Below are 1,124,917 nucleotides of genomic sequence, written 5' to 3'. Positions count from 1 at the left end.
GGCAGCCACCATGGGGTCATGGCAGCGTCCCCCTCGCCCAGCCCAGGATGCAGCTCCACCATCACCCCGGGACCCTTCTGCATTGGCTTTGTGTGGCAAGGGTTTTGGTGGCAGGTGGGGAGGTGTTAAGGGGGTGGCTTCCGTGAGAAGCTGCTGGAAGCTTCCCCTGTGTCCGACAGAGTCAATACCAGCCGGCTCTAAGATGGACCCGCTGCCGGCCAAGGCCAAGCGATAGTGGTAGTGCCTCTGTGATAACGTATTTAAGAAGGAAAAAAAGTTGCTGGGACAGACGGAAATGGCAGCCAGAGAGAGGAGTGAGGACATGTAAGAGAAACAGCCCTGCAGACCCCCAGGTCAGTGCAGAAGGAGGGGAGGAGATGCTCCAGGCACTGGAGCAGAGATTCCCCTGCAGCCCGTGGGGAAGACCACGGTGAGGCAGGCTGTCCCCCTGCAGCCCAGGGAGGTCCACGGTGGAGCAGATCTCCACCTGCAGCCCGGGGAGGACCCCACGCTGGAGCAGGTGGATGCCCAAAGGAGGCTGTGACCCCGTGGGAACCCCGCGCTGGAGTAGGCTCCTGGCAGGACCTGCGGATCTGTAGAGAGAGAACCCCACGCTGGAGCAGGTTTTCTGGCAGGACTTGTGACCCCGTGGGGGACCCACGCTGGAGCAGTGTGCTCCTGAAGGACTGCACGCCATGGAAGGGACCCACGCTGGAGCAGTTCGTGAAGAACTGCAGCCCGTGGAAAGGACCTGCGTTGGAGAAGTTCGTGGAGGACTGTCTCCCATGGGAGGGACCCCACGCTGGAGCAGGGGAAGAGTGTGAGGAGTCCTGCCCCTGAGGAGGCTGAAGCGGCAGAAATAACGTGTGATGAACTGACCGTGAACCCCATTCCCTGTCCCCCTGCGCTGCTGGGGGGGTTAGGTAGAGAATCTGGGAGCGAAGTTGTGCCTGGGAAGAAGGGATGGGTGGAGGGAAGGTGCTTTGAGATTTGGTTTTATTTCTCATTACCCTGCTCTGGTTGATTGGTAATAAATTGAGTTAATTTTCCCCAAGCTGAGTCTGTTTTGCCTGTGACGGTAAATGGTGAGTGATCTCTCCTGTCCTTATCTTGACCCACGAGCCCTTTGTTATATTTTCTCTCCCCTGTCCAGCTGAGGAGGGGGAGTGATAAAACAGCTTTGGTGGGCACCTGGCGTCCACCCAGGGTCAACCCACCACACACCTTCCCACAGGGCTGCCCCGCCGGTGGCTCCTGCCTGCCCTGACCCCTCGGTTGTCCCCAGTGCTGCCCTGCTTGCGTGGCACCACCGGTCCTTGAGGTGCTATCAAGCAAGGAGGAGGACAGGCCCCAACCACTAAGGGATGAGTGGGAAGCACCATCACTACAAGTGTGTCAGGCCAGCAGGAAGGAGGGGACGGTGTGGGATGTCCCACCACCTCCTCGGTCTGTCCTGGCTGAGGGAGAGGGGCCAGGCCACCGGCATTGCCCTGGGGGTAATGCTCTACTGGGACCCCTCCATCAGCTCCAGGATGCTGCTGTAGAGGCGCCCAGGGGCATCCAAGCCCCAGACGAAGTCCCAGTGATTCCAGTCAGGGATGTGGCCATAGGTGACGAGGTGGGCGATGCGGGGCAGCAGCAGGCGGACATCCCTCCAGTCAGCTGCCCAGTCCTCCCCTCCTGACCACACTGCGGTAGGCACGGGCATCTCCTCCACCCGGTAGGAGGGAGGTGTCTCCTGGAGGGACACAGGATGCTCTGAGGAACTGCCATCATGGTCAACCCCTGCAAGCCAGCCCGTCCCCACACCACCCAGGACAGTCCCCTGGCATCTCCAGCTGCCAGCACTGCCGCTGCAGCCTCCTACCTGGTGGTATACAGCTGGGTTTTCGCTGCCATAGTCGAAGGCTTTGAATTCTCCTGATTTCATTACCTGGGAGGAGAGGAGAGATCTGCAGCGGGAGGCCAGTGAGCACCGCTGCAGGGGTCCGGCATCTCCCAGCCTCCTCGAGGGACCACATCACGAGAGGGGGCTCGCACGGGACATTGCGGGAGGAGGTGGCATCCCTGCAAAGCCAGACTTTCCACCTTTTTTTACCAGGGTGATGCTTTGATCCCCAGCTCCACACCTATCCATAGCTATGGGACGACAAACCAAGGTGTTGCATGCGACTCCTTGGCTGCCCTGGTGCAACGCTCATGCCTCTGAAAACCGGCTGATGAGCCGTGTGTGCAGGATGCTGCTGGAGGACTTCACGTTGGCAAGTTTTCCTTCCACAATCCTTACCTGCTCATAACACTTCGGGCTCAGAGTACAGAGACATCAGTGAGCTCAGTTATCATAAGAGTTGCTTCTACGATAGGGGTGAAAGCTCAAATACCTGCACAATAGTTGCATTGATTAAAAAGACCTTTTTTGCCTTCCCTGTTACCTATAATTTGGCTCTGCAAGGAGGCACCAGGGTGGGGATCTCCAGCCTGACCCCATTCCTAGCAGGGCCAATGCTGCAGCTGCAGAAGGTTTCTCAGACTGGCAGAGTCTGGCCCCAGTGTCTCCGGGACCCCTTTGGGCAGGGGGAGATGCTGTTGGATCCCCCTTCACCTCCTTGTCTCCAGCTGAGCAAGGCCAGCCCCTGCAGCCTCGCCATGGATGCCCTGGCTTCCACCCACCATCACCACAGTGTCCTCAGGCTTGCTCTGCTTTGGGGATCCCTGGGGGCCCCAAACTGGTCCCAGCATCCAGGGGTGGCCTCCCCATCCCTTCCCTTGTCCTGCCTGGCACAGCCCAGGGCACACACCCCAGTGTCCCCTGGTCCCCAGAGGGAGCAGGGCAGCTCATCCTGCATCCAGTGCCTCTTCTGTATGCCTCATTTCTTGCCTTTACTTTCTCATGAGTTGCTAATGTCCAAGATTCCCAATCTCTTATGTCTGCCCTGGACACACCAGACTCTTAGTGAAGGCACCATCCCGGGGTGAAGCATTTGCTTTTCAGGGAACCTACCTGGGCCCAGTGTATCATGTTTTTGACAGATGTCCCATCCGGATAGTGGGATGTGTACACATCCAGCCGCGTCTGGAAGGAAGCATATTCAAGCTATCACTGCTTTCCAATGGATAGGAGCAAGGACAGCAGTTGCCAGATGATGCATTTCCCAAAATAGCCACTGCTGAGTCACACTGCCTAGAGAGTTGGGTCAGGTTCAGGAATATAATATTCATTAAAAAACAATTGCCCTGAGACAACTCCAGGAGGAGAATGGTGCTGAAGGATGAGGCACCCCTAGCTCCTGGAGATACCTCGTCTGGGCTGAGGGACTGTGCTCAAGACCTTAGTGACCTCCTGTGGTCACCCAGATGTACAGGGCGTTTGGCAGGGAAGGGGCAGGCAGCAGGCAGGGGGTTTGGCAGAACCAGCGGGCGCTGCTGGGTGCTCCCAAGTGGTGCACCCCGGGGCTCCGGCTCCCTCACCCCCGCATGGGGCAGTGCACCCACCATGTTGAGGTTCTTCTCATTGTAGCCGCCCAGCAGAAAGAGGAGGTTGGCACAGGGCTTGTGCAGCAGCGGGTGCTTGCACAGCTGGGGGAGAAACCTCCACAGCTTCCTCATCCGCAGCGAGGCGTCTGTCGTGCCGAGCAGAAGCTGCAGAAGCAAAGGGCAAGGTTGGTTTCTTGCCGGTTTCTGTTCCTGCACCCTAGCTCTTGGACTGCCTCCCCTGACCCGCCACCAGCTGGTGTCCCCGTGGCGGACGCCCACGGGAGTCAAACCCGCTTCTCCTTTGCCCTCCTGCCTCACTGAGATGTACAGAGCTCATTGCAGGAGGCGATGCTGATTGAATGCACACCAGGGAAACCGATATTCGGGACTCTCCTCTTTGCCCCCACCTCCCCCAAGTGTTGGATTTGTTTTTCGCTGTCGTTAAAATCAACACAGTAAAGCTGCTTTTTTCCAGGCAGTCTGTCCAGGAATCCAACAAGTGCCCCCATAGAAAGACCAGTTTCAACAGCTGAAGATCCTACAGATGGAAGGCAGGCATGCACTCAACAAAGTGACCGTGCAGGAGTGCACCGGCACCTGAATCATGTCTGTGCTTATAAATCAGTGGGAATTGTTTTCTGCTGCATCAGATAGCCCTGGGGACTGCATCTGGACACAATCCCTTTTCTAGCACCAGCGTGTTCAGGGGAGGAGAGCATGGAGTAATCTCCTACCTGAAACATCTTGAATTGCCTGTCCAGAAGGAAGGTCATTTTCATGACAGGACTTCTGGCGTGCTTAATTATCACTACTGGAGCCAAGGCAAAAAACATTTGGATTTTCTGAGCCAGTTCTGGCATGGATGAAAACGCAATGAACGCTGAGAAAACAGAAAAACAACCTGAGACTTGGTCAATCTTTCTTCAAGTGCTTAATCCGAGGGTTCACTTGGACCCGCTGTCCAGATCCGTTTAGCTGGCATTATATCTCTAATTAGAAATCTGGGATCTCTTGCCACCTTTCTGCTGAACGTTAGTGCTAGAGATGTCCGAAAGGAGACAATGCCCTTATTCCCGTGACTAGAAGTGGCTGATGAAGCACTTCAATGACTACCACTGATGGGAAGTCCTGCCCCGTTCACCAGGTGAAGGGAATAGTACTGTCATCTTCCTTCAACCACTGCTGAAGGGTATCAGCATCACAGAGGTTATCTCAAACCCCTGATGGCCCAGCTGGTGAAAAGAAGCACTATGCATTTCATTGGAGAGCAGGTGTGACCTCCATGCAAAACACCTTTAGTTTTGATGTGGAAGAGTCGGTTTTCTAGGTTGAATTATAGTTGCAGCAAGGAGCTTACTGAGGTCACCGGGAGCTTTCGTACCACCCTAGGAGCATGCTGGTCCTCCCAGATGTCTTGTATGAAAAGCATGGCTACTGTGGGACTTCTCACTGCAAGAGACCTCCTACCTAGCTTGCCTGCTAGACCCCAAAGATGTGCCTGGTGCCACAAAGATAAGACCTCTAGACTTTCTGCTTACAAACACCAAAATGAGCATTTTCAAGGTGGTCTGGGCAACGTGATGTGCAACCCTTTCTAACGCACCAACCGTGCAGCCCTGGGAGTAGCCAACGTAATATATCTGCTTCTGCCCAGTCTTCTGCAGAACAAAGTCGATCATGGCTGGGAGATCGTACATTGCCATTTCATGAAAGCTGCAACACAGGAGTAGTGCATAGGTTATAAGGGAACACCAGGAGACCAAACTTACCTGTGAATTTTGGCTGCCTTGCTTTGCTTGTATACTGAAGGGCTTAAGACCTGTGGCTGATTTTCCAGGGAAAAATTCCTATGAGCTAGGAGAGAGCCCTGTGCTGGGTGAAACTGCACAGGGTCCAAAGGCATCTCTTCCTGCCATGACTTCATCCTTTCCTGCAGGGCTTAGTCCTCCCATAACCACGGTTAGTGGTAAAGAAACTGTGCAGAGCCTGGCCAGCTGTGCATTTGGGTGCAATACACAGCAGCTCTGCAGACCCAGAGCTGGCTCTCGTTGGGATTACAGCACCAGCTCTGCTCCTAGAGCTGCTCTTTCCCAGAAGGGAATGGAGGACCAGTTCCAGCCCATGTGCCTTTTAGTATGATATGGTGAAAGGCAGGCCTACTTTATTAGAGTTTTTTTACTGGAGGCATGTTTACGACCTTGGGAAATCCAGGACCGCTCTGAAGATCAGCTCTGGAGAGGCAGTAGCAGCTTAAGGAACCATTCCTGGGGATGAGGTTTCTGTGGACAATGTCTAGGAGAAGGGGAGGTGGCAATGAGGCTTGTGGACACCTTGCTGGGGGGCTTGGCCGGGGAGGTCCTCGCAGAGGCCCCAAGACAGGGCTGCTGTCTCCGCAGGATGGGTGTCCCTAGGCAGGCAGCAGTGCCCTGCGCTCTCAGCGGGGCTGTCAGCTGGCGGGAGGTGTCAGCATCATGTCAGCAGGCAGGTCTGCACAGGTACCTGCATCCTTCCCAGGCATGTCACCAGGATGTCTGTGGGAGGACGTACCTGGGGATAAGGTGCTCTGACTTGCCTGCCTGGCGGCACCCACCTCTGCCTAGAGCTTAGTGACAGGCAGAGCAGTTTGCCATGCTTTTGTAATCTACTCCAGCCCACCTGAAATCCCAGAATTCAACCTGGTCAACTGAAAGGTGCTGGTGTCTCCGGGACCAGCTTGTCCCTCGGCTGTTTCCCAGCCAGACGTCATAGCCGGAGTCTGCTAGTATGAAGCCAAGGCTGTTGTTAGCCAGATTTTCCACCCAGTGGCTGCCTTCTCCAAGTAACCCGTGCTGGAGAAACACGACCGGCTTGGCCCCTGGATGTGAAAGAAACAGTGTACATCATCGAACTGGAATTTCTCTACTTAACCCAAATTTAGTCCAATAAAGCCTCATTCTTGCACTGCCAGAGGACAGACAATGTGCATTGTAATGGTGTCTCCTGGTGAAGAAATTCTTGCCATAGTTGTCTCACGGTCATCACTGGAGAGCAGTGGACGTCCCTCCTAAGCCTTTCAGACCCCAGGTCCTCATCCCCACAAGCTCAGTACTGTGGCCACTGACAACAACCATGTGAAAGCTCAGATGTACAGGCTCACCCCTGAGATCGTTCAAACCCCAAAGTCACAAATTTATGGGGAAAAAATTAAATGAGGAGCTCTCTTAAGATACGCCTTCATCCTCTGAGCCATAAAACCAAGTCTCTGCTTGATACGAATGGTGGTTGCTGTGCTGCACACACACACTTTCCTATGCTGGCTGCTAAAGCCTTGACTGTAAATTAGAGAAGTACCGTGGATTTGGTATTTTTGCTTTGACAATAAATACTCCCCTGGCCTGGTAAGCTTCATCCCTTTACCTGCTTGTTATGTTAAGGGTTTGGGATTTTTTTGCTGGCATCCTTGTGAAATAGAGCTGTACCTCTGTTCCTAGGATTTTCTCTCCCATGAGGAATTCTGTTCAGGCTGACATAGTAGCCATCACGAGTCAGGACTTCATACTCCTCGCTGGGGTACCCATTGTAGCGGATCATTTGGCTCTGGGGAAAGAAAAACCCAGGTGGAAAGCTTTCCATAGCTGAGGTGCTCATTTGACTTGAGACTGCATCCCTCATCCACTGGGATGCCTTTGCAAAGCCAAAACACTGTGGTAGCTGGGACATTGCTTTGCCCGGGCTGTCTCTGAATCAGCTGAGGACTTTTTTGAGACAGGATGCTCTGTCTGCATCCCATGCTCGCCCCAGTGAGATGCCCAAGGGAAGAGGCTCAGCCGTGGGCTCGTGCCTGTGAACAGGAGGGGAGCCAGTGGCAGCAGGGCCCCCTTGCAGCATGCAGCAGCACATGCATTTGAAATGTTCCCAAAAATGAAGATTGAATCCATAAGGATTTACTGACAGCTGACACCGGTGGCAGGACACATCATGTCACGCCCTGAGCTGATGTGCAGGGCAGATAAGATGGCAGGGCATGTTGAACGTGCCAAGAGGAGATGACTGGAAGGCAAATAGCATAAGCCCTGCAGGATTTGTCACAAGGCTCCTGAGGCTCTGCCTGAGCTTTATTTATGCTGAAAACTCCACAGATTGGGAAGTTTCAGGCTGGTGAAATCCAGCTGGGATCCTGCCTACACGTCGCTGTATGCTCACTTTGTCACACGGTTGGCAGAAGAGATTAATTTCAGGAATTTTATTGCCCACATCTTGCATCCATCTAAACCTATCTTCAGAGACTTTCAGGACTCACCTGGGCATGGCCCTGAGCAACTTGCTGCAGCTGAAAGAGAGGGGCCACGCACAACTTTCTACCCTCCAGGAGGATGTCTGATCAAATCCAGGCTGAGATTACCCTCCTCTCTAATTGACCTGCTGATAACTGCACTGAATACTGCTGGAGGAAGAGGACTCCTTCAGGAAGCAGGGCTTGTTAGTGATGGTATGGAGGCAATGTCATATCGCACCGCTCGACAAAACCAGCACACGTGGTGACCCGTGCTCTGTCCACGTACATACCCTCCATCCCTCTCTCCCCCAGCTAAACGTCCACAAACTTTCAGACAGAGTGGAAATTCAAAGTTGTCCTGACTTACAACATTCATGAAAGCCTCGGGATTTACAGCCTTTTCCTGTTTGATGGCATCTTCTGAGTTCGCAGGTGCTTGTATCAAAAACAGGATTGCAATAAACAGCCACATCTTGTGTCTGTGTAAACGATTATTATTATTATTATTATTATTATTATTAAACATTGTTATGAATGTCTGTTTCTACTTGGTTATAATGGGTTAAGTTTCTTATATGTCTGAAGACCATATATCACAGTCTGGGCTGGGGAAGTGGAGGGGATTCCCAATTCCAGCTTCTATTACAGTCCACACAAGGCTCTTCATAATCCTCTGTACAGACTGGTTCTGGTACTGGGCAAGACCCATTTTTATATTTTTAATGGTAAAAAGAAGAGAAACAGCTTTATAATGCAAGAACTACAGCGATAGAAAATACCATCGGGCCGATTGTCACACAAAGGGAATTAATTTGAAGTAAGAGTTTATGCTACAGAAGGAACACATTTAGGTTGGCTGGGCTATGACTATGTCTATACTTTTGCTTAGCTTTAACACCCAGAAGCCACTATTAACAGAAGGATCCTATGAACTGAAACTGGTAGAGCCTCATAGGAAGACTATTTATTAAATAAATGTAGCCTGAAAAAACCAGAAACCTTTTTGATCGCCTTAGAGACTTCTGTCCCAAGCAGAGACCTATTTTTAATATACACAGTTAATATTATATATGATTTCTAATGCTTTGCCAGGCTCTCAAAAGTTAAAGCTTAACTTCAACCCAGTAGCATGAGTTGCAAATATTTTCACCAGCTATCTGGTTACTCTCTACCTCCCTTCTTCCTCCTCCCAGTGGGTTTCCTGCACTGTGAGACATATCTGCCATCTGAAATATTCCCAGTAACCCTCTCTATGGTATTACAAAGAGGCAAGTTACCACAAAAAAAAAAACCAACAGTCAATGCTTTTTCACCCTCAGGATAGCTCCAATGCAAATCTGAATTACACAGGGGAAAATACATTACCAGGCAGAGCCCACTGTCGTATCTGATCAGGCTGGTGGTGTGAATGGTCGTGGCTCTATTATCACCACTGTTAAAAAGACTGTGTTGTGTCAGAGCCCTGTTACGTTGGCACCATGATGGACCACATCACATGTCCTCCAATTAAGCGATGTGCACGCCGGTCATCTCTTTGATAACTTCCTCTGCTTGGCCATGTGGTCATGACTTTCATGCTTGCAAAGGATTACATTTCCAAAAACAGCCGGAGTAGTGCAGCAAGGAATTTCAGCTATGGAGTTGCACCTTAAGCTCATGATAGCCACAGTAAAAAAGTGTCAAAAGGTTTTCTTTGTAAAGGGTCATTTCCTAACTCCCAGGGATCCTCGGGAATGCCTCTTAGAAGAGCTCCTGGGGCAATGAAAGGACTTGGCCTCCACCAGCTTCACGAGGCCTCAGGAGCATGCTGACCTCTCCATAGACACAAGAAGGACAGGTCAGGCTTCACCGGCTGCCTGGGTGGGAGACATTCAGTGATTACACCACTCTTCGAGGGTGACAGTGGCCCAGGCAACCTCCGCATAGCCCTTATGCCCAAGCAGTATTGTATTTGCAACAGGCAATTTGCAAAACCTCTGCAACCTTTTCTGGAAAAGCACCGACCTTAGTGTCTTGCCAATGGACAGCAGAGCAGAGGAGAGCTTGTGCAATGCCTCCGTATGGCTAAAGCAACAGGTATTGCACAGAGTAAAGGTGTTCGTTCTCCACCTCCAGCCCTTAACCTTACAAACTATGCCTTTCTGTAGCTGTTTGGTGGCCACCTAAAAGACCAAGCCTTCAGCTGGCTACCAGGTGCTCTGCTTGAGTATAGATTTCCTGGTCATGGATTAGGTTGACTTTTCATGTTCATACCAGCCATAGTCTACGACTGGTAGGCGAGTTGTGAAACACGGCCCAAAACATGCGTGTGTTATTCCATCCACTAGACTGTAATTTTCTATCGTTGCCGCAACCACTGACACAAAGGGACCATCTGTGTGGGCGCTATCTTCCTGACAGTGGGTGTGGACAGAGCCTTCACTGTTTCATTACCTTACTTCTGTCCCTGTGTCTACTTTGGGCTTTTGAAAATGTCTTCCCACTCCTGTGAGCACACAAATCCCACCACATAAGATGGACTTTACCAGTCGTGTAGAGGGCAATTCCAGTGTGTGTCCCAAAAGGAGTTAAAAACACCCTTTGGATGGAGAACCCCTCCCCAGCTTGTGTTTTTCTACTCTACCATCAGGTTTCCTTCAACAGCATCAAGACAGACCTCACCTTTTACTTATATGGTTGGCTACTTCACCCACTGTCTGCTGCCTTCTACCTCCACTGAGTACTAGTTATCTAGCGGAGGTACTAAGTACTAGTACTAGGTACTAACAGAGGTTGGAAAGGCAGCAGAGTCCTCCAGCATTCTCAGACCATGGGACAAGGCTCTCGGAGCAGTGTATCAGTGCTGAGGCTAGTGTGCGATTTAGCACCAGTACCTATCATAACTGTGGTAGGAAAGAGAGAAGTTGCCAACAAAGAGCAGCTAGCTTTTTACCTAGAAACTCTTGTGTAGCTTAGTCAAAGGAAGAAATGAAGACCTTTGAGTTATTTGAAGTTAGGAGACCAGAATTGGGCATTTTGAAACATAGGTGCAAGTGTAGGTGGAAAGAGCAATACCATCATGATACTGCTGTGATTGTACCCTTAACAGAATTGTAAATAGTCACTAGTCTTAACCTATGGTGTCAGGACGCCATAATACATGGTAGGGTGCACAACCAGATATTAGACTATCATGGGCATCTTAAAATGAAGCTGTATAACCACACTCATGGGATGTTTGTACAGTATTGTTGTGGGAACTAAGGTAAGAAAACTCAAGACCATTTAGAAACAGAAAGGTATTTTATTTAACTTTCTAACCAAGTAGACTGTACCAATCATCACTCTCATACGCACATTCTCAGAGGGGCCAAAATGTGTGTATCTAAGAGGTCTGGCCAAGGTATCCTAAGTGTGACATGGAAAGCAAGAGTTTCCAGCTCCTGAGTCCTCCATATGCCTTCTGGGTTGTGCCTGAGGCACAAAGGCCAACTCTTTCTTGGCCTCTACGGTCCTTTAGGAGTCAAAAGTTACTATGGCGTGATGTTTTGCTTCTGCATCTTGTTAACTTCATGCTTCACAAACATTGGGCAACATTGCTGCTGGGTGTCTTTCAGTTTCTTGTTTGAGGTATCATAAGACTCTAAACCATCCTGCTGTTGGGATAACAGGAAGAGAAACAGCCCGTGAAACATGCTGCATCCCACTGCTGTCCTTCTGTTAGCAGGTGCAGGTCTTCTGCTGATGAGTCACCTTCTCTGTGGCGCATCACGGTGCAAGCAACACATTCCTCAGCGCTCACCAGTTTGATTGGTGTTAATTATGTTCTTGGCTATCAATGCATACCATTCCTCTAACTCCTGCTCTAGCGTTTCTCCTGTTGCCTCTTGACAAGCCCAAGGGTAAGCCAGTCACAAGCTGGGAGGTGCTTAACTAGCTGTCATCTGGTCTTGGCATCCTGAACTGGAAAAGAGAGTATCATTGTGATTTTAGCAATAAGAGAACATCAAGTCTTTTGTAATTCCTGCCAGATAAGCATGATTCTCTTGCAGTAACCTTGGAGAACCTTGCTTAAGTAAAGAACCTGATATGGAAAGCAGTGCTTATCTGGTTGTACCTCTGCTAGTTTAAAGCCCCTCAGCTAGGCTGGGATATGTCCAGCATCTCTGATTACACATTTAGTAGGGATTTTACTCATGCTAGAATTGCATAGTAAAGCTTGATGAAACAACAAATCTTTTCACAACACCTTGATAGAATTGTTCATGCAATCATTTTATTCACAGTGGTGAAACTGAATTAACAAAAGCGTAAATGTTCCTAAATGTTGACTGTGAAATAACTGAGATGTGGTCACCAGTAGTTTCTCTCAGCTAATTCTTCCCATTTCTTTGTTTAGAAGACCCCAGAACAACCCTGAACTTCTTGTATGTCTCTGATCTCTCTTCATTGTACAAAAGGCTTTAAAGAGTATTTTAAAGCTAGAAGAGTTTGGTTTGTTCATGAGCAGACCTGGGCCAACTTCAGCAAACTTTCTCAATAAAGAAATACTAACAGTTTTGAAATTTGTTGTCATAGTGCTCTTGGGCTTTTTTCCAATGTATTAGAGAAAAGCTGATTGGGCTCAGCTTAGCCGATGCCCTGGTCAGGTCTATCAGAGACCTTCAGGGAGCAGTAACATGTCCCATGTGACATAGTCCAGGAATGGAGGCCAACACAGGCTTGTGAGGAGTGCTGGAGGTAGTTTTATCTGATCATGATTTTGGCTAACAGTAACTTTCCATGGCTTTATAGCATTCCCATCAGCCTAAAGTACCCATATACGAAAATATAAGTCTCAAAGACCTGTTACTGGGTCTCTCTTCCAAGCATTCATCTAGAATTGCAAAAGGAAATTTGGAAATAACACAGAAATTGCTCATAGTTCCTGAAACAAGAAAGCCACATGTCCTCAGCTGAATAAAACTCTGGATCTACTCAGCAATGCCAGTGACTGCTGGAAATTGTTGTCAGGCTTGCTGTTAAGGATCAAAAAAACATGAAAAGGCAGTATACCATCTGACATAACTTGATGAAACCTTATCCTAGATTAACCCTGGTACAAATCAGTTTCTAAGTAACAGCATAGGCCAGTACGTTGCTTAAAGGAGACACCAAAGCAATCCTAGGATTACGTACAAAAGCGCAACTTCACTTTAAGCATGTGACTGTGCATAATCCTCAAGGGGGAAGGACACTGTAGAAGACGTGCTCACCACCTCTCCAGTGTGGACACAGCCCGGAGCTGACCATCCGATCCAGTGTTCATGCGTGTGCCGCCTTTTTTTGCATTGATCCCGATGATGATTGAAAATTATAGGTCAGCAAACACGGTGCAACTACTGTATTTTGAACAGGATGTGACACAGTTTTAAGCCCTTCTGGCCGCCTGTGCCATATGCAAGCAGGTCAAGAATGGCTTTGCATAAGCATCTGGAAGAAAATGAAGTAGGTGGCTGAATGACCAACATCCTCCACACATGTAGGCATATGACTGAGGTTGGTTTGCTCATGCGTGGAGAATAAAAAGGGAGCACTTCTGTGCCATGAATACATTCACTGGGGTGGTGAAGGCCTCGTGAGGTGTTGTGAAGCCTAAGGGCAAGAGATTGAGTTGATCTGGACCCTGACATCATGGGCTGATGTCGCAGCCTAACCTGGGACCTGTGCCACCACGTGGACCTGCCTGATGACTTTTTACTTGCCTGACAGAGTTGAAACATGCAAGTACTCCAGTCCTGGCAAGATTGACACAGTTTGACATGTAACTCAAACTGTTTATTGATCAAGGCAATCCCAGATGATAGAACATCAAAATATTTATGCTACAAGCACCTTGATTATTTACCATTCTGTTTGCTTCCAAAATGCACTGCTTGAACCATTGTTGGTCCTTTAACAGGATGGGAAGCAAATACCAGTGCCACAGGTAGCAGAGCACTTCCAGAACCTGATTTAGAGAGAACTTCACCAAAACACTCCATCTTGGGAGACTGCCAGTGAATGAAGATAATGCAATACAAGCATTGCAGAAATGCCAGGGATGTTATATCCTGAACAGAAAGAGAAGAGACTAAACCCTGCAATTCTTATAAATTTTCAGAAGTAAAAAAAGTTCTTGCAAGCTTTTCAGAAGTCTGTTGGGGAAATGTCTTGCCAACCTTTGGGTGTTTATTTGCAAAGACAGATAAGTCTTCCTGCATTGATATCTATGGCATGAACACAGTGCAGTCTGTGAGAATGCTGCTTCAGGGCAGAGCCCTGCAGTACATAACTAAATGTATTGGGTTTGTGTGGCAACGGTTTGGTAGTGGGGGGGGGGCTACAGGGGTGGCTTCCGTGAGAAGCTGCTGGAATCTTCCCCTGTGTCCAACAGAGCCAATGCCAGCCGGCTCCAAGATGGACCCACTGCCAGCCAAGGCCGAACCAACCAGCGATAGTGGTAGTGCCTTTATGATAACATATTTAAGAAGGAAAAAAGCTGCGGGGCACACAGAAATGGCAGCCAGAGAGAGGAGTGAGAATATGTGAGAGCAACAACCCCGCAGACCCCCAGGTCAGTGCAGAAGGAGGGGAGGAGGTTCTCCAGGTGCCAGAGAAGAGATTCCCCTGCAGCCCATGATGAAGACCACGGTGAGGCAGGCTGTCCCCCTGCAGCCCAGGGAGGTCCACGGTGGAGCAGATCTCCACCTGCAGCCCGGGGAGGACCCCACGCCGGAGCAGGTGGGTTCCCGAAGGAGGCTGTGACCCCGTGGGAAGCCCGCGCTGGAGCAGGCTCCTGGCAGGACCTGCGGATCTGTGGAGAGAGGAGCCCACGCTGGAGCAGGTTTTCTGGCAGGACTTGTGACCCCGTGGGGGACACACGCTGGAGCAGCGTGCTCCTGAAGGACTGCACACCGTGGAAAGGACCCATGCTGGAGCAGTTTGTGAAGAACTGCAGCCTGTGGGAAGGACCCACGTTGGAGAAGTTCGTGGAGGACTGTCTCCCGTGGGAGGGACCCCACGCTGGAGCAGGGGAAGAGTGTGATGAGTCCTGCCCCTGAGGAGAAGCGGCAGAAAATAACGTGTGATGAACTGACCATAAACCCCATTCCCCATCCCCCTGCACTGCTGGCGGGGGGGGGTAGGTAGAGAATCTGGGAGCGAAGTTGTGCCTGGGAAGAAGGGATGGGTGGAGGGAAGGTGTTCTGAGATTTGGTTTTATTTCTCATTACCCTGCTCTGGTTGATTGGTAATAAATCGAGTTAATTTTCCCCAAGCTGAGTCTGTTTTGCCCGTGACGGTAAATGGTGAGTGATCTCTCCTGTCCTTATCTTGACCCATGAACCCTTTGTTATATTTTCTCTCCCCTGTCCAGCTGAGGAGGGGGGAGTGATAAAACAGCTTTGGTGGGCACCTAGAGTGCACCCAGGGTCAACCCACCACACGCACAGAAAAAGATGTCATTACAAATATACTAAGTGAGGTAGCTAATCACTGTTGCTCAAGATAGATTATATCTAACCTGTAGCCTAATTCTTACACCCTGAGATTACCTCACCCAATCCTGTTTTCTTCTGTGCTTAATTCTAGCTGTAAGGATGGAAAGTGAAACACCTTTACAGCCAGTCCCCTTTGATGGTAACTCAAACAGAGCCCACTGCAGTTGTCCTACAAGGATGTGCACCAAAAGACACCTGGATGAAAGTGTGCTGCTAAGACCCACACTTGGCCTCTGGAGAGCAGCCATGCTGGGCTCGGTACCCCTCCTCACCCCCCAACCTGCCCTCTTTGACCCACCTCTTCCCCGCAGGGCACAGGGTGGGGAATCCTAGTTGCATCGTGGGCAGTGGGCATCTGCCAGCTTTACAAGCTACTGAAAGTTATTGCTGAGCAGGGGGAGTGTTGGACAAGCAGCTCTCCCTCACCTGCAAGTGGCAAGAGGTCCGTGCTGAAAACCCCCATACTTCTCTGGAGGTTTAAATCAGTACAACCACACAGAGCCCAGTGGACCCTATCTTACTTTTATTATTATTATTACTATTATTATTATTATTATTTATTATTATTATTATTACATCTTTGTGGAAAGAAAGTCTTATCCTTTGCCCTGCTTGCTCCTAGGCATATTTTAAGAAATAGCTACACAAACAGGCAAATTCACCATGCCTCCCCTAATCAATATATTTTTAAGGAGTGTAATCCAGAAGCTGAAAACAGAGTTAGACTCCTTACTGGCTTCCACCAGACTCTTCTTCTCTCTCCCAGATTAGGAAAACAAAAAGCATTTCCTGAGAGTTGGCAAAAGGTGACCTCTCCAGCTGGGTTTGTGCCTTGGGAATATTACTTAAAATAGTGCAAAATGGTGTTTCCTGGTAGAACTTATTGAAAACCCTTTTGTGTACAAGCAAGGCTGGTGTTATCCAAATCAACATGAATTTGAGAAAAATGTTCCCTACATTAGGCTCCTTCTGTCTGTAAAGTAAAGCAATGAATGTCAGGATGTTGGGATTCTTGGCGTGGAAGAGTCACCAGAGGGTGGGTAAAGCTACACCGGCAGGATTCATTGCTCGACCCACCATGTGGTCCCATCCAAGCACATCTACTCTTGTGAAACACCAGCATCTAGGATGGAGCTGAGCTGCTATCCAGGTGTTTGCAGCTGGGAACCCAAGCATAGGGAGGCCAGAGCCCTCAACGGCGACGAGGAGCCAAATTCCACTGAAGTTGCTTGTTGGTGAAAACCCATGTGAGTGAGGCACCTGGGAGGCTCAGGGTCCAAGGGCCATGCCCAACGTCTGCAAGGACTTAACTTATTTAACTTAAATCCTACATGCTTTCCTGATCATTGGATTGGCTTGTTTTCCTCACTTGCCAGAGTAATATCAATCCCAACGAAGTGTAGCAGTTTAATGAGCCTTTCCCCCCCTCTTCTTTTCTTCACTTTTTTTTTTTTTTTTCCAAATAAAAGAAGGCCCAGAAGTCAAATGAGAAACCAACAATTACTGCCACTGGTCCAACTCTAGGCACTGTTCTCCATCAGTTCAAGAATTTCTCTGTATATTTGTTCGTACGCCTGCATACCCCAAATGAAATCAAAGTGGATGAATTCGGGAATGTACTTTTTGTACACCAGATTGGTTATACGAGACAGTGTCATGTTTACATCTTCGGGGACTGAAATCCAGTCCTTGCCACCATACCATGCAGCAAGCGGGGCTTTCATATTTTCCGGCTCATAGAAGGGAGGTGTGGTCTGGAAGACAAATAGTGTGGCTTGAAGAAGGAAAGCCTGGGACGTCACGGGCAAGTCAAATTTCAAAGTATTTCTGATTGCTGCTTGGAATTTCTCCCCTATCCCAAAAGACAGTACAGAAACTATCACCAGAGATCCTGACTATGTCTTGGGCTCCTGAGCTTTTCACTAGAGGGTCAAAAAGTCATCACTGAATGACACCACAGACCTCTTTTTTTGTAAGGAAGGTATAAACCTATAAGGTAAATTCCATAAATCCCATAAAATTCAGTCTCAGCCACTGCAATATTTTCATTGCCATTTTCTTTTTTCTTTTTTTTTTTCTCTTTTAAAACTGACAGATGAGAATGGATTTCTCTTACCTGGTTGTAATGAAGCATGTTGTCACTGCTGTAATCATAATATTTGAATTCCCCTGTTTGATAGAACTGGAAAAGGAGAGCTGTGTTTATTATCCATGCATTAGAGGGGACCATAAGAAAGATAAAAGAGGTGACCAGGGAACTGCACTGCTCCCTCCTACCACCAAGGCTCAGGGATGCTATTTGTAATGTGTGATATTGTCTTTTGGGAGGAGAGCTCAACCCCCAGGAAGATCTCAGCATGGCCTGCAAGATTGCCTGACATTGCTCACACCTTTCATCCCTCCTCTCTTGGGTGGCTGGTGAGCTGCAGAACGTAGATGGCTGGAAGCTGAGGCCCTAGTAACCCACTGTGCACCTAGTGTACGACCAAGAGCTAGCCTCAAAGAAGACACGAATCAGACCTTTGGGCAAGTTTCCTTTGTCTGTCATGGTCAATGTCTACAACAGAAGGATATGAGTCTGTGCATGTTTTCGGTGATTAGTTGTTGTGTGATTAGTTGTTGTATGATTAGTTGTCTCTACTAACCCTCAGCTCTTAACCTTTACTCTAGCAACTCCTGTGCTGGTTTATTACCAGTTTTTGCTTCCATCTCCATCTCCTACAAGCTCCAAAGACTCTTGGTCATCTTTTGTTGAAAGTCATGGCCAAAAGAACTGCATCTGCACCAGTGTTTCATGCCAGTTTCCCCCTTTCTCTCTACTATAGCTCTGCAGGGAGAGCAACGGAGGATTATACCCAAACACTGAGAAGAGGTCCGGGGCAGCTGAGAGAAGAGAACATGGGTCCTGGTTGCACACGATCTTATTCTGCATCTGGAAATATTACCTGGCGCCAATGTAACAAGGTTTTTAGGGATGTTGAATCAGGGTAGCGGGACAGATAGACTTCTATGCGGCTCTGCAAGAAACCATTGGAGACATTTATTCTCTGCATGGAGGGAAATCCCATTAGAAATAAAACTGATCCTGTTCAGCAGCCACACAAGTCTTTCACTCACACAGGCTAGCTGGAGCTTGTATTTGTACAAGCTGCTTCGTCTTAGCTCTGTGAAGGCACAGCTCAGCCATACACACTGCTGACTTCAACGGTGTGTGAACATGCACCGCAGGCAGCAGCATGAAGGGTGCTGTAGAGCTCCCTTCAGTAAGCCAAGCAATTCCCATGGGATGCTGGGTCATGTTATGAATCTATGTAGTTTTCAAACCAAAGTAAAACTCCATATCTTGTGCTCATGATCCTTTTGCAAAGACTATGTGCAACTCATCACAGTAGCTCTACATGTTGGTTCTAATGCATTTCCTCCTTGGAATATTAAGAAATAACACTGACACTTTCCTTGAGAAACAGTGGCCCAGCTCTAACTCCATCTATGATGAAGGACCTGTCTCCAATTTTACTCACGAGTGGTTTGTGGCAGGATCTGGACCTTGAAATCTTGGCCATCCCCAAGAAAAAAGCCCTTCCCTGTGTGAGCAGGGCATCCCTGGGACCACCCAGCTCACCTGGACATGTCCCCAAGCAACCTACTGCAGCTGTAGTGTTGGCCCTGGTGGCAGTTGGGTTGGGCTGGAGATCAGCATCCTGGTGCCTCCAGCCTGAATTTTTCTATGACTGTGTTCAGTGCAGTGGAGCACAGGGAAAGGCTCTGATTTGGGGATAAATACATTCTAAGGGATAGTAGGCTGAAGAGTCTGAGGGCCCACCTCTCCTAGCAGTGGATTGAAGGGGAGTTCATTCTGTAAGACCCCATCTTGTTATTAAAACACATGTGAAATTACAAATCACTTAGTGAAAGAGAAACCCTGGGAGCCCCTGGACCACAGAATTAATTTCTTCGCTCTCCCTTTGATGTCATCCCTGCTGGGGAGACAACATGCCCAGTGGGCGCGTGACCTTGTGTGCACTCTGGCCTTCCCTCTGGTGCCAGTGCAAGAGGATTGTGATGGCCAACACAACGGCCAGATTGCAAAATGCTGATGCAATGGCCAGATTTTTCGATGAATCAAAGATGCAAAAGGCCATCAAAAAGTGACAACTTGGGCTCAAACAATGAGGAACTGGATGACTTAAAAGGTAAGCTGGAATGTACATACCACATTTAAGCTGTTGGTAAACCCACCAGGCAAGCAAAGCGCCAAGGAACAAAAGCCTTTAAAGATGGAGTAGCTGCACAGACTGGAAATCGCTTGCCGCACGATACCCTTATCAAAGACCACCGTATTTCCTAAAATGAGCTGTGAAAGTTAAAGGCATTGATCAGTGTGGTTCACATTCCTCTTTTGCCTCCAGACACTGCCCACCTCTCTGCTCACCCCTGAAAGTTGCTGTCTTCCTTGCTACAGCTTTGCTGTGCTTTGTAATTTTGGCTTTTCAGAAATGGCCATGGCCCTGGAAGAGCCCCGATCTTCCTAGAAGAGGTTTCTCCTAGGAGGACGGTCCCCAAAACACTATCTAGAAATAGCTCTTCTCTGATTAGGGCTGGAGAGGAGGATGCTTTACACTGTTTAATGCCCCACAGGCTCAAGAGTGTAGGCACAAATGTACCTGCTCAATGCAAAGGGCACACAGAGGGCAGGGAAATGGAAGTCATGTACAAGGCCTGCATGTCTCAGGTGAAGATACCTTCCCATTCCCTCCTTCCCCTTCACAACAGATAAGCGTGTGGTGAAGACGTACCTTAACCAGCCCCTCGGGAAGGTCAAACAGCCTCACCAAGGGTGTCTTTGTATTTGAGTTTGTGGTGGTAGGAGCCAAGGCAAAAAACATCTTGATTTTACGATCCAGCTCAGGAATGGATGAAAATGCAATGAAACCTGCGGGAGGAAGAAGGAGGCTCCCAGGAGTGTGTGCCCATCCAAAGGACCCTTGGAGGTGGCTCTAGCAGGTTGGTGACTTGACCTGAAGCCTTTGCTGCTGATGCATTTCAGCTCCCAGATTGACCGCTCAGCCCAGCTGCAGCTCTCACAAGCCCTTATTGGGGCTCTGGCAGCAGTGGGATGTACCAAAAGCCATTGCAGCAACCGTTTTTGGGCTGTCACTGCTCAAAACTGTTCTCTTAAAGTAAATGGGGACGTTTACCTGCTCTTTTCCCTTCACTGTTTGGAAGTGCCCACATGTTACTCTCCCTGTCCAGGCTCTCAGGAGAATACTCCCAAACCGGAGGTGCGCAGCTAACATAACTCTGACAGTGGTCCGATCTCCTCCTAAGTACCTGCGGTGGTGCCTTGAGAGAAAGCCACATAGTATAACTGCTCCTGTCCAGTTTTCTGCAGAATATAGTTGATTGTTGCTGGAAGGTCATACATGGCCATCTCATGAAAGCTGCAATAGAGACAGGCACATGACAAAATTATTGTTGCTGACCTTGAGACTGATGGGCAGGACACAGCAAGGAGTGCCACGGCCATTTGGGGAGTGGGCAAGGGCTCTGGCAGGTATGGGCACCCCTATGGCGTCTTGGTGGTGGTGTTTATGCCCACTGGCAGATGGTGCGACTGTTAGCAGCGCTGCTCCTCCAGCCTATGGACACTGCTGAGGGTACCAGGTCCCTGCCCACCCTTCAGTTTCACAGAAAATACCTGTAAGCTGAGTATTCCTGGTGGTAAAACTCAAACTCTTTGTGCTTTCGCGACCAGCTGTTCCCCCGGTTGTTTCCGATCCAGACGTCATAGCCGGCATCGGCAAGGATGAAACCCAGGCTGCTGTTGGGCAAGTTGGTAACCCAGATGCTTCCCTCTAACGCCAGGCCATGCTGCAGTAGGACCACAGACTTTGGAGCTGAAGAAAGAAGAAGATGGAAGAAGAGTTATTTTCTTTGACTACTGACAAAATTGACTGTTCACATCTAGGTATCACTTTGACAGCAACCCCCTGGGGAAGTGACTCCAGTGCAGGGAGATAGTCACCTATGTCCTCAACCTCTTTGGAGGGGTTTTTTTGAAGTAAGCTCTTTGGTCATCCCAGGGCAGAGAATATTGATACAGTAAAGCTGAAAAATAAGATTAGACTCCGCACTGAATGGAGCTTGGTAAATTATGCTCCCAGGAAGAAAGAAACCAAGCCCCATGTCTGTCTGGACAGTGACTGTGCCCTTTGCGTGGAGACTGCCCTCCTCACAGTGCCTTTTGTTTGGCTCAGGTACTCTGTGTCTCAAAAGCCAGCAGTACCTCTAAGTACCTCCCATGGCACGGCAACACCATGCTGCCCCACTGCAAGAGACATGGGTACTGGAGGGGTCAAGAGCATCTCCTCCACCCACTTCTGCCCACTTTAAGCCTTATGGGCAAGTCTTAGCTCCCCAGAACAAACTTAAGATCTTTTTTACAAAGGACCAGGAAACCTGAGGCGCTGTAAGAAGAGAGTGGAAGAGAGGTTATGGAAAGGTTTAGTTTGGAAACAACCTCTGGAGGTCTCTGCTCCAATCCCCTGCTCAAAGCAGGTCCATCTTCACAGCCACAACAGGGTCAATGCAAGGATATCTGAATTCATATGGTAGGGTGACCACAGGTTGCAGCATGAAAAAGTTGAAATAAAAGTGACTTTCCTTTTTTTTTTCTTCCCCTTTGTCTTTTATTTTTTTCTGTTGGTTTTTAGACCCTCAATATAAGACTCATATTTCCACCCTTGACAGTTGAGGACAAAGTGTCCTGAATGGAAATCTGTCTTTTTACACTTATTTACTATGTTCATATGCCAGTCCTCCTGCTTCTCAGGAGAGGGACACCCCGCCAAGAACGGGGCATCGCCCTCTCTGCTTTGAAACAGTGGTTCAAGTGAAGAACAGAAAGCAGCTGAAATGGTGAGATGGCATTGGATTGGACACAGGGGTTTTTTTTGCTGACAAATGGCTTTTTGCTGCTCCACTGGCTGGCTTTGAGCTGGAGTAAAACCTGGGGCAAGATTTCTGTGTCCCATTCATTCTCCTTATCTTTTCCTTCCTCTTTGGAGCAGATCCTCTCAGAACAAGAAAGTCGGCATGGTTGGCACCTGCATTTCTTCTGGTCCCGAGGCTAATCCTCCAAGGAATGTTGTCTCCTTGAGGACCCAGCCCATGATGAGGCAGCCCTGACCATGGCCTACTCCAGCCCAACAAAGCTCTCTGGGTCCCTGGACCAGGTAGATCTTCTCATGGCACTTACAGGGGCAGAACATGCTGCAGCCCTGTGCCTCTGCTTCATGGGAGGTGCTCATGCTTCTTGGGTTGTCTTTGCCATGAGGAATCCTCTGCATGGTGAGGTAATAGCCATCGTCTGTCACCACTTCATGCTCCTCGTAGGGGTACCCATGGTAGTGGATGATTTCACCCTGTGGGAAGGGAAGGACAGCGTGGGACAGGTCCCCATGGAGGTGGGGGTCTCCATCCCGGTGGGTGTCAGGAAGACTAGCTAGGCAAAGCCAACAGTGGCTGCCCTGAGCAGGTGGTGGTGACTCTGCTGCCAGTGGGAGGGTGGAGTGGGGACCTCCCAATGTCCCTTTCACCAATGCCATGGTGATGTCATGACTTCAGCTAAAATTTTTGGCAGGTGTGAGTTTCCCTCACTCCCTGAGCAGGTCTGGTAAAGAAAGACCCATTGTCACTTTTCATGTTGCCATCAACGTTTGTGAAGAGCGGGGCAGCAATAACAGTGAAGCTCCAAGCCTGAGGCAGCTGCGTTGACCAAACCGGTCAACTTGGACTGAACTCCCCCATAAATGTCTGCCATAATTCTCTGTGTACCTAAGCACAGGGAGACGAAAGCTCTAATAAAACCCTGGTACCAAACCCTGGTGAAGATAAGATACACACACAGAGACCATGGGTCCTGCCCAGACTATGGCAGCATAGGTAGCCTCATGCCCAATCAGGAAAAGACAGGAGAGAAGTCAGGACTTACAACATCCATGGACGCCTCGGGGCTCGCATCTGACTTTTCACTGATGCACATTAAATAAGCAATGGTTATGAACAGCCACATCATGGTGCCCTGCAAAAAAACATTGTCAACATGACGAGTGTAAGAGACTTTGATGGAACTGACAGGGAAGCCAGGGATTGCACACACTTCTCTTGGCCTGCATGACACTTCTGTTAGTACATCAATCTGACCACTCAACAGGTGAAATAATTATAAATTTGAAATCCTCTAATTAGTTCTAGAAATTGCTCATTTTCCTGATCTTGAACAATGACAGAGTCCAAACTCCATTAGATTTTAATCACACATTCTCCATTAGTTCCTTGTATTCAGAAAAATGCATGTGTATGTATACAGCTATACCCTCCCAGGCAAATCTGGTCTTCAAGGGGATGATTATTGTATTGGGTTTGTGTGGCCAGGTTTTGGAAGTGGGAGGGCTACAGGGGTGGCTTCTGTGAGAAGCTGCTAGAAGCTTCCCCTGTGTCCAGCAGAGCCAGTGCCATACAGCTCCAAGACGGACCCACTGCTGGCCAAGACCGAGCCCATTGGCAATGGTGGCAGCACCTCTGGGATAACGCATTTAAGAAGGGAAAAAAAAGTTTCTGTGGCACAGAAGAGGAGTGAGAACATGTAAGAGAAACAACCCTGCGGACACCAAGCTCAGTGCAGAAGGAGGGGGAGGAGATGCTCCAGGCGCCGGAGCAGAGATTCCCCTGCAGCCCGTGGGGAAGACCATGGTGAGGCAGGCTGTCCCCCTGCAGCCCAGGGAGGTCCACGGTGGAGCAGATCTCCTCCTGCAGCCCAGGGAGGACCCCACGCTGGAGCAGGTGGGTGCCCAAAGGAGGCTGTGACCCCGTGGGAAGCCCACGCTGGAGTAGGCTCCTGGCAGGACCTGTGGATCTGGGGAGAGAGGAGCCCACGCTGGAGCAGGTTTTCTGGCAGGACTTGTGACCCTGCAGGGGATCCACGCTGGAGCAGTGTGTGCCTGAAGGACTGCAGCCCGTGGGAAGGGCTCACATTGGAGAAGTTTGTGGAGGAGGGGAGGGGTGTGAGGAGTCCTGCCCCTGAAGAGGAAGGAATGGCAGAGACAACGTGTAATGAACTGACCCCAATCCCCATTCCCTGTCCCTGCCCCTGTGCGCCACTGGTGGGGAGGAGGTGGAGAAATCAGGAGTGGAGTTGAGCCTGGGAAGGAGGGAGGGGTGGGGGGAAGGTGTTTGAAGATTTGTTTTTTATTTCTCAGCATCCTACTCTGATTTGATCAGTAACAAATTAAATTCATTTTCCCCCAGTTGAGCCTGTTTTGCCCATGATGGTAATTGGTAAATGATCTGATCTCTCCCTGTCCTTAATCTCGGCCCACAAGCTCTTTGTTACATTTTCTCTCCCCTGTCCAGCTGAGGCGGGGGAGTGATAGAGTGGCTTTGGTGGGCACCTGGTGTCCACCCAGGATCAACCCACCACAATTATAGCATATTCATTTAAGACAATGGCTTGGATGGTCAGAAGAATAGATTATTTGGTTGAACTGATAACTGAACTAATCTGGAGTAAACCACACAATTTTAAGTTGCAGGACCATGGAGAGTTTTGTTCTTAATATGAAATGAAATTATGTGATTTGGTTGGGCTCTCCTTATGGCTGAAAGAGACCCTGGGACACACCTGAGCTGTTTTTGCAAACCGGAGTGAAATACTGTCCCAGGAGACTCGCTGTTCTTCCTGGGAAGGATTTTGAAGTATCTGTTTTGGTGTGTTCCTACCACAAACCATTTTACTATCATTTTATTTGTTAGTGACAACAAGTCTGCAACAGAAATACTGCCTCAGCTCTTGTGTATCACGCTTAAATAGTTAAATTGTGTGGAGCCCACAGCAGGGACCCCTGCCAAATCCTACCGAAGGCATGTGCCTGTGCTGGGCTGTGTGGGAAGCAGCAGCCATGGCCGGATGCCAGCTCCAGGTATCTTGCATCCACCTCATTGCTTCCCTGCAAAATATCTTTCTGGGGAGAGAAAGGAGAACTGCAAGCAGGTTTCTGTCCTTTCCCAGCTAACCTTCACCATCCTTTCTCTCTTCTGCTGGAGGAACCGGCTTCCCATGCTGCAGGAGGTGGTTTTGCAGCTGGGGAGAAGGCCATCTGCTCCCTCTGCTGTCCCTGGAGCAGATCCGTGGAGTATCACACAGGCACAGCTGCTCTGCTGGAAGGGACCTTGGGACACCCTTTGTCCACCCTCCTGCTCACAGCATGAGGTCAGGGTGGCTGTGGCTCGGCTCGGCAGAACCCTGAGCCCTCCTCCCACCCAGAACAGTGACACCTCACCTCCTGTGGCTGCTTCCCACTCTGGACAAGGAAGGGTTTCCCACCTCCATCCTGACCCCCCCCGGGGCTACAATTCGGGGCTGAGACCCCTCCGTTGCATTGCCCGTCATTGCCGACATCCCTGCTGTGCAGCAGGGCTCTCCTTCCCTAGGGGAAGGCGGTTGAGGGATCATTCCCGGAATGGTCCTGAGGAGCATGTGGGTCTCTGGGATGCGTGGGCAGAGGTGGGAGACACAGCGAGGGTGGCAGCCACGTCCACTCACCACAGCCCTTCTGCAGCTGCCCGGCCCCAGGAGACTTTGATCTCATTACTTTTAAGACAGCCTTTCAGAAAAGCAAGGAGACAGAAAGCATTTTTGAGGTGTAACGTCATGAGAATAGCATGCAAATTCAAGGGAAGAGCCTTGCCCGGGATGGCCCTTTCCTCCTAACAGCCAACCTGCTAAAATATTCCTTCTGTGAAGGATCCCTGAGCTCATCAGACTGTGAGAGCTCATGGTCACCTCCGAGAGGTGCAGCAGCATGAAGCCTCTTCCACCAGCAGCACGGTCCTGACCCCCGCGTGTTCCCACCGCCCCTCCTGTGAGCAGAAACGACTTTCCTTCCAACCCAGGATCCCCAGGGAAGCTCCGCCATCCTATCCATGGGGCTCTTCAACTACCTACGGCTCTCCTCTGCTGTCCCCACGGATGGTCCCTCGCTGGCAGCCTGTGCAAAGGCAGAGGCACCCAAGGAGGAAGGATTACCTGTCGCGGTCCCGTGGCTGCAGCAGAAGAGGTGTGGGTGCCTTTCTTCCTGACGTCTGCCAAGCAGGAGGTCCTCCCTGCCTGAGCACGCTGCTCGCACTCACCACGCATTGGGCTATTATTCCTTCTGCTCTGTGCGTTTGGGAGCGTCACGGGTTGCCACTCCCTCTAATCCTTTCTCCTGTGAACAGGTAATTTACCTGAGGGCTCAAGTCTGCTCTGAAAGGAGACACCCATCCTGCCCAGGCTCACTAGGGAATATTTTTGTGGCACGACGGAAGAGTTGAGAGCTGTAACAAATCGGTTATTTCCACTCGATATGGCACAGCTTCATCTGACGTCACCCGTGGCCTCTGTGAACTGGAGGACATGCAGCCTCTGGACCAGTGTCCACCTGCCTGGGGCTGGCATTGGTGCCCGGGGCCGGTGTTGGTGCCTGGGGCTGGCGTGGGTACATGGAGCTCAGCAGGGTGCACGGGGCTGGTGTGGGTGCTCAGGGTGCTGCGGGGTGCCTGGGGCACAGCAGGGTGCATGGCGCCAGCCTAGCACATCCCAGCAAGCTCCTGTGGGGAACCCACCCAGCTCTGTTTGGCTCTTCTTGTTGCCTCCCAGGGTGTAACAAGCCACTGCCTGGAAATGCAAAACCTCCCAGTCCCCATAATGACTGCTGGGGGTGCTCTTTTAAAAAAAAGAAATCCATCCCCAGGGAGGGAAGAAGGTCTCACCAGCCATTGCGTGCAGCTTTGATGGGAGGACGTGTCTTTTCTTACTGAGCACAAAGGTTGCCCGTCTGGACCACAGTAAGAGGTGACTTTCTCTGCTGGGTGTCTGCACCCACTCAATTTTCAGTTACCTCCATCAGTTCAACAGCAATGTTTACAAAGCCTCCTGCTCCTGGAGGGGCTTCCTGTGGAGATGTCACCACTTCTGGGAAGACCCTGGGGTGGGTGCACAGCCTCGGGGGGCCATGGTCACCGCATCCCAGTGACTCTGCCCTCCCCTCTCTGCAGTCCCCCATCCCCTCGGTGCCATGGCTCTCCTCTGAGGACACTGCCTGTCCGAAGCCACTTTAATCTCGTGTACTCTTTCCTAAATTTCTTGGTGCTACCTGCTCTTCAGCTAGCTGCTCTCTGGTCATGTAAGCATGGATGTCTTGGACTGCTTGCTGTCTATGGGATGGTGCTCTCTGAAGGAAAAGGGAAAGCCTGGGCAGCAGAAGGTGCTGTGAAAGCGCTGGTGAGGGAGATGACCTCCTGCCCAAACCCTCGTGGAAAGTGTAGCGTTTGGGTATATTTAAAAAAACCTCCCATGGTCATCCACCTCTCCTCGAGTATGAGGTGCCACCTCATGAAGGAGTTCTGCAGCCTGGATGTGGCCACCCAGGGCAGGAGCTCTGTTGGGATGGAGCCCTCTCTGCTGGGAAAATGGGAAAGTGCAGTCTGGCTGGGTTATGAACATCCATGTTATGAACTGTAACGCTACCGGTTGTGTTTGTGCTGCTTCGGCTGGGCAAGAGGTGTGCTTTCCTTGCATTTATTATAATGCATTGATAAGTCATGTTGTTATTTTGGGCCCTCAACAACCTGCTGCAGCTGTGAAGTTGGCTCTGATGGGGGCTGAGGTCGGACCACAGACCCCAGAGGCGGCTGCTGCCCTGGTTGACTCTGCATTTCTTTGCTCTGCAGCTGTGGAGGAGCAGGAAGGGAAGAAATAAGCCCCCTCCATAAGTCCTCCATGGTTTTCAGCCGGTTATAAAGCTTATTGATGTTCCTTCTGATGCAGAGCAGGTGAGGTGTTTCTTCTTGTGTGGGCATCTGTGCTGTTGAGTTTAATTTAGCAAAAAACTTGAGCCCAGGTTTTTCTGGTTTGTCAGTAGGACAGTGCAAAGACGGAAAAAAAACCCCCAAACCCCAGGGCACCTCTGTCTCCAGTTTGCTTTCCTCCTTTGTGACCAGGGGGAGAAGCATGGTTTTGTGCAGTCTGCGCTGAGGTCCATTGCTACCTTATCATTTTACTGCTTACATGACTAACCCCCTCCCTCCACCTGAAGCTATTTTGCAAACCACCGCAGGTCAGCAGCGGGGTGGAAAGACAGCGTTGGCCTCAAGGAGAGGCAGTTGTCCCCTGGACTCTGGGCTGTGAGGGGTAGAGCAGCCCCTTCATGGTTTCCTCCCTCGGCAGCGGGTTGTGTGGCCGCGGTGTTGGCCAAGGGGCAGGTCCAGCCCTGGAGATGCACCTTCACAGGCTCCGTCCTTTCCAACCTGAGTGTCCCCAGGCCCCTCAGTATCTCTCAGCTCCTGCTTGGTGGGGGAAACCACATCCTGACTCTAGCTATGATTTTGCTGATTATTGGCCATGCGCATGCTCATTGTGCTGAAGGCACTGGGCACCATTTAAATTGTACCGACAGAAAAACGGTGATGGCTGAGCAGACGGTGCCAAAGCAATCTTCTCAGATGCTCTGTGAGCCTCTTGGTGAGGTGCATGTTTTTAGGAGCCCACCCTTAGATGGACAGATGGAGCCACAGGGAGGTGACAACCATCACACGTGTGCTGGGTGCTCTCAGGGAATATGCAGTAGCTTTTCACCCCTGTATTCAGGGGTATTTTGCTATGCAAAGCAAAGGTCTCTTTGTGCTCACAAGCCGAAGGACGTGCCAAGAGGGACTTGCGCTGACATGTGGCTGCCCAGGCCAAGAGGAAAAGCCGAGGGCTTGATCCAGTGAGCGGCTTTCTGAATCTGCCAGGCAACCCACTGAAATGCATCTGAACCTGTTTGGCAGGTGAATACCCACCTTTGAGCAGGGGGATCCCCCACTGCTCAGTGCCCCGTCCCTGGGACACCCCACTCGCACGGGGACGGGCTGTTGCCTTGGGGCCGGATGGGGTTTCCCATGCTGCAGCTGGGGCCCTTGCTGTGTCCCTCCAAGCAGAGTCTAGCCCCGGCACCTCCGGGACCCCTTTGGGCAGGGGGAGATGCCGTTGGGTCCGACCGAGCAAGCCCAGCTCCCCCAGCCTCTCCTTGCACAACCTGCCCTCCACCCACCATCTCCAGGGTGTCCCCAGGCTCACTCCAATTTGAGGGTGTCTCACTAGTCCCTGGGAACCCCAAATCAGATACAGCATCACGATTTGGCCTCCCCAATACCAAGCAGAGGGAATAATCCCCTCCCAGGGCTTGCATCCACACACACATCTCCTCCGGCTTGAGGGGAGCGGGAGGGCCAGGTGAGGCGTCATCCTTCCCGCAGAGCAGCTGAGCCTGTCCTGGAGGAGAGATTAAGGAGGTGGGGCAGGGGCTGGAGAATTAGAGGGGTAGGTGTAGGGCGAGCTGTGGGCTCGCAGCTTGTGCAGAGAGGTACAGAGGAGAGCAGGGATTTCTGGAGAGGGTGTGAAAGGAAGGCCCTCTGAAGGACTGAGGAAGACACGTCAGGCTTTGCTGCAAGCCACTGAGGTAGATGAAGGTGAGCCTGGAGGCCAGAAGCTGCCTTTAAAGACACAGGGAGCACGGGCAGAACTGTGCCTAACTCCTTTCTACCTGCTGCCCTTGGTGGGCAGTGTCCCTGCCCACATCCTGGTGGGACCTGGCTTTGCTGCACCTGGGGGCTTTCTGGGGAGCTTCTGCAAGGAGAAGGAGTGTGCAGGTCTGCCTGCAGACCTCTGCGCATCTCAGGAGCCCCCTCTGTCTGAGCCTGCTCTGCTGACAGCAGATTGCACTGGGGATGGTGTGTGACCACTGCAGAGAACCACAGCTTGAAGGTCATGAGCTGGGCTAGGGAGGAGCAGGCTTTGGGGAGCATCTCCACAGCCATTGCAGGCTCCCGGGTGGTGGGAAGGAGGGGGTAAGACTTTGAGGTGTCACTGGAGTGGTATTGGATGCCTAAGCCATGGTGGTGGGGAAGCTGAGGGAGAAGGGTCTCATGTCATATCTGCTGGTGGAGGTTGTCCCTGATGCTGGAAGTGGTGGGGGAAAGGCAGCTTTGGGTTGGGATCCAGGTTTTATGGGGTGTCTTGGTCTTTGAACAATAACCAAGAGCTCTTTCCAGCCCATCTTTATGCAGTGGGCAATGTAATTCCCAAGCCTGGTGTCTTCTCCTTGCATTGCTTCTGCTGTCTGCCTTGGAGGGAGCCATGCAACTGTTGGCTCCTGCTGATGGTCCTCAGATGCAGTCTCCCTTCATACCTCAGCCACATCCTCACATCTCTGAGTGATGCACAGTGGCCTGAGTTCAGCCCACGTGTGCTGGGGATGAGCTGGCGCCAGCCCAGCTCTGCAGCTTGCCTGCCCTGTGACATCTTTCCTCCTTTTTCAGCTGAAAACAGTGTGCAGTGCCATCCACAGCCACCTTCTCACATTCTGTTGGGTGGCATGCAGGTGGCTGCCAGTGTTAACAAACACATCCCTAAATAAAAGGATGCCAAACCCACTTTTGGCACAGGGCTCATGGGTTCCTGGAAGAGCAAGCCATGACCGGCTGGCTCGACAAGGAGCCAAGCTGCTGCAGTCGTGTGCTGGAAGCCTTGAGGTCCCCAGGGAAGCTGCGGAGGGCTGTGAAATGACTCTGGGTGCAGGGAGGAGAGCCATAGGTGTCATGAGAGGGCTTGTCTTAGCACATTCTCAGCTGTGTCATGACCATGGGCTTAGCTGCCTGGAGCTGCCCAGGAGCTGGGGACAGCTTTCCAATGCCTGGAGGCACACCAGGATTCAGGGTGCTGGGGAAGCTGGCACTGCCACCCCAGGCTGAGGTGGCCCCACTATGGTTCCTAGAGTCTGTCTTGCCCTTTGCCCTCTTCCCTCCAAGGTGAATTTTCTCACTTCTGCTCTGCTTGCCAGAAAAGTAAGGGCTGTCCACCATGTCTGCACACAGGGACCAGCGCAGTGGAAGAAACAGCTCCTTCAGAAAGGACAGACACATCACTTGCTATTTGATAACAACTTCTGCTTGACAGGAAACAGCTTCAGGGTTCCCCAAGGCTTTTTCTGATGGCCAAGCTGCCAAGGGGCACCTGGTCCCTGCAGATGGGAGTTACCAGTTATGCCTCACCAGCGTCTCACCCAGAGACTTAAGAGTTGATCTGTTGTAGGTGTCAAGCCAACATGATCTGCTCTTTCTTGTGTGACACTTTTTGTTCCTGGAACAAAAGAAGGAGCAGCCTTTGCACCTGGTGGTCAGCATCTTACTGGGACAGATGCATTGTAATGGTCCCTTGCTGGACCAGTGGGTTACTGAAAGGGACCTCCCTGCCCTGCACAGGCTCCTGTAGTCACCAGAAGGTTGGGCTTTGGACAAAAGCACGGCCAGTGTCACTGGGTTTAGCTGTAGGAAGGCTGTGGTATGGGTGATGTGCTGGAGGGGAGCGTGTCCCAGAGATCTTGGCATTGCTGCTGGGACTCTGTGCTGACACAAGCTCTTGCAAAGCTTCCTCGTGAGTCAGCAGGGGAGCTGGGCCGTGGGCAGAAGGCATGGCATTCAGGAGTGATGCCATCGGTGATGCCAAATGTGGGTCTCAGCAGGCACAGACACCTGATTGCAGCTACTGGGCAGATGTGGCTGCCATGTATGTTTTGGGGAGCTCTGAGTAACAGTCACCACTCTTGATGCCCCTGACCCACCATCAGATGCCTACCCCTCATCATTTGCAGAGCCCCACGCAGACACACTCAGTGTTAGTCATGTTGTATATTTGATGGGAATAACGCCTGCAACTTATGGAGCAAGGAAGAGACAAAATAATGTTTTCCCCACACAACCGACTGTTGATCTTGTTCTGCAGGGCACTGGACAAGACATAATTTATTATGTAGGCCTTTCTTGGGACAACCCTTTAGCAGTGTTGATACAGGAAATACCATTCCTGTAATGCTGTAGGACAGGGTAGAAGTCAGAGTACAAAACCATCTTGCCTCAAATGGGAAGCTGTTACAAAATCTTTCTCTTCTTGGCATCCAGTAATATCTTGTATGCCTTCTGCTCTAGCAATCACATGCTGGTGGCTTTCCATGCCACTTCTTCACTTTTTACTTGTGTTTACATTCTTCATGGGTACCTGTGGTTGAGGCTTTCAGTACAAGGTACAACACCCTACAAAATAAAGCCTTGGATCTTTTTCTTGATCAAGTTGATGATTAAACGCCTACTTTGTTCTATGGCACTTCTCAGCATGGTTTGCACTCTTTCCTAGTAGGAACACCTACCTTTGCCTTGTCAGGTCCATGCCTGATCCTGCCTGAAAGGTCAATTAGGACAGGGCATTCCTAGCCCAGTATTTTGCCACCTCTATGCAGCTGTTTTCAAGGCAGGAGCGGCTGCAAACATGTCCATTCAGACCAAGTAGGAGTGCAGTGAGCAGCAAGGTCATTGGCAGAAGTGTTTATAGGTGCTTGACTCAGGGGAAGTGTTGCTGCAAGTCCTCTATACTTCTTATGCTTCCTTTGGGTTTCATTGCATTTTCTTCAATACCCCAGGTGACTCAAAAAAAAAACCCCAAACCCCAAACTAGTTTTGCACTGTATCCTCTCCACATTCTTCAAAACACTAAATGTCCTCTACTGAACATGTTATATCCACCAGAAGCACCAGATATAGATGCTCTGGTTTGCACAAGCCACTGTAAAAGAGTTTGGAAAAAGGCTACAGGACAAGTTTGCAGGTAAATAAATGCTGCCTTCTGGATTGCTTGCACTGTGCTATCAGCACCATGAGCCCTGAATCTGAGTCCTGACATTTGTGCTCAGAGAAAGGCCACGTGAGCAGTCACAGCCTTGCACTGAGTTACTGAACCAGCCCATTTCCTCCAGGAGCTCAGCTGGGTGTGGGGAACGGCGTCCAAAGGCCCTGTAATTAAATGAAGCTCTTGCAAAGTGACACATCCTGCTCTTTCATGTGAGCATTTAAATTTAGGAAAACAAACAAACAATAATTCTGTTGGTGAAAACCACAATAAACATGGGTCCATCCAAGCCAGATGTATTTCACACTGACAGAGGAAATATTCTGCTCATCTGTGATACTACCCCAAAAGAGTCAGGAGCACTTTGTGATGCATTCTGTCTTCTGCTGGGCTAATTCCCCACCTGGATGCTCATTCCTTGAGTTCTTTCAACCGAGGTGACACTGTCCTTCCAGAGCTGTGGATAAACTTAGTCCATGGAAGACATGGCAGGACATCTCTGTGGCCTCCAGTCACCACCTCACAGCAATGTGGTGCAAAGAGCAAAACCTGCTTGTTTTGGTAGCACTGAACAAAATATATCAATCAGTGAGGTGAAGATCCTCCCACTGTACGGGAATGGGCTGCTCTGTTTCTCAGGGAGGATGGTGGTGTGTCTGTTGGCACCCGAATTCAAGAAGAAATAAGCACCCATGGAGTGGAAACTCCAGCTTTTGGCCAGGCTGCTGCTGTGTGCATGAAACCTACATTCTCTTCAGCCAGGGCAGCTCCTCACCTCTTGTGCACATGGCTGCCAGGAGGAGCAAGCTGCCCAGGCAAACCTGCCTTAGACCGATGTATTTGGCAATAGACCTATCACCTTGTGTCTTGCCACATGAGTCCAATTTGCTCTCCAAAGTGATGTCCTCGAATAACTTCCCAATACAAACTCTGCCATTAAAGCTTATGAGTCAGGACCCAAGGAAGAAAGCTGGGTCTGGTGTGAAAGGGTTCTTCTCCAGTCAGGCTGGTTTGGCCCTGGAAATGATGCAGCCTGACTTGCAAATCGAATGGTTGTGCTGTGAAATGAGTGGATTCCAATTCAGTCCTGGCCTGGGCTTTCTTCTAACCCAGGTGACCGATTGCATCACAGACTTTGGACTTGAAGCTCCCTGCAAAGAGCCTGACTTGCTGGTGGTCCTGCGGAGACATGATGCTGGCGAAACACATTTGTTGCTTGTTCAGATCAAGGCACCGACTCGGAGTCCACTGTCAGACTTGTGGTTCCTGGGACTTGCATAACCCACAGGCAGGAGGAACACTTCTTTCTTAATGTCTTTGCTGCCATTAAAGTCACATTCAAAAGCAGTTCAAAACCAAGGGCACATCAGCATGGCCAGGGCAGACACATGTCCAGAGGTGGCTGGCAGTAAATGCCCAGGGAGGGTATGAGCAGGGCTGTGGCATGGGGAGAGGACTTTCAAAATTATGTTTACGGCCAATACTTCAGATCTCATTATTTATTTTACATGCAGGGACCATAGTCAAAGGCGATACATTGGGGCATGTGAACCGTAAGCCTGCTGTCCCAGGGCTCCACCAGCACTCCACCTGTGCTTTGGTCCATGCATCAATACCCATGTCCCACCAGGAGAAGAGGGGGTCCTAGGTTCTCAGGAAGCTCTTGAGGGTCCATGGGGTAGTGCAAGGAAGGGTGGATCTGGGCTGTGACCTTGTGCAGCTCCCATGCTAACTGTCCTGTTTTCCCCAGCTGGCAGAAAGTGGCGAAGTCCAATATCTCAACCATGAGAGATATGGCAGAAGTACACCCAGGTGGGACCCCAGTCTCTCATTCTCAGTGAGCACTGCACAGGAGCTAGGAAACACAGCATAGACCAGAAACTGTTAATGCATTAATTGCTGTCCCATATGCCAGGCTGGTTATGCTTGTTTTCCCCCACCTAGCTTTTTCCTGGATGCTGCTCTGCAGTGACATGGGTCCACCTCGGCTAGTCAGAGCCACAATTGCTGGCGACAGACCCACTGTGAATGGGAGGCTGGGATGCAGACCCCAGAGGTTCCTTCCCACCACCATTGCTCTCCTGGCAGGAGGAGAGGTGATGGGGCTGGAAGACACGTGGTTGAAGGGACCTGCAGATGCAGAGCCATCGTGGAGGGCTGATTGTCACACTTGCCCATGTGAGATTTGCTTTGCACCCTTTGGATTTCCATTCTTGGGATCTCCACATTGATAAAAGTCAGACCATCAGCGTCATGTGAACCTGGTATCTCTTCTTCCTTTCCTCTGCCTCTTCCCTTTCAATCCAGGCATGATTGCGCCTCCTCCTCTAGGCAGTGTGGTCATCCTTGTGCCCGCTGCTGACATGCAGAGCTGACATGCAGAGCTGACATGCACTGCCAATGGGTACCTACACCAGGAAAGCCAAGTGTGAGCAGCCAGTGACCTGTCTGGCAACCCCAGAGCATGTTGCCCTTCATATTACAGATGAGGCACCTGGAATCCCTCTGCAGAGGTATGCCAAACATGCAACTCCCAACTGCAGGATGCCCCAAGGCCTGGGTATTACAGTGATGGGGACATTACCCAACAGCTCGTTATCTACCTTCAAGATGTGGCGCTTTGCTGCTGAGCTTCCTGGAGTTCAGGATGCCGCATCTGAATCATTGGGTTGGAGAGGAAGAGTGGGTGGTGATTGGAGGGGGATTGGGCTTTCAGATGTTGATGGACGAGTTCCAGCTTCTCTGTGTGTCTTTATAAGCCGAGAGGACAGGTTCGCTCAGCGCTGCCAACTCTCCCGACTGCACAGATGGGCCTGGAGCAGCAGGTCAGGTTGACATGCAATGCGTACTGTCCTTCTAGCCCAGGCTGTTGCTGAAAGAAAGGATTCCAACCAAGTCAAGAGGCTTTATTGTCCCTCCAGTTATTCATTTTATGCATGGAGAACTTGGGTTTTGGTCACCATCGCAGTTAAAGTGTCCTCTGAAGTGTCTGCTTTGCAGTTCTGCATCTGAGCTCCTCGTTTTTTGCAAGCATGAGCTACGGTGCTTCCCAGTGAGCTGAGGGAGCACTGTGAGTCCTCCTGGCTGTGGTTAGATGTTTTCCTGGGTCTCCACCCATTTTGGCTCTGTGGAGGAGATGGGGTGTCCCTGCACCCCTAGCTTTGGCTTGGTTGGATTATCCTGGGCTGATGCATGGGGAATGGCACGTCTGAGAAGGAGCGGAGACCATCTCTGCTTACCTCTGTCCTGCTTGCCTGTGGCCAGGGACTCACAGCTGAGCAGCAGTTTGCCACTAGAGATAGCGGTTCTGGGTTTGGATGGTGGGACATGTTGCAGTCTCTCTTCTGAGGAAGGCACTGTTGGGCTCTTCTCAAGTTTGTTGATGTGCTCTGGTACATACTTCGGCTTGGTGCCAGAGGCAACCTGCAGGAGGACCCACAGCTGAGCTGAGTGGTCCAAAACTCTGGGGGTCTGAGCCCAGGGGTGCCATCAGATGGTGCTGAAGCTCTGAAGCGTGGCAGCATGCAGCAGCACCAGCTAGAGATGGGCAGTCAGGGGCTGGAGGAGATAGCCCTGCTGTGGCCAAGCTCTGTGGAGGCAAGGCTGGCTGGGCAGGGCGGGCAGGTCCCCTGCGAGGCAGAGAGCTGAAATCTCCTCTGCTGAGTCCTCCTCTGCTGGGGCAGGAGCAGGGAATGCTCCACCGCAGGCTGGCTCCAGACCGTGTGCCAGGTACCTGGGGATGGACACGACTCTGATGACTTGCTTGATCCTACAACTTGGGTGCAGGAGGTGGGGACTGTCATTTTGGCTGGTCTTTATGTGTTCCTACCCTGTTTTTACATCAAAACCCAGGAGTCTAATAGTGCTTGCTGAATGCCACAGGTATGCACAGAGACTAATACTTCCTCTGCCACAAAGGCTTTAATCTCTTGGGATACAAGAAGGATTTGCTTCTGTAAGTGGCTGAATGCTTTGTCTGTGGTCATGCTGATGTCTGTGGACTTTGTAGAACAGCTTGTCACAGGTCATGGCTACTGTGGTGTGCCACCATAATATCTGGATGACACTGGTGTGGGCAGCAGAGCCTTCAGCTATGGTGGTGACCTCCAAGACATATGGGAAATCTTAGTGCCACTGCTCAGGAGCAGGGCGAGGGGCCATTGGGTGGAGGAAATCCTCATCACAAAATGTGCAGGGTTGTGAGCCAGGCACAAGCCCCAGACACCCCAGGCCTGTGGGCTCTTGCCGATCATGGGGCAGTGGAAGGTCCTCTTGCATATGATGATGAAGTTCAGGGCTGGCTGCAGATGTGGGGGACATGGACCATGGGGGAAGAGCTCAGCAGGGATGGAGACCTCTCCTCCCATGGGATGGGGAAAGGCTGCTCCGGCTGGGTCCAGCCCAGCCATGGCTTTTTGAGGGGACTTCCACAGACCTCTGGTCCAACTTCCTACTAAGAGCAGGATCATGCCCAGTGCTAGCTTAGGCCACTCTGGTTTTGTCCAGCCAAACCTTGAAAGCTAAGGTGTAGACCCAAGGGAAAGAAGCTGTTTCCTAAGTGACATGCTCATCAAGAAAATGCAATTTGGTATGAAAACTCAGGGTGGATTTTGCATCAGGAAAACAGTGCTGGGAAGCATATTGTTGTATCTGGTGTGGGGAGGGCCCTTCTGTCATCTCCTAATTCCTGTGCAGGCTTGGCTTCTTGGTCCCTTGTAAACCACACTGCTTGCTGAAATGGCTATTTCAGTAATTTGGTCTGTCTCTGATGTACCCAGGGATGGCCTGCAACATCTTGCCTGCATTTGTATGCGATTGAGCCTGGTGAGAAGGCGGCCACTGTCATTCCTTCCTTCCTGCTGTCCTTCCTACCTTCCTTCCACATGGAGTTTGGAGAGGCTACAGACTAAAAGCACCTTAAAACCCAGCTTGCAGTTGTGGCCACTGGTGTTTGGCAGCTGGACAGGACAAGTGGCAGTAAGGGAGACTGGGTTTAGTAATGCTGTTTGTCTACAGGATCACGGGGCAATTCGACTTCTCCTTCCTTCAACCACCACAGTACTTTAATCGCAGGATGTCCTCACCTGCACAGGGAGATGAAGGCATCAAGATGTTGGTGGTGGACTTGAACACAGAGCAAGACTTGAGTTAACACTTTGTTTTAATGTGTGTGAGTGAGTTTTTTCTGTTGCCCACATGGTGCTGTGCAGTGGGTAGGTGTTCTCGTTTTCCTGAGCAGCCCAGGAAGACGTTTCCATGCTGGCAGGATGCTGGGAAAATGCATCCAGACACCTCCTCCGGGAGGCAGAGAGTCTCTTCTAGCTCCTGCAACAGGGTCAACAGGGAAATGGACTTCGCTGGGCCTGTCCTGAAGTCTGGATCCCCTTCAGCTGGGGTGCGGGGGGCAGCAGGGCACACCAGGAGCACATTGCAATGAGCTATAAACCATCCAAGGCAGGGATGGAGAAGGGGAGCTCCTGCAGAACAGAGCTCTGACACGGCCCCTCCTGCTTGGGGGAGGATGCTTTCCCTGAAAGTATCCTGATGCTTTTCCCAGAGAGGGGATGGCTGGAGGCTGCTTGTCCCACACTACGGTTGCAGCTGGACCAGAGCCAGGTGGGAAGGGTCAGCAAGACACGCTTGGGGTGGGTTCCTAACTGCACAGGGGATTGGGAAGCATTAGGAGGTTGATTTTGGTGGGAGATAATACTGACATATTCAGACACCTCTAAAAATACAAAGCTTAAGCTGGCGGCCCTCCACCCACATGGTGTGAATGTGGCTCTCAGGTGGACAAAGGGCTCTCAGAGGCTGGTCGCATATCTGCTGGAGCAGCCACCCCCACCTGGAGAGGGGACTTGCTTGTGCCAGGTGATGAGCAGCAACACCAGAGGCCTTTAACACTCAAGGCGGGGACCATAAAAGCAGCTTTGTGTGGTCAAACCAGAGATCTGGGCAGCTGCAGACATGGCTTTCCCTGGGCCCCTGCCAGCCCTGGCTGTGCCTGGCTCAGACCCCCCAGGCCAGATGTGGCCTTTTTCCATTTCATCCCCTGGGGACACCCAGCTCTCGCCATCTGCGTGCTGCTGGGTGCTCTTGCTCAGCTGGCTTCAGCCAGAGCTGCAGGATGCTGCAGGGTGCCCAGTGCCAGTCAGAGGGTCCCATATAGTGCCTCAGCTGGCATGGTTTGGGCTCAAAATGCCCAAAGCATGTTGCAGCATCAGGCTTTGGTGATGCTGCCAGTGATGTCAGAGCTTCACAGCATTTGCTCACGCCTCTGGCACGCCCACCATCCTGCTCATGCCAATGCTGCTCTTCCCCAGGCGCTGCAGAGACCTGAGATGTGGCTGCTGCTGGTGGCCCTATGCCTGGCCCAGGGGCTTGGCGGTGCCGTCCCACATGCCGGAGTGAGCCACGGCAACCCTGAGCGGTTCATGAACATTGTAAGTGTCAGGGGGGGCAAACACATCCCCATGGGACCTGGGCTTCCCCAGGCGGTGTGCCCAAAGTCTTTCCCGAGGGACCAGATGGGGTGTCCCCATCCCTTACCCTGGCGTCTGCGCCTGGGGTCAGCCGGGAGTGGGGGGCTAGGGGCACCAAGAGCTTCCTCTATTTGCATGGGTGTCACTCACTTCATGACCTCAGCTTGGTCTTCCTCTAATGTAGATGGACCTTCAGGTCTTGTGTCTGCAGGCAGAGGTGACACCAGAGAGGGTGGGTGGCAGGAGTGGGTGTTATTGGGTCAGGTGTGGGGTGATGGACACCAGTGGGTCACTCTCTCTCTCTGGACTGCTGTCCCTGCAGAGCCAGAAGATCCGTTTCCACGGGTATCCCAGCGAGGAGTACGATGTGCTGACAGAGGACAGCTACTTCCTCAGCCTCAACCGATTCCCCGTGGCAAGGGGGATGCTGGGCACTCAGGTGGGCTCGGTTTCACTGAGGGTGAAGCAGCCGTGACCCTGCTCAGAGATGAGACAGTGCAAATGCCCGTGCCTTCAGACACAGTTTCAGCAGCTGGAAGAGGGATGAGAAGCTTTTGCCCAGCTGCCTTGAGCTGCCCCTGGGGATGCAGGGGATGCAGCACCATGTTTTGCTGTGTCCATGACAGGGCAGAGCAGCCCAGTGAGCCCCAGTGGCTCCTTCCCTGGAGCAAAACCATTGCCCTGGTCCAAGGTTTCTTAACAGCTCAGGGACAGGGGTGGCAAAAGTCCTTCAAACAAAAAAAGCACCAGCAGAGCCAGGGAAAGCATGGGAGAAGGGGATATTTAATGTGCAGCCTGCAGAAAGTAATACAGAGATGCACAGGGCCGTTTTATTTCCATATGGGAAGGGTTTTTCTCATGTGAAGTACCTGATTTCTCCTCTTTCAGGATCCAGGTCACCCGTGTTGATAGTGCATGGCTTCAGTTTAGATGGTGGTGACTGGGTGGACAACCTCCCCAACAACAGCCTGGGCTTCATCCTCGCAGACGCGGGGTACGATGTCTGGATTGGAAACAGCCGGGGCAACAGCTGGTCCCGCCAGCACCTGAGCCTTTCTGTCGACCAAGAGGAGTTTTGGGATTTCAGGTGAGGAAGCCACCAAGGATGGGTCTGGGATGCTGGGCTGCCAGTGCCAATCACCTGATGTCCATGGGAGGTTGGGAGATGGGCACCTCCTCCAGCTTCTCCCCTTGCTCCCCAGCTTCCACGAGATGGCCATGTACGACCTCCCTGCCATGGTGGCCTTCATCCTAAGGCAAACGGGGCAGGAAAAACTGTTCTACATAGGCCACGCTCAGGGCAACTCTCTGGGTAAGTGAGGAGGAGGAGCAGGGTGCTGGGATGCCATTGGAGAGGGACATCGATGTCTGTCCCAAACTGGAGAATGCTGGGGACAGGGCTATGTTGGCCCATGGGGCCACTTTTCCTGCCTCACCTCTTGGTCTTTCTGTACAGGAGATGATTGCCATGTCTTGCCCAGCCTTCCTGGACTGTGCTTACATCCAGGATCGTTTCATTTTGTTCAGACCCTGCGTCTCAAACAGTGGATGTGGGATGAGCGTTGCTCTTTTTAGGGTTATCATTGTGATCTCTTGCTGCTTTTCAGGCTTCATAGCATTTTCGAGCATGCCGCAGCTGGCTGAGAAAATCAAACTCTTTGTGCTGGCTCCTCTCTACACCTTTCATCACGTCAAAGGCCCCGTGTTAAAGATACCATTCTTACCAGATGTGGTGCTGAAGGTACATGAGGTGTTTGTGTGTTATTACTACCAAAACCCGGGAGCTTTTGGTGACTTACATCCCCTGTGTTGCCCCTGTGCACCAAGCCCATGCCTGCAGCAGGCACTGGAGACACGTGTGGGGCGATGGGCGATCGCCAGCGGCAGGGCTGTCCCTCTCCACCCAGCTGAGCACAACCAATTTTCACCATTTAAAATATCCGTACCTTTCTATCATTACTGATTATGTTTTTGCTTATTGACCTCACCATACTCCAGTCCCGTAGCCCAGGAGGTGCTCAGAGCAGCCCCACGCTGCCTACCTTCCACTCTTTGCTCCAGCGGCTGGAGAAGGGCTGGAAGGGGAGCTGGCACTCTCCCTGGATGTGCTTCACCTGAGCAGCATCTGTCAACAGAGATGGAAGGTGAATGGTATGAGTCTGGCCATCCTGGGCTGACCTTCGGAAGCTGGTCCTGTAGACATGATGCACCAGGACGATGGGGACGACGGCATGGCGTGGAAAGGACAGTGATGGTTTCGTGCTGCTCCAAGAGTCGGGTGCAACCATGGGTCAACCTCCTCGAGAGGCTGGCTAGCCCAAATGTGTCAACAACCATGTTGAGGAGTTGCCTGTCAGCTCTGGCTGGGGACAAGCAGTTCCTGCGGAGAGGGGACATGCGTTGCAGGACCTGTCGTGACCTGTTTCCTTGCGGTCTTGCAGGTGATATTTGGAACAAAACAGCTGACTCTGGTGGGGAGGAAGGAGAGAGCCACCCTTGCAGAGACATGCAGCAACGTGCTGACAGCTGAAGTCTGTGAAAATGAGATCTTCCTTATTGGCGGGTACAACAAGAAGAACTTGAATGTGGTGGGTGTACCAGCCTCTCTAGGTCACAGCCAACTCCAGTTTTCCTAGACACCTGGAGATAGCTAACGAGATAAAAAAATGAGTATAAAAAAACAAAATAAGGTGTGAAAAGCACTGGCCAAGGCAGTGGTTATTTCAAGATTTCTTTCAGTGGTGTTGGGGTTTTGAACCTAATGGAGGCTTTGGTAGGAAAGAATCACTTGTGGTTTTGTCTGCAAAGGAAAGGTAACTCCTGCCTCATTTTGTGCTGACCTGCAACATGTTTACAGAAAAAAACCCACCCAAAATTTACTGGACCCGTTGTATTTCCATTTTAAAGTGGTGGTTAACTGGTTTACCTTTAAAAGCTACTCCTAGTCCTGAACAGAATAAAACTGCTGGAGAATATAAAGTTTATATCACAGTTATAAGACAGAACGATTTTTTTGCCTAGACAGATTTTCATCATTCCCAACTCAGAAAATACTTTCTTTTTCCCGTAGAGCCGACTGGATGTATACCTAGCTCATTTTCCAGACTATACATCAGTAAAAACTCTTCTCCACTGGGGACAGGTAGAGATTCTGATTTTATAATGATTGTAACCGATGCTTTTTCTCTTAATCTGTGAATATGATATTTTACAATGCTGCTTCATTCACCCTGGAGACAGGTAAGGAGGTAGACTCAGACAAAGCCAATAAAAGTTATTTTGAAGTTGCTACACCAAGGTGTCTCAAAAGCCACAGCTGCTAGCTACTGCTTCTGGCTGGCCAAGGCAGAGCCACCCAGATGCCCACCTCCACCCCGGGTAAGGACCCCATGTAGGTGTAATTTGGATTCTCTCCTTGCTCTGGCCCATGGGACAGGCACCAGGGCTGTGCTGGGCAGAGAACGCTCACCTGGACCCTGCCGCTGCCCTTTGCTCATGGTGGGGTTGATCCAAGGCATTACCTGCACAGCGTTTAACCCTTTGCCTCTGCCTTTCAGACTGCCAAAACTGGGGAGTTCAAGCAATTTGACTATGGGGAGAAGAACCAGGAGAAGTACAACCAGGTAAACGGGCACTTGTGGAAGGAGGAGCAGAGGGTAAGGCTGGCTAGGACCAGGATGGGGATAGCCTCCTCCAGTGGCCAGTGTGACCTGAGTCCTCTGGGATGCCAGGGGCAGCACACCCCAACCATTACTGCTATTAGTGTCAGAGCCCGCGAATAACTGGAGCGTTTCCCCCCTCCCAGACCACCCCCCCTTGTACAGGATAGAAGAGATGAGGGTGCCGGCCGCCCTGTGGAGCGGTGGGGAGGACTGGGTGAATCCCCCTCCGGAGACCCAGCGCTTACTCCCACGCATCACCAACCTCATTCGTCACAAGCACTTCGCCGACTGGAACCACTTCAACCACCACTGGGGTCAGGATGCCCCTCAGTGCATGTACAAGCAAATGGTCGCTCTGATGGAGCAAAATCCATGAACGGTCCACGTGCTGCCCCGGGATGGAGGAGCCTACCTGTTCCCATGTGCCTGGGGGAACGGGTTTTGTGTGAGGGCTGCCACTTTGCTCTTCCTTAAAAATGGCTCCTATCACCCTGTTCCACACTGATTTAATGCCTTAAACGTAATGGTGTAATTTCTGCCTGCCCTCTGTGACTAGAGGTTGCAATAAACTCTTGTATCACAGCCAAACTCCAACCCGTTGCTTGGTGGGCATCACCGCAGTTGTGTTTGCACTCCATTGCTGGGGTGAGGTGTGCAGAAGACCCTGTTTTGGCTTTTTTTTTTTAGCTTTTGCTGGCTCAGGGCATTGCAAGCAAAAAATTTTACTCCAGAAATTGAACATATGGTTTCCATTGTGGGTTTAGGTGAAGGAAGGGTGGAAAGTGACTGTGTCTGTGGCCCTGGAAAGGCTGGAGGGAGTGAGCACTGACTACAGGAGAGAAAAGTTCCTCCCATGAATGAAACCAGAGAGGTCGATGCACACCACATGCCTAAGAGGTGGTGAAAGGGAAACATCTGGGCCTTGGTGTTAGACTAGGTCTTTCCTGGGAGATAATCCACCGAGAACACTGTCCCACGCCACCTCCTGGGGTATGCCTTATGGCAAAACCCCAGCTGTGTTTTCTAGGAAGTTAAATTTAACATGGCCCACAGTGTTACCTAAGAATAATGCTCTGTTCTTAGCATGTATGTTTGAAAAATATCTATCTACCTACCTACCTATGTTACGTATCTATCTATCTGTCTACCTACCTATTTATTCTATTGATCCATCCATTCATTTACCTATTTATCTATTCTATCTATCCCTTTATCTCTTTGTCTGTCTATCTATCTATCCATCCATCCATACCTCCAAGAGATGTGTGATGCTCACCTGTGAAGTGTATCTAAGTTCAAGATGCAAGGAAAGAGCATTGTGAACAAAAGGCAGGGGTTGAAAACAGAATTTCATGGGGCTTGGGGCAAGGGCCCCCCTGCCAAAGCACTGCACACCTGGTGTCCATGCAGAGACAGGACAAAAGGTGTGAAGGTGTGATCTGAGCTCACGCTGTAGATAAATAGCCCAGAAATATCCTGCGTGACCCTCATCCCATGTAAACATGGGGACAAAGTGGCTTTGCTGATGCAGCAAGCAGGACAGGGGCACTGGGTTTCATGGGAGATGGATGGGAGGGGTGTTGCCACCATCCCCCTGCCTTCTTGCTCCACTGTCCCATCTCCTTGGGACTCTTCAGCCCCAGGAGCAGGACGAGCTGTGGGAAGGACAGATGTGGGGACAGAGCAAGGGTCCATCAGTTTGGAACTTCTGCTTCAGCCTCCCGTGTTAAGGCCACAGAAGCCAAGCTGGTGGTGGTGGTGAAAAGATGGAGGTATACTCCTGATTCGAGGTATTTCCCAAGGAAGAAGTGTTTGTGCCAGGTATATTCCCATGTGGTCTGACCGGTCTCCGTCTGATTAACCAGGCTGAAAAGCAAAGGTACAGGAGCTTTCAAGCAGCCTTCAAGCAGGGGAGTATGTATCCCTCAGGTGCTACTGAAGCTACCTCCATCTCGAGGGGAAGTTCTCACCATCACTTGACATGTTATTGTGACGGACATCTCATTTGCCTGAACAAAGATTTCACTTATCTTTTAACCAGTGTCATTTTAAAGGGATTTACACTCAGGCTCTTGTCTGCAGACAGACCTGTCTTCAGACCACCACCTGTTTTACTCAGTTTTGCCCAGGCCTAGCTCTTCTTTTGTGGCAAAACGATTCTGTGGCACAAGACACATCTCATTATTTTAGAGTGCTGGGTGCTCATGAGAAGAGCAGTATCTTCCTCAATTTCTCCATCAATCTACTTTGACCAATTAAAAATACTGAAGCCTCTAAGGGCTCCTTGGGTGAACGTTCCAAAGCATGGTTCATTTCTTTTTCTTGCCCAAAATGTTTCCAGGGAAAGTTTATTGCATCTATATGCAATAAGGTACAGCAAGGAAATGCTGCCTCAGTCCATATACTTTAAATTATCTGGCAACCAAGACTTGCCCTGGCGGCTATATCTGAGAAGAGGTGATTTACCTGCGCACTTATATCTCTAAAGTACTTGCTATAAGGAAGGTAAGGAAAAAACATTGGCCATAAAGTCAGAGATTTCCAGGCCTTCCCAAAAAGGCTAGTTTTCCAGGCCATGAGAAATTTGGGGGGATATAGAAATCACAGCAGCAATGGGATGGATTACCAGTTTCCCTCCTTCTCATTTCTCTCCTTCCTTCAGCTGTTGTCTGGTTCTTCCCAATATATCTTGTCAATACTGGGACATCATTTTCCAGACACGTTTTTTTTTTCCCCAACTTCTTTGGCATTTCTGAATAAGAAAGTGGAAATACAAATGTATTTAACACCTGCAAATATCTGCTTTCTCAAGTGCATGTTCTGTCTATGGTAAAAATGAATAAATAAAAAAATAGCCAGGTACCACTTCTGTTCATAGCTATTAAAAAAAAATCAGAAATTAAATCCTAGAGACTGGAACAATCCCTGGTGAAGGAGCAGAAGGCTGGGAACTGGTCAGAAGACATAAGGGAAGACATGAGTAGAGGAGAAGTAAGAGGAAATATTAACTGTGAAATTCGTGTTGTGCCTGGCATGATCCCCTTGTCTGAATCGTGATACCCCTGACATCCTCCAGTGGCAGAAAGAAACCAAAAGGGCTGAGGTTTGACGTCTCATAATGCTGTGATGGGTTGACCCACCACAAAAACTCGTGATTTTCTCTCTCCCCTGGCAGTCTTCAGACCTCAATGCTGCCTTTTGCCTTCTGGCTGTTTCATTCCTGACATGGATATAATTTCAGTGCACAAAAGACGGAGCAGGCACAAGAGCGTCTTTGTTCCTCTTTAATTTCTGGTTTGGGTATGCCGTGACCTTTGGCTAAAATGCATGTTTAGCACTAGGAATTTTGTTTCTGAAAATAGGTGCCTCTATGTCGCCTTTTGCATGAAACCACTGAATTACCTGCTGCGTGCCCTCAGAGAGGGTGTGACGGCCCCACGCTGCCTGGCCCTGGGGCTCCTTCTCCATCCGTCACGGCGTCCTCATCCCAGCAGCGACAGCACCCTGTCCGGTGGCCTGTGGCTGCGCCCTGGGAGGCACCATGCCCGCTGGTCCAGGTGCCACTCACCACCAAAACAGTTTAACGAAGAGGGTGTTGGCTGGTAAACCCGCTGGCGCGTGAACAAGATCGACTGGTTTGTGTAAGATTTCACAGCTTGTCTTAATCCCTGCGTGTGTCTTGGGTCAGAGCTGGTGGCTTCTGGGAGGAGGAGGACAGCAAGAGGTAGTATTGCTTCTGCTCCCCAAGGAGATGCCAAGAGGACAACCTGGGCAGGCTCTGGGGACATGACACGGTGTTTAACATGGAAGCAGACTACTGGTTTCCCAAACCTTTGTTGGAGGCATTGCAGGGTGGAACAAGTGGCAGCACTTGTGGGTTAAGACCAAGATGGGTGTCCTTTGGTGACAGGGTTAGCATGACCTGTCCTCCAGGATGACTGATGGGGAAGCAAGTGGCAAAGAGCAATGCAAGGACCCAAGCTCACCGGGCGCCTCCAGGCACTGGAAAGCTGCCCCCGACATCCATCCAACTTCTCCTTGCTGGGCAGAGAGAAAGGGAGACCTGTGGGGCCAGGACAATTGGGCCAGGACCACCCTGACCACCCCACCAGCTGGCATTGACAAGAGACCTGTGCTGAGACTGTCCCTCTGATGACACTCGTGGCTCTCTGCCTTCGCAGCCCTTCACAACCCTCCACTGCTCCTTGGGGGACCTCAGGATTTCAGCTGGTGCTGCAGTAGCTCGGCTCCTCCTCGGGCTGGCCAGCTGCGACTTGCTCTTCCAGGAGCTTGCGAGCCCTGTGGCAAAAGCCTCTTTGACATCCTTTTCTTTAGGGACACGTGTTCATCTGTCAGCCAAGAGACAATCTGCTGACTCAGCAGGTGGTGGAGTCTGGCATGCAGCCTTGTCAGCTTCAATTACCTTTTCCCACCAAACCGGCACACAATAACAGAGGTCTTCTCTTCCCATAGAGTGGTGGCCTCACGGCAGTGCTGATTTACACCAAGGACCCGGTTGCCATCCCAGGGGTCCCAGCAAGGGACAGCAGACCAGACTGGGCAGCTGGTGAGGAACAGGTTTGCAGCCTTAGGGGTGTCCTCAAGCCCATCACAGCAGCGGTGGTGAGAAGAGGTCCTGGGGTCTGTGGTCCAGCCATGGCCCCATCTAGCTGAGACGGGACTACCCGGCAGCATCTGGGTAAAAGCACTGATGGAAAACAGCATCAGTGTGTAGAAAAATCACCTCAGGTTGGTAACTGGCACATTCATGATTTCTGGTCTGTGCTGTGTTTCCCAGCTCCCCGGGTGTCCACCACCACAGCCCACTGGGAGCAGAGGCAGGGGACACCACAGGCCCAGGCGAGTTGGGGCATCCCTGACTCCTGGCTGAGGGGCTGCGCCTGGGGGTTTCTGGTCCCCTCTGTAGAGCTGCTGCCCCCGGGGAAGGATTTGGGGTTTGTTCATTTATTTATTTATATACACCTGCTGGGTCCAGCCACATGCCATGTGACTCATCTGCAAACATCTCCTGCTGCTGGGAGCTGATTTATTTTCATTTCAGTGAGGATTTGGGTCACAGCTTTGTTTCAGGGTTTTAAAAGAGAAAGAAAATGTTTAGGCACAACAAAGGAGACAAAGCAATCAGGGAAAAAAAGCCCTTTAGTACCTATGGCAAAATACCAAGTGAAGCTGCATTTTTTTGCTTTGGGCAAATTGTTTCTGTAGAACTGGAGAGAGAATTAAAAACAAAAAAAGATGTGTTTAAACAGGATTAACTTAAGCAAGAATTTGTACTACAGAAAGATGCTTAGAGACTTTCTTAAAGATAGAAAAGCAAACAATTGCCTAATCCGATAATCTGATCATCTGATAAAATTTACAAGTCTTTTTTTTAGAAGAGACAAAAGTGTTTACTGGAAACAGACTGTCTTGAACAAACTGAAAAACCTGATTAGGTAAAGAGCATTACCTCAAAAGACAATTTTACAGAAAGCTTCTTGGAATGAGGCAGAAGCAGAAGCAACGTATTTAGGAAGAAAATGGGCGGGAGGTATGTGTGAAGAATTAAATCATTTATTAATGATGACAACGTGGCTTCGTGATATGCCAGGAAACTGTAATGAATGCAAGCTTCTCTTCATAAATAACTTTCATTAAATTTTCATTTCTGCTTGCTGACTTTGTTCTTCAAAGAAAAGCTTAGGACAGGACCTATGAAGAAAGCAGCAGAGGAACAAACACAGAGCATCACCACTGTGCCATGGTGTGCTCTTGTGTTTTCACTAGGAGTCACTCCGTGAAGCTTCTCACTGAAGGATGCTGCAGATGCCAAAAGTTTACATGGATTGATAAAGCAAGTTGGCAAAGACTTGCAATACCCATCACGGAGCATTCAATAGTATCATGGTTGGCTTGGGAGGATGGGAGATTTTTTGCAGGAAGAGTCCTGACTGTCTTGTTCTGCTCTACTGGAGGCACACTATGGGGTAAGATGAGTGTTTCAGCTGGCCCAAGAGTAGCATCCTACAGTGGTCAGCAAGGTCAGCACAAGGACGTCCAGCATCAGAGAGGAATCACTGCCATTCAATTCTACCAAGCAAATTCTAGTAACAAATTCTGTTATAAAAAATAACCCACAACAGCATTTGGAAGGACTCTTCTCCACTCAAAATTGTTTCCTGTGTTTCCCCCCATCTCTCATCAATCTGCTTTGCCTTTCATGGCTACTTCTAGGTGATGCAGATCTTCCAGGAAATTTTAAAGGAAGCATGACAGGCAAAATTTGGCAGTACCCCAGTGCACAACATTGAGTAATTTCGCCTTGAAACGTTGCTTCACCTCACAACTAGATTCTTCCTCCCTGAAACATGCTGATTCTTCTGATGGTCACATCATTAACATCAAGTTTTTCTGATGAGACTCAGAATTTTGACTGACAGAAACAAGGATGTTGTTATAAAAGAACTGTTCTTCCTTCAGGCTAAAGAAAAAGTTGTCAACACACCATGGCATCTCTGAGATCACCGCTTTTTCTGTAAATGCCATGATGCAAGAGATGCTGCATGGTGCAGCACATGGGGCTTTCCACCCATTCAGTTGGTCTACAGACACATGTTGAACTGAAGGAAGAAGTGAGACCTCCTAACCACTCAGGGTAAATGAAATGGCCAGATCTGCAAGTGCAACCAAAAATAATACAGCTCACATACATTCCAAAAGGAACTGGCTTGAACAAAAGTCAGAAAGAAATTTTCAAGTTCCCCTGAAAGGGAACTACAACCTTCCTCAAGGAGCTTTCCACAGCATGACAGACCCTCTTCTCTCTCTTGTTCAGGTGAAATGCATGCAAAGACCTGCAATCTATCATAAGAGGTGCTGTACTCGGGGTGATCAGCTAGGTTGAAGGGTGATGTCTTTCTGCTTTCAAGGTTTAAAAACATTTCCTATACTACAGCACAGGAAAAATAGCTATTTTTAAACAACAGCTAGTCAACGTGCTACCAGCAGCTAGAGAGCATTCTGGTGCTGCATGGGATGAGCAGGCTTCTTTCTCATGGCAGAAAGCAGATGGGCCTGTTTAAGACAAGGAATAACTCTGTGACCTGTTTTCCTTTGGTCCACATGCCGTGGTTAGTCTAAAATATTGCTAAAACCAGGAAAAATAGTTATCCCCATGTTTAACATTGAAATTCAAGCCAACTCTTCTTCTGTTTCTAACTAAAGGTCAGTGCACAGAGTTGGGTTTTAGAGAGGATCTGTATATTTTTTTTCATGTGAACTCAGGTATAATGGTTCAGCCTCTATTTTCCTTGTATGTAGGAAGCCTGGGATGAAGAAACATGTTCTCATATGTTTGCCCATGCAAAGAAATGCTGCTGTAGTTTTGTTCAGAGCAAGTGCTCAGAACCTGGCAAGATGTAACACAATTTGTCTCTAACCTGTAAAGACACAAATATGTAGAAGTCTTAAAGTAGCCAGGCTTCATCTTATTTCTTTGCAAAGTACTGGTATTGATAATAATATTCAGCCAAACGTAGACTGAACCCTCTGTGGTTGGCAGCTACCTGCATACCTGGTCTGCTGCATAAATGATGCACTACCAGGGATGATTGCAGCACTGCTTGGTCACGTGTATAAATACTGGATTTGAAGAAAGCACTTTATTCAGAAAATATGCAACACAAAATGAATGACTCAATCGTATTACCAAAACATCTCAGCTAAACCCTAAGACGTAGGCAGTTCGTACATCCCCTAAGCCCCTTTTTTATTTGGATTTTGCACATTGCGTATCAGACTCACATGCTAGACTGTCTTTCTTGTAATTGCTTTTCAGGATTTATTTCTTTCTCAATTCTTCCTTTTTGGGGTCTCAGTTGTTGAAAGAAAAAAGATGCATTAAAAATGTGATTAATTTCAACTTTTATTGAATTTCAAAACCACTAGTACTGTATTTCCCCTAAGGAGATGTATTTCTGCTGTGGTTTTTCACCACAGACCTGTTAGATCTCTTTCTGATCCACATTGGTAGTTTTAAATGGCCATGAGTAACAGTGCCAGCTCTGAGACAGCAACAGTGAATTTTGTGTCCCTGATGAAGCTAGGAATCAACAAGTTACAAGGGCATCCAGACCCCCAGGTCTCAGAGGAATTGCAGGCACTTTAAAGCTGACCACATGGGAAAGGTTACACAGGATCCATTGTGTCTCAGAGAACAGATCACTATGATATTAGTCTAAACAAAATGTCTGAAACCCCAGTTTCCTCATCTATGTTTCCTGTACTTCGCAAATAAACATAGCTGATATAAGAAAAAAGAGGGAAAAAAACCCACAACCCAAACCAGAAAAAAAAGATTAAAAGAAAGGAGGAAAAAAGGAAAAAGAAAGGAAATGAAGTGCCAGTCAGGAATAGCATAAAGACTCCTCTCCCCACCCCACCTATGCTCTAGTTAAAAGCAGAACATTTTAATCAACTACATTCAGATGACAAATTTCAAAATCCTTTAAAGATAGCATTAATCTTACATAACATTAAAAAAACCACCATATCAAAATAAAAAAAACGTATCAAATCAAAACAGCAGCTTTACAGATGCTTATTCATCATGTTGACAATTTCTTGGTACAAAACCTCGGTTGCATTGAGCCCTGGTAGGAAATCCAGGTTGGTTCCACTGGGGAATCATCTTGTAGTGGACCTGGGTGAGCAGGAGGGCAATGTCCCAGGGATCAGCCAGGCAGTCCACTCCACCACTCCAGATGGCCATCAGCACTTTCATGTCCTTCATGCTGTAGAGCGGCAGACTGATCTGAAGGGATGGAAAACCAGGGGTTTACAAAGAAGAGCCATTGCTGCAATGCAATAAAATACATGTCATGTGAGAGCAAGTGCTATTCTTTGGGAATTAAGAAAAAAACCCCAAACCTGGAAAGGTTTTCTTCTAGAAAGAAGTTTTATTAAAAAACGCTGTGTGGTTTGTGGTTACACTTCATGCAAGCACTAGCCTTTCCTTCAGCTTCGTAACAGCATGAAAGTGTTTGGAAGTAAGTTCTTGAAAATAAGACACATCTGGAGGGTTGCTTGAGCTCAACACCATGAGGACTTGCCATGAGGTGATTTGTCAGCATCATATCTCCTTACCTGCAGTCTAATTATTCCAGTAAAAAGCATGCCGCTTTCCGCACAATTTGATTTTTCTTGCTTAAGGAAGAAAGAAGCTTTTTTCTATGTCTCTGGTACTCTTTTTGCCATAGAACAAGAATTGCCCAAGCTCCCAAGGGATGTAAAGTTAACTGCTCACCATTCAGCTTGCGATGTTAGGTCTGGGTGGCAGAAGGGCTTAGCACCTTTCTTTCCATCATGGCTAGACAATTTACAACCAGCACGGAGACTTCAGTTTTATAAGTTTCAGATAGTAACTGGTCACGCAGCCATTATTTTTGCTTTTCTAGGTCAGATTATGGACTCTAACAAAAACACTGGATAAATGGAAAGCCTCTAATACTTTATCCCATTTAGAAAGTATTTGTAAAATAGAGTTTAGAATAGAAAATACTGTTGTTCTAAGTGGAGGTCCTGCTGACTTGCTACTTGCGTGCCCGATTTGTGAAGAGAGGACAATCAATTCAAAGGAATCACACCAGACTAATGCAAGCAAGCATGAATGGGAACAGAACATGTAAGTGAAAGGGGATACCACAACCATGGCCATTAGGAGCTTACCTGTCTATAGCGAAGACTCTTATACATCATAAGCTCTCAGTGCACCACTTTGAACTCCCTGCAGCAAATTCAGAAACAAAATGGTCTAAATCAAATCATAGTTCTGTGGGAGTGCAATCAGTTTAAAAGAGGAAACTCAAGAGTTGGCTTTCATCATTGAACTGGTAAGATTTTTCAACTGTATCTCACAGATCTGCCATAGTCCCAGTATAACTAATAATTGTCATTAATTTGGATAAACGAACAGAGATTATGTTTGTATGGTTTGTGGATAACACCAGGATGGGAGGAAATGAAAATGTTCTAGAAAATGGGATTAGAACTCAAAATATTCCTTGTAGACTGAAGAATTGGCCGGACATTATACAATAAAAGATGTGTTGGTTGGAAGGAGCCTCTGAATATCTCTAGTCTAACTGAAGCAGGACTATCAGCAATACAAGGTCAGGGTGGCCATGGCTTGGACCCACCAGGACCTGAACCCTCCCCCAGGATGGAGACCCCCCCCAAACTCCCTGGGGACCTGTCCCAGAGCTGCTCCACACTCTGGGGGAAGAAGGATTGCCCATCTCCAACCTGATCACCCTGGGCTGTAATTTGTGCTCATTGCCCCTAGTTTTGCCCTTTGTCACTCACCAGATAACCTGAAGTCCAGTAAAGAATCTTATAAAAAATTATAAATAGAAAAGAAAAACCGGTGGACATATACAGTAAGAGGACTAACACTGCTGAGCAACAGCACTTCAGAAAATGGAGTGAGTGTTCTTGCTACAAAACCAAGAAAGTTGTTCTGGGGTCTCTGAGCAGGAGTGCCACACTAGGAAGAAGATGTGCTCTGCATACAGCCTGTGACACACACTCCAGAGAAGATGCATGAACAGGTGAGGATCCAGGACAGATCAAGAAGAGGCTATTTCAGAGAATCATAGAATAGTTTGGGCTGAAAGAGGCCTTTAAAGCTCATGTAGTCCAACCCCCCTGCAATGATCAGGGACATCTTCAACTAGATCGGGTTGCTCAGAGCCCCATCCAACCTGACTTTGAATGTTTCCAGGGATGGGGCATCTACCACCTCTCTGGGCAGCCTGTGCCAGTGTTTCACTGCCCTCATTGTAAAAAATTTCTTCCTTATATCGAGCCTGAATCTACCCTCTTCTAGTTTAAAACTGTTACTCCTTGTCCTACCACTACATGGATTTGAATCCATGATCTACAAAGAAACGTACATTTAGCCTAGGGAAGAGAGAATGAGGACAGCACAGCACAATTTCAGTGTCAGAGGGGCTCTGGTAGTGATTGTTCCCCATGCCCACAATGGGAAGAAGGAGAAATAATCAGCTTAACTGGTAATGAGCTTCATTGGGTGCTGTCCAGGAGAATCTCTGCTGCAGCTTGACAGCTAACGGCACTCGGGCTGCAGGGCGAGACTGGCCCTAGTCTGCAATGAGACCCCTGAAATGTGCCTGCTGTGGATGGAGGGTCCTCAGCAACAAATGTTCCTCTTTGCAGACCCACTCCTTTGGGGCCACTCTACTTGATGATGTGCAGGCAGCTCAAGAAGCTGCCGAGCATATTATGAAGGAGTGAAGACAAAACCAATGAAGATACCACTGATGGGTTGCAGCAGCCAACACAAGAGACTGACCACAAAGGACCATTAAAATACTCCGTACTCTGTTTTGCAGAGGGAAGTAGCCGGGAAGGTTTACCCGCAACCAGTGGATTATGTTTTGTACTGAGGTCCCCGCTGGGCAGCGTGCTGCCTATGCATCTACTTGGTCCTGAAAGGAAACGAGCGCACTGCACAATGGGTTTTACCTGACACAACAGGGTAGCCAAGGCTTTGTCCTTCAGAAGGACACGCAGGGCCCTCTGCGGATTTATTCCTACACGCCATATTGACGTTCTTCCAGTTCAATCCGAAGAGCATAGACAAGACGCTCTTGCAGGTCTCCAAGCGGGCACAACATTTGGAAAGGACCAGCTCACCCAAGGCAGCGTGTGGAAGAACTCTTTGGCGCGAAACACCTCCTCTCAAATGGCAAACCGCAGGCCGACACTCCACGCCGGCCTTCCTGCCCGGTGGTTCCCGTGGTGCTGTGCCCACGTCCACCTCAGCTTCCCGCTCTCCAGCCCTCCGGCACTCGCATCCCTCGGGGCTGGGGCTGACAGAGGAGCCAGGGGACACTGGGAGCCTCCTGCAATTTGGGGGGGAGGGGGAGGGGGAGGAGGAGGAGGAGGGGGAGGAGGAGGAGGAGAGCCAAGGGGCAGCACCCCCCGGGGTGCCCGTGCAGGGGGAGCGCGTGCGCGCGCGTGTGTGCGCATGCGTGCGTGCGCACGGGTCGGTGCGCGCGCGGGGTGCGCGTGCAGGGGGTGCGCGTGAGCGCGCAGGGGCGTGCAGGGGCAGTGCGCGCGCCCGCCCGCCTGGGTGTAGGCGCGGCTGCACGCCCGCCCCGCGTCTCCGCACCGCCCGGGGGGCGTGGCTGGACACCGCCCCTCCGGAGGGGGAGTGCCCGCCCCCCGGGCGGGGCAGGGCGGGCGATGGCGCGGGTGCTGGTGGTGGGCGCGGGGCTGACGGGCAGCGCCTGCGCGGCGCTGCTGCGGGGGGCGCCGCTGGGACGCGTCGTCGTCTGGGACAAGGCGCGCGGCGCAGGTGGGCTCGGGCGCGCGGGGCGGGGCGGGGCGGGAGGCGGCGCGGCGCGGCGCGGGGGGGGGCGGCGGCGGCGGCGGCGGCGCGCGGGTGTCTGACCGGTCTGTCGCGCAGGGGGCCGTATGAGCACGAGCCGCAGCGCGCGGGACGCCGCCTGCACCGCCGACCTGGGCGCGCAGTACATCACCCTCGAGACGGAGGGCGCGGAGCCGCGCCGCAGGTAAGCCCCGCCCCGCCAGCCCCGCCCCGCCCCACGCGCGGCGGCCTGAGGGGAGGTGCCGCGGGGAGGGGGAGGACGCCGTCGCCGCGGCCTGGGTGAGGGGCGGCCGGGCCGGTGGCGGTCCGCGGGGTCGGGGCGGGTTCGGTGGCCGAGCGGCCTGCCCTGCCCTGCCCTGCCCTGCCCTGCTCACAGGCGTCGCGGCTCGACGCTTGTCACCCGTGGTGCGAATCAGCCCACGGTAGGAAACGCGGGCAGGTGCGTCCCTGCTGCTTAAATCCAGAGAGACCTCTTCTTTCAAGAGCTAACAGGCCTCAGAGTCGCCTAAACGCTATGCGGGTACCAGGAAAGCTAGGTATGAAAGAAAAAGCGTGAGGTGGCTTGTCTGTGGGGGGATGTGGCGCCTGTGCCCTGAAGAGTCGCGGTGGCTGACTGCGGGGACAGGGGTGGGTCGCGTTGGTGGGGCCTGCTGGGTACACAGGGTGGTTTGCTGTCGTCTGGGGAAGGGGATGGTGGTGTAACAGCGATGTAAAAATGCGGAATTTATGTGGAAATCAGGGAACAGGCAGGTGTGTTTCAGGCATCTGCATCCAGTTGCTGGAACTTTCCTGCACTGCGTGATGGTAATGCTGTTTGTACTGATATTCAGAGCTTTAAGTAACTGTCATGTATGTTCCTGCCACAGTTAGTCCTGAAACCTTCAGGTCAAACTGCTAACGGTTCCTGTTACGGGCATGGTAGGTAGCCTTGGTCTCATGTAAAAGGCCAGCCCCCAATAAAACAGCAAGGTAGTTTGTCATTTGGTAGCTGTGGTTCCTGGCTGGGCATAGCCTGGCTTGAAACACGGGTTGTATGAGGTTGTTAAAAACTGTTCTCTAAATTCGAGAGTTAGGCCGGTCTTAATTTTAATTGTGAAAAATAATAACAGCTGCTGTTGGTTTTCATGCAATGTATTTTCATCTCTGTGTCATTTGTTCCTTTTAAGCTTCTATGAGGAACTTCTGTCTCATGGTATCTTGAAACCGTTGACTGCACCCATTGAAGGAATGGTAGTGAAAGAAGGCTCATGCAATTATGTGGCACCCCAGGGCATGTCCTCCGTTGTCAAGTATTACTTGAAACAGTCAGGTAATTTTTTAGATGCCTTTGTATGAAATGAAAAGTTTTAATGATTGTGTTTTTGATAGCATTCTTCAACTGTCTTTCAAATTTAAATCTCCAATGAGAATGTTCAAGTTCCTTGTTTGTTTATGTATGTCTTGAAGCTGCTTAGATGGATAAACATGTCTGCGAGCTCTATAAATTTCCAAGTCCTGCAAGCGCTTCACTGACTTTAGCTGCACTGCTGGCATATAGGAATCTGTATAAAATATAACATCTGTAGGATCAGGGTCCAAGCTTATATTTATGCTGTTGGCTTTAGCATATGAAAGTTGGACCTAACACAATTAGGACAGAGATAATTTAGTGGGAGTGAGATCATGGTTGAGAAGAGGTTTGAGTTGCAACTTGAATGAAGTGAGTGTTTGGGTGTTTTTTCACAAGTGTGTATTTAAGTTAACTGTGCTGTTTAACCGAGCAACTGGGAACGCAGTGGTGAGCTACATCCTGTGTTTCGAAGAAATGAGTGCTTATGCAATATGTGAGCCTACTGTGTTGAAAGTGTTTTAGAAGAGACTGAAGGAGAAGATCATGTGCTAGCCTGAACTGTGTAACTACTGCATTAGGTGTAATGTGGCAGAACCACTTGTACAGTTTAGTGACTAATTTAACTCTGGTTTGAAAAATGTTAGCTTTATGAGCAGTCAAGCTTTGCTCCTTTCATGTGATTGGTTTTGTCTTTTTTTTTTTTTAATTAGCTTTTTTTTTAGACCCTAATCTTGCAAATAATTAACTACATTCCTGTCTTTTGATATATGAGAGATGTTAACAGGGGCAATGCTCTCTTTTTCAGTTCCTGGGGGTGTGATTTGATTGCTTACCCTATGCTGCCTCCTGTTCTCATCGGATTTCACTCTGAATTGGTTCAGCTCACTAAAGCCACAGTCAACTAACCTGACAAAGAGAGCAGCTGGTAGTTTTGCATCTGTTTACTGAGCTGAATCATGTCAGAGAGGAGTGAGATGAATACCAGCCCTAGCACATGGGAGTGGTGGGATCTTTTCAGCTGATGAGGATCCCTTCTTTTAATGTCATATGCTGGCTGTTAAATTGATTTGACCTAATTTGTGAAGCTTTGCCCTAAGACTGTCTGTGTGCTTTGCTGGTTGCAAGTCATCCAGTTACTAAGGGAAACTACTCTGCATTTTTTCTGTGGAATTCACTTGCATGTATTAACTTCTTTTTCCAAGCAGGTGCAGATGTCTTCTATGAACAGCATGTAACTTGCATCTCTCTCCGTGATGGGAAATGGGAAGTCTCCAGGAAAATGGGACCGCCGGAACAGTTTGATGTAGTTGTTCTCACAATGCCTGTTCCACAAATTCTTCAGCTGCAAGGTGACATTGTAAACAGTAAGTTCATACCTCAGAATTGCAGGTATCTAGCCTAAAATGGCAATTGAGCATCTTGTATAGCAAAGAAACACTCAACTATCTGAGCTGTCTGTTAATTTCCACCAGAATAGGGTGAATCTGAAAATGATAGGAGGTAGGTAGTTTCGAGGCTGTATGTGTGGTGCATGAGCAGTAATACCTTGATAGCAGAAATATCTAAATAGATGAGTCAATTTTTAATCTGATCTTTAATTTTTTGCTGACTTCTAAAACAGGACTTGTCTTTCTGTGACTCGAAAATAGTTATTGAATGGGACAAGAGCCTCAGCTGGTCCCCGCATGGTGGTTTCCTTGTTGCTATCTCTTTGTTGACACATCATACTGATTTTCAGTGCTGCCCTTGGTATGTCTGCAGTAGGGATGACCCAGAGAGTATGACTTGAATAACAACTGTGCTGTGGGGAGAATCCCTAGGACATTTCAGTGAGCCTCAAATCGTATGAAATGCAGGGGAGGAAAAAGTCCAGATAAGAACTCTTTGTCTCTAGCTTATAAGATGAAAGTCTCTCAGACTCTCCAGCTTGTTTGATGTTTCTGGCTGCCCCCTGGGGGTTGTATTCCCCAAACATGAGTAAATCTCAATTATCCTTTGGTGATTTATTGGGGTGAATGTGTTAACAGTACCATGGAGGCTTGGAAAGAGCAGCTCAGTGCTGTGAAAGTGTAAGATCAGCTCTGGACAAGTTTACTAGCTTAGGTGCATTGTCTCAGGTGTGAAGCTTCCAGGGCCAGCTTCTCTCTGAAGTCAGACTGATGAATCCTGCTCACCCATGCAAGCTCTGTGCACAGCCAGCGTTTGTCCACAGTGGGCTCCCAGCAGCATTGTTTCTGGGAGGGCTGGTTAGCTGAGGTGCTGCCAAGCCTGTGAGCAGATTTGGTGTATTTGCCATGAGACTTGATCCTTGCGGAACAGCCACTGTGAGGATTTACGGAGCAGAGATTTTCATGCAACTCTACAGGGGATGGCTCTGAGGGCTGATGCTGAGCAGAAGCCAGGAAATCCAGCCAGGCCTGTGCTGACCCTGGCAGAGCCACTTGAATTGCGCTGGGCTGTGGATTTATCACCTCAGCTGCAGTGTTGTACCAAAGACATGCTGCATCTGGCTAATAACCTCTCTTTGAATGCAGCATGCTGGCAGCAGTGCAAGGGCATCCGCGTGGCTCGAGTAATTTCTGGTCGGACAGGGCTTGTTGCCTCTCTGCTGCCAGCTCCTGAAGTAGACACTTTAAAATTTTGTGGGTTTTCTGCTCTCTGGTTTGTACAAAAACCACCAGTGCTTGAAGGATGAAGAGCTGACTTTAACACTTGGCTCCTTGTGCTCTGCTGTATCTTGGATTTTAATGTGTGTGTTCATGTGAGTGTGATTTGGAAGCTGTCTGTTAAAAGATATCAGAGCAATAGATGGAGGTGGTCAGAGTGGGCTGGGCTGCTAGGGTCTGTTTGAAGTTGCTTCATAGTAACCAGGACCTGTATGAGGGAAAAGAAGAGGATGAGGGGCAGGTGGAAGGATAGTTGGCAGCAGGATGTTGAACTATAGCACAGTGTCTTAGGGTAGCAAAGGGAAGATTGATGTCTGGTCATGGTAGAGGAGTATTTTCATTACAACCTCTTATTTTAAGCTTTGTGCCTAAAGAGATAAATATCCTGTTAGAACAGGACTTCTCTGCTATTCGTTGTTTTCAAGCTCTCTCATTTCCCCTGTCCCTTTATCATGGAAAGTAATGGTATCCCCACTGAATTTTCTTGGTTAGTGAGTGTGCTCTTTCACTTCATACTCTGAATCATGTGGGCAGGGTAAACGTATAGACATCCTTTTCAGAATTACGTATTTTCCTTTTAATAGCCACACGTGTACTGTTCTGCTATATAAAGATGTGATAAACTAATGTTAAAAACAGTGACTGGTCACTAACTGAAGCATGGCTTTGCAAGCATTAGAAAGTAAGAGAAATATGATGTATAACAACTACAGTGGGTTGGGCTGTTCCCCTGTCTGCAAGGAGAGACATCATCTCAGTTTTTTGTTAGGCTTATGACAACATAACATGGAATATTGCTGGGAGATGTTTGCAGTCATGGCTGACTGTCAAGCTACTTCAGTTCTGTTAGCTCAGCTCACAGCAGATACAAAGCCTTAACAGCCCAAACAGCACAAGCACGTGGGGACAGGCATAATGAGGTGTCTGTTTGATTGCTCAGTGGTGTCATTACTGGGGTAAATGACTGTGGGGGTAGGCCTGGCCCATCCTGTCCTTTCTAATGGTGGTCGATAGTGAGTGTCCTGGGGACAGAAGAAAGGTAGAGGTAGTGTGTAGTGCTGTTTTCTCAGAGTCTTCCCGAGGTTCCTGTAGTCTGTATCCTCAATCAGAGTTGATGTCTTTGCAAATTGTTTTTCTTGGGGTAATTAAATCCTTTCATGTCCAAAAAGTGGGCAGGTCCCCTTCAGAAGATGTACTTAAGGTGAACGGTTCATTTCACTTGCTCTTGGAGTGCCAGAACTGTCAGATGCTTTCCATAACATCCTTTTCTTAATCTTCTGTAGAACTGCAGGATTAACTTTTACCTGAGGGAACCCAGCAAGTTTCGGCTTCTCCTCCCCATTTTTCTTCCCCTCTCAGCTTGTATCCCATGTGAGACTGGCTTCTAGATTTCTAGCCAATTGTTAATTCTTTGTCTCTCTCAACAGGGCTGACTCCTCATACCCTGGAGTTCCTTACCATTGGAGCTGTTGGCTTCTTTACTACTGTTTCCTTAGGTTAAGAAGTGAGAGGAAAATTGGTGAGGAGAATGTAAGGAAGGTGTTTCAGAGCCTGAACAGGGTGTAGATTTCAGATCCTTTTTGACTTACAGAGAGAGTTAGGGTACGTCACTGTATCTCTAAATCTCAACCTTATATTGATTGCATGTAAAAGAGCTGAGTTTTGCAGACAGAGAATGGGGGTTTCCTGGATCCACCTCTTAGGATTTAAGATGTAATTTCATGTTAAGCTTAAGGTAATTAGCTGCGGACAGCTGCTGAAGGGAATAGTCATCCATTCCCTTCCACACTGACACTGTCCTGCTTTTGCCCCCTCTGTCAGCCCTTGTGAGTGGGTACCACACTGGGAGTCAGATCTGCTCCCTGTTTTGACCCAAAACTGACTCTGATGGTGCAAATGAACATGTTAGTTTTCACTTGGCTATGCAAGCTCATCTGACTTGTTGAGTGACTGCCTGGTCACCAGTGTTAGCCTGCACATATGCTGAAGCTGCTTCCTTAGCTGCAAAGCACTTCAGTCATCTGTATGCTCTGGTCTTCCAAATCCAGAGACAAAATTTGGTGATTCTAATGGAGAACATTCCTGGTGTACAAACTAGCAATTCCAGCTGCTCCTGGAAAGGGAGGTTCCTGGTCCTTGTTGCAAACTTCCCCCTTGTTGTGACTCAGGGCGGGAGGAATAATTTTGCTGCTGTGCTCATGCTGCAGCTGAAATGAGGGATGTGCAGAGCTGGAGGAAGGGGTGGGCTTTCTCCTTCTAGCAACAGCAGCCTCTGTGGCCAGCTCAAAGGTCATATGTAACTACTCTGAGACTGCAAGCAAGGGACTTGAAGTGAGGGGGGGCAGGATTTAGGGGTACAGCTACCTTAATTGCTGATCTTGAAGGCCTTTATTACATAGAAGATAGACATTGAACCTAAATGAAAGATGTGGCTTGGCGCCTTGTGGTAATATTAATCTCAGTCACTGTTGTGATTTGTGATGAGCAGCATCAATGGAACGAGCTTTGGCCATTTCCCCACCAGCCCTGTTTTTGACTGTAACTAGCCTTTACTGCATGCCCTCCTTTGCTTTAGTGTATCATCCCTACTTTGACAGCTCCTTAGTCAGAGACAGCTAATTTAAAGATCTTCCGTATCCTCCATAATTTTCCTCCACTTTTCCTATCTGAGGTTGCTCTCTGAGATGCCTTTTCACATCAGTTTTGCTGCACACTGGAGATTGAACTGCAAACTGTGGACCCATGCCGGGTTCTATTTTAGCCACTTAGGTATAATTGGATCTATCAGTTCAAAGCCAAATGAAGTTTTAAAAGGATTTTGATGAGGGATTGTCAGCGTTAGTGTATAGATAAAGGCTGTAAAATAAGTGAAGGTGCAAAGGAACAGCTGTGTGAAGTAGGTGATGCTTTGATCCATTAGCAAATATTGGAATTAGCGTTTGATGTTTGTGTGTAAAAGAACCTGAGTTGGAGAGTTCAAATGACTAGCCAGAAGTGGTAATTCACCCCTTGCAGGGATTCACCATTTTCTTCTTTGAGCCTTGTGATTGACTCTGTCACATCTGTACTTTCCCCTTGCTTGAGAATCTTTAACTGTCTGAATATTGTATTTTTAAGCAGTGGTCCCATAGATGATTGCTGTAAACATGCAGTATGTTTCTTTAATAACAAAACAGTTTGGACACCTATGCCCATGTTTTCAGAGATGTCTCCTGAAATCTAGGCTTCTAGATTTGTAGTTTGGTTCTTCAACAAAAGCATCCCGCACATGGCTGTGGTGCGAGTTCCTTTTTATTGCAGAACTGGTGTGTGTGTCTGCACCGGACTACGTGAATGGCCAGCACCTGGCAATCGAGTTAGCTTAATGTAGGTGCCTTTGGGTCCAGTGGCTGATCTGCTCTTTGATTTGCAAATGTTAACTTGTATCTTTATTTCGATGTCTTTAGGACATCTTTATTTGGACACCTTTAATATCCTGTTGCAGAAAGCAAATGAGATGAGGCTTATCAATTTGAAACAGACCAAAATTTTACCTTCATGAGTTGACTTACTAGTTCTTGGGTTTGTGTTTGGCTATAAGAATGAAGACTGCTGACAGGGGAAATCACAGCCTACTTGAGCGAGGGCTTCTTTGGCCTCTCAAGTCTTTTGAAATAATTTTCATTTATTTATATGATACTCAGAATTAAGGTTTTGAAATAATGACCCTCCCAAATTTTAAGTTCAGTGGCAAAGTTTCCATTTTAATACTTAAAGCTCTGCAGACTAAAGCTTTTGTTAGGCTGATTTATTAGTTTGTGTCTTTTTCCTGTTCTTCAACCTTTTAGATGAGCCAGAACATGATGTCATTGTGAAGCTGTATACATTTAGGAGGAGGCAGAATTAAGTGGCCTTTAGCAACCTAGAATTATCATTTTAAATGGACTGTGTGAGAAATGACTGTTCCAGAATTACTTCTGAGTGTAAAGCCAAAACTTAGATTAATGGAGAAGTTAATGTGTATATACACCTTTATTTATATGTATAAAAAAATATATATGTATATATACACACACATGTGTATGTCTCTATTTCCATATATAAAGTATTTTGTTCTGTTTACTTGTATTCTTTTGTTTGGTTTGTTTGTGTTTGTTGAATTTGCCAGCATTTATCAATTCAAAGGGAGCAGGGAAGGAAGTGGCTTGCCTGTGGCCAATCTTTTTAGATTTATTCATCTTAATTTTCAACCTTTATTCATTCCTTCTGCAGCTGTCATGCCCAAATAGACTTATCAGTTGCATATTTAGCAACAGCAGAGACAGAAGTAGTAATAATGCTGCTGGAAGTCATAAGCTTTGATATAAACTAGTAAAGTTGTTGAATTAGTAGTCTGTGAAACAGGCATTCTTAGGGCTTTTTGATCCTAGTATCTGATGCAATTATTCTTTGCTGATTTGATTTGGTTGATTTCCATCCAGAAATTGTATGTGTCCTGTGTTTACTTGAAGTTACAGTGGAATTACCAACCAGAATTAATCAAAAGAAAAAAAGTCTTTTTGCAGTGTCTTCATTTTCCCCCTGCTTTCCTTTCCTTACATAACACACGGTATGTGAAGAGTTAGTAACTTTCTAAGCTTTTAAGGTAGCTGAGTAGTAGTATTGGTTTGAGGCACAAGGGGAAAAGGGTTGGCTCCTTGCAACATGTTTGTAACAACAATAGGTGGCAGCAATCAAATGATGTTTAGGACATTCAGCTTGAATAACTAAATTAAATTTAGTGCACTTACTTGTATTTGGGCTTTACATATTTTGGTAGTAAATATTGTGGCTATGCAGAAGGTAATAGGAAAATGAATAGATGTTTCTGAATTTTGTAATGTAAATTCTGTGTCAGAAAAGGAATAAATTTGCGTAAAAGCAGGAACTTTGCAAATGAAAGGACTAGATTTTGCAAATGTTCATCATCTAATAGTATTTCAGACATGCTGGACTGTTACATTGGCTACTGATGTTAGAAAAATCCTAGATTTATATACCAGATTCCACATGATCTCTAAGCAACATAGTCCTTTTCTGTGCATTTTTAAATCAGATTGACAAACTCTTTTATCAGTTCTGTTTTTAGTAAGACATTTGGCAACATGGAAATTAAGGATTGCAACAATTTGCATTAGTTTTTATCTGTGTGTTCAGAATGTTTTCATTAGGTTGCTTTACTTGGAATTTAAAATTACAGTTCCGCATGTTTAATCCGCTAATAAAACGCAATGGCTTGGCTTTTGTTTCAAGCCTGACCTATTTTTTTTTTCCATCTGTGTGAATGTCCCACATGTTTTAAATAATACAAGCTCATGAGAAGATACAAGTAAAATATGACTGTATTTACGTAGGGAGGCTTTATAATGTGAATTAGGAAAGCACAACTCTGATAATTTTTCATGAGTCCCAAGTTCTTGCTGAGTGAATGTGTTTAGTTTTGGATAGCATGATGATAAATTCTGAATTTTGTAGTTGCAGTTCCAAGCAATCTTAGCAGGGCTTATCCAGGCTTTGAGTTTGCTCTCATTACCTAACATATCTAAAATGTCTTGTGTAAACATGTACACTGATTTGTTAGTTACTTATCAGACCTTAGAAGCTGAGGTCACACCGTGCAAATATTTGTGCTTTCTGGAAGTACAAGTAGTTACTAGTTTTGCATGAGACTAGCTGTTGATATTAATGTACTTTAAAAACCTGTCACTCCTTTGTCATGGAAGCATCCTAGTACTCAGTGAGGTTGTGATAGCAGAAGAACATGTGTTAGTAAAGTTGGGCCATACATTCTGATAGAAGTGCTAGAGGCCATTGTCTGGATTATCAGTGCCGCAGCAGAAACGCGGGGTGTCTTACTCTGTAGTGAAATGCTCTGTCCTTGCCCGTGGGAGAGCTGTTTGCATGATGCAGCAGGGCAAAATACAGCTCCCCTTAGCTGTAACCTAACAGTTAAGATGAGCTGTTCTCTCTTTCACTTCTGACTGTGAATTTCACCTGTGATTCAGTGAATGGCATCCTGTCCCTACCTCTTACTGCTAGTGTCAGCTCCACCTCTTACCTTCCACTGCAGCGTTTTGTACCCTCCTATGGGGTTGTTTTCGCTTGGTCAAGGAGTTGGATTAGCTTGTGGAATGGTCTGACAAGCATGAGAAAGTAGGCAGAAAGGAGACTACGCATCTGGGAGCAGAGGAGGGTCTAAGGAGGAGCAGCACACACACTTGTCTGTTCAGCTACCGCTGAAACCACTACGTCAGCCTTTAAAGCAGGCAAAGCTCTTCCGTGTTCTCTGCCTTCTGCAGCTCAGGTACAGCCTCCCTTCTTAGGGATTACTTTTTTAAAAAAGGCTACTGGGACTGGAATTGCACATCAAGAAAAAAAAATAAATCAAAGTAGGCCATGTGTATTCTTAAGGGTGTGTTTGACTTAGGTGTTTCTTTAATGGACTTGTTCTGCAGTTATTAGTTGAACACATTGAAAGCCTGTTAAAAGTCAAATAGGCTACCACACTGGTTCCAGTGACCCTGTTCATCTGAGAAGTGTGAGGATTAAAGCCGATGTGTGTGAGCATGAGAGGTTTGAAAAGGAGAATGAAATAGAATATATATTAGATAAAGGGCTGCTTTGCATTTTATTGTTGTCAGGCAACACTGCCTGCCTTTGGTAGAAAGCTGAAACTTTGATTTGATGGATCTCAGAGTAAAACAGAAGAAAAAAAGCAAGATACAGTGCTGGAAGAGGAAAGTATGTTGCCTTTTGTCTTCAGACTTGGAGGGAGTGGGGCAGCTGCTTCCCACTCCAGGGGAACTCGCATTAGATCCTTTGGCCAGACCAGGATGACAGCTCTTAAACAGAAACCCTCCAGAGGGGGTCTCACTCTCTCACAGCATCTCTTTTTAGTGCCTGGTAACGTTGCAGAAACATTTCTTCCAGCAGTCTCTATTACTTGTTCTACCCTACCTCCAGCAAGTCAGCACAACTGTCTGTGGGACCACAATAACGCAGTGTCGTCCCCCCCCTTGCCCCCCCAAAAGGCAGGGGAGTTATTTTTAGCAGGATCAGTGGTGTGATATTCAGTTCACCATGTGGCCCGCAGACTTGCTGGCACATTATGCACTTTCAGCAAGGGTAGGAGAGCAGCACAGGGCCTGTGCAGGTGATTGAACCGTATGAGCAAAGAAATGCTCATGAATCTGTGGTTTGAATTCTAAGCTTAGGTTTCCTGTGTAGTCCCAGGAGAGATTCAGAGCACCTGCACATTAAACTGGCAGCAGATTGTGCTGATTTAGCTAAACTGGTTTTAAAAAAAGTTACTTCTGACATGTAAGGCAGTGGTGGTTTTGTGTGTTGACACATTTAATTCAGCCTGATCTAGCTATCTGTAATTACTGTAGCCTGGACATGCTTCTCTTCCTGTCCCTACTGCCTATGCTGGTTGGCAGAGTGCTTCAATACCAGGGGGCTTGATCACAGAACTTTATTTAATGCTTGTTTAGCCTCTTTATGTCATGCCAGTAGTGCATCTCAAAATAGAGAATGGGACCGCAGGAATATCAGGTCAGCTAAACATAAGCTCATGTGTATATGCACGTTAGGTTTTTTTCTAAATAATAAAGGTGATGGTATTTGAATACAGGACATACTTGGAACAGAACAAATAAATGCTCTAAAATTTGTTTATCTCAACAATAAACACAGATACCTCTCAGTTTTTCCCAACAGCAGACCGTCTTTGGTACTGTCCAGGGATTGTGTTTAGATAGAGAAATCTTTCCAAAGCTGCTCTTTGCTATGAGCCTAAAGGGGGCGGAGAGGGGGGGGAGTTCCCTGCCAAAAAATGTGACCGAACTGAGCAATTCTGAAACTTCTTTATTTGTGTCTCGTGGGACATGTGTTTAACGAGCTGATGGTTTCTGTGTTGTAAGAAGCTTGGATGTGCTACTAAGAACTTATTCTTCAGTAAGTCTAGTTAAGGCATTTATATCAGACTTGAATTTTTAGATCCTGAATCTAAAATGACTTTGATGGTTGATTCTGGGAAACAATAATAATGTACATCTCACTTCTTCCTTTGAGTAAAATTTTTTTTTTTTTAAGCTTTGCTCTTTTTTTTTTTTTTGGGGGGCGGGTGGGGGAAACGCATTTATAAAGCTTTCCCTCCTTTCCTGTTGCCACACCTGCTCAGCATACTTGGGAGAGAAATGTGTGAAGGTGACTACAGGCTGACTTTGACTTTATAGCCTTCGTTTTGATGTGAAATCTACAACTCAAACTATGGCTTTTATGGAGCTGAAATCCTTTGAAAAGTCTGGTGCAGGTTTGCAAGCAGTCTTAACATTTAATTGCTTGCTTTGGGATTTTTTTTTTTTCTTTAATTAGTGCTGCAATCAAATAGGCAGGCAGAAGTCTTCACTGGAGCACATTTTTTTAATGCTGTGTGCATTTTAGTATGTTCTCATAGCTTAGGCAGTGCCTCTAGACTGGATGGGTTTTCATGGATTTCTAGGGTTTTTTTAATAGTCGCTGGCCACTCACACCACTGTAATTGAGACCATTCTTTATAAAGATTATCTTTACCTCCCATGGATACATCTGCAAACTTTTAAGTTATTTTTGCAGTCCACATCTGGATTAGAGCAGGAAAAAGATATTAATTTTAAACTTAATAAGATTTTGGCTCCATTGAGTCAAACATAAAATTTGCATTGAGGTTGCAGTCAGCTTTTCACACTTGACATCGTAACTTCTGAGAATGTATGGTATGCTCTTGTATTAAAAAGCCCTCAGGAATAACTTACCCTCAGACGCTTTTTGTGGAAACTAAGTTCTGTTCCTTTTCCTGTGCCATCAGGTGAGATTGATGTAGATGGTAGAGATTTTTATTTTGCAGAAGCGTTGCAATGCACATTGTCAGCCTTAGAGGTATCAAATGGGTCAGCTCACTGATGTGGCTGAAAACTAACACTGGGAGAAAAATCCCACAACTAAAGAGGTTTGTGTTTGTGTCAGCAGGTTGGTCTGGTTTAGTCTGTGGCTGTGTGGGCTCTAGAGCTGAGCAAACCTGAGAGATGTGAACCCCCTCTCTATGTAGAAATTTGCAGTTGGGTCAGTTGGAGCTGACTGTGAAACTTAGGATACAGGTAAGTTTCCTCTGTCTCCTCTCTTTCTGCCTGTTCTCTGTTCCTTACCAGATTAAAACCTGCCTCAGTTCTTTAATCCTCTTCCCTGCATGGCCAGCAGACAGCTGTGTCAACCCAACTGAAATTAGGTTGTGGGGGTGTAGCAATAGAAAGGACCAGGTAGGACTGGCAGTGGCTTATGTGTCAGAGAAGGTGAGAACAGTGGCCTTTTTCTTCTGTAATTTCCATCTAGAATATTATCATATCCTGTTAACATTTTAGTTGTGTGGTGTTTTGGATTTACCTGCATTGCCTTAGAAGCCTGCATTTACAGTTGGTTGCCTTGCTCTTCCTTAGGATTTGAATTCACTGCTAAATCCACCTTCCTAGAGTTACTCAAAGCACTGTGTGGGTCTCCTGTGACTCTATTCTTTAAAAAAAAAAAAAAAAAAAAAAAGCTGTGATAAGCTTTGTCCTGTGACTAGTGTAGTTCTCACCTCATTTCAAGACAGAATCTGGCTTTGTAACCCAGTATTTCAGAAGTTACTGCTAATAGTGCTTTCTTCAGGTTTACTGTTATTTCCAGTATTTTGTAATATGAGTTGTCTTTAAGAGTTGGTTAATGTTGGTGGTACCTTTGACAGAATGAGCTGTTCCAAGACTTGTAATCGTAAGACCCACTCTGCTGTTCTGACCCACACAAGTTTCCCGAGAGCGAGCAGATGACCGTGGGTGCTCACCTGACTTGTGCCTAGATCAGATGACCAGGAGTGGAGGTTGAAGTCTGTGCAAATGAGTGTGCTGTGTCAAATAGCGTGCCTGGAGGTCAGGTCCTGCGTTTGTCATGTACCATAATAGTTTGTTTGAAAACCATAAATATTGTCTGAGCTTTATAATAAAAGTCACATGTGAGACTTCCCAAAGATCTTTGGGTCTTGAGTTCATTTATCTGAATTTGTTTTCTTCGGCAGCTGTTTTAGTATCTGCCAGCAGTTCTTCATCTAGTGATGTTTTGAGGGGTTGAGAATGTTTTCACATGTGGTTTGCAGAACAACTTTAAATACTGCTTCACTTTTTTTTTTTAAATTTTTTTTAAATTCCTATCCTTTGTAATGGCTGGACTACCTAGTAAAAGTATAGCAGTTGAATGTAGTAAACTTCAAACATCTCCTCTTTGCCCCAAAGTTGCTTTGGGCTTTGCTCTTGCTCCTTATTTTATTCACCAAGTACTGAAATTTTATCTTTGAAACGATGTTTTCTCACTCCAGATGAGAAGTCCTCAAGTACGTAAAACTTGATGGACAGAAGATTTAAAACACTAGTTAGTAGCTTATTAGCAGTTGTCAGGTGGGTGATTGTTAGTGTTTGGATCTCACTGGTCAGGATTTGCTGTTAGGGTGATCAGGGTGGGCTTGAATGTTGGTTATGTTTCAGGAAGTGCTATGTGCATCATTGTTTTCCCATTCCAGCACTGTCCAACAGGGTAAGCAGGCAGTCTCACAGTCCCAAAGTGTATTTAATTTAGGAAATGGAATAGGCTAGGTCAAAAATGAAGGTGTGATTGGTTGACTTTATTGTCTTAGTTGATGAAGCACCCTATGTTAGAGCCATGGATTCAGTTGCTACAAATTAGTAAAAATGTAAAGAACGTCTTGCCTTATTTAAAGGGATTAAAGCTATCCTTTCACTTCATTTATTCAAAAGAACAAAGGACATGCAAATAAGGCTTTCCAGAGGCAGTCCTGTTGCACCAGTAGCCTCCAAGTCTGTTCCCAAAAGTAACGCTTTAAAAATACAACTGGACTGAAATGTGGCTGATTGGTGCTCCTCTGTAAGGACAGGCATGAGAAGATAAGTGTATACCTCTACATAAAGAAGGATTTATTGATCTCTTCTCATTGGATTTAGACTTTAGGGACAACAGGGTAGCTGCCTACAGAAATTTAGGAAAGTAAATTTTATTAAAAGAACTATGTGCAGACAGCAAGTGGTTTAAGTGTCTTGCAGACTGTTAAGTGACTGCAGAACAGGAAAGTGGTGTACAACTTTTGTAAAGCATAAAAGAAATAGATTTGCTGGCTTATCTCACCAGCACACGTTGGAACACTGATCAAAACCTCTTTCATCTATTCTGAATTAAGGCATGCTTGTTGCAAAAGTAAGCTTGAAACCAACATTTGCATTTTATAATGTATATTATGCTCAAAGACAACTTAGAAGCAGGCAAAAGAAATGAACTTTGAAATGATCACTTGTTTCCAAATAGCTGAACCACTTTTAGAATTTATGCCCAACTTGATTGAAAAGTTGGTCATTTCCATAAGATTGAAGCTCTTGATTAGACAATTCTATTTTCTACTCTGAAGAAAATGCCCTGTAATTCCTACTGGAACAAGGAAAGTTGCCTCAAATTTGGGTTTTGAATATTTTTAGTTTATCTGCAAAGGATCATTGGAAGAATTAAATACTGACTGAAGTGAAATTCCTAGGGCCTCAGTGTCCTTTCCCATACTTGGATTTCAGCTCATGTAATATACCAAGTAAATCCCCGCTTAAACTTTAGAAATACAAATTTCTGGTAACTCTTAATATTTTGTATGTCAGTATTCCTTTGCATTTACAGAAGGTTATCATCTCTTCGTGATATGGTGTGGAATCTTAAACTTTTAAAAGTTTATCTCATGATTGAGAGAGTGTGAGAATTTGTCTCCTGGGTATAAAAATTGACATGTCTTCATCTCTATATTGTTAGCAGTTTATAGGGTGCTAGCACTTCCCAACCATTTTCATAAGGCATCACATAAGAGATACCTTTAGATGTCAGTGTAAGTCTGTTTGCATCATGCTTGTGCTGCACGACCCTGGCAAGATTAACATCTGTAAGGTTGCAAGAAGGTAGACTGTGATGCTGTCAAAATGCTTCCAGGAGGGTGTTCTAGTCTTAATTTGTGTACTGCTTAAAATGCTGTGAAAGGTCATAATTTTGGCAAGTAAAAGAGGTAGCACTTTTTAAATGTCAACTCAAGGTTTTTGCCCCTTTGTTCTTTAGAAGTATGTGTGGTTTTTCTAGCTCTCTCCTGATGATAACAGTCACAATGCCATGTTTTCTGCTTCGGATACTGTGGAAGAAGTAGAAACACCATCAGATATTTGGAAAATAAATGTAATGCATCAGTTCTTTTTTTTTTTTTCTTTTTTTTTTTTTTTTAAACCCTTAGGAGGTGGTAAAATTATGTGGTACTCCCATGAGGAAGAAGTCTGACAGTTCCTTGTGAACAGCTTCACTTCGAGGTTAGTTAGGGAAAATGGTCAGCTTTCACGTCTTGTAGGTGCTCAAAAACGTTGTGGTAGCCTGGGGTTTTGGAACCAATTTAAGTGAGACTTTTTCAGATGGCTTGCTGGCCTGAATTGGGGTTTATATAGATACTAGTTTTAAGGGTTTGGGCTTTGTATTTTTTTAAGCCCTCATAAATCTTCTTGCAGTGAAACTGTGCTGCTGATTGTGTGTTTATAGGCAATGAGATACATACTTACTTGGTTTCTTTTAAACTAGTGTTTGTTCTTTTCGGTCATGTTACCTTTAGCCATAAATGTTATCTTCTTACTTTTTTTTTGTGTCACTCTGGCAGTACTTGTATTTTGCTGTGAAGTCAAATGTCAAGATACTAGGTATTCCAACAGTTTGTGGGGTTTAAGGTTCAATTTTCAGTGAGTACCTGCATTTTCTTTTTTAATGGAATTTGCAGGACAGATAAGTCTGGGCAGCATTTTATGAGATAAGTATTTCTGCCTTTTTTTTTTTTAATTGTCATATTTAGCTATTGGAGTTGATAGTCACCTTCGATAGTTGAAAAAGGCATAAACAATTTCCCAAGAAACGGTTTGTTGTGGCAGGAGGGGATAGTTTGGCTTTTGAATGCAGCATTTGGTATGATGTACTAATGGCAAGGAGTCTTTTTTTTTTTTTTTTTCTATTCCATCTGGTATTTTTTTTTTTCATCCTCTGGTAGGTTGCAGCTGATCTGTCAATAACGTTCAAGGAACCAATTTTTTTTTTCCACTGTGTTACATTTTGAGCATTAATATTTTATAGCAGTGGCTTACCTTCTTACAAGTAAAAAAAGAGACTGGGGAACCAGGTTTTTAAGTTGTATACTTGACTGTATGTCTAAAATTGTGTGCATAATATGCATGCTCTAATTTATGAAAGTTGGATGAATTATGGTAGAGAGAAGCCATTTGCAATCAGGTACAGTTTTCTTAATTTATCTGTGCTTTCAGAACACGTGCTGTGCATACTTGGTTGCATGTCTAAATCCTTTGGAAAGTCTGAGATGAGAGACAGGATGCAAAATGAAAGAATGTATGATAAAACAAAAGAAATAAAACAGATAAGACATCCAGAACATGTGATACAGTTGAAGCCACATGAAACAACGTACTGATTGTGGGTGAAGTGTTACAAATATATGTAGCTTTTTTTTTGTGTGTTTTTTTTTTTTTTTTTTGTTTGTTTTAGCCATTTCATGCTCTTCTGTGTTAGTGATTATATTTTAGGTATATCTGAATACCAGGCAAGGAAGTTGCTTAAAAAACAAGCAAAAAACTCTATTATTAATGGAACAGTAGTCTAACAACAAGTGTTGTCAGAACATGGACCTGCAAACTCCATAGTGTGAATGTGGTTTATATGCCAGTGCCGTTTTCAGCTTTGAGGAGAGCTTAACTTCTCTTTATCAGTATCTCAACCTGTGCAAATGGAGGTTAATGCTTACCACACAGATAAACACTGAGGATAAGAAGGTTTGATTAGGACTCGATTTTGAGACAAGAAAGCCTGTCTGGTGCTTTTCCGCTGTCTAGCTCTGCAAACAGGCTCAGATGGTAAAGAACATGGAGATGTAGCATAACATTTAGGAAAGTATACAGCATTTGCTAAATAATTTGTATTAATCTACAGAAGCACTTTCCCCTATATAATGCTGTGACTGTTGTCAGATTCTCTGAGGTATTTTTTGCTATCCTTCTCACGCATTTGAATAAGCTAACTTTTTAGGCTTGCTGATTTGCTTTCCCAATATTAATTTTTCCATCGTTACAGAACTGCAGCATTTAGAAAGTGTTGCTTTTGTTGTTGCCCCTTTTATTAAGGTCAACCTTAATAGCAAGAGAGATACAAAAAGATAGGAGAAAAATACCATGATGGTAACACATAGTCAGCTTTATATGTCTGCACATTACCTAATACTAGCCAAGGAAAGAAAACTGCTCATGGTAAAGATCACTGCATAAGTCAGAACTGGAAATAAAATAGATTCATATTACACTGAGAGGAGTTATGGCACTTCCCCTTTGGTATGTTTTAGATCACTAAAAAAAGTCATGAAACGAGAGAAATGAGGTATCTTTGTTCACCATGTTCTGTGTTAGTCTTCCTTTGTCACCAAAGCACATTATTTTAAAAGAAAATAAGGAAGGAAAAAGAAGAACATGGTTTCAGTAAAAGAAACTATTACCATGGCATGTCAGAGGCATATTTTACAAAATGTTACAGTGAGTTGACAAAATGGCTTGTTTGGTTTAGTAGCTTTTCTGAGGAGTGCTACACAGTGTATCATTAAAGTTTTTACTCGGTAGGTCAAACTACAGAACTTTCTAACCAACTCTAGATTAAATCTGTTATTAATTCAGTTATTTTTATTAGCACAGTGGATTGATGCTTTTTTCTCCCCATCGTCATGAGGTATGTGCTCTGAAAATCGTTGAAGTATTAGACAAACACTAAAACATCAGACATCTATCGCAGGTACCAGTTAACATCAATTCACAACTGTTTAAAGTGAGAAGAGAGGAAATGGAATCATATCATTCTTGTTAAAATGAAGTGTCTTTTGCATTCACCCTGCAGAACAACTAGAGAAATTATTCTGCTATTTATCAGCTTCTCTGCAAACCTTAATGTACATGTGTATGCAGGCTCTCACTCCTGCATTGAGGTCTACCCCAGCACTTCCTTCAGCATGCAGCAAAAGCGGAGAGATGAAAATTTCTTCTAAGAGCATATGGTTTTATTTATAATGTGTTTCACAACTGTGACATTCATAGACAGGGCTTACTTGTGTACTACACTCCCACTCATTCACTCTGCAAGCAAGCAAAAACTTCTGATATGTGCACTCACGTTTTTAAGAAAGATAAAAAAAGTGCATGGAAGTAGGTGGAGCTTTATTTTATCAAACTGAGGATAAACATTACTTCACTAAGATAAAGAAAATTAACTTTTATACAGTAGAACAAACATACTTCTTAACTGAAAGTATGCTTCTTTGCATGATAGCAGGTAATTTCTGCATGTAGAATAATGCTGTCTTTCCATCAGAAAATTCACTGATGATTTGACGGTACAGGAATGCTTGGAGAAGAAGGGACAGTGACAGAAACTAGTCCAAACACAGATATTGTGGTGTGTGCATGAACAGAAAAATCTGTCCTTAAATGAACATATTGCTTGCTTGTTTTTTCAACTACATGATGTTTAACTTAAAAATGCTAATAAACTACAGCCTCTTGGTCTGATCACATCCAAGTGATTAACAGCATCTCCTTGGTACTGTTAAAACAAGTTGGTTTGTTTTTTTTTTTTAATTAATGATTTAAACACTATTTGTTCATGTTCCCCTTTCAGCCTTCTTTAACATTTATGTCTGTGACAGATATGATATAAAAAGGGAAGTACGAACATTTCAAATATAGATGTTAGTCTTAAACCTGCTGGCATTTTCTTATGGTGACTGTTAAACAGTGTTGGATCATAGTGGTAGCACAGACTTTGTCACATACCCCTGTGCTTCTCAGAGTGTTCTTTCTATTTTAATTTATGAATACAGGTATTTGCAGATTCATTAAATGCAAATAAAAAATTGAATGCTATCAGGTATTACCATCTTGCTAATCTTTTTTTCTACAAATTTCTATTTTTCCATTGACTGCTTCTCCATGCTTACAGGAAAACTAGAGTCTTGTCCTGGTCTCATCAGCTCATGTGGAACAGGGTCATGATTTACTGTCTCTATAAAGCTGAGGACTTTCTGTGGTACGTCACCATGAAAACAAATGGAACTACGGTCACATTCCAGACAGCAGATTTTTGCCACTTCCTATGCAATATGGACTCTATTTCTAAATGAAGACAAAAGCCTTTGTTCTGCTGAGTCACACTCCAGAACAATAGACATCTACAGAAAAGTTGGTACACTTTGTTTCTAGTTCCAGTTTTGACTTTGAAGTTTTCCCCTGTTCTTGCTTCTCTCTTTTTTGTCTTTTTTTTAATGCTAGAGTTGCAATATGATTTAGCATGCATGTTCCTGCACGTATTTTCTCTGAGCTCTGTTATTATAGTTCTCCCTTTCAGTTGCAGCAATCCTATTGACTGTCACGAGTCTGCAGGTTTTGTCTACTTCACATAAAGCTGCTTTATGAAAGAGGGAAGTGGAAGACAATGATCAGCTTTCATGAGTCCAGAGCATATCATCTCCCAAGGTGATGAGTAATAACAAATTGTTATTTCTGAGGTGCCTAATTTACTGTTTGATTGCTTTGAAATGCAGCTGACAACTCGTTGAAACATATTTGAGGGATGCAGGTTCACAGCCAGTAGGGCGTTATGGTAATAACAGGATATGATCCATGAAAAGGCTGTATAACATAGATGTTATAATATGCCTGGAGCCATCATGAGCAAATACCATTTGAATATTTTGTAATACTGCTAAAAATTAATTGTGATATTGCCTAGCATTAAAGCTAGTGAAAATGGCAGTAGATCAGAAAAGTGTATAAATGTGGTATTGTGAAAAGGGACAGAAATGAAAGAAGGGGAAAAAAAAGGGCTCTGTGGGTGTCATCTTGCTTTTGCACCAAATAACAGTGGGATAGGAGGACCTGCCATCTGTTAAAAGCTGTGGATTCCAAACTTTGGTTTTAGAGAGCATAGTGCTGACTGATGCTAGCAACAGGATCACAGGCTTATGTGAAATTTGTGTGATGCTGTGATCAGTTAAATCCTTCTCCGTTACAGAGTAACAGGGCTTGTAGTGTGGAGAAAGTGTGCCTGCTGAATCTCTTGAAATGGGGGGAGGGAGGGGAAGGAAACCCATAGCGAAATAAAACCCTAGATTAAGTTTTACACTCAGATGCTTAATCGAATGTCTGCATGAAGTAGAGCAGATTGCAAATTATTCCCAGGGGAGATTTTAATGGGGTCTTGAAGGCTTTATCAATTTCTTTTTGAAACTTCTGGCACCTCACCTTTTGTTACAATCACTGCTTGCAGCTTTATAATATTGTATGTGTAGCTCTAGGAAGATCTATACTTTGATAGTTTTTTCCCCCATTAACATCATTAGTGGGTTTAATTAGAATTATTGCTAGCTTTCCACAATACTGATGGGCTAAGCTGATTTAAGCTCTTTGAATCAAAAGACAAGGGTTATTTTGGACTGCATTAAAGAATTGAGATGTATGTTCATGTGGGAAGGTATTGTGAGCCTCACCCTTATATTTCAAGGCCAGGTTGGAGGGGGCTTTGAACAACCTGATCTGGAGGATGGTGTCCCTGCCCATGTCAGGGGTGTTGGAACTAAATGATCTTTAAGGTCCCTTCCAACCCAAACCATTCTATGATCTTTTTGTCACTTCTTCACACTTTATAATATGTCCTTCACTGAAAAGGTGCACTGCAAGGTTTGGTACCTGTTTAGCTGCAATTTAGGTATATGTATTTGTTTTACTCAAAAATTAATTTTAAGTTGAATTGCCTTAATTGTACAGGGAATGTTTGAGATCAAGTACGTAGGAGACAACACTGACTGGGTAACTATGAATTCTTGGGTTTAGGTAATTATCTTGGGAGCTTTTGTAAATGAAAAAAAAAATAAAATACAAAATTCAGGAACTGTCCACACAAAAAAAAAAGTCCCAACAGAAAGAAAAAGAGGAAATAAAATGTGGAATCTCTGAACTTCAGGAATAGAAGGAAGAAATGAGAAGCAGTCAGCAGAAGAAATGCTGGTTATTAAAATTGATGGAAAATTTGAGCATCTGAAAAAACCCAGAAGGATTCACCAGAATGTGCTGGATATTTACATGAATATGCAGTAATGCATGCCTTCTCAGAACCATGATAAAGCAGGAGTAAGAGAATCCTGGAAAAGTATATAGAAAAATTAAATTTACTTTTAAAATAATACTGTCGCAGATTAATCATCAGCAAAGAAAGAGGATGCTGGATCTGACAGTTTGTTCAGCTCATCGTGGTCAAAGTTGATAGCAGAATTTCCACTGATGCTTCTATCATGACTAGGTTTTGCCTCAGTTGCGTTCTTCAACCATATTGAGTATGGAAGGATGGCTTTGCCTCTCTATCCAAGAAAGCCAAAAAATGAAGGAAATTAGTTTTGCAGAGCTACTGAGAATAGTAAGGGGATAATAAATACAGCTGAAGATGGGGGATGAAAAAAGATGTTGTTTTTTTCTTAGGAAACAAGTGGCTAAATTATAGTCCAGAGGCTGTGTCCTCCCATTCAGATTCAGATGTGATTGAGGCTCTCAGTGCCGTTTACAGGAGTCATACACCTCTCGCTATGGAGAGTATGTCTGAAATCCCCAGGCTGCCTTGAAGAACTTGATTTTGTTTGCTACAGGCAGAACACTAGCAAAATTAAAACCAAACCTGAATGTTGCCAGTGTAACATCCTGCCTATGGAGGCACAGCTGTATTTCAGTCAAACAATTTGAAAGAAAAGGTAGTGGATGCCCAGGTAGTAAAAGGCTGTTAGCAAAGAGGAAGATGATGCATCTTTTCTACGTTAGTCTTGCAGAAGACAAAAATAATTACTATCAACCATCATCTATTTTCCCCCCCCCCAACTGTTACTTGATTAACATAATAAAGTTACAGTCAGAGCAATTGCTCTCAATTAGTACTTAGTTTGCCAATTACAGCTTCTATTTCAGACTTGATAAAGGCAGGCAAGGTTAGTGAGCCTGAAAGCATGTCTGTTTTTTCTATGCTGTATCTGCCGAACTAATAGAGGGTATAACTTCTCTCAACAGCGCGTGCCAAACTTATACCCTTAAATGATCAAAGGGACAGCGACACAGTTATTTAAGATACCTTCATGTCTAAGAAGATTTAGCACTTTCTATTTCTTGGCACAGTTTTAAATCTTCCCTAAAAAGACACTTCAGAGTAAATAAAAAAGCTAATTTAGTAGCCCTGACAAAACTGGTACAAAAGATGACACAGCTGTGAACTGATTTTGAAAAATCCCTTAAAAAAGAAAATGTACACACCATAATTCTGCATATTTACTAGAATGAGCAGGTCCCTTCTGTCTTTTTCCATATGAAAACTCCTAATGTGACAGCTGCTGCTGATTGGCCTTTTTTTTTTTTTCACATCAGTGAGGGAAGAACTCCCCATCCACTTCATAATCTCAGCCTCTGTCCTCAATGCCTCCTAGATTTCCAGCACAGCCTTACCCCAGGGAAGACTGACTAAAACACCCCAGCAGGATGCCCATTTTCTTGCTTTTACGGAGTACTATGGTTGACTGAGACCTCTCAGGCTCATGAAGCTACCCTGGGGACTCATCCAGATGTCAGTCTGGCTTTCTTTGGGCACCGCTCTGGTCAGGTCTAAAGTAGAGCCCTGCAAAATTGAGCCACCTACATTTCCTCCAGGAGCAGTCTACTGCTGGGTGGTTGTGGTTGTTAAAGCACCCTCCTTTCCAGGGTTATTTTGATGCTGTCAGTGCTGAGCAACCATAACTTGATGTTTGCAAAATGGTCTGGGATTTTCACCTGCTCTTTTGTTCGCTCCTGGCAATGTTGGAAGCACAGTGTGGCACTTGATAGGTCTTGCCACCGTGTCATGACACTTGTTCTGCTGATCTTCCTTTCTGCCACCGTTGCCTTGGCACCAAGAGATGGGGTCCCCATGTACTCTGAGTTGTCTCTTGCAAAGCAGAGTAATGAGAAGATGCATCTTCTGCACTTAGTTTTCCATCAAGATACAGAGAGATGACACTGTTCCTCCTTCAGCCTGGCCTTGGCATTTTCAGTCACAGGACTTGTTTTTTCTCTCCATGCAGAACCCACTTCACCTTACTTTCAGTAAAGCGTTTTGTGTCTCTGGCAGCTTTTACACCACCACCACCACCAGAGGATGGCAAATAGTAATTCCATGACTAGAAAGTTTAATCAACTTTTGCTACTAACACTTTGTTGCTCAGTGTCAAAGTTAGGATTCTCTGTGCTGAATGTGCTTCTCCTAAATGCTAGCTTGTAGTAAAACCACTTTCTATTTTGAGTTATTAAGTAGTCTCCAGCACCAGTCTTTCAACTTGACCACGGTGCTTTTGCCTCTGTGCTAGGACTCCTTATGTGCCTCACTCAACCAGCTGTACTTCTGATTGTACACACTCTGTGACTTCCAGAAGTGGTATTCTTTGTCTCAGTTATTATTTGCCTTCACAGTACATGATTGGCAAAAACCTACAGGATTTAATCAGAATTTTAAAATACCTCATTTGACTGGGTTGACACTTTCTACAGAGGAAACGTTTGTTGTTGTTCTGTAAATAGTTGTTTTTCCAATGGGAACCTGGAACTAAGATCTTTCAGTCAAATAGGCCTGAAGTAAAATTCTGCAAAATCTGAGGGACTAAGATTTTTTGCTAGTACAATACCTACTGTTTAGTGAAATGCTTGTGCCAAGTTACTGCCAGTAGCACTTATCTGTCCCCAACAGCAAACAAAAAGTAGAGGCGGAAGAGTGAAATAAAAAAAATATATATTGTTCAGTCAAGATAGATTAATAGTGTTACATGCAAGCCACACTTCCTTGTTAGTTATATCAGTTCTTTGTATTTTTGTATGATCTAAAAATGTCTTTCCTTGCTTTTTTTCCGTTTGGGGAAATCAGAGTGAGTGTTCCCTTTCTGTGGGAACAGTTGGTACAAAAATGCTTCGTTTTGGTATGTAAAAATGTTCATTTCAGGGTGGTGCAAATACTGCTTTCTCTGGCTGTACTAAGTTTTAGCACTTTATGAGAATTTTTCAAATGTGGTGATATTTTCTGCTGTAGAAAACAGTGATCTCTAAGGAAGCATTAAATCAAATGGCTCACTGAGGTTTGGAGTGCCTGAAAAACTTTGCTGAATTTTGCACAGTGGCTGCTATAACAAGTACCTTTAGGAAATGAAAGGTTTTGCTCTTCACTTATTATGTCTACTGTCTGCGTATAAAATGAAGCTGTGCATACAGGTGTCTGCAGGATGAGTCCCAGATGGTTTACCAGATGTTTCTGCTTAAATAGGAGCTGCATTTCTGAAAGGGGCAGTGCTCTTGAAGGCTGTTGTGCTGACTAACAGCTTTTACTGCTCTCAGCTTCATAATTTTCATAGTTTGTTGGGAAAATGAACTGCATAGCCTCCAGACTGCTTCCTTAGACTCTCATTTGCTGTTGTACAAGGATATTCTGTTTTCATCAACATGTGAAACAAAATATTAAGCATCACAAGAGTCAGTGATGGATTTGTGTATGGACATTAGCATTACCAGAATTCAGGAAAGGAAAAAGCAGGTAGGTTGGTGAGCAGGATACAATGAATATACTTTGGCTTTGTTACATCAGTTTCATCAACACTGCAGTAAAATGAAGAGGTGTGGCTATGGTATTACTCTTCAGGAGAAATCTGAGATCCTTTCTCACCTTAAAATGTTGTCCAATGTGATTGCACTCTTCTACTACCTTTTGCATGTAAATGTACAGCAGGGGTTGGGGGGAGGGAGAACATCCAGTAAATGTAAACCTATATTGATCTATAGGGCCTGACAACTCCAGTACCCTTTGTAGGAGACATATAATGGTTGGAAAGAATCCCATGTTCCTGACAGCAGAAGCCCCACTCCTATAGCACAAGCAGTTTGGCTGTGCTGCTGGTGCTGAGAGACTCTTGGCAGGGGCTAAAACATGACCATTAGTAGCCAGAAGCTCTTGGAGAATGTCAGTAATGCAGTACAAAGCCTAGCTGGAAGTGTGCTCCCTACATTTTAACTGTTGCCCAAGCTGGCTGCTGTCTCACTTTTGCGAGTCTGTGGTACATCACAGAACAACTCCAGAAGAGTGGGTTGGATCCTGTTGCACAAAAGGACTGTATGTTTCAGCTCTCTGGGTTGCTACTCTGTAGGTAGTTTGTTTTCTGGTGTGTCTGAGCGGCAGAGAAAGAAGTCGTGCCCGTGTGGAGGAGTGAAGCATTGATTCTCCTGTATGAAGCCAGACTTTGTTCTGCATCCCAGGACTTGCCAAGCTTTCATGCCTCTCTTATTCCCAGTGCCATGCCTTGCTTCTGGGTGATGTTTGAAAGTCCTTTCACTGTATCCTACTTCTGCCATGAGAAATGTGATGGGAGAATTGTCAGGAAGCAGAGAGAAGTTCAGTGAAATAAGCATGATGGGAATATGGGATATGGAGCATGGTAGCATCAGCAGTGTGGGAACATGGATGTGGAACAAGGAGACCATGGGAGGAGACCACAAAGAGAGGGACAAAAGCTCTGAGTTAGAAGGCCTTTGCCCTGCTTAGACAGCACTATCTCATCTAGAGCACAAAGCTGAAGCTGGTCTCCTTGATGATGTATCCCAGGCTGTGGCTCATCCTGGAGCATCCTGAGATGTTACAAAAATCAGTGAAAATGACAGCTGATACCCAGTCATTGTGAGCCCATGTTAATTATTGGTCAAGTCAGAAAGGCAAATAGCAGAAGGCATGTGGACTTTTGGAAACAGGAGCCCTGGAGATGTAAGAAAATTAGGGAGATTAAATTCAGCATCTTTAATGCAGAAGGCTCCAAAGCATAGATGCAAGATGAGATCCTTGCTGATGGAGTTAGTGTGGACTTGTGTTGACCTCCATGATGCAGCTAGATATGGGCTCTGATTTCACATACAATTCTGCACTTTCTCAGGATGTTTTCTAATAATGTAGGAAGTAGACCAGTACTGCACAGATGTGGTAAACGTGTTTTCATAATAAATAGTTATGTGTAATCTGACCAGCCCCAAACTTTAAATGTTTTTACAAATGCACACTAATTAATTGTTCATTACCAGTTGGGGTTTACACTGGATTGTACTTCAAAAACTCTCAGTGCATTTTATAGCATGTATCTTCTCTTCACAGATGTCTGATGGTTGTGATCCTTTGTGAGATGTGCTTTAGTTGCAGTGCCCCTAAAACATCTTCTCATAAAAACTAAAGAATTAGTTGTAAAACTTGCACTCTGAACACAGGACGAAACTGCCAGGTAGGAAGTTTTTCATGGGGCCAGTCATTAAGTTGGAGTTTTAATACTCTGAACACTGTAGAGAGAATATTTTACTAGAATGCTTGTAGTGGATGAAACCTTCTGCTGAGTTCTCACCAATACCTTTTTTTTTTTTTTTTTAATATGGGAACCCTGGTAATTTTCAGACACTTCTAATTAGGCCTCATATCTCTGGTTCTATTTTCGGAAGGCAGTTGGCTAGCTGACAGTAAGTGGGCATAATTATCATGCCAGATGACCATTGGCAATGATTTTGATGTCAGCAGTTTCACTTACTGAGGCTACAAATCGTGAGTCATCAATTGTATTAGGATTAGAAATCTTTTGCAACATTTGGAGATGTTCGCTAGGTGATTTGTAACTTCCTCTAAGTGTGCTTAGAACAATGAAGAGAATATTGCGTGTTCTTCATATGCCCAAGCATAATGGGGGGATTAAGCATTCTGGAAGCGAGAGCAAAAACAAATTTCTGGTTCACTTTTTCTGGCTTATTCTTGTTTCAGGGATCATTTGCAGGTACTTGCGTCCAGGCAGTAGTACGTTTGGGTTTAATGTCCAGGTCAGGTAGCTGATGTGACAGTTCTTATGCAGCACAGGAAGGGAGAAATACCCCAGCAGTCTTTATTTATGAGCATGGGAGTGGATACCTCTGGTGTCTGTCAACCTTTTCAGACATTCCTTGGTAAGAGTTGTGCAGTTCTGCAGTCTAGATGGAAAGCTGCCCATAAAGGTTTGCTGTTTAGCTATTGTAAACTACAGTAACAGAGCATTAGGAATGACGGCTGCAAAATGGAGCATACTGTCCATTTCAGAGAGAACCTCAGTTTCATATCTATCTGCTTTTGCACAAAGTGATCTTATCCAGTTTAGCAGACTCCTGTAAGCCGTTTCTCTCACAGCACCTAAGCCCTGATGACTGTATGTGCAAAGACTTGGAGAAAGTGGTTAAGCCTTGTTGATTTGTACTAGCTTCAGAGATGCTTTAGGTTTGCGCAGTTTCAAAAGAGTATATATATTGAATGTGTGTCGCGTATGTACATGTATGTGTGTACAGACATTGTGTGTGTGTGTATACACACATACACAGATGCACATAATGCTTTGTGTATGATATTCTTTAAAAACGTAAGGTTCACTGTTTTTTGGTGAATTACCCAAGGCTGGCTAGGTGTTCATGTGATGTTTGAGAATTGCATGTTATCACAGGTTTACAATTTTGAATGGAAACATCTGGAATGTCAATAGTTTCTCAGAGGCTGTCCCTGAAGTGATTCCTCACTAATCATGGTAAATAGCATACTTTCTTCTTTTTCCTTTCCTATTAAGCTAGAAGGTAACAAGAAAGAGTTCAGGTTTGTGGCAGCCAAATTAAAGCAAGTCAGGACTCTGCCTGATAAACCAAAATCTATTCTGCAAAGTTTTGTTATTTTAATTTACATGATGTTATTTTTCATAATTAATGAGGAATAGCAAGGGGAAATCCTATATACTCTTTGATAAATTGAGTTCTGCCAATCCTAAAACATGGAGCATGCTAGAAGTGATTTTTTTTGTTTGGGTTTTTTTTTTGTTTTTTTTTTATTTCATGTTTTGATGTGGGAACTAATGCTACTTTTTTGCAATTGGGGCTTGGAATGTCTTTAGCCCTCAAATGAGATGAGCTGTTTTGGCTAGGGTGTTTTGAGTTTTTCTGTTCAGCAGATCAGATAGACACCAAGTGGCTATTGCTTATCGCTTGCAGACCATTTAAAATAAGTCCTGCCTTAAGATCCACCCTTATTACAATGAGCAACACTAGTGACTTTTGCTGGGTAGCACAAGAACAATGAGAGGGGAGAATCTGGCTCGGTATTTTGAAGGTGAGGTCTACCTGTGGCTTTAGTTTTCACTGGGGCTTTGTTTTCATTCTTTTAATCAATTTGGTAAGACACAGCTGTAGGCTAAACCATATGTGATTATAGCAAGCTTCAACTCAGGTAATTCTGAACAGACTGCCTGAAATTTTGGAGTGAATCCAGTGTGACTGGATAAACAATACCAGATCACATCAGATCAGATCACATCAGCATGGAGGTTTCATTTTAGAAGCAGCTAACCACAGTACATATATCAGCATCAGATTTATTCATGCAGCCTTTAAATATGGGCCTGTTTGGGCAAGTAATGAGAACTTTGAACTGCCTTACTGTTCCCTCCATCATGTGTACGCAACTTGATATTAACTTGAAAATTGTCAGTGATGTACGTGATCTTTCAGATGAAACATTGCCAGCTGGAGCACTCAGTCTGATGGTGCCAAAGCTGAGGTGCAGCAATATTATCTGTGAGTGCAGGCCTTAAACTTAATTTTCAGTTGATGATAGTACCATGGGTTGCATGCAAAGAACTGTTTAAGGGAAGCCTGTGGTATTTCACATAGCCTGAATCACCTTCCTAGTTGTCAGGTTTTGTGCTTTTGTAGTCTCGTTCACAGTCAATTTGAAAACTGTCTTAAATTCCTCCCCTTTAAATGAAAAGGAATTCTGTAAGTGTTCATATTTGTCTTATTGGTTAGTATGAATGCATGAAATATTTGAGACTTTTTTCCCTCCTGATATCCTCCATGTCAATGTACAATTTACAAATTGGGGGGCAGATTGACTCCTTTCTTACATTTAAGCCCAGTGCAAGTTTTTATAAAAACCTTAAAATCAGGTTTTTAATGTAATTTACAGCTCTTGAAATGCTTTTAGATACCTTTTGTATTTCATAACAACTAGGAGAAGGTAACCTGCTTTAGTTTGGAGAGTTGTTGAATTAAAACTCTAGGCAGGTATTCTCTATAGTGTGAAAATAGGGGGGCATGTGAAAATACTTGATTGCCAGGACCATTCAAACCAATTAACCAGAAAACGCAGGCATCCACCATGTTTTAAGTGAGTAGTAAAGTTGTGGCCTCCAGACAACAGTGAGGCTGGCAGTTTGACTTGACAGACAGCTTCTCTGTCTGGCAAACATCCTGGAGCTGCTGGAGGCTGGGGCTTGTTCAGACAGATCTTTGCAGGCTTGTCGGGCTGAAATGGCTGTTGGAGGGGACTGAGACATCCTTGAGCATCTGCACAGGAGGCTGGTGGTGGCAGGGACTTGCCAGAATAAGTAGACACACTAGTTTTATGGCTGGCTCTGTCCTGCTCTGAGGGCTGTCACCAGCTAAAAGTTAAACAATAAAGTGGCAGAGAAGGCACATTTCGGTTCAGGTACAGGTTAGGTGCCTTAGAAGTGATAATCCCTGTAACTTCAGCTGGTGAAATGAAGGATGCAACACAGAGTTTTAAAAGGTTCTCCTACTGCCACAGGTAACTGTGTATCTTACAGAGGCAACACTGGGTATTTCTCTGAATGGTTTTATAAAATTCAGCAGTTATTTTGTTTTCTTTGTGGATTTAGTAACTTTGATTTGGAAGTTGGTAACTGTATCAGTTTAAAGTTAGTGAGCTGTCTTTGTAACCTCATTCATTAGAGGTACTTAGTTCAACTAGGAGCATGTTCCACCTGTTGTGGAGTTGGATTTTTTTTTTCTTTTTGGCCTTTTCCATCTCAGTGACTCTGTTCATCCATAGAAGGTACTGCTGTAGCTGGATATGTGCCCAAGTCATAGAGCTGTGAGTGTGCTCCCAGAGATGGGACAAAAGTGTGCACCAGGGGAAACTAAAATTAGCTTCTACTTTTTCTCGTTTGCTTCTGTGATGGAGGCCCGCATGAAGTGATGTGTTGTGTTTTGGTGGTCCTTTTCCTTTGCAAATGTAGGGGAAAGAGTTTTGTTAGGCTTCCTCCTCCACTGAAAAATTCAGCCACCTACCTATAAGGGAGAGCTTTAGTGGGTCAGCTTCTAGGCGCTACGCAAGAGATGCAGCTGCACAAGGTGGGTGAGGTCACCAGCAGGTTTGTGCTGTGGAGGTTTTCTCAAATATCCCAGAAACGTGAAGTCTATGAAACAGAGGGACAAAATGAGCCCTGACCCGGTGACCAGCTGAGTTTCCCCTGGGAGGTTGTTCAACATTTTAGCATAGCCTGTTGGTTGAATCCCCCTCCAGAGCCTTTCCCTAGTCCTACAATCTGACAACAAAAAAATTCCCTTTCCAGTCAGGCTTCCAGGAAGCTGGGGACAGCAGGACCACCCCTGCATTGTGCACAGGGCCAGGCCCTCCCTGGCTGAGCCAAGTCCCGGGTTTCGGAGGTGCAAAATAACCACACTTCTCTCCGTGGGCTGACGACACTGCATGGTTTTCATGTTGACATGCTCCCCACATACAGCACTCTGGAGGAAATGTGGTAGGGGTGATGCTGACATTTTTACTTCCTTTCCTTACTTAACGAACTGGATTTATTTTAAACAGGGTTTTAGGGTGGTTAAACAGCTACATTTGCACTTCTCCGTTTTGAGGAGTTATTAATTTTTTCAAAACTGTGGAATTTCTAATTTTACATGAACAGAGCTGATGAGCCTTAAATCTACTGCAGGGACCATGGAAATTTGCTAAATGCATTGAGACTTAACCACAAAGCAGTCAGGCTGTTTCTGTTTCTCTCGTGCTAACTGGAGTGAGAGAAAATAATTATGTAGAACTTAAGCTACAGTAGAGTAATTATTTTCATTTTCCTTTTCTGAGACACAGATACGTGTTTTGGGGAGTGATTTGCATAATTTTTGTTTTTAGTTTCTTTTGGTTATGGTGGAGGAAGTTAGTAGTTTATGGGAATCCCAGGCTGAGTGAGTAAAGGGTGGGAATTGTCTGGTTACAGAGCTGCATGGAGCTTAAATCTGTTGTGCAGAAAAAGACATGGGACATCATAAACTTCAACTTGGGTTATTATTCCAGTCTGCTAAGCTATTGCTCTGAGGACTCAGCAGTAATAAACTCATAATATGTGTTTTTGGTTTGTTAAAAATGTATGTGACTTTTTGAACTTTTAAATAACATGCACACATGCTAGACAAGTCTTTGCTGTCATATCACAATCTGACCTCATTGAGCTATTTATTGTTTGTCTGGCTGTGAATATGCTCTTTATGTGTGTATAGTTCTTTCATGTTAATTTTAAAGGAGCTCCCACTCATAAGTTCATGAAGTACAGACATTAACGGATTAAAAGAATGACTGTCTGTCCAGAATACTGCCATGTTGCCTTCCAGAAAATCTTAAAGTAATTATACATATAACTCTTGTGGAATGAAAATTGGCCACTTGATATTTAATAAACAGAGATCTGCTTATCATATAAAAAGCGTGAGACTGCTGATTTCAGAGCAGTACTGAGTGTTTTTGTTTATACTCAAAAGATAAGTTGCCCAAGATTTGGGATTAGATTTTTTCATATAGTTTTTATCTAGGCTGTGAAACGTACTCTTAAAATGTTCCTTAATATTTTTTTTCTGGAGCCCCATTGGATAAACTTAAGCAAGTGTTTAGTTTTGTCTGTTTTTACAAATGACTTTGATCATTTCACTGTTCCTGCAGTTTTCCACTGAGCTAACCATATCAGTTAAGTTTCTTTCTAATTACAGACATTGTTTTCAAAGAAACATGCAAGATAAGAGCACCTTTTGTCTGTTGATCATGTGGAGAATTAGAGAGAGACTAGGGCGCTCCTGAAAAAATCCATTCTTGGGCCAGGTAGATTTATTATTTATTATAAAAAATCTACCCAAGCTTTTGGCAGACCTAGCCCCTGCTTTGCCCAGTGTGAAGTGTGTTGAAATCATGAGCAGCACAGCAGTGTCAGGCAGGTAGAAGAGCCGCTTGACCACCTCCACTCTGGCAAATCCGCAAGGAATTAAAAGTGATCAGAAGCAAGCTGGAGCCAGTTAAATGCTGAACATAGAGACCATGCTCAGACATGTTTATTTTTCAGTTCTGTCCCCATTTTACATGCCAGAACTTCTAAGTGGGACAGAGAGGCCTGGTATGATCTTAAATATGATGTCACTAAACCCAGGCATGAATAAATATGTATTTCACTCCCAGGCTTTGGGGGGGAAACCAATGAATGGAAAACGAAAATCTAGTGGCTGGCTGAGGAGCAGGCCATCTTTACTCATTCCAAACAAGCAGAATTACTGCATTTTCTCAGTAAATCTTAATTGTTTGATCCTTGTTATGTGCCTCTTGCTGTGTCATCTGATGAATGCCGTGAATTAAATATAGTACGTTCATTTAAACCACCCACAAACAGTCTTTCCTCCCTATCTTGTCCCAGCCAGCTTTAAAAATAAGTGCTATGTGCTTTTATTTACCACATCCTGCACCACATGACACTTCCAAGGATGGAACCAAGGAGAGTACATAGCAGTGCCGTTCCATGATTGAAAATTAGATTACAGATTAGAAAGCCCAGAGGGACCACTATGACCAGATAAAACAGTCATCTGCAGGCCATAAGACTTTTTTAATTGGGGCTGATCTGCTGATCTAGAAACATCCAATCTTAGTATAAACACTTTCAGTGATGGATGATCCAAATGGTGCTTGGTATGTTTTAGTGGGGTTTGCTCTGGCTTGTGATTTTTCAGCTTTTGGGAAGAGCAAGGGTCTTCATTCCTTTCCTTTGACTGATTTATTTCTCCCTTTATGTCATGCCTTGAATTGAGTTTAGATTTAGCTAGCCATTAGATCTTACTAGACTTGTGTCTGCCAAAGTGAAAAGTCCTCTATCAAATGTTTATTTCCCATACTTACGCAATCCCAGTGGGAATAAGTTATTCCTTGGCCTTCTCTTTGTGGGCTGGATAGAGCATAGTCTGCGAGCTTTTCATTAGCAGACATGGTTTTTAATCCTGTGCCTTCATATATTCCTAAACAGGGCTCCTTGCATGTGCTAGCAATGCATTTCTTTCACTGAATAAACCTGAATGTCAAGGCATACTTTATATGACTGGTTTTCTTGTCGCAAAATATCTGTTGTCATGCATACTCCTAACATTTTGGGGGGAAGACTAAATACAGAATGAAGTTGGCAATGAGGACATTTGCTGATGCCCAGGTGGCATTTGCAAAAATTGAGGCAAGACCATGCCTGCATTTTACCCTGGAAAAACCACAAAAACCACTTAAAAACTGATTGTGTCCAGGGACACTGTCTATTCAGACAACCTTCAGCATCCTCCTCAAAGCAGTCTGCTTGCACAGGTGATAGTGTTAGTTAAACCTGGAGACAAAAGCCCCTTTTTCTCAGTCTTCCCCTGCAGTTTTGTAGTGGCCTTGAGGATGTGGCCAGAGTCACTGGTGTGGTGATGCAGTGATCTTCCCACAGTTTCCCTAGGGACAGACAAGTTCTTTTGCAATTAACATAATTGACTGGGAAAGAATCCTGTTTGCCTTAGGATAAGGAACTGTGGGATTAAACCTAGACACATGGTGCACATGCCGAAATGAAGGCTGTAGTAAGATGGGAGGCACTGTGCTCTGGGAACATTCCTGCTTGGGATGGGCACACTGAATGTGTTTTACATGCGGACTCTGAATTTCTTTGATAGAAGGATACTAAGGTTATTTTTGCATTTATCAGACTCTATCCATCTTGATCCATTTCATCAGTGTATCACAAATTCCTGTCATAAAACATTGTTTTTCTAAAAGCCTTGATTTTTCTAATGAGCAGATGATTCTCTGATTCACTTTGGGTAAAACTTGGGCTCTGAAGCCGTTGGCAAAATCTCCCGTGACTTCAGTGAGGCCAGGACTTCACCCTTTATGAAAATTTAATAAGACAGAAATATTGTTGACATGGGAGCATAATTCTTTGTGATCTATGCAGCAGACTTGAGCCAAAGTTGAATTAAATCTCAGACCTGAAAGTCTGGTTTAAAGGTCCTTTTTCATTTCCCAGACAACAGCGATTCCTTCGTCTGTTGTATGAGATGTATGCACATTCGTGATTTCAAACTGCTGCTGGTGACATTAGCTGCTGTTTCATCTCTGTCGTTTCTGTCAAGTGCTCCATGGGCTGTGCAGTGGGATATACAAGTGATCTCATTCAGATGACTTTATCGACAGTGCCATTTGAAACGGTGGGCTGAAATAAAAGCACTTAATGCAGAGGTCAGTGAGTCCCTGATGTTCTTTGCAGAATCCATTTGTTGTGTAAGCAGCTCTACTGTTGTGGCGCCTACTTTAATTAAGGCTCTGACAGTATTTCCATAATAAACCATATTTTAAAAGGGTTTATTACTCAGCTGCAAAATCCACTGCAGGCTGAGACTTGGACTAGGAAAGCTTCAACCTTAGAGCGTTTTTTTAACTTAAAAAGTTTTGTTTTTTTTTTTTAAGTATAGCTGCAGAGAAATCTTTCTTCAATTGTATAGGTAAAATCTTTATTTATAGAAAGAAGAGTTTTCAGTCTTATAAACAACGTGTATTTAAGTGGCTGGTATTGACTGTTGCTTAGGATATTTTTAACCATGAAATATCCATTATGGTCATTCTGTAATTTGATGTAATTTGAATACTGAAGTATCTTTTATTGTTTGTACGGTGGCATAAGAAGCCTCATTTAGGACTGGGACCTTATGTGCTAGATTGATTTCAAACACCAGAAGAGAGAGTTCCTGCACTTCAATACCCTTCCCATAAATCACAACAGAACAAGGGTAGGAAGGGGCATGTGTTAATGCCAAGCAAATGAGCATGGAGGTAAATGGCAACTTTTACACATGTTTAGGATACACTTGCTCTGCTTTGTTTTTAGCCAAAGGTGTAAGTAGGAAAAGTAGAATAACATGTAATGAGGCAGGTGCATTATGTATGAACTAACAGAGCAGACCATCTGTTAAGGTCCAGGACGTGATTTTTGGAAAGAATTGCTTCCAGGTAACTGGACAGTTTTTCTTTGTTTTGTTGTGTTGGGTTTGTTTTTTTTTTTCTTTTTTCTTTTTTCTGACTTCTGGTTACTCAAGTGAGAAAATACTGGATCAGTTTCCTGCAGAAGAGACTGAGCTGTAATTGATTTTCCCTTCAGTAACTCCTTGTTCAGAGATTCTTGTAGGACAAGAACCTGTGCCAGTAGGTTTTCAGCAGAATGCTCTGAAATATAACAAGGTTTTCCTGGGGTTTTTATTCCTCCAAAAGAAGTTTCCTATTTTGGGTTGTCTGTTTAAATTGAAAAGCACTGCTGTTATTTACTGTTAATGTGATAACATTTAGCTGCTTATTCTGGATTATATTTAAACATACACGAGTTGATCTAGGGAAGAGACGTAATACTCTGCGAAGCCTGGACCACTCACTTAATGGGTTTCTGTTGCCTTTGTGACAAGTCCAAGTTCCACAGGAGGAAGGGATTTGTCGAAAATAAGTCATTTCCAATCCTAGTGATTGAAAGTGAACCTTCTGAACAGTAGCCTGAAGATCTAGTGGCAATTTATTCAGCTTTAAGTGTGTTAATTGAAGACCTTTTGAATCTTTGTTCCTTACTAAATATGAATTAATGATGATGCAACACATAACAAAAGGGCAGAGTTAAACATTGCCCAGGAAATGATCAGTATCATCTTTTCCAGTGAAGTGGTGCTTATTGCCACGGTTTCTTTGCAACCTAGATGTTTTTTCAGTAAACAGTTCGGCCCAGATGGACTTCCCATGGGAATCGATGGGATTTTTTTCTGTGAATCAACAGAAGATCTGGTTTTGGTCCCAAATTTGTAGTGCTTGTTCAAGACCTTGGTCTTTTTAAAAATGTAATTCTGCTTCACAGAAGATCTTTTTTTAATCTGCCAAGGTAATTCTACTATGATTCTTTACATTGGTTTTCTTTCCTGTCATGAGTTTGTTGGGGGCTGGGGGGGTCGTGCGGGCTGCAAGTTTTTTCTCTGGCAGTTTTTGGCAGAGAGCTTTGATTATATCATACAGCTATTCAGAAATAGAAATACTGTTTTTGCAACTACCATGATAGTATTTTTCATGTGGTTACAGCGGTATCAGCGTTATTCTGCCACATATGGTGGGTTTGGTTTGTTTTTTAAATCCAGAGTTAGAGAGTCGCCTTAAATTCTAAGCTGCTTTGACCATATCTAAAAAAACTAATTTTATACTTTGTATAACTAGTGAAAGAAGTTTAAAATATGACAAAAACCCAAATAACTCAGAAGGCAAACAGAGCCCTATGCTTACTTTCAAAGCCTGACCCGGGAGCTGGAGATGCTGAAGTCTGATGAAGCTTATATAGCAACATAATGCTTCACACAGCAGAGACAGTTGCCTGTACTACCTTTCTGCGTGAGCATTCGTGCCTAAGAATCGAAGGTGATGTGTACGGCTTTGTGTCTCACGGATGCCTTTGGCTGACATGCAGTTCTCCTGCAGCAGATGGCAGTGCTACCAGAGCTTTGTGCACACGGCTGTACGCTGGTGGAGGGACTGATCCTGCGTCCTGCTTTCCGAGCTCAGATGCCTGGCTGCTTGTGGGCTCCCGTCACCCCCTTAGCCACTCATCCAAGTCGCAAGCGGTAAGGCAGAAGGGTTGCGTGAATCAGTCCTGGGAGGAAGAGAGAAACGCGCTGTCTGGGGTACACGGCTGCAGTAATGCTGGAGGGCCATGCTGAAGTAAGCAGCTGTGCCGCAAGAGGTAGAGGCCAGTTGCTGTTCACCTCTTTTCTTCACAGCCTGAGGCTTGTTCCTGACACATTTTCCTACCAAGCAGGCAGCCTGGGATACACTTGAGTCGGAATTTTTTGTGTGGGTTTTTTTCAGATTAAAGGTATTTTCTCCCCTATTCCCCTTGTCCCCCCATGAAGTTTGTATAAAACTCAAGATTTCTTTTTAACTAAGGCTCCACTGCCAAAATGGGAAGTTTCCTTGGCCTGCCCATTCCTTAAGAATTATTCACTACTGCCAGACAGTTACTCTCTTGAAATGAGAGGCTGTTTGATAGCTGTTCTTGACAGCTGTTTTGTTAAATAATAGCAGCTATTTTATCTGTATGGCCTTGTGTCTAGTTAGTAATTGAGTACTGTGTTTCCTCTGTCAGACTGCATACAAATGAAGAACCAGAATCACTGAGAGACGTATAACAGAGTATCACTTTTCTATCTTAGATACGAGGTCACTTGTTATACGTGGGGAAGTCATGTTTTGATCTTGACTTACATGAGTAATGTGGGCTGATGCAGTAGGGCGAGGGGGAGAGGGACCATCACCCGTTCCTTCAGAGCTCCTGTCTAAGATGTGGTTGTAAAGGCCAGTGCAACAAGCTCGTCTGTGCTCCTCATCTGAGTTCCTTTTCCTTACAAAAGTATAGCTTATATGCTGCCAGTGCATAAATCAACCAAGCCTTTGGAAGGAAAACCAAACTTTGGATGCTTGCCCTCCCATAATTTATTCCCCGCTTTGCTGAGGAGTGGGTTATGCCTAGGTGAGTAAGCATGAAATTGTTTCAAACTCATTGAAATACGTGGATTGATATCAGAGGATAGAGTTTGCACAGGTCTCACGAATTGCTTAACTTTTGAAAAGATCAAGCAGATCATTCAATCAGTGTCTATTTGCTGGTATGTCACAGGCCATCACCTTTCATCCAGATACCTTCTGTAATAAGCCCAGTAACGTAGATGACAATTAAGCATATACTTAGGTTTCCTTCTGGCACTTTAGTAGAGAAATTGATTCTAGGTTTGCAGAAACCATCAAAGATGAAGCACCTGTTAGTTAACCAACTGTGCTTTTGAAAACTTTTCTTTCTAGTTGCTGGCTCTTGAAGTGTTTTTCTGGGGCTGGCTGCAGATCCTCCTAGTGACGTGAATTCTCTGTCTAGAGAAGCGCTGAGCTTCTTTAATTATCCCAGCTCTCAGACATCTTTTTCTTCCAGATCCTTTTTAAGATCAAAATTGGACACAGCATTTCAGTATGCATCTGATAAGTGTTATACACAAATTTAAGCTCCCCTCTTACTTGCTACTCTAGCGTCCTGCATGGTGATACAGATCATGCATGACTGCCCACTCAGACATACTTTGTGCCATTAGCAAATTTCATTGCCATTAATTTTTCAGCAATTAAATTGTTTGTATACTTTTAAGCTTCTTACCAGTCTCTGCAGAGACCCGCTAGAAATACCCACTGACAGCTGCTCCTTGAGACCTGTCAACCCACTAGTTCCTAACCCATTTAGCATGTGCTTTATCATGATAGTATGATGTTCTCTTTTAAGCGTTATGCCATACAGGGCTAAGTTGTATACCTTAAAAAGATTCATATATTGCCTGTATGTGCTTACTTTAATCAACCAAATGGGCAGTCCCTCTGAAGAGACATTAGATTTGTTCAGGAAGACCTATTTTGGAGTCATATTGCCATTATTTCTGTCATTTTTAAGTGAGCTCCCCATCAGATTTCACTCACTAGGCTTGGGGACTGATAGCAGCTTTTTTCCCCTACCTGAGTCACTTCTGTTTGTCCTTTTGGCACAATATTCAAACCCTTCCACATCTCTGATTTCCCTAGAATTCCAGGATATGTTAAAAATCTCTATCAAAGAGGCCACAGGGAGATCAGCCAGCTGTTTTAGTACTTTTGGGTGGAAACTATTATTTGTTGCTAGTCAAGTCTTTATGAACAGTAACAGCTTTCTCAGTACTGTATTTCTGTATTTGAAGATGCTTTGTCATCCATCCTTATGTGATACAAGTTCTCTTCCTTTTGTTCTATATTCGGACAATAATACAAATGAACATTTCTGCTTTTATTGCATTTTTAGTGTATTTTACCATTGCATCTACTGGTGGGCCTGAATCATTGTTCAGGTTTATTTGTTTATTATCCTAGCCTTTCAATTTGCTTTCTGAAAATGTAGAATGGACTCAAAACTTGTTTGGGACTGGTAGTGGTGCTGCACATTCAATTATAGAATATAATAATTTTTTAAGGTACTTGATGGTAGAGAGATCTGTTCTGGCATGGTTCTGCAGTTCAGAAGAGTAAATCACAAATCACATAGCATATTTGGGAGAAGAAAAGCAGCTCCCTAGATTATTATTTTCAGCAGTTACAGTGGAAATCTTTAAAGAGTTTTTAAGTTCTGACAATGTCTCCTAGAGCCTGAGGTATTCCCGGGTGGGGGGCATGGGGGGTGGGTAGAAATTTTAATTTATATTTGGCAACCGAATGCTAAGTTAGTAATCTTTAAAAAATTTAAAAATATTTAAAAAAAACTTAAACCGGAAACTGTCTTAGCTTCATTAAAGTGTTGTTAACTGGTTTCCTATAAAGTTTACATCAGTAAGCAGAGACATTTAATTTGTTAAGAGTCTTTAGTTTTAACCCTGAACTGTAAAGATGGTTGATAGGAGTCATCCAGCATAAAGCCCCATAAACTTATTTCCCATTTGAGCTCTAAAATGTGGAGCAACGCATGCAAAAGCTGTGTGTAGAACATAGCTGGGGAAGCAGAGCAATCCTCGACAGACACACTGGTGTTAGCAGTAGCAGCATGGGCTGCTGTGGTCCACTGAGAGCATGATGTCTAGTTTTCTGCAGTTGCAGGCAACCGTGCATTGAATGTTGAGTCCACTGTGGTCAGCTGAACTTGTCTCAGTTATGTGAGACATTTTAAAAGCAAAGATTGTGTTTTTTTAGACTAAGTTAACTGCAGAAGCAAAATAAATTCCAACCATCTTTTTTCTTAAGGAACCAGTGACATCTGTGAACCTCACTTAAATGTCTCCATTTGGATGGACTCCTGTTGGTAACAATCTCAGCAGTGTCCAACAAACTAGATTTATTCCACCAGCACATCTTTTGTGTTCCTTATTTCATCATTAAATATTTGCTTAAATTGTAGTGTGAAAACATCAGGAACTAAAGGGCCTGCCTATTTATGTGGCTAAGGTCTGGACCTGAAGAAAGTGCACAGACCCTCAAACTGGCATGTGCTGCAAAACACTGGACAGTTGAAGGAGAAAATAGAAAAATTGTTTTAGTATAAGCAATATCTCTAAAACCTACATTACCCATAGTGAAGGTACCAGAATATGGTCAAGGCTTTCAGACATTTAGCACCAGTCAAGGCAACTTTAATTCTTAAACCACATAATCGAAAATAAAGTACCCTGCCAATTCAGTAAAAGGATTCATGCCATTGTCTCTTCTAAATTTAGGGAGACAGAACATCTGCCATGGAAATGCACAAAAGTGGCTGTTAATCTTGGTTGTGAGCCTTCGTTCTGGTCTGCCTCTCTCTTAACTTCAGTTCTATGTTTTCCCCATTTAGTTCACATTTCTCTTGATTCATCCTTCACTTTCTTTTTGAAAAGTGGTTTTCCGTAAACTTCTTTGTAGATCTGTTACCTCTACTATTTTCCATTGTCTTTTCCTCTTGCCCTATTGCCTTGTATTTCATGTTGTCTTTCTTCTGTACATACCGCCCATACATTGATTCTCATCTGCCCTTCTGCTTATCTCCTTGCATTTCTTTATTCAGTCCTGGTTTCTTCCCTTTTCTCTCCTTCATATCCCTTTCTATCCACTGCATCAGATTCTTCCGTTTGCAGTGCTGGAATACATCGGAAATAATGTTTTCCCCTCTCCCCTGCCCTTTTAGTTACTGAAATATGCACATAAGAATTCAAATACACTTCTAAAAATAGTAAAAGGATAAAATTGTTTGTTTCAGCTTTTCAGTCTTTGCTTTTTTAGAGCTTCTGGGAGGAAAGCCCCATAAAGTCTGTAACTAATTCAGCTGCAGGGAAAAAAATAAAAGCAAAATAAAAACCAGAAAGAAATATAGCCACAACCTATTCGATTAAAAAAAAAAAAAAAAAAAAAGGCAAATCTCATGTGTGCTTTACCTATGGACAGTGTCAGTATGGCATGTGTAATTCTAAGTGGCATTTTATATCCTGGGTTTTTTTGCTTATGTGAGGGGGATTATTATGTATTTCACAGTTTTGGTGGTTGATATTAAAGCTAATGTAACTTGGTGTGAGATTAAAAGAAAATGGTTTATCTGGGGCATATTTAGAGAAGATGAGAGTCGTAAATTCTGAAAGATGTGGTGGATGAGAATTTCTTGCTGCAGGAAACGTCTGTCCAGGCAGGTAGTTGTGAAGTTCTGGCACTTCCCATTATCCAATAGACTGTTCTTCCCCAGCCAGTGGATTTGCTTTATCTTTCAAGACTGCTTAGATATTTCTCAAATGAAAATAAATTGATTTGAATTTTTTTTTACATTTTATACACAATATTGTGAATACTAAACTTCAAATTCTATCCAAATTTGGATCTGTAGGTGTTCATGACTTGATTATAAAGATCATCAGCCCTGTGATGCTCCAGTATTATGTTGCTTTATCTCAGGATATGAATTCCTGAAACTGCATGTCCCAAATTCTGTTGAACTAATTATTACAGTGCAGACAGCTTCTAAAAATAAACTTTCCCATTAGATGTTATGTTTTACAATAAATTTGCTCTGCAGAAAAGTTTTTATTTTCCTCTTGAAATAATGAAGTTTATGGTTTTCTTTCCTTCCCCACAACCCCCTAAAATAGTGATAAGGCAGGCAGGTGCATTTACTGACTGCTTTTAGAAAGTATTTGGGGTGAATTAAAGGCTTCATAAAAATCCTGTGAAACAGGGAGCAATTAGATGTGATTAGGCAAAAGACTGATAATCAGAAAGCTAGTAGTGCTAGGTAATGTAGGCCCTGGTATGAGCATTGTGTTTACACATGCCCATTTGTGGTGGATTGCATTTAGCAAGTATTTGTTTTCCCTGCTAATGAGGTGAGAAACAAGTGTCTTTGCCTTGTGTCATCTCTATGAATGTCTCTCACTTTCTACCTTATGTCTTGCTGTCTTCCCTTGAAACCTATTGCATCTTCCTACTGCTTGTCTTATAAGTAAGTGTATTGACAAACCAAGCACAGTTCTCTGTCTTGTCTTAGTGGAATACAAGCCCATGCTCTGAAATAATTTGTATGCCTTTGAAAACATCAACTTGAAAGCCTCATTGAGAGTTTAAATTACGTTTAAATGTATTCAGTGTTTAAGCTTGTGATGAGAAGCTTTCTCCCAACAGTAGAAAATCACAGACTTCTTCCAAATATAATTTAGTACTTTTTCTGCAAATATTTGTGTGTGATTTGTCATGAATTTTCTAGCACCTCGATACTGGCATGTGTCTTGTGCTAGTGCCATTCCTCCACTTCTCACTGGTAGCTTTCTGATCACGATCCTTTTGCCTTTTATTTAGTGGACACTTTCCTCAGCATAGGGTGACATGAACAGTAGGATTTGATATTTCTTGGGTTTTCAGCTCACCAATCCAAGGGAGAGGACGGAACTCTATCAAATAGGGAAAACCATCTCCTTGCAGCAACTCTGCCTCTCCTGAGTGGTTTCAGGACTCATCATACTGACTGACTCCAGACTCCCTTTTCACTTTGGGATTTGTTCTATGCTGCTTTTTGTTTGCTGCTTTGCTTTAATGCTGGTCCCAGCTTTGCTATGGTGGAAGCAGAATAGATTAGGCAGCTGATTCCTATCCCCTCCATAAGGGAATCATTCTTTGCAGGTTTAAAACAACAACAACAACAAAAAATACTAAATGATATTCATATCTATGTACGTGTTTGACTGTACCATCATGGCTTCCATCTCTTAGAGAAGCCAGGTGTCCAACTTATTTGAAGGTATTGCAAAATCAGTAAATACAGTGCAGTTCACATTTCTTCAGTGAAGTGACCACACAAGGTCAGTGTGATTGGAGATGTGCCTAGGCATGCATCAGGAGACTAATTCTGGGAGAACACCATTCTCGCTAGGTCCAGCACTCTCCTTTCCAAGAGATGTATCAGTATGCAGTGAGGTCCTCATCAACAGGTCTGGGTTTACTGCAGTAGAAGAGAGTGGAAATTAGCAGAGCTGTTAGATGACCCATCTGAGGATGATAAAATACCAAGGCAATGTCAGGTCAAACTAATGAACTGAAGAGAAGCAGCTTGGAAACATTTAAGCTAAATTATGTGGCAGATAGAAATTCATGGTCATTAATAATGTTAAAAAAGGGAGACTGTTTATGATGAGTTGAGAAAACAAAACTCAATATTGAGAATTAATGGTTGAATAGATGTCCAAAAATTCCCTACAGATGTGTAAGGTCATTTAGTTCCCCAGTAACCATTTTTCTTAAATAGTTAAAGCAGCAGACAGATCTTCCGATATTCAACACAATCTTTCCTTACCAGTAAAAAATGTATGGAAACTATAGCTGTGCTATCACAGGAGGAGGGGATTAATTACTGTTTTAGCACTAGAAAGCCTGTATATAAAAAGGTTATGTGACTTGCCCAAGGCCATGTTGCAGGTCAGTGTCAAAGCCAAGAAGGTAGACCAGAACTGGCCACTCGGGCTCCTGTTCAGATTTCATTAGGCCAAGCTCCTTCTATTTGTGTATTTCTTACCTGGAAAATGCATGGAAATGCAAGGCATTACTAAACTTGCAGTACCGAAGTAATGGCCGGCAAAAGTGCTAATGGTGGGCTGGGATGTGCTCAGAGCTGACATGGGGTCTTCCTTGTGACAGAAAGCCAGGTAAGTGTTAGCAGAAGGGATGGGGAGGGAGAGACTTCTCGTTCTCTAGTATTTTTCTCTTGATTGTGTGGTTGTGTAGTTGGCCTGCTTGAGTAAGATGCAAGTTGATTGGAACATCTTCTGTATGTATTCTTCCAGTCGTTTCCAAAATTCGTGTCAGCATGATGCTTCCAATGCTTGCCACCTCTACCATGATCCACCAGCTCCATTCAGATACTGTTTTAAGTGAATACAGACGCCATTCCCTATAACATGTTCTATTTCTCTTCACAGAGGGCAGTTGTTTCTTCTGTCCCCCTTTCATTTTGTGGTTGGAAGCGTAAATATGTGAAGTGTTTGAATAAAACAATCCTAACTTCATATATCTGATGCAGAGACCTGATCTGACCAACTTTGGTGAGAGCTTGAGATCTGATGAAAATACAAGCTCATCTCTCCCTAGGACTGTGAAAGAAAACTGAATGTTAAACATTAAATAGAGAATAGAAAAGGGGGCTATCATGATGCTGCTAGATACATCCTTGGTGTGCCTGCAACTTCAATATTGCATGCAGTTGTGTTTTCATCATTCAAAAAGCTTCAGATGCCCACAGGGCTGGATGGCCAAAGGCACGGAGTGGCTTCTCAGCAAGGGATGACTAAATAGCCTGGGATTCTTCAGCCTGGAAGAGACAGCTGCATTGTATTAGCAGTCTCTGGATGTATAAACTGCTCTTCCAGCACAAGACCTGGAAAGCCCAATAAAGCTGTTCAGACTGATTCAGAAAATGAAAAGAGGAGAGGTCTGAATAGAGGTAATATTGAAACTTACTAACAAGTCTGGCCTGAATGGGGGGAAAAAAATCCCCTAAAAATCACCCCAAGGGGGTTCTTGTAAAAGCTGAATACAATTCTTGCATCTTTTTCATGTTCACAGTTCTACCCTGTATGCTTGCCTTTTGTGTCCTCCTGGTAATGAGCTAGACAAGCTCGTCTACTTTAAAAGTACAGGAAAATATGTTAAATTTTTGTCTTAAGTGGAAATTTCCAGTGGCCAGCTGAATCCTTCCTCAATAATTAATGCCTGAAAGCATTTTCTCTAGTACTTACTTAAATTGAAATATCTTTGTTGTCCATTATTGTAAAGCTGCATTTTGATTCTGTGAGTGTGCATTACCGCTGTCTGGTATTGCATTACAGGTATTGACTTGAGTTTAGTAATAGGGAAGTGTTGCAGGGAGTCAGTCTGTACTGAGACCATGCAGATAAGCCTCCAGTTGCTGTGCTTTGGCTTTGCGTGCCATTAGGGTCTTCCACCATAGTCAGTGGGGAGCTGCAGCCCAGAAGCCAGAAACATCAGGCAGATCTAATTCAATTTATTTATGTGTTTATTCTGTCCAAGTCAAAACACAGAGCAGTAAGCCAACATCTTTCTTTGTTGCCTTGAAAAGCTTTTAATGCTATTTCAGCACCTAGTGTCATACTTAAAGAAAATAAATCCTCTCAACTTTATTATTCAGCTCAATGCTGTGTACAGTAGATGCATAAGTTATTTGCTAAATGTTTTATGATGGCGATTATGTAAGTAATGAGCTTTTACATTTTGGCACCAGAGAGTAACAGAACTGTGTGTAGCACTTTGTAACTTGGTGTAGGAAGGAAACCCTTCTAAGTCCTCTGTAATGATGTGGCACAGCAGGAAGATGAATCTGGATTAATTTGCAAATTAATCTAGAGGAAATGTGACAATAAGCTTTATTTATTTTTTAGCTAAACTTTTCCAAGTCTCTTAGCTCAAAGATGAGATCTTAAATCTATACAGAGGTTTCTGAATAAAATCAGATTTTCTCAAAAATGTCTTCAGCTTCTGTTGACTTCAATGCCAGTCACAGAAACTAGCCAGCTTTGCAAGAATAACACATAATAAATGTTGCTCTGCCTATAGTATGGAAACTGTATTTGCGGTTGTGCTAGTAAGAGTTATATGATGGCATGTCATATATATAGTCTATGTCATTACCTATAAATGACTACAAAGTAGAAACTGGAGTGTACATGTGTATTATATTTTTTTATTTGGACTTTATTGACTAATTTCTTGGGGTTTTTTGTAAGTGGCTCTGATTTCCAAGCATGTCCAAAATCTGGAAAATCCTGGGTATCTTTGTGCCCTGCTGGAACAAGTCAGTCTGTCCTGGTGGCTCCACAGAGGTATTTATTTCTGCTACCTCCCTGGCAAAACTGGAAGAAATTTCCCAGCTAAAATATGGGCATTTTGAACCATTACAAGACTGGCTTTCTTTCCCCAGGCGGGTGGTGATGTAACCGTAGGAAGAGTTTGGATTGTGAAAAATCAGTTATTGTCTTCTCCTTTAGTTTTACTTGCTTATAAATGTCATATCTTGTTCTTCCCAGGGTGGAAGCTTAGCAGAGGTTCATATTTTAAACTAAGATGTCATTAATTTTGAATCAAAACCATAGATACAATAAACCACAGTGAGAGGCATTTCCATGGTGTGTTGTGTGTCAGCATCACATATGCTGCAGGTTCATGAGACTAAAATGCTGTGTGCCGTCATTGTACACATCTTCAGGTGCTGCATTGCTTCGGATGGCATCACTGAGGAAATGACTGGATTTTTGGTTAAGAATCAGCTTCTGCACTCACAACCCAGTCATCCAAATAATGAATTTGAAAAGTTGTTTTCCTCATTAATACAAATAGAAAAATTGTGAAGCTAATATCAACATATGCATTAAATCCACCTGCAGATTGGACACTGAGCATAGAGGCTGAAGAGAACAGCATGGAGCGCCTCAGATGTGTGTAATACAGCATACAGGTTAAGAATAAGCTACGGAATTGGGGAAGGAGGATAGAGGTTTGTTAAATTTAAAAATTGAATTATATATGAAAAGTAACAAAAAATATTATTGCTTTGGATCAGGGATTATTTTGGTTAAAAGTATGACCTGAGCATATAAGTGGGTATAATGGGGATCAATTTAAAGGGAGAGAAAGGAAAGATAATTTTGCAGCATGCTCCTATACCAATCTCCTACAACAAAACCACACGATCTATGCTGGTTTGGGCTGGAGGAGGCAGGCACCGGGCTTGGCCTTTGGGATGGTGCCAGGGTGCACGCACCCGAATGCATCAGTTCTCAGAGCAGTACAGCCTTTTCCGTACTGCTAAATGAATGCTAGTGCAGCAGCTGCAGCACGGTCCAGTGTTTGGCAAAGATCCCATGGAGCGTCTCCCCTGGTTCCTCATCCCTCCTCTTTTCTCACCTGCCCTTCTTCCAGGAGACAGGAGCTGGTGGTATTCTGCCCTTGTGCCAGCTTTGTCCCCAGTTCTAGAAATGGTGCAGTTTCATTTCTCTGTTGATAGCAAAAGTTGACCCAAACGCAACGTACAGTGCTGTAGAAAATTAATGTAAAAGTTTCTTGTGAAAATTGATGGAGGTTTTAGTTTAATAGTGAGTGAATTGCTAATCATCTTATCGAGAGTAGCTAGTGGACAGGTATTCAAGCTTAGTTCTCAAAATCATGAACTTCATAAAAAAAAATCACTTGTACTGTCTTTTTTCCCAGCATCTTTTTTTCCACTTCATCATCTACATTTCTAAATGTGCTTTTCCTTCATGTGCCACAAACTGTAGATAAAGAAGCTTTATGTCAGTCAGGACTGCAATGATTTGAAGTAATTATTTAAGCTGTTAGAGACGTTGCATACACACAGCGTGAGCATTGCATTGGATCCAAAAAGGATTATTCAAACAAAAGCTGAGCATAATAAGAAAATGAAAAGTATATTGCAACACATAACTACGTTTAGTGGGTATTTCAATGCAGATATAGGCATGGCTGCATTTAACTGTTATGCTGCCTTTTTAAAAAAATCTCAAGCTGTTTGATGAGGAAGCTGAAGTTAAAAATGAAGCCTTTCTCATAACCTCTGCTCCCTCCTACGCAAAGGCAGAAGCAGGAACAGCCTGCATCTTGAAACGGTCAGCACGGTGGCAGAGGGCCAGTGTCATGGCGCAGTGTCAGCCTTGATGACTCTGTAGAGGGGGATTGCCTGAAAAGTCTGTCCTTTGTCACCACTCAGCTAGAGAGTTCAGGGCAGCGGCTTCTTGCTCTGGAGAGCAGGAGGAACAGTCTCCTCAAGCCTGTTGAGGAAGAAGAGGTCGCCATCCAAGGGGCTTTGCTGTGTGAAGGTTATGATAATGTGCCATCCTGAATAATTCATCTCCTGAACAGAGCTATGGCAGCACTCTGTCAGCTGTGACAATAAACTGTATCTCCAGGTGCTTAGCTGAGCTGCCTATTCTGCTGGGTGAGCGTCTTATTAAAATCTCTTAACTTGATACCTCTGCTAAAAATATCTTTGTTGCTGTTTAACCACTGAGTTTCCTTTTTTAACTTTTAAAATAGTGGTGATCACTAGCCACCGACAAATACTGTGTCACTGACAACATGTGACTGACACATTTAGATTTGCTGTCAGCTTATCACTAAGATGCTGCAAATAAAATCTTAAGCAAAGCAGTCTAAGGAAATAAAAGCTTTTGAGAGATAGCGTCAGTAGCAGGGTTATTGAGGGCATAGCTGTGAAAGAAATGTATGGTCACAGAAATAAAGTATGGAAAAAATGAAGAAGGTGGAGAGAAACCTACCTAGGCAAAGGCTGAGTTGAGTGCTAGGGGATTACAGGGGCGCTTGTGCACCAGCTTATCCATCTGCTGGAAAATAAGCAACACCTCCTAACATCCTTCATAAATTTGTCAGGTTTTCTTACATCCATATGCCTGACAAAATTTTCTAGAAGGTGGGAGAAAGAGTAAGAGGAAACAGGCAGAATGTTTTATTTCTCTTTGTGCCATCCCACGGCAGGTGGGGACAGGGAGTTGGGCAGGATGGGTTTTGTTTCCAGAAGAGGAAGCTATAGTCCTGAAAACTGGGGGGTGGCTGGGCAGTGACAAAAGATAGCTGGTTTCCTCCTGGGATGCATGGGCATCTTGCTGTCCAGCCTTGATGCTGAGCCTTTCAATAGATGAAAGGGATATTTTCTTTCCAAATATGTCAAAGCAGGATCTGGTACTGAGGCACTGGGTAAGCCACGGTCGCCAGCAAAGCTTCAGCTGAAGTTTTTACTTGTTAAAACTTAAGCGGGGAGGAATAGAGGGTAACTGTAGAAGCACCTTTTCCCTCCTGTAGTCCTTGTGGATGGATATGGGGGACTGTTTCATCCCTTGATACAAATCACAGTATCCTTCAGAGTATTTTCATTTTTCCTGATTTCTTACAGCCCCAGCAGGACTGTTGTGCTTAGCAAAAACTACTAGTCCCATCAGATGCACTTGTGTCAGACCTGCTTGCTAGGAATGACTTAAGAAAGTGCTGAAAGCAAGCCCACAAGGAGCAGGAGTTACACTGAATTTGGGAGGATACTCTGGAAAAGTCAAAAAGCTCAAGCTAGGCTCTAATGCTATTCCCACCAAAGCTAAAGCTGTCAGATTATTAGAAGAATAAGGAGTTTCCAGTAAAAGAAGTTAAGATTAAAAAGAGCACTCTTTTCCTAAAAGAAAAAACTGTAAGCATCCTCATACTTTGCTGCTTTAATAGCACTATCATTCCTTAAAAGTACTGCTGTAGGTTTTTTTCTTAGTGCTTTGGTGGCTGGTAATGTCTAGATGTCTCTAGATTTAGCTACCCTGGTCATACCTAGTAAGTGATTTTGAATATATCAGGCGATAGCTGTGTGCAATAAAACACAAGCTGTACCTGGCTGGCTGTTGTCTTCTTTGAAGCTGCTAGTTGTCAGGATGCAACATCCTCTGTGCTGCCCAGCAAGACTGGATGGTGAAACAAAATAAGAGTGTTTTCCTTCTCATCCCTGGAAGTCTTTCAAACCAGCATCTCAATTTGTTTACCCAAGTTTGCCCACACATCCTCATGTGCGTGCAAGAGCTGGATACAAGCATCCCAGCTGAGCTCTAAAATCATGTGGTGACTTGATAAGGGAGATAAGTATCCACAGGCTTTTAGAAGTACTGAATTAGGAATAGCAAAACTTTCCAAAACAAGTATTATTTAAAATGCATCTCACATTGCAGCATCTGCTTTTCCCTGCAGTTCTGAACATGCTTTCTCCCTGTCCCTAGCAGCTGTGACCTACGGTGACAGGTACATGGGACTTTGTGTGAAGTTACGGGTAACCTAACTACTGTTTCAGTTACCAGACTGACCTGAATCCTTTACCAACCCATCAGTTCTCTTGCCCATCTCTGCTTGCTCAAAACTGCAGTTGCAAGTCCAGTCCTTGCTGGAGCCTCTGACAACTGCCACAAGCTGGTGGTGAATGATCTGGGTGCTATCTAGCTCCTGCAGTGCCTTCCTGCAGATAAAGGTGCATATTGCAATCCTCTCCCTTACTTGCTGGCAAATGACTAAACATCCAGGACTAAACCTTGATCGTCCTACTTGGTTCTTGGCCATCGGAGCAGCTGGGTTTATTTTTGCTTCCCTGGCCTCTGTGATGGTAGGCTGGGCTCAGTCCTGGACTCCTGAATGGCGTAGTGCCTGTGCTCCCAGCCTGCCAGCTGAAGCCTTGGCTCTCCTCTCTCTTGCTGGCCCTAATGGGATCTCTGGGTTCTCTCCTTCCCACAACATGAGTGAGGCAGTGAGGTGACATTAAATACTGGAACAGCAGATAAAAGGCCGTTACTATATTTATTGAGTGTTACAGATAAGTAATCCACTCTGCTGTCAGTGTCTAGAGAAACAGCAAATAAAGTATACATGCCCCTTGCTTTGATGTGATGAAATCTCCAGAGGACATTTACTTCAGTGGCATTTGCAGTGCAGCTGTAGCTGAGTTTTTCAGTGGAAAATGTAAGATATTCATGTCTTTATGCACTGCTTTAAAAATATCGCTATGGCTGATTCTTGTATGCTGGATGATTCTGTGGTCTGAAAGCTGTTTTTTTTCCCAAAATGTTATTAAAATCATCTTAACCGTTTTTGTTGGAAGGGGAAAAATTAATAGTTATTTTGTGGTTTCATACACAACATTAAAACAACAGTCTGGTTTTCATTTAAACCAATAAAAGTATGGAAATTCAAAATGAAGCCTCTCTTCATGTCCTTAGATCAACTTGTTGGCCTTGCTAAAACGCATAATGGATGAAGCAGGGGAAAAACCTCAGTCTTACAACTCGCAGCATTGTTTTCGCATACAGTTCAGCTTTTTTGTTGCTGGATTTCAAACTTGACGTCACTTTATTGCCTGTCTTCTCAAGCTATAAAAACTTCCTCAGTTTTGTAAATTTGCAGCAGTTTAGAATCCAGCGAACCACAGACATTATTTTTAAAAAACGTAAGCAATAATTAAGCAAATTGGTTAGCAAACATACATCAGTGATTGAATTAATACACTTTTTAATTTTAAACTATAAACCTGACTGTTTGGGACAATGAGTATTAGTCATTTCTTGTTTATGGTATGGTCAGAAAGAGACCAGAGGCACTGGCACAGCTGCAGCACGGGAAACCCCGTCCAGCCCCAAGGCAACAGCCCGTCCCCGTGCGAGCGGGGCGTCCCAGGGATGGTGCCCTGAGCAGTGGGGGATCCCCATCCCTGGGGATGCCCCGACTCGCCAGGACTCGGCCCCCAGCGGCCCGCTGCAGCTGCCTCAAGCCTGAGCCTGTCCGTGAGTCCAATGCGCTTGTGTGCGGTGTGGCTAGCATCGCAGCGCTGCCCCTCTGTTTTCACCCTGCAGGTTCCTTTCCAGCTCTGCCCTCCCCCCAAGGACAGGGCAGGACTGAATCTGGAGAAACTCCTCAGTGTTGCTGGGGTTCACTTCTCACCAGTGAGCAGCCTGCCACTGTCCCCGAAACACCTGCAAGCGCTGGGCAGTATAACCGGGTGTCCTTAGCCTGTGTGTTATTCCATCTCCCCAAGGCTTTGAAAAGTGAAGCTGTTCCTTCTCTCGTTGCTGTGAACGAGCCATCCTAGGTGTTTACAGCTCTTTGATCTGTTAAGTCACAGCTCCGTCACTTCTGGCTGGTGCCCGCACCCTCGAAGCTGCCTGCCCTCCCTCCTCTCCCTTCTCCTGGGAGGGAGGTTGCTCAGCTGGGCTCGTTGCCTGCCTTCATCTGCTTTCCCCAGCATCCCCTGGCCAAGCTCCGTGTGTGTGTGTGTACTTAAAGCTGATAAAATTGTAACTTATCTTTGATTACCACACTGCTGTTCAGCATCTGTCCCCAGTGACCCCTAACACCTTCTGGAACTTTATAGCTTGTGAGGATAGGTCCATAAAGCAATGTTAAGTCTTAAACAAGGTACTTCAGAGCCAAGTGGCTGGCTCGGCTTTGGCAACACTCAACATTGTGAAGGTTGTACCTGCTGAAGCACTCCATGTAATAAACCGTTTGCCTGAGCAAATTTAAACCCCCTGGTCCCTTCCCCTGCAGCAGACCACATGTGCTGCGAAGCAGAGGCAGGGTATGGGCTTAGGCGGCTCGGCGCCTACAGCCCCCAGGCTGGGCAGTTCATCTCTATCTCAGAGACATTCCCACAGCACAGAGGTTTCTGCATGCTGAGCTTTGCCGGGGGAATTTGCTTCACAGGCTGGAGGAGGTCTTGTTTATTTTTTTTTTCCCAAGGGGAAATGAGTTGTCTAAGTAACCTGGACAAAGAGTAGTGTTTTAGATGAGACATTACAGCTTCACATTTATTTGCTTGTTTATAGGACTTTTATATTCTTTCGAAGCACAGCAAGAATGTGTAAGAATTGTGATTATTTATCATAGCTGTAAGAAGTGGGCCTGCTGGTGATGGACATCTCAAAACCCAACTGTGCAGAGCCCTTACCTGAAAGAGGATGGGGGATTTCTGGACAAGATCTGTCCCCTCTGCCATATGGCATGTGTTCAGCAGCAGCTCTGTTCCCTGTCTGGGCTCTTGTGGTCTGCCAGGAGGAACTGGGACAAGCACTGCTGAAATCGCTAACGTCGCCGTTCCGACTTGGCAGTAAAGAGCCCCCGAGAAAGTTCCCGGATGCTGGCACCATGTGCCTGCACTGTTAAATTCACGGCTTGAGCGGGAAGCTAGCACAGGCCAGGGAACATTTCCAGTGGGGTGGGATGTGCGAGGTCCTCTCGTGCTGGCATTCTTTCCTCCGGGGCAGTCGTCCAGCCTGCCCTGCGTCCCTGCTTAATCCGCTCCCTTCCCCTCCTCATCACAGGCTTTGCCAAGCAGCAGTGCCATGCCATGAAATCTCCTGCCATGAAATCTCCTGGTCCTGGGGGCTGCAGAAGCTGGAGAGAAGCTGTGGAAGAGGGGAAGAATGGAGGAGGATGGAGATGGCAGCCTACAGGAGACTCGCGGAGCTGGGGTAGTCCTGCCAGTGCCCTGGTCAACGCAAAATCTTTGAATGGCATGAAAAGCTGGGATGAAAGCCAGCACCTCGCCACAGGCCGGGGTGGCCGCCCTGCCAGGCTGCTCTGGAGGTTTGGCATGGAGCCCTGTGCACCCAGGAGCCCTGGGCCCCAGGGGAGCAGCCTGGCCCGGAGGAAGGCAGAGGGAGCCTGGGCAGGGTGCTTTGCACACTGTGGCTTTCAGAACTGGCTGGTCGGGTGGCACACACATAGTCAGGGGGTCTGTACCACATCTGGAGTCCTGGGGTGAGATGAGAACCACCAGTTCCTCAGCTGGGACATGCTCAGGGTAAAGCAAGAAGAAATGACATTGAAGAGCAGCTCTTGCAACCACCACTCTCTGGTTTTCTCTGGAGCATGTATGAGGTTGTTCTTCCATAGAGAGCATGTATGTGTGCTGCAGAAGCCCGTTCAAGGCAGTAGCATACCAACAGCATTCTCCATGCTAAACTGTTACTGGGTCTTGGTCACAGACCAGTGATATAACAAATGGGAACCCTACCGTGCCACAACTTACATGGAGGCAGCTTTGCCAAGGGAAGGTGACAGCAGAGATTGAGGGGTCTTTGACCCAAGGCGTAGAGGAGTTCCTGAGGTTCATGGATCCTCCTTGGAAAGATCTAGGTGCAGGGGTGAGGTGAGAGGCAGCTTGGCCCCCTCAGCACCTTCTCAGAGGGGACATGGGACTGGAGAAGGAAGGGGAGCTTCTTCAAACCCCATTGTGCTCAGCCAGTCCTACCCTCCTGGGCAGGCCTATCCTATGGCTTCCTCTGTCAGGCAGCTCCACCACCGCCACCCCTAGTGCCAGACACTGTATTTCTCTTCCTTTCCTCTCCCGAGCTTTCATGGTCAATCAGTGTTTCTTTCTGCCCCCTGCATTTCTCTGTTCCCCAGCATATTTATGTTAAAATTTGTAAGGGTGTTTCTTCAGGGCTTTTCAAGGTTTATTTCTGATGGCATTTGAGATGGAATCTGACTTGTGATCCTCTGGTGTGCTGGTGATTAGGTAAGGCTGGTGTGGGTGTGGAGGTCATGGTGGAGTGGGGGAGACCAGCCAGGAACCTCGGTTAAGAGAGCACTCTGTACGTGAGGTCACTGTTTCAGGGGAGGAGACAGAAAGCAGCCTCTGAAATCAGTCTTCTTCATGACATGCAGAGTGTTGTGGTTTAACCCCAGCCAGCAACTAAGCACCACGCAGCTGCTCACTCACTCCCTGCCCCGACCCAGTGGGATGGGGGAGAAAATTGGGAAAAGAAGTAGAACTCGTGGGTTAAGATAAAAACAGTTAAATAGAACAGAAAACAAGAAACTAATGATGATAATGATAACACTAATAAAATGACAACAGTAATAATAAAAGGATTGGAACGTGCAAATGATGTGCAGTGCAATTGCTCACCGCCTGCCGATCGACACCCAGCTAGTCCCCGAGCGGCGATTCCCCCCACCCCACTCCCCAGTTCCTATACTAGATGGGACGTCCCATGGTATGGAATACCCCTTTGGCCAGTTTGGGTCAGGTGTCCTGGCTGTGTCCTGGGCCAACTTCTTGTGCCCCTCCAGCCTTCTTGCTGGATGGGCTTGAGAAGCTGAAAAATCCTTGACTTTAGACTAAACACTACTTAGCAACAACTGAAAACACCAGTGTTATCAACATTCTTTGCATACTGAACTCAAAACATAGCACCGTACCAGCTACTAAGAAGACAATTAACTATCCCAGCTGAAACCAAGACAAGAGGAATAGAGTAGAGAGACATCATGGAAAAAATACGCAACTAGAGAAACAATGGGATGGGGCAGATACCTGTGAGTAGCATGGTGGGTTTTCGGGTGAGAGATTGTGACTGCAGACCATGCATCCTCCCGTAGAAGGCACCTGTCTGTGAAGAATGGAGTCGATATCTTTGGTGAACCTTCCCTGGTGGTTCACTAAGGGTTCTGAGATGTAGTAGGCTTCATGGCTTTACTTATTGAGTCTCTCACAGGACACTGAATAGGGACGTGAATTGTGCCCCTGTACATTTTGGGAGGCCACATGGAAATGTTGCCAGAATGGACCAGTCATGTCAAGGAGTTTGGACTTGGCACCTGGAGACTTGCACAGCTGAAATGGTCACCCACAGGTTGGTAAGAGGTATGGTGGCACCAGCCCTCCCCTCCACCAGGATTGGCTCAGGAATCACACTCTCCCCTGCTCAATGTCCTCTGCATGTAAATAGACTCCGAACACAGGCAGCCTTGATGCTGTTTGAGAAGGGAGTGTGCCAGTAGCTGTGGTGGGAATGGACACTGATGCAGACCAGTGGTATGTAGGCTTTACAGGTTTAGTGGCAGTTGTTGCAAGGACTTCTCAGCACAACCGAATGTGCTCTTAAGTGTGCATCCTGCTAGAAAACACTCTGCCAGTGCTACTGGACTCCTGCCCCTGGCCAGCACTGTGTGACTCAGGAGTGCGTGTATCATGGCACCATGCACGGAGGTTTGATTTATAACCCTGGTTCCTAGAGTTTCGCCTTGGCACAGCAGTGAATATCGGTTCTCAGAGAGAGAGTGTGTGTTGGTGGAGTGATTGTGTGATGAAGCCGTCCTGGTTGCAAGTTCTGAGGAGCAGCATTAGTCATGACAGCAAAGTCAGTCACGCCAGCGTTCAAGCACATTAATTGCAGTCACATGGAGGTGGCTTTGGCATGGTTAAGATATGCAGAATTACCCAGTCCCACCAACTCCAGCTGCAGGCACCAGGATGGGGGTCTCCACCCTAACACTGCTCCCAGCAGGTCCAACACCGCAGCTGCAGCAAGTTATTTGGGGCTGTGTCCAGTTGAGTCGGGACAGTCCCCGGGAATGGAGACCCCCTTTAGTGGACCACATTAGTGACCCTGCGCAGGACTTTATTCAGTTGGTTGTTGTCTCCCTTGTACTGGGGGACACAATAAACTGCACAGTGTGTCCAGATGTGGCCTCACTTGAGGGGGCAATACCTTCCCTTGACGTGCTGGATGCTCTCACACCAGGCTGGTTGGCCTTCATTGCTGTGACTCCTGGCCAGCTTGGTACACACAAGTCTGCAGACGCCTCTCGCCTACAAAGCCTTGTGTGGAGAGCTGCCCCCTCCAGCCCATCCCAGCCAGCCCCAGACATGGGGCTGGTCTGTTCTGGTGCAGGACTTCTGCTGAAGTCCTTCTGAAGATACCACTCAGCACCTGGCCTGCTGCCTGTGGGAAGTGCCATGGTGGATAGAGCCATCAGCTGCTCCTTTCTTCATACAAGATGTTCCTCATGGCAGCTGAATTTTGCATAAAATGAAGCACTTTGGTTGGTGTTCTTTTACCTCTCAATATCAAATCTCCAAACAAGCCCAACAGAGCATGCAGTTTCACATACAAGCGGGAGACTGCTGTGATTTTGTCTTTGCATGTCCTGCTCCAGCTTGCAGAAGCATTGGCTGTCCATTCAGTAGTAAGAAGAGAGACGTGACGGCTAACTCCACAATTAGTCAGACTGTTGTATTTCTCTTTAGCATGAAATAAAATAGTATTTGAATGCACAGTGGGGCTAATGCTACTTTGTGCAGCTTTTTATGAAGATTATAAAATTGAGGCAAAAAGCAGATCTTACTGTAATTAGAAGATAGAGGAGTTGATCGTAGGGAGGAATGGATTAATACTTGCTCTGAAATTTTCTAAACTGCTTTAAAATACCTTCAGCTGAAGGAGCTGAACTTTACTATGAACCCTTTGTGTGCTGAAGTGCAGAGGTTTCTTCATCCATTTGAATTGCAACATGGAAGTTGCAGGGCTATTTTCCCCAGACATTCAAGAGTCCCTGTGTTCGTTTTGTTGATATGTGAAGTCATTTGGGTTTTTGCAGAGTCATACAATCATTTACTTGATGTGCTAGAGGCAACCCAAACCTCTTATTCCCATTTATTCACCCTTTGAGAAAACATTTGGAAAAAAGTCACCTGTCATTGAAGTTCCAAGTCAGAGGCAACTAGCAGAAAACTGGGAGATAAACCACCAACAGATGGGGGAGGGTTGCGTGTGAAGGATGTACTCTACATAATGTGCCATTAAAACTTCATGAAGAGGTGTCCCAGAAAAAATATTACAAAGCACTAGGCTTAATATTAAATTCTTAGTTTTAGCGGTCTGGTCATTTTCAGGAAGGAATAATCAGCTTAACCACAGCATTCACATATTTAATGTTCTGAGAGAAGAGGGATTGTCTGATTTTTCTTTTTTTTTTTTTTTCCACAGTAATTAATGAAAGTCAAAAGCAGCAACTGGAATCTGCGAGTTACTCCTCCCGCTACGCTCTGGGACTTTTTTATGAAGCCGGTACACAGATTGATGTCCCTTGGGCCGCACAGTACATCACCGATAATCCCTGCATACGCTTCATCTCCATCGATAATAAGAAACGCAATATAGGTCAGTGCTCCCATTATTTCCCTTAAACACAGTGACAATAGAGGGTGTAGGTCATGAAAAATGCTGTTTAATTGAGTGTTGCTATTCTGAACAGAGCAAGTATTTAACTCCAAGCCGCAGCGGATAGCATTTAATGTCACATTTGGCCTGTAATAAAATACACAATGAAAGTGGGAAGGTCCTCAGAAAATCACCACCCAGCACACGGTTTACATTACTGCATTTATGAAACCAGTGTCAGGGGATTTGAGACATCAAAATGTTGCTATTCCAAGAAAGAGCTGGAGTTCCTTTGTTTAATCATTGATTCATACACATGCCAATTTATCTCCCATCATCCATTACTTTACAACTTCTGTTCTTTCCACTAAGCATGCTTGGAAGTAGTAATGAGTTATATAATTGAGGCTGTTCTAGTCTAATTCAGAGTTAGCCAGTGTGCTTTTATAATCATGGAAAATTCTTGAAATGGCTGCACATAGTATGGCTGCTTGGTAAAGCCTGGAGAATGTCCCATAAGGCAGACTTTTCTCATCTGTTTCTGGAAGATGGCAGTCGAGTAAGTGTATGTTTTATTTATTAAATTTATTTCATATACTAAGAGTGTGTTGGCATAGAATAGCTCAAGAAAAAACCGCTAGCATTTGAGTTTAATCAAGTTCATTAGGAGCTGAAAACAATTCCCAATTCTGTTACTTGTTCACATTGTGATGATGACCAGGTTTAACCACATCTGTGAAGTGGGGGTAAAAACCTACCCACCTTTGTGGTGACCTACAAAGCACTGTGACTCACTGTCAGAGAATAAGGAAGGATTTTCATAAGCAGCTGCTGCCTAATGCGTAATTATTGAGTATTACCAAATTTGCTGTGCTAAAACATGTTCGGATTTAGACCTGGGAGACTTCTGTTTCTAGTCTTCCTTGTTCAATCGGGATTCATTGCTTCCTGCCTGCAGTCTGCAGACATCAGTGACGTTAGTACCTGCTGGGCAGGGCATTGAAAACCTTGCCTGTCGCCCTTACCTCTACACACCATCACCATGCTAGAAAACAGCCGTAAGGTTGGGCATGTCTTCCCTCTCTTACACTGTAAACATGCAATTTAATGTAATAAGCTATCACAAGGGAGTGTCACAGTATAACAGTGGCGCTGGTGGCCATGACCTCTGAAGATCTCTGCTCCAGCTCCCACTCCCAGCAGGCTGTGCTAACACAAGGTTGGGGCAGCCATGCCTTCTCTAGCTGAGGTTTTTAAAAAAAACAGGATGGAGATCCCCCACATCACTGGTGACCTGTCCCAGGGCTGCACCTCCACTGGGGTAAGAAGTGTTTCTTTATCTGCAGTCTGAACTTCCCAAGGCTCAGCCTGTGGATGTTGCCTCCTATTCCGTTGTCTGCCTCTACCAATAAAAGTCACGGTCATTCAGGTTGGAAGGGACCACTGGAGGCTGGCTGGTCCTACCCCCACACAAGGTTTGAATTTAGATCCAGCTGCAAAGTTAGAGCATGTTGCTCAAGGCCCTGATGTGGTGTGATTTGCCACCTTTGCACTTCTGGCTTATATTCAATGGTGGATCCACCATAACCAGCGGGATCTTTTCAGAAAGGTCTGTTGCTCAGCCAAAGTGATGCATGGGGTTGTCCTGTGTCAGACACGGGACCTTGCACTCCTCCTTGTTGCGGTGATAGTACAGTTCAAGTCAGCTCTTCCAAATATGCCCTTCTTTGCACCAAAGCCAACTGGGTAGTAATGGCTCTTGAAGTGCCTCCAGAAACAGCAGTTTATGCTGGGAGCAAAGGAGTTGGAGAGATGAATCAACTCACCACTGTAGAAGCACAATTTTGTTATTTGTCCTAAGAATTTAGCCTGTTGGCCTGAAAATAGGGAAAATAAAACAAAAGAATGGCTGAACTGGCCAAAACAAAGATGCATCCACCCTGATATGCTTCCTCCAGCAGGGACCAATAATGAATATTTTAAAAAAAAGAGTGTAAGGAAAGCCAAATTCAGAGTGGTGGGTTTTTTTCTCTGGCATTGTCTCCTTGTTACCGACAATGTGCAGCTGGAGATTTTCTTGTATCTAAGATTATATGACCATCGTTGTGTTTAATGATAAGTACTTGATAGTTAATGGCACCTACTGGTATTGTCCATCCCATTTGCCTGATTCTAGCTGTGCAGAAGAGGACACAGCCCAAGGGAGAAGTTCACCCATCCTTTCCTCACCTGTTTGCATATGTGATCTCAAAGCACTGGCACTGAGAACAACGAATATGGAATTATAATGGAATTATCAAATAGCTAAGTATAGTGTCTTTGCTGTCTCCAAATGCAATTTAACCAGATAGTAAGCATATTATTTGGGGCATATTGTTAACAAATACATAGAAATTACCAGAACATCAGTGTTGACACATACTTTCTCACTGAAATTTCCCTCGTATTGTGGAAGAGATCTCTTTATATGAGCAAATTTTTCCAAGAAGAACAAATTGTATACCTTCATAGGGCTGGAACAAGCTGGGGGTCAGCAAGTCCGGTAGGGCCCTCCTTTTGACATATAAACAATCAACCAGCTGCCTTGACTGTGCTGTCTTTCCTGGTGAACTTGCATTTTGCAGATTTGCACTTTGTTCCAGGAAAAGTAGTACTAGGGAGAGAGCAGTACGTGTTAGCTGGAACAGTATTTCTGGCTGCAAGCGCTCAGGCTGAGCACAGGAGTGTTGGAAAGCATGCCTGCATCGTGTTCAGTAATGCTCACATACAGAAGTATAAAAATCAAAAGTGATCACCAAGTGAGTCACTTTTCTTCAAACATGTGCACAGCTCCGCTGATAATAGAGACGCACACACACATACGTAAAGACAACATGGGCAAGGGGGGCTGAAATTTATTTATGTATAGGGAGTACTGCAGCCAAACCACTTGAATATAAAGTTCCTTTGTTTGTTTTAGCACATATGCAAGTATTTTGCATTTGTATTTTTCCTTCCGTGCTTCTGACTGACCTCCAGAACATTTCAATGGGAGGCACGGCAGCACCTCGCTGTCCCTTGTTTGCTGGTTTTTTGTGGTGCCAATGCTGGTGTTTTAACACCATGCTCCACTCACTCATCATTATTCCTATTTGTTACGGGTTTGTGTGGTGTGGGGTTTTTTTGGTAGCGGGGAAGGAGGGGCCGCAGGGGTGGCTCCTGTGAGAAGCTGCTCGAAGCTTCCCCTGCAACAAGTCGGACCCGCTGCTGGCCCAGGCCGAGCCCGTCAGTGATGGTGGTAGCACCTCTGGGAGAAGAGATTTAAGAAGGGGAACCTGCAGTGAGTAGGGGGATTGGAATGTGAGAGGAACCCCTGTGCAGATACTGAGGTCAGTGAGGAAGGAGGAGGAGGAGGAGCGCCGTAGGAGGGGATGCCCTGCAGCCCGTGGTGAGGTGGCAGGCTGTGTCCCCCCTGCATCCCATGGAGGGGAGCGGGGGAGCGGAGGCCCCCCAAGATGGCCGGGACTCCATGGGAAAGCCCGTGGTGGAGCAGGCTGTGACTGAAGATCAGCCCACGGAAAGGACCCACGCCAAGGAAGTTTGTGAGGAACTGCAGCCCACAGAAAGGACTCACGTTGGAGAAGTTCATGGAGGACTGTCTCCTGTGGGAGGGACCCCATGGGGGAGCAGGGGACGAGTGAGGAGTCCTCCCCCTGAGGAGGAAGGAGCAGCAGAGACAAGGTGTGAGGAACCGACCCCAGCCCCTGTCCCCTGCGCCGCCGGGGGGAGGAGGGAGAGAGAACCAGGAGTGGGCCTGAGCTGGGAAGGAGGGAGGGGTGGGGAGAAGGTGTTGTAAGGTTTGGGTTTACTTCCTAATATCCTTCTTTTGATTTGATTTGTAGTAAATTAAATTGATTTTGTTTCTTCCCCAAGTTGAGGCTGTCTTTTGCCCGTGACCATAAGTGGTGAGTGATCCCTCACTGTCCTTGTCTCAGCCTGCCTTCATATCTTCTCCTTATCCCACCGTGGCCAGGGGCGGGGAGTGAGCGAGTGGCTGCATGATGCTTTGTTACCAGCTGGGCTGAAACCACACCACCATTCTTATATTCTTTAACCTTGATTGATCGTGATTCATCTGAAGAAGATGCTGGTGGCAATGAAAAAGTAAGCATTCAGAGAGAGAAAGCAGAGACGCTCAGGCTAAGATTTACATTGGGTCCCCTGGGTGAAGCAGCTGAGATCTTTCAGGACAGCCATCCTTCCCAAAAAGCCATCACCTTCTCCAGTTGATGCCTGAGTGGTCCCACTTTCACCGTTCCTCCTCTGTGCCATATACACTGTCTCCATATATTCAGTAGTGTGTTATTTCTCAAGCACCTGCATGCATCCCTCCTGTTGCATTAAACTTAAGAGGGAAAATTGCTTTGCTGCTCATCAGATGTGGCTGCAATGCTTATCAGAAGTACATCCTCAACAGACAGAGGAGTATGGCTGCAGTTCTCTAGACATAAGTAAAAGTGACTAATGGATCAGACACAAACAGAAATTGGATGTTTCTGGTGTTTCTACGCCTACTTTGATGTATCCACAATTAGTGTAGGTTTATCTAACCCTCGTTACCACCTCAAATGGTTTTAGTAAACAGCATTGAACTACAGAGATCCAAAGGAAATAACTCTAGCTTTCTGCTAAGGGACTCTTTGCTAAACACATTATTACACAAAAAATAGCTACATCTATATAACGTTTGCCTAAAAGCAACTAGTCTAGCACTCACTATGAAAGTCCAAACTGTCTTTTTTGTTTGTATAAGATGTGGTAATCCCTGCTTTGACTCATTTAGTAAAGCAGAGATGTAAAACTCTTTCTTATGCAGGTTTCACATTTTACCAGTGAAATACCTGAAACAGTCTTGTTGTTATAATTATACAATAGGATGGGTTTGTTAGCAGAGCTGGTGAGTTGCAGTCTGTAATTCTCCAGGAATCTCAGCCTTTGCTTGCTCTCAGAGCCACTCACTTCCCTAAGGATCGCTTGTGCCTTGTTGTGTTGTGATGACCTGCAGTGCTCTGAATTGCTGCTTGTTGCATGGCACTTGCAAACTCATGAAGCCTCTCCTTGCTAGGAGATATGGCAGCATCCCCTCTCTTTTTGTTTTCTCCTTAATTGCTTTATGCAGACTGCTCAAGTGTTGCTGGGTCTTCAAACATTTATGGTGTAATGATGTTCTTTAATTCATAAGTTTGCATTCAACATAACTTTCATCAGCATGTCCCCTGGACTTCTGTAATGGAGAAGCCAGGTGACCATGCCATCTTTCTGGCAGTCCAGGTGGGTGAGACAGAACAGCAGGACTTCTCAGAGTTTTGTCTTTGTTTACACTGCTAGAGAGGAATACAGTCTTCTGTGATGGGCTAACCCTCACTGCAATGGGGAGGAGGTAGCGAGCTTGACCCATGCATGGCTGAGCCTGCTGGGGAAGGCACCAGCACCCAGGGAGTCCCTGGCAGCTCTTCTCTGTGGCACAACATGTTACCATTAGTTGGCTTCAGCCTAGACACAGCCTAGTTCCTTATCAATAACTACAGGTGACATCTGTTTTCTTCCCGATTTATGCAGAAGAATCAATAATAAAGCTGTTTGTGATACTGCCATTACCAATGTAATCTGGAGCACAGTGAGCCTCCGAGAAAGACGGCTTTTTGCCGCAGCTGAGGATCTCAGCTGCTGTTCATAAAATCGCATGCGTGTCCGCAGAGGTGATGCACTTGAACATTACATAAGGAAGAGCCTACAAGAAGTGTATGTTGAATTCCCTGTGCGGTATGTGTGAATATTAAATATTTGTGTGATTGGCTGCCTTAAACACCCCATCAATATTTATAACTGGTCGGGGGGACAGTGGGAATTCTTCAGTATAAATTATTTCAAACCTCATTTCTGTAATACCGCAGTCTTTGCATCTCTTTGCATTCTGGAGGACTAAAGATAGATGACATAAAAATGGAAGCGGTTCCATTCTTTTACTTCAGGATTGCAAGGTTATATAATCTAAAGGGAAGAGTCATCTTACAGGTTTTCAGGATCAGCGTAATTCTTGAGTTTCCTTTTTAATTTTAAAATACAGATTTCTTTATCTTCTCAGTACCGAAATAAGAATTTTTAGGAAGATTGAAGAGTTAAAGAGTTATTTAGGTTTTTGCCTCATTACATGGCCAATTGCTTTGTAATCCCCTGCCTGGCCTGCCTGCCTTTTAGAAAACTAATCAGAAACTGTCTGTAAGGCTAATGAAATGCTGAATTTCTGAATATAAAAAAGTTAGCATTGTTCTTTACACGGACTTTTCCAAAATGTGCCTTGTGAGATAGAGAAGATTTTATTCCAGGGAGAATACGGGACCTTACAAACCACAGGAACTTCTGAGGATAAATCGGGAAGCTCGCCAACCCTTTTGCTAAATAGCAGCATGGTGCTTTGAAAGCGAACCTCCATCTCTCTTGCTCATTTGCTAGGTGTGGTGAAGTTAATCGCTGTTCTGTTTTTCATTTTAGATACAGTTTTATGAGGCCTGCATGTTGACTTTTCTTTTGGCAGCCTGCTGATCCCTCCCAGGGAGCAAAGATACTGTTCCAGCCCGTCTGGAGGTGTCCAGCTTCTCTGCTGCCCTCCGCACTGACCCAGCAGCATTTCCTTTACAGCCTAGCTTCAAGGGTTTGTTTGGTGTAGCAGTGATGAAGCCCTTTCCCTTCCCCTCATGCTACCCATGACCAGAATGGGTTTTGCATAGCAAAACCCATTTCCCCAGTAAGATTAAGAAATCCTGAGGGCAGGAAGCAACCACGTGTTGTTTTTTATTGGTATCTGTTCTGACTCCAGGTTTTGGGCAGGAACACAAGAAAAATACTTGACACTGTTCCTCTAGGAAGGAAGAAAATGTTCCTGTGGAAGATGTGTGCCTATTACATCTGTATATAGGTCTCTTCGAGAGACTGGGTTGTAACCCTAGGATTGATCCCCTAGGAAGGAGAGACATGGTGTCTGTGCCCACGCTGGAAGGGTTCCCAGCCATTCAGCTGAGCACTTAAACAGGAGTACGATCTGCCTTTGAAGCTGGCCCCTGTTTTGAGCAGGAGGTTGGACTAGAGACCTACAGAGGTCCCTCCCTACATAAGTCCTGTGACTGAGGCAGACAATGTTCTGTATTTACTGAGTATTTACTGAACACACTAATAAATTAACTGGAAAGTGAGTCCAACTAAGCCCCCTTGGAGAAAACAGGCAATTCTTCAAGCTTTGTGCACATTCACTGTCCAGCAAGTTTTAAAGTCAGCCCAGCTGAACCAGTAAAAATTTTCAATCCTCTTTGTGGACCTTTTGTGGATGTATCTACGGAGCCTGCAAACTGATCTGCAGGCCTTGGCTACTTACTTTTGTACCTTTTTTAAAGTAGACCTCATTCTCCCAAGGATCGGTGGCTTTGCAGAACCTGTGAGCCATAGGGCACTTCCAGGGCATGCAGATTGCAGCCCCTGCTGCCTTGTGCTTCTCCACAAATATGTTTCAGTCTTAGATCAGCGCAACCACTTCTAAGGTCAAGGCTGATCAGCCTCTCTGAAACCCTGACCTTGGCACCTCAGTGGACACTGTGTCCCTTGAGGTACAAGGTTTCATTTTTCAAAACCTTTCAGCTGAGCAAGTGCAAGACATGCTCCATGGTGGCCCTCAGACATGATTATGTCTCCTAGAATATTATTGTTTGGACAAATCCAGTTGGCTTCTGCTTTCTCAGAAATAGTAGGAGTAGCTATAGCTGCTTCTCTTCATTTTTGCCAAGTCTCCCCTGCTAGCCTCATGGGAAGTGTCAAAGGGCAGATGGGTCCTTCTTAGGGTACCTTCTCCTATTAGTATAGTCCTAAGAGCACTGTGCTCTGTCCCCCTCCTGGCACCTTGAAATCCATGTTACCAGCCAGTTCTTTCCCTTCCACAGTATTTTTCAACCTGTCAGATTCCCAGAACATGATAAGATACCATCCTGAATATTTGCCAAATAAATTGCATGACTTTCAGGCTCTGATGGTGTTCTTCCTGCTAAGGAAACTTCAGGCCCCCGTGCATCCCAGGGATCGCAGCTAATCTCTAAAATATCTTTTGAATTTAGGGACTCTGAACCCTGACCTTGGCATAGATTCACCAAAGAAAAGTAGCTTTTGCATTTTGCAAGGGAGAAGATTTTGGTGGACCGATAATCCACTGTGGGCTTTCTCTGAGAAGTTATGTTTTGTTTTATTGAGGTGTTTGTCCTTTAGTGATCTCTCTGTCCCCTTCCTTCCCCGAGACTGATGGTAAGGAGGATGTGGCCACCACAGGAGCTGACTTTACACCCTTAATATTTCTGAGAACTTCCCAGGGCAGAAGGAGGTCCCTGTGGGAGGACTTGGCACCACGGGCTGTTCGTATTGTCACTGTCCTGCAGTAGAGAGTGCATGGAGGTATTCACCCATAAATCTTTTTATCCCACCATAATAGTGACAGCTACACTTCTAACCCAAGCAGCTTTGCTGAGCAGCTTCACCCAGGACACCATGCTCTTCCGTCTTACCATTCCACACTAAATGTGTTATTCAAAGCTAGGAGCCACCTTTCTGATGCCAGATGCTCTTGAGCCGCAAGCCACTGTGCTGGGGAAGCGGCCCTGGGCTCTGTTCTCTGTGCTCTTCTCCAGGGCGTCTTTTATTAGGCCCATCCTTTTTCTGGAAGATAATACTCCTAACAGGCTTAATCCTGCATAAATTCTCACTGTCAGCAGTCTGTCCTTCTCTTTCTTTACACAGCCTGTGTGTGATTCCTCTAGCTGGGAATTAATGACGAGTGTTGAGACAGTCCTAAAATGTTAAGAAGCTGATGGCCGCCTTCTCCTGCTCACAATCCAAACACCTTTCCCCTCATTCCCAGGTTGTAGGTCAAGATCCAGTTTCCCCAGAGTGTTGTTCAACATGGGGAGACTTTGCTAGTCCTTAATTTGGTTATCGCTGGCTGAAGCGCAGTGTATGCTAAGCTCTAATTGCTTTCATGCTTTCTGCCCTTGACACCCCTTCTGGATAGCTGATGTGTCCTCTACCTGTGACAGCTTGTACTTCACGCTGCTCAGTGTTGGAGGTCTTCCTCGTCTGTTTTCATGGGCTTATACAAACCTACCAGGTTCCAGCTGGAGGCAGTGGGGTGGGGGTCTCTGGTCTGACCCTGCTCCCAGCAGAGCAAACGTCACAGCTACAGCAGGTATCCAGGCGAGTCAGGGCAGTCCCCAAGGATGGAGACTTCCCACCACTCAGGGCCCCATCCTGGGGATGCCCCACTCACACGGGAAGGGGCTGTAACCTCATGTCCAGTTGGGATTTTCTCTCATTGCAGTTGTGTCCATTGGCTCTTGTCCTGTTGCTTTGAACTTCTAAGAAAAGTCTGGCTCTGTCATCTCTGTCACCTTCCCTTTAGGACGTGGAAGATGCAGTTAGATCCTCACTTTTCAATTCTCCGCTTAATTCTGCATTTATTTAATCTCCTGTCTTTTCAATTAATCCATTTTCCTTTTCCATGTACATGGTTTCAGACTTGCTAAGAGGGGAAGACACTGCTGATCAGACTGCCAGTGCAGGCAGACTTTGGTCTGAAGTGCTTCAGCACCTCCCATAAGGTCTTTGTGGACTAGACTTGTCTGTGGAGGACTGGTGGAACTTCATATTTTAACTTTGAGACAAAAAAACTGGGATTTGTTCATCCCTACTACTCTGCTGCTCAGCCTTGCAGGCTGCTCAGAATGACTGCATGTAGATAGTGGTGATGGCCAAGACATTCCAAGGAGGGTGGCCGTGTTACATCTGGGACCCATATCAGAGTCTGGCTCTGTCCATCTTCCCATCCCCATGAGCCAGCCGCTCCACAGTCTGCAGGGTCCACACAGCCCCAGCCACTGCTGCTGGGCCAGGCAGGGATGTAGCGGCTCCTGCAACACCTTGCCTGTCACAGACTGGATGCTGGGCTGGAGGGGGCGATATGCCAAAGATCACGCAGATCTTTTCTGTTTACATGGAAGCAAAATGAGTCTTGAAAGGAATGTCTTTATCCTCACATTCATCACTTTGCTTCTACTGTCTGCCTGTGTTGGTCCTGTGCGATGCAGCAGAGCAAAGGAAATTAACAGTAAATGGAGGAAAACAATAGAGAAGCAAAGGAAACCTGTAGTTACAGTATTGCATCTTCCCTACGCCATGGGGAAGAGAAGAGTCTGAACCTCAGGCACAAACCGCATCCACCAAGCTTCCATCACTGTACGAGATGATGCTGGCGCTTCCCTCCCCAGACACAGCCTCAACAGGGTCTCTGCACAAAAAGCCACTTTCCTCCTGGTGCGAGTTAATGGAGTCACACTGGAGGGGACGGGGGGCAGGTACCCAGCCCCTGCAGCCAATGTTGCCACTGTGGCGATGCAGCACGGGCTGGATGGAGGAAGGGGAGGCAGGTGCAAGCTTGCTGCTCATAGGTGTTCAGTGGGGTCCCTCAGCAACTGTGGATGCTGAGGACACTGCCAATGCTGGCAGAGCAGCTTCTTGCTCATTAAGTAGGTATAAGCTGCAGCCAACTCTGCTGTCTCATTCTAGCTCTGATCTGACCAGTGTCTTATGCCTTCCACTGCATCAACTGATTGGATTAATTGCCATGCAGCTGGGGTGAGGGGGAGGGACAATTGGGAGCAGATGAAAGCTTTTATGCCGCTTCCATTCACCCTCAGATCATTACCCCTCGCATTGCCGAGCGTTCCCGGGCTTGCCACATCTCCCATGCTACTTTGTCATCTGCTAGCATGGCCACGGATGGCTTGCATCCTTACCACAAATAAAGGAAATTAAAATCTCATGAGAAGCCCTGCCAGAAGCCTTCATTTCTAAGCTAGCCGTTGCAGCCTGATCTAAACATGTTGGGAGGAAAATGATGGTTTTACTCCTGCGACGGCTGAACAGTCATTCATATCCAGTGCCTCAAGGCTGAGATACCCCCACTGCTTTCAGGGAAAAATCTATTTTAAACTCCTCTCTTAGCCAGTATTTTTGCAGAAGAAAGAAAAGGGCTTCAGGCTAAACTTGATCCTCGCAGGCTGCATATTTCAGTACTGGAAGGCTGTGACTCAGTGGCCTCTGGAAGCTCTCCAAGCTATCAGTAGCTCAAAGGAGGAATTAAAAACTCAACTAACTGCCTGTTTTCCTGAAACTTGTTTTGTACATGCTATGGAAGAGATGAGAGATTTGAAAGAAGGTGGCCCTGTCCAAGAATCATTGGCTATAACAAGTCACAGCAAGCAATGGATATTTATTTTATTAAAATGCTTAGACATCCTTTAATGAGCCTTTTTGCCAAGTTTATGTGGAAGAGTTTGCCAAAATGACATGTACACTATAATAAATCCCAAGGTACCTAATAGGCTTCCCCACTTGGTACTCTGTCCCTGACAGTCTCTCTGTAGAGACGTCAGAATACCTGTTTTCTCCCCCAAAATGGGAAGCAGAGACTGAATAGCATTTATGATGTTTTTCCAGACAGTTGGAAAAGCTGATGCGAGTAGAGTTATGTCCTGTGCTAGCCTGTAAAACCAGGCTTGGGGGTGGCAGGAGGAACCTCAGGAAGATGTGTCTGAGGCTGGATGTCAGACTTGGGCAATCAGTTCATCGCAGCTCAGGGAAGAAGGTGGCCCCTTTGGCTGAGCCTCTGCTTCTAGACAAGAGTGGTCCTTGCTTCACTCTACAGTCTTAGTCCCCAGATCTGCCTTGCCCTCATCCCAAATCCATGTTGGGTGGATATCTTTGACCTGTCCGTCCCTGATAGCTAAGGCTTACTTTCAAGCCCAAGACATAAAAAAGCAAAATGAGCACCTCAGATTAAAATAGGAAACAAACTCAAAGTTTCTGGACACTTCAGGAAATCACCCAGGAAAAGAGCTCTAGTATTTGCTGAAAACAGAGCTCGTGAACCCAGCACAGGGAGTGAAGTGAGTGATCTTCTGCTCTTAGGAGTGCCTTACTTGGAAAAGGAGAACTTTAAGAGAAGGCAGCACCATGGCTCAGTGCCTTCAGATATGGCGTTTCAGGGTGTATTCCTGATCACAACCAGGAAACATTTTCCTACCCTTTTTTCCAGTTCTTGAGAGCAAGGATTGACTGAGCTGGCCCATCCAAGAAAGAGACTCAGTGAAGGGATCCTTCCAACTGACGTTATAGCCATTGCTTTCGTGCTTGCTCTGGGTGCTAGGACTTGGTACTGCTGCACCTCAGTAGTGTATTCTGAAGTGATCAGCCCAGGACAGAAAGCTTATATCAGAGAAAGACATTTTGTTTGCCTTTGGAAAGCTGGAATTTGTCATCTTCTTAAAGAGGATCTCCAGCTGGAGGAGCTGGAGCTGGACATCTCTTCAGTGACACAGCAGAGATAAAGATTTCTATCAAGCTTGGTACCTAACAGAAGTGGTCAGAAAGTGTTCAGATGCCTCTTTGTGGTTTCTGTGGTCATAAAATGCTCATTTGCTGAAATGAAAATATTCTTCTAGGAATATGCTAATTCAAACAAAGGTTTAGCCAGAAGAGGCTTTCTGCTTCCAAAAGAGGGAATTTCTGGTTAATGCAGTGAGAGGGAATCACTTAATTTAATGACCAGCTTGGTGAGTTTGAGCTCCCAGCTGAAATATAGCAGAACCCAGGTTGTGTCCTTGCTCCAGCAAATGCACCCTACTCATTCAAAGCAGAATAGCCCCAGCAGGAATGACTCACACAAGGATCTGCTGGGTCCTCATCATGCCTTGGCACAGGGAAGTCACTGAGCCTGAAAAACCCCTATTCTAGGCAAAGTCTCTGGCTGCTGGTTATTGGCTGTCCAGACCAAGTCTGTAAGGTGACAGCTCAATATGCTGGCGGGGACGGAAGTCCCTTGCTGTAGAGAACCTACTACTAGCAGCCCCAGCCATAATGAAGCTTGGCCATTTCCAGGTCTGCTGGGATGAACATCAGCTCTTGAGCTGCCTTCAGTTCCTCCCCTGGCACTGCAGCCTAGTTGATTTTTAAGGGACAAACTCTTTTTTTGAGTTTTACTCACTTGCATATATTTGCTGGAGGACAGAAGTTATATTGAAGGTTCACACTCCCCAAAATGTGCATGTAGACAACTGCACATCAATTTCCTGGCAGTTGCTAGAGCAGCAAAATTTAAGTTGAGTTCACTTGTGCAGGCCAAACGGAAGTGCTGATTTCTTGAGGTAACCTGGCCTGGCTTCTGTTCCCCTTCTCCCCCTCTATAAATGTGAAGTATTGGTTTTATTCTAGCCTTTCAACTATGTAAATACTGTTGCATGGCCAATATGCAACAAATTATAGAGGGAGCAGATGTTTTCCACAGTAATGCAACAAACACTCTTCTTTTTTTGTCCTTGCCTTAAAAATAATTTTTATCTCATGATGATTTCATGTTCAAGTCTTTCGTATTTCTGTGTTGCAGAGATTGTCCCCTTAAGGGGACATGCATTTCAAACGCTTAGGGGAGGAATAATATAAATTAGCCTGATATAGGTGGGTAATCAAATTGGCTGTGGTAACCCGGCTGCCTGCACTTCTCCAGCTGTTCAGACAGAGGAGGTGGCTTGCTGGCAGAGCCGTGCCGTTGTCGGTGCAGTGGCTTGCGTGTGTCAGGCTTGTGGTGGCTGCGACTGCAGTTTGTTTGGTTTACATCTGGTATGCACTGTTGCTCTCAGAAGGACTTCATGTGCCTTCAGCCATAAGCGGAGTGCCGAGCCCCTGGAGATCAATCCCTGCGAGTGGCGACAGAGTCATTCCATTTCCAACAATAACCTTCCATCAAAAAAAAAAGGTGCATCATCCCATACCTTAATCTTACGAAGTGGTAAGGTGAGCTTCAGCCTGTGGTAAAGGGTTTCCCCTTTACCGTTGCCAGTGAGAACATGAGTCCCAGCTGCAAGTGTAGCCCTTTGGGAAGCCTCACCTCCACAACCACCACCCAAGCAAGATCTTGCAGGTGGGTGGCTGCGACCACACGCCTCCGAGTGCCCTCCAGTTGTAGGGGCACTAATTGTTACTATTTGTAGACCTGGCTAGAAAAATTCTGCAAAGCAGTTTTACATGTTTCTTCTTGTTGTTCTCTTTTGCCAGTTTGTGGCAATTGGCAGGTGGTTGCCCTCCTTGCAGAGCCTGTTGAAATGTCTGGAAGGAAAAAGGGGAAGAGTTTGCTTCCAGTGTATTGCCCGCTCCTTCCAGCTGCTACTTATGGGATGTGGGAATGCCTTGAGGTTCCTCTAGAAGACGTATGTGGAGCTAGGGTTATTGCAATGGGAAAACCATCACAAATTTTGCAAAAAGACTGGACTTCTTCACTGTGCTTCTTGTAAACAACTTGTGTTGTTATTCCTTGTGGTTTTTTCCAGCTGGAAGAACAGGGTGGTGCCACAGATATTTTCATTCTTATTGACTCCTAGGCTAGAGGCACAGTTGTCAGCATGCAGGGAAGGCAAGTATTAATGAGTAATGTTTCAAAAGTATCTCCTTCTATTTCAGAGACTCCTGAAATTGGGCCCTCTGTTGTAGTTCACACGACTGTGATGTTTGGAAGTGAGCACTTGGATTCAGACCCTGCAGAGGTGCAGCAGTTAATTCTCAATCACCTGGAGAGAATTGTGCCATCCCTACCTAAACCAGCCAGCATCAAGTGTCAGAAATGGAGATACTCTCAGGTACTCTGTGGTGGGATTAGTCAGCTGGGAGGATGCTGCTGGGGCAATGCCGTAGTACAGACTTGCAGTGTATCGCAAGAAACAGGACATAATACAACCCAGTGGTTTTCATGCTCGGGGAGCAAGAGGAAAGGAGATAGTTGCTCAATATCCGTAATATATTCCTCCACGTAGCCATGAGCAGCATCCAAGGCTGGCCAACAACTCAGATCATTTCTAGTCATCTTTTTACATAGTGGACCTGGCTCAGTGATAAGTTATGCAGCACTCCTGGTAAGTACGAACTGGAGCAGTGCACAGGAAGGAAGTAAATCCCACATACTTCAGTGGGTTTTTCACTGGTATTTAAAAATATGACTCAATCTATCTCTTCTATATCCAAAAGTATGTGATATTATTAGCAAAATTCCCACCTTACCACAGAGTAGCAGAAGTCCTTGCATTCAGACATACTAATTGTTGTTATTTGATTTGGCCCAGTTCAATTTAACAGTATGTTATGCAAAAAATATTTTAAAGTAAACTACCTAAGGGTAATAATAGCAAAATGTGTATATTTTACAGACTTTTTTTAAAAATCCAAGGAAATTGTTGGCAATTTCCTAAAGTATTGGAGTGTATCTACATGTTTACCCAAAGCCTCTTAAGTTAAATTACGTTGGTGAAATTGACTGTGGAAGTTGATGCAAAATATTTACTTAAAGCAGTCCCCTAAAAAATTTTTCCTTTTATGAAGTCTGGAAAAGTTACGGTAGATGACTGTTGTGAAGTCTGCTCATACCCCTTGATCTGCATCCAATTTAGGAACCTGGTCTCATTAGCACAAAGTTTATTTTTCTGCAAGTTAGGTATTGGTAGTTTGCAAATCACTTCCCAGTGCATGGTATTTGTTCTCAGTTGTCATATAAAAATGACCTTAACATAGGTTTTAATGTTTCAGATGACTCATGCAAAAATTATGGTATGTTTTATATGTTCCTCTTTATCAGGTTTTTTTTTTTGGTAGTAACAGTATCTCTATACAGTTGTCACTGTTAAGGCATCCTTTTCTGGTTGTGACTTCTGGTCTTTTCTTCTGCGTTATCTGTTACCTTTCTGCTTCAAATTGCTTGCGAGCACAAGAGCTGCAGGTGGTAGGGAGGAGAATTGGATCTATCTGCAACAGTCAGACACTTGGTAGACCAGCTCTGGAAAGGGCTCTGAAAACAAAGTAAGAAGTATTTTTAAACAAAATTAATACACCCTAGAATCATAGAATCATGTAGGTTGGAAAAGACGTTTAAGATCATCAAGTCCAACCGTTAACATAGCACTACCAAGTCCACCACTAAACCATGTCCCTAAGCACCACATCTACATGTCTTTTAAATACCTGCAGGAATGGTGACTCCACCACTTCCCTGGGCAGCCTGTTCCAATGCTTGACAACTCTTTAGGTGACAAAATTTTTCCTGATAGCCAATCTAAACCTCCCCTGGCACAACCTGAGGCCATTTCCTCTTGCCCTATTGTTTTTTACTTGGGAGAGCAGACCAACACTCACTTTTCAGGTAGTTGTAGAGAGCGATAAGGTCTCCCCTGAGCCTCCTTTTCTCCAGACTAAACAGCCCCAGTTCCCTCCGCTGCTCCTCACAAGACTTGTGCTCCAGGCCCCTCACCAACTTGGTTGCCCTTCTCTGGACACGCTCCAGCACCTCCATGTCTTTCCTGTAGTGAGGGGCCCAAAACTGAACACAGCACTCGAGGTGCGGCCTCACCAGTGCCCAGTAACAGGGGAACAAACCACCTCCCTGCTCCTGCTGGCCACGCCATTTCTGATGCAGGCCAGGATGCCGTTGGCCTTCTTGGCCACCTGGGCCCACTGCTGGCTCATATTCAGCCGCTGCCAACCAGCACCCCCAGGTCTTTCTCTGCCGGGCAGCTTTCCAGCCACTCTTCCCCAAGCCTGTAGCGCTGCATGGGGTTGCTGTGACCCAAGCGCAGGACCCAGCACTTGGCCTTGTTGAGCTTCATACAGTTGGCCCCAGCCCATCGATCCAGCCTGTGCATATCTCTCTGCAGAGCCTTCCTACCCTCAAGCAGATCGACCCTGCCTCCCAACTTGGTGTTGTCTGCAAACTTACTGAGGGCGCACTTGATCCCCTCGTCCAGATCATTGGTAAAGATATTAAAGAGAACTGGCCCCAAAACTGAGCCCTGGGGAACACCACTTGTGACTGGCCACCAACTGGATTTAACTCTGTTCACCACAACTCTTTGGGCCCAGCCAGCCAGCCAGTTTTTTACCCAGCGAAGAGTATGCCCATCCAAGCCAGGAGCAGCCAGTTTCTCCTGGAGAATGCTGTGGGAAATGGCGTCAAAGGCTTTACTAAAGTCCAGGTAGAAAACATCCACAGCCTTTCCCTCATCCACTAAGTGGGGGTCACCTTGTCATAGAAGGAGATCATCCATAGATAATACTGCTGTCACAGAGCTCTATCATAAAATTTGTCAAACTCAGCTACTTTGTTTATGTGTGCAAGGAAAGGGCTTAATATGCCTTTTCCTTGGACTACTCACACTTATAGCATAGTGTCAAAGGTGACATATAAGCATATGCATCATATATGGCCCATTCTGATTTATTTCACCATGAGAACATGGATAAAGGAAAAGACAAGAATGGCAGTTAATTTCTTACTGCTGAATAAAAAAAAAAGTCTCATTGCATTCTACCAAACAACTGTGCTTTTTCAATCCTGGCAAAATTATGGTCACACAGGATTTATTATAACCTTGTACCTATTGCTTCGTCTTTTAGAGGTAGCTGCAACAGTGACTGTAGGAATGAACTCTTACTTTCGACAAATACTTCAAAATTGTTGTCTTCCTAAATCACTAGGTGTGCGTCCTGTTTCCCCTATTAAAAATTACATGCAGACATCATACTGCTGGATGATGCTCTCCTGTTTTCTCAAACCGCTGTACAATTTACAGCTCTTCACGCTTTCTTCCCCTGCCTCTGTTGCCTGCTATTGACCATGCTGCTACTAACCAAAACCACTGACTTCAGCAGCTGCTTGTGCTTTATGGCTGTGTCACAGGAGGAATTATGACCAGTCTTTAATTCGGTGGATGAATGTCAGTATGTCATAGATTGCAAATAAGTCATTGTAGGTCAGATCTGTTATCTCAATAAAGAGATCTCTATTGCCACCCTATAAAATAATCACTACCTAAATTAAATATCTGGGACAGAGCTCCCTCTTTTTCTTAAAGCTATCTTTACTTTCAATTATGGTAAGCTGTTGCCACAGAAGCAATGGGAACTGATAAGATGGGTGCATCTTTCCCCTGACTCTTTTAGACAGGATTTATCCTGCTTGTTAATTAAATCCAGCTGTAACATCCTTCACATGGCCAAACACAATCCTGAGATTAAAATGCAGACATTACAATTATCCATGGCAGATGAGGGATTAGGACTTCCAAACTTCTACTGACACTACTTAGCAGCACAGCTGCAATTCTGGATCCCCTTCTTTAATTACGATAAGACACTGTTAGCATTCAGAGCCAACAGCTTCCCAACCCATCATGTCCCTTTGACAGAGTCACTTTATATGTATAAGGGATACTGGCAAAACACAGGATCATAGAAATTAGACCTCTTCAGAGGGAACCTCAGCAGGACCTCTTCAGGTCTCTAGTCCAACCTGTTGCTCAAAGCAGAACTATCACCAACACTAGGTGACCTTGACCATGGCATTGTCTAGCTGAGTCTTGAAGTCTTCGAGGATGGAGATCTAACAGTCTGTGCCATATAGCTGAGGGTAATTTGGAATTTATGTTGGACAACACCTTCAGAAGAACATGAAAAAGGGGCAGGATCATTCCTTTCCCCAGTCACTATGTCTAGAGTAAGGGCTGTTACTGCATTGAGTGTACAGTCTTGCCACACAGGTGAAAAGATGCAGGCTGAGATGTGAAAATATTGATCCTGTGATCAGTATGACAACCTAGAAGCTGTTTGGTACAGCCGGCATCAAATAAGCACTAGGTAGTCAAGAAGAAAGGACACTCAGAAAGCCTTTTTCTGCTAAACCTTTCTTCATTGTTTATGCTCAGTGACCTCAATCTGTAAGAAAAATCTAAGAATAAATTAAGTACTGACCTAAAACTAGTCTGAGAAAGATGATCTCTGGCTGGATTTACCATACATGCCTAGACTCTTCTGTTAAGTTGAATAATGGAGAATGGGTCACAACTGGCTACAAATTCATTTCAGGTAATTACCTCCTTTAAAGAGATGCTAATATGCCAGTATCACAAAATGCAGCCAGTAACATAAATGTGGGTGTTTTGCAGCTGATCTGTGCTTGGAAATGGCAGATAACGGCACGGCAGTGGCTAGCTAAGTGTACATTTGAATCAGTGGAAAAATCCCCTGGACTGAACTAGATGGTTTGGACTTTAGGTCTTGTTCACTGAAGCTGACAGTCGCATGATGGGATACAGTAATGGTTTACTGCACAGGAATTCAAAACACATCTTTGGACCAAAAGATATGTTTGAATCCAAGACATATCTTCGGACCGAAGGCAAAAAGTCAAGAAAGGATTGAAAGAAAGCTGTACTCTGTATCATGCTTTATCATCTCTATGGTTTGATCTCTGTTGCTGGTCTACTGCTGTGCTTCTGCTCTTTTTTTTTTCTCTCTCTCTCTGGGTAGATACTTTTTCCTCTTTTTCAACACTTCATCTTTATGGTTCTTGTTTTGTCATTCCTTTTCTTAGACTATTTCTTCCCACCTTCCTCCTCCAATCAATTCATCATCAAGCTGCCCTACATCTTCTTATCTTTTTTGTCCCTTCTGCCTGAGCCTGCCTTGCCCTCACATTTACCTTTTGGCCAGTGCTGCTGCTGCTGCTGCCTTGTCTCCATTCTGAGATTCACCGATGCTGCTCTGGGATGCACTAATTTAGTACAACATGGACACTCAGCCTTTGTACGTAGGTTTGAAACAGTCAACAACATGTGACATAGCCAAGCACGGTAAAAACACAAATGCCATGTGCTTTTACTCTGCTGTTTGACACACTTTGGTGTTTGTCATAAAGTACAATACTGAAAAGAGGTCTTGTTCTCCCCGTGAGTTCCAGGTGGCTTCAGGTTAATAGGTACTGGCCAAAGCAAAGTCCATTCACTTTTAGAAATGTTACACAGAACTGCTCAAGAGCTGCCACTCCACAGATACAAGTTTAATTGAGGGTATAGTGCCAGGAAAATTATATTTTAAATGAATACAGTGCATACATTGAGAATGACATTAAATATTTATCAAAGCAACCTTATTCAGAACTTGTCCCATGCTGCTTACAGAGAAAGCGTTGATTGTATCTCTAGCTGTGTCTAAAAATTGTTGTGCTACTCAAATGAAAAAGGAGACTAACGTAGCAGAGCTGGAGACAGGGTGGGTTGTGCCAAGGCTGTATGTACACTTGCACAGCAGCATGAAGCATGGGCAGGTCATCATGACAGTTGTTACCTCACTTCCCATCCAGGAAGGTCACCTGGTCAACCCAGTCGTGTTGCAGGCTCTCTTGAAAACGGCAGGCTCCCTTTCCTTTGTTGAACAGTTACATATCTGGGTCTTTTTTGCAAGCCCACTTTTGCTGATGTGAGATCATGTATCTTCATACCTTTTGGCTTAGAATTCTCCATGCCTCATCTATCCAGGGTCAGGCAATTCATTTCTGCTTTAGACGGATAGAGAATAAGACAGGATGGGGCTGTAAAGTTTCTAAACTTCCACATACAGGAAAGCTTTATTCTAATTGTATAACTCCATAAGATAAATATTTGCTATGGTACTTTGATCATTAGTGCTTGGACGTACGATCTGGGATGGGAGGGGTGCTTCGTATGAAGGCATGTTTCTCAGGAATATGGACCTTTCTGGTGTGAAATTCAGCTAAATAAAATACTTTCTTTTCCATCTCCCTATATGCTTTTCTTTTTCAGGTTACAAAAGCTGTGCCAAATTGTCTGGGGCAAATGATTCTTCATACTCAACCTCTCCTGATTTGTGGAGGCGATGGATTTACTTTTTCCAACTTCAGTGGCTGCATAGATTCTGCTATGAGTCTTGCAGAGGCTGTGAAGTCTCATTTATAGCAATTTCAAAGTCGGCTGCTAAACTTAATCTAGATTTATGATGAATTTTGCTATGATGGACTGAATTCTAGTTTAGTGTTAACATCACTGGCCTCTGTCTTGCAAAAATAAATAAAGGAGGACCTATTGGTGTGCTGTAATAATTATTGGGATGGAATTGAATTTTCAAGGATCTGTGCTGTGAGTGTTACTTTGCTTGAAGTAAAGCTTTTTCTGGCTCTTGTCAGAGGCACACTGAGCTCCAGCAGTCTTGCCAGGTCTCCTGATACTTTTACAGCCCATGAAAATTATGTCAAGGAGAGGAGCCTGACTTGAAGCAGCACAAAAACCTGTGGAGCTGCAGAGTTTACTCCTTCTCTGAGCATTTGGAGCCCTGCAAGTAACAGAAGAAACATGGACAATTGATCCCAGAGCTTTCATACATACATGTGGTCATTTCTTGTGGTGCAGATCAGCCCTGGTCATGGTTATTGTGTTGGCCATGGGGAATCAGTGATGGGGCATACCTTGCGATGCTTCTCAAGTTGGATGGCCTATGAAGGGTCTAACCATATTGACTCAAGGTCTAACTGTGTCTTCAGGCATGGACAACTTTTAAGCGAGGGATAGTAGTTGTCTGCCGACCATCGTTCTTAGCCCACGGTTTTCTGGAGCCCCAGTTGCAGATTGCTGGAAGAGCTCATTTAAGAGCTTGATGACATTACTGGCAACAATATGCCACTGCAACATGGTATCTGTCCTGGGTGTAGTCTAAGCAGCATCAGCCCAGCTGTGCTCATAAAAGAAAGAATTGAGAGAAGGTGAAAGAGAAGGTGTGCATGTTTCTAGCGCTCTCATAGCAATAGGGGTGCTATCCCAAAGTCACCTTGGGAATAAACATTGACATCTGGTCTGTAACGTGAGTTTAACACAGTAAAGCAGACTGGCCAGGAAAGTGGATGCACTTAAAATAGTTCACTATTTACCACATTAGTTCACATTTACAACATCACTGGTGCATCATGGCTCTCTGCTGGTCCAGGGTCCCCTGAACAAGAAGTAGTCCTTTTCTCCTTCCAGGTGGTGGAGGAATTGGGGTAGGAGCAGCCAATACGGAAGGTGGTTTAGCTGCTTTGCCTGGCAAATGCCAAGAGGAAGGAGGAAAGAGAATTTAACTAAGCGTGGTCTGTGGCGGTGTGTTAATAAGAAAACTGTGCTGACATTTCAGGTTTAGGGTTACATCACCACCACCATAAAAACTCATTTAAAGTAAACAGCCAGTCTGAAAGTTAGGTGAGTTCTAGACAGCTCTGTACTTTATTTTGGCAAAACAGGTGTAGAAATAGAGGGACAGGTCCAGGGAACGATATAAATACACGTGTGAGTGAATGAACAAGGAATTTGATTTGAAATACTAGAAAAACAAACAGCAAGTATAATTGTGTAGAAAATACTACCTGTCACAGTTTCAAGTATTTCTAAACTACTAAACTGTGTTTCTGTGAAGTCAATTTTGAAATTACTGAGAAATTAACTAAGAAATCATTTATTTATTCTAAATTTGATTTTAGCTTGCCCTTCCTCTTAAATCACGTATCACAAGTTTAGTACCTCTCTCTACTACAGCAATAAAAATAACAAAATGCTATTTTCAGCAGACAGAATTTTAACCATTAGAGAAGTACAATTCAGCCTTTTTTTCTTACAACCCTGTATTTCACAAAAATCTGACATCCTGTATTCACAGCAACTGAACACTGTAATTTATTGCTGCATTTGACTATTTCTAATGCAGTATTTTAAGCTATGCTAAGAACTTTCAAACTTAAGCTAATTTTAAAAACATCTTTGAAGGATATTTCATGATACCATGCGGTTTTATTGATTTTTTTTCTTCTTTCCATGAAGTCCTCGAGTTTAAAACTAGATGTTGTTATTGTGTATGAACCAACCAGCTCCAAACCATCAGGTTTCAATCACTGTGTGTTGTGCAGAAACGGGCAAGATTGGTGGTCATGTATGTGCGCAAATCTTTTACAAAGGCATGCGGTCTCCTATCTTCCACGGATCAAGGTAGCCATGAAGAGCCACATGGCCATGCAATAAATCTCATCTGGTGAGGCATTTAATATTGCCTTGATTTAGCATGAGCTCAAAAGCAACCAAAGTCCCAGCTGAAATAAGGTTTTATGTTGCAGTGTTGGAAAACCTTAATCAAAGAGCCATACCCTGTGGAGGATGGCATACGAAAGCAACCAAAGTCCCAGCTGAAATAAGGTTTTATGTTGCAGTGTTGGAAAACCTTAATCAAAGAGCCATACCCTGTGGAGGATGGCATATGAAAGCAACCAAAGTCCCAGCTGAAATAAGGTTTTATGTTGCAGTGTTGGAAAACCTTAATCAAAGAGCCGTACCCTGTGGAGGATGGCATACGAAAGCAACCAAGCCCCATTTTTCATACATGCTCCTCAGCTTCCATTCAGGCCTGGCCATCCTGCGGGAGCTGGCCCTCAAGGGAGTAACATGCTAAACTATACAAGAGGATTTTCTGCTGGGTTATCGGTTCCTCTGGAACATGTCACCGTGGCAGGCGGGTCAATCATTGCTGGACCCGTGGTGGTGGTTTCTGGGGACACATCCCACCAGTCTGCCTTCATCCAAGCTCTGCCTTAGTGCACAGGGAAGGGTGTGGGTCCTTTTAGTGCAGGGGTGAAGGAGTAGGCTGTAACTTCAAGGGATCTTGCCAGACTCTTCACTTGTGGTGTTTTCCTCATCTTCACTCTGTTTTCTGCTCCTTTCTTCAAAGATGGATTTTTGCATTAAAACATGCTAAAATTTGCACTTCTTTCCCCTTCTTTCAATTTTGAATGGGAGCAAGCCAAACCACTAAAAATCCAAATAGAGATCAATACTGAAAGCGTGTGACATGCAGAAAACTGAAAATGAGGCATCTTTGACTTAACGCTGTGTTGTTCCTTTCGCCGCCTCTCAAGCAGGCGTGCTCCAAAGAGGAGTGATGCTCTCACAGGGGCCTTGTATCAGCAGCAGCTTTCAATACCGCAAGTGACAGATAAGCAGAGATGTCTCTGACCCCATCCTTTCAGCAATCTTACAGCTTTGGTCATTATGAGACCTCAAAATACCCGGTAATAAGCAAATCATAGATTCAGAGATTTTCGAATCATGAGATTTTTGATTCAGAGGTTTTCAAGCATGCATCACAGTGACTCTCAAATTGCTGCCATCCTTCCCCATACCATGACATTCTATGAAAACCCCTCTTTCCTATAGCTTCCTTCCAAATTAAGACTTAAACAAAAAAAACCTTGTTTTTTTAAGGTGGAGTAGAAAAGTTCATGGACACGTTCCTCTGGACGTGCTCCAGGCAGCAGGCACTTAAGGATCTCTGTGGTGAGATATCATTTTCTAGATGTGAGCAGGGAGACGATGGTATTAACTTTCCCACACAAGGCGGGTAACGAGTGGTGATATTTCAAAGAGGCCACTGTATCCAAAAGGATGGCAACAGAAGAGACTTGTCTGGTTGATTTCCTGGGCTTTTCCCTGGATGGATGTAATTTTTGATTAACTGGCAGATCCATCAATTACAACCACTATCTCCTTGTTCCCAGACAAGGGTGAAAGCTGTGTCTAATCTCCTATATGTCACAAGCCACAGCTAATGCCCAAAGTTGAATTAAAGCATTTCAGCTCTCAGATGACAATGTTATTGTCTTCCTCATCACAAGGAAAGACGGGGCCATAAATGCTCAAAGCCTTTTAACTCACAGTTGTGTTAACTTCCACACAGTGAACGTCACTTTGCAGGGCTGGCCCACAGCATCTAGTGCAGTCACTGCTTTTACAATATATGCAGCTGCACGAGATGCATTTTGCTGATCTCTGAGCATTTGACTGTACCTTTAGGTCTCTAACAGCAATCCTTTCGTGTTAGTTACTGTCCCACCAGCAGCTGGCATCAGCTGCATGTTTCACCAGGAAAGATTTTATATTATTGGCCAAATAGCAGACTAAGTGTTGGCAGGAGGGCTTGGTAGACACAACTACACCTTGACATCTCCTGCTAGCAGAAGCATTGTGAGACCTGTGGCTCAGCCAGGTGTGATCCAGCCAACATTTTCCTCCTTAGCACCATGCAAGGCAATTTTCACATCACAACTGTCGCGTGGTCCTCAATAAAATGCATCTGAGAAAGCCAAGCATGCTGTACTAAGCCATGGGACTCCGTACTATGCCACCCTTTCCCCTCACAGACTGCCCTTGGTGATCTTCACAGCCCTTTCTTCCTTTTTTCTAGGAGGTGCCTGAACTGAGCACCATGTGCATCCACGTGCTGCTCTTGCAGAGGTGTTTTTGGAGGTAGTACCAACTGAAATCTTGGGATTGGGCAAGGAGATGTTTGGTGCTTTTCCACCCAGCAAGTGGGACATGTGGCACAGTGTCTGTGCCATTGCCACCATGTCATGGGTACTAAGGTGGATCTGTCCTATCCCAAGGCATGACAAATTTTGGAGGAGGCCCTGGCAGAGATGGGCTTGAAGTCATGGCACACCCTCTCCTCCTGAAGGACATTCCTCTGGCATGGCGTTAGGGCCCTGTAGGCTAGGATCTGAACCGGCTGGCTCTCTACCTGCTCCTGGCATCTGACCCTGCTTGCAGATCCCTGAGATGAAATAGAAGTGCTGTGAAGTGGAGAAAAGCTTTTTAGACACCAAGTGTCATAGGAAGGCACAGGACTCTGGGGGGAAGCCCATCAGAATCACGAAGCCTGACTCGCAAAAGTGCTTATTAATGACATGCTTAAAGAGCTCTCATTACCCCCAGTTTTACATCTGCAGCCCCCAACAAGGGCAGATCTGCTTGTCTTGTGTCCCAAGGGCTTCAGACACCTCTCCTTTCCCAAGATGAAGAAGATGTTGGGAGCAGATGCTCATCACCTGAGTTGCGGTGCTTTGGGGGAAAATGTTCAGCTCTAGGTGAGCTCCAGGGTGAGAAGCTGTGGCCATGTACGGTAGCCCAAGCCCATATGCACCTTCCCAGCTGAAAACCAGGACTCCGCCGTGTCCAGCGGACATGTCCCCATGTCATGCTTGCTGCGGGGGAGCAACCCCTCCCCAACCCCTCCATCCACACCAGGGCTGCATCTGCCCCTATGCCAGGCTGCAGAGAGGATGTCTTCTTATGTCCCTGCCTGCACGGAACGTATTGTGGCTGTTAGTTGGAATAACTCTCCCAGATCTGCACACCTCTTGGTGGGTTTAGTGCAGTAGGTAGGCATTTAGGCCATTTCTAAAAAGAGCTAGGAAGAGAAGACAGGCGCCCAGCTCCTTGGCTCACATTGATTCACAAACCACAGGTCTCCAAGGATCTGGGCCGTATTTTTGTGCAACCATATGAAAATAAATTAAGAGGTTATTTTAGTTTGTTTTGTTTTGTTTTGTTTTAATTTTTAAAAGGCAGCTGCAGATGGGAGGTGCTGCCCAGCTGAAAATACATGGTGGATTTCCATAGCACTGAGCTGTGAAACATCCCTGCAGCCAAAGCCACTGGAGCAAGACCTGGTGTCCCAGAGGCCAGGATCTGCAAGACATCTTGCTGCCCTTGGAGTGTGCCAGCATCGTCACATTTGGCTCTTCTAGAGGGCACGTGTGACTGAGAAGGAAGGTGTGGAGGTCTCTGGCCTGACCCTACTCCCAGCAGGACCAATGCCACAGCTACAGCAGGTTGCTCAGGGCTGTGTCTGGGCAAGTTGGGGCATCCCCATCCTCCACCGTGACTGCACTTCTTAATGGAGGGAAAACATTGTGTACAGCACCACCTTAAAAGCAGACATCGCTGAGCAGCAGCACCAATGTGGCATGCAATACTGACAGATGAGTTCCTCTTTGAAATAAAGCAAAGAAGAGGAACCTGACCCCGCGCCGCCCAAATTGTGCAGTGCAGTCGTGTCTGGGTCATCGCTCCCGACCTCAGCTGCAGACTGAGCCCTGGCACTGAAGGGCTTTGTGAATGCCTGGGCAAACGCAGCATTTGCTTGGCTGCTCCGTGCTGCAAAATTCAATGTAACGCACTCCAAATGGCTGGTGACATGCCATTAGGAGGCTGGCACTGGGATCAGGCGCCCGAGCGCTCTCGGGGGGGGACAAGGGCACTCTCTGAGCTGCCCAGCAAGCACCTTGAGCCGCTGCGCAGAGATTTCCCTGGGGCTGGAGCCGGTTTTGCCTCTAATCCAGGCTCTGGCTCGGATGTGCCGTCTGTAAGCCGCTTTGTGTGGCAGAGCTGAAGCCTTGAAACCCTGGAGCCTTCTGCTGCCATTCAGCCCATCTCACCGCACCACCTCGCTATTAGCCTCCTTCAGACTTTTGCTTAATTCTCACATTCAGGTGGCACCTTCGAGATCAGCCGGCGATGACACCACCGCGGTGCTGCAGAAGGTGGCTGGCACTTGCAGCCGCTGTAGCAGAAGCAGCCCCACACGCCAGTGAAACAGCCCTTGCCAAGGAGGAGTGAGAGTGACTGGCTTTCTTTTCAGGAAGAGCCGAGCAAAGTTTCTTGTCTAGAGGTGAATGAATGGAAACAGGTGAGAAATAACCCTGGGAGAGCTATTGCCGAATTACAAGTGGAGAGATTTAGCATTAAGCAAAGGGTGCAGGGCAGATTGCTGTTGTCTTGGAGGTTGTCATGCTGAAACCCACACCTTGAAAAACCTCATGATTCTTGTAATTCCCCAATTTTCATCGCATAACAGCTGAGCATCACTATAACCAGGTGCTTCAGGCATCATCCCAGCAGGGGAAAAAAAAAACCTAGGTCCTTGCGCACCATGCTGTGTGTGGCTGTCACCCTTCTCCCTGATTGCTCCAAAAATCTGGGGAGGGGGTTTTAATGCAAGGGGGTTTAATGCAAGCCAGGGCCACATGGATGAGCACAAAGCTGCCGCTTCGCCCCAGCTGAGCCCTGACACGCCTGCGCGGGCCCTGGCTGTGGGAAAATGAGCCCGTTCCCCACCGCCCCTGCCGCCTGACCGCTCAACCGGTCACGAGGATGCTGCGGTAAACCACAGCTCAGCTTGAAATTATCTTTTCGGCACAGGGTTCCTGTAGAGCCGAATGGCACCTCCTCCCTCACCTGTGCCAGTGCCGAAACGTCCTTCCTTTCTCAGCACTATCATCTGCTCAGATCTCTCCTCCAGGATGATCACACATGTCAAGATCTTTAAAGAGAAGCACGCCCTGCTGCAAGGAACGAGGTCTCATTTCCCCTGGCTTTTTGCAGGGCATGGAAGTGATGCTCACACCTTGCGCAGATTTAGCCATCCTCTGCCTTTTTCAGCCCAGACTAGGGGCGGGGGGGGAAGTGGTGGCCAGTAAGGCACCGCTCAATGCTGGAATATAGGTCAGCCTCTGTCCGGGCAGCTGCTTTCCTTGCCCAGAGCAGAGAGAAAGTGGATGAGCTGGCAGGGGAGGAGGGGCTCAGCCACTCTCCTTTGCCACCTTTTCAGCGCACAGAAAATCTCAGCTCAGCACCTCAAAGCTTAGTGAAACACAGCCGGCGTTCCGTTTGCAGCCCCTGAGCTGTGAGCATGCATGTGGCCATTCCCCATCAGGAGAGAAACGGAGTCTCGGAAATGCTCGGGTACAAAGAGATTTTTGTTCTCAAGCTGCTCACAAATGTGTTGTAGCAATAGCCGTTGGCTGTGCATGTTTATTGCTCTTTATAGGGCAATGCCGGAGCAATTCTGGTCTAAAACCCAGTCTCTCAGCACCCTGCACCCTGGTCACTTTGGATTTGCTGCCTCCCTTAGCCTACCTGCGCAGTGCAAATCCCACTGTCCTTTCATTTAAAAGGCAGTTTTGGAGACCAGCTTGGGAATGTGAACCACAAACACAGTAGGATTGCAGCAAGTATAAATAAAACCCTTAACATATCACAGTCCAGTGTTTAAGCCAGTCCCTGGCCCAAGGACTTGCCAAAGGATTTCTGAGCAGGACACAACAGCTCTGGGTTAGGGAGAAAACTGGGTTTCCGCCCCAAACGCGGCTGCAGATGGTTTCTGGCTGTTTTACCATATGAAAGAGCTTGTCATATTTGTACCCCCAGAACCGTGTGCTGGAAATGGGAAGCGAAACAGCAAATGAAAGGGACCCATCTGCTCCTTTGCTGCTCTGCAAGGGGGAGCTGACCCCCTTTGCGTGACAGATGCTCATGAGGAGGCTGCAAGGGATTGTTAGAGGTCAGCTCCCACCCCCGAGGACCATGTGCTCTGCTTCCCATGTGTCCCACTACGGCAAAGGACACAGGTGCCATTTGCTGAGTCCCTCCTTGGGTATCCACCGTCCCGATTTGAGGCAGACCAACCTGACATCATCCCGGCAGAGCCACGCCAATGCCGCCAGCACCCCAGGTCTTTTCTGGCATCAGTGACAGCACCTTGAGGAGGCTGTTCCCCCTCCTCCCTCTGCACCACCCAGAGCCACCGGGTCAGGACCGGGGATGCTCCCTCCCAGGGACAGGAGAGCAAGGCAGCTCCCCACAGAAAAGGAAAGGTGCCCATAAGAGGACACAGTTCTGCATTTGCAGAGCTGTGGGATCATTTTCCCACCGCTGGTGGCCATCGGCACATCCAGTGCGCCCTGGAGGACTCCGATGGGCTGGGCAGGCTCAGAGCCCACGGGCTGATCTCCCCCCATGGAGAAGCCACTCAGCTCTCACTGGAGCAAGGGCTTGAGGAAGAGATCCATGGACTGTTCATGCCATGCTGGAGAAAGAAAAAAGAGCAGGCAAGCTTCCCAGACACTGTGAAAGGCAGTACGTTTCAGTATGTGCAGGACATTTGGTGAACAGAGCTATCCCAAAGAAAGACGCGGTTTCAGGCCACAGTGGTGCGAGAGAAGGAAGCTGCAGAGAAGCCCCTGACACTTCATCTTCTCCTCTTGTGGCTGTCAGGAAAGGTCGCGCACAAGGTGTTCATGGACCCAGCAGCAGTGCTCACCTTACAGACCCGCTCAGCAAGAGCTGGTTGGCATCGCTGCATGCTGGGAGCACTGCAGAGCTCAGAAAGGGGCCATGGAAAAGGCATGCTGCTCTGTGCACGTTTCGGATGTGTCGGCTTCCTCCAACATCCCTCCAGTACTGTTGAAATACCACCTCCGAGACCGAGACCCCATGGCACAAGCCCTCAGACCTCTCTGATGAGGAGATTAGAGGTCAGTCTGCTCCAAGCTCAGTGCTGCTGGGTAGGCAAAGGCTGCTAACCATTAGCGAGCTCGAAGCAAAGCTGGGTTGCTTTCCATCTGCTCACCAGGGGTGGCCAGAGCCTTGCCAACCAGGCTCCGTCTTGCAAACAAGGATTTTGCATGCCAGCAACTTGCAGAAGCTGTTGGAAAGCGTGGCAGTGGACGGCGAGCATGAACATGCAGCTGGACCAATGTCTCCTGTGGTGTGTTGGCAAGGAGAGGGCCCAGAAGCTCGCTGTGTCTGAGAGCATTTCAGGATGGGAATGGGAAACAAGGATGAGATGAGTTTAAAGGTGGCGTATGGTAGAGACTTCCAGGGCCCCGGCGATGGTGGGTGGGGGCCAGGGTGTACAAAGAGAGGCTGGGGGAGCTCAGCTTGCTTAGTCGGAGACAAGGAGGTGAAGGGAGATCCAACAACATCTCCCCCTGCCCAAAGGGGTCCCAGAGATGCCAAGGCTGGACTCTGCTCAAAGGGGCACAGCGAGTGCCCCAGAGGCACTGGCACGGCTGCAGCACGGGAAACCCCGTCCGGCCCCAGGGAAACAGCCCGTCCCCGTGCGAGCGGGGCGTCCCGGGACTGCCCTGCTCACAGTTTCTTGGCCACCTGAGTTGACATCACCCAGAGAAGAAGATATTTGGTGGGGGCTGGGGTTAACTCTCTCTCCATGGAGGATCACTGCATGGAGCACATTTGTGAGAATAAAGGAAGCCTCTAGCAGGAGATGTAACCTCTTGTCCTGTTCATTGAGAGATTTGGACCAGGCAGCAGATTTCCGTCAAACGCTTCCATGCATGCGCATCCTTGCAGACCCATGGGATAAAAGCTAGAGCTGGTCTTTGATAAACCCCCATTATTAACCTTCTGATCTGGGATGAATGTTTCTGTGGGTGTGAAATGCTCCTGAGTTTTTCCATTAGTGCTAAGCTCGCAGGTGGGACTCATGCTGAGCAAGCAGCTTAGCTCCAGAGAGAGGAATTTGGTTGGGCAGGGAGAATTTCAGGAATAATCCAGGCACCAGCCACATGGCCAAGCAGTGCATGGTCGTGTACAGGAGGAGACACAATTTGCTCTTGTTGTTGCTGGCATTGCATTACCATGACTAGAGAGCAAGGTGAAACCAGATGGGCCTTGTCCTGCAAAGCCTGTGGAGGTGGATCCATGCTCCAGGGAAATACCAGGACCTGAACCTCCCTTTTCCCAGTCACTGGCATGTTGCTGGAGCATAGCTGCAGGAAAAGCAGAGACACAGGGTTTGTTACTGCAATTATTACAAATTACAAGGGCCAGGGTCAGCTTTTGGGCAGAATCTGGTCACGCTGAATTAGAGGGAACCACACCAGGCTAAAATCAACGTTGCAGTGAGGGACTGCATTCATCTTTTCCTCTGAACAAACAAATAGCATAGGCAAAGATCCACCAGTTAAAGTGGTTTTGCTGGCAATTGTAGGAATGTACTTTTCTTTGCTCAAATCTACCTCAAAATACCTAGGTGAAGTCTTCTCGTGGGACTTGTTCTTCTCCTTTTGCCCTTCTTGCCTGCAAGTATTATTTTTGAATTTGATCAGTAAGGGAATGATCTATTTCTGTATGGATAATTTTTTAAAAAATACATGATTTGTTGGTTTTGATTTTCCCTGGAGGTCATAACTAGATGAAAATCCTGAGCCGTATTCACTGATGCAATGTACACACAGAGGACTTCATGTGGGGGTGCTCTATCTGGCCTTGGTCCAACTAGTCTTTTTTGAAGGAATGTGCTATACAACTCCTAAACTTGTGAGAAAAATGGAGACAGGACACTGTATGGCAGATTTTCTGCATGCATTTGTGAGCACAGGCATTTAACTCAAGGGCGTTAAAGAAATTCCTGCTTCCAGGGAGTGACCAGAGGGTTAATTTTGGCTCTCGCTCGCTCACTTACTTTATTCTTTGAATAATGAAATTAGTTGTTCCATAGTCTTTTGAAGGGCTGAGCTTAGCCTTCTTGCAGAACAATACATGCTGTGCTCTCAATGTGAGTGCACTTATGGTGAACTTTGAGCTACACATCTGCTATAAAGAAGTAACTCTTATTCCCAGTTGGCCATTGCTAGCAAAAGATTCAGGCTCCATCTACGCCTCAGCATTGTTTTGTTTGCTGCATGTAAGCCTGACATGCAGAGTAGTTGGGTAGAAACTATTTGCAAACCTTGTTAAAACTGGGTGAATGAGAGCTGGAGATGAGCCCTGCAGAAGGTGAGCACAGGACTAATCTGCAGCCCATTACCACCAAAGCCCCTTAAATCTGTGCATTAACTTCCCAGCTGTGCTGGGAGGCTGCATGAGGAATTTCCTCAGGATACTTTTGGTTGGTGTTTCTGAACCAAAACGCGCACTCTGGGCTGATTATAGATGATTTATGGGAAAGCCAGTCCTGCAGGCTTCCCTTGGGATGCCAGACCTGCACACTTTCTTAACACTCTGCACTGCTGGGGATGAAGGATGCCCAGGATGGGGTGGGGAGGGAGGGTATTTTCACCTCCCTACAGTAACGTCTCCAAACACCAACAGAAGAGTGAGGACATGGAGGGCTGGGAAAGCCTGTAGGCATTTTGCTACATTGCAAAGAGCTGCAGAAGGGAAATTTGGGGTCTAATCCTGCTGCGTGTGAATTGTTCCTAATCTCACTCTTAGACCCAGGATCACAGGATGAAACCCTTTGCAGGGAGTGGTGCAATGAAAATAACCTCCCCAACGCTCCCTGTAAGGATGCGACTATTGTAAAAATTAACCCACCCCTACACAGTGCGAATGTGCTGGACCACTAGTTGCATCCATCGCTTTGACTCCCCTGTGCTCAGGCTGCGGTTTGGAGGGCTGCCCAGAGCACCCCGACCCACGGCACGGGTTCTGCCCCACTGGGTGCTGGCAGTGTGGGTGGTGGAGCCCCTGCAAAATCACACAACCTACAGCTGCACATGGGATGGCCAGCCCAGAGCCAGAGGTGATGGAGGAGAGGGAGCTCTCCCCTTTGATTTCTTTTATTACAGTAGTTTGTCTAATCCCTCCTCAGTGGCAGTCACATTGACAGATGGCTGCACGGGCTGCTGAAATAAAACCACAGGAGCAGTGTCACCTCTCAGGCACAGCTGAGGCTTCAGATGCTGCATTTCTTCCCTTCATTGGTAGTTAAAAAAGGAGGAAAAGACACTGACACCAGGGAAAGGCACAATATGGCATCTGGATGCATTGGCCAATGTGTAAGGTGGGCAGGGTGCCTACAGGGACAGTCCCACACTCAGCAAGGGCACCCTACCGGATGGGAGTCAGTCTCCGAAGCAGTAGAAAGGAGCTGTGTTGGCGGGGGGCAAAGCTGTATTTCCAGTAGTTTGTCTGTGCCCAAAGCCCCTTATCTTTATAAACCAGGAAAGGTAGGTCAAGGGTGTAGGAGGGAGATTGAAACGGCAAAAGCAGAAGGCGATTTGTGTGGTGGCATCTCACTGGAGACCCTAGTTCCCAAATGGACATGCTGTTTGTTAATTATCGTAGGCAGCATTGATGGCATCAATTAAAACCACCACCGATCTTGTACACCTGATGGCAGAGCCAGAGGAGTGGCACGTTGTGGGTGCATAGCGCCATAGAAGGGTGTGCATGGCAGAGCCAGTGCAGCTTGTCCTCACGCTGATTGGCATGGCATTTTTTTGGCTTGTACATATATTCGGTAGCTCCCTTCCCCTCCTTCTGGAGAAATGAAATACCACCCAGTCTGGCAGGGTAAGGCCATCTGAAAATACACCAGAAAAGTGATTGTCATCAAGCAAGCAGATCCCACTTACATGTTTCTGCAGGGCGATTCATGTAGACAGTGCACGTAGGCATGGAGAGAAGACTACACAGCAAAAATCCTTCAACCTACAGATACCATGCCTGTGAGTTTAAAAACCTTTTTCCAGACATCTTGGTCTTGACATTCTTGACATCTTGGTCATCTTGTGTGGAGCTGAGGCTTTCCTTTTGGAAGCCAGGTGCATTCTACTCTTCATGTTGTCCATCGGTGGATGAAATTGAACGCCCTACTCCAGCCCAGAGGTCTCTCAGGAGGCATATGTGCAATACTCACAAAGGTGCTATTACTAAATGCTGTGTGCTATTATTATTACTATTATTGCTACTACTACTAGTAGTAATAATAGTGGAATAATTGCTATTAATAATAGCATCACGGCCTGTGCGTCAGTGTGGTTGACTCAAGAGATGGATGATCAACGGCCATCAAAACAGCTAACATTGGTGTGTCCTCTGATGGGTTTTCAGTGAGGGCCTTATGTACACACCTTTAGCATCACCAGGGAGATGCGTTTGTTTGGGATGATTCGGCTCACCTGAAGCAGCCCAGCTCATAGCCCAGTAGGCTTCTACCATATGAAGCTTCACAAGATGTGCCTGGTGCTGCCCTGGGGCAGCCCAGCCCACAGACTGGCTTTGCTCATCTAAGCCCACCGTGGAGAAACAAGAAGGGTTGAAACCTTCCCTGCCCTGCTGAACAAGGCTCCTGCTGGCCCATGTGCCTGTCAGGTTACATGTGTTGCAGAGCTCCTTTGGAGCAGCGTGGTTGCACTTGGGTGGGATCTATCTACAGGCTTAACCACAAGCTTTTCCACGGTAGCTGCACTGTCAGGTGAAATGTTTACAACCAAAAGGGAGCATCTTCAATAGCTAGGATAATAGAAAGCCCTTCAGTAACCTCAGTAGGCTGGGGGTAGTTCTTCAGAAAGAGCCAGTGACTCCTTCAGTGCCAAGCGGCACTCAGAAGTAAGTGCCACCCACATCCTCCAGCCACTAGGAGATCTGTGGGTTTTGCTTTGGTTTTAGACAAGATCAGATGTTTACTTCAGTAAACTAATTCCTTAGAAGACAATGTCATTTGCTATCTTCTCCCTCTTGACTTGTGGTTCCCAGTCCTACGTGCTGCTCTGAGCTGATGACCAAACACTTCCCTACCTCTGAACCAAGTCATTTTGCTGCTCTCTGACCTCAAATCCACCAGCTGATGTGCATGCAGAGAGCACATAGCCACAGTGACTTGGACACCCAGAATGGTCCAGCTCTCAGAGTTTATACCTAAATGTGAATTTTGCCTTGAATGACACTTCTCTGACCCAAGCCAGTTACTGTCAGCATATCAAGTGCTTTATAAATTAGCTGTTTGGGGAGTGTGTTGAAATTACAGAGTTAGTTATGCTAAGCCATAGCCATGATAAATAGCTATGCTAAGGTAAGCTGAGATGTTTCAAGTCAAGCAGGACTACTAGATCATACGGTTTCTCACACCATCTCATTAAGTTTGACAAGAAAACAGACAAATTGTTTCTTTTCCTCCTTCTTTGCTTTTAGGGTTGCTGTTGGTGGTGGATCAGGCAGGCATTTTGTCCAGTATAGAGACTGTCTCATCAGAAATCTTTTTCTCCTCACAAGCCTCATTTTTTTACCCTCATCTCAATTGCTCTTCTTTGTGCGGGTGGCACCTCCATCCACATCAACATCCATCAACACCCGCGGTGGGAGGTATTGTGCACAAAACAAGGTCTTCTTTCCAAAACCGGTTCATCACCAAATACTTCTGATTCAAGGACCTAAATTTGACCTTGTTGAGTGGAAGTCACAGTGAAGAAAGCAGAAACATAGGGTTTGCTGCAGAGTGCCAGATGGAGCCAGCAGTTTAGTCCTCCGAAATCATGGGCCATTATATTTCCCCCAGTTATTGCAAGATGAGCAGCTTGCATTCATCCCAGAGAGGCTGCCAGGCTCGACCTGAGGATGTCAAGAAATGGTAAAACTAGGACTTCATTCAGTTACCTGCTTCAGTGCTTGATTCACTCCTTGGTCTTTTTTCTAATGTGACTGTGCAGCTTGAACCACCAGAACTTGACAGGCCTTTTTTCATTGCCCTAAAGAGCCCATTGGTATGCAACAATTCCCTCTTTAACGCATGGCAAGGAAACTGCTTCATTATCTGCTTTTGAGAAGCAAAATAGGCCAACCATCCCAACCCTTTCCTTTTCAGCCTGGATCATTACAGAGATGCTGGACATGGCAGCAGGGTCCTCTAATCCCCTGGGCGTGCGTGAAAGGGTGCGCCCTCTTCTCTGCGGGACTCGGCTCCATGCACAAAGTCAGGAGCTGCAGCACAGGCCCCCAAGGGGAGAGACCTGAGTTTGAAGGTCAGGACCTGAAGGGTTCAGGATCTGAGCTGCTCCAAGCTGAAGCAAAGCGACCAAGCGGGTCTTTTTCTCTAGTGGAAAAACCACTGGAGATTGCTGCCATGGAAAAGCGGAGTTATCGCCAAACACAGAAATATTTCCTGATCTGTTTACTAATATTTGGTGCTCCTTTCTGGACGGTGTTCAAACTGAAATCCAACCACAGGCGTCAGAAACTTCCTGCCCTCCTCCCCACCCTCCGCTCCTGCACCGGGGAGAAAATCAGGGGCGGGAAGAGCTGGTGAGAGGCGAAGAGGGAACAGGGTCGCTATTCTCATCTTGCAGAAGGGGTCCTAGAGATGCCAGGGCCGGACTCTGCTCAGAGGGGCACAGCGAGAGTCCCAGAGGCATTTCTTTGTGTGCAATAGTCCCTGGTGTTCTCATGGGGCCAAGGGCGAGCAGTGGCCGGGTTGCAGCAGGAGGGCATCAACAGGCTTTGCTTGCCCAGCCCCTTGGGCCACCTAAGCCTGCGCCGGGCTGGTTCTTAATGGAAAATAAATAGGATATTACAATTGTCTCATTATTATAGGGATGTTTACAGCTGTCTCGGCCTGTGGGGGAGGGACGGGAGAGCCAGCCAGTTTGCAACTACTGAAAGGTCAGCGCGGCGCATGCGGCTACCGTAACCCTTCGACTATATCGGGCATTGAATTGTCTACTTAATTAGTCATCCCCAGTTCAGATTTAAGAACATTAAACTGAGACGTGCATATTATTCTTTGCTAATAGCAGTCATTATACTGAAAACAGGGCTTTTTGCACAGTCTGCAAAGACATTCACTTTTGTTGCAGGTTCTTTGGTGTTTGAGGTTTCTTTGGACTAGTTGTGAATTATTAACATTATCCTATGTGGTTACAAAGCAATGGAATCCAGGGCTTTACTTCCCTGGTCTGTAAGAAATCACAGAAACAACCAGAAGCACCAACTGCTGCTCGGCATCCAGTGTGGCTGTATTTGATTGCAGCATCTGGAAGAAAACACATCTCCAACAAAACCATCAAGGTGAGATGAATTCTGCCCAGTCTCAGCTCAGGCATAATTAAATATCCATAAACAACACCTCGAAACACATAGCTGGGTTTGTTGAGTCTGGCCATGGGGAGTCTGGGGGGCATCTGAGAGCAGCCCCTGGCTGTGATTCGGGCAGGGCTGGAGGAGAGGCACCCCAAGGCAGAGCAGCTGTGCTGCGGCCGCCTGGACCTAGTGCTAGTGCCCGGGGTTTGGACTAGAGACCCACCCAGGTCCTCTCCACCAAGAGAGAAATAGATGGTTGTCAGATAATCTCTCTCGGTTTGCACATGGGCTTTCTCTAAAAATAAACCGATTTGAAAAAAAAATCCGTACTTTCCTTTCCCCATGAGCAAGGTGGGAAAGTTAATAGCAGAGCCAAATAGGACGCCAAGCTCCAGTTACATAAAACTTCTGACTTTCTGAACACACACTTGGCCCAAATTAGGCAGAAAAGACAAACCTGCTGCTTTGCTTTGCTTAATTTTTTATTTATTTTTTTTAAAGTAGAAATCCTGCAATATTTCCTTTCTGAAGCCCTGTGGCACAGTGTGAAATATACACCGCAAGACCCCTCGAGGATGTTGCCTGCAGTGGTGGGTACCTTGACTGTCCACCCTGCAGAAGTCAAGACCTCATTTCCCAACCATTGCCCTAGCTCGTTCTCCGGCCTCTCTGATCACTGATTCCCTTGGTTTCGCTCCAAACCTGAGGAGTGGTATCCCTCTCACCCACTGGGATCCCAGGGGGTGGAGGGGATTTGGGGGTGTCTGGTGGAAACACGCCTGCCTGGATTTCTGAGAAGCCACTCGTTGTGCCAGTACAAGATCCATTGAGATCTCCTCTCTGAATATTGTTTCAAGTTTTCAATCAGATTGCAATTTTAAAATTATTTTTTCATGGAAAAATCTTCCGTTGGAAAATTTCTGATCAGTCCTAAATAACACCCTGAAACCAAACTGCACTAATACCGTCTCTGCTGGATCCAAAGGGAGAAAAGCAGGCCAGGGCATCCCGCCCTGCCCTGTGACCTGCACCCCATGCTGTGACCTGCCTCTGGAGCAGCTGGGTCATTTTGGGGGATATCTTTAGATCACCTCCGCTTTGGGGTTTTTCCTTTCTCATTGCCGATGACTCTTCAGCAAATGCTTCCAGCTTAAACCAGAGCTTGTGTTGGACCAAAACAGTTTTGCATGTCAGAAATAGTCCCTTGCAGCCTGAAAAGGCAACTGTAAAAAATATGTGGAATAAACTCAAGGGGGCATCAACTCAGAAAGAGGTGCATGTGCAGCGGGGCAAAGAGTCAGCCTTCACAGTGACTCTTTAAAAGCCAGTATTGATTATTTCATCTCAAAAAGAAAAAGAGCAGAGGGGGCTTGCTCTTCCAGTGCCACGGGTGGAAATCAATGGCTTTGACTCAATCAAAACAAGGGCTTTTATCAGACAGCTCGCAGAGATTACAGGGCATCTCTGTATTTGGGGCACAGCCCTTGAGTGCTGCAGATACAGGTGGTGTATCAGATGCTAGGGCATCTCTCATTTCGGCCAAGGGAGGGGTGGATCACACAGGAGGTGACCATCAGGAGGAGCTTGCAGCATTGTGCATTGAAGATCTCCCTACTAGAAGATCTGTGTAATGCTACTTGGACCAGGTGCTTTTGGAGAGGCCACTCTGAGGCCGGAGCAAGGACCCAACTTGCTTCTTGTTCATCCCACTTCAATTTTTTACCACTATTCCCCCTTTTAGGACCAGTTAGTCTAGAGGATGAAGATTCATAGGGACTGGACTCTCCATGGGTGGTGCTGACAGATGAGCTCTCAGCTTCCAGACTTCACCTTCTGCAAACCTTTTTTCTCATTCCAGCATTAGAAGTGTCTGTTTATTGTAGGAAAACTGTGAAGTATTGCAAACATTGCTGTCTTGGGATGGCAGAAAATTAAACAAGTCCCACAGCACAGACTCAAACTGTAAACTGGGAAGTGCTGCCTGAGATCAAAAAGTGGACCACCACAACTGGCCAGCACAGGGATGGTGGCTTGCTCAGTGTTTTAACAAGCACTTTGCACTTACGTGCTGAAGGATCTGAACTTAAAGCCAGGGTTTCTTCAGTGCAACCTCCAGAGACAGCTCTCTGCCCCATAAGATTTCTCATACAAGCTGACAGCTGGCTTTGCAGAGGGCACTGTCTTTGTCTTGCAGATATAGTTGCCACTCCTGTGCGGACACCAGTAATTTGGGCTGTCATCTTGCAAACTTACGTACATGTGCAGTTTAGGTAAGTTTTTGAAGGGTAGCAGACATGTAGGTCTCTCAAGGATCCAGACCTTGGGGTTTTCTGTTTTGTTTCTAAGATTGAAATTTAAAATAATTTTTTATTAGGTCAAGAGTTAGCCTTCAGTCATGCCAAGAGCTTTCTAGTTTGGAGAAATACTTTACAGGTATGAGCACGTTCTGATTTGCCCCTCCTAACAAGCCATTCATAGACTCACTTTGATCTGGCAAGAAGGACATCCTTCTCTAAGACTTGGCTTGTTGCACAGATCTGCATTACAATCGTCGTTCATCTCCTGTGACCAAAACACTCTGAGCTGGGCTTGGTGGAAGGGTTTGGTGGGTTGCAGAAATGCACAGCAAACACAGCCAGTTAAGATGGGAGGCCAAGAACCCGCTCTTAGATTCAAGCTGAGCCCCTCTACGAACTTGAAATGGCATAAGAGGCACCAGAACCCAATGGAGATCCTCCAGAATGAAGCGATTTGGAAAGCTCTCCTTGCACCTTCTGTTTTGCAGTGTTAGAGAGGCCCTCTGGTCATTAGCTAGGATGTGTCCTCGGTGTAGCTACCAGTGTTACCTTGCCCTAAGAGCTGGTAGGTGACAGCATCAGAAACATGAAGAGCTGCTGGGGCCTGGCCAAGTTTTCAGATGAAGACACCTAACTATGTAAGTACCTACAAGGTACCTTCACAGGCTGCCCAGAAACTTCACTGCCCATTTACACTCCTAAAAGGAGCTGCTGGCTCCAGGGCTCATCTGAAAACCTGACCTGAATGATGGTCGGGAGGGAAGACACCTGCCTCAAGTTCACTTTAGCTCAAGTCTATACCACTGGGCAGATCCATGCTAATCAAACCCATCTCTGCCTGAAAGATCAGCAAAGAGCAACATTTTGCAAGGGAGAAGCATTGCTCCGCTGGCATCGATACTTCTAGCGCAGCTGCCATTTTCATCGGCTTTAGGTCTCTGGTTTAATAACTTACAGCTCACTGTGTGCATCTCATGTTCTTGTTTATTCCAGGCTGAAATCAGCATTAAGTCGCTACAGAATTTGTTTACTTTGCTGTTGTCAGTAGAAACTAAAGGTCAAATAATCAGAACTGAGCCTGTGGATATAACTCAGTATCTGTTTATATTTTTGCTGACAAGTATTAATAAAAAATATTTGTTTGGCCAAGGAGGCTCCATGGAGCAAACAAAGGTGGCCATGTAGTTGAAAAATGGAGAAAAATAAGTCAAGCATCCCCACAGCAGAAAACACAGGGACAAGGGAGCCTGTCACCAGTAGTCCTACATGGAGCAAAACCAGGGCTTTTAGAGAAAACCATGATTCCTTGCAAGAGCTGCTCTTCCTCCTCACTAACCTCCAAGAAATGGTTCCAATGCTGAGAGGAGCAACCTGTAGTGAAGATGAGCCTCGCACTGCCTTGGAGAGCTCTGGCTGCATCTGACCAGGAAGCCCCATCCATGAAGATGGCATGAAAAGCAGCTGTAATGTCCATGCTGTGACCTGGAAGCTGTGCCCCGTGGTAGCCCAGAGGTGGCAGATGCAGATGGGGCAGCAGACTTGTTCAACCCACCCTTAAGCCTCATGTTCACTGCTGGTAAAGCACAACTCAGTTGGAGGAAACCCGGATGTGCCTACTTTCCTGTCACCACTCCTCCCCACATCAGGAGAGAAGCACAAGGCTGGTGCTTCTGGGGCTCAGCCTGCACCCCTGGAAGCAGAATTTGGCTTGGCAGGGAAGCCTTGTGTGGCTTCATAGTCACAGTCACCTCGTAAATCTTTCTACAATGAACTAGAAGCCACTGTGTATTTTCTTCTACAGCTCCCAACACTGCAAGGCTGAGGCATCTATTGCAACAGGATAGAATCATACAATCATAGAATGGGTTGGGTTGGAAGGGACCTTAAAGATCACCTAGTTCCACCCTCCCCGCCATGGGCAGGGACACCTTCCACTAGACCAGGTTGCTCCAAGCCCCATCCAACCTGGCCTTGAACACTGCCAGGGATGGGGCAGCCACAATTTCTCTGGGCAACCTGTGCCAGTGCCTCACCACCCTCACCCAGTGAAGAATTTCTTCCCTACATCTAACCTAAATCTAGCCTCTTTCAGTTTAAAGCCATTACCCCTTGTCCTATCACTACATGCCCTTGTAAATAGTCCCTCTCTGGCTTTCTTGTAGGCCCCCTTTAGGTACTGGCAGGCTGCTGTAAGGTCTCCCTGGAGCCTTCTCTTCTCCAGGCTGAACAACCCCAACTCTCTCAGCCTGTCTTCATAGCAGAAGTTCATCAGCCCTCTGATCATCTTCATGGCCTTCCTCTGGACTCGCTCCAACAGGTCCATGTCCTTCTTATGTTGGGGGTCCCAGAGCTGGACGCAGTACTGCAGGTGGGGTCTCATGAGAGCGGAGTAGAATGGGGGGGAATCACCTCCCTCAACCTGCTGGCCACACTTCTTTTGATGCAGCCCAGGGTACAGTTGGCTTTCTGGACTGCAAACGCACATTGCCAGGTCATGTTGAGCTTCTCATCAACCAACACCCCCAAGTCCTTCTCCACAGGGCTGCTCTCAGTCCATTCTCCACCCAGCCTGTATTTGTGCTTGGGATTGCCCTGACCCATGTGCAGGACCTTGCACTTGGCCTTGCTGAACTTCATGATATTTGCTCGGGCCCATCTCTCAAGCCTGTCAAGGTCCCTCTGGATGACATCCTTTCCCTCCACCATGTCGACTGCACCACACAGCTTGGTGTTGTTGGGGAACTTGCTGAGGGTGCACTTGATCCCACTGTCTGTGTCGCTGACAAAGAAGTTAAATAGCACCGGTCCCAGTACTGACCCCTGAGGAACACCACTTGTCACTGGTCTCCACTGGGACATGGAGCCATTGGCTGCAACTCTTTGAGTGCGACCATCCAGCCAATTCATTATGCACCGAGTGGTCCATCCATCAAATCCACGGCTCTCCAACTTAGAGACAAGGATGTCATGCAGGACAGTGTCAAACGCTTTGCACAAGTCCAGGTAGATGACATCATTTGCTTTTCCCTTATCCACCAATGCTGTAACCTCATTGTAGAAGGCCACAGAATTTGTCAGGCACAATTTGCCCTTAGTGCAGCCATGTTGGCTGTCACCAATCACCTTATTTTCCATGAGCTTGTGTTGGAAATGTGGAAGATCACACAAAACTAGCACTACTTAGAATGGCTCTAAGTATTTCAAGATTATAAGATTCCCAACTAGATAGGTACACAGGGAAAAGACAAACTAAAAACACACTGAGGAAAAAATTTCTGTGCAATTAGAGCAATTTAAACTTAGTGGTTTTCCACTATTTTACCCCACTGGAACGGTACCTCATTGATGAGGTTGCAGTGCTGAGCTTTGGCTACTCAGGCACAGCGGAGAGCTGGATCTCACTTCTCTGGTTCAAGGTTTCCTAGCCTTACAGAGCTGAACAGACACCCCTGTGTATCCTCTGAGTGTAAGATCTCTTAGAGAGGTGTTTCTAATATTCTTGGGCTTGACCAGCAACCAATACTCTTGGGTTTGATCTTTGCAGTGAGGCAGTGAGAAGTTTCTAGCTGCAAGTGTTCACACCATTGGGGCAACAGCAGTCCAGTTCCTCCAGGACAGGACTATCACTTTTTCCCACCTCCCACCAACAAATACATGTCCTTCTCATTTATTACCCCTCTTCTTTGGGGAAGAAGTTGAGGTAGGAGAGGAAAAAGCATCTATAGAGTCAAAAGAGGATTTCACTTAGAAGTTTGAGCCCTCTCACTCTACCTTGTCCCATCTCTGCCAGACCATGCCCCATGCCTCAAACACTCCGCACCAAAGCCTCTTCCTTCCTTGGATGAGTTGGATTAGAAAAGAGAGGCTCTGTTATTATGGAAGAGTCTTTGTGATGCTTGGGTAATAACTAACACCACTGTATCATCAATAACTAAAGCCCACTTGTCTCTTTACAGTGAAGCACTGGGATTGTTTTGTTGAGTCTTCATTAGTATCTGCCATGAGGAAACCAGTATGTCTAAAACAAGGAATCATGCAAAACTGGAATGAAACTTCCATCAAGTTGGGGAAAAAAGAGCAGCAAGGTTTCATTTTTAAGTCATCTGCTCAGTAGCTCTTGTGGGTTCAAAGGGGGCAAAGCTTCAAGATACTTCAATAGCATTACATGACTTCCGATTCGTTAGCATGGGGCTGTGAGTAATTCCGAAACCCTCACCTCTGAAGCAGAGCCAAATGGCAGCAAGTGAATTACCCAGAAGACTGAGACCCTTTTCTGCTGGCAAAATAAGCCACGAACACATTGCAAATTGCACACGTTTCTTTGCTTATTCAGCATTTTGGTGCAAGCAGCTTTTATCTTGTCAATATTGCTTACCAATTCAGTTCATGAATGATTGGATTGTGAGATATCCTGTACTTCTTTTAGTCAGAAACCTAATAACAGAAGCTTTCTGAAACAGAATACGTTTTTACACTTTCACACAAGTTTGGGGTTTTTATTTTTCCATCCTTCAATTTCTGAACTCTGGGCTTCATCATTAAATGTTTAGCTTGAATCAGGATGTAAAGCAGAAATCACTCATGCACGATGCCTTGCTCATTACATCCGTCTTCACAAGGGAACGTCTCTCTGATTTCCTGTGTCAGAAGAACACGAAAATCCCTGTATTGGTGCAAATCCACTAAACCCAGGATCCTGTCTTGAACTCTGGCCAAAAACCTGGGGAAGAGAGTAAGAATAAGAAAAACATGCAGGGAAATTTCACCTGGGTGCTCTCACAGCTTCTGGTACTTTGCTGCTCAGGGATTTTATGAAATAGGTCATTTTGGAACCAATCAGTACCCTTGAATGAATTCCTCATTCATGAACTTGTTCATCGCCCTTTTAAACTCACAAAACCTCCTCACGCCCCCAAAACCATGCACCAGGGGACCACCCTGTGGGGGAAACGTGTCCTGAAAGCAACACTCCCCTCTTGTCCAACCTGAACCAACCTCCAGCTGAAGTTAGTGCCATCTGATACACTCTAATTTTTTATGGCAGGAGAGGCCATTCCTGATCTTTCATTCTCCCCAAAGCCTTTGCAGCTCTGTTGTATCCCTTCTGAGGTGGGAAGACTAAAACTGCACCCAGCATCCAAGACACAGGAGCATGGTGGATTTGTGCTGCAGCATCATGATGCTCTCTTTTCCTTTCCTGGTAATTCCCTATGGTTTTTTGGCTTTTTTGATGCTCCTGAGCAATGGACTGGTGCTTTTATGGGACCACCCATCAAAACATTGGGATCTTATTCTGGAGTGCTCATCATCAGCCAAAGCCCATCATCTCATATGTGGCACTTGGGTTATTTTCCCTTTGTGCATCACTTTGCACCCAGTTAGTGAATCTGCAGTTCTTCAGTGTTGTCCCTCAGCTTTATGATTCTGCAAAACGCAGCAGCAGCAGCAACATTCCTCTTTTCCAAGTTGCAAACAAATGTGTTGAAAAGCCCGGATTTCAGTAATGGGGAGTTTCCTATGCTGCAACTTGTGCTGATGCCTCTGGGCTCTCACTGTGTCCCTCTGAGCAAAGTCTGGCCCCAAATACCAAATCTCTCTAGAAATACCTACACCCTCACTGAACTGCATCCTCACTGACACCAGGGGCTCCTGGTGTCCCCAGGCACAGCATGGTCTTTCCACACCTAGGGGTAGAAATGGGGATGGGGCACCTCCAACTGTCTTTTGAACATTGCCTAAGTTCTGAGGAATGAGCCTGGAGCTCCAAAAATCTGCAATGACAAGGAAATCATTTAGTTTGCCTTTTCACAGAGGCAGCAAGCCAGGGTTTTACCCTGGTTAATGACCTAAAATGCAAATAAGGTAAATATCCTCATTTGTGTAGGATTCCTTCTATTTTACATCAGAGGCAGTTTGGTCTCCATCCCTCAGACAGCTATAAACCTGTTAAGACTAAAATAACTGAGGTAGCACCAATCCGGGAAGATTAAGCCAGTATTTTATAGCTAGCGTGCTGAAGCAGATATGTCCTTGTATGCAATATTGGACAGTGAGATATTTGTGGTAGCGTCTCTGGGTTTAACCACTCTATTATTGTGCTTTTCTGGAAGCATGCCTAGGAAGATGCTGAAGTTCAGCAAATGGAAACTGAAATCCTAGTACTTTTTAATTTATTAGCCACTGGTCCACGCTCAAGAAAAGGCATTTTTGCAAAGACCCTTTTTGAAAACCCAAGAAAAAGCAAACGCAACACAGGAAAAACCTGTTCAGCTTGAGCTCTGCTCAAATCTTTGAGGTCCCAGGAGGTCCTGACATCTCCAGCAGCTTCATCATGGATTCACCTGCCTCTTCTGGCAAGAAGGCTGCCAGTCATGTGTGCCAGCCCAGGCAACCCTCTTCCCTTCAGTGGGGCTCCCGTTCATTTTGCGACATCCTTTCCCCAGCCATGAAGTATTGCCTCCAGTCCCACCTGCCCTGCCATGGGAGGAGGAGTAAGGATTCAGCCCAGCTGCCCCTACTTCAAAGGGCTGTTACAGGGGATTCTTAATTAACCTTACACCCCACTTAAACGTAAACCAACGTGAAAGCGCCAAGGCTGTTCCCTGTTGAGGGACAGCTGGTTTGCATAAGATATTGTTTCTTTTTCGTGTATGGACATATGGGTTGCGTTAACATTTTGGCACATGGCAAGAAGTGGATGAACGTTTCTTTCTACTGCCTCCTTCAGCTGGTGCCAACATTGAGGATCATTTCTATGGGTCTGCTGGCTTCAATGGGGAATAGTCATAGGTTTCATAGGGCAAGTCGGAGACCTTGGGCCAATGCGCTTCACGGATGTGAATTTTGCACTGCCTCGCTGCCACGGGAGCACCCACCCGGGGACCGCTGGCTTGCCTGGGATTTAGCCATGGGGACGTGCTGGGACGCCAGCCCCGGGGGGTGGGGGGATGCATCTGGAAATGGGCACGAGGCTGCAGTAGGACCTGACTCTTCTTCAGCCTGTGGATTGGACGTCCTCATCAGGACATTTTAATTACTTTTTTCCAAATAATGTCACTTACCCTGATGCTTATGTTATTTATAAGTGAGCACTAATTCAATGATAACCATGGATTCCTACAGTGGGCACCACTCTGTAAAATGATTTAAAGAGAAGAGAGCATGCTCTGAAACACTGGCCTAAATAAATCTGCAAAGTTACATACATATATATTATTTCTTTAAAAGTTGCAGAAGCTGTTTTAGCTGTCCAGAAATTCTGATCTTATGGCAGATGTGGACTGAGTCTGAGACGAGAATTTACTGTCACACATGCTTTCTTACCAGGTCTTCACTGGAAGATGCACAAAACACTGCCTATCCTGCAGAGCGACTCCATCTTCTACATTGCGTACCAGAACAATTCAAGCATGACCATACTGCAGTTCAAGGTATAGACGCTTCGTGCAGGGACCAATACTAGGTAAAATAAATTTAGAAAATGCATACAAGAATACTTTTTAAAATTTTAAAATTTAATTAAATTCACATCTAAAAAAAGAAAAAACAAAGGTTGTCTTCTTATTTACCTCTGGACTTTTGAGGGTCTATGGTTTGACCTGGTCCAAGTCTTTTGCAGCCAGCAGGAAGAGATATTCTGTAAGCAGGAGCCAAGAGGCTTTTATGTTTTACCAATTTTGTCACTGTATCAAACGACAAAGTGTTTGTAAGTTGCGATTTACAAGGAAGATGTTTCCAAGATGTCCGAAGGTGAAATGCATCAAGGGGAGTTATTGTTCCTATATCTCCCAACACTTGTCAATTCTCTCGTCTTCTGCTGTTTGAAATACTGATATTTTGTTAAACAAACAAACCCCCACACATACACAAAAACCCCAAACCCTCCCCCAAACCTTTCCATCTCTCATATCTCTATGCTCCAACACCCCAGCTGGTCCCATGCCACTGTCCTTAAGCACTGCAGTGCTGCACAGCGTCGCTCTGCGGATGGGTGGGTGGGCGCTCCTGCCCAGGAGGTAGGACCTGACCCCTACCCACATGGAGCTCACCGTGCCTGCCTACCTAAAAAACCACCACCAACAAAGAAACCCAGCGCTGTGCCTAAGGGTGAGGGAAGAACAACGCTGGGGCTAGAAAACCCTTCCCCTGTGCTGGAGCAACTCTGTCCTATGCCATCTTTCACTTGGGCTGGTTTCCACCCAGGTCTCCATGGACAGAAGCTACAGCAAAAGTCCTCACCACAATATACCTTGTGTGAGCAGCAAGAAGTTAGTCTGTAGCCCCAATCTGCACATCCTTCTATTTGTCTCTTGAGGAAAGTTTCTAGGAGAATTGCAAAAGAGTGTAAAAAAAGTGAAAGTTATCTTTGAAGAAATGTGCAGAAGAACAAATAGTCTTATTTTTCAGACTGCTCACCAAAACATTTCATAGGGAGTACAAAGGATGTGAATTTCAAGATTAAAGAAGAGAATAGAATTTGCTGAACAAACTGATTGAGGAACAGAAAGGACCTAAACTGATATTAGCTTACCTAAGGCTAAACAGAAAATCTCCGCTTGTGTCAGGAATACATCTCCCAAAGCTTGTACAAAAGCCATACAAGAATTAAAAAACTATTAAGCCAGTAATGTAACAAGATTTCTGTGTCGATCTACGCCTAGGAAGATTATGACTATGCGTTTTACATTTCCACTCCATCTTTCTGTGTCATAGGAATGGATGTATTCATACCTGCATGATGTTTTCACACAAGCACTACAGGTTTTGGGGAACTAGCCCAGGAAATTTCTCACCATGTTGCCTTATGGCAAGTAAGCTTTAATGGGAGCACCAGGATTTGAGGACCTTTGAGAAACTGGTGTCTAGAGGATTTTCCTGAGGACAAGTGGACTTGGTCTCAATTTTAAGACATCAACACCATTATCTCTCGGACCAAGAGTCATCCTTTCATGGGAACTGGTGATTGCTCCTGTGACCTCTTATCAATCTCACAAGAATAAGATGAAGAAGATAGTGAGCATTGCCCAGTTGCCCCAAATGCCTCAGTCTTGCATGGTCCTGCCACTCACCAGCCATCCGGCTAAGGAAGTGGTAGGATCCTGTATCCAAGATAGTTACAGCCTGTTGCCATCATCTCCGTGAGCCTGCAGGCAAGCCAGGTGGGACCATGAACAGTCAGCTGGTCAAGAGCCAGCAATGACACTGATGGGCATAGCTGGTGGCCAGGCGTAAATCAGTCCTGCAAACTCAGGAGCACAAAACAGTCTCTCGTGCACAAGGTGCACCCCAAGGAACACAGGGACGACACAAACTTGCAAATATTGAGTATGACCTGCAGCACTGCCACCAGGAAAGGGAGGCAGGAGATCTTTGGCAAACAGCCGTAGAGGCAAACAAAGAGGGAAGGAAGTGTTAGAAACATTGCTTCCCTCTGTGGCATTACGGGAGATGCCAATTTTACACAGGCTGTCCTGAATGTCCCTTGAAGAACAGGAGATTTTGTTCGCCCTTGATCCAAACAGACATGGAGGATGCCCCTTTTGCAGTAAGCGGATATCTGCATCTCCTTGGGAAGTCCATCAGACCACATCCATGGGAACTGACAAAGGTGGGCAGCCCTCAGGAACGAGGGCAAAATCCTCTCCACCAAAGTCAGGCACCAAAACCAGGTGGAAAAAAAACCATGAAGGCAGTAACATACTTCACTCCCAGCCTTTGGTGCCTGTGGTGGGTTGACCCTGGCTGGATGCCAGGCGCCTACCAAAGCTGCTCTATCACTCCCCCACTCAGCTGGACAGGGGAGAGAAAATATAACAAAAGGGTCATGGGTCGAGATAAGGACAGGGAGAGATCATTCACCAATTATGAATTTTGCCACTTCATGGGCAAAAGAGACTCAACTTGGGGAAATTACTTTAATTTATTGCCAATCAAATCAGAGTAGGATAATGAGAAAATAAAAACTAAATCGTAAAACACCTTCCCCCCACCTTCCCTTCTTCCCAGGCTTAACTTTACTCCTGATTTTCTCCAACTCCTCTCCACCAGCAGTGCAGGGGGATGGGAAACGGGGATTGTGGTCAGTTCATCACACCTTGTCTCTGCTGCTCCTTCCTCCTCAGGGGCAGGACTCCTCACACTCTTCCCCTGCTCCACCATGGGGTCCCTCCCGCGGGAGACAGTCTTCCATGAACTTCTCCAATGTGAGTCCTTCCCACAGGCTGCAGTCCTTCAGGCACACACTGCTCCAGCGTGGGTCCCCCACGGGGTCACAAGTCCTGCCAGAAAACCTGCTCCGTGGGCTCCTCTCTCCATGGGTCCACAGGTCCTGCCAGGAGCCTGCTCCAGTGTGGGCTTCCCATGGGGTCACAGCCTCCTTCGGGCATCCCCCTGCTCTGGCGTGGGGTCGTCCCCAGGCTGCAGGTGGAGATCTGCTCCACCGTGGACCTCCCTGGGCTGCAGGGGGACAGCCTACCTCACCGTGGTCTTCCCCATGGGCTGCAGGGGAATCTCTGCTCTGGCACCTGAAGCATCTCCTCCCCTCCTTCTGCACTGACCTGGGGGTCTGCAGGGCTGACAAGCCACCCCTGTAGCCCCCCTGCTACCAAAACCTGGCCACGCAACCCGAGACAGTGCCCTACCAAGCAGCCTCACCAGTGCCAGAAGCAGAGACAGGGGAAGGTGAATGCCCCATTCCAACCCACCAGTGCAAATCAGGAGGGCAGTGCTGAGATAGTGCTGGAGGAGCTTGGCAGAGCTAACTCCATCATAACCCACACGCGCACAGAAACCCTAAGCCAACACGTGCAGAAGGTGCCATCATCTCCCAGGACTTGGCCGCAGGTTTGGACAGACAGATAGGTATGAAGGAGGACTTCTTTGTACTTAAAAAAAATAGGCTGTGGTGAGACTCTATGGCAGGTGCTGGAGATACTGGCTTTACAGGACCCTTCAGAGACAAATGCACCAATGCTGCAAGGTAGAGACACACCAGAAGTTTCCAGAAGGCCTCCAAGGCCACATGGTCATAACCTGCTCCAGGGTAGGAGGACACCTTCATCAGCTGCTTGAGCAAGAACACCCAAAGCTCAGGTCTTACGCTTCATCCAAAGTTTGCAGAAGAGGCAGCAGCAGGATCTCTCAAGTCCCCTGCAAGGCAGTAGCCAAGACAGGGTCAGAAGTTGATACACCATGCACAAGAACAGCACAAAGTCTTCGGGGAGGGCAGAAGAGTGAGCTCGGCAGAGAAAGGCACTACTCAGCATGGAGGACCATGCGGCAGAGCATCCTGACTCAACAAGGGCGGAGAGGACCTGCGACCATGGAGATGGCTTTGTTGTCTTCACTCCACCCAGTAAGCAGGCAGAGAGGGGCTGACTGCAGCCGTTGCCGATGGAGCAAGGGAAAAGAGTCCAGCTTTGCCTGGCTGTGCGCAAGGATGCTCTGGTGAGATCGCCCGTGAAGCACCTCTTTGGCAAGACTTCCTTGCTCTTTAAGTATGACAGACGGGGGCTGCTGTGAACTTCTATAATACAAAGTCTAAACAACATTTCAACCTTTCTGCTATTTAGCATGGCCCTTATTGCATAATAAACTAGAGACAGGGATAATGCATGACCAACATAGGTCAATGAGGCAGGGAAAAGTAGAAAAGTTTCTGGCACAGATGCTCAGCTGCTATGCATTGACATAAAACTATTGACTCCTGTTGAGCCCTGAAGATTCACACAGAGCAATGCTTCAGCCTCCTACACGCAACCGCTTGTTTTTTATTCTTTCAACAAGACTTTTTTTGCACAAAATGAAAACAGAGTTGGACCCACAACATTTGAATATCAATGGCAGGAGTTCAGACATTACCTCCATGCAAAGAAACATCCCTTAATGCTTGTTTTAATGTCAAGGAACCCCCGGCAGGTAGATGTTCCTTCCACTGCAGCCCAGAGGAAGGCACTCATTTAAAAATGAATAGTTTTGCTTCTATTATGCCATTATCCCACAAATTCTTGCATTTTATTGGCTGAGGGCTCTGCATCACACCTTGGGTTGCCTGCAGTGCTTTGCAGGTTGTGGTTTGTTCTGTTCCTGTGCTAACAGGGCTGAAAAGAGCAGAACCTCCCCATAGCTGCCTCTTTCTCTCTGTGAAAACTATTTCTTTAATCAGACTGATTATCAAAATCGAGGTCATGACGCAGGTATGTTTGAGAAACTATTTTGTGTGATTAGGGGTGGGGAAAAGAAAAATCAGGGCTTGCTAGATCAGCAAGCTGTGACCTTGCCTCCAAGGTGAGCAGGCCACAGAAAGAAATTAGGTCCATCGCACAATGTTAAGCAGAAGACTGCTCCATTTAGGCAAGAAAAAATGACTATGTAAAACTAAAACAATGAGTAATGGAAACTAAACTTAAAGTTTATGGGTACCCATGCTTCATAAAATGCGTATGTGGGGGGATAACAGTTTGCGAGAATGAAGAAAACTTTCTATCACCTGCTACTTACTGTGGAGGATTTTCAGTATCAATTATTAATACACACCTTGAAGTCAGCAGGCTCAGGTCCAGTTTCCCCAGCAGCCTGCAGAGACTGGTGGAGCTCTCCACCCAGCTGACAGCTGCCTCCCAGCTGCCCTGCTGGCATTGCAGAAGCTGATGCCATTTTGCAGCCTGACACCATCAGTGGTGGAGTTTTTTTATAGTTTCAAGATGGATCTTACAGACTGGACCTCTCGTCGGTTTACTCTGCAGTCCATACATCCAATGTCAGTACCTTTTTTCTTCCCCTGGGTTTTCTTCAGGCGATGCTAAACAGGTCTCTGACGCATTAAAACAAGAACCCCCTTGGCTTATGGCCATGTAGTCTTCCTGACAGGGATTTTTGGTTTCTTTATATTCCCTTTAGATGTGGCATTTGTGCTTTGAGACATGCAAAGGATCAGGACAGGCACTGTGGTGTTGGTGAGGACAGTGCCCACACTCAGTTTCTATTAGGCCATTTTTAATGACAAAAAAATTCCTTTTAAATGTTTCCAGAGTAGAAACCAGACCTATAACTACTGAAAACAGGATAATATTCAACACTTCACCAACTCAGATAAGCAATGTGAAAAAGAATTTAATGGATATTTTGAACTGGATCATTGAAATGAGCAAATGGACCACTTCCAACAGTGAAGGGAATAGGATAGTCTTGACAAAACCAGACTGTCCACCTTTACACCAAACAGCAGAAATGCAACATGGGTAAAAGAGCAGTGGCATCCCATTGTTGTATGCAGCAAGATGAGGGCAGAAATGACACAGAAGATGGGAATTTGTCATGGCTTTTGCTGGCTGGGCTGATGCACCTTGCTCTTCAATGATGGAGAAGGATAAAACAGGAGGTTGATCATCTCATGACATAATTTTTCTGTATCCATAGCGATCACACCAGTCAAAGTCACACAGATACCTTGGACCTGACCCATTAGTAGATTTGCTGAGAAATGGTGAAGGTTGGCAACTCCTAGGTCACAGGATTAAGACAACCTTGGTTTGTCCCATAAATCTCTCTCCCTAGGTGCAACTGGGCCTTTCCTTGGGAAAACAAAAGTGCCCTTCCTTTTAGCTGATGGCAATGGCATCTCCAGTTGTAGCTTAAATCCACTTTAGCAGGCAAAGTCTCAGTGCTCCCAGCAAGACAAATTACCTAGGCACGGACCTCCAGGATCTTCTTTCACCCTGAGCTGGAAGGGAGAATTAATACAGATACACCAACAAGATTCATCCTTTCATCCCTGTGCTTTTGCTTCTCTCCTGTCAGCAAAAATGACACATTTTCCTGTGATTTCTAGAGCAGATGAAACATGAGAAGACATATATGCACCTGGACACGTGTCCACACGCCTGATGCAGTGAGCTTCACTCCAGCCAGCAGAGTTGATGCTAACATTGATGACATGTTTCCAGCTGTTGGTCTGGTTTTATTCTTCTATCAAACAGTCACTTTTAATAAAAAGCTGAGCCTTTTTTCTCTCTTACAGAATCTGTGAATGCCTCATATGGTCAAGAAACTGAGATTATTCATAACCATAAACACTATGTATAATTTTTGCTTGTTATAACTCTGTCCAGATGCTGGTACTCTCTGTGCCCGTGGAAATTAGGCACTCTCCTCTTTCCAGCCTCTCCAAGAACCTCAGCGCTGTGACTCACAATGAAAAAAAAAAAAAAAAAAGAATGGAAAGAATGCAAAGCAAATGCATACAGCTCCTAGTATTTTATTTGTCCTGGATCTCATGAAAGGGAATCAGAGCTTTGATACTGAAAACAACAGAGGTCTTATAATGATGCTGAAGTGTTATTTTTTTTCCTTGAGCAACACTGAGATTTTTCTGTTCCTCCTCTTCCTTTCAGTAAGCAGTAGTCTCTGCATTTGGTCCAAGCAACAGTTGTCTCATGTGGGAGGAGCCCCAAAAGCCAAACAAGTGAAGGTAGAAATGAAGGCCAAAGATAAAGGCTTCTTTGGAAACAAAAGAAGTCTTTCTCTAGATTTCAGCTCTCAATATTTCGCAAGAGCTAAAACCACAAGAGGCAGGTTGGTTTCAGCAAGGGTGTGTTCACAAATAGCCCAAACACATACATCTCTGAGAGTAGAGCTATTCCCATTGGCACTCCTCCATTGCTCTCAGGAAGCAGTGAGCTTAGCCGACACACACAAAAAGGGTCTCAAAGTTTAGCCCTAGCAGACAGTTTGTGCTCTCTTGCCAAAACTCTGGCAGGCTGCCCTTTCCTGCAAGCTAGAGCTAACTTCAAAACTGACATCACACCTACCATGGGGAAGAGCTCCCTATGCAAACCCTCATAGCCGAGTTTGCACATGCAGCTGAACTCCAAGGGGATTATTGCCTGATTTATTGTGGTTATCCAACCCATATGGTAAGTATCCACTGGATGAGGGACAGAAGAGTCTATCTGGTCTTCCCCTGAATTCAGGGATGATTGGTCATGGTGATATAGAGTCAAACTTACAGCCATGCTCTGAGGAAGCATTAGGAAGGTAGAAAGGATCAGTTTTCATTCACTGAAGTCAAAGCACACAAAGAGAGGAGGAGGAGGAGGAATCCTTAGTGGGGAAAGATGGTTGGACGAAGGCGAGGAGATGTTCTCATTTTTTCCGAACTGAAAAAGTCTTCTTGTGTCTCTGTCAAGTTGAGTGCTTTCTTCCCACTACCCCTCCACCAAACCTTTCTACAAACTGGATGTTCAGCAGGATAAACAAGCAGCAAATGCAGTTAGTGGGGAAGAAGGCTCTGACTGATATTCAGAGAACCAAACTGCAGCTGGTTGTCTTCCGCCAGAGAAAGCACGCAGAGGTTGCTGTGTTTGGGATGTGAATTTTGCAGTAGTTGAGGTCTTTAGCTTTTGCCTTTTTCAAAGCACCATGTGAAATGCTTCCACCGTGATTTAAGATCCAGTACTCATGATGGCACTGGCAATTTTTTCTCCCAGCCCAGACTACTTAGTGTCAGGGTCCCACCTGTGCTCGCTTTGACTCAAGGCCACCTCCAATCCTTTCTCTTGTACCTCAGCATCTCCTACCCAGAAATCTGGAGACACTAGTGTGAAGGCCCCGGAAACATGAGAGAAAAAGCAAGTTGCAACAGCAGACCTCAAGCCCACAGTTTGTTCCTCTCTTTAATAGCATCTCAGACTTACTTACACAGAGTAAATACTGAGCAAGGCACTCTCTGGGGCTAAATCTGTAGTCAAATGAAAGGAACTAGCCTGCCTGATAACTGATAAGATAGCACACCATGCTTCCAAAGAAAGAGCAGTCAATGGCCACTTGGCTGAAGCACAGCTCAGCATCTTCTCTGTTCTTCAAAAGAGGGGGAAAAAGTTTTGAGAACCACACACTGGGCATAGCATAGGGACAAAACTGCTGGTCTGAAAAATCATATCAATCTCATTGCCTTGGATGTGTCCTTGGATGTCAAGTTGTGGCTCCCAAGTTTCACAAGGCCCTAGGAGAGCTCATACTCCAATGTTGCTTGTGAGTTTGGGGTGTTTTGGTTTTATTTTTAACCTCTTGGGCAAGAAAGAACCAGTACCTGGAGACCAGCTGAGATATATACATGATTCCTTCAAACCAGCTTGGAACTTGAGAAGCAAAACAGATGAACACCAGCTCCCCATTCAGGGAGGCCCAAAGAAAGGAGAGGGGCCGGGGGCTGGTCAGACGTAAGTGAAGCACCTGTAAGGATATGCTTAAGCTGGACATGCTTAAAACAAAAAGAGAGAAAAGCAAACAAGTCCAGCAGCAATTATCAACTGCAACTCATGAAGCATGGCAGCTAACATTATGTCTGTTAGGCAGAGCAAAGGGAGGAATCAAAAGGGGTTTCTGAGAACCACAAATCAGAAGACGAGCAAGGCTTAGCCAGTTTCAAAACACGGCGTCTTTCTCCACACCTTGATTGGCTGAAACATCAACTAGACAGGCAGAAACCACAATTATCTGGAAGTGTTTGAAATCTCACTTGTGATAAACGGTAAATTTGAGAGACAACACTAAGTTTCTGTGCAGCTAACCACATTTAGCGTGGCTGGCAAACACCAAAGCTCAGGCATGCACAAGTGAGATGCCAGTCTGAGAGCTCATCACAGCTGTTGCGTGGGGCATTGCTGAAACAGTACAGAGAGATTTGCATGACTATAACCAGAAGCCTAACCTGCCCACAGGGTGAAAAAGATTTCACCTCCTGAGCTGCAGGCAGCACTTGGGGAGCAAGGCTCCATTGCAGGAAGGGGAAATTCTCTTCTGCTTCCAAGAAAAATCAAGCAAACAAATGCACATGCATTTCATGGATGTCTTTTTGCTGGCAGGCCTGGAGCTAGGAAGTGGTGGCATAATGAAATGTGTATCTTTGCATTAGGTGAGTTGTGTATTGATTCCGTGGAGCAGAAATGGAGGTGGCAGAAAGATTGCTGAGGATAATCTTCTACCAAACTGCTGAGGGCTTGGAGCACCCAACCTTCAAGTTGATGAGAGGAAGGTGGGATTGTTGGGTATGGCCACAGGGAGTCTGGGGAGGTCTGAGAATAGCCCCCAACCATGGCACAGCCAGGAAAAGAGAAGAGGCACCCAGAGAAGGGAGCAGGTCCTCAGGGAGGTGGGGGGGAGGATCCTCATTCCCCTTGCATGAACTTTGCTGCATGCACTGACAAACTAAAAAGCTAAACCGAATTTTGATTTTTGTTTTACAGCACAATGCTTTGAAACAAAGCAGGAGTAATGCCCTTATGTTTCAGGAAAGCAGTACTGTTGACCTGGAAATCTCTTTGCTAAGCTTTTCTCAACAGCAGAGGGTATTTTGCCAGATTCAACTTTTCCACAGTTTCTGTGGTCTTTTATACCCACATCATTCATATCAAGATTCAAGATTCTGCCCTGTTTTTCTCAAGTCTTCCATATGTTCATTCTCAAGAGTGTTTACAATGAGAAACCTGACATTAAAAGTGAACTTGAAGACCTCCACCCATGCATCCTCTCACTGGTTGGATATTCAGCACCCACCGTAAAAGAGAGCCTCCTCTCTAAGTCTTATGTACATGGAAGGACTGTGCACACTGGTGTGGTAAGGGACCAACGTAGGGCTTAGCATAAGTACATACGTTTCTGTGTCTTGGCATAATGGTACCTAGACTAACTTCTTCCCAGCTAATCAAAAATTACATGCACAGGTATTCAGACAACATGACATGATTTGCAAACGCTGCTGTTGTCTCCTACCAGGTAGGGACCCAGATTCTCTCATTACGGTGCCCTTTTGCTTCATGCAAAGATCACGATGGACTGCAAGTCACATCTGTTGTATCACTAGATTGTCACCTGTGAGTGAGTCTAGACTAGAACCAGTCTTATGCCAGACACAACCTCCATGGAAAAACATGTACTAGAAAAGTGGGATGCCACGTTAGGAAGCTGGAAGAAGTTCACCACCAAAATCTGAAGCCCATATGATCCTCTCCAACAGAGGAGTGTGCTTTTCCTCTACTAGTACTGCCAGAGTTCAAGGCAAGGGTGGGCTTTGCTTTCCTGTCGAGAGTGACTCCCTCAGGAAAAAACAGATGTTGTGTGGTCTTTACTCCAGACGTGCCAAACCATGACCTGCTGATCCTTCATTACAGGTGTAACATATTGGCACAAATCCCTGGTGCAGGTATGCTACTAAATCATCAGCTCCAGCAAAATTCCCAAGCATCAGCAGTCTGTTGATAGGGAATCTTGGATCAAAGAGTCCAAATCTAGAAATTAAATGAAGGTTGAAAAAAAACCCCACCAACTGTAGATACAATACAGGCTAGTGCACAAGGGGAATTTGGCACTGACATGGAGTTACTCAGCTCTTAGCATGTGCGTTGATTTGTCAAGCTGTGTTTTTTCTAATGGAAACTTGTGGCTCCATCCCTTACTTTCAGGTCCCAAACTTCCAAATATTTGATAACACAGACATTTGAAAGGCAGTACGTGTGGTTTGCTTTTTCCTCCCGTTCCTTTTCTTTTTTAAAACAAGAATTCTCTAAATAAGTAACTGCATTAATCTTTGAGAACCACCACCCACTACCAAAAGGAAAAAAAAAAAAGGTTGATGGGCAGGAAAGCACCCAATGCTTTTTCTCTGTGACCTCCACCTGAGACCTGCAGACAAGCCCCTCCTGCTATTCAGTCCTCTCACCACTGGTCAGAGGATCAGGCCCCAGAGTCAGTGCCCACATCTCAGAAGCAAATTCGGATGGCTGGAAGATCTGTGCAGCAAGACTACAGTAACTGAGACTTCCCAGTAAAGTCAACATGCATTTCTCTTGCTGCTTTCAGTCTGTTTTGGAAAAGAAAAATATTATCCTGGCACATTTATGTTTTTGCCAGTGACAGTAGATGTCATTGCAGAAAAGAAACATGAGGTATGGGGCAGGGCCAGGGGTGTGGGGAGCAAGAAGGCACCTGGCTCTGGCATCCAAAGAGAAAGGGATTCCCCAGGGAGAGGGTGATGCTTCATGAAGGCTGCTTGTACTTTTTGCACTCTGGCATCTCTGAGGCAAAAGCACAAAAGGCTGTAGGTTTAACCAACACAGGACCACAAGAGAATAGGCAACGAAGCCAGCTCAAGGATGCCTACAGACATAAGGGCCATGCTGTTCCCTACTGAGCCAGGAGACCAGGAGGAAGAGATCACATTCACATACACCAAGTTAAAGTTTGACTTCCAAGGAGAGCCAAGAAGAGAGAGCTTGAGTTCTTCAAAGCAGCTCTTCTCCCAGCCCTGCCAAGTGTGAGATCTGGGCATGGGGCAAAAAGCCTCTATCCTGCTTTTCCTGCACACTATCCCCAGCTCCCCCTCCAACAGCTCCCCTGAGTTTTCTCCAAACCTGGGCACATTTCTGCCCATCTGCCACCCTTCTCACTGAAAAAGAGCTCCCCAGGAAGATGCAGAAGAATAAAACAATCGCTGCAGTTTGAACCTGTATGCTTATCATGCCTTCAGCAGCAGTCACTACCAGGTACTTATTACTGAAGAGCAGCGTAAGCACATAGCTATACATCCCCAGAAAGCTCTACCAGGCTCCAGCAGTGTGGAGCTCAGGTCCTTCACTGAATTAGAGGTGTTATCAATATAATTAGCCATTTTTCCATGCAGACTTCTCTTCCATGAATGTATTCCCAGCAGATCTGTCTTCTGTGGTTGCATCTCCTCTCTTTTTGAGTCCATGGGAACTGTCAGCACGTTCGGCATCTTCTGGCAGAGACCTCCACAGATTTACTCCAAGCACCATCTCTGTGGGTGATGCCCAAGACTGACTGGACATGGTATCCAGACATGACATCCCCGGCACTGAATAGAAGGGATAACAACATCCTTTGACCTCCTGCCCCTGCTGTGCCTAAGGTAGCCCAGGGTGTGATTTGCCTTCTTCGCAGTGAGAGCACACCTTGGGTCACATTCAAGGCAGCATCTGCTGTAACCCTGGGTCCTTTCCAGGAGAGCTGCTCAGCCAGTTGGTTTCCAGCCTGGATCTATGCAATGGGGTTTTCCCACCCGCAGTGCAGGACTTTGCATGTCTCGCTGCTGAGCTTCAGGAAGTTTCTGTTGGCTGAATCCCCAAGTTTCTCGAGGTCCCTCTGGACCAACGCTCTGCTCTTCAGCACATCAGCCACTCCCCTAGTTCTGCCTTGTCCGCAAAGTTGCTGAGGGTGCACTCTGTGCAAGGGCATGCGTGGGAGGTAGGGGGAAAAGGCACAGGGAACAAGGAAGGGCCAGGGAATATTCAACAGCAAAATTTTACAGTAAAAAAATGAGAAGTCTGGGTAATGTTCCCCAATGTGGCTGAAAGGGAAGGAAGCAGCATCAGGCATTGCAAACTGAACGGGTGAAAGCAGAGTGGTGCACAGACAGGTCCAGAGCACCATGAAGGCTTGTAACAGGGGCTTGGTGATCCTGCTGGGAACCCCCCCATCAGCTGTACATATGAGCAAAGCTACCAGCTCTGCATAAACGGCAGCAGACAAGACACATGTACCAACACACTCACCCCAGAGCAGGGGGCTGTGCATCTGAATCATCCCTCCTGCCATTTCTTAGGGGTTTCAACGGAAGAAATGCTTATGCTGGTCTTTGAATCTCAGTAGTTTACACCCATGATTCTGCCAGGTGGCATGCAACGGTGCTATACTGGAATGGTGTCTGCTGTGTGCCGTGTACAAGGCTGTCAGCAGCCATAATCAGACACAGTGTACTCAAGAAAAGCTTCTGAACATCAGCCAAGCAGGATTTATTCCAAGCTCCTCATGCACCGTTTGTAACCCTTCAATATACATCACTGCTAGAAAAAGTAGCTCGCTCGCTCTGAACCAAAAATGGGAAGGATTAACACATTTTTTATCCCCCAAAGGAAACACAAGACTGTTTTACCTTTGGAAAACGGGCTTCAGTCACTGGCTGCTTCCTAGGAGATTACAAGGCATGTCTTGCCCAGTTTCAAGAAGTCCTTACAAGATTTTTTCGGTAGAAATCCCCATGCTAGCAGCAGAAGTTTTAATGGGAATCCAAGCAATCTAGGAGTTTCCCAAACCCAGAGAGATGGCATAGCAATCCTACCCCCCAGAGCTTTCAAGAGGTAACGCTCTTTCAGAAAAGGTAATGTTGGGATGCTTCTTATTTGGCTTGGCCCCTTCACGGCTCCCAAAAGAAGGGCTGCTAGCAAAGCAGCAGTGCAACAACTGGAGATCACTGCGAAGACCCTGGAGATGCAGCTGGCATAGGGCATCGGACCAATGTGGCCCCTGCTCCCAAGGGGGTTTCCAGGGCTCATTTCCTTGCTTCTTCTTCACCTGTGCTTTTTATACTCCAGAACGGCAGGTCCCAAGGTTAGGGTGAGGTTGGGAGCCTGATCAAAGTTTGATAGCAGAAGTGACCTTTGCAACCAGAAGTGAGGTTGCAAGTCCAACAGCAAAACCAGGAATGGGGCAGGCAATTAATATTTTTTCGCTTTCCATAGCTCTCTGTCCCACAGCTTTTGCTGGTTTTTTTTTTGTTTGTTTGTTTTTTAAAAAAGATCAGCTGTTTCAAAACATAACAAAGAAGAACTCTTTCCCCTGTTTAAAAGCCATCTATGCACCACCTCGAGTGCAGAAAGTTGAAATTGGGCAGGAAAACTGAGAGAAGCTCCTTGGAGTAGCTTTCTGTGAAAGATTTGGGACCTCAAAGTTACATACCAAGGTTTCATCACACATTTTGTACCTATTTTATTTTAATACTCCCATAAACTGCTCAATAAGACTTGTCAGCATATATTGGGCCAATTTAACCATGTGTTGAGAGACCTAAGGCTTGTGAATGTGGCACCGTTCAGGCAGAGAAACTCAGGCTTGCCAAATCTCTCTGGAAAACATTGTGGCCATACACAAGTACCTGCTCCAAACAAGCTTGCACCAACATTTTACGTCTCACATCCACGGTCATACCAACAGGAGCAGACGCAACTTGTAATTCCCATAAGCAGAAAATACTCAGAAAAGAAGATCTCACCGATAGTCCTCAGAGATCCCAATGGCTCGGGTGTGCTTTCAACTATGAAGAAAAGAGGGTCTGGGGTCTTTTCTGCTTTGGGTTGTGTTTGGGGTTGGGGTTTTTTTTGCTGGTTTTATGGTTGTCTGTAGATCTTGCATAATCAAAAATAGAACTGTAAATTCATCATCTGCTTTGTTCTGTGCAAGTAATTCACTCGGCTCTATTCACAGCTCAACCTCATCCTGCAGTGAAACTCACATGCTTTGGTTTGTTACACCAGCATAGGCTAATTCCAGAGATCACAAAAATAATATTCCAAGTTTAATCCCAAAGAAAGGATTACTAGGGATCAAATCCATTATTTCACAATAAATCCCTTTTATGTCTTTTTTTTTTTTTTCCCCCCATCAGTGATCAAAGCAAGTGGATTTCAGCTCTAAAACACTGCTGCTATACAGCAGAAGAGATCCTTGCTGAAGGCAGAGGGCTCAACATTTACTTTCATTTTTTGCACAGTATCAAAGGAGATTTATTTTTTCCCCCTTGCCAAAAATAAAATCTGGTCTAGATTCTCAGCTGCAGCTGAGAGCACTGGGAGAGAAAGTAGCTGCAGCTCATTTTGCAGCTTCCTAATCCTGTAGGACAGTTTCTAATGTTCTCAGTTGTCCACAGCCCACCACCACTGTTTCTTCGTTTGAGAGTCTGAACCAAAGAGCCAAGCTCCAGCTGCAGCAAGGGGAGATTCAGACGCCACCAAAGGGTTTTTTTTCTTCTAAATACAAGGCCAGACTCAGCTCACCAATTCCAGCTTTTTTCTTCACCGATATTCCCGTAGTTTGCTGTATGAAGCTAAGCAGATGATACAAGAGTCTTTAGCATCCCACCATCCAGGGGTGGGACATGACAGCTCTAATCCCTTGCATGCACGTTTTCCATACAACATGGACAGAGTAACCAACCACAGAGTTCTAGACCTGCTGCCCTTACTGGAAGGAACAGCAATGTGAACATGGACAGAGGCAGACACCTGCTCCCTCTGTACCACATCTTATGGAAGACACAAACGGAAACACAACTGGTATCAGCCTTGACTGCGTGCTATGTATAAATAGTACAAACTGGACTGGGCAAAACAGATTGTGCATCAGCATTACTGTGAAGTCAGTATGGGTTTTTTATGGTTCCTCCGCTAACCGGACCATATTTTTAGTCCTAATCTCAGTCTGTTTGAATTAGCTCTGCTAAAGCAAACAGAATGATACAGGTCAGATCAATTATTATGAAAAATTCAATTATGATAGTGCCATATGCGGCACTATAAAAAGAATGCAGCTGTACATATGGCTGATGAAAGCAACAGCAGTTAACGGCACAAATGTCTATGAAATTGTGATGTCCTTTAGTCCTTCAACGCTTTCTACATGGGCTATGTTGAGAAGAGGAAAAGTGCCTACACTTGTCCTTTTCAAAAAACTGCACCACATTTCAAAATGTCCCTCTCCATCACCCTCCAAAAACCACGAATCAACTCCTCACGGAGATTGCATGGAGCACTGAGAGTTTCTTTTAGGAGGTGGAGTTGATCTTGCTTGTGTCAGAAAAATTTCCACCAAAGATGGAAAAAAGTCAGATTTGCCCAACATTTCTTAAAACAAAAGATCTTCTTGGTTTCCCTGCAGATGCTTGTGACTATGAGCTCTAAGTCCTTACGCCTGAGCAGTCCTTTAGTCATGAGTGACAGAGCACCTTGCATGGGCTAAGTCAAATGTGCAGATCAAGTCAAATATGCATCATCATGTGCAGGGCTGGGACTTGAACATATGAGCACACAACCTAAGAAGAGGAATGCTGCACGTGCTGGAGATTCATCCCTTTTCCCAGGAATAGGGGCAAATTTCTGCTCATCTCAGAAGCAACATTGAAGCAAAGCCTGCTGAGTAATGCATAAGTTCTGAAAAATCCAACAAAACTGAAAACTTCCCACTGCATTCTGTGGTGTCACAGGAAGCAGGCCTTTCAAAAAAAACTGGGAAGAGGAGGAAGATCTTACTGTGCCCTGGTAAAGAGGAGATCTGGCCAAGCTTGTGCCATCAGCCTCCTGGCTCCCCTTTGTACTTTCATCACCTACAGCAGAGATTTCCAAAGTGGAGATGTGCAAGAGGATCCATTGGGTTGCAGGAAGAAATATTAGAATTTCAGTAGCACACATATATCATTTATAAATAACTATATACACATACATGGGAGGTGCATGCTCAAAAATTTTTTGCAGATAAGAGTGCATGATCAAAAAAGTTTGGAGACCACAGACGCAGAGGAATCCCCACTCCTGCCAGCAGTTCCAGCCCAAAAGCTCAGGAAAAGCAGCTGCTACAGCAGTGGCCGCTGCCATCCCTGCAAAGCTGAGGGAAGGGAAGGCCAGGGTGAGACCGTCCATCACCTCCTGCCTGGGAGAGGAAGCGCAACTAGCACTCGTCACAACAGTGAAACCAGCTATGCAAAGCGCTGTGCTGGTTACAGAGGAAACCAGCCAGGGAAACAACACCAAAATAAAACCCCAAACCCAAGAGAAAATGCATTTTCTTCACCCTCCATTCTCCATGGAGATGGTTCTCATCATAGTCATAGCAGGAGGAGGTAAGCCGCTTCTAGGAAGAAATACCGTGTCCCAGCGTTCCCTTTCAGCCTGTAATGAAATAGGAAGGAAGCAACCAGGACTAGAACACGAAGCAAAAGCCTCTGAGAAGTTGCCATCAACTCAACACAGAGAAAAAAAAAAAGCCCTCAGTGGACTGACCAGTGGTCAGAAATACATCCGAAGGATGCTCTTCCATGTCAAACTGCACTGGCACGCTCCTTCTGCACGAGCTTCCAGATGGTCCGTCTTTTTAGCCCTTCCTTTATTTTAAGCAGACAGCCTGAGGCACAGCAGGACCGTATCATTGCTTTATTTTAGAGCAGAGAAAATAAAAGTTCTCCTAGCAAAAAGAAATTATTTTTCTAAAAATAAAACCCCCCAAATTTCTCAGATTTCCTTTTATTCTTCTTATTCTTCCCCAGACAAACATATACTTTTTAGAGAGCACAGCTCAGCAGAGATTTAAAGGAGCCTCTTGATGGTTGATAGTCCCTGTATTGCAGTCACTGATTCACAGATGAATTTTTTTTTCAAGTCTAAATCATGCACTCCATGCCGGACAACTTCAAGTGCAACAGAACAAAGCCTATACGTTATAAATCTATTTCTTAAACAGTTTTCAAGGTTTTTCAAAAAGGAACCTGTTAAAATGATTTCACACTCTCTTTCGGTAAAAAAAAATATTACTTTGTCAGGGTCTGCTATGGAACCAATTGACTTCAGGAGGCAAAGCTTAAATCTTGATAATTATGTACTGCTTAAGTGTGATACTAGAGCAAGTCTTAATAGTAAGGGAAAAACCCAGCCTTATATCTCCAGGAGTTTCAGAGCTGTGAATTGAACAAGTTGCTTCTTCTGACACCATGTTCTGAAAAAGGAGGGGAAAATAATCAAGAGCATGCATATGCAGTAGGAATCAAAATGCTTTTTACCCTTTCTCTTTTCCTCTTTTGAAAAGTTGCTTGACAGGACATCTGCAGAAGGGAGGGGAAGATCTCCCAAAGATTCCATGCTCCTGATCCTGGCCGTGACCTGGTGTGACTCTATCGTGTGCTAGGGCTCCGAGGCACATCTCCCACCAAAAATATATGGCTTAAGCAGATACCCAAGAAGTCCTTATGCTCGCATGATTAAAAAAGCTGTTGGTTTAGGAACCTGGCAGCAGGCCTGTTCACATCTGATCACCCTTTGTGCTCGGCCTGTCGTTGAGAGCTCACCCCTGGAAGATGCTAAGGGGAGCAACCTGAGCCAATCAGAAACAGAAAGCCACTCAGTCTCAAAAAAACGCTTGGATGCGAGTCAAACAATACAAGTTTTGAAAATTATTTTAGATTAAATTCTTCCTCAGGACATGAGGAAGGGTGAAAGCTTGGCCCTTCTGAGGCCAAGACCAAAACTCCTGCAGACCTCAGCAGGACCTGGCTCCCACCCAAAGCAAACTTTTCAAGTCTCAGTCAAGCTCTTCAGCTGCAGACGTTCATTTCTATTATTTTTGTAGCTTTTTCCTCTCACCAAAGGGATCCTTCCGCAGTGGCCATCCAAGAGCCGTTGACAAGATGGAAGAAATTTAATTTGCAATTGAAAAAGAAGTCTATAAATTTTTTTCCAATTAAAAACAATACGTCTGTAACACGGTCTCCAAGGGCATTGGTGTCAGTCTGGCCAGTGGAGGAGTCCCACATAGCTCAAACCCTTCAGGGACTGGGATTATGCTCTGTTCTATTTCTGTGTAGCACCTAACCCTACAGGACCCTGCATCTGCAATGAGAGCCTTCCAGGGACCATGGTAAAAGCAATTATAAATACAAGCATTTTGATTTTAGCCTTGTTGACTTTCCTTCTGCCAGCATTGTTTGTCATTCCCAGCAGACCGAAAAGCATTTTTTCCTCATGGGGAAGAGCACTGTGACAATGATGTTGAAGCACTCTCTGGTTTTACATTTGGAACAACAGTAACAAGTAAAACATGAAGTCTCAGTTTTACAACAACTTTTGTAACTTCTGATGATTTGTTTTAAAGCCTCTGCTCCTGAAAACCAGTAGTTACACCAGTCTCAATTCTTGCTGTCAGAAGGAAACATCTCATCCACATGGCCACAGGGTATGGCTCAAAAACACGACCCCAAGCATGTCAAAAAGCTGGAAAAGAACAGCCTGTGCTGGACTAGTTTTGTTCTTTGATATCACTGTGGGCCAGCCAGGTCATCACGTGGCTGGCAGCGATGAACACCCGTCACATACCAGCTCCATGGTACCCAACCACAAGAGCAGAAGTGACCACAGTATCTGCCAGAGGAAAGGTTGGGACAAATTCACCCAAGAAATCAGCAACACCAATAACCATAACCAATGCCTATTCCCTTTGCTCCTTATGTTAAAACATCAAGAAACTTTGCCACAAGAAGATTTTCCCCCCTCAGTGCCACAGGTTCAGACCTTTTCACCATATGCCTGCAATTATGAAATCATTCTCAGCAACAAGAAACACAATACACTTCGAAGGAAAGAAAATAAACTAGGTCTTGCTTCTACCTTCATCTACTCTCCACACGCTCTAACATTTTTATGCAACTGGAACAGGGACGCGCCCTTCTCATTTCTATATGCCAAGTTGGTTAGCTGCCACGTTATTAGAGCCCACAAATCTCTGACTTCGTCCAAGGAAGGAAGTCAGGCTCCAGCTCCAAGCTGCATTGAACTTGCTCAAACATGCATATTTCAAGCGCTGCCTTCTCCCACAGCCCAAAGGACATTGCAACACCATCCAGATAGAGCCTTAGTGTAACATGCCAAAGCGGTTGCTTACATTAAAGTTAGGTCCAAGCCACTAAAGGCAGATGTGAATTTTAGACCTCAAGAAACGGAGGGCTACTTGAACCTCTGGCACCTCCAAAGCTTTGGCCCCAGGACTCAGGGGAACCTCGAGCTTTCGTGTAATTTTCTTCGCTCATGTTTTTCAAGTGGACACGTAGATTGCCCAGTATTGCTGACATCAGGTTAAAGTAATTCCACCAATGTCATCTTAAGCCTTTGTCTCAGCTGTTGTAGCACCCATGCGATTACAACCATGCTTATGTGTCAGGGCTGGTGGCAAGGAGTAAGGGCTGAAAATTGTATCCGATACCAAATGTGCATCATTTTGGCATTTCTTGAATCCACCCACCTTTTCTGATTGCACCAGGGCAGGAGAATGGGCAAACTGCACTTCTGAAACAAGATGGAAATAATACTAACAACTACAGGAACCACAGCCAGCTCTTCTGAAGCTCTTCTGGTTCTCCCAAAGAGATATGGGCAACAGAGGACAGGGCAAGCTTGAAGGTAGGGCTCCCATAGACCTAAATAAGTTCCCGTAGAAGCAGCCGTAGGATGGCCTGGATGCATAAGCTTAATTCTAGTTTTGGAGGAGTTTTCACAGCAGTTTGGCACATTAAATAAAGTCTTTGGTTGCATTCAAACACATATCAGGAAAAGTCCAGCTTGCTGGATGTGTTGGTCATCCTGGCTTTCACAAGTTTAGAAGAACTCCTGAGAATATTTTGCTGTAAGGCTAAGCTTTGCCAGAGGGAGAACTTCATAGGCAAATGACTCCTCCATCACCCTTGAAGAACCAGTCCACAGAGTCATGTAAGATTTCTCCTTCCTTTCTCTCTCTCTTCACCTCAGATCAACCCCTTGTAAGAAGTCTTAAGTATCTATACGTCATTTGTGGCACCTCCGTCACACATGTAGCCACCTGAAGGGCGCACCACTGGAGCCAAGCTTTATGCTGCAGGAAGGACGCAGTGTTCCCTCAGCTGCACGTTTCGCTCCCTCAGCAGCTGCTGTAAAAGCTGTTCTTTCTGCGATGGACACCAAAGGAAGTTGAAAAAAAAAAAAATTATCAAACAAAAAGAAAAGGGGGGGGGGGGGGGATTAAAAAAATAATAAATGTACCAAATAAATATGGAGGTTTCGTAAAGCTGATTAGCTCAAAGCTGATTTCCCTGGGACCAAAGCCCAGCTTCTATCACCACCCAGCCATGTCCAGACCAAATCCTGAAAACCCCTATTCTTCACCCAGAAGGAAAATGGGCATCTCCCCCTGATGTCTAAGTAACACGCTTTCCTTTCTAGCTATTTAGGTCCTTTGCAATTTAAACACCTTCCTCAAGTTAGCAGCAGTTCAGAAGCAGGTGATATCTGTGATGTCCTAAAAGCCAGATGCCCCGACGCACGCTTGCGCAGGACCACAAAATGAGCTTGAGAAATGGCAGCAATATGAAAACACTAGATAGCATCAGCAAGAGGTGGGTTTTCTTTGCAGGGAGCAGTCTTTTTCTCCCGCCCCCCCCAAAAAGTTGAAAGTATGAGAGCTGGGAGAATACATGGCTTCTTTATGAAACCCTCGTGGTGAGAAGCAGTTCATAAATCTCCGTACTAGCCAGGAGACCAGCCTGTCTGCAGGAATAAGGGCCCAGAAGACCTGTGTGGTTAGAGCATGGCCACAGGCTAACAAACGCTCACACCAAAACAACTCACTGAATTCTTGTAAGAAGTCCCACCATGCTGGAAATAATACACACCTTTTCTTAGCAAGCCTACTATTTCAGGTTCTTTTGAGGATTTTTCACAACAAAATGTTGCTCCTGGAAAAGCTTAGGTTTATTAAAACTGAAGCTTTTCATGAAGCCTGTAGGAATAAGCAGCAGCCTGGTGCTTAGAAGCCTTCTGGGAGGTTACATAGACTTAAATTCCCGCTATAACTCAGCTCAGGAACTTGAACCTATATTTTCCATCTTTGGCTTACTACCTGATCTGGGATATAACTCTCTCCTCTTGTGTCCAGCATGAGATCCCCCTTCCTGAGGCTTGTGGTTACATCTGGCAAGGTAACATGACCTGGTGGTTGAGACATTCCTTTGAGACATTTGCACGTTGTGAGGGCTCTGACCACCACCGCCAACCGCAGAGCAGAAGTTCCCAAACCCTTTTCGCTGGTGATCCTACTTCCAGTTTCACTTCCAAGCTTGTGACCCCACTTCCACAATCCCTTAGGCTCTGCTATCATCTGCAAATTGCCATCAATCCCGCCGGGCTGTGAATCTTCTGCATGGAAAACCACTTAACACCAAATCGTTTTCTCACTGGTCATCTTGCTGTTTCAGGGCACATTTTTCCCTGGTGTTGGAGAAGCTTTACCCACCACCAGTTATTTGTGCTCACCCAACCCAGGTTATAAATTGTGTTTCTGATTCCACCACCGAACCTTTGCATTGTTTCTCATTGTGGCATTTACTCATCATGCAGCAAACACAGCATTGCACCCTGAACATCCTAAGTGAAGGTCTGACGAGCTCTTATTTCCACATTTTTTGGCCAGGGCACAAATTTTGTTTCAGAGCTGTTCTGTTTTGTGGTTTCAGATAAGGTTTTCAGCATGCTACATACGCAGGCAACACTCACAATGTTCTCTAAGCAAAGTACTGATACTGAACCACCTTTGATGTATTATTGCAAATTTAGGACGACAATTCATCACAATTCAGTGTTCAGGGGTCATTCCAGAACATCACATGGTTTTCTAAAGATGAGGCAATGACAGCGTGTGTGACCGTATGGTAGATACAAGCCTGCTTGTAGCATTACAGGACTCAGTTATAGCAGCTTTGCTTACTGAAAAGGAGGACTCTTGCAAGTCAGTGCTTCTCTTTGAGGAAAGCTGTATCTGTACAACTATTAAATACAGAAGCCACTAAAGTCCCTGTAACTCTCTCATCACTGCACACAGTTTCAACACCTCACTAGATCGCAATCTTAACCCATCTCACCTCATATCTTTATATACATCTATTCTTTTGAGATTGCAATCAGCCAAAAGGCAATGAATTGCATGCTCTAAATAACGCCTCAGATATGTGTGTTTAATCTGGAAATAATTTTGCTCTTACAGTGTGCAAGAACTGTAACTGTCTAAAAACGAGTTAGGTCCACAGCAGAGCATCTGCTCTGCTCCCTGGATTACGGAAGCTTCAGTAGGAACCTACACTGCCAGCCTTGCAGCAGATGGTGACAGCATCATTCAGACAGCCTCTCTCTCCATACGCTGCCCAAGACAATGCCACATCAGGTCTCCATACGAAGAACAATTGATGCTCCTCCCCACGCTAACTCTGGTGCAGAGGCTGCCCTGCCTGGTGGCTCTCTGTAGTTCCCACCGTGCGTTCGTACTGGCCTAGACAACAGGGCATTTCTTCTTCTCCTAAATCCACAGGCAAATGATACTTTCCCCTACCATTTGTTAATCTCACTTGGACAGGCAACGGCGACTTCCAGCCTGGGAGCCCCAAGATGGACTTGGGCGACCTCCCCATCAGCATGAGTCTGCTCCTGCCGAAGAACCAGGGCAGCCACGGCATTTTCTAGCCAAGCAGCGAAGGGGGACAAAGATCCCCCTTGGTCTCTGGATGACCTGTGCCAGGACTCTGAGGCCTGTGCCCACCTTTTCCCCTTCTCTGTGGACAACTCGAAGTCTCCAGGTGAGCTGAGCATCTGCTCGACTGGGTGCTGTGGCTCTGTAGCTGTTTGCCCTTTTCACCAAGAGGTGGAAGCAGAGCCCCCTTACCCTCCAACATACGGGGCTTACGCTAAAACCCCACATTTATTAGCTCAAAATTAGGGTCTCCCCACTTATATGCAATTACAAGTAATGTCTGTCTCAAGTCAAAATGCTCAGACAAGACTCTTCATATCCTGATGTCTGCATAGACAATGCTGAGACAATCCCTTAGTGCTGGGGTATGTGATACTCCAACACATCAAAAAATAAGCAGTTCAGCACCCTTGGTGCAGTCATCATCTCCCAAGACCCAATGGCTCAGCTGGTTGCATGGGGGACATCACTTGTGCAAATGCACAACTTGGCCCTGTTGCAGAGCGTAGCCTTGAAATCTTGCAGCATGAGGAGCTGGGAGAGGAGGGAGCAATGCTGGGAGCTGGAGGACTAGATCCCTGCTCCTGCACACAGGAGAAAGGACAGTCATGCCCTGGAAAACGCTAGCTGCAAATTAAAAATCAAAACCAGCAATGCTTTTACAGAATGCAACGCATGTTCCTTCTTTACTTGCACCCTCCAAACAATGAAACTCTTATACTGAAATCACAGGTACGCAGCAAGATTATTCCCTGAGTATTATTAAAAATATAAAGCTAATAATTATTTTTTTCTAATATGGCATGCAATAAGTGATCTTGAAATGAGCACTTGGCTACCACAGGTATTTTATCTTTGGTATTTAGACAATGCTGATCACCCAAATGAAACAAGTGAATTCAATAATCAAAAGCAGAGCAGACCTGGCTCTTATCTGTGCAGCCTGGCTTCTTGTCGTTGCTTCACATTTTCTCTCGAAGTGCTTTGTTTAACCCCCTCCAGCCCCGCCCCCCCCAGCCAATTCCCACACTATACAGTGCTGTTTTTCAGAGCTTTTATCATCTGTCAGAGGAAGAGTGTTGGTCTGTTTTACTCAGCCTAGGAATTAAAAGCACGCTATTACTATAGATCTGCACGCATGGTGGAGGCTGCAAAGCACAATTTAAAAAAATAAAAACCTAGAAGCCAAAGTTACCACTGAACATTCAAGTTGCAAAAGTTTCAGTTATGCAAGCACACATTTCCTGGGTGTGAACATCTGACACACAGTAAATGAGGTGGAGAAGGAAGTTAATAAATGAGCACAACCAGCACAGTTGGAAAGTAAGTGGATTTGAAACTTTCTAAATAAAATCAGTCATTCAAACCTCTCTGCTTTGAGTCAGTCCGCACGCAGTACCTCGACTTTGCAGCTGTGCACAAATGCTTGCCATCGCCTCTGGAAGACACCAAAAAAAAAAGAGGCGCATGCAGGTTTCCTGGGTTTTGTGGAAGAGAAATACGTATTGCAAGGAGGATTTCCTTACACCCATTTCAAAATACTGTGCCTGTTACCTTAAAAAGAAGAAAAAAAAAAAATACCATTTACTCTTCCCTTGAAAGAAAACCCTGGGCTACTTTCCGTGCCCCAGTCTCCATGGGGCCCTACACTGGACTCACTCCAGTTTGTAGATGCCTCTCTTGTACTGGGGACACCAAACCGTTCCCAGTATCCAGATTTGCATCTCCAGTGCTGAGCAGAGAGAATTATGCCTTCCTCAGACCTGCTGCCTGCGGTTTGGCCAGCGCAGCCCTGGACAGGACTGACCTTCACCGTTGCCTCTGCACCAGCTTACCACCCCTTAGGACCCCAGGGCCCCTTCAGCATCACTCTCCTTCCACCAGCTCCCCATCCTTTTTTTCCATTCAATACCTCCCATATAGATCCCATGCCTCAAATTTGTCAGATGAGCATATTCCATCTTTGCCATCTCTCCTCTAGGTTATCCAGATCATCACAGCGTGTCTTTGTGAAGTGGCATCAGCTTTTCGTCTAAAGACAAAATCTTTGTGGAAGCATCTCAGTTGGGTTTAGACCTGCTAGCCTCCTGGACAGCAAGTCCAGTCTGCACTTTCCGTGCCAAAACCAAACAAGAAGGCTGAGTCGCTCTAGATTTTAGCAAGCAAGGAAATAATTCTGCAGCCAGCCCATGATTTAGTAAAAATTTTCTGCATATTTGGGGTTTTTTTCCTGTATGCTTTCTGTTCTTCGCTGCTTTTCATCCTGTCATGAGTAAATGTGAAAGGCAAACCCTTACCTTCCCCCAAATTCCATCCGTGAGAAAATTTTTCAGAAGTCTGTTGAATCAAGTAGCAAACCACACTGATGTTTCAAGTGTCTCAATTTGGTCCCCGTTATCAAATCCAGAAAAAAACCCCACAGACCTCCATGGCCAAACTCACTCAAGAAAAACTGAAAACAAACCAAGCAATAGGAACTCCACATCCAAAAATAACCACATGACTATCATTAGTGGTTTGGTTGCTCTTAGGGAATCACAGTTCAACAAGGTCATACTCTTGTCACTCTCCAAGCAGGATTTGATTTTTCAAAGGGACACCAGGTTTAAGCAAGACTTTCAGACTCTTTATGGAATATAAACCACAAATTTAAGCAGTGACAGTTGTGCTTCTTGGTTTACTACCTGGGTGCCTTAAGCACTGCATAGGAAAGAGTGATCTTCTCTGTGCGAGTGTGGCATCCCTGGGACAGGTCCCCAAGCAGTGGGGGATCTCCATCCTCAGGGATGCCCCGACTCACCTGGACATGGCCACCAGCAACGTGCTGTAGCTACAGTGTTGGTCCAAGAGTGCCTCCCTACCCAAAGTTTTCCATCATTAAACTTTATCCAGGCAGATATCATGGCAGATCCTGGGGGGTTTTTTTCAGAACAGTCATCAAGGTCTTGATCTACCCAGAAGATACCTGTTCAGCATCCATTTAAAGTTGATGTGCGAGTGGGACTTTAGCCTAAACAACCACCATTTGGAAGTTCAACTGAGGCCATCCATCCCACCACATGGGCTTTTTTCTTTTAAATCCCCATCATCAGTGCTGATTTACAGTCCCAGAAAAAACGACCTAGCACGCTCCTGCCATCTACGACATTGCTCCCTCCATAGGTGGCAAGGAGGCGGCTGGACACCAGGGTTTGCCATGCAAGAGGTTTCTCAAGGGGTTTTCAGCAGCTGAGGTACTACCTGCAAGACAGCGGAGAGCTGCAGCCCCTGCTTTAGTCCCCGCCACGCTGCAACCTCAGCCCGCAATGCCGAGGCCACTACCAGATGTTTGATCCTGGCATCCCTGCCGGGTTTTTTCTTGGTTTTTTTTTTCTTTTTTTTTCTTCTTTTTTCTTCTTTTCAAGAATAGCATTTGCTTGGCTTGGTCCCAAGGCTGTTATTCAGCTCCACAGCCAGCCTCAGCAGTGGCAGCAGACAAACCAGGCAGCTTCAGCAGGATTTACCCAAATTCTGCATAACTTGGCTTTTCTGAGCACTATCTTAATTTTATTTATGTGCAACCTCTAATTTACATGACCACTTCCATTAAGTTGGGTTGTTGTTTTTTTTATTAGTCCTTCTAAAATAACCCTTTGTCAGAGCGAGGTAAAAAAGAAGCCATAACAACAACTACCAGTGCAAGGATGCGGGAACAAAAGTCATGTATTGGGACAGGGAGCCTGAGCAGCAGCTGAGGACCCGCAGCCATCGTGTGACACAGGGCTGGACGCAGCCTGGCCAACCCCGGCACTGTGACCAAATGGCACTTCTGCCACAGGACCAGGGCCAGTGCTGGAAAAAAGCTCATCGGCATGAAAATTCATAAACACATGACAACAACACTGGCAAAGGCTTTTCCCCCACAAAGCAGCACAGAAGTGTAACGCAAAAACCACTAAAATTTTTAACTTTTTTTTTTTTTTTAATAAAAAATAGCAAGTAACACATGGCAAAGAATCAACTCAGGCCAGAAACTTGCTATGGGAATCACAGCCTCTGGTTATTTTCAATTAGAGGGATGTCCAGCCTCACCAGCCAGTTTTAATCCCATTAATGCAATCCATGTACATGTTTAGATGTCTCCCGTTCAGTCTGTCTTGCAGGACAGATATAATACCTTCATGGGAGCCAAATGCCTCTCATCTGTGTGAGATTCAATGTTTAAAACTTGCCAGCTGTGAGCAGAAAAGGCTGGACTAGGTGTTTTCCCACGATTGTCCACCAAGCAGTATTAATTCCATTATCCCCCCTCACTGCTGCCAGGGTTTAGGGTCAACCTGCATCTTTGCAATGGCTTGAGTTGTCTTCCTGCAGCCTCTCTGGAAGCTGCCACTATCTCAATAGTGGGGTTTGGTAGTTCTCAGAGCTCCTCAGGCTTCTTCAAAGCTGTCAGAAGCTACTTATCCAAAAGCCAAAGGCATTATTGTGGCTGGTTTTCATTCAAATAGTGACATGGGAGGGCATTAGTGTTTGCCCACCATGCCTCTCCCCTACTAGCACAGGGTCCCAAGGGAATTTTTTTTTACTTTGAGAACCTCTAACACCTTCTAAGGTCTAACCCCAACCATTTAACCTCATCCACTGTGAAGCAACTCCACCTACCTGAGGGCTCAGGTCTCCTGATAGTGACATTGGCAGCAGGAAAGGGAGACAGTGGCCTTCATCTTCTCCTTTTAATCCCACTAGCCCAAAATTTCTTATTTACTTTTACTTCCTTGCCAGTTTTGAACAACTCCTAACATCTCGTTGACATCCATGGGTGTCTGTCTGCCATTTCCATCCCTTGCAGACTGTTTCACGGCTTGGTTTGGTTTCCACTTGGAATGGAAGTCAAGCTGCCTTGACTTCCCCTCTACGCCAATCTGGCTTTTTTGCCAATGCAGCGTCCCTTACCAGGTTACAGGCTTTGGAGCGTCTGGTAAAACATCCTCAAGCAATCCCCCATAAACTGGGACCAAACAGCAGCTAATTCCTACACCAATGCCCAGTTTCATTTTGTGTTGAGCTGACATTTAATAAATTTCATTTGCGCCGGGAGACTTTCCGAGGTGGAATTACCATCTATAATGTTTAGCAATTCAAAGAATATTTTATAATTCTGACAGCCTGCATCACCCTCAAGCCTGCCATGGTAAACACGCTCTTCCCTTTCCCTCTGTTGCACATGGCAGTTTAGGCAGTCGGGGAGGTTTTGTGTTTGTTCTCTAGTGTGAGCCAAACACTATTATCCCTTTTTTTTTCCTGGAAAGACATTGACCTGCAGGCATTCAAGAGGATTTTTCCCCTCCCTCTCCACATTTTCAGCAGCTTGGTGACAGACACCATTTGCAGGAGGAAGGAACCTGGAGGCCAAGTGCCTTTCTAAGTAGGTCTTCGAAATCAGCAGCCTGACATCCCAGGACAGCCATCCTACCTGATTTCAGTAGTGCCATTTGCAAGCAGAAGCTAGCAGCATTAGTACAAAGTAAGCTCACAGTTGGCATGGCATTAGGTAAGGGTTGGACTAGAGACCCCTACATGGCTCTTCTGACATAAATTGTTCTCTGCTCCCAAGTCCCATCCTCTCTCCTCCATCAGATACTTCACCACATTATTCCTTCATGTTCTCAGGTGCTTCGGGTTTGCTTCCATGTCGTGATGCTGTGCTACACGGAGACATGGCTTCCTCTTATTCTCCTCTTTTGGAAATAGTCTAACGCAGCTGCATCCTGCATTAAACCAACCAAACACATCCGTTCAATAGGAGAGCAGCTGAAGTCCCACAAACCCAGGCTCTCCTCGGTCCATCACTTCCCTTCTTTGATGGGCTGTCTTCCCCATGAGACAGTGTATCCTCACCTACACAGTCATCTTGTAGCAAGAGACCATGTGCTGACATCTTGGTAGTGTTGGCACTCAAGGACAGGGGACTATAAGATGCTGATATAGCTGCTGCATCTCTCCCACCCCATGAGTCTCGCACAGGGCTCAGCTGTGGATGACGAGAAAAGCAGCAATGACTGATGGCATCTCTGCTTTAGGGAGAGTCAGGAGTTGACAGCCCCAAGCAGGAGAAAGGGGTACACGGGGAGCATGCCAGGGCTCCTTGCTAATTTAAAAAACATTTGAATACAACTGGTTTTCTAGAGATTTAAAGGGTCACAGATCTGCAACACCAGGTAAAAAAAAAAAATTTTTAAAGGTGCAAGAGATCATTTATGTAAAAAACACCACAGTTACACTTTAACAACTTCCCTTTCTTTCGAGAAAGACAAGTAAGTGTTTCACGAACTGTAACAGACATTAGTTTTCCATGGCAGGAGAACCCAGTGAAGATTCCTGCAAAATACAAATAGCACAACAAATAGAATTAATAATTAATAGTAATAAATAGCAAGTTCAAAGATTGCAGAAGCAGCAGTGGTGACTTTTACCAGGTGATCAGCTACAAGGTATTTCATCTTCTTGCTCTTTTCCCGCCATACCCTGTAGTGCATTGGCTGGAGCCCATCCAGCTGCAGTCATTTGTAGCAGGCTCCGTTGACTCTTGCAAGAAAAGCACTGATTTTCACCCCCAAAAGCAGCATCTGTTCCAAGAATAGCCCTCTATCAGACAGCATAGAAAGATATCACATTCCTCCCCCAAATCTTACCTAATCATCCATTTGGTTACTGCATCTAACCAAATAGATGGCTCACAAACACTTTATTTCCAAAATGTAATTAACACCAGCCCCACACCCTGGCTTCAGCACACTTAGATTAGGTGCAAGTACTTATGGCTTCAGGAATAACTGCGGTCTGCATCCAGCAAACAGACAGGGAGATCTTCCAGGGGGCTTTGCACAGCAACGAGAGTGCTCTGGGGAAGCAAAAGTCACTGCTAAATGACTTTTAGTGCTACGGCTGCTGAAGCAAAATGGGGGGAAATTAAGGAGACAACTGGATTTACAGTCAGAGATGAAGGGGCATTAAGTTATATTCAAAGGGGCAGTGGCTGAAAGGCAATCCCAGCTTCAGAGTGAGCAAAAGAGTTCCCAAGATGCCTAACAGGGCAACGAGTCCGTGCTGCTTACATGCTTACGTACACCCCCACACAGCCCGATGCTTCGAGACGACGATCCCATTCAGCGCGCGCTTTCAGGTTGGGGAAGGAAATTGCTGTTAATCAATGGCAGCAAAGGCGCGGGCTGGAGGCCAGGAGAGGAGAGTCACTAATGGGCAAAGCAGATGTTGCTCGAGTCATTGCAGAAGGCAGGTGGGCCCGGGGCCAAGGGTTAGCAGAAGCGATGCCGATTCAAGCAGAGAAAGCAGAGGCGCTCGGGAGGTGCAACGGGCCTTTGGTGGGACTTGTCCTCCAGCTTTGCCTTGGGACACGCGTCCAGAAGAAACACGCCGAGGCTGCTTGTCCTCCCCAGAGATGAACACGCACTTGGGTCCTGTGCATCACTAGTTCTGCAAAGCCAGGTCCTCCCGCTGCTGTTAATTGGACTAACCAGCAGAGCCCCACGGATTTGCAGCCTCTGCTGACCTGCCCCTATGTTTACAGCTCAGCCCTGGCTGGACGTTTTCCTAAAAGTTCACACAAAGCCAAAAGAGGAGGAGCAAAGTGTAATGAAAAAGCCCGGATACCTCCCCCCGCTCCCATGATTAAGCTAGTCATTGCTTTCAGTCCTATTGTGTGACCAATATGCGTTTCCCCCTATTTTAGGTACGCTTGCATTAAGCTAAGAGAGGTAGGTTGCAGGTATGCAAGCTGGAACACACGCCCCACCACCACCTTTTTCTTAGTTGTATTTATTTTACTCTCCACAGCCACCAAAATCATACTTTTTTTTTTTTTTTTTTTAAACTCTGTACCTAGACATTGACCTCGCTTAAGATCAACCCAACATAGACAGAATATGACCAAGGGAACCATGAGTAAAAGCAGTGGCAGAGCTTCGCTTGGGCTGGAGCTGCTCTGAGTCTGAACTCCCACACCAGGGTAAAACTCTACCTCTGAGCAATCGCTGTTCTAGGAAAAGGTGCAGCCCTTTCCATTATGTTTACGACAAAGACTGTCACGCTGCCCAGAAGGATGCAGTCATAGCGGGAAGCCACCTTGTAGGGCAGAAGGGCTGCCCTGGCACTTTTTGCCTAAGGCTGCTTCTCCAGCCTTAACACTGCATTCCCAATCCACCTTAAAACCATGGGAGGGGAAGAAGCACAACAGAGAGGCGATATGAGGATTCGCACATGCACATCAAATAATACACATGGTTTCTCCACTTCTTCCTTATCGTGTGACATGGAGATGGGCTTCAATGAATAAGACTAAGAGTAGGACTTGATGTGTAGCATGCAACTGCAAGGCATCACTCATTCAATCGAAATTACAGCAAATGTAACAAAAATCAGGTCACAAGATTAAAGATCAGTCAAAACACAAGAAAGAAAGATAAAAGTTACAGCTACAGCAAGGAAAAACTTAAGAAGAGTAATTTTTTTTTTTCCGTGACAGAGCACTTTGCTCAAATCCAACCATTAATCATTGCAGTAAAAGATTTCAATTCATGTTTGCCAGCAAGCATGAGGGTTCTCCTCCAAGAGGCTGGACCAACAGGGTCAAATCCTTTGCTTTTGGGCTATACAGAGGTTCTCCACCAAGAAGAGACAGCTCAAACTTCTTCACTGCAATGATTTAATTTTAAAATATCCAGGGAAGTCATTTAAATGCAAAAAAGCCATGGAAAATGTTAGCCTGCTGGAGAACTTGGGAGAAAGACAACTGAAAACAGAAGTGAGAGGGAAATTTTAGACTGTGGCTGCAACGTCACAGCATCAAGGGTTTGGGTTTTTTTTATTATTATTACTTTTAAAAAAATTACAAAAAGCAGCAGTCCAATGACGTTTGACCATTTTATTTTCCCAAGTCCCCATGCAAGCGAGTTTGGGCTATTAGGAAAGAACCAGCTGCGGCTGTGACACACAGAGGCATTTTGGTAGGGCCAACACAGACTCTCAGGAGCATGCACTAAACCACACTAGCTCTTACTGTTTGAGCTGCCTCTGAAGCAGCTGTTAAAACACACTGTAAGATATCAAAGCAGCTCTAATTAACTTCCTGCTTTAGTACTACTTCAAAGTATTTCAGAGAGATCTCAAACCAGAGTTTTTTGCAGGGCAGTTTCTAAAGGAAAGCAGTTTGGGGCTCATTCATCACTGACTCCAAACACATTTGAGATTCTCCAGTTGCTGTTTTTGTTTAAAAAGCAGGTAAAAAAGACAACACCCATAAAACACTTCTAACACATGGCATCACCTATCACAGGAGAAGGAACCAGCAAAAAGTCAATCAAATCCTACTCTAAGCCTTCACCTAGAAGCGGACAAGCCAGTCTGGTCCTTCCTAGTAACGTTAACTTTGGTGTCTAACTCCATTTTACCTTCAAAGGTTAAAAGCTGTGTAAGCGCAGATGCAATTCAGGGTTTGCAATGTAAACAGGCTTCTTGGTTCTGGGTCTGGCCATGGGGATGCTGGCGGCATCTGCGAGCAGCTCCCAAGCACAGCATGGACAGGGCTGGAGGGGATGGATGGGGCCAAACCCTTCCTGGAAGCAAGAGGCGATATGAGGGGCTGCAGTCCCCGATCACCGTCTACAGGTTCAGGCTGGACACGAGGAAACACGTCCTCACCTAGAGACCACCACCCACAGAGCTGCACACAACCAACCTGCTGATCAATAACCCACAAGAAGAACAAACCTTTGACCACTTTGGAAGCATGCAACACCCCTCTGTCGCTTCCAAGTGGGTCACCTCTCCCGGTGAAACCCCACAGGCGGGTGGGAGGGCGCAAGGAGCCCCCCCACCAGCCAACACCACCACCAGGAACTGCAGCTGGGGCCACCTCCAGCCTTCAGCTGCCACCCCAAAATGGCTTTTCTTGGTATAAGCCCCATTGCTGGCCCTTCGCTCACCCAGGGCTTCCTCAAGGTCCTGAATGACACTGGGTTTTGATTTACCATGTATCTTATTTTTTTTTCAGCCTTAAGACATATGCTTCTGTGTTTATTTACCCATTTGTTTTGATCTTTTTTCTGGTCAAAGGGACATTTTCCCACATATCCAAGTCTGTCTCCACTCCAACACGCCAGGGTCTCCACGATCATCCACTTAATGACGCATTTTCTTAGCCTTAAACTGCAAGTAGAGCATTAATAGCTTCCTCATGTATCTGCCTGAAGCTTATTTGTGAAGCCTCGCTCCATCCCCATTACACACTATTAAGACCTACACACACATGAACCCTTGCCATGCTTTGTTTAAAACTTTTTTTTCCCAGAAAAAAAAAAGTTGTCATGGCCAAAAATAGAACATTTTTCCGCTCTGAAGAACAAGCAGCATTCCTGGGAATTCAGACAAATAGTGTTGGTCAGAAGATGTCTAACAGACACCAGCACAGCCTGCAACATCCCAAAGCTGCTCTGATGTCCTCTGATGCAGGAAAGCGCTCAGTATCCCTCTTCCACCCACGAAGCAGAATAAAACCAAAAGTGATGAGCCTGTTTCCACATCTTGCTCCATGAGAAAGTGTTGCTGCTCTCCAGAGGGACTTTTTTAAAAAAATTCTTTTAAAAGAGGAAATGTCTCCTGAATAAAATCTGATGCCATTTAGATCACAAGCCTTATCCTGCCATCACTATGCACAAAAATCAACACTGATATTTTTAGCGAGGTCTACATTTTTAATTTCCTATTAGAAAACATGCGGTATTTCACATGACTGTATGCATAAAAGTTACATATAGTAGTGATTATATATATAATATTGACTAAAATTATATATAATTGTGAAACCATGTTCAACTGAAGAAAAGTTTGTACAGAGGAGAAATTCAAGGAAATTTTCAGGGAGCTTAATACCTAATTTGATCATTGCAGATCCCTTCCAACTGAAAATACTCTAATTCTAATTAGTCACAAATCACCAAATTTTAATTTCACCAAGAGATGGTCTCAATTTAATTGAATCTGTTTAGCAACACGGGTTTTGGTTACACCAAGACAAACAGGGAGCTCCATTTTCAGAGACATCTGGAGTATTTGGGGACCCTTCAGGCTCTTTTCTGACAGCGAAAGGAATGGCAAATCCTGAGTTTCACTGACCTTCAGCTATGCTTAAATCCCCAGTTACCTTGAAACAGACTTGGACATTTGGAAGTTTTACTGGTGACTTCATTAATCAAATACAGGTCAGAAAACCTGAGCCAGCAGCACACAGCATGCTGACAACTAAATGATTTGCATGCGGAGCTAAAACACTGAGGTCCTTCGACAGAGCATCATGAACAAATGGCACAAATAACATGCCTTTGAGAAAGCAAAAGCTTTCTTGACAGCTGGGTGGGTAAATGAACACAACCGTCTAACCGAGGCCAGGCAGGGCATATTTGAGAGGTCCCTGCTGCCCGGTTTTAATCGCCGTCACATCCCCAGAGAGCAATCAGGTATGGCAAACCAGCACCCTTTAACGTGAGACCTTGATGTTGGTCAAGTAGACATGCATGGATAAGCCCCTGTGATTTCAAGCAGCATCAGCTCTCTTCTGGCCACTTTGTTCAGTTTAATTCCTGGATAATCTCCTACCGCATCAGCTTCCAGCTCTTTGGCTGTGGAGACGTTGCTCTGCCTGCCTGCACAGCCTGGTCCCTCCTCATATGAACAGAATTTGGAATAAAAACCGTATTAGTAGCCCTCTGTCCAGGGTTTTTTGGAGCTGAAAATACCCTCTTGATCCATTTACAGGGGGGCAAATAAAAATTTCCTATTCTACTAAATAGACTTATGGGCAGATTTTGCAGCACAACCTGGAAGCTCATTGCTATTAAATTGAATAGGTGAGAAATCTTTACAGCCCATGATGGTTTTTTTTTGTTGTAAAAAAATCACCAACTTGGCAACATTTTTCATGGGAAAACATCCATTCAAACGGGTGACTCGCTGTGCGAGCAGTGGGACCTCCGACAGCGTGTCATGGGGAGAGGAGGGCAGGAGTAGAGGATGAGGTCTGCAGCAGTCGGAGCACTGCACCAGGGTACAGAGGAAAAACGTCAGGTTTCAGTCTTGATCACACCCAACACAAGACCAAGAGTTGAACCCAAGGCACCAGCATCCCCATCCCACTGCACACAGGATACTCCACCTGTAGCATCCACAAGATCCCAAAACCCGAAAACACCTCATGTTTTCCTCTATTGTCCCAATATAGAAAAAGGCTGGGTATTTTTAGTCCTTTAATTTTTCATGGGAGTGGAAAAACATCGGATCTCAGCCTTGTGAGCAATTCTGACAGCCTAGAGGAAGAAGATGCCACCTAGATAAGGTGGCAACCATCTCCTGCTGTCGTGACCCATACCCAACCCCTGATGGAGCTGCGAGAAAGGTATTTCCATCTGTGGGGCATACAAGTGTTAGGTTATTCCACATTTAATTCAAAAAGCCAAAAAATCCCTGTGCAACTATGGGCAAAGCCCAAACACAAGTCTGATGCAAAGCTGATGGGTTTTAGACTTTGCCATTCCCTGCACTTCAGGTGAGCATCAGGGATGCGCTGGCAAAGACACTTGCCTGTCAGATTTAAAAAAAAAAAAAAAAAAAAATCAGTTCAGGCCCCTTATTTAGGATCTAACTCAATAAAATAATAATAATTATGTGTTACCAGGAATCCAGCTAAATCAGAAAGGAAGGAAAATCTGCAAGGAGGAAGACAAGAAAGTCAAGAGGAAACCACCCCTTGGGAGATCAGCACCTCGTAGCAGCAGGAGTTGGAAGTGGTTTTGCTATTCGGCCTCTGCTGCCGCACCAAGAAGGACAAACCCTGGGCTGAACAGCCACGTCCGCAGAGGAGAAAGCAGGCTGTTGGCATTTACTCTGGATTTACGATTCGCTATGGATCAGCACGTGGTTTACACTGGTTGAGATCCACAGGTGCTGGGTACTGCCTCAAGCTTTAGTAGAGGCTCCTGCGATAAAAGCCCTTAGATGAAAGCCAGATGTCTGCCACCTCCAGGCTGAAATGGTCCAATATGAGCATATTTTGCATTGGGGAAAAAAAAAAACCCAAACCTTTAGAAAGATGCTATAGCTCAACCCGAGTATACAGCTCCAACTGAGGGAGCCTGAGAAGGTCAGATCACAGGATTACACTTGTTTTTTCCAACACTAAAGAGCTAAATATCAACATAAGGAAAGCAAGAGCAGCAGCTACTGCATACATTGCACAAAGCAGCTCTACTTTTATTTATTTCCTGCAATGAAGGAGGGAGAAAGGCTAAAGGAAAACAGACTTTCTGAGATCACAGCTATTCCGCAGCAGCCCTGCAACCCGCACCGAGCACGGTGGGTCTGATGCACCACGCAGTGCAGCAGAAATCAGAGCAGGGACCACATCAGCTTGCGGTGAAAGACCACAGATAAGATAAAAAGTCAACTTTCAGCAGCAAATGGAACAAAAAAACCAAGCCTGCAGCCCTGGCGAGACCGAAGTGCCCGGAGGCTGTAGCTGGGTGATGCTCATGCACACCAGGTCTGCAGGGCTGCCAGGCACCTGTAGGGACACAGAGCAGCCAAGAGGCTGCGAAATCCCCACTGGGGCTTTGACTGAGCCCTGACAGCCAAGAGCGGAGGACAACCACCACCCTTATTTAAGTGTGCATTGGGGAGACAACCCTGCAGGGGTGATTAACCCTTTCCCGGCTGCTTGCACAGTGCCGAAGCGGCATACTGGTAGGAGGGCAGCAACACCCGATGGCCCCAAGCAAGCAAAGGCTTACTGGGAATAAAAGCCTGGGTCATCTCACAACTGCAGCAAAGAGGGGGAAAACAGGTGAGGACCAACTCTCATGTGAGATAAAAAAGCAGTATTAGCCATAAGCACTGCTAAACCAGCTCATTAATTCAAAACGCTTATTCAAGAGCAACTGTCTCCTGATTAAACTACTTAATGGGTGTCAATTAAAAAACAGGAAACACGTGCTTGAGATAAAAACTGCTGACTTTGATCTTGCAATTTTAAATTCAACACTCAGACCAGACAGAAAAAGCACTTTAGCAATAATACTGCATCGCCTGCGTTGGTAAGCAGCCGGGACACATGCAACAGCCCATAGACCTATGGCAACAGCACACGCAGGACTTCTGCCACATAAAACCCCCAGGGAAAGCCATCTACGCCCGTCTCTCCACCAAACTGTCACTACTCCACCACTAACTACACCCCCCCCAAGTCACAAAGAGGATGATGCAAAACTGCATGATCTCTTGCAAAATGCAAACACTGCACAGGTCCAGTGGTCACAGCTGCACGTTAAGTGACAAGGTGAAATACAGTCGCTGGGCAAATTGCTCCTAAAAGGATGCTTTTGCCATGGCATAAAACTTTGGAGATGTCTTTCTTCTGGAAGTATTGTGTGAAGTTCAGACTAGAAGTCTTCAGCCTGGAGAAGAGATGTCTTTGCCAGAGATGTACAAAATGGCAAGCAGCACAGAAAGGAGGAGGAAGGACTAGACTTCCACTGTCTCTTCCAACACAAGGACTAGGAGCGAGCAACTGAAGCTAAGCAGATGTTTCCTCGCTTCACCCAAAAGGTCACAGGACCTGTGAAACCCCTTGCCCGAAGATGCAGTGGATGCAAAGACTTTATAGATCAAGTTGAGGGGAAACCGGACCTGTGCTTTGAAGATGAATACATCAAAGGTTGCTAAATAGACAAAACCACTTCAGGCTCAGGAAGTCCCTGGCCACCGTTTTTGGTTATGGGCCAGTCTCATATGTGCATACCCTGTTCTTACTCATCCCTGAACAGTCATCTCCAGCCACAGAGGCAGGACACCCATTTTCAATAAGCCAGAAACCCAAATGGTTGTATGGTTACACAGATGTATGTTCAAAACTGTTATTCTTATATTTTAAGGCTTTACAGCAAGATGCTGAGCTAAACAAAAACAAAACCCCAAACCAACCATCCAAAGCAACTAGTGGGCAATGGGCCATTCAATTCTTGTATTTCAGGTTTTCCTTCAGATATTCAGTTATGTGGACATTCAGCATCCTTTATCTCCCTTCCACCTCCTTGTCCAGACACCTCACCTTGCCTCTGCCACTCCTCTTGCCTTCCCATTGTCCCTGCAGTTAAACCAGGGCTGCTTTGTCTGAAGGAATTCAACTTTTTGGAAAAGTCAGAAGGCATTAATCAAACATGCTATTGTGCAACTCTTTCCATCATCGAGTTACATCTGGTCCCTAAGGTCTCTTAATTCTTCATTAAGAAAGTGCTCCATGTGGAAAGAGGCGAGAGAGGAATTGGACACCACTTCACAAGTTTTGCTGTACATGAATATGCACAATTTGAAATAAATCACCCCAGCCCCACAAACAGATGTGCAAATGAGCCAAACACCAATGGTTTTGTCAAAAGGAAGCGACAAGTAGCAGCGGGCCCACTTCTGCCATGAGTCATCTTACTAGCAGCGTTATGGACAGAAATCACCCAAAGCTACAGGTATCAAGCAAGAACGGAGCATCAGACCAAAAGCATCAGAGAAATAGCTGACCCGTTGACTACCGTTCTGGGTCTGAAACTGTGCCAGACCAAACCAGCTCCTACGCAACTGCTGCAGGAAACAGGCTGATTTATAAAAAGTTCAGCTATCGACATGCACCAGATGAACTGGGCACAGCGTTTCATCTGAAAAAAGGTCATGAACTTTATTAGTAAAATACACTCCTCAAAAGGTAGACAAGTATCAAAGTGAGAACACCAGGCTGCAGCCACTAATACGTCAAAACCATACCCTGACCATCTTAACACCAACAGGTAATTTGATTTTTGGAAAATACTTCTTGGCCAGCTCATGCCATAGCATCTAGATGAAGGTGCAGTTACTGGTGCAGGGTCCCAAACTGCTCTCAGAAGAATGTCTTATGCTTAATAGATCCCAAACTAATTTCCTCTCCCAGCCATGTTGCTTTACACAGCCCCTCCTTGGCCAACGAAAGTGGGTCCGGTGCACACCGACCTCCTTGCACTGCACCTTCCCACCTCCTTGGCAGGACCCAGCTGTGAGCACCAAATGGAACAACCACTGCAGGGAGCACGTATGCACAAGACTGCATCCACCCATCCATCTCCTGGTGTTGTGAAATGTGTCAAATCCTTAACAAACGAGCCCTACCTCCCCAGAGGTGCCAGAAGTCGTGCTCTTGCACTGCTCTGAACCAAAGTAATCAAAATTTCCTGCTCCAAAGTTTTTTTGCTATGAGGACAGGGAATAAGAGGGACGAAGGTGAGCAGGGAGGGAAAATCTCTGCAAAGTACGCAACCAGCACAAGCAACCCCAGCTAAGCTCAAGACCACATGTTGGGACCTTCACCAAAGACACAAATGCACAGAACGCAACTTCTCATGGTGCTGCAATCTTGCCGTCATCCACAAGAACAGCAAAGGAGCCAGGCAAATTAACTGCGGAGAAGTTGATCTTGTTGACAGTGGCTGGCATCCCGAATTTCAGTCCTTCACAGCAAAGCAGTGAGATTCTGCTTCCCCCTGCTTGGTTAATGTAGCAAGTGAGCACCATGGGGCAACATTAATAACAGGCTGGCATAAAGTAATTCATACTTCCACCACCAGCATCAAATCCCCTTCCAGATATTGGTCAAGAGACACTCTGCCAAAGCTAAGATTTTTATCAAACAGGTATCCTATGTGAACATAAAAGTTTGGCAGATCTTATCTTATTCCCCTACAATAAGATCTCCAGATCTTACTCGCCTGGAATTTAAGTTTGCCAGACAGAGCTTCAGAGATGAAGGCAGCAAAGCTTGCTCCTTGCAGCATCCTCCTTCTTTGCTTCAACCTGCAGGGGAAGGCAAGGGCAAACCCCTGGAGTGCTGCAGCACAGACCCAACCAGAAAAGGATACCTTGGGTGCCATCCCTTCACCTGCTTCAAGATAGTATGAGTCAAGAAGCTGGCAACCAGCAAACAGCCTCTGATGGGCAGAGAGACCTCGGAGGGACTCCGAGTGGGAGACTATTCACAGAACTCAGGAAGAAAGCAGGAGTCAGAGGAACGGTTCACAGCACCTTATCTCCCAGTCCCAAAGCTTGCTGCCTCCAGCACAAGGAGCAGAAGGGAAGGAGAAGCAGCAACGTTGGAGGCAAAATCCCTGTGACAAAACCAGTACAGGGTGTGCCATTCTAAGGAGCAAGCCTTCATCAGGGAACTACAGAGCCACCTCAGGGACCCAAGATCTGCATCACCAACTGCTAAGCAAGAACAGCAGATACCTCCCAAGGAATGCGTTTGCACAAGGTGAATCGGCACAAGAGATGCTCAGGGTTGACCTGGCAGCACCAGTCACAGGGTATCTTTTCAGTGCACTCAAGCAACAAGATTCAGAGCTTAAGCTCTTGTTGAAGGCTTAGGAAACGGCCATCATTCTGGGCTGCGGAGGAGCCTCCAGAGCATGAAGAGATGTCGGAGTGCCACTGGTGAGAGTATGAAACTCTCGCAAGGAGCACACGGTTCAAAAGGAGGCCTTTGAAGAAGACATGAGAAGCCAAATGGTGAGAGAAAACTAGCAGCACGCCAAGAAGTAATCAAGCAGCAAAATACTTTCCACTCAAGGAAAGCAACCTGTATGACACCAAGTGTAACCCCTCTGTACTCAACGGGAAGAGGTGCGGACATCATCCTGGAGACACTTGCAAGAAGCAGCTTTCCAGGTTCATAAAGCAGGGCACAAATACACAAGCTGTGAACTTGGGTTCTCATACAGAGCTTTTCCTTCCTTTATACACAAAAGAGCTAAGTTGAGAGCCAAGAGGATGGACAACCCTCTGGGATTAAAATAATCCCAACCTGGTAGAAGCACCTCCTTCCTCTTCTGCTTTTTATTACTCTGTATTTCTCAGTTTAGTGGTTCCCACCTGCTTCCAGCCCCTTCCTCTTCCAATGGGGCTACAGTTTATCCAAGATGCCATCAGGCCCTCAGCCCCCTCCAACATCTCAGCTGCAAGTCGGTTTGCCCCAGCAGCCCATCAGTAAGTCAGATCTGAGCAATACTGAACCTTCAGATGGTCAAAAGTCATGGACCAGAGCTACTTTACTGTGTATCTGGATTTCAAGAAGCCTTGTGAAAAAGCCACATCCTTCCCAAGTGCTAATATTCACAGAAGGGAAATAACTCTCCTTTTCACTTGCAAGTGGATGTTATCAGTCTACTTTCACTGCTGCATGATCTCTACAGAGCTCTTTGCCATCCTCCCATGCAAATGCCAACATTTTTGTAAGCTGGTTGCAGTCCTACCTACACAGTCTATAGCTGTCAGCCATCCTGTTTCCATAGTTTCAAATACCTTTAAAGCAAATGATCCCCAGGCCAACCTCTCAAAGTCATTTCCCGCCTAAACTCAGCCCTCCAGATGCCTGTCAGAGACCTCTCATCAACTGTTTATACCATCTCTGCAAAACCTCAGCAAATTTGTCCAAACATGTGCCATCACCCCTTTTCTCACAAGTTCCATGCCTCCACCCACGAGGTTTCTCTCTCCCATTACCAAATCCTGCTTCACATCAATGACTTTGCCTTCTTATCCTTGAAGCTCATTAATTTCCATTTAAAACGTTCATTCATGCATGTATTTCCATTACAGAATCCTTCCCATTTTTTTCTGCCATTTTCCTTCTACCACAAAAACATTATGGAGGATGGGCAGCCCTGATATCTCCCCAGCCCACTTAAATTTCTTCATCCAGCATTTCCCATCTGCTTTCAGGCCCTTCATCTTCCAAACTCCACATAATCCCAATACTATCACTAGTTTGCCGAAGGCCAAAAAAAGTAGAGTCTTAAGCAGGCTGACTTATACAGCAGGTATTTGAAAGTACAAACTTCAGCCTCTAAATATATCATCTTTTATCAACTTAAAACTCTTACATGAACAGGCTCTGAAGCAGGAAAAGGATGCCGCATGAAGGCAAAGTGCCACCTATTTTCACCATGTGGAATTAGCTATGGGACACAAGGTAAGTTATCAAGCACAAGAGTCTTAAAAAAAAAAACACAAAAAAAACCCCCAAAACCAAAAAACCAACCCCCCCCCAAAAATCAAGAACACTAAAACCCTCTTCTACTTTGCCATAGCCAGTATAACCCATACAGAAACATTTGCAGCTGGAAAACATAGCCCAACAGTTAATTAACAAGTTTTTTTGTGCAGGTTGCTCATCACAAGTCAAGTACATGTGCTCATCGTTCCCATTAGGCTGAATAAACACGTGCAGGTTCGTACAGCACATCAGCAGCTCAATGAGGCAAACACATTTGCTGAACTTGCACAACCCTGACATTTTTCAGAGCTATTCTTTTAAGAAAAGCAACTTAAAAGCGTTTCTCCTTGCCATGCCTTCAGACTAAAGCTTTGTATAAAAAAAAAAAGACAAAATAAGAAACAGGCAAAAAGAATTACCTGTCCTATATTGCAACAAAGATATTGGTGGCTACAAAGTTTGAAGGCAGAGAAGAAAAGCAGAAAATGGGAAGAAACACACAGAAAAATAATGAAACACCATAAAAAAAAGCCCAACCAGAAAAAGCCTCAAAGAGCAGGGAGTGAGAGACACCACAAAGGCAAAAAAACCAAGTAGGGATTTTTATTCTAGTAGACACATCAGTTCAAAATAAATGGATTTTCTCATCTGCCTAGCACAAGACACTTTCAATTGTACGAAAAAAGGACTAGAACTACCAAGGATAGACATGGAAAGAGGGGGTTTGAGAAGAATAAGGCTGAGAAGAAACCAAAGCAGCAAGCAATTCATATTATGTTTTTGAGAAGACATCTTCCAAAAATGGAGCCAGCTCATTGACCTGCCCTCCCTTTGTATTAATAGTGTCGATCTGCAGGGCTGGTTTGTTGAGCTTTTTTTTTTGGTGCACCCCTCGCGGGGGTCCAACTGCACCTGGCTGTGCCTCCCGGCTCCTGCTGCACCCAGAACATGGACACCGTCACCTCCCCGCAGCACCGGGCCGGTGATCACAGCAGCGCATCACCTCAGGGAATCTGGTTAGACTAATATAGAAACATCGTCACTAGCGGATGTCATCACTCATTTCATAACCAAAATGCCAACCAACTGCAAAAAAAAAAGTGTTTTAAAAGAGTCTGCTACCAGCACAACTCCTTCTTATAAGAGAGTAATTTATAACTCTGGTTGCAATTTTTAAAAAGATGCAATTAATTATTAACAATCACTCCATGGCTGTCTAAAAAGAGACCCGCATAAATTCTGTTGCTGTTTGCTGCCGACACCAGAGGTAGCAAAAGCTCACCGGGGCACCTGCACCGAAGCTTTCGGCAGGAGCGGTGGTTGGAGAGGAGACGGAAACCGCAGGTGCAGGGATGGAGCACACGGGAGTGTCCCCATACAGGCACCCAGCACGATCCTGGGAAGTGCAATTATCACGGTAGTCACCAGAGCAATCACATGCTTAGCTGTAAATGGAAAAAAATGAGCATTTTTTTATGGAAGCAGCTTTTAGCTGCTAAGGACTGGAGCATGGGACTTTTAGTCAACAGGACAAGAATCTAAAGTCAAATACAATACTTTATCCACATTGCAGCACCTGTCTTCAGACTAGAATCCCTTTGTATATACAGATCTCTACATTTATAAAAGCTACTCAACATATTGAACACCATCCAGACTACTTTCCTTACAGCTTCCCAACCTTCCTTTCTACACCTTCCCACTCGACTTTCATTTTCTGGATGAAAAACAAGCTTACCCCAAAAAAAGAACATGTATCAACAGATTGGGTACTACAACCTGCTGTTTTATTAAAATGGTGTAAAACCCTTAACTGTGTCATTCACCCGAAAGGGCCAGACACAGCTGGCAAACACTCTGCCCCCATAAAGCACCAAAACTACTTTCTACTCCTCTTACCACCAAAGAGCAGAACAGGCAACAAGCACCCAACCTCGACTTGATACGCACACTCTTTGGAGATGCTCAGCCAGATGTGATATGGGGCCGACGTTAACACCAGCAGGAAGGAAGGAGGAATAACAAGAGCTACCTAAAGTAACCTGGTTCAGCATCCCTGGGACTCAGAACAGCGCCCGGGTTCCTTGCCATCACTAGAAACGCAGAGGCTATCGGTCTCTCTTTCCTAGAGGCTTGAAGGGTAACCCTGTCACAAACTGAGAACACCACGCATGCTTCAAATAAAGTGCTGGTTTAAAGTCCAGTTTGAAAACAGATGAGCAACAAGAATAGAAGAAACCCCAAACCACATACTCAATACGCTTTCCCACTTTCCACTGGGGAAAACCACATCTCATTGCCGATTTAAAGCTACTTTAGGAAAAGACTTCCCAGGTTTGACTCGTGTCTCATTTTGCTGGAGATGCACTGGTCAACATTAAAAATTTTGCACTTTGGAAAGAGTTCTCTTATTTGGAGACTAAAAATGGTTTAGTTCCCCAGGAAAGCGGTCCTGCATCTCACCATGACAGTATCACAGTAAAAGGTTTGATCTCCTTGCACACAATCGGCACTTCCAATGCCTACACTTGTTTAAAGCTTCTGAACATAAAAGGGTTTTAAGCTGCAGTTCCCTTAAAATCCCTTGACACACAAGGAGCATCCTTTGCTCTAACGATCATGCTCAAAATTTCATGGCTTACAAGCAAAATATTTTAACTGACCGTTTCCATACTCAAAATACTTCAATAAAACACCCACACAGTGACAAGAATGAGACTTTAATCAGTTTTAAGTGGAGTTTTAACACTAAGAGATAAAGGGTTGTTAAACACAATAACAAACGGACATCTGATTTGTATGAGGCATTACCTGTACATGTCATACTTGGTTTTTGTGTATTCTCAGTGCATAGCATTACACACAGAGCCACTGTTGCACAGCACAATAGTATTTGAAGAGGCTGAATCAGAGTAAGGCTGCTTAACAGACTGATTTTTTTTTTTTCTTTTAGTATCTATATATATATATGCTATATGAAAACAGACTGAAAATTTGAACTGGCAGAGAAAGGCAGCTCTGCCAAACACTGCAGTTGGAGCCCCTTTTAGTGCACAGTTCCACCCCATCCATCTGCATGCATGACACTTTCTAACAGTATTTAAAAGGTAAACGAGGCACTTCGTGGCAACCACAGGCATCGTTAACATATTGCACACATTTGCTATGACTAAACATGGAACTTGCACACTAGCATCCTATTTTTTTAAATTTTTTTTCTTTTTTTTGAAAGCTGAAACATTTGATGCTGCATGTAAACTCCACTTCAGTTTACAATGTGTGCCACAGGAACGAATCCAGACGCTATTTATACAACTGCCCTTTAATAGCTGTGGCAAATATTTTGAGTGGGGCTACCAATGACTAGGGGATGCTTCAGGGCCTAACAGTAAGCTCTTACCAAAGTGATGCCTTCAAGTAGTTTCAGACATGTAAGCTGTTGCACATCCAAAAAGGTTTAAGCATACAGTCCAGAAACTCAAGGAAAGATTACCTACAGAATGCAGTTCAAGCTAATTATGAATACTGTCATAAATAAAGTTTTAATAAGGACTCAAAAACCTTTCAGTCATAGTAATTCTTGTCAACTTCTATGGGGGTCGTAACTGAAATAAAGTATAGGAGAGTATGTATAATATATATTTATATATATAATATATATATATATATAATGCCATTTTTCCATTTCCAATGACTACACCATAAAATGTAAGCAAGGCTTCTCAAAGACATCGAAACATTCAAAAAAATCAAAACCCTCATTCCAACCTTCACATTCCAAAGGAAAAACAACAGTGCAAAAGCCCATCGCATCATGATTTCCAATCCGGCCCTCAGCGTTACATACTGGAACCGCACCAATCCAATTTTTATTATCCAAAGTGGGACACGCAGCAGTGTCAATATCCGAATACTTTTAAAGCATGAACATTTTTGTTTATTAGCCAACACAACTCTCAACTGTTAAAACACAGACAAGGTGAAACATGATTCGAAGGGTAAGAGTTAAACGTCACGTCCCAAGGTAACCAACTCCTGCTCGTCAATAACAGTGGGAATAATGAGCACTGGAACCAGCAATCTTGATCCATTAAGCTATTAAAGTCTAATTAAACCTATAAGTCAGAAAGTATTTATCAGCTTTGTTAGAAGTTAGAATCATGAATCTGATGAGCAAAATTGACCAACAGATACCGAGAAAAAAAAAAAAAAAAGCACTTTATACCTTCGTTTACCAATAGTAACTACTGGAAGTCCTGCCTTGTCTCATTCAAATTCTTACCATTAATGCTGCTGTACAGGGCCCTTACAGATTCCATACACAGTTGTTATCTAGGCGAGAACACAGCTAACGAACTTCAATGTCAGCACCAATAAGTTAATTAAAAGGGGGGAGGTGTATTACATCCTAAAAAAAGTATCAATTTGGGGACAGCTATTCATGGCATACTTTAGAGAGAACAATTTTGTCAGCTACTTCACATTTGTATGCAACAGTAGTTGTACTCTTAAGTCATCTGCAGTCTGGGCATGTCAATTATATACCAAAAGTGAATCTCAAGCCCAACTCCTGGCTATATCCCTACGAACAAATAATACAACACTGCCAGTTTAGAAATCTAATTTGTTGGGTGGTTTGGATTTTTGGTTGTTTTTTTTTTTTTTCAGTAGCAACAATATATTTGGGACATGCTCTGCTTTTTTAAAAGTACACATCTTCATATACACACAGCGTTGAGAATTTACTGCAACACTGGTTTCCTCTATATCATGTGTAATGTCTGTTTTTAAAACATCAAAGGTACTGAGTATTCAAGTAAAACTCCCTAACAGTTAATGACATTTTTTAAAAAAGTGTGCAAAACTGCAAAACTCATTGTAATAGAATGTGTAAGGTCAAAGGGGTGGAACAGCTGACAGAGGTTTGATTGAATAAATGCATCATAAATCTTCAAAACAAACACTAACCTGGAGAATCTCCAATTGAAATTTCCTGTGCACCATTACAAAATATTTTTATATTAATGAGAAAAAAGCTTGCAAGGCAGCATATGAAGTATTCACAGCAGGAATATGATTGAAAAACTAATAATATAAACGTAAGATGTTGACTGATGTATGCACTAATAGCATCTGACTTTTAGCACTGGCCTTGATTACACAGGAGATGGAGCAGCCATTACAATTCAGAAAAAAAATTAATATATCATTGTCAAATTTTGTAACAATTTGTTTCAAGCCCATATTTTAGTTGATAGCCTCCACATTTGTATGGTTAAGTCATTGTTGCTGTGTTTCCTTTCTGTGACCCCAGTAATTTTTCTCCCTTCATTTGCGGGTCTTTAGGATGTTGTGAAGGTTCATTCCTGTACCCCTATACAGAATCACTCCCTCTAGCTGCCTTTTCTAGCACCATTACACTTAAAAAAATAAAATGCACAAACAACAAGCAGTGACAGCGGCGACTCTTCAATTGTCCAGGATGAATTACAGTAGCATGCTAAAGAAAGGTGCATGTAAATAGCCGGATATGGTACACAGGCCAAGCTCCAGCAGACTATATATTCCTTTCTGAGCATTACTTTCCATCCCCCATCCAAAATACATGCATTAGAATGTAGTAAAACCTTCTAGAAACATCTCTTAGCCAACTGCAGACTTTTCTGTTGCCACACAAGTGCAAAAAAAGGGGCAGGATGTGAACCTGTATATTTCTGAAACTTCGTTTGGTGACAGAACACAAAAGGAAAAATTCCTACGTATACACATTAGGTCTGTCTCCACTTTTATAAAACTGGAATAAAATGGGAAAGTGCCATGTTTATAGTTCCTAATTGAAGTTTTAATGTCCTTTTGACACAAAAAGGTATTTACATATCAGACCTACGTAACCTTTTTTTTTTTCCCAACTGGACAAGTGTCAAACCCTGTAGATTTATAGGGCAAAACAAGATTGGTCAGGAAACAATTGTTCCTATAATTGGTAATCTGACACTATGTCTTTTTGCCATTTAAAAAGGTCCTTTTTTCAGTTTATTCAAGTTTGTCGCTCTTCGTGGTTGTTTTTTTGTGTGTGTTTTTTTTATCTCCGATAAAAAAAATATTCAGACTTTTGTAATCTGCGTATGCTGATCTTCATCAAAAGGTTCATTCTCTGGATCAGAGTCAGTGGTGTCAGAGTATCTATAATGATCAGGTTCATTGTCACTAACATCTGGTGTTACAGAAGTTGAACTGCTAGCCTCTGGATTTGATGGCTCTTCTACTGTTTTTGTGAAAAATAGCTTCACCTGGGAAAGGAAAAAACAACATTTAAAAAGGGAACCTGGACTTTAACCGAGCACAGGTAACAATGCAATTTTTAACAGCATGGCTCCTTTCGCTACACTGAATCACACGAGTGCTCCTCTCTCTACTCTGGAGAGAAGGAAATAAAGAAAGAGCTCTTCTGAGGTTAGCCAGTCTCTCCCTACCACCTCTGACAAAATAAAGAACTGGCAAAGCAGCAGGTTTTTCAAGCCCAGCTGAAGGAGTTCTGCATATCTGCACCAACCACTGGTACTCTTGAGTTACAGCAGCAGGATGCACCACTGCGGCAGGCCATGCCGCACTAAGCTTTTCAACCGTCTTACCTTCTAGACCTCTGCGAGCATAAGAAGAGATTGTAATAAGAGTGCACAGGAATGAACAAAAGACTATTACGGGTGACTTTTGTGTGTGTGTGAAAAGTCTGATCCAAGCAACATTCCAACAAGCAACTATGACCATTACCTTCAAACAAGCACTGCTGGGGTCTAACTGATACTTATGAGAAAATTAGAAAACAGTGAAATTCTCAAAAATGCTTTTTTCATTTTTAAAAACAGTGCTGGCAATGGCTCATATTACTCAAAGCTAAACTTACAGGTTAAGGTATTCCCGTCAAGCAGGCACCTCTGCACACCAGTTCTGGAATTACTGTGTAAAGCTCAGAGCTCATGGCAATGCAGCTGGTAGAGGAAAGATGCTACCTGTGTCTCCGAGTCTCCTACTACATATCTCTAATGGCTTTGATAAATACCTAAAACAACCCTAATCCTTTACTCAGTCTCTCAACATCTATCGACTTCCCAAAAAGCAGATAAACTTACAAGGTTAGAAGCTATTGCTAAGAGGCAATACTAATACATTAATTCAATTTCTACATAGATAGCAGTTTCAAATGGTTCCTCCATAAGGCAAGACAGACAAATCAGGTAACGTCATGCAGCTTTTCAGCTTTGTTTACGCATAATATATACTGACCTTGAAGTTTGGAGAGAAATATCTGTTGGCTTTGTCTTTATTTGCTTTGTCTAGATCGTTTTTTGTTAATGTAAGGATTAAATATTCCTTATCATTATCTGAGCGCTCTGTACTGAAAATACCATCAAGTTCCTGATCTGCAACTAGACTTCCATTTTCTACTTTGTCTGAATTTTCATCCAGTCCTATGAAGAATGTATTTACCCAAAAGTGAAACATTTTGTCCTGGGGAAGGAAGAACACAAAGAACAAGCTTGCTTTAGTATTGACTAGTGGCACATTAATTAGACTAATATCATCATCTGGTCAAGACCAAATTGGTAATATCAGACAAAACTTGTTTGGACAACAGTACATCATTGATTACATTGCATGCAAAGACATTTTCACCAACTGTCCTAGACAATACACACAAATCTGCATTAATCAAACTCAATTTTAACCAATTAAGCTTTCAGAAGTCACTCCTTATCAAAAGTTGGTTTTAAAACAATCTATCATACCTACAAATAAAGCAGATGACAATAAATTAAACAAGTGTTAAACTTGTAATCACAAGAGATTTTTTTGCTCATACCTTGCCAAGCAGTAGCCAAACCCAACAGACAACCTGTGCAAACCAGCTTAGGTGAGTGGTATTTATCAATAGAGAACATCCTCCCCCATAGCTTCCTGCATAACAGAATGCTTTGTTTTTATACAGAAATAGCTGTAATTGAATAAAACCACCCTACAAATACAGGACTCCTATTGCAGTGGATTCATTACTGCTTCATGGAGACGGTTTCTACCAGTCAGATGTTTGCTGGTACTAAGAGCAAGTCAGACTCTGAAAGTGTCTGCTGTCCTTCTACTCAGCAGGAAGTTTTTAATGAGAAGATGAGGCACTGACAGTTTAAGTATATTCAACTTAAGCAGAACTTGACAGATGACCATCAACAGCTGCAAAGGTGCAAGTTAGATTATCCACTATAACACTGCAACAGGTATACCTGCATAAAGAGGCAAAATACAAATGTATCAGTGATTTTAAAAAGTCACTGGAAAACTAGCTGGTATCAGCCAGTATATTACATGCTTCTTATGACTAGCAGGGTCATTATGAGTGTCTATCTCCGTATGTGCTACTGAACAAGCAGCAACATTTTGCTCTTGGCCAGACAACCCCTGAAAATGGCATGCCCAGGAACTTCACCTTTAAGCTCTCAGCTAAACAGCTCCATACGATGCACTGAATGCTCTTGTTTTAGTTTTCCATCACTTGCCACGCTTTTATCAGTCAAGAGTTGATGTTTCCAAGATCAACTACCATTAGCAGGCTGGTCCTGACTAGCACATTAAGCAGTTCTCCATCTGAAACTGAGCTACATGTACTTCCTCTTTACAAATGAAACCTTCTGTTTTACTCTGATTTGAGTTCTCAGGCAAAAGATCCAAAGTGCAAATGGCCAGCCTTCCCACGATAGTTAGTATTTCTGCATTTTTGTTAAAGCTGCAAGGGTGACAAAGCTAGCACGTACCAGAATCTAACATTCCTTGGTACTATACAGGACCAGTAAACAAACCAACTCCTTCTGAGCTAATTTACATACTTTGGTTTACCAGAGAGATCTAATTCCAATTTCTTATTGGAAAACCCAAGTCCTGCCCCATCTTCCTAGCTATTCACCTCTGCTGGTAAGTAAGGGAGGAATCAGAGGTGGAACAGAAGTGGTTCTAGTGCATATCATATGAGCATGCCTCCCTGCTGCAGGCAATTTGGCACCAGCAAAATATCACAACATTTTCTGGGGCCAACAAGAAGGGGGCAGGGAAGAGCTGGACTACTGCTTAACTTACATTCTTCTTCCTCACAAATTAATAAAAACACATAAACACACAAATACTGGGAATTCAGAAGCGTCTGATGAAAGAACTTCTACCTGCCTTCTCTACCAAAGGTCAGTAGATCCATTTTCAGTATTTTAGGTAAAGCATACAAAAATACTTCCAGCCTGCGTGCATTTCTACAAGAACTTAAGAGACCCCCAGCCTGTAAGGAAGTGCAATGGCAAAGACGAAAGTTAAATAATTCAGTCAGAAACACTTCTGGTAGTTAAAAAGTTATCCACTTCAATGCATGCCTCTCCAGTACCTTTGGGAATCAAGTTAATCTACCAAATTAACACGCTGTAATTACAGTTGTCTTGGGAGACTAACAGATGTTTGCCACTGCCACCAAGTCCCTTCAAGCCATCACATCTATGAAGAAGCCTTGTTGGAGCCCATCCATGCAAGGCAGCAGTCAGCAGGTTCTTGCCAGGCCCAAACTGCTCAATACACTTAGCACCCTCCTCTTCCTCACTAATACTACCTCAGAAACAGTCTTAGAAACACCCACCCCTGGATCTGGAAGTACAGGATGGACATCCTGGGCAAGAAGGTTTATTTTGCTGTAATGCTCTGAGTCATCAGTCTGCCTGCTGATGTCTCATGAAGAAAGTGGCAGTAGGCAAAATCCCCAAGAAGACATCTTCAGGGTCACCTGGTCCAGGCTCCTCCTATGCTCACATGATGAGTCCCTCAAAAGATACATAGTCCTCCAAGGAGATGAGACGGCTACTCCTGCTCAAACCAAAAGACCAGTTCAGGTCAAAACAGAAACAACCAGTGGCATCAGCTTTCCAGCTGCAGAACAAGAGCGCTTTGGAGTCCAGGTGCTGCCTCAATCAAGAGCAGGAAAAGGCAAGCCTGAGCTGATGTTTCCAGCACCCGACAGCTCTGTAAGCAGGTGGATATACCACCTGCAGTCTCACAACTGGTGAAGAGGCCATCCTTCCAGTGAGGATTTAGAGAAGAAAGCGCCTTTCCACACCATGATCACAGTGAAGGGACATCCCACCTCTTGTAGCTGGGGTAATGGTACCACTACGTTTCATCCTTCTTCAGGACCACAACTGCAGAAGCAGCAATGCACTTTGGTGCTGGTCCTCAGTGCCACACATGACACCAGCAGCGAGGTCAGCAGAAGAGAGGACAAAGCTGTTGAACACGCTGCAGCAGATGGATGAAAAATACCTATATCAATAGTGCTGAAGCAGCTCTGGAGGAAAGCAGTGCCAAAGCAAACAAGGCCACTGGATGTAAACCAATGCCAGCAGAAGCAGGAGGCGTGGTCTTGTCACACCTCACCTTAAACTTCATCAGGTGGAGCAGAACCAGGAAGGATTTACTTGGCACTTAAGGGCCTGCCTGAACAAGCAACTGCGAGGACTCAGCTTTACTGATAGAATCTGGAGAAGACAAGACAGGCAACAAACTTCTCACTAGACATCTTTTACTCTGTGTTCCTTGGGATAAATTTGCAGAGGTCTTCAGGGACTCAAACTAAACAATAAAACTTGGCTGAGCTGGTCATTTATCCTTTTATCTCCCTCCAGCTTTTCAAAGCATCAAGTTATTTTCCTTCCTTTCCCACTATACTAACTTAATTAGCTTAATAAACTAAGTTCACGGGTACTGGAACATGGCACGGCCGCTCAATTTGAGGGAAGACTTGGTCATGTTTTTTGGAATTGGCTCTTAAGGTTGGTAACTGTGTCAGTGCTTTCACTGAAAAACAAAACTCATTATTCAAAGTGAGGATTCAGCCAGCTTCAGCTAAAGCATCAGGCTCCAAGATATTTCATGGGAGACAATGAAGAAAGTTGATGTAATATGGGCCAAAGACAGCAATTTTAAAAATCAAGACATGAACTGAACTTGGGCGTTATATAGCAAATCAGAATAACAGATCAAGCGCTCACAAGAACACAATTTAATGAATAGGCTTCTGAAAACAAGTATTAGCTAGAGGCTTTTTTTGAATGTGTCTTGCTTCACTTCCAGTTACATCACAGGCATCTGCCTTAAAAAAAAAAATCACAGATATATTTCTTCCCATAACCAAATCTGTATCATAAAATCTACGGTAGAGTATCAGACACTTGAGACAGAAGCTGATTTAATCACGCTATTTTGACATACAATACTTATCCCTACCTTGTGCAGTTTTTCAGTTCTCAGACTGACAGAAAAATATACCTCACTCTAGAGCCAATATCTGCCTCTAACTGCAAACTGAGATCCAAATCCAAGATCATTAAGGCATCAGCTAGGAGTTCCCATGTCCTCCTGAGAGCTTAATTTTGTGGAGAAATCTACAGGCACTTATAATCACTTTGCAGCACCAGCTAAGGGTTTTGGAGATGCTATCCAGCAATCAGAAGATGGAGACCATGTTTCAACCTGTTCCATGCTGGCCTCACAGCCTTCCTGTAGTCACGGCTGACGGAACTTCTTGTACCATTTTCAGATCAATGATTAAAGTCTTTTGACATTTTCAGAGTTCATTCTTCAGTGTTTGCTAAACAGCAATCACCCAAAGTTCTCTTGAACTGTGTAGCAAAACTTATCTATACAGACTCAAAAGATGAAATGGCATACCCAACAGCTGAAACAGTGCTGTCAGCCCTGCCTACGCTACAGTCTGGGTATAGAACAGCAGTGATTTACAAAAAAACCCACACCACTGTTTCCCTCTCATCTGTACTGGGAGGACTCCAGAAAAAGGTTTCCTTTACCCCCAGGCTCTGCAGGCAGAAGATTACGAGAGCTTCTGTATTATTTTTAAACAGACTCTCAATGAACCAAGTGATATAAGGATACTCTCTTTAAGATTATCATGTCAACACCAGTAACTGGAAGAAAAAGGCTTCACACAGATACATGGAAGTGCAAACCTAGAGAGACTACAGCAGCAGTCTGAGATGGAAGAACAGCCAAGCTACAAGTCAGAGAAAAAAAACCAAACATGCTCAGCCCCGATCCCCCCTCCCAACCAAGTGACTAAATTCTATCCATCAAAAATTTATACATAACTGACTCAAGCCTCAAACCATTTTGTTCTCATATCAGCATGCATTTCATTCTTGAAAGGAAGCAGCCACATCATACTGAAGAAATGGTCCAAGAATAAAATAAACAACTTTATTAGACAAGAAAAGACCAAAAGCTGTGGACTTGCTAACTGATGCCAGGTGGAACAGATTATGGAAGAGCTGAAAAAGGGTAACTTTTTCAAAGCAGTCACCCTCTTACCAACATCTTCTCACCAGCACCAATAATCCTTTGGCTGAGGCCAGCTCTCCCTAGCCACCGAATTTGCTTAAATTAAGTTTTCCCATTAAAAACCCCATGACACTTGACTGCTTTAAATTTCACATTGACACTGCAGTGCTACGTGCTTAAAGTCATTTGGTCATTCAAGTTTGTTTTGTTTCATGCACAATAATTTTATCCAAGAAGAGCTTGATCAAAGTTGAGGAGGACCCTCCATACTAGAGAGCTCTGCTACTGTTCTTCAGAGAATTAAGAAATTTGAAAGCAAGTACAGGTGAGCAAATCTGGGGCACTTAGCTGAGATCAGTGGTATCAAACACCAAACCAGACCCAGGACGAGGACACAGAAGTTTCCTTTATCTCCAGAGATGAGACATGGCCATTCTCCAGCCTGAGGCCCAGAATGGATTGAGAATTACACTTTAATTAATGTTGTTAGTTTTCTGATTAGGTTTCTTACAGAAAGTTAAAATGCAGATTGGCAGATATGTGATGCCTTTTAACTGTGCGCAAGAAAACTTGTTTAGCAGCTACCTATAAATCTGCTAACAGAAAACCTTGGAAGAGCAAGAAGCAGTGACAGGCAACAGACCTGTAATTCCAGCTTTCATAAACACACGTGAATAAACCAGAATCTCTGAAAGATAAGATCCTGTTACTCCTAACTACGCTGTTCCTCATTAATTAGATGATCATTCCATAGAGGTGATCTTCTCCAAAATGCAACAAGTCTCCACAGTGGAAGGCCCTCTCTTTTGGGGTTTTGAGTAAAAACTGCACAGAGTCAGTTTATCTAGAAAAGGAACAGGCACAGATATGAAACACTTGTACAGAGAAATGTGTTCAACTTTGTGCCAAGGTAGGTTTTCTGCCACAAATATTCACCTTTGCCCTATTCCCATCTTAGTCACTTTACATAACAACTTGTCAAAAGAACCACGTGGAAGGATCTCCTCTACTGCCAAAGCACACGTCAGAGATGGAATATTTCACTAATTCTCAATATGAAGACCTCAGCAGTGGTTTTGTAAAAGAGACTAACATGCTTACCTCTGGGAGGATCCACGGACCTAGTCCCATATGCCCTCCGTTCACGTCTGCATTTACAGTAGAGCTAACAGAGGTGGTCTTACCACAACTGTGTAACACCATATACCTACTTTCTTTTGCCCTCCATTCTTACACAAGGCTGAGGGCAGTTAGACACCAGATTCAACAAATCTTTGAGGCAGATTATCAAGGTAGTTTCTTTACAAAAGACTTCCATCTGGTGAAGGGACAGCTTCTATCTCTCAGAAAAGCTTGCAGATGTGGAAAGAAGAGCTTTCACCATCTCAGCATTTCTTGGCCCTAGCAGTCCAAAAACACCAAGAAAAAGACCATCTCTGCACTATCTGTAATCCACAGAACCTGAATAGTTAAGGGTACTTCTTAAGAATAGACAAAAAGAAAAAAAATAATCAACCAGCTACTCAGAAACTAAAAAGAGATTCTTAAGAAATGAAACCATGGCTGATATGACACTCTGAAATGAAACTACAGCATAGTAACGTTTGCTGCGTTTCTGTAGACAATTTTACACACTCTTGAAGACTGAATTTATGCCACAGAAATTGTATGTGATAATGAGGAGCTCTAGTTTATGCTGTCACTGGATCTCAGTGCTCTCTATAGAGGTAAAACAAATACAGGAGTTCATTCCTGGTGCTACAGAGCCAAGATCCAGCATCTGAGCTGAGCACTAATGTTTCAGGGGCTTACTTGGGGAGGGACAGCGCAGCACAATGCTTCCTACAAAGTCCATTCACAATCCATGCGTTACTGAAGATGATAAGGAAACAACAAATTCACAGTTAAGCTAGGACAGAGACCAGATAAAACAGGACCTTGGCTCAGATGTTTGGGTTTTCTTTAATCTCCTCCCTGCATCCCTCATGTCTAGTCCACAGTACTTATCTGTGTGCTCCTTTAAAAGTCTATTCACAAAACTGGCTCCTGTGCATTGCAGTTTTAAACACCAGTAATTTAAATGTTGACTTAAAGCAGAATTTCTACTTTTAAAATGCTTTGTTTTGCAGTTCTCTGTATTGCATATAGCCACATTGACCAAGTAAAACATCTCATGACAAAAGGCAGAAGAAAATATTCCCATTAAGAAACTGTTCAAAAATTTTGCAGACATCAGTGCATAGCAAACAACAGAACACGACATTTCCAGCTAGCAAAATTACACCATTAAACTAGTTAACAATACCCTGTAACTGAACAAGCCCATAAAATAGCATGCATGTGTATTTAGACACATATCTAGCAGGTACAACCTGCATGCACAGTTATAAGAGACTGTATTATCTCATCATTTATGCTTGTCTCCCAGTCCACTCTTATTTTCATGCTTTGCCTGTACACAGGATTCACTCAGTGATGCTCTTAAGTTTTATAACATCCATTAAATAGTGAGCAACTATCCATAAATAATTTTAAGTAGTAAATTCTTTACTCCAGAACATGGTTTAGTGGGCATGGATGATGGTTGGACTCGATGATCTTGAAGGTCTTTTCCAACCTAAATGATTCTATACAAAGGTAGCCTTTAATCAACGTGGTCTCACCCTCACCTTTCACTTTGGTAGATGCAAACTAGCTCCACAAACACCAGAATTAACGAAACCCAGTGATGAGACATTCATCTTTAAGAACCTGTTGACTTTGGTGTCAAAACAAGTTCTAGATTAATTTTTTCCACAACTGAGACACTAATAAAATTCTCACTTCCGAGTGAATTCTCTAAACGTCTATTGTCAAGGCATTGCAGCTGGGAACTAAGAGATAGCTGAATAGATTGCAGAGATACTTTCAGAAAGTGCGTAGGAACTCAATTATCTCAGAATTTGAGAGATGGGTAGACATCGGCCAACAGCACACAGACAGGATCTTCTGCGCTTGCTCAAACCTTAGGAAAATTTAGTGCAGAAAACAGCTGGAGTTAACTTGCTCAGTATGCAAGGCTATTTTTAGCATAAGAATGTTTCTTCCTCAATTAGATTACTCACTACTACCCAAAAGACTGCAATACATATCCAGTATAATTGTTATCCAACCTTTGTACCAATCTCACCAACTCTCAAAATATCCAGCTTTCATTTTGTGGTAGATTCTCTCCTTGGGAAAACTAGACATCAAAAGAATTAAATACTGTGATTACACATCACTGAAGAATAACCAACATCCCAGCCCTGCATCAGCATTGGCTCAACAACATTTTCCAGAAAAGCAAGAAAACCAACCTTTTTCAACATCTTGTTCTGTTTGTGGAAAAATTCCACTTTGATATCACCGCATACCGGCAACGGTTGAGGGAATTCAAAGTACATATACTTGTCTTCACGTCTTGAGGGTCCTGAAGGGGAGGTGAATATCTTTACCTTTAGCTGGTACACCACAAACTGAGGATCTGCATGGCAAAACAGAGTGTCACTTCGTAAGAAATGTCTTGAAGTGTCAAAAAGCACAATATTAGTATCAGAATCACAATCATGAGCTATGATATTCTGAAACTTAAATAAGTATCTATTAAAAGTTAAGTACAGCAGGGCATCAAACTTTGCTAGAGATTACTGGAAACAGCCTAACATATTTCTGTCCTTTGTATCAATACTCGCAGGCAACCATAGGGTTCCTAGAAAGTCGCTGTTTCTCTTTAATATAATAAGAAACTACTGTATGAAGCGACAACTTCTTGACTTTTCCTTGCATATTGCCTCTCATCTCTATTATATGGATGTAACTGAGAAGTTTTATTCTCTCTCATCTCTTCCTTGAATTGCAGAGTGGGCAGTCATGTCAGCACAAACTGATTTCTACACTCACACAAACAGAACTGTTATACAAACAAAAACAAGGACAAAATTTAACATTAATACACAAACCAACCAGCACCAACAGACTATACAGACACAGACCGTAAGTCTGTCCTGTGAATCACCATCACCAAAAACCTGCCAGCTATGGCGTAACTTTCCAAATTAAATCTGCAGGGGTAACAACTGAAGTTATAAGGGTTTTTTGGTGCAGCCTAAGCAGATTTTCTTTGGAAATTGCCAGACACCAGCATGAAAGCCAGAAATATTAAATGAAACTTATCTGAAGAGGTCTTTCTGCAGTTGCTCCTGATTTCTGTTAGAATCAGATGCAGACTGCTCTCTAGACAATACACACTGAACCATACCCTGCCATAGAGTCCGTAGCCACCCTGAAACCACCCCTGCAGAGCTCTGGAAGTCCCTGCAGGGCTTACCCACACTATCTCGCTGAATGGCTAGCTATAAAACTGCTACTTATCTCCCTCAAATCCTCAGAGCCATGAAATCCTGTCATCCCTTCGTTTTGCCCGAGAGGCATGACTCTGCTTGGTCAGTGACTTTAAAACAGAAGGAAGATAGCAAGGAAGTCAGATTTACAGTTATCATGTTGGTAAAATTACTACCATTGCAGTAGATAACACAGCTAAGAAATAACACAGACCATTGGTTTCACATTCTGAATAATCACTGAAAACTCCACAGAAACATAAAATATTGTGGTACACAAAGAAGCTGAAGTTGATAGTTACTCTATCTTCTCAGGTGCTTCGCAAATCTTTTGTTTATGCCAACATCCTACTGTGAAAATAGCATGCTAACAGTCTGGTATGGACAAATGAGTTAATGCTCACACGAGCAATTCATACTTGCAGCTTGATTTCGCAAGTACAGCACAGTTTATCCAAAACATTAAATAAGTGGTAGTTGCAGAAATCTGTAACCTCCACACTTCTACCCTAGAGGCAGAGGTTTTTTGGCAGAGGCTCCTCCCTTCCTCCTCCTCCTGTAAATACAGCTAGCCTGACAAGTAGCTAGCCTGACAAGTTGCTTGATTGCTTCTTATGTGCATTACATGTTCAGGTACTGTCTTACAATATTAACAGTGCAGTTTTAATCAAAGCCACAGGAGGCACTGGAATTAATTACACACTGCAGTAATCCCCATAGCAAAGCCATTAGACTTTTTCCACTAACAAAAAACGAACACACAACACTAGGCAGTTACTGCCCTGTAATGCAGCCCACAGAAGGGCAGAAGTAAATTCGTATTTATACTTCAAAGTTTCAATGAATCTGCTGTTCCTTACTTACACACTGTGTATCAGCAAACCAGATTAATCATTGACAGGTGTATTAATACTTTACAAGCCTTCATATAAAGAAAAGTTTATTCCAGAGTGAATTAGATATTTACCCAGTTGAACCGATTTTTTTTTTTTTTAAACATCATGGGAAGAATGATGTTGCTGTATTTGAAGCCAACACGCCATTAAGCAAATGTTTTTCAGCAATTCATGTTTCCCAAGAGTTGCTATATTAAAAAAAAAAAAAAGGCTTTTTATAAAAGGAGCAAATATCCAAATATATATATATATATATATGGCATCACTTATCTTCAAACCATTAAATACTTCCCAATTTAAAACTGTAGTGAAACAACCATATGAGTCCTTCACAGACCTCAAGTTACTACATCTGGGAGGATGCTAGCAAATAGACCACACTAACCCAGCAGATTTTGGAACGTGAAGTGTTTAAGTATGATCTCCTCAATCAAGGTGTGCAGCTCTTCGTGTCACATAACAGAACAGTAACCATCACATAACCAAACCAAGTTCAAAGGCCACTGTGTTTCCTTATGAGAGCTAATGGAGGTGAACGGGGTGCTGGGTACTTACTGCAAGTTCCACTGCTGAACATGGGAATTGTTTCAAACATCATCTTGTGAAACAGCAGTGCCACTGGTCTGTAATCCAGGTGATTCTTTAACAGGTAGCTATAGTAGTACACGTAGCGTCTCTGACTGGGAATTGTCACTCCCTAAACAGAGGGAAAACAAATGTCAAAAGTCATCAAGACCATTTATTAGCATCACTAACAGAGCTCCTGCCCATTACCTCAGAATATAACTAAAGGCAAATAAACCACGAATGAAAAGGTAACTAGAGCACCTGGAATAAACGATCATGATTTATGCTGAGTATACCTCAGCAGCTACACTGGAGACCAGCACACAGAGTAAAGCATCTAAGCTGGGTGTATCTAGAAAGCAGGGGATTGCTGCACTGCTTCCTACACTGTACAGAAACCCAGCCATGCAGGTTTTTAGTACAGTAACTTGTGATAACCCTCAACAATTTCTTCATTGTGGACCATCCTGGGCACCTTAAGGACTAGCAAAGACATAATCCACCTCCAAACCATTCCCCAAAACAGCCTCTGTACGCATTCCCCTTTTCCCTAGACACGTGTCCCCATCTCTTGTACTTGTCCCGCCAAGCGTTTAAGAGGAAGCTGTTTGCATGCATTATCTTAACACCAGGCAATTAACTGACCAGTCCCCAGCACAGAACAAGCAGGACACTGGTTTTCCAATTACTTTAGTATGTATCCCCAAACATCCATCCCAAGCAATGAGGCAAAGAATGCAGATTTTTCCATATCTTAAAAGCAAACACCTCAGACACCCCGAGGGTCATGTAAAAGATGCTTTTATGCTGCCGCTTTTTTTTGGGCTGGGGAGTTAAGCAGGTGGTGCCTTGAATATACTCTAATTTTTAAGCACCAATACAGGAAGTACATTTTGACAACAGTTTTAAGTCAAGAGATTCTAATTTTGTTTGCTAATATCACTGTACTCAAGACTGACACTACCTTCTATTAAAAAATGCCCTTCTGAAATGTTTTCACAAAAACCAGAAGTGGAAAGCTTCATGAATACAGGCCAAAGAGCCCAAACTGTTACATGAAGGACTCCTCAGTTGAACTGCAACTCTGAAGTAAACACTTGCTTTGAGAACATATAACCAAAGAACATTATGATTACTGATTTTAAGTCAACTTAAACTTCAAGTAAGGGAATAGTTTTAAAGCTCTTAGAGCTAACATTTTTAAGCAAAAGTGATAAAGATGAAAAATAATTTAATTTCCTAGAAAATGCATTACACAGTTTATAACAATCCATACAGTATACTTACAACAGCATCAGTATGTAAACTTTCATACTAAAACTATATGTGAAATTGCGATAAACAGGTTTTCACAGAAGAGTCTATGAGCATTTTGGTTACAAAACCTGGAACACAGTATTTTCTATAAACTGTTCCAATACCTGCTTCACCTGACAACAGCCATAAGCTAAGAGTGGCCACAGCACTTTTAATTTAGCAAGCACATGAAAATAATCACTTCCTGCCATTATTTTTAAAAAGTGTTGATAATTATGTCACCTTACCACTTCAGCTGTTTCTAAATTACACAAAAGACTTTTCCCTACAGCACTTCTACAATGATCTTCTTAAGCAGCCTTGTACACCCACCATGGTTTTGGTTCAGATGTCATCTCAGTAGTTATCAGACCCGCTCCTTAAGGGAGCTTTAAAGTTTGCTTTCCTGGGATCTGAGCTTCATGACTAAGAAAACACCAACCTCAGAGCGAACCATCAGTAATTTGCCAATGCTGCCAATCAGAAGAAAACCATGCAGGTAAGGAAAACACATCCTTCTCCGCTCATAGCTTTTTCATGCTGTAAAAGATGTGCCCCATGGAGAAACCCCAGCACACCTTATCAGGACAACCAGGGCTGGGACCAGAATGAAGGGAACACAGTCACTTTTGTGGCTATGTAAAGTGATAATCTCAAAGCAAAACCAGTTCTCAGCCAAGGTGGCAGTTTTATCCCTCCAGCCAGAGATTTTTACTCCCTGGAGACACAGCCTTTACCCTGAGATCCTAAGAACCAGCCACACTGAAGCAGAACAGAAAGTCCTCCATTTTCCAAAGGTCTGATTTCAAAGCAGAACACTTTCATAACAAGCTAATATTCAGGGAGGTGCAATCAATCCCCACTTTTACTCAAGAAGAATAAAGAACAAGGAGGCAGTTTAAGTACTTTCTCCTCAAGAAGCTTACATTGCCCATCTATCACCATCATCATTTTTTTAAATGGACATTAGATAAGCTTCTCTAGTCTCTATGCCAGAGTATCACAGGGCACTGTGAAGCTACTGAGCTGTGTAGACATCACAAAAAACTGTCAGGTGCTGCTCCTGGTTCTCCTCTCAATATAGCACAGGCAGTATTATGAAGAACAAACATTTTTGGAAGCAATACTCCCACATTCACTTTAATAACATGCCCTACTGTGAGAGTGAAGCTAAAGCTGCAACCTCAGACTAGGCTTATGGCATCTGGTTTAGCAGAGGTTGTCAACTGAGTACATCGAAGAAACAGGCATCACGACTGATCAGCTCTGACACATAAGACATTAGATATCTACCCTGCTCAAAGAGTCATTCTGAGACTTCCTCACACAAAATAATTGGTTTCCATTTCCTGTTCAGTTACACCACTATTAGGAGCCATTCCTAAAAATACAGCAGTATGACGGTCAAAGAATGTTCCTGAATGGATAATCTCCAGCTCAAGCACTTCAATAGCTGTTCCCAGCTGATACCTATCCGTTGAGTAGACTGTGCTTCCTTCCAAGTCTAATCCTTACCATAAAACCCTTCAAGGCAGAAATAGGAATCAATAAAGACCTCCTCCAGCTGTATGAAAGTAAGTTGTCAGTCTTCATCATCACAGTAGTATTTCCGCGTGCATCTTAAGGGAAAAGCGGGTGATAAGCTAACCATTTCAAACACTGGAAGCAGCAGCTTTTTTAGAAGACTTTGGGGGGGGGGGGGTGTTACTTCTCCCCCAGCTCTGAAAATAGGCTGGACAATTACAGTTTATCCAATTTCAGAAAACAGTTTTTCTTCCTTGGTTCAAAGAGAAAATAGAAATCAGTCCTGTTCTACTACAGTAGTGGTGACTGATAGACACAACCATTTAGCCAATACTTTCTAATCTTCATTTCCTTCTTCTGAAAAAGTTCCCACCACTAGGATGAGTTACGGAAATCAAAAGAGACAGCATACAGAGGGGAAAAAAAACCCCAGACCAACAGGTTTTGGTCAGAGACAGACTTTTAGACTCAGTTCTGCAATGTCTTATTCCCCACTACCTTTTCCAGGATGACACTACATTAACAGACTATCTAGCAACTGTCAGCCTCATCTACAACTCTCACTTAATGTTGCAAAGGCCTCCCTGAAGTTTCTTCTCCCAGCAGGCACTTGTGAAAAGCTTGCTACAAAAGTACTCAAATTTGTTCTCTTGACCAATTAGTCATACTTCCTCTGGCAATTAGACTCACACTTCCTGCTAGCATGGACTAAACCCTCTGAAGAATCACTCTGCCATGCACATTAGTGGCAACAGCGATTTTAGCCATACTATTCTGAGCAGCTACATACAAAGTGCGCCCCTTGTGCTTGCTTTAAACGAAGAAACTTCGGTACCTAATTAAAACCAGTTTCCTTCATCACACACATGTTGGTCCAGCAACAAAGACAAAACAAAACAACAACAAAAAAAGGCATTTTCCTGTCTCTAGGTCCTAACAGCTCTTCAGATGCCTCAATTACTTTGAGTTCAGGAAGTCAATTATATAAAGGTGTGGTGAAGGGTCAGATCAGAAAGCAGCACTTGACATATAACACTGAAATATGGGCCACAAGGGAAGAAAACACTCCCAGAACCTGCACTGGAATACCTGTTTATAAACACTACTTTAAGGATCACGTGAATCACATGCTGCCCACTGTCCACATAAAGATAACCATGCTCAAGCGGTACTGGGGAAAAAAAAAAACAAAAAAACCAAAACCAACTCTTCCAGTAGAGACATCAAAAACCAAAACAAAGTTGCTGGTTACAGGCTATATTTACAGTGAAGCTAAACAAGGCTCTCACTATTCCTGTTTATGAAGTCCTCCGTTACCTCAAACATGCCTGGGGTACTGATGAACACCTAACTGACCTTACCCTCAACACACTAACGTGCAGAAATACTACCCTCTTCTAACAGAAGGGAAACTGAGGTACAACGTGCTTCACCCTCTATTTGTTAAGTTTTGTAGTTTTTATGATATTTTATCTGGCTCTTTAGATAATCTTTATCAGCAGGAGTAATCTACACTGTTTATTCATCACACAGCTCATTCCTATTCACTACCATGCACTCTTACCAAAAGCCACAAAGTTTTGATGGGAAACCTTGACACTGTCTCCGCATTAGTATTATAACACAAATACCTTCTCAGCAGTTACATGGAATAACAGCTCCATCTTGTAAAGAGAGCGAACTGAGAAGTTATTTTCCCCTTCCAATGAATTAACAGCCAAATTCTAGAATTCCTTATGTGACACTTCTGCTCTCAAGAGCCTTCAAACATGAAGCTCTGCTTTTTAGAGGTCTACATACTGTGAAATTAATACTTCATGCAAATATTACAGGAACACAGAGAGCTCTGTACTTGTGTAGGCTGAAACTGGCCTGCCAGGATGATCCCCCTGGGCTGCTCTACTAACATACACAAGGAAATGATGGAAGATGAGCAGGGAAGCCTGCTGAAGTGACCTTGCAAGTCACACCTTATTATAGTTGGAGAAGATTTCAAATAAGGAGGTTAAATTCCCATTAATGAGGCATAACCATACCAGAAAGGTCCAACATAAAGTTACTGCTAAGTCTGTCTGCACCACTGACAAGTTCTTAACAGAAAGCTCTTGTAGCCATGAACATCATTTCTCTGAAATGAGATCCTCCCATTTCTCCTCAGGAGAAGTGTAAGAAACTAAATGGCAGCACCTCATGAAGCAGGCTCCAAGGCAGCCAATGTCTGGGCTTAACTACCCTTTTATTGAAAAGGGACATCCAACAACAGACTCTTCCAGTAGGGATATTCAATTGTAACATGCACTGTAATGACTATGCATCTCCAAACACCACCACAGAAGTTAAGAGAACCGGAGGAGATGAATAACTCATCCATTCAGGCAAAACAAGCTAGAATAATCCTCTTATTTGGGCTGAAAATGCTGAACTCATCAACCGCCTATTTGATGCAACACACAGCAGAATGCTATTTAAAAGGCTATTTAAAATAAACTGTCCAGATCTTCTTGAACAAGAGATGGAAAAACCAGATTGTTTTAGTGTTGTGACTAATTGCTAGTGCTGCTTAGGCAAGCTTTTTCATTTAGAACAACTGCACTGATCCAATAATGTTAAAGCAAAATCAAACCAGATATCACAACTGATGGAAAGTATTTCTTAAAGAGCTTGACTATTCAAGTTGACCTCAAGCCAGAAAAGCATATACAGGTAGGAGAACAGACGAACAGAAAATAGCTCACCTTCTTGTCTCTGGTCCTTACTTCCCCATAGAAATCTAGGGCTTCTTGAGCCTTTAAAAACTTGCCTCGATGCAACAAATATGCACATATCATTACACCAGTTCGTCCCTTTCCAGCTTTACAGTGGATTGCTGCAACATGATTGTCATCTTCACTTAGCCATTGGTCAAGATCTTCACAAAAAGGTTTGATAAGCTCTAGCTGTGGTGGGTTATGGTCTTCAAAAGGGTACTGTGCAACTGCAATGAGAAGTAATTTATCAAAATCACAAAAGGAAATCACAGCAAGCTCAACTAGACAGGTCAACTTTGTGACAAGCATGCAAAAAATTAACTTTCTAAATAAACCCCCCTGTGTTTCATATAGATAGGTAAATTTTTTATTCCAATACTATTCAGCAATGTACTGCCTATTATATGCATTGCAGACATTTCTCTAGTAATACATAGCAAGCATCCTGCTACATGAAGAGGTTATTTCACACGGCTACTGAAATGAGTGGCACAGACTCTGTATCTTAAATCACGAATTTTCTAGAATTTAAGAGTGCATTGGCACAAAGAATAACCTTGTGAAAACCCATTACTCTAGCAATAATTAGACTACCTGCTGAGAGAAAACAGGGCCAGACCGCAGTCACTGATCAGACAATAGGAATTTTGCTGAAAAATTCTGAGCACAGTTGGGTCTACATTGGGAACAAACTCTCAGAATTTCTCAAAGGGGTTTTGAAATAAAACCCTGCAATTTCCATATTAAAAAATGGTAATCAAAAAAGAAATCTCATGTAAGGCACTTCCAACACTTCTAGGTTTTAAAGTCAAACCCCTGAACGAAGTTGTCCTTTTTCTTACATGAATATAAACACGCACACAAGCACTTTTTTCCATCTAGAGATGGAAAGAATTTCAAGCGAGCATGCAGGAAATGAAAGAAAACTCTAGAGAGCAAAAAATACGCAATAAGCAGAGACGAGCACCCAAACCTCTAACACCTCAGATAAGATGACAGACAATGCCATGCTAACTGGCAGAATTACACAGGGCTGTACTAGTTTCGTCAGGAGAACAGGACTTTATAAAGTGCACCCCAATTCTTGATCGACAGACTTGGGATCTTAGAAATACAACTCTGCTTCACTTAAAAATTCTCAGCTAGAAACAAACACCATCTCCTTTTCTGGTCTAAAAATGAATACATTTCATTTTTTGGCAAGTGTTTGTATTCATTTCGTAAGTACTACCCCCTTGTCAGACACAAAACTCCTTTTGATGAATCCCCAAGGACTTAAAGAGCAGAAGTAAGGGATGAAGTTATGGAACAGCTAAATTACTGCAGCATAAGTCCAAAGCCTTTCAGAGGGACCTGCAAGGACAGTTTATTCACTCGCAGTACAGACCGCCCACTTAATCTCCCAGAAGACCAAATAGGGAAGCCTGAAAAACTGAATAATCTTTGCTAAAGAAGCAGCAAAGGTTAACAAATATGAACACACACTAATAAATTCTTCCACATGGAAGATCCAAAGACTCCCCAAATGATCGTTTTATGTGAACTTGGAGATGCCACTGTTTGCAGCAGATGTAAATGAAAGGTTTTCTTTAGAAACCCCTAAGAAAAGAAGCTGTTAGGAGATGCTGCGAATTTGTCCGTACAACTTTGAGTCTATCTTAACTACATCCAGTAAGGTTCCCCTGAAAAGGAGAGACAAAGTAGTCCTGAAAAATCCCAAGTAGCAACAGCATGCTGAAGATGCTCTCCAAGATTTGGGATCAAAGTTAAACCTTGCAGTATTTTCTTCAAAGATGGAATGAGGAGCAGATTAAATGGGTGCCCTGTGATGGTGCAAAGGGATTAAGAGTCAGAAAGCAACCTTAGGAAACGTTAAGCTGTATAATCTTGAGCAGGTCCATGGGAGCATGCAGATCCTCCACAGATTTTGGTTCCTAACATTGGAGCACACAGCATGGAGAACTGTTCTGATTACTCTCTCCAAGCTCAGGGACACTGCAAGAAAAATCTCACAGCACACAAAGGAGAAAAAAAAAAACCAAGACAAAAACGGAAAGCCTGTGGCAAAGCAGAAGGCAATTTCCAGCATAGAAGTACTTCGGAAACTGCAAAAACCCTAGACAGAAAGCTAGCGTCCAAAGAAGATGAAGAGCTTTCAACATTTGGTTTTGAATTTGATGCAAGAGCATCCAAGTTGAATAATGAACTACTACGGTGTTTCATGCTAAGTGTACAAATAAGAAGTTCCCTTTGAAATTAATTCACTTCAAAAGATTTTAGAGTATAACTGTTGTACCTCTGCTAAGGAAAGTCCCGAGTCACCTTTGATTATCTAAGGTAACTAATTTGGGGATGAAAAGAAAAAAATGCAACATGTAACTCCCTACAACAGTGTTGATTTATGCAGAGGAGCTGTGAAAGGTGCTGTCACAAACAACATTTTGGATTAGGATTAACAGTGAAGGCACCTGAGCACCCCCATTATAAAAAGCATAAATTAAAGCAAGCATATGTTCCGGACATATTAGAAGCATGTCCTTTTCATTTACGCCTTTTCTCCTCTTACCCAAAGTATTGCTCAAGCAGATCTTAAAATACTTTTTTTCTGGCTTGTATGTATTGAGTGAGGTTTCAGGACACTGTCATTCAACATCGTAAGAGCAAATCAGAAGCGAAGATGACTTCAACATGACAATTTCAGTCCTTCTATATTCAGACATTAAAGCAGCCAATTACATTTTGGTCATGTTCTAAACACCCTCTTTATAACTAGAAGGATGGTTTAAGATAATAACAACAATAAAAAAAAAAGAAGTTGAGCCCTTGCTATGATGTAGTATTAGCCACTAAGGTCAAAATGTACTCATCTCCTACAATTACGTACACACAAGTACTCCTTATCTACCCAGCATTCTGAAGCATTGTATGAAGAGGAACTACAAGCTCTACTACTGTGCACAGAGAAGTTTCTCTGCACAAAGAATAAAAGTAAATCTGTATTTATTACCTGGCGAGTTAATACTGACAAAACAAGTCCATCGCTTTCCACTCACCAAGGATCTGATCAAAAGGAACCCCTAAAAGTTTCCCCATTAGTTCTGGTAGCTCTGCAAAGTGTCTAAGAACCAAATCATCTCAAAGAGGCATCACATGGGAATTAATTTTTTTTTTAAAGCAACTGTAGGTTTGTTCCAGATCTTCAAAAACTTGTTTTATATGAATACTGACAGTGGCTTAAGTGTTCTCCATTTTTATTCCAAGTGACACTTCTGCATAAAAATCAGACTTCTCTAAGTTTCACATCTAAATTCTACAATACGTTTGCACACTGAATTGAACAGAAACTTTTTTATAACCCATTCCGCAAAAATTTTTGCAACAGTAGACTTCTGATTGCCTTATTAAATCTTGATCTAGTTAACCATCAGGAACATACTTTACTGAAAGCAGCAAGAATATAGCAAGTCTCTCCAATGACTCAAAGCAATCTGACATTCATTCCCTGTGCCCAAATCGCCTACATTACTATTCATCAGCTCCTCCTTTATATCTTCATTCAGAAACACTGAAATTTAAAGAGAACACATACTAGGCAGTAAAGACGTACCTCTGCAGTTAAATTTGGCGGTGTCATAATGTCTTTCAGCACATCTAAAAAAGAAAAATAGACAAGGGTTCAAGAAACATGGGAAAATCTCGTATACCCATCACATTTATGATTGAAAACTATAGCTAGAGCTTACATACTGAAAAACTGTTTTGTTGCAGATGTATAAAGCTGCTCACTAAAATATCAGTTATTTTACTGAAAAACAATTACTTACCCTATGGTAATTGTAGTCCATCAGCATGTTTTAGTCAGTGTGACTCTCAATGGAGACATTCACACAAGTAATGCAATACACTATTACTTTTTAACACTGCAGTATTAACAGCTCCAGCCGCTTGAGCAGCTTTATGCTCCCACAGAAACACATAAAGAGCAGACAACTATGACCTTCATCCAACTGACTCTGAACTCAAAACACATGTCAAGGTGCCTCAACAACAACACGGGTGCTAGAGGTGATGGGGATCACAAGGACATTTCAAGGACCCTCGGCTAGCACAACCTAAGCAAGCATTCTTCCTCCAATTACAGAACCACAAGACGACCACCACAGGCAACTGAAAGCACCACTGAATGTTATAATGGAGATGACTTGTATCAAGCAGAGATTGTGATACTGCTCTCCAACTTGGCATTTGTTCTTGAAATTAGGTGAGCTCAAAAAACCCAAAAGGCCAGTCAGCCAATTTTCCCCTCACACTCTGGAAAATGACACATTTCTGAAGACTCTGGAGTTGCACCAATGTCCCTCTCGCCTCTCTGTAAGAGACCCACTCCAGCTAGCTAGTAGCACAGCAAACCACAGTGTATTAGTCTTGCAGGATGACTTGCCTAGGGACAAACATCAGTAACCAGATATAAACAATTCAATCAGTAGGGCTCTGATACAGCCAAAATGGCATGCTGTAAGGGAACAAGCTAGATCAGATGTTGGGAGTGAGGGGCAAGGCGGCAATAAGTGGATGCCCTCCATAATTTTCCTTGGAGTTGCTCCCTGCAGGCAAAATGATGTGCCCCTACACAATGCAAGTGAAAATGCGGTTCAGAAAGGAAAATGAGAACAATCCTGCCCGAAACAACAGGACTCCAGGTTGAAACACAACGACTTGGAGTCATTTCAGTTGACAAAACACATCTAGATCTTCCGTTCTGATTATAACCTGTACTCTTCATAGGGTTCAAATACCCACACCAGTTTCAGGACTGGTATGAATTTCCCTTTCCTTAATAGGTACGTTATGACTGCAGCCTTTGGAGCCAAATGGAGCTTACTTGACACTTTCAGACAAGCAAACTTTTAGGCTCCTATTTGTTATGACTGTTGCACGTAACTTGAGCCTCGCATGTGCTGCACTGACCTTTGTCCACGAGACTCGTACACCAGGGACAGAGGCAGGTCTGCTGGGGTTGCACATGCACTCAGCGCTTCCCTTTCTCTGAGTTCTAGAGCCTTCTCAGCTCTAGCCTCTGCTAGGGAAAAGTCTGGCAGTTTTTACAGCTCTGATCACATTGCTGACACTTTCTCTGGGTCAGAAGTGAGATGGCACAGGTTAAGCTGGCAGATGGGACTCAAAAAACCATTATCTGCACTTGAGCCTTTGAGAAGAAAGGTTAGACACAGTAAGTCCACTCAAGATGGAGGCACGACACCTGGAGCAGCTGTCAGCCATGCCAGACAAAGCCTGTTACAAGCTAGTCAGCATCTGAACTTTGGAAGCTGAGCCTGCTAGGAACCAAAACAGTTAACACAAAGCATCTTATCCAAAAAAGTCTCCTTGTTCCTTTAAAGAAACATCCAGTTCAAAGGGGTAGTAAGAGATGAAAGTCTTCAAAGCATTAAAAAAAAAAAAATTAAAAATCCACATATGGGCAAAAAAGCCTTCAAATTTTGAAGTTTAACAGAGTAAAAAGTAGAACACCGTAAGGGAGAAAAAATAGTTTTGTTGATACCAAGGATAGAAACTGAGCACAGAACATAGCCATGTCACTCTTTATGCCCTCTTATAGGAGCTGTACACAACAAATGCAGAGCTCCAGACACAGTCGTACAAAATACACTGCCATTTCATTACACAAAACACGTATGTATCTGCAGTAGAGATCCCACCAACACAAACTTTGGGGGATGCTTCCATTGCTTAGCATTTCAAATGCACTGGGTTTTTTTAAATACTATTAGACTTGTAATACAGTCAGATCTCCAGATGAAACCTGAACATTTTCTTGGATTTTGGGGGTGGGGATTGGGTTGGCATGGTTCTTGCAGTCTCCCTTACACTTAAAGCGAGTTTAAAGCAACCCAGATCCTACATGCTGCCAGCCTGGCACCTTTCTGATCATAACCATGATCCCACTGAGGACAGGACTATAGGCTACCAAAAATACAGCAGCCCATGCCAAAGCCATGTACACATGTACGTGTGAGGTACAGAGGTACCCCATGTACACAGAGGTACAGAAAGTATGCACATAAAATGCACATTTATCATTACAGCTCCTTCCTTTAACTATCTGTCTGTAGGACAAATAAAAGAAATATACTGGAGAAGATAGAGATTATTACAATAGGGGAGGTAACAACTTGGCAGTACGTGAAGTTAGGAGATGAAAGTAGAAGAATATGTTAAAATAAAGAATACTGAAGAAATAGCAAAAGGTTAAAGGAACACATGAGAAAACCAACACAAACAAGAAACAAAATGAAACTGCTCAAACATTCACTGGGAAGTTAAAAGCAAAGATGCAAGGATGAGGCATAGCTGACATCATTTAACCATCAGTTCAGAAAATTCTCTCAAAATCCTTTTAAATAAAACTGCTCAATACACACATTATCACCAACTTCATATAACAGCTACCTTAAGGAAACTCAAACCCCATGACAGTGTTCGAAGTAATTCTGAATATAATCACATAACTCCTCTGAACTCCCACCTCCTTCTTTGAAACACAGACAATAGGTTGATTATTTACAAAGGATCAGCTTAATCTAAAGAGACACTGTTCTCGGAAATACCTGAAGACTGCAATTTCTTTCCAGCTCATGACCAAACATTACAACAGTTCACCTAGTGGCATTTATGTACTTAACGTGTGTATAAAATTTGCCAGCATAAAGATAGAGATAACCTGGCCTCTCTAGCCAGAGATGTACAGTTTAAAAGCTACGCTTTCCAAGCTGTGCAGTAATCACTTGAATCTTCATTTGCAACTGATCCATGTTTTGGGGAAGAAGAAAACCTGCACAATTTAAAAGGATGTTTTACTCTGCAAAAGTTTTCATCGGAGGGTGAATATAGTAATTTTAGGAAGTTTCACTTGCGTTTTTTTTGAAGTTAGCAACAAGGAAAATCGATGGGGGGTTCTTGCACCAAAAACTGAAAAGTTAAAATTTTTATGTGAAGAACTTACAGACAAAAACCTTTGGCACACCTGGACAAGTTCTTTCTACAGTCAAACACACATGTATCAGCAACGTAAATGTCAAAAGCCTTTGTCCCATCACAGCTCTTCTCACTTAAAAACTTTAAAGTCGTTCCTGTGTAGGGTTGGGGGATTGGTTTTTGCTTTTTTCTAAAGTAAAATGAGGTTGCTAGCATACAGCAAAGTGGAAACTTTTCAAGCACCACCTTCCTGAGGAGCTACTTGCTAAGATGCACAGAAGTCTTACTAAACTCTTACTGTCTGACCAAGCCTAGAAGTTTACACACAGCATTACACTATTGGTTTTACCTGTCACCTCTCAAACCAATTTGAAACAAGTTCAGTATCAGGCGGCTCGGCAAACCCTGATCTTGTTAAGTGATACCAGAGCCACACTTCACAGAAGCTGACAGCTGAACTCAGCCCAAAGAAGCAGGAAGAAATTAAGTTTTATCTGTCCTGTTCTGCTTTGCTCCCCAAATCAAGCAGAAGTTGTCAGGAGGCTTCAGGGGGGGGTCTAATAAAACCACAGTAGTTAGATTTTACATGATACAAATCTCTGGCGCTGAGCTCCCGACTTCAAAGGAAAATATCCAGAAAGTTACCCCTTAGGGAGCTGCACCTACATGCAGAAGGAGCTATCAGCTATTCTAGGAAGCACTGTCCTTTCCACCCGTAATTATTAAAAGGCTAACATTCTGGAGAGCTTCTACACTGGAGAAAATTTTGTTACTGAACTGTATGAAAAGTGTCAATGAATTTATTTTAATGCATATTTTATTTGCATATCTTTTTCTGTCCTATCCTACCCCAGGCTTTACAGACAACTTCAATAGCCAGTATACAACTTCTCAGCTTCTAGTATCACTTTGCTCCAACATCAGGAGAGAGAGTTGCTTGATGCATAACCCTTCAGCTAATTTAGAGGCATATTTAAATACTTACTTTTAATGACCAACAGATTACCATGTAATGCATTGCCTGGATTTCTATACTACAGTAATTTTTCCATTAATTGCAGATATTTATAAACATATTCATTTAAAAAAAAAAAAAAGCCTTAACAGCTCAAAGAATCAATAAATATTCAACTTAGATTTCTGGGGAAAAAATGAGGGGTAGGAAAACCACGACCTACTCTTCAGCATCAGCTGACATCACCAAATCATTTATATAAATTAAATTAGCCTAAGTTAACATATAAAGATGATCAAGGAACAACAACAACAAAAATCCCTTCTGTAACAAGAACAGCTTTCTGCATAACTAAATTTTCAGAGGAAAACATTACACTTACAAAAGTGAGAAACCATCACATCATCAATTGCTGCAATAGATTTTTCAAAGTAATAAACAGGGACAGTCAAGAAGAGTGAGGAAGCAAACAGAACCTGGGTACCTATACAGTTCGATTAAAAAAAAAAAGAAAAAAAACAGGAAAATACTCATTTGGCAAATTCTTCACTGCAGACATTAATACATTAACAGAAAGCCTGCTGTGAATTAGTTTTCACTTTTTAATCACATGGTAGAAGCTCCAGATGGGCTAGATGCCAAGTCATTTAAAAGCATTCAAGTAATAGGAATACACACCAGCATTTCATTTAACCTCACTCAGCTCCACTAAATGAAGTAACAGTGCTCTCAATCAGGCTTAATTGTTGTAAGAAATGTGCAAAACATCTCTAGCTCTGCTTCAGTACAGCAACAAACCACTTTCACTCATAAGCTATTTTTAGAACTCATTATTTTGGAAAATACATCTATAAGAGCATACTTACAGATTGTATATCTTGTAATGGTTTTTATGCTTTGAATCCAAAAACCTTAAGTAGAAAAAAAAAAAGGCATGTATTAATACACATTGCAATAATGTTGACCTTAATTTGCAGCATCATTAAAGCACCATCCAGCATGTGCAGTTCTGCATTCCAAGTCCCAGCTGGCCCTGCAGTGCCTCAAAGTCAAAGAGGTAGCGTGTTGCAAACCTCACTCATACAAATAATCCAGTCGTATGAGTAAGACTACTTATGCAACTGAGGAGACCAAGATCTGATCTGCAACTGAAGTATTTATTGTATGGGCCAATCTGCACTGATGTCTAAGATACCTGTCCATCAATATATTAAGCTAAGGAAGGGTTGCTTCTTTTTTAAAAGAGAAAGCATTGATTACATAAGGTATCTGTAAACACTTACTTCCAATTTAATCATCTACACAAAATGTTTTGCCACAGTGGTAATTCCAATGAAAAAAAAAGCAGTTAAAATAACTTCCATATTCCAGCTATAACAGCCAGAATAATTTATTTTAACTCCAGGTTTTTAAAATGGCCATTATTTGCCACTGAAGTCTGAGGACAGTGCCCAATGACATTCTGGGTTCAGAAAAGAAGAGGAAGGCCACTATACGATTTCATTTTCATGCTAACTTTGTAACAAAAATTTCCCATACAAGCCTCAGAGAGCCAAACTGCAAATATGATTCATCAAAATTGCCATGATTATATATGATGTGTCACCTGGCAATGTTCAAGAAGAAATAACATACAAATGTTTACACTTAACATCATCAACAGTGTGTATCTGCACATCAGCCAGAAGGAATTTAATTAGCCATGACAGAACATGCTGTTCAAATTGAAAAGAAACACTAGCTGCTAAAATCCTGGAAAGCTCAAGCAAAAACAAGCTCTGGTTATCAGTCATAATATTCCAGAAGAACCCAGAAGAACTCTGTGGTTAAACCGATGAGTTAAAATAAGAACAGATGTGAACGCTCCTTGTGCAGCATTGAGTACAAGATTCCAATTTCATCGGCAAAAATATTTCATGACTCCCACTGGCGTCCCTGTTGGCAGACTTTGAGAGATTAAAGAAGATGGTGGACATGGCGATTTGTTTCAGGAGATGTCCCCGCTTATTTAAAACACACTGGAGAGCAAGGATAGCTGACTCCGCTTCTGCCAGTAATATCCACAAAGCTGAGTATAAGCTTTCATGCAAGTATTTTTCTAAGGACAAAATTCCATCCAAAACCTCTCAAAGCCTCAGTCAGAGGAGACAGCCAGCAGTCCAGGTCATACTTCTCATACAGTATTAGCATAAAATTTGTCAGGATACCAGCTATTCAGAAAAAGCTCACTGGCGTATCCTGGCTCAATACCAATTGCTCCAGAGCTCAAACGCATTGAATTTCTCCATAAAAGGCTCTTGGAAAAAAATTCCACAATAAAAAGACGACAGGAGCGGATGAGGACCTGCTGATTGCAACATGCAGAATGCTGCATGATCACATTTTGTGCATTATTCTTGTTTAAAAATAGGGGGCAACAAATATAACGCTACTTTAGCATCCAGTTCCCTACAGCCAGTTTATCTGCATCTCTCCATATCCTAATTTGGTTGATTACACTTTTAGATGATCACTACTCCTTTTGATCACAGTGTTTATGGACAACTTAATAATTATATAGTCATTCCCCTTCAAAAGTCTAATTTACACATATCTACATACTTAACCAATAAAATATATTTTCCTTCATACAGGAGCAACTAAAATCAATGCTGTGAATGGAAGAGGGCCTTCAAAGACTACTGCCTATTACTATTGATTTGGATTATTCCCATGTCATTTATTCCAAGTCCAGACTTTGCCCCTCCTACAATTTCCAAAGGTGGAGTCCATTAGGGACCACATATTTCACGTAGCAGACGCAATGCCCACATCAACTTAATGAAAAGGTGGCTCTGACTGCTGGTAAAGAAAGATTTGAATTTGTGGGGGAGCCCATAACTGTCCCAAAAGGACAGCAAAAGCTTTTTCTTGTGTGCAAGCTGTGTGCAATGATACGATTAGAAAACACAACTTCACGCCTCTGTTAATTCTAGCAGAGGCATACACGCTCTGCAAGAGTATTTACAGATTGGTATGCTGAACCTCACTGATAGGACCAGCTCTGGAAAAGCGATTTCTCACTACCACGTGACAGAACAAGGTCGCTTCAGCAAGCCTGGTCAAATCCAGCCTCTGACATTTTCAGTACTATTTGTGGATAGTGAGCTTCGTCACAATGGTTAAATATGCAAAAACAAAACCCCCTTGAACTCATCTGAAGCTAAGCACAGCTGCGCAGGGAAGTCGCTACCTCCAGACGACTGATTCTCAGTTGAGGGTTACAATTCCTCCCAGTGTGGGAACTGAGGAGCTGTCTCAACTCACTTCTGCACAAACCTGGATGCAAACAATTACCAGTGACATTCGAGCAGCGCTAATTCTGCCTGCCAGTGATTATGAGAAACTTCTGTGGCATCTCTAGCCTGGGAGCAGCACCTTCTTGTCCAGATACACCTACTTCTAACTCCACTGCATAACCATGCCCCTTACTGCATTATAGCCCCATCCCCAAACATCAAGTCTCTTGGAGAGCTACTGAACTTCTGACCTCAGATGCCCAAGATCTCAAAAGCACCATGCATGACTTAAAAAATCAGAACTTGGGATCCTAAAAACACTAACATTTGGCAGCTTCTGCCAAGTATTTAGTTTTTAATGTAACCTCTCGCACTACGTTCTCCAGGCAGGGTGTTGACTAAACAAATTACAACGATGCTCCTGAAACACTAAGTACACCTCCCCCAGCTGTATCCAGCAGTTCAGAGTAGATAACTTTATTTGATGTTAAAAACGACAACCTGTAGGTTTTTTTACAAAATGTGCTATAAAGCATCACCAGCAATAATAAATTTTAGCTGATTTTTCTCATCTGCAATTATTGAACACAGCCAGATGTAAGCCTTTTGATTTACTACTTTAAATCAAAATTAACTTATCAAGCACTTCATTTATTGATTGAAGAAAGGATATGGGCAAACATATTCTGAAATGCCATCAGCTGAGGAAACTCTCAGCACTGTGAATACAGGCATGGACTGACATCTTTCTAAAAGCAAAGAACCTCCTTTTACTCCAACGCAATTTACTGAAGTCAATTTTTCACACTATAAAGCAGAATACATGCATTTGAGATCAACCCAGAACAGCAGTCTGGTCTAAAATTCCCGAAAATATCATTTTCATTGTTTCCAACATTTTTCAGAAAAGCTAATACGGCAACATCCACAAGATGCAAAATCTTGCATCTTGAATTTATGAGTCAGAACACGCATCCTTTCCTTAGCAGAACATAAATGAGTGCAGAAAAGGATACTTAAGATTTACAAGAATAAGTTAAGGAAAAGAAAAATAAAGCCTTACCTTACTACATCATCAATGTTGTTCCGGTATACTCCTTCAAGCCTCTCCGCAGGAAAACCCATAGCAATTATGTTTGGATAAATATCTGAATATGCAAGTTATGGAAGCATTTGTAAAGGATGCGAAGTTTCTACAATAGCATTAAATGGACGTTAATCAAATGTTTAACTCTGTCAAAGTCAGAGCAACAACTCCAACCAACTCCCATATGCTAACAATTCAGCTTTATATATGCAGTAATAAGGGATCTTTTCCAAAAAGAGCTGAGAAAAAGATTGCGGAGGGGGAATCCGGAGAGAAACTTTTGAAAACACAGTACTTTGACCACAGCCACTATAACAGAAATTTTCTTACATGTCAAACAGGTAACTTATTAGAAGTCTATGCTATTGGACAGCTGATGGTTAACATCCATTAGGAAGGCAATCCACTAGAAAAGCAGAGTCAAGTAATCCACTTCTATTGTACATCATCTCCCTAGTAGCACATAGATGCTACGTACTGGTCTTTCTCTACAGTTTGAGTGACACATTAAATTCAATGGGAAACTATTAAAATAGTCTTGTGTGACTAAATTGCAAGATGTTCCAAATTAAAACCCATGTCCAAGTCCCCAGCGATGCCAAAATAGGTATACCATGCAAAACAGCAGAACAAACAAAAAAGTGCATTTCAGGCATGTAAGCCCTGGCAGGGCTACAGAAACACTAATGTTTTTATCACTTCCCATGATTTCTACATAACAGACCACTATAGCAGCTGCTAAGGTAGCTCTGAATGCCTAAATGTAAGATATTGTAATAGATGGGAACATACATTATCTTTTTCAGATCTGTATCTTGTTTATTAAAAAAACCAATTCCCTACTTCTGGAAAAATACTCTAGTTTCTTATTCTGAACTACCTGTAATTCACTTGCCAAAAGCAACCTGAGATAAAGAACTTAGGAAAAATACCTCTTAGCAAAAACAAATTAGCACTAAGGAAAAAGGCCAAATAGGAAAATTGTAAGTTTACATCTAGAGCTGATGCAAAAAATTCACAACAAATTGCTAGAAAATTACTGGTATTTATTTTCCTGGTGGTGTAATGATATACAGATTATTTTTCTTTTTAAACAGAACTCAAGAAAAGAAAGTACTTACTCCCAAGGTTTAAACATTATTAGAAATGATAAGGTAGTGAAGAAGCTTCATTGAAAAGCAAAACAGAAATGAAACTAGCAGCTCGAAAACAGACCATACCCTACCACATTACCATACTCCCCCTCAAACTAATTTTAGAAGGAATAAGAACAAAGCATGGTATGGTTGAAGTGGCTCCTGCTTTAAACAAGGGGGCTGAAACAGGTGGTTTCCAGAGGTCCCTTTCAACCTAAATTATTCCACAATTTTAAGAATCGCTTTTATATTTATGGTTAAAATATAACAAAGCTCCAAAGAGTAATCATCAGAATGGAAGACATTGTAGCAGCTTCCAAGATATTAACATTCCAGTTACTTGTACACAAAGAAAAACCTGAAGTAGGATACAAACTACTTTACTCCATCCTTGCAGGATTCCCACAAGCCTAGTACTCACAGGGAACCAGCATGGACAAAGTTCCACATTTACACAGTTAACTAGAAGACTTAAGAAAAACATGAAGAACTGAATACACAGAAATAATGTTTTCTACTTTCAAAAAAAGAATTAGCATTTACTATGTTTAAATCCAAGTATTAATAGACATTGGTTTGCTTGGACTATCCAAAAGATGATTTAGGCAGACAATGAGAAAAATATGAAAGCTTTTGAGAAATCCAAATAAATATCTATAGCTGCCTTAAATACAGACACTGAAAGGAGTTCGTGTCTGGTTTCCAATTTATTCTGCACTTGCACAAACCCTAAAAAAAGCTTATCTTGACAAAAAAAAAAGTTGCCTAACTTTCAGAGCTTGTCATAACTTCAGATACTATCAAATCACATAAATCTTAAACTTTGAACTTCACTCAATGTATTTTACTCCACAAGCAGTCCACACCTCTTTGTTAAACTAACAAAAGGCACTATATAATTAGCAATGTATTTACTATTTTATCAGTTACTACTTGCCATAAGCAAAAGAAACTGGTTATAAATCATGTGCACCTGCTGTATGCCTGTTAACAGTGAATTTCCTTTCACCTAGCACAATCCATCGCTCCATCCTTGTTCCTGATTTTAACCTGATTTCTACCTACTGCCAGTTCTAGCATTTATACTCAAAAGCACATCCTTTTGTGTCCTGCTCTGAGCAGCAGGGCTATATGAATTACCATAGCAAAATAATCCAGTATATTAGCCTGCTTTCCACAGCACTCCTCCGTAGAAGACAAGCATTCATGTTAGCAACAGGGGTAAAATAAATTCATTCTGACATACCACATCAAAATAAAACTCAGTTTCAACTACAGTATCACCCGTGAGACAGATGCCCAAACTTCACCAAATTACCATGTAACTTTGCAAATTTCTATTTGCAATCGTGAGCTTTACTACACATCTTTTTCACACGTTTCAGCCTGCAGTTTATGTTCAGATGCTTTTCTTCTGCTGTTGGCTTTTCCTCTCCGAGAGGCTAAGAAACAAGATACTTTCCAGGATTCCCAGCTGGTGCAAGATGGAAGCGAAGCAGACAGACACCCCAAGTGAAGGGAACAGAACATCTTAACAGCAGCGTTTCCAGTTTGCAGGCTCACAGACTTGTCCAAACACCAAAGCCTCAAAACATGCAGGCAGAGAGAGATAAAAATTTCCAAAATAATCGGGGCGGTCTCACACTTTTGGAAAGTGCGATCCCCTTTTGGCTCCCGCATCTCATGTGACTGCTCTCCCCTCCCTTGCTCCTCAAGGGCGATGCACGAGCAGTACATGCACAGCTCGCATGCATTTCTTCTTTTAAATAAGAGCAAGCCAGCAGAATTGAATGCTTAAGCTTAACCCGTGCATCACTACAGGTGCATTTTTACCCCCAGACCTGGTATTGCAAAAGGTGTTCCGCAATATGCCAGTAAGTAAAGAAAATGGAAAAAGACTTCAAAAGGCGGGGGGGGGGGGGGGGGGGGGGGCGGGGCAGAGAGTATGAATCAATTTACTGATGTTGATTTAATAGATTTAATGGAAGTGTTGTATGCTCTGGGGTTTTGCATCCTGATAGCACAAAAACTGAAGTGTTGCTGAAAAACAAATATTCAACAGTAAGCCTGGGAGGGGGGGAGGCTGTTTTCAGAAAAACATGATTGTTGTTTTAAACAGGCAAGCCAATTTCTCCCCCACCTAAATATAATCGTCCTGAAGTACCTTACTTATTATCTCAAAGTACTAGACTGGAATGCAATTCACACACCACTGCTGACTCACTCTCCTGTCTGCAACAGATCTGGTGTTAAAGGACACCAGCCCCAGCAAGCAAAGGACACCCTTCCTCAGCACCCGTGTGAGGCTGCAGGCTTCACCTGCTCTAAACAAAAGCAAGCAACAACTATGACAAATGCATTCATATTGCTGGTGAAGATTATTTATGTCTTTTTTCATATATGCTCCTGACAAGCATGCTGAAGAAGCACGTTGCTTTGAAACTCTTTTGTTGGTTCAAGCAACTGAAGAACGCCTTTTGCTTTAAGGAGCAACGCAAGATGGAAGAACAGAGTGGAAGTGCTGTTGCCATTTGTACAGATCTCTGAGCAGAAATAGCAGTTTCATCACTTAATTGAAAAAGCTGCCATGAAAACCAAGCTCTTTCACCCTTTCCTCTCCTGCAAAAAGATGTCCCAAGATCTGCAGCAAGTGAAGGGGATGGTTGTTACAGCATTGGTACTAGCTTGCTTTTTACCTGATACTGGGGAACGAAACAGTCCTCCTCAGGGACAGCCTGTGATCACTGCACGGAAGGGTACGGAGCCAAGCCAGTTAAGGGAGCAACTGCCCACTGAGCATCATCTTCAGCAAGTTCTTTTATCGCCAGCTGTGCTCAACAGTTCAGAGACACTGCTTTTCACACCTCAGTTAATTTAACATTGATTTCCAAAGCTGAAATTAAGATATTTGCTACCAAGACAAGATTTCTTACAAAGGAGCTTGGAAGCTGGGCTTACATTCAAAGCAAGAATTCTGAGTCATCATGAAATTGGTAATGATACTGATAATTTTAGAAATCTGGAAGAACTGATGACTTAAAACATGCAACAAGTTCATTATCAATTCCAAGCTTTTTTTTTTTTTTCAGACAGGCAAATGAAAATGGAAAAAGCCTTAGCCATTTATTGAGGCAGTTCTACAACACAGGTAAAACAAAGTTAACCAAACTGTCATAACTACCAAAATTTGAAATGGGCTTTCTAAAAAACATAAAATAAACCCTGCCACATTTTGCCGAGGTAGCTCTTCCCTAAGAAACCCATTCTCAGAAATGGTTTCAACAGTTTTTAAAGCACTCATTCCTTTCTCAATCTTGTAAACATGGAGGCTGGGATTTTAGTTAGCAATTACAATAAAAAAAATACAAGACACTCATGATACACAGCAGCAAAACACTAAAATGCCATCCTCTACTCAAATTCATACTTCTTACTAACTACCAAACTTTAGCTTTCAAATGAACAAAGACAACACTACTCTATACCCAAGGAACCTTAAAATGAAAGCAACCAATCATTTGCCAAGTTACCAAATGCCACAGTGAAAAAGCGATGCTTTGTCTGTACTGAAGACATACCAAAGCAAATAATCCATACGCCACTTCAGAAACACCTCTGCTCTAATGCTGTTCATAGATTTAACAAAACACTGTTCTTAAAGCCTGAAATCATTCCCACATGCTAAAGACGACAGTCTTTTCAGTTGCTATGAGAAAAATCCTGTATCATTATGCAAATCAGCAGTTATAATCATTTTCAAAAATAGCTGTCTATATATTTACATTATGCCAAGATCAAATTAAAGAATATGCAGTATACACTTTAAATTTTACATACATATAGATATAAACACAAATTACTCATGTTGGTCCTATAACTGATTCTGCTCACAAATTCAGCTTTTTTCCTAATAATGGAAGGTGGCCAAAAAAGCATACCGAAATATTTACCAATTCTTAAGTTCTTAAACAGCCACAAGAAAGCTGCAAAAATACACAGCTTAGTCTTTCTTGCAATGATCAACATTCTCAATTAATATCTAGAACATGAATCACTAGAATTTAAGTAATTTTATGAAGTCCTGTTTCAAACAAAGTATTTAATCCCTTATCCTGGCTCTGCTCATGAAGGCAGCTATAACTGAAAAACAGAAAGCAAATGACCTAATCTTCCTATTTTATAAGCATGCTAGAGCATGCAGTGCTTAAGAATTTACATATAGCTTTACTTTTTAAACCCAACACTGACAACAGATTTTAAATCAAAATGCAAATAAAAAACAACTTTAAAACTATTAGCCCTTTACAATCAAAGGCTTCAGGAAGATCTACCAGGCATTAGACTTCATCTTTCTTTAAAAAGGAAATTTAAAACAAGCTGAGTGTGCCTGAAGCTGTGAATGATGGCCACTGTTCAAGTCATGCTTTGGAGCTAAAAAACTTACTGCAAATCCTGAACCTGAAACCTTCAAACAAAAGGACAACAGTGTATTTTTCCCGACCCTCAGTTTCCAGCTTCCAAATATGAATCTTACTTAAAGAACAGATTTAAATTGGTGACTCTATTGCCTGAAAAAAAGCTTCACAACTGCCAGGAATGCAAATTTTCACTTCCAGTTCAGGCAAGCAAGGCATGTACTTGCTTTAATCCGCTCCTAAACAGCCCACTCCTCATTCGCGCGCAAGCTGCTGTCAGTTTTGCTCCACTACGCATCACCCATCACCCTCCCGGCTGTGGAGAACCACAGTGCAAAGGAAACCAGCCTCTAGTACTGGGTGGCCAAGCTGTCAACTGCTAAGTCCCATTTGATAGCGACACTGAAGAGCAGAGAAACAACGTGACTTTGAAGTCTCCGAAAGTTGCTTTGTTGTCTCAATTTGTCTGCAATTTTCAGGAACTCTTGACTTCAGTAACCATGTAACGTGGTCTAGCAGCGCATCTGGCCCTACTAGCTATGAAATGTTAGCATGCTAACCTCAAGCCCTTTAACTCCAGCTTAAACAAAACCATACAGCAACAGCAAGAAAAAAAGAACTCTTCTTGCTGTTCAACAGCTTGACAGCCTGAAGCTACAGGGGGAGTGTTACGAGAAGTGTCCACACTCCATCCTCAAACAGATTTAAGAGTCCTGACAAATGGCCAAGCTCTTATTAGTGCCATTTTCTTGACAGCATCCCTAAAAAAAAAGACATAGGAAAATATACCCAGCCAAATCTAGAAAAGTTTCCTAGAATGTATACTGTTTAGCCTATACACATGCATACCTCTTGTTGGGTTTTTTTAAATAGGTGGCATTTTCATTAGCCAGCATGAGACGCAAAATAAGTTTACTATTTTTCTATGAGTCTGGATAATCAGGAAGTATAGAGGAAATGAACAGGAAGAAAGTTCTTCAGAGCAAAGGAGGATTCCTTGTAGCCAGCCAGCTGCACTTGCCAACTCTACCATCTGTGCCTTAAAGAACAAGAAAAGAGACCAACTCAGATGTGGCTGAAACATTTTATGATTTAGAAGAAATGCATTTAACCCCTTAATGCTCAATATTTCAACTACAACCCCTTTTTTTTTCTTCCCTTTTTTTTTTTCTATTTTTTAATCTTTCAGCTTGTAATTTAAATGCAGCAACCTAGACAAGGGACAATAAAACTGCAGTTCCTTCATTTCCAGGAGGCAAACCTGTCCAGATGAGGTCATGAGGCTGACAACAGGCCTGGAGAGGAACTCAAATTCCCGCAGTGCCAAGAAATATATCAGAAGATGCTTGAAGATGATATTGCCAGGTTGTCTCAGGAACCAGCTATATCCTCAACTCACTTCCATCCCATAGCGGGGCTGCTGAACCTGCTTACTATATTGTACTTGGGAAGTATTCCCAGAGCAAGAGTCTCTCCCTTCAGCTGTGAGGTGTATGAAATGTGTCCTGCAGCTCTGAGCCATATGGAGGCTTTGCTGAACAGCTAATAGGGTCAAGAAGATTGGAAAAAACCCACACGTAATCTACATAATAAGCAGGCAGCATTTTTTTTTTTTGCAAAGCATGGTATCAACCTCATAAACCTCACAGCATAAATACAAAAAATGGTAACAGAGAAGCATGAAAGAAGATGACATCTTCTCTATAGAAGAGCTTGTTCTGACAAATACTGAGAAAAAGATGCCTTAAAGCTTTCATTTCAACATGGTTTGGAATCACAAATAAAGATAGGAAAGCATGCACACAGCAAAGGAAACATGAGCTTGGTCTGAAGAGCTGCAAATCCCTCTAAAATAGCTATGATACTACTAGCTAATGATACTATAGGACACAAAAAAAGCTACCCTTCCCATTAAGAAAAAGCCAAGACCAAACAGGAGCATAACAAATGATGCAACAGCACGCTATATTATTCATATAAAATTTGATAGAAAGAACTCTTCAGCTTAGGAGTCAAAGATTGGGCCTCAACTCCTTACTCAACTTCAACTCCAGGTGTACAACACTGAACAAAACCCTACAATCCCCACAAGTTTCTAGATGTGAAAACACGCAGAGGTCCCGTTAAGAAGGCTTTTTGTTTCTGCTCACGCTTTAGAAGCCACATCCCATCTTACCATGCCTACCCTGGCATCCCAACTAGCTGCAGCAACACACAGCAGCCCGAGGCCAAGAGTATGTGCAAGGCTGAGCAGCTGTCCTCAAGGTAATGCGTCTGCCGAGTGGATCTTCTCAGCAGGAGGCAACGTATATGAGAAGCTTGACTGTCACATCTCTGTCCGAGATCCCTGAAGTGACAAATTTACCTATTTTAACCCACGAACCAAATTCAACATGAATGCTTTCAAGGCAGAGTACAGGACCTCCCTGGTACGTGTTCTCAGCACACTACCACACTTTGCAGGATCTCCTTTAAAGAAGCACCAGTGTGTACTTAAGCATATCCTAACCTCAAACACCCACAGAAAAATACAAGAATTTTATTCATTAAAAAGAAGTCAGCACATAGAGTCACTACTTTGATATTTACTGACAGGAAGTGAAAAATGGCTCAGTCTCAACTTTCTGCAATTCTGAAAGGACATCCAAAACTTTCAGAGACAAGAGAATTTCAAACAGCTATCAGGCTGGAGGACAAATGTCACACTAAAAAGCTTTATAAAACTACTACTTTATAAGCTGCAAAAACTAGGATTTGTATGAATTTATCAAACCTTAATTTGGGGGTGGGGGCTTGGTGATCCAAGAGAAGATAAAGGCAGCAAAACAAGACATCAGGCCATCCTAATAAACTATTTCTCAACAACAAGCCTGGACTAGATAATGTCAAATTTCATTCTAATGGGATCCAGTGTTTTCCTCCTCTAAATGTTAGTACAAAAAAAGGACACTACTTCTCCAACTCACCCACACAAGAAATTAAAGAATAGAAAATACACAACTACCTCAATTCTAGCCGGATATATATCCAGACAATGCAATGAACTAAGCAGAGGCTTCTTAAGAAATTAATCATGCAATTATAAGCTATTATACTACAGCTCCACAAAGGCAAAATTAAGTTTATAAAGACATTTCTTAAGCTCTTCACTACAAAATACTGGATATTAAGCAGTTTTTATGCACTGGTGCATGTTGGGGCTGTGAAGCTGGGACTTCATCTTTAAAGGGAACAATGCCAGCTTTTGCAATAGTCATCATCCCAAACACAGACAAGTTGAGTTTAAATTTTTAGCTGCACAGTCAATTACCATTTGAATCACAGAGCCCACTACTTCAGCTACGTTGCCTAAAAATCGCTATCAAGATAACCTAGATTTATGCAGCATGATACATGGCCTAACTGCACAATTATTTACTTCCATTCTACAAAACTTCCTTTTTTTCAGGGCCTCATAGGCGAGATGGTAAATGAGACAGATGACAACAGGAGCAAAGATGATGCTAACTTGAATTAGAAACTGGAACAAGGGTTTGTTTACATCTGAAATATCAGTCTGGGACTAAGACACATTCAAAAACCAACAGCAATCTCTGAACCCAAAGTAGAGTCAACCACCCACAAAGCATTCGTGTTTCAGAAGAGATCCTGCTCTACAAGGCCACTTATGAATGTTCCCATATTTTCAAATAAATTCCCTTCTTACAGTCCGGAAATCACCATGCCAATAACTCACACAAATGCACAAACGCGCACAGCTTTAATCCCAAAAACCTTCACGGAAGTGCCAAATCAAAGGAGCCTACAACTACCCTAGTGTTTTAAGATGAGGCATCAGAAATAGCCAGCAATCACTACTCACAACTCCAGGCTACATCCCATTCAACCCCCTCTAAAAGCTATGCAATAATTAATCTTCAATATCTACCCTACACTAGGCACAGTAAATGAATACAAATCACATGTAGCTCCAAGCTCCAGATTACTTGCTGGGTACTCGCACTAGAAAGGAGGTGGGCTTTAAAAGGGAGTTAGCTATGACTAATGACAGCAACTTTGGTCTGTAACATAATTAAGGGATTTGACAGCTCAACTGCCTATTCCCTCCCTTTTCTCCCAGTTTGTCTGAACACAACTATTGTCCCTTAAATCATTATACAAGAACCATTTTCTTGTTTAAACACGTTGTAAGGGAAGACTCTAGGCTAAGGTACCAGGGGTATAATTTGTCAGCTTATGCAGTATTAATGTGGCAACAACATTAATCCATTAAAAATATAATTTCATTTAAGAAACTATTCAGAGATTCACAACTGGCAAAAGCAACTTGGTAGACAAAAACTTTATAACTATAAAGTTGAAATTTTATTTATTAGATTCTGAAGTTTAATTTTGGCATGGCTTTACCTTCTCTAACACAGGGGGTTTTAACATAATGTGTTAATAAAACACATTCTTTCAGTCACATTATTACTGAACAAATTATATCAATTGCTTCCACAACAAAGAAGATTTAGGTGTCCAAATCATTCTCCAAGAAAGAAAACAGAAAATACAGTCACCTCTCTTCTGAGAGAAACTTAGAAAATTCTGTACTCCTCTACACAGCGTTTTAGCACATCATTTAGCAAATACTAGCTTTCTCTCCAGCAGCCACTGTACTTCAAAACATTTTGGTAATAAAAAAAGAGTTCTTAAATGAGATGTTTTAAGTGTGGCGCTGGATAGCACAGGAAAACCTCAGTTTTGTCCCAAAGAAATCTGCTAATCACCAGTCTAGCAGCCATCAAGAGCCAACTAATCTTTCCGCATGTATTATACTGCGGCAATAATAGCAGTTTCAAGCGTTGCATAAGCTCCACACTCAAGGCCATATCCTTTCCCTAAATATGCCGTAACCGTGTCACGAAGTCAGTGGAAGTCACATGTAATTATCTTGAGGACAGAAAGGCCTTCCTGACTAGCACAAGTTCCTAGAAAGATGCACTTTCAGAATTCATCAACCTTCTTCAAGACACAAGTTGGACCCAGTATTGATGCACGGCCAACCAATTACACCAAGAGGTAAACGAAGAGCTTAACAGGTGGGATTTTCAGAAGTCCTCAATACTGACCTAACCAACCTCACCAAAGTCACTGACCAGCCTCAACAAAGATAATTTCTCAAGGGCCTCAAGTGCCAACACCTCATCAGTCTTATTGTAAGAGATAACAAAGATGAACTTGGATTTTTCCTTTAAAAAGAAACACTCAAAACCAGACCTACTAAAGCTTGCACTTTATTCAGCATTACCCTCTTAATGTTTAGTGGCAAAGGTCTGGATGTTCTGAAAATTACACACACTTAACCAAGCTTACAAAGAGATTTCAATGAAGATTAGCTTCAGTTTTGTTTTTTCCAAAAGGTCATCGCATAAGAAAATTTTATAAAGTGTCCACATTAGCTGTACTCCTTTCTTTCCCCACCTTGAAAAGAACACATAGCCATCACTTCAATAGCAGAGCGACATGAAACCAAGAATCGGTTTGCAGCTTTTGTCGATTTAAAAGTGTGCACAGGCAGTTATTTTTTAACTTCATGTTTAGCTTGTGCAAACAGTCTCCAGCAACACTGCACATTGATTAAAAATTTCTGATGATGCAAGATCAAGCAGTTCATTAGGAAGCCTGCACTACATTTAAGTAAGCACAAAGAGATGAGCTGTAATTTGTCAAGCATCTTTTAAGTCTCTTTCCAAGCAACTGCAGTCAAAACGCAGGGCCGAAAGGAGCTGGGGTTACTTTGAATGGATGCAGCGAGGGTTGCACAACAGAACACTTGCTTGAATGGTGGGGATTTTGTGCGTAGGCTTCAGCTGTCAAACAACGCTATCCACAAATATGCACGTACTATGGCAGTATGTCAAAGGGGTTTTTTTTAGGTTGTGTGGAAAAGTAAGTGATCCAGCATGTCTCTAACCTCAGAAGAGAAAACGCATGAACACACTTGCATCTATCACCACCTTGCTTTCTCCATCTGGACAATTCAAAAACCTTTATCCTTGGTAAGTGTAGAAAGACCAATTTTCCCAGGATCAAATACATCCTACAGCAAGCAGGTAACTGAATCAAACTCTGAGAAGTCCCCAGCCAGCACCATTTTACTGCTGTCTATTCAAACAGACTTCTTAGATGAATTCAGAGCAAAACTGGCACTAATCTTCTTGTCCAAAGCCCGAGATCGTCCCAGGCTCCAGAAGCAAAACGAGTCTGTCAGGCTCTTAACACTGCTAACATAGTTTACTCTGGAACAAAGAAATACTTTTCCACCAACAAAATGCATTGCCAGTCGGTTTCTCCTAGTTTCTTCTAAACACTTACTGCACTTGCGTGCAAGAAAAACTTGTTACAAAACATCTAACAAACTTCAATTTTAAAACGAAACCAAATATTTTAAACAAATGGCATTTCCAACTCGGGCTGTATTTCTAAGTGCGGTATGTACCTCATGCCACTAATTCATTTTTTTCCTGGAAGCCGAGCCATTTTGAGTGAAGTCACATAATTTAAAATTTCATTAAAAATGCAAAGAGTTTTAGGACTGCAAATAGCATAAAGCAGTATGATATTCTAAGAAGCTTCCACTCACAATTTTAGCATTCTCTGCCTTTCATTGCATGAGACAAACTACATGTGAAACGGGTAAATAAACTGCACCCAACATCTAATCTTTACTGAATATTGCTGCAGTTTATATGACTATGTAGGTCACAAACTACACACGCTTCACGTAAGCATCAGGGTAGGCATGCTCTACCCTATGCCCAGGCTAGATGGCCATTTTCATGCATAACAGAAGGCCTGGAAATACGAGACAAAGTTTAACCAAAGCTATAATGGGCACAAGAAGCAGTTACAAGATTTTTTTCCACTTTAGTCTCAAATAGTTAAGCCACTTGCTAAACTCAGTTACACGTGGATCTCTTAAGACACAGGCAATCAATGCAATGTACAAGACTTGAGTGCAAGCATTCTCTCTTCACTGTTCCCTGCAGTAAAATGGTCAACAACCAAGCCGCACCATTTCAGAAACACCAAAGACTACAGTGCCTCAGAAAATATACTGGTCATTGCATCATAAAGAAATGCAGCCATCTTAGAAGACAGCCATTAATCCAAACTTTCCTTCTCACCCATTTGCACCAAAAGGTATCCAGTATCACAGAAATGAAATAGAAACCCAAATAAAATCAGGAATAAATACAATATCTGAAATAAAGTATCAAAAAGCTGATTTAATGTCTCCACCTTCAAAACTTTTTCCTCTTCTAATTTCAATTTTTTTTTCCAAGAGGTGCATAAAAAGACTGCTCAGAGAGAAAAGAACATTTGATTAGATAAGTAATGTCGGTATGTTTTTTAAAGACACTTGTTTCGTAATTAACACATAGGACTATTCTGTGTATGTAAATCTACTGATTTTGAGAAGTCACTATTTCCCTTTCCTAAAACCCTACACTATCCACACAAGCAGAATTCTTAACCAACTCATCAGGAACTGGGAGTCCCAAGCGTGATGTACTGTACCATACATACCTCAGTGCCAGTTTTAAAAAGATTTGACACAGCCCAACAGGAGAAAAAAAAAAAAAAAAAAAAAAGACGTCCTCAAAGGGGACTTTGACACCCCAGCACCTAACCCAGCCTGCCTTTTGGCACTCAAGTGTTCCCTGCAGTGCCTTGGGAAAATCAGCCACAACCAAAATATAAAGACTGCAAGTCTTTGTCCACCTGGGACACTGAGACACAAACCCTCCCTCAAAGATGGGTAGAAGAAAAGACAGACCACAGAATATAGGCTGGAAATCAGGCACCTCACCTGGATTCACTGTAGATTCATTTTATTCCCACTGAGCTATCCAACTCACATCAGTCTTCCTATTCTAGCTCGACAGGAGCAGCTACCCTGAAATAACCAGTAATCTGTAACAGAGGACACTCCTACAGATATGGGTGCGCAGGGAAGCAAAGCTAACCAACAGCAGAAATGCAGATGGTAGCTTGTTTCGTTCTCGAAATTCTAAGCTCCAGCACACGGTGAGAAGTACCTTTGAGAACTTAAACCCTGGTCCCACTACCATGCACCACATGCCTTCCTGAACAGCTTGCTTAAGTTTCGAGTTTTCTCTTTCTTCATCTCACATCGCACGGCAGGAGAGCTAACTCCCAGCTCAGCCCTCTGTCTTCGCGTGTAAGAAATAAATAGGTCATTTTCCAGCTACCAGGTATGATGAGCAACAATTCCATGAAAGCCCTGCAAAAAGAACAACTCCAAGAAGCCTGCACAAAGTGATAAAAAATTAAACTTTCACTTCTACAGCAATGTCAACCTTCAAGCAAAGCTATTATACTGTACAGGCAGCAGTCTTCATTCATTAATTACCTGTTCAAAATGTGCAGCTATGAAAAAAAAAAAAGACTGAGTATAAGCTTCTTCCAAAGATACTTTTGCAATCATGAAAAAGCCCACCTTTTCCATAAATTTCATTACAGAACTGCAGCTAGCTACTCCTTTTAGAAAAACTAGCCTAAGCCCAGTGTTCAGTGGCCTACTTCTAATGCAAAATTCTAAGAATAAAATTAATGAGACAAAAAAGCAAAAAATAAGCAATAAACTCCATTTGGCATATCATTAGCAACCTTGAGCAGGAAAATCCAGGTTCAACATTCACCAATTTTCCTGCCTGGAGCAGGTGACTAGCTAAAAAAATTCTGTTTGGGTCAAAAAAACCCTCTCCCTACCACTGGCACATCTGGGCAAAGATATCCAAAATACCAACCTCTCCAACTGCAAAGCCAAAACCTCATTGTTTTGCCACCACTTAACACTTTTCACAGCCCCAAAGTTCCCAGCAAACCCATCACTCAGAGAATAAAAAATCTAACTCAGATTTCTGTCATTAAGTCAGCAGTAAGTGCTGTGCTGGCCTATGTCAGCATTACAGCTGCCCTAGTTGTAGGCCAACAAAATGACCAAGTACAATTGTTTAAAAATTCAAGTCTAAAATTATATTTTATCAGTACCACGAGCAGAATGCAGGAATTATGTACTAGAGCTGCTGGTTTTTAACTAAAAGCTCAGCAGCCACCTGCTAAAGTCAAGAACCTTTCAGGCCATTTGAAAGCCACCAAAATTTTAGGCCAAGGCTCAGTGCAACAGGGCAAGATCTGCGTAATTACAGCTGTAACCAGTTTTGATCCTGCCCAAGAACTGCATTTATTTGTAGCACTTGCTATGACACAAGCATAATTGCTCTAAAACCCAATAAATTTCACTCTGGTCTTGCTGCAGAACAGAAAGCGCTCTCTCTATAGGGGTAAGTCTAGCTCTGAATACTACTGTCAATATCCATTTTTCCTAAGGCAGTTCCAACTTTTAAGCGAGGTTCTTGCTCCAAAACCTCTCCAACACAGTAATGATCTTTCTCCACCACCAAGAAAGACCATGGCCACAGCACAGCCCCTATATACCATTAACTCTGCAAGGCTTTCGAAGCTAAACATCTGCCTGCTGCTGCTACAGCACATCTGTTCAAAAGGCCACCAAAACTATACGCTAGCAATGCTTCTCTATGGTTCGAGTCCTTATTCGTAATTGCACACTAATTCCATATTCCAGAATTACAATCCTCCTTGCCGAGATCCAACGCGCTCCCGCCTGTAACACATCCTCGTGTATACTGTATCCAAGATTACGCCTAAGCGCAGTTCCCGCATCGCATTTGGAAAAAAGAGGTGGTTTTTAATTGGGAAGAAGCGATTGCCACCTCTTGTCACCAAGACCCTTGCTGCATCGTACGGCAGCCGAGCGCAAGCTCTGCCTTACTGACTGTACGACAATCAAGGCAGAGGACACAGGCTTCGCCTCTCCTGCCGCGCAGACTGAAGCAACCCGGGTAAAGTGATGGGCCTGCTGTGATTATATTTGCTATTCAAGACGAGTTACTAAATCTGAAGAAAAAAAAAAAATTGCTGTGGACGTGAGTCACGGCAGGACAGGCGTATTTGCTATGTGAGCCGAAAAATCAACACAGCCAGAGATAAGCGGCTGACCCACGTTGCTCCGGAGCAGGCAGGGGCTTCCCGGGCCGGGTTGGGGGTTGGGGGACACGGACGGACGGACACAGCACCTCGGCGAGCCGGGGGTGGCAGCAGGCAGGCCCGCTGCAATCGCCGAGGAGCGCTAACGTTAATCCTTGCCATCGCGGAGCTCCCGTTAATCCGCCCGGCTGCCGGGCCCCGGCTCGGCGGCCGCCCGGACAAAAGGAGGCCGAGGCGGCGGCGGCGGCGGGGGAGGGCGCGGCGGCCCAGGCGAGTCCCGGCGGCAGCCGCCGGCCTCCCGGCGGAGCGGCACCGGGAAGCGCGTTAGGTAACCGCCGCGCAGGTCTGATGCAATAGCTGTACGTGCGGCGCCCGGTGCCGGGCCACGTCCCCGGCGGGAGGATACAGGTCAGGTCCAGGTCGAAGCCATCCTCTTGGTATCGCCTTTTGTTCCTGCTGACGATCTCTTTGATGATGGCGGTCATGTCTGGCAGCCGGGGGCCGCTCCGGGACAGCGCGCAGGGGCCGGGAGGCGGCGGCGGGGCTCGGGGCCGGGAGGCGGCGGCGGGCCGGCGGCCGGCGGGCGGCCCCGGGCGCGGGGCCTGCTGCGCCGGCGGCTCAGCCCCAGGCGGGCCCACCTCCCCCCGCGGCGACGGCGGCGGCGGCTCCCGGCGGCGGCGGCGGCTGCCCCCTCCTCCTCCTCCTCCTGCCGCCGCTGCGCCGAGCGGGGCGGGAGCAGCGGCGGCGGCGGCCGAGCAGAGAGGGTCCGGAGCCGGGCCGAGTCCCTGAGGGTGCCGCCGCCGCCGCCGTCTTTGAGGCGAGCGAGGCGGAGGCGGAGAGAACAGCTCTCCGGCGCTCCGGGCCCCAGCAATGGTGACAGCGGCGCGGGGCACCCCCCCGGCCCGGCCCCGCTCCGCCCCGCTCCGCTCCGCTCCCCGCCCGGGGCGGCGGCGGTAGCGGCGGCGGGCCCGGAGCCGCGCGGCGGGGCCGCGGCGCCGGGCGGGCGGGCGGGCGGGTGCGCGCTCCGCGGCGGGGCGACGGCGGCGGCGGCAGCGGCGGCTCCTCAGGGCGTGCGGGCCGGCGGCGCGGCCTGGCTCATCCCCCCCCGGCCTGCTCCGCGCCCAGCAGCGCCGCGCCAGCGCTAGACTCCCATCATGGCTGCAGCTTCCGAGAGGGGAGGCAGCGCTGCCCCGCCCCCTCCGCCGCCTCCGCCGCCCCGAGAAAGTAGTCCGTCCCCCCCCCGCCAACCGCCGAGCCGCCGGCCCTTCCCGCCCACCCGCCGCCTCTCTCACCCCCGCCCGCCACCCCGCCCTCCTCTCGCTGTGCCGCAACCCCCCCCCCCCGCTCCCGCCGCCCCGCGGGGGGGGGGAGGGAGAGGAGGCGGCGGGCGGAGGGATACGGGCGGAGCGGCGAGACGCTGCCGCCGCGCCGAGCGGCGGTGCTGCGACGGGTCACGTGGGCGGCCCGCTGCGCTCGCGGCGGCCCCTCCCCCCGCGGGCGGAAGTGGCCGGGCCGGGCCGGGCCGGGCCGGGCGGTGAGGAGCGGAGCGGGACCGGGCCGGGCCGGGCCCCGCCGCCACCACCGGGCCGCCTGGCCCGCCCGTCCGCATCGCCCGAGCTCTGAGGGGAACGGGGCCCGTTCCTGCCTTTTTTGCTCCCGCAGCCTGCCGGCGCTCGGGGCCCGCGGCGGGCGAGAGGACGGGGCTTTCTTCAACCCCCCCCCCTTCCCCAGCCAGGCCGCCCTGTAGCGCGGGTGGGTGCCACAGCGGCTGCCCCCCACCCCCGGTGAGGTTCCCGGGCCTGGTAGGGGCCCTGGGCTTATGTAACCGGTGCGTGTGGGGGGGGTTGGGTGCGTAAAGGACACGGTGCGGCCCCAAGCCCCGCGGGGAAGGGGCGGGGGGTGTCAGCCCATCGCCAGGGGCCTCATCCTGCCCCCCGCCCCGGCGCCACCGTTGTGCGGTTTAGCGTAAAGCTGAGTGAGCCGGGCTGGCTGGGAGCCGCTGCCCTCCCTTCGCCCGCCGCGGTACGTGAGCACCTACTGCCCCCTGCAGCCGCCCGGGCCCGGGGTGGGGGGGGGGGGCCGGTACCTGCTGCCCTCGGTGCCTGCCGGGGCCACCGGCAACCGAGCGCGGGGGTGGGGACGTGGAAGTGGGCCCCTGGGTCACGCCGGGCAGTCTCACCGGTCGTGGCCGTCCCATTTTCGTGGAGTTTTATGTCCTGCTCCTTCCCCTATTGATCACGATTATCCTGATAGGGGGGAAAGGGCTGTCTCTAGATCTCCAAATCGGCCTTTAAATTCCTTTAAAGCTTCAGCAAATAACTCTCATTGTACAAGGTTCTTCATGCTTTATGCTGAAAACTCCTGTAAGTCTTTGGGAATTGCCGGTGTTAATGATTTGCAGGAAAATGGCCATCAGGTAGCCCATCGCAGCCTGAGCTGCTGTATATGAACTCCGGCTGCAGTCTCAGTTACCGGTTTCCATCTTTCTCATAGTTTGGTAGGGAATGTTTGGGGGTGGGGGCGGGAGGGTTGTGTGATTTTTTTTCCTTTTGAGTGCAGATAGGTGAAATACTAGCCTATTGAGGTAACACAAAACAAAATTTTAAGGCAGCTTGGAATGTATGACTTCTTAAAGCGTCAGGAATGGAATCTGCTGGAGATCAGCATCTGCCCCAGCTGCTAAAGGATCAGGAGAGAGCTTGCCGGATAATACATTTGAAGATACGGGGTTACCAGACAAAATAAATTGGTAAATCTGCCTTCCTCAAAAATACTACCTTCATGTCGTTCTCTTGTTGGGCAGTATGTAATGTGAGGGATAGCCCACGGAGGTCAAAAATAACATACCTTCAAAGGAAGCCTATTTAAAGGGCACGAGAAGGCCGTTGTTTGTTTTACAAAGGGGTGATGGACATCTCCAAAAATCTGCAAGGGACAGAAGCAAAAGGAAAATGAAACCACTTCCTATACAAGTAGAAAGGAGACACCATGGAAAGGACTAGCCTGATGGGAAGAGGAGAACCCATGCACCCCTTTTTCCCTTCTCTCCATGAAAAGCAGATGACATAAACCAGGCAGGTGTCTCCCTAAAGAACAGATCCTGGGTTTAATTCCTAAGTCCACCTCAAATGTTTTTGAGGCTGGCAGGGAAAGACACCTTGCCAAAGAGACTTTGTATCTTGCTAGACCCATCAGACCACAGTAAAGATGGCCCTTGCAGGAACACAAGCAGGAAATCTCTTCATGGTTTGCTTAGTAATTGCGTTACCCAGGGAATGGCTGTCAGATACGTTTGAGCAGGGCAACTTGGAGAAAAGTAGCACTTGCTTATATATTGGTTGGATGCTATGGGAAGTTGGTTAAGTCTGGCAAGTAGGAAAAAATGGGTAAAACATAGTACTCTGTGTGTATGAGAAGATTTATTAAATACCTATTTTTGCATATATAAATTAGGCAATACTTCACAAAACTTTCCTTTTCCTTTCTGAGGAACAGCAAAAAGGAATTCAAAAGTGCTGGATAAAATCAGTGTCTTGTTCGATCTTTAAACAGCTTTTAAGAGAGATGCTGAGGTCCGGCTGCAGATGGCTGGAGCAGGAAGAGGAATGGGAGGGTGAAATGCTACGCTTTGCCTTTAAGGGCTCAAAATAAACTAGAACATAAGGTGGAGGGATTTCCTGGGTTGCTGCAGCCTTCAGCCTTTGCAAATGCTATATTACATAATTCCTTTTATAAATGTATCAAGTTTCATCTTAAGATCTTTTGCCACCATTATTCCCACCGGGAAGCTGTTCCCAGAACCTTCTTCTGATTTTCCTGCTAAATATATTTGTGACTGGTTTGCATCCATTTATTCTTGTGCCAGCGTTGGCCTTAAATAGCTTCTACTCCATAGCCTTTATCCTTTTTACCCTTTGTGGGCTTACAGGCAGAAATGTCCTTCTTAGCCGACGTCTGACTACGCTAAGCCAGCTGAGCTCCCCTAACTTTCCACTCTCCCTCGTCTCAGCAGTGATTTTCTGCTCCAGTTTCATTATTATTTATTTCTCTTTGATATAGGTGACCAGAATGGCATGCAGTGGTCCTAAGGGTATCTTGCCAGCACCAAGGACAATGGTATTAATCCCTTCCAAACTCTGCTAGGAACTTTGCTCCCAAGACTTCTCAGGGCCTTGTTTTCGTGATCACATTGGCAGCTCATAGTTGTTTTGGGACCAACTTGTGTGTGTGCAGTGAGATCGTACTGTTACTTTCCCAAACTTCAAATGTGTGAAATGAAGCCATGAAACCTACTTTTAGGTCCTGAACCGGGAGTTGTTCCATACATGGATGGGCAGATGGGTTATCCAATACAGATATGGCTAGCAAATCAAGACCATCTTTGAAAACATTTCTGAAAGTCCTCAAGTCCCAAGACTGGCCCTTTCTTTCTAACATCCAACTACATATATGACACTAGGAAGTTGATACAGCTTGATTGAAAGTCCTTTTGCTAGATTCCCAATTCCACATCAGACCAAGGCTAAAAAGCAGTCTGAGCAATAGATATCTATCCATGACCATTGTGCCAGCAAGGCCTGAGACAGATTTTCATCACACCATGCAGTGATGATCTTTGTAACAACAACCACTGCTGAAATCTCACAATCCAACCTGCAGGACTATGCCAGCAATTGGTAGGATAGGGAAAGAGAACGTAATTATGCCACCGTTAATATTCATGCTGTGCCTCCATCTTTAACTCTGCACACAGTTGAGGGCCCCCTTTGAAAAGTTAGCTAGAAGACTATAAAATCTTAAGTTACAGAAGAGGTTAGACAGGGACCGTTCACTTTGCCATTTCTTCAATATAAAATGTAGGGGTTTCAGATGAAACTAGCCAGCGACAGGTTCAAAACAATAAAGAGGGGTAGGTAGTGTTGTGGCATGAAGTTAAACTGTGGGACTCAGCTACAAAGTGCCACAGGTGCCCAAAGTTTTTAAGGAGAGAGTAGACAAATTCATTTAAAAAATGGCTGTAAAATACAACACATTCTCTGACTCGGGAAGTCTTTGATCTGCAAGTTGGTGAAGCTCGGAAGAGTCTTCTGGGAAAAAACCACTACATGTTTTTGCCCAGTTATGAAGCTGTTCCTAGGCATCCCCTTTCCTCCAGCTTGTTCTTTACTTTCCCATCTCTCGTTTTGTTCTTTCCATACACTTTGCCTTGCTTTCTATTTATCTCATTTCATCCCTATTCCCTTTCTTTGTGTCCTGTTGTTCCCTGTGTCTTGCAAACCCCTTTCCTACCTCCAACCACCACAGACCCTTCTGATTTTAATATACCACTTCTTTCCCGTCTTGCTCCTGTTCACGTCACTGGCAAAGCTTGGGTCAGCCTGCACTGACTGGAGAATGAAGTTCACCAAAAGTAACATGTTTCATAGCAAAGCACTCAGCAGTCAAAAGCAAAACAGTACATATGCCCTGCAGCTTTCATCTTACCTTCTCTGAAGAGTTTTCCAACTACACTAGGTCCTTTCAGTGACCTGCTAGTCCTGTATTTGAGAGCTACAGTCTCCTAGAGTCTAACCGAGTCATCCATACATTTGATTTGAAATTTTTCAATTGGGGGGGAGAAATTTGCAATCTAATTTTTCAATATCAATAAAAAAAAAAAATAATCCCCCAAATGTTCTCTTTTTCCACAGCTGCAAAACCAAAATTGATAAACGAATATGCCAAATGAGTTTTAACTCCCGTTACCACTTTCTAGATCTGTCCTTAAGTAGGAAGCATACTCCTTGATCCAAAGTAGCCAAGGCACGCCAAGCACTTGCGGACAGCAGCTGCCACAAAGACCTTTTTTCTTTCAAGTGTAAACTCATGATTTCTGGTACCTTCCTCTTTCAGATGGATACTTTTACTAGAAGATACGAATGGAAAACTAAGGCCCAATTGACATGAACACTGGAAAGGAACAGTCAGTCAGCAGTAGCCTGGTTGTGTCTCCTGGCTCCTGCGGCTCCTGATCAACCTGGTGCACGGACAGCACAAGCGACGGCAAAGCAACACCTCGCCACGGCCAGGTCTGTGCAAACGGGGAAAGCTCCAGTCGTACCAGCGGGATAGAGACTTCATGGAGACCTCTGTGGGGTCAGCTTCTAAAAGGAGTTAAGTCCTACATCAAGCCTTCAGCAACATAAAGGTTTTGAGACTCTGTATTTAGGAAAGCAGGATGAATTTGGTGTTTCTTACCACTTTTAAGAAATGTTTGTTCAAGAAATTAAAATCTTTTCATATTTTGAGAAATTAGGACCCAATCCAAGGTAGGCATTCTGCACAACATAAACCAGAAGCTTCAACCTGACCCTGGTCGGCTTCTGAAAAATTGCATTGGTCAAAATTTTTTTAAGTGTTTTTCAGCAGAGGGTTTCTTTCAAAGGTTACCACCACAGCTGTCAAATAGCAGTGACAAAATGTACGTTTCGAGCTTTTATTACTTGTGTGTGTGCATTTGCATTTCTCCTTAATTGCAGCAAACCAGATGTCACTTTTTTAAGAGTGGGAGAAAAAACAGAAGGGTCCTAAATATTTTCCTACAGTAATGGTAACTAGAACACAATAGTGTGTTCCTAGTGCACGAAACACAGACAGTGAACGGATTGATTATCCTTTTTCTGTTCAAAAGGAGTGATTGCAAGAACGAGTATAAGCCTCAAATTAATAGCAAAAGTTGTCAGTATCACTGATTAGTTTATTTTTAAAACATTAAAGGGAAACTTCTTGTATTCTACATAGACTGGGGAAAAAAAATTCTCTAGAAGATTAGAATTTATTTATCGTAAAAGACTGGGGGAGGAGCAGAAAAGGAAGGCCTTCTGTAGATCAGTAGGTGCATTTAGACATTGATACATTCATTTTCTGATTAAATACACTTTTTATTTGGAAGAGCTGTGGCACACAGAAAAGGGAAATACTGATTCGTCTATACTGATGAAGAAGCAAAAGTTATTTCAAAACTTCTGGGGTTTTTTTAATGTTTTGGATCGGGGCGAAGGGATGGTGTATATTAATCCAACAAATGGAACCGAACCAAAACTGCTGGAACAGTACTTTGGTAAAATCACAACCACTTTGAGAAGGTATTTTTTTTGCATGTGGATTTGATGATGGAAATGCCACGTGCCACCGATCCGGTGACGGATGGATGACATCCCAGCCAGGTCACTGGAGAGCGTGCCTGGGTTTTGGCACGAGCCAGCTTAGCTGCAGGAAAGAAATTTGGCGTCGCGTTCTCTACCTGAGGCGGCATTGGTGGAGCAATGGTGGAGCAGAAGCAGCGGATCTGCTCCGCAGGTCCTAGTCTGCAGTAGCCACCAGGATTTTCAGTAGACTCCTCAGCGGGTGAAGCACCTGCGTTCCTGTGTGAGGGATGACATTTAAAAATAACCCGTAGTAAGTGTTGTATAAAAAGCTAACTGCTCTTGACGAACGAGTTACGATCCCCAGCGAGCAGGCTGAATTTTGTTAGGGAGCCCCTGGACAACGTATGAACTGCAGGTAAGAACGAGACGACGTGACAAGGGACCCTCTCAGGAGCAAAGCTAGGGGTGAAGGGCTTTAGAACTTCGGTGGCATTGACCCAGGAGCAGAAAGGTTGAAGAGCAGTTGCACAAACTTTGGATTAGTTACACTTATGCTGGAGATCCCCTTATTTTAACCTTTTTCTGCCCATTTTTCTGTTACTGCGCATGGGGAGAGCGAGTTTACTGTTTTCATTACAATCTGCAACGGGAAAACTATTGTATCAGTATCTTTTGGCAAACTGCTGATAAATCCTCCAATCTCGATGATTTTTCATTCCGGCAGACGCCCGTACCGGCCCAAAGCTGCCAAATCCTGCGTGTTCCACCCTTCAGCTATCAGCCTCCGAAATGCCGCTGCTTCCGAGGGGGGACGGAGCGTGTTTATCAGGAGGCGGGTGCCGGGGCAGGGCCGGGTCCCGGGCCGGCGAGGAGCGGCGGCTCCTTCTCCGCCGGGCTGAGGGCCGGGGCCGGGGCCGGAACGTTGGTGCGGGGCGGCGGGATCCGGCCGGAGCGGGGAAGAGCGGGACGCGCCGCCGCCGAGCCCGGGCCCGCGGTGCCGCCGCTTTCGCTTTCCTCCGCCTTCCTCCGCTCGCCCGCCGGCCGCGCGTCCGAGAGACCTTGCCCGAGGGGGTGAGTAACCGTAACCCGGCGCGGAAGGCGAGGGGCCGCCCGCCGGGCCGCTTCCCGCCGCTGCGCCGCGGCACCCGGCCGGCCGGCGGGAAGGTCACGGGCGGCGGGTCCGGCCCGGCCCGGCCCGGCCCGGCCCTCTGCGGTGCCGCCTTCGCCTCGCGGTGCCGCCTTCGCCTCACCGCGCCGCCATGGCCGGCACCCGGGCAGGCCTCCTCGGCGGGGCCGGGGACCCCCGAGGCCTGCTCCTGCCTTGGCCGGGGCCCAGCGGGCGGCCCGGTGCCGGCACGGCGGGGGGCTCGGCGGGCCGGCCCTGCCCCTTCCCTTCTGTCAGCGCCGGCCTCCCCGCCCCGGGCCGCGGCTGAGGCGGGCGGGCGGTCTCGGGGGCCCGGTCGGGAACCGGCCCCGGCCTCTCGGCCGCTGCGCCGGGCGGGGCGGGGTGTCTGGGGGGGACACGTAGAGCCGAGTCCTTGACCGGGAATCGTTTGGTCTTGCCCGAGGGCCCGGGGAAGGACGAGGGTTCCCCACCCGAAACTGAACTTTCCCTCTGGCGCTGTGGGAGCAGAAGAGGAACCAGCACCGCTTCTCCTTTTGGTTTCTTTTTAATTGCTGGAAGCGCCGGGGTGCAGCCAGGCAGAGCCAAACCAAAACGCGCTGGTAGCCCCACGGACCCGGAATTTGCTATTCAATTACCTGTCCTTCTCCTTGTCTGGGCGATCTGCCCAGAAAAGAAACGATAAAACTCGTGCGGGGGAAGCAGAACTTCATGTAGAAAGGTTGCGCTTAAAATTCTTCTCTGTTAAAGCTTCTTCTTACGTTTGGTATTCAGGGCAAGGGTTGCATAAGGAGTGGGGTTTTTTTCACTGCCTTTTGGGGCTTTTTTGGAAGCTTTTTTTTTCCTTGTTCGCTGAATATTTAGTGGGTGTGGTTGATGGTTGGACTTGATGATCTTGAAGGTCTTTTCCAACCTAAATGATTCTGCGATATATAGCCCTTTTGTTTTAATAAATCAAGCTTTGGACAGCATGCAGAATTTTTTCCTGCTGTATTACTTGCTTAGATGCCTAAGCAGGCAAATTTTAGTTGATTTCCAAGCAGGTACGCACAGCAACAGCCTTGATTCTTAAATTTCTAAACAGAGAATGGAGAGTTAAAAAATCCAAAACTGTTTTAGTGATCCACACTGGAATACAGCCGCGAGCCGTTGATGTCTTTTGGTAAATGTATCGCGGTGCTTCTCCTAATTCCAGTCTGCCGAATCCTTGTAAACAGAATCTGTGGAATGCCATCGCCTTGAGTTGAATACGGGGTCGACAGAATGCGACCGCTAGCCAAGCGAGGGGGAATTCAAGGATATCTTGGCTGTAGGTAGTCCGGCTTTTCCCTGGCTGACAGCTCAGTTTGGAGACCAGCCAGGGAGCGTTGGAAGCTGCCAAAGGAATTGCCACTGATTTTGCCCTTGCAGCAGGAAAATCGGGCAGTGAACAAGGAGAGCTTGGGGGTTCTCAAGTGGAAACCCTGCCAGTTGAGGAGAAAGTAGATTGGGGAAAGAGGACCCCGATTTTATAAGTAAATTTTCAACATTTTAGGAAGGGTTTTTTTCCTCTCTGCAGCACACTTCCTTAACTTGAAGGTGCTGTACTTTCTGGGTTTGGCTCGTATAGCAGCCAGCCTTTTCCCTTGATAGCTGTGTGCCACATCCAGCATTTTCAGTTTTCCAGGGATATTAATAACTCGAAATATATTCTGCTAGGTGCAGGCTCCAGCTATTAACCTAATTTTTATTCAAATACAAGTTGTTGAACGCTCCCTAATGTGGCAATTGGGTGCCTTTCCTTTAAACTTCCTCTTGGGGAAAAGAAATCCCTGTTTAAATAATGTAGTTAACTTTGTCTTCATGGCTTAGCATTCTTGGGTCAATAACAGTCACAAAACACCAGCCTTAATGGAAATGTAAACTTGGCACTGAAATAAAATAATCTTTATTACTTTGGCTATTGTATAGCTGAAAGGAATGCAGATTTCTTGAGGGAACAGTGAAATCAGGACCTTCTTGCATGCAGTCAATCAAGAAGGAAGGCCTCAAGTTGTTGCTGCTGTTTTTTCTCTGTTTACTGAAACTGAAAATGAAACTGTCGTTATACTCGGTGCTGTGCTTTTTAATCTTATGTGCTTTTATGTGTTGGGGTTGTGCTATTGTTGAGATATTTCATTATAGCTTCATGGTAAGCTTTATGCCCACAGTGTGCATGGGAAATAGTTTTTATAAAATGGTGCTTAAATACAAGGCAGATATTTTTTCAGCTTTAATTTTCTTTCTTTCTGTTCCTCCCTGCACTTTCTTACACTTAGTGTTGAACGGCAAAATGGTCCATGCTGAAGCATTTTCACGTCCCCTGAGCCGGAATGAAGTGGTCGGATTAATTTTTCGTTTAACCATATTTGGTGCTGTAACGTATTTTACCATTAAATGGATGGTTGATGCCATTGATCCCACCAGAAAGCAAAAAGTAGAAGCTCAGAAACAGGTAGGATTTTATTCACAAATATTTCTGTGAAATGCTGTCTGGTTCATTGCTGTTCATACAGAGAAGTCTGCTAATTGAAAACTGGACTTGCAATAGCCAACAGAAGAATTGACAAAAGCATGTGGAATAATCAAAAAACCTAGAATTATTTTTTAGTAAATCTCAGGATCTAGGCTGTTAGTGTTTTCAGTGCTTACATTTTATAACAAGTTAAAATCTCTGCCTTGAAGCGGTGGAAAAACTGTTGAATTGGAGCGTGATGTTGTCTCTAATTACCTGCAATTATGTGGTCCCAGTGCCGTTTCTGCTTCTGACAACTTTGCTAGGCAGCAGTTGCATTAAATAATGCTCTCTTCAGTCTCTTGGTTGCTTTTTCATACCTTGAGCAGAAATAACGTAATTCTCTGCTGCTTTTTGGCAACTTAATGGCAGAGGCAGGGACTGTAGTTAATCATGACGAAGAGGAACACTGCTGTCCAGTTGCCTTTTTAAGAATAGCTTGCACTTTGTCCCTCTCCCTGTGTTCCCCTCCCCACCTCCAGTAGCAGTCAAAATGTCCTCGAAAGGGGAGAAGAAAAAGTGAAAAGCCTTATTGCTTAAGTTGAACTAGAATGATTCATGGGGGTTAATGCTCTGGGAAAAGATTTAGGTACCTTTCAGAACCAAGTGTTAAATGTTTCCTTTGGAAAGTATTGAAGGAAATGTTGCAACTTTTTTTGTTTTCTGGCTGACACAAATTTCACGGATTCAAACAGCAGTTTTGAGCAACCTAATTCTGTTTTGGGTGGGTTTTCTTTTTTAATGAAATCTTTAGTTAAAAAATTGGCTCCACTTTAAAAATCAGCTTTCACAATCTGTGCTAGTGCCAGCTATTATATAAGAGGTTGCAATATCCCAAAAGCATGTCAGACTTAACCGCAAGTTTGAGTATAAAGAGAAGCTGAATTGTGAAAGCGTGTTGACACAACAAATGACTTTTCCTTTTAAATTGGAAAAAAGAAAACATTGGATACATAGAAAAAATCGACTGACTTCTGTGAAATATCTTTTTTTTTTTTGTTCTTACAAATATATTAATCTCTCCTTGATACAGTGCTGTGGAGGTTGGGGGGGGCATGCTTTTTATAATAACACAATTATATCTCCCATTAAAGTCCACGTGTATTATTTGCAGGGTTGTAAGTGAAGATAATTAAGCATGTGAAAGAACTCTAGAGTTCTAGTTAATAACAAGTTTCGGGATTTTCATCTGAAAGTTTTTAAGTGTAACATACCTGTATTAGTTTAGAAAACTCCTGTAGACATTATTGAAGTGATTTTGTGCAGAGGTTACCTGTGTGTCTGGCAACCTGTACTGAACAGCAAACTCCATGTTTTAATGTTTATTTTGGTTGCTTTTCAGGTCATAATGTATGACTCGTGGATTTGGGGGTGGGAGGACTGGTGTGACGCTTATTTGTTGGGAACTGAGACATATGACTTAGTTTCGTTCAAGTGACAACAAGTCATTAGGAAACAGCAGAACCTTCTACTTCAGAAAGATTTAACTTCTTTTCACATGTGACTTATGGAGCAGCTTTTCAGACTCCAAATAGCAGTTCTTGAAAAACTAATTTTTGACTTAAGCATTCAATTTATTTCTCTGATTTTCTTGGCATTTTATTTCCCCCAGGCTGAAAAACTAATGAAGCAAATTGGAGTGAAAAATGTCAAGCTTACTGAATACGAAATGAGTATTGCTGCACATCTCGTAGACCCACTTAGCATGCATGTAAGAAACTGTTTTCTACATTACTCCGATGAAAGCACTTCAGACATGGAAGATCTTGATTTTGGCTTTGGATTACATTATTTGTCATATATATGTATCTGTGGAAATACATAGAAAATATTTCTGTAATTTAAAACTAAAATTGCATCATTGAGAGCAGAGGTTTTTTTTAATCACTCGTCTTTTTTATTTTTAAGGCCTTGCGCTACTTTTAAGCTTGTGGATATTTTTTGTTGGCAGGGACTATGGTGATCATTTCTAATAATGTTTCTCCATATTAGGTAACCTGGAGTGATATTGCAGGCTTAGATGATGTTATTACAGATTTGAAAGATACTGTCATTTTGCCCATCAAGAAGAAATACTTGTTTGAGAATTCCAGGCTCTTACAGCCACCAAAAGGTAGGAAGGAAATGTTACAGATTTATATGTTGGTATTAAAAAAAAAAATAAAAATTTACCATTACCCAGAAAGGAAAGAGGAAGTGGGTTGCCAGTCCGAAGTGCAACCATTAGGACTGATGCCAGGGAAAACCCTCAGGTTTTTTTATCTTCTCTTGCTGTGAAATCAAGTTCTAGTGAATAAGTTTCGTCTTAATAATGAAGCAATAATTGCTTTTCAGTTATTGATGTTGCATTTTAGTGCACTGATCTATGTAACCTGCATTTTTAACTGCCTACACTGTCAATTTTTTTTCTTTTTATACCCCATCTTGTCCTTTGGCAGAGGTGAGCTATAACTCTGCTGTACAGCTTTGTATGCAACCTTGGTTAATACGTCTACGGTGTCACAGAAACATAAGTCATAAACATGAGACGTCAATGTAAGCTAATCTTGCAGTCATCTCTCTGTTCTAGTCCTAGAAATTCTGGTGATTCAAAAAGGCAGAGATCCCATTTTTTTTCTGGAGATCTCTTGATTTTCTCTGGAGTCGAGTTGCACAGAGTTGAGGCAGTAAGGAAACCGGTGGGTGACAAATTAACTTTCCAACAGTAAAGCAGAAGTTGGACTCTTTCTGCTGGAGTGCTTACAGCCATATTTGCTGTATGTTACTGCAGACAAGCAGAATTTGAACCTAAAATGTTGGACAAAATGCCAAAGTTTATCTTTACTGCTCTGATCCCTGGAATATTGTCTTCTGAAAGTTCTCTGAAAATTATTAATTACTGCCTGTATCCGTGACCATCTCAGTTTTGTGTCCTAAGTGATGGAAAATGAAGCACTTTTGTAACTGGTCTAGTTTTTCCAGGCTACTTTCTGTTTAAGTCACAAATTGAAACTGTCTGGAAAATTACTTTAATGTCATGCTCTAATAAGCTGAAGGAAAAAATTATTTTTTAGTTATCTTTTGAAAGTGGACTTTCCATATAGGGCAAGCTCCCCAGTTTTATTAGTGGCTTGCACCATGTGTTAATAGGAAGTCATTGCTTCAGAGTAGTTATGTTTGTGGTTGTCAGTGACATAAACAGGAAAAAAAACCCTAGTAATTCTCTGTGTTTCAGGCTTGTTTGACTTAATTTTTTTTCTTTAAATTGTTTTCTTTACAACTATGTTAGAAAAACACTACTGTGAATTCTTTCACTATGACAAGTTTAAAAATAATATGAAATGTCATATTTAATTGGGAGTAATTAGTTTAAAATGTTTGTGGGCTCCTTTTTTTTTTTTTTTTTTTTCCTCTACCCCCTCTGTGCTAAGTTTTACTGACAAGGCTGAAACTGGCTATAAACAAGGCCTGTCAAATGCTTACAGGAAATAAAAAGGGTTTTAGTTTTATGTAACCTTTATAGTCACAGTAATAGAAGTAATCTTTCAGACAACTGTCTCCCTTCAATTTCACCATACCTGGTTTTAGATATTCTTAGCTTTAATTTTATAATAAGGATATCTTAAATAACTCTGTATTTGATTTGATGGAACACTGTGTAACTTGTTTTTTTATCTTTTAAAACTTGGATAAAATACATGCCTGGACACTATCAGGTCTGTCATAGCAAAGCATGTTTTCTGTACAGCGACCGGAGAGCATTAACACCATTACTTTTGCAGGAGTACTTCTCTATGGTCCTCCTGGTTGTGGCAAAACGCTGATCGCCAAAGCTACAGCAAAGGAAGCAGGTTGTCGATTTATCAATCTCCAGCCTTCAACACTGACGGACAAATGGTATGGAGAGTCTCAAAAACTGGCTGCTGCTGTCTTCTCCCTTGCTATAAAGCTCCAACCGTCCATCATTTTTATTGACGAAATAGGTAAAAATCTATCTTTTTTTCTAAGTAACTATAGCAGAGTGACATTAAACTGTAGGTTCAAGTTGATGGGTATATTGATCTACTGTGATCTTTTCTTTAAAAAGAGTGATAATGGAGCAAGGTTTCGCCATATAAATAGTATTGTAAAGTAATGGTGGCAAACTAGGAAAACCAGTGTATTTCTTCCTCTTGTTAGTGGAGGAAATTACAAGTAGAACAAGTTGCTGCTTATTTTTGGTTGGGCTAAGGTGGTCCATGAGGAAAGCTTTTCTTCTGTCAAGGGAGCTCCTTATTCAGGAAACCCATCACCAAATACACTTCAACGCTTCTGCCGTGAGGGTGCATAATGGAAAAGAAAATACGGGTTTAGGAGAGCTCAGGAATAATAGTTTAGTAAGGCTGAAGAAGTAGGAGGGGAGGTTCAGCTAGGAAGACAGCAAAGGTGCCAGTTGTTCTCTGCATTTGTACTTGTCACACTAGTGTTTAAGTCCCTGTGAACTTGAGCAGGTCAGTTTAAACTTGCTTGTTGTCTTGTAGCACTGGCGCTTCTTGGAGCGAGTTGTATGTTTTGCAGAAACAGAGCTGACAAAGCTTTTGCTCTTTCCACAGTTTAGGTTTATGAATGGGCTACATTCTCAAGATGCTTTTTATCCTTTTGTATGGGTGCAAAAAATGTGGTGTTTTTCTAGATGTTGGAAATTCTTTAGGCAACCACTAGCAGAGTTAGAGGTCTGCATAATGAAGTGTATAGCCTACTTTACGTTAGTCCTGCAGCTTGCTGTTCTCCTGTGCTTTGGTGTCTTCTAGCTTGCCAGACTCTGAATGCTTCCATCTCTGCATGAGAAATTAAGGTGAAAGTTACACTTTCAATGAATTCAGGAAAGTGAAAAATTGGAGCACAAGATTTGGGACAGTCTCATGTGATAGGTACATATTCATGTAATGTAATATAAAAGATGTGCTTAAAAGTATGGTGAGATTCTACTTTCCTATTCTTCATTGTAAGAAATACTTTTCATCTGTTGTAAATACTTTTTTTAATAAACATTTTCAAGATAGAGAATAGCACAAGTCTGCACGTGAGGAATCAAACAGCATAGTTTCTATGGCAGGCTTGAAAGTAAACTGCTATACTGAATCCCTTAATACAGATTCCTTCTTACGAAGTCGATCGAGTTCTGACCATGAAGCTACAGCTATGATGAAAGCTCAGTTCATGAGTCTGTGGGATGGACTGGACACTGATTATAACTGCCAAGTAAGTACAAAGGATGACAAGAGAAGTAATGAGATTCTTCCCTCAGTTATTGTGCATTGAGCCATTTGGGAAGAGTAGCAGATTGCATGTAGTAATAATTGCCAAAAGAATTTCTTTACCTGTCAGTGATTACCAGTATATTATGGGAATGGGATGACTTATAATAATAGATCATTTTTCTTCTTGAGAAGACTGTTTTTGTAAGTATTTTGGTTTTAGCTAAGAGGAGTTATTTTCAGAAACGTCTTAAGTCTCAGTAATATAGCTGTATAGTTTGAGCTGCCAAAATTGGGAATTTTTAAACTGTTTTGAAAAATGTTTTGTCAGCAATGTTTTCTTCAGATGAAGTGAATCTCTGATTTCAGGAAAGGTATTGAAAGATCTGAGTATCCATCCCAGTTGCAGGTTGGTTGGCTTGTTTGCAGAAAAGCATTGGACTAGCATCAGACAAACACTAGACTCTGGAGTTAATCTGAAAGGGTAGAGAAGTTGATGCTATCAAAAGACAAATTCTGTTAAATGGAGCCATGCTTTCATCCCATTATTCCTGTAAGCTTCTGTCCCCCTCCCATAATCTCAACAGAAATATTGTATTTTGGAGAGGAAAAAAAATACAAAAGCTGCTGGTGCTGTAAAAACAAGCACACACAAATATTTATGAAATAAATGACTTGAATGTAGCATAGACAAAAGCCTGCTTGGTGTGTTTCTGAACTTTCACCTGGAGGAATCTTTTTAAGGCCTTTGAAAAGGATGTTTTTTTCTTCAATTTTAAAATGTTCAGCCTTTTTAATCTGTATTATTTTTATGAATGAATTCCAATGCTCTGACCTCCATTAACTCTTTGTAAAATCTGCTTTTCCTCCTCTCTCAAGTTTGTGCTAAAGATTTTTTCAGTTGATATTTTTAAAAACTGATTAGAACACAGTGAATATATGTACTGAGGAGCTTTAAAGCAGAGTGTTTGCTTACCATTAATAAGAGGCCAATGGTATGAACACTTTAACTGGAAGCTAATGTGATCTTGCAAGCACACATTTCTTCTGGTGTTTGAATGTATTATCTTTTTTCCCAATATACTGACAAATTCTTGGGGCAAGTCAAATTGTTCATTCTCTGCAATAAGACAACGCTCTTACCCATCTCTTGCGTTCAGCATGCAGTGCCTGAACACGTCACTCCTGTCCTTTACTCGTACGCCTCTGCAGGGTAGGGGGCCACTGAAGTAAAATCCAATGCAAACAATTGGCTGGGGACACTGCAGGGGTTGATTCACGTTTCTGGGGAGTTTTTCAGCAGGAGTGTTTTGTTTCAATACCATACTTCAGGCTCCTCCCTGAGATGTCATTGCAATTCAGGAAGTCTTCTTTAAGCAATGGTTTTGACATTTGCATTGTCTCAGTTTTTGACAGCCAGCTCGCTGGGCTCATTCGTTAATTACAAATGTTTACTTGGGAGCTTTGCGTTTCTTGTCTGATTCTTGCCAAACAAATTTCCTTTGAATAAGGATTAAATTTGGCTTTTGTTACGGTAACAAAAATTCCAAATGCTAGGAGGAAATTGTAAGTAAGTGTTGTGATGAATGTTATTTGTTCCCGTGTTGACTGCACCTGAAAAGCATGTTCAGCTTTGGACTAAACCTGCCAAGGATACAGTCTTGAGTCTGGCAGGAACTTGGGGCACAGTGCCTGGAAAACAGAGCTATGCTGCTTGAAGAGACAGTTTAAGTCTGGAAGCCCCATACAGCCGCATTTGTGCCCTGTGGGGGTCCCACGTTCACAGAACCTGCAGACAGAGCCAGTTTTAGGAAGGCTTCTCCGCTCCAGGGACACAGAGGGGCAACGCTTTGGGTCCAACGTTGGGCCTTGATGCAGATCCTGGGGAAGTACAGCATGGGTACGGTGATGCCTCTTTGCAAGAGGCAGCTCAGCCAAACATTAGCTTGTGTTTGGCACGCAGGCAAGCGCAGAGCGCTTGCATTCGTAATGCTTTCTAGAAAGTGAAGACTGCCCGAGCCCTGGCGAAAAATGCACCTTTTGGCTTTTTCTGGGCGTAGCAATTTGCCACCGTGTAATTAAGCCTCTAGGTGGCAGGGTGACTCTGCTCCGGGACATGCAACCAAGCCTGGCCAGGGGCTGCTGCAGAACAGTGACCCCAGCCAAAACACCAGAAGCATGTCAGGAAACCTTATTGATATGAGATTAATTTCCCTGACATTTTTCCACTTTTGTGACTGGGTATTTACAATGTACATAACTTAAAATAACAAATGAGAAAACAAGGCTGATGTGAATGGGAAGTAAATTTGTTCTTAAACTAATAACTGGAATGCAGTCAAATGAGGTAAATACTCTCCTTGTATTGAACTTGGCTTGTACACGTCTAATGTGCTGCTGTTACAGTATACCAGTGTGTATAGGTTCTTACTGACTTTTAATGCTGTTTTTTAATGCTTAAAAAAAAGCAGCAACATTTTAGTGCATGCAAAAGCTGCCAGTTTGGTCGTCCTGGTGAACTGACTGCCTTTCTTTTTTCAACACTGCACAGAACTGCCACATTTCTTAATACCTTATCAAAACGTCTCCTTTCAAAGTTCCTTCCAGACCACTAGGAACTAAAGAGACATCGCTAGGACTTACAAGCAGAAGTTTTGGGTTGCTGCTTAGAGTTTGAACTTTCAAATTGGGCTCAGAAGGCTTCAGACTAATGTACAAATCTCCACCCAGCTGGTAATTTGTGGCACCAATGCTCTCTTAAGCTGTCTGTTTAAATCCAGTTGCTGAAATGAGTACCAAGAAACCTTATGTAACTTCTTTGAATGTCGATGTTCTTGATAAGTGTGGAAGAATCACATGTTTGGTTTTGAAACTCCAATACGGCAATGTTTTCAAAAGCTGGTTTCAGGCTGACTAGTTTTTTCTGTTGGTGTATACAGGTAATAGTGATGGGAGCCACCAACCGTCCTCAGGATCTTGACTCTGCAATCATGAGAAGAATGCCGACCCGGTTTCACATCAACCAACCTGTAAGTCGCGCCAGGTTTGCCTGAACAGTGTGCCTAGTGGCTGAGCTGCAGGCAGGTGCCTTATCAGCCAGGAAATGTACATTTCGGAGCTTGGTTTTGTTTTTTTTTTTCCAAAGAAATACTGTATTGTTTTGATTTGGGTTTAGTTTTTTAGAAGCACATATAGAACTTTGCTTTTTAAGGCGAAGTTGCTCACAGAAATCTTGATTCTTTGGGTCTTTTATCTGAAACAACTCCATGTGCTCTGAGAGCTTCCCGCCCATTTTCTTCATCTGTAAGAGTGGAGTGGCTTAGACGCTATGCTCTGGAAAGAGCTTAGTTTTAACTTGAAAACAATCACAAAAAGCACAAAAGCACAGAAGCAACTGCACACAGTTGCCTACAGGGAGAGTGGCACACAGGTCAGATGGTATCAAGAAGCAGGTCTCGATACATAGTATTTTGTTTTCAAGGAGAGAAGAGGGAATGAGATCTGCATACCAAAGCCTACATTCTTCTCAAGCCTTTCCACAGTCAGGCGCTGCAAGCAATCTGGAAAACTGTTTTTATTCCACTTAAGATTTATGCCAAACATGCAGAGTTTGGTCTTTATCAGTTATGCTAGCCATCACAAGGTTACCCTTCCTATACATTTTGCAATTGCCATCTTTTTCAAGGCATTTTAGTCACGTCTGAACACTTAGTGATATCACAAGACATTTTTGTATCAATATTATAAAGAGTTCAGCTGTGGTTGTCAGTATTCCCTTCTGGCTACAGAAATACCCTTCATTATTCATTTTTTTGCAGAAACTTAGAGACAGAACTGGAGGAGTAAAACTCCTATTATTGTGCAAGAGAGTAGTTATGTTCCCAGACCCATCGTGTTTGAACTGGCTTTCACTCCTTGTGGGCGGATACTTTTTGAAACAAAGCATTTATAACCTAGTAACTGCTTTTCTGCAATGCCTGCTCATAGGGTTTCATACACCTTACTCATCTTCAAGTTTTCCTTGAATTAGTAAGGGGCAAGGGTGTGTATTTTAGTACTTTATCATGTCTTTCTATCAAGAGTTGTTGTTAGAAGGGTGAATTATCCGCAGGTAACAGCGCCTCAGGATATTACAGGGGTTGGCTCCCTCTCCCAGGATCAGAATTACAACAGGAGGTGTTGTTTAGGGCACAGACACATAATTTTCCTTATCCTGCTACAGCCATATCATTAACTTACTGCTTGTCTCTTGTTCTTGTCTGCGGTACTTTGCGATACAACCAAGATTGGCTACAACTCTTTTATTGAGGGCCAAGATAATTTTTGTGTGCTGTGGGTTGGAAGTGTGCACAGGTAGTATCTCTGTAGAGTAGCTAAAGCCTTGCAGATTTTATAACTAAGTTTGAGATTAAGGTGCCCAAAATTACTCATAAGAAATTATCTGCAAGGCAGGGGGAAATGGAAGAAGTATTTTTTGAGACAGAGTATGAACTGTTCAGAGTATCTATGGGGTAGCTTTTTCCCTTTTTGACAATGAAAGTGCATTTAGGACAAATTTGGTTTTGGGAGACACAGAAAAGAGTCTCTGCTGCCTGTGTTTTACCATGCTATTAAGGATATGCTCACTACTTAACTGTTTCTTTCAGTAACCTTATCACAGTATGTTATATTGCTTAACATTTCCCAAGCATCATCTGTAGAATTAAATTTTTATTTATTTTTTCTTTAAGCAGAACAGTTTATCCTCTTCATCTGATTTAGCAAAGTGTTGAAAGCATCCCTTAGATCTAGAGAGTCTGCCCTCCGTTAAAGATGGTGGGAAATCTTTGGAGACAGCTGCTTTCACTTAGGGCAAAGTAAGACTAAATGTCAGTGCATTTTCTTTTTCCCTGTAGTTAGTGTAAATGTATATGCTCAAATGTTTAGTTTCATGTGCTCCTGTAGTCAGAGTACCCTAGATTTCATTTTGCTGAGTGATTTGCCGTCAGATAGGTTTCCTTAGCACGTATCACACCTCATGTCTGAGGGATCAGCTTGTGTCACTGAATTATGACTGAAAGCCCACACTGTGCAAAATTGAGATAGGTGTTACATATGTTTATTTTTGTACTCTAGTAACTTTAAACTCTTTTGTTTAAGGCTCTGAAACAACGAGAAGCAATCCTGAAGCTAATTTTGAAAAATGAAAATGTAAGTAGACTTCTTTTAATGGTTAATTTGCTCTATTACTGTTGTCATGAGTGCAAGCTCTGGAGTTGTAGAAAACATGTTTTATAATTGACTGTCTTGGAGTAAGGTAGAGATTATCTACCAGGGTGTTTCTGATTATAACTTAGGAATCTTTCGTGCTTTTAGGTGTGGCGTTAAATTAAAGCAGTAGAGTTGCCTACTGCTTTAAGCATGAGCCTCAGTCAGGGCAGCAGTCTTGGCTTTTGTGGTGAATCACCACCTCTGAGGAAAATTACTTAATTTCTTTGTCTTCATTTTCTTGTTATATAACAAGATAATATATTTATCTCTAAAGATGCTGAAGGTGAATCATATTTGGAAATCACTTTGATCAGTGAAAAAAATTTCAAGACATCATGAAGCAGGGAGAAGAGATACTGATTTTTTTTTTTTAACTCTGTACAGTCTGTTGGCTCAAGCCAAGAAACGAGGAATGACGTTTTTTGACAGTGCTGCTTTTTGCACTTTGATTCCTATTTCGTGTTTCCTTTAGAGGAGAGCTACTATAGATATTGTTCCTAATATTGTATCGTGTTTGTGCCACCATCTGCATTCCAAGATGAGGGGAAGGAATAGCTGTGAGCACATCTGGTACCACGTCTGTTAGCAGGATATGAGACCTGTGTTATCAGAGGTTCCTGCCGAATGTAGTCTGCAGCACTAATTTGTCTTGAAGTTAATATTGCAAAGTGTCTCTTGATTGAGGTCTATCCTAATAAATATCATTTGTTAGTAAAACCAGCTTACATTTTTTAAGAGGCCTAAAAATCACAGCTCATCACTGCAAATGGCTAAGATATTGGGGAGGATACTTTGCAAATGGTCATTTTGGATTGTTTATATAGGATTAGGATATAGGTTGGCTTTTTTGCAAAGTACTGGACGTAGGTGTGAAAACAGAATTGATATGAGATGCCAAAGGAGCTGTGGAGGAAGAGCTGACCTATTTGCAGAAAATCTCAAACAAACTAAAACGTCTCTTGCGAGTGGTGATTTCAGACTTCAGACTTTCAGATTTCTTTTCAAGAGCTGTTAGGGAGATGTGCCAAATAATAGACCTTTATCCAGGCTCCCTGAATATCTGCAGCCACCCAGCCCTCACATGCAAGTGGACTCTGTCTCCTTTGCCTTGGCACCTGGGCCTGGGAGTTGCAGCACCTTGGCCTTAAGGTCTTCAGCAGAAACATAAATTGGCTCCTGATTATGGACCTGAAAGAACACAAGGTATATCAAGCATCTGGCAGTGAATCACAGTCACATAAATAACATTTTTCGGGGGGTGCGGGGTGGTGGGAAATCAGCCTGTATTGGTTATCCTGTAGGAGGAGGAATTGGACCTCTCAAGCCCAGCTTATTTCTAGCCAGGGTGACAAACTTCCTTGCAGTCCTTCACATGACAGGTGTAGTCATGCCCTCTGTTTTCCCTGCCTGTCTTAAAATCTTATTTCTCACTTGAAGGGAAATCCTTGTTAATGCCTGCTGTACAACATGCTCATTTTCTATTTGTTCAGCTGCGCTGCTCCATTCAATTCTTGATGGCCTTCAGCCCCACACTGAGCAAACACATTGGAGATCCACAGCTGACTGCTACTGGCTTTGGTATTTCTGTGCAGGATGATGCTTTAAAGCAAAGCACTTCAAGACAGCCAGGCTGTAGTGTCTGTAGGAGGCACTTTGGTGTAAGTCAGCAGCTACTTTTGCCTTAATTTCTGTGCCTGGGGAGCCAGATGGCTCACTCCAGACCCAAACCAGAGCACTGCATGCTGAGTCATAGGTCAGGGTCCTGGGGCTCAAGTACAAGCTCAAGAGACAAGCCAACAGGACAGTATCACTGTAACCCTTGTCCTTCAAGAAAAGTGGGAGGAATGGCAGAAATTGGAAGGGTGCTCAGTGGATGTCAGTGCATTCTTGGGTTATCCTGGGGAGTGCACGGGTTGAAGGGGTAGCGGGAAGCAGCAAAGATTACACTTGGGGCTTTGCCTTCGTCACCACGGAACAGTTTCCCTCTTAGAAGAAGTCATCCCATAATTCCAGCCTTTTACTAGACTAGTTTGGCCTTAACTTTTTGAAAAGGAAATACTCATGCTTTGGAAAATACGCTGAAAGGGGCTATTATCAGAGATTCTGTAAACAGACTGAAAAAAGTGGGATCTCGGCTGGAAGGAGTTCAGTCTGATCCAGTGCACGGAGTTAGACATTCTATTTTGCTTCCAAGTTCCCCATTTTGTGGTTGTATAAAGTAGGAGCAGTTGTTCAGTAACTCCACAGACAACTGAGTTGCTGTGATAGTGAACGACTTCTTTTCAACTTCTTATTCTGCACTGAAAGGTGGCAACAAAAAAACATAAATGTGACAGGAACTTTTTCCAGCCTTGCTGTGTTACTGGTCAAAAGAGATGTTCATGAAAACAAAATGCACTCTTTCAAATAATGTCAAAAAAGGGCTGTGGCTGTGAAAGGAGACCCACTGGGTAGTGTTCATTGTCTATAGATAAGATAGCACGTAGGGTCTGATTGAGCCTTTTACCAAAAAATGCAGTGTTCTTACAGGAAACCTGTTTGGGCATTTGGGAAAACTGGTCATTATTTCTGTGATCCAGTTTTTGCCATCCAGTAGGCTTCCAAAATGGCACAGGAGCTTCGTCGGTAACAGAATATACTGATATGATGGTGCGCTTTTGGTTGCCTGTTCTTTTTTCTTAACAGCTACAGAGTTTTATGAGATGAAGCATCAGTTTTATTTAATTAAATGAACTACTTGGAGGGTTCAAAGTGTAAGTTAATAATTTTCTTTTAGTTCTCAAAAGAAGTCAAGGCTGAAAAAGATCTTCTTAGGGCAGGTAAAAATACTTGGAGGTGAGTGTTTCTTGTCCTTGGTGAACAAAGTAAATAACTTCAGAGTTTTCATGCTCGGACTTTTTTTTTTTTTCTTTTTTTTTTTGACAGGTGGACAGGCATGTAGATCTCCTAGAAGTTGCTAAAGAGACCGATGGCTTCTCGGGCAGTGATCTGAAAGAAATGTGCCGGGATGCAGCACTCCTCTGTGTCAGGGAATATGTTAATTCTGCCTGTGAAGAAGAGACGTATGTGTCTTTATTCTGTCTGTTACGATAGCTGAACAGCAACTGTGAATGCTCCTGGTGCTACACACTGTCCCAATTATTAGTTTGAATTTTCTGATTTGAATTGCGAATTTATAGAGGTTTAAAAACCCTTGCTGTGATTAATAGAAAGCAGGAGGTTCTCTTTTTCTTGACAAGTTGCCACTATACAACAAAAAACCCTGAACAAGTAAGTTACCTTTATTCATTTTGACTATGAAAATAAGACTGTTTGTTCCAAAGTGTCAAGCTTGAGGTGGCCTGTGCCAGCAAGTGGTATGACTGCACTGTATTTACCAGGCTTACATGCTGGTAATGCTCTTGCATGTACGTAACTCCACTTGCTGTTATGTTCCTCTGATGATGTCCCATACTTCTGGTAATATGCGCACAGACAGGTGCGTGTTTCCAGTGTAATGCTGGATCCATGTCAGAGCTGCTATTGTCAGTGATTGCTTCTCGTTCTTCGAATAGCTGTTACGCAGCACCTGAATCATTATCTTGCTTTTTTTCTTTCTCTCTTTCTTTTAAAGCCATGACGAAGATGAAATTCGGCCTGTGCAGCAACAGGATCTCCACAGGGCGATTGAGAAGATGAGAAAATCAAAGGATGCCACACTGCAGAATGTTTTGATGCATGTTAGTTTAGATTAAGACAAAAGAGTGTGTTTGCAGTTTCTGATGTGATTTAGTTTGACTTCTGTAATCAGTTAGGAAAAACAATGTCAGGGGGTGGGAGCGGGGATGTTCCTCGAATAAGGGAGTTCTGTTTCTGGAATTGTTTTTATACAACAAATTCTAAGTTATTGAAATTCCGTCATGCACAACTAGAAGTGTAACAATAGATCATGAAGTGGAACAATTATAGCCCAGACCAAGAGCAACTGCCTGTGTTTTGTCCCATACTCGATACACTGTGTAGCCTTAAAGCAGGTTCTGACATGGTGCGTGGGTTCAGCGGGTCACCGGCGTGGAGGGGAGACGATCCATTACCAGTTTGTGTATATATGTACGAGCGTGTGTGTATGTATTAAATGTATATATCCACACCTTTTTTTTTATATATAGACATAATCTGTAGATAACTTGAGTATGGAAAATCTTTTCTACTTACTGAATCAAACCAAATCAGAAGATGTATAGATTAAAGATTCGTCGATACTCAATTCACACTTATTTCTTCCTTTTAGCAGCAAATATGAAGATAGAAATTCTGCTTCTAGAATAACTTCCAGGCAAAATTTGAAACGTTACTGACTTTTATTTCACATGACCACTTGAAATCTGGTGCCATTTAGTAAAGATAGTAAACTGCTGTAAAAATGTTTGAATACTTTTCATTTTGTATGGATTCTGCTTTTTGAGGCTTTTTAAACAAATGCTGGTTTTATTTTTATTTTTCCCTTGATGTAAGTAATTAGAGTAGAATCTTAACTGGTCTTTCATAAAGCCCCACATATTATAAGCTCTCTGAAATTGTGGCTTTCTGATCTAATATGCATTGTAATGAGGGCTTGCTGCTATTTAACCTCCTCTGAAGACCCACTTCTGCACCGTGGCATTGTACCATGAAGTGTCTTGCGCATAGCTCTGAGGTGTGGGGTGAGGGGGGTCGTTTTGTGATGTTTTGCTCTGTCATGTGCTCTGATCTGCAAAATTGAAGAGAAGAGAATGGGGTTTAGGTTTATAAATGTGACTTGGTAATGTTCTGCTGTACTTGCTGGTAACAGTTTTAGTAAATTCATGTTATGTGGTGATAAAGGCAAAGGGTTAAAAAATGTAAGTGGCAACAGTGTTTTGGTAAAGTTATTGTCAGTAGGTTTTCAAGAATTTGATTTTTCTTCTTACAATATTACAAATTGTGCACTAATTAAACACAAATACATAATCGGAATTGTTCAAACCCCTGGGGTAGTATATGCTGTGTCACAGCTCCGCTAGCTATCGAGGGAAGGTAGGCACTGAAAACGAGATAACGATGTAAAATGAAATGCACTGCAAAGTAAACCAAAGACTGCTGGAGGTGGCCATCAGAGAGTATCAGGTGCTGGTGCCAATTTCTGTGAAGTGCAGCTTTCTCATGGCTGTCCCTGTGTCTGGCATGCTGGTTGTGTAATGCAGCAGCTGGGTTTGACCTGATTTAATCTCCTTGGGTACCAAACATGGGGAGGTTTTTTAATAATTTAATAATTGCTTTGCTTTTTGATATGGGGGTAAAAGGCCTATGGTAAATGCATGTTGCTCTAACACAAAGATGTAGGACATTAGGCATGCCAGAAGTACTGGGCTGTGGAAATCTAAAAAGTCTGGGGTGTGTGGAATGCTAATCCCACTAGTCAGATTAGGAAGTGATGTAAGCCAGCGCTAGCTCTGGAAGAGCCCGAGTTCAAGCACTAGCCTTAAAATTAAACATGCAAATCGTGCTACTTTTATTGGAAGCTGGTTTCTGGGGAGGTTTGAATTATGTGTGTGTCTGATGCAGGTCTCCAGCTTTTCAGTTTGTTTTCAGTGCCTGCTCTGACTCCGACGTTCTCCCAGCCCCTTGCGGTAGCTGTTACACCTGAGAAAGGCCAGGCTGGTGCGGGCAGCTGAAGAATGCCATCTTAGTAATTGGCTTTAATAGAGTGAGTGCAAGGTGTGTTCTCAAGCAAATTTAAATGTCAAACTGAGCGCACAGGAATAGGAACAAACCCTTCACTGTTTGCGGATGCCGGGGGCATCCTCTAGTCGCTCCAGTTTGGGTGTTTCTCCACTAACCTGGCTGTTTGCACGCTGGCTGGATCTTGCCTTTACCTCATGCCTGTAATGCATTGCTGCGGGTTTCAGGGACTGATTTGCAGAGGGGCAAGAGGTTATTTGTAATTGCCCCTGAGGGCAGTTCCCACAGCTGGAGTGCGATTTCCACTTTTCCAAGGAATTTTCCATACTTGCCCACTCCTGCTGCTGCTTTTGGAGTCTTTGTCAAAGCGCAGATCCTCCTGGCAGCTTGCTCAGAAGGTGGGGCAGGGTTTGTCACGCAGGAACGTGGCCGCTTTCGTTCCACGGTCTCCAGGGGCTTGGTCCAGGCTCCTCACCGTTTGATCCTGCCGCTCCTTAGCGCAGGGACAAGCCTAACCCCTCTCCTGCACGTCGAGGGCCAGTTGCCCAAACCGATGTAGTCTCCAGCTCTGAGCTCTGAGTTGTGATGCAAAGTGTCGTGTGAAACAGGTCTTTCTTGGGGGTTTAAAGGTGGAATCTGCTGGCAGGAAGAGGCGTAGACATTCCCAGCAGGCAAATAATGTGCTTAGGACCTGTTCAGCCGTAGCGGTCAGCAGCAAGACACTGTGTACAGTACAGACTGTACCTAAATTGTCCCTGGGCTGTATCTTGCCAGTCTGATACTGCAGCGCAAACAGAAATCTTTGGAGAAGTCTTAAGTAACAGGTAAATAAATGCGGTGTCTGTTTGCTCTGTGTCTTCATTGATTTGTTGTCTGTAACCTTTGCCAGTGTGGCCATGTTTGAATTCTGTAAATACAGCTTCTATTTTTTTTTTTTTTTTTTTTTTGGAGGCTGGCTTGGGCAAGGGCATCTTTTCCCTGCCTGGTGCTTGGGAAGCCTGGGATGTGGCAGCTAGGCAGCCAAGGGTGAAACCCAGGGTGCTGCGGGGATGGCTCTGGGCGAGCAGGGTGCCGGGAGCCCTGGCAAGATGAGCAGAGGGCACAGCTAGGGCAAGCACGGGCCAGTGGCCAAGGGCCTTTGTCAGTCCCAAAGCGAGGAAGCACAGGCTGTGGTGCTCTCCGAGACCCCCAGCCCCTTTCCAGCAGGTCTGCGGGGAAGAGACCGCGTGATGCAGCATCATCCCTTATTTCTGCAGGATTTTAGCAGCTAAAAGGTGCACAGAAGACAGCGCAGTCACAATGTTGAAGTGTGACTTGTTCAACGCTACACAGTCCGGACAGCAAAAAAAGGTAAAATAGATGAGGTTTCTGAAAGGACCCAGGCTCCGTGGTCAGCCTCACTGCTCGCTGAACGTGCGAGGCTGGAACCAGGCAGGGGCTCCCACCGCTACAGACCTGTCACAGCCCCAGATGAACCACGTGGTTGTAATTTCCCCCCCAAAAAATTACAAAGTGAGAGTTAGTTACATGTATAAATATTTATTTGTACTAAAAGTGAGTGTTTTGTAGCAGAGTATCAAGTTCAGAATATATTAAATCATGAGATGCATCAGCTGAGGTACAAATTCCAGTCTCATGTCTTTAATAAATACATTATAAAAAAACTAGTCCACATACTCTAGGTTTATCAGAGGTAATCAGTACACTACACTATTTTAAAAGGATAATACAACATTTGTGTTTTGCTGTAACCATTTGGATTTACTGTGGGTTTTTTTCTAACCTTTTGATTATTTTAAGAGGAGCTGCGACAGCACTATTTCACTACTTAAAAATGACAAATATTGCAATTTGCAAAATTTGAGTATTGCTTTTGTCTTCCACGTCCCTGCCAGAGGGCCTGAGTGTAAAAGGCACTGGTGCTAGTGTGCTTTCAGCTACTTCCATGGGCATTGCAGCATTTTTCTTGAGGTATAATACAGCTTTGGGCTATTTGCTCAGGATACTTAAAAAAAAAAAAATACAAAAAAAACCCTAAAACAGCTGACAAATGAAAAAACATTTTTGCAAAAATATTCCCAATCACATACATAGTGTCAGACCCTGTACCATGGCCACAGCAAAACAGGTTTTTAGCTTGCGAATGTAGCTCACTATCCTAAGTTACAAGCGGAAGCACGATTGTTTTTACTGAGCGTAGATCCATGTGTAATTAAAACTGAAGTACAAGAGGAGAACACTATTTCCATTTCATTTGAAACACATTCTGACCGGTCCTCGGGCGTCTACTAAAAAAAGACGAGTACAAAAAAAATCATCAATTCAGGTTGTTGCAGTAACTAACAAACAAGTGCATAGCTGTCTTCCCCCCCTAAAAACCTCACACCAGTGTGGTGGCCGGGGAGGCGGCACGCTCCTCGCCACCAGCACAGCGGGGCCGCGGGATCAGCCCTTTCCTTGGGAAAGCCTCCTCTGACCACAGGCAGGATGCCGAGGGCCAGGCAGGCGGCTGAGGGGCTCCCAGCCGCACAGGGCGTTGCGCTCAAACCTCGACCACCCCTGAGACACGCGCTGGTCCCAGTGGGACGTGCTCGGGGCGAGATGCGGATGGGACCAGGGAAAGCTTCGGTGGTCGGTAACGCCGCTTGGCCCCGTCGGAGGTCACCACAAGAGCTGCGAGTCAGCAGAAAAGCCTCACGTCACGCACAGCAGCAAAGTCCACTTCGGGGAGGAAAAAAAAGAAGGCAAGGTCTGCAGTAACTTTCCACCAGCCAGAGCCGAGAGCAGCACCAGCCACCGGCTCTTGGCTCGGCACCATCGCCCCTCACACGGCAGCACCCCACATGGCTGAGGGGGACCTAAGAACTTTTCTGTCACCCTCTGGCTGTCCCCAGCTGGAGCCAGCCTCACCATCCCGCAGGTACAAAGTAAAATCAGGTCACCTATACCCAGGGCTACAGGTATGGATGAGGGCAAGCGCTTGAGCCATCTCTCAGCTGGTTTACCAGGTACAGCCGCTCAGATCCACCTCACACCATGATTTTGCTGTTTTGCCTTGAATTCACCTTTCAGAGGAGTGTGGGCAGAGGAAAGGGGGATCCAGCCCCACCAGGTGGGAGGATACCCATGAAAGCATGTAAACAGCATGGCCAGTTTTCACTTGTTGCCCTGAGCTTTCTCAAAGATCTCCCAGACTTTACAGTGCCTCCCAGGACAGCTTCCCCTGCCCGTGGGCCCACCAGGCTGGGAGCTCAGGGATCGCCACAGCAGAGTCCCCACAGAAAGCTGAACTCAGAGCACCAGTAACGCTCAGCCCACGTTTTGTTTTGACCGGAGAGGTCAAGCAGGAGGAAGCAAGGAAGAACAGTGAGCAATTGTCTTGGCCACAAGGAACTGGCGATAGTCAAGGCTGATTAAAAAAAAAATCCTTTTAAAAAAAGGGCGTTAAAAAAAATCCTGCTGTTAGTTAGCAAAAATTGTCAAAGGCACAACCTGGAGGGCAGTGACTGGATCCAAGCACTGAGTGCCCGTTTCCCCCTCCCACCTTGGCAGCAGCAACTGCTCCTCTCTTCAGCAGCTGCTCCTGCCTCTTTGGGCAGTGCTGGGCGAGGGGTAGCGGAAAGGCACTTCTTCATTTTTGCTCCATGCAGGGGACAGACACGTTTTTATTCTGATGCTGAGGTCCCAGCTCTGCACTGGGGGCTGGTGCATGGCCCTGGTGGCACCAGAACGATGCAGCTGGCCCATCCAGGGGCTGTGCTGAGCTTCCTGCAGCCGCACTCAGCTGGGAATGAAGGGCCCGCTGCCCTTCCCTTCCAGCTCCACTGGGACGCTTCCAGCAGCTTCAAGGGGAGAAGGACCAGGCTCAAAGTATTTCTGATTAGTAAAATACTCTCTGACCCAGGTAGGAAAATCCTACAGTCAGAGCATTGGAAATGCCATGCAAATGATCTGTGTCATAGGGAATCAATCAATCATTGCTCACTCTTAATACAAGTATTTCTAGGGAGGAGGAGTAGTGTTAATTATTTTTTTCCAGCGACTGGTAGTACTCGGTTAGGACTTTCCAAGCTTTGGGGGCCATGAAGCCATCTGGTGGGTTTTCACCTTCACGAGCAAGCTTCCTCATGCGTGTTCCCGAGATGAAGTCAAAATCGTTGTGCCTGCGCAAAACAGAGACAGGGGTGAAATCAGCACAACCGGCCCGAGTTGTCCCCAGCACAGCTGCTCTGCCGTCCCAAGCGTGTCGTTGGAAACCTCCCGGCACTGGTGGCACCCACCAGCGGCACCCGCCTGCGGCTTCACGCCTGGGTTTACAGTCAGTAGCAATGGGGTTCCTCTTTTGAGAGGAGCTGGAGTTGTACATAACATGCTTCTCCAGCTGCGAGAGGCTGTATTTCTACTGCCACTTAGTCCCCAAACTGTTTCTCATCCTCCCTGGTGGCTACAAAGGCGCATCTTTAGCTTCATGTGACCCATCCTTGACACGGTGTCAGCTTTTGGAGGGGGCAGTGGGTGGCTTTCACAGGTTCTTCCCCCATTTCTCTCCTCAAGAGGAACACCAACTGCTTTTCCCTCTCCCCTGGCAATCCGCAAGCCAGACACGATTGCAAACCACATGCGCTGTGTAGGCTGAAGAAACGGTGATGCTGCTGCCTGTATTACCTTCTTGGGTCATAAAAATCCATTGCCTTTTTCAATTTATTGTAAGCAGCCACCCGGAAGGGGATGATTTCCACTGAGGTCAGGCCTGGCGCCATGCTGAGGACCTTCCCTCCCTGCGTGGGCTCGTAGAGGTCCTTCTTGGTCTCGGGGTGAGGCATGCCTGCAGGGTCGCGCCCCACGATGTAGAAATTGGCCCCGGCAATCATGCGAGCTCGGCAGTGCCACTGCACCTGCAAAGGAGAGACACAAGGAGCACTGGCTGAGGGCTGAGCAGCAACTAAGCCACCCCCGCCCTGGGCTGCAAAACAGATCCTGGTGATCCACACGCAGGAAGGAAGGAAGGAAGGAAGGAGACGCGTCAGCAGCCTTGCTGCAGTTTCTCACAGCGATCAGGCCTCTCAGACTCATCTTCCACTGATGGACCTGATGCAATATCACGGTTCTCCTAAGGACATGTATTTCAAGGGAAACACTGGGGATGGGAACTGATCTTGTTCCAATTTGGCAGCAGAGGTAGTGGTTTGCTTTTTGAACATGGAAAAACAGTGCCCACTAGCCATTGAGTCCCGCACAGGCAAAGGCTGTCCACGCATCCCTCTCCTTCCTCCTCCAGGGGAGGTTCAGTGTCTACTGCTTTCATCCCACCGATTTAGGGACAGAAGGGAAGCCACTGGGAGAAAATGAATGCGTGTTCCTGCCCAACAGAGAAAAAGGTCACAGCAGTGACGTTTGTTTCTAGCCCCCTTCTCCCCAGCTCTCCACACAGCCTGTGAAAGCATGGGAGCCCATGGAGCCGAGCTCTGCTGGGAGACAGCTGCTGTAGCAAGCTGCAGGCAAACCATGGTGGGAGCTAGTAGCGATGGAATGGCTACCAACTCCCCCGTGGCTCTCTGGAGCTGCATGGGCAAGCTGGCAGCAGGCATCCCCATGGACAGGCTTCATGCCTTGTTGTGGTGAGCAGCTGACGCCTACGTTACCTCTGTGGGGCCAGCATAGAGCATGGGAGAGGGGAAGATGGCAACGATGGTCGACTTGGGGTCCAGGACTTGCTCCTCCAGCACCGCTGCATGCTGCTTCATCCGCCACTCCAGTGGGACATCATCATCTTTGGTCCATCCTCCCAGGGGGTGCAGGAGAAGCACGGGGTTTTTGTAACCCCGCTCCAGAAGCTGGCGCCGCGTGTCCTGCATGAGCAGGGCGTGCCCATTGTGGACGGGGTTGCGCAGCTGAAATGCAAAGACAGCATCTAAAAGGGAAAGATTCAGAGGGTCACAGGCTTGCGCTGACCATCAGACCCTGCGGCTTCATTTACACACTATACATTTCAGCATGGTCATAAGATATGTACGTTAGATCTGTGTCCTATCTTCATGTGAGCAAGGCCTTAAATACCTTAGATGAGTGTTTCATACATGCACAGTGTCTCTTCATCACTCTCCCAAGTTTGTTTGCATTGCACATCCTTCCTTTGGGGCCAATTTCAGTCCTATCAGTTCTCCTACAATGTTTTTACACGCCACTGGACACCTCCACCGAGTTCCCTGACTTCTTAAGTGACCTGCCACCTCTCCAAGCTACATGCCACCGTTAGGAAGGCCAACGCTCTCTCCCCAAAGTGAAGGTAGGTGTCTGACGCCTGCCAGCCTGCGGGGATAGACACCTGGGAGAAGACATCTGAGCGTGAAGGTCAAGCACATCAGTGCAGGGCTTTAAATGCCTGGGGTGCAGAAAGAGAGGCTCTGACCTGCCAGGGAGGACACAAAAAGGACACAGACACACAACACCTTCCAGTCCCATGCTTGGAGAGGCCTATTGAGGACGAAGCCCATCACAAGCACCGTCCTTAACCAAGGAGACCCTGCGCCACTTTTTGTGCCATGCCCTGTGCCCCTCTTACTGCTCACCCCACCTGAATAGTCCCATTTTGGGAGCACAGAGAAGCAATTTGGCAAGTGCTGTGAGCTTGAAAGCAAGTAATCACAGATCACACAAATCTCCCGATGCCACGTAGGGCAAGAAGAGCCATGTCACTGGTGCTAACCCAGGGCACTCACCAGCATTCATTTCTCTGAACTTCTGCTTGAGAGCAAGCGGTGTCAGGCGGTACTGGTCCAGCCCGTCATTCCATTTGATCTTCTCCAGCACGAGGAGGTCTCCGCCAACCAGCCAGTCTTCGCTCTCCATCACCATCTGTGAATTATGCACACATGCATTACAGAGGGGACAGCAAAATATCTCCTTTTCCCTTTCCCATTCTCCTTTGAAAAGTGTTAGGCTTGACTCCCCTTGCAGGGTGATCTTCCCTTCTTGTTCAGCACGCTGTAGGTGGACAACATTCTTACAGGGACCACATGAACTGAACATTGTGAGCAGTGCAACCCCATAAGATGAGGCATCAGTAACCAAGTCCCTACCACTGCACCCATCTGGGTGCTGGACTCCTCTCTGGCAGCCAGGGGTCTGCAAGTTATGGCACAAGACCTTCCTCCACCTCACTCTTTGCTCTCTCCTCCTGGGAATATGCAGGAGGAATAAGCCTGTTGCAAGGTGAGCAACTGCTGCTGCACAATTAAAAAAGGTATTTTAAGGTAGGGGAAAAGAATTAACACAGCTTTAGCTTTTTTAAGCAGACAGCTCAAGTCACACAGTGTAACCTAGAACTCTCCCTTTCTTTGTACTGCCAGAGAGTAAATGGGAAGAGATAAGCTGTAAAAATATAACACCCTTGTTGGCTGCCTGTACAAAACAGCCAAACTGAGGAGTAAAACACAGCTAAAAGGAGCACAAGTCAGTGACCTGCAGCATTCATGTTTGGCAGCATCACTGAGATCGTTACACCCCAAGCGCCAGAAAACTTTGAGGGCTAAGTCGTGGTCGTGTAGGCACACCAGTGAAGATGAGTGAATGAAAGGAGCAGCTCCTCAGCAGCATGCTCGTTTTCCCTTTCACCTTGTGCTTGTTATCTGATGCTCTTGTTAAGCAGCAAGCACAGCATTAACTCACAAGCCTAAAAATTCAGTCCTGCCTGCTTGGGACACAATGGTTCCCAGCGAGAAGCTGGCATTGGAGAGCAGATGGGACACCCACAGCCCTCGAAACCTTGGAAAGGTTCAGTTCTCCTGCCCCTGCCCGCATTTCCCATCCTGGCCAGGCTTCCCAGAGCAGCAAGGGGACAAACCTACTTTGACATGCGGGTGCTTCGCGCAGGTGGTGCCCCAGACACGGGCGCATCGCTCCTCCTTCCTGTGCTCGAAGTACTCGGGGCTCTTCAGGATCGCCACCCTCCGTCCCGCGTAGCTGAGTGCCAGTGCCTCGCAGCCCTCCAGCTTCTCCTTGTCCTCCGTGGAGATCGGCAGCACAATGGGGATGCTCAGGTTGACAACACCATCTGGCAAGAGAGAGGGATGATTTTAATGTCCTCCAGCCTTGGGCACTGGTCTTGGGCACCGAGTAAACAGAGGTTTTCAGAGGCACACATTCTCCCTTTGGAGAACCAAATTTTGCAGGACTAGCTCAGGGATTCACCATCAGCCATGTAAATTTATTCACTGCCCCTTTTTTTTCTGCACTGTTAACAAATAGTGAAATTAGTGGAATGCAAAAGCTCCTCATCTTTGGGCCAGAGATGTCTCAAAGACACCTAGAGCATTTCATTACTTTCTGGACTCTTTATCTCCCTGGAAAGATTGATTCTTCTCCAGTTAGCTTGTAAAGTCTCTTTGAAAAATTTAAACATACTTGGAAAATGCAGCCCTGGATATAACCCCTACCTGGCTCCCTGCCAGAAGAACAACCTCTATTAAGATGGCTCCAGCTTGGTGTTCCCTGGGACACGTCATTCCCTGCACATCTCCTGAACTGCCTCTTCCAACAGGGAAAACACCGTCACACTTTGCTTTGTTTTTTTCTAGATCTCTCTATACTGTTACTCCTCCTCCTTTTTATCTCTGCAGAGTCTATTTTTAATCTATCTTCTCTGTGTATACAGCAAGCCTACATTTGCACATGTAGCTTCTAATTTCAGTGTTGTCCCTAAATACCTAGAAGTCATGTTGGTTTTATCCCCACTCCCTCAGTTTCCCAGTCCTCCACTAAGGTCCTCCCATTTCTCCTTGGATATCCCAGTATTAATATAGAAGAATCAGTCTCTCCCATAAGTTTCCATTCACAAACATGAACGAACAAATCACTGATTCAATTTGTTCTGATCTGACTGAAATAATTTTGGATCCTTGAGAGTCTTAATTTGAGGATTTTGACTATGATGTAGATTTTCTAAAAATCTTTATTAAAATGTTTGCATTTACTTTTAATTTACAACTAGGTATCATTCATCTGCCAGACAGCAATTTTCAAGCACCTCCATGAATAATCATATTCACAAGAGATCCAATCAATATCAACTTCATACATTTAAATATTAACCAGTGATCAGTCAATAAAGTCAGCATGGAAAAAGCTGAATTATGAAACCAACAAATGATGCTGAAGCTGAGGATCTCCATGCTCCATTTCCAAATGCTAGACACAGAGTTTAAAAAAAAAAATCACTCCAGCAAAGGTAATTACAAAATTACATGACTAGGATTTTTGTGAAGACTGGTCAGCAGGACATGGCCTGTGTCATGCCACTTTGGAACTGGCTGAATCATAAACAGGCCGTGGTTGTGTCTAGTCTTAATAATTTTCTTTTTTTTGGTAAATCTCTAAAAATTACTTTACAGCAAAAAAATCTTAATTGAAGTAATTTCTGTACTATTGAAGAACAGTTATATACATACCAGCTACAGAGCAATTCCTTCCTGGGAGAATACAAAACACAATTAAGGTAATTAACACTCACGGGCACCAGTTACAGTAGCCATTTCAAGAACCAAAGCCGCTCATTTAAAACGTCCAGCAAGCACTGTGTAACCACAAGCCTCCAATGGTGCTGCTCCAGCCCCTCTCCAGCATCCACCCATCCAACGTGGGTCTCACTGGCCGGGAGCAATGTCCAACACCTACGCTTTCACTGTCACCCAGTCCTGACAGAGGCACGCGTCGCTGGTGTGGAGGGAAGAGTGTTGAAGACTCTGCGGCACTCCTGCTGCCCTACAACGTGCAGATCCGCCTTTCTTCCTGGTGGGCATCATGCCCCCACACAAAGCACCCCATTCACCCAACTGTTGGTAGTATCAAGGTGGGATTTACTGCTCAAAAGTCCGAGCGAGAGGAGCACTAACTTGCACAAGTCCACCAAAACAGTTGCAGTTGCAGCCCTTTCAGGCACAGCTGGAGCTGCCAAAACCACCACCCCCATCCCAGGGCAAAAGGACTGGACCAATGACTCTGGAAAGACCAGCCCCAAACTTCTCTTTGGCAATGCGCACCCCAGCCTCGGCACCATGAGATGGAAACCCTGCACTGTTTCCTAAAGCTCAGCCAAGAAAACCAGGGATGTTCTCCTTCCTGCCCAGATGTCACCCTGCAGGCCTTACCATGGAGATGTTGAGTTTGGAGACCTCTGTGGAGACATGGTGGACCGGGGACTGATGTTGATGCCCTCTACTACAAAGACCTTGCTCTGGAGAGTTCATCCCCCACAAAAGCCAGTGTCCTGGGCTTTGTCCCTGACCCTGAGGAGCTCTATAAATCCTGAACATATGCCCACGGACCCCAGAGGAGCTGTGCTCAGTGATGCCAACAGGTTTTGGGGGGGCATCCCAAAAACAGATGCCAAGACGAGCCTCTGGTGCAAAGTGCAGAGCTCTGGAGCAATGCAGTCATTACAGGGTGCCTCTGTAACCTCATCAGGCTAAACAGGCAGCTCAAAGACCACAGATCGGGGTCTGATAACAAGGACATGTGCTTTTGAACCCTGTTTGCAGACTAGGTGGGAGGTAAAAGGCTATGACATGTCTGAAAGCAGAAGCCCCCACACAGACACTCCTTCGGTCCAAAGCGAGCAGTCCTGAGCTTCGCATCTGCTGCACGGTGCCCAAATCCTAGTAACAGCAGCAAGTCACTGCCCCGTGCAACCACTGGATCCTCTAGAAGGAGGGCAAGACTCAAAGGGACTCGCTCACCAAGATCCCAAATCGCTGAGGCCAGAGATCGCTATCAGGTCTACAAAATCCAAAGTGAGTGCCCTGTCTGCCTGTAAAGTCACAGGGACGGCATCTATAGGTGGGAAACAGGACAGAAATATCTACCACCCCAGTCTCAGCTGTAGACAATCACTGCCTGAACACTCTTTGCCTTTTCCAGGGTTGAAGCACCTCTAATATGCTGCTAATTAATAGGTAAATCTGATTTATTTCAAGTTACGGTAATGGATAAGCAGAAAAACAGAGCGGGGGGTGAGGGGGGGGAAGTGAAATCAGGCACTGTTCCCGTTTCCAAGGAACAGCTGCCTTCTCCTCCCACCTCAAATTCAGCCTGGCAGCCTCCCAGCTTACTTGGCTTTGGGTTGCATCTTTATTTACCCTGGTATCACTGAACATGAAAAGAGCTACACAATGGCTCCCAAAATGTTTGATCAGCACTGTGCGAGATGTCAAAGCTGTGTGCCAGGGTGCCAGACACAGCACAGTGAACTTTGTCACCTTTTGTACCCTTTGGTGTGTTTCGGAGCACAGCTTCCTGGCCTCCGCGGTCCTTTACGAGCCCTCGCATTTAACAGGCGAGAGTAAAGGAGGAGAACACCACAGCCAGGCATTAAGCTTTTCTGTACAGCTGCCTGCCAAGACACCGTGGGGTAATCATCACATCCCGCAGCGGCTTGCCGGCCAGCGTTAACGCAAAGCGTGGGGATTCGTACCATTCAGCAGGGTGCCAAAATGGATCACTTGCAAGTACTCTGCCTCGCGCATGAAGCCGGTCAGCGGAGTGGCCCAGCCTTCACTCAGCACCTGCACCCACTGCAGATCCAGCTGCAAAACAAACCCAAACGGCACTCCTGTCACCAGGTCATGCTCAGAGGTTGCTTTTCCTTCCCTTCTGCTGCAAGAGCACTCTCATTTTTTTTGCTTCAAATATAGGACGTTCATAAAGGGGGAGAAAGCCATGGGAGGGGTTGGTTTGGGGTTTTTTTTAAGTCAGACTCATGTACTTTCATAGCACAACTGCTTGTGGGGCTGTACTAACACAATGAAGGAGACTGACAGCCCTGGCTTGCTACAGCACAGGGTGGAGACACGGCAGAAAATGGCTGAGGATCAGGACCACACTTCAGCTCACCATAAACCACAGCCACAAAAGGACACAGCCATCTGAGGAACAAAGCCCCCTCTAGCAACACCCCTGTTGAAGCTTCTACCCTTCGAACAGCTAAATAATGACTGAATCACAGCACAGCATCCATGCATGATGATACCTTAGTGATCTCGATGGATGGCAGCATCTCTGCTTCAGCTTGGACACTATTGAGTTTATTTTCAGGTACAAACAGCTCAAGAACATCCTTGATTGAGCTGTGGGGCACGATGTTCTGAAAGACAGAGACAGAGAGCAATTGTAAATAACACGCCATTTTTTAAGGGAACACCAAAAAGTCAATATCCAAAAGCAGATTTACAAAGCTGCCAGTGGCGGTGGTGTAAAAATGACCTACTTGTGTCTGGAGGAGCTCCACAACCTGCTGAATACATTCAGACACTGATGCAACATTCGTTTTCAACACTAGTTCAGGAGATTCGGGCTTCTCATACTCTGAGTCAATCCCTGTGAATCCTACAGACAATTAAACCCAAACTAGATTTATTTAATGTAATACCCGGTGCTCTAGAACCAACAACGCTGTACAAACAACCAGCAAGCATTCAACCATACTGGGTACAAGTGACACTTGTGACAGCAAGATTAGGAAAGCAGGATACTCTTGTGCACTACAAAGAGCCTCTAGTAACTATGTTTATGTGCAGAGCTGCAACAACAGAGCTATCCAATGCTTTGGAAATCAAAACGCAAAATAAGAGCTCACTCTTCCATACCTTTGATCTCTCCAGCTCTTGCCTTTTTGTACAGGCCCTTCACATCTCTGCTTTCACAAATATTTAGAGGAGCATCTACAAAGATCTCAAAGAAAGGAAGTCCAGCTGCCTCGTGAATTTTCCGCGCATTTTGACGATCCTGTTAGAAGAAAGATGGGAAAAACATATGTGTCCGAATTGCAGCCAGCACCTTCCTCCTACATGATGTGCCCTGGAACTCGACACAGGTAAATTAGTCTCTGGTATAGATTTATTAAATTTATACTAATTCTAATAAGGTGTTTTCATCTCCCTTCCCCCTTTTTCTTTAAATATAATTTAAAAAATCTACAACTTTGACCTGTTTTCAGCTTTTTCTATCTATCTGAAACATCAAGAAGATCTCTTCGTTAAACAGGACAGCAGAACTTTAGAATGTGAATAATTATCTGCCCTGTGTCAAAAAAAGGAACTGCTTGCATCGGCTTGATAACAGCAGCTACTTGGTATTCTCCGGAAGGATAAAAACACAATCAATACTTCTTCCAACAGAGCAGTGATAGCACTATGACAGGCTATTGTTTCTATGCCTCTTTTCTGCCTCCTACCAAGTTAATAGTAGGGCCTCTGTAGGGAGATTTTAAACTTCTCTTCGCTTTTAATCAATTTGTAACATTGAATGTATTCGAAGAGGTCACGTCAAACTGCCCTCCAGAAATTTGTCCTGATTGCGTGTAGTTCTGTGTATTGGTGGTGTCTTAAAAAAGAACAGGGAAGTTAAAAGGAGTGTCTGGTGGCATATATAGGAAGTCCTCCACGTAAATCTCTCTTCCCTAAGAACAATCACGAGATCAAGGCTGCCCAGAAAAGAGCAGAACATGATGCAGCGAGTTTACCTTTGCGAAAGGAGAAATGAAACTAGTTATGCAGACGAGCCCAGCATCAGCAAACAGCCTGGCCACCTCTGCGATGCGGCGGATGTTCTCCTCGCGGTCCCCAGCCGAGAAACCCAGGTTTTTATTCAAGCCATGCCGAACATTATCACCGTCCAGGGAATAGCAAGGGATGCCATGAGAGACCAAGTACTCTTCTAGAGCAAAACCAATGGTCGTCTTGCCAGCTCCAGAAAGGCCTGTTGGAGACAGAAAAGTGAGGTTCAGGTTTGAGGTCAAAAGACTGAAAATGACAGTGTAATGCAATACCTCCTGGGACATGGGTAACGAAAATCCTTCTGTCTGAAGTTGCTTTAGGAAGGCATGAGGTAGGGAAGTTGGATTCATCTTTTTAGAGCCCTGGTGAACCCTTCTTATTGAAGGGGTGGCATTAATGCCATGAGAAAAGCTGCTATATCCCAACATCTGGAGGGGTTCAACCCAGCAGTGTTGCAAAAGTACCTCTTGCTAGGCCATGGTGGGACAAACAGGTACCAGTCAGTAGGGGAAGCTTGAAAGGACTCTGCTGCCTCTAAGTCTCTCAGCATCTTCCTCTTCCTCCTCCTGTTCCCCCTATGAACAGCTGACAGCTCTCCCAGGCTGAACCCAAGGAGACATTCTTGCTGCAACTGTGTGGGGTGGGGACAGGCTCCAGCAGCTGCAATTGCCCCTCTGCATCCACGGACACCTCCTTCTGCAGGAGCAGCACCCACAGATCCGTGCAAGCAGGAGCAGGATGGTTGTGTAGACAAGCAACGCATCTTCAGCTGTCCGTGTCTCCTGGAGTCATCAGCCAGAAAGACAACAATTCCAAAACGAGGTGGCTACTTCCCATCCCAGCTCCATCCACTTGCACAAAAAGCACTTGCTATTGGCTCTGTCAGAAAGTAGCAAGTGCACATGGAGAACCAAACTCCTCCTTTCCCTTGGGTGGGGATCCATGCGTTGAAATCTCCTTGAGATGGAAGAGGACCTTGACTTAGGAGAGATAACACCTCCAAACACCACACCTGTCTCAAGAAACACCTAGCCTTGGAAAATCTCCTATGGAGATAGCATCATCTGCTCACCTGTTTTTATACCCTTTGCATAACATCTACTATTGAGCACCCATGGAGACAAGACCCTGGGCGAGGTGGACCTTTGGTCTGCTGCAGAACAGCCATGTTTGTGCTGGAGAGGAAACCTGGCTGGGCAGAGATGAATCCTGCTGGCTGTGCCTTCGGTTTCTGTAGTACAACAGACTAACTGATAGCTCTCCTGAGCTGGCAATGTAGAGCATTCAAATGCCCTTCCATATAGTCTCTTAAAATTAAATTAAAAAAAAGTTAGGAGACCACTGTCTATTTCAAAGAATAATCATCAGCCAGAGAAACTCAAACCTTTCAGATGCAAGATTTTTGAGTGAAATTGGAGGAAATGAGGAAATTTTGAGGAAATTGGATTTTTGGCTTCAGAAATGATATTAAAGCAGACCAGGTGTTGGCCATCTTTTTGAAATTGAAGAAGAGAACAAAACAGAAATGTGTTTTAATCCAACATCTAGCACGTAAGCTGTTATGAAGGCAAATCAGAAGGGCTTTACAAACCCTTCCAAGTACATCTTTCAACATCTTCCGCCAGTCAAAGAAAATACCAATATTTAACAAGCAAAGAAACAACTGGACAAGTGGCAAAAGATAGAGTTGTGTAAATATTAGTGGAGCAAAATAAATGCAGTTGTCATTTCTAGCAGCCTCTAATCCCCAAACAATGAGTTTATCTTTCAAAGCTGAAGAGCAGGGCAACACATCAGAAGGCGTACGAAATGAGAAATAACACAAGAAACCCACAGTGGCTATGCAAGGAATTGCTTCCAGTGTGACTCGCTTTCTGGGAGTATTTATTCTTCAGACAAGACGACTGCCTTGTTGTGCTGCTCATGAGGTCACTTTAAACACAGTAAACCTAGATATCCCAATAAACTTCACACTGACCCAGAATGAACACATCCGCATGCCATTTTGGACAACCCTGGGCACGTTTCACTGGCAAGGACTGGCTGGATTTGAGCCATGGCTTCTTCAGCCATGCACATAAGAACAACAAGTGCGACCCTTAGGGCTTCTGACCTGTTCAGGAGGCCGATAACAGCTGTGGAATTCATAAAAACATTAGTTATGGGTAGCAGCTGCCAGGAAGAATATCTTGCTGCGCCAGCACCGCATGTTGGTGTTTCCCACGTGTAAATGTTTTGCAATTCTCAGTTCACAAGGAACGCTGACATTTCCTGCAGATCCCAAATCCCCACCTCTGAGCCATACTTATGTATGCAAGTGGGTTTCACATGTGAAGCCACGCTTTCACACCCGGATGAAAATACCTGTTAGCCAAACCGTGCAGCCTCGAAATCCACCCCTGGTACCGACAACTTGTCCTCTCTTACTCCTGCTGACGTGATGGGCTTGGTAAACCACATTGGTTGATCCCTGATGGAAACAAAGCAAAACAAAATGCAGCTGTTACCTCATTGCTCTCCGTACAAAAGAAAATCTCAGCTGGGACTAATATAAGGGAGAGAAACACAAATTCATTAAAAATCTGCATGAGCCATTGCAGCGGATTTGGTACAAAAGGGAAAACAGCGAAGAAAATAGTTGCCTTTGGCGTAAGCTGGATTTCTGTCCGAGTAGCAGACTCATTTTCTGAAGACGGTATTTGCCTCTGCTCAAAGCCCTTCTGGTGGCAATACCCTTGCATCCGCCGCTGCCGGCAGCGGCAGAAGGTGACTTGCTTTGGTGCAGGAGTGCTGCCAGGTGACTGATACACCCGCAGGCAGGCTGGGGAGGACACGGAGTCCACGTAGAGATACAGGCAGCACACTCCCTGCTTCTTTGGCATTTTAAAATACAGCCAGACACGCCTATTATTTTAATTATGCTTGCAAAACAAAAGCAACTTAAGGTGCTAATTTACTTGCCATGTTTAACATAACACGGCTGCTAAGAACTGCAGCTGGGGCAAGAAACGGCGATGTAGCAGGGCTGAGCTGAGCGAGACTGGGACCCAGCCAGGGAAGATGGTGGGATGGGAGGCAGAGAAAACACCTAATATGTATGCACACACTTCCCAGCGCAAAGAAGGGACCAGTACGATGCCAAGCTGGAGGCCTGAATTTTAGTGCTTCCTAACATCGACCTGCTGCAGCAGGGCAGCCCCAGCATCTGGGATGCAGCCTAAACAGCCTGTCTGTGCCATGCAGCTCCAGCAATGGTACTTTGACAAAGACTTTTTGCACATAGAATATCTACAAGACCTTACTAATTATGAGGATTGTTTCCAATCAAGGCAGCCAAAGGAAAAGTCTCGAGAGGGAGAGAAGATATAAATATTTTCTCCCTAGCCGGACTCTTCATGACTGTAGGTTTATCCATTTCGTATCATCAGTACAAGAGCAGGTCTGGGCTTTTCCATGATTTACATCTCGCTATATAAATATTTCTACATTTGAAGTCACGGCAGGGAAGTGATTATCTTTTATGTGTCCAAGAAAAAAATTTTGACAAGAAAAAAAAAAAGAGGAATAGGAGAGACAATAAGTAAAAGGTCACTCTTAAACGTGTCAGCAAAATAGCCTGATTTTTTTTTCCTCCCTCTGCTTGCTGGCCCATTAACACTTTAACATGATCCAGCAAAGGCATAAGCATTCATTGGAGACTTGGTATTTTGTATGCAACAGAGGGCTCTGCCTGCACAGAAATCTGAGTGAAAATTATTCCATAGCAGAAGAGAAAAAATACCCTCCTCTCCTCACTTGTTTTTATTATCTTTCAGAGAGGCCAGCATCCCAGCAGAGACCAATCTCCCACCACAGTGATTTATAACTATACTCGGAATTTCATGTCCATTCTCAATTCAATTTTAGTGAAAGGCTCCAAAATTAGCCTCTTTACACCTGCAAATTTGCCATCTGCAATTGCTTGTGGGCACGCTGAACAGCTACCCCACTACAGAACATTTTAATTTACTGCTAAGAATAGCTGTGTACAAAATAGTCATAATAATGGTCATAGATCTCACCTCCAAGGTTAACTCTCGGCAAGCCTCAACGTCAGCACCATGGCTGTCAGACTGCACTGGAAGAAGCTCTGGGAGGGAGAAGCAATTGCTCCAGAGCTGGCCCAAGGTGACTGATTCCCACCCCGTGCCACCACCGTACGACTTGATGGGAAGTCCCAGGCTAAAAAGGTTTTCAGGGCTGTTGTCTCAACCACCTCCAGCGACGCATCTTCTTGCTCCAGGACTCTTACTTCTAGTTTTCATTGCCACAGCCACCAGAGCAGGTCCCCAACATCGCTTCCCCCTTCCACATTTGTTTCAAAGGATAAAATCAACTATTTGGGGGTTGGAGTGTAGTGGACAGACAAGACGCTGCCTGAAACACAGCCTGGGTACCACAGCAAAACAAAAACAAAAAAACAAAACCTCTCTAGACCTGACCCTGAAAAAGTGAGTGAGCCCAACACATCCTGGTGACTCAGAAAACAAAAGATAAGTAGATCAAGATTTGGTTTTTGTGGGGTTTGGTTTATTTTTTTACAGGGGGTTGTCAAAAGTCTGTATGAACAGACAGCACCACCATGGTTTAATTTTCACCCGTCCCCAGAGTTTCAGGCTTCAGCAGTGAGACTAAATGAGCACATACACAAGATCCAGCTGACAAAAATAATCCCTTCTCCCAAGACACACTGGTGTGTTTCTGCTGTGTTTACTCCCGGTTGAGCTCTGGCACTGCTCTGAAATTGTGTCGCGTGGCCAAGGACCCTCAGCAAAGCACAAGTGCTCAAACTCACCTTCCGAGCAGCTTGCCACCACTCAGCCCTGCAGCAAAACCTCCCCTGCTGCAGCATAGCGCCTGACCAGTGATTAAACACTCCTCAAGTGTAGCATTCCAAAAAACATAAAGCAGGTATTTTGCAATTTGTTTGCAAACCACAACAGACAAGACCAATATTTCTGTGTGGAGAAATGAACCTGCATGCTTCAAATCTCTGTTTCATGCCCTCTGCAGCAGAAGGAACTCCAGCCGCACACTTGCTTTTGCAAACTGTTGATCTGCTGAATCTGTCCTGTAGGAGATGAACTATGATAAAGTCCGTGTCTCGGGAAGATGCAGGAACTAACACATTCCTATGTGGCTGATGTAACGAGATTGTTATGTTAAAAGTACATGTTGCTGTGCTGTAAATCTGCAGTGTGCATGCATCTCAGAGCTTTTATTTTGCACGCTGCCATCTTTTGGAGCTTGGGAAAGCACCGCTGAGGGCATTTTTGCAAATCAGCAACACTCTCAGACCTCTCCTACCAGCCGCGAGGTCCAGACAGTACCAAATCCCTCTGATTTTTCTGCTATGTTAATAATCTTGCTGGTAAACTCTTTCTAACCCTGGGCAACTGCCTGCCACACACCGACTCAAGTTCTTGTTGCCAGCTATGCTAAAAGTAAAAAAAGACAGAGAGAAACACGAGGACGCAGCGGATGGCTGGGCTGGCAGCTTGCTTGGCCAGAAACAGGCTGTTCAGCAGGAAACACCGACTTCCCACCTAATCATCTGCTAGCTGGGACATAGCTTGGGAAGCCAGAGCTGAAGCATGATCAAATGGAGCGAGGGCACCACCAAAAAGAAGCATCAGTGGCCCAAGAGCAAATCCTGGAGAGATTTCATCTTCAAACATTAGTGTCCTCTGCTCTGAGAGCTACCATTGCTCAATTCATGGTGTCTGAAAAAGTAACCTCAGCTCTTCCTTAAGTATTTGGCCCTGAAAGGGAACAGCTGTGGTTGCCCACATAAATTGAAGGTTGCATGTGACCACCCACAGGAGAGGTGTTATCAGGGAGCATCTTCTCTCATCTGATAGCTAAATGCACGATGTCTGGGGGACCTCTCCCAACCATTGCTGACATGGAGCAGAACCACTGCACGATTAATAGAAAATGCACTAGATGAACAACATTTAGGGTTGTCCCAATGACTTACATGGATGATTTGCCATCTTCCACTAGAAATTCAAGTATGTATAAACTCTGGTCCTTAGGATGCAAGGCAGCATCTCCTCCTGCCCCCACCTACCCATTTCTTTAGCCAGCATCTCCATGGCTGCATAACGAATGGGACCAGGGTGAGAACCAAGTGTGAGCGCCATGTGCCACAGCCAAGGAGTGGAAATGAAGGAGGAGAGACGGGAGCTGAGCTGGGAGCTGAGCGGGACATTCAAGAGATCCCCTAAGCGCATACAACATCCTCAGGCCAACCCTTGCTCAGCCATCCACAGAAGGGAGAGCTCTCCAATGTTGCAGGAGGAAAGATTTGAAAGATTTCATTAGAAAGCAGTGCTGGTCATTGCAAAGTCCGGTAAGGTCTAAACCAACGTCCTTATTGCACTCTTAAATCCCCTCTGCCGCTGCAGGAGTACCTCTGCCTGCTGTAGCTGGCACAGGCAGGGCACTGGAAGCTGTCCAAGAGTCACAGCTCATGGCAGGCTGCAGCAACACCCGGCTCCAGAGAGGGACTCCCTCCTGAAAACACAGCTCAGATCAGCCCAAGAAAAAAGCCAGCGGACAATCGCTCTCGTAGCACAGTGCTATTAAGGGCATGTTAGTCACAGGTCCGGCTCATTTAGCAGAAGGGCCAGCCTCACACGAACACAATTAGCATCCAGCTGGCAGCTGGCAGCACTCACAGCCCTGGGGAAACCCTGACCCAGCTGCGAGGGTAGGGTCAGGAGTCCCCCAGCTGCATTTTTATTTATAGGGCTATCTCACATAATTTGGAATATGATTCATTTTTTTTCCCACTCAAGCATTTAATACACACCCTATTTTGGTACTGCAGCTTGGACATCTCTCCAGGAGAAAAAAAAAGAAAAAAGAGGCTTTCAAAATGTTTTCAGCTGATCATATTTGCAAATGGTAAAACAGGCTTTTAAAATGATAAAATGATCAAGCAAGCTTTCAAGTTTGAAGTCAAACACTTGCTTAAGCCTTTAGAGACTGATGTAATTTATTTTTTAAAATCCCCTCCCAAATCCTGCCATCTTACTGGAAAAAAAACCCAAACAAACCAGATCTTTTGTCCTATCAGTTGAATTTGACACATAAAAATTAAGTTTATAGGACTTTTCCTTAAAAAATTATTTTCTTCTACCAGGGCAACTCCCACGGCTGCTGTTGCAAATGGGCAAGCTGGCATAATGGAGAAGATAAAGTGTCCGTCACCAACAAGGGGGAAAAACCTTCTGTAAGAGTCATTTGCTGCAGAAAAGCAAAACTATTACACTCAAAAGAAAAGCAGAAAGAGAAGAAAGAGGGGGGTTTTGCCTGTGGAAGCAAAGATTTGATTACGATCATATTGAAGAACAATGGAGAAACCTCGGAGTCTCTGAAGTCCTCATGTGGCTCTTGTAACCCTAAACCTATAAACTTTTCCCAAACTTGAGTTTGATTCATTTAAGGGACTAAGGTGGTAAACGCCTCAAAATCAGCTCCATTCTTTCCCAGGGAAAAACCCCACCAAGACGGAGTTACCCTGGAAATTTTGCCCATTTCGTCTCCCAGGATTCCACCATCACGACGCAGAGCCTGGCTCGCAGGCAGATGGGGAAGTGAGACTTCTCAAGCACCCGACGCATTACTGCACCGCCTGCCTTCCTGATTCCTGTACCATCATCCGCCCTCTTTCCTGCACGTGGGACTTGTCTCCTCTCCCACCACCCGTACACGAGAAGAAATAATGTTATGTTTTCTTTTTAGACTTAGCTGAGTAATACAGTGATGTGTCACCAAATACCCTGCAGAGGTTTCAGGGCTGGGGTTGCCAGCATTCCCTCGCACCAGGCACGATGCTGAACTGGACTCCCTTTCTTCATTCAGCGCTCTGAATAAACCACAGCAGACCTCAGTCGCTCCTTGGCACCCTCTGCCTTTGACGCTTGTTCCTTTTGGCACTGCTACCTTGGCCCCTGTCCCCTGCCAGGAACGTAACACAGAAGATCTTAAGAAGACCAGCAGAGACATCCCAGTTACCCAAAACAAGCAGTCTTTCAGCTTGGAGACAGACGGTTGGAGATGCCAAACATTGCTAACACACGAGGTTTTCAAACTGGTGTTAGCTAAAGTGTTTTTTTCTTAACCTGCAGGAATTTTCGAGGTCTTAGCAAGACCTTATTTTTGATCGCAGCTAAAATATTTTTCTCTTGGTATAAATTCGCATGTATTGGGTTGCCGCAATCAAATTTTATACAACCCTGGCAAAAAAAAAAAAAAAATCAACAACAAAACCAGGCTCACGTTCCAGTCACCTTGCAAATCAGATGCTCATTTCTAGACTGTGTGACTTCAAATCAGCAGGTTGGGCATTAAAATCTACCTCTCTGAAGGCACCCAGATCAGGCGTTTCTTCATCTCTGAATTATATGATGTCACTGCTCTAATTTCCTCAACACAGGAAAACCAGTGAGTCATCCTGCACTTCTACATTTGAGACAAATTTGCAATGCCAGGACAGATGTTATAAAAACAATCTTCCCATCTTCATTGCAGAAATCACAAGGGACAGCTGCATGGGCAACAAATATTTGACAAACACAGCATCTTGTCAGCCACTGACAAAAATAACAATTTAAACAAGAAATCCTTCCATGGGTGCCCTATTTTTTATATTCAGAGCAGTTCTGCTAAATTACCTCCCCTAAATGAAACCGTTTTAGCAGTTCAGCTCACGCTCATTTTGCAAACAATAGGTTTGACATTGCAAAAGGAGAACTGCTTTGCTCTGATGCCTGGGGTCTGTTACAAGGCTGCTCTGGATCACGCCAAGACCGCAGGACCACTGACAATGCAAAAACCAGTAATCTTGCAAAAAGAGGGAACAGATTATGTTCTTGCTGCAGTACGGATAAGTTTTGGGATTGAACACCCATAGAAAGGGATCAAGCACGTCTGTTTAACCTCTGAGAAAACCAAAAAGAAGGGAATTATGCAATGAGAAGGTAGGTGACTAGTTAAAAAACAAAGAGATGGTGTAGGCCTGTGACGTCCGCCAGGGCACAGAGCCGTGACTGACAGCCAGCTGAGCTGCTTTGCACCGGTGCAACGGCACCTGCCTGAGAAATGCTGCACCAAAACAGGCTCCCCTACCAGGAATGACTACCCAGTACACACAGCCATGCTGCTGTATCTTCTTTTGGAGAAAAATATCAGGTTACGGAAATGGTAAACTGAGTATCAGTCCTTCAGCTTTCAGTGACAAGAGGAAAGGAGGGCAAGGGTACATATTTTTACTACACATTAACTTCAGTATCAAAAAAGCTTCCAGGTGGGAATTGTATTTAAATGTAATCATTTTTTTTTCTTGAATACAAGATTTAGGAATTTAATTAATGGGTTGTGGCTCTCTATGGTAAATAAGCCACTGTACATGTCCCATCTCTTACTGTGACAAGCTAAGACACCCTTAAAACAAGCAAGGCAGACAGCCAGGACTCCTGCACCAAATACCATGCAAAGAAAAACTTGCAGTACAGTGTCAGGAGATCGTCAGCTGAGCTAATTTTGTTGGGTTGCAAGATACAATCAAAACCACAAGCTCTGCTGTTCAGAGATGCCACGTGGGACCAGCTTACCCAGAGGGTCCTCCAGCGAACGCCAGCAGCCAACATGCCAGAGTGATATCCCATTTCATCAAAACCATTCCTTTTGAGAGCTCCAGAAATTAGTTCAACAAACCAGGACAGTCATTAACTTACCTTTAAAAGTTGAACTGGCATTGCTCTAACACAAAACACAGTGAGCCACATTCAGCAGTTCTGTGTCCCTATTAACTCAGTTTGCAATAGGTTTTCAGACTTGGAGGCCAACATCTACCTATGGCCATGAGCATGCAGGTGGGACACCAGGTCCATCTTCTGCTAAGAAAGCTGAATCTCCTTCCACCCTCCAAGCTAGCACAGGTTGAACTGAGCCCATCTCGGCTCTAAACAATAAGGAGACAAGATACCTGTTTTTAACATGCTGTCGTGGTTTCAGCCCAGCCAGTAACAAAGGACCACGCAGCCGCTCACTCACTCCTCCCACCCCGCTCTGACGGGATGGGGAGGAGAATCAGAAAGGAGAAAAGAAAAAAAAACCCAGAACCTCGAGGGTTGAGATAAGGACAATTTACTGGGATAACACAAGAAGAGAAGTTACAACAACGGTACTAATAAAAGAGTATACAAAACGAGTGATGCACAGTGCAACTGCTCACCACCGGGAACCCGACGGTCCGCCACTTCCCCCACCGAAAGTCGAGAGCGCTCCCCCCAACCCGCTCCCCATTTATATACTGAGCATGATGTCACATGGTATGGAATAGGTCCTTGGCTAGTTCAGGTCAGCTGTCCCGGCTGTGTCCTCCCTCCCAGGTTCCTGTGAAAATTAATTCTATCCCAGCTGAACCCAAGACACGTGCCCATGATATCCCTCTCAGGAAAGAAATCCTTTACCTTTCAAGAAGATCTAGCGGTTTCACAAGCAGTGGGAGCTACAGAGGATCTGCATTTCAAGCAGCTTCATCAGGTTTTAAAATATATATATTTCTGTAAAAGAACTAATCCTCTTGCATCACTTCTCCTCTACAGGACATCGTGGCAGCCTGCTGAAAGAATAAAGCTGGACACAAGCCCAGGCTGGTGGGGGTTTAGCATCACAGCCTCTCCCTGCCTCACTTGGTATCCAGGATGGACACGCAGTCTTGAACCTGGCGTCTTGAACCCCATGCACTTGACTTTGCAATGGTCAGTGGTTGCCAGCAGGCGACAGGAGATCTCTCTCCACCTCAGTGATTTTTTTTAAGGTTTGCAAAGTGCAAAAGCAGCAGCGGGAAGGACTGCGGGGGAAACTCGGCCAGAACCACCACAGAGGACACGGTTAAACAGGGGAACTCCGCTGGGCAGGCCAAAAGTTCACTTGGCTGCAAAAAATCATTAAGATGAATTCATGGAAGGAAAGATCATCAGGGACTATCAGGAAGAAAGGCACATCCTCTGGTATCTCAAGTTGTAAATAAATGGAAGCTGGGACAATGCCCTGTGGCATCCCAGCCATAGACTCGTCCCTAGCCCCCACTCTCGGCTGCTGCTGGAAACCACAGAGGGGGGCAAACAGACCTTCCCCTCACTCAGTACCTCCTCAGTCCCCTCGCTAATTCTGTTGGCTGAAGGCAGGGTTGTATTCAGTCGTACCGTTGAACATGCCACCCTACACAACAAGCTGCATGAGAAAAGTCTAAGTTGAGGACTCAAGTTCAGAGACGCCAGGATGAAGGTTTCCTGCCCCATCTACCTGTGCATCTGACCCTACAAGCTGCAGGACAGGCTTTTAATTACGTGAGTGCACATGGGGTTACCTAGACCCTTGCCTAAGTCAGCACCAAGAATGTTGTATCTTCTTGAACAAGTGACTATTCAGCATTTCCCTCACCCTTCCCCAAACCAGGTGTAAACACAGGTCTTAATCATTACACGCTACTCAAAGGCTGGTTGAAGGACAGTTACACATTTTCCTTGGGGATTATTATTACTTGGTCCCTCAAAAGTTCATGCAAACTCCCAGTATTTCTCTGAGAGGGTGGCATCATCCCCAATTTTACAGCCACAGTAGAGTAGCAGAGAGTAAGGCAAACGGCAGATGAAGACCTGAGCTCCCACGATATTTAAGCCTTATAAAAATGACACGTTTGAAGAGCAGCTCCACTGGACTTCAGGCGGCACCTCCAAGAGCTTGATGCTCCTCACATCCATCCCCATGGCCTCAGACCAGTTTTGCAAAGATGGGGGCAGATGCAATGAGGTGCCCCAGCCATGGTTGAGGTGACTCGTCCAGCATCATGCCCAGAGTCCATGGCAGAGGCAAGCACGCAACTCAGCACCCTGCAGCAGTAGTCACCTCCTCTAAAATGAGGGGTTTTTTCCCTCTTCCCACAGCCACTGGCAACACAAACAAATGATCTTCCCATCAGAAAGGCTGAGCAGGCCTGAAAAATGACCTCCTGCCCGACACACATTTTTGCACCACAATGGAGAGCTGAAAAACGGTTTGATATCGAAGAAAACATTTTGTTCTGCCAGGGGCCACAAAGACCTCAAGGTCAGAAAGTCTTGGAAATGTAGGTACAAATGGTGGTTTTCCAAAGATGCACAAAAAAGCTCATCTCAACAAACTACAGTGCTGCATCTAAAGAGAAGCCACATTGAAAAAAAAAAAAAATTATGTAACCTGGCTCCTTTCTCAAGCTCTGCTCTCCAAACAGGCCAACACATTTTGGTACCCACTCACTAGATAAAACTTTCGACACATACACTTGTAACCAAGCCAAGCTGCAAGTAAACGAAAAAGGACAGCTCTGCAAGGGACAGGAGGCAGTGCTAGCAATGAGCTACCAGCCCTACAGGCAAAATCCTAAATTCCCAGCGTCCCATTTCGTGACGCACATCCACGCCAAATGCCTTGACCAAGCTTTTTTTTTGCATCCCTCCTTTTGTTAATGATACACTCCAAGCAAATTTTCACTTAGAAATTATTAAGCTGCAAGACCATTAGGGAACTATTTCTCACTTCCTACAGCTGTGATTCAGAGCCAGATCAGAGATAATCATTAGTCACCCTACTCACAATAATAGTAAATTAATAAACAGCAACCTGAATTACATGGCGTTTCTTAATGGACTTTTAAGATACCAAAGTGTACGAGCACTGTGACCAAAGTACAAGTTCAAGGCAGGAGCATACCATTAGGACCATTAGTACAGGCCCTGCACACTGCTTATCTTTTGTGGGTGCGTACAGTTGCAAGTTTATCTAAAACACCTGGTTTCAGATAGGCAAGGGCTTTTCATTTGTAAAGGCTGTTTAAAGACACCCTCCAGGAGCAACATCAGCCCAGAAAAAAAAAAAAAAATGCAAGTATGCCATTACTTCTCTTGAAAGTACTTTCTTGAACTCTTTAGAAAAACAAAATCCTCATGGCCTAAATCTAAGCTGCAGCTGCAGTGCACATGTCTTGCTAGCATGGCGTCTTCAAAACCATTCACTGTCTTGCCTAAAACCACTTGTAGGGGCTACCCAAGGAGAGCATGGATGGAAACCTATGCCTGAGTTCTGGGTTCTGGCATGGATTTGTAGCTGACCATGACTTAATCAGTGCAACCTGAAAACCTGACAAGGCTGGAGTCTGTATTTATCCAGGAGTCCAGCAGCAGGACAGGAAACAACATGCTGACTCATCAAAGCACTTCAAATCAAGAGCTGGAGAAATTACAGTCAGGTTTAGGTGCCCTGGCCACCACTCCAGATGGCACCACCATGCTGACCGCCACCAGCAGCAGCGGTGCTCAGCTGCGCTCCTCCAAACGAGGCCGCTGGGAGATGAAGAGATATCCTGAAGAGCCACTAGTCCTGTTGGGAAAGCAAAAGATTAACCTCCAAGCACATCCGCAGGGATCAGGCCTGACCTACCTGCCTCTCCCCTTGGAGGGAAGGGGTGTTCAGGCAGCAACCACCCACCCGAGGAGAAAAACCTTTCCAGTTTTCCACATGCATGCCCTTCTACAGCCCTGGAAGATGCTCTATCCGTGCAGCCTCCTGGAGAGCACACCCTGCTTCTCCTCCTGCCATGGCGCTACCAGGGGACACCAGACAAGCCCTCCTGCACTTGGAGAAAGTCCACCAAGGTCCCCAGCTTGCAGCTTCTGGGGCTGGACCACACCAAGCCGATCACTTCATTCTCCATCCCCTGGAGCGGTCAGCCTGCCTGAACCACGGAAAGGAAGAGGCATTCATGTTTAGGAGCCTGCAACTTTTTTCTGACTTTTCTTCCCTGAAAATCCCCAAATTGAATATCCCTGCTCTTACAGAGCAGAGTATGGTTAATAAACATGGGTCTGGCACACTGGCAGCCCTGTAAAACAGCACAAGTGAATGAAACAGCACGGTGCAGGCAACAGACTGGAAAGGTAACTTTTTAATACCAAAGGACTTCAAAAGAAATAGGGAGAAGGGGAGAGAGCTAAAGGAAACAACAGAAGTTGAAATAACAGTGTATTGAGATAGATAATCTGCTGACCTTTCCGTGATCTTCGAAGAAAAGAGAGAGAAAGCAAAAAAAGTGATAGAAAATAAGCCAAGAAATACTAAGCACACGATGAGCAACTAGAAAACAATCACTTTTTACTGTCAAGGTGCAATGAGTTAGGCACTGTGTTTCACAAAATAAATCCATCTGTAAACCCAAGACTTCTGAATCACTGGATGAAACATCAGAAACAGTCTTGAGTAATTCAACCCAGACCAAGCCACACTAATTCCCTGAAATCAGGGCTCTGCTGCCTGCTGCACTGTCATCTGTGCAAGTGTCACTGTGATAAGCTACCCAGAACTGCTTTGAACATCAACATCTTTAAAGATGTTTTGGTCTTTATGTTCAAGGCAATAATAAAGAATAAGCATGCAAGGAGATGAATGCATAGTTTAGGGGTTTTTTTAATAAACTTTTTATTCTACATTGCTTTGCAATTAAACTGATGAAGCCGTACATATGTTACTGCACAGCCTGTGATATCACTCAGTCCATCTGAACTCTGCCCTGTGGCTGCAGTTTTTTCAACATGATAATAGTTTTCAGGCAAGGAAACTAAGCTTCTTCATATTTTCCTCAGGGTTGTCATCTGATCTTGTGGGTTTTTTCCTTCTCTTTAAATAAATAAAAAAAACCCCCTAAATTATTTTTACATGTTAATTTATCTTTAAATAAGACCACATAATTTGCAGCTGTGCATCTAAGCCCTACACAAGCAAAACTGAACTATCAGAAGTTACAGCTTTGTGATCCACTGGGCTATGGAAACAGCATCCTGGTGAAAGCGAGTGATGCCGCACGCCATGCCATTCAGCTTCCTGGAGATGCCCTTAGAAGACCAGACAGATGACAAAGCTGTAACACGCTGAAAAAGGCAGTTTCAGTACTGGGCTTTCGTTCTCCCCTAAGCACCTGTAAGGACATCCAAAGAGAAACCCACTGAAAGCAGCCAGCGAGAGCGACATCCGCCCGCTGCCAGGCGCAGGACTCTGGCAGCCGGCTCGGAACGCCTCCCGTGTTGAGCTGCATTTTCCACACACCCACAGGGACACGCAAGCCACGCCGCCAGTCACCCCAGCGAGGTGCCAGCCCTTCCAGGGCAGGGCCATGCCCGTGGGTTTGGGCTCCATGGCAAGCTGTTTCCCTGGAGCACACTGTGCCATCTGTATCCTCCTCGTTACGAAAACACCGCTCGGCGGGGAGAGGTAACGAGCTGCGGAAATACCAGCAACGCCGCAGGTGTAGGGAGAACAAGCTGCTGTTTCGACGGCTAAAAGAACCGCTCAGCCCTGAATGCCGCGCTGTGCAAGAGCCCACACAATAAACAAGGGCAGTCCCACAGCTCCATGCTACTCGCTGCAATTACTTTACGGTGTACTTCCTCCCGAGAGCAGGATTTCGCCACTGGGGCACACAGGAGGCCTGTGTAAGGAACATTAAGTCTTTAAGGTCATCATTAAAGACCGTTCTTCTCCCCAAAAAGTCAGTCCTGAAACTGGTCAGAAATAAATGCTTTCTGTCAATGAGGTCTGTGAACAGAAGGACACTGCCGGGCATGTTAGAGGACTTAATGCCTCTTGCAATGTCATGAGCAGAAACGAAGAGAGCGTTTCCATACTAACCAGCCAAAGAGAGATTCCTGCGCACCAAGTCTTGGATCTTCAGCAGAATTAAGGTGCCTTGTTCATTTTTAAGGACAACATGTGCAGAAGTAAAAAAATTAAATTTTTCTTCTTTGTACCTTACTGTAAGCTTCTATTAATAAATGGGTGTGCAATTAAAACATCCTCAAACTAGCCTCAAACTCCAGAGGGCATTCAGGCTGAATTTAGGTTTTAAATCCTGGGCTTATAATTACTCAATTTCCAAAATGAGAAGCATAGTCAAATAACACAGCCAGTCCATCTCACAACAGCTAGCACTTACTGCCCCTTTCAAAAGCTGACAGCTAATCAACATCACCTGCGAAACCCATTTTTGACATACTCTCGGACAGTGAATAATGCTGGAAACATTCAGCCTCACAAAACCTTGTCAGTGGGAGAAAGATTAACACATCAGCCACACTGTGAAGAAGTGGTAAAACCTGAGATTTTATTAGTAATAAGGATTTTTATGAGTAATAAGTAGTCGTGTTACTGGGAGAATGAAAAACAGGGATTAAGTAAAGGGTAAAAGAAGGACAAGCTGCTGTACTAATAGGGATCTCAGTAGGGCAAACTAGTCTGTGCATCCCATCTTCATTTTCTAATGGAACCGTCTCAGCTGTTGCAGCTATAAGAGATGTCATTAAAAATTCACCACTATATTAAAACTCCTCTGAGCTACAACATTTAGGCTGCTAGTTGAGGGAGCACGTTGTGCTGTTGACTGCTCCTTCATTAGGCAAAATTTCTGATACACTGCCGATGCCTCAACCCTCCTGAACCTCACTGTGTAATTGCGCTGAGACTGAACGCAATTGTCCATGTGCGTATGCAAATGACTGTGCTGATCAAGGGACTCCTATCAAAGTGAAATGCTTCATCCTGTACCTTTGATATCAACCTGAGATGGCTGGAACCGAGGAGCTGCTGAGACCCCATTAGGAGCGAGACCTTCACCCACGCTCTGTGCAACGCATCTCCCTGGCAATAGACGGGAGGGTCATTAATAGGATATCATTGCTGTTTCATCATAATTACCAAAACCTGGTGTAATTAGTGAAATCATGCCTTTTCTCATTCTATCACATACCTGGCAGATAAGCACATGAAAATACGCCTACAACTGTCAAGCAGATAGGATCTGTTTTGACAGTCACGGTACAAAGGTCAGCCATAATCTTGCTTATAAAGGTTATTTTTCCAGCCCAGGGTGGAGGCAAAGGAAAGGGATTATTCTGGAAGTTCAGTAATGCCTCTCTCCTGTCACAGCAATAAACAAAGCTCCCATACACGGCTCACATCTTGCACCTCCCCTCCCTGAAATAATCCCTAAACCACACGTTTTCACGTTTCCAAGAGCACCCTGCTGCACAGGCGCCCTTCGTTACGCGTGGTTTTGGTTGCATTCCTATCCAGACAGATTACCAGTGTGTTCAAAATGCATTAAATCCATCTGAAAAGTTTACGACAAGGTAAAAAAAAAATAATCAACCAGCAAAAGCAGCCCAAAAGACTTACGTCAAGAGCTCTTATGGTTCTGATTTAAAACCTGGAAGACGTATGTGCAGCCAGAGGGACCCAGATCTCACATCCCAAATCCAAGAACTAAGGGAGGGCAGCTGGCAAGCGGAAAACAATTTCTGGCTGTGGCTGTGATTTGCAATTTTAATTTCTAACTGAATTATGTTCTGGCTATTTTTCCTTGCTGTGTGTTTTATATTTTTAAAAAACTGGCTCTGCAGCGATGCTGAAAGCCAATGGCTGGTGGTGACAGCTGTCTCACCAGCTTCTCCCCCCCTTGGGCTTGGACCTGGGCAGAGGAAACCCGAAAAGCCGAAAAGAGCGAGGCAGTCGCTCAGCCTTCTCGCCGACTCGACCTTCGGCCTCGCCCGGGCGGCCGCTCTCCACGAGGATCAGCGTGGCAAGCACCAAAGTCGGCAGCTTTCGGCACAGCCGTGCGGGGCACGTGCGGGACAGCGTACTTGCGGAACGCCAGCGGAGGGATGGATGCGGGACCAACCTGCGGGACCGCCGGGCCCTCGCCCGGGTGCCTCGCAGGGCGTGCGAGCTCGCCCACCGCGCCTTTGCGCCAAGGCGGACCGACCTGCAGCGAGAGCGTTCCTCCTCGGCGCCCAGCCCCGTGACGCGATGGTTTTAATGTCCTTCGGCGAGGTGATGGGCGCACCCAAAAGGAAAACTCCGGGTCCCGTCCCGGCGCTGAGCAGAAGAAGGCGCCCACCAGCCGCCGACGGGACCCGCGGGGCTCGATCCCCTGAGCCGAGGGAGCCCACGGAGCCCACGCCTCCCCAGCGCTGCCCGCCTCGCAGCCAGCCCCGACGCCCCCCGGGGATTTAGGGGGAGGGCTCCCTCAGGAAGCTGGACGTGCCCCACAGCCTCCCTCAGCCCCCAGCCGGCCTCGGCGGCCCTCCCCCCGCCCGCCGGCCCCGCGGCGCGGCCCTACCGTCTGCTGCCGGCTCGACATGGTGACGGGCGGCGGGGCCGGGCCGAGCCGGGCCGGGGCTATAAGGGCTCCCGCGACACGTAGCGCGTCCCTGAGCCGGCCCCTCTCGCCCTGCGCCCGCCCCCGCCGCCTCCTCCTCCTCCTCCGCCCCGGCCCGCAGCGAGGGGAGGCCGGCAACCCCCGGGCGGGGAAGCGGGACCGGGGAGGGAGGGAGGGAGGGAGGGAGGGAGGGAGCGACGCCCCGGCTCTGAGGTGAAGGGCCGCAGGGCCGAGGGAGCGTCATGGGCATGCGGGGCCCGGCTCCCCCGAAGGACGAGTCACCGCTCGCCACCGAGGGGTAACACGCAAATTTCAGCTCCCAGCGCGAGCTGAAATTCCCTTAAAATTAACGACTCGGGGCTGAGGAGTTTGGGCTCAGCTACGGCACCCTGCCTGCGGCCACAGAGCCGGGAGGCAGGCTGGCTTCCCGCCCTCAGGGCAGGGAAAGGCCGTCATCCAGGTAACGATGGGTCCTGCTCCCGGCCAGGAACCGCACCTGCCTTCAAGGAGAGAGGGAGGAGGAACAGGACCCCACACAAAACAAGTCAGAAAAAAAATCACCTCCCAAGGATAACAACGGTGCCTAAAAACAAGCAGTGCTGTCGGCCGGCCCCTGGCCGTTTGGCCAAAATGCCGAGAAGGCTGGAAAGAAACACAGAGGAGTCTACCGGCACATAAAGCTTAGCAGGTGAAGGGAACAGAAGCCCATGCCTGACAGCTTTGTCCAAAATCCTCAGTTTGCCACTGTTGGGAAAGCTCAAATCCCAGAACACTGCTGAACCAGAGGATGGGCAACATCCTGGTGGAGGGAAACCACGCTACATCCTTGGGATGGCCTGCGAGCCAGCGACAAAGGAAGAAACGTTCCCCATGGGTGTCTAATTCTGCACCTGGGGATGCATGGCCCAATCCAGCACGGCACTTGCCCTCCGACCACTTTCTCCTGATCCCTACCCATTCATGAGTCCAGCCCAGGACTGTGAGGAGAGCTAAGGACAACTATGCACAGTGCTGCCTCTCCTCTAGAAGGAGATGACTCACTTCTAATCATGCCCAGAAGAGCGAGCACTCTCTCTCGGTCCAACATGCAGAGCCTGCTTTGGGCATGGGAGTCGTGGGCATCTCCTGGTACCTGTTCACTACACAATCACCAGCAGCCGTGCATGTCCTTCACTGTAAAAATACTCCTGTTTCATCTCTATCCTTCGTTCTGGCAGAGTTTAAAATGCTGGTGCCCTGAATGAAGACCCTCAATGGAAAAAGATGGTGGGATATTGCAAAGGTCCCTAAGTGGGAGAAGGACCCTTAAAACAGAAAATGGGAAACCCCAAGGGAGAGATGAAAGGAAAGAGTGGAATAAGCGGGGTTCCCCAAATGAGGTCTTGCTGGAAGAAGAACAGGACCCAGCATGGGGAAGGAGGAGCAGGGACAACTTGGAGGTGAAGGAGTGGGGCTGGAAGGAAGCAAGCAGCACCTGTTCAACCAACTCCTGAAGCCAGGCAGCTATTACAGTGCTATTAGTTCAGTGCTATTAGTTCAGCTATCAGATGAACTAATCCCCAGTGTAATTCCAGTTAAACCCACGGTATTACATTTGGGATTAACTCAGCTGAATAATACCAGGGTAACTTTTTAGCATCTCTCATTTCGTGCCTTTCCTTAGATTGGTTTTTCGATTGTCCAGCTGCGGACATTAAGTTCCTGCCGTAAAAACAATATAGTATGGTTGGAAGAACAGGCAAACAAGCCTGAACACAGTATCCTTTGGAAAAGCACATCCTGGTACACAGAACCTTTACACAACCATTGCCTAGCCAGGACAGGCTACACCTCGTCCCCTGGAGGACATCACGAAAAGGACATGTTAAATGACTGAAAGTCTGTGGGTGCGCAGCAAAATGGCATAAGCTGCTCAGCTTTCCCACAAGGAAGGTGGCATCCAAGCACTATCCAAGGCTGCTTAGCCTGTTTAGCTGCTGCTCAGAAGTGACTCTGAGTGCTCTGATTTGTGCACAGCATAGAGTCAGCATCTCATCTTTTATTTGCACACAGATTTAAGTAAATTTCTTAACATGAGAGCTTCAGAACTGATCAAACCAATATTGACCTGGCAGGAAAAGTATGTAAAATCTTGGGGAAAATACAGATGATTACAGATTAATCATAGTTGTCATTGTACTTGTGGCTCTGCTCTACAGGAGCATAGAAGAGCCTGTTATTATCTCTGATGAGTTAATTATGCATCTTAATTTCTGTAAGTATTATTTTTAGGTGGGGTTTTTTTATTTAGTTGGATAAAAACATTTAATATTCTCCTTCTGCAGGGTGAATTTTAAATTCACATCTTTACACCTTTACCATGTGTACCTTTCCTTTGTGTACCTTCAGTAAAGAAAAAGGGTTGAAAACATGCCCACCAGACCAAAGCAAGCAGGGAAATACATTTACTGAAGAAAGAGGAGCAACAAGAAGTGGTCTGTGTAAAAGAAAAGGCAGAAAGAGGGGCTTCTGTAACTACAGACTACTATAAACCATTCTGGCCTGATACACAACTAGTTCCAGTGACGATATTTTTGAAGGAAAAATAGTTCTTTCTCATTAGAAGTGAACAGTAGAAAGGTCAGTGGAAAGAGAGAAAACTTGTGTTACTACATAACAGAAGAAAATAGCACTGAGAGCATGTAACACCTCTGTGTTTCCCCTAGATATCTATCAGTGAGATGGAAAATGAGTCAATGTTATCTCCATTTGTTGCATCATTCTTCACTTCTTACTTCATCAAACTGATCTCCCTTCTAGGAATTAAATTGCTCATAACGTGCATGAGAATTTGAGAAAATAAGAAACATTTTGTGTGTAAAAGACCAAGGTTTATATCTCCCCTATTTTCCCAAGAACAATGCAGAAAGTGGTATGAATTTCTGTAACATTAACTTCTAATAATTAAATATATATGGCTATTGCCTGAAGTTTTAATTTGTGGGTGCTTTTCAAGGAAGTAACAGATGAAACAGAATCAGAAATTAAACAAAAAATTAAAAAATCTAGTTGCTTACCTCAAGAGACACGCCAATCAGTGACACTCAATTAATTTTCATTAAAGAACTTCTCAGGCTATTTAACAAGCTGTAAGAGCTTCAGCCTACCGCAGCTGGAGAAAGAAGCAGCACTACAGCAAAGCAGGCAGGGGGTCAAAATCTCTCCAGATGGAAGAAAAGGGCACTTGAGCATCCTCCCTGCTTGGTAAAAAGCAGCTTCAGGAATGATTTGGCAACTTTCGGGCCCTATTACATATGCTAAGGCATTACAGGAAATATTTTTATTTGCAGGTATTCTCACTCTGCTTACAGGATCAGAGACTTCTGTTCCTCTCCTTACTGGGAGGGCTGGAAGAGTTATGCCCCATGTATCTGCCCTTGTGCACACAGAACGGGGATTATTCAGCACTCCCTTGGGAAGTCTGTATTGCCCTGACACCCCAATCTCAAAGAGGCAGTAAATCTCTAGACAAAAAGGTCTCTTAAGAGCCCATTGTGCAATGTACTCTTACAGTAACAGGACCCACAGAGATCAAAATCTATACATAACTCCACCAAACAGGTCCCGAGCAGCTGCTCGTGAGACATTTGCTACAGCCATCTTCCCAGTTCAAAATCCACCACAGCACCTTCTTAATCAAAATTCCTATCCAAGCATAACCCAAGAAATTTCCCCAAAGTGCCATGACTCACATGAATGCTTGCAAGCCAGGCACGACCACTGGTTTCCTCAATACCCACATCGACATGCCTAGTGTAACAAGTTCACCAACAACGAAATGTCACTTGCATCCCTCTGCCCACCTGCAAAGTGGCAGAGGTGGAAATTAAAACAGGCCACATCCTTTTTGCTCATCAGATGGTATCAACCCCAGAAGTACTACAGCCTTTGGGGAAGTGTCATGGAAGGAGAGGAGTGTCCCTTGCAGTGCTCTCCCACATGAAAGATATAAAGGGGTAAAGGCACCGTTCCTGATTTTGCACAACTGTGTACTCTTAAATCCTTGCACAAATTCCCATACCTTGCTGACATCTAGCTGGAAAAGCATTGCCCAAATTAACATCACAGCCTCAGGAGAAGGAGCCTGAAGATCAGCTGCAGTGTTACTAGTGACACCATTCCCTCTGCAGCTCCTGCCTGCTCTGCATCGTATGTTTGGCAAAGCAGGAGCAAAGGGTGGAGGAAGCAGGAAGGATGGCCAAGCTTGAATTTGTGTGCCATGGAAGCCAAGCTCTCCCACGTGCCAGGGCTATGCTAGCCAGATGAGCGATCCTCCCTACACTCAAACTACTCCACTACTAGACTGTCTCTGCTCTATTTGCTTTCCTAGCATCAGGGAACCTGCAGATAAAGGCTTCAGCTTCAGTGCCTTGCTTAGTTTTTAAGTGACAAAGTTCTCATCTTCAGCACCATTTCTTCTCAGCTTCTCCAGCTTTGCCGCCACAGCATTACTCTGCAAGTTCACTCGCCACCTGCAAGCAGTGAGGAAGCAATCCTACAGAGGATAAACAGCCTAAAGACAGCTCTCAGGAGGGAGCCCACAGGGGAAATCAGTGGAGAAACACCCAAGAAAGGCAGACCCAGGCTGAGCAGCTTTTGGTCGTATGCAGACAACAAAGTCCCAGGAGAGGTTGTCACCCCAGTTAACGGAGCATCCTTCAGTCACCAGGAGTCTAACAAATTCTGCTCATCAAATACTGAATACATTAAGATTGGTACCTTTGAAAATTAATTATTCCACAAATTACCATATCTAATACCTTTGGCATCAGCCCACAAAGATAACCAGCTCTGCTACTGAACTGCCCCAACAATCAGTTCCAGCTTATCTACCTCACCTTTCACCCATGGCTTTTCACAAAGTTTTCAATCCTATGTATAAGTCAGCTCTGGATCTGCAGCCCTAAAACTTCACTCAAGAGATATCAAATCAAAAATAAACTACAAAAGCAAAGCACAGCATATTGGAAGCACTAGAGATACAGGCTGGTAAGGCACTAGCTGCTGGCATAAGCAATTAGACTTTTTAATAAGAGCAGGAAACATTATTTTTTCCTCTCCTTGTTATATAATTCAAGCACGTGGGATCATCCTCACAACTCTCAGAAAGCTATTGGAGATAAACAAAAGTTCCAGAAGCGTCAAAAATCAGCCACAGACCTCCAGCGTTGGCAATACCCTCTGCTGTTGGGGACTGCTACAGCCAGCCAGAAACTGTAAGTTCAAAACCAGTTTGCCAAGATTTCACAATGGGAGAAAGGAGCCCAAGCCAGGAACAAGCTTTGCACCTACATGGGTTTTTGCATCTTTAAAGCATCATTCAGAAGTCTGGAAAACAAACCACTGCTCTCATTTTAGAACAAAGAGGGGAGGGAGAAGAGAAGAATATCATAGTAATCAGTGTCTTCTAATCATTGAAGCAGGAAATATATTAAACTTCAGCTTAAGCACTCAAACATCTTTGCATCCTTCCATAGCTCACCAGTAGATAGCAGAACAAGGGTGAAGAGAGAGCTTTTCGTAAGCTGCTATCTTCACAACTATCTCCTCCTCTAAGGATGTTTTAACAGCTGCCTTCTGTGCTCCACGCAATTCCCACTGAAGGGCACATGCACTGACCCCTATCCACCTACCCACTTCTCATATTGCTTCAGAGCTCACTTTAAACAACCCAGATCTGGGATTTCCAGGTTGGTTTTTTTTAAATCACTGTGCCTCAGTGACACAGTCACTAATGCTTACCGTCAGGCTCTTACTTTCCTACACACCCTCCAGTCTGTAACTGACAGTTCTGAAGGTTCCCAGTGCAACTGGTCCAGCCATTGGGATGGCATCCCCGCACAGCAAACCAATATGTAGCAAATCTCCATAATCATTAGGGAAATGGTAATAATGAAAAATGTACAACCACACAGCTGCTTCTTTCACTCTCCTTTTTAGAGCAAGTACAGACACTTGCCTTGTCCTCCAAGCACCGCTCAACACCCAGATCTCTCAACTAAGTTCTGACAGGGGTCCTTAATTTTTCTCACTCACCTCTTCATTCTTATTTCTCTTTTTCCTTACTCATACTTCTCTTCCCCCTGCCCCTTTCCCTGTCTTTAAAAACCTACAGTGCCTTAGACATTTCTCTGCCAGCCCTGCAGAGGCCAGAGCAATCTCAGCTCCCTTTTGCAGACAGACCACACGCTCTCCTTGCATTTGTATGCCACAGCTACGAGAGCAACAGCGGGTGATGCAACCAGGACAGCAAAGGATTTCACTCCAAGGAGCAGACAATTCAAAGTGCATTACAAACCCAAGCTATCACCCAGCCAGGGCAGATGTGAGGCTCCAAACCACAATCCAAATGGCTCGATGTCCCAGTGAGAACACTGGGCTCTGTATGTGCAGCTGCACCTAGGGAGCTAGCACTGAGATGTTCAAGCAATGGCTGCTTTCACAGCAGAGGAGCTGGTGTTCATCTCCGGATGCAGACATGCAGGTTGAGCCTTTGAAGACACAACGCAGAGGTGGTGCAGGTGATGGAGCAAAGAGCTATTGGGCAAAAGCCCTTTCAGTTCTCATTCGGCGTTTATCTGCCTGAAGGCTGCTGGCGCTGCCTCATCTTTAGGTTGGATCTCAGCAAGACAAGTATAAAATATATACCTACCAGGCCTTGGATGATACTCAACGGGGAAAGGAGTATTTGTCAGGAAAATGGCAGCAGAAACAGCCAGCAATTTCTGTCTGACTTACCACAGCTAGTCAGGGCAGCCTGTAGATCCAAACATGGAGGAGCTCAGCCAAGGCAAGCCTCTGATGCTGCAGTTTGCTCTACTCATGAAAGCGTGCTGTTTTCTTTGCACTCACCTTGAACTATGAATGAGGAACAATCAACTTTACAAATCTCTTTGGAAGCAAGGCAAGGATTCTTATCATTTTCATAGGATCATAGAATGGTTTGGGTTGGAAGGGACCTTAAAGATCATCTAGTTCCAACCTCCCTGCCATGGGCAGGGACACCTTCCACTAGGTTGCTCAAAGCCCCATCCAACCTGGCCTTGAACACTGCCAGGGATTGGGCAGCCACAACCTCTCTGGGCAACCTGTGCCAGTACCTCACCACCCTCACAGCGAAGAACTTCCTTACATCTAACCTAAAGCTACCCTCTTCCAGTTTAAACCCACTGCCCCTTGTCCTATCACTACATGCCCTTGTAAAAAGTTCCTCCACAGCTTTTCTGTAGGCCCCCTTTAGGTACTGGGAGGCTGCTATAAGGTCTCCTCAGAGCCTTCTCTTCTCCAGGCTGAACGACCCCAACTGTCTCAGCCTGTCTTCATAGGAGAGGTTCATCAGCCCTCTGATCATCTTCATGGCCTTCCTCTGGACTCCCTCCAACAGGTCCATGTCCTTCTTACGTTGGGGGCCCCAGAGCTGGACGCAGTACTGCAGGTGGGGTCTCATGAGAGCAGAGTAGAATGGGGGGGAATCACCTCCCTCAACCTGCTGGCCACACTTCTTTTGATGGAGCCCAGGGAACACTTGGCTTTCTAGACTGCAAATGCACACTGCCAGGTCATGTTGAGCTTTTCGTCAACCAACACCCCCAAGTCCTTCTGCACAGAGCTGCTCTCAGTCCATTCTCCACCCAGCCTGTATTTGTGCTTGGGATTGCCCTGACCCATGTGCAGGACCTTGCACTTGGCCTTGCTGAACTTCATGATATTTGCTCAGGCCCATCTCTCAAGCCTGTCAAGGTCCCTCTGGATGGCATCCCTTCCCTCCACCATGTCAAATGCACCACACAGCTTGGTGTTGTTGGGGAACTTGCTGAGGGTGCACTTGATCCCACTGTCCATGTCGCTGACAAAGATGTTAAACAGCACCGGTCCCAGCACTGTCCCCTGAGGAACACCACTTATCACTGGTCTCTACTGGGACACAGAGCTGTTGGCCGCAACTCTTTGAGTGCGACCATCCAGCCAGTTCATTATGCACCAAGTGGTCCATCCATCAAATCCATGTGTCTCCAACTTAGAGACAAGGATGTTATGCAGAACAGTGTCAAATGCTTTGCACAAGTCCAGGTAGATGACATCATTTGCTTTTCCCTTATCCACCAATGCTGTAACCTCATTGTAGAAGGCCACAAAATTTGTCAGACACAATTTGCCCTTAGTGCAGCCATGTTGGCTGTCACCAATCACCTCCTTATTTTTCATGTGCCTTAGCATAGTTTCCAGGATGATCTGCTCCATGATCTTGCCAGGCACAGAGGTGAGACTGACTGACCTGTAGTTCCCAGGTCTTCCTTTTTTTCCTTCTTAAAAATGGGGGTTATGTTTCCCCTTTTGCAGTCAGTGGGAACTTCCTCAAACTGCCACAACTTCTCAGATATGATGGATAGCAGCTTAGCCACTTCATCCACCAGTTCCCTCAGGAACCACGGATGCATCTCATCAGATCCCATGGACTTGTGCACCTTCAGGTTCCTTAGATGGTCTCAAACCTGATCTTCGCCTACAGTGGGCAGTTCTTCATTCTCCCAGTCCCTGCCTTTGCCTTCTGCAACTTGGGCCATGTGGCTGGAGCACTTGCTGGTGAAGACTGAGGCAAAAATGTCACTGAGTACCTCAGCCTCCTCTGTGTCCTGGGTAACTAGGTCTTCCACTTCCTTCCAGAGAGGGCCCACATTTTCCCTAGTCTTCCTTTTATCACTGACGTACCTATCAAAGCTTTTCTTGTTGCCCTTGACGTCCCTGGCCAGATTTAATTCTATCAGGGCTTTAGCTTTCCTAACCCAATCCCTACTTGGACAATTTCTCTGCATTCCTCCCAGGCTACCTGCCCTTGCTTCCACCCTCTGCAGGCTTCCTTTTTGTGTCTGAGTTTGTCCAGGAGCTCCTTGTTCATCCGTGCAGGCCTCCTGGTGTTTTTGCCCGACTTCCTCTTCGTTGGGATGCATCACTCCTGAAACTGGAGGAGGTGATCCTTGAATATTAACCAGCTTTCTTGGGCCCCTCTTCCCTCCGGGGCTTTATTCCATGGTATTCTATCAAGCAGATCCCTGAATAGGCCAAAGTCTGCTCTCCTGAAGTCCAGGGCAGCGAGCTTGCTGTGCGCCCTCCTTGCTGCCCTAAGGATCTTGAACTCCACCATTTCATGGTCACTGCAGCCACAGCTGCCCTTGAGCTTCACATTCCCCACCAGTCCCTCCTTGTTGGTGAGAACGAGGTCCAGCATAGCTCCTCTCCTCTTTGGCATCTCTATCAGTTGGAGAAGGAGGTTGTCATCAACACATTCCAGGAACCTCCTGGAATGCTTATGGCATGCCATGTTGTCCCTCCAACAGATATCAGGGTGGCTGAAGTCCCCCATGAGGACCAGGGCTTGTGAACAGGAGGCTGCTCCTATCTGTCTATAGTGGGTGCGTCATATTGCAGTAAAGATATGTATTTATTGTGTGTAATTTTCTGCTATAGATCCATTGCCTTTGCCCTGTGTGATTTCTTTTCCCTATCACAGACTTTGGCCTGTATCCCTACCTTGTCCCTTTTACAATACTGGAATAAAGATCTCTGTTCCCAAAATTACCCAAAGGCTCATTTTCACAGACTTGCTTTCCCTACAGACTGCTGTAATCTGGGAACTCAGGCAAGGAGATTAAGCGCCACATATGTCTTCTTCCAAAAGCAGGTTAGCACAGAGAAAGGCATAAGACAGCCAGCCTGGTATCTTTGTAGATAAAACTCTCTCCAAAGCAGTCACGATCGAAGGAGAGTCAACAGAGGTTAAGGAAGGGCCAAGGAAACCTAGCCTTTCTAGGGACAGGTAGTGTTACAGCTGGGCAAGCATAGGCAGGTAGCAAAGTCAGCTCCTATCACAACATTTTGAAGTCTAAGTTCATCCTAATCCTTTTACAAAGACACCAGCACTGCACAAGAGCAGCTCCTACCCATCGCTCCCTCTGTCTCCAGACTCCAGGCAGTTACAAACGTGAGCTCTCCAGCACCAAGCGCTTTTTCAGTCAGCACAGTGAACAACCCCATGGTATTCACTGGCTTTGTTGTTTGCCCATTTTCATCTGTCTTTACTCCTGTGCAAGGACAGATGATTTAAGATCTACAATACACTACTGAATTTTAGCACCTTTTTCCCGTGCCATTTCCTAGTGTAATTTGTTACACAGGTTACCAGGCAAGCTATCTAACCAAGACAGATGTATGCTGCCACCAACTAAGATAAATAGCCATTCCTACAGGGAACCACGTTAAGGAAAACTTCTGCAAGACTTCAGACTTTATCTCAAGTTTTTAATTTTTAGAATAATGCAGAGAAGTCTTTTTACCATTCTCCTAGAATAGCCATCCTTAATTATAGGTGATAAGCTTTAAAACATCAGGGTGTCATTATTTACTAGTTGTGAAATGTATTGGGTGCTTTATCCAAACACACTGATTTTCTACACGATAAGTAGTGTCCTTGAAAATGCATATTGCATATAAGGAAAAAACAGAAAATAATGTTTCTTTTCTCAGCCATTTCTTTCAAGTCACTAAGAAAACGCCCAAGCCCATGCTGCCAATTGTGTGCCAGGAGTCCCTTGGCAAAGGAACAGCAAGTGATACCTCCTCCCATGAACGTCAAACATCAACTGAACCACTGGCACAAAGGAGGAACACGCAAAAAGCAATGAGAACAAGCACATCTGGAGCACTTGTAACCCAGTGGAGTTGACCAAACAACCATGTTGCTCCTGGCAGCTGTCACGAGGGAGAAGAAACATACTGAACATCTTATTTTGCAGTGGCTGGGCCCAGAGGAACCAACATTCTCCCAGGACATTTCATAAAGGGCTGTGGGTACGTCTCGACACGCGATTGTCCGTTAGCTCACCCCATGTCCAGCTGGAAGGCAGATGAGACTAGCAGTTCGGAAGTTCACATCAGCTCAATTCCCTAAACAGAGCATACTTGGGTAGTGGAAGGCCCTGCATTTATAAGTCTTGGATGGCATCAGACTGAGCATGTACCTCCTCAAGGTGTGCTTCAGTGATCTGCTCTCCCTCCCTCACAGTCCACCTTTAAAAAGCCATTAAAAGTTAGAAGAATACAGTGCACTGAACCAAAGCAACAACTATAAGGCGTGTTCTGCTTGCTGAAAAGAAACCAAGAGACTTGACTGAACAGCAGCTTTCCTGCTTTGAGAGTCCAGTCCTATTCAGGCTTCAGCAGAGCACTTCACCTGGAGTTACTCTGCTGACTCAGACACTCAACCCCTGTTGTCAGTATAAAAAAGGGAGATGGAGAGAGACCAAAGTTTTGTTTATTTGTTCACCCTGCTTTGTTGCGATAATGTGACCTATACTGCCTCCCTCATTTTTCCACCCAGGTTTCCACAGGCATCTGTGGAGACATTGGCTCAGACCTCAGCCCATCTCCATCCGAGGCAATGGGAAGTAGTGCAGAACACAGTGGATATTTCCATTCTCCTCCTACACAAAAGCTATCCTCTGCTCAGCTTTTATGAAGCATCTACATCCATTTAGCCACCCTCACATTATGCTTCCCCAACTTGAAGGAAAACCTTCTCTCCCACCCCCCCGCCTCCAGTAACCTTCTCTCACCGCAAGTCCAACATCATGCACAGCCACTGGACTTCCACAGCAAGCCAGCTGAGGTCTTTTTGTGCTGGCCTTGAGCTCCTGTTTTACCTCATCGTCAGAGAAAACTGTGTTTGGGGAACTGGGGGCACCTGGCAGCAAACAGGTAACCTAGTCAGTCAGATTGAGCTGCTTGGGAAGAACCTCAGGATGTAAAGAAAAGCCTCTTTCTCAAAATGGGTTAACAGCCCTTTAACTTTCAGCAGGATCAAATGTCAGTTGACAATCATGCTACAGCAAACTAAGTGGCCCCAATAACCATGACACAGTTAAAAACAACCTGAAAGCTCTCCATTGTCATATGGGATGGAAACAATTTCTCATTTACCATGAAAGCTGTCTCCTCCTGTTTAGCTTTCTGATCCAAAGGCTGCACGTGAGACCTTAAGAAGTAGGTCACATGAGCCTCTGCAGTTAATTTTGTCTTGCCTCATTCAGCTGGAAGCCTGCGGTTCAAAGCACCACCTCCAGATTTGGCTTTTACACCCATCACGAGCCCCATGCCAAAAGCTGGTTTGAATCAGCAGATGCAGCACCTTCTGGGAAAAAAAAAAACCAAACAACAAAAAACCAAACAAACTAAAAAGGACTTATCAAGAACCCATTTGATTTACCACCTTTCCTGTCTGACCAGGGACATAGGGCACATGGGCACAGAACAGTCAGGCCATGTCACACTGGGAGCGACATTCACCACCAATCTTGCATAGTGAGGTTTTACAAGAAGAAAGCACGGAGACCGAGAAATGGGAGATCTGCTGCAGGGCAACACAGGAGCATCCATCTCACCTCACCTCAGCCCCAGAAGAAGAAAGGCAAAGGGAGAACCTTCTGATATTAGCTGTTGAGGCACTGGATAAGCAACCCCTGGAGAGCTTAGCTGTAAACCCAAACATCCAGAATCCTGGTGGATTCAGGGCAGAGCCTGCATTCCCTACAGAAGACAGACATGCCATTCTTTGCCACACAAAGGCCTAAGAGGGCTGAAGAACAGCCCAGTAATTCTGGGTTTTGTGAAATGAACCCCAAAGGCTTTCCTCCAAAGCCAAGCCACAGCAGGACTTTGCATATGCTTCATGCTTGAGAGGACTGGAAGCACGGGGCCCCAGGCATTGGCTTTTATACAGCAGTACTGGATCATAAGAGCAGTGGACATGCAGGCAAAGAGAGAAATCCAGAATATAATTAGTAACACTCTTTATAATATAAACAAATTTGTTATATGCAAATTCAGGCACAAGAAATTACCTGTGACGTCTAGGGAAAATGTTCTGTAGCAGAAGATGGGAGCCAGAGCACAAAACCTCCACAGTGCCACAGAAAACACCCCTCAACCAACCAAATAAATATAAAAACCTCACTTGCATAATGATTAACCTTCCCAAGAGGGAAGGGAGGGGAAATATCACTGCAAGCAAGCGAGCCATTTGTAAGACCTCATCTGGAAAACTAAGTACAATTGCAGTCATTTATGTTGAGAAGAACTGAAGTGAAACAAGAGCCAGTACACAGAAGAAATAAGTCAGGTGAGAAGGAGAATCATGAGGAGAGATTAAGAGGGATCGACTTAGCAGATCTGGCAAAGTACAGACTGAAATGAGATGTAAGTGGCATCTCCAAATGTACCAGGAAGGTCAACGAGCATATGTTGGAAGACAGAACCAGGACACAAAGGCCAAGTATAAAGTTATAGGCTGGAAATCAAAAGACAAAGTTTCGAATTTCTCTTTTGGCAGATACACCAGGAACTAGGTGGGTTAGGGTTTTGGTTTTTTTTAAAATCAATAGGTGGATATGGTTGTGAAAGACATTCTGTAAAACAGTGGCTGCAGAGGACACGTGACAGCCTACGGTATCTCCTCCCCTGCAACATCAGGACAATTGTGGGTTGTCCATTAGAACAGCACGTTGTCCATCTGACTAAGAGTCATCATTCATTTCTGTAAGTTGAGCAGTAATGCTTCACATGCATTAAATAAAATACACCTAATTACAAGCATTAAAATAAATAAGCACAATGGAGTGGTCAGAGAGGATTAAGAGCCATCTCCCTATGCTTTGGCCAGAACTATCTGACCAAACTATCTCCTCTGTAAGAGGAGACAGTGACTACAGATACGCTGCTTGACTTTAATTTCCAGAAAAATACCAGAATAACGATCAAACTCTTTGTAGGCACGGAGAAGCCAGCACTGAGATGAGTAATAGCTTGCAACAGCTGCCCAGTTTTGCTCTACAGCAGAAGTGAAATCCAGGGATGCCAGACTATGACAAGGGCTAGAAAAGCCTTGGGCTGCTGTTTCAGATGACATGGCTAGTGATGCCTACACCTGTAAAAGGCAAAGGAAGCACAGATAAAGAACTTGGAAAACCTGACATAGAGGATAGTTCACCATCCAGCTAGAAAAAGGTATCCAGCAGAGTCCTACCAAGGTCAGATCTGAGTCCAGCAGTGTTCAATACCTGTTCAATATATGGAGAATGAGGGAAAAAATTGGTGCACACTGAATTTGCAGCTGGCACCACATAGCAGATGCACTGAACAATAGATGAGAATAACAAATGCCCTTGACAAACCATCAGCTGGATAGAGGATGCCATAGAGGGCAGGAGAATGGAGTAGAGAACCTCTCAAAAACTCTTTTCTACCTTATTTTCCTATGCTGCCATGCTTTGAAGCTGTGCAACTGATTGTATAAAAATATTCCCTCTACCATTCACCTCATTAAATTTATTCTAGTGAACCAATTATTCATTAAAAATTACCATGATTACAAATGCAAGATATTGTAAATTCATAAACATTAAAAACCAAAATTGTTCCAATTTTTACAGGTATTTTTACACAACCAAAATAGTCCGAGAGCAGTAAATAGCCTCTAATAGCAAGAAGGAGGAATCCATTATGCATGGAGGACAGTGTTTTCTTTGAGAAACAACCATAGAACATTGGTTGCTGATAGTTTTAAATACTGCCAGGAGTAAGGTGGAGGTACCAGTGAAGAGCTCCACACACAATGGCCTGATGCTCACCATCTATCAAGGGAAGAAATGGGATGCTATTTGGGGGGGGGGGGGGGGGGCCATGAAATAAAAATCTAGAAAACTTAACAAGAATTATCATTTCACCCCTTTTCACATCAATGGTGCACCCTCACCTTGAATACTGTGGGCAAGTCTGGTCCAGTAAATGTATTTATAGGCAGGGTAAAACCAAGCCAGAGATAAAAGTAGCAATGATAACAATTAGAAGAACAGAATGATTTCAGCACAAGGAACAAATAAGCAAGATTGGTCTCTCCCATCTGGGGAAAAGAAAACACAAGCTGCAATAGTAGGATGAAAAGAGATTAAGTGTTTAACTCCCCTCCCAATAAAAATGCTCCAAGGAATCAAACCAACTGCTGGTGTTCAGGAAAACACAACACTGAAACAAGATCTCTATCACACAAAATGACTGAACTGCTCCAGAATACGTGCCAAGCTTTAGCATTTGCCTATGGTAACTACTTCTGCTAATCGACTATGTCAGAAAGCTATTACTGTTTTAATCACAGCTCCTAGAAACGTGGCTGAATTTCCAGTCTAGCAGGTGGGAACCTGAAACCCTAGAAGATTATACATGGTTTTGGTATCTTAATTTTAGATACATTTCACTCCTTTTCAAATGAAACAAAAGGAGCTGGACCTTCATAAAGCCTACAGCTGTGCTCCAGCATCCACCACATCCCATTGCAAGGCAACATCTAAGGCTTTGGGTTTGGAAAGCAACAGAAAAGCCATGTAGGAGAGAAACTGATTAAGAGCTATATATAAAGCTAAACGCAAATCCATTTTCCTTAACTCAAGAAAATCCTGTAGCCACAAATGGCCGGTAATAAGGAGCGTGTGGGGAAATATTTGCTTTATCCCTACACGTTTGCTTAGGTACCACGTCCTACCAAAAGCCAGAGGTCACCAGGCTAAAGGACCTTCAGCCTGATCCAACCTGGTGGGTCTTTCTGGGGTGCATACTTTGCTTCCCAGGATCAGCTGGGCACCTTCTGTTTCTGTAAGAGGTTCAGGATTTGTTATCACATCCAGTGAAGCGTTTGAGAGCTACAGGTCAGTAGCATGAAAAGTCTGCAGAGCTTTTCTGAACCCTAAATAATAATAATCATCATCATCATCAATTCAGCTAACTCCTTCCATCCTAGTCCTTTGACAATAACCTCTTCCCTGAACACCAATTTTTTGTTTTTGTTAATTAAACACAGTAAGGTGTGCTCAAACCTTTCAACAGAATGTCAGAAAAACAATGTTTGCTTTAAACCCTTTCTCAAAGGAATTGTTTAAAAAAAACCCCAAATCTACCAACATAAGACCACATGCTGTCAGCCTGAACATCCCTGCCTCCTCTGTCTTGATTTTAAGTAAAAATATCTCTTTAAAGTATTGAACTAAGTTGGAAAAAAAGCCATAAATGCAGGTTAATCTACTTATAATCTTCATTTTCTACTTCTGGAAGCAAATAAGGGAGGGGAAAAAAAGCCTTTACAAACATCTACCTGTATCAGGTCTGGAAGCAGAACCTAGCTCTGGCCTGGCATATACTTCACAGTCAATGAAAACCCTCTTCAAAGAAAACTTTGTCAACATCAGAAACAAAGTCATTTAGAAAGAGTTTTCTACTTACTGGACCACAAATCCTGAGAAATCAGGCAGAAAAACAGCACTCAAAAGCTGAACTGGATACACAGGAGTTGCTGCGTCTTCATGATGAAGATGAAGGTGGCAGCATACCAAAGACAAAACACACCCACACACCCATTGGTCGAAACAACACAAAACACAGACCAGGATTTTCAAAACCAAAGAAACCCACTACACCATGCACAAATCAAAGCACGGCCTCACCATCACACGACAACATGGGTGACACAAGCGCAGCTGGCCTCAAGACAACAAATTCATAGGAGGAGGAAGGGTGGGGAAAAAAACCATAATCTCCCCAGAAACCTTGAAGTTATGAACTCTCCATGGCTCACCCAGTCCTGGCACCATGCTTTGGTGGGCTTACCAATGTTTACTCTTTGCATTTGTATATAATTCTTCTTTTGATGGTCCCTAACTGTCTATCCTTCAAAGACTGTCGAGGACACTAGACACCTTCATGGCAGTCTAGTAAGGTCAGTTCTTAGGATGGACAGGTTTGAAATGACTGACAATCAGGAGAAATAATCTGTAACTTAAAAGCCCAAGAAAGCAAGAATTTAACAATTCAAAGATAAACCATTACTTCTCCCATACCAGCAGCTGCAAACTAACATCTGATAATACTAACTTAGACAACTGTCCTGGTTTCAGCTGGCATAGAGTTAACTGTCTTCCTAGTAGCTGGTACAGTGCTATGTTTTGAGTTCAGTATGAGAAGAATGTTGGTAACACTGATGTTTTCAGTTATTGCTAAGTAGTGTTTAGATTAAAGTCAAGGATTTTTCAGCTTCTCAAGCCCAGCCAGCGAGAAAGCTGGAGGGGCACAAGAAGTTGGCCCAAGACAGAGCCAGGGCAGCTGACCCAAACTGGCCAAAGGGGTATTCCATACCATGGGACATCACATCTAGTATAGGAACTGGGGAGTGGGGGGGGAAAATCGCCGCTCGGGGACTAGCTGGGTGTTGGTCGGCGGGTGGTGAGCAATTGTACTGCACATCATTTGTACATTCCAATCCTTTTATTACTACTGTTGCCATTTTATTAGTGTTATCATTATTAGTTTCTTCTTTTCTGTTCTATTAAACCGGTCTTATCTCAACCCAGGAGTTTTACTTCTTTTCCCAATTTTCTCCCCCATCCCACTGGGTGGGGGGGGAGTGAGTGAGCAGCTGCGTGGTGCTTAGTTGCTGGCTGGGGTTAAACCACGACAACAACTAAAAAAATGACCATTTAATATATTATACATACAAAAAAAGAGGGGGGGAAGGGGAATGGTGGTGATCATGTTCTTCCCCTAGAAGGTTATACATAGTTTTGGTACCTGAATTTGAGACATTTCACTCCTTTTCCTATGACTACACAGTTCTGGGTTTTTTTGTTTGTTTTTTTTAAACAAAACAGCATCAATTGTCTTCTATTTCACTCTGTCTTAAATTCTTCCAAAAACGAAGAAACAGCCCTTGATCAAAAATTATGCCATTCCAGCCACAGCACACTTACAAAAGCACTGCAACCTCAGTGCATGAGGATGCTGCAGGCAAGACTTAATTTTTACGTACAGGTAATCAGAGAATTAACAAACTAAGTAGCTAATGGATACTCAATAACTAGCATCTATTGCTAAATATCTACAAGAAATGACAGGTTAGAAAGTACTGCATGATGTATGCTTCTAATTCTTTATCAAATCAACAGTGTCAATCTCTTACTGAGAGAGTGATAATGTTTAGAAAAATAATACTGCAGCAGATTCTGGACTGCTCAAAAACATGTATGTAACCCTCAGTACACTTCAAAATGCAGGACATTTCCAGACATTTTGCATACTATAGTATTATCTGCAAAAACCTGGTCAGGAAGCTATCACTGTTTTTAACACCAGGGCTGCTGGAAACGAGAGTAAATTTTTCCACATCAAAATGCGTGTAAAAACCTAATTAAGGCATTTTGTATCAATCACCAAGCAATCTGACAACTTAAAATAATCAGAGACACCAGTGTAAGTAACAGTAACCTACCAAATGTATTTTGAAGCAGAACACAGCCATTATACTAAAGATCATGTCATTATTACTGCTTATAAAAACAGAGATGAGGAAAGTGTGCAGTTTTATTTCACACCACTAAAAATCCAGAACAAGTTCTCAAAATTCATCCAGTTAGTACCATATTATTACAAATTCACATTGCTTCCAGCAATTTGACAGCTCGGTGCTCACCAGAATTACAGCAGCAGTACTTAACTAGGAGGAAAAAATGAATTTGCCAGAATGATTAGTTAAGCTTTAGGCATTTAACAAAATAAAACACATTTCAAATGTATTTAAGGCTAGCATCCACAAACACTTTCAGTATTTTTCATCAGTGAAAGCTTCCAGTTTGAGAAAGGTTGCAACCAAAGTCCTCAACAGATGACTGAGATGAGGCATTTTGTCCAAAGCCACATGAAAGAAGAGAAAGCATTATTTTTCTTGCAGGATTTTTTCAGGAGATGGTAATCTGCAATGCCATGAGATATGGCAGCTTGTTCAAACACTGCTCATTGAGCTAGTGCCCAACTTTATGGAAATTCTTTGATCCATTTTAGTTTTCTTTTTTAGTATATAAACAAATCTATATATTTACTAGATAAAAGGATCATACTGAAGTCACCTCCCTAATGGTAAGAATAAGTCACATGAACAAGTAGCTAGAATATTTACATGTTCAAACACTTCTATTGCTACAATTGTGCAAAGTTTCCACATCCAGCCTCTAATTCTGCCAAAGGAGTGAGTCAGCGTATCCTTTAAATACAGATTAGAAACCAAGTAGCACATTTTCCTTTTCAGTTAATTGCTGACAGCCACTGAAGATATATCTGTTATTCTGGAGGTATGATGGACCTGTACTCCAAGGCAAAATAGGGAACAGCCTCTGAAGAGTCATCCTTGAAGCCCTTCACACAGAATTTAAGCATACAATCAACTTGGTAATGCAGAAGCAAATGATGCTTCACTGTAAAAGCAATTTTTTGGTTCCTCCACCTCATCTGACACAGGATCAAAAAAGCAGTCAAGTGCAACGTATTCCTCCTCCACATGGAAGAAGGATGTATCTTTTAACAAACACAGTGTCTTAAAATCAGTCTCACTGAACTGACAACAGAAATCCTCCATTCATCCCCAACAGTCAGGCTTTCATCCCTTCTGTTCAAATCATGAATCATCACAGGATTATTGACTCCCAGAAAAAAAATATTTGTTCAAAAGGTACATTTTCTCACTCTTCTATCTGCTATTTACCAAACTTAATTGCCTTTAAACAAAGGTTCACTTCTTTGTAGCTTGCCTAAAATGTTGCAATAAAGTTCCTAACAGGCACCTGTCACAGTAATTATGATCAGTTGACTTAGTCTCAAGGTAGGATCATGTAAAAAAAGGAGAAATGCAAAGCTCATACAGCAGAAGTCACATGCTGGGGCTGACAATTATCCTGACCTATATTCCTACATTTGTTTCAGCATCAATATTCCTCCCTAACAATTTCAGCAGTTTCAGAAAAAGAGCTGCAGAGCTAACACAGGCAAGTATTTCACCAGGATGTTAATGCTGAAATATCCACCAGTTTTAATTAGCATCTTTAGCGATCAGAACCTTTGTCAACACAGAAATCGGTGCACCAACAAAACAGGGCCTTATATCCCAACATAGGGAAAAGCCCTTAACTTGGAGTACAACAGTAAACCCCAGGTTTTCAGTTGCTCCATAACTTAGATATGTAAACCTTAAGTGCTTTTTTTTTTTTTAATATAGCTTGTATAAAAGTGACAGAAGCCTAAGTCCTCAAGAAAAATTTAAAAAATTATACACCAAGTTTAATTCCTCAACATTGAGCCAGTTTGGCTTTCTCTTTCCTGTTTTTGTTTTTGCAGCAGTTAAGTTCCCAGTTCTGAAGGTGAGCCTACAAAAAGAAGACACCCTGCAGCAAAGGAGGGTATAAATGTTTATAGCACACCTGATACCCTGTGGTAACCACTTAAACCAACTTTTCACCCTCTCCTCAGTAAACACAGCAAACTACGCCTCACTTTATGGGGTGAGCTCTGGAACACTCATTACAGGGTGTGAGTATACAGTTCAAGAGCTACCAGCACCATAAATCCACACCCTCATTTGCTTTGGGGCAACTTGTTCATACAGCCATTCCCTTCTTGGGGATGAAGGAATTTTCATCTGACTGCATTTCAGACATTTCTGGACAATTACCTTCATTTTTCCTTTTTCTGCCACACTGCAGAGTTCTAAAACATTTCCCAACTTTCAGTAGCGAGTGAACCTACTTCAAGTGCAGCTGCTTTAAAAGATCATCAGTACTTGTATGCAATTAGTTTCTTTAAAAGCAGCTTCATTTCAAGAACAAGGTGGCACATTGAATGTATAAGGCCTACATAAGTGATACCATGTTTGGTGCCTTAAAGCTGGCAGAAGTCAAGTCTCAACCAGATACTTTTTATAGTCCAAAACCTGCCGGGATTTAAGATTAGCAACAATCACATTTCAAGCAGCAGGCTGGACTGGAGACCTCCAGAGGTCCCTTCCAGCCAGAGCTGCTAGGAAAAGTATCAGCACCCAGACAGGGCCATGATGTTCATAGCCACAGTAGAGCCTAACCTGAATGTCCCAGCCCAAACATTTAACACAAGAAATTCATGGTGTCAAGTGAAAGGACACACCAGATTACCTAGAGAACAACTGCTGCATCTCCCAGAGCACCTTAAAAGGAGACTAACTACTTCCCACTCCCTCACTTTTTTTTTTAACTTCTTTTTAAAGGTAATTTACTTACTTACCCTGGAGGCTAACTTGCTATGCGGGATGGGTTGATGATGACTAAGACTTTTAAGTCCTGGACCCTTTTCAGGTAGATAATGCATGCAGGAACTCTACAACTCCTTCTGCTTTAAATGCCCAAGAAAAAGATGTTGCCATGGTGCTGTCCAGGAAGAAGTTGGGCAGCTGTGGAGAAGGACTATGTACCCTCTCCCTCCTAGAAGCTCAGGAAAAGGAACAAAAAAAGCTCACAGGTTTGAATTATTTCATGCCTGCCACAGGAAAAGAGTAGCTAGCAAAACAGGCAGTGCAAAACAATACTGAATCAGTCCAAACACCTTCAGCTCTGATAAAATAGAAGTTGCCCCAGCTCTTAAATCCATCTACAGCACATTTGTAAGACAAGTGACCAATGGAATTACTTATTCATACATATAAACAATACAGGTACGCTTCATCTTGCATCATGTGTTTGTTACAAATGCTCAGCAATGTCTCTGTTACAGCATTTGTAATTCTCCTTATGTAATAAACAAACAGTGCATTGAGCTAACTGAGACAATGCCATCAAATCTGCAAGTTTAGAAAGTCAACACAGCAGCAGCAATCATCAAAAGTGCTTGTTCACAATGTCTGTCGAATAGAACCGAGATCAATTTGCAGAACACCCACTCCACTTCATTCCCTCAAAGTTCATCAATAGCAGTAATATTAACTTTTGGTAATTCACACTCTTCTTGGAAGTGGCAGTTTTCCAGGATGTCCTTGTAATAGTCCTTGAGGTCTGCATAAGTAGAGATAGTTTCATTTGAGTGATGAAACGGCATCAGTTTTTCATTCAGCAGCATCTGCACTTGATACTCTTCTTTAGAGGTTTTCACTTGATCACAGTGGTAAAGCACAAACACCAGGTTGGCTGCATAAGGCACAATCCGTCCACTGCGAAATTTCCGATGCGTTTGTCTGACATAGTTGTTTGCCTTTAGAGGCTCATCATCTTTGAAGAAACCCATAAGGGCAAGCAGCGGCTGAAGGGTCTCTGCATGTCCAACTTGTACAATCAAAGGTGAAGAAATGGGTTTTGAACTAAAAAAGAAAAAAACACAAAGGATGAGCAAGAGCCTGTGCTTTAAAACAAACATACCAACATACTGCACAGCTGTCAGCAACAAAGGCTTAAGAAATAGACTTTGAACTTGTTTTACTCCAATACTTGATAAAAACCTGTTTGGAAGTTTCAGTATATTACAGACTTTTAAAGCACCCAAGCTTCCTAAATTTTGTCTCAACTGAAGGTATTGGCTCTTACATAAAATGTAAGAAGTTGTAATAAATGTAGTAAGGCTACAGCTAAAGTCTAATATAAATACAGTAAACAAAAGCAAGAGACAGATTAATAGTATGCATCCATATACCTAGTACAACTCTCCAACTCTGTGTGAGCCTAGTCACTTGTGCTCTTCCCAGGTATGGAAAGATCCAGTGACCATGCTACAGTTAATATACGGGTTTTGGATTAAATATAAGAACTTTCAACAGCACTGTGCCCTCCCATCAGGAATTTGAGAGAAGGGCAGCAAATCACCAAGCCAGCTGTAAGGCTTTGTTAACATACAAACCAAGTCAAGCCCTTCACCGGATGCAACAGAGTCCCCTTCCACTGTCAGCACATGGGAAGGCTCGAGGATGTCACAGTAACTCATTACTTCTGTTAACACAGATCCGTTGCAAATACATATAGCCATTCCCCCATCATGGGCTGTTTGGAAAAACTCCCTGAGACTTTTTTTTTTTTCCTTTTAACCAAATACATTTTTACTACAAGTTTCACAAATTTGCTTTAGTACAAACCTACGGCTATTCTATAACAGCTTTTCCCAGGATGCTGAGCTGCGTTTAAGTAGGATTGATTAGAGTCATTAATTTTTTTTTTTTTGGTTGTTCCCTGGCAGACACAAAAAGTACCTGAATGGACAAAGCATAATGAACTATTAAGTGAGATCATCCAGGACACAATCCACTTTACAAAGACCAATGATTTATTATTAAAACATACCCTTTTTCTTTAGCTAATCAAACAACAGATTTTTAAGTCTTCTTAATAAGCTTCTGCCTAAATTAATGCAAGGTGCAGCGAAGACAAGCCCCCACATTATCATCATTTTAGACCTGGAAAGTTTTAAAGTTTTCAGCATTAATTTTGCTAGATTTGAGGATCAAAAAACCTTTTCTGACTGCTGTAATAAAGGATAAGTGACAATTCAGTTTCAAGATGAAAATTAAGTCTAAGTACAAACTTACTGGCACATTAAGAAACTACAGTAAACCCCTACCACCCTCTGACCTAGCTACAACCACGACTGCCTACACAAGCAAATTGATTTAACACGCAAACTGCTTCCCTCCCTAGCACACCACCACCAGTGCAGGATTTTAAGGAGTGTTTCTTGCCTACCTCTACGACCACCAATGCTTTTAACTGCGTATCATGCCAGAATAAGAATCATTATTTGATAGCAAAATACTGCCTTCCCCCCACCCTCCCAATATGGTTCAACTGTTTGGAAGGTACATCAGCATTTACCAAAGTTTAGTCTGAAGACAGCAATTCAGTCAGAGGAAAACAGTTGTCCCTCCACAATTTATTAGTCCAAATTATAAGCAGGACTACTGCTATTACTAATTCTCGAGAATACCAACTAGTCAAAAAGAAGATTACACTCCCTCAGCACACAGGCCAGCAAATTAAGCCACTGTTTCATACCACAAACAAAGCCTAAAATGAAAACAGTTGGTGCAACAAAAGGTTACACATCAGTCAACCAAAGGAAAGATAAGAGCTGGCTTGGTGCACAAGAAACCATCAGCCAAGATGAAAACCTGCCCCTTGCTCCAGAGAAGGATGATGTCTTTTTGGGACCATCTCCAACTGGCACTCAGAAGCCCAGGTCAATTGTTCTAGCAGATGTAAATACACATTTAACTTTCACGAGACAAGAGGTGGTGTCTGGCCACACTCTAGCTGCCAGTAAAGTCCACCCACAGATAAGGCACATCTTGATTGGCCTGAAAAGGAGGCGTTTCCTCCGCTCCAACCTAAATTCTGAAGCAACTGAAAAATGGTTAACTGGGGGACTTGCCTGTAGATTCAAACTTTGATCAGATAAGCCTTGATCAGCTAAGCCAGAATTCAGTACAGACAGAGGACTGGCTCTGTACTACCAGCTCCATACAGCCATGGTGTTTGTGCAGCCTGAAACACACCTTGTACCGTCCTGCTCCCTGGTGAGCCTGCAGCTCTTCTGACTATACGCCTTAGACATGTATCCACATACATGTAAATACTCTCCCCTTAGCCAAAACATGGCTTTTTTTAAAAAAAAAAAAAAAAAAGTCAGAAACCTGCCTCCCTGTTTCCTGTTCCAAAGAAGCATTAAAACCCCAGGGGGGTTCTGTATGGAAGACAGTGCATTTTTGTCCACCCATGCCTTTGCTGCACCAAGAGGTATACATTCACTATAGACCCTCTTCCAGCTCCTCCAACATCAGTGGTTCTGCCTACATTTCTCCCCTTGTTATTTATGACCCCTTCCCTCATTTTAAAATTGTAAAACTTTTGGATCCTTTGACCCCTTTCTCTTCCCTTTCCATAAATCCATGCTGCACCTATGATGCTCTGTTTTCTTAATTCACGACATCTAATACCTTTTCTAGTTCGCTTACAGAAGTTGGAGATACTTCCAGACAACTATAACAACCTCAAAACTCAACTCCTGAGCAGTAAGTTATCTCAGACCCTATCTGACATATGATTACAAGATCATTTTTACCATGAGGATTATTTCACATATCTGCAATTTCTAAGCCCAGTTAGTCCCACATGGTCTTTTTACAATCCTCATAGTAGAAACAACTTATCTTATTTATCTTGAATAAAAGTGCTGCGTTTGCAATGCCACTTCACTTCTTACCTCTTCTTTCCTCGTCATTTACAACACACTGAGAAGCCCTGATCCTTGCAGATCTATCTCCACTAGAGACCTGCCTCTGCTAGGAAAAAATCAGTCATCTAACCCTACCCTCCATTTACTGTACTTTTACTTTTTTTTTGTTGTTTTGTTTGTTTGGTTTGGTTTTAACCTATGTAAGGACCTTCCCTCTTAACCCTGGCTGCTTGATTTCTTTTAATAAGGAAACCTGTTGAAAGCTGTTTGGAAATCATGACCGTGTCTCTCAGATCACCCTATTTGTATGCTTGCTAATCTCTCCCAAGAGCTCCAAAAAGTATGTTTTCCTTTCAAAGAGCCATACTGACACTATTCTGGTATATCATATTCATCAAGGTGCTTATCAATGCTAGTCTCAATCACTATTTCTACAAGACTGGCCTGTAATTCCCATTCTCTCCTGGAGCTGCTTTTTTCATTTTTCCTTTATTTGATGATTTGTTTTAAAATCATCATACCTGCCAGCCCCCACAAGCTTCTTGGCTGAAACCAACATGTACCAGCTGTTATTTCAGCTATTTCATTCAAGTTCTTCTAGCACTCTTGGGGGAGTATCACCTAGCTGTTGCACATTTTCATTTTGTCCCAGCTGCATGCGCTTATACACACGCCTGCTTCCAAACATGGTGGTCTGTATTTTATAGTTCACTAAGCAAGGAAGCTAGTAATGTAAATATGCTGCTGGAGTTTCCAAAACAAGTGTTACATAGTCATCATTCACTCCACAGGGAGGGATTTCACATATCTAGTCCACCCCCAAAAAAAGGTTTCAGAGCTGCTAAGAAAAAAAAAAAAATTAACATTCTGGCGATCAGTGCTGGCTTTAAGCAAGGTTTGGCTTTAGTTTCCTGCTGATGTTAGCAGGAATTTTAACATGGAGGTAAATCACAAAAAATATGGTTAACATCTTAGTTAAAAAAACCAGCAAGACATACATTTCCAAAACAGGAAACAAATTATAGCATATACACATATACACACAGAGAGAAGATTTAAAGAACAAGGAAAGAAAATCTAATGGAAAGAAAAGAAGGAATAAACAAGGCACTCGTTCACACTGTAACTTGAGTTATTTCACCTGCTTTAGTCTCACGAAATCCTCATGCTGACAGGCCAAACCACCTTGGGAGACAAAATAAACCTCTCCCACTCACAGCTATCCCACCGTATTATTTTAACGAGGATTAAAACTGTTTCCTTATACAATACGATCCTGAGTTTTCAATAGGCTCTTTAACACAGTATACTTGATTTCTCACGGGTGCTGGATATCTAAGACTACTCAAGCACTCCCTGTTCAGTCTCTGGGGTCATGACTCCAGTTCACATGTGGTTTCATATCATCTAATAACGACAATAAAAATCACCAGCAAGGTTAAAACAGCGACAGTAATATTTTTAATTATGGGGAAATCGCAAAAGATTGCCTCTTCAGAGCATGTATGCAGGCAAAGGTTACTACTGCCCCGATATTTCTGATAAAGACAGGAGCGCAAAGCACAATCAACAAAATACTGATAAATTCCAAACAGTAGCACAGGCTAATAAAATATTAAACAGAAGCCCTGACATTTCCACACTCGATCTTCTTTACAATCGATCAATGACTCAGAATTACATGGAAGCATCAAAGTTCTCAACATTGTACTCTGGCAACTGCTAATGATATTTCAATTCACTTTTTTCCTCCCTTTTATTTAGTAGTAAATGACTTAGGAAAGCACACTGAGCAGGGGTGGGGGAGAACCTCAATTCCAACATTAAAGGGAGATGAAGAGACTGTGCATAGAACTTTGCCATAAAATATTAAGAGCTTGCCTGAAAGTGATTGCTGGCGATTGGTTTTGTATTCACTTTATGGGGCACTTAGAAATGAGAAGAAGTGGCTGTCACTAGGCGGAACATGAACAGGGTTCATTGAAGAGATGGGTCAACTTCAGCTACTGAACTGCCCACGCTGTAACCTTCTAAGTAAATCTGACCACAGATGAAAATGAAGAAGTTACTGAACAATTCACTAGCACAACCCCAAAAGCCAAGTCTCACCATAGGGAAAAAAAGGCACTGTGGAGAAGCACAGACATGGGATTTATCATTCAGGCAAATTCTAGTTCTTCTTAATGTCAGTAGATTCGAGTTAACCCTGAAACTTGTGCATCAGCTCACACATCCTCAACAGCAGATCGTTCCTACTCTTCCTAGGACTACTGATATATCACTTTAGATATAGAAAAAATGAACTTTCTTTTAAGCACCAACGTGGCTTTCAGCTAGAGATAACCCGAACCCCATGAAATAGTGGGATAAGAAGAAACATTTCCTACAGCAAAGCCTAACTGGCCAACCTTCAAACCTCATGTAAAAATCCCTCTAACAACTTCAAAGAAGGTAAGTTATAATAACTGTTAAACAAGCAAGCGTAGCCTATATTATTTCCTTTTCTCCCCAATAAGAAAGCCAGGACAAAGGACTCAAAACCATCTGTTTTCAGCTATGGGATGAATTCTCCATCCCTTCCACCTCTCCCTGTGATTTATTTCTGGAAAAAACAGCTGGAGGAACCCTAAATCTACAGGGAAACAGCAGAGATCAGGGAATGCAGTGGCAGGACTCAGAGGGCAGCAGAAATACTTAACAGTCATCTTGCTCAGAGTGTTATCACCCATGGAAAGAAGGGAAAAAAAATTTAAAAAATCTGTCAAACAGTATTAAGTCCTCATGTGTCAAAACTTCCACCGTAAATAGTAGAACAGAAGACAGCTGTGCTCATTCATTTCCAGAATCAGTACTAACACAACAAAATGCCACCACAAATACTGACAAGATAAAAATTGTCTTCTTTTCCAACAAGGACATACAGAAGCTCACTCATGACAAAGGTAAATTTGAAAAGCTGACACGATTACACAAAACTGATTTAAAACTCTGATTAAAAGGCAACAGGTCTTACCTAGTCCCTCAAAAGTTAATCACCCAAAGCTAACTAGGCTTCACTGCATTTCACTTCCAAGCTTCTGCAGTTTCAAAGGCTCTTTTCTGAATGATCCCACCTCTAATGTTCTTACAGACCTCAGAGATTAAATGCATTACTGCAGCAGCATCGTGCTAATGCTAAATGTTGAACCATCATGACAAGCCAAAACCAAATCAAGAGGGTCATGCCACTTGTCAAATCCTTCCTGCTGAAGGTGAATACTGGTTAGATCAGTTCACTTGTGTGTTAGTTGCCTAGGTATTGTTTTGCTTGTTTTTTTAATTCCTTAAATAAAAGGATACGACTATAAACATTGCTGAGATACCTTTCAGAGCAATCAAGTATTAGGTAATTAATGTGAGATTAAGTACATTCTGGGAGGTTTGAAAGGCACAAGCAACACTTTAAATACCTAGTTCTAGGCAGATAGATGAAACGACACATTCCCAGGGGAGGTCCCCTGGACTGCCCAGGTATCTGAGAGAAGTCAGCAAACACACACACACTTCAGAAATTCAGACACAGGGATGCTGCTGAATGTGCTACAAGGATCTATGGAGAATTTCACGTCTCTACCTGGTTTCCCCAAAAGCACCCTTTAATCATTTCAGAAGCCCCACCTTTGAAAGATAGAGCTATCAAAACCAGCCATACAATATGATACAAAGCTGCTGTTTGAGACATTTACAGCTTATTACCGAAAGTCATCCCATTTTTCTGATTTTCTGGAAATGAAATCAAGACCTGCATATTTTTCAGGTGTAAACTGTGTGGTCTATTGAACTGTACAGCTGGCAGGTTGTTCTGTGAAAACATGAACAGCTTATTACAGGGATCAGTTTACCCATCACATGCACACCACCTGTTCTCCTCTTTGAACAGATATACTGAAGTCAGGCAATTTTTTTTTTTTTTTTTGGTAACCTACATATCACTATGTACTTAGCAGATGAGGTGACAAGCACCTAGTCCAGAAGCTTTCATCACAGGCTCTCCCAGTACCCCAAAGAGCCAAGGGACACAGTGGGGACACCAGTGAAGGAGCCCCATACAAAGCCACACAGAGTCACCCACACCTCCATACCCTCTGAGAAAGGGACCCGCTGGGGAGCACAGTACCAACACTACTGACCTGGCTTTGCAAGAGCCACTTCATACCTCGAACTAAGCCCATGTAGTATGCGTCTGGCTACAAACTGCCCTGCACTTCAAATAATGTAAATTACACGTCTATATGTCATAGCCCTCGTTCTCCTTTGGAGCTGCTCTGCTACTGTGTGGGTGATCAGACACACTGGTTTACAACTCCCACCAAGGGGCACAGGACATCCTGAACCTGCTGATGCACCCAGAGAGCCAAGAACCTGCACTGTGCAAATGTTGGATCCCAGCAGCGAACAAGAAGTTTTATTAAAAGAAATGACTTAATTCAGATCTGAGCAAAAGGGTTTTTTTAAATCCAATTATATAATTTCTACTGCGGACGTGGAAGCTTTTTGCTCTGTTCCCTTTGTACATACAATAAAAAGATAGTTTTGAACAGTTATTTGTTTTTAGATCATATATTGAACTCTTTTGTACTGAGTCATGGGTTTGAAAGGAGTGATTAGGGCACAGTAGTAAATGACTACAGAAAGGTTATCAATTGCATTGTGAACTGACCTGCAAAGAGGAAGGCAAATGACATGAAACAATAAAAGCTACCAATACATTGGCAAGTTAAGCTGTTTACCTTATGGCTTAGCCTGGTATAACTACAAAGATCACCTTCACTTGATCTTGAACTACATTCAAATTCAAGTAAGTCTTTTTTTTAAATACCTTGAACCTGCTTACTCTCAGAGGAAAGTACCAAATATTTTGCAATGTGCATGTGCGGCTAGGTTAGCATTTTCAATCATTAGCCACATACTTTAAATATTGAGATGGCTGCACAAAGCATACCTCCCAATTTCCAGAGCCTTATGGTAATCCAGTCGGACAGTACAAGTAATAACAGGTATTTCATATTCTCCTTCACAAGAAAGAAAGGCAGACTTGTTAAATATTTGAAGCTAGAAGCAAAAAAGTATAAAACAGCTTTAATGAACAGCTGATATTCTTAATGTGTGCCACAATCAATTTTCAAATCCACCCCTGCCCCAGTGTGTAGCTGTTAAGGTGGGTTTTTTTTAATAAGATTAGCAGCTTCCTATTGCACTAACTACTAAAATACATGAATTTCTCGCCAACATACAGAGCTCCTGTTAGCAGAGCAGCACTCCCAGATCACAGATATAAGGCTTACCTGGGCATCTCACAGCTGAAAGGCAATGCACATCTTTATCCCTTGTTCATACAGTTTTCCTACGGATCCATACCCTACACTGTAGCAACATGGGCTTCCCCCTGCAACCGTAGTGTTTCCCCTTTCTCCTCCCAAATTCAGTGTGCCAAGTCTCCCAACAAGGCAAGAAGCCAGCGAGCAATGGGGTTGAGCTGGCAGTCCCAACAGTTCCATGCAACACACAGACCAGATACGCCTCTTGAGGAGTGATGGGGGCCCATCAAGTCTCAGGTTATTCCTACCATCAGCACCATGCTGGAGGCAGGGGGGGAGGAAAAAAAAAAAAAAAATCATAATAGGTTTTGGTCACTAGCTGTAGCCCACATACGAGCCACAATGAACTCAATGCTTCCTCTGAGGTAAGGTGATACTCATTGATTGCTCCTCTACATCCTGATGTAGAAGTATCTCTAAATACCACAGCTTTGGGAAATTGGACACTTTCTAACTGTTTAAACAAATGCTGACTGGTAAGAGCAGCCTTTCAAGGATTTTTCCATTGCAGCACAACTGCAAGTGAACATGCATGCATGTATCACTACCTGGCAGTTTTACCAATATAATGAAGAGCAGGGGCACTTTCATTAAGGCCTAGGCTCCAGTGCGGGGAAAACCCAACAGTTTAGCGAAGAGTATTTCCCCATTAGCTTCTTTACCACACAGTTGCATAGCCTGACTCTGTATTTTCTATCCCTAACAGGAACACTTGGCAAAAATGCAATTCTTACATGTTCACAAATATAAAGTGCTTTATGGCCTAAGACAACTGCACAAGTATGCCATTTCAGTACAACAAACCACCTGGTTTAATTTTACATTCAGCTCTTGTGATACAATTTGTTCTTGGTAATTAGAAAATTTCTATGGAAGACAGAGTCCTAGCCTTCAACCTCTCCTTAGAAACGTGACCATGACATTTCCTTACAGACTGGTAAGAAGGTATGGAGGAATGTGGTCCTGAAAGAACCACCGTGACTGTCGTAAGGTCTCAAGGAACAGATGCTTTCCACTGAAGAAATAACCTTTATTAGACACTTATACTTTATTGCTACCAAGGGTGCAGAAGAATAAGGTCCATGCACAGGTGTGCTAACAGTAGGTGGTCACTAATACAACTATCAATAGATTCAACATCAGACCCAAGTTCCTGAATAGATATTCCAACACGTTTCCACCAGCTGTCTGGATTGGGACAGTTGACAAGAGCAATCATATAGCGAAAATCCCTTTCACAGCCTTCAAAACCATCTTGCTGTACAGCAAGATCTACACAGAAGAGACTATTACTAGTTTAAACAAAGAATTCTATTGGAATTCATATGATGAAAGATCCTAAAAATGCCTGAAACTTTTTCACTGCAAATTGAAGGTAGGACTAATTAGCAATAGGTATTTATTACCATCTTCATCATTTTCTTAAGGACAGACTAATCAGTGGAAGATATTTTCCCCAGAAGAAAGAAAAGTAAGATGTAACAAGGCAACTAATAAGGCAACTAAGTTCAGCGAGCAATCGCATTGCAAGGTCAAGAATCACTTCATGGAAGAAACAGGGTTACAATAAAAAGCAAGGTTTCTCTTTTTAATTCAGCTGTAACTGGGAATGAAAACAAGACAAAGCTATTGAATATAAATACTTGAAGTATGCTACAAAAATGCAGCGTTGCCAACACTGTTCTCCACTGCCAAGCCTGGAACAGAACAGATAATCAAGATCCCTCAGCTTCTTGCTGGAATAGAAATGCTCCCCTTTCTACTTTTGGATAGCCCAATCTAAGCTTTTCAGAAAGAAAGGAGAACTTGAAGCAAAGAGAATGCCCTGGAATTAAATTTGTTGTTCTTAAATTTTTAAAGCAACCAGCCAGTTACAAATCAACATTAAACATTGCTAAATTGAAACAACATTCCACTAAGAGACATTTCATCATCACAAAGGTTCATTTTCTGAGTAATGAACTGCTGCAAAACTATTTAACCTGTTGCCCTGAAGTTGCACAATACCATAAAAAAAGACACTCGTGCACACATATGCACAACCAAACATTTCTACTGTTATTAACACAGGCATTGGTTGGGGTTTTTTTTGGTACAGTTTCTTGTTTTCATTTGTACTCTCATATTGCCACAGAATCTGGGGTAAGTCTCTCTCCCTAGATGAAAAAGCATTAGTTGCACCTCTACTTTCTAGATCAGCAGAGACACAAGCTGTTCCAATACATCGGCAGTGGCAGATTTCCACATATTCTTAAACGCACCGGGTTACCTGATTCAGATTACACTCAAGTCTTCAGTGCTTTAAGACTGCCACCTTACGTTGTGGGATGGAGTGACATGCTCCTTTTGTGCAAGGCAATGCATGCACTTCGGAAGCTTCCAGTTCCCATTTAGAATGATGCAGACTAAACAGACTGCTCACCCAGCTTTGAATTTTGCAAGATTTTTAGGGTCCTGATCCTTTACACTCACTACCTGCTTCCCTCTATGGTGGCAATACAACACAAGAACCCCAGAGACCGCAGCTGAACTTCTGCAGCCGAAGCTGAAAGACAGGATGAAGTTATCTCGGTCCTTCAGTGCTCTGCCTCAGGCACCTGCTCTTCCCCAAGAAGCCTGCTCCACCTTGTAACTTAGTGACTGCTCATCTAGCTCTCAGCAAATCAGAAGCAGAGATAAAGATTTTTTTCAACTACGGCTTTTGGTTTTTTTTTAATTATTATTAAACTTACAGGGATATCATACACAGTTGAGACACACAGCTGCAACTAGTGCATATAATTTAAGGACTGGAAGGCTGTCACTGTTCAAAGACTAAAAGGAAACAAAATTGATCACTCTCCTTACATGAGACAAGCTACATTTAGAAGTTATTTTTCAGATTTCAGAAGGACAGAAGGGTCTTAAGGGCCTTGCTTGTCTGTTTTTCTGTTAACCTGCACTTCTTCCTGATCTTCTCATTCCCAGTTCTTACTTTGTTCGTAGAGACAGACACGGCACATGACACAGGCAATCACAGCAGCATGCTTGGCAATCTGTTTAGTCACATGTTAATGATCTGTGCCCTAATGTATTTTTCACTTGGCTCTCTAGTAAGCTGAAGAAAGCATGGAGTGAAGAAGTTTAAATAAACTGTGATCTACCATAACCACTGCTTTGACTCCACCACTACCAAAACCAGAGAGAGGTATCACCAACTCCCACACAAGCCTTAGATTTCCAGACACTAGAGCAATCATTTGACAGCACAATTTCTTAATTAAGCCAGCTTGGCTGTAGAGGAGTCACTGTCACCAGTTTCCTTCAGCCCACATTTACATTCACAGCAGCTCCTCCCCAAAGTCAAACTTATCTCATGTTTGCAACTGCCAAGTTTTAACCCGTTCATGGCAAAATGAACAGAGATGTCTCTTTTATGCTGGCTGGTGCACAGCACAGGTATGATTCAGAAAGGCCCCTGACCACTACTGCCTTGCAATGTGGCAGTCCTGCATGCTCCCGTCCTCGGCTTTCACTTCCAACCCTGTACAGCCCCCTTCCCTGAGCTCACACAATCATTAGAGCAGGACCAAGGCACCAATCTGGGTGCAAGTGTTAGGAAAGTCTACATACATGTACATATCAAAGGCAAATTTTCAATGCATTTACCTTCTTGCATACTAAGCTGACACTCTTAAAAACAGACACATCAATCTGACTTTCCAGGTGAATCCCAAAAGTAATTGAGATAAATAGTACTTGTACTGTTTACCTAGCGATAACTCCCCTTTAGATGAAAGAAACCCTGTCATGTATTAAACATGACCTCAACATTCCTGTGTCAGAGCTCCAGTGATGAACACGGGATCTCTACATCACACACTAAAGGACAGCAAAAAAGCCAACTGACTGTTTGAGAATTATGCTTCAACTGACTTAACACACAGTTCTTCTACCACTGTTAATGTCCAGCTTGAATCCCCAGTCAGCACGCTCTTAAAGGAACAAAATTTCTTTGCTGTCTTCTCTAAAACACTTACGGTCAACTTTACGGATCATTCCTCCAACCCAAAATGTGAATGCTACTTCTAATTTCAGTCTGCCAACTAGAAGGAAAAAAGGTCTTCCAACAGGTTATTATGTTAAAAAAATACATATAGCCAGCCTCACATATCCATGACTCAGGCTCTTCTTTCTGAAAGAGCAAAGCCATTATCATCATTCTGCTGGGTGTTAGGTAGATCTTTAATACATTGAATATAGAAATAAAAGTCCTGAGGATGCTAGGAATGCAAGAACATCCACCACATGTAACTAATGTTTACATATCGACACCAAAGCTGAATTTGCTGGTTGTAAGTTAAAGTTACTTATAAATTGGTTTCTATTAAGTATTTGACAGCACAATATTTATACAATCTTACGATCATATCCTTGATATTGTATACTTTTACAAACATCTCCACAGTCACCTGCTGAGGTATTAGTTCATGTGACTGATCACTAACTATGAATTTGTAATTCCTCAGTTTGTATGAGGAACATGGACACAGGTTGTAAATTCTAATATGAATACACTGCATTTAAGCCTAAATCAGCTCTCAAAAAAAGTATTACCAGCACAGGAAAGCAAATGCAGGTAATTCTGTGACACAAACATCCCAACCTGTAACTGAAGCCTTTGTTTTCTCCACACCACAACAAATCCCAGTTTTGTTCCTATTTTATTTCTGTCCATCATACTAATCCACATGAGAGAAGATCGACACCAAACAGATACTGAATCACAACTGCTGATTGATTCCAGCTCATAGGCATAACACACAAAAATAGCACAGGTGTCTCATCTCTAATTTTTAATGAAGTATAGGGATGGTTATACCCATGACACTACAAAAGCAGTTTTGAGGACTGCATGACTCAGCGGATGGAGTACCACTGCTGTTGTTCTTCCACTGACACAAAACGACTCTTATTAAATCACAGCAACAGAGAGAAGACAAACAACTTTCAGACCACCATCCTTTGAAGACACCTGGTTATTGTATCTTCAAGTCTACTAACAGTTACTTGTAAGGCCTAATATCTTCCTACAGCTAGTGTTGTTCCCAAACTACAGCTTTGCTGTAAAAGAATAAGGATGGCGAACCAAATATCCTAGACAGAGTTCTCGGACTGGCCGGCTGAACTATGGACTTTGGATTCATGCAACAAATCAAGGCATTTACAATGACTTCAGGACAGAAGTGTCTTTCTCCTGTTCTTGCACGGCACTGAGTATATTGCCTGAAGTGTGCCCTTCCCTAGTTACAACAAAGTGGGTTTGTTACAGTGCTGGTTTTCTGTTACAGCTCCAGCCTCTTGGATCCTGCAACAGCCTGTTCTGGTCTAGAATCAGCAAGTGGATTGATCTGTAATAATTATTTTTCCATAATTACATTTCAACACCTTTAATCTGAACAGAAAGCTTTAATAATGCAGGAGACTCAAATCAAACACATGCAGAAAGAAAGACTGCCACACTGAAGTGCTTAAGTAACCAGATAACAGAACATATAATGGGGATGCTTTCAACCCACAGTCTTCCATTTTCACCACAAATGATTTTAACAAGGACATTTTAAACAAAAATCTCATTGTTTTAACTCAATGGCCTCTTCTCAAACTGCAGGAAGAGAACATAATTCTCAGACACAGCACCCTGGCTGTCCCTTGAAGGTCTGTGTGGATCAGAAGATGGAAATACATTAGCTGGGCACAAGAGCATCAACAGAATAAAATTTAAAAAAAAAAATTCTTTACAGTAATACTACTCTATTAAAAATTTTATTCTCTCCATTAAAATTCTCTAGCTCAAACTCTCCTAACATTGTTTTGTTTGGAAGTAAACTGCTATTCACATTAAATCCAACTCGGGATTGACCACAGAAAGCTTGTAGCCAAAGCACAAAAGCCTTTACTTACCTTTTGCTCTCTTCCACCGCTTTGTCCAAATGCTGGAAGATATCTTGGAATAAAATGCAGCTGGAGCGACTATTTATGTCATAGCCATATCCTCTCTTCCAGTATTGCTTCAGGTCATTCAGGTATTCCAGTACCTAAAGTTACAGAGTTCACAAGTTTTTATTATTGCACTAAGGGAAAATAAAAACCCCATGACCTGGAGCAATGATGCTACCAGACACTGCATGAAATAAACAATGCTTTGACACACACACACAAAAAAAAAAACCAAAAACCCCCAACCCCAAAAGTCAAGGCTCCAGTTGAAACCACTTCAGCATAAAACCAGACACAACAGATCAGACTAAAGGGCCACCAAATTCAGCATCCTGTCTCTGATCACACTCACAGTCAGGCCTAGGAAAAACAGCAGGCATGCTTCTCCAGACTCTAGTAGTTTTCAGCCCCGGGGCTTTGAGCCCTAAGGTGGGTTTTCTACAAATTTAATAGACTTCAGTGGATTCTCTCCCACAATAACCCAATTTCCCCTTTGAACATACCAAGTTTTAGCCTTAATAGTAGCCCGGAGCTTGGCTACATACTGTGTTATAAACCCAGTCTGTTGTGAACCTGCCTGTTGCTAGATTCATTTGGTAGCCATTAGGTACTACACCTGACAAGACAATTACTATCCACCACTTTTTTTAGCATTTGTCATTTTGCTTTATCAAGGGCAAAGATCCTTAGCTTAGTTAATCATTCTTCAGATGGAAGCAATCCCATATTCTTTAACTGAGTTTGTCTATTTCTACATTCTAGAGACATGCACACAGCTCAAAAACACAGAACTGTGCCTTGGATTAATGTAAGGGCACATGATGCTCTCCTTGTTCTCTGTTCCTTTGCTTACAATTCCTAGCATTAAAGTTGATTTTTTAAATTTTTGTTCATTAATTTTACTGTAGCTGAGCCAACACTTTCATGGATCAATACCATCAAAATTTCATTTCACAGTGGCACAATGGATCTGAGAGAGGGCCACCTCATACGAAGTTTCAACTTCTTACCACATACACATCGCTTCACAGTGAACACCACTTGCTGTTGTACTGCTGTGTGATTCACCCTCACACGGTCCCCCTGCAAAGCCTCTCAAACAACCCATATTCTTACTATCCCAAGTAACTCCATATAATCAGGAAGCTTTCCCACCTCACTGCTAAGTTACTGATAAATATATTGAACAGCACAGGTCTCAGAAGTCCATGGTGATCCTGCTCTTCTTTGAGAGGAGAGCCTTTACTCCTAACTCCATTCCTTACCCTTTAGCGAACCAGCTATCTATGTAGAGGTCTCCCCTCTTTCCCAGGGGTGCTAAGTTTCCGTAAGAGCCTCGGGGGGGGGCTTACTGAACATCAAAGGCTACATAAGGCACTTTTTGAAAGAAGAGGAACCAACATAAATCACGTTTATCTGGGTGCTACTAGTTTTATTAACAGGCATTAGGTTTAGAGATCTGAGAGTCCCCAAAACCCCCAAAGACCCCCAGAAGACTCTTGGAGGACCTAGAAGACCTCATCTCATGTCCTCTGGAATCATGGCATTTTACCATATGATTACCATATACAAAACAAAGCTGTCCAGAGCATTTCTGATGTTACAGAAATAAAAGCATTACATGAATTAAGCACAATAGAAAAAGACAATTTTAATCAGGACAAATCAAGACTGCACCAGTACTTAAGCCTGAATAATGAAGGGTATTTCAGTCTTGCCGCTTGATTAATTCAGAGCTCTTTGGAGACCAAAGAGGTGCTTCATTACGTTGAAGAATAAGGGGTGCAGGGCTTACCACTTCTGACTGTGCAAAGAGTTATATCTGAACACTAAGGCATCTTTTGAAGGCTACTCAAATCTCTCCCATTTAGCACGTACCTTGGCATCTTCTTCACTGAAGAGTGAACACCATGGGGAGGTCACATTTTTTATAGCTAACTCGTATGAGCAGGTGAGAAAAGCCACTTGAACAAGATCTGCAATAAGTCCAACAAACAAGCAAAAGATAAACTACTGCTACACAAGTAGCAACTTTCTCTCAACTTGCCTCTAAAAAAAGTGAAGTGTAATTGCAATTTAGCAATGCAAGCAATGTAATCCCATAAATAATCACCAGTCCAAAGGCCAAGCACCAAAAAAAAGCAGTTTTCAACAGAACTATTTTGCAGAATCCAAATTTCTGACTGCACGCTTTTCACACTACATTGCTATGAGGGGGAAAACAAGAGCATTTCACATCAAACACTGCACGTCTGCTGATGTGAAATGCTATAGGTGTCAACTGCCAGTGCATCCTCATCACCACAAAGAACAGAAGAGTCAATGCAGGGAAGGTGTGTGTATGTTCAACACAGACCATTCTTTGACTGCCACTACTCACCCTCCACATTAGCAGCCGAGTTTTGAACAGCAGCATGCTGCAACTTTGGGAGTGTGGCTTTAGGGACACGCTGGAAACAACAGCAACACCTATTGCGGGTGGCTCTCCCACCACTTGACCACACAGGGAAACCTAGCACTTCTATTCTGGACAAGTGAAGTTACAAGACAGACATACAGGTCCACCTTTTCCTGAGGTTGTTTGTACCTATGAATTGTAACAGGTTGTACAAAAGCTACACCTGCTTGACAAAGCAGAATTAAAAGAATAACACTGACATCCCTCTAAGGAAAGGTGAAGTTGATTTAATCTACAAGAAAGATATTTTCAAACGTCTTTTTCTTCTGACCACTGACTAACAAGCACTCGTTACTGCAACACCAATGTAAGTTTACAGCCTCGTGCATTTAATTAGAGACTGTGTCTCCAGTTCACAGCACATTTTAAATTACCTACTCTGCATAACTACACGTCTTGGAAGTTGTTCTCAGCCAGGCTGGGAGCCGAAGCCACCCGTAACAGGCATTCCTTACCTGCATTTAGCTCCTCCACCGGCAAACACAAGGCACTCGCCACCTTCTCCAAGACCCTCCTCATCTCTGGCCCCTCTTTGAAGGCATTCACCTGGCACATCGCCGTGTCGTTCTCTTCCACCAAGGCTACAAACTTGGCGCAGTGATCAAAAAACCGCATCAAGGAGTCATTAACTTCAACCTCCACCTCTGAAAGCAAACGCAGGCTTCAAGGACGCAGCCAGGGGAAGCGCCGCCGTCCCTAGCGGTACCGGGACGCGGTCACCCAGCCACCCTCCCGGGGACAGTCCCCCCCCACCACCACAGCGGTGTCCCTACGGCGGGGGGGACGCGGAGTGCAGGGTCGCCCTCAGCCTGGGGATGGGGGACGCGGGACTGGCCTCACGGCCTCCCTCAGCCCCTCAGGGAGGGCGGGGGGTGCGGGCGGGTGAGCGGTCCGGGCTTACCGTCGCTGCCGAGGCTGAGGGAAGGCCCGAGCCCGCGGCGGAACGCGGCGCCGCTCTGCAGGCAGCGGTGCTTGGAGCTGCTGGCTAGCTCCAGGCGGCGGCGGGCGGCGAAGAGAGCGGGGAAGCGGGCGGCCAAGCGGCGGGCCAGGTGCTCCATGTCGCGCCGGCCCTGCGGCGCCAGCCGCCCGTCCAGGCTCTCCTCGTACCACATCTGCCAGGCGGCCAGGTCGGCGGCGGCGGGGCAGGCTGCCGCCTGGGCGGCGGGGCGGCGGAGGAGGCGGGCGTGCAGCTCGCCCAGGCGGCGGATCTGCCCGGCCGTGGGGTAGCGGGTGCCGTGGCGGAGCACGGCGCGGAGCTGCAGGGGCGCGCAGGCGGCGGGCGGCCGCGACCCGGCGGCGGCGGGACCCAGGGACAGCGGGTCCCCCACCAGGTGCGGGTTCACCTCCTCGTAGCGGGATTTGGTGCCGAAGTAGCCGTTCAACCCCGCGCTCGCCATTGCCAGCAGCGGCGGCAGAAGGAGGAAGGCGGCGGAGGGGACGGGCGACGCCATGGCGGCAACTGCGCGGATCCCGCAGGAAGAGGCGGAGCGAAGCCGCCTCGTCTCCACTTCCACTCGCCTCAGGGGCCGGGTGTCAACCCGGGCGACTTGTAGCCGGGCGAGGGGGCCGCCCCGGGGAGGCGGAGGCCCTGAGGGGGGCCGCCCCACAGGCTCTCCTCAGGGCCTCCGCCTCCCCCCCCCGGCTCCCCCGGGGCGGCAGCTCCCCTCAGGCCAGGCTACCCTCCCCTCAGGAAGGGCTATCTCCTCTGAGGGCTGCGCCCGTGTTTAAAAACCCCGCCTTTTTGACCCATTTACGCCTCCTCACGACAATAAAACCCCCCTGATTCTTGTCTCCTCCTTGGGCCTGCCTCGGGTGGGCACCTGCCAGACGATAGGGTAGCCCCGGGTGAGGCAGGGGGTGAGGCGGCAGCTCCCCTCAGCTTGGGCTATCTCCCATCAGGACTAAACCCACGTGGGAAAAAAAAAAATATGCCTTTTCGACCCATTTATGGCCCCTCACGATGCTGAGGACCCCGATCCTCATCCCCACCTTGTGCCCGCTCTGGCAGGGCTTGGCCTCCAACGTGGGCTGCATCGTCCATCACACCAGCCGATGCACTGGGCAAGCGACGCTAAGAAGGGGCTTTCAAGGACATTTTAGGCTCTTTTTGCCCAAAAGCTGTTGAATTCCACTCAAAAGTACAGGCAGTGTTGCTGTGAGGGGGATTGTGGGTAGCTGCTGCTGGGGTTGGCACCGCAGGTCGGGGCAGTGCGGGGCATCAGGGTTTTTTAACATGGCTTATGCATTCCTGGCAGGAGCAGGTTCAGGTGGAAATATGCAGCTGTGGAAAAGTCGAACAAGTGGGACTGTGAAGTTTGCAGCCTGGGGCACATCCAGCCAGGAGCCGTGAACAGAGAGCCACCAGTACCAGTTATAATCCTCACATCCTGCTGGCATCACTGGCAGCATGGTGTGACAGCATTGTAATGACCTATCCAGAAAAGCTTAGAAAAGCAAAGTATAAAAAGAGGCATCCTGTGGAAAAGCCAGTGACACATTGGGTTATAAAACAGCTTGGGCAAAAGCGTAAGCAAAACATCCGCCAAGTACATAAGCCCAACGTGCCCAGCACTGATGATACCCGTTTTCAAGAAAACTCTTGCTACTAAATAATTATCAGCTTGTAGCTAAGGAAACTGAGTTATTTGTAAGGAAGCAAGGCTTGAGGTTAACAAAAACATTTCACGTCTCAGGAAAAGGGCTTAGCTTTTGGCCCACAGCATGTCCTTGGGAGACCTATGTTTTACACACAGAAAGATCTGGTACTTTACTCCCTGCCTACACAGTCAGGCTATTGCCTATACAGTTGAGAATTTTCACTGAATAAATACTTTTTCATGTTATATTTAGTCAACTAGTGAAATTCTGTTGGAAAGTATGTATCTCACCTCTCTCCCACCTCATCAATAACCAAAACAAAGTGTTAAGGCAATGATATGCTAAGGCTCAAACAGTTAGGGTAGGTAAAGCCTTTAAAGCTGGAGAGAAAGGGGAAAGAAAAGTATAGCAATAAGTAAGTGTTTTAAAGCTTCTGGGCGAAGTCACGGGCTCTCTGTGTTAAACCAGAGTGGTGTGACTTAGCTATCTCCCAGTGATACTGTGCAGGGCTACTTACCATGTTTCCTGGTGGCTTTGGGAAAGGAAATAGTACAGTATGCAAATTAAATTATCTTGTTGAAGGCTTTGGCTCAACCCTCTGTAGTGTGAAAGGTTACATCTTACCAGGCATAATGGAGACTTTTAGGGTATATAACAAAAATTGTTGACAGTGAGGATTTTGTTCTGTATGTTTCATAGAGATGCGACTAATAAGGGGTTGGATTTGTGACCTCTTAATACCTAGCAGCAAATATGTCAGTAGTCAACAACTTCATCTCACTTGAGAGGTAACGCACTCAGTTTTGTTGGGGCTTTTGTTTCAGCCATGTCTCGGTCACAGCACAAACTACTTGACTGTTTCTGTTGCCATTTGTGGCCTATTCATTGGAGCCTTGCACAGCATGCTGCTTTTCTTGCGCTGGGATCTCCAGGCAGTTTTAAGTATGTAGCAAACAAAGACAGTGCTGAGAGGCAGGCAGGTTTGGCACTTGTAACCCAAGTTAAATTTCTGTCTCCTCTTTAGAGTTCAGAAGTATTTGAAATGGTAACTTCAGGAAAGAGGAGCAAAATCTGATTCTCTATTAGGACACAAAAGATCGTTTTGAATGAACACATAAAAATCTAACAGTATATTTCCAGTTCTGCATGGGATATGGCCAGTTTCTAGACTTTTATTTTGTATTTAAAATATTTGAAGGAGTGTGTTCATGCACGAGGTGATTTTACACCAGTATTCTTCATACCAGTTTCTATCATTGCATCTATCATCAAGACCCTACTGCTGTCTCTAAGCTACACTAAAGGACCTGAAAGAAAGGGGAATGATCTCATGGTGATTCAGAAGACATCTCCCCAGTGGAGACATGGAACACCCACTGTGCCTCATTTTAATTGCTAGCACATTAAGCAGATAAACAAACTCTTAATGATTGCATATGCATTTCAGAGGTCATGGAGCTGTACTGGAAAGGGCTCAGGTTTAACATGGAAAATACAAGTTTGTGCAAGAAGGTGAGGCTAATAACTAGTTATTGTTTAAACAGAAGGATGCTGTCTACTATGAAACAGTGGTAATTCAGAATCAGTGAGACAAACAAAATTGTTTTGATCATTTGTCTAGTACAGCTCTTTTAGATGTAAATGGTTCCTCAAAAATGATTCCTGGGAGCTTCCCAATTTTACATAGCTGGACTAAATTTGTAAGTAAGCATTTCACGACCAGTGCAGAGAAGTAACTTGGATTTCAGTTTGACAAGAGGTCCAGAGAGGAAAAATGCAAATGCTCCATCATATTTCATATGATCTTTAGTTTATATTAGGCATATCTAACCACAAATAATTTCTAGCATATCATCTTAGAAAATCAGCATGAAACTACCTACAGTGCAGTTTTCAGAAAATACTGTCTTAGGTTGTTTTGAAACCTATTGAGGGTATTTTATAAAATACCAAGAAAAATATAAATTCCATCTTCCACATAATTAATCACTGTAACAAATCTGTAATTGGTTTTAGTAGAAAAATGACTTTGCATATTACAGCAGCGTGCACATGAGCTTATGCTTGTGAGACAGAAAAAGAGAACTCATAGAATTTTTCAATAGAGATTATAAATCTTCAGATTTTCAAAATGTGAATTTAAAAGGTAATTAAATAAAACTGATTTGTGATAGCAGTTTCCATTCCAGAAAGGGAATTCTATGTTCTGAATTGTCATGTGAAGACAGTTGCCCCCCACCGTGATCCCTTACTTGCTCCTATCACATCACATTAAATTGTCACATCCTATCACATCGCATTAGATCATTCAGTTATGTATTTTGCGTGGCTTTCACAAGATTTTTTCTATGTATCTATAAAGATGGAGAAAAACGTTATCAGTAAAATTCTGTGAGGAGTCACCCCTAATTATTTCCTCTTCTTAGTATGTTTTTGAAAACATTAAAAGAAAGACCTGCTTTTATAACAAGTTTCATATTTGATGGAGTGTGAGTCCATAGAGGCCTTTGTGGCTTCTGGTCACATAGGGAATTTTGGAGTGCTGCTCTCTGCTGAAACTGTTGCATTATCCAAATGGTTGCACATGAAGCTGGGCTCTTTTCAGGACTTCTGTGCAGGGTGTTTGTCACCTTCAGCAATAAAGAAAGACCACATGACTCAGACGCCTAGCGCCTACGCAGCCCAAGTTAAGGTATGTGAACATCATTGCTCAGATAGCTCCATGATGTGTCAGAGACAAACAGGCCAAGTGAGTTAGAAATTGGGTAGGTACCAACCTGCCTGATGCCACTTCATCAAGTGCAGCCTCTGGGTCTGAAAATACCACTTTTCCTCCATCAAAGCTTGTCCTCACATAGAGCATTATCTTCTCTCTGGAGAACAGCTCCAGTTCATACCCCAAAACTCCGGACAAAGCATTACATAGCAGCCAAGTTGCCATTTTCACCCTCCACAGGTATTGCGATGTCCTTTTTTAGTCCTTGTATCTTTTTTACGGTTAAATCAGAAGCCAAAAAAAAATTACAAACATGCCTGCTTCAAATGCAACCATATCAAATTGTTCTCTCTTTTGTTCTCTTTTATCTTTTTCATTTCTTTCCATCTTCAACTACGATGATGCTGGGGATGGTTAATTCATAAGTCATTTACATTCTCTAGCATTTTTTTGTTCTCTTACAGTGCAGTCAAACCAGTTTCAAACAACTGTCCTGAATATTTTCCTTATTTCTGCTTCTTCTATGGATTTTACTTAGACATGCATCAATTTCCAAACCAAGCTATATTCAAAATGCAACTGAGAAAGTCAGTGCGCTAACCTCTTCTGAAAACACCTTTTTTTCTTATAATGCCTTCCTGTTCTTCAGTGCTTTGATGGCCTATAATTGCCATTAATGGCGATATATTTCTTTAGCAGTCAAAGGGCAGAGAAAACATATTTTAGTATGTCCCCAGCGAGTCTATGTTATTAGCTGGTCTTTCCAGGAGCAAAGAAACTGCTCCCATTGCCAATCTGAACATTCAGATAATTCTACTACAGAATTCACTGCCTGCGTCTGTAGAGGTAAGGAACAGTTCTAGGTTTCAGCTCTCCATATAGCACTTTGAAAACCAATGATATTAATTACATGGTCCAGAAAGGAAAAAGTGTTGGCCTCTAATTTTGTGTTCTGCTTTCTTTCTCATGCAACCTGTCCTTTCATTTTCTTTACTTTCAAGGAACAGATCTCCAAGCAAGGATCTCTTCCTACTGGCTGGCAGCCATTCCTTATTATCTGATGGCCAGCCGTGGTTTTAGGAGAGGAAGTATGAGAAGTTGTTGTCAGCCTTTGAGCTTCACAGTCCCCAAGTAACAGGGAAGTAAGAAACGGGGGAGTGGTGCTATTTGGACACCCTGGCCTCACCATTGGGTGTCATTTTCAGAATAAGGTTTGCATAGCTTCAGGAGAGGTAGCTCAGACCAGAAAGCTATCCTCTATTCATTTGGTGTTTAGTTATTTTCCATAAGTAAGTGAATTTCAACTTTCGAAGGCAGAAAGCAAACCCAACAAGATCCAAAGGCAGTGCATGCTCCAGACCACCCGATTCTATCTTATTCAACCAGACAAACCCTGCAGAGATGCTGCCACTGGCTTTTGGCAGCAGTGGAGGGGCTGCAGGCTGGTGCTGGGCTGCAGGCTGGCGCTAGGCTTAGCCTAGCCAAGGCGCAGATGGCAGCCCAGGTATGAAGATCTACATGAGATGTGATACTGTTCTGGCTCTTGGCCCAGGCAGGAGACATGGGGCAGGGTAGATGTGAGCTGATGGTGAGTTTGATCTGGCATAAGGAGGGTCAGGAAGGTGAGGTGGTGTGGTGGAGACTCAGAGAAGGTGGAGGGTGCAGGCTTGGAGCAACTCAGCTTGATTTTGGTCCATGCCTTCACACTTGGAGATGATGCACCAGTACATTAGCTTTGGGAGTTTCTTGTGCACTGTGTAACATCAATGATAACTGAGCTGGTTTTATTTTTCCCCTGAGGAGGGTGACCCTCTTCCCTGTGAACTTCACTGGCTGATATGCAGCTGCTTCTGTTTGTGCTCAGCAAGAAAAGCTGAGTTTCTGCTGCTGCTCAGTGAGATGGTGGCATCCAGAAACCCAGGCTGTTGATCCTCTGTCAGTTGGCATCACATCTTTGCTCTCCAGTGCAAAGCCATGTCAGCAGAGTGGTGCTCACTTTGGATGCATGTTTTTGTACCCTAGGTGCAAAATGGCTTTAAGCTGGGGGCCCTGCCAGATCCTCCCTGCTTCCCTTTGAATTGTAGACTCTTCAGAGGCACTTTCTGTTCTTTTGGGGGGTCCTTTGTCTTCTGTGCATGTGAGCAGGGAGCAGAAACACATTTGTCACTCATCTGGAAAGCGACGGTGTTTTCCTTAGCTGATGCCACATTTTGGTTAGCAATCGGAGAACTGGAAAAGGAATGACATATGTGCTGATAATTACTGCTTTCCGCAGAAAGGGTTGAGTTCAGATCTCATCCATTCTATCCTAATGGAGAGAGAGACACCATCTTCTAGTACTTTTGATTGCCATCTGACTTGCATGTCATTCCAGTTTGGGACTTGCAGCACTGTGACTTGTCAACAGTTGTCAGTGGGAGGTCTATGACTGGGCTGCTTGGTCTGGAGATCACCTTGTCAACAGTTGTCAGTGGGAGGTCTATGACTGGGCTGCTTGGTCTGGAGATCACCTTTCCGGTCCCTCCCTCCCATTGCGAAGGGTGGCTGCTTCAAAGCTGCTCAATGTGATCTCCTTGAGGTTGGGGTCAAAGTCTTCTCCCAGCCTCCCTGGGCCTGCTTTTCCATCTGGCTAGTTTGTTTAAATGGCTTGTAATTAGGGCAGAGCCACTGCCTGCTTGCAGATGGGAAAGGCCATCCTTGACCTCAGTTAACCTCAAGTACAACTACATCTCCATAACTGTGCTTGTATCTCTGTTCCTGTGGCCTTTTGCCACTCCGCTTCTTCAGTTAGCCACCCAGTGCTTGGGATATCAGTCCCGTTTGGTCGCATATGGGGAACACAGCGCTCTCAGAAACGCTGAGTGCTATAATGTGCTCTCCCTTCTGGCATGATACTGTTTAAATGGCTTGATCAGCGTGGCTATGTCATAATGAGGCTGTGTGTCACATGGCTTGTTCTCCCAGAAAATGTAGAAACCTTTGAGGATCGTAAGTGGTTTGGCCTCTTTGCAAGCAGAGTTTCTGGTCTTGCAGTGTGGCTTCACCCTGTGTGGGCAGCTCCATCAGCATGACAACCCCATAATTAAGTGGCTTGTCTTTCTGGAGCATGTCAAGCTCTTCCAGTTATTTGAGTATCGTGATCCCACACAGCAAATACACTTAGGCTGTGGAATGGCTTGGAGTTTGAAAAACTCAGAGATGAATTCAGAAACCCTCAAAATCCAGCCAAACTGGGTTTTCCAAAAGTAAAAATCAGTAATAACGGTTTCTATTTCCACATAAGTAAGAGGAGGAGAGAAACTACCCAATGTGGATCTGTGCTCTATATATGGAAAAGGTAAATTTCTGGGTTGTATTTTCACCAAATAGAAGGCAGAAAAAAAGCTCAAAGATTGTAACATGCTCAAGCCAGGGGACTAATTAGAATAGTGAATCATGAAAGAATTGGCAAGTGTAATAATTAATCCCATGGCAACCTTTTTTTTAACGGTTCTGTCAGACTGGGTTTGGGCTTGGATGGCCAAAAGAAGGCCATAATAATGAAGTTTGCTGACAGCACAAAGCTGGACAGTGACCAAGTACAGAGAACAACCAGTCAGAGATGGGCTGAAATTTAACTGTGAAAAATTGTGCTCTTGTAGCAAACGGCAGGGATTTCTACTGCAAACTCATCAGCTCAAAATAACAAAGGAAGAGAAAGGCTTGAACAGACCGGCTGATCTCCAGGCAACTGTGAGCTGTGCACGTAACGGCAGATATGAGTTTAAGTCAGGTCAGAAGAGACATTATCTGTAGAGATAGGGAAAGATTAACACTACCCACCGCGGGTATTGCTGCAAGCGCATCTGGGAAGCTGCATACCAGTGCTGGCCATCCGCAGTCACATTCGCCCAAGTGCAGCAGTTGCACAGAAGCACCGCTGGGGTGGTGCACGTGTTACCAGAGGACACGCAGATGTGTGCAAACTGGACACAAGTAAACGTGGGCTGGACGTTAGGAGGTTTCTAATCTGGAAAGGGCAGCTTTGGGAACAGCCTTCCAGCAGTAAAAGTAAATGACCTAGCTGACCTCAAGATAAATTTACTGAGCTCAGTGAGAGGAATGAGGTGGTTTACCTGCCTCCAATGGCAGATACTGAGCTCAGATGGATGGTGCCATCCATCCCTGCATGAAAAGACGGATGGAAAAGCTCTGAAAGAGCTTCAGAAAAATTCAGTGTCAGGAGTTGGTGTGAAACGAATCCAACTGTACCATGCTGCATTCAAAGCCACATTTTGTTAGATCGTTCAGGATGAAGAACTGGAAATGGGGGCAGTTTGCCAATTTATTCAGCAGATGTACAGTCACAGCTGGTCAGCAGCTTTCTAAAATTACAAGACAGACTTTCTTCATGATCAAGCCGCCTTTTTAATAGATTCAGTAAATAAAATGTTGTCCAGTAACATTTCTCCCAATCCTAAGGCAGTAAATTATCCTTATGATCCTGCTTTTGAATTCCTTCTACATTTTCTATTGCTGTTCATAAATTTTCTTTTCTTTAAAAAAGTGTTTATCGCCCACATTATCATTAGAAAAACCTAGGCCACATTGACTTTTATCTGCCAAAAGATCTAAGAGGCTGTTTTACAGATATTTTTAGGGCCTCCAAGAAGTTTGGAGGCAATTTAAGTTCCATTCAAAATTTCTTTCTTATCTGGACTAGTTAAGTTTGTCACTTTTTTTCCCATGGGAGGTAACAACTCCCTTCTGGCTCAGTTTTCTTCTCTGAGTGCTCTTCATTGCCCTATTTTGTGAAGCTTAGCTTTCTTCTCATCTAGATTTGAGAGATGGTGAGGCATTAGGAAGCCCGAGAGGGGATTGTACTTCCCACTACCCTCACACAAGAGGAGAAGCAAATATCAAGAATTAACTCCTAGATCCCTTCAGCACTAAAATGAAGACAGATGCTTGTTCTGTCCTCACCAAGGTCTGCAGCCATGTCAAAAGTACATCATGGTTAAAGTAGCAAGGGCAGTCCATACCAGTTGTCGATAAATCTCACACTCAGACTGACTGCAAATCTGTTTTCCACGTTCACAGTTTGTTTAGGTTTAGCTCTTGTGTATTTAGCCATTTTCATGTTTTCCAGGCAGCGTGGGTTGCAAACAAACCATATAATCTGTGTATGCTTTTGGAAACATTTTGCTCCACCCAAACCCAGGCTGAGACTGATGGCAAACAGAGCTTTGCAGAGGAAAGATGCTGATTTGCTTTGCAGCTTTGCCAAGAGCTCAGCTGATCCTGTCTGCATTTCAGAGCACAGATTTCAATAATGGGAATGAACCCGCACGTCAGTCATCAGGGTCTTTCTTTTAGCACCGTTAGCAGTTGCAACACAAAATGAGAATGAACAGAAAGAGGCATTCAGCTGGAGTTAGCTGAGTCTTAATCTTTTGTCTAGAAAATCCTTAACTTCCCCATTGAAGCCTGTGGTAACAAATTAAAAACTTTTGTCTGCTTGCCCCTCAAAATCAGTTTGTGTCAGTAATGCTTTTTGCTTGGATAAAGGAAAAGGGAGTTGTAGGTTGGATTTACCATTCATTAACGTAAATTCATTTACTCTTCTTTATACAGGGTTGAAAAGTGCTGCACAGTACAATAATGGTGCCCATGACATGGGCCTAGAGAGAGGGAGGACAGAGAAATGGTGCTAGCATGTCCTGCTTCAGGAATGCCTTTTAAGTCTTGTGCTGAAAGCGAAGGGCTATGAAAATCATCTTATTTTCTTTATATGTGTGTGAAGAAACCACTCAAACTCAAAAGAAAAAAAAAAAAATCCAGAATATGCTTGGGACATTTTACCCCTCTTCAGGTTCCTGGCTGTTTGCAGAGTCTGTTCAGTTACACAGAGGTCAGAGCCAAACCTTTCTCAGCAGCAACAGGCGATGCAAGGGGCCGTGGCCCCAGATTGCAGCCCGTGTGGTTCAGGCTGGGTGCGGGGAAGCACACCTTCCCCTGGAGCAGGGAGCAGCCCTGGGACAGGTCCCCAGGAAGGCAGGGAGTCTCCATCCTGGGGGGGGTGGTCAGAGAAACTCCTGAAACAGCCCATGAAAGAGGGACCAATGCAAGCCCACCTGCATGAGAAGGGAAAGCTTCTTTTGAAATGAAACAGAACAGGGTAAGTTTTTCTTTGTTGTTATTGACGTGGTTGAGGAAACGAATCTTTCTGCACGCTCTTGTACAGAAACCAGCTGTATGTGGGGGAGTGCTGCTTGATAATGTGGTCAAACCTGAGCATTTTTCTTCTTGCTTTCTTTGGGGCATTATAAGGTCTGCTGTGGTTTTGTTGAAGGCAGTGAGCTGGTCTGTTTGGGAGGCTTGAAGTCAGGCTTCAGAGTTTCGTAAGCAGCAGGGTCTCATTTTTAAGTCACTGCTTTTATGACTGGGGAAATAGTGCTGTGCAGAGCGGGAGTTCTTACTTCTTTTGGCTTCCTTGACATTTACCTTGATTGAATGTCTGTGTTTCCTCCACTCATGTCAGGATAAAATCTTTTCTTTTTGGCAGATTTCCCTTGTTGGAATTCACTTTTGCATTTGATATGTCAATGGCGCATGGCTGCGTATTGATTTTGTAAAACCTTTTACTTAAAATGTCAGGATAATAATTTACTTTGCTTCAGTGCTTGTCATTGGATCCCCTTTTGCTCAGGCACTGACCTTTAGGTGTGGATGTGAAATGAGCCGTATTGAAATCTGGCTAGATCTGATCTCTAGCACTAGTTGTATAAGGTGTTAGTACCAAACCCATCATTTGGGAAATTTCAGTACCTTTACTCCATAACATGATGTTACACATGTTCACTACATTAACACATATGCCTTTGAGGGGCGGAAAATGTCCTTCAATAGACTCACAACCTGTGACTGTCAAATAAATTCTCTTGTGAACTGATTTAGTATAAAAGGGAGTCTTATAACCATTTATCATATTGAAAGGAATTCCTTAATTTTTAGGAAAAACAGTCACCTACAATCATCATTCAGTAATTTAAAATGCCAGTTGCTTTCCTTTCTGACACAGAAAATACACATCTATGCGTGCGGTAAAGATACTTAATAATCACATGCTGCATTAACAGGATAGGAAAATTAATCCCATCCAATGTGAAAGTATAAATATCATTACCTGAATCAAGATGAACGTGACATTCCTGGTGAGTAAGTCTATTTTTGGGAAATCATGGGGTTGGAATAAGATTAAAATAAAAAAAAGGTGACACTTGGATCTTGTTGCTAACTGTAATATATTCCCTCTTCCATGAAAAGGTTGCAGCTTGTTCCTTTCATAAATACTCTGGTTTAGCTTCCCTATAATTTTGGCCTGAGAAATTCCAGCTAAACTTTGAGGTTGAAGCAGACTGTTTCACTGCAAACAGACATTGCCTGTTTTTGCAGAGCAAGTTTACAACACGCTCACTTGAAATGATGGCTTGTGCCATCCTTACATCACCCCTCAACTCCAAAACTACCTTTAAACTTTTCATAAGGTAAAAATCAGTTGGTTGTACTTAGCCAAACCTGTTGTTTACCTCGTGGAAAATTTGAAAAGTCAATCTGCTCCCTCTGTTGTCAGTGTATTTTTACTCTGATTTAAGTAGACACAGAACAAAATACTTGTGGTCTCTGTGTTTAAAGATCCCACCCAGGGTTTTCTGGTCATACCAAAGCTGCTAATGGCAGCCTGAATATCCTTTTGTAGCTTCTGTAGCCGTTATAAATAAGTCTTCCTGCTAATGAACAAGTATTTTCTTATGAGTTGTTTATTTAATAAGGAGAAATGATGGTTGCGTTTGAAACTATGACATTATTATGATTTTAAGCCCCTACGTATTTTGCACAAGAAAAACATGCTTTGCAAAAGCTTTCATTATGCCAGCCAGGGTTGCAGATCTCCTCTTGGATAATTTGGCAATGTTGATAGGTTTTCTCTTCCCAGATGAAAGCACTCTGTGTTTGACTCCTGAGCGTATATTGGCATTTGGCTCCTGAAGCAGCCGTGAGCAAGGCAGGCAGAGTCAAGTACCCCATTAAAGTACCTGTGGTCTGAACAAGGGCTAATTCATTACCAAGAATAACTTTGAACTGACACAGAAAGTCAGCGCTTCTTCTTGGTGTAGGAAAGCCAACTAATTCTTCCAAGACCTTAGAGCACATTATTTTTAGCTGAAAATAATCACGGGCTGTTAAACACAAAAAGAACCTGTGAGAAGCCCTGCGGCACTGAGCATGGCACTGGGAAAGTCTCGCTGCAGCAGTTTTGTGCTCCATATGCACTGGTGGAGATGTATGGGACTTCACATCTGACCCCATATGGCCATTCCTATATGAACTACTTGAGCTTGTGTCACTCAGGGAAGATGAATAGTCCTTTATAAATAGCCCAATTTAGAAACAAACAAACAAAAAGAGGTATTTCTTGAGACAGAAAGGAGACATTAGGAGTCAGCAAAATTGCTTCACTTTGTTCTCTGCTCTCCATGGAGATGGCTGTTGTGCCTGTATCCAGCTCTAGTCTCTAAAGGGAGGAGGAAGGGATCTATTCTAAGCTGTTTTCTAAAGGTTATATAGGAGGTTTGTGTGAGAGCCCAGAAATAGCTGAGGGCAGCTAGATCCATGATGACAGCCGGTACTGAAGTTCTTGTACTCAAACTGAAGGCAAAGCAGACCAACCCTGAAAAATATGTGGTCATCGCCAGAAGAAAGATCATAGTTATGGGCCATTTTTTTCAAGGAGATGAGCTAAGACTGAACTGGGTGAGTCAGCTAAGACGGAGCATCGTAACTAGGAGACCTTGCAGGAGTGCCCTGCCAGATGTGAACCCAATGATCTTCCTAAATCAACAATTTCAGGACAAATTACAGTTAAAGACATTTATCTCGAGGTATCTTCAATCTCTCCAATGGTAAAGAGCAGCTCCAGGGCACAGAGGGCAACCAGCATGATGGGAGCTGTACCCTTGGAGCGCAGCTGTGATTGGAGCATCAGGCGGAGAAGGATACAGGGACCATCTCAGACAACATCCAAGAAAGGCTTCAAGTGGCAGCAAAAGGAAAGAAATAGCATGTCGAGCTCCCAGCGAGGCTTCCTATCCAGGGCAAAGAAGACATGCAGTTTTATTTGTACCTAGTTTGGGAAGGAATTTTTTGCCATGGTGAACTTGGCTCTCTGAGTTACAGCCCTTTGCTGCTCTCAGCCACACTTCTTGCAGAACAGCTCCCAGGGCATGGGGATAATAAAGCTGTTGACATCTCAAGATCAGTGGGTTTTAAAATATGCCAGAGAAGTGCCTTTAAAAGGGAACAAACCCAGTGCATCATATATAAGCAGAAAGACGCAGTGTTCTTTCCCACAGAAAGGGATGTGTCCTTGGCTTCATTTGCTGATGCCAAGCAGGTCAGGGCCTGGAGCATCCAACCCCCAGTGAGATGTGAGGTGACTCCTGCTACAAGCAGGAGGTGGAGGAGGGACCTCAAGAGGTCCAGCACTGTGTTGACACTGTGATCCTATGAAAGAGACGGCTTCATGCATGATTCTGGTCCAAATCTTGATTAATCTAGAATGAACTGTTTGATCCTTGGATATTTTGCAGGGATATGAGGAATCCTGCCCTGACTGCAGCACATGGCCTGAAGTAATATATCTTTGCAGAGGATAAACACTAATGATACTGTTGCAAACATCAGATCAAGAATACTCTGTGGTAACAGCTGCTCAAGCAGGACTTGCTGCAAATTTAAGCTTGTGACATTGTGGATTGGGGATGGGGAAGGTTAGCAGGGACAGCAGTGGCCCTGGCCTCAGTTACAGCCCTGGGAATGTTCCCTCCCTTGCCCTTGTGGCTGGTTGCTGTTGCCCTACGAGATGTCACTATTTCTACAGCTTGGTAAAAGAAGATGTGCACATGTTAATCTAGGCTGGCCCTGGGATTGGGCACAACCCTGTAACAGCATGGCCGAGCCCTCCTATTTCCCCCAGCTGGAGCTTTGTCAAATTAGGCAGAAGAGCCGTGCATTTTCACCTGGGGCCTTAGCTTCTGGTCTCAGTGCAAAGATGCTTGCACTTCATCAAACTCCATCGACAGGAGCAGGAAGCCAAGCAAGCGCAAAGGGCAGCCTGCGTTCCTCCCGTTGCGAGATCGGGGCAAAGATATGCAGCTCGGGGCCAGCCTTACAGGATGCAAACCCACCTTTTCTGTCCTTGACTTGGGGAGAAGGAGAAGGGTTCAACAAATCAGAGGCAGGATTTGGCCCACTGATGTTTTTGCATATAGTAGGTAGCAGGTCTTAGGTGGAGAAAAAATGTTCTTTAATCAGCATCTTTTACTTTATTGCAATTAACTGTTATGCTAATACAGTCTTGCTGATTAAAGACCCTAAGCTTCCCTCTAATAGTCCTGAATTACTGCTAGGATAATGAGATTTCCATTTCTAAAAGCCCTGTGCATGCCATCCAAATCCCATCTGTATTCACGTACATACCCAATATGAATTATTCTCGCAACATTTACATCAAACATCCTTCCTGCATCAAAAATGCCATGGCACACTCAGTTAAAAACAGCTTTCCTGTGTTTTAGCACTCAACTTAATACTATTATTATTAGCCTTGTGTTATTACTGCTGTATATTTAAGTGGGTGTCAAAGGACGTTTGCAACACTTGGTGTACAAGGCTGAGCTCTGAGGGACGTGGGACAGTGGGTGATGCCAGATGAGCTATTCGCTGGTGCTTATTCATTGTGCCCAATACATCCTTATTGCACTAAGGGTGCACATACAGTACTGATATCACACCCAGTGATGGTGAAGAACGGAAATCAAATTACTGCTGCGGAGATAATTGCTTCTAGCCAGTGATGGAGGTGCGACTGGAGTGTGTCACGACAGCAATGTCACTGTAAAAGTGAGTGCAGCAAAGAAAATGATTGCCAGGAGGTCTGACAGTGAAGCCGCTGCACTGGTGTGGCATTTGGTACAGCTGTGTGACAGTCCCCAGCTCTGAATCTGTCCCTCAGCCAGTGGTGTAGCACTGATGTGCACGGCCCATCTCATGAGAGGTGTTTAAGCCACTCACAGCTTGTTTTAGGACAGGGCTGATGTGTTGACCTGAGCTGTAGATGACCTCTCGTGATGCCATCCCCACGATATGCATTTTTACCCAAAAACTCAGCGTGGCCTCTCACTTTGCTGCCTGCCAGGTTACCTGGGTGTTGCAGCATCTTTCAGGAGCAAGCCCATGCCTTGGCCAACTCGAGGGGCTTCAGACTTAATTTTGTTCCAGCTGTCTCATTCCAAATCAAGACCAAAAATTTTTTCTATAATTTATGATGTATTAAATGTTAAAAAGATGTTGGCTGTTATTAATGAAATTGAAGTCTTTCCTAGCTGTAAGTTACCATAAAATTGGATCTGAGCTAATGTAATTTCAAGGAAACATAATATGCTGTGATCTTAGATACCAGCAAGAGGCCAAACATGTTAATATCCTCTTTTACAGTCTTCACAATATTAGTCCAATTTGCAGAACAAACACATTCAACCCTCAGCCCTTGTGCTGTGACCCATGAATAATACTGCTAATAGGATTGACATGTCTGAGCGGCGTGCCAGGACAAAACTCCTGTTGAATCTGATGGGAGCGCCTCCACTTCCCGCGCTCCTCCCTCAAAACCTCTGCCATCGTCTCCTCTGGAAGGCACTCACAGCCCAAGTGACGGAGGTCCAAGCCTCAGTAATATCTGTAGGACAAATGTGCTTAGTGGTTGCCTTTTCTTTCATTAGCAGAGGCGTAAACAACATTTTTTTACACTGATAAATTTTGTAGCCGCCCTGAAGGGGTTAGTGTCTCTCCCACAGCAGTAGCAAGGCAGTTATATGATTCTGAGTTTTATATGGTTTATATGATTTTTCCAGTCCTCTTCAAGTAATGTATGCTAGCTCCACCTGGATTTCGATTGTAAATCAAGTTACCAAAATTTGCCATCAAAATGAGAATCTTAGCATCAGCTTCTCTCCTCACTTCCTCACTTCTCCCTTGCCTAAAGGCAGCATCAGATCATTGTATCTTGAGGCAGTTACAGTAAAAACTATTAGCACTGAGGCTGGAATAATGTTTGATACTCATCCTCACATGGAGAACCTGGTGCCCTATAGATTTCTCTGACTTTATATATTTATTAGTTGGTAAGAGGACCCCCGTCTGTCTTATGAGAGGATCCAGTGTTTCACTGAAAGGTATATAGGGAACCAGGCAGAGATTTATTCTATTTAAATCGTGTCATTAATTTCCCTGGCCTGTGGCATGACAGCAGCAGTTCTGGGAAGGGAGCTCTGGAGATCTCCAGTCCAGAGCAAGACTATTGCCCACACTCGATCAGGACAATCATAATATCTTTATTATTATTCTTATTATAGTAAAGGGAGGCTTGATTTATAGACCTTATTCTAATTTGAGGAATAGAGCTCGCATGGTGACACAGGACACAAATCACTAAGCAGCTTTAGGCAGCGAGTTGAACACTAAAATAAATGATAACTACTAAATCCACTTAGTACAGGCTCATGCTGACGTTAGTCCTGTTATCAAAGCTGCATTCACTAGGAACAGGAATGAGTTTTTAAAATACAGATCTTTTTCTTCCTTTAGACTAGCTTGAAAGGCAAGTGCTGCCCCTACAGGGAGAACTGAGAAAATCCAGTTTGAGAAAGAAACCTGTGCCCTCCCTGGGTGCCAGCACCACAAGAGGACAAAATCCCCAAACCATTTGGAAATTGCAATTCCCCAAATCATGTGAGGTGAAGGATGAATACAGGGTGCAACCAGAAAAAGCCTCCAGGATCTGATTCTGGGACTGAGCAGGAAGGAGAGCTGTCGCTGTGTGACCGCAGCATCTCTGGGCTCAGCAGAATACCACACAAGAGCTTGACTAGGAGCCTCCAGATATCATTTTGCTCCTGCTCCTTGGATGCCATGGAGGTGACATGGTCCGGAGCTCAGTGGCCCAGCACAGGTGGACAGCCCCGTACCTGTGCACAGTTTCACTCCAGACAGGTTTTTCTGGGTTTCCAAATGAGGTGTCTTGAAGACGATCTGGAGGCATCATCCTGTTTTTCAACTCGACACAGGGTGGGTGGCAGGTTAAAGGGGGGAGCACGCCCTTCTGCTCCACACTGGGGAGGCCCCATCTGGGTACTGGGATCAGTTTGGGGTTCCAAGGGATCTCCAACGCAGAGCAAGCCTGGGGACACCTTGGCAGTGGTGGGTGTGGGCCAGGGCATACAAGGAGATGCTGGAGAAGCTGGGCTTACTCAGCTGGAGACAAGGAGGCAAAGATCCAACAGTATCTTCTCCTGCCCAAAGGGGTCCCGGAGATGCTGGGGCCGGTTTCTGCTTGGAGGGGCACAGCGAGGGCCCCAGAACCACCAGCACAGCTGCAGCACGGGAAACCCCATGCAGCCCCAAGGAAACAGCCTGTCCCTGTGCAAGAGGTGGGGGATCCCCATCCCTGGGGATGCCCTGACTGACTTGGACATGGAGGCCAGTGACCTGCTGCAGCTGTGGCATTGGCCCTGCTGGGAGCGGGTTTGGGCCAGAGACTCCCACCCCAGGGTACCTCCAGCCTGTGATGGCACATCTGGCCCCATGGTGGGACATTAGTTTCAAGGTGACCATCTCCAGGACTTGCTGGAGAGCGCAGAGCTCCGTGCTGGCTGAGAGCTACTCCTAGCAGATGGATCCAGGGAATTACTGAATGACTATAGTAGCATCTCTGAAGCACCCAGTCCCCATTTGTCTTCCTTCAACATAACTGTTATACTGCTTTGCCCCCAGAAATCTGCCTCTTCCCAGCCTCTGCCATGCTGCAAATTCAGCCTTGAGCACTTGCAAAGCCATTTCCTCCTATGCTCTCACAATTTTAGTATGCTGCTCTGAGAATAAACCTGCTGGCAAAGTGAATAGAAGGACCATCCACAAGGTGGATATCCAATCTTCTCCTCTTTTGAAAGCTGGGAGATAATCAGGGCTCCCCGAGTCACTGCAAAGACACAGCTGTGCGACTGCCCCTGTGAAATCCCACCTTGGTGTTGCTGATTTCACAGAGCAAGGTTTTCTTCTTCTTCTAACTCCTGCCCACAGCCTGGTTGAGGTAACTGAGTTTTAACCATTCTGTAATTAATGCCTCTTAGGCTGCTATAGAGCCCTGTGCTGCCGGACCTGCCCGAGGACGCAGGCAGCATCTGCAGGGAGGAGGATGTGATGGTGCCAGCTCGGAATGGGTCGGCTCCAGTCCAGGCTCAGCTGAGCCCCACTAGTGTGTGTGTATGGAAAAGCACAATTCACCCTTTTGGGGATAAGCATAGGTTTTACAAGGAAATGAGCAAGCAGAGACATGCAGCACAGCAACGATTCAAATCCACTTTATGTTTATTTATTTACAGTTAAGAGTTTCAAAGCAAATCAGATCAAAACTACCACCACAGCCTGCAAGAGCACAGAGATAATGTCCTTGTCAAGCTGCTGTCATAACGCTGCTGTATCTGTCTCCTTGTATCGCTCGCTACCCTCCTACACAGAGAGGGTAGGACAGTTTCCTCCATCAGCCACGCTCCTCCTTTTCAACTCAGCGAGAAGGATGAAAAGCGCATGCCAGCACCAGCATTAAAATCTTCCCAGCGAAAAGCACGGCTAAAACAATTCGCTCCATAAACAGGCGCTGGGAACTGTTCTGGTGAGGAGCGACGCACAACGTGGGAAAGCATTGCGGGTTTCGACAAGCCTTGTTGGGAGCAGGCGCTTGCTCCTTGAAAGAGGAGTCAGCACAGAGCACTGGAGCCAAAGATGATGGAGAAAAGGGTGTGAGGGATATGAAACGCCTGGGAGCTGCCATTCTCAGGAAACACACCGCTGCCTGAAAAGAAAACACCTTCTTTTTTACCTAACGAGAGCAGCAAACCCTGTTAGCAGCAATGGAAATAGGGAGGAGAATAACCTCCTATGGTTGTCGTGCTGTGGCATGGGGGGTCCCCTTGGGATGCCGGTGAGAAACATGCCACTGGCTGAAGGGGCTGTGAGCGGCAATATCCACAGTGGGAGACATGGTACCATCAGCTTCATCCCACTCTCAGCCCCACGGCTACTCATGGTCTCCCACCTACGTCTGCGTGGCGGCAAGTCTGAGCTGCAGCTTTTATTCACCAGCCATTTTTACGGGATCCCCTGTCACCCCTTTCATTATCCAATGGGAAATGCCTAGCATGGCACTAAAAGAAATGTTGTACAGATCCACTAAAGGGATGAAATGGTGGTGCCATGGGCTCTCCTATTTCTGCTCCTGAAGCCCATGGACACGTCCAGTCCCCAGGACCTGGGGAAAACAGTGGCCCAGTCCAGCCGGGACACTTCACTTCCACATGGGATGCTCTAGGCAAGCCAAGGACAGCCTGTGCCGAGCACAGCTGGCCTCTGGAAAACTCCGCGGGTCCTCTCTTGGTAACTGTTGACTTGTCATCTCATTTGAATTGTCTTTTCTTCCTTTTCCCGTCTTTCACGCCTCTTTCGTTTTTCTTTCTTCCTCTATTTAAATGGGGAAATGGTTGCTATTGCACTGCCTCTGTTAAGCGTTTCTCCCTTTCTTTCAAATTTTGACGCATTTCCTCCCAAAGACACATGCTGTTTTAATCAGGAGCAATCAGCTATTAAAACCAGATTAATTAAAAAAATGAGTTTACGTATTTTTCTAATGATCTGAAACAAACAGGAGGAAAACTCTACAATCTTGCATTTATAATGCTGTTTGTCTGCAACAGATCACCGGATAATATCACTGATCTGAGAAGATGACGCCATCTCACCATTAATCACTTGCTTGAATAATAAAATAGCTGAATCGGAATCTACTGCACCCTTTGGAAATAGGTATTCTGGTCTCTTTTACCATTTATATAGCAGTTAAGAGCGCTGCTTTGCAGTTTCTTAAAACCATAGCATGTGAACGCAATGTGCCCTTTGCTTGACTCCATTCGTGATGTATTTAATTCTTATTTTTCGCTCTGCTGCCACTACTGTTGTCCTTAACACCACTTGCTACCATCAGGGGACAGGGACAATGCCCTGTGGGACTGCGATGCGCTGTACAAATTTGGAGCAACGACAGCTCCTGCCTTTTCTATTTCTAATGCTTTTAAAAACATCATGGTCAGTGCAACCCCATCGAACTTCAGGGTTAGCATAAAGTCACTGAATAAATGATGTCAAAATGATACTAAAATGAGATCACAAAAGCACTGAGTTGATGATGCCATTTAATGTTAAATGGTATCATGGATAAAGCCACTAAATAAATGATGCAACCTACGTAAATTCTGCAACTTACATAAGTGATGCCACCCGATGTGATGTCATAAATGCTGTCAGTGAGTAAATGACATCATATGGTATCAAGCGATGTTGTAAATGAAGTGGCTGGGTAAATGGTCATTGCTGTACTGAAAGACATACTTATGGTGAGTGCGGTAAGATGAAGAAGGTTATTGAAATTTCATTTAAGTTAGTTTAACATCAGTTCATTAATAAATTATTAGTGTGCTAATGGTAAATGTATTACATCTAAATAAAAATATATCTTCAAATTGAGTATCATTAACTTATTAATAATTGATCAATGCCTAATGATTATTAATGATTGTGATCTGTTAGCATTTTACTGTTGATTCATTCATGTGTACATCGATTTTGATTAATAGATTTAATCTAAGCACCAGCAGGAGAAAACCCCAGCTGAGCGGAGTTGTGGGTCGTCCCCTCCCACTCCTACAAGGGCATCTCTGTCCCACAGGGAGCCCCCTGAAATAATGTTATCTGGTGCCTGCACACGCTCTCAGTGTCTTCCCCGCCCTCAGCAGTTGGGGACTGGTTGTAGCCTGGCAGGAAAGGTTGTTTTCAGGAACACAAGTGGCTCAGCAGGATTAAGCCCAGGCAGCAGCCTGGGACAGCTATTTCTAAGCCTCTCGGATGGCCCTTTGTCATTCCCAACAGGGAGGTCAGGCTCCCTGGGAATCAATTTGCACAGCCTTCAGGTTCATATTATTTGCTGGAAAATGCCCATACTAGGGGAACAACCCCAGAAAGGGGGAATTTATTATACGATTACCCTGGGGGAAGTGTCAGTGACATTAATCCTATTATAGCATTAGTAGGACGGGGTTGCAAGAAATGATAGTCAGGGAGAAAACAGCGCCCTGCCAAAAAGCAGGAAGCCCCATTAGGAATGTCCCTGTCTTGATAGCATTGCACAAGGGGAGAAAACATATATAATGTGATGGGGATTGTCAAGTACCCCACAGGCTCCACTGCCCCAAGGAGGACGCACGGGCACTCCCAACAAGCCTTTTCGTCCCTGGCGTGGCTGAGTGGGTGCTCGGCACTTGCTGCCATGGTGAAGCTTGGCATTGCTTCCAGCAAGTCCCTTCTACCATCAGTTTGCCTGTTTTCCAAGGAGAAATGAGGCAGGGAGAGGTGAGCTGGCCCAATTCTCTATTACTAAACCCTTCCTGGTGTAACCACGCTCATGCAAGCCAGCCTTCCAAAGCTTTGGTAAGAATCAGATTTTAAGCCTGGTCAACTTGGGGGAAAAAAGAGAACTGAGCAGCTGGTATTAAATCTACTTGCAAATAAATCCCTCCTCAGGGATCGGAGGATTGAAGCCATCAACGCCTGGGTTGTCTTCAGCAACAAAGCCCCCAAAAGATGAAGCTACTGAATTAAAAACAAGGTCGTGGAAACAAAGAGTGAGAGGGAAGAAAGGAACTGCCTGGAAGGGGGCAGGGAGGGAGAGTCATTTGCAAGCTGTGCTGGTGATACCTGTGGGGTTTGGCCTCTCTGAAAACTCCTTGTTTAAGGCAGTATTTTGTTAGCTCAGAAGGTTTACAAGGTGCTTTCTTGCTCTATGGGAGAAGATCAAGGAGTTCTGGCTCAGCTCTGTCCTCAGACTCTGGTCTTGTCCATTCACCTGGAGAAAAACTCCTCTGCCTGCATGACTGGCCCAGCACTGCCAGAAAGTTGGGTGACTCAACACAGCACCTGCACTTCTCACTCATTTCCATGATGACTTCCAAGAGATGTCAAACAAAGAGTCGTAAAATAGTGGCCAATACAATGCTCAGACTCTGGTTTCCTATTCAGATGAAAAAGATGCATTTATATTTAGCCCATGAGTGCTGCACACAGACAACCAGGTAAAAAACAGATTGCAAATAATTTGCATGGGAGAAACGTCAAGTGAAATCTTGTGCTGGATTTCCCTAGCACCCTTCTCCTAAGCCACCCTCTTCCATCTGCATTTCCCCTCCTAACTACTATGTGGTTTGCACAGGGCAAAAGCTGTTGCCTGGATCCTGAGGTCAAACAAAACTCGTTCCTTCTTCATCAGCACTCATGAAAAAGTGTGAAGAGCTGCAGGTCATGGCAGATCTCGAAATGTAATTTTCACACTGGCCCTAAATTTGAAAGAATTTTCCCCCTGAATGGCTAAACTGCATTTTAAGAAACTGAAGTATTTTGTAATCCTTTACAGAGGACTAGGACACTATTGTGTTTCACCTGTACCAGTGCATAAATTACTATTTATCCAAGCTTAATTTTGATTTTGCTTGGGTAATGTCTGCAATCACTCATTGATTAGGATAAGTCATGAGGGTTTTTTTTAGATTTCTATATATTTACGTGCCAAGATCAGCAAAAACCTGTCTCTTGCTTGATGTTACTGTGACATACTGGCACATTCAGTCCCTCCCATGTGTGTTTTCATCCTCCTGCTGCCTGGGAGAGGCATAGCTGGATGTGGCGAGGCTCTGCTATCTCCACGATCTGCTGGCTAGCAACCACCTTGGAGAGATAACAAATGCCTGAAATACAGGAAAAGTTTTAATCAGACCTTGCAGATCTTCCCACGCTGGGAAACAGACCCGCAAGAAACCAGGCTCAGCACCCATGGGTATCCCCACTGCCTCTGTGGGCACTGCAAAATGCTTTTGACCTTTCAGGGTACAAAAAACCCCAACTTTTTTGTATTAGCAAGGCACGATTTGTGAAGTGCGAGGTTTGAAATAGGATGTGAGGTGTTAGTGTTCATGAAACTGAACGTTACCTTTTTTCTACCTGGAGAGGGTGACATCCAGATGTTGCTCCCAAGCTAAATTGACCTGAGATTTCATTGTAACTAAGATTTTATTAATAACAGCTGACATCTCGTGTCTCCAGAGCTCTTGATGTTACGGCGAAGGTTAACAGAAGCCCAACGGCCAGGAATGGCCCCTGGGAAGTGAAATAAAAGCAGATGTCGGAGTTTGCTCTCAGAGCAGGATGCACTCGCCCCAGCCCTGGATCCCATTTTCCCTGCGGAAAGGGGATGGTTTCCCGTGCCGCCACGGAGCGCGGCCTCACCTCCCGAAAGACGAGGCTGTGCCTGGCCCAGCTCTGTCAGGATGCCAGCCAGATTTAGTGTAAGAACTTCTCACACCCTGCTACACCTCATCGGCTGATGCCGGATTTTAATTTTTGGGGGTTTTTTTCCTACACGTACTCAGGAAGCTCCAAGGCGGCTTGTTTTAAGGAAAAACAGTGGTTTTCACACCGAGGAGTCCCAGACTTTAACGAGCAGCGGGGGGGGGGCGGGGGGATATAAATCCCCCTGGAAATAACGTTTTTTAGCAGCACCGCTCCCGGACAGACCCCCGGCCCCAGCCCCTGCCCGCCGCGCACAAGATGGCGGCGCGGGAATGACACGGCGCTCACGTGACGCACGGTGCCGCCCGCTCCGCCCGCCGCCGCCGCACGGGACACGGGGCCGCCGCCGCCGCCGCCGCCGCCACCGCCCAGGGGATCCGCCCGCCCGGCGGCCGCGCCGACCCGACCCGCCGCGGGGCTCCGCGCCGCACGGTGAGCAGCCAGCCGCACCGCCGCCGCCTCAGCGCGGGGCCGGGCGGTGGGGCCGGGCGCAGGCCCGGGGGTGGCGGCGGCGGCGGGACGGGGCGGTTGGTGACAGCGAAGACGGGGCCGCCGCCGCCGCCGCCGCCCGAGGCGGGGCCGTGTAGCGGCGGGGCCGGGCCGCGGCTCGGGGATCCCGGCCCCCGGACGCTCCGCGGGGGGGTGCCTGGGCCCCCTGCGGGAGCTCTGGTCCCCTCGGCTCGGGGGTATCTGGGCCCCTCAGCCCCGGGGGGACCGGGGAGGCTGCGGTGCCCTCAGCCCTGGGGAGCTCTGGTCCCCTCAGCTTGGGGGGCTGCAGTTCCCTCAGCCCCGGGACCCAGGAGGGGCTCCGGTCCCCTCATCCCCGGTGCCTGGTCGGGTCCGTTCCCTCCCGCCCCAGGGTGTCTGGGGGGGGCGTGTGGTCCCCTCTGCTCGGGTGGGAGCGTGGGAGTGAGCCCAGTCCCCTCAGCCCCGGGGGGCTCCGGTCCCCTCCGCCCTGGTGGGGCCTTCGGACCCCCCTCAGGCCAGGCCTAGGCCCCCCCTCAGCCCGGGGGTTGCCTGGTCCCCTCAGCTGGCTGGGGTGTGAAGGCAGGCGGCTTCCCACTCTCAAAGAAGCTGGAGGTGTCCACCGTGAGCGGGGAGGAGAGGAGACCCGTCCCGTCCTGGCGACTTGGAGGGCCGTAGCGCTGGCATTAGGGCTGTGCCGCCTCCCTGGGTCTGAGGTTTGCTGGGTGACAGCAGCTGGAGGGTCTCGGGGATGAAGAGACTGCAAGGCAGAACTGGGGGTAAGAACTAGAGGCCTCGCCATCATCAGCACCCTGGCAGGCAGGGGTGCTCCCTGTTTGCTTGTGAAATTGCTTGCTGATTGACAGGCTGGATTATTTGGATTTTTTTGGGTGTATAATGCATGTGGCTGTCTTTTTACTGTGTTCCTGCTGGAGGCCCTGTTTTGATCAAGGTTTCTAATTTATTCTGTCTTGTGTGAAAACCTCATTAAAGAAGGCCTTGGTGCCTTGAGGCACTGTAAATATGCAAGGCAAGGATGGAAAGAGAGAGAAAAGAGTCTTATTTGTAAAAAATGGGAGCTCTGCCATATTGACATGGTGCTGATGAAGCTTTCTGAGGGAGGCAGTGTCTCTTAGCAGAGCTGGAAATGGGATGTCGATGAACATCCTTGTGTCACTTTGGCTGATGGCAGCATTGGTGCATCGCGGTGTGACAACAGGTTTCGTAGTGATTCCTTCAGACTCCGTTCTGTCACGTTGGCTCTGTGTGGATGAAAATGATTTCTGTTGGTTTTCATGCCTGTTTGTGAACCAGTACAAAATACAGACGTGATGCCTGACAATTGAAGTCAGTGGAAGCTCTGCTGTTGATCTTGGTGGGTTTGGGCTTGGCTACATTTATTTGTTTGGGGAGTGGATGTTGCGTTGGAGTAATGTGGACTTCTGTTTTATTTCCTGTAGTGTTTTGGTGGGCATTGGAATTGATTCAGCTTTGTGAAGTTGTTTAGAGTTTGGAAAGGGAACGCCATCGGACTTGGTTGGTGGCAGACAAAAGATAAAGGGTACTTTTACAATAAAGGTAATAAAACCCCTTTAAATCCAGAGAGATTGCCTTGATTTTCTGGGTTTGTCCGTGTGGAGCAGAATTAAATTTAGCTCGGATACCTTTAAACTGTGTTTGTGATCTGTGCAACAGACTCTGATTCCCAAATCATTTATCGTGCTTATTCCGTCTTTCACATATCAACCTAGAGACAGCGTGTCTCCACATTTTTAATTAGCTTTTCATGAAAACTGGCGACACTTCATACTTCTTTTAATAAATCGAAGTATGTGGATCATTTTCAGGACTTGGAGGTATTAATGAATACTATTCGACTACTCAGGGGTAACGGTATCCTTAAAAGGCAGTGGCTTGTTAATAGCACCTTCTGTATACCTGTTCTCCATGTATATCATTGCTTCTCTCAACACTTGTCAAGCTTGAATAGGTGCTGCTTCTAATTAAATAATTATTGAGTTCTCTTGAACTGAACATGTGGAGGAAGAGCACATACGCTATGGGTGATGGCAACTTAAAAATTCTTCCTGTCTTCTGGTTGCTGCTGCTCTGCATTGTTCAGCGTTGGTTAATTGGTGTGCTAAATATGGGTGGCCTGGGACTTACTCAGATTTAATAGCAATTTCAGTTTGGCCGTAAGGAATGGTTGCCGAATTTAAAGCTTTTTAACTGGGGCAGCAGAACATCCTGTAAAAAATGCTCACACAAAAATAATCCAGACCCTTGTTTCTCCAGCATGTCAGGAAGGGCCTGTTCGGAGTAAAAAAAAATAGTAAAATATCCGTATAGCACCATCAAAAAACAAAGTAGGAGACTTGCATGTGACCATGAACACTGGTTTTGTTGAATGTGACATGAGATCCTTCTGTCATGGTGTGGTTCACAGAGAATTGTGTTGTGCAGGAAGGATTTTTAAGGCTTCACAGCGAGGTAAGTCCAAACTGTTCTTTGCTGAAATAGAGCAGAGCACCTGAATGCTATTTCAGTCATAATTCAAGTGCAACACATCAAAACCAACTGTACCTGGAAGAAATGCTCTGAAGTAGAGGTGAGCTTAAAATGAGCTCAAAAACCTGAGTTTTGAGAGGTTTTTTAGAATCTGAGGGTCATGAACTGAGCTCCTGTTTACTGTCAGTGTTTTCTGAAGGATTTTGGTGTCGTCAGAGGCTTTTTGCACCCAGGACAGCAGCACGCAGATAGGGGCAGACAGCCCTCTGAAGGCTGATGTTCTGCACTACTCTTGTGCTGTGGATTGGAAACTTTGGCTTTTAATACAGCTTGAATTCCCAAAGTGTGTAGCATCATTCAAGTTAATAATTAAGTCTTTCCCTTGCCCAAAAGGCTGAGGGAAATGCAGAAGACTGAAGAAAGCATGAAACCTACTGGCTTTTGGAGACACTTTCATCCCAAATATATTTTATGTATTTGAAAATGTACTTAGCAGAGGCAGTGTTTGGTGCAGGTTACTTGGGCTTGTTTTTTTTTTTTAATAAAAAGAACATTCGTCCCAATGGGCTACTAAGTGTAACCAGTTTCCCTGTGCTGCCTGTAGTTCATTAATGTAAGTGAGTATTTAAATATCTTTAAAATGTTTGTATTGTTTCTGGTCTTATCAAACATGTTAATGTAGTTGAGGGGGAAAAAAAAAAAATCCTTGAATGTACCGCCTGAGCTTTGTTCTGATAGCTCTTGGTCAAGAGCTGTTAAGAGAAAAGAAAGTCTAATTTAGGAGACTATAACATGTCTCTTAAAGAAATGCAGCTTTTAAAATGTAGTTATTGCTGTTGCTGGTCTTTACAGTTCACTCATCCAAATCAGAGGAGCAAGACTTGTGTGGAGTAGAACATGTCCTGTTGATGCTTCCTTCATCAGCTTGTGTGGTGCTGCTCTGGTATCCAATTACACATCTGTATTCAAAGAAAAACACTTTATTGTGAAAGCATCTTCACTAACGGTAGGTTTTGCTTGTGCTAATTTGCTTAGATTTAAACAAACAAAAGAAATCTCCCTCTGCTTAACCATGATTCTAAAGCTTTTTTTCTCTCTCAGACTTCCCAGCATGGTCTGCCTTACGTCTCCCTGATTTTGAAGCTCTTTGGAAGTAGCTTGCTTTATTTAAATGGAGTTAAGGTGAAGCATATTGCCACTTGGAAAAAAGACTTAAAGGAATCCCTGAAGTCCAGTAGCTTTGGGTTTTTCTAATGCAGGAAGCCTAGCTGTGTGAAAATTGGTAGCTTTCTTGCCAAGTTGGGTGAGGCGCAGGCATGCAACGGTGAGGTAGGGTAGCAGAATTCCTCAGGTGTGCTTGCTGGGCTGGCTTCTTGGGGTGCAGTGTTGCATCCTTATTAGCTGGCTGGGACAGGGCTTGGAAAATTTAGCGCTCCTGTGAGCGTCAGTTGGTGTGGGTCTGGGGAATGGTGGTGAGTGGGACTGCATTGCCTAAGCCTTCCTCAGGAAAAGAGGTAGGAGGAAACAGAAGTAAAAACAGCAGAAGAGGTTGTAATTCCTGTCTTAAGAACTGAAACAACCTTACATTACATATATTGCCCCCAAAACCCAGCAGTTCAGAAGGAGATCTTGCTGAATAGAGCAAAGATTTCTTCTTTGCTCTCATATTATGTGCAGCTGTTAGCTGTGTGGTGTATCTGGAGAGGAGAGCTTTTGCAGCCTTGGTTTAAGAAGGATTTTTAATAGCTGTCATCTCTTCCTGTCCGACACAGCCTACACCTTTAATTTCCTTGACTGAAAAAGAGCATCACATTTTGGAGTGTCTTACAATTTTCCTTGCTGGTCCATTAGTGTATTAGCTTAGCCTCGTGTGTGTTGAATGCCATTAAATGTCACTTGCAAATTTAATGTTGGGAGCACTGAGATTTGTGCTAATTGAATTTGAAGTCTTATACTTGAATTTGTTAAAATGACAAATTCAGACAACTGAAATGCTTTAATGGGAGAGAGTATAAGCATTTGCAAATTTGCTCTTGTAAGTGAATCTAACAGTGCATTTGTGTAGATGCAAGGGGAGACCATGAGCGGACAGATCAGGTTTCAATGGGGCTTTACTATCTTTTTTTATTACTATGTGGTGACAGCTGGCAAAATCCAGTATTTTCAAAGTCTTCATGCTTGACATCTGTTCAGGATCATTGTTGACGCTAACTTAACCTTAAATAATTGTATAAGAATGGTAGCGAATATGGAGTGTTTCAATTCAAATTTCTCCTTTTCCTGCAGCCATCATTTTAGGTACTAATGGAGAAGGGGTAATCATTTGGGCTGTTGGTTTCTAAACTGTATTGTGCTTTCTTCAGTTGTCTGTAGGTCTGACTTGTGGGTTTTTTATGCATAAAATAATACCTTTTGCACCTGAAAGGTTTGTTGGTTTGGGGTGGGTTTTTGGCTGTTTTGGTTTTTTTTTGTAGAGGACAGTCTGCACAAAACCTCTGGCATTTAACAATTAAGTTCAGCAAAATAACCAAGGATTAAATAGACACAGAAACAGCTCTCACCACCTACAGGAGACCCTACTGCTGTGTTTTTCGCAAGGTAGAGTGTTAAAGATATTACCCTTGATTGGAAAGGAGTCATAAAGATTGTTACTAGGCTTTCCTAGCAGTATAAATCTGTGCCTCCCTAGAGAGCACAATGCTTTTAAGAAGTTTGTCTTGAAACACTTCCATAAAATCTCTTGATACCACGCTTTGACCTTCTGCCACTGAGCTGGCATTTCATATGGGCTTCTGGCATGAGCTCTCCTGCCACTTTCAGGTAAAAATTTACCAGGCATTGAAAAGTTTGACTCCACAGTCCTCAGCACAGTGCCAAGCTATAAAAGCCCTATTTGTACACAGAATGGATTTTTGCTTGCTAGGAGGGCTTGGGTAGCGGTTCAATAACTGCATAGGAATGGCTTTGAATCTACATACTGATGAAACAGCTCCATCTAAATCGAGCTATAGTGTCTCTTCCGCTCTGAAGTCTGCACTTTGTCTTCCTTGTGCCCCTGCTCTTCTGCATAGAGTTTTATGTAGTCAGATTATATTGCTCTGGAAAACTTTGTCAGGGAGGTTAATTTAAAACTATTTGAAAGGCTTAAAAATTACTCCTGCTGTTACGATGATGAAAAAGACCTTGAAAGCGCCTTGAGGGCGATTGCTGCAAAAATACCTGCTTGGCTATGTGAATGGCATATGGTTCCCAGAGCGTGCTCACCATTCACTGATGAAGTAAGTCCAATGTGGCCACCTTCAGTGCAAGCACCTTTAGCCAGCTTGGCTAGTGATGGTGTGTCAGGGCTCAAGGCCCACTTGCTTTAAATGGGAGTGAAAATCTAGCGCCAGCAGGTGAGACAGGCAGTGGGGAAGTCAGGGTGAGCTTTGCTGCTTACAGAGGGTGGGTGAAGAATATAAAGTGGCAATGGGCTGTGGATTTCGAGTGTCTGGGGAATACATTTTTAGGCTAATAGTTAAGTGAACAAGACTTAGAGGAAGGAAGAGGACCATACGTGTTCTTCTCAAAATGCTGAAGTTGCCTGTTTGGGGGGCAGGGCGCTGAGCAGAGGCAGCATGAGGGTAGGTGATGTTCAAAGCAGCACTGTGAACAAAGCAAGAACGGACAGAAAAGGGTGAATGCAAGCATGTGAAGGTCCCTACTAAATGACTTAACAGAACATGTTGTTCTGTTTCCACCAGTACTTTTGGGATGCCAAGATAGGCGTTTAATGGAAACATGATTTTATGAAGACTTGCCGTGCTAGGAGAAGCTTGTGTTTGCCAAAAGCAATACTTAGTAATGGGCTATGGTTTCTTATCTACTCTTCATGCAACAGTGCAAAAGCCTTATTTCACAGTAATGAGCAATTTTCTGCAAATTAACAAAATGACTTGTCAGATACTGCCTTTGTTTTGTGTGTGTGCAATTTCCTATTTCAGTTTTTCTCCCTTTTGAAATGTAAAGAGATGGCCTATCAAAGGACATTTTAAAAACAAAAACAGGGCCCAAAGCACGTTTATCAGAAGTGGATTATTTGCATTCTGTTACTTTGTTCAGAATTTCTTTGGGAATGCTTGCAAGAAAATGGGTATCTATGCTGAGAAGACACAGACCCATATAGCCACGTGTCTTGTCTCCAAGCATCTGCAATGTTTTTGAGAGGGAATGCCAGAGTTCAACTGAGAGTTCAATATGTGTAAGTGGCTATGAGAATATTTGTAGAGATGACAATTACAGACAAATTTATATTACCTCCTGCTCGGAGCAAGACTAACCTCAAAGGTACGTCAGGTTTTTCAGGGTGCAGTCAGGTTTTGAAAATCTCTAAGGAAGGGGATCTGTTGAGATCTGTTGCTGTAACAACCTAATGTGGGCTTTGGGGAGAGGGGTCCCACCTGGTGCATAGAGACAGTTCATCCTGCAAACTTTATTCAGTGTTTTTCAGTGCCAAGGTGGGATGGGAGTGGAAGAGAGGGAAGAACTTGAGATACGGATGATATTTAAGATACAGGTGTACCAGATTTGTGCAACAGAAAAGGCTGTTAGCTGTTTTCTTCTCTGCGCCTATCCAGCTGAGCTGATGTTCTCAGTGAACTACCAGTTATGCCATAAAGATCTTAACGTCTGTATAGTGCTGCTTAACTCACAGTTCATTGTGGCACAAGTGAATTGACCGGCATCGTTTTATAACTGCCTACAGGGAGCTTTCCTTGGCCATTTTATTGAGTGACTGCCAATCTTTAAAATCCTTTTATGATTCTTCCCATTAGACTTCTTTGCTAATATTGCACAAAGTACTTACAAGGTTAAAAATAGAATGTTTGCATTAACTTTGTAATCCCTCTCACACTGGTAATAGTGCTTTAATACTGTCCATTTGTAGTTGGATATGAGCAAATACTTAAAATAATTGTACATTCTACAAAAATGTTTGTTGGCTTCATAGGTTGTTTTGTATTTTATTTGTTAATGATCTGGGAATCTTGTTTCCATGTTCGGGACTTCCTTTTTGGTCTTTTCATGGTTGTAACCTGAAAGCAGACTATATACTAGAAATCATGGGGAATTGCTCTGCTCCTTCAAGTGGTTCCATTGTAATAGCTATGTGTTGAAATTCAGCCTGCAAGATGTGATGCCATGCTATTAAATTAACTACTTGTGTTTATTTGTAGATTGGTTAATAACCCAGTCAGTGTTTGGCCCTTCTGCTATAAGCTTCACAAAAATTGTGAAGTGGATAATGCTTTGCCTGCCTCCATCTATCTGCGCTTTTCAGCACGTGTTACAGTGCGTGATCTTTGTATTCATGCAAAGATATCCTGACACCATTGAGAATGAGGCTATACATGTGTTCCTGTTACATGCTGCTGTGGGGACACCAAAGCGCCAACCTTTTCAAGGTGAAGGTTCCACAGCCTGGTCTTACTGCATGTGCAGAACTCATCATAGCAGATTAAAAAGCCAAACCAGCTTGGTAATTATGAAAATCCAAGTAATATTTGAGTTTGTTTACCTGATTTCAAGAAAAATGAATCTATAGTTTGTCTAGACTGCTTAATAAATATAATTAATAAATTATATCTGAACACTTTAAAGCACAAGTAACTTTGGAAAGGCAATTTTTACACTGTGTGAGAAAGTTTCATTTTTCTTGTGACCTGTGTTGAGGTGAAGCCTTTATATCCTTCATAGGTAAGGTGCTACTGCTTTTAATTGCCTTGTGTTTTCAGCTGTGTTGTACATAGTTGGACCTTACATGGTGAAGTGATTTCAAAGTAGCTGGATATACAAATGTACAATCCAATAAATACACCTTACCCCTTTTTGAACATCAGAAAAAGTAGCTGCACCTCATAGTCTTGGTTACTGGGACATAGTTGGGGCACACAGTTCAGTCCCATCTCTTGGGTAAGTTCCTGCATAATATTATCATTAAGACTTTGAATAATTGCATGGTGTTTAATGTGCCTGCAAATGATAACAAGGATGGCATGCTACTTTCTAAAGAATCCTAGCTGACTTATTACCAGTTTTCATTTAAGTAGCAATAGAAATCTTTTTGTTGTGTTCAGCATGTGGACCAACTCTAGATATTCACTGGAGATGAACTGCTTGAATTTCCTAGAGTGAGGGAGATTGGTTTTCACTGGTGCATTACTCTCTGAGCTGGTGGTTGCAGTGGCAGGGTGGCTTGTGGCAGGTGGAGGCTTCCCACCCTGGGATTCAGGTGAGGTGTGAATGCCTTGGAGCTGTAGGCTCGGATCCCTATCACTAAATCCCTGCTTTTAGGTTGAGAGGCTGCAGATTCAATTCCCAGAGAAAACAAAGGTTCAGGTACATCTGTTCAAAGTGAGCTTTCTGGGCTGATTTAATTAATGGCTGTCATAGAGCTGATTTCCTCCTCCACCCTCCCTTTGTCTGCCCAGTTTTGCAGTGTTAAAGGGAGTCCCAGGGGGTTTTGGAGAAACGCGTTGTGGTTTACCTAGTGGAGTAGGACCTTATCAAGAGGGGAATAGCAATGCAGTGAATGTCAGCACGTGGGATCGTGCCCGTGTTTTCTGCCCTTACTAGTGTGGTAGTAACCAACTTTTCTTCCAGGTCTGTGTCATGCAAAATACTAATGGCAATCTCTGCGCCACTGAAGTGGTATAACTTCTGCAGTGACTGTCAACCGTGTCAACAAACTTTCTTTGTGACTGATGTGTTGTTGGGTTTTGTTTGTTTGTTTGTTTTAAAAACACACCATGAGAGGCAATTGTGGGTCTGTAGTAAACTAAACTGAAGTGGGTATTGCTTTTGTAAGAGGTGGCAACTAAAGCACTTGCTGGTGGTGAATAGCCAATGCAATGACAGGACCTGTGAAGACAGCTGGAAATGCTCAAACTTGCTTGTTTCCCAGTACTTTCCTGAATTAGGATGTTGGGATAGAGCCCATTGCAGCCTTAAATGCTTGCAGGGTGTGTTTTAATGTAACTCTGGTATAATAGACTATGCTGTGTTCATTTAGTGCAACTCACTGCTATCGGAAACACGCACTCAAGTGCCATTGAGTCTCTTTGCCTGGGCTTGGTGGGTTTTGGGGTGCTGGAGCATGCTTTAGTGCAGCATGGTGTGGGACTGTGAGATCTTTTCCCTCTGGGGTGAGAGTCCCTCTGCCCAGTGCAGTCTTGTCCCTTGCTCCCCCAGCAGACACCCAGTGATTTCTGTGAGCTGGGGCACAGCCTTGGTGTTCTGGCACTGTTTCTCCCTCCAGCAGAAGGGGTTGAAGCGAGCAGAGGTGCCATGTATGGGAAATCCCTGGGAAAGGATCTGGTGGCAGGGGAGGAAGAAGAGGAGCAATGGCAGAGGGCACAGGCAAGATGCCACTGGGCTATTTGTGGTGCCTGATCTTACTAGATACAATTAAGATATTGGTGCTGTAGCAGCCTTGACTAGTCCATCCTCTAGGAAGGGATTTCAGCACTTACAAAGCCAGTTCTCAGTATTCTAGGTAGTGTGTGTGTGTGTGTGAATATATGCTTGCCTTTAGCGTGTATCCTAGACACAAAGAAGTATGAAGTTGGAGGTATGAGTTAGGGTGAGAGCTTGCAGGCACAAGGGGTTCGGATGTGCAGCTTTGTATAGCTCTTGCATCCTTTTGTCTTTGCTCTTAATGTTGCTAATAGTCACTAAAAGAGACAACACAAACTTCAGCTAGAAGGAAGGAAAAGTCCATTTTTTCCACAGACACTCTAATGTGAAATGTCTGAAGTATTTGAAGAGCTGAACATGCTGATCCTTCTGTATTTATAGCTTTAAAAATGGGGGAAGAATTAAATAAAAAGAGGATTGGTCTCTATATGGGCTTCTCTGAAGGCAGTATTATCCTCTTCTGAATTTTAAGGATTTGTTTCCTTTCAAGGACTGCTTTAAAAGCATTTCCTTTTTTATAGAGCAGAGGTGAATTACTGTGTGGTCATTTATATGAAGTGACTTGCTGTATGCTTAATAATAACCCACATATTTTATTTGAGCTGTAGGTTGTTTTTTTTAAAATGAAGATCTCAAGGCAGCCCCTTAGACTACAGATTGTCTTGTGGAGGGCATGTTAGATTGTCTTGAACAAAGTACCTTTCTTTTTTTAATTGGTATTTTTATTGCTATGGTTTACATTCACAGGGTGAGGGCAGCACTGTTCCTCTGGTGGCTTAGCCAAGTGTTAACTGCAGGGAGGAGGAGAGCTATTCCCTTGCCTGGAGACTTTCTTAGGTACTTACAAAGCTGCATACTTAACTTATTCCTCAAGTGTAAGTATTGATATGCAGTATATGTGCAGTAAAGCAGCACGTTTTTAAGCACAGCATTTAATAGAAGTATTCTCAGCATGACTTTGCAAATACTCCCGAATTAAACCTACCAGTTGTGGTGGTACTTGTCATCAAAGTGAGTGGAGGTTTGTACAAGGCTCAGAAATGCAGCTAAAATCATACACTTTCAAATCACCTCTTAGAGCAGTCCTTCTGGCCTTCCTGGACTAGTGTTCTTGCCTTTCCTCCATGTCTTCCACCTCCTTGTGTCCCTTCTGACCTTCTCAAGGCTCTGTCATGTCCTGTGAGACCTCTGCTGCCACCACCTTGCCCCGGGGCTCATTAGAGGCCCCTGAGAGGTGGCTGTTACCTGAAGGGTAGAGGGAAGGAAACAGAAACCAGATCTCTCCAGCTACTTGTCATTAGAAAGAGCGCAGGGATGCGAGGGAGCCCCAGCTGAGTGCTTGGGGGGAAGCTGGACCCCACTGCCAGTCACAGAGGAGCATCTGCTGCTGTGGAAGGAGAGCTCCTTGGCTCCTGCTCGGAAAGGGTGAGTCTGGGCCCCACCTGGAGCACATGGCGTGGGTACGTACCACTGAGTCCTGCCTTGCTGCTGGGGACCCTGTGCTTTGTTTGGGGCTTCTGATAAGGTGAGAAGGGAAGGGCAGCCTGGTATTTAAATAACAGCTGCCTTTGCTAGATCAGTCACCAGGTTTGTGTGTGTTGTTTATATACTCAAAATGTAGGAATATTGTTCTGGAAGGTGTTGTCAAACTCAGATTCTCTTTTCATGCTCACATGCAAATAATTTCCTAGAAATTTCAGAGAGGAGATGAAAATGTTATTGTAGATTTTTTTCTAACAACGGGTAATAGCATGCAGCTGATCAAGCATAAACTGAGGGCTGGTTTTTGAATGTGCTAAGGCAGGAACCAAAGCCTGGCTTGGTAAGGTCAGCACCAGAAATTTAGGGTCTGTGTTGATTTTTCCTTTGTATTACAGGTTATAGAGAATGTTTCCTTTTTTCCTTAATGAAACTGCTTTTGCAACATGTGTCAATCCATCCTTAATCCTACGTAGAAAGACCCATGGCTATATCTGATGAGAGCAGAATCTGCTCGTGCTTTTGGGACTTCAGATACCCGTTTTGCAGCTACCAGCTCAGCAGTTAAGCCTATTACAGTAAACCCTTTAGTTGTGCCATCCAGGTTATTTCTCACCCTTCCCCCAGTTAGGCTGTTGAGCAAACACCCCTCCAAGTGCAGGGTTGTGGGGGACGTGGGAGGATGCTTTGCCACAGTTACTGTCCCTTCAAAGAACAACGAAAAAACAGTGTGCAGAGCTGCAAGGGAGACAAGGGAGGATCCTCATCCTGCTTGTTGCAAGTGTGCACGTTTGGATTTTCACCAAGCTGTCTGTGATGAGTCAGAATAAAACTTAACAAGTGAAGGCATCCCAGTTATGCTCCCACCCAGGTCATACGTGTCACTGTGTCGTGCTTGCTTTGCGAGAGATCAGCCTGCATATGTATATCCAGAAGTGCAACCAGAATCACAATTAGCCAGAATCACAATTTAAGGGTTTCAAGGAGATCTGCATTTCCCAGCAAATGTATCTGTGAGGCTGGAGTCAGGGATAAGCATCCCTCGAGGGCAGGGCAGGGGAGGGAGAGCTGGCTGCAATTCCTGGCTGTGTTGGGCTGCCTTCCCTCCCTCCCTGCGGAGGGGATGGTCTCATTCCAGCAATTAAGGGGAATTAGCAATTGCTCAGCAAGCCCCTTTGTAGATGGCTTTTAGAGGGGTGGAACAGATTCCGGCTCCTGACGTCTGTCTAGTTTTGGGGCCTGTGGCTGGGGGGAGGTGGATCTAAAAACCATGCTTTTGCCAGATCCGAGGCCAACCAGCTTGTCAAATCTGCTGTATAAAGGTTTTTTTTGCTGAGAAGTGGAATATGTTGTACTACTGATATTTCTAAGGACCTGGGTGCTGCTGGTGCATAAATTTCTTGCTTACATTGGGAACTGAAAGAGGGCAACTCCAAAAACAAATCTTGTAAAGCAGGACTGGTGGGTTAATGTGTTGGGCTGCTCAACAGAAATGGGCAGAAACAGCTATTTTCAAATGGGTTTGTTTAATGTTGTGATTTCAATGTTTCATGGTACCAGCGCTCTTTTTGGTGTTCTGTTACTGTTACCCCTTTTGAACAAGGCATGGTGGGGTCTTCTGTGCATATGGGGAAAGGTCCTTTCTACTGACAGTGACTCCTTGCTCCCAAGCACAAGATTTCTCTGCAGCCCCAGCAGCACTTTTACCTTTTGAGGAAGATCTAGCTCAAGTTTCCTCCCTCTTTTCTGTTATTTTTAAGAGAAAATATGCAGTTTTGTTTAGGTCAAATTTGCAAATATGTTGCTGAAGCTCGGTTTTTCTCTTTCCTGCCAATTTAGTGTTTTTGCACCTTTCATAAATCATTTGATTAACTGTTAAAGCTGGAAGAGGCGGGTTGGCGTTTATAAAGTTAATGGAAAACTTGAGTAACAGCTGCATTATAGGAGGTGGCCTCCCAAAGAGGGAAGTAGTGCAAAAGCCAGTAACCTTTTCCTTCTTGACAAACTTGTTTGGAAGAGATTATTAATCCATCACATCTGTACAGATGCAGCTTTCAGACTTGCAGCTATTAGTATTTTTAACAGGGCTGTCCTGAAAGTGGGTTCAATACCTGGTGTGCAGCAGATCAATCTCACACACTCGGGAGAGATACTACTTTTTATTCAGGCCTGGGTGCTTGGTGGGCTTTCCACAAACCAAGCACACCAGATTGATCAGGTGTGTCTTTTATATGGTATCAATTGCATATAATTTATTAAACTACTCCTACCTGGTACATATTCAGACTATCTAATACATATGCATAGGATTATATAACCATGACACATCAGATGCCTTCTCTGCATTGCGGGGGTCTCGGGTGGTCTTCGGTGGTTGTTTGGGGAGGTATCCCCTCCTCGCTTTGGCTGCTAAGTTGCTCTGTATGGGGTCAATGGTTAGTTTTCCTGCCAAGAGGGATGCACCATCAATCAGGAAGAATAGAGCGGATCAGAATGATCTTGGCTACTTCTCTAGGTATTATTAAAATTGTTTGAAGTTGAAAATGATTAACTTAATTTAAAACAGGATTTTCTGTATCAGACATCAACAGGAGCAGACCACAGCAGGGAATTTTCCCCTCCCTCTCCAATCCAGTACTTTTGTTTCTTCAGGGAACTTGCTTGTCTTTCAAAAGGAACGGTTTAGTAACTGGATGCAATATCAAAGTTTACCACAGAAACTGTCAGAAGGAGAAGGCAACGCAGGTCTGGCTGAAATACTAAAAACCTAGTAAACCTATTCAAAACAAAGTGTAAAAGCTTTGAGGTTGCATAGTGAAAATGGGGAGGTGATGAGGACTAACAAATGAAACACCGGGGAGAATGAGTTGCTCATGCAAGTCAAAACTAGGCTGGTCATACTTCTGGCTTTGGGGCCTGAGGCTTTTAAAATACTGTTGGCGATGGTGGGACTGTGACATGGGTGTTCTCCATCCGGAAGAGCTGGCTGTGACTGTCAGCTCCACGGCTGTGCCTTCCCCAGTCCAGCGCGTTTGGTTTGTGCAGCGAAAGGACTGTTGGATCTGTTCCTGGGTGCCTCCTCTTGGGAAGTGGTCAAAGTTAAATCAGAACCTTTATATATTTGAACTCAAAGTGTGTATTCGTTAGTTGCATTGGTGGCAATTCTCAGTATCGAGCTGTGGCTTCTGGGAAAGACAGCCTGCTGCGGAATAGCCGAGGCTTTGTGAGGTGCCAAATAGCTACGCAGGAACCTTGAAGTGCATCTCTCGCAGTCCCTTTTGTAGTGCCCGCCCAGGTTTGTTTGTCCTAAAGGGCTTTGCGCTGCCCTGAAGGCAGAGGCTTAGCAAACAGAGCCCTCTCAAAAGCAAACTCCAAAAGTGTATCTTTTTTTTATAAGAAATTTCTAAATGAATACTGATCATCCTTTCCCCAAAGCCTGGGAGGTAATCATCTCTTACCATTTATTTAACTGCATAGGAGGGATGTTGCAGCAATACACAAATGCTTTTCAATGCCCAGAAGAAACAAGATTAAAAAGCAATTACTGTAGCCTGGCAGGGGTGTGGTCCAGAAAATTCCTTTTCCAAGTTGGTGGCTTTTAGGTCAATACAGAGGGTAGAAAACTTTAAGTATGTGAAACAAATTTCTGCTGCGAACTATGGGAACCTTTGAAAGTTGGACTAACTTCTGTGGCTGGAAGTTTAACTTTTTTTTTTTTTTACTTCCTTAGGAAGTACTTTATTTATGGACACATTGTGCTGCCCTCCAAAAGAGGTGGCCTGTCAACTCCCCCCCGCCCCAGCAACTCATCTGCCACTTGTTAATGTGTGTGTTAAGCCACCTAAAAAGCACACTTACTGAGATTTAGGTATCACTTGCATCGGACTAGGGATGTATTGGTTTTTAACACAGAGTGATTGTTGCCCATCAGCCACTCTTATACACTGCTTTGTAGACTAATGAAAGCACCGCTGTCATTCTCCCAGGTATCATCTTGTAACTTAGCCTTTGACTTACAGTGAATTAGTCAAGTGCAAATCCAGTTTGAATTCATTGCCCTCAGTGCTTATATATATGTGCAGGTCTCTCTTCTGGCCACTGCAACAAAAGAATAAATGAATCTCTCTTCCCAGGAGACTCAAGTCAGTGTCGCAGGAGAAAAAAGTTTCTGCTGAATTTGGTGTGGGGGGCATTTGACAGCAAAACCTCGCTGGGACTTTGAGGTCTGTGGCTCCTCTGAGCATGGCATATTGTCAGGAAGGTTGCTGCTGAACTGCTGTGTTTTACAGCCATATGGGAATAAACCACTTCAGCACACTGATAGCAGAGTCTCTGCTTGCTTTGCCTCTGGAGATCCAAGAAACAGGCATGGTTTGTGAAACCTGGGAGCAGGCTGCACCTCAGCTGGGTCACCGAGCTCCTCTGCAGACCCAGCTGTGGAATTTAATACTCCCAGAGGGCAAGTATGTATTGAATTACTGTGCCATTACCTGTATCATGCTGCTCTGGTGAACAGATCTGCCTTCCACCTTCCTCCTTCCCATTGATAACTATGGCACAAACAGAATTGGCAAAAAGGAACATGTAAGACCATTTTAGTGTCATTGTGGTGTTCTAAAAGCGGATTCAATACCTGGTGCGCAATAGACCAATCTCACGCACTAGGGAGATATTGCTTTTTATTCAGGCCTGGGTGCTTGGTGGGCTTTCCACAAATCAAGCACACCAGATTGATCAGGTGTGTCTTTTATATCGTACCAATTGCATATAATTTATTAAACTACTCCTACCTAGTAAATATTAAGACCATCTAACACTGTGATGGGTTGACCCTGGCTGGATGCCAGGTGTCCACCAAAGCCGTTATATCACTCCCCCTCCTCAGCTGGAGAGGGGAGAGAAAATTAACAAAGAGCTTGTGGGTTGAGATAAGGACAGGAGAGATCACTCACCAATTACTGTCATGGGCAAAACAGACTCAGCTTGGGGAAAATTAACTCAATTTATTACCAATCAACCAGAGCAGGGTAATGAGAAATAAAACCAAATCTCAGAACACCTTCCCTCCACCCCTCCCTTCTTCCCAGGCACAACTTCACTCCCGGATTCTCTACCAACCCCCCCCCCAGCGGTACAGGGGGATGGGGAATGGGGTTTACTATCAGTTCATCACACGTTATTTTCTGCTGCTTCATCCTCCTTAGGGGGAGGACTCATCACACTCTTCCCCTGCTCCAGCGTGGGGTCCCACCCACGGGAGACAGTCCTCCACGAACTTCTCCAATGTGGGTCCTTCCCACAGGCTGCAGTTCTTCACAAACTGCTCCAGCATGGGTCCTTTCCACGGTGTGCAGTCCTTCAGGAGCACGCTGCTCCAGCGTGGGTCCCCCACGGGGTCACAAGTCCTGCCAGAAAACCTGCTCTGTGGGCTCCTCTCTCCACGGGTCCACAGGTCCTGCCAGGAGCCTGCTCCAGTGTGGGCTTCCCACGGGGTCACAGCCTCCTTTGGGCATCCCCCTGCTCTGGCGTGGGGTCCTCCCCAGGCTGCAGGTGGAGATCTGCTCCACCGTGGACCTCTGTGGGCTGCAGGGGGACAACCTGCCTTACCATGGTCTTCACCATGGCAGAATCTCTGCTCTGGGGCCTGGAGCATCTCCTCCCCCTCCTTCTTGACTGACCTTGGTGTCTGCAGGGCTGTTTCTCTTACATGTTCTCACTCCTCTCTCCGGCTGCTGTTTCCGTCTGTCCCAACTTTTTTTTCCCTTCTTAAAAATGTTATCACAGAGGCGTTACCACTATCGCTGATTGGCTCGATCTTGGCCAGCAGCGGGTCCATCTTAGAGCCGGCTGGTATTGGCTCTGTCAGACACGGGGGAAGCTTCCAGCAGCTTCTTACAGAAGCCGCCCCTGTAACCTCCCCCGCTACCAAAACCTTGCCAAACAAAGCCAATACAAATGCATATTGATTCAAGAATCTAACTCAATGGCTTGATTAACTATTAAGTAGGTATTCTTTATTGGCAGTGCTGGGTGCACGGGAGATGGCTCCACCTATCTTGCACACCATCGGGTCTAATTGTGCAGGTTAAGTACAAGTTCTACATATATATTCACTAGATTTCTGAGAAATGTTATACATATTCATTAGTTTTCTGGGAAACTACTAGCATATGCAAATGTCCTTTGCACAGGTGCATTGAAGGTCTCTGGTGGTCTTCAGGAATCCTCTGGTGGTCTTCCATAGTCTTCCTCACTTGTCCACTACTTGACCCTTCTCAGGTGATTCTGCACAGTATGGTCCTTTACATGTTTTGATACATGTTATCCTAAAGAATGCACATTAGTCCCTAAAAAAATGCTTGTTAGTGCTCTTATTATCTAAGTTTTCATTAGTGATGTAAAACCATATGGCCAGTTTAAGCTAGTTACCTACAAGGATGAGAACAAAGGCAGGAGTTCTTATCTTTTCCAGCCTTATCTATTCAAGCAAGGCCTCTGCTTGTGCCTTCTCAACAAGATTGTAAATTCATCAAACAATTAAGTTTTGTGGTTGCTCATGGCTCCCTCTTGCTCATCACTCCCAAGTACCAGTCTCTGACGGCTTAATCCTTGACAAACACCAGTCCTTGGTATGTAAAGTTATAGAGAGATAATCAAGATGAGCTAGATCATTAAACAATAAGCAGTTCGTTGTCTATATCACTATGCATAGGATTATATAACTGTAACACATCAAATGCTTCCTCCGCATGCGCAGGGGTCTCGGGTGGTCTTCGGTGGTTGTTTGGGGAGGTATCCCCTCCTCACTTTGACCGCTAAGTTGCTCTGTATAGGGTCAATGGTTCGTTTTCCTGCTAAGAGGGATGCACCATCAATCAGGAAGAATAGAGCGGATCAGAATGATCTTGGCTACTTCTCTAGGTATTATTAAAATTGTTTGAAGTTGAAATGATTAACTAACTTAATTTAAAACAGCATTTTCTATGCCTGACATCAGTCCTTCCCCCTTTGAGACTTACGATGTTATTTAATATCCATCTGTTGTGGTGTAACCCCAGCCAGCAACTAAGTACCATGCAGCTGCTCGCTCACTTCCCCCCACCCACTGGGATGGGGGAGAGAATCAGAAGGAAAAAGGTAAAACTCGTGGGTTGAGGTAAGAGTAGTTTAATAGAACAGAAAGTAAGAAACTAATAATGATAATAATAACAATAATAAAATTACAATAATAAAAGGATTGGAATATACAAAAACAAGTGATGCACAATGCAATTGCTTACCACTTGCCAACTGATGCCCAGTTAGTTCTTGAGCAGTGATCCCCCAAGGCCAGCTCCCCCCAGTTTATATAGTGGGCATGACATCACATGGTATGGAATACCCCTTTGGCCAGTTTGGGTCAGCTGTCCTGGCTGTGTCCCCTCCCAACTTCTTGTGCCCCTCCAGCCTTCTTGCTGGCTGGGCATGAGAAGCTGCAAAATCCTTGACTTAGTCTAAACACTACTTAGCAACAGGTGAAAACATCAGTGTGTTACCAACATTCTTCTCATACTAAATCCAAACCACAGCACTATACCAGCTACTAGAAAGAAAATTAACTCTATCCCAGACAAAATGAGGATACCATCCTAAGTCTCACACCATTCCTTTATAAATTCTTGATCTACATAATGACATGCATTGTATCATACAACAAGTTATCAAAATCAGAACTACAAACAACAGCATAAAGACAAACAATTGTTTTAACCAACTTATATTTGGGAGCCATTAATTCAACCACAGAAAGTCCAGTTCTTGTTCTGAAAAGTTAGAGGCCAATTCTTTCAATTGCTGTATCTTTTTCTCTACAAATTGTGAATTATCAGAAAGATTAAAACAACACATTCCCTTAAATTCTTCACAACCATGACTGTGCCTTAATAACAGATAATCTATAGCTGCTCAGTTCTCTAGGGTCGCCTCTCTAATCCAGGTCATTTCTGTTCCAAGAGCTGTCAGAGCTTGTGATGTATAATTAATGTCTTTGACCAGAGCACAAGCAAACCTTTTTAAGGTATGGTAATTCATGGCAACTCCTACTCCGGGCGTTAATATTGCTGCAGCTGTTATTTCACTTGAGCTATAAAGAGTAACTTGGGAGTCACAATCTTCAGGTAATTGATGAGTTGTTCTTTTTTGCCTTTCCTCAATTTTCAAATCTTCCTTTCTTGGGAGCAGTGGAACTGATCTCCCAATTGAGCAAGGGCCTGCAGCGATGTTGGCTGGGACATAAGTATAGGCTAGTCACCTGCAAAGTAAAAACTATCCCAAAGGTAGCTGGGTGTGGGCCCAAGCATAATTTACATTTTCTGTTTCATTACATGCTGAAGGGGGTTGCAGTTGCATTAGATTGTCACACTTTGAGGAACAATTCACAAAAGTAGCGCAATGTTTTGCAGGTAGAGTTCCTTATACTTTTACTCTCAGCATTCCCCTTTCTTTCATTTTAGTAGTTATTCCCATATTGTACAAATTACTATATGTCATTTTAAATCCAAATACTCTTAACATAGTATAATTTTCCATTATTTCTAATGGGGTTGGGTTCCCAATTAGGCAAGAACTATACATTTCCCCAACCAAAGTTCCTGATCCTAAACAGAAGGTGGACATGTTTGTGACTTCTCTGGCCAAGAGTTCCTAAATATTATGATTTCTATTCCATTGTGCCAACAAAAAATGACGATTATTATTCCTTACCCAAATCATAAAAATATTTACAATTAGTCACTTCATTATTGTTTCTGAAAAATATGATGCTGTAACTTAATGTTGGGTCTTCTTTAGTTTTAATTTCAAAGGTCCTTTTGGCGTGGAATTCCACAGAGGGGATGGTATCTTCTTTATTGTAGTATAGTGGATCCAGGATTCAACTCCCTGGAGCTTCACTGCAGTGTTTGCAGTCAGTAGCACTTGATAGGGTCCTCTCCCCTCCTCCACAAGTGGTTCGTTGTTCCACGTCCACAGATATACTGAGTCTCCAGGCTTGAAGGGCTGTATGGGTGAATCCAAAGGCACAGGAGCTTTAACCTGGATGTATCTACAGACAGAGTTAATGACTTTGCCCAAAGATATTAAGTATTCCCCCAAGATCTGTTCTTTCAGGTGCATCTGACTATCTTTCCCTGTCAAGTTTTTAACACAAGGCCTTCCATGCAATATTTCAAATGGACTAATTTTCTCTTTTGTTCTAGGTGTTATTCTAATTCTAAGTAGTGCCAGATTTCAATCTGTGCAAGAAGTGCAAGACTTCAATCCATTTCACCTGAGTTTCCTGACATAATTTCCTAATTTGTTGCTTGATTGTTTGATTCATTCTTTCTACTTTTCCAGTAGACTTTGGTCTCCATGGGGTGTGTAAATCCCATTTTATCTGTAAGAATTTAGAAATTTTCTGTATGACTTCTGCTACAAAATGGGGTCCTCTATCTGAAGAAAATCCTTCAGGAACTCCAAATCTAGGTATTATTTCTTTCAAAAGCACTTTTACTACTTCCCTGGCTTTGTTGGTGTGACACAGGAAAGCTTCTGGCCAACCTGAAAAGGTATCAATGATCACTAATAAATATTTATATCCTTTACACTTTGGTAGTTCAGAGAAATCAATCTGCCAGTAATTCCCAGGTATAAAACCTCTTCTTACCTCTCCTGGTAAGGGTCTTTTTTTAATTGTGGGATTATTCCTCAAACAGATTTCACATCCTTGTGTAATATCTTTGGCAATTTTCAGCATGTTAATGCCTATTGCATATATTCTCACCATTTCTATCAGGGCGTCAGCTTCCATACCATGAGTTCTTTTCATAAGTTCCCTCATTACTTGAGGGGTGACTATACATTGTCCATCTGGAGTTTTCTACTATCCTTCAAGAGTCTTAGTACACTTTAGAAACTCAGCCAATTTATCTTCTTCCTCTGTATATTCAGGGACGTGAACATTAAAAGTTCTTTCAGGAGCTAAGGCTGCTACTTTTGTAAATAAAGCAGCCCTTTTTGCAGTCTTGTTGGCCTGTCAGTTTCATTTGATTGTATCAGTCTGTCCAGATTGGTGTGTTCTGCAATGTATCACTGCCATTGACTGCTTTGAGCAATCTCAAAATTTCTTTGCTATATTTTATAGGATTTCCTTGTGATGATAAGAATCCTCTCTCCTTCCAAATTGCACCATGTGCATGTATTATTCCAAAGGCATACTTCAAGTCAGTGTAGATAATTGGCCTGCTTTCCTTTGGAAATCTCCAAAGCTTGGGTTAATGCAATTAGTTCAGCCTTCTGAGCAGAAGTGTTCACTGGCAGTGACATTGCCTCTATCTCTTCTTCCAGAGTAATGACAGCATATCCAGCTTTCTGTTGCCCTTTGATGATGAAACTGCTTCTGTCAGTGAACAGTTCCCAGTCAGGATCTCGTAAAGGGAGATGTTTCAGGTCTGCATGGCTGGAGTATACCTGCTCAGTAGTTGGCAAGCAGTGATGTCACTTGTTCTCCTTCGTGTAGGGGTAACAGTGATGCTGGATTTAAGGCACTAGATACTTTCATTATTATGTCTTCTCGTTCAAGCAGTATTGCTTGGTACTGTACCAATTCTGCTCGGGGACAGCCAATGATGTCCTTTCTGTTCTAACACTGCTGTAACAGCATGCAGCACATAGACAGTAATTTTCTGTCCCAAGGTCAGCTTTCCTGTCTCCTATATCATCAGTACTGAAGTTGCCACTGCCCTTAGGCATCCTGGCCATCCAGAATTTATTTTATCTAGTTGTTTTGAAAAGCAAGCTACTGGCCTTTTCCAGCTTCCCAGAGTCTGCTCAAGTATTCCCAGCACCTGATGTTCCCTCTCATGCACATAGAGTTCAAAAGGCTTTGTCAGATTTGGAAGGCCTAAAGCTGGAGCACTCATGAGAGCAATTTTTATTGCATCAAATGCTTTTTGACAATCTGGAGTCCATTCTGATAGCTCTCCTGCCCCCTTAATGGCTTCATAGAGGGGTTTAGCCATTAATCCAAAATTGGGAATTCACAAGTGACACCATCCGGCCATTCCCAGAAATGCTCTAAATTCTCTCTTCGAGCTAGGAGGTGCAATTTGACATATTGCTTCTTTTCTTTCGATTCCCAACTTCCTCTCCCCCTGGGATATCTCAAATCTTAAATAAGTCACAGTTGTCTGAATGACCTGCACCTTTTTCTGTGACACTCTATATCCTGCTTGCCCCCAAAAGTTTAATAAACTTTTGGTTGATTTTTTGCCTTCTTCACCCGTGTCTGCTCTCTGCAGTATTTCATCTACGTACTCTAACAAGGTAATGTTAACTTCCTTACCTTGCCACTGCTCCAGTTCTTTTGCAAGTACGTTACCAAAAATTGTGGGGCTATTCTTGAATCCTTGGGGAAGCGCTGTCCAGCATAACTGCATTTTCTGTCCTGTCGTGGACTTTCCCATTCAAAAGCAAACAGCTTCTGACTTTGTTCTTCTACAGGAATGCGAAAGAAAGCATCCTTCAAGTCCAGGACTGTAAAATAAACATCAGAATCAATGATAGTAGTTAGCAAGTTATAGGGATTAGGTGGCACTGGGTGGAAATCCACTACTATTTGGTTGATAGCTCTTAGATCTTGTACTAATCTATATTCCTGTGAATGTGGCTTTTCTGACTGGCACTCCCTCAACAGTCTGTACTTGAAGTTGTGTATGATAGGTTCCTATCCAACACGGGCTTCCAATTTCATAGGATACTGTTTTCATCTTACCAGCTTAGCTCTTGTCTTCAATTCTATTTTTACCGGTTCAGCCGATTTAGCTCTTCCAGGTTTCTCAGTTGCCCATACAAAGGGAGTTACAGCATCTTGTATTTCCACAATGGTGTTGACTTTTCTTTGTCTTCTGCTGTCCCAAGTAGTGCCTGTAACACGTATATCTGCACTGCCCAGGCATTATTTTGCGGAAAATGGACTCTTATTTTGTTTGCATCAAAAGTTTTTTGTGCCCCTAATTTATTCAACAGATCCTTCCCAGTAGAGGTATCGGGCATTCTGGCATGTATAAAAAACTCCTGTACAAACATCTTGTTACCAATTTTACACTCAGTCTGTTGGGAAAAGGGTCTAACCTCTCGTTTTCCTGTTGCACCACCAGCAGCCGTGGAATATTTACTCGTAGGTCCTTTACAACTATTTAATACTGAATAAGTTGCTCCTGTGTCAACTAAGAACTTAACTATATCATTCCCCATTTTAATTTCAACCAGGGGTTCAGCTGGGAACTCTGTATCTTTTCAACCCCTGGTCCCAGTCAATCAGAGTCTTCATAAATGACTCCAATTAAGTCCCCCAGTATAGGTATCACTACAGGAGTTGAAGTCTGATTAGACTCTCTTTTTGGGCATTCATTCTTCCAATGTCCTTTTTCTTTACAAATAGCACACTGGTCTTTATCTAGGCGGGCCCTAATTTCTAGATTTCTTCCCATTCCTCGGCTCTTCCCTTGTCCTTGTCCCCTTCTAAAACCTCAACCTCTACATGAGGTCTGAGCCTTGACAAAAGCAGCAGCCAATATTGCTGCTTTTTGCTTTCTATCCTTCAATTTTTCCTTTTAATTTTCTTTTTTCTCAACCTCCTCTCTATTATTATATACCTTATATGCAATTTCAATCAACTGGGATATTGTCATCCCAGACATTCCATCCACCTTCTGTAGTTTCCTTTTTATATCAGGTCCTGATTGTCTTACAAACAGGGTGATAAAAGTAATTTTATTAGTTTCATCTTCAGGGTCTAAATCTGTCCGTTTCCTGGCCGCCTTGCATAATTGTTCATAAAAAGCAGATGGATCTTCTGTTTTACCTTGTACCACTTGGTATAATATAGCGAGTTTTTTGGTCTAGATATCCCATTCTTTATTCCATACAGAATTAACTGGTGGTATTGCTTAATCATTAACATCCCTGTACTTGAATTCACGTTCCAATTGGGCTCCTGAATTGGCATAAACCAGTCAGGGCCATCTCTGCCATTCTGCCATTCATTCTCCTCCCTTGCCTTTTCCATAACCGTTCTTTTTTCTGCTAGTGTAACAAATTATTTAACTTGAATATCATGCCAGTCTGGGTTATGGTTTTCAACAATCATCCTAAAGGATCTATGCATTTTATCAGGGTTATCTCGATATGATCCTGAAGACTCTTTCCAATTCATTAAATCTGATGTTGTAAATGGTACTTTTACATATACCAGCGTAGTGTTTGGACCCACTGCTTGGCGAAGGGGGACCTGAATTACGGGATGCTGTTGTGTTCAAGTTCTTCCTGCTGTTGGACTAAGAGCATTTTCCTTATCTGGAGCTACTAATATCTGGATATCCTCCTCCTGTTCTTCCACTTTTAGGCACCTTTTCCCAATACTACAAGCAGAACAACACCTTGGTGCCTTCTTAATATCTTCCATCATCATCATTACATTTGAATCAGAAGTTAAAAAATTACATTTTTTCCATATTTCATGATTGTTCCTTAACGAGAAAAACAAATCCAACATACAGCACCTCATCCTGTTTATCCAATCTTCTACAAAACAACATTAGTTGTAAAATTGTATTATAGTTCAACAATCCCTTTTCTGGCCACTTTTCCCCATCATCCAATTAATATTTTGGCCACCACTGAATACAGTACTCTGTCAGCTTCTTTTTTGTTAGGGGATCCCCTCCAAACTTGCCCCAACATTTTCAAATACAACCTAATGGGGAACAAGGAGTTTGCTGACTGCTGGGTGCCCATATTTCTCCCCAGAAAGAATATTCTCAACCAAGATTTCATATACTGCAGTCATTGCTGTCAAACGTATATGATTAGCTCTTCCTATGCATGCAAATACTGTAATATCATATATTCCACTCGTCACTGCCCAACGCATATGATATACCAATTGCACCAATTATACATCAAACTAGCAATATCTCTTTTAGCAGGTGTTGCACCGTTGTGTTGTTTAACCCCTCCAGCTGGGCAGAATGCTCTTGGAGTCCCCAGTCAAAAGGTTGGTTTGTGCTGGAGTCCGGAGAGCAGCGTCCAGTCAAAAGGTTGGTTTGTGCTGGAGTCCGGAGAGCAGCGTCTCCCTGCTGGTGGCTGGCAAGTCGATCTGGGCAAGGTGTCATGGCAGTCCCATCTGGGTCACCAGAAACTGTTGTCCTAAAAGCGGATTCATTACCCAGTGTGCAATAGATCAATCTCACACACTCGGGAGAGATATTGCTTTTTATTCAGGCCTAGGTGCTCGGTGGAGTCTCCACAAATCAAGCACGCCAGATTCATCAGTTGCACCTCTTTTATGTGGTACCAATTGCATATAATTTATTAAACTACTCCTACCTGGTACATATTCAGACTATCTAATGCATATGCATAGGATTATATAACCATAGCACATCAAATGCCTCCTCCGCATGCGCAGGGGTCTCGGGTGGTCTTCGGTGGTTGTTTGGGGAGGTATCCCCTCCTCACTTTGACCGCTAAGTTGCTCTATATGGGGTCAATGGTTCATTTTCCTGCCAAGAGGGATGCACCATCAATCAGGAAGAATAGAGCGGATCAGAATGATCTTGGCTACTTCTCTAGGTATTATTAAAATTGTTTGAAGTTGAAAATGATTAACTAACTTAATTTAAAACAGCATTTTCTATACCCAACATCAATAGCAGGTATGCTGTCTCACTTCAGCTCCACTTAACCCCTGACTTTAAGCGGGTTTAAGAGATTCGTGAGATGTGCTTCAGAAGTTTATAAAAGAAAAAGCCTCACTGTGAAAGAGGGGAGGAAGGAACTGCAGCAGAGCTTCAGGCTGTCAAAGGCTTTGCTTGTACTTTTGCGCGTGCATCCTTTTGTCACTAGCTGTCCAAGATGAAAATTAGCTCTCTGTCAAGAGAAGCTGCATCAGGAAAAGGTGTGCTTGATACTGGCCAATTTTCTTCTTTTTCCTTAGCTTTGCTTTCCTCCCTAATGCAGATTTTGCTGCCCAAGTCTCACTGTGTAGCTCTCTTGCTTTGATGCATACCTGTGGTGTACATTTGCAGTGACGTGAGAAGAAAGTTCCTTAACTGTAGGGAGGCATCGTGTAAGAAGGGAGCAGGCCACTGCTGAAAGATGACTTTGTCCATGTATCTAAACACTGTGTGAGCTTAAAACAGGAGGTATGTTCTGTGTTGCATGCTTCCGTACCTTTCTCTTTCTGACCTTTGGATTCTCCCCAGAGCTAAGTTTTGTTACTGCCTTTAGCTCATGTAACTTGGAGTTATAAAAGAGCTTTACTAACTTCTAAATTCTCATACCGGAGATTTCCTTGCTGAACTACCACTCAGGAGTCACCTGCTCAATAACCCCTGTGTCTTCCTCTTCCATACCTGACCCAGCTTGTTCAGTCATATTGTTTCCCTATTAAGCAAGAGGCAAAAAAGCAGCATTTGATCTAGTTTGCAAGGGTGGTGATAGGCTCTTTGTAAGCAGCTTGTGACTGCAGGGAAACCACGTGTGAAGGTGATATTGGTGTGACAGTATAAATCTTGCCCTGTGACTCCAGAAATGCTGCATGTGAGCTGAAGGTGTAGATAATGTAACTAAATGTGAAATGGAAATGTCCCATTCTTGGTGTTTCCAAGTTTGTTTTCAGCTGTTGTGCCTGTGTCCATCCTTTCTTTCTCTGCTGCATCCGATGTTATAACCTAAAAATAAAATGTGTTGTGCAGAGGAATGAGAAACGAGATAGCACCACAGATTCCAGGTTTCATTACCATTGCACCAGTGTTTGCGCTGTGCTGAGAGGCTTTCTTCTGGTCAGTGAAATCCGTCTAGGTCAGAGCAGTGCAGACAGTTCATCCTGAGACTGAGCTAATGCTTAGCTGTTCTCTGGCCTTTTAATTAATTCAGACCCCATATAAAAACAAACAAACAAACAAAACAAATGGGAGATTGAAGAAGGCAAAGGTCATTATAATTTCTCTGAGGTGAGCATAACCCTTGTAAATCTCAATAGATTTATTTTCTATACTGCTATCTTCTGCAATGACTTGAAAAGGTCTCTTGGTGAGGCGGTGATGTACTGTTATGCCACTAATTTAAATCACTGACGGGGCACTGGCAATGGTTGTTTGGTCAGTGTGTGGTAGACCGAAGACTTCATTGGACTAACCCGGATAGCTGTGTCATTTTAGAAGTGTTTGGAGAAGAATTTGAGTGGACAGGGAGGCTGAAGGTCACTTTTATATTCCAACCTCTTTGTCTACTTTAGTATTGACATGTAATACTGTCACGACAAAAGTCAATGGTACGAGGCAACTTTGCTTATTGCTCTTTGTACTGACGGGCAGCAAAGACTGAAATCTCCATGGCTGTTAATTTGACACACCTGAAACCTTGCTACAGCACAGGTGCCATTTGCATGTGTTTCAGAATTAGGTTTTCTCTCCCAGCAGGTTTGGAAAGCATGTGTCTTTGGAGAAAGAAGAGGAGAGATCTTATTTTTAAAGATTGCAGGGGTTTCCTGAAACCTGGAGGTGCTGTGTGATCCTTTTGGTATATGAGAAGCCTGCCTTTCTGCCCCTCCTGGGCTTTCAAAGGTGGAAGTACAGTTCTTCTTTTCCTTTTTTTTGTTGTTTTTTTCTTTCTTAAACTAAGACTTGAAAATCTTGTGTGACTTGCTGCTTTTGTTATTCGTACCTCAGGAAGTGCTGCAGATGGTTTTGTATGTTGCATTTGAGCAAACCAGCTAATTTTGGCACTTAATATGCCTGGTGTTAACTACTTTTCTCCCTGGTGTAAGAAAAAACTGCAAAGTGAAGTCTGGTTTTACTGTCATGTGGTGGTTGTGATGTGCTCTTCGTCTTGCAACTTTTTAAATACTAAGCAATAATGCACTCTTCCACTTTTTAGAGCAAGACTGAAATTGTCTGTATTCTCACAGAAAAGCTGTGATTATTTCTGCAGGCTAGTGCCAGGGGGCTCATGAGGGACTCATAATAAACTTGCTAGCTTTTGCTTAAACTCTTGAGCCTTGTCTAGTATTCTTAAACGTAAGTGTTGCACAAGACTAGTCTTGAAAAACAATCTTGTAGGGCTGAAGTTAACGTCACGGAGGGTAAGCACCAAGTTGACCAGAGTTTATTCCAACTTACTTTCTTTGGGTTCTTTTTGGTATATTGGATTGTCTGGGTTTCACTACTTGGCAGTTCTGTTTGTCTGAGGTCTCTGACCACACCAGGCAAATTCCAGCTTGTAAGGCAGTATGAGTAAGGCTGATGTGAAGGTCCATGTGGGTGGTTTTTTTAGTACTTTACAAGGAAATGACTTATCAAACTGTAGGGCTTATTTTTGTGCATATACATTTTTGGTAATGTCAAAACTTGCTGGTTTATATTAAAAAACACTTTATAGTGTTTTTTAATATAAAAATAGAAAAGTAGTAGTGTTACCTTGCTGTAAACCTGCATATAGTGAAGTTAACAGAGCAGGGAAACATTTCTTTAGGTGCCAGATCACTGTTTTAAAAGCTTAACTTTTTTTTTTTTCTGTTTATATTTGGTTAATTCTACATTTGTAATGTAGCTTGAGATAAATTCATTGATTAATTAGGCAGTTTATGGAAGTGAGGAACTGGTGCAAAACGAGCTTGTGGTTGGGAATTCCCTGGCAGGGACAAACAATGAAACCACAACCCAAGAAAAGCATGCACCTGGAGCTCTGGCATGGGGAGCCTGCAGAGCTAAATAAGGAAGCAGTACAGAAGAATGCACTAATCAAAAACTACTACACAACCCGTGTAGTGGGGCTGGAGATAACTGTCCCCTTGTCCCCTCTTCCTCCCCTAAGCTAGGTATCCTGGCCTTAGCAAGAGGGTACAGCACATCTGATGTAGCCTTTGCTGCTCTACTAAAACAAGGATCAGGAATCGAATATGTTGAGTGCATGTCTACAGCATGTCTTTAAATGAGAAGAGCTTTGCGCTCTGAGGAGATGCTTCTTTGCTGTTTTTGAACAATAACATTCTTAATATTCCTGTCTTCCAGTTCTGTACCCCTGGGATAATTGAGTTCTGCTGAAATGTGATTGTTCTTTGAAAATCTTCCCTGTCAACTATCATGCTTTTGTCTCTGGTGACCAATGTGGTTAATTCCTCTTATCTTAAATAACAGCCTAACTAACATGTTTGGGCAGAGTTTTAGTTATGAATTGGGTGTGACTACTGCAAGATTTAAGTGTAGTAGATGATTTGCTGGCTAGCTGTATTTCACTACCACAAGTTAAATTTGGGATCAGGCTGCAGGGAAACTCCCTTTACTTTTATAGTGGTTTTCCAGAGCCTGCTTACTGGGGAAGACCCCATAGGTTTTGGTTTGCCCTGCTGCACCATCAAGTTTTTCTACTGATTAATGCAATGATCTGCTCTGAACAAAGTGAGCAAGAGTAAAATGGCACCCTTGCTTTGTCCTCTGCTCGTTCTCAACCTTGCTATAACAACCCTTTTTAGCATATTATTAAGAACATAACACTTGGCTTTTTGTTTGTAGTTTTGCTTTAGCAAAACAGTCTTTTATAGCTGTAAAGCCTTAAGGAAGAAAGTTTCTGGCAATATCTGCAGGAGTTGCAGTTCTTTACTGTGCAAATGCTGAAATCTATGTCTTGCTTTAATGTTTCACAGAGCTAAAATATTTTTGGATAAACAAAGCATTTCACATACTGTATAAATCGCTTACAGGCAGCCTTTACCCTCGGAGTGGAATGCAGCCATCGTGAATGCTGCAGTGTGAACAAGGACCTCTAACAAAGTTGAGGGCCAGGCGTGGGATGTAGTGGGGCAGCATGTCATATCTAAATGTTAATTTTGATTGGCATATCACACTCCAAGCCATTTATTGTATGAAAGTCACTGGCATCTACAACCAGATTAATTTTTATTTATGGAATAGTTTACAGTAGTTTTTCTCCCCCAAATTGCCACTGAGTATTGCTGTGATTGCTGTGTAGTAAGTAGGAGCAGCTAGAAATGTATTTGAGGAGTGCTGGCTTAACACTAGCCCAGTCAGGTTCCACTGTAGAAAAATAGACCACAAGTGATGGCAGAAATGCATTGGTAAGTGGATCTGGTAGGTGTGGTTTAGCACTGACTCTAGCAGATGCGCATTCTCCTGCTGTTAGCCATCAGCGTTGTCGTTTGTCATTCAGGCAGTGCCATGCTCAGCTCTGTCATCTGTTGGGATGGTTGCTGCTCTGTCTTTTTATTCTGTAGGCTGTCTAAATCCTAAAGGAAATATGAAGTATGTCGTTGACTTTTGTTGAACGTTGCTAGCAGGCCAAAGTGATCAGCTTTTCGGTATATTGAGATACTTTGCCAGAGATGATGCCTCATGAAAGAATGTAAAAATCAGTTGTTCTGCTGCTTTTAGTGCTTGAAAATCTTAGTATGGCTTTTTAGGAATCATGGAGGAACCTACTGAGATACAGTCTCATTCTGTGTAATTTTTCTTGCAGAGGAAAGGCGCATTTCTGGTATTTGTTATTTTACGGTAAAGGTTTTCTAAAACATCTCCCACGTGTTATTACACGGGGAAGAGTGTTCTCAAGCTGTGGATTGTAACCTGGCTTCTGTTTACGAGAGAGAGCCGAGGGAGGAAACCTGACAGCTTGTGACAGCTTAGAAGTTGGGTAGTAGTGTAAACATACCTGCTTGAATCTGTAAGTAGCCTGGAAGCCAGAAACAAGGATTTCTTTCCACCCCATCTGTGTGGGAGATGGGATGCGGCAGTGACTGGAATCCCAAGGAGTGGGCAGCGGCACGTAGACTCCCCTCTCTGCACGGCGACGGACGTGTCAGACTCCTTGCCAGATAATGTAATGGACACAAAGAGTTTAAATAGGATCAAGTTGGGCCAGGCGCGGGAGGAAGCTGAGTAAGTATTTGGATGAGAGATTCCCAGAGGGTTACTAAATATAAGCTCAGGAAACTCCTGGAGCTGAAGAGTAGTCAGAACCTCAGACAGAGCCTTGTCTGACACCGGGCATGGTGTTTAGCTGCCCTTACACGTTGATTCAACTGATGTAGCAGAACAGCTTTGCGGGCTTGGGGGTTTTTATTGTTGCATGGGGATATCGTGAAAATAAAAGCCTTGAAACTTGGGGTGACTGAATTTGAGGGTTGTAATAGTGGAGGCAAATGCCAAACTTTTAGTTGTGTGACGGCAGCACAGAAGGGAATCTCTGTGAAAAGTAGTCACTGATCTTGGATATGCTGGCTTCAGCCCGGAGGTGCTGCGGGAACAATACCTTCCATTTTTCCATTTTACAGCCTTTCTTTGATCAAGTTTTCCTGGGCAGTAAGGTGAATTGAAAAGGAGGTTAAAATGGGATAGCTGCCCAAGCGTTGCATACGTGGCAGTGTTTGCTGTTCTGATATCAGTATAATTATCTTGCAAATCTTCTGTTTAGAAGAGACCCACATACAAAGTATTGAATGATATTTTAAGAGCTTAAAGAGGCTTAAAGAAGCCTCCTTTATAAATTTCAATGTTGCTAACAGCATGTTTTTGTATACTCAAAGGATCTTTAAGTGCTGCAATAACATAGGGAAAGCTGCTTGGGCACATTTTGAGTGTATTTACCAGATGAGCAGAGAATGTGTGTAGGTTTTTTTTTTGTTTTTTCCACTTCAGTGGAGGTCTTGGTGTGCTTCATGAAGCAGGTTGTTTTTAGCTTACTTGCAAAGCTTGAGCAATGAACACAAAACTTGACAGCAGGTCTTTCCAGCTGTCCTGCTAAGTATCCATTGACCTCCCTGCCCAGGAGAACTGTTGGCATCCACTGGTACTTCTGGAATTTGATGGACTCCACGCAACGCACTGTGTGTCCCCAGAGGAGCAGCGAGGCCAGGGTGAGCTGCTGTGTGCCTGGGATGCAGGGTGGCTGACAAGGAGACATTCAGTCACCAGCGGAGGATCGTATTCCAGGAGCAAATCTGAACTAACGTTCTTAACCCCGCTGAAGTGGAAAAAACACACAACAGATCAGGTTTTGTGCCCTGCTTATTTGCCTTAATCTCTTCAGACTGCACAGTCTGTAAATGATCCCTGTCTCTCTGTTCTGCCCATCCTCCGTTTGAGATCTGTATGTAAGCATGTCAGCAACCATCCTGGTCTCTTCTTCTTCCCATGCCATCATCACCACTACTCTGCAGGAACCATGTTCCAACTAGTGAAGTCTCATACACATAGTAATTGTTCTCGTGTTAAAAGCTGAAAAATATTAAGTATGAGAAATACAATTTCTCAACTCTCTGGTCAATGAAGGGTGCAACTCCTTTTGCCAAACCAGTTATTGTGATTTCTCTCTTTGTAATAGCTTTGTATCAGCTATTACTTTTTAAAGATGCTTGCAAAAGTGGAGTATGTCTAAGGGCCTGTTGTTTCAAAGCACTTGCAAAATGGGAAGAGCTGAGTTTAAACTGCTGTGGTTTTTTTCCAAGTCAGTAGGTAACTTGACAGACAAGCTTTTGGGTATGAACTCATGTATTTAAATACAGTGTGAATTCTGATGCTTGATGTTGCTTGCAGGTTGAGGTGAACCACTTCTGTCTCCCCTTGGCAGAAGCATGTAGACCATGCTTGTCATGGGGTCCTCTGCTTTCATCCCATTCTCCTCCAGCTCCTGTAAAGCCAGAATAGGTACAAGTCAATGGCAAATGATCCATGAGGTGCCAAACACCAGTTTGGTTGGTAAAAATAAGCAGTATAATAAGCAATTTGAAGTAGTTCCTATTGGTGGCAGAATATAGGGAACTTCATTTGTGTAATTGTCTGTTCCAAGAGCAGCAGTGAGGGCCTTAACTCCGACCTGCATTCCTTATCGCTAACATGTTTGCATAATGAACTCACAAGGTATGTTGTATGAAAGGTCATGGCTGAAGAGAAGGCTTGTCATTTCCTAGTCACTTTTTGGGAAGAGGCATGTGACCTTTTATGAGTAGGTTTACTGATCACAAGTTGAGGGAGCCCTTGGTGGTTTTGCCAGTAAGCAAAGAGCGTGTGTTTCAGAAGCAAATGCTGTAGCAGACAGCATTGCATTCAAAAAGAAGTTAGAACAGTATGCCTTGAGATGATTGTCAAAGCTGAGACTTTCAAGAAAGTCCTTCTAATAGATACATGTGTATATGTATGTATGCACTAAGTGGACTGCTAGTGGGAGCTGTGTGTAATGGAAACTTCATTCCAAATATCGATCCAGAAAATACGACCTCTCTAAATAACAAGACCTTGGTTTTTTATAACCTGGGGAAATTATCTAGATAGGTCCAACTGCAAATATCCTGAAAATGACCTAACTATGAGTTAGTTGCAGTGTGCATTTCATTTTATTAATGTTTTCTAACCTAGTAATAACTTGCTTTTTTAGAATTAACTTATCTTAGCTTTTTATCATCAAAGTATTTTCAGGTGAATCTGGGAAATTTTGAGCATCTCACCCTGTAGGAACAGTTGAAAATATCAGTATGTACCAAGTTGCTTCTCAATGTCCTGGCATCCATCTGATGTAAAGTCTTCCAAGTGTCTCTGGGGCAGTTGGCATCCTAAGTGGTAAGGAGACTCATAGCAATGTTGGGGCCAGATTTGCGGAGAGCAACGTGTCCGGTAAGGTGTTTTTTGGAAGGCTGAACAACAAGAAGGTGGGGAGGAGGTCTGAGAAGGGGAATGATTATTTTGGGAACAGGGAGAGAGGCTGTCTTCTGTTAATGGGATTGCTATTCGTTGTGTAGTCGTGTGTTAGACCTCCTATGACATGACCTAAAAATAAATCCAGACAACAGGCAAAGGGGGTTTTGGATCTCGTTGTTTCTTAATGGAAGTGAATTCCCCCTTTGTTATATCTCCCCCTCTCTCTGCTGTAGATGTTTAGTAAGAGACCTCAAAGGTTTGTCATTTTAAATGGTGCTCATGCAGTCTTTTTTTCCCCACACTTCTAAAAATTGTGCTTCACCTTATTTACAGCATAAAATGGAAATCAAGACTTGGTGGTGTATTGGCTGGCTTTGTACAGGCTAGTGCAAAAAGTACACAGATGTCTTAGATGTGAGGCTGAGCACAGTTGTGTACTTCTGTGCTAAAAGTGCAAATTTTAATAGTGAAGAAAGCATGCTTGCTGCAAACAGTATCTTTCATTTGTCACTGAAGTCTTTTGAGCTTTCTCCCCTCAGTTTTGTTCCCAGTCCCTGGTTCAGGTCGCTGGGATGCTGGAATAACTAAACAAAAGTAATCCCATGAATAAACCTTGCTAATTCACAAAATTATGTTGCTGTCAGTTGTGATAACAACAGTTTTCTCAGGGCTTTGAGACACTAGGAATGAGTTTGGAGCATGCTACCTGTTTTGCTACCGTCTTTCCGTACAAGAAAGATGAAGGGGATGTTTCTGGGCTGCCTTCCTTAGTGCTTCACCAAGCACTGATGAAAAATGTGGTGTGTCTGCAGGGGGGATTTATCTCTAAATCTTCCTAAAATGGAAATGGGAGCTAAAAATAGTCTACTCTCTTACAATTAAAGACAAAAATGTAAAATGGAAGTTACCCTAAAATATAATAGCAAAAGCTGGGGGGGGAGTTGTATTTAGATAATGGTTCCCTACTGCAGATCTGTCTACATAAAACAAATGATCATTCTTTTCTTAAATATGCTTTCACTGGGAGTGAGTGCTACGTTACATTAGCTATATGATTTTATTGTCTCTGAAGGAAGAGTGCAGAGGCAAACAACTGTAGATTAGGAGCAATTTGCAAAATAGTCCAGTGATTAGAATGTCTTTGGAGATGTTTTCTGTCTAAGAACTGCATCACAAATTTTACTAGCTTCCTATGTTCAAAGAATTAACTGTGAGGAGGATTAAAATGACATCTTAGACATCGGCTAAACATTCTCTTAAAATCCCTTACGTTGTCTTTAAATCAATTAATTTGACTTCTTTAATCCACAAGCATACTGGATTGGCAAACTCATGCAAGTGATCTATTTGGGCTGAATTTCTCCAGTGTATTTTAAGGACTGCTTTAGTGTGTCTGGCAAACGAGAAGCAAACATGTCAGTGAAATGTGGAAATACGCCTGCATTCCTGTGCTAGGGTGTAAAATGAAAATGCTGCTCTAATCACTGAGGTGCCTTTTCTAAGTAGTAGTCGGCAGCCGGTTAATCCAGCCTTTGCAGACAGTCCTGATCCTTGCTGTTTATGTTGGGTAAGAAAGTAAGACAACAGCTTTGCTCCTTTTGCAATAGTGCTGCTTGCATATATGTGTTAAGTGGGAAGGAAAAGAGGAAGAGGAGAATCCTCAACTCCAAAGCTTCATGTCTGTGCTTTGCAGGCACAGCTGATTTCCAGCACAAGGAAACATTTTTACTTCCATAAAGTCTCGAGAAGTGGCCCTCAGTACTTAGGAGACTTACTCTCCTAAATCATGTGGACGGTTGGTTCGCTTATAATTCTGCATGGATAATAAGGATGGTAGCATTCATCTACAAAACATTGGAATATTAATAAAATAAATTATTTGCTCTTTCTGGAAATCCTGCAGGTTTCTGCAAGCTGTAATCAATTTAAATACATTAGTCAGAAGTGCAGCTTCAACTCTAAGCCTGTCCTAAGCTCGAGGCTGTGCTGGTTACAGTTTATTAGATCAGGTGTTGTAAATAGTGCATATATTCTGAATAAGCTAGCAATGCTCTAGAAGGTGTTTGGGTGCTATTGACAATGACTGGTAGTTTTTAGCCATCTTGTATGGAGAACAAGACTGGCAAGTAACTTCAGACATTAACCTTCACAGCATCAAACCCATCAGAATTTCTTCTCAGCTGGTGCTTCTGCATTAAAGAAATGCTGCAGATGTTAGAGCAAGTGGTATCACAGACAGAGCTGAACGTTGTCACGTTATATGCTAAAATAAAAGTGGGTTTCTCTCGTGCTGTTATGGTTCGCTATTGCTTAGCAACGCCAGAAGCTGAACTACTTCCATAAAGATATTAACATGCAGTTTAAGGAAAGCGGGCCCTGAACTTGGCAGCCTGTACCCCAGCAGAGCAGAAGCCACTGCTGTGCAAACAGAAGGGGCTTCCTCTGGGGGAAGGAGCAGAGGATGGAGGAGTTTGGCATACAGGCTAATCGGCTGAGGTAAGAGAGACCTTTTATTTTCTGAAAAGTGTGTAACAAATGTTATAGTTTTTAAAAAAAATAGAATGAAGTGCTGTGTGTGCCACAAGAAGAAGACAAATGAGCTCTAATCAAACCTTGCCATACAGTTCTGCTATCAGTGAAACTTTGGTAATAAGCAAAGCTAACTGTTGGTGTGAATTGCTTCTACTTTATTCTAACTGGCTCAGAAATAATTCTGTATGTGGCAGAAAATACATCCTTAAAGGGTCTGTATGGCTTTATACGGGAGAGTAAGAGGCTACAGCTGGTATCAAGCATCTTGGGAGTGCTTGTGGTGTTCATCAGCACACGCTGATTCATTACTTGCTCATCGAAAATGTCTGTTTACATTTGAGTGCCCGTTTATGCTCCATCATCTCTTGGATTGAGGGGGAACTGTCCTTCTTGGAAGAGTGGGTACCCAGAGTTTGGAGCTTTCCCTCCAGATGCAGGGAGTGGTATGGCAGGCTGGCTTTCTCGTGGTTCATGCTGGTGCCACTCTCAGCAGATGGGCGGCTTTTTGGGCTTCAAAAAACTTGGCAGATGAGTGAGCGCCTGTGAGCAGAGAGTGTTTGGGATGTGTTTGGGAGGGTGGCTGTTCTTACGAGATAAGAGTGCAGTTACTCATAGAAACAGGGCCTTCCTCCTTACTGAAGACGTGCTGGTGGGTGTTCATGGGATAGATAACTTCTCTTACATTTTGTAAACATTAGCTCTTATTACTACAATCCTACAGCAAACAAGGCAGGATAGCAAGGCTTTTACTAAGCAGCTCTGCTGCTGGCAGTGTACCACGGTTCTATCTGGATGAACGAAAGCCCTTTGACTTCCACCTGTTACAGAGAGGAGTCTTCTGGCTGCTGGAGGCTGGGCTGGTGTGTGCTCAGGGTAGGTGTTTGGAGGGGAGGGGCTGATGGCACCCTCCCCAAAGCACTTTGATGGATTAATCTTGAAGATGATGCAAGAATGCAGTGTAAAACCCAGAAGTGAATTGCCAACTAATCCTAAACATAGCTAAAAAGGAGTCCAAGAAAGCAGAATTCCCATGCGGCAGACTGCTTGCTTCCTTGCAGTCCGTTATTTGGATTTGGATTTGGTTCTGCTTCAGCAAGCAGAATATCACACACACCCCCTACCCCAGTATTTGAATTGGGATGTATGGATCGTAGACTTCTAACTAATGTGAATGGAGCAGGAAGACCATCTCGTTTTCCCTTATCTGAAAGTTTAATTGAAATAGCCCTGCAGAACCCCATGCGAGAGGGGGCTGGTTCTCTTCCGAATCTCCCCCGGGGTGTTGTCTCCCTTGAAAGCTGGGGAAGGTTGGATGAGAAGAGTGTATTAGCTTCCCAGCTGTGGGGCTGAGTGGTTTGTCTACTGCTGCCGACTCTTTGGCTGTGCAAAAGTTAGGTAACAGGGATGGAGAGAAGCCTGTTAGCTGGGTGCTGCCACTTGAGGATTTTGGTCACATGCATTTTGATTTTTACATTTTGTTTTGCTTCAGTGCAAGTGCTTCCTCTCTCTTGTAAATGATCTTGGTTATCTTGAAGACTAGCAGAAAAGGCTTTCAGCTTTCCTCCTTTGCTCCCCCTGCATCAGCTTGTTTATCAGCAAAACCTGTTATCTTGTGTGATGCCTGGTTCAGAGCCTGGGTGACTTTACCAGCTCCCTTCAGAGAAAATTTTGAGATTTATTTATTTAGTTTATGCTCCAAGTGGCAATGTGTATCCCAAGAGTTGTTCTGCCTGATTGCTCTTTTGTTAAAGAAAAGGTGCTCTGGGTATCACTGGGACTGAGTATGGCTTTCAAGAGTGAAACACTGAGATTCCTGTGATGTTGGGAGCAGACAGCTTGTGGTGTGTGGTGCCCTTGGGCCAAATCAGGTGGTCAGTGACCCATTTCTGGCAGCTCCATTTCCCACATTGTTCTGGGGGTGGCAGTCTCATCCAAACCACTCTTGCCTGGTGCAGGCTGGGAGGAAAATGAGTGTATGCCCAAGATAAGCTCCTGCAGGAAGACTGGTCCATGTGGGGAGTAGCGGATCTGCTCTCCGTGGGATGCCACAAAATGCATGAGGAAGCACTCCAGGCCTTCTTCAGATCCAATGAAAGCTGCTTATAGGCCTCTTTGGACACAGTGATCTTCTCTCTTTCTGTGCCCTTTGGGAAATACTATTTTTAAAAAGCAGCTGTCCATGTTAGCACAGTCTTTACTGTATATCCCAGCTATTGGTAGACCTTGACGTCGTCTTCACATTGTAATAACTCCTGATATTTTAATAGAAGGCTTGCTGTTAGCTCTGCTTCTTAATATGTAATTATTTTTATTTGGTGGGTTTTTTTTTTAGTGACTCTTATGACTCCGTGAGAAGCAGCCAGCAGCAGGTCTTCTGAGCTTTGACTCTCATTCATAGTGAGCTTCTAACCCGATGAATCAAGTGCTCTGGCTAGAAAAGCAATTTCAGGTAAGTAAATGAATTTTTGCATTTTCAAGCATGTGTGTTTTTGGAGTGGTGTGTTTTTTCAATACTTTGTTTACTGTAAACTGATATTAAATGTGAGCTGAATTTGGGTAAGTTCTTGGTTTGGACTTGCATGGGCAGATACCCATTTTGCTTTGGATTAATCATTTTTTGCGCATGTGCCAATGGCAGTGTTCAGTACTGGCAGCAGTCAGTGTCCCCACTTGTATATTTGCATTGTCTGACTTGCTGTCCTACAGCTGCGTGGCACTGTTTCTTTTGGCACCTGTACTGGCTGCTTTCTTTAAGTGAGGCTTTCATTTAAAAGCATGGCTTAGTTGAGACTGTGATGATTCCCTCCATTTTCTGTTAGCTTAGACGTTGCTTGTGCCAGCCTGGCACTCTCTTCATTCAAGAAAAAAAAAATCATACAAACAGTCTAACTCCAGTACTAAATTGTATAATCTTAGGAAAAGGCAACTGAAAGATCACTTACATCGGTTCCTTTTTCCTGCTTCCAGGTAAGGATAACTAAGAGCAAAACTTGAGAAGATGCAGGTTGTGTATAAATGCTCCCAAAACCCTACTTACAAGGAAATCTTTGCCCTTCTGGCTGTTGAAACTGGAGTGATATATTGGGTAGACAACCAGACTGGTGGCTGGAATACCTGGCTTCTGTTTCCAATTCTGGCTTTGATGTAGATGAATGGCCTGCAAAGAGAAAATAAATGGGGTGTATACCCTTTCTTGCTGCCTGTAGTTATGTTTTTGTCTTTTAATAATCCTTTGAAGCTGTGCGAGGATTTGCTGAAAGGCATCTTTTAAGATTTTTGTGATTCTGTTGGGTTTGATCTGTGCTGGAAGGCTCCATGAGTGATTTAGGAGCTAAAGGGGGAGGTGTCCTAAGAATCAGAAAATAAAAGTGGAGCTATTGGGCATAGAGATTTTGAGAAAGAGTGTTTTTTAAAACTGTTACTTTTTTGTGTGTAACCTGAGTGACTAGCACATTGAATGAACCAAGTCTTTCGTGCCTTCTATTCTTTAGTTGGGAAAGTGCTGCCTTTTTCTCAAAATGTTCTTGAATATTAGTGAGACTGAACTGGCTGATTCTGAGAGGCTGTGGTGAGGGACAGAGCAGCAAAGCAGCTTTCAGTTGTGATTCTTCCTAATGCAGTTGTAATTCTTCCTGTGGATGCCTTGAGCAAATTTGTTTTTGGGAAAGTTGGTTTTAGCCCCTCTCCTACATATGTCATAGTACTGCATGCCTCTAAATCTCAAGTGTTGTACAATTAAGATGTTGAGTGGCGCTTCCAGAGATACTATAAGAAATACCATCAGTGATCAGAAATAATGAGAAAAATACTGTGATTAAACATCAGCGCTGCTGAAATTGAGGGAACTGATTTTTTTGTGTGTCGCACATAAGGTGAATCGTTATGAGCAGGTTTTAATTTTGCGGTTGCTGCTTTCTGAAAGCTGGCATCTATGGGATATTTGTTCTGGACAAACTGTAATATCTAGACTTGTTTTCATCAGTCGTGAGAAATTCCTACTTTCCCCACCCTCCTTCAAGTATATAAATATTAAGGATAGAAGACACTTTTACTAGATGAGCCAGAAGCTCATGTCACTGTATTGATTCAACTTTTGTTTCCCACAGACATTATGAATAATGTAGTAATCTATTACTTAAAGTTTAATGCAGATTTAATAGGGGTTGAACATCAACAGGTACAGTGCAAGAGGTGCAAGGCTGCTTTGTTCCATGCTAAGTGAAAAAGTTTCAAACCAAACACTGTTGGGCATGTTGCATACCTTGTTATTTATGTGAAGATATTATTTGCAGGTGCCTTGGTATCTGGGACCCCTGTATTTTTTGTGTATTTGTCTCAGTATATGGCAATGTGCATTACAAACTTGTGGGGTCACAAGGCACACGGATGACTCATTGCTGCAATCTAGGGATCTAATACAGTGGAATATCAAGATACTGCTGTCTTTTCAATGGCTTTTTTTTTTCTTTTTTCTTTTTCCTTCTTGGTATGAGTATTATTTTTTTAAACAAAGGGAAAACATCCCTTTCCTCACTTGTTAGCTTTGCAGAACTTGAGCCTTAAAATAATCCAGGAAGCCTTTTGTTATGTAAATATACGCATCCTCCAGCTTGGCACTGTATGTGCTTGATATAGCTGCTTGCTGAATTCTCTTTTAAATTTAAAACTTCAGTGGCTTCGAAGGAGAAACCTGACATTACTTTTATATAGCACTTAATGGTTCTGACCATGGCAGCTCTCTGGACTCAGAGAGCAAAGCAAACGCCCTGATTGCTGTATGATGACAATGTAACAGTGACTAAAGCAGGCAGTGCAGTGTAAAGCAGTGGTTTATGGCTGGAACTCAATTTCTGTGTATCATAATGATTTTTCTTTAAGCTTGTTACTGCTAGGGATGCTTATACCTATCAAATTTAACTCCATGGGAACAGAGCCTCAGCGTATGCAGTAGCTTTTAAAAATATTTTTGCCTAAGTTGCTTGTTCAGAAACAAATATGTGTATGACTGCAGCAAGGGCTTGGAATGGTTAAAATTAAATTCCAGTGCAGACTACTTGGTAGTTTAACAGGCACTGAGATTTGCAGCCATCAGATTTCCCAATCAAATGGGCAACAGTTGGCTAGAGCAGCTGTTTAAAAAAAAAAATCAACAAAAAAAGCACCAACAAAAACCCACCACCTTGTGAAATGTCAAATGTGTGGGAGATAATCTCCATTAAAAGCAGTGACTGGTTTCTGGGTGTTGTCTTGTATGCTTAAAAGCACCTTTGGGGAAATTTATTAATCATGTATGTAACTGAAAGTTAATTTAGAGTTTTTCTGTACCCTGTGTGTAGGACATGAGTTCATTGTGACATTGACTTTTTAAGTAATACCTTTGCTGCTAGGAATGCCCAAGCTTAAGTTGCTGATGGCTGAAGAGGTGATGTGGCAGCTAAAGCCCAGGATCTGCTGTGTAAGCACTGCCTTTATTCACCTTCTGCACAGAATAGCCAACAGCTTTTACAGCAACACCCAGCCGACCTGCTGCTGGTTTTACCCTCGTTCTCTGGGAAAGCGTGGACATCCTTCTTAGCTCCTGTTTGACTCCCCTACTACCCTTCCTCCTGACTTTTTCCCAATGCACATGAGCTGCATGCATCAAAACTATCTCATAGAAGTGGGAATGGCAAGTGGATGTTGCAGGATCTGCCTAGGTGGTTGTGGTTTTGGTTTTGGTACAAACACAAAGTCCACAGGTTGTGTTTTAAAAGTAAGGAGGGTGAAGAGTGAATCCATGCAACCCCCTGGGAGTGCCTGAATCCAATCTATGGTCTGATGTGCTGCTGCTGCCTGCTGCCATGTTAATGGAGCAATCATGTACCAAGAGAGGAGCGAGGAGTCCAAGGAGAGAAGCAATGGCGTAATATCTTGGGCACTTACCCAAACCTGAAGATTTAATGGAATTTTGGAGCAGATATTGTATGTTGCCTGTGCTCAGTTTGTTTGGATCGATCAGATTTGACTTTGGTAGATTTCCTAGCCATTGCTGCTTATTAAATAGCTTGGCTGGTTCTTGGTAAGCGAGTAGCATAAAGCAGGTTGCTGTCAATAGTTTCATTCTTGTCTCCTAATTCATTTGCCCTCAAACACATAGCTGCTCCCCTGTTTCTTGGAAAAGGCAAAGGATGTGCTGGCAGGAAATGGCTGCAGTTAATGAAAATAGGCCATACCTGCTGCTGATTAATCCTTAATCCAAAGAGGGAATTTTCCTTTTCTGGATTTGTTTGTCAACTGAATTAGCAAATGACTGTTCCTTTGTCCTGAGGCTGGCTCTGACTTACTTTGAGATTGATTCATAGGTTATGGACCCAAGTAATAGGATTTCCCATAAGGATGTGCTCACCAATTCTTGCATGTTTTCAAAGAGAAAATGGTTTTTCTGTCTTGCTTTGCATCCTATTTGCTTGTGCTCCTTTTTGCTTTGGCTTAATTTTTGCTAGTTGGCTCTCATGTACATGCGGTTTCAGTTGGGATTTGATGGCTAATGCCATCCCAGCTCCTTTCACATGTCACATCATCTGCCTGAGACATCTGGGGATGGGATAGGGCACCTAGCAAATACCGAAACAACTGGCGTGCTCTAGTGGGGTTCAAGTGCTTGAAGAGTGAATGTAAATACATTTAGCTTCTATCTGAAAGGCAGTTACTGCTTTGAAGTACAGCACAGCTCTTTTGCAACTCTTTTCGCTTCCTTTGAAGGCTGAGCAGCTGATGTTGAACTCAGGGCTGCTGTGTGGGGGTAACTCTTAGCATGCAGTTAAAACATCAACTATTATGTTGAAGTGCAAATGTTATTTTGTGCTGAAGTCATGCTGGAGATAGTTCAAAATGTCTTGTTTATTTGGATTCACGAGGGGAATGCCATCTTGCTGATCTGTAATCTTGCTTTGCTCTCTGGTTTATATCTGGTTTCTTTGCATTCAGCAAACCTGTATTCAAATGGTGCTGAAGCATTTAATGAATCTGGGCATCCTCTTTGTCTGCAGCCCAGGAGACATAGACCGTGATGGTGACACTTCTGGGTTTTGTGCCTTTTGGGAAGCTGCATTATTAATCAGTTGTTTTTCCCCAACTTCAGTCGCTAGATGGATCCAACAGGCTATGTTGCCATGTTGAATTAGACCCTATTAAATAGCTCTCTTTTATTGGATAAGTATTGACTAGTTTGTTCATTATTTTAATGACAGACGTAGTTGTTTAAAATTACTCCATGGTTTTGGAGTTTTATTATTCCACAGATGATATGGTTATTGGAATTCTTGCACAAGATGCTTTGTTTCAGTTCATTTGTTAAATGTTTTTCTCTGTTCCCATAGATTTGTTTTCAAGATCCATTAAAACAGAAAGGGTTTTTTTTCCTGGCCTGTGTTCCCCCTTCCTCTGCTGTCCCCATTTCCAGTGAATAGTTGAAAGGCTGTCAGCAACTGTTTTGACAGATTTCCATGTACTACTTAGGAAGACAAAATGTTACATCTAATACATTTTGCTCCATGGTGATAAATAGGTTGCAAAGGGTGGGTAGAATATTTGGTATTAAAATGCTGAGGGATCTTGTAGTCCCAGCGGAGGATGTCTGCTCTGTCACCAGAGTCCTCTGTGACTGTCCCAACTGTTCAAATCATGTGTGCTTCCAAGCTACATCTAGGCAGACTTAAATATCATCTTGTCTGGAGCATGCTCCTACCTTTATGTTCCTCCCTGCCCTTTTCTGCATTGTGGAGCTTCATTGCAGCCATCTCCAGACATGGACGCATCGCTAAATTCCCCAAGCTTTACTAATAGTTTCTTGGAAAGCTCATGTAAATATAGCCTTAGGAGCTCCCTGAGCTATACGGCACATCTTGAAAGGTGAGTGGCAGAAAAGGTAAGGAGCACGCTTTGCACAAATGCTGGTTTTATTATTAGGATACATTAACTGTGCTTACAAGGTTGCTTCAGATGTTTCATGAATGCTGCTGCCGATCCAAATTAACTGATGCCCTCCTCAGCGTGATGCAGCTACTTGTGTCAGCCCCCTGCCAAAGATTTGGATGGTCTATGTCTGACAGCATAACTCCCCTGCCATAGTACTGGTTTGTCAAACTCTGTCTACTCCAAAAATAATAATCTTGCATGAAAAGCATTTAAATGAAGCCAGCAGCAGATGCAAAATTGAGCACTGTAGATAAGACAGAGGTAGACTAACAGGTCTGGGCATAGCAGTCAACATGGACAACATGCAACGCTTCTGAAATCAGTTGTAGCACTCAACTTGCACTTGCTCTTGATGTTTTGTTTTGTTTTACATCCCTATGTTTTAGTCTTTTGTGAAGCTTCTTCAGGAAGGCAGCTGAACACCAAGAATGCAAAGGCACTGACTCCAGTTTTGCAGTGCTCTACAGTTCTTGCTGATCCTGTTTAAAGTCCCCAGACAGTTGATCTGGGAAACCTGCTGCTAAATGGATGATCTAATTCCCAGTGAATGCTGTGATCATAAATATTACTCTACATCACAGAAATTATTTGAAAACTGGTGTGTATTCCTCAAGCTGTCAGTTGTCTTTCAGCATCCTCATTGTGCTCTTTCATCTTTAAATGCTTGTGCTGAAGCTCAAATAAACTTACCTGTCAGCAGTTATAGGATGCTTCTTCTCATCTCTAGCTGCTCCTTAATCATAGCTGTACCTGGCAGTTTAAAAGCTGTTTACAAAGGAGATAAGGCAAGTAGCTATGTTGTAGCTGCCATTTCTCTAAATGATTTTTCTCATACTCCAATAATATTCAGCACGAGGTTGTGTTTGTGCTTTGTGAGGATGTCAGCTTGCTCAAAGCGAACACATGAGCTCTCTGCTCTTAACCCCTAAGGTCTATAGAAGCAGAAGGACACCTCTGTCCTTAAATCAGTGCTAAGTCTGAAGCATCACCTACCAGTTAGGTGTCAGATTTCTAGCAAGGTGGTAACATCATCGAGCCAAGGCCGGATTCTTTAAGTGCACTGACTTGGTGTGGTTTTAGAGCAATGGTTGCACAGGTAAATTGCACACAGTATCCTAAGATACTTAATCACAAACATTATAATCGCAAAATTGCAAGTGGTGCATGAAAATACACTGATTTCATGTCCATCCCTCTCAAGATTTTCCCAAAGCATTCTGTCAAGAAGGGTTTTATAATGAATAGATGGCTCATTCGTCAAATTTTAATAATTTTGTCTATGGTGAATGCTGTGTTAAAAGTATGAAATAAAGGAGTATACCACAAGGATAAAGAGCTTAAAAATGTTTTGACTCTTACTGGGCTACATTCTGTAGGATTTAGTTTTACAGAATATATATAAGGCAGTATTTTAGCTCTTATTTACACAGCTGAAGCAGCCAGTATGAAAGTGAGCTAATTTCTGTGTGTAGGGGGAAATATGTTGTGTACTCAGCTTCACAACTCAAATGCACCACTGTTTGCACACAGAATTGCCTAGCCAAAAGTGAAGGGGGCAACAGCAGATAGTCACTACTTGTATTTCTCCACTGTAAAGCAGTGCCTTCATTAGGAAACTTTATTCTGAGCCTCTTTCCCCTGTGCAATGAGTATTGTTAACTACTGGTCCAGGCTCAAATCAAAACTTTAGCTCTTAAGTTAATGGTATCTGGGGTTGTCACCTTAACCTTCCAGGGAAAACAAATCGGATCATTTGGGTTGCTGTCGCAACTTGTTAGTTCAAGAGCTCTGGTGTTGTCTGTCTTATGACAGCGTGATAACCTGCAGCCCTGTGAATTGAGCAGTCTTAAATCGGCATAGTTTGGGTGCTCTGTAGTTTGGCATGGTGTGTGCTTGTCCTAAAAACGGTGTTTCATGAGAAGTGCTTCCCTCTGAGCATGGAGAGGTACCACTGCTAGCTTGGGACCGGAGCCGTCAGCCTATTGCTCCCGTAACATTATGTACCGCATGTGTTGGGGTTAAGGTAAGGAAAGGGAGCTCCTCTCTGCAGTTTCTAGCACAGTGGTCAGTTTTCTGCAAATTTGTCCCCATTGGAGGGGAAAAACAAGCACAGTATGGTTTTACTGGATTTTCAGTCGTCGTCTTGAGTCTCTGCAATGGCAGCAGGGAGGCCCAGAGGCTGAGATGAAAATGTGAGTTGAGCTGAGGGCACAGGAGCAATTCAGGATAAGGGAGAGTTGCAAGGGGGAGTAGAGGGTGAGTGACAATGCCGTAACGCCCTGCCATCCACAGCAGGCTTTTCTGTCTGTCGCTTTGGAGAACCATTGCACATCATTTAATACCCACTTTGGCAAACTGTCTTAATACTCTTTTCCTGTCCCTCACCCTTGTTTGGCTTGATTTGACCTGGATGAGAAGCAGGCATTGGAGAAAGATGGTGCTGAGATCCAAAATCTTACTGTTCAGAAAGGCGCAGCACGAACGCTTGCACTGGAAGATATACATTAGGTATCAGTGGAACAGCCGAGACCTTTCAGGGTGGCGATCCAGTTGGTGAACAGTTGGACGAGGTTACGCAGGTGTTGCAAGATTTGATACCTTGGAGTAAGGAGATCTACCTGTCAAATTCTCATGCCAGTGGCCATGTGTCTCTGTTCAGGAGTGCGTACTGGGTGGGCAGGAGGGTTTCCCTGTACAGTGTGACAACTGGATGGAGAAGTGGTCTAGAGAGGAGTGGCTTGCTGGAAAAAGAAGGGAACAGAGCATCCAGCAACTTGAATGCCTGAGGAGTAGCCTCTGGCAAAGGAGTGCTGTTTCACAGACCATGTGCATATAATTTGAATTTTACAAGTGAGAACTCTTTTGAAACCTGAAATTCCAGGTGGAGTACCCAAGAAAGTCTGTTCCTGGTCCTGTTGATTCTCTTTCTTCTCAAGGTGGGGTGCTAGATGCTCACTTGAGTGAAAGCCCAGTTATCATCAAAAGCAAAATTAATCCATCCTTCCTGTCTATTCCAACCAGCATCCAAAACTGTGCAGTAGGATTACCTGGCAGGTTGTCCTAAGGAAGAGCTTTATTTTTACCCCACAGCCTTGCGAGGTGTAAGTCTAAAGCCTTAGAAGATCGTTTCTTTAAGTAAACTTACATAAACAGCAAATTTTCATCTGCACCCTGCTGCTTCTTGCTTTTGCAAGATGCATTGTCCCTGCAAAAGTCATGCTAGATCTGAAGTTCTTTCTTTGTGCATTTGTAATCCCATTGTTTGTCAGTAAAATGCCTGCCTAAGGATTTTTTAATGTTTCTGCACTGATTCTTTAGTTTTAGCTGGAAAATTCTTATATTCAGCCAGTACCTGGTTCTGTGTGGTAATTTGGGGTGGAGTAAAAATGGACACTTTAAAGCAAATCTGTATTGCCATCCTGTGTTGGGAGGAATTTGAGGTCCTGAAAACTGGGAAAAAACCTGCATACCGGGCAGGAGTTTCAGGATACAGCTCTGTCCCTTGGTGTACGGTGATTATTAATGACACAAAAGGTGTTCAATACTCTGTTTCCACATGAAAAGAGGAAATGAGCATGTGTCGAGCATAGGTGAGGTGAGGAATCTGGTATGCGGTTCAAGGTCAATGAAGCTGTAAAGCAGCAATTGGTTACTAATAAAAAAGCAGGTTTTTTTCTGTGTGCCTCAGTAGAGGTCATTTTGCTGGTACTGCATCAGGAAATAATAAATACAGGTGACCAAAGTAAGTGTGTGTGTATGTGTATATATATATATACATATATATATATATTTTTTTTACAAAGCACAAGCAGCTTTTGATGCACGTTCTGCTTGTTTTATATGGAGCCCGTGGGCTCTGAATTCAGGCTTGCCAGCTCTGAACATGAGATCCATGCTCCCTTCTCCCTGCTGCTGCCTTCCTCCCTGCTCTTTTGGCTTCAGCACCTGCTTTTGCCCTTTCTCCTCCAGGGCTTGCTTGAGCTGCCAGCAGACCTGTCGCATGTCTGCAAGCCTGAGCAGTGATGCAGAGTAGGGGTCAACGATACGTGTGAGGAGGGGGGGAAGCTGATCTGATTCTCTGAGCTGGAAAGAGGGGCTGGGGTGTCCATTGGGTTGGGGCACTTTGCAAAAACATGGAGAACCCTGGGTTGGGACATATAAAAGAAATACATGATTCCCAAGCTGTGCCTGGGTGGCAGAGGGTGAGTGCTTTAGCAGAGGGAAGCGAGAGGATGGAGGAAGGCTTCTTCATGCACAGACAGGGATATGATTAATGCCTTGCTCTGCTTGAAATTAAGTTTTGGAAACAGCCGTTGTGAGAGATTAAGAGATTACTGCACTTTACAGGTGCTTTCCTGTCTCTGAAACCTAATGCTTGTTTGTGCAGCACTGGCATGATGCAAAAACATTAGTTTCAGGTTTTGTTCTGCTCTTGGGAGGCTTTTTTTTCCTGAATTTACTGAAAATAGCTGTAAAGTCAAAGCAGTAAATGAATGAATGTTATTAGTGAAGGGGTAGAGAACAAAACAACAACAAAAAAGCCCCAAACAACCCCCCCCCTCTTTCTCCATGATTCCCTGTGTCTTGAATGCCAGCTGGTCCTCCATCTCCAAAAAGAAAAAGGTTCAGCAAAAGGTGATGAAAGTAATCAAAGGCATGGAGCAGCTGTTGTATAAAAGGAGGTAAATAGACTTTGACTCTTCAGCGTGGAGAAGAAATGATTGTGAGCAGAGGAAGCGAGAAGAGGAATGCTATGCAAAGCGTGAGCAGAGGATGACTGTACTGAGGCCCTCCTCATTCAAAAAAATAGTGTCAAATAAAACAAGGAAGCAACAAGCTTATAACAAGGGAAGGTTTTTCTTTCAGTGGTGCACAGTTATGCTGTGGTATTCCCTGCTGCAGGATATTGCTGAAAGGTTAGAGGTTCAAAGGAGGCTGGATAAAACCTTGTCATGGCTATTAAAGACAGTATCCCCTGGCTCAGGGAACAGTTATTAAAGTAATGTTTTGAAGAAGGTAACACCATCTGTGTTAAACTTGCTGCAGAAATATGAAACTTCTTTTTGTAAGTAGGTAATAAATAATGCTTAGCTGTTTTCAAATGCCGTCTCATATAGATGTGTGCTAATGCAGGGGCTACAAGTTGGAGTAGCAGATTAAATGTGGGATTTCTTGGCTTCTGTATTATTTCATATTTTTGGTAGCTAATGGGAAACAGGCGCACAGTAGCAAATGATTCAGTTGATAAAAATTGGTGTTTAAGAGCAGATTATAGCAGCAGTTGTCTTGGATAATTTGCTGTGTTACTTTACCAAAGTTTTGCAATCTGGAGCTAATAGGAGAGTACTAATAGCTAGGTAGGTTGGAGTGGCAGCTTGCCAGCTGGTGTCTAGGGTAATGATCAGGTTACTGTGATGCATTGGAGACAGACTGGCTTCAGTATTTCCCTGCAAGCTCGATTTTCAGCTTGACATAATGTTTGGGTAGAGCTGAAACTCTGGGATTACACCATGGAAGTCACTGGGGCGGCTTGGAGGGTGAAGGTTTCTTTTACAGTGTATATCGCTTTTTACTACAGAGAGGTGGTTTGCTTGGCTGGTGTATGAAAGGACCAAATTTCCCTGGAGATTTTGGTGCTTGGCAGCATGTGGGTGTTAGGAGGCTTTGAGAGCTGGAGGAGGATGGAGGTGGAATAATGTCCTTTGAATCAGAGCTGTTTTGACATGCTAGAAAGAAATTGCCAGCTGTAAAAGGGGGGGGGGGATCAGACACTGAACCACTCTACAATTTTGTGCAAAGAAAGACTCGGAGCAGGAGGTGTTTAAAAATTTATACTGGACTGAGTGGGGTGAAAATCAAAGTATAGTAAGCATGTGGTGGGGTCAGCTCTCACGCTGTGCATGCATATGGCAGCTTTGCAGCAGCACGCTGCTAAACAGTGATACCTTGAAAATTTAAAGAGAGTCTTGGTTCAGTGGGCTCCATCCCAAGGCGTGGATTTGGTGACCTGCGTGATAACTTTGAGAGTAAATTCAAAGTGATTTATGCCTCTTCTGATCTCTCTTGAACTCTGACTGCTTGTGTCTATTGCTGTGAGGTGGCTGCTTCGGTATTTATGAGCAAGGTGGAAACTACTGACCTGCTTTGCTTCCTCTGAAAGGCAAGTGATGGTTCTTACTGAAGATGGCAAGGGCAGTGTTTCTGAACGTGCTTGGACTAAATTTACTGTAAGGAACCGAAAAGTGTAGACAGTGACTGTTGGAAGGGAAAGCATGTATTTATTGCACAGTGGCAATAGGCTTACAGACAGTTTGGTTTATAGACAGATATTGTTTGCCTGTATTTCTGTAGCCATAAGCAGTTAGCAAATTGGATTTAAAAGCCTAAACTTTGCTATAATCTAGAGACCTTTTTACTTTTTTTTTCTATCCCATCTGCTGAGTTCTTCACTCATGGCTGAGATGTCACGTGGCACCAAGAGAGCCAAGAGAAGTGACGCATCTTGGTATCCCATGGTAACTCTCCCTTTCCTTCATTTTTAGCTCGTTTGCTTTGCTACCAGATAGAATAACCTGACTGTGGGATTAGACTTGCTTTGCTCCTAAGTAAGTGAAGGTTAGGTTGCAGAGTTTTCAGTTTCTAAAATTATTTGCACATGGTAACCCAAACTGTCCTTTAAAAAAAACCCAAACAACACAACAAAACACAAGCAAACACTCCAAAACAAAACCAACACTCCCACTACACACAGAAAACTAGAAGCTCCCCACTCTAACTTCTGAACATGCAGGAAGTATCGGTTGGGGCTTTTACTCTTTGTTTGCCATTCAGAATATTGAAGCTTGTCTGAGAAGTTTTTGCAAACCGCAGGTAGACACCCTGCAAGCACCTCTTGGGCTCGGGGGTAAAATTCTCACCAAAGCTAAATTTGCAATTCTGGTCTTACAATTCACACAGTTGCTGCTGGAAACTTGTTAGGTGATGTTTTCTTTTTTTCTTCCTCCCCACCCCCCACCGGTTGTTTTTTAACCTCTGATTGTTATATGCAGTTACAAGCTGCATCTTAATTAGAAATATCTGACATATCTCCCAAGAAAAGCGCGTGGTTTTGCTTTCAGATATGCTGATATTCCTAATATGCCTACATATCCACTGCTAACTTTATTGTATTAAAACAGCAGTGGTATGATTTGGTTAGCCTGAAACTCAAGGCTGCAAATACAGTAGCTCCTCACCTAATTTAAACAGTAGGTATAGTCTTTGCAGTTGTATGTGAGAGACCTTGAACCTCTTCTTGCACACTGTTTCTGAACCCTTCCAGGCCTGTTTTCCAAGTGCCATAAAGCACAGCTAGTACAAATCCTACTAAAGCAATTTAAGTCTGGCTAAACTTTGCCCTGCCAATTTGATTTTTGCTTTAGGGGAGGGAACAGCTTTCAGAAACCTAGTTTATTCTTGGGGGAAAAAAAAAGGGTGGTTGTGAGCGCATGTAGTTCATGTGTGCTAGAGGAGACTGTGCTGAAGTTTTGCAGTGTGGCAGGATTTGCATTTGCTGTTGCCACAGCACAAGTGAGTTCACGGCTTTTCAGTTCCCTTAGCAGAGGGACGGAGCAGGAGTTTTCAGAGTTAAAGTGCCAGCACATGGAGATGACTCATTTTGGTGTGTCCAACCGATTTTGAATTGGTTTTTGAATGAAAGAGAATGCTACGGTGGTGTTTCTGTGCTGGGAGGCATAGAGATGTAGTCTTGAGCTATTTTTGGCTTCCTGGATTTGGGGCAGTCGATCTGCATGATGTGTGCTCTTAACAGGCTGCTAAGCTGTCATCTGGTATACAACATAGGTACAGGCACCTGGATATTTGGAAGTATTGCAAGACTTCTCAGGTATGCACGGACACTGTCTTCTGTAGTTGTGCCAAAGCAGGGTATGTATGTCTGTTTGCTCTGAACAGGTATTTGGTACAAAGCACTGTTCTTATTGTAATGGGACTGAATTGCCTTCTGTTCGATTTTTAGTTACATGCAGTCCAGCGTGCTAACGTGAGCTGTGGGTTTGCATCAGGAGTGCTGCATGGCTAAATCCAAACAATAGGCTGCTTGTGACAACTGAAAGTGGTGGGGGAGAAAAATCCCTCTTCTGTAATTGCCGGAAAAAAGCAAGCCTGTTTGCAGCAGGAATCAGCAAGAGTTTATTAAGTCATACTTTACTTTCTCCCCCTACATTTTCTGCATAGGTTATGATGATTTAAGCATAAATTGCTTAGGCAGAAAAAGCAGTTGGCCTGTCTTTTAGTTACTGATTGCAGTAGCTTTGATGTAGCGGTATGAAGAAATGCTATAGCTTTCTGAGGATGGCAGTGTATGCGAGAACTGTTTTGTTTTGAGAGTGCATTTGTGCATGTCTGTGAGTGTATCTTCTGAGCAAACTCCTGTACAAAAGACTTCTAACAAAAAAGGTAAAATTAAGGATTCATTCAGTAGAACCTGCTGGTGGTAGATTTTTAGCCCAGTCAGTACCAAAAAATAGTCTATATGCTTTTTGGTGCTTTTTTTGTTCCCTCGTTTGGATAATACTGTTAACCTTGCAAATGCTAGTTGGAAGCAGAGAGAGTTCAGGACCCCTTCCCAAACAGGCCAGGCTTTCATGGTGGTAGGGGAGAAGTCGTGCTAAAGAAAAAGATCTGAGCTTGCAGTGTGCTGAAGAAATAAAGAGCAGTGTAATACAGGTATGATGTGTCAAGCTGCTGTAATGCAAATGTTATTAAGCATATGCAGCTGGTGACTGTGTTGGAAACAAAAGAAGTGTCAAAAGAAAGGTGAGGAGTTTAAAGTCCACAATTAAAGATTATTAAAACAAATAATAACAAATTTGCGTTTGGGGACAAAAAATGTACCTATGTTCAGAGGCAGGTGGGTTAACCTCCTTTGAAGATGGGAATATTTGTGTGGACATGGGTTCTGTGTCAGAGGGCGGCTACCCTGTAACCAGATTTTTGCCATTTTAATAATTTTAAGTAACTGTGCAATATTTAATAGGTAGATAATTGAATTATACATTCATGTAGCTGAGATTAAAAACTATCAGCTACCTTGCAAGGTAAGCTGCTTCTTTGTCCCAATGAAAGCCTGACGTGTCTGTGCCTTTCACCTACAGTATTTCCTGCTGCTCACACTTATCAGCCATGTTTCGTAAGCTGCCTGTGATTGCTTTTACATGCTAAACTGCTGACTTTTAGTCTATCTTGAAAATGAAATGGTTAACAATAAGCTATTTCCTGTGTATTATCTTATGCAAAATACTACTACACCACTGCTAAAAAGTCTTAGGCCTGTTGTACAGAAACAACGTACTGACCTGAGGAAACTGGAGATTGCAGTGTTAGAAAAGTTGGAGCTGGGGAGAGGGGGACTGTGATATGTGGCATATTCAATTAATACAGGATTCTTAAATTTAAATGAGGAACTGAATCTGAAATGTTGTAAGCAGGTGGCACTTTTTTCCCCCCAATAAATAGCTGTAACTTGTCATGTAGGTAGCTTTTAACTGGTGTTGCCTCTAAAGACCGAGGCTCATTTAAAGATTTTATTGCACTTCATTGCTACTGTTGAGTTTTTTAATTACTATGTGAGAAAGTGCATTTGTACTGATGATGTACTTAAGTTTTTGCTCTGTTGTGAAGGTCTTTGTCTGCTGTAGCTTTTTATTTTTGGAGCTATGGGTATGTAGGTTTCTGGTTTAAAAAAAAACAAGGGAGGGGGGGAACCCTCAAACCAAACTGTGTCCTCAGTAACCGAACTACAGCTCTGACACAGAGGGAGGACAAGGTTTTACACCAGCACAGATAAGGAATGAGGTCTCTAGGTGCTGTGCTCAGCCTCTGCTAACATCCTCTCTCTGGGGAGAATTGCCATGGTCTCTTCCCTTGTTTAGGAATTACTGTGTCAGAGGGAAACCCCCAGAGCAGAGGGGTCAGCTCTGTCAGCCCCAGCATCAGCATGTTGTGAGATGGTTTCCCATGGCAGTGCCACTGTGGGTGCTGGGAGCAGCTGTGAAATTGGGAATAGTGCATGTTGCCTTTGGGTTTCGAGATGACCAAGTTACAGGTACCACTGTGTCCTACCATCTTGTCCTGTAGATCTGCCTCTGATTATGTGTATGTTGTCACTGTAGTTGATTCTGGCTACAAAATGGCTGTGTAGAGATTCCATAAGGATCTGTAGGTTCCCATATTTCTTATACTGTCCCTGTGCCCTGTTCAAGGCCTCAAAGGTATCCAGGAAAGAGGTGGTGCAGGGCACCTGGATTAGAAAGGCAGAGGGATGCAGGTCACCTTTTGGAGTAGTGAGATGAGGAGAGGACTTCTTTGGACCCAGACAGGCAGGGTTAGTTTCCCCAGAGAACAGTCCCTTTTCTGAGCCGTAGGTCAAGGGGAAAGGCATCATCTGCCGTTGCTTTGCCTTCACGCGCACCCTGCAGACTTGCAATAGGGGAATTTAGCTTTCATTTTACAAGGAAATGCCTGTTCACATAGCAGGTAGAACAAAACAAGTAGCAACTAGTATAACAGGCAGCATATCTGGCTCAAATTGAAGAGTCCATTGGCTTCAGAAAGTATAGAAAGATGCATCATTCAGCTTCTGGGACTCCCATCAGTCTGTGGTGAGCTTGTAGGTTGGAGAGGGAAGCTAAATTAAGGACGTGTTTCTTACTTGGACTGGTGATAATTTGGAAGAAGAGAGAAGACTGTAGGCTATAGTACAGCCAAGAGTGCCAGAGCTGTGAGACCCAGGAGTACTGCTCCTCACTACTTTTTTTTGGACGTGGCTGGCCAAGGAATAAGGATAGGTGCTGACATGGTCAGAATTACTGGGGAAGCCTTTTGGCAACAGCATGGTACTATCTGCAAGTGAAGTTCATCCTTGCAAGCAGCTGCATGCCCCAGGGACTGGCAAATTTGTTTTGTTTTCTGTTGGCCTCGTAACTATCCAAAACACTCCCCTAGGGTGTATGGGTTGCACCTAAGGAATTACCTTTATGGGGAGTAAAATAAAGAAGAACACATCTGCTCTCCAGTAGATCTGCATCTGTGCTTCTACCTGGAGATCTTGGACTAGTTCTAGTCCACGGTATAACCTCATGTACCACCATGGTGAGCATCTGCAGGTAATATCAGCTGCACAAAGAATCTGTCCTGAAGCTGCTGCTATGAACGTTGGGTAGTCTGGTCTGCACAGGATAGGGCTTGAGCAATTGCCTCTGTTAAGGTCTTCATGGTCTGTTCTGCTGGTAGAAGTGGAAGGAGTAGGCCTGGGTAGGAAAATTATTGTTGAACCATGACAGTGTATCTGGTTTTGATGCATGAAGATGCAATTAAGGCTTGAGGAGAAGTTTTTTGAACACTTCTTGAGAGTTTGGATGGATGAAACAGCTCTGCAGGGACTGATGGAGCCCATATGAGCCTGGAGAAAAGCTTATACAGAGTGTATTGCCGTGGGGTAATCCTCTCTATTCCTAGAGTCCCACACCCTTCAACATGGAAAGGCAAACAAATAGGGGTTTCTGCTTTCCACTATGAATTATAATACTGCTGAAGTATTTGTATTGGAAACTGTTATTTCCCATGGGAATCCATGTCTCCGTCCTTTCCAAGAGGCTGGCCGCTCTTGCACAGTCCAGTCTGACATTGTGGTGTAATTTAATGCTTTCAGTGCAAGAAGTTGATTTAAGGAAGAAAAAAAAAAAATCCCTGGATCTCAGAATTACTTTTGAAATAGCACAGCCAGGAGAGAATTCCTATGTGGATTATTTGGTCTCTTGGGTTTTGGTCTTTTTTTTAATTGGCCCTAAAAATGTCCAGAGGTTAAAATTAGAATGGCAACCGCTAATAAACATTTACCAGTGAATTTTCTGCAGTCGGCTTTCATTTAGCACCGAAAGCCCTGGAAAGCCATGGTCCATTTTTGGATGCTGAAGACAAACTGAGTAAGCACAGCTTCTCAGCATGGCACTGGGGAGGGCAACAGATCTTGTTAGGTTTTTGCTCCTTTTTTTACTGTTTTGAGATGCATGGTGGCTGTGGAAACTTGAATTTTCCTTTACTTAGTGGTGTAGCAAATATGGTCTTCCGCTGTATTAATGAGTAGTCATGCTCTTAACAGCAAGAGCAACTAAGCATTGCAGTGACTTACAGAGGCTGATGGCGAACATCTTGATTTTGCAAGCAATTCATAAATAACGTAGGTCTTTTCTGCCAAAATCTTCTCAAGTTTATAACATTGTTAATCACAGGAAGTCCTGTGGCCTTTCTTACCCAGGAGAAAAAGCTACTGTGTCTGTCTTAGTCTTGCTGTCCTGTTGCACAGTCTATTTAAGGAAGTAACGCCATAATTTTTGTAACTAGATGAATGATCCAAAACTATAACGAGGTTCCTGTTGGGTGAGTCTATAGTGAAAAGGCTGGCTATGCTATGTTGGTTTTATGTTGTTCACCATTCATGTTGGTATAAATATGTTCCCTGGGCATGAGTTTATGCTTTTCTGATTCGGGACCACTCAGAAAATACATGTGAGGGGACAGGTTGTAGCTGCCTCAGCTGGAGCCTGGATATCACATATCTGCTTCTTTGGGGCAGGATGGAGTCCTGGCTTCCTCTTGGCTGCTGTACTGTTTCCATATATACCTCTCTCTGTATGTGTGTGTGTATGCACCTATGTTTTTGGTTTTTTCCTCTCATACCCATGATACTCCTGAAACTTCAGAAAAATGTTTGTGATTCTGCTAGCAACAACAGCCCAGGCTGCTTTGATGGGTGGATCTCACAAACCAGTAATGTGCTGGATATCCCAGTATCCCTGTTTGTTTTGCAGAGTGGCTGCTGTGTCTGAATGCCAGATGCAGTGTGCTGGGGTCTCACAGCTTGAATGTGACTCTTGTAGAGGAGCCACTCTATTACTGTGGAAGGCAACTGGCTTTGCAAGCAGGTTAGCATGTACAAAAGCTTTCTGACTGGACCAAAGTGTCTGCTTTTACCAGTAAATAGCCCTGACACCTGCTGCACGGTACTGCTTAGAAATAATCTGAGCTACTCTTTACCTAAATAGAGTGCCAAGAGTATCAAAAAGATGAAACACAAATGTAGAGGCTTGGTGTTACCAGCCTTCAGGCAAGAAAATACGGTTCTGTTCATTAAAGCAGCTCATGGCAGTATTACATAAAAATAGCAGTCCCTCTCTGAGGCTTCTCTCCATTGCCTACAGCCTAAATTGGATGGCTTCCTAGTGGTGGTGGCCGCTAATAGTGAGATTAAGTGGCAGATTAATTGACTGGGTGTGACCGAGAGCGGTTTGGTTATGGAGAACAACTTATCTTCAGTTTTTCCCAGGGGAGGTGGAGTTTGGGGGTGCTGCCATTCCAGCTCCTTTCATGAGAACCAAAATCCCTAATTTAACTAAGCACCAGTGCCAATGCACATTGTAAAGGCAGAGTTGCTAATGCTTTTATGGCAGTGAGGAGATGAGTTAGGCTGTAATTAGCAGCCTCTCTTTTCCCTTCCAAGTCCAGAGAGAATTCTGTAGTTACTTCTGTGTTCAGTTGGTTCTGCATTACTGGTTTTAATTCAGTATGAAACAGTAGCTTATACCACCCAAGAGAAAAGTACCATATAAATGGGGTTTCTTGTGTGCTAAGAGTGCTGCAGGTGTGAAGAAACTAACTCCTTAGCCTCACTAGGATGAGTTGCTTTGATGTTTTGAGGTGCTGGTCTAATTTTCATATTCACAGCTGCGGGATTTTTAAAGACAAAACTGTAGGTGGACTGAGAATCTGAGCCCCTGTTAAGACCAGGAGATCAGTGCTGTCTCTTTGTGCATCTATTGCGTTTACTAAAATCTAGCTTGGCAGCTACAAATGGAACAGTCTCTAAAAACCTTCCCTAGCTCCAGTATGAAATACGGTATTGCTTAGAGTGATAGACCCTACCAGAAAATGTACTTTTGACCAAGCTTCAGAGCTAGCCCAGCTTGGAGCAGGGACTAGACTGGCTGACCCCCAGAAGTCACTTGCAACCTGGGGCGCTCTGTGGGTCTCAGCATGGGACTTGATGACACAAGGCTAACGTTGCAAAATACCCATGGCAAGAAGCCAGAATTGTGGATGGCCTTCAAATCCCTGTGAACAAATGCAGTGAGTCAGTTTAAAATAGTAGTGTTGTCTTTTTTTTTGCTGGGTGAAGAGACCGCAAGTGCTCTGGCCACAAATGTGACAGCTGTCATGGTAGATCTCAGCTGTGCTCTCCTTCTCCCTTCTCAGCCCCCAGCGTGCTCGCTCTATTTGCAAAGAGAGGAAAAGGAGGAGGAGGTGTGCTAAACTGAGAATCAGTCAAGACAAATGCGCTAATGGTTGGATGGAAACATGTTTTATCTTGAGCTTTTGTACAAAAACCTGAATTCCACACGGAGACTTCCCTGTTCCTGAACTTCTTTTTAGGGTGAAATCTTAGTAGATAGGATCAGCCTTGTACACCCCTCTGTTAATGATGACCTCCACTGGCCTCTTTTTGCCAGACTACCTCCAGCTGTGGGAACAGGGAATGTTGGAGATCTAAAGAAATTACAACTTTAATTTATCTCTTGGCCTTAAAATCAAAATTGTTCGGACTTCTGTTCTCTTACACCAGCAAGAAGTAAATATCTGCCAAGTCAATGAAGATTTTAGCTAGTAAACCTAGAGGGTATCCATGTCTGACTCTTCTTGCTTTGTTATAAAAGAGGAGAGTCATCCTCTGGTTTTTAGAGGTGACACAGAGCATTTGTAGAGCTAAGGGGTTTTTAAAAGCATTCATCAAAAAGCTGATGTTAAAGGGGGGGGGGGTAAAACTTGAGGGATATGGAGACTGTAAGAGAGCTTAAAGGAATCTGATGGTACCAGGCAGTCTGATGAAACACCTCCTGACTGGTCTGTTAAAGTTCCCGATCTCTGACCCCTGTGTTGCATTGAGAAAGCAGAATTTGAGCCAAACCATAGCAAAGGCGAGCTAGCAAGTACTGGAAACTGAATCTCAACCTCAAGAGTAAGATATGGCACGTGTTAGTTGTCTCTTGCTGAGGTGGCATGTGATCTGTCAACACTGACATTGCGGGTTTCTGCCATGGGTGGTTCCTTAGACAGGACTGAGATGCTTCTTCTGAATACTTGTGTTTATCATAAATGATATCTTGGGTGCGCAAATGAACTGGCAAAATGATCACAGAATCACAGGCTGGTTGAGGTTGGCAGGGACCTCTGGAGGTCTTCTTGTCCAGCATGCCCTCCTCAAGCAGGGTCACATAGAGCTGATTGCCCAGGACCATGTCCAGTTAGGTTTTGAATATCTCCAAGGATGGAGGCTCCAAAACCTCTCTGGGCAACTTGGTGCAGTGTTCAACCACCCTCACAGTAAACCAGTTTTTTCTTATGGTCTGATGTGTTTCAGTTTGTGCCATCTTGTCCTGTCACTGGGCACTACTGAGAAGAGCCTGGCTCCTTCCTCTTTGCACCCTCCCTTCAGGCATTTGTATACATTGACTAAAATTCCCCCTGAGCCTTCTCTTCTCCCAGTTGAATAGTCCCAGCTCTCTCAGCCTTCCCTCACAGGAGAGATGCTCCAGTCCCTTAGTCATCTTAGTGGCCCTTTGCCAGACTCTCTCCGGTATGTCCATGTCTCTTGCATTGAGGAGTGCAGAACCGGACCCAGTGCTTCAGGTGTGTTCTCAGCAGTGCTGAGCAGATGGGAGGGATCACCTCCCTTCACCTGCTGGCAACACTCCTCCTAATTCCAGCCCAGGATGCTGGTGGCCTCCTTTGCTGTGAGGGTACATTGCTGGCTCATGGTAGCTTGTTGATATCCACAAACACAGGTCCTTCTTTGAAAGCTGCTTTCCAGTCTGTCAACCCCCAGCCTGTACCGGTGCTTGGGGTCATTCTTCCCCAGGTGAAGGACTTTGCCTTTCCTTTGTTTGAACACCATGAGGTTCCTGTCTGCCCTTTGCTCCAGCCTGTCAAAGTTCATCCAAGTGGCAATGTGACTGTCTGATGTATTGGCCACTCCTCCCAGTTTTGCATCATCAGCAAACTTGCTGAGGGTACACTCTGCACATCATCCAGGTCATTAATGAAGAAGTTAAACAATATCGGCTCTCATACCAACCCACGGGTAGACCACTAGTGTCTGACCTCCAGCTGGACTTTGTGCCACTGATCACAACCCTCTGAGCTTCACCACTCAGCCAGTTTTCAGTCTGCCTCCCTGCCCACTTGTCTAGTCCATACTTTGCCAGCTTGTCTGATGATGTTGTAAGGGACAGTGCTTAAAGTCTTACTAAAGTCAAGACAGACAATATCCTCTGCACTCCTCTCATCCACCAAGCCAGTTGTTTCATCACAGAAGGAGGTCAGGCTGGTGAAGTGTGATTTTCCTCCTTCATAAATTCATGCTGACTACTCCTGATCACCCTCTTGACCTTCATATAACGGGAAATGGTTTCCAGAATTAACTGCTCTTTCCCACGGATAAGTGAGGCTGACTGACCTGTAGTTCCCCAGATCCATTTCCTTGCCCTTCTTGAAGGCAGGCGTAACATTTGCTTTCCTCCAGTCATCAGGAACCTCTCCCAATTGCCCTGACTGTTCAAAGAAATAAAGTGTGGCCTCGCAATGACATCAGCCAGCTCCCTCAGCACTCGTGGGTCCATCCCATCTGGTCCCATGGACTGGTGTATATCCAGTCTACTGTTCCCTAACCCGATCCTCTTCTACTAAGGGTAAGTCTTCTTTGCTTTGGACTTCCCCTGTGGTCTCAGGGGCCTGCAGTTCCTGAAGGTCACTCTTACAGTTGCCCTTCATATCCCTCACCAGATTCAACTCCAGATGGGCTTTGGCTCTCTTAACCCCATCCCTGTGTGATCAGTGTTCCCAGATTCATCCTAGGTCACCTGCCCCAGCTGCTGCACTTTGTTTGCACTTGGGTTTGGTCAGAAGCTCCTTGCTCCTTTGTGTAGGTCTCCTGCCACCTCAGCTTGATTACCTGATTGTTGGGATGGACCATTCTTCAGCTTGGAGGAGTGTTCCTTTAATATCAATGAGCTCTTCTGGACCCCTCTTATCTCCAAGGCTGTATCCCATGGGATTCTTCAAGCACATCCCTGAGATGTCAAAGTCTGTTCTCCTGAAGTCCAGGGCTGTGATGCAGCTTTTTCCCTAGCTCCTTCCTCTCAGGGTCCTGAACTCTACCATCTCATGGTCACTGCAGCCAGGGCTGCTCCGACCTTCACATCCCTGACCAGTTCTTTCTTGTCTGTAAGTATGAGGTCCAGCAGAGCACGTCTCCTTGTTGGCTCCTTGATCACCTGTGTTAGGAAATTGTCGTCAGTGCACTCCAGAAATCTCCTCAATTGCTTCTGCCATGCTGTGTTGTCCCTCAGCAGATACCAGGGTGGTGAAAGTCCGCTTATCCAGTTGTGTTTAAAGTCTTACTAAAGTCAAGACAGACAATATCCTCTGCACTCCTCTCATCCACCAAGCCAGTTGTTTCATCACAGAAGGAGGTCAGGCTGGTGAAGCGTGATTCTCACCCCTTCTCCATGATCTCAGAGATCATAGCACTGCAAGTGCAGGCAGACCTTCTGCCTGTTCCCCATCCTGCACAGTGGTGTACAGGCCCTACAGAGAGGCACCCAAGGGTGCAGAGTTCCCAGAAATGGTGTGAGAGCTTTCCCCATAATGCCCTGCAGGTACTTCTGTATCTGCATACACACCTCCAGGTGTGTGAGAGAAGGTGGCTTTCCTGTAGTTTAGTTGGACATGCAGAAGTGTGTATGAGCTGCCAGGATGGCAGCCTTTGCCGAGCAGAAATAGCACGTCTTCTGACAAAAGCCAGGAATATGTGAGAAACTCTCTATTATTGGATGGGTGCAGTATTTATTTTGGATCATTCAACCTGGCTTTAGTGTCTGAGTCAACACTGTGCATGCAGCTTTAGAAAAATAAATATTTCTTCTTATATTCTCCCCTACTTACGTCTTTCCTAATGTAACTGAGTACCTACAGAAGGGCTGTATTTCTTTCTCCTTCTCCTCTGGCATGTGTCTATATATATACACCCTACGTTGCAAGAGTGTTTGCTTTGGAAGAAATCTCTTCATCTGAGCCAAACCAAAACCAAATACACAAGATAAAGCATTCCTTTCTTCGCTTCTCAGTGAGAAGGGGGGTCTGAAGAGTGATTGAAAATTACTGCCTGGGAAGGACAGGAAGCATGTGAAGGTAAATGGCCTTTTCTGTTTAACTAATCCAGTAACAAACACCCCCACAAAACTGTGAACTTTTAATTATAGGATTGTATTGGGGGATGAAGGTGTTAAAACACTAGGGTGGTATTTTAGAAAGGACCTGTGAAACAAGTTGATGAAAGCCTTTAGGTTTGAGGACAATGGTTCTTTAATAAGCCAGCAAGACTGTCTCATCAGCTGCTTGCATGCACAGCATCAGTGCTCAGGGATTGCTTGTCCCCCCCTCACAGCCATTTGAGAGGTGCTGCAGCAAACTTAAAATTTTACAGTGATTTGCATAGGTGATGCAGAGAGGCTTTTTCTTCTCCCCCCCCCCCCCCCCCATTGTTATTGCACTATGGAAGTGATTTCATGATAGTAAAACTGAATTTCAACTTGGTTTTGGCTTTCTAAGCAATTCAGAGCTCTGGCTTCTCAAAAACTGCTCAAGACTTTCCATTTTTATTGTGCTCAGTCTAAATCTAAAATAATGAATTTGGATGAAAATTCTATAAAAGTGTAGATTGAATAGTCTATATTGTGCTTGTAGGATAGTTTGCAAAATAAGACTGTGTACTTTTGGTTTAAGGACAGGTTTTCTGTATTTGAGCACTGTATTTTTTTCAGAAATGCCAATGATCAAGCAAATCTAACAGTACTGCATAAATAAACAGGGCAAGAAAGCAAGTCCACTTCTGTAGAAAGCTCAAGTATTTACCCTTTTGTAGTCCCTATTCAGAATTGCATTTTTGTGATCTGTATTTGCAGGGATAAAACCTCTGATAGTGATTTTTATGAAACAGAATGTTTAACAGTCAATGGAAGGTCTGCGGAAATACTGTTCTGGATTAGTCCTCTTTGGTGTGGATGGGGAAGAAACTAATCTTTTCTTATTCTGGGAAATCATAGTGCGCAGCACAATAATATCCAAGTAATGTCATCCTTCCGGAGTAGTTAAGAAAGGTCTTTAAAAAGAAATGGGCAGTTCCTTTGACTAAAGACTCCGAAAGCACAGGAAGGATGGTGGTGTCCACAGTTTGATATATACACATCTACCCCAGCCAGCTTGCACAGAATCAGCTCCAGTTATTTCTGAGTTTGGCTAATCCACCGAGAATAACCAAAAGGCAGCAGGGTATCAAGCAGAATGATTCCCCTTATCTATGCTTTGATCATACAGGGACTTGCAGGATCAATACTGAATTCAGAGTGGCTTGAAAAGATGTACATAGTCTTTCTGTTGTGATGGGTGTCAACAACAGAAATGCAAGTGTGAACACGGTAGAGTGCCAGGCAAAAAACATTTGATGAATGCCAGGGGAAAGGTATTTGGCCATGGCTTGATTTAGCAATTGCTGCTCTGTGTATGCTATAGCATAGTATATTTACAGCGTAAATATACTTTTAGGGTTTTTTAGTATTGAGAGAACTCCTGGTAGTTTCTCTAGTAAGGCTATATATAGGCTGTGGACATATCCTTGGTCATTAAAACTAACCATATCAATAGGAAGTGAGTTGAAATGAAATCTGCTACTTACTTGCAAATCAAAGCTATGTGTGTTCATCCTTCTAAAGTACACAACTCCTGAAGAGATTTAGAACTTGATATGCATTGAGCCTCATCTGATGTGGATGGATATTGCACTTAAGCAGAACTCAAAATGTGCTGGAAAATACAGGCTTCAGCTTCTGTCTGGTGTGCAAAATGCCTTTTGTGGTCAAAGCTGCTGAGACTTGGCTTGCGTGGGAGCAGGATGAAGTTCCCTCAGGTCCCTGTTCCAATTAATGCTCGGCATTGTAGTGAAAGGCACAAATTCAGGTGCTTGTAGGAAAGCATACATGCAAGAAATATCATGAATTGGGATTTTAGTAAATACTGAATTTTGGGGGGGATATGTGTGCTAGGAAGCAGAGTTTTAGTGGTCCTGGTGGAAGGACCAGGCTGTCATTTTTAATGTTGACACAGGACTGATGCTTGTACTTCCTATAGGAATAAACTGGACTAGAGGAAATGACTGCCCAGTCTGCAAGTGTGTTGATGAGAGGGAAAACCCATATATGAATCAAAGGTCCCATCTTTAAACAAGCAGATGGAAGCAGAAGATAGTGCTGGTCTTTTGTAATTTTGATGTAAGAGAATCTCTTAATATTTTCCGCGTTTGCACCTTGCCATATTTTGTGTCCTGTGGTCGTACCCTTTGCTTCTGTAGCCCAAGTGATGCTTCCCCCAGGAAGCATTATAGACTTGCCTTGTAGGACAGCCAAGCCTCCTGGGCCTGGAGCACAAAGCCTGAGCTAAGCAGTGAGCACTTTGGTCTTTGTCCTTTCTTGTTTCTCATATGCATCACAGCAGTCAAAGTTATAAAAACAAGGTCTAACAGGCCAGTGCCTGAAAATAAAGACTGGGAACATTTTTATCCCACTTTGGTAATTGGTAGAGATACAAGTACGGTTAGATTTTGAGTTATACCAAAACCAGCCAGTGCCTGCGGTGTTATTGATGTACGTTCCCCCTTTGTTGGGAGGAGCGTAAGGGGGCATAGAAACACACTTCCCCAGTAAGCCCTTTGATACTTTAGTGATTAATGGCTCAGGCTTCCTGAGTGTCATTTCTTCTTCTTTACTGCTTTGAATTCATCTGGTCATCCTTTGAACCCAGGTAACTTCGTGGCACTCACCGCGTGCTGCGGGTGGCAGTCGTGAGAAGAGGATGTGTGTTGCGGTGATGGGATTGTACGGCTCACCTGTGTGTGAAGCGGCGATAACACCAGCTGCACCGACACAGGATATTGGGAATACAACACCCTGCGGTCCTCACAAATAGCACTTTATTGCTTCTGTTGTGCTGTTGCCTTTGCCCTTGAGATGGAGGAAGTGGATATTTGAAGCCCTAATTTGCAGTATTAAGCCACATCATGCTTATTAATGAGTAAGGTATTGGATAGGTGGCTATGTCTTAGTCAGTGCCATTTAACCTGTGAATATTTACTTTCAGTTACGTAGGAGAAAAAGGAAGCCTGAGGCAGTGATTAATCAATAACTGGCTTATGTTTCATCTTCAGAGTCTTTGAGTGGCGTATACGTTGTTCTGGGTCTGCTACCTGGGTACAAGACAGAAGATGCTCATTGCATGAACAGGTGTAGGTCATGTGTTTGGGATAATTAACCATCCTGCTGAGGTGCCACAGAAATATATTGCAAATTAAGGAGTTGGATTTCTCTCTGGTTTACTTCTGTGCGACTCTTCCAGTGTGCAAACAAATACTCAGGATGTGGAGACTGGGTTAGTTTATCTTTGACAGGAAAAAGCCCCCTCCACACCCAGGAGCCGTGTTGTTGACCTCTAGCACGAAACACGATCACGTATTAACTCTCACTTCGGTTTTTGGGTTTTGGCTGGTGGTTTGGTTTTTTTTTTATTATTACTTTATTTTTTAAGATGCTAATTTTGCTTATACTGGAAAGTGTTGGGTCCTTTTAGGTCTTTCAAATTAATAAGAAACTCCTTTGAAGAGCAAGAGAGAGCATCAGCACAGCATGAATTTGGTATTTGCAGAAGGGTTGTGTGCTGCTGCTGAAAGAGGAAATCGGAGGAAATAGCCAAGTCTCTCATTCATGTCTCTGCCCCTCCTTGGCGTAGAGATCAACATTAGTACAATTTCAAACTTCACTGTTTTAACATAGGGATTACTAGGCAGGCCTACAAGCAGGTGGTACCATGGGTTAATGAAATATGCATTCAGTGTAAACTCTTCTTTTTTCTGAAAGCAAAAGCATTTGCCTTGCAGTGCTCTGCATAAGCCCAAGTATGGACATTTTGGCTCTGTTTATGCATGATAAATTAGTGACTTGCTATATCCAGCCAGCCATACTTAAAACAAGCAAGGGTATTTTCCTGAAAGGTTCTTGATTGCTCCTTGGATGATGGCAGCAGCTGGCACCCATCCTTACTTGCCATGTTTCTGGATAAGACCAAGTAGATCTGTCAAAAGCTTTAAGGAAGCCAGAGCACCTGATATGTGCCAAACTACTGGTATACAAAACCAGCAGCGTTGTAGCAAGATCTGGGGCAAACAAAAAAGAAATTAATTCTTTGCTGGAAAAAATCAATGGTGCTACCCGTCAGTGTCCCATTACAGTATCTGGTGAGGAAACAATCTGTTGGAGGCCTTTGGGTTGAAATTTTGGAGTTGGAAGAAATACAACCAAATTGATGTTCTGAGGCGGTGACTTCTTTAGCCAGAGGATTTTGACACACCTGGGTAATGAGACTTCTCAGAGGAAAAATTAAGTGGATCAGAGAATAGGAGTGGCACTTCACAAGCTGGGAGTGCTGTAGCTGGATGCGGGATGCAGTCATGTGTGATAACACCCTGCCGTGTGAAAAATGTCCTTCTAGTTGAGACAGTGAGTTTGAAAAGGGTGTCTTGTTTCTATTTTTCTCTTTTATGGAAAGCTTCACTCTCCTAGGTTAAAATGTGACCGCAGTGGTATTAAACACTTGCTTTGAACTGGGTATCTGATTGCACATCTCCTGTATGAAAGTGAACTGCAGTAACACAGTGTGCCACCTCTTTTTTCTCTATTCTCGCCTCTAGAGAGGTGCTGGGTGTTAGACTCCGCAGAGTAACCCCAGCTTCTAATGGCAGAGCTGCTGTTGAGAAAATCCGTGTGTTTCTCCGATGATCTAAAGGGCAACCGTGGCATTTAACCAGGAACAGCAGAAGGATGTACACACCCTGCAGCCCAGGGAAACACACAGGATGAGCAAAATGACCAATTTTATCCGTTTACAGAGATAATGTCAGTTAGATGAGAACTCCGGAGATTTAAGCTGCTTGCATGGCTTGGACAACACGACTTGGTGTGGAGGCTCGCTTCATCGGCCGCAAAAGGTCCCGTGTCCTGGCAGACCTCCAGAATGCGTGGGGATCCCACTGGTGTTTCTGCCATCCTTTTTACAGGTTTCAGTCACAGCAAGCGCACGGGGATGCACCCGTGTGCGTGTGATCCCACAGAGCTGTCGCAACATGGGAGTCCTGTGACCGTGCACGGGGTCAGATGCAGAAGGAGAGAGAACTGGGAGCAGCCTAGGAACAGGTCTGCCAGCCAAAGCATTGGGAGGTTGCAAAACTGATGCGAGGTCAAAGTACAAACACGTGCTCAAATATAACAACAGAGCATATTTCTTAATTCGCTTCTGAAGGAGGAGCAGGGGATGTTTTCGGCTGAGTTTCCCGGAAGACACTGGTTTGCTACCAGGTTGTGCGATCATTCTCTTAGCAAGCGATTTAAAATACACTTTTGTTCTTGCATGCGTGCTCAAGCAAGCAATGCTGAAATTAGCTCCTTTGTTGGAGGAGAGATTTTTGTTCATATAACTTGGATCAACTTAAAAGCAAGTTGAGCTTTTTATAGGAAAAGAAAGAGAAGAGTGGTTTCCTCTGGACATTACTCCATGAGTCACACATTACATGACACAGCATTCCTCTCTGGAAACTTAATTGCTGGAGCTGATGAGTGCATCAGTACTCTGGAACCACCCTTTGTGTTTGGTACACCTAAATACTTAAACTGGCATTTCTGGAAATTATTTTAATAAATACTTCATAGATTTTAAACTCAATCTTCTAATGTTTTTAGAACATATCAGAACCCCATTAAAGTAAATTTAATGATATTTTTTCAGTTTCAAAAGCAACTGTCCATTCTTAACAGCCTTGCACATAAGAAGTTGTAATGGCTGTTAATGCTGTAATACAGATTGTTATATATTATATTATATATGTAATAATAAAGTGTTGTGCTTTAACCACAGCCAGCAGCTAAGCACCACACAGCCACTTGCTCACTCCCCCACCCGAGTGGGATGGGGGAGAGAATTAAACTCGTGAGTTGATATAAAGACAGTTTAATAGGACAGAAAGGAAGATAATAATAATAATAATGATAATAATAATAATGATAATAATAATAATGATAAAATGTTAATATAATAATATTATTATTATTAATATAATAATAGAATTGGAATATACAAAACAAGCGATGCACAATGCAATTGCTCACTGCTCACATGCCCAGTTAGTTCCTGAGCGCCAATCTGCAACCCCCCCCCCCTCCGAGTTTATATAGTGGGCATGACGTCCCATGGTATGGAATACCCCTTTGGCCAGTTTGGGTCAGCTGCCCTGGCTGTGTCCTGGGCCAACTTCTTGTGCCCCTCCAGCCTTCTCGCTGGCTGGGCATGAGAAGCTGAAAAATCCTTGACAGTCTGAACACTACTGAGCAACAGGTGAAAACATCAGTGTTACCAACACTCTTCTCATACTGAATCCAAACCACAGCACTATACCAGCTACTAGAAAGAAAATTAACTCTATCCCTGCCAAAACCAGGATGTAAAGTTTCAGGTTATTTCTCAATGGGAAAGGTGATAGATTGGGGGCAGGGAGGGGCCACTGTGCCTTTTTTTTTTTTTTTTTTTTTTTTTTGGCTACTGACCTGTTCAAAATCATGTGTTACATCAAATGGGAAGATACACATTTGCTGGTTGAAAACCCTCAGAAGACAGGGTGGAGCAACGGTGGCCAGCACAGGTTTGTTTTAGCGATAAGCATTTTTGCATCTTTAATACAAAGTGCTTCATTTCTGGATCATAAAGCAGATGTGCTGAAAGGTCTCTGCCAAAGCTGTTCAAAAGTCAACCATGTCCTCAATTTTGTGTTTTCTTTACAAAGACATTTCAGCTTAAGAAAAGTTGTTAAAAAAACCCAGCTTGGAGCCGGAAGAAATAACAAGCTTGATATAAATAATAAGCAACAGGATTTGTTGCATTCACAGCATCTCTGGAGAGATATGCGTTACAGATTGCACAATGAGTTTGCTATAAACTAGGTCACTTGTTTTGGGGGGGTGAAAGCACTGAAAGAATAATAAGCAGCAATTTCAGAGTGGCATGGGTTGTTCAGCGTATTGTGATACTAATGCTAAGTAGAGGGTTTGATGCTTATACCAAACAGTGGTTCAGTGCAATAGCTAATGCTTCCTTTCAAATGAGCAGGTAGTCATATTGTAGTTAAGACCAAATAGTTTTGCTCTGAAGAGAACGGGTTATATATATTTTGAATAATTTAAAAAAAATTTGTCCTCGAGCTGTTATTGAACGTGGTGTTTTAAAGTGTTTTGAAGCAAATGGAGGTCAGAGTAGCTTTTTTACACTCCTGTAGCACATTTTTTTCTGATATATCGGTAACCAGAATCAGGTTACTTGAAGGAAAAAAAGACAAAAAGAAGAAAAAATGTTTAAAAGATTTTTGGGATATGTGTGGTGGATGTATGGATTTATATTGCTCCTGTAAAGCAATACGAACATATCCTCACTGGCGCGTGTGGATCACAGAAGTCAGTCATCAGTCTTTCAACCGGTACCCACTTTTGTGCTGGTAGTGGTCTTTGGTAGCCAGCAAGCCATGTGCCTCCCTGCTGGGTCTTGTAAAAATGCTTCTTGAGAAGGCAAGCATGTAGTTCCTTCATTAAAGCCTTGCATTGGAAGGAGAACTGCTTACTAATTTAAGGAGAGAAAAATGCATCGCTTTAAAAATTGTCGCCTATTTTATGATGTCTCTTGCTCCAGAGATGGGAGAAGGTAAAATTACTCTGTGTCTATCAGTTGCTTTTAAGCTGTATTTTTATTTATTTCTTCTTTTCTCTGAGTCAGGCTTCTTTCCTCTTTTTACACCAAAACTTTTTTACATCTCTATGCTTTTTGTTTCTCAGCCGTGCCCGCAGCTCTGTTGGTTGGAGCAGTTGCTGTTTTCTCATCTGTGTTGCAGTGCTTGGGACTTGGGGTTGACTTTGCTTGGTGGTGTGAATGAGTAGGGTTTTTTTACTTGCACTAGACTTTACTTCCCACCCTCAGTGCGGGATTTCATCTGCTAATATGTAGTTTCTTTACTGATGGGCAAGGGAAAAGGTGACTCAATATAACCTGCTGACTCTGACTTTTTTTGATGGTTAGACAGATTTAAGCTGTCAAGGCAAGGAATACCTCTCCCCAGCAAGGCTTTTGGCAGGATGTTCTCTTGCCCATGCATGTGGTGCTTGAATTACCAAGAAACATTACTGTTGAAGCTCAGTAGTAGCTATTTCTCTTAAGTGCCAGCAGTCAACCTCAAATCTAGTGTTGTGTCACATAGCTCATGTCCTGATCAGGAAAGAAGGAAACAGGTCAACACTCGGTGACCATCTCTCTTCTTCAGGCATTTTTATGGTGATAGTCATCCTCATATTGAAGCATGATTTGGGAAGGTGGAGATGAAGCAGAGCAACAGCCACTTAACTGAGAGCAGTACTCCCAGATATTCAGTCCTATAGAAAGAAAATGATGTAATCTGTTCAGGCTGTCCTCCGTTTTAGCCCTTAGGCTAAATATGTCCTGGCCAAAGTGTGTGGGATTAAAAAAAAACCCTTTGGAAGAGTTCGTTAAGTATGTTTCTTTTTACTTGTTTAGGACTTTACAGGGTATTAAGTTGTATCTGTCTGGACACATGCAATATTTAAATGCATAATGTTTAAACACGTTGAAAAGGTGTTCCCAAAGCTCACTTTTAATTACTTGTAATACTCGTCAAACTGTTGTCTCTTGTCCCTTCTGGCGCCACCTCACTCGTGGGAAAACAGGGCTGGCTTCGTTACATGCCTTGAGGTCGCTGAACCCATGCAGTTGTGGACCATTGGCGAAAAGAATTGCAAAGATAAGATCTGCTGGAGTAATAAAAGAGCGTTTTTGTAAAATACAAATGCATTTTATTGTCAGAAGTGAGTTATTAAGTTGGCCTCTGTCCTCACCAGGTAACTTCTGCTGTCCCATGAGGTGTGTAATGGCCCAAAGTAGACATGAGTGTTATGTACGTAACAAGGAATCCACGGCCTGTAGTGCGTCTTCTAATTAATCCATCAATTCCTCATATATATGCTCAGTGGGAGGAATTTACTGAATTGGTACTGATTGAATTACATCTAAGAAATCTTTAGGTAATGGGTAATTACCACTTCTACTCCAGAATCCCTCCTAGAAAGTGGAGTGACGTTGGGCAGATGCATCTGTTGAGTGTTATGGAGCTCAATGACTAAAAGGCTGCTGGAAAAAAGGCACAGGGAGCTTACTAGTGGCTCATCCACCCTTCCCGTCTTTCCTCAGATTTTAAATAAAATGGACTGAGTTGGACTTGTATTTCCAGCAGGCTGGAGAGTCAGCTTAACTGTTAAAATCCTTCCTAAAAGAGCTATGAAAAAGGAAATCTGATGGTTGGTTCACTTAAGCCAGGGTCTGCCAGCTCCCATGTTAATGATGATCTGCAGGAAAAGGAGAATGAGCCTTTGTGGTTTTTAATTCTTAAATTAGGGGAAAAAGCTATTTGCAAAAGGCACAAGTTGGACCATTTAAGCAAAGTGCTTTTTTTTCCTTGATCTTTAAAACAAAAGACTTTTTAAAATTAATTAAAGGCAGGGGAATTGGCTGGTCTCACTGACACAACAAGATGGTCACTGTGTTCTCCTTGAATTGATGCTTGCAGACATACAACTTGATGTTCAGAGTCCTTCACTGAAACCTTCTCCCCACCCCTCTCCTCACCAGTATTTAAAGGTTACTGACAAACCCATGGACTTTTCTGGCTTCTGGACTTGGTGGAGGAGCTAATTGTGGACGCGTTGTTGCATTTGATTCCTGGCTGTCTACACGTGTTAGGAGCAAGGATTGGTGGGCCATGCCTAGGGGCATGTATCTATTAAAAAAACCCAAACCAACTACTCCTTTAAAACACTTGCTTTCTGTATGACAAGATTACTATGGGAGGATTTCTGTGTGCGGCTTCTGAAAATACTTCTTCTACACTGTATTTCTTCAATGTGGCTCCGCACATTCCTCGGTATTACTGGCAACAGGTTTCCTCTCTTGGGATGGAGTTCAGAAAACCTGATGCTGCTATTTGTTAATGCTGGTGTCTGGGTTGTTTTGTTTGGGTTGGCTTTTTTTTTTTCCACATTATTTCGTCTGTGGAGTGGAAGCAGGCCATTTCATACACCTCTGACTTCACTCCTGGACAGTATCTCTTTTGCTTACAGCGGCCAGTGGACTGCGTAGAGTCCTTGCTCTCATGTAAGCTGCTGGAATACACTCTGCCAGCGCTGCTCATCCCATCAGTCTCTCCAACATGTGGCTTCAGTCTGCTTTGTATTGTGGTTTTGTACTCAATGACACGGACCTCCCCACTGTCCCGAGGCAAGCGGCCAGTAGACGTCCTCCACTCCCTCTCACACTCACCAAGGGATGCTTCACACCTTCCTTTCCTGCTCATTTTTGCCACCCCCTGTATTTGTGTGCAGGAGGTACTAGCTTCCTCAGTCCTATGTGTTTCCAGTCCTTGGTGTGCCTTTTGGGATAAAGGCTGGATGCGTGCCCTAGGGGTCTGGTGATGCTGCCTACCCAGGGACTCTGCTGCTGGTGGCAGTGGTGGGATGTAGCCAAAAACTTCGTTGAAAAGTTGGGGAATTTGTTGTTTTGGTTTGTTTTAGTGTGGTGAAATATGACTTCTTTTGCTGTGGAGTTTTAGTTTGGTTTTTTTAGGGGAGGACTTAACTTCTGGTATTTATATATATTGGAAAAATGAATCCTTCCTCCCAGCACTGACTTTTTCAACTTTGCAGTGTCATCTTGAGTCTTTCAACCGTAATACTAATGCAAGGCTTTGCTTTGGGTTACTTGCACACATTAAGAATCAGTAGACCTGAATTTATACGATAATTTTACTTCCCCCCGTTTTAGCCGTTATTTCGCTGGTAGGAAACTGCAGCCCTCTGGCCGGGCTGGAGCTCCTGTCCCTCCTCCTCCTCCTCCTCCACCGCTGCCTCCTCCTCCTCCTCTTCCTCCTCCTCCTTCTCCTCTCACCCGCTGCTGATGCATTCGGCACAGCGAGACAGCGTGGCCGGGGAGGGAGCGGCAGTGGCGGCAGGCGAGCGTTTGCTTCGTTGCCTCGGGTGCACCACTCACCTCTTGCGCTTTTCCTTTCCAGGCACTTCCAGCACGGGGCTGGCGAGCAGAGGGGAGAGGAGCGCTGGCGAAGCCTGGCATGACGCTGCCAGCGTGGGGAAATTGAGAGACAACTTTTAATTTGAAGGAAGTTCAGCTCGCGAAGGAGGTGCCGCCGAGATCCTCGGGTCCGGGAGTTGCTCTGCTGAAGCAGCAGAGGGATTGTAAAACGTTTCAGCTTGCAGAGGCCTTGCTGCTGTCTCCCTCTTCTCTTGCCATAAGCGTCGTGTCTGGCTGGCAGCTGGGAAGAGGAAAAGTTGGCTGCTGTTATCTCCCACCTGATTTCCATGAGTGAGTAGCTCTCTGGCTCTGGATGATCCCTTTTTAGTTAAAAGGCGTGTTCGACTGCTGGTGAAGGGCCAGGGGCTGTGTTTTGGAAGCGAGCAGAAGGACTCTGATACAATAAGATCTAAAATATGGCTTTGGGGGATTTTTTTTTTTTAAAGGTGGCACTCAAGCTTGTGGTTAGTCTCTTGTTTCTTGGTTCCTTGTTTGGTTTTGTTACACGCTACCCCCCCCCAAACAAAAGCCAGCTAGGCTGCCAGCAACTGGGGCAGCAGTTATCCAGCCGGTGAGTACCCCTGTCTTGTCCCCCTGAATTGAGTCCAGGGTCTGGTGTGTTTCTATGAAACAGGTTCATCTCTCGCCATGGTCAGACATTGAGGCACGGTGGAGTTTTTCTGTGGTTTCTAGGTTTGGAGATTTTGTTTTCAACACCCCGATACGAGGTAATCAGAGTTACGGAGCATGGCAGCAGCACTTGCTTGCACACACTAAAAATCAGGGACAAGCTGCTGTCCCTTTTGCCATCCTGGGCACCTCTCCCCACTCCTAGCCCCCTCCTTAATTGCTGCCAAATATCCCCAGCACAACTGCAGTGAGTGTTCATGTGAAACAGTAAGAGCAAGAATGTATTTTAGACTTTATGTGAGTTTTTTTAGCAGCTGTACTAGGAAGAGGCAGTGCCATGCGACTGTGCTGCTCCTTGTGTGTCACAGTGTCACCCGCCACCCAAAAACGTGAATGCTTCGGTTGTAGAGGAGGGTGGCCCTGGGTGTGTAGAGGAATACAGTGAGTCATAGGGAAACCACAGAAATCCTCTCAGTGAGCTGAACGCACTTCAGAAGGAAGAATATAACTTTATACGTAAGCTGTGTCTTAGATACGCAGCTGAGTCTTTCCATGGTATGTGATCCTATTTGTGCGTTTCTGGCATAGCCACCTTTTCTCCTCATCATAAACCTCTTTTGAAGTGCGTGTTTTAATCTGGATGCTTTCCTATAGATTTATATACAATATTTTTTACTTGACTTTTGGGGAAGAAACTGGAAAACCTTTGCCTGCAGTAGCTCATCTCTGTGTGTGTGTATTTTTAGATATATATATTTGTGTATATATATACACACATACGTATACACACAGAAGAGCTAATGCAGGCATTGGGTTTTAGTCTGTGTGTGTATATATGTGCATGACTGTATATATAAAAAAGGTTTTTTAAGCAGGATGGTATACATAAAAAAATTTTTTTTAAAGCAGGATGGGGTAAGCAAGCTTAGAGGAGCATTAATTTCTTCCTGTCTTGTCAAGTAATACCATGCCTACTTCATTTTTGAGTTGATTTGGTTATGCAGCCAAAGGCAGGAAAGCAGACCATAACAGAACACACTCTTATCAAACACCTGCTTACAGCACTGTCAGGTAAATCATTAACACATGGTCCCAGTGCTTGTAAAAGCTGCTAAAGAGGTTTTTCACTCCTGAAACTCCATTTTTCCAGGAGGTAAGAAGTGAAGTGACTTGCAGGTCTTGGTTTCCTGTGTGGGTGGTGCGGCTGTCGTGCTTTCTGTACTGGTTAATAAAGTGATGGAGTCCAGTGGATTAAGCATGGGAGAGGACCTCCTCCCCATGCACAAAGAATAAAGCACTTTCCTAAGAGAGTAGCTCAAACTAGAGCAGAGGGGGGAAACACAGCATGCCAGGCTGCTTGGTGGGATCAGCTCATGCATTGCTGCCATGCTGGAGGAACTGTACTTGGATGATGCTTTTATTTCACATGCTCTGAAACAGTTTTGGTGGTGGGAATCAGTATTTCAACTCTTCATCAAAGTAACTTGAGGCCAGGGTGAGTTTTGCAGAAAACGGTGGCTAAGACGTGTGGTTATCCACAAAACGGCAAGAGCAGCATGCTTTTCTGAGCTGTTGCTGGTGCATGTAGTGGGGAACAGGTTCTCAGACCTTCCTGCCCCATGGGCTGCGTGTGGATACGGGCCATTGTGTTCATGGTGGGGTTTCTCTCCCCTGGCCAGTGCAGCAGCGTGACAATTGCTGAATCCCGTAAGTTTCTGCCACTTACCTACCTGTAAATACTGTAACTCATTAACGAAACAATTTTAAATTGTTTTGTGACTGATGGGCTGCTTTGCTCAGCAGCGTTGTTTCCGGGGATTCTGTGCTTTGAATCTGTTTGAGCTGGGAAGATTTGCTGTGGGCCTTGCTGTGCTTAAATCCATACCAGATTTCAGTTTTGCCTGACTTCTGTTTCTGTAGGCATGTAAGAAATGGATTTCTCTGACACATTTGATACTTATAATCTGTACAGTCCTGTCTGCGTTTGTTTAAGTTTGGATCAATCATGTTTGCAATAAGCCTATTTTGTGGAAGTACCTTGAGGTATAGAAAATACGTAGCATATGAAAACTTGTTATATGGAGAACAGCAAAAGTAGCCTCAGTGGTGATGTTTGTAGCTGTTGCTTGAACAAAAGGAAAAGGGCTTAGCTCAAGAAGGGCTTAAGCTATTCTGGTTGCCCACAACCAAGAGCATGACTCAAAACTTAGAGCTAAACTCTTAAGCTCCCTGAATCAGCATTGGAGTTGTGCCTTACCCTCCCCAAGCTGTGTCCATTTTAGGTGCCAAGCTCTCAGCCAAGCTGTCTTAGGCCAAAGGTCTGCCCTGGTCCTATAAGGAGATTTTCAGTTTTCTCCCCGGAGGTGCCTGGTCCTAAGATGACCTTCAAGAGCACAGCTCAGAAACCTGGACCTCACTTTAAAAAAAAAAACCCAAGCCCAAAAGGCTTCTTTGTGCTGTTCCACATGGCTCAATGCCTTGCACAACCTGTGCTCTGCGTCCCCAGGTTTCCACCCGCCTGTGAAGGCTCAAAACTGCTCTTGCTGCTCAGGAAAGTGCCCTTTTTGCTTGGCTAACTTTACAGAGCGGCTGTGCATATATCTTTTTAAAGCTGAGCTTTTTAAAGCTGTTCTACCATGTGAGGAGAGAATTCAGGGTTTGCCGTGTGTCTGCGTTACACCGAATTCCAAGTGCCTGAAGGAGGAGATGAATCCAAACCTTTCCCCAAGAGATGTGAGTTTGTCGAAGGAGGTCTCTGTACTGGGGACATCCCAGCAAGCGCTCTCCTGTGCTATATCAAATGGAAATGCTGGCTTGCAGAAGGCAGGAGCGGTCCCTCCATCTCTGTCCTGGGAGAGCCGGCCTGAGCAGCTAAGTGCAGAAGCAGGTCCATGCTCTAAATCTCTCTCTCCTTGGAGTTTTTAGGAACAAGCGGTGCTGGTTGGGATCTCAGCCAGTTTACGCGAGCCAGGAGGCCAGGAGAGCAGCGGTCCTTCGGATGAGCGGATTGCTACGCTCAGTAAGAGAGCTGTTGTGGCCACAGAGGACCGGGAGGAGGGAGACAGCCCTGTTCCCCCTCGGCTACCTCGAGCCGTGGGTGCAGGGCGGCGTTTGAGAGTCTCTGCGGCCCCTTGTGCGCTGGCTGCCAGCCTGCGGATGACTTTTTGCCAGGAAAATTGGCCTGATGGAGCACTCGGTTGTCTCCAGCTGCTTTCTGCAGCTGTCTGCATGGCAGAGAAGGTGGGGGAAATGACTCCGGTTAAAAATAGAAAGACAGATTAGGGAAACTTGAGGTATGGTTTCAACACAGAGCCGAGCTGCTCTTACAACTCGCTGCTGCCACCGAAAGGGGAAGGACTTGCTTGTGCTTGTGTGACTGCGCAGCCAGCTGGTTCGGCAGCCCAGCTCAGCAGAAAACCAGGAAAAGAGGAGTTTTTGCGCCATGCGATCGCCCAAGCGCAAGCGAGGAGGGTGGGGATACAAGGCAGGAGGGAGGGGATGCCTCCGAGAAAAGACTTGGTAAACTCTGCTGGCACAGGTAGCCCACATTCAGGTGCGCAGAGGCTGGAGCTGAATTCGGGTGAGCGGCTTGAACGCTTTGCGTCGGTAACGTCAGCTCTCCTGCGTGCTCAGGTTGGGTTTAAAATTGCAACTACAGCACGCATGCTGCTGCTGCTGTTTCTAGCGGGGGCTGAGCTAATTCAGGTTAGTCTACCCAAGTTAAAAGCAAAGCCTTAAGGAGATTTACTTTGCTGTTTGAGTTGTTCATATTCTGATAGTTTATGGGGGAGAGTTTGAGTAGCTGAAAAAAAACATGTAAAAAGTACTGGGGCCTTAATTTCACTTACTAAATGTAAATGCCTTGCTTGGTTATAATATTACGCTCTTTTATAAGAGACTTTATTTTGCAATAAGCATGTGAAGTGTCAGGAGAAATGGGTAGTCAACAGACAAGGCAAGGGTAAATATATGGTGTGCTTTGTAAGTGGCAAGCTTTTTAAGCATTGCTTTTAGGAAGTGGCCGTTATACAGTGTGTTGTCAGCAACTCTATTCCTTGTGGTTATCACTGGTCCTTGTAACTTTGGATATATTTTCTGTTGCCTTTCCTAAAATAAGGGCAAAAGCCAGTTAAGGAAACCGTTATTTTCTTTGCTGAAAAGTTTCTTTCCTGGGGCTTGGTGGGTTTTTGTTTGCCCCCCCCCCCTTTTTTTTTTTTTGTGGTCAGTCTTCAGAACAGTGTGATTTTTCAAGCTGCTTCTTCGTTCAGATGAGCTCCTGTTGTAGCACTCCCAGCCAGATGTCGATAACCAGTGAACCATCCTGTTCAGTGTCAAATGAAGAAGGAGATATCCAGGGGCATTTCAGATATCCTGAATATCCATCCTAGATGGATCCTAAAAACCAGCAAGCATGCTGTAGCAAGTATTCCCTGCACAGGATGTGGTGGAGGGAGGGCAGCAGTTAGTTCAACGTAACTAAATAATGTTTAGCTATATAATATTTAGTTCAGAAAACCTGTAACATAACACTTTCCCCAGGCAAATGACTTGAAGACAACAGCGTTTATTCTGTTCAAGAGGCTGTAGATACAAGCATATCCAGAGCTTAGTGGAAGTTGGTATTGAGTAAATTTTTACCTCTTGATTTGTGAAACTGGAATTATTCTGTGTTTTAAAAGTGGATTTAAGAATTGAAGTTACTCTTTCAGCCTCTGGACAAGAATCCTGAAGATAAGCAGCTGGTTTTATTCAGTTAATGTTTCAAAATGCTTCATGATGCTTTGTCCCTTGTTACTGGGCTGCTTTTCATAAACAGGAGTAAAAATTCATTGGTCCCAGTGATACACATAATACTGTTTTCTTGTAAATTTAAAACATCACTTTAGCAGTCAAGCAGATTTTTCACTAGTAAGAATGCTGACACTGTTATACTTCAGTAATTTTTAAAAAACGTGAAGTTGAACCCAGTTAAATCCAATTTATTTATATTGGGGAAGCTGATGCTTTAGGATTGGTGAGTATTAAGCATCAAGGATGAGGAGGATTTAGTAGAAGGACCACCACCTGGTTAGGTTTGGTGCAGCTTTGATTTCAGTTTCTTAGTCTTCCCAGCTCTCTGGGGTTTTTCCTTATTATTTCTAACTCCTTTTGTGTTTTGAAATTTTCTCTTTTAATCTCAGCCATGTGCTTTTCTTTGGGGACATTGGTTTGTCTGTTCTAAACTAGTCACACTGTACCTAAATCCACAGTGAAATCCTGGCATTATTCAGTCCTCCACAGTGCGTTGCATGTTATACTTAGGTTAGAACAGCAAAGATCTGACCTGGGCAAGCCTCGAGAAACTTTATTTTGCATTAGTACAGTTGCAGAGAGAAAATGGAGAGATGCTTTAGGTGGCAATGGTATCTCTAGTCCTGTTAAACTTGAAGCTATGAAAAGCAAATAATATATTGCAAAAGCAAAATGAGAGATGAAAGCAACTTTCTGCTATGTTAGAGTTTCTTTGTCTTCATGGTTCTTGCAGTTTCAGAAAACAAACAGTGCAACTTTTTGCTAGGTGACTGGATTTTAGAGAAATGACGAAGCTCTTCTAGGGAGGTTAGAGTAAACCCTCATAACCCAGGAGAAGAGTTTGCCCCGTTTTGATTTCTGAGCTACTAAACTTAGATAAACAACCCTCTCCCAAAACATATGTATTTTTAAATTATAAAAATATCTTTCCTGTATAACAAAAATATAACTGTCTAACAAAGGGATTATTTGCAAACATTTTTCCTGTACACGGTGGCCTGGCTTTTGCAACTTGTGAGGCAAAGGAGGAAAAGAATTGATCCGATAATTCAGGGTTACTTAAGCTAAAAGCACTCAGTTACTGAATTAAATTTATCTGGGAGAAAAGTAACACAGGCTCAGACTTTTGTTAATGTTTAATGTTCTGTAACGGTCTTCCCAGGCATAATTGAGCCATCAGCACAGGAGTGATCCCGTCAGAGGAGTTTATTTTGAGTGATTACAGACCCCGCTGTGGCTTTCATTTCAGTGCAGCCTGAGCTAATTGATGAACGGGGCCATAATTTATTTACAGTTCTTGGGATCCTTTCAGACTCATTCTCCTTCTTTTAAAAACCCTTGGAAGGGAAGGAGGCCGAGGAGGCTGCTGGGGCTCATTGGGCTGCCGGCGCTGCTGCTCATCTGTCACAAAGTTATCTAAAATACTCTGCTCTCTTGTTTTGGGTGATGGTTTTGTACTGCCCTGGTTTTAGCAGCCTCTCCATTTTCTCCTAAGCCTGTTGACCTTTAATCTGGAGTGTGTGCCACATGGCTAGGGAGGGTCTGACATGCGGGACTGAAACAAGCTGCGGAGGATGGGGGAGAGGAGAGAGGAAAGAGTGGACACTACTGATGATGAAAAGAAAAATAAGGAAGAAAAAAGCTAGAGGGCATGAACATTCACACTGTTTTTTGTCTAGGTCTCAGTTTGGGATGAATACTACTGATTTTTCTTACTGATTTTTTTTTTTCTCCTTCTTCCTGATTTTGCTAGATTCCAGCCTTATACAGTTTGTCTCCTACAGCTTGCTCTACTGATGAATCATGGGTCTGCATCAATAAATCCAGCTTTATGCAGAGCTTTGAAACAGGGAGAACTCCAGTCTATAAGTAGTTTTCAAAATAGGTAAGCAGAAGTGATTTTATACTCAGAAATCACTTGGGTATGAAGATGACTTTGAGTTCTGTTGAACCTCTGAATAATCAGGGGAGGAGGCAGTTGCAAGCTGAGGCGTGGCTTTGGGTTTTCCCTGTGCTTGGGGCAGACCTATTTTTGGAGCTTCAGCAGGGATCTGTTGAGCTTTATAGTCCTGTATGGTAGGAAAGAGTAGTTTCGAGTCCCTTAAAAGACCTGAGCACCACTGTCTTGGAGCTTCGCATGTCCTCTCCTGTCCTGAAGAAGTCACTTGTACGGCTAAGCACAGTCTTCATCCTGAACTTGTTCATCTGGCTGCAAGTTAAAGGCCACCTCAAGTCCACTTCATAAATATGAGTAGTAGAAAGGTAGTCTGAAAATATTTTAGACCACATACCTAATTTTCAAGGTGAAAGGTGGTTTTGAACTAGATACATAGTTAGTTTTCATGACTGAACTAAGTACCAGCTGCCAGTTGTTTGAAAGCTGCTGTGCCTTTTCAATCAAGTTTTGCAAATACGAGAAAGGAAAGGTGTTGTGCATTGTAAACATGAGCACTGCAACAGTATTATTTATCAGTCAACTGCCTGAAATAAAAAATATTAAGAAAAAGGAGATGGCAGTGATTAGGGGAAAGTCTTCCATAGGTAGCTATTATTCTTCCCTGGGGAAATTTGCCAGAGCAGTACTTCTAACTGCTAACACTTGAAATTGTAAAGACATTGTGTTTGCACTCACGTGCATGACGAAGTGCTAGAAAACAGATACAGCAACAAGTTTCAATAGGGTGATTCATAACTCCTGTCATATCTTCAGGCAGCTTTACAGAGAAATCTGACAGAAGGATCGTTTAAGCCATTCTGGCATAATTACCACACTGGTGACTGTCCTGCCATCCCATTGCAAGTTTTGTATTTGGTGGAGATCCACACCAAAATCACCTGATGTTTGTCTTGAGCTTTGATTCTACCTTTTACCCGTTTGGTCTGACTAAATAATACATGAACCAAAACAGTTTCTGCAATTTCTAGGCAGTGTGGATCACGATGGCGAATATAAATGCAACACTTGTTAATGTAAAATGTCCTTGCTTGCTAACTGACCCTGAATTTTCTGCCCTCCATTAGGTGACATAAGTCCTGTTGTCCTCAGTGATTTATGCAGCATCTACAATAACAGGGTCTGTTGCTTATGGAACGTATGCATTTATATTTTACAACTCTGCCTGCCCTTCATATTTTATTTACTGAAGAGTGTAAGGAAATTGGTTACTTGGCAAAAACTGGCTTTTAGAGAACTAAGGAAATGCAAGCTTCGTGATTTTTTGGGTTGATGCTGTGTGTGTGTTGCTTCCCTCCCTGGTGGCTGTACCACTCTTTCTCAGGATCTTTCTAAATGCTCATCCTTCCTCATTACTCCTCCAGAAAGTGAGGAGAGCCTTCAGCCCTGCTGTTGACAACCCAGCAGATCACATCATGCCCTCTGGGGAGGGCAAGAAATCCCCATAACAGATAGGAATGCGATATCCTTGTCCTGTCCTATGGCCGCTGGCTTTTCTGGTCTGAGGTCAGCAGTTTTCCCCTAAAATCATAATTCACATGGTGCCCTGTGTGGCATGTCTTGCATTTCAGCTGGGATGACACAGGCTGCGTTACCCATGTGCACATGCTGCAGCTGGACCAGGCTGGTTCGTGTGCCAGCCGTCCGTTTGCCTGTACTTGATGGGAGATGCTGTTTTACTCCTGGGCTGTTGCTGTGAGGTCAGGCTTTTGTAATTTGGCTGCTGAAGGCCGATTCAGACCAGCACAAGTTTGTCTCAGGATCAAATTAAATCAAGTCCCTACATTGTTTCATTAACGACAGGAAATAAAACCTATAGTAAGACACTTTTTTTCAGTGCTGTTGTGGTCCCACATAAGGTGAGCTGCATATTTCATCGGAATTTCTGCCATGGTACTTTTTTCCCCTCACCCACATTAAATATTTATGAATGTAGGTATTTTCAGACCTAATGAAAACGTTTTGGAGTGCCTAAGGACAGATAATAATATACTTGCTTTTAAAAGCAATTTTTATGTGTATTTATGTTCTGTGCAATCTCTGGTAATGCAGCCCCACCCTCACCCTCACAAAACCCACCCAAACAAAACAAAACAAAAAAACCCAACAAACTCCAAATGAAAATTACTGTGACTGTTTAATAACTTTGGTATGAACACTTTATGGTACTTGATCTTATCATTTCCAAAATAGTACTTTTTTTTCCATCAGTAGTCACTTCAACAGCTCTGTATTGCTTGCAGGAGAAGCACTGGCATTACCAGAGGACTGATGGTGAATTTTCATGATCTTTCTATGAGGAAGATTATTTTTTTTTATAGCCTCTTATTAAAATGCCATATTTTATCAGATATAGACGATCTTGAAGATGTTCTTAGGATTTACCTGAAAGATGCATGTTCAGAGCATGGCTCAAGGATAGTCCTGTAGAGCGAGTCTGACCATGGGATGGGTAGGTAAAGCAGCAGCTATGTCAAGTTGGCCCCTATTTGTTTTGTGCTCTTAAAATATTCTGTTTACTAATGTGTTTAGGAGGTGTATATACTTTTCCCAGGCCTTGAAGGAGTGCTGTGTATTTATGGAGCCTGTCACGAGGTGGCTGGATGGGGTTTTACTGGGGTCCTGCTCTCAAGGGCTCCTCATCAGATGAGTTTCTGCAGTACTGTAACATCCTAACCCCTCTGCTGCTCTGATGAGCCCCTGCACATTAAAAACATCAGCATAATTGTTATTCCCTTGTTTTGTTCGCTTGCACAGGTACACAGCAGGGATATTGCATCCTGCTGGACACATCTAGAGAGTGTATCTTCTGAATATATACCTAGGGGAAGGGCTTATTCCCAGCAAGCCTTTTGCATCTTGCTGCTGAAGGTTGATTTAAGGGAGTATTGTGCTCTCCTGCGTGGCTGCTGCTTCGTTACCTACTTTGCCATTCATCTTTTAGCTTCAGCCTCAGCAGCTTTTTCCAGCTGTGCTCCACTTCTCTTTTGATCTCCCATCCTTTCCCACCAGTCAGCAGAGCCGTGTCTTCGTGGCTGACACTAGTCCATCTGGGAGAGGGGAGCTTCGCTCTGCTCAGTGAGGCAGGTCATAGTTCGGCTATTTTTGAGCTGCACCTCATCGGCGTTACTGCCTTGCTTTCGTTAATACCTTGCTAATCTGGGCTTCACCCATCTGCTTGCAGAAATCTATGGCATCCACATGACCGCAGATTTAAATCCTTCCTCCTCTCCCTCCCTTTCGTGTCCTTCCCTGCAATTTATTTGGCTTCCTCTTTCTGTGGCTTGAAGGAGAATAGTGCTGCTGGGTTTCTGCAGTTCTCTTGCTGCTGTAAATGAGCAGGGCTTGTCCTCCTTACTGCATGTTAACCTATTTGTGTAACAGGAGCTATGAAGCCCAGTCTTGTTTTTGCAGGCAAGCAGCTCAGTGATCCTTTTGGAGCGACAGGCATCCCTTTAATTGATTAAATGGTTAATTCATGTGTCTATTTTCTGGGAAGAAATGCTGATTTTATCTGCCCTCCCCCACCGAGTGGACGCAGCTTTTCAATTTCTAAACCAACTGAAATTATCTGAGCAATTTGATTTGTTTGCTGCGAGCAGCATGTGGATGGTTCACTGCAGGGAGGTGCAGTTGTTATGCGCTCAATAAAGCGTATGTGCTGTGATGTAGTCCATGGACACTTACGTTGGGGTGGATCGTGGAAATGACATTACATCTAGTGCTGTGCTACAAGCCATTAACGCCTCCCACCTAATGTACAATTTAAGGAAAGGAAACAGTTTTTCCGGAGTGCATCATACAGTTTGTAGTGTACAGCTCGGTTTGCCTTCTTTTGGTTAAAAGAAAATGTTTAGACTAGTAAGCAAAGTTTGCTAGAGGCTGTGCACTCATGCTAGCAGCTGGACAATCATGCGCTGGTGATAGCAGGCTGGGTCTGATCCCTCCAACCCTTCTGTGGCAGGAGAAGAGGTAGTGCATGAAAAATCACCTGATTTAAGGCACCTGATTTAAAGTATTTTAAATTATTTCTGTTTGTGAAGTGTGAACAAACTGCTGACTGACCTTTGCACTCAGCTTTGAGTTGCTTTGCAGCAGTTTTATGGGCTGTAGGTAGGTAGTGGACAATAGCATTCCCTGGGTGGAGGAGTTTGTGAGCTGAAATACTGTTTTCATTAAATACTATTTTTAAATGTAGCTTAGTGTCCATGACATGAATGCAAGCTAGTCATGCTTAGCCAGTACCTTAAGCTGAGATTCTCTTGTTTGGCTGGAATTACAGATTACTTTTTGAACTGATTTAATTGAAGAGTTAAAAACCTACCAGTTCAGTGTGTGAATCTGTTACACAGTCGTCCAGTCTTTTGTGTTCAGTGTGCCAGATAGTAGAGTCACTACCTGCAGAAGAAAGGATGGCTGAGAACCACCCTGCCTGAGATACTCCCTGGGATCATAACCAGAGTTGCTGGGTGGCTAATGGGCAGCTCAATAAAGATGTTAGGACACCATGACACAGGCACATCTCCAATACCTCAAGTGTGTCACTAGAGAAAAAATTTAGAGGTAATTGGATGTCTGCAGGAGGAACTTACTTCTGAGGGTTTCAGTCGGTTATTGAAATATTCATAATTTCCAGAACAGTTAGATAGCAAGATACAATTTCTTATCTTTGCTTATCTCTCCTTATTTGTGAATGTAGTTAATCATAACTTTAAGCTGAGATGAGTATTTAAAATATAAAGTATTTTTCAGACTTTGAACACACTATTAACGATGTCAAGTGATTCTACTTTTGGTCTTGGAAATTGTTTGACAGATACCTCACAGTTGCCATCACTGTCAGTGTCAAAGCAAGTGTGTTTTCAATGTTGTTTTGTGCTCTTAAAATATCTGGCAATTAAAAACGTTAGGAACCCTTAATGTTTTGAGGAGGACATTTGTGCTTACCTGTTCTTTGGGTTCAATGCCGAATTGTTGCCAGAAGCAAGATTTAAGTAGGATTTGCAGGTGTCACAGGATAATCAACGGGAGGGATGGCATGTCTGACATAGATGGGGAGCAGCTGAGTGTGAATAGTCGATGGCGTTAGGGTCTGGAGTCCAATACAGAGATAAAGCTACTTTTCAGCGCTGGGGGAGGAATATCTTGGGTTTCTGAAGTCCCAATTCTGAAATTTGGAGCTTGTTGCAGCATCAAAGTGTCACATTTGGTGGCAGCAGCAGCAGTCCTGAAACACCAAGCAACAATCATGAAATCATCTATAAAAGGCAAAATAATTAGGGACCCTTAGAGAGGGGGAACAGAGCTGGTCTGAATTGCCATCCCTTTCTGGCACTCGTGCTTTTGAAGAAGGAGATGCTGGATGGCTGGACTGGGGAGGGGAGAGGATTTGTCTCTCCAGCCACACTGGATTTTGCTGAATGAACGCAAGCATGTTTTTGCCATCAAGCCGAACGCCGACAGTGGCAGATTTCCACTGCAAACAGCGAGATTTGGCATCCATGCGATTGGCGGCGAAGAGAGTAAAGAAGGTGGCTGAAGTTTGGCAAGTGAGCTGAGAGATATTTTTCTTGCTTGTAGCGTTAACTACAAAAGAAAGATGCCAGGGCAGTTCATCTGAATTTTCAGTAGATCTGGCTCTAGTAAGATGAGTTCCCATCGTGCAGATTGTACACCCATAACTCCTTGGCAAAAATGCCCTTTTTTTAATTAAAAAAATTTTTCTAGCCTTTCCTGGGTTTCTGGTTGTTCTAGACCAACTGTGCAATGAATCTTCCTCTCCTTCGTAGAGAAATAAGTCTTCCAGATCTGGAAATATGTAAATATGTAGAAATATGTAAATATTTGATTTATCATACAACTCTGAACAGGTATTGCTGGAAAGAGGAGGATATGTGTTAAAAAATTGGGTTAGTAGGACTATTTATACCAGAAATAATCTTGAATATTTGTGGTGTTCTGTCTTTCAGACCAGGGATCATTATGTGTTATATGAAACTAAATTAATAAAGACAAACCCAGGTATTGTTTTGTTTTAGAAGGGTAATATCATTGAAAATTATGTTGATGGTGTGCCTTTTGGGGGGGGTTATAAATGGTAACAGCTGAAATGCAGAGAACAGCATCTTGTATGATGATATTTAGATATTTGTATTTCAACTCTTGAGGCTTGGAGTCTTTTTGATCTGGATCTGATGTGCTGGACTTCAAAAGTAGGATATTTTAAATAAAATATTTATATTTCTAATGAAATATGGAAACATTGTTTTAGGCTGGGATTCTAAGCATGTAGACTTAGTTTTCTTTTGCTTTGGTTGTAACTCTGGGAAAGGCAGTTTGGAGGAAGCAACTGTTGTGGTCCAAATGCTGTCTAATACGAGTCCAGTAGCAAACCCAAATATTAAAAAAAATGACAATTAATTGATTTAAGTCTTCAGTGAGGCTCTGTTTTCACTGTGGTTTCTGCCACCTTTCTTTTCCCAATCTGCATGGCTGGTTTGGCAACACTTGCTGGAGTATGCATTTTAGAGCCATTACCATCAGTCACAAGACTGTCGTCAAGTTTCCTTAGGCAAAACTTCCCTTTCAGTTCTGATAAATTTTTAAATTTTTTTTTAAATTCTTGCTACTACTTAGATTCACAGAAGCTCACCACAAATCTGACTTTCTAACAATAAATGACTTTTAGGTATCCAACATAGGTTAAAAAAAAACCCAACACACCAAAAAAATGCAAAACACTTACCCTTGGTTAACTGAGTTAAATACAGAGCATATCGCAAACATTTAGTGTCTCCTTATTTTCTTGTTTCCGTCCTTCTGCCCTACCCCATCCTCTCCCCACTTCTATGCCTTGTAGGGGAAAACCACTTTTTCTGCTTTTTTCAGTGTTTCATCTGTTTGCCTTCAGAGGTCTTCTGTTGTGTGGATACAAATATAAGGAAGTTTTGATAGTTTCAAGAGGAAGGCAAGTATTGTTTCATGCTCTTTAGTAAGGGAGTTAGCTCAGAGGTTGCACGAGGACACGGGGCTCTATTTCCAGCTCTGCCCTATCTCTGGCTAACCCAGATCCCGAGGCATAACACAGACATGTGTTCAGCTGTGTTGGAGACGATGGCTGAGCTTGATGCCGCCCGAGTGCAGAGCCCAGAAACGCTTGGGGTTGCTTCGGTCCAGAAACCAGATGTGCAAGGTTTGAGTGTAGTGTGTGTCGTGGCGTCCGTGGGGGTTTCTGTCTGTATATAGCAAAGAAGCGACTGGTGGGGTGGGCGGGTTGAGTCCTGCTGCAGAAGTCTTTGCTGAAGAATTAAAGATCCTAGTGTCGAAGCAGATTGCCCATGTGTAAGGATTTGTGACGGTCCATTAATATTTTCATGCACCCCTTTGCGGGTGGAGGGCTGAAATAGTACAAACCCACTTTCTCTCAAAGATAATATTCTCAGGAGTTATAGTTGTGTGTTTGTTATCCCCCCCAGTGCAAATTAACTTTGTGGTGTTAATTCTCTCTTGCACAGATCTAAAAAGCATTTGGGGCAGGGAGCTGGAAGGTGGGTTTCTTATTGCAGCTGTTCAAAAATAAGCTAATATACATGCCACTTCTGTTGCAGGTGTTGCATTACTTTAGGATTTAGACATTAGGATTGTGGTATGCAGTACAAAATGAGATGTGTGCTTGGGTTATCCCTGCCATAGGCAGAAAGTCCGTAGCTGTTCCTGCAGGTGCCAGCTGGGGCTGTGGTCCTGGTGCCTGGCTCTCCCTCCTGCGTTTGAGGAGACTTTTCAGTCTGAGATAGTTGCTTTTAACTTAAACTAACGGCAGGACCTGCCCTCCCCACCCTATCCTTTCCACCCCCGGATCACTCGAAGCAGGATTTCCGTAGTGTCAAAACAAAAGCCCTGCTTAGCAACTGCACCCACGGTGAGATTGCTGGTCAGGTGAAGACTTCTCCTGAGGGTTTGGTGGTTTCCGTAACTGCTTCCAAGCCCAAGGAAGAAGAAGGGGGAGGAAGATAGTTGAGCAAAGAGATGTAGTGCTTTGAAGAAGCGAAGGGACGAGGCTTCATCAGGTTTGGAGGGAAAAGGTGTCTCTACCACCTAGCACAGAACGTGTGTATATACCTATACGCATACATGCATGCAGTAGTAGATGATACGTTTTTGTAGCAGAGATTCATTAGCGGTGTTTCCCACCTGAAGATGAGCTGTTTGGTTATTCAGATTCGATGAAGTACTTTCATTTTAAAATCCTTGCCACTGAAGTCCGGGCTGTTATACTGAGATCTCTGCCTGTGTGTGGATTTTCGTTTCTTATTTTTTTGTTAAATTAGGATAGGAAATATACGGGAGGTGGGTGGAGGGGGTGGGTGTGTGGGTGTGTGTGGGTGTGTCTTTTTCCTATAGAGTAATTTAGAAAAAAGGGGCTGCTTCAAGATTTATGTAGTATGCAGGCAGGTTTTTTTCTCTCTCTGAAGCTGCGTAAGTAGCTATTCAGGGTACATGGGCGTTGCTTCACATATTGATCCCAGCCTCTCTTTTCGTAGTAGTAATTCTGCTTGCTCTGACTTTGTGTCCACGGGACAATGTTTTCCACCTAGGACCGACCTTGGAAACCTGTCTCGGAGCTCCGTGAAACTCGTGAGCCCATCTGTGCCTCAATTTTATACTTACAGATATTTTGTATTTGCATATATTTGTATTTACAGGACAAAACTAGCTTTATTGTTTTAAAATGCCAACAGTATCTTGCTCGGTAGCGGTGCAGCCTCTTGCAAGGGGCGATCTCTGGTTTGGAGGCACGGCTGTCCTGGAGGGAGAGAAGCAATTCAGAGCATTGCTTGAGAGCTTGTTAGTGATAGCCAGCACAGACTTTGTGGCAGGCATCGCCCTTTTGTTGCAAATTGGTGTGCAGAGGTGCTTTGCAAGTACAGGTCGTCCAATTATTGAGGTGTCGGAGCATTATTGTTTAGCGATGATAAAATGCCTGTAGAGGAGGTGACTGTAAGCAGTGACTCAGACCCTGCTGTTACGAACAGTTTGTTTTGTGCTGTAAAAATGCAGGATGAGAGCTCCCAGCTTTCATCTGGAGTATTCGGTCTCTGTGTAACTTCTGCTTACTGGGGGGGGGGGATTCATTTGTGCGTTGGTTTCTAAAGCATTAAAACTTTAATCCTTACAGCAGTTGTTTTTCTCCTGCTTACGTGTGTGCACACATAATCAGTGTGCATCTCAGCGTTTGCTTTCCAAGGGAGAAAATGTCACTATTTTGTCTTCAAACTGTGCTTATCCCTGGACCTCGCTCGTTTTAACACTATTTTTTACTAACTGTTTTATCATCTCAACTTTTCTGGGGTGTTTGGGAAGGATGCTCAGTGTTGGAACTGAAACACACCCACTGCCTCTGAAAGGACTTGAAAATCGCCTTGGCTCCTGGTGAGGAGCTCGTCGTGGTTTCTGAAATGGCTGGTTACTTTACTGATTTCTATAGTGACTGTTGCCTTGGCAGCAAAGGTCCTCGCTTAGAGAATAAAAGCACTGTACAAACATGAGGAAGGCATGATTTGATTTGGGAAGACTTAGGTTTTCTTCGGTCAGGTTTTAGAGTGCTTTAGGAGGACATAGGAGATGAACAAGCTGGTTTCGGGGGTCTTTTTTTGCTGTTTTAGGTGGATGTGGTTTTGTCTCATCAGTGTTAATTATGAGACATAATGCTTTCTGCTTGCAAGTGTAGAGGTAATAGGGAACAGCGTGTTAACCTGTAAGCCAGCTCTGGGGTTGTGGAGGGAGTTTACTGCTCCGTGGACCCTGCAGCCATCCCAGACAAAGTCTCGTGCCGCCTACCCAAGGGATGTCTGTCGCTCACTCAGCGGTGAGCCCATGCACTTTGAAACAAAATCTCAAACAGTGACGTCCAACGTGAGTACTTAGTTATCCTCCAAGCAGACCTAGAGATAGAAAACTGGAGAGTTTTCTGCACCTTGGCTGCCACGTCGGGTGTGGAGGTGTAGCAAGCTGATGATTTTATTGCTGATTATCTTGTCCTTTAATCAGAGGTGGATGCTGCCACATTCGGTCCTTAAGCCCAACCGCATCTCTGCAAAGCGATGCAAAAGAGAGCAGATCTTGATATGCAGGGTTATGTAGTGTGCTCTCAAATACTTGTTTAACCCACTGGGGTGGCCTTGGTCATAGTATTACAACCCTCATACAGGCAGATTGAAGTGGTGGTGGGAAATACTCCCTGTCAGGAAAGTGGAAAAAAGGGTCTGAAAGTTTTAAGTTAGCACCTAATGTTTGCTGGGAACAGGGGAAAAAGGTTGTGTAAACACAAGGAGGTGGGGACTGGAGCCCTTGCTGAAGTTATTTCATACTGCTCAGTCTTGTGGTGCGGGTATTTTGAGATACTGGTTTTACACGGCATCATTATCATAGTGCAATTGGTATTATTATGATAATCACATTGTTATTTATAATTCATTATCAGATACAGGCTCCTTAATGAAGGAGATTTGCTGCAGATGGAGGGAGCGTTTTAGGTGCCTGGGCCAGGCTAACAGCCCGTATCAGAGCTGGGGAGCCTTGGGTGTGTGCCTGTCCCCCTGCCCGTCCCCATGCCTTGCTGGGGCAGTGGGACCAAGCTAAGTCAGTGGATGTGGCCTGGCAGCTGTGGATGCCCATCCCCACCTTCTGTCTTCAGCTTTTGTGGACAGGAGAAGACCATTTGTGGAAGCAAGGGGGTCAGCGAGGGCTGTTAGTCTCCCATATAATTTCTGCAAACTTCACCCGATGAAGCTTTCATGAACACACTATAGAAACCAAGGTATTTTTAATATGACAAGCTGGAAGGTGTTAGTAAAGAAGCTTTTTTGCTTAATCCTCCCCCATTAGACAGGCTGTGAAATGGAGGTTTGAATGATAGGTGTTCGTTGGAAATTTTAGTTGTTTTTTCTCATTGTAACTCTCAACAAAAACGACTCCGTGGCCTGCGTCCTTGGCAGAGTTATTATGTTTCCTCTAAGCCTTCCTCCTGTGAGTATCAGTTACTCTGCTTTTACAAAAGATGCCCCATAGTGATTTACACGCTGGTGGTGTGATAGGAGCAGGCTGGGATTGCACCTGGCCAGCACTGTGCTCATGCTCCCAGAAATGTCATCCATGAGGACTGAAGCTTTCTGCTCAGTAGCTTCTTGGTCCTTGGTGAACCCCATGCCATCGTTGTCCATGAGATGGGGTGAAAGTTTGTGCCTCTGTGTGACATGAGATTTCTCATTTTTAAAACCAACAAAGACTCTTGGGAGATATATTTATATTTTATATTCCATAAAGACACAAAAATTGGAGCCGAGCAATCTTTATTCTTCTGTATGGTACCCTTAATAGCATTACTGATGGTGAGTTTAAAGCATGAGCAAGTTTCTGAATTGATTGTAGTTTTTAGCAATATTGCCAAACCCTGCAGTTTTACTGCAAGACACACACATTTGCTATTTCTCATAACACTACCAGGCCAGGTATCATGGGGTTACACCAGCATATTATGACTCCTGTGCCAGTATCAGAGTAATATTTGCAGCTGGCAACAGATTTTTGTTCTTTTAGGCTCCACAGAGAGCTCATCTTAGAACCTACTAGTGTAGCTGTGGCAGGGGGAGATGTATATGCATGGTAAATAAGGAGATGTAATTTGAAGGTTGGCTACAGGCTTCTGAACAGTGATGAATGCAGCCCTTTGCACTGTGTCTTTGGGATCCTGAATCCTTCAGCACACAGGAGGCTTGCGGTATGTTGTCAGGGGCTGGACAGAAAGGCTGGTATGTTGGGAGGATAACAGTTAAGGGTCTGCTTTCCTCCTTTCTGAGTGGTTTGGGAAACTGTGATTCAGTCACTCCAGTGTTTAAAATTGAAAAGGTTTAATACCGCCTCACTTCGTGTACACAGAGTGCTCTGACAACCCCAAGTTCATGCTGAATTTGTAAAGCAAAACTTAGAGAGGCAGCTGATGTAGCTGTTAAATGGCATGGGAAAATGAGGTCCTGCTGCAGACTGAGAGCCCAGGTGTTGTAACAGGGTTAAAAAATAAATAACTTAGGCTTTGTCAAGATTGTTAAGGTGCTACCCTTGGAAACAACAAGCCAGCAGAGAAGTCTGTTAGCGTTAGTTGTTAATTTGATGCTGTGCAGTTTCTGGTGCTGCATTTCGTGGATTTCAACCTAAGCTTCGACCCTAGGACAAGTGTGAAAGTGTATGTTGCATTTTCTTTCACATAGACACTGATTCCTTGAGTTGTGACTTACCGGTGCATCACTTGAGACTGAAATATTGTGGACATCCAAAAGGCAATGGTGTTTCCATCTCCTTGGTCTGCAGTGAGCGAGTCGAGCCAGAGGTGTTAGTAAGCAAGGTAGCTCAAGCCTGACATTGCCCTTAATGCACAGACTGAGGCCAAACGGGGAGCTGGAGGCAAAACATCTTCCCATAACTGCTGGTGACACCAAGTCTCCCTGGCGTGGAGTAAGGATGCAAGGTTCCTGCTTGAGCTTTGTGCTGCGGCTGGTGCCAGACCCAGGATTTCAGGTGCCCTGTGATAACCTGACTACAGTGAGTACAGTGGAGACCAGCGTGGTGGAGAGCGAAGCTGCTCTCCTTTGGTCAAAGTCTTGTAGGAGTTTCTAATGCGGGTTAACATGCGTAATTCAATCCATCCTTTTTTTCCATGTTCAGAGCTGTGTAACTAAATACTGATTTGCTGAACACAACTTGAATAATGAAGTTATCTGTGGCTAAAAGCCTTCCTCAGTACATATAATCCCACTCAAAAAAGAAAGAAAATAGAGCTGTATCCTCTCTTCCGCTGTTTTAAAACAGCACAGATATTCATAAGGGGGAATATTAATCTTCATCCCTGTTTGTTCCACGGATTGAAACATGTTCACATGCATGGCGTGCCCAGCAAGTGAGAGGTGGTGTACGCAAAGTACTGCCAGTCCTTCATCCAAAGCTTTTTCTTTTCTTTATCACCAGACCTGGTTCATTCCACAGAGAAACAGATTAAAAACTGCACCTTGTGTTTCTTGCTCAGTTTAGAGGTAACAGGTCGAAAATATACGTATGTGCAGCATGGTCAGGTTTTGCGTAGGAGTATAGCTCTGTATCTGTTTTGTAGCACTTCTACTCAAATCATGCCAGTAGTATAGATTATTTTGGTTTTCCTCAGTGGCAGCTTTGCTCCCTGCGATGAGATGCAAACATCTGGTAGCTTGTAAGAGCCTAAAAATAGTCTTTAAGCTGATAAAGGCATGATATGACTTTTGAAAATACAAGGTGTTTTTTCCCCATGGTGTTACTTTCTTTAGGTCACTTTGTGTTTACGATATCACAGCCTACTGCAGGAGACACTTGGTCTGTGGGCTGGCAGGCTGGAGACAGGGGTTCTCATTGTTTTCCTCTCTTTGCTCTGGGGAGGACCATTTTTTCTTTGTTCGTTGAATAAACATTGCAAACCTGAGAATTTGCTTGTGGCATTCACTGCCACATGATCACTGCCTTGTGCTGAGGATTTTGCTGCTCTTGTCTCAAAAATGCAGGAAGAGGTTCCAGCAAGCAACATCTGTTTTCCTGTAATTTTTGTATTGGAAGTGATCAGCTTTTCTAAGCTAAGCTATTTTTGTAATTAATTGGGTGTAGAAATTTGTTATGTAGTTCCTTTTTTTTTTTTGAAGTTTTGCTTTCATTTTTCTACTGGTTCCTTTTTTAGCTGATGGCAAACATTTATTTGAATTGGAGCAGTATACCATGGAAACCAGAGAATTTACCTTGAAAAGCTACTAAACATGTGCTAGACTCCTGCAAGCCTAAATGCTTCGGTTTATTTTCAGGCTAACCTGTTTGAGCATTGATTTTCCTGCTGGTGCTTTGGTCCAGAGAGTATAACCTTGCTTATGTATGTCATTATTTTTTTTTTGTGTTGCTGACCTGTAGAAAAGCATTTTTTGTGGGTACATTAGGTATTTTTGCCATGCAGATCAAAATCCAGGCTTCCTATTCAATAACTAGGTGCAACACATTGCATTAAGATACTAATCTGTAAGGGGGAGAGAAGGTTTGTGACATGAGTAACACTAAACATTTGCTCTGTAGATCCTTAAATCCATTAGTATTATGATTTTAAGAGGAGTTTGGGTACTGGTTATGGACCAGAGCTGCATAGTAATAGAAAATTTAACAAATATAGAGCAGGAAGGAGTCCTTCCCACAGTTGCAAAGTGGTGTTCATAACACAAAACTGTTAAAGCTCTTGAGAAATCAGTAGCAAGCTCAGAAAGGACAGTGCTGTGTATACAAGACCAGAGCTCAAATCGGTTAGACTTTTCCCTGCCAGAGTCTAGCTATTGTTTTGCAGTAATTTTGTCTTCAACATGAATTGCAAACTATTGGTAAATGCTGTCCTAATGACCGGTTTGGGGTTTTTCTCCTCCCCAGAAAGAAGAATGCCAACACGAATATGAAGTGAACCATTTCCTATATTTGCCACAGCGCCTGGATGCTCATATCGGATGGTTAGAGACAGAGACTTGCCTCTCACCAAACTGCTTCCTCGGACAAGATGAAGCCAAGGAGGAGCTTTCCGACACGCTGGAGTCACAGTGACTGCTGCCCAGTTTAAAATTGATGTCAGACTGTGCCCGAGCTGCCTGGCGAGATGAAAGAAGTGGTGTCGTGGTCACCCGAGGAGGTGACGAATTGGCTAACGGAAAATGCTGTGCCGGAGTATTGTGAGCCATTGAAGAGCTTCACGGGGCAGGATTTGATCAACCTCACGGAGGAGGATTTTAAGAAGACGCCTCTCTCCCGGGTGTCTTCCGACAGTGGACAGCGGCTATTGCACATGATTGAAACTTTAAAAATGGCTCACCACATTGAGGCTCACAAAAACGGGCATGTCAACGGGCACATCTGTGTCAGCATGAGCAACACCACGCGTGAGAATGGCTTTAGCAGTAAAATGAAGCTAAACGGGATGCCAAATGGTTATAAGAAGGAGATGATAAAGATCCCTATGCCAGAGCCAGAGCGCTCACAGTATCCTATGGAATGGGGCAAGACTTTCCTGGCTTTTATTTATGCACTTTTTTGTTTCATCTTTACCACAGTGACTATCTCAGTCGTTCATGAACGAGTGCCTCCCAAGGAGGTGCAGCCTCCCCTACCAGATGCATTTTTTGATCGCTTTGATCGGGTGCAATGGGCTTTTTCTATTTGTGAAATCAACGGCATGATCCTTGTAGGACTGTGGTTTATTCAGTGGCTGCTCTTAAAATACAAGTAAGTAAAACCTTTTGAAAACCGGGTGCTAGTGTATACTTCTGACAAATTTTGGAGGTCAGATACTGGTTTACATCCAAATAAAATGAAGCTTCTTGTGATCTTTCCGATTTTGGTTTCCTGAACTGAAAGATACCATGCCATAGGCAAACTGCAGTTTGTGTGGGCTGCTTGCACAAAAGGGAAAAGTTCAGTCCAACTGCTAACTAAGAAACTAAGAAATAGCCTTGGTCTTGTTTGCCTGCACAATTAACCTGAGCCCTTTTCATGTGTGAAAAGCCATGAATTGGATGTAATGATGTTCTTAACTCAGTTGACTGTCCTGTCTGTTTAGAGGGAGCACAGCTCACACTGTTGTGAACACAGCTGCGAACCAACTTGGGATCGGTTTAGAGTCTCTGTAGTTTGCCTGATGTAAAGACCTACCCTAAGATTATGATGCTCTTGGACAAAACCAACAGGCAGTGGTTTAGTCTGTGCAGCTACACAGTGTTGCATGAAAAAGTGTTGAAGTACCTTTTCTGCTTGACATTAGATGGGACAGGTAATGTCAAACACAAAGCACGTCAAAAGCTAATCATAAAATATGCAAAAGCATAGATGTGCAATGAATTTGCAAGGTCTTAGTGGTTGTCTGCCTTCTTGTTCATACTGGTCAGAATTGCAAGGGTGAAGTTGCCTGCCAATGGAAGTTAACCTACTGCTTACCCTCCACAGAGTGCGTGCAGATGCTTGATTGGGGGTATTTATACTGCCGTAAATCCACACCTTCGGCTGCCTTACCACGAGTGTCTGATAGAAATCCTTGTGCTGCCATGGCTGTGAATGAAGAGCTTGAAGTCAAGTGGCTTAAGCAGTATGAGGTGGCATATCGCCTTTCCTTTCAGAAACCAGGCACAAGAATGTCCCCATAGCTGACCAGCCCAAAAAGGGTCTCCTCTTCTCCTCTGCTAATACAACATCTCATTCTTTACCTGTTCACTGACTCTTTTTTGTGACTCCTATGTAGGAAACTGAGGGAAGAACATAATTTGGGCCCCACTGTGTGAAATACAAGATCCTTCAGTTCACAGGATTTTGTAATGTCCTTAGAATTACAGATTTCCCTTTTTAAAAGAAATAAAAACAGAGGCCAATAGATCACTCACCCTTATAATGGAGAAAAACTTTAAAACTGAAACATAAGCATGTGTTTCACCAGCTTCATAAGCTACAGGTGGCTTGAAAAGAGAGAATTGCTAAGCTGGGGCAGGATGCCCTTGTGCAACACAGATGTGGATTTCCATAGGAATGTGACAAATGTTTAAGTAATCCACAAGACTGAGATGATGATTTATTCATCTTTTCTACTGTTTTATAATATGTAATATATTTTATCAGGTGAAATTTTAAAATCATTGTACACTTTCACAGAGGTGGCATTCCTTAAAGGAAGGTTTCTAGAATGGTTAATTTATTGTTATTATAGGACTGTAAAAAACTGTGAAATTGCTTGGGTTTTTGTTTTGTTTTGTTTTTTTAAATGTGCACATATGTACAAGAGGAAGGATTTACCCCAGCTTGGCCTCTTGTTTTGTTTATGGCTGTAAGCTTCAGTATCACTCTTACATCGGTGGCTGCAGTGCTACCAACTGCACTCCAGCTCCTCTCCCCACTGCTCCAGCTGCCTGTGGTGAACGTGGGGGACCATTAACTTTCCTGGGGTCTCTGAATGTAACTGTTGTTCAAAACCGAGGGAAGCACCTAGAGAAGGTCAAGAATGGGTTGTCAGGTTAATAGGGCTATATGAGGGATCAAACACCCTGTGATGGAGCTGAGCAGAGTCTTTAGATTAAGAACAGCAGAGGCCATAAGGTCCTTGGAGATTTCGAAGCAGTGAGACATGGGTTGACTTGATGATAAAGTATGTTGATATCATTGATAGATGTGAAGATTCCCCCCTACCCCATCCCCATTTGCTTTGATGTGTTTGTTTTTACTTGCTTTAGAAGGGCTCTTTCTGTTGTTAGGGGAAGGTGTCAGGGAGGTGCAGAGCTTTCCCAATATCAAACCTGGAATAGCTGGTCAGCACTGGTCAGTGTGTGTACTGGTCACATAATGCTTCTTTTATCCTTCTTTCTATTAAAAGTCTTCTTTTATGTCAATGAGCAAAGGTATCAAAGTCCAAGAGGCCCAAGCTGTTGGTAAGCAGCAGAAAGGGAAGAATGGGAGAGGTGTGCATGGGAACAGGAGTCCAGTGAGGTCGCTTTATCTGGAGGACCTCATTCTCGTGGCTTTGGACGGTGAACCACTAAGTGCTGTAAAAAGACTTGAATCGCTTTTGTGGTGTGGGTTATCACCTCCCTTTAAAACTTAAATCAGGAATGAAGAGAGAGAATTAAGCCAGCTAGACCTTCCTCACTTCCCTGACCTCTGATGGTGTCAGGGATAGCCATTGCCACACATCTGCAGCATCTGAAGATAAGACATGAATCCAGGTGATTGCTGGGCAGGTTGAGACCTGGTTCTTCTCCTACTCAGAGATGTCATTCACAGGTGTCTCCAAGTGCAAGCTCAGGGTCACCGGTGAACCAGCAGCATTGTTATCCATGAGCTGAATTGCAGCCAGTGGCTGGGCTGAACCTTTGAGCGAAGGAGGCAGCTCCATAGTTTCAGGCTTCTTGAGACATTTTTCTTTGCCAAGCAGTGAAATTCCTATTGCTTATCCTACCAGATCCATTATTTGCCAATAACCTGATTTCATCCAAGCTGAGCCTGCCGTTCTCCCAAGCAATGAAGGACAATAGAGATATGTCATTCATGATACTGCTCACCCAGGTCTTCCTTGTTTAGTCCAGGGATTGCATGATGATGTTGAATAGGACCTACGTGTCTTCTTCGTTGGACTGCAAAGTTGGGGCCAAAATGAAAGAGGGTGTTGGGTGTGTCTATCCAGCTAACCACAGTGCAGGGCTTCCCTTGGGCCCTGTTACCGCTTTCTTGCCTGAATATTAATTTTACCTTCAGGTAGAGACTGGTGTTTCTGGGTGGCTTCAGGGCAAGGCACTAGATTTGATGTGAGGAAATCAGTGACAGCTTTCTTTGAACATCCATAGAGAATACTGTCCATGGCATTGGGTTGGGTTGGTTTCTCACCAGAAAGCAGGAGCAAGGTGGGTGTGCAGGTCTTGGCTGGGGACTCTGGGCTGCCCAAGCCTTTTTCCGCAGACACCACGGGGAGCTCGAAGAGTCCAGGCGAGCTGCTGAGACAGAATTAACTTCTCTGGGAAGCATTCCCAGATGTTTTGGGAGAAGTACAATGCTGGTTTTTGGCCATGCGGGACATCTGATTCAGCCTGCACGCTCATGGGACTGAAAAAGCAGCACACTCCCTACCCGCATTAGGTGAGGTCTGGGTAGTTGTAATAAAAGTTGTCTTGGCCAGTAATAAGCTTAGAGGCTGTACTTGCTAGCTGGCTCATAATCTCACACACACACACACACAAATCCTTTTGAGAAGGGAAAATATGAGACATTTTACATTTTTTTTTTATTACAGTACAGAGCACTTTGACACAAACTTTCCTAAGCTAAAATAAGCTAAATCCAGCTAAACTAAGTAGGTTTGTGGGTAGTTTTAATTAAAAAAAAAGTTCAGTGCTTGATAAAACACTGCCACTTCTTTGGTCTCTTGAAATACAGTGCTGCTCAGTCTTTAATCCCCAACCCCCCTGTTTGTCTTTATACCAGGTTATAAAGAAAAACAAGTTCGTGTCTGGTTATAAAAGCGAGGCACAAGTGTGAGTTCTTTATTGGATCACCCTTCCGAGAGGAAAATTCCCCATACAAAATGCAGAGGAAAACCACTGTCCAAATGGCATGGTGCCTTCCACTCTTAAATTTCAGTCCATGGAGCTACATTAATAAAGTATAATTTTTAACTCCCAGCTTTGTCCATGTTTACACCAGGAGGGGGAAGAAAAAATATGAAATACTGTGTTTCAATAGCAGTGAGCACTTGAGTGCAAAATGCATTTACACTGTAATAGTTGAAGCTTTTCTGATAAATTAAGACATGCAGTTGTTATTGATCTGGCACTGCAGTCATACTCCTCGAGAGTGGAGCACGACAGTTTAATAACTCTGCCAAAAGCTATTAAAAATAAAAAAGATGGCCAATTTTGAGCTTTGAAAGAGCTCGGCTTGATAGAAATACTGTTTTTTAAAAAGTGAATGCTTCAAAATAGCAACAAATGAATGCCAGAACTTGCAGCTTGTGTTGTAACCCTTGTATTCCCCAAACAATCATAATGGTAAATAACAATGGTTTAAAATCAACTGAACCCAACAGGGTCTGTAACCAGCAGAGAACGCAAATGGTTGATGTGGTTAAGGTCACGAACTGCTGTAACTGGATTTGCCCTTGATTTTTTGTAACACTGGCAGCGATTTCTCTTTGCTGAACTCTGTGTGAGCTCAGACAGAGATTGCTCCTGTCCTGACGTATGTGCCAGAAGGGGTTTAATTGTCATAGCTCTTTCCTTGTGATGTTGTTAGCTGGTACATAACAGTGAAACTTAGCGGGCCAGTTTTGGTGCTGGCTGTCACTCCTGAGTCGAAGCTGCAGCTCTTTACCCCGGTGCCCTTGCTGGTTTTGCAGAACTGCATCACGGTACCCCAAAATTGCATCTGCCCTCTCTGCGTATGTCAGCTACTTGCTGGCAGCCCTCAATGAATAAATCTCTTTGCAGCTATGGCTGCTTGCCTTGAGAGTGGCTTCCTGTGAAAACACCCCGTCCTGTAGCCAACGCAGCTCTAAATTTGTATTTTGGAGGTTTTGTTGCTCATGTGAATTGCTTCCTCTTTAGTGCTGCTTGGAAAAGATGTGTTCTTGCTTGTTTGGGTCATACAAGCTATTTCTTTTCAAACAGCCCTTTGTAATTACTAAATCTGTGTGTCAGCCAAAATAAATTTACTCCTTTTCATCTTAGAATGAAAATATTGTAACTTTATCCCCTGCCTTGAATAGAAAATTAGTGACCACTCAAAGCTAATGGAGGGCTGTGGGGCATGAAATCCCTTTTAATGTCTTCAACACTAAATCTGCACAGGTTTTTGTATTCTAATCCTTGTATTTCCTGTAATGACCTTCATGCGTAATGTAAGTTGAGTTGCTCTTTTTCTGACCTGTAAAGCATGGGAATATTTGTAAAGTAATTCAGTATTCTCAGGTGTAAGCTGATACTGTCACAAGGTTCAAAAGCATTGAGAAGAGAACAGTTGGTACTTTATTTTATTTACCTTTGCATGTTTTGTTTGCATTGAGTGACCGCCTTATTTTTTTGCCTTTTTTCTTTTTTTTTTTTTTCTTCTAGGTCTATAATTAGCAGAAGATTTTTCTGTATAGTTGGCACACTATACCTGTATCGGTGTATTACAATGTATGTGACTACACTCCCAGTACCTGGCATGCATTTCAAGTGTTCTCCAAAGGTAAATTTCTTCTGGCTGCTTTTCCATATTTTAATCTGTATATTTTCCCCTTGTCCTGCTGTTACCAAAACTGTCAGCAACACTTTCTCAGTAATTGTTTCTAATTTGAAAATACCAGTTTGGCATGATGGGGATGTCCTGCAGATCATTGGCTTCTCTCTCGGTGAAGGTGTTGACGGTTGCTGTGGGGCAGTGCAGGCATTCCCACCCTTTTCGAAGCGCTAATCTATGCAATATCTGTAGCATTTTCAACTGATTTGCACGATCAGCATTTTTCTATCTCCACTGAAGCAGTTGAAGGTGTGCAACTTGCGGAGGTGCCGTATGTGACTCATTTATTTCTAAACACTTCAGGGTGTCAAATCCAAGTATGATTTGTGTTTGAAAATGGCCCAGAGAGACTTTCCTAAGGCTGCTGAAACTGTCTGCTTTGCAACCATTTATCCCTGCATATGTTTTTGCAATTGTGTTAGCGCAAGGACTTGCCACCTCCTCTCCAATCTAGCACTGACTCCTGTTTGTTATGCTGAGGAATAAAATGGGCTTGTGAAAGCCATGGCTGAAACCAAGCTACTGAAACAGAGCTCCTTAGGCAAGACCTTTGTAGTCAGCCTTGAAGGGTGATTTGGGTGCTTGGGATGGAGATGGGACAGGGCTGGTGGTGTTGCATCCATCCCATATCACACAAGCATTGGTGTAAGCGTGGTCCTTACTGCAACGTGCTGTTTGTGGTAGGGAAATGCAGTCTAATACAGACCAGACTTCTGTGGTAGGGAACAAGGTACATAGATGGGACGCAAGTGCTCTTTCTCCACACTGGTTCCTCTCCGTGCTCCTCCTGGGGTTGTTTGTGCTATAGCTTGATTTAAGCAGGAAAAAAAAGGGGGAAAAAAGTAATTTCTGTGAAATGTCTACTGCATGCACAGTTCAATGACTTTGTGTGCACAGCCATAAGTTAGATGACAGGTAGTAAAATCACTGATTTACAGGTAGTAAAATCCTGATTTGACTCGGTACACATGCTGTCGCTGTTTCAGTGAGGATTGCTGGTGTGTACAAACAAAGCCAAAACGCTTTGGGTCCTCAGGGGAATAAAGCCAATGAATGTACTATACCAGTTGTTTGACAAGGCAGAGCGTTTGCCAAGCCACATGTGGCTTTTTGAGGGACCGAGGTCTTTTGTAAAGAGAAGTGAGTGGGAGAGGAGACAGCATTCTATTTGATCAGTCGGCCATTATGAAATTAAAAAAGAAAGAACACAGGTATTTATGGGCTGAAGTGAGTAATTCTGCCGGTTTGGGAAATTTACAGCGTTGGCAAGTCCGTCTCATTACTCAAGTAAAGACAAGCCTATGTTGTGCTCTTCTACTGCCCCGATAAGACTAAGGATTAGCTGGGCTTTCTTGAAAGCTGTAAATATACTGGTGGGAAAACAATAACCTCTCAACACCTTGTCGAGTTATATATGATTATGAAGAGTGGGCTTTGGGGAGCATTTTAATGTTTTGTAAGGAACTGTTGGCAGGAAGTGTTTAATTGCTGCAAAGACCCTGTTTAAATCTGTCAGAAATTAATAATTTCCACTTCTTAAAGCAAGACCGAGCTTTAAAATAGAAGACAAACTTGCCAATAATATAGGCATAATATAATATATAACCTCCCATTGGGTCCCAGAGGTGCTCAGTATGTCGTGGTTGTGCTTGTCCTACAGCATACATTTTTTTTTTGTTTATTTAACATTTGGGCTTGTTTTAGAGCTGGGAGCAGCAAAAATAAAGTCTTAGGACAGTGCGAGCTGCCTTTCAGTCTCCTGAAAGAAGGGAGAGGGGTGTCCTCACCAGAAAGGACTTGGTTTATTTTGATTTGGTTTTCCTAAGGCAAATTGAAGTTTTTTCAGAAACTCCCTCTGAACCAGCCTCATGGTTTGGAGATGGGTCAGAGCAAATCCTTCAGGTGTGGGGTAACATTCCTGTTGCTCGTGTGGATTGTGTGAGTTAAAGCCACTGCAGAAGTTTGGCACCGTGGTCTGACAAACTCCATATATGTTTCTTTTGGAATGTGAAGTGGAAAGTCATGATTTTGAAGACTTTCCAAGGCAGGGCAGTGGGAGGCCTTAGAGTTTGGAGTGAGATACTTTCTTCTGTGTGTTGAATCTGGGTTTTGGCAGCTGGACGTACAGCTTGGGCAGTTCATCCTGTTTTCTGTTGGATTATCATCTGTAGGGGCTGTGCTGTTATGAACAAGATGAATTAAGCTTGGTTTATTTTACAGTGCATTGCCTCTTGAACAGAAGGAAAAATAGATGTTTAGAGAACATGACAAAATTCTAGCTATAGCTGGAAATATTTTTAATTCCTTTTTATTGGCGAAGCTGGATTTTTGGGACAGTATTACAGAAGTCATAGGTTTTCCAAGAGTCATTACTCTGAACCTGATTGTATATATGTGAGGTTCATATATGTATATACACACACCCATTGCATATCCCAGTACAAGAATATAATGAATAAAAGGAGATCTGAACCCATTAGCTCTGCTTGAAGACTCCCATTAAAAATCATTTTCCTGCACAGCCACGAACATTAGCAAAGGCTGCCAACAAGACCTGGGAGAAAGATTACGCCTTTACATGGTAGCAGCATTAAGTACTTATAAATAACATAGAAAACAATTTTTGCTCACCTTCCTGTTTTACTGTGAGTGTGGCACTGAGTGTAGCCACTGACAGGAGTTTAACAACTTTTGGACCAGTTTTTTGCTTTGGTATTATACTGAAAAGATGGCATGTTTTTCATTGCAACTGGAAGTGACCTGGTGTAAAGGGTTTTTACACACATACATACACAAATATGTGTGTCAATAAAATTGCCTTTTTTCCATGCCTTTTCAATCTATATTGTGAGCGTAGGAAAAAACCTGTAGTCCTTTGGGATATTGTATTTATAGAGAAATTGTAATAATTTCCTTAATTCTTTATACATTGAATACTTCAAATAAAATAGTATTTTAGACAAATGGATGGAGGTGCATATGCCTGTGCTCACATGAACACTAGGTATAATAGATGCAAAGCATCAATAAAAAAATTTAGACTCATGTCTCATTTCCAGTCTTTTTCCCTCTAGAATTGTACTGCTAGCTTTTGGAAGAGGCTGTGGATTTACTGATTAATCTTGTGTATCAAAGGAAGAAGAGAAAATAAGTGAAAGACAAAGTTGCTGGCTAACACCATTGCTTTAAACTCTGAAAGGTTAGCGCTGATATTTTGCTGTGCTTTTGTGTTTTACTCTTCCACCAGCTTTTTGGAGACTGGGAATCTCATCTGCGAAGGATAATGAAACTAATTGCTGGCGGAGGATTGTCCATCACAGGATCCCACAACATGTGCGGCGACTATCTGTACAGCGGTCACACTGTCATATTAACTCTTACATACTTATTTATCAAAGAGTGTAAGTTCATTACTGTTCATGTGGAGTTTCCTGTTGTATAATTCCTTGCTAATTGAAGAATTATTGTTCTGCTGATCGGTAAATACAATTAAAGTAAAAATGCACATTTTTTTCCATTAAATAAAAAGAATAGAACTTCAGAGACATAGGGCTTACTGAAAAAGAAAACTTTGCAGACAAAATAAAACACTTCACTGTGTAGATGTCTGAGTTAAGCATTTTATTTCAGAAAAAAATTGTTTAGAATCTAACTGAAACCTTCATTGCACCCGGCCTGATGGATGGTATTTCAACTATATGTCTCCTAGTCTAGGGAGAAGTGAATGCCATGCTACATGCAAGGTTGCTCATTTTGCAAGAATCAGGCCTTAATGTATGCATTTATCTTTTATGAAAGGCAAGAGGAATGGATTGCCATCTATTTAGAATCAATATTGAAATACAAATCAGTTAATTTTACTGACCAGGGTATATTATATCATTATGTATTGGGCCTGTTTCTCAAAGATTTCATAGATTTTCTATTTTCCAAGGATCTGATTAACCCAAGTACAATTTTAAGTTACACCTTAAGAGAACGATACTTATTTTGTGATCTCAGCATTCCTGCTCTTAATCTTAATGCAGGCATTGCACTACCCACCCAGGATTGCAGTCCGCGTCCTCTGCTAATTACAGCAATAGTCTTGTGCGCTGATGATGTTACGCTTTGAAATAATCACTGCTTGTGCTTCTTTCCAGATTCCCCACGGCGACTCTGGTGGTATCACTGGCTTTGCTGGGCACTCAGCATGGTTGGGATGTTCTGCATCCTCCTTGCTCATGACCACTACACTGTGGACGTGGTGGTGGCTTACTACATCACTACAAGACTTTTCTGGTGGTATCATACAATGGCCAACCAGCAAGTGAGTTTCTCCCAGTCTTTGGATCCGCGTGGCTCTGCTTACTGTAGCGTGGTGGTGGGCAAATATCCACACTTTGCCTTGAGCCTTTCTGCAGGAGTAGACGTGGACTCACCTGTGTCTTGTTGATAATCCCTCTCTTCCTCCCCCCTCGCATTGGGTTTGCAGGAAAGAAAGAGGTGTCATCAGTTGGGTTCATCTTGCGTCTTGACTGCAAAAATACCTGAAGGTATACCTGCAGGCAGGCAGGCCTCTCTGCTTCTGCTGTGTAACCTCAGTTTTTGAAATCCGTCTGAATTCTGGGCCAGTTTGCCAGTTTTGTGATAGCAAAGCAAACCGTTTAGATGTGGAGCGGGTTTTTTGCCTTGGGTTTTTTTTGTATTCTGTGGCTTGTGCCCTTTAGTTAGATGACAAGTCCCTTGACGAATAGTATGAGGCCTCACTAAAAATGAACCAGTTTTTCAAAGTGTTTCCAAGTGGCTGTAAGTTCCCCTAGCCAAGGGAAATGTTTTCCTTCTGGACGATAGTGCAGCAGAATAAGGCCCGTGTCTGGGAAGGCATGAAAAACAGGGTGATGAGGGAAATACTGAGAATAAGGAGCTGCTTAGGAGGAGACACAGCACTTCATGGGAGAGAGCAAAGCATGGTTTGTAATACTCAACCAGAGAGCAGCGGTAAATGATTCACAGGTCAAACGAAGAAGTCTAAATGAGGTCTCATGTCATTCTTATTGTTCTTACATTCCTGCCAGTGAACTAGATCAATAAGAGATGAGCTTACAATGCTGAGGAATGCGAGAGAAAATGTGCAAGTCTGTTATCCATGGGAAAGACCTAATGAGTTAAGAGAAACTTACTCTTAGATCTATAACAGCAAATTGGTGTCCAAATATTTTCTGTACAACGTGGAGAAAGATATTTTGCTTATCTGTTGCATATGACTCCAGTTAATTATGTTTAAGAAAGACCTAGTATGATGATAGGAAATTAGTTAATATTGTGATGGTACAGATTTTTAGATCATATCAAGGTCTTCTAGCTACCATGTCATATTATTCCAGTGATTTTGACGCTACTTGAAGTGATACAACACAGTCGAGCCCTGTGGTACATTTTTACCACCAAATACCTAATTGCATTGTCCTTCCTGGTGCTGCTGCATGTGCAGAGGGCTGTGGCTTATATCTGACCTTAAAATCAAAAGCAAAAGCTAGAGTGAATTTATTTTACATGTGAGTTTATGACATGGAAAGAAAGCTTAACATACAAACCCCGTGCTTGCACTTCCTGGTGGGCTGATAGGATGCTTCCCTGCTCTGGCACTGAAAACGTGCAGCAGGGTAGTTGGATAATTCCCTTGGTGCCTGCCCACTCCTTGTGTCTCAGCTGTGGCTTGCTCATGGCTGGGAGAAGCCAAAGTTGGGTGGGAGCAGTTTGAGAGCATGTGGAGGGCAGGGCAGGGTTCGTTACCTCCTCCGCATGGGTTGAGGCATGCTTTGCTCATTGCTCTGTAGACACACAGCTGGGCTCCAAAGCAATTCTTGAGCTATAGGTAATTTCAGGGATACTTATGGAAACAGCTGTGCTTTGGGTTGGGTTTTTTTTCATTCCCAAAGGAGAGGAGAGACCGATCTTTTGGGCCTTTCATTCTTTTCCTGTGGGACCATTGAACAGCTGAGGTCTTGGAAACGAGGGTGAGCCTCACTTAGGAGCAATGTTTGGGGGGGGGCGGTGTGTGGCGGCTATGGAAAAGTAGCTCGGCTCCTCTTGATCTTTGTCCATGCAGATCTGTTTGGGAGGTGTTTCTAGATATCAAAAGATTTTTGGAAGCAGCTGTAAGCAAGACGACACCACTGATGAACAGTAGCAAGCGATGTGCAATGAAGTCATGCGAGTAAGTGATGTGCTCTTTCATAATTCTCTTTTTTTCTGATTATCTTTGTGCAGGTGCTAAAAGAAGCTTCCCAAACTAACCTCCTTGCAAGGGTCTGGTGGTACAAGCCCTTCCAGTACTTTGAAAAGAATGTCCAAGGAATTGTACCTCGCTCCTACCACTGGCCGTTCCCCTGGCCAGTGCTGCACCGGGGCAGGCAGGTGAAATACAGCCGACTGGTGAATGACACATAACAGCGTGTCGACGGACAAAATGGGGGGGAAAGGACCTGTCCCAAGTGCTAAGAACTCCATACGAGAAGATGCCATAAAAAAAAAAATCAACCCCTCCCTAACCCTTTCTTTTAACAGTTCCCTTGACTTAACCTATTCAGTTACCTGGTAAGCACTGTGATCTTTTTTTCTCTCCAAAGGATCTGCGTTGGACAACAATAAAGAAAATTTAACTTATCATGCACTGTTATACATTTCTTGTTAATAGATTTGGGATTTACATTTACCCATCACCATGTTCCTTTGTATATGATGCGACAGCATAAATGAAAGCTTTTATATCATAAGTTCTGGTCTTTCCAGTCACGTCTGGGAATAAAGCATATTATTTTCTTGGGAAAACATACTTTTCATATCTCTTGCCCCAAAGATTGGGCTGTAAGCCATTTTCTAGCAAATGACTATATGAAGGTTTCTAAATACCTGCCTTGGGTAAAATCGAGAAATCTTTCTACCTGTTGCACCGTGCTACAAATAAGATGATAGACACAGAAAGGTTTGGTAATCTTGATTTTGTAGAATCTGCAGTGACTGTGTCAAAAAGTGCAAAAAAAAAAGAAAAAAAAAACAGAAAAAAAAAGAAGAAAAAAAAGTTGTAAAGTGATTTTCTAAGTATTTCCTAACTTTATTTTTCAAAATGTGTATGAAAATTAAATTTAAAAAGATTTTTACATGTCAGAGAATAGAGAGTTAAAATTTAAAGAAAATGCTTCTTGGGAGAGAGAGATTTGTCTATGTTTCTAGTGCCTTTCTTGTCTTGATTGTATGGTCAGTAGGCAGTCTTAAATGTTTTTATTTAAAATAAAGTATTCCATGAAAGCAGAATTATATATACTGTATAATTACTAATTTTTGCATTTATAGCTAAATTAAACTGGAAATTTGCTTATAATGTTGAAATTGCCATGTGTAGGGAGAAGAAAACCAAATAAAAAGGGTCCGATCTTGCTCACACATTGTGGGCAGGTCAAACTAAAAGGTATCACTTTATTGTCTACTTGGTAGCTGTATTTTAAAAAGAAAAACAGCCATGAATTCCTGTTTTTTAAGAATTTTACAAATGATCACTGAGTGAACTATGAATGGTTTCTCCATCCCGTATTGAAATGTTGTTGAAAAACAACAAAGATAATCTATTTCTTTAAAATACTTGTGCAGAAACTGCATGTAATTATAAGTTTCACTCCTACCATACATACTGTATGTTTGGGGAAGTATTCTATCCTAAACTTGCCAATGTGCAGAACAGAATAGTTTTTTTAAAGAAAGAAGAAGAGAAAATATATATATAAATATATATATATATCCATTCTGTATTTTACGTGAAGCAGAGTTATCTTCTGTAGGGTTTTTGTGTATTCACAAGGTGATATTTGTATTGTAAAACAACAATGGTGAAGGAAAATAAAAAGGCTTTTGAAAAATGTAGTTTTCTTTATCTTTTTAATATTAAGTTTAAATTTAAAGCTGGGTTTATTCTTCCAAACCTTGCCTTTAATTTTATGTGTTATTGCACTATAGGCCATCAAATTTGGACTGTATGGAAACTGCATTGATTTTGAATTGCTGTTCACGTTGGGCAAAACAGTGCCTTATCTGAAATAAATGCTATGCAATAGATTCTGATCATGCGGGAGCTGGGAGCGGATGGGAGAAGCCTTCCTGGGAGCCATCACCAGGGCTTGAAAAATCTACCCCAAAACTGCTGGGACGGAGCTCATTGCAGGGTAAACATCCATGACCCCGGGATCTAGCAGTCCTGTCGCTTAAACAACACCAAAACAAAAAAAAAAAAGTGAAATTTCTGTGAGTACGTGGTGGTGAAAGTGTCATTTCTTTCTTATTTTCCTTTTTTGGGGGGGATGGTTTAGCTCTCCTTCACTGCCCTGTTCCTCAGCCTTGGCCAGAAACTTCCTTGAAGAATTGATGGGGTGTTACTTCTGCTGCTTTGCCTTGCTGTTGCTCGAGATGCTTAACAAGACTAACCTGTTTCTTATCAGTTCTCTTCCTCCCTAGGAGGGAGGGGATTTCTTCACGCCCCATGCTTCTTGGCAAAACCCTTTGCAACAGCATTTGCAGAGCTGTATGTGAATTTTAGGGATCAGCTCTGCATGCTTTACCTTCAATTCATGGTATTATCTTTGCAATTATGTGGTCGAAAGTCAATTTTTAAAAAAGGCAAACCCACCCCGAGATGATTGCTTGAGAGAATTCACGCTCCCAGACGTAAATGGACGAGTAGATTTTTCAAGACCCGGCATCACGCACATCAAAACCATTGACATAAGTAAATGTATGGATATATGCACATGACATTAAATGGAATCTGCTGAATTCTGCATTGTAGTGTCTGACTTACTGCATGGATCTTGCTAAACATGGTTTCATTTTTTTCACAGCAGAGCTGTGCTTTGGTAAAGCATGCTGTCTGGAGAAATAAGTCTGGGCAAGCAGGGACATGGAGCTCAGCAGTGTGGTGTTGCTCTCGGTGCTGCCTAGCCTGGAGGAGGGGACGAAGGGAATAGGTATGGGACAAAACTGTTGTGCATCAGTGTTAACTCCAGACTGTGGCGCTTGGGGTGCCTTGTTGTTCTCCTTCCCTGTGAGTATCTGCTTGGCAGCACCAGCTTTTTAAGACGGGTGATGGCTTGTGATGGCGCTAACGCTGCGGGGATCGGTGCGTGGAGTGCAACTGCTCATTGTTTAGCATTACGTTAACGATTGGGCATCCCAAATTTCCCACCATCGAGCACTTCAGCTGCATTTACCCCAGACCACTCAGGTATGGTACATGTGCAGTGATTCTTCAGACTTTGCTTTCTGGAGAAGCGTAGCCAAGGGCTGATGGGGGTCTGCTGGAGACTTTGAACACCCACGCTTGCCTTTTGAACTTTGTGTTTCTGGAGTGAGATCCTCGGGCAACTTGCAGGGGCAACCCTGTTCCCAGTTAGAGGCTGAACCACCACGTATGTGGTCTTCTTGCCCTGGGGCGCTGGTGCACGGGTGCACTGTGTGCATCTACCTTGGGTAGTGAAGCTTGTGCTGCTTAGGCGCACGTGGACCTTTACCGTTGATGCCCATCAGAGAGGTGAGCACAGTAAACTTGTACCAATGTGGAGCAAGAAGTCAGTAAAAGAGCTAAAATCCAGTGTTGTGCTGCCTTGAGCGAAACAAATGAAGCTAATGGCTCTTCCCACATTGTGCCAGTAAAACCATCTTGTCTTGACTTGTAGTTGCGCATTGACTGGTTTAGTTTGAGGGCGTCTGTAGGAGGACAGACAGGAGCCTGGTTTGTGCGTGGAGGGGTAGACCTTAACATGTTGTCCAGTGCAGATCCCAGGAGGCTGAAATTTGAAAGAGGGATCTCCACCTGAAAAGGCTGGAACAGGACAGCTGAAGGTGGAGAAGGACCTGGCAATTGTCTGAGTCCTGGACAAACAGAAATGAAGATCTTTGCCAGGAGACTGGACTTTGATGTTGCTGAGATCCATCTCAATTTAGCTTTTAGTCCTTCCAGGTGGGCAAAGTTTTAAGACCCTTAAAATACAGCGACAGGAGGTTTTTGAGGAGCACAAGCCAAGCAAGGGCAATGATCCCTTTGCTTTTCTGTACTCTGAAAAGAGCAATTAACCCCCATCAACCTCTCCCCTCCTGCTTTTATTCAGGGGCAGCTCCATGTATTGCCCATTGGCTTATCTTCTGGTGCTGGAGTATCAGAGTGCTCCCGAAGAGAAGCCACCATGAGTTCCTGTTCTGGCAATGTTTCCCATCCAATTCAGCAGATACTGGCAGCAAATATTTGCCGGAAGGATTTATGGCTTCTTTTTGACCATTTGATAAGGACTCCTTCCACAGTCAGCAACCAAAACAGAAGAACCCTTTGTGTCATGCACCATGGTGTTCCCATGCATCTCCCCTGTAACTTGGTAGGAATACACATCTTCCTTGTAGAAAATTAACGTTGATTTTCCAGCAATGGTGCATCCTCTTAATGTCACTTCTGCCGCTGTCCAAGTGCGCTGTAGGCTTGGCAGGGAATGCTGGTGAGCACCAGGATTTGGCCACAAGACCCTCTGCACATCCATTCTGCAGCTTGTTTAAATAAATAAGGACATCCTAGCAAGGTTTGGGAGCAGGTGGGAATCCTCCAACTTCACTGCAGGTGTTTCAGCAGCAGCATCTTGGCTCCGGTGGTTACTCTTGCTGGCAGAGGGTTGGCATCTAGGCATGGGTGGCCATAGAGCAGCCCACCTTGTTCATTTTCTGCCCAATTTTTGCCCAGAAAAAGCCAGTGGGAATTAGCTGGGCAAGGATCTGCGCAATTCTGCATTGCTGTTTTTCAATTTCCAGGCCCAGGGGGTAAGGTTTTCCCAGTCTTGTGCCAGAGCTCTTCTGCTTTGCACGTGCTGCTTGGCTCTTCCTCAGAGCGGTGCTTTCCCCATGCTCTCCCGCGTCCCAGGTAAGTGCCGTGCCGTGCCGTGCCTGTGGGGCTGCTGCTGTGCGTGTGTCAGCAAAACATCCATCCAGGGCCTGGGAACGACTCTGATAAATGCTGTTTAGGGTGCAAATGAAGATGTTGTTGTCACCAAGGTGTTTGTTTTCCAACAAATGCTTCCAAATGCGCCCAGCCGCCTTGTGATCTTGTTGCAGGTTGGTGAAGGGGGAAAGGGAGAAGGGGTTAACTTGAGGGAATGTGCTTTGGCCAGGAGATGATGGGCTGAAGCCAAAATTGGCTGCTGTAGGGTTTCTTCTGATGTCTCCTGTACTCCTAAGCACTGGAAGTGCTGCCAGCTTAGACTTAGAAATCTTTTAACCAATTTTGCTCTCAAAAGACCTCTGTCAAAAGAAGGAGGTCTCCCTTGATCACCCCTCTCTGATGATGGGAACGATCCTCCGGGGTAGTGCCATGGGGTCTGGCAGCTTTGGAGTTGTTCCCATCCCCTTTAACATGATGGGGACAACTTGTTGCAAGAGCTTTCCCACCTTCATGCCCTGGAAAGGTCATAGCATCCTAGAATGATTTGGGTTGGAAGGGACCTTAAGGATCATCTATTTCCAACCCCCCCACCATGGGCAGGGACACCTTCCACTAGACCAGGTTGCTCCAAGCCCCATCCAACCTGGCCTTGAACACTGCCAGGGATGGGGCAGCCACAATTTCTCTGGGCAACCTGTGCCAGTGCCTCACCACCCTCACAGTGAAGAACTTCTTCCTTACATCTAACCTAAATCTACCCTCTTTCAGTTTAAAACCACTACCCCTTGTCCTATCACTACACTCCCCGTTAAAGAGTCCCTCCCCATCTTTCCTGTAGGCCCCTTTAGGTACTGGAAGGCTGCTATAAGGTCTCCCTGGAGCCTTCTCTTCTCCAGGCTGAGCAACCCCAACTCTCTCTGCCTGTCTTATAGGAGAGGTTCATCAGTCCTCTGATCATCTTTGTGGCCCTCCCCTGGACTTGCTCCAACAGGTCGATGTACTTCTTATGTTGGGGGCCCTAGAGCTGAATGCAGTTCTGCAGGGAGGGTCAAAGCAATTAATCCAAGCCCCGCTTGTACCCACGTAGTGCTTTAATGCATCTCCCTCCCCAGGCTTTTACAAAGTAGCCGCAGAGCTGAAGGGTCTCTCCTTTGGACCCATTTATGATGCTCTGGGTGACTTTTGGCCAACGTACTCCCTAATCCAATTAATAATCCCTTCTGCTCAGGCTTCACTACTGGTTGCCTGTGGCCACGGCATATGCCAATCAGCATAGCATCATCATAACCGCTGATTTTCATTTTCCCTGCCAGACAAGTTATTTGAGCGACCCTTTGTTTCAGGTTAAGTTTGGTTCATCTCAGCTTCTTGCAGGTGGAGCAGGTAAGGCACGATGAGTCTGAGCTGCGATGCTGCCTGCAGAACAGCGATTTTTAGTCGCTGCCTGGCAGGGTGGTTTTGGCTCAGGCAGCCCTCTGCGAGGGGAGCGAGCCTCAGCTCTCCCTCTGAGGTGACTTTTTTTCCCTTTCCACTTAATATTTTATAGGCTTAAATGAAAGCAGAGAGGGTAAGGAGCTCAGGACATTATCTGTTTCTCTGCACTGATGTCTCCCCCTTGGCTAGAAGATGCAGCTCTGTACCTTCCAGCAGTGAGAGATATTCTGGTTATTATTTTTTAGCCTTTCAATGTACTTCCACACATTGCATGCATTTTGACAGTGATTGAAACCTGCCTTCCCATTTCATCTGGCAGCCAGATTACTTTTTTTTTTGTTTTTGTTAAATCCACAATTACCTTTTAGGCAGAGATTTTGATACTTGCTCCAGTACCCTCCTTGTTGGGTTTGTGCTGCTGTTCAGGGAAATGAAAATGTGGCACTTTTGTACATCTGTTCCTTTCTACCCCCTGTTTATCCCATGGAAGGGATGTCTTGCCCGTGCCTTGTCATGCAACCTTTTCATTACATCATGCTGCATTTTAGCTCGTGGGAAACCTCAGCCAGACTAGGGAGGTGTCAAGGAGGATGCTTCGGTTTTGCAAGCAGTAATGTTACGTATGAGATGGGGAACACCTGTTTGGCCCTTTTGCTGCTGCTTCAGATGATTGATGGCAAAATATTTTCCATTTGTGGTGATGCTTTAACCCATTTGCATTTAATCTGTGGATAGATTTAAGGCACGTGATCTGGGGAATTTTGGGGTGTTCTCATGTCTGAACATCAATCAAGTATTAGACAGCAGCAAAAAATCACCAGGACTTGGTTGTCCAGAAGGGCAGGAGGGTCCTTGCTCATACCACATCCCAGGACAACATTTTGATAATGTTTGGCAGATGTCCCTTCAGTTCAGCTATCACTCAGTGACCTGCACATTACTTTTGAGTTCAGAAACTGTAATCGTTCCAGTTTGGCTACCTTTGCAAAAGCCCTCGTTCCTGTTCAGCCTGCCCTTCCTAAACTTTCCGTGCGTGCTCCCAGTCATGTTGTCCAGCAGGAAAGCCACCATTTACCACCGCAAATAGGTCTGATCCCGCTCCCAGGAGCAGCTTTCAGCTACGCCATGGACCCGTGGTGTTTCCACAACACGGTGTGCTGTCTCCCGATAAGCTGCAAGTACCCAAATGCCACGTCCTGTAGAGCTGTTGGTGTCTGTCCTGGAAAGTACCTTCACCCCCTCAACTAGCTATTTAGCACATGTGCAAGGACAGGTGCCTGAGGTCCTCGAGGGATGCCAGGTAGCCCAGTGCTGGGACTGCACTGGTTTTTGTTGTGCAGCTCTCCATGGGCCTCCTCTTCTAGTTTTCTGTCCCTTTAGCATCACTTTTGTCCTCCTCTTGCTTCCCCATTGAAGTTTTAGATTTTACCTGTACCCACAGAAAGGGGTCCTGAGCTTAAGTGATGTATGTAGAACTGGCTTGAGCCATGTTCCCTTGTGTTACTCAAGCCCAAGCTCAGACAGCTCCTGTGAGCAGGCAAGAGGCATGTCCACCGCCGAAGCTCCTGTTGAACCCTATGGGACAAGATCTCCCAGCTCAGGGGTGGCAGGCAGGTAAAGTCATTACCAGAAGAACTGGAGGTTTCACAAAGCGATTGAAGGCAGCTGCACTAATACCCACCTGGACAGGCAACCTGTCCACCACGTTCAAGTTTTCCAAAGAAATACTTGAGGAGCTTTAAGCCCAGCTTACACCTGAATCGCTGCCTTGGCCACTGGAGGCAGAAGATGCTCCAGAAGGAAATCACTGCATGTCCCAGGCGTTGGGCAACCAACCGGAGAGTTTGAGACAGATCTTGTGCTACCGCTTGGTGCTTCTGGGTCAGTCTGTGTGCCATCCTGGTCACGGGGCTGTACCTGAGCACGACCATCATGTCCGTGAATTCAGCCCTTCACCCAATGGAACGACCTGCTGCTGCTTGGAGCAGGCATGTCAGCATTTTGACCAGGAAAGGTGGGGAAGAAAATCCACGTGGTACTGCCTGGATCACCCTGCAGTGTGTCCTTGCCAAAGCCTGAGCAGCTTTTCGCTGACATCTCTGTGCAGAAACGTTATCTCCTGCTATCAGGATCCTCCCGCGTCCATGTAAAAAGGACTTTGGCCATTCTTTATTAAATAAACAACATTATCTAAGAGGCCTCATAATTGCTCTCCCCTCCTCACACCCAGGATCCCAGGTCTTGGGTCTGTACAAGCAACATGCCCATGTTGAGACAGTGGTTGTTTCAATTTTCTGCTCAGGGACTGGCCATGGTTTAGCAAATAGGCTTGAATCAAGGTTTCCATCCTCTAAGTGATGAGGTCTGTGACATGCCTGACCTCACTGGAGAACTGCTCACGGCTACAGGGTATCTGCCGTGGCTTCCTAGGAAAAAAAAAGATTTGCTCCCCAGAAAAACACAGGGTTGATGCAGCCAGTTTCAGTGGCTGCAGAAATCCAGCCAGACTTTCTGCTTTTGTAGATGGCGGCACAAAATGTTCCAGTGTAATAAAGAAAAGCCTAGGCAATGCAGTGTTTTGTTTTTTTTTTTTTTTAAAAAAAGGAAATGTCAGTCTCTTCATTACTCATTCACCCTATTGATACTCCCCAGCAAAGGCAAACAAAAATTCAGCTACATGACATAGCAGATCTGTTCTCTTCCCAGCTCTGTGTATGTAGTGAATTATACCAGTTGGTGGGTCTCTTCTGGACTCCTTTTTAATGAGTTTCATCAATAGCAAGACAGCAGAATTCGTGTGAATCTCCAGGAGGTCCTTTTGAAGACATTCAAGAACCCCACACCTCATCCAGTGGACAAAGGTGTACAAGGCAGCTGCATTTTGCAAGCACAAAGCAGCAGTTGTTTCATCCCAAACATGGGGCTGGACTTGCTGGTAGAAAATTAAGTTTTAATTATAATGCAAATGATCATGTGTTTTGGCTTTGGGCCGTTCATGCTGAGATGTCTCCAGTCTGTCAACCGAAACTCAGTTGGGCATGGAAAAATGGGATGGTTGGGTTGCTGTCCCAGTGACGACGAGCCACATCAGAAAAGCAAAGATCCTTTAAAGAAGGATTTTGTTCTCCTGCCTCAGTGAAGGCAGTCATTCCTTTAACCTTCACTGCTTAAAGCATTGCTTTTATTTACTATTTTTAACAGATGAAGTTTTTTTCTGCTTATTTGGCTTAGGTAGGACATGGCGAACACTGCCCTATTCCTGTTGGGGACAAATTGCCTCCCGTTGCAATTTCACCCTGCATTTCTGGCTGGCCCCTGGAAACCTCGCACATCTCTGCGGGTTAGCCAAAAATGGTTGTTGCGGGGAGCGTTGTGGCTTTGGGTGAATGTCTACCGCGTGCCGAATTCAGGTGAAGTCACTCTGAGCCTCCATTTGGAAGGAGCTCAGATAAGAGCAAGTATTAAAGCTAGAACAAACAGCGCTGTGAGACCACGTGAAGGGCTGTGAAAATGAGAGGGGAGGAAGAGAAAACCAGCCAGGCTTTAGGCTATTTCCCTTGAGTGGAGTGGGCACCAGTGAAGCACTGCTGAGGGAGCGTTACATCCTTCCCCTCTGCAGTTGGTGGGAAAGCTGATGCTATGATAAATCCAGGGTCAAAATGAGGACTGAGAGAAAAGGAAGAAAAGCAAAGGGACAGAACAGATGAATAAGTACTCTGTTTTTTTAGTCTCTTCTGTGACCTGCTTAAATTTGAGTTTTCCGTGAGAAGAGTACCTGGAAGGCCAAGGGCAGGTGGGAAGTCCTGTGTCACGCCTTTACCTTCCCTCTGTGTCTCTTTGGCAATTTTCCCCATCGCCTTCCCTGCACATTAACATCAGAAGACCAGAATGGAGGGATTCAGTTTCAGAAGGTTCAGGGAGAAGATCATGGTCTCCTATGCATTTATAAGGGAAGAATTTGGTTTTGTATGGTCCCAGCTTTGATGGCTTGCACAAAGCGAGCTCTGAGAGAGCAGGAAATGCTGGTTTTGTGCAGGCTGGTTTTAAAGTGAAATGTAGGTGCTGGAGGAAAGGGTCAGTTCTCTGAAATGATCTGGTCTTGCTCTGGAGGGGTAAGAAACTAAAAATTGAGGAGCAGAAAGGGAAGAAAATGCTTCATTGGTTTACATTTTAAAGCAAATTTGATTTTTTTTTTTCCTAAAGAATTGTATATAGAGGTGGTTTGAATCATCATTCTTAATGATTTGGAAACACAACATTCACTACATAAGGAAACATACATTTGCAAATCTATGTTTGCTGGGTTTTCTTCTCTCAGCTTTGCCTTATTGCTTCAGTGGATCCATTAATCATGAGTGGGTTTAAAAGTTTTTATTTTTTTGATTAAGGGTACATTAACAAAGTTTTTTTAACTTTCCAAATGTATGAAATGTCTTTCAGAAAGGAAAAATAGCATAATTTTATCCTCTGAGATCTCTTTTTACCTACAAAGTTGTTCCAAACCCATGTTGTTTAATCCACTGAGTGAGAGGATCCACAGTGTCCTGAATGCTCCGTGTCAAATATTTTCAAGTAATTAAAACCTGGTACCTTGTCTCATATCAGAAATCAAGAGCATCCATCAGGAGAAGTTTCCATCAGTCCATTGGGTGGTGGCGTCAAACCAAGTAGGTTTGCAAGGGCTTTGCTGGCTTGTCTCAAAGTGCTCTGCAGCATTTGGGCTATGTTGAGAATGAAAATTCCGTGCTATATGCAGTTACTGGATGTGTCTGGGAAGGGTACAAATTGGTGTCATGTGATAGCAGTGATGGGTAGAAGCCATTTTTCAGTAGGATAAATATCATAAATATCACTTTCTTTAGTCTCATGTAGCACAAAATGAGAAGGGGAAGAAGTTGGAGGATTCTTGGTCTTGGGAAAGAGGATGATCTGTGGGAAACCTTTCATCTTATGACAAGGTAACTCGACACGTTACCACGTGATACTAGCCTGGACTGATGTGTAAGGCCAGGCTGCCCAGGCATTGCCGGACAAGGGCCTCACAAAGGAAATAATTTTCCTGGGACTGCATGACTTTGACATGTGTGCCTGCTTTCAAATCCCATGTTTTCTGCCACCCCCAACACAAAGCGTAATTTCAGGGATGTCCTGACCCCTCCAACCATGATGGCTGTTGCTTCCTTGGTTTCCTTCCAGCCTGGATGTGCAGCGTTGCTGATCTCGACCATCAGTGGTTAATGAACAGGTTCATGAGCATCCTGCCCCTGACAGGACAGCTTTTGCATGAAGGTTTTATTTTTTGGGCTAGGTGCTCCAGTGTGGTTGCTCTGGGGTAAGTACTGTGCCTCCAGTGGGACCACAGTCCTTCCTCGTGGTGGTTGTGCTGGTGACCTGTCTGATGTGGGGGACATGAAGTGCAGAAAACAGCAGGGAGAGTTTCTTCTGAGAAGTGCTGGAAACATTTCCAGGACTTCTCATTTGAGCCAATTTGTCGTTGTTTCTCACTACTGACAGTGGCTCTGAGGTGCTCCAGGGTACCTGTTGCACTGCCATGTGATGACCGATGTGTGCTCAAGAAACACTTTCCTGGCCACCGTCTTGGTAATCCGCCTTCTCCGGAGGCACTAAGTTGCATTTCCACAGGCAGGAAGGAGTTCAGAGGGATTTATCAAGCCCTTAGCACTTCAGCTGAGGTCTTTGCAGCCCAGAAAGTCCCTTTTCTGTACCAAAAAGCTTGCTGCTTCTGCAGTCCTGAGCCAGGGTGGGTGGATATGGTCTTGCCATGTGGGGGAAATGGGGAGCTGTGTGTCCCCATAACCTCATTGAGCAGTCTTTTTAAAAGGAAAGCATTTAAGGTATTCCCCAAAACATGTTTTGAGCTGCTATCAAACTCCCTTTTCCATCTCCACCCCCAGCAACAGCTGGGTTGTCCTTGCTGTAGTTACAGAGCCACAGGGAGGTCTTTTCCTCAGTTTGTTGCTTTTCATGGGGTGAGACTGGCAGGACACACCATCATTATACCAACTCCTTAGAACTCAGTTTCTAAAACTCCTTAGAACTCAATTTTCAAGTTTTCATAATGATCTAGCAAATATACTACCTTCAAGAAGAGCTCTTGCTCTTCCTGCCAATGCACAACCTACTCCTGGCTCCTCCGTGTTCCAGGACCTTTCCCCTGACAGCAGCGTGATTGACTGCTCGTGGTTTTGTCAAAGGAGGCTCTTCAGTTACCTCCAAGACCAGTGCACAATTTGGGACAAACTTGGGACCAAAGCAGGGTATTCCCAACAGCACAGAGGCGGCCAGGGATATCTGTCAGCCCACATGGCAAAGCAGGTTGTTTCTCCACCATGGCAGGAGCAAGTGCATTCCTTTGGTATTGCAGCAGGGAGATAATATATCAGTAAATCTTGCTTCTCCCCACCAACCAGTCCAAAAATCACTGAGTCAAAAGGTGACTGAACTTTGACTGAACATGACCTTGAAGTGATGACTCAGACTGCATGTGCTCAGTGCTAGCTGGAATATTAACCCTTGGATTAGGGTGCACGAAAGAAATGGTGATGAAAGAGGAAAACTGAACCTCCTGAGATGTTGGCCTGTTGGAAGCTGAGTGGGAGGGAAAATGTCAGATGTGGTCCCAGCCTTAAATTCCCATCAAAACACATGGGTGCTGGGGGAAGCAAAAGGGTATTGCTCATGGGGTCTTTCATCCCCCCTGCCAGCAAGGGCAACCAGCTGCTCTCTGAGGGATGTGATGGGTCCCATCATGTTTGGGAAGAGCAAACTGCCAAAAGCCTTCAGATAAAGCATGCTTTAGCAGCTGGTGAATTTATGCATGTTGCAACCTGTCTGGGACTCAAAAGGAAAACAGATAGAAAAAGCTGTTTTTTAAAAAATAAATTATTTAGCAAATAAAAATACATTAATAAAATGTATTTTACACTTAAAATACAATCCTGTATTCAAGTTCTTCTAGTAGAGTTTGGAAATCCTGAGGACTGATCTTCCATGGGGATCAAGAGTCATGGCCAGATGGGAAGCAGCAGCCATCCCACAGGCTGGTCAAGCTGTGATGAAGCAAAGAGGAGGGAAAAAGTCCCGTTCCCAAAGTCGTCATGCACCAGAGCTGATCAGTGCAATCCCGGAAAGGTTATTTTAGAGAGGTAGGCACTGTTTGTAACTTAAAATAAATGCACTGGGAAGAAAAACTATCATCTCCTTGTGCGGTAAAATTTATTGATTGGTTTCTTCTTATCTTGCATAGTGCTTGACTCACAGGGCTATAACAGCAATAATTTTCAAGCTGAACTTTTCAGCTGGGAGGCGTTCCTCTAGACGCTGGGACACACAAGGGTTCTCAGGTAAGTTTGCATGAGATTTCACTAGGATTTCATAGGACTAATGTTTGCTTCTTTTAGTATTACTTCAGCAGTTTAATCAGTTGGAAGAAGAAAACTAATTGCGTATCGTGCAGATGTGTTTAAGGCTGGTGCTGTGGTGTCAATTATCTGGACAGGTTGCAGTGTCGTGCAGCTGGCTGCCAATGCCACGCTTGGAGACTAAAAAGGGGAGGAAGGAAACCCATAATATTAGATTTGTTGCCACTAGGAGATTTGCTAGGTGAAATTCAGCAATGATTGTGACTGCTGCAGCTTACCACGGCAAAAGAAGCTGATAAGAAAGGTCACCTATAGCAAGTCTGGGTGACCACTTGGCTCTCTGGTGATGTTGTTTCTCGTTGCAACCTTTCCAAGACCATAAATGCTTGTTTCAGCAGTTATTTTTTGCAGGTTCATTGTTTCCAGGGCATATCATCTCTGGGGAAGAGCCTGCAGGCATGAGCTTTACCAAGCCCTATGCTAGACCCACCGTAAGGCAAATGGTATCTCCAGGAAAATTAGAGGCTCTGCCTCACTCTTCCCTTTCTAATTGCACATCCATCCTTCCCGACCTCCACTCCTGCAGCAGTCGGGCCCCAGCTGGGCCAATGCCCCCGCTGCAGGAGGCTGCTTGGAGCTGTGTCCGGGTGAGTCAGAGACATCCCCAAGGATTGAGACCCCCCACTGCTCTAAACAAGGAACCAGTCTTTTTGGGCAGATACATGGTTCATTCACAGGCAGAGAAATGGGATCTGCAGTAAGTTTGGTCTACTAACACATCTAAGGACACTTGGAAATGTCCAAAGCTATTTTAATGGCTTATTTCTACCTTGTATGGGTGCTTAGCAGAAGGGCAAAAGGCACATCTTTGCTACAAGTGCCACTTCCCACCGGGCAAGAGAAGACCTTGATGCGAGTCTCAGGTGTCAGAGCAGGACAAATCAGAAGTCACCAGACCTTTGATCAGAGGGGGAAATAGCATATTTTCCCATAGCCATATTTTGAATAATTTTCCTTGTTAATCTTTAACCCAAAATAAACCTCTGACCAAGGAGGAAGAACAGTATTCAAAAAGCCAACCCAAAGAGTTCTGCAAAGGATGAAGAAAGCCAGCATCTATACATGGGGTCTTATCTTGGAAAGCTGTCACAACCACTACTTTTTCTAGCCAGGAGAGAACTGCACTTGGACATGCCATGGGGTGTGCTTTTCTCGCACTGAGTTTCCTAAATTGACTTTTATTATGGAACAATATTGTTTTCTGATGTGCTCTGAGCACGTGAGCAGCTGAAAAGCTGTGAGGCTTCAGGCCACAGCATCTCCCTCAGCCGCTCAGTGAACATAGGATCTGGTGGAAGATTATGGGGTTTATTTAAAAGATTTCTTCAAAAGAGTGAGCAAAGTGTCCAGGGAAATGTGAGATCAGTAATTTCGCAGTTCACCCTGTCTTATTGGGCCTTGTGACGGGGAGTGATTGCTGCCCACAGGAGATAGATTTTTGCTGTCTTAAGCAGATTAAAAAATAAATCTCCACTTCCCATCCTTATCGCTGCTGCCGCCTGCTCTGACACTGGGGCAGAGGAAACGAACCATCACCAGCATCTTTGAGGGTGCAACGTGCTGCTCTGGGTGGGACGTGCCCGACATCGGGGCTGTCCCGTCTGCCTTCCCCACGGGCTCCTTTCTGCTTTCACAGTGCCCCCACCATGTGCGGGAAGAGGTCCAAGTGCTCCTTCTCCCGCCTGGAGGTGATCCTCATCATTTGCCTGGTGGTGATGATAGTGGTGACCGTGGTGCTCCTCGTCCTCCACTTTCGCACCAAAGAGAGCAACGGTAAGTTGAACTATTATTTCACTCCTGCCATCGCACCCTGCTCGAGTGTGTGTCCAGTGCAGTAATTTAAATTAAAGCAATACAGGTAGAAGGCCACTGGGCTACTGCTGAGCCTTCATAATCTTCTCTGCACATGGTCCTCTCGCACAGCCGTGGCATGGTGCTGTCGCTGGCCTCTGCGATAGGAGCGTGGTGGTCAAACCCAACACAAGCATCTCTTGGGGCATGGATGCACAGCCTCAGGTCCGGTGGGTGAGGCTGGCTGCAGGGATCCAAAAAACCTTCCTTCTGTCTCTCTACCCGGTGGAGGGTGTCCCGAGAGCCCCCCTCGCTCCTGGCACCGCACCAAGGGGCTTCACAGCTGTTGCAATCCTGTAACAGCCCATTTACGCCTCCAGCCCCATCACCAGGCATGGGGCAGGTGGGTGTTGGGAGCTGCCCAAAGCTAATGCTCAATTCACTTCTAATGTACCCCATGCTTGTCCTCTGGAGAGATAAAATCTCATGGGGAAAGAAAACATTTTGAAGCTTTGGGTGTTTCCATATGACAAGAGCCCTTTCCCAGAACCACGGGTCTCCCCTGCCCTGGACAGGGCATCACCCAACATGTCAGCAATGGGACCTTCCAATTTCTAGATTTTGATCTTGAATTGGATGTAGTTCACTCTTTATGTTTTTTAGGTTGTAACATGTAAGAGTTTTGCACAAGCAATTCTTCTCTGTGTTGTAGCTCTTGGAGGAGGAGGTGGAGGAATGGTAGTTTTAACGGGTAGCCCTGTTCACTCATGCCGTTTTAAATGAGAGAAATGCCCTGTGGTCAGTCTGTGGCCAGTGTGAGTGTTTCACTTCTCCTCTGTTTTAAGTGACAGCCTAGGAAAGGCCAGACTGGGAAGACCAAGCGTCCTCTTACCCTGATGCCTTGCCTCGAGCAGCAGTGGCTGGCTGGGAAGACTGTGAGAACAGATTAAGCACATAGAAATATTTTCCCACAGTGTTATCTCATCCTCCAGTGATTTGTTGCTCTGGGATTTCCTGAGGTGCAGACAAATTTTTTTTTTTTTTTTTTTAATTTAATAGCCCTCAATAGCTTTTCTTCCATGAGTTTGTCCAGGCGCTTCATTCATCCTGTAGAAGGATGGCTTCATGATGGCTGGAATGAGACATGACCTCCTTCAGGAGTCCTTTTCCTCACTACTTGCCTGGAGGTCATTGCCCAGAGCCACTATTCCCTTCTTTGAGCTTCTGCTGGCTCTGCTGTGATTTTTTTGAGACCAGGGCACCAGCACTGGACACGGGATGCATTGGAGGCACCAGGGCAATATATAGATGTGCCCCTCTTTCTTCTCTAGTCCTTTCCTGGTAGCTCCTGACATGCCATCCCCTTTTTGTCATTGCTGCTGAGCTGATTTTTTTTGCGTGAAAACAGCTCTTACACCCTCAGATCTATTTCCTGCATGGTAGAGGTGGCCTTGGAGAGCTTAATTGATGAAGCTAGGCTTGTTTCCCCCTCACTGTGAATCACGACACATTTGACACAGTCCAGTGACCCCATCTTGTGAGGTCCCTCTGCAGTTCTTCATGCCTGGTCCACTCTTTACCACCCCAAATGTCTTAACAGCCTCAGCACACTTTGACCACACTGAGAGCCCATTGGAAACCCAAGCAGAAAGTACCAGCTGGATCCCCTTGTCCATGGGCCTGATGAATCCTCTGGGGATGTTAAGCAGGTTTCATGCATGCAATATCTTTAAAAAGGTTGGATTGTCTCTTCTGTCCCTGATTCTGCTTGCTCATGTGTCCACTAATCTATTATTTTTTCTTATTATAGATACCAGTGAACTGGTATCAGCAAACTACTTACTGGGCGTGGGTCGAGCTGACTGCACGGGACCTGTGGCAGAAGTTCCTCTGGTAAGTTGGGGAAACTGAACACAGGGTTGGTGAAATACTGATTTTCATAATCTATGAGTACTTTTTGCAGGAATTCTGGTTTGGAGGCTCTGCCTTGCCAAATGGTTGCCATCTTCAAATGTTAGGTGAAATTTCTTTGAGGCATTGAGCAACCTGATCTGGTGGAAGGTGTCCCTGCCCATGGCAGGGGGCATTGGAGCTAGATGATCTTTAAGGTCCCTTCCAACCCAAACCATTCTGTGATCCAATGATTCTTGCAATCACAGGGCAAGATAGTTGCAACTCTGAGTTTTCATCTATTGAAAGATCCCTCTGACCTTCTGGCAAATCTACTTAGAAAAATAAACATAAATGAGCACCTCGCTCAATATTTTGGCTGTGTGGGCTTGATGGAGCTTTTCCCTTCCAGATGGGATATGCCAACCCGGAGCAGGTGGCCAGAGGGCTTCTCATGCGCCTCTACAGTCGAGCCTTCATCGTGGCAGACCTTGATGACTCCAGGCGAGTAGTGTTTGTCAGCGCTGACATAGGAATGGTGTCTCAGAGACTGAGGCTGGAGGTGCGTGGCTGGAAATGAATGAGTCGCACAGTTTGGGCTGTCACTCATATTAGCATTAAGGATGTAGTTATTCCTAAATAATATCAAGCACAGCAGCACATTGGTCATTTGCTTTGGGATCTCCTTGCAGCACGATCTTGGAGAGACATCATGTCTCTGCTGAAGAAGAGCTTTCAATTCCTCAGCAAATGAGGATGGACTTTGACCATGCTTTTCTTAGCGGAAAAATTATCACGAATACATTCGAATCACAAATACATTATTATGGTGCCTGTGTGATGTAGGGTCTCCAGCACCACAGAGGAGGGAGGGAGATGCCAGAGAACTGGGGACTCCTTGGATGATCTGGGTTTCACTGCATGTTGGCCATAGAGGTCTTCACTTAACAGATTTTTATTATTTTAAGGCTCTTGCCAAGTCGACAGCTGTAACCTACTTGTTGTGACCCCAGTATGGGAGTATCAGGCAGAAAGAGAAGAGTGAGGAGGAAGATGAATGGTTGGGTTTTTTTGTAAGAGCTGATACATATCTCCTAGCCTTTGGGTGTGAAAATGGGTTTTTTAGGACCACCTCCTTCCTCTTAGGTGCTCAAGAAACTGAAGAGCAAGTACGGCGAGCTGTACCGACAGGACAACGTCATCCTCAGCGGCACCCACACGCACTCAGGACCTGGTGGCTACTTCCAGTACACCCTCTTCTGGATCACTAGCAAAGGGCTAATCAGACCATCCCTCAACGCTATTGTGAATGGCATTGTAAAGGTTGGTGTTGTCCAGTCTGTTGACACAAGAGCCCATAAACACGGAAAAGGTAGAGGGAGATATGTTTGTGACTAACGGAGCTCTTGCTGTGAAGTTTGCGGTATCACCTCTGAATGTCGCAGTCTTCAAACACACTTGGAGGTGGATTTATGCTTAGCAGTGAAATCAGATCAAAAACCAGAAGCCTTGAAGTTTTTAGAAAGCGACAGTTGTGGGTGGTTTTAAAATACTATAATAATTTTCTAGAATTTTAGACTACTTACATAAGAAAAAAAGAAAAAGCCCCCAAATTCCCAAGAAAGGGTGGGGAACAGGCAAGGAGGGAAAGAAAGAGTTTTTCCAGATAATCTCACATATACCTTACATGCATGGGTTAAAATTCCCTGTCTTCCTGCTTTTCAGAGCATTGATATAGCGCATCAGAACATGAAGAGAGGAAGGCTTTTTATAAACAGAGGCACTGTAGAAAACAGCCAGATCAACCGAAGCCCTTTCTCCTATCTTGAGAATCCAGCATCTGAACGAAGCAGGTAAAAGCCCCTCAAGTGGGAGAGAAACAGAGCCCCGCAGAGGACCCTTCGGTTGGGACCATGACCCAACCATCTGGCAGCTGGTGCTTCTGGTCATTCATGGGATAGTTGAAAATGTAGAGCCAAGACCACGGCAGAATGACACTGTTGCCTACCTGGGTGCTTGGGTGTGTGCATCCCCAAAAATTAGCTGCAAGAGTGGGCTTGAAAGTTGTGGTTGCCCCCTCCAACCATGTGAGGCATTGGTCAAGGATATGAACTTATGCTTTATTTTTAAAAAAGAGAGAGAGAGAGAAAAAAAAAGTCTTCAGTGGACATTAGCATTTGAGTCAGACAGCATTAAAGTGCCATCCTTGGTGCATGAATTTGTACTCGGACAGAGCTCTTCTCTCCACACCCTGGAGAAGCAGCGTCTGAGGTCAGCAACAACCATAACTCTTACCTTACCTTCACAGCTATTTTCAGATGCTCTTTTAAGGTCTCACTGTGCTCTGGTAACATCTGTAATAACCTCTTCATTTTCTTGCTCAACCTAGTGGAGATTTAACGTGTCTGAGCAACGCAGAGCGTGACCACAGCTCTGGTCCTAATGGGGTTTCCCCACTTCATTTTCATCCAGGTATTCATCCAACACGGATAAAGAAATGGTGATGCTCAAGATGGTAGATGAGAATGGACAGGAGCTAGGCCTTATCAGGTACCAACCATTGAAGTAACATGTTTTTCTCCAAATCCTCATAAACCACAGTTCTGTAGCAGTTCTGTCTTTCTGCACAAGCTCTCCTTCCCAACACTGACCCTTGACCATAGACCATTGCTCCCAGCTAGTCACCAGAGAGTCTCTGAGAGAAGAATAAGTGAGAATCCATGAGTGCATAAACCAGGTCAGTGTCCCTCATCTACTCTGGGAGATACAGCAGCACCTGGCCCACCTACAGCTGGGCACATCTGGCACGACTCAAAGGCACCTGGGGAAGATGACTGTAGCTGGTCCTCCCTTGCAGGGGTGCAGAAAAATCACCTCTGGGGCTCTCACTGTGCCCCTCCAAGCAGATTCCGACCCTGGCATCTCCAGGACCCTTTGGGCTCCTTTTGTCTTGGTTATTTCTTTAAGACCCCATGTTTCATGGGAAGCATGCCATTTCTGCAGGCAGCATGCACGACACCCATCCTACCAACAGATCTGTGGGGCAGTGTTTGGCCCCGCAAAGTTCAGAGCTCAAGGCCAGGCAAACAAGGTAACATGCAGTAACAAAGCCATAATAGCATTTTCCTCATTTGGAAGTCACAAGCAAGAGTCTGACTGTGTTAAGAGGAAGAGGAGCATTTTCTTTTTTGTAAGAGTGAAGTGTTCCTTTTTTTCCTTTTTTACATTGTTGACGTCATTTCTTTGAAGCAAGAAAATAAAAATCCCTCCAAAATATAATTCTCTGAACTTAGAAAAGAGTCAGTTCAGGTCTCAAATAGTTCTTGGTGGCCCTGATAATTATGGTGCCAAATTCTTGTGGTCTCAAGACCTGGACCATCATAGCCATGAGCCCTCCTGGTCAGCAAGGGAAAGGATGGTAATAACTCTGCCCTCGTTAATCCATCCCTAGGTACTAACAGTCTGTGTTTGTATTCTCCCAAAGAAAATTCCCATAAGTCAATTGCAAATATATAGATTGAACAAGTCAATTGCCAATATATAGACTGAACAATGCATTTCCTATGTGTGTCTTCTGACTCCTCTTCAGCTGGTTTGCTGTGCACCCAGTCAGCATGAACAACACGAACCACCTCGTGAACAGCGACAACGTGGGCTACGCATCTTACTTGTTCGAACAGGAGAAGAACAAGGGGATGCTTCCTGGAGAGGTGAAAGTGTTTTCAGACTACTGAAAATAATGGGGAAAAAAGTGTTGCAACAGGGAGGGAGCGGTTGGTGGTTTCTATGGGCCAAAGTAGGTTCTTTCAAAGAGTGAAATAAGACAGCAGGTTAAACACAGAAAAAGAAGGACAAAGACGAACACTTTGATTTATTTACTTTCTTCCTCTAGAGAAGAGAAATTGCAAGGTGTACTCTTGACTTTCCAAACCAGTAATCAGTGGCATTTATTTAGACCTTAGGAATAGACCAAATTTATTTTGATTCGACTATTGGAAATACTAGAAAGACATGTGTGGGATACTTGACCCAAAGGGATCAAGATATTGCATCTGCAGTGTGGCATCAAGTCTGTGGTCAGCCCCACTTCTTTCTTATGGCTTACAGCCAGTTCTGCCTTCTGATTTTCATTTATCCAGAAGATTTGCCGTCCTCGGAGTGCAAACACAACTCCTTTAAAAAGCATCATTTCCCCTGAAATGTAAATATGGACATGAGCCCATCTCACAGACACTTTGAGTCATGAGCCATTTAGGAGGGTGTCCTGTGTGTATCTCCAGCATGTACCTTGAAACAGTTGCCCAATTCCTATTCTAACACTCTGGGCAGAGGAGCATGTGCAGTTCATACCAAAGACGGAAACTAAAGGAAGTCTACCTAATTCCTGCTTGCAAATGTTTCTTTTTATAGTGGATTATCTAAAAGCTTTTAACAAGACTCAGTTCTCATGCACAGTTATGGGTGCAAGTCAGTGCAAGTTGACATGCACACAAAGCTAAGAAGTGTTTGCAGGATTCAACACTTAGCTGTATGGTCTGCTGGGCACATTGTGTCTAGCAGTCTAACAAGAAAATGGCTTAAGAGTTGATAATATATCAAACTATCTGGTGTTGATGCATCCTATCTCTTAAAGAGTGGGGAAAAAAAGAAAGTATCTGTGAGAGCTGAATTCAGCTGACACTCAGTGTGTAACCAGCCTTGCTTCTAGCAAGTACTGTTTGATGTTAACTCCTGCAGTCAGATTCAATAGCTCTCACCCTGTAAATCAGTCATGGTGAAAGCCTGGCAGAAAAAAAATCCTGTGCAAGGTGCTACAATGATCCATTAACATCTGATCAGTAACATGAGAAACTGGGGACATGGGGGAAAAGTTGCCGCTGAGATGGAAGAGGTAGATGAAGAAACCCTGTCTGGATACCAAAGCGATGTGAAGGTCCCCCTGAAATGGCAGTTGCATCCTGTGTGTCCTATTGTCCCTTGCTCTTCCTGTCCCTAACGCTTGGGACACTCCTAAATCCCCATTCCAGTCCTCCCAGTCACTTCAGAAATGTTTACCAGCATCACATGCTCATCAGCTGGCTGTAATGTCAGCCTTGACTGCAGGGAAAGCTACAGGTGATGTTTGCAATCACTGCAAGGCACTAAAATCCATCTGACCACATCTGGTTTTGGCAGGGCTCTTTTGTTGCCGCCTTTGCATCCTCCAACTTGGGAGATGTGTCGCCCAACACCAAAGGCCCGTTCTGCGTAAACACGGGGGAATCATGCAATAACCCACATAGCATCTGTCCCGCGGGAGGGGTAAGTATGTCTTACCTGATCTACGTTAACTTCTGCTAAGGACAAAACTTGGAGTGGAGCAGCAAATACAGGGTCACGTGGCGGACCATTGTGCATGAAGAGGATGTAAAAAAAAAAAATAAATCATGTCTTTATGGACTATTCTGGATACCTTTTTCAGGAACTTACTGTGTCTTGTCCTTATACACCGTTTTCTGGTCATTCAGCCCAAACTTAATTTTATCTTGCTGCAAAGGTTAGTGTAGTAACCCAGTGCCCAAATTTGAGATGGCTAGCAAGAAGCAATTAGTTCCCACAGCATGACAATCACTTGTGAACTCATCCACTTTGCAGTGCCACATGTTCTCCATATTAACTGATCACTAGCATTTAAACAAATTTCTTAACAGGCAAAGATGTGCATGGCCATGGGTCCTGGTAATGACATGTTTGACAGTACAAGAATTATAGGGCAAAATATCTACTTGAAAGCAAGGGTAAGTGATATTTTGCTTTACGAATGTGTGTGAATACTGTTAGTACAGGAATGCATGTTCATTTAAGCAACTTTCTTGCACCTGTTTTTGTGAATGTTTGTAGATTTAAATTACTCCAAAGTCCATAGTTATATGCTTAAGGAAAAGTTTCCTGATTATTCAGAAAGCATACTCTTTTATTTAAATACATCATTGTGGGTGTTACAATTTGAAAATGTTGGTTTGGGCTTTTAATGTCAATATTCCTTATTGGTATATAATGTGGATGTTGCCTCTTATAATCTTCCCCTCCCTCTCATGCATGTGCAATGATGGGAAAAATCACTGGTGTTGAAGACTCCTAGAAGAGCTCAGAGGCACCATCACATACCACTTGTTGGCCAACTTCAGCATCACACTCCCAAACTAACGCAAATGTGAATTAAAATGTGCCAGTTTAAACATCCACGAAAGAAACTCATCTTGCCCCGCTTGACTTTGCATTTACTCAGCCGGTACCCTCCAACCCATAGGCTCCCTTACGTCGCCTGTGTCATTGGGCTCAAAAATCACCAGAATTTACCAGTTCCCCTTCTTCAGCTTCATGTAATGTGAGGGTAGTCAATAAGAGGACATTTTTTGGCACTGTGTCGGGGAGAGCAGCTTGTAGGAACTGGGACAGGTCCAGCAGAGGAATAAGAGCAGAAGGCTTGATGGTGGCAGTTGCCTTTCAATCACCATTTCAGATGCATGCCCCGAAGTCACTCCACGCTGATCATGACTTGCAAGTGAAAGATTGTCCCAGTCAGAGAAGCCCAGTGTGTGTATCAAATGGCGAGGCAAAACATTGCTGTCATTTTTAACACTGCAGACTCTTGGCCTTCAAAAGCAGCGTCCTCTATTCCTTCCTGCAGTTACAGGAATGTTACTAAACCTGTATAACTTCTGGCAATACTTTCTGTGTACCAACTCGAGGCATGTGTGCCAGAAATCCATTCACTGAAGAGCTGAATGGCTTAGCTGTCAGCTGTATAGTAAATGCATGGTAAAGTCCATGTGATTTGAAGCAATGAATGCAACCAAGTGCGTCTTTCTCATAGAAAACATTTCTTCTGGTTGGTCTAAGTTGTGAGAAGTGCCAAAAGGTTGCAACTAGGAGAAAGAAGTTGCCATCCTCATGGAACAGGTGCTTATTTCAGCTGTAAAAAGAAAGGCACACACAAAACTGCTGACCACAGAGCGTCCTCCCTATGTTACTTGACACAGGGAGAACTTGCAGGACTTGGGGCATGTAGATATGGGGTGATAGAAACAAAGGAGCTTGGGAAATATGCTCTTGCTTTAACACCGGGAAGAGGCCACTGGAAGGTGTCAACAGAATGAAGAAATAGTTCATATAGCTGAATCTCAGAAGAGCTGGGTTCCTGATTTCTTCTTCCTCAAGGATTTCCACCTTGTGTATCCCTTAGGAACTGTATGAAAAAGCTTACCAGGAGGTCACAGGACCCCTCAGCTCAGCTCACCAGTGGGTGAACATGAGTGATGTCTCGGTGGAGCTCAATGCCACGCACACGGTAAGAGCAGGAACTCTCAGGATGCAGGCATAAGGAAGGAAGAAATGTTATATTCTTACAGCAGGACGTGGCACGCTGAGGGGAACTGGTTTTAAAATATCTCTTTTTCATTTTTTTCCCCCTTCTGATTAAGGTTAAAACATGTAAACCAGCCTTAGGATACAGCTTTGCTGCAGGGACTATTGATGGAGTGGGGGCTTTCAACTTCACACAAGGTAATTTAGGGAGCAGATGTCAATATGGCTTCATACAAATGGGGAGGACATGGGGCATCCCCCACATAGATTCAAACCCCCAGAGACATTTAAGAACATCAACAGCTCGTTGAACCACAGTCTCCGAAGGGGTGTTTTTTAGGAAGGTGTGATCTTACGGCCCCCGTGCAAGTTTGCCTGTGTTTGTCAGAAGTCTTCTGGAGAAGGACATGACCATGATCTGAAGGAAGGAGAGCGCTGGATGGGGACTGGGGAGAAGAAAGCGCTGGTTTTGGGGCAATCTTTCTCATTTGTTCTCATTATCCAAAGGCTGTCAAGATGGAGCTCAGCTGGGTTAAAGCTAGGCTTTTTAAACCACCCAGAAAAGGGAGGTAGTCAGAATCCACTGAGAAATGTCCTATCCCACGTAAGCAGGGAGGGGGTAATAAATGAGTTTTCTGTCCAGTAACTGCTGGAGCAGCTGAAGGAACAGCATTTAAAAGATGTTTCCCCTTCAAGGCTCACTAGAAGGGAACCCGTTTTGGGATGAAATCCGGGACCAGCTGCTGGGAGAGCCCTCCAATGAAACAAAAGCCTGCCACAAACCCAAGCCAATCCTCTTTAGCACCGGAGAGGTAAGGATGCACTGGTGTGTGCCCTGGGAAGTGCAGACATTGCTGATCTGGGCTAGGTTTTGGTAGGGTGCTATAGATGATGTATGTGCCAGCCCATATGGTGAAGAACAGCGCAGCAGAGAGAGCTGCAAGGGCTTTGAAGGCATGAAAATAGAAAACAAGAAAAAGTGTTGACATTAGTTTGCAACAGAATGAGAGGTGGAAGTTTTCCTCTTGCAGAGCATCTTTTCCTTATATCCCAGGAGGAGGGACCAGATCTGTTGCTCTCATTAGGGTCAAAAAGCCCATCTGAAGATCCACCTGGCCTAATTCTCTGCCTGTGAAACAGCCCTGAGCAGGATACACAGGGAAAATGCATGAGGTCAGGGAAAGGCAACAGTGCGTGGAGCTCAGCGTTGCCTCCTGGCAATCTCTGGCTTCAGGACATCCTCTGCTGGTGCTCAGATCTTAATAGCTCTGGGTGGATTTTTCTTCCATCCTACCATTGATTTCCTACCTTAATCCATGAGAGGACCTTTCTTTCTGTCATGTGACAGACTAGTCCATGCAAAATGAAGTAACTCATCATGGTGCCTTTTGGAAGCTCTGGGGACTGTATCAACATACCCACCTTCTCAGTGTTGTCTTCAAAGGTTTCTACCGGGCTTTGACTTCCTCTGGAAACGTTCTGTTGACTTCTCTGCTTTTTTTGTCATGTTTGTGCAAGTGTCTGATAATTCTGTGAGCTGTGACACTGGTAGATGCCAGACTTACTTGTCTACGGGTAGAGTCACACCAGGCTCAGGCTGGAGGTACCCTGGGCTGGGGTTCTCCAGCATGACCCCAGTCCCAGCAGGACCAACACTGCAGCTACAGCAGGTTGCTCAGGGCCATGTCCAGAAGATGTGGGGCAGTCAGCAAGGATGGAGATCCCCCGCTGCTGGTCCCCATCCCAGGGATGCCCCACTGACACAGGGAAGGGTTATTTTTTTAGGGCCAGCCTCTTCAGAACTGCTGCCCCATTGGTTCCAGCCTGTCCTCATGCTTGGGGCTACTCTGTCCTGGGCAGGACTTGGTGTTTGTTCTTACTGAACTCTCCCAAAGTCCTGGTTAAAACTTTAAAAGAAAATTGATGCCCCATTTTCCACCTCTTGTTCCCTTGGCATTAAGGCAAAGGCACTGTAGTGGAGTGGGATCATGTCCAGGGTCCTTTAGAGCACTTAGAGGATGCCATCTGGATGAGGCAATTCATTGTTATTCCTTTCATGAGTCTCTTTAAAAGCTTTCCTAGCGTTGCTTTGTGTTCAATCAGCTCCTCACCTCATCTTTTATAAAAAGAGGTCCCAGCAGGCCTCCTGCTTCTGATGTGCTTCACAAGGTTTTGTCATTCATGTTTTGCCCCCAGTAAATTGCTCCTCAAGATTCTTTTTGGCTTGCTGGAGTGGGATTTTGCATTTCATTTGCTGGAGCCATGCCACCCTTGAGCTCTTGTTGTTTTTAATTTCCTTTTAACAGGCTTCTTCATGGATAATTTTTTTTTTTTTAAGATGAAATGCTGCTGTAATATGTGTTTTGGCTGCTGCAATGGTGCTGCATCCGAGTATGGTGTGGTCCCTGCTAAGGGGCATTTTGAAGCCAGGGCTAGGTCAAGGGTTCCCTGAACATCACCCTCTGGGTTACTTAGAAACTCTCCCTCTGCATCACACTGACAGTGCATTTGCTCAGCTAACGAAGACGTAACTCTTATTTCCTTCCCATCACCATCGGGCTCTCTGATTTCACTCATTCACTTTTGCTCTCCTGGACAGATGATCAACCTTATTGATCCTAACTCTATCCTTTTCCCATGCAGGTGAGAGGTTTCTAGGTGCTACCCTGACCTTATTTACCCACCTTGCTTTAAGCTACCCCTCTGGCAACACCTTTTTTTTTGCCATACCCATAGTATTCACATGTACCTTATCTGTCTGTTATGGTCAGATGACTTGCTGTACATGTGGAGAAACTACATTGTCATGTGCCTGTCTACAAAGTAAACTTACTTGTCTGATTTATGACGGTAGGAAGGAAAACACTTCAGCTATCTCTTTTTGCTACTACCCTACAACACTTATATCCACTATTTTTCACCTCAGATGACTCGGCCTCACCCATGGCACCCTGACATTGTGGATGTTCAGATTGCTGCCATTGGATCACTGGCAATCATTGCTGTTCCCGGAGAGTTCACGTATGTGTTTCTTTGGTCTTGTTCTATGTATTGCAGCCAGCAGCATTTCATTCGAACCACCTGCAATACTTCTGCCTACAGGTAGAAAGGGTGTGTAGGCTAAAAAATGTTCCAAATATATGATAGCTGTGCAGGCACTACACATATATGTCCACTGCATGTACTTTCTTGTATACTGTCTCCTCTGGTTACCTGGCGTTTCCCATTTTCTTCTCTGTTCTGTAAACTAGCCATGGGAATGAATGAGATGCAAACAAGCCTCCTAAATAATTTTAACTGTTCATTGCAAAATGTAGTTTCAAGTAAACGAGAGGAACTTGTTAACTTTGATTTTTTTTCACACCACAAACACCGTAATGATAAATTACACTGACTGTTGATGGTACAATGGTGAAAACCTGAATAGTATAATGAAATATTTCTAGCACCTTTTTCCTAACTCACCCTACCCTGGGGCACCTCCAGTCTCACCCTGGCTGTGACGACGCACATGAAATGTTTTGAGGTGTTTTGGTTGAGCTCATCACAGAGAAGCCTTAAGAGATGCTGAGCAGCGCTGCAAATGCTATGTGAATTTCTGGTGGTGTGCTGCATGTCCAGCCAGGGATTCTTGCTTTAGCTCCCTGCATTTCTGGAGACTGACATTGTTCCCTTAATGCCCCTAGGACCATGTCTGGACGCAGGCTACGGGAAGCTGTTAAAAGAGTAAGTTACTGAGGAAGAAGTTTCTTCAGAGCGCAGCATATGTGGAACTTTATGTTTCTTGACCCTTCTGGTTTTTCCCTTGTCTCCTCCCACCTGGGTCCATGGGTCTCATGTCTTACAGATGTTTCCTTCTTGCAATTGTTTCAGACACATTTTGCATGTGCTTACTGACATGCAGAAGTGAATATCCTTCCCCAAAGAAGCAAACCAATTGAGTTTCAATTCATTAAGCCAACACAAGCTAATTCAGCTGGGATCCAGGCATAACTGATGCTAGCAAGGAGTCTCTGGGGTGGAGGGGTTTAGCTCCTTAATCCCTACCAGGATTTTGCAACATGAGAACAACTGGAAAAAAATGGCAAATGTCTTTTTTTCCATTTTCCTGATTGATCCTATTCTCAGCTGCAGCCTGAATGCTATCTTAATCTCAGACACCATCTCCACAACTCACTGAGCCTATCTCATATAGTTGCATCACCAATTTTTTTAGGAGAATACAGACATCGGCTTCAAAACAAACCCCTAAATTTATTGAATTTACCAGAGGATGAGGTAATCTCTCCTATTTTTCTTTGGGAAGTGAATATGAGATGTTAACTAAGTAGGATTGCATTCCCTGAACATTCAGCCACCTCCCCACCGTAACTTTGTATTCTGCCTGGGTAAAAAAAGATCCAAACACATCCCCCGCAAAAACCACCACCACCACCACCACCACCACCACCACCACAACAACATAATTGTTCATTAAGCAGTTGTTAGAAGATAAGTGATTTATTTCCTTTCTTAGGAATTTGATTCTCATGGTACACCAAGAATGGATGTCGTAATTGCAGGTCTGTGCAATGTCTACACCCACTACATTACCACCTATGAAGAATACCAGGTAAATGTTAAAATTGCGGATTGAACATGTTTAACTGTTCAGTTATGGCTCTATGGGATGATAATTCATATGAAATTATGAAATTTATGAATGAAGTTTAGAGTACTTCTCCTTTGCCACAAAAAGCAGAAGAATCTGTGGCAGAAATCAGGAGACCTCCTTGTTTATTCTGGCCTAGAGGACATGGTCCAAGGGCCAATGTGGTTTCCTGACCATAGCTAGAGAGTACGTATGGATGCTTTAATGTGAAATGGGCAGACATACTGAAAGGAGCTCCTGTGAGTTCAGGTCTCGTTTAGTAATCTCCTGATGACTTGGATGAATTAGAAATTTTCTTCATAAAGTGGCAAAATTGCCAGAAGAAAGATTTGGAGTGGTAGGGTTGTAAGGTGAACATGAATTGCAGTGCCATGTTACTGTGGAAAAGACTGCAATATAGCTTGCCAGTTTTAAGGGTCCCCACAAGGCATGGTAGATACTGTGCTTTGAGGAAGATTTGGACTGTTGGATGGACTCCTTGGATTTAGAAACCCTAAACTGAGAGAGAGGATTGGAAGAACTGGGGTTGTCCAACCCAAAAAGTTGGAGAAGGGACGACCTACATCATAAGCCTTTAAAAGAGTAAGAGAGCTGTGATAATTGGAAGAGTGACAACCAGTCCTCCCTGTTTGTGATGGCTCGGAGAATGAAGAGTAACCTGAAATTGCAGCAGGAATACTTAGGCAAGTTGTTGGGCTGTCTTCTTAGCAGTAAGGGAGTAAATAAACCCCCTGCAGATATAGTGCTGATCTTGTCCTGGCACAGTAAGATGAGCTGTAGAAACTGCTCAAGAGTCCTTCAAACCCTCCTTTTCCAAATTTGTCCTTTGCTAGGTTCAACGATATGAGGCTGCATCGACTATTTATGGGCCACACACCCTTTCTGCTTACATTCAACTGTACAGAGGACTCGCAAGGGCTATTGCTACGGTAATCAAAATTTTCTATAGGCCACATGATGCCAGAGACATTTAAATCCTGTAAAGCCTGGTTATGGCTGTATTTGTTCCTCAGTGAAGTTGTGTGATTGCTACTCTCTCTTTTCTCATAAGAAACTGCTTTGAGGAATTCTCATGTGGTATGAAAATAATTCCTGTAATGGTGTGTTGTACCACTTGAGAAATTCTGAGGGTTTTTCAGTTCAAAGTTTAGGAAATAGATACCTCCAACCATTCAGCATGGCCTGAAGCTTCTGCTTTCCTACCAAAAGGAAGAAAAATCTGTTACATTTCTGCTGTACAGGGCAATGTTCGTTATCATTGTATCTGTGGACCATGTGAATGTGCAGGACTGGTGGGGGGGCACTGCCTCCTGAAATCGTGGGGTGTTCTGGCGGGTGGATTTGGGGACCTCAGCAACAAGGCAGCGGGTGTCCTATGGGCATTGCTCCTGCATGCAGAGCACAGATGAAGATCCTCTTGTTTGTTTTTATGCTCACTTTATTGCCCTTGTTCTTGAAATCTATCTAAGCAATGGACTTGGATAAAGAGCCACAGCAGTGATATGAGTCATCACAGAGATATCGGTTATCTATATGTATGTATAATGAGCACATCTTCCCTCTCCCAGAATACAGTTCAGGATTTGCCACGTGGTCCAGAGCCCCCATTTTTCAATATAGGTAACATGACCCTGCTGCCTTCTCTCACTGCTGATCGCGTGCCGGTGAATAAGACTTTTGGGGATGTGCTACAACAAGTGAGACAACAGTATCGAGCGGTGAGAGCTTCAAGGATTTGCTAAAACCTATTTAGGAAATCATCTTTAAGTTCTTACCCTTCATCCAAAAAAGTCTGTGTTTTCTAAAGAAAGGGTTGTGGTTGCTCTTAGTGGGCATGGTTGAAAAGGCAGAGGCAGGGCGTTTTCATGCCAGTGTCATTGTACTGAATGTGATTAAAATGGGTGAATGAAGGGGAAAATAAAAGCCCTTTATTCAACATGAAGATTTCCCCTTCTGCTTCAACATAAAATAACAGTTGATTATTAAATAGGCAAATATTGTACAGTGATTTCTTTACAAGCAGAAATCAGGTCAACTTTGATGCTTGTAGTATGGAATTTAAATGAAATTAAAATGTCAAAAAGGGTTCAGTTTTCAATGTTCAAAATTTAATAAGTTGTTCAGATCAAGGATTTTTGTCTCATTGCTGTCTCCAGCAGTGAGGTAGAAAGCAGGCAGGGAGACATTCTTAAAAATCTCACCTATTTCCCTCCCTCTTTAACACATAAATCTTATGTACTATGGTGGAGTTTATCCAGCAAGCAGGACAAATAGAATGGCAAGGCACAGAATACCAGTTCACAGTCTAAATTGTCCATTGCTATTGCACCAAGTGAAATTATAAATTATTTAAAACAAAACCAAAAAAACCCCACAAAACCCCAACCAAACCACTAAAAAACTTATATGGCATCTTCAAAGGATGTTCTTAATGTGCAATATGCTGCTCAGTCTTTAATTAAATCTCAATTTCCCCCACAGAGAGAAGTTGCTGAAGTAACTTTTGTAGGTGCAAACCCCAGGAACTCTGCAGAGAATGCGGTAAATATGACACAACAACACTGCAATTGGGGATGTTCAGAATTAGTGAATATTTAGTTACTGCCTCTGCCTGATGCATTTTAATCTCTGATGTTCAGGTTTCAGAAGGAGTAAGATTGTGTGCCTCCAGTGCTTTTTTTCTTTGCTGGGAGTTCAGAAGAAGATAGTTTCTCCCTTCAGCATGTGCTTTGGGAATTCACACCACCAGAATGCTTTTGGGCAAAGTCCTTAATTTGGTCAGATATGGACCATTCATGATCTCTTCAAACTATTGAAATCAAAGGCACCCATGTCATGCATTAGGCCAGACACTCTTTCTTGGTTGGTATCCAGCACCATCCGGTCATAGAAATCAGGGTCTCTAGTCTCTATCTTATCAGCCCGGTGCATTATTTTAATAAAACAAAAAAATTTAGAGAAGTACTTAATTCATCCCATCACTCATCTTGCATAGACATTGATAGCAAATACCTCACCTGTCTGTTCTCTTTTTAATGATCAAGTTCTTTACTCATTCTCTGCATCATTTATTAGCTTAAATTTGTGCTTTGGCAGTGAAATACAAGCATTTTTGCTAGTAATTACCACATTTCCCAGTAAAGCAAACAGAAGCATAGTCCATTCTCCAGTTTAAAGTGACACAGAAAAAGTAGGGGCACGACTGTCCCTTAAGCCTCTGGCTAACTCTGTTATTGTTATTCCAGACTGAACACAACTTCCTGACGGTGGAGAGATACACCAACACTTCAGACAGCTGGCACGTGGTGTGGAACGATGCCTCCTGGGACACCAGGTAGGTGCCCTGACCAGATTTCACTGTCCCACAGCCTCCATGGAGTAATTCGAGTTAACCTGAAGGGCTTCATTTCAGAGCTCCCAACCATAGATTGATCTTGCCCCTGCAGATGATGCTCTCTGAGGATGGATCTGTCCGTATTTGGGTGGTTGACTTGTCAAGACCGCAATAATCAGTCTTCCCCTTGGGTCTAGCTTCTGCAATGAAGGCTTATAAGTTTGGGAAAGGTAGAAGGAAGAGCAAGAATTACAGAAGGTTAGTGGTCCAACTTGTTCAGAGCCTACAACCATCCATCTGCCATACTGTGCTGTTGAATAGGATACCAAATAGAAAATACGAGAGGTTCACCTCAGTGGGGTTTTCATAGGGAAAAACTGGCCAGCTTTGCTGTGCGTCATAAAGTAGAAACAGTCAACAATTTAAAAAAAGTTTGCAAGAAAGCAAAGTTAAGGTTAGAAATGTCAGTCTTGAGGAAAAATATCCACTAAGCAGCAAACCTGCTGTCACCTTTCAGAGCTACACCAGAAGTCAGTGCACAGAATACGAATACCAAAGGCATCTTTTATCAAACCATTTGATTTCAAGTTACTCCCCTGTTTGAATAAAACCAGACATTTTCCCACCTGCATCTGCAACCTATCTGTGAGAAATCAGACCCCGTAAAACGCCCCTCTTGGGGTCTTCTGACCTTGCAACGTCCCAGCGCAAACATGTAACGTCCGAGGTCAGAGAGGCAAAGTTCTGGACAGCTTGGCTTCATTGGGAAAGTCTTCCTCTGGATTTATGATGAGCATTTGATAGGGCATAATTGTCTCTGCCCAAGTGCAACCAGCTGCTCTCTAAACCTAATCCGGCTAGCCAGGACTGCGGCTGTCCCAGGGCAGGAGAAGTATTCCTACCTGCACTTGGAGCTCTGCATTTCTAAGAGCTTGCTCTCTGTTTAATGCTTGCACTATGTTACCTTGTCACTCTCACTGATGTCACCCTGTCCAGTCAAGTTCCCTAACTGAGTAAGGTAAATGATGGCATTTTATCACCCATATATGTAGCCTTGCCTTCTTCCCTCCTCTTCCAAAAACCCAACAGATTTCCCAAAATCTTGGGCAGGAACATGGAAAATATTTAGTAACACGTTGCTCGAGAAGACAAAAAACATATAAAAGTGCAAAACTTGAAGAAAGTGCTGCCATGATGCTGGAAAGAAGGGAATCTAGACATCTTATTTTCCTTCCTGAGAAGGGTCAGACTTTGGATCTCTGAATGATTCTTAAACACTTCTGCTGATAAGGAAGAGGAGCTGTTTAGCCTTTTCCTGCCTAAAAGGGCTGGCCAGAAGGCAGACCAATGCAGACAGTAATGTCTCCCTTCCTGGTGCCTCAGGAAAGTACCAACCACCACAAGAAAGGGGAAACGGTTCTGTTAAGGTGAAAATGAGTCACTTCGTTAACCTTGAAATGTCAGTAATTAAGGCAATGGGGCCAGGGAGCATCAAATTTTTTTCCTAGATATTAGTGGAGCCAGACTGTGGTTTTTTAGTACAGGAAAACTAAGGTTTGATACCATCGAATGTGCTGACATTGCAATAGGAGAGTAGCACAAGGGAATGCACCGTTTGTTAACTTAGTGTTGCAAAGTGTTAAATAGCTTATAGCTGCATTTGTAAAATGCCTATTTTCAGGCACCAAAAGATATGATGCTTTACCTAAAGGAGGTGCAGCTTTCGGGGAAGGAGATAGCTGTTATCTGCTCTTTATCCTGCGCTCACCACTGCAGCAGGGACAAACTCAGTGCGGACTTGCCCTTTTGCTGGATGCTGTCTTGGTGTTTGCAGTAGAGAAGTGCAGTAGAGAAGTCCCACCCTGCATCTGCCATGGGGGCAGAAATTGCTTTCTTGGGACTGTTTAGGAGGAGGGGCTGAGCTACAGGCAGGAATTTGCCTGGCCCTGCCTTTAGCAAACAGCTAACAGATAAGACGTGGTTAAATCCCCACGAGCTCATCTGTGAGAAGCCTCTTCCCAGGTGGCATCTCAGCTACGTTCCAGTTCCCAAATCCCAGAGGTGGTCCTGGTTCACACAGCCTGGAGGGCAGGATGGGGAGGAGGCTGGGTGGTGGCATAGATCTGTCACAGCGGCATTTTTAGGTCACAGCATTACAGCCAGGCTCAGGCTGCAGGTCTCTGGTCCAACCCAGCTCCTAACAGGGCCAACATCACAGCTATCGCAGGTTGCCTGGGACCATGTCCAGGTGAGTCAGGGTGGTCCCCGAGGATGGAGATCCCCCACCACTTTGGGCCTTGTGCTGTCACCTCGCTGCCATCTCCCAAGACAACATTGTCTTTGTCCCAAGCCAAGCCAGTGCAATCCACCGCCAAAACCTTGGACAAGAGCAACCAGGTGGATACTTGGGCCCTGTGTCAGCCTGTGGTCTCTGTTTACCAAACTAAATTTCCCCATTATTCACTGTTTTTCACCCAGTCATATCTATAAATATTTATTTCAATCTCAGTAAGAGACTGGCATGGGGAAACTTTTTATTACAATTGCTGATGAATCAACGTATTTTGTTCATCTGCCTCCTGTAGTTAAAGCCCTGAAATGGGGGTGCTATCTCAGGAGGGCTTGATAAGTCTCATGTCTGGCCCGGATACAATTAGGGCGATATCCAGCAGTACCCCTCACTGGCAGTATCAAAAGAAGAGCAGGTTAATCTTCTTAATCTCCCCAAGAAGTTCTCCATCATGGCCAGCTGAAAAATCCCTTGCCCCCAGATGATGTGCGGCTGTCTGTAGAGTTCTAAGGTTGAGCAGAAGTGGGTTTGCATAAGGAGTCTGCAAAAGAAAATAGGAATCTGATGTGGAAATGGGTGCCAGAATCCCTGAGCTCGATTACGATAGATTTTGCTTGTGACCCTCAATATATTCATCCTCTTGGTTCAGCATTCACTCTACGCAGGGAAGACAAGTTGGCAAATATTGCTCGCAGAGGTAATTTTGTATGGGGTTATGATATGGAGCTGGGAATGTAAGAACACGTTGGTAGAAATATTCTTCATCTGCTAAAAGGATCACTGACTTGCTTTTCCATGTTTCCAGATATTTTTCAGGCCTGCCAGGTTTTGGGTTGGCTTGTTGGTTGCTGCTCTGATAACCTAAATATATGAGGAAAGGATAAAAGAAGTTCTTAAACTATACTTAACTGGAGTGCATTCATCTCATTCCACTTAGTGAGCTCTTGGGATATTAAAACAAATGAAAAGTGGATTTTCTTGCTGACTGCAGTTTTTGGTTTGTCTGCTAGGTTTTACTGGACCAAAGGATCGTTTGGTCGGAGCAACGTGACTATTGAATGGCACATCCCTCGTGACACAGAGCCAGGTGTCTACAGGATACGGTACTTCGGGCACTACAAGAAAAATCTATCTAACAATCCCGCTGCCGTTATTGCATTTGAAGGCACGTCTTCAGCGTTTGAAATCACAGCTCTGTAGGTGATCTCATTCATTAAAGGAATTGTGCAGTAGATTTGGTATCTGCAATGTTCACCCTGCATGCCTGGGAGTTTTTTTGTGGCATACGTGACTCTATACAGCATTGCTGTCCCTCAAGTGCTGCTGGTCATCCTTTGCTGTGCAAAGCTTGACTTCCTGAAAAGTTTTGACTTTTACCTGCAATTCAGTCTCACTAGTCCATCGTATTCTCATTCCAGCAGTCCCCATCCTGGCCAGATCTTGCTGCAGTTGATTCTTATTGTAGTAAAAGAGGTAACTGTTTTTCTTTAGGCATTAAACAAGTGCTTATTGATTGTGAATAGGCTCTCTCAGAGAGAATTAATGCATATTGGGAGCTAATCCAGATCATAAAATAGTCCATAAAATTGAGCCAAGTCCATAAAACTGGAAAGAGCTGCTGAATGCACAAGTCATCAGAAGAGAAGACTCCTTGATCATGCTTGAAGTGCAAAGCTGACCTCTTAGGATGGTAAAGGGATAAATAGGATAGATACTCATCAGAAAGGTTTGAATATCATTTCATTTAATCATTCTGGTTTAGGGCATTTGGAGGATTCATTCTCTGACTTAAAAGCCACCATAAACTACAGGTGGTGGTGAGGCAACAGTGTCATATGAAGTGAATTGTGCATTGTTCTCCATAAATCAGTGGGCTTGGTTTCACAGGTGCCTGATGAGAGTGGCTGTATGGGGCCCTACCTCAGAGGTGTCGAGTAAGGAAAGGAAGGTCAGACACTCGCAAAATAAAATATCGAAGCTGTTGGCAGTTTTTTCCTGCTAGACTGTATTACTCTCTTTCACAAATGTCACTTTTGAACTGACCAGTGTGCCAGGTGGGCTCAGTGCTGCCCACCATGTGTGAGTTTGCGTCATTTCAAGGGGATGCTGGGCAAGTTTTTGGCAGAGAAGCCCTCTGAAAGCTCTCAAATAATTACAAGTGGCCCAAGAAACTACAGCGGGCTAGAGGCTGCCCAGTCCCTGGAAGGACTACATATGTTTGCTATGATTTTATGACGTGGAGACATTCTGCATCTGTGACACGGTCCAGAGGCAGGATGCTGGGTGAGAAAGACTTTAGGGCTGACTTTGTTCACTCTTGTCCTTGTGTTAAGCTCGTGCCCAGCCCTCTGACTACAGCAAAGGGCAGCAGATGGCATTATATCCTCTAAATATCACTTTGGGACACATCAAAAAGATCAAAAATAAGGATGCTTACATGTCCCAGAGGTTGTTTCAATAGGAGGGTGTCATGGGAAGACATTGGCATTACACCAGGGGCCATATGCAGGATGGGGATTTTAGGAGAGACCTGTTGGTGAGGGAAAACCTGCAGCTGCTAGCAAAAGGTGACTCGTGTCTAACCAGAGAAGGGTTGGATTTCATTGTGGTAAGTTTATATTTTGGGTACTGCAGATGGAAATCAGTAAGAATTGAACTGATGAATTAAAGCTGCGGGTGAGGCAGCTCTGAACAGACTTCAGCCTGCGTCATTTTAGCATCAGGAAGGACACAAGGTGAGCAGGCTCTGGCTGGATGAAGGGCTGCCCAGAGCCAATGGCCAAAGCCTGAATCACCTACAGGTATGTCACCAGGAGGGCTCATGGTGCCCCTCCAACCCATGTGAAAGATCAGTGGAGGTTTTCATCAAAGCACAGAATGAAGATACTATTGAAGGGGCAGAAGGACAGTCCCAAAACCCATTGGCTGAAAGGGTTTCAACACAGAAAGGTTGAGGATCAACCAGGAAGGTAGAGAATCTTCTCCTAGGGGGTTTCAGAAGCTGGCTGGACAAAGCCTCCTACCACTGCTGCCATGGGGTGCCGTAAGCAGGGATGGCTCCGTAGTCCCCAAGCCTCTTCCAGCCTCTGTAAGTAGTAGATCCAGAGGCCACAGGGAGAAGAAAAGATGCCTTTCAGATCTGGATTTAGGATTCTCGTAGTGTCTTACAGCTAAACAATTCTAAATGTTTAATAAGCTCCAACAGTGTGTACCAATTTTGTATGCAATCTCTTTAATTCTTCAGAGAATCATCAGTCAGATAATTTTGCCTCTCTTTAAAACCAGTAGGAGAGAATGAATTATTCATTTTAAACCAGCTGCAATCAGTCTCAGAGATCCCCATCCGGAGGAGCTTAAAGCAATCGCAATATTGAGTCAGGAAAGAGTGAGCTTTGGAAGACCCACACTGGGAATCAAATCCCTGAAGAGGATCTTAATGCCCTTCCCTAATAACTCACCCACCTGGCCTGTCCACCCTGCTCTTGCCAGCAAAATCACTCTGATGGCAGCGGTGGCATCTGTGGGATGTGGGCAGCAGCAGAGGATGCTGCTCCAACAACCCACTGTGCCATGGGACAGGCTTGGTCCAATGCTCAAGTTGCAAAATGATCCAGAAAGTTTCTTGCAAAGTTTTTTGCCACTTTGCTCATGTTTTCATGTGGGACCATGCGTGGTGAAACACATTGCAGCCCCTTAAAGGAGGGTCAGATCATCTTTATGAAACACAGGAACTGCTTTGTGTTCTGAAAACGGTGCTGCCTGATGAATCCCGGTATAACAGTCACTCTCTCTACTTGCCATTTTCCTTACGCTGTATAAACTAGAATAAATAGCATGGGAGTGCTCCTGTTTTCCTAGAAGTAGTACATTGGGAAAAAGGAAATAGAGGTTCATTTTTTTTCTCAGGCAACACTGAGATGTTTTAGTTGATTTTTTCAGATAATTTTGTTTGTATTATTGCATTACACTAACCATGGATTTTTTTAAGTAGTGCTTGTACTGAACATGTTTACACAAGCAAAATTGAATTGTCCAGTTAAAATGCTCCTGGGTAAGATTTACCCTCTAAAACATGAGCATCTGACCCCAAAAGCGAGTTTTTAGGAAGCTGGTGTTCCTCATGGGAGAAGAGGTGTTGAGAGCCAGTATTAGAGTATCTGGAGAGTCCCACCAGTGCCCCAGAGCAAGTGCCCTTGTGAAACACCTTGTAGCAGGCTTATTTCTTTATGTCACCAGTGGGCACAGGCTTTTTGAAGTTTGGGGGGAGTTTTTTTGGAACTTTTTGTAATTTTTTTTGTGTCTAGAAAATTCAGCAGCTCCGAGCACCTCAGTGTGAGAAAGGCTGTTGAGAGAAGACCTTTGTTTTATTTGCTCTTTAATAGCATTGTGGCTGTCATCTACCGTTGGCATACAGTGACAAACAGCCCTGCCTTCCCTCCTCCTACCTGCACGCCGTTTTGGGGTGCTGTGCTTGAATCCAGCAGCCACTAGGTGCCAGTGCCGTTTTACACAAGAACAAGCTTGCTGCTGAACAGAGCCAAAGCCTAGAAAAATTCTTCAGGAATTTGGGCACCTTGCCAGTTGTTAAACATAGCATTACTCATCACGGTTGCTCTTCCCTCTCTTGGGCTGCTCTCCTTCAATGTATAGCCATTTGTGTCTTGCCTACGTGCTCGGGAGGTGAGCAAACCTCCACCTTTTTTTCTTTTATTGGGACATAAACTAGTATGAACTCGAGAAACTTGTGTCCACAGGCTGAGCTGCCTCACAGAGCTCCTTTGCAAAACTTGACCGTGCTGCAACTTTCCTCCTGCACAACATCTTATCCCTCCCGAATTTACCGACAGTATTTGGAGCTGCAGAAGAGATGATAAATTAGGATCCGACTCAAGGCACTAAGGGGCAAGGAGAGAATCCTTCTGCTGTCGCTGGGCTTTGATACAGGCTTTTAGGACCTGTCTGATCCTGTGGTTGTCTGGTGCTGTTTGCATGCATCCCACAAAGGATATTTGTGTGCAACCTACCTACAGGTCCACCAGCAGCTACCTGCTTTTTAACATCTTCACAACTGGGGCTGCGTATGCATGAGGTGGGTCTGGGGACCGGGGAATGTCACTCTCCCAGTGTTTCCATTAAACAGCCCTAAATCTGGACATGCACAGTCCCCATCTCCTGCAGATAGCCAGAGCCAGGTGAGGACAAGTCTCTGGGCATGGAGAGGAGTTTGAGATGGCAGGGAATCTCCAGGGAGAGAGCAGCCCACCCCAGGCACCACGCCAAGGAGAGGGGTTGGTGGGTAGGGGCTAAGTCCCCCAGTAGCACTTAACTAAGGGCAGCTGGGAATTGCCATTTTAGCTGAGACCAAGGTTTTGGGGGGACACAATAATTTCCAGCCCTTGAAAGAAAGGAGCATCCCCTGCGAGCACCATGAGCAGCAGAAGGGACAGGCTGACCTCCAGGCAGCTAGTGACCAGCAGTGTTTTGTGGTCCCTGAGTGGAATGTCACCCTTCAAAAGGTTTGTTTGTTTTTGTTTTATTTTTCCCCCAAAAGGGAAATCCAGCTAGATATGTGATGGGGAGATGAGATGGTCTATGGGAGATTTAGCAGGGCTAGTGGGAAAAGGAAGCCGTGCAAGCTCAAAGATAAAGCAACTCCCCTTGAAAGTCACCGGAGACCTTGTCCCATGGACTTCTAAAGGGGGTTTCAGTGGAACAGGGGAGAGAGTTTCTGGGTGGAATGTTTCAGGGTCTATCCAGCTCCAAAGGTGGAGTTGCTGTGTAATCCTTAGACATGTTTTATTCTCACCTTGCACCTCAGATGTGAGGCCTGTGCTCTAGAGACCTCCAGGAAAGGGCTGGCTGGAAGAAGGGGGAAGGAAAATGCAGGGTGTTTTACCTCCTGCCCTGCAAGCAGCCAAATGTGTGGCCATCTGCTGATTTTTCTGGGCCATTGATCTCATCATTTACAGCTCCAACATGTCTTGGACTTGTTTGTGGAGGATGGATATGGTTTTTGGCTTTGTCTTGCTATCCACTGGGAACCCACATCTTTACAAATGGGAAATAATGTTTTTTAAGTTGGATTGTGGGTTTGAGATTTCTTGAAAAATCATTCTTGCTCTCCAAAATTGATCAGCCAGCTGCTGCTGAGCAAAGAGAGAATCTCAGTTCTCGGAGAGGCGAAACGTTAAAGCACAAAAGCTAATTCTACCATTGCCCTGGTTTCAAAGAAAACAAAAGCAGGACATCAGGAAAAGCTAATGAGGTAAAATAATAGAGCTGGCAGAGCTGTTCTTCTTGCTAAAGCCCAAAATACAGCTGACCTCTTTGTAAGTCTGTAAGAACAATGTCAAGCTATTTTGGCGAAATCTCTTTTGGCTTAGTAGGGAGGCCTTTGGTTGAGTGCTGTGTGCTATCAGTAGCAAGGTGCCAGAACTTCCACCTATTTCCTGGGCTCAGGATTTCTCTGGAAAGGTGCAAACCCAGAACCCTGTGTACTGGGCATGAAAGTAGGAATTGCTATTGCTCAGTCATTTAACTGTGATGGTCTTCCAAGTAACAGGTCCTCAGCTTCTTAAAATGACCAGGGCTGTAGCTGATTTATGTATTGGTGACCTGACAACAGGCTCTTCCCAAGGTGGAACCAATCCTTCACAGCCCTAAATCATGTAGCACTCCATCTAACCCCTTATTTTTGCACGTTGCTCTCTTGCTATTGGTATTGCCCCCAAGACATCAAGTAAGGATCAGGTGAAGAACAAAGGTATTACCACTGTAAAAAATTTATAGCAAAAGTGATTCCTGCAGCATTGACAGATAAATGTTGGCCAAAAAGGTAGTGGGAAAAAACCCTAACCCCTTGATTTTTTACTTAAAAGTGCAGATGCATAACACCACTGATTTTCTGCTGCGTATGCATGCCAAGTGTCCCCAAAGTGCGTGTTGAAAACACTCTCGTCATTGCTGAGCAGCTTGTGACCTTGCCTGTCTGACCTCAAATCAATCCCTACAGAGCAAAGTGTGCTCTTATTTACCATGCACAGGATGACCCTTTCAGATGAAACTTGGGGTATAAAAGGACTGAGGCATGTATGTTGGTTTAAAAAGTTTTAATGATATTTCAAAGTCCAGTTAATGTCCTTGGATTACTCTAGAATTACAGACTTACTTCACAGAATTTAATCCCAGTTATAGTTTCCTTGTAACAGATGATTGAGCTGCCATTTTCACTTCATTCCGATTAAACATACATGATTGTCCTCCAGTAAATGGATAGTGTGATTCTTCACTACACTTCATAGTGTTAAAACTCTATACAAATATTGTACTACGCGTACAAAAATAAGTGCTTCATGCACACACTTTTAATACTGCTTCTTGCCTTTTTCTTTGACATCTTTCTGAACTTACATAAATAGCTGAAAAAGCAGACTAAAGCTACTGAACATGGAAAGCGAGAAACACTTTCTGCCAACAGGAGTCTTTTAGAGTGAGACAGACACGCATGGATATGTTACTCGTTGGCAGTCAAACATGATTTAAAAGACATAGACAGGAGAGAAAATAAAGCCACGATACCTATAACACTCTTGGTTATTTCACCCTCTGTGAACAGGTTTGTTGTTTTCTGCAAAGCTAAGCGTGCTGAACAGCAACTGCAGAGGGCTTGTAATACCTTTAAGATCACCCTAATGAGCTACTTTATAAATAGAAGGGGTCTAATAGGACCACAAACTATACAGTTTATGTGTTTTTGTTCCGTTCTTAGTGAAATCGAGTCAGACGAAGTGTCAGAATAGAAAATAGCTCCTGGTAGTCAACACCTTGTCACAGACCATTGTGCCTTGTACAGTTCTGGGGATGGATGGGAAAAGCTCCACTTAAAACGGCCCGTGTGATGCCACATTACGTCACCTAAACCAGATGAAAAATTTGGGGCCAGATCTGTTGGAATTAATGGGGATCATCAGCCAGCTGGTAAATTCTCTCCCCAAAAAGGGTTTTTTTTGGTCCTAGACTGAGCAGATTCAAATTTTCTTAGTGTGCATATACAAGGTTCCTTGTATATAATTTTATTCCTGTAGAGGTGTCTGTTATTACTGGGCCACTGCTGTGAGCTCTTTTGCTCTAATTAAGTAGAGAACTAGACCTAATGAAGAGCACTTTTCTAGTCAACCTTAATAGTCCTAAAAGTTTTCCTATCTTTCACTGAAGGTGCCATTTGATGGGAGGTTGCTAAAAATATGCTGTTATTTGCTGTTTTGTGACTTGTAGGTATGGCTGAGAAGTAGCAAAGTAAGAGGGAAAACTGCTGAATGTTTGCCTCCTGCTTTAAAAATCAAATTAGTGCTCAAAAGCATGCAAACTAGCCTGTTAGGCTGGGTGGACATGTTTATGATAAATGTCTTTTTTCTTTGGCTGTGCCAGAATGAATTTAAAAGTTGCTTGAGATGCCTGAACACATCCCCACAGCACTGGAGGCTGTAAGAGGCAAACTGGAGACCTCCGTGGGGCAAAAGGACAACCTGTCATTTTATCCACTGCTCTACCTGGCTTGAGAAATTTGGGGGTGAACGGAGGAGACCTCCTGGTGCACAGAGGGGCTTGCTGGAGACACCCCAGCCTTCCCCAGTCCCATGTCACAATGTCCACAGGACCAACTATTTTTGGCACAGGTTGTTGCTTGTAAACACACAACAGCGTGTATGTATGTATACACATATATGTACATATATGTACGTATATATACACACCTGAGAACCATTCATTTTCTGGGCTGAGATTTTGCTTTCTAGTGCGAAAATCTGATTTTGAGTTATTTTATTTTATTTTATTTCTCCTTTCGCCCCCAATATTCTGTTATGAAACTAAAGAACTACAAGAATGAAACTCCGACTAAAAATATAACTTTAGGTGACAGATTAGTTTAAAATCATGAGGGTGTAAGAATTACCAGACTGAGATTTTTTTTTTTTTCTGCCTGTGCTCAATTTAAGGGAACTCGATTAAAGACAGGATTAATATGCTCCATAGCCATCACTGCGTGCAGCGACTGCAAAGGCCGGGTAGGCTTCATAGGCTGCGTACGGTGCTAAATCTTGCCCCATAGTCACCGCTTGCTTGAGCTGAGTGGCTGTGACGGTCGCCGCTGCGTTAGCAATGGTATATCCTGCAGGGGAAAAGAAGGGAAAAATGCAGATTAATGAAAAGACGTTCAAAACTCACCAGCGCCTGATAGTTTTTGATGGGAAGACTTTGCTGTCAATGGGAATGACGTAGGGAATAATGAGTTTGTTAATGGGAATAATTTAATTAAATTAAATAGGTCATTTCTGGCATGTTTTTTCTCCATGTTAAAGGTAATAAAAAAAGCTGGAAAATTAATACATTTTCTCACCCATTATTTGTTAAACAAACTGCTTGAAAAATGCCCCTCTCTGTTGAATATTTTTTCCTTATGCTTCAGTTATTTCTGAGCTAAGAGGGTGTTAATAGTGCTCTGTACACATCCTCCCACACATGACATGAGGAGGGCAAGAAAATGAAGTAATATAGGGGAAATCTGGGCATGTTTCATAGAGAAAATATGGCTCTGATACCCTTCACAGTCAAAATAGATGCAATTCAGGACAGCCACACTAGAGAGGAGGGAATGTCCCTCTATGCAATATCAGGGAGAAAATATTTAGTAAACTGGATTTTTTTTCCCATCAGTTTCTAATGGAAAATGTGGTTTCAACACTTTAAATTTTCCATGGGAAAATGTTAGCTTTGCTGAATCACTGGGAAAACAAACATCATTTGGGGCTCGTTTGCCTGAAAGCAGGGTATAGCAGCTTGTCAACCAGACCACAATATTTTGCTGTGAAAGAATTAAGACAAAGCCCAAATTTGGGAATAGCAGCTGGGATACCCATTGGCTCTGCTGGACCAGGCTCTGCTGCCAGACTAGATCTCCCAGGGTCCAAAATCTCCAAACAACTAGCTGGGCAATGGGATCAAATCAAGGTCAGTCAGAGCCAAGGTCCTCTCAGTGGGGGGAGTAGAGATATTGGGCAAGACTGAGAGCACATTGCCTCGTTGAAGGTGTTACCTTAGGGAAAAACATGAAAAATTCACTATATTTTGAGTATTGTGGCCATTCAAAGTATCTTCCTTGCATCAGCAAAGCGAGGTGCAACATTTCAACTAGGAATTGGGAAATCTGACATTTAAAACATATCTGCCACCATCATAAGAGAAATGAACTGCTACCTGGGCATGGTCTGAGCTGAGCTGGGCTGGGCTTCAGCAAGCCCTGATCAAGGACCGGTGTGTGTTGCAAGCAGAAACTTTAATGTATGTCAATTTGTTGAGTTTCCAAGACAAATAAATAAGGGTGGATGAAAGAAAAAGGAGAGATTATAATTAAGCAGTAAGTGGAGACTGGATTCAATAAAGAGCCCATTTGGTTTCCACGCTGCGGAAGCCTGCACAAACCCAGACAAATTGATTTTTCTGTGGCTTTTGCGGACTCCTGTGGCAGGAAGCCGGATGGATTTTTTTATATTTTTTTTTTTTTTTAAATCCATCCTTGAGACACTCCAAACAACTCAGTAGTACTGACTAATGCATTCCTCATGTGCAGTTTGGCATGTGTTGCTCCCACTACATCAGAAAACCCGTCATGCTGGAGAGCACAGTAAATGTAATGCCTGCAAGCTGGATTCCTGCTCCCAGCCTGTGTTTTCCATGACTCGCCAAGCTGTTTTGGGCAGTTGCAAGAGCTGTTGAGTATGAATTCCCAAACTGGAAAAAAACCTTCCAGTGGGGGTGTGAGAGTTGGGATCGGATCCTAACTTTCACAGTTGCGCCATTTCTTTGACAGATGAAATCAAAAGTGTTGGTTCAAAAAGGAGCTGGGGGTGCTGGGGGAGGACGTGTGGACCGTGACTCAATCAACCGTACATCTTGGTGGGGAGGAAGATCTACTCCATCCTGGGTGGCATTGGCCAGGCTGCAGCCAGCAGATCCAGGGAGGGGACTCATCCCAGATGTGGCACTGAGGACTCCATTTCGGGATCCTGCCTCCTATCTGGGGCTCCTAGTTGAAGGGAGGCATCCACAGACTGGAAGGAGTGGAGTGGAGGTGCGTACTTGGGATGGGGCGCTGAGCAGCGGGGGATCCCTATCCTTGGACGCTGCCCCAAGCAACCTGCGGTACCTGCGGCATTGACCCTACTGGGAGCAGGGTTGGACCAGAGACCCCCGACCCTGGTGCCTCCAGCCTGAGTTGCTCTATGGTGTGTACACTGTAATTGGGGTAGTCCTGATACAGAGCTAAATTACTATATAGGCAATAAAGGTATCACACACATATAAGTAACATGAGTCAATGTAGAGGCGTGGGGGGGAGCACAGCCAGGTCTGTCCTCAGTGGCCAAAACCGGGTTCATTCTTGACATCCACAAGAAAGCAGCAGGAAAAAGAAAATTCCAGAAGACCTTTGCTGTACAGACCTTCCCATACCTGGAAAAGCTGGTGCTGCAGGAGCCACCTCTGCTCCCTCCATGGGAATCCCCAGCGTCTGAAGGGTGTATTCTGCTGCGTAGGTTTTGGCTTCATCAATATAGGCAGTGAGCTTGGGTGGTGTGAAGGGATGTCTGTGAGTACAGCAAAATGTTAGCTTGGTTTTTTTTCTCTAGGACTTTCCTGCAAGATGTTTTGATCCACTCATGGACGGCATCATCCCATATATCAAATGGAAACACTGTTTTACTATGCTGATGCATTAACAAAAGTAGTCTCCTCGTAATAATCCGGTTTGTTTGCTGAGTTTATCAGACCCGGGTCTCATTTTGGACACAGCATCCTTTCAGAGCATGTTGTGCATTTTCAGTCCAAAAGAAAGCCTGCTGCAGTCTGGGTTTTTCTTTAAAATACACAGCAAACAATGTTTTAGGTCAGAAATGTTTAGAACCATATTTGGAGCTGAATTATTAGCATGTTTCTTCAAGCTGCTTTCTTTTTCCCACAAGAGCTACCGTATGCTTTATTTTTGTGCTGAAAAGCACCCTTTTGCCTGATTATTTCTGTCTTTCTGCAATCTTTGCACCACCAGAGAGAGAGCACCAAGTGTGGCAGACATCACTATCAGTCTATTTTAGTTTGTGGATATTTTTCTCCCTAATATATATAAAGGAAATAGAGACTTGTGCAATTGTATTTTGAGGAGAGATGCTAGATAAAATACCATTTAAAAAAATAAATCCAAAACCCCAGAAAACCTCAAATAGTTACGTACATGGTGGGGTTCTGGCTGGCGAGGGCAGGGATGGTGATTTTGTATAGGAAGAGCTGTCTTTGGTCTTGGCCAATTGCAGAGTGGAGCTGGTAAACAGGCTGTCCCCAGTTGTTCTTCTGGCAGATTTCTTCTAAGATCTGGAAGGCAGAAAAGGGATTTTTGCTTGGGTTAATTGGTGTGCGGTGGCCTTCTCACCCAGCTCCAGCCCCTGCACTGGTCAACTTCCTTCCCTGCAATTGGTTTTCAGGGGTGTCGTGGCAGCTTCTTCAAGGCTTAGCAAATAAAAAAAAAAGGCAGACAGGATACTACATTCACCTTGAAGTATAAGCTTCATCTATATGTTTTATACTTGAAAAATCCATTTAATTCCTGAAGTTAATTATTACCCCATTAAATCAGACATCTTTGTCCTTTTGCTGATTAGCTGTTTTATTCTGTTATTGGTGTGGATTTCTTTCAATTCTCCCCAGACACTCTATCTATGCACTTTTCTTTAACAGTGCTAAAACACTAGGGTTGCATTCATCTTCACTGCTCTGTTGCCTCCCTGGCTTAGTGGGTTACAGTGCATGAAAAGTCCAAATCTCCTTTAAAAAAAAAAAAAAAAAGAAAGAAGAAAAAAGGCTGTGTCTCCATCCAATTAATTATACAGGCTTTAATAGACGATTTCTGTTTCTAGTTTGAAAGAGAAATGCTGAACCATGTTGCCCCCAGTCTTAGCACAGCTTATTCCATGGTAATTGGGAATCGCTGTCCGGAAACACTCTTGCTTTGGCTTTGTATTTCTTTTTTTTAAGAAAAAAAAAGAAAAAAACCCAAACACTGGGTATGTGCTGTCCCAAATGGGTTTGAACACAGCATGGTGTGCCCGTGCCTCCCTGTGAGTAGTGCTCGGACCAGTTATGTCTTTCAAGTAGCTCCACCAGCCCTGACACTCAGCTGAGAAGATGTTGTTGAGTCTTGGGGCTTTGTAATGTTGGCCATGCTGCCAGCTGGGTCGGACTGGAGACCCTGGGTGCCTCCAACCTGTGTCTTTCTGTGGTCTACCTTATTTAAAATTTGCACTTAATTTTATTTAAAATTAAAGTGTAAATTTTAAATGTCACTACTGCTTTTAACTTTGTAATCATAACTGCAACTGAAGTTTAGCACTTTGTTGTGTAAATAAACTAGTTCGTTACATTTCTTGACTATGGCAACACTTGTTCCCTGCTGTCCCAATGCCTTTATATGAATGTTGGTTTTATAATCTTACATGAACATCTAAATCCTCAATAAGGCAGACCTGCTTATTAACACTGAGAATGTCAGCTAGGCAGTGGGAATGAAATCCATCATTCGAAGATGCTGTTGAAAAGGTCTCAGTGCAGTGGATGGGAGCAGCTGACCAAGTTGACGGGTATTAATGAGGCTGTCCTATTAACGAGGCTGTTGTGAAGCAAGATGTAGTTCTTTAAGACCTGTTGTTGTGAAATAGTAGCAGTGGGGGGATTAGGGAGCTCAGCTGCTGGGAAAATGTGCCCCAAAAACCTAGTGTTGCAAGTGCCTGGTGCTGTTACTGCACTATTTGAAATACATGGGCGTTTGGCATGGCTGGGAAGAGGAAAAAATGAATTTTACCTGCCCTAAGGCAGTGCAGCACTGCACAGGTTATTTCACCCCTCTTATATGCTGATAAAATAGAGTACGGGGACTGTGAAATTTTGCTGGGGGGGGAAAACTCACTTTCCAGTTTTCTGGGAGAGAAAAGGAAGTTTTCAAAAACTTCAGCAAACTGGATGCTGTGGCAATTGAAGAGTTAATAGGCAAAGATGTGCTTCAAAATTCAGGGTTAAGTTAGTTTCTCATGTTGCTTTGGATAATATAAGGGGAAAGGAGTTGCCATAAGAGCCGGACCTTCAGAAACTCAGGGAATTTGTTCTGGGTTTGTTCTCCTCAGCCCTCATCCATCCATCTGGAGCCCAGTCCTGCACACACAACCACATCAAAAGCCTCCTTGAGCAACCAGAGTTTCTGTGCTGGGCTGGGTTGTGCAGGCGGTCAACACCTCTTTTCACATAAATGATTTTAAAATGTACATTATTTCTTTATATATGTGCATTTGTTCCTTGGTGAAGCTCCAAGTGATGCATCCTGTTTATCAAACCCGTTTTGGGCGAGAATTTCTTTACCCTCAGTGCTTTTAGGAAGCGACAGCCATAGCTGGATTTCTTACACCCGTGTGTGTTTATGAAAACTCTCCTCCAAGGGAGAGTGGACGCCGAGCTCCAGTGAGGCGGGTACGTATTGCAAGATGCAACTAGTAGTATTTTATTTTTTTAATGTCTTTTGAGATGCAAGAATGGATTTAGTTATCAGTTCCCACTGCAAATTCAAGCAGGGGGCCATTTTCCCAAAAGCATTTTGGGCAAAGACCACCTCTGGCCGGGATATTGACTCTTTTTTCGTGCACATACCTGAGGAGCGAGTTTGATCCCTTGGGGCTTGAGTGTGACGTGGTTCATCGGTGTGAGCTCCATTCCTGGCAAGAGGTCGTAGAGTTTATCGTCTCCCCTCTTTTCTCCTTTGAGCTGGTATCCACGCCCCAGGCCCGTGTATGCCAGGTAGCCACGACCTCCCAGTCCTCTAACTCCCGCAGCCCCTACAGGTACATTCATGTAAATTTCTAGGAATGTAAGAAGGCATTAAACTGAATCAAATCACCGGAAAAATTACCCTGATTCTTGCTGAAATGGAAAAGTTAGCCCCACTCGCTGGGTTTGGGAAGAAGATGGCCAGAAGTCCCCCATAACCTGCTGCTGGGATAACCCAGGCTTGACACTGACACTCTTGCTTTTTGGGCTCTTGCTTGGACAGGTGAGTTTTTTCAGGGTAGGGGGGAGCTTTGCTTCTTTCTGACCCAGTTTTCATCTCCTCTGGACAGTTTTGATTTCAGTGACACTCAGTGACACCTTTCTATCCAGATTTGTAGTTGAAAGGCAGAGAGGGGACAGCTGATATCACTTGCTACACACCAGTGTAATTTCACTTTCTTGAAGAATTCAGAGTTTATACAATCCCTTGCTTATATAAACCAAAATCCTTTTTTTTTCTTTCCTCCATTTCACTTCCATTTTTCCTTGGGGAGCCCTGCTTGGGTGTCTGGGGAGACTGTAAGGCAAGAAAGGGCTGGTGGGTTATCACATCTGCACCTTTCCCAATGCAACCTTCATAGAAGCCAGTTTCACCTGTGCAGGCAAAACCATGGGAGTGCAGCAAGGAGAATTCCTGTTCCCCTGTCCTGTTCCTTGGGAAGGGGGAAAAATTGGCTGGCATAGTCCTTGCCAGCCCTATTGGGGCTACACGAGGTCCCAGCCTGCTGTGGGACCTGGTCACTGGCTTGGGGACATAAGCTGACTGCCACAGGTATCATCTTTGGAAGGAAGATCTAATGGGCAGGTTTGGTTTTGGGTTTTTTTTGCTAGCCCCCAAGCTTATTTCTGCACTTACCAAATGATATCTGCAATGATATTTAATTTGGGGGTACCTGAGTGTGGGATTTGATTTTATCCCAGGTGCAGTCACCTGAGATCAAAGGCAGAGCCCCAGCAGCTTTCAGAAATACTCTGTGTTTTCATAAACTGCTTATTGTTAGGTTAATGATCCCCCCAAAAAGGAGTCCATCTCCCAGAGCACACAGTTAACAGCTTTCTTGATTTCAGTACTGGTTCCCTACCCTGCATCAGGGCAATGTGACCTCCTTGGGAAACTCCGCGGCTTTGGGTCAGAAAACACCAGGACTGGTAAAACTTTCCCCGTGACCTTCAAAGCAAAGAGGAAACACTGCAGAGAGCTGTGCTGGTGGCTGACTGAGGGAGTCAGCTTTGAAGTGGGGAAAGGAAAATTGTTTTATTTGGTCTTCCTTGCTGGGGCAAAACCAGGAGGATTCATGGTTTATTTACACTGGACAAAGGGCAATCTGGAAGCTCTTTCAGGCTTGTGCTGGGAAAATGGTTATTTTTTTCATGCCCTGCTTAGTCTGCTGGAAGATCACTGTGCCCCTGGGAAGGACAGAACCTAAAATCCTGTGTTTTCCATCCCTGACTGAAAGAGGTCCAGCATCCAGGGAAAAGCCAACACCCTCCACACGAGTCTAGGGAGCAGCCACCCAAGCCCTGGAGGAGATATTTTGCTAGAGCTGAAGATTGGCGTGACGGGCGTTACCTCGGATGGATGGGGGCCGGATGATGCTCCTGTTGCTGAGCCCCTTCGTGGCAGGGAAGTGGAGGTTGGGGATAGCTGTGTAGGCTTGGGGTGCATAGAAAACCGGGGCGCCCAGGTAGGTGGTGGCGGGGTCGTACACATGTCCGAAGGCGTAGGTGTATTCTCCTTGCAGCATGGTACCTCTGCCACCTGTGCCCCGGGTGTATCTGACGTAGTTGTCTTTGTCAACGGGTTTGGCTAACGTCACCTCAATTGGGGACCCATCCAGCACCTTTATGCCCGGGTGGTGGGGAGAGAGCATGGGAGAAGCACAAGTGTAAGTATCCAAAGTACATGGGGATTATCCTGCCTAAGGACGCCTGCATGGTTTGCTAATGCGATGCAAAGAGGCAGAAAACCACCCAAAAGAACCAAAATTCCCTCCCACAGGTGGAAGCAGGCACTGGCTGGGTGAAGGTTTAACGTGTTGACAGCACCCAGCCCTGACCCCAGCCAGGAGAGGCTCCTTAACTGAATTAGCACAGTTGTGAAGCCTTCAAAAGGCTTCACTTCCCTTGCAAAGTAGCATGTAAGTCAGCAAGATTATATGTGCTCCTATGGAGAACAGCAGTAGCACTAAAAATAGGAGTGGGGTTAACACCTCTTTGGGAACAGCTCTTGCATTACGGTTGCGTGAATTACATGCAGTGCAAGAAGTACTAAATACAGCAACCTCCTTGCAAATCCGCATCTGAATTTGGAGCAGATGTTTTGGGTTGACCTTGTTTGTCCCGGTTTGCCATTCACACACTGTCCTGTGAGTGTTTTTGTTGGCAGACCTGGAACAAGGATGTGAGCGTGATCCAAGGGAACCCGTAACCCCTCGTTTGCTAGTCCTTGTTTAGGCTTTACTCTGCTTTTTTTTTTTCTGAGCAGTGAACTACAGTCTGAGCTGGGCAAACATTTAACAAAAATGTGAGGAGCAAGAAGCCAAATTGAACAGTTTGTGTACACCAGAGCTGCTGAAAAATGAATTCAGGAGTATAAAAGCAGCCTGCAAAGAGAACATAGGGCTAACACCTTCAGGAAGTTTTTGTAACTAATAAACCAGGCAGCTTTGTTTCAGCTGTGTATAATATACTGCACATAAGCCCCACGAATTAGCATTTACAGCAGCTTTACCTTCCCATTCAAGGCTTTCATGGCTTCCACCGCATATTCTCTTTTATTAAAGTGCACAAAGGCGTAGTCTCTAATTTTCTTTACTCTCTCTACCGCACCTGCAGAAAACATTGGAATATTAGTTGGAAATGGGTATTAGTTGGAAAATACAGATCTGAAAGAGCAACTGTGTTGGGTTATGAGCCCTTGGAGAGCAAGGGCTGACCAGTGTCTTCTCACCTCTTAGGATGTATATGCCACGGGAAAGTAAATATATAATGGTTGTAGTATTTCAAGGCAAACTAGAAGTATTTGGGGTAGTAAGTTTCCCATTAAACTGGAGTGGTTTTCCTCTGTCCAAAAGGTTCTGTTGGACACTTCCGTTGGTCTTGTGTCTCCCTTCTGTGACAGACCACCAAGACCGGGTGGCTGAACAGGACACGCAACAGCCCAGGATTTGGTGAGCTACAGGTTGATGTCACCATGTAATCACCATCTCCATGGTTTCGTACACGCGTCGTACACATTACTCAGACGCAGCTTCAGGAGGCTCTTCTCTTAACCATTGACTCAGGATGTTGACCAAGAATAAGCACCTCGTCCTGTCAAGGACAGAGCAGTCCCGAGCATGGGGATGGCCTCGGACTGAGGGGGCAGCAGTTCTGTCCCTAAGAAACAGCCTTTACCATGTGAGTCGGGGCGGCCCTGGGACAGGCCCCAAGGTGGTGAGGGATCCCCATCCCCAAGGATGCCCCAATTCGCCCGGACACAGCCCCAGTCAGCCTTCTGCAGCACTGGCCCTGCTGGGAGCAGGGTTGGGCTAGAGACTCCTGCCTTGGTGCCTCCAGCCTGAGTCTTTCTTACACCTCTGTGATTACCCAAAATAATTCAAATGTAAATGGCTTCTTGTTCTTCTCTTTATGCTCCTCCTCTACAGCTTTCCCTTTCCCTTGTTAGCTGCTCTGCTGCCGGGAACTTCTTGGCACTGAGATACTCAGGACTAAGAAGTTTATCTCCAAAATAACCACACCGGTCCTATTCCCCACAGTCACAAGCTTTAGACATATGCCTTTTCTTCTCTAATTGTTCATCTTCCCCTCTCCTGTGGGTTGGGAAGCACAGTTGTCTACCAGCCCAGCCACTGAAACTATAACATCCCCAAACATATCCTTTGGAAATACAGCTAAGGGATGCTGAATGACTCTTCTGTTGACTTCTTACCCTTTAAAGCTGAACAGGTGCACAGGGAAATGTCATATTGCCACAAAAAAAGCACTTACTTAAATAACTGCAGGAGAAAATATATTTCTTAGGAGTTCGGGGGGAGTCATTAGGAGCTCCAGCAGGCTAAGTGAAGTCTCTCCCAGCCTATAACCTGAGCAGCCTGCACATCTTCACAATGACACTGGAATGGTAAGTAGCACTTCGTGTCCTTCTGGGATCAGAGGGTGATTTTCCAAGCCTGAAGTTATGGGAGTTATATGCTGACACCTTGTTTACAAATCACGGCTTTAATGAACTCTCTGTGTTTTGAAAATCCCCTTTCCTCCTCCTGGAGAGCATTCTGTGTTACTGATCCTCGTCTGGACCAAAAATTGTGGTCTTCCCTGCTTCTGCCTCTGCTGAGGCAAAGCAATGTGATAACCACCCTCGGGTCATCTCCACAGAGAGACCGTTCGTGTGATGTTACAGGGGGAATATTGTCCCCTTCAGTACATTTGGGAAGCATGACCTTGCTGCTGGAAACTTTGCCAGGGATGAGGATTTTTGCCAAAATCAAGGGCAGGGCTTTTCAGTGAGACAAGTGATGCATATCTCTATAGAATTCATCAGGCACAGAATTTGGCACAGATTTAAAGGGTGATACTTGTACTATATTGCAACTTGAGATGCATAAGCAGCATTTCTGGTAGTGTCTATGGAACCCATAGCCATGTGGTAATTGCTCTGTCATGGGGATCGTAACTCCTTTGGTTAGGAACATTTTTTATTGGGTGACTTGTTATTGTCAAAACAGCTTCTTAATGCTCTGGATTAAATGTACACTTCAGGCAAGCAGTACTGAAATGTGGCAGAATGAATAAGGCAGATAACCAAGGGGGGAAGTGAATCATTTCAGACTCTTGCTGAGTGTTTGATTGTAATCTCACTATAACTTAAACTGCATTTACTCTCCTCCAAGCTCAGGTTTTGCTGCTCTGATGCACACTTTTTTGAAAGCATGGCATTGCTTTAAAAAAAGCACTCCTGATTTTATCCACAATAAAGCAAGCTGTCAATTTAAAAAAATAAAAAGAATTTCCAGCATGAGAAGTAAAATGATAAAGTGATGAAAGGAAAATTAAAGACGATAGAGATCTTCTATTGTTGTACTAGAAAACTTGTCTTAGCAGCAAAGCAGATGACTATTACCAAAGTGTTAGATGGGCATAAATGTGCTTCTGGGGAGTGTGAACAGTTCAACATTCAGGAGCAAAACTGGGTAAATAAAGGAGGAAAAGGTTAAGAGAGTGGGATGGTACATATTTGATTCATGGGTAAAATGGGATCTCTAACAGCTTGATGGTGGCTAGAAGTATTAGCCAGAAACATTAAAAGGACAGAAAAGACTCATAAAGAAACCTCATAAAGACCTTTGCATTGCAGCCTAGTACAAAAAGAGAAATGTATAGAGCAGAAATGAAAAGTTAGTGAAGGAAAAATTAAGGTCTGTAGTGTATTTTACAAAATTAATAGAAGGAAGTTAATAGGAATGAGATGAAAGGCGATTTCACATTGCCAAGCATAAGTTACTACTGCCTAATGGACTGTGTGGCTTGGAGAGCTGCAGAAATGGGTTATTTTTACTTTGTTGTTTTGGGGTGGAATTTCCTAAAGCTGGAGCAACTCAGAAGTAAAATCTCCTTTGAAAGCCAGCAGGATTTTTATTCCCAACAAATCTATTTGCTTTTTGAAAAAATCTCACCTAAGTGTGTGTAATATATGCCACAAAGAAATGCTGTCATAGTCTGTGTTAAATGATAAGCACTGATTATTCACAAATTTACAGAAGAATGTGGGGGGTTTTGTACGAAAATGATAGAATTCAGAATTCAGATAGATTAGATAAAAAGCCTTTTTATTAAATCACTCTATTTCTGTCATCATCCTTTGCCATAGAAGAAGAATGCTGAAATTACCCAGCTGTTTCACCAACTGGCTCTTTTTAAGAAAGACTGAAATGATTCAAAATAATTTTTATGACACGGGCATCCCCATGCAGCATTTTGGATCTCTTCCAGTTGCCAATCATTCTAAAAAGGTTAGTATTGTTGTTAGCTGGAAATTAAGCAGCCCTTAATGGGATGGCACGATGTGCATGTTGGGTGGGAGCCTTCAGCCTAATGATGATTATTGTGGCATTACACATGAACATTTTTCAGCGGAAAACCAGTTATTTTTATCTCTTTGACGTTTTATCAATGGAGAAATATTTCCATTTGCAGTAGCAGTACTTTTTTAGCAGCTACCGTGTCAATGGGTTCCTACCTGGTTTGATGTTGTTGAACTCCTTTTCTATGGTCTCTTCAGTGGTCGAGAGCATGAGGTTCCTCACGTAGAGAATTTTTACCGATGACATGGTGTCTTCGTCCACCTCCACTTCTGGTTCTGCCCAGTCAACAGCAATAGGGTGTCCCCACAGCTGGATCCTTCCTTTAAAGGATTTGGCGTGGTCAGTGTCAGACAGGCTTTGGTTCCTCTCAATTCTGCTCAGAGACTATTTCACATGCATAATGAACAGCAGAACAGGCCAATTCTACAAAAGGGACCAAAAGAAGCCTTTCTATCTCAAAGCACAGCTGCTTTGTTAATTCATTTCCAAAAGCAGATGGTCACACTTTGAGCATGCTCCCGTTAATACCTTAGATGCCTGCAGAAATGCAGCATCCAAAATTAAAGAAGTGAAAATATGGCATGATTCACTAACGGTCTGCGTTCCCTGGAGTGCTCTCTAAAGGGAAATATTTTAATGAACTTCTAAAAATCCCTCTTGGCTGCGAAAGTTTCATTCCCTAGATAATAGGAAAGGGATCCAGAAGTCCCAGCTGGATGAAATGAAGGAGTAAAAGCGAGGATGTCTCTTTGTGCAAGTATTTGAAGTCGTATGGTCCCTGCTGGGTGAAGTTCCAACAGAAATAGCAGAAAAGAGGGACACAAAAAGTAAGGAGGCACAAAACAGGGTGTGGGTGTCTGCTGCTGAGGGGCAGAGAATAAAAAGAGCAAACAAAGAGGTAGTTAAAGGTGATGTTGTCACCATGTTATCACACTGAGGTCCATAAGCATTTGCATTGAGTCACCTAATCTGTTAAGTAATTGATTAGTCAATTAGTGATGTTTAATATGTAATGAAAACTGACTGCCACAGACTTGCCTCAAAGCTGTGGGAATCAGTGACAAGCAGCAGGACACCGGGTAAGGAAGAGAGACCTCTACATAGTGATGTTTTTTTCACCTCCTGTCTTCTCCAGACAGCAATGATACCTCTTTCCTCCTCTTTTTATTCCCTGTCCCTTCTGCACATCTTGCAAAGAGATCTTCCTCCCTTTACTCTTCAGGAGTGGTTGAAATCTGGCCACCCACTAATATCCAGAGCCCCAAATTTCATGTGCTCTACCTGTGGCTCACTTTTTCTCTGGCAATTTTAATCAGCCCAGCAACTAGCTCTTTGGATGTACAGTAGGGACCATTTTCTGTCTTTGCAGCATGGTAAGTGCTAGATACTCCTTCCAAATAATGAAATAAAGTGTCTGCCTCTTCTGCAAATGTCCCCCAAAGAGTGAGTCTTTCTGTGTTCTTTCTTTCTCTCTCATCTTTATGACATGAAGATTGGGTCCTCCCAGGCCTTAATTGTGCTAAAACCTGGAAGAAACATGAAGATGCCTATGCTGATAGAGGGAAAATGAGAATCCTGAAAAATATTTTTGGAGAGATCTAAAAAAAGGCATTCTATCTCACATCTCCACTTGGATAACCTGTCTAAGATGGGATAGGAGCTCCAAAATAGAGAAAATTAGAGGGAGAGGGTAGAATTTGGAGATCTGTTTTTCTTACTGGAAGTGAAAATTAACAAACTAAACGGAAAGAGGCTGCTTCCTGCTAGGAAGGTTCATGAATGAGCTGGGATTTGTGGAGCAAGGTTGGGCTGATGTTCAGGTTTCAGCACTGCCCAATCTGACTCGGGCTGTTAGTGACCAGAAATAGAGGGATGACTGCTAATGGCAGCCAGTTGAAGTGAAAGGCTGTATGGCCCTTTCTGAATTGCCATTTTCTGTTCAATAGTGGAAATAATGACCTGGTTGACTTGCAGCAAGGAGCTAAGCTTGGTGCCTTCACTAGCCTCTTGCTAAAACCCAGTCTTCCTCCACCCTCTTGTTTAACCAGGACACAATTTTCATAAAAAGCTTCTTCCTTTTTGAGCATTTCTGTCTCTTCTACAAAGCTCCCTCAAAGAACAGCGAGGTTCAGAGTAAAGGCAGTGTCTTGATAATGATATTCAATCTCACATTCATCCAATGCATCAGCTGGAGACACATTCAGTTCTGGTTTGAAACTTTTTTTCAAGTTCCTCCCGTATGTTTGCAACATCAGAAGACTCTGGCTCCTGCGTACGCCTTTGAAATTCCCCAAACTGTTTATTGAGATGTCCCCAAACTGGAAATCACTAGTGCGTTGCACATGTCTGTTCAGGACTATGTGCTTGCTCCATCTGTCTTGCTGTCTTTCCTCAGGATTTCAAGTGCTCTGCTCCCTCAAGGCTGCCATCGGCAGCTGTGGCTGTGCCTGCTCCTTCCTTCATTCTCAATATAGAAACCATGGAAAAGTTGTGCTGAAGCACAGACCAGCTGAATGTGCTCCCACAATCAGGGAGATGCTAAACTGATGCAGAAAATGCAGAATAAAAGGAAAAATAGTCAGTGTGAGATATCCCACAATAGCTAAGTGTATTCAGCGCTCGAAATCATGCTCATTTTTTTTTACAATAAGAAAAAAGGATTTAAACTACTCAGGATGTTTCATGGGCTGTCGTATAGAAAGAGTGAAAGAAGGCTGGTGCGTTATGAACAAGTCTCAACCAGAAGGTTTGTTGGATTCTTTCACTAGCAAGTGAGCTGGGCTCGACAAAGCAGTGCATGAGCTGCTGAGCATAAGAAAGCATGAGAAAATGGTGAACTCACTGCAAATGCACTTAATGTTTAGCAACTTCTTATCTAATACCTACCAAACCTCTCTCTGCTTCACAATGGTCTTGAATATCCCCCAGCGCTAAATTGCATAGATTTATTTTTTATATTGTTTAAATCCTAAAACAATTCCTCATTCGAAGTTTTCTTCCCACAAGGAAAATATACATTTTCAGGAGCACCCTCAAGATTGAATATGTTCTTGGATGCGTTCCTGAGTGATTCTCTCTGAGAGACCATGACTGAGGCTGTATTTTATATATAACCCAAGATAACCACAGGATAATACATATCCTACAACAGAGCTGTATGGATACACACAGCTAAATCTGTCTAGCTGCATTTTTAATAAATTCAAGCTCCTTAATGAAGAGCATGGATAATGAGCATGGTGCTACATCAGGATCTGTAGTGAATTGCCCACCCTGCAGCCCAGAGCCAGGGTGACTCCATCAGCCACCCACGGCGTACTGGGGTCCCTCCTTGCTCTGTGTGTCCCTAGCAGCTGAGAGGAGAAAACCCGGCAGCATTCACTTCCTTGGGTACCTGGGCCCTCTGGAGAGTTCAGTCTCACCTCAGTGCAATGTGTACATAAGTGACCCCGAGATGAAGCCATCCCTACCACCCTCACCATCTGTACTAACCTGGGATCAATTTTCTCCTGGCCATGGCTGCTGCCCGATGGTTTTCGTATTCCACAAAAGCAAACCCCCGGTTTTTGGTTTTATCAGCTGCGCTAGGATAGACAATGACATCCACAACTCCGTCCGTGACTTTCTTCATCTCTGCTAAAATTTCCTCCCTCTTCTTCGTTTTGGGGATCCCTCCCACAAACAGGCGGCAGTTGTCCACACTGGCACAGACTCCAAGGAGACGCCTGTTCCTGAGTATAAACAACATTGCTGGTTTGTCAGGAGTCAGGATCAGTTCTCAAAGAGAGGAAAAAATTAAAATACCCCCTCCTCTTGTCCCAAAACACAAGGTCAAACACAAGGCCTCCTGCTCCTGCGGCATATGCTTTTTGGGATATTCAAGTGGTCTTGCTCAATGCAAAAGCTAACATGAAGGGTGCCACTCTGCTAAATTTGACATCAAAGTAAGGCAGCACAGTTGAAATGAAGGATTTGAGATCAGGCAGAAACCAAAGCCAGATTTTGCTTTTGCTTCCTGAGGTTCTCCCTTTTGCTATTTGCAAAAACGGCTGCTACCAGGCAACTGTACCTACCATGCATGGTCACAGCAGTGACTCTTGTGTTGCCACCAGTATAAGCCAGGATTTGTTGTGTTCACCAGTGACTCATAGCTTCCCAGTCACCATTGGGCCTCATAACTGAAGTTTTAGGGAAAGAAAATGACTTGTCATGGAGACACACCATTTGGGGACTTACTGCTGTTAATTGTTGTGCAGATCCCAAAGTAAAAATTTCCTTACATGCACTTTGCTCGCCTCTTCGTGGTCCAAGTACCTCTTGAAGGTCTTGAGAAGTTAAAAACTTCTTTAGAGGAGTCTTTGGAACAAGGGAAGTAAGCAGAGGAGGTGGAGGTGGATGAAGCCTGATCTTTAAGACCTTCCAGCCTCTGATACAAACCACCTTTCCAGGCCCTCCCTGTGTTCCTTGTGACCTGTTCATCCTTAGGGTTGCTAGTAAAGCAATTCACAACCCATCTCTTTTTTTATTAAAAAAAAAAAAAAGCCATAAAATTGCCAGAATGGTTTATCTCAAAATGCTTCTAAGCAAAGGCATCTACTCATCTCACTTTGAACTGGAATAAAACATTAAGTGTGGTTGGAATCAAAACAAAACATATTGATGGGCCCATATGTTGTTGATTTCTGGGTGTTTTGTTCCCCATTTTTAGTCACAAACATGAGGGCTTTTTCTCTTCCTATCTATTAGGAAATGTCACTGTTTTGCCAATTGGTTTCCATCCTACTTCATGATTTTTTGCAATTGGTCTGTCTCCCAGAATGTATCTGCAGTATAGGTCACAAGAGAGACTGTGAATAGGAATAAATCAACAAAAAACAGCCCAGAGGGGAACATGAAATAAACAGCAATGGTTAGGCAAAAGTTAATTTGATCCAAAGCAAAATATTTTTTCCAATGTTCTGGTAGATTTTTTTTTTTGGTAAGGAAGAAATTTCCTGCAAAAGGTTTTGGCTCTGCCTTTGTACTGTGGCATAAAGCAATGACTGCACAGGGAGACAAGAGGTGATTTCCTCTTAAAGCTTAGGTATCTAAATAACTTTCCTCCAGGCTGCAAGGAAAAATATGCCTTACATAATAAAATAGATTAATACATATGCTGTAAAGTTGCTGTGATGGTGCTGCCATGCTTACCTAATTTCATAATTATTGAGTTGCTTTATTGCATTCCTTGCTTCCTGTTTATTCGAGAAGGTCACAAAGGCATAGCCCCTGTTGTTGCCATTAAAGTCCATCATCATTCTCATTTCATAGATTTTGCCAATCTGCAAATAGAAAGAAAAAGGGTTGTCAGCAAGATGGGAGGTGTTTAAACAAGACCAGGTGCTTCCTTGACTATATCACGTCAGAGCTCCACCAGTAGTTGGGGCGAAATCATCTCCAGTTCAGCCTTGAAATGCAGCTTTGATCATCACTAACCTCTGCAATACAACTACCTGCCATGAAGTCTTACTTTTTCACACAGTGGTATAAGTTCATCTTCAAAGAGGTCTCGGGGCAGTTTCCCAATAAAGATCTCACACCCCCTCTCTGGCGGAGGGCCATCCCAGCCGGGTGGTGGACCTCCATATTTCCTCTGCCCATTTTCCTGTCATAGAAAAAAATAAAAGAATGGCTTAGACATATATTTTAAATGTGGATGTAACCAACCCCTTCCTGGGGAATGACACTTTAGACACACTCCATTACCGGTGGGCTGGAGACAGATGCCCTCCTTCCCTTCAAGGAGCAACTCTCTACAGACCTATCAGAGATAACATAGTGTGCATGGGCTGTTCCACTGCCGTAACTGTAGTGAAAGGCTTTGATAACACAGTTAGTATGCTGGTGATGTACCAGAGAAGGCTCTGGTTTGTGGTAGCTGAGTTTTGCTAAGGAACATGCATCAGTGTATGCTCTGCAACTCAATTGCTACTTCAGACGTCCAAGATGGAGACAGTGAAATACCTCCTTGGAAAATGTAGGTCTTCTTGGCTATGGGAGGTGAATCTCTGTGGACTGTGTGTTGGTTGTAGACTGCATAATATAACACTTGCAAAATTTATAACTTGTCATGATTCTTCATCCAATCATAAATATTTATTAGCAATGATATTGCCTCTTATTTTAGTAATCAATGGATAGCTTACTACTCTACAGACCAAAGAAAGGATACTGGAGGGACTGTGTTTGAAGGCAGAAGGACTTTTCAAAAGCAGAAGGCATCTGGACTTCAGAAAGTGCTAACATAGGGCGAAAACTGCTCTTTCTTCCTTTCTTCCTTTCTTCCTTTTCTTTTTTCTCTATCCCTCTATTTCCTTCTTTTCCTTCCTTCCTTCCTTCCTTCCTTCTTTCCTCCCTCCCTCCCTTCCTTCCTTCCTTCCTTCCTTCCTTCCTTCCTTCCTTCCTTCCTTCCTTCCTTCCTTCCTTCTGCCTCCTTCATTTCTTTCCTTACCTCTCCCTCTCCTGTCCTGCAGTGATCCCCTGCTCCCAGAGGAGCTGGGACTCTGGTCATTTTTTTTATTTTTCGCTGCCTGATAATTTCTGTAGTTATTTCCCACTCTGGGATTATTCCAGGCAAGTGAATGCCTGTATGGCTGACTTAAGAGGAAAGCCTAAAGCACGTAAGCAAACAGGGATCCTTGCAGGAAAATAAGAATATACCACAAGCTCTTTCAGTTTTCCTGAGCCTATAACAGACCCTGAATGATCCATGGTCATTCCTGTTTTGCAAATGTTTTCAGCACAGTAATGGAGTCACGGAGGTATTTGTTTTTATGAGTTATTTCTTATAGCAAATCTAACAGGAAGACCATGATGTTTCAGGCTATTTTTCTGCCCCTAGTTTGGCTGAACTGAGCACGTTGCTGGCATGGGATTTTTCTGTCTCTCAAGCTATTTGTTAGGTGAAGACAAAAAGTGATAGTTGTGTTTTGTGTTGTTGCGGTCATCTGTGATCTTCACTGGCATGTCAGCTGGAGGAATGCTAGGCTCATCAACAATGGTCTGAAAATGGTTAGAGGAGTCTTACTGTCCCAGTTTAATCCTACCAAAAGACAATAAAACAGTTCTTTTTTAATTTTTTTTTTAATGCCTGTGGGAGCTGGTGTGTGAGGAGGCACAGCAAGAAATAAAGTCTTCCATCAATCTGCAGTGGCTTCGTTTGTGGCTTGAAGGCAGCATCTCAACAAACTCATCTTGACAAGGTGTCTGGAGGGAAGAAGGACTTTATCATCCACTTCACAAAGATGAGTGACCCTGGCATGCATTGAGGAAGAAGGTGTTTGGCTGCATCAGCAGGTAGGTTGGAAGAAAAGCCCAAAGGGATGTGGAAAAGGAAAGGGGGGGGGGGGGGGAGACAAAATAGTAAGCTTGGAATGGAAAAGATAGGAAGAAAGAAGGGGGGGGATGGGATGGGACAGGGCTGGGAGTTGAAATCTGTGGTTTAGGAATGAGCCATAGCCAGATGTGACAGTATGAAAAACTGAAGACCAGGATAAAGAAAGCCACAGTAAATGTAAGACATAGAGAAGTTATTTATCTTCTGGGTCAGGTACAGCAGAAAGCCTCCTCAAGGGCAACAAACCCAGCTGCTGGCCTGGTCCTGGGGTGCACACAGGATTAAGGGCTATAGGAGAATGCTTTTTCCCAGGAGTCTCAGTTTTTGCTTTGGGCTGTTGTGCCCTCTAGTGCTATGCAACGCAAGGCAAAGTTCAAGGCAGCTACCTGCCTAAAATTCAGTGTTTTCACTTACTTCTTCCAGGATGCAAGCTCGGTCATATTAGTGCCCAATGCGTTCAAAAAATTAGCTTGTTTTGGTCATGCTAACTAAGAAAGACTTCTTCAGATGGCTTTTGAAGGACATGCCCAGTCTCCACCTGCCCTGACCAGAGGAGGCTTTGGACTTGGAGACCTTAAAGACTAAACTGGGAGCAAACCTTTGGTGTTTGGGCAGGTGAGGCACCTGCCTCACATGCACTTGTACAAAAGGCAGATCTGGTGGTGATGTGCTGGACCTCCTATGGCCAGCTCTGGACCTACACTCTTCTGAAACTTTGTTAAGAGGGTTTTCTTTTCTATGCTACCACTGCAGCCATGGCTTTGAGACAGCAATCCCAACTTTTCCCAACATTTAGCAGTGCCTGGGTTTGTTTTTCCACCCTTATCATAATTTGACATTGGGCAAAGAATTCCTGGAGGAATAAGATCCTGCTTCATAAAAGACAGCATCTATTACATGTAGTTATGTGCAGCAGGTACACTAGAGAAAAACAAAAAGAAGAATGAGCAAGGAGCGCTTCATGCATCCAGATTCCCTGCTCAAGCCCCTGATGCAACACATTGCTTTAGGATGAAGCCAGACACTGCATACAAAAGGATGTAACCATGAGTTCCTACCTGGATCAAATTATATCCCGTTCGCTGAATTAATGCACGGAGGGCGGCTTCTTTCTGTGTGCCGGTCAATCCATCCCCGGATTTGTGATTTGATTCCATTGTGAGTGATTATCAGCAAAAAATCAGGTTAATTAGGGTTGCTCACTGCAATCAAATTTAAGATAAATTAAATAAATTAATACAGCTAGGAGGAGAAAGTCTACCCTCCTGAGAAAGTTAACAGGATCGTTCTTCCTAAATCAGTTATTTTGAGATAAAAACAAAACAAAACACCATAGACCATGGGAAAAAAAAAGATATCCCCCTCATGTTGCACGAAAATAAATAGCATTTAAACCCACCGTCAGATTTTGGACAGCACTCCAGTGAGACGCAGAGGGATATTGTAAGATATCAGTGTACATGTCTTAGGAGGGAAACACATTTAAGATGCCTAATCCTGCGCTGAGTACGTGACCATGAGTCGTTCATGCCATTGCATCCTGTTGATGCTGGGAAGTGAACCTTGTACAAGCCATGTCCAGGACTTTATGAGAAACAAGATCTTGCTCCAGATTTGCCTTGTTTTTAAAAATCAAGAACATGGGAGAACTTCAGATCTGTATCTAAGTTCAGGGCTGGAACAACCAACCTTGGGTTCAGATGTTTTGATGCAGAGGTGTAGTTTTAGGTTATATCTAATTAAAGATTTGTTTTAAGTTTTGGGGTTGAAAACACCATAAAGCTGAAATCTGAATCTGAATTAGGTTACACACTGACAAAGGGGCATTTATAAGATGGGCACACAACCTATAATTTCAGGCTGCCCCATTTTTTCCGCATGCTGAGCACTGAGCTTGTGCAAAACCCATTTGTATGAGCCAAGCATAGAAACAGGGTCTGCGGGTGCAACGTTGAGCTTGAGAACCTGTGATGATGGGCAGATGCTGAACACCAGCAAGAGCAAAAGCACCAAAAAAGTTGCCTCCTTGGGTCCTCGTAGCCAGGGCATGTGCTGTGAGCTGGTAGGACCAAGAACTTTGTAGTAGGAAATCACTAAATCACGCCATCCAAAATGATTGTTATTGCCTTAAGCTGCTTTCAGTTGTACAAAGTTGGAGGCAATGAGAGGCAATAAATTCCAGGCTTGCTTGGAGAGCAAACAGGGCCAAAAGGGGCTGGGGAGGGTGTACTGGAGATGAAGGGGACAGGGCACCCCAGGACCCCCATGGCACGGGGACGGGGAAGGGCATGGGATGGTGGTGGAGATGCTGGGCAGGGAAGAAGGGAAACGAAGACAAGCAGAGGCAGGGTGACAGAAAGGTGAAAGGGTGATAGATTGCTGTGGCTGCACCCTGAGCTAATGCCAAATTTGGGGGAGAGAACCCTAAACAATCCCCCTGTGCAGCAGGTCTCTTGGTGCACATAAGATGAGCATTGCATGTAAAGAAATGCAGGTAAGGAAGTGCAACATATCTGGCTATGGCAGATCTTCTGAGCGTGCCAAGATGCTATGGAAATAACAGAAAAATCCTTTTCCAATAACCAGCTGTGTAACACCAAGATCTTTTATTAGCACTTGCCACTTTTGGGGTTCATTGCGGGAAGAGCTAAGGTTTGAGGCTGGCCACTTCACCTTTGGATATTACCTGCTCTGTGCTCCTATACCTTTGTATCCTGGAAGACTTAGACAGGTGCTTTAAATTTAAATAGATGGATTATTATCAGCATGAAAAATGGGGCACAAGGCCAAACATTTGGGGGATCTCAGCTTTGTGTCACTTGGGTTCTGCCACACTGAGGTCCACAGACTGCAACTTAAATACTTGGAAATAGAGACATCTTTGCAATGCAAGATTTTGGAGCTATTTATTGCTGAGATTTGTGAGACCCTTCTGATTGTTTTTTTTTTTTTTCTGTGCTCCCAGGTTATCCGTTGTTTTAATTACTACCAAAGTGCAAGGGCTGGGACATGGACTGTCCAATGCAATAGCTCTCTCCTGCCTCTAATTCCAAAACAAGTGTTTTCTGCAGGAACTGGAGCCTGATTATTGTTTTGTTTTGCCCTTGCTGAAGGCAGCAGCAAAACCCCATTGATGCTTGTGGTTTCTGTGCCTGCCTACACCTCCAGAGCTGGGGTTCAGCATGGCATGGGGCAGGATTAGCACACTGCTGTGCAAAAACGAGTCAGATGCTTTCGCAGGCTTCTTAAGAAGGAAAAAGCAGTCATTCAAAAAAAACCCAATTAAAATCCAAATTGGTTTTGCATCCTCCCTTGCCTGAGCAGAGACACCCTATATGCACCCTATAGAGGAAAGCTCTGGTGTACTGCAAATTTTGCCCCTTATATTTTGCTTTTGCTGCATCCCAGTTCCATCAGGGGTTTGAGCAATCAAACTGCAGCACTTGGTGCAAATTTGCACAGTGCTCCATGAGTCTCTGTTAGCTCTTATATCTGGATTTGAGGCCATCCTCGTGTACCTGAAGGCTGAGACAGAGGCGGGGACGAAAAGGGACAGCAGCACTATGAGATATCTCTAATATTCACCACCTCAGACTTCATCATTTTTTTTTCTTCTCTATCAAGTATATCAGTGCTGCAGTGACCTGCTTCCCGGCAGGGAGGCTGCCCTGGGTGTCGGAGCGCAGAAGCAGGCACATCGCTCCACGCCAGCACCGGCTCCTCTCCGTGCCAGGAAAGCGGCTGGACTGCAGCCAGGCAAACCTCGGCAGCTTTCCATAGCGGCTGAGGTTTCCAGTCTGTCCCCAGCCACGACCTAGATAGATGATTAGTGTAAGAGCCTTTTTTTTTTCCTCCCTCCCTGCAAATTGCACTATTTCATGCTGCACTTCCCTACAGGCTGGGTGTCTCAGCAGCTGCTGCTGTGAATGCATTTGCATGCAGAGCCTTAAATACCATACGTCTCTGTACGTCTCCTCCGGGGAGGAGTAATTTCCAGTAACATCTCACTCCAGGTGATGGTTTCATGCTGAGCGGTGAGCACAAGCCACAGGGCTGGGGGATGGATGGGAATAGAGCATCTCCCCGGCTGATGCATTTACAGCAGGAGCAATATCCCTCTTCAGCTTCTGCCTTATTAGATAAGACCAGGCGAGCTCCTCTGGCCTCTTCTCGTAAGGCATCCTGCAAATTTTTTAGGCTCTAGACCAGCATGTCTAGACATTGGCGTACTCCAGAATATGCTCAAGCAATCCCTTAGGAATAAGGGAGCAAGAGCGTTCAAGGTTGCACAAGGTATTTATCTCAGCCGCTGCGAAATCCGGTGTTGGAGACTTCCATGCATTTTTTGAAAGCGCCAGAAAAATCGGTCACCGTGCTTTCAGGGTGTGTGTTAATGATGATCTGCCCTTAATCTGTGCCCAGTGCTTCCACACGCTGCTGCCTTCAAAGAAAGCCCAGCCGGCCGCAAGGAAACAGCCCTTCCCCGTGTGAGCGGTGGAGGATCCCCATCTCCAGGGATGCCCCGACTTGCCTGGACCACAGCCCTCAGCAGCCTGCTGCAGCTGTGGCATTGGTCCTGCTGGGACCGGGGTCCGGCTGGAGACCCCCACCCCAGGGTACCTCCAGCCTGAGTTACTCTGCAAGTCTCCATTCCTGATTCAGGAGGAGCATCGGAGGTCGGGGCTGGACAACGCCGCACGCTCAAGGGCTTGGACGCGCATGTGGATGACCCAACGCACCACCCAGGTCCAGTTTTGTAGCACCACTCTTAGAAATGAGGTCCTCCTACTCATTACCAGCCCAAAGTCATTCACAGCTAACTTATAAGCCTTGTTACTAGAGAGCTTTCCTCCATCAGTTGGGTTTCCCTGGGACGGAAGCAGAAATCATACCTCTCTTTTTTAAGAGGTGTAAATCCCAAAACAAGTCCCAAACACAGTAAAATAGGCTTTCCAGCCTCCAGTTTTCCAAGCACCTCTTCAGTCCCTGCTTCTCTCCTACCTCCCTTGGCCTGAGGATATCTAAACACCTTTTTGGACAGGGAACTTTCCCACCAAGGGTCCATATCCATCAGCGCATCCAGACTATTTCCAGGGTACAAGTCATGGTGGGATGTTTTATTTCTGAAACTGGTGGGATTTCAGCACTTTCCCCTTATTCCAGGCATCAGCCTCAGTCCTTGCAGTGGGGCCAGTGTGCTGGGCTATTTTTTTTAATCATTAAGGGTAAGGGAGGAGAGCTGCTGTCATGGGACCTGAGGAAACATGATTACTTTCTCTCCTTCTTTGTTCCCTGGGCCATTAATCAATTAGCAAATCCACCCTCGGGGGTGGGGGGTGGGGGGAAAGGGGGGTAGAACAACAACTCCAACAACTCCCCTTCCATGGCTGCTGTTGGAAAGTGTGAATGACTGCAGCAAATTAAGGCAGTGTTTTCAGCACTATTTAAAAAAAAAAAATAATCCAACCACACTTAATAGAAATAATTGTTCTGGAATTCAACAATTTCCTATTTCATCCTCATTTTTGTCCAAATTTTTAACAATACAACCAAGTTATCATGGTCACAGAATCAAGAACCCTGCACCATTAGAAAAGGAAGGTACTGCTTTTATCTTAAACCAGAGCATCACTTCATTTGATTTTCCTCTCTCCATTGAATGCTCTCATTCATTTTTAGGTTTCTATTAAAGCTCTAAAACGCCAAGGCAAGAAAAGGTACTTTTATACCCCATATCAACAAGAAACAAACTTACTATAATACTGCTTCACCTCTCCATTACTACTTCTACACATGGTTTCCTTGCCAGCTACTGCAGGCAGATCCTATGGCTTTGCTCCATCCAGCCAGGAGCAAGATGAATCCAGAAGCTTTTACTCAAAAAAAGTAGATTTTTTTCTTCGCTTTTGGGTTATTTGCTTGGAAAAGCGGGAATCCGTTTCCCCATTCAAGGGATGTCACCAGTGCTGGGGATCATTGTTGAGAGGAAGAAAGGTGGGGTTTGTGGCCAGACCCTGCTTTCTTCCCCCACTGCTTTTGTACCCTGAGCCTGCCCCTTCACAGCCTTTTCAGGGAAACCTGGTTACTGTTTCCATAAACGAGATAACGAAACCGTGTTTATCCTGCGCAGATCAATACAACTTCATGTTTAAATGTGTTAAGCCACTTGGACGCGTTTAATGAAGGCCGTTTTGCACCGGTACCCCCCCTGGTGCAACTGCTCCTCAGGAAGAATAACCACCTTTGAAAAGACTGGATAAGTATATTCAGTCTTTACCCTTAATAATCCAAATAAGTGGTTACTAGAGAAACTATTTTCCTTTAGGTTATTAGCTTGTTTTCAAGGTTTGAGGTTTTTTTTCCTCCCTCCAGGCTCCAAGCAATATATTTTATATATATATATATATGTATATAAAACACAAAGCATTCTTCATATTCTTGCTAAAGACAGACACTTGAAGCTTCACAAGCTGCCACCAGCCCTTTGCTGGGGTGAGATATGCTGTGGGACGGAGTCCGATGGAGCAATGAGGCACGAGGCTTTAGTCCCTTTGCTATCCAGGGCGCAGGGCTTTTTCCCAGCTCAGGTGGTCCCACGGCAAGTGGAAACTCATAGGTATTTGCAGGAAAGTGGGAAAAATTTGGAGTCATGGAAAAGCACCGCACTCTTTGCAGGACATGAGCCTTGGGAAAATATTTCCTGTATGAACTGACAAATTTTTTGCTCAGCTGCTTTTGCTGAGGAAGTGGCTCCTCTCTTCCAAATACCGTTCCTCTTGCATACAGCTTTTTCAACATGCCCCAAAAAGCCCTTTCTGAGGATGAAGGGCACCTGATGATGAGCCCAGCCTCCCTCCCCCCATTTTATTTGCACCATCACGTGCCGGATGCTTTGAAGCCAACCTCACTCCTACGCCTGCTCCCACCCGAGCCTCCTATCTCACCAAGGGAAAATAGCTTAAGAGAAGCATTATGTATTGGGCAGGAAGCCTGCTAGTTTGAAGACATTAGGGAAAATTAAGATTTTTTTTTTTAGGATCAGTGATTGCCTTTGAAATGGAGACAGACCTTCTGCAAAGAGAAAGAGGAATAAGAGGTCGGCTGGAAAGATCTCTAATGATTAGCCCTAGGAAGTTGCGCTTTAACAAATCGAGACTGAGTTATCCCAGGGAAAATCCTTCCTCCCCCCTCCACCTGGTCTCGTTTTGCTTTTCTGGCAAACGCCAGCGATCAGTGGGGGGAAAGCAGTAAAAAAAGCTCCCTGAGGAGCCCTTCTCTCCCCACCTTGCTCATCAAAAACTCAAGGCGAGCGGTGTGGGGCTGTGCCAGTGCACCGGTCCAGCCGTGTGGTGCAGGGGCGTCCAGCCCCACACCGGTTCAGCCCCACCAGTGTCGGGCAGCACCCGAGGTGTGCATTTGAAGGTGAGGCACCACTGGGGGAGGAGGGAAGGTCCCTGGAGCTTCTCCTTCCCCATCCCGGCCAAAAGCCCCATTTCACAGGGGACCCAGTCCCTGTGCCCCAAACCTCGGGGTAGGATGAGTGGCTGCATACCTGAGCAATTTTGCAGATCACCGCCCGGGAAAAACGTCTCCTTGATTATGGAGAGTTTGCGACGTGTCACTCCGGTTATTCCCTAATCATCATATCAAACTCCAAAGGTTCAGCAGCCCCAGGGCTGGTTTACAGTCCCTGTGGGTTAAACGTTAACCCGCCCTATCTCCCGGCTCCCTGCAGGCCTTTGACCAGATAGCTGGGTCACCACCACTCCGACACCACCTACCCAGGTCCATTTTTTTGTTGTAAATAAATGCAAAGGACTGAAGTCAGATCGCCGCTTAAGGGCTGGCCCTGTGCTACCGTTTTGACGCCAGTTCTTTCGCTCCGTGCTGAAGGCTTTCCCAGCTGATCCATCCCTGTTGCCGCTGCTGCCCCCAGCAGAGATGCTGGGAGAAGGAACACAGCCTCGTGCCAGTCCTGGCTTCAACAGGAGGTTTTAGCTTGCTGGAGGAAGATGGCAGGAGCAATAAATCCCACTTACAGGTGACCTAAATGCACATAGCCTGCAACCTGCGGGTTTCCAGGAATCACTATGAAAACATAATCCGAGCAAAGGCTAAATACTCTTGCGGTGAGGAAAGACAATGCAGGTGTTGGGGAGGGTTTGTTGCACCTCGAAAAGGCTGCAAATAAATTCAGCAGCCACAAATTTCTGCAAGGGGTGGCTTCCAGGTGTGGCAACCTCTGAGCATCCAGATATTGTGGTCCTCGGGGTATCGTGCCACATCTGTTGATGCAACAGCTGAATTGAATGTTTGCCTCTGCTAAAATCCTTCTGGACCCTTACAGTAATAAAATGGGTACTGTGGTGGTTTGACAGAGTAATTTCTCATATGATGGGCAAGTTTGGTATCCCAGCACAAGGATCCATTCCTGCAATTGCATCCTGCTGTGGCTACCTCTCACCTCAATGCTGGACCATGACTGTACCACAGCCTGTAGGTTTGCCAGTCCTAAAGCCGACCCCCACTAGCAGCCTTTGTCTACGCTGATGCTGAACTGCATTTAAGGCAGTCTGGGGCTTTGTTTCAAGGCACGTTAAATGAAGCGTTTACGATTAGGTGTTGCTGACGCTTCAGGTTTGGAAAAGTGCCATACTGGTGTTTGCTCAGCTTTAAAAGCATTAGGTATTCCTGTGCAGTAGGTAGATAACGGGGGCCTTGCTCCCTCAACGCAAGCAGCATTTTTCTCCTTGCTCAGCGCAACCGCTGTCTCACTGAGGCGCTGCTGTGTTTCGCCCATTTCTTGGCCTGGAAATGTGACTGCTCCCAAGAAAATGTCTGCCCTCTGGTATCCACCTTTCTGCTGAATTCAGGGGTTCAAAGGCAGATTTTTGGAGCGTATTATAAAAAAAACCCAAACAACAAACAGTTACGACCACCTGCCACTGGGCACACTACCCAGAGAGGGTTTGGGGTCTGCTGCTTCTCCTGACCTCCTGGGCAGAGCTTGGGAGTGATGGGTAGATATAACAGTCAGATATAACGGTCAGATATAACGGTCACACATCGAGGCGACCAGCACAGGCACATTCCACGGCAGAGCAGGGGAATTGCGGTGTACGGGGAGGGTCTCCTGAGCCAGGGAAACCCCAGGGGAGCGCAGAGACCTTCCAGGAGCCGACAGCTCTCAGGATGGAGAAGTGGCTGATGAGGCGTGGGTGGGGGCAGAAGTAATGGCGGCCACCCCCCGCTCCCACCAAGGGCAGCCCGCAGGAGCGCTGGTGACCAGAAGCGCGGCCAAGATGGCGGGCGAGCAGGCCGCAGCGTGGCGGCCGGGGTGAGGCGGCGTGAAGGCCGCGTAACACCAGGGAGGCTGAGGAGGAGTTTGAGAGCTGGTTCCAAGAGCAGTCGGTGGTGGACCCGCACCCCACAACCAAACAGCCAGAAAGTCCCCCCTCTGGCACACACAGAAGGGCGGTTGGCCAACAATGCGGAAGAGTGGAAAGTCGCAACGGCAAGGGGGAAGAGACATCCCCTGAAGCCTGAGGTGCCCTTGCAGAACTGCTTCACCTCTGAAAATCAAAGAGGAAAGGCCTGTCACACCAGCGGAGATGCTGGAGCTGAGTAAGGCAGCCCCATCTGCTCCTCATAAAACAACTAGCGCAAGTTAGAAAAGGCGATGGGTGGTAGTAGTAGGCGACTCTCTTCCAAGAGGTGCGGAGGCACCCATTTACTGACCCGACGCGCTCTCTAGGGAGGTGTGCTGCTTACTGGGGCCTCGTACCAGGGATGTCACCGAGAGACTACCAAGCCTCCTACAGCCCACTGACTATTATCTGCTGCTGTTACTTCACGTGGGCACCAGTGATACAGCCGGGAGAGGTCCAGTGAGTACCAAGAAGGATTACAGAGCCTTGGGACCAGTGGTAAGCATTTTTTTTCATCAATCCTCCCAGTCAAATGGAAGGGGTTTGAAAGGGCCAGTCGAATCTGGCAAATCAACAAATTGTTACGGTGCCACAGCCAGCTTTTTGGCTACTTAGACCATGGGACTTGCTTTGAGAAACCTGGTCTACTGGGGGCTGATGGGGTCCATCTGTCAGAAGAGCATCTTCAGTCATAGGCTTGCCAAGCTGGTGAAGAGGGCTTTAAACTAAAGTTGCTGGGCGAGGGGAACCTCAATCCATCCCACTCCTACCAGTTTGATGCCAGTGCCAGCCATTGATGCCCAGAGCCTGGAGAGGGATCACAGGTCAGCAGGAGAGCACCTGAAGAGCAGCACAAAGGAATTGCGGCCACTCTAGCCAGTAAGTTAGCTTCATCAGGGGCCCGACTTCAATGTTGCTATGCAAACGCCCATAGCATGGGTAATAACCAAGAGGAGTTAGAGATGTGCGCACTCCTGCAGGGCTATGATCTTATTGGCATCATGGAGACGTGGTGGGATGGCTTCTATGACTGGAGTGTTGGAATGGAAGGATACAGGCTCTTTAGGAAGGACAGGCAGGGGTGTCATCCTCTATGTCAGTGACCAGCTGGAGTGCATGGAGCTCTGCCTGGGGATGGATGAGGAGCTGACCGAGAGCTTATGGGTCAGGATTAGAGGGAGGGTAGGGACAGGTGACTTTATAGTGGGGGTCTGCCACAGGCCAGCCAACCAGGAAGACCAAGCAGATGAGGCCCCCTATAGACAGATAGGAGCAGCCTCCTGTTCACAAGCCCTGGTCCTCATGGGGGACTTCAGCCACCCTGATATCTGTTGGAGGGACAACATGGCATGCCATAAGCAATCCAGGAGGTTCCTGGAACGTGTTGATGACAACCTCCTTCTCCAACTGATAGAGATGCCAAAGAGGAGAGGAGCTATGCTGGACCTCGTTCTCACCAACAAGGAGGGACTGGTGGGGAATGTGAAGCTCAAGGGCAGCCGTGGCTGCAGTGGCCATGAAATGGTGGAGTTCAAGATCCTTAGGGCAGCAAGGAGGGCGCACAGCAAGCTCACTGCCCTGGACTTCAGGAGAGCAGACTTTGGCCTATTCAGGGATCTGCTTGATAGAATACCGTGGAATAAAGCCCTGGAGGGAAGAGGGGCCCAAGAAAGCTGGTTAATATTCAAGGATCACCTCCTCCAGTTTCAGGAGTGATGCATCCCAACGAAGAGGAAGTCGGGCAAAAACACCAGGAGGCCTGCAATGATGAACAAGGAGCTCCTGGACAAACTCAGACACAAAAAGGAAGCCTGCAGAGGGTGGAAGCAAGGGCAGGTAGCCTGGGAGGAATAGAGAGTGTAGTAATAGGATGAGGGGTAATGGTTTTAAACTGAAAGAGGGTAGATTTAGGTTAGATATTAGGAAAAAATTCTTTACTGTGAGGGTGGTGAGGCACTGGAACAGGTTGCCCAGAGATGTTGTGGCTGCCCCATCCCTGGCAGTGTTCAAGGCCAGGTTGGATGGGGCTTTAAGCAACCTGGTCTAGTGAAAGGTGTCCCTGCCCATGGCAGGGGCAGTTGGAACTAGATGATCTTTAAGGTCCCTTCCAACCCAAACCATTCTATGATCCTATGAACACTGGATTTTTTTCCCTATCAAAGGGATTTTTCTGTCTTTAATGTGCCATCCTATCTCATCTGTCATAAGGAATGGTAAGATTTTAACATCAGTGACATTAGATTTCAGACTCAATGCCAGTGTGCCACTGAGCACCTCGGACTCCACAGGGAAATTATTTGAAATAATTCAGGCATCAAATAAATGTCACTGCCCTGAAATTGTGACAGTGGGATGACCAAATCAGCCCCCAAAAATGAAGTGTCATGCATCTTCCTGTGACCATCACTAAAAAGGAGTCCTGAAAAAGTGTCTCTCAGGGGGAGAGAGCAATGTGAGATGTTACCTGAGCGTGGGCAACAGAGGAGTCTGATGATACATGAGCAAGACTGGAAAGTCTTGCTGGGGAGGAAAAGCTATCTGCTCGTTAGATGAAATGCAGGTGGCCAGTGGGGTTAGATGTGTAAATAGAAGAGTTTGGGATGGAAAGCCAGTCACTAAGCCCCATTTTGTGGTAGAAACTGGCTGTCCTTTCACTGGATTGACCCACAGGCGTGGGGGAAGCATGACAACACATATGGGCATGGGACACCCAAAGAAAACCATTCAGATGCCAAAGGAGTTGGGATTTTAGCATAATTTTTGGAAGGCACTCAGGTTGCACAGGAACAGCAGCTGCGATGCTTTTCTTCTCTGTCTTCCTGTCTCTGGGGCAGATTTTGCTCAGAAGAGGAAAAGTGATCAAAAGAGGAGACGTGATCTGTATTTATGTTTCCTTAAAAGCCTCTCAAGAGACATAGTCAAGGAGCCCCAAGAGCTGTAAGACATAATTGTTTCCTTTTCCATAATCACGCCAGCAGTGGGTTGCCTGTTCGAGGGTTTCCCTCAGCTTGTCAGGTGGGGTTAGGGAAAAGCACTTCCAGCTCAAGAAAAATGATACTTGAGTGGATGTTGCCCCTTCGTGTTAATTACTTACTGCCACAAAAACCCTAAAGTGGGCCCAATCCTCCAGCTTCCCCTGGAAGTGCTGCAAGAAATTTCCTGGGATGCCTGGGATGCCCCAGGATTTCCTGGGGTTAAAGGCAAATTTCCATCTCAGCCGTGACAAGTCCTGCTGGCTGTGGCTGGGGATCAGTAGCTGTCCACTAGGATAGTCATGAAGCCATTAGAAACATCTGTGATTTCAGAAGGAGCAGGGTGCCCTGCCCAGTACCTCTTGGGCGATCACTTTTCAGTCTCCCCTTGCTCAGGTTTTGAAGTAGGGAAGGTTTTTATTTAGCATTGGGCTTTCCTTGAGCATTGCTGGGGAGGCTCAGGGGAGAAGGGGGTGGAAACTCAGGAGGACATGGTTTTGGAAACCAACAGTGCTAGGAACATTGTCCATGTCCATTAGGAATGGTGTGACATGCCACAGTGGGCAGATGTTCCTAGGCTCCACATTGCCCCAAACTCACATGCATTTCAATGGGTTACTTGGCTTAGGCAACTTATATAGTGCACAAAGAGACTTTGCAAGAAGGATAGACACAGCTTAAAAAGCCTAAAGCAGGTATTTACTGGTTAATACCTGTGCTGATTAGCTGAGACTTGAGAGCTTCTAGGCCAGGCAGTAAGGTGTTCACCACCCCCGACTGGACACCCAAGGAGAGTCTGCTGACTGCTCGTCGGCTGGGTGGGGAAGGTTCACCTTCGGGCCTGTCATCACCCAGGTGGGGAGGGCTCACCTCCACCATACCTGGGAAGGGGACATCAACGATCTTTCCAGTGCCCTGATTGTCCCCTTAGCTTTCTGTATTGGAGCTTTTTCCTCTGAATCCTTGAGCTGGGAGTGGGTCCATCTCAACCACATCTCTTCTTTTACCTTCCTTAGCTCATGCAACTCTCCTTGACAGTTTTCTCAGGTGTTTTAACCAAGGCTGTGCAGCTGGGCTGGATCTGCAAAAGGCCCTGGAGCCCATGGAGCTGGGCCCATAGGAGCTGTGCTACAGGTGAGACTAAGCAAGTCCTCACTGGAGAGCCAGCTGCAGCAGATTTGGGAGAACTGGCTGCTAAGTGGTGAGAAGATAAAGAGCCAGAGCCAGCCCAAGGACATACTTGTTTTAATACGGAGAGAGGGACTTGTACAGAGGATGTCTGCTCTACGGTGGAAAGGAAAGCAGAGGCTCTCCCAAGGTAATGGGGAGTTTTTTGGGGGAGGGTAGAGGGTTATGGATACAAATGTGCTTTCCAAAAGACTGATCTGGCTTTGGGCGCTGGGGTTGTGAAGGAGCCTGGGGCAGGAGCCTCTGTGCATCCCCATGTCTGAAGATGTGGGATGGTGCTGGAGACTGCTCCATAAGTCCCTGTTCCCAAAAGCTCTGTGTGTTTTTCACATAACCCAGTAAGGTATGTGAGACCTTTGCTGGGGGCTGGGCTTTAAGAAACACAAGACCTTGTCTTAACTTTTGTTGTGTGGAGCTGTGATCTGTGATACAAGATCTGCGTTCTCAAGCTTTGAAAAACCATAAAACTCTATCCCAGCTGAAACCAGGACAAATTGTGATGAGTTTGAGTGTTAATAGCTTAGCTGTACTATAGATGTGTCTGTGATGCCAACACCCCTCCTTTGCTTGGTAGTGTTGAAAGCATCTCCTGAGTCCTCTGTTCTGCTTGGTGGGGACACCTGGGTTAGGGTGACTGTGCTGTGCTGCAGGTGTGTGGACACCTGTGTGTGGTGGCCCTCTGGTTAGTGGCATGTCTGCTGCAGGGGGATGGTCTGCTGGAAATGGAGGAAGAAATGGACTATTGCTAGAAGGACTTTGAATTTTCCCAAGCGGGCTATAGATTCGGTAGGGCGCATATGTTATTAACGAGGGTTACATATGTGTGTCTGTACTAAGAGCCATGAGTTACAGATTGTATTTAACACCATTACAACTCACTGTAGCTATATAAACATTGTTATCCTCCCTTTCTGGGGAATAAATGTGCATACTGTGATGCTACTGTGGTCAATAATTATAAACAATTCAATTTAAGTCTTAATGGTTTTAAAAAACCAATCCTGTGTTCCAGCAGCCTGCAGCATACCCTGCTAGAGAACTGTTTCTAGGCTGCGAAGGAATTTATAGTGGAGCAAATAGCCTGCGCATATGTATATTTCTACAAGTGTGCACATATATATGAAAACCACTTGGTCCCCATTCTAAAACTGACATCAGGTGAAAAACAAACTCTTTTTAAAAATTGTCATGAATGGGGTTTCTGCATCCCCATCCCTTGGGCTGGGGAGTCTCTAGCCTCTTGTGTTGCCACTTTTCCCTTGTCATGGCTGAGATGTTTGGGGTTTGATCGTGCCACACAGAAGCAGCAGCCATTTGCCACTGGCACATGTTGTGCCCAGAGGGCATTGGATTGCACCGGTGCCAAAGAAAATAGAATAAATTATAAATGTTTTGTGTGTCTGTGGCTTCAAGATAAACCTGTGGTCATAGGTACTCCTTTGATTGACAATAGTTGGATGTGGGCTGTGTTTGTGTAAGGCTAATGTTTCAATATTGATCAAATATTGACGCTATGCTGGTCCATAAATGTTCTCCTATTCCTCTGCTTGCAAGCCTGATGTCTTTTTTTAACATGGGGTGTGAGCCTGCTGCAATTACAACTTCTGCAGCCTCATGGGTTTCCTGCAAGTGCTACTGATGGGGATCACAAGGGGGAAAGTACAAATAATAGTTTTGTAATTTCATCCTTGTTCCCTGTGCCAGCCTGAATGATCATAATGCAGAAGCTGAGTCCTGTATGTGAGTACAGGTAACTCTGTACCATCAAGCACATTGCAAAAAAAGTGATTTAAAACAGGATCTGGTGGCAACACTGGTTATGAAAATGGTTTTGTCTCCTTGTTCTGAGTAATGCGTTTTAATTCTGTACCTGCTGGTGTGGCTTTCCCTTTGGCAAATAATTCTTCAAAAGATGTCATTAGACCTAAATGCTTGCGAAGTTAATTGAAAGTTATGTTCGGCTATTTTTAGTTGTACGGAAAATTTCCCAACCTGCTTTCTGACTTCCTCCTGCCCCCTTTCTGTTCATGTGGTTTCTTGATACTAATAGTATGACCTCTACTTGGTCTTGGAAAAAGACAGGTTTATTGTGGGCCTAATAATACCATGTACTTTAGAAGTAAGTAATAAAAGGTAATTTTTTTTCATAAAATAAAGACCTCCTACTTAAGTAGGAGGATATGAAGGCAAGCCTTGAAGTCATAGGTCTTAAGATTTATGTAATGTAGCTTAAAAAAAAAATTAATTCCTTTCTGCAAAATATTATGGGTAAGTTGTCCTTCATGCAAAAATAAAGGTGGCTAGTTCATTATTCTCAGTGGTCATGGCTGTCACGAAATTGAAGGAAACAATATTTATTTGAAAAGAAAACTTCTGAATGCGTGCTTCACAGACAAAATAGAAGAGCTGTGACTATGAAAATGAAGATCTGGGTGAGTATTTCCATACCATGGAAGCATAAGTATAGTTAAAATCTGTTTTTTACTTTTTGGATCTTTTTCCCCTGTTCCTCCCATGGTAAGTGGACATAAAAATTATTTCATGCAGACATGGCTTTCTCTAAGCTTTGACTTCCCAACCAGCTCTTATTTCACCTTTAAGTATGTTCTAATGTAATAGGATGTTCTAATAGTAATGGCTGACATTAAACATAAGTGAGAAGTAATAATTGGATTTACTGTATAAATCATGGACAATAAGTAATCTAATGCTGTTAGGACTTGTTAAAATAATATACTTAAAACTCTCTCCCAGCTGAAACCAAAGCTCACAAAACAAATAATTAAACTCAAAGGCCAGAAGCAGTTATTCTGCAGCACCTTTTTGTGTCTTATGTGTGTGCAGGAGAAAAGTTTTCCTGTTTTTTTTGTGTGGTTTTTTTTTGTTTCAGGACAAATAAGAGACATGGAGAAGACAGGACTTGCACAGTTATTTGTCTATTTATTTTGGAAGGACACCCTGCACAAGGTTGCATGAACCCAACATGCTGCAGCCTGCATGGGTACTTAGAGCATATAACCTGTTTTTAATACAGGAGAGGGAGATTTTGCAGCTCTGGAGGGATCCTGAAGCACTGGTTGAAACAAAGCTGTTCAATGGCACATGGACCTCCGTGCTCAGGCTCTAATATAGGTGTAACTTCAGGATCCTGGTAGCTTCCTCAAGGGCTTGTCTTAGGCCAAAGGCTCAAATGAGGGGAAACCACCCAAGTAGCACAATGTAGCTTGAAATGGCCGTTGCCATGTGTTACAAACCAAAGCGAAGAAATGTGGTTTGTTGGTGTGTCTAAGGGAGGAGAACAGAAAGCGTAAATTTATCCATGTGGCTATAAACCCTCCTAAGGAAAAAGGCATTTCTAGGGAAAAATATTATGCTGTTGAATGAGTTTTTTGTTTTGTTTGGAGCAAGAGATTTGTCATTAAATATCGCAGCTATCTTCTAGTCTTCCCATGAGCCTGTGTGATGGAGTACATCCCCTTCAGGCACAAACCAGCAGGAATTAGCTGGGAGCTGAGGAGTTGGCAATATTAACATCAATCCAAAATCCTACCTGATTAGGGAAAGTTGGTGGTGAAAGGGATCTCTCCCTATGGTTGGGTGCAGGTGTAAAGACGACAGGATCGATGCCACTGTTCTAGATTTTTGGAGGGGCCAAATAGTGAACTATGCACATTAAATACAGGATCTAGGAGAATTGGTATTGCTCTTGGGACATAAGGCCATTGGTAAGAGAAATGGTAACCATTTGCATAAACTACTAGGCAAGTCTAGGTAGGAGAGATGGGGGGAATAAGGCTTAGAGGCATTTTATGTGTACTTATGTGTATATATATTTTTAAAAAATAAGGTGACATTGGTGGACCTTGGAGACTTCTCTTCTGCTGGGAGACCAGGGAGGAAAAAGATTTTTCTAAGTAGCAGGTTGGCACTTGTACACCAGACCTAACCTCTAAGCTGAGTCTTTTGCCTCTTCTGAGATTTGGCCACCTGGGGAGGCAAGAGCAAATAGTTTGGGATGCTGGGTTTTTTTCCATATGGCTTTTGCTTTTTTCCACTTGTGTTTTTTGTCAAAGACAATTTCAAAACTGCTGTGTCAGCCTGGTGGATGCAGGCATGTGGAGTATTTCCCAATTCACTCTTAAAATGGTAGTCATGTTTCCATGACTCATTGTACCTCTCTAATATATAATAATTTTCTTCTAAAAAGCATTTCTGTAGCACATTGAATTAAGGTGTGCTTTATTATGTTGTGGTATTGTAGAAAAGCACTTGGGACATTTTGATATCATTAAGGCATCAAGTACAAAAGTTTGTAGAACAGGTACAGAACTGTTAACAGCAATTCAGGAATGACATCATGGCTGCAATAGGCTTTGTTGTTCTGATTTAGGCTTTGTAAGTCCCTGGTTTATTAATTCATCGAGAAATAGAGGGAAAGAAAAGTGCCCTGTTCAGATTGTGGAGGGAGGGGAAGAACAAACAGTGGGAAGCATGTTTAACCTCACAGCATGTTATACCAGGAGGGGTGAGTGTGGCCCAGCTATTTCTCTGCAGAAGGGGCAAAATTATTTGCTTGGGTATGTATTTGATAATGTCTATTAAACTAGAAGTGAGCCTAATCCAAGCACCAAGGTAAATGCCAGTCCATTAATTAGCTAGCAGGATAGAGAAGCAAGTAAGAAATGGAGAAATTGAGTTTTCTTCGCACTGACATTGAGTTGTGCTGCTGGTTTGTGTTTCTCCAAGTGCCCAAGATTGTTCTTTTAGTTTTGTTTTTCCTCTCTGGGACTACCTGAAAAGCTACATCTGGTGCACAAAAAAAAGAAAACCCAGCAGGTGAAACTGCACATATATTCTTATTTGGCAAATTTCTTGTGGGGTTCCTGCAGTTTAATTGTGGGCAGCCTTGTGCTGGACAGCTAGGATGCTCTTCCTTGCACGAAGAGCCTGTTGCCTCCTTTCCCTCTTCTGTCACTGACTTTTCTTGTGGTAGGAAAGAAAGAATCCAGGTTGACTTTGGCTGCTCTTACTCAGGCAGAGGTGCCATGGAGTAGATCAGGACTGTATGGTCTTTCTCTTGCTGTGGGTCAACAGCCTGTACCTAATCCCCCTGGGGATGAAAGAGGAGGGAGGGAAAAAAGTGTATGAGAAGAACTGCAAAATGAAGTAAAAAAAAAAGTTCCTGTGACCTGAAGGATATGAGAAGTAACAAGTGGGTGCTGAGTATTAGTGGGAAAGGAAAGCCCAGAGCTGCAAATGGGTGATCAACTCCTCAAGCTCTGTAGGTACAGGAAAAATGACTCACCTATACAAATTGGAGAGATGCCACGCTGTGTGTTAAGTGCTACTCTGAACCCATTGTCCCACTAAATATGGACATTTTGGTGGTGGAGACTTAGATACCTACCTCTGGTCCAGCAGCCTTAAAGTGCTGAGAACCGGAATAAGTGCTGGCCAGTAAATATATTTCTTAAAATATTTCTCTAAGTCTTGTTCTTATCTCTTTCCTCTTTTTCTTTCCCTCAGTGGTTTGTCAGGTGGTCTGTTTTCTGGTGTGTTGTTTTGATCATGGGAGGTCTTGAGCCTGAAGAAGTAGGGTCCTCCTGGCAGAGGCTGGCATAGAGTTGGCTTGTTGGGTACAAGACCTCGTTGGAGCCTGGGTCAGAAGCGGGAAGTCTTGTTTCTTCTTCAGGAGGTTACAAAAAGTAGCTCAGGTCCAAATCATGAGGTTTGGCCCCTCTGCCTGGTCTAAATGTAAACTTCCCTGAGGGCTTGGGTTTGGATCCAGCCAGCAAAATCACGGTGGTGGTGTTCAGTGGGGCTGCCAAGCTGTTCCTGAGTTCAGGTGGGTGGCTGGGCTGGTCCTCCACTTTAGGCCAAATTGGAACAAAACAGGGTCTGTGATGCAAGGTAGCAATGTTTATTTTTGGATGTGTGACTGCTAACCACTAACAGAGTAAATATTTAATATAATAGAATGGAAAAATAGACTAGTCTGAGTAGTTTAAGCAGGCCTGTGTCACTTCAATGTAGGTGTAAGGGGTATTTTTTGTGTCCTTCGAAGCATTTATTTTATTTCATTATTTTTTAAATGAATTTGTGACCCTGTTAGCTTTTGGAGTGTTGCAATTTGCTTTGCTGTTTAAAAAGAGTCTACTGGCTGATAGCCTGCCAGCACCCTCCCTGAAGCTGCCCTGCATAACGATGTATGGGAAATATGTTCATTTTGAAGTGGTGTTTTTAAACAAACCTTTTTCAGCTGTGGCCAAGCTTAAACCTTCAAATGTTTCCATGCCTAAAGAAATGGTGTTTCTTTAAAATAAATAAAAACTGACAACACCATGCCAGATTCTATTCCTACCATTTTCTCTAAGCTGTAACCAAGAAACACGGATCGAGGTTAGATCTGCTTTAAGTTCACTGTAAATATAAAACAACAGTTTACTGTTATGAGCTGCAGTTGGCAAGTGGCACAAAGCTGTGGAGATCTAAGAACAGTTTTGGGGTTTGTGGGGTTTTCCATATCAGCCTCTGAGGCTGATGAATTTGGTGAGCTCTAATGTGTAGGTCTGAATCCATGCCCCCCAAATGTAGTCGTTAATTGAAAGCTTGGCTTCTCCCTAGCAGAAAGTAACTTTTCAGCTCTGTTTTTTCATAACACCTCTGGCCCTGAGAACTATTTATCTCCTGGAGATAAATGCTGGATGATCCTATGGGCAGGAGCATCCAGCTGGAGTGAGAGGGTGGAGCGATGCAGGGGGAAAGCAGAAGCTCTTGTGAAGGTGTTGGATACCTCTTCTTTTTGCAGTGGCTTTAGGTGATGCAGGCTCCTTGCTTCACCACAGCACTTGCCATCGTTTTGGATTCCTGTGGTGGAGGGGATGGTGCAGGAGCCCAGGGTAGGTATGGTCCTGCTAGAAAAACTAAAACATATAAAAATGACATCCACCTTACAAGTTTTCATGGCTACGTCCCTTCTGGTCGCTCTTGTGAGCAGAGACACCATCCTGCGCTCAAGAAACGGCCTCCTCTGAAGTTTTGACATTTCTTTGAGAAAGTTTCAGCTTTTGCAAATTGTCATTTTTCCAATGGGAAAGTGGCTTATCAGGCAGCTCCAGACTAGCTTTATGCTGGAGCTGTTGTAAAAGAAATGTCCACCCTTCCTGGCAAACCTTGCTAGCAACATTTATGTGATGTACTGCTTTCCCCACCCTTTGAAAGCAGCCAAACTTGTCACAAAACTTTTTGCAGCTGGAAATTGCTGGAGTCTTTCTAGTGCTCAGTAACAAATGAACATTTTGAGATAATGCATAGCCCTGGGTATTGGTTAGAAATGACATGTTCTGGATATTTTAATTACTAATTTGTATGTCTGGGGAAAAAATGTTCAGATACCATGCAACTGAGCAATGTATGTATAAATGCTGAATTGTAAACAAATATTCTCCCTGGGACCATAAATTTTTGGCAGTTTACCAAAAAAAGTGAGGTTTAAATGGGAACACATTCAGCTACTCTAGAAAGCAAAGTATCTCTGATATTTTGGGAAGGGATGGGGCGTCACTGCCCCACTCCCTCCCCCTGCCCTGGAGGTGGGCAGACCTTTCCCTATGTTGGAGTCCAACAAGGTTTCAGAGTTGAGAAGCAATAGCATCCAAAGGGACCTCTGGATGTGACAGGAGCCAACTGTTGCTTGGAGCAAACTTGAGTTTTTGTCCTATTCATGGCCCGTATGAGTCAATTCTGTTCTGAAAAGGTCATGAATGGATCAAAGCAGCATGTTCATAGGCTGTTTGGTTTCTTCTCTAGCCTTGCCAGAGATTTCTTGTTGCTGAAGCATTGGGTCTTTGAGCAGGGGTGCTGTGTTTCCTGGTGAGGGTGATTGGTACCATGGTACCTATGGGATTGCTCGAGTAACCCTTTAAATGGATTGTGGGTGGAAATATGTGTGTGATGATGCTTTGTTCAACAGCAAATTTTTTTTAAATCTGAAAATATCAACAGTAATTGATGCATAGACATAAAAATGAGCATTAGCTTGAAGTTTAGGAGTACTTACTTGTAAGAGATTTCAGAGAAGAAACTTTATTCTATAAAAAAAAGAAAAATAAAAAGGGCTGGGAGAATAAGAATTTTTCTTTCTAGAAAAGAGATGGGGTAGGCCAAGACCTCAAGTCTCCCAAATATTCTAATACATAGGGAGGAGCAAAATGTCCTATCCCTGGTAGATAGGGAAAATAAGTCTTTGGCTGTCTTGTGTAATCTACAGCAGAGATTGACATAATTTCTCCTGCATAGATAATTAAGTGCTGGGGTGGGTTTCTGAAAGCAGTTGTGGAGTCTCTGTCACTGCCATGTCCCTTGGACATCTACTGACATCAGACAGGGTGGTCCAGGGATAAATGGTTCCCAGCTTCCATTGAGGTGGTGAATGGGGCCATGCGGCTCAACCCCTGAGCACCTGCAAGGAGAAGGATACCTGGACTGCTTCTGTGAATGTCTGGGCCCTGTTGAGGCTCTTCAGGAATAGATGGAGTGAAACCTGGGCTTCTCACAAGGTTAGGAAGCCCTAGAGACCACTTTTGGAGGTGCTTTCTGGACCTATGTTTTGATTTCCAATGGAGTTACCAAAAAGCTGGTTAACCTAAATAGACCTGGACTAGCCCATGAATTGTTAGACCCTTTCTGGATCAGCAACCAGAAAAGCTTGCTCTAATTCTGAATAATTTCCAGCACATCTCTACTTCACCAAACAGGGTCTTGAGTACTCATGTGCATGGCCCCTTGCTGCAATAAGCAGAATAACTTTACGTTTCAAGTATGGTTAGGGCCAACTCCACTGATTCCATCCCAAAGTGTGCTAGGATTTGCTGCTGCTCCGGGTGACGCATGTAGGTTTTTATAGGGTGTTAGTCCAGAGCCAAGGCAGCCGGCAGCATGCTAGCCACTCTTCTGCTTTACTCATCATCAAAAGAATTCAGCTCACTTTCACTTGCAAAGCCTTGCCCTCGAGGACAGAGCTGGGTGGAAAACTTTGCTTTCTGGTTCAGCCAGCAAACAAAAAATGTGTACTTTTGGTCAACTGGAATAATTGTGTATGTTTTATTTTTTCCCCTCCCCTGGTGGAATGAAGAAACCTGAAATTCCTTTTGGGTTGACTCAACTGTTGGGACTGTTTCAAGATAAAACATTGCATTTTTTAAAATATCTTTTTGAAAAGAGGTTAATCAATTTTAGTCAATACAGAATGATTATATTTTTCTCTTTTCCTTTTTTTGTCTCCTTGTCAAGAAGGTCTTCAGGGCATGTTGTGGTGGCCTAATTTAATTTTTTTAATGGAATGTTTCTGTATGTCAAGTAGGAAACATTACTGAGGTCTTTTGAAGGAGAGGAAACCTGATTTCTGACAAATGAATGCTACCTCTAAAGATTTTGCTGCTCTAACTGCACTATCACCAGTCCAAGAAGAACAACAGACTGACTTGTGGAAGGAGACCGTCAACTCTGAGCTGAAAATGGCTGTGAATTCAGACCTCAAGTGCTGTAGTTTTGTCATGTTCTCAGAATCAATTGGGTTTGATTTTGTTGGATTTTCATCTTTCCTTGGTAACATCACTGTTGCCTCTCACAGGTGAGAAATGTCACAAAAGTCACTGTAAAGGGGCAAATATCTTCTGCTTGTGCTCCTTGTGATGGGTGGATGGCCTGACCTGAATTTCTGCTCTGTCATTAAATTTGCCTGCATTTTCCTACGGAATAGCTTCTTATCAGTATGAATTAGCTTGTCTAGGTGTTATCGCTGGGAGTAACAGGCAGGGATGGGCAGCACACTTTGTATCCGTGAGAGAACTGAACACACTGTCTAACTCTTCTACAGGCCATAATGCACCAGCCTTGTAACTACCCCACAGTTACTGAAACCTTCTAGAGAAAGATGCTGGGACAAAAATCCTACCAGTATATTCAAAATTAATGTTACTATAAAACTATATTTAACACAGTTGTGGGAACAAATTTCAATATTTTTATTCATCTAGTAATTGTAAAAATCATGGGGAAGGTTAGGAGCTTGCTTTTTCATAGTATATGTGACCCCTTTTGAAGGCCTTTTCAGTGTAAATGGAAGTACAGCGTGTACATTTATTGTAACCTCAGATCTGTCTGTGTCTAAAAGTTCAATTTTTTAAGAAGTGCCAATCTTGTAAGAATTTAGTGGAGTCCCTGGGATGTGGTTCCTTGCAAGTCCTCAGAAACTGTTGATTATCTGTGGTGCAGCATTGCCACAGGTTTGACCTCTCTTTTTTTTTTCCACTAGTTTTTTTTCCTCTGGGCACTTTGAGCTTTGCAGAGCTACCCCCCCCCTCCCCTTGCAAAGGGAATGTATTTCTCTTTGCATCTGGCTCTCCAATCCTCTAGTTCAACAAACCCTTTTTCTTTTTTATTACCTTTTCTGGAATTAACAAGTAATTATACTCCAGAAATAGCACAGATATTTTTTTAATATGTAAGCAGGCTCATTCAGTTTATATTGGATGAAACTTTTATGCTGTTGAATGTGAATCACATATAAGAAAGAGCACAGAAGATAAATGTGTTTATCTTGAAATTGCAGAAGGTTCCCTGGGTTTCTAAAAGTGGTCTTGCAGGAATGTCCTAAATAATAAAATAGGAAAAATATTCAAGGTATTCAGTAACTCTACCTGGTGTTTATCAGTATCGAAACTCTGATTCAGGTCTCATCCCTGACTGAATAGTTGGACCATGCTACATTTACCACTAGGTTGGCTCCTCTCAGGTCTTATGGAGATGCAACCAGACTTTAATCCAGGCCAAAAAAAAGTAATATTAATTATGGAAATTTCAGTGTAAAAAGGAATCTCATAGGATCTTTTTAAGGTAGATGCAGAATATAGCTCAGCATGTGCATCTTCAAGTGTAGGTTCACTCAGTGTTTTTTTCCTTGCTTCAAACTGATATGTGATAGAAATTGTTATGATGTAGGGAAAAAAAGAAGTATTTTTTAAGTGGCAAAATTCTAGTGACAATAGGAAAAATGTCTGCCAAAGGCCTGAAGTCAGTTTGAAGTCTGCTTTGTGGATCTCAGACTGTTTTTAACGGGTCCTGACTTCAGTGGAGAGGGGGATGAAGAGGTTTTATACCCAGCCTTGAGCAGTCATCGAAGGCTGGTTGTAAAACCCCTTCCCAGGTGAGATGCCACAAGCTTGTCCGGTGCCTGCAGGGCTGGGTTCAGCTGGGTGGACCAGGCTTTAGGACCAGCAAGAGGCTGTTTTGCCTGAAGGACTGAGCCTGGAAAGGGGGTGGGGAGGGGAAAGATTTCTAAAATAACACAGCTGGTTCCATCGCTTTGCTATTTTTTTTCTTAATAGATGCATAAACACAACTTTATCTGGATGGTAAACAGTGAGTCTGAATAGCAATTCTCCCCTGTCCTTTTACTGTGAAAAATGGACAGTGCTGTCTCTTAGCTGATGAATAAGGTGGTTCATGGGAGCAAAGCATGCTTATCTAGCTGTTTTCAGGCTCTAATATGGGAAGTAGGTGATGCATAAAATGCTCAAATGAAGAACAAATTGACCAGAGGAAAAATATTAATTTATACTTTAAAAAGCATCTGGTTTTGTTGGTTTTGCTCACTGCACTGGTCTATACTACAGATGCTCCCTTGGTGTTAGGTACCTCTTGCTGAACTTGTGTTTTCATCTTTAACAGAAAGTATAAAAATATAGCTTTGGACTTAAGGTTAAAAAAAAACCCCACACCCCAAAAAACCCAGAAAATATTCCTTCTAAAGACAATTTGTGACAACTATATGCTCTCACTATATGCAAGATGTTTCAGTAGTAATTTTGGTAGCATCAATAACTCTCCTCACTTTTCTCTGTAATATTTGCTAGGAAAAAAAAAATTTCCCCAATTGTAGTGTATCCCTGATCCATTTGTACCTAATGAGGTGAACCTTCATTAATTTGTTTGACCTGATTTGCCTGAAATACATAAGATTTTGTTGCTACAGTTAATGTTGACTGAACTTCTAGGTTGTACTTTGTAGTGCCTTTGCAAATCTGTGGGGCTTTTAATTATTTCTCCCCCCTAAGACAGTATGAACATTTGTGGTGAGCAGTGCATGGTGTTATTTCTTAGTCAAAAAGTATTTAATCATAAAAAAGCCTGTTTCTAAGGAAGATTTGATGAAAACTTTTGTTAGAAGAGTTTGCAGGCAGCTAAGGATCTTTCTTCTTTAAATGGTTTCTCTGGTCAGTAGCTTCCAAAAGCAAAGGGCATAGAAGCTGAATGTACAGTTGCCTGGGATTTTAAAATGAAGAAGTATTTAGAAAGCAGAGAGTCCTTAAGGGAAACAAGGCAAAAATAGCTGCAAAACTGAAGTGGAAAGGAACATTGATATTCATTTTTTAATTTCTCAGTCAGACACTGACGTTAACAGCTCTGCTGGGAAATTACATTATTGTTAAAATGCTGTGGAAATCCAAATAAAGACTAGGAAGCTACAGGATGTTCTCTGAGAATGCAAGCTTTGCTGAAAGAAAATAAAATAAACAGTTAATCTCAAACACCTGAATATTGATGTAAAGATGTAAAAGTTAAAAGGCTTCACAAAGGAGCATGTGACAGGGATGTCACAGGGTGCGAATTGCCCTCAAAGTCAAGTATTCTCAGTGTGCAAAGTAGTTGAAGCTCATATAGTGTTCTAGAAAAGCAAGTTATGAGCCAAGTAATAGAAGAATAACAACAATAAGTAATGGAGTTAATGACTGAATTGTCTGGGAGTTGGGCTGTGGTAGCAAAGTGAGGAACAGGGGCTGTTTCTGGAGTTTAAAAATAGCTTCATTGATGGATGAAGAGTCCCATGGAAGAACATCCCTGGGACGGAGCCCTGAGTGGTGGGGGATTCCCATCCTTGGGGACTGCTCTGATGCCCCCGGACGCTGCTTTGAGCAACCAGGGTTGGGCTGGAGACCCCCACCCCAGTGCCTCCAGCTGGAGCCTGATGGGATTGCTTGGGAATGTGGGTGATGCCAAGCCAGGGCAACTGCACACATTGCCACTTCATGAAAGCAGCTCTTCACGGGGTTTTTAAAGGCAGAATGGCCCAATGCAAGAGTCATTGGTGGGAAAATAAACATGGAGTTCAAGGCTGTGCTTGGAGGTCATCGCTTGACATTTATATACAGATCCTGTAGACCCGTTTTTGGCATGGGACCAGCTCATGTTTGATGTTACTGCTGCAGAATGTTTCCTTTATAGCAAAACAGGCAATGGTCACTTTCCACCCACTTTGTCACCTTCCTAATTTTAAAGAGCCATTTTTGCCATCTCAAGTGAGTTTCTTCTTGCTATTTACATTTGAGTCATCTCTAGCGCTATGTTCAAAGGCAAGAGATCAGTAGGTCTCAGGAAGGAAAAAATGGATTATATGTCACAGTAGACTTTCACAAATACCCCCAGCCATAGCGCAGCCTGTTTTTGGAGCCAATCAAATATAAACATGGAGGGTGCTCAGGAAGAGCAGCCTTTTGCGGTCAGGCCTGGTGTCATCTTCCCAAGATAACTGTCAGTTGTCACGCTAAGCACACTGGTTTTATTTTGGCACTTGAACATGATCGTAAGGAGCAGAAACCTTTTTAGATCTGTCAGATGAGATGCTAGGCATTTTACAGAAATGTTTCTGTCTCCAAATAGACTGTCAGTGGCTCGATGTATTTGTGGTTGGCCAGGTGGCTGTCAGCAGCTGTGGTTGTGCTGCTGGACATTGCCCTCTGACACTGATGTTATCAGGCACAATACAGTGTGCGGAGCAGAAAGGATGAAGGTGCTTTGTTCCGTGACTGCCGATCGTCTGCAGTGTATTGGGAAATGTTAAACCTGGGCTTAGTGCTTTGGAAAACGAAGCTGTTGATGCGAGGCCTGTGATGCATCTTGTCAGCCCCGAGGGACTTCGGAGCAGAGCTCTGCTCTGTGTCCTGTGGACTTGGAAACCTCTTCTGCACCTCTTGCATTGCAGTCCATGGCATGGCCACCTTGTGTTATAAGGTACTGAAAAGTCTTTAGTTTCTCCATCAAGTTGCTTCTCATGCTGTTTGGCTAATGTTGCCTACATTTGACAGTATCAGTACTGCCATTAGGTAGTGACAGATTTGGCCATGTAAGGGGACATCCTCTTCCAGATCTCCAATCCCTTTCCCTACCTCAAGTTCTTGTTCTTAGGTCCTGATCTCCTGATTTCTCCCAGTCCTATGTGGGAATAAATATGATAAAAAAAGCAGTGAGGTGTACCCGTTCTTGAGCTGGAGATGCCCTGACTTGCCAGGACATAGCTATGAGCAACCTGCTGTAGCTGCAACGTTGACCCTGTTGGGAGTGGGGTTGGGCCCAGGCTGGCAACCTTGGTGCCTCCAACCTGAGCCTGCTGTGGTTGTAAGACTGCATGCCTGTACCAGCTTCCCTGAAAAGACCCTAAAACCTTCAGGGGAGTCTGTCTCTTGAGTGACATACTAGTGGAATTAAGAAAATGGTTTAGGAGTGATAGGTGGACCTCAGGCAATCTTCAGTCATCTACGTGGTGGCAAACAAAGAAGCCTCTGACTGCTGTATTTTATGACCTGTTGTTTTCTTGACTTCAGAGGTTTTGCTTTTAAGAGTCCCAAGCATATTGAACTTGAATATATTTCTAGTCTGTATCAACAGTACTTCAGAAAGGAGACAAAATAAAAATTAGTGAATCTTTCTGTGGTGATGGTTGGGCAATGAAAGGCTCTCACCTAGAAGCAAATAGGAGTATTTTGCTCCTCTTGAGAGCACCACTGTGCAGCAAAAGGACATGGAAACATTTATGATCTGGAACTGTATTTTTTTCTGCAAAAGCATGGAAGGTGGGAACCAACCACCTGGTTGGTTCAAGAGAAATGAAGAATGGAGTCATTGCTCGACATGGTAACACGTTTCAGGAAGTCAAAAGACTGGTCAGTTCTGTTGTTTCCCATCAGGAACCTCGGACCAGCTCTTTTATCAAGAACTTAACTCTTCTTACTGTGTGTCTTCTCCCCTCTGTCTCAGAAGAATGAAGCATTGGGATTTAATATTTGGTATTAAATATTTTCCAATGTCAGAACTCCATTTCACAGCAGTAATGCCATTCACAGGCCATGTTCTTTATGCTGGGGAGATGTAACTACCAAGTATGGCAGCTCATTTTTGGAGAGGATTACTTTGAACTTTTTTTTTGACAGAGAAGCAAGTGATTAAGCAGGCTGTTTCATTCCTGTGGTTTTGCAAGAACAAGAAAGTGGTGTGATGGGGTTTTCTAGCAGAAAAAAATGTGTATTCTTGGGCTTGAATTCCTACAATTCCTGAAGTTTTTCTCCTTCGCTTGCCACGTGGTAACCCCCCATGTGTGTGCTGGCTCTGGCTTTGCCAAGATTTGGGTTATAAATGTGCTGGGTTTTGCATGTCTTCGACAACGTTTCTCAACAGGCTTTGTTCCTCCTCCTGTGCGTGGTCTCTTAGTGCTTTTCTGAGACATACTGGTCCAATTTCTTCCTTCTGCCTTTGAAGAAATCGGGGTATGTTTCAGATGTACCTACTGCCATTCCAGGTGAGGGTTGCAGCAGAGCTGAAATGCTCTGGAGGATGAGTTTTCTTGAAAGGCGAAGGGATTTTTATTACCATTTACAATTACTTTTAATTTTTCAATTATATATTTTTAAAAAATCTTTAGAGAAAAGACACTTAGTTCAGAAAAGCCTGTTCCTAAATTTGTAATAAGATTAAGTGATGGAAGATGATAAAAGGAAGTTATTACATGGCAATCTTTTGTTTAAAAGGTGAGGGAGGGATACAAGTCTGGCAGAAAGTGACTTTGAGTTATGATAAAGCTCTCAATTTTTCTGCATGTTCAACATTTTGCAAAAATTACCATGTGCAGAATGGGAGTGAGGATACAGCCTTAAAAACCACAAACACAGAAAGGGAAACTCTTCTGGGATAGTACAGAGAAAAAAAAAAACGGCAGGAATTCAGCCGTAGATGTTCAGTGTCTAAATTTGGATCCCGTATTTTTGTAGCCCCAACAGATCTTGCTTGTGCAGTTTAACTTTTTTTATCCTCTCAGTATTAAAAGTGCTTCTTGCAGCGTACATACTGGCAAAAATGTATTGGGTCACAGTGGGATGGTGAAGGAGGGGGAAATGAGACAGCCGTACCTCAGGGCTGCCTGCGGAATGAAAGGGAGTGTGTCTGAGAGCATGTGCAGTCCTGCAAATGCCTATGGATGGGAGAGTTAATATTATCTATATAATAATATGCCAAAACCCACGTGGGGCCTGGAGGATTGGACTGGATAAAACTAGAATGAAATCTTCACTGTCCTTGGAGTTGCTGGAGATTTCCCCACACCCCAGCCTCTGATGCTGTTGAGCAGTCGTGGTGAGAGCTTGGCAATAAAAGCATGTATGTGACGATACCAATGTATCCAAATAAATTTTTTTGGCTTCCTATTTTTCCTTAAGTTAAAGAAAATTACATCCTGCTTGTGACATTCTGAAGATTATTTTAATTTATATTAATACAAGATAAAATTAAAGCTATGGGACCACATACTAAGCAACGATGAGAAAATGTGCCAAAAAGCAAGAGGAAAAGAATACAAGGAGATATTTCCAGGTTATCACGGCAAGAAATATATTTGGTGTGGGACATCGCTATACTTCTGTGAGCTAATGAAATTTTGTAAGCCAAAATCCTAGATACCTGATCAGAATAGTTTTCTCCAACTCATGCTGTCTGTAATGTCATTTTGATGGGTTGTAATTTAACAGTGGGGCAGGGTGGGGGGTGTGTGTAAATTCAATCCAGTTCTACAAAAATGTTTGGGCAGCATCACTGGATGCTCTTTGTGATCCAAAGGAGCAATGTATTTCTTGCATGCTTTAGTAGCTGCAGGGCTTAGGGCTGCAAGATGCACAGCAGATACATCCTCACACCCTGCTTTCTGCCCAAAGCCAACTGAAAGGCGCTTTTTGAAGGTGTCAGCCAGCAAGAAAGACTGTAAGAAGCTCTGCAAGGAGCTCAGCAGACAGGCTGCTCTGTAGCGTCAGCTGCTAGGGCATTGAGAAGGCTGATTAAAAAAAAATTTAAAAAATTACTTTTGCATTTCCCCATGCAAAGAAATACTGTGTTTAGATGCTTTCTACTTCCTATTTGGGGAGTTACTGCATGGTGAAAAGGCCTCATAGCTGTTAGTAAATTAGATACTGAGGAGGTGACACAGTTTATTAAATTACCTGGTGAAACAGGGACTAAAATGATGTTTACTGAAGATGGAAACAGCACAAAATTAATACTTCCTCTTTGTGATCTTAAAATGCCCTCCCATAGCAAATTATCTTGTGTGTGATAAGAAAAATGATTAAAAAGGAAAATCTGAAAGAAGGCAAAGAGTGCCTGAGCTCCATCCAAATTCAATTAGCACTTGATCTGGTACCACCCTCCTCTTGGCATTGCAGCTATTCCCAAGGGCTGATTTACCAAATAAAGCTGAAAGGTGAAGGGAGAACAGGGTTGGGAGATGCTGTGATGATGTGACTGATGACCAGCAAGGGCCACCAGCATCACACCTGGGACTTGGGGCACTGTGTACCATGGGACATGTGGCCACATCTTTTCTTGCATTGTACCCATGCATCTGAAGAGACACCCTCTAGGCAGACTTACATGAAATATCTGCTGCCCTTTAAAACAAAAATACCCTTGACGGATTCTTTAACCGCTGCCTTTATTAATGCTGTTCCTCTAGAAATCAAGTGTAAATCCTTCTAAATGTTGTAAACTCCTACCTAGTGCTCCATCTGTGTCATCTGGTCCACAAGATAGTTGCATCCCTTAGGAAGCTGCCACAAAAATGTAGCTGAGGTTAAGGGTGGGGGGGATGGAATATGTTTAGACTTTTCTCACTATTTAAATAGATCATAAATACTGATTTTTAATTTTTAAAATTTTTTTAACATGGGGGAATTACTGGCTTCATATGGCTCCTCCAAAACACACAGAGCTGTGACCTCAAGTCCACTCTATTGCAGCAGAGGCTCTCCACTTGCAGAAGTGAGTTTAAAAGAGAAATGGTGGGGGCTGTACGAGAGGAATAAAAGCCAGGGTATTGATTTTATAAAAATCCAGCATCACCTTTGGTACTCTGTTAAAGTTACACTAAGGGATAGCTGGCATGGCTTCCAGTGGGATAATTACAGCCCCAGTCTGAGTAATGTCTGCATGTTTCAGGCTTGCAAAGTGATCCGCCTTTATTAGAAGGAGCTTGAATGAGAAATGAAGGCGCTGATCCTTCCTGGGTTCGATAGCTGGCATATTTTACATATCTATTTTCTGTAAACTATTTTCTATAGTGCTTCATAACAGAAAAGTTGCTGGAAGCCAAGACAATAAGCTCTGGCAGTGCTGGCCAAAGCCAACAGGGTTACTTCCAGCAGCATATTGCGTTTTGCCTCCTCTGTATGTGCAAAGTTGTTGTGGTGGATGTTCACCCACAGCTGAGAGTTAGTCACGGGAATGGGGGCACTTGCTGCTTCAGGATCCTCTGGGACCAGTGTTGCTGGCAAAATGTTGCCCTTCCTTATAGATGGTATCATGCGCTTTCCTTGGATAAACTATAATCCCTCAGGGTATCACTGGTTGGACTTGAAAGTTGTGTTTCAAAAAAACAAAGTGCTAATAAAAGGCACCACCAATTAGGTGGCTGTAAAACTCTTTGCCAACTCTTGTAGGAGCTACCCGGGTTACAACCAGTTTTTTGCCCCCATCCTTACCATTGGCAATAGCTACAACTGTCCCTATCTTAAAAGCAAAATATTAATACCAGGGGCTACCCAGGATAAAATGGGACTATGCAGAATAAATGGGACTGGCTGCACTGTTATTTTCTGCAGCTGCCTGGTGAATTTTCAGGAAAGGTGGGGCAGGTATGTCACCTTCCCCTCCCGGGAAGAAGATGGGATAATGCTGAAGCCTCTTGTTGCTGCGAGGTCTGTGGCTGTGTTGCTCCAAACCCACTTGCCCTGAAGGGTTTCTAGTTAGGAGCTGCTTTGCTCCATGCCTGGTTTTTCATATATATGGGATGTCTGGAGGACTTAAGAGGGTTGAAGCCAATTAAGATGTCTGGCCCTACTCAGCACCTTGATTCTTGCTGTTGCTTCATTGCAGGCTGCATTTTATCTCGGTGCTTTCAAAAAGATGCTCATCTTCCGATAAAACCACACTTGATTTAGGCTAAATCCAGATACCACACCAGACGTGTTCCTGGAAAGGTTGATGGATGCTGGGGGTGACTCTGGCTTGATGTAGGGACCGACGGGAGGCTGTGATTTACCCACAGAGCAAGCCTGTGAACTCTTGTTTGGTCTTCCCCAGGAGCTGACCTTGAAGCTGCAGCAGTTGCTGGTTGTAAAATTGGTAACACTCCTTGGTGACTTGCTGTGGCTGTCAGTAAGCTCAGGGATTCAACTCAATGTCTGTTCTTAGTAGCATGTACATATTTTATATATATATATATATATATATCTCCCTTAATCTAGATCCACAGTAGATGACTGAGTGTGTTTTCCCTTCTGTGACTCCCAAGCAACCAAAGCCAGATGGGATATTAATAAAGATCAAATGCTGAACTACTCATATACTTAAAACTGAGGTTGCATGGACGAGAAGGCAGGTTGGGACCTGCTTCTGCTGTCTCCTGCTCCAGAGATTTTATTTCTTTTAAGTAAAAACTCCATCTATCAAAAGAGAGAGTCACAGGCAGTGTCTGTACTTGGGGGTCCAGTAATGTAGCTGTGAAGACTGGAGAGGCTGTCAGTGTGTGGTGGCTGCCGTGGTTTAACCCCAGCCAGCAGCTAAGCACCACGCAGCTGCTCACTCTCTCCTCCCACCCAGTGGGATGGGGGAGAGAATTGGGGGGGAAGTACAACTCGTTGGTTGAGATAAGAACAGTTTAATAGAACAGAAAGGAAGAAACTAATAGTGATAACAATAATAAAATGACATTAATAATAATAAAAGGATTGGAATATATAAAACAAGTGATGCACAATGCAATTGCTCACCACCTGCTGACTGATGCCCAGTTAGTTCCCAAGCTCCCCCCCCCCCCCCCCCCCCCAGTCCCTCCCCCCAGTTTCTATACTGGGCATGGCATTACACAGTATGGCATAGCCCTCTGGCCAGTTTGGGTCAGCTGTTCTGGCTGCGTTGCCTCCCAACTTGTGCCCTTCCAGCCTTCTTGCTGGCTGGGCGTGAGAAGCTGCAAAATCCTTGACTTAGTCTAAACACTACTTAGCAACAACTGAAAACATCAGTGTGTTATCAACATTATTCTCATCCTGAATCCAAAACACAGCACTATACTAGCTACTAGAAAGAAAATTAACTCTATCTCAGCCAAAACCAGGACAATGATGATGACAAGATCTTAGCCATTGTTTTAATTCACAGCAAATATATAATTATACTTAATGCACAGTATGTTTGGAGTTTTCTCTTTGTGCTCCTGGCCCCTAGGACTGCAAAATGACTCAATCCCTAAAATGCTGTTACTGAGGTAGAAACATGGAATTGCACAGTTCCAATAAAAAAAGAGCATTTAGCTGTTTTTTCAAAACCTCCTTGGGGTAAGTTGCATCCTTCTGGTGCACATGTGATCATTGTAGGACAAAAATGCAAGAATTACATTTGGGAACTGCTTTGTGGCTCCTACTTGTTGGAGGTCCCTGCTGTTCTCTTGCGCTCCCTCTGCTTTCCTTGGTCAGGAAAGAAAGAGGGTTGGGGAACAGCAGCAGTGTGGCCAATGTGAGTGCTAAACACCTCTTCTTGCTCTCCAAATATATTTGAGCCAAGTATATTTGGGATTTGGGGTTTTTTTTTACATGGATTCTGGTTTTCTGGCGATGCTTCCAGGTTGGTCTTGGCAATTATTGATGTGTGCCTTGGCAATTATTGAAGTGTGAAGTTATTTCTGAAGTTATTAGATGCTGAAATTCTCCAGGAGTCCTGTACCTTGGGGACTGGGGCTTTCAGCAAGACCAGGGACCATGGGAGGGACCTTCCTGCCACGTGCGGAGGAGCATCCCACACTGTGCCTCCTGCTGTCACACGCAGGTCATCTTGACATTCCTGGGGACTGAGGACTACCTCCACCTCAAATTAAAACCATATTATGACTGTACACTAATCTGGTACAAAGCACTCGTGCATTGCTTGGTTATCATCTCTCTTTAAATTGTGGTTATTTCAGTATTTATCCTGGTTCCTGTTTTCTGCGTGGAGGCCAAAACTTATAGGCGATCCTTGAATATAAGTAATGAGCAGTGAGTTTTAAAACATAATCCTGAAAAAGCCTGGTTTGATATTGGTGAAATCTGACTGCTCAATTATGTGTTTTATAAGGAAATTATGTATCTTCCTAGTGTGTTTCTTTCTCTAGTTTCCCCGGCAGCAATCACTTTCAAAAAGGCCCCGAGGAGTGCAGGGACGGTGCTCCTGTTTTCCTAAATGAAGCATTTGTTTTAAGAAACAAGATTTTAACAGGGAAATATATCATGAAGGTGCTGAGCATCAGTGTGTGGCCGAGCTCCTGCCTGCCCCTCCTCAGCATCACCCCTTCCCTTCAGGAGCAGCGTGTGGAGGGTCTGTCTGTCTGTCTAAATCTTTGCCCCGCACTGTATGATGGTTTCCTACACGAGATGGCGCTCTTTGTCTTTCAATAAAGCAAAATGCAATTATTAATATTTTTTAATTCCCCCCCTCCCGCCGCTCTTCCCCCCCCTCAGCCCTGCCTGACCCCTTGGTCCCAAGGATGCTCTTGGGCTGAGGATGGGAACCAGGAGCAGTTCTAATCCCAGAGGTTTCCAACCACACGTGAAAGGCTGGAGGGACAGATAGAAAAGTGTGTGAAAACACCCTACCACCTCCAACTCATTAAAAGAGAGGCTGCTAATTGATTTTTTCACCTTAATTTAAGACTCCTGTGATACAGCCTTGTCCTCGAAGCCCAGCTCAGATGCTTCGCCCTGTCCTTGCCCTGCCCTAGCAGGCCTGTGTGTCCCAAACCCAGGGGCCAAGACCCCATGGCTGCCCCCAGGTTGGGGTGGGGGTCCTGGTCTCCTTTTGAGCCCAAGGCCTGGGCCAGGCCCCCCTTTTTTGCCTGCCATAAGGGGTTCCTGGCCTCCTTCCTGGAAGCGAGGGTGGCTTGGGAGGGAAATGTGATAGGGGAACTGATGGTGCCCTTTGCCAGCCGGCATTAAAAATTCATGTGTGTGATGGGTTCTTCCAAATAAGTCCAGGAAGGGTGAGTTCCTGCCTCCTGGGACCTGCTGGTAAGCACTGGGGCTGCCTGCCCTCCCCAGCCCCCAACCAGCATCCCCCCTGGGGGACCGGGTACCACCAGGACCCCAGTATCTGAGTGCCTGGTGCTGGGGCTCCGCTTCCTCGGCGGCACGGGGTGCAGACCATCTATGTGTACTGGGATGAGGGGTACCTCCTGTGTGGGGGAAACTGGGTGTCCTATAGGCTGATGGGGGTGGCTGGTATGTGTTGCGGGGTGACCTAGAGGGGAGGGATGGGGGGTACCTGGAGAAGGGTGGGGAACAGGGAGCCCTGGTGGGAAGGGGTGCGGAGTCCTTGCTGGGGAGGGATGCGGGAGACCAAGAGGGGTGGGATGTGGGGTGCCCCAGCGGGGACGTAGGTGGGATGTCCTGGTAGGGAGAGATGGAGGGTGGCACGTAGGGTGCCCTGGCAAGGACAGAGGTCGGGTGCTATACGGAAGGGGGGTACCCGAGAGGGACTGGGGTGCTGAGGAGGGGAGCAATGAGGGGTAAGGCGGTAGTGTGGGATGTGGGGTGACCCGGAGGGGGGGGAATAGATGCTGAGCTCCCGGCAGGGAGGGTCGGGCGGGGCCGGGGGCGGCTCCACGTGGCTCATTAGCAGAAGGCAATTTAATATTTATGAATTGCTCTTGTTTGAATCCCAAGTCTTCGGCTCCAGTTACAAGGAGCTGCGTCACCCTCCGATCACATGGTAATTGTTGCTATTTCCAGGATCCCAGCCTCGCAGAGTGGCACAAAAGCTCTTTCCCCTTTTCTTGTCTTTCTTTTTTATTTCTTTTTTTCCTTCTTGTCCCTCCCGTTTCCCCTTCTTTCTTTCTCTTTTTGAGGGTGGCTTGTTCCTCCCTCCCGGTTTCCCCGCTCCCCGGCAGCCGGCGGAGCGCCGGGCAGCGTTTGGGGATGCCGGGGCCGCTGCCCTGACCCGGGGCGGGCAGGAGCCGCCTCCCCCCAAACCCGCCCCGCTCCCGGCGAAGCGGATCCGGCCGCTGCTCTCCATGAGATCTGCCCGCCCCGACCCGGGACCGGCTCGGCGCTAGCACCCACGGAGTGTGTGTGTTTGGGGGGGTGTACCCCCCAAAATGACGGAGCTGGAAGGAGACTTCACGAAGCTGCTGCTGCTGAAGGAGGAGCGGATCAAGGAGCTGGAGCGGCGCTTGGGGGAGAAGGACGAGGAGATCCAGGAACTGCGCCGGCGGCTGCACAAATGCCAGTCCGTGCTGCCGGCCCCCAGCCCGCACATCGGGCCCCGCACCACCCGCGCTCAGGGCATCTCGGCCGAGCCGCAGACCTACCGCTCCTTCCACGACCTCCGCCAGGCTTTCCGCAAGTTCACCAAGGCCGAAAGGTAGGGACGGGCAACCCCTAACCCCCCCCAGAAGCCCTTCCCCAGTCGGGAGGCGGTGGGACTCCGCGCACCCCCCCCCTCCGACCCGCATCGGTCCCCGGAGAAGTGGCATCGATCGTACCCGGGGGGGGCTGGAGGAAGCGGCGGGTGCATTAGGGGCTCTCAGCCGCCGGGAAAAAGCCCTGCAGGGGATCGGATAACCCATTACCGGCCGCCTCCCCCCATTCCCTTCCCCGCTCCGGCTCCCCGGGGGAAGGAGGCCGGGGGGGGGCGGCCGCCGTGCCTCCCCCGGTCCTTGGGAAAAAGTTTGCAGCGGAGCAGGGGAAGTTGTTTGGCCGCTGCCCGAGAGCCAGCCCGGGCAGGGAGCCCTTCCCCGGGGCAGGTACTCACCCCTCCGTTCCTGACCCCATCCTCCTAACGGGCTCGCCCAAAATTAAAGCCCACGCTCCTCCACCCGTGGGCTTTTGCACCGGTGCTTTGCCTCTGGTTAGCCCCCTGTGCCGGTGTCAGGCACCCACGGAGAGGGTTGGTATTTTTTGGGGGAGGGGGGCTGCATCACTCCATCTGGGGGCTCAGGCAGTTTCAAGCGCATGACCCTCTTGCCTTAATACCCCGTGTGAAAACGGGGGAGTGCGGCGCTGCCTCAGTCCCCGGGGGGATCCCCGGTGTGACGGGGAAGTTGCTGTGGGAGCCGGCGAGTTCTGTGGGACTGCAGCGCGCGGGACCCCACGTCACCCTCCTTTCGGCAGACGCCGTCGCCAGCCCTCGCCGAGTAAGAGACGGTCTGATTTGTTCCACGCATAGCAATTTATTTCAGCAAAATCATTCATTACAGTATTTCTCATAGCCAGGTGTATTTGGGTGTGGATCCACGCGGTTCTCCTCGATCTTCTCACAAGATGTACCTTGCCGTCACCCAGACTGAACTCCTGCCTTTTCCTCCATAGTTGTCCCCTGCCCTTTGTTAACGAGACTATTACTCATTTAAAGATAAACGAGGAACACTTGGCTTTGGGCTTTTTAAAAAATTACTATTATTTTTCCTGACTCTACGGGGGGATTTAATAAAACAAACCGCTACGCCCAGGGAGGTGCGTGACTGCTGGCCACGCAAGCAGAGCGTGTCAGTCCGTCCTTCCCCAGGTCAGTGCATCCCTTTGCACACCCTGCCCAAAGAGGAGACTGCGTACTGCAGCCAGAGAAGAAACCCAGGTCCAACTTTTTCCTTTGGCGTTGCTTTTTTTGAAGGCTGTGATCGTCCCAAGCCTCGACTACCACAGGGAAAGGTGACAGCAGCCTGGTACCTGTGGTAATGGCAGGGACCCTGGTGCCCACCTCTGTGTAATAGCTCATTTAGAAATTATTAAACCTGCTCATAGCTCTAGCGAGGTTTAATCCTCACCTGAGACTTTCCTCTGCTGTTCCCAGCTTGGGCTGCCAGGCCGGCACCAGAAAACGCTGCGTCTGGGTGATGTTGTGAAGGTCATTTGCCCCGTCCTGCAGCGTTGCCATCACCCAGAGATGATGTTTCAGCGTGCAGGGAAAACTCGGTGGGACTTGTGGGCATTTTCCCTCACCCTCCGGGCTGGCACTTCATCCCCCGGCATCTTCCCATACCTCGGTTTCGCTCGTGGTAGCCATGACAATGGTAACCAAGCCAGTTTGGGATTGCTTTCAGGTTTTAATTAAGGTCCGCTTAATTATTCTCTCTTCTCATCGCTGGAAAAGCAATGGGCAGCTGCACGGTGTATGGAACATGCTGCGCCTGCAACCTGCCTTTTTTCCCCCTTATTGCCCCCAGATTAATACCCATCGGTGGGTTAAATAAACGCGTGTTTTCTCTGGCGGCGTCTCGCCCGTCGATGCAGTTCCAGGTTGCTGCTACGGCATCCTGGGCACTGGGGGCAAAGGGCTTTGCTGCAGTCGGTCTCTGCCAAGAGGATGATGATGTTTCCCAGTTTTCGATGCCGACCAGAGGTCCAAGTGGGTGTCTGGTGCCAGCTCCCTTTAATGTCTCTGTGGGTTTCTCTGGCTTTTGCATCTAAAAACTGCTGACAGTGTTTTGGCCTATTTATTTATGGGGGTAACTTATAGACATGTAACAGTCTCCTGCCTGTGTTTTAGCAACGGCAGCTGATAGCATCATCTAAACCGTTCATTCCGCAAGTTTTCAGGTCCCTGAGAGGTTGGACACAGGTAAAGCCTCTTTTCTAAAACCCAGAGACAACTTCCATACCATAAACCCCCCAATATGATGTGTAGGCCTGTTTGGTTTGTGCGTTGATTTCAAGTTAATGCCGGTAGAAACATTTTTATCCAGGTCCGGGATCAACCTTCAAATGCTTTTTCATCTCTGAGGATAAAGATATAGCTATTGACTGTGTAATTAATTTTATTTAGGGCAAGCATATCTGTAATATACACTGACATTTAAAGCTCTCAAGAAGTTGAAACTAGTAAACGGGACGATAGAAACTCAAGAACTAGTTAAATTCCAGCTGAAAGCAGAAAATAGAGTTTGTCTCTGGCAATACATTGTGCCTCTTGTAACCCATTCCTGTAATGTGTAGCAGGGTCAAAGTTGTAAAGACTTGCAAAGACCCAAAGAAAACAGAAAGGTATTGAAAGACTTGTTATCTTTTTGTCTGGAAGTGTGGGGTTTATGCCATTATTCCTTCCAATAACTTAGTTGTATAGATTTTAATGGAAGAAAGCATTTCTGCATAGATGGTCAGGTGTAGAGATATAAATCAGATTTTCTTTCAAAATAGTCAGGACGCTGCTACTTTCTATGTCTGTTTTTCAAGATATTATTCTTCCCTGTTGTTTTCTCGATCTGTTCTTGCTAGTGGAGATCTGTGTTGAGGAAAGGGACGCACTTCTTGTAAATGACTTGTTATTTTATGTTCGTTCAGTGAGTTTTTATTCACTTGTACCTAAACCCAGTAAGCCTTTTGGATCACACATGGATTCGATGCTGTCTGATGCAGTAGCTGGCAGTTGCTTATTGCAGTACAAAGAACGAAAAACAATTTGTTATCGTTTTTTTTCCTAGCACGGTAAGAGCCATCCGCGGCGTGACTGGATGATACAGCAATCGAGGCCCTTTGCTAATGCCTCGGAAAGTGGTTCCTAGGAAGTGATCCCCAGTTGCTAAGCAAAGGCCCTGCCACGGCGCGAGCCCTGTAAATGATAAATGATGCAAAAAGTAAATGCCAAGGTGTACTCAAAGCACTTGGCTAGGACTAACAGCCAGATAACGACCGCCGGGATTTTCAAAACGGCCTCATTCCTGCAGCGAGGTGCTTTTTGAAAAGTCGAGGGGTGCTAATCTGCAGGTTTTCAGCATCCGAAGATGCTTTGTGCCACGTGAATGATTGATGTGAGCCATAATCCCCGTCTTTTAAATCATCCTCTCGGTAAATTCCAGCAACTGCATTCTTTAATTCAGAGGTGCAATACCTAATTCCAGCTCAATCCTGTTTATTGGGGTCGACAAGCTGTATTTGAACTATGGTGACACTAAATTACTTTGGAAACAGTTAAATGTTTTGAAACAGTGACTAAATCTTTGCCGGTATTAATGTGCCAGAGCCACGACTAAAAGGCAGTCACAGCCTTACAAGCAATTACATTTTCTGTGTGTGATTATATCCTCAACTTTGCAAATTTGGTTTGGACCATCCTGTCTCTGTGTTTTTCCGCATCAGTTTGTATCTGGCACGGTGCTATAGATTCAGTCTCAGCATCACTTAAGAGAAGTGATGACCTTCCCCACCCTGTTCCCAATAACTTACCCACTCTTCCTCACTGCACCAGCTAACTTTGTCCACAACTTTTTAACGGGATTTCCCCTCTTTTACTTTATTTTGGGAAGTATTTGCCACAAGATGGCAGTGGGGTCTAACGTTTAAGGCGAGGTATTGGGGTGTATTGTGGTTTCAGCTTCCCAGCCCTGGCCCAGTCATCCTGCAGATGGTTTTTCAGATGAAATCCCAGCATGAATCTATAATTTTCCCTAATTCCACCTTGTCTGAGGTGTTAGGGGGGTTGTGCTGGGAGCTGTTCACCCGTGGTGTTTAAACTCAGTATTAAAGGCTTCAGGTGGTCTATATGGTACTGTGGATGGAGGATCGGAGTGGATGCTCTCAACTTTATATAGCTCCTGGCTCCAACACTTGTGATAAGCTGGTGTTTGATGATGGCAGGATCAACCCATCTCATGGCTGCCAAAGCTGGGCTTTGGGTACCGCTCAGGCCAGGACTGACCGCACGGAGGGTAAAAACCAGGCAATGCAGGAGCTTTCTAGTCCAAAACTCAAGGCCAGGTTGTCCTTAAAGCTGGACCAGGCTGCTTGGGTTGCACCAGCCTAAAGCAAAGGGATCCCCTGCATGATCTTCTGTTTCTTTATCACTTATCCTTCCCCATAACTCCGCTGTGGCTTACAGCTCACCTGCTGTGGCTATCTCCATCACCCCCGGAGCTGGGGAGGGCTGGGCTGTTGATGGCTTCACCCATGCTTTGTTCCAACCACCCCAAGCATGGCAGGAGAGTGTTTCTCCCTCCTTGGGGCAGCCGGGGCTGTGCCCTTCCTCCCCCAGCCCTCTTTCTGGGAACTCAGCTCCCAGCCGGGTGGCTGAGTTGCATTAATTTAGACATGATCTCATCATCTGCCAGCCGCTAAAGCAATATCGATCCTGCACTTGGCCTCCATGTGAATAACAACCCAACTGCTTCCCTGGTACCTGTAACCGCTGTCCCTCGAGGCCTTGGGAGGCTGGAAAATGAGCATCTGCTTTATTTTTTGACTATTGGGGGGCAAATACATAACCTGCTGCAAATGCGTAACACTTCAGTTAAGCTAAGGACAGCCTTTGAGCTAAGGGAAGGACATTTTGGGACCACAACTCATCTAATATTTGATACCGCTAAGCAGCTATGCCTTAAATAGTTTAAACAGGCAGGTTTTGCTATCTCTGAGTCCTCTGTGTGTCTGCTATTTCTCTTCAGCAATATCTCTGTAAGAATCAGCATCACTTTCCAAAGCTCAGAGGAATGGTACGGGGGACCACAGTAATTTTGACATTAGTTACTACCCTAAAAATGCCTCTGTTCCCTCACTTACCCATCACTGATCGGCTCCCATCTGCTCCCGGCGCGCCGCGACAGTGCATTCCTTGGATGCTTTGTTCCTGGGCAATTGACACCAAAGCTTGCAACGATTTTATTAGGTTCAGTTATATTGACATAGGAGGAATTAATGCTGCTCGTGTTGCTTGTAGTGTCAGTAGCGTGTCGCTGACCCAAAGAGAGGAAAGTATGAAGGAGGGAAGTTTGACCGGGTGCTGTTTAACTTTGGGGAGAGCCAGAAAATATTGTAATGGGAGCTGGAGTCTTTGCTTGGTCAATCTCCTCTCAAATTATTTGGATGGAGCAACTCAGTCTATGGCATGAAGCAGTGAAGGATAGCAAGTGAAGTCTTGGAGACGAGCGGGTTGTTGCACACCGTAGGAAGAGGTATGGTACGGGTCATCGGGTCCCTTGAGAGGGCTGAGGTCAGTAAAATAAGCGGAAGGATTTGAGAGAGGAACAAACGGTTATGGTTGATCAATTGAAACCATTTCCCTTCTTTTAATTTTTAATGGGCTGAAGTTACCGCTCCCCCCTCCCCAGGCATTGCTTTCCTTTGGCTCACAGGAGACCTGAAAAGTGAGCCACAACGCAGGGAAATCACGCTCCCAAAGGGCATCGGATGGCACCTCTCTGCCGGCTATGGCTAGGCGTCCGTCTGTCTGTCACCAGCAGCCCTGGCGACCGACAACGCCTTTTCCATCATATCTGGCGCTTCCTTGCGGGCAGAACAGCATCACCGCTACAGCAGCACAGCAAAAGCAGCTAAATCGAGCTTTGCCTTCCACCTCCTGCAAAAATAATATCAAAGATGTATTTAGCTATAAATGTAAAAAAAAATAGATTATTTTATATGACCCCTGGCTCTTGTGAAAAAGGGCAGGTAAGATGGCAGAACTAAAAGTTTTCCAAGTGGTTTTTAATGAACACTTGAAATATTTAGTTTCACTATTTATTGCTTTGTTTTGCACCGAGGAAAGCCTACAACACTGTGACGCGATGTCCCAAACCTGACTGTCACTGTCACAGCTAATGGCTCATGCATCACCTGCTGGGTCTCAGCACCCTGGGACTGACCCATGCTGGGCAGGGGGTGACTACCTGGTCCCGGGGGGCAGGATCAGGCCCGGGACAGGCAGGGGATGAGCTGCCACTGCCCGTCCCCAGCTGACACAGAGTTGTTCCCAGCGGCGTCATTGCAAATTCTTCCTTCTGCCTATTTTTAAATGCTTCAAGTCATGAGGCTTTTGGTGCCTCCCTTGGGGGACTAAACCGCAGGCAGACAGATTTTCAGGCAGCTGCCAGATTACCGTATAACGCACCTTCTGCTTGCCCAGAGCTTGCCTGCTTTGGTTACGAATCCCTGAAAATGGGATTAAATGTAAGCTTTAAACCTATAGCTGCGCTCCCAGGCAAGGTCATGATAAACTGCTTTTCTCTCTCAGATCTTTGACATGAGTTTATTTTTAAGAAAGAATATGAAAGGGAGACGGGATCTAGCAAATGTGTTGCTTTATTTTTTCGCAGCAGCTTGCAGACTTTGCTTGGTTTGGAGGAGAAAAAGGGTCCCGTGTCTCACTTGCCGCTGCATTTTTAAAAGCAGCATGTAGATGTGGGCATATATGGTATTGTAAACTGCTTGGCCACAGTCGCTCTTTATTTGGCTGCTTTTTAATCACAGCAAGTGTCATTTTTGTCAGAACTGTACCATGGAAAAGGTAATTCTCTAGCGAAAATCCCCCAGGCGGTGAAGTGTATCAAGTAAAATGAGATAGAAAGGACTAAGATAAGACTGCGAGTCCCTCTTTGCAGCTTTATTAATGAGAAACTTTGGGGGAAAAGCCTTCCCAAGATATCCATTTGGTTGCCTGTGGAGTTGATGCAGGTCCTGGAAAATATCTAACAGAGCTTGGCAAAGGTCTCCTTAAAGAGCTTTACCCTCTGCCACGACCTCCCGGCTGGAAAAGATGAGGACTGCTGTTTTTTTTATAGGGTTTTTCTACGTTTTGCTCATGGATGTTCTTTGAGCATATTTGTTCCATTAGTAATAAACCCCTGTAGTCACACAGGAAGCTTGTGTTCATGAAGGAGATGCTAAAAAAGCTGGAGGGAGGAAGGCCGAGCTCAGGACCACACACATGGTAGGAGCTAGGATGCTCCGGACTGAACCACAGGGATCTGCAAGCACAAATGGTGATGCTTATATTTTTGGATCGAATTCACGTCTGGGGCAAAGCCCAAGCTTTGTGCAAAAAAGGAGGGGGAGCAACCTCTCCAGTAGTGGAACCAAATCTCTTGGCTATGTCCAGTGGGGTATCGAGAGGTGGAAAGAGCAGGTGGTGGTCAAATACCTGAGTAAGAAAAGGACTTTGTGAGTCAGTGCCCAAACCTGTCCTGCCGATGCTGTGGCTTGTGGGCTCTTCATCCTCAGGGACTGCCCCAACTCGCCTGCACACAGGCCCAAGCAACCTGCTGTAGCTGTAATGCTGGCTGTGCCGAGAGCAGACCAGACACCCTCCAAACCAAATCTTCCTGGGGTTCCTGAGATGCCAGTGGCTTAGTGCTCCTGAGCGATGAGCTCTTTGAAGTCAAATCCGCCAGGAAGGTGGTTGTGGCTGTAGCCAGACCTCATAGCAAGAGGGTCAACCAAAGCTTTGGTGGTTTGGGAGAGCAGAGATGCCACGCAGCCAGGGAGGGACAATCCTGGATTCGGCTCAGGCTTGAGTGCCATCCTGGCGAGCCTGTGACCAGGACTAGGGCTGCTGTCCCCCACTGACCTCCTGCTTCACTGCCTCCAGCAGCTTCAGTTTTGATTGCTGCTTGATGATTAGATTAACGAGATCTGCTTCATTATCAAATGGCTTCCTCTCTTCTCAGGTAGAAGTTTGAATAAATCCCCAAAAACTTGTGTCAAGGGAAGATGTTTCCCTGTAGCACACATGAACTGATTTAAACAATGTTGGGCTAAATAAAAATGCTCATTTGAATCCTTCTCTGGTGTTGAGCCTAGCTGATAAAGACACCTGTTGGTCTTGCAGGTGCCTTTGGCAATGCTCTCCAAAGCATTTGATTCCAGTGTAACAGAGCAGGTATAACTTTTCATTTAGTTTAAATGTCAGTTAGAACAGGAAATTACGTATAGGCCTAAAATACAGCCGATGGCTTTCCTGAAAGTTGATGAGCTGTGAAGGACAAGTCAAAGCAGCTTCGTGTTGCTTTTCCCCTCCCAAGAGATGCTGCTGCATCTCTGAAAGAGTGAGGGTCCATTAAAATTGTCCATTAAAGATGTGAGGAGCGTGGTATACTGTTATATACACTGGAGCAGGACTGTCTGCTCTCTCCAGGGCTTGGAAACCTTTCTCTATTTACAGGGAGAGTATATCAAGTGGAGCTTTAATAGAGGCATCTCATGGATAACGCATACTGGTACAGCAGCAGGTGCATGTGATATTAAAGTCTTCCCGACCTGTGGTGATGTACAATTTGAGAGACAGTAGAAAACAAAAGCTGAAGATCTAACTAAACGTAAAGAAGGTTTAGCCTCCTGTTCGACTTAAATCGGTTTTATTTTGTACTCCTTTGGCATTGGCTTTCTTGGTGCATTTGTGGTTTTGAGAGTTATTGGTATGTAGAATGGTGTAAAACATAACACCTGTGATTTCCTTGTAGCAGTAAATTAAAATCTGCATGTGATATTGTCAGTATTTAATTTCTTAAACTCTTTAATGCTTTGTATCCTGAGGATTGGCCCAAGAGCCATGCTCTGTATTATTTATCCTGTGGCATCTGAAAATGGGAAGGATAACTGGGGATAATTTCTTGAGCAGGTAGTGTGCTGAGATCCCCCCAAAATATACCCAAATCCTCTGAGTGGCTTAACATGGTACCAAAATTGTGGTGTATAGTAGATGTCTTTGGAGTAATTATTAAGCTAAAACGCAACTTCAATAACTGGAATCAGTGGGTGTAGCAGAAAGGGGTTCCTTAAGAAACACATCCTGAAGGGCAGCTTCCAGCCGGGCTGTTTTTAATGGTTTGAAGGCATGTCAGAAGTTACTATGGTGCAGAGAAAGATGCGACGAGAGATATTTTGCTTTGAATAAGGCTGGTGGGGAGTTGCTACACTTAAAAATTTATCTAAAAAAAAAAAAAAATAGGAGTAAATACATCAAATTTCCCCTCTTGTTAAAGTCCATGGTTTTCCTGAAAGTCAAAAGAAAATAAAACTGTGCACTGGGGGGACTATTGTGGAAATACAGCAAACACGGAAAAGTTAGATTTGATGTAATTTGGAAAGGTGGCACTGTGAAAAGCCATGGAGGAGCAAACAGCTCTCAGATGCAAGAGGCTTGGGTGGGTAATTCTGCTTTATAAAATTGCTCTGCAATTATTAGAGGGTAGTTTTGTCCCACATCTGTAGGAACGTGCCCAGTATTTCGGGGCTGCCATGGACTTTAGTAAGGTTTGGTGGGAAGAAAACCTTTTATTTTTGCTGTCAGCAGGAAGCAGCTCCCAGCTAGGTTGGGATCGTTACTGCAGTCACAAGCAGAAGGAAACACAGACTGCAGTGTGGCAGAGAGTATTTTTGGTAAAATAACTGAAAAGTTGCTTTAGTCTGGCAGACACAGGGGAAAATGTTGGCAATAACAAGGCTGTGTCTCTAAGGGTACTCCGAGGCATTTTTGCTTTTCATCTCCCAGCACTTATCACTGGAGGGCAGTGGTGTCTGAGAAGATGACTGGAGGAAGAAAACCACAGATAAAGAACACGGCGTAGCTCCTGGGTGACTAATACAACACACGCTCGAGACATTGAGCGTGTCATTGGGGATTAGAGTAAGGATTTTATTATTTAAGGGTACTTTTTTGTCTTGCATTACTTTAAAGTCAGGTCTTGTAGCTGGGCGATGTTGGGTATGTTGTTCTGTCCCCATCACTGCACCGTGCAACACCACGCAGACCACATTGATGGTGCTGTGGACGATGGATTGCAACACACCCCTCTGCTTTGGTTTCCCTGCCTGGACACTCAGAGGGCTCATGTGGCCCAACCACATGAAAATAAGAAAAATGAAGCAATTTGTTAAATTTGTGTCACTTGGGTAGAAGGTGATAAGCATGGGCAAGTGGGATGAGCTTCCCTTGATGAGCCGCTGGAAGAGCAGCAAGCTGTATTTTGGCATCCTGAAATGAGCTGGACATGGGATGTCTCCAACCCACCCACATCCATTCAATGAAAGCGTTTCCTGGTGCAGCCCTAAAGTTGGCCAGACCGGGAGCCACCCAAGTATGAAGAAAGCAGAGACAACCTGGACATTTCTGTCCAACAGCTTCATTTCTGCACACAAAGTCTGAGCTTGTTCACTGTGGTCAAGGGAGAAGAAGTGCTGTCTTGGGGTAATTTGGCTGTGTGTATTCAGCATGGACCATATCTACAGGTTTCATCTCGGCAGCACGCCGTGAGCACTGGGATGTTTCGCTTTTCCGTGGGCTCTTTTAAACTTGTAGTGCAGGTGAAATATGTTGGGGTAACCCCAGCCTTAACCTTCAGAAACCAGGGCCACAAATGCCTCTTCACTGCTTGCAGCATCTCTGCAGAGGCAGAAGAAGCATGGAAATCACTTGCTGCACAGATCTGCCTTGCTTTCTGTTGCCACCTTGTGCAACTGTTCCCCCCCTTCTTTCTGCCAATCCTTTCCTATTCTGCTCACATGGAGGTGGTCCCTGAAGATCTGCAAGATGATGGAGTCTCCACCACTAGCAGCTCTACCAGTGTCATAGAGAAGGACCGAGAAGGTGGATGAAGAGCAGTATTTACACGCCGTTGCAGACAGTAGCTTGGCTGGTTTTAGATGATGGTCAGAGGGCAATGAGAAGTGTTGTTGTGTTGGTTTTTGTTTGGTTTTTTACTATAGAAAACAGAATTAGAGCTGAGGCAAGCGTGACAGTTTGGCTTTCTCAGTAAGGGGCTGAGGTCTGGGCAGCTGAGCCCAGCAAACTCAGTGCACCTGTATTTTGGGGGTGCTGCTTGCTGGGTGTGGCTCAGCCTCTGGTTAGGAAAATAATGAGCTATCTCATTAAGTCAGAGCTGAAATCAGTCTCATTTTTGGCTACAGGCAAAACTTGAAAAGCCAATTCAAGTGAAGTCCATGGGGAGCCAGGCATTATGATATCTGTATGAGAACTTCTGTGAGGATGGCTGGCCATATAATGGGCATTTGAAAACAACCAAACAGCAGTGTATTTCCCCCCCCCCCCCTTTTTTTACTCTCCCATTGTCTTTTATTAAAAAGAACAGAAGTCATCCTATACTTATCCAGAGACGATTTTAAATTTTCCTAAAAAAAGAGACCATTTTCCTATTCCTTAAATACTAAATTACTTTAGAAGGATGAGGGGAAAAAAAGTCTCGGACTTAAATTAAAAGTCTACTTTTTTTTTAAATTTTCCTGTAAAGATAATATTGGGCAAGATTTACCTGCAGACTTGCGCCCTATAGACACAAGCAGTTTACTAACCCACTTGTCTCTGTTCATGTTCCTTTCAAGACAAGAACTGGGTGTCAAACAATAGCATGAGATCTTTCCTTTACTAACATGTATTGGTTTATTTTGCAATTTGATCACTGATAGAATAAAGTTGTTTAGAAGAGGATAATGGGACAGTTACGTTCTCAAAAATAAGTGTCTCCTGTTTTAAGAGTCTCACCAGGGTCTTAATATTTACCTGGCAGAAATGCATTTTCCTTTGCTGTGGCATTGACCCTCTAGCAAGGAGCTGCAGCTGTGTGCAGAGCAGAAGAGCCCTTCTTTGCAACATGGTATTTGGTCCCAGCTACTGTAACCTACAATTAAGGAATTTTATTCCCAAGTCAGTATTGGAGCTCCTGAAAAAGTCCCCAGGAATAACCAGCTTTCTGCTGAATTGGACTTGACTGCTTACTTGGCCCATTACCCTCCACGCAGCTTGAATGGCTCTTATGTTATCAAATTCAATTTTCCTGCAAGGCGGTTTCTCCATGTAGGCTGTGTATTTACTGTGTTGATTGGGGGCAAATGGTGGAAAATTACCATTTATTTATTTATTAAATGCAGCATAACAGTATTAACATTTTGATGCTAAACAGGGGGAATCTTGGTGGTGATGCACATTTTGTCTCTCTGGAGACAAGGGACAAACATTGAGCACTTCAAGAATTGAGAAGTCTGAGGGTGGCAGATGGCAGCTAGCCAGGACTCACTTTGGTGTAGAAAAGAAGAAACAAGGAATAATCAAGCTCAGTGAAAGTGGGGAAAAAATACGTTTTATGATGCTGGGGTACATGGTTTGCTTAACCAGACATGATTTATGTGAATGTTTCCACCACAATGAGGAGCAGGATGGAAGATGCTACAATCTTGGAGAAATGGATCATTCCTTTTTGCTGCGTCTGCTTTTAGGTTACTGAATTTAGCTTTGCAAACAGGAAAAACTTGGATAAGTGCAATAGTGCCAGGTTACAGAGGATCTCCAGATCCATAAAAAGGACCCACTGGGAGGATGGGTGTGAAGACAGAGTTGTAGAGCTTGTGCAAAGGGAGAGCAGCAGCGGTGGTGGAGCACAGCAGCGATACGTGCGGGTAACGGAAGAGGATGGGGAATAAATACATGTACAATGATTGGATTCATTATGGCAAGTGTCAATAATGGTATATACATATGGGCAGTGGCTTGATGACTTGTCTCTTTCAGTAAATAGGAAAGCATCATCTTATTAAAAAATAATACATTGGTGTCAGGAAAGGAATTGAAATGAGGATGAGGCTCAGACCACAAAAAAGGACAAACAACGGCCATTCGTTGATGCAGTACAGCAAGACACCATTTCCATTTCAGATTAAATCTTCCATTTGACCTGGCGATATGACGGACGGATGGGCATGTGGCGCTCAGCTGGAGGCTGGTGTTTGACTAGGGGTACAGGGAGGTTTAGGTTTACCCTTTTTACAAAGTCTTGTGGCCGGTTCTGATGGCATTTCAGCCTGAATGGAAGGGAAAAAAATCCCAAGATCAGCTTCCATAGGGAAAATTTTCATAGAACACCACCACAGGTGCTAGAGTGTTTTTTGTAAGTAGATTTGAAAGTGCTTTCCTTTGGAAGTGAGTCTCTTTGCCCTCATTTTGCACATGGGAAACATGAAGAACTTACGCAGGGTGAGTGTACTGGCTAGTAGCAGGGTCAGGAGGAGACCTGAGGTATCAACCACATTTATGGCCATTGCTCAAAAATGGAGCATTCCCCCCGCCAGCTGGGAAAGCTGCATTTGCTCCATTTTGCCTCCTTTTTGTGTTTCCTGCTGCTAGCAACAGTGCATAGATTGCACTGGGATTGCAATCTTACTGGGATTGCACAGTAAGCTTCAAATCACCACCTGTTTCAAGTCTTTCCACGCAATTACTGATGCCCAGTTCTCCTTGCGTTTGGATGTTCGCAAGGTGACATCTATTCACGTATAAGCCCAGAAGAAAGGCTCCGTCTTGCTGTCTGGGCTCTGCAGAGGGGAGATGCGTCCCCTGTCACAGCTCACACCCCGGCACAGCAAGGAGTCGCGTCTTCGGGGAGCAGGTTGTGTGAATGCCTGGGTAGATGATACATGGGCCACCTTGTTGGCAACTTTATTTCTGTCTTAAGCTGCCTCTGTAGCTCAGAAAAGGACTATTGAATAGTAAAAAAAAAAAAAAAATTAAAAAAAAAAATCAAAACAGCATAAAAGGTTTTTGTTTGGAGGGTTTTTTTTCCCCCCATTGATTTTTCACGCTATTTTACGAAATTTGTGTCAAAGTAAAGGGTGAAATCTATATGTTCCCTTTCATTGCATAACATGTGGCTGGGGCTTTAAAATGGTGTTTTGGCAGTCAGGCTCTCCCTGCCAGGAGCACATTTCTTGCTTTGACCTGCAGTTTTATTATCAGGTGCCCGATTCAGGGAAAGGACTGGATTGCCTTTTTGGAAATGCAGAGCAGAGTGATTGGTCTCCCTTGCAGAAACCCTCACGTTTTGCATCTTCCCTTTCCTGTGTAATTCAGTCCTGGTGGAGCAGAGAGGGTTGAAGCAAAATTGAAATTTGTCCCTCCCCTCCACAGCATTAAAATGATAATTAAAGAAAAAAAAATTCAAAGCGAATGTTTTATCTTTTGGTGGGGAGTCGCTTGTGGCAGCTTCAACCAGAGGCTCGTTTCTGTCGGGAGGAGATAATGGAAAAAATGGGTTAAGCTGGTGTGAGTGCTATGGATATGAAATTTCTCACTCCATCAAACCATATGTTTTGGGGCAGAAGGGCAAAAATGCATGGGAAAGGGAAGTGGAAATGGTGTCACGGGTCAACTGAAGGCCAGTTTTATGGAAGTTTTGGTGCCTGATTAATCTTTTTTGACTCTGTGCAGTTAAATCTATCCTAAAGCATCAGTGAACATAATCAGCTCATTGCAGAGACTATTTGCATCCAGAAGATGCTGAATCACTTGTGTCTCTCCCACCCAGCTCCTTCTGCTGCAGCTTATTGTTAATTGTTAACTCTTGCGCCTTTTTGACTGGGTTGACCCATAACCTGTAGTTGCTACTCTGATATCAGAAAGCAGGTACAACTGATCTCCCTCTTTCATGTTGGGTTGGTTGACTTCTGTATTGGGGAGGCTGCTGCTTCTTTTTCTCTTTCATTCTGTTGCTAAATATTAAGTGGCTAAAAATCAACTCTCTTTAAAAGGCTTTAAATAGAATGTGAAAATACAGGGGGAAAAATTCATATGAATATATTGGTTAGTTGTCCACTGAAATTATGTCATTAATCTCCCCAACTAGTGTTTCTTTGATCACTCTTGCCCAAGCAAGCCTGTGAAACAGTCCATTTGAGTTTCCCTTGCCGCTCCCCCCCGCCACCAATGACTATTCTGCTGACCCCATTCTGGGTCTGTGATTCATTAGGAACTGGAAGCAGCAGTTATTTGCGTGGGCGTTGGATTTACTCGTCATGCAATCATTTTCACAGTGTGAGGCATAATACGGAGCTGATAAAGTCCGTACATCTGTATTCTGCGCGTGTTTCCGGGCTGAAAAGCCTGCAGGATGTTGGGCTGACAGCATTTGTAAACTCAATGCGTAACCTTGTTTTAGAGAAAGAGACTTTACAATTACATTTATATCCACTTTTGAGCCCTTTTAGCGTGCCTGAAAGATGTCAGATGGCAGAAGAATGAATGAAAATTACTTTAGTTTTCATAAGTGGGTATCTTATAAGGTCAGCAAGGCCAACTGTGCTTATCTAGCCTGATTTGCAGGAGATGGGCCATTAGCCTTTTTGGAGGTTTTGTTTTCAGTAGTGTATTTCTGTCTTAAAAAGAAAAAAAATCTTCTGATTGTGGTTTAAAAATTTGCTGGTGACTGAGAAAGCACCATGGTCCCTTGCAAACTGTTGAAAAGATTAATTGCCCTAATTGCTCTGCCTTAAATATTTGTTCCACATTTCAAGCCTGAATTCGTCCAACTTCATGGTCCTGCTGTTAAATCCTGCCTTCACTGTTTGCTGGATTAGCCATCCGTTCTCACGCTTCTTTTCCGACAGTAGCTCATTGCTTTTAACCTCCCCTCTGCTGAGATAAAAAACCCTGGAGGTGGAGACATGCTCAACGAGCTCAAGTTTGTAAGTCAGCCAGTTTACAGCAGCCTAATTACGTTACATGGCTGCAAATGCTTTTTCAACCCAATTTGCAGGCAGTTTAATAAAACTCGCTAAGTTCTTTTCATGAGATCTATTTTCCATAGAGCCATGTAGATTGGCATTCGTTATATTGCCTTAATTTCTTCAGCAATTAAATTGAGAATTGTACATCCCAAAGGATGTCCAGGATTGATGTCAAGCTGCCACAATTATCTGTGCAATTCCATTTACCTGCTAAAAACTTTCGTGGAGCGCTTGCTTTCCTTTGGCTCTCCAAAATGTTTTTCTTAGTATTTCAGAACTTGCTGAAGATCATCAGCAGAGAAAATTTAATGGCCCACCTTTTTTTGAAAATTTGAAAAGCCAGTGTATAAAGACCTGAGCCACTCTGTTTTCCAATATTTTAGCTGTCCCTAACGCATTCCACTCTGTGTTTTATCTGTTAAGACGCTGACCCATAAGATCATTTTTTTCAAGGGACTTGCCTGATAACAATATTTTGCCTTCCTAAGGAAGCTGTGACCATTGAGTTTACCATCCCAATCATGCAACTCTTCCTGCCTCCTTCAATTAATGTGAATTAAGTGGTATTTGGACAATTCTAGTGTTTATAGCCAGGCTGTGCTGCTGATGGGTAGGAGTCTTTTCTTTCTAGCCATAGTGTCTTGGCAAAGCTGTGCTAACACTTTGATTTTTATTATACAGAGGCCCTCCTTTCTTTCTCCTTTTATTTTAACACCTTTCTTCTTAGTCTAAGGTGTCTGGTCCTGAAAGCAAAGGCGGTCTTTCACTTGGAAACCATCAGGATTGCCACGGCTCTTTTGCAACAGATGGACTCGGGGTGGTTGAAGACATCTTCAGTGCTCTAGAGATGGGGCTACTGCTGGTGTATCCTATGTAGCTCCTGACATGCTAACCCATATATGTATACATAATATACGTAGCTCCTATATATATACTAGTACATGCTATGTAAGTCTTTAGGTATGTTATTTGCAGCTGCCGTGCTGAGAACATGAGGATGACTTCAAGCTTGTGTGATTTTTTTCTGTTCCTCTTCTCTCTGGTGGTCCCATCAGAAGTGTTTCTCTCCCCAACCTGTATGGTTAGAGGCGGTTTTAAGTAACAGGTTTGAGGGAACAGCTGAGATGCTGTTTCAGGCTGTTTCTGTTGTCTGAGTGTGTTCACAGCAGAAGCTGCTTGAGCCTAATACTCTGCTAATGAAACTATTGAGGTAATGATTTCCCAGTGTGGAGGAAACATTTTCCTCTGACATTATCTTGGTCTAGCCTTCAGACCCATGCAATGATAATGGGATAATTATGACCCAATTTTACGTGCTTTAGACATTGCTTTCATTATGGACAAATGTTCCTGAAGAAGTGAAATGTCATCCTATTACTGGCTGATCTTTAAAACCTTTAGGTGGTCTCTCATTTTTGCCTTTACAAATATAGTTTCCACTAGTATACATTCAAAGATGTATTCAGCATAAAGTAATTACTGTGTTTATCAGCGTGATAAAGCAGGCCTGGCACACTAAAATAAATGGCAGTTTACTGATCTTTAACCAATAAAAGCATCCAGGAGGTTAAACAAAGACTTTTCTTTTTAAGCGTACTTCTCATTTAAGAGCACTGAAGGAATAGTCAGGTTTGAAATGAGAAATGATGCAGGTTCGTTTGGGACTTGCATCGTTGGCATCTCTGAAATGAGATCAATCACTGGTTCCAGCTTGGGGGGCTTCAGTGGATTTGCCTTTTGAGAAGCAGTGGGGTGAGAAGAAGAAATTCAGGACAGCTGATGTGACATGTTGTTTGGTGGAGGTGAATGCCGGCCATGTTTCCTATGGACCTGTGTCGCATTCCCCAGCAAAGAGGAGGTGAAGGTACTGGTTTGGCCAGGGAGCAATGGTGTATGGCACCGCAGGAAAGGACCTGGCAGGCCATCGCTGATGGGAGATGTTAAGTGAAACAGGGGATATTTGCAGACTGCAAAGTATGTGTGCCTTTTTAACAGGTAATTAAATGGCATGTGTTCACATGGATGTTCTTTATAGGCTTGGAGATTTGCAGCTACTGGCCTCATGAAATTGTAACACCCCTTCCAAGTTATTGCATGGCCACAACTGACAAACAGAAAGAGGAGAGCAAAAATCCTAAATTAAAAAATCCCAGTGACCAAAAGTATATGTGGAAAAGGGGCAGTATTTCAACTTGTGAAGGCTTCAGAAGCATATCTCTAGTCATAAAAATACCAAGTCTGAGCTGAAAATAGTGGCTAAGCAGGAGCTTTTGCTTTCAAACTGCAATATAGCCCAGTGTACTAAGAATCTGGCTTTGCAAGCAAATGAGAAAACTGAAGTTGTGTTTGACTTGTGGCACCACTTAGTGCCAGGAGATGGACGGAGAGCCTCAAATGATGGGGAGGAGGGAAGAAAATGGTTACTGTGTGTTTCTCCATATTGATAGCTTTCTTGGATGCTCCTTGAAATGGAGTCTGAGCTCTGAAAACCCAAATGATGCCTGACCTGACAGTAAAAGGTCTATTAAAACCAGAATACTTGTTCTGCCTTTTCACACAGCCAATATTTCCTAATATTTTCATTGCTTTTTAGCTCAGATAGCTTGGCAGAGTAGTTGGTGGTGCAAGGAAAAAAGGGTTTGGTACCGCTGTGCGGGAGAACCAGGGATGGATTGGGTCTGGACAGAGCATTAATTTAAATCACATTTAAGGCTGGGGTTGAATAGATGGATGCTATGCCATCTCCTTCCTGGCCACAAAGTCTTATGCGAGGAAGAGGATACATGGAAGAAAAGAGCATGTATAAGTGCATGATATGCAGCAATATTCATAAGCATCAGGTATGAAGCATAGCGATGTTATCCATGAGGGTCTTCGGTCCCTGTGGAGGATTAGGGTATCATGTACGTTAAGGGCTGCCAGCCTAGGCTGTAGTCTTAGCACGGGCTTAATTAACACCTCTGATAAGGGACGTAACGCTGCTGAACAGGATCAGTCTAGGGTAACACTGAATATTGAAACCATAACATGTTATCTCCCTTTGGTTGTAAATCATATCAAAAAGTTGATTGTGGTCCCAAAATGCCTGTTTTTCCAGCACATCCCCTGCTGCTGTGGTTATTTAACCCAGTAGGGAGGGGTTGACATGTGTCCTCCAGAAGGTGAGAGGGGCTGGGTGATGTGGGTGCTGTCACCGAACCCCCTCTCCATCCATGTGCAGAATGGGCGACCAACAGGGAGAGGCTGCACGAGGCTCTGGGTACCCACCACGCAATGGTAGCGGATGGGAGCGGTTTGAAACACCAGCTGAGGATACCAGGCAGTCCTTTATTGCTGGAGGTTAAACACACACAGATTATTTCAGTGTTATCTTCCATGGGACAGGAAATGTTCGATGATTGAGGCAATGACAGACCCATGTCTCATAGCCTTGAATTCAAGTTACACATCCCTTAAGACCCCAGTGAAGGAGATGAAAATGCAGAGGACGACCCTTAGCTTAATGCCAGGAAGTGGTTAAAAACAGTCAAAAAATACAACGCTTCCATTGCCGGGGAATGGAGAGAGGTCACTGCAGAGGGAAAAGCTGGAGGGCTGCACAGACCCCAAGCTTTCCTGGGAATGAAAAAACGCTTTCAGGTCTGCGTCCCCACCCTCTGCTCTTGTAAAAGGACTCATAGACCAGAAATCTTTAAACAGATGGTTTGAATAAGGTAAAGTACATAGCCAGTGGTGCCCTCAGGTACATCTGGGTAACCACACCGCCCTCCGAGGAGCTCCACAGATGCAACCAGAGGTTGCGTTGGCCCGGGGGACCAGGTGAGGTTGAAAGGCTGCACTGTTCACACACGGGTATTTTTATTGGTTAAACCCTGGGGAAGGATTCCTGGGTGAAAGCTGTCAAACCCCCAAAAACAACTGTTAGGTGGGGAGAAGCGTCTCCTGTATGCTGGCAGACATGGTCTGGCTGTGCAAAATATTTTTCCGTCGGCACAGCTCTTTGCAGCGGCTGTAAATGGAGGAGGGGTTGGATGGCTGCAATGTCCTCCACCCCAGCAATGGCAGTGAGCGACCCTGAGATTTGTGAATAAATGTATTTGGGCAGGAAAAAGCTGGCTGGTTTGGGGCTTTTATAACATAAATCTGCTCAGCTGGGGTAGTGATGGGCACCTCAAAGCTCACGGGCGGAGCAGAGGAGAAGGTGGCTGAGGTGGCACTGCTAACCTTGAGTTGCAGGTGGAGACGTATGTGATCTACCGCTTTGCTTGGGAGTTTGTTCTCGTGGTTATTCGCACTTTGTGTTCAAAATAGGTGCCTCGTTTTTCATTTGAATATACCTGTCTTCCAGTTCTTGCAACGCCTTTCCCTGCTACTCCAAAAATGCCATGTAATACTGAGCGCTTCGCTTGCATTATTGTGTCTATATAATATAATGAAATTTCTCTTGATCTTCTTTTTTTCTGTAAGCTAAACAAACCAGTGCCTTTCTGTCCTTGATAAAGTTATTTTTTTCAGCTCTGGTTTTTGCTTGCCTTCTTCAGCACCATCTCCAGCTGCTCAGTATCCTTTCCCGCAGTGGGGATATTAGCACTCTGAAAAAGCAGTTTAGCCTTAGCTACCAGTATATACATGTGGTTATTGGTCTCTGGTTGTCACTTCTCCATTTAGTTAGTTGTTTCCTACTTACACACTGGTCATAACTTCACCCTCTGGGTTCACATGGAGCCACTTCATTGAGGCCCCCACTGAAGCAAAGGATGAAGGTGGAGAGGTTCTTCTTGGCAGGAGGAGATTACCCTGGCTTTTTTGGCAGCTTGCAGAAGGCAGCCGGTGGGATGGTGCACAGATAAAGCTGTAGGTGGGTGATGTTCAACGTAACCCCCCCTTTCATGGATGTTCTGATGACTATTTTGTGGCTGTATGGTCTTTCACTAGCTAGAAACCGCCACTTCGATTACTGGAAGAGAAAATTCTTGCAAAGATTACAGAGGAAGGATGTCTGCTGACTTGCAGTCTTGCCCTTTAAAATGTATTGTATTGACTAGCAAAAGGAAAAAAGTGCTTAGTAGGGAGATATGTTTTTTTCAGTTTCCTTTGAACTCGCTGGCATTGTCTATAAATCAAGTGCTGGATGTAGGGAGATTTAATGCATGATGCTTTTGGTGGCTAAATGCAACCTTTCCCATTTTCCTCCTGTAATCCTTGGGATAAAGCACGGGCACAAGAGCGGAGCTGGCCCTCGTGGGGCAGCGCTTGGCTTTGTCTGCCAAGTCTAATAACTGGCATTGACTCTGAACAACTCCTTTGAAAGAGCTATAAGGTGTAAATAATTAATACCTGTTAAATTATTCAAGCTGGAAATATAGTACATGAATTCACAAGCTGACCAGGGTACGAATGAGTAATTATGTTAATTAACCCATGCAGCTAGCAGGAGCTGCAATTAGTTCATGTTTTAGGCTACTCTGTGGTTTTTAGGAACAGAAATGAGCTAAAAATAAATAGAAATAAACTAAAGCTACAGTTAAAAAATATGGGTTAAACGATGTGGTTTGAATGATCAACAGACAAACTGCATTCAAATTTTTATGTTCTAATGGCCCTTGTTTCCTTCAGGGGGGAAACAGGTACATTTTTTTAAAGCTTTAATCACTGCTCTCTGCAAGATGATGTTCCTGAAAACTGTTAGTAGCGTGATGCAAGAAGTTATCCTCTAGATACTCTGCTCCAGTCTCTGCACATTTCTACCATTTCTTTCTTATGTCTTGCTAAAGAGGTAGAGAGTTAGGGGGAAAATGTCAACTAAAGTAATTTTTTTTTTAAACCCATTAGCATAATGGAAAAAGTCCTAATAATGATGTACAAATTGAAGGTCTAGATTTGCAAACACCTAACGTGCCATTCAGTGGGCAGTAAAACCTGAATGTACAGTAAAAGGCTTTTCCAGTAAAAAGAAAAAAAGCGTTTAGTAGTTACAAAGGAAAAATATTGCATTAATTCCAATCTTTGAGTTCAACTAATTAGCGTTAACAGAGATTTTAGGACTGGAAATGATCATTGTCCAAATGCTCTGTCTGCATTACTCTCTGGGGTAGATGAATAACACCTAGCCTCAGGAAAACAGGTGTTTTTTCCAAAATGTTGGAACTGGTTGCATTGTAGACAGATAATTCATTTACACTATAGGCCTTCATATGGAAATACACACTCTCTGACTCTTCCTACTTATTAATATAAGTGCATATATTCAGATTTGGTCCTCTTTTTGTGTGGTTTTTATTTTCCCTAAAGGCATCATGCTGAAAACTTGTCTAAGATTCCTTATTAACATGAGGAGGCATCTGCCATCCTGATTCCTCGAAGGGCATTTCAGTAAGTCTGTTTGGGTCTAAAGGAAAATCTCTTGGAGGATTCCCATTTTCCTCCTGCTCTTGTTTTGTTAATAAACATTGCTTTTTGCTGTGAAGGTAATTCTTAGTTAGTATTGAATTTAAATGGATGCAGTTTGTTATGAAATTGAAAGAACCCTGTTAAAATGGGTTAATGAGACAGAAATTTAAGAAATGCTTTTGATTTCCCAAGATGAAATGGAAGGGCTTGGCATTTACCTCTGCTCTGAGCTTTCCTTCACATCAAGGAATTACCCAGGTGAAGTGAATTCTCCACTGAAAATCTCAAAGCCTGCTTCAGGTCTAATGGTTTTGGTGAAACTTTTTAATAGGGTGTATTGATATGTAGATGTTAGTTGTGTATCTGGGGTAATTGCAAATAATGTGTCTTAATAAAAGTAAGAGAAGAAGCCACAGGTGAGAAATAGACTTGTTTCCATCAATGAATGTGTAAGAACTTTATTTGAGGAGAGGATTGTGTTGCAAAGTATAGATGTTTGGTGCAGTTATTGTCCATACAGGTTTATGGAGATGCTTTAATACTTCCTGAGATTTCAAATCCAGCTCAGGCTGTAGCAGCCTGTGAACAAGAAATGATTATGGTGTACTGGTTGTTGCTAATGCCTTTGAAAGAGCACAGATTGCAGAATTTTGCTCATTCATAGGCCGGATATCAGACATAGAATTCACATCTCCGATTTCAACTCCTGGTAGATATATGGTGGCTTATTTCATATAGATATCACAAATGTATTTTGTGATTTAGCTTCAAAATCATGCCTCTTTCTTCCAGCATCATTTGGGCTAATAAAAGGCGCTCTTTACGATGTAAGCTGGGACGTGCTTTAACTTGTTCTCAGCTAGACCCTGGACTGTCCTTGTTTTGCCACCAAAGAATTGGGTACTGTACCATTTCAGCCCAAGGATAAATTTATTTCCCTGAATCTCCTATTCCGTTTGGGTTTGATTTGCCTTTTAAAAACATTATTTACCCCATCTCCTGAGTGTCGCCTACAAAAATATATAGAAGCTGGAGGGGAAAAAACCATCTATTTAAATTTTCCATTCTAGTGGGGCTCCTGTATTGATTCTTTCCCCATAATTAAGACATCTGTGCTCAGCATTTGCTGTTCTGCTGCCCAATCAATACCAACTCCATCTGGAAATTACATTAATGTTTTTTAAATAAGAGTTTGCTTGCAAAGTTTAACTTTATCTGTACCTCTGAGGAGTTTGGGAAGTGGGGTTTTTTTAAGGTGATGGATTAATTGCAATTGCACTGATGTATGTGTTTATCTGTGGTGGTATTAGCATGAGCTGTTTTAATTTAATTGACTTTTCTGACGGTTTACGAGGGGATATAATTGGAAAGTAAAAAGATTCAGACTCCTGAAAATGGAATAATTTAAAATCTAAAGAAATGAGCCTAAATACAGAATTGTGGTATACAGTGAAAATGAAATGTCTTTCTTTTTCAGATTGGTCATTCAATTGGTCATTAATACCAAAAGATAGAGATTTTTAGGTTTATGTATCCTGACTTCTATGTGCATGCTCGGGGTTGTTGCACGTTATCATAGTCGCAGCACGTACCGGGTGTTGAGCTAAGAGCCAGGAATTGGTGCGAATCAATGATTTAATGTCTGTTACTGAATCAAATAATTGATTCAAACTTTCAACAAATCTATCTTTTGCATCTCTTTAGGGGGAACACATATAGGTGTGGTAAAGAAAACCCACCTAAAATGTGGTGTCTGGTCTGCTGGAACTTGCAGGTAGAGTTGTTATATCTCTGAAGTAATTCGCTTATCAAGTAAACTGAATATTAAGAAGAAAGAAGGCTGTGAGTTTGGCTACAATATAGGGATATATAAAGAGACAGTACTGTGGTTTTATAAATGCCCACTTTTATATAAATATGCCCCTTAATGTGCCACATGTTCAATTCTTTAGAGTTGTAGTAGCTAACTCAAGAAAAGCTTGCAATATTATTTCTACCCTCATGCTGAGAAATAAAATATATTAATATATCAGTGGGTATTAAAGCTGAGTTTGAGCAATCCTCTTGACTCCCTGTTATCTTTATATTTTTTTTTTAATGCATGCATATTTTTGTTTCTCTATTGCCTTTTGATTGAGTGTTGGGGGTGGTGGTGATGTTTTGTTGTTTTTTTTGTGGTGATTCAACAAGTATTTGGTGTGAAGGTTTGCAGCCGTGCACCTCAAGCTGGGAGAGCAGGGCAGTAGAGGGCGGCATTACTCCTTGTGTTTTGTGTTTTCTCCTCCTAAAAGAAATCAGAATTAAAAAGCAGGGGAAAAAATGAAGAATGTGGAGAATGCTGTGCCTGCCAGAGCTGCAGGCCATGTAAGGGAACAGAGCGGGGCCAAACACCCACCACGCAGGGAAGTTGCTCACGGCACTTCATGCTACGTCATGCACAAATCGTGAGCTGGAAACAGTTGTTTTGCTGATAGTTGTGGCTTTTAAGCAAAAAAAAAAGAAAAAGGAAAAGAGTAGATTTAACAACAACAACAACAAAAAAAACCCACAACAAATTGATGTTTCTGTATCTGTAAAGGAGCAGGGGAATTTTTTGAAGCGGGTTGTGAATTTGCATTCTTTTTCCAGGGAGCAGAAGTATAAAATAGGTTGCCTTCCTGTGTGCCACAGTGCAGGATTTTATGCTGCGTATCAATATGGATCCTTCCTATTCTAACTTGAGACCCTTTCACAGCATGTCAGATGCTTTGAAGATGAGTTTGTATGCACTATGTGTTGTGTATAGGGGTTGCAGAAATAAGCGTATGAACAAATTACCCTGTTGTTTGGGCCAAGCCGCTCAAGTAAAAGCATAGATGATAAAGCTTCAACAGAAATAGTTCTTGCAGAGAAGAAGCCTATAAAAGGTCAACACCAACCTAGAAATCTTTCTTCACAGAGAAGCAGACCCAAGGTGCTTGTTGCTTTTGCAGCACCATCGCTTCCAAAGGATTTTTCCTTCTAGATTTGAGGAAGCTCCCATGAATCGGTATCATAATTCCCCAGCAGTGAAAATTGTGCTGTTCTCCACCCAGGTGAAAGATTAGGAGGTGGTGGGGATGATGTGCAGGGGCAAACCTTCCCAGCACGTTTTATGGTGGGGAAGAGTTGCATAGGTGAACTTTCCCAGCATGTTTCAATGCATGTTTTAATATTATGCAATGGAGAGGAGTCAGGGTCAGAGCAAAACCAGCTGGAGATGGAGCTGGAGTCAGAAAAGGCACCGCAGCCCCGGGATCACACAGGCCAACTTGCCTGTGGCCGCTGAGGAGATGCGGTTACACGTCCTCCTCCAAGACGGGGTAGTGGCCGTGCCGTGAGAGTGAGGAGAGAGCCCTGCACCTTACCCAGGGGTTTAGCTGCTGATTTGAAGGAGAAATTGTGCAAAGGTGAGAATAAAAGTGCTGCCTGTCCCCTGATTCACCCAACGCAGCAGGGCAGTTGGTTGAAATTTGTTGGCAATGCTTAGGAAATCAGGCAAACACTGGCATCTAATGCTCTGATGAGTAGAGCAATCAGTTCGAGCAAACACTGACAAAGACAAAACTGTGAGCATAAACATTTTTACACGCTCAGAGAGCCCGACCTGATGAAGTTTCCCCAAGCATAAGTAAGAAATAGCTGTAGAAGTCAGTGGAGCGCTGTAAAACCTTTGTGAAACCCAATGTGAGCCCCTGTTTGCAGACTGTGCCTGGATGATTCATGGCTATTTCCCTGGTACCTTAACAAGTTGGGTCCTCTGTGGGACGCAGCCATTTATTCTGAGCCTTAAATGATCATGGGTATCAACTCTTGAGGACGTACCTTTTTTGGAAATGTTTGCTGCGAGGAAGGCTTTAATGTTGCTAGAATTGTGGACATGAACACTTTTAGATACTTAAATGAAAGTCTGGTACTTCAGTAAAATATTTGTAGCTGCTCAGGACGTGCCAATGTCAGACAAAGACTTCAGAATAAATTCTCGCACAAATCTGTTTCTAAAAAGGCACACAACTTTCAGTGTAACTTACCTTTATCTTTAAGAAACACCGTCTGTTGTCCAGGCATGTAAAACAAAGACTTAAAATCTATGGTTTGTGCTTATTGTTATAAATACCTGAAACATTCAAATAATAATTTTTAATAAGTAGGGGAATTAATCTGATTACATAAAGAGACAGTGCATTTGTTCTCAATGCATTCATCATAAAATAATGATAACACAGTAGTTCTTTTCATATCGGTGGTAGCAGAATACATGTTTATTTCTAATCCAATTTCAAATATAAATGAATTGTTTTGAAGGTTGGATAAATCAGCCCAACAGACCAAGGCAATTATGGTAGGTGAGTGGTGCATTACTGGCAAGGAGAGATAAGAAACACTGTGGGGTCCAAAAGGGCAATGAGAGGGAGCACCCAGAATTGCAAATGGTTGGGGCTGGCAAGCGGTTTGCCACCATAAAACCCGGGAAGTTAAGAAATGGCATCAAGCAGCTTCAAAGTCAAGCTGTAGAAATGAGCTGCTATTAATTAAAATAATCCGAGGGGGAAAGCAAGTCTCTTGCTGTTCATACCTTCCTGAGTACTTGGCTTTCCACCTCTTGCAACCAGAGAACCATGACTAAAATATCAGCAAGTTGCAGAAGGCAACGGAAGTTGGAGAAAGGAAAAGATGTAGCTGCGTGGTAACAGCTGATGAGTTTAGCTGTGTTTGTGTAGCGTTTTAAAAGTATACCGTGAAGAATTGCAGGCTGGCTCCCAGGACAAACCTTACTTTTGGTCAACGCAAGTTATTACCAGTGTACTGCTGAATACCAATGCAAGAATCACTACTCCAAAATGTGCCCCTAGAAGTTGTTGTTGCTATTTAGAGTCCCGCACAAGGACAAATGAAGAGATGATCTCACAGGGAAAAGGTTAGTAGGAGCAGATAAAGTCAGAAACAAAGGCAAAAAGCTGGGATTTGACCTCAGATGTCCTGATACCCATTGAGTTCCTGATTGCCTGGACCATGTAACACAGTAAGGTCAGATCTATATTCTGCCCAAGTTCTTTTCCTAACCAATGCAATACAGAGGTGACACACAGCGTGTGTTAAGCAGCTGTAGGGTTTCTGGCTGTGTCAATGGCTTTGTAAGGGTCTTGCCTCTGAAAAGTGAGGTTTGGGAAATTTTTTGTAGCCTGTGTGTCTTGATCATTCAATGACTGAACGAATTGCAGAGCTCTTCAGCATTAGGATGTTGTTGCTGTTGTGTGATCAGGCTGGGTTCTTTTCATCCTCGGGCAGTAACCCCACACCATTTGGTGCGTGGGCTGGGTGATGGATGAGTCTCCGAGCTCTCCCACCCCTTCACTGTGACACTGAGATGTCATACAGCGGGAGGAGGAATATATGTTGAATAGTGAAAATAAAATGGTTACTGAGCATGGGCTGTCCTGAGCGGTTAAACTCTGGTTGATAAGAAGTGCAAGGAAGCTGACTGGCCTGGCTATCCCAGCTCTGTCTCCATGAAAATCAGTGGCCTTAGATCCAACACGTGGCTCCCACCTTCCTTCAAACATTTCAGCTTCTCCCAATCTCACGGATATCTCTGTGAGAGCCGGAATGAATCTGTTTTTCCAGCTACGTCAACTGAATTGATGTTTTCTACAAACTTCACCTCCGTTATAACCTGTATTTCATGGCTCCAAGACTAGATCTACATCCCTACATTTAGTTTAATTGGTCCCTGGGTTTATTTGCCAGTAGCTTAAGGCTGAAAGCAAAAGAAAACTACATTTCCAGGGCTCTCCTTGTCTAAATGCTGCTTTTGCTCTACATAGTGCCCTGGGACTGCTGAGAAAAGCAGGGGCATAGTCAGTGTCTAATTGTAGTAACTGCAAAACAGTACTACGTATTTATGTTGGCAGTTTTCAGAACAAGTTGCTGCTTAACATGAGCCTAAAGAGACTTCTTAAGGCAGCTGCATCATTTTGAAGCTGCCTCTGGCTTAATCCAGCCCATGGGAAGATGTGTCTAAGCTCTGCTCATGTCTGACCTTTCTGGGCAGTCCAGCCCTTTCTGGCAGGTGGGAAAAAATCAACCAGTCACTTGAGGTGTGGATGGAAAGGAGGGATGGGATCAGGGATGATGATTCCCATGCCTGACCTGCCTGGAGATCTGCTGCTATTTGCAGCTCCTATCTAGGGGCGTGCAGAAAATGAGTTTACTCTTTCCTGGAGAAAGCCCAGCCCCAAAGATTTCATTTAGGCTGAGGATAGGAGAAGGTGCTACCAGGGAGCCTGTAGCATCTCCTCCTACCCTGTAGGGACTTATGAGCAGCTGAACTAGCACTGAAGCGAAGGGATGCGGAGACCCACTGCTACCACATGCAACGATCTGATGGGGTGAGCTGTTGAAAATCCAACTTTCCATGTGATCATGGGAGAAAAAGCCTGGCTTAGAAAGACATCTTTCAACTTAAGTTCGTCAGATGCTTTTTGGAGGGCAGAGGATCTGTAGTTTCTGTAGATATGTAGGCAGGGCTGGTGTGAATAGGGTCTTGTAGTGGGGAAAAGAAGCCAGAGGGACAGTTTTGGTTGCCCTAATGGAAGGAAAAAGCTTTGAAGGGCTTGTTGAATGTGTATTCAGCTTCTGGATGTTGAGAATAATTTATTGTGCTATTTTAATGTAAAACTCGTGTTCCTCCCACGAAGATGACTGATACCCTTCTCTGTTTCAGCTCTGCAGCCCACCCAGCAGGAACCACAGGTACAGGCTTTCCTCCAGCCTGGAAAAACAAGGACGGGAGGGTTATCTCTTACCTTGCCAGTGAGTTAGGTCCTTCATGCTATCTGTTTTTTCCGGACAAAGGGCCCACGAAGGAGAACAGGAAACCTGCATCTTAAATCAGATTCTGACACACGCATCTGTGCACAGGAGAGAAGGGCTTGAAACCACCATGTTACGTGGATAATTCTGTGCTATTATACACTCATAATGTCTCATCCTTTTGCCTTGTGTGACAAAAACATTCATTTTTGTGTTATTATGTATGCCCCTAATGTGATAGAAAAAGCTAAGCATGCTACCAATTGCAGTACAGCACACTATTTTTTTTTTCTTGTCTCTGCAGTGAGCATTTTTTTGTAACATTAATAATAGGTCTTGGGGTGTATTTTTTCTCATGCACTCTACTCCAAATGATCCTAGTCCTGGGAGGATTTCCTAGGGCAGGCTGGAGAGGCTGCATGCTTTTCACAAGAGCTACTTCTCAGTGTTTCTTACTGATAATGGAAAGAATCTACATACTAAAGGAAAAGCGTCGAGATAATCCAGTTGAGATGTTGATTTGACTTCCAGTGCTCAGGAATCAATGGGGTTTAAAAGACAGCACTTGCTGCAAGAGTGCCCAGCCCTGGATTTGGAGGCTCCAGAAAGGACCAAAATAAGGAGGGCTGTCCGATGTCACGAGAAAATGGGGCTTATTTTTGGAGAGAAATGGGGCTGAATCACTCCCCAAATACTGCCAATTCCTGCTCCTTGGTCTCGGTGAGGCTACTTTGACACAGTAGTTCCAGCCTCATCCCCATCCTCGGGGGCTGAATTATTTTCTAGCGGCCCTCTGCAAATCCGTAGGGCACCGTGGCCCCAGAAGGAGCTACCGGAGGCCCTCTCTTTGGGGCAAGAGGCAGAAAGAATGGCCAAATGTGCACTAGGGGGAGGAGTCAGATGTGTTCATGTTTCAGTAGGTGGCACTGCTTCCTCTTCCTCAGGGACTGGGGTGAATTTTGGGTGCGTGGTGGAACAGCAGGTAGCATCCTGCGGATGAGACCTGGTGAGTCTCAGGGGTGAAATGGACCTTGAGTTGATTATAGCATGCTTTTTGCAAGAGTTCAGCTCACGTACGTGCTGCTTCCCTCTAGATCTTCCTGTATTTTTAGCCCTTCCTTCTTCACATCGTGAAGGTGTTGCTGTGAATATGCAGGTAGGGACTGCGTTTGGCTTTGCAAGTGGCTGTGTGCCAGCAGCAGGTAGAGTCCCATAGGTCACGCACCTTCCCAAATCTGCACAAAGCCCCGACTGGCAGAGAAATACATCGCAAAATCCAAGTGATTCAACTTTCTACCGCAGGCAGATCTGCTCCCGTAGATATTTTGGGAAAAGAGTAAGGAGTGCATTGGATTGGATTAGGCAGCGGAAAAAAAATGCTTCCAGGAGGAGGAAAATGTTTATGTATGTACTTAGTGATGCATCTCCAGCTTCTCCGCCTGCGCTGTCCTGGCTGGCTGTAGCAAGGTGACATTTGCCTGTCAGCGATCCTGCTTGCTACCTGAGCTTTGACTGGCGAGCCCAGGGAGACATTTGCAGAATAGAGGGCTTTCAAATATGTTTTTAGCTTGGAAGATGGCAGCTGAGTGGGTGCATTTAGTGACAGATGATCCTTGAAAGGTTTAGAAGCAAAAGCTATTAAAACCTAGGAGCTGTGCAGAGAGGAAATATTATGAGTACCTCAGAGCCTGTTTGAAGAGAAGAAACATCCCTGTTTCATGATTCCCATCAGCAAGCCCCAGCGCATGGTGTTTCGGGACAAAGATGCCGTCTGCAGATGCTATTTTTTTTTTTTTTTTTTGCTAACTGCTTACTTGACATCCAGGCACAGTATCACAGTGGCCAGATTAGGAAAAGTCTTTGGGATGACCGTAGCCAAAGGCTCTCTTAACAAACTGCAAGCAGCTTCGCCCCATCCTCCCGAAATGAAGCCAGTTGGTGCATTCCTGCCATTCTTCTCCTTAAAGCTGTTTCTTTCCGTTCACTGGATCAAGACGACAAAGCAGCTGCCCCGAGAGTCTGAGATTTTGGTTTTTTGGGAACTTTAAGTTGAAAGGAATGGGTTCAGAGGAATTATTTTTATTGGAGTGGGGCAGTACCCTGGGATCCCTGAGATTATACATTAGCCGGTACCAGGAAAGCCTCAAGTATGAACCGCAGGGAGGAGATCTGCACTCGCCCGATGGTTTCTTTGGGAGAGCATGAATAGCCAAAAATAGGCAACTGCTGGCTGCCTGCCTGTGGCAGAACTTGGCTGTCAGGTTTTGAAGGCCTTTGGGCTGCTTTGGCCTCATCCTTAAGTTGGGGAAGACCAGCCTTGACAGCTGTTGATGATAGTCCCAAATCTAAAACTGCACCATAAAATCTTTCTTTAGACCTCGTAGCTCTTATGAAAACCTGCTTCCTACCTGTAAATAAATATTTTCTCTAGATATACTCAGCTAAATTTCTTGCCAGTTTTATTTCCCATAATTTCTCATGGTTTTCTCTGGACCCTTTCTGATCTAGGTACTGTTGTCTCAGTCCCAGGCTGTGCACCTCTAATAGAAACCAAGTACTGTGACTTTACCGCTTGTCATCTAGAAATTATGCACAAGTTTCTCCCCAGGGCTGTTACTCTTTCGAAGCCTGGTGGGCTTCAGTTAACCGTATCACCTTCTTCCTCGTCCAGAAGTTGGTACTGCTTCTGTAGGGAGGAAAACAGTAAAACTTTAAGCATGCCAGCTGAATGCTATTAAAATATTTTATTTATTATTGATTTCTAGTTTGTAGGCAGCAGGAGTGCATCTATTTAATGCCAGACTTCTTTAAAATGGAAATGTTAAGAAGATATTTGTACTTTTGTTCCTAGTGAGTTATGCAAGACTGAAATGGAGGGAATATACAGTAAAAAATGCTGTCTGAACTTAAAGCGCGTTGGCAACCCGTGAAATCAACCAGAAGACTTTGCTTTTGTGTTTGGCACATGCATCAAGGGGACTGAAAACTGAAGCGGTTTACATAACCCAATTTTTTTTTTCACGTGCATCTCAAAAAATGCAAGCGGTATCAAATACATTGAATAACGTGCAAAAAGCCTCACGCTTACGAACAGAGGCCAGGCCCTTTCAAAGAGCATTAAGCAGGGAGCAGTTGTAATTCCTCATCTGTTTTTTTTTTTTTAATTATTATTATTTAAATTTATCTTATAAAGACCATCTGCAGGTTGAAAGTTGGAACTTTGGACTCAGACAAGCACCAGGATGTAATGGTAAAAATCCCAAACCAAACCCAACCAAAAAAGCTCAATCCCGTAAACACAGTCTCTGTCTGGATATGTCTCATCTCCAGGTAATGCCCGAATGCTAACAGCAGCTACAACTACGTAGGTACCACCCACCTCCAAAAAACGTATCCATGGCTGCATCCTACCTCTCATCTCCCCAAATCCAACTCCCAGAGAGGGAACTGAAGTAGCTGCTTCTGCTGCCCTGAAAACACTGGAGCACAAAACCGTGCCGGTGCCCCAGCACTGCAGAAGCTCTTGCAGGGTGCCTGTGCCTAGCTGGGTTGTGGGTTTTTTTACCCCCAGCTCCTCCAGACTATTCAATCTTATTGGGAAACCCCCAAACCAGCTATTTTCTTGCCCACAGATCCCTCTTTCTGTCCTGGAGGGCCAAGCCCCGGAGCCGTGTTGTCATGGTGTACACGGCTGTCCCTTCTGTGCCTGGCAAACGCAGGCAAGAAAAAAGAAAACAGAGCCATTTGGCACCGAGGGCTCAGCCGACGCGGCTCATTTATTTTATTTTGTTATTTTTGTGCTGCAGACCCGTGGACCATTATCTACCACCATAGGTAGAACTGGCGTGTTGCGGTTTGTCGGCATGCAGACGATCCTAGTGCGTGAGGTGTCGCGCTCGCACACTGGGAAAATCCTACCGTGTTCGCTACGGCAGAAACTAGCTCGTGCTTTCATGTGGGTATTGGGGCTACACAGAAAGTCTATTTCCCCTATTTTAAGTTAGGGTTTTTTTAGTGCTCTAAGTTCCGTATGCCCTGCCTCCAGGCTTTTCCAGTGCGGACACACTTGACTGATATTCACGTTTAAATCTGGGTTTTTGGAGCCCAAAGCTTGCTGAGACTGAGGGGGAGCCATGCCAGGCACTGGCTTGTGCTTTAACTCAGTGAAGAGAACAAAAATTGGCTATTAAAAAAAAAAAAGAGTAAACGGGAGGTAAGCTGGGCAAGTTCTGCCGGGAGAAAGTAGCACCCTTGACTGGAGCAGAGGGTGGGAAGGGAGAGGCCCAGGGGACGCCCCGAAAGCGGGACGGAGAGGGCAGGTTTGCGCAGCCATCTCCCGGGGTTGGGACCTGTTTGATGGCCTCCTCCTGCAAAAGGACCGCGGCGGGGAGGGCTCGGCACAGGCTCCCGCAGCCCCCCTCCCCGCATCCCCCCACCGGGCGACCCCGCGGGGCTGTGGGCGGTGCGGGGAGCCGGCGGGGCCGGGAAGGAGGGAGCGGGGAGTGCATGTGCATCCTCGCAGGCGCCCCTGCCTCCCTCCCCGCCGCCTTCCCTCCCCCTCCTCTGTGTGTGTGTGTGTGTCTCCCGCTCCCTCTCCAGCCTAGCCTGACGCAGGCGGATCGAAATCGCCCCTAACAACCCGGCTCCGGAGAAGCCGGCGGCGGGGGTCCGGCTGCGGCGGGGCCCCGGCGGGCAGCGGGGCCGCGCCGGGCCGGGCCGGGGCGGCGGAGGAGAAGTTGGCCCAAGTGCGGGGAGGCGGCGGGCGGCCCGGGGGGGAAAGTTGCCGGGAGAGGCGAGGGGCGAGCGAGGCGGCAGGACCATGGGCACTTTGCGGGATTTACAGTACGCGCTGCAGGAGAAGATCGAGGAGCTGCGGCAGCGGGATGCGCTCATCGACGAGCTGGAGCTGGAGTTGGACCAGAAGGACGAACTGATCCAGAAGCTGCAGAACGAGCTGGACAAGTACCGCTCCGTGATCCGGCCCGCCACCCAGCAGGCGCAGCAGCAGAGCGCCGGCACCTTGCAGGGGGAGCAGAGGACCAAGCGGCAGGCGATCTCGGCCGAGCCCACCGCCTTTGACATCCAGGATCTCAGCCACGTCACCCTCCCCTTCTACCCCAAGAGCCCACAGTAAGCACAGGGTTCACCCCCGGGTACCCACCGCCCGCGGGGTGGGGGGGGAGCGGAGCGCTCCGTGCCTCGTCTCTCCATCCCCCTCGCCGCCTTCTCCCCTCGCTGCCTGCGGAGCAGCCGCCGGACGCCTCTTCCCCTCCGTCCCCCGTCCTCGCTGCTGCCGTCCGCCGGGGAGGGACCGGGGAAAGGGGGGGGCGCGGAGCCGAGCCCCGAAGCGCGGCCGCCCCGGGTGCCGCCCACCCCCGCACCCTCCCGGGTGGCCCCGCGGGGTGGGAAAGTTGCGAGCTCCGGGCTTGGGGGCTTGAGGGGGGGAGATGTGAGGAGTGAGCCCCGAGGTGGGCGGGCGGGGGGGAGCGCGGCGACTTTCGGACCCGGTACCCCCCCCCCCATCCTGCCGGGGGAGGCACGGCGGCGAGCTCGGGCAGGGGCGGGCTGCTGCCGGGGGAGTCTCTGCTGCCGGCGGGTTGAACGGGAGCGCATCGCTGTCTCGGAGGTTTTACCTCTGCGGGAGGGGACGGGAGAAACTCGGGGAGGGGTGTCTCTCCCCTCCGGGGACGAGCGGCGTCCTGCAGGGAGCGATTCACAGCCGGGCGGGCAGGGAAACTTGGAGCCTGGCGGGGTGCAGTGCCCGGGGCTCCAGCAGCCTCCTGGCCGCCCTTGCCCGGCGGGTGCTGGTGTTTTGGGGGTCGGGGGGGTGGCAGGGACTCGTTGCAGTGTCCTGGTCCGGTGGAGGGTGTGCGGGCGGGGCGGCGGGATGGGAAAGTTGCAGGGAACCTCCGCTCCCAGCACGCCCGGGAGATGCTCTGCCCGGGTTTCACACTTGCCGCAGACTGGGAGAATTACAGCGATTTAATGGAGAAAACGGAGACCTCGCAGGAGCGGGATCACTCCCTCCCCTTAGTATCTTTTCCTAGCCAATAAATCGCGATGCATTTGGTTCAGCACTCCTTAAGGGGGGGGGGGGGGGGAAAGAGGAGAAAAAGAGATGATCCGCTGCCGAAGCGCCTGGCTTCATGTGCAAGCACAGTGGAGGGCGGCAGGGGCCTGCCCGGGGCTCGCCCCCCCCCGCCTGCCGCTGCGGGGCCGTGCCCCTCGGCTGGTGGCAACCGGGCCTCGACCTCTCCGTCGCTGCTGCCGGTCGGTGGGCAAATCCGCCTTCCCCTTTGCGGCTGACATCTTCCTCGCCGATTTAAACGGGAGCGCTGGGGTCGTGGAGAATCGTTCGAGCCATCCTGGTAGTTGGGGGTTGCTCTCGTTTGGGGTGGGCTTTGGGATGCAGGTCACCCCCCCCCATCCCCAGCCGCTTGTTAGGCCCCTCGGCCTCTCGACGCTTGCGTTGCTCCAGCGAGGCCCCTCCGGAGCCCCGCGCGGGACTTCACCAGCCCCACATGGGTGCTGGTTTACCCCCGGGGCCGGGCCAGGCGCGACGGACGATGCTCAAGTGCTCCCCATTGCCCTGCCTGGGGATGTCAGAGCCGGAGTTGCCTTGCCCGCCGCCGGGACTCGCTCTTTCTCCTCAGGCTAGGTTACGGGCAGGGGCCGAGGCCCGGGCGGTGCCGCTGGCCCTTCCCGCCGCCATGGCGGGGCCCCGCCGTCTCCTGGCAACCGCCGCGGGCCGGCGCCGCCGCCTCCTCAGGACCCTCGGCCGGGCCCGGCCGCTGTGTGGCGGCGGCGGCTCGCCTGCCTTCCCGCTCCGCCCCCCCCCCCCCTTCCCGCCCCGCCCCCCCCCCCCCCCTTCCCGCCGCCGTTTTCTCCACAGATATTTTGCCCTTTTAAGGCGAACGGCCGCGGCTCCGGATTCAAAAGGGCGGCGGGGAGAAACTGTGGTGGACCAAAAGAAAAAAAAACCCCAACCCCCAAAACCCCACCAACCCCCCCAACCCAAGCAAAACCCACCCCAAAAGTGGAGACTGGGCTCTGTCAGGGGGGCGGCTCACCCGCAAGCGCTGGGTCAGTGCAAGCTGTGGTGTGGCTGGTAAACGGCTAAGGTGGGGTAAGGCAGCCCGGAGGCATTAATTTCCTCAGTTAAGCTGTGGGACAGAGTATCGCATCCAAAAATACTTATTTTTCTGTCAGGGCCGTACGTGCGTTTACTCCCTGGTGCCCCCGAAGTGCGACTCGAGCCCCCCAGAGCTTAGGGAAGCACTTCAGGTATCAGCAGAACAAGCCTGGAGCCTCTGCCGTAAATATGTAGGAAGCCTAATGAAGCCTTGAATTAATGTTTTCCAGCTTGAATTTTAATTGCTCATTGCACAAGTGCCTTGCCATAGTCTCATATGGGGCGTAACATGCCACCCGCCTGAGGGAGTATTTCATATTGACCTTCCGTGGTCAATACTCTTAATACTATCTACAATATTTAAGTCAACTTGCAGCTTTAGACCTTAATCACAGAGGTGGAAAGGAGACACATGCTCAGCTTCAGGAGCGCATATTGCTCTAAGAAGCGTTCACTCTTCTGTTTGAGCCATCATGTTATGGTAACGAGAAGCCCTCAAAGCCTCATGCCCAAGGATGGACACTTACTGAGGCGACATGATGTCTTCTGGTGATAGACGGTCATTTTGGGTGCTTGCCTAAATCCGTAACTGCACTGATGAGTACTTTTAATTTGAGCATCCCAGTGGAAAAGAAGATTCGGCTACCTAAGCAAAGGAAAACATGAGCTGTGTATTTTGCTTATCTGTAGTTCTCATGATTAAAATACAGTCCAGATCGCCTGCTCTGTTAGTGGTGGATGTACCTGGGAGACTGAGTGAGAAAGCACAACTGGTTTAGTTTATTTGGGATCATTAATACCTAGATTTTGATTTTTCTTATGCTTTTCTACGTGCAGTTGCAAACATGGCTTACATAGTGCTTGTGTGTAGTTGCGGGGAGGTCCTTGTCTTGATTAATCAAACGTGACACGATCTTGATGACATTTTGATGTTCAAGATAACCTTTTGTGGTGGTACTGGAGGTTAAGGTGGAGAGGACCTGGAAGCAGAACGGGAACTACCGAAATACACAAAGAAGGGTTGACTTTTTTGCCCCATTCGTGCCAAACCTCAGTGACTCTTCCAACCTTTGGTTCTGACAAGCCACCAAAGTATCAGCCTGTTTTCCAGCATTATACAGAAGTAGGAGCACCAAGAGGACACACCGAAAACCTTCAGCTGTTTGGTAGACTGTGGGTTTTTTGCAGTTAAGTGGTGCTGGGTCTCTCCTGATCTGGTAGAGCACCTAAGGCGGGCGGAGATTGGTAGGATCAGTAGTAGTAGCAAGTCTGTTAGAAAGGAGGAGGAGTGATCATGAGGGCAATGGTAGACTTCTGATACCTGTGGGTCTGACTCTGTGGTTAAGTGTCTGTGGAAGCTGCTGTGATTACACGTAGAAGATTCTGGGTTATAAAATGGTTAAACTCCAAATGGCTTTTAAGTGTGAAATTGAATTTAATTGCCTCATATGGAAAAAATGCCATTAAATTTTCCGCAAGATCTTAACTTTGCACGCGAACCCCACCATTTAAGATGCACGTAGTTGAAAAAAATACCTGTTCCAGAGCGTTAGGAGTTTTAGTTGCTGTTGCAGGCTTGGGCTTATTTTGCATCTAAACTTCCTTTTTTTTTTTTTTTAATGTGAAATGGGACTTGGTGGGTTCACATGAGGAGTTTATAGCTAAAATCTGTGCAGAGACGCATCCTGCCATTTTCTTCCAAGTTATGAGACCAGTGAGAGAAGTCAGGCATTGGCATCTTCATCAGACTTTGTATTCAAGTAACTAGAAGCCAGTTTTCTAAAATAAGCACCTTTTTCTTTCTCCCCCCAAAGGAAATAACTTGCAAGAAGTGACTGGAGTAAGTGGGCACAGACTGTGGAGAAAGCTGCATCGTTTTCCATGGTAGAAAAATGTCGTGACAAATCCTTATCTTCTCTTCATCTTCTAAAATTGCTGCTCTGTTTGTTTTTCCACACCTTTGACCTCTTGCAGGATATATCGTGGCTGCTAACAGCCTGTCAGCATGAAAAGAATACTGTGAGACCGAGTTCGTACCAACTGTTAGTCCAATTAAGATTTTACAGAGCTGCAGACCAAATAATAGCCTTTTTAACTAGGAAGCTGTAACTCTCGTCTCTTTCCTTTTGTTATGTTGTGCTTGCCACGGGAAAATACCCAGGACTTCAATTTTAGAAGGCTGTTTTGTTTGGTGATTGGCAACAGCTGTATGCTTTTTTGGAAGACTGTAAGCAGCATGTTTTGTTTTCCAGAAGGGGGAAAAAAAGTAGAAGCAGAGTGTAAAACAAAGCGGAGAGCTCGTGAGCATGAAGAAATGTATATGGCCTGAACTTCTCACATCAGAGGTGGTGTATGTCCTGCCGTTAACTGAGATAATGGCAAAATGCTGTGTCATTTATAGAAAATGTTGAGTGAGGTGAAAAATGACTTGTTTTTGTGAGTTAACAGACTTAGGAATGCTTTGAATGTAAAGTTGGGGAATCTGCCAAAAAGCCAGAGATTCGTTTTTGTGGGGAGGAGCAGCCTGTGAGTCGTATTTAAAAGTTCTGGTTAAAAAAAATAAAAAAAATACTTGGTTGTATAGCCTTAGGGAAAGCACAACATACATACAAGAGATTTAACAAAATCCCTTCAACAGCTAAATTGGTTCTTTGAAGGCAAATGTGCACATCTTCTGTGGACTAGAGGCATATTTTTATGTGCTCATAATAGTAATAAAACTTCCAGAAATATATGAAATATTTCATATTTAGAGTGCATAAAATTATGTGCTGGTATTTGTAAATGGTATGTATGCTGTGATACCCAGCAGCCGATCATTAATTAAAATGTTCAAACTATAGTTCTAAAAAACTCAAAATGACCAAAACCCCCCACCTCTTTTCTTAAACCCCATGCTTTCCTCTTTCTAAAATAATTTGGAGGATGGTTGCAACATAATTTAACTACTAGAAACTGCTGGTTGAGATGACTGAGGGACCTGTAATCAGGAACTGAGACACCCTCCCGCAGTGATTGCTTCCTGAAATATGGGACAGGAGCTGTGAAATCAGACGAGGGATGGTGGCCTCTTAAGTCCTGTTACTTTCTGGTTTTGGTGTCATGCTCCAGAAAACACCATATCAAAAGCAGTCAGCAGCGATAGATGTAGTGGTGCATCCTTAAATTTTTTTTTCGGTATCAAGATGTAATTCAGTATGATGTGTCCAGCGACCAATTTAAATGCATTTATCATTTGTTTGAGAGTAATTAACTGCTGTGGTTGCTTTTATGTGCTATGCGATATAATGTTGAATCCATCTGAATGTAGTTTGACATTGTTCTGAAAAATAATTTACACGCCTGGAAAGATCTGCTAATTCTTGATTAAACGCTGACACCCATTGATGTCAGTGGGGTTTTTTGGTATGCAGGATTTAGGGGGTTAGGACTTTGCTGATATGTGTCGAGTGGTGATGGGGCAGTGTCTCTCCACTGGTGGGAGGTTTGTGAGAAAGGACGCTGTGCCCAACAGTATGAGACGTGGCCAAGAGCGTTGCCTTGGGGAATGATCTCCCTTAGGCTCCGCTGACTGGCTTTCCACTTGTCTCGGCGGCTGTCAAAGGGGCAGACCAACTTTTCTCCTGCCGTTCTAGCAGTGTGGTGCCACTCAAACCCCATCATGGTTTTTGTGTGGTGCCACTCAAACCCCATCATGGTTTTTGTGTTTGGCTTCAGCTGGCTGATTTGCACGGACAAGCTCTCGGATGCTGTGAAGGACAGCCTGCTCCTGTAGCGAGTGCTGCTGAATCCAGATATGTAGGACTTGTTGCCTACCCAGCAGCCCAGTCCTAAAGTTGTCTCATCTCTACGGCTGGCCAAGGCAGCTTGGCAGAGTTGCCTTGTGAGCCGTCTCCTCTTTTGACTCCCCAAACACCCAACTTGCTTCACTTCTGTTTGCGCAGAAGGGCTGAGAGCAGAGCCTCCTTGCTCTTCGCAGGGATGAGGTTTTATTGTGAAGGATGATACGCTTCCTGACAGAAGTTTTAACATGCACAGTGTCAAGGATAGTGAGGAATGCAAGTCAGTCAAATGTTATTTTACTCTGTTTTGACAGGTCTGGCTTAGCAGTGATGGTGGTGGTGGATGGGGCTTTCCTTTACGCAAGAGGCACACGTATGACTCACGCCGTGGAGTCTGTGCTGCTTAATGCGTTGTGAAGTGGCAAGCCTGAGATTGCTGGTAGTTTGGCTCTTTCTTTGTATAATTCAGCCTTCTGAGGCTTTGGTTGCTAGTGGTGGTAAGGAATAACTATTGTATTTAGTTGTTATGCAGAGGACAAAGGTTTTTCTCTATTGTCAAGTAGTGTTCTGGGTCATCTCTGAAGTACACTTGCTTAGTCAGGTAATGTTTATGCTGAATGTAAACTCTAAGGACCAGAGGTGTGTTACTCAAAGGAAGGTAAAAAACAATTAACCGGACAAAGCTATTAAAGCCACGTACTTGTTTTGTCATTTTCTCTCTGATTCTTGCTTTGATGAGTGACAGCAAGATTATACATTGCTGCAGTTTCAATTATTTTTAGTTCTGCTTAGTGGCAATAAGCAAGACATACTTCTCTAAATTTCTGCTGCTTTCGGATATTAATTTTAGGGGTTTAGTGTACACTGTTTTAAAGCGAAGTAGTTCTGTTCAGAAACTATATTGAAATCTTTATGGTGGTTATATGCAGAACAAAACTATTCAGCAAGTAAATTAGTTTTAAGCAAGCTAATAGCACTTAAATGAAGGCGGTCATTAACATAGAAACTATTTTCTTTAATTGTAATACATCTCCATAAAATCATTTTCTAAAGAATTCACTTTTTTCCTCTTACCTGTATTACTGGGTGAATGCTGTAGGTGGATAGTTTTAAAGTAAAGTACATCAACAGAAAACGAGGTCCCAGACCATGTCTTTCAGACTCTCTGTGAAAGTAGTCCTGAGCTTTAGTAGCCTGTGTTCCTAAACACAGCAGGCATCTTACATGTCTGAAATGAATCAACCCCCCCCGCCCGCCGATCAGAGCACTGATACTGAGCAAAAATGTATGTAGTAGCACCAAATTTACACTAGAAAGCTGCTCGCAGCAACCTCTGTTGCAGACTCACTGGGAAGGCAAGTGGACTCTATGCCTTTACTAAACACTGTCTCACTGACCACCAGGTGCAAAATAGGAGTCGAGGGGGAAAAATTGCTCCTTTAGAGAGTTAAAAAGGACACTGTGACTTGATATGTACCTACTCCTTTGGTTACTCTGCTTGGGATAGATAGTGGGATGCTAAGATTTCAGAAGTCAGTCAATATGAACCTTACCTTAAGGTAGGGCGTCCTGGAGAGCTGTGCTTTTTGAAGTGGAGATGGTGGTGGTTTAAATGCCACTTGTCATAAATGATACTCCTTACTGCCTGTGCTGCTGGTATTGCTTCTCTTTTGGCTTTCATGGTGCCAAAATACTTGCATTTGTAGCAGGCTAAAGGATAAATACTTGTATAAGTGTTTTTCATCTGTTGTTTCACCACTTCTAAGGGGTACGTGCAGGCAGAGAAGTCCCTGACATTCACGTTTTGTGTAGCTTGTCTTTGTTTTGAAGGACTGATAGAACAGGAAAAAACAGAAGTGTTTGCTACATTGGAGCCTTAAACAATGCAAGTAATTCCGTTCTTCTTCTCTCAACATCTGCAGAAAGTGGTTTGGTTGCAAGTGTGCACGTTGCTTGGATATGTACTGTGTATACTGACATCCTAAACGTCTGAAATGGTATTAAGGTCTTTTAGAAACAGTGGTAAAGCACCTGACTGAAAGGGTTTGTGTCACGGGGATAGCTACAGCGTACTTGTGAAACAGCGAGTACAGGACTTGCATTTTGCAGTGCTCATGCAGTCACTGGTTTCCTTGGAAACTAGTGCCTGAGCACGTATAGCCAAAGTTGAACACTGGTGCCTGGTTTCAAAGTAGAAAATGGGCTCCCAGACTTCAAAATTGCAAAGGATTGGGATATTTGGACTGTACTTGGTGCTTGTTTGTTAGCAGCAATCTTGAAGTAGGATATCACTGAAAAAAAGTCCCTCATCATACTGCAATGCTTTTCCTGCCTGGAACTGTGTTTCTTTCTCCCAAATTCCCTTTTTTCATTTGGTTTGTGAGCATATTTATTGGAGGTGTTTCCTGTTAAACACACAAACTGTGTCAGGAAAGCTGTGGACTGGCTCTGTGACGTGGGCTTGAAGTGGATTAAAAAACTATCCAGCCAGGCCAGCTCATTTTGTTCACTTATTTAGTATTCTGTGAGGTGGTGATTGTGGGTGAGCTGAACAAATAGGAGAAACCGTAATGTAGCTGTCTAGGTTGACTGAAAATGAAACTTGAGTCTTGTAAATATATGCATACTTTGTGTTAAATGTGGTATCTCAGGTTCAAGAGAAATATATATAATGACAATTGTGTATGTGCACATATGTACTTATCCACATGTATGGGAGTATTGCATTAACACAAATATACTATGAGATGGATTTTATTAGGATAGAAAACAATCATGCTTTAATATCGGTGGGGTATATGGAATGTTTTCAGGTATCAGTTGGGCTCTGGGAATGTTGAAGTGCTGTTGGCTTCTGCAGTTTAGCAGCCACAGAGTATCATTCAGATTCAGGAGCAAAGGAGTGAATAACTGGTGACATGGATGTGATGAAAATCTAAAGCCATTGCTCCCTGCTCCCAGTGTAAGTGGGTCCCTGGGATCTGTCAGTGCTTGTTACTCTTTAAACTGCCTGTTTGATGTCAATTGTGTGCAGAGATCCACCGGGTGAGGGGAATTCATTGGTGCTCTTGTAGTCCACAGGCTAAATGAGCAAAATAACTTTCTTGGTGGGTAACATTTCTGATGAATAGAAGAAATCAATTGCCATATGACTCAGGCAACAGCACATCAAGGCAATAGACAAGCACTTAACGAAGGTGTAGATAAAGGAAATGTGATGCAAATACTGGCATTCAGCTATAGGTTTATGCTTGTTGGAAACAACAGCTGACTTAGTAGCTATAGAGATGCTTTGAAAATCGTGACTCTTAAAAACCTGAGAACTTCCTTTAGGTGAAATGGAAGATCTGGCACTTGTCTTTCCGAGTTGGAAATATGTACGCAGTGGAGTTAGTGTCCACCTCTTTGCCTTGAAGTTTCAGTATTGCTTAAATTAGTGAAAACCTCTAAGGGGTTACACATGAGATTTAACGGTGGCTAAACTTGATCACGCAGAGGAGATACACAACTTTAGGCAGCTACTGCGTTTTGTAGTTTGATATATATATTTAATGAATGAAACGGCGAAATTATTTGGGCACCTGATAAATGACACGCAGTCTTCAGCAGGGCTGTTGGACATAGCTGTCATCGAGACCACAGCTGCAGTAACAGCAGCTCACTTCCACTGTCTTTGACTAGGCAGCTGGATCCTGCTCCGGAGGCTGCAGAGAGGTGTGGAGCGAACGGCAGCAAGGACTTGGGGAAGAGGCTGGAAGAGGCAAAGGAGGCAGTAGGGTTTCTTTGCTCTCTCTTCCTGCTTTAAGAATTGAGGGAGGAAAAACTGAGCGTTCAAGCATTGTGGAAGAGGGGGCTGCGGAGGGGAAAGGTAATGATGCTTCCTTTCCAGTTTTCTGCAGTGACCTGCAGCTGGATACGAATCTGCAAGGTGGGACTGTACAGTGAGGGAGTATTGTGATTTGCAGTTGCTGTGGGCTGAATTCATTGCATTTGTTCCCTTCATTTCCACTTCCAGGTTCCCGCTGGGGTCCTCTGCATGTCTTCTCTGTCCCCTTTGTGGCATGTGCTTTGGCATTGTGTTCCCAGAGCCCTCTGCCTTCATGCCACTGTCTTTTCTGCCCACCATGGCAGGGCAGACTGCTCTTCCCAGGAAAGGCCTCACCATCCTCTTCTCCCTTCTCTTCTGAGCCTTTGTAATTCCCTGGGTCTCTGGTTCCTGCTCCTCCTTCTTCTGCCCAAGGTTCTTCTCTCTTCCTATGGATGCTTGCCCTTCTCTTCCCTCTTAACCCCAAAGCTCTTCCTTCTACAAAGCTGTCCCATCTGATAGGGTCCAGACTTTACATCTCCCTAAAAAACCTGCCTTGTTTCCTCTATACATCAGGATGCAGAGAGCCTCCAGTGGCTGTAGCACAAGATACCATGGGAGTCTTGATTTTCCTGACAATCCAGCTTTTCTAGGGTGCCAGTTTGTATAAAATCAGTCGACTTGTGACTGATAAGATGTGACGTCCCCTGGGCCTCCTGTTACGGGCAAACAGCAATTCTATCACATCGGCTGCCTGCACCTTGCTCAGCTCAGTCGAAAGACAGATAATACGTGTCCCCTGCCCTAAAGAACTGGCTCCAAAAAGGACACAAAGCAAGAGAGCATCTGGTGTTGGGGTGTTTAGTGGTAATGGCTTTGAGTTGTATTGACAAAACATCATGGCGCACGCCGTGCGATGGCTGAGTGTCATCCTGCAGTGACTCAATATGTCTTTGTGTGCTGCTTGATGAAGTGCTGCTCCAGCTCCAGGAGGCTGCGTTTTAGCATTTATTATTACTTGACCTTATTACAGTGCTGCCTGTGGACCAAATAACAGCAACGTCTCTGCTGGTGGGGAGTGTACAGACAAAAGAGTGGGCTAAATCTTAGAAATGTGTGTGTATATACCTTCATGCATAACTTGTGACTGAGAGCTCGTATGGTGCTATTTACCTGAACTTGCTAGGTATTTAAAAACTAGTTGGAGTGTGTGTGTGTGTGTATATAAATATATATATATATATAAAAGTTTTTTTCCTTACACTTCTTTGCACATTTAAATCCTGTTAACACAGCAATTGTACAAAGGGGAGAACACATCTCCGACTCATGAGATGCTTGATTGCTTTCTGTTTTCCCAGTAGAAGCCTAGCTCTGCGAGGCACAGGAGAGAAATGAAGCGTGGAGAGGCGATGGCTTTTCTCTATTAGCAGTATACCCAAACACAGATGTACTCAGATACCATGATAATGAGTACGTTGGGAGAAATTAAGTAAGGCAGATACTCTGGTTTTACTTGATGTTACCTTGGTTCAGGGTATTGCTCAAAGGAAGACACAGCCTCTGACTCGCCACTTGAAATTAGACTTGTTGCTGCGGGAAGGTAATTGAAGTTTCGCGATGCTTCTGCTTGGAGAAGGGACACAGGTGGTGCAACTCTCTTATTTTGCTGCTTTTTAACTGACTCTGACAAGGTATCTTAGAGTCGCAGCTTGCCTTGGCAGGAAGAGCTCATGTGGCCTTTTTTTGGCAGCAGCACAGTGATCTGTTGTGGGGTGGATATTGTATTGTGGCCCAGCAGTCTTTCATTAGAGGAGTCCCAAGGGAACGCTAACTATCTGTCTTATTTCCCTCCATTCATTTGCTAGATTTATTAATATGCCTGCAGGAGGGCATGCACCATCAAGGAGTGTTTTCTGCAGGCATGGCAAGCCTGAATACCAGAGCGCATCAGGCAGTAATTGTGAATGCAGGTATGTTATGTGTGCCACTGCTGTTTGTTAGGGATTAGGCACTGGGGAAAATGACATTTGGCTCTGTGTGATGGCAGACCTGACCTCTGCTCCTGTCGTGCAGAAAGCAGCTGCTCAACCTTCTGCTTTGCAAGTGTTGTTATTTTCTCATCAGCCATCGTGGCAGGTACTTCAAGAGCATGTGTTGTCCATGACTAGGAACAAATTATCACTTCCCTCTTAAATCTCCAACTTTTTTTTTCCTTTGGACTTTGTACAAGGATGACCGTTACTGTTATTTAGGTAGGCAAAGTAAGTCCAGAAGGGACATCATCAAGCAAATCTCAGCTTTTTGATTTTGTGGCATTACTCTTGCACAGACAGAACAGGTAGGTTTTTTAAATTTTTTTTTATTTGAAACCCAAAAAGAGCTCAAATAGGAAACCACTAGCCTGATATTTAGAGCATCGCTTAGGATTTATAAACCTGGGTTAAGACATTATCTCAGTATTTGCAGGTACAAATGGAAAAGCTTCCATAGAGAGTGAGGCTGCCCCATCAGATTAGTGGGGACAAACGCATGGGGGACCTGACTGAAATTGGGCAGAGCCAGGGACATGAGTTCATGTCACTCAAATTTTACCTCTGGAGCACAGTGGCTCTTTTCTTTGTCCTTGTTTTGACTGGAAGTTCCATCTGTGAGCTATACAGGACTCTTTCAATTGCAGGTTTAATCAAAATGAACCTGTTTCCACTTGGTTTTTCAACTTTTTCCATGACAAAAGATTCTTGATGCGGTCTGTGACGCGCAAATGTTATAAATTGGAGCCACATTATTTGATTAAGCTAACTGGATTTAGTGGCCACAAAAATTTTGGCTGTGGGGCTAGTACTGAAGAAGGCTACCATTTAAATACAGCCAAACAATCTTCCAGAGCATTGTGGCAGAGTTGTTAAATTGATGCAAAATTTATTAATATGTAGCAGACAAGATGTAAAGCTTCATGAACTGGCACCCTGTTTGCATGGTATAGGATCTGGAAGTGTAAGTTAGGACAACCTGACTTAGGCACTGAAGTAAAGCAGATGTCTTAAGGACGGTCAAGACGGCTATGTAAAATGTGGATGCTTGCATAACGTACTAAGAAGGTAGGATGTTTACAGGTATTTAAGTTCTAATGTATGCTGGAGGAGCCTTCTGAGGCTTAGATGCTAGCTCCTGAATAGTGCCTGAAGTTTAAAAAAAATTACATATTGCGCTTGCATAGTTGGAAGCCTTCAGCTCCATTACCTATTCTGATTTTGTTGGTCAGCAGTTGAAATATTTTTTGACTTTGCTCATACTGGAGAAATTATATATCATGGGGAGATAATATTCCACACATTTTCCAAGCTTCTTAATGGAATTTTTATCAATTCAGTTGAAGAATATGATGCACAAAAGAGCTAAGCTGATGTCGTGTTGGTTGTTCTGTAGCTCCTTCAGGGTTGCCTTGGCTCTCCATTTGACTTCCCAGTACAAAATATGAGAGGTGAGAGGGGCCATCACACCCTAAATCACAAGTGTCTGCAGCCTGACATCAAATCCCTCAGGTCACCAAGAGACAGGCAAGACAGAACTGAAGGCTGCCAAGTCCTGAGCATGGAGCCTGAACATCCCCCATTGATGCTTCAGATCCACCGCTGGCAGACTGGCAGCGCTACGCCTCTCTTTCTTATGCTGCTGTACAGGTTTTCTCCTTTCCATCAATATCATCTGCTTGTTTTAAACCTTTCTTGTGCTCTACACATTTTCGGAAGACCTAAAAGTCTGTTTTTTTATCTATTTGTGTTGGCAATCTTGAGATTGCTCAGACACAGCCATTCAGTGCCTTGATACCATTTTCTCTGGATTCCTTTGTAGACTCAAGTGCAGTTTCCTGCAGTACGTATGTTGAGAATAAAAGACAGCTACCTCAGCAAATTAGCATGAAAGCATTGGAGAAAAAATTGTAGAGTATGGGTTTCTTTTGAGTAAAAAGCTATCTTTTTTGTTGCTCGTGGCCTATGCTTTTTAAAAAGTATCTGTTGTGCAAGGAGGGATTCTGAGAAGTTAAATCACTTGTCTATTTGTGCAGTCATCTAAAGAGGTAAATCAGATGCTGCATTGAGAGAGATTTGTCTGTATGATTAAACTTCAGCAGGCAAGGTTTGATTTAAGGGATTATGGGAAAAAAAAATTTCTGTGTAGCCCTAATCCTAATGTATGGTAATTTTCATCACAAAAAAACTTTTCCTCTACATACTACAGGTGTCCAGGTAAGCAATCCTATTATAAAAGAAAAAAAAGGCAAAAACACTCTGGAGGGTTATAATGCTTTTTAAACAAGAATCTCAAAGTGCCGAAACTTATTTTTGTTTACTACCAAAAAGGCTTTTCTTAGAAGCAGCCTCCATTCTGAATGCAGTTGGTTGAAACCTGTCTTTTAGTGGCAGCTGTGTTGTGTTGAATGAAATAACTAATCAACCTGTGGCCTATCTGGAATAGCAGCCTCCTGATGAGTCCTCTTTGATTACTAGAGGTTTGGTTCACAGCCAGGCATAGCTGAGCAGAGCTCCTTCATGTAAGGCTAAGGTTAAGAGCTCATCCTTACTGCTGGTGCTTTAGCTGGAAACTTAATATTTATACCCAAGACTCAGGTGAGTGGTCATGGTCATTTAATGGCAGAGATTTGTTCTGGGGAACGAAAGCAAATTCCCCATCAGAGATTGTAATACAATGGTGATGCTACAGCTGGTTCCTTACAGCCTCTAAATATAGACAAAATAGCATGTAGTAGAGAAAAATGTTTGCTGAGTTAACTGGGCTATATTTAGGTGCCAAATAAACAGATTTCTGCTTTTGACCCTCCCCCTCACACCCTCAAAACCGCTTTTTATACTGTCTGCAAATGTCTTGGCTGTTCATGGCTTCTGTTCTTTGCAAAAAGAGTAATTCTGAGTCGTAGGGAAAAGACATCTGTCACAGCTAAAATAGAAAAAAGGCAATCTCTTAGGCACACAGTCTCTGTGTCCAGACTTGTTCTCTGTCCTCAGCCCTTTGTTAGCACTACATGCATAGGCTGTTTTAGGTACAGAACAGTTAGTGTTTTAAAAAACCCAAACCCTAACCCACTCCAAAACTCTTCTCCGTGACCAAAGCCTTATTGATACATAAAAGAAGTATGAGCTAAAAAGTAAGCATCTTCCCTTATATGATGTAATTTTACATCACATTTTTATCTTGCAACAGGCTCTTTTCCTGGCACTACTGTTCTACTAATTGTATGGTTAGCCCTTTATTCATGTCTGCATAAATTTAATTTTTTTTTAAAGGAAGCAAATAGCGTAGTTGTCTCGCCAGAAGAGATTTGGAGAGGGAGTCTGCAGATACGCAACAATCCTCTTCTGCGTTTGACAAGGAGGATTTCATCTGCCCACATAAAGTGCTTCTTGCAACCTCAAGGGTTGCCAGAGTGCAGTGTGAAGTTAGTTTATTCCTTTATTTTTTTCCTTTTCAGACATACTTGTGCTGTTCATATGGTTTTGCCTCCTTATTTACAAGAAGCTGGGCAGCTTGGGGCACCCAGTGTTGTACCTGAGGAGGAGAGAATTATGTCCGGCACAAGCTCTGGTCTGCCCCATCATTGCAGGCTTTGATCTATCTGGCTTTCAGTGCTGATTAACCAGCATTTGTAAAGTCTTAATTTTTATATCCCAGAGAATATGTTAACTATAATTCCTTTGTAAGCATGAGCACTTGGTGATTAGAAATTAGGTTTCATTCCTAATTAAAGAGCAAACTACAAGGCATAGTCTTTAACAAAAACAGGACACTTAAAATTCTGGTGCTCTCATTTAAGGGGCATTGATTTTCAGAGGCAGAGAAGCTTTCCCCAAGTTTCCACCTAAATAACAAAACTTAATACAGATATAGGTTAATGACAGATTTATTTAAGGTTTTCTTTTCCTATTAACCTGAGAGTAAATCACACAACAATCTTTAAAATTGGGTTTATGTCTATTAGAGATATGCCAAGAGTGTGAAGAGCTGACAGTTTTGAATAGTTAAAATTCAGACTAGAAACTTTTTGTATGTTTGTTTGTTTGTTTGTTTGTTTTTCTGGTCTAAAAGCTATGTGGAGCTCAGCTTGATTCTTGGAAGGTATAGATGGTCACTTGGGATTTCTGCTGCTTAACTTCCAGCTGGCTGTGCTGGGCATATCTGTCCAAAAAAATGAAATTAGAGCACCTGCAAGTAGTAATTCTGCCTGGCACTTCTTTGTTCTCCTTGACCTCTCTTGCCTTTACAGACTTCTCTGAACTGCTTGGGGGAGAAATATGACAACTGTTAAACTGAAACTAGGGGAGATACCTTCCTCAGCTGCATTTTTGATTGCACTCATGTTCTTTGATGTTGGTTCGATGGCACAGGGCAGCCCTCAGCACTGAGGCATTCACTGGACCTTAGAGGCCGTGGTAGGAGAATATCAGAGATGAAGTGTCGTCAGGAATTCAGTTTCCCAACCAGGTTCAGTTGAGGAATTTCTTATGTATTGTGGTTTCAACGCAAGTCACAGCGTTTAACTGTAAATGCTGTAATTGGGTTTGGTTTAGATGGGATTTCTATGTTTGCTCATTCACTTGCTGCCTTCCTCAGAGTCCTGAATGGGCTTTTTGCGGTGCTAGCGTCTCCATAGGTACTATTAGCTGTGTAATTTGAGCGGTATTACGCACAGGCCTCTCTGCATTTTACTGTGGCATAATCATAAGTATGATCATAAAACCTGTTTATTTTGAAATTGTTGTTCACTGGATAAAGGTTAAAAAATGTCTAGCTGGTTCTAACAAAACTGAGGAAGATGTGAGCATTGTCATCTTCCTATGTTGTTGAATCCTTGTCTTACCTCCTTCATAATTTGTGTGAAAGTATCAATCATTGGGGTATTATTCCAGTACGGGAAGATGGCAGAGGTATGGCTGAAGGCAATGATTTTGTCCCAGGGACCCAGATCAAGCATGTTAAACCCCGGTTAACCCCTTTGCTGGTTTTGGCAGTTTATTTCCTTGCCCACAAGATAATGCAAGGCTTTCTTCTTGCTTGACAGCCAAGCAGGATTTATAGCTGTGGCTTACCCAAACAACCTGTAAAAATGTTATAGAGTGTTTAAAAAATAATATTTGTTATAATTCAAGTGAAGAACAAATAACCCTTGTATTCCTGTTCTCCTCAGTGTACACAAAATTGCGTACATACCTTAACTCAGATTGGAGGGGGCAAGACATTATTCTGAGAATTTTTTTCTCTCTCTCTGAAAGGGGCTGTCTAAATAAAATATTCTGTTTTAATAAGACAGAAATGTTAGGGCTCCACAAACTGCATACAATTTACTTGACCTTTATAAATAGAACAGCATTGTATCTCTATGGCAAAAAAAACCCTGAAAGTAGCATGCAGATTTATTAACCACCATATATAGGAATTGTTATATTTTATTCCTTGAGCAGAAAGGCATATTGTCCAAGTAGGATTTGGACAGAATAGCACCGTATATACCAGCTCTGTCAGATCACTGCCAAAAAAAAATGCAGATACATATGCATAAAAACAGCAGATGAAAACTGACTGTTGTGTTCCTAAGGTCTTTTGCCTTGGATTTGAGCAAGAGTACTTGTATGAGTTACAGGATGGTAGGAAAGAAATGTTGTGAGTTGTTGAGCACCTTGTGAAGTTAATGCCGCCAACTACTGAAATCATACGCTGTAGAGAAACAAAAACTCGGGAACCCAAATCTTAATGTTGCTTTTAGCATCTGTTTAGGAACATTACACCTAGTATTTTAGAGAGCTTTTTTCCTAAGTGACACCAGGGTTAAAGATGATTAAATAGCTGGTAGCTTTATTATTGTAATAGAGGGGGAAAACTGACACAAGCAAGCAAAACTAAATAGTTACTTTAGCTGGAAGAGATGGATGCCTGTTCTCAGTGTTTTGTAATGGGGAACCTCAGGAGTTTTCATTTCTAGAGTGAATCTGTCTCATAGGGACACAGGTAAAATTAAAGTGCATTTCCAAAGATCTATTTGTGTATCAGAGCTAGCAAAAATGTTTTAAGTGGGCAGAGGTATTTCATTTAAGATAGGTGAATCTTGTACAACCCAGTGGGTGACCTACACAGAGTGTGCGTAAGGGTAAATAAACTGAAGTCCATTGAAAATAAAGGATGTTTCAAACTTGCTGTAAAGGCAGATGTGAAAGTGCAGGTCACTAGACGAACAACGAAGTGCACAGAAATCGGCTGCTATTTCTTGGGATTGTCACCAAGTTTTCCTTTTGCTCTGGCTGCTGTTGTTGTTTGCTAGCTGAGAGGAGATAATTGGCTGAATTTAGATTTAAAAGAAAAATACTGAAAGTTCTGCTATTTGCTCACTGACTTCAAAGGTTTGTATGTTTTTGTTCCATAAACTCACTAAAGGGAGGTGTTTTTTCAGGAGTTTCAGTGCCAGTTACTTTCATTTTTCATTGGTTTAACACACATTTGGGCTTATCTTTGTAATCATGTTCTGCTCATGAATATATGGTATATTAGTATATATGCAAAGAGCTTGTATCTGCTTTTGACTTTAAAGCAAAGAACTGTCTCAGCATCTTTATAATGCACTTAAATGTCTTTCAAGTAACACTCTTAGGTCTGTCGGGGTTAAACTGCATCTGAAATTGTTTCAGCTCCCTCCAGTAGTTCCTTTTTCCTATACCAAAATAACTCGGCTCCTTGGCACACACATTTTCTCCATCTCTTGTTAGCTCTTTCTGTGTATTCCTTCATGTAAATATTTCCTAAATGCAGCCTGCAGAGCGTGGATCGAACACAAAATGTGGAAGAGTTGTAGTGGTGCTTTTCAGAAAGTGAACAAAACTGCATTGCTAGTCCTGTAAAATATTTGGGACAGAGGAAGCAAACTGTTTCCCTAGGGAGCCATGTATGCCATATCAGAACGACCACTGTTTCCGTCTCATTGTGATACGCTGATTTACTGTTCTGCTTTTTTCTGTGTGGTTTTTTTTCCCCCTTCTCCACCAAATCTGATGCAAGTACCTCTGCTACTTCCTTCTTCCTTTCCTATTCTTCCACGTTAAACCCTCAGGGTCCTTCTGACTTCTGCAGCCCCATTTCTAAGCTGTCTGTGTCTTTCTTCAGACTTTTGCCTCGTGGCCTAGGGCTTGGCTTTCTGTTCTTCAGTTGCAGGCTGCAGTTTCTGGTTTGCTTTTGCTGCTGTTTGCTTGCTCGACTGCCTGGTGGAAGCAGGGAAATAGTAAGGGGCAGGAACTTGCAGATGGAGCAGGAGGGGAGAAACTATTTGGGAAGATGGTGGAAGGAAAGAGGAAACAAAATGATGGTGCGATGCACTAGGAATTTCAAGTAAGGTACTCAGGCAAAAAAGAAAGATGATCCAGAGTTTTGTAATGGGAGCAAGCATTTCTGAGTTTGAAGGTGGTGTGGGAAGATGATGGGAAATAAGGGTCATGGGAAATTGGAGACTAAGTACAAGATATTAATGCAAGGAAAAGAAAATAATCATAGAAGTACATTAGGCATGTGAGCAAACTTATTTTTCTGCTCAAATGATGCAGATAAAGGTAACTCAATTCTGTGCCCTCTTCTGGCTTATCTGTTCTGTCACAGTTCTCGGCCTTGAGACCTGTTTCTTCTCTCCAGTGCCCCCATTTAGATCCTTCCTCTGAACAAAAGGTTTTTTGCTGAGGACCTGGGCAGCAGACTGGCAGCACTTTTTTATTCTAAATTATGGAGAGCAAGGGCATTGGTAACTGCCCATAGCTATAGCATATGTTGTAGTAGGTGCTCTTAAATCAGTACACAGCAAGAAGTTTGATCTGACACACACCACGCATTAAAAATATTTGGGGAGAAATGTATATGACTGAGTTCTTGTTAGCACTCTTGCAGCATTGTTGAAGTATGGGATACTGGTGGCTAAGTGGTGTTTTCAGTTGGATTTCAGCTGATGCAACAAATCGTGGATCCAGGGCATCATTTGTAATGGTGGGTTGGTTTTCCAGGCCCTAGCATGTGAGGTTGTGTAAGGACCATCCCAGAGGCTTGAAGATTAAAGATACAATCCTTCCTAAAGCTTTTGAAGCTGTCTTGCATTCCTCTCAGTGGAATTGGAGTAATCTTGATCTTTTCTCTATCATGTGATTCCTTGCGCTTTCAAATCCTCATTGCTGTATGCATTCATGGATTTACCTACTGGCAAATCAGTATGTGTCTTGTCTCATTTTCCATTATGCTTGTATAATCCCATCCCATGTTCACCCATAGTCTTTGCATGTGCCATGGTTAAAAGGGAATTACCCACATCCCCGATGCGAGAGTGACAAGCTGCAGGTACATTTCATGCACCCTGTCTCTGAGAAAGGAGCCTTGTTCACTGTCTGCAGAGCCTGTCCTGTGATGGCAAATACGTATGCTTCCCATCACTTGTGTCTCAACAGAATGAATCCTAAGTATTCCTGTCTTATTAAAGGAATGGCTCTCTTGGCTTGCTGAAGGAGGCAGAATAGCAATTTGCTTAATGCACGTTGCTGTCTGTCCTCAAGAAACAAGCAGTGCTCTTGTTTCTCTTTGGAATGGTCCTGTTTGTAAGGAGGAGAGCACTCCCTTGGGAAAACCTTGACATCTCCCATGCTGGAATTATGGCTCACTAGGCTGTAACACTGGTAGGTCACAACTGCTCATAGGGGCAGGTTGCCTTACTGAATGATCTCCAAAACTTGCTCAGCAGGATTATTTCCCTGGTGAGCATGCCATTCCTCAGCTTTACCTGGACAGTATGCGTTTGTGTTGCTGCATCCTTCTTTTACTTTCGTATTTTGTCCATTCCTGTTAACGTTCTCTGAAGACAAGTGATGCTGTGAAATGTGAGGTTACTAGTATGCTGCTTGTCGAAAAATACCCTCCCATTTGCAAGAAATATGACATTTCCCTTTCAGTATCCTTTGGGGCTGAAATTCCTGAAAACGTTCAACTCTTCTGGAGGACAGTTACTTTGATCAAAAAAGTGCTGTTTCCTAAGGTCCTTAAAAGCTTTTCATCTTTTCCTTGCCTTCCATCTGAATTTGGTGCCCTTCTTCTGATGTCATAATTGTCACTATTAATCTTCAAAACAATTCTTTTAAGTTCTTTCTGACTTGTGTTTATTTGTGGCTGGATGGGGTGGAATAGGTTGCAGGTATCCCTAGGGTTTTTCTTGTATTGTTCATGGGAATTAGGGAAATTTCTCAGAATCTTCAGCACATCTCCTCTTGCCTCCTGTAGATTTTTCTGAGGTAGTCTGAGACTTTGTGAACACTTTGTCCTGAGGCTGCAACTTTCCAAGCTTGGGGTCATGTTGGCTTTTTTGTGAGAAGACTGCTTCTCTGGAGGTGGTCGCCTTGTGCTGCTCTCATGCCTGCTTTGTAGCTGGGCATCCTTGCTGTGGCCGTGGGACCACAGTCCCACTCCCAGTGCCCCTCTGTGAGGACAATGCCAAAGCCTGTGTCCTTCTGCTTCAGAGTTACTGTACCTTTTTTTGGTTACAGCCAAAGGCAGCATCGCAAGCCTGGGATTCTTAGTAGCCTTCCTAAAACAAGATTAGGAAGAGCGTTTCTGAACGAAAAAGCATTTTATATGAGGCAGTTGCTGTCGGGATATTCTTCAAAGCTCAGCAGGATAGTGACAGTCAATGCCCATGCAGCAGAAATGCGAATTAGAAGATAATGTTTTGAATGTGGCACTCTCTCCCTGATTTGGCTTTGAAGGGAACGAAACTGTTAGTGGTATTGCCCTGCTACAAGTCCCAGGCTCCCTGCTTTTCCACAGACGCTTCCTGCTGCTGTTCTTTCTCCATTTAAACATTATCAAGCTGTATGGTGGTTTAGAGTTCATATTGTCTGCCAAAAGGTGCTTGCCCTGCTGTAATCTGGTTTATTAGCAGACTAGACAGAGCCTGCATGATGGTGCCCCCCCAACTCCGCTCAGGCTTGCTGTATCCTAGAGTGACCCATCTGTAAGTAGGTACATCAGCAGTGCTTGCCTTTAAATCCCCACGGGCTGCTCCTTGGCTCTTGGTGGGGGAGGGGATATGTTATTTAAATAATCCCATATATCTTTCAAATATTTATGTCTCAAAGCATGGCTGCTAACGTCAGTCCTTTTACTGACTTGTAAAGCAGGAAGAAATATTTCTCCCTAAAATACCTAAGAGTATTTATTGAAAAGACTAAGGCTCCAAGTGCTTGTCTGCATTCTGCTGTTGTACTCCTATGGCATTTAAGATGGGGACTTCTCCAGACAGCTGAAAAGCAGAAGAGCTGAAGCAACTTTCCTAGTGACAGTAACATCCATCAGAAGTGTTAGGTGAATCAGAGTAAGTGATGTTAAATCTCTGTCACTTCCCCCCCTCCCCATACATCACATTTTCTGTGAAACCCCATCCTAAACTTCCACTGGAAGCAGTTATATATTTACGCTGTCATGACAGCATTCACTTTTGATTTTCTTATGCCAGGGAGGAGCAAAATGCTTTTGCAGAGCACATTCATTTCGCCTGGACAACAGTGCATTTAGAAAAGCTTGCGACGTGTTAATAGCCTGTAATCCAAGAGTTGAGAATGAGCTGTCTCTGCTCAGAGGATCTCTAATTGGATTTCTGCATCTATTTAAATTAAGTTATCATCCACTTGGCAGATTTCCTGCTTATTCCACCAGGGTGAAGGCCATCTCCATAGCGGCTATCAGTAACTTTCTTCTCCAGGGCATCTGAATGCAATTCTCTGTCCACATGTTCATTTATCACTATGAAGCCACGCAGACCTCAAAATATGCTAATAAACTTGAGGGAACTGTTTTAGTTGCCATTTAGCTGACTCCTCATACCTGCCTCCAGTCAGAGTTCACTGTGTGAAGCTGCCAAGAGTGGAAGCGTACGTGGATAATTGTTTGATTGATGGAGAAACTCTTGCCTTTAAAATAGGTGGTTCTTTACAAGATGCATCGTTGTGACCTTCAAGATGTGTTGTCTGGATCTCTGCAACTCAGTCTTGCTAACTGAACTCCTCCTGGAGGAGTTTGGATTGTTTTTGGATCACTTGGAGTTGCGACATATGGGTACATATGTTTTCGCTGCTATTTTTGTTGGTGCAAAAAGTCTCCAGCTCAGTCATGCTGGATGTGAGCACCAAAACGGCTAGATGCACTGGGATAACACCCCTCAAAAGACCACTTTTTTTTGGGCAAGGATCTCTGAGAGACACCCCATTCCTCCTTCACCATGATCTTGCTATGTGTTTTCACAGCTACAATTAGCTGTCCAAAGCTTCTACTATTTCCTTCAGGTAATCAAGTAGAGGATTGATCCTGTTTGGAGGTATTGGTAGGGGTTTCTCAAAATGAAGCTCATGTGGGAGTTCCTCGGAGGTATCAGATATTTCAGAAGTAGGCAAATTGTGTTGGCAAGAGCTGACTTTTTTTTTTTATGGAGCCTGCCAATGTTTCCAGTATCTAAACCTGGATTTTTGTAGGATGCAAAATACTAGCCTAGATAAGGGTGGTAAATTAAGATCTGTGGGGTGAGACACATTAAAATGCAAGAGTTAACCAACTCTTGCCTACAGTATTTTTATACTAACAACAGTTTTCAGCGTAGGTGAAAGGAGATTTTAAATTTTTTTTCTTAAATTATTTTGCTTTTTAAATGTCGAATGCCAAAATATGATATAATGAACAGCAGTGTAAATGAACTGCATGTTTTACTGATATATTTAGAAATCCTAAGTGGAGCTATCTGATCGATGTGTTCTCTACAGAGCAACTTGATTCTGCAACTGTAAGTTGTATTTAAGTACAAGAAAAATGACAATGGGGGGTTATTTTCTTTTTGTACAGGTTTAGATCAGGGCACAGTTACTTTTCCCTGTTGCTTGTCTCTTTAATCAAAATGTCAGTTTAAAAAATTTTAGTGTACTCTTCTGAGGAACATATTCTTCTTTCCAACTATGCAGTAACAGTCTTGGCTGAAGATGCTTAAGATCCTACTCAGAATTTCCTCTTGCGACTTGAAGATACGTTGTGGGCTGTACGTTGTGGGAAAGGCAAGCACTGTAAAGAAAATCCACAAGTATATTTAAGGGCCTTCATGTTATTCAGTCCCAGACTTGAATCCTACTCTTAGTCCCAGTTAATGAGGCAAGAATAGCTCTCTGGAGTTATATTTAGAATTCCGTTTAAGAAACATTCAAAGTGGTCTTTATCCATAGCCAAAACAAACAGCTAATGTAGAGTTACCAACTATTAATGGCATTACAGTCCAAACAAAACCCAGATTTTATCAAAAGGTCTGGGCTTTTCTGTACTGTGCTGCTCCTAGCAGTAAGTTGTAAAAGAAGATCTATTTGTTTGCTTTCAGGCTTCAGTATTTAAAGACACTATCCAGTATTATGCACTCCAGAAAGCGACAGGTCCTATTGCATTGCTGTCGTGCAAAAAGTATATACTGCCCTATGCTGCGGGTGTTTGTTAGTGCCTTTAATGAAAAACGTCCTGGAGCAGTCGGGGAGGAGCCTCCACCTTTCTGTGATTGACTTGGCACAAATAATTTTTCTAACAACATAAACATTTTCGTTGCAAAAACAGCTTTCCTGAGGGCTATGGACTTCAAGTTGGTAGTAGACGGATCGAATAATGATATCAGAAGGTTCTACTTTCTGCCTCTTATTTCTTACGTAGGAACCTAAGAGATCAATATGTAACACAGCCTGTTGAGAAAGGATGAGTGCAAGGAAGAGATTTTGACTGCTGTCTCTTGTTGACGGTCATTTTGATAGCACTACAGGCTTTATGATTTTTGGCTGTTATTTTTGAACCTCTGTATGTTTGGCCAGGCCACAGTATTCATAAATAGAGCCAAGAAGATAAAAGTATGCAGATAAATACATGTAGGATCTATGGGCCACTTGGTGGATTGAATAATTTTATAGTAAGCAATAGCAATTTTTTTAGTAAGGCTTCTGTATCTATATATTTACTGCTTTTTAGAAGGTGCGGGCTTTTCCATGTGGAAGGGAGCATCTCTATAGAGAACTTTTAACACACCTTACTCAAATTATTTAACTTGTCCTTTCGTGATGTGCCTGTCCTCAGTGATTAAACATACATCCTTCCATCAGGGATTTTCTTTAGTTTTGTTGGTTAAAGAGATAGAAATGTTCATAATTGGTAACTCCAGTGTTTTGGTGTTAACTAGACTGGGAGCTGAAATGCTGAGATCCTATTCCAGAGCAGCGTGTGAGTTTATGTTCTAGTGTTACGTACTCTTTTATGTACACAAGGGCTAAAAACATAGTTAAAAGCTCCGTGAATGTGGGGTTTGAGCAAAGAGCTTCCCCAGACCTGCTAGAAACTTGCTCCCTTTGCTTTTTGTGTTACTTGGAATGGATGCTACCCTATGACATGGAGGTATGTCTAAGTACAACTTAAAAAAAAATAAATCTGTTTAACACTTTTTTCCAGTGTATTCGTATCCTGCTGAATCGTTTCTGGAAATCTGGAGCAGGCGTAATACTTGGCCATGTTTTCTCTTTTTAAAGAAGTATTTTTTTTTCCATGGCCACATTTTATAGAAGTAAACACTTTTAAACATTTCACGGTGTGGATTTGAAACAGATGGTTGTTGTAGGGATTGTCTGGACTCTTGTATAGCTCATTATATTCTGGGTCAGAGGCCGCGGATTTTTTTCTATGTTTCTTATCTACTGAAATCAGCTTAATTCCTTGTGGAGGGATATGGATATGGAAACTCCCCCCAAAAAGTAGTGCTTGGGCATGAGTTTCTATAAATACGCTTGATAGGTTTAGTTGGTGGATAGATGTAAAGGATTTAATTTAACGTGTATTTAATTTGTTTTTTTTACACCAATGATGAAACAGCACAAAAAAGATGCCACTGGTTGTAGTAGCTTTGAGCAAGGTTTATCATATGAGTAAATAAGGACTTCTCATCTCCCAGGGAGCTGCAGTTTACTGCTTTAAGCTTCAGCCCTGGAAGTGAGCTCTGTCTCTCTGCTTGGTCAAATTCCTGTAGATGTTTCCCTCCTAAATATGGGGCTTTAGGTCATTAGTAGTAGTTAGCAGACTCCTGATGGGGGAGGCTCTAGTAAAAATAGTCCTTCCCCCCTCTTAGGATTGGCATAAAATTTCATATTGAAAGCTTTAAATAAAAGTTTGGAGAGAGGAACAGCTAAAGAAAAGGTCTTGTGTATTTTTTTAATTCTTCTTGACTATTAATACAAAATGTGCTTTTTCTTTCCCTTCTTTGAGACATCTTCCACCCTGTCTGCCTAGCACATTGCTTTTCATTTTTCTTTCTGGTAGTTTAAAATGGTTTTGGTACATAGCTGTGGTGGTATACTTGTGAACACCATAAAATTCAGATCTGCTTCCAGCTGCTCTGTGTCAGTGTTGTCTAAATTGAACTCTTAATTTCTTTTATTCTTCTTGATCCACCTCTGTTTAATCAACTCTTGCCAGCAGTAGATTACTTGGAGAATGATACCTGTGTAGCTACTGCTGCTTCCTTTGAACCTCAGGTTCCTGCAAACTCCTTTGCAAACTGATGCTATACCAGCACAGTAGTGTCAAGGAGGGCTTTGCATTTCTGTAAGCGTCCCTCGATGTATATGGCAGTAGTGTTTCCACCTGCAGTTAAATTCTTCCCTCCCTTAAACTCAGCAAGCGGCTTTTCCGATGTTGAAATAAGACCTTTTGGGACGAAGATTAACTTTTTGTTCTAATATTTATTGTACGTGCCCGAAGGTATAAATCTAGCATAGATAATGTGTTTTTTTTACTGTGGGCGAAGAGCCTGAGATGACTATTTGTTGCTCTTTGTAAAATGTAAATTACTGTCAGGATAACAACAGGCTGTAATACAGGGTTTGGTATTTTACTGTGTATGTTGCAAACTACTGTAGCATTCACTTTGCTTCTTATCTAGGGCTGCATAACATCTCACTTTGTCTTTTCACATCTGCTACAAACCAAAATTTTTATCTTCTGCCTTCATGCTTGTTTGAGTAGCCAGCGGATGTTAGCAGCAGGGTTTTGAGCAAAATGCTCGGCCAAATTCTGCATTTTATGGCCACTGCAATAAGGCAAACCTTTAATACAAGCCTTTTCCAGTACAGCTGAAATACAGCTTCTGTGCAGAGCCCCTGTCTGCTGAGATAGAAAAAGTGGCTGAATTTTTTTCCATGCATTTTGCTGATCCCAAGCTGGCTTGTTGGGGGGGTTGGTGGCTGGCTCTGATCCGGCTGGAGGACCGGACCAGCCCCCAGTATAGGATTAGGAAGTGTGTGAATTGACACGTTTATATCCTCTGTTCTGAGAGGCATTTGCAACCAGGCATAGAGGTTTTTACATGTTAAGTGTATTTTTAGCAAACTTCTTAAGGTGCTTTTTGCATGACTTCTGCAAATTAGAGTGCAATTAGCTTGTTCCTACTGTTGCCTTATTAATTACCTTGGTGGACTTAAACTGATTGGGGAAGGATGTATTGCAGAGGATTGTCCCATTGTGCCCTTTTTTTTTTCCTGTTTTAAACTGTTCATCAAGTCTCCATCACATTTGATCGTTAATGTTTCGGAAAAATAGTGATGGCTTAGTGCCGGGTTCCTACCTCTGGAGAGTAAAGATGACAATAACTACTTTCTACTCTGAATGACGGTCTGCATTAGGAGCCATTCACTTCAGCACTAAGTAAATATTCATGAAAATGCCCCCTTCTTAAAACAGCATCATTTGGAAATAGTTCCCCTACAAATACTGTAGTTTATTTTGTTTGCAGATTGTTTTCTATTAGAAACTTCAATCAGAAAATACAGAATAAATACTATTTGAAAATAAGAGGTAATGAAACAGCAGTATCTTGTTTAAACCACTTGGAACAGCAGGAGTGAGTTTTTGACCATTTTAAATACATTTTTTGTATTACGAGGTAGATTGTATTCACATGTCTGGGATAGATGCTGTTTTAAAACACTAATGATGACGATTAAAGAATGGCGTGGTTTAGAAAAGCGTTTGTAGTGGCATAATTGTGAACTATGAATTTATATGCTTTGAGTTTCATCTCATATAAAAATAAATATAAAAGAAAAAACCAACCTATTTACCTGAAGTTGCATCTGTGAATTATATTGAAAGAAAACTGTGTAATAAAATAATGTAGAAGGTGTTGAAGGCCTGGCCTGTGCAAGTATGTGGGAATGGTAATCTACATTGCATGAATAATTTCTTTGAATTATTAGAGTGACAAATATTCTCTTATTAGAGTTACTCTTATTGTAGCTATGACAATGTATTTTTAGTATTAACTATTTTTCAAATATGTCAAACTAAGCTTTTTATTTACTTTTTTCTAAAGATGGTTGGAATACTTCCTGATGAAAAGGTTTGTAGCTTACAAACTATGAAGCATGGTTTAGTCTGATGCGAATACACTCATAAATACACAGTTGGGTCGCAAGATGCTTGTTCCTACAGCCAGCACTGTTTATGGGCAGCTGGAGGTGCATTTCTCTCATGCTATGCTCTTTGTATTTGAAGTCTTATTTTAACTAATCATCCTTAAATTATAATATCTATTTTGGTTACATTCAAGAGTGACTGAGTTATTACCCAGACCATTCTATAGAGATACCTAATTTTAAGATGCTTAGATGTGGCAGAGATGAAACTGCCACATTGATATGCCAGCCGGCGTGTTTTTCCTCTTAATGGATGTATTTCATATTGTCATTAAAAGGATTTGAATTACTTGGTGGGCATCGGAGCTTTAATTTCTCTGATATTTCTGTGTTGAAGGACAGAGGCTGTGAATCAGGTGGTTCAGATGTACTCTTAGGCTGTAATGATACTATTAAGCTCATGAATTCCCTAAGTTTCATAGAATCATAGAATCACAGAATGGTTTGGGTTAGAAGCGACCTTAAAGACCATCTATTTCCAACCCCCTTGCCATGGGCGGGGACACCTTCCACTAGACCAGGTTGCTCCAAGCCCCATCCAACCTGGCCTCGAACACTGCCAGGGATGGGGCATCCACAACCTCTCTGGGCAACCTGTGCCAGTGCCTCACCACCCTCACAGTGAAGAACTTCTTCCTTACATCTAACCTAAAGCTACCCTCTTTCAGTTTAAAACCATTACTCCTTGTCCTATCACTACACTCCCCGTTAAAGAGTCCCTCCCCATCTTTCCTGTAGGCCCCCTTTAGGTACTGGAAGGCTGCTATAAGGTCTCCCTGGAGCCTTCTCTTCTCCAGGTTGAACGACCCCAACTCTCTCAGCCTGTCTTCATAGGAGAGGTGCTCCAGACCTCTGATCATTTTTGTGGCCCTCCTCTGGACTTGCTCCAACAGGTCGATGTCCTTCTTATGTTGGGGGCCCCAGAGCTGGATGCAGTACTGCAGGTGGGGTCTCACGAGAGCGGAGTGGAGGGGGACAATCCCCTCCCTCAACCTGCTGGCCACACTTCTTTTTATGCAGCCCAGGGTACACTTGGCTTTCTGGACTGCAAACGCACATTGCCAGGTCATGTTGAGCTTTTCGTCAACCAACACCTGTCAACCAACACCCCAAAGTCCTCCTCTGCTGGGCTGCTCTCCTAAGTTCGTTCATGTTGTGTATGTTTTGCTGCTTCTCCCCAAAACAGACTTCTAGTGGATTTTCCTAGCCCCTGTGCTGCTCCTTTGCTGTTGTTTAGACCAAGTTTCCCGGTTCCTTTTCAGATCTTTCTCTGTGCTCGATTCTGACAAGAAAAGCATTGTTTTTTGCTGAGGGCCTCTAAATTAACGGGGGAGGTCTGATTTGAACCACATCTGAATTCCCTCCGGTCTCTTGCAGGTATTCTTACAAACACTCCACTTGAAAGGCTGATTTTATTTTATCAAGGCAAAAGCCTCATTTTGAGCATTGAAATGAAATAAATGGCTGAAATTGTAATGCTAGTTGATATGACTAATGCTAAAGCTTTTATTGTGCTTTCTTCTTTGATGGGCAGTTTGAGTAATGCTAATAATTAGTGCCTTTGTTAGGAGGATTTGGGGGACTTGTGGAGGTGGCTAAGACCGAAAGAGCAGTATTGAGTCAAGGCATAGCATAGAAAGTGTAGTCTCGCTGTAGCATAGGAGGAGGGAATAAGGAAATAGTGTTATCTGTCATCTGGTCAACACTACAAATTGCCAGCTTCTTGCATTTCTGAAAGTAAGAAGTAAAACAGATGTAGGTTTTTCTGGTGGTTTTTACTTGCATGTACAAGGAATTGGAGTGACAGTATATGAAGTCAAATGAAATTTCTGAAGAGCAAACGGGTTTTGTAGTGGTCTGAGTCTGTGTCGTCCTGCAGACGGTACTCGAAAAGTCTGCTCTGCTTCCCATCCTGCGCTTCAGCTGGGTCAATACTGATGGACTCTGATGTAAAGCAGCATGTTTTGTTGAAATAACCTCATAACTACCAAAAGCATAAAAAGCATCTTAAATGTTAACGAATTGAATCTGTGCTGCATATAACCTTGGGTTATACTTTAAAAGGACTATAGCACAGTCATAATATCTCCAAGGCTGTCTGGCTGGTTTTGGACTTCTGAAGTCCCAGTTTGACTCCTTTTCAAGAAGACATGATCCATTAATGTATCTTTCTTCGAAAACGTTTCATATTCATATTTCAGAAAGGTAAAACTCTTTTGAATGCATAAGCTCTGCAGGTAGCTGTCATCTGCCTGGGCTACGTTCACATTAGCAAATAGTTCAGCCCACAGAAGCGAAGCTGCAGAGTGAGAAATAAAGGGCCGAGGACCTGGTGCCCAGCCTGTAGGTATTTTAGGGGCTTTAGTTTTGGTCTACGTCTAGATTTAGCATTCTTAGTTGTTCATTTGCACAAGTTGGTTTATGAGTTTTTTGCAAAATGTCGTAATATGGGGGTTACGCTGCAGTAGCAGATGGATGAAGTTGAACTTGACAGTCTGAAGGGAAGATGGGAAGGTTTACCTGAGTGTGACTCACTGTGTAGTGAGCACTTTAGTTGTAGAAGCTGAAAGAATCTCAGGAAAATCAGGAAAAACACATCAGTGGTTTTGTTGCACATTTTCTGTCAACATGACAGTGGCAGAGGCACTTGCAGAGATAGCGGGTTGTATTACATACCCATTTGGGTAGTCTCACAGAGAACGCGTGAACTTTGAGTTCTGAAATCTGTATCTTCAGAAACAGCTCCTTCCTTACTCGACTTTGCAAACTGGCTACTTAGAACTCCAGACTTCCAAACTGATGGCATGCCAAACCAAAACTGCACGTATAATGCTATGCACACTAATATAACTTCAGAATTTTCCATTTAGTCATCAAAGAAATGAATTAATGGTGGTGGTATTCCTGTAACAGTGGTGACTCCCCTAGTGCATGTGACAGCCCTTGGTTTTTGATTAATACTCAAAGAATCAGTGCAGTATTGTGCTTTTGTGTGCTCTAGTTTGTATAAATTAATAGAAAATATAATAAACTAAGTTAAAAATCCTTTAACTTCATGTTTGTATTTCCTTTCAGTTTTGTATATGGAAGATATTTCAAGTAGCTATGTTATTCTTTTGTATTATTATAGCTATGAAACTTGTAGCTGAAAGAGGATCTTGCAATCACATGAAATCTATTTTTATTTCAATACTTGATGTATCTAAAACTTACTTACAAAAAATAATTACAATTTAACATTTCTGTAATTTTTTTTACTTCTCTGCAGATGGACTTTATCAGATTTTTAGGGAAAATATTGAAACTTTTTGCCAAGGAAATACTTATTGGGGCACCGTGCGGTTGTGCTAAAGTTCACGTGCTATTAATGAGGTCAGCTGATGGACACTTGTATAAATCTTGTATTTTTTTGCCACAGGTCCAAGGAGCTAATAAAGGAAGCGATCCTTGACAATGACTTCATGAAGAATCTGGAACTGTCTCAGATCCAGGAGATTGTGGATTGTATGTATCCCGTGGAATATGGCAAAGACAGCTGCATCATCAAGGAAGGAGATGTGGGTTCCCTGGTGTATGTCATGGAAGGTACAGTTTAAAAAGCTAGTATTTATTTCCTTTTTTCAACACATACAGAGACAAAAACTTTATTTCATGGAAAAAGTCATTTCAAAGAAAGAGGCTAAAGATGTTGTCTAAATATGGTTGTTGAAAAATTGTGTGGACTACTTTTGCCAGGAAAATTTCTGACTAGTGTGCCTCCCTATATAAAGAAAGAGGGTGAAAGCTGTTAACCTTGCACTGAGATCCGTTGGAATAAACCTCCACTAAATATAGTTCTTTGGCTTTGAGGCAATATCAATGGTTTGCTATTTAAATTAGGAACTTAACAGAAAGAATGGTGTTATGGAAATGGGACATGACTGTAAAGCAAGGAGAATATGGTCATAGCTTGCTACCTTATAGGGCATTGTGGGGACAAGCTTATAAATGTTGATAAAGCACATGGGGATCTCTGCAGAAGCAATGCATTGTGTAATAGAAAATGGTATTTTTCTGTCCTGTGCACAAAATAAGTGTAGCATCTGCAGTTTATCACATCTGATTTGTCACAGGATGTGTTGTGGCAGGGTTTTGTTTTCTTGGTGGAACACAAGAGCAGTGGATATTCTGCTGTTCTTGGGAGCTGTCAGGTTTCTGAAAATCTTTGAATGGGATCAGTGTTGCCAGTGCTGTGTTTCTCCAAAATGTCAGCTATTTGCATTTTCTATCTTACTCTTTCCAAGTTCTCTAACTCTTCACATGTCAAATTGGGCATATTTTATATATATGTTTTCTTTTTAAAGGAAGTGTATGTTCATCTGTAGGAGTTCCTAAGCTTGATCAAATCTCGTGTCCGTCTACTACAGCGTCCCTCTTCTGAGAGTGACTGATAATGAGTTCTGAGACAAATGTCACTGTTTTAATTCAGCTAACGCAACAAGCAAATTCTCAGTTTGATTTGGTACAATGCAAATGGATAGATGCTTATTAAATTCTTCTTGCTCCTTACCAGAGCCATCTGGTAGACTTGCAAGCATTTTGGCCAGATAACACCTAAGGGGAATGGAGGTTTCTTGCTTGCCCATATCTTTTGAGCAAATATGGGAAAACTACAAGTTATGTGTAAGTTGTGTGTTTATATGTACGTGTACATGCACAAATTCATTTCTTATATTGTTCTTTTAAACAAAAATATTTTCAAGGCAGTAAGCCATCCTTTAAACATTGTTTCCTCCCAAACTCTTAATGCTGTATAGTTGCAAATGCTCTTCACTAGTTTCCCAAAACAGCTTTAATGTTCTGTCCTTTTAAGGTTAAGTCCTTTCTCAAGGCACAGGTTTAATTCCTTCAGCTTTTATTATTTTTAAATTTTGCACATTCAAATGGTATTTTGCATTATGAAGTGGTTAGTGGGGGATGCCAGAGCAAATTATGTGTTTCCAGCCCCAGCTGGAAGGATTTAGGTCTTTCAATCCTCCACTTGCACACAGAGACTACTTTGAGGTACGGGATCTGTTCTATCAATAATAAATAACTGCTTTAAAATAATATTTGAATAGTAATTTTTTTCATAGTAAAAACGTGGAGATTCTTTACAGCACAGCTCTGTGCTTGCTTCCTGAAACACCACCACATCAGAGACATGCTCACAGTATTTTTGCTGCGTGGCTGGTTTTGGAGTTGTGTTCAATATTGTCCCTTGAAAAACCCCATAACAAGAAGACACACTAAAAATCAGCATATACTTATCTCCTGCCCAGCCTCTTCACATTCTTTGGAGAGGATTTTGGGGGGATTTATGGGTAGAACAGTTTCTACCACGGTTTGGAGTATTGAACATGGCTTGGTACTCAGATGACCCTTTATTTGATACATCTGGTGATGATGTGCTATTTACTGTCCCTTCCTTGAATTTACCAGATGTTTCTAATTCTTGATCCAAACTCTATCCCTGAATTCTTGATTCTTGTCTTCTAAAACAAATGTGTGTCAAAGACAACTTTTGTGTCTTTTGGGCAGTTTAGCTTATCCTTGCTCTTCTGGCAGCCCTCTATGTATGAGGGCATGACTTGGCTCTCCCCCAGTCTTTGGTTTCTCTTGTAACTTAATTTAAGATTATTTAGATAGCTCTGTAAATATGCATAATGCTTTACAAACAAAATTATGAAGAGTTTATAGTCTGTGTTTAGACATAATGCAATGAGTGATGGTAAAGTAATGGAAATGGAAGAAGACATTATCAAATGGGTTGGATTATGGTTATGAGAACAGGCTCACTAGCTTATTTTGGCTTATCATTCTGTGTCCTCTCCATTATTACACCCCCCCCCACCCCCCCCCCCCACCCCCCCCGCCAATGCCCTCTAACTACATTGTTTACAAAACTCTACTGGAGAAACCCATCTTTGTGAGTATTACTGAGAGGTAGTTTCTTTTCTCAAAAATCAAATAAACGCTGCAAGTGCTTCTTCCATTAATTCCTCTTTCTTTCCTTACTTGGACTTCTAGCTGTGATTAAGATGAATAAAAATTACTCATGTAGAGCATTTGATAACCAATACTCTTATGCTTGTTTATAATTTATGATTCAGCATTTAGATAGAGCCTCTTACCAGAAGTCTGAGTTATATATTGGTGATGTTTCCTTAGACTAATTTTAAATAATAATTTAAGTAAGATGGATTTGAAAACATCCATCATTTTCACTGTTACTTTCTGTGTTCTCATTTATCAGGGTGAAGCAGTAGTTAGTGTCTGTTTTAATTTTCCCCTCTAGACACAAGGACTCTACTAGTCCTGGTGAGACCTTTATAATTATGGTCATTGAGTATTTTGGTTCTTTACCATGGATGTTAAAATTCGTAGGTATGTGATGCTTGCTGAGCTCAATGAATCTTAAAAGGCTGGATAATGATGAGTGTTGACCTCCAAACTCTTTCATTATGGCTTGATGATGCTTTCTGAAGGTAATTCCAGGTTTGCTATGTTCCTTGGGTGGGAGTGGCTGTAGCATTGTACCTCAGCAAAGAGTTAGGAAAAGGCTTGACTCCACTTTTCCATGTTCTCTTTGGTTCTAGCAGAAAGGTAATTTCATGCTGTCCAATATTGTGTTTACATGTGCAGTCGTCTTTCTTCCTGCATTTGCTCAACCCTACCCACACTAGTAGGCTTGACTCTTTCCTCTCCAGTCACGTGCTACCATGCATGCGATGACTGAGTAAAACCTTTGTATTCTTTGTCCTATTATTCCATGTTTTACATCAGATTTCCTGCCCTGTATTTTTTTTTTGTTATCAGGAGTGAGAGCAGCAATGGTATAAACAGGTTGGACTCTAGAGATGAAAAGTTGGTTAATACAGTGAAGCTTGAGAAAAGACTGAGGTTATTGAAAACACGAGAAGAAAATCTTTCATACATTCTATTATTCAACCTGTTATGTGTCAAACTTCAAACCTGGGCAGGGAGAAGTGAAATGCAGTACAGAAAAATAGGAGGATACTGTAAATTGTGATTTGGATGGGGAGAGGAGGAAGCTGAGGGAAAGGTCTTGGAGTAGAAATGGTGAGGTACTATCAGGGAAGTCAAAATGAGTTGCTGAGTTCAAAAGGAAGATGTTTTCTCTATCTGCAGCATGCTGGGTAGAAGCAAGTGTTGAGTTTGAAAGGTAGGAGTGTGCCTCTGGCATGTGCCATGGTTTAGCTGGATTGGGTTTGTTCGTCAGTCCCGAGAGGAGGGAGATATCTGTCAGATTGAGGAGCTCTCAATATAAACACCCTCTGGCCTGAACATGCACTGATCTGGAACCTCGCTTTTAAGGGTGTTTGCATAGGATAGCTCTTAAATTGCGCAAGGCTAAGGGAGATATGTGGTTAGTCTCACCCTTTAAACCCAGAACTGCTAATATGCTCAAAAACCTCTAAAAGAGGAGGGTGCCCCAGTCCTGGTAGACTTCCCTCTCCTGGGTGTGCATCTGGACTTTTTGGACTGGTGCTGCATTTCTTGAATCCAAAAAGTTTTATGCAAAGAGTTTGGGTTGTTGTGGTTTTGGGTTTGTTGTTTTTTTTTTTTTGTGTATGTGGTTTGTGGTTTTGGTTTTTGTTTTTTAAGCTTTATTTTTTTATTTTTTTATTTTTTATTTAGGTAGGATTTAACTGGAAACTTGCCTGGTTTTCTGGTGGGCTTCTGCCTGGGCTTTCATAAGGTACAGCCCTGAGGACCTACAGAATGAGAGTGGTGCTTGTTGGAGATCCCTTCTGGGACCCTGTCTCCAGGACAGCCTTGCTGCACTGAGGCAGGCAGGGTCCTAGGCATGAACACCCAAGGATTGCTGTTTCTACCAGGTCTGAAGCCTTGGAAATACTGGTTTGGGGTGAACTTGGGCTCTTGTTCCTCTTTGGGCCAGTAGTGAGAAAACAGCTATAAGCCAGGAGCTGAAACTGAAATTTCTCAGCAAGCAGAATCCCAGTTTAGGGCTGCTTTGCTTTTAATAAGTTTAACAAGCTTTTTTTTTGTTCTGGGCTGACTCTAGCCATAGTCTGTGTCTTGCTGGCCAGATTTCTACCTCCAGGAAAATAAGGGCCCCCAGTTCACCTGCTTCAGACTTCCAGGACTACTGCTCCCCCACCATATCCAAGTCTTTAAAACACTTTATTTGTCTAGCTTCATCCTGGCTGTACCGTTACCTGGTTTAGTCCTCTGGGGCAACTGGGTCTGATGGATTTGTGGCACAGACTGCCTTTGAAATGCCTTATGTGTTAAATGCGGATAGTCAAGGATACATTTGATCAGATAATAAAATTCATTAGGTTGATGCCAATGTATTTCTTCCAGAGAGGAGGGAAACCCTAATAGGAGGCACCCCCAGTGAGGCACAACACCCTGAAGGGCTCCAGAAGAGGCACTATTAGATAGGTGCCAGGGTGGAAGAGAAAGTAGCATCGCAATCGGAGCCCAGTGAAAAGAGATCTCTTTATGGCTTTACACCTTACCTGATCTCAGGCAGGGTTTTTGCTCTTCACAGACTGTTCTTTGCATTTTAAATGTTTGTCTGTTCCTCAGTAGTGGTGCTGTCATCAGGTATCTTTGTGATCATTAAATAGTAACACGAACTAGGTCCTATGCCTGTGAAAGACTTCTCAGGGCAGAGACCTCAGTTAGGGTGTGGAGAGCCATTGGATTTGGGTGGTACCAGCAACCTGTGTTTCCTGAGTAGCGTTTTGTGCAAGTTAAGCATTTCTCTTCCTCTCCAAAGTTTTCTCTTAAGCCCTATGGGAAGGAAGCTGGTTCTTATGGACTCTTGAGGCAAATGGCACGTGTCCATTTGTCTTTGGTGGCTCATGAACTGCAGAAGAAGGATGTATATGAAGTAGCAAGGTGCTAACTGGTATTTCATCAGGTTCTGAAATGGTTTGGGGCAGGGAACACCCCTTAATTACCCTGTGTTCATTAAGCAGCAAGAAGACCCCACAACTTTTGCATATTAACTGAATTGGCTAAGGAGATGCCCTTAATCTCTATCAACACCAAAAAATTTCCCTTATAGCTGTGCTTTGAAGGTGGAAATTAACTTATTTGTGATATAAGCAAGTATTCATTAGGGGCTGAAATAACTGGAAGCATTAAACGTACATGCTCTGACCACCTACAGCAACAGTATTCCTCCAGGCTGATGAGACTGGTAGTGAAAAGGGGGATGAGTGATGCTGTACTTATACATCTGAACTAGTCTATACTGGCACTCTTGACTCTGCAAGTAAAACAATTTTGAGAATAAAATAAACTTATCAGAAATACTACCTTTCTTATGAGAAAGGATGTTGCTCTAAGAGTGGTTCAGCAGATAGTTTGTCTTAAAATTGAAGTTACTTTTAGAGCCAAAAAAGATTATTGCTGGTTAATCATATTCTGCCTCTAAAATTAGTCCACCACCTCCAGTTTTTTTTTTAAGGAAAAAAACCAAACATTTTCCAAGTTCTAGTTTTGCAGGTTTTCATTTGTTGACCTCTTTGTCATTATGCCTTCTTTGGGCATAACATTTCTAAAATTTTCTGAAACCACTTAAAAATGTGAAAAACTGAAAAGATCTCTTTCAGAGAGATACATCTAGATCTGTACTGTGTCGACAGGTTTGAGTTATGTGTGGGTGTTACCTCACACTAATGAGGATAAATGTGATATCCCACATCTGAAACCAAATGTTTCCTCTTGTGCTCCCTCTCTGTCTGAACCTGTCAACTGCAGTATGTCAAATTTGATGGTTGCATTATGAAAGGAAAATATATCAGCAGAGCTGTAGATAAATCAGGTGACAAAGTTCAAGTTTTAGCGTCTCATGTGAATAACAGTCATACTGTTATAAACAGATGTTCTAATTTTTTTAGAAACTATATTAATAGGTGTAAGGAGTCCTCCTTTTATGTTTGTTGCTATTCCTATAAAGTATGGAAGAAATAATACAGTGAGCCGGGGGGAAAAGGAAAGTTAAAATACTTGGATTAACGATTCTGTCACTCATGATCTTGTATTGGCAGTAGGTGCTGTAACATCCTCCCTGATTGTTTGTCCTTCTGCAAATAAATATTGAGGTTGCACCTCTGCACCACATCTTGAGAACCTGAATGAAGAAAAATAGCTCTGCCTATGGGCAGACCCTATGGACTCCTACTTCTATAGGCACGAAAAGGGAAGAAGCAGCTTTTTAAGAACCCATGTTGAGAAACCACCTACACTTCTCCCAGCCTCCCAGCCCTTGTTTTAGTAGTTTCCCTCTCTTCTTAAATTTCATTTTATTTTGTCTTCAGGCATGGAGATTCGCCTTTTATGTTTAAGGGAGACTTTGTTTCTTGCTTCATTCTTGGTAGCTTCTCCAAAGCAATGAAGTGTCTAATTGTGACTTCCCATGGGAATGTGGCTTTTTGGGAGTCAGAGATGTCTTGGGAAGGAACGTATTCCTAGAAACTGCAGAATTTGCCAGAACATCAAGCTTGGTGTTGAGGAGGCAGGACAAAGTCTCTGTAGCCATTTGAACTACAGAGAGAAATGCAAGAAGCCATAGAAGACCTCCCATCAGAGGCAGCAGAGTTGCCCGGTCTCAGATGGGTAAAATCCTCAAAGTAACTCAGTCTCTGGGGATTTTTTGCTGTTGAATCAAAACCAAAGCAGGCGTAATAGATACTATCTCTGTTCCTCAAGACATCAGCTTGCTGCCTCCTGCGGGTTATCACAGCCTTTGCCCTTGACACTGTAAAATTTTTCATCAATATGTTGACCAATGCACTTACACTTGTTCTCACTTCTGAAGGTGTGCTGGAGTGCATCACCCTTTTCTCTCCTGTTTGCTTTTTTCCTAACTGTGCAGTTATATGGGTTTTTTTTCCCCTAACTGGACAATGATCACTGCAGACTGTTGAATGCTATGTGCGGTCACCCATAAATGCTGTATTCAATCTGCCTTTGTGTCACTCTCCCTCTGACCCGTCTTTTGTCTCTTTATGGACTACGCTCATAAGGATCTGATTTAATAGGATGTAATTGCTCTTCTAGCCCTTGGGTCTTCTGAGTCGGTTCCTTCTTAGAGAAAGGATTTGGTAGGACTGATTCTTGTAAATGAAGGAGAAATGGAGAACAGAGACCCATTTTGGATTTAAGTAGGCTAAATAACTTTGTTCCCAAGTACAAGTCCAGAATAGCAAAATGGGGCCAGTGGTAGTGTCACCTCAGTAGAGAGAGTGCATCATGTCTCTTGACCTGCACCACATTTATTTTTATATTGCTGTACACTGCACTTGCAAGAGGTCCCTTAATTTATTACAGCCTGCTACTATTGTCATTGCAAAGTCCAAATGCACAAGCTTCTCCTTGTTGGTATTCACCAACACCGATGGTGATCATCATTCATCTTAAAGAAGACCATACTGAGGGGTTTGTTGGTGGTTTTTTTCCCCCAGCTTTGGTGAAAAGATGCTGGCTGGAAGAAACTTTATAAACTCTTTAGTCTGTTTTTAATCTGTTTAGTCTCTGGGGCTAAGAGTGAATATGCAGTTTCTGGTTCAGTCAATTAAATCCAGAGATGTTGGCTGAACTCTGCATCTGCCAGGGCGTTTCGGGTTAGTCTCATGCTCTGAGATTGTACCCGGAGAGACTGAGTTGAGACTGCGGAGGTTGGGATTTGCCTGGCTGCATAGTGCCTTTTGTCACGTATGGCCCAATAGTATCCTTGCTAGACTTCCTCCAGATTGGTGGTTCTTCAGACCACCATGAAGTTCCTGCCTTTTTGGTGGAGGACCGGACAGTTTTGAGTGCTCTTCCCCAATATATTTCTGATATCGTAGCTAGGTCCTCTGATATGTTCCCACCTTTCTGAATCTCCCAAGGACGCTCGGGAAGGTAATAATAGCTGCATCCGTTGCAATCAGGGCTTTTCTAACACAATTGGGGCAATTCTGCTTCAAAGACTTATTCTACCTTTCAGTACGAGTGTTTTGGGCCCTACCTGAGTTTCCAAACCTCTTCTCGAGGGGTTTGGATCTGCCTTCCCAAGCAAATGTCAGAAAATAGTGTCTCATTGCACAGGTGTTAAATGGCTCTTGAGATTGGAGAGCATTTACTCAGTGTCCATAAGGAGCACTGTGTAGGAAGGAATCAATTAGACATTTATGGCAAAGTGGGATTTTCTGCACAGCATGCCAACAAATCACTAGCCTCTGAAGAACCTGCCTTTGTGAAAATGTACTGTGGCAGGAGTTTCTTCTTTGCAGTCCTCTGTTTAATGTTTTCAGCTCTTTTTTGCTTTTTTTTTTTCTCTTTATCCTGCTATTGTAGAACTGGGCAGGAGTCAGATCAGGATTATTCCTGTGGTCAGAGATACTGTTCCTCGCTGGAATCCTGCAGCCTTCATGGGTTTCCCATCTGAGTCTTGTTTTCCCATGGAGATAAGTAGTTTAGTGGTCGTTGCTCCTCTGGGAAGTTTTCAGTCACTCATCAATAATCCCTCCCTCCATGTCCCAGGTCAAGCACTGAGACCATTACATATAAGGGCAAGACCATTTTCTAAGGCTCTCTGGGCATAAGAGATTCTCAAGGATTGATGTTTTCATTCCAAAGATTACCACGCTGCAGATCAGAGTTTAAGGGGATGTGCTGGAGGAGGCAAGGGCAGAAATATCAGGTGTCATTCTAGGTGTGCAAGACATCTCAGTAGCTGCTTGTTGGGAACTGGCCTCTCACAGAGACACTGTTTTTGTAGGGCTTGAAGGCTGTCCCTTGGGCGATGCAGTGGCATTAAAAGAGTATCCTGGAGCTCCTTATCCTACAAATGTGCATAAGGGCCAAAGTAGCAAGGGAGGTTACCAACCAGGTTCCTTAAAATGTGCTGTCAGTATGTGTTTTCACATCTGGCACTGCATCCCCTCCATCTCACAAGTCCTGGGGAAGAGTTTGTAGGGCAGAGGAGTGAAGGGTTGAGATCTCAAAACATTTCTGGTTGCTTCTTTTTCATTACACATTCACCTTTGGGTTGGTATATCACTTGAGGATTTCTGTGGAGTTTAGCTGACCTCCTTTGGAGAAGATCAGGTTTGTTTCTAACCCTTAGTTGTTGCTCTGAGACTGTTTTATGTCTAGCCTGACTATTTGCAAGGAACGTGGTAATACTACTTTGAGACCTGCTTACCTTTAAGGTAACAATTTTATTATTTTTGGCATTGTTTAGTAATGGTACTTTTATATCACTTGCCTATAATTCCAGTCATGCCCCTGACTAGGCATGAGATGAAAAAAGACAACTTAATACATATGTTTATATCCACTGTGTCTTGATCTACTTGGAAATACTCAGAGCATCTCACTGTAGTTTCTTAAGTGGTATTAATGCCCTGAGAGTGTACCTAGGAATCAGCAGCATAAGAATAATAAAAAGACTTCCATGATTTGGAATTCACATGCTTTTTATGGATACAGTGTGAAAACTTGATGTGCTCGAAAAATCACCGGAACTTATGCACTGGATCAAAGAAGCAACTGTACTTTCGCTGCAGCAGCCTGGGTCTCCATCTAAATCTACTTCAGCATTTAACCCAGGGCTTCATGCATCTTCATGGGTTTTTGTGAACTGTAAAAGTTACAAAATCTGTCAGTATAAAGTTGGAGTAAAACCTGTTTGTTAATCTTTGGGGATTTTTTTAACTATTGCTTACAGAAATTGGGCATTATTCCATCTGCTTCCTTTTGGAGTTACTATGATTCATACTAAAATTTGATTTTTCTCCCTCCCTTTTTTTTTCTTCTGGAAGTCAAAACTGTGGTTATTTATTGGTTATAAAAATCCATAAGTATTTCTCACTAAGTATTTTTACATAAATAGGTAAAGTGTGGACTTATCTGTGTGGCTGCAGTATTGAGAAGGCTTGGGTTTGCGGTATTGAGGCCCAGCCTGTGTAAGCACTGTTACAAGTGTTTGTTTCTGTATTTTTCCAAATTTTTATCAACTTAAAACCTATTTATAGTAGTCTTCCAGGATATGATGAACTGAATGTTCAGGTGCTGTGTTGGTTTATTGTGTCAGTGTTAGAGTGCCTCGTGTATGGCCTGTCTCTTAGAGAAATTGAGTTGCACACTGTTGTTTTCATACAAATCTTCCACTGCTACCATCTAGTTATTTCAATTTTACAGTGTCTTAATAGTTAACTCTTCTAAGAGTAGTTATTTACTCATACTAGTGATGGAGAAGTAAATATTTATTGTACTTATTTCATAAAATGTTCATGAGATGAAATAGGATATGAAATTATGATGATCACAGTAGCAGTGATTGTGCTCATGAGAGATATAATTTGGTATTTGTTCTGTATAAAGTAATTCTTTTTAAAGCTGCACAACTAAATCTTAGTGCTTTAAATGCAATAAGAACAGTTAGAAGTATATAAACATAGCATGGTAATACTGGTGCAACATGTTATGGGAGATATTCTTACTTGACCTTTCTCCTAAAAATAGCTCCAACCAAACTGCAAATTGGTATGTGGTTTTTGTAATAACGCATATGAACTTAATAGGCTTTACTAGCAAGATTGCTGAATCGAAGCAAAACAGACTTTACAGAAGGAAAGATGATAGAGTTTTATATGGGCAGTAGGAACATTCATTGTCACCTGAGCCGGGACTTAGGAAAGAAAGCCTGTATAAATCTCACAGGTGTTAGAATATGAGCTTGCAAAGCAGAATGCAGTTGAGCGTTTTCAGAGGGGAGTAATGCGACGCTGTCTGTAACCTCTGGCACCTGCCCCTCTGGCTGAGATGCCCTGTGGGGTGAGTAAATAACCTGTAGCCCTCCTGTGCTGATCTTACATACTGACCTCTTTTTAAAGAACAAACAAACAAACAAAGCCCCAAACCCTATATAAGTTATGTTAGGAATGACAAGATGGTGTATGTATATTCTAAGGATATTATTTGATTAATTAATTCCTTTTCAGTAATGAAAACCTAACCTCTGGTTAGTCTAAGTCAATATTTGGTGGCGGGGGAGGAGAAAATGCAATCAAAGCTGGGAGCTAATGACTTCAGACCTATCAAATATAATTTCTTGTAGCTACCTAAAGAATAATCATCATCATCACCAACCAACTGAAGTTTCTCAAGGTATCACCGTACTCTGATCAGTGGAGAAGAGGGACTGTACAGTGCGTAATGCCTCGATACGAATGCTGCCAAGCACGCGAATAGCTGAGTCTCCTATCCCTGTCCTCATTCAAGTCCTGCTGTCAGCACAAGCTTCCCCTTCAGATTTAGAAGAGAGAGGACTGCTGGCAGGTTCATAAGCAATGCTGTAAAAGTTTTAGTGTCAAGATGACCTGAAAATATTTTCATTTTCAAAATGAATGCCCAGCTTTCTTTGGGATCTACTCATATTCATAGGGATTTACTACTCTTGCCATTTCGTTCATTGTTATCTTGGCTTCTCTGAATCTAAAGTTCCTGGTCTCTTTGCAGTGTAGTATTGAACAAGGCTGCAGCAGATTTAGCAAAAGCTCTAGTCTTCACTGCTAGGGAGGGGTATTCAGAGTTTATCAAATAGATGCATGGTTCTGTAAATGCATTTGTACAACCTCGTTCATATGCAGGCAGCCAAATATTCATCTTCCCCTCTTCAGGGAAGAAAATGCAGAGGTGTAACCTCTTTAAAAAGATTTGCACTGTATAGGAAACATAATGAATGTATATTTTTTCCTCACATAAGCTCATAGTTGATGTGCTGTTTATTATTGTATTTCTCAGCCGTTATGCAAAGACTGCTTTGTTGTTAAGGGGGTTTTATTTACAAAATAAATGGGTGAGGGAAAGCCTCATTCATTTTATTAATAGCAGCTGAAAAGGGAGGCACAAATGTCTTTCTTGTCTCCCCCACCATTCCATGACTCCCTTTTATTGAAACTCCCACAACTGAAATGTAAAATAAAAGAATTTTTCATCATTTAGTATACATGAAGGCACCTGGATTTTGACCTTTGTTTCTGCCCATTAAAATACATGGTTATATAACTTAGTCTGTGTATGCAGATAGAAAGACAGTGTTAGCAATCCAAACTCTTATAAAAGTAACAGTAGAGGCAAAGTGTTTCCTTTTGTTAGGTTTGATTCACTCTGGATTGCTTGTTTACTTTGAAAGCTGACCTACAAAAAAATAATCGGATCATGCGAGCCTGTACCCTTTCTTACTGCTCTAGGTTGTACAAAGAGAGCTCAAAAGAAACAGTTTGAGGAAGGGGAAGGAGGGAAAGTCTTCCTGCTTCTTGTTTAAACTGGAAAGTCAGGTCACTTCTACCTTGTAAGATTTTACTTTTTTTCAATCTGTAGTGGAAAATGAGAGGGTGAAAACAGGAAAATTGAGAAAGAAAGGGACTTCCAGTCCATAGACATCCAAGGTCTTTAATACTCTAATTGGAAAGTGCACCATACAAATCAGTTGAAATGGAGACGAAGAAGTTGTTTTAAGCCATCTTGGTGACCCCCTGCTTGATGGGGTGCCAACTCAGCTTCTCGAACCCAATCTCCGGTTTATATTCAGCACGTGCAGTATGATCACTGAGTGCTCAAGACCACTTTTCAAAAGGGTAAAGCATTGCAAACACCACTGCTTTTAGCTCTCCAGTTATGCCAGTTGTTCTGGGTTTGATTTGAGTGGTGACTTAGTCATCGCTATTTCATGCAGCAGTGGGTGACATGGGGAAATCCAATAGCAATTCCTCTTGGTAAGACACACAGGCAAAATTTCTGTATATATCCATGTTCCTTAAACACTTCACCTTGGCTGAACATCTCTTTGCCTCAAGGGAAATTCAGGTGAGATTTCATCTCTCTCCTCTTATCAATGGGGAAAATCGCATGGATTTGTATGACCAAGGCTCTCTGCAGACCAGAAGTTTGTCAGAGAGAAATCTGAGAATAAGTAAAAAAAAAAAAAAAGGGATTAAAGCCAGGGAGGTGGGGAGATTTTTTGATTGCATTCTTCAGCAAAGTTTTCTTTTGGTTTAATATGCTGGTGCTGATTTCAAGCTTCTGTGTAGCCCTCGCAGATGAGTTTTGAGGAAAAAATGAGGATTTTGCTCTTAGGAAACAAATCTTTAAGATATCAAATGTCAGATCAACGTTTGCACTGTATTCTTCTAAAATAATGGAAATGACAGCATATCCTAGCAGCTGCTATTCCTAGCACATCTAGGCACAAATGATAATTAAATGTAATCTGAATATGTAGGAATTTAAGTTTGAAGAACTATTAAAAATGTTTGCCATCCTTGTGCTAAATATTTTTATAACCTCCTGGTTCTGACTGGAAACAGCTATTTTGTGAAATGCCTAGAACATGAAATAACACTGGCCAGGCTTTCTCATATTATAAATGAAAGCAGCAGCTGAGGTTTGAGATGATGCAGATCTCGAAAAGCAATAATCCTGTTGTAGTTATGCAGTCGCATCCACCAGGGACTGTTTATCAATGCTTATCTTGAAGTAGGAGGAAACTTGAAGATATTTTCTGGCTGGATTGTAGGATTTGTTTTTCTTCTGGTAATGATATATAACTTCACAGGCTTCTTAAAGTTAATTGTATTTTGTGTTGCCTGTTGTTCTTCATCTGCTTCCGCCTCTTTTCTGTCATTGGTCTTGGGGGAGGATGGCGAGTTCCAGGAGCTTGTAAGGAAGCTTTGTTCATAACTAGGTGAAATATTACTTAAATTAGCTTTTTCAGGGTTTTCAGCCCAAAACATTTGTGTTCTTTTGCCATGTTCTCTTGTGGCAGTTGTTTCCATTGGAAAAGTGAAGTCAAGTTATAATATTGGTAAAAGATCTTCAGTGAGAAATAAAGAACTGTCTGTGGCAAAGCCCTTCTAAATTCACCAGTGCAAAATGGTGAATAACTTGTGAATTTTAGTGCAGACATCCCTGGGAAAATATTCCTCAGGATCATGGGGTGATTTTTGCTCCTAAATCTGGTAGTTTTCCAGTGATCCATTGAGGTTTGTACTAATCCATGGGGTAGATGCTTTACAGTGTCTGAAAAACTGTTAGGTCCCAGTATAGACTTTTATTAGAGCCAAGTGGTCAACGTGCCCTAAAATGACAACTATCTCGAGAGATCTCCTTTAAACACTGGTTTCCTGTGTTAAAATTTGGACTGAACTAAATCCATGGAACATTTTTTAACACGGGAATGTGTTTGTTCCCAGTCGGTACAAGATAAGAATAGAAGGAGGTGTCCTTAGTAATGTTCATCTGGAGGGAACAACGGGACCTCATGCATGATGAATGAAAAGAAAGGAAGTTTGTTTTCTGCTTTTCATCAGCAGCTCCTGCTTGTTATCATTTGTCAGTTATCTCCAGTACATTGTTTTCCTTCTTGGAAAAAACAAGCCTTTTTCACAGACCCCACTTAGTTGAAAATATTTAACACTGCAGAACTAATCTTGCTCATAACTGCTGCTTGGAGGATAATTTATTTCCTAGTCTTGTGCTCCATTTGCTGAACAGGTCATGACTGTTGGGGAATTGAAGCATTTGTGTTTCGTTAGGTGCTTTCGGTGGTGGTTGGGAAGACCGAAGTGCTAGGGAGTGCTGAGATGTCCCAGCAGCTTCCCGTGCTGCTTTGCCCCTTTAAATTTTAATGGTAATCTCAGTTTTCTATCTTACTTTGGCAAAATGAACGTGTCTTATTTAACTATAAAAATGAGCAGGGCTGTGTTTTCTTGGTGGAAACATGTTGGGGAGGAGATGGGGGAATCAAAGAGCCAAGTATGTATCCTCAGTCACTTCTATTTTTTTCAGAAGTTTGGAGAATTTGGGACCTCGGAGTATATAATTGGTAGCGTCTATTCCCACTATCGGGGAAACCGTAGAATCTGTCTTTTCTGGTTTGTAATTGTGTGTGCCAGACCAGTGGGATCAAAAGGATAGATGATGGGTCAGAGCCCCTTGGCCCGGTGTGGAGTAACTAAGGCTTCTGCCATGGTAGCACAAGGGTTTGGGGGGATTATCCCTGGGGCTTGCTTGCTTCTGCAGGTGGTGATAGTTGTCACCAGAAGGTTTTTTGCCAGATCTTCCTGAAAGTTTGCCACTGATCTTTTTGGGTTCTGATTCTGAACAGTCTCTGTCACTGGATCATCTGCAAACAAAACCTAAAAACCCCAGTCTTACTAATCTTTTTGAAGGTAATATGAAGCTACTTATCACTCTTACTTCTCACTAGATTATTTGTTTCTCAGTACCGTAGTCGAGCGATTATCATATGTTAGCATTCGGAGCCAGGTCCTCGGGTGCTATAAACCGGCACAGTCCCATCTGTCAGTGAGCAGCCGTCTCCATGCTCTAGGAATCTGGTCCCATTCTTTTCATGTTTTTATTTACCGTAATAAGATGATCAGTAAGTTAAACCTTTCCTTAACGTTTTGTCTTCAAACAATGCAGCTTAAAAAGAGAATGAAAACTTCTGCCAAAGCAAAACAAAAAATGCTCATAGTAAATGAAAGCTAATGGGAGCAAATGTACTGTAGAATAGTATACTTATATGTGAACTTTCACAGATGATATTTTGATGCTAATTAGGCCAAGTCAGTAAGAAGTAGAAAGGATTTATTAAGTTAAGCAGCAAGATAAATGACATTCCTTAGGGTGACTAATGTCTAAACAGGTTAAGGGTTAAAAACTCTCACTGGGCTTTTGTTAACCCAAAGTAAGTGATAAGAATGATATGTTTTACAGTATAGTTTTAATTTTCTAATACCTACGGGTTAGAATTGGCACTCAGTAGACATTTTCCATAAATCTTGCGTTGTATTGCCGCGCACAGAAAAGAGATGCACTGAAGGCTTATTTCACTATCTTGAGATTTGTTATATGCTGTATCCACAATATTATGCAGATCAGCTGTCAAACTGTGGTATAGCTGAGTTAAGAATTGCTCTGATCCAAGAATAGAAATCAGTAAGTATTCACTCTAATATTCCAAATTAGTGATTTTTAAGAGCTCCATAAGGAGTGGAAAGTATCACCATTTATAAAAGCTTACCATAAACAACTTAATTCTGTTTCAGCACTGTGGTTGTCATTAACATCAATGTTACATTTTCTTATAGTCCTGTGTTTATTCAGGATGTTATTCCCCATAACCTCATTTTAAAGAGCTATTAGAGTGAGGGGGGCCCACTGGTGACCAGCAAGAAGCCTTGCAAATTTGATCCTCAATAAGTGCAATGTGCTTTAGCCTCGAGGCTTTCCCATGAACTTTGCATAGTTTCCTAAACCTGAAGAAATCCACCTTTAAAGTACAGAGAAATCAAAGTCCCACTTCCAGCCTTAGGTAGGGGACTTTGCCTCGCTGACCCGTTTGGATAGCTCGTGGTGGGGTAACAGGGATTTTCAAAATGCATGTCCAGGTGTATCTGTAGGGAAGGGCAGGAAATCTTTCCTGAGAATAAATTCCTGAAGTTGTTTATAAAGATTGAAAGACTAAATTATGTAGAAAGCAAATAATTGTGAATGTGTCATTGTAAATCCATCAAAATAATCCCATTAGTACAAAGGGTATCTAAATAAGAAAAAAAGTGTAGAATTTACATTTCTCATATGAAGTCAACTCTAGGACAAATTTGCAAATAAATTTAATCTGGCAGTCTGGGAACAGAACTGTTCCAAGGTGCGCTGCAGTGAATTGAATTAAACCCACGCTATTATTCGATTAGCAAATGACTATTCCTAAATTACCCTCCTTTCCCTCTTGGAAGCAGCAGCATCTACAGCAGTGAATGTCGGTGGGTAGAGAGGCATTACTTCCTCTGAATGGCAGAGGAAGAATGAAGCCTGCTTGCCAGTGCTGGCTCTTTAGTTAGCAGTTTCTTCTCAGATATGCCTGGGGGGGACACTTACAGTTTCGTTTCAGCAGGGGGTCATTGTGCTTCTAATTTTGCTGTTACAAAGTGGTAAAGGGAGCATATTTCGGTTTTGCTGTCAATTGATGAAGAGCTTTGTAGATTAAGATGAATGATTTCTTACCAGAAACCCCTCACTTCTGCAAATAAAATCAAGAAGGGAAAGAAAACAGCTATGCAAAGCTGTGGTAGTGACTTAAAAATGATCACAGAAGAGAAAATTTCATTACATAAACCAGGGCAGGCTAAAAAAGGCACAACCGTAGCTCACTTGTCACTCCTAAAATTTATAACTAATACATGCGAATGCTGAATGTGTTGACTTTGTACATCCCGTGCTGGTGAAAGAGTTTTGTGCTAGCTGGCCAATAGTAGTGAGCTTTGGGATAAGACAGCAGTTTTTACTAAGTATGTTTTTTAGGTCATCTGCTTGCTTTACCAACAAAAATAAGCTTTGCCTATTTGCTCACCTAAGTTTTGTGAGCAGAGAAGCAGCTCGGTTCCACCCTGTCTTCCACAGCCTCAGCAAAGCCATCAGCTGGTGTCCACTTATAGCTGAGTATTACCAGTGATGATCCCAAAGCTGGGGAAAATGCAGTGGTTTTTACTTTTTATGATCCCAGATCAAGTTTTACTCAATTTGGCATTAAGGAAAATAGTTTGGGGATGTGTAAACTGAGCACATTTACTATATCCGAGTCCTCAAGAATAAATATGGGAATGCTCACACTTCACAGTATATGCCCTAGGCAAAATGGGCTGTTTGTTTTCCTGAGCACCTGTTTGTATAAATTATGCTTTTTATATGTACAAGTAATGTCAGACACAAAATACATATATAGGAAGTGACTGGATGATTGAAAAGGTGAAGCTTGATGTCAGTAACTGCAAAGAAGCAGCTCTAGCGGATACACACAGTGATGGGATTTAAATTAGCTGGAGAGAAAGACTGGAGTTGTCATTCCTGTGTGCCCTGGCTGTGCCTCCTTGCGTCCAGTGGTAAGCAAAAAACCCCCAAACAAACAGTGTATTTGTTTTTACTGAGAAAGGAGTTGAAAGTAACGCAAAAAACCATCAGCATAACATGGTATAGGATCTTGTTTTGTCCCCACGCCAACTGCTCTGTGCAATGCTCATCCCATATCAAAAAGGTACAGTGAAAGTTCAAAATGTTGTAGAGAAAAGGATGCTCAGAGGTATGGAATAGTTTACAAAATGCTAGGAAAGAGGCAGTGAAAGAGCAAGGAGATGATCAAGATTAAAAATATTGTGGAGAAAGTGAATAGGGAATGAAAAAATGCCAGGGGTGAGGGGGGTTTCCACCATCCAAGAAATAGGAGGCACAATCAGACCTGAACAGGCAACAAGCTTCAACAGCAAAAATGCATTTTTTTTTTTTAGTGGTGAAAGTCATGCTAGCAGGATATATAAATCCAGAAACATAATGGGCTAAAAGGGGGATTAGGAATATCTAAGCAGAGCAGTTCCACTCTTCTGTTGCAACCCATCGTCTTGGTTTCATAGCGGAACAAAATCCCTCTGGGAGCAGGCTGCCTCCGCTGCAAGGAGGCAGCGCAGTAACGAAGCAGCTAACAGGGGAACTGGGGATGCAGTTCAGGCAGAAAGTGTTTGGTGCCAGGCACGCAATGGAAGCATTTACACCACTACCTGCTGTTCAAACCTAATAATGTGAGAGAAATGGAAGTTTGCTATAGAAGTTGTAGCGATTCTGGGTGTTTTATGCTTAAGAAAACATCAGTCAAACTCTGTACACAAATTCACATAAGCAATTCTTTCAGAACGGTAGAAACACTTTGAAATTTCAAGTATGAATATACCCTTAAGGGAATATGCATTCTGGAAAATTGTAATTTTATTAATTTGACTTATTTCCTTCTATGGCATTTGTTTTACTATCTTTGGTATGTGCAGGCTATTTAGAATATATCATTGATGGCTTCTGAGACTCTATTGTTACTCAACAATGGATGTCCTTCCTGGTCACATAAAAATTTTCCAAGTGTATGCTTCTGAAAAAGGCAACGCTTTAAGGACCAGAAGGGCAATACATTTGATCTGCTCTTGGTGTGGATTAATAGCTACTATGTTTCTTTTGAAATAAGTGTTTTAGCAACATTTTCCCCCTATTTTTATTCACTCTGGTTAAGCCTAATGATTACCACATAAACTTGACCAGAACAGGTTGGGAGCAGGTGTGAACTTAACCGTTCAACATCATAGCTTCGTATCAGGCTATAATGAGAAAAAAATTAGCTTTCCCAATGGCAGACGACTGCTAATGTGCTAAAATATTACTGCTGATCTCTCCAGACTGCTTTGAATTCTAACATCATTCTGTCATACAGTCAGGACTGAAAGCTATGAAAATGCCCTGGTTTTCCTAGTGATGCTGATGTTCTCCATGTCATGAAAGTCAAACAGACTGGAATGAAGAAAAAAGGAGTGAGCTGATTTTTCTAAAATCACTCGTTGCTACCATGTGTCACAGCTTCAGTAATTTGATTGGCAAATTGTCTCACACTGGTGAAAGGACTGTTGCTTGCTGGAAGACCATGACTTTTATTTGCTTTACAGGTCAACCTAAATTAAATTCTTTGAGTGCTTAACATGCGTCAGCTCTGTGAATTGAGCCTTCCCTGTTCCAGATGGTGGATTTTGCATGAAGTTTTGCTGGGATACTGACTTAACCCAGCATATCTTGGTGCTGCCTGGAGGAATGGACAACCCAGTTCCTCTTTCTTCAAGGCTTTCCATCACAGAAATAGAGTGAAAACTGTTCTTTGCTGGTAGGGAGAAAACAACTCCTAAACTTAAAATCTGGGAAGAACTTAAACTTTGACTGCTGGGTTGTTAATGAAAGAACATGATGGTTTAAGCAACGTGCCTCAGCTTTCTTGTTGCTTACTCTGCTGTGGGAAAGGACGTAAAGTTGGAGCATCTGTCTGTGAAAGCCTTAAGTTGTCTAACAGAGAAACCGAGTGCTTTTTTCCTCCAGTACGTATTGGAGAAGGCTAAAAGTCCCTATAGTATGGCGTCTGGCGACCTGCTTCTGCTGACTGAGTTTTTGCACTGAATTAAGAACATTTCCACCCCTTAGGCCCCACACATCCATGGGTTACTAATGACATAGTAAAAAAAAGAAAAGGAAAGAACTAGGAAACAAGGGTCTTCCTGGTATACAAAAATATAGACAGTGCACTTCTAATATGCTGTTGGACAGAAACAGTTCATGGCATTCTTTTTTCAGAAGTTTCATCTATCAGTGCATGATTCAGGTCTTGGGATTAGAACTTTGTTCCTTCTGAATTTAAAGGCCAATTACTGGAGAAGTGCTCACATTTTGTCTTCTACATCATTCCCAGGAAATAGGAATTATTAGTTGTGGTAAGTTCAGCTGGAAGGACTCTGCAAATTAAAAACCTTGACAATGGAGTCATTATCAAGGCCACATGCTAAGTAAATTTGGATTTTCATTTGACTTGCACAGTACCTATGAAATGTGCCAGCCTACTGTCCTGCAGCAGGTCACTCCCTTCTGGGTGGAGAGGCATTATTGTTTGGACAATAACACTTTGCTATCTTTTTGTATGGTCAGAACAGAGCAGTGGAGAGCTTCATTGCAATTCATCAACTTTTTAATCCTAAAAAAAAAAAAAAACCCAAACCCAAAAACCTCCAGACCATTTCAACATACCAAACAGCTGGCTGGGTGGGAGCAGTACTAACACTTTTTGCTCTTTGGCTAACTGGTCTCTCTGTCTTTGAGGATATCCACTTTTTTCTGCTACAGCCTTCCTGAACGACCACCTATCTGTAAGTTTGCCATATAGTCCTTACTGTGTGATTTTTCTTGATCTCATGTTATGTTCCAAATTTCCTGGCGTGATGGAGATTTCCAGCAGGAGCTTGTAAAAGACTTTTCTCATATGGTAGCCAAAGTATTAAATGTAGAACTGAACTTTTTTTTAGCTGATAAAATTAATTCTTTAGTGAGAGATACTGATTTATATACCAAGCAATATCAGTGTTTGGCTTGATGTCTGACTTGGTGCTTTTTTAGTGTCCTTCATATTAAAGAGTGCATTAGCGGCACCGTAAGGGCCGGACCCTCCAGGCTCCTTCCCCCAGTGCCTGTGCTGCAGGTGTTAAACTCAGCAGGTGTCTTGGGGAGCAGTTTGCAGCACCCACGAATCCCCAGGCAGTTGCCTTTGTGATGGGCTAAAAATTATGCTCCATAGCCCTGCTCTGATCATGCTTTTCCTGCAAAAATTAACCGGGGTTTTTAGGCAGGGTACCCTGCGTATGAATTGGACCCGCTGCATTTAAATCTGCTTTCTGTGAGTGGTATTTGTACTACTGATGCAGACATAAGGTTTCTCTCACCTGAGGAGAGGTAGGTATTTTGTAACAATAATAATTTTTCAGTTTACTTTGTAGTAGACTTTGGGCCACGGTTTTCAAACCTGAATGCCTGAATTGAGGTGCTTGAATATCTGCATGAGTGTTGTAGGGTTCCCGATACATCTTTCCAGCCTTATTCCCCACCACTAACCCTGCTACCCAGTTTACAGCAAGGCCTCCCTGCATCACCCCTTCTTGTAATCTTGGCAATACACATCTTCCCCTGTACCCAGAGCCTCAAAACCACAGTGTATCCTAAACTACTGTTATTTTGAAGCCAGCTGGAGAGAGAGGAAAGGGACTTCAGGATCCATGACACGGCACTAAACCAGCATCTTGCACTTCTGAGTCCTACCCAGTTTTCCTGCCCTTGCCCAGTGGTATTTCCCAAAGTAAAACCTAATTCTTACAGCATGAGAGCAGCCAGATAATGTTGTTGACAAGTTTTAACAAAGATCTCGCAGGAGATTTTTTTAAATCCTTCCTATTTTCTTCCTTCTGTAATTGTAATCGTTCCCCCCTTAGCTGTTGTTGCTAAGCTGCCCTAAGAATTTGCATTTCAAGGCAATCTGAAACTGTCTTAATTTAAAGAACAACCTCAGAAAAAACAATTCCATAGCCTAAAATGGGAACAGAGCTGAAGCAGTCGCCGGTATGTTCAGTGTATTAATCATGCCAATGAACAACTATTTAGGCTGCTATGTGAACCAGAGGAGTCCATTTTATAAGATGTGCAAAATTCTCCCATCAGCTATCCAGCGCAGGTTAATAACCTCAAAAATGATTTTGTTTTGCAGCCAGCACAGCTAAAGCTTGCAGGGAGGGGAGGGGAGGGGAAGATAATGCTGGCTTCAGAAAAAGGCAGCTTAAGTTTGTCTTTCAGAAGATATCGATTCTTGCGCTGTGGGAGCCTGGAGGATGGTGTAATACCATGTGGGACATGTCTTCTGAATGAATGGGGAAAACCAAGATCAGTAAACAGATACAGCAATTGAGGAAAAACAGCAAATGTGGACAGAAAGGGTCTTACTGAATACTGTAACTGAATGGCAGAATGGTGTTGGTAATAAAGTCATTTCACCTGCTTTGGTCTAAAAGGAAGGCAAGGCTTGTAGGAGGAGAAATTCCTTGTTAGATTGGCTGATGCAGTTTGAAAAGGAGCTTGGGGTATGGAGTCTCTGGACAGCGTAGATGCCCAGTCTTAGCATCAGCCTGAGGATGAACAGGAAATATAATAAACATGCACGAAAGCATGCAAGTGAGTGAACAGTAAGCAGGATGAAGGAGTAGGACTCAGTGGCATGAGCGAGCCAATACTGCCTTGGCAAGCAAGTTGAAACTAAGTCTTCAAGGCCAAGTCCAACATGATTCAGCAGAATGACGAGGGTGCCGTAATTCTGAGGGTTTACGTGCTGTAAATCTAGGGTCTTGCCAGCACCCAGAGACCAGTGTGCCCAGACAGCACAGAGCTTTCCCAAAGAGCCCAGGGGATTATGTTTAATCTTGAAAGGAACAAAACCAAACCTAATTGTCTCGGTTGGGAAAAGACATTATTTTTAGAAGCACACAGGTTTCATGCAGACAGTTGAATTAATAGACTGAGGTTATAAGTATTCAAAGCATCTGTTCTGAGTGATCTGCAGACCAAGAATTAGCCAATGGCACCCTTTGTGAATAATCCTGAGTGAATGTATATTAGGCAATTTCACAATCTTTTCATCAGTAATCCAGGTAAAAATAATCCAATTTGTTTTGATATGCATTATTGACCAAACCCTACGGACGGACCAAGTGGCTGAAGAGTTTATTGTACTTTCAAGTTTCTTTTGCTTGGAAAGAAATCACATTTTCTCCTGTGGACTTGCACTCCATTATCTTGGCTTCCTTTTATGCATGACAGACCGTATGCCAAGTCTTGTTTATAGCACATTTGGGTGCCGGTACACCCATCTGACAGTGTAAATCAGCTCTTCTCTAGAACAGGCGTTGCAGGGAATGGCTGCCCTGAAACAGCGGGGTCTGCATCAGCATGCCTGCGCTCAGAAGGAGTCGCATAAAAGCCATATACAGAAATAGGCCTCAGGCTTGTCATTCACCCCCGTTCACCTCTTTTTATTGCTTAGCCTAATCTGCTGTGGCTTTAGGGCTGCGGTAGCTCTTGGTGCTCAATTTGCAGGTGAAGAGGACCAAGGACGATGTGGCTGGCAAGATCTCGTGGGACTGCGAAGCCTTTCTCTATCCCGTTCCTCACGCCAATCCTTTGCATGGAATCTCTTTTCTTCTTTTCTTCAGTTTAGCCTGAGATGTGGGAAGGTGCTTCCACTTCGGTGACCCTCTCATCCCACCCACCAGGCCTGCCGTGCAGTGTGGTGATGGTGGGCCACCTCGGCTTGTGCAGGTGCTGCTCAGGGGACCTCAAGGGCACCTCCTGTGCATCTGTAACTTGGAGACTTGGCTGAAAGGTGGTCATGACCAGTGTGCTCCTCTCCTCTTGTGTAAAGGACAGTGTGTGTTCTTGCATGCAAGGAAACCGAGGCATCTTCCTTGTTTAATGCATTTCTCCTTCGTTCTTCCTTCCCATTTCACTCCTGTCTCATGGAGCATGGGTTTCCACCTGCTGGGTCTCAATGCGGGAGTAACTCCAGAGGAGATGTAGATCCCAGTTTTCTGCAACAAACAAGCAGATGACAGCATCTGCTTCACCTTTTGGATATACTAATATATATCATAATTGGTGTTTCAAGAACTGGTGAGATCACTTAGCACCTGATTTATTTCTGATCCAGTCTTCCAGCCCCATGTCAGATGAATTACATTTGCCCATGGAGTCCCTTTTTCTTAGTCTGAAAACACATTTGTTTCTGTCATTCATTTTCTGCTTCATATTTTTCAGTGGGTCAGGAAAAAACATTTCATTTAGAGGGAGAGGAAAAACAGGTGCAGAAAGGCATTTTCTTCCAGCTATTTGAAGGCGATACAGGAGACTGACTTTGAAAATACTGGTAGGCTTAAAAATGCCTCCATCTTTCATGTGTAAGAAAGAAAACCTGTCTCTGACCTTTTAAGTACCTTTGTTTACTTTTTGGAGGGTGCTTTAAAGAAAAAGAAAGATTTAAGAGGAGTTTGCTACTTAATGGGTAGATCAAGTAGCTGATGAGGTGAGAATGTTGCTTTCTCAGATAAAAATAAATCACACTATACACCATCCTTACACCTGAAAAGCTCTCAAAAGCAGCTACCAAAAAAATATGTATTAGTCATTGATTGTTCTGGGATGTCTGATAACGTCACCTAATTATGACTGTGTCTTTTCAACCACAACAGCAACATTACCACTGTGATTCATCCCATATTCTCTAACATTTCTGGCTAGCAATGAGATGGTTTGTTTTCTTCAGACACCAAGGTAATTGGTAGAGGTGTTTAATAGCTGATTCAGATTTGAGTTGGCAGCAATTTAATCCTTTCAGAAGATGTTCAGAATTGTTTGGTTTGTGCCCTTTCAAAAAAAAAAAACCAACAAAAAAAACCCCAAAACCAAACAAAACCAACCACCCAAAACTTGTGGCAAGCTGTAAACCGTAAGTTTGAGTTCATGTTTTTAAGTGAATTTGTGTATTGAATATGGTCTAGCAGAAAATCTGTGCTTTGCTTATGTGTGATGGAGATAAAGTATGCAGGCATTATTAGGCTGTTTATTATGTTTTTATTTTTCTGGAAGATGCTCATTTCCAGTTTTTCAGAAAACATGGGCTTCTGTCTTGCATATTAACTGAAGTATATTGGTTTTCTCCTGCAAGGAGAGAGGCTGGTGAGCTGTCTGCAGGTCTGGGGGGTAGTGATGGCAAAAGGCTGTACATCATCTTGGAGATCACTTTCGGTTGTAGGTCAGGGACAGAGGAAGCTGAGATAATGTTTACATATTATCCCCTCTCTTCTGTATTGCCCTTAAATAGTCATGACTTTCAAAACATCATTTTTGATAAATACTTGCCTACTGAATATGACATGAGGAAACAAGGTCGACATGCCTACCAGAGCTTCCCAGAATCCCCCAAAAGGGAAGGAGCTCGAGTTTCCTAAATCACTTTGATGTGTATCCTCTATGGGGGATTTACTGCCTGGTGTGCTCCACAGCATTGCCGAGCCCCTCTGACCTCTGAGGAAGGTCTGTGTGTCAGCACAGTTAAACGTGTCAGTTGTAAAGCTCGCATTCTCTCCTGGTTGTGCTTCGGGATGTGTCTGTTGTGATGGGTTGCTATCATTTTTTTTACCAGATCGGTAGGGAATTCATGGAATTTGGAAGGAGGGGTGGCAGGAGTGGATTTGGGGAAAACAATACTGAGTACAGTCTAAAGTCATCAGACAGGGTATATTGGGTTCATCAGCCATGTTGGTCAGCTGAAAAATGTTTTCTTTGGCAGGAATGAAATTCAAGTCTTTGTACAAGAGTGACACTCTGTTATCTTTTTGATTATGCCAGCTTTTATTTTAACCCCCCTCCTACTTCTCTGAGTTATCAGAAGTCTCGATGGAGCCAGGCATTACTTTGTCACCTGAAATCGTTCTGGGACACTTGAGCCAAGTGGTTTTGATGAACTGAAGGACGAGTGTGGATTTTGGATCATCTTCACACTACTGTGAATAACACCTCCTGTCTTAAGTCATCTTATACTTCACGCTACATTTGTGAAACCTCAAAGTTTCCAAACTTTAAGGATGAGGTGTATGAGGAGCTATCTATCCTTCCTTCCTCCCATCCCCAGCGGCTCTTTCGGATGCAAGCTAATGCAGCCCCTAAACAAGCCAGCCACTGGCTGGTGTTTACATGCAAGTGCAGCAGTTGTGTCTGGAAATTGGTATGTTCTTCGCTTCTTGGAGCACTCAAGACAATGACCTCATCAAGCTTCAGGAGGATGAACGAGGCATTGTGAAGAGAGACGGAGCTGCTAGTCCAAAATTTCATCTTCACTCCCGAAGGACGCTCAGCAATGATACTGATAACCCTGAAGCGGAGAAGAGCAGAAAACCAACCAGATGGAGAACTCCTGCAATGCAGAGGCATTATGCTGATGTAAATCTCACCATTTCAGGCTTATTTTGTTTGAGAAAAATGATAGCTTGCCTTGCTAAATGTCAAAAGTGTTCACAATGAGAGAGGTTTCGTGTAGAGGTGCACAGAAAATCTCTGTATAGGTGCACAGAAACAGTTTTCTAACTCAGATAAACCCCAAGAGAGTGAATGCATGGCCTATGCCTTACGTTTCACCTTCATGCCAGGTGTCTGATGAAGCTTTATATTAAGTATTGGGCTGCTGATCATTTTGTAAAGCAGATGCATTGAAATTTCTGACATGATGTTTTGAACCAGGTTGCTCAGTTATTTTTCTGTTCTGACACCTCTTTTAATGATTTTTTTGTTGTAATTTGGTGTCCATGTGTTGAATTTCATTGTCTTTGCACCAAGCTGCTGGTATTTGCATTTGAATTGCTTTCCCAGGTCTGTCCAAACTTTAATTTTCAATTTCACAATTCTTTTGCAGTTAGTCAAATGAATAAAAGATGAAAAATTTGCTGGCTCTGTTTTTTTACCCTTACAAATACTGCATTTCTGAAAACTTTAAGAAGAATGGTTAGCTCTCTTTGTGCACCTTTATTTGTGCTCTTCAAATAACTTGAGAGTCCAGAAATGACGGTACAAGGCAGGAGGTAGTGGCTGATACTGAAGACAGCTGGGAGTACATAAGATAGATTACAAATTTTGGGGCAAAGATCACTCTTCTGTCTGCATATCTGCCTCTTGTACGGAAGCTGGGGTGTTGTGTTGCATAAAGGTCCGAGTCAAACAGCTTCTGTTTCTTCAGGATGTTTTAGAGGGTTTGAATGACACAAACTTTTTTTCGTTTGGTAATGATGCGGTCAAACTTGGAGGGAGAAAGCAAAGGGAGAGTTTTGACAGTGCTGAGTACAAGCACATGCTACAGACTGCTCCAGTCCTTAGAGCTTCATTCAGTAGCTAAGTGCACAAAGTGGGTATTTTAGTAATCTATAGGAGATGTGTTTGTTTAATTAGAGGAAACAAGACATCGGGTAAGAAAGCCACGGTGAAAAATGAGGCGCTCTGTTGCCATCCGTATGTACTGCGTTTGTGCCCAGGCTTTGCCAGCTGCGTAGCACTGGGAATTTACAGGAAAGCAAGTTCAATGCATCAGTGAAAATTCAGCACAGCAGTCAGTAATTCGGGCTGGTTAAGTAATGGTAATGTGGTCTCAAATGACCAGAGTGGTTGTTTGGCGGGTTAGCCTTATTGATATGTCTCCCTAAATGCTCCCATTACTTCTTGTATTGTTTTCCTTCATTCAAAATAACTTGCCATTTAACTTCCTTAAGTAAATGTGTGCGTTGATTAAATAACCTCCTATGTAAGTCCATCTTTTGCAGAGACTGGGGTTATCGATGTACATATTACAGTCTTATTCTTTTAAGTTAAGCTTTTTCAGAGGCTGCGTCTTCTCCCACCCTTTTGTTCTGCCGAGGCGATGCTTAGTAATTCACAGCAGCCCCTGCTAATTTAACAGGGGAGCATGATTGTGAATATCTAATAGCAACAGCTTCCAACAGAGTGACACTGGAGATAATACTGCCTCTTCTCTTTTCTTTTTATTCATTTAGTTTACGTAGGACAGATCTGTTGACCAGAAGAAGGCACGGCAATGAACAGAGAGAGACTGTGTATCCTGACTGGGATTTTTAAAAAAGTTTTTAGATCATCAGGTTCTGATTTTCCCATTGTTATTTGTTGTTGCTATTTTTTTTTCTTTAAAATTGGTTTTGTATCAGTAAATGTTGTTTGTTTCTGCAAAGGATTAGCTTTTTTTTATGGGGTCCAGACTTTTTGAAAGGTGTGCTTGTGTGCAGTACAGATGGAACATACTCTCTTCACGTTGTATTTATCCATAGCACGTGCTGCTGGCTCATCTTCTGCGAGGCACCAGCATCACCCCAGGACCCTTCCTGCAGGGTGGCTTCCCAGCCTGGGTGAAGTCACGGGGTTATTGCTCCGGGGGGAGCATGTCAATTAAAAGCATAGATTTCCCCCCTTTTCACCTCTCCATTTACCTTGTCCTTGAGAATTGAAGAGAACCTTGATCCACATTGAATGGTAGTTCCATTTTTGGTTTTCATCCTTGGGGTTTTTATTTTCCCCAGGAATAAAATGAATGCCCTTTGTGCTGCAAATAGTTTTCTTTCTGAAATGAAAGCAAGCTCATTTGCCACAGGACCTAAAATCATTTCCCCACTAGTTCTAATTAAGCAGTGTTTGCACTTGAAATCAGGACTGTTTATATGAAATTAGTGTTTTCAAATGTGATTAAAAAGCAAATAGTTGAATATAATCTCTGCAAACTAAGGAAAAAGAATAAAGTGGAATGGTTTAAGCCAGCTTTGTTTACACTCCAGAGTTACTTTGTATGCATATTCACTGCTGGCTATACTTTTCCAAATCTAATTGCTCTTTTTCTGCTGAAGCAGCTGATAATCAGATTTACATGTTCAGTTTAAAGAAACAAAATGTTAAAAAAAAATGCTTGCTCCAACCTTTTTGTTTACTTTCTGTCCTTCCAAGTTCGAGCCCGAGGTCAAGAAGCAATAGGGCGAGGGTTGTGTGAGTAATAAAAGTTTGTGAAAAGCTGCTTTCTCAACATGATATTGTCTCGCTGTCTGTTTTAAGGACAGCTAAATGATTCCCACTTTTACTGAAATGCAGCCTGCTGCATTTGTCTCCAGCCCAAGAGAAGCCGAAGTGTGGTAGTTGTCTTATTGGGGTTAATGTTACAAGACCTCGCAAAGAAACTGTGCTAATTCTCCTAGTCCTCCTTTTTTTCTTCTTTCTTTTTTTTTTTTTTTTTCTTTCTTCCTGGAACAGGAAGAGCAACAGTTTGGTCTCTTGCAGGGTAAAAACCAGAGACATGTTGATCTCCTGCAGTTTACATTTTTGGTTGGCAGGGGAGCAGTGGAGAAGGATTCACAGATCTTGAGTGTTTGTTGCATTCCTCTTCCCTCTTGTTTTTCAGCTCAGAAGAGCCTTTTGGCAAAGCACTGCCAGCATCCCAAAGCCCCAGATCTGCAAATGAGCTTTCAGCGCTTTGTCAGAAGTAGACGGAGGCAATGAACTCAATGGCTCGAATGTTAGATTTGGGGTGGGATACTGAGCCACTGAATTACACATATATTATCTTAGATTTATTTATTAGTGTGTGGCGCGCTCTATTCTTTGGAGTGAGGGTCATTGTTTGTGGAGGAGGCAAGGACAATCAGCTTGCCAGTACTTGAACTACTTGAGCGATATTGGTTACACCAGGGTTTTCTTGCTGAGAGTTCATTTTCATGGTAATCTGCATGAAAGGAGCTGCTTAATTCTCTCTCTTTGAAATCAATCTGCACTTGATGCCTTTTATTGGAAAAAGGCGAGCGGTGAGTAGTGGGAAGAGGGTATGGTTGCAGCGATAATATGAAGAGGGTGAACTTTTTGGGGAATTGGCAGATATTCTATTTTCTTCTTCAATTGAATAAAACAGAAGAGGCCCCTGCAAGATGCTGCAGGTTCCCCAGCAACTATTACAATAACAGTGACCATCCAGAAGCCGTAATGTTTCATAACAATAAATAATTAACTCCAGCAAATTAACTGAAATTCTCATTAATCAGAACAACAGGGAAGAAAAGTGTTACCGAATAATCCTGAAACCAAATTTTTCAGCATCCTTCCTGTGGGGACACTTTCTGAATTTATTTGCTGCTTTATATTAAAGTCCTTTGTTTCCAAGAACTAAAGGAAAAGTTGTTTTCTTCTCTTGCTCACCCAGGGTTATATGTGCCAGTGCCTGAGGTCATCAGTCTCTCCTCTTCATGTCTCCTCATTGAGACAAGTCTTTTAAAAAAAGATTTCCTTGCCTAAATTTTGACTGGACTAATTCACTTCTCCTCAGGATGCCTTATGCCATGCCTTCTGACTGCTGAGCAAGATAAATTGCATGCGAGTGAGTATAGTTTACTGCAATATGCAGACAGCAACCAGAGACCTCAAATCCTGTTGGCATGGGCGGGATGTGCAGATGTAGCAGGGAGGTGCCTGGTTTTTGATGTCCTTGTGAAAGGTCTGCCAACCACTGACTGTACGGTTCTGCTTCTTTATTAAAATAACTACTTCGGATTTACAAGTGGCATGGCTTTGTTTATTCTAATACTACAATATGTGTGGAAGTAATGTAGGAGTAAGGAATCATTAGTCCTGCAATGGTGGTGTTGCCATTTAGAAAGTGCTGGCATCCCTGATCTGGAGAGGCATCCAAAGGACAAGAGATAGTCAAATGTGACTTCAGCCTCATCCTTTTCAGAAGCAAAACTGGGGAGAAGGGGAAGAAAATGCCATTAAACTTTGGGGTTATAAGGGTTATATATTTTATATATATTTATGCAGGTGCATATAACCCCAAAGTTATATATTATAACCCATATATATATATATATACACATATATATATATATAACTTTGGGGTTACATGCACCGGCATGATCACTCTCAGGATGCAAACACTGACCACTGAAAAAAGATGACACAGCACTTGGGTTGCAGGTATCAGGTTGTCTTAGCTGACAGAAGAGCCTGTTTATGGCAACAGATCTATGGACTTGCAGCCAGCAAGTCCATTTTTGTCGTCTGTCTGTTTGCCATCATGTTTTCCTTGCCTTGGCCTCTCTTGATAGATGGCTGCTAAGAAAGCCCCTTTTTGTTAGCAGCTGTCTTGCAGAAGGCACTTAAGATGGAGAAGAGCATATATCAAACCCTAAACTTGCCATCAGCCCCATGGCACCAAGGGTAGCAGTTGAAATAGTTTTTTTCATATGCTATGGCTTTTTATTGTTTGTTTGGGTTTTGTTGTTTTTTTAGTGGTCAGGGCTGTTACTTGTGCCTGTTCTTCATTCAGCAGTAACCTGGGAATGCTGGGGTGTTGCCTTTGCTAAGGCAACATCCAAATGAAGCCTGCGAGTCTCAAATTGCAGGTGATAAAAAGGAAAAGATAATAAAAAAGCAAATCTTTATAGAGCCACTTTCTTCAAAAATTATGGAAGGTTTGTGATGTGGACTGCAGAAAAACAAGCAAGAGGCAGGATTGGGTTGGGGGGGTCAAAGAAAACTTGAGAAAAGGCTGCACTGGAAAGGTTAATGCTGCCCACAAAGGAGAGGGCAGCGATGGGGAGATGTCTTTTGGGCAGGCAATGCCTAACTTGGATGGCTGCTCTGTAATTCCTGTGACCTCCTGGACTAAGTAGCCCAAGCGCCTGCCAAATGGATATTTATCAGTGCTTTGAAACTTGTTTGAACAGGCAAGAAGTATTTATTATGGGATTGATCTGGCAGTGCTCAGGCAGGAAAGGGTCTGCACTGGTTGCGGATTTGCAATCCATCTATTAGTGTATATGGGAAAAATGAGGAGGAGGACCTGGTGAGAAGCAGGCTGCTCCCCTTCTCCTTCTGCACATTGCAACTCTACTCCACAGCTCAGGCTTAATTTTTGTAGCACGGCTTCTTATTACCCTCCTATTAACCTGAATAATAAATTGCTAACAGGTAAAATAATACTGGGAAAAATGAGTCAGCTCTTCTATTGAAAAAAATCACATGATTTGATCTACTTACTGCTTGAAGAAATGTTAGAGGAATTTGAATAAACTAAATAATTGTGGCAGTTGAGGTTATGATTGTGGCTGGATTGCACCAAATGGTGGTTTTAATTTTATTTCATTTCTACTTACCTCTGAGTATTAAATTGTGCAGAGAATTACGAGTTTTGCAAGTGATGTTTTACTTTGGAATTTCCTTCATGCTTTTTTCCTCTCTTGGAGGTCTGTTAATCTTTTTTTTTTTCCCTCTTTTTTTTTTTTTTTTTTTCCTCATTGGGTGGGCAAAGCTTTGAATGCAGGGCCTGGAAATTGTGTGTGCTTTCTATCCTGGGAGCAAGGCAGCCCTAGAGAAGAGGATGTCAGCATTGTACAGTGCCTTTATTTTTTTTTTTGCCCCTCCTTCTGTGTAAGGAGCATTATGTTGTGCTGTCAGAATAAAAGATTGCCTTTGTAGTCGGTGGAGTTGTTTACTCTTGGTTCGTACAGCACTTCTAGGAATAACTATTAAAATTTTCATTTTTTTCCCTCTACTGCTGTGTAGTAGGAAATCCATGAAATGCATGTTTCCGAGTGTCATCTTCTGGAGAAAACTACTCTGTATTTATAAGATAATACAAGACTGCTAAGATGTTGGTTTCAGGGGAAAAATGGATCCTACCCTGGGCTTTATGCTTGTACCTTCCTGTGCAACAGTGGCTTCTTTTTGAGGTTGCATACGTGTGCAGCCTGTGTTAGCCTCAGAGTGATTACAAAGGGCACTTAATGAGTCTATGTCTGTTTGTAATGAACTTGAAAATAAAAATGGATTTTGTATTACAAAAAAGGGGGGTGGTGGTGCTGCTAATAGTATAAATGAAGAAACCAGCACAGTATTTTTATTTGCTCTAAATTGCACTGTGAGAATAACACTGATGTTTTGAGAGATGATTGTCTTCCAAATTAAGCCATGGGACCTCTCTCTCAACAGCATATTTTGCAGTTGTAGAATCCACTTTACCATGTCACCACGATGTACAGTTCCCAAACCGTGGGGGATAGATGTGACACCTCTAGACGAAAGATGCTTGGGCTGTGAGCACAGAGGTTAAGAAAACAAAGCGTAAAAGAACAGACTAGTTCTGTTCCCTTCCTCTCCCTCCAGGCCCTGTATGAAGGGATTTGCATCAAAGCCTGGCTAGTTCATTCAGTAAGTGTATATTGCTGTTATGATAAATTTTAGCCTTGATTACTGCTTGACCTGGAGAACTTGCCTGTTTGTGGTGAGCTGGGGGGTTACACAAAACGCTCGAGACAGGATAGGAAATGTTTAATAGTCTTGAAAGCAGTAGAAGATTTTGCTCTTCCTTGCTCTCTTCCTCCATCCACAAAGCGAGGTTTTGTCATGTCAAAGTCTGTAAAATAGCAGTCACAACAAATTGGTGAGTTCAGGTAGTCTGGAGGTCTGTAGACCTTGAGGGACTCGGGGATATGCAGGAGGCAGAAGACCATCTGCAAGATCTCTTCTTCCAAGATAAGGCGGGACAGACTCAGTTGTTCAGCAGTGTTTGAGTTGTCTGTAGAGGGGAGGCTTCAAGTGGTTTGATTTTTATGCCGTAATGGTGTTGCAGTGTGCGTGGTAGTGGCTCCAGGGTAAGTGTTGTACCTCACTTTAAGCGTATGGCATGTGTCTGGGCATCAGCGAGGGCAAGTTTGGTCTTTCCTAGGCACAAGTAATTCATCTCGTGTCCCATGCGTGAATCGGCGCAGCCCCTTTGCTTCTCAGCTCATCTGAAGTGGAAGTAGTAATGTTGTCTGGTTTGGAGTTTTTCTGAGGTTGGGCTTGGCACAGGCACCCTACCTCTTGTTTTAGCCCCATTATTAACCTTGTCTTTCTAATTGTTTAAATTACTGAGTTATTACTAGACTTCGGGAGCTTGACTTCATTTTTATTGACCTGACTTAGTCTAAGCCAGGCCTGAATCCACAGAGGATACGTTAAATATCAAACTCGGGGTTGTTCAGGAGCGAGCCTGTCTTTGCCTCCTGTTTGGATGGTCTGGCTCAGCCTGTCCTAAATCTGTTCCAGTTTGTATAAATATTTGTTATTGCTGCGGAGGAGGGAGACAGACCTCCCCTTCCACCCACTAAAATCCTCTATTTCGTTAATATGTGTCACCTTCGACTCATTACTGTTGCTGTTGATCCCTGTTGGTTTTTCTGATATTTAAAAGCTAAGCCTGGGCAGAGTGACCTTCAGCCAGCAGCACAGCATGGCCCGATCCTGCCCCTGCATGCTCAGCATCACTGATGTATGACTTTGCTTATACTTTGCTTTCTACTTGCATTGAAAATAAGTCCGTAATTTGAATTTTCTTTTTCAAGTGATCCCTTTCAGGAAAAACCCTGCAAATTACAATTCTGAAAATTAGATGAACAGGTTTTTTAACAGCAGAGAATTACCTTTAAATCTGAAAGCCCGTAAAATATATGGCCTCTGTTCTGGCCCTCACTTTTGGAGGGAAATGCATATGAACCTGCTGCTTTGCATTCCTCGTGTGAGTGGTATATTCACAGTGCATCTGCTTCGGGTTGTCTCAGGCTTGTTTAAAGGATTGCAAAGAAACTTTTCTTAGTTGTGTGTTGCTAAACATCATGCTTTCAGTGATAAACTGCTTGTTAAGAAAAACCCTAAACCTTAATCATTATTGTGAAATATTTTGAAAATGGTGGAAAAAGCTTACCTCAGGATCTATGCACATATGTTTTTCTTTGTGCAGTTAACAGTTTTAGCACTAAGTGATGTTAAAAATGACTTTTGGAAAACACTGAAATAAGGAGTAAGGTTTCGTATTGGGTCAGACAACTGTGCTCATTAAACATGGTGAGCTCTGGTGCTGTGCTGTACTTCACGTGCTCAGTTATAAGAGAGTCAAAGAAAACTTCAAGACCAAAATTCTCATTTTTATGCCTGATGCCCTCTTTTCTAAAGAAAAGATACTGGAAGTACAGTATGCTAAAACACACAGCCAGTTTTTTTGTATGTTATTCTTGGGTAGGTCTCACTTCCAGCTAAATATGTTTATTCCAAGACATTAAGTATTTCCCAAGTGACTCTTGTTCTTAAAATACACTTAAGCAAAGATCAGTTTAGCCCCTCACAGCACCATTTTAAAGGATAACATGACTATGCATTTTTCAGCTTGTCTTCTAAAATAAATTTGGAAGCCTCTCCAAGCAGATCATCTGCTTAACATGTGAAAATATGTCCCAAGGTTCCCTGAGGATTTTGACTAATGCATTTTCACTGAAACAGAGAGAAATTTTTGGCTGGGGCCACAGCTGATATAAATCAGCATAACTTCATTGGCTCCAGCTGAGCCTCCCAAATTTATACCAATTGAGGATCCAGGCTATATGGAGCAAATTATTTCTCTGAATTGACTACTTTGTCAAAAAGATTAACCTGAAACATTTCTACCGTTTCAGAGCAAATATATGTTCATGGCAATGAAAAGGGTTTCATTCATCAGGACATGATTAATGAGGGTTGGCAGTTTTTGATAGGAATCAGTATTTTTTTGTTACAGATCTGATACAGTTTAAGTTTTGCTGAGATATTTTATATGCACATTTCAGTAGCTGAAAACACTTAGAGTAACTAATTCCTTCAATTGTAGATTTCCTCTTTGAATTTATGAACAGGGAGATATAACTTGAGCATTTTTATTTATAGCACTGCAGAATAAATAAAAACAAGGTAATATATTTAGAAAGCAGTGGACCTACAGAATCAGTGAGGGAGCACTGTGAATACGAATAACCGGCAATGTTGTGGCAGCGTTTGCACAGGTACATAGTGCAGATCTAGGTGCCCTTTTAAAACATTCAGTTTTAAATAAACGCCATGCTGAACAATTTAACAGTGGTGCTGTTGTGCTAAGTCTTCCAGAAGATGCATTGCCCTGAGTTTGAAAGTCTTTGAACCAAATATGTTGTTGGTATCTCCATGTAAAAGAGTATATGAGAAGAGAATGTGAATATCATTGAAATCAAAAACATTACAGTAAAAGAAATACATAATTTGAGTTAAACACGCAAATTAAATTCTCCAATTTCCTTTCCATTTTTTTAGGGCCATTTTTTTCCCTGTAATGTTTAATGTTTCTGGATGGTTTTAATTCAATAGTAAGTGGAGAGAGAATTGCTTTCGCCTTCATTTATGTACCAGTAGTTGTTTGTTCATATGATTATTTCATGTGCTTTCTGGCATACCATATGTGCTGATGGAAGTCAACAATAAGTGTACTTTTTTTAGCAGTATAAAAAGCTTTGAGGAAATCTCAGCTATATCTCAGCCCATATAAAGGTATCATTTAAAGTTACCTTGAATGTACAGGTTAGAAATGTATATTTTCTGTTGGTAATTGAATTCCTCTTGCTCTATCTGCATTTACTAGCTAAAATAAGAGCATTTTTATTCCTGTTAGCATGCATCAGTCCAGGCTTGATGCTGTCTTTGTCAAGCAGTAAGTGGGAGGGTAATGGAGACACAGCTTGTGAAATGTCACCCTAGTGTAAACACATTGTTCTGATCCTTATGCAGAAGAACAGCCGATATATATGTTTTCTGTAGGCAAGGGGAGGCTGTCGTATACTTCTAATAGTCAAAATTACTCAGGGAGAACAGTGTTTTAAATCCGGAGGAGTCCAAAACATACGGCAGTATTTTCTCTGATTTGTAGACAGGTCTGGTTTATCTTGACTAGTCGGCCACAAACTGACCTGTGTGTCCTTCTGAACGTGATGCTATTGACTTCTGACCCATCGCTAAGCACTCAATATTTGATTGCTTCTTTTGTTGGCTTCTTAAATCTTGGCCAGTTTTACTTCTTTCCTTTCTCCTATTTTAAACTTTCGAAATCGCTGGGCTACTTCAGTTGGGTTGCAAGCTCAGAGTATGCCAATGTGTTAAATGATGCTGCTCTAGGTGGTTTATGAAGATACTCACATTATGAAGGGAAGAGCTTCTGGATATTTGTTTTACCTATAGACAAACAAAGTGCAGGTGAAATGCTGAGTGGTCTCAACCTCTGCTGAGAGCTGTAAAACATTCAATGGTTTACAAGCAAAGACCTTAATTGAGAAGCTGAGCTGATGTAGTTTCACTGCATAATGAAAATGGAAAGCACAGAGGATGAAGCAACAGAAGTTTGAGATTCATGTCCCAAAAAAGGCACCAAACAAATTTCAGCACTAGAGTTTTGATTTGTTAAAGATTGTGTGAGGCTCTGGGAATTGTCCCTGCTTTAGACATTTAACATTTCTCTGAATATCATGGTAATGAAACTGGTAAAGTGCCTGTTTCAAGGCTACTTTTCTTCAGAAGGTCTAAACAAAAGTCACCATCTGCTACTAAATTACTGCAGAAAAACAAGCCTTTCTCTAATCTTGATTCCTCTCTAAGCCTTGAGGTCATTCTGGTAATTGCTGACATTGCCTGAGCTCATGTGTAAATTTTATATGACCATAATTTCAGCAAAAGTTGTCCAAAATCCCTTGTCATTAGAAATTGGGAAGGTGGTTAAGGGGAAGCTGTTGGAGTTTAATCTTTCAGTGTGCTTAACAGTGGGGTCACGGAGTCCTTTTGTGTAAGGAATTCAGTTTTAAAACATAAATAGAGGAATAAACTGTTAATTTGGGAACAGGACTTCTCGGGCATCATCTGCGTCCAAGTGTTCGTGGTGGAGTTTATTATCATTTCCGTGAAGCTGCTCTGTGGTGCCTGGAGAAGGGCACTTTATTTAGATTTTGGTGATGTTAATCTGCTTAGCCCCTGCTTGTGCTTGTGAATATGGGTCATCCGGCACATTGAAGCCCGGCTTGGATATTTACATTATTTTTCAATATTTCTTTTTTTCTGCTGACCTTCTCAGGGCCTCTTTGAATGAAAAGTCAATTATCTCCCTCTCTGCAAGAAATTAAATGATTGTTTGCCTTAACTGGCAGAGGTTTGTAGCTGGCATTGAAAGCCTGCCTGACTTGGTTACCCGCTGCATGCATATTATTTTTGCTGCTTCTGTGCTGGAAAACAACTGTGTAGCTGTCATCTAGTTATACTCCTATGTGCTTTTGTGAACTGCTGTGCCAGCTGCCAAACCCTGACTAGTAATTTTGATTGAATACTATTTACTTGGCATACAAATTGATACAGAAATAGGGCAGCAACTGAAGCCTCAAAAGCACGGGAACAATTTCCAAGGAGAGGTGTACGTAGCAGCCAGATGGGTGAAAGGAAAAGCTTTGTCCAGTGAGCAGTTTTCAGAAGGTAAAACAATAGGGTTTACACTATAAAAAAAAAATTTTGGATGAGTCTTTAAACTGTTTTATGAGCAAAACTCAATGCACACTTCCATAAGTCGTCATAGTTGCATATTCATAGATAACAGAGCAGAGTAACTGTTGTGAGAAGCCTCCTGTTTTAAGAGAGAAAAAGAAATAATTGTGTATGAGACAGCTGTATACTATGTGTCTAATATCACTGTCTGAAATACTGCAGGATGAATGCGGGAGGTGTGTTGGATGTAAGGAATATGACACATGGTTTGCTCTTTCATAATGATGTTCATTAGTGCTGGAGAAGTGCTAGAGACAACCCATGGGAATCTTAGAGCCATCCCTGTCTTGGGTGTGAATGCTGCTGTACCACAGGATATAGGAGAGGAAATAAACAGCGGTTTGGGGTAATGATAAAGTGCCTGCTGCGCTCCGCTCACAGAAGAAAATCCACAGTAAATTAGAGGTCTTCCTTTTTTAATTTTAGATTTTGTGTACGTATTTCCTGTTCTAAGTTTTCTTTTTTCATATGTCACTTGACAGAATTAAGAGTGATTCAGAGTAACTGGTGAGTTTAGACTGAATTGAGCTTTAGATAGATAGACAAGAAACAATGATGGATTCCCTGCTCCCCCCCCCCCCCCCCCCCCACTAGCTATGAGGTGTCAGTTATGCCAGACTACTGGGATAGCCTGAGAAAAGGCTATGACTTCTAACATGTCCAGTGTCCATCATCTACTCATTTTGGACAAGGGAAAAAGAAAAATGTCTTCTCCTTTATTCCTCTATCCCTAGCACTTATCCAGTCACCATGAGTGTACTAATTAGTTGAAAGCAAAATGAGGCTTAGCCAAGTAGAAGCAAGGGGTAAGGTGCTGCAATGCACTTCTAGCCCCTGCTCCCTGGGCTCTTGCTCCAGGCACAACCAAAGCACTGATGATTGGAGAGGCTGTGGACTCTCCATCCTAGGAGTTTTCCAGGTCGTGGCTGCTCAAAGCCAACCAAAGAGAGGTGGGGCCAGGGACCAGTCGAGGTCCATGAACATGCTGATGATACTGTGGGGGTGGTCATTTCTGTAGTGCATCTGGTATCAGTGCCCTGTGGAGAGGGCAACTCTAAAAAGCCCTCCAGTGAGACTTCATGGATTTTTGTGTGTATGGACCATCTAGAAACCCATGTCTATAGCTTCTTTTTAGCTTTTCATTCTCAAAAGCTTTAAAAACTATTATGTGTTATTTTATATTTCTCCTTAGAGTGGAGGAGACTAGGAGAGCACTGTCTTATTTGGGTAGTTCTTAGGAACAGAAATGGTCTTGCAGAGAAATTGTTTTTACTAAATTATCCTGGGAGACACTCTGAGAGGCTTTTCCCAAGAGACCCACCAACCAGCCATCTCCATTTTTCTGTTAATGTCAGTTCAGATTCGGAACATGGTTGGTGTTCCTCCTGCACAGAGTGACGTGTTTGTAATCAAGTTCCAGGCTGTCTTGGTCTGAGAGGGACAGGGTAATGTCTGGCTTCCAAACCCACTATTTTTATAGAATCAGCAGTATACTTTGCAAAGCTGTTCCCAAGAGAAGAAGATATTCATCCTTGAGAAAAGCAAGCCCTTGTCAAGCATCACCTTGTGCAAAAAGGAGAGTTTTGGAGAAGTGAACAATTTTTCCACATTGGCTGATGTGGAGGGAGGTAGGCAAAGCCCTGGACTGCTGTCTTGGGAAACACCTGGCAGATGAAGGTCTGCATTTTCTGCTTTCTGCCCAAAATATTGCAGGTCTGGTCTCCTTTACAAGCCAGGCACAGTGATCCAAGCGAGGGCTGGGTGAAAGCTTGGTACCCATCACTGGTAAGGTCCCACATTGGGGAACACTATGGATACTGGATAACAGTATGAAAAGTAAATGTGGATGTATTGTATTTCAAGGTTTCTTGGGAACATACTCATGTGATACAGGAAAAAATTAGGTTTAGCAGGGTGGAAGTTTTTTCCATGTCTCATCTGTTGACATTTCTTCCAAAGTTTGGGTACTGTTAATATCAGCTGTTTCCTATGGGAAAAAATTGAAACAAAACATGCCTATTGCATAAGAAAGAAAAATAAAGCACCCTCCTTTATTTTTTACTTAATGTCTGTGAAAATGATTAGTAAGCGAGTACAAAGCTCCAGAAAGTAAGCACTCTGAAGTCTCGAAAACGTAACTTAACTGCAGGATGATTTACTAATTCAACATAGTAGTTTTCATGCCAGAAATCAAATATTCTACAGGAGTTTTGTCCCTGAACTGGATTTACTGAGCACAATGTATTAAAAAGCTCTAGTCCAAGCATTATCTCACCCTTGGAGAAAAAAAGCCTTCTATTCTGACTCTGTGCCTCCAAGGACCCCTTGCTTCAGCTCATTTTTAAGGTCACTGATATTATTTCATTTGCATTCACAGCCATAAATTGTTTGATCAAAACCTTTCTTCTTTTTCAGTCTTCCCACTCATTTTATGTAATCTCAATTGGGTATTTTTGGAAAGCATGCCTGGCCTGCTGTGTCTTGGACTAAAATCATCTCACTATGGAAGTCTACAGTGATTTAGGGTCTCAAAAACCTGAACAGATACATCCAGTGCCCCTAGAGAACCAAGCAGAGTTTTGTGTATGGCATGTCGCTATTTATCCAAAGGTTACGAATTTTGATGCTAATTTTGTGTTGGTCTTGGAGAAAGGCATTTATGAATGTTTCTTGTTGATCTTCCTGTAAGCATTAATTTCACAGAAGAATGTGTGCTTTTGTGCAAACCTCGGAGACTAGGATTTAAATATGATTACTTAATAAATTGCTTTGCTGAACACTGCCTGCAATATTTTTTTTAAAAATTCGTTAGGAAAAAAATTCTGAGAGATGCAGGTAGAACATAATTGCTAATAGAAAAGATCCCCTTTCTTCCCCTTGTTTTGTAGCCAAAAAGCCTCATCCTGAGACAAATCAATCACCACGAAATCCCCTCTAGAAAATAATAGAAATGCAATTTTAGAGAAAGAAAAAAGCGGAACAAAATTGCATAGCATTGCTACCAACCAACACTGAAAATAATAGAAATCACACAAAGAAAATCAAATCCCTCCTTTCCAGAAAGGTATCACTAGCAGAAATAAGTGCTGAATTGGAACTGAACTTCTCAGGTTTCTTGCTTACGCGAAAAAGGAATGGCTGTAGAGCCGGGTTACAATCCCCATGGATTGTAATATATTTAGGCACTTCTGGTGTTGCTCTTCTCCATGTGTATCTGAAAAGTGTGTCTTTGACGTTGCAGTTGGGAAGCAATGGTTCATTCTCTCCTTTTTTGGTGATTCAAGACTTTTCTCCAGTGGGAGCTGACTGAGAATGAGCATTGCTTCTCCCCTGTCATCTCTCTCCATTTGCTATATTCTTCCATTACTTGTTATTCCTAGTAGAGAGAAAAATCGCCATGGCCTTTTCACTGCTAATAAAGGCATGTCTGCATATTCCAGAAGTGACAGCAATGGAAAAGATCCACACCAAAAGCTTACATCCAAATTTAGTGTAATTATGAATTAAAGAAAATCTCCTGTTAAGGGAGCAAATGACTTTGAGCCAGTGATTTCTGGAAGCACCCGTAAATTTTCCATTCAGGATATCGGGCTTGTTTTACAACTTGTGAATGGAGCTTGGTTACCTTAGGCTGTCCTTTCACCTATGAGGTGTCATAGGAAATATGACTGATCTGATTGCTGAATTTAAATACCTCTTGTTTCTAGGTTAAACTCTAATAATAGAGCTATTTAAACAGGATTTCAAGATGGATGTCTCGGGTATCCTCCTCTCTTATGATTTTATACAGAATTTTTTTTCTGGCTTGTCCAGGGGGAGAATAGTTCTGCAGCATGAACTGAGAAAAATTTGGGAAGACATGTCTATGAAACGGGCATTTTAAAATATGATCCACTGGAAGTCTTTAAGCGTGCAGCTATTTAAAGTCATAGAATAGGCTGAATAAAAATTTCTACTTGCAGATTTCTTGGCTTAAAAAATATACAGCTTTTGCTAACTGTTTTGTAGACAATATTTTATTCTTGATTTCACTCTTCAGGTTTTTTTTTTTTTTTTTGGAAGAAAGGGTAGAATTTATTGTACCTGTGCCTTCACGTTTATCTTGTCGAATTCTTTTGTTCTTAGTTCTTAAAGCTATTTGGTAGGCCATGTATTTCTAAAGCTTGCCTTCCTTTTTATATTACATATGCAAGAATTCTCTGTTTAGAAGGAGGACTGTATATGGGATATACTTACCAAAAGGAAAATAAACCTGAACTGAAAATCCTTGTATCCTGTTTGGCTCCAAAGCATACTTTCAAACTATGTTAGAAAATTTTAAGGTCTAGATCCAAGTTAAACACAGCAGTTACTCTATGAAATGACTGCTGTACTGTGAATAATATACACATCCTGGGGTCACCTGGAGGACTATCCTTTGGTTTGCTGCTGTGGAGGAAAATTAATGACAGACAGATGTTTTGCCCAAAGTACTTTTGTATCTGATTCAAAAGCTAATTTTACATTGTTGCTTCTAGTTCCTTGAACCAACAGAAACGTGTTTCATATTGGTGCCAAAACTGGTTTCAAAGGCGCCAGTCAGCTCAACTCACAGAGATCAGATCACATATTGTTCATTGCCTTTGGCAATGACTTATAGACTTGCCATAATATTTTTGATTGCGATGAAAGGATTTTCAGTATTTTTTATATAATCCACTCATAACCTCCCTTTTATGGGTGTATGAAATGATATTTTTTAAATAAATGTGCTGTGGGGTTTTTTTTGTTCACCAGCGGTACAGATGACGTTGTCAGGCTTTCTCAAACTTGAGCTAAGGATATGAATAGAGAGAACTTGATTGTTTGTAAAGTTCCTGAGTCTTGTGCTGTAGAAATGAACAGAGAAAAAATGTAATGACTAATTAAAATCCCAATTCAGCACCTAAGCAGCACCATCAGTGGAAGTCTTCCACCTGGAATTAACTTGCTGGGAGAAGATACAAGAGGTATAAACTAGCTGTTTTTGTAGCGATGGTTTTGAGGCTGCTAATGCAATCTTAAACCTTCAGTGCAAAATCAGTTATGAAGAAGAAAAGAAACAGGCACTGAGCAAGCAAAACATTATTACTTGTAAAGCTATTTCATTATGTATTGATCGTGCAAAGTCTCTACTGTCATCATTTTCTTCCTGATACGCTGTTCAGATGAATATGGAGAAATCCAGGAAGATTCCCTCTGCCTAATCACTCTGTTCCTGTCGACGAGCTGAAATTTGCTAGATTAGATCAAGTATCGTATTTAGTACTACAGTGTAATTAAAGTACATGATTTTCAATTGAGTACTGTTGTATATTGTAGTATTTCCCCTCATTTGGTTAAATAACCAAAGAACCATTACACCTTTATGTAGCTCTTCGTATGTTGTCAGGCAAACAATTATCTCATTTGCAAATGATACTGAATTTTGGGCTGCGGAGGAGCTGGGCAGTATGTTACGTTATTCTCTCTCGGCACAGCCAGTGGCTCCTCTTCATGACCCGCGATGCAGAAAGTGCGACCACCTGTTTATACCGATGGTGATGGTGTGGCTGGGGCCATTGTGGCACAAATTTTAAGGAGAAGACCAAGGCCAGTTTTATGATGCCTCTTGAGCTACTAAGGAGCTTAAATTGCTGTTCCCCTAAACCTGAGGGAAGGAGGGCTCAACAGAAGAGTTTTAATTTGTGCCTCATGTCTGCATGTCTTATGTTAATTAGCTTTATTTTTCCTGAATGTCCCCATGACTCTAATGTTTTTTTGACAGTGAGAGGAAGACTTAAGCAAATATAACTGTATTTCTATCAAGCTATCTGAGGATAGGGGAATTGATACAATTCAGGTAGGAGGTTGTACAGACTTCACCTGTTGCCTGGAAGTCTTAAAGTAAAGGAGAAGTGTTTTGGCATGTTATGTTCAGAGGTTAGCTTTGAAATCTCCTGCTTGCATTTTGGATTTGGCTCTTACTTTAATGGGAATCACTAATAAAAACTGATTTTACTAAGAAACTTAAAGCTATGTAACACAGGCTCAGGTTTTCATAAATGTCTGTTGATCTTTTAGATATCTGAAAAGGGAATTGATTATCAAAGGCGCCATAGCGATCCTTTGAATACTAGATGTTTTTAAGAAGTCTTCTCCTGGGCATTTTCAGAAGGTGATACATTGAAAGTCAGATGTTAATTTGGAAAGTCTTGGCAAGGTCCTGGCAGAAGCGGAACATGGTTAACCCAGTCCAGTGGGATAGCAGAGTACCTTGGGACTTGCATGGTTTTTTCCTGATGCTTGATGGTTTTGAAAGCTTTTGGTATTTTATTCTGAATTCTAATACAATCACTCTCTTCTAGCTTAATTTTTTTCAATTTCATGCCATGCTGAAATGTCTTGTTGGTTTAATAAATTGACTAAGCGCAGAAGAAAGCCCTGTTTGGATATTTATGTTATAATTTCTCTATGCTTGAGCAAACACTTGCTTCAGTCCAAAAATATGTGGTAATTGGCAAATATACTGAGAAATGTTATAGAAAAACCATGTGTGCTTATTTGTGTGATAGATACGAATGTGTTTTGCGCTTTGCTGGTTCCTCATCATGTGCTTGTGTTGGTAGGAAATTATATCCTCTCATCTTATTAAAATAATTAAATACAGTTGGCAAAAGGAACCGCTAGTTGAGTCTATACTGTGCACCTATTGATGTTTTTAATGTGCCTTGCTGGTCATAAGAATTGTGCACTGAAAGTAAACAGGTAGAAATATTGTCTCTTTAGTGTCTATTGCATTACATGTAGGTAATTTAAAGAGTTTGAAAACTCTGTCTTTCATTAGAAGGAAAACAAATTCCAATTTATTGAATCATTTTTGTTTGCAGGTTATGAAATAGCTTATTTGTTCAACCAAATACCGAGGCATTGCCATTCCTCATAACCCAAGATGTTAACTCTGCTCAGACATTGTTTTTGCTTACAGTCAGGAGAATAGAAGTTTGACAGGGAAATAATGTGCTTTAATGAGGTATTCATCACTTCTCCCCATTTTTCATCATTAAAACATCCATTTCAATTTAGAAATGGACCTGAAAAGTCATGAAATCTACCATGCAGAACAGATGGTTTTCATTGGAGAATGGAAGAAATTCAAGCTGTTCCTGAACAGCAGTCTTATGTATTTTAAGCAATTAACTGCTTTTCTGGAGGTATAATAGGTCAATTTCTTACTTTTTTTAGATGGCAGATGTTAGTTGCCCATAGCGATTAACTTCAAATTTTGTTTTTAAATCAGGTAAACAAAGTTCATATTTAAAATACTATGTTTGATTAAACAGAAGGTATACCTTTTCGATAGAGTTTGGGGTATGTAAGAAGACTGTCTTGGCATTTTTGTGGTTTTATCCAGATACTTTCTGCGTTCTCAATGGAGAAAAGACACTTTTTTTTAATAAAAAAAAATAATCCTTTTCTTAAAAGCAGCAATTGAATTTTAGTATGGGATTTGTAGTCTCTAAAGTTCCTGGCTGCCTGCAGCTGTCAGTCTTGAGCTGTTTGGGGCATGAATGTGCATGATGCCTTCAATGTATAATGAGGATTTCTCTGGATACAGTCCATTGCTGGTTCCTTCCTGATGCCTGACCTGTCAATCTGAAAAAGTTTTCCCTTTGGCAGCTCTGGCAACAGGCAGCTCTGTCTGGTCTTTCCCACCTCTTTTTGGATATAATTTTGGTTGCTTCATCACCTGAAGCTTTCTCCTAACTAGTGAGGACTTCTTGAGACTCCTGTTCTCTTGTTGGCCACAGTCATAGTTCAGTTTTCTGTCCAAGTCTCCTGTTTCTCTGGATGAGATTCTCCTGCTGGTTTCCTACTGCTGCTTCTGGAGGTGGGAGGACTGGTTGCGATTACTCAGTCTTTCTGTAAGACTAGCTTTAATTAGTACATTGTTTATTTGTTGTGGTGCTCATTGTGTTTGCATTTACCATATGGTTAGATCTGTCAGGAGCATGACTTGTAGGAGATGGTATATATATTACTTTTCTTTTTATCTGTCTCTTATGACAAAGCATTTGAGGGTCATTAATGAGATTTCAGGAGATGAAATTCAGCCAGGCAGATTGCAGAAAATGGCTGGGCTGATCTGTCTGATCTGGACTGATAAATGGGTCTGAGAGCTGGAGGCATGAAGGGATCCTATCGTTTGTGCTTGGGGTCTGTCCCTCTGGTAAGGCTTGTTCAGCTGGGACTGATCCATACTACACATTGTAGGAAGTCTGAAGTTTGTAATGTCAACATCTGCATAGCTCTCATAGCAAGGACTGCTTACCAGTGTTTACTTTTCATGGAATTGTAGCCTTTTGTTAGAAATGTGGCTGGTGTCAGTCATTTACTTTGCTGCAGATTGGAGCTTTTAGAAGTGGAGATGCCCTTTCTTCTTGCGTGCTTGCTGTGGTACAATGTGCACGATGGGAAACACTTTGCATTGCATTTTATTCTCTGAGATAATCCTTTCAGGAGTGTTCCCAAACTTTTCTGTGAGCTTCCTAATAACATGCCTGGGATCTGTTGAGGACCTTTTAAATTTGTGAGGTCTGGGGGCATACTCGTGTGCTCTTGCCACACTGCAACACTAGTTAACCTGATGTGTCAGTGAGACTGCATCACCACAACCAAGGTAGGATTTGGCCCAAGACGGTTTTATGCAAGACAAAATCTGTTCTGTTTTGTGAGCCCTACAGATCAGCTTCTAGCTTAGAAAGATTTAAGCTGTGAATGCTGCAGCCAGAGTGATTTAAAAGGTTCCAACTCTGGTTATTTTTGAATTGAAAATCTACAGAGGCACTTTATATTCCATGTTCATCAGCTCCCAGAAGATTAAATATGGTTTTGTAGTATTCCAGACAGTGTGACCCTGCTGGATTGTAAAATCCAGCTAGGGTGCAATATTTAACACAGCAATGCCTTCATTGCGGGCCAGGCATATTTTTCAATTTATAAATACTGGTGTTTTGTTCTCCCATTGTTTCTGCAGTATCAGCTGTGCTCCAGCCACGTTTGGGGAGCAGACTCGTAGCGGTAGCTAATAAAGAAAGTTGACTTGACATCTAACTCTTTCAATAGAGCCGAGGCAGCTCTCTGTGAAATCTGGAGACATGTTTCATTTGCATTTTTAGGCAAGGCTGGCATCTCTTTAACCTATTAAAGCCAGCTTTTCAAATGGTTTATTAGACTTCTGTTTTCTTCCAGCAGCGCTCCTGTCTGACAGGCTCCAAATCCAAGAGACTTCAAAGGATTTTTGCACAGTTCTGCCACCCCCTCCTGCAGCAATGCCTCCCCAGCACGGCTGCACTTAGGAAAGCCCACAGCAGGGTGAGGACCAGGGACTTCGAAGGAGGCTGCTCCCCATGCTGCCCTTCTTGCTCCTCAAGACCCAAAACATTTCCATTGCTGCTTTTAGGATGGAGGCTTTAGGGGCAGGAGGGATTTGGTAATTTTGTTTGGAGGAGATGTGTGAAGGCTGTTAGATTTGGGACAAAAGGGCTGTTTTTGCTTTGGACCTTATACTTGGTGCTGATCTACCATTTGATTAATGAAGCTACAGATGGAGAAAACTGAGATCTGGGCATCCATGCTCTGAATTGGATAAGCCAGTGCTGCCGCCGCGGTCTTCTGCTCTCACCACGTGCTTGCTGAGACAGAAGTTAATCTGATCTGTAATGGAGAAGGGAATTTTTGTCAAGCATAGAACTTTTCCATTCAAAACATGCCATTCAATACCAGTAGAAGTCGTACTTAAAATATATGAATAAGCAGTTTAATAGGTTAATAAGTCTAAAAGTGCAGATTAGATGAGGTTTTGGTTGTGGTCGAGAGCTGTGGTAGCTGTACTGAATTAAAGTTGAAAACAATAAGGCGCGCTAACCGCAATAGAAGGTCTTATGTTGGTATTTGGTATCCCAGAGAACAAAACTGCAGTCCAAAGTTTTTTCCCACTGTACACAGAGAAATGTAAGTATCAGTTAAGTGTCAGATCAGACATTCCCATTCTGCTGGCAGTAGTAAGGAGCCCTTAAGTTACTACGGACTTCACTTCTGGTATAAACAATAGATCAGTAGTCAGAAAAAACTGTGTGGAGAGTGCTGCTAACTCTTAATGAAAATCAAAGTCAGCTTCGCCTTGAATTTTCAACTTCCTGAATGCCAGTGAGGCTTATAAGCAAGAAAACAATAGATCAGTTCTCCAGTTTACATGTTGCCGGGATTATTTCAGGTGATTAGCTGAGAAGGTGAGATTTCTTTGTTTTGCTTTGAGCATTTTGCTGCATTCATGGACTGCAAATCACAGTCTGGGCAAGAAGAGCTACAGTTCCAAGAAGAGTTGAAAATACATCCCTGTTATTGAGGGACAAAGAATACTGTGCTTGCCTAATGCTGGAAAGCTTTAGTCTTTCCATGTTTTTCTCCTTCACCTTTTTGGGATGCGTGTGTCAGTGTGAGTTGGATGCTGCTCTTGGGACATGTCTCTATGGATAGTCCTGGAGAGTGATGTCAGACAGGGGTGGGTAGATATATTACTTTTGCGTAGGGAGTTTCCATTTCTGCATTTTCCCACAGGTTCTTCTCTACTAATAGTTGTTGTGTCCACAGACATTTGTTTGATTTTTGTTATTTATCAACTTGAATAGTTAATAAGCTGCACTCAGCTCCTGCAACACGGTGCCATGGACTGACCAGGTAAGTGAGTTTTCCTCCTCACTGTACGCACAGATTGGATGTGCTGGCAGAACATCTTAGCAATTGGTCATGACTCAAAATGAAATAAATACCAAATCTAAAACACCCACAAAGAGGTGCCAGGTAAATGCTACATTCAGATTCAGTTTACTTTTAAAAAATTGCTCCAGGAGGATTAACACTATCCTGTGAACATTAGGTATAAGGGCCATAAAGAGGCAGGAATCTCACATAATTTCTGGATTTTTATTTTTATGCTAATAAGCCAATAGCCTTCTTAACTGAAATATTATACTGATATGTCAAATATCCATTTTCAAGCTTATGAAACAAAAGGCATCTGCACCTCTTGACTGCTGTAACCTTGCAAGTTTTGATAAACAGATGTAGAACAAATGCCACCAAAGAAAGCGCAAGCACTAAGCCTCCTTCTCAACTTACTACACTTATTCAAAATTTCCCAATATATTTCAGTTATATAAACATCATTTAAATAAATGAACTAGGTGGGCATATTTATTCCCCTAGCAGCTTCTTTGCAGTTGTTTTCAGTATTTTCACCTGTAAACCTAAAGCATTTCCACATTTTTCTTGCAAACTTAGAAAAATAACCAGGAATTCAGAAATCACTGGACTTGCAAAAACCACTTACTTTTTGAAGTTTAAAGATAACCGAATTATTCCCATAAGTGCATTTTGTCAGCTAAGGGCCCATATTTAATACAGAGGCATTGAGCCTTGCTGGAGATAGAGCAGCCCTCCTTCTCTTCTCCACCCAAGTTTCTGGGTTGTACCCTCAAGAGATTGGAAGTTCCTCCAAGGACTGGATTTTGCAGTGTTCCTCTTTGCCTCAGGATCTCAATCCCAAACTGCATTATTTAATGACTGGACGTGGGCATTAAATCTCAAGACATTAAATACAGTTGCAGAAGTGTTTGTTTTGCTCACGTGTCTCATTGATTGCAGCAGAGGACACAAACCCTCAGGTGGGAGAAAGTCCATCCTGGTCAGTGTCACGGTTTTGAGGTTATTGCCATAGCTTTCTGCTCCTTTCTAATTAAACATTCTGGCTGGCCAAAAACATTTCTAGACTCACTGAAGTGCTTCAAGCCTAAGGGAACTTGGGACAACAGGAGCTTTCATCTGTGAATAAAAAGGTTTGAAATAAGAGCTTGAAATTTAGGTAGGGAAATGGTGCTCTCTGTCTGTTCTGTGTTGCGAGTACCAGTGCCAGCAAGCAGCCTCAGACACACCAATACTGAGAGAAAATGAGGTGAATTTTTTTTCCCATTTTCCAACCCGAACCTGGGACACAGTTCAGTCAGAGAGTTCACCAAAGATGACGTAAAATCCAGTCTTCTCAGTCGAGTGAGAAGGACATTTCAAAGCAACAAGGGGTTTATTAAATCACTGATGTTTTGAAGGAACAGTGTTTATACATCCCCTATGAAATGACTTTGTCTAAATAAAAAAAAAAAAAAAAAAAAAGGAGCCTTCGGACTTCTCCGGAAGGCCTCCAAAATGCTCATCGTGGGGCTTTGTGCCGGCTGCCCACAAGATGGCGCCTGGACGGCTGGGAGCGGCGGGTCCCCTGCTTGCAACCCCCTGGGTGCCATCTTGGGGGGCAGGCGGCCATTAGCCACTGGCGGGCTGGTCACGTAGCTGCCTCTCCTTTAAAGGGGCCCTGGCCACCCGAGACAATCACAATGACGGACAATGCAGAACAGTGACATGTCAGAGCCCCTGGCCACAGCCTATAAAAGCCTGAGGCTGCGAGTCCCACCTGGCACTTGAGGTGGAGTTGTCGTTGCTGGAGGGCTCTCCGGTCACCGCCGTGTGCTTTCTTTGAGGGCCGGGTGAGTTTTGTGTGTGCACGTTGAGCCTGAGGTACAGTGCGTTAAAGTGGAAGGGCTGCTCAATGAGAGACACCAAAATGAGCGTTTTGGAGGTCGCTGCTAAGATCACAATTTTTTCTCACCACCATACTTTGGTTCAATGTTTCCTTGAACTGTGCCTTTCTACTGTTGTTTTAAATCAAGAGTGAACTTTTCTGGGTGGCACTGCAGTGCAAGATTAAAAAGTCAGTATTTGAAATTCATCTAAGCATCCTTGCTATAAACACCTTCCTAATTAAACTATAGTCCTGGGAGGCCTAAAAGAAGGGCAGTGCTCTTTCACAATAGAAAAGCAACAGGCATAATACTTTATCAACAAACATAAGAGGTTTGGGTACCTGATGGCTGTTTCTGAGGAAGTGGTTTCCCTAGGCTGTCTCACCCTGGTGTGCCCTTTGCTGGAGGGCACCCAGAAACACTCACGAGCCGAGACTTCTCCCATTTCCCTTGCATGAACCCACAGTGAGTATATAAGTGTTATAAAAGAAAGGTAGAAAATGATAAAAAGTGTGGTTTATATATACCTGAAATTAGCCCTTTCCTCTGTGTTGTCATACTTAGCCTGAGAGGGTTATTTTCTGGCAGGGTCAGGTTTGGGTTTCCTCATTCAGGTTACACCTGATGATTAGTGAGTCTTCTGTGTGCAAATGAAAGTCAAAAGCAGAGCCAAAGTCCCACACCTGCCCTTCCCTGTTGGGAATAACTTCAGTGAAGTACATTATTTGAGCTGTGTGGGGCGTGCCAGAGCACGTAAATGAAGCAGGGCCCAGGTTTGGCTGGTGTCTGATATCCTCAGCCATCCAGATATGCTGATTGCTTATACAAAGCTCATTCTCCTGTCTGGGGAGATAATTGGATTGCCTTCCCTCTCCCTTCCCAGAGAACAGGACTTGTGATATGAATTTCCTCCATGCTTTGAAACACCTTGGAGTTTTTCCATTATTAAAAAAAACCTGCAGAAGTATCGGTGCAATTTTGCAGACAGCCCTGCAACTCAAAGCATGTTTCTGGCCTTCTGAGACCGTGGGTGACATTAATAAAACATGGCTTGGCATTTGGGTCCCCACTTTCCCCTTTTATTAGTTTCAGAGGGTTGGTTGCTGCAGTGTCTCACTGGAGAAACAGCAGGTCCTTTTGTGCTTTTGCTCATTACTGGGAGCCCATCGTTAAGGTAGCGCACATTGGGACAGGGTGATAGAAGCCTGGGAGCAGAACTTGTGCTTCAAAGTGAGCATCAGAGATCTGTAATTTTCAGTCCTTTTTTGCAAGGTATAGGAAAAGAGACCGACACACAAATTGTGGTTTAACCCATTGTGGCAGTGAAATGCAGCAGCAGGCTCTAAGTTAGCATCCAATGTTGAAGGACCTGAGGGTGCTTCGGGCTTGATATCAAATATTTAGTTATCACTCCTGTTTGATCTGCAGATGTGGGCTTCTGCAAGGTCACGGTCCTGTGTTTAGGCTGAGAAAATCTCTGTGCTGTTGGATCCTTTAACTTGGGAAGCTAAAGCCTTTTTTTTTTTTGCCAGCTTTTTCTGTAAGATAGAGCACTCCAATGCAAACAACGGCCACATAGTTCAGTGCCCACCACCTCAAATTTTTAATCGGTCAACACCTGGTTTTAACTCTGAGAAACTCTAGTAAGCCTCATTCCTCCTAAGAGATTGTCCTGTGTACTTGTGTGTGTGCAAGACAATCCCTTGGTTGGATTGCTTCCTTTAAATTGTTCGTGTTTCTTGTTTGCAGCTAAGCTGGAAGTAAAAACAGTGAACTGCTGTGAAAAAGGAATAAGCTATTTGCACCTTAGCAAAAATTTAGGAATATAGGAAATCTTGCAAGAGAGCTTTTTCTCCTAGGATTTCCAGTCTGGTGTGTAGATCAAAAGAGCCTCGATACACACTTGCACTCTTGGAGGCTTATCTGTACAAAACTGAGCCTCTAAACCTGTTGAGATTTCCAAAACACTAGTTCATAGCAGATATTTATTGTTGTAAAGGGGGTGTGTGTGGGGAAATCCCCTGGAGTTCACTTGTAAGTGACTATTTTCCAAAAGGATTGTTCCACAGCTGAAAAAGTGGGGCACAAAAATGATTTCCACAGTAACACATTAATTCCTTAGTTTCTCCCATCTTTTTTTTAACCCCACAGAGACCTTATAAGCCAATTACATGCATATTTTTCCTTCCTTTAAAAGCTTTGTTAAAACCCGGAATAATGTAGAGCTTGGTAAGAGAATTGCACACTGGAGTTGACTACTGATTGTGAAAATGTGGCCACTTTTGCTTGTTACCTTTGAAAATGCTCTGAGAGCAGCGAATAGCAAGTTGACTTTTGCCCTGCTGTATTCCCCATAAGTACATGATGGTCATAGATGTCACTGTGCATTGGCTGACTTTAGGGTTAGGGGGCACAGCCTATTTCTGTGCTGTAGTTTGTGAATGGCTCTTGGAAGCATGATGAATTCTAGACATTAACTGGCATAGCAGAATAGATGCACTACAGCTTTCAGCTGATACGGATGTCCTTTGCTCTGTAGTCCCAGGATAATAGTGCAAATTCTTGTGGACTTTGGCATGTTGATGGGGGAGCTGCAATACGATCGCTCTACTCAGCTGTGGTCTGGAACACTGATTAAGTTATAAACTTGTAGAGGCAGGAAACTTAAAGGTGTTTAGATCTGATTTAGATTTCCCCTGGTGAATTCTCTGCCCCTGTGGCAAACCTGGCAGCCTTTATGTGGCATCCTTCAAGAGAAGCAGCTCCCTCTGCATGCAGATCTGCAGAGCAGAGCATTTGCTCCCCAGCTAGTGCATTTGATCCAAGCTGTTGGCGGGAACTGCGCGTGTGAAATTCTTAATTTCCCTTCTACTCCCCAAAAAACAAGAACCAGAAGCAGAGACCAGGCCTCGGACTACTTAGGGATTTGAAGATATTAAACAGGATATGAATTTCACACAGGCTTTGCTGGAAGCAGGTAGAAAGTGAAACAGGAGTATTAAATGCTGTAGCTCAGCTCCTCTGTTTGGTGAACTCTGCTTTGTGTTTAAAATTACTCCCTAGAAACATGTTTGTATTTATGTATATTGGAGGTGAAGACTTGAGGTCAATGTTTTAAAAATGTACAAATGGTTTGGGAGTGTGGAGGACTTTTTAAAAAGTGATTATGTGTGCCAATCATCTTCAAGGGTGTTTAGGTTGGTATGCGGCAGCCCCTCATGGGGTTTGTCTCAGCTGCTAATGCCCAGAAAACATGCGAATCCTTTCTTGCTAGAGGACAGTGGTTTGCTTTTGCTATTAGTGCTGGCTCACTGGGTTTTTTTGTGTGATGAAGACTTCTCAGTGGTCAGCAAAGTGCAAGCTGAGTTGTTTTGAAATGTTTGAAGTTGGCTGCCTTCTGACCTTGCAAGATCTTGGATTACAACCCTGGGATGACTCAAGTCTTGGGGGCTTTCAGTACTCTCACGTAATGTGTATGATTAGGTGGGATCTATCTTTCAAGATACAGTTAGCAGGACTAAGTACTCTGAGTTATTGGTAAAGCTTGTTCAGGCTCAAACCACTTGCTGGACGAGCCTCACTATTGGTGTGAGCAGTAGGTCTGTCTGAAATTTTGGTGATGGAGCTTAATATGTTTTATGCTTAATTGGTCTTTTTGCTCTTCAAAAGCTGTATGAGGCAACGCTAAGCTGAGAACTAGTGTAGGTATTTTAGTAGAGCAATAGGATTTATATCAAGTTTACTTGCATGAATATGCATGGTGTTTCTTAAAGAAGGATACTTCAGGTCGACCTAGACAGGTCCATCCCTTATTGGCTTGTAGAGAAAAATCGGAGAGGTTCTCAAATAAGCATGTATAAGATATACCTGGAAGTGCTGCAAGAATGGTAGATCATGAAGTGAGCAAAGAGTGTTGAAGCAACCTTTCTTTTGAATAAGCTTAACATAAAACTAATGGCAAACAGCTCAAACAGAAGCATGTATAATTGAATATTTGAAAGCTACATGGGGGCCATCCCTTGGAACAGATCTGGCTTTCTTATGATAAACCTTTGAAGGCTTATTAATGCACACTGGGTAAGAGTGGCCCAGGAGGAGCCTGTTTATGTGGATTCAGCTTTCAGTTACCATGAATACGTATCGTCATGAAGTCAGCTCTGTCGTGAGGTCCACCTGTAGGCAGCTCCCCAGAGATAGCAGTCTGCTTGAATTATGCCTTTCTGTCTGTGCTCCGTGGAGTTGCTGAGTACAGGAGTACTCCCTTGCTAAGATCTTGGCACAGAAAAGAAAATGGAGCAGGTAGCTGCTGAAAGAGTAAAGAGGTTTTTTGTGCTGTTGTGCTTTTGTTGTCCATTTTTGCCATGACTTTCCTGTGGTGTTGCCACGACTTTCCTGTGGTGTTGCCACTGTGCTAATCTGTAGGGGTGGAATCTAGACGTAGAATTCCTTTGCACATCAGGAGCTACATGGCTGGTTGAAGCCAAAGTTTGCAGTGCTGTTACTGCCTGGATTCAGTTCAGCTGTCCAATATATAAGTGAAGATGTGTGCCACAAATTGTGTAACGGCTTCCCAATTTGGCACATGTCATCACTTCCCAAGCTCATTAAAGCAATTCTCTTAACTTAGCTTGAAATCTACCCAAATATATCGTGCCAGAAGGCTTTGTTTCTACACTTGGAAACCTACCAGCGCTGTAGAAGAAAAGCATGTCAGCTGAGCTAGCAACTGGTAACTGCAATAACAGCCTGTGCAGGTGCAGCTGGCAGCAGCATGGTGATGGCAGCTCCAGTGGTACTCCAGCTCAGCACCAGACAGTCTCTCATCTTTGCCAGGTTACAGGTTTCCTGGAAAGGTGTACTGACTTTTTTGTTTCATGAGCTTCTTTTTTATTATAAAAGGTAGAGCCAAATGTCTCTTGACATGTAAATACTTGGAAGAACTGTAGTAAGGCAGAGCAGTTTTCTTTCTCTGATGTATGACCATACAGAAATTCAGTGGCTGCTAAGACTGTGCCTGCTAATTGTATGTAAAAGAACAATCTGTGTGGGTGTAGTTTCCAGGTCTTTGCATGCAGATGTGTTATTTCTCAGTTCAGCAAAGTAGAATAATAATTATGTCTGTAGCTGTTATGTGTCTCTGAAGAAGCCAGGTCACCAGCAATGGTCTCTAAGCATGATATCAACTGACTTGTATTGCTGTTGATGAGAACAACATACTCCTGCAATACAACCTGTGCTATGTGTAGGAGATGACAACATGAATATTTAATTGTGCCTCTGTTAGCATCTATGTGGAAATGCATGTATATGAACACATAGTCTCTATAATAGTGATAGCAGGGAATTGTGTTTCCTATTTCTCAAACTATTTATCTGCAGGAAATAGTTTATTGCAATGCAAATTGCCTTTCAGTTGATTCTCAGCCAAATCAATTTCTGAAGGGAATTTTGTTATTCTAACAGTCTCTAATACATATCCAGTATTAAAGGTTAAGAACTTGAGAAAAGCCTAGCAAAACTGAGACCGGAGCTCCATTACCAAGATATGGACCTTCTTACTGTGCATTAAAAGCTCAAGTCCTAATGCCTTTGATTAAGGAGCAGTTTATGTGCATTTGTGATTTACAGTAGATCAGGTTGTCATTAAATCAATTTTCTATTAATGTGTTTTAATTGTTAAGAAAAGCTAATTAGTAGGCTTTTGATTGTGTGTCAGACAATGTAGTAGCATCTTTTTTGGTTTATGGAACTGCATCACTGAGGATTCAAGGTTTACGATGTATGACATTGTTATAATTAGCATGTAATCCAGCTTTAAGATGTATTAAAGTATTCATTTAGAAAAAAAAAACCCAAGCATTTTCTAGCGATTAAAACAATATTTTTTCCAGAGAGTGAGTGTCTGGAGTTCCAGAAAAAGGATTTATTTAGGGAAAAAAAACCTCCAAACCCCAAACTGAACACAACCCTCCTCCCCCACATAGCCTGCCTGAATATGAGGAATTGTATGTTTTACCTTTTATTTCCAACTCAGATACCCTGTCAAGAGGCTTGACTTCCAAGTGTAGGATGTACCAAACCCCATCTTTAATTTCTTTCTGCTGATGAGGGCAGGAATAAGCAAAGCCAAAACTGCTTTGGTACGTGGAACAGGGCATCTCTCTCTCTGCAGGCTGATAAAACCACGGTAATTCAAGATACTGTGGAGCCTTTCCTTAGCATGCATTTTCCTTCCCAACAGAATTTGTGAAGATGCCTTGATTTTTGAGGCACTACATAGAAGGGTGCTGTCAATTGTAAGGAGTATTGGATGTAACTGCTGAAACAGAGCTAATATTTAACTAAGTGAGGTCCCCAGATGTGTTCCTAGTGTCAGACCTGCCAAAACTCATCCACCTGAATGAGGCTTACCAATATTTTTTGGCCATTGGCAAGACTGTATGTGGTTCACTGTATCAGCGAGGCACCTCACGAGCATGATGTGGGACTGTGGAACTGTGCACTGGGAGTAAAAACAGCCTTTTCTGAAATACTTCCTTTCTTTAAAGTGTTAGTGTGTAGAAATTTTGTGTGGAAATGTATTTGTGTTACAAAGCACAGACATACATACTTGGGCGCTGTTCTGCTTGCATTATGTGTTGATTGAATTGGTAGATTTTCACACACGGGACTGAAGAATTTCGGTCACATAAAATATTGCAGCATAGTGGCACTTAAGAATGACCACAAGAAGCATTTCCAGGGATATATTGTCCTCCTTTTCTTTTCTTTTAGTTGGGATTTTTTTCTGTGTTCTTCAGTACAGCTCTGAATTCAGAGAGTTTTCTTGGTAATGGTCAATTTTAAAGTTCTACTTGGGATGGTTTACTCTGTGTTTTTGGACTAAAGCTGTTTTTTAAAGATGTTTTAAGAGAGTTAAGCATCCAGTCCCAAGGAAATTTAAGAGAGGAGACAAATGCAAAGTTCATGTGAACCTAGAATTGTTAAGCGGTAGAATTGTAAAAAGAAATATTTAGAGCTTGAGTTTGGGGCTAATTTAGTAGATTTTAGTAATGTTCAGATATAAATCTGCAGGTTGAAAGTAGCCAGTGCCTGGCTGAGGAGTGGATTGAGCAGCAGTGGGAGCTTTGGGCAGGAGGACAGGGAGGATGGAGCTGTTTCTCTGGAAAAGCTCGGGGGGATAAAGTGCACATGAAACAGGGAAGACAGAACAGATAGGGCTGCTGAAATGGTAGTGAGGGTGGAGCGGGTGCCTGGGAGGGCCAGGGTGCTCTGCTAGTGAAGCAGTGATACATTTAAGGTTTATGAAATGTAAATTAAAGCTGTGGGTAAATAAGTTGGAACATGTCAGTGCAGGAAGACTACCAGCAACAGGAGAATGGGGATTTTAGGCAGAGTTTTGGTCAGGCTGTGGAAGGAGGATCCTCCACTGATTAAAATTAGAGGTAACAAGCCAAGACATAATCTTTTCACCTCTCCTTCCCTCACAAAGTGCTCCCAGCAGTTTGAATTTATAGGGGGGTTTCAGAGTAGGAAAGGGGCAGATAAACTGTTAGTACATATTCTTTAGATTATTGAAGTCACTAAGAATTCTTTATTCAGAAAAAAAAAAGGAGGTGATAGGGCAGAAGTTAATAAATTTCAAATAAGAAAATGCAAAGAGCAATTTCAACAAGTGCAATCTCATGTAAGCAAGGCAGCTGGGCAGCCAAGGGAGAATCGAAGCTATGTGTCCCTGCACATGTGCCAGAAACCCAAAGAATAGGGCAGTTGAACAGGCATGCCTGGTTTTCAGTGAGGACCTTGATGTATGAAAGGCCCCTCCAAGCTCAGTGACAGGTCATGGGCTAATAGGAGAGCTGGTGTTACACAGGACTGATGGAGTTAATTGCGTTGGGGGCAGAGTGGCACAGTAAAAAAGTGAGTTATCTGTATCAGCAAGTCTCACTGACTTCTAGATTTAAAAAAAAAATAAAAAAATCAGGACTCACCAGTGAACCATTCAACCATTGCACGTTACAGTGGCTGTGATATGCTCAGTGAGATAGGAGCAGTTGTAGAGACAGAGAACAAAACAGTAGTGGGAGGTTTTAATTACCCTCTGTGTACTCTGGGTAAATGTTGCATTAGGGACTAATCATAGTATAATAGAATAATATAGGTTGGAAAGGGACCTCTGGAGCTCTCTAGGCTCCTGGAGACTGCTGCTCAAAACAGGGATGATATCCACATGAAGTCAGGTTACTCCCAGCTCTGTTGAATTTTGAGTATCTCCAAGGAAAGGGATTGCTGGCAAGTTCCCTGAAGGATGGACCTTCCCTACTCTCTCTGGGTGGTCAGTGATGCCCTTCATGAGATCTCTGCTTAACCTTATGCTCTTCAGTGTGTTCATAAATGATCTGGAAAAAGGGGTGGGCAGGAGGTGAAGTTTGGTCAGATAGTGTAGTAAAAATGAAAGTCTGCAAGAGTCATGGTAGGATACCTGGCAACTGAAGTTTGATGTCAATCAGCGCAAAATAGCATACATGGAGCAAACAAACCTAACTATATGTACAACAGTAGCCTCTAAAGCAGCTTTGCCACAGAGGTTTTGGCATCACTGCGGATAATTTTGCAGAAACCCATCAATTTGATGTCTTCTTCCATCTGTATCAAAGCTGGACACATTTTATGATAGAGGAGAGGATGCTGCAGGATGCTTGCCTTGCCTGCTTGTGGGATGTGCTGCTGCTGCAGCATTTGAGCTTCACATAGACCCTGAAAGGCCAAGGCGCTGAGGGGGAGGAGATGGCATGTCCTGAGCTGGAAAGCATTGGGTCAGGGCATGCCGAGAACTCAGTGGCACAGCTGAAGCCACGTAAATGTGATTTATGACAGTGTTGCCGAAGCACCTGGGGCTTTGAATACCAAACCTGAAACCGCATGAATGTTTGCAGCAGCCTAGCAATTGCAATTGCAGGTCCCTACGGACATTAAGCATTCAAAGGGATGGCTTTTCGCAGGCACTGTGCTCTGTCTTTGACGTTTTGTATTTACTAACAAGCGCCAAATTTTATACGTGCTTACTGAAGCTTTTCCAATGGATTTCCTTATTGTTTTCTGTTTTACTGAAACCTATTTTATAACAGCACCTGTAAGACCATTTTTTAAACATCTATTGAGGACGAAGGCAAAACTACTTGTTTTGTCTTAAAATGAGTGCATTGCATGAATTTATGTGGTATGAAAGTGAAATAGCCTTTTGAGCCTGAAAAGCTGTACCCTGTTAACCAAATTAGCTGTTTTAGAATTTCATTTTGTAAAAACACACACTTTGTGGGACCTAAAGCATCAGTATGTCCTTTTATCTGCCCTGCTGTAGTTCTGTAGGCTGTCTTTCGTAGTGAAGCTCTAAAATGCATGTAGGATGGATAGGAGTACAATTTGGGTTTTTTGGACTTGAAAAGCATTGAAGTTTTGCTTGCAGTTTTGAGGGGCCGAGCTTCATAACACAGGTTGTGCCTGCTGGTCTTCTGCCTATATGGGAATAGTTAGTGATTTCTGAGAGCACGTTTTTCTCCCTGTGAAGGTACCTGAGCTCAATTCCCAAGTTTGCCAATCAAGACAGCTGCAGCAGTGTTTTAGTGTATTAAATTAAATTCATTTTGCTGCTGCTGGCTCAGGTCCTGTATTTCCACACACTGCACTGCAGGAATCCAGCTCTGCAAACACCAATTAAGGGGGACAGCAGAAAGCACAGTAATTATATGAATATGCTAAAAAACATTTGGCTTGGGTATTTGCAACTTGCATTCTTGTTGCTGTCTCCTGTACCCTGCAAACAGATACTGCATGTGGCTATTTAAAAGCCAGCAAGCAGAAGTGCAACAGGTTTTGATGTTAACAGCTCATTAAAATGAAGAACAGTTCACCTGTTTCATATACTCCTGTTTTGCCTTCTGTCTGCAGGCTCCATTTCCCCTTCACCTTCCCCAGCAGCAGCTCTAACCTCTCTGTTCTTTGCTTTCCTGTGAGGGCTCACCTTAAAAAACCAAGCTCACAAGAAACCCCCTACCACAGGATTTTGCCCTGTAATGTTTTTTACTATGAAGGCTAACAGTTTCATTTTTACTTTACTTGACTCAGTGTTTGCAGAATCAAGATGTGTTTGACTGGGATTATTAGGCATAGGCTCAGTGCAACAGCATCCTGACCAAGTTTCCAGCACAGCAGAGTTGAGGAGCAAAGATCCCCAGGTTTTGATTTCTTTTTCAGGAGGAGTAATTGGGATCTGTGGGCATCCCTTGCCAGACCTTTCTTGTCACTAACAGCAGAAGCAGTGATGAGAGGCTCATCTGTATGTTAGGTATACAAGCATATTTTAAATGCTTCTGTGAGTATCCTCTTGAGAGCTGGTGAAAGAGATCTTAAAGCACAGCTGTAGCTGCTGCCAAACTGCAAAGTAGGCTTGTCAATTGGGCAACCATTTTGTGTGACTATGTTCAGTAAAAGCAAAATAATATTAAAAGGATAACAGCAGTTATATCAATTAAATAACAAAATTTAAAATCTTCCAAATTTACAAAACTTACAAGTTGAATTAGACGTTTTAATGTTGTTTAGTAATTTTCATGGGAGTTCATGGTCAAATACTCTGATAGACAGAAGGATGCAAATTCTACTCTTTCAAATGTTGCATGGAAAACTTCCTTCTGAAAAGCTGCTGTTGTGGCTATGATATAACACTGTCTGAGTCTGCTTTGCTTGAGTGGTATTAGCAGTGATGCACAAGTCCTAAAGCAGTAAGACATACTTGCTAGTATTTAATATGCTTATAATATTGAAAGAGGTACAGTAGAAAAGTCTACCACAATCTGTAGAGCTCTCAGTCTTTTTCCATATGGTTTCAAGCCATATGTAAACATATGGTTTAGATACCGTTTCTTGTTCTATCTTAAATAAGATGTGGGGTAGAACAATCACGAACGTACTACAGAGGCATGTATAAGCCTTTATTCATTCAGGTGGTTTAAAAGAAAGGATACTGTGAAGAAAATGTCAGGTTAATTGCCATACATAATTGTATTATAGTAGAGCAAAAAATTGTAACAAGCCCATGAATTAAAGCTAACCATTTAGCTAGAGGAAGGTCTGATTTCTGTGATTTGTTGAATTAATTTAATTTAGTGTAAAATTATATTCAGCTTGTAAGAGCTCTTATATTCAGAAAACTTTCTTTGGTGGGGAAGGTAAGAAAGACTGAGATATTTCCAGCTTAAACAATGGAGATGGTGATTTGTGTGCTGTTCAAGGAGAGCAGCTTGACAGCTTTTTATTTGCAATAAAAGTAGATAAGATCCAGCTGGTACAGCTAATAATAGCAATTTTTTTTAAGGAAGCCAACCCTATCTCTTTGTTTCACTAATGATCTATGCTGCTTAAATACAGTGAGGGGAATGAGCAAAAAGGGCACATGCTGCATATCTTTCTGATCTGCAGTCTCAGGCTGCAGTTCCCTAGCTGCAGAAGCTGGTCTGCTGGCTGCTGTACCACCACCCTCCTTGCTTGCCCATGTGTGGTCCTGCTCTCCTCTTTATGCCACCGCTTCCTCTCCTGAGATCCTTTTTAGGACCTTAAGAAGACTGAGACATAACAGGAAAAAAACCCAACCCCGAACAACCAAAACAGGGTGTATCTTGACAAAACCAGAAATCACCCCAGGCTGAGGACAACGACATGTTTCAGGTCAAGCAAAGTTGTAGCTACTTCTCATGGTTTTCACATGCACAAATGGTTTATTTTACCAAAACCCATGATGTGTTATGACATGGTTCAATATCATGGTGGTTTGTTGTTTTGGTTTTTTTTGGTTTGGTTTGATGTTTTGTGTATGGGTTTAGTTTGGGTTTTTTTTCATTATTAAGAGTTATGTCATGTAAAAAGAAAACATGCGGGTGGGAAAGGAGTGCTGTGCAGGGCTTGTGGGCTGGTCCAGCTATGTTGGTTTGTGCCAGTGGCAGGAGCTGCTGTTGATCATGAGCTTTCTCGTTGTCTGTTCTGAGCTCTGGCTTTTGCAAGGTTTTGCAGGTGCTGCCTGTGCAGATGAGGAGCAGCTGTTAAACAGCAAAGCTACTTTTCGTGTAGGAGAGCACAGAAGTACTTTACAGTAACCAAAACAGAATAGTAGAGCATAGGAGATGGTCCCTTTCATGGTGTTGTCTGAAGCATCATATCCTCTGGGATTGTCAAATAGTTGGACAATTTTATTTTCCAGGATTATGGGTTTCAGAGGACAGTTGACGCTTCCTTCACTCCCTTGAAGTATTTTGCAGAGCTTTCCAAAAAGCCCCTAATCGTGTTGCTTTATGTTGACCCCGAGCTGTCGATGCCACTCACAGAAGGGACTGCTGTTCCTGCTGTCATGTACTGCCACTTCTGCATGCCCTGCCATGTTGGAGACCGATGGCTTTCTACGCCTTTCTGAAGGTTTTTCTTGGGTATCCCCTCTTCCTGGTTGCCTGACAGAGGGTTGTATGTGTTGACATGAAGAGTGTGTGCACTCTGACTGTGTCCCGTGCTTCCTGCAGGTACTGACGATGGGCAGATTCTTGAAAATCTCAGTTGGTGATGGAGTCTCTCCATTTGACATCCTGCATCTTTTGCAGATGTGCAGTCAACCTACCTAATGCCATGGCAGAGCTCTCTGGAGCCAAGTGGCTGGCAGCAAAGTTGCATTTGTATTGAAAATCGTTTCTTTTTTCCACCTTAAATTTGGATACTCTTGAGTTTAGGAAATGCAGAGGCTGCCCCTTCTCTCCTTGCTGTGACTTTCCATCTTGCTACTGCTTCTGGGTTGCATGGCTTGGGACAGGAGCCCCTCTGCCTTCCTGATGGTCTGCTTTGGTGATACCACTTGACAGCCAGGCTTCAAAGACAGTTATTTTGCTATAATGGACTTGGAGGGCTATTGAACTTTTTTGTTTTGGGTACAAATTCTGGCAGAGGAGATGAGGAGTGGGACCTCCATCTCCCGACCATGGAGGTGGGTTCAGCTCAGCTATGAAGTTCATCTTCCCTCTCTTTGGCATGGTATCATCAGTCCATATGAAGCTGTTGTGGCTTTGCCATCTGTCTATGCTAGGACAAGATTTATGCTTCCTGTAAACTTCTTCAGACCTCAGCAAAGCTAAACAGCAGTGGAGAGAATCAGCTCTGTTTCATATCATCATGATGAAACACTGTTTTGTTGTGAGGAGATCCCATAATACCTACACTTGAAATTGTTGTCCTCTTGTGCCTTACGCTTTTACCCTCTCATATAGCTTTGGTATGTTTGTGTTTTATGTGCTCTTGAATACATTGGAGTAATAGAAGCATCAGTCACTTCCTGATATGTTTCTCTCCTTGTCCCTGTGAAATGAAGAAGAAAATATTTGTATTCCCAGTAACATTTACACCCTGTTGCTGAATTTGTGATGGTATCTTTCAAGGACCTGGTATTTTCACTCGATGAATATTTCTCTCTTTGTTTCAATTCTTCTTCCACTGTGTAATCTCTTTCTCCCTTTTGTGATGTCCTGCAGAACAGTCATGTCTCTCCTTTACTTAATCACTGTCTTTGCTTAAAAGCAACAACATCATCTCCTCTTTCAGCTTGTTTTTTTATTATTTTTCCCATTTTTCCTTTGTTCTCAGGTAAACTGCTGCTTCCCTTGGTTCTTTTCTGTTTGTCCTTGACGTTTGCTTTTCTTTCCTGTTAGTACTTCTCCCATTTGTGCTTGTTGGTGGCCAGCAACTCTTGGACCAGTACTGGAATATTTTGGGATAGTAAACAGATTTTTGCACCATGGCCATGCAAGTTGTCCATCTTCTCTGTGTCATAAGACTGGTCTGTTTGTTTTCAACCCCACTGTTTCTGGGTACGTCATAAAGTTGTGGTGCAATATGCTGCCCTTTTACTTGGTGTACATGATCCCAATTAATGTGTTGCTGTTTGAAGGAAAATGTGTGTAGGTGCATCTTGCACTCCCATCCAGAGTTGCATGGTCTTTTCTTCACTTGCCATACTTAATTGACCCGTGTGTGAATTGTAACATTTACCTTACTGAAGCAATATTTATAATTTCTCCGCTGTTGCATAGGAATCTACCATATAATTTCACTTCCAAATGCCTTTGGTTGCATGTGTCTTTGATATACTGAAAGCTTTGGTGTTCTTTACTATGTTTTATTTTTAATGTCGAACACTTTGCCTTTAGGCGCTGGCTTGGTTGGTTAAAAGTCACTAGGCTGTGATGGCCTGCATTTTTGTATTTGAATGCATTATGAGGATACTTTGACATCTGAGTGAGTTATATTGGTATATTGGTTCTGCAGTGTAGTTAAAGCACTTAGTGAACAGTATCTCTGTAGACTATTTTAATTTTTTTCATAATGAAAATAATGGAGCAGTTCTGCTAGTCTGAGACCTAGAGCACGGGGGGAGAAATTTGAGGTCTATTGGTATTTTGGCCTTGACCATGCAAAAGTTTGACCAAGGAACATTGCACTGTTAAAAATCCATCATGCTCATATGGAGTTGAATGCTAATAAGGAAACAGTAAATGGCAAGATGCTAAAAGATAATGTTACTGCGTGGTAACAGTAATTTGCTTTAGGGAAGAAGAAAAACAGCAGCATAGAAAATTGCACACTGGCTTTCGGCAGTGAAGGTTGCATGTGTTGAGAATTCTTCACACTGTGTTTAACACATGCTGAATGCTTATTTTAGGCGTGTTACATGCCTTTAGCCTCAATTTTGATGTAAATAGAAACCTCACTTTGGAAATAACCATTAAAGGGCATTTCCCCTTGCTGTTTTGTTTTACAGAAGGACCTAAACATTTTCATAATGCTAAGGAAAATAATAATAATTCTGAAATAAGATCATGCAAGAAAGGGCAAACAGAAAACCACAGAGATGTGGAGGAGAACGGATTCCTTTTTACAGTGGCAATATCCAGGTTTCCCCGTTGGCCAGCAAGAGCAATGGATTTGGACAATATTTTATAGGTAGGGCTACCTATGGCTTGGAACGCTTATTTCAAGTTTACTTAATTAAAGACTAAACAAATCAGTTTGAATAAGATTTACCCATGGTGGTATGCTTATCCCCTTCTTTGTATTTGTTTAATTTGTATTGTCTAAAGACAAAGTCCTTCCTCTAGCCTTGTTTCTCTCTTCTGCCCTTTCTTTGGTGAAGGAGGTGGTGCCTGGTGCTAACTTTCACTCCTTACCCTCTCTTTTCCCAAATGGAAGGGGAAGACAGTGCTGACTTGACCCTACTAAAACTGTAGTGATTGGGGCAAAATAACCCCTTTTTCCTCACCTTCCATCCATAGTAACATTTCTGCCCTTACCCCTTTGCTGGGACAGAGCCGACAGGATGATTTTAAGTCCACAGTGCAAAAGTTTTAGCTGAGCTAAGACAAGGCACTTGATGAGGACAAAATACAGAGGCTGATGTAATTTTAAATTTCAGCAGCATTGTTTCAGGTGATGTGATCAACTGACATGCTAAGTGTTTTGCAACATCAGGCACAGAGTCCCAAGCCATGCATGTGCTGTGTAGGGGTGTCCAGGAGAGCTAATCCCTGCAAAAAGGGGGTGAAGGATGGGTTACACCCCTGCAGGGATATTCTTGTCTGGATTTAAGGTCTTGCTGGCTCAGTTTAGTGTGATTCACCTGTAATGCCAATGAAGCAAACAGCATGAAAGCTGTGCTGTTCTGAAGAAGAGCCTGTGCAGAGGCTCTAGGAGAAATAACTACTCAATATTAATCTGGATTAATTTTTCCAAATGTTTCCCTGTAGGAAACCATAGCTGGGGTTTGGGCCAGAGGGTTTAAATCCCTGAAGTCTGTGTACTTGTGCAGCGTGATTACTGAGAGCAGAGTATACTGGAAAAAAAACCCAAACACTTTGCTGCGTCACTGGTAGGCCTTTTTTTGCCCTTTAACTTGTCTGTCTCATTCAGCCAGACCTCGCTTTAATTTATTGAGCAAAGTATTTCAAACTGTAATTGCTGTGTAGGGATCAGAGGGTGGGGAGATTTTTTTCTGGAGTCAGGGCAGTTGAGATGAGTGGAGGAGCTTTTATATTCCTAGGGAGGCTGTGGCTCCTGAGCTCATCTGACTTCAGCTATGGATTAGTATCGCAGGCTTTATAGTATGCTACAGGTTGTATTTTCTGAACGGCATCAAAGCAGATAGCATGGGATGTGAGGGGTGTGTGTGTGTTGACCATGGTCCTTCAAAAGCAGGCAGATGTTTTTTGCTTCTTGGCTGTGCTGTTTCGTGTTAGTCCTCCATAGCAGCCTTCTGGCACAGATGTTTACATGAATTTTGGTGATATTGCGTTGTATTTAATCGGGAGTTGTGCCAAAACCTTCTGTATGTTATATGGAGATGAACCAATGAAAAAAAAGTTTTATGACACCTTAGCCTCAAACCTTCTGAATGCTTAGCATATATATATACGTGCACACACACAAATATATACACCCCTCCAAACAAATTCTTCAGTGCTCTAATCTGAGCAGAAATGAGTTTGCTGTGTTTTCAGCCCCCTGCTCAGGGGGTGTGTTTTGGCTGCTCTGTCAGGTGGAAGGGCTGATGGCACTGCTCAAAGCTGTGCCATTGTTTTTGGGTGGCACTTGCAGGTGGGAGCATGCTTCTTTCACTGGAAATCGTAACAGAAGTATTTTTCCCTGGTGCTGCTACTGTTAGTAACCTGACGTGTTTTGATTCCAGTCTGGGTCTGATTTAGATGCCTCTTGCTCCAACTGTTAAGACACCATCTGTTAATATGCTCTTCAGCACCCTTTTCCCTGCATGTTCTTGGCCTCTCCGTGGCAGGATGAAGATGTTACCATCTGTCATCATGCCAGCTACTCTGTCACTGGTGTTGCTTTGCTGGGTGGAGAAAACGGCTTTCCTATGTCATGGGAAATCCATGTTCAGCAATGGGAGGAAGGAAAAGCTCATCTAAAAGATGCGTTTTCTATTGTCTGGGGATCTTATTTTTTTGCATGGGCTTGCAAAATAAAAATTCATTGGGTAGTAATGATAGTGACTGCTGTTACAAAATGTTTATTTTAATCTTTTGCTTCATGTAGCCTCATCTTTGAAGAGAAACGAGCTGGTGTTATTCCTCTTGTCCCTTTGTCATTGTGTTACGGTATGGCTTTCTCACTCTTTCAGACTGCTCTGCTGCCCACCTGCTCTTCAAATATTGAATGTATTAGTTCAGGCACTTAAATATTGGGAAGACTTACAGGGATCCAAACTAGCTGTCGGATGCTAGGTACTTGTACAATAATTGCAAGCAGAAAAGAGGTTTAACTTGTGCCAGTGAAGCGCTAAGCATTTTGTGGATATATGGAGGGAACATAACTTGTCATCTTGTGTAACTTTGTACCTACCCACCTGCTTCAACACAGAGAAGATGAGGGATGTCAGGACTCTTGTCTAGACTCTCTCTTGCTTCTTGCAAAAGTATTCACTTGCTTTGGCCTCTGTATTGGGCAGAGTTGCATCGTTGCCAGTGGCTGATTTACGTACATACACAAGCTATATACTACAGTGTTTGTGTGCATGCATACACTAACTTAGCTTAAAATCTCCTTGTCTGTTCCTTTCTTGCAGAAATTCTTGTATTGTTTATAAATCTTGTTCACTGATATAATTTGGTGTAGCTCATGGGGGTGTGATATGTGGGAGGTGGGTGTTAGCCCCCCTACAATCCTTGCATCACGCTGAACCTAGGATTTCTGCTGAAAGTATTGTCTTTCGTGGAGAACATCTGTTCTTTTCCAGTTTGCATATAACACTGCAAGTGACCAATACCATATGACATTGCCATGCAAAAATTCAGAGGTGTTTCAAGGAAAACATGCTTTAATCTGCCATTTTAGTGCTGCAAATTCACAGACAAACAGAATCTTCTTTATTTTGCTGTGGGCTGCTTGTCCACCCTAAAGCAATGTTGCTGTGCTTTGTGAATGTGTCCTGGGACAGACCTTTACTGGGGAAGTCTTATCATTAAATTGGACTATACCAATAGGTTTGGTAGTGAGGACAGTCCTAGTTTGGTATTTGGCTGAGGTCTGTACGTGTAAGTTTAGATGTGTATGTGCATTGACATACAACTGTTCCTACAGAAACCCAGTGGAGGCTACTATAGCTCTTGGCCTCTCTACTTGCTCAGGGAGGCCCTGGGAAGGACGAGTAGGTTCACTTGCCTGCACTTTGCTCTAGTGAGGGGTATGTTTAATGCAATTGTTGATGTTAGGGGATTTCTCTGCTCCCTCTAGGACTTAAGCCTCCTAGCAATGTCCCCATGCAGTGACACATCAGGAGCCACTGCCAAGCTCCTCCTTATACATGCAACTGCCTCTCTCCAGCCTTCTCTGCTGGAAGCACCTGTTGGGTGGACTCTGGCATGAAATATTAATATTGTAATGCATTTTGATTAGTTCTGCTGCTTTGGAGTTGCTTGAAAACCTTCAGAGAAATGAAGAAGATGCGTAAAACACATTCTGAATCCCGTGGTCTGAATAGTGTGGTTTACATGAAATGTTCTCTGTTTTGGAGACTGCCTGCTTAATTTTTGAATAAGCAAACATGACTTTGCAAAGTTCATCTTTGCTGATGCTTTCCCATTCATTTTCCAGCAGAGATTTGTATAGTCCTTCCCAATCCCTTTCCCTGTCTCCCAAGGGAAGTCTGTGGGAGAGTACCCCTATCCACATTGGGCAGACAACAGCAGGGCTCTGTTTTTGGGATGTTTACTTCCACCTGTATTAAATACATTTATTCACCAAGGAAATTAAATAAGCCAATCCTTAGTCATAGAAAGGTATCAAACATACAATGCATCACCAGGGAAAAAGTAATCAAATCTCCTGCCTGTACAATAATCAAGTGTTCGCACTGAAATATATCACTTTAGCAAGTCTGTTTGTCTGTGTTGTGCCAAGCAGTAGCACAGTAGTGTATGTTTGAGGCAGATTAAAAAAGAAAAAAATTAAGCTCTTTGTATGAACTAGGTGAAGTGTTTATTCCACGGAAATCCAGAGAAAGCCTTCAGAAATGTTGATCTTACTTTGACACCAAATTTTCCGGTTTTGAGTAGAAACAATAGCTTTTTTGTTACTTAGGAAAACAAAACAAAAGCCTCCAGTAAAAAGTTGATTTTTGTTTTTAATAATAGAAAATAGTAATCATTTCTGCAGCTTTGCACACACCATCATGTGATGCTTTTTTTTTTTTTTAAAAAAAACAAAAAATAAGGCAATGTCTTCATGGTTTTGTTGGCCTCCCAGGCAAAGACCCTTCTATGGCTCATGTATGATTAGCTGCACTTGTATTCACACCAGCTCTGTGTGGAGAGGAAAAGTTTGTGTTCCTTGTTATAATACTACTTTTGTCCATTTAAATGACTGATTAAATGACACAACATGAGAAGCATGACTTTTTGAAAAAGGTGTTGAAATAGGAGCTAGCAAAACTGGTTTGCTTAAGCAGTGGTTGAGACAGGAGTTTAGGTGCTGTATTTGCCACTGGCGAGCATCGCTGTGTCTGCAGAGTGAGCACCATGCCTTCAGGCTTTCCTGACATCGCATTTTCAGAGGTGTTAAGTGGTTTATGGTTGTAGATGCCTTCTAGTTACACATCTCAGAGGACCTAGGAGCCTTTTTCCCACTGGGTTTTTTTAAACCATCTGAATTTCTAGTTCAGGATTGTTTTGTGGCTCAAGGCATCTTAGCTTCTAGTATACTTGAGGAAGGTGAGCCTACAAGGGCTTAGACGTGAAGGTCAAATACATATTAATTTTCCCCAGGTTCTGGAGAAAAAAAATAATTTGCTTCCGTTTTCTTCCTGGAGGAGACTGGAAAGCAAATTGCATCATGCAGGAGCCAGTTGCTTTTCTCTGTTGTTCAAAGGAGAGAAGGGTCCCAGTGAAGGGAGAGTGTTTTTTTGTCTCTGAACTGTTGGGTCGAGGCTGTTAGGGGGACTGTGGTCTCCTCCTGTTGGGGCCATCTGATGTGTCCCTATACTCCATGCTTGCTCATTCTTCATATTCCTCCTCCAAAGGTGGTCCAGGCTAGCAGAGAGAGGGGAGTGGAGAAGCTGATGTTTCAGAGAAAATAAAAAATAGTTTTCTGGTACTCCTCATGATATCTACATGTGACTTTATCTTCTCCCTTCTGTTTTTTGCATTATTTACTGACTGCCCTCTGATATCTCCCCTGGACTTGCCATCCCATTTCAGACCTGTCAATTTGATCCTTTAAATTCAAGGGAATCAAAGGCAGCAAGCTTTACTCCATCCTTACTGTCAAAAAGAGATGCTATCGCAGATATTTCCTTGTGATGTTTAATCTGCATAAATGTACTTAGACTTAATTTATCTCTGTTTTGTTTTTAGTAATATCTTTATGCTGTTGTGCCTACGCTCGAGGAAGCTGCTGTCATCTCAGCGTGTCTGTCCTACCACTGTCAATAATGTTCCTCTCAATCTGCATGCAGGAGATATTTGCAGTCGTCCTGGTCCTTGAACATAAGGCAATAAGATAGCTAAAGCGACACACTTCATTAGCAGCTGGTATTTGTTGATCCCTCTTAAACCATTCTCTAAAGTGTTTTTTCACTGTTTTGTTTTTGTCAGCAAAAAAGTACAGGGAGAAAAATCTTTTACTTTGCTTGTTCCCACTGGGTTGTCTCTGTTCTGTTTAATTAGTTGGGCAAGTGTGCAGGTTTTGGAAAATCACTTTTAAAGCAGAATGTGGCTCATTTTTGGCCACTGTGAATCCCCTGAGAAGATGTACTGTCAACCTGAGGCAGGGTTTGCATTGGATGTGTAAAAGTCCCCCAGATGATTTGGACATCATCTTTACTTGTTAAGATGTCACAATACATTACTCAGGACTAAGGATGTCCTCCTGGCTGTAAACTTCTCTGTATGTATCTACCTCTCATGACATACATCTACCCCTTCCCTAAAAAGTTTGAGTGTTGTTGAAAGAGGATGACCAAAATGTCCAGTGTTCTCCACTCATCTCTCTCCATCACCTGTGCTTACAGGGACATACTGAGAGAGTATATGAATTCAGCATAAAACAAGCTATAAAAAGGACAAATTTCTGTTGTATAGTTGTAGAAAGTGCAGTTTCTGTAACAAAAATGACAGCTTTTACTTGTAACTGCTCTCCTTTTTCAAGTAGTCCTAAGCACATGGGTAGCAAGAGTGGCAGAAATCTGTTGTTGCATCACTCTTTCTGATCACCTAGATCCAGGAGAGAAAAATATTTTTCTATTTCTTCTTTTTTGCTTTTGTTTTTAAATATTTTAGACAGGAATGTTACATCCTTAGCTTATGTCTGAAGGTAAGAAAAGTAAATCTGAAGAGGAACATGAGGAGAATATGGGTTTTTTTTGCTGTAAAATATTTTTGTAGCTCTGCCGTTCCCTTTTTGAAAACTGAATAGGTGACATGTACTGGGCCTGATAATGCCAATTTAGACAAAGCCTGCAGCTGAAGCAGGAGAAATCATTGCTTTTGTCCAGGGGATGCAGGAGCCAAGCATCCACTGAAGGTGTGCGAGGTGATGGGCCAGTTTGAGAGCAGTTATTTGCCACAAATCCCCTGAAATCTAAGGAATTGTCCCCATTTATATCAGGTGAAGACCATGCCAACATCGCTGCGAGCTAGCGGAAAGGCTGCCTGCTTTTCCAGTGTTGCTTTTTCACATGCCCAACATTGGTGTTTTTCGAAGCAAACAAGATCAAGTGAAAAGTAGGAGAGCTGAGCACTTGAAGAAAGTAGTCTTGAAGTTAAGGTTTGTGTGCTGTTTTTCTTGCTACGTCTATTCACGTTTAGTTGTTTGGATTATTTCTGTACTGGATGTTCAGATTTCTTTATTTAAAATAGTAGTCCTGTTTTAAACTTCAAATATATGTGCCAGACAGGCATCGGCATGTGTTTTTTACAAGAAGGAGGCTATAGGTGAATTCAGTTATGATATGCATAAAAAGAAATGACAGGCTGGTTTAAAAATGAATCAGAATGTATAATTTATTAATGAGTTGAATCAGCAGTGTCTGTATGCAATATACTATTAAATAGTATTTGGACTATAGATTTGTGTAAAACCATATATACTTCTATAATATACCCAGGAAAAGCACCTGCAATGTGAAATTACTGTAGTTAGTTATACATTAAGTACCTAATGCAACCATATAGATATTTGATCCTTTTGACAAAGGAAAATATTCTTTGTGAAATCGTCTGGAGATGGAAACATATGGCATTTTCTATTCATTTGAGGTAAATAGATCATCCTCTTATTTCTACATGAGCTTTTGTCATAGGCGCTGTGTAGCCTGGAAAAAAACAAAGCCAGTCAGCTCAGATCCTTTCATTTTACAGAGCTGATTTTCTGAAGTGTCAGTGCAAAGATTTTTTTTCTTCTTGTCATCTGTTCTCTTGAAAATCTGTGGTAGCTAAACCTTTGTCGTCTTTTCTATTTGTCTGCAAATGAGAGTAACGCTGTTTTTTTGAAACCATGTGAATTTCTTTCCCTGCACTTATAGACAAAGAACCAAGAAAAGGCCAGATCTTGGTGAGAATTCAATCCGAAAAATAGCTACAATGCATGAATTGTTCCAAGATCAAAACCTCTCCATATTGATAAATAATAAACAACCAGGAAAGAAAGAGGTGTTTCTATAGGATCCTTAAGTATATTTAGGAAAGTTCTTGGCAAGTTTTCTAATATAATGCATCTTTTTTCCTAGCTTTAGATAAAGAAGTACATTTTACTTGTGTATTAGCAAATTTAGTGCCAAAATTGTACAAAAATGTGAAGAGAAACACGCTAACAGCTTTCAGTTTGTTGTGGATTCTTAATTCATATGACGTGAAGCCACAAATTCCATTGAACGTATATTTCTGGTAGAGACTTCCAAGGTAACTCACGTTTTTGATTCAATTAATGTACAATGAAGGCTGTTAAAGCTTTTCTAATATATATCTTGCAAAAAATGCACAAATACCTGTCTCACTTTAAACTGTATAATTGTAACATAACTAGGCACAGTTGAGAAATTTGAGGTGTTTTTAAGTGTTGGCTCTCAAATTAAGAGTGAAACATCTCTCTCTTCCATGAACATGAGCAGGATGAAATAGTAGCAATCAGAAGGCCAGAAATATTATTGAGATACCATGTGGAGGAAGCTGATCCAGTTTGTATCCAGAGGAAAGAAGACACCTAGAAAGGTTGTAGTTGGCTATTGATAACTAGAGATGCTGCTCACGTGACTGCTTTTGTCAGACTTCCCAGATGTTCTCCAGGTGAACATTTTCACCATGTAATATTTTAATCCTAATAAATTATGTGCCCTTATTCCAAAGGTGCTCGATGTTCTGCGGAGGAGTGGGTGTGCAGATAAATACTTCTTGTACCTTGAAACCACGTCTGGCTTGTATGGGTTCAAATAAGTGGTGACTGTCCAGTTTTTCTGCCAAGGCATTCAAATCCTTATAGCCCTGGTGCGGGACTGGGTTGGTATGTGCTGAGGGTGCTCGAAGCAGATCAGTGCAGGATTTTAAACCTTTTGCTCTCCCAGAGATTGCTGTGATGATTGAGTGATACACTTGCCTTGAAAACCATAAGCCCTACAGTATTACTTTACTGGTTTTTGATAGGTTTGATTGTTTTTGTTTTTTTTTTTATTCAGTACCAAGAAACTGCTAGGTAAATGTGAAATTAATGCAAAAAATAGCTTTTGCTGAATGTTCCCTGTATAAACCAGATATGTACTGCTGTAGCTGTGTCCAGATTGTGTAGGTCCCATTTACCCTTTGGTGATGTTGGAGAGAAAGAGTCATTGGAGTGAATTTGCTGCCCACAGCAACCAGCTTTCAGTATTTTGGTTTTTGTCAGATTAATTCATTGTCTTAAACTCTGATGCTGTTTAATAGATTAATGTTAATTTGGTCTTAATAAAACAAACCACGCAATTTCCCAGTCAAGGCACAAGGATATTTGGCAATTGCCTTCATTCTTGCAGAGACCTCAAGCCTATCCTTCCCACGTGTGGCTGTGGTGTTCCATCATTAATGGTTTGCATACCATGAGTCAAACCCCCAAAATGCATTTAATTATTTTAAAAGCACCATAAATCTTTTAATAGTTCATTTGATTTTTTTTAAATCCTTTTTAAAGTGCCTTGATATAAAGGCATGCATACATGTGTGTCACTTTTAGCACCTCTAACGTTTAAAGTTGCTGTTGAGGTGTTTCTGTCCTCTGATGTAAGAAGCTACTGGGTGTATCCAGTGATCAGGAAATGCAGCCTCTGCATAGTTTTGGGACAGTTTTTGTGGTTTTTTTTTTGTGTCTTGTTTTGTTTGCTTTATCGCCCCTCTGTTTTCACCCAGAATAATACGAAAACATCACTAAAAAGTGCATTGGCACTTGTGATTAAAGTGGAGAAGTCGTCTATACTGGATTGCTGCCACCCTTGGAAAATTCTCCAGTGATTTGTTCTTAAATTAATGGTGCTTTATGAGTTAAAAAAGAAATACAAAATCCAAACATGTCAACAAGGTCAATATGTTTCTAACGGAAAGGATCGATTTTGGTGAAATCTTGTTTTCCAAACTCTCTCTGAGAGGGTACTGAGTACATACATCCCCAAAGTTTCCTTCCTGCTGTGGCAGGGAATTAGGGAGCTTTATTTTTAGCTGTGCTTGCAGTGTCTTTCCTCGGACAGCTTTTCTTTTCCTCTCTTTTATAGGGTGTAGTATTTCATGCAGTGTTTTGGTAAATCAGTTGAAACTGCTCCTGCTAGCAAGAGCATCTCCTGTCTGTATCTGACGGGTTTCACATATGGCAGTGGGCGAGGGAAATCACTACTGTGCTGAGTCGTAGATCTTGGTTTGACCAAGTCCCAGGCAAGGTAAGGTGGTGGTGCCTTGTTGGGACACTGAACATTTGTGAACTGTAAGAATCTTAATTTTTTTCCCCCGTGAGACTTGCTAGACACAGATGGAAAGTTTTTGTATTATGGTTGTTGCTGCATTCGTTTCAAGACCATCAACCTTGGCTATAATAAATAGTTTGGAGTAATCAATACAGTTTTCACTGGAAGAAGATAGTAGGGTTGCATACTTGTTTTAATGATTTTTGGAACAGAAAGAGTGCAAGTGATCTAAAATAACGGCTTGTATTGACTTGCTATTGTTGAAATACTCTGTTTATGGGAGGTAAAGAGCATCAAAATTTGGATTCTTTGTTTTGACTCACTTTGCTTCAGTAGTATCGCATATTCAAAAGCAAGCCTCAAACTTCTATCATATAATTCTAGTATGCTATTAAACATGAATTGAAATTATCAAATTAAAGCACTTTTCTTCCTTGAAAAGAAGCATACTGACCCTATTGTTAAAATAAAAGCTTCTAATTTATTTTCTTGACAGAAAATTTGAAGCTTTCACTTTTTTCTTTTGCTCTGAAGTTCATTTTCTCTGAGAATTTTTTCAGCTAATTATCTTTCTTTCTCCCCACACCACTGTTCATGAAAACCTGGGTCTGCCTTGCTGTCCTGGGGGAGAAATGTTGAATTTTGGAAATAAGCTTTCCATTTGTAAGGGCATAGTGTATCTTATCTGGGAAAGATGTAATCTTCTAGGGACTGTGGGGAGGGATGGAGGCAGAGGGCCCCAAGAAGGGTCTTGCTTAGATGTTTCCAGCAACAGCCATCTTTCAGGTCAGGGAGGTGTCAGTGTCACTGCAAGAAGATTTTGGTTTAACAAAACGAACTGATGATATAGGTGAGCTGGCTGCATGCAGGCTTTTTTTGGTTGAATTCTGTATATTCCGCAAGTTTCAGGGAGCGGGTGCTGTATTTTGAATAGCTCTTCAGGGATTCACTAGGAGTTAAATGGATAATAGCAGTAATATGTCTCAGTAGAAGAAGTCTACACCTTACTCAGATCCTGAGGAGCCTAATTTTCTTATCGGTTGCTTTTTTTCATTGTTTATTTGTTAACAGCATTCATTAAACTGTCATTTTTAAAAAATGGCTTAGTGATACAAATTGAATGATCTAAATGCATGTATGAAACGGTGCCTGTAGCTAAAGGCTTGTGGAAGCACAGAAGCTAGAATTCAATAGGGAATAATATGTTTGGTAGAGTTTTTGCTATATATTTTAGAATTTAATGTGAAAGTTTCTGAAGGAAACTAACCATAACTTCCAGATCAACCCTGACAGTGTGAATAACCAGTTTTTCAAGAAGAAAATGAGAGCATTATTTTGGAACATTTGATACACGTGACCATGGAAGAAAGTATTTTTCTTTCCAGTTGTGTAAATAATGGGTAGTGAAACTTGAGTTTCCTTACTTTTTTCACAGCTGTATCTTGGTGATCAATACTCTAGATGCTTTTTAGCTGGACCATATGAGGATCAGCATATCTGAATATTCTGTGAACTGAGAGAGAAATAACGTGAATTTTCAATGGCGCTTTGTAACCATTACTAAAACTTTCATCACCCTTGAAAGTGCTTTGTATTCTTCTTGGGTGATCTATTGCAATTAGATGTTTTATTTCAGTGTAGAGCCCTATACTTGAATTGCTGTTTGTATTTGGCGGGTAATCCAGATGGTAGAAGAGAAGGGTGCTGTAACCTGTCAGGAGGGGATTGGCATCTCCTCTTAAAAAAAAAACCAAAACCAAACCAAACAACCCCAAAACAAATAGTAAATGTTTTCCTACCTCCTCCTGTGGTTGAGCAGAGCATAGTTTCAGGTAGTGCTGAATCCAAAGTGTGTCAGACCTGCCGCGGTGAGTCAAGTGTGCCAAGTTATCACAACAACATAATTTCTTAATAAAACATAGCAGCAGAGCAAGGAGCACAATATTTCTTTTTAAACAAAACTATTCTTTATCTCCGTGTTCTTCAAAGCTGGCATTTGATGGAGCGTTACGGGAAAGTTGTCTGTTGCCGGTTTATCATTTGCCATCTGCACAAACACAAAAAGAAAACCCAAATTTGCCTCTCTGCATGAGAGGTGAAATCTTATGCAAGCAACAGATTCCGCAGAGTTTCACTTGTTCTTTTTATTTTTTTTTTCCTTTGCTCAAAGAGGACATTTAGGAATTAATTGGAAGTCAAAATTTTTGCTGAGAGCTAAAACCTGATTGGATTCTTAATTATGATTCCCCCCCCCTTCATTTTGCTATTTAATGGCCCTCACTGCTTTTACCCATTACTGTTAAGTGATTTTGAAAGGCGTCTTTTCCACCTTCATTAACAGAGATCATTTTGCTTGACTCGTAAGGTATCTGTGATTTATTTTTAACAGCCTGTAATTTTGTGGGCATGAATTGGACTACCACTGTGTTATTCTAACATCACTCTTGCTGGCTATTCTGTTGTGGTTGTGTGATGGAAAACAGGCATAAAATACAAATATTCTCCTCTATTCATTTTCTTAAATCATTTGAGGGTTGTGCAGAGAGCAGGGGGCAGATCTGCCTTGGAAGTTTGATATCCAGTGAAATAATTCTTTCAGCTGGCTGGTGTCATCAGGGTGGAAACTATGGCCTCGCCTTTTGTCTCTGCTTTTTTTGTTTATCGTAGCCCTGCAAGAGTAAAGTCTCTGACAACTTGGATTTGTTCTTTTTGCACTGAGCATATTAGCAGGAGTGGGCTAATACAGTGAAGCAAGAATTGCAGGTGAGGTGGGGTGGTACATTAGTGGGGGCAAAATAGCTCAAATATTCTGCTGCTTCTGTAATTCATTTTCACAACCCGGTGAAAATGGATATCCAGCCTTTCCTGCCCTTGGCAAAAGCCAAGCCAGTAGCGTGCTCATCCCAAGATCCAATTCTTAACCATCATTTTGAAGCATTTTGTGTTTCACTGGGCTTTCCAAAACCTTTCACTTATGCTTAGATATTCTGCTTCCTCCCTTATTCCTTCTGATTTTCTTTGGGAAGTCTTCATGCTAGCACTTGACATAAGAGAAAGGACTACAGCTTTGTAGGTAGTAACACATAGCAACTGTTTCCAGATTGTTTGATACCGCCAAAGCACTGCTGTTAATTTTAGTCCAAGTATGTTCCTTGTTAAACACCTCCTTTCTTCCGCTAAGGACCACATAAATTGTTAGTTTATTGCAAAATAAGAATTTAAAATTACTTCTCAAGGTAAAGCTATGGAACAAAATCACATGCTGGGTTTACATAATGGAAGTTATTCTGATTTACACTGCTGTGATTGAAATTAGGATCAAACATTGTTTTAAGTTCAGGGAGTGGAACTGAAAATGAGATGTCTGCTGCTACTGTGGCATTTTTAAAGTTGGTCAAATGCAGAGAGAAGTTTTTAATTCCATGGAGTCCTGAAAATACACTAAAATACCCACAAGTTTTTGGGCTACCTCTTCACAAAAGCGCCTGAGCACATAAGAATTTGTCTGGTTTTTACCTTTAAAATTTCACTTACACATGAACTACTGTGATGTTCCAGCAAATAAAACTGATATAAGGGTTTACATAAGACCTTGGAGCTTTGCACTGTGACAAGCTACTCTCATTACAACTAAATGTCAGTCCAGATGCCTTGGTGAGCTTGAAATTTTGTTGCAGTTTGCTTTGCAGAAATTAAGCATAGATGAAGACATATTTTTCCTTTTAAAACCAGATAAATTCAGCTCTAAGGTGACCATTTCATTAATATCCAAGTCTTGAATCCTCTAATGAATACTAGTGTGCTTAGTCCTGCTGGTTGGCCACAGCTTTGCCTTGTTTGTACAAAAGCACTGAAAACTTTTACTGCCAGTTCCTGCTAATGTATTTCTTTATCGACACACAAAAGAAAAAGAAATCAGATAGTTTTCTCTTCCTGCATCTTTGGCAACTGTTGATGCAAACCGTGTACCCCTTCTGCGGTCAGGAATTGCTGGAGCAACTTTTTGCTTCCTTTGCCGTGGGAATACTTATTTTTCCCAAAGATGACTCGTGTGTTTTGGGCTCATGCCATGTGGACATCCATCTGCAGGAGGTCCTGCTCATTTTCACTCTATGCAATAGCTACAGCATCCAGGGACATGAAAGGGGTTTTGGTTGCAAAGTCCTACAATAGCTGCAGTGTTAAAATATGTTTCTGGCTGCAGAGTCAGCTTGCCCCAACCCTTGCTCAGAAAAGGTTGCAGCAGTCTCCTGGAGAACCTAAATAAAAACCTTATTGATTTACTGTAAAATAAACAAAGCAAATTCCAGAAATGCCCTTTAGTCCTATTTGTTTATATTATAAAGCTTATTTAGGTATATACATAGCAGAGCTTATACAAGTCATTTGCCAAAAAACCCCCACAACACAAACCTCTTGGAAAGCTTTCACAATTATATGGCTGTCTTAGTGTAGGTGGGAAAAAGTCTGGACTTAAATATGTAATTAGTTAAAGAATGAATTATTATTTCTGGCAAGAGGTATACAACAGGCTTGTTATTTCAAGGTATCTGTCTTTTGAGAAAATGATGATGCTATTTTTAGTTGCTTTGGCAGAAGTGCAATGATTAGTTTTGTTGGAAGTGTTTGCGTTTTTTTCCAGCCGCTCTTTCAAAGAGAGCAGGTATGGTCTGAGGCAGACATTTCAGTGTTAGCATTGGGGTTGGTTTGTAACAGCCACTGCTGCATCTTAGCATTTTCCCTGGGTTTACTACAGCATAAATATCTTGTATAAAATGGGGATGTTACGTAGGCACTTTGTTTCTTTATTTCCCCTTCTGCGAAAGGCTGCATGATTCTTGAAGACACTTTACATTTGCTGTGAAGAAAAGTAATGGTTTCTAAATGCGTGTAGGTCTCACCAAGTAAGGCTTGGAAGCCATGCTGCAGGTAAAATTGAGTTAAGCATCTATTTCCCAGAAGTGTGAACTTAATTTGCTTAAAGTGCTCTTCCTGGCCCCCCCCCCCCCCCCCCTTTTCTTTCTGTCGTAGTTGATACTGGAAATGATCACTATGTAATGTAATATAACCTCTCAGAGGTATTATACAGTGTCTTTGTCTTCTGTATATGTAAGTGTTTTGTATCTGTGCATACTCTTAAAGACTCCATTTCCATGTGGCCGACAAGTCTGCTGTGAATTGTTTGCAGACCACACCTGATTAAAATACAAGCAGTTTGGACTTACTAATCAGGATGATAGAGTGAACAATTTTGAGAGCACGATATCCCTTTCCTTCTCTTCTGAAGGCACTAGCTGGTTTACCTGCAGTATTCGACTGCACAGCCTGTGTTCTCAGGTGTCTCCTGGGATTAAGCTGTGTGGGTGCTATTGATGCTCCTGGGACCTGTGGAGGTAAATCAAACACAGCTCTTTGAAAGGAGGTAAAATAAAAAACTATTCTGTCTCTCAGCTGCACAGAGACCTTTTTTCTTTTCTGTTCCAGAAATAAAAAGGCGGTAACGTAATAGCAAGAAAAGGGTCTCACTTTGATCTTCCCTTCCCCTCTCCCTGTTCGTACTGGCAGAAAGCAATCGTTGCAGAGTGATGCCACCTCCACAGCTTGTGCTCTACCTCTGTTTTGCAGGTGCACTTCTAAACCATGGGCTTCACAACTGTCACTTAAATTCATCTGAAGCTTGCGCTGCTCCCTGCTTCCTGTAGACCTCCCTTATCTTACAGAACACCATCCCCCAAAGATTAAATTTAGGAATCTGCTCCCAAGCACTTGGTTGTGAGCCAGGTCACCGTAATAGAGTAAACAGATTTGAGATTCATGAGCTGAACAGGGCTGGCTGTAAAGTCCATGAGGTGGCACAGACAGAAACCCAAGAATTTGCAGGGTTTGACCCCAGTTTGGACTCTGTAGTGCTATAGACACTATAGAGCTGTGAGTTTGTTAGTTTGGGTTTCTTGTAAGCTGTAGTAAGCACAGAGGAGAATTAGCATTAAGACACATAAGGACATATCAAGGCAATGTCTTTAAGTCACTTCACGGTCTGAAATATGATATCCTGGCAAGGCAAAAGAGCACTTTGTATCAGTTTTCCAAATGTTCGGTATCAGAAAGATGCCAATATATTTTTGTCTTTGAGGAGAGATAATTATAGCACATGAAAAGCATTTGATGGGAAATTTCAGCTTGAAGCACAGCAGAATACTCCATAAAAACAATAGGCAGGATAGACATTTTAAACTATATTGTTTTCTTTGTTCTAAAACCCATTAGGCAGTGAAGCTTCCCTTTTGAAAGATTTCCTTCTCCTACTCTTTTAACTTGTTAGGACCCCTACAAGAGCAAGAACACTTTTGCTGGTTTGAACATACATGGCATGTTGCTGGTTAAGCTTGTAACAAAACTGTGTGGCAGCAGATGCAGTTTACCCATGGTTGTGATGGTTGACTTCTTCACAGTGTCGAAACGGTTTTGGTGCAGTGTGCTCTGGCAGGTCCATCACTAAAATGACAGTAATTAGGTCTGTAAAATAAGCTTAGCTCTTCTTTACAAGCCTGTGTTTTGGGGCAATTCAGTTGTTCAGCCTTCCTGGCTATGGAGAAGTGTGTTATTCCTGTGTGTGGATGTCTAGGAGTCGAGGTGAATAGCTGTCTGCAGTCTGCAACTTCTATTACAGTGGCTTTAATTAGCAATGCTACTCTGGGAGGGCTTTTTTTCCTACCTAGATCTTCTAAAGGAAACTGAGGAAGTTTTAATTTCTATGCAAAACTTTATCTCACTTTTTTGGGCACCTGTGGCTGAGGAGGACATTTCTAGACAGTGTCTGCTGCTGGGGTCAGTATTAGGCCCTAACAGCCACTAGCAGAAATGGATTAGGAAATGCTGAACAGCTTTAGCAATTACCAGTTCCGAATTGGCCAAGAAATGAGAGTTAACACGATCTATATTTCAAAAAATACCAAGGGACCTTTAATGAGACATTAAACTCTTCTCTCATCCTCCAAAAAGCTCTTCCCAGCAGTGCTGCTGGTTCCCAGCTGCTGCTGGGGCAAATTCAAAGCGACAAATCCAATTTGCTGATTTACAAATACCATGCCCTGCAAAACATGAGATGTTTGGAAGGCTCCATCTCCTTAGCTCGTGTGGTGAATTGTATTTGTCAAATCTTTGGTTTGCAGTGGCTAGTATATGTAGAAGATAAATTGGCAGTGGGAAATACCAATACTCCCTCTGCAAAAACTGTAATATTGCGCTATCTGGGTTATTTGTTGCGTTACCAAAATGTTTTGTAGGTAACTGATTTCAGCATAAAAAGCTGTGCTGTTTGAACCTGGTGGGTTTCAGGTGAGGCTTTAAGTTACATTCAGCTTAGCAGCAACATCGTTGTTCTTTCAAGCAGTGCTTGATGTGGAGGTTAGGGAGCCTTGCTTGTTCTTGCAGGCATCAGCATTAGCTGAAGGTTTTCATCGTAATGTCCAGGCTTCCCACTGTCCATTTATCTAAAATCTGATATAAAAGCACAAGGGAGAGACTGCCCATTTCTTACTCACGGGAGTGGGTTCAGTTATCTTTAGTTTCCAAGCCTCCGGCATGGCTGATTTAATGCCTTTCCAGCACTGCTGTAGGATGTCAGGAGAGATATAAGGGAAAAATGAATTTTTAATGGTACTTATGCTCTGGGAGATACGTTGCAAGTGCCATTGTTCTTTTCTCCTTTTCTGTCACTCTTTGCCTTCATAATAATTTTCTTTGTTGGTGGATGGGGCAGAATAGATATTTTCCCTCTGACCTGTACAGCTGAGGAGGAGTTTGTCACAGACCAAGTGCAATCTTTGGTGTGCTTGGCACATGCTGCAGGATCAAAGTATCATTGAGGAAATCCAAGATTTAACAGCACAACTTCTAAGAGAATGAGAATATAAAAGATAATAAACTTCTGTTGTTTGTGTGACATTTATCAGTTGATGTCTTTGTTTCTTTGCTAAGGTATCTTGTCACTGAATGCAGGGCACATCAAAGTCTGGGACAGACACTTGATAACCAAAACCAACAGTATCGTAGACAGGTTTTTCCGCTCAATGTGATTCTTCCTCCCCGCGCCCCCCCCCCCCCCCCCCCGCCTTTTTAAAGAGCAAATGGATACCGTCAGTCACAATTTCATTTTAGATCACAGTTAAAGTAGAATAATATAAAGCCTTCTGATGAAGCCTGGAGTGCTTGCTTCTTCTGGCTGGCTAAGAGTTAGGCATAACAATAAAATAGTGGCTGAAAACAGGTAAAAACTCCCAGCTGCAATAGAAAAAAACGTGATGCATGGTCTTTTGCATTCACCTTCTCTAGCATACATGTGTTGCAAGGCAAAGTCCTTTGTGTTTACAATCCCTTCCAACAGCGATACGGAAATTTTGGAAGAAACCTGGCAAATTACAAGTATTTCAAAGAAAACTTATGTATTCCTGCAGTATTGTTCTCACAGGATTCATTTTGATGAAATCTCGAGCCTTTGAATTTAGTGAACTGACCAGGATTATTATATGCTTGGCATGAACCCGTCTCTAGTTTGTTTCTTCATTGAATCAAAACCCCCTGATAGATGTTCTTGCAAAAAGTGAAGGAGCAGAAAGCATGAAGGAAACATCATTTTGATCACCTGAACATGAGACTTTCTGAAGAGGCAGTGGGGTTTTGTGTGGTGTAAATGGTTGTGCCTAGGTTGTCATGTTTTAGGGAGGGTGAAAAGGAGGGCTTGTCCTACACGAGGTGAGCGAGGAAGGAAAGGAGGGAGGGGGAGAGCTGCCCGTGGCGTAAGCACCAAAATGCAAAACAAGGCTGAAGGTTCCTTTGAAGAATACCACTCCAGGAGTAATGTCTGATAATTTATGGGAATGTTTTACCCTTAAAATATATCAAATACATAAGGATAATTGCCTGGCACCACCTCAAAAAGAAGGGATAGTTGAAGACTTCTTCATGAGCCCCTGGAAAAAGCACTGAGTGAAATAACTTACTGAGTGTTGTAGAAGTTATTGCATAAAATTCAAGGAAGAAGAAAAGTGTTTGTTCTAAGTACTCAATAATCTACATAAAGCTTGCGAAGGCTGTATGTATCCATGGGGAGGACAGGTAAAGCTGTCTAATGATCTGATGGAGTAATTTAAAGGGAAGATTCTAGAAGATATCTGAAAAGGAGAGAGGTGGCTTGGGTGATGCTGAGCTTCTATGTGAGTATCTAGACCATTGGAAGAGTAGATTTGTAGTACTGAAATAATCACATGAAGAGCTGGTTTTTTCAACATGGTTGATGACAGTTTTTCCTTTCATATAACTTCCGAAAGCTTTTCCATGGAGGTTATCTACAGCAGAATGACAGTTCTGTTCTGACTTTCTGTGTAGTCCATGCTTAAATTAATAGTAGCCTGTTGACAGAAGTTAATTACATTTTAAACCATTAATAACATCTGCTAAAGAGAAACATCTCTTCTGCATTAAATTTGCCTTAAATTCCTGCTGCTACACTACTGGTTGGTTGGTAGAGATGGGCTCCTTCATGAGGTCTAGATATGCTTTTGGTATACTTTAAAATGTGAAAATAAGTGTTCTTGTAAATTTGTTGTTTCCTGTTGTTTTTCTTGCATGTATAACATTAACATACAGTGGGTGTTTTGATTGCTCTGGTTTTAGCAGTTGAGCACTTTTTGCCGTGACCTGCTGGGATGCTACTTTTTGTTCAGATTTCAACTGCTATGTTTCCTTTTAAAAACAGTTTGTTACCAGCATGTGATAAATAAGGAAGAACCTGCCGGGTTTTAGTATCTTCTCCCATTTTCTGCTCAAAGGTGACTGATATACTTTTCTTTTCTTATTTTTCCCCTTTTCTCCACTGTCCCTCACTGAATTACTATAATCCAGTTCTGGACTTTATTGAATCATAGCATTTTGAGGAACTAGGTAAGCCAGATGTTGAGAGGTATACTTTGGGTTGCACTGTAAAGCTTACAGATATCTGGGGAAACTTCAGTGAATAATATTTTTGTTTGCTTTAATAGAGTAAAATTGTATGGAAAATCTTTTGGTAAAATGGCGCAAGGGAAGGCATAGTTCTTGGATAAAGAGCCTGTTTGGAGTTCTTCCTCACCTGTTTCGATTTTAGTATAAAACAGGATTCCTTGGTCCTCATGAAACATCTCAAACTTGTCTACTCTCCGGAGTGTAATGGCTCTAACAAATGAGTCTCATGAATTTCATTGCTGAAGCAGTGTGTTCCTCACCTCTGGGTTTTAATATCTGCCATCTGTTGCTACGTTTTGCTCTGATTCCTCTTAAAAAAGAAAAAGGCAATAGCCAAAAAGATCAGTGGCTTTTATTGTTATTAATCACATACATTAAGTCAAACAGAAGAGAGGAGATGCCCTCTTGTTTACCTGCAGGAGCCCAACACCAAGCACCTTGCAGCAAGACAGCAGTCAGGTGAGAGTAACTATAGGACTTGTTTGCTCTGTAAGTTTTGGCATAAAATGCTATGTAAAGGCTACAGATTTTATTATTGTTGGCCAGACCTACTCTGTCTGGGGGAGAATAGTGCCAACGGGGGCAACTGATGGAGTCAACCCAACTTGTAACAGCAACAGGCAACGTGGTGTATATCATATCATCTCACACGTGTGCATGCATACAGTGGTCTCTTAATATTCTGGCATATTAAGTAGAGTGAGGATAGGATTTTTTTTTCTGTTGCAAACTCTGGCCAATGTAGCCTATGTAATTCCCCCCTCCGGCTGTTTCCCTCAGGCATCTGGCACATGGCTACAGCAATAAATGCCAAAATACCTGCACCCTGTCCCTCCTTGAAATGCTAAAAATACAAAATAAGACACAAACATATGTGAGCAATGCTATAGCATAAATAGTTTATTAAGCAGATGGGCTCCTCTGACTCATCCGGCGGGGAGGAGTTGTGGTGCTTGTGCAGCCGATGTCCCTTTGCCATTCGTACAAGGGTCGGGATGTCAGCCTTGTGAGTGAGAGCGTACTAATCTCTGTCGTCGTGGGCATGTTGTGTTTTGCTGAGTTGTTTTCACTAGGTAAGGAGAGAGTGTTTGTGTATATTCATATATATTTAAGGTAAAGAAAAATAATCTTAAACAGTGTAGAAGTTGGAGGTACAACAGATGGCAATAGCTTTTTTGGGTCTTATTTTATGGCTCTTGCAAAATGGCTAATACAAACCCTTGTCAGCAGCTTATGCTGAGGGCATTTTCATGTAGGAGTGTTGCTGATATGCCCACAACTTGGAAGGACACATTTCTGCTTAGCCTCCTTCCTCTGGCACTCATTGCCAAGCTGGCTGCGTGAGTTTGGGACGTCAAGTGTGGGCCCAATTGTGGCATCTCTAGTTTGGTCCATCACGGTCTTACTACCTTACCTTTATGGGTAAGAAAGAGCCAGCTGTTGTTTTCATGCTCGTGTTTGGATTTTATTTCTGCGGTGGCAGTGGGTGTTGGAAATAACTCCCTTGTTTCGAAGGTAACATCTTTTCCATGAGCAAATTAAGCCTCATCTCAAGGGCTCTTTATCTTTGTCACAGGGCAAGGTCCTGTCTTGATGACCTGCCCAGTAAGGCTGATGAATCATTTCAGTTCGAGCAGCATCTAAAGGATGTTACTGTAAGTCTGCTGAACCCTTCTGCTTCAGCTGTAGTGGATATAACAGTCATTTATCCATGGCCGCTGACAGCTGGAAACCTGTGTGCCCCCTACTCCTGCGTGGTTTTTGCAGGCCACCATGCACCTAATGAAGTGACAAAGGAGGAGGATGACGTGGCGGTAGCAGAAAATGTGCTGCAGGTCAGATTGATTACAGCACGGGGAGTTTGTATGTGCCAGACTTGTGAGTATGGCAGATGAAAAACAGTGTTTCTCCTCGTGCTGCGGCTTGGGAGAAGGCACCGCTGGGAGAAGAGTTTGGGGTGATGGGCACCTGGTAAAGTCCTCTCAGGACCATTGGCTTTTCTCATTGCCAGCTTTGCTGGTTCCCTGGAGAAAAGGCTTGCTCAGATCCACCTGGGAGGAGAAACACTCTAGAAGAGGTCCCAGAGGAGGTGGATCCTATGAGGGCTTGTAGCAAGAAAGGTTTTTATCTGGATTTTCTCATTGAGAGGTCCAACAAAATCTGCTGAGGATAATGCTTACTCAAAGCATTAATGAAGACAATCAGTGAGACTTTGGGCTTTGTAACTGCTGCTTTTTGTATGTCTGAGCTTTCTGCTTGGCAGCAGGGGGTGGATTGCCTTTAAACAGATGATCAGTCAACTTAAGTAGCCTCCTTGACAGTACTTTCATTATTTTTTGTCAGTCAAATCATATTCTGTTATTAAAAAGAAGAGTAGCAAGTGGTTTTGGAAAAACCTTTACTCACAGCTCCTATTTTCAAGAATTTCTTGTATGTTTTCTGCTTTAAACAGTAAATAATAATTTCTATGGTTTGTTGTGGATGCTGGTCTAATACCTGTATTAGTGTCTCTGATATTTATTAGCCTGCTATCCTATGTTAATGGATGTGTATTCTCTTTCCATTGGTTTTCCACAGATTTCCTATTAGCCCACGTAAGAGGGTCATAAAGTTCTTCGCTATAGCTATGTACTCACGAGTTTGTCAACTTGTGATGGATGGATGGAGATGCCTGCCTGTGAGGTGCTGTCCAGCTGTGAAGAGGGCAGGGATAAACGCAGTGGAAGGGCTGTGGACATCAGAGCTGCTTTCCTTCAGACCGTGTCCTGTCAAGAGTGGAAGAATTTGTTTTATTTTCAGACAAGGATGCAGATTGGAGGGCAAAACTAAATTTTGACTTTTTTTTCTCTCTTTCCAGATAAGAATAGGGAGTAATGTGTACCTATTTGCTGTAGATATTAATGTAAAACTTCTGAGGCTGTTGTTCTCCCCAAGTGTGAATGTCTGCATTAGGTCAGATCTGTAGTCTTGTGTTTCTTGTTCGCAGCAAGGAAGATACCATCTTAGAGTGATGATATTCTGAGGCTGAGCCCCTTGATCTTCTGGTGTGCCCATCCCTTTGGTTTCCCCAAATACAGAAGGACCCTGCAGCCTTTTGGCAGTGGGAGGGCTGTATTTGCATCCTCCCTGGCAAAAAGCAGGCCAGGGATATGGGGAAAGATTAGTCATGCAGGGACTCTCTCCTATAGAGATTTGCCATTTCATTCAGCTTCACCCAGTGGTAAATTAGCCTTAGGACAAGTTTAAGTTAGCAGGTATGTGATTTGGGGGACAGATGCAGGAGGAAAAATGGCTGGAGGAACTCGAGAACCAAAATTAAAGTGGTATTCCAGTGAAGTAAGGAGGGGAATGCAGGCACCTGCATTTTTGTTTCCTTAGTGTAACTTTTTCATTTCCAATTTCACTTTAAGGATTTGTTGGCATTTTTCTCAAGCTTCACTGGCCTTTGGATTCAGTTGCACAAATCTCTGGCTGGCTCTTGCCATCCTTCCCTGCACTACCTGGCAGGCAGTGGGATGGGCTTTCCTTTGGAAAGCTTAAGTCAGTGTACTGCCAAACCCTGTGCCTACCTCAGAGCATGAGGTCTTTGCTTGCTTACATCTTTGAAAGCTTGGTTTTACTTAATGGCGAGGATTGGCACATTTATTTTCTTGAAGCTAAAGGACAGTTACTGTGTTTTAAGAATGCTTTTTATAAATGCAAAGGACCATGGTGCCAGCTGAAGAACACAAACATCAGTTTCTAGGTAAATTATTTCTGCTCCCTAAGTCTTCACAGTGGCCATTTGGCAGGCAATTAACCTTACAATAGAATATGTGAGATAACTGGCATAGTGGGTGAGAATTGAAAATTGTGAAGATTTTTAAATTGCTTTTCAAATCAACATCATCTGCACCTTCCCTGTTAACCTCTTCTGCAGTGGCTCCTCAGCTGTTGTCATATAGCAGCCAGGAAAGGAGACACTTGACACCCCTCCACCCCCTCCAAAAAGCCTTTGAGGTATGTGCCTCCTCCTTTTAAGACCCACACATTCAGGCAGAGAGGATCCCGTGCTGTATCAAAGCATGTAATGTGCCAGCTGTCACGGCTTGGCTGAAGAGACCTTCCTGCTGCAAGTAACACCCAGGGATTTTGGATTTCTTCCAATATAAGAGTGTGAAATGGTGGGTTTGAAACAGTGGGTAATTTTTTACATACTTACCTACTGTTATTATATGCTTTACAATACTTTTGGAGCAATTAGCTCCATTATCATTTGTAGGGATGAGTCATTCATGTAAAACACTGCTAGGAAAGAGCATGGGCTTTATATGTGGAACATGCTCTGTTTGTTGCTCTATCAGGGATCAGGACAGGAGCTGGGTAGTACCTTGTAGATCTGATCTCTTCATTTTTGTCTAGTTGTTTCAAGTTTTGAGTTTTCTCTTTGCTCTATAGCATCCTTGTAAAGGAATGGGATTAGCAGAGAGGGATTTGTGTGCACCACATGCCCATAGCATCTTCAGTTGCTGCTGCCTTGATTATGTATTGTGGTGGGGTGTTGTGTTGTTGTTGTTTTTTGTTGTTTTTAAGTTGAGAAGCTGACAAGGTAGGCAGATCTGGGACTGGAAAATGTCTAATCTTGTTCTTGCATCCAGTCAAAAATTGGAGAGTCAAGTTAACCTTAGAGATTTGGGTTTGAATCTGAATGCTTTCATTCTGAGCCTTGCAAAAATAAAAGATTTTTAGACGAGAGAGTCTGGTTCAAGCCCAATTTAAGTTCAAAGCGATGACTGGGAGTTGTGCATACTATAAAGTCCTGTGAATATAGGATGCATACATTTAATGAGGAATGCTTTGACAACTTATTCCATATGTCCTAAAGGAATGACAGCTATTTCTCAGTAACCTTTTTTGCCTAAGTTGTAAGTCTACTGAGTGCAACATCTGTAGTATAGATGACAGTAATGCCAAACTAGACAGATAATAAAGATGCAAATGACTTATTGAAATGGTGACTTGAGAGCCCTTGTCAAAATGACAAGTAACTTTCTAACATGGTCGTGGGTGAAGCTTGGGATATGGAAGATAAGATGGTCAATAAATTGCATTTCCGTTGCTCTTGGGTTTTTTTCACTAGTTTAGCCTGTCTGCTACTGCTGGCACGTGGCCCTGTGTAACTCTGAGTATACTCTGTGTCCATTAAAAGCCAGCGTTAGATCTAGCTGCAGAGTATGTGTGTCATGCTGGAGTGCTCTGGGTTTGCTTTCATTAGGGGTCTCTGCAGGACGGTATTAAAGTCTTCAGTTCTTGTTGATCTAAATGCAGTATTATCTGGAAGAGGTATTAAACAGGTGATGAATAAGTCATGACATCAATAATGGAAGAGCTGTGCACTGAAATGAAAGGGTTTTGTCCAGCTACCTTGGAGGTTCAAAAGTGGTTGGCACCAGATTAATGAACTGATGAAGCCCAAGACATGTGAGAAGCTGCCTGTCTACTGCTAGGCTTGAGTTTGGATGAGACTTTGTTGAAGTTGGCAGTGGTAACACCAAATAGCATTGGGATGGGCTGGTGGTTGTCTGCAGCGAGATACCTGGAGGAACAATAGTGTCCAAGCCAGATTTATTGGGAGCCATGGCTGAGGGGGTTTCGCTGAGGTCTGGATCAAAATGCAAGGGGTGAGATATTAAATTAGAGCTGGGAGCTGTGAAAGGCAGCAAAGAAGTATGACGACCCAAGATAAAAATGGAAAAGTACTGAGCCTGCCCAAGGAAAAGGCAGCAAGAGCTTTTAGTTAAAACTGTGGTGGAAAGGGCTCTTAGAAATATGAGCAAAGCAAACTTGTAGTGCAGGGGAACAGGCATCGCTCCCATGCTGTTCTACCTTTATCCCTGGAAACAGTGGTTTATTCTTTGCGAACAAGCAGGATAATCAAAAGAAGACTTGATTGTTTATGATCAATATTTGAATGATATGCAGAAGCACAATGGTTTCTATATACAGGCTTACAATGACTGGTAGTGTTATTGCTTACTAGAAGAGGACTTTCAGAACAGAAGTAAAACTCTCAGTTCAACAGATAGCAGCAACACTAAGTAGGAGGCTGAGTCATAAATAAGGGGCTAATTTTTATATGGTGTTTTGCAATTTCAAAACATTAAACCAATGAATACATTTTGGGAAGGGAGCTAGCATCAGCTTTTTTGTAAAGTGGTTAGCATGGCTGCTGGAAAGAGGATATATTATTCTGTTGTCTTTATTTGTAAGGTCATGTGGCAGTGGTATGTGGTGTAATAGGTGTTTTTACTGTACCAGTGACAGTAAAATTCAGTTTTGAAGTGAAGAGTTTATTTTCTGGTTCCATTTCCCTAAGCTCTAGCAGAGAAAACATAATTTTGTAGTCTCTCTTTAGTCCATGACCTTGTTCAGTGTGTGAAGCCCATCTGTATTTTGAGTAAATCTAGTCTTTCTAATGTGACCTGCTTGAAATCAAAAGATCATTAAGATATACTGAGCATCACTTAGAACATTTTGGTTGATGTAATCAGGTTAAAATGTTTGATAGATAACCAACTTTAGTTGTGTAGGAAAAAATAAAGCTTAAAGGTGTTGCTCCTTTCAGCTTTGGCTGAATCTGTTGGTTTTAAAACATTGTGGTTGTACTGGGTTGTACGTATTGCTGTGTAATGGGAACATCTGAAAAAGCCAGTGTTTGCTCTACAGTAATAAAAGAAGCTGGTGAGGAATTACTCCAGTCAGAGAAAGAATGAGTTATTTTCAGGTAATTTGAAGACTTCTTTAATTTTCTTTTCCCTTTACTTTATTATGTGTTTTGAGGTTGGAGTACCCATTCCTGTTGAGAGTGCTAGGCATCACTGACACAGCTTTTGTGTGAAGTGTCAGGCTGCTGCAGTCCCCTCTAAAACACAGGAGTGACACAGTGGTGGGCTAATTTATCAGTACCAAAAAAAAAATAAAAAAAAAAAATTGCTTTTAGCTTATTGTGTCTACCTGTTGCTTTCTAAGGCACATGTATTCATGGGCACTGCAGTGTTAACGCTGGTTTCAAGCACACCATGGCAGATTGGTACTTAAAAGTCTTCAGAGACGAATATTTGAAATCTAAAGACCCATCAAAGCATCATCTTGTCACTGGAACAGTATGTTACAGTGTCATAAAGCACAAGGTGGTTGTATGAGCTTATTATTGTGGAATTCCCTTTTAGCCTTGTTTGAAGTGCATTGTGGTGGCAGTGTCTTCGTAGCCTTGATAGTCTGCAGAAATGCACACGTGAAGGATTGCATGAAGAAAGTTGGAGCAGTGTGAGATCAGAGGATGTGTCTGCAACAACCCAATACGTTTCTGTGTATACAGTGCACGTAACTTCTCAGTGCAGAGAATTTCATTCCATCCCTAGCAGGGAGCAACTGCAGTTTGCATACCACATTTCAGATGTCTTTATTGGGGGCATTATTGTCAGATACACTTATTCATCTGTTTAGATTGCTTTGATTTTACTTTGAAAATTGCTTCCTTATGTCTTCTTTTTGAGTGTTTTGGAAAGGTGTCAGTCACCACCAGTAGTAAGAATGTTTGTTTAAGATGAAGAAAATAAATCAAAGAATTGCTAATGATGTGCTGAGTTAAAGCAGCTTTTATTAAAAAAAAAACCAACTTACCCTGTTTGAGCAACACTTCAATATATCTATCAAATGAATTCCATTTGAAAGTTTAGCATTTTCATTTTCCACTTCTCTTCAAAGAACAAGGAGAGAAGGTACGGTTGCTCTGAACAAAGCCCTTGCTGTATATCAGGTTGCTCCAGGTTGGCTTTATTGCTCATTTTTATAAAGAAAGAATATGGGTGCTTAAAAAATAGAATCGTAACAATGCAACTGCAGTGCAAAAAGATAAGCCTGAGAAATGCATTATTTTCTTAGAAATAAAACCCTTTGTTACTCTTTTCAGCATCTGGGTTAGCTTCTGCCTCTTACTTTAAGCTGGGCTCTCCATCTTTTATGTCATTTAGTCTAGAGGGCAGAGGGTGACACTGACCGAAAAGGAATCCCTCCTATTCTGGGCTCCTCCAGTCTACAATCACCTGCTCTTCCTTACTCCATGAAAAAAGTCCTTGTCCTGTGTGACTGGTTTTTCTGACAGCAAGCCTAGGTAAGGCAGGGGTGACCACATTTTTTTCCTCTCCCCCTCTCTGATGTCTGTTGGTTAGCATTTTATTCTGTACTTTTGTATGTGCAGTCTTGGCTTCAGCCTGTGTGTGTCCTCTGTAAGAGTGCCTTGCTAGGACCTTGTGCATCTCATCAGAAGTATTATATGGGCTCCTTCCTGCTAGCTTCATGACCAATCTCATTTTATGAGTTTTGTCCAAATATCAAGCAAGTTATTGTGGCTGAAGTTGAGACTGTGCTATTGAATTTGACCAACACCACCTCCATCCCTCGGACAGTGCTTTGATTTTCCAGACTACCTCCTGCAGGCTCTGTCTACCCTTCCCTTTGCTAAATGCCTTGCAAGGTACCAGCAAATACAAGTTTCTTGACACTAAATCTCGCTGATTTTGGCAGGCCCACGCACAGCAGACCTGGAGCTAGGCTATCGACAGTCACTGCTTTCAACTTTTTTTGATTTGCAGGCACCTGAGTGTTTTCTATTAGAGGTGGAGAGCTTTTATTCTGACCTTAGTCTGCTAACAGCAGGCTTGCTTTTCTCGGTCACCTTCCAGTGAGTGATTCCCCAAGGAGCTGTGGACTGTGGAGCTACAAAATTGTATTCATTTTTGTGCTGTTCTACTGTCAGAGTAAACTTTTATCTGTCCCTTTATTTATGGCACCTGCCTCATACACTGAGCTTTCTCTCTTTACAAGTCTCATCAATCTCTGGAAGTACAATCATCCGTTTTATCTCAGAGGACGTGGTATCTCTCTTTAAAAATTATTTATTTATTTATTTCCCTGGAAGAGCTATAGGGCATCAGTATGTTTTTGACACAGGCGACCACCTTTGTTTCACACCTGATTCCACAGGGTCCTTCACCATAGCCATTAAATCTGGGTGGTTGTACTGAGACCAGTGAAAAACTGTGTATGAGACAGAATGGAAACAACTTAATGTAGAGAGAGCCTAGTGTAGCAAAGACAGCGGTGGTTAGTAGAAAAACCTGTTTCAATGAAAAAGGCTTTTACTACCTGTGATCTTGTCATCTTCCCTGTTGGCTGGAGCAAAGGCTCTATCCCACTGACTTCCCAGCCCTGCAAAACTGCAAATTAGGAGCAGGAAACACCAACCTTGGACAAATTTTCCAGACTTCTTATGTGGTAAATTTGCCCTTTCTCATACTGTGCTTTTAGCACCCGGCAGGGCAGTACATGGCAGGCTCATGAGAGCACTGGTCTTCAGCAGAAGGACCTGCTCCACCACCTCCTATCTGCTGAAATTATCAAAAGAATAAGGAGCCACAGTTTAAAATACCTCCTTTTAAAAGTAAAACTATTGGTTCTATTTGAGAAGGGGAAAAAAGACTTCTCAGGGTTTTGGGTTTGCATCTGCCAGTGCTGTCTGCTGGTAGTGGAATACGCTTGGATCCACTGAATTAGCAATTTTTATCAAATAACTTGAGCTTACTAATAAATTTCTTGAATGCACTGAAGAGTGACAAATAACCTTATAAAAGGAAAAGCTGGCTAGGTTTTCTTGACAGATACTGCGTCTTTTTGTGGGACTGTTTGTCACCAGCCAGAAGAAGAAATGTCAGGACTTGATTTGTGGGCACATCCCTACCTGAATTCCCACTGGTTTCATTACCACAGAAAAGAAAGAATGGGGAGGCATGTGAAAATATTGTTGCATGGTGCAGTGATCATCTAACTTAGCAAGCCTCAGGCAGTTACAATGCTTACAGATTTCTTTAGGAAGATGAAAGATGTTTTCTTTAATTAGTGCTCATGGCTAGAGTCCTGATTTTGGGTCTGAGAAATGTGGAAATTTTCTGCTGGTCTCTTAGCTGCATGCTGTGCGAATTGATGTTAAAATACAGCAAACACAATCCGTGCCCAATCTGGTTTAGTCCTTTGAAGATAAAAACAAAAAGATGAACTGAAGGGGTTCAATTGGAGAAAACCATAAGCATGGCTTTGCTGGGATCCTACGTATCCTCTGAAATTCTGATTCCTGGTGTGTCTGTTACTGAAATCTGGGTTTCCCTTTGGCATGTGGATAAAGTACCATCTGTCCTTTAGGAGGTAACGTTGCTTTGTTTTGTCATGGTATTTTTTAAAAGGACCAGTGAGAACTTCCTTGTGAAAGCAAAGCAGTCACGAGACTGATCCTGATGGTGCAACTGAGAGAGCAGAAGAATTTAGAGACCTCAGATCAGTTCTCCCTTGCACTGTGTTTCATCATGAACATGCTTTATTTTGCCCACAGTCAGCATGGCTTCTCAAGAAGACTGGAAGGTCTTTGCCATGATGTTAGTTGCGGACAGTGAGGTGCTTGGGAGGATTTTTGAGCTCTCTTTTTCTAACCGGATTAGAAGCAATGGAGAGCAGTTCAGTGGAGGTTTTCTCTGCTAGCACAGATACCAAAACAAGGACCACATTGTTCCAGTATCTTGATTTTTTTTTTTTCCCTTGAGAACATAACTGTCAGTAATAAGCCAAGCAGGATGCCAGAGTTTTGTTCATACCTATTCTTCCTCTTCCTTGTTGTGTGGGCAGAGGAGTCAGCTTTTGAAGCACCTTAGAAGTGGGGCTCCAATTGCTGCTGCAGTGGGCGTTCTTGGTGTTCAGATAGGAATAAAGACAAAGACTCAACAAAAAGAGGGAGAGAAGGAAGTAAGTCTCAAATTCAAAGTGGGCTCAAACCAGATATCCTTCTGTTCTGTTTCTCACAAATACCCATCACGATTTCATTTAGGAGAAGCCAAGGTAGGGACAATTTTCCTAGGCAAGGAATATTGTTAAACAAGTCAGTATGAGAGCACATATATGCTGTTTTCTACTTTACAAGTATGCAGGTTTTTACGTGAGCTTTTTAAACATCACAAGTTCTTCTGTCTTAGCCACTTCGGGATGTTTGGCTAAGGTTTAGGTCTGCTGCTGTGTTCAGTTTCTTTCTGCTCTTGGCAGGAGACCTGTGTGAGGATTTTCCGAGTATTTAATACACAATTTTTAAAATTGCAGTTATATCCGTGAATTACAGAGGACAGTCAGTCTTGTCACGTAGGGCAATTAATTGGGGAGTTGGGATGTGTAAAATATGATTAATACATAGGCTACTTTACAAAATTAAGGACAAATATGAATAGTAAGGTTTGTTTATCAAAACTTCTTTCTTGTAATCGTATTTTGTAAGAAACTTATGCAAAATAGCTATGCTTCGTTAGGAAACCGGCTGTGGTGCTTTGCAGTGGTATCTCTTGCACCCTTCTGAGCTCTAAGATGGCACCCAAAACCTTTCACCACTGGAGATGTGTGCAGAAATTTTGACATTACAGTAGGTGAAATACCACTTCAGGCAGCAAAATAAGTAACCAGCTATTAATGTCAGTTCTTCTTTAATGTATATTTTTGTTTGTATCTATTATAACATATGCTCTGAACACAAAATATTTACCTAGCTGGCAGTTTCTCCAAATTGGTCTTTGGAAAATTCTCCAAATGAGAAAACAACAAAAATGAAAAATACCTTTTAGCTTTCATGTTGACTAAAATATGCTTGATTGGCAAGTAGAAGTAGTATTTGCTAGGAAAAAACATCTGAATCTATAAAGTTTATTGCTTTCTGCCAGTGTAAGTGCTTGTTTTGTAAAGCATGCAGTTTTATTTTAGTAACAACACAAACTTCTCGGGTGGAAAATATCTCTCAACTTTCAGAAATACTTTAAATTAATCTCAGCAAGTGATGGGAGACCTGTTGCCTTGTCACACCTGCCACTGGTGTATACCCAGAGTAATTCAGTGTGTGTGTACCCACTGCAGCAGTAGCTTGGGCTCTTAACCAGCTCATCCCCTTAATAATCATTCTTCTCTGTGACTTGGTCTACTGCACTGAAAAGCATTTTGAGATTTGTAGCCAAAAGATCTGGTGATGTACTTGGAGTGTTACAGTGTTGGTGAAACCTCTCACTGGAGTAGGCTGTGAACTGGAGAGGGTAACCCTGGGTCCTGATCCATATAGGGTCACTGCAAAGTAATAACTTGCTCAGTTCAGTAACTACTCTGCTTCACACTGGCATGCCCAACAGGAATTTTGGCAATGGAAAAATACAGTAAAATAACTAAAACATGAGGGCTTAGAATTCTTATTTTGTATACAATGGTGCAAAACCAACCCCCACCCTAGTTAGGGGCTCCATGAACAGTACTTCTTCATTTTGCTTCTGTAAAGCATGTTGCTGTGCACCTTGAGCTGTGATTTTTAAGAATCTGCATTGGCAAGTTGGAAAAGATGAACTAGTAGCTGTGGTTGCTTAATGTGGCATTTAGATGTTGAGTGATCACACAATTAGTGTGTCATCGTCGTGTTGTGTCGTGTCCCCCCCCCCACCCCCCCTTTTTTTTTTTTGCCATCAGCAAGAGCAGTTACACAGAATTAGTGATTGGTCAAAATGTAACTACCTGCTTCTCTCTATATATCAGAGCTGCAAAACATTAGCTTGAATTGTTGTCAGATGAAGTGGGCAGAGCTCATGGTACTTGGAAATTGTTCTGTGTGAAGCAACTGCTTCTATCTCATATTGCTCCTCGTATTCCTACAGGCTTTCTTTCTAGGCGTAACTTCTGCCTTTCAGACTCATGTAAACAAAACAATTGCGTAAAATGTTCGTTGTGGCTGATGTTTCTCTCTGTCATCTGAATTTGGCAGAGCTGAAATCTGTAGCAGGTATTGGAGAAAATCTCATCCTGATGCATCATCTCTTATTTCTGTTCATTATATTCACAGAGGTTTCAAGTCTGTTACAGACACACAATTTCCATCTTTGCATTTCAGTAGGAAGAGTTACGTATCCAAAAAACTTGGTTCTTTCACCCTAAAGCAGAGGAAAAGCTGTGCAGCTGTAACACTTTGTCGACCAGCAGCTGTTCATGCATTTTTCCTCTTGGAAAATTAAGAGCTGGCATTTGCCACTGGCAGCTACATATGAGCAGCAGTGGAAGGTAAAGCAAAAAAAGAGCTCAAATGCAGTCGTAGCACTGTGTCAGTGGTTAAGTGTTGTCTCTGGGCAGGATTAAAACGTGGAAGAAGGGTCTGAATCTTTCCATACCTTAATGCTACAGTGAACGTAGCTGCTATATTGAGGAATTGTGGTCCCAGTTCTGCTGGTGTCAGCCACGGTGGTGGGACAGCCTCCTTCAATGTGTAATCTGTTTTCAAAAGTCTTACGTGGTAAAGTATGAAGGTCCAAATAGATAAGGTTTCACAGTGCTCAGCTGTTATCTGGAAGGATTATGGGCTGCCTGGGCTCTGAATAGTGGCTCCTCCGGATCCTTGGGTGGGAGTTGGTCCTCTGCAGGGCTGTCACCCCCAGCTCTTCTCCTGACAGCTCAGCTCATCCTGCCTCATCAGGTGCTGGTGTCTCAGCAGCCTGTTTGTTATAAATGCTTTTGGATGGGAGGACGTTTGCAAAGAGATCAATCTGCAAGCTAAACTTCATTTTTTTCCCCCCTGTTGTTCCCTGAATAAGGAAATGCAAATCCTGTAGGGATCCTTTTCTTAAGAACAGCTTTTAACCAGGAAAACCCCAAAGTATGCATGAATCTAACAATTACGCTTTGGTTTTCGCCCCAGCACTAACAACTGGCTAAAAGCAGCATTTTCTTCCAGTCGTCTTGCAGGTCTATAGTATTGCATTAGCATTGGGGATCAGTTACTTTGTAACTGTCAGCTAAGTCATGTCAAATTAGAATATGTGCCCTAATGACTACATTATATCAATACTAATAAGGGGCTACCTCAGAGCAGGCTTTTATAAAGTGCTACATTAACCTGCTGCCTTGTAAGTGATTTGTAGTGGTCTGTGAAAGCAGGTACCTATGTAACCACGTGCTCTTTTCTGGTTTCCTTAATTCTCTTCTACCTCAGATTGTTTCTAGGAGTTGGAAACGGATCTCAGGATAACCTAAGAAATAGAGAGCTTGTCTTTGGATGGGAGTTTTAAGAGTTTGGCACTATTAACCTTAAAAAAAGAAGAGTTGATGTGATTAGACCCATCAAGTTAAGACACAATAAAAGCTAAATAAGCAAAAGGGTGATGCTGGCTCAGGAATCGCCATCAGTTTGAAGTGGATACTTGAACAGATGTCTCATTACCGGAGCACGGTGGTTCAGGAAGAGTTGCAGTAAGATGCTGTCCTGGTTTCGGCGGGGATAGAGTTAATTGTCTTCCTAGTAGCTGGTGCAGTGCTATGTTTTGGGTTCAGTATGAGAAGAATGTTGATAACACACCGATGTTTTTTAGTTGTTGCTCAGTAGTGTTTATGGTAAGTCAAGGATTTTTCAGCTTCTCATGCCCAGCCAGCAGGAAGGCTGGAGGGGCACAAGAAGTTGGGAAGGGTCATGCCAGGACAGCTGACCCAAACTGGCCAAAGTCACATTCCATACCATGTGATGTCATGCCCAGTATATAAACTGGGGGGAGTTGGCCTGGGGGGATCACTGCTCAGGAACTACCTGGGCATTGGTCGGCGAGTGGTGAGCAATTGCTTTGTGTATCACTTGTTTTGTATATTCCAATCCTTTTATTATTATCATTATTATTGTCATTTTATTATTGTTATTATCATCATTGGTTTCTTCCTTCTGTTCTATTAAACTGTTCTTATCTCAACCCACGTGTTTTACTTTTTTTTCCGATTCTCTCCCTTGTCCCACTGGGTTGGGTGGGGAGTGAGTGAGTGAGTGGCTGTGTGGTGCTTAGTTGCTGGCTGGGGTTAAACCAAGACAGATGCAAAAGGAAAAAAAATAAAATCAGTCTCAGTATGGTATTTGGTCAAGGCACAGAAAGGATGAAAATGTAGTGTGATAGCAGCGCACGGACTTGGTGTGCCTGACTGATTCCATCCTGGGCCTGGGACAGAGAGCATCGCTGCTGACCCCAAAACTGTAGAAGGGATCTAGAGCTCAAAATGTGTGCTGCTGGCTGTATTTCTCCCAAACTTTGTCTTCAGTAGAAGGCTGGGGTAGCTGTTCCTTGTGACTGGGCAGAGTTGGTCCAGGAGAGGGGACCTGGTCTCAGTTTTTGCTGTTGCACGTTCTAAGCATGTTATTGAAGATTGGTGCAGAGATGATTTGAAGTACAAATGCTACTTTGGGATGAGCCAAAGGATTTGCCCACAATATTGCACTGTATGAGAAATTATAGCTGTGTAACATGCTGGGGGAGGGGCTGTCCTGCGTTCTCTTGTATGCTTTTGAGCAAGGAAACTCCTTGTACTTTCTGGATGGTAGAATAGCAGTGTCTGATTTGTAGTTGTTCCCATTAAACTGTGGTTGGCTGGTTCTGAGTTTGTGTGAATATAGGACTGAGTTTTACTTTCTCAATTGCCTGTGAAAAGTAAATATTAAGTCCTTGTGCTCAATTAAATTAGCATAGCAAACTGTTAAAGGAGCACTACTAAAGTTGTGAAGTCAAACATAAAAATATTAGTGGCTCTTAGTTCTGGGGATCCTCACCTTCAGTGCAAATGTCCTCTACCATGTTGCTACCTCTGGCCAATGCCGAGTTCCAGGATTGCTGTGTCCGAGTTTGACCCAAAAGGTCCAGGTTTCAGGTTGGGTTATGGGTTAGGATGCAAGTCTCGTGGCTTCCCAGCAGGACAGTTCCCCACCACAACTCCAGCCAAGGTGGGAGAGATGTGGCCTGAAATAGATCTGGCAAGTCTATCGAACTCCCAGGTTTATCTTCCCAAATCTCCCTGTTGATCTCTGTCTATCCAGTCCTGGCCCACTGGGGCTCGTTGCTTATATCTGCAGCTTTCCACCTTTTCTCGAGGCAGGAGGGAAAAGTATCCTCAGCGGGGCTGAACAGTGCTTAACTCCTACCTGTCCCTGAGCAGATCCATCACCCCCCTTTCCTTGTGGATCTGACCCTCCTGAACGTGGGACTCGGTTTCCAGTGATTCCCCAGCTTCTGTGAACTGAATTGTTCTGGTCCTCCTAGGCCTTTCTTCTAGGAGTTGTGCCCAAATGCTACAATAACCCCAAAACTGAGATAACACATACTTACAGGTTATATGTCCAATCTGTGGGTTATATCTCTTAGGTGAACCGTAGAAACCCCTAGCTACTCAGAAGGGAACAAAAAAACCTGTTCTGAGTCTCAGGAGAAAAAGCAGGCATGCTCTCCAGGACAACTATTCCAATAAGAAATGGGTTAAGTAAAAAGAATCAATTGTAGGTTAAAATTGTGCAGTATGTTGTTCCAACAAATTCAGGTGCACTGAATAGCTACTTTTTGAGAGGTTATACAGGGACAAATTGTTTGTAAATAGTATGCAAATATGGCTCGTATGTTAATTTGCTACCCTGTCAGCAGCTTTGTGGCAATCCTCAGAATTTATTTGTAATGAATTGCTCATAATTGGTTCCTAAATGTAAGGAAATCATCAGCCCTCACTTGCTGAGTATTTTAAGTCATAAATTAGGAGTGCAATGGTGATACAGATCTTGATTTTGTAATCCGTACATGTCCATGGAGTTACATGTTCAACACCAATAAAAGGTAGAAAAATGAGAGTGCTATGTGATCAAATTGAGCTCCTTTAAATGCATTGATATTAAAAAAAAAATTGGCTGAGAAGCTCTATGATCAAGAGCTAAGCTTTCAAGACAAGTAAAACAAACCGTACTGCAAACCATGCATACTAGTCTGAAAATATTTGCAATTTTTCACCATCAATGGGGTACATGTTCTTGATGCTGATCATGAGTGTGTAGCTCTTGTTTTGTAATATAGTTTTAATTATCTTCTGAATTGCAGCACAGCACTTTTTCTGTAAGTGTGTGTGGGGAAGATAAGAGTGGATGAAGTAAGAGCAGTAAATCTTCCATGACTTCCTTTCACTACCAAATTGCTCTGAGAAAGAGCAAAGAGGAGGACTTGTAACAAAATCTTCCAGTGTTTGTCATGCAACAGGTTTAAAATTTTAATGCAAACTTACTTTTATTATTAAACCTTGTAGACAACTTCTTGCTTTGCCTTTTGCTCTGGCTTTTGTCTATTCTTCCTTTAAATGGAATTAGATAGAAACATGTCTGGCTATTAATGGATGTAATTGCACAGAGTAAATAGCAACAGATTGTGGGAACAATGGACCCCGTGCCACTGAAATCTGTTTAGTGGTGCAATAAGGGGAGGCCTTTCTTCCTCTCTGCTCTGTGAGAAATAGGTATGAAACAGGTGCATGAAATTAAGTGTGTAATGAATGCTTAAAGGTTTTGCCTTTCATTATCATGCATTAAGCCTATAAAGGAAAACCTGAAATTCGGTATGTAGAATGAGGAAATTATTTCAGGTAAAAAGAAGTTATTTCAGTGTGAAGTAACTGTAGTTATTCCAAGTTACTTATCTGCAAACCAGTGACATTTATTGTTAGAATATGCTAAAGATTGAGAGTCATATTTCAATTTCTATATTTCCTGAGACCTGCTGTACTTTGCTGTGTATCCCTGTTTTTTCCGGTTTCATCTGTCCAATGCTTATGCACATGAAACACTTAAAATGCAAAATGGAGAACAGAGCAAATTAGAGCCTCAGATCTCTTGAGGTGGGGTAGGATCCTTTAGCTCACAGTGAAATTTCTCCCATCAGTTCTACCTCCCAAACTGTGCCTCTAGAGAGAGGGAATAGAAAGATAGAGACAGAAAGATGCATTTCTTTGCGACCTGAAGTTAGCCAAGTAAGGAAGATATAAAGGAATATTTTCTGCTTCTTTTCCCCCTCTGAACTACAGGGATTCATTTATCATCTTATTTGTGTTAATTGGACACTTGAGCAGTTGTTTGCATATTCCTTTCTGGTGATCATCGTATCCAGCACAGTTTGCCAGGAGCCGGGGTTCACTGGACACCAGCTTGGAATCTGAGCATGAGTGCACTGGTATATACTGTCATTTGTCTTGACAAAAGGAGCCAGGAATTAATGAATTAATTGATGGCAATGCTAACTCACCACTGTCCACAGTCCAAGGTTTGCTTTTACAGCTGCAGGGTTGCATGGGCGAGAGACCTGAATACATCCTGCCTTGGCTAGACTGGCTGTGCATATGACAGCAGGAATAAATTAATGTGTTCTCCATATATAGTAGCTCTTAAAGGCATTTGTCTTTCTGATGAAACGCCTTCTGGACCCCTCGGGATTTAATGAATCCCTTTATCCGATCTTAAAGTTTCCAAAATAAACCCCTTTGTGGGAACAGGCAGAGATGGAAGGAGAGGGCTCACATCTTAACCCCCTTTTCTGAGTAGAGGGGTGCAGGGAAGCAAAATCCTCTGTATTTCTCTGCAGAGAGCTTCCCTTCTCTGCAAACACCTGAAAAGCAGCCAGCAGGAGCAGCTATATGAAGCTATGTGGGTGCTCCAGTCCTTCCTCCCATAAGAAGCATGTGACCAGGCCTGTCTGCTGCTTTTGGGAATCAGACTCCTTTCTTTTCTTCTTGGAAAGGATTATTTACTGGTTTGAGGGCTCTGGCTGCAGGGGAGACATGCGGAAGCAATGGTATTGCCAGCCGTCACTTTTTCCCACATGTATTTGATGCACATCATTTCAAAGGGTGCTATGTGTGGTTCTGGAGCTAGACTGGCTCAGGAGACAGCAGAATGGTATAACACTTAGGTTGTGCTTGATGTTAAAAATTAATAACTGCACTGGTTTGATCTTGGGCAGTGAAATTCAGAAGTGTCACTTTCACTATTAATATTTGCTCTGTTTTCTAGTCTGAGAAGAGCATTTCTTCCTCCATCACTTCTCTATCTCCAGCCTATTCCAGAAATTGCTGTGATGATAAAGCAGTGCTGTGCCACCTTCTCCTCCCTGCTTTTCCTCTCCTCCTAAAGTGGCACACCAACCCTGTTCATAAAACACAGAAAACATGTCTGTGACACTGAAAAAGGCAGTTAGCACTGAAAAAGTGCTTTTAAAGTTGTCTGTGTAAATTGGCATTTAACATGCCAGAATACTTGGACTGGCATTTCTGTGGGTATGATTGAGTTTTGCATGTCTTGAGACTTGTGCTAGGTAGACCATTCATACATGTTTCTATATTTTATTTTTTTCCTGGCATTTTTATTTATTTTTTTGAATTCTGCCATCTCAAGGTATCCAAAGTAATGTTTCCTCTCATACTAGCCTGCTTCAGTATCATCTAGTCACAAAAGTGGAAAAGTGTTCTGCTGAAAATGTTAATTTGGGATTTAAAGTGTGCTGGAAATGGTGAATCCTACTCTAGTAACTTTGTTTCTAGTTTGTTTGGGAAGTCCTTATTTCCTTGTGTTTGCAGAGATTCATTAAAAAATAAAATGCATCAACAACAACACATAAAAATATGAAACCAAATGGCAAGCTGGCAAGCAAAATGCCAACAGAAAGGAGAAGGTATCTTCCCTTTCTTAAATGCATAGCCCTCAAATATATTAGGCTCTGCCTAACTTTTGAATTCCCAAAGGTGCCTTAAAGTGCCTGATGGATGAGTGCTGTCTCCAGGACATCAGCTCTCCCTCCCCTGAAAGGGGGTCTAGCATGCAAGGCAAGATCCTGAAGCTGCACACAGCGTTACAGGGATGGGAAATGTATCCCAGACTTGGTCCTGAGCTGGATGCCTCCTGATGGTGGTACTTCCCCCCCACACCCTGATGAAAGCCAGGCAAATGACTGCTGCCCTGGCATTTATGACATGCAGCAAGTGAACAGCCCTGTGCCTCCACCCTGTCCCACCTGTGCTCTGTGGAGACAGGATCAGGGCCAGCAGCAAAAATGCTTGCAGATCTCTAGGTTGTATCTGCTAAATCCATGTTGTGCAATAGCGTTGCAAAAACTAAGTGTACTTGGTATCTTTTGCTTTTAAAACACCAGGAGGAAGGCTTGAGGAATATGGAGGGAAAAAGAACGGGGAAGGGGATCAGGAATGCAAGAACATAGTTCACCTTTTGGATAAGCCAAGATTTGGACGTAAATCTTGGACGCTTAATCCCAGACCTTTGGTGTGTTCATGGGGCATCATATATCTGTTGCCATAGCCATCATTAACTGTTCCCAGGCTTTCAGCAAGGGATGAGGGAGGAGAACCCTATTGCTTTCTACTGTTGCCAAACTGGCCATTGAGCAACATAATTAATGCGTTCTCCTGCCGTACACCATGGGCGCTTGGATCGACAGGCTGTGGGATCTGCACGTTGTGAGAGCATTCTCCAGGTGACCCTTTCATTAATCCTAATCACTAAGATGGATTACATGCTAAGTAATAATTAACCAGTCTTCAGCCTAGGCAATATTACAGCTTCTTCAGCAGGAGGTAGGCAGCCAGCATCCTTCAAAGAGGTGTTTAGGCTCAGATAGCTGGAGGACCTTCGGGTAGTTCCCAGCACACTTAGGTCATCTGAAAAGTGGCAGTCTTGCAGGTGGGATTAAAGAGTTTATTTAAAAGGTGTAAATCCCTCCTAAATCTCTGAACTGCTTGTGCCATGTGTTTTCTTGGTCGCAGCTGTGTCGTTGGCAGTAGGGAAAGCAGGAAGGAGGACGGAGAGGGGGGTCTTTAAGAGTAGCTAAGAGTGGTTTTGCTTTTGTCAGCCAGCTCTCTCTCCTTATTAATGGCTCAGCATGACATCGCTTATTCAGTTTCAGACCTCATGTTTCAGCTTGGCAGCACAATGAACTACCTGCCTGCAATTCAGTTGGCGGTGATCCTGCCCTTATTGACAGCCAGAAAGTGTGAGTAGGAGCCATTTAGGCTGGTATCCTGCACCAGGTGCAGAGTCATTGTGTTGTTTCACTGTGAAAAACATCAAAAAGGTATCTAATGTACCCCTTCACCTCTCCTGCACAGACACAGCAGCAGGCTTGAGGATGATTTGGCAGTGGAGAGGAATGTCAACGTGCTCTGCTCGTGCACAGTCTTATGATCATCAGTGAGCAACTTCCTCAGTTTGGTCCTGCCATTTGGTTTGGCTCTGCTTTTCGTACTCTGAGTTGTGTCCTTGTCTGCAGATTTTTGGCAATGGGCTGCCTTATCAGTTGTAATTTCATTTGCTTGCTGAAGATGTCCATGTCTTAGTTCTCCATCTCGGTGCCCATGTAGAGGGCTTCCCCTGTGGTTGGAGTACCACTTTCTGTAGCCGTGTTGTCTGAAGAGGCACATCGGTATAAACAATTGTGATTTGATCGGGTCTTCTGGATGCCAGGTGTCATCCAGAGTTTGCAGCAAATGGCTTTGGTACTGCACTGCCTACGTCAGTATCCTCTTCTCCCTTTAGCCTGTCCTTTCTGGACTTCGGTAGCCTCCAGTGATATGGTGGTGTGGAGGCTGAATATTGCTGTGTCAAGTGATACACCCTTCTTGTAGGATGTAGAGCAGGGAGGGCTCACTTGGCTTTAGGAGGCAGTGACAACTGCATTAGAGATGAATCCTTTGCTAATTAATATTGCAGAAGGTGAGTAGAGTTTCTACTTACTATTTGTTACAACCTGTTTTACCTGGCAGTTATTCTCAACTGTAGTTGCTTTGAGGCAGTTCTATATGCTTTATTTTATGCAATCAAATTTGCAAAGGCTGAAGCTGAAAGATGGATCAACAATTTGTCAACAATGATATCGTTTTCTATTTCCAAAGGGTAAATCATGTTAGCAGAGGCGGTGTTCAATCATCACATCATCAGGTGGAAAAGGCTTGCCCATCCAGAGCTTAAAAAATTGATTTTTAGAGAGCGTGGCTTTCTCCCCTGGGTGAGTTTGGAGTATCCTCACTGTGTTTCTCTATAAGATAGGTTGCACCACTTCGATGACAAATACAATGCACTAGAGAAGCCCATAATCATCATCTGTATTTATGGCTCTGCAGTGTTGTGCAAGATACAGTTTTCTATTCACTGGTGTTCAATATAACATTATATACTTGTTATTAAAAACCTCGAGAAGTGTCAGGGCAATTATAGGTTGTAGGAGGAAGGCAGCCACTCAGAGAAGAAGAAAGAAGCTTTATTCAAAGTGCTCAATAGAAGAGAAATTAATATATCCTCTTGGGAAATAGATGGGAGTTCTTGAAAATACGATGATGTTCCTATGATTAGGAGTAAATAACCTCTCTCAGAGGAAAAACAGATGTAAAAGTTCAGAGTTGGGACCCTCTTTGGCTTTTTATCCTCCTCTCATCTCCCTCTGTACTCACAGAGAAGTAAAAGAAAGCAAATGAGATTTGTGGGTGGTTCTGTGTTTCTTTTGCTTTTTTTTCAGAAGTTCTTGTTCATAACCTTTCCAGCTCTTTTGTGTATGTTCTTCCTCAACTAATGCTGTCTTCTGCAATTTTAATCTTCATCCACAGACTTCAGTCTAGCGTGAACTCTCTCTGACTTATACTGTTGCGTGTACTCACCCAGAGCTCTTGGCACTGGTGTGTCTGCTATATATTAGGCCTCGATTCTTCCAAGTCTTCTGAATTTCACACCCAAAGCACTCTCTGAGCTATATTCATCATGTCCTTCCTCTTCCCCAGGAAGAAGTCCGGGCAACAAATGGCCTTTGCAGCACGAGGGGCTGAGAGACACTTAAACTCTTTGGCAAACTGATGCAGATGAGCAAATGTGCTGCCTTGTGCTGAAACCTGGGCTGATAAAAGCTACTGTTTTGCTTGCAGCAAAGGATAGAAGCAGTTTTGGAAGTAAACAGAAGGCATCCCATCCACTGCTGTCTGAGTATAGATGCTTTAAAGTGCTGTTTCAAATGGCTATATGGGAAGATGACTCCATTTCATGTAATGCCTTCTAACAAATGCATTACCTGACTTAGCTGAGATTTGCAAGAAGTTTTGAATGGGGATGGGTAAAAAAGCCTAGGTGTGAGTTTTCACATCCACACTGGGGAGAAAAGCCTGCAGCCTTTTAGCCTGCACAAATGAGAACAAAAATACTTGGTGCTGGTGGTTACCCAGCAGAGCTCTTGGGTTTCGCTCCAGGAATGGCCCCAGAGGAAGGGGCTTTTTCCACACAGAAGGCTTCATGGGGAAATAAGTGGTGCGTCATTTGCATTTTGGTGAAATACAGGACGACTCCTTGGGATGTGTTCTTACAGTAAATGCTGCAGTATTCCAAACAAGCATACAGCTTCTTTGTGTGATGCAGGGAAGCATCAAATGTGGATATATAGCAGTTAGGAAGATTCTAGGCAGGAAGAAGTGTGAGGCCAAGCAGAGAAGAAGGATTATAATTGCCATCCCAGTGGTGGTACTGAAAGAGAAGTGAATTGCCAATGTTTAGCGTTAGGTGCTCATGCTTTGGGCTTCGGCATATTGAAATACCTGTTAGCATCTGCAGGCTGTTGTCGTGGGATGTGGACATAAAAGCAAGCATTTGCCATGTGAAAATAATTTCAAACATGCCAAGCCCTTTTCCCATCCAAAATCAGAACTCCTAGTCTGATTTTATTGGCTGATGCGCTAGTACTTGGGAAGTTTGGCTTTAATGTTTGGCCCTAATGCTTTTCATGTACTATTCATTTGAATAGGAATACCAAAACTTGCTTCTGGCTTGCTGAGGAAAACTTGCTTCATTGCACCATGTAGCACAAAGCTGTGACTGTGAGCTGAAAAATTGTTTGTAGGCAGATCATCAGATCTATCTGCTTCGCTTTCTGAAATTGCATGCCCAGAGAGAGCATTATCAGATTTTTTTTTCCCCTCTTCCACAGTCAAGAGACTGGCGACATAATGCAGAAGCAAAATGGGACTTGCCAGTCTGTATTACCTTCATCAGTTAATGTCAGTGTGCTGATTCTTGCTTCTCTCTGATGTCTACAGACAGTAATAAATCACATTTGACTGAGCCAAGTCAATGTGCTGGTTTGCAAACATGAAGTAGCATCTAATAAAAGTATGTATTTCAGATTTTTAAAGAGTAGGTATTGGATTAACCTGGAGTAGTGCAAATTGCAGCTGCAGTGAGTGAACAGAAGCTTTGCTACTTGAAAGTTCAGCGTGTGCTTTATGTATGCAAAACTAATTAAAACTCAATTTGCTCGTGTTTTCAGAAGAGACTTCAAATACATTTGACTGAGAAATCACATCCCTCTATATTACAAGGTGTTTCCAATCTTGTAATTTTCCCATTTGTCAACTTCGATTTTAAACAAGAGCTCGTACCGCAAAGCAATCTTTCTCTAGCAGTGATCACCCAGCAAGCCTCACAAGAATAAATAATTACTCTTACCTTGATATTTCAAGTGGATGGTACCCACTATTGTATAAAATGTCTCCAAACATCCTCACAGCCCTTTTAGGTTGTCTTGTCTATGGAGGAGGGGGAACATTGTCATGTTTATACAACATGAGCAACCCCTGATCAGAGCAGCAGTCTGATCTCCAGCCCCTAGGATATCTATTCCCAGAAATGCTGCTGCCCCCTACCCTAAGTTTTCTTTTCCAAAGTACAGTGTAGGTTTTATATATATGGCCATTTGTTCCCATTCCTTGGTGTGGTTCAGAAATCCTCAGCCACCTTATGAGCTGATACATCTCTGATAACTGCAGAGGTGCATTCTACAGGGCAGGCTTTTCTGGTGCATGTTTTCCATAATGGTGTGGAACATCACACCAACAATGTTGGATTTTCTAGAGAAAAACAAAAGTGAAAAGCAGGTCTGGTAAAAATGAGATTGAAAGAAGGATTTCTAAGTGCTTACAGCTGGCCTGGTACATCTGCTGAGAAAAGGTCCACTCTGTTGGGCTTTCCCAAGACACCAGGCAAGGAGACTGGCCCTTCTTTTAAGAAAAGTGTAAGTCCGAGCTAGTTCTAGGCTTATTTTAGAAAGAAGAGCCTACACTTTACAAAAGCTGAGCTAGATGTGCCTATGCTCTAGTTTCTGTATATGAAAGTGTCTTTTGGACTCACATGCTGCTCTCGCCTGAGCCTACCAAACACATAACTCTGCAATTTTAACAACTTTCATGACACCCTTTAGCAGTGTGCCTGTCCGCTGCTGTAGGAAAAAATGCTATATAATGTGAATATGCAGGTCTGCAAGAGGAGGGGTAGAAGAATGAAACATTTAGTTTAGATTAAGTCCCGGTTTCTTGCCTAAGGCCTGCCACCTTGATTCTTAGGTGATGATGTTTGATCATCTAAACAAGTAGCTCCTGTATGATACATTTGCCTTTTCTCTGTCTCGGAATAATGACTCTATTTACATACTTAATTTCTCTCACTTTCTTCCTGCATTTTATTCTTTGAACCAAATGACCTCCTGAAGTTCACAGTGCATGTATTTTTTCCGAATTATTAACTCCTTAACGTTCTCCAAAACAGCTCCCCTCTTCCCTTTCTCAGGTGTCAGCTGCCATCTGGAGTGAGGCATCCATACGTGGCCTTCAGAGAAACACAGCTCCATATTTTAGCTGATTTTTTCAGCCTCATAATCCTTCTACTGGCAGTGAGACTGCCTGATCTGCAGCAAGGAAATGCAGATGGTCCTTTCTGGCTGGCAGAGAATATGTTCAGCTCAGCCTTCGTTTTTCTTCGAGTTGTATGCAACCATTTCTCCTCATTGCGCTCTCTTTTGATTTTTCTGTAGTGATTTTATATCCCCTTGGAGAAAGCAGGGACAGGATTGAATTTAGCTGAGAGAAACAAAAAAAGTATAGCCCAGAACATCTCACTTTCCCAAAGCATCCCTGCTTTGCTTGCTATCATGTCTTTTCAGGCACAGGCAAGGCATAATGACTGTTTAATCCAACCTATATGTCTTGCATCCTTTCCCTGTTGCTCAGTGAACTCTTGATTTTTAGAGCTGTGCTTGTATACTGTAGAAGAAAACAGCCTGTGTCAGCTGAAAAGCTCTGGATAGCCATGGGGATTTGGGAGCTACGCTCATTTGCAGTATGAACAGAGAGTGAATTTGGGAAACAGTGCTGGGCAACACAAGAGCAAAATCTATTAGACAAATGGAAGTCATTATTAGGTAAGTGTCCTCTGCAAGTTTAGTTTGAAACCTGAATCCTCCAGGCACGTGAGGGTCTCTGAGGAGTCAGTGGTTTGGTTGCTACTGACAGTTTTTTCGTATTCCTGGTACACGTCTTGATTGTTCTGGATGGTTTATGACACACTTGACATTTTTTATAAAATTTGTGCTGACAGTGGTGCTATTTTCCCCTCTCTCCCTAGCAGAAAAAAAGCTATAAACTGTCCTTCCTTCACCGACGGGTTGCTTTTGAGGTCTTAAATCAGAGTTAGGAGTCTTCTTAGTGCAAAGTAGACTAAATAACAGGCTAAAATAATTAAATAACAGGGATTCATCTCCCTGTGAGGCTGCAGTATAGAAACTGGAAGGGGAGCAGCTCACAAGTCCCCTCACTGCACATTTCTTTCCCTGTTTACAGAGCTGAGAGGTGTTCAGGCTCGTAGCAAAAAACCCTCTGCCAATCTCGATTTGCTCCAATAGCATATTTCCCTACGTTGCATTACCAATGATAGCCTTTTTCTTGGATGTGTGCCTGACTGCAGCGCTCTCCTCCTGCTAACCTTGCTCTGTTCAGTGAATCAGATGGTTTTGTTTTCAGCAGATGTTTCTGCCTCAGATCAGTGGAGAGTCTCTAGATCATTTCACTCTTTCTGTAAAGTGATTGAATACCAGCCGGAGGTGTAGCAAGGATATTCTCACCTGCCAAGATTTAAAACAGCTCCATTCATTACCGTATTCACTCATACTCCTGGTGGAGAAGCTTTATGCGTAAAGCTTGAAGAGAACAGCATTACTGCTGTACGTGCCTCTCCTGGAGGCTGATGCTGATGTGGCAAAAGGAGAAGTCCCACTGCCGTACCTGCAAGGATCTCATCTGCTTGATAGGAGCCTGCTCTGACCCCAGCACAGTGTGCCCTGACAGATGAAAACAGATGAGTCTGTGGCATTAACAACCCAATCTCCTCGTCTCAAGGGTCTTGCTGCAGAGCATGACTTGGGGGAAGGCTGAGCATGTATCTGATAATTAGGAAGGGCTGGCAACTGGCTAAGAAGAGGAATGACACCAGTGTGTTGGTCAACTGATTTCCTAGTTTAGAAGCTTAAAGTAACTGATGAAAATTCTTCAGTTTGTTTTGAAGGTGGTTGGGAATCTAGCAGTGCCCTTGGTGGAGAATAATTCTTGTGAAATAGGAAAGGATTTGTTTTCAGAAGAAATCATTCACTTTTTGCCTTAGGTGGAAAAAAAAAAAGAGTAAAATTTTGAAGTGCCTATTTTATCAGTAACACTTTGCTGTCAAAAACGTTACTAAGTTTTATTGACCAACTATTCAAAAACTCTTGTGTCTGGACAAGAAATGAAAACACCAAAATGCTACTGGTTCTGTGGAACTCAGAATCCTGGGCTCATTGCACATGTCAGCTGAAAATTGATTTACTCAAGACCTTTTCCTGCTTCATCCCAGTCACTCAACTGAGAACTTTGCTGGTTGGCTCAGGTTGTGGTCTGTGCTTTCCTTCCAGCTGCCAGGCCCATGAAGGGTGCCATAGTTCAATCTCATCCTAGGTATTTATTTACCAGTAAAACATGGAAAATAGGGGAGAGAGGAGTTGTGCTTTGTGAACATGAGATCTGTAGTCATATATCTAGACTTACTGTTACTTGGCACCCGGAGCACTGTGTGATAAGGTACCACATTTCCAAAGACAGTAACAATGGAAATACCAAGAATACTTACTTTTTTTCCTTCAGATGTGCATCTGTAATTTGTAACAGTAATAATATAATTTTACAGCCCTTTTAGCTCCTCTTCTTTTTTATATCTAGAGGAGGAAGATAGGATTGTAGAATCCTTTAGGTCAGAGGGGACCTCGGGAGGTCTCAAGTGCAGCTTTCTGCTCAAGCACCCTCTGGGGTCAGACCGGTCAGCTTGGGGCTTTATCCAGTCTGGTGCTAAAAACCTCCAGGGTTGGAGCCTACACAAACATCACATGCTGAGGCTGGAGTCCTTCACGTTACTTGCCACCAGTGGCCATCAAGCAGGTAGAGAGCTGCCGAGGCGAAGGGAAATGGCCCAAGGTGGCACCAGTCTCCCTCCTTGGCCAAGCAGTATGGGCTGGAAGGACCAAATAAGTCATCTCCAGATGTCCCCCAGGTGGATTATCCATACGTTTCTCTTCGTGTTATTTAACATTCATAGTAAAGAGTTGGGAGATGTAATGAAGCAGCACATGCCACATTGCTAATGGGGCAATGCACTTTAAAAGCATTATAGCATCGTAGCGCTTGAATGAATCCAGCTAAAATCCAGCTAAAAAAACTCCACGCTATTGTGGTACTGCTTGAAAGAGGTAAAGACTTTACTGGTTATTGCAGGATCTCTACCTTGAAACTTGATTCAGGTCTTGAGTATTTTTGGACTCAGTCTTCTGCTAGCTGTAGGTGAAGACTACATACCTCCTCTGCCTGGCACAGACCTCTGTCCTCTAATCTGCGTCTTTATATGGGGCTCGGGGATTTGGACATTACCCGTCCTTCAGCTACCTCTTTGTTAGGCCAGAAAACTTACAATTTGGGGATACTTCTTGTTTACCTAACTCTAACCAGGGCATGTGTGTTGTCTGGCTGATGTCAAGGTACATTTGAGCCCAGTAGGCCTTTTCACTTGCCCCATGGGGCATGTTTTAGCCCCACAACGTGTCTTGCAAGGATGTGGCCAGTATCAGAGGCTGGAAGAGCTATTCAGGATTTCCCTTGAACAATTTTTTTCTTTCCAAAGTGTGATTTCCATTCAGAGCTACAGGTGTTTGGCAGTCAACTGAATTATATGTTCTAAACAGTATTCAAGAGTGTATTTATATGTGGGTGTATGCATGTATAATAGTGTAAAATACTATCGGTGTGTAGATTTTTATCAATTTTAGTCTTTATTTTCCTGGATTTGCAACTTCTGTTTGAAGCAGCTGTCTTAATTTTTTTAAAATGTATCTTCTTTTATCATGACCTTTCAAGCGCATGATTATCATGGGTAAAAAGGGAGAGAAGGGAATGATGTTTTTGCTGTTCAAAGGGATCTCAACTTCCGGTTTTGTTCTGTTGTATTTAATAAGAGATTGCAATGACTGCATGTCCCGGTATCACTTACCACATCGCATACCAAGTCTGGTTTTCATTTTAATTAAAAGAATAAATTAAAGTTGACTGGTCACTTCTACTGTTTTATATGTTTATAAGTTCAACTTTTTTTTATTTTTTGCTAACATTTTGAAATACTTCAAAAATATTTTGAAAAGCCAGGAAATGAAAGCCAGAGGTCTAAAGAGCAAGGGAGGTGGATTGCAACTAGAAAATAAATTTGGATAGCATAATCTAACAGCTGTTTAGGGCAGGTGAACAAAATATGTCTTTTCTCAGTGTATTCAGCAGAAAACATCTCAGTGTTTTAAGAGAGATGAAGTTAACGAAGTGTCTTAGAAGGCCTGAGAAAGAAAAATAAATCAGGGTTTCTTAGTTTTAGAAATACGTCAGTAACAAAAGTGTTGTTATGGAAACCCTGAAGATGAGTGTAAAGTTTCTTGTCTGTTGCTTTGTTTTTTTGAGAACTAAGTCTGTGCACTTTGGAGACAGTCATAAACCAGAGATGCTGGTACTACCAGGAGCAGAGCCAGCCTCGGGGTCAGCACTCTCCACCCACCTCCTTCCTCTAACTCCCAGCCCAGCTGCCATGTTACAGACCTGCCTTCTTGATTCCTCCCCTCTTTATAAATCATAAAACTGGTTGCTTCCTATTTTGAAAGGTGGTGTGTCACTTATAAAAGAGTTTCAAAATACAGCTGGAGCCTGTTCACGCTTCCCACCCTAACTCAGGGTTGCTTGAGGGGCTGCTGTGGCCCATTTTGCTAAAGATTGTGTGCACAGCTTGAAGAAACAAATTCAAGTGTGGATTTATCTAAAGGGATCTCTGAATACCCTGATGTGAAAGCACCTGTACCCAAGGGCAAGGTGGCTAGTGATGCGTTCTCCCACTGTGTGGGTTTGCTGTGAGCCAGGGTAATAAATTACTCATGGGCTGAATTTATCTTTTAAGTGCAATCTAGTTCTTGCAAACCTCCCATCGCAGCAGAGTCCTCTACGTTATATCCATCAGCATATGTATGCACTGGTGGGTTGTGCTTACAAGAGGCTTTGAGCACCAAAAAGGGGCAATTTGCACTTGTGGCATTGCAGTCACAATTCCAGGTTAAGAGCTGCTCGGCCAAAATGGAAATTTGAGACAAACATTGCAGCTTAGCAAGGTGGACTGCGTCCTTCCACAAAATCACTTGCTTGGGGGAAAAGCAATCTGTATTTGAGGTTGTTGGGTTTGTTTGCTTTTAAGTTTGAAACATATTATTTATTGAGGTAAGACTGAGTCAAATTAGACAAGCAAACCCTATGTTCCCCTTAAAGTATTCAGGCTTTTCAATATTTTATCTAGGATAAATATGAAACTCATCTATTCTCTTTGATCACTTTTTTTTTCATATATGGGGTTCAGAAGTAATGGGGTAACTGCGTATGAGGATGAACCAGCAACATGTCCTGTGTTCATCTTGCACTGGCTGCAGAAGAGTGTGTTCTTTGGAATTTCACCTTCACTGTTTTAATTCCTCAAAAATCAAACTCAAACTGAGCAATTCCCCAACATGTAAATCACAATTGAAATATTTCTTGGCAGGCTTTGCTATGCACTAGAAAATTGAGAGTGTGGAATTAGCAGCTGCAAACCTTTTATGTTGAAGTGCTTCTCTATGAGTGTCCTACAGCAGGTAACTATTGGTACAGTGGAGGGACAGTGAAGAATCCTTTAGAGTTTAAGGGAGGACTATGTGGTGGTGCTGCTCCACGACTGGAGCAATGGGTCTTGCTGCATCCCATGCCATATCTTGTCTATCAGCCTCAGCAGTCGTGGGCTTTGAGAGCAAAGATAAACAGATTTGTGCAAACCAAGACATATTGCTTTCGCAAATTATCCTGAACTGCATCAGGCAGGATTTTTGTAATCCTTCAGCTGATCTTTGGGTGATGAGGTTTCTGTAGTCATGCAATCAATGTGGTCTGTTCTTGCTGTTCTTACATGAGTAACGGCGTAGTCTGCCACATTGAATCCTACTCAGGAGCCTCCATCTGCACCCCAGTCCATAATTTTTTGAGCATCTTCAGTGAATCAAGCAGACTTGTTGATTTTTTGGGAGGCTCTCCAGTTGAGGGGGAGAAACTAGAATCAGTGCAGTGTAGACAAGAAATTCATGCTAATCTTTAATGGTGCTGTGACAGACAAAAAGTGTCTGGTAACGAGTTGTGGCCAAGGGAAGAGGTTTATGGCCTTGCAAGGCACCTGGGTGACTCCATACTTTGTTAGTGCTCTCTGAGCTGACTGTTACAAATCTGGCCTAGACAGACATTTCCTATGTGTGCTAACTGGCTTCTTGCTTCTTCCTTTCTTTAAAAAAATTTTTTTAAACACCTGAATAATCTTTAGGAATGTTGTACATAAGACAAAATTTGATTTGACTTTAATTGTATTTTTTCATATTTTCTGTCTGCTCAATAGCTATCTCCTTGAGCCCTTGTTATCTTTGTTTGCCAACTCACACCCTATTTTAAGAGGTTTCTCTAGCAGCTTTTTTCACTGTCTTACAGATTTTAACGTAGTCTTAGAGCCTCATTGCAAACAAAGTCATACGGTGCTTGCCAATGCAAGTTGCAAAATCCTACATGCACACCTTTAGACTGAAACCTTGCATAAGAAGTAATTTAGAGTCACAGAATAATTGAGGTTGGAAGAGAGGTCACGTATCCGTCCCCCTGAACATATATATTACAGTTGTAAAGATCTTGGAATTTAAACTTGGAAAGAGGGGATATATGTGTGTGTGCATATATATGTGTATATTTGTGAATGTTTTCTATGGTTTTTGAGGATGTGGGTCCTCTAGGTTCCACCATTAACAAAATCCTTATAATAATAAAAATCATACTAACAGCAAAAAAAACCCCAAGTTTTAGATCCTCCCAGACTGAAGCCACGTGGCTGGAAGTGTAAGATATCCATTTAATTTGCTTTGGCTGCAGAGTTTACTTGTGAAGGTCACAAGAGAAGATAGTTGAGAATTAACATCTCTGCACAGGCAGAGTATTTCTTCTGGGATAATTCATTAACAAGCCAGACAGTAACTATTTGCTTCCCCTTTCAAGGGTAGTGTTAGCAGTGTGCTTTGCAAGAGGTTTGTTTCACATGGGGATGTTAAAGGTGATTTAACCATAACCTATAGAGGCACTTGAACTAAATCTGAAGTGTTAAAACAGCATCAGTCCATCCCTTTTACTTCTCTGAAGGTGAAATCTTGCTTTGAATTGCTTTGGGCAGATCTTTCGTTCTGTTCGGCAGTCTCCCGCATGACTTTTTTCGTCCAACAACCTTGTTTGGTGCTTTATTTGTGCATGTCCACAGGCTACATTGCTGTGTGGTGTTGTTCAAGACGAGCTGACCTCTGGGACAGTTTTGACTGCTTCCCGAGTTCTCTTCCACCAACCAACTCAATACATCTTTACCCTGGGTTATGTTCTTTCTGCCCTGCCACACTTTTATGTCTCTTGTTGTTCTGCATACTTATTCCCTACTCTGCTGGGTATGCCTTTTGCTCTTTATGCTTTGCTTCACTTTCCTGCCTTCCTCTCATATAGGTTTTAGTTCCTACCTTTAAAGCCCAGAGAAAGTTTCTTTATCCTTTTTACAGATGCTCTCAATCCTCCAAGCTCCTCTCTGCCCCTAGGCTGCTGTTACAGATTTTGGCGATCACCTTCTTTATTTCCATTCCGTATTTTTTGAAATGTTTCTGCAGACAGGGTAGAAACTCGGATGCAGATCTGCCGTTATCTCCAGTAATCCTTTCTCTAGAGTAAGTCTTGATTGCAATCCAAGAAGTGTTACTGGTATTCACTGCTTCAGGCTGCTGAGATTGTACACGTTTGATTCACGCTCTCAAGCCCAGTTGCAAAACCATTTCTTAAAAGCAAACGTTAAAAAATAGTCATAGCATGCCATTTTTGAAAAGGCACAACAAAACTTCCCCCATGTTGCTAGCAGGTCCCAAGCAGCAAGGCAAGGTGGGGCAGCATAGGTTGGTAGATACTTACTGGTTTTTGGACATCTCTTGTGGACATCTCAGCATGGGTTTCTGCTGATGTTGGAGAAGCTGGCATATGTCTCGTCTGCTTAACCCCAGACAAGGTTATCGGGTCAGGGAGCCCAGCGGCTCCCTCTTTTCCACTGCCCCAGAGCAGCTGGCGATATGCAGTCTTGGGGGAGACTGTCCCACTGGTTCCTCAGATTCAGACTGTCTCTCCAAGAGTGTTTATAGGAGGTGAAATAAGTTCGTTCAACTGAAAAAGGGTTTACTGGAGCATACGAAGGGACTTGTCGTAGTTTCGCTGGTTACGCCAGCAGGTTTGAGAGTTGTAACTCTTCATGTCTTGCTTCGTTTACCTTGCTCTCATTAGATTTTATCTAAAAAGCAAAAAGCTTACTTTCAGGCCTTTTATAAGTATGTTACACATGAGACTCCGCAGTGTTGTTATTCTCAAGACTGACCAGGTGCTGAGCATTGTCAAGACCTGCTTTCAGTTCCCTGTCATTTGCAAAACTTTAAAAGGTTGAGCTTTAAACTTATGCTGCAGATGCCAGCTTAAAATGAAAGTGTTCTGGAAAATAATGTCAGAAGTTGTTTAGTCTTTTCCGGGGAGGCATCTAAGGAAAAATTATATTTTTCTCCATATTCAAAACACTCTTGCAACAATTTGCAATGTTGCCATGTTTTGGAATGCAACTTAAAATTTGGCAAAATGTGTATTTATTTTATTTTTTTTTCTTTCCTCTTCTTCTGTCAAAACTTACTTACCCAAATTTGGGTAAGGGATAAACGTATCAGGACTTACAGTTCCCACATGTGCATGGGCTGAGGAGCAGCATGGGCTCAGGGCAAGCTCTGGCTTGGTGAGGGCAGGGGATGCTGGGGAAGTGATACTGGGGTGGGATGAGACATGGACCAAAGGGACTAAAACTGGTCTTTGCAGCTTCCTGGGAAAGCGATGGAAACTGGGACAGGGAAGGAAGCAGCCTGCTGTTGGTAGGAGCCGCTAGGTTAGCTCAGCTTGCAAGATTTGGTTATAAAATCCTACTGTTGCTGATGACTAGCTGTAATGCCACATTGCCTTTTTGTAACTTGATAACCGTTGACCTGGCAGTATTAATGACATCCTGTTAAAGCAGATTACAGGTGCACATCTCTGGACTTTGAAACAGTAGACTGGAAATCCCTCCTATTAGACAGCTCCAGAACAAGCAAGGAGTGTAAGATCATCGCTTCAGCTTTAACCCCTGATTTTCTTATTTCTTTTCTTTCCCCCACCTTAGGTTTTATTGCTTTCTTTACATGGTCTGTGTTTGTGAGTAATTCATGGAGCTGTGAACAATGAAGCAGACTGTCGTCAGTAAAACCCTGGAGAAAATAAGTTTTCCAGAGACGGAGACATTGGATAGCAGGGAAAGCCAAAGCAAGGCACTGCTTAAAGCTGCCAGCTGCTTTCAGGGACAACCTGTTTCCATTTTGCATGTGCCAGAGGTGAATGCCAGTAAGGCTGAGGCCAGCTGGTTGTGAAAAGTTTGGGTTTAATAAAGTTCACTATTTTCGGAGCTGAAACTATGATTTGCCAACATGCTGAATATTTGAAAGCTATATTTAAAGTTGGTGGAATTGAGCTTTCAGAATACAAAGAGTATATTATATGATAAGTATTGTTAAAATAAATTAAATTAAACTCAAGATCGAGTCTTTTCTATTGGACACTCCAAAGTGGGTGCTTTTGACCTAAATGCCCTTGTCACTGTGTTGATGTGATAACTCATGCTTCATTTCAGGTGCAGTTCTTGAAATATATGCAGTATTGTTCAGGAAAATGTTCAGATCAGTAGTAATATTTTCTAAAGAAAACTAAGTACAAATAATTATTGTTCTGTTTTCAGAGGAGAGCTTGAATAGCATCCAACAAATAAAGCTGCAGTCCAAGTGTGAAACAGCACGAGTGAAATAAAATACTGAATAGTCATGCATGAATTCTACACTGAATTGTGGGAATCCCCCTCCCACTCCTCCTGTCATTTTGAAGTTGCATGATGAAATCTATATCCTAATGAACATGTGAGATCACGCTGAACCCTGCTTTGTTTTTTCCTAATTTCTGCAGTATAAAGTGTTTTTGTTTTTAAACCTTGCATGGAGGTGCAATGAATAATTAGTATCCTCCCAGAAGAACCTGCCTTTTTTTTTCCTAAGGGTCTAGGAACTGAAAAGGAACCCATAATATGAATAATGATAAAACTGATTACTCTTATCCATGACTCAAAGGCATTGCTGGGATATACAATTGAAAATAAAGAATTAGGCCTTCCAGATGTCTCCTGTTTATATCCAGGAGCAGAAATAGAGAAATACAAGCTAAAATGTCACTGTCCCCTTCCTAATGTTAAAGGCTTTACTGGAGAACAGAAGAAAGTGTATGTTATTGAAACCTCATGCTGTGTAGAAATGCACTTTGGATTCTTAGATATCCTATCAGATATTCTTTTATCTTTAAGAAACTAAGGGGCTGATTTGGGCTTATGAGTCATAGAAGACGTTGACTTGAAATAGCAAGTGGCTTTAGTGCCTCTAAGCAGGGAGGAGAAAGGGAGAGCTGGTAATGCACCACAAGAATTTTGCCCATTATATAAATTACACACAGGCTGACAAATTCCTCAAGTCAACTTAATCTGTTTTCTTCTGTGCCGAGAAAGAGAAAATGACCATTTAATTATTGCGAGAAAAAATTATCCTACTAATTGAGAGAGTCACATTAGTGCAATTTAGTTTATCGTTCAATTTATTTAAGGAACTTGGGTGCAGTTCAGCCAAAGATGTTATTTAATGTTTAATTGGATGGACTGAAAGTGACAAAGCACCAAATGTCCTCATCAAAACAAATATGGCCTGTGTGCTTTACTGGTGTTATAATACAGGACAAAATTGATCTTGCTTTGTTCCTATGTGCTTCAATCATCTGTATTTTTACTTTTCTGTGCTTACAATAACCCATATTTAACTTTGCATCCTAGGGAAGCTATACAGTAACTTGTAAGAGCAATAACTTGTCAGAGCAAATCCTTATAAGACCATTTTCCATGTATAGACTATTTCCCAGGAACTATTTCCATCATTCCTGAAATGCAGCCTAAAGGTACGAACCGTGCCCACTGACAGCTGTGGTTTTATTTTCACTGCATCGCCTGAGCACAGGATAGTGATGATCTGATCTGGGCGGATGCCACAAATGTGAGGCTGGGGAAGACTAGCTGAGAGCAATTCAGTGTCAGCCTATTTTAAGGAAAAAAAAATAATCATGGATTTATTTTTAATATTGTTAATATTCATCATTAGGAAATGTAATACTCTACAGCCACCACAGTTAAGACAGAGTGGCTTGGGCACAACCCCATGAATAATGCAGACCATTATTGGTCTGTGTTTTGAAACAAACAAATATTAACACATCTTAATCGGACTGGCTCTGATGTCAACTAGCCACTTAGCAATTAAAGTTGCAACTACAATGTAGTTGCAAAAGCATGGCTCTGGCCAAGAGTCCCAGGGCTTGGGAAACACATGGTAGGGACCAGGGCAGCGAGGGAAGCTGTTCCCTCGTGGATTTCATAGGAAAAGCTTCATTTTCCAAAGTCTTACTGCACCTCCCTGAAATCTTGCAAACCAACTCTATTTTTCAAGCTGACTTGAGTTACAACCAAAAGCCATATGTATAAAACTGCAAAACTGGCTGTTCCAGAGCTGTCATGGAGCTGCCCTCGGTGGTGGGGTACAAGATTATCCTGGTGATTTGAGGCTGCTATAGTTTTATAACACACTTCTTTTTTCAAAGCAATGCTTTACTGGTAGCAGCTGGGAGTTACTTGTACCTGCCCAAGAGGAGCATCGCACTTACTACAAGGCTTCTGTTCATCATTCAGAGGAGTTGCATCCGTTGGAGTTGAACACTGCATTTAAGCACGAGTAACAGTGCAAACAACATTCCGCGAACATATTAGGAGGCAGCAAGAATGGATGAATTTAGCTGCACCTACCACAAATAATTCTGTTTCCTCAGCTAATTTACAAGCTGCTAAGAAAAGTTGCGAGTTCTGGTTGACAAGTGAAAAAATAGATGGGAAAGAGGGCAAAAGTGTTTGGCAGTGCAGAAATTTTACGCCTTCCTGAATGGCATTTATATAAAAATCTGTGCAAAGGAATGAGGATAAGGCTTTACTGTCCAGGAGGATCACTGGGAAAAATAAACGAGGATAAAAGGGGAAGGTTGCTCGTCTTTGAATCCAAGGAATGAAAGTAGAAAATTCCCAGCATAAAAATTTATTTAGCCAAAGGTGGGACGTGATTCGAATAACAGAGCCTGGAAAAAGAGCCTCCCATGTAATTGAGCCTTCTGAGCGTCTGCCAAACCCAAAATATTTTGAGTTTATGCATGGCTAAACTGACTTCTGGCAGCTCTTTCTACTGGGAGCAGGCTGGTGGCTTCTGGAGGTATTGTTCTCTTACGTGTCCTCACACTGGTCACTTCCTCATATTTGTTGTGAGAAAGCCAAATGGATGGCACCCTTTGAGCTAGAGAATTGATTCATAAAACTTGCCTTGCTGAAAGTGTGCGTCAGAAACACCGACGTGATGTGGCAAAGGCCCATTTCACTGCTTGCAGGACCATTAATGAAGTGACTCATCGGTCAGATGATATCAAGGCATATTCTGTCCATGTAGGAATGGAGAAGAATAGGGACTTGAGGGGAATCCAAAGTATAGCCACCAAAATACAGCTGCCAGCCTTTACTCTCGATAAGTCCTCCATGCTAGTGAAGACAGATTTCTATTTTGTTTTATTTTATTATTTTATTATATTTTATTTTATTTTATGCTCTGTCTATATGAAAAAAACTTGCATTGTTCAATATGGAATAGTTTCTTACAGCTGACAGAAAAATGCATAGTTTGGATGCAAGCTAAAGCTCCACAAAATCAGCTCAGCTGTAAATTAAATGTAAGTGTTGAATTCAGTAATGCTCAATATTTTGGCAGAAACACAGCATTTTCCAATCTTCTTGCCACGAGTAAAGCATCTCTTGCATTATTTAGTATTTGTCTTATGGAGATGTCAAAGGAAGTTGCAAATTCATCTCCATTAATTGATCAATATTGTATTTATTTTCTTTTGGTTTCTTTATGTGGTTGATACCTGGAAGAAAGCAATTTATTTCATACATGGAAAACTGCACGGCGTAGGCTGCCAGCTAGGAAAAGAAAATGGGTAAAATTCCTTCTGTTTATAGCTGTGTTAGACCCTTTATTTCCACAAGAGGTGAATTTGGCTCACGGTCTGGGGAGTTTATTGTTAGGTGTTTAATGCTCCAGATTGCTTAATTACATGACAGGAGAATGGGAGACTTTTTCCAGTACAATAAATTGTAATTAAACAGCACATCTATTACTAAACCCTACTGAAAGAGAAGCAGCCTACCCATATCTCTTCTCTTGCTGTAGTGTCAAAGATCGAATACCTTAACCTTTCAATTCCAGCCTTCCTCAGGCTACTGTTCTGTTCAATCCTTCTCTTATGTACTTTGAAAAAGATAGATTTATTTTCTCCTGCAGCAGCTGAGTTTGTCTAATGAAGTCTTTTGCGGACTGTTTTGTGGCTTGGTAGAAGAATATCGCTGTCTGAGGAGGACTGGGGAGCTGCTTGGCTCTAGCATCAGAAGCATCGCAGAGCTTTGGAAGAGGAGAGAAGGAGCAGCAGAGGTGGGCTCGGAGCCATAAAACACCTTCAGCCTTGTAGCTGGGGGTGGTGGAACAAGGCAAAGGTTACTCAAGTGGCTCCTTGTGCTCTGACCACCTCCCAAACTGGTCAGTTCATTCCTAAAGATCTCTTAGAGACTGCATTTGGCAGTGTCCAGAGGCTGCGAAGCTTGAGAGCGAGGAGCAGCTCATCCTTGTTGGAAACCCCATGAGGACAACCCCACGGCACCCCATTAAACACCAGGATGGGCAGTGGAGAAAGGCAGCGTACTTCAACCCAGAAACTTTAATTTGCATTACTCATGATGCAGAGGTGAACCAGGCTGCAGTGGGCTTTGTGCCCTGGGCTTAGCGTGGGGCAGAAACGGTGTCGTCGTGAGCTGTTGTTTGCAATAGTAATGCATCCCCAGTGCCAAGGCACTGCCTTTTGGTAGCCAGAAGGTCACTTGGGATTAACCGAGAGCTGTTTTGCACCCTAAGGGGAGAGCTACCACTTGGTCACAAGGTGGGCATGTAAAATACAGCCTCTCTAAGGCATTGCTTGTGTTCCTACGAGTGAAACCTTTCCTTTCTGCTGTGGGTCTAGAGGAGGAGAGTCATCGTTGCTTTGCAGGAACAGAGGATGCTTTCATGTTCAAACTGATTTAGGGAGGCTTTTCTGAAACGACGTAATTTCCATCATTGTCACATTCTTTCCTGTAGCCACATATTTTGCTAGGAAGTCTTCTCTGTGCTTTTTAAATTAGTATTTTAATTTCTTCACCAATATGCTTCTTCCATACTGGGGGAAGTGGTTGATGCAGTAAAAGGGTCATGAAGACTGTAGTAAAAATAATCTGTGCAACATCATGCTTTCCAACCCAGATCTCAAAGTCCTTTGCCAAAATCAGGCAGGAATTTGTCTTCAGGGTATGGCAATGAGAGCTCAATTTTCTACATGTGAAAAGTAGGCTGTAAATTGATGGGATCTGAGCTAATATTTCTGTGTATTACTCCAGAGAGCCCTTTCCAACCCCAAGGCACTCCTTTCCAGCATCTCTCCCTCATGGGAATTTTCATCTCGTCTTCCTCTCAATCCTTGGAGAGCATCTGTGAATGGTGAAGCATTGACTTGTTATCGTGCATGATCATGAGTGAACCACATGATTTTTTAATAGAGTGAGAAATGCTTCCCCCCAAAAAAACCCTCACTGAGCCGTAAGAGTCAGAACGCAGTTTCTTATTTTTAAGTCCTTATAAGAAAAGAAATGGAATATGGGAATATACGTAGCTTTCTTACAAAGATGAATGATCAGCATGGATTGCTTTGGGAAGCAGCAGATGACATCTTGAGCAGTGGGACAGATCTCAAAATGCTTTTGAATAATGTGATCTATTTGTGCATTACTGTTCAGATTTGGCTGTCTTTTCTCTGGAACTGGTTATGACTTCATGAGCTAAAAGTGAGGTAAACTCATTCCCTTTGCGGATATTTTCTATAGAGCTTTTTGTAGAAATATCCCCATTTCAGCTCTGCTGAAACTCTGTTCTATTAAAAAAAAAGTATTCTTCAAAATCATTTAGGAGTCTCTGAAGTGTGTGAGGCACCATGAAAGTTTGATTTTGCTCATTCTTCAGAAAAATTTCTATATATGAACAAATGAATCAAGCATTTATAAAAAAAAATGATAAAAATAAATTGACTTTTAAAGGGAAGTTAGCCTATACAAGGAATGGGATTGGGGTCAGTTTGAAGCCAATAATAAATCAGCAACCTCAGAATAAAATTTTCAGGGTTATTTATTAGCCCCGAAGTATTATATTGTGTATTTTAGTATTTCTGTCATTGCTTACTGTGTGAATATAGGTGAGTGCATACTTGGGAGACCTTTAATAGGTGCTAACTGTGCAGTATCAACGGCTAGTATTAATACTCAACGTGATGGATGCCATATCCTTATACTTTGTTTGCCTTTACACATTGCCATCCTGTGTATTTCTACCTGCTGTGATGGGAGCTGCAGAACTGTGCACACCGCGACTGCCAGCCCACCGTAACTGGCCAGCGTCTCCCAAAGGAAATGACATTTTCTCCTCCTCATATATAAAGCGTGTGTGTGTGTGTGTGTGTGTGTATACATATATATATACACACATGTACTTATATAAATAATCAATTATATTTGCTGCTTTACTAGTAATAGTTTTAGAGACTTGCTCTTGATACTGAAATATATACTTGCTTTCTGGTAGTAATTTCATAGTAGCATATTATATATATATGCACAAACTTATTAGTCATAACTTGTAATAAAGAAATTTTAATAAACACAACCCTTCCCCCCCCAAACTCTCTGTGCTTCTGTATTACAGAATACACTGCTGCAATCTTGACACTCCCACAGGCCAGGTAACCTTTAGGTCATGATATTTATCAAACAGTAACTTTTAGTTTCATAAATAACAAGATTTTTTTTTTAAATGTAATTTTTTTAATGAGCACTAGATCTGGGGATGTTTGGCACCAGACAGTATAAGACCTCTCTCCCTCCAAAATACTTTGTGCATTTAAAGGCACCCTTTGAAGTTTGCCCTGCCTTAATACAATACCTTCTTCCATTCACCTCCACATACCGTTACCCTCTTTCTTTATTCTGCTATGGAAATATTTGACGTTTTCTGCTGAATTTGAATTATCTTATTATGTGCCTAGTAGGGATATGGTGTCTAAACTTGTTTCAAAGTCCTCAAAGTTTGCTTTATCTCATTGGTGTGGTGTTTTGGTAGAGTAGCATGGCTAGGCTGGAGTCATTCTTGCTTTGCGGGGTATCATGGGTGTAGTGGTGTAGATTTACACACAGATGCGTAGGGCTGACAGGACTGTATTTTAGAGCATGTGTATTATGTAGGAGAAGTTTCTTTTTGTGATGGTGGTCTTGTTTTGTGGTGAGTACCTCTGGATTCCCTCTGCAGGAGGTAGCGTTGTATAATCTCTTATCAAATTCATTGGAGTTACTTATTTTTGCAAGCATTCGAGGCCCAGTTTGGTATCTAATGTACAAATGCAGATAGCCGTAAGGCGGGTAAGAGCCTGTAAACGCTGATCTTCCCTCTTGCCACGTATAGACCCACAGAGAGCAAGTCAGTGAGGCACTGTGGACTGGTGTAGCAGGATCCCTTAATATTCTGCTTCCCAATTTCGGATGAGAGGAGGCTTTTTAGTGACAGATAACATGTGAAATTCTCGCTTTTCAGTCTTGCACTTTATTTGTTACAGCCTAAATGGTGGTTGTAGGTGTGATAACCCCGTGTTCCCCACCATGCTTCTTGTCATGGCATCACTCGTGTGTGCAAAAGGTGGTGGGGCCATCTTCAATTCCTTCCCTTCTCCCAGCTCTTGTTCCTCAGATGTCCTTTGAAACTCCCAGACTGGCCCTGAGCTCTTTCCTTCCATTCAAGCTTTGCTTTTAAATCCCCCTTACATGTCTCCTCTCGGCACAGTATTGGTAAGCACATAAAGCAGACTTGCTCACGTAAGATGAAATGTTCAAAAAGGAAAGGTACAGTGAGATGGGAATTAAATAATGGCCACAGGTCAAAGTAATTTTCCTTTGATAATAGCTGTGTTATTCATGGATGAGTGCTCTCAGGGATTAGTTTCTCAGTGAAAATGAGCAAAATTACTCCGTGGTTTTCATATGTGGTGTTAAAGACCTAAATCTTTTCCTTTTTTAATACAAAAATTGGAGAAAATTTCACCTGAAAGTGTAATACATGAAACAAAGTTCCCATTGAGCTTAGTGTACTAGTATTTCCTGACTGTACAGATAGCCCACTAAAAAACCTCAAGTGTTGAAAGCTTATATACGCAACAGTTGGTTTTAATCTTTTTCTGAGTTTGTGTTCTCCTTCATAATACATTTAATTGGTTTTCAAGTTGTAGGACTCTTGTGTTTTTATTCACAGTATAATCAAATACATTTTAAAACTTAAGTCTGAAAGAACTTAATTTCCCTTTAAAATAGTCTTTTTTTTTTTCTTTTTTTTTTTTTTTCCCCTCACAGATGGGAAGGTTGAAGTGACAAAAGAAGGTGTGAAGCTGTGCACCATGGGACCTGGCAAAGTATTTGGGGAGTTAGCCATCCTCTACAATTGCACCCGAACAGCAACTGTCAAAAGTAAGATCATTTTTTTAACTTGGATGTTGAATGACTTGGGATATCATTGGGAAGTAGGGTTCTTCTCATCTCTTTTTGGAGTTGCAGCCTCTGTTAGATGTTCCGCTTTCTTAATTAAATTCTTTAGAGCATTGATTATAGTATTGAATTTAGCCACTGTGAGCAAAAAGAAGATGCAAGAGAAGTGCTTCACCGGATTCTTTTGCTCAGGTTTGTTCACATAGGGAACCTCCTACATTAACACAGCACGGTTGATGCTACCTTATGCAGAGGAGCCTGTAACTAATACCATAGGTTTCCTTATGATTCCTGCTGAATTTCATGATATATATAGCGGTTGCTTAGAAAAGCAAGGGAAACTCAGTAAGTTCAACTTATGTATTTTTTCAGGACAAGTTATTGTTTTCCCCCTAAACTGGCTAAACAAAAAACTTGTATGGCACTGATCCCCTACTCTTAAGTCTCCAGCACTTATCCTGTAATCTGGTTTCTTTTATGAATGTTCTGGGCAAAAGCCTGGATTGCACAATAAGTAGAGGAAAAATCACATTGCTATGTGATAAAACATAAATATGTTTTCTTTTAAATTCAGATTAATAGTTGAGATTTGAGATATATGATATCACAGTCTTCCTTGATCTTGAGGATAAAAGTTTATGGTGACATCTTAAGCAGAGTGGTTTTATAGGTGATGATAAATAGTTCTGTGGCTTAAAGATACTGTAGGGGAAAAGTTAGAAGGGTACAGATGGGATAGAATAATACAAAGACAAACAAGTGGTACCAAAATAATAAGGCATGTGAGTCCCTGTTCAGAAGAAATCCTTTTAGAAATACCTAATTTTGGTTCAAAAAGAGAGAGAGAGGAAAAGAACAAATGGGCAGGAATGACAAAATGGGAAAAGATAACTAGATTTTTTTGTGAAGAACATGGTGTTCTACATCATTCTGAAGAACTTGACTGGCGTACTCTATTTTCACATGCACAAACCTTGCCTTTTTACAAGTACTTTTCATTGCAGGTAAATCCTTGGCTATGATATAGTATGTTCATCAGTAGCACATTTCATGCTTCAGAATAATCCAAATTATTAGCAAATGCTTTGGAGTAATCCCAAATGATGTAGCAAATGTGCTAACTGTACAATTCATGCCTAGCTTGATGGGGACAGCCCCAGCCCCAGAGACCTCCAGGCTCCTTCAGACAGTGTGTTGGGCTGCTCTTCGATGAGATGCTTTATCTCCTTCCTCCTAGTCCACCAAGGAACCAACGGGAACATGGGTGTGAATGGTGGGAGGCACGTGTTGATCCACCCTCTCCTCCCTATACCTTCCTGCCCCCTAGGCGCATTTTCCACGTACAGCCCGTTTTTCTGACCCATTAAAGGTTTGGAGGATTGATGATGGTGATGAATTCAGATAAGCTGCAAGCTTATGTGATAAATACAGTTACAGAAAGTTGGAAGGAGCAGAGAAAGAGGGGAGATGGTCAAATCCTAGAAAAGGAAATGAGGGGATGAGTATTGCTTAGTTGCCCTTAGAAATGCAGAGCTAAAAAGCACCTGATCCTCTAGTACCATGAGCACTACATCATATAATCTTGCATAGTCACACCGTTCCTGTGTCCATTTTCAACCTGTTTGTACAAGTGACTCCAACAGGAAATAATACTGGCAGCAGTTTTTACTATCAGTCTTGCTGTTACTCACTTTTTCATGTACTAAGTCTCCCCTCTTGAGCAAACTTCCAGATTGCCACTTGGCACTTAGTTTACCGAATCCTTTTTTCCTGGTTAAATTGGGGGCAGTAGTAAGGTCACTTCTACAACTGTCCTCAGAGATATCTTTCTTCAAGAAAGAGGTGTCTGCATTTGTTGTTATGGTCTTGTCCTTTCCCACCGGCATCATACAATTATGATAATTATGCACCTTCTTCTGCTGGCAGCTGTCGGGCATGTAATCTTATTTCCAATGCCAGCGAGTGACTTTTAGGTATTTTCTCTCTCATTATTGCACGAGTAAGTAGCAGTTGTGATTGTAATTGGCTTTATATCCTTTCAAGTGCGGTGGCACACAAGGTCACAGCTTGACTTTGGGGAACTGTTTCAGCTAGACCTAACTGAACAGAGGTCTTGGAGGTATGCAGATCAATTTAGGGCATATTATTGACTTAAATTGTTGCCGCTGCTGCTAATAAACAACTTCAAACATTTGTTTGTTCTTTTGGCTAAATGATAAATAAATGTCGTAAATCTCTAGAAAGGCGAATGCTAGTAAATATTCCATTAAGTCTTATGATAACTTTGATCATTACAAGGTTTATTTCAGGAGAAATGAACAATTGATGATTGTAATGAGAATAGACACCCCATCAACATAGATGCTGGGGATGGTGAAGATGTGTCAAGGGACATCATCCAACTTTCATTTAGAGAAACACTTTAAGTCAGGGCTTCCCAATTTTCACGAGATAGATTTCCATTACCGCCAGAGTGTCAGAAGTGTTTTTTTGATGTGCCTGCCAGTACTTCATTACAAAGATGTTAAGTATTTCTTTTTGAAAAATGAAGTCGCAGCAAAGACTGAATGAAGGATGCATTATGGTAGTGTGATGCTCAGTGTTGCCTTTGGGCCTTAATGATGCGTCTGCTGTGTTGACATCTCTTGCTGTAACTCATTTGTATGTGTACTCTTGCTTTGGCTTTGTAAATAATAAAGTTTTTAGTGTCATTACTCACTGCATTAGTCTACATAGGCTCTTCCACTGGTGCTCGCTCTGTAGGAGATTGCAAGCTTAAAGGGATAAATCACTGTAGGAAGGACTTGGTGCTTTAAAAATAGTTTAGAAGACTTTAAAATTTAATTATTCTCATCTGACTCCTGTTTCAGTATGACCTCTTTAATAAGACAACGCAGGTCTTTTGAAAGCCTGTCCCAAGAGAATTGTTATAATATTTTTCCAATATTATTGCAGTCTTAAATAAAAGCAGGATAGGGTTTAACCAGGACGTGGGAAGAAAGAGTGACCAAACCCTTGAGTGTTCAGAAGCACTGAGGAAGGTAGGGCCACATCTCATGACGTGTGGCCTCATCTTTAAGATAACTGCTTACAGTTTTTTGACATCCAATTTTTTTGGTTATTCTGAAGCTTTTGCTTTACGTTTCCAGATATTACAGAAAGAATAATTGTTCTTTCTGGTGGAGACTGTTCAGGCTGATGCTCCAAGTATTGTCACTGTCACAGCTTTCTAAAGCGCTGGTGTTCACAAATCAGCTTCTATTACAGCGAAATCCAAATCAGCAGCTAATTTCTTCTTCTGTCTGTATTGATTATCCAGAGTTTCAGATGCCTACATGCAAAACTGGATGCTACTTGCAATTTAAAGCAGAATCACAGACTTTCCTCCCCGATTCCAACAAATAATTAAATTCAGTGCATTTGAATAAGGAAAACTCCACTCATTACGGATAAATTATGTCACACCTAAAATGATGTCTCTAATCCCCCTGGGAGAGTGGTATTCTCCAAATACACCTGTTTACCTATATATCTCAAATTGTTATTGTCGTCTTTTTGAGGATGCTAGTTGAGTGTCTTAAAATAGTTAAGGCAGTAAGCTGTGTTTTCAGATCATTCAGAAATAACGTTGTTGACTGAGCGTGTGATCCAAATATTAAAAATAACACTCGGTTTTGTTGTTGTTTTCATTTACCTCCGCTCTGGCTGGCTACTTTCTTCCTGTAAGTCACCACCACCTATATAGGTTAACAGGCTGAATGCTGGAATCCCTGAAAACTCTGCCTTGGCTGCCTGTTAGCACCAAGGCAAACATTGGCCCATGGGTGACTTGCTGTGATTAGGAGCCTGCTGCCCTTCTCTTCCTGTCCATGGGTATAGCATTAGTGCGGGAGTCCAGCGATGGTACAGGAGGCTGGACAAGAGATGTGGGGGTGCACCTTGGCTTTACCCAAGCCACCCAGCTCAATGTTAGACTCCATTAATTAGGAATATTTCCTGTACACCAAGAAAGGTTTTTGTCTTGCTCATTGCCAAGCAAACAGGATTTCCAAGTGTGTTATCATAAGAGTCTGAAAGAAGCAAAAATGTATTAAAATTCAAATGTGGTTTTGTTTATTAGTAACATGGGTGGTAGATGGAACTATGAGATGTCCGAAAAAAAAAACCCAAAAGACAAAAAACCCACCCCAGTTGGATTCGGGTTGTATATAAAACTTTGTAATTCTTCATTTGATAACACAAAATATCTTCTTAGTAAGTAAAAATTTATCTGCTGTTAATATAGTGCAGTAGTTCTCATTCCTCTTAAAGAATAATCTCATGCGCAGAGTTAAGTAGTATTGTTACAGAGCACTGATTTTGTGAAAGGAATGGATTCTTCATGCACTAAGGATATTATATTTATTTGAGAGGTGGCCTTAGCATCTGAAATTATATTCTCTTGGGGCCAGAATTCAGATAAAAACTTCCCACAAAAACATCTCGATACAAGGCTGCCAGTTTCAGTAGAGTTATACTGAACACCAGTCCCATGTTTTTAGGAAAATATTATCAGCAAAAAAAAAGAAAACACAAGCTGAAGTTGTTAAACTGTAAGTTATGTAAATATTTTTTCTGGTGAAACTAAGGTTGTTTTCTCAAAAGCCAGCACAAGAGTTGCTCAAGCTCCTCTGCTTATCAGCAGTGCTAATTGTACAAAACTTGGTGTTGCACAGTGTGATTAAGGCAGTAGTTTATCAATTTATTGCCAAGCTTGGATGAGTTTGAATTTCCACCACTGTTTTTTTGATGGAGTCCTATGGAAATACTTCCCTAGCTTGCTAGCTGCAGCCCCAGAAGTTACCCTAACTTTACAAGGAGCTTGGTGATGTGGATAATTTGCAAGGAAAAATAGGGCAACAGGCAGTTGCCAATTAAAACTGCAGAGACTCATTAAAAGCCTTTGAGAAGGATGTTGCCTTCATGTGTTCTCTTCTAACAGTTACGGGAGCTAGTGTAAAGTTTGCTCAGACCTTCTTAAAACAATCACATATGTAGGAAGGAAGTTGACATTAGATATTCAGCCATTTGATCAAAACCTTTCTGATGTTACAGATATAAAACCCAGGTTGACCAAGCCAGAGATGATCAGGTTACAGATCAGTCTGGTGTGCCTGCTAGGAGATAAATGGATATATCCTTGGAGAAAGTAATTTAAACCCTCCCTTGCACTGCCTATATTTTTCTCTGACCTTTACGGTTTTTGCCAGGTAATGTGACAAAGTCGAATTGGATTACTCCTCTAAGGGAAAGACAACAAGAGAAAATGATGTTGAGGACAATGGACAAGACATAGCAGAACTTTTTTTCCTCTCTTCTTGTTCAGTAGGCAGGAGCATCTTCAGTACAGCGTCTCCATGGCTCTGGAGACACAAGCATAGGGCCGGGTGGTCCTAACCATGCAGCACAGGGCAGTGAAATTTTAACCGAGAGACAGTCTAATGAGAGAGAACATTCTGAGATGGGAAGAGCAAAATGAAAAATTGATACAACAACTGAGTTCATTGTGTACCTGAAATGTCAACAGGCTTGTCAAAGGCAAAAATAAGAGCTGGTTAAGGAAGCAGGGCAAAAAAGAGGAAATACTGAAGGATTCATCGTGGGATGTATTGATACTTACTGGATTATTAGTTATTTTTAACTAGGAGTACAGCGGCATGATGCAGGTAGGAATGACCCACCAGGAAAAGTTTCAGTCCGAGGTTGGGCACGCTGTTCTGTCCTGCCTAGTGGCACGCAGGCACCTGACAGCCCTGGTGTGAAATTGCGTGTTGTCATTCTTCCTCTACACATAAACTTTTCTGAGGGAAAATAAGAAGGTCCAGAAGCCAGGCTATCTACTTGATGGACAAATTGTGGTACAGTTTGGGGCATTTCAGGTGCTGCAGCTTGCTGTTGACTGTAGAAACCAGCCAAGGCAGCTTGTTCCTTTGAACTGCGTTTTTGATATGGGAAATGGAAAAATGACTGAGCAAAAGAATATCAGTTTGGTTTTGGCTGTGGTTAAGTATCAAGTCAGTGCTTAAACTGTTTTCCTTTCAATATGGTCTTTTTTTTTTTTTAATCTTTATGCAGCTCTGGTGCCTCAAGATTCATGCCACCACATGAATTACGAGAGCTGTGGCAGCACTAACATTTCCAAAGTGTAGCAGGTGATGATGTGTACAAAAGCTTTAGGGTTATTGCTTATCCTGTCCTTTGTTTTGACTTACTATTTTCAATCATGTGAACTTCAGCTGGTTTCTAGCAACGCGGCAAAGCTGAGAAAATATTGCAAGCGAGGTACAATAAAAAATAATTGGCAAAGAGCCATGTTTTCTAATGATGAGTGAGAATGATGCTGATGGTCTTATGGAGAAAGCTGATTCAGGGAGCGATGAGGCTGTGGAGGAGCAGATATGGGGCTATGTGTAAGCAGCACTTTGCTGCTTTGCATTTTCAAGAGGTTGTGAGCTTGCAGAGCTGTGTTGCATATACTTTGTTTCTCCCATTTCTGTGTGTGACCTTCCCCCCCCCCCCCCCCCCCCCCCCCCCCCCGACTGTGGACGTACTGCCTTTGATTATTATTTCAGGATTCTTTGGATGGGCGGGTTCGAACCTTACTGCTTCAGGAGTCTGAGGAACTCTATCCATTGAAACATCTCTTTGACTTGGGCTTTCACCACTGAAAAGTCTTTTTTTCTGAAAGCTACCAATCCTATCTGGGAAATAAAGGCTTTCTGGTCTACATGACATTTTCTACCCCTAGTAACACAGGAGGAGAGGTAGTGTCTTGGTCTGACTTAAACACTATGACCCAAAATTTGAAAGTTTCATTTCTTGTTCTTTTTTTTGCCCCTTTCAGTGTTTCTAACATAAAAGGTCTGAATGAAAGTCCCATATATCCAGTTCCTAAGAATCATGAGACTGCAATAAAAAATGACTTATAAATAAGGAAGGTGTAAGCTGTGGCAAGATTTTATTTGATTCTCTGAAGAAATATTTTATCTTTCCCATTTCATTAGATTAACATATTAATTTGAAGGCTACTGTGTTTCAGTTCCTGGGTTAGGAGCAACTGCGATTCGAGCTGAAAAAGAAGTGAGGGATGGGTGCTGCTGCTATGTGGCTTGGCTGGGTTATAAAGCACTGGCCCTGCCTCCAGGAATTGTCAGTGTGGATTTTTCTTTCTTTGATTTGAGCTGTTAGTGAAAAAAAGAAATCCCTAGTGGTTGCCTGCTGCTTCTTTAAATGCTCTTGTAGTTGGGGAGTTTGAGCCTTTGTTCTTGAGAAAATCCGCCCTGTCTCTCAAAGTCTTTAATTAGTGCTTTTAATTAAAATAAACTGAGTTTTGTTTTTCATTTTCTTTGGGGTTGGTTTGTTTGTTTTGTTGTTAACAATACAGTTTGTTTAGTTTGCCTTCCCTTGGCATTGTCAGCATTTTGTTAGTCTTTTCAGGATGGAAAGTGTTGCAGTTTAAGGGCTCAGTTTTCTGTGGCGCATTTGACTGGAATTGTTTTTTTTCTTTTTTTACTTTTTTTTAAACTGAACATTTGTCTTTTTTTTTTTTCCCCTATTGAATTTATTCTAAATTAGCTTTGTCACAGTGCTTAGCCAATACCCAGAGTTTTCCCCTTGATCTTTTTAGTTGGTTTAATATTGCTGTTATCTTTATTGGCTCACCTGCAGATGCTTCGGAGGAGAGGCATCGATGTGAGCTGTCTTTTCTAGCAGCGCTCATTAGATCAGGGAGACAGAAAGCAGTGATGACTTTTGGTGCCAGCTGAGTCGTTTTGCTCTGTGAAGACACTACAAGCTGTCTTGGAAGCAGGAATGGAAGGAAGATGCTGAAGCGTGGTTGATGGATTGTATTGGGAGGAAAGATAAAATTTCTGCAAAATTGAAGAGAAAGTTCTTCAGTACAGTATTTTGGTGTGCATGCCAGTGTGTTGGAAAGAGAGCAGGAAATGCAGCACCATCTGATGAATGTCTTAGTTTTCCTCTCTTTATGTAGATTATTCCCTAGTTAATTGCAGAATAGCTCAAAGGTTTTAGTCTTGGATTAGTCATTTTCTGTAACTCTTCCTTCAGCACCTACTTTAAGGCTTTAGAAAAGGTGTAATGAAACAGAGCCTGGAAAAGTTGTGAATCATTTTAAGTTAAGAGACATCCTTAGGAATGGGACTTGAAAGCTTGTTGCAGCTAAATTTGCAAGTAGAGCACAGAGAAATCTTGAATGCTAGTTTTATTTTATAATGAGGTTGAATACCTGGAGAAATAAAGGTCTGTAAAACTATTCAGCCCAGTAAAATTCTTGAAGAGCATTTGTCAAACACACTGGCAGGAGCAGCTCCTGTAACACCTGGAGGTTTTTGGGCATCCTGTGCGATTTTAATACTGGTCTGCTACGTGGTAAAGCTGGAGCAGCGGGAGCGATTCAGCCCAACTGTAGGTGTGTGTACTGCCAGGTACCCTGGCTGCCTGCTGGAGAGCCAGGTAGATCCTAAGCTGTATCTGCTCATCCCTGGATGATGTCTGCATTCATGTTCCTGTTGCAGAGAATAACTTTCCTCTCCTTCAGATACATGATGTTATGTAAAATTAAGAGTATGAAATCATTTTATTACAGGAAAAAGCTTTCAGTGTAAATCCACATTTAAAAACTGTATAGACATGTTTGCCAGAGCTCAGAATAAAATATTTGTTGTGTCTGATACAGAAGAAGTATGATTGTCATGCAGGGGAAATGAAGCACTTGAGTTGTTTTTAAATGCTTCTGAAAATAATGTTGTTGATATTTTCATGTTGTTTTAATTACAGAGTTGGATAATCTGAGAAACCATCACAGTTAAACACGTTTATAAGTAGATGATGAGTTTCTCCATGCAACCCTTGAAAATGTAGTTAATATTAAAAGCAGCTGTAAAATAATTACTTCACAAGAGCTTCCTTTTATCCCCTTTATTCTTGTCTCTGAAAATGTTACTGATGCATGAAATATGGCTAGAGCAATTTTGATAAATGAGATGACTGAACTTTGCTAATGATAGTAAACCTTCGCTTTGAGCAGAGTTTGATAAACAAGAGAATGCAATAGCAGTATTTGCCATTTATATTAATTTATGGGCTCAGCAATACACGGTCTTTTCTGAGATTAAAATGCAACAGGCTGCACAGGGTCTTGTTTTGACTCACCAATACATAAAAGTTTCTTCTTCTAGGCTATTTCCTGGTACTAATTGGGGAACAAAAAGCTGCCTGGTACTAAGACAGAACTGATCAATATTTGTTTCAGAACCAAAGCAACCATCCGCTTTTGTTCTGTATAGCCACTTTAGAACATGCTTGATGTAGTGAAATCACCCCATGCTGCCTTTCCTGGTGTCCATAAAAGCATAGTTTTTAAAGGTATTTTTACCCTTCATAATTCGAGGTTGTATTCTGAGTTACAGTGGATTCATTTTAAAGATTTGATTATACCTTTCCATATTGGAGGAATTGTGTTTCCCTATATTTGAAGTCCCTCACTTTCAGTAAACTTCCATTAAGGTAATCTTAAAACAAAACCTCCCAACAATAAGCTTAAATATGTAACTAGTAAGTAAATGTTACTTCAATTTATATGGCTTTCAGGCAAGCTACAGCATCATCATCTCCACTGACTGATGTGTTTGGTCCCTTCAAATCGTGCTGATCCTGCTGCCTCCACCATCTCTGGTAGCAGTGGGCTCTGAATCTTCCCAACCCACAGGGAAGAGTAGTGGTTTTTTTCAATGTTAAACCTATCTATCTGCTACAATTTTCACTGGTATTTTATGTTGGTTTTTTTTAAATTATTATCTCCCCCCCCGCCATGTAATATTGTGGGGTTTGGTGAAAACAGTTCTGCATTCATTTTATTCACCACCCTGATGACACCAAGCCTTAGCCGTAGCCTTCTCCTCTCCAGATTGCAGATTGCCAACCTGTTCAGCCTTTCCTTGTAAGGCAGCTGCTCCATCCCAGGAAAATGTTGTTCCCTCCTGTGGACTTCCTGGAGCCACACTGCGTCCCCACTGAGTCAAACAGGCTCAGTGTGGGGGATATGGGAGTGCCAAGGGGTTATTTAGCAGCAGATTATACCCTCCGTCTTGTTTGTGCTATGATGTTCAATATCTGTATCAGATTTTGGTGTCTGGTCTTGTTTAAGAAGACACAAGTGTTGTTAAAAACCTAGCTGTGGAAATAAACAGTGAGGTTTGCCTTTCTAGACTATTGAAGGAAAGGGGCTGAGAGGAGGACCGTGGGCTGTGTTGGTGGGATCTGCGCAGCGAGGAGGGGACGGGAATGAACCTGGTGGTGGGGCACGTGGGGGGGAGCAGTGCCTGCGTGTGGGTCGCTGAGGCTGCAGCCCCTGGTTCTGGCAGAGGATTGATTTGTGCCCTGAGCGCAGTTCATCTTCTCCTACCAGTGTGCTTTTATGTTGGGAGTTTCTGATGTCCAAGTCAGACTTCCAAAATCTAAGGAACATAAAATGCTGTCATTTGTAACCTTAACCTTACAAATGGGGAATCCAAAATTTCTTAGCATATAACAATTTTAAAAAATTTTACATTGTAGTTCTGTGAACTTGTGTTCAGTTCTACTAGCTATTAGTTCTTCTAAAAAAAAAAATAATTTGCACTATGCCCATTGTGCCTCTCAAATACTAGCAAGAAGGGAAAAAAAGAGTGAATTGGAAGGATTTTTTTTTCTTGTATCAAAAGACTTTTTGTTTTTCTTTCTTGACAAGTAAGAGATCAACAAAGAGTAATTGTATCGACTGTGTTTTTGTATCTTTTAAAATATGCATGCTTTTTCCCTTATTTAGTCTTTAAAATTTGCCCTGAATGGTTTATGGTAAATTCTTTAGGTTCTGCAGGTTTTCTGACTCTCTAATTGAAGCAACTGTAGAAGCCATACACAGTTTCCTACATTTTGTACGTTAAAAGCTAAGGAAATATCTTAGTGTCAGGCTGCCTCAGGGTGGGCTACTAGTATAGCTTACACAAGAAAAATTGCAAATAAAAATACAGAAGGTTCTAGGGCCATTATAAAGGCGAGCGATACCCCTTGTACAATGCTTGCTCCTTGGGTAATGATGCCCTCAGTTTCTGGATGTGAACAGTCCTATTTACCTGGGTGTTTGCAGGAAAACAGTTTGTCTCCATAGACAATTAGCTTGAAATTAGCTTGAAACCTACTCTCATGCTTCTCTGGAAAGCTATTTAGCAGTAAGTTTTTTCTCCTTTCCCCTTGCTCATCATGCTCTCTCACTAGCTCGGCTTTTGAATCTCGAGCCAAGGCGCTTCATCGCTTTGCAAAAGACACTCTTCTTCCCGGGGCAGCACCCCTGCAAAGCAGCATTAGCACGCAGCACAACATGAGTAGTAAGATTTATTCTCCGCAGGGTTAAAGGTCATTGATAGATCTCCCCAGATGTTTTAAGAGCACATAAAGGATGCCCAAAGTACCTTTGTTGACAGGCTGGCACTGTTGATCGTCCTTTATTGTTTTACAGCGAGCAAAATGGAGACCAGGAGCGCATCCAAGTTCAGTCGGGAGATCCAGAGCTTTTAGCACCTGCACAATGAAGAAATGTGTGTGTGAACACCAAAACTAAAAGTATTCTTCTCTTAAACGCTCCCCAAGTATAATGCTAATTACTGTTTCCTTGTTTTGCATGCTTTTTTAGCTATTGCATGACTCGGAATAAGTCAGGGCACCCCTATAACAGTGTTGGATCAGTGGAAGGCATCTTCCTGTTGTGTTTGTGGACATCCCTGGAGGAGTGGAGCTCTCGGTAGCAGGAGAGGGGACAGTGGGGAAATGGGGGAGAAGAGCAGACAGCACATGTGGGCTTACACAGGAGGGGATGGAGCACGGCTTTTGTGGGAAATCAGGAGGGACTGTGGAGTTTGTTGTGTCTGACAAAGCTGCTGGAAGTTGCTGATGGGAATTAGGTGGCTCTTTCTGAAAGTGGTCTCCGCTCTTGGTTTTGTGACATGGGTATTTTCAGAGTAAGAGGTGTTGGTGTAGCAGATGGGTATGCCATGTGCTGTATTACGTGGTGTTTGAGGTTATATTTAATATAAGGAAAAACAAAATAGAGATGGAAGAAAACATGTCTATCTACTACACTGCTGACTTTGCTAGTAGGTTTTTTTTTCTGCTTTTCACCATCTGTGCTTGCTGATCTACATTTAGGAATTGTGAATTCTTTCGAGCAGGGTCAGTATCCTCCTATACATCCCCATGCTTGTTTTTGGGACTGACACCCAACTTCTCAGCATTTCTCAAAATAATCGTCTGGGCCAGCAGCATGAAAATTATTTGCCACCTCCTATTCAGGGAGTATAAACTCCACAAAACTGAATTCTTGAACCAGTACTAATAAACAGCTAAGAACAGCTGCGAATCTCTTTTTGTTTCTTCTTCCTTTCAAGCTTTGCTAAATTTTCAGCTGGCTGATAGTAGTGGGCCATTAGTTCATCAAATGGAGAGACGACTAAGAGGAAAGCGTTCCCCTTTCCTGTGGCGGACATAAGGTAGAGGGCGTTTATGGAGATGGTGCCTAATGGTGCATTGGACAAAATGACAACCCCTGGTTATTTCTCCTGGATCTTGTGATCAACTCAGTCAGGGGTCTGATTACCAGAGTCTCAGCTTCAGGTTTGCGCCTGGCTCACATGGCCTATATTCTCTGTGTCCTTTTAATGCCTGTGCATAAACATGCAGCTTGTCTTAGTTTAAAAAATCTGTTCAATGTGAAGATACTGGTGTATATCACTGTGGGACCTCTTCCCAGGAAGCAGTCTCTAAAACAAATGCATAGCTACCATGGAGGCTGGTTTTCCGAGCAGACCTTCCTCTGATCACCTCGTGACGTATTCTGCAGGCATGAAGGTCCCTGTAAGGTATTTAAGGGCACGGACGTGGCTTAGTATGTGAGGGCTTCATCTCCCTCTGATGCTGTCAGGGGTGAAACTCAAGTCTAAGGGAGAAAGAAGCAGCCCTCCAGTTATAGATGTTTTGCAGACAATTTCTGTGTTGATAAAAAGAAATACGGTCATTATTTAGTGTTCAGTGCACCATCTTTATTCTTGATACGTTTGCGTTGCTTTGATTGCCTTTGCACTTTCGTAGCAGAGCTGTTCAGTATCTCAATTTCATGGACTTTGTTTGAGGTGGGATTTTTTTTACATAGACCAAGCACTGTGGGAAAACTTTCAAAGTTGAAAAAGGACTGGTTAGGGCAGCTAGAGCTGTATATTAGACAGCCTTCGTCTGCCATATCTTTGTATTACTGCTGTGATATGTCAATTTAAAGTAGCAATGAATGCTACACATCAGTTAGTTCCTAAAGGAAGCAAAATTCTCAGTAGGAGCTGAAAAATGCTACTGTATATTTGGGGACTGTATACTGTCTCATCAAACTTACTGGCCTTTTTCACCTGCAGATACTCGGTGACAAAACTACTGAAATCTTCTCTACTATGTAAGTCTTCTAACCATAAATCCATTTGCTAGTGGCAACTCGGTTAAGTCAGGGGAAAAAAATGGTAAAATTCCAGTGTGTTGTGATACTTTAGATGGAGTCTATAATGACCAGTATTTACTCAAGTTTGTGATGCTGTAAAGAAGGCTGTAATTTACTTGCACTTATCTGCTCTAAAGGTTTCTGGTAAAGATGGATTTCATATTATTTAAGTGCCAGTGTTTAAAAGCACTTGGATACCAAATCAATCAACAAAATGGCAGATAGGCTTTTTAATTAACAGAAAAAGCAACCAAACAAGTTCTTGGTATTGCAGGTCTGAAAAACTCATTACATTTCATGAATTGCATCTTCTCTCTGAATGTAATCTGAATGGGAGCACTTTTATTTGTCTTTAGACTGCAATAAAAACCGTCCAGACAACAGACTCTTGACAACTGGATTCACTCCTCCTAAGTTATTTGCAAAAATCTTTAGTTCTGAATTAAAAAGTAATCAGTGTTTGAAATGGGTTTGGTGAAGGTCTGCTCTTTTCAGCCTCTGCCTGATGCCCAGTAGAAGGAAATGAGATTTCAATAGTGTCTTGTTTTTAATTAACCAGAGGAAAAAGGAGTGTGTGAAGAGGCTTGACCATATTTTGTTAATTCTTTTGTTTTTCAGGGTAGTCTACAGCCTGTCTAAACAACATAAAGTGCAGGTGCCACCATAAAGCTGTCTTCTACTTTACTGTGACATGTCCTGTACACCTTAAATTGTTGTTTTGATGGGAATTGAGTTGAACTCAAGACATGTGAAGCCGGCTGAGCAGCTCAGATAGATAGCATTGAAAATTAAATGCAGAGATCTAAACAAGGAAAAATCCCTGCTAGCTTTGAAGAAGTAGAATTGTCTTTATTTCTTGTGTTTGTTTTTCAGCTCTCAGGTTACTCTGCTTGCCTTACCTGTAGTAGAGGGCAGGAGCAATGATTGATTAAAATCACACAACACACCCAGCTCAGAGGCTGTCTTTTTAAACTTAGATTTTCTTTCATGGGCAAGGAAAAGGGAAGAGTTTCTTTGTGGCAGAGTATCAGTGTTGAAGAAGGCAGCATTTGGGAATTTACTGAAATCTGAAGGTAAGTCGTTTCTGGCATGACAGGCCATTGAGCTGCGATGCTTGTAACACTCAGACACAGATCCACTCAGAGCAAAATGTTATTTGCTTAAAGAGATCTCCTAGACAAAGCTCTCTAGAAATTACATCCTCAAGGGGTAAGCATGAAAATAACATTTGTGAAACCAAGTCATCTTACAGGAGTAATTTGAGCACCGCCAAAAAAGTCATGTGGAGTTACTCCAGTAATAGCAGGCTTTTTGTAAACGTGTTTATGAAAGTTGTTGGGAGAGGACCATGTTCCTAACAGTTTATACTAGAAGACAAGAAGAAAATCCAGTGAGGTAAGAGCAAACGGCAGTGAGTCCTCAAAGGACTCATGCTGGGAACTCAGTAGGAAGCCCAAAGCTTTGTGGATGGGCTCATCCTTAGAGGAGACAGGAGCGAGCTGGAGGGAGGAGCGCTTGCGCGGTGGGGAGTCAGAGTGGGGGACAGGAGCTGCCTAGGAAGCGGGCTAAGTTGGCTGAGCTTGTCATTCTCGGATGTAAAAACACCTGGTGGCGAGTGCATCAATGTTACCAGCCCCATTTCAGAGGGGCCAGGCTCTTGTCCAGATACACCTCTGAGTGTTGGCAGCAGAGACAGTGATGGGATGTGGCTCTCCTGCCTTTCTGGCCTATTCCCTCCTTGACAAGACACATTCTCCACTTAAAAACTGTTTAGTATCTGATTAGATCCTGTATTCTTTCTTTGACAAGTCTCTTGAACCACTTCAGAGTCCTTTTTTTTCTTTGAATTTCTTCTCTGCGTTTTTCCCTGTGCTTTTCTAGTCCTTCATCATTTTCACACACTTCTGTGTTTCTTTTCACAGTCATTGCGAGAGATCCCAAATATAGATTTATTGTTGTCAGATACACTCTGCAAAAGAGCAAAGTTTGCTTTGTTCTTTGTTTTTATAACAACCCTGCTCACAGATATCACACACGAGTTGATATCAAAGCCTGTCACGCCTTTTCATGCCCCGACAAATATAAACACTGACAGTTTTATAGGTGTTGAGCGGGAGCCACAGCGGCTGTGGATCGGTTTAGTGTTGCTGGAGCTACCAGTGATCGCAGCACCTGAGGATGTGCAGCTTCACTCACAGACCACGCAAGTGCTCCTTGCACCACACATCCTGACACAGTAACTAGACCCAGATGGGAATTGCAGAAAGATGCTTTTTGCTGAAAGTGGATAATTAGGAGATACCATAGTCCCACCTCTGTCTCTACTTCAGTGGTTTGTTGCTCAGCAGATGATGTATTTCTTGCTTGTACAATGATAGTGGAGTTGTGTGATGTCTCTCCATCCCTCTGCCCACAGCCACCTTCCAGTGTGCGTGTTTGTGTGTAGGTATTTAAAACATGTTCGGTAGTAGTCAGGGTTCAGCAGCTGGTACTAGGGACTCTCCTAGGTTGTGAAGCTGAGATGGGGGTATCAAACTGTTGGAGCAGGAATTCAGGTCTGGAAAGGAATATGAATAGTGGGAAACTCCATGCCTTGAAGGTCACCTTTTTTCAGGTTTTCTTTCTAGTTACCTCTTCTTATGGCTAGCTGTACTGAACTTTATTTTGGCTATTCAGGTGAGGGATGAGTATCATTTTGCCTTTTGCTGCCTCTCCAACCACTGATCCAAATTCAGAAAATTTTTGCCTCTATCATTTGTCCCTCTGTGCCCACTCAGGTATTTTAAAGCCTCCATGTATTTGCTTAGCTCTCTAAGTGGGAAGCAAATTTTGCCTAAAGTCTATTGTTCTTATGTTGTATATATGCACACAGTCATATATGCATGCATATATATATATATGTGTGTGTGTATATATATATAATAAATTAAAAAAAAAAGATGCACACAAATGCCCACCATTTTGGCCAGGAGCCTTAGACAGCACCATAATGCAAAGTAAGAAAATCCCACTTTGTTCTTACAAGAGTAGGGAGCTGATTATCTTCCTTTTGCTGAGAGGAGATAAGCAAGAGGGACATTTTATAGCCTCGACATCTACGTGACATATTTGGTCCATAGGCTTATAAAAAGCTACCAATTGCTGAAAAACATCAATTGAGCTGGCCGCACCCATAGCCAGCGTGACTCATGGGCATCCAGAAAAGTGCATAGTGCTAAGAAAGAGGATAATAAAGCAGAACTTAAAGGTGTTTTAAAAGGATAAAGATATTCAAGTGATTGATCTAAACCAGTTTATTCTAATCCCTTGCTCTAAGCAGTTTGCACAGCAGCTATTTAGTCCCCTGTTTTCGTCGCATCTTAACTGCTGCTTTTGAGGAGGCCTTGTTTGGTGCGCAGAGATCATTGCGCCATTACAAACCATTAGCTTGGCTTTTATGTCATCCTAAAAAGAACTTTATGGGGTTTTTTCCCATTTTTGATCACCCAGGCACTTGTTGATTTGCAGTACAGTCGCTAACGTTTCTGATGCTGCCTGTGGCACACACTGAGGTTAATACTCATATTAAAACTTCTGTTGGCTAAAATACAAAGTATTCCTATGAGGATGTTGCATGCTTTCCTCTTCACCCTCGGTGATGGGCAGTCCTGACTTTCCACTTTTAAAAGTGCAATGCGGGAAGCTGATTATATTTAATGGAAGAGATTACATAGCATTTTCTATTCCTTGCAGCAGGGAGGAGTTTACTTGTATGCCAGATACCAAAACTCCCTGAAAATGATGCATACTACTAACATGGAGACCAGTAGTATGTGTAAGGCCACCTTTTGTTTACACTGCAGGTAATGACATTTCCCATTGTATGGGATAGTGCAAAGGTGTAGCTATGGGGGGAATTTGGGAAAATTTAGCTGAATTAGTGAAGCAGTTGAAGGCTGCCATGCTTTGAGTGTAAAAACTCTTTTGGAGAAACTAAAATGGTCTATCCATGATGACCAGACATCTCTGTATTGGTCCTAGGCTTGTGTTGGTTGGAAAAGGACCTCAGCAAGTCTTCTCCAACCTCCTTCTTGAAGAGGGACTACCAGAGCAGCCATGGCTTTGTTTAGACAGGTCTTGAAATGTGGAAGGAGGGAGATCCCCCACCTCTCCGGTGCCCTGCCCCAGAGGGACACCCTCTTGGGGAATAAGTTTTCTTTCACATCCAATCTGAACCTCCCAAACTCTGCATCTTCTGAACATTGTCCCTAAGTATGAAAGTTCGGTCACATCATCTTTGTAACTGCCTTTCCAGAGAGTGTAGAATCAGTCAGGGCTCGTAGCCTTTGCTCATGCTGTCTGCTTGGCAGGAACAAGGCTCAAGGAGATGCAGCTATTTCTGCCCTGTCCACCTCCCATTACTCAGGTGCACACCTCTGTGTCCAGTGACAGAGGAACTGAATTGGGAAGTAAACTGGGTTAAATATTAACTCCTCCCCCAACATGCAAAAAAAATAACCCTTTAGGTTATTTTTAACCTAAATGTGCACTTTTCACTGCAGCTGGATAAACAGTTTTGCTGGCAGGAGGGAAGGAGGAGTGCGTGGGAATGGGAAGTGTGGAAGAGGAGGAGTGCAATCAGGACTGCTCCAGGTAGCAGTGAAAAAAAAGTTAAAAGTGCATAAATCCTCTTTATTCTGTGTTACAATGTTTGGGTAAGATTTAACAGGCTTTAAAGTGCTCTCTTGCTTCATAGCATGAGCTGTTGGAATATACCCTGAGCTGGCCCAGTTTATATAGGCAGAAGGTGAGGGCATCAGGGGACCTACAGAGCTTATACTCTGTTGTACCGTGTTTCACATAGGATGGCATTTTGTTTTATTTGAGAGAAAATAATTGTACGTGGAGTGAAGCACAGAGTCTAAGAATGAGTTGAGATTTCTGCTTTGTCCTGGAAACGAGATGTGATATTGGATAAGCTCTCCTGTCCTTTAGTGTGGCTGTACGTAAAACTGGGATAATACGACTTTCAGAGATCTGCATCATTGCCTGAGATTGTAAGCTTTCTGGGGCAGCGCTGGTTTCTATGATACAGCCAGCACCAATCTTGTTTGGGGTTTCTAGTCTGTATTCTTATGCAAATAATAATTATTTGTATGCAATTGCTGATGACAGCATATTATTGAACAAAAATCTTATGTAGCCTAGTGATGTGCCATTAAATCTCATTAGTATATTCTTTTTGTACACAGGACAATTATAATTGCATCATATAATTTAGTTACTGACAAATTTAGATCTTTCATAGTGGCTATTGTCATCTTTATTTACTAAGAGACGGGGTTTTTAACCGGCCATTAGCTTCCCTGACTTTCTTAACACTGAAGTGTTAAGAAATTTTACTAGCAATAATATGTAATCCAGTTAGATTGTAATTAGGTAGTTATACCTGTCCAATAGTGTTTGCACTTCCATATATTCATTAGAAGGAAATGTATACAGTCCATTAGATGGAGGTTTTAAAAATACATTTTTAATATGAAGTATTTTGAATCTTCAGAGGATCAAATAATATTACACTTCAAGCTTGATTTGGGATTTTTTTGCTGCTGTTCTACATTGTGCAAATATTTGACTGCTTCAAATTAATTACAAAAAGTTTATGATATTTGCTTAAGCATTGTTGTGTTTTTAATTGTTGCTTGACAAACATTGTGATATCTAAAAAGACTTACTAATACCGGAGCATTATGAAGCAGTGGGAAAAAAGCTAACCTGGTTTTGGCTGCTGTTACTGTAGACTTCTTTGTGGTTTAAAAGAAATCCTTCTTCCTTCCCTTCTGAGTAGATGATGATGGGGAGGAGGGTTGCATTCAACAGCTGGTATTCAACTCCTGCTTCACTGATGTAATAATCTTCCCTCAATTACAAGCAAATAAAAGGTTGCATCAGTATGTCAGCTACAGTAAGTGATGTTATCAAGAAACTGGGAGACTCCCAGGCTTTGCTGTGCCCTTGTTTCTTTCTGGCTCTTAAAGAAGCATGGAAGGACATCAATGAAAGCATATTTTTCTCTAATTGGCCCTATATGAATGTTTTTGCTCCCAGGATTCCCATAAATATTTGTCTGGAATTAGCTTGCAGGCATGGCTGGGATGGGATACAGTATGCAGAGTGCATTACTATTGCAGCTTCTCCCAGGTAATGATAATCTATGGCCCCGGAGCGGCTGCAGTCATGCTAGCAAGTTGAGCTCTCCTTTAGCTGGTTTCAGAGCACAGTATTTTGGCTGGAGAAAAGCATAGATGCGTTGCACTGTCTCTGTAATGGGAGTATATAAAAAAAAAAGTGTAAAACTAAGCATCAAATCAAGAAGACTCATTACTACGTTGCCCCTTGGTGTTTTTTCAATGCATGTGTTAAAGACTTTGACATTAGCATCTAGAAAATAGTTGTTCTATCCTTGCTGGATTAGTGGTGGGTGCTACTGAACCCCATACCCCTGTCCCATTCCCCTTTCCAAACACCCCAAATACATTCATGTTTCTATATCTCGTTGATGTATGTATCACAGTGATGTTGTGGTGTCAGTATATCACCCAGTAATACACTTCAACTGTTTTTGGGATGGCTGTAGCTTTTTTTTTTTTTTTTTCTCCATTTTGAAGCCTGTGAATGGTTGAAAGGTTTTCAGAATATCCTTGACTTGCTGTAGTCATACGCAGTGTGAAGGCACTAAGGACAATCCTGAATTTAAGGGTAAAAAATACAGATCTGGAGATCTGGTTCAGTGCTGGACCAGAGCTGAGTATATAAATCAGTTAAAAGATTAAGGCCCCAAATCCATTAAAGACTGCAAGGTTTTCTTTCACTTCACTTAAGATTATACCCTGAGTAATTTTTCCGCCATATTTACTCATCTCTAATAATAAATTTATAGCGATTTTATAATGAAAATTAATGTGCCAAGAATCTTTTTGAATTATGCTGGGCTTGAAAGAAAAGTCTTGAAAACAGATTGGTTTTGTGGTGCTGGCAGCCCAGCTCATACCAACAACTAGACAGGATTGATAAGAACTTTTTCTGCCAAAGCATTCTTATCTTTTATTAATAAAATAGAGCAAAAGCAGCTGAAAACTTTGCTTCCTTTTCAATAAATCAGAATACAAAAAGCAACATATTTATACTTAGATGCACAAACAAGTATTGCTGTGTGTGAGCGTGACTCTTGATTTGATTGTTGCCCTGGGTTTACATGGTGCATTAGAATTAACCTCAGTTTCCAGGGGAACTACAGCATCACAAATGTTGGGCAAGATTCGCCTCTAGCCTTGAGCTGTCGGTGTATAATGCTCATTGCAGATTACAGTCTCACGGCGAAGCGTTTGACAAGCTAAGTGGTTTTCCTGAACTACCCTAACAGCTAAAGCAGACCATTTCCATTTGTAGTAATTTGCAGCTTTGTGTAGAATGATCTTGTGAATGAAGTGGGTATGATTTCATTTTAAACTCTGCTCTGTGGTTCCTGTAGGGTTGGAGAAAGATTTAACAAATGAACAGTGTTTCATGATTCTTTGTCATTGCATCTTCTGTTATCCTACCCTGTTTCAATAGAAATGAGTAGGCTCAAATCTCTCCGTCTTCAAGATTGCATTTCAAAGTCGGTTGGGTTTTAAGGTAAGAAGGCATTTTCATCCAGTTGTTGTATGTCTCTGCATGAGAGTTGGAGCTTCCCTCTATGGAGAAAAGGGATTATATTTGAAAAAGTCCTCAGCTGGGAAAGGGCTGTCCCCAGTCCTCCTCTGTCATGAGCCACCATGTCCCTCCACGTGCTGTGTGCCAGCACTAGAAGCGACTGATTCTTCTGTGCTGGGCAATTTGCCTGAAAATCCCTGAAATACCTCCCTGAATGAAGCTCCCTTGGCTCCAGTTGTAGCTGACCTGACAGTGTCATGGTTCATTGGGAGGATGATCAAGAGCATCCAGCAGGGATGTGAAAGTCCTGCCCAACAGTGTCTTCCTGGCCAGAAACCAGAGAGGTGGTAGAGATGCAGAAAATGTGCACTTTTTAATTCCTGCAGAGAAGGTTTATGGCTGAGATCAACCAGAAAGACTGTGAACAGTTTCCCAGATGTTGAAATTTCTTTGGAGGGTAGAAGGTTTGGAGGAAACAGTCTTACTTTTCCAACATATTTTGCAAATTATATCTTTCCTCAAGGCATTTGTTCTACATGCTGTGCTCTGAAAGAAGAAAAATAATGTTACAAAACCATGTTTAAAAGCAGTCCTTATTTGCTTTTAGTCTGATAGAGGGAAAGTGTTACCAGCTTTGTCAGCTAATATCAGTTTATCCTTGAACAGCATTGGAGCAGAACCTGGTAAAGAAATGATTCCTTGTGGAAAGAAATACTTATTTCCATATTGCTTCTTTTCTTATGTTACAGTCTTAGTTAATTAACTGTGACGGATTTGTATGGGCGATTAACAGACAGATTCTGAATTCAGAATCTGTCTGATCTCAGCCGTCACATTAAAAGTGGAACAACATAAATGTGTTTTAATTACTATTGTAATTCTTACTGCAATGGAGTGTTACGGCTCTCCGGTGTGTTTGAAATGAAAATCTGACGCAGAGTAGTGCGAATCTTTCCAAACCAAAATGATCCAGGCTGTTTGAGATGTGCCTTTCCACCAACCACCTTTTTTGCAAGCAGTGTTTTCTGGCTTTGATGCATGTAAGCCAAATAGAAAACAGCTGTTATTTTTACTTAACAAAGGAAGGGAGGCAAATACTACATTTCTGTATACATATTCTTTACTTAGTGTCCAGCTTTAGTATGACTTCCAGTGGAGCGACCTGCAGAGCAGGGAAGGTCACTGCATTTTCACAAGGCTTTTTTGAAGCTCCCTGTTAGGCACAAATAATGCTCTGCTAAAATTTCCTTCTTTCTCTAATTCTTGAGTCCCCAGTCTTTGGTGCTGGGACAGGAACAGACATTAGTAGCTTAGGTAGCTTGTATTTGTATTGCCAACCTGGGAGTGCTGTGAGGTCCTCTGTTGGAAGTGCTTCTGAGCTGCTTCTCCGTCTAAAAAGGGAAGGAAAACAAAACCAAAGGCCTACCTGTGGGTCTCTCAGAGATTCTGGGTCTCTAAGAGATTCTGAGTCTGGAGAGGAGAAGGACCCAACATTAGCCTTTTCATCTTCTCTCTGCTCTTGTGTCATCCATAGTTTGCTCTCTCTGGTCCTGACAGCCTCCTTTGGTAAAGGTCTGTCCTCTTGCAGGGAAAACCACTGAATGACTCACGTGCTGTTGGCAAGGTGTGATGCACGTGACCCTTCCTTCTCCTCGATAGCTCTTCTGTGAGCGACCAACTTGTAAGTGCAGTGACGAGGAGACCTCCCCATGACTCGCCGTGAGTGTGCTATTTGTAGAAGCCCTTCATTACCCAAACACCATCAGTCCACTTCCAAATTATGCACTGGCTTTAAAGAGCATCTCCGTCCAGTCAGAACATTGCTGTCATCATAGGTAGTACTAGAGACACTTGATAGAGAAGGGAAATAAGTTCTTTCCCTGTACTATAAAATACAGACATACTTGGGTATATCGATTTATGTAGCAGAACTGCATAAAGGCTATTTGAACTATTGCTTGGCTATGCAGTATTGGTAAAGTTGGTGCAGCCAGGGCTGTCTGAGACCACTACTTCACTCAACATTCTCTAAAATTTTGAATTTTAGGACATAAAGGTTAACAACATGAAAAATCAGCCTCTCTGAGCCCTCACAAGGAAAATGGCCTGTCTAGAAGACCTTTTGCTGGATGAATTTTGTTATAATGTGGAATTATTTCTCAGCTGCTCTAACTTCCTTTCCACCAAATATTTGTCAAGTTGCATATAATATGCCCTTACTATTGGAGAAATTAACCTTTATTAACCACTGCAGAGACTGTAACTGCTTAAAGACTAACGTGATAATTAAGACAACATCTTGGGCTAAGTTCGCTCCTACTCAAAGTCCATTAATTTTTATGACAATGATGAATTTCAGTGAAGTAGTAATTAGTTTTTCTCACTGTATGGAAAAATATTTTGTGAAACACTGCTGTAAATTCAATCTTTCTGAGTCCAAAGGGCTAGAGGACATCCATACTCCTGAATAGTACTGCAGTTGGTTTAGCAAAAGTATAAATAGTGTGACTGCAGCTTTCTAACAATGCTATTATTTTAATGCCCTGAGACACGCATGTTTAATGGAAAAGCAAAGATACCACAACCTGGAAGAAAGAGCACGGTTGGATATACTAACTCCTCCTATAGTTATACCAACACTGTAATTCTGAATTGCAGCGCTGAGCAAAATGGCTTGGGATAGATCAGTCTTTCCTTCTTGTATTGCTGTGGAAGTTAATCCTGGCCACTTCTTAAATGTTTGTGCCTTGAATAACCAGGGCGCGTTCTCCAGGTGAAGCTCTAGGAAAAGATCCATGGGGAAAGGCTTGTTCAGGTTCTGTTTCTCTCTTTGTGAAACCTATGCTGAGTAGCATTAAAAGCTGATCATAATGTGCATGCAGTTAATCATCTCGGAACGATGGATAATTGCTGAATACCTTTTGGTTTTGCATCGTTTTAAGCAACAACATTTCTTACTATTTCTTTTTACTACAGTTTCCAAGCCTGTGTAAAGTTTACGTTGTAAACAGAAGTGATGTGTGTTGGGGGAAAAAGTATTTTAAAATATCTGGTGAGATGTACTGTGTGGCCAGGCAGTGGAAGAGTCTCAAAGCTCTCCATGGGCTTTAGCTCACACCAACAAGCATTTTTGCCTGCAATACATACAATTTAGATAGTGACATCCTCTTCTGATTCGTGCATCCTGCTGGCATGGGAATATTTTTTCTCCTCTGAAGCTGAATCATATCGGTGTGAGATGCTGGGGATGGCAGGCAGCTGTCTGATCTTCTGCAGCTCACCAAAGAGATATCTGGCCAGGACTCACCAAAGGGTTTTTTTTCTCCCCAGATGTTGCATTTTCTATCACCTGCCTACAGCCTCGTCCCTGTGTTCTAATGGCTGGGACGTGTTCTGCAGACTCTGGGGAGCTTGGAAATCTAACTAGAGCAGATATATTGGAGAGATATCCCATACTCTTTAATACTGCTTCTTGATTGCTGAGGCATGGAGAGCCCAGTGTTTAGCAGGTCATGGGGAGTGAGCTTTATGGACCAGATTTAACGTTAAAAGAATATGTTTCTGCAAAGATTCTGTTCAGGCAGAGGTTAAACCAGGGCAATTCTGGATTATATTTATCAGTGGAAATAATTCTTTGCACTTTGACTGTCTCAAGCATCTCACTGCGCTGTCTCCACCCCGGGCTGGTGAATCCTTTCCTGCTGTCATAAGGGGGAGGCAGCCGTTGCCTTCCACCTCTGCTTTGCAGAGAGGGAGAAATGAGGGGGGAAACAAGGCAAAGAGCTCTGTGCATCATCATCGAGCTCCCCCCGCCTGGCATATCTTGGTTTCTGGTTTGCCTAGAAGAGTTGTCCCACCATTGACAGAGATGGGATCCTGAGCCACAGTGCGGTATTGCAGAAATCCTTCTCTCTGCCCATAGAGAAGTCTGGATTAATTTGCACACTGTTGCCGTCTTAACCTGACATGCTCAAATATGGAAGAATGCTGATAAGATCTTATAGACTGTATCTTGGCAAACAGTGAGCTGATGGTCACTTTTTAAAACTCGTGCATTTATTTTACTGTGCAACAAGTCTGATTTCTATCAAGCAAAAGGCAAAGCTATAAAAATAAGGTGCTTGAACTGGTGTCTGCCCATAGTGGTTGCAGTGGTAGGTCCTTCCTGGAGACTCCATCACAGATCATGTTCTCCCAGGGCCTGTTTTGTGTTTTCTTGGTTATCTTGGTCTTATGCTGGGGTCAGAGTATACACAATTATTGTTAATTCAACTTGCAGGGGAGAGAATCTAAGTATGCACCCAGGTATTACTATTTTGGCTTGGGGAATTTATATTTTATGCAATTTTGTATTTTTTGTTGATACATATATATGTACATCTATCTATATATACATAGATTTATACAGGCTATAATGTAAGACCATACCTTTTTGCCAGTGCAGATCTGTTTTTTTAATTTTTCTGTTCCAATCTCAATTGCTTTTCTTAACTATCTGAAAATACTATGCTTATAAAATGGATGTTTCGGTGGTCTGAAAATTGTCTGATCACAAAGCCAACACTCTCAATTCCCATGGAAATATTTTATTCTGTTCTTTAAACTGTTACTTACACACACTGAATGTTTATATGTAATAGAAATGCACTAAAATACTGAGAAAAGAAACTGTAATCTGAGAGGCTTGCATAAAATACTGTGGCAGAGATTTTACTGTAGATTTGGTTAAAACCATTCCTTCCACTCACTTTGTTACTAAATGCTGCTTTTGCTAATTACTTTTTTGTTTTGAATAGCTGCTTGAAACAGCTCCACAAAAGCAAATTTGTTGTGTTCATAATGCAAAATATACCACAACTGATTACACTCCATGAGTGCCATATATTTAGTGCTATATATTTAAAATATAATAAATCATCAGAATACAGATCAGAATTTGTTTATATGACTGCACATAGTACTTAATCCACAATTTTCATAAGATTATTTTATAGGTATGCTGACTTCCTGTGCTATAGCAGCTTTTACTGTGGATTAGTACATACATTTATAATGAGTAATATATAATAATTAATTTTAATTAAATGTTAGTATATAACAACTTGAGGAAATGTGCTCAAGTATAGCCCTCGCTGAAGTCTGATAAGAAAACTTCCCAGTTAGAGTTATTTTGGTGTAGGATCTAAATGCACAGTGAGTAGAGTAATATCTGATCAAAGCTTGAAATGAAGAGTTAGAAATGGTAAAAGGCACCATCAGATATGACAGCTGGATCAGATAAGGTCAAGGAACAATATTACAGAAACATAAACTGTATAGAAAGCAAATGAAATATCACTGAAGGAAGATTTAAAGTGTTAAGTGTTTTGGTGTGCTGCCACACAAGAACTTTTTGCATGTCCCCTACAGCGATTGAAGGGAGTGCTTTTCCGAGTGAAGATTATCTGTTCCTACTTAACTACACAAGCAGAGGTAAACAGCCAGGAAAAACTGTATTTTGTACCTTTCAGAGTTTTTTAAGTCTTTCTAGATTCTTGCCTGCTTATACTGTAGACCTTTTGCTGTAGTTCATCTGACTCAAGTGGTGATGGGTTTTGGCTCAAGTTCACTGAAACCTTTTGGACTTCAGAAAACAAACATTGTTTGGATTTATGTGACTGTGCCTTTATCCTTTGGTCTTTTCTTGCTAGTGACTACGTTATGTGTGTGTGTGTGTATATATATATGTATATGATAAAGAGTGGTGCTGTGCTTGCACAGGGCCCAGAGAAATGGTAGGATCTCCATCGTTGGAGATACTAAAAACTGGACTGGCCAAAGCCCTGAGCAACATGGACTTGCTTTGGGGGGTGGGTGGCCAGGGACCACCGGAGGTTTTTTATGAATCTGATTCCAATTAAATCATTTCATTAAATCAATGAAAAACATCTTGTAGTTTGATATCAGTGTGCACATACATTGGCTAACTTGTTTTCTCATTCTGAAATGTATCTTGGCAATTCAAAAGAAAATATATTAATATACAAACACAATTGGTTACCATTTCATAAATGTGCTTGTGCCATATATCTGCAGTAAAAGGCTCACAGCATGAAGATGTGAGACCAAAAAAAGGAACGGAGATGATCATGTGAATGATTCCACTAATGGGAGAATTAATTTTCTCCATGCTTTATATTAAGGTTGAAAACATGCCTTCTTAATACCTCAGCTTTCTTCTGCATACATGCAAACTTGCATGCTTGGTTTGATGGCTTGCTTAAATTTTTAGTGTTTTTTTAGTATCTTTTAAAATTATTAAAATGATTCATTTGGGGATGACAAACTAGATATTTTTAGCAACTGCTGGAATAACTGCTGTGAGCAGAATAGACTGCAGACAATGATGCATAATGGAGCAAGAACCCAGCCTGACTTTCAGACCCCAGAGTGATTTTGATGATTTTATGTTGCTAACAGGTAAGCTGTAAAATGAGGCCAGTGAGATAGGGCTAACTTGGGAGCTCATGATACTAGTACAACAGATATTCTAGGGTTTGAGAGCTTGCCTGCCTTTATTTACTTATACCTATTACAGTTCATTTTAGCAGATTGTTTATTTGCCAGAGCATCTGGAGGCCTGCGGCTGATTTTTCACATGGTGGAAAGTTCAGTTCATTTAGCTGGCTGGTTATTTTCTTGACTCTTATTATTGGTTTTATCTGCCCTCCTGTTAGAGGTGTATGTATGCGAAGGAAGGAATGGTCACTGGGCAACCGAGACCTGTAGTCACGTAACACAGCTCCTTCCCAAAAGACCAAGGAGTTAGGGAGAAAACAGGGTACGAGAACATTATTTTTGAAGCAGACCTGAAGTATGTGCCTTTTTAGTACACAGCAGACAAGAAACTCAAATCCTGAGTAGGAGTGTGGCTCTGAAACACCTTTGGAGATCAGCATTCCCCCAATGAATTCTTGCAGTGAGACATGCGGTCTCAGAGGGTTCACCACTGCCTGTTGCAGTCCCCAGTGCACTTACTGGTGTGTACGGAAATGCCATTTATCAGCCACAGATAAGTATCTCCAGTGGGACGTTACAGTAAAATTACCATAAACAAAAGACGGGATGGAGCAGAACTCTTGTTTGGAGTTCATGTTGTCCTTGTGTCCCAGCTGAATGTTGCAGCTCTTTGCTCCTCGGCCACCCACAAGTTTCTCTGCAGCTACTGCCTTGTGTTCAGCCCCTTGTCTGTGCAGTGATTTCAGCTTCATCTCTCATGAAGTTTTCTTAGCCCAAGACAGTGGTGAGTGCTTGGGTCTCATGCTTGGCTCCAGTGATGATGTGGCCAGGTTATGGTCCTGGGGTCCAGGACAGAAGGTCCACCATGGAGCACACTTGCCTTGCAGTGGAGAATGGCTTCTTACTGAGTCATTGGACCGGATCCTGCTTGTGCTCTGGTGAAACCCTTTAATGTCAATGATCTATGCCACTCCAAGTCTTTGGAAACCATGATCTTCCCATCAAATGTGTGTAGCAGAGGACTGAGATTTCTGGGAGACCTACCAGTAGATCTGGCATCTCTCCTGTTGAAAAAGCCTAGCACGTTCTGTCCACCTACACATGATCACTTCAGTCCATGAATTCAAAGCCATTGGGAAAATAAGCCAAATTTATATTCCTGTTCAGTACATCTTCAGTGGCCTTAGTTCACCTGACTTTTTTTCTTTTAATGGATGCTGTCATTTTGTACTTTAGCATTCTTAATCCTGCTCATTAACTAGTTCATTAGTTGCACTGATCCCTCGGTTAATCTGTGCTACTCAAAAAAAGGTAATTGAATTTAACTTAACTTCACAACCACCTATAGATAGATAAAACCTGATGGTAATGTCTTTGTTTGCTTCTATTATTTTTTAATAGTTTTTATAATTAGACTGAGAATATGCTTCCATTGGCATGAGATTTAAAATATTGCTCACCCAAGTGAAATATTTTCAAATAGCGCAAATAAATGCAGTGGTAGAAAACAGAATGCTTTTAAAATAGGATGTTTTTGTTTTGGTTTGGAGCCTGTAGGCAGCTTGGGAAGATAAAGCATATATGGAATGTTTTTGATGTTCTGTCCCCATTTTGCTGAGAAATACGGTTGTATTTAGAGCTGTTCAAAACTTGGAAGGTATATGCAAGGATCGTTAAACAGAATAAAACAAACAAACAAATCCAAAAAAGTTTCATTTGCAAAAGATTTTCAAATTTTCATCTTATTAATGAGGTTTTCTCTTTTCGTGAGAAAATATACTCAAATACTCTTTTTGATATGTATAATGAAAATAAAATCCAGACAGATTCTTACAGCCAACTATAATATATTACAGTGTGTAATCTATAGCCATGGGAGACAGAAGTGAAAGAAAAATATTCATAACAAGAAGAGAATTCCCTAAAATTTTTTGCAGCAATAATAGGGTTTGGAAATGCAGTAAGCCTTTGGTCAGGAGACTTTATATTGCTTAAACTATTTCTGTTGCACAGAGGTAACAACGGTTATGCGGAATTCTGATGTGTTACTGTGTTTTAGAAGATGCCGATAAATGAATGGATGTACTATGAATTAATGAACAGCTTTAACGTCTTGTTTGTCTTCTAAGTGAAGAGCCATCTTATTTGGGGGGAGAAGGCAAGAGAGGAGGAGAGCTTTCTGCCTTGGCATGCTTTAGGGTACAGCAGTTTTGATTCTGTTGTGTTGTGCAGAGTTGTTTCACTAAGAACAATTATTAAAGTCACTTGCAAGCTGAATATTTGCAAATAATTTCAGCTTTAATAGCAGCTGGCTATTCAAATCCCTTATGAAGCTTCAGAAATCTCATTTAGAATATTTAGCATGTTATAATGTAGAACCATAGTGGAAATTCACATAATAGAAAATGAAATGTTGTATAATCCCTTCTACTATGATGATTACCAAACCCCAAAGCCTAAAGCAGTCAAAATACTGATATGTGTTCCTTTTGCTATCTTACATATCAAATAACAGAAGTAATTTGTGTTTTATGTTGTAAAGGAGATGGATGAGAGGGTGGAAAGCCCCCAAAAGCTTTTGTTACTTAATAGAAGTTTCAAAAACCGCTCCCAACTTTCTTTCCCCCTTCCACAGTCTGGAAATTGCAGGTGTATCCTCCTGGGATGGGCTCTCATTTCAAAGTGTTTATGTGCAGCACTCCAGAGAATGGAAACCACTTGCAATCCTGAAGTTGAGGGTTCTGCTCCATCTGCATATGAAGGGAACTGATGATTTTTGTAGAAAAACTACAGCATGGGGATTTCCCCACTTTACCAAATTTGACTCTGTAAACTCACTGTACTGAAAGAAAAAGTCTTAAAAAAGACTTTCACAATCATGCTTCTTATTTTTAGGAAAAAAACTGCCGTGTATCCTGTTGTAAGGCAGGGGTGAGGATGGGTCTTTGATTTCTCATTTCTCTGATTTCATTTATGTGAAAGGTGAATATTTTTTAAATGAAAGAATTGCAATCGGAAAACTGATACGTATTTTTGGGGGCGAATATCTCCTGGGTGCCATTCACTCAAAATGCCGTGGACAAGCATGGATGAGTCAATCCCTTATGTCAAAGACGGGCTTTAAAATGGAAAGGCAACTATGCCATGGGAATACTACCCTTGAAGGAAACGTCACTTTTTTCCTGTAAGGAAATAATTCCAAGAGAAAAAACGCATAATGCGCAGAGCAAACAGTGCACCACTGGTTTACTACCTCTGTGCCATTCTAGTAGTTATTTTGAAGAGCAATATTAATAAATCAAGATTTGCAGCAGGAAATAACAAGCTGAGATTATGTTTTTATTTGCAGTCATGTGTTTGCTCAAGAGAAGTAGTATTTGCAAAGAAATTGAATTCTATCATCGAACTTGCACAGCACATTTCATTTGTGGTGCGGGCAATGTTAGACTCCACTAGCAACACGTGCTGCCTTTTTTCCCCTCTTTTGCTGTATGAGCAGCAAGTGACGGTCCCTGTGGGCAGGCAGCAGCAGGCAGCAGCCCCACGACTCGCTCTCTCCTCCTGCCAGCTTGCCGGCAGTCCCATCCGTCACTGAGCACCTCAGCAGCTCTTGTACGAAGCCGAAGGGAGCAGGCTGGATCCCGTATAATTGTGTAACTTGAATATAGGCGGGCTGTATTATTTTTTTTACCTGCTGTTTTGCCGAGTGATATTATTGTGACCATAACATTAAAGGAAAAAAAGGAATGGTGGAAGTTGTGGGATTGAAGAATTAGCATGAGAAAAACCTGTCTCCTCTTTTCTTTTTGACAGAAAGGCTTTTTTAGTGGTGCTTGCATGGAGGCAGCTCCTCTCCCTGTCAATCTGTTTCAGTCACCGCTTACAATAAATGTAATACTTGTGCTTTTCCAAATGAAAATGAGCGTAATTCACAGGGAGGTCTGGAGACTGTTTTATTAGAAAGCATGTGAATAGGGTAATGGGGAATGGGAGGACATTGCTATTTATATTATTCACTATTTTCTTTTATTATTAGATGCTTTGTAACTCCATCTCCAAACTTCTCAACTGGTGTAATGAAATTAATTGGTTGCCTCTCTGAAAAAAGGCAGTGTTCATACATCATGGGTTCGACAGCTGTGATCACAAATGCAAAGTGAATGCGGAAGTAATTTTGCTTTACATCACCAAGCAGGCTCTGAAAGCATAAGATATATGATGGATGTCAGAAATATCAGCAGCACCTGACTGCTATCAGGTTACATTTTTGTAAATATAACTGTCAGGTAGCAACTTCTACAGTGACACGTGCTGTATCTTCACATCAGCCTTTCCCGTTGCTGGCTGATTGCTGTTGTTGAGTGAAACCCATGGCTGGCTGACATGCCATTTGCCTTTAGCCCACAAACCATTTCTACATCAGAAGAGAGCAGGCAGCTCATGATGTGACGTCCTTGTGGCTCCTCTCTTCCTTCTGCAGTGGGTGGTGGGCAGTAAATATCTTTACTTTTCCCCCTGTGTATTTCTGCACTTGCAATCCCTGCGAGCTTGACTTTGTGTATGGATAAAGAACAGTTGGAGCAGTGGATATTTTACTGCTTAATGTAAAGCCTTCTTTCTCATCAGCCTGAAGACTGTAAACTGTAGCTGTTCTGCCTTTGACTTGATTTAATTAGTTCTTGGATTGTTTTCAGTATGATTTTGTTGAGTAAAAGCTGTAGTATAACACATCTCTGAAACACACTGCTGCTGGGAGAAGCAAGCCTGCTAATGCGTGTTTTCACACCCTTGGGTTGGCTTATCAAGGAGCGAAAATACTGGTTGGTTGATGACCCTGGTCCACATCCGAGTGTTGTGGTGAGAGTGATCGCTAGAGGAAAAAGGAATGAAGGTATCGGTGCGCTAAGCAGCATTAGAAAACGACTGTTGGGTTTTTCCCCCCTTAGTGCTGAAATAAGATACATTATGGAAACACAGAGTGTCTGTGCAGAGGGGACGTTTCGGAGTTGGGTACCACTTTTCTGATGGCAAGTTTCTTTGATTAGGTAACCTACGTTGCAGTGAATATGGCATTGGCCTTCTTGGTATTGAAGTCATGCTACTTTTTAGGTAGGCTAAGATCTATGGGGGCAGGAGGGAAAGGGATAGAGAAGCTTTTGCCAAACTTAATGCTTTTCATGTGTTTTTAATATGAAATACAAGGCGGAAGATGCAAGTGCTTGGTGCATGGAAATTAATGGTAAGTGGTGTGTCTGGACTGTAAAACAGAGAAATTAAAAACCATTGAGATTATTTCTGTAAAGTTAACGCCACTATACTGTTAACAGACAACACTTAAGAAACCACATTCACTAATTGTACTGAATGCCATAGGACAAGGGAGATGATTCATGGTGAAGTTTCTTGAAAGAGGCTCTGCAGAACAAACCAGCAATCGACAGGAGCCATCACAAGCAAGCTAGAGACTAAAAAGCTAACAGGCCAGATCATGAAGTCCTTAGAGACGGTGCCTGTTTGCTTAAAGCACTTGGGATTCATACAAATGATGACTTGGTAATGGTGAAAAATGTCCTAGTAACAGGACCTTCCCCCTCCAAAATATCTTCTGCCTTGTTTTCAAAGTGTCTCCAGGCAAAATATATGTGATTTCCAGTTTGTCATAGCAGTCAAATAACTTTTGGCAGTGCTGTGGAGGCATCCAGCCTACCTTTCTCCACCAAAGCTTGCTGAGATGTCTAAGTTTGCTGCAGTTACGCTGCAGATTAAAATCCTTTTCTCCCCCCACCCCACCCCCCATCTTGTCCTCATGGGCAGCAAGAGCAAATGTCAAACCTTCAAAATGGCCAAAACCTTGTCTTTTTATCCTTCCCCTGTGAGCTGAGAGACAAAATCCGGCCTGGACCCTGTAATTAATGCCCCTTTGAGAGGGGAGGATGTGCTGCCAAGAGATGGCTCTCAAAAAAGGTGTAATGATAGGTGGGACACAAATGATAAATACTGTTAAACCAGACCCAAAGGAAGAATTTCATCAGGTCCCCAATGGGTTTGGTTCCAAAGTAATATTTCATGGTCGCTTGTGGCTCATCAGGAACTGCCAAGTGCCGTGAAAACAGGCTTTTTACATTATCGCATACCTCTGGGACGTGTTTGGGGGGTCCTGATGCACACGCAGGGCTTGACAGCAAAGCTGGGGGGTCGTTTGTGGGGGAGAGAATCACAGCTCGTTCTGGCTAAGGGTGTAAAATACTACCACCAGGAAAGAGAAAAGGGCTTTAAAGAAGGAATTAAACAAAAATAAGGGAAGTAAACCAGAGAAGCATGTCTGCACATGTTTTGCTCTGAATTATCAACAGCTGTCCTTCTAAGTGATTCATAAGGATCTCACACTGAATTTATTAAAAGAGTACAGCCTTGATCTTAAAATGCAGTTTCCAGAGGTTAGCACCTAGGAAATTGTTTGCTGGATTGTTCTTAAGTTGAATGATTATGTTATTATTAAATCAAACCACTTAATTAACTGATCAGATACAATGTGTTACTCTTTGCAGTAGTGTGATGGAAGTAGGTGGCAGGTCTCCTGCCAAAAAAAAAGAGGAAAAAACCTTCTCATTGATTACAGAAAAGATGTCAGTAAACTATTCCTGAATGTGTTGGTTTGTTTTTCATTTCACTTCAAAAAAAAAGAAAATATCTCTTGTTGCTTCTGGCAGTGCATCTTATTTTCTAGGAGTGATTCCTCTCGTGCTTATATTAACAAATTAATTAGAGAGGAGAACCGTAAGACCCAGTGATGCAGCTTGTCGTAATTACGCTGAGGAGCTTAAAACATGCAAACCTCCCCAAATTAATTGCAAAGCTATTTCATATATGAGTAGCCAGAATTAATCATTAACCTAATCATTCCCTTTCCGACATTATTTCTTTGTTAAAAATGAGTAATTTTAATTGGATAATGAGGTACCAGTACGACTCATGAATTGTACATTACCCAAGCTAATGGAAAAAAAGGGAGCTTGTGCAAGTAGCATTACAGATGCTGTTACAAATGCCTCCACAGTGAACATTTTATTCTGATAAATTCTTAATTTATTTCCAGATGGCTTTTGAATTTCTAGAACATTTACTGTATGTGCTATCATTTTCCCATTTGATATTCTTGTTATCTAATTCTTGTGAGCTGTATGGGTGAGGCTCACACCCTTGGGCAAGACCCAGTCTCTGGTTCCAGGTTTCTCAGTCCTCCTTTGGGAATAAAAGAATATGAGCAATGGGTGCATGAGAGATTACTGGATTAGCAGATTAGCACCAAATACTGAGGTTGTGAGAAGATGGGAATAATTCAATTTCTCAAGAGGAAAGGAGTGCTCTAGCCTCAGAAGTCTAGAAATTACTGGAGGGATAGTTAGGAAAAAATACACGAGACTATTCTTTAAAAAGAGTTGTCAGATATCTCATCTTTTAAGAGCCTACTTTTCCCATAATTTTTTTTTTTTTTAAGAAAGGATGGCAATGTAAAAAATACCGAGTATGATATTTCCTGCCCTGAAGGAGAATAATTCATAGAAGTAAAGAAGCCTCCATAACATATTGATCATAATTGAAAATATATTTTATTTGCAAACAGGAACTGTACTGTACTGCCTGAAATGAGAACTTTCTTACCTCTGTCTTTGCTAAGAGGTTGCTGGATAACATACAACAAACCTACAGCGATGCAGCACCATTTGAATACCTTTCTCAGAGCTATAATATGACGAGAGCAAAATAACTGGGTAGGTAAGTGGCAATTCTCCTCTTTATCAAAGAGGAGCAGAAGCTTTATGTATGAGCTGACTCTGAAGCCCCTCTCCTGCGCTGCTTTTCCCCAGCTCTCCATGCCCAACAGAGCTCCCCTTCCCATCCAGCTTTCCTCGTACCGAATCTTTCTCTGGAGCAGCTGAGATCAGTGAAGTACAGGGTTATTGCTCTCGGCCTTGCCCGGACCTAATCAGAAATCTGCTTGTCCGCTGACACCAGCTGCCACGGTTCCTCCTTTCCTGCCCTGTGCTGCAGCACCGCTTCTTCCACATACCTGCTCCTGTACCTGCCTTTACCATGTCTCATCCACCTCTCCTGGCTTTGCCTCCCCTCCTAACTCCTGGTTACAGTAATTGCACTCTTTGAAGCTAATTAGAAATGAGTAAGTTAAGTGGGTAATTATTTCCCTGCATCAGGATGCATGTAGGTTAAATGGGTGAGCAAGCTCTGCAAGGAATTTCCTTACATATCTGATAATTGAACAGGGATATCGACTCTCTTAATAAGTTTCCAAATGGCTTTGTATGATTTTTCTTTTTTCAATATTAATTCATTTTTATAAAAGAACAGCCAAAATCCGTAGGATATCAGAATAGTTTGTGAGATTTAGGAGCTGGAATCTCATGGACTTTATTAGGAGTTGAAGGGTTAAATGCATCTGTAGGGCTTGAAAAACAAACAGCATGCTGCTGTAGTTAATATCTGGTTTGGTTTGGATATTCTCGCTAAGCATATTAAATAAGTGTTTTTATAATTGCAGTCGTTAACACACACTTTTTTCTTTTGAAGGAGGGAAGGGAATACAGTAAGGAAACTTAGCTTGTCTCTTTATCTGCTTAAACTTACAGAGCTAATGAAATTAGGTTTTAATTGAAGTGGCTGGATCACTGACATGTTTGTGGGCTTGGCTCTCAAAATTTTAGCATGATGAATCTGAAATATGTTATTTTTTTAGTTGAAAGAGAGGGTTTTCTAGGCTGCTTTGGCGTTTCTCAGAGTTTATGGCTACAGCACTCATTCACACTCCTGTCAACTGGAGCACAAATGTGATGTGTGTCATTTTGGTGTATTTTAAGATGGTATTTTCTTTCTGTGTCTTTTTTTTTTTTTCATCACACTCTCAGTGTTGTAGACCTCACAGGTTTGTCCTCTTTGTAAGAGCGTCGTGCATGTTATGCTTTGTGGCCTGCGACATTGGGGTTCAGATGCGTGGCACTGCGGCAGACATAGGTGTGTGACGTTGCATTGTTGACCGCCTTCAAGTGGGCAGAACAAATCAGCTAAATGTTGACCCCAGATTCCTATTGTTCACGTGTGCAAAATAAACACAACTACTGTGTCATGTGCTTTGTTATTTTATTTGCTTAAAATGACATGATACCAAAGCAGATCTAAACCCAAGAATTATCTGTGATCTGCTAGCGCTGCGTCGGGGTTCTCCCCTGGTACCGAGGCTATTGATTCACCACTTCTGTAGCAGGAAGTTTGGGGACTTCTCTTTTGGACTATTGACTGCCTTCGCATCATCTCCAATCCTAATTAGAAACAGAGTCTGTGAATTAAATTTTTCCCTAGTGTTTAATTAAATATTTGCCAGTGCCCGTGAGCAAACTGTGAACCTGCTATGAGATAACATGCTTTTTCTCACCCAGTAAGACAGTGGTTGTATCTCAACAGAAAACCCTTCAGTATTTGGAACCTCCTGTTTTATAAGTGCATGGAAAATATCTGTATTTTGCACAAACATATAAATGAGGTTGGTATGTGCAGGCCAATACTACCTCTTGACTCAGATCAATCAATTATGCTGGAAAGAAACCAGATGGGAGGGGAACCTTTATCCTTTCTGATGGTGGTAGGCACAGTGACAATATGCATATGAGACCTCTCACTCCTAGAATAATATTATTCATTTTCAATTTGAAGATAAAAGCAAGTGGGAATGGAGACATCTGCCGTTGACTCAGTGTCATCTCTCGGGTATCTTTGTCTCCATCCTCGGCATACCCTGCAATTCCCTCCTGTGCTACTACAATGCAGTTCTCAGGAGCTTTGTGTTTCTGGTTTTTGTGGGGTTTTTTTGGGATCAGGTCTCCCAGAGGCAACAGGGAATTACAAATCCAGGCATTTCTCCCCCCAGGTGATAAGCTGAGTGCTGAATAGGCTGGTGCTCCCCCAAAACCCCAAACCCTACTCATTTACTACTTCAAACCTCTACATACTTACTGCTTTGATATTGTGCAACTTGGCTTTCCAGTTTTTTTCTTTAGTAAGGTTATTGAATTATAACCACTGTTTTGCACACTTGTGTTATAATACCAGATGGCTTATTTTTTGATTAATTTCAGCAATTTTGGTCTCATTGCTCCTCACTGCTCTATTGCTACTGTATGACACTTTTTTGTTGTTATTAGTTTTGCAGGAAGAACAGTGGGGAGTAAATCCACAGCTTATGAAGTTCAAAATAAACAAAAAAAAACAATAAAAGAAAAAAATTAGGTTACTAAAACTCTATGATATAATCTTTTTCATTAAAGGTCTATTTTCTAAATGTATTGCAGAAAATGGTTACTTTCCTGTTTCTACTCAGTCACTTCATGGGCCAAGCTCTGAGATACCAAATCTTTCAGAAATCCTCTCATTTATTACTTATTGTATGCCTGATTTGTGATTTATATGGCTTTATGAGGAGCACGAGAAAGAATGGCATATATAAATTATGAGATATGGAATGAAGGTAAACTGGCTTAATTTGTACGTTAATTCTTTGGACTGAGGGTACAGTGTATGGCAGCATGTCGTGATTTAACCCCAGCCAACAACTAAGCACCAGGCAGCTGCTCACTCAATTCCTGCCCCCAGAATTGGGAGAGAATTGTGGGGGGAAAAAGAAGTAAAACTCATGGGTTGAGATAAGAAGAGTTTAATAGAACAGAAAGGAAGAAACCAATAGTGATAATAACGATAATAAAATGACAATAATAATAAAAGGATTGGAATATACAAAACAAGTGATACACAATGCAATTGCTCACTGCTCGCCGACCGATGCCCAGGTAGTTCCTGAGCAGCAATCCCCCCAGGCCAACTCCCCCCAGTTTATATACTGGGCCTGACATCACATGGTATGGAATGTGACTTTGGCCAGTTTGGGTCAGCTGTCCTGGCTGTGTCCCCTCCCAACTTCTTGTGCCCCTTCAGCCTTCTAGCTGGCTGGGCATCAGAAGCTGAAAAATCCTTGACTTGACTTAGCAACAACTGAAAACATCAGTGTGTTATCAACATTATTGTCAAACTAAATCCAAAACACAGCACTATACCAGCTACTAGAAAGAAACCAGGACACAGCATAACCCCCAAGCTCAGTTGGTTTTATTTATGAACATGCATAGGGAAAGGCTGTAGTTGAAGCTTCTGTGTATTTTGTGCCCATTTTACTGTCTGTCACCTCAGTTGAGGGTTTAATTGAGAAGTCATGGCATGCGCTGAAAGGCAGCGTATGTCTGGATGTAGAGACTCTGCTGCATGCACAGATGCCCACTCTTAGCTGGAATAGGAGTGCGTTATTTTGTAGTGTGGGAGGAAGACTCCTTGACCCAAATTGCTCTTTTTGTTTGTTTGTGTTGGGGTTGGCTCGCAGGACTTGGGAGTAGAGGCAGCTGCAAGTTTTGTCTGGATTCATTTCATGCTACATCAGGTTGAGGTTTCCAAGTGTTGAAGGGGGATGTCCTTCAACATTAAAGTGGCAATAACGTTTTTCAGGTAGGAGAAGGCTTGGGCTTCATAATGCATTGTTTTGAAAGGGAATTTTGTATTTTGCACATACTATTCCCCTTTCTAATTATCAGGGGTAATAGATTATATAGGGGCCAGAACCTTGGTAACATTGCTGATGATTGAAGTGTTTGAAAAAGAGGGTCAAGATGTAAAAACCAAGGCATCTCCAGTTGTTTGCCTGCGGTGGTCTTTGCAGGGAGTCATGGCAAGTGCGTGGCTCTGTGTACCTGCCCAGCTTCAGTCTGGAAATCACTTTTGAAGTCTTTAGACAACACCACCAGAAAGGTGGAGAGATCGATCAATCTCAACAGTGTGAAGTTCTTCCAAGCTTTGTGAGAACAGTTTGGCAAAGGGAAGACAGAAACCCTCTAAGCCCCACATCAGAGAGAGAAGAGGTAATGTGCATTGCCATGTATTAGACACTTGAGAATCCACATCTAGAGATGGTAGAAATGACCCAGAGGTGAGAAAAGCTTGGAGGGGATCGTATGCATTACTACACATCACAGATTTCACCAAATCAAGCTTTATGGTGTTTGGAAAGGCAGCCTCAGTGAAATGCAGGCAAACAGCCCATCACTCACAGGATACAAAGAGCTGGGAAGCCAACCTTCATCATTATGAAGCTGAGCTTATTTTTGCTTCTAAGATGCATGCTTTTAAGCTTTTCGCTGTCACTCAGAGCAAATGGAATAGAAATGCATTATTTTGAGTTTATTCTTCTAAAATAGGAGAACCCCATTTCAATGCAAACTCCAGGAGCTCCCCTTTAAGGAAAAAAAGAGAGAATTTTTTAAGTGGAGGATGTGCGAGGCAAGCAGTCTTACTCTATGTGTGATGGACTGAGCTATCTCATGTTGTAGGTAGGATTTATGATGGGCATACTACACATAGGAAAAGGCCTTTACTTGTACAAGGTAAATTTTCTAGCAAGACATGGAGACCAGCCCTTTTCTCCTGCATACCTAAATGAATTCCCTAACCATTCCTGCTTTCTCTCTCAAATTTTAACTGGTTATAGCTTACTTAGGAAAAAAAATGCCCTGTTTCTGAACTTTTCCAAACAGCTCAAGGGTGTAGTGACAACAAGCTGTTGCATCCCATCTTGCTGAAGGTAGATATTGGTGAGAAAATACACAGCTGAAATACTTGAAAATGGATGGAGGGAACCTAGGTACCAGAAGTCTAAGGAATTTGATTTTAATTACGTCATTTCCCATCAGGGTTTTCTAAAGAAAGGCTAAAAATCGCAAAGTGGATAGAAATTTTCAGATGAATTTGTGATGTGAAATGCAGTCCTGAAAGGTGTGAAAAGGTGGACAATTTTTCAAAGCTCACCTACTGAATCTGTAGCAGAGGTTGGGAAGAGGTGGGAAAGGGTGATGATTTCTTTATGAAAGTGTGATCAGCATTTTCATTTCCCAGGTCTAATAAAAAATAGTGATAAAAGCCACAGTACATCCTGTCAATTAGAAATTAGTGTTTGTTTAATATTTGCCTTTTGGAACAGCACACTGAAACCTCATCTGTTCGCAGGGTATGTTTGTTACACAACACAAATGGCCTGCAATAGAAAGAACATTATCCTAAAAGTAAAAACAAAAATCCACGTTAATCAGCTGCTGCTTTAAGGTCTTCTGGTGCTGTTAATTTCTCATAAAATTGCCTCAAGACTCTGTGGAAGATCTCCTGCTCTTGCTGAGGGTAAGGACCAATTTTGTCTACCACAGTTTAAGAAAAATGCAAGCTAATTTTGGAGATTGACTCTCCTTCCATACTTTTATATGATTTTTATGTAATTTTTTAGGCTCTTTTGTTTTCCTACCAGATTTCCCAAGTCACAGAATTAAAGTTAGTAAAGGTTTTACATTTGCAAATCAAAATGGCTTTGATGACCCCCATAGGACAACAGCTGGCTTTGAGGCAATATGGAGCAGAACAAAATGATCTTGGAAGAGCCAGGCATTGCTCAGTGGCAGTGACTGACTCACTTCAGGTGTAAAACCATGTTTTATACCTGAAATCCATGTGGACCCCAGTTTTCATGAGTTATTTTCCCCATCTTCTTATTAGCTGGCCATGTGAGATGCCAGGCAGTTGGCATCAGCTGCTGCTGCTGTAAATGCTGGCCTTCGTTAAGAGTGAGACCACGTTTTGTAGCATTAATTTTATTGAAGAAGTCAGGGGGTGATGGCTTGGTGCCTAAGATTTACACAGGTCAAAAATCTGGACAAGCTTTGATGATTTCGGTATTTTTTATGCATCTCAGAGCAGCTATTTCAAAAGGTGATTTACGATTTATCCAAGATGTGAACATGGTATCAGCAGCGTATTACTCCTCCGCCTATATATGCTGTAAGAGAACAATGTGCTAAATGTTATTCTTACAGTAGCACAGCTGCAAGGTGATGTTTCTGCAGACTCCCTGGTGTGGTCTTCTGGTAACATTTGCAGTGGTTGGTGTTTGCCTGCTGACCTGAAAACAATATCCTTGGCTTTATCTTGGTCTCTTCTCTCCTCGTCTGTTTCCATGTTGGAGTAGTGGGAGGTCATAAATAAGAGGGTAGGTGTCACCGAGAGCATTCCTGTTCCTTGGCATCGTATTGTCTCCAAATCACTGCTGATTGCTGTCATTTTTTCCCATCCTGATAGGCATGGCTGGAATCAGATCGCAGGTTTTGGTCTTCAGCTTTGCAGCATTTTCAATGCCGTTACTGGCTTTTTTGATCACCAACCTCAGACCAAAATTACTATTTTCTTTGTACCTCAGTAAGAACTATTTTGGTATCTCCAAACATTTTTGCATAGGAGATTGTTTGCTGGTAAAATGAACAAACACATTGCGTTATAGCCACCATGCTACCTTTTTGGGTTGCTTTCCGTATTACAGCAATACTTTATCTCTGACAGCAATTAAGTGATACTGTGTAATTATTGACATGATAGAGTATATTATTCAACTTCAGCCTCTCTGTACAGTCACTGGAGAGGTGGAGATGGCTAAAAGAGATGCTGTAAATCACCTCGTGGGGAAGCCTACCTCTCTCCTTTGGGATATATTATCCTCATGAGACATCTTCAGCACCTGTGGTCCAGCAGTGAATACCTCTGATAGTGCTCCAGCTGCTGAGCAGGCTTCAGAGGTTGAGCTCAAAATGTAAGTTACTATAACTTGAAACCAACATGGTGTAGTGCAGCCTCCTTACATCCTAGCTCTGCATCCAGCCTCCGCGATGGTGATGAGCAACGCTTGAATACATCATTGCAAAGAGGTCTCTGAGTAGCTCCTGTGGCTCCATGTGTAAGTTCGTCTCCCATACAAGTTCAGCTTTGAAAAATTCAGAATATCATACTGTGGCTATATCATTACTCTTTTGTTCTCTATGTATTTTGGTGCCAAACTACAGACCTGGATATATTTTTACCGAGTGCATTGCACGTTTTACCCAAAAATCTAGTAGTCTTTAGTGAATCTCTTCATTTATGTATTCGAGTTTGTAAAGATATCTGTCTGCTGGCAGGAAGATTTTGCATGGTTTTATTTTAGTTGGGAACAGCTTTCCGAGCAATGATTCCTTACGAAGTCATAAAGGATGATCTCTTGGACTGAATATAAGCCTCTTAAGCTCTTCTCCTGGCTCTGTGCTGTGTGCTTATGGTTGCCTTTGGCAAACCCCCTCCTTTCTGTGTTGTTTGGTTTTGATAAAGATGAGTTAATTTGTTACTGTTTGTACAGTACTTTAGTGACTTTAATTTTCATGCTTCCTAACTTCAGTAAAATGTGGGTTTATATTAATAGTATTAAGCTAAATTTGTCTCATTAAATCCAGCATTTCTCTTGTTTTCCAAAAAATGATGCTGGTAACTGCAGCTTTATCTAATCACTGAGAGAGGAAAATAGTTGCTTCTGAAATTATACTTTTCCTCCTTTTAGTACCATTTTCTTCATGGTTTCTGGAAGAAATCCTTCCACTTCTCCACATAATACCCTTCTCTGGGTTTGGGTTTGTTTGTTTGTTTGTTTGTGGTTTTTGGTTTTTTTTTTTTACTTGAAAATAACTATCACCTGGGCATGCACACAGGCAAATGTTTAATAGCCAGGATATAGAGTTGTTAACAATATTTCTATATTACAAATAAATTTGGTGTACAAAAATGCAATTGGAACTGCAAAACCAGAGACCTCAGAAGTTTGAGAACACCTATTTATTGTACCTTTGGCCACTTGCTTTTGATTTAGTCTTTAATTAAATTATTATGTGTACTGGTTTTGTTCAGACCTCTGGAGCAAGGCGGGAGACCCAAGAGAGAAGTCTTGTGCAGTCTAAGTGTGGTACCATGATCTGTATTCACCAAGGAATGAATGATGCATATACATTTTGCCTTAAAGTAGCCCTCTGGTTTTCCAGTACTGTGCTTCGTAATGTAGGTTTTCTCTCACTACCCAAGTTTCGTAGAAAATCAAACCAGAATCAAAGCAGAAATGCCATCATGTTGCATCAAATGAGCTTCATGAGCAGTTGGTCCACCAGATTGATTGGCTTCCGAATGGGTAGTTACTGACATACAGTGTTATCCAAGTAGCAGAAAGAGGAGCTACATTTACAGGGGCTCTTACAATACTTCCTGAGAGCAAAAAGATGAGGCACTTAGGAACTTTTTGAGTGTAGGCTCTAGCGCATACAGATAAACCCATTCTACATGGAGCAGCCACTTTTGGTCCAGCCCACAAACCTTTCCCAGCTGTTTTCATCATGGGGAATGCTTCTTTCTTCCAGCCGACGCAGATGAAATTGTTGTATTTTTCAGATGTCAAACATCTAAGCCTGTACAAGAGTGTATCCCTGTTTTTCAAAGCTTACTACTGTAATTTGGGCAGACTTCCAGAGAGACAGGTATCTCAGAGAGGAAGCCTGCCTCTTGAAGATGCCAAGTCCTTGTGATAAAGTGTGAGTGTACCAAAACATTTAAAATAATTAATCTCTAGAATATGAGATGACAAGTTAATTTTTCATTAATGATGGGAGTCCCATTGGCTAAAACCTTCCTAAAAAAAGGACAGTGACCTCGCATGAGGGAGAGCACAGCAATTTTAACACAGGGAAAAGCTGGGAAGTCCACAGCTCATGTTTTCAATCATCTTGGCGTATTCACTCTAACCACCCTCCAAAATACTTAGAGAGGAAATACTGTCATCTTCATATAAAATCAATTAATCCAAATTTCTCCTGGCAAGGTTGTGAGCTGTGTTGCAGAGGCTCTGTTGTTTCTTGTGTTGATGTACATGGCACAGCAAGCATTACTTAAGTCTCTGGCTGCCTCTTTGAAAAATGCTGTGTTGATAGTGACAGAATGATAGCTCTGGAGCACAGATTGCACGGGGAAAAAATGGTACCAGTGCCTTTCTGGGAGATTGTTTTTTATTAAATGCCCATTAAAGTCAAAGGTGAAGTTTCCTATTGATTTCTATGAGTCCTGGATCAACCACTGTAGTCACAATTGAGAGACACATTACCAGAAGAGCTCTGCTTTTAAGAGATGGCATTGAGGTTGTGGGGGAGATAATAAAAATGTTTGTTGTGATTAGAGAGAGGCAGAGAGAACTGAGTCTCCCAACAAAGTCATTGTCTTTATGGACTGGGAATCATTTCTGCATTTGGTGTTTGCCCAGCTTCTGGGAACTGGGATCTTTATGTGCTGCTGAATAAGTAAAAGCAGGCCTGTGCTGCTACATTCCCATTGTGCCACGCCACATGAGAACTAATTTGTTTGCCATGGGCAAAGTTTGAAAAGGCATTTTTTTAATGTTCACAGCATTTTTTTCCAGCAATGCCACTTTGCCCACCCTGCGGTCGAAGGGCACGGTGGATGCACCCCCCCAAAGCCGGTGGCTCTTCTGCTTTAGCTGGGGCACAGTCTCACCCCCTGCCTTTCTGTTGCAGATATAGCAGCCAACTGAAAAGGTGCTTGAGGCTGGCCAGCCATAATAAAGTGATTTCCCGTTTCAGCTCTTCTCATTCTTCACACTCCAGTGGACACAGAAAAGGGGCTGCAAAATCAGTCTGGTCCAATATGCTCCTGATCTGGTTTTGTTTTTCATGGGCTGCTCCTGAAAGCCACAGAATTTTAGAGCTCTGTTTTCATGTGTGCATCAGGCAGTAACATGTAGTTTTAGTGGGAAAATGGTGGTTTTCCATAAAAGGGGCAAAGTATACCTTTAAAGCGTGGTTTTGGTTTTTTTTAATCCATTAACTTTTTCGGAATCAGAGCCCAGTAATATACTAGAAATATTTTAAAGCACCTGCCTTTATTTTGTTCCCCATTACTACTACTTTCAAATGCTTGTGGCCATACATAAACAGCTCATGAGGATAATAAAAGGGATTACCTGTAAGAAAAGTGGGTATTGTAAGTATTAATAATTATGCTATCATCACAGCCTTTTCACACTTGAGCAAACATTAAGAGAAAGTATATGCACAAAGCTGGCTAGCTTTCCAGTCATGTTCTGTATTGGTTATTATTATTTCTCTTATGCCAGGTATCTCAGCCCTTATCTCTGATTCTTCTATTACTGCAGTCTACAATAAAGTTATAATCTTGTGATTCTGCAGTCGAAGTCTGCAGTTAAGGCTAGGACAGTGGTGTTGCTGACTCTGTACTTGCTCTTCCCTGTGGAAGAAGTAGAGGCAAAAAGGTATAGATTGATGGGCTAAGGAGCATCTTAAATCACTCCCATCTGTGGTTGTGAACAAAAAGGATGACGCATGCATTTCTGCAAGGTGAGGGGGGAATATTGGAAGTCTGATTTGTTACTTTTGGTGTTCAGATGCATATTTAAAGGGTGTAGGGCTTTTCAGAAGAGTTTGTGGGGTTTTTTTGGAAAGTATTGCACAGTAAACTGGAACTTGAAGTACATAGGTCTGATACCTGCTATGTCACAGACTCCCCATTTAATTAAATCAAGAATTCAGCTTTCCTGTTTGTTTGATCTCCGTCTATAAAACTGACACAAAGACCTTGCAAAAGCAGCAGACGTGTGGGGTGAACGTGGAGCAGGGCTCTGTCGGGCAGTAACGTGGACCGTGTCAGTGCCTGGCACGTAGCTACACAGATGCAGCTGGGGGTTATTGTTTTGGGAGGCTGCCAAAGCCTGGGGATAATCACAAGCAAAATCAAGAGCAATGGTTATTTGAAGAGGTGTTGTGTCGGGTGAATGTGCGATAGTTTCATGTGGCAGGTAGTGAGGGCATTTTTCTGATCTGAGCATCCACCTTGATGAATTTTGAAGACTTGAAGAAAATACTGGGAACATTATGGCTCCTTAAAAACATACTGCAATAAGCCTTTTTATTGAGTGAATTTATGTAGTTTGCTTGCAGTTGCCCATATAATTACTTTGAAGAGAGAAGAGGGTATGTAAGAAATCTTTATTAAACATATAGAGGAGTGAGATGATTTCCAGCTCTCCCCGGTTTTCAATTCCTAGGGACTCTGCTAAGTGCCTTGATGCTTCATCGTAGCATAAAAATTTGTAGGTTTTAGCATTTAGCATTGCAACACAGGCTCTGTTGAAATGACAGCATGATTTGTACTTCCTCCTAAATGAAAGTAGCAATTTATTCCTCGTGATAAGGGGAAAAAACAAACAAACCAGAAACAAAATACCAGAGTAAAGGCTGAAAATAGTCTTTTTATGAGTAACAGCCTTAAGTAGATGGACTTACCATAACCGGGTGTACTGCTTCACAGGCAGTTTTGTTCTGCAATTTTAACAGTATCAGTTTGGGCTGCAGTTGATTCAGCATCTGAAGGCCAAACTGGAAAGCTTCTCAAAGGAAACTAAAAAGGGGTGGGGTGGAAAAGCTTAACACAATTACTTTTTGAACAGTTCACAAGATCAATCCTTCAGAACCCTGTTTTAATGTTCAGCCGTATGGTTAGATTTAAAAGGCAGAAATAACATTTACCATCCCCTCTAAGCAACAAGAAAATCCTCACCTTGCCTTCATCCCAACATCCTTCTATAAATGTATATTTTTGGATGTCACCCATAGGGATGGTTATTTAAGCAGTTGTAGTTTTATGCTGCCTTCATTTGAAACCTGTGCTAAATGCTAGGTTTGGGGTACATATGATTATGGTTGCCCACATGAGTCTCCTCCAGCAGCAATAGCTGTTGTAAAACAGAGGGTCAGAAATGAAATTCCTGGTGATACCACAGTACTACACTTCAGTAATTCACTGCATTTCACAGAACCAAGCCTGGGCGCCTCAGAAGGTCCAGAATTGATTTCTCAGTGGTCATTTTTAGATGTTGTTGATGGTCAAGATAGTGTATGTGGTTATTGTGATTCTTGTCGTTGTCCATCTTTAAAGTCAGTTAAGCAGGTTGTGATGTCCATATGCCTAATAGAGTGATGTCTGGCCATAAGACCTCATAAAACTTCCTGCAAAGTGGAAATGCCTAAAATGCCAGTGTACCAGTAAACACTGGCCATCTTTATCTTGATTGAGAAATAATCTCCTCAAAGTCATACCTTCTAAAAATAAGTTTAAAAGTCTTGGCAGGCAATTAGTTTCTAATGCTCTTCTACTGATCTTTATTTTGATTTTTTTTCAACTTTTTAGCTGTTGTCCTTAAGCATTGACTTCCTTCAAGTACTGAACCAGTAGTTTGATTTTACAACATTTGAAAGTCTCTGATTCCTTTTATTTTTATATATATATTTTTTTATTTATTTTTTTTTAAATAATCTCTGATGTCAATCCAATATTCCTACCATGGCAAAGGGAGTGAGAGAAATTGAGATGTACCGAGTACCTCAGACAGGGCATCCTTGCAAAATCATAAGGCATAGTTGAAAACCCATCAAACTTAACAGGTTTCCTAATGTATCTTATCTGTTTGAGAGCTGGGAACATGCATGTGAATTTTTCCTATTGGCACATCCCACCATTGCGCTCAGTTCAGCAGAAGATCCCCTGCACCGTGGTACTGTGGGACACTAACCTGCCTAAGAGACGATGTTGGCACCAGCAAGTCTGTGTTTTGTTCTAGCACTGGAAATGTTGATGCGCAAGAGGAGTGAGTTCATGCAGACTTTTTCCTTCTGCTTTCTCTCATCTCCCAAATTCCCAACTTTCATTCCTCCCCTGCTCCATTCTCGCCACACAGAGGGACCAAGATGGTGCCTGATGTCAAGCTGGGGGCATGTATCTCTCTGACGGGGGGTGTTCTGCATTCATCTTAATGAGCTGCATCCTCCAAACAACTTGTACCAGATGAACACCATTTGGCCAACTAGGAAGGTGTGTCATTTGGAGTTGTCCAGTGAATATGGATTTGCAGGACATGGGGTTATGGACTACCCTGGGGAAGGAAGTGAATGCAACAGAGGTTGCTTAGCAGCTGCAGAAACCATGCAGATGCACTTGGTCCTGTATCATTTCATGCACAAAGTGTCTTTGTGATATTAGCAGTATTAATTTGTATTTATGTAAAGCTTTAAAAAGGCATAACTGTAGACTGGGACACGTACTTGTGCCTGCTTTGTCAGGGCAGTAGGACTCTGAAACCACTTCAGAAAGATTGTTTTCATGAGAGTTGTCTAGAATAAATCACCTATCTTTAGATAGCCATCTACAACTGTCATCAGTGTCAAACCTTTTATTTATAAAACCAACATTCATTAATTTGATGATTTTCCAAGCTAACAAAGGATTTTGCTTTCTTTTCCTGTAAATTCAAAACACCCATTGGTTGTTACATCCCTGCTACTGGCTAACCCCGTTTTAAAATCCCCCCTCGCTTTGATGTGTGTGTTAATATTTAGCAGAACAGAGGGAACGCACCAGGGATGAAAATTAATTTCTGGAATGCAAAGGACAAGATACCAGGTGAAGTCACCATGGTCTGGTAGTATTATACAGCACATAGTTAATGATCTGTCAGCATTTTCTTACGATTTCCTAATTTTAGTGAATTAACTGGTTTGCAAAATTAAGAATGGCTTCAGTTGAAAGTAGCTGTTTGAAATTAAGACAAATATGGAATAAATATGCAAATAAGTTGCAACAGCTGGCTAGACCTTTGTGGGGACAGTTTAATGATGCTTAGAAATTCTTATGCATCTGGAAGAGGAGGTTTGGCAGACGGTATTGTTTAGGCTTTGGAAAGTATGCCTCTAAAATAGTGATTTTTTTAATTTTTTTTTTTCCCCCAGCTGAACCTAGAATGAAACATAATGTCTGATTAACAGAGCATAGTAAATTAGCAAAAGGATTTTGGATAAGGAGTAAATACCGAATCCAGCTAGGCTAGGAAGTGAATAATGCATCTAAATAGGGAGTGTAGGAAGAGTTTTAAATTTGAGCCACAATACTTGGTTACATTTCTGCATGCAAAGCAAGCCCTTAGCTCAGGGAAGTGCTACCTTTGAAGTTTAACAATAAGATTTAGTTAGAAATTCAGGTTTTCCTGGTCTATCATGTAACACTGGTCATGGTAATAAGATGGTGAGGAATTTAAGTATTTAGCCAAACAATGTTAGTCATGGAGTCACCAAAACTTCTTGTATCACTTATGCCCCCAAAGACCTTCCATCTCCAAATAATTCATTTGATTCTGATTAACCACAAGCCCTGAGAGCATTAGAAAACAAGGTGATGAACTATTTTAGTTTATAAGTGAATACTCTGTCAAGTCGTTAACATTATTTCAGCATCTTTATTCCTGGAAAATAGTATCCTGCTTCTTAGAGCTAGTAACAATAAAATAACATTCACTCTGAAATACTAAAGATTACTTGGCATTTATAGGGAAAGAAATACGTGCAGTGGGACTTTTAATTTTCCTGTGATATTACCAAACTTCACCTCTTATTTGCTGGTTTTGGATTTCCCAGGGATTTGGTAAAATACACTTTTTCTGAGAACTGTGTGCAATTTTTTAACTGAGCGCCACATGAAATTTACTGATTCATTGGTTGAAGGAGTGTAATGCACATGAATGCATATTTGAAAATTCCTGACCCTTTTGTGACAGAATTACAAATAATATGGTTCAGCTTTGTAGCTCTCAGTTATATGATAGACTAAAGGGTATTAATTGTAAAAATAGGTAAAAGAATATCTTCTTGTAAGTACCTCATTCTTGTAAAAGAAGAGTATCTTCATCTGATTCACTGGTAATATTTATAACTTAACTAGTAGTGGAGTGTAATATAAAAATAATTTGAGATAAATGCTAAAATCGTAAATACGTGTTTATGGTAATATTGCTGTTACACTTTAGATTGTCCATCTTTTATCCCTGTGGAACAGTTTTTCCCTGTTATTCTTTCCTTTCTCTTTTTGGCAAACACAGGTGTTTTTAACCTTCTGGTTTTTGAATATAAAGCTTCCTTTTTGAGTGCCTTATCAGGCTGTACCATCCCTGCTTTCCAGAGATGGGTCTTGCTAATCTAAATCCTGTGTCGTAGTCTGGGCTACATTTCAGGTCAGTACTTTTATTTTTCAGAGAAGAAAGGAAGGATTAAATGAAAGAGAAGTATGCAAATCTTTTTAACCATGGGAAAATGTGTTCTTTTTAGGGCAGAAGTGAAATAACCGAGGAACAAGTTTTTCTCGTTATCTCTGCAATGGCCTGTAGCTAAACAGTAGGGTCCTTTCTCCTGCTATCTCTTCCTCACCGCTAAGGAGACAGTCATGGGCAGGCACTGCACATTGCAGCCAGACCTCTGCCGGGGTCTGGAGCTCATGTCTACATCCTTAGGGGTCCTGTGCTTTGGTCCTGGAAAGCATATTTTAATACCAATTTGGACAAAAGCAGAGGAAATAATAACTTCAGAACAATTTCTTCTCACCTGTGCAAGTTGGGAATAGGAGCTGGTGGAAATACTGCTTCTGATGGCCAGCTCTAAATCAGTTTTCTCCCCTGCAGCCCAAATATTTTAATAAAAACAAATGTCAGTCCTTTTCAAATACCGCTGTGAATGGACAATTTAACGGCAATCTCTGCACATGAGCTATCTTGCTGGATTTTTTTGTGATGGTGGAATATAAAAGGGATAAAATTTAAGTTTTCAACCTTTATGTATCAGTGTGCACATCCCCATCTCTACCAGGCTGTGTTGCCCCTCTGCTCTCTGATTTCTAGCACTGGAGTGCTTCTAGTCTGGCTTTGCTTGTCCCTTGCCCTCACCAGAAGTTCAAGCATCACTAGAGCTCTGTGTTGAAGCTTGCATTCAGGAATGAAGTGGCCTTAATCCTGAAGAGGATTAAGTTACAGTGCACCTAAAGCAATTTAAATCCTGGAGAAGAGCCATCGCAGGCGGATGTAGCGGTGCTTTATGTCCCTTGATTTAGCTGATGGATGAGTCTCCATGTGCCTGGGTGCTCAGAGTACCCTGCTCCTTGCAGTCTTTGCAGACAGACCTTCTCATCTGATTTTTGCTGTCTTGGTTTGGTACAAGTTTCTCTGGCAAAGAGGCATTCTCCCTAGGGCTGTCTGCACAGGGTTTTTCCCCTCTCCTGAACACCCTGCACTTCAAAGTGCAATTTTCAGGTGGCAGATGAAAGCAGCAGAAAGATGGGAGAGCCCTTGGGCTACTTAGAGGAAGACCCTTATAGACAGAGGTGGCCTTTCATGCTGTGTCCTGTGCCACGGTCATTTTGTTGTACCAGGAGTGTGAATTTTGAGATCAGGGGGTGCCACCCCAGATGGGATCACATCAGAGCTTGAACAGTTAGAGAAGAAAAATCCACCTCCTGTTTATAAATCAGCTAGACTTGGAGATATTTTACATGGGTTTTTTATCACCGAATGATAACACTTTGTTTTCTTGAACAGTATTTGAAAAGGCAAAGAAACCCATCCACTGCTTGGACCTAATTTTGATACAGAGGCAACGACTACTTGTATCAACTTAATATAGACCTAAAGAAATTACAGGTTTCTTTTTTTAATTTCATTTGGCAAAAGATGAATTGATTGTAACATTGGAAATGGTGGCCCCAAATCTGTGCACCAAACCTCAGTGTATCTTTCTTACAGTCAGGAGTTAAGCGGTGTGCTGTATTGCACGCAGGTGGGCTTTGATCACCTTCCCCGATTTATGCAACCACACTGGCTGAACACCGTGCTCGCACACTGTGCATGAATCAATCCAGCATTTTTCCTTTTCCCAGTGTGAACTTTCATAGAGAAAACAAATTACCAGCAGGAAATGTTTGTCACCACAGGATGATGCAAAGATGAGACGATCTGTCATGTCAGTTGACTTAATGCATGAGTGCCATCAACCTGCTCTGAGTGACGGGGCATTTACAAACAAACGATGCTGCCGAGGGAACATCGTAACTCTCTGGTTTTGCATTAGGACATCATTTACATTCAAAATGATACAGAATGCCGTTGTGGTCCAAGGGGCCGGGGAGAGCAAATGGGATGATGTGAATTCATTAAAAAGTGGCTCTGGCCAGAGCTGCGAGTGATTGATGAGCAATTAAGTGGCAGGGCTCCTGCAGTAGCCTGCAGCCTGCTGTGAATACTCAAGAGGACATCTATTTTGGTTTTCTCTGCTTATAGTGATAGAAATGGGTTATTTACCCTTCTGATGGTGTTTATCCAGAAGTAGCAATAAATAAGGATTGCTTCTTTCAAGAAGCTGGTTAGGATGAGTTTGAGCAAGAAAATGCATTGTCGCTGTTGAAGTCATTGTAGCAATTATGAACACATTTCAGTCTGGATATTAGCATTATCCCCCTTTCTTCTTGACACTTTTTGGTGCTGCAAACAACTACTTTAAAGTGCCATTTCATAACTTCTGTATCACTTGCCTCTGCTGCTTTTTGTCCCTTCAAACATCCGAGTGCACTTGAATGCAGCGGGAAGCCTGTGCCGCAGAGAGCAGCGCCTTTCCCTCCGGTTTGAATTCAGAGGAACTGACGCCAAAGTTAAGGGCTCTTTATGGCTGTACGGCAAGCGCCAGCATGCTGCTACGTGGAGGAGATCGATAGCATGAATGTGGTGCGTGTGATTGTGCAAGAGAAGAAACTTGAGAGCTAAATCCTCTGTTCATCCATCCCAATGACAGACCCACCTGCATGCTTCCTCCTGCTGTTTTGCCAAAATTATTTAGCTCTCATCCTCCATGTTAATAGTTCTCTGTCTTTTGTTAATAGTTCACCTGTCTTTTGGGAATGCTGATGTTGATGAAAATAAGCATTGTGCAGGAGAGTTAACAGTAATCGAAGCTCCATGAACTTGAATCGAGGAGCTGACCAAATTTTCACAAACTCCTAAACTGGTATCAATAGTGACAAGTAGCAAATCGGGCTGGCTGAGACTCCACACCCTAAAACTTGGCCTGGAATGATTGGAGCACGCTGTCTTATGTTATTTCCCACATTTTTTAACAGCTTTAGAAATGCTTTGACAGTATTTGCAGTAAACTGGAGCTTGAAATGGTTTGGACCATGAGGAAGTTAAGTTAGTTTGTTTTTCCAAGTTGCTTTATTCCAACAAGTTTTTCTAGCAGTGCATTAATAATGTTTTTCATTTACACGATGCTTTTCTGCTTCATCAAGTGCTTTACTACCACTCTGATAATGCCTGCAGCACTCTTGTGTGTTTAAGATGTGCTAACATTTCAGTTTTAATCGAAGTAATAAAAAGCACAAAACCAAAGTGACTTCTGTAGGACACAGATCAAGGCAGCAACAAAGCTGTCAGTACAATACTGGTGCCCAAGACTCGGACCATTGGTGTGCTGAAAGATTTGGAACCACCTGAATATGCTGTATGTTATATATGTGTGTTGGTTTTGAACCAATATACCTGGAGGTCCCTGTGTCTTTTTAGTTCATATCTGTGCCAAAATTATACTCAAAACTAACTATATAAATACCCTGTTCAACTCAAGTTTGTTGTGAAGCCAGCAATAAGCCATGATAATGATTTGATACTTGGTACAGTGTAATGATTAAATAGCTGATCCTTTGATGTGTACGAAAAACTCAGCATGCAGTTTCCCAGAAGAAAATTTGCTGTTATAATAAATTCTGGAAAAATCCTTTCCACTTCCTAAGGTGAACCCACTGGCATGGATGGGCTCCTGTTTGCCCTGTAACTCAGGTGGATGTTTTCTGCAGGCATATACATAAGCTCTCCTGCAAAATTCCCCCAAAAAACACATTTATTTTATCAGTTTTGTAATATTTTCAGGGAAATAACAGGAACACTTCATTTTGTACCTATTAAATGTACTTCAAAATACCAACCATGAAGTATGCTCTTCTGTGATGCTGAGGAAGAACCTTGAATTCAAGAGCAGCAATGATGGTTTGCATTTAGGTTGCAAAAATGATGGAGAGAGAGCATTTTATGTGGATTTTAGGCAGAGGATGAGTGGACAACCTGTGCTGGGCAGGCATGTGCCCTCACAAACTCAAGAACACTATGGGATGGGGAGCATAGGATAGGCTGAGGCAAGGAGTATGGGTTATATGGGACATAGAACTGCTCCTACTGCTGGCACAGCCTCCTCCCTTCCCTCCCACCTCTCTTCAGATCCAGCCAGCAAAACCCAAACCTTCTCCAGCCGCTTGTCAGCTAATCCATTAAAAATAATGAGTTGGGAAACAGTGGTGTCGGAATAAAAACAGTGGCTCTGCAGGAAAGGCAGCTATGTAAAGCCCCTGCGTTCCTCTCTGTTATGTCTTACAAATAACTAGCCACCAAGGGCAGGTCAGCGGTGGGGATAAGTGGGTAGCGTGTATTCAGAAATAGCACTTACAGCACTGTTCTAACATCAGATCTCTCCAGCACAGCTTGGCAGCGCCAGTTGATCCACTTGTTTGATGGGATACAACCAACAGGCGGACTCAGCCCTCCCTTTTGGCTCCTACAATAGCTGCTTTGTGTCATGGGTGCTATCTATAGCAAAATCCTTTTGTGGAATCTAAAGTTCAGTGAAAAACAGATGTTGAAAGAGAGATTGAAATGCAAAATTTACTTTTTGGCTTCTGGAAAATGCAATGGAAAGCGTTTCACTAAATGATCGCCAATCAGTTCTATGGCATTCCAGTTTTTGCTTCAGGTTCTGCTGTGTTGAAAGAAAACCAAAATGTGAATTAAGAAGAGGTTGGGAATCCATAATCTTCAGGAACATTTTTCTTAAACACCAAAGAAATTTTCTAAACAATTGAGATTTTCTTCAGAGTTCAGGATAAAATATCATAACATAGAGTGAACAAAAATTTTCCTGGACCCAAATCAGTTTTGTCTCTTCATTTCTCAAGTAATCACTAGGTTTCAGGTCAGTTCAAAGCAAAATTTCCCCCTAGTTATGTCTTAGCTGCCCTGCTGTAGGTGGTGCAGCCTCCTTCCTTCCTTTGAGAATTTTTTTCAGACATCTAATGCTTCGTAATTTTTTTTCAAACCCTTTTGTTTAACACAGTCTTCTCTTCCAGCAATTCAACAGCAGCATTGCCAGCATTTTTATTTGGAGTTCTTGTTCACCTTGGGGTCCTCAATGTTTAGTTCATTCACAAGTATTTCACAAACTCTTAGCATCATGAGAGTACTACCTGCAGCTTTCTTTATACCAATGGCATTCAGCCCCTTCGGAGTGGGAGGCCACCAAGGTCTGCACTGAGCTACTTCCTAATGATGATACTGTTCTTAGAATATAGAGTGATCATGACAGTAAGTAGTATTTATAGACATTTCTAGAGGGTAGTTTGAGGCAGAATTTTTTTTTTTTCAAGGGGTAAAGAGCCTTTTCAAAAACAGGAAAGAGGGGGGGCCTTTCGATACAGTATGGTTTTTTCTCTATCGTATATTCCCAGCATTTCTTTAAGGCTGGGAAAGAAAGTTCATTTCTTTAGGTCAAGATCATCTCCATACCAGCCCAATGGCTTAGACACAGGATGTGATGTCTCGGACCCAAGTACTGCTTGTGACTTCTTTCATAAATTCTAAAAATACAGACCTACTTTCCTTAATAAGTTTCCACAAAACTCCTCAAGGTTTATAATTTACTAGAAAGATTTAGAATTTTCTTCTAGTTTCTTTAATGGCATAATGTTTGTTTCTGCAGTTGCTCATTTTACTGTTTTCCAAGCATGATGCCTGTGACAGCTTAATATCTATAATACCAAAACACAGTGGAGGCGAAGGCAGCTTTTAAACGCGTCAGTATCATCAGAAGAATTGTTACTATTCACTATTTTAAATCAGCATTTAAGCATATTCCCTTACAGTGCAACAGCTTGCTAAGCACGCTTTATAGTATAAATGGATGACATCCTTGTTAATGATCGGCAGCATTGGCTGCTTCCGTGTAATTAAAAATACCATTGACTACAATAATACATGCAGTTGCTTGAACATTTGCATCGTTGTTGTTCAACCTAGAGTGGCTGAGGAGCCAATTAGTCATTGAGGAGTCGTGCAGCAAAACAGAAAATAATCACAGCAACATCCTGTTGTTGCATCGATTAACTTGTCAGCATAACTCAAAGCAGCAATACAAATATTGCAGAACAGTGTCAAGACAATGAACATTTTGTGTTTGTCTGCAGTAACAGATGACATCCAGTTTTCTTTCCTTCTCCAAAAATGTACTTTTCATACCATTCCCTGGGAAAACTGGAGGAGGTGGAGAGCTCTGGTTTTTCTTCTTGGCGTATTCTGGTCACCTTTACAGGTATTATCTATTATAAATTTAGACAGTGCTTTTGAGCTGGATTTACAGTGTCTGTTTCCATCATGATGAAAACTGCAGGTTTACCATGTCACCAAGCAGAGTCACGGAGGATAAGGTGGGGCTTGGGCAGCTCCTGATCTCATTTAGATTTCTTAAAATCACAGCAAATTAGGTCAGTCCCAATCATATTTCTTCTCTTCTAATACATTAAAAAAAATAATTGTTAAGGGGATAAGAGGAGAGCATCTGAAGGATAAGGAAGTCCAGTAAAGGAGGGATTTTTGCCTTTGGACAAGGACAGTGTCTGCTTTTGAAGGATATTAGTAAATCAGTAAGAAATTGTGGGAGGTTTTGTGGTTTATTTGTTTTTTAAGAATGAGGTCATGTCCCTGATAAATGCTAAAGCCTGTGTCATTCTCCCTGCTTCCCTGGAAACTGTATGGCAGCAGTGATGAAAGGAGCACAGAGAGTTTGGTTGGGTTTTTTTATTCAATCAATTATTTTAGTATCTACAAGATATTAGCACCAAATCGCTATAGAAAACATTTTAGAGGAGGAAGCTCTACATCCTCCTTCTTCAATGATCAGTCTAGAAGTTCGTGTCAGAGAGGTAAGGATGGAGAGAATTGTGTTTTATCATGGCATCACATCAGATTATTTCACCATTTCATTCTCCATCTGGCAAAAAGTTGGTCATCCTATGTGTAAGGTAAACCTACTAACAGGGGATTGGCAGTATGTTTGCAAGGGTATTCTACATGCACCCCTCCAATGTGCTTTTGTCCTGGACTTCCTTCAGGTAACCAGATAAAGTGATGGTGGATAAGCTCAGGGACTTGCTGCCACCCAGTTCACCCAAGACATATTGAGCACCCAGGGATGCTTTTGGTTGCTGTGTCATTAAGCCAGCTGAGCTAATTCTGCTTATTGAGTTTACTAGGATCTGCCGAAAGCAATTTTGTACAAAATGCAATCATATATACTCTACTTGATCTTTACCTGTAAGTAGGATCATGGAGCTATCTGTAAGTGGGATCATGAAGTTGTTTTTTAAAATAAGTTTAAAAAACCCCTTTGTGCTGTATCTTTCACCCATAGGTAATCTTTAATTTCATAGCAAATGACAGCATGCTGGTTTCTTGTAGTGTTTAGTCTCTGTTTCTATAAGCATTTCAGCAAACCACTATGAGTTTATTCAATGTAAAGTGCTGTGTCTTCAGGTACTCTCAAACAGCATTTAGTGCTGTATAACGCTTGGCCATCGTGTTATAATCTGCAATAAGGACCTATAGCCACATTTCCCCACTCCGGCACACTAAATTTCTTGTTTTCCCTTTCTCATCCAGCAATACTTTCTAATATTTTCTAGTGTACCTGAAGTGTTTCAACATCCTCTGCTTTTTATGGGAGCTGAGAATACACAAGTCTTCCAGGAGATGGCCCAGACCAAAACTGAACATAGTAAACAGTAATTGAATCCCAATAAAATCTCTTAACTGCTGTAGCTTTCCAGTTAAGCCTCGGGAAGGGCTTCCTTCCTGTCACAGCATTTGATGATCTAAATGCAAGTGTTCTTGATTGCTTTAAAGTATACATCAAGTGCTTTTAATGCGAATGGCCTCCTTTTTCATATATGTTGAAATTTTTACTTTGGAGAAATAAAGAGAAAATTAAATGCCCAAATAGTAAAATCAACATATATTTGCCTCTGAGCCTTTTAAACATATGAAAACGAACACTTTGGATATTGCAAAATTACCATAAATTTTAAAAAAGGTCCCACGTCAAGGAGTTCTTGAAATTTTGGGGTTTAAACTTGTGTGGAATACCCTTGGTGGAAGCGATGCTGTAGCAGTAAGTCATCAGAAGGGCAGTACTGCTCTCCTGGGTTTTCTCAAACCTTTAAAATTAAAGGCCAGAGAATGCTGCCAGCACTCGTAACCTGTAAAGACAGGTTTGTTAATGCTTTTTGAGGTGAGTAACAGTTGGGTTTGTTGGTTGTGTTAGTTTTTAATGCAGTTTGATAAAGAAGAAGGAAATGTGTCAGTAGCAGTTCGCATCAGCTGAACGTAATCGGCTGCAACAGAAATAACGGAGTCGCCCATAAAATGGTTCACAAGGCACTTGGAGAGATGTGATGCAGAAGAGGGAATCCTCTGCTGGTACAAAAATCATCTGTCTTAGTCTTGCATCAGTGTGTTCACTGTGCATCGGATGGAGTTGGCTTGGACTGGGTTGAAAAGCAAGAGACATGCATGTGAAAGACTTCAGGGTGGTCATCTCTAAATCTTCTTTCTTGGGGTATTCTGTATGTAGTAAATACCTGTTAAGGTGCCCCTGAGGCCGAGTAAGCCATCTGAAGCACACATAAAGAAGTTTGTAGCTGCTTGTTCAGTGCTGCTTCCCGGTCTGTGCCCGTGCGGATGCCTCCCGCCCTCCCGTTCAGCATCCAAGCCAGCACGGGTAGCCACGTGCAGCGACAAAACAGCTTTGTCTGAGGGACGTCACCCACCTAAAGCCAAGGTCCCCATCCTGTGGAGGACCATACAGACCTCGCTGCAGTTGCAGGGTCTGCTTTGGCAGCGGCTTCATGCTGGCACATAGCTCCTGTATGAATGCCAGAGGTTTGTTCATTAGGTAATATTGCACAATCCCCGGGTTATTACTCGGAATAGACAACGCAGTTGCTAGGGAAACCGGGTGGAAAACCAAATCTCATTTGCTTCATGTTTAGGATGAAAGCGCTCGCTTGACTGTCAGGATTAATATCTGTCCTGTAACTTTTCACCAATGCGGGTATTCTTGTTTCTCACTTAGGGGAAGGAAAGTCCATGTGGCTTTTGTCCCTGCCTGCCACCTAACAGAGTGGCATTTCTTTAGAGCATCACAAAAATTAATATTATTTTGGCAAGCCTGAAGCCACGCTGCCTGATTTTCCCCTGGTTGTACCAGGAAAACATATGTCTGGGAAAACATATATTCAGACTGAAGTTTTTCTCCTTTTGGGGCGTTTAGGGGCATTCACAGAGTCTCTAATAATGTTTGAGCTATTTTCTGGCCCTCAAAATACCATGCAATCTCCTCTTCAAACCCAGTCACCTGTTGGCACAAGGCTTGTGTGATTAATTGCTTGTGAGGATAGTTTAATTATACTCCCATCATATCTGAAGAAAATTGGCCAAATGGTCACTGCATATTCGGGAGGGACAGAGGCAGGCCATGAGCCTGCCTGGCTGGGATTCCTTTGAAAAAGAGACTGAAAATAGAATTTACATGTCAAAGAGCTAGAGGCGGTTGTGCTAATTTTAAAATTATCTATCAGTTCATGAAGTTAAATGGCCTTGTTTTGTTCTCGCCTGCAGACAGGCACACGAGCACTTTTGTGGAGTATGCTGATGCTTAGATACAAATGAAGACATGAAAATGCATTAGAAGAACTATATTTGGAAAACAAAAAAAAAAAAAAGAAGAAAAAAATATGTGTAAAACCTTCCTTATTTCAGAACTGTCCATAAATGAAAACCCCGTACCCCAAAGCAGGCAACAGGCTGGCATCCACATCCTGGAAACTTCTCTAGTTAAGACTAAACTTTTAGTATGGATTCAGGTGAATTTGGGCAAAGGAGAAAGTGATGTTGCAAAGATGCTAGAAGTGTTGGGGGCTGGTCCTCGGCAGGCGTCATTAGCGGCGTGCTCTCAGTTGGGACAGTAGATGCTTCATTCGTATGAGTTACCCAGTTCCAGCGATAAATCTCTGCTGTTGAGTTTTCTTACCCATCTGTATCAGCCAGACTGCCATGTTTATTTCTATTTCTGATTATTCCATAATCTTGGATTAAAAACTAATTGTTGTTTGACAGGATTATGCTGCCAAGTGAGAAAAGGTTATTTTCTGCACTTTTTAAAACCAGAATACATAGGACTTTCGGGCACTATTATATTCTTTATGATGCAGTATTTCAGTGGTTTGGATGCTTTCTTTTAGGGTTCTGTATTTTTACAAAATGACTGCATTTTTATATCTTCTGCACACACACACAACTGAACAAGATGTATTCACTGCCCTAGTTCTAGCATAAATAAAGGTGGTATATTCTCAGTCCATTCAACACACTAATGCTATGTGCTGGCATAAAGTTCTCTGCTGCCAGTACTGAATTATACTTCTGCAGTATGCTAAGATTTAATTGTGATTGAGAAGTACTGTTGTCATCAGCAGTTAAAGCTCAACAAAGCAAATACCTAGAGGAGGTATGTTCCTTGATCCATTATGTCTGGCTCTTAAAAATATTTCTTGTTTACTACTTTCCTGGTTCTCAAAATCTGGCAAAACCTGCTGTTTCTAAACACTGTGTGAAAATTAGTGGTATTATACAAATTGCACGGTGCATCTTGGATTAAGGCTGCATTTAGTAAAGCAAAATACTCATTATAACATTATTCTCCATCAAAAATGTTGCTCCTGGCATCAAACTTTTTACAATCTCAATATCATAACTAGTTATGAGTCTTACAGCAGTGGTTAGGAGTTGGCGCAACAAGCTTCCCCTTTCCTTGTAATCCACGGTTAACAGTCTAGCCTGCAAATGAGTACCAAAAGTAATTGCTTCATTAAATCACTACGAATGTTGCTTGTTTTGCAAAAAGGCAAAACCTTTCCTTTTAATAAGAGAATATTATTATATTGGGGTGTTTATAAAAATGCAAAGGAAAAGAAAAATCTTTAAAAGCAATTACTTTGAACATTTTTGTTGCTATAACAACAAGATGCAGCTCTTGACGGGCTATCATTTCCTTAATGTTGTTAAAAAGTTTAGTTGCCATAACAACAGAATGCATTTTTATTTTCAGTAACTGATACTTTTGCTTTTTACCCCGTGCTTGTAGAAGCAGCCTATATTGGGGGTTTTTGTGTATGAAATATTTAACATATGTAAGTATGCACTAGGAAGTGGTTAGCGTTGTGCTACTGCAGTGGAGTACATAGGAGCAAACACGTTTATCTCTGTATCTTCCTTTGTATGTAAAATTTGGCTTTTAATAACTGCTAGGAACAGAGAAACTTCTTGGGTCTTGGAGGAGAAAGGCTTTTATTCTTAGAGCTATTCAGTGTTACTTAATTGAACCTGTATCTGCCGGGCAGGGTGTGCTGTGGAGCATGAGTGGAGATGTAAGGCTGGAGGTCAATAGAGCTGATGTGCTAAACCAAGTGGTTATTGCATTTGAGCATTTAGTTCTTGGTGCTTGCCTGCTGTCGCGTCCCAATTTCTCAGGATGATGGCTCATGTTTGCTGATTCCCAGGTCAGGATTAAGGTGAAACAACACCAGGGATCCTTTAACTCACAGCACTCAACACAACAAGAATTGGTACGCTCACAACAAAAATTGGCATGAAACTATGTCAGTAAACTGTGTAACATGTACATCACCAAACATACACTACAGGCCTTGCTTATCTGGCAGTCAGTTCAGGGAAGACAATGAGGAGATCCCTCCCGTTGATTCCCGAGGTTCAGAGCAGACCCCCTCACCTTCCAGACTCTTTCTCAGAGGAGAGCCCAGGGGCGGCTGGGTCCACTCCTAGGCCCAGACTTGCTCAGCGGTTTATGTCTAAAGGGATGAGGTATAGGGATTATGGAAAAGGGAAAGAGAGAGAGAGAGAAGAGAAAGATTTCACTGGTCCTGGGTCCAGCGTTGGTTCAGTCAGCTGAGGGGTCCGGTCAGCCGAGAGGTCCGATGCTGGTGGCCTTGCGCACCCAGATTTCATTTTGTGTCCTTTTATCATCCTCGCCCCTCCTTCAGGCGGGCATTAGGCTAATTAGATGTCATGAACCGTTTGGGAGCCTTTGGGCTTGGGGGGAGTAACTTGCCCTTCCCTGCATGGTGAGGTGTCCTGCTCAGCACATCGGAACCGGATTATCAGAAGAGGGAGCTGTGCACCCTCCGCACGGCCTCCCCCTCCTGTTGCTGATCAGTGGGTGCCAATTTGCTTCTTTCCACCTGGGGTTCCTGGCCAGGCAGAGTTCTTTGTGATGCAGAGTTAGTCATGAAGCAGAAGTTGCCCCACCACGATGTTTGAGACATTAACTCTTTCAGTCTCTCACACCTGCTCTCACAAACCCAAGGACTGTTGGCACTGCGACATTGTGTCGGAGGTTGCTAAATGGTCATCTTGGCCCTTTTTGAGCCTTTATAGAAAATAAACCACTTTTCAGCTTAGTTTCCTGAATGTGTATATTACCCTTCAGAAGATGTCCACCTAAATAATTCGGTCGCTATTCAAGAAGATGTAAAATTATCAGAGTATTAATATATTTTCAAACCTACTGTTATTATTAGGTGTATTAGCTCTGTGTTTTATATACAGAAGAGACAACACATTTTGATATCAGTCTTTTTTCCATACCATATTGCTTCTGACTATAAGGCCTCCTATTTGCTGAGATCTCCTATTTTGAAGTGATATCAATCCATACTACATTTGCAAGAAGTTATTTGCAAGGGGTAAAATGCCAGATTGGTAAATACTGCATTTTAAAGACCCACGTTTTCCTTTGGGGAATTACTTGCATCTGGGCAAAGTGCTCGTATGGGTTGTGTGTGCTTTAAAAAAGAGTTTAGATGATCACAGGTTAGTTCAGAATGAGAAAAGTGAAAAAGCAGATCCTGAGGAAACACTCAGTCCTGTAGAAAAACTGTGTTTGCGTCAGCATGTGACAGCTTTTTCCAGGCTATCCAGAGAAACCTGCAGTGAATAAATAAATAAATAAGATCAAGTAAATTATCTTTTCCAATTGCTTTTGTTAACTCCCCGATACGATGCTGCTGCTGCATCCTTGGCTTGGCCAGATTTTCTCATCGCTTTTGTGCCCCCTCCCCTCTCTCTGCCATTTCTCATTTTCAGGATACCGGATCAACCCGGGCCGCGGGATTGCCGTAGCACACAGGGAAGGATGCTCAGGCTTTTGGCTTAACGGGCTGTCATACTTCATCACTGTTATCTGAGAAATAGAAGAAGGCTATGGGATGAGGGTTGGGGCTGGGTGTTTTTTCCAGTGAGTAGGTGTCTTCGCTCATCCTGGAATTTCAGCCACTGCTTGAAACTTTCTCATTTTGAGTGAAAATCAGCTGGAATTTGAAATGACTACTGAGAAAATGAGATTCACTCCCCCCAAAAGTTGTTTAAAGAAATCTCTCTAAATTTATATGCATCTCTTTGAGTAGTCCTGCTGTAAATGTTGAAGCTTGTACAGAGCACAGATATGTTGCATTGGCGTTGTGGGGTTGAGCCTGCATGGGAGAGCCCGGGAGGAAATTTGGGCTGAACAGGGTGGAAATTCCCTCTGCATTTTCCCGTGGACATGGTACCTTTTCTCCTGCTTTTTTTTCCCTTCAGAATAGCAGAGGAGGAGAGTAATAGTCCCCAAAGAGCCTGGCTTTATTCCTTTCCATTCCTCCTTATCCATTTTTCTCTTGGACGAGAAGGGAGGAGTTTGATTGCATCCGTATATGCCTAAAGAAGAAAAAAGTAAATTGAAGGTCTAATGCATCCCTTCAACACCCAAGACTTTCTGACTGCCAAAAGGTTTCTGCAAATGCATTTTTGTTACAAATAAAACCACTAACAAGTCTTTCAAAACGTCCTTGCTTCTCAAATTGAGATGCACGACGGTCCAGGGTGCAATTTAAACGTGCTGCCCAGAGCTTTTACTGCAGATTAGGAGGTAGGGAATGGTTAGGTCTGATCTGATAATTTTGGTTAAAGACCAACGAACCTTTAGTCTACATCTCTCTTCTGTGGCAGAATGGGGCGAACCTCCATAGCCTGCAGTTGTGTTTAACAAGTGCAAGTTTGGGAGAGTTGCCGTTGTATTAAATTTTCAGCCCAAAGGAGAGACAGGTGTGGGACTGAGGAGGTAGACATGTTAGCTTTGCTGCCCAGCATCATTTGTATAAAGTCTAATTTTTGGAAATGACAGCAAAGAATATCTGTCCTTATGCTCTGGTTTTAATGAAGCTGTTTATACCAATAATCTAGTATTGGATTTCAGTCCTGATTTACCTTCCCAAAGTCAGCATGTGCAAAACGGGTGTGCTTTTGGAATAAAGGTGTGTAATTAGTGGTGAGAGATTAAAATAAAGGGAATTGCCCTTTCCCCAGCTCCAATTATAGTTTGCCAGGCAGCGTCTGGATTAAAAAAAAAAAACAACCCTGAACTGTTGTTGCTGATACTACTAATTTGCACTAATTTGCAGAGAGCCCCCGTTGCTGTTCGTCCTGTGCTTCCCCCCCTGCCAGGCTCCTGTCCCCAGCAGAAGCAAAACTCAAGTGGTACAACTCAGGAGCAAAAAAGAGAATATTTTTGATCTGCACATACAAGCAGCAGAGGGATGAAAACAGCTTTCTGCAGCACGGATGCAGGGGTCTTGCCAAGTCCAGCCCTATTTTTAGCCAGTGGGGAGCATTTTAAAGAGAGATTTCAAGGAAGACAAGGAGGTAGCATCATTATTCTGTATCAGCCTGGGTAGCCCCAAAGAGAGAGCCTGCATGATTTAGATAACGTGCTCTTTGGTATTTCTGTGCTTTCCAGCATGTGTATAAAAGTTGTTAAGCTATGGAGCATGAAGAATGAATATGGCTATCTCTTTTTACAAGCGTGATTATTTTTGATGCATTCAGGGAGAGCGAGGTGTGTCATACCCTCCAAGGATACAGCGATAGATGCCAGGAGGAGTAGTCCAATACCCCTTCTCATCCTCTCCTACAGCGTAGAAGTATGAAAAGCTGGGAAATGACACATGATGTAACCATTTTAAAATTAATATCTTTAATTACAAGATGCAATTTAAAAACACTGTGCTCATTAGTGTAGTGTTTATGATAAGTGCTTATTACCTAAACTTAATTGCCTCAACTTCCTCCATCTTTGTTCCTTTTTCCATTTTATGTCCTAGTAATTTAGTACATTGTTATGTTTTATTAAAGCAGTGATGGGATCTGAGGGAGAGATAAGATAGGATGAGCACATTTAAGTTGTCCAAAACCAAACCAGAATTTATCCTGAAACTAAATTTCCAAACTCCCAGCTTTACCAAAATTTAACACTACCTCTGTAAAGCAAGGAGGAGTGAGGTATGCAAGTAACTGCTTTCATCGTATCTCCTCTCCCTCTCAGGTGTGGGTTTTTAGATAGTGTTTTCTGCTATAAATTATACATAAAAATAGCAGAGCTCTCTATATTTGCAGCTGGATGTATTATGGGCTTCAGAAATTTTTTTTTGGCTCCATAAAGTTATCTTTAGCTGTATTGCAATTATGTTGCAGAGTCTGTTGCAGAGATTTACTGCGTAGTACAAATTATTTTAGGCTTTCTTTTTTTAGTATTTCCTCTCCAGCTAACCGTAGGAGCTGTTTACAAGAAAACAGTTTTTACCATGTAAATACTGCTACATTTTCTTGACAGTAAAATATTTTACCGATACATGTGGATTTTGTTGAATTGCAACCTGGCTGGTTCCTAGGTTGTTTAAAGAACATTTCCTTGTGGGACAGTTCATTTGCAATATTTTTTTTCTGTAACTTGTTTTGATCGGTGAGATTAAGCGTGATTATTTTCATCCAGCTCCCAACAACAAACCCGCTGTCTCTGTTTTTTGTTTTCATTGTATCAGTCCGTAATATAGGTGTAACTAAGTCATCCCATAGTCATAATTCTCATCTTCTCTCCCCTTCGTCATGATCCTAATAGCTGTTACATTCAATGCTAACATCTTTCATAGGGATGGAGTCACACAGGATAGTCATACTTCTTCCTTTGGGACTCTGTCGCATTTTTGATAAGCAGGTGATAAAAATCTGGAATAAATGACATGGATGTATAATTAAAGTCTTAAAGATCTAGAGTTTGAGCAAGAAAAGCCAGCCCAATGCTGTTTACCCACAGTTGTTACATCCTGGACAGCAGTGAAGCTGCAGGGCCTGGAGAATTGCAGATGAATAATTAAAAATTATCTGTGTTGTGCGTTTGAATAAATACAGAGTTATTTAGCACAGGTGTTCCTGCGATTATGATGTATTGATAAAATGTGCTGCTTAGGAGACCTGAAAGTTGCATTCCTACTTGTTTGGAGCGATATTGCATGTCATGGTTTCAGCCCAGCCGGCAGCAAAGGACCAGGCGGCCACTCACTCATCCCCCCCAGCTATGGTGGGATGAGGACAAAATATAAAGAAAAACTCATGGATTGAGATAAGGAGTGGGAGGGATCACTCTCCCCACTAAGGGTCACGGACAAAAGACAGGCTCAACTTGGGGAAGAAACATGCTGTCTGCATAGGTGTTTCAAATCCCACTCCCTCTCTGCTGCAGGTTTTGCCTTCTTAAATATGTTCTCCCACTGTTGCTGATTGGGTTGGCCTTGGCCAGCCTTGGGTCCAACTTGGAGCCGAGGAAGCTTCTAGCAGGAGCCATCCCTGTAGCCCCTCACCCGCTACCAAAAACCCCACCACACAACCCCAAAACATTGGAGTACAGCACAGGGAGCCTCAATGCCAACCAAGACTGCCAAATCAAGTTTCCCAAGGGTGGGTGGGTTGCTCTGGTCGTGTTGAACAAAAGGTCATCTTTAAGTCTGTATTAGTTCTGTACGTTTTAAGGAATGTAGTACATTTTCCCTGGAAATTTTACATGGAGCAACTCAACACATAGCCATCTCCACTGGTTTTGTGCAAGCACGGCTGGGGTCATTGCATCTGGAGAGCAGATTGGTTTCATTCCTGACCTGAAAGTACATTTTCCTGGGAAAATGTTTAGATATCCTTTACCGGGTATCACAGGATTCTCTGCATAGATGCAAATATGATAGTAATAAAGAGCATTTGGGTTTTTTGAATTGGAGTTTGGGGTATTTTTTACATTTTCTAGGTACTTATATTGGATACATACTTATTGAAACAAGACATTCTTACTTCGCCCATGTTATTCAGAAAGAGAATGTTTTCTCATAAAAATGTGCTTGCTGATTAAAATACTTATGCTCTGTCATGGATAACTAAACAAAAAAATTGTAAGTATCTAAAATAGGAGAGTATCAATGATTTGCAAAGGAATTAGAGGAGGATGGAGGTGTTGCAGTGTGATATGCTTTAAAAGTGCTGCTAGTGAGAGTATGGGGAACATCTTACGGCATCTCCTCTGATTTCCCAGGTAACTTAGTCCAGGATTCAGGTACCAAAGCTTTTGAGGCTGTGCAGGGAGGAGGGTTGATGGCTTTCATTACTTAGCACGTATGTAACCCACTCCAGTACCATGAACTGCTTTACTCTCTCCTATCTGCCACGTTGACTTTTCCCTGCATATCCAGTGCAGTCTTCCCATGCTAAAGATTAAACAGGCACTAACCTTGCAATTTATTTTGAATTAAAAAAAAAAAGTCCATCCAAATGAAATAGCAAAAATGATCACCCATAGGATAATCCAGGTCAGAAGGGATCTCAGGAGGTCTCTGGTCCAAGCTCCTCAAAGCAGGGCACTTCTGGTGCCAGACCAGGCTGCTCAGAGCTTCAGCCAGTTGGGTCCTGGGAACCTCTGAGGATGGAGCACAGCCTCTCTGGTAACTTGCTGCACCTTGTTTCCACCCAAAAAGACTTGTTATTTCCTCACCTACAAGGCAGTCTGGCCATACCTCTGTAACTCTTTTGGGGTTGTTGATAGAGCTGGAACATTTGGGGAGAGACTGGATTTGAGGGCACTGACCTGCAGCAGCTTTCTCTTAAGGGCAGCTTAAAAAAGCGCTCTGGGAATTGCTCAACAAGCTTTGCCTGCTTTTATAATTGACTCGCCGCACTTCAGTACTCATAAATTCAGATCTAAAAGCAAACGCTGTGTCAGCACATCAGTATTTACAACCACTTAAGGAGATGGAGAATAGGGATGCAGAAAGGGAGGGTGTGATGGACAGGGTTGGGTTTATATTTTTCTTTTTGGTAGCGGGAATTTTGTCCTGAGATGTAGTCCGTTTCTCCTGTAGTTGAGAAGATGTGCTTTTTGGTAATGCCAGCGTCCCATGCAAAGGTCAGTCCTCCAAGGAATGGTTTTCCATGATACACAGTTGATAACCTTTTGCCACTGTTGATTGTAGATCTGTACCAAAAATTGACAAAGGACTGATGTTGTGTAAAAACCTCTTGCCCTGCAGTTGTTGTTTAATGTAGGGAAGTTTTAACTTTCTGAACAGAAAGAGAAGGTCAGTCTGAATGGAATGCCTTCTCCAGTAGGGGTGTTTAACTAAATTCATGTGGTGCTTCCTTCTAAACAGGTGGAAGTGGAAAACAGTAAATTTTCTTTGCACTATGAAAAACTTACAGACAAATTTACCAATGCATCAAGATGCTGAACAGATAGTTTTGTAATTAATATCACAGAAGCAATTTCTACTTTGTTTCATTCACTTTAGACAAAGATACTCAAAACATGCTGCTGTTCTGTGTGTTCAAGATATTTTACAACTCTTAAAGCTCCAGTTGGAGCTTAAGACAGCTTTCTATTTTAAACCAAACTGCATTTAATATGAATGCGTTGGCATGAATGTAAATAAGGGACAAGCAAAACATAAAACTGTTTCTCCCTTTCTGGTGGTACGGCTGTGTACTGCTCTTCCAAGCTCTTGACTCCAAGCCTGAAGCTGTTTGTGTAGCTCTGCATCACCCTGTGTCCTCCACAGCTGAAGAAAGCAAAGGGATGGTGTTCTCAGAAGCAAATAATGTGCCCAAACCACAAAGTAAAAAATAAATGAAACCATGCAGAATTCATGGCAATTAAGATAAAATGCATATAAGCCGATTTGTTCCCTGACACAGCAGATGAGATCATGTTGTTGTTGACCAGAAATTACTAGTTTTAATGCAAATACTGGCAATTAAATTTTAAGCTCAAGCTTTCCTGTTTCATTATATACTTTTATTTTTATTATTTTTTTTAATTCTGCTAGAAGTCATGAACAGTATGGTGTAGTAAAGGGTAGTAAAGTCCAAAGTGTTGACGTGATGTGGAGCACTTGCTGCTGGCTGGCTACAGATGAGATTAGCTCCTCGGCTGATAAATAAAAGCGATAGTTTATGGTGTTCCCAGGGGGGTCTGAATAGTTTTGGTCTCAGATCCTAGGTAAAACAGGATCCAGACACTTGGAAACATCTTACTTACCATATAAAATTTTTTTATATTTGTGTCATTTAAAGACTTCTTGATCAGCCATCTTCAGAAGTGACTTCTGAATCATCTTACAAAAATACAGCACCAGGAAAGAGAGCGGCAGTAAGGCTGTAACACATAACACTTCTTCCTATTGCAAGGATGCAGGCAAGCATAGGTAAAGTGGTGAACCAGTACCTGCTAATGGCGTCATTACAAAGAATGCACTGAAATACTTAATTTCCAAGAAAAATACTTCCTCCTATGTTGTAGTAGGCAATGAGCTGCAGAGAGGTGGGACAATGGGCAGCAACGCATTCATTTGTTTTCCAGCTAAAGGAACAGTAATGCTACACTGAACTTGAGTGGGAATATTAGCAAAAGTCCTGCCTGGATATTGTCTTTTTTATCCCTGAAAACATTATTTGGAAGTGGGAAAGAAAAAGAAACTTTTTAAATGGAGATTGAGGATGTACACCTCCAGGATATGTATGACTATTCTATGTAACTGCTGCTTAGTGCAAGCTGGTCCAGAAGCAAAACTAAGTGTATGTAAGTCCCTCATGGACATATTCTGTTATTGGGGTAATTACTGGGAAATTACTGGTCAAGGGCCTCCTAGAGAATTGAACATATCAAACATGGGGTTTGTTCTTCACAGCAGTATAAACCAGCACAACGAGACTAGCAAGAGGAGGGTCTGTGGGAGTTTTGTGGTGTAGGGAGATGTGAACGATAAAATAATGTTTTTGATGCCTTCATATGAGAAAGGATGTTTCTATTACAGGAGTCTTGGAGAATTGATACTTGAAATGTTAAACTCATCTCTCTCTCATCAAAGATTGCGCCCTGTAATCAAAGAACAGCAAATACAGTACCTTGAATTAAGAAAGGTTTACCAAAAAATGATGAAATGGCTCATGCTTGTAGTCTGAGATCAAAGGCGTGCAAAGCTTTAGAAGAAATTTTAGTGGAAATACTCATTGAAGACGCAGAGTTAAATACAGCCCAGTAACACAGCAGCTTCCTTTGAGAAGGTCGCCCATCCTGCTGTTGAAGGGAGATAGTAAATCTGACCCACCTGATCTGGAAGGTGTGGATTATTTATTACTATGAATTTCTGATAGAAAACCAAAGGCCCTTCCCAGGCTGATTGAAACAGATGCTTGTCAACATCTACACTTTCTGATAGCAGATTGTTAGCAGATGTTCATTTTTCCCCCACAATGATTAATTTTAATGAAAACAATATAAAAACTTGAACACAAAACATTGCTAGGTGCCATTAATTATTTAAAATAATTTCAGATGTCAGATTTCCAGTTACAGTTACTTGCAACTCCCTGGTGATTCTGAAGTCATCATGCTTGAAAAATAACCCATTTTGCATTTAATAATTCAATACCATCTACTTTGGTGTCTTTATATCAACTGTTAAGAGTGACATTTAATGCTCATTAGAGGGTTGTTGGATTTTTTTAATACTATATTATGCCAAGAGTGCTGTACAGGAACATGTTGATTTTAATTGCATTTAGCTTTCGTTACAAAAAAAGTAAATAAATCACTAAGAAAGGGTCAGATTGTTCCATTTGGCCTCAAGCTGTTTTTCTTTTAACAATAGATAATTTATTTGAGAATTTTGTTCTACGTATTGTATTAATTATAAAACAAATAATGCAAGTTAAAAATGAAGGCAAATTTGAACAGTCTTTGATGGATACAAAATATTTTCAGAGCAAATTTCAAAATTAAACTTTTTTCTCCTAAATATTAGAATTTACTGTGAAGAAATGACAACTAGTCTTTTCCATCTCTAATGCACTGGTATTATGGTGATACTGTATATTCCTTGAGCAAATGAAACCCCAGTGAAGGAAGATTCCTTAACTATTCCAAAAATAGTGAAAGCACCCTATATTCCTGATCTAATGTTAAAATAGCTGGGTTTTTCTATAATGACATAATAAGAATCTTATAAAGCTCTATTCTGGTGCCAGACAGGTAACAAATCCCATATTGTACATAGAGAAAATAATGCCTATTGTCTTCTGTATGACTTTTTTCTATTCCCCTTCTCCCTCTCTCTCTATTTGGAAGAGCTGGGTCTTCCAAATAAATTGGATTTGGCCACATCGTTCCCATGCTAATCAATCTCCTGGCCTCCAAAAGAGTCTTGAAAGCCTGTTGACAACTCCTCCTAAACTATAAAAGCGAAGAGACTGCCCCAGTACACTTTAGGCTTCAGAGACTGTAAAAGGCAAATGCTTCATCCATAGCTTTTAGATATGCCAGAGCATTACTTGAACACCAAAGACAGTTTTTATTAATCTAAGCACTCAGCCAGGAAGCTCCTTGTCAGCCAGCCCTATTAGTTCTTTTTGTATCGATCAATTGAATCCAGCTCTGTCAACTGTATTGTTTCCCAAATACAAACATCCTTGGTGGGAGCGGTTTTTTGTGAGATCTCCTAACTGAGCAAGCTGCTCTGTGATGCTCAGTGTTGTGGTTGTGTGTAACAAATATATGAAAGTGTTGGGCGTATCCCAGAGTTAATCTGCTTTAAATTGATTTTGCTTGCAATCCTTGTATTCCTTGGGGACTTGGTAACATGTAACACTTTATTTTCTGTTCATTTGAGCTAGAACCTCAAAAAATCTATATATTTGGTGGAAGATGATGACCTGTAGAGGATCTAAATTACCCTGTTGTTAGCAAGTGGGATAAATCTCCCACCTTTGTGAAGTCCTTTTTTTACCTAGGTGGCTTGTATTGAAGATTCAGACCACACCGAAGTCCACAGACTGTGAATTAGGTGGGTTTGGACCAGATTAATTCATTCCTGTTCCAGCCTTGCTATTCTGGCCAGGTTGGAGCATCACTGTGGTGTCAACTGTGCAGTGACCAAATGGCCATCTCAGGTGTTTGGAAATGAACAGCCGAGAGTTTGAAGGGTCTTTCCCAAACACAAAAAGCCCGTCTTAGAAGTCTTCTAGCAGCTATTGGAAAATCTAGTAGTGCTGCCTTTCCTGACAGAGGTGTTAAGAAGAGGAAGATACAGATAGGCCATGTGTGGTTATGCTGAATCCCAACTACAAGCTGCTTCTGCCATCCAGATCATGGTATCGTTTTAAAAATCCCCTTTCCTAACCCACCCTTCTTCTCTACCTGCAAAGGTGCCTCTTCAAATCAGAGCCAAAGATTTCCTGAGCCCAGCCTGACCATGCTTGGCCCCAGGGCAAAATTGGATTGAGACTAGGGGTGAAGTGAGCCCAGTTGTTGCTAGTTGGGAATTTAAATGATTCTTGTAATCATTTTGCTGGGAAGAGCAGCCCAGGGCAGTGTACATGTGCTGGAGCAGTGCTGGCTCCTCTGGGACTGGGAGGAAACTTCCAATAAGTACAACTTGGGTTCAGCAGCAGTTGTACCTCTGATTTATTTCTATTTTTAGATATGTTCTTAGCAGGCAGGCAAAAGTGCTGCTGCAAAAATTAAGAAGGCAAAAGGATTTTTTTTTATTTTTATTTTTTTTGCTTAGAAAACATTGTGTGTACTTCTGTATATCAGTATATCTATACTCTGTTTGGGGTTTTGTCATGGTTTAACCCCAGCCAGCAACTAAGCACCAGGCAGCTGCTCACTCAATTCCCACCCCCCTACCCAGTGGGATGGTGGAGAGAATCGGGGAAAAAAAAAACCCCTAAAGTCAAACTTGTGGATTGAGATAAGAACAATTTAATAGAACAGAAAGGAAGAAACTATTAGTGATAATAACAGTTATAGAATGACAATAATAATACAAGAATCGGAATATACAAAACAAGTGATGCACAATGCAATTGCTCACCACCTGCCAACCGATGCCCAGTTAGTTCCCGAGCAGCAATCCCCCCCAGGCCAACTCCCCCCAGTTTATATACTGGGCATGATGTCACATGGTATGGAATATCCATTTGGCCAGTTTGGGTCAGCTGTCCTGGCTCTGTCCCCTTCCAACTTCTTGTGCCCCTCCAGCCTTCTAGCTGGCTGGGCATGAGAAGCTGAAAAATCCTTGACTTACCATAAACACTACTTAGCAACAGGTGAAAACATCAGTGTGTTACCAACATTCTTCTTTGAAATTGGCATTAGTACAAATATAGCCAAAGTGTATTTACCTTTGGTTTTTTCAGGGCTTAATATTTTTGTACACTTTACAAGAAAGATTTTAACTACTCCTGAATCTTAAGAAATTTATTATTTTCAATGCAGGATTTTAATAAGTCAAGTTAGGTTAGTGCAGAAAGTTTCTAAAGACTTAGTAACTACAACCTTGCCAAGTAGTTAATACTTTTTAAATTTGTTTCACTTGTTTTGTGCTTTCTTTAACTCCAAAACCCTAGTGTCTGAGACCCACTGGTGGTCACTGCCACCTCTGAACTGCCTGGTGCTGTCGTGTCCACAGGGATACCGCTCTGCAGAGCCTGGCTGCGAAGCAAAAGCCAGGACAGGGATTTCAATCCAAGGTGGAGGTTGCACACAGTATATGCCTTTTGCATTATGGTTGCTTTAGCATAATCACTTCAATATCTTTTACCTCCACATCTAACTGAGCATTACTAACGCAACATCTCTGCTTCACTGCTTCCCCCCTTGCAGTGGTGTTGTCTTTTAGAGGATGATAATGGAGCTCATTAGATGGCAAATAGAAGTCATTTGGGCAGATAATGTGCTAGGGTTGCATATAAAAATGAGCAGAATAAAGGTCTCTTCTGCTGATTCTCGCTATCGTGGATTTACTCTTCTCTAGGACATGTATTTTTGCTCATTTGACATTTGTTAAAATGATAGCATAAGCCTGGGCTGTATCTTCTTATCTTGATTCTTAGGCACTTTTCTGTCTTTCTGTTGTAAATATATATTTTAAAAAATCCCAGCGTATAAACATTTTTACATCAGTAGCTATATCCAGGCCATTTTCTCTCAGAAAAAAAATAGGGTGAATATGTATTTTCTCATACTCCCATGTTTTTGGATGTTGGCACCAGGGAGTTCTCTTGTTTTCGCAGAGCTGCCATCATCACATAAGAAAAGAATCATCACATAAGAAAAGAAAATCTTCAGATATACTTCTATAACGGAAGTTGATTAACACATTTTTATCTTAAAACAATGTTGTGATGAAACAATGTTCTAGATAAAGCCTTGGCCTTGTAATTCCTTCTAAATTATCGATGTAAAATAGGATTTTGGTAAGATAACTTAGAGTAAAATCATAAACTTTGCATGTTTGAAAATAGAAGCTGTCAGGATTATTCCCAAGCAATTTCCCTTTAGCAAATCTTGCTTCCAGCTGTGTCGAGCTCAGTGGTTTGGTTTTGTCCTCTCTGCTTGGGAATGGTCGCTACTACAGCCTAAACCAAGTGTGTTCAGCTCAACAGGCTGAGATGCTTTAATGGTGAAAGAAGTCAGACAGCATCTCAGCAATGCTATAATGAATCAGACCTCTGGGGAAGGGAATCCAGTCATTTCAGTGGCCACATGTCTGAGTTGTTTTTAGAAGGCAGCAAATCCTTCAGGCTCCTGTTGAATATCAAAATACCATAATTCCCTGAAACAGTTTCCTGTAAAAGACTGTACAGCAGTCTTTCTTTCAGATATTGTCTCCATTAATTAGCTGGTTACATTGGTTTGGTATAAAACTTATATTCAAACAACATTTTATAGATTTTACTGTCGATTTTTTGAAACCCTATAACCCAGCTTTTGAGCATCCCACTTTAGCTTTAGCTTCTGGAGCCCCAACTACTGTTAAGATGGGGAGTAGAAATTTTGCATGGACTGTGAGATTTTTTGTGTGTATATAAATTTTGGAGAACTGCCTGTTTTTATTAGTTATTCTTTTGTACGGTTCTTACAGGTTTGTATAGTTTTTTGGAGAACTTTGTGGTCACTCCTGAGTAATAGGGGAATTCATTAAAGAAAAGCAATATATGCTGAAGTCATCCTTTAGAAATGGTTATCTGAAAACCAGAGTAATAAAAGGTATCTTGAGGAGCAGAAAGGGAAACTTAAGTTTCACTTACACAGTGCTGTTCTCCAGTAATACACTTCCCTGTGATTTTTGCTGCAAGAAGCTATCTAAAACTGCAGAACAGATTATATCTGATGTTTGTTTAATAAGGTGATGATCAGAGCTGCTCCGCTAAGAAAGATTGAATGGAGTCGTCGACTGCTGCCCCTTGCTGATGGGACTAGTATCTTTATAATAAAAATTAAGCTATTGATCTTGTGGGGAGAGGTGCCAAATAGTATGCAAAGGCATCGGGCTGTAGCCTGTAACAAATAACATTTCCTGCTAGCACTCAGGGGTTTGTTCTGCTCTGTTAAGAAGACTTCTTATTTCAATCAGTGTTGTCTTTTGATTTAAAAAGCAAAATTAACTTTTGACTGAACCTAAATTATAAACTTTCGTTCTCAAATTCTGCTTCTAGATCATGTTGACCTTTTCCACAAAAGACCCAAAGACTGTGGGTTCAGCAACTGTGGTTGGGTTTGGGTTTTGGGTATGCCATTGTTCTCGGCGATTCCCCTCCAAAATAGGCTGAGCCAACCCCCGAGTCTTGCAATGCACTGCTGGACTCTGCAGGAAAGGGTGGACAATTTATTTCACCAGAAACTTAAGGGGGATGACATCTATATTTTTAAAAAAGGGTGTAAGATATGGCTGAGAAGCAGCAAATATTTACCTAAAAACTATGTGTATTGTCAAATCATAGACTAATAGAACAGTCCCGGGTAGAAAGGACCTCAAAAGATCATCTGGTCCAGCCTTTCGTGGGAAAAGGAGCTGAATGAGGTTATTTTGCACCCTATCCAGTTGTGTCTTGAAAACCTCCAGTGCTGGGGGACTCTCTCTCATCCATGGGGAGCTTGTTCCAGTGAATGATTGCTCTCACTGTAAAAAATATCTTTCTTGGGTCTCGATGCAACCTTTCCTGCTGCAACTTGTACCATTGCCCCTTGTGTTCTCCACGTGGCTCCTTGTGATGAGAGCGTCTCTATCGTCTTTGTAGCCACCCTTTCAGTTCTGTAATACTGAGGCCCCCCTGAGCCTTCTCCAGAGAGAAGAGACCTAACTCCTTTAGTCTTTCCTCATAGGACAGGTTCTCCAAACCTTTGATCATCTCCGTGGCCCACCTTTGGACCGCTGCCTCATGTTGGGGTCGTTGTCCCCGAGGCCCCCTGGGTCCCTCTCAGCAAGGCTGTTCCCCAGTCACACAGATCCCAGCCTGGACTGGGCTGTTGGGTTATGTCATCCCAGGTGCAGGACTTTGCACTTGGCTTTGTTAAACTTCGTACAGTTCTTGCTATCCCGTACGTCTAGCCTGTCCGGGTCTCTCTGTAAGATGGCTCCCTCTTCTGATTGTCCACCTCACCACCAGGTTTAGTGTCATCAATAAACTCAGTGAGGGTGCTTTCAGTCCCATTTTATGAAGATGTTGAACAGAGTGGGGCCCAGTATTGATCCTTGGGGAACCACAAAGATCACTGAAGTCCAAATACCACTCTAACGAGCTTCTGATGGCCATGGATTGACTCTTACTGCTGCAGGTTTGGTGTTGGGCTGTCATGTTTCCATGGTTTGTTTGTACCTTCTTTGGGAAAAGTCCACAAAAGTGGCAATGCAGAATGAACCTTCGAGTTTTCCTCAAATGCATGTTTTGGAAGAAAGAAATGGCCTAAAGACAAGATTTTTAATTCCTTGGTGGTTGCCAGGGGCAGGGGAACGTGGGCACATTGTTAAACGAATGGCAGAACCGAGCTGTAAGTGAGACTGAGTCCTCTGCATTGCCTCAGGGTGGGGAAATGTCACTCCGATAACTTCTATGCCCTAAATATTATGTTTCTTTTGCTACCCATGGGGCAGATCTGATTGCTCTCTATTTCACATCATGAGGAGATATGGATTTGATGTGTCAAACTGCATTTGACTTCCATCAGAGGATCCCCGTGGAAGTCTCAATGCGACTCGGTGCCTGCCATTTGCACAGTGGGGTTTTTAAAATACTTTGGGAACCACGGACTCAAAAGACACACAGAGAAAGATCAGTGGGTGAGACGCTAATCTCAGGCAACTAAGCCAAAGCTTTGAGAAGTTGAATTGTTGACCTGGAAAACATTCTCAGATTAAGAAATGTCAAGTTGGTATGATGCCCTAAAAGCAAAGGGATAGGAAAATTGAAGTATTTGGTGGTAGCACAAACAGAATGGCAACAGATTACTTTGGACTCCTTTTGATGTGTGCTGTCAGTGCAATATCAGAATATACGGGACAGGCATTGCTTGGATGAGATGTGGGGTGAAGAGCAGATAGATAGTTTTTGTGTTCATAGATGGCCTGAGAAATGATACACAGAAGGGTGCTCAAAAATCCCTTTATGATCTCTACAAGTGACAGAAAGGGGACGATGATGGACAAAATCATATATTATCTTGAGTCAGGAAAATGTGAGTCATGAACATTTTGCATGGACGAATTTTCGAGTTACTCTTACAGGATTATACAGCTCAGTGTGACCTGTTCTTTTACGCTGTGGTGAATGAGACATTCGGTATTAGAGTGTTCAGGTCAACGGAATTGAATGAGGGAAACAATTTTGCATACTCTGTAGGCATTCATTTAAAAAATTCTTAAAGAGAATTGAAATATATACACAGGACTAGAGAAAAGGGTGATACAAAATGAAAAAAATATATTTAACAAGGTGTAAAAATTCATTCATACAGTTTTGGTCATAACTTCAAATGCATAATAAGGGAAAACATAAAAAATTAATTACTTTATATTTCCTGATTTAGTTGGCTATTAAACATGAATTTCTTCTTTAAAATGAAGACAAGTCCTATATATTTTACTTTTAATTATTATTTTGGTATTATTATTTTATAATAAATTATTTCCATTGATACAATGTTACCTACAGATTTTAATTAAGCTCTATGCATATTATATTCAGAAATTGTCCCTTGGATAGTTCACAATCAAGGACTTAGTACATTACAGACCAATTTTAGAAACAACACAAAGTTTAATAGTTGTAGCTCTTATTTATTTATTTATTTATTTTTAATTACTGATAACATAGCCTTTGTCAGTCCCAGAGATTAGAGGCTCTTTGGTTATGTCTAAGAAGTTGTTTTTCACTACCAGGAGGTAATATCTTGTCTGGATTTGCTTTAGACATTGAAGCACAAGGCTGGACCTGCGCTCAGTCTTTAAATTTTTATAAGCCATGAAGCGATGATTTGACAGAGCCTGTATTTGTTTCAGTCTTTGCGATTGCCTTTTATTTGGAAAATACGCCAAGGTGGGGGTAGGCAGTTCTGAGGTTTGAATGGACTGATATGAGTGAGTGGGCTCAGCACAAATTTATCGTGGGTGTTTTAGGCTATAGGCAGAGCATGTGATCTGATTTAAAGGAGTTTGTGGTGCAATTGGATTACCAATCCCATTTAAACTAATAAAATCAGGAAAATTCGGAATTAAGGTGATTATTGAGATTGGTGGGTTTACCTTACCAGGATAAGTACAATTCATAGAGGGGGATGTGAGCCCTGAGCTGCTTTGCTTCGGGGAGTTTGTAAAAATGCCAATATTTCAGCATATATTTATATATGCTGAATATATATTTATACTTATATATAAATATATACATGGGTTTTTAATACTGTATTTATATAAATACATAAATGTGTATATAGACACATATAAATAAAATATGTATTTTTATATGTTTTATATAGGATATATATTTCAGCTTATGTATATAAAACATATATTTAATTCTGTTGACTGATGCTTGTGGAAATCTGCTGGCTCTGCCAGTTTAGTAGCTGAGCATGAGGATGTCTATCCTTAGTACTGCAAACATTGGTAAATACTTGAGTAAAATGAATCCCAAAGGGTAACTGAAGTCTTTAGTTGAATTTAGTCCCTAAAGTACTCTCAGTGTGTTGAGAAGTGTCCTTCTGGCGTAATTGCAATCCCTCAGACATACATCAGTTTATCTCACCTGTTGGCAACAAAGGAAGTTTCTTTTTATTCTTCTTTTTTCCACAAAATAGACAATTTAATAGAGAATCTACACTTTGACTTAGAAAATGTTCATTTAGAATAACACTACTGAAAGAGAGTTTATGAGCTGTAAGAAATAAACTAGAGACATTAAGAAAAGTCAGATGAACTGCTTCACAAATATCGTATCATTTAATTCTATTTCTATACATGTGAAATGAGAATTTCTCTAGAAATGAATGGAGAGAAAATGCAGCTTAGCAATCATTTGTAAAGCTCATGATATCATGCATATTTTAAGACTGAAATGCAAGTAGTTATGTGGACACCAAAGGAGAATATTGTTTATAGATAGAATAAGGTATTTGTGTTGTGATACCAATCACCAACTTAAGTTTATGTGTTCTCCAGTATGCCTATGATACGTTCTTAGCCATCCTCCAATCTTTGCTCTTTTAATTCTCCAATAAGGCACGTTTTGCCAGTTGATTGCCTTTTATATAAGTTGTATTATTCTCGCTTTGATCTTGTATCATGGCAGATGAAATCTAAGATACTATTCCTGGAAATCTAAAAAACCATGAAATTTAAATTCTGTTTGTTTAACCAGCCACCTCTCCTTCTCACCAATTAAAGATCTTCCCAAGGCCTAAATCTTTATTAAAACAAAAGAACCTCACCCAAAGTCCAGTGTAATCAATCATTTTTGCAATACCATACAGTTTTAACTCCGACATGAGAACCATGATTATCTTTAATACCACCCATTTGAGAATAGAAAAATTGATCTGGTTTAAATGAAGGTACAACTTGGTCCAGTATTTTTGGAATCCCTCACTTTATAGATGCAGGTGGGTGGGCTGGCTTCCTTCCTGCCACTGTGAAGTCCTGCTGGTACGTTGTATATCCTAGCTGTGCTGTATTCTCACGGCCTCTGTTGTTAACCTGATTTCACTCTTCAGTGAAAATACACTCAAGCAGGAAAAGAAATGGATCTATAGATCACAAAGGATTGCCTTTAATACTTCATAAATCAAGTCTAAGGATGTTTGAACTCAGTATTTCTTAGCCAAGGGAAACTTTCTGATGAGGTTGGAAGTGTCAGGTATCTATCCCCATGATTAAAACTGGTGCATATTACATACTAGACATCAGGAAATAATATAATTTAAAAACACACTGTACATAAGACCAGAATGCGGCCTTCCCAGAAGGAATGGAATGGAATGGAAGGAAGGAAGGAAATTTCTTTCCATTCAGAAGGAAAGAGATTATTTACTTTGTTTAATGCTTCCACCTTAATCCAGTGCCGTGCAAACAAAACTCCAAGCTCTTCTAAAACAATTTAAATGGAAGCTAATTTAAACCCTCTAAAATGAAGCAATATAGTGTCATGATGGGCAAACATGGCTAATTACTTTTCAATAAATACGAGTGAAATCATCATCTCCAGTGCAGAGATAATTTTAGTCACGGCATGTTGACAGCATCATTGAGACCCCATTAACATTGATGGCGAAGGCTTGTGCAACGTCGGGTCTTTTCCTGCCTGGGAGACCTACTGCCCAGGCTCGGGGGACTTTTGGCAAGGCAGGGCAAAGAGAAAGCAGGACTGAATGTAAATTAATTTCATGATTATTACCTTACTGCAATGTAATTGAAGTATGAATAGATGTTTTTGGAAGGAGAGATGAGCTTTTAAAGGTTAAACGATAGTATAAACCATGTGCTATGCTCAGCAAATGTAGAATTTTTCTGAAGTTTTTAATGTTTTTTAATTATTATCTAATTCCAGTCAGTTAAATATTTGCCTAAATTACTTGCCATTTTAAATCTCAGGTTCTGTTTGAAATTACATAGAGCTGAAAAATCAAGCACTGGTGTCTAATGAGAAGTTCAGGGTTCCCTCTTGAAACCTGTAACTTTTGCCTTTAGAAAAGAGCTGAACACTAGCATTTTTAATCATAAAATGAATCCTGTGCACATGCCCAACAAATAATATTTATAATATTGACCACTCATGTTACAATATATTGACCACTTATGTTACAATATATTAAAACCTTCTGTATTAATTTGAGATTGTGTTTATTTTTGCTCCTAGTCGCATTTCTGTCATGGAAGATTTTGCCAGCCTGTTGGATCAGCTGTAGATCTTGCTAATCGAGGAAGGCCTGGGGCAGGGGGAGGTGTGTGTACGTACACATGTACCATACGTACATATATACCGTCCATGGATACATATATATACACACATGGTATATACACACATAGTAAGAATTCTGATAACTTGCCCTCACATTGACAGTGGCTGGATTCGTTAGGGTTGAGGCTGAGTATTCTCTACCTCAGCTGACTTCAGAAAGCTGGCTTCAGCGATGTTCAAAACATCACTGGATTGTACCCTTGGTATGATCACTTTTTCCAAAGTTATTTATTTGATTTACTTTATCAGAGGAAGATTTGGGGAGAAATAAAACCTCTTAATTTTTATTTTTTTTATTATTATTATTCAAACATAATATAGTAAAAATTTTTACTTTTTAAGTCACCATTGCAGAATTTCTTCAGCTGTGAGTAAGATGAGTACAGGATAAGTTTGTTTTTGATGAATAGTGAAGTGTGGGTTGCTTTATAATAGTCATCAGTGCTTTCTGCCTATGTGTGGACTGACATACTTCTTTTTCAGTTTACAACTATTTCAGAAGTGCCTGTATTTTGCCTTGAAATACAAATAACATCAAAAAGTTGCTTGGCAGTGAATGAATATCTTGGATATTTGTATGCTAATAATGAAGAATAAACAAGATATTGGAAGGCTGAGTATGTAATCAATGTTATGACTTAATGAGACTACCGAGGCTTGCTGAGATAATTTACATTTCTGGAAAATTGATAGAGAAGGATGCAGGTTGTCGAGGAGAGGTGAGCCGAGGAAGGCCTGCCTTGTGAATTAAGGAGGGACAGACTTTCCAAATGTGAGAGCATGTGATAATTGGATGATAATGAATAGATGCTGTCTACCACAGACTACTCAGAAAAGCATGAGAAAGGAGTTTTCTTGCTAATAGTCAGTAAGGTCAGGGAATTTGTGGGTCACATCTCAAGAAAGCAAAGCAAGGCAGAGGCAAGAAAAAAATCCTCACTTGGTCTTTCCCAGATTTACCTCACTTACAAAGAGGAAGACCACACTGGGAAAGAGCCCAAGAGAATGAGATTACGGGGTCTCTGGTATCCTGTACTTCAGCAAGAAGTCATATCAAATGCAGAAAAAACCTTGACGTTTCACTGATGAGTATGAGCATGAGCACTTTGAGATGAATTTTGAGAATAACCAATAGTGTCCTGGAGTTTTTGGAGAAGAAACCTGCATCAGAAGCCGTGGTAGTTGGCCTAGTTGTAGCTGAGTTGTCTCAAAAAAGCAGTGTCATATCCCACAGTTGTTTTCCTATGATTTCAGTGTTTTGCAACTTCTTTTCCTTTGTTGAGAAAGGGAGAAAGTAATGGTAATGCAGTCTGCACTATGGATTAAACACTTAAGATGTGGGATTGGCTAAAGTGCTCAGCTCCCATTTTCAGAAGCGCCAGACATTTAGGAACCAAAGCACCATTTAAAAAAATCAATGGGACTTTAGCTTCTTCTTTTATAATGAGCACTGGAAAATGAGACTTCAGTGCCTAAGTCAATTAGATGGATTTTAACATTTTCTTACAGGCTTTCTGAAATACTCAGCAAAGCTTTGAAAGTTGATTTAAATGCCTCAAGCAAAGTTTATGAGTTTGATGGTTGCTTCTGCTCATAATCAGTGTCATTCAGTAGGTAGCAGTCCTGTTTTGAATACAAACCACTATTGATGAGTAGCTTTTGGAGTGCAGGAGAAGGTGTTCTCATGTAAGCTTGGCGTCAAATTAAAAGAGAACTAAAGAAGCCCCACAGCTCTGTGTTCTCCTTATATCCCACTGCTCCCTTAGATACTGGCATGTCTAAAAGAACTGTTACTAAATGCTTCCCAAAGAAAGGGAATGACAAAAAAATGCAAATCATATGGTTTTAAGCTAAAATCCAGGTTGCAATTACTTTCAAACGTTTTCATCTCCAGCGGTTCATAAATGCTATGTGAATATTGCTCATATTCAACACATCATTTTTACCTTGCTCTTTTGATGGAAGCATGAATTAATAAGCCTAACTTGGCTCACCGAGTAATAAAATAGAGTCTTACAAGTAGCAAAACAGTTCTACTCTGATGTTTTAGCCTTTGTTTTCATCTGAAGAATCGTTATTTGTTGTCAACATTCATGAAAGACCTTTTAGCCTGTGCTGAGCCTTGGGGTCTTGGTACAAACCATGCAAATGAGGGATTTCTTTGGGAGAAGCTGTCAGGTTATATTTCTTGTTCTGGGGTTAAGTACTGTAGGCCTTTTGGATTTCAGGCTAGATTACAACTGACAGAGTTTGATGTCAATCCAAAAATAGACTCAGTTCCTGGTGAAGAATAAGAAATTTAAGACTTTGCAGTAATTGAGTGATTTTTGATTGATTCCCAGATTAGACCATCATATACTACCCTAGCTAAAAGTAGCGACATGGCTCAGAGTCCACGTCCTATGTACTTTTAATAAAAGATTTGCATATTTGGCTGAATTAAAATTAGCTCAGGAAGATATAGTTCAACTGCTGACAACAGAGCCTACAGGTAAATTTGTACAAATGGAGTTTTTTCTTTTAGATATTGTCCCACTTGTAGCATCTTCATCACCCACAACCTGCATAACTGCGTATTTTTTTTATCTTGCTTCTTTGCACTGACAAAGGAAAGGGAGATGAGACATGCTGATGTTTGACAGCCCTTCAGTTCGAAGGCAGTTATTATTCCTACGTGACATCGCAATGTTGGCTATCAAAATCCCTTTCCTTACACATCCATCAGTGTTGGGTATTGCTTTGATTTGCTCATGGAAATTTTGACATCCTTGCTTAGCTGCATGAATAATAATCCAGAAAACAGAGCCTCTAGCTTTACAGACATGTTTTTCATATTTAAAATACATCTATATATATATACACACACACATATATGTTACATCTATAGATATCTAGCTAAGTCTATATGTAGATATGCATTTCTGTATAGAACAAGTATTTGTGTCCATATGTGATATGTCTATATATTGCTGTAGTTGTATCTGAAGCAATGCATGGACCTTTGTCCTTTCTGTCCCCATTGACTTTAGGAGTTAATAGATGAAAAATTTCTCTTCTCCACAGGCAAATAATTCTTGAAAGAACATATATGTTTCATTGTCCCATTGGTTTGGGTTTTCCATGTGGTATTTCAAGCAAATGTGATGAAGCCATCATTTATACATTTTATGTTACTGAAATTGCAGAAGAATATTAAATGTCAGCAGTAAAGTCTTTATTTTAGTATGCCACTGAAATATGTAAAAAGCCTTGACTTTTTCAAAACTTCAAAGCTCTAGCTTATTCTTATCTAGTTTATTGTTGAACACAAATGAACTTTCACTTTGATTATCCTTTTATAAAATCAGATAAGATCAAATACAAAACATTTTGAGTAATCCTCAGGAAAAAGGCAAAACAAAAGAAACCACCAAAGCTGCCCCAAGAAGGCGATTGTTCCCTTCCCAGAACATGGTCGATGTCTGGTATTGCAGCCAAAACTCTAATGCTGGGCTAAGGCTTATTTTGCATTTATGCTTGATAGCAACCAGACCCCAGAAAACCCAAACCAAAAAAGCTCAACCCAACAAACCCACAAAAAAAGCAACACGCATAAAAAATAATTATGAATTAGTGCAGCAGCACTGAGGGCTGAAGTGGCTTTCTAGTAGAACGTGGTTGGGTCCAGAGCTGGTTTCTAGGTAGACTGTGATCAACTGGGGGAAGGGTTTGATGGTGTGTAACTGCATGGGGCTGGTTTGGCACTGGAGAGGTTCCCTACATGTCACGACCCAGAATGGACAGACCAGGGAGTCGTGTTTAATTCAAAATTCCCTCGGGCTAAATTAAGGTGAAACAACACCAAATGATCAGTTAAAGATTTTATTCATGACAGAAGCAAACGGAACTGGGGAGGTGTGGTAGTAAGTGGCAGGTTTCTCACAACAGGAATTGGCATAAGACTACTTCTGTAAACCGTGTAACCATGTACATCAATTGAGGGAATAAGGAGATCCCTCCCGTTGGGTCAGGAGGTTCAGAGCAGACCCCCTGGCTTTCCAGACTCCTCCTCAGAGAAGGGTCTAGGGGCGGCTGGATCTACTCTTAGTCTCAGACTTGGTCAACGATTTATATCTTGAAACAGATGAGGTGTAGGGATGGGGAAAAGGAAAAGGAAAGAGAGAAGAAGACAGAGAGAGAAAAAGGAAGAGAGAAAGATTTCACCGGTCCTGGGTCCAGCGTTGGTTCAGTCAGCCGAGGAGTCCAGTCCCAGTGGGCTTGTGTGCCCAGGTTTCAGTTTGTGTCCTTTTATCATCCTTGCCCCTCCTTCGGGCGGGCACTCAAACTCATCAGTTTAGAGCCTTTGAGCTTGGGGGTCATTTGTGGAGTAACTCCTCCTTCCCTGCAGACACGGCCGTTGTTTGATCTTTGTATTAGAAGAGCTTATCAGAAGAGGGAGCTGGGCACCCTCCAGCATGCCCTCCCCCTCCTGTTGCTGATGTCTGAGCTGATGGGCTTTTCACCTGGGTTCCTTGCTGTGCAGGGTTTGTCTTTAAGCAGAACTTGCCCCACCACAATGGTTGAGACATTAACTCTTTCAGTCTCTCACACTACATCTGTGCCAACCCCCCTGCTCTGTGAAATCGTGAACCTGTGCTTGGTTAAATTTGAGCTCAACTCCTCCAACCCATAAAGTTGTTTTCTTCGGTTGGTCAAGACCGTGTATTTTATCAATAAGGTTGGGATGGGTTTTCAGTTCCTCTCTGATGAGATGGTTTCCCAAGGTACAGAGTTAATATCATTTTCTTTTTCTCATGGTATAAACTGCAGTTTCTTTATGGTTGCCCTGAACTTGTCATTAACATTCAAGGAGTAATTTGCAAACTCTTAAGGCATTCAGCTGGCTCAGACACTTGGGAAGAAGTCAGCCGAACGGACTGGGTTTGCTAGCTATAGCTCATCTGCAAAGCAATTACCATACCAGGAAGAGAAAATAAAGGTACAGAAATACGTACCGCAGAGGGTACTACTGTATTTTGGGTATCGGGCAGATCCTGATGTGCTGCAGGCCAACTGCGGTTGCGAAAAACCACACAAGACCTGTCTCAGGCTTGCGCTTATTGAGGAGTTTGGACTGTGCTGCAGAAGGAGCAAGTCAATGAGCCAGGCAACAAGATGCCATTGGGTCTGGGTGCCCTTCCAGCAAACAAACACAGTGTTCCCATTGGCTGTAGCATTGGGTTTCTCTGTTAAACTGCCTGTGGTTTTCTTACCAGATAATAGCTGAAAAGAAATGTTAAGGATTTAGCAGCTTTTATTTATTTATTCCTTTTCATCTCTTCCAATACTTTTTTTTTTTTTTAGGTAGTTCTTGATGTTAAAGGTAGCCCACAGGGAAGAAGCAAATGCTTTAATTGGCATTTGTGGTGGTCTTGATGTTCTTTCTGGCAAGGAGAAAGCTGCAGTTTTGTGTAGTTCAGGAAACAATATAGTGGAATGACTCTTTTTTCTGTTCTAGATAAACTCCAGTGAGTCGAGTTCTCTAGCGATGATGTATTCATGTCACCGTGTCTTGGCAAAAATGGCTCGTTTTCAGGGAAGGACTCATTTCCTTCTGTACAAGAATTAGGGGTTAAAAATCTGAATGCATTTAGCTAGCACAGATGGATTTCAACAGTTGACAGTGTCGTGGCCATTCTGGCCTCAGCTGAATATAATTGAACTTACATAAAAACTATGGTCATTTACTGTGCTTGTAACTGGCTGGAATATGACAACCACTAAAAAGGGCTTTTTAAACATACTTCTGCTTGACATCCATAATGTCTTTATGTTGTATTACAAGGTGGAGACACCTTGAAAGGTTGAATGGAGACACTAAACTCTTATGCCAAGGGAGAGAAGCAGCAGCACATGCCATATGCAACAGGACCCAGTTTGCAAAAGGTAGATTCCTTTCAGATTTCCTCTGACTTTTTTTGAAAGCTATTTAAATGCTGGTTAAAATGTGGAAATCTGAGGATTACATAAGAGCGAGACGAGTAACGCCAGCAAGAACCAGCATTTGAGCAAATGGTGCTTTAACTCTTATGTGGGGTGTGACCGTTGGTGCATCCAGGGCATGATTTTGCCTAGTAATGGAGATCATGGTGAAAACATGTTGTTCTCTTTATAGGCAGAAGGACCACAAAGATTTTGGTTAAGACCATTGTGTTTTTTTCAGTGCTGTCCCAAAATTGAATTTTAGGAAGCAGGGTCAGCATCGTGCAACATGAACACCTGCTGGAACCCATCCACTGCCCCATGTCACCCACAGGGACAGGTTTGGTTTTCGTAGTCTTTTTTATGGCCAACACCTCAGCCATCTCAGCGGGCATCTCCAGCAAGTGGTGTTTCTGAGCTGCTCTGAAATGTTGAGAAAACAGAAATGTTTAACTCCGTGCGAATTTTGTTGCTCTTCACTTACATTTTGAACTTGGAGAGGTTCCAAGAAAAATATGTATCTTATGTAGCATGTGTAAACTTTGTTCCACGTCTCCTGTTTTCATAGCCTAGTTAAAGACATGTAAGGTAGGGAATAAATATGGTAACTAAATATCTAAGGCATGAATGAGGTTGATGAATTTAATACTAAGGTTCTGTCCTGCAGCCAGTGTACAGGCAAAAATGTTGTCAAAAGCAGCTTTGTCAGGGAATAGGTGGTAAAAGCAAATCCCAGTTGATTTTTTTGAGGGCTTGTAGTTTCAATGTTATATCCATGGTTAAAAATCTTGTTTAGATTTGTGTGAATGGCTGTTTATGTCCATGTAAAAATTACAGAAAAGGGAAAACAAGAGTAATAAGTCCTTATGTTGAAGGAAAAATAGGTGGGTCACAACTCCTCTCCCCATCTTCCATAACATTTTCCAGTTATGCCAATTAGTAATTTTTTCTAAAAGGTTTTTTCTAGCCAGCTGAGAAATGACTGAGAAGGAGCTGACATGTTCAAAGGATAAATGTATTTATTACAGCTTGGCTCTAACGAAGCATCCGTTCACAACTGGACAGTTCTCTGGAAGTCTCATAGGTTTTTTTTGTTGTTTATTTATTTAATGAGCGTAAGTGAAAAACGTTCCTGCAAAAATTACTTTAAATAAATGCTTTCCTAAAGAAGAAAGCAATTTGCCTACTATACATTTTTATATGGCTAATTTTCAACATTTAGGACAAAAGATGATATAGGAAGAAGAAAATAGCTGTCTTCTCGAGATATAATTGTCAAGAAGGCTCCCAGCCAATGCTAAACATACACCCATGTACAGCTTATTTTTTATTGTTAACTATATAAATTTTAAGGTTTCCCTACAGGTTTTGTAAGCCTAAAAGGGATGTTTAAAAGTCTCACAGGATTGGCTGTGGGGTACCTTTTTGGGCCAGACCTGGCTGATAAACTCTGGAGATGATGCTGAGTTATCTCCTCTGGAGACTTGAGGTTTGGACTGAACCTTCCCCACATTTCCATCCTCTGTCCTTTAACCTTTCCATTCTTGAGTGGAAATGATTATTTTTTTGCCAGCTGTGAGAAAGGCAACATTTGAAACACCCAATTCTCCAAAGTTTTCACATATATGCAGTCTCTGGGGAAGGGGCTATTGGTGGAAATACAGAATTGTAGTTTAAAAAATTGCATTGCTTTCCTCTTTCTAGAACTACTATTTTCTAATTGTCCATAGCTAAAACGTATCTTCATCAGTATGTATCTTTAAACTGAGCATCCATGCAGTGATTATAAAATAAAAAACCAGCAAACACCCCCCCTCATTTCAGAGGATAATTTTAGACATCAGTAAAAGTCTTCAAAAGTCCAGCTGTCTTAATCTACTTAACATGAGCTAATGCCCTGAGTGCTGTTTGTATGCTCAAAATCAGTCATTCTCTCATCAGCAAAATCGCCTATCCATATTTTTTTAAGGTGTTTTCCCTGTTTGTGGAATCTTCTGATAAGCATTTCATATCAACTACAACTTCACATTTTTATTGTATGAATTAGCTTCTTCATACACTGTCATTAATTAGTGCAATGGCATTTTGGACTCCTTTTGATCTCCACGAGAAGGCTCTTGCTGCTGAACTTATTAGCAGTAACTCCAGAGCTCTGCAGTTCTTCAAACTTCTGCCAAAAAAAATAATCATGAAAAACAACTAAAAAAAACCCATAAGAAGCAGGGAATTGGTACTGCAGATGCTTGACAAGTTGTCCAAATGTGAGCATCCCCACTGTCCGTCTGAGCAAAGACAGTTACCCTGTGTGCCCTGCCACAGTTGGTCTGTAGATGGATACATCCTTCAGCAAATATCCTATATTTGGAAGGCATTTCTTGCTTCAATAGTGGGCAGGAGAAACTATTTCTGGCCAGTGATAAAACAGCTTGGAAGAGAGGATGCATTAACTCCAGATGGATCCCGTGCAATACAGAGTGCTCTTTTGAGGCTAAAAGAGCCTAGAATGAAGACTTATTTAATATATTTCTTTTTCCTTGTATTATGTGAAAGTCTTCCATCAGTAGAGAGTTTGTAGGGTGTGAAAACTCTTCATATCCTGTCTGATGCAAGGTGGTAGATAGCGCAGATGAAGGTAGCATGGTAAAAAGTGTGAAGATTTTTTTTTTATTGCCACGTATTTATAAGAGGGTTCCTGGAAGTTTTAAATACTTGAGACGGGATGCCTTTTGTAGCTTTCCTTAAATCCGAGCTAGGAGCAATGGAGAAGGCTCCACCTGGATCTGCTTATTAGTCATGACTACTAAGGGAAGCTTTTCTCAAGTACTTTACACGTCTTTATTCATTCTCAGAGTCATGTCCAAGTACACATGAACTGAGGAATTTATCCAGTTTGGCTTCAAGGAAGCATTTTTCTGTCTTTTTCAAAGAAAAACACTGAGCCACGTGCTTCCATGCAGCAAAACAGCAGAAAATGAGCAGTACCTTTGGCATCTTTCACTGTTAGAGTTTAATGTGCCATTCACTTTGGGTTTTGTGACCAAACCCCAATTTTCTAATGCAGGAATGCTGCTCAGGCATCACAGCACCCCGAGGCACCCACCATCTATTTTGGGGAAACGTCCACTGGCTCTTTCACACCAAAGCAATAGGATGCTCTTGCCTGCCTTTTGCCGGTTGCGTTGCCTGGTTCTTGACTTGGGAGAGCTTTCAGATAAACTCCACATGGCTTTTCCGTAAGGCGTGTTTCTGGATGGCAGTGATTTGATGTGAGGTCTGTGCTGAGGGACTCTGACAGGCTCAAGTGGTTAGCATGCAAAGGGGGAGAGCCCCCTCCCTGGCTTCCCCGGGGTCCGGCGTGAGTACACGATGCTTTGACAGTAGTTTCAAGCTCAATTAACTTGAGGATGCAGTTAGTGCCTCTTTGGACTATATTCCAGCCTCTGAATTTTCTTCAGTCGTTTAAGTTACCTTTGATGGGCCCAGCCCAAGTCTCTGTCCCTGGTGGTAATGGAAGCTTTATTGCTAAGTCTTTCTCACTTGCTTTAATTGTAGCAGTGGATGTCATTAATATAAGAATTTATTTAAACAGAGACAATATAGGAATTCAAACTCCCATGTACCTGTAGAAATGATCAGTGTGTAAGGAATAGAATTAAGGAGTGACAGCATTCATGATACTGATGAAAGCTTTGACATCCCTGAATGGTATTACATTAGGTAGCATTTTAAATGTTATTTATTTATACAACATGTTAATGCTTCATATTCCTTATACAGCACTTGAAGGTCATTTTCTTCCCAGGCTGAATTATATATCTCTGGGTAGATCTTGTTCTTAGTCTGCATACTCAGTCAAAAAAGAAAGTTCATCTTGTCCCAGGAATGCTTGCTTAGCCCTCTCTATTCATGACTTAGTGTTATTACCAACATTATTTTTTGCAATGAAGACATAACTCTAATGTAGTTCAGCTAAATTGTAATATAAAAAATTGGCATTAATGATATTCAGAACTGAAAATTCTTCAGCTGAAGAGGATATACATATTCAGCTCTGTTAGGTGTAGTGATGAGTTAGGCAAAATAATGCACAAGGTGGTAGGGAACATGATGCAAATACAAAACTTGTGTTTGCATCCAAGGTCCCTCTAATTATGCTGTAAAATGAAGGTTCATGCGAATTTCTATATTCCTAGCAAGCTGCAAGTAACTGTGATTACTGTGTTTCTATCCAAGCAGGGAATTAATTGCTAGACTGAAATCCAGGCAAATCTTCTCATTCTCCTTTGCTTTCCTTCTTCACTTCCAGTGCAGAAGCTGACTTGTTTCATCACAGGCGTTACACAAATGTACTGATCCATTAAACGAAGACACACATTTAAATTAGCCATTCTTTATGTTGATATACAAACTAAAACCCACTCTGTTGATACGTCCTTGGCATACTGGACAGGTTCTTTCTTTTAAACTCTTACTGAATTTTTTATCTCAAGGTTGCGACCTGTGCTGCTGAAACTCTGCTGTCTAATGAGCCCGTTTTGATTAAAGAGAAGTTCAGCTTTATGATTTAGCAATGAATTGTTTTCCTCTTCTGGCGTTCATGACATTTCACCGAAAGCTGGCAGAAACATGGCACAAATAGGTAGATTAATAATATCTGCCTTTCGAGGCCCTTGTCTGATGAGAAGGTTGCACTGCATTTCAGCATCCTTAGACTTAAACTGGTGCCAAAACTGTGATCCTAAATTTTGTCTGGAAATGAGTTTAAAATTAACCCAATCTGGGATTTCACATTGTTTCTGGAGCTCATATTTAGGTGTGCTTTTTCTTTTTTTTCTTCAATTAACATGATGCAAGCACAGAACTATTTCTTTTCATAACATAAAATCATCGAGTTAATTTAAAATTATTTTTCTACCGCCCTTAAGGAAAGGTGTTAGTTTTATGTTGAAAGGCAATCGGTAGATGATACCTTGTGCTATTTTACCATCTCATGGGCAGCTGCATAGTCCCATGGAGAGCCAGAGCTGCTCTCTGTAGTCAACAGCAAAGTTTGCCAAAATAGGAATATGAAGGTTATTAAATGGGAAGTACATTTTCATGCACAAACACCAGAAAAATACTTAACAAACGAATAGCACTTTTGCATTTTAAAATTTCGACATGTTCTTTTGCTAATAGTTTTTTTCTTTGTGAACTAATCTACCCTATGAAACCAAACAGCATGTTAAAGATCATTTAGTCTATTTTGTTCCATTCCTTAGATAACTTGATATCTTTTGCTAAAAATAGAGCCCAGAAACATGAGAATTTGGGGGTTTCTGTTGTCTGGATGTGCTGTGGCTCCCAAGGAGACCAAAACCCAGGCATGCACTCCATCACTATCCAAAAGGTCGCCATGCCTATCTGATAATAGTGTTTTTATGGCTGGATCATAAAGTACTGCCAATTTAAGACAGTAATTTCTTCAGCATATGATTTCCAGTCTTTCCTCATGGATTCACAAGGAAAAGGGAATACAAATTTAGTTTAGAAACTGTTATAGCTCAGGCAAATGCTTCACCTCTTTGTAGGTGTAGGCAATGCTCTTTCTTTTAGCCGAAGATGAAATGATGTGAAACTCTCGTAGGAGCTGAGCATCACTGTGGTGGGGATAAATAACCTTCTGTCACAAATTGTAGTGTAGAGACTCTCCTAGTAAAAGCTCAGTATTGTGTTAGCAAGTCATAGCATCCATGATGGAGCAGCTGTTGGGTGTGCTTACAACTCTGGGATCCTATATACGGTGTGGTCGTAGTGTGCTGTTGTTTGATCTCTGTATCAGAGATACAGAAGAACATCACGGGCTTCCCAGGACTAACCTCATTTATAAAAAAATAAATTGAAAAAGAAAAGAACACCAGCTCTGAGAGATAGGGGAAGGCTGTTCTTGGTTATTCAGGGTGGATAAACTGGGCTGAGCTAACCTAAACTAGGGCACTGTTAAAGCTTTTTAGCCATGATGTGTGTTGTCAGAGTAATCGGGGACATCTGTTTTTCTCATGCTCTGATTACGATCTTATATTCTACAATTAGCAGCTTCTGTTTTTACAGATATGCAAGAATTTACTGGTTCCCTTAACAGGTTTTTGTTTTTAATAATTGTGTTTTATCTTATTGAGAAGCTGAAATAGTTACTGTGTAGCGATACCCGAGACCAAAGTTATTTCTAAGTCGTAACGTAGCAGAAAGCCAATACAATGTATGGTAGTATATATAATAATGCTGTTGTCGGACATTGAATCTGTCTAGCACCTGAATTTCCAACAACAGAGAGAAGAATATACTGGGAGAATATACTGGCCCAAATACTGGTTTTGCCCCCTTGGCACTGTGATGACCCAAAATGGTGAACATGTTGCTGTGATGGATCGCAGAAGGACATGCCCATCTTCACTTCTTGCTTCATTCAGCATCACCCAGGGCACTCGTTCTGTCACCCAAATCCTTCTGTGGCATGTCCATAGATGTTAATTATTTCTCCAGAGATGGGATATAAAAATGGCTTTAAATGTAGAAGCTTCTTCCTTGGAAGGTTCAATTGTACAAAAGACTATCAGCAAACAAAATTGAACCTAGCCTTGATGGTCCAGATCCTGTTTCTCTGTTAAAATAAGCATCCCCTCACCAGGGTCAGGATTCCACTGTGAAATTTTTGGCTTTGAAAAGCAGTAGGATTGTAATAAAATACAGTGAAAAACTAAGCAGCAACTAGATTATACATAAAATATAAAATCTATGATTAAGTTATACTGTAGGTTTATTATAAAATAATCAGCAAGTGTTTACTTTTTAGCACTGAATGTTTGAGTACTGATTACCACATTGTGAAATATATGGCAGGCCCATCAAATATTTGTCCTGCTGCATGTTACTTTTTGTTCTCTTTTTCTGTTCCCCAGATTTAATCATCTGAACATATCAATGATGTGGATTATTTAAAATGGGATCTTGTTACGGAATAGTGAAATAGCATTTGACTTTGCAGTAACTACTTTTAAATGTATGTTACGTAGTTAAGTTATGTAGTAGGTACCTTTAAAATTATCTCTACAGGATGACAAATGCCTATGAAAAAAAAGTCAGATATCGGGGAAAAATAGCATTTCACTCAACAGTCATAAATCGGCCAAGTCTTACTTGCTTCTCTGCTCTTGGAAAGAAGAGGCTAGTTTTAGATTAATATTTTGGCTCTCTGCTGCAAGCAGTGGTCTTGCTGGTAAATGCAAAACAATTCTGTGTCTCATCATCTTTAAGCTATTGCAGTCAATCAGTGGCACAACTGCTGAAGTTTATTAGAGGAAAAAATCCAGCAAAATCCCTACTATCAGTAGTTTGTTGTATATACTGGGCATTTTTACAGCATAACCATCCAAAAACCCCTGCTGGCAGCCCCCTGGAATAAGTACATTAACAGAAATAGGCTCCAGTGAAAGTTTGGCAGGTCCAAATGGAAATGCCCTAATCCAAGCAGATCGATGGTCTCCTTAAGTATTTTGGGGGATGCTGTAATACTCTGGGTTTTTTCACTGTTGGCACATTGGCTCATAATCTGTGTGATCACAGCATTCAGCTGATCCATTGCTGAAAGAGCAGCAAGAAATGATGACTAAAACAATAGTGACAGATTTGTCTTTGACTCAGATTTGTAACGTCAGAAAACGTCTTTGCAGTCATGTAGAGCATCTGGGAAGGATACAGAGAGGTTTCCTGTGTTATTCACCTCTGCAGAGCTTTCCTCTGTTATTGCCATGGTTAATCCAGACTATTCATACTTTTTTTTTAATCAAAATGGAGTGTTTTGAGTTGTGAAGTGCGTTGTAAGCATCTTACAAAGATGTGTGACTGGGTGTTAAAAAGGAGAATGAAGGCAGAGAAAAGGAAAGCTCCATAGAATATATAGCATTTCTATTTTACTGTATAAGCTCATGGCCTCTCAGATGAGATTTATAATTTAGGAATGAGGTCTTAAGTTTGTGATATGTTGTGCTGTGAAAATGTCGGCCCAGTTGTATCTCAAAAAAAGCCAAATTGAGCACTAGGAGAGAAAAAGAGAGCAGAGGTCGTTCCACCCCTATGTAAATCCATGGCTAGCATATATCCTGAATACTACGTACACTTCTGGTTCCCCATCTCAGAAAATCTCTAGTCAAACTGGAGAAGGCTGGAAGAAGAGTGAAAAGGGTAATAAAGGCATTTAACAGCTTCCATACAACAAAATACCAAATAAGCTTGCCACTCTTTCACCTAGAAAAGAAACAGCAGAGCATTTATGAGTGAGGTCTGCAAGATCATGAGTAACATGGAGATCCAAGACAGATCAGTTGTCTACTTCTTCTTCCAGTACAGGAATTCGGGAGATGTGAATGAAGCTACTAGAAGGTAGCAGGTTCAAAAAACCAACAGGGTGGGAGGAGATGGACCTTTGGTCTAAGCCCATGTGGCCATGACTGTGCTCATGTGAGCGGTCTTCATCTGCCCAACTCGCCATCTGTAATGCTGGCTCAGCTTGCTGGCTCCACATTATTTGGGGGGCAGAGGCTGCAAACTCCATGTTAGAGCTTTCCTGCGGAAATAGACCATTTTATTTTCAGGTGTCATAAAACAACCTAAACTAAATCAGATCTTGAAGCCTCTAACTAAATCAAATCTTGAAGCCTTCTTTGGACTGGGCTACAGAAAAGAGATTTGACTGTCTGCACCAGTTAACTAGGTGGAAACTGGATTTTCTCTGTTTTTAGACCTAGTTGCTGCTTTTGGTGCTTTGCCTGAACTGCGGCATTGAGGAATACTGTCCTACGAGAGCCCGAAGGCTATTGTAGGCATCCTCTCACTTGCTCCATGCATGCCACTGTTATAAGGGCTCACTAAACACAAGTCCTTGTATTCCATCCCTGTAATGATGCCCTTTGGGAGGAATTGGCTGTGGTGCGGCAGCTGGCGTGAGCTGGAGTTCAGCTGACGGCTTGTGGGTGTTGATACAGATGGGAATAGGGAAATTCTTATTAATTGGGATAATACCTAACAGCTGGCAGGTGTGCATGCATGTAAGTGGCAGAAATCATCTTTTAAAGCACCTGTGTGAAACTTAAGGATTTGAAGAGTAATTGAAAAGTGTAAAGCTAATTGCATGGGCTACACTTGCCCGATGCAGCAAGCTATCCTTCCCCTGCTCAGCCTTTTTGCTTGCCCTCAATTTACCAGATCTCACACATGATGACCTGAAGATTGCCCTCCTGTCCTAAGGTGTGAGAGGCCAGGAGTCTGCTTTGGGATAGACATTTGTAAGCTCTGCTTTGCTGTAGTTCTATACCTCCTTTAAAAAAATGTAGTTAGAAGGAGTTTAATATGCCTCTGATATGGCTAATGAACCAGGTGTAGCTGGAAAGAAAGTTAAATTGAAGAAATGGAGGACAAGGAGCATGTTGAAAGATACTATAAGCCTTGAAACAAGCTTATTGAAATCAAAACCTTTGATGTGTTGGCGTGCACCAAAAATGGTGAGGCTTTTCCTCCCAAGAGATTGGAGTCCTATGTTAATGGTTGTAGCTGTAGAGGAACTGTGCTTCCACTTCTTTCTGTTGCATGTTCTTTCTGAGTTTTTGTTGTGTAAAGGCCTGGTATTTTGATAAAAATAGTTTTTATGGACAAATATACTTAACTTCTTTACTTTCCATTGACAAGTCTAATTTTGGGAGAGGATTAATTGAGATTAGATAAGAGCGACCCTATAAGAATGGATTTTGAATGTCCAAATGATCCACAGACCCAGCAATTTTCTAAAAGGATTCCAATAAAAGTCTTTTTTTCCACTCGCTGCTGTGGAGTACGAAGCTGCAAGCAGGTCGATACTAAACTGATGCAGAAATGGGTGTGAGTGCTTGGGACGGCAGAACCGCTGGCAGTCACCAAAGTTTGAGGCTGTCAGTGCTGCAAATGTGATGAACCATCCTAGCACTGCCGCTTAAATGAGAGCAGTCAAGTTGCAACACTTTGCTTGAGTTTTAGAAGACTTCGAAAATGTTTACTTGAAAAGTTGGGTTGTAGCAAGGGAGCAGTTTCATGCTACGTATAGTTTAGTAGAGGCTGCTGCTAAAAAAATCTTTCGCCTCCCGTATCATGTCCATGCACTTCTTTGTAGTAGGTCTTTGCCTATCTAAGAGTAGGTAGTCTTTGTAGTAGGTCTTTGCCTATCTTTGTCACTACTACCAAAGAGGCAGTATTGGATGCAGAAAAATATTGGAAGAACAGTGTGATTTGGGAAGATAATTATGCCTTGCTCTGCTCTCTGAAATAACCCATCATCTAAATATTTTCTAAACAGGTTTCAGCAGAGCCAAGCACCTGACCTGAGCTTGCTCTACCTGGACCTGGAGCAATTTCTGATAATTAAGAAGGATATTAAAAGTTGTCTCCTAAATGTAAGCATTTGTGAAGTAGTAGGGACAGCCACATGGTCAGCTGTCCAGCCATCTGGGAGTTTTAACTCCCTGGTGCTTGTTTGGGGTTAATCTTGGATTTCTGCACAATCGAGGCAAAAATGGGCTAAAATCTGTTCAAACGAGCAAATACGTAATGTCACTGGTATTGATGCTGGGTGAAATAATGGGAACATTTCTACAAGATCCAGCTGATGAAGGATTAAAGGTTAGATCTATTTGCAAGGCCTTCAGTGTGTATTTATGGAAATGAGATTTGGCCAAACATGCCTGACTTCTTCCTCTGGGAATATTTACATTTGTTGCAGATCCAATGTGCTAAGGCTGGTTTAGGGTGTTTGGTTTGGTGCTGCTCATCACTTCAATTTCCAGCACTTTGCGCAAGGCACGTGGAAACTAAGTGTTTCCTGATGAGAGAGCGTAATTAAGTTAGTTACTGCTGTCGGTCAGCTGCACGTATTTCTTAGTGATCTGAAAATAAATACCAAACACTCCGGTGGTAACATTTGCAGGTGTCTGGAAGAGTATTGGGGTTTAGAGCATCCAAATAAGGATGAGAACACAGCAGTCATGTTTGTCTCTCAGATCTGGTCAAACGGTTGTGATATACATGATACTGTAGTCCCTTATGGCCTTTTGCTCTTTTAACTGCAATTCACTTTATAGGAAAATAGGATTTACGGTAATCTGGTAACACAAACCACATTTAAACGCATGCTCTAGAACGAATGTTGAAGATCTGAAGCATGAGGCTGGTGGTCCCTCCTCTAGAAACCTAACTTCTGTCAGGGGATTATTGGAAAGCATGCAAATTCACATTTTTGAAGGTAAGGAATCAGCTGCTTTTCTCAAAGAACTTTGGGGTTTTGCCTGAAAGGGCAACATCTTCATGATAAAAAAAAGAAAACCACCTACACCATTCATCACTTTTTTACTGCTTGTCCATGAGGTGAGCAATGTTAATTTAGTTTGACAGAATTACCTGTCCTCTATGGCACAGGGTTGCGTATGTTTTAAAACTAGTGCAGGGGGAGGACTGAATGGATACATCTGAAATGAAATTATTTTCCCCCAAAGACATTGGTTTTTCCAAGCTTGGATATTTGTGCAATTGAAGCCACAATGACAAAGACCCCAGTAACTCGATCTGGGAGCTGTAGCTGATCCTACAAAGAAAAAATAGTATTTCCGAAGGATATTTTCTGGTTGCAGCTACGAGGGGAGAGGGGAAAGGTATCAGTATGCAGTGAGTGTCTGTAGAGCTTTGTGCTGCTCACAAGACTCAAGTTGCATTTGAGTTCGTATGCATTCTTATCTGACCCTTTAGCTTGATTATGTACTAGATTTTTTTCTCTTAGGTATTTAATCATGTAAAACCCTTCAAAAATCTGCCACTTTCAAATCTTATGCTAGCATGCGAGCTATTTGAACTGCTGTCACGTAATCATTTTTGCTGGTTTTGGTTACATTTTAGTTTTCTTGCATTTTTGACTGGAGGATTTTAGTTGCCTAACAGTCATTTAGTAAGAATCACATGGAAAAACCTCTTTGTAAGGACGGTAATTTTTTCCCTTCTTTTCTAAATAAGAACCAAGAGTCCTTTCTATGCTGATGTTTTCAGCACTGCCGTTGATGTATGCTTCTCCGGCAGACGCGCTCATCAACAAGAGGCCTCTTTGGATTAATGAATGTGATGATAATCAGTGCCATGCCGCCCAAGTCTGTGGATGCCAGAACCGTGATGATACTCAGGGACAGGGAGGGACAAGAGCACAGCAGATACACAGCGCTGCTGGCATCCATCAGCTTCAGGGTACAGGCAGCTCGGCGATGTCCTGAGCCAGAAGAGGAGTCTGTAGTGGTTCAGCATCTCACACTGCTGTTCTCTTCTTCTAATTTTTGTTTTACAAACAACATACAGATTTGGCTCCTGTAGCCTGTGGCAGTGAAGTCGTTGTCCTTTTCTTTTCTGTGTTCGGTTTAGTATCTGCTGTTTTTCATGTGGGAAGGTGCAGTGATAAATTACCCAATATTCACCTTTTTGCACCATTTCTACTCTTACAGAGATCTGTTATGTCTACCCAAGCCTACCACCTCTTTCCAGCCTTTTCTGAGCACATCAGAAGTAGGCTGTAGCTCCCTTCCAGCCTTCAGGAGTCCTGGAGCAGGTCCCTCATATAGGAGCCAGATGCTCCTAATTCTCTTGCTCTTCCCTTTGCTCCTTTGTCCTATGCTTTGGTCTCCTTGCAATGTGGGGATCAGGGCTGCGTGTGGGATGGAAGATAGGGATCGCAGTGGGTTTTTACAGCATCACAGCAAGATTTTCTTCTTGGTTCTCTCTTACTTTTCCTGATAACTTTGTCTTTTTAACCACAGCTGAACACCAAGCTGGTAATTTAAGAGCCCGTTGCACAGTGATTTCTGCACAGACATAATACTCTTGTCTATCTGTTGGTAAGGTAAGCTTTCCCCTTGTGCATTACTTTGCATCCATCAGCACTGAATCCAAGCCCAGTTTTATGTCTGGGTCACGCAGTGTCCATCAGCAGCTCCTCTTCAGCATTTAACTCCAGCAAGTTTTACGTGATCATCAAGCTTTACCCCCCTTTCCTTCACTCTCACCTTTCCCTTCTTTTTCAGAGCATGTTGGACAGCAGGAATCCACTACAGATCCCCGGATTCTTGTGCGCTTTGTATCTTTTAACCCTCCTGCAGAAGAGGATATTCCCTTTTTTACCCTGTGACAGCTGAGTTTCTGTAAAAGCCTTTATTAAGAGACCATGTCAAAAACGTACTTGGAATGCACATTACAGTGAGGTCAACTCTGTCCACATGCAAAGTTTAAGGAACCAAGGGACTGACACCCTGCTCAGACACTCAGGAGAAGTTTTATTGTCTCCTCATATGTATTCATACCTACACCGTGTTGTAATTTTTAATGATTTGTCTGATACTAGAAATCAGACTGAGTGCTGTGAAATTTTCTTAAAGCCTCTGGGAGTCATTTAAAAAGCTGCATCACATTTACCACCCTTTTTTTCCGTTATTGCAAAGGCTGATCTAAGCAATGGGCTATGTGCTAAAATTATTATATTGACAGTTGGAACAGTGTGTGTTCATATATATTAAAGATGGCATGACCTGATCTAGGCACTTCCTTACCCTATCTATTTGCTGTAAATCTTTTCAGATGACCCTTTAGTTTCTTTTTGTATGTGTCCTGTTCATAGTAAGACAACCAGGGAGCTCCCATAGCTCCTCTCAGCCGAACAGCAGGGTCTGGTCCTGATCCAGCTTTTCTGCTCTGACTTCGTCTGCTTTCCATGCTTGTTTTAAAACTTAGCATCATAGGTCCTACGGGTTCTCCGGAAAGCTTCCTACTTCTGATGTGCTTGGAAAAGGATTTACTAGCTACCTTCTGCCGGATGCTCCTTGGATATCTCTGTTGGGTACCACACTGTGGGTTTGCATTTCTCTTGCTAGATTCTGTGCTATTCTCTATTTTTTCCTCATCCGGGTGCAATCATAATTTTTAAAGGTTGTCTTTTTCCTTCTCATACTTTCTGCACTTTGCTGTTCAACCATGGCAGCTTTTTATTGCTTTATTTAAAGTCATTTTGGGGATAGCCAGGATATATTTACTCCAAAACTCTCATGGTTGCAATGAGACAATTTTTATGCCACCACTAATTTTTCTTTCCCCTTTTGGCTGCTCTCTTTCATTTCATTTTAACAAGTGTCCTCATTTCTGTGTTACTTTCTTTTTTGAGGCTAACCATGCGGTAGCACTAGTTTTGATTTTGTGCTTTGGTGGGGATGCTAAATTTGAGTATTGGGTGACTTTTCAGCAGAAACCTTTGAAAGCAGACCTTTTGCAGTGGTCTGAGAATTGTTTTTCAACCAAGACTGCTTTAAGGGGACTTCAGTATTATTGAGACAGTTTTGATATTCACTTGGTCAAAGAAGGTTAACTGAGGTTGTCCAGTAATTCTGACTTTGCAGTTTCCCAGGCATTTTGTACTGTGCTACAAAGTCCTTTCCAACAAGTTTCTGAGATGCAGAGTATTTTCAGCTTAAAATAAGACATCGCGATTCATGTATCTTAATTTACAGATTTTCAAGCACTTGTATAGAAAGTGTCTGCAGTTGATTCTAGTTCTGCTACCTGTTTTTGCACGGTTTGCTTAAATGCAGCTTTCTTTAAATGCTGATTCAAACTTGGCTGTTACTACTGTTATATCTTTTTTTTAGTCTATTGAGTTTTTAAGCCCCTCATGCCTAGGGAATGTGTAGTTCTGAAATGAATGTTTTTCCACTGCTGTAAGCTGTCCTTGTTCTTTGTTGTAGAAAACTTTCCAGTGAAATCTTAATTTTCTGGGCACTGTGGTCGCTATTTCTGGGAAGGAGACCTGATCTTCTGGTTAGAAGTCCACAGAGAGAATGGCTGGAGTAGGAGCACAGATGCAGTCTGTCTTCTCAAGGGTTGTTTTTTATAGCCTTTGATCAGCACAATTGCAGAAATTTGGCAAGCTGCGAGGCTTGGGGAGAAGAGTATTTGGGTTTTCTTGGCATAGGAATGGCTGAGGCTGTGTTGGGTGTACCAATGTGCCCTTACCTGCTTTGCTTCCTGTCAGTCAAATAGTGCATTAAGCTATTTTTTCAGAAGGATCGTGGAAGAGAAAATGGGGAAAAAAAATTCAAGATCCAAATTAAAAGCAACTACTCAAAACTCCCAGACCTCAGTAAAAGAACTGTAGCTGCCTTCAACTCTTTGCTGTTAAAGCTCTGTTAAAATAAGCCTGTTCTGAATCCCCATTTGAATACGTATTGAAGAACCATGTTTAATAAGCCTGCAAGCTCATCTCTGAAGAACACAAAAATACGCACTTTGCAAAGATTCAAAGTGATAAAAGTAAACATTAAGGATTAAATTCTCCCTGGTCAAAATCACTGAGGCCAGTAATGTACCTACCTTATTCTTTTGACAAAAACATGGTAAGGAATAACTATGGAAGAACCAGTTGGTGTTGCAGTTACTGCTGTGGCTCTCACTGTGTCTCATCTCAATCTGATTTCTTTCTTCATTTCAGAGCTTGTGGATTTGCAGAAAACAATTTCTTTCTCATTAAAGGCCTAACGCAGTCAATTCTTGTTGCTTTTGATAGTGGCATCTGGCCCACAGGCCAAATGAATTGAATACGTGCAATTGTGGGGAGCTGTAAGCACATAAATAATGCTGCTGGAATCTAGTTGTGCCCTCTTAATGTATATATGCACATATGTGCTGCTTTGGATCCTGTCCAGCATGTTCCACATCTTGCAGAATCAAAATCTTAGGGCATAAATACATTACAATTCCCTGAATCAGAAGAAATACGTGCTGCAAAGGTATTCGAAACACGGCTGTTACGGGAGGTTAAATGTGTAACACTAGATGTCATTTAATGTTAGTATAGAAAAACGTATGGTAACGAATTTCAGGGTACAGGCAGGAAGAAATTACTGTTTCGATAAGGTTTGGCAGTTTGTTGGATTTGGTTGTTGGAGCACTTAAAGGAGGTGTGATGCCCTCTCTCTGTTCAGTAAGAAGTTCAAGCTCCTGTTTATTAGGGGAGAAGTAGATACCTGGAATTACTCCAGCCTACTTAGCTGTATAGGCTGAACTGCTTGAATTGTTGGAAATGAACTGTAAAATGCCTTCGCTATGGATTAGGAGGGTAGCTGCTTTTTCAGCCTCCACCTCCTCCCTCCTTCGCCTTGCCTCTCAAAATCTGGGCAGATGCACTGCTGTGCACTGAGGCTCATAGGCTTGTCTGCATCACTTCTGCCACGATCTCTCCTAACTCTACCTGTCCCAAGTTTATCTTAAGTTGTCCTAAGGTTTATCTAAGTTTACTTTAAGTTATCCTAAAGGTTTATCTAAGTCTGGTTTTCCCTGTGATGACCACCTTTTCTTTTGCCTTTACTCCTTCACACCCTCTCCTTGCCAACTGCAAACAACCAAGTCCAGCTTTGATTCATGTTTTATACCTCCACGCTTGTTAGCTCACTCTTTTATGTCTTTTTTTCCCAACAGCTGAGCTTGCTGAGCTTGCTGCTGGCTTTTAAAACTAAAAAAATAGAAGAAATCCTGAACAGCAGCAATGACATTTAGTTAGCTCCGAAGTAGATGAGCAAACTTTCCAGGATAGGCAGCCTTCAGTGTGTTTTAACCTCATTTACTGCTTGCCTTTGGGATGCAACGTCAAGTGTTATGTGAATTATGAAAAATTGCTGCTGGCTGGGGACTGGAGAAATTTTAAAATAATTATTAAATGTTATTATAGAAAAAAAAAGGCTCTTTAAAATTCAGTCTTAAACATGATTTCTGATCACTAAAGTGCTTCAGTACAGCCAAGATGCCTGCTACCACAGTTAGTTTTAAGTTAGCAGCATTTTTCATCAAAGTCAAAATGATCTGTAATGATGGAATGATGCTTCTGCATATCAGCAAGGGATTTTTATTTGATGTATGTATTAATCAACAGCCATTGTAGCTATATGCCCCTTAATGACTTCAGTAAATGCATCGGAAACTTTTTTTATTTAAAACTGTCCCTTGCAGCATGTATTGAAAACCCACAAGTTTATCTAATGAAATACACAGTGTTATTTTCTTTTTGTATTATGTATTTAACGGCTTGGAAAATAGCTTCTCATGAATCACATTAAATATGCTGTCATCCAAAGAAAATGAATGTCTACCTCCACTCAGGCAAAATGTTCTTCCCACCTAGATCAGATGGTTAGAGGAGCAAGATTCGGAGGCTCAGGAGAAGTGTTAATAATTTTCCTGTGTGCTGATGTGCTGCTACCTTTGAGTGAAGAATTGGGGTCCTCTCTTCCAGGCAGGCTGGTGGGTTTCCCAGCGTTGGAAAGGGAGCCATTCCCATGTTGAGATGACAGTAGTGCCTTTTGATGTGTTGCAGAAATAAAGCTGCAAAAGTCCATGTGCTGCTGTGGAAGGGGGGGGGGGGGGGAGGGAGGTTAGCCCACCCTGTTGTTTTGGGGGGATTAATCTCCCAAATCAGGCAAAGAGAGAACTTGCCGCTTCTTTTTGTGTGCATGTTTGGCTGTGCACTCTGGGGCTGGTCCTTTTTTCCCAGCCTTGTGTGCAGGTGAGTAGCGCAAGGCAGAAAACCCACTGCAACAAATGTTGCCTTAATTTCTTCATATCCTTCTTTCCTTCTGCAGAAAGATTCCTTATATTTAGCTTTTTGTGCTCTTTCTGCCAATAAGCAGCTGTACTTAAGCAGGCTTTATGCCCTTTGCCTTGCCAGTGGCTCGCTCTACCTCCACGTTTGGTTCAGAGCAGTAGTCTGGTATTGAAGGGAGTCCCTGCTCATCCCCACTCGCCGTATTTGACATGTGCCACCTAGTTTTGTTTTGGTGGAGACGAACCTGCCAGAGCTCCCACCCACATGTGATCCAAGCACTGGTGGATCTAGACCTGCTCCTGCAACCCTACGAGGTCCTCCCACGTTGACTTACGAAGCAGACACCCCGAAAAGGCTCTCAAATGATGAAGAGTGCCTGCACCACCCCAAAGTGACTCTTGTGCTGTCGGAAAGGTGCCCTCCTATGCCTTTCTCCTGGTGTGACATCCCTTCCCTTCCTTCACTCGTCTTCTCCACCTCCCCAGCCCTTCTTGAAAAACTTCTTTCTTTTTACTATTATCCCCTTTTCCTACCATTATCTTCTGCTGTGCCGCTATCTACGCTTCAGCCCTTGGATGGGCGCATGGAGGGTTTGGCCTCTGAGGGCAGCAAGGGGGGATGGATGTGACCTGGCTGTGGACCGCGGTGTCCGGAGGGTACATCACCTAGTTCTCACCTGTCTCACCATCAAGGGTTCCACTCTCTGACCTGAGTGTCTGAACCACGTGCCTCGCTGCAGAGCAGGAGGAGGGTTTCTCCCCCAAAAGGGAGGAAGGGCCAGGATAGATGCTGTCCTGTCACTTGGGGAAGGTGGAGGAGAACACTTCTCTCTGGTCCATGTTAAAAGCTACGTGGAGAGGCCAGCCATTGCTGTCTGTGCTTAGGAAAATATCAAGGCAGTAATGTTTTTGGAAGTTCTCAGGGTGCTTTAAGGCAATGTCATATCTTCTACCTCTTGCTTTCTCAGCAGATGAATAACAAGACCTTGTTTTCAAAAGGCATAACGCTCAGTCCTTCTGTTTCATCAGTGATATTTTAAAATTGCCCTTTTCCACTTCCCTGCCAATGCTCTTCGGTATCTGATGTTATTGCTGCTGTTTGACTTTTGCTTTATTCAGACTGTGGTTGTCCGCTGGTTTCCAAATACAGAAGCAAGAAAAGTCCTTTCCCAGACATCAGGTCATTTCAGGAAGACATAGACACAGAGGCTGGAAAAACAAAGAAAATGGGCTAAATCACGACTGGACGTCAAATCTTACACAACATTAAAGCTACGTAGGAGCAGAAATATCATTAAATTATGTATGATGCGTGGCAAAGGGTGGGGAGGGAATGGTAGTAGGCAGGGGAAGCTTTTGACGGTCACAGAGCCAGTTTACCCATCGTATGGATAGCAAAACCCCTTCCCCTTCCCCTGGAGGACCCATCAGTTGTACAAGCTATTTTTAATGCTTTAATCTGTGGGCTTTTTTGCTATGATCAGCACACTGTGGAAAGGAATAAAAGATTTACTGGAGAGGAAGCTGTCAGCTAATTGCTTGCACAGTTATCTTCATGCAGCTGGACTCGAAGCTACCATTTCTTTTTACTTGAGCCAGCAAACAACCAGCACATGGTGCTAATTTTTGATCCCCTTCGACCTATTTGGATTTCAAGCTGCGCACCAAAGGGAAAAGGCTTTGCGGTCTGTTTCTGATTTCTCCGCCAGTGGGTTGTGCTCCCAGCGCTGCTTTGCTTGGGAAGAGAGATGCTGGAGATGCCTCCCCACCATCCCCGTGGTCTCGGAGGCAGCCGGTCACGCTGGGGAGGCATAGGGTAATCTTGGTGTGAATAAACAAATGTAAAACGGCATTAGATGAAGGAGGATCAGCAGCAGGACCAGATTGCAGTTATCTGCACACTCACCGGGAACTCTGGATACAGGGAGGAAATAACACCCCAGAAAGACATTTTAAATCTGATTAATAGGTATCAGGTGCTATCATCTTGTTTTAATAGGGGATGCTTTGGGTAATAGAAGTGTGAATACTTGGGGCTGGGCTGTAATTCTTCCTAAACCCACTTTTTCTGAAGGAAGGGATCTAGCCTGCGATCCCTGCCTTGGCTAGAATTATGTGTTTATCAGGGAGGCAATGATTTGTTGAATAATTATACCTCAAAATATTAACTCTCGTGCTGAATTTAATTTAATACAGACTCCTGAATGTGATTGCTTGTTAAACCTTGTTAAAGTAAACGTGCTGTCAAAACAGACAAATGTTGAAGCAGCTCGAGCGAGAGAATTTTCTGACTCTAGCTAGAAACAACAGTGCATTTCAGCAGCCCTACCCACCTTGCAGCAAAAATGTCCACTGTTTTGCTTTAGATGTTTTTTAAGTGACTGGTTGTATATTTTACTTTTGCCAGCTATTCCACTCTGTAGAGCTAAACCTGGTCAAAAACTACGCAGAAATGTGACTTTCTCTTTGCTTTGCCAGCAGAAGCGAAGCTGCACTTAGATTTCTCATTCTCACAGGCATTGCACCAGCAAATGCCAGTGTTTGTTGTTGAATTAATGGTGCTATTAAAAGCTTACCAATATTTTAGGCTATGCAGTGATGTGTCAGCCAAAATAAAAAACTCTAGCATCCCAGGATTTTCTCCCTACTGTCAGTGTAGTTGATCACAGCTTTTACCGATGGTGCTTTGCCAGCATGAGTGAGGATGACCATCCCGGGTGCCCTGTGTTGTTCAGGTATTTGTCATCAGCAGATCCCTAATGTAAAGACGATGCCCAGGGAAGCATATACAGTCATTCCCTGTAATCATCTAGTAATTAAAATTTAGGGAAAAAAATGTAGAAGCAGACTGAATTACCTGGCTTGCACATCTCTCAAGGCACAGCCCCTGCTCTTTGAAACCAGAAAGGTTCTCACACAGCCCTTGTTGAGTATTTCAGCTGTCTATGGATATGGAGGCTGTTGATAGCTAGTTTTGCATTAGCTTGTAGTGTTGCTCTATTTTTTTCCCCCAGCCAAACGCTGTAGTTGGTGTGCTCTTGCTGTGGCTCAGCACTTAACAGCTTGAAGGTGTCAGGATTAATGAGGGGGAGAAAGAAGTCGCAGCAACTGGAAGTACAGAAAAGATGTAAAGAAAGAAAAGATGAGTATTTGAGTCATAGCTTAAACCTCAGATGGAGAGTTAGAACAATATTATCTTGTTACATAATTCAGTTACTTCTATAGAGCATGACCAGACCCTTTTTTATCTCTACGTGTTACGTATATTACACAAGTGTCTGGCTTTGGGTCTTTTGCCCTTCTCCGTGGAGGTATCTCTGATACATCCTGTTACCTCAGATACCTACACCTCCTATGGATGGGGTCTCACTTGGGTTTTAAATTTGTTTGATAGATGAAGTCCCCCAAAACACAGCTTTTCCTTAGGGCAGAGATAGATAACCCTGAGGAACGGATGTGGCACATGGAGGCATTAATCCAGCCTGTACTCTGAAAGCTACTCCATGCTATTTAAGCACAGCTAAACGATTAGAACAGATCTTTAATACCCAGTGCATAACACCACAGGGTTTATACATGGCTTAGATTGTCCAAAAGCAATATTGAGGAGTGAAAAAAAAGGTTTTTTTCAGTGTCATAACAGAAGTAGTTATTTTTCCAGGCAGGTCTGCAACTTGCCCCGTGGGGCTGGAGGTGAAGCTGTTTGTAGGAGGGGATATCTCCAAACTGGGGAAGTTCCTGGGTCATTGGGAAGAGTGTGCAGAGGTGGACACCCTGTCTCCTAGCTCAGGCACTTACAGGGAAATTGAAAGAATTATGGCTGGGATTACTTTTATAGGCAACGAGAGGCGACGAACAGCAGGAACAGAGGGGTTTAAGCCTGTCATTGGTGCTCTCATGGCATCCATAAAACAGCCTTTAAAAAGCAAACGCAAAGTAAATAGATCTACGTGATAGCTGATGGGACAATTTCTAACAAGTGGGCTCACTGCAAGTAGTTGTGCTCGAGAGAGAAAAATCTTGAGCTTTTGTGTGATGGGGTTTGTGCAAGACCCAGGAACTCAACGTATTTTGACGCAGCAAAGCAAAAGCGTTTAATCCTTGTTACCTGCAATGGCAGGGAGCAGGTTGGGGATGGGTTATTTAACCATTGTGTTGGAAATACTGCTGTTGGGAAATAAGGAAATAGTTTTAAAATGTTGAATTACTGTAAAGTTCAGTTAGCAAACTGCCTGTTTTTAATCACAGAGAGAGAAGCTTTTGTGTTGTTCAGGTTTCTAGTTGCTTAATATTCCTAGTGCGCCTCCACGATGCAGTTTATGTTTTCTGGATTTCTCAAAATATTGCTATTCAAGCTCATATCTGAAAGTTTAGCATTATTTGCAGATGGCAGCAATGGAGTAATTTTATACTACGTTAAATTTCAGAATGGTATGCAGTATTTTGCTGAAAATATGTAGCTGAATATGGTGCAAGGTAACAAAATCTTCGCTTCTGCTGCTGTACTTGGTCAAGTTTGTGCTGACTGAAGTTCATGTGACTAGTGGTTAGAAACTGAGGTGAATTTTAATTTAAATGGGGAAACCCCAGTTTTTTTTCTGCTAACAACATCACAGAGAGTAATTAAAGGTCTGGTATAAAATAACATTTCAGGCTTGTAGTGAAAAGAGAGAGAAGGTCAAGGAGAAGGTGGCAATAGCATTCAAAACATGTCACAGCTTTGTGGTGAAAATGTTATTTTCCTTACAGCCTCTGAAAGATGGATAACTTGTCCACCATCCCTTTTCCTCAGTGTCTTTTTCATGATGAAACAAAAATCACAGCTGGAGAAGGGGAGCACCAGCCCTGGAGCCTTGCACCTCCCGGGCAAGGGTTGTGCCCTGGCTCTGCCTTTCTCTTAGTTGGGAATGTGCAAATATCTCAGTGTTGCGATTATTTCCATTTTATAGTCTCCTGCCAGGGCCATTGCTGCATAGTGGATTATAGGGCTCAGCTGTCATCAATTTTACACTATTCACAGAATAATTTATTCCATCGCTTTGCTTAGTATTGCACAGTCCAAAAATTCATCCTTTGTTTACGTGCGTGTCCTTTTGCTTAGCGGAATAAGATTACTACTAATTCTACTAATAGCATCATGTAAAAAAGAAATTCTTTACATTACTCTGCTTTCATACAGACAGCCGCAGTTTTGCTTTTCCTTTGTATTTCTATTTTTTGTGCCATCATTTCAGAGTACATTTTAAGTGTGCGTATCAAAAGGCCCAGTGAGCAGCTATGAGCTTCAGTAGCAAAATAAATTCAAGACATGCACTTGAACTGACTTGTATATAAGAGAAGTAAAAAGATAGGACAAAGCCCCTTCCGTAAAAGCTACGAAGCAGCTCTGAAAACCAGTGGTGTCATCCTCCTTTTGGAAACTACAGAGCCAAGTGTACGGAGAGGCTGCTTTACAGATCCAGTTGTGTGATACTTCCCAGGGGCAGCTGCATTAGAAGGAAAGATCCGGGAAACGTGAATGGGACCCTGGGGATCCCATTAGCTCCTGGAGCAAACTGTCCGTTGGAGCTGTAATTAGTTTTTATGCATACCAGGGCTGAGAAAGTTAGCACAAGGATATTCTGGTACTTGTTACATAATGAAAAGACCCCCCACTCATCTATTCCATACTGTGTGCTGCTTTAATTAGGCTTTTCAATCAATAAAAAGCATCTTGCCAGAAGGGTGTCCCTGGTCAATAAGTTACACCTTGTGAAGGCATATATGGCACTTTTCTCGTTCTTATTGTTGTTATTCATGAATTAAAGCATCCCGCAGTGCAGAATTATAAGTGAGAGTGTCTGGCTGTGTAAATGGATTTCCACATGGCTTCATGCTGATCTATCTGGTTGAATAAGCTTTATGGGAAGTTGGCCATAGGAGTTACTTTTGTAGCTAAATAGTCAAGTAGCACCTAGAGTTAGGGGGAAAAAAACCCAACAAAACAGTAAAATAATGGTTTGTTACTTTTTAGAAAGTATCATTACTTTTGCTGTATGTGAACAGCTCTTTAAAAAACTGTCTTCCTTACAAAACCATTTTTGATAACTCAGAGTGGAAAATGGATCTCTTGGACCTGTATGGTGTTGTCCTTTAGAAAAGAAACAGTCCGTGAAGCTGAAATTCCTCTTCATTTTAGGTCTTTTGTGGAGATCTGTTGTGAGGCTCAGTGAGAGACCCTGGAGTAAGGATGGAGGAGAGGACCTCATCACTTTGTGGCTTGCTGGGAAGTTAAACATTTAAATCATCTTCTTCTGCATTTTCCATGACTGCTGGAAGTCTGGTGATCACTCTGTAGAAAGAAGAGGATAACTTCCACCTGACTTCAGGTGTTAGCACTATCTTGGGTGGTAATGGAGCAATAAAAGAGCCAATGCTTATTTTTGAGGTGAAGAGATGAGCACGTCTACCAGAGAGTAGGTGAATTCAGGAGAGCTGAAGTCTTAGCAAAGTTTTCTACCAGCAGTGGCAGAGACACTTTCCTCTCTTCTTTTCCGGTGATATCAGTATATAGTGCTTTAGAGCTTTCACAAATGCTGGCAGGCATAATTATTGCTTATAAAGTACTTCAGATTTCTTTTAAGAAAAGGCATTACCTGTGCACTTCTTTTTATTATTTTAACAAGCAGACATTATCCTGCAGCCCTGTATCCTTAAAGTGATATTTTCTTTCAAATAGAGTATAAAATCTTTTTCATATTTTCCAGTCATTCCTAAAATACTCAGCCCCATTACAATTTTCAAGCATATGCCTCTTTAGGATATCAACCACTGGCTTTAATGATTCGTTTAAACCTTTAACGCATACGAATAATCAAACTAGTTTTAAACTTGTGCAGATCATCTTAAAAATTAACCCCAAGTTCTGCCCTGTAGGTTTGTGGTTTTGTGCCCGCTCGTTGTATGTATTTTTTTACTGACTAGCCAAGCCACTGTACTTCCCAAGATCATTTTTTAGGGTGAACATGAAAACGTGTATATTTTTCAAATGAGAAGTATGAAAGAGGTTCTTTCAACAGAGGAACTGTCAAAGGGATGCTTGTCCAGCCTTGGTGGCTTCAAGAAATGGAACAACATGAGGGACGTATTTGTACTGTCTTTACAGATCCTTCCATAAGGCTCTTGGTAGTGTTTGTGGTCAGACCCCAGGAGCCACAGGTATTGCCACCTGGGATTTTCCACTGCTTTTAGGCCCTTTTCTCTTTTTGCCCTAGTACCACAAAGTCACATGCAATTCTTCTGGCCCATTTTTGTTTGCTAGCCCAGAGCGATTCCTCCTGTCCCAAAATACAGACCCCTGGTGCCGGCCCACCTGTATTGCAGGAGACTGGTTTCCACACTGGGGAGTCTCTCTGAGATGCCTTATCTCTTTATTACTATTTTTTCTGTTGCTTTTTTAATCATCCCCCAAGCTGGCTTCTTCATTTATCAACGCCTTCCCTTCCAAATTAGGGCAGTATTAAGATACCTCCGTTAATTGGGAACATTCAGTTTTCTTGTTCTTGGGGCTCCTTTAGGCAATGAGCTAGAACTGATTTGTAGGTCTCTTGAAAATGTGAATGTATTACTTTGCTCATTACTCTTAGACACAAGGTTTCTTGGTAAAGCTTTCATGACCTTGGCATGCCAATGTGGTGATGTGTCCCTAGCTGAATCTCACACCCCCATGAGAGGTTTGGATTGTTTTCTTCTATTCCTTTTGCAAATAGTTGGAGACATTTTACTTCAATCCCTCTTGTGTTCATTGCATTAAATTAGTTGTTTGAGCAACTAAATTTCAGGCTTCTGACCTGTATTAGACCCTTGTTTGTTTTCCATTAATCTCACCTAATGCACATCGCTCTCCCATCACACTCAAAATGATACTTGAAAGTATTTTTTGTGGCTTTCAAATAGCTGTGAATAGATTCTTCCTACACTGCTTTAAGGAACTGTTTCAGCTTTCATCTTTTATATGGATGTTGAATACTATAATGAATACAATTTCATAAGTAGTTTGTGAGCTCTTGCTCATACAAGGTAAGTTTAATTAAAAACCTAGGAAAACTGTATCATAGGAATGTCAGAAGAGTAGAACTGCATTTGTACAGAAGGGATGAATAAGAGTTGACATAACAAAGGTTATGTAAAATAGCAGTTAGCTTAAAAAGAGCGTATTAGGACATCTAATTAGCAGGTTTTGTAGTACGGATGATGTGGATGTTTTGAAATCCAAGGAAAAAACCTGATACAATTAAAGACATTCACAATGCTTAATTAATCCTTGTCGCAACTTCTCATTAAGGCCAAGAAGTTAAGAGTCTTCAGAAGAGGACTGAGGTATATTGGGGGGGGCAATAGGAAGATTGGGAATGATGTTAGATAAAACCAAATGACAATATATACCCTCAGCCAAACACTGTGGGCCTTAAATTAATAAAAACACCCAGGCTGGGGTTATTCCAGAATAATTTATTAGGAAACATGTAGTTTTCTTTGAAACATTGGGTGAAGGTGTTTGTTAGGGCAGAAGGTTGGACTACTTGGTTTACTCTTCCAGCAAGAAAAGTCCTGGGATCCTGCATAGTATCTAATACAGATTATTGTACTTAGCACTGGCTGATAGATGTTGTCAGATCTTAAGTGTAGGGGTATTTTAGGTTGTAAGCCGTTATGATGGAGGAGTAAGGATGAAATCCTCTCCATTGAAGTCAATCAGTGTTTGGCTTGAAGCTTTACAAGGGCATCGAGGCTCGCACGAGTCGGCTAAACTCTGGTTGCCATTTCTTTATACATATTCATTCGTCTCCTGCTGCAATACAGGATTTTCACAGGGAGGATTGCCCACAGGAGAAGAATCGAAGAGGCAAAACCTCCCTGGGGTGGACATGGGAAGAGCTTGGTGTAGGACCAGCTCTTCCTCTGAATCACTTGTATGAACAGTGGTGACAGCCAGCCCATAGCACAGAAGGGAAAGGTGTCCCCTCAGTGTTCTTCAGATACCAAGTGCATCCCTTCCTTCAAAGACTAATAACAGCATTATATGGGCAATGGGATGAATTGATCCTTTTTTAATTTTTATTTCAAGTAGACCATTTTGTTGACTCTGCAGAGCCCAGTCACTTCGGTGGGAGAAGGAGTCAGCCCATGTTCTCCAGCATAACCTACCAAAACCACAGTAAAACCAATAGTGAGTTCTGTTAATTATAATTAAATATCAACAGTGTTATTCTATTTACTGGTTTCTTACTAAAGATGAACAGAAAGCGTGGTGGTTGTAATTTCCACTGAGCCATTTCTACAGTACACCTGCAGTGTTTCATTTTGTTTGCCCCAGTTATTCCTAGATGTCTTCATCGCTAATGCTACTACCCCTAAAATTTGGTTCACTGACTTTTTAATACTAGAGTTGATTTTATTCTGGTGGAAAAGAACAGTTTGTTAGTAACAATTTCCATCAGTTTCTTTTCTTAGTCATACCTGATCTTATCCAGGCGTGTTTCATTCTTATGCAGAGTGTATACAGTTCCGTGGGATATCCGGGGTCATCATAATTAATTGTAGTGAAAGCAGAGCTATCTGGAGAACTTTCACTGAGTCATGTCCTTCCTGCTTTGTTTCCACCTCACATAGCCTGAATATATTATTAGTCACCACTGAGACCAGTGCTTAAACAGCAGCCAAAACCAGTTCTTTAAAAAGTAATACAATTCTGAGACTTGCCCATTAGTCTGTTTTTGAATGTTTTATCCATTTAGTGTTAAAAAATGCCCAGTTTTGTAAGTCTGCAGCAATCTTGATTCCAAAATGGGATTCAGGACCTGCTTGTACTTTAAGTACTATGAAAGTGCAAACAGTGTGTGGTTTTCAAAAGAAAAAGGGACTTACCTCTTGTGCAAAGCGAAAATTATCTTACCTGTATCTACACCACGTGTAGGTGAGCATCTAGTGTCACCGGCCAGGAGGCTCAGGAGATGAGTTAGAGGTGACATGCATGGGTGCAGCATCCTCCTGCGAGGTGTCTCACAATTGCTAGCTCTCTTTAATGACAAATAATCTCAGATACACATGCAAGAACATATCTTGCTGTGAACACTGAGGTGCAGTTGTGCCAAAGTGTTGAGGATTTCCTTGCCTCCCCTCTTCAGTGTAGGCACTGGGATGGCGTCTGGTGCCAAGGAGGAAAGGCTGGGGTGGGTTGAGCGTGGTGTTAAGTGCACCCTTCCCAGCTAAAGACTGGCTGCAACCTAAAAATTTTGCCTCCGTGGCAAAACAGAGGCTCTTTTTTATTGAAAGATCATGCAAATCCAAATAAGAAATAAAATTTATTTATGGCCTGAAAAGAGTTCAAGTACTGAAGCAGTTGTTGCCTTTGAATAGCAGTTACCTTCAGTCCTCCACATGAGCAATACAGCCCAGGAACTTTTGCGCAATGGGGTTTTGTAATGCATGTAATATGGATGTTTTTGACGTCAGAATTCAAGTTAGTCAAGCTGAAGGAGGGAGATGGTAAAGATGAAATCTGGCTCTACGTACTTCAGGTCACAGTAATATGCTGATAATTTCAGGCACTCATAAAAGTGCATATTTGACCTCTGCTTTAAAGACCATTACCAAATGGGTAGTCCACAAAGAGGTAGAGAGAAATGATATAACCTCATCCTGCACCTATGCCACAGTGCAGAATTGCCACTGTGCGGACAAAAAAACCCCCCATTTCTAGCCCAGTACCACAAGAAAGACCATGGCTGGAGTGTCCTGCTGCCATCCTGACACCGTACCCCAAAAATAAACTGCACGGTATGAAGCACTGCTGTAATGCTGGCATTGAGCATCCTTCCACATCAAGCCCTGGGCATCCAAAATCATCCTGTTCTCCATCATTAGGATTAGTTCTAGGCCCACTGGAAGCTTTTTCCCTTTTTTTTTTCCTTCTTAATTATCCTTATTTCCTGTCCTGCACTCTGTGTGCCAGGAAAAGCCGCAGCTCTGGCCTGAGAATGCAATAAAAATATTAATATTTTCTCCTGCTTCTGTGGGTATGTTTTCATTTTTTATTAGGAAACATTATTTTTAACAAACTGTCCCATTTAGGAACATGTAGATATAAACCATACTGGGAGAAAAAGCATAGTTAAATGTTTGTCTGTCTCTGCTTGAATGCTGTGTCATTCCTTAGCCAAATGTAAAATTACTCCTTTGCACTGTATGAGGTGACAAAATCCCCCTAGGGAGTTACGGGAAAGGACCTATTGGGAAATCAGATAGCATCGGGATGAAGCCATCGTTATACCGGTGCTATCGTTATTCGAAACTTGAAACATCTGAGAACAGAGAAATTCATTCTTGCTCCAGCTGTTAAATACATCCCCTCTGCATTGCTCCATGCCATATCCCAAAACAGAGCCTGCTGGGGCCTCATTCATGATTCATGGTGTGTCTGGTGGGGTAAAACAATTCAATGTGCTCCTTCTGTTTAGTTAAATGTGCTTTTCATCATCATTATATACGATACACATGACAAAACACAAGTAACTGGAAATGACTGTGTTCTCCTCAACAGTAATTTGCACAATAATCCCTGCAAAATCAAACCCAAGTGGAAGGATGGTTCAATTTGAGTGGAAATTTTACATATCGTGGCTTCCAGAAAGGCCCTAAGGACATGAAAATGCCGCTGGTTTTTTGCCTGAGGCTTTCCTGGGCAGATAAACAGTTATTTGAATAAAATAGCCTAAAAGCAAAAGTGAGGTGATGAATTTTGGCTTACAGTGCAAGGTAATGAAAAGTTTCAGGTCCAATAATGCCGCCAGTGAGCGCTTGAGCTGAGGATGATTCACTCGGTGATCCTTGAAAAACTTGGAAAGGCTTCACTGGGCACGTAAAAACTTGGAAAGGTGCTAAAGGATTGCAGGGCTGTATGAGTATTGCATTTCATTTTGAAATAATACACCTATCTGGGCACTATTCTGGTGGTTGCTCTGATTTTAAGGATTTAAAGCATCTTTGAATGTTTTACTGATACAGCTTTGCTGCCCTGGCTGTGGTTAAAAGGACCGTTTGTGATTGACCTGGCTTTGAAGAAAAGCAACCCATGCTTAAAATCTGTGTTGGGAAGATGGTTTTCCAATAATGCTATGCAAAATGATGCTTGATTTTCAGGTGCGACTTAGCAGCTGTACCTGAAGGATGTCCCCAGCTATAATAACATATAATATATAATATTGTATTACACATATAAATAATACTTAGTTGCTCTTTTGTAAACACTTTTTTTTCACTTACAACTTTGCAGTTTCCCCCTCCTATTTCACTGCCTTTGCATGTGATGCTGAGAAAAGGAGTAGCTTGGGTCTGAGCCTGAAGTTCAGGATTTTCAGCTGCTGGATCCACAAGAAGAAAAGAAGCAAAAGAGCAAAAGTTTTGTCCTTCAGCAGGCTGGGGACATGATGACATGTATAAAAAATTAAGAGAATTAAGCCTTGGAGAGGATCAATAATGCATAGTCCCTATTATTTAGTGCAATAAATGGAGAAAATCCGAATTCTTTCTCTAATCTTTATGGAAATACGTCTTCTACCCCTACTGACACCAAAATAATACTGCATAACTGATAGCAATATATACAGTAAAGACTAGATAAATAAAAATTGCCATTTATAACACGGTGCTGTGGTTTCAGAAGGAGACATATCAAAGCCAAAATGTTGCACATGTCTTTTAAGAGTGCAAAGCTGACCAGGAGAAGGGTGGCTTTCTGGCCTTCCTCTCCTTGGCGCCGTGTCCTGTGCCCATCTCCTGTCCCCGGCATCCCTGTGGCTCCGACACGGTGGTGCAAAGCACCGGGGTGGCCCTGTGGGGACTGTGGCTGCATGGGCCAGTGGTAAAATCCCAGCTAAAGACTGGCTGCGACCTAAAAATCTGCATTTAGTTTTCCTCCTTTGCATCACCCTGAAATTGTGCCCTGCCTTGGACAGGGGGAGGACAATCAGAGAGGGTCTGAGCTGTTGAATCCATCAGGTTTGTGCTGCATCATGAAGGATATGCACATATGATCCCTGGCAACCAGAGAATATACTTTATTTTGCCTTGCTTTATGTTCACAGACCTCCCGGCACACAAGTAAGCCAGTGGACATGGATAAACCAGCCAGGATGTAGCCCAAGCTGTGGGCTCTGTCGGGGACTCTATATCCCTGGGGACGTATTTTCACCTGTTTAAAATGAGATATATATTCATAGCTTGCCTGGGTAAATGAATAAGAAGAAAACTTCTTTTTGGAAAAACTTCGTTTTGGAAAAGAAGTTTGAAATTGTTTATTGAAATTGTTTATTTGCTTAAATCTGCACTTTTCGTGTAGAGAGGGGTCTAACTCTGAAACAATTGAAATAATTTCAGTCAACTTGTTATCAAAAGTTCAATATTGACCACAATGAACACTTCAAATTTAAACTTTAATGATAGTATCTCCACCCCCATCTCGTTTTGACCCATGAAATCCCAATTCTTTTGCTTCACCTCTCATTACTCTTCCCTGTTTATCCAGGAGCATTTTGCTTTGGTTTCACCCCTCGCACCACATCACTTTTATCTGGAGTTTTGGATTCAGATGAATCTGTTTCTTAAAGGAAACCTTGCAGGAAAGCATAAGAACCTGTGCCTTTGCTGAGGTTGATTCAACCACTCAGTGCTTTAATTGTGTTTTTTCTAATTATCTAGCACCTTTGTTAGGAGCTCGTACCGAATCCTTGTTTTGATGGGATTGCTCATCTATAATACGTAATTAAAATATTCTGCGGTGACTGCAGACTGCCCAGCATCGTCTCATACCCTCACATGGAGAGCTGTGGCTCCTAAAAATGCAGTGGTGATACCATATAAACAGTCATTTAGAGGTCCCAGTACTGGGCATCCCTATTGGTGTCTCAGAGTGAAGGAGGAGTGTTTATGACAAATAAATATTTTATAACATACCTTAGTTTGTGAGCATGCATATTGCTGCCTTATACATTGCAACTTTTTTTGTGTGCCAGCCAAAATCTTGGTGGCTTCTAGGATGATCAATGATTGGGTTATGTGCTGTTACAAAGATAAAATGAAACCCCAGCTATAACATTTTAGTATGAAAAAGTATAAAAGAGGCAATAAACTTTAATTGTAGAGTAACTCCAGTGTAGCTGCTTTGATTGCAGTATAATATTTTATATTATTGAGTAGACTTAGGAAACTCCCATCACAGATACATGTACACACATCTGTTTTCATAATGTTATTTATCGTATTCCTTTATGTTTGTAGTTCTTGCAGTCAGAGAGTAAGATATTCTCCTGAAATCGTGCTTCACAGAAAATTTTACTTCCAACATCCAACACACGCTCTTTGCAGAGGGATGGACAAGAAAATCTGTGTCACCTCTGTCTGTATCTGTTATGACTTGGTTATTCACAACAGAATTGACTTTGTGCTATACATTCCATATACATTTTTTTCATCTCAGGGCACTCATAAATATATCTCTTTGAAGTTGTTAATGTTGTCAAATCTTACAGAATTCATACTGTTCCTTCAGTAACCTTCTAACACATTTACAGGAGATTTTAAGCATCACAGGAGATGAAGCTCACACCTGATTATAAGGGTCATATTGACATTTAAAGCTCTACTGTGATTAGCCATTATTAAAACATCTGTTTATCATTAGGCAGGATAAATGTGAATATAAAGTATAAGTAGTGATTATAATTAGCAGTGCAGAAGTGCATTGTCTGCGCTTAACTTTTCCTGAGCTGCATGGTCCTTGTTAGTTCAGTTAGTTATTACATACCTGTATGTATAATTGGAGGATATATAAAAAAAACCCATATAATAAAATATATTTTTTTTATAATTATATTACATATACTACATATAAAATTATAAATAAGTATATACGTAAGTATGTGTATGTATGTAATTTTATATATATATTCACATATATATATAGTTGTACGTATATATACCTTGGGTTACTAGGGGGTACTTTCAGGGGAATGTGACTTGTTCTAGGCTTGTGAAGTAAACCTCTGGACCTGTGCTCCCATGAAGATTGCCAGCTGTGGAGATTTGTTTTAACAGAACAATTCCTAGTAGCAATAAATGGATCTTCATTTTGCCCAAGAGGTACTAAATTCCATCTGCCATTTACCTAAGTGCATTAGGAGACGGAGTGAGAACATGCCTAGCACAGGCCATGCAGCAGCGACTCTTTCTGGTCTTTGGGGATTGATATCAAGTATGATGTAGCGCTTTGTAAAGCATCTGGGGATCAGAGGAGAGTGAGTAAATGTTTGCCACTTATCTGGCTCCATGGTACCCCTGTGGACCTCAGAGGTAGGTGTATCTTTGCAGCTGTATCCGAACCCGTTGCAGGAAGGAAAATGCACCGAGTACCTTCATCATTCACTATGTGCGTGAAAAATAAGAGTTAGCCGATGGCCATCAGTCACTGATTTAAGGCATAATGATGTATAGCCTATAAATGCATCCGACGGGCCAAGGGTAGGGACTCTGCTGTTCAGAGGCCGTGCTCTTGAGCACTGTGATGGACCCTAACAGGAATTTGGTGCCAGGTGCCAATCGAACGTGTCCGTTACGGAGCAGCTGGCCAGGACTGAGACCAGGATGAAACCTTCACTTCTCAGAGCTATTTGTTTGCATAAGATGATGATTCCATTAAAATACATTGGTAAGCAGCAGCAGACAGAAATTGATAGGAAGGCTGCTCCATCTTTCAGAATTACATGGGACAATAGAAAAAAAAGGTGAATTGAAGTATGTGCTATCTTCTGAGCTTACTCAGCTAGTGGCATCAGCTTAACAGTCATGTCTTTGCTACAAAGACTCTGTGAAAGAAATAGAGGTGAAAACTTGAATTTTGCTCTAAAGGATGGCCGTACTTTGGAACTGAGGAACTAATAAGATGTGTTTATGGTATGCGTTCATGATAGGGCACTGGGATGCTGTTGGATATTTTAGTCCAAACAAACAAACAAACAAACAAAAACAACCTGTATATCATTCATTTATTTTCACATTCTCTACCTGTTTTTTTAAAATACTGAATTACCTGTGGTTTTGCTATTCATGACTAAGCAAGTTGCCTTTTTACCTTGTGTGACAATCGTACATCACACTGAATACAAACCACACTGAAATGGCCAGGTTGGCTAAAATCACCTACATTTGTTCACCTAGATAGGAAACACCTACTTTACAAGATAGTATTTTCCTCATCTTAGTGAGTTTACTGGGATTTTTCTGAGTTTTTATTGACTTGATACCAATTCTCCTCATCATCAGGCATTACAGCAGGAGACTGTCCTTTTCAGTGAGTCGCACCCCCCTCCCCCTTTATTAATATTAATTTCTTCCTCTAGGATAGAGCTCATCTAAAAATCAATTAAACCCCCTACTTTGCAGAAGACAGTAAAAAAGCAGAAAAACAGAGATCCCATTCATATTAATTGTCTCTTCCACTCTGAAGAGAGTGAAAGACTAATTTTTTTTTTACAGAAATCTCTCATACTATAGCTATAGGTCATTCTTTCCCATCAGTTTGGTTATAAAACTAAGAATGCTCAAAAAGGAATTTCCCTCTTGAAAATGAAAAGCGGCTTTAAACGATGTGATGCATTCACCTTGTTCTGCAATTTGAGAAGAAAAATTTGAATTTGCACTTTGAAGGTTTTACATCCTGCAAATGCAGTTAGGGATAAAAACCTAATCATTAACCAGGGTGTCTGTGAACTAAAGGAGCAGCAAATAAAAGCAAAGTAATTTCTCGGATTTTTATTTACGAGAATATTTGTAAATATTTTGTTGAAAGTCATTTTGCTCATTTCTGTTTCCTGTAGTGAAATGGGATCTGGGGATGAAATTTATTGCAATTACTCTCTGAAAAAAAATTAATACAAGTGCAGGGGTCTTTGGAGTAGTTTTGTTTAATTAAACTGTTTCTCTAAGGAGAAACTCTATTATAAACTGTATGTATGCAAGCATTATAGTTAATGCTAATGTCTAAGCCACATCTGAGATGAAAATCTGGACCATTTGGGGTTCTGCGCATCCAATTCACATGATCCTGTTTTCTTTGAGCATCTGTACTTTATGCAATGGTAATCTGTTATGCTCATTTTTACAACGGGACTTTGCTTCTGAAGTATATAATATAGCGTATGGTGTGTAACATTGAAGTCTTGGAATTTATCAGAGACCTGAAAACTAAAGTTGGAAAAAAATTACTCAAAAGCTCCAGAATCAGGAGGTGTTCAATTATTAGGCTATAGCAGGAATTGGTTCTGGAAAATCTCTTGAGGTCAAGGAGAAATTTGTCATCTGCTTTGGGAGTAGGATGAAACCTTAATGAATTTTGCTGTCTTGGAAACAGGATAATGCACAAAAAATTTCCCCAAATCACTATGTGTCATAGGCAATGTTATGTGCCAGGTTACAATGAACTGACCCGCTATATCTTGCTTGCTTTCAGCCTGCATTGATTTTTTCTCATCGCACAGTTGTTTTTAGGTGATCTTTTCAAAAGCCCATGTATGACAGCTAAAACTGAGGGTATTTCAGATCATTTCAGTGCATGCTCAGTCCATTGTCCAGCGGATGAGTTTTATGTTACTGTTTTGAAGTGTGTACCCATTTTCATGCTTTCTCATGAATGAATTCATTTTCCTCTGCAGTTCACAACAGGTTTTTCAAATTTTGACATTTTGCTAATTACATTTTCCCCTTGTCTTGTTTTTTCCAGCTCTCGTAAATGTGAAACTTTGGGCTATTGATCGGCAATGTTTTCAAACAATAATGATGAGGACAGGCCTCATCAAGCATACTGAGTATATGGAATTTTTAAAAAGGTATGACACTTGTTTACTTTATCAAAAAATACAGTGAAACTGCTGTCCTCATCTTTTGACTTTTTTGTGAGTGCAGTATTTGATTTGTTTCCTTCTCATCTGTTTTTTTTTTATTTGCTGTTTAACCATCTGTAAGCTGTATCCTCCAGCCAAAAGGAGGGTGAGCCCCAAGAGGAGTCTTGCTGCAGTTTAGTTTCATTCCCATTGTGAGTTATTCATTGGCAAAGAGTCACACAGCCGAGGTGTAAGAGAATAAGCTTTAATATGAGTCATTCAAAGCGTGCCTTATTAAAGAAATTACCTATTAAAAAAAACCAAACACCAAAACCCACCCTCCCTAGGGAAAAATCTGGTTTGTAAACTGTTGTAGAAAGAAGCAAAGTGTGTTCTTGTGCTTCTAGAGGTAAAATGCAAGTTTCTAGAGAAGGAAAAAGTGTAGGTTGCAATAAAATACGGGTTAGAGGAGTAACAAGGAAGACATAAAGCCAAGTCTTTCACTCCTGAAATTTGTCTCTCTCAAACTTCCCTTTGGTTTGTGCTGCCATCTGAAACTGGAACAAATGGTCCTTACCAAAGCCATGTCTAGTATCCCAATAATTCAAGTGTGCCACAGCAGTGAGGAACAGGCTATGTTTCATGTCAGCAAAACAATCCCAAATAGATGCATAATGTCACTGAACCCTAGAGAAAAAAAATTACCCAAGCCAATGTGACGCTGTAAGTAGTCCCATCATTATGAAGGCTTCACTACAACAGGCTTGTCCCAGCTCACAACATTCCCCAGTGCATCATTTCCCCCCTAAACCGACAACCCCTTGCTGTGCAGAAGAGAGACAATTTCTCTTGATGGTGGATGGGGATGCAATCAAAATCCTTCAGAACTGGACTCCTTTCACCTCTCTTGAGGGGGAAACTGTAACTGATTGCTTGCTTTTTTATTTTGGATTCGGCTACTTTTCAACATAGGGAAATGTTTTAGCAATTACTGCTTCATTTCCAGAAGTTGCTGCTTTTTTCAGAGAGAGGTTTTCAGGGAAGAGCGCTGTTGTATGATCTAGAAGATCTTACAGATTGCAAACTAGTAACCTGAGTAGTGATACAACCCCTTAAAAAGAATGTTTTGGATGAAAAATTAATCCCACGCAGCCATATCAAATGACAGGTCTCCCTAAAATGGACATACTAATTTTTACCGTGCCATGTCACGTGCTTGATCTAGTTTTATTTCTGACCTGCTTTTTTATGTGTTTTCAAACATAAGACTTCTAAAATTGTGAAAACATGCACAGTACCTTCACTTGGACATTCAGTAACATAAACTCAAGGAGTAGCCTGTATTCATTCAACTTTAAATTAGTTTTTCTCCAGTTAGTATTGGAGGAAAACAGGACCTAGAAAAAACATAACAACAACAACAACAACAATAGCATCTATTATTTATAATATATTATATATATAAAAATAACACATAAATATATATACACTAACTAAATCTCTGTGACAATATTGACATTGTGGGTGACCACAGTCCTGTGATCTCCAGGCAAGGCTTTAGGGATGGGGCAGGGCAAGTGGAGCCAGGAAGGTGATCCCATGGGACCATTACCCTGGGCATTACTGTGGCTGTACCACATCACAACCAGGATGATGGGTGAGGAATTACTTGAAGTTCAGGCATCATTAGCTCATTACACTGGTTCTTGGCTGGGTTGACATCCCACCTCCTGGCATCTCCTTATGGCCAGGAGTTTCACCTGTGATTATCTTCAGTCATGAATAAAAATAATAACATAATGAAACTAAAATAATTGGCTAGGTAGCACGACCTCTGGTGAGGACAAGGTGTTTCCCTGGAGAGGACCAGGAGCTCCATGGAGATGTTCTGCTGCTCAGAGATGACATGAAAGTGTAGTCATCAAAGTGTAGCTCTTTCCAGGTGTCTTAGTTTATGATTATTAACAAGCAAACTCGGGAGAGAAAACAAAACCTGTTGCCATACTGAAAGGCTTTAAAGAATCATAAATTCAGACGTTAACAAGCATTGGCCTTTCTTGTGTGCTGGTGAATGAAACCAAAAAATGAATACAAGATCAGTTCTGGGGGTTAGAGCCTCTGGCTCTATTTCAAAGCAGAAACTATGTACACATTAAGCTCTTAAGCTTTGAGCTTTAATAGAGATTTTCTAGAAGATTGTCAAGATTAATTTGGATGCAGGTTCCACAGAGCCTGCCCAGCTTTAATTTTAAAGCAAATAGTGTGAAGAAGAAACCAAGAAGCGTTCTCTCACACTGTGTCTGAGCTTCTTGGACACAGCCTATTACAGTGTGTCGAGCTGCATATTAATGCTTGTTAGAAAAGCCTAAGGCAAGCAAATATTTTTTTTCTTTAAATCTTACGGTTTGAACTTAGGAAAAGATTTCTTCCTACACAACAGCTGTAGCATGGGGCAGATCGCTGTAGGAAGGTCATTACAAAATGGTATTTACCTGTTGTGTCTTCCAGTTGTGCTCTGTGCATCAATAGCTATCTCAAGCTCAGCATAAATTCCATTTATTTATGACATTAAATGCTCATTTTTAAGGATGCTTTCCTTCTAAATCTTTTTAAGGAAAAAATAGGTTCAATCTTGAAAACAGGGAGTATGTCAATTGACCTGATTCTGTGTTCTTTTTTTTTTTTCTTTCCTAATTAATAAGTGCCTGAAAATATGCTTGTTAAGAAATCAAGCAGAATAGAAACAAAGGTTTAAATGGTACGCGTTCACAGAAAAGTCAGTGGGGAAGGAAAGCATTATTTTCTGCTTGCAGTGCTCTAAAAAAGTTGCCCTGTCTAATCTTGTCATTAGTCACAGTAACTAAACAGTCATTCTCTTCAATAACATATTTTACCTACAAACAAAATACAATAGAAGTGCAGCTTTTGAGGGTGAAATGAGAGTATTCATATCTCCTCATTCGTCTTGCTGAAAATAGGTGCAGTCTGAGCACTGGTGTCACCAGGGCTCCTTGTAGTCATTATCTGAAATACTACCCCTTCTGCCAGTGGTTTTGCCATGTTTTTCCACGGAAGGAACATATTGATGACACAGGTCAGCTACTATTTTCTTAGTTTCACATTTTATGTCCAGAGCATATATAGTCCAGTCCTTTCTTCTGAACGCCGTATGAAAAACCATAAAAAGTACATTTCCTGGTCAAGAAATCCAGATCTACTTTGCCTGGGCCAGAAGGCTGTTTCCTGGTTTCCTCCAAGGAGTAGTAATATGTAGTTTTCATGGGCTTATAAAACTTGAGATAACTCTTCTGACTTATATAAATCAACTGCAATATACTGGACTAAGGAGCAAGTGAACATCCTCTTTTTCATAGTATTTATGAGGAACCGGTACATGTATCGCTTTCTGTTGCTTGCAAAGTCAACGGATGATCCCTGAAGTGATCAAAAGATGGCCCAATTCCCTAGCAGCACCTGCTTCAAGTAAGGGATGGAAAATCCAGACTATTTTTTGATCTCTGATATGTGTATATGCTGAATGACAAATCATACCTGTGATTCCCTTTGAAACACAAATTTTAGGTAGCTCATTATGTGGCTAAATCAATGCTACATCAAGCTAGTTTGTAGTGCAGCTAACGGTAAAAAGTTAAAATGCAATGTTGTGCTGTCAATTTAGTAACTCCTTATGTTACAGGGTTTTTTTCTGAACACTTATTTAGTTTTTACCCAACTTAGTGCTTTCTGTATATCACTGAATATATTTGCCCTTATACAAGCAAGAAAGAGCATCATTCTGCAGAGGAGGTTACAGCTATGCTAAAATCAACTGTACATCTCACTGAAATGTTCATTGTCACAACGTTAGAATGATTTCCTTCTCAAGCCTATACTAAAAATAATTCCATTTAAGCAAGATCAGAGTATTTCAGTTAAGAAAACAGCTATTTATAAAACAAATCTGTCCAGGAAATAAAAGATGGGAAAAAGCCGTATGCTGTGGAAAGTGTAATAATTTCCTGCTAAATCATAAAAGCCTAAAGACCAGAATGCCTTGGAAGAGTAAATATTGTATTTTTTTACAAAAAAACTTCCTAAATGTTCCATAAAAAGAGGCCTTATGGTCTGGTCCACTGTGTAAACTCTGATTCATCCAAGACCCTGGAGTGGATCAGGAGAACACATGATGAATACTCCGTGTCACTTTGGAGGCAGGATCTAGCTTTAGAAATGGAAACTTAAAGGAAGTTTGCACATATGCACACCAATTTGAATCTTACAGATAAAAAATCAGTAGCACTAGTAGAAAGAAAATTAAAGTATCTTGTTAGCCCAAGCTTTTAACTTAATGTTAATGTCAAAAACTTTGATCTGGCTGAAGAAATGCCCGTTCTTCAGCCTTTACCATTTTGTTGTAGTACTCTGGCTTGATCTTGAGTCTCATTGACAGTTTTATCTGATTCCAAATTGGCTTAAGTGGGAAGCTGTGATTTGGGCAGACATGACAGAAGTGAGCTGGTTATGTTTAAGAAATAGGAGTTTATGCACTCGCAGCTTATCTGCGTGGGGCATTAGGCTGGTAGAGTTTTTTGTGTGTAGCCACATACTTAATTGTGGCAACACGTACTGAAATTGGTCAATGTGAGTGGCGTGATGATTTTAGAGTTTTGCATTTCATGGAGTCATTTGTCAGTGAGGAAAGCAAATATAAAAATGTGTGTAGCTTTTTTAAATGACTGTGTCTTGAAAGACTGCCTGCAGTTTCACATGAAATGTTTCCTGAAGTGCATCTTTGGGTGAAATTATACTGGATAGAAGTCGGAGAGAAATTATGAGAGTGAGGCAAAGGAAGGAGAGACTTTGGAAAAAAAGAGTTGGAGATGGATGGTGAGTTGGTGGAGTATGTACGTTAAGATTGTTTCAGCTGACTAAATCTGCAAAACAGGTTTTGGCTTAAAAAAGACAACTTTTGTGGAGCACTGGAACATAAACAAAGTGAACAGAGGGGATAGCAGAGAAAGAGGAAAGGGAAAATTATTTCTATAAAGCAAATAAATGTATCTATTCTTAATGCAAAGCTAAATATAAGAACAGATGTACTGATTTAAACCAGGACCCCATCTAGACCCGCATCCTTTTCATCCCAAGACGTTGCTCAAGACCAAAACGGAGAGGATCATCACCGCTAGGGTGGGTGTGCAGTCCAAGACTTCGAAGGCCAAAAGCATCATCTTGAGGAGTGTTCACAACCACAGGGTCTGGCCATCACCCGCCTTTAGGATGTCCAAATTTTCAAAGACAGTCCAAGGAGTGTCTCTAGGGGGAACAAGCTGGACTGTTAACATCATGATCAGGTTCTGTCTGACCTCAGAGGCAACCAAGAATTCTGTCAAGTTACCCCACTTGTACTTTCACTGTTGCTGTCCAGGCTGACGAACACCATATCAAACATGCGATCCATGAGCCGTGCTATTGATATGGTGACAAGAAAGCTTATGTCCAGATTGTGATCTGCTGGATGGAGCCAGAAAGGCTAGAAACATCCAGACAGCATCTCCCAAGAGCTATAGATGAGATGACAAAACCTGAAAATCAGCTCACCTTCCTCTACCTTGCCCCATACTAATCATAATAAGAAGCCCAGGAAAGAGTAAAACCAGGGAGAGGTAATAGATACATAATTTGGCTGCTTTGCAGCTGAGGTGGCTTTCTGACTTCTGTCTGTGGAAAGCTCTGAATCATTTCTTTCTTCTGAAGCATTCACACATGACATTTTTCAGTCCTCTCTTTCCTGTTAGCGTAACTCAAGTGAGGTGGATCGTATGCCGCCTACAATTTTACTCCAGTTTGCAGAGCTGTCAAGTAGTATCTTCCTTTCTTTCTGAAGATGCACTGTTCCTTCTGTCACCTCATGCTGCATGAACCCCACAGGTCTGCTGAGAGAGGGAAGACTGAATGACTGATCTGCATTAGAGCACATCTGTTAGGTGGTAATTTTAGCTCTTGCCACATCACAAGAAGGGCTGGCTTTGAAGAGGGCACCTGGAAACTTTGGGGACTCTTTCAGAGCAGTCATCCACCTAGTTCATTCTTGGCTGAGGTCTACAGCCACCTTGAGTTCACAGTGAGGGTTAAAATTATCCTTTTTTCATAATTGTGAGCAAAAAGGTAGGCAAGAGGAACTATCAAACAGGCAGAAAATCAACTCAACTTTGAGCATAATTAGTGCAGGACGGTTTAATGGTGTTATAGGACTCCTCACTGATCCTCGAAATGAGGAATTAATTCATACTTGTATGCAACAAAAAAAACCCTTCTATATACTGTCCCTTTCTCTTGTTTGTTTTTTTTTTTTTAAGATGAGGTGGAAGTACAGCTTAGCTCTTGACTCTCTGAAGGTCTCATTAAACTCACTGTGCCGTGAGGAGCTACACCGAGTTATACCTGGAGCTTTAGTGGGGAAGGCTAAGATGACTTGAGAGGGTTTGCAAGACTGAAACTTCAGTTTTCTGAAGTCTGGGTAGACAAATCGTGTGTTAAATCTTCTGCGTTTTAGTTAGATAAATCATGTGTTACAGCTAGCACTGGGGAAAAGAGACGTTTTAGAAAGCCACACATACCACCACTAGCTTTGTGTTTCTCAGCTTGGATTTCTCACTGTTAATGACAAACTGGAGCGCACAGAGTGCCACATCCCAGGCTGCAATTCATGCAAACCACTGCGAATCTGTGCGTGTGTCAACAGGGTGCAGCTAATGGGCTGCCAAGGATCACTGAGCCCTCCCAGGTAAAAGCAAGAGGGAGCAACAGTGGGTTGGAAACGGGCGGTCGGCCAAGGTGGACACGGCGGGGAAGAGCGTTAATGAGTTGCCGCAGCAGGGGGGGACAGTGGCAGCCTCTGGGATGCAAACCAGAGAGTAAATAAGATGTCAGGAAGCAAATTAGGGGTGGCCTAAAGGTAGAAAGAAGGAAAAGGCTGTTGTATTTCTGTGGGCAAGCATGGGAAGGATTCAGGCGTGGGTTTATGTCAGAAGCTGAGTGTAAGGCTGCCGATGGTGAAGATAGCCAAGATGCCCACAGGAGAGCTCAGGAGGTCCTTGCACCTCCTGGACTCATGCATAAAGTGTGAAGACAGCCTGTGATACAGGTTTTGTGGTATTTCAGTAGCCCTGCGTGGAAAAAAAGCCATGTTTCGTCTTCGGAGATTGCACGAAATCTTGTCTGTCTGATCTGTTTGTTTTTTTGACCATATTGCTTTAAATTCTGTTAGTGCTGCGGACACTTGCGGAAGTTTCTGTTTGCAGGCAGCTGAGCGTGAGGAGGTGGTTTTACCACACCACGGTGCACAGGCAGGCGCTGAAGCAGAACTGAAATGATGCGCCACAGTATCAAACTGTCAGTTTTCTTTTGCCCTTTAACAAGAAAAATTGTCTTTCTCATCTCTCAGTGGAGAAAAGGCTGGGTTAAGATTTTTTTTTTAAGTATTTTAAAACCACTTTTTATAATGAATTATTTCAGTAGCCACAATCTAGCCTCTGTGATCCCTCATGAATGCTGATAATGCATACAAAGGGGCTGGAGCAGATATTTTTTAAGGAATATAAATTTAATATTCACTAAGCATGTTTTAGTCTAAGGAAAATCTTTATTGGAGGCAACGCAGCACGAGAAAAAGGGAGGAGAAGTGAGAAGAAGACAAAAGTCTTATGTTCTTCTTGATTCAAAGCATGAGAAAGGGGGAGGAATAATTGCAATTTTTTTTTACGTGGGAGCATTTCAATCAAGGCAGCTGCAGTAACCAGATTAAGTGCATTAAGGGGGTTGAACACAGCCGCCCCTGGACTGCCTTGAAGATGGCATTGGTCTTGATATCAGCTGTATTTGAAATGTGATAAATACAAATGGGAATAAGTCTGTATCTCATTTTAATGTCATTGAGTCGTAGAATCACAGAATGGTTTGGGTTGGAAGGGACCTTAAAGGTCATCTAGTTCCAAAGCCCCATCCAGCCTGGCCTTGAACACTGCCAGGGATGGGGCAGCCACAACCTCTCTGGGCAACCTGTTCCAGTGCCTCACCACCCTCACAGTGAAGAACTTCTTCCTTACATCTAACCTCAAGCTACCCTCTTTGCACAGACATATTCCTTTGCACACTGAAGGGGGAATGGCAGCAGGTCTCGATGGGGTGTGCTATGATTTCCCTTTTGCCACTGCTGCTGATCTGCAATTTGGTAGTAAATAATTTACCCAAGGCAGGTGACAGGCAGTGACTTTGTTCCTAATGTCCATCCATGGGGCAATTTAGGTCTTTGCAGAAATGATGGATTGATACATCTAGTGGGAAATAGCCAGTTACAGGAACCAGGGGGTGCAAAAACGGAAACCACGGGCTGTGCGATGGAGGCCACAGGTGGTAGTGGTAATACAACGTATGCGAATGGTGAGGATTTTGAAGTGTTTGACTTTCTTTGCCCATTTATTTCTTTCTACTCAAGAGTTTTCTTGGTGAGGTAAAATCTAATTTGCTGGTAGGATTGCTGTGCTACATGAGATAACATCTTTACATTTCAAAGGAGAACAAAGCCACATATGTCCTTTTTCCTCCCCTAGTGACTATCAGTAAGGAAAAACACCTCCAAAGATGCACTCATGATCTCCATAAGCACAAGATCTTATTTGGGTTTAAATCACTGCCTTCTCCTTCTAGGTTATTCTGTTGTAGTGGTTCCAAGTCAGCATCGTCCAGGTAAAATCTATTCTGCAGGCCATGCATAGCCATTTGGGCTCTTCAAGCTTATTTGCATAGAAAGAAAAGGGAAAGACAATTCCGTCATTGCTAAATGTTAAAAGGTAATAGCGATGAAGCTTTGTAATGTTGCTTAGAAAGGAGGAGGGAAAGATCATGCATAAACCCTCACTGTTGCAGGGGTAAAACGCAGGAACAACAAAAAAATTCAGCTGGGTCAGCAATTCTGCCATCTAAGTTGGATGAGAGAAGTATTTTTTTTAAATGAGCAGAAAAAAACAAGAGGCAGTTGAAAACTAAAATTTCATGATTCAGATCAGTCAAAATACCCTTATTCATTATAAGGCAAGCCTCACAAACCAGATGCTCTCAGGAAGACCGATGGAGTGTCTCTTTCTTTAGTTTAAGAAAAAACCTAATTTGGAACACTGTCCAACAGCAGCTCCAAAATGGTTTTATTGCAGTTTTCCCAGAATAAATGCAAGGATGGACTGTGCTTCTCTTTTGTAAAACTTGCTGAAGATAACCAGCCTAGGAGCCGTGGGAAGCAAACTGGCAAGGGGGTTGGTGTCTGCGGGGAAGGCAGAGACGGAAAAAACTGAAGTCAAGCCAGAGTAAAGCCATGACTGTAAATGAATTAATCTGTTCTGTGCAATCAATTAACAGAAGAGCTTTTCTTGGTGACGTTTGGTACATGTTCTCGCAGGTTTATATAAAAGCTGGAGCTCTAGGGGTACTTGTATTTCTGGAGTGGTTTAGCCCCCATCTTCAGTATAGCTGCTGATTAATTGAGAAGGCAAGGTGATGTCAGGAATTAAATCTTGGACTTTTTCTCTTGGTTGTTAGCCTTCAAAAATAATGGTGTTATTTCTTCTTATTTAATTTCCAAATCCACACACCCCCCCCCCCCTTTTTTTTTATTAGGGTGAATGCTGTCTTTTTTTATTTGTCATCGGTTATAATTTCTTCCCATGATGACAATCACATTTTACTTTTCAACACCTGTAGAGTGTGATCTCAGGTACAGATCAATCGACAGGACATAATTACTGGTAAACCAAGTGTTAACGTGGTTTTATACTGTTACAAACGGACCACAATTTGGTCCCCTGTTGTTGCAGTGGTGCTTCAGAGCCATTGGGGATGGTTACATCCAACATCCTGCTTGTTTGGAGAAAGAAAACTCTTGTCAGTGATTTTGCGTCAGGTCAAAACCAGTCCTGGCTCGCTGCCTATTAGTTGCTGTCATGATTCGGAGGACAGTGGCTTTTGAGCTCCAGAGCAAACCAGGCTGAGAAACAACTTAGACATTTGTGTTTTCTGCAGCAGCAAAGAAGTCAAGCTCTTCACCGCTCGATGCAGAACATTAGGCCTAACTGGAGAGTTATTAAGGTGTTAGGGTTTGTGTGAAGTAATGAATTCTTACCAAATTAACATTTTGTGTTGTAATATTATGTGGAAGGTTGTGACTGTATATACCAAGAAGATTGTTTTCCATTGCTTGCTGAAATGTAGTCATGAGTAGACTGATTAAGATTTGGGCTTTACACTGCAAATATTAAAGCAGCTGAAATTATTAGGTATTAAGGTTATTTTACTCTGATTACATTATAGTGTGACTTAAAATTTAGGACTCTGGAAAGGTAGCATGATCTCCAAGTCAAGATCTGCAGTAGGTTAGCTACATCCTGGACAGCCTTGGATGCCTTCATTGAGGTTTCCCTTACAAGAGATGACCTGAGGACACAGCCCAGAATAACTGGGAAAGACTTGTTAGGTTGTTATTTTGCAGATGCTATATGATGATGAACTCTGGGCCTTTGATCTATCAACTATTTAAAATGCCCAGGTTAGTCGTTCATGCATTAGCTGTGACAGAATAGACCTGAACAGTGATGCTTGGTATTAAAACATTGAAGGTGGATGAATCGCAAAAGATGAGACTTTTGGGAGGTTTTTCAGAGCATGGTTTATGCTTCACATTTATGTTTTGTTTCAAGATGACTAATGATGAGCAGCTGTTGTGACTTGTAGTGGATGGATTAAGTACAGAGACATTCCGCAGAGCTGTAGAGAGATGGGAATAGGCAGTTTCTGATCTTGTAAAATAGAAGATAGATCCGATGTCATCATGGGAACTAGAAGATAGCCCTGATACTTGACCAGTTCGGTGGCATGCAGGTGAAGCAGTGTAGGGTAGCAGTTCAGCCCAACCTGAACCAAAAACACCCTTGGGCTCTCAGAGGTACTCAGCTGTTCAAACAGCCCAGTTGGGGACAGTTCCAGTTTGGGACCCCATAACAAGAGTGGAAGAGAGAGATAGAAGACAAAACAGCATTGAGATGAAATGTGGCACTTAGGAGATACGTAAGGCAACAGGCAGCCGCTGAAGCATACTGACATTAATGACTGTCTTTCAGGGTATCTAAAGAAGGGTGGTGGTGATGAAGTAGGAACTATAGAAAAGTGAAGTGTAGACATTTGATAAAAGAAACAAAAGCATACGAGAAAAAATACAGAACTAAGAGTGCTAAGGGCCATGCAAGAGGAAAAAACTCATAGTCGCTGTAATATTGGCCCCACTCTGGGTTGTAAGGTGTGGAAATGGTAATGCTGTCTAAAGAAAGAAAAATGAATTGGAAATGGTGGAAATACGCAGTAATCCAGCTGTTCAGTATGTTGATGATGAAATTCAAGAGCTATTAGAATTGGTTATTTTAAAATCAACAAGTCTAGGTAGCTTTCATCAAATAATTATTTTAAGAGTTATTGAGGGTGGGGTTTTTGGTCATTAACACTGATTTTAATGAATCTTGCAACAGCTCAGAGCTTCCAGAAGTGGAAGGCAGAGTTTCTGTCAGCTTTCTGTTGATTAAATGGACTGTTACTGATCTTGGACAAAATATATAGCAACTGAAATGGCATTCAGATCGTAAAAGAAGATGACAGGATTGTGAGAAACAGTGGGCTTGTGAGAAGTAAGCCTTGGGAAGTTTTTTTCTGGTCTTTCATTGTGGAAACAAAGCTGGATGAGAAGTGTGGAAGCATTGACATTCTGTAATCAGACACCTGTGAGGAGCTTGACCTGGTATGAAGCAGCTGAAAGCTAGCTTAGGAAAGAGTTGGAGGGTCTGCATCAGTGGCTGGAAATGAAACTAATGCAATGCTAGGTCAAAAAAGATTTAAGAAGTCCTTGGACCGACAGTCAAAACCTGGACAGTTGCATGAGCTTGCATATGGTGTGCTCTCTGCACCTGCAAGGTCTCACCCAACTCAGGTGTCCATAATTCAGGAGGGACACAGAGGTTCATTGCATAGAGTTGATAGAAGAGCCATGGGAGTGAGTATGGGGGTTGGAAAAGATGCATGATGCTGAGGGACGCAAGGAGCTCAGTACATCTAATCTAACCTAGAGAAGACAACAGAGTAACATGGTCACAGTTGATAGGAGTCTTTGCAGGGAAAAGTCTTTAATAAAAGCCTCTTAAAAAAAAGGAAGGAATGTGGCCAGAAGTTGAGTTAGCATAGCGATAAGTCTGGTGTTATGACAAAGGTAGTTCTTAACTATTGAAACAATATGAAAAAGATTATGATGGATTGTATCATTAATTTCAAAATCAAGTTTTAATATTTTTCTAAAAAGTGTGTTCTGCTTTAAGCAGTTAGTTCAAAAAGTCCTAAGTCCTGTGTTGCACCAGAAATCAAAGTACCTGGTTTATTATCTGACTTTTACAATTTACTAATCTCTTATTTGTAATTGAAAGGATACCCATTGAGAATGATGATGCAAATATTGATACTAGTTTTAAAGTTTAGGAGGAATCACAGAAAACTCAGTCCTGGGGCCTGGGGCCTTTATCCAGGTGAAATGCAATAGTCTTCACTGCTTCAGGTATAAAACAATACTGATAACAGTTTACTGGCAGTGTAGAAAGTAGCAAGGGGGGTGATGATCGTCCATTTATTTCTCTTTTATGGCCACAGATGTTCCCATTTTGTCATGCTGTCTGTGTGCCCACACATAACATCTCTCCCCAATGGTTTGAGCAGGGTTGCTGAATTGGGCCAAGAGTCCAGAGCTCCCATCCGAAGAGGTCAAAGCACTTCAGCTCCTTTTAAGTGGTCAGTATTGGATTATTAATTTGGTAATCAGTGGGTTGGAAATCAAAGGGGAAGCACAAGCACAGCAGACCAAGGAGGTGGGTTTGCATCTGAGTGCTCTCAAGGTCTCAGCAAGGTAGACTCACCTTGCTGGGTGAAAAGCAAAGACAACATGACAGATCTGAAGTTCCAGGTCTGTTTCCTAACGTTTTCAAGGATAAGTTTCCCATTTCCCATGACCCATTTAACTCTTTTCCCTTATGGGCCCCAAATCTGGTTCTGAAGCCCTTGGTTAGTGTGCAGCGATTTGATAGTCACAGGCATTTCAGAGCTCGTCCTTGTGTCTGACGTTTCTCATAAAAAAACATTTACCCACCTATCCAACATGTTATCGCACCAGACAGTCCCTATTCTTGTGTCTATTTTCATGCTCAAATTACAAATAGATACCTACCAAAGCATCTGACAGTCTCCTGTCCTCAAAGGAATCATTCAGTGATGCTCAGGAGGATTTCAGCAGTGTCAGGTGTCTGCTTTAAAATATTTTGCTTTTTAACCAGGAAAAGTGAGACTGGCTGCCTTGGTGGCAGCTACTTTGAAATTGTTTATATACTGGTAGAAATGCAGTTGGAGGCTTCCAAACTTAACTTTCTTTTGCTAAGCTAATGATTACGTATTAACATATATCAGCTCCTATGTGAAAAGAGGAGTATTATCTTTATTATTATTATTTTTCAAATGAGTGAGTAACCTGAGCATTTCTTGACAGGTTACAGGCTGAAGTTTAGCTTCTGTAGCTTTTTCTTCCCCTCTTCTAAGAAGAAATGCCTGAATTTCACTACAGTGTATTAGATCACATATGGTAGCCCTCAGCTTGTTAGAAGACTTCGGAGTAAATAACATTTTTACGTGACTTAAATTATTTAACAGATTTTCAATTACAATTGATTAAGCATCTTCATCTACAAACCAGGAGGAGTACTTTGATGATGCTGATAAATATATTTGCCCAAATGAGGCAGCTTTAGAGATGCTTGCATGGGACTGAGCAGTCTATCAACCCACACCCTAAACCAATAGATACTGAAAACTGGGCTGTAAGTTAACAGCCTAGATGTTCTTCCTTAGTTATTCTGTATGCAACATGGCTTCCAGAAATCAGTGTCAGTCTGTTACTGCTTTTTCTCTTTTTGTCCAAAGATAGTTAAATAGGCAGTGGACCAGTCTTGTTAAATGAATCCCAGTGATTTTCACCGATGGTGTTCTATTAACCGTGAAAGTCCGTGGCAGAGAAACACTTTTGCCAGTGCTTGTATGAAAGCGTTGAGTCTTGCTGGGGTCAATCATGCCTTTGGGTTATGTTTGCTGGTACTTTTTCTCCTTGCAAAACTGTTCATTGTCTTGAGTTGGTAATTGGAAAACCAGCTGAGGTCTCTGGTGAAAACAAAACTTTTAGAAAATTACTAATGGGCTCCAAGGAAACCATGCTTATCTGCGTGCAAATTGAAATGCTTAAAATATGTGCAATGTTAGGGAGAGAAAGTAGTAGAAAAAGTGCCTTTTCTTCCACAGCTGGTGGAAAAGTTTGAGTACAGACTAATTGCTAGAAGGATATCTTAGGCTTCATGTTTGAAAACTGTGTATCCAAACTGTCTTTTGATCTTAATGAAAAATCTGAGTTTGCCTGCAAATATACAATGCCAAGCAAAGCATTTTGGCAAACCATTTATTTGATGAAAAATGCAGCTTTAGGGCTGAATAATTTGTTGATGGAATACTTCAGAAATAATGAAAGAAATCTCTGCTTTCTCGGTGATGGATTTCTTGCATGTTGAAATGACTACAAGGATGAGGGCAGAGCAGCGGATGTCATTTGTTTGGGGTTTAGAAAGGCTTTTGACACTGTTGGCTGCAGCATTGTCATTTGGAAGCTGAGGACGAATGGGCTGAACGCATGGATGGTTAGATGGGTTGAAAGTTGGCAGGACTGTTGGGCTTGAAGAGAGGTAATTAACAGCTTTGATGTTTAGCTGGTGCCAGTAAAAAGCAGAGTATGGTGGGTGTTGATACTGAGGCAGATACTCCACATCTGCATTGACAGTCTGGATGGTGCAACAGAGTAATCTTCAGCAAATGTGTGCCCAGGGATAAATTAGGGGAAAGGAGCTGTTGATGCCAAGCCAAAAAGTGGACCTTCATTTGAAAGAGACCTTGAGAAATTTGTCTGTTGGGTCAAAATCAACCTTATGAAACTCAACATGGAGTACAGGGTAGAGGTTTTGTTCCTGGGGTGGAATAACCCCATGCATCGACAGAGGCTGGGGACTGACTGGATCAGAGGTCTATAGAAAAGGACGTGGAATAGTCCAGTAGGAAGAGCACAGCTGGCAGGTCAAGGCAAGCATTTAGTTCCTCTGCTCGGTGCTGGAGAGGCCACACCTGGAGCGATGTGTTTTGGGCCCCAGATAAGCCTCTTAAGATTGACATGGGGGGTTAAGAGAGGATTTAAGAGCAGACTCCCACTACTGCAGGGGCAGTTTCAAAGGTATGGAGTCAAATTCTTCTTGGTACTGGCAAGTAATAGAACAAGGGGCGCTGGCCATGAGTTGTGGTTTGGGAGGTTTGGGCTGGACAAGAGAGCAAATACCTTTTCTCAAAGGATGCTGCAGGTCAGGACAGGTCACCCGAGAGGTGGGGGAATCTCTGTCCTCAAGAGGTCAAAGTGTATGTTTGGTTGAGGATACTGTTGTGGAAGGATTTCAGGAGGAATCTCATGGGCCAGTTTTGGATTTGTTGGTGCCTCTTTGTGTTTTGGTGTCACAGCTGGACAACTGGCACTAGGCAGAGTGGAATTAAATGCAATCTGGCAGCAACTGGATAGCCATGAATGAACGTAGAGCTGGGTCAAGACAAGTGGAAAAGCCCTTGTGCCATACCCAGTCGCAGAGGAGAGTGGTAGCAGAATACCGACATGGGTATGCTGGTTACTCAGCCAGTGTTGGGCAGACATCATAAATAGAAAATGCCACTTTCTTAGCAGGAATTGTACCCATCACCTTTGTTTTGCTTTCTAGTGGACTCATGGTGTGTAGTGATTTTGTATCACCTTGCTGTCTTCCTTTTTCAGTCTCTTTCTTTTTTATTGCAATAATAAAAACTTCTGAATACCTTCGGCTTCAAAGTAGTGGCATGTGTTTCCTGTGATGTCACATTTCAAATAAAGTCTGAAAATGTGAACTGTACTTCAAAAATTGACTGTTAAATAAATATAGGTGGGACTTTTGCAGTCAGTAGCATTGATGGAAAAAAAATGGGGGGTTATGTATGCCTGAGTAGTTAAAAACCTGATCTTTTTATTTCACGTTTAGATATTTATCAAGGCAAAATACCACAGCAAGAAGTAATACTTCACATGATGACCACCACATACAAGAAAAATAGGTCAGGCAGGATCAGCTTCATTTCCATGGCAACTGCTTAATCGCTAGTGGAAAAGGCTAACTTGATGCCTAAGTGCTGCTTCTTTACATTAGTTTAATTGCTGGGTCTTAAACGGGCTTATTTTTACAATGACCTGGTGGGCATTGAAATGACAATAAACAGCAGTTACCTTTCTAATAGCCTGTGTGTAGTTTGACATCATATTTTAGGCTCTTTTATATATTTCTGCCCACTCGGGGTTGTGGTTTGCCAACGCACGAGCTTTCAGCTGAGAGGTGTGTGGGGATGTCCTCCTCCTGGCCGTGGTGACACCACTGCAGCTTGGTGGGAATCGCAAGCTGTAGCTATTTGTAGGCATCCGGACTTAAGGACTGGGATATTTGTTGGGTGTTTTTTTCCTATTCCAGCTCCAATGTTAAAACTACATGACAAAATAGAAAACATGAAAGTCTAACTAACTGATGCACTTGAGGAGGTCGCAGTGGCAACAGGGCGTACATATACTTCAGTTTTATCCTTTTATTTGTCATGTCTAGAACTGAATGGGCGTGATAACATTCCTAAAACATAGCAGTGTGTGCAAGAAAGCTGTCTGAGGTTTCAAACTCTGTATTTAGCTACTGCGGAACAAATTTTTCATTTATTCCCAGAGTGGTTTTGATGAAGCTACAGAGAAGACCTTGGTGTGCAACTTCCACACACTTTGCATGAGTGAAACATGGAGTAATTTTATTATCAGACTTGTTACATTGCTTTGACAAATACAAGTTGCCACTAATAGATTCTGATATGGCGGCAAGTCCTAAGCATCAAGCAACAGACAGGAAAGTTGAGATCTGGAAAGGAAATGAAAACATGAGTAAAATGTCAAACTTTAGAGGGCAAATAGTAAAAATTTAATGTTTGATGACTGTGTCTCAGCTGACTGTGTCCCTTACAGCAGGTCCCTGAATCTATGCCCATGCTTACACCATTCCCAAACCCTCAAAGTCGTGCCTCAGGTTTGAGTGGAGATAGAAGACTCCTGATGACATTGGAATTTGGTTTGAAACATTCAGGCAGGAATTACAATGTCAGTAAGTAGTTAGCAGTGCATTAACTTGGAGTCCACTTTTTTATGAAGGATTCATTGAAGTTTAAATTTGCTGTAAAGCTGTTTAGTATTTACTACTTGGTTTTGCAGTGCAAAGGCCTGGCATTTTGCTTCATGAAAACAGCCTCTGTCATTACTGCTTTCTCCTGGCACCAGTTTTAGTAGTGCTTAGTAACGTGGTGTTGGCTAAAAACATGCTTTGGCCTCCATTATAAAGGACGCTTTAGAAACACAGATCTAAAACGGATTGCCTGGTCTGAAAGATGTGCAACCTGTATCAGAGGATTGGAAGTTAAATTGTGATGGCTGGGGAAGAGAGGAAAACTTAGGATAACTGGAGTTACACCCCATAGAGTAATGTGGTGCTTAGGTGGTGCTAGTTCTTCTTTTAAGAAATAAATGGTTGCAGGATAGGAGGAATGTCAGCAACACCTTTGTCTGCCAGCTACAACCTTCCTCTAGTGGGGTCAGTAAAAAAGACGATGGCAAAAATCAAAGAAAGGTGTTATTTCTTCACATGATCCAATTGGCATTTATTTTCTGTAAATCGGAAAGATCCAATACAGGTTCACAAGTGGAGGCATTTTGGTAACTGTTACTTAAATACATTTAGACAGATTATGAAGAAGTGGGTTTCCTCTCTGCTGGAAAAGGCTGGCTGGTACTTTTGAAGAGAACCACAGTGAAAAAAAACAAACCCCACCCATATGGTTTTGTAGGCAAACTTGCATATCAAAGACTTTAGCCTTCATTTCATCTTTCCTTATGGATGGCTGACAATTACCACACTGCCCAGCTAACCTAGCTGTGGATGAGAAACAGACTGATGGAAAAATGGAAACTGATGTGCCACTTGTCCCTGAAATCTTTTTCTTTTTTTCTTTCTTTTTTTTCCCATGCCATTTGGTAAACCTTTGCAAAAAATGTATTTCAACAAGAACAAAGATTTCTTCAGGAGTCTGATTAGCTGTCAGTTCAGTTAACTCTTAATAAACACAAAGCCCTTCAGATGTACACGTTTGAATAAAAATCATGTAATCATGTTTTGCTGATTGGAAGTCCTTTGGGGATTAATACGTGTTGAAGTCTATGTTTGTTCAAGCAAAAATGAAATAGCATGCACTGGCTCTTAGGAGCTTTGAAATAAAATTAATTATTACTTCCTCTGCAAATTGGAACCATGCATATGGGAGCATAAAACGCATGAACTGGTCTAGATTTTAGTCTTTGTTAGTAATCTGGATGAAACAGTTGCTTACTGCAAGTAAACCGTGTTGCTGAATACAAAACAAACGGTATTGAGATGAAGAATAGGGAGAGGGTCTTTGAATTCGTCTTGTTGCAACATATAACTCGGGAGCACATCTTGTACTCTGAACTGTATTAGAGTTTAAAGGCCAAATTAAGTAAAGAACCGGGCATGCTTCCAAACGAATAGCTCATTAAACTCCAACCCTCCGTTGGGTTGTCTGCTAGGAAGCGTGCAGTGAGGCCACCCTTTGATACTCTTTGGCAAGGAATAGCACATCTAATTTTGGCCTTGACATTACAAAAAGATGCTGTAGCGTCTGCTAGAGACGTGAAACCACGCTGCGTTGGAGATGAAGCCGCAGTGTAGAAAAAGCTGCTAGTTTGCTATTTGGGTGCAATTAGAGGTGTGAGTGAAATATTGTGATAATATTGCGTTATATTCATGGGATAACAACAGTGATTCATAAGGAAAAGAGATCCTTTCTGTATTTAGATTGTATCTCTGCAAAACGTTCAGGATGAAGGATGCTTAAATGTGTTATACTAATGCAATCCGATGGTGTTTATCCACTCTTATTTCCCATATATTGCAATACTATACTTACTTGTCTCGCATACATACAGCTTGGCGAGCCCATCAATAGCTAATTTGGCAGGTAGAAGAAGAAAATTGGCTTTAACAAATATTTGAAATAAATCTGAAGAAGGTGGCTTAGGGAGCTTTTACTCTTTCTTTGCTCCGTGGCAGGTTCTGCTCCTCCTCTCGATACCCAGACAAAACCCCTAGAACCACCCATGACTACCGATGGACCTAGCAGCAAAGGGAGTATGTCAGATACTTCCTGAATTAATTTTTTTCTGTTATTGAGTTTAACTTTCACTGCTTTTAGTTATCTAGTACCTCTTAATTTGTTATCACTGGGATTATCAGTGTGCTGCGATGGCAGTGGATTTCTGAGTTTTACCCAACAGGCTGCCTGAGAGCAGTGTGAGATTACCATTGTGGTCTGGACACGGGTTGTAAAGCATGATGGGTGCTGATGGCTCATAAAGCTTGTCCCGCTACCTCACCAGCTGTTGGGGATATTTTCTGTATCTCTTTGTGATTTACATGGTTCCAAACATTGCATCTGTCCTCCGCACGCTTCTCTCTCTCTGTCCTGTAACTTGGAACAAGGTGAGAAATATAATGAACATGATGGTTTATATTCTTCTCTTTAAATAACCCATGGTATGAAATTGGACATTGATCTTCAAAGGCAAGAAAAAATGTTTGCAATGTCTTTTGGCATGAACCAGTAGCCTTTACAAGGAAGAAACTCACTCCAAGGGAATGCTTTGAAAGTGGTACTCATGCCTTTACTATTGTTTCAGCCCAAGTCCGTGCTTTTCTGAGTATTTGAGGTATTTTTAGCTTGTGATTGTCGAACGCTGCTTGTTTGGATGGACAGTGCAGCATACAGGTGTGCAAAGTCTGCAGTCTTGGATGTAGACTACATCCACCGATGTACAAAACTGGTTGAAGGAGGAGTGTGGGAAGTTGAGAAGTCAAGCAGATAAGACAGCAGTAGACTGAAGTGTCAGAAGTATTCAGAGTTGCAAGAGAAACACTGTGTTGGTGCTGGTTTGAACATTGTGGTCCATTGTTACAGGGGTAGTGTATTGTGATAATGTGAGAATAGGAAGGTTATTTGCACATTCAAATGTGAAGATGCTTTTCCAATAGGAAAACACATTGCATAGGGTAGGTTCTTGTTTTTATTGTGGTATGCTTGAAGGTTAGAAAAGGCTGTTCTCCAAGCACATCTTGATTCATCTTTCTGACTAGAGTACGTTTTTTTAATCTGGTATTTGTTGTGTTTTGTATTAGCAAAGTACAAGAAAGATTAAGTACAAAGCCTTTAATGTGATTAGAAATAACTGTTTAGATGTGTATCTCATTTATTATTTGTAATTGTCTTGAGACTTGGCAATCTGCCTTATACATACAAATAGTTTCCCTTCAGAATGGTTTAACATGTTGAAGTACGAAGATATAGAAAGTATTGATCTAAAGATAGGCAAGTATAATTAGCAGAAAATAAATTGTTACAGAAAGTAGCCATTGGCATTTATGACAGTAGATCTCTTTCAGAAGCTTTTGTTTAGTGTGAAATCCTGCCAGTAAAATTAACTTACTTGATCACTAAATTCCCACAGATTATAGGTTTGGTAAATTGATTCTTTCGTCTTCCTCGCCCCTAATTCACGGTGTCTCTCTTTGTGTCACAGTACATGTGAAAATACTCTCTAAGTGATGTGAGCCAATTTTCTTGTGACTTTGCTCCTATTACATGTGTAAAGACGGGATTGCCCGGGGTAGAGGGATTTTTGTTCATGAACTGACCAGAAAAAAAGAAAGGCTTTTTTAATGAACTACATTTTCCCCTTCATTGAATTGTAAGTGTTAAATTCATGTTAATTTCAAGAAAACAAAGAATCTGGCTCCTATTTGGGACCTTCCAACAGAAATGAAAAACTGAGTGTGAGTGTAGGAGCCTTCACCAAACTGGAGAGAAACAGAGGTCTACTCTTTCTTCAATCTGCTTTGAACCAAAACATACTGATTTGTATCGGATTGATCAAATTCTTTTCTCATTCTTGGGCTGACCTAAACATGCTCCTCAGGATAATGTCCTAACCATGGTGGTGTCAAATACTTGGGGTGGCCCATTCTCAATCTCTGCTGGCAAAGAGATTCCAAATGAAGAGACTCTCCAAGAGAAGTGCAGGTGTTCACCAACACTTGACCTTGATCTCAGGAAGCTCTCGCTTCCATGAGACCTTTTTTTTGCTGGCCAAGTAAGGCATTTTTCCTTGCCAGACAGAGCAGTTTCCCCAGGAAATGCTGAGAACAGCCTGCCCAGCACACTTGGTGTTTCCTTGGTGCAGGTATTTTCCTGAGACCTTCGAAACAAAACCATACAGCGAATTGCGGTAGCACCTAAGAACAGTTTTTGAAGGCCAAACCTGCATGACTCTGGTTTAATAAATATTGTATTTGGAGGAGCAAGTATTCTTGGCTTTCCTGACTGATTGTTGATGAATTTTAATTAAAATGATGGTTTGGTCTTGGTTTTGGAATTACGGCTTTTGTTTGTTGTGTGCATTTTGAGGATCTGGGGAGGAGGTCCCTGCTCTGAAGGTTTTTCTGCCTCTTTAGAAGGTATCAGCTGCACCTCGATGCTGCTACTTAAAAGATAAGTCCCCTATTAGTGTGGATTTTGGTCAGAAAATAATTAATCAGGGTGAGAAGATGAAGGTGCAGAGCAATGCCAGGCCAGGGATACAAACCACCTCCAGCCAACCTGCCTGCTGCTAGAGTGCGAACTGAGATATTCTGCTAGGTTAAATCATTTCCAACTACTGTATTTAAATAACTCTACAAAGTATCTTAGGAATAACAAGCTATCAGCACCATAACAACATGGAGCATAGAAAATCCTCAATACTGAATTCCTGGAGGCGTTTGCATTTGAATTAGGGCAGGCAGAGGAGGAAAACTCATCAGCCCGCACACACTTCGTGGTGCTGCTGATCCCGGGTTCTCAGCGAGGCTGCCAAATGCGATGGGGTGGAACGGCTTGGGCTTGGCCTCGGGGCTGCAATAACCACAGTCAGTCAATTCTGATGTGGAAAAAGGAGGCTGTACATAATATTTCATGCTTAGGAAAAATAATCCATGTGAGCAAAAGACAGATTTTAATTTCTACTTCTAGACCCAATTTTGAGAAGTCTCCTGGGAATCTTGAGAGGAGTTAATGACTCGCAATGTGCTTAATTACCTGTTAATGTTACTTTGTGCTGATCAGACAAAAAATCAGAGTTAAGCAGACTGCCCTGAAAGGCTTAGTGTTTCTTTAGCTAAGATAAAAATTCAAGAGCAGGGGGGAAAAGTATTGTGATACAACAGCCAGTTGCTTGAGAAGATTGCCCAAGTCAAGGAAAATAGTTGGATTTTCTGAATGTTATTTCCATGCCCCATGCCATGAGGGCAGGCTGCCTTGAATCTTTCGGTGATTTGAATACAAATTCAGACATGAAAAAAAATCTAAATAGATTGATAGGAACCTAGAAGGTACATATGAACAGCATTTTAGAAGGGAAAAGACAAATGACAGCAGCTCCATTGGCCCAGTTTCACGGAGACAGCTGTCCACAACAAACTCAGGGATGCATTTCTGAACCTTAAATGAATGTTGAAGTTCTGTTCTGAGTCGGAATAGATTTAAAATGCCAGTAGTCTCCCCTTTGGAGTATATGTTCATCAGAAAAGTAGTCACACAGACAGTTTGACTGTCTGGATAGGATCACCTAACACAAGATGGTGTTTGGCAGGTTTTATTTCAGGTAACTAATTCTAATTTTACACAGGATCCACATTCTTGTTAATAATGGTACAAATCACATTTTTGAAGCAAGCCAAAGTGGACTTAGTCAAGTTACTAATGGGAGCGATTTTTCTTCAGTGACTTTAGAAAAGTTCAATAAATACTGCCATTTGAACACAGATCTATTAAATGTTTTTATGTCCAGTCAGAGACCAGTCTCGTTTTCCTGTATCTAGTACATTTGCGCATTGTAATGATCTTTTTATGCCTTTGTCCTCTACTTGCATGGCATGAATGTTTAATGTGCAGGCAGAAGGTGACATTTTTATTTCTTTTATGAGCATCAGGAATGCATTTTAAATTCAATTATATACTGTCTCTGGAAATATCACACAAGTGACTTGCCAATAAATACAACTCATAGATTACCAAAAACTAAGGAGGACCGTAATCACCAGAGTGACTTAAACTGTGGGAATTGAGCAGCATATTACATGTGACTTCAAAAAATACAAGGTAATGCATATTAGGAAGAATAATTTAAACTTCATATAGACACCGATAAACCAGTGTAATTATTTCTGGAAGAAGATGAAAAGAGTTGCTACAGCTTAATGCAAACTCACCGTGTGCCCCAGCAGTTCACAATGCAATTAGAAATATGTATTTTAAAGTGTAGAGAAAATAGAAAGGGCATTACATACAACGAAAATGAGCTCAAAGAACAAGCTTGCAGGAGTTATGCTGTTGAATTGAACTACAGGTGAAGTCAAATCAGGCTTAGTGTCCTCAGAGGGATAGTAAAAATCCTTAACTTCTTAATAATTTAGAAAATTAGAGCTGACCTGGAGTGAATTAGTAATCTGTTAAGCTGCTAACAAGGAGGCTAAGGAGGACCAGCTGGTTGAAGCACACTACAAATCAATAAGATACTGATTTTAACAAGAAATTCTAGACTGCTAGATATACAAAACTTTGAAGATGACTTTCAAAGCAAAGTGGAATATGTGTGTGCACAAACACACACATCCATATACACATAATTTTTAATGCTTTGTGCTAGGGTGGAAAGATAAAAGGTGTTATTTAAAAAAATCAATTTGGCTTGATATTTGAACCAACTAACTAAAGTGTAAGCCCTTATCTAGAGTAGGTAAATACAGAAAAAATCAGCGTTTTCTTTCTGAGCATAGAATAACAGAGTAGTTCATGTTTGAAGGGTCCCTGGGGTCATCTGGTCCAAACCCTCCTTCTAAACAGGAGGTGAGGTTGAGCTAATCAAACCAACATAGAGAAGTCTGAAGGGAGTAGATGTCCTGTCCAGCATGGCCTCTAGTCCACTGCAGTTGTAGGGAAGGGAAATGCTCAGCATGTCCTGGATCCTCTGTTGGAGGAAACCAAGCTTGCAATCCATGACCTGGATTTACAAGTCCAGACTAATGGTATTTACTCTTCCGAATGGCACCAGAAATCCAGGAGCTCTTGTTCCTCTGTGTTTTCATATGACAGCTTAAACTGATGTTTCAATACATTTCCACCCTTCATAAGCAAACTGTTACCAGTGCAGTCTTCATGAGGTCCTGGATGTCTAAGGGACAACTGAAAAGTGACAGTCTCCCTAAGCCACTAAGATCCATTACAACTTCCATAGACATATGCCATCGAGTCTTTATTAGGGGAAGGAAGAGGCATGTCTTTTTAAGAAAATGTCCAACCTTGTCTTATAGGCTCCCAAATGAAGACGGCTCTGTCCCAGATAATGCCGTTCTAGTACTTGCCTTATTGCTAGAAAATGGGAAATGAGATAAAAATCTCATTTTATGTGATTTCTAATTCCACTGGACCTTGCCTTCCTTCACCTGTAAGATGATCTTCACCATCTGATCTTTCTCCCATGTAGGTAATAATTACTCTGAATCCATATCGAATGACAAATGCATTATTCCAATGAATGTTAATGGAGCTTTTTTGGAGGTTATCAGGGAGCACCTGACTACCTTGTTTTAAGTCAATGCTTGCATGCTTGCTCTGATGCTGTGGCTATAATCTGCATGCCTGTTCCAAAAATGACTTATTGAATACTTAGACTATTAAAGGGCATTTTGTGAGATGTTAATCACCTGAGAGGAGTAAATTGCCTCATCTGCAAACTTGAGGAATGATCATCAATAAACCAGAGATGACAGTGAACTAGAAATGGATTTATGGGTATTGCTTTCAACACCCTTTGCTCACTTCTTTTAACTATATTTTGATATCTGTCAAAGAGTCAAGCTTTTAATCTAAAGTGTTTCCTTCGAAACATACATAATGGCATTTTTAATTAAGATGCCATGTGGCCTTGAATGAATCAATGTACAGTAAATAACCACATTTGCCTTTGCCAGCCAGCCGTAATCTTACCACGACAACCTTCTTTCTATGAAAAAAAAAAAGCTGACTGGTATAAATTATATTTTAAAAATAATTTTTGATAGGGTACTAGATTGACTGTTTCATGAGGACAGGCTCTGTGTATAGCCAGGCTCACTGGATGCTGCCATGGGCAAAAAGGGGCAGCGTGGCACATCCTGGGCTACAGGGCTCAGGGCAAAGGTTCAACACCAAAAGTGAGTACGGCAACTTAATTCCTTTTAGATCCATCTCTCTTGACCTTCACTGACATGCCTGTGGGCTAATTTCAGGGTCACGTTTCCCTTCTGCTCACTTCATGTGTGCAACAGAAGTTCTCTAAGTATCAACCATGTTGGCTCAGGGAGTACCCACTAAAAATTCCCAAACACTCAAGTTTCAATATTGTCTTTATCACTCTTTTGAGATGGGACAAGTGGAAGGGGTTTAGCGGTTCAACCACAGGCAAACAATCCTTGAATATCAATGATCTCAGTCCCTGGTCATCTCAGAAGGATTGATGTAGCAGTGTGCCTGTGGAGATTCCTTCTTGGGATACAGAGACATTTGTGTAACATGCTGATCTTTTGTAATCTGTTGATTAGCAATTAATTAAATAAATTGATAGAAGTTAATGAAGCTTTCATATTGCAACAGAAGAAATAATGGAAAAGTAGGACATGCTGGATAGAGCAAAGTTAAACATCTGTTGCTATTCGAGTGGGGACAGATCCAATGTGTGTTGGATCCAACGCAAGATTTCTCAGGAGTTTCCCCTCTGGCATGAGAGCAGCCATTACATGGATCAACTGACCCATCGCTGGTTGGTCTTGCTGCTTACTGCTGGCCAGAAAGTTTCCCCCTTCTCCAAACCACATTGTACCTGTAATGCATTGCACGTTGCAGTACGTCCTTGTGGCTGGGTCTGTGCTTACACTGATGCTCATCCAAACCCAAGATGCTCCAGTTTGAAGGTCGTGTGGGTTGGGCACCATCCTCCCGACAGGGACTTTGGGATGCGCCTGGGCATAGGGTTGCACCTGGTCTTAACAAAAATATCTTCTAATCAAGAATCTGGGAGCTGGTTTGAGGGTTGCAGCCCCTTGATGGGCTGTTCTTTGAGCAAATGCAGAGGAAGCAATGAGCAAAGATTGTTTGACAGCAGCTGAATAGAGTTGTATTGAATAATTGAAATTGTCTTCCCAGCATGGTTTTTTTGGTTTGGTTTGGTTTTTTTTGTTACCCATTATATTGCTTGCCTGTCTGTAATATTCCCAAGTTTATGTTTTCTTAAACAATTGAATTTTCAAACAGTATTTCAAATCTGCCAAGCTTATTTGATTATTTCTCCAATACAATCTAAACCACTTGAAAATCCTCAACATTTAATTCATTTTCAGCTGCTTTTTATTTTCAGTGCAAAAAAAAAAAAAAGTGCTGCGGAGGCTTACTGTACATAGCAAATTTTGGACTCCTGGGATGTAAGGGTTTTACTGAGGGGAGAAGAAAATCAACAACATGGTAAACTCAAAGATTATATCATTCTTCTCCTTTCTTTAATTCAATAAGACGACTGAGGCTTATCCTGGAGAAAGAGAGGTGTACCAGTCTATGGCTTTAGAAGCATTTTAAAGGTGTTTAGTATGCTGAGCCTCCTAAAACATGTAGTACTACACGTTTCAAGTAGATCCAAACTCAACTCAGGCAAAGGTCCCTGTACCATCTATTAAAAAGGCATTCAGAGATAACAGAGCTCTTCTACAAAAAGACAGAGAGCAACAGCAGCAGCATTCCCAAGAGTATGAATAAAAGCCATTAGAAATAAGGAATTAAGACGAGCCACCATCTGTTAGCCTTCAGAGCTTCGCAGAGGATAAATGTCCTGAATTACACCCCCCAATCAATAACGTGCGAGCTGTCCTTTCCGCTGCGACCAGCAAATGAGCAAACTGCCGAGAGAATGACTTCGCTTAAAATAGGAAGGGATTTGCTGGCTGTGTATTTTTGCCTCGGGCAAATCTTGAAGTCAGTGTTCCTCTTGTGTCTCCAACTGAGTAGTAATTATTCAACACTGCCCTGGGGCTGCGCAGGTCAGAAATTAGAAGGAAGGGGGGGTTTGCCCATCAATGTGTTGGGTCAGAATTACTGTATTAGGCTGGTTAGGATGTCCTGGATGTCTTGCACTACTTGCTGGTGTTACCAGGGGTTTGCACCAACACTACTTGTCTGTGGGATAGTCTCAAATGCCTCTATCAAGCACTCTGAGATGAATTTACATGGGGTCACTCTCATCATTTCATGCAAACGTGCTTGTCCTAGGTTTCCACCGTGAAGAGGAACAAACTGTTCTGGACTCTGGTGCCTTTTTTGTAGCTTACTTCTCTGCAGAGGAGGTAACTAAGTCAATACCTGGAAGACTATTCTCAGCGATGATATACTGATTAAAAGTGCTTTTGTTTGGACTTGTCCCTCAGTAAATCATCTCAGATGCATCGATCCAGAGTGAGAAGTTGAAGACTACCCGCAAAGCCAGTTCTGCTGCTTTTTGCTGTGTCTGGCAATTGATGCCACTGCCAACCACAGCGTCACCCCTACCAACTCACTACATAGGAGTGTGTCGGGCAGGATTTCCATATATTTTATCCTATGTTATTCATTTGCTTTAGTGCAAAAAGTCTTCTGATTCTTCTTGTAGTAATTAACAATTACAAAACAAGGAAGATATTTAGATATTTCAATGCTTGCTTTGTGAATTGTGTAGTTTCAGTCAACGTCTGTGTCAGGGAGTAATTTTTTTTTGAAAGTTCAATATTGGGGACCCAACTCTCAGGTCCCTTTGGTTTGGTGGGTGCTGAAAGAAATCACTTGGGAGAACATGAAACGCTTGTGATTCAGATGACCTTAAAAACATATACAGCTTATTTTTCTTTTGTATATATGTAATTATGAAGACAGAAAACTATAGTAATCTTTTTAATATGTTCATTTAATGGTGACAGTTAAAAGGAGGGAGGCTGGAAGCAGCATTACAACAGCAGTGAACATTGCAAAACAGGGTCCATGTTTTTGAAATAGTATTGTCAGTGTCTTTGTGAAAAAGATATGGCAATTTGCTGTCAAGTGCAGTAGACATCTGTTAGAGACAAAATGCCTGGTTTCAATTGGTTTTGAAGATGTTGTAAATACCCAGTTTGGAGGAATGGGACAAAACAGACTGTGCATGCAAATGCAACTTGTCACTTCTTTAAACTCTACTGTGTCTTCAAAATACTGATCAGTGTTTAAAGATCTCTTTTGAGATACAGCATGAGAGCCAGTCGCAAACGTCTTTCATTTTCTAAGCACGGTATTCACATCTTGTGTGAGATAATGGGTTTTGTTTGACTTTATTCTGGTGCCGCAGTGATGCATTTGTAGTTTCAGTCGACATACAGAAGCAGAAATTGGGCTCAGTGCACCCACTCCAGGATTGTCCACAGGGGCTGAAGGGTGAGGGTTCATTTTCCATGATATCTCCCAGAGAATGGGGAGAAAAAGCTGGAGAGAAACTCCTTGACAGTAAGCTGTTTTGAAGAGGTAATAATTACATTGCAAGCCAAGGACAATTTAATTTTGGCTGTAGTGTGAATGCAGGATCATAGAAACGAAGCACACAGGACACAGGGCTGTGAGGCTTCTTGCGACAGCTATGGTCTTTAATAACCTATATAATAATGTTGGAAAAGACATGTGAGTTGGAAGGTACAGAAGCTTTCCTTTAGGACTATAGGTATAATTTGATTTGCAAATATGAAGAAATATCAATGGCTACAGCAGTAAAAATTGCATAGCATACTCAAATGGTAACAGCAGGTATAGGTTTCCTCCGTAGTCTGGCACAAGAGCAGCACTGCTGGGTAGTGTGAATCCTCTGTCTTGAGATGAGTGCTAAAACTGTGCCTGCTTAAAGTTTAGTGAGGTTTCCAAAGTAGTTGCTGCTGTTGAGCATTTATAGCTCTTTGGGAGCAATTGTCCTTCTAAAGATGAATAATCTTGAGTGAATGCATATAGAAGGGGTTTACACACCTACTAATTTCTCTCCCTCCCTCTCATCATGACAGCAACAATTTAATTTTTTTTTTAAATTGTACAATTTCCCCAGTGACTGCAAAATGAGATGCAGTAGGAGGGCTGTCTCTGATAATGAACCCCTGTCAGGGAAAGACAGGGATTGACAGAAGCAAGGGAAAACAGCACTCCAGAGTACCTGAGCAGCCTATTGAACATAAACAGAGCCTGGACCAAAATAGGCTGTGCAACTGCATCCTTTTGTGATCGTTTCACATGCCACATGTGCGTTCCTCACAGGGAGATCAGAGGTTTGGCCTCATGATGTCAGCAGACCACTTCATCCGTTACCATCATTATTGTCCTTTCATCATGAGAGGAAAAAATGTAACCCCTCACACTTGCTTTACTTTAGTCTTTTGCTCATAAGGAAAAAGATCAGTTCATTTGCTTTCTGCATCTCTCCCATTTTCATACGTATAGCATCTCTTAGTTTATAACCAGATGTCTGGGAGAAAAAAAATACACTACTGTCATGGTTTAACCCCAGCCAGCAGCTAAGCACCACGCAGCCGCTCACTCACTCCCCCCCACACCCAGTGGGATGGGGGAGAAAATCGGGAAAAGAAGTAAAACTCCTGGGTTGAGATAAGAACGGTTTAATAGAACAGAAAAGAAAAAATTAATAATGATAATGATAACACTAATAAAATGACAACAAGAGTAATAAAAGGATTGGAATGTACAAATGATGCGCAGGGCAATTGCTCACCACCCACCGACCAACACCCAGCCAGTCCCCGAGTGGCGATTCCCCCCCCACTCCCCCCAGTTTATACACTAGATGTGATGTCCCAGGGTATGGAATACCCCGTTGGCCAGTTTGGGTCAGGTGTCCTGGCTGTGTCCTGGGCCAACTTCTTGTGCCCCTCCAGCTTTCTTGCTGGCTGGGCTTGAGAAGCTGAAAAATCCTTGACTTTAGTCTAAACACTACTGAGCAACAACTGAAAACATCAGTGTTATCAACATTCTTCTCATGCTGAACTCAAAACATAGCACTGTACCAGCTACTAGGAAGACAGTTAACTCCATCCCAGCTGAAACCAGGACAACTACAAACCCCTTTCAGGAGTTTATTTACCAGAATAAGGTCTGTGCTATGAGTGGCAGAGCTTTAAAATTGTACCTATAACGTTTTCACCCTCAACAATTGCAAATGATTTTAATGCTTTATGCATAATGCTTTAATGCAGACCAGTCTTCTGCAGCACCAGCAGAGCAAATCTATTCTTTCTTCTTAAGAGTTGCATTGTATGAGCTGCTTTCAAGGCCAGACGTAAGAGTAATTAATGCGAGCGTGAGTAACTGTCGCTCTCCATCTCCCTTTCTCCTTTGTCTCTAGTATTCTTTAAGCTAAGTAAAACGTGCAGGAAATTGCTTCAGGAAAACTAGCCTTGACTTAGCAATTACATTTGCAATAGCGTAAGGATTGAGTTTCTGGAGGACTAAATACACTTTTTCTGAACTTACTTTCTGCCACTTCTGTTGTGGTGGGTACTGTGTATGAAAAAACCCCAACAGTTTATCCTCCAAATAATACCTATTAATCTGATGGAAAAGAAGAATTGTATATGGATGCAACAGTTTGCAACACAAAATGAATATACAACTCTCTCACTCCGCACACTTGCCTGTCTTGCACGCTGGCTCTTGCACAGAGGCATCCAGCAGCCGTGTTGGCCTCAGGTGCTACTTGCAGTTGTTCTCACTGTTCAGAAGAGGATCCCTGTCCTGCCACCTCCTCAAAAATTTTTGCATTCTCTCCTCAGCAAGCTGATACATGGTGCAGTCACTGGATGATCTCAGCACTCTGGCATTGCCGGGCACTTCCGACACCAGATAATCCCCATGGCATCTCTGAGCACCCTGGGGGATGGTTTCACTGAGGATCTGAAACTCAGCATGCAACTTGCTTATCAGGATGGAATTGCGTTTTTAAAATACTGGAATGAAATCCCACATATAGGATGATGGAAAACATAGAGGCAGGGCTTGCTTTGTGCTTCTGCTCTCTGCCTTCCTGGCTTGGGTTAGAGTTTATTCTGTAATCAGCATTTTTTTTTGCTCTGTATGGCTGTATTAACATACATGACAGGGACAGGATCTGTCCCCTAAGATACAAATGTGGCATAGGAGGAATAGAGATTTTTTATTTTTTCCTTCTGAAACTTATCTTCTACAAGATCCCACTTCAACCGATACCAACCAGATGTCAGGACAGATGTTAACATGGGAAAGGTGAGACTACATGGGATTCTCTGATGCAACATGTCCCAGTTTAAGAGAAGGCAAAGAGAAGACATGAAAGGCTGCACATTAAATTTCTGTAAACTTTCATGAATAAGGCTGCAGACATGTTTCTTAGTTCTTTTTTTTAAGGCCATGATTCTGATGGAGCCAGCAGTCCCTATCAGACAAAATTTGATGGCCAGTGGGTGGCTGTCTGTAGATAGCATTTCTAGCTTGAGTTGTTCAAAACATCGGGTTTTGTGAGTATCATAAATCAAGCGTCAGCTTCTGCTAGGTAAGATTTAGCCTCATTTCTTTCAGAGCGGAGAGACAGTGCTGTAGGGGCATCAGAAATGTTGTAAAGCAAGGACATTAGCATTTTTCAACCTTCATTCCAGTTGGGTGTGAAAAAAAAGAGTTTCAGGGAATGCAGACAGACTTCATTTCCTTTTACTAAGCTGTTCTGATTTTTAAACTATGCTTACCCATCTGGCCCAAGGCAGAGAACAGCGACAACAACTGCATTTGTTAGGTGCCAACCAACAATAATAATAAAGGGTTTGTTTCAGAGTTAACCCACGAGGACTGTCTGCTGCCGACTGCAGAGCTGGATGAACACTTTCAATGAACATCCTTCAAAAGTTTGGGGAACACATCTTGAAATGCATTTAGAAAGTGAATAGCTGCTTTTGTGTTGGGGTGAAGAAAGAAGACAGCCAATGACACCACACAGTTTTCATGTCTGTCAGAAGACAAATGTTCTGTCAGAGTGCTAGCATTTCTGCCACTGAGTATTTTTTAGGGTAAAATCAACCCCTTGGGTTGCAGCCAGGATTATTTGGAAGCTCCTGCTGGTTTAATACAAGAGTAATCCCATGGGATGAATCAAAAAGATGAATTGAAGTGCTGCTAATGGGGGATGTTGCTTCTACCTAAAAGTTGAGAGCAGCTCGGTGACTGCAGATCACCAGGGATGGAAACGTGACCTTTCACATTTCCTTCCACCACCTCTGACCCTTCACGCTTCCTTCCACTGCCTTCAGGTTGGGTGGATCTTTGCTGTTGTATCGGGACAGAGATTCAACATGGCCGTTTTGGTGCAGCTGTTTTCCCCTATTTTGGCAGCCTCTGTTCAGCATGTTGAGCTCTCTCTGAAAATGTGTCGCTTTTTGAGCCAACCGGAATAGCTGCTCTGCTGTTCCTGCAGACAGCAAGCAATTCCCCATGGTGCCTTCACCACATATATGGACTGTCATCACCTACAAAATATTCTGTAGCTGAACAGCGTGAAATATAAGCCAGCAAAAAGTCACCTCCCCCTGCCAGCATGAGCAGCTCCTCCACCATTGCAGCTACTTCTCCTTTTTGTGCTCAAAAGAGAGTCTAACAAGGCTTGGGGCAGGGAGACTGGAAAAGGTCAGAGGTTGCTCCTCATCCTGTTACCTGCGGTGGCAATCACGCATCTTTTGTGATAAAGCATTGTGATGTTTGTGTATCAATTAAAAAAAAATATGGAGTTTATTGGTATTTGCTGTTAAAACTCAATTTCCTTAAGTTAGGGATCTGGTTTGCCTTGTTATGTGCTGCCTTTGTAGAGTGGCCTGGATCTTCATGTAAATCTTGGACTGTACTTTTGCAAAGGGACCCTATAAAATAGGCCTAAAGAGTTCAGTAGAAATACTTTTTAACACCCATATCACCATAAATAACTTTGAGGAGCAAAGGGGGCTGCAAGTGAGTAGAATGTCAGCTGTGAAAGCATCTCTATTCCATATCCAGCTTTATTCCATAACCTCATCACACAGGGATGGGGTTTCATTTTGACTAATCGGTGTTAGAGGCCTTAGGTAGGGTAGTGCTGATCACCGTTCAGCTGTTTGCTTCAGAGTGGAAACTGTAGCACAGCTGGAGCTTCTTCTCCAATTAAGCGCTTTACCAGTTTCTCTCAAAATATGTTTAAAGGATTAGGCAGCAGAGAAAGCCCTAGACATCATCTCTCTGGCCCAGGAGTGATCAAGGCATTCACTGAGGATGAAGAAGATGGGGGCTTGATTCCCACCTTAACACGGGTATGTTGGAGTGCAGATCTTTGCCTTTCAAGGGCAACTTCTCAATGGTGTATTATTCAGTGCAGGGGAAGAAATTGCTCCTCATTATATGGAATAAGAAGCAGCTGGAGAAAGTCCACAGGAGGACTGGGTAACCAGGCTTGTAGGAAACAGCTTGCTAGGAAAGGCTAAGCAAGCTGCTAGTGCTTGGTGTACAGCAGGTGTAGTTCCTGGGCAAAGTGGGAGAAGGTTGTGGACAAAAGTGGAATAAAGTCCTTCGTGTGTGCTGCAGGTAGGAAGAAGAGTTTTTAAACTTTGTTGAGAGACATCAACATTAGATACCAGAGTATCTTTTTTCCTAGCTGTAGCAACTGTTACTATCTAGAGTACGTGACAAGGATGTTTTAAAATCTTCATTATTGATGGGTTTTAAGAAGCAGTTGGAGAAGAACTTGCCAGAGAAAGTCTGGGTTCACTTGATCCTGCTTTGTTAGGCACAGAGCAAGTAATTTCTTGCCGAGGTGGAGCTGCATTTGCTGTGATTTCTTCTATTATAAATAATGAATACAGCTGAACTCAAGTGCTGAATGTTTTCTTTTGTATATTTTCAGACTTTTTCACAAATTTCACAAAATTGTAAAAAATGGAGTGTAATTTTTCTTACCTCTTGCTGTGCTGCAACATCTTCAAAGGTTTCCTTTGAGTCTTCTGCTCCTGTTTGTTTTCCTAGCATGCATTTTCCCACTTGCAGCAATTTGCAGCTCAGCTGTTTTCCTCTAAGCTCTCCCTTTAGAGCTGAGGCTCCATTTTCCTTTGAGTGCAAGTACCTGCATGGAGATAATCTCCAAAACATTGATTTTTGTACACAAATATTTAAATAATACAGGTGGATTTTGGAGGAAAGCAAGGATCTTTTTTATCAATCTGTTTAATGTTGTCATGGAGAGAGTGGGGGCATATTTTTATTGGCCTGGAGACTCAAGCCAAGAGTTCAGTACTGTCTTATACACTTGAGCATCTTTTAAAATCTTGCTGTTCTTTTCAAATCTTATTCTTCTATCGGTGTTATCATTAGCTCTGTTAGCCTGAATCTGTAACATCTTTTAACAGGTCAATAAATGATTTCTCTCTGCTATTTTATAAAGGCATTTGTTTAGTACTGGCTTTTTTGGTACTAAAATGATGGGCAGTCCTGTAAGTCCTCTTCTTATGAGACTCAAATATAATTTGTCTGTATTGTCTTTTCTGGCTGTTTGGAACGATATTGGCCCATCATAAATCACCATAAATCTGTGATGTTAATTGTGTAATTCTGTGATGTGATGTAGTTGGAGTTCATTTGGTCAATGATTTTCCCATTATCTGCTCTAGTACTGTGTTAAAGTTGTGTTTATCTTGGGATATTAAGTAAAGAAGGAAAATTTCCTAAGTTCTCAGTAGTAAGATTTAGAATTTTTCAGAGCTCCTATGCTATTTCCCTGCTTCTCACACAATTGGTCTATAATAGATGTCTTCTGCTACCCTCCCTTAGATTGCACAGGCATAATTATCTGTAAAAAAAATATGCTGTGATGCATTCTCCCCCAATTTGGGAGTGTGATGGTGCAACCACAGTAAAATTTGTCCAGATGTCTGGGAGTATTTTCTTCTCCTACAAGTTTATTCCTCATTTGGGAATGCTAGAGTTGGTATAATGAACTTTCATTTTATACTTAGGCCCAGAATTCATATAATTCCTTTTAAATTATGCTTTAATTATGCTCACAAGTTAAGTTCGCCAGGCACTTCATGCTTGGCCCCAGACAAAATACTGGCTTTTGCTGTCAAGCCCTCTGCAAGGTCTTCAGACCTCCCTTTGCTTTTGTGGACTTTGTGTGCAGAAGCAGCCACCAAATTGTGCATCCAGAGTGTTCAGGTCTCGTGAACCATAGGTGGGGTGATTACCCCAAAGGCACATGCCAGGACTTGCTCTCCAGAGTTCAGGATTGCAAAAAAAGTATGGGTTTGGTTTGGGTTTTTTAGGTTCCCAAAACATGGAGTGTAACTTTTATGCAGTTATGTGATCCAAAGTAAGAAGTGAAAGCTTGTGTGAAAGGAAAAGCATGATTTATTTTGGGTTATATTTACCTCTCAGCAGGAAACTTGTCCCAAGGGCTCCCTCCCTCCTCGCTTTGCACCTGATCATCAGTGTTCCTGAAATCAGAGCAATGCGTTGGGAATCTCAGTTTAATATTAGGAGCATAGGACTATGTTTACACCGTGTAATGGAGCATGATAAAGCAACTCCTGAGTGACCTGTTCTTGGAAATAGCCTTGGTAGGGCTGTATCAGCTCAGTGCTAGGCTTGGGCTAATATTTCATCTAGATGCATTGCTAATTAGCCCACCAATGACAAGCTTTTTTAATTAAAGCAGGTACAGTGCTGCTTTTCTGCCTCTGGAACGTACATTGTGTCTATGTGTTTAGTTTAGCATCACTTGGGAATATTGATGAACATCAAGTTTTTATGGAGAATGAGAGACCAAGGTATTGCAGAATCACAGACTGGTTGAGGTTGGGAGGGACCACTGGAGGTCATCTGGTCCAACCCCGCTGTTCGAGCAGGGCTACCTAGAGCCGGTGGCCCTGGACTATATCCAGATGGCTTTAGAATAACTCCAAGGAGGGAGACTCCACAATCTCTCTGGGCAAGGCTCTAAGGTTGTGGAGATGCAGCTTCAAGGTTGGAGTAGTTGCAGGAGATTTGGAGACCTAACTTTGTATCCCTCATCCTGCTCCAGACTGAATTAAATCTCAGTTCTGTGGACCCTGGGCCGGTGGGCTCTTTATTGCTGTATTGCCCTCTCACCTCAACCAGCAGGTCAAGCCTGGCCTGGGAGACCTTTGCTGAGGGAGATGCTACCAAACAAGTGGAAAAGTTGCCTTTATGGCAAAAGAAAACAAACAAACTTGGATATAAAATTCCCAATGAAGACCTAGAGTAATTCTTACAGTGGTTCAATGCTGGTTTGTTGCTGACCCTTTGTGGCTTCGTGCTCTGCATTTTTTATGTCTGTGTGTGGTTTCAGTCAATCTGTTACCTGTTGCTGGTTAGAGCTGATCTTTTCTCCCTATTTATTTATTTATTTCTACTGGGATGCAAGCAGACCAGGAAAAAATTTGTACTGTCATACATGTGACTGAACAGGTTTGCGGCACAGATTAATTCCAGTAAATCCTTAATTGATTCTTAGTTGATTACCAGTTTTATGAGTGGCTCTCCAGATATTTACTGCAAGTGGTCTCCCATCATCACAAAATAAATCTTGGCTGCTAGAAGAAGATCAGATTTCCATTATATATGCTACTTTTCTGGTGAATGCTTGTTCAGCCCCAGACGATGAGGGTGAAATATCTCTGGAAGATTGATGTGAGAAATGCAGCTAGATTTATGACCTAGAGAGAGAGATCCATTAATCGAGGTTTCTCTTGTATTGCAGTGTTCCCACATTCCAGAGCCTTCCTGAGGAGATACTTAGTAAGCTTGCAGATGTCCTTGAAGAGGTAAGTGCTTTTAATTTTGAGAGCTAATGAGTTCAGAGTCTGTGAGCCTTCTGGTGGCAATATCCAGGCTCTTTTTTCAAAAGAACAACTTCACAATTTTGTTCCCAGTTATGGTTGACTGTTCCAGCACATTGAGATGACGAGAGGAGCTGTGTGAAAAATGAATCCGGTTTTGAACAGGACTTATGTATTTTTAATTGGATTTCTATCTAATTGCGGATCAAAACAATCATTTCCTGCGGTGTGCAGAAGGGAAACCTTTTTCTCCAGCCCCTGGTTCAGTGGTGGAGAAAGGGGGGATGCGAAAATACTGTTTCCTTTCAAATTTGATGGGACGCTTATGTTAGAGGGCAATATCATGCCTTAAAGGAGTTGTCACAGAAAAGCTGCTCCTGTGAGAGTTACAGCAGAGAGGGGTGATGTAATATGTGTTGAGATATTTGATGGTCCAGATGGAGTTGCACTTTGCCTACCTGGCTATAACTACTATTGCATTAGTGTCAGGCTTTTAATGAGTCTTTATTTTAAAAAAAACCAAAAACCACAGACAAAACCCCAACAACAAAAAACCCAACCAACAAAAAAAACCCAACCCAAACTAAAAAAACCTGCACCCTACACCCCCAAAAAAACAACCAACCCCCCAAAACAAACCACAACCCTCAACCTTGCCCTGAAAGTGAACAAGTAAAATGGATATAAAATATTTGAGTTTCATTGCAGGCAGTTTGTCCGCATAGTTTATTCACATAGCACTCCGTTCTGGGCCTGCAGAATTGCATGTGATTAAATATTAGAGAAACTGTTAATAAAACATTTCAAAATGTAGCCCTGTATGATTTAACTGCAGGAAATCTCTGTGTACAGCAGTACTTTATTTCATTCATTGTTGGTTTTTCTCACACAAGCCTTGCCATCATGAGCAACCCTAATAAATACATTTATAGAAAAATGTTCATGTGTACCACATCTGCCATTGATTTTAATAAATGGTGCTGCTGACATTTGATTATTTTTTTTTCAGAGCATTGACAGGACATTGTTAGTTCTTTGCCTTTTTTATTTAGTATAAAAATAAATTTTGTAATCTCAACAAATCAGTTGTTTGTCATACAGAATAATTGCATATTTATAGATAAACTTTATTTCCTTTACTGGAAAGTAAAGGAAGTACTGTTTTCCTTCCTAACCAGAAACAGAGAGTTTAATTTGCTTGGATTGCATAACCAGCGTTAAGCCCCTTATCAAGAGTTAAGGAAAAGAATAAAGTCAATACAAGTTTTCCAGGGGCACACGAAGTTTCATGGCAGGGGGAAAAAAATCATAACAAACATCAGTGAAGAAATGAGGCATGAAAGCAGCATCTGCGGGGATAACCCTGTAACCTTAGGGTGGATGCTATGGCAAGAGAGGCTGGTCATCCCAGTCTGTACTGGGATATGGCTCCCAATTTCCTACTTAAAATCACCCTTGTTATTCCCTCTGGGTTGGTCTTTAATTTAACATACCAGGTTTTGCATAAACTAAAAAAATCACTCTACTATGATGTTATGCATTATGTATTTAACAGTGTCTAACCTATTGAAACTAAGCAGCAATAACTTTATCCTCTCTGTTGCTGTAACAAAGATTGGATGAAAATAACTGGTTTGGCACAGTTGGAGGTGGGGGGGGGGAATAGTGTCATTCTTAATGTCAAGATTTTGTGCAGTTTTTCTTTTGATACAGTGCTGTGAATAATGCAACACTTCTGTCCTACAGTCTTTAAGTAATTTCTAAAAACTGTTAACTAAAATCCAGAAGCACAGCAAAAAAGCTGGTTTAATTGCCCGTTATCCAATTCAAACTTGGAAATGGCACAAAGACAGTGGGGAGGGAAAAAGGTCAGTGTTTTGATAAGATAATTTCATTTGTAGAATTGATGGAAATACTACAAGAAGTTCCTTGGATAACTTGAGAGTTAACACCACCTAGGGTAATTTCCTTTTTTCTTGCAGTGGCTTCTGACTTGCACGAGATCGCTCCCATCAATGAAATTGCTCATATTTTATATACATGAGAATAAAAACACATCTTCTGTGTTCAGTTTTAGCATGTTCAAGCCCAAGCTACCGATATGCTGGTTTTGCCAAGAGATCTCCCAGGAGTTAGCTTTCTAGGGCCATAATTTATCCTGTTTCCAGGCCCTTGTTCTGGGGATGGAGGTTTCTCCAGCTGTGGATCATTGCAGTTGACACTAATCTCAGAGCAGCTTTAGGGTGCACCTATAGCCGCAGTCCCAGGATTTGGCAGTCACTACTAGACCCTGGCACAGCTTTTCCCAGCACCCAAACCTGACCCTTCTGTCTTCTTCCATTACATTAATGTTTTTCAACATTACATATTAATAAGCATCAATGTAATGTATAACTGACTTTATTAACATCTCTCAAATCGTTGGGTAATGCTGCAGTGATTTTCACCGTGGCGGGAAGCCGAGCATCCCTTCCAGCACAGAGGTTGATTTAGTTTGGTTGTAATGCCATCTCTGCTGCAACAGCACTGCCTGGCCCCTGATTTTATTGCACTGTTTATCCTTGTGCTTGCCAAACATAATGGGTGAGTCAACAAGTAATATGTTCCTGCGGCTCAAGACTTAATTTTTGTTTTACTTGGGGTTTGGTAGCTCAGTGTCTTAATAAGATGAGGTTTATTTCTGCCTGTAGGACAGCCCTCTTGAAACATTTGCAATTGCTTGCCCAAAACCCATATGATGCGAAGTTCCTGTGAGATTCATCCAAATTTGGGGTAGGGTGAGAAGAAAGATTTAAATTAGTGCATCTTGAGTCAAAATAAATGCATGGGTTTGTGGTCAGTTCAGCCTCTGCTTTGCATAAACTAAGCTGTTGGCAGGGGGTGGCTGCTTGGGAGAGCAAGGGTTAATGGTGCTCCTGCTGTGCAAGGGGTGAAGGACGCAAATTCATCAGTCATTCTGTACAGGGAACAATTTTTATCTTTATTTTTCTGTAGAGTGGTGCGTATCATCCCACCTTTGCTGTGTGTCTAGGATGCGAGAGGGAACACATAGCACTAGAGTCCAGTAAAATGTCAATAAAATTTTCAGACTAGAATTAATATTATCCCCAATTTTTTTTTAATTTTTTTCTTTCTTGGTGCCTGCTTTTTCATATTCAGTTGAAAAGCCCTTCTTGACTTTTCTCTGACTCTTCAAGCATCATGCCCTGGGCTGCTCCTTCCTAAAAAACCCTGTTGCCCAATACCTCTGGGCTCTGGTGTGCATGCTCACAGCTCCGTTGCTTAACAGCGTTGAACCGGTGACAAAATAGTTTCACTGTATCATATTTTCGTAAAGAAAATCAATGTGTTTATGTTTAAATATTGGAGGATTTACGTAGTTGGAAAAGATAACAGCTGCCAGGATGCTGCTTAAACATAGCTGTGTGCCTTACCCCCATGCGAGTGCTGCATATCTCAGATTAAATACCTGAACTGGTATTTATTGTATAAACATCTTTGCTGTGGATGAATGCAAATCTCCTTTGGAAAACAGTAAAAGTGCCTTCTGGCACATTATTCATAAAACATCTGAATAATTTTAGTTTCCTTGGGTGAAAGAGGGGAGTTTGTTTGCAAATTGAAAGACTTGCTGTAGACGATTAATAGCTAAGCTTAAAAGTTTGTTGGGTTTTTTTTCTTCTGTAAACCTGAAAAGCTTTGTGAAAATGCAAAAGCCTTGACCTTTCTTTCCCCACTTTTGAAGGCTTTGAAACAATTTACGGTTGTCTTTTCTGATTACAGACTTTCAGTTTTTCTTAGAGTTTAAAAAAAACCCTTTCTTTTCTGCATCAGGCACCCTTAATATGTACCAGCTATATATCACAAAAATAAATGGATTTTTAGTAGTAAACAGTTCTTTTCTAAGAATATGTAGCCTTAGCATTATGGCACTTCATTATAATGTGGGCAGTTTATAATAGAAGGGAATAAAGTATTGATTTATTTATATTTTTTTAAGGCAACTAAAATGCTTTGAAACACCCATAGAATAACTTACAGCAACTGAGGTGCTGTCCACATATATGACACCACTGCCAATATTTAGGGTCCTGTCCCCTCTGGCAGCCCCTAAACTGGAAGGTAGCGAAGCGGTGTAGCTACCCCGATGGAAATTTGGGAGGAGAGGGAAGAGCATCTTCCCCACTTCGGGTCTCTGAGAGTTTTCACCTCTTTCTCATGGGAATGGGGAAACTAGTATCTATAAGGACTCTGATGTGTTGTAAAAATCCCTCTGGGTCACAGCACTATTAATATTTCCTGGACAACATGCGTCTGGTGTCTCACCCAGTGGTTATCTGGAAGGTACTAACGTTGCCGGTATTTTTAGTCTTTATGGATTAACTCCATTCGTTAAATGAAATAAAATCCTTAAGGGAGGAGGATGGTGAGTCTGTAAGAAGTGGATCAAATTGCCAGGAATTGCACCACAGGCAAGAGAATAAAAAAGGGGATTTATGGTCATGGAGGAGAAAAAGCAAACAAAAACCCCAAAATGCCCAACTTCTAGTGTAATTTCTCAAGATGTGACTCCTTGTGGTATAAGTGCTTTGTCTCCCTGTAGCATAGCAGAGTGCCTACAGGACATGCTGTTAAGCACCTTTGCTTTGTCTTGGCGATTAGGAGGGAGAAAACAAAATCAGACAAGCAGTACTTAGCTATTGGAGCAAAGTGGCATTTTTTTTCCCCGCTGTGCTCCCAGTTGAAGCCTGGTGGCTTTTTTTCATGATGTTGTGTATATGGGAAGAAGTAGGACCCTCTGGAGACGTGTCTGGGGTGTCAGTGGGTCAACCTCCTCTCCTCTTGGCGGCCTTCAGCTCTGTCTGTGTGCTTGCGAAGCTCTTCCAAGAGCTTGGCAGGAGGAAGGGAATACTCCGGGCAGGAGAGGAGATGCTGAGAAAAGGGAAACCAGCGGGGAGGCAGAAGGACAGCTGAGTTTGAGAAGGTGTTTGATCTGTCTGGAGGAGGAGGAGAAGGGTCAGTCCAAGGTCTGCATTCCCAGCGTGGCCGAGGAGGGGGAGGAACTAGTAATGGGTACGGACAGCGCTCAGACACTCTGGCCTCACATCTCTTTCTTTTTTCCTTCTTTCTTTTTTTTTTTTCTTCTTTGGGGTAAAAAAATAGGAATTTCTTTTCTATCTTGAGGTTGGTTCACTTTCTGGTAGTGTTTTTCCTCTTTCAAGGGTATCCTCTGTGTCATTCAAATGTAAAGCTTATCCTTGAAAGATTTATATCTCAAACGAGTAGTTCAGGTAACAATAAGTATAATTAAGGTTTCTTGATCTTGTCTCTTTTGAAACCATTTCCAGTTGCTCATGATTTTGATGACTTACCCATTTGATCTAGAATTATTCATTGCAGCTGCTGGCCTACAGGTGATTTTTCTTTTCTTTTTTTTCCCCCATCTCAAACTACTAATCCCGTTTCAAAGAAGGAGATTGCTTTGCCTGTATGTCAGGGGTGGACTTGTTACCCGCCTGAATATCTGTCCCAGCTCAGTTGAGTTATGTAGGGCTTTCAAGGTAGGGGAAAGGGGCAGGAATTCAGAGAGCCTGGGGGAGCTGGAGAAATAATCTGTGATTTAAAAGTTCTGTAGTTATAAATACACAGAAGGGGGTTGAATTAAGGTTTCGTTGACATTTTCGACTCTAGCATTTTCTAAATCCTGTGTACTTGATGTTCCTTTGCTGTTTGGGATTTAGAGTACTAATCCATGTAAGATGTTATATGTATGAATTGGAGCAGTTTGAGCGACAGAAAGCAACAAATGCAATTTCAATTTGGTTACCAAAATACCGGAGGTTCTTTTTGCGTAGATAATGTCAAATCTAAACTACATCAAATGGATTCTTCTTGTATGTTGTGTATCCAGAACTCTAGGTAGCTTTGATATATATATAAAAAAAATTGCTATATGTATGTGACTATATGTATTTAATATTATATAAGCAATATATAATAGATATTTAAATATAATATAAATATGACTAATTGCCCCAAGTATGCAAACCACTTCATTAACTAGTCCTAGGTTTCCTTGCTGTAACTGTACAGTTTGGCTTGGGAGTGCGTTAGGGCCCCAGGACTGCCATTCCCCATGTCTCCCAGTGTGCATTTTGGAAATTATTTCACTAGAAGCATTGATACTTCCAAATTTTAATTTAATTTAAAGCATTATGGAGGTCCAAGGGCTAGTGATATACTTCCTTTAAACCCAGGCAGCTATGACTTGGCTACCTCCTTGATCCCAACACATATATAGTCATAGGCAAATGGTGCTGCCAAACTATTTGAGCAGTACAAGTGAAGAGAAATGTGTTAAATACCACAGACAGATGATGCCAAGCCTGAGAACTGTGTTCTTGCAGCTCACTGGCTGCGTGCAAAGCACATCTTGGGAGTGTGATCTCAAAGTGCTGAAAGCACGGATCACAGCGCCTGTCTGCAGCCATTTCATTAAAGCTCCTGTAAGTTTATGTGATGAGTGTTGCTCGCCACTTTTTTTTTTCCTCCTTCTTCTTTTTTTCCCAATTAAAGAATGAATTTAATAAGCCGCAAATGGTAAAAGAAAAACAAAATCCATCTCTATTGCTAGTGGTGCTCCTTCCATCGCAGCTCCTGATGAAGAGCAGCTATCTTGGAGAGTTTCATTGCGTAGTTCAGCTTCAAAAGCTGGCTTGGGCAGACCCGTCATGTTTTGTCAGCCTTCACGCGAAGATGCCAACCATCCTTCTTGCTCCACATTGTGAAATTAGTATGGATCAGAAATTCTTTGGATGCCTCTAATTAATGGAGTCTGAATACAATCCTCTTTTTATGCAGAATTGTGTGGCAACAGTGGATAGAACAGGAAAAATATGCAAACTTAATTAGCTTTCAATATAATTAGTAGGGTTTTTTTCTGCCTAAATAAGACTGAGAATCACTCTTTGGTAAAGGAAACCAAGTCTATGTAAACCTTTGCTGGTCCGTCCTGCAGGTAATTGTGAGAGACTGAGAGTGTTAATGTCTCAAACATTGTGGTGGGGCAAGTTCTGCTTAAAGACAAACCCTGCACAGCAAGGAACCCAGGTGAAAAGCCCATCAGCTCAGACACCAGCAACAGGAGGGGGGGGCGTGCTGGAGGGTGCCCAGCTCCCTCTTCTGATAAGCTGTTCTGATACAAAGATCAAACAACGGCCGTGTCTGCAGGGAAGGAGGAGTTACTCCACAAATGACCCCCAAGCTCAAAGGCTCTAAACTGATGAGTTTGAGTGCCCGCCCGAAGGAGGGGCAAGGATGATAAAAGGACACAAACTGAAACCTGGGCACACAAGCCCACCGGGACTGGACCCCTCGGCTGACTGAACCAACGTTGGACCCAGGACCGGTGAAATCTTTCTCTCTTCCTTTTTCTCTCTGTGTCTTCTCTCTTTCCTTTTCCTTTTCCACAATCCCTACACCTCATCTGTTTCAAGATATAAACCGTTGACCAAGTCTGAGACTAAGAGTGGATCCAGCCGCCCCTAGACCCTTCTCTGAGGAGGAGTCTGGAAAGCCAGGGGGTCTGCTCTGAACCTCCTGACCCAATGGGAGGGATCTCCTTATTCCCTCAATTGATGTACATGGTTACACGGTTTACAGAAGTAGTCTTATGCCAATTCCTGTTGTGAGAAACCTGCCACTTACTACCACACCTCCCCAGTTCCGTTTGCTTCTGTCATGAATAAAATCTTTAACTGATCGTTCGGTGTCATTTCACCTTAATTTAGCCCGAGGGAATTTTGAATTAAACACAACTCCCTGGTCTGTCCAATCTGGGTCGTGACAGTAATGGTAGGTTCTGCCTGGACCAAAGCTGGTTGGCAGCAGGTATTGATCTGATTTAGAGGCACAAACTAGATTTGAGGGGGAATTAGAAATAGAGAAGAGTGAAATGTTTTGGTTAGGCAAAAAATTCTTTTTATTTGATTATTTATCTTTCTTGATTAAAGGTAGCACTCTGTTGAGGTATATTTATCGAAGGAGCTATGTGGTATAGTTAGAGAAGTGCTGCCTATGGATGCAACAAAATGGATTCAGTCACAATTGATTCAATCATATATGGACAAAATTTTAACTTGATTTGTACTTACATAAATTTTTCAAATGACATTCATGAAAACATAGCTTTGTTTTTGCAGGTGCTCCAGGAAAAAAGCTTTTTGGGTCTACAGCAAAAAAATAAAAGCACATTAGAAAATAAAATGCAGTTGGAAAAAATTACATGCAAGAGTACAATAATGTTCCCAGCTGCAATGTCTAGAGCAATGGAATAGAACAGTATCCTCTTCTTACATCATTGATAAACTTTTTCTGGCCTTTAAACCTGTGGAATATGTGTAGCGTAGGAATATATGTATAGTGCACCTATGCTGTATTTTCCACCACAAATCACAGCTGTTCAAAGAATTAAAAGCAATTTCTTCCAGTGTGAGAAACAAAGAGTACTGATCTAATGGGAAAATATCTCTGCTTCTTTCAGTTTTTATCAGGGTACGAAACGCAGATGAATTGGCTAAATCTAATTTTAAAAGATACTGGGGAGAAAGAGAGAAGTGTGATTATTCCTCTGTAGATGATGATATGACTGTGTAGTGATGCTTACTCTAGAAGCTGCTCTAGCACTTGCATTGGGATAAAAGGTGTCACTTTAAGTTTTCCATTTGATTTTCTTTATTGTGGGCGCTGACCATTTAAAGGCAATTACAAAGAAGCTCACGCTTAAGTTGTCAGAGCAGAAGAAAGGAGTTAAATACTCCCTGGTCCCTGCAGATGCTTGTCAGGAACATTGTCATCCATGTGCGTATTGCAATAGCTATCCTGATTGCTCTGTTTTGCAGTGGTAGAAATGAAGGAGGTGTTTCTCCACACAGCAGGAAATAGATCTGCAAAACTTACTGTTAGAAGGTGATGCAGATGAAGAAAAGCTTTGTGGGTTAAGAGGACACTTGGAGTATCCCTTGAGATTGTGAAATTGAGACCCTCAATGCACAAGCAGAGCTTATGGGCTCAGAGTAAGATTGACAAGGATCTAGCAAGCTCTTCATCTAAGTAATGGAGAATTTATTAGAAAATTATTGCCTGATGAAGTAGCTTGCAAACAAACTCAAAATTTATCAGGTGAATGGTTTGGTCTAACTAGAGCAGTCTTTTATTTGGATTTGGGGCTGTTAATTTCATTTGAAAGTGAGTTGAAGGACAACAGGACAAGTTGTCTGTTAAAAACAAAATTTGCAACCAAATTGAATAAGCCATTTAACTCTCCCATCCTACTAAAATATGCATTTGATTATTTTGATGGTTTCCATGGCCACTCCATCCTAGCGGAAATGAAACCCAGAAAAACTAAATGAGACAATGCTGATACGGGGCACTTTTTTTTTTCCTGGGGTTTTTTTTTTTTTCTTCTACTTGTTTGGGATCTGGCACCCAAGGTGCATCCCACCGCGCTTCTTTTGTTTGGTGGGAGCAGGGCAGAAAGCTGCCTTTGGGCCAGGCAACACTGGGTCTCTGCAAATAAAAATCAACCAAATAATGTCTTGTATGAATAATGGGGATGGCAAAATGGGAGGCAGGGTGGAATGGAAAATGGAATTCATGAATACCCAAGATAAATGTCACTGAATATTTATCTGGTTAATATGACCATGGTTGAGGAGAATAGAGTGCCACTGGTTAAAATCAAGGTGCTGGAAAGTCAAGGTGTAATCAAGTCCTTGACTGATTGGCTCCTTTTTTCTCAATTGTATTGCTTTTCTAGAAGAGTGTGTAATGCAGGAAATGCTGGAGCTATGTATACTGACAGAGCATATAGACTTGTTCAGAAAAACAGCATAGAAGGGTTTGTAAATAGGGAACTTTCTAAAAATACTGACATAGGCTTTAGTATAAAGATGGGATTATTAGGAATGTATGGGGAGATGGCAGTATCTCTGTCCTTTCCAAAATGTGGATATCATAATGAATGTAGGGAAGAGGTTCAGCATCCATATGTCTAAGACTTTGAATGAGTTATACAGTATGTGGCTTGGCGGGGCAGAAAAAAAAAAACACAACCCAGAAAACACCACCACCACACACACACACACAGAGAAAAAAAAACCCTACATGGTCAGGGGGAAACCTCACTTGTGCAAGGGTTGCTGAGTTTGGGTCCCTGCAGACCTTTGCTGAGACGTGGCTGGATTTTACAGGCAAAAAAATAAGACTTTTATTAAAAATAGCAGGATTTGTGCTGAGAAACTCCTCTGAATGCCAGTTTTCCTTTTCTAGTTTACTTGGGCTCCTTGCTGGTGGTAGGTAAGCTCTGGTTTGAACCATTGGTGTCAGTGGGAACTAGGGATTGATTCCACCTTCAACAAACCTACTAAAGCAAGGGATTACTTCTCTGCCTCGTGGCAGAGGCAGTTGAAGGCTCAGGCTGGTGCTATGGAGCAGACGTGGGGAGAGGCGGTGGGGCAGGACCTCTCCCTTTGGCTTAAGCAGGCTGACGTGGATCGCAGCCTCTGCTCAGTGTAAAGGGCAGAGACTACTTAATGGTACCGATGAAACAGTGATTAAAACCACTATATGCAAAGAAGTACCTTAGACCCTGGATGTGAATATTTTTGTGTACAACTAGGGTGATCCTTTAGTGCTGGAAGTAATTATCCTTTTTGGTTTTTTTCCTGTGTATCTCTAAAATAAATGACACTTGTGTTCTGCTTATCACAGGAATGTTTTCTTTAGAAATAGCTTAATATTTCTACCTTGGCAAGCCTGGCAAAACATGTTAAAGGTTAGTCTTGAAATTCTTTAAGGCTTGTTCATCTTTCTTGGGCTCCCTTTCTGCTTCATATCCCATCCCCAGGCCGCAAGGGACGTACAAGGTCCGTGGGCATTGGCATCACGGGGTTTGCTGTGCCTCCAGTTTAGCAAGAAATACTCTCCTGTTCCTGATGCACCCCTTTCCCTGCCAAGGTCTTGGCTAAGTCCACCCCTGGCTTTTAAAATCTTAGCTGCTGCCCTTGCAGCTTCACTGGGACAGGTCTTGTTTCATCCACCAGCCCTGTGGGTCAGCTGGGTCTTTCTCTTGCCCTTTCTCCACAAAAAATCTATTGCCTTTTCTTCCTCGTCCCCTCCTTCATGTCCTTTACCATCAACAACCTCTTTTCTCCAATAAAATCCCTGTAATGAACACATGGGAAGCCGTTTCCCTGACTTCTACCTGCTCAGCATGGATAACTGCTTCAGGTCTTCTCACGGTGGGACCTGTTGGGTGTTTGCCGTGGGTGCAGCCGATGAGCAATGCAAACCTGCTGGTCGCAGGGGGCTTTTGCCAAATTTGCTTTGCAGTCAGGGAATTATGTTCTCTTTCTAACTGATTTTTATGAAATGAATTTTAAAACCTCTCAAGAAGTAACTTGCGTTTACACTGAAAATCCCAGTGGCTTCAGAGGGATCTTTTTCCGGAGGCTTTCCACGGGGAGCTGGATTCCTCTGGAGACAGTAGGAGTTTATTATTATTTAATTTACTGTCAGAAGTACTGCTGCCCTTTTCTCTGGGCTTATTTCCTAAACCACAAAGACGGGATCAGCGTTATTTCTTTTTCCAGTGCAGACTATAAAATATACTGAAGTTTGGTCAAAGCACCCCAGCTGGAGAATTACATCTCTTACAGCCATGCAAAGCATGTGGATATATGTATTAATGTAAATCTCCACAAGAATCCTAAAGGCTACTCGGAAGGGTAGGAGTTTGGGGTTGTAAAGAGAGATTTTCTCAGCTGCTAACGCAGCGCAGTAGCTTGCCATGCTGTTGTGGAGCCACCTGGAGAAGCCACAGTCTACTCATTAGCATCGAATATTAGCTGTCCTGTCTGTTTGACAGCACCTAGCGATGAAGATGCAAAAGCCAATGCTGGAGCCTGGATTTTCAAGTGCTGTGTTTGTATTGTGATCATTTTTTCTTAGGTATCCTCCATGAGGGTTTTATAGTTGCCCGTTTTTCAGCTGCCTCTTGAGTAGTATTGTCCTTTCCAGCTTATTATGCTGTTCTCCTGCATTAGGCATCCCTCTCTTGTTAATAAACACCTCTCAGCCAGATCAGTGGGTAGAAAAAGCCACTCCAGCAAGGATGTGGTTGTCGTCAAGGCACATGGTGAAGGCAGCATTGTGGAAAAGTTTTCGGCAGAACAGAAAAAAAAATTGCCAAAACGCTGCTTTGAGCTCCGGTATTTTATTTTTATTATTTTCAGTAACAGTGGGTTGAGTGGACGCTAAAGCTTTCTGCAGTAAGTAGTTGGTAAGATGCTAGTTTATAAAGCTGCCACACTTACCATCGCTGCTCTCAGGTTATGCAGGTTTTTGGGCATAAGTGTTTGCTCTTTGACAGGTTGGATTAAACCCAGCTCTGGGCTATCTGGAATATATTTTTATGCTCTCTGTAAGCGGATTCTTCAGACAGTCTGTCACAGCTATAAAAGGAAGAAAAAAAACAAAACCACAAAAACCCCACAAAACAAATCATGAAATTATCTTTTTGTTGGTAATCTTAGATATATTCCAGGGTTTCATAGATATGAAAAAAGGGATTTAAGTAAATCCATAATTTATCATTTGCATTGGCAGATTTACAGACTCTCTTCTGGATACATGCGAGATGGATGTGAATTTTTTTTTTATAGCAGGTGGGACAACAGTGAGGTCACAGGGTGCAGCTCAGGAGATCCAAGTAAATATCTCCTCTGTGATCCAGCCATGTGCTTAATTTTCCCATATCCATTATTTTACTATTTCCAATTTTAAGAGGCTTTGCAGCATACATTCAGGCAAAGCGCACGTGGATTCTGTTTTTCTGTGCATTTTATTTGCTGCTTTTGCCTGCAGACAGGTCAGGGCCAATGGGTTGGTGGTTGCCCTTCACTTCTTATATTGAGCAAATACAATGTATTCAATTCAAACTGAAATATAATTGAAATGTGTGCATTTGGCAGTTTCCTCCACAGCCGATGTGGCTCAGCTCAAGCCCCTCTCCCCAGCAGCACGCGGAGCCAAGGCTGCTGCTGTCTTTGGGACACGGGCGGTGGTGCCTCTGGGCCAAAAACACTGCTGGGATATTTCCCTTTCTATCTCAGTAAGTTTAAAATTGAACTAGAAAATCTAGATCAGACATTAGATAAGAAATACTCTTCTGAAAGTCCATTTGTCTCTAGTGACGTTAAGTATCAGCAGCAAGGTATGGCACCGTCTTGCTCCAGTGTGGTGGGCAGGGTACAGATTTGTATAGCAAATGATCCCTTTTTTAATAATAATAATAGTGCTTTAACTACAGATTTTAAGGTAAAACAAAGCTGTATAATGTTAAAGAACTATATCTATGAAAAAAAACCAAACCATGAACCTCTGTAACAGTCCTGGTTCCTCCTGCATCTGCCACCTCCACTCAGGACTAGCAGTCTGGTTTGCATGGAGTGTCTCCAGGGCCTGATATCAAAATTAAAAAGGAGCTTTTCTGACACCTCATGATTTACCGGATGGATCTGCCTGTTGCTGAGGTACTTGCTTGGTGCCACGGCTTTGTGCAGGCACAGGGCAGGAGGAGGCTGAGGGCTCGGCTTTGCTGTGCTGGCTTCCCGGGGAGCCTGGAGGGAGAACGTGCGTGTGTCTGGTCTGCTGAGCATCACCTTCGGTGAGTTTATTTTAATAGCAGTTTCCAAAAATCCCTGACTTTAACCCACATACGTATGTACATACATATATAGGCTGATTTTGATGGCAGGGAAGCAAAGAAACAAAATCCAACCTTGTGCTTACCTGAAAATATTCTGTGATTTCTACTCTCTAGCCCTGAATGGTCTGAAGCAGAATAAGTGAATTGTTTCTAATAAAGCTCCTTTTATCTGTGAGGTGCAGACAATGCACTTTTATCTGTAAAAGCAGAAAAATATAATTAGCAATTATATTAAAAAAAACAAATATTAATTAACTTGATGGGGTTTTTTCCTTTTGATTAAAACTTTATTCCGCTGGTTTCTCCTATACCATTGCCCACAGTGACACCTACTGGCATTTTGAACAAGCCTGGCTTGCAGGCTGTAGCCTCATGAGCAAGTGATTAATGAGGGAAAATGAAGAGAACAGTAAATGTGGTCGTGGAGACACCTGTGGCCACCCAAGGAATGGCCACCAAGCTTTGAATGCTGGCCCTCTGCTCTGTACTGGGGCATCAAGCTTTGAGTCTTCCTGCACCAGCTGAAGACGACCCTCTAGCAATGGAGCCAGTCATTACATCCCAGCTTTGTGCTAGGCAAAAGATCAAGCATTAAAATGGGGAAATCCTCCTCCCCTCCCCAAGCCTTAGTGGCTTCTCAAAATACACCCCAGCTGGCAGGTGTTTCTTTTTTCAGGGAGTTTATTTTCCTTGGGAAATGAACTTGCTCACACTCACTTGAGTAGCTTTCATTTTTGTGCCTGTGTATTATTAAACATTCAATTAAGGTCTTGGGGATAGATTTAAACTACCTTCTTATTTCCTGCTGTTGGTGCGGTATTTGCAGTATCTCCAAGTTGTAATAGTAGTAATTGAAAAGTGTCTTTGTGATAGCAGAAAGCTATTTCACCCTTAATCCATGAAATAGTGGGCGTTGGATATCTTGATAGATCACCACAAGACTAAGCCACTGGAGGAAGGGAGAAACACATTAGAAATGGAGTTACTGATGTGGTAAAATTGAAATGGCCTTATTTCCATACTGCGCAGAATGCAGCAAAACACTATCTGAGATAAGTTTTCTTATTTACATTTTTAATACCTCATGGCTTTCTGTACTCCTTAAGAGGGAATTTCCCATGGAGCTTCCCAAAGTGGAATTTCTTACCGCCATAGGGGTCAGATCCTGTCTGCCAGATGGGGCTCGCGAGGGACATGAGGCCAGAAGCAGTAATGGGTGATTGCAGGGCTACCTGCTGATACAAGAAATTTTACCAGCCACTAGGACAGACTGCTTGGTAATGACTAAGTCCTCCTCCCATGCCGCCTTTCGGTGGAAATGAGATGTTTTTCTGGAGCAGAAGCTTTTTTTATTTGACTGTGTATGGTTTGTCAGGTTAGATGAAGGTGGTTTTGGTTTTGGCTTTGTGTGTTTCTGAGGATTAGCCAATTCAGATGATTCCTTCTGACCCTAAGAAGCTGTGAAATTCAACAATGTGTTCCTAATCTTCAGAGCTTCCAGGGAGTTGAGCACAGCTTGGAACTTCTGCCTCTCATTTGAAGTCTTCAGGGATTATGGAAATAAGAGCATGGGACTGCGTTTGGGGATCACACACAAGTTTTTTGAGTATGTGGCTTCAGACCCTGTAGTAGTAGAATAGGGATGAAACTCATTGTCATAAGACACTCAAAACATTGTCACAGGAGACCACCAGAAGTTGTATGACTTAAGCTTGGAGGTGAACCTCTTCGTAGAGCATTCCTGTAACAAATCTGTCTTTGGTACCTTTTTTGGAACATCCCCATAATAGATCTGTCTTTACCCTGAAGGAAGGGTTAGACTGGGACGGGCTCCATAACTTGCTGGTTCCTGGCAGATACCCTTGCCTGTATTGTGGAGCTGAAGGTAGCACCAGTGCCGTGCCAGCTGGCATTGATAACGGGTATCTGGAATGAAATCGAGGTGTGGGCTTTCATCAAAAAAACCTCATGATCAAAATGTATAGAAATTAAGTATGATAGCAGAGAAATTAGTCTCTAACATGCATTACTTGGACGAGAAAATGTGTATTTCTCCAAGAACTCAAAAGAAAATACAGAAGAGAGAGATGCGTATCATTCTGGACTGCGCATAATGCAATACTCTATAGTGTATGGCAAGGTGTGTTTAACCTCATCTTCCTGACCTTGGAGCAGAGTCCAGGTTCATATACTCTGTGGTACAATTTTAAGCAGCCTAATAGCTATTTAGGCAACCTGAATTGCTGGCGTAGCCCATAGCCTAAGGATGATATAGCACAAGGAATTGGGACTGACATAGTTTAATGCTGTGATGCCCTCTCCTTGGCTGCTTTGCCTCCCTCACTGGTGAGGTGTTTGGAAAGGTGATAGCAAAGCCTGGTCCTGTAGTACATGCCCACCAAGACCTCCAGGTGGGATTTACAGTTTTTCTTTGCACCATTGAAAGGCAGCTCAGGTCACTCCTTCATTGCTTTGTATCAACTGGAAATACTAAAAGTACTCAGACTTAACTTGCCAGCATGACAGCAAAACTCATGCTATTCTCTTTTTAAAAAAACAGAAGAGTTTTGCAAACATGAGAGACAGCGAAGAAGTTGGCTATTTTGCCTGAAAGCATTTTTTTACATAAGATTACTTGTAGTTGGATTTCAGAGGTGCATTGTGGACAAGAAGAAAACCCAGCTTTGCAATGGGTAAATGCTCGTTGTCCCTGGTATTACACAGCAGATGGGAGGCAAAGGGTCAGAGCACACCGGATCAGGTTAGCATCTCCCCAAAGCTTCCAGCTAGATGCACTAAAGAGCACTTTGATCCCCTTCTCGAGTCATTTGATTCTCCATCAGCAGCAGGCAGCTTTGGTAGCAGATGCCTACCATCAGAATGAAATATTAGCTGCTGTCACACTGCCGTATGCTCAGGGGCCGTAGCACGGACAGGCTGCTTCGGTGTTCACCCTTGAATTTCCCCCAGTTGGGTCCCAGTGCACAGCTGGGGTGTCAGGAGGTCCCAAATGGGGAAAATCCCCCCCGAAAGGCAGCTATGTTGGGAAGGGCTGAAACTCAGCTTCCTGCTTGGCCGCAGGCTTCTTGGGATCAACCAAGTCTGGCTTTGGTTCTTCACCAGAAAGTCATGGAAAACAGGCAAGAAGGGATTTCTTGCTGGAGATCTGTGTCCTTCAGATACCCTTCCTCCATTCAACATTACACTTGTGCTGAAAAATAAGACTCTCGGTTATCTCAAAATTAATATAAAATGAAAATAGCTGACTGTATTGGTAATTCATAGAAAAGACAAGTGCAAAAAATAGCTCATTGCTGAGAAAACTTATGATACTACTACAGTGGAAAATGCTGATGTCCTAAGTCGGGGCATCAGTGGAACAGATGTGCTCTCTTCCTTCTGTGCCTTCTGATTTCTGTCCACCATAAGAGACAAGGAAACATAAATAATGTGGCTGTTACCAGCATGTAGTTTTACGCTATTCTTTTACCAGGGTGAAGGTTTTCCTTCGCTGTGTAGGAGTGGGGTTTATTAACTGTGACGACAGGCGATCCTGTCTCTGTTGCAATAAGACTCGACCCTGTGCTTGTCCGCTTGTAAATCCAAATTGTAATTTTCCAAATTCCTTGCAGAGAAAGCCACAAAAGATACAATTCTCTGTGCTTTGGCATTCAAAAAGACCCTAGTGAAGTAATCTCTGGATCAATGTGCTGTCCTTGCCCGGTAAGGAAAAAGTCAGCTGTCCCGTTAGCAGTGCTGTGTCTTGTGCCAAAAATCTGACCTAGATTACATTTCCCAGTGTCAGTCTGGTTTTCTTTTCAGGACTGATATTAAGATAAACTCAAAAAAGCTGTTTTAAAGTGCAAAATAGATGTAGTCAGTCAAATATTTATGTGTCTGGTCATTGCATGAGAGATTGATGAAGATGTTACTGTTGCAGGGTTAATTCTTGACATGCTTTATCTTTAGTAATCTAAACTTTTACCACGTTCTGTATTCATAATAGTTTGTGGGGTTTTTTTTCTTATGGCTTCATGTTTCATTACTAGTTGTATGAAAGCCTGGAATAAGTTGTAGGCAGTAGCAAGGTCCAGTAAAATTTTCTTTGTACAACTTCATAGCAAGGTTCAAATTGACATGGCTGGAGTTGCATGAGCCTATTTTAACAGTAATAAGTCTATATTAACAGTAATACTGAATTCTGTACTTAGGGGAGCATATTTTGCATTTCTATATTAAAATATAGTTTTTATCTTAATTTGGCAAGTTCTGTTGTCAAGAAGACAGTTGCAGCCCACGTTAGGGTTCATAGCTCAAGGCAACTTCTGTTTCCATTGAGAAAAGTTGTTAGTGATATTTAAAATAATAGAGCTTTCAGGTTCTCCCATTTCATTACACACTCAGAATAGAAGTTCACTTGCTGCTTTAATAAATATATTTCAGGCAAACATTTTATCTTGGTTTCTTCAGTGTAATTCACTTCCAAAATTCCTTGTAATCCAGAGCACTTGTTGGCAGATGGAGCGGAGTCTGCATTTGTATGCATGCAGGCTGATAAACTCTGCTTTTTTTTTCCTTTGTGCAGTTAATGAGAGAAATCAAGGGAAGAGGAGAATATTTTCTAGCAGCAGCCAAAATCCATGGAGGTATAAAAGGGGAGTATAAGCTGTGATAGTGTTTAATTCATCTGGTGCTGCAAGGCTTACGTGTTGAGTCAGAACTGGTTGTCACCTACACAAACCCCTGAAGTTGCCAAACTAGAAGCAACTGGTGAATTCAGGCGTTTGAGTTGGGCAAATTACCTGTTTCAGTAAAACTCTGTAGAGGCTGGCTAAATCAAATGCTTTTCATAATTTTGCTTCCAGTAAAGTCAGTTTCTAGAGACAATTTAAAGAAGAGCATTTGCATATGGCAAGGTAGAGTCTCCTCTTTGATTCAGATTGCAAAAAGAAAATATATTTCATTACAGGTTATTTGAAGAGTGGCTGAATATATTCAGTTAATATGCTTTTTTTTTATTCCTCATGATAGATTAGTAAATTAGTTTGGATCTTCATGGCAATGCAAATAACTTGTCTGAATAAGCATACAAAATTTAGAGCAAATTAAGAAAAATATATGAAACAAATACGGTGATTTACATTGTTCACTTCCAATTTCATTTTTGCAAGGAATTGATTGCCATTTTAATAGTTGTGGAACCGGTCTTTGGATTTACGGAGGGAAATTAGTGTTCCACACACATTCTTCCATTATAAAGAGAAAAACAAATCAGAGCTATTCAGAAAAGGAGGAGAGAAGAGCAGCTACTTTTCTTGCATTTCAATGAAATCTAATTAAAAACCCGCATACTTAAGTTGCTTGCTATTGGAGAGACGCTTTATGGTGCAGTGACATAGTGTGATATTGTTTCTGGTTGTATTTCCTCAAAACAAAACTCTCGAAGTTGATACGCTGTCATGTTGCTGAGGGAGACCTTTCAATCTTTGGATTTAAAAAACAAAGCATCTTTGCCTTCCCAAACAGTCTATTGAAATGAAGCAATCTGAGTCACAGGAACATGTTAATGTTCAAAGTAGGCTGGAAATGTCATGGGGCTGGGGTTGTTCAATGAGAAATTTCAATCCTACAAAAGCTTATGCTCAAAACTAAATGAGTGCAACTGGTCATGGGCATGCAAACTTTTGTCTCGTGTTAATACTTCCAATTTTCAACTAGCATTTTGATCCCTACCCGCCCCGCCCCAAGTCAGCTTCAACTCCATGCAACTTGCCATATAATTTTTCTTTTTTTTTTTTTATTTTACTTGATTTTACTGTTTGCTAATTTTTAGTCAGCGTAACTGATTAATTAATTCCACTCTGCCTAGGTATCCTTTTTCTAATTACTTACTGCTCAGTTAATTCTCCCCATTTCACATCAATTATCTGTGAATCAGTTATTATTTTAGCTAGCAAGCAAAGTGTTGGTTTTTCTATCCCAATTCATTGACAGCTTGATTTGTAGCCTAATACTGCTATCAACTTTCACCTGACTAATTTGCTGTCTTATTATCACCGTCATCTCTCATGGGAATAAATCCTATTTTTTTCCATATTGGTTCCTCTCTCATCTTCCTGAGCAACCCTCTTTGCTACAGCTCTTCTCCCATTTCTCCTTAGCCTGTCCCAGTGTACTGCTCTCACCCACCTGTATCATCTCTGTGCTCACTTAATCCTTGAACTACCTCTCCTTGAGTTCTCCCTCTTTGTGTTTGAGGTTTGTCTTAACCTTTTGCCCTCTTCATCCCCATCTGTATATCTTTTAACTTTTCAGCTTTTTCAGCATCCTCCCTCCATTTCTCATCCGCCTGAGATTCCTGTTTCTTCTCAGATCATCCTGCCCATTAATCTACTTTTATTTCTCTTTTCCTGTTTCTTTGCACTTAAGGAAATGAAGCTCTCCCCCACTGACACCACTTCTGCAGTTGATCTCTTCTGGTGGCCTCTCATGATACCAAATCAATGTGTGGTGGCAGGGCTGAGCTTCCTTCTCTGATCCCCTCATCCTTCCTTTTGCCCTTTTTCATCCCTCAAACATCTTTACATCTGGTCTTTCTCCAAGAGCATCAGGATCTCCAGTCATCCTTTTCACCCACTGCCACCCACTTCATCTCCTCTTTCTCCTCTTACATTTTCATGTCGATCTTTGCTACGTATGTATGTGGATAGATGACCTGCCTCCAAAAATTAGCACTTCTGAGCTTCTGCTATATTCCTACAAGTTTTCTTGTAGGCACAGCTTGGGCATCTCCTGAACCTCTGCCCTATGTGCTCCTACTCAAGGAGGTTGTCACTGACCGGGGTGGGGGGTGGCAGGGACTATGTCAGGCTCGAGGGTCAGGACAGTGGTGGCCCCTGCACCAGCTGGTGACAGCGTTTTACAACTCGAGCTGTTTTCCAGGCAGAAACAGAGAAACAGATGTTTGCCTCGGCACCGCGGAGAAAAAGTAGCTGAGAGGTGGTGGCCTCCCAGGCTGTTTGCAGCTTAGGAAGCCTGATTACTCTCCAAAAATGGTTGTCAGAATGCATTACAGTAACAGTGGGGATGGATTGAGAATTAAAATCTGGTTTCTAATGCCTTGTGTCTACTTTAGAACAAATTAAGGCAGGAAATTTCTTTAGCAATAATGCATTAAACTAAATAATGCTTTTTTTAGATTCTCTTTCCTCCTCTTTCTCCCTTAAAAGTGCACGGTGCATTTAGGAATCAAAACCGTATCTCAGGTCCTCATTACAAAACTTAATGGACTCATCCAGTTCAAATCATCCTGGCTCAGTCTTTAGATGTCTCATCATCTACTTGATATTCTGCAACATCCTTTTGTCGTAGAGGTGGCCGTATAAAAATCTTTGAAGCTCAACAAATCTTCATCTACACAGGATAGCTTCTACTATTCAGCCAATCCCGTGGGCATTCAAGAGTCCCTGAACATGCTCAGGTTTGCTCAAAACTGTTGGTTTTAAGAGTAGGCTGGGAAAGAAACTTGAAGGTGACAGCAGGACTTGCATCCTGGCTGAGAAATTTTTAGTCATGCCGGATAAGAAGGTTCCAGCAAAGGAGGAGTTAAGCAAACCTTATGATTATATGGGAGGGGAGAGAGGAGCCTTCTTTCACCACAGGACTTTTCACAGCCTTTTGAGGAGTACAGAAGAGAGAAGAATCCCCAGCAGAAAATTGTTCATTTGAAAAAGGCATGGGGAGCACAGAAAAGGCATTTCCTCCTGTAACAGTGCCGCCCACTGCCTTGGGTGGTGAGGAGGACGCTCAGGAGTGGGAAAAGGAAAGGGCCAAAAGCTCCTTCCATCTCATCTCATGCATGTGTCTTCCCTTTTGAATGCAGGAACCTGAGCCAACATTTTCCAAATACGGTTCCTTATACATTGTATTGCCTTTTATGTATCCCTGAAAATTGCACTTGATGAGCACTAGCTTGAAGTCCAGTGGAATCTAGAAGAAAAATGATAAAATCAGAGCTAAAAAGACAATGTTGTGTTTTTCGTGACTAGAAGATGATACTACTGAAGTTTATCCCTACTTCGTGCTCTTTTCTTTAGTATTGCTTGGTTTGGGGGACTTCTTTGATGAGACATGTTTGTTCAGCATCAAGCCTAATAAATCTTGTTTGAGTATGTATCTCACAAAAGTTACAAGTTGATCCTATTTATCCACTGTTTATTACCGTGAGGAGAGTTGTGTTACGGTTGGACGTTCTGGTATTAAGACCTTAACTTTTATGGTGTAAAAGGAAACTGAACTGAGCAGCTGTGCACTATGGGTCATGAAAATGCCAGGCTGTGGTGCTGCCACTTCTTTCCATGCGAGAAGTCAACCTTCAGGAAGCTCCTGAATGATCACAACTGTAATGTCATATTTACAGGTCAATGCAGAAGTCTTGAATTCATGGTGAAAATTCAGCCTTTTTCACAGACCTCTGGTCAGCATTGGATAAACCACAGTTTGGAGATTTGTCTTTTGCTCTAAACTGTGTACGTTGAGTTTCTGTCTTCCACAACTTCCATTTCTATAACCTTATTTCCATCACCTATCTTGCCTTGTCCCCAGCAGTGTTGGTGGGTACAGCCCAGTACCACATATGGGAGAGGACCGGTTCCAGCCCAATTCAGGGATGTATGTCTGTGGGACACTGAAATTGGAGGAGGTTTAGAGAAAAAGGAAGAGAAGGAGGTTACCAGCCCCAGCTCCATCCCTGCCCGTGTTGCACGCTCCCTCCCCGCTGGCTCTCTGCACAGCATGGTGAAATTTCAGATTCATGGAACAGTAGTGCCAAACCCCCAGAGAAACAACCAGGAAATTAAAGCAATCATTTAACCAAAGAACTTCAAATTAGGAACACTTACTGCATTTTTACATTTCAGAACTAGCAGTGGTCTGTCGTAGGACTGCTGTTATATTCATTTTGTTTTGTAGCCAGTGGAGTAGGTGTAGGCTGTACTTGCTTTTGCTCCAATGAAATAATTATTGAATGTATACCACTTTGCTACCATACATCCTGTTATATTCCTCTCACCTGGAGCAATCAATGTGACCACGTTCTCAGAAGCACATATTGTATCTTGATATTAGGAGGTATGCCACCAACTTTTTTTTTTAGTCTAAGGAAAAGGCATTTCTTAGTATACCAGTTGCTCCTTGTTTGATCTGTAGCTTGTTTTATTATCAGATTCTTAACTACTTTCTCATGAGCATGCAAAGACAACCTCAGTCGAGGACAGATAAACCCCCTGTTTAGAGTGATTTGTATTATTCCATATGCTGGACCTGAGCATCCACATGCAAATAGTCCCTTTAGGTGCATTAAGACTATTACTGTTCAGGGGATGCTTTTGTGGGACTCAGAAGTGACCTGTAAACTGCAGAAGACACCACAATTAGAGAAGACACCCAGACTATCCAAAACGTGCCCAGGAGCATGTTGTTTTCTCATTGCTGTCACAGTCCATTAAGAAGCCACAGTGAACCAGTGCAGTACAAAATGTTCACCGCAAGGCTTTACCAAGGCGACAGTCTCCTGCAACTATTACAAAATAGCTTTGAATTTAAAATATATATTCAAATACCTAGTTTGAATTCAAAGAGCTTGATTTTTAAGAAGGAAGAGTAAGTTTGTAATCCATGAGTGAGAAAAAGAAAAATCTCCTGCAGAAGACTGTAGCTCAGTTAGAGCCAGGTGAATCTGAAGATCAGGGTTTGCAACCCAGGTTGCCGTAGAGTCATCCACAGGTTTCCAGCTCAAGTTCACAACCATTTGGGATGACGGAGGTGTGCTAATAACGTGCTAATTCCTGCTGCGATACCCAAAAATGGGCCAGTCTGCGCTTCCTCATCTCCCAGCATATGGTGGCAGGCGTTCCCTGCATTCCCTGTCTGTTGGGTTTATCCTTCCTCATCTGCTTTCCCAACTCTGTCCTCCGTAATGGTGTTGAATTAAAAGGCATGAGTTAACCCTCGCTTCCCATCAACTGTGCGTCTTTCTCATTGTAATTTCCCACTTGCTTAACTTTAATTAAGCTGCTGTTTGGAGGGGTATTGAGACATCTTGAGTGTCAAAAATCAGACCCACCTGCTGCGCTTTGATTCACAGGATAAATAAGGGGAGGACCACAGTGTGATAATTTTGCCCTTCGGCTGTTTCAAGGAGCAGCATTTTTAGATAATTCATGGGAGTGTGACACATAGTAAAACCAGGGAAACAAAGTTTTATGATTCCTAAGGAATTCAGTACAGAAGACCAACATTAACTTGCTTGGGTTTGCAGTGTTTTTCAAACTAACTTTTTTTTTTTTAAATTCTATTTTGTTAGCATTGCTGTTGTCATTTCAGACTTGAAAAAAAGTTTAAGGCAGAAAGTCCAGAAGAGAAACAAAAGTGTTTTGAGGGCTGCTGCTTATGTTTAGAGTTTTGCTGATGGTTCTGTGAATATTTTTTTTTAACCACCAGCAAAATAACATGTTTAGATGTATTTTTAAAAAAAAAACAACCACAAAACAAACACCTTGGGGGAGATGGATTATACATTGAGCTCTGTCATCAAACCTGTGTTACTCTCAGTGGTTTATGTGCTGCAAACCTGGCTGCAGGGAGTAAAAGTCCTCATTTCAAAGACACCTTTGTGTTTCTGCTCCCCTGACATGACCTTTGGCAGGGTTTTGGCCTCTTGGTGCCACAGCTGACGTGGGTTACGTAGCACTCCAAACACACAGTCTATTTTCCACCCTTTTCCAAATGTTCTCAGTATAAACACAGCAGTCAAAGGCAGCCAGCTGGAGGAAAAATGAGGTTTTCTGAAGTTTAACCATTGGGTTTGTCTCCAGCATCGAGGTTTCTCCATGAAGCCTGTGTCAACACTTGGTCAGGCTTTAAAAACTTCTCAGTCTTTGATGGTGGTCAGGAACAGAAGCTCCAGGTGAAGTTGGCTACTGACAAAGAAGGGTTGGTGGACCAAAGCCTTCACCCAAACGTGGATGTCTGAAGTTGCAAAGCTCCTGTTTTCTGTGCGGTGGGCAAGGTGTGCCTTAGAGTGCTGTGGAGGAGGACTTTGTCGCAATGTGGTGGCACGCGAAGAGTGCTGAAAGTGGGGCGAGGCATCTGAAGCTCTTGTGGTTGGCACAGATGATGGTGGCACAAGGCTAGGTCCTGCCCAGTACCCAGCTCTTGTGTGTGCATCTGGCCACCCTTGCAGGGGTGTCCGTCGGAGCTGCTCTGCTTTGGTTGTTCCCACTAAACAAAGATTTGGCTTTTTGGGTATAGTGTTGGGAAGTAAGAAAGCTGGTTTTTCCTCCCGTTAGTGGAATACTGTGAGTTTATGAGCTGTGAGTCCTTTCTGTGCACTGTGGAGGGTTGTGATGGAAACCTCTCTGGGAAGGATGAGGCACAGAAATTCAGATTTCGGACACCCACACCTTGTTCCAGCCATGATGTCACCATTGCAAACAAAGGAGAAAAGAAGGAGAAAGCAAATGCAGTGTGTGGTGCTACACTTGTGTAATGGCTAGTGGTGGAAATTAATTGCACACAACTTTTCTGAGAGGGATGGTATTGGGTGATCGCTGAGAGCACCTGATCGGGTTTGTACATGTGCACAGACAAGCCCATTCATTTGGTCTTGAATCAGTGGGAGGTTTGGGTTGGTGAGGACTTACAGTTTTGGTGTTGGGGAGCACAGTGACTTGAAAAAGCAGTTATTGTCAAAATTTGTTGTTGCAGCTGATGCCTCACTGTTTCTAATTTTGTCAATATTCAACGCAAGATTGGTCTCATAAAAATCCAATAACTTCTTAAGAGACCTTTAATTACATGGGGTGTTTCTCCACTCAAGGCTGGGGCAGCACATTGGCATTCTACATGGGACGGAGGACTTCATAAAGCAGGATATTGGCTTTTTTTAGAGCATAATCTGACTCGATCATGGGGTGCTCTGCGCCTCTGCTAGTTCTTCTGTAGGGTATGTTGAGCACATCAGGGAGGCTTATCAGTGTCTTACCCTATCAAACCCACTGAGTATACATTTTTTTCCCCTTGGCACTAGGATTTTTTCTTAGCTTTAAGTAAAATTGGCAATAGAAGAAAGGGGGAAAAAAGGTTTTTTATAGAAGCTGCTATTACCAGGCAACATGGGGATCTCCAGGAGAGAGGCATTTGTTGTGCTGATGAGCCACATAGGAGGACTTCAAAGGGAGGAAGAGCTTCCAGGACTTGTGTTAATTTAGGTTGGAAAAGATACTTTGTGAAAGATTTAAGCTTCTCTGTATGCTGACATTGATTTTAACCTAAACACGTGAAGGCCATTTAGACACAGAGCAGTACAGCATTGGATTAAAATCTGGCTGTGGTGTTGCATTGAAACTGGCCTTGTTTAGGGTTTGGTTTGGTTTTTTTAAACAACTTGATTTCAATTTTATATTTTTTCTAAGGGGAATTGATAGTTTGGTGGGACGGTAACAGTTAATAAAGGGCTCTGACTGTTTGATACCTAGATTTCAGTGTGCTCGAGGTACATTGGATATTCATTATATCTACATCTAGTTTGGACCCGCCAAACAGCTTTCATTTATACTTGAGTAACATTTTTCTAAGAAATCTGATTTCTGTTGTTTTACTCCAGTAGTGTAAATTTAGTATGTCTTTCTACTTCCAGCTATATTCTAGACGTGCTTAGGCTTTCACCCTAAGTATTAAAACCTGAAGTACTTGAAGATGACGGTAATGTTGATGGCAATGGAGAGCTTAAGGATGGGAGCAAGATGCAGTGTTCACTACCTGATCCCAGTTCAGATGTTGAAGTTCTTGCTCTTCCTAAAATCAAGATAAATTCAAGGCTTCTATTCTGTCTGCATTGTCTGAATTGCTTTTAAATCAATGTGTTGGTTTATATGGGGGGGAGGCAGCAGTACTTATCTGTCCGTACTGATCTAAGTTGATATATTTTACTTCATGTTTAAAAGTGGCTGAGAGATTGTATGGGTCTCCCATGCTTTGGGAGTAATACTTTATTTTCTGCTGATCTACCTGGCCAGCCACGCAGGGAAGCAGAGCCAGCGACCACGTATCATAAATGGCTCATTTTGGAGATCCTGGGTTGGAGGTAAGTCAGAAATGAGACCTGACAGCCTCTTCCCATCACTGCTTCCTAAAACAGGGCTGCACCAGGAGCCCGGGCAAGTCACTGGTGTCACTGGGATGGCTCTTGGCTTGTCGATGGCCAGAAACCTTCACGCTAGTTTCACAGATCTAGCCTAGAAATTGTTTTAAATCTCTTTAGAGTTGCATTCATTTCAAAAGCCATGTTTTGACCCCTTAATCTATCAAAAATGCTATTTAAACCCATTCTCTCCAGCCTTCCTAATGTTACATGATGTTATGTGATATAGAAACATGAAGGGAAAGAGTTGCCTGGATGGGCTGTAGCTCTCACAGGTGAGACCTAGCCCTTTCCAATGTTATTTAGTTGAAGTCAATGTGATCTCTTTAAGTTCTTAGTGAGAAAATGAGGATTATAAAGGAAAACAGATGATTACACAGCTCTGCTTGTTGCAAAAGTTTTCTAGTATGCTGTATTAGTTTGTAACAAACCAGTTACATTTAAAAAAACCCAAAACCAACAACTATTAGTTCAGCTCCTTAATTTTGTGTTAATCACAAAAATTATTTGAGAAAAAAAAAATCCCAGGTATTGTTAAAAATAAGGGTGCTCCTGATCCTGAAAACTCTTATTTGACACTGTACAATAGACCAGAAGCTGGCAGTTGTCTGAGGCAAGGATCCGAGAGTTAACAAGTTGGCATTATGTAGAATTTGCAAGGGGAAAAAAAAAAGGAGTTACAGAGAAATAAAGGTTGAGGGTTCAGAGGATGGACTGGTCTGAGGTGCTGGAAATGCTCCGCTGACACTCTGCAGGCTTACAGCAGTTAAGAAATGCTCCAGGGACTTCGAAATACTAATTGGGCTGGCTCTCTAATTATTTTTTTTGTTTTCCTTCCTCCTGTTGGGCTTGGCTTGGCATTGATGAAGTAAATTTAAGGGAAATTTGAGTTTATGTAATATGTACATGACTTTCTCTTGCTTATACATATTTTGGGTTTGTTTCCTATTAAAACATTTTGGTTAAGGACCTGTTCTTCTTTCCCTGAGAAAGCTAATTGGAGCTTTCCCTTTTTTGTATTTTTTTTTCCTGCCTGACACATTCTTTCTGTAAATGTAATGGTGTGGCTTTGAGTTCAGAGTTAAGCTTCACTGGAAAGAATTGGAGCCTTTATTTTACAAGTATTTAAATGCTTATAGGAGTTAAGCTATGTACAGGACAGATACTGAAATCAGATCCATGAATATTAATGGAAGAATTAATTCGTCTTAAGGAAACCTTCAATGTTTAATTTTGGATGTTTTGCATGTGCCAAAAAAGAAGAAAAAACAAGACACTTCTTTTTTTTAATCCCTTATTTTTATTTTGTCCCTTATTTTCCTAGGAAGAAACCTCTTATTGGAGCAGTTAACTGTCCTCTGATAAACACGTTTGGGTCGCAAGCCTGGCATGCACTCTGCATCCCCATGGACATCCCTGCATCACTAAGGATGCAACCCCTTACTAGTTTAGACTGGTATTTTTTTTACATAGGAAAATGGTGTACTAGGGGACTGGGGGGTTATTCAAGAGGTGATAAAGCAGCTCTCACTCCGTAGAGAAGTACCTTAGGGGCCCAGTGTTACTTTATAAAACAACAGTCTAGTTAGCATGACAAATCCTCTAAATTTTGTAACATTTATAATTCATCGAAGCTGAGCCTTTATCCCCATTTGCCAAAGGTCTTGAAGTACATATTTGTGGCTTGCTGGTATATGAGTGTTCCCAGCAGTAATTTCTCAGCTTTAACACTGTTGGTTTTTTGACTGCCGACTTTCTCAGACTTTGATGCCAAACTGGGACCTCGATGCCTTAGTTATAACCTTTTATTTCCCCTTCACGCACAAGACCCTTATAACTATTAGCTTTGCTGTCTGGTTATCTCGACCTTGGCAGGTTGTACAGCTGTATTTCTGCAGCCTGCGTTTCTATTCGGGTTTTCTCGGTTTCATTTTTATGCTGGGTTTCAGCTCCGGTTTTCTGCTGAGGAGAAGAAAATGTAAGAATAGTTAAGGTACTCTGGTCAACTCTTCCGGCTAGGAATTAATTTCTGTGTTTTGCTTTAATTTTCTTGTAGCCTGAAGCAGCTATGTCTTAAGAAGTATGCTCAAAAACCTATGTGATGCTTAGGTTTCAGTGAAATCTATCTGAGATATTAAATTAGCTTTCATCACTGAACTTTGGTATTGCCTCTGAAAATACAGTATTCTGTCCAGAGTCACTTTCTCTTGGGAGAAAAGTCTAAAACCAAAAAGATCCAAGTTCTAAGCCCAAATCTGGGTTGTTACACTAGTTGCATTTTTTTTTTTATTCATTTGCGACTGCAAAGGTGGGATAGACATATTTGTTACCTATTTTAAAGGCACTCTGGAAATTCTTTGACCAGAATAAACAGGGCTTTGAAGCTAGAATTTAAGAAGATGCCAACAAATTATTGTTCTCTCCATCAGAAGGATCCCCTTCAAGAGAGTCTGGCTTCCAACAGCTTGCTAGAGCTCAGCCATTGAATTGAATCTTGCAAATGCAAGTCCAGAAGAAGCAGTGAGGTCATTCTAAAGCTAGTAAAGACAGACTGAACCCGCTTGCTTTACTGCTTTTCTCTTTTGTGATTTTAATTCAAATAGTATTCCTTTGCACGTGCCACCACACCATTGCAAAGCTGTAGGAATTCTTGATTTTGCTCATATTGTTCTTGGACTGGTTTTCTATAGATGAAACCAAGCTTGTGTTGCTAAAATACAAATCAGCCATATCAAGAATATGCGCAACATTTGCCAAAGCGCTTCTTCAGATGACTTTGTATAATGGCACCGTATGTGCCTGAGAATGTATTGCTACCTTATACATGGCTGGCTAAAAGCAAGAGGCTTGTTTTTATTTTTATTTTGTTTAATTATTTTTATTTGCATATGTCCTAAGTAAGCACTTACGTGCTTTGACTGCTTTGCACAGTGCTTTCAGTCTAAACAGACAGAAATAATTTGGTTAGAAGGGCGAAGCACACGGATGAGTTGATTTGTGTTAGAAAAGGAGGATTTAAGAGGAAGAGCGTTGTTAGAGAATGGGGAAGGACAGGTTGATTCAAGCAAGAAGAATTGTGGTGAGGCCAGGTGGAATTAGCTGTGAAAGAAATGGGCTGAAATACATAAAGATGAAGATGTGGACCGCAGGAAGGGCAGGGAGAGAGGTGCCGATGAGGAGGAGGTCAAGTGAAATGAAAGCTCTGTGCGATTGGGCACTCCAGCAAGGACTAGAGGAATATAATTTGGATGTTGGAAGAAGGACTTGCAGTATTTTGAATGAGATTAGAGCCCAGGAAAAGAAAAATAACGGTAGGCAAGAGATGCTAAAGTAAGAGGCCCCTTCAAAACCTTTCAAAGCTCAGATTTGTTCTCCTTCCATTCCTTGAGTAGAATCCTGGGTTGGAAGGTTGGGAGCACTCATGGGTGGGCAATGGTTGGGAGGACTCATGGGTGGGAATCAGATACGGCAGCAGGACTGAGTCTTGGTGCTAGGTTGTTGGTGCAGTTGTAACGGTGACTAAGACCAAGAAAGGGCCTTTTAGGAAGAAGGTTTTGCCGTGCTGAGTGTGTTATTTGGCCAGAAGTTGAGAGTCAGCTCTAAGGCAGTATCAGCTGAAAATTGCACAAAAGTCATATAAGCAGTAGCAGTTTAATATGTCTAATGAATATAGCTTGCCTGTACTAAAATTGGAAACCTGTTGACCAGTATGTTCAATCATTACATTTTTGGGTGCCTACAAGATTCCACCTCAGAGGGTATGATCCCAACACCTTACAAAATCAGGCCCGTTCAAGGAGTCTCAACCTGGCTGCTCAAAATGTGCATCCTCAAAATCTACTGTCCAGAAACACCCTATGTAAGAAGTAAAACTCTGTGAGTTTGTGTCCATGGTCTCCTCCAGGGTTTTTTTCCTTTTCCCACTCTGGCACGTAGAAATAGGAAAAATGCTGCAGTTTTTAGATCCATCAGAGCCCTTTCAGGATCTGGGCAACCCACAAATTAGTCTTCCTGACCCACCTTCCCTGGTCCCTTTTCAGAAAACTGACATGATAATATTCAGTATTTGTGATTCTGATAGACAACTGTATTTTTTAATTTATTAATCTTCTGGAGAGTCTGAAGAGTATTAATTACTAACATACTGCTTTGACTTTCTGATTTGATTTACCCAGAATTTTTTTGAGGGTGGCATAAGCACCCACTGCCTAACTATATGTATTTTAAAGAACTAACCTAATTAGTTCTGTATCATAGTTACCTTAGATAAATTTTCTTTTTTCTATGACAATTGCTTTTCATTAATATCCCCACATGCCCAGTGCTCCCAAACCAAGGAGTTGTTTTTCTCAGACACATTTACATGACCCTTTACCTATTTATTTTCATGTTGGATTCTGTTACCAGTTTGTAAGTGGCACCAAAAAAGTTGAGTGTCAAGATAAATAAACAAAAACAGGTCAGTAAAATACCCTTGACAGAAAACATCTCAAGCTTATCCAAAATCTAGGGTTCTCATTAATTCCTCTGTCTTAGCTCAAACCCATCCTTCCTGTTGTTTGTACATACTTTGGGATTAAAAGATCTGGCCGTCTTTTGTGGGGCTTTGTGCTTTAGTGTGGCTTCAAACAACACCCGAGCCAGAGCACAGGGTATTTTGGGGGAGGTTTTGTACAAATTGGTGCTGGGGCACAGCGGACCTGACACCTGCAGCTCTCTGCGGGGGCTTGATTAAAAAAACCCAGCAGTCATTTGTCCAGTAGGAGACGTGGGTAGAGATGTTGGGTGGGAAGCTCTTAGCATTCCCCTGCCTCCGCTTGCTATTGAGCTGATGTTTGTTGAATTTGCAGGGGGCAGAGCATCTCTGAAGAACATGCCAGGGTTTGTGGGGGCTAAATATGAATGTAAAGTCTTTATTTAGAAAATATTGGCTTTTATTTTTTTGGTGATGTATAAATGCATATTGATTTTGATAGGGTAATACAGGGGATGAAGCTATCCTAGTAAGTTTAGATGCAAGCATTGATAAGCTGTGACACAATTTAGCAAGGAATATTCCACAAAATGAGGCAAAAAGGATGGATTAAACTACTATAATAACAGGAGAAGAGCAAAAATTATTTGTTGAATAAAGCCCTTGCTAGCAAAGCTGGAAAAATACCAAAACCAACAAAAAAAAAAAAAAAAAGGGAAAAGAACTATTTTTACAATGGACATACTATTGCAGTTTAGTTCATGTACTATATTCTCTGTTGAAAATTCCTCTGTCTGGTTTACTTAGTATAAATGGATTTAGGCTGTGAGGGTAATTCATCTGGGCAAAAACTGGCACTAGCACAGTAAGAAGAAAAATGGGCAAGCCATAAACGGTTCCATTTTAATTATTATATTCCTCTACACAGGACAATTTTTAAATCATGGCCAATGTCAGACTGGGATAAAATTGGTCCAGGATTATGTTTCCATAAGCGTTATCTTGCAAAACTGCCAAACTATCTGCTGAATAACAGTCTCTGATTCTGTTTGTTCATCTTAAATTTTTTTTTTTCTTACAGACGCACTATGAAAGTGGAGAGTATATTATACGACAAGGTGCTCGAGGGGACACTTTCTTTATAATCAGCAAAGGAAAGGTAAGTTGACACCCTTCAAAGGCGAGTGGGGTGATGGCAACGATGGTGATGACGAGCTCTAAAAATTCAGTGCCAGCCAGCACTTTCTCTCTCCCCTTCCCGTGGCACAAATGTTGCAGCACTTGACATTTAATTAAACTTCTTGGCGCTGTATCAGTAGGGAAGAGTGGCCTGAAGGGGAAAAAATAGATCTCATGCTGTTTTACACACGTGTGCACAGTGAACACTTTGGGGTTGAAAACAGTTGTCAGGTCTCTCAGTAAATGACCAAAAAGCTCAATTATTTTTTTTAACATTATACCCTACAATACTCAACGTTTTCTTTGCTAAGTATCCCTCTTACAGGGCTGATTTCCAGACTTCATTCCCATGGCTATCACTTCTCAGCTTCTCCAAATTAAATAACAGGAAGCCAGAGAAGTCTGAGCTCTCTCCTTGGGGAAGAAAAAAGGTCCAAGTTTCTGTTCCACTGCTCACAAGGAAAATATGCTTTTTGACCTCTTTTCCCATAAAATCCTGATGGGATTTTATAGAACAAGGTTTTTCCTTCCATTCAATTTTTTTTTATTATTTTTTTAGCTGGCCTAATACTATTACACTTGAGAAACACTTGGCTTCTTTCCACATAGCAGTATGGAGATATTCAAGGGAGCACACAGTGATTTCCCACTGCAGATGGGATGCGATACAGTGAAAATAAACATAAATGGATAAATATGCTTGGAAGTAGGCCAACCACAGCCTCCTGGTTCCTGGATCTGATGTTTGCACCAAGGCACATATTAATGCTGGCCTTGCATAATTAAGGGTAGCAAAAACCCCATGGCATCCATAGAGGAAGAGCATGGGTGTTGTACACACCGTTGGGTTCTCTCCCAAGGCAGCTGTCGGCTCTTGGGTACTAAAACTAGATGTTCACCGTCATCTTCCACTCTCTATCTCCGCGAGCCAATCTTCATCAGAGGAAAAAAATGGTCTTTTTCAGATGAATAAGATAGTCATGGACAAGAATCACAGAATAATAGAATCATTTAGGTTGGAAAAGACCTTCAAGATCATCGAGTTCAACCATCAGCCGTGCCCACTAAACCATGTTCTGAAGTGCCTTGTCTACGCACTTTTTGAATACCTCCAGGGATGGTGACTCAACGACTTCCCTGGGCAGCCTGTTCCAATACCTGACAACCCTTACAGTAAAAAAGTTTTTCCTAATATCCAATCTAAACCTCCCCTGCTGCAACTTGAGGCCATTTCCTCCTGTCCTGTTTCCAGCCACCTGACAGAAGAGACCAGCACCCACCTCACTACAACCCCCTTCAGGTAGTTGTAGAGAGCGATATGGTCTCCCCTCAGCCTCCTCTTCTCCAGACTAAACAGCCCCAGTTCCCTCCGCTGCTCCTCACAAGACTTGTGCTCCAGGCCCCTCACCAACTTGGTTGCCCTTCTCTGGACACGCTCCAGCACCTCCATGTCTTTCCTGTAGTGAGGGGCCCAAAACTGAACACAGCACTCGAGGTGCGGCCTCACCAGTGCCCAGTACAGGGGAACAACCACCTCCCTGCTCCTGCTGGCCACGCTATTTCTGATACAGGCCAGGATGCCATTGGCCTTCTTGGCCACCTGGGCACACTGCTGGCTCATATTCAGCCACTGTCAACCAGCACCCCCAGGTCTTTCTCTGCCGGGCAGCTTTCCAGCCACTCTTCCCCAACCCTGTAGCGCTGCATGGGGTTGTTGTGACCGAAGTGCAGGACCCGGCACTTGGCCGTGTTGAACCTCAAGCTTCTGAAATGAAGATAATAGACTGCAGAAATCCAAGTTTGGTGGTATTCCCTCATGCCTTTTTGCTTCCCTCTGCTTAGAAGTGAGATTTCCTCTTCTCCCAGAATAAGGACAACATGATGCATGCTTCAAATCTTTTTTTTTTTTCCCCCTTTTTTAATGGGCAAAAATAACGGGAGGGTGTGCCTTCTTCCGCTGTTGAGTGTTTGAAGACTTCCTTGCCACAGGAGCAGCCTGTTGGCAACGATGCTTTTGCCCCACTTGGTCAGGTGTAACCCATCTCTTCCTAGCAGTCCTCAATCTCCAAAGAGAGTCCCTTGGTTGTGAAAACCAAATCCCTGTTGTTGACACCAGCTGGGCAATCAGTTGTTGACCTGCACCTCCCCAAGCCCTTACACCTCACCTGCATGACGGAGGAGAAAACCACCCATGCCCTTGGCCATTGCCCCAGAGCCCTGTAGTCCTGCTTAAGATCCTCCTTGCCTTTATCCCTGGGCTTTGCTACTTTATCTTACTACGACAGCTGGTGGCCAAAAAAGGGAGCTAAAATAAAACAACGCACATAGGCTTGCTGAGAAATTCCCAGACCCTCAGCTGGATCCTCATGTTTTGACAGGATTTCCCACAGGGATGGTTAAATTCTGCCCAGTTTTCTCTTCCAAGCTTACTGATTTGCAAAAGAGGTACCAGTGACTGATAGCATTTAATTTTAACGCCTGTATTGGGACAGAAGAGCTACACAATAGATGTAATAACTAACCCATGCTAAGGATGCAGCCCAGTATAGGAGAAATAAAGCCTCACCAGTGAAATATGGAATAAATAGCAATGAAATATAGAATTAACAAATCACTGTGTGCTGCTTGGGACGTTCTGAAGCAGGGGCACATAATGTGCCGTGTCACATGCTAAAACCCGACCCAGGCAGCTTAACAAGCCAGAAAAGATGCTGGCTGCAGCTCACGTACCTGGGACCTCTCATGTACTTTCTGTGTTCAGCAGCATTGCATGAGTGTTACCAGCGAGAGCTACTCATAAAAACTCTGCCTTGCCTTTTATGTCAGAGTGTCTGTAGTGACAGTCAAGTGAACAGAGAAGATTTTTTACACTTCTGAGCCCAGCACTTCTCTCAGAAATGCTTAGAAAGACTTGCGTTTTCTTTCACCCCATTCTCCATGTATAGCTCTTTTAGGAGCAGAATCCTTTTTCCCTTTTTCTCCATCAGCAACATCCGCTGCACTTGATCCCACTCCTGAGCTCATTTAGTTTATTTATTTTAGTGTGTTTCCTCTAGTGCAAGTGAATAGAAATCAGAAGTGTGTTCAAAACACCCTGCACGCAGAAATCTGTTGAATAATACATCAGATGAAAACAGCTCGGTCCCTTCTGCTTGCTAAGTGCTGCTGCTCCATGCTTGCTCTGTACCTTGCCTTTACCTGGAGGCAGCATGTGCCATGCTGTGCCATTGTGCACCATTTTCCCTTTAAAAGCCATGGCGTGGCACCAATTTAATGCCGGTTCTTCATTGGTTCCGTGGCTATTCAAATGGCTCATCGCTTTGAACCATATAGAAATCACGTTTCCATAATCCCTTAGCACTCATTGCTTAGGATGAGTGGAGGTCACGGAGAAAGAGCTTAAACCTACATTAAAGTTCCCTTTGTTTGCCCAAGTTTTTTTTCATCAGCTACGAATGTTCCTGGCTTATCCATTACGTATTCCCTACCCTCATCTGATCTTCGATGAGTCACTACAGATGTTAAATGTAGCGTGATGTAGACTGAGCGCTCATTAATGCCTCAAACCCACTGGGTTTACCATCCATAAAAGAGATGGGAGAAGGTGTGGGCCACAACCGTAAATCGAGTAGTGAAATTACAACTACAATGTCTCTAAATCCAAAAGGATGTGTCTGATGTCCCAGGTTTTGGCTTTGTGCATTTGCATATGCAAAAGCTCTGATTAAAGCTAAACAGCCGGAAAAGGAGAAGCAGATGAGAGGTTTTTCTGGTGTATGCAAGCAAAGTACCTCCAGAGAGTTGCTCATCCCAATTAAATTTTGGACAACTCAAGCTTTGCAAATGCCTGTCCCTCTCCACTGACCATAGACAGAGACTGGACAACTAGATTTATAGGTGGTTAACGTTAGGAGAGGTGATCCCCACCATGCACTGATAGCAGGGGTTTGTATTTCACCTGCCTTCTCATACTGTAAGAGGTATGAGTTACCTCTGATAACAGCTGAAAAGGAAGAAATATTTCTCACAGAGGACCATTACTTCAAGAACATTCATCTTTCATGGAGCTCTTTGCATCCTTGCTATGTCATGCCATCCTCAGCACCCAGAGGGATGTCATGGGCTTTGTCATTACATGGCAGCTGGGATTTATATCCCATACTGGCACAGGAAACCAGTGCCAAGGGTGTTCAGATGATGAATTACTATTTTTCTTCTGAAATAGTTTCAGAAAATAAACAGGGTGCCCTGGTGATAGGAAATCATCACTCACAGATGTGGAGTCATCTTCCTGTTATTGCAGTGCCAGCTTCTTCGACTTAGGCTTACGCTAGGTTATACTACCCATGGTTTTACAGTGGGTAGAAAGTCTGCTTTCCATCAGCAGTAATTGCTTCTCTCCATCACTGCAAAAATAAAAAAAATTAAAAATAAGATGGTATTTTCCTTTAAACTTCAGTGAAAATACTTGATTTTTGCTCCAGCTAGTTATTCCCTCCCTGAATTTGAGAGAGAGTAAAAAGGGGAGGTGGCATCTTTCATCCTATAATGCTCCAAACTGTTTCATTTCAATTGTGTCTAAATGTAGATTATTTTTGTTATTCCTTTCCCTTAAGTGAACTTAGCAATGCAAGGAATCATGCGGAACAAAGCTGACAGAAGCCTATGCCATGTGTCTGTCTAATACACAGAAAATATTTGGAACCTATTTCTGCTGCTGACTCTGTATGGGCAATGACTGTGCTTGTGCAGCCAACTCCATGTTTAGTTAAAACCTTCAAAAAACCACAAGTATTGTATTTTTGCAAGAGTAGTAGGTACCTTAGTGGAAAATAAATGCTCATTTTCTTGGATGGTTTGTTGGTGATGCTGAGGGAAGAGTGCAGGACTCTGGAGAATTACGTGGTTCCCAGAGGAGATATGGACTGGAGCTTTTCCTGAGAGATTAGGGAGATGAGGAATCCCTCTCTGAACAAACAGGTTTTATGTGTTAATTAAAAGTTTTCTAAATGCTGGGGCGTTTTGGCTTTTCAACAGGTGAATGTTACTCGTGAAGACTCCCCCAGTGAAGATCCGGTCTTTCTCCGTACTCTAGGGAAGGGAGATTGGTTTGGAGAAAAAGCCCTTCAAGGGTAAGTGCCCCTTATGATGTAGCTCTTACATTGAGATAATTTTTCAAGGGCTTTTGCAGCCTTCAGAGGGCTGTTGCAATTTGGAAAGAGTTTGGGAGTGGGTTTATGCTTTTGGAGTTGGGCATTGTCACTTGGTGTTGGCATGTTGCAGGGAGGCTGTGCCTAAATGGGGAAACATGGTTTGTTCTGCAGCTGAGTGGCCAAATGTAGGTCTTCCTGTGTTTGTAGACATCAGAAAATAGTTTATCTTTGCACTATCTTCCCTGACTATGCATTTGAAGGTCAAAATGCTTGACATTTTGCAACTCTGGAGTATTTTTCATGTATGGTAAGAGCATAATTGTGGTCTTGATGGAGTAGACGGCTGAAGGCAGGGCAGTGGTGGTGGTTTTTAAATTGTCTTACTATGTATATATGATTTTGGAGAATTGTGTGTGAGTGACCTGTTTTTCTTTGGGGATGAACTAAAAGAAGAGAAACTGTAATCACATATTCAACAAGCGATTATTATAAAAATATGCTTTATTTCCATAGGGTGGAATAAGAATCAGAATAGTAAAACGTGCTTTAGGCAGGAATCTGGGGCACCCATTCGTCTTAATGGACAAACACTCATCCCATCCTGGGTATTTATCTGTGCATAAGAGCTATTGGGCTTCTCTTTGATGCTGTGGTACCGTGTTCAATCCCTCCTAAATCAGCCTTCTTTCAAGAAGGCAGCAGAACATTTGAAGGCCAAATTTTGTGTCACTTCTTGGCAGCCAGGGAGATGTATCCAGCACAAAACTTGAGTCTTGCCGCTGCAAATCTATACTTTAACTATAAAATAATATGGTTATTAAATAGATGTCCTTATTTTGGTTACTTTTTTAATACTAAGATGGAGGTGGACTATAATTTTAAATTTCCCCCCACAAACACATAAAATAGAAACACTTTTTTCTTTATTTGTTTAGAACCTCACAGAAACTTGACTCTTAGAGCTGGTATGTTTTTAAAACAACACCAACTATATCGTGGCATCCACTCTGTGAGAGCAGGCAATAGTGTGCCAAACAAAACCATCTTTTGAAGAAGACCCAATATGGGAAATAAAAGGGATTTCCCACCTTCCATTCTTAAAACAGTTCTAGTGACGCACAGCACCACCATGATGAGAATTTCTCAGCATTTCAAATACAGTATTTTGGCTAACTGACTCAGACTGAGATTAGTTAATTTACAATAAATACTTGTCTGCATATATTTAAATATTCAATACATAACAACTTTCATCTTCCGAAACTAAACAGAAGCCCAATAATTGAGAGTGTGTTCTTAACATGCGAGGAAAGCATAATACTGACATATTTTTTTGCTAGGGAGTTGGCATACCTGAAGTACCGTACCTTCTGGTTTGCTGATAGGCTTGGTAGTTCTGTAGCTAGATTTCAACTGAATAGTGTGAAAATTCTGTAATGTAAAGCATCCAGCAGCTCAATAAATTGCTAATAAATGAATATCTTTCAGGACTGTGTAAGACATCACTGTTCAGTGACTTGGGAAGTCTTTAGGATGTTTCTACTACTGTAAAATACGGTTATGGCTGAGAGCTCAAGATAAAATTGAATTTTTAGTGTATTTTCTTTACTTTTTCATCTTTGACTCATTTTTCAAAACTTTACCAGGACTTGCTTAGCAATACTTAATTCCACGCTATTAAATCATGCTGTGATTTCATATGTGTAGGACATAGTAACAACTAAAAGACGTTCCTTTTCGACAATATAAAATAAGAGTTTTTATATAAATATTTTATATAAATTTATATTTATATAAATATTTATATATATTTTTTTTATATAAAATAAGAGTGTCCATTCAGTGTAGTGCTGCACAGCACGAGGAAAGATAACAAATATCTTCTAGTCCCTCACAAAAATATGTGTACTGACCTAGACATTGGGTGATGATATACATTATTCCATTTTCCACACTCACAGCAGATGGTGCACATTATTTCACAGTATCCTATTGCACACCAGCAGGAACAAAACAAGTTATGAAGTGATCAGCCACATTATCTTACAGGAATACTCAAGGCTCCCAACTGTTAGGCTGTTCTCTTACCTTCCTGGCTAATTGGCACCGAGATAGCGGATGTGTCATTTACGGTATAGCAATACATAATTTACAATGTACTCACAATCAGTTATTTTTTGTGATGTTTTCGTAGTTGGAAAGAAAACATTTTATAAGGCTGTTTACAATAATTATTTCTATCAACAAGGAAATAACAATTCATGCAAATGAGCAAGGGAAAACACCTCAATGCGACTTTGTGGCTCACGTACAAAAAGTGACTAAGAATTACACTGTGCTGCCTTGGTGGTATCACACAGCTGAATCCTTGCATGAGATCATCTGTCTGGACCACACCGCATCCTCTTGCAGAGATGATGGTTTTGGAGCGGCCATCCATCCGTCTCAGTGGATGGAAAACACAGGTTAGTCTGTGGCAGACAGTCTTACAGAGAGCAATGGAGGAAGAAAAGACAGAAAAGCAAATCTTGAGGAATATAAGAGAAGGCTCTTTCTCCTTCAGAAATTCTTTCCCATAGACCAACTCAAAAGAGGAAGAGTTTGAGCCGTCGCCTCCTTACTGTTACATTATATATTACATCATACATTGCATTTAGATAGAGCTGTCGTTTTGGGTGCTGTGGGTTTCACCTGGGTTCGGGATGCAGGAGGAGCTCCGGACCATGGGGCAAAAAAACAGTGGCACGTGGCAGAAGGCTGATGTTTTGGAGCGGCCGCGATGGAGCCCCCCTGGGTGAGCAGGAGAGGGATTTTGAAAGAAATATTCATAGTTCAGTTCATAACGCTTTGACCAAACTGGTCAACTCTCAAGGTCTGATAGCCGGGATTTTCTGGTGAGTACATTGGCTTTTAAAAGAGGGGATCCCTAAACACTCAGCAGCCTCAAGTCTCCTGGGTAGTGGCAAGAGAGGAAGAATTTAGGAGAGTAGCCAAGCCGAAGCTGAGACAGGGCTTGCCCTGGACTCCACAATAGATGTGTATCTATTTTATGTATCTGTGTATAAATATAAACGCTGGGAGTGCATTGTACTGAAAAAAGTAATGGAAATATGGATGCCACACTTCGATTTAAACTAACACAAACATATGAAAAGGTTTTAGCAAAGATGTTTTCCATATAGTAAGATGAAAACAACAGCTTGTTTTAAGGCTGTTTTACTATGTTTCTAGGCTGTTGTCTTTGAGAGGAGCATTTTTAATGCAGTTACCAGAAGAGGTAGCTACTTCAGTGTGGCTGGGGTGGACACTAGTGAGGCAAAACAGGCTTATAGAAACACAGTTTTGTTTTGAAAGCCACTTAGTTTGCTTGTTTGTCCATGTGACCTGTCTTTGAAAATAATGAAATTGTTTTTCACTTGGAGTTTATCATCTTCGATTGTGTTGATTTATAAATCCATGCGGGCATGTATTTGTGATGTAATTAAGCCAAAGCGAAACACATATTCACTTGACCGCGAGCAGGGTAACAGCCAGCTTGAGGAGACAAGGATGTCTTGGTGACTGCTATGATTTATTTTAGGGCATGGCAGATGGAAAAAGTGTGGGAATTTGGGAAGCCTTCCTGCCTCAAGTGTCATGGCAGTCAGCTCGCGGATGGGACCGCCAGAGGAAGCTCCTGCTTGGTGCAGAGAGCCCTGGCCAAAGGATGGCCTCTCCGTTCATCCTTCTCATTTGTAAAGAATAAAACACAGATTTTTTTTGTTTATTATTTCTTCAAAATGTGTTCATCGTGCATAGGGTGAAGAAGAAATTGTGGTCTTTGGGTCGTGCAGGAGGTGCTCTGCCATGGTGACAATTATAGTGATATTTGAGCTACTGTAACAGATATATATAAATTTTTTGTTACCTTCACGATGATATGACATTAAGTATGGTACTACCTGTCTCTCATGGTTCATAACAACATATCTCCCTTTCAGGAAAATTCATATTATTTCCTGTTTATACCTCTGCTTCTGAAGGCTCCTGTGTAGTTATTTTCCCAATGTTACAGCAACCGCCTCTCCTCTACCTCCCCAAAATCCCTAGGATATGTTTTGTGCGCTGATAATTTGCAGGAGCAGTAAAACAGTGTCTATCTGTATGAGTAGGAATGTCAAATGACAATTTCCTTGCTGACCTTCCAAAAACTTTATACCATATTTCCCACTTAAAATAGTGTGAATTGTTGTGACGGATGTTGTCACGAGGCATCAGAAAAAAGTAGTAATGCACAGGGAAATATTAGTGACTCATTAAATCAGAATTGCAGCTGGCAATGTCAGAGCTTTATTTATTCATAAATTAATGTAGGAACTGAATATAAGCTCAAAAACTTTTTAAAAGGTCTGGTAGTTGATGGCTGAGATGAGAATACGGCCTCAGTAAATAGGACATTAGAGTATTGGCAATGATATCGATTTGTTTCTTTTTCTAATATATGGTTGTTTTCTCTTGCTGCAGCCAGGGTTATGAGTCAGACTTCAGAATTAATCATTTTTATTAAATCTCTATAAATGCTGCAAGAGGTGCTGGGGTCCTGCTCATGCTCCTCTTCTCCCTGCTCTAATTCTGAGTTTGCTTCTGTGTAGTTGCAATGATGCTACTGCTAAACTGACCTTTACATTACTCCTTTTCCCAGATAAGAACCTAAAAATGTGGTTTGTCATTAAAAACTTAAATGGGTTTCCAGGTTTTGGCAATTAAGTCCCCCACCTTGCTGCCCTGTTATCTTCTTTCTTGCCCTTTCTATCTTATTTCTTACCTGTTCTGTTTCTTTTTTCCCAGAAATTCTTTTCCCCTGCTGCTCACTAACAACTTTCAAAGGACTATAGAGATTTATTTACTAGGTTCAAATGCTGGGGGAATAAGACCAGTTCTCAGCAGTTAGAAAATAGCTAACTTGGTAGATGGTAAAATGGATTTGCATGCTGGTGTCTTCAAATATTTTTGGTTTTGCAAGACCCACACACAGTGCCCTGTACACTTCACAGCCTCCTTGGCCATTCTGGAAGGGAAGAGTGCAGGCTGGAGTGGCTTTTATTTTATTTTATTTTAAATTTATTATTATTTTATTTTATTTTGTAAAATGGATGCTCCTGTTCAGACTGATCTTCACTCTCACAGTAAAACAGGGTATTCTGCACACTCCCTTGCTGTCAAACATTGCCAATTCTTCCTTTTATTTTATGCGCACAAATTTCTGCTTATTACAAATCACCTGTTGGGAGATACCTAACAAATTTTAATTTACTAAATACCCTGTCATTTCTCTCAGCCCTCACTATGCCTGAACAGTTGTGTCTAGAAAAGCTTTTTCAATGTCCTTGACTGAACTTCTCAGTGAACGTAGAATCATGTTTCATCTTCATTGGACATGGTACATGGACATGGACATCTTCCTCATGGTACCATGCTTCCACTAAAACCTTACTATCTGCTGACCTATTAACCTAATTGTCTTGAATTTTCTTGGGAAAAGAGAATGGGATGGAGGATTGGAAATGTTTATTGCTCTGTCACATAGAGGTGGTCGCACAGGTATATACGTGGCAAACAGGAGTCTCATCTCAGGGTGGCATTATAAGAGAGAGAGAGATTTAAAAAAATACATATAAATGATACATATAACCTATAGCATAATATAGTTTAATTTCAGTTTCTCCAGGGAGAAGTACTGCTCCTTCTGTTGCAATCAGCGTGCTTGGGAAAGACGCATCCAACCACCCAAGACTGTTGGGGAAGGGTCTGGGGAGCAGCAAAATTACGGTGTAAGAAAGCAAATGGCATCTGTGATGGAAAAGGGATGGGAAAATTGGCTATGTCATCCTGGCTGGGACAATTATGGAAGGTTCCCATTTACAGTGATTTCTCTTGCTTACAGCCTTGGCACGAAGCTGTCCTTGCTCACCTGTCACACTAGGGGGTCACGATGCAAAGAGATTCACTATTCCCATTTCAGCCCAGTTAGGAACAGGGGAAAGAAGAAAAAGAAAGAAAAACCAGCCATAGGGTATATATTCAGCTGAGGATAATGTAGTTTTCCAGCCAGGAGCCCCATGGAGATGAAGATGTACCTGTAGTGGTGGTGGTCATCATAAAATTGAAGCAATGATTCAAATGTTGTGCAGAGAATGAGTCTAAAAACAACCAAAAAAGACCCTTTTAAACTTTGGCTACTGGGCGGGAGCAAGTTGGGAAGCACTTTTTATCACCCCTGTTGCTAAATAATGGGGCTTTTTTTAAGTCCAGGGTGTTCTGTAGCCTTTCTCCTGCCCAGCACCTGCAGTACTGCATGTGTAGCTCAAGGACCGTGGGTGTCACACATAGCCTCCAAGGGCTGGCTGGAAGTTATTTCATCCATTACGTCAGCTGCTTTTTACACTTCCTACAAGCATCAAGTGATCTTAAAAGGTATTTCAGCCATTAGAGCTGTATTTGCCACCCTCTTTCCCTCCCTGGGTAGATCCCTGCCCATAAAGTCAGGCAAGACCTTGGAGGCGGGGGTGATGGCTGATGGATTTTGACCCATCACCTTGAGACACAGGAAACACCAAAAGCTTTTAAAGGATTTGGAAAAGCTGTTGGCAAAGCCCTGAAACAAAACCCTCCCAGAGGCTTTGGAGGGTAAGAGCTCAAAAGCCCGGACAGCTGGAAGTGAGGAGGCCAAGTGACACCGAGATGGTGTCACCATATGGTTCCCCGCAGGGTTGGCTTGCTTTCTGCAGGCATCTGGTCCCTGCTTGGGTCGGGAGAGGTGGCCGGGTGGACCTTTGCTCTGACTGATCTCCTAAGAGCACACCACGGCAGTAATTAAACCCTACTAAAATGTCTCCCTGTCCAGGCTGGCTTCTGATGTTTGGCTGCCCTGGTCTCAAAGCCCTTAGGTAGGGCATCACTCTAGCACACATGCAGATATTTTGAGATACTGCTGTCGCAAAGTAAATTATGAAATCTTCATCAGGCCCTTTGTGATTTGTTTAGTTACATTATTGCAACCATGTATTGATTGCTGATGTAGTTGCTTCACTTTCTCCAAGTACATATTCTTCACGTTTTATTTCTTCATAAAACACAAGCCAGTATTATGTTGGCTTGCGCAGGAGCTTGCGGCGAGTGTCTTCAGCTGATTGCCAAAAGCTCCTGATGCTCTGAGAAGTTCCCTGGCAGGGCAGAGGCTCCCAATTAAGGGACTCATCCAAAGCCTTTTCAAATGAGCTGGCAGGTTCACCCCAGTTGTTGTTAGGTGTGCTGTAACTCGCAAAAACATAGCTATGCCTTTGTCACCTAGCAAAAATACATCCAGGGTTTTTTTGAGCTGTGTTGACTTCAGCCACCCTGTACATATAGAAACGAGGGGGAAACCACCCAGAGGGACAGAGCAAGATGTGTCAGCTCTAACAGCATCCTGCCTGGGAGCGCTGCGTTGTGACTACCAAGAAGGTTACCTTACACTTTTCCAACAGGAATGAATTGATATTGTTGATTCTTCTTGTCTTAAATAAGAATACAGAATGGATCACACCACGTGAAACCAAAGGTCCATCTAGCCTGGCCTCCTGTCTTTTACAGCAACCAGAATCAATTGCCGAAGAACGTCCTGAACCAGAGCTGGTGGCTTTAATAATTTATAATCCTTGGTGGGTTTTTGATTTACTTTTCAAACATGTGCAAGCGGTTTTAAAATCCACGACCTTCTGTGGCAATTAGTTCCACATTTAAATGTGCAGAATGAGAAGAAATGCCGATTTTAATTTGGGGTTGGGTGTTAGTTGGGTTTTTTTTGGATGAGCCATCTGCTCCTCTTATGAGATGCCTCCAAGTTCTCAGATGTGCAGTTGACTTCTTGATTTGCAGAGAGCTCAATAGTCTGTTGTCTGAGACTACAGACATGGCAACAAGCTATTTAATGTGAAGACAAATAATTTTTCTTCTATGTTTACGGTTTCTAGCATCTTAAATGACTTGGTAAGATCTCTGGAACTCAGTCCTACTTTTTCTTTAATGAGAACCACACTTTTTATATAAAGATATTTGGAAGTAGAGCCAGCTGACTGCAATATCATTCTGCATTTTGACAAACAGCTGTTCAGTCAATAATTTGAGGGGTTTTTACTGATTTGTGTGCCGTTGATATAGAAAGCTGGTAACATCTTAGTCAAGCAAGTGTTGGTGAACCTTCCCAAAAAGCCGTGCAGCTTTTCCAGATTTGCTCTGCATGGCAAGTTACACAAGAACTACTCTTCCAGGCTTGAATAGGCAAAGGGTTTCTTTAGGACCAAAGTAATAGAGCAAGGAGAGCAATTTTAAAAATCATACCCACAAAGGCTCCTTCAATGTCTGTGTTTAGATGATGACTTAAAAACCTCAAGTAGGGCTGGAGTTAAGCAGTGAGATGATGAATCTGGGGTTTTCAGCTGCTTGATTTTCCCCATTGTTAAATATCTTACTGCCAAATTTCTTGAATTTCAGGGCAATTGACTTGGAAATGAGATGCAGCTTTATTTTATAATAATGCTGAACAAAACCTTGTTTCAGACGAGTGACAGTAAACACCGCGTTAAGAAGGAAAAACAAATGATTATGTACTTAAGCAAGATCAGAGAACACCAGAATTGCAGTCTTTTGTGCCTTATCAATCGCCTGCCTCGTGCATTTTGAGCGGCCGCTTTGCATTTCACAAGCCTCTTTATATAAAATACATCATGATGAAAATACATCAGTTACTGAAGGAATATAGCCAATCATACTAATAGAAGGCTTGTGCACAAAATATGCCTTTTTAAAAATTTATTTTCTAACAGAAAAAGAAAACAAATATCTGGCTTTTTATTTATTGAACAAAAAACTTCTTTTGGGAAAAATAGCCATTAGGAAACAATTAGCAGTAAATTCAAAATTTTACTACTCTTCTTCTACCAAAAAATACATAAAGTTGCTCCAATTTCTACAGGGGAGTTATGCTCAGAGCCAACTTCATGATGCAAATGTAGCTAATAAATAAGCAGGTTGTTTCGAGTCTTAAAGATAATAATCGTTAGTTTGTAAGGGCACAGCTTATTAATAGTTCTGGCTTTTTTACAACTGAATCATAGCCTGGGGACTAAAACTGTATATTTGCTTTCCTTTGAAGATGCAGTCCTGCAGAGCAAGCACAATATTCCTCCTGCTGAGTTTAAAATATATATATATAACATTGGGCAACAAGATTTTGCCAGATGGAGGAGAGCAGAATTACAGGGGGGTTTATAGTTACGAATATATTTGCCTACGCTTACTGCAGTGAATGTCTCCAAGAATTTTTCTGATGTCTTTTTGCCTTAGCGTTATTTCAGAGCTTGAAAGAAACCCTGTTGCTGAAATAGGTAATGCATGGCAAATATCAGGGAGGTATTATATTGTTGCTTTTTATTAGATAACTAAGCTGTTAGAGCACTATTAATATAAAACATGTTCGTATTACAAAGTTTTTAAACCAGCACATTTTGGGGGATGTATCCTCTTGTAAGAACTGGGATGAGTGAAACCGGTTAGTGACAGAAATGATTGCAGGGTCAGATCTGGTAGTTCTTGCTTACTTAAAAGTGTCTAAACCTGAGACTGCAGTTTGTTTTTCTCATTTGGAGGATGTGAAATAGCCTGGAAGGGCTGAAGACGTCTTCTGGTCCTGGCTGAATCCTCCAAATTCTTCCCCTTTGCCTCTTTTTGTGTTTTTGTGCAGACAATACCTGTACTATGCAAAAGAAAAGAGAAAACAAAAAACCCCCATCTAACTTCTGTCCTGCAGCAACTTGTAGTATTTTGGGTTTTTTACATTCTTAAACAATTTATGTCAACATGTTACTGTCAACAATAAATGTTGACAATTGAATCAAAACATTTTATCCTAAAATTGCAAAATTATGATGCTTTTGTCAAAATGCTGAAACACTGGTTTATGACAAATGTTTCTAGTTGGAAAAAAAAAAAATCCATAATCCAAAATAAATGTGTTAATAGGGAGAGGAGAAAAAAAATCCTTGTAGAAGACCTCCAGAGAAAATCACACGTTTTCTTGGGAAACTGCTTCCATTGAAATACTCCTGCTAGCTCTGTTCAGGTTTGTAAGCATTAAGTGGAACTGAAAAAATACAGCGCCGAATTATAATTCTCTTGACTTCCTTAAAAAAAACAAACAACCCTCAAGATGCCTACCAGGGATGCAGAGGCAGAAGTATGAATTACTGCTGGGGATGCTGCATGTGAACTCGCAGCCCGCCAGCTGCTCCGCGTAACTACCCACGATGCAGACAAGATAATTCATGTTAGCTAACCCTCAGAGCAGGTTTACAACAATATGTAATCATAGGGGGGAAAAAAGAGGAAAAGATGCTTTACATTTATTGGGTTTTTTTGCCTAACTCCTGTATCATTTATGCAGCTATACACACATTTAAATGTACATCCTTGAGTGTCATCACATTTAATGGCATTAAAAAAACAATGCCTGCTTATGGCACCTCCCGGGATGGCTGCTTTAATTTATAGACAAACTTACTACAGCATAATGTGATGTGGCTCCTCTTCAAATCTCCTCTTCTTTTTATACCCGGGATGGATTTGGTCTTGTGTGTCAGGCTTGTAACTCCATATAAAATAACTATCATTTATAAATTTTTCATTCGTAGAAAATTGAGGTTTTTTTCTGCAAGGATGCATAGTAACCCAGTGTTGAGATGCAGTGCCTAGTCATTTTGTGATCATTATAAGGCACCATGGTAATATGAAATAGTTAATATTAAGCCTCATGATTTAAAAATAGTAGAACGTCCCTTATAGAAGCATATTAAAATAATTCCACCTCTAAAAATATAGGATAATATATTTTCATGGCTTTCATTTTGCATGCTGAGTAATTTAAATACAAAGGATAGGCCATTCAAATTAGTGATTTTAACACAATCACAATTTAGCCATAATATAGTAAATTAGGCCCCCATCCTTGGAAGAAGATGGGGGTGCAAGTTTGCATTTAGTACCCATTTCTAATAACCTGTTATTTTCTTAATCATGTTTTCATATTCAGTGTTATGAACAATACATACTGACTTTTTTATTTAATTCATGTTATTCAGCAGGGTAAAAGGGTCTTCACCATTATAGACTTGCTATTTTGAAGATGACTTTTCTGTAACATGTCAACCTTCAAAAACCTAACTCCCTTTCTGAGCTCTCCCGCCAGTCAGGATCCCAGCCCTGACGTTCTCCGGCATCAGCCACTGGCTACAGGTTATCTCCTATGTGCAGCAAACCCAGAATCCTGATGACTTTGGTTTTGCTCATAGTAACACAGTAGGTTATGAGTTAAGAAGAGGAATATTTTGTAGCAACGCTAAAACTAGATAAATTAGCACTTAAGGAAAGTTGGATGGATTGTGCAGTTCTGCAACACCATGAAATGATCAATGTCCTTTCTAATTTAGAGACTTTTTTCCCCGGAGAGCACCATATCCCACCCCATTTTGCTTAGGGGTCAGTAGTCTCTAGGTTTACAGGAACACCGTGACCCTTCAAGGGGTGTTTCATCCTATGCTGAATCTCCTTTGCCATCTGTCCCCTCCGGAGCTGCCTGGGACATGCAGACAGCTGAGCTGGACGGGATCCCAGCTGCATGGAGGGCAGCTGAATCCCACTCGGAGGCATTGACTGTATTTCCTTTGGGACTAAAAAAAGAAAAAGCTTCTGAGTGGCTGCATATAAGAAATACTACTAGTGGGAAGCCTAGTGATGAACATCTATTCTCCAGATTTTATGTTGTGGCCATCCAACCATTAAGTAACATAGTTAACCACCATGGACACGTTCAAAATTAAGGATGAAATATTTATAGGAATGGAGCTGGCTATTTGTCTGTATGAATGCCTATTTAATTCTATTTTGTTTGGAACTCTACACTATTAAAAGACCATTTTAAGATCACCCTTTTCAAGTAATGCTCATTTAAATTGACAAGAAGACATCAGAAGAACTATGTCTGCTTTTATGGCATTTAGTTTAAGAATCCGTTTGAGCCCAGAGTGTCCAATTTTGGGGGTTTTTTGGTTTGCTGGCTTGTTTTGTCTGAGCAGTGTGCTTGGTGATGGTCTAAAGTCTCTCTCTGTGGCAGAGCTATAACATCATTTGTACCCAAAAGACTTCACAGTTGCATTTCCAAAGTCCGGAGCGAAGAACCTGAGGCCCTTACTCAAAGCTACAGCTTGTCCCCTGCGTGGTGGACTACCTCAAGGAGCACTCCTGCAAGTAATTGAACTTTTCACAACTCTGAGTCTTTGCTTCCAGTGCAGTCCCTTTCCCAGCTGAGAAAATGGAACAAAGTCTGGGGCTGCACACCTGCCATATCGCTAGAAACTGGGGGCAGAAGCAATGGCTTAAGCGCCCGACCGTAAAGCTAGGCAAAAATGTTGCTACAATGAGAAATCCTCTTTTCTTTGTTGCTTTTTTTGGTTAAAGAAGTGGCTCCTTTTCCTGGAGCGTGTCAGGTACTAGCAGTTTTACATCCTGGAGATATTTTCTGTTGAAGAGCAAACCTAACACAGTTTGTTATAGGGGAGGATGGTGGGGAAGCAGCTGAAGATGGCTGTGGAAAACCAGGTGTGTGATTATGTAGGTATCATGTCCTGCGGTGGAAAAAAAAAAATTCAGACCACATAGACCAAACTGGCTAATAAACCCCAGAAAGACATCATGTCCGTGTAGGCATTTAATGAATCCGTTAACCGCTGGGGACAGTAAACAAGTGCTGGCTGCACTAGCAGTGGGAGATGTGTTTATGTGTCCTGTAAACTGGTGATGACAAATTAATTACTATTCCAGGCATGAGCACAGCATGAGAAACTTACCTGGGCTGGTAACTCAGTAATATCTTCAGAGAGGTCAGATGCAGTGCTCACCCTTCATGGAAAAGGCTTTATTGTTGGAGCAGATGCACATCGGGGTTGGGCGAAGGGTGCAGGACCTCTAGGTCTCTTAAGGTTTGCTTTTCTCCTCCTTATCTTCCTTCCATAAGTACAAGGAGTTTTGTAGACTGTATACTATTCCTATACTGTGTATATTTCTATTTCTTGACAGTAATCAGTCTGTCAGACCCCTGCTTTGAGTTTAACTATTATTAACATCAATTTTAAGTCTTAGAACAGATCTTTTCCCCATTTTAAGACTTGGCAACGGGGCTTTTTATACCAGGGATGGCAAATCAGACTTTGATGGCTCTGTTTTCAGTTACAGCCTCTGAACATGAAGTAAGTTGCATTGACTGTTGATGCAAATGATACAGTTAAGCTTTTAAGTACTCGGCACATTAAAGCAAATACGTGTTGTCCCAGCGTGTCCCTGTCCCCGTGGGGTGTCACTGGGGCTCCAAAAGAGGAGCTGGAGCCAGCCTTGCCACTGGGATCTTGGAGAGCAGCTAGGCTGGCTGGAAATACCACCCTGAGCGTTTTCACATTTAAAAATAAATAGATTGTATTATCACTAAACAAAGTCAGGTCTTATTTTAGGCAAAGGCGCAATCTGAGCATAGCTTTTGCAAGACACAGCAGCACTCCCATTACAGCATCGGGACTTCATGTGCAAAGCTCATGTTACCTTTATGCTTGACTCCCGTAACAAATGTCTGAAAGCTGATTTTTTGAAATGGTTTTCCTGTTAGGAGAATGTGTTATTTATTTGTAACATTGACGATGTGGATGTTCACCTAAGGTGCCTGTTTACTTAACATAAAAGATTGAGGTTGTTATATGTGGCATTATTTAGGCGTGCTCATTATATGTGCTTAATGAACTACTAACATTTTGTTAGGCTGAACTATGTTATCACTGACCCTCAAAAACTTCATCTGGGACTCGAGCTTTCCATTTTTAAGTCAAATTTGGCCAGGGAATGAACTATAGCTGTGCCAATTGTGTGGGACAGTGTGTGAACTGGTCCAACCCCATGGCTGGAATGGGAGCTGTGCTGGCAAGCTTCCCCCTAACTGTCATAGCTGGGATACTGCAAACCCTGTGAACAGGGCTTAAACAAAGGTTTATTATTGGGGCACTCTATAGCACCCTGGTAGACAATATTTTTTCCAAATAGACACCTTTGATGGATGTGGGAGCCTTAGGCAGCTTTTTTCAATGCATCAGGCTGCCGATGAACGGAGGTGAAAGAGGAGCCCAGCCTCAGCGCTGGGATTAACCTTTTGTTTCTAGGTCTTTACGGGATAGACTGGACCGTGCTGTTTTTTCCACAACAGAGTTATCTGCTTTATTAAAGCCTCGCCATCACATCGGCACCGTTGATAGGCATCTGGTTGGTTGAGAGCCCATGCAGCCCCTCTCGTGGTTGCCAGGACCTCTCCTTCCCTTCCCGTGGCCCCCTTTTGCTGTGCCCAGCCTTGCAGCAGTTGATTCTTCACAGGTTTAAGGCTCCAAACCTCCTCTCTCTTTTTGTCCCTCTCTATACACACCAGGTCCTTATCCCCAGATCCACTTGTTCTTGTGCTGCCAAACTATGCTGGCAGAAACCCTGCAGCAGGCTGATTTCCTTAATTATGATTATTGTCTTCCCTGTTCTGCCATCTCTCTAACTAAACAACAGTCCCCCAGCTGTCTTTTCATTCCCTGACTATCATTCATCAAGCTTGTGTCTCCTTTCTCTGCCCAATAGCTCGCTGCTTTTCTCTTTTCAAAGAGAAAATGGACAAGATAGGGTTCTCCTGACTTGCTGTCCCCTGTCCCACCACAACTCTGTCCTCCTCCTTTGCTGCTGCAGATGCAAAAAAATTCTTACCTCTTGTCTTCTTGGAGTCATCTTCATGACCCCTGTTAACATATATCTTGTCTATAATCTGTATCTTCCTTTACTCTTTCCCTTAATTTCTTGCTCTCTCTGAGATCTTATCCCTCACCAGATCAGCACATTTTGATCTCCTCAGTTGCAGAGATATGAGCTGCTGCCCCGTGCCCCTCTCGTCTTACCACTGATACTATTTATTGTATTGAAAGCTGTTGGGATTTCTTGTCTTCCAGTATTACAACATCATCAACTCATGATTTAAGCTGGGAGGGACTTGCAGGGGGCATCAGGTACAACTCCATGCTCAAAACAATTCTAATTAGAGCAGCTTGCTCAGGGCCATGTCCAAATGCATGTCCATGAGTTACCCTAAAGGCATGGATTTTTTTTTTTTTTTCTTTTTCCTTTCCTTTTGTCAGCTTTTGGTCTAGCAACTCAACTGTTGGTCTTTTAGTAAAGCCACTCTTAAGCATTCATTAAAAATAAAACAGGACCGGCAATCCATTTTTGTTCTTTTAGAGTTGTCACTGAAATGCAGAGGTGCCAACTATGGCCTTCTCTTGGCATCTCTCACTTTCTTCTTACTATATGTCATGGAGAAACTGTATCTGTTCTTCAGCCTCTGTGCAGGGGTTCGCAGGGGTTGTTTCCTCCTTCATGTCTTTTTCCTCTCTTCACTGGAACTTCAGCTCAATATCTCTGTCCTGATGTCTCACGGCTCATTTCTGGACTTGTCTACATCCAAACAGGAATCTCAGCCATTTCTCTGATACCTCCTAGAGACAACTGGCTGCCATTGTGCTTCCAATAAATTATGCAGACTTCTCGCTGGCTTCTTCCCTCATGCACAGCAGTGCTATCCTGTCTGGCTTTCAAGGTGCAAGGCATCTTCAGGCTTTTCACTAAAACCCCACCTCCAAGCTATGTCAGATCTGTCAAGTTCTCTATATAGAAAGTCTCCCAGACACTTTCATATAGTGAAACCCTTCAGAGGTTTTATGGTCTTTTGTTACTCCAAAGACATTGTAAGACTGCTGCTCCAATTACTGTTATCCTAAATGATTGCTTTGACCAGACCCATTTATTTGGGTCCTGACTCCTCTGCTTTCTTGCCTCAAACACCAACTCTTCATCTTTGCTTTCACGACTTAGCCCTATCCAACCTTTTCCCGTAGTCACTAGTGATTTTGCCCCCCAGCCTGGGAGAAGTGCCCTGTAAAGACGCACAAAGCTGGCCAGGCTTCAGTCCTCCTTCGAGCTTATCTCTACTACCATGCATGTGAAATTGTTTCCCAGGATGTGCTAAGACCACCTCTTGTCATTCTGAGCCATTGTATCCAGCTTTCTTCTGTATGTTTTCTTCTGTTCCTCCCCAGCCAGCCACTTTCTCTTGGCCTTGAACTGGAGTGTGGGTTTTGGTGCCGACATAATAAATGGCTCCTGCCATGGTTAGGAAATATACAGCTCTTCACCACTAGGCCCTCTAGAGAATGCTAATTTGCTGACAATAAATAAATTTCCTGTATTTATTTCAGTAAATATGTGTGTTTGTCAGTGAGGTCTCTGCAGGCTTTTGCTGTTTGAAGTGCAGAGTGATTGTGGCCAGTTTGCAGATGTAAATGATGCTCTCAGGAGTTATCCCGTCAGTGCAAAGCAAATCATCCCAAGCCCAACAGTATGAGAGGGGAGACCTTGAGCTGCATGTGTTGGATTGAACGCAGCCATTTTCAGAGTTTGAATTGTGTTTATATTCAATAAAAAGGGAAAAAGCTCATTTATAAGTACTAAGGCTGTGGCCAACCTTCATCTCAATTTAATCTTAGGTTTGTTCAGGCTGAAACAAATGTTACAGGTTTATATGGCAGAACTTCCCTAATGAAGCAATTTCATTTGGACTGCTAAAGGGGCTGACAGAGATTTAAATTCATATAATTTTTATATTACTATCAAATTCAATTTTTTTTCCCCCCAGCCTCTGGGCTTTTTAAAATCAAGTTCTTGATTTCTGAAGTCTAAAGCTATAAAATGCACATCTTTAAGGCACTTGCTAAATTCCATTATTGCCTCAATCATGTTATAATTAAATGAAAAAATGTTTTCAATTATAGAATTGAGAAGAAGCTGGAACATTTTAGAATAGTTTTTGCTGTGGTCTTATGAAGATGGTAATGACTGTTACAGCAGGTTAATCATCATTTGTCCTAGGTGCTATTTTATTTTCCCATTCCATAGTATAATTTTAGATATAAGATGTTTGGTAACTTTACAAAGAAGTTGTCTTAAACTGTGCAATAAAGTGAGTCTTGCACTTTTTTTTTGTTTCAGGGACCACAAACTAGTGAAAAAGAAATAAACTTGGCAAGAGGGGCTAAGCATCAAGTAAGGAGAGAGGGATGATGGTTTTGTTGACTTGACTTTGCTCTCTTGGGTCCAAATCTGCTTTATATTTTCCTAGTGTTTAATTTTTGTACAATATTGCCTGTGCTGATGTCATAAAGAAGAAGTGGCGTTTTTTAATTTCTTCCAAATTAAGCCATCTATTCTCTTAGGTAACTTCAGTGTTGAGGTGACCAGCCCAAGTCAACTCTGAGTGAAGAATCAGTAACGTTGGCAAAAGCCCAATGATAATCTAGCTAAAAATCTACAAAAGGCATTACTGTAAGGATACCCTTATTTTTAATTCTTATATGTCTTTTATAATGCCTGAGTGACTTTTGCACCATGCTGTGGTAGAGGTGGTGACATGAAATATGTAGATAAGCTGCTACTGGTCCTGGATTGTAAGCTTCAAAATAATTTTTAGTCTTCTACAGTTGAGTAGGCGGGGTCATATTTAACCCAGGAGGAAAAAAAACAAAACAAAACAAACTGAAATGAAGTCAGGAAGAGGGGAACATGTGTAAAGTTCCTTGCCAAGGAATTGCTTTTATAGGCTGAAGACATAACAGCTCCTTCATGCCAAACTGGTGTGCAACTTCAGACTAGAGCCAGCTCCTCTACAGACCTCATTGCAGAAGTGGTCAGGAGTATCTTCTCATCTCTGTGCTGAAAGGACGGGATTAAGCAAAGTAAAACTCAGTGGAAATATTTGGAAGTTAAAAGGAGCAAAGTCTGTGCGTCGGTCCCTAAATAGCCTGGAAAGACTTTGCAGAAATTACATACAAGCTTTTATGCAAAAGCTGTAGAGTAAATCTTTCTTTCGTCAAATAACTGGGAGGTAATATGTGTTACCAACTGCGTCTGCTGGTGAAGGCTTCCCTGTGATTTTAATATCTTGACCTTGGACACTTTGAAATTTCCTCCGGTAATGGCTGAAACTTTGCAAAAGGAGATGGAATGAATTTTAAACTCAATATTATTCTGTTCTGAAGCCAGGTATTTCCAACATCTTACATTACCATAGGTTAACGTAGTGCTTTTAAAGTGAAGATGACTCTAGTTGTTATTTTCTCTCCTATCTTGCATCTCAAATCCTCATCGAAAATTCTCTTAATGCTCTCTTCAAGCTTTCTCTGAATATATCTGCCTTAAGGAAAACTGAGAGGCGGCATAAAAAGGCATTTGGTTCTTGTTATTCAGGTGACCTGGAGTTTGTACCACGGTTTTTAGCAGTTCTTAGTGCCAGAGTGAAAGTATGTTTTAGTCTAGACCCTTGTATTACACGACTCTTAAAAATTAGTTGAATTTACTGGAGGGGGCAGGGGAATCACATACAAGAGAGAGACAAAAATCAGATGAATATTGGTTGAAAGGGAGCTCTGAAGGTCTCTGCTCTGACCTCCTTCTTGAAGTGGGACTGTCACAGATGCTAGAGCAAATTCGTCATTGCCTTGTCCAGCCTAATCTTGAAAATCTCCAAGGATGGAGAGTCGGTCACCAGTAGACCTATTGCACTGCTGTAAGTTTTTCTTAAGTTTTCCGACACGTCCAACCTGAACCTCCTAAATGACAACTTGCGGCTGCTGCTTTAAAAAAAATTCCTGGGGAAAAAATACCAACAGAAATAATTTAAATGAAACAGTCTGGCATTTAACAGGGATTATTGCAGCTATTTGCTTCAAAAAGCTATTGAGCCCAGTCATTATTGTAATGAAAATGGGAATATATGTAATCTGCATGGGTTTTATGGGGGTCCATAAGAGCAAAGGAGTTAATCCATATGCATCACAGTGTATTTTTTAATCTTGCATCATGTGTCCTTTCTGGACAGGTTCCTCAAGACTTAGAGAAAGACTTAAATGATTCGGCAGTTTGGGAGAGATCCCGCTACCTAGGAGAGTTGAGATCTTTTGAACACTGGGAAAGTCTGAGTCTTTTGTGCTGTTGCTTTATTGCCCTGATGCTACAAAGAGTTTAGGAAGGATTTAGATTTTAAACTAACCCCCAGCATGTGCCCTTGAGCAACATCTGATGTTTTACAGATAAGGATATCGCCTCTCTAAGCAGGGCATCTCAGGGGAATGCAATCTCATTTAGAAAATGTTTTAGCATTTAAAAACTGTTCACGAAAAGCTTGTAATAAAGTATTGTAGTTAACCTTATAGCCTTTTTTTTTCCTTTTGTTTCCTTTTATGGCTATAGAAGCTATTTTTCCCATGTGGAGATTCCAGATTAAGGATAGTGAGAGAGTAGAAGGGAAGTATTTTAATTGTCAGGAGCTTTGATTTAGTAATGAGACACTGACACTGTTCCTCCCAGCACTCAGGAGAAGCATTGGACTGCTTCACAATTTGTACATCTTCTTTTTCTGTCTGGGCTCAAGATGTTAGCAGTACACAGGGCTTGAAGGGAGATGAGTCAACCACAGGAAAAAGGACTTTATTTCAGACTGCTAAGCCCAACAACTTCCATAAATTTTATTGCTGATACTCCCCAACAGCTGCAGAAGTCCTCAGTTTACCTGCGATTTTGGCGATAGTTTTGTTGGCAATATTTCCATACTCAAATGGCTACAGTGCTTCCAAATTCTTTGCATTTCATTGCCATACTTTCCAATGTTAGTTCATCTCCTTTGCTTTTCTAACCGAGGAGATTATTTGAATATATATGATTAAGTTCCCTCTCATTTTTAAAAACACAAGGAGAAAGCAGTTATGTTTACTTGAAAAACGTTGCTTGTGCAAAAACAGGCAAGCCACCATGTTCAGGGCATTAGCCGACGTGCGTGCCAGTAACCATATGGGAATTCAGCTGGCTGGGTTTGTGTCCTTAAGAGCCCTGTGCCAACAGAGTGAGACTTGCCAGTCCCCAAACTCATTTAGGATGTTCAAAGTCAGCTGGGTTATCTCTGCGCAGCACTGCTCTGCCATGTAGGCAAACCTTTACATTTCAGATTTAGCTAGGATAAAAAAAAATACATTTTCCTCAGAGGTTGGTTTTCATGAACAGCAGATCTAACTTAATAATGCGAGACATTAAAACTGTACCAAAGGATGGTATTTATTCATCTCGATAGGCATAGTTTAGTGGATAATGTTATATGTGATCAAATCCACTATGCTGGATTTCATCGTGGTCATTGGTATGTTTTCTGTCTCTTTCTTTCTTATGAGCATGTAATGAGATTTATGAGAATAATATGGTTTTTTGTGTTCAAAGAAAGGATCAGGAGCACGGTCTCATCCAATACTCTGACCACAAAGCGAGAAGCCCAGGTGATAGGAAGCACATTATTGATGTGCGCACAGTTTAAAATGAAGGTGACATGTTTGATTGTAGGCTTTGATAAGGCTTCGCTAGAATTCATTTGCCAGTAGCTTTGCAGACTTTTGCTAATTACTGCCCTGACTCTTTGCAAATGTTCCCTCCTGACATAATAGATGGTGGTTTATGGCTTTTACATGGCACCATTTGCAGTGAGTCAGGTCCTGCTGGGGAATGATATGCACCAAGAGACATGGTTTAATTAGGGTACACTTTCATTAGTTTACTCATCTGCAGTCAGGCAATAACTCGTCACTTGCAGGTCGTGTAATCTTTTTTCAGTCCCCTCACCATTTCTAGTCCCAAGTGTCTCTTGCAGGAGCTGTAGGGACTAACGATAGGCAGGTCTTGGACATGGGTTTCCCAGCTTCTCAAATAATCGGAGTGCGAGTGGGCTTCACTGAGGCTGTATACAGGGTGTATATATGCTCAGCGAAGGCTGAAGGACCTCAATTTTCTCCATGTCCTTCCTTGCCCAAGGAAATGCTGCTTATCCAATTTAAGCCTTCATGCCTGCTTTGTCCAATTTTGAAAGGAAGAAATCAAGGTACAGGTAGGTTCCTACACTCATTCCTAGAACAAAATACACAAAATCATTGGAAACGAGCTTTTGTTAGTTTTGCAGATCATGAAGCATCATGTTTGCTATCCCAGGCCCAGAGGAGCATATGGAGGTGATCACTGATGGCTTCAGTTTTGAGTTGTAGAGGCATCATGTGGCTGGTCCATAGGTGACTGTCTGTCCCAGTCACCCTTCTATAATATGGAACTGGAGAAGCAGCTTTTGCGTTGCTTTTCCAATTTTTATTTGAAAAAATAAAAGCTATTTTGTGCATGTCTTTTTCATGCCGTAACCAGAACAAGAGAAGTGCAAGAGTTTGGTTTCTTCCCTGCTTCGGCAGGTCCTGTCTTCATAAGCAATAGGTCTCATCTAATGGCAATTTGGCCTGAATAACCTGTAAAGAATCAGACACATAACAAATTCCTGTGATTTTTCTTCAAATAAAATATTATACCAGTCTTCCTTGATTTAAAGAGCTTAAACAAGGAAAAACTAAACAGAACCACCAAGTTCTTAATCTGATTGTTTAATTCTGTACAAGTTACTCAGAAGAGCATCTGTTTTCATTAGCTAGACTTTGATCTCAGATTTTATTCATGCTATTTAACAGGATGAAATTCTGCTCATTAATATGTTTTGAAAATTAATTGGTTTACTAATAATAGTTAGGACTTCATTTCCTCCAAACTCTTTGATTCTTTAACAAGGTTAAAATATCAATATATCCCAAAGTGAAGAAATTATTTCAGAGTTTGGGGTTTTTTCTATTCCCTATTTGTGTTTATCTCTAGTGACTTATTAAATAATATGCTAAAGTGCAGCTGTCAAGTCCTTCATGAAGAAAATGGGTCAAAGACTGTTTCATGTGGCTCTGTATGCCAAATTCTGTTGCTGCTGCTCTGCAATTACTTTTCTGCAAGTAATCTTTGTGAAATTGTATGGTTTGCTGCTTTTTATTTATTTTCAAAATATTTCATATGAGCTTATTAGTGTTACTAATTTTTTAAGAAAAGTAAAAAGACTTAGAAAAGCAATAGTAACACGCATGTGTAGATATATAAACACAGTCATCTTAGTACATGTGAAAGAGTTTACACTGTTAAGAACTTATTAAAACATGACACCTACTCAGTTCAACTGCAACGCTATTGATTTAGAGGAAATCCATATGCAAATAAATAGTTTCCTCTTTACCTGTGCAAGTTTCTTGGTCTTTTGGCTTTGTTTAGGTTTGTATTATCTGATCAAGGCCGGTGGATAACGTACCTTATGCAGAGTAGGTCTGCAAGGCTCTAGTTTCTAGAACTCTTCTGATTTGCCCAAGATTTAATTGAATTGTCCTTGAACGTGATAATTAATATTTAATATATCTTAAAGACACTCTTGTCATCCACTGGCTGATTAAAATAGTAGTGTACTATGTGTGGTAGGATACTAGTGCACTTCTTTTTAAATGAAAAAATTGGTCATTTCATACCTCTGGGTTGTTTCACATAGGGAATATTATTAATTACTTGCTAGTGAGACACTAGTTCATTACAATAATTCAGAATAAATTACAAGAATAATTGGTTTAAATCATTAATAGATTTGGCAAGCAAGTAGGTATTAACATCCTAGTATCAGTGCTACATCACTCAGATTTTGCTTTAGTCTTTCATTTCATCCATACTAAACTTAAGCAACATTTTACCTACAAAAATATCGATATTAATTCCTATGGGCAGTACCATTTGCTCTTCTCTGTCTTTCTGGTCTTCTGAAAATGCTGTACTATATCATATAAATATTATTAAGTGATTTCTATGAGAGGCACTGGGCATGTTCCTGATGGAGTGGGTCCACTGGAAATGGTTTTCCCATCAGCAGAGGATGATTTCTAAGCATTGGTGCCGTCTCAGTAATGGGAAACACACTCCTGGAGGCCTGTCCACAGCTCTGACTGTCTTGATGGACCCTGCTGCATCATGCGTGGTGGAATACAATGAAATTCGGCATCTTTGCCTAATGCTCTACCAGCTGCAAGACTGACAAGTGTTGCGTGATAAATATGGGTCACTTAAGAAAAACCCATAAGGCCCCAAAATGCTAATAAATTGGGATTGGCTTCTTCTTTGGGTCCCTCATGTCCCTTGTATTTTGTCTTTTAGTGTAAAATACGCCTTTTTTTCCCCACACTGGCTCTGTACGATGATGGAAGAGCAGAAAAAAAGTGCAATAAATTGAAATTAAAACTGGTGAAGGTTTGAAAGGGGTTAAAAAAGTTGGCATGAGTGGAAAGAGAGTGGGAAAAAAAGAACTGTTGGAAGCTCGAGTAGGAGAAGTCTTTATAACTGTTGCTATACAAAAAGAGTAAGGGACACTGCAGTCATGCCTGCACATGCAAAACACCCCAGAATTGTCATTTGCAGGACTTTTAAGACTTGATAGTTCTAAATTTGCAAGTAAATTTTGTTGTAGAAGCTGCTTATAAGGCCGAGAGCTCCACTTTCATGCCATTGACTCCAGTTGCCTGCATGGGCCAAACTGGGATGTCACTCCTGTGGTGACTGCTTCCAAACAACCAAAAAAAAAAAAGCTCCTAAACCTATGTTTCTCTGATACTTTTTCAGTTTGACCCATAAACGATTGGTATATAATTAGCTCCAGAAGAAATTTGGGGTTAGAGGACTTATTTGCTTAGAGGACTTTCACTTCTATCTGTCAAGGTCAACATATTGCACAAGGTCTTTGTGGTTGTGACAATTAAATACTGAAGGAGGAGGCAGCAACAGTGATTTCAGTAAAGACAAGGCTGGAGTGATGCTGCTTAGTAAGCATGCAAAAGCCTGCTATCATACCAATCTCCTTTTTAAAACATGTTAAAATGAGCGTTTCTGGGAAGAAAATTAAAAGGTTTTAAAGGAGTAAAGTTTTGTTCTTTAGGCTCACAAGGCAGGAAAATACACAGATTAATATTTCTGAAATCCTTGTGTAGATACAGGAAACATTAACTTCTGTTTGTAGAAATTAAACTGGAAATATTTGTCATATTTCTAAATAGGGAACATTTATATTTATTCTGAGACAAGATGATCTAGTCTAACTTGAATCCTTGTCACACAAGCTAATAATATGAAGAGCCCATTTCTGGCATTGGTCTATAGGATCGGAGTCTTACAGTCGTGATTTGTGGTGTTCAGTACTAAATGTAAATGCAAGAAAGGCATAAATCCCTGGAGCTAGCACAGACTCATGCGGCCCTGATGGGGCTTGGCATGTAAAAATTAAAACGGTTGATAAAGATCTTGAAGACCATGAATAGGAAAGGAAAAAGCTTGGGAGGGAAGGAACCAGCTGTGCAGGAAGCACTGTCACCAAAGACCCGATGTCTCCATGAAAAATCACCTGTGAAGATTGAATTGCTGCCATTTCAATTTATTATTGCAATTCAAGTTATAATGGCAAATAGACCTGAGCTAGAAATGAAGTTTCACTTGTCCCTTCTTGTGGTCTTCAGATAGGCTGTGAAGACCTCAGGGATCTTTTGGTTGGACTGTCAGTAGAAGACCTGCTGGGGCCTCTCGGCCACTTGCGCCTCCTTATGCCTTGTGTTCAACTCGCCCTTCAGAGCGAGTTAGCAAAGGGACAGTCCTTGGCACATACAGGGGGATGCTCGGCGGGATGTCTGCAAATCCAGCCGTGACCGGATAGGTGCAATTACACCATATTAAACCAGATAAGCTTCCACGCACGACTTGGTAGCAAAGGATAAGGGAGGAGAGATCCACCTCTTTCTCTCCCTCACCCTTAAAAGACTTCAACACGAAGGCTTTCAGCTGAACATGTGAATATCTGCGGCGTATCTCCTCAGTGCGTTCTTGCAGCTGTTGTGTTTTATTGGGTTTCCCTTCCCCAGCAGATGTGTTCCCCAAGGGAGAGCACAAAGCCGAGTTTCTCTGCCTAGTAAAAAGGCAGAGCAGCCCCTCTGTCAGGTAACAGCCTACAAGTACCTGACTTGCAAGAGTTTGCACCCCAACGCTGCCAATAATCCCTCTGTTTCCCTGAAGCAATATGAAAAGCTGATTAAAATTAATAAAGTGGGGAGGGGGGTGCAAAGTATCTCATCCTGGCTGCGGGTGCTGCTGCTTTAGTAATTGGTGTTTTGCAGTTTCAAGCATTAACACCTGGGTGAGCAGCTGAGGGGAGGATACCGCTTCTCGCAGGTGTACAGGCAGCCATCCCACATTCATCTGCCACCTTCCCCGGTGGGACCGGCTTTTGGAAACATTAGACTTTGGCTTGTATCTCACTCTCCAACAAAGATGACTACAAAGGGCCAAAGGAAATTGTGTTCACGTGGGTTTTGTTGGTTGTGAATCTGGGTAAGTGCTATTTATCAGCAAATAATGTGGTATTATTATCTTTATATGTATAACATACATAAAAGTATCAGAAAATAATGCGGTATCATGCATCTTTAGCAAAGTGCTGCTAATACTTAGCTTTCTTATGCATTTAGTGAACACGTGGCTTTAATATGTGTCATAAAATAATGCTGAGGGACTCAAATCAAGGCTTTTAATAAGGTAGCAGTGGTACCAAGATAAAAATTGGTTATAATTTCCACTGTTTAGTTAATTTGATTTTTTTTGCAGAAACCAGGAAATAGTCTTACTTCTATTTTAGTACTGAAAGTAAAGTAAAAACCTATTTTGTTACAGTTCCGTTTACTCTTTTTCTGTGGGACCTAATAATTCTTTCCAACTGTTTTTCTTCATCACTGTCTGTGTGTTTCTGCTATGGGAAAAGTGAAACAGGGCTCAGCCTGTGATAATCATTTTAGAGTATGGCCCAGGGACTCAAAATCAACGCCAACCCCAGTTCGAACACATCGTCACGTGCCAACGTGTGCAAAGAATAGTGAACAAAAGCCATTAACAAATATTTTAGGTTTAACCTGTTGGTTATAAGCACAAAACGATATAATGTTGTTTCATGGATTTTTCTCAACAAAAAAAATTAGATATGTTTCAAAAAATGTCTTTGAATCAAAAAGTTTGATAAGCATTGACCTAGGTGTGCCTTTATTTTGCCTACATAAGGCAAATGGGAATCCTGCCTTGAAATATGCATGTGAAATTTTAATACTCTGGAAAGACAGAAACTTTTAGATAAAAGTTTTAGATAAAACTTCTCTATGTCATGAATTCACCAGAATTTCACATCTTTAGAAAATTAATGGAGCAGAAATTGCATTCCCATAGAGACACTGACATCCCAAGAACACCTAGTGGTACTATTACTGCCCAGCAAGGAAGATCCATATTGTGAATATTAATATAAGAACATTTATAACGAAATGTAATTCTTGATTTCTGGATGGCTTTTACAGACTCCTTAGACTACTATATTCAAAAGCTGTCTATATAATTCAGCCATAGACCTCATTTCTGTAGATAAGATTTCTGGGCTTGCCACTGCTCTGATCACTGCAGGTAAGATGAAAGTTGTAGGTAGATGGGGGGGGGGGCGGAAAAAAGCAATATCCCATTCTCGATCATTGATGCAGGGTTTGTGTTTTGTGGTTATAGAAGATGACATAGGCCATAATACAGTAAAAACAGTACAAAGTAATCCTTGTCATAGTTGTTTTGTAAAGCTGTATGTGAGTTATGAAAAGTGATACCCATAAATTACCAGTATAGCCTATTTAAAATTCTGCTGCGGTTTGCTGGCATTTGAGCTAAATAATGATTGTAGGGAAGAAAGCCCAGGTAATCTGTTACTATTGAGTGATATAAAAAGGGTTCTTTTTGTTATTCTGTAGATGTTATTACTAAACCAGTGGGTTTTAAGCAACTTGATATGACAAGAAACCATAAACAAAGCCCCAGTGCTTTGTTTTGGACAATGTAAGGGGTTTTTTAATGGAATTTATGCCCAAATTCAAATCCTACCTAAACTTTCTCCCTTTCCAGCTCTGGATAGATAAAGGTTTTCTTTATATATATTGAGGTAAAATGCAGTTCAATGTTAAATCGATTAAAAATGGTTGGAAGCCAACCTGCTTCAGTGTCCTCAAACATTTTATTTAAGCTTTGACTCATCTTTCTTCATCAGCCAGACATTTTTTTAAAACCTTTTTATCCCTTATCAAATCTTAATAAGAGATTGCCCGTTTTAACACTTTGAGTAGTTTAGTGCAAACCCAGAAAGGCACTTCACTCCGTCAGAGGAGGAGCTTGGAGTCACATTGGTTGTTAGAATTTATGGTTTCATTTCAGGTCCATTTATCATTTGAAATTCAAGTTTGAATTAGAAATACAATACATGGCAGGGCATGTCTGCCTCACCAAAACAGGTATGGTCTTAACTCAATTTATTCGGAGCCTATTAATGTGCTAGGGCTGTTGCATGGGACTGTGGCGTATGGAGAGTTTTGCTCCAGATGAAGCTGATGGTGGTCCAATAAATTGTACATGGACTGGAGGCCTGAGAAGCTGAACAAGAACTATGGTTCTGCCATGCAATACTTTTGCACACTGGATGTGTGAAGGAAGGGGAGAACAAATTTGCACCTGCTCATACTTACTGATTTAAGTTCTTCTGCTATCTCCCATGTTAAATGGCCTCATATTCATACACGATGTTGGGATTCATTACAATTTGTTCTTAAATACCTGCTTGGCTGATATAAATTGTAAAAGGAGAAAGTTTCTTGAAGGGTCATAATGGTTTTAAATTATGGCTATAATAATTACTTAGATTTTTATTGTGTGTTCCCCTGGTGCTGGCCGCTGAATCTTCCACCTTGATATTCAGGTATTCATCAGCGCATGTCATATAAAACTGACATAAAATCATACAAAACTAGCCCTCAAAGCAGTAAAATCCATTGTGTCAGGGTGGTATATGTCCACCCAGAAGAAGACCGGCCGTTCTGCAGTACAAAAGAGCTGGCATAGCATCGTGCTGTTAAGGCCAGCGACTGTCGCTGCGATAAAATGCCTTTTGTTGGGGTTGTTCAAAGCAGTAGCAGCATTCATCAACACACTGCCATCGGTAGGAGACGAGGCCAGGAATGAGGATCCATCACTTTCCTCCTGGGAATATGCTAGGTGACAACCCTAATTGCTCTCTTAACACTTCTATCATACTCCCAGCAGCATAATTTCCAGTAGGTCAGAGAAGCATCACCCTCACCAATGCCAGACACTAATTTATTTCTTTCCACGTGCATTTGATTCCTTGGGTAGGATCCTCGCAGCAACAGGTAAGAGCTGATGACAGGCACTGTTTGTAATTCTCTTAAGATGTGTCAGTTGTAAAACTTAAAGTTCCTTTTTTTTTTTTTAAAGAAAGTCATTTTTATCAGCGTAATATACTTCTGGCAGTTGCGATATTCTCAGATAATAAATATGAGGGATTATTACTTTTATAAGGATGTGTTTATGAGTTCATTTTGATGCTTTTCTGCAGCTGGTGGATAGAGGAGAGTTGTGGAAAGTCAAACATCGCATCTTGGATGCTTGCTCTGTGATTCTTTGCTTTGATTTGGCTTTACTGAGGAAATACATTCTGGAAAATGAGGTCTGCAAAATCCTGTGGTAGGGATGCGTCACATCCTATGTGTGCGATGTATAGTTTAAGACCAGTAATCTTTATGAGTTGAAGATGAGGCTCTTTTTCAAGTTTAAGCTCTGTTTTCAATAGTGTTATTGGTTACTCTGGTACTTGTAATTTTATCTTTTAAAATCTAATTTCTTTAACTTTAGAGACTGTAAACCAGATGTTTCATATAATACTTAAATTGATGTTTTCCGAAATACTGTATGTCTTGTCCTCATCACAGGAGCATAGAGCCACTCAGGTCAGCGTGGACCTCTGGAGCTCCTCCAGTTCACTCTGCTCCTCCAAGCAGAGCCAGCTGTTGTCTTCTTCATTAAACTGTCTTGTGACTGAAGTGGGATCAGGTCTAGTAACTGTGAGATTTTTGTTTGGTTTTATTAAGTCAAACCTTGATTTTTTTTTATTTATTTTTTTTTTTACTAAATGAAGAGTAGGCACTGGACAGCAGGTGGTGGTTATAGCTGGCCATGCTGTGACTATAGGCCAAGGTGAAGATGAAGGAATAGAAATTATTCCAAACAAAAGGTAATCAAAACTTTGAAAAGAAAGTAGATTCAGACTTAGGGGACCTCGTTATCTCCATACTCAAGCTCAGATAATTCAGCTTTCTGAAACTGAATGTGTGAATCTGTCAAGTCACAAGTGCCATCAAAGCTGGGAAGAACAAGAGGCATCAGAAGCGAGGGGGCCATCCAGGCGGCTACAAGCTAGAAAATGGCTATGTTATACAAACTTTAATTATCCTTCCCTTCCAAATTTGTTTCAGAGGCTTGAAGGCAAATGCTACACATTGTGTCTGTGCAGGAGAACCCTATTGTTGGACAAGGGAACCATAGCAGGTATCATCTGTCTGGACTTGAACACACTGTTGTATGTGGCACCACATGCAGATGCAGAAATTAAACAGCAGGAGGTGGATTTCTAGGAGACATCCAGAGGTGTATTCAGTGGGAACAGGACAACGTTTGTACCCTTGTACAAAGCCCCAGTGAGATCTGGTCTGGAGTATTCCAAACCACTGAGGATGCTTATGTTCACGGAGGATGAATTCATGCTGGTCCAGGTACAGAGAAGCCAAGAGAACTTAAGACAAAAAGTTAGGAAACCTTGATTCGTTTAACTCCCTGAAATAAAATCTGAGAAGGTTTTGGAGTTGTGTATATAAAGAGGAAGAAAATAATTATTTTAACTTGAGGGTGGCTTTGGTCCATTGATTTAGATTTAAGCTTGCAAGGAGTAGATTTAGACTGGGAAACAGAAGAAGGTAACTAACTGCTAGAGAAACAAGTTCTGGAAACATCTTTGTCCTGGGTTCAACTGGGATAGAGTTAATTTTTACAGGAACCTGGGAGGTGGGGGGCATAGCCGGGGCAGCTGACCTGAACTAGCCAAGGAGCTATTCCATACCATGTGACATCATGCTCAGTATATATATAGGGAGCGGGCCGGGGGGGTGGATCCTTCTTTCGGTGGGGGAAGTGGCGGAGCGTCGGGTCCCGGGTGGTGAGCAGTTGCACCTCGCATCGCTCTCTTTGTATACTCGTTCATTAATACCGTTGTTGTTGTTGTAATTCCTTTGTGTTGTCCCAGTAAACTGCCTTTATCTCAACCCTCGAGGTTCCAGGGTTTTTTTCTTCTTTTCTCTCCTCCGTCTTCCCCCCATCCCACCGGAGGGGGGCGGGAGGAGTGAGTGAGCGGCTGCGTGGTTCTTTGTTACCGGCTGGGCTAAAACCACGACAGTCCTTTTTGGCGCCCAACGTGGGGCCCGAAGGGTTGAGATAACGACAGATCTGGCCAGAGCGTGTTTGAAACAAATTTGTCATACGCATTTCTTATACTAGATAAATAGATGTTAGTCACAATGTTGATTAATTTGTTTACATGGTGGCGTTTTGTAAGTTCTTATATGCTCTATGTATTGCCTGTAGTTGCGTATCTCATCTCTGGGAGAGTGATTGGGATTATCATTTTGCTGTACTGGGCAATGTCGACTTGTGAAATGATTACATCACTGGTCATGAGGTTAAGCTGGTATCTGTATGAGGCAGTGATATCATTTCCATACCTTGGGCACCTTCTGTCGGATTTTATTGGTAATTACACCCAATCCATTGGGAAGCTGGGGGGGGATACTTCCCCCCGTCCATTCCCCTCCCTTTTCTCCTTCTGACTAGTTACAACAGTTTTCGAGAATTTTGAATATCCTTGGGATGCGCAAGCCAGTGTGCTGTTAGTGCTATGCCTCCTGACTATGTTCCAGGTCTTGTTTAGGGCTACAAAAAGGCTCTTTAAGAGTACCACCCAGAGATCTGTCCCAAAGCTTGATATGCATGGGTGGCACGGCATGTGGAAGAATGTGGGAAGGTATCTAGAGAACTTCTCACCTCCAGTGACTTGGAAGTTCACTCCCGAACAACTACAGAACCCTGATGAAGTGATAGAATTTTTGAAAGAAAAATGCTGTGGTTATCCCAGAGACACACAACTCACTACACTGTGCTGGGCCCTGGCCGGTATCTACCAAACACTGCTTGATATTAGGCAGCATCCTCAGGGGGAAAAGGGGGAAAAGATGGAGAATACGACAACATGCACCGTGGCTACCCCAACCCCGACGACAAGGCACCGTGGCTACCCCAACCCCGATGACAAGCACCGTGGCTGCCCCTACCACAACAACAGGTACCGTGGCTACCCCTATCCTGGTGACAGATACTGCGGCTAAACCAGAAAACCAACCTGTGCCAGTATCAGTTGCCCCTGTACAGAAAAAGAAACACACGAAGAAATCAGTTCGCTTAGTGAGAGATGAAAGTGAACCAGGGTCATCGTGAGAACAGGAGGAAGAGGTAGAACCTGAAATAATTACCCGATCTCTATCCATGAGTGAGTTGCGTGACATGCGAAAAGATTTTAGCCGCCACCCAGGTGAGCACATTGTTACCTGGCTGCTCCGGTGCTGGGATAGTGGGGCTAGTAGTGTAGAATTAGAGGGTAAGGAAGCCAAGCAGTTGGGATCTCTGTCTAGGGAAGGGGGCATCGACAAGGCAATTGGAAGAAAAACACAAGTTCTCAGCCTCTGGAGGCGACTTCTGTTAGGTGTAAAGGAAAGATACCCCTTCAGGGATGAAGTTACATGTCACCAAGGCAAGTGGACCTCCATAGAGAGAGGTATCCAGTACCTGCGGGAATTAGCCGTGCTGGAGGTGATTTATAATGATCCAGAAAATGAGCAGTCACCCACAGATCCAGATGAAGTCCAATACACACAACCGATGTGGCGGAAGTTTCTACGAAGTGCACCACCAACCTATGCCAACTCATTGGCAGTAATGTCCTGGAAAGAAGGCTATGGACAAACGGTGGATGAATTAGCTGTCCAACTCCGGCAATACGAAGGAAGTCTCTCTTCCTCCCTACGGGCCTGTGTCTCAGCTGTAGAGGAATTGTCCCGAGAGTTCCAACAATTCAAAGTGGATATGTCCTCCTCCTCACCTGTACAGGCCCGCATCGCAGTTATTGGGAATAAGCGTTCCTCTGCCCAAGACAGAAGAGAGAGAAAGTACACACGACGGGCTAACCTGTGGTTTTACCTGCGTGACCATGGAGAGGACATGAGGAAGTGGGATGGAAAACCTACCTCAGTTTTGGATGCACGGGTACGGGAGTTGCGAGACAAAGCAACCAAAAAAGAGGATTCTTCTTGGAAAACTGCTGCTCCAGTTTCCCGTGAGCAGTCCCCCAGACGCAGTAGATGGGCCGATCTCATTTCTGATCCTCTTGAAGGGACTTCTGATTCACGTGTGCAAAAAGTTAAGTAACAGATATTCTAACCAGGATTAGAGGGGCCCTGCCTCCAGCCAGGTGGAGAAGAGGGACAACCGAGTCTACTGGACAGTGTGGATTCGATGGCCTGGCACATCAGATCCACAGGAATATAAAGCTCTAGTAAACACTGGTGCACAATGTACCCTAATGCCATCAAGTTATAAAGGGGCAGAACCCATCTGTATCTCTGGTGTGACAGGGGGATCCCAAGAGCTAACCGTATTGGAAGCTGAAATGAGTCTAACCGGGAATGAGTGGCATAAACACCCCATTGCAACTGGTCCAGAGGCCCCGTGCATCCTTGGTATAGATTATCTCAGAAGGGGGTATTTCAAAGACCCAAAAGGGTACCGTTGGGCCTTTGGTATAGCTGCATTGGAGACAGAAGAGATTGAGCAGCTGTCTACCCTACCTAGTCTCTCCCAAGACCCTTCGGTTGTGGGGTTGCTGAAGGTTGAAGAGCAACAGGTGCCAATTGCCACCACGACGGTGCACCGGCGGCAGTATCGCACCAACCGAGACTCCCTGATCCCCATCCATAAGCTGATTAGCCAACTGGAGAGCCAAGGAGTGATCAGCAAGACTCGCTCACCCTTTAATAGTCCCATATAGCCCGTGAGGAAATCTAATGAGGAATGGAGACTAACAGTAAATTATCGTGGGCTAAATGAAGTCACGCCACCGCTGAACGCTGCTGTGCCAGATATGTTAGAGCTTCAATATGAACTGGAATCAAAAACACCTAAGTGGTATGCCACAATTGACATTGCTAATGCATTCTTCTCCATTCCTTTGGCAGCGGAGTGCAGGCCACAGTTTGCTTTCACTTAGAGGGGCGTCCAGTACACCTAGAATTGACTGCCCCAAGGGTGGAAACACAGCCCCACTATTTGCCATGGACTGATCCAGACTGCACTAAAAAAAGGTGAAGCTCCAGAACACCTGCAATATATTGATGACATCATTGTATGAGACAACACAGCAGAAGAAGTTTTTGAGAAAGGGAAGAAAATAATCCAAATCCTTTTGAAGGCTAGTTTTGCCATAAAAGAAAGTAAGGTCAAGGGACCTGCGCAGGAGATCCAGTTCTTAAGAGTAAAATGGCAAGATGGGCGTCGTCGGATCCCTGCGGACGTGATCAACAAGATAGCAGCTATGTCCTCACCGACCAATAAAAAGGAAACACAGGCTTTCTTAGGTGTTGTGGGTTTTTGGAGAATGCATATTCCAAATTACAGTCAAATTGTAAGTCCTCTCTACCAAGTTACCCGGAAGAAGAACGATTTTAAATGGGGGCCTGAACAACGACAAGCTTTTAAGCAAATTAAGCGGAAGATTGTTCATGCAGTAGCTCTTAGGCCAGTCCGGACAGGACAAGATGTTAAAAATGTGCTCTACACTGCAGCTGGGGAGAATGGCCCTACCTGAAGCCTTTGGCAGAAAGCACCTGGAGAGACCTGAGGCCGACCCCTGGGGTTTTGGAGTCGGGGATATCGAGGATCCAAAGCTCGCTATACTCCAACTGAAAAAAAGATATTGGCAACATATGAAGGAGTTCAAGCCACTTCAGAAGTGGTTGGTACTGAAACACAGCTCTTCTTAACACCCCGACTGCCAGTGCTGGGCTGGATGTTCAAAGGGAAAGTTTCCTCTACACATCACGCGACTGATGCCACGTGGAGTAAGTGGATTGCACTAATCACACAACGGGCTCGCATAGGAAACTCCAGTCGCCCAGGAATTTTAGAAGTGATCACAGACTGGCCAGAAGACAAAGATTTTGGAATGTCGCCAGAAGAGGAGGTAACACGGGCTGAAGAGGCCCCGCTGTATAATAAACTGCCAGAAAATGAGAGGCAATATGCCCTGTTCACTGATGAGTCCTGTCGCAGGAAAACATTGGAGGTGGAAGGCTGCTGTATGGAGTCCTACACGACTAGTCGCAGAAACTGCTGAAGGAGAAGGTGAATCAAGTCAATTTGCAGAGGTGAAAGCCATCCAGCTAGCTTTAAACATTGCTGAAAAAAAAAAGTGGCCAGTGCTCTATCTCTATACTGACTCATGTATGGTGGCAAATGCCTTATGGGGGTGGCTACAGCAATAGAAGAAGGGCAACTGGCAACGCAGAGGTAAACCCATTTGGGCTGCCGCACTGTGGCAAGATATCGCTGTTCAGATAGAGAAGCTAGTGGTAAAAGTACGTCACGTAGATGCTCATGTACCCAAGAGTCACGCCACTGAAAAACATCAAAACAATCAGCAGGCAGATCAGGCCGCCAAGATTGAAGTGTCTCAGGTGGACCTGGACTGGCAACGTAGGGGTGAACTATTTATGGCTCAGTGGGCCCACGATACCTCAGGCCATCAGGGGAGAGATGCAACATATAGATGGGCTCGAGATCGAGGAGTGGACTTGACCATGGACACTATTACACAAGTCATCCACGAATGTGAAACATAGGCTGCAATTAAGCAAGCCAAGCGACAAAAACCCCTGTCGCATGGGGGGCGATGGCTGAAATATAAACAGTGGGAGGCCTGGCAGATTGACTATATCACACTCCCACGAACACGCCAAGGCAAGTGCCATGTGCTTACAATGGTGGAAGCAACCACTGGATGGCTGGAAACATACCGTGTCCCATGCCACTGCCCAGAACACTATCCTGGGCCTTAAAGAGAAAATTTTATGGCAACACGGCACCCCAGAAAGAATTGAGTCAGACAACGGGACTCATTTCCGAAACAACCTCGTAGACACCTAGGCCAAAGAACATGACATTAAGTGGGTATATCACATCCCTTATCACGCACCGGCCTCCGGAAAAATTGAACGATACAATGGACTTCTGAAAACTACATTGAAAGCGATGGGGGGTGGAACTTTCAAACATTAGGATACACATTTAACAAAAGCCACCTGGTTAGTTAATACTAGAAGATCTGCCAATTGGGCTGGCCCGGCCCAACCAAGACTTCCACATACTATAGAAGGGGATAAAGTCCCTGTAGTGCGCATGAGAAGTATGTTAGGAAAGACAGTCTGGGTTAGTCCTCCCTCAAGCAGAGACAAACCCATTCAGGGAGTTGTTTTTGCTCAGGGACCTGGGTACACCTGGTGGGTGATGCAGAAGGATGGAGAAGTTCGATGTGTACCTCAGGGAGATTTGATTTTAGGAGAGAATAGCCAGTGAATTGGGCTGTATAATATTTAACTGCTAAATAACCTGCCAATGCATGTCATTGTAACTATAATGTCTATATGCCATATCAAGGGCATTACTGTAAGAATTACCCAAATAACTGCAGCATGGACTTTAAAACTGAGCCAAGTACAACAGCAATAGAACTTGAACTGGCACCCAACAATTTGCTCAAGATCAACATCTTCGACCTGCAGACCAAGGGCGTGAGTTGCACCAAATGTACTAGCCACAAGTTCCAGAGGCAGCATGCAACAACCCAACATCTCACACCATCTCTCTTATCCTGAAGAACTGTTACAACAGATGGAGTCCCAAAGTCATGGACTAAATAAATCGATAGACACATTAGAGGAATAGCCCATAGGCTAAAGGAATACCATTTGTGTGTGTGTGTGTGTGTGCAGGGGGGAGAAGAACAAGTTCATATACTTATATATTATAAGACAAAGAAAGTGGTAGTGGTTGATTGAAAAATGTAAGATCTGGACATGATGTAGATGGTATAGAATAAGGGGTGGATAATGTCCTGAGTTCAGCTGGAATAGAGTTAATTTTTACAGGAACCTGGGAGGTGGGGGGCATAGCCGGGGCAGCTGACCTGAACTAGCCAAAGAGCTATTCCATACCATGTGACATCATGCTCAGTATATATATAGGGAGCGGGCCGGGGGGGTGGATGCTTCTTTCGGTGGGGGAAGTGGCGGAACGTCGAGTCCCGGGTGGTGAGCAGTTGCACTGTGCATCACTCTTTTTGTATACTCGTTCATTAATACTGTTGTTGTTGTAATTCCTTTGTGTTGTCCCAGTAAACTGCCTTTATCTCAACCCTCGAGGTTCCAGGTTTTTTTTCTTCTTTTCTCTCCTCCGTCTTCCCCCCATCCCACCGGAGGGGGGTGGGAGGAGTGAGTGAATGGCCGCGTGGTTCTTTTGTTACCAGCTGGGCTAAAACCACGACAATCTTCAATGGCTATATTAGCAAAACTGATTTTAATTTGAATCTGTAAGGTTGTGAAGGTTATTTTATGGCATATCTGAAATAGCAGGAAAATGGACTTTGTCATCCATGAGATTCAGGAAATTCCCACCAGCTCCAGCTGATGTCCAGAACCAGAAACAAGGATTCCCAGGAGGTGGTCCCGTTCCCCTCCAGCTGCAGAACTCGTGGGAAGTCCAGCTGTGGTAGGACTCTGCCTTCAGCCCTGACTGCACAGACCCAGAAATCAAAAGTAGTTTAGAGTCCAAGTTCAAGGTGCAGTTCTGTGTGCTAATGGGGACCCCCCAAAAATGGATATTTCTGCTTTTCTTGACAGTGAAGTCAGTATATTACCATCCCTTAACATAGCAAAGAGAGAGAAAGTGATCCCAAAATTAAAGATTTTATCTTTGAAAATCATGGAAATTTTCCACCAGAAGATTGCAAGATAATAAAATAAAATAAAATAAAATTCATGATATGCCATACTAAACCTTTAGCATGAAGAAGAATGTTAAAAGGGAGTATTTAAAAGCAGTAGGATAATGTCTCTCATCTCAACTAAGTGTCTGTGAAAATCAGAATGTAAATTATGGCCTAGATCCTGTTACAATAGAGAAGTAGAGGTTTCTACAGACACACAAAAAACCCAAGCCAGCTGGAGTTCAAGATATTTCCTGAAGGCAAAGACAGCCACACCTGAGTTATTATAAGATGTAAGAAAGCCAAAACCATTATTCTTTCTCTGCGTTGGTGAGTGCTTGGGTATCGTGTTGTCTGCTTTTATAGGATGTGAGCGCGAATTCTCTAGGACACGTGGAGAGTCGGTACCAGCCACAAAGCACCATATGTGTTTCTAGTGCAATTCAGCTTTCAGACACGGCCAAGCATTTCCTACTGAAATAGATTTAGAAAAATAAATACATCCACCTCCACAGTAATTACCATTAACTACATAAATATAAAATGCCATGCAAATGAAGATGTGTGCTGCACAGGTGCTTCACCAGTAGAAAAGCGATGAAATACTCTGCATCGCCATCCAGGGCGATGGCACATTTTTCCACAAACTCAATTCTGGAGTGATTTTTAAATGTGCAGAGAAGTTGCAGTTATGAGTTGGATAGGACTGCCTGGAGTATCAGCACCTTTGGGCTTATATTTGGTTTAAGTTGTGATTTATTGTGGTTACTGAATGAAGACTGCAAATGCTGCCTTGAAAGGACTTTTCCCTGCTCATCTAGGCTCAGTGTAGGTGGAGCATGAAATCTCTTCTGGCTTTTTCAGTGCTTCTCCAAAGTTTTTAGCTTCTCCTTGGGCTGCAGCAAATCGATCAGATTTTTCACTTTATTTTCTAAGACTGTATTATGCTGCTCTCCAGACATTACATAACTGGGTTTGGGGTTTTTCTTAGTAAATATATTAGTGGTGATAGAGCCATAATCAAGGGGGGTTTTAGCAATACTTCTTAAAATGTGCTGCATCCTTCTTTTTTTACTAGTGAGGTTGTTCATTAAGGTCTATGAATACTTTCTAATGGACAAAAAATAGGTTTCTTGTGACGATGTCTTTCACAGGCAAAACTTCTTTTGCTTTTTCACTTTGGTTTAATGCATGTTTTAAGCAGTTATATTGTGCTGGTTTATATTAGAAATGCAGCCTTTCCATAGCTTGGCAGGTTTTGCGATTAGTCAGTGGTTGCTTAAATGGTGAAATCACGAGGGAGTGCAAATGGAGCATCTGCAAGATGGGGGGGATTTCCAATCCCACCTTCACACCTTCAACAGACAAGACAGAGATGAAGATTTGGCCACACGTATTGTCTAGGCAAGCACAGATCATTTAGGATGTGGTTAGAGTCACCTTAAGGGACAGCGTATGGCTGTGTTTATGCCAGGGACTGGTCCTGAACTTCCCTGTTCCCTCTTAGTCACGTGTTCCCACCACGTCTCTTTCCACCAGTACCCCTACCCAGTGGTGCTTTCCCTAGTACAAGTGATTACTGGCCAAGGGGTGAGTTGCACTGATCTACCGGAAAACTAAGCCTGCCGAAAGTTTGATTTATCTTAGATCGGTTTAAGGTGATCAAAGAGCCAAAGTATAAAGTCTGCTCCATCACTCTGTGCACAGGAAGGAGAAGATAAGTCAGGAAGAAAATGAGCAGTTTTACATCTTTATTGATGATAAACCTTGCCCATAATTTTCCCTTCTGTGCTATTCCCACCGTAAAAGAACACACAGAGTAAGAAATTGAGTACTTTCACTAAAATACGGCCCCATCAGTACTGCAGACCGTGATGCTGCAGAGGAATGCTCTGGTTGGCTTTATGGGAGTTAACCTGACCATCAGAGGAGTTGAGTGTGGTGGTGTGGAGCTCAGCATGGGCCGATTTAGTCTCCACAGCTCTTCTGCGTGCTGCTTGTACCCGCTCAAGCCAGCTGAAAGTGGAGTCAGGTCTCTTCGTGCTAACAGCATAGAGCAGTGCTCAAATGAAAGCACAAGCTGGATGGAAAGCACAGGCTTGCAGAGCCTCGGAAGAGGTAATTGCATCAGCGGGAGGCTTTGAGAAGTTTGTGGAGGACACTGATTTCTCACAGGAGCCCTGCTAGCTAGTCTGGAAGCTATCAGTAAGGCCTCGCTTAACGAGATGTGAGAAGGCTGCTGAAGAAAAAGCAGCAGCGAGCATCTCCAGCTCCCTTGCTGCACTCACATCAGCAGGCGCCAGTGTGGTCCTTCACATCATTAACTCTTTCTGTCCGGGATATTAATTTTGTTGTTCTAGTCCAAAATGAAGGGTTTGGGCACTATCTGCTCTTGCTTGTGGTGCTTTTGTTCCCGTTATTGGCATGACCTTTCATGTGGCAAATACAAGAAAGGGCTCTCTGTAATTAGCCAAGTGAAACCCATTCTGAGTGAAACTGAGGCCTGAGGTGGGTGCTGGTAACAGGGTGCTCCTGCACTCCCAGACACAAGGAGAGGGTGGCCTAGGTCCTGGGTCCACCCAGGGAGTCCTGCCAGGAGCAGCAGGAGATGGGCAAAGATGGGCTAGAAGCAAGGTTACAGCATCAGGCATGGACCATCCAGGAGATGGGACAGAAGCTGTCTTGTAGAGCTATCTACTTGTAGATCCAAGGTCCATCCCAGACATCGGGCTAGAGATAAGTCTGCACCTACAACTGAGGGTCCCAGGCTGAGCTGAAATGGGGCTCCTAGACCATGGGCAGAAGATATTGGGTGAAGGTCCCAGTGAGGCTGCTCAGGGCAATTAAAATTTATTGGTACACTCAGGACAATGACAAACTCTTTATTTTAGGAATATAAGCTTAAGTCCTTAACATCAATGGCAGCCGTTGGGTAGTATGGAAGAAGGTCAGAGGATTTGTGGGGTAACAGAGGGATGCAATGAATTTGGCCTGCAGAAGTGAGGAAGAGATGGGTGGAACTGGAGGAGTTAGTAATATGGGGAGGAAGGTAAGATGGGCGCAGTCACCAGGGTGGGGTCACTCGGATCCACTGGCACGGGCAGAGCATTGGCCGTGGGAAGAGGTAGATAAGAGTATGGTGCAAACCACGTGCCCTAGGTGGGATTGCAGTGACCTGAAGTTTAGGGAAGTAGGAATTTGGTACCCAGGAAGCTTGGCAGTGGAGGCTGGGAGTGTCAGCCAAGGACAAGTGGTGGTGAAAAAATAGCTCCCACAGCTTGTCATCTAGACCCTGCTGCTGGCATCCGTAAAGGAGAAGCCATAATCTCATTACAACTCCCCTTCCCTTCTTTGTAGTGCTTAGGAATTTAACAAGAGCATTGTTTAAATTATAGTTCTTCTTAAAAAAAAAAGTCATGAATTCACAATAAACCCTTAAAAATGTTCTCAACTGAAAGAACCTCTTATCATTTGCAGATAGGCCAGACATCCTTGCAATGAGACGTGGTTTCAATAGACAAATGCATTGCTCGTTGCTTCAGCATAACAAAGGGTATTTGTCCCAGTGCTCTCATGCACAAAGAAGCTGAGCAAGAAAAAGAACGTAATAGTCATAGAAATACTTGAAGGGAGAAAAAAAATCTGGCTATGTGTGGACCTTAGCCTGTAAGAAGCTTCTTTGGATGCAGTCGTTTCCACTAATCTGACTGAAGACTCTTCTGTGTTAATGTAGGGCTTGGGCTATAAATATAGTGGTTACAGCTAGTAAGGCTGGCACCGTATCCGAGCAGCACAGTTAAGGGATAAGCTGATCCCTGCCTCTGCAGTGATCACATGTGTGTGGCTTTATGAGCATGCCAACACAGTAGAGATGTTAGGCCAAATGGATGCAGCCTTGTTAATTCTTGAAGAGAAGCCAGCTCCAAGATCTGGTAGTGCTGAGGCTAATTGCTGCCTGTATAATCTAATGCACCTCGCTCGAGCTCCTCGTGCATTGGTTTACTCGCCTGTAAAACACGTTTACTGATATTATCATATACCTTAGCTGCTTCTGAGATTTGACTTTGACCACGTGAACCTCTTGCACATGGTTTAAAATGACATTGTGTAAGCACAGTGTTGATACTGTTCATGCGTAATAGATGTATCGTGTTACTTTAACTCTCAGATCACAGTTTGATTTGATTTTAATATAGCTGTTTTCGTAAATAATGGCAAGCTAGTAACTTCCCACTCAGGGCAAGTGCTGGTGGGTTAAAGTAGTTGTGGCAGAGATCATAGATTATTTCCTGGGTAGTTTGCAATTATCAATTATGGATTAAATATGGTAAGAACATACCAAAAGTGTATAATAAAGTTAATAAAGAGTTATCTCTTTATTAATGCTGTGACCTGTGTGGTTCATAACCCTTTCATATTGTTGCAGCCACAATTACCTTGCAGTCAGGAGCTAGGGGAAGAACCTGATTATGCCTCACAGCAAGGGGAAAATACTTATGCTGTCTCTCAAAAGAATAGGCACCATCAGATTTATGCCAGCTCCGTGGTAATCAAGTGGTAGCAAGACCTTTTTTCTCTGCTTTCAGATCACGAGGGGCACATACTCTTCTCTTCTCAGAATAGTTTTCAGCTGACACAACCCCCTCTAGGTTTCCTGAATCACTGGCAGCTTATGATCGTGTATATAAATGTGAAGGTGGCTAGCAGGGGCTGATTTTACACTAGCTTTTAAAAATGCAGCAGAATTTCTCTGTGTTATCAATACTTTTTGCCCTCTGCATCTCCCCATTTGCTTCCAAGGGGCAGGACTGGGTTCCATATTATCATATTATATATGATAGTGCCTGTTACAGTGCTTCTGTTCTAATTAATACTATTTTCTGGCAACGTTTATTTGCATTACATCTATGGATATCAACATAGGTAGTCTGATAACGTAACACTTGTTAATTCAGCAGCATCACTGTGTCAGATCTGTAATCCAATAATAATAATAATAACAGCAGCCATCTCTTGCGTAGTTTCTTCTGTCTGTAGACCCAGGGGATGACACAGTAAGTAAAAGCATTTTTCTCATTGTAATGCAGGAATCGGATAGTGATATTTAGCAATATAATGAAATACAGGAAACATTCATATATATAGAAATACATTCCTATGTAGGAATATAGTGAAATATAGGAATATAGGAGTCAGATAGTGAAATGGCTTATTCAAGGCTGGGCTGTAGGCAGTGGCAAGGGAGCAGTCACAGTCCAGTGCAGTATTTCTAACAGTGGTTGTTTCCCCAAATATATATGAGGGTTGCAAAATTTATATATATATATATATTTCAGATTACAACGTTTGCATTAATACCAAAATAAACTGTATTTTATGTAAACTGGGCTTGATTTTCTGTCATTCATGAAACTGAAAAGGAGAAGCCCTCCAGGTGTTTCCATTTTCATGAAGTAACATCCATCATTAATACGAAGCAGAAAATAATTGTCAGACTTCACACAGCATCCTGAAATGATCCCACCTCATCATGACTTGTTGGGAGAATTTTGAGTTAAAACTTGGCATAATCTTAGCAGCAGTTTTGGGGATTCATTTGGGTTTCATTTGCTTTTAGAAGTGTCAGTACAGTAAGTACAGAGCAGAATTTTTTTGACCAACAGATTCTTGAAAGACCTGTTCACCATCTCTGAGTCCTTAACTTGGTAATTATTAAAATCAGTTATCAGGAAGGGCTCTTTTCTATAGATCTATTGTACAGTCCTTGCCAGGGCTTAAACCTTTCAGCTGGAGCCACTCAGAGTATAAATATATGTTAGAAACAGTAAGTAAGTGCTAATGATAAGCTCACAAGACATAAATTATTAGAATGGGGTGGTACATTTTCTAGCCTATTTGGAGAGCTGTACAGTTTGCTTATATTGAATAAAAAACCTGTAAAAGAGTATTTTTGAACCATTTTGTCTGAATGAACTGAAATGTTGTTCTATGAGAAATGTTTCCTTTTCCCGGTAGCCATATAGCCTAAATTGCACAGGATCGCAAGTGGTTGTGTGTGCATTTTGATACATGCCTTCAAATTGGAATACCTTGAAGCAAAATCTCTTTCCTATCATACGTATTTCATTCCCTTTATAGAAGGTGCAGTTTTAATGCCTATGGGGATTTTCATGGGTTTTATTGAATGGCATAACTCTTTTCAAGTGAAGCTTTTTCAAGTTGCATGTTTTATTAGGTTCGCATTAAAATGTTTAGAAGTTTAGTAGACCACATTGTATTTACTAATTCCAGTAATGCATTTTTATAGTCAAAACCAATGGCAAATGGATGTTGTGTTCTCAGAAAGCTGAAGTGTTGGGAAACCAAACATCAGTCTATAAGGGGTGTTTTTCCCATACGGAAATCAGTCAATAGATCCAGGTAACTGATAGAGACCATGGCTTACACCATCAGTCATGATGGACCACATCACCATTCTGTACGTCTGCATTGACTTGACTTCAGTGATGGCTACTGGGAAAAAGTAGGAAAGAGGGTGCAGGGTGGCACAAACTGTACCAGCTGAGGGTACCGTAAAATAAACCCACATTTTTGCTTCCATGTGTGTTAGGTGGTCACATCAGTTACAGGAACGGTTGTAATGTTTCAGATAAAACTTCCTACAGGTGACACCTGTCTTGATCAAACTGTGTTTCCTGGGAAGAGCGATGGCCGTCCTATCTAAATGGGCTTGTAGATTGCCAAAGGGCTATTGGCTGCAGCAGTATCCCAAAATGTATCTTTAGCATTGTTTGGAGGTTTTATTTCTTTCTCTAAAAGTGATGATAACCCATTTTTCTTTGACCAAGTAACTGAAGGACCTTGACCAGCCACCAAGAGGAGATAGGTCAGTGTCTGGTCCTTAGTGGTTGCTCTGCAGAAGCTGCTGCTGCCTGGAGAGGTCTATAGTAGAAAGCTCAAGTCCCATGGGGCATCTGGAGATGAGTGTTTAGATCATTTAAACTTGAGAATCGTGTTAATGAGGGTTTTCAAAGAAAAGGTGGAAAGAAAAAATGAGGTCTTCCCTGGTGGGTTTTAAAAATTTGCCACAGGAAGACTATCCGGAGGTTCCTAATTTGCTGATATTCAAGTTCTTTAATGCATTTTACCACTTTCTGCCACTGTAGACTTGACCTTGTTACAGTATTTTTAATAAGGAGATTTAAAGTACTTAGAACAAGGCATGTCAGAAATAAGTGAAAGGAAAAAAATATGGGAAAAATCAGTTATTAACTTGAATTTAGTGGTAATAGCTCAAAACCCAGCATCTCTATCTCCCCTTATTACTTTGTTGGGTATTTTCTGATTACACCGTGACTTTCACATGGGAGATAAAAATTATCTTTATTGGGTATTCTGAGTAGTGGTACCCAAATTTGGCAATCTTCTGGAAAACCAACCCTAGCTCTATCCTTTAAAGAGAGGGTTTTGCCTACCTAGAGACCTAAAAATGTCTCTACTATATTTTAGCTTGAAATCAATTTTGACTGACAAAATGCCAGTCCCAAGATGAGCAGAAGAGACTCAGCTGTAAATGTGATACTTCCTGCAGCAGGGTACTCGCACCTCATAATAAATGCTATTTTGTGCCAGGAGGCTGCGTCTGGGGGGGATCGATCCCAAAAGCTGGACAGACATCATGTCAAGGTTGCACCAGTTGCATCTATCTTCTGGGAAGGACGCAGAGCAGTGTTTGCTGGCAGTGTAACAGCAAATTTCAAGCAAATAGAAGGGTATATTGTTAAATTAAATCATCCAAATGTAGTTTTCATTTATTTGAAGAATCGTATCAGCATTATTAAGGGGTTAGGTGTGGTAGGAGCTATGAGAGCTGGTGTTGGAGCAGGACTTCCCTGAGTTAGGTGATGTAGGAAGGTAAAAAAGCAAAAAGATGGGAATCATCTCAAAATTTTTAAACCTATGATAAATTTTTACAGCCTAAGGTAAAAGCAGGGAACAGAGGTTGATGTATGACCTTATCTCTGCTTAAAGCTGCCTATATCTTTCATATTTGCATTTTCCAACACAGCTTTATAAATAGTGTGATCAATACACTTTTATCAGAAAAGTTCCTGGAAATGGTTAAAAAAACCCATCATTCTTAAATTAAGTTGTTAGCAGCTTATCAGAAGCAAAATTGTTGTAACTTCATGAGTTATATGTGGTGAACTGGGCAACAAATTGTGATGAGGAAAAAAAAAATGCATTTCATCTCTTAAATAACATACTCATGTTTATAGTGATGTAATAACATGCTTTGGGAGAGCTTTAGGAACGTGGATAACATTGCCATCTAATTCCACCGTGGGGTTAAGGAGCTGAAGAGCGGCAGTACAAGGTCTCCTGCCCCGGTTTTGGCACGTGCCCGGGGCAGGAGCTGTGCCCGCTTGTGTGCAGCTGTGTACCTCTTTGTGGCTCCAAAATACCCTCTGCTTGTGTTCCCAATGATGCACCCTAGAAACTCCCCCCAGCAGCTGTGACCTTTCTCCAAGTCCCGAAGTTTGAAGCTGGAGGGGCTGTAAAATACCAGAGCTCACCCAGAGGGACAAAATATAGTAACTGGCTGGAAGGAAGCAGGCGTTTTCCCAGGAGGAGATGGTGGAGGCAAACAGTAGCGATGGAGTATTCGGAGAGTGAAGGCAATTCCTCTGACGAAGAGCGCTGTTTCTCAGGGAGCAGCGATGAGTATTCCTGCGATGAAGTCCAGAAAGCGTCCGAGTCAGTGCTCGCAAGCAAGCCTTTCACATAATTCCTTGTGGCATTTGATGGTGTGCACTTCTAATAATTACTTGTTGCATTTAATGCCCTGCACTTCTAATAGCTACTTCAGCATTTAGTGCCGTGCACTTTTAGTAATTACTAGTTGCATATAATGCCCTGTACTTCTAGTAATTACTTTTGCATTTAATGCTATGCGCTTCTAGTAACTACTTGTTGCATTTAATGCCGTGCACTTCAAATAATTACTTGTTGCATTTAATACCATGTGCTTTAGCTGGTGGCTGCCTGTCGAAATGTTACGTTTTAAACCATGGACTGACAATTTGTTTTGCTTGAAGGTGACTGAGGTTGATTTGTAGATCAGTGGCATGGCCCTAGGTATGTGTGTCATTTTTAAACCTATGTGAGGTGTTGGCAGTGTTTGGAAGTCTGAGTATGTCTTGTATTTGACAGCTGATGCACGTAAAGGTTTAACATATGTATGGAACTGAAAATACATTGATTTTTTTCCTTCTGTTTTTAGAAACTTCATGAGATTTTTAATCCTGCTTGCGGCCTGATTGGTAAACACCCCCTAACACGAGAGCATGCAAGGTTTATAAACCCACTTACAATCGATTTAGACTGTGGAAATGGAAAGCTGCTTTCCCTTGTCGGTCCCTTCGTTCGGTATTTGCGGGACAAGGGTCCTGCAGCAGTGGCAGCAGGGGCATTGTATGCAGGGATGTGGAGGATGGGTTTGGACATACCCAGAGACAGCAATTTCTTGACTTAACACTTCATATGTGAGCCACTTTATCATCCATTAAAAACCCCTGGTTTTTTCCTGACTTACCAGCTATTTCTACTCGTGCAGAACATAAGGAAACCTCAGAATTGCGTGACTTTCTGCATTACAAAAACCCTGCCATCCCTCTGGTTCGGGTGTTCGTGCGAAACGAAATGCCCTTTAGGAAAGTGCCTTCATTCTACATTAATTTCATGCTGATTAAAAAGATGTATTAAGTACAGGATAGTGGAAACTGTAACAGTTACGTGTGTGTTTTAATCTCCAATGTTAAGGTTTATTAAAATGTTTGAACTGAAGCCACCAATAGCTGTGTTTTACTTATCTGTAGTCATATAACTATAATATAGTAACTATAATCAGGTCTGTAACTATAAAGGTATGAACAGTCTTTTTGTGGCAGAAAGGCATCTGAGATAATGGGACAATATGCTAAGTTTTAACTGGAATTAATGAACCAAAAAGTTTGCATACTCGTTTTAATGTATTAATATACTGTCAAAAGTTGCCTACAGCAACTTAATGGGATATTAAATATTATCATTCCTTATCATCTCTATATTTACCAAAGTTTTAGAAGTTAATAGAGATAATTTTCTACTGCTATTTGGCTAATTCTTTCTACTTGCTTTAAATTATCCTGATTTTGTTTATCTGTATGGATAAATTAGCACCAATACCTACTTAATTTCATTGAAAATAGACTCAATGACAGCATTTGAATGTAGGCTTGAATGTTAGTGTTTCTTTCATTGGTATTTCTGCTCGCTCTGTTTTAAAGATACTGAAGTAAAGATAGCTCAAAGGTAATTAAAGTTAATTAAAGTTACCTTAAAGGGAGAGTGCATATTCCTGTATGACTGCACATGCACCACCCTTTTTTTTTTTTTACTATATTACTTCTTTAATACCTCCGATTTTTAAACAGCGGAACTGCTATTTCTAACAGCTTTTTTAAATCTCATTTTCTGCTTCAGTGGAAATGTACAGTGGTTTTCTAGTCTAAATGAATTAGGTGTGTTTAAAAGAGGTGGGTCTCTTTTGCCTGTAATCCACTTACCCTTCATACAGGGAAAAGTTTGGAGAGAATTTGAATAAAACAGCAACTCTAAATCCTGTACATTTGTTTGGCCAACACAGAAAATGCAACGGCATCTCTTAAACCCTGATGAAACACTGAATCAGTCTGATTAAAATGAATTAAATTCACATTTTATAGCTTGGACTGGCACGGCCAAATTCTCAGTGGGGCAGTGAAAGGGAGAACACAAAGCATTTGGTAATGAAGATACAGAAAAAATTCAAAGTGCAATATTTTTAATTTCTGAAGAGCTGGTGAAAAGTACCAGCACAGTGTTTTAATGCCAGGACCTTTCAAAAGCTCTGTCCTAATTGTGTTCCTTTTGTAGGCACAATCCCAGCCTCCTCCGTGCTCAGATAGCAAATGCATAGCGAGTCCTATAGCCTACTGTATAGATTGTACCTGCTTTGAGTAGCAGAGCTGCCGTCCTACTGAACTAGATGCTTCGTGTTCCGACACTGAGATACTAAGTAGGTTTTTGGGGAGAAGGACATAAGCAGAAGTCTAAATGTTCATAAATGAATCTATGCAAATATCTATTATTTTGATAAAAGTGTTTCTCTGCACAAATGTGCATAGTAAGAAATGAGTTTTTGCCTAAAACTGATGAAAAGCATGGGCTGATGCGTGGCTGGATGTCTTATTTACAAGGGTAGCCTGTTTCTTTCCTTCTGTTCATACATGGGTTTTAGCTTCTGCATGCTTGAAGTCCGTACAGATGATGAGCATCAAATCAATATAGGGAAAAGCTGTGAAACCCAGAAATTTATTCTTGAAGTGCTTTAATAATGCTGTATGTTTGGAAATAAAAAGATTGTCATGAAAATAATACAGCTTGCTTAAGAAATATATTTTTTCTTTCAGGGAAGATGTCAGAACAGCCAACGTCATTGCAGCTGAAGCAGTAACTTGTCTGGTCATAGACAGAGAGTAAGTACATAATTTTCCTGCCTTGGGGTGGGGCGTATCTCCAGTTCATACCTTTTACAGTTTTTAACTAGAGCCTTTGATCATTTTCTCCAGAGAGGTCATTTAATTTTGAGTAGTACAGTCACAGTATATGTGTGTCCTTGATGAAGGAGTGGGAGGGTCCCCCTAAATCAATAAGAGAAAATTCAGTGGTGACAAATGCAGACAATTAAGAAGCGCAGAAAGACAAAATGGAAATAAATGGGGAGATAGCATTACTGTGGACAAGGATCCAGGCATTAAGGGTGGAACACAGATTGAGTTTGAGTTGGCAAAATGTCACGAAAGGCATTGTCATTCTGGCAAATGTTGGAGCAAGATGTTGTTATTCTAGTCCCTGTGGGGATGGAGAGCCCTCGTCCAAAGGATGTAACCCTGCTTGAAGCTCTGAAGCTCAAAGGAGTTAGAGGAGATCAGAAGAGTAAAATCATGTCTTACAGAGGGAGCTTGAAGGAATTTGGGGGGGTTAATCTAGAAAAGAAATGCCTGGGCTCCAGAAAACAGTGCTGCAAATTCAACTGCTCTCTACAGTTGTTGGGAATGGGATTTAAAAAAATCAGCATCACCTTGAAAATTCAACATGAGTCTTGAGGTGGTTTTCCAGTTGTGAGAGCAGTGAAGTACTGGCATAGACCATCAAAACGTAGGGACAAAGCTTCCACAGGAATCCTTCTAAGGGAACGTAGTATAGGTCTGTGAAACCACAAGAGACATGGATAGGATGAATGGGGATTGACTTTTCACTGCTTCCCCCAGTGCAAGAGCTCAAAGAAACCTGCAGGAGGGAGCTGAGAGCCAAAAGGAGGCAGCTTTTCACACAGGCATTGGTCACGGAGCTGCAGGAAAACAAGAAGAGTTTGCAAGTGTTCAAAAGGAAAATAAATCCTTTGGACTTATTAAATATGTAGGACCTACCTCTGGGCTAGGAAGTTTCGGAGGTGCATAGGAGAGTACCAAGACAAATATCACAAATGATTGCTCTGTCCTTGAACTCCTCCCTGAGCACATTGTCTTGATGCATGACACCATCAAAGGTCAGACACTGCGTTAGGAGTGACCTCGGAAGCACTTCTTATATTCTGATGAGATATATGAGAGATGCTCAAGTATCTTGTAGGGATGATCTACATACACTCAATCCTACTTTAATACAAGGGGTTTGTATTCAGTTAGCCCTTGAGATTTCTTACAGTCCTTCATTTCTAGAAATCTAATGTTCTGTAATGGCTGAACTGGGGAATAATCCTAGGTCTTCTGATGTGTTAGTTTGTTTATGATCAATTAAAAAAAATTATGGTCTATCTGTTGAAAACAGATGGTGAACTTCAGGACTGTCAGCCGAGTGGCTTGCTTTCACATACACAAGCAAGGTAGCCTGGTAGATAAAAGACACACTATCCCTTATCATTCTGTGGGGCAAAGAGAAGAAGAGTTGACATAATTAGATAATTTAGCAAGCATTAGTTCAGAGACATACAAAGCAACAAGTAATTTATGCATTTTTTCTGAACACTTTTTAAAGGGATATTTTTGTTTTGCACTGTAAGCATTAAAAAACCCCAAACAACTAGTAGTTGCAGAGTCAGTCATTCCTGATCATTTACAGACTTTCTTTGCTTGTCTCTTGTGCCTTTTCCTCAGTATATAATGCCTTTGAAATAGTAAGAAAGTACAAGTTAAATTTAACTGAGGGAGCTGTAGTTCATCTATACCAGAGATTCTAGTAATGCTCTGCAATTAGTAGCAGTGTAACGCTATTTATAAGAATCCTATTTATAGTGCAAGAAAAGTAATGCTATTTATAGCACTATTTATAGTTCAAGGAAGGTTGTCCTGTGTCCTGACCAGTTCTGACTTTTTGTGATAGCTCTTCTCTTAGATGATTATTTTATAGGCATGCAAATAACTGTAGAAGCTAATTTTAATATCAAGAAAATCTACTAAGGCTTCTGTGAATTTGAAAAATTGTGCAGACACTGTTCTGTTAATGAGGAAAAATAGCATTTCTTTATATCCAGATACACAGAATATTACATTTGGTTTGTTACGGTGGTCATGGTAAATGTTCACATTGAGGTATACACACAGTAGCAATGGAAACTGGAAGTCAGCTTTACCAACAGTTGGAAGCTGTTCTGCACAGAAGGAGGAGTGATGCATGTCATTAAGGTTGCCTAATAATTTCTATTACAAGACAAGCTCTTTGCTTAATCAAATGTAACTATTGAAGCAGCAATTTTCATGCTCTGTGTGTGTCTCAACCTGAAACATTTCAGCAAAATTGATATTGCAATTTCAAAGAACAAGTTATGGGAAAATATTGTTTTCTTAATGGTCAATCCATTTCCCTGAGAAACTGCAGGATTTCAGTCTTACTGACAGTAGGGGTTAATATTACTCATTGACATTATCTTGTCATCAGGGTAACTTCCAGCTTCCTTGTAAGAGTCTTCCCAAGACATCAAAAGATTGTTCCGCAACACTGGAGAGCCACACTGCCAATACAGCTGCCGTACTCCCATGTAGTTAACACTTGAACTGTAAGAATCACACCTTGGTATCACAGCAAGTTATTCCTAAGAGAGATGGAAGACTGGTCTCTGGATTTGGCAACATCAGGAGCAATTGCAGGGCTGTTTTAGTTGCTGGAGGGTTTTGAGGGTAATAATACGGGAAGCTTTCTTTCTAGGCATCAGCCAGGCCACCAAGCAAGATCTGGGTGAGCTGGGTTTGAGATGGGACATTGCTTAAGCATGAAAAGATGAAATGGTTTGCCTAAAATAATTTCTGAAATTCAAAAAGTATGTATTAAAATGGTATGGGGGTGAAGCAGTGGCAGTTGTAAATACTATGAGGAAAGCCAAACTGTAGTCCATGGTGGGTCTTTAATTACCAAACTCTCATGATGTCAGTGCTGCCTTGCTTTTTAATTTCCTTGTGAAACAAGAAGGCCTTTACAGTCACAAAAACACTTCAAAGTTGCCCAAGAAGTCATATAGCTATTTCTTGCAAATCTATGTAGACGTGCTTTGCAACAATGGATTTTCAGCATGCTTTTCTGATGTAGAAACAAGCAGAGTTGAGATATAACAAAGAAAACGACTGGCAGTGCAGCAAGCATTTGATGTGTCCCACAGACTTTAAGCCATTTTGTTCCCACTTGTCCTGAAAATATTTGTTACAAAGGACAACATTGACATTCTTTCTGTCTTGCAATTATCTTTTTAAGTCCCTTCCTTTACCATAATGATGAATTTCAGTGGGATTTGGTCCTTAATGCTCCCTGGCTTCATCAGCAGTCTTCACCATGCAGGAGGTAAGATGAAGCCAATCATCCAGCTCCAACCAAGCTGTAGGACAAATTTCAGCTGACTTTGCTAAGGCTTAACGTCAGATTATGCCACCTTTCGTTCCCATGTGAATGAATAAATGTTGCTCAGGAACAACCTGCGAGTTGAACATCCTTTTCTCTAAACTGGAGAGATACGGACTGTTTGGTGGGGAAGGAATTGGCTGGATGGTCGCATCTGGAGAGCAGTGGTTAATGGCTCAATGTCTGGATGGAGATCAGTGACAATTGGTGTCCCTCAGGGGCCCATGTTGGGACCAGTACTGTTTAGTATCTTCATCAGTGACATAGACCATGGGATTGAGTGCACCCTCAGCAAATTTACAGAAAACACCAAGTTGAGTGGTGCAGTTGACATGCCTGAGGGATGGGATGCCATGCAGAGGGACCTGGACAAGCTTGAGAAATGGGCCCGTGTGAACCTCGTGAGGTTCAACAAGGCCATGTGCAAGGTCCTGCACCTGGGTCAGGGCAACCCCTGGTATCAGTACAGGCTGGGGGATGAAGGGATTGAGAGCAGCCTTGGGGGTGCTGGCAGATGAAAAGCTGGACATGAGCCAACAATGTGCGTTCGCAGCCCAGAAAGCCAACCGTATCCTGAGCCGCATCAAAAGAAGCGTGACCAGCAGGTCGAGGGAGGTGATTCTCCCCCTCTGCTCCGCTCTTGTGAGGCCCAGCTGCAGTACTGTGTCCCGCTCGGGTCCTCAGCACAGGACAGACATGGAGCTGTTGGAGTGGGTCCAGAGGAGGGCCACAAAAATGATCAGATGGATGGAGCACCTCTCCTGTGAGGTTAGGCTGAGACAGTTGGGGTTGTTCAGCCTGGAGAAGAGAAGGCTCCAGGGAGACCTTATTGTGGCCTTTCAGTACCTAAAGGGGGCTTATAAGAAAGACTGGGACAGACCTTTTAGTAGGGCCTGTAACGATAGGACAAGAGATAATGGTTTTAAACTTAAAGAGGGTAGATTCAGACTAAATATAAGGAAGAAATTTTTTACAATGAGGGTGGTGAAGCACTGGCACAGGTTGCCCAGAGAGGTGGTAGATGCCCCATCCCTGGAGGTGTTCAAGGTCGGGTTGGACGGGGCTCTGGGCAACCTGTAGTGATACTGCAGTAATTCATCCTCTAGCAAGAACCCAATTGTGGGAGATGCATGATGTTGTTGCCTCCAAAGTATTTCAAGCTTGGCCCTGTCGTGGCTCATGTTAGTGAATTTTCCCTGGAGAGGTTACTAGATTTGTTGCAGAAATACAGTTGGACTGATTGGGGAAAAGTTAACAATTATGGTATGCTCGATTTGATGGATTAGTCCTCTAGGAAATTTTCTATTAAACGTCTTCTGATAAAAATTGTGTAGACACAAGTGGGACAACCTTGACCATCTGTTTTGTAAATCAATTTGAATAAACATGTACAGACACACTTTACTTGCAGCTACTTTGTTTGGAGATAAAACAGGAGGAAAAGGTTCAAAACCTGTTCCTAACATTTTGATTGTTATTAGCACCCTGAGAGAGAAGTTGGTGCAACTTTTTAAATTATTTTTTTTTACATGTACCTTTTGAACCTGAAAGAGTGTTTGAAAATGCTCATCGATTCTCCTGAACTGTAAGAATATATACACTGAAGTTGATTCAGGTTCATCTTTTATTAATATGTGATTTTTTTTTTCTTCCATATAATTTATTTATGTTGAAAACAGTGTTTTGCTGGAGCACTGAGATGTACCAGGTGTAAATTTTGTGGGTGCTGGGAGTGCAAAATTGCCTAATGCAAATGTTGGAGAGGGGAGCTGAAGGATAAGAGCCACTAAAACTCAAGGCACAGCTGCTGCTGACAGAGGCTGGTAGTGCTACAAAAGTATGTGGTATTTGCAGATACTGAGTGCTAAATGCTGGTTTTTCTGTTCATTTTCTTCTTTGGTTACGCATATCAAGATGATACAGGTTATTTTAAGGAAAAATTTTAAATACATCAGGTATTTTCAGATTTTTCACTTTGCATTTTACATTTTTGTCTGTACTTGAAAGGCTGATTTTGTTTTTTAATGGGGATAGCTATGAGGTGTCAAGAAAGGTTACTGTATCAACCCTTTTGGCAATGGAAATTGGAGAAAAATAAAATAAAAAAAGTATTATCCTAGCATGACTGACCCTATACAAGCTGAGCTGAACTCTTTCATTGGAGATTTTAGGTTTTGCTGCTTTACTGTTTTTCCCAGTTGGGGTGAAGTTTATCCATGGAGAAAATTGGTTATGAGGAGAGAATAGAAAAAAATGAAAATAGAAGACTATGCGAAGAAAAAAACCGAGAAGTTTTCTGATTAAATTCTTGGTGAAGTTGTGACCAAGATGATACTTCAACAGTGTTGAGATAGGCAATAAAAAAGTAGCTCGAGTGAACTTCAGTATCTTGCTGAGTCCTAAGTCTTGCTTAAGATATTTTAATGAAAAGCTTAAGGATATTAGACAAACTGTTGTTAGTCCTTTCAGTGACTTTTTCTTATTTGCCCATATAATGTTTCACTAGACAAAGATTTATTTGCATTGCCAAAAAAAATTTGGATGTTTAACCCTGCCACATTTTCCTAACCACATGAAGGCAAAACAAGCCTAGCTATTTTAGATTGCATTTTAAGCCTTAGGTCATGTCTTATAGCATGCCAGGAGGATTACAGTATTATGTGTCTCACTTAATTGTCTAAATATCTGTTTGTGGTGCAAGTGAGCATTAACATACACATCTTGCTTTGTTTTCATTGTCATCTTTCAAGAGTTTCGCTTCATCCTATGGTGCATCTTCAGCACAAGAAAGATAAACCTTGATGTGTTAAATGAGCTGATTTTTTTGTATTTTCACTGCTGGGTAAGGAATTTGGGGTTGAAAAGATACTCTGGTGATTAACACGTCTTAATATTGAAAATTACAGCTTGCCTTGTTAAAAAACCCTAACATGATTTCCATGCAAGAGCAAAGGGCTCTTTGCTTTCTCTTCCTCATTAATGAGTTCCCATTGCTTTCCCCGTGCTGTGTAAGTGATTCCCTAGATTGTGCCATTTAAAATATTACAAATTAAACAAAGTGGAAAACTCTAGGAATTTGTGTGGGCAGAGGATATTTCCAGAGCAGCAATGACTGTAATTACACAAAAGGCCCATTACAGCAGCTCTAGATCCAAACCGGTATAAATACCTCTCCCAGCTGTGAGCTCTTGCCTCATATTTATTACAATAATAGGTAAAATATGGCTTTTTCCAGCTGCTGTTCATAAAGCAAGATAATTAAGCCTCCTTTTGTTCTTCTGGAAGTCGTGTCCCTGCTTGCTGCGTGCACGTGGGGTGCCTTGCTTAGGGTCAGGCATCTCCTGATGCAGCAGGACACTTAAGTACCCACTTAAGACCTTATGGCATGTGTAAGCTCCTTGGGCAAAGCACTGTCCAAACTGTTTTATTGCACTCAAGGCCAAAGGGAGTGCAAAGTCACCCTGGTTAACCTCATACGTTGCAGGATATTGCATTTCCCAGAGCTGCCCTCCGCTCAACCCAAATACATTAGGTTGATGAATTCTGCTCATTGCTGTATTTTCACAAACAGCTGGGGTTTGGAGCTTTTCGGTCAGTAGGTTGTTCATCTGTGGCTCTTTATCCTACATAACGTCATGTGATCTGAAACCAAGGGATTTAGGGAGAAAAATGCAAACGATCTGCAAACTGTACCTTTATTAACATGCCCTGTATTTTCCTCACCTGCTGAATAGCATTAATTCTCTTTCATCCTAAAAGTCTTCATTGAGAGAGGGCCATATTAAATATTCTGTTCTTATTCCTAAACTGGTAAATATGGTCCTAAATGGTGGTTCTTTTTTTTTTTTTTCCAATTTTTTTCAACTCTTCAATTAAATTTGTTTTCAACTTCTTAATAGCCATTTCTGTTCTTCAGGTCTATGTTTAGTGCCTCAGGAGTGTCACGAACATATAGAAGCCAGAGGAACTGCAGGACTTTCATTTCTGAAGCTGTGACCTTAAGGCAGAGATTATTCAAGAGACTGTAGTTTGCAGCAGTTTGTCCTTTCAAATTAGCCTAGTTCTTTTCTAATTTTGCAAATGGTGCTTGCTTTCTTGAAAAAAACAAACCTGTGTGACAGACATGCTGGGAATAATGGAAATGCATAGTAGGAGCTATGCTTTTCACCTGGAATATTTTCAGTTATAGGTATTAATTTATTTCAATTATTAAAATTACTAAAAATATTCCATTTCTACTTCTTATTTAGTCTCTGACACTGTGTAATATCACTACCAAAGACATAACTGTTGTATTTTTTATTTTTTTTTCTCTGGAGTGTTGCTTGTTAGTTGATTAAATAGTCATTGGGTCCATTTGTTTGAGTCACTCATGATATAAAAAGATTTTCTAATTCTTTTTCCAATATGTGTATGCCCTTTGTATCTCCCCTGGGACAGAGGATGGTGTTAGGAGACTGCTCAAGCTACTCACGGCTTGTACGGAAGACAGCTCAGCACCAAGTATATCAGGCCCTCCTAACATTTCACGCCATCTTACTCCATTTAACCCAATTAAAGCCGAATTTCCTCTTAAATGTTATCAAGCAGTTTGGCTTATGACAATTTGTTTGCCTTTCTGCCCTCGCTTTCTTTTCCTTCTCTGCTTCCCCCGCCCATTTTATTTCTCTCTGCTGTGTTTTTGGTCACTTTTTCCCTTAAGATGAGAAAGCTAAGACACAGAAATAAAGATTATCCTTCACTTTGAAAGCAGAGAGATTTCTAGGGTTTCTTGTTGGAGGACAGGGATAAGGTGGTGGCACCTCACCGTCATGGGACTACCAGCTACGTTGATGGATATTGACAGGAGGGAAAACTTCAGCAGTAATTGCAGGGGGCTCAGTCACTAAAAAAGGTGGATAAATAAGTTTGGATCTTCTTGGCATTGGTTATTACATTTCCACCCCTTTTCCAGCATGTCTGAGGCCGTGTTTCCCAGCAGATGCTGGGCCCTGGCCCCAGTTTGGTTGGTCACAGCCATCCCCAGCATCAATGGACGGCTCCTGGTTGCTGCCAAAGAGCCATGTTGGCTTGCTCGACTCCCAAATGGAGGCTTTTCCTCTAAAAATGCCCCTTTGTTTTTACAGCTCCTTCAAACATCTGATTGGCGGCCTAGATGACGTTTCCAATAAAGCCTATGAAGATGCAGAAGCAAAAGCAAAGTAAGTGTTGCTCGTTGTGTTTGGCATAAAGTCTTAACCTCATTTTTATTGATGGTACATCACTGTCATTCAAAAAACTCCTGCTTTTTTCTCAACACAATAGTATAAAACAGCTTAAAAAGTAGTGAATTAGGCGCTTACTCTGAATTTTCCTCTGGATGAATTTCCTTCTGTCTCCCTGGCTCTCTCCATGAACATGGGAGGACTAGAGGGAGATGGATCTCCTCAGGCCAGTGCCCAAAGCCAGGTGGTCCCAAGGTCTGTTTTAAACACAACATTTGAGTCCTCAGAAATGTTGGATGTTCAAAAAATTCTCTTGAAATATTTTAAGGTGAGAAATTACAGATCTTGGAAAGCTCTAGTAGTGAAGGAAACTGTTGAATACGACTTGTTTCTTTAGAGAACGCTGATTTTTCTGAGACATTTTCACAAAGTCAAAACGTGTTCCGAGACAAAAAATGGGAAATTGAGTTTGTCGGTTTTGAATGAATACTAGAGCTACCTTGATGTGAAGCAATATATTCATCTAAAGTCTTACTATAAATATACATTCCTTTCAGAAGTGAGCTGTAGTGTATTGTGATTTAAAAATATTTCAAAAAAACCCCTACTCTTCATTCATTTTTGATCTACAGTTTGTTTTTAATAGGAAAACTTTGTTCTGTCTGTACTTTGATTCTATACCAACAATAAAGCTTTTGAAGAGGAACATGCTCTGATTAGAGGGATACTGAATATAAGCCAATATTATTCAAAGGCAAAAGTTGTTTGAAAGAAAACTGAAGTTGCTTTACACAAAATTATTTTACTTTTCCTCTTATAAAATAATCTTGCTTCTTTTCTGATTTTTTTATTACCACATTAAAGAAGGGGATAGGTGTTTTCTCAAAGTCAAATGCTCGGTGTGACTGTTAATCAGTGGTCTGCAGCCATCTAAATTTAAGATTGCTCTTAAGTTATACATAGTAACTTCTCATTAAACCAAAGGGGTTTGAAATAGTGTATAACAAAGGTATTTGGCACTTCTGTGGAGAGAAAATGAGAAGCCTTAGTTAGTTAGTTGATTAAAAATAACTTTTTGTTTGTTTGTTTCAGAAAGTAAATACTGAATCCCAAGAAATTCAGTTTCTTGAACAAGACTTGCTAATATTGCAAAGTACCCACAAATTAAGATAGTATTTTCTTTTTTATCATATTTGAATGATACTTGAAATGCATTTTTAATGATGTTTAATTTATTTTAAGATACTAGAAGGCACCCCAGGGTTGCATTTTAGTTTAGAATAGTATTTCCTTGCCCCAAATCAAACATGTAAGCTTTCTTCTTCAAATGCTGAAGTCCCCTAAAATTCTTGTTGACTTAATTAAAAAGGCAGGAGGCTGTCAGCCTCTTCAACCACCCCAGAAAACCGGTATTTGGGGCACAGAGTGCAAAGTCAAATGGACACACTGCTATAGCAGCAGAGAACTAGCTATTAGATATTATAGATCAATATATATTAGTATTATATATATTAGCTATTAGCACCAGCTGAAAACATGGCATTTTAATGCCATGTAGCAGCTTATGCAAAGCATTTTACAAAGTGTTGGAAAATTAACTTAAGCAGCTTCAGAGAGATGGTCCCGAGTATCCCAGGCATGTGCTATTATTATTATTTTAGATTTATTTTTTTTTTAGTGTTACTATTTGGATTATACTGATTTCCGTCTGAACAAAAGGGAAGAAAACATTGGTAATGAAACTGGGGATTTTTTGTTTTAGTAATAACGAGATGTTGTTATCCCAGAAGCTTTTATAAGGTTACACCACAACCCATTAGCATCAAGCAAAATTTGCAAATAGGACTTGCCATTTCCCATTCCATAGTCTGTCTTTTCACATCTACGATTTTAAGCTCTATTATTAATAGAGTATCACGTAGTAATTTATTATCACAGGAAACGTTTGTGTATGCAGATTGTATCAGAGGCTTTTTCAGGGTAGTTTTGTGAGTTTTAGGGAAGGGCTTTCAGGATCCCTTATGCGCTTTATAATGTGTTGGGGAGGGACTGCAGCTTTGGACCTATTTTGAATAAACTCTTCATTTTGGGAACCAATGGGCTAATGTTGACCTTAACATTTTTGAGCTTTTATCTTCTTTCTTCTTCTTCTTCTCTTATAATGGCAAGTATTTAATCCCAAAGGAAGGGCAAAGCAAAGGATTCTTGGTGATGGAGGAATTGTTCCCCCAAAGGAGGGATTGATTAATTTTGATAGCATCTTTTCTATCTTAAAAGTCAGAGGCCTATGCTTGGGTCCTATCACTCGAGACTGTAGGTGACAGTGACATTATTGCCCTTTGCATATTGACATTTTGACTTTGAAAAAGCAGAAGGGATCAGTGCTGTCTGCCTGGAGAAACATTCAAAAAAAGGAATGCTTTTTCAAAAGATACGGCATTTATTAGTCAAATACCATATTCACATTTGAAAAAAAAAAAAGAAGAGGAAAAAAATTACAAAGTTATGTGGAGACTAAGGCGAGATACTTTGTAAGCTGTTTCAGAAAGCTTTGTCACTCAAGAGTTACTGTTTCTATATCTCACAAGATAAAACTCCTCTGGGAGGAAAGTCTACTTGGCAGAAATTTTAACCTGGATTACTTTTCAAGCAGCTATTAATTAGCTCCAGCTAGTTGTCCTTCAAGGGCTTATCTTTTCCAAGGTGAGGTTTGTCAAAGGGAAGAACTCAAGACATCAAGCGCATTTGGGTTTGGTGAAGCTTCACACAAATCACATAAAAACTTTTTTTTCCTCTTTTTTTGCATCCTTGTAGCTAGCATCTCATTTTCAGTGCTTGTGTGGCAGGTGGCAAAAGGCCTTTGGATGGCTAGAAATTTTCTGTATACCTGTGTCTCACCATGTGTCAGGTGGATCAGGATGATCTATGCAAAGGCCAGATGTTCAGCAGATGTAACCATGCAGAGTAAATACAAAAGACATAGTTGTGAGACGTCATTATGGAGTGTCAGAGCCTACTTTTGGCTGGTGTGGTGGCCACATTCAGGGCCAAAATGTGAACAATTTAATATTTTCTTGTCAGTTGCTTGTGGTTAAGAGATGCGAACTGAAATTGTATGTATAAAAATATCTGCGAAATGGCAGCAAATGTATTTTCGTATGAATCTACCCTATCAAGGTGATTATTGAATTCCTGTTAATTTGTAGGCTCCTGTTCAGCAAAAGCACGGGTTTAGACTACGTCCAATGTGGGGTTCATGTTCCTAAAGCAGGACTTGGGCTGTGGACAGGAGTTCATTGCAGAATGACTACCAAATTGGTGGCATTGGTGGGATGTTTTTTTATCTCCATGCTGGAGCATGACTCTGGGGTCACAGAGCTGGTAGTCCCGGTGCAGACATGACTCAGAGGATGTTAGGCAGAAGTTACAGGGTCAGAAGATCTTTCCATGTATCCAACAGTCCTCCAGCTCTGAAAGGTCTGAACAACTTTTTGTTGAGTTTATCTCTTGGTAGCCTGGTGTTTTCCCACCCAAGCCTTAAGATATGGTTAGGGTCCTCCTAGGACGTGGGAAAATGTTCTAGCAATCAAACTGCTGTAGACAGCTGACCTACAACTTTCTACCCTTGGGCATGATTTGAAGGAATGAGCAAGCTCTGCTCAGCTCTTGAAGGCAAAGAAAGTACATGCCACCATTCAGAAATAGTTCAGCTGAGCAGAGGGGCTTCCTGCACCACTAAATGAGGTGTCACAAGGGGACCGTGGCTTTAGGTATCTGCATATGGGCTGTGGTGGTTGTAGGTGTCTCTCTGTTCTGCATGGGCACCTTTGGGTTGTGTCCTGAATGCCTGGCTCTTGGCCTGCACAGGCAGCCAGACGCCCAACACAAGGCTGTGTCAGTGATCCAGTGGGAAGGTGCCCAGGAGTCCCTGCCAAGCAGACCTCGAAGAAAGTTGTGTTTGTTCTTCAAGGGCTTTGGCCTTCCCTCAAGAAGACGTCTCTCCGTCTAGGAAAGCAAGTGTGCACCTGGACCACTGAACGCAGTGGAATTCAGCAGAGTTGCTTATGTGCCCAAGCTGAGTCATCTTTGGTGCCACTTTGTGAGCTTCATTAAAGTCAGGTGACTACAAAAATTGTGGCTTTCATCTAAATGGAAGAACCCCTTTTTTCATCCTCATGGTTACAGGGATTGTCTTTATAACATGAGCTTTAACCAGCTAACACCTATTTTAGAGACACTTTTCCCTGGTTTTTGCAAGCTTGGGATTGGCAGTTCTCCTTAACATCCATTCTTTGTGTTCAATCTCTTAAATTCAAAATCATCAACATATCATCTGTGAGACTATATAATTAATATTCTACTCCTCAGATATATTCAGATGAGTTAATAAATTCATTGACTAATGAATATTAGAGTTGCATCCTTACCAGAGAAAAGGTGAAGGGAGGAGGCAAACATTTAATTCAGTTCACATTCTGAGAAAATGGGAATTTCAGAAGACCAGTGCTCGTGTCCCAGTGTCAGGCCCAGCCCCATTGGTATTTAGGGCATGAAGGAGATACGTAAATATAAGCAGGAGACCCATCTAAGTGCAGATTACTTCCAGGTGGAGCCACTACTGCAGCTCTCATAAATCCAAGAGGAAACAGGTGGTTTCTACTGCAGTTGTTGGTGCTAAGTGAGGTGAGGGTTCAGTGAACACTGTTACCTGCAGGCACGCAATCCTTTGGGCTGGCATCTTCCTCATCCAGGAACTCCTGAAAGTAATTGCTGCGTGCTACTTTAACTGCTAAGAAGGTCATCAGGTGAGGTTCCCTCTAGCTTGGTCCGACCTTTCTGTGACATGGCTGTAGTAAGGGAGAGCCTCTCCCGTGGCACAGAGACAAGGATAGCAACAAGGTGGTCCTCCCCACCAAACTGGGAAAGCTGGCACCTGCCTGGGCTTTGCCTGGCCAAGCAGAACCTATCTGCTCCGATACCCAGGGTTCCTGCGCTCCTTTTCTACTGTCATGTCCAGAGTTATCTGCTAATGTTGATCTCCTGTGGCAGCGGGGCTTGAAATTAATACCCTATTGAAGTCCAGACGCTGGTGCCTTCATGCTGTTGCTTCAGGCTCTCTGCAGACGTAGGCTATTTTGATTGCACTTCTTGCTCTTTTCTTTTTCATTCCAGCTGCGTTGCAGCCCTGGGGGAATACATCTTGGTACTCACAGCCAAACTTGTCTCCTTTTCATAGGACTCGAGGAGGCAGGGACTTTTGTGTAGGTATACGATACCTTTTCCTTTCCTAGCAGCTCTGGCCCCAAACACCTTTCATCTTTACTTGGGCTGTGTTTTAATACAGAGCTACATCCAAACCTTTTATTTTACTGGCCAGTTGTCACCTTTTTCCCTTTACACCGCCTCTCTCACTACATTTATTCATAACAAAGCATCCTAGCAGTTCATTGACTTAGTTTTGGTACAGAGGGTGGTTATTAATATTTTTCAATTTTATATGCATACTTTGTACATACTTTTCCCCTTCCACCCTGGCTTTAAAGGTAAAATTGACTTTATTCCAATGAGAAAGGTACGGATATAGCTTTCTAGTTTGAGCAAGTAAGGTGGTACGGTGCCCTGTTTCATTTCCTTTCATTTGCTACTTACAAAATGGTACTAGGTACTGTAATAGCTTTTAGCACTAGCTTTTCTGAAGATGCCAGTTTAGGAAAAGTTTTTGGCTCCCAGCCGTAAGCAAGTGCTTATGTGCGTGGCTAGACTAAAGCCTGCTGCTGCTGTCTCCCACCAGCTGGTTGGTGGTGTGCAGATGCCATCTGCTGTTGAAGGCTTCCCCCGAGCTGTGTTCAAGTATTGCATTTTGCAAGATGAAATCCCTGTATCCCCCAGTCTATCTAGTTTCTCCCTTGCCAGCGTGTTTACAAAAGAAAGTATTTTCACATGTCCTGTGTGGTTCCTCAGTGCTGTTTCTTGGAGGGTCGCTGCTGGCACTACGTCTGTCTCCTTACTATACAGCCTTTTCTTTTGCTTCATGAGGTTGTCTTTGAGAGTTATTTTAAGAGTTGAAGTTGTCTCTGGGAGTTGAAAGCTTATTGCACGTGGGTAGGTCTAAATATTAGTAAGTAGCACAGATCCAGAGGAATAGATGTGTAGAGAAAAAAACGTTGGTGACAAAGACCTGCTGTACAGACTATTTGCATTTCAGTGGGGTTTTGCTTTGGGCTGCTTCAAGTCTGCTTCCCTGGACTCAATGTTAAACAGTGCTTGGGGCATGTAAATCAGCTTCTGAGGCATGTCTTCCAGTTTAGTGTCACATGAGAGGAGCCAAGCTCTCGTGCTCTTGTCCCATTCAGAGACATGAGAAGGACCTCTCAGGGGACTTGCTTCAGAAACACGCGCCTCATCTGGGCCGAGAGAAATTTTAATGTACCTTGTATGTAAAGACTGCTCTTTATTGATAACCTGATCGCAGTGTTTGTCTGAAGGTGGTTGGCAGTGATCTGGTCAGACATGTTGGTGTGCCTGTAACTGTAGGTTATCTGCTGTTTGATGGTCTCTAGGTGCAAGTTCTGACCAGCCCCTCCGTAAACGTATTAAGGCTGGAGTTGGCCCTTCAGCTCCGAAAAACAGGCTGTGGCACACAGCAGAAACTAGCTTATCTTCATGCAAACTCCTGTTTTGGTAAGCTGGGAAAGCTTTGCACGTAGATGCTGTGTCTGCAAGCACACTGGTACATGGTGGTTTTGACATCCAGCCAGTTCGCGGATTTTGTGTGGATAACAAACAACCCTGTGTATTAGGAAAGGATGCTTTTTATTTCTTTATCTTGTTTTCTTTTAGTAATACAGATAAGATAAGCCAAGAAAGATTTTAACCCCTGCCAAAAGGGAAATTTTCCGAGTTAAAAGTTCCAAAATGGGAGCTACCAATTAAAGAGAATGATTTAATTAAGGTCTAACTTTCTGTTGGGCTGCAGCTTTTGAAAACTTTGGCTGAAATAATTCACTGATGCGCGGAGTGCGATTAGATTAGTAATTTTTCTGCAAGAGAAAATATTTTCTGGCTTACAGCATTAGGAAGGTCTGAGCAGCCTGAGAGCTGAATAATTGGCTCCAGCTCCCTCTGTGTCAATTGTTTTCTGAATTAGGGACCATATGGGAACTAGCTTTTGCTTTGGCTATCTGTGGTGCCAGACTTGGGGGGAAACCTCATGGGATGTGCAAAAAGGGTGAACAAAGCTCATTAGTGCTATAAAAAGCAGAGGTTACAATCATTTCTTTTAAGCTGTGTAAATAATTAAAATAATTCTCCTAGCTGGTGAGTGCTGTGCAGAAATCATAACTGATCATTGATACCTCTTAAGTTTGTATAAGTTTAAATATCTTGCTGCTTAGAAAAACCAAGATTTTAGATGGCATTATTTGGCCTCTGGTATGCAAGAGCTTTTTTCTTTCTGCTGGAGAATTTTGCTTATAATAGAGTTTAGCCTTAAATAATTTATAATTTCATCCTGAAGCCACTGGTGGTTTGTTTCCAAGTCTGGGTATCGGATTTTCCTAACTGCTGTAAGAAATAGGTGTTTACTTAGAAAATAAGATCTCAGAAATAATTTTAAAAAGCAAGAGCCCATCAAGAGAGCATGCAGGGTGATATCCCTAAATGAAGGTAGTGGAGACTGCTAAATTGTGACTTTCTTTTTTGAAGGTGAATTGTTGTTTGCTTGCAGACTTGAATTACTTATGCAGAGGTCTGCATCAGGTAGACTTTATGGCTGCTTTCCTCTTGAGAAAATGTACTGTGTAATGGACTGCATCGCTCATGAGGGATATATTAAAATAGCTTTTAAAAACAGGTCATTTTTATTTAGGTAATAATCTATATGCTTTCCTCTCGCTAACTTGACCTTTTGATAGGATAATGGGCTGTGTCAGATGTCAGATGGAAGTGCTAGTGAAAAAAAAAATCAGTGCCTTCGAAGCAGGCTGCTATTACAATATTTTACTGCATTTGTTTTATAGAATTAGGGCCCATACTGATGAAATAAAAGTGCAGTGAATGCATCTGTGTGTTTGGCAGTTCCAGTTGTATGTGGTAGTGCTTGGTGGAAACAGAGGTCTGTAGCATTAAAACATTTTTGCACAGTTTCTGGGTCTGTACATTTGGCATCCAGCACATTTTTGAACTGTCCTGAAGATTTATCTAAATAGCTTTGTAAGGATTACGCCACTGGAAGATGGGCTATTTCTGTCCCGCTTTCATCTTCTGACATAAATAAACAGAGAGGCACTTGAACAGAGTCGAATATGTTATAAATAAAACAATAAAACTCAGTGATCCTTCTACTATAGGGAGCTACTGATTTTTGAAACTGCTGGAAATAGTTGTGGGATCATTTGTGGCTTTTCCAGCGCCAGAGCTGCCTGCTAGTCCGGTTGTCCTTGGTTGTACCTTACTAACTCCTATGAGATCCAACAGGAGTTGGGTCAGCCCTCACTTTTATGTCCAAGTGTTGGTAAGGGAAAGAAAAGAAGGAAACGTAGAGCCAGTGAGAGCTGAAGGGCAAGTATGTGGGTGATGCTGGCACCTGGGGAAGGTCTGGGAGGAAGAGATTTGGGCTCTGGGAGGGAAGCACCAGGGGAGGAGGTGGGGGAGCACCATCTCCCTGCTGCCGAATTGTCTTGGCAGTGCTGGAAAAGGTGTTGCCAGTTAAAGAAGTTTATTCCTGTTCACTCAAGAAACTTCCCAGGCTGGGATGTGATGGGAATAGCTCCAAAGCTCTGGAATGTTTGTGTATGCAGTTGTTCGAACAGCAGGGAGAGGGGAAAGAGCGGAGGGTGGAGGTCCATATTTCAAAGATGAGTGAATATTAATTGTTTTCCCTGTGAAAGTTAGTAAGCGTGGTACCCAAAAACTGCATAGCAAATTCAGTTGACCCCTGAACAGTAATTGTGTCAAATTCGAAGATGAAATTCAATCACCGAACTGTGAAATGGAAGAAATTTAATCCCGCTGTAAGTGAAAGACTCAATGCAGCCTTAACCCCAAAGTTGCTGCTGAAACCTCCATCCCACCACCAGCTGATGCACCGAAACAAACCTTTTTTTCTTCTTTCCCTTCTTCCTTGTAAAGACTTCTTAATCAGTTTTCCTGAAGGCTCAAATTCATTTCCATAGATAGCTTACAGGCTAAATGTGGTTCACATTAAACTCAGGATTTCTACCCACATCTCTTCCTTACCTGGTGAGCACGTGCAGCATTGGACCACTGCAATATTGGCAGTGTGGTGCCACCTATATTGCCATCACTCAACTGCAAGACTCTTATTTTGATTTCTCTTAATTTTGCCAAATGTTAAGCACTAAATCAAAGGCAGGCCAAGAGGCACTGTAGAAGAGGAGCCAATGATACTGCCAAGATGGGTCTCTGCCTTCACTGCTGCCGGCGGCAGGACCCACGCAATGCAACGTTTGCCTGTTTGGGTGCAACAAGAAGGTGACAACCTGCCACTACAATAACTTACTCTGTAACATTGAGTAAAGGAGGTTTATTTAAAAAACCCTGTTGCTTCCAATATTGTTGACAGATCCCGAGAAACTGCTGCCGTGGGATAATATTATTATTTTTTCAATTTGCTTATTTGCAGCACTTTGGGCATCCCAAACGGCACAGCTGGGCAGTGCACTTATTTATTCTCACTATGCTGTGCTCCACTTACATTGATTTGCCTTTGGTTGCATTTGCTATATTTTCTCAGTGCCTGAGTGAATACTCTATTAAGTGATTTGAGAAGTGCTGAGCTCTAAATCTTTAAATCATCTGAAAAAAAAAAAAAGGAAAAACTGTTCTCACCCCACAGCTTTTACATAGGTATAGCAAGATAAAACATCAAAAATACAGGTAATGTGAAATTTTGAATATATGAGAAAGCTCAGTGTCTGTAAACCTTTAAAGAAAAGATCAAAGTCTGATCTTGCCCATTATATTAGACGTTAATGTAAAACTACCTGGAAGTTTATAATAGGGCTATTGTAATGAAATTTCTGATGTAAGTTAAAATGACCTCATTCATGGCTGTATTTAAAACTCAGTTTAGTAATGGGAATGAAGTGTTACTAGCTCTGTCTGCTCAGTGTACCATCACATGCTGACATTTTTGCACTCTGTCTTTAATATCTTTTAGGTTTTCTTACTTCATTTTCAGGCGTGATTGTCAGGTTGCTCTACACAAGACATCAAATAACATAATTTTTTTTATAGCAAAGCAAGGGATTAGTCTGATACAATGGAGCTCAAAAAGCATTTGTGGAATTGCAATTGCAGTTTGCTTGGCTGTTGACGATCTACTGTGAATAACTGTGCTGCACCTCCACCCAAACCCATCAAAGCTACAGGTGCATGTTCAGATCCTTGTACCGAACTTAGAGTCTCGGATTAAATCACAAGCTTTGCCAGACTTTGGTGCATTTCCTAATCCGTTATGCTTTAAGAAGATGCTTTCTAATAAAGATCTATTTCTCTACACTGAAGGCTGTTTCTGTGCACAAGTGATATCATTCATCTTGGATGGCAAAATGTAATTCTTATTGCTTGAAATTCTTTTAGGAGCCAGTAATCAGAAATGGGCTGGCAGCAGGCCAGTAAATGGCTGTGACTCTTAACATGCAGGGAAGTTGCCAGGGAGTCCCTACAGATGCTGGTTTTGGGGAGAAAAAAAAAAAGGCAGCTAACTACTTGGCTGCTTTGAAACATTACCCATCTCCTTAAATTCCCCTGGCTTCCTAGCTTGCCTTCTGATTTCATACACTTAGGGAAATGAATGTCTTAAGTTTAGCTTTGAAAGATGTTTTGCAATCTCATTATCAACCCCACTGCTTCCAAATAAGCTATTTTAATAACTATGCAATAGTTGAATTGTTATACTTTACATCTGGGTCAGATTTGAACATGAAAACGTTTGTTAAGAGTTGAGCATGTGCTTTGTGAAGGCATGACCTCCTGCTTGTGAAAAATAGCACATCAACAAGAAAATACAGCTCCAAAGTTCCCGTCTCGGGGAAGCAAGAGCTGCATGGGATTACTGCTGTTTCAAATGCGCCCCTGCTAAGTATTGCAGCTGACATTTAAAAAAAAAAGAAAGAATTACTTTCATCTTTTATTGCTGCAGGCTTTGCAAAGGGTAAAGTCCTGCAAGACTGAGTGCTGGGAACAGCCTTCTCCCGGTCGTGGACTGCACTCAGCACCTCACAAAGTCCCCTCCAAAATTAAATATAACCAAATGCTTTTCTTCCAATCGACTAAAATGAAACTCTGGTCACCTAAACTTCCTTTATGTGAACTTGTTAAATGCAGAAGCAAAATTAAGAGTATTTTCTCTTGTTTCTATATGTGTTTCAACCTCTCTATTGTTTTTTAAAGCAGGCAAATTTTTATGATTGCCTTGTTATCCAGGACAGCTATCATCTATTGCTCCTGGAAATGGAAAAAATATTCAGACTTCTTAGAGAAATAGAAGGTGTAAAGGCTGGAAACAAGCAGTCCTGTACCTTCACTTTCGTAATGGGTTGCATAAGGGTTGGTGATGGTTTTGGATGACAGCATACACAGAGGTGGGAGTCTCTTGAGTGAAGGGTCCTTTTAGAGTGAGTCTCTCTGAATGGCTTCAAGCATTTTGCAATATTGTTTTGAACACAGATGGGGGAAAGAAATTCAAATGTTTGTTTGACCTGCAGCATCTCCTATGCCATTTAATAGAGGAGCTGAACAGAAAAAAAGCTGAGCTCTAGGTGTGCCAGGGGCCATATCTCTCAGGAAGTCAACATGAGCCACTGATAATGAATTCCCCTTTCGAGTCAGTGAATGTTGGATGTCACAGTTTGGCTTGGGGGAAAAAAATAACATCATACTCACCTGAGCTATTTTAATTTTTCCTAATTTTCCACAAGTTGTGGTGGATGGAATTGCTCACTCCTCCTACTCCTGGGGCTCAGGAGGGGCTTATCTGTGTCACCCCTTTAGAGACTGCACAACGAGGGTGTTCAGAGATAAACGCTAATAGGATTTTTGAATATGGGTGCTTGAAAGTGTCTTTAGAAAAAAATTACTACATTCACATCTATTCAATCATTTTTTGTTATGGACTTCTAAAAATTATTCAGAGCTTGAAATAATTTATAGTCACATTACTATCTCTCTCCCATTTTTGGTGATCTTGTTATGATGTGAAGAATCCTACTATCATATAGGCAGTGCACCAGGGCAATCAAATTGATAATTTTCCTGAAGTCCTGCATCTTTCATAAACCCCTTTCACTAGATTTTTGAAGCTAGTTCTGTTAAAAAAAAAAAAAAAAATCCAGGAACACGTTCAAAACACATCAACTTCTTCAAAAGCATGAAGAAAGCATCTGGACTGGTCTTTACTCATAAAACCATTTTTACACTGGAAGTGGTTTTTCAGAGAACTTCAGTCTATACACCAATCTTAATTTAAAATTATAAAGTCCACCTTACAGGGTCCTAAACCCCCATGAAATTAGTGCTTGTTGCCCCATTCCCGCAACGCAAAGCTTCAGTGTCAATAGATGAGAATCGATAGCAATTTGGGGCGGTTGGGTGATTCAGGATCAGACCTGCAGATGAGGAGAAAGTATTTTGCTTGCTCTGAAAATGAATAATCTAGAAAACGATGTGATTTCAGAAAGTGGTATGAATATGTTAATAGTTAGCACTCAATGGCTCCAGTCTTTAAAATATATATGCCCTGTATTTATTTGATAAGCTGTAGCATTACCTGGCTTTTTCATTAGAAAGGGACCTGTACCCAGCACCTGTTTGTCATATTTATACATCTAATGAAACATAACAGTGCCAGCTTAGACCTGTTCATCTGTATTTCACGCTTTTGCTCTTTACTCTCAGTTTCTATGGGAACGTGGGCTGTTACAGCAATAGAGAATAAAGAAACGAAGAGACGTCTTCAAAAACATAACTCCATTTCTCTACTGAATTGCCAGCGTGGTATACCAGGCACAAACATGCTTAGAGCCAAATAAACTGGGAAAAGAAAAATCAAGGCAAGTTAAAGGCAAGAAAGTTGATGGTAATTGAGTTTCCTCCTCCCAGAAACATCTTGATTGGGTGTTTTTATGCTTTTTGCATTGAAAATGATGCTTAAAAATTAGGTTTACATTTTCTGAGGAGGAGATAACAATTTGCATTGCTTGCCTTTATGGCTATTTTAGTGTAAAGTGCTCCACTGCAACTGAAAATAAACCAACACCCTTTCCTTTTGTGTCTTGGTTTAACCCAGCAGGCAGCTAAATACCACACAGCCACTTGCTTGCTGCACCTCCTGCAGTGGGATGAGGGAGAGAATTGGGGGGGGGGGGGGGTGTGAGTAAAATTCACGGGTTGAGATAAAGACAGTTTAATAGGACAGAAAAGGAAGGGAAGATAATAGTAATAATACTAAAAATAAATAATAGTAATAAAACAATAATAATAATAAAATAATTAGAGTATACAAAACAAGTGATGCACAATGCAATTGCTCGCTACACGCTGACCGATGCCCAGTCAGTTCCCGAGCAGCAGCCCCAGGTCAGCTTTCCATACAGTTTATGTAGTGAGCATGACATCATATCGTCTGGAATATCCCTTTGGTCCACTGGGTTCAGCTGTCCCAGCTGTGTCCCCTCCCAACTTCTTGTGCCCCCCAGCCTACTCACTAGTGGGGTGGGGTGAGAAGCTGAAAAGTCCTTGACTTACAGCAACAACTAAAGCATCAGTGTGTTATCAACATTATTCTCATCCTAAATCCAAAACACAGCACTCTACCAGCTACTAGGAAGAAAATTAACTCTATCCTAGCTGAAATCAGGACATTTTGGTATAGTTAACTACAGCTCATGAGTTGGAAATATGATATTCATGTACAATTCCATAAATTTTGCAGGGAAACGTACTCTAGTTCATATATTACAGTATATCATTTAGTATCTACTGCTTCAGTATCTGTTGGTGAATCAAGGTGAGTAATGTAGATGAGCTGAAATAATTAGTAGGAAATAATTAGGAAAACCTCCTTAAGGACATTACTTGCAGTGCCACGGTGTGTATATGAATTCCTTACAAGATGTTTGCATTTCAATCTGACTTGGAAGAATATAAATGTAATGCTTTGAATACAGACTGTCTAAGGCCATGCTGAAAATGTAAAGGTAGATTTTACATCTTTCAACAGGTCTGGATTTAAAACCCAGTGGATTTGGCAAACTTTGCAAGGATATACACAAAAAAAAGGCTTTTGAAACAGTGGGGTTTGGTAGGGCTAATAGCAGTAAGACTTATAAGCAGTTCCTGAAACATATCATTCATTTGTTTTAACGTTCATGTGCATCAAGGTGGATGTTCACAGCTGTGGTGCTGAATATCTAGAAATGTCTATCAGCAGCAAGATATTCGTCACAGAATCAGCTGAAACAAGGGCACCCTTTGGGATGCTAAGTAGTATTATCCTTAGGCTGTTTTTTTCTCACAAATGCTTATTTTTACGGCCAAGCAGGCCTGTTCAAGACTATCTGGTCTATAGGCTCTCTTCAGAACGCGCATTTCTCTGCAGGTTGATGTGGCAATCACCTTGAGATAACCATGCTCTTGACAGATGGCTTTTCTTCTTGCTTCTGCCTGCCTTGAAGTTGGTTTGAGTTGGTATTACTGAGTTAGGGTTAGTAAGTTGTAGTGTGAGAGGAACTTGTGTGGCTTCCCCCATTCCCACTGTTTGGGTCTGCAAGGAACAGGGTAGCTAAAAACCTTTAACTTCTTGGTAGTGTTAAACAGCACCATGAATAACCCTGGGCAAGTTGCTTTTCTCTGTCCTTTGGCTTCCTGCTCTGAAAAAACAGCACATAAGATCTAATCCAAGGTACTACATCAGAAATTGATACTATTATATTATCTCTATTGTCCCATGTTACAACTTCAGGATATGTCTCAATGTCTATGCTTCCTGGTCACTTTGTTCTTGCAGTATATTGATTTTAAAATTATCTTTAATGTTCAAAAGGGGTGTGGTGATCACTTGACCTTTTAACACAGCATCTAGATATAGTTTTTTAACTATGCCAGGAAGTTGGTTTTGTGGGTCTTTCTTTTCAGGCATCTCTTTATAGTTGGTGTTACGCCTATATATATATAAAATCATAGAATCATTTAGGTTGGAAAAGACCTTCAAGATCATTGAGTCCAACCATCATCCATGCCCACTAAACCATGTTCTGGAGTACCTTGTCTATGTGCTTTTTTAATACCTCCAGGGATGGTGACTCAACCACTTCCCTGGGCAGCCTATTCCGATGCCTGACAACCCTCTCAGTAAAGAAATTTTTCCTAATATCCAACCTAAATCTCCCTTGTCACAACTTGAGGCCATTTCCTCTTGTCCTATCTCCAGCCACCTGACAGAAGAGACCAGCACCCACCTCACTACAACCCCCTTCAGGTAGTTGTAGAGAGCGATAAGGTCTCCCCTCAGCCTCCTCTTCTCCAGACTGAACAGCCCCAGCTCCCTCACCCGCTCCCCATGAGACTTGTGCTCCAGGCCCCTCACCAACTTGGTTGCCCTTCTCTGGACACGCTCCAGCACCTCCATGTCTTTCCTGTAGTGAGGGGCCCAAAACTGAACACAGCACTCGAGGTGCGGCCTCACCAGTGCCCAGTACAGGGGAACAACCACCTCCCTGCTCCTGCTGGCCACGCTATTTCTGATACAGGCCAGGATGCCGTTGGCCTTCTTGGCCACCTGGGCACACTGCTGGCTCATATTCAGCCACTGTCAACCAGCACCCCCAGGTCTTTCTCTGCCGGGCAGCTTTCCAGCCACTCTTCCCCAAGCCTGTAGCGCTGCATGGGGTTGCTGTGACCAAAGTGCAGGACCCAGCACTTGGCCTTGTTGAACCTCACACAACTGGCCTCAGCCCATCGATCCAGCCTGTGCAGATCCCTCTGTAGAGCCTTCCTGCCCTCAAGCAGATCGACCCTGCCTCCCAACTTGGTGTTGTCTGCAAACTTGCTGAGGGTGCACTCGATCCCCTCGTCCAAATCATTGATAAAGATATTAAACAGAACGGGGCCCAACACTGAGCCCTGGGGAACACCACTTGTGACCTGCCGCCAACCGGATTTCACCTCATTCACCACAACCTCCTGGGCTCGTCCATCCAGCCAGTTTTTCACCCAGTGAAGAGTGCACTTGTCCAAGCCAGGAGACGCCAGTTTCTCAAGGAGTATGCCATGAGAGACAGTGTCAAAGGCCTTGCTGAAGTCAAGGAAGATCACATCCACAGCCTTTCCCTCATCCACTAGGCGCGTCCCCCGGTCATAGAAGGAGATCAGGTTGGTCAAACAGGACCTGCCTTTCATGAACCCATGCTGACTGGGCCCGATCCCCTGCTTGTCCTGGACTTGCCACGTGAGTGCTCTCAAGACAAACCGTTCCATAATCTTCCCCGGTACCAAGGTCAGGCTGACAGGCCCGTAGTTCCCTGGATCCTCCCTCCGACCCTTCTTGTAAATGGGAGTCACACTGGCAAGCCTCCAGTCCTCTGGGACCTCCCCTGTTGACCAGGAACGCTGACAGATGATGGAGAGCGGCTTGGTAAACATGTCCGCCAGTTCCCTCAGTACTCTTGGATGGATCCCATCTGGTCCCATAGATTTGTGAGTGTCCAGATGGCGTAGTAGGTCACTAACTATTTCCTCCTGGATTAAGGGGGGGTATATTCTGCTCTTCATCCTCGCCTTCCAGCTCAGGGGGCAGAGTACCCTGAGGATAACTGATTGCCTTTGGATTTCTCTCTGCAATCTCATCACTGCCAACCTGCACAACCAGCAATGGGTAATAATCAGAGGTCCGAACCAGACCAGGGAGTTTCCTGGTAATGTCTTTTACCCGGGCCCCGGGAAGGCAGCAGACTTCCCTCCCAGTGGGATGGGTCAGGTCTGCATATTGGGCCCTCTGTCCCCCTCAGAAGGGAGTCGCCTACGACAATTACCCTCCTTTTTCTTTTTTTCAGAGGATGTGAGAATGCGTGGGGCTGCCCAACTGAGCCTAGGCACCTCCCTAGATAGGGCTTCATCTACACCCTAATCTTCATTGACCTGGTCCTCAAGTTCCAGAGCCCCATACCTGTCATGTAGGGGCAACTGGGAAGGTAAGGGAGATGGGAGGGGATTCGCTTGACTCCCTGAGCAGGGACCTGCATCCATTCCCCTCCATCTCTTAGGTCCCCTCCTGCCTGGTGGCAAGAGGGCAGGGGAGCCTCCGCTTCTTGCGGAGCCTCCATCTGCTGCTGCTGCCTCTGCCTCAGGGATGGTAGGTGTGGGCCTCTTCCCCGGGGTGCCTGGGCCTCGGGAACCTCCCGGGCCTCCTCCATCCAGCGCTTAGCTGCCCACTTACCATTGCCTCTGCTGGCCTCGCCGCTGATGGTTATGCCGCGTTTAAATCTATGTGCATGTGTGTGTGTATACATGTGTGTATATATATATATTAGCTGTCTGTTGGCCATGAAATTGCCTTTGCAGTTTCTACCAAAGGTGGGAGTACATGGGCCAAACCCTTGTTCGAACTGAGTTTGGGGGTTTTTTGCAATGAGAGAAACTTCATTCTCCACTTCTCCTGGGCAAATCTGTGGCACTTAATGGTGTTATTTCCCTGGATTATACAGGCATGACTTTCTGTTCCCTGCAGCCTTCTGAAACATCCTTTTGTTCCTCAAAGTATCTTTTAATTGTTCCAAAAAAAGAGAATAAATAAAATAGCAACTAGATTCCCTTCCCTTTTGCTTCGTAGGTAGTTTTCAGGATTTATGTTTTGTAGATGTTTGTCAGGGTAAGCAATGATGCAGCAGCCTTGGCCACCAGCTCTCCATTGGTCCTTCTGATGCTGCACATCCCCATGGTGGGAGAGTACTGAGGCTCATGGCAGTACCCTGCGGTCTCTTCCCACCTCCACTGAGGCTCTGGACCTTTCCAGTGGCCTACAAGTTGGAATGATGTTGACAACTTCATAAAGGTTTAACTAAAGACGTAGCCCATTCAGCTAAAACAACTGGATTCGTTACAGAGTCTAGGTTTACCTTCCTCAAAACTGCCAGGATACCAAGTGAGCCTAAGAGGACCAGAAAGGTCTTTTGACTGGTGATGAGCTTTTAGGGCTTGCGGAGTTAGGGAAGAGTAGCTTGCTGGTATCTGCTGTGGACTAGGATATTTTGGGGATCCCAGAGGGGCTGCACTGGGTTTAGAAGACTTCCAGCTGGTATGATTGGGAAATCTGACCTACCACTTTTTAGCATCATAGCTCAAATCCATAGGAGAGAGAGAAGAGATGACTGTACGAAGAGGATGACTGGGTAGCAGACATCAAGGACCCAGGCGGCAGATGTAGCCCTGTCATTGTGAGAGTTCCTGACATGAGATCTGGACTCCGATTCAGACAGCAGGCAGCCTCTTGACCCCTGTGATAACCACAGGATCTCTGGTCCAGCCCCCACAGGAAGAGCTGGAGGAGGAAAACTGCAACGATCTCAAACCTCTGCCCTTGATTTCAGACAGGTTGCCTGCTGTGCACTGCTTGATTGTTTGATCTCCTGGACACCCGACCTTTTGGTTTATGGGGGAAACATAATCCCTCCGGTTCATTGCTACTGACTCCCACGCATATCCGAGCGTGGGACACTGGAGCCTGGGGCTCCATCGCTCCTTCCCAAGACTGGGCAGCAGCAGGCAAAGCTGCATCTCTCCTGGTCTCCTCAGGCTTTTGGGTTTCCCCCATGCAACTTACGGTTGGAGTTGTCCTAAGTAGGGACCTAACGTCAACCAGTGCTCATGGGGAGTATCCAAACAGTACCAGGATGCTTCCAAGCACAGACAAGCTGAAGGAGGCTACTCCAAATTGAAAATGTCTTTGGCAAGCCTCTTACCCCTCAGTTCAGCCATAACGGGGAACTGCTGTAAAAACTAAGAATTAAATGAAAAATATCGCAGGAAGGATGGCCTGATGCTGCTGCAGCCCAGTGCTCTCAACAGCAACAGAGCATGAAACTACACCCATAAAGATGATGTAGTAGGTAACACCAAGCTGCCAGGACAAAGGCACGAGATTAAGTTAGGAATAATATCTGTTCAAGAAGATGCAGCTACCAAAAAGGCCCCCATTTTCTTTGCACTGGAGACTAAAAAAAGAAAAAATGAGTGGTGCATAGACCTGGTGTTTGAGAGACAATTTTTTAGGTCTTAAGTGTCCAGGATCTCAAAGGAGCATCTCCAGCCAACATTTCACTGCTTTTTGGGACAGCAACCTGCACTGCGCTGCAGACAAAATAAAAAAGCTGCACAGTACATAGAGAAATCAAGAGAAATATAGGAGTAATATAAAGCATTAGAGCAGCTAAGCAGGAAACAAATAGCAGGGAAGGCAAGTGCAGAGAAGGCAGCATATTTCAACACAGCCACTCGCTCAACACCAGCGGCTGCCGCTGGGTTTGGAGGCTCTGGGAGAAAAGCCTTTTTTCACAGCCATTGGGCTGACATAGGCTTGTCCTTCCCTCTGTGAACCCAGAGGGGGTTGGCCCGTTTGGAGCCCTGGCAGCTTTGGAAATACAGCAACTGCTGTAAGAGGGCTGTTGCAGGTCTTGCATAGCCTTGCGTAGAAAGTATTGAAACCCACTCTACTAGAAAATAAACAAACCACGTATTTTTATACCATAATAAGATAAAACCCTGCTACCTATTTTAAAAGCCAATTTTTATTTAGCTCTGCTAGATGCAGACGTTCCTTATCCTCGTGTATCACGTAGAAATGAGTTCTGACCCTCCCTGGCTTGTCTGGCATTAAATCAGGAGTCGGCAGCATTCAACGCTGAAGAGCTTGACAGTAAAATTTCACAAAATCACGCTTGTTTGGCGTGTAGCTGAGTTCAGGGCTTTTCTAATTAATTTTCAGGCAAAGGGAAGCTAATTTGAAACCACCGCTGCTAATTCCAGGAGAAGAAGGCGGCAGTTTGAAGTGACAGCATAGCCATTAGTAAAGGGAAAAATGCAGAAAGACGATCTTCATCGGAAATCATGTGTTGGGCTATATAGTTCTTCCCCAGAAGTCACTATTTACCTTTTGGTTAAGTATTACTTTATTACATTAAAAAATAAGTGTTATTGGGTCTCTCCATCCTCTTGGTGAGCAGTAGTTAGAATTTTGTTGTTTATTAAAGATGTTGAAAGAGGGAGGAGAAGAACCTACTTGTTAAAGGAAGTGCATGATCCTCTTTGAGAATAGAAATGGACTTTTGGTCAGTTTTTGTGTATAGACTCACCACCGGGTGATATTGGAGAAGTGTTTGCAGTGCAAGAAATCCTTGCTGTGATCTGGGCTTTGTATCATATCACGGAGTAGAGGGGATCATCCCTTTGTGACTGCTTAGGTTTTTGTTGGAAAAGTGTATCTTCATTTTACAGGTAAGGTAAAAGATACAGAGAGATTAAGTGAATTAACCAGAACTCAGAAAAAACAAGGCAGAACTGGAGCTGGCACCACCCTACTTTCTCCCATCTTCAGTCCTCAGATGTAACTGGCAGAGAAGGAGACAGAGTGGAAAAAGCTTCACCTGCAGAATTATTTCCCATTTAATGAGTTAACATGGGGTCATTATAGCAAATAGCAAGAAAATGTTGACATTTTTGGTTTCAGTTGTGAAAGAATTAGTCTGTAAAACTTAGGTACTTAAATGTGAAGAAGATTTCCTTATAGCAGACCATGTTTAGCATTACCCCAGATATTAAGCAATTAGTTCCAAAAAAAGAGATTTTGGTGAAGTAGTGTCTCCCTTCATTAAGTAAATCTTGAAAATGCCAAATTGTAGGCAGTTTTCAGGCCAGGGACTCCCAGCTTGCTCCGTCATTATTCTTGTAGAGGCATTTCCCTTTGACCAGCCCTATTGCCTTTCCCTGGGTGTTTCCCAGCAGTGCTCCGTCTGCGCCAGGGTGGACTGGAAGGACACAGGGGTACCGGGGGCTGTGGGTTTGTATAAAGGCAGGCTGGTTTCTGCTCCTTTCCTAGTAATCCCTGACATTCAGCCTGTTTTCTTGACCGTGCCTGAGCACTGAGCTGATGCTTTCATGAGACTGTTATAAACTTGAGGGGGATTTTGGAGCCTGTCTTTTGACATTAGAAGTTTGGGTTATTTTTTCTATGCGTATTAGTTCATCTCTGTTTCATTTCATCTGACACTTTATTGGCAAGTCACTGAATCTCCTAAGGACCTTCTGCAGCTCTTCATGGTTCACCCTGGTGTTTCTGCTACTCTGAATAGCTTAATGTCAACAGAAAACCTCAGTGCTCTGCTATTGAACTTTTATCCATACGAATTTTAAATCCATCAAACAGCACAGGTCCCAGCACAGCACCCCCCAGGATCACAAGTGATGGACCTCCACTCTCCGAAGCAGTTATTTCTCCATGAGAAGAGCTTTCTTTTGCCTCCTGACAGCTTTGTGTCTTTAACTGCCTTTGCTGGGGAAACTTCTGAGCTGCCTTTTGGAAACCAAATTAACTCTGTCAAGCAGATCAACCTTATGTGTGACCCCCTCAATAACTCCAATATGTCCCTTTATGGAAGACAGTATATGAGGTTTTTTTCTAGTCTTGATGATAGTTTTCACTAATAAAGCTACAGATGATACAAGCCATAGCTCCCCATATCAGCTCTGCAAGCCTTTAAAAATATTTTTATTGCTTCCTTGGGAAGCAGTGAGGATGTTAATCTGCTGGTCAGCACATACATACATATTTTCAATGTATTTGTGCTACCTATAGCAGATTGAGGGAGGTGATTGCAGGTTGAGGGAGGTGATTCTACCCCTCTACTCTGCTCTAGTGAGACCCCACCTGGAGTACTGCGTTCAGGTGGCCCCAACGTAAGACAGACATGGAGCTGCTCAAGCAGGTCCAAAGGAGGGCCGTGAAGATGATCAGGGGGGCTGGAGCACCTCTGCTATGAGGTTAGGCTGAGACAGTTGGGGTTGTTCAGCCTGGAGAAGAGAAGGCTCCAGAGAGACCTTGTAGTAGCCTTCCAGTACCTAAAGGGGGCCTACAGGAAAGCTGGGGAGGGACTCCTTAATGGGGAGTGTAGTGATAGAGTGAGGGGTAATGGTTTTAGACTGAAAGAGGGTAGATTTAGATTAGATATTAGGAAGAAAGTCTTTGTTGTGAGGCTGGTGAGGCACTGGAACAGGTTGCCCAGAGAGGTTGCGGATGCCCCATCCCTGGAAGTGTTCAAGGCCAGGTTGGATGGGGCTTTGAGCAACCTGGTCTAGTGGAAAGTGTCTCTGCCCACGGCAGGGGGGTTGGAACTAGATGGTCCCTTCCAACCCAAACCATTCTGTGATCTAAGATCTATAGGAAAGGTAGGTGGGGAAAACAGGGGACCTTGGAGTGCTGCAGGTGGTGCAGGCAGCAGAGGCAAAGGGGCACTGGGAGGGGAGGTGTTGATGTGGGCATAAACTGGGAATATTGTAGTCGTTTTATGAAAATAATGTTGTTGTTTTGAAAAAATGGAACTGCTCATAAAAGCTGGAAAGAAACCAAATTAAAGTCTGTAAGTGTGCAAGAATGTCTCCCGAAGGGAAGGCCTTCCTAAAGCTGTTTTAAACATATGGGTGTGTGGCAATGAGCTGAAGGGTCGCCTGTGGAAACGTGGGATATTCCTGCCCTCCAGTGGAAGTATGGGAAAGTGCCTTTCAGAAGTTCTCTCAACTGGAAAACGGATGGGAGCCCACAAAGGGATGCTAAGAAACTTCCAGGAAACTCATGGCTTTTGATCTGGTGTCCCCTGAATTACCATTCGTGTTTCTCAGCAGAGCCCCTTGGTCCCCTCTAGGTTCACCTGCCCATACATGCTGGTACACTCGTCGTTACCTTTACTCAATTAAATTTTCCAGATCTGGGGCACTCAACCAAGTAGATGATGTGTAGCCAGTGACATTTCAATATTGCAGTATGGGAGCGTAGCTTGGAGGTATATTTTGGGGAGCACTCAACCGTGCAAGTCATGTTCAGTTCCTGGGATGCATGAGCCCTTCTCCAAAATCAGCTGAGTACATGGGAGGTGTGTTAGGAAATATTTTCCTCTATTAGAAGAGAGGTAAATGAGGTGTTAAACTGCTGTGATGTGAGGAGTTTTGAGCCTTCCAGCTTGCTTGTATTCCCAAAATGAGACAGCTTGCATCACTTTTCAAGCCAAGGAGTTATCTGCAGTAGAAAAACTTGGGGATTAGGGTGGTTAGTTTGGTACCATCCCCCCCCCCCCCCCCCCCCCGCCTCTAATTAGCACGTGATAGTATTCAAATGTTGACAAAGCACTTGGTAGTTTTCTCATGTGGTGAATTTAGGATTAGCATCAGTGAATAAGTGAGAACTACACTTTTTCCTCATGTTAGCCACCATGTGTTAAGTAAATGTCTGATAAAAACTTCCTTTTATCTAGTCAAGACAAGTCATAAGATTGAACAGCTCATCTCTTACCATGTAGAACACAAACAGACTTCCAGATCAGGCACCAGCCACTGTGAAACACAATTCTGTTTTTTTTAATGCTATTACACATTACAAGTAGGGGTCTTGAGTTTCTCAATTTATTCCAGTTATATACAGATACATCGGAAGTGCCAATATAGAATTGGCCTCACTACATCAAGATGTAGCTAACCCTATATCGTGTCTCTGACCGTGCCCAACAGCAAGTATCTAGGAAGGAGAATGAGAGCAAAGAGATGCTTATTGATTTGTGATCCACCAGTATCCGGTGACTTGGGCCTCAGGGACTTCCTGCATATAGGTGCTGTCGACCTATTTAGTAGCTCTTGGTGGTTTTTTTCCCCCCCCTGCTTCTGTTTAGCTGCTTCCTGTGGCACACCCAAGTTTTAGACCTTTGTCATCTCCTACCTGAGTTGTCTTTTTCCCAGGAAGAAGCCCCTAATGCAGTCATTCCTGCAACAGAAACCAATCCAGACCTGTGTTCCTTACCATCACACTTCTCGGTACCTTTTCCAATTCTACTCTGGAACTTTTGAGATGGCAGGGGCTGGGGGGCAGGTAAAGGCAGATGAATCAACCCATTACTGCATGTGTAAGATGAGGATTTTTCTTCCCTGATGTTCATCACTGCATTTCTACAGGATTTCAAGTGAATGTATCATCTTGTCCCTTGGTATCCTTGAGCCTTGTGCAATTTTTCACCTGGGGCTTTTGTTTGCTATGGTTGGTGATTTAATATCCTTGACCAATGCTGTCATTTTACTTTCCCCCCTCCTTTTACAGATCATCTCTAAAGATGTTGAGCAGGAAATATTTGAGCACTGTTGGCCTCCATCCATTAAGAAAACCAGCCATGTATTACTATCTGCTGTTTCCTATTTTTAACCTTTTTTTAATCAATGCAAAGACCTTTCCTCTTATCTTGGCAGCTTAATTTCTCTAACAGCCTTTCAAACCTTGTCAAATGCCTTTTAGAAATCCAAGCCAACTATATCGACCAGATCTCTCCTGCCCGTGTGCCTGTCAACTCCTTCAAAGAACTCCAGTAGACTTGTGAAGCCTGTTGGCTCTTCCCCAAAGAAGTCAGATTTATCCATGTGTCAACTACTTCTGTTAGGACAGATGTTGGCCATAGTCAAGTACAGCGCTCTGGATCACATCAAAAAGCCACTTCCATCCCTCAGCGAGCAGAGCTGGTTACAAACCACAGTTAGTAGTTCACCTTAAGTTCAGGCAGAAGTGCTGGGTGAACACCATCTGCGCCTGGAGATGGGTTAACTTCCCTTTGGTCGACTTGGGTCCCCTACTGACACTTCAACTGGAGGCAGTTACTCTGGTGATTCCCCTGGGAAGGAAGATTGCGGTGGGAGGATCTCCTCAAGATCTTCCATGTTGAACCCAGGGGTAAAAAGTGCACTGAGCTTTTCTCGCATGGCTTTGTTCTTCTCAGTGTGCTCTTTCTAGAGCATGAGCCTCTGGAGACCTTACAGCCTATGGTCAGGCTCCTTGCTGCTGCTGTGATTGAGAAGGATTTATTATTTGTTTTTAAGCCTTTTGAAGTTGATACTTGCATTATTTTTTTTTGTCCTGCCTTATGGTGTTTTTCCTTTCAACCGAACGGGGTTTGATTCTTTTTTTTTTTTTTTCTTTTTTTGTCTGTTCTCCTTGTTGATTTGTTTGAAACTGCTTCATATTTGAAGATGCCTTCTTGCTTTTAATGTACTGTCTCATCCTGCTGTTCAGCCACACCAACTTCCTTTTGACCTATCCTAGGTCCACATTTGATAGATGGTACATTTGCTATATGCTTCCAGATACCTACATGCTGCTGCTAAGATTTAATTCTCCTAATCAACTCCTTTAGCTACTCTTTGAATTCCCTTTTGAATTTTTAAGTGCGAGAGTGATGCTTTTATTTTAAACCTCTTTTCAGACCTCCAGCCAAATCTCAACACATCATGGTTTCTGTTACAGGGAGATAGTTCAATGGTACTACTTTGAAATGGGTCTTGCATGTCATTCAGCATCAAGTCACAAGTTGTCTTTGTTCTTGGGCCACCTGATTAGCCATTTCCTAAAATAATCATTAATTGTGCCTAAAAATTTAGGCTTGACAGATAGTATATCTAGAGTTTGTTGTGCACTCATGCTGGGTGTCTTGTTATTGCTGGGGTCTGGTTGGAGCTCCTTCAGGAGATCACAGCCACTCTTGCCCAACTGATGAGCGGTCAGTAATCTCATCCTAATATTCTCCTTCCCTGTTTAGACTGGAATTTCTATCTACAGATGATCTGCATGACTTGATAATTTGATTTGTTAACCTGATTTAACACAACAAATCACACTTTCCTTAGGACAGGCTACTTGGTGTAACCTTCATGTTTCCAGTGTCTTCTGGGGCTGCTATTGTGTCATCCCAGCAATGGTCATTTCACACCTCCTATACATTTTTCATGCCATAGCCTTGTTGAGAGCTAGACCTAGTTCTCCTGTTCTTCTTTCTTAGACCTATCTTAGTTGTTTGTGGGGTGGTGCATGTACGGTTGCTTTGTTTTTTTCTATTTCTCCAGATTTTCTTTAAATTGGCACTCCATTTTGATACTTTTTCTTTACTTTTGCCAGATACTGGCCTTCGTTATTTGCATAGAGTTGTTAAGCTCCAGGGGAAACTTTCTGCTTCTGCCGAGTCTCTCCCACATGGAGCCAAAAGGACCTGCATGGCCCAAGACATTGATTTTGCTTTTGAAAGCGATACTCATACAAGAAAGCAAAGTCTTAGCAGATAAGTCAAATTAAAAGCGGGTTTGACACAGGGTGATACCGGGATGGGGTTGGTTATGTGGAACCCAGTTTCACTGATCTCTTCCCACAGTTTCATCTGTCTGCCAGAATAAACAAGCGGAGCGAAAAACCTCGCTTTGTGTGCACACGTACTTGCTTTGTAAGGAAAAATCTGCTTCCTGCCTGCTCCCAATTTTTCGGTAGGATTTTATGTAATATTCCCCTCCTCCCCGCCTTCCCCTTATATGTCACCTTTTTTTTCAAAGTAAATTAGGATGAAACATGCCAGATGCAGCAACTTCCACCAGCAGTGCCAGCATGGCTGGAGCGCTCTGATGTTGGCCAAAGGAATAAAAGCTTGAGGGTTTTGCAGTAACTCTTTGGAAGGTTTAGTCCGGCAACCCCAGTGCAATTAGTAGTTCTTGCTGCTGATCTGTGGGCATTCTGGGGGAGCCACTGGATTAAGAGAACATCATTCACCCATCTGCTACAGCAACATCTCCAGATCCTATCACACATGGGTCTACTTGAGAATTTGGAAGAGGCTGCAGGAAACATTGCAGAAATGTCTCTGGGCAGCCCTTAGAGAAGGGACACAAGTTCACTTGAGGTAGACCTCTACTTCTTTAGCATCCATCAAGCTGGAAACCATCTAGCAAGTGAATTTTTCCTAGAGAATTAGGGCCACTTGAAAAAAGAAACGAGGGCAAAACATAGCAGCACACTGTTGTCTGAAATCCGTGGGGCTTGAACAAATGTGCAATAAGTAGCGAACATGGTGAATTGGACAAATAAGTATGTCTAACATCAGTGATATAGTGATCTGTTCTCCACGTTCTTTAAAAAAATCTTAAGAGAAGAAAACTGCAACCAAGTCTTTTCAATTTGAGCACTGCTGTTGCTGTGGGGAGCCTTTACTTATGCAAGCAACACAGTCCTCCATTAAAGCTAGAGGCAAAGGGCCATTTAGTGTTTACATGCTTAGATGAGCCGATTTGGGCTTCATGGGATCTAATTAGCAGTTTGCAATTAGATTGTGAGCTTTTGTAAAGTAGAAGAGCAACGAGCAGAACTAACTGTGATTTGACCAATTTCAAGCTGTAATTAGACTGAATTTTCCTTGAGATCACATCTCACTTTCCCAGGTTGCAACATGGCCATGGCTCTTCCCCAATGACTCCCAACAAGCTGCCTTAAAATAACTTTGGTGTTCTTCTGTGGTACGTAGTGGCACCTTTGAACCAAGTTTGGTAGCTGGCATTTATTGACCTTACAGAGTCATTTGGAGTTTTAATGTGAAATGCTTTTTTCCTAAGTGCTTGTCATAAGCATGAGGTTTCCTTGGTGTTTTCCAGAGGAAGAAATAAGGGATCTGTAGGTGTTTCCTCTGAAGTCAGTTGAGAAAGGTGAAAGGAAAAACCCTTGATGCCTTACCTTCCAAATATTTTTTCTTGTCTACAGATTCAAACCGTTAAATTCAGAACTAATGACAAGAGGGAAGTTAGTCAATTGTCTCCTTCCTTACCATAATACTTTTTTTTTCCTTCTAAATTATTCAAGGGCAGTTAGCATCACCATGGGAGGTTTATTCTTCACTGATTTCATATTACTTTAGAAGTTAGGGTGTGAGTGCTACAACAGAATTTGCTGTTGCCGAGTATACCCAAACTATAGCTGATGCAGCTGGTGAACATGGTGATTTAAACCCAGATTTTATCTTGGTAGTGCCCCATGGTTTAGGAAGAGTTATATAGGAATTAATATGCTATAGGCAAAAAGTCCCTGGCAAATACAAACTGCATTTGACTCCAGCAGTGTCACCCTGCAGTGGGATGTTAGATGTTGTGCTGCAACCCAGCAACATAAATCTAATATTTTATTCTGAAAGGTTGCTTATTCATATTAGCATTAGCACGTGCAGAGAGAAATGTGTCATGCAGGCCATTAAGGCATAATACTGCAGGGTGATGGCATAGCAAAGATAAAAAAGCCATCTGAAGTGCATTGCGCTCTCAGTTTATTCCCATCAGCCAGGCAGAAAAGCTTTCTCTTCGCAAGGCATATGTCTGAGAGTATGATAAATGTTTCTTTGCAATTGGATGCTTACCCCACACTTCTGTTGTAATAAGCACAGCTGTAGGGAAAAAAAGGCAAAAAAACCCAAAAAACCAAACCCACCAAACCAAACCAACCAACCAAAACCCAAGAAAACCTCAACAGCTTTCCTGGAAGTAGGGATGGGGTGGCCAGGACACAAAACTCTCAGTGGACTATAGTGAGCTAAAGCATATAATAGCTACCTTTTATCTAGTTGGTGTAATATTTCAGCTGAACATCCTTTAAAAACTCACAGTATAACTCAGAAAAACGAGTACTACATACCTGCTGGCATTGAAACATGATGATACTGGGGTATGGGTGGAGAGAGGATAGTAAACCAGTATTTATTCCACCCAGCAACTGTGACAATACCGTTGCCCAAGGAAAACTGGTGGGGATTTTTCTAATGAAAATGTTGAATTGTCAAGGAAGTGCTTTACAGAAATACATTATTTGAACATGAATTTATTTCATGTTTGGAAAAACATGAAATTTAGGGAAAAAAAAGGTGTTGATAAATAACATTTTAAAATTATCTCTCATTTTATATTTGATGTTATTTTCATTGAAATGAAATTAAGATATCAAGGTCCGAGTGCAGCGTTTGAGGTGGCATGAAAAATCATTTACTTTTCCTTAGAATTTTGTTCAGCATGGAATTTCAGGTTGTACTCTTGCTGCCTGTCATGGAGTCAGAAAAAGTTATTCGTGTTTTATTTTTCCACTGTCACCAATGAGTTTCCCACCCCAGTTAACCCAGCATACCATACATAATAGTGCTATCACCAACTACTTTGGGTTCAATCCCTTACTGCTGAGCCAAGATAATAGAGATGCAATACAATGGCTACGAGGTAGTCTCTTTGGTCTCTAGCTAGCAACATCCAGAGTTAAAAAGAAGACCAAAAAAAGAAAAAAAAAGGGGGTGGGGGAGAAACAAACCCCCTTCTTGAGCAATATCTTTTAATACTGTACAGAACAGGAAACACCACCAAGAGGAAGGAATACTCCACATCCTCCCTCTACCCTTTTTAATTAAAATTGACTAAAGTCTTGTTTTTGTAAGTCTATTCTGCAGAGTATCGTTTGAACTATTTCAGGATGTTCTCGGCATTAGGCGTATTACAAAAGTGCAAATGTTATTCTAACCAAAGCTGAAACCTGGACTTCCCAAAGTAGGACCCTGACAGTGTCCTGTTGGAAGTATCAGGCTGTTTCATTAGAAGTTGAAGGAGAAACACATGCATTGAGAAAATAAAACGCGCATTTCAGTGATGATGTCCCTTTGACTTTCAGTGAAAACCAGGGACCCTATTCCCTAAAAGCCATCCTGATAACTTTGTGCTCTGTTGAAAGCACTCTGCTTCATACCGGTGTGGCATTATCACCCCCTGGTCAGCTGGCATTTTATATTCCAGTTTGTTTGTTTGGTTCTTCCACCAAAATTTTGGCTTGTTTCTGGCACATGAGCATTGTGTGGCTGTGTAATAATGGGGTGCAGGCAGTCAAAGTACACTCACGCTTACACAACACCTTTCTATCTGCTTAAATTGGAGAATGGAGGGTTGTTTTTGCTGAGCAGTTTGATTGTGAGCTTAGATACATGGGAGCAGTCATGCATTTTAAAGGGAGTGATGCATTTCCCTGTGTTACAAGAGGAGACGATCCCACAGCAAACATCTGAAAAAAAGACAAGATATGGATTTTAGGGGTTTTTTTCCTAATAAAGTTGCTCCCTGCACATGCTGTGTTCAGATAAGGTCCCACTGCAGTGCTCATACTGTTGCTAGATGGGATGTACTGAACCCAATAAGCATAAGTTGTTTAATAAGGTATTACCAATCTCTTGGCATGTTTAGGAGTTCAACAATATTAGCTTCAAAGTTAAGACTTTTAAAGAGCCTGGATGATGAGAAGGTCTTTCTGAGCTGTTTTGACTGACTGTATTTGAATGCCTTCAATTACATTTCTCAGTGAAATTGGTCTCCATGCAATAGCAAGTTTTCAAAGTCCCATAATTCAAACAAATCTTCTATTTGCTTAACTACTGAAACAACTTACGAGGAGTACAGCTTATTTTAACAGCATAATATCATGTTCACTTTGCCGAGTTCTAATTGAAAAGTAACATGCTTTTAAAATAGGGGGGGGAAATAATTTCTGTTAGTTTTTTAACTTTATGTTTTTAATTTCAGATCTCCTTCCCTTTCCAGAGGAAGTTAGAGATGCCATAGCTTTAATGTCTGTTTTAGCTGCCACTCAATGTTCACTTTCTGTAAGAAAATCTAAACCAGGAGGTATGCAATTTCTCCTGATGTGAAAGTCATTAAAGGCAAGTACACTGTGAGTTCAAGTGCTGGTGGATTCAGGAGAAATTCCCAGCCCCAACAACATGAACCTGAAAAGAAAGACAGCCTTTCTTTTCGATGCAATGGTCCGTGCAGCTGTAGCTTTCAATTGCATCGTTGCCACTAGCACATTGCTTTTAAAAAACCAAATGAAATCTCTCTTGATTTGGATTTTCAGTTGAAGGTGTAAGATGTAGAAGGAAGTGGTAGCAGCTAAATCAGGAGTTAAAGCCACTGCACTGCTGACCTCAGAAGAATTGTCTGGAAGAAGGAGACCTGAAATAAGGAAAAGCTGGGTTACCAGTTATCATACTTTCTCCCTGTATCTATCTACAGATACACGTAGATAGATCAATATACACCTTTTACTTTTTCAGTGTTGTTTGCAATTAGAAAAAATGGAAGAGTAGAAGATGAGTTTGATGTTATCCTCCTCAGTCTTCCTTGGTGCAGGCAGCAAATCCTTGTGCACAAGTAAATCCTCTCTAACAAGTCAAGATCTGTGGGTAACACCATAGCACCCATCCCTTCTAGGAATGGGTTAGCATTAGGATAGCAAATACCAGGGAGAAATTATTTATAGGCATACTAACATGCCAACAGTCTGTTGTCTCTCTGAAAGGGCAGAAACCCCATTTGGATTTAGGGCAATGGCATGTCAGTGCTCCCTGGTTAATACAACTCACAGCCGGGTTGGCAACAGCAACCTTACTGCCGATGGGAGATACCACAGTTGTCTTGTGCAGGTTCTTTTATCCAGCAGCTCGCTGTCAATACTGGTGTTTATCTGAAAGGGACATGTGGAAGTTAAAAGGTGCATTTGTGTGTCATGAGAGAGACAGACATCTGCTAACTGGAGGAAGAAACACAAAGCATAGGTGTTTCCCATACAGAGGGACGGTATTTAGGAAATAGTTATTCTCTGCTATCACTGTCTGCTCTGCCTGAGTGTAATTTTGGGGTGAGCATCTCCCTTTCAGCCAATACAAGTCCATGGAGACCTGAAAGTGCTCTTCACCTTCAGACTCTTAGAGAAGCCTGATGATCATGTAACAGTCTTCCCCAACAGGGTTTTGGGCTCATACCCTTGGTTATTTTTTTTTGCTGCAATGGTTTGTCAAAGGACATGTCCTCCCCCCAGAGTATGCTGACCCAAATGGATTGATACTTGGAGGGAATGCTAGATAAGAAAGGTTTTGCACGCGGGGTGGGACCTCTGAGAGGATGAGTGGCAACGCATCGTAAAGAAATTCAGATTTGCTCTCAATGCCTCTCAAGAATTTGCTTTCAGGCATTCCCAGGCTCCTGAATGTGGCTAATCTTCTGAGCCCCACTCAAACAGGGCGTAGTTGAAGGTAAGGATCTCATGTGCACATGACATGAGGTGCTTTTTATTTCGCTTTCACCCATATGACCATTCATAGATTTCCCCTTGTCCAAAATCACTCAGAAATACGTGAACCTGAACTTTTCGGAGTCATTTGAGCAGGTGGGGAGGAGGGGCTGGCTGGCACGGTAGGGAAGGCATGGGAGCCCTACTGTCATTTGCTGCATCTGCTCTTCCTTACGTCGCTTTCAGATAGCAAAGCCTCCTCCTTACATGAATTTAATCCATGTCCTCTGCCACTTTTCATTCACGTTTGGAATTGCATCTGTCTTAACTCAATAGCATGAATCTAATCCAGAAAGCCTGTAACTTCAGGGTACCAGGAAGGTGAACAGCAGCCAGGTGCCATGAGTAGACTAGACCCAGGTGGGTTATTTCACAAGGGCTAAAATATGTGTGTCAGCTGTATATCAAAAATCGTCACAAAATTGAAGATTGGGGCAATTTTTGCTTGCATTTATCACAAACTCATTATTTTAAAGTGCCACATCAGTTGAAGCAGCATGCTAAAAAGAAATTAGCTGTATCTTAAGAATCTAGCTATATCTTAAGAACCATAAGGAGGTGGACTCTCTTCTTTAGTGGACACAGAAATACAGTTTCCTTTTGTGGTGTATTTTTCCCCAACCCCACCTGTGGCTCTTAGGCTCATTTCATGTGTGTCTTCTTGCAGTCTGGGTCTGATCATCACCATCCAAGTATTGCAACTTGAAGTTATTCTAGTCTTTGCAGAGATTCAATATTTCTATCTGCAGAAGCACATTGCCTCAATGATGGGGGATACAGTGATCAGGCCAACTGACAAAACTGAATATAAGGCTGACAAAATAGCTGTTAAACAAGCAGGTGTCTGTCACTGAGGAAGGCTCTGAAATTCTGGTTTTATCCACCCAAAATGGTTACGTTCGCTCTTATCAGGGAATTGGTGGTTGGTTCCCATTTGGTTGCAATTTGCATCTAGTTGGCAGCATGCAGGTGGAAAGAAGCCAAGTTTTCTATCATGATGACAGTTTGGTAACAGATGTCTAATGTTTCCCAACACATTTAGCTCATGTGATAGGAATTGTGAGCTAGTTTAGTAAAGCTGAGCAGTTGGGTGATTGCAAACCTTTGCCCCTCGCATTTTCTCATTTATCCTTTTTAGCTGCCTAGGTAAGATGATTTTTTTTAATTTTTTTTTGTATTCATAGTTTTGGGAGGAAAAGCTTGAAATATGTTTCAGAGTACTCATCATCCTAGGTGGCAATCACTCATTTAAATGGTTGGAAACCTCCAGCAGTACAAGAAGCTACATGTTTTCCTCTCCTGTTCTGCGTAACAGGCATTGCCCAAGTGCATGGGCTGTGGCTCCTGTGCTGCTGTTTCAGAGTAACGGGACATGTGGACAATGGTATTTACTCCTGATGTCCCTGATTACACTGGTTTCTTGCATGTGATGTCTGTCCATGCCGAAGAGGAGGCTGAATCAAAGCATTTTAATTAGCAGCTCCTTAGGAGTATGTGTTTTATGTGGAGGGAGAGAAAGAAGTGGTGGTCCCAAGCCCCAACTCTTCTGTAGGAGGGCACTGATACTCGTTAGGGCAAGATCATTATAGAAAGCCAGTCATTTGACTGAGATTTCAGTAGCTACCTCTGTCATTCAGATTTGCAAGAAACCTTGGAGAAGAGCTTGAGAGATTCTGCAGGATGCTCGTATTTGTTTGACCTAGATCTGAAGATCTCCTCTTCTGTGCTGTTTTCTGATATCCCCTACGGAGAAGCTACCTCTCCTGTTAGCTACAGGAGCGGACTGTAAGCTTGGTTTGGTAGGGTAGATGACAAAACCCAGTTTCAATAAGCAAAAAAGTCCCATTAATAGTGCATTGGGAGTTGATACCTGGCCTCCCTCAAGCTCTTGTGAAAATTGCAGCCTTAATTTTAAAAGCTCTTTATTAAAGAACAGACTTTTTGTTGTTTCTCCCTATTTGGACCACACGTTCTCTGTATCTTTTGGTTTTGTGCACTTCCAGCTATGATTTTCTGGGCATTTTGGCCTGTGAAAGCTGGAGCAAGAAGCACAATTACCAAAGTATCCAGAGAAGGGCTCTTTCTTAATTATGTCTAATTCAACTAGAGTCAGAAAACCCCAGAAATCGCAGCATAGAAAGTTTGAGCCTTGCATCTACGTAGCTCCAGAATGTCACGGAACACGGGTGTGATGCTGATCAGCATTAATGCCTCCCAAAGCTTGCCTGAGTTGTCTTCCCAATACACCTCTTCTCTATTAATTTAGGAACTTAAACCACCAACTCTTCCAGAGGTCAAAAAATCATTTTCTTGTTTGAAAAGTCTCAAAGCACCAGCATACGGCTGTGTATTTAGAATATAACTGCCTTTCTCATTAGACTGTGACGTACCGGATGGGAAGAGGCTGTGGCATCTGCAAAGTGGTACCCAGAAGAAACACACCCTGACCTGGGACATGTATTTTTCCCACAGAGTGCCAACTTATTTCCACATTATCTTGTGCAAGTGTGGTCAAACTGTCTCTGCCATTCATCCCAGCTCTGTTATATTCCCAGGGGATATTCTAAGCATCCTCCCCAGTATCTTGAGCGTAGCAGATTTCTTCAACCTGCTCCAGAATAGAACATTTTCCTACAGGCACACCAACATTAAATTTTAAACTTCTTCTGTGTGTCTTTGCACTGCCTTCCCAAGGCCTTGAAAAGGTCCCTTTACTTTTGGAGGTGATAAAATAAGATGTCACATATGTTTTTCACTATAATTTTGTCAAGCGAGGAGCACACTGCAAAACCTTGGGAGTTTCTGTTTACGGAGTGGCACGCTGAAATTAAGGAAGTTGGAGGACAGAAGCTGAATTCATATTCTAAATTTCAGGATGAGAATTATACCCCTATTTCTGATTTAGGAGATGGCTTGGGAATGTGTGCATTTTGATATTTTTATTTAAGTGACTGAAGAGATTATTCTTAAGTTTTGCAGGGGTGAAGTGTGTAACTCCTGTTAGTTTATAGGACTTTGACTTGAAAGTGGACTTTGACCTTTGTAGCTGGGAATAAAACAGAATTCAGATGTGACTCTTGTTACTAAGCATGTAAAGGGATTGCTTGATTGATTCTACACGTGTTTTGGTTTTGCTGTATATTTTTGGAATTTCTTTTGGGTTTTGGATGCCTGTTGCACAGTATGTAGAAAACTGCATCCAATTTGTTTTATATGCTTCATTGCACTTGTATGTACTAACTATACATAAGCAGTCTGTCAAAGAGAATGAGCCAAGAGATTTCAAAAAGCAATCTCAATAATGCTGCAAGCACATTTTTTAAGCAAAATAATAAATGAACACATTTTTTTACTTTAAAAGCTATCAGCAGAGCTTTCGGCTTCTGCGACTCAACACACAAAATGATGAAGAAATTGGGACTGGAGTGGAAGATCCCATCTCCCATGAAACCAGGGGATTTTTGGAAGAATTGGTGGAATTTGCAGGGACTGGGACTAGCATCCTGCTTGCCTTGCCAGCACCATGCCATGTCTTAACCTAGTTTTTGTCCTCTCACATTGCATGATGTGAACTATACATCTTTCCTGTAGGAATTGGCCGGCTTTCAGGATAAGAGGTATTATAGGGAAAAAAACATTTCCCCTCTCTGTTCCATATGGTTTTGGAGACCCTAACCCTTCTGACACACTGCTGTTTGGAATCTTTCATCCCCTGCTTGCTCAGCATTGAGAAATCCTCACCAGTTGCCCAGGGGAGAAGATGTGGTAGATGGTCCCCTGCCTCCCTGGGAGCACAAGATGCCTTCCTGCCACTCCCAAGCCTTGGGCAAAGGTAACGCAGGGCCTCTTGACCTGAAGTTTTGTGTCCGTCGAAGGGAAATTTTCTATGCTGGGATTTCAACTTCCTAGCAATTATAAATCATTAAGGGTATTTAACTGGTCTATACATTTACATGAAAATTAGCCCCATCTCATTGCTCTGTCATCTCTAAGATGATGCTGTGATATAGAAGGGAACGTATAAATATGTCTTTCCTTTAGCAAAGGTTTTTTACTGACAGATTTAGTATGCACCTCATGATGAGTCTAAAGCGATCGATAAGCAGCTGTGTCACACAAGGTTATCCCAAGTTCAAAGCAGGCTCAGTACTGATTGGTTTCCAAAATCGGATGCATCAGGCTGCTGTGGTCACAGGAGCAAGGTCACCAAGAGGATCTGGTGACAGTATAAATAATAAAGCAGAGCTTAAGTAATTTGTCGACGGAACCCCCGAGATAAAGTTGCACTTTATTGCATTGGATTTGGGGCTTGATGATGTGACCTTTCACCTTTCGTGACACCTCTTTTTATTTTTCCCTTTTAACTTTAAATTTTTTTTTTCTCCCCCAATGTCATTGCAGTTTTAAATAGACTAAAGAAGGTGGTTTGAAGGGAATAAGTCAGTAAATCAATTCCATCCCATTATTGAATTAGAGACAGGCGTGACGGACAAGGTACGTTAAAAAGATAGGCAGGTGGATACATATATATGATCGTGGCTAACACTATAATGTTTTATCATTACACTATTGTTATGCAGAAATGAAGCATCCAGGTGAAATAGCAGGCTATGGTCTGTTAATTGCAAGATATTATGGCTAAAAATTAAGCACTGAAAACCAAGCCAGCTCCCCCTTTACACCCTCCATGCCTCTCTCCATAATCCCGTCAATGCTCTTTTCCCATACAAGTCTGTGTCACCAGCAGCCAAAGGTTGTACACGCACGGGGACTTCTCCGGCAGCTGAATGTCAAACTATATTGAGTGGGTGGATCCTGTTCATCCATTTCCCCTCCAAGCCTTTCTAAAAATACCATAAACCTTGACAAGGAGCTATTTTAGAGGAATCGTATTCATGAGGATGGTCATGGGAAGCTTATTTTGGCAGGCTTGCATGTGTTCAATTTGCATGCTTCCTTAGTCAAGGGCTTGGTGAACTTGTGTTGCGAGCCAGTTGGACATGGGCTTAAGAGAGAGCATCTGGATTTTGGGACCTCCTGGGTTGGGACGTCTACTCCAAGTGAGTTTATAGGAGGAAAAGAAGTGAAGATATTCTTATAGGAATGTTGATATGTGACTGAAGTCATTCATTTCAGGCATTTGCACACCAGCCCGCAGCTTATCGGATCTGATTTCATAAAACCTGGCTGTGATTTCTCTCCAGGGACCTTAATGATCTTGCCACTTTCAATAAACATTTATAGAAACTACTGCCAGCCTGTGGATAAGAGAAACTCCTGTGAGAGACTTTATCTTCCAAAAATACTTAAAGACACTCAAAAAAAAAACACCCACAAGAAGATCAATAGAAAATGTCAAAATGTAGCATTTGCTGGGTAGCTGGAGCTGAATTGCAGTACCAGACATTTGTATTGTAGGCATGCAGTAGGTACGTTTGCTTTTGTCACTTGGAAAACCGTGCACATTGGAGCGATGCTATAATTGGGACCAGCAAAACGATGAATGTGAATGAAAGCAAACTGTAAGAGATAAGATGGAAATTAAGCAGGTAAAGGCTGTTCCACGCTCATGCCATTCGGGTATGGTATTGCGCAGTACTCATGTTTGCACCTCTAAGAAATTTCCATTTTTTCGCATAAAAAAATCCAGATATGAAGCCGAAGCTGCCTTCTTCGCCAACCTGAAACTGTCTGATTTCAACATCATTGACACCCTTGGAGTCGGAGGGTTTGGACGAGTTGAGCTGGTAGGTAACCTTTTCTTCTTTGAAGTTTGTGTGATATCCTAGAATAAGTACTGTGTTACAAGTCTTTTACTTTTTCTTTGTTGTTACACCCAAATAACTGGAAGAAAATTATGTGGTGGGATTACTTATTTTCTAATGGTTGAAGAAAGCTGAATTACATTTCCTGGTAAATAAAAAGGTAGGAATGAATGCTTTGCAGTAACCAAGAAGAATTTATGTACTAGGTTGAGAGAGGAGCACACGTCTTCTCTCTCCAAGTGGTCCTATGTTTATGGCATTGATCACCTTTTAAAAACAAGCTGAAGAATTGTGTGGCTGTTGAGTGCTACGATTGAAAGAGCAATCTAAAATCTTACTTAACCAAAACTGGAATAACAGTACGATGTCTTCTCTAAGCAGTTTCTAATTCAGGTCTAGAGATAGTGCTACTTGGTTGTCATGAAAGCTGTACGTTCAATGTCTGAACTATGACAACACTTCACAGAAAACTACTTATTTTTTGCAGAATTTTAGAGAAAGGACAAAATCTGAGCTTGCTTTTCGCTCTGCTTGGATTTAGAGCTCTGCAGTCTTTATTAAAACAAAGCCTGAGTGGGAGGAGACTGAAACGGCAGCCGTTGCATGACTCGTTTATAATATAAGTTTTTGTATTTACATGATAACAGAAAGAGGGAGTTTAGTTTACGTCACAGTGCTGACCACTGAGGAGCTTCTGATACTGGACACCAGTACAGTATGTTAGGAACTCCTGTAAGTTAAGGGCAGAAAAAGGAACAGAGTTACTGCTGCCAGCACGAACTTTGGGGAAATCCCCGCTCTGTAACCCTGTGGGAGCTAAACGCACCCATAGTGCTGGGAATTGGAAAACCAGCAAAATGAAGTGTTTTGGTGATTAGTTGTGATGTAACAGGTAAAATCTGTGTTAGAAGTGCAACTCGCTCTTCCATGTGATTTATTTCTGACTTTTCCTGTTCGGATGTATGTAAAATCATGCAGAGGAGAGCATGTCCATGAGAACAGTGGTCCATTCGTGGGGTTTGGATTCATTATTTATTTACTTGTTTGTTTGATATTAGCAACTGTTGTTTTGGAAGAGAGTTACAGGAGCTCGCCTGTAGCCTGGGAAGGCTCTCCTTTTCCCACTCCTTCTATAGTCATCTGCTGCTGAGGGTGCTTTAGAGCAGGAGTTGAATTTGCATCACACTCAACCTCCCTTTGGAAGGCCCTTCACCCTCAGTTGACAACAGCATAAGGCTCAGGAGATTTGTCTCCTAAATTAACATCACCGCTTGCTTCTCTGCTGGGGGTGACCTGTAGTGAGGGACCCACCAGTTTGGGGCTTGTCTTGAATCTTGTGAAGGAGCTTATGAGGTTTGTTTTCATTGTTAAGCCTTTTTTGACACATGCTTTCAAGATGTTTGAAAACCTCAAGATGTTCCTGGGAAGGTGCGTGACTTTGTCTTCATGAGGTATTGCTTATGGAACCCTCAAACCACACAGATATGGAAGGAAATCAGACTGTTATTGATGGCCGTGGCCCAGTCCTCTACCTCTAGCTGCTTACAGAGTTAATTTGGAAGCTCTAAGATACCGATGTCTTGAAATCTTAGCGAAGCGTGACACTTGGCCAGGTGTGAGGAAGAGCAGGAGCGGACATGTTCTGTCCCTTCAACGTATCAGATCACAGTCAGGTAGAGATATTTAATTCTTAGGAGGTGTCCAAATCTCAGAAGCCTTCAAGAAGCCTTGGTGCCACCTACACAGCCACAGATGGGAGGAACGTTTCCATCACCTCGTAGGGGTTTTCTTCAGTAGTGGGTTTAACACACTGTCCCTGCTCTCCTAAGCAGGGAAATGCTGGTTAAGGTCATTTTCTGTAGTTCTTAAACAATGCTGAATTACACATAGAAGGATAAAAGATATCTAAAAGTTTAGCTTAACACTCTGGATTTTATTATTTTTGTTATTAAAACAAGAAAATACACTTTTTGTCAAAACTAAGCCTAGAATTGCTACATCTTGTTTCATGATCTTCTATCTTCTCCATGAAAATTATGTTTTATAATTTAAGGCTAAAAAATTAACTAATGCAAAACGTGTCAGAGGAATTGACTCTTTTATTGCCTGAGTGTGTTACAGTAGCTCGTAGCAGCACTGGAATTTGTTCCTGGAAGACATTCATATTTTTGCACTTTCCAAGCGTAAAATTGATCAAAGTACATTGCAAGGAAGGGGATTTTTATAGCTTAACCTCGGCCACTGTGGGCAAGCCCCCCCAGGGCATCTCAGTACCCTTCAAGAGGGCAACTGGTGGTGTCTGGTTGGAAACTGGAATGTCTAGGGCTTAGTTTGTGTCTTGCTGGCCAAGAAGGAATAACGCTGCCATTGGTCTGCATTTTAATTTCCAGATGTGGTTTGTATCAATATAGGCTGGTTTTCCAGACACCTCTGTGAACGCTGGCTGTTTGGAGAGGTCAGCCCTTCAATGCATTCATACCCAAGTACCTGGCTTTTAGGCGAGACAGCCTAAAATTTAAATTATTTTCAATTCTATGGAGATTACATGTGGAAATATCTTTTTATCTTGCTTTTCTAGGTAGTTTTATTTTTTATATGTCAAGAGACATTTCCAACAGATTTGCATTGGTGTTGTACATCATTTGCTCAGGTTTTTGATGCCTCTTGCAACATGCCTTGTCCTTATGGATGCTGTTCTCCTTCTTCATCCCCAATTGAACTATGTAGTAAACTTTTATCCAGGCTTCTCTCAAGGGGAGAAACCAGCTGAGTAGTGGCTGTGCTATTTAGATGAGGATCAGCTCTGCCACTGGAACAAGAGCAAATAAAGACTTTTGTTCACTTACAGCAGGACCTGTGTGATCCTCAGTGTTTGAAAAGCAAACAGACAGGTTGGAGAGACCACAGGCTGCCCAGGGCTGGCGGTGCCACATTCCTAGGACAACCCTCCCGCATTTCGGAGGGCTGCCAAGTAGATGCAAGCTGCTCTGGGACACAGCTTGCCCAGCCAGTGCCCTTAGCAGGGCAGAAGGAAAACAGTAGGAGTGACTTCTTGGTTTTTAATAGCACAGATTAGCAGATGCATCCACTATTTTTTGCAACTCAGCTTCTCAGTACTGTGCCAGTTGAGCCTCTTCTGTGTTGGGATCCAGATGCCTCAATAATACATTGGAGTAGGGAATGTCATCTCAGGTTTGTGTCCCACGAAGCATCACTTTGCAGAGAGCAGGGATGTAGGTCAGGTGTCCTCAGCCTTCATAAATCATCTCTCCTGAACTTTATTGCTCTTGTCTTTGTTCTTTAATTTCCTTTCAATTTAAGTCCTGTGTTTCTAATCATCTGCCCCAGGTCAGTTGTTTTGGATTTAAATCAAGATTATTTTAGACAGCTCTGAAATAAATGTATTGGAGTATCTGAACACAGGGGGTTAGAGTCATTATTGCTGTGAAATCAGTTCATGTAGGTGATGGCTGAGCACAGGTTTTACAGGCTGAGCACTAAAAATCAGGTCCACGCCTCAACACATGCCTTTTTGTTATATTGATTTACGCTGTTATTGCTTCCAACAATCACTCAGCAATGGGAGAAGGAGATTTTAAATCACTCTTCTTGTTATAAAATTGCAAAAATAATATATTTTCTCCACACCCCATCGCAAGCTTCATTGAGACTTGGTTTTAGCTACATCTTTTTTCACTTCTCAGGAGAGAAACACCAGTGAAAACCTATAGACTTACCTGCCGTCCTTGCATGTATGCAAGCTCGGAGGGAGCTGTGCCTTCTGCACTCCTACGGGTAACATATGGCTTGGGACATGCTGAAGGCAGCAGGCAATAGGCAGATTAAGGACAGTCTCATTTTTTAGCCCTGCCTTGACAAAACATTTAATCATATCTTCTAACGTTCAGCAGTTTTGCAGAAGTCAGTGGCACTTAGAGCATGTATTTCAACCATAAGGTCATTAAACCTTCGACTGGAAGGGACCTAAAGAGGTCGTCATCAAGGCAGAGTCAAATATACCTAAGCATTTCTGTCCAGTTTTCCCTAATTTGTTGTTGAAGTCTTTGGGGAAGGAGATTCCCAGGAACGTTTTTCCTAATATTTAACAACTCCCTGCTGTAGCCTGTAGTAGGCTTGAAATACAAATACATACAACCCTTAAGGTTGGGTTGTATGTATTTGAAGACCTGTTGTGGTTTAACCCCAGCCAGCAATTAAGCACCACACAGCCGCTCACTCACTCCCCCTCCCACGCAGTGGGACAGGGGAGAGAATCGGAAGGAAAAAGGTAAAACTCGTAGGTTGAGATAAGAACAGTTTAATAGAACAGATAGGAAGAAACTAATGATGATAATAATAACAATAATAAAATGGCAGTAATAATAAAAATTTGGAATATACAAAACAAGTGATGCACAACACAGTTGCTCACCACTCGCCAACCAGTGCCCAGTTAGTTCCCGAGCAGCGATCCCCGCCAGGCCAACTCCCCCCAGTTTGTATACTGGGCATGACATCACATGGTATGGAATACCCCTTTGGCCAGTTTGGGTCAGCTGCCCTGGCCGTGTCCCCTCCCAACTTCTTGTGCCCCTCCAGCCTTCTTGCTGGCTGGGCATGAGAAGCTGAAAAATCCTTGACTTAGTCTAAACACTACTTAGCGACAACTGAAGACATCAGTGTGTTATCAACATTCTTCGCATACTAAATCCAAACCACAGCACTATACCAGCTACGAGACAGAAAATTACCTCCATCCCAGCCAAAACCAGGACAAGACCATTACCATGTGAACCTAAAGAACTCTTTTCTTTAAAAAAATAAATGTGCTTCTTTTGAGCTTTACATCTAATCCATGCTTTCTAGGCCTGTGATCCTTCTTGTTCCTCAGGCTCCAGCGGGCTCCTACCTCTTTGGAGCAATGCCCAAAGCAGATACATTAGTCCAGCCTGGATCTTCCTCTGTTCAGGTAGAGCTGGACAACTAGGGGCAGCACTTTGCCGCTACTAAATGGTGTCCCTTTTACTTCAAGTTATCGCTTCAGTTTGTAAAAATCAGTTTGAATTCCCTTGCTCTTCTCAGAAGTGCTCCTGGCCCTTTCTGGTTTGATTTTAATAGGTGCAAAGTTAATAACATTCTTCTTATTTCATAATCCAAGCCATTAAAGAAAGTGTTTTGTGATGCCATATACTAGACAGACCTTCTGGAAGTCCTTTTGGCTTGATGGTGGCCACTAAAAACTAGACTTCTTTACAATATGGAGACTAATAAAGACATACACATAAAAACAAAGCCTTAGTTTCAGCCATGTTTTACTGAGGCTATACAAGACCTTTTTAAAATGGACAGTACAGCATTTTTCTTTTATGTGTCTTTTAAGAGAAATCTGGCCACAGATTATGAAGTGCAATCAAATTTATTATAGCCTCTAGCCTGTTTTGTAAACAAAACCATTAGTGAATTAATTAGATGGTGAGGAAAAAACCCGCCATAATTGTCTTCCAATACACTGATGGATGCATAATTCAGATATATATTAGTGGAAATTTCCAATTGTATAGCTATCCTTTTGTTACAGCTATTACAAAGCTTTTTATTAGAAAGATCAATCCTCTCCTTGAAATCTCTTAATTTTTATTTTTAATTGTCAGGAATCCTTTGGCCTCCTTCCTTTTGAAAGAATGGGTATTATGGGTGCCATCACCATGAGGAAACTGAGATGTAAGTGAGGGATCTGAAGATCAGGTACCTGAGTAAATCCCACATTCGTCTGACAATGAAACTACTGCTGTGGAGCTGAGCAAAATGCTGGTTATAAACATTTGGCCCTTTTTAATTATATGCAGGATGCTGAATTTTAATGAAACCGTCAGATGGGGCTGTACCACTGCAGAGCTATTTTTTCATTTTTCCTTTGATTTTTATTCCTTATGGAATTAAATATATCCTTTGTAGATGGACACATATTGTCAGGGCTTGTCTGTTAATGGAAGGGATGTTGTCAAAGTTTGGAAGGACGAGATGCCGTCTGTAGCCCATCAAATATTGTCAGAGGCCAAATCAGGATATGAACTGTCAAGCTGGAGGCTTGAGCTGCAGTTGGAGGCAGGAATAAGATGTAAAAGTAGGTGTTATATTGTGGACAAAGCCAAACTTGGGAGTGGGGCAGGATCGTGTATGGGGTTGGAGAGTTTAGGTTCATCTGATATTTTCAAGAAACCACAGTAGTGAGTTTTTCCATTTGGTTTGCATATTTTAGCTATATAACCCTTCCTCTGCTATTTACTTTTTATTGGAATGATTTTATGCATGGAACAGTTTACACTCCTCACTGCTTCTTAGCCTTTTCCTTCTAGACATTTTTGAAAAATAATATTTACTTCTGGGCTTTATAGAAAGACACAAATTTTAATAAATTTCCCAATGCCTTTGCTTATAAAAAACTTAGTTGTGCATGTTGTCGAGCATTGAATATGAATTTTTGGTACAAGGATCAAAACATAGAATTACAGGTTTTTAGCACAGTTGAGTATTTGATTAAGCAACTTTAGTTGTTAAATAGCTGAGGTTTTCTAAGGACTGTGCATTTTTTAGTCTATACTTGGGTGTATTCACAGAGTGTAATTTTGCAATTTATTTTCCTGTAGAGTCCCATAGCAGTCAGATTGTGAGATGATATTTAGTGTTTTGTAACCAGTTGAATCTAGACTTTTTCAAAGAAAATAAGGTCACTGTCATGGACAGTTTCCATCCTGCTGCCCACTTGTAATTAATTCTTGATTCATCTTTCAAAATTTTAGCCTACAGTATATCTTAAAGACTTAACTTTTACTCTGTGATTTTTTCTTGCCATCCTAGGCCTTTTTTTTTTTAAGTCTTGACTTATTTTCCAGCCTAACCCACTGCAGTCGCTGTGCCTGTTCACATGCAGCATGCAGCTAACCCAAAACTAACATGATGTTGAGCACGGGGTGGAAAGAATATAGTGAGAAGCACCGTGTAGCCTGTTTATAATTTGGATATGCAAACTACATTTTCTCTCTAAGCCTTAGGTCAGGAGAGTGGCTGAATCTGGCCTTGAGGAGATGTGTAAAGAGCTTTCAAAACCCTAACGGAGAGATCTGCAATACTGAGCACCACACTAGTCTTCAAGGCATAAATATGAGCAAGATATTCGCTCTCTTGCCTAATAAAAAGAAACACTGACAAGAAAGCAAGTTATAAGGCAAAGAATATTATTACAGGGAAATCTGTTTCATCCTGGAAGAACATAAATATATTACTAAAAGCATGCTGTACTCTCTTGCTGGGGGGGGAGAAGTTGCCACTTTGTTCGTGCAGCAGTTCAGCTGTTGGGATTAGGCGAGCTCAGCTTGCAAGTGCTGCGCTCAGCAACAGCTGCTGCTATTTTTGTTGGTTTGAATACATCTAGCTGGGAAACGGTGGAAAATAAAGGACCTTGGACATACTCAGCAAGCAAAAGCATTTGCACTTCAGTTCCCAAACACTGCGGTTGAGCTGGTTATTATTTAATGTGATACGAAGATATTCATGTTTCGTGATAGCACAGATTTCTGTCTCCCTTATATCCGAATAACATGCATATAGCAAAATGCACAGCTAGCAAAAGCCCTTTGGAAAAGCATCCTTGTCATTATAGAGGTGTTGCTGTGCCCACATAGGTAGTTCAACAGGAGATACAAGCAACAGGAAACTTGTCTGTGATTTGTGGACACAAGAGTTCAAGAAAAGCTTTTGTCCAGCTCCTAAAAGCTCACCGTTACCATATGTTTAGGAAAAAGCCACATGTCCAGAGTAAATGAAATATTTTTTACTTGCACAAACTCTGCTCCCCGTGTGTACCCATTTACCTGGGAGCCCGGCCAGTTCCCTTGAAGATCAGCAGAAAAGGCTCCTGAGCAAGGTTTTTGTGAGCGCGGTGTCCAGACGCTGTGAAAGTTCACGTTCAAATACCTCCATTATATCAGTGAGAAGAAATCTGGAGATTTTTGAGTGGCAAACACCATTCCAATTGTAACCTCTATGTAGCTGCCAAAATGAAGGAAGGATAAACTATAAATATGTGTTCGGCTCTGCTTTCATGCCCTTGGGTCTGTCATTCTTTCATGGCTTCAGGGGTCTGCATAGGGTACCATAGTGGCAAACACTATCTGTAGCAGCTCCTTGACGAAAAAAACGTAATTGTAGGGCTTCTTGGAAAACCCACAGCCATGCAAGAGATGTAATGCACAGGCACATCTGGAGTAAATGGGAATTCAGAAAAACAGAAGTTCTTTGCTATTTTCTCCTAGAAGAAGATCATGCAGGAATAGAAGATGACCGGGCGTGAGTGAGATAGATGCAGTTAAAATAGCATATCCTCAGGCTAGGTGTGGCAAGGTTCGGGCACCTCACTAGTCCACTGAAAATAAATCCTTCTTTGGGGGATTGTCCTACATTCTGGTAAATATTTATTAACGTTTACAGTTTCTCAAGGTCAGCTTGCATTGTATCAGTTCAGCTCTCACTGCAGTTGCACGGAAATTGCAGACTGTATAGAATACATATATATGATTTATAGTAAATAAAGGCAGAGAAGGAGGAAGGGTAAGAAACATACAGATACACCCATTTACTCTTTTTCCGTCAAGGTCTGGATTCTGTCTCATCAATATCCATTTTCCCAGAAAGTATGAAAAAGCACTAAGGTGTAAAACCATATTTATTTGTGAATTATAGCCGTGTTAAAAAAAAAAAAACACCTCAGGCCTCGAGTGCACTGCGTGTTTTGGAAGTTGCAGAAGTTTATACACCATAAAGCAAAACAACACTTTTGGAGTGGTTCCAGCATTTTCATATGAGTAAAAGGAGAAGCCAGCTGAGGTCTAATGAAACAAGGACTTGGAAAAGCAAGAGAGGTTGGATCTCTTCTCTTTCTCTTGTCCTTCTCCTTCCTCTCCTCTCCATCTCTTCTTCTCCTCTTTTCTCTTCCTCTTCTCCCCTGTGTTTGCATCTTGTCCCAGTCTTGTAGCATTCCTCTTCTGCTCAACTCGCTACCAAGACATCTTCACCCACTTCCTAATGGGCTTTTTAAAGTTTCTTTCTTGAAGCAGCATTATTTTCTCAATGCTGAAAAGTTAAAGGTAGTCCTGTGAATTCAACTGATTAGCAGGAAAACAAAGCCTGTTTCCCTGCTGCAGCCTCGTGTCCTCTTCAAGGCAACTCCTCCTTGAATGTATTTTCAGATGGTGACCCATCTGTTTGGGGTCACTCAGGGGTAGCTTTGTCCTGGTGACTCAGGCTGCCAAAACCCCACCTGGTGACATTGGAACGGGGCACCGCACTAAAGCACAGCCAAAGACCAGGACACCAGCTGGATGATGCTTCCCACACAACCACAAGGCATGCAGGGAGAGGGCAGCCGTGGGGCTGGCACGGAGGAAAGCCACTCGCTTCAACTCGTGTCCACCCCGATGTCGCGGGGTGTCCTTGCTTCAGAGGTCCGGATGGGTGTCACACGTGGGGGACAGGAATAGCTGCCTCTTCAGGAGGTTGACAGTCGCTGTGAGCTCATGCAGTAGGAAGGGGCTAAGAGATGGAGGAGTATGACTCTTCCCATGTAGCCCTGTCCAGGTAATACCTGGCAGTTGAAGATACAGCCACAGCTTCACATATGAGTGTGAGACTACAAATGCGAGTGTGATACCCTATCACCGCAGTGCTTGGACCAGACTATTTTGCAAAATATATATATGTGTATATATATTTTATATTTACATTAGGTATGCATATAAACATATATGCAATATATATTTTATAAGTATTTTATATCTTTGTGCAAATACATATATATGCAAAGTAAAACCAACTATTTCTTATTCTATTTTGCTTCCACAGTTGGCTCGTTTAGTTATAAACAACATTTCTGCTGTTATTTTTGTCACTGAGATGCAGTTATTTCCTGGATCAGAATCCTGCAGAACAACCTAATCTAATTAATTTTACCTGTTCTTTCTCTGACTTTGTACGTCACCTCTTTAAGGTGGTGTTTGGACTTTATTTAACGATGCTTCCTATTGCATTTTCTTGTGTTTTGGAGAGAAAATGTATTCCTGTTCTGCAACTGAAAGGGCTTATATCCTCCTCCAGAGGTTCATTTGTAACAGAGAAGGCAAAAGCTCAAGCAGATTCACAGGGAGGGAGTCTGACCAGGAGAGCATCAGTAGTAACTACAGCGTTACTGGGGTTCACTATTTTGGGAATTATTGCACTGGAAAGGATGGTATGGCTGCAGAATTGCAGCCACAGACCATGTGCCAGAGCTTAGTGATGAGAGGGACCTAAAATGGAAAGCTGAAACGTGTGTATGAAGGTGGAGAGAAAGGGAAGGAGTATACTCAGTGCCATAAATTTTATTTCTAATTTTTCCCTGCCACTGGGCCTTTCAGCAGATAAGCGACTTTAATATTATTGTTGAATGTGGACATTTACAGTGGCCTTGATGTTTGCTCTTAGCCTCAGTGCACTGAATCTCCAAGAGAGAGATAATTTTTGAGACTTTTGTGCTGATGAAAGGGCAATGACTGGGTAAGGTCAATGCAAGGAGAGAATTGAAAAAAGGAGGAGGGAAAGGACCAGAAATCCTTTTAACTTGCAGGAAAAAAAGGTTGAGAGAGAGATGGAGGCTGGTGGTTACTCTGTGTTGATCCTCTTAGTGGCTCGGCTGCTTTTGGAGAAGAGCAATTGAAACTCAAGGCTCTGGCAGGTCTCCAATGAATCAATGGTCCCAGGACCTTTGAAATACAAGAAATTGCTTCCAAGTGAGTGAAAGCTGATCTCGTGAGCTGTGTAGCAAGGGTGGCTTCTTTGCAAACTGCCTTCCATGGAAAACTGCACGCTTTTCCCGTTTCTGAAGCATTTGGGAGATTTTTGTGGTGTGTTCCTTTGGGAGGCTGAGCGTACCCCCCACCTTCTGAGCTGAGAGTCAAAATCCTTATGGCTTCTGTGGCTCCCTGTGCTATTTTTCTCATTACAATTGGAGGGCAGGGTGTTCTTAGCAGTCCATTCTCCTCTGCTCAATGTTAATCTTTTTTTTTTTTTTTTTTTTTTTTTTTAATAAAAAGTCCAGATGACTCCTAGATATTTTTTCTCTACTGTTGAAATGAGATTGGGATTAGACATGGGGTGGGTTTTTTTTATTAATGGTCATGAGCTTAATATTGAAAATTACTGTTTGTAAGAATAATAGAAACAACCTGGAGTTGCCCAGCTTTGCATCATAAAAATAGTCCTCACAATGACCACATTTGGCAGGAATACCAAAGCAAGGGGAGGGCTCTAGGCATTTTGAAGAAGGAGAAGTTTGCAGGGCTCATTTTCCAGGTGAACAACCAGGTGATCCAAAATGTAAGCCTTAGATTTTGTACCTTGGCAGCTTGTTTTGGTGCATCAGCACATTTAATGCAAATTAATCCCCCCTCCCTCTCAAACACTCTGCGTTATGAAGCATGACAGGAGGGAATGGATCTAAATTCTCTTGTGGCATTAGGTCAAAGTCTTGCATTAGCTAATTGTAACCACCTGATTGTTCTATATTTAAACATCTGTGGCAGCAATAACATCATCAAACACCAAATAAAACCACAGCCTTCTGCTTCCTTATAGTAATTTCCTTTCCTGTACTTATTTTGAAGATGTGCAGGTGCATATAGGAAAGCAGGTTGCTTCCCCAGACTCTCCATCATGTGCCCAGGCATCCCTGAAAAAAACAGTAATTAATAAAAGGAATAGCCTTTTTAATGAAAGACACAAAAATTAGGTAGTCAGAATCCATGGTATTAAAATTATAATACCAGAAGGGCACATACTGGTATTTATTCATACTACCCTTTATTATAAAATATTGGAATTTATTCATCTGAGCCTTCACCAGGTGGCTGCATTTATTTTTAACACTGATGTCTAGTACAGATTAACATTAGGAAAACAGGAATTTATGTTTCAAGTAAGTTTAGAGTGCTAAATACCCTTTTTTTTCTGAATGTTTCCTGTCCAAATTGACCGAGGAGTGTTCAGATTTGCTACTGGAGCTACTTTGTCAGTTCTACTGTTCATTTATTATTTGTCTGTGGACAGCCTAACCTTGAAAAATAAAAGCTGAAAGAAAACAAATCTGATCTGTAATATCTAATAGGGATTTGCACAGACTTTTGTTTGAAATAATTTGTGTGGCAGCTGATTGTGCTTGTCCATCACCAGATAGACAGGTCTGATGGGAAACCAAGCAATCTGGATTACCATGAAAAGCAAGAGGGATAAGTTCTCCAGAAGCATATGCTTAGTCATACCAAACCTTAATTTTTTCTTGCAAGTGCTGGTGAATTCTGCCTAGGCCAGATTTTACCCTAACTTTCACCATGTCTTCATTCCATGTGTGCCACCTCAGTCCTCTCCCTGCTCTCCTGAAACAGCCTGGTTTGATTTAGATGGGATAATACCAAATAATTTAGTTCAAACAGTTGAACTAAGGTCCATATGCCATTTATACAAAATGAAACAAAAAAAAAAAAAGCTAAACCGTAACCCTGAACCAAAAATGTTTTTATCACTTTCGGTCTGCCGTAAATGCAGAATTTCTTTCTGCTTTGAGCTGTGGTCAAACCACATAGCGAAGGCAGTGCCATGTAGCACCAGTTCAATAAATAACTGGGCAGCTCTACTGCATAGATGAGGAAAAATGTTTTTCTTTATTTTATGTGGATTGTTTAGGTCTTTGTACCCTGTCTCCCTGAAGATTAAACAGCAAACACAGGCTTCATGCAAAGATAATAATTATGAGTCTCAGTGTGAAATGCAGAATAGCGCCTTTGGAAAAAGAAAAGTTTCATGTGGGCTTGGAAATGCTTGATGCTGCGGGGAAAATAAGAAGCCACAAATCTGGGGACTGAAACCCCAAATGGTTTTAAAACAGGTAGAGAAATATATGCATACATAGATAGATATTGAAGAACTTAATGATGAAAACTTTGGCTGTAGATGGGCGGACTCTCATTTATTAGAGTTTATTTTGGAATGACTTGTAGTGTTGGAAATCTCTTTGACAGCTGAGAATCCGCCTTTTGAGTTTGATTTTCTTAAGCTGTATGTGTCTTTGTGAACATCAGAGTACTGGTTTGATTTCTGACAAAGTCGGGATGCTGAGGATACCATCCCTCCTTGCATTTTCCCTGTGACCTGAACCATTACATGAACAAAGCAGATGCAGAGGAAACTGTTGGAGGTTATGGTGTGCAGCTGGGGAAAAGTGTGGAAGGTGCCATGTCTCATATCAGCCCACGCTTCTGTTACCAAGAAAACAGAAAAATAGTTGTTAAATTAAACAAATTGCGATTGCATGAATGTTGTCTCCTAACCTAAAAGGCAAGCTGGATTTCTGATGGGGCTTGACGACAGACAAACCGCTTGTCTGCTGGCTGAAGCCAAATTCCTGCAAGAAAACGAAAATAGAAGTCGCCAAATGGCACCTCTTACTGTAAAGGGGGAAAAGCATTTTACTGGCAATATTATTGTGAGCAGGTGCTGGGGGAATTTAGCAAACTAAGAGGCCTGGTAGGTCAATGATGAGGTTCCTGTCTCATTTCGTGGTGACTAAGAGGGGATGGCCAAGACGGAAAGGATGGCTGCCTTTCAGCTGTCTTTGGGATGGGTACCGGTCCCTCAGAGCAGGCCGGGGATGGCTCAGGGTTCAGAAGTTACCAGGGTTATGCCGGCGAGCAAGCAAACAACTCTCTTCAACCTCATCTTGGGAAATCAGGCTAAAAATAGGTTGCTGAGGCTTAAGGTTAAAAGTAAAGACGTGACCAAGCAGTGCTGTTGAAAAGCCAGCTCTGCTCATCCTCTACAAACATCCAAGGACTGTGTTTCCCTGCCAGAGCCGATGCATTTGTTACTGGCTATAGAAAAAGGCTTTGTGAAAGTTGTACATTAGCTAGCAATGCCTTCTGACCTGCAACTAACACTGACGGCTGGGGTTTCCCTAAAACACATGGAGTTTTAGAAACGGCTTTTCAATTTAGCGATAGCCAAGTATTTAGAAATCTGGTTCATAATGAAGGGAAACTGATGACTGAAGAGGTGAGAGAAAGTATTTCAGGGTAGGGTGGTGGGATCGTTGGGTCCCCATGCCGTTGGACTGTCACAGCTTGGTGGGGGGACATGCCCCGCTTCTCACTGGTGCGTTTGCCTGCTTTACCCCAGGTCCAGTTGAAAAGCGAAGAAACGAAAACGTTTGCCATGAAAATACTGAAGAAACGTCACATCGTGGACACGAGGCAGCAGGAGCACATCCGCTCAGAGAAGCAGATCATGCAGAGCGCGCACTCGGACTTCATCGTGAGGTACCGTCCCTCCGCCTTACGTGCTGCCGTGGGAGAGCGAAGCCCAGCCGATCTCGGCATTTCGTGAAACCACACGGGAATAATCCATCCATTGCTAGAAAAAAACCCTTGAGCCATAGCTTCCCTGCAAGGGACTGCAGACACGGTGCATGAAATAAGGTCTTCTCCAGGCCAGTGTGAGATTGCTCTGCTCATGGGGGACATCTGCCCAAGCCCAAACTAAACTCATGTCTTAACTGGTTTGTGTTGACCCTGTGCTGTGCTCACATGGCTTTGTGGCTCCTGAAGCAAGCGCACCCCCAGCCCACAGCCTGGGCAGAGCTTGCTGATGCTGGCAGACAAGGCTCCGTGTAGACGTGCACAGCGTGACTCGGCATCGCCCCTGCCCAAGGTTGATATTCCTCTTTTTTCTGAATTTCTGAATTTTCCTTCCCACAAAGGGAAGCTGGAAGGCAGGGTTTAATCTTTGGAGATCATGTGCTGCCATGTGAATAAAAGGTTGTATCCAGTGCTTCTTTTTAGGGTGGATTAGATAAATCCAGTTCAGTGTCCCTTGACTCATCATGGGCAAATGCACTAAAACCATACCTCTCCCCAAAACCTAAGCAGATGCAATTATTCAGTGAATAAAATCAGGTGCCAGGCATTTTTGCCTGTTTTAGCCCTAATGGCAAAGTTCTCTTCAAGGACTGTGAGTATCTGTCAGCAGGAAACAGAAATGGTTCTTCATATGGTTTAAGTCAGGATAAGAGTGGTGGGTGATGAGGACCTCTGGCAGGGCAATGTCAAAAATGCAAAATACCTTCACCGAGCTGGAGGTATTTAAAAGGGCGGCCTCTCATCTAAGTGAAGGGTGCTTCATCCCACCCTCAAAGAGATGCCCGAAGCACTTGACTTTTGCCAGAGGAGATCAACCCCGCTCCCAAAAATTGCTCCGGAGAGACATCCTAACCCAGGGGTGAAACCAAACCCCTGTGATAAATGCAAAGGCAAGCGCCTGGCAGGGACGGCCGCCCGTCAGTTGCTGAGGGGGTGTTTCCTTCCCAGGCTGATCCCTGGGATTCCCCCAGAGCCCTTGGCTTCGCCTCTGATTCATGGGTGACAACTGCAGCCTGACACCCTACCCAGCTGCAGTTTCCTTCACGCTGGAATATTTGATTCACAAACACGCCCCTGTTACCTAGGCTAGAGCCAAATATACCTTGTGGGCTATTTCAGCCTATAGATTTCTTTTCTGAAGCCTGAGCTGTCTCAGGATGGGGATGTAAAGGGAGGTGAAGTGTGGGGCCAGCCAAGCGGAGGGACATTTTGACACCATTTCCAGAAATACCCTCTCCTAAATAAAAAGCTTGAGCCTGCAAACATTTCTTAATGGAGCCACCAATATTCATAGCTAATAAAATAAATGCTTCTTCATTCCCACTTTTTATTCTTTCAGCCAGCAAGTGAAAAAAGCATGCGTTAGCCATAGGTCTTTTCCTTCCATATCATGCAATAAATCCCAACCTTTATAGTAACAAGCCTCCATTAACTGTTTTTAATACCCCGTGGAAATCCTGCACTGAGAAGGGACTTTCTAAGTCATAAAGTCCAACCTTTTGCTATTACGTATGCCGCAGCTAGAAAATGCCTGGTTTATCAAACTGTGTCTGCTTTCCCCCCTCACTTCTTCTTTTGCACGTCCATGGGGATTTGAAGTTATCTTATAGTTACTATCCTAAAATTATTCATAAACTGTTTATACCCATTCTTGGGCCAGCTGGGATAATATTTTTCTGGGTGCTACAGGTAGAAATCTTATCACTTCGGTAGATTAATTGTGTTTTGAGATGTTGGGTGAAAGGTGGGTTTAAAATGATCTTGGAGCAAAGGACACAACCTCCGGGATATCAGAACAGGATAGCCAAAATTCCCAAAGAACTAATTATTTTCTCAATTCATCATGAAACTCTTTGTTGAAAATCTTTGAAGAATAGTTTGGTTTGATTATTAAAATGCATTAAACCAGCCAAAAGAAGCAGAAGTGTCCAAGTACGACTAAATAAAATTTACTCGTAGATAAGCCAAGAATCTCACAGAACAAAATGCTCTGGGTTTGGTAAAGGGCCAAACAAGCGTTGAGCAGTGGATGTCTGCACTGGATTTGCAAATATTTAGATGAATGAGAAAATGAATAAAAAATCAGTTCATATATTGTGACATTTCAAACTTATGATGGCTTGATCTACTGAAATAGTGTGGTTTGATCATGTATAAGCTTTTTGCTTCCATTACAGTTGACAAATAATATCTGATTTTTTTTTCCTGCACATTTTAGGCCAGATTTAATGCCCATAAAGTTTTCTGGAAAGCCATTTTTCAGCAGTGCTACCTTAGCTAGAGAAAGTAATGCCTTATTTCAGCAGCATTTAAACTACTGAGCAATTAGAAATATTTAGTTATGCATATTTTGGATTCTTGAATATGTAGGTTTTCTGTAAACCTTAAGGTAGATGAAATGTTTATTAAGATAAATTATGTTTAGTCCAACTGGCAAGAAATAGGATTTTTTTTGTTAAACCCATAAATTTTAACCATGTGAAATGGTCAGTAAGTTTGTTCCAACTTTTTCTGAGAAGCACATTGTAACTGAGATTTTAAATGTCAACATAGGTAATACTAGAGTAAGGAAAGATCTGAAACACTGGTTCGGTTTTTTTCCTTTTAATTTTGTTGTGGCTGCAAAGAGTACCTTTTAGCTACAGAATATTTCCAGGTAGATAAGCACCGAGCATATTCAGTACCCAAACTCCTGCCTACATCACAGCTGTGCCTGCTGGGATCTTTTTCTGTTAAACATGCCAAAAGTAGAGCGGGTAACTGCTGCTAAGCTGTGTGCTGGATGCTATGCAAACACAGACAGGAGACAAATGTTGTCTAGCATCGTGATGTGAAAGCGTATCGGAGCCAAGCTGTAGCTGCCGGGTTGTTTTGCCACGTACCTTAAGTTAATATTTAACTGAATGCCTTCGAAAGGAACCAAGTCCTGCTGTGTTTTACCCCTGGTCCATCACACAGCTCCATAAAAGATACTAATAATTGGATTTATCACTAGCTGGGAAGAGCTAGAATCTGCAAAACCACCTGTTTTAATTTATAGCATGTGGTATCAGCCCTTTAGTTTTTAATTCTTGGAAACTCCCATGAATGCAGCAATTACACCATAACAGAATATCCCTCAGCATCCCCTTTTGCTGTGGAGCTCGGATTTTTAAAACTAATTTCTGAACAGTCCAGCTGCAAAGAAACCTTTTCAGTATCCGCATAGAGCAGGCAACCTGAACCAATATATACCCACACATGTAACAAGAAGTACAAAAGTAGTTCAACATTAAAATTAAATTAAACAGCTAATACTGAATTCCCTTTTTTTATTTCCATAGTTTTATAGTTCCATTTGTTTAATATGTCATATTAAACACAGAGCATGGATTTTACTGCACAACTTAGATTGCACTTCAGAAGGAGGGCGGGTTCATAAAGCCTGGCCATCTATCCTTTTAGGCAGTTTTCCTCCACATTCAATCACTGGAAGAAGAAGAGCAGTTTTAGATGCCTACACATCAGCAGGTTGTCTTTAAACTCTCCATATCGGTGGATTTAAGGTCTGAAACGAAGCACAAATTGGGTGACGCTCCTTTGAGGTGATTAAATGGAGGGGAGACTGCAGATCTGCAGCCAGACTCTGTAGTGTGAAGAATAAGATAATATGGATGTTATAAAAAATGGTAGGAAAACTTCTCTTTCAAGCACCTCTGGAAAGCCAAGTGTCAGGTTACGCCATTAGAAATGGCAGATTTTATATTTAGCACCCAGAGTAGCGATGACCTCTTCTTCTGAGGTCCATGATACACTTCACCACTCAGATGCCTGTCTTGTTCTGCTGAAATATTTCCCACCCAAGAAGCAACGTTGAAATGATTCTCCTTAAATGTAACACTGACTCTGAAAGACTCCCCTTGGTCTTGTGCTGCTTGCTGGGATGAAGTGCGTGGTCCGTGAGAAGTGGGAACGCTCGGTGCCTTCGCTTGTGTCGTGGATTTATTCTGATTTTCTTGTTTGCCCACAACAGGCTCTACAGGACGTTCAAAGACAGCAAGTACCTGTACATGCTGATGGAAGCCTGTCTGGGTGGAGAACTCTGGACAATTCTCAGGGACAGGTGAGTTTTGAGAAACTATTATCTTAGAAAGTGGAGTATTTTCTAATATGCCACCAGATACCCAAAGGTCTTTATCTTTTGTGGGCAAAATCTGGATCTTACCATGTTATGTTTGATTTAAGATCCCAGAAAGGTGAGGAAATATTTTTGTTCCTATGCAGTTGGCTAGAGACAAAGTGAATCCAGTCATAACTGAGAATAAAGACTGGTGTAGGTTGTGTCCAACATGTACAAGGCTTTATCTAAGTGGAGACTTTAGCCAGAGCTACTTTCTCACAGCCTCTCTGAAAAAATAGAGAAGGCAGTGATGGTAGCAATGGAAGTCATGTGATAAATTCCATCTACAACAAGTCTTTGACTGCCCTTTCCCTGTATCTTGATCTCTAAAGGGTACCTCTAAATAGCCAGCAGCATATTTTAATTTTAATTTCATTCATTAATTAATTAATTACCTTTTCGCTAGCTAGAACAACAACTTTTTACAACCACAGAAATTACAGCTGTGTCCTCGGTGCCCATGCTACCGTTTCTCACGTTTGAGAGCCTGGCTGGAGGTTCAGGCACCCGATAGAGAAGTGTGGTACTGTTTTAAGGGTGACAGAGACTTTGGGCACCACGGATGATGGCAGAGAATTACCCTGCAGGGTGTGACCAGGCATTGCAGGAGGTGCAATGCCAAGGCCAGACTCGCTGCATTCTTGTAAGACACGCTCTGGAGGTAGGGTCCTTCCAGTGTGGCACCTGTAGGCATTGCTGCCGTGGCTGTTTTAGACTCTAGACTTACAAACCAAGACCCTAAAGCAGCAGTGGCATTAGTGAGAGGTCACAGTTGCAAGTGAAATCCATGGGAAAGTGCATTCTCAAGCTAAAAAATGCAGAATTCTTAAAAGTCATCTGAAAAATCACAATTTTCCATCTAAGAGAAAGAACTGCTTTTTTCATCACAGTGTTTTCTCCGCTGCCCACCCTCTGTAACTGAATAGCAACATCCACCTCTATTGTGGAAGCACTGTGATAAATAATATCTATTAATACTTCTTCATATTTATGACACAGTCAGGTATGATAGCAATGAGCAGGAGGAAATCAATAGTTCTACAGTGGCTTTTAGTCCAGATATCACATATTAAACGAGAGCCGCTCATCAAAGTGGGAAACAGGATCATGCATCAGATCCACACCCTGCAAGCAGCACAACACCATTGGGACACAGAAGTGCCGTGGAAAAAAATAGTTAGGAAAGCATGTAATTACATACTGTGCCGTAATGCACAAGCAAATGTGCTCCTGATATTTCCTGCCTCAGGAGGGTTTGACCTTGTAGTGTTTGGTTTTGGTTGTGGGTGTGTAGGTGGCAGGTGGATTGCACGGGTGTACGTGGGACCTGCATGTAATACGCCCGCGGACAGGAAAAGATGCAGTGAATTGTGTGTAACTATGTCATGGGCTCATAATTGGAACATAATTTAATTAAATTTGGAAAGTGAAAGAAAAATCAGAAAGATTGATCAGAAAGCAAAGATTAAATTCTTTTTTAATTACCTAGAATGACTTTTTTTTAATTCTTCCTTTTCCTAACAGCATGCCTTCTCCGGTCCATTAAAATGAGAACCGTAGCAAAGTTAGCAGGTGCCCGGTTGTATTTTTCATTGTCTTTGTCAGAGCCTGATAATTTCACCTTTAATTCTCTTGGCTTTAAATTGTGGTTCTGCTGCCACCTAGCTTAGACACGCTTCTGAGCTCAGCCAGCTCCCACCACCAGCTCCCGACGAGCAGGGGGATATGGTTTGCTTCGGAAAAGTCTGAAACAAGGATCCAAAAGTGCAGTTTATGCTGAATTTGCAATTAACACTTCAAGTCCCAGCAACTGTAATTTTTCTGCCTTTTGTCTCGGTTATGAACACTAGTACGGGAGTTCTTGATCTCCAACAGCTCAAAATAGCTTTATCACCCAAAAGTCAAAGATTGTAATTTAAAAATGACCTTTTAGTTAGAAGGTGTTTGTAGATTTTACTGCTATGAGATGTAATTATAAAATAAAACTAAATATTTTTATATTAAATAAATAAAAATATTTTAGATTTGAATGTTTGACATGAAGGTGGATTGAAGGCAAAGATGCTAACTTCAGAAATGGAAATGCAATTAAATCTATACGTAAAGGTGAGTTTAGCAACAACCACTTTCCAGGTACTACAGTGATTCTACTGAACTGTGTAGATGTTTTAACAGTAGGGTGAAGTCCATTAAGCAAGAGATCTAATCATTTTATCCCCTTTCCCTCTCTTATTTTACGTAGAGGTTCATTTGAGGATTCAACGACCAGGTTTTACACGGCATGTGTGGTCGAAGCTTTTGCCTACTTGCATTCCAAAGGGATCATTTATAGGGACCTCAAGCCAGAAAACCTCATTCTGGATCATCGAGGTTACGCCAAACTGGTGAGTGCCTGCAATATCTGGTTTGCCGAAAAAAGTCACGACTACTACCAGACAACTGGTGTTTTAGGGGTAGAGGAGAACCCAGGATTAGCCATAGAAGGTCAGAAGCAAAGCCCACCCAGCCCAGGGTCCTGTCTCTGATAGTGGCCATCAGTAGACGCTGAGATGAGATCAGGGCAAGGGTGTCATCACCCACCACCGGGATGTTCTCCCAGCCTCCAGCAGGCTGAGGCTCAGGATACAGGTGAGCTGGGGAACACTAATTCTGGCTTGAAATTCAGATTTGTGGTCCTGAAGTGGAAATGTTTAGAGATAAGTTTCAAGAGAAATCCAGCCAGCTGTTTTGGAGCTACTGAAAGACTAAAAAATAACTTGAAAAGAGGTGTCTTAAAATATTGGTGGGAGAGGGGGAGGACTTGCATCTGTGGGCTTTATGGGCGACTGGTGAAACAAATTTTGCAAGCTGCTGTTCCTGTGTCAGGTCCTTATGTAAGCAATAAAGGAAGGCGTTCTTAATGGAATTATTAATCTTGACCCTGTCATGGCAAGAAATTATTATTATTAATTGCTGTGGACTGCGTTGCTGAACTGTGGCCAATACAGCTTCTTGCTTTAGGAGGGCCACTTGTGTTTTAGCACTGGTAACACACCTGACTGATCTGTGCAAAACTCCTCTGGGACGACTGCGTAAGGCTCTGCCTGGAACTGCTCTTCCCAGAAAGTCGTGGTCCTTCTCAGTGCTGTCCCCCTGCAAGATCCACCTCCTCAAACCAGGTCAGCAGTATATGCAAGACCTCTGCCCCCCAAATTAGGGAGTTACTGATGGGCTTCTCTGTACCGCTTTGTTCACTCATACTACTTTTTTGCCTCAAAAATCACTGTAGAGGTGCCCTGCATGTAAGGTACACCCCAAATGCCAGGTGAGACCGTGGAGAGGGGGAGAGGAAAAGCAAGACTTCCCTTGGTGGGAGGTGCTGGAGGATGTGGGCACTTGAGCGGCCATCAGTGAAGGACAGGGCAATGCACTCCTAAAAAGAGCTGTGTCCAAAAGGGGCTGATGCCCTCCCTGAGAGTCACGGCGGCAGCCAAGGTCTCTGCCTCTTGGCTTGGGGACTTCCAGGCTTTTGGGAAGGGAAACTCAGGAGTGGCATCAGCAGGTGGGAGCAGTTAAGTCAGACCATCATCATCACGGACCTTTACAGCGTCGTGGTAGCCACCATGTGTCACCATGACACAACCTAATGAATGGCATCAGAGTTTATCCTCCACAGCATTTTGCTAAGGCTGGGGTGTTCAGCGAGGTGTCAGATGATTGAGGAGGATTAGGTGCAGGACTGCCCTTCTCCCTACCCCAGGAGGACCCAGACCGGGGTTTGTGCTGGTCCCATCACCAACCCCCAGCGCGTGCGACATTCTGATCCCCCTGAACACATCCATGATAGCACAAGAAGTGTCCCAGATCTCTTGTGGGACTGTGACCACGTAGGACTTTTGCTCCTGACCATCTCAAGGTGTAGGAACATCTCACAGCCATCAAGGGACAGTAGAGTGTGCTGCAGACCACAGCTCTGGGCTAGGACAGCACCAAGGCAGGGGAGAACAGAGCGGGTAGAGCTAAAAATACAGTAAGCCTATTAACCTGAGCTCTGCCTGGGCCCCAAAGGATAGCTTTTGTTCCCAGTATAATCTGATTTTCTGTGCTTGCTGGTGCCACAGGGGCACTGCTGTAGGGGCACGCTGAGGTTTGTGAGCCTGCCAGCACGTTGTAACAGCCACAAGTAAATAGTTGTACTGCATCACTTTCTATACCGGGAGAGAAATCTGAACTTTTCAGTAGATGCCAAAATGGTCAGTATTTAGCCTAAATAGTTCCTTGCTCAGGTAAAAGCTCGGAGTTTAAAAAAAAAAAACCAAAAGCAAAACAAATCAACCTCATCTGTGAAAGATATGATGTTACATCTCCCCAGAAACCCTCCGTGTTAGCATTTGTTCTTCTTCCCTCACAAGAATCTTCCTTTTTATATTATGAAGGATAAATCGGTGAAAAGGTCACTATGGTTGCCTGGTCCTGGAAAGAGCCACGATGCTTTCGTTAGGAGAATATTCTCACAAGGAAACCTCCTTTATGCTTTGCTTCACTTCAAGAGGAGCGGAGCACATGGCTGACATATTCCCTCTCATGCTCTGCCCTGATAGTACTCTGCTCCTTTCCGCAGGTTGATTTTGGCTTTGCAAAGAAAATAGGATTTGGAAAGAAAACATGGACTTTTTGTGGAACCCCGGAGTACGTAGCCCCCGAGATCATCCTGAACAAAGGTCATGACATTTCGGCAGACTACTGGTCACTGGGAATCTTAATGTATGAACTCCTGACTGGCAGGTATGGGCATCGGGGCCGGCACCGCTGCTGAAAATAGATCCAAATATTTCTGCCGTTGTCACCCTGATTAGGCGAGGGACAGGTTCAGAGCTGGCGTGTGCTGTAGCGGCACAGCACTGTGCTGCTGAACCTAATAATTAGTTTTTCCACTTTAAGTCACAGCTTCCATGCAGACTGCTCGAAGGGCAAGATATGAGCAGGCTTTTTAGGAAATGCTGTGAAATGACACCGAAAATTCCTTTTTTGGCCCTGAATGAGCTGAACATGATGGAGAAAGGGAAAGGGTTTGCAATTCAACTGGAGAGGTGCAGTGACAGGCTGCCACACATCTGAAAAGGAGGAGGTGGACCTGACACTTGAGTCCCTATATCCATCCCTTCCCTTAGTTTTGGATGTATATATTACTGCTCGTGTTGGCAGTACCAGCTTCCTTGCACTTCCTTACCTCATCCCCCATCACTCACTCCCATCATACCAGAGCTGGAAAAGGATCCATCATCCCAACCTGCTTATCCTTTGGGGCTAGACCCAAGCCCCTATTCTGTTAAACCAATGGAAACCTAATTAATCCCCACTGAAAGCATGTCACAACATCAGAGAATAAGCCAGCGAGCATTGCTCAGACCCTTGTTCCTTGGGCTGTTGGGACGTGGGCCATCATGGAAGTGAGAGGTTCAGCATGTGCTGCTGTGGAAAACATGACTTTACTCTTTGGTACTTCCCTCCAGCCAGCACCCCTGACAGTATCAGAGCTCCTTGGCTGACAAATTATTAAGATCAGAGGAAGCAAAGCATTGCTAGTCGTCATCTACCTTTTCTCATTTTAGTAGGGTACTATGTTTTGCTTTGGGTGGGTGGGGAGGTTTATCAATCTTCAATGCTACTTTAAAGACAAGCTTTTAATCTTTTTCTTTTTCCTTTCCCCTCTGAAGTCCCCCTTTCTCAGGCCCAGACCCCATGAAGACCTATAACATCATATTAAGGGGAATAGACATGATTGAATTTCCAAAGAAGATTGCCAAAAATGCTGCTAATTTAATTAAAAAACTATGCAGGTAAGCACATGAAATATAATCACGTTGATCTTATTTGCAAAGAAATTAATTGTTCAGTAACTGATCTGTTATTCGTTTTATAGGGACAATCCATCAGAAAGATTAGGGAACTTGAAAAACGGAGTGAAAGATATCCAAAAGCACAAGTAAGTGTCTTCTCCACCATCCATCAGATCCAACATGCGTTTCAAGCACTTCAATTTTCAGCAAAAAATACTCTTCACGTGCTTTAGACTCTTAACTGAATTTCCATCAGATTCTTTTTTTCCCAGCATTTTGGTATAGATGCTAGCCTTGCCTATGAGCAAAACACATTGCACAATGACCATTACACTTTAATTACTCTAATTGCAGAAGAGCATTTGGAAGCAATCCAACTTGGCCACTGCCTGCTTGGATTTTTTTGGTTTGCAGAATCACTTTCCAAGGTTTTCCTTGATTTCCCTTCCCCCCCGCCCAACACACTTTCTCTCTACCCGTGACATTAATTCATCGTCCCTTTTGGTCTGATGGGAGAGAGTTGTTAAGTGATGTCACATAGGTTTTCAAACTGCTGGAGGGGAATAAGAACAAGTTAAGAGAGCCATCGCAGAAGCAGGTTATCTCATCCATCTGTGCTGGTGCTTCTGTTCTCCCATCCCCAAAGCAACAGAAATGGGTTGGATGGACATTTTGGGTGGACGGGTTGAAGACTCAGCCCAGGACTCATCCACCCACCTAAGCTGCCGTAGCTTGAGCAAAACCGAGGTGCCCGAACCAGGAGGAGGACATCCCTGTACATGCCCTTAGCTCCCTATCTCATACGAAGAAAGGACATTAGGGGTCTCATACGGGAGGGATCAACCCTATAGAAAGGAAAGAGCAGCTGCCACGACACCTGCAGTGAGGAACGGTTTTCTTCTGAGCATTGGTAATTTGTACTTGCCATGGTATTATCACTGGGTTGCTACACATGCTTCATTTTCAGTCCCCAAAATCATACGTAAAGGTGACAGGAAAAATTATTAAGGCTAATTGGACAATTTGAAGAAGATGACTACAGGAGTTGAAACCCACTGTTTAAGCAATTTAAATTTAATTTTGTGCTACAGAGAGATTTTCGCCGTATGTCTTAACTTTCATTATTCCCTCCCTTCTAGATGGTTTGAAGGCTTTAACTGGGAAGGGTTACGAAAAGGGACACTGACGCCTCCTATAATACCAAGTGTAAGTTTTCCTACTTATTTTCTCCTTCCTGGCCAATAAGTTTCTTTTACATGAACGTTGTGAGCTTCGGGCACTACTACACTAGAGTTAAGTGGTGACAGCATGTGCTTTATTTCTTTTGAAGATGCTTGAAGAAGCCATGTTAGAGACTTTTCCAGCTACACTTGGTCTCCTGGCGGTCTCTTCCAGGACAGGGCGGTTTGGGGAGGGCATGACAGCGATGAAATGCTCTTTGCAGCAGGAGATCGGGCAGGATCATTCACTACTACACGTTTTTGTCTTCCTCACCTGCTCCATTTGTTTCTTCATCTACTTTTCACATTTCAGTGGAGAGCTGCCACTTTCACCCCTTCTCTCAGATGTGTCCTCTTTCTTTCTCCTTTATTCTTATTTCTTTTGACGAGGCAAGTGGAATTTGTATGCCATCTCCCTTTTCTTTTGCATTAACCTTTCTCTCTGTCTTTTCTTTTGTGCTTTTCGGTCTTTTTTTCCTGCATCCGTGTCCTACATGAAAAGCCCTGTTACCGCCTAGTTTATGTTTAACTGGGAGCAGACGCGGAGGGACAGCTCGACTCATTTTCCTTTGGAGCAAAGCTCTTCCTTTGATGTCTTTGTGAGCTCTTTACCCACAAAGCCTGCCACAAAGGGAAACCAAACAGGATTAGCTGATAGAAATTACCTTGGCCCCTTCTGTTCTGCAGCCTCCCCTCCTTGTTTCAACTTAATCCCTTTCTCTCCATGCCTCTCCTGCGGGATCACCGAGAGAATGACATTAGCAATCGTGTTTAATTGCACCCCGTTGCTCTGTCCACCCATGGTCCTGCCCCTCCTGCAGCAGCGGCAGGCACGGCTCCAGGGCTAAGTCTGCCATCCCAAAGTTTTCTTAGCAGCTATGAAAGAGCAAGAGGGTTTTGCATACCCACTTTTTGCCCTGTGGGCTGCAGAAGTTACTGGCAGTTAGTGGGAGAAAGCAGGACTTTGCAAATATCTGCCTAAAGCAGGATGCCCAAAGAACATATAAATGTTTTATAAATCAAAACCGTGTTTTTTCTGTTAAGCTTCTTTTTAATGACTATTAATTTGTCAGCGGTACTGTTCACCACGTTTCAAGTCAGACAATAAAGTCAAGTTTGCTCCCTTACATCCAGTTACAATTTGTGGTTTACCTGTGCAGGATGTCAGTGTAGCCTGCAAATGTCCCAATATGTTTCTCTAATTGTTTTTAGTGGATTTATAGTTTAGTAAGAGCATTTCCAGTACTGCTTTTACCCAATATACATATGGACCCTGCATGTCTAACCCTCAGATGGCACAACCAGCAGCAGTGACTTCAGTGGTACCTGCTCTCTATGGGCATGAATTGCTCCCTGACATCCCCAAGCTGGGACATTGCTCCACCACCAGAAATGGTCTCTGGTCCTTTGGCACTGCCTAGAGGAAGGCCGCTCTCCAGTCTGTTGTGCAGGAAATAATGTTTTCTTTGCTATTTCAGTTAGATCCAACACGGTAGGAGAAAAGGTTTGAGTGGTGTTATTTCTTGGCATCGTCAAGGCTGTGTGTTCGTGGGACTAGTGGTGTCCTACCAGGGAACATGTCTGTGGTTGCTCCCAAGAGAGTGATCTGCTGTCACTCTTTTGGCCAGCACACCACTGTCAAGGCTTTCCAAAGTAGAGAGGAGCATCCTTCCCTCTTCAGAGGAATCCTTCTTCCAGGACAACTCAACGTTAACAGCCATACGTTGCCCTAATCCCAATTCAATCACAGCTCATTCTTTCCTAGAGCTCTTAGGAGTAACAACTTCTCTAGACATACTCCCAAGATCCTCTCCAAAACCTGCCTCAATTAACTAGTGAATCTTGTCAATCCCAAAGCTGTCTGTCCCTCTCGGCCTCATTTTCCACAAGTTTTTCAGTTGCTTTGGCAAAAGTCCCAACTGCCAATAAGAGCCATATGTGAAAAGAGACCCAAAATACATAGCTCTGGGGGAAAAAAATCCATTTTTCCTTCAGTCAGTGCACCTCTTGTTGAGCCAGTAGGGCTAAATATAGAGACTAGCTTTCTTTTTTTTAAGAAAAAAGGCCTCCCCCAGCTCTTTAACACTCATTAGCAGTTATGTGGTACTACCAGTGAGGCAATAGAAAGCTGCTCCTTAGCTCTTATTCCATGGGATTTTAGGAAAGATCTCCAATTACAGCCTGCTGCTAGGACATCACTTCAGGCAGCAGCTGAGCCTCAATACCACAGCTGAAATCTGTGACAGTAGCTGTCCTTAAAAGCTTCTCCTGCATCGACTTTTCCAAAGATGGGCTGTCTTGCATCACAGCTCTTGCCTTTGAGAATGACATGCAGACCTCTGCGCTCTAATTCATCTCAAGCCCTTATGTTGGTAAGCCATCAGAAAGCTGACACTGATGTTTGCACTTCATCTTCTTGGACAGGAGATAATTCTAGAGTGTCCTTTCTTGGCTGGCGAGGCCATCAAGAGGGACGTTTGCTCCCATGTCTCTGACAGTGAAGGAATGCAGGCCACGTAGGTGACCTGGAGCTCAGAGCTGTGGGGAATCACAACAGAATTAGCATCATATAATGTCAATCAGCAGAGTAGCAACTCACTCAACCTTTTTTCTTCAAATCCTCTTTCTTCTAAGAAAAAGAAAACCCTCTACATTTGAGGTGTTGGATATACTCAGCCTTTTTATTTTGTCAGATGAACACACAAAAGGCAATCCATTTCCCAAAGTAGGACTTATTTCCATTAAAGCCTCATCTAAGCAGAGCTCAAAAAAAATGTGCCTGTGCTGCTAGGTGCTCCCAGAGTGGAGATCTGCAGAGGAGCCCCGGGGAGCTCCATAGATGCTTTCACGCAGTGCAGTCCACTTACACATTGTCCATCACTGCTGAGAGGCTTCCTATGAAGTCAGGCTGAGAAAGTTGGGGTCGTTCAGCCTGGAGAAGAGAAGGCTCTGGGGAGACCTTATAGCAGCCTCCCAGTACCTAAAGGGGGCCTACAGGAAAGCCAGAGAGGGGCTCTTTATCATGGCATGTACTGATAGGACAAGGGGTAATGGTTTTAAACTGAAAGAGGGTAGATTTAGGTTAGATATTAGGAAGAAGTTCTTTATTGTGAGGGTGGTGAGGCACTGGAACAGGTTGTCCAGAGAAGTTGTGGATGCCCCATCCCTGGCAGTGTTCAAGGCCAGGTTGGATGGGGCTTGGAGCAACCTGGTCTAGCGGAAGGTGTCCCTGCCCATGGCAGGTGGGTTGGAACTAGATGACCTTTAAGGTCCCTTCCAACCCAAACCATGCTATGATCCTATGATTCTGCTCCCAGAGGGAGACCTCACATGGGGTGGGCTGAGAGAAACAGAGGGTTGTGGTCCAGCCCATGAGACTGTGGGGAGGGCGAGTGTGGAGCACCCCAAGGGTGAGGACCCAAAGGGTGAAGGCTCTCCAACCCAACAGTGCCAGCACCAACAAAGTAAAGAGATCCAGGTAACTCAAAAGAAATTAAATTACAGTATTCAGTACACAGTGAAGCATCTCATCACTAGTGCTCCACTAAGCTTTTACAGGGTTGGTTTTTTTTTCAAAATGAGTTGGATATTCAAGAATCATAATTTTCCCTGAGAAGTTTCTGGCAGCAGGAAAATGCTGATGCAGCTGGGCAGCAAATAAATTTAGAGCTGAAGTTGGAGCTCTTGTTGATCAAATAGTCTTTTCCCAAGGCTTATAGCAGCATCCAGCATCAGATACGTCTCCTGGACTGTAGGCTGGCCTCTGGCTGTGGGTGGCTTTTCCACCAGCTGCACAAGTGAAACGGCTGAAAAATGCAGCAAGTGTTTTCTGCCCAGCACTCCTATGGCAAGTGCAGTCCCCTCCAGCCTGCACTGGCTACTTGGGGTATGGCTTGAAGTACCGATTTTCTCTAGTAAGACACTGATTATTTTGGTCTGGAGAGCTGCTGGTCTGTTTCTGTATTGTTTCATCTTTTTAAATTGCGTTGAATGTGTCAGAGGCTCATTGTAAGAAAGTTTCAGGCACTGTTGTAAAGAAAAAAAATTAGAAATTATCTAGCTGTGGTAGATTTTAAATGACATTATTTCCAAAAAAGAAACATACTTGGCCTTCATCCTCGGAAGATGGGTTTCTCTGGTAGGCTCCCTAGACTGATCAATACTTGTCAGGAAACTTGGAAGGTGGCAGGGTCCAGCTCACAGCCTCAAACTCAGGATCCTGGAGCCATAAATTAGATATCTGGGCTTTGGGGAGGCCCAAGGCTTTTCTGCCAACCTTGTACCGATGGGTAGGACCATTGCTCTTGAACTAGAGACTCCAGAGGGCCTGGATCATTAGAGTAGGAGGGCTGTGGGAAGTCCTCCCGAGATTCAGCAAAAAGTGTTGAATGCAAAACTTTTCTTCCTTGCTGCAGTTAGCAATGAATCCTCTTAAATGATCGTGGTTGTGAGATCAAGAGGAAATGTCTGCAGGCATCCACTTTGATGACCGTCCCCTTCTTGTCACCCTCTTCTTTCCACAGGTTGCATCTCCAACAGACACAAGCAATTTTGACAGCTTCCCAGAGGACAGTGATGAACCACCCCCTGACGACAACTCAGGATGGGACATAGATTTTTAATGTATTTCTCTTACCTGCTTCTGCCTTGCTGAAGACAGCTTCCTGGGACATGGCTGCCAGCGAAACCGAAAGAATTGGGGAGGATTAGTGCTCGGGGTCACCATGATGCCTTGATTGATGCTGCTACAGTAACTACAGTGGCATTAGGACTTATTGCTTAGATGACAATAGCACTCTTCATGTTTTATGTTCGAACTTAAAGTAGCGGTTGACATGGTGGTCCTGACACAAAGCCTTTCACCGGTAAAGAAATATGTTTTCTATCACTGCAACGATCTTGCTACGCTCTTAATTATAAAAGTCGAGAGATACGTAGTGTAAGACGCACTTAATTCTAGCTGCAAGGTACTGGCTTTATCAGTAGGAACAATAGTAATTTATTAAGTGCTGTAGCTAAATACAGTGCAGGATTTGGGCTACTCCCACCCTCCAAACTCCGGAGGTCTTCTACTGTAGGCCAGCGTAGGAGCAAAGGAGGACCACACGGTACTGGTCAAAGAGTTCATGTCAAAGCAGTGGTAAAATTTGTCCTTTTCCTTTCCGAGCAGTATTCATGACAAGACTGAATGTTACCTTTCCTCTTTATTTCTGAGATTTTTTTATTTTAGCCTGGTAAAACAAAAGCACAACTGCTCTAGATCCTGTTAAGGCAGATATGGGTCGCTTCTCTCATACAGCTGAGAACATACTGTAACACGATGTTTGGGTTTTTTTTTTCCTTTCCCTTGGTACAAATACATAACTGCATGAAAAAAACCAACCATAAAATTAATCCATTTTACATATAAAATAGTGCTTAAATAATGGTCCTGTAATAAAGTGACAGCAGCCCACTGGTCTTACTGGTTAGCTATTAGGCATAAAACTAAGCTTAACTTTTACCTTTTTAGAGCCTGAAGGGAAAACATAAGACCCATAATGTACTTTATAGGTGCTATGTACATCCCTCATCTGTGAATATACCTGTTCAGTCAACCACCATTTCAGAAATATGTAGCAAGAGGCATCGTTCTCCGTCACGCTCTTAGATGATTTTACGTCTCCATGTCTGCATCTCTTCTGTGTTTAGTACAAAGCTAATTAAAATAAAAGGTGGTACTGGGCCAGTTTGCTGGCTCTGTTTGTAATATTGCCCATGAAAATGTAATCCTAATTACACCAGACAAAGGAGCTCCACAGGAAAATCAGTGGAATTAAATGGAAAATCAATATTGGATGTGGTTGTGCGAGGTCTCCGTGTCTCCAGTGTACCAGGTCCCCAGTGACCATCTTGAAGGCACGGGAATGGCGAGAGCCGAGTCGGCTTGTACGGAAAAAGGCGCTGGGGAAAAACAATATTATCATGTGTCCACTTTTCCCTCACTTCCACTGCTTTTCCTTTGCTTGAGTATAGTCTCTCCTGATTTATAGGACATAACAGAGGAATCCTGTCCTGGATGCCTGTTTGTTGTGTATACATGGGACTAGAAGCTTATCCCATCGTACCAACAAGAAACATCAGCTTTCAGACTCTGTAACAGACCCCGCCCCCAAAATTAGCAGATGCTGCCCCAGTTCATCTCAGAGCTGCCAAGAACTGTTGTATACGCTGGAAGGCAGAAGATCGACTTTTGCTGAAAAGTCATTCATATTACTTTTGCCTACATAGTACACAGAAAATGTATGTTTTAGCAGTAAAAATTATTTCCCCGATACTAAATCCCCACTCTTTCCCATGTTCCTAATGAAAGTGACTTAATAGAGTGTATTAAAAAGGTTTTTTTTCTCCCCTTCTTTGACAGCATTGACGATGTCTGCTGTTTGCCAGCAAACTAAAGAGCTTGGTCATCGCGACGCCTTTGAAAACCAGTCTGTGTCGCTAAATTTCCCTCCTCATTTTCTGAAGGGTGAGGCAACGCTGTCAGCACAGTGACTTCAGGTTGTTTCCGCTGTTCATTAATCATTAAAACCTGGTTTTCCTTCAAAAGCATAGGGAAAAGACAGTAATGACATCTCCCAGGAATTACTCATGTAGGGCAAATACACGCTCGCTTTTCAGCCTTTGTCTGAGGGATGGAAGACACTGAAAGCCAGTGCTGAGTACTAGGGCTAAAGTAATCACTAGGCATCTTAGCAGACAGGCTGCTGCCTAAAAGCCAAATTCTTTTCTCGCATCCCCGTTTTTTCACTCAACGATGCGGCGACATTGGAGGAGGAAACTTGCTGTCGTTGGTAACTTTGTACAGAAGAATGTAGAAAGGAGTTTGTCCCAAAATGATGATATTTAGTAGCTGAGATGCAGTTGTCAGTCAAGGGGTTGCCAGGAGGAAAGGGTATCACAACGATTTTGGGGGGCAACCCAAGAACGTTAAGGGAAGAAGGTTTTAAAATGGGCTGATGAGTTATTTTTCTTTCTTCCTATGCCTTTTTCCTTGTGCCAAGCACGGTAATTAATACCTGCAGCGTGCGGCACGCGCTGTACCGAATATAAGTTTATTTTGATATCAAACACTTCACTCAACTTTCATCGCCTTTCCTAAACATACTTTAAGCAACATACTTAGCATATATATATGAAAAATGCCTTCATTTATAAGTAATATATTTGAGTTGCATTATATATATATATATATATTCACAACAACGGATTGCCTCTGTGTTTCCGCTTACTGTTCTTTCTTCTTTGTCTCCTTTTTTAACATATGGGATGACAGCATATTTATGTAAGGGTGAATCAGCTCCCGTATTTAGAACGAGTGTATTAAGATTGGTGTCGTTAAGACGCAGACGATCCGTAGCTTCTCACAGTGCTGCATTATCCATAACAAATTCTTATTTAACAACAGGACCACAAGCAAATATTTATGTAAATAGGTATTTTCGTGTTGATATTTTGTGGTACACATGTAACTTTTTCTTTTAGAGTCCCATGGCATTATTACTTCATTTTCTTATTTGTAATGTAATGTTTTTAGATCAAGGTAGACTTGAATTAATGTCATAATTGTCAGTATTATTAAACTTTATGTCAACTGTACTGTCAACTCATCTGTCCCATAGTTTTAGAACATGATTAGCTATCTGGCATTGTTGCAAGTGCCTTAAATCCATGGCATCCTATTAAAAAAGAAAAAAAAAAATTACAAATTTGGTGTTATGCTGCATGACAAAGACAAACACACCTCAAATTGTCGTCCTTTCTTAGCTTGCTGCGTTTTACAGTTCTTTCTGCTACCAATTTCTAAGCCTTTATTATATAATATTGATGAATTACAGAAATGATGAAGTTGTTCTCTTATTTCTGTTCAATGTACCAGAGCTGTGTATCTGTTAATGAGATACAGAGTCATTTCTGTGAAATGTATAAATGTTATGTGCGGGTCAAATTAATATATGACATCCTATCAGTCCGTAGACAGGTATTCCTGTTTTGCTAAGCTGTGCAGATTCAACCCATCGTGCCGTCCAGCGCCAACCTCCCGTCTTATACAAACCCCTTTAGAAATCTCCCACCCCGAAAAAAAACAACGAGCAACCCAGTGTGCAACCCGACCTGCGTTTTTTTGACCCAAAACCCCCATGCAAAGGCGTAGCTCGTTTGCACCACTCAACAAAACAGGATCTGTGCTTCCCCCCCACCCCCAACTCCTTCTATATGCAACCCACCGCGGAGGCGAGCCCTCGGCGCTCCCGCAGAGCTGAGCTGGAAAGCTGGAAGCTCCTCATCCTCTGCAGCTCCCCGGTCGCGTAAACCAGCCGTAACACCGAGACTTGAGCGGTTTTAGGGCTTTACCGGCAAAAGGGGAAATTTTGTTTGGAGTTGCCTATCGTCCCGAGTCCCAATTTATGCTGTTTTTACACAAGCCCCTTGTTTTATATTCTTGTTTTCTCCAGTTTTCTTCTTACATGAAAGAGGTTTTGTTTGTCAGACAAATGTCAGTCATCCACCGGTCATCGGCCGGTTGCACTCTTTTGATGTAGATTTAAGAACTTTTTTTCATAAACTTTAACCGCTTTTGTTTTGCTCTGTATTTTCCCTGCAGCTGTAATTGCCGAGTGCCTGTTGTATACTTTATAGAGTTGAAATAAAAATAATTACTTTTGAATGGCGTGTCAATGGCTCTCTTCCACAGCAGAAGCCAAGTTTGGGGGAGTTCTTCTGGTTAGTGATGAAATTGGGGTTTTTATTCTCATTTATATCGATATGTAGTAAGAGATAACTGAACAAAATGTATGGTACTTACAGATTAGTCCGGCACCCAGATTTTCTGCAGGAAGCAAAGGCAAATGGCCACAGTTACTATACTTCAGTGTTTATTTGAGCAGCAGCAGCATCCCAAGCAGCCCAGCCAAAGGGGTCTGAGGCCACCGGGGGTCCTGCTTCAAGCAGGGTTGGCACTGAGTGACCCCCACAGCTCGCTGCCAACCCAAATTATTCTGTGAACGTACTAAGCAATAAGCACATTTGCAGCACGTTTACCCTTCAGGGATCAAGAATTCGCTTTATATTTTGTTTGCTGCCAATATAGGCGAGTCCAGGGCACGCAGCTGGGAAGGGACCGTATTTCCAACACGAGCTGTGTCATCCCTAGATGGCATGTGACTGCAAACACCCCCCATGTCAAAAAAATGGTGTCCTTGTTGTCACTGTCCCTTACAAGAAATGCTAAGAGTGGTGGGGATGGAGGCACAGCCATTAACGGCAGCACACGGGATGTCATGAAGACATCACCCTGTATTCAGGATGCTGAGACTCTGCCCATCCCGATGGATTTGAATACATCCTTGGGAAACTGCTCAGCCCCCGTGTGACAGAACTGTCATCTCTAAATCTCAGGAAAGTCATGGTTAAGGGTGTACTTCCATGCAATGCGGGCACAGAGACAGGTAAAAACTGGGGAAAGGAGCACGAAAACATCCTCCTAGGAGGGAAATAAATTTGATGATAGCTGCCTAAGCAGGAGCTGGGAAACATCCCGAAATGATTTTGCAGGAGGTAGCAATCACAGATACGAGTTACTAATACAATAAAAAGCCCAGGGTGACGTGGCCCTCACCTGAAACTGTGAGGGGAATACAGGGATTTCGGGGCAAGGTGTGGCCCTCATTCTTGCAGGCTAAAAATAGCAAGGCCCAGGTTCTCTTGACTGCGGCAGGGATGTCCGCCGGCTGCTGAGTCAGCACCACCGCTTCCGCCAGCACCTGCCTTAGGTGCTCGCCGAAACTTTCCCAGCCAATTATTAGCCCGGCTTGAGCCTCTTGGGCCCGGGTAGGTGATCGCAGGTCCCCGCAGAGCGAGAGCCGTACCCCGCGCGCTGCGGGGTTTGACTGGCGGGAGGGCGACGGCTGAAATCCCCCACCCTGACGGGAATAAATCTTTGGGGTGGGCTGAGGCAGCCCTGCCGGGGTCAGGCTTGTTGCCCGTATGTTTTCTTCCAAACCCCGCTTTAAAAATAAAAGTTAAATCCAGGCATTAGGCCGTTATGGTGAAACCCCAATTTAATGAATTGGGGTTTGCTACTGCACTTGCACGACCTGCCGGGGGTGGGGGGCGGTGGTGCCCCGGCGCGGCCGCCAGGGGGCGCCGTCGTGCCGGCCGCGCCGCGCTGCCCAGGTGGGGGGGGGACATGGGAGCGGGGGGGGGCGCCGGTTGCAGGCACCTGGGGGGGGGGGCGACCCCTTTGATCTCCCCGCATCAAAGGGCCCGGGAGGGCCCCCCACCAATGTTGTGTGTCCCCCCCCCATCCCGTCGGAGCTGCCGCCCGGGCTAGGGTCAGGCGAGTGCGCGGGCAAGGGGGGGGGGCGGCGACGGGGGCTGCGGGCCAGGGCTCAGCCCCCCCCCCCACCGCCGTGTCCCGTTCCCACCCCCACAGCCCAGGCCGGTGGTGGGGGGGTGTGCAGAGCGGCCCCCTCCCTTCCTGCAAAGCTGTGCTGGCGCCAGGAAGGGCGCGGGGGGAGAGGGGGGGGCGCAGACTTACAGAAGACCAAAGGAAAGACTCTACCAACGGGGGGGGGGGCCTTTCTGCACCCTACCACGGCTCCCAGCCACTGGGGGGGGGGGTGCATAGGGCGAGCCCCCCCTTTCCCCGTTCCCCCCCCCCCATGTCGGGCGAGGCGGCGCGCCCGGCTGGAGACAGCGGCGACGTCGGGGCGTGCGGAGCATCTGGCCGGCAACCGGGGTGGAGGGGGGGAGGGGGGGGGGCTTGGGGTTGGGGGGGAGAGGTCTGCCCTCTCCGTTGCGAAACTCCCTCCCGGGCCGACGGCCAATGATGGAGCCCTCGGGGCGGGGGGGGGGAGGATGGTTTTGGGGGCTCATCGGCACACACCCCCCCCCCCCCCCTTCTCCTCCCCGGGGGCCCTTTGAAATCTCATCCGCCGTGCCCTCCTCCCCGAGGGGGCGGGCGCAGGAGGCAGCCCCCGGGGGTATAAAGGCGGCGGCGGGCAGCGCAGGTAGCTGCTGCTCGGGGGCCGCGGGAGCTGCGGGACACCCACCACCGGGGACCAGGGGGCCGGGAGGGGACGGGCCGGGCCGGGACGAGGATGCGGGGGCTGGTGGCGGTGTTGGCGGCCTTGAGCTGCGCGGCCCCGGCGGGGCGGGCGGTGGCTCCCGCAGGCGCCCTCAGCTCCAACGCCATCAAGGGACCCCCCCCGGGGGGAGCGGCCGAAGCCAGCGCCGCCCCCGCCGCCCCTTTCGACGGCAGCAACAAGCCGCCGCCGGCCGCCACCCGGCAGGTAGGAGCGGGGATGCTCCGGGGGGGGCGGGGGGGTGACACACCGGGGATGGGGGGTGACACAGCGGGGATGGGGGGAGTGGCAGCCCCGCTGACCCCCTCCGCCTCCCTTCTGCCCCCCCCCCCAGCCTTTCCCGTGCGCCGAGGACGAGGACTGCGGCCCGGAGGAGTTTTGCGGGGGGGCGGCCCGCGGGGGGGGTGCCCCGCTCTGCCTCGCCTGCCGGAGACGCCGCAAGCGCTGCCTGCGCGACGCCATGTGCTGCCCCGGCACGACCTGCAGCAACGGTGAGGGGCGGCAGGGCTTGGGGGGGGGCGTAGGAGGGGGGTGTCGGGGTCCCACCCGTGGCTGACAGCCGCCCTGCTGCCTCCCGCAGGGCTCTGCACCCCCCCGGAGCCTGTCCACGGAGCCGCCGAGATGGACGAGGTGGGCGCCGAAGCTCTGCCCCGACGGACGCCTGCTCCTGCCTGGCTCCCCACTGCCAAAGGTAAGGGGAGCCCCGGTGCTGTGAGCCCGCTGTCCCCTGTGGGGCTGCCCCACTGGCACCCGTGGGGTCGGTCCGGCAAGCCCACCCTGACCTCCTGTCCACCATGGGGGGGTTGGTCTGGGATGCCCACCCTGCCCAGCTGTCTCCTATGGGGTCAATCCGGGATGCCCACCCTGCCCCGCTGTCTCCTATGGGGTCAATCCGGGATGCCCACCCTGCCCCGCTGTCTCCTATGGGGTCAATCCGGGATGCCCACCCTGCCCCGCTGTCTCCTATGGGGTCAATCCGGGATGCCCACCCTGCCCCGCTGTCTCCTATGGGGTCAATCCGGGATGCCCACCCTGCCCCACAGTCTCCTATGGGGTCAATCCGGGATGCCCACCCTGCCCCGCTGTCTCCTATGGGGTCAATTTGGGATGCCCACCCTGCCCCGCTGTCTCCTATGGGGTCAATCCGGGATGCCCACCCTGCCCCGCTGTCTCCTATGGGGTCAATCCGGGATGCCCACCCTGCCCCGCTGTCTCTTATGGGGTCAATCCGGGATGCCCACCCTGCCCCACCGTCTCCTATGGGGTCAATTTGGGATGCCCACCCTGCCCTGCTGTCTCTTATGGGGTCAATCCGGGATGCCCACCCTGCCCCACCGTCCCCTGTGGGAGCATCCCGGCCTGAGCCCATGCCCCGCTATCCCCACGCAGGTGAGGAGGGGGACTTCTGCCTGCGCTCGTCGGACTGCGCAGCCGGGCTGTGCTGCGCCCGTCACTTCTGGTCCAAAATCTGCAAGCCGGTGCTGCGGGAAGGGCAGGTGTGTACCCGGCACCGGCGGAAAGGCACCCACGGCCTGGAGATCTTCCAGCGGTGCCAGTGCGCCGAGGGGCTGGCGTGCCGCCTCCAGCGAGAGCACGGCCCCGCCGATGCCTCCCGCCTGCACACCTGCCAGCGGCACTGAGCATCGCCGGACGGATGGACGGGACGGACTCCGGCCTCGCCGGAGCGGAAGGTTGTTTCTCAAGGGAACTACTTTTTAAGCGACTAATTGCAGTACGTTACTGTGTTGTGAATACTCGAGCTGGCACTTAGCTGTACATAACGCCGGGACTTTTCATGACTTTTTTTTTTTTTTTCCTCTGAGGGTGCTGCCTTGTGCTCTTCAAGCCGTGACTGTGACTTTGTACACACTGGGGTTTTTTTTTTAAAATCTAGGTCAAAAGGATGCGACCGTCTGTTTGCGAGCGAATAAACCATTCTTTAAAAATCAGCCCGAGCCGCCTGCGCATCCCTGCCTGCACGTTTCTGCCTGTGCACGGCGGCTGTGCTCCCTCCCTGCCCCATGGGAGGGGAGACGCAGTCTGGGGTGGAAATGCCCAAAGGGGTGGAGGGGGGCTCATCGCCAGCACCCCATGGGAAAGGCTGCTTGGTTATCACTATTTATTCCGCTGCTTTTTAGGAATTACGGTGTGCCATGGTAGCCACCGGATACCCTCTGGCCACCAGACGCAGGGCCAAGGATGGGTGCTGGGGCTCTGGGAAGGGCAGGCGGCAGCGAAACACCCTCCTGCCTGGTTTTTCCGTGGGTTGAGGAGGGAATGAAGGATCACCAGAGGGGCTGTGCTGGACCGCGGCAACGGGTGCTGAGGAGCACTGTGATCTCAGCTGCTCCATCAGCGCAATCTTTGCTCCATGCGCAATAAAGACTTATTTTTTACTTCATTTTGCAGCCTGTTACTATGAGTTTTCGCCCTTTCGGGATGGCTTGGAGGGAGGGAAAGCTGCAAGCATGCTTTTCCCCCCCACCCCCCTTTAGCTTCTAATACTGTCCACCTATTGCAAGTGGTTGTAAATAGGTGTGGAGCCAGAGTGGGGGCCACATCGTGCAGCATGGGGCTGGTGGGCAGCAAGTGCAGTGCCGGCAACTCTGTCCTGTGCCTACCTGGCAAGCTGCCCTCAGCCTCCCCGCAGTCTGAGGAAGGTGTTTGGGATGCAAAACCATGCTGGAGTCTTCGCTGTACAACTCAAAAGTGCTTTGTACCCAAAGTCCAAACCTGACTGCAAAGCAGCGCATCCCTGGGTGGTTCTAAGGGCACCGTGTCCCATTTGCAGGGATGCTCCACCAGTGCCACGTCTTGTTTTAAAATGCAACCTGCTTGCTCGTGTTTGGTGCCTCTAGCGTTAACGCTGCCTATTTAGGGACCTTGGGGATTGCACCAGTACATGGGATTACCGGGTACAAACCCAAACTGCAGCTCTCTCAGGAGTCTGCAAGTACCAGCTGGTGCTGAACCAAGCCCCCAGCTGCAGAAAAATGCAAAGGAGGGAGAACACAGCCCCACGTAGAGGGAAATTATTAAAAAATGAGCCTTCCTTTTGCACGGGCGAGGGATCATCCCCAGCTTCCCTCCAGCTCTGTTCAATGCAGGGGCTGGGTGGCAGCCAGGCAGGCTGAGAACAGCCAAAGCTGCCCCAAACCAGAGAATAAAACACGAACGGTCCTTAAACCACCCAAATGCACCGGAGTGTTTGTGCCCATCAAACTATTTGCAGCAACCAAGGAAAACTGCTATAGCCAGAGCTGCAGATGCCGTAAGCTATTATCCACAGGTCACAGCGATGTTGCGCGGTGACACTGCTGGATGGCACGTGGTTTAAGTCTCGCCATCCCGGGTCTGTGCTCTGGAAAAGCTTTTACAGGGGTTGCAGCATGAGCTGGGTGGGGTTTGAAGCAGCCCCCCCCTGAAAGAGTTCATGGCAAAGGCTTCAGTTTAGTGCTTTAATCGTTGGGCAAGGCTTCAAAAATTTTTTAAGAATACACATTTTAAAATACTTTTTAAAAATAGATACTTTTAAAAAAACTACTATTTCATAACATACTTAAAAATAATAATGATTATGCCCAGTCATAGTCAATGGCACTGGAGCAATGAAGGTACCTGGCTATGAACAAAAGCATCAGTAACTATTTAGATTAGTTCAGATCTGACATTAACAATGCCATATTTTATCCCAGTACATATAAAATAGTGTCATTAGGCTTAGATTTTTTTTTTCCATACAGTTACAGCACTCTCTCCTTCCCACATAGACCAATACAACTTTGACAGCAGCGCATTAAATACCAATTATGCAATTTTTGGGGGGTCAGACTCACATTATATCAAACCTTGCCCACTCACAAGTGCACTCGGGTGGACGTGGAGCTCAGCATCGTTACACCCAGCTCCTTCCTTGCAAACACCTTTCAGCACCAGCACGGCCTTGCGGTGATACCCAGCACTCTTTGGCACTTCAGGCATCTTAACAAAGTGATTATTGTGGTCTGAAAAACCTCGGGTACCATTTCTTGTCATAGTACCGTATTCTCCATCCTTTTCTGTTTCAGGCAGTTTGGCCATCTCTGTACTTGCTGGTGCATTAACCAGAAATGACTTTATGCATCTTATGCCTTGATATTCTTCACTTTCTCAGTCTGAAAAAAAAAAAAGATAACATTTTTAGCAGCGCTTCTTAGGCAAGAGGAACAGCTCAAGCCAGCACTGACGCAAGGCATAAGGGACTTCCAAAGCACAGGTTGCATCTGTCTCCTGTTGCCGATGCCCAGCAGAATGGATGCTAACACAGCAGATCTCTGGAATAATTAGTTTCGTGGCTGGATTTCACAAAAGCAATGGTTTTGTGGGGTTTTTTCCCCCCTTTCCTTTTACCACAACCCAGGATCTCTACCCATTTCTGCCTCATTTGAACTTTCAGGGTTTGTTCTTCAAGTAGAGCGCCAAGAAATTGGATTTAGTAACATCCCTCAGGGAAAAAAAAAAATAAATTGTGACAATATGACCCCATGTCAGTTAAGACTTAAAACCCCACTTCTTTAAGGGAGAGATTTTCAGTCTTCCCTTGGCCCTGTGGATCATTCAGCCCCCAGAACCTGAACCCGTCTTAGGTCTTCAGCAACCTGGGAAGTCAAAATACTCATTTAGTGCCAACAGCAGCTCAGAAATGCGGAAAAATAGTACCTGAGCCCTGACCTGTAAATGTGGTCAGAGCGAGGCAGAAGCAAAAGCTGTCTGTGCCCCTGGTACAGGGCAAAGGCACCTGGAAGATGGGTGGGAGCGTCGGGATGCCCCGAGGAATAAATGGGCAGCAGCATCACCACAGTCCCTCCTGTATTCACACCCCCCACCAGTGGATGCTCTGTATTTCAGAAATGTCTGAATTTACACTTGCAACCTCAAAAAAAAAAAGGGGGGCTGGGGGTGGTATGGGAAGTTGGACATATATTGATCAGACTTGGAAAAGAGGGGATGTGGCAAGCCCTTGACTTTGAACTGGCTGGTGTGTCTGGAGCTGGATCTCATGCTCTGATCCAGAGAGATGTGGAGAAAAATGTTATTTCAGCGCATAACACACAATCCAGTAACACCTGTAGTAAAAGGTATCTCAGTATGTCCTTCCCTGACCCATCTCCTCTCTAATGAAATTATTTCTGAAAAAAAAAAAGAGAGGAAAAAACCCAAAACCCTATTCGAGGCAAAGAGTAGAGCTAATAGAAGAAGCAGGTTTTGGTGGGCGAGGAGGTTTAGCACCTCTTGTTTACTCACTCTTCCTGGTTACAGGGCTGGAAGAGCTAACAATAAAGCTCTGTAAAGTTAAATATTGTTATTTATAACAATAAAAAAACCCCAGAGCATTGTAAAGCAGCCTCCCCTAATGACTGGTTGCTGGCAGCACGTATAACCCTTCCCCTTCATTTCTCCTTCAAATGAAATCCTGTATCACGCCCAGCCGGTAGAAGAGCAGCTTCAGCCCTGGCAGACCGTAGAGAAGCACAACCCCATCGTCGCTGCTATATGGGCAGCGCTGCTATATGGGCGTTGCTGCTACATGGGCATCGCTGCTATATGGGCAGCGCAGCCCTACGCAGGGCACGAGGGTGCAGCGCGTGCCCTGCTCAGCCCTTGAACTGGGTGCCTTGCCCAGGTTAGCAGAGGTGTGGAAAGGAGCAGGTGAGATCCCCTCCGAAGCTTTACCTTTCGAGGGTCTAAAGGAAGACAGAATAAAAAACCCAGCATGGATCTTGGTGGGGTTTGAGCCTCCGCAGTGGTAGGAGACCGTATTTAAGGGCTCTGTGTGGGCCGGATCGGTGCCTGCGGTCCACTCCACGTATTCCTCCCGCCAGCTACAACTGTGGTATTCCAGGTTTTACGGGTCTTATTCCCTTCAATATCCATTTATGGGCCAATTTGCTATTAATTTGCCTAATCATTGAATTTTTTTGAAGCCCTTTCTGGACTCTTAACCACTGGCTTGTTACAAACCTTGCATCTCTACTGCACTTGGCTAAAAAAAATAAAGCAACATTCCAGAACCCCATAGCCCTACCCCAGCCCTGAAATTACATGGGCTGTGAAAATGCAGATGGCTTCAATGATTTGAAGAGAAAATTGAATCACTCTTCCAACTATGCTATGGTGTTCCTGAGATGATTCTTCTGCACTGTGGATACAGATTTCAAGGAGATGCTTTCACAGAAGCATCACCAAAAAGCCCCTCTCCGCTGCACGGGGTGACAGTATTGGCATAAAGGCATTAATCTTACAAGGGAAGAAGTGAGGAGGATGGCACACGGCACAGTTTTCACTGTTATTTCTGCTGAAATGAGTTTTCAGGGAAGCAAATACTATTTTCTTTTAATTTTCTTCCTAAGTTCTTTCAGAAATTAGTTTCACCCCAAGTTGTAGCACAAGAAATATCCCCCCCCTTTTTTTTTTTAAACAAAGCTTTAAAACAGATACACTCCTCTTGCTTCCACCCATCCTCACATCGTATTTAATACTAAACTCCCATGCCACTGAAAACACTCATCTGAGGAATGAAACCGCTCTCTGTACTCATGCAGTGCAAGAAAGGGTTACAAAAGTCCTTAAATCCACCCACAGGCATTAAGATGAGAAAAGTTCCTTTTTTTTTTTTTTTTTTTAAATATTCACCTCTCCTGACAGAGAGCAGAAAACTGCACATTTTGGCTCAGAAAGATGAAAGCCCCAAACAGAGAGAGCAGGTGAAAACCTTTATGGATGTAAGGTGATATAGAAAGCTTTGGGGGTTTTTTGTTTGTTTGTTTTCCTTAGGGGGCTGGATTTTTTCTTGTGGGGAGTTAACCCACCTGCTGAAGCTGCTTTTTATCCTAAGTCTTTCAGCTGAGGCCTTGGTGAAGCAAACCTTGATCTCACTTGGGGTGGGAAGCGGAGCATCCAGGTGGTCCAGCTCCCCATCACCCCTTGCAGAGCATTAAAAGTATGGTTTCTCCCTTGCCTTGTGCTTCTGCAAACAAATACACTACATCCCTGCTAATCCAGAGTGATGTTTATTACTTTTTTTTTTCCTCAAGTAGCTTTTTTTCCTCCTTTTTTTTTTCCTTTCCCCCCAGTGCCTGACTTGTGTCCCTAATTAACACCTTAAGGGGGGTGGTGGTGAGGATAACTGAGATACTTAAGGAGGGCACTTCTGGGCAGAGCTTCTAATTTACCTCTCAGTGAGGGAGGGGACCCATTAGCAGGTGATTTAAGTGAGTAATAAGGCCATCACCATGCAAATAGCCGGAGCCCGATGAAAGGGTTGGCTGGGCCACAATAGGATGTTAAACCCCCAACACCCCCCCCTCCTTGAGCATCTGGCAGGGGGGTCCCCCACCTCCCCAAATCCCAGCTCTGCCTGGCTGCGGGGGTGAAGAGAAGCAGCTGTAGATGAATGGATGGATGTTGTGGGGTGGGCGAAGAGTCAGCCTGAGTTTTGCATGAGAAAGTGGGGCTTTGCCAGTCTGGGAGAAGCAGTTAAAGGAATCAACAAGGAGGTAGAGGAAGGTGATCCAGCTGATTGCAAAGACCTTGGTGAGGAGCCTCACCGAAGGGGTGAAGCTGCTGCTTGCTGGAGAAAACAAAGGGGGTTTTTCCCCTCCTTTGAAATAACTGGGGAGCAAGCCATGGGAACAAGTAGGTGACGCTTGTGGTGGAAGGGGGTGATGATTTCCTAGAAGGATGGGTGCTGGGAGTTGTGCTTTTCAGCTCTAATTATTATTTTTTTATCCTTTTAAGATTTATTTATTTTTTAATAGTAAGTCTGTAGGTCAAACTTAGAGTCAGAATAGCTAAATCTGGAAGAAAAAAAAAAAAAAGTAAAAGCCCAGTAGCAGGCTAGGAAAATATTGCAGGACAATATGGCAATACCAAGTGAGTCCAGAAGCATGCCATCCAGCAGAACTGTGAAAAATCAAGGGTAAGGAGGTGAGGGCATGCTCCCATACAAGAAAAGGTTTGGCAGCAATTCTCAGCTGGAAAAGAGATGACTAGGGGAGGTATGAGAGGTCTGTAAGGCAGTAAACAATGCTGAGGAGGTGACTGAGTGGTTATTTTTGTTTCTTACAATGTAAGAAGGAGATGGACTGTTCAGCCAGCAGGTTTAAAACAAACCCAGCACACAGCCAAGTTGTGTAACTGGTGGCCACAAAATGAAAACTTGTAAATTAAGTCACGTGGGGACAAGGTGAATTCATAGAAGACAGAGGTTTGGATGAGATTACTAGCTGAGGAAATCTCTAAATGCTGATTATTGGCAGTGGGAAGGATGATACTGTAAGCATCAGGGGGGTGGGTCTTATTTAATTATTACTTTTGTTTGTTTTTCTTGAATACTGGCTCCTTAGGGCCCTGCTGTTGCCTCTTGGAGAATACGATCTAGGGCTGCAAGTATGTGGGTGTCAGACACACAGGGAAGCGTTGGGCTATTTTTATTTATTTTTACTTTCAAATTAAACCTCCTCTAAAACACATAATTGGCTCAAGATGCTGATTTTGAGACGAATAAGTGATTGCGCAAGAGCTCCATCACTGGAAGAACAACCCTGGCAAGCCAGCAGCGACTCTGAGCCCTGCCTCACCCTCCGTCCTGATGTCCCCGTTGAAACGACCTCCTGAAACTCCAGGCTGACGGGAGCAGCGCATCCTCCATCCGTATTTGTCGTGCCCAATGAAGGACTTCTTGTAGCCGGTCAGGTTGTCTAACCACTTTTGCTTTAAGGTGGATGCGCTTTGAAAAAAAACAAAATGAAATATTTAATTTTACTGTGTGCTACTTTATTCCTGGGTTTTATGAGGTTGAATTAAAAATACTCTAATGCCATCATATATGACTAATGAATAGAAGGCCAAAGTGTAGAAGAACATGTTCAAAAATTGGTTCACTTATTTTTTTCTTTCAGTCCTGAGAGCCAATTCACCACAGATGGAAGTATTTCTATATAGTTTTGATCTTGCACCTTAACATTAATTCTCTATTTTCTGTTGATCCATAGGGGCTTTGTAGCTTTATAGCCAGTCTCAGGGGGTACAGGTAGCACTTCAAAATGACAACTTCTCACCTTGGTAAGAAGCCAGATAATCTTGGTCAGGTAGGACCTGAACTTCACACTTCTTTTTCAGAATAATTGGATTCACACAAGGAACGGTAAATCAAAACTATAATTAATTTTAATGATTTAATTTATTTTAGAATGCACATTCAAGGAGCATCTCTCCATTGACACGTAGCAGAATGAGAATGGATGGTATAAAAGTTCCTGCGGTCCACTTTTTAGAAGTGTGAAGAGCCTCCCTTGACTCCTGCTCTCATGAAAAGCAGGTTTTTTGCACTCTGCTGGTTTTGGCTGGGATAGAGTTGATTTTCTTCACAGTAGCTAGTATGAGGTTATGTTTTGGATTTGTGCTGGAAACAGTGTTGGTAACATAGGGATGTTTTTGTTACTGCTGAGCAGTGCTTACACAGAGCCAAGGCCTTTTCTGCTGCTCCCCCCACCAGTGAGCAGGCTGGGGGGGCACGAGGAGTTGGGGAGGGGACACAGCCGGGACAGCTGAACCCAACTGACCCAAGGGATATCCCAGACCATAGGACCTCATGCTCAGCACATAAAAGTGGGGGAAGAAGAATGAAGGGGGAGATGTTTGGAGTGATGGCATTTGTCTTCCCAAGTCACCGTTAGGCGTGATGGA

General features: G+C 43.1%; 13 protein-coding genes and 3 long non-coding RNA genes across 29 annotated transcripts; 7 read left to right on the top strand and 9 right to left on the bottom strand.

Moving 5' to 3' along the window:
- Positions 1-1,504: 1,504 nt before the first annotated feature.
- LOC142030610 (lipase member M-like) lies at positions 1,505-9,140 on the bottom strand. Its single transcript, XM_075026866.1, has 10 exons — positions 9,095-9,140; positions 8,097-8,208; positions 6,933-7,050; positions 6,130-6,328; positions 5,078-5,187; positions 4,209-4,354; positions 3,493-3,639; positions 3,002-3,073; positions 1,868-1,933; positions 1,505-1,738 (listed from the first exon to the last, which is right to left on the bottom strand). The coding sequence occupies exons 2-10, from the start codon at positions 8,199-8,201 to the stop codon at positions 1,505-1,507; spliced, it is 1,197 nt and encodes a 398-aa protein (XP_074882967.1). The 5' UTR covers positions 8,202-8,208; positions 9,095-9,140.
- A 6,601-nt stretch (positions 9,141-15,741) lies between these two features.
- Positions 15,742-26,437, bottom strand: LOC142030609 (putative lysosomal acid lipase/cholesteryl ester hydrolase). Its single transcript, XM_075026865.1, has 10 exons — positions 26,315-26,437; positions 23,222-23,311; positions 22,487-22,652; positions 20,927-21,125; positions 20,560-20,669; positions 20,025-20,161; positions 19,442-19,582; positions 18,174-18,245; positions 17,345-17,410; positions 15,742-16,982 (listed from the first exon to the last, which is right to left on the bottom strand). Exons 1-10 carry the CDS (start codon positions 26,423-26,425, stop codon positions 16,749-16,751), a joined length of 1,326 nt encoding a protein of 441 aa, XP_074882966.1. The 5' UTR covers positions 26,426-26,437; the 3' UTR covers positions 15,742-16,748.
- A 3,238-nt stretch (positions 26,438-29,675) lies between these two features.
- Positions 29,676-43,668, top strand: LOC142030608 (lipase member M-like). The gene is made up of 11 exons (XM_075026864.1): positions 29,676-29,778; positions 39,310-39,429; positions 39,791-39,907; positions 40,335-40,555; positions 40,671-40,780; positions 41,076-41,209; positions 41,910-42,056; positions 42,539-42,610; positions 43,026-43,091; position 43,124; positions 43,274-43,668. Exons 1-11 carry the CDS (start codon positions 29,773-29,775, stop codon positions 43,504-43,506), a joined length of 1,227 nt encoding a protein of 408 aa, XP_074882965.1. The 5' UTR covers positions 29,676-29,772; the 3' UTR covers positions 43,507-43,668.
- Positions 43,669-50,923: 7,255 nt separating this feature from the next.
- LOC142030607 (uncharacterized) lies at positions 50,924-54,908 on the bottom strand. Its single transcript, XR_012650226.1, has 3 exons — positions 54,675-54,908; positions 52,857-52,914; positions 50,924-51,942 (listed from the first exon to the last, which is right to left on the bottom strand). It is a non-coding gene; the product is annotated as an uncharacterized LOC142030607 (long non-coding RNA).
- Positions 54,909-55,335: 427 nt separating this feature from the next.
- RNLS (renalase, FAD dependent amine oxidase) lies at positions 55,336-135,525 on the top strand. 2 transcript variants are annotated; one of them, XM_075025468.1, is made up of 7 exons: positions 55,336-55,509; positions 55,621-55,726; positions 56,709-56,851; positions 58,075-58,236; positions 114,309-114,482; positions 129,063-129,238; positions 135,242-135,525. In XM_075025468.1, exons 1-7 carry the CDS (start codon positions 55,398-55,400, stop codon positions 135,392-135,394), a joined length of 1,026 nt encoding a protein of 341 aa, XP_074881569.1. In that variant the 5' UTR covers positions 55,336-55,397; the 3' UTR covers positions 135,395-135,525. The 2 variants fall into 2 exon arrangements, with proteins under 2 accessions (XP_074881569.1, XP_074881570.1); XM_075025469.1 differs by having other exon boundaries at positions 55,346-55,509; positions 58,078-58,236.
- Positions 135,526-158,660: 23,135 nt separating this feature from the next.
- LOC142030058 (uncharacterized) lies at positions 158,661-164,534 on the bottom strand. Its single transcript, XR_012650076.1, has 3 exons — positions 161,754-164,534; positions 161,509-161,643; positions 158,661-158,905 (listed from the first exon to the last, which is right to left on the bottom strand). It is a non-coding gene; the product is annotated as an uncharacterized LOC142030058 (long non-coding RNA).
- Positions 164,535-207,095: 42,561 nt separating this feature from the next.
- On the bottom strand, positions 207,096-257,264 carry PTEN (phosphatase and tensin homolog). The gene is made up of 9 exons (XM_075025465.1): positions 256,508-257,264; positions 240,447-240,531; positions 236,972-237,016; positions 231,765-231,808; positions 228,146-228,384; positions 222,579-222,720; positions 220,105-220,271; positions 211,679-211,903; positions 207,096-210,684 (listed from the first exon to the last, which is right to left on the bottom strand). The coding sequence occupies exons 1-9, from the start codon at positions 256,584-256,586 to the stop codon at positions 210,499-210,501; spliced, it is 1,212 nt and encodes a 403-aa protein (XP_074881566.1). The 5' UTR covers positions 256,587-257,264; the 3' UTR covers positions 207,096-210,498.
- Positions 257,265-264,148: 6,884 nt separating this feature from the next.
- ATAD1 (ATPase family AAA domain containing 1) lies at positions 264,149-281,899 on the top strand. 2 transcript variants are annotated; one of them, XM_075025467.1, is made up of 10 exons: positions 264,149-264,299; positions 266,649-266,824; positions 268,497-268,595; positions 268,877-268,997; positions 270,646-270,846; positions 271,998-272,104; positions 275,040-275,129; positions 277,240-277,290; positions 280,276-280,412; positions 280,964-281,899. In XM_075025467.1, the coding sequence occupies exons 2-10, from the start codon at positions 266,663-266,665 to the stop codon at positions 281,082-281,084; spliced, it is 1,089 nt and encodes a 362-aa protein (XP_074881568.1). In that variant the 5' UTR covers positions 264,149-264,299; positions 266,649-266,662; the 3' UTR covers positions 281,085-281,899. The 2 variants fall into 2 exon arrangements, with proteins under 2 accessions (XP_074881568.1, XP_074881567.1); XM_075025466.1 differs by lacking the exon at positions 264,149-264,299 and adding an exon at positions 264,952-265,072.
- A 2,346-nt stretch (positions 281,900-284,245) lies between these two features.
- Positions 284,246-314,911, bottom strand: PAPSS2 (3'-phosphoadenosine 5'-phosphosulfate synthase 2). Its single transcript, XM_075025464.1, has 12 exons — positions 314,836-314,911; positions 298,941-299,046; positions 296,543-296,778; positions 295,668-295,806; positions 295,289-295,407; positions 295,052-295,165; positions 294,497-294,608; positions 290,877-291,082; positions 289,749-289,884; positions 288,672-288,940; positions 287,695-287,924; positions 284,246-287,192 (listed from the first exon to the last, which is right to left on the bottom strand). Exons 1-12 carry the CDS (start codon positions 314,854-314,856, stop codon positions 287,051-287,053), a joined length of 1,830 nt encoding a protein of 609 aa, XP_074881565.1. The 5' UTR covers positions 314,857-314,911; the 3' UTR covers positions 284,246-287,050.
- An 18,434-nt stretch (positions 314,912-333,345) lies between these two features.
- Positions 333,346-355,234, bottom strand: MINPP1 (multiple inositol-polyphosphate phosphatase 1). The gene is made up of 5 exons (XM_075025463.1): positions 354,704-355,234; positions 354,258-354,446; positions 353,223-353,320; positions 351,309-351,442; positions 333,346-337,150 (listed from the first exon to the last, which is right to left on the bottom strand). Exons 1-5 carry the CDS (start codon positions 355,197-355,199, stop codon positions 336,751-336,753), a joined length of 1,317 nt encoding a protein of 438 aa, XP_074881564.1. The 5' UTR covers positions 355,200-355,234; the 3' UTR covers positions 333,346-336,750.
- Positions 355,235-377,009: 21,775 nt separating this feature from the next.
- On the bottom strand, positions 377,010-378,791 carry LOC142030052 (uncharacterized). The gene is made up of 3 exons (XR_012650075.1): positions 378,596-378,791; positions 378,300-378,466; positions 377,010-378,057 (listed from the first exon to the last, which is right to left on the bottom strand). It is a non-coding gene; the product is annotated as an uncharacterized LOC142030052 (long non-coding RNA).
- Positions 378,792-378,979: 188 nt separating this feature from the next.
- SGMS1 (sphingomyelin synthase 1) lies at positions 378,980-489,288 on the top strand. 7 transcript variants are annotated; one of them, XM_075025455.1, is made up of 9 exons: positions 378,980-379,090; positions 382,484-382,637; positions 418,157-418,273; positions 453,161-453,468; positions 475,028-475,870; positions 481,225-481,342; positions 484,641-484,794; positions 485,536-485,702; positions 487,646-489,288. In XM_075025455.1, the coding sequence occupies exons 5-9, from the start codon at positions 475,248-475,250 to the stop codon at positions 487,823-487,825; spliced, it is 1,242 nt and encodes a 413-aa protein (XP_074881556.1). In that variant the 5' UTR covers positions 378,980-379,090; positions 382,484-382,637; positions 418,157-418,273; positions 453,161-453,468; positions 475,028-475,247; the 3' UTR covers positions 487,826-489,288. The 7 variants fall into 7 exon arrangements, with proteins under 7 accessions (XP_074881556.1, XP_074881562.1, XP_074881557.1 ...); XM_075025461.1 differs by lacking the exon at positions 453,161-453,468; XM_075025456.1 differs by lacking the exon at positions 382,484-382,637 and having other exon boundaries at positions 378,988-379,090.
- A 13,575-nt stretch (positions 489,289-502,863) lies between these two features.
- LOC142030606 (putative neutral ceramidase C) lies at positions 502,864-523,720 on the top strand. Its single transcript, XM_075026863.1, has 20 exons — positions 502,864-502,990; positions 504,819-504,901; positions 505,311-505,460; positions 506,045-506,221; positions 506,624-506,751; positions 507,371-507,448; positions 508,488-508,608; positions 510,074-510,199; positions 510,589-510,675; positions 512,124-512,228; positions 512,362-512,443; positions 512,942-513,057; positions 515,172-515,266; positions 515,932-515,971; positions 516,762-516,857; positions 517,730-517,825; positions 518,465-518,614; positions 519,378-519,437; positions 520,142-520,230; positions 523,531-523,720. Exons 1-20 carry the CDS (start codon positions 502,864-502,866, stop codon positions 523,718-523,720), a joined length of 2,196 nt encoding a protein of 731 aa, XP_074882964.1.
- A 5,942-nt stretch (positions 523,721-529,662) lies between these two features.
- Positions 529,663-558,640, bottom strand: A1CF (APOBEC1 complementation factor). 2 transcript variants are annotated; one of them, XM_075026861.1, is made up of 12 exons: positions 558,447-558,640; positions 551,953-552,096; positions 549,029-549,163; positions 548,710-548,840; positions 547,012-547,250; positions 543,675-543,839; positions 540,168-540,265; positions 539,007-539,277; positions 537,260-537,468; positions 534,804-534,940; positions 534,029-534,162; positions 529,663-531,689 (listed from the first exon to the last, which is right to left on the bottom strand). In XM_075026861.1, exons 2-12 carry the CDS (start codon positions 552,049-552,051, stop codon positions 531,538-531,540), a joined length of 1,770 nt encoding a protein of 589 aa, XP_074882962.1. In that variant the 5' UTR covers positions 552,052-552,096; positions 558,447-558,640; the 3' UTR covers positions 529,663-531,537. The 2 variants fall into 2 exon arrangements, with proteins under 2 accessions (XP_074882962.1, XP_074882961.1); XM_075026860.1 differs by having other exon boundaries at positions 537,260-537,324.
- A 29,100-nt stretch (positions 558,641-587,740) lies between these two features.
- PRKG1 (protein kinase cGMP-dependent 1) lies at positions 587,741-1,112,772 on the top strand. 5 transcript variants are annotated; one of them, XM_075025451.1, is made up of 18 exons: positions 587,741-588,245; positions 654,003-654,169; positions 783,786-783,899; positions 907,851-907,956; positions 945,209-945,272; positions 977,815-977,892; positions 982,950-983,044; positions 1,031,720-1,031,785; positions 1,040,324-1,040,398; positions 1,078,258-1,078,354; positions 1,092,629-1,092,768; positions 1,096,880-1,096,969; positions 1,099,269-1,099,410; positions 1,101,627-1,101,790; positions 1,102,723-1,102,845; positions 1,102,929-1,102,991; positions 1,103,985-1,104,051; positions 1,108,589-1,112,772. In XM_075025451.1, exons 1-18 carry the CDS (start codon positions 587,980-587,982, stop codon positions 1,108,685-1,108,687), a joined length of 2,016 nt encoding a protein of 671 aa, XP_074881552.1. In that variant the 5' UTR covers positions 587,741-587,979; the 3' UTR covers positions 1,108,688-1,112,772. The 5 variants fall into 5 exon arrangements, with proteins under 5 accessions (XP_074881552.1, XP_074881550.1, XP_074881555.1 ...); XM_075025449.1 differs by lacking the exon at positions 587,741-588,245 and adding an exon at positions 622,049-622,444; XM_075025454.1 differs by lacking the exons at positions 587,741-588,245; positions 654,003-654,169; positions 783,786-783,899; ... (2 more) ...; positions 977,815-977,892; positions 982,950-983,044 and adding an exon at positions 1,028,926-1,028,984.
- Positions 1,112,773-1,114,932: 2,160 nt separating this feature from the next.
- DKK1 (dickkopf Wnt signaling pathway inhibitor 1) lies at positions 1,114,933-1,117,499 on the top strand. Its single transcript, XM_075026859.1, is given in 5 exon segments — positions 1,114,933-1,115,172; positions 1,115,174-1,115,398; positions 1,115,526-1,115,682; positions 1,115,772-1,115,882; positions 1,116,581-1,117,499. Coding segments are annotated over 5 exon segments (984 nt in total). The 3' UTR covers positions 1,116,832-1,117,499.
- Positions 1,117,500-1,124,917: the final 7,418 nt, after the last annotated feature.

This window comes from Buteo buteo, chromosome 4 (assembly GCF_964188355.1).
Source record: "Buteo buteo chromosome 4, bButBut1.hap1.1, whole genome shotgun sequence".
NCBI lineage: Eukaryota > Metazoa > Chordata > Aves > Accipitriformes > Accipitridae > Buteo > Buteo buteo.
This window is presented reverse-complemented; position numbering and strand designations above follow the sequence as displayed.

Coding starts and splice junctions, on each gene's coding strand:
- LOC142030610 (XM_075026866.1), bottom strand. CDS start 8,201: ATGTGGCTGTTTATTGCAATCCTGTTTTTGATACAAGCACCTGCGAAC. Junction 7,051..8,096: donor CCGAGGCTTTCATGAATGTT/GTAAGTCAGGAC, acceptor TTCTTTCCCCAG/AGCCAAATGATCCGCTACAA. Junction 3,074..3,492: donor ATGAGAAGAACCTCAACATG/GTGGGTGCACTG, acceptor GCTTCCTTCCAG/ACGCGGCTGGATGTGTACAC.
- LOC142030609 (XM_075026865.1), bottom strand. CDS start 26,425: ATGCGTGGTGAGTGCGAGCAGCGTGCTCAGGCAGGGAGGACCTCCTGC. Junction 23,312..26,314: donor CAGCCACGGGACCGCGACAG/GTAATCCTTCCT, acceptor GTTTTTTTGCAG/GGCACCATGATGTGGCTGTT. Junction 21,126..22,486: donor CTGCAGCATGTTCTGCCCCT/GTAAGTGCCATG, acceptor TTCTTTCTTCAG/CTCCAAAGTCTGTGGTCCTA.
- LOC142030608 (XM_075026864.1), top strand. Junction 40,781..41,075: donor CGCTCAGGGCAACTCTCTGG/GTAAGTGAGGAG, acceptor GCTGCTTTTCAG/GCTTCATAGCATTTTCGAGC. Junction 42,057..42,538: donor ACAAGAAGAACTTGAATGTG/GTGGGTGTACCA, acceptor TTTTTCCCGTAG/AGCCGACTGGATGTATACCT.
- RNLS (XM_075025468.1), top strand. CDS start 55,398: ATGGCGCGGGTGCTGGTGGTGGGCGCGGGGCTGACGGGCAGCGCCTGC. Junction 55,727..56,708: donor GGCGCGGAGCCGCGCCGCAG/GTAAGCCCCGCC, acceptor GTTCCTTTTAAG/CTTCTATGAGGAACTTCTGT. Junction 58,237..114,308: donor GCAAGGTGACATTGTAAACA/GTAAGTTCATAC, acceptor TTTTTTCCACAG/TAATTAATGAAAGTCAAAAG.
- PTEN (XM_075025465.1), bottom strand. CDS start 256,586: ATGACCGCCATCATCAAAGAGATCGTCAGCAGGAACAAAAGGCGATAC. Junction 240,532..256,507: donor CTTCGACCTGGACCTGACCT/GTATCCTCCCGC, acceptor TTGCATATTCAG/ATATTTATCCAAACATAATT. Junction 237,017..240,446: donor AACATTGATGATGTAGTAAG/GTAAGGCTTTAT, acceptor TTTCTACTTAAG/GTTTTTGGATTCAAAGCATA.
- ATAD1 (XM_075025467.1), top strand. CDS start 266,663: ATGGTCCATGCTGAAGCATTTTCACGTCCCCTGAGCCGGAATGAAGTG. Junction 275,130..277,239: donor GGTTTCACATCAACCAACCT/GTAAGTCGCGCC, acceptor CTTTTGTTTAAG/GCTCTGAAACAACGAGAAGC. Junction 277,291..280,275: donor TAATTTTGAAAAATGAAAAT/GTAAGTAGACTT, acceptor TTTTTTTGACAG/GTGGACAGGCATGTAGATCT.
- PAPSS2 (XM_075025464.1), bottom strand. CDS start 314,856: ATGTCGAGCCGGCAGCAGACG. Junction 299,047..314,835: donor TGTCGAGCCGGCAGCAGACG/GTAGGGCCGCGC, acceptor TGTTTCCATCAG/GGATCAACCAATGTGGTTTA. Junction 295,408..295,667: donor AAGAGCTGGAGAGATCAAAG/GTATGGAAGAGT, acceptor AATTGTCTGTAG/GATTCACAGGGATTGACTCA.
- MINPP1 (XM_075025463.1), bottom strand. CDS start 355,199: ATGGCGAGCGCGGGGTTGAACGGCTACTTCGGCACCAAATCCCGCTAC. Junction 351,443..353,222: donor TCAGTGAAGAAGATGCCAAG/GTACGTGCTAAA, acceptor CTGTAACTTTAG/GTACTGGAATACCTGAATGA. Junction 337,151..351,308: donor GCGGTGGAAGAGAGCAAAAG/GTAAGTAAAGGC, acceptor TTTCTTTTTTAG/TTCAAAACCCATTTCTTCAC.
- SGMS1 (XM_075025461.1), top strand. CDS start 475,248: ATGAAAGAAGTGGTGTCGTGGTCACCCGAGGAGGTGACGAATTGGCTA. Junction 484,795..485,535: donor ATACTTATTTATCAAAGAGT/GTAAGTTCATTA, acceptor GCTTCTTTCCAG/ATTCCCCACGGCGACTCTGG. Junction 485,703..487,645: donor ATACAATGGCCAACCAGCAA/GTGAGTTTCTCC, acceptor ATCTTTGTGCAG/GTGCTAAAAGAAGCTTCCCA.
- LOC142030606 (XM_075026863.1), top strand. CDS start 502,864: ATGTGCGGGAAGAGGTCCAAGTGCTCCTTCTCCCGCCTGGAGGTGATC. Junction 513,058..515,171: donor TCCTCTTTAGCACCGGAGAG/GTAAGGATGCAC, acceptor TTTTCACCTCAG/ATGACTCGGCCTCACCCATG. Junction 518,615..519,377: donor TGAGACAACAGTATCGAGCG/GTGAGAGCTTCA, acceptor TTTCCCCCACAG/AGAGAAGTTGCTGAAGTAAC.
- A1CF (XM_075026861.1), bottom strand. CDS start 552,051: ATGGAATCAAATCACAAATCCGGGGATGGATTGACCGGCACACAGAAA. Junction 547,251..548,709: donor CTCAATAATTATGAAATTAG/GTAAGCATGGCA, acceptor GTTTATACTCAG/GAACAGGCGTCTCCTTGGAG. Junction 537,469..539,006: donor CCGGCCCCCATCCATCCGAG/GTAACGCCCGTC, acceptor TTACATTCCTAG/AAATTTACATGAATGTACCT.
- PRKG1 (XM_075025449.1), top strand. CDS start 622,134: ATGGGCACTTTGCGGGATTTACAGTACGCGCTGCAGGAGAAGATCGAG. Junction 1,096,970..1,099,268: donor TGGACAATTCTCAGGGACAG/GTGAGTTTTGAG, acceptor TATTTTACGTAG/AGGTTCATTTGAGGATTCAA. Junction 1,099,411..1,101,626: donor ATCGAGGTTACGCCAAACTG/GTGAGTGCCTGC, acceptor TCCTTTCCGCAG/GTTGATTTTGGCTTTGCAAA.